The sequence below is a fragment of the Penicillium cosmopolitanum genome (assembly GCF_028827165.1).
Source record: "Penicillium cosmopolitanum strain IBT 29677 chromosome Unknown utg000006l:49.0-5199605.0:1.0-5204138.0, whole genome shotgun sequence".
NCBI lineage: Eukaryota > Fungi > Ascomycota > Eurotiomycetes > Eurotiales > Aspergillaceae > Penicillium > Penicillium cosmopolitanum.
In genome coordinates this window covers 2,998,430-3,917,452 of record NW_026622676.1, presented here as the reverse complement: position 1 = coordinate 3,917,452, position 919,023 = coordinate 2,998,430, and the positions used below count along the sequence as shown (strand labels likewise).

Genomic DNA, 919,023 nt, shown 5'->3' with positions numbered 1-919,023 from the left:
AACAAACCAAGACCGGTTTCTGTGCACGCGTTCTGTGCGTCCTGTGGGGAATTGGGTTTGAACATCAGAATTTAAGGAACGGGGGGAAGCTGATGAATTCCGACTCGCTATACAATATTCGGGCTTTGGTGTGGTAGAGATGAGGCGCCCTAGTCAATCTGCAAGCCCTCCCTAGTATACTGTATCCATTCTCCTTGGCAACCTAGATCAATTTATTAGGCGAGCGTGGCTGAAGACCGTAAATTGATCTGGCGATATGAGGCTAGTTTGGCGTAAATACTTATCCTAAAGCCGTATCTGGTTTTGATCAGCGCTTGCACTAGACTCCTAGTACTACTCAGAATGCCCACCCGCCGCGCTAGCATGGTCAAAGCGTCTGCTGGCGGAGAAAGCCGGCTTTCCAAGGCCGGTGATATGTCTATATGAATTCATACGAGTCTTTAACTCTACGAAACAATAAACTTAGCTCAAACATGGGACCATGCGCATCAGCGAGTGATTATATGTATGACCAATCAAGTTTTGTTCAAAGCGATGGAAGCGACAATGATTAGTATGCGCCACAAAGTTTCACTATACCTAGCTTGAAAGAGCTACTAACTAGTCAAAGTGATGATTCAATTGTCCGATATCTCCAGTCAACTTGAACCTTGGAACCTCCGAGTCTCAACAGAGGCCATCGTCTTTGTACTCAGACTCGAACAAATATGCAGAATTATTTCCTTGTTTAAGTGAACAGTTACAATTCCACATACCTCTGGCAGCCGTCTATAAAAACGCCAGTATTTCCGAGATAACAAAAACCAGCAACTCACACTCGATCATTCTACAGCGACATTCCACTCTTGACACTCTCTCAGGGCGACTATACCACTCTACCACACTCTAACACGCATAGGTACGTCTTACTAGTAGTGCCTAGGTAGTTATAGACGTCGCATACACCACACACATACACCCACATCATACACCATACATACACCATATCTATTCCTACGTATAGCCAGTTATCGAGATTGAACGTCAATTTCGGGAAGTTCGCGCTAAACCTCAGCAGGTTGCACAGTTTTGAACGGTCTTCCAGTGGTACTAGGTCGATTGAAGAGTGCTGGTGAGGAGGAGGCCCGGGCTATCGGTTGCCATATTCCTACCTGCTTTGGCGAGGGTATTGAGCGGATAACAGATGTTGCTGGTAGTTTGAGCCGCCAGAATCTGGGCAGTACTTTGACTAAGGGCGAGGCTGTTACAGCATGGATCGAAATCAGATTCACCAGCTAAACACAGAGATTCTTTCTCGAACCCTCTTGAAACTTCGCTATACCTATTACGGTTAACTTACCCCCGAACTCCTTTCTTGGTGGTATTACAGTACAGTTGTGAATGACAGTGTAAAAATAGCATCTGTAATAAGCTTGTATGGTCTCGGGAGCTTCTAGAATGTAGGTCCTGCAAGCAAGGCAAACAAAAGGGAAATCCGCTTTGTCAGTGGTGATCACACAAAGGCTGTAGCATCGGAGGACTTATGCTTCGTCGTTGACCGACGGGAATTGGGGGTGCTCTGAAATTTCCGACTCAGCGAAGGTTGTTGCTGATGTTAATGACTGAACGCTTGCTACAGTGGCGACCGTTATTGCCTTCCATGCTTGGAAACAGAGAGATACTCTTTTAAACGCTAATCATCTGACACGCTAATCCTAATACGGCTACTTTCGTATTTGAGTATCTGTTCCGTGTTTGAATGGTAATAAGGCGAAACGTATTGAGATGGGTACCTTATCCGACAGCCTGAGGCTTCTCCTTAACAGCTGTCTGCTGTCTAAAAGAGCATAGTCATGTGATATTTTCATTCATTGAACTTTCTAACGACCTTCAAGACATGTTTGAACAATGCAAAGCAACCCAGGAATCAATTTCTTCAGAGATGCATCCATCCCCGTCTCCAATACCGCTGGCATCCCGAAGAGAACCCCCATACATGTATACGAAGCCACCATCTTCGTATTACATCTACAGTTCGACAACCAGCTTCGTGGCACTGATACCCGCCTTGGACTTTTCTAATGCAGATTGAATATGCTCCAGCCCTTTGCCGACGATGAATGGGGGTGGGAGGCACTGGAGCTTCCCGGATTGCAACGCAGGCGTAACATAATCTTTCCAGACAGGTGTCACAACATCGTTGACAGCAAAGATCATACCAGCGTTGACATTTGCAGGGAGATCAGTAGTGAGAGGAGGAGGATGCACGCAAGCGAGGTGTCCTCCGTCCAGCTGCTCAAGAATAGTGATGTCGTTGGCGTAAGTCTCAGGGGTAGCTATGGCATCGAAGATGCCAATGAACTCGCTGCCTTTCTCTCGAACTGCTTCGATAACCTTCCCCGCAAGCGAAGTATCCTTGTGATCGAAGACTCGAGCTGCTCCGCATCGCTTGCTGAAGTCAAAATTGTGCGCACCGGAAATAGCGATAACGTGGATTCCGGCGGCCGTGGCAATCTGGATCGTCATCGAGCCGACAGAAGATGAGCCACCGTAAACGACAAGTGTCTTGCCTGAGGATGTCACGTCATGCAGCGAGGGGTACGGAAGGCCCAGGGCTGGTGAAGCAACACCGGGCATGGCGACGCCAGGCTCCTCGAGGGAAAGCGCGCAAACAGCCGCCTCCAATGCGAACGGCACGACGACACCATCCGTGAAGGAGATCTCATCAGGGAGTATGGCCGCTTTATCAGCAGGAATTACCGTATACAGAGCGAATGCGCCATCCTGAGGGCGGCCACTAGTCAGATTGATGGCATGCCTGTTGAACAGAGGTAATATTAGATTGGGATAATTTAATCTCGAGAGATCAATTCTTAAGCAACATACCCAATAACACGGTCTCCTCCCTTGAATCTTTCCACATTTTTTCCTACTTCATACACTTCACCGGCGATATCGCAGCCGAAAATAGCAGGCCATTGCTGAACAAAGACACCGGAGTCTTGCATATGGCAGTCGAGAGGGTTGATGGCGATGGCAGCATTTCTAATGACTAGTTCACCCGGGCCAGCTGTGGGGAACGGGGCATCTCCCAACTCCAGGGGAGAACCGGCTTTGACGAGCCATGCAGCTTCGTTTTTAGGCACTGGCATTCTGATAGAATAAGCGGAGAAAGCTTTGCCTGAACCTGGAGGTGACAAAATGAATGCGATGCTGACCAAGACGGTTAATTGATTCCTTTGGTTGATGCTAAGTAAGGAGAAATGTCATTTTGAGCAGAACCTGCCGAGTTATAAGTGCTTTCGCATATCCGATCACAGCCAAGGAGGAATGGTAATTAGCAGTCAAAATAAGCATTTGATTTCAAATCGACATCATTATTTCAAAGCAGCTCGGTAGTAAATAATTATTACACAACGACGCATGCAAACGTTAGGGTACGTCGGGATTATCTTAGGCCGAGACCAGAGGCTTTGAGAACCGCATGTGCCGTTCCCATTTAGAACCACATAAGCCGTTGTACGATTAAATCCGAGTTAATTCCATACTAAATAACCAACTAGATCAAGGTTTCAAGATGTTTCCATTAATTGTACTAACACGTATGGCGTGTGCGTGGAGAGGGGAAAATCCAGAGCAACGTAGTCGCATAGGTGAGAGTCAAACTCTCCCTGACAATCCAACTACATGTGACTAGTTAACCGGTTAGCTCATGACTGCCTGAAACCTAAGGCGGTAAAGTTGGTGCTTGACGCACCCACACCCGCTAGTTATTAACTACTCCGTAGTTAACAAATTAGTTGACACAAAACGAGAAGGCCGAAGATAGAATACCCTGGCAACGACAGTACATGGCCTTTAGGTCCCCGCATTATCTACACGTGATCACGTCATCGTTCGCAATCTTCCCAACGTCTAGCCCTTCTTCCAACTTGAGCGATAAACGATTGTCAGCTACTATGCGACTGGGTCCACACGATCTGCTCGAGTACAATGCAATATACAAAGTGCTAATCTGCCGAGATTGCCACTACGCCATTCAGAAAAATGCGCTGGGAAGCCACTTGCTCCGCCACAAAATTTACCGTGAAGAAAGACAACGCTTACTGTCCACCATTAACGGCCTTGACATCGTTGAACCGGATGATCTTCCCCTACCCAACGCAAACACACTACCGGTTGATACTCTACCTGTGGTGTCTGGGCATTGCTGTACTGTGGCTGGATGTGGACATCTCTGTGCCAGCTCTAAACGCATGAGACGCCACTGGAGCGATGCCCATGGCGTCAATGGATCAAATAACTTTTCCTCTCTTGCACGCTCAGTAAAGCTTCAGACATTCTTCCGCGGTACGAAACTCAAGTATTTCGAGGTCTCGGCGACAAGCAGCAACGCCGAGTCACAGCTTTCCGATGATGAGATTGGATATGGTAGAGAGGGCTCCAGGCTGAACGCAGCGCCATCACCAGCACAGTCTACGCCAAATTCTGAGCCTTGTCCTGCGGTGGATTTAGAAACATTGATATATTTTCATCATTTCATCACTGCAACGAAACTGTCACTTCCTGGGGCCGAGGACTCTCTACCGGCGTCACAATACTGGGAGAAAGACATCATCCCACTGGCTCTACAACGACGGTGGCTAATGTGCGGATTACTGGCCATTTCCGCGTACCATTCGGCCACGTTCGAGGATGAGACAACAGCACGAAAAATTCACCGTGAGCGGGCGGCAAAGTTCAATTCCGAATTCTTTGCCGGGTTCAACATGATAGCCAACGATGATACGAATACAATGGCCACCGAGGCTTTCCAGAAAGCAAACAAGGCAGGAATACAAATCAGAAGCATCCTGAACTGCACACAATGGACTTTAAATGAATTCACTATGAGCCAAGAGACTACCCCAGGTCCTGCAACCTTTTCTCAGCTAGAGTCCATACTACGAGGCATTCGAAGTTCTGTTTCTTCTGAATCGGTGACGTCTTCATGCAAAGATCAAAGCAGGGATGAGGGCCCTCAGAGAGCCTTGGATAAGAATGGCTCCTTAGAAAACGACAATGCACGGACTATGCTACTCAACTATATTCATATGCTTCCGTACCGCATGGCAGAGATTTTCGGAAAACCAGATCATGACCAAGATGCCCCAGCCATTCTGCTCGCCATTGAAGCCTTGTCCAAATGCTGTATTAGCAGTTTTGAATCCGATGATTTGTTAGGAGTGTGGCAGTGTATGGCCGCATGGCTGATTAAGACACCGGATCATTTCAACCGTATGGTATCGCTTCAAAACTCAGCTGCGCTTGTTGTTCTAGCCTACTGGGCCGCCATTCTGGTTGAACGAGCCGAAAGCTGTGGGGTTTGGTTTATACATGGCCTCTCCAGGAGAATATTGTTACAGATTCAGGAGTATCTTTCTACAGATGATGCGGCTTGGGCTTTAGTTCAAGAAATGATGGTATGAGCTGGAACCTCCGACCCTCCGAGAATTATTTGAATAGTACTTTCAGACTTGAGCCATATTTTTGCCATCTATATCCTTATGTAAATTATTAGACCCTTCCTTGGAAATGCCACTTGGCTTGAAATACTTCACTCAATATGTCAGCACGTATGTATGCCCATTCAAGGGAGCCCGGGGGCAGCCCTACTAACTAGACTATAGTTCGGTAAAGAAAATGGCCCTTTTCCTTTCGTAAATTTCTGACCGTTAACCTATGCACAGTACGTATTTAATAGGACTGGGTATTATTACCGAGTACGTACAAAACTCGAAATTCACACTAATCTATATTGGGTTTAGTTCGCCTGTGATTAGGGTTGGGAAGAGTATCTCTCTGTTTCCAAGCAGGGAAGGCAATAACGGTCGCCATTGTACATTCAGCAGCTTTGGCCATTTGTAAGGTAGTCAGTGATTTGCCTAATATCGTATCTCGAATCATCTCAAGCTTTAAGAGGAGGAGTCTAGGCGCTATGCCGTTCAAAGATGGCGCAAGGATCAGGACGTTGGGGGAGGTGGGGTTTGGCGGCAGAGATAGACAGACGACCACCGAATGTAAAGGGAAATCGAACTATTTGCTCACCCATGCTTGCCCCTCTGCTCAGGGAGCAGACGAATAAATTTCGGGCGAAACGTCTGGGGGATTCCATCAATTAGGAAACGCACGTGACTTAGTGACCCCCCCTTCCTGAGAGCTTAGAGGCCATCTTAAAGCTACAGACTCCAAAAATAGCAGCGAGGACTGGACCATCATATAATAGGTCGACCGTAGTATAAAGATTCACCTGCAAGTTCAAATACTTAAGTTTGATAGCTAACAGCACTAGGTATCAAAATTTGAATTTAACGCATGCTTTCAGCTAGAGGAAGCTTACTGGCTATCCGTGTTATACTTGATCTAGGTTGCTGGCTCAGGTCGATCCGCTTCCAAGAAAGGTACTGATCCCACCCCGTAGGACCTACCAATCTTAGTTTAATCCCCTGTCTTGGCGCCGTAAGGTCATCTGATCTAGGAGGTCACAACACACCCCTTCTTGAGCTAAGGCAAAGCCTTCAGCACTTCGAATAGACTCCATAAGCCACAAATTCACTCAACCATAGTATCGATATCTTTCTACAGTAATAATCATAGCCTTCAAATCGGAGACAACCATAGCTCGATCAACGCAGAATTCTACCTCCTGCCGGGTAAGTCAGGAACCGGAGACCATCGAAAAGGTTAAGTTACTAATAACCGCTTTCCTCCTCCTTGTGCGACCGGAAACCCCGCCTAGTCCTCTATCGACTGTCCCATTCCCATACGATTCAGACTTTGTCAGCTGTTATACCCTGCTCAACCAGATTCAGGAGAAAAGCTTAGTTCTAGGGTTACGGATAGTATTAGTCGGCCTTGGTAGTATCGGGTGAGTATAGCCCGACCCGTACGTGGCTTATTACTTATAACTCAAAGGAAATCGCAACTTACCATCGAATACTCGTACCAGGTTCGATCCGAATCTCCGACGATATAGGTTTTCTGGGTCTATACGAGTAATAAAGCCCGGTTCAAAGACAGTTTCCGGGATATTACAGACCATACTAGAATCCCAGATCGTCAAGATCCTAAAAGTATCATTGTAAAATTAGTCGAAAACTGGCTCCAGAATAAGAAAATACAAAAAGAGGTATATATCCTTGATAACGTTGATAACTATCAGCTTCTTTGCTCCGTTCCAGTAGCAGGTAAAGGAGATCCGACGAAAGGCCTAACGAATGCCTCGATAAAACCATTATAGGAATACGTTCCTAGAATTCAAAATAGATTTATAATTATCATAACTCGGACTAAAGAGGTTATGTTGAAAATGGTTGACTATAAGGACCTTGTTCAAGTTAAACCGATAGAAAGATCCGAGGCACTAGAGCTTCTCCAAAGAAAGCTTCAACTTCCAGAGAAAAGCCAAGAGAACCGACAATTAGTAGAAGAGCTCGAGTATATACCGCTCGCGATAATTCAGGCAGCAAGCTATATTAGAATTCGAGCTCCTCGCTATTCAGTAACACAGTACCTATGAGACTTTCAAAAGAGTGACCGCGAAGCTATAAGACTTCTCGCGAATGAGGCAGGTTACGTCTACTGAGACTGGGAGACACGTAACGCAATCCTGGTCACCTAGCAGATATCGTTTGATCATATTCGGCAAAAACACTCGTCCACAGCGGACTTGCTTTCTCTCATAAGTTTTTTTGATCGGGAAGGGATTCCAGAGAGCCTCCTCCAGATTCGACTCAAAATCACCCCTAAATCAAGTTCAAAGTCCTTGGACCTCTCTAGCTGGGATAGGAAGGCCTCTGAATCCGATATAGATCACGTTTTCGAAGATAATATCACGACACTTAGAGGTTATTTACTTATTTCCATCTGCAAGAGCAGCTCAAACTTCACAATAAATCGGCTAGTTCAACTTACTACGTATATATGGCTAAAGACTTATAGCCGGATAGAGTAATAGAAGGAGAGATTTATCAATAACCTGTGCTACGACTTTCCAAACGCTGAGTATGCGAACTGGGGAAAATGCCGGACACTCTTCCCTCATGTCAAAAAGGCGATGCTACAGAGGCCACAATCACAGAAATCTCTACTGAAATAGGCCACGCTGCTTTACCAGTATACATAGTATGCTTAGAAAAGCGGGAATTCAGCAGATATAAAAGCTATAGCATTGAAATCAAAAGCGGAAAGAGAGAGTATATTAGGTTCAGCTAATGAAGACACTCTTAACAGCACCGCACGGGTAGTATTAGCATATATACTGGAAGGTCAATTACAGGAGGCCAAAGTATTAAACGCACAACTACTCGAGACTCGTAAGAGCTCTCTCGGGGAAGGGCATGCTGATACGCTTAGTAGCATGAATAACCTGGCATCGACATGCTGGCAACGGGGTCGATTACAGGATACTGAAGCTTTGGAGGTGGAAGTGCTCACGATTCGCAAGCGGGTGCTCGGAGAGGACCATCCTGAGACACTGAACAGCATGAACAATCTAGCAACAACATACCGAACCCAAGGCCTATTACAAAAGGCTGAAGCACTTGATATGCAAGCAGTTCATAGACGCAAGAAATTGCTAGGAAAGGAGCATCCTGACACGCTCATAAGCATAGGTAACCTAGCATCGACGTACCGAAAACAAGGTCGATTACAACACACCGAGGTGCTTGAGCTGCAAGTGCTTGAGGCCAACCAAAGATTATTAGGAGAAAAGCATCCTTATACACTGATCAGCATAAATAACTTGGCATCAACATATCAGAAACAAGACCGCTAGCAAGATGCCGAAGTGCTCCAGCTGAAAGAGATTAAAATCTGCAAGAGACATTTCGGAGAGAAGCATCCTGATACACTCACCAGCATGTACAATCTGGCAGTAACTCGGAACTGACTAGGCCGACATGTTTATGCTCTCGATTTGATGACGAGATGCGTCGATCTTCGTATGGAAATTCTAGGTGTTGATCATCCTCATACTACGTCTGCCTCAGACACTTTGCTACGCTGGAGAAGCGAAGGCCTTCTACTCGAAGTGTGAGCATTACCTGTATTACCAGCAATTCGATGAAAGTGAGCTTTGAATAACCATCTGCGGCACGAACATGCGTATTTGCAGCCACCGATTGGTGAACTCTCTTATTGGAGCGGATCTGGAATGTTTCAATCAGTCCTGCAGCTGACAGAAGAGTGGGGTGCCGGTCATAAGCGGCAAAGATGTAGCGGGGATCAAGTGTAAGCGGGTTTCACGTAATATATCAAGCTGAATCCCGCACGGTACTTGAAACAAGGCCAAGCGGCATACAGATTAGCGTGTTTGCAAGGAGGGTTCGAGAAAGAGTCTGTGTGTGCAAGTGGTGAAACTGCTTTCGATCCAACCTGTATCATCTTCCTCCAGTCACAGGTTCATGTTAACAGGCTAGCGATCGATACTGATAAGTGTGGTAAAGACTCATTTGGCATGGCGATGGCGGCTAAACAGGTATCTGAGGGGTACCTGAGTCTGCCTGACTCTGAGCCTCTCATTTCTTGGACCCGTCTGATGAGCGCGATTCGTAACTGCGATTCTTGCCGGTTGAAAAGATGGATCTGGCTCAGATGTATAAGCCTGCTCTATTTGTTCCAAGGTTGATCTTCAGTGCTATTCTTCTTTCTGTTGTTGTTCTGGATCTAGTATTGACATATTATCTATTGTCTAGTCGACCACCTCGGAAATGATAATTTATTCTCCTAATTCTCTGTTGACTCCCCTAACAAACCGGTAAATCAGGTTACCCAGTACAGTTCCTGCATCCTGAAAAGCTCAATTAAGTTTTCCATTCATCGCACAATTTGCAAGGTACAGGACGACTCTTCATTTATTTGAGAGATGCTCCATTTTAAACTTAGATCCCACTATCTGCTGGGCAGTGATGAAAGCAAAAGTTAGGGGAGCGAGCGCGAAATAACTCTCAGAAGATTGTTCTCAGTTATATACCGACTCGGATGGTTGAACCAGTTTTGCAGCGGAAGAAGGTTCGCAGAAAGAAACTTTCAACCTTGGAAGACGATAGTTGAAAAGGTCGTCCCATCTACGAGATCGAGGTCATTGGCCCCTACAGTTGCTGATTGATTTATATTCACTCGTTAGAGATGATGTGGATCCAGTACTAAAATACTGACCAACTCGGGGATTTCTCTTAGTCAGAAGACCAGCGAACCCCAAGTCTACTGCACCGAGGCACAATACCACCTGGGCAACAATACCATTAACAGTAGACGCGCTATGCTAGTACGAAAAGCATAGAAACCTACTTTAAAATTGTTATGGGTAAGAAGATCACCCGATTTGGACGCCAATGATAGAAAATACAGAATAAAAACACCAGTTGTCCCTCTAATGAGGCCTATCCAGTAACACATGGGCAATTACACATTGTAAATGACTAGTATTCCTCCCATATTGAAAGGTTTAAAGACTTCGGGAAGACAGTGACGAACTAATCATGAGTACCATTCCATTGTTTGAGTGCTTGCCCCGAGCAGGCCATTTTACTCTTCTGAGTTTTGCGTGGAGTCTATGTGGACAAGGGTAAGAGAGGATAACAGGTGTCACAACGCTTTTAGGGTATGAAAATCTAGCCTAGTAATGCTAGTACTCGAAGTTTAGGAGGAAAGAAGACCACACAAGCACCTGTGACAAGAAAAGGAATCTCCCAAATGCCACATAAAACCCAGATTCAATCAACCAAGCACAGTATAATGAGAATGCCCGACGACCATGACAGAGAAAGGAAAGAGACGTAGCAAAATCCAGTTGAAGTCCGGAACAAAGCAGGATGAAAAGGATATGTCCAGAGCATGCAAATTCACGCCAATTACATTTGCATCTCCTTATCGCCATCAGCGTCCGTTACGCTGAGGGCTCCACCGGGTATCCGTCCTTCGTTCAATTCCTTCTCCAAACGGGTGATCTCTTGCAAGCTCTTTGCGTTGCGGATCATGTCCTCCACGCGCTTCCTCTCTGCATCAGTCAGTTTGACGCGGATGGCCTTTTCGCCCGAAGCCTGGCCTGTGGCTGTGCTGGTAGAAGTGTCGAAGGTTCGAGATTTGGTGCCGATGATCTTTGTAGCGAGGGGGGTTGGTTCCTCAGTGGTTCCGAATAGTTCCTTTGCCTTTTCACGCTCCACATCCTTCACTTTCTGGTAGTCCAGGAACCGTACGGAGGGGACTCGCCAGATGACCCAATACCGGTAGTGCTGATTCGGAAATTGAAGTTAGATGGATGTCATAAATTGACGCCGAATAGCGTTGCGGGGAAGAATCCACATACCTCCTTCCGCGTGATGGGGTTCTCCAACAGAATCAAATGTGTCAGGCGTGTCAGACTCTTTAGAGGGTCGATATCTGCCAGCTCGGAGACGTTGTTGGCTGTTAAGACAAGGGTTTGCAGGCTTGGAATTGACTGCCCGACGGTCGACTGGATGTGATTGATTCTGTTGCGGGCGAGTAGAAGGGTGTGGAGGCGAGGGAAGAAGGGGAAGTTCCCAAGGGAAGAGAGGTCGTTATCGGTGAGATCAATTGTATCTTGGTCCTGGTAGACTGTTAGCTTCAGACACGCTTCAAAGGTAGGAGTCTACAAATGACTCAAGGCAGGATATGGCACTAATCAAAGCTCTGCAGATCGTAGAAATGAAGCACTTACTTTGGCGATACCCAAGTTCTCGATTACGGGGATCTTGTGACCTACACGTCTCGCAATGCGATGTTTAATCCCGCTCCTTTTATAAAAGTGTAGTACCTGTTCTTTTCAGGCAGGTGTGTAAAGGTCAAACGCACCTCGGAGATCCAGCTCGCGATCTTTGAGCGGATTAATGTATGAGAGAGAGTTCTGAATGAGCTCGACAGTCAAGCGCATGGCGGCGGTGCCTCTGAGCGAGGTTCAATTGGGGAGAAGGGCGGGGATTCGAGCGTCGATTAGGCGAACATAGGTCGAGGGGTTTGAGGGGGTCTTGGAATGGTGGCGCAAAGGAGGAGAGCTGCAATGAACGGCGCAAGCTGTCGCAGTTTCTCCAATATCGACGAGTTCCGCAGCCCTTTCTGCCGGGCGGTGAACACTATACCGGTGCACGTGACATCACCCTGACCACTGAGGCTAGCAAGGCAAGGCAAGATGTCGCATAATTTGAACAGCTCGAATTTTGAAATTAATTGACATACTCTGCACGATCTTATGGCTTACGTAGAAGAGAGGGGATGCCAAAAGTCAATAATTCCGTACATGCTTATGTGGGCCGATCGAGTCTGTGCCCTCCTCGCGGTTCTATACAGAGTCTATACGGACTACAATTCAAAACAGCCGAAGATAATGCTTGATTAGCAATGTATTAGTCTATATTCATTAAGCTTGTAACGGAACGTTAATGGTACACCGCCATTACATCAAAATCGCCCGGATCAGATCGAAAGCACGGAAGACAAACAAATACTCCGGAGCACAGAGGCAAATATGGTACCAAGAATCGAAAGTATCAGCTGTCCACGCAGCAGCTCCAAAGAGATGAGCCCTGGAACAGAAGAGTGAGGTAGACAGGGGATGAATAGTGGCACCTGTCGAAAAGGAAAATAGACGCCAAGTGGAAATACCATGCAAGAGTAAGGAAGGGCGCACGTAAAACTTCAAAAAAGCATAAATCGGGTCGGGTTGCATCGGAGACGTTACTCATCCTCGAGAGGGGTCATACTGGGTGATTTTTGATGGTGAGAGCGCGTGGGACTGCCGGCTCGAGACCGGCGTCCATTGGTGGTTGGGCCCAGGGCAATAGGAGCCAGATGATCGCGGCTCTCGGTCCTAACCACCAGTCCCGCACGATCTATAGCAACACCCGAGCCGCCACTAATTCCCAAGCCGATCGTTCCAGATGAACTGTTGTCTAGAGTATATTTCAAGTTGGGAGTGTTGCTGCCGCTGCCCCAACTGGAAGCACGCTTGGGAGGCCGCAAATTGGCCGATCCTGCATCAGAGGGACGACCGCCATCCACGTCGCTACCGTCGGAGTCTGCTGATCCCAGATCAAACTCCTCGGCACCTTCCTCTAGGACACGCTCGTAAGATGGAGCGCTTCGATTGAGGAAAGGTAACATCCCACCAAATGGCTTTCGTCGCTTAGGGTGATTAGGGTGAGAGGGCCCACCACGACGGAGCACATTGTTGACGCGATGGTATATGCGCAGACGACGGCTGCGTCCGCACAAGAAGAAGCTCGCAAGTACGATGATGAACAGGAACAATAGGAAGCCGGGGATCCGGCGAGGCGAGTCTCCATCGAAGAGGGCATCATGCCAGTGTTCACTGTGGAAACTGTCCGAATCGGGAAGTAGGACCACACTGGGGTACTGGAAGTCCTCGGGAACGCCCGGGATGTTGCTACCAAAACCGACAGGCAATGCAGCCTCGTCGATAGTGGGCACCTGGGAAGAGGCATACAAGACGATTTTGCCGAGGGTCCAGCTCACTTCTGTCGAGTCAATCTTATTGACTGCCTGGAAGGCGTCAAGGTAACCCTTCTGCTCGCCGTGCGAGAGAACCTCCTTGGTACCGTTATGTGTAGAGCCTGAAGTATCCTCTAGGCCAACTCGGGGAACGCCAATTCCGTCATGAAGCATGTTGATGATCCATGACGCCTTGAAGCAAACTTGGTGTGCCTTCTCTCGATCTACCTTCTTGCCCCATTTGTGCTTTTGAATGCCCTGCTCAATAGAATCCCAGTCTTGCGAACAGAAGGTTTTGACACGTTCTTGGTAGGTATTGAAATCATACGCTTTGTCCTTGTAACCCATTTCAAAGATTTCGTGTGTCGTATGCCAGTATTCACTAATCCCAATGAAATGGTTGACATCAAAGTCAATAGCCGGGACATGTGTGCCATGAAGAAGGCACGGATGATCCGCACAGTGCGCATCCTTGTCCAGCAATGGGTAAGTATGGCGAAGACAACCCTCAAATTCGCCAGTTCCCAGCAGAGTAACTCCTGTGTGCTCAGAGGGGACATCCTTGCCATCCAGCGTGGTCCTTAACCCACTGGGTAAGCAGGGATCGGGGAGTTCCTGAGCTTCGGTGCCCATATGCACCTGCAAGGACTCCACAAAACGGCGTCGGGCTTCGTTCACACCAAACTCTAGCCAAGAGGTAATGAAGACCTTATGTTCCTGAATTGAGCCGTCGATATTGCGCATGCGTAGGAGCGTAAGATCTTCTCCATGCTTTTCAGTTTCCGTCGCATTCGGTGCGAATGCGATCTGAGCCGAAGCACCACCCATGTCCAAAAACCCGTATGTGTTGTGGCCCTTTCCATGGTCGTGTTTTTCGGGTTCGTCGAATGTACCCATGAGATAGTTTGTCGCAATCCATCCATATAAACCTTCGGTCTTTCCCGGAATGACTTGGATATGGGCTTCGCAGTCCGGAAGCAAGAATTCGGAGTTTTCACGGGCGTAATTGCAAATTTGGTCGAGTAAGAGCTGTCGTTCTAGGTTTCCAAGCAGTCGCATGCCCGCAGTGGCTAGGAGGAAGATCGGGGTATCCTTGGCATCCTCCTTGGGGATGATAGTTTTCGCATGTTCTAGAAGTTCGGCTAGATGGTCGGATCCAATAGATTCCGGTCGAGTCGCGAATGAAGAGACACCTGAGCGCAAAGGAGAGAAGTCAGCGAGATAGGCCCCTGGTGAGTATGGGTTCTAGTCGGTCATTACCGGGATGGATCTTCTTCACCCATTTCTCTTTAGTTTCAATCTCCGGGAGTGATTTAAGTTCCTCCGCATCGGCATCTTTGCGCGCAACGGAATTGCGCAGCCACCGATAAACGTGGACGCGGGTCCCCTGTGCGATTGCAATATTAGTTCACTGATCTGGGAAGGCGAAGATTTGCGAAGTTGGTATTCATATTGAGATAGACGTACAGACGAACCAGCGTCCAGGACGATGCCATAACGCCCTAATGATCAAGACCAATGGTTAGCGGGATTCGGGGGAGTGTCTGGGGTTGGACCAGAATGGAGATGGATGATTGTCAACATACACTTGCCCATTTGGACTCGAACCTAAACGTAGATCATGACAAGGTAAAAGCGAATGCAATGAAGCGACGAGAGCGAACCCCACGAACGAGTGACGGGGAGGAGAGGGAAGCGATGCGACGAAGAGGATGGAGGAGGAGGAGGAAAGATAAGGAGAGGCTTTGGTCTTGGCCTTGACTTAAAACGGCGACGCGACATCTAAAAGGTAATACCAAGTGTGACGGGGGGCGAGACCCTCGTTTGACTTTGACAGAGTGTGACAGGGGGTAAAAAGTAACACTGAATGTGGCAAGTGCGATACAGTGACAATACCATACAATAGGTATTTTCAACCGGGTCCCGCTCTTGCCTCTTTGCCTTTGACGTTGGAGAACCTCCACTTTCACTCCGACCAAGACATCCTACACTTCCACTTCCACATCACTACGCCATACTAGTACACATACTAGTACACACACACGCGAGTGCACACTTCCTTCGTTTTCACCCACCTCATCCACTCACTCAATCCTCGTTATTGAGTCTCCCCCCTCCCCCAGACTATACTGTCAAAACGTGAAAGCTGCCGGAACTCTATTCCAGGCAATTCGTCACCACGGCATTCTCCGCGATGTCGCACCTTCAGTGCAATCGCAGCTCACCCTTGCCCAGTCGCTGATCTCGCCCTTCCACAGGGACGCCGCAACTCGCACTAGCCCACTCTAGTAGGGCTTTGGGGGACTTCGGGGCCGCCTTGTGCGTCGGCGTACGTCAGCTCATTCCTCCCCCGGGAAGATGGGGCCGACCACCCTGGCCCATGCTACATCCTGATACGTCCAGGCCCCAACGCGCTTCTCTTGGCGGCCTCCGCATCTATATCGCGGGGCCACTCCCTCTCGCACCAACCCCGTCAAATGAAAGACACCAAGAAGAGGGGGTCACAAGAAAACGACAAAAGCAACCCCTCAGACCAACCAAATACACAAGGGTTACTTTGAACCTCTCCTTCCTGGTGCATGTATGAGTACGAGGATGTCCACGCGGCTGGGCAGATCAAAACTTCCCGTGGGTCAAGCCGTGGGACGCCGCCGGCCTTGTTTTATTTTTATTGTTCTCGCGTCATTCAGGGTCCCTCCCGCGTCTGAAAGATCTGCGGTCGCTAAAACAGAACCCCCCACCTTTCAGCCTCGTCGTCAGCACGTTTGATTGGATGGTTATGATCTGTCTTTGTTTTTTCTCTTTCTAGGAAGTGACATCCCCCACCCCTTGGCCATTGGCCTTTTTCGGAATATATACCGCTTAACCCTTAAGCACCTTGGATCCAACGACCGACCCTGGACTCTCATTCACCACTACGCTTGCAGATGCGGGTGATGACGACGCGAAGAGATCATCTAGTATGGCTCGTTCGCCGATCTGCTCATCAACAAATTGCGTTCGATCTAAGCCAATCATTTCCGCCTCCTCGTGTACTCGCAGGCTCATGCATGGAATAGGTATCCATTTCATAACCACCAACAGACAGACCGAGACCGTAAACGAATAAGCAGATATCGCACAGATCTCTGCAAACTGCTTTCCGACCTGAATTCCGTTGCCGTCGATACCACCGGCCGCCTCGGTCGCTCCATCGAGCGCCGCAATTGATCGCGACGCGAAGATGCCTGTCAGAAATGCACCGGCCATCCCGCCAATCCCATGCAGCTTAAAGACATCCATACCTTCGTCAATACGAAGCCATTTATTGACATCTTGCAGCATTGCACAGATAATACTAGTCAGGAATCCAATGACAGCTGCCAACCAGACCGAGACAAATCCTGCAGCTGGAGTGATCCCGACAAGCCCAGCGATCGCACCTTCGCATGCTCCCACCACAGAGAATTTCCCTCGGTTCTTAGTAGAGTCTACCAGAACCCATCCCAGCACACCCATGCAAGCGGCTGTGTTTGTATTGAATGCCGCCAACATGGCTCTTACACTCGCATTCAGAGCAGATCCTCCCTAAAAAGATCAGTGGGTCAGCCATAGCACTTTAAAACCTTGCCAAACAACATACATTAAATCCAAACCAACCGAACCAGATCAACGTCGTCCCCAGAAAGACCAATGTAGTATTGTGGGGTTTTCCATGGGTCGTTTCATCGAGATGCTTCCTCTTCCCTAGAACCAGGGCATATGCAAGGGCGGACCAGCCCGAGGCGATATGCACGGGGCCGCCTCCTGCAAAATCCAGGGACGGTAGGTTGTAAAGCCAGCCATTGCTGTTCCAGGTCCAGTACGCGACCGGGCAGTAAACAGCAGTTGCCCAGCAGAAGCTAAAAACCAACGAAGGGAGCATATTGCCTCGTTCGAATGCACCGCCAACGACTATCATCACCTATAGAAGTTCATTATTAGCCTAACCATACATCAATAATCGATTCTACTTTTTGCTTACCGTGCATGCGCAGAATAAAAGCTGGTAAAAGCAAAACACAATCTCCGGAAGGACATCGGAGCCCGGAGACGGCGCTGCCATAACATTCTTGAGTCCGAAGTTCTTCAGATTCCCAAAGAATGGTCCACCATCACGGGCATATGCCAGAGAATATCCCCAAAACATCCATTGGAATGTAGTTCTATCCGCATATTAGCACAATGTATTGTATCAGCGCCAGAAAAAACAGTCGTACACTGCAACAATCATGAGTGATTGGAAAAGTAAAGCCAGCGCGGATTTCCTTCGCGCAAGGCCGCTGTACAGGAGACCGATGCCGGGAATTATAAGCCATACGATAAAGCCGCAGAAAACGATATAGATGTAGTTCCATTCGAGTCCCGCATATTGAGCATTCACGTCAATTTTGAGGGGGTCTCCTCCCGAAGGGAGGGAGACATTGTAAATGGGCTGTGGAGAATATATTAGAGGAGAGAACATATTCAATGGTATAATTGAAAGATCGTACAGCATCAGCCATCCTAGGGGGCATAATTTTGGCAGTGGAGACCCAGAATCCTTGCACCTGGATCGTTATAGAGTTACTGGTCGGATCTTTCCAATCCAATCCTGGGCTAATTAGTACCAGTAATTGGCAGTGGGTTGGTATTAAGACATGTGACTTCAATATGCTTTGGTAGCGATTTCCTAGCGATTTCCTAGCGGGCTCTCTAGAAGTTATAAACAACAGCTGGGGAATCTCCTATTTTCTGTATTGTTATCTCTATCTACTAAGTATGGCGAATGCCAAGAACTCCAGTTCGTATTCTCAACTATGGAAAATTAACTGCCAGTGCCAATTGGAAGCTATTGAAGGGAAATTTGTCATGGATTGAACTTGAAACACACATCGATAAAGAAAGCAAAATCTGATAAGAATGTGAACAAGAACCCCAAGTGGCTCGGGAACCGCTTTACATTTCTTAGAAAGATAACGCCGTCCAACCATATTCAGCCATGCAGATGACCCCGGATCCAAGAACCGTCTGGGGTTAGCTCCTTATCGATGCGCAGCTTATCAGTATCGAAAACTCTTGGCATGGGATAGGGTTGAAAACTGTAGCGCTTGGCGGTATCACTAGTAGTTACTGTTCAAGATCACAGAGAAAGACCCTTGGAAAATGAGCAAGCGCGAATTTGTTCGGATCTTTACAACAAAGACCAATCGTTTTAAGATTGGAGCTCTTATGGAAACTGGTGTTTGTTCACTGACACTGGAAAAGTTTTATGAGTCTTCCAAATTTATTCAAATGAATGAGACTAACCGGCTTAATACTATCATGCTGCCAGTGGTTTCTCACTAATACCACCTTGAATATATCGAGGAGGCTTACCATGGCTTTGATCAGCGCGATCAGGGCGCACAGAGGATTTTCGTACAAGCTGAGTATTGTAGATCACCTGCAAAGGGGAATACACACTTGCTATCAGTTAATCAGGTTCGGAAAAGCCCTGGAGTGTATGAAGTTCCATTTTGTATCTTAGAATTAAAAAGCAACAACCTTAGAATTCTGCTAGGCAGTTGGAAGGCGAGGTATTGCGAGTACAAATAAGCGCTTTCATAAATTTGAGCAGCTATCTCATTGTATCTCACTCTAAGCTTCCAATTTGTGAAAAATGTTGGTAAACAAAATGCTAAATAGATCCATTCATTTGATTGCGCCTTTGGAGACGATTCCTATTTCAAACCCCGGAAAGACAAGAGCATTGTGGTACCAGGCTCAGAGACTAGTTCAATTTCTTGTTTCCAACCTTGACTGGCCGACCCTGACGCGATCTGTAGTTCAGGAAACCATAAATTCCGATACCAACAAAGGCAAGAACGAATATGTTGCCTTTTGTCACATGTTAGTCCATATGTGGTCGCGAATTCGTTGTTGAGGTTCTTACTAGCAATGAACTTGCCAACTCCACCTACCGCCCCTACGGCGTCTTTGGCAGTGTTCAAGAGTATTCCAAAAACAGAGAAGATAGAAGCGAAAAGGGAATGGAAGATAGAGAAGACGGCATCGAATGAGGCCTTGATGGTAGAGAATATGACCTCAAAGACCGAGTAGATCAAGTCTTTGATTGAAGCAATGACTGACGTCATTTTGGTACTGAAGTGACCTTGCTAGGCTTTGTCGAGAATGATCGATATTGAATAGTGAAGATATGTTCTATTATTCAATATATGTATGCGATGGCGGTTGTATGTGAAATTAAAACTTAGCAGAGGAACAAAATACTCGCATGTTTCCACTCTTTTTCTTTTGTATCCATCGTGCCGACTATACTTGTTTAGAAGTGGCAATGACGTGGGGTACGCCACACCGTTGCAAATGCGGTGAAACTACCACCGCAGTTCTCGAAACCAGATTCGAGATCCTGGAACTTATATGAAGCAGGGAATTGATGTCGGGTGTTAATTCATCATTTCTGCGTCACGTTAAAGCTTGTATACAGTAAATTGCTCCAAGTAGAGATGAAGAACCCGGCGGAGGATGGGACGATATCATTCCCCTTTGGTCGAGCAGGGCGAATCTAATTACTAGTGATTTGATAATGCCAAATTTGAGATTCTGGCATTTACAGAAGGCTGAAATCTGGCTTTCCGACAAGGGAGACATCGAGAACAGCTTCTTGGTCCAACAGCCTTTCCCGGAGTACACTGTATGGAACATCTTGGACCGAACCCTGAGTACCAACGTCGTTTAGCGCAATATCGCAAGCATTTGCACATGCCTGTCCTAGCTCATAGAATTGGTGTTCGATCCGAACAGCCCCTAAATGAATTGTAAGTTTCAATCATATCGGATTTCTGGGTTTAAAACATACCGTATCCAACGCGAGAAGAGCTTGGACAAGTAGCCGTCAAGACATTTACAGCCTCATCCCTCTTGGGTACCAAGGACCGATAAGAGATACCAAAGGGCCGCCACTGGTGCTTGTCCTTGAATATGAAGCCTTCATTATGTGCGAGACAATCTCGGACCACTCTACGTGCGCAATGTGTATCTGTAGGCCAGTATGCAATTGCGACGGGGCATAGATCGTGCTCTTCTCCATCATGCTCGGAAGCGGTGTGTTTTGTAACAACATAGTCGGACACCATTCTCCGTGCATCGCGAACGTAAAGCTGTCGAGGGAAATGGTTGTTGTCTGGGAATTCGTCAAGGCAGTAGCCAAATCGAGACCATTCGCGGCGAATATCGGCCTGGATTGTTAAATTGCGTCGCTGATAATAAAAATAAACGAGAGCGCACTTACAGGGACAGCTTCTCATTTGCAAAGAACCAGATGAGACCTTGGGTGAAGGTGGCTGTTTCGTCAAGGATTTTCTGTCGGTCTTCGGCATCTGCAGTAGGCCAACCATCGTTCATACCAAGTAAATCGGTACACAATACAGCTTCTGATCCTATGAGATCCGTCTTCCGGTTTGGAATCCCTTTGATACGCGGCGTGTACATCTTGCCACCGGCTTTCAGATATCGACGATGGAGATCGTAGTGAGAGCGCTCGTACCCCTCTGGTTTGTATATGGGCAAATTTTTTGCTTTCCATATCTGTCAGAGGGAGCCGGTAAGAGTAGGCAGCTAGATACTGTTCTCCACCCCCAGGTTTACCAAATGGCTCTGGCGAGATACCGTACAGAAGCCTGCTTGACGGGTCTCCGGGTACGACATAGGGATCAACTGGGACTTCGAACTGGGTATATCGCGTGTCATCTCGAACTCCTGCTAAGCTTTCATCGTACTGCGCTGAGGATTCTCGCCCCAGCGCAGTAGATATCCCGGCAGCGACGAAGAAGTCGCCTTCATATGACGCTTCGATAAAATACTAAAATGTGGTCAGATTGAGTGCTAGTATTTGAAGCGTTGTAGGCAATACCTTTGACCGTATAGTTTTACCATTAGTTAATCTCAAGGCAGTGACAGTGTTACCACTCTTCTCCACTGCCGAGCTGTCGCTGCGAAGAGATCCCTTGAAAACAGAGAGCGATGGAAACTCAGCCAGCCAACTCAATATCACCTGCTCCAAGATATGTGACTCAAATTTCCACACTTCGGGTACCTTTTCACCCTTCTGAAGTACCTCTTCTAGCCGCTCAAGTCTGCCATATTGCTTGCTAAGTCTTCGGTGAAGTTCGAGTGCGAGACCTCCAACCGAGGGGCTGTTTTTGAATTCGATCTGGTTGTCGATATCGGTAGACCCAAGGCCTTCGACCTGGATGCCACCTATAATTCAGAGCGATCAAAAGTTAGTTAGTTCCTGGGTGTGTTTTGGGGCAGACCAACCAATATGCTCGTGTGGGGATATGAGGACTGTCTTTCTCCCAAGCCGGGCGGCTTGAATGGCAGAAGCAACAGCTCCTGACGTGGAGCCATAAACGGCAATCTCGTATATCTCAGTCCCCATTGCAATAAAAACTAGTGAAAGGGCACAATGCCATACGTGACCGGTTGTTGTTTTGTATGGGACAGACCGTCAGAATATGGCAACCACACGAACCTCAGCCCCGAAGGTTTACTCGGCCTGAGCAAGAAGAGAATTTGAATGAACCAACGGAAAATTCCCGGACGAAAGCAAGCTCAATGGCCAAGAAATCGAAGTTTAAGCGAAGTAGTGAGTAGAATCAGCAGACCGGCGGGAAAAGCGTGGGGAATCCGCAATCCTGTGGTCTAAACCGATACTAATTCGGCCCCAGACCCAGCCACCCTTACCCAGGCACCAATCGCCACTTTCTGGACCCCGGAGTTCACCCGAGTTCTCCGCAATATTTCATTTCTCATCTCACCAGGTGGTCACCAGGATGCTAAAAATGCTAAAACTTACCTATTTGAAAGTTTCTGGAAATGAGAGAGCCCCGGAGAATGTATTGGCAAATAGTCTCCGTACTAACTTTACAGTTCGGTCTCCAGATGAATCCTGGGGGGTAAATGCTTCCCCCACCTCCGCGTTCTGAAATCTCTCCATCTTATACCCCACATTTTAACAGGCCTACATAATTCTCTTTCGTTCTTGAGCAAAATTTTCGAGAGAAGCCTCTGAATTCATTCTTTCTCCTACAGTCTCAGAAGATACCCACGCAATATGGCCGGAGGAGGCAAACTATATGCCAGCAAACAGGCATGGTCTGAATGCACCTTTCAGCTAATCTGCATTTTCTTGCTCTACTCCATGGGCAGTATTTTCTTCGGTAAGAAAAACCTTTGCTAATCAATACGACGAGATAGGTTCAGCTAATTTGACTTTGATATAGGCTAATGAGCAATAGAATTTGTTTATGAACCGGGGATGTTCTCTAACTTCCAACTAGTGACGGTGCATCGTTTGGCGGAGTCCAGACTTTTAATCCCTTCATCAAGAGGTTCGGAGAATATGATCAGACTGGAGGCTCTTGGAGTATCCCGACAACGGTGGTTTCACTGATGAACAGGTATGCATGGGAGTAAACTGGAGCACGAATGCTAAAATACTGACCACGCACCAGCTTGGCCTTGCTGGGAAAGTTTTTGGGAGCGATAGTCGTTGGTCCCCTTATCGAACGGTTTGGACATCGCTCAGCCATGATGGTGACATGTGTAACTCATATTCTTGGCGCAGTCGGCATGTCAATTTCGATGTCTGATTTTACCTTTGAGATATGCTAATTTAATATACAGTTCAGGCGACCAGCCATTCATCAGCTCAATTCATTGTCGGTCGTATACTAATTTACCTTGCTGTTGGACTGGTGGAGAATGTGAGTTATCGATTTATTTTCAAATAATTTATGTGCTAACCAAAATGCTCTAGGTTGTGCCTACATATGAGTCAGAGATTTGCCCAGCTCTTCTTCGAGGTTTTTGTGTTGGCTCCATCCAACTCTTCCTCACGTTCGGTTCCCTCATCGCTGGCATTGCGAACCAATACCTGTCCAAATATACCACAGATGCAGGCTGGATGATCGCAACTGGCGTCCAGGGTATACCAGCTGTCATAATATTGGCGGGACTTCCTTTCACCCCAAGTGAGTTTATATATAGTATTCAAGTTCTTAGTGAATGTTCGAGTGCTAAAATTATTAGATTCGCCTCTGGGGCTCATCTCTAAATGACGACGCTCCGAAGCATTGAAAGCGTTGCGACGCATTTGCAATAAGGAAGCAAGTGACAGCGGCCTCTGTGAGCTTGAAGTTGTTGCCCTGGAAAGCTCCGACAACAACAGCGAAAAGGCGCCATGGTCTGCGCTCTTCAACTCTGTCAACAGGCGCCGCACATCAATTGCCCTTGGTTATAATGGCTCTACAACAGCTCACCGGTGTTACGTTCAGCAGTTCCTACGGACCGACTTTCTACAAGAAAGTTGGGCTAGGAGATATGGCATTCACATACGCAGTAGGTGTCTACGGATCCTTTTACTGCTTGCTTGACTGACTCCACTTTAGGCAATTAATAATGGTGTATCAGTGGTGACGGCTATGCTTGGTATGGTTCTCTTTGATACCTTTGGTAGACGCGACGTCACATTCCACGGATGCTGGTTGCAAACTATCTTCCTTTGTCTTATTGGTGGTCTCGGCTCGAAGACACATCGAACAGCTGGTGATATATAATGGTATGGTGGCATCATTCATCCTATATGCCGCTGTTATTCACGCTATCTTAGGTCCGGCAGCGTATATTACCGCTGCAGAGGTAGGAACTGCGACCTTGAGAGAGAAAACCATGGCGATCGCGACGGTATTCAATGTTGTGGTTGGATTCGTGGTTGTCTATACTACTCCGTATCTGCTTTCAACTCCTGGAGCTAACCTTGGAGCCAAGCTTGGTTATATTTGGGGAGCATTTGCTGGCGTGGGTGCTATTTGGGTGTGGTTCTTCATGCCGGAACTCAAAGGAAGGGGATTGGAGGAGATTGATGAGTTATTTTCAGCCAAATTACCTGCCTGGAGGTCTAAGGAGTTTGTAGGCTCTGGTTTAGGAGGTGCTATTTCCAACGAAAAGGAGACAGCGATGAATGATGAGCAAGTGGAAGAGGTTGAGAAGGTATAGGCTCGGGAGAGCCCTAGATATTCCCTAGATTGGATCAAGAAAGGGGAGAGATATTTAGAAATATCAGACTGAGTCAACCTTGGGACGCCTGCTAAATGGACCATAGGCCCTTCTGAATCCAGATTAGTATGTAATTTCCATGTAACTTCGGATACACTTAATCTACCTCTATAGCGCTGCAAAAGTTTCTAGTCCCTTGTTGCCCTCTATAGTCTCCGCCTTCCTATGGCTGACTAGTACCTACTACCTGGGATGGAATAGAGTAGCTAATACTATATTCTATCCTGGGTAGGTACTAGTACTGCTGCTATTAACTAGAAGACAGTAACTAATGGTAGACAAATATGAATAATGATACTGCCAAGACACCAAGAGCTCGGAGAAGCGCGAAAGAACCTTATTTACATTTCAAGTTCTTGAATTGCTTGCTTAACAATAGTATTTGCCAACCCGATTCGCGTAATAAACATAAACCGCTGGTAAAGTGAAGGTGAAGGAAGTGGATGGTGACAGCCAACCCAACCTGGGTTAGTCAATCCGCTGCTTTAAGCTTCTCCCTTGTCAGCCTCGCCTCGCCCCCAATTCCCACCACATCCAATCTATCTCTCCTCTCCGGTCTCGCGTTCTCTGTATATTTCAGCTGGCCATCTAATACACGGCCAAACAACTTCAGTCTCCTCTGAAAACCTTTTGGTAATTTCTTTTTTCTTCTCTTTTTTGGGTCCGATTCACCTGGGCGGCCCGGGACGCTTGGAAAACAAGCGATAAGGCCACGTACAATTGTAGGCAGCAGATTACCTTTTCTCTTGGAAGGCAGAGAAATTCCGCTAATGACTTTTTCTCTTGTTCTGGAGTATAGTTTTCAGCGCCAACTATGTCCTTGACTCATCTTCCTCCCGAGATTATTGACCAGGTGCTTTCCGATAAGGACCTTCGAACGCATGACCTCGCCAGAATTGCACGAGTAAATAAAAGTATCTATGCTCTCGTGTTAACCAGGATCTACAGGGATGTGACGCTCTACAGCTCCGGAGAGTACCGAGGTCAGGAGATCCTCGATTTGTTTCACCGGACTCTGATTGCAACTCCGCGGCTAGCAACCATTACCCAATCTCTAACCGTTAGCGCTTTTCTCCCCAATGATGCTAAAATTCACCAATCACGGCAAACTCTGGCGAAACTCACTGGCCTTCGAAATCTGTCGCTGGATTTTTGGGAAAAGGGGACGGGATATATCGCAAATCTCATCGAAAAGATCATGCCAACAGAACCTGACACGGGTGCTACTACACTTGTTAAACTCCAGAACATAACAATTACCGACCCGGGACTAAGCTTCCGCGAAATCTCAAAGCTTGTCTCCTTTCCCAGTCTAGAGCGACTGGCCGTGAAATGCCATCGACAACAAGAGACTTCCGGATGTGACGCCTTACCGTCCACATCAAGGCACCCCTATTCAAGTTCTCTCAAGAAACTCACTTTGACAATCTCCACGAACTGCAATCATGAATTGCGACAAGTCCTATCAGCTTGCTCGGCTCTAGAGAGTTTTATCTGCAATATATCTCCCATGCAAAACTTCAACGACGACCCAGTATCATCTGCTGATTTATCACAGGCTCTGATGTCCTGTCAACAAACACTTATCACAATGGAGTTTAACAGCACATTGGGCAATATCGAATCCGAACGATCGTTAGAACTGAGCCAATTTAAGAACGTGAGATCTCTGAAGGCTAGCAGCCTTTTACTCTTTGAAGAGGATGAGCAAGACGATCCGGCCCTTCGAAACGGTCTCTATACCCGTCTACCACCCTCACTAGAAAGCCTAGAGGTATGATCCCCTCAACCTGCAGAATACAAACCAGTGTGTAGAGATTATGTTCTGAATTATCTGAGTTATCTCAAAGATACTGTTTGCGTCCGACTCATATGCTTTCAAATCACTCGATGAAGTAGAAGTATCCGACGACGACGAGGCTTTTAGCACCGAAATCAAAGTCGATAACGTCGTTTGGCTCTCTGAGCTGGCTCAACATCGGCAAATTCTATCATATGTTCGGATTGAAGAAGATGGCGGACGGTCGCCTTCCATGAGAGCGCATAAAACAGCTAGCCTTCACGATGCTCCGCCTAGCGTCAAGGAGGCATTCAATGTGGCACACATTGAGATCGATCTTTATCTTCGGCCATTGTTCTACCCATCTCTTGAGCGGCATTCAAGTTAGTGCCCGCGAATTCAGGAAATTACTTCCACGATAGCCCTGGAGCTCTTTTACAGTAACATATCATACAAATTGGGGGTGCTTCCCAAAAGTGTCCCCGGGCGCATGATGCAATCGGAGATTCATGGTATTAATGCCACTATGAAACTACTAGAAGTAATATAGTGCGACAAAACTCTCCTTGCCTATCGTCTCTCCAAGTTATATAAGTTCCCCAAGCGACCTTGGATACGCGGTAGCCCCCCTTCCTAAACAACGACCCGGGCATTCTTTCAAATACCGGCGGCGCCCATGAAATGATGCTATCAGGCAACAAAGTCCTTTGCTATCACCATAGCATCCTTTCTGAACCTTCTAGGTGGGGCTGGGGACGTCAATGGCTCACCCAAGGGCCTCGCAAGACCAGTCGAGTAGTCCATCTTCGCGCCGTTCTCAGCAAGATAGACGGCCAATGCGGCCCACGCGTAGCTTTCTGGGGTGTTCTCGGTCGGCTGCCGGGGGTTTGCTGTGGATTACGCGTTAGTAGTGTATTTATCGAGTTGCCAAATGTCAAATGTGGTAAGTGATGGCATATCTTTCACTCCGGCACAAGGCAGAATACTTACTCGCTTGGGCCGTGAGAATAGCATCACTTGCGGTGTCTGGGTTAGAAAACGTCAGCAGTTGACTTTAAAAAGCGTGAGCCTTGGATGTTTGTGACAGTTTCTACTTACAAGCCACTCTTCTCTTGTTGATAAAGTCGTCCGTATTTCCCGGCCAAAGGGGATTCGGTTGACCCTTAATTTTCGGTTTGATTGCAGCCTTAGGTCCCCATGCATTGATATCAGGCGTGTCTATTCACTTGTTAGCACGGGAAGCCTTCCAGTAAGTGATATTTTCATACCGTCTGGACCTTTGCAGGCGTGAACCAGTTCATGTACAATGCTTAAGCTTCTAGTCTCAAGTGACTGAAGAGAATGCCCAATATCACTGCTCGAGTCGTCGAGTGCCTCCAGGGTGTTAGGTTTTTTGAAAAAGCCGCCAGGACAAAGGGTTAGAGAAAGGGATTCTTTCCCAGTTGACATGGGTGTCACCACGGCGATATTTCCATTATCTCCACAATATGTTGGAGGGTTGCTGGTGTATGGAGGACCAAAGTAGTATTCCTTCAGGTCGTCAGACCAGAATGCGACCCACTTTGAGCAAGATGATGGTTAGAAGATAAATTTCACGTAAATTAAAAGGGAGCAGTCGCAGCAACACGGAATAATTCATACAGTTTCTATATTTGAGAAAAGAGCAGATGAGTCAGGGATCCCGAAGGTTTTAGGTTTGAATTGGTGACAGATAACATACTTTTTTTGAGCTGTGGTACAGTCTTCCCGTAGGCCTTGTCATCCGAGACTACTTGGTTATTCTTGGCCTTTCCACTGGAGTCGTACACTATTTCGGAAAATTAGCTGGTAATATAGTAGCTTCTACTATAATTTAGCTCCATACCTGTTGTTGTTTCTTCAAGCCAATCACTGTTGCAATAAAGGGGAATCTTCTGGCCGCTGCCTCCCTGGGCATAGGTATCAAGGTCCTTGAACCAGTCTATCAGAAGACTTTAGCAAAGCTTGAAACGTATTAGGTAGCAAGACTTCATGTTTTATTCCTTTACCTTGAACATGTTTAAGCAAATTCGCATCTTCGTTGGAGTTAGTTCCGGTTTGCTGGGAATTTGGAGTGATTCCAAAGAATGTTTTTCCAAGTTTTTGGACTTGAACGTCCGTATTGTATTTTCCAAAGGCATCGGATGCGGTTTTGATGATTTTCTGTGCTTCTTCGAAATAGGCATCCAGGTTTTCATTAACTTGGCCACTCCTGTAGCTATCACATCCTCCTTTAGTGGTTCCACTCTTGACGTTGAACACATTGTCGAGAGCTTTGCCCGCCACAAGGTTGGAAAGGCCCAGTAGACCTAGCCATGAATAAAAGTTCAGTCTCATCGTAAAAAGCCAATCTCTGGGAGCTGTGAGAAAGTAGTAGACAGAGATGAATGATGAAAACGAAAACTAATTCAGCACAGATGGGAAGTGGGTTCCAAGTCAGATATCCTATATACCCACTGCGAGATAGATATATCCACTGATAGATAAAAGGACTCGGACTAATTGTACTTTGTACGCAAGGCTGATTTCTTATTTCGGCAATTCTTCTTGGAGGGGATTTCAAATTCGCGCTTTGCTCATATAAGGCCTCCCATCAACGCAAGTATCCTATTTTGTAGGGTAGCCAAAATAGAAAATCTTCCGAGATTTCTTCGATATCTGTCATGCAATGCTACTTGGGGGCTACTTTTAACGCCAATTTCTATAATGAGGGCAAATAGAAAGGGGTGGAAGTACTAGGTAAGCCGCCATGCCACTCGGGAACCTGCATGGACCCCACATAAGCCCAGGGACCGAGACGTGGCTAGATTCTTCAGAAAATGTATCAGGTATATTGTGGAGTATCGGACACGACATTTGAGCCACATATAGTTATAATACTAGTATCTGGTGTTTCGAATTAAGATGAAAGCAGCGATGAGGCTATACTATGGGTCCTAGATAGTCGAAGTCGATCCTTCATTTAAACTCGGCGCGTTATTTTATCCATATTTGTTCTTGGCATACCCCATAAATAGAAGTACGGGGCTCAAGAAGCATACATGCAGCTAGATTGGCTCTTCCGTATAGCAGATATTGCCGAAATGTGGTATAGCCGAAGTTTAACTCAGCTTTGGCGTTTTGGGGGCTGAGGACTTTGTGAAATCAACGTGAGATCTCTACTTAGTTTCCGCCCCCACCATTTTCAGCCACACTAAAAAGCGGGATATTTGTTCAGGGTCTTATTTTATCGAGAGATCCTACTGGCTGGGTTTCATGCATGCTGCAGGGTCACAAGAATCTCACCATCTTACATTTCAACTTTCATTTTGGCAGGCCATATCCCGGCGAGGCAGACTGCATTGCTCCGGCGCTTCCATACTACCTCAAGCTTCTTTCGCGGAAACCAGATACTGTCCTAGTATATTTACAGATATATCAAACAGATTTCCACTTCAAACGAATTTAATATTCTCTTTACTATATCATCTTCCTTTCCAATTTTATCATTTTTTCTGTTTGTCTGAGCTGCCAAATCCTCTACAACAGGTTGGATCTGCATGTCCCACACCATGTATTTGAAATCTTCTCTTGTCGCGATATTATCAGTTGCCTTGACTGCCTTGTCCCAAGAGCCCGGAGGAGGTCCGGTAGCAAGAGCTATAAATCCAACTGCTTCAGGACAAATTGGTATTTGGCGTCCCTTCAGCAATACTAGTACCATCGTTAAGCAAATACTTACCCCAATATAAACAGGTGTTAATCCAGTTAGTGTATAGTGAGTATCATCTGATGTTATGTTAAGAATTTGTACTAATATGATGCTAGTACGGAAACCGCGAAATGGATCGGAGTGGACCCGGTCAGCGTTGAGGTCATCACCACTGCTGGTGTGACAACAACAGCGACTGCCCCATTTGCCATTATCACGGCCACGGAGACCTCAGGGAATACCAATCCTGGTGATGTCAGTTTCATCTTATCTCCAGAGGGCAAGGACAGACTCAGCGCTCTTTTCGAAGAAGTGGCCGCCGCATGCGCGAACACGCGCGTTAAGCGGTCTGGTAGCTGCGAGTTATCGCAATTATCGCGTCCTGGAGCTGGAGGAGGTGTCCTGGAGTTTGATATTGACTTTGGGATTAATATTCCCATGTTCACCGCAGGGGATGTTGCTGTCGCACTGCAGAGCGTACCGGCAGCTGTGGCCGTGGCTTTCATTGCCTACGTGATTGGAAATGGCAAAGTCCCCGACGCTGTTAAAATTCCGGCGACAGACACCATCAAGACGACTACGGCAGAAGCAACGTCAACAACTGAAGACGGTGACCTCGCACCCTACGTGACCACTAATTACCCAGAAGTTCTCCCGACCGAGGCAGTTGATTCGGATGAGGCCTACGCCCTGGATTCGTTTATGCAAGCCTTCTTGCTATCTTATTTTCCCACACAGACTGAACTCACGGGTCTGCCAACTCTGACAAATACCGCATCCACAACCCCTGGTACCATAAGCATATCAACTCCTGCTGGTAGCTCTTGTGCGAAGACCGCTACGAGCGAGCTTTGTACTGTTCCGCGAGAGCCTTGTGCCACTTCTGTAAGTTTTCGGGACTGCTGTATCTGCTAAAGTTCAAATGGGCTAACTTGTAATGATTTAGTTGACCTGTGAGAGCTGGGTGCCTACTGCAACTGCTCCATCGATGGGCCAGGTGACCTGCTTTCCTGAAATCCGAAGACCAGTCGATAAATATGGCGCCGTTCGACCGGATCAGTACCGGGAAGCCGCCGATAAGGCATGTGCAGCTTTTGCCAATAAAGGCACACTTGAGGCCAACTTGGGTCGAGGCTCCTATGTATATCAAGCAAAGGACGGGAGTGTGCCATATTGGTTCAATGTTGGTGTCAGCAGTGGGTCCCAAACGTGCAAAGACGAAAAGCTTGATGATCCAATCGGCGATGGCTCGCACACGTGCAGCAGTATCCTCAAAGATAGTATTTTTGGCTGTAAGTTTATTCATTGGTTATTGAGCTATAAATGGAGGGTAACTTTTACTAATGCTTTAACGTCTAGGTAATAATGGTGGGCGTGGAGGTTTCGTCCAAGTAGGATGTCTGACATATGCGTTTGATGTTTGCAGCGGAAATGGTGATATTGAAGCGGAAGGGGCATGCTTTACGAGTGGTATGGGTGCGCCTTGGGTAGTCACTTAATTAATTGGTCTACTCACTTTGTAGCATCTATCAATTAGGGGCATCGTTGATGGGAATGTGTCAAGGTATCCATCTGCTTGTATAGATGCTCATCTAGTGGTTGTATTCAAATGAGCATTTAAGGTCCCTCGCTAGCACTACCGAGTATAAATTATTATTTACGGATTATCAAGTGCATCCGCTACTAGCAATGTTGGTTTTTATTCTCGAAGGTGAGATTGGTTGATTCAATAGGTCTTTCGTACCTACTATTCCGACTTGCAACCTTGGCCAACTTGCACAGAATCAGATCTAGTTCCATCTCCGACACCACCGATCGCTTCAACAATAATCTCATCACCGCCAGCCAGACCATCGACTTCGATGGAAGTCTCAAATCCATTGCGCAATGCGGTTCCTTTAGCCTGAGAGCCAGAGTAGATCTTCCATGATTTGACATCGGTTGCACCATTCCAGCTCACATGGACAGTTGTCTTGCTGGTTTCACGCGAGACGCACGCAGCAACGTCCGGCTTAGTCGATGGATTTCCTGTCCAGGGATATCGGTATGCGCGGTATGTCTGCATGGTATTATCGTAGCCAAAGCGTGCACGCATGACAATAGTACCATTCTCATCATACTCCTCGATCTTCGGAGTTGCTCCATGATCTTGTAAAATATGACCATTTGCAAGAGACTGGTAGCTTCCCTGAGACTGGGCATAAACCGGTTCATCCGCATCCCAGGTGCGTCGTTTGAGAGTCACTTGTTTTGAGCCTTGTAACTCAACATCCAAGAGCAAGCCGGTGGTGAGGGTCGTAGGGGCCGAGAAGTCTGCATTCTCGTTATTGTGCAATGCCAATGTGACTCGCTCATCGCTCTGGAATTCAAATCGTGCGTCATGTTGGTAGCAAAAGCTAGTTCCAAGTCCCAGTTCAAAGTCACCACCTGTTTGGCCCTGTTAATCATAGGTTAGTGACAATTCGTATTGATCGGTATCGCCGGCTGGAATGAGGATACTCACATGGAGGTGCCATGTAACGTTGCCATTTGGATCAAGGAAGAAAATGCTGCACATATAACGAGAGGATAGCAGGTAGCTATCCCCATATTTATAAATGGCATTCAGGTGCGGATATCCATATGGATTCGTTTGGTTAAGCCCAGATCCATCAAGCGGAGCGCGCAGATAACTGAGTTTCACTTGATCAACATGCTCGTGCGCACTCCAGCGGAAAAGAATCTCATTGGTCTTGAGATCGATCTCATAGATCAGTCCGTCTTGGATCCAGCCATCCTTAGGGCCTCCGACAGAGCTAAGATCGGCCTGTGTGACATTGACTGCCGTCACTAGAATAGTGCCGTTGTCGGTGAATTGACTTTCGTGGATATCAATGCACGAGTCAAATTGCATCGGTTCGAAGACGGTCACAAACTTTTCCGACTTGCAGTCAAGTGTGACTCGATGAATCTCATCATAAGAACTGTTGAGAATACTGATATGTCCGAATCCAAAGCCTTCCCCAGCATACCCTGTCCAGTAGGCGATCACGGGCTCTCCATCCAACATCTGTGGCTGCAAAGCAGAATAGTTTCCTTCGGCTCCTTGCCATACAAGCTGGCCATCATCTTGATAAATTGCAGGGTATCCATTGTCGCGAAGGATGTCCTGCGGGGAAAAGAAAAGATATCCAGGTTCGGTCTGACCCATCTTGGTAACGTTCATGTAGGGTGTCATGATTGATGAGCTCTTGTATGTTTGAAGAGGCCATAGAGCTGTATCTGAAGACGCAGCAGCAAGGTTTGAAATGCTAGAAAGGAGTGCAAGCCCCCGGGGATGAGAGCTAGACTACTAGACCATCCCATCTTGTCAAGAAAGATGCGTTCTCAGCTTTGAACGTGCTTGTGTTGTTATAACTAAATTGCGGAGTACAAAGATACCTCTGGCTGAATTTATAGGTTTCAGCCATGATCACCCCTTTACAACTAGACTCTCATCAGATCGTCACATCCCCGCATTTTAGACCCCGAGTGTATGGACCTCATTCTCTCGGTAGTGATGATCTTGCCATTGAGCCGACGCTCCATGGCACCCAGCGCGACATTGATTTCTGACGCGGAAAGGATCCGACGATATTCGATTTTCTCCGCATTGAGATAGGAGCTGCGAAAATGGAAGAGAGCTCAGTTCCTCAACTAAACTGTATTTGGTATGATAGTCCTTGCAGTCCCGACAGGCGGCGATTACCACCGAAGGAATTTAAGCCTACTTTTCGATTGGACTTTTCGGCTTATCTTTTACCATATCAGAGAGGGTGCACTAAGACTCTCGTGAGAGGTCCTTGTCTCATCAAGTAGTGTCTCAGAGCCTAATAATTGGAAAATCTCTATACAGATAAGATATTCTTTGATTGGCGCGCGGCGAGACTAAGAAGAGATGCTAGAAAATGCCGAAGAACTAAAGCCACCTCCGATCGCGTAGAAGAAGCCAAGAAAACTATCCAAGCGAAGAGCATATCTCGGGATTCATCCCACTCAATAAAATCATATCATTTAAGAAAAGCCAAGTCCAGCAGCACGAAACGAAGCGGAATTATCCCACACATAACTATGATATTTGCAAATATTCCCTACCTTACTTGAGAAAACGGGACTTAATACAGTCCGACCTATACAAAAGAATCCAAAAGTAAGGTTTGGTGTCGGGTAGTACCTTGAAGTCTGGGGTCAGTTGTGGAGAAATGCTATGAGGGGGTAAAATGTATCCCGGGTGGGATTCCGAGAAGTGCCCTCTTTGCGCTAGGTAGTCTCCAGCTCCAAGTAAAAGGAACCCTAGGAGAAGGCTCGGAAGTCCAGAAAATACTAGTATGTGAATACTAGTAGCTAGTGCCGAGCTTGGAGGATAGGTAGACAATGAACCTCGGACTCTGAGCTCTCGAATGCCTTCCTACTAACCAACTGCCGAATTCACAGCTAGACCGTTCCTAGGCAATTGTCGATGACATGGCGGAACGCCCCAAAGGCTTGAGTTTGGACAGCAGATTAGCTCTGCATACCACGCTAAAGGGAAATGTATCCACAGATTATGGCATTGACGTCGTGGAGCCCAGTAACCCCAGTTTTTGGAACTGAATGATTGAAAGTCTGGGGATGTCGGCAATGCTTTCGGCAATTATAAACTGGGTAAAAGCGCACTAAAAACATGCTTTGGGAATCTAAATTTGCCGACGGTTGCAAGAGTACTAGGCTGGCCGCAGACCCCGGCTCAAAGATCAATTGTAAGAGGATTTCATTTATTGAATGGTCTCTATTCACAGAAGATTTATCGCCTATAGATAGGATCGTAGCTATCTACTCTGCTGACAGTCAGGAATAAAGTTCGAAGCTCTACGAGGTCCAACCGCCAGGTGCGGAATACAACCGTGAGTGCCTTGCCGCTAGAATTTCCAAGGTTAAACGAGTCGGCTGGGGCTTCCGAACGGAGAACTGGCAAAGCCTAAGGCCGCGGGAAACGGCGATCTGGTAAGAGGAATTAGGCGCAGGTCCGAAGATTGCGTATAGAATTCTTGCATATATGTACAACGGTAAATGCTATTCTGTTGACCAGATAACGCCAGGGTATTCAAGTTGGATCTGTGGGTTATGTATATTAGTTTCGGAAATCAAAGCTGAGGATGGTTTATCGTCCGAAGATTCACTAGAGCTTCGAGTCGGTTGCAATCGCCTTGCGGCGCATTTGGCGAGATGAGACATCAGCTGGAGCAGGGGCCGCAGCATTGTAGAATAGTTGGCGGCCAACGATATCCGACATGGTCAGGACACGTGAGGACACAGTCGCTCCGTCACGACGGTTTTTACTAGACACAAATATTAGCATATGTGCAGTAGCTCAGGGAAGAGGTGATTGACTTACCCTTCACGACGGGATTGCGCGATCAATTCAGTAAAGTCCCAGAGACGCCCACGATCGAGTACTCTACCAGTGGTTGGATCTCTCTCAGGCGTCCATTCTGGTGCAAGTTTCAGCGAAGGACCAGCGCGGGACTCTTTATCTTTGGCAACAAGAATGATGCCTTCCTCCTCGAAACGCTGATATGAGTTCCTAAGAGTTTCTTTGTTCACGGCCTCAAAATAGGAAAGGTCGCCCTGGTGGTACAATGTTTTGCCAAGCTGAAAATGGTTAGCTGTGCCAGTGTGGTTACTCAGGGGGGGTGACTCACCAGCTGCGCACTATCCTGGGACTTCTTCATGTCAATCCAGTTATCTTGGCCACCATCAAGAGGCGGTGTAAGTCCAAGTAGAGACACCGCACCAAGCCAAGATGCCTCGATAAATGGCCAAATCAAGAAACAGTAGAAGTCATAATTCTCACGGCCACAGTTACGCTCAGCCTCGCTGAGTTCAACATACTGTGGTGTACCAGAGTCGTCACGAGTAATCTTGATCACATCATCTGACTCCAAGCCGCGCATAGTGTTCTCCATGTTAGAGGAGAGGCCCTCCGGAGGGAAGATGAATTCGCCACGGAAAAGCTATCGATCGTTAGAGTATACTTGCAATACAGAGCAGAGCAACACATACCTGAGACAGGAAAGAGACCTGGTTCCTCAACGCTTCGTATGTGATACGCTGATTGGCAGGGCCACCGCCTTGCTTGATCTTGGTGTACATAGCAACAGAGACCAAGGCTTCGGTGATAAAAAGATGAATGAGCATGTTACGATAGAACGACAGTTGGAAGCGGTCGACGGCATAATACGTAGGCTCAGCCAGGCCAGGAATCACGCCCACCAACTTTGGACCCAGTACATCCAGAGCACGGTCAACGACCTGGTCAGTGGGCGAGCGATAGAAGTGGGCAACTCGGCCACCCTTCGCCCGCACGCGGTCGCAAAGCCAGTCGAGCCGTCTGCATAGTTCGCCCTTTCCGACACCACGGCCACGCAGGGTCAAAAGAACGGTCCCTACGAGTGCCGGCGGCATCATCACAGAAACATCGTTGATCTCGGATAGTACTCGGTAGCCCAAAGTTCGCAAGATACGGCCCTTTTCGGTTTGGGCGAGTTTCTTGTTAGCGTCCAAGTCACCCTGATTGAGCCGCGAAAGCTGCTGGTTGAGGAATTCGCGTAGACTCCAGGGTTCGTGGAACCGAACATCAACCCGGCCCAATTTCAGCGACAAGACCGAGGATGATGAAAGGAAATCAGAAAGATTCTCTTTCTGTTTGGGCTGTCCCAAAAGTTCACTGATATAAGATCTAGAGCGATATTAGTGAATCAAATAAAATAAAAAAGTGGAGAGGGAGGCTGAAAAGCGTACTCTGTCTCGATGACCTTGTCATATTGTGTGCTGACCGGGCAAATAATTGTATCTTCAGTGCGACCGGAAAGTACGCTGTCGACAATGAAGTTGAGGATTCCGAACTTGGGCGAGAGCAGTTTGCCTGTTCTGGAGCGACCACCTTCGATGAAGCATTCGAAGTTAAATCCTTGTTGAAGAAGGGTATCGATATAAGCTTGGACGACAGTGTGATATAGAGGGTCATTTCCAAAACTGCGTCGAATCCACATAGCGCCTGCATGCTGGAGGAAAGGGCCGAGCAATGGAATGTTCAGATTGTCGCCTGCAACAACCACGGGCAGCCCAATTCCAAGCCGATAGCAGATCAACTGCAGCGAGACATAGTCCACGTGCGACTTGTGGCAAGGTAGAAAGACAATGGATTGCTTTTTATTGGCGGCTTCTTGGGCCACTGAACGCAAACGAAGAACCTCCTCGCTCGATACATGGATACCCTGGTGGTACGCACGAGTCAGGAGCTGGGTACACATGTAGTATGCGCCTCGAATGAAAGTCTTGTTTTCCATCTTGCAAATCATATTGTCCATCATTCCATCCACCACCTCTCGGAGGTTGGTCTCGATTTCGTGTCGACGGCGACCTCGTTTTTCGTCCAGCGTGTTGCCGTCTCTGATTGCTAATAGACCCTCCTTCTCCTCAACTGTGACGCGAGTGCCGGCAAGCTCCCTCATCTTATCCTGGAGCATCGGGCTGCCCAGGATGAGTGATTTCATCTTTTCGGAGAACCCCGAGTAGAAGACAGGTTGCCCGATCACATCGTCGTATGCGCGCCAGCCAGTGCCGGACATGTACAGGCTAACCTCGCGGAGAAAGTCGAGGGGATTTTCTCGAAAGCGGGCCATATGGTGGACGAGGTTACGTTCGGTAATGGGCTCATCTTGAGTTTCAGGGCCACCAGTGAAGCCAGACCGGTGAATCGTCAACTGCTTGCCCACGATCTGCAAGTCCGGAGCCGAGTGGTCGTCACTGATGGCCGATTTAGGGGGCGGCATGGTGTCGAAGGGGTGGAAGTGAGAACAAGCTGTCAGGTCACCCACGAATGAGGAAGAACATTGAGGGGGATGCGAATAAGAACAGAGAGGTCCACTTCAAGGTGCAAGTCAGGGCCATAGCTCCTCAATTCCCAACAAACCCCAGATTGTCGCTCTGTCACGGGGACTTTCCCCGGACGCAACCGAGGTTACCAGGTGCGCCCCGGCAGCGGTCCCGCAACAGGCTACGGTGGCCAATACTAGCCATGAGTGCATTTCTTAGTCATCCTTGGTGAAGCTGGCGGGGAACGTGACTTCCTCAAAAGTATACTCCGGACATCATATTAATTACTGGGCACATTACTCCCACCATGTCTAAACTGGTCAATGGCGTGAGGTCGTTTTCTAGTGAGTGGAACCCACATCATTCAGTCGCCCATCTCTACTGAAAGCTTACACCTCCGTAGCAACGGCCTCTAGCTTACTGGCCGACGCAACCTCAGCTTCACGATCGGTCGCTCAACCTTCTTCATTCCAGGTCTTTCGCGATGTCCCTCCCCTCCGCCAATTGCGCCATCAGCTGTTGAAAAATGAACGCACGGTGGGATTCGTCCCTACCATGGGAGCACTCCACGAAGGTCACCTTTCTCTGATCCGAGAAGCCGCCCGCGAGAACACCGACATCTTTGTTAGCATCTTCGTCAACCCCACACAATTCGGTGTGAATGAGGATCTATCAAGCTATCCTCGTACATGGGATAGTGACGTGGAGAAGTTGGAGAAGCTGAATGATGAGCTCGGCCGCACAGGTGCGCCAGGCGCGGGACAAATCACTGCCATCTTCGCCCCGACGTCCAAGGTCATGTATCCGACTCTACCTCCATCCTCGGAGATCGATGGTCAGGGTTCATTTGTCACAATCACACCCCTCTCTTCAAAGCTAGAGGGAGGTTCGCGGCCCGTCTTCTTCCGTGGTGTTGCAACCGTCTGCATGAAGCTCTTCAACGCCACTACCCCGACCGGGTATACTTCGGCCAGAAGGATGTACAGCAAACCGTCATTATCAAGCGGATGGTCCAGGACTTCCTTCTTGATACAAAAGTTCGCATTATCAGTACCTCTCGCGAGGCAGATGGACTGGCACTAAGCTCTCGCAACGTCTACTTGGGCGACCGACGACGCGCTGTAGGCCTCACAATCTACAAGGCTCTCAAGGCTGCCGAAGATGCATATCTTTCGGGAAAGACTACCCGAGCAGATATCCTAGGTGCTGCCCGAAGCATTACCGATCGAGTGCTATCTGAACAGCAGGCACTTCCGCCTGCGGAGAGGGCCCTCTTTGAGGTGGATTATATCTCCCTCGCTGACCCTGATACTCTCGACGAGCTGGATCTCGTCGATTCCACCAAGGGAGGTGTCCTGAGTGCGGCCCTGAAGATGGCACCCTTAGAGGAGAACAAGCCCGGCGAGGATTGCGGATTGGGAGATGGTAAGGTCCCGGTGCGACTCATCGACAACCTGATCCTCCAACCCCGGGCATGATGCGCTCTGAGAAATATGCAGTGTACATAGATGGAAAAGTGTCACCATACCATAGAATCTAGACCTTGCACCGACAACCGTTTTTGACATGTCTTGATCTCCTGCATGAATAATGGCATGTAGTTATTAAAACTTGGATTTCTCTAACGACACCCAGACTGTACTAAGTTGTCTTCTCTTTGTCTTTGCCTTTCTCGTTCAGGGAAGCCAGACCATCACATTACACTGTCTAGAGTTGTTCGTGAATAGTAAGTATATCGAGAGACGAAGGCGTCTGGCGGCAACTTGAAGCTTATAGGAACATGGTGCGAGAAGGCAGAGCTTGGGCCAATACGCGCTGCTGAATACGCCGGTGCATAGCTTGAATCAGTCAATTCGACAATTATACTGCCATGGTACGGATATGTTTTGCAGTCAAAAAGAAATATCAATTTGAATGAGCTGACTTAACTATGAATAGTTTGACCGCCTTCTGTTACTAGAGTAGCTCCTAGTGTTTGCAGTGTTTGTAAAGAATCGCCTTTTCTGCCGGTGGGTCTTGGCGGGAAAAAAAAGTCTCGATAGCAACATCTTTTCCTCATTCTCGACTGTCGGGTTGTAAAGTTTTACCCCGATTTTTCAATATGGCGGACGATGGTATGCTTCTGAACTTCGCCCTTGGCGACAGTGTCATCACACAAGAGGCGAAATACAAGGGAGGAACATGGCGGGACCGACTCTCTGCGAAGAAGCGCTCGCAGCACCAACCTCGAGACGGCGAAGGCGAAGGCAAAGGCAAAGGTCCCCACCAGCCCAAGAACCCCAATCAAACCCAGCTTGGTACGAGACCAGCAAAGCGACAAAGAACGACCGATTCGAACGAAGGAAGGTCCGGAGAAGGTGGTAACCGGTCTCGACCCCAACAGCAAGGACCACGCCGACACCCCGGACAGTTTGCCTCTTCTCTTTTCACCAGCAACCCCGAATCAACACATGTGGAAGAGCCGAAGTCTGAAGAACCGATCGAGGATGCGAAGCCGACCAATGCGCCCCTACTGGATGGATTGGATACTTTTACCAACTTGGGATTGTCGCCCAATCTGGCTGCGCATCTCCTCACAAAGCTTGAGTTGAAAGCACCTACCGCGATTCAAAAAGCTTCCGTCTCACAACTCCTGAAAGAAGAAAGCGATGCGTTTATCCAAGCCGAGACTGGTTCCGGTAAGACCTTGGCTTATCTTTTGCCCCTGGTGCAACGGATCATGGCTCTCTCAAAGGCGACGAAGGAGGACGGTGTTCATCGTGACAGTGGATTATTTGCTATCATTCTGGCTCCGACTCGTGAGCTGTGCAAGCAGATTTCAGTTGTTTTGGAAAATGTCTTACGATGCGCCAATTGGATTGTCTGCGGAACAGTCATTGGTGGAGAAAAGAAAAAGTCCGAAAAGGCTCGCCTAAGGAAAGGACTGAATATTCTGGTCGCCACGCCTGGTCGCTTGGCCGATCACTTGGAAAATACAGAAGCCTTGAATGTCAGCAATGTTCGGTGGCTGGTTCTGGACGAAGGTGATCGCCTGATGGATTTGGGATTCGAGGAGGAGCTACAAGGAATTGTCAAGAAATTGGATGCGAGACAACGACCCAGTCGAGTTCCTGGTGTCCCCACGCGCAGGACTACGGTTTTGTGTTCTGCTACATTAAAAATGAATGTGCAACGGCTTGGTGAGATCAGTTTGAAGGATGCAATTCATATCAAGGCCGACGCGACCGATGAGGACGGGAAAACAGACGGCAAAAAGGATGACGAAGATTCATTCCGCGTTCCTGCTCAACTAAAGCAATCATACGCGGTCGTGCCATCCAAGCTGCGTCTAGTGTCATTGACTGCATTCCTCAAACGTACCTTTATTCGCAAGGGTTCAGTGATGAAAGCTATCGTCTTCGTCTCGTGTGCCGACTCGGCAGACTTCCTCTTCGAGGTTTTCTCAAGAGAATTCGGCAAGAGAAAGGGAAAGAAAAACAGGGATAGAAACGACAGCGATGACGAAGAAGAAGAAAGTGATGAAGCCAAGATTCTGAGTGAACGGGAAAAGATGTCCCCTCATGGTACTATCGCACCCGCCACTGCCTTCTCCAACTCATTAAATTCCGTGACACTCCACCGTCTCCACGGCTCCCTACCCAGCAAATTCGAACCGCCACCCTCAAATCATTCTCCCGCAGCGACGATCCATCAGTCATGGTCTGTACCGATGTTGCCGCTCGTGGTCTGGATCTGCCGAATGTCGAACTGGTTATTGAGTATGACCCAGCCTTCAGCGCAGACGACCATACCCATCGAATTGGTCGTACCGCACGTCTTGGTCGTGATGGTCGGGCTTGTATTTTCCTGCAGCCCGGATGTGAAGAGAATTACGTGGAAATCTTGAAGCGTGGCTACCGCGATGGCGGCAAGGCACTCACTCGCACCGATGCGACAGAAATCCTCAAGCGCGGCTTCGGCGTCAGCGTGGATTCCAGCAGCAAGAATTGGGAGGAGAAGACGACGGATTGGCAGATGGACGTCGAGCGATGGGCTTTGGACAACCCCAAGTATCTGGAAATGGCCCGTCGCGGATTCCAGTCTCACATCCGTGCCTACGCAACCCACATCGCCGCCGAGCGCAGCATGTTCGACATCAAGGAGCTACACCTGGGCCATCTTGCCAAGAGTTTCGCCCTCCGCGATCGACCTGGCAAGATCAATGTGCCCGGTCTGCGTACCAGCAAAGAGGAGACAAAGAAGGACTTCAAGGCCTCCCGCAGCGGTGCTGCCGGTCAGAAGAGGAAGGCCGGTGCGGCTGACGATAACCCAGTTGCCTCTAACACCGACGATGCGGCCCGGAGGATGCGTCAAAAGATGCGCGAGAATATGGCCGGAGCCAGCGAGTTCAATCTTGCTTAGAAAAAGCGTATTTGTTTATATTTGTTCACGTTGCCCGATATGTGGCGATGCATTATTGTACAAGAGCATTAGCATTTGTTTCAGTAGATATCCCATAATGAAACCTTTCCATCCTTGGAACCAACTGCCAGCCAGTGTGTCTGTTGTACTTTGAGATTCCGTTGGTTATGAACTGTAGCCAATGACAAACTTTGTCCTTCTGCTTTGTCGGACGATGTTGGCTCAGGGACAGGGTCAACTTCCCCAAAGGCAACAGCATAACAGCCATCCTTGTGCCACTTGAGAACAGCTAGTTCTTTCATTGTTTTTGCAGAGTATACCCTTACCCTGCTATCCCAACCAGCAGTTGCGAAAATTTTACCATCGCGACGAATCCGCAGCCCTTGTTGACCAGAGTGTTTTGAATTGATGGTTTTCAGCGGCAGATCTTCTCCATTCTTACCAATAGAATGCGTTGGGATAGGATGTTTGATGATCAGAGCATCAGCGGACGAAGAGAAGAAGCAATCGCGTGAGGGGGGCACATCGATAGAGAGAACAGGTTGGCTGTGCGGGCGACTGCCGTATCTTTTTTTCCCACTTCCATGGGTGGGAGGAGATATATTTGAGATCAAAACTCGCCGGGTCGAGCGGGCCCCTTCGAACAAAGGCCATTACATGCCCATCCTCATATGCAGATGTCACATAGAGATCACCCGACGCGGAAAGGAAGATTTCCACGCTCATGACCATTCCGGTTTTTATGGTGGGGTCTGACCGGATAGTGCAGAGGCGAAGTTCAGAGGGGAGGTGGAAGATATCAATGCCCCCGGAGTCCAAAGCATTGGGGACTGCAAATAGAATGTCGTTATTTCTTGTTTCGTGTGGTTTTGAATCATCGTCGATGTCTTTTCGGGTGTGCTCATCGATGAATGTCATCGAAAAGGCACAAAAGTTGAGTGCATTGACAGGGAGAGAGTGCAGCAGCCATGGCTTAGTCCCCTTGTCCTGTTGATTTGAAGCCGCCACGTCGACTGGAAGCGTCTTGTCAAGGAATTTATCGTCTTCTTTTCGAAGTTTCCAAACGCATAACTTGTGGTCGCGGCCATGTCTATACCAAATATTTAGCAAGGCAGTTCCAAGTTCCAATAACCCAATATTCCAGACTGATCGCTGAATACCACTCACGTGTATATCTCTGCTCCGCCACCATCAACAGCGAATCCCTTGGCTTCAAGAATAGCACCCTCGTGGGCCTTCCAGACTGTCACCGGCCGTTTGGTGACTAAATCCCATACGACGATCCAGCCATCAGCATCGCCCGACACAAGCCGTAGGTTCTGAGAGAAGATGTACAGGGCATGGATGGGGGCCGCATGTCCGCGAAGAATGTAGACCGGGGTAGCTGCGGCTTGTTGAGATTGGCTCGTTACTTCAGCCATCCCCAGTTTTCTAGTGATTCATTGGATAAAGTTGTTCTCGGTCGAGGTTCCGGTCTGGCGAGTGCGTCGTTGGCGGCGGATTATGCCACCGCTTTTCCGCCGAACAGAAGTATAGTCATAGCCACTGCCATCCAATTTTAAAAGAAACCTTGGAACAAATTCAAGATTAATATCTAGTGAATTTGACGAAGAGAGCTAATTCATAAAATATTCCACTTCAGAAATTCTACTGAAACAACTTAAAGATTCAAGTTAGATTCATACGACAGATATATAGGCAACTTCTTTGATGCAAGTTTGTCAATTCCAGTTGGGCATCTAGTACATTCCAAGGTTGACTGATACACTCAGCAGAAATATTGATATATGAACTCAATACGGGAACAAGGTGATGGGTCACCCGGCATTTCATTAGTCATTTGCATGTGGGGGTATTTTGAAACTATTCATCACAGCAGTGTTAAGCTCCGGAGACGAAGCCAAGAACTTTCTAATCAAAGAATATAAGACCCATACTGGTGGTATTGGTCAAGGGTATGATGGGGAGCGGTATAAAATCCTTGATAAGGATGCTTCTCTGCTGAGAAATCACTCATACCCAGTAGCGGATTTGAGAGATGTGTAGAAATCTTAGGCCCTTTGGAGATTGTCTGGTCTAGTTCGTGATAATGACTGTTATGCATCTGCATAGGATCCACTGTTTCATGGGGCGGAGGGGGCCAGCCCCAGTGCTGCCGTAAATCGTTCTCAATAGATTGAGATGACCAAATAGTGTCTTTGGCTGTGGCAGTCAAGATGCGAAGCGCCTCTTCTTGGGCTTCTCGGGATTCTAGGCTTTCTGCTGCGATTGCGAGGCATCTGATTGATATTTTCGCGAGACCACGATCTTTGAGGCCTACAGCAAGGCCACAGATATCATAAGCATGAGCCTGTTGCATTTCCTTCATCTCCGTACGGAAATCTGGCTCCATGGGATGGGTTCTTGCCAAGAGAATGCGAGCTAGATGGTAGAAAAACTGGGCAATGATAGCAGGTCGCTTGGTCATCCTGGGGAGTATGAGCAGGCGAAGAGTGATGGTTGAGAGGCAAACAAAGCTTACCAGATGGTCGGAAATACCGACTGCGTGTTGCTGGGCCACGGCTGGACGTGGCCAAGAGGTTGCATCGACGGCGGGGTATTTTTAACCCACTGATCGCACCAACTATTGTAGTGCCCCCAATCTTGCAATTTCTGGCTCAATTGCCCCATATGAGCGTCTGTCCCATTAGGAGATTGCTGGTTCTGGCTTTGGACTCGGAAATTGGAAACCTTGCCACATATATAAAGGATCCGGTGAAGCCATAGTTCCTCTGATTTGGGGAAATGATGCACGTTGTCTATATGCATGTCGACTCCCCATGTGTCTGGGTCCCATGAAAGAGACCAGCCATAACGCAAGCAGCTCAACAGCTCTATGCTAGTATTGATCCAGAAGCAGGCGCCCCCAAGGCCGGGTGTCTTAGAGTTCCAACCGCATTCGCGGATCAGAGCTCTTGACCCTGTCGTATGGTTGATCTTGGGTGTTGACTGCGAGGATATTGACTCATATATACTGAGAACCAGTGCAGCCGCCGCACATAGAACCGAATCACGATTAGGATCTTGCATCAAACTCATAAGGTCTTGTGTTGCCATTTCGTAATAGCGATTTGCCTTTTCATCCCCGGAGGAGGGATTTACGACCGAGAGATGCCGAGCACCACAGGCCAAGAAAGCCTTGAGTAACAAGGGTTCTTCGACAGTATAGTATGGTAAAGTTTGCGTAAACTGTATGAAAGTTAGCGGAGTTCCTTCAAGTAACTGCAAAAGGTGACGTACGTGTCGCATTGGATCCATAGACTCCATCCAAGGGCCGACCTCTTCAACAAATGTTTGCAAGAGGAATATTTGTTCCGGGTCGCTCAGCGACGAAGAACTGTACTGCTTCATGGCGAGTTTTCGCGCAAAATTGGATGTCCCATGCGGAAGTAGCTCCTCACCAGGCACGATATGAGGCTCGTGCCACGTATCAGGTCCAACTATAAAGTCATGGGGGACATCGAAGCCGGTTGGGTCGAAAGAATGGGCTACAGATTGGAACAGACTTGTCAGATAGTCCGTACCCAAGGCATTGAATGCATCCTGATGCAGAAGCTGGCGATCCTGGACGGGACTCTCCGGCTGGGGCGGAGGATATCTTTCGAAGCCGCCAACATACTCGGATGCGATGAAGCGTGAGTCGTCTCTGAACGTCACTTTGGCACCTTTGGGTCGATCAATGATATGTGGCGGAGCGACCGTCTGAATGTCGATAAAGTTCAAGCGAACACCACGCCTACATATCCTATCTGATTTTCGACAATTCAAACACCGACCCAAGGCCTCGTCGCACTTGAGGTGTCTCTCCCGGCAGGTGAGACAACCTGTTCGAACCCTCTTTGCCTTCGTATCTGACAATTCTGACTTCTTGCGATTGGTGCCAGCAGCGCGAGGGGAGTTGCCTTTCTGGCTTTTGGGGGTCGACGTCCTCGAGTCCACTCTCGGTGACTGCGATTTTGATTGGGCGCGAGTAGTGAGATTCATTTTGTCCTGTCAAGTATTCCACCTGCCCTATCCCCTCTTTGTGTTCTAGCCACCAGGGCCAACCGGGGCAGACAACCGCCGGTTTGATCGAAGGTTTCCGAATTCACAAAATCTTGATGGCGACTGTGGTCGAATGGCCATGTTCGCTGCTGGGGCGTGTGGCTGGTTCCAGGTCCGACAGTCGGAGACTTTAATAGCTGGAGACGGGTGCAAAGTGATTCCGAGGCCTTTTGACAATTATTCTTTGTACAAGCGAGACAGAGGCGGAGGCGGAGGAGGGGCAAAGCAAGGAGTCGGAGGTCTGGAGCGCTGGGATGTCAACTTAGGGCCAATCATACAAATGAATGGCAGTGACCATTGCCTTACGATGACAGGCCGGATCAAACGTGGGTCGCGTAGACGGCCAGTCTCGAGTGAGCTAGATTGCAGGTGGTGTCAAAGAGGATCGGCCTGGCAATTCAACGCGGAGGTTCTTGAGGGAAAAGCGGGACCCGGGGAAAATTTGGCGAGTTCCTGATTGGTTCAAGATAACTACACCTTACCACCTTAACTATAGAGCATCACTGTTATCCCTTTGCTGTCAGGTAAATTCTCGATACTAGCAGCAATTTCTCATTTTACATGCCCAGGTGTGAAGCATTCGACTTGATGGAAATCGATTCGATGCACCCCTGGGTTCTGGGGCGGAAGTAACTGGTTCGCCAGTACTGCCGACGCTTGAAACACCCTACTAGACCTGCTAGTAAATATATACTTTGCAAAACGGGAAACAGAACCTTGGAATATGGCAAAAATTTAGTTGGGCCATAAGAATATTGATGAGAACAATCTAGGGTTTGAGTTGTATATTCTGTCATGAAATATTTTAAGCCTTGCTGCCGAGTCGGGGCAAACGAAGGCGGGAATGCAGTAGCAGCATGAGGGCACCCCAAAGGGCCGCAGACAGAAAGGTTCCGCGAAGAGCAGTCGCATATGACCCAATCACTATCCAGTTATAAGTAGAGAGACGACAGAGGGGGAAAATCGAAAGAGTACGAACCTTGATGTTGGTGCAGTGGGTCAAGACTGGAAATAGCTCGGATCGACTTGCGAACGAGAGCAATGATGTGGTCTTTCTCCACCCCCTTCACGTTCCGTTCTAATTCGTAATAGAGGGCATTTTGAAATATCCAACTACTGATAGACACACCCATTACGGCTCCAAGGTTACGTGCTAGGCCGAGGGTTGTAGTTGCAACAGCTTGGTCATCCTGCTCGCTTGTAGCCAGAACTGATACCATCACCGAGGGAAAGGAGAAACCCTGCCCGAGACTAGAAAATGACACACATATCATCGCTAGCGCATAGGGTGTATGCATATTGAGGGACGCAGCAGTACATCCGCCCAACAACATGCAAAACCCACCAAGGATAATGGTTGGCTTCATTCGTTTCGACCAGGTAATTAAGAATCCAGTTCCAACGCTTGACGCAGTGATGGCGATAGATGCTGCCACTAAGCGCAAACCTGAATCTGTGGGACTAGCCAGCTTGACCGCTTGGAAGTAAAGAGGTACATTGAACATGACCGTGTTGACTGAGATGGCGCCGAAAAAGTTGCCAATGATGAGGCTAGCCCGAGGATTTTTGGAGAGGAGTTCAATCGGAAGAACTGCGCGTGGCACCCCGCGCTCGTATCTGACAAGAACGATACCCAAGAGCAAAGCCGTGACCAAAGAGCTAATTACCAGCGGATGTTCCCAGGGAAGACATTGCCACCAAGATTTAATCCCATGATCAGAGCTGTCACTGCTGTGGCCAGGATGAATGCACCTGTCAGGTCGATGCTGCGAATCAATTGCACCACGGTCATTCTTTCCGAGTTGATGGTCCGTTTGATGCCGAGGTCCGCCGGGATGGTACTTGCTGCAGTGAGGAAATATACAAAGATGAAGGGAAGTTGAATGAAGAATGCACCACGCCAACCGATACGATCGCAGAGGAATCCACCAAATGCGAGGCCCAAGCAGCTGCCGGTACCATAGCAGAGATTGATGTAAGATTGGTAAACACCTCGGTATTCGATGCGGACCAGATCGCTGGATATAATTTGACCCATGGAGAACACCCCACCGGCGCCGAGGCCACAGAGGGCTCGGGCAGCAATGAAGCTGCCGATACTTTGTGCCAACCCACACCAAGCTGTGGTCAGGAAGAACATGGCGATGGAGAATAGGTATACGGGCTTCCGGCGAAAGGCATCAGAGATGCGTCCGAAGAGCGGTAGGAAAGCTGTAGAGGTGAGCAGGAATGCGGTTGATAACCACGAAGCAGTGTTTGCAGCATTGAAATACGAAGTAATAACCGGATGGCTCGATGCCATCAAGGTGGAGTCGAAGAAGCCGATCAGATATCCGATGAGCACACCGACGAAGATAAGCCAGAATCGAGCTGGCGATACATCGATGAATCTGGCGGCATAGCTATCCTCATTTTCTTCTGGAATGGCATCTGTATTGCCGGTAGAAGCATTGTTCCTTTTCACAGAAGCTGAACCACGCGACGAGAATCGTTCCAGGTCAGGCTCGATGTCCAGCCCCTCTGCCGATGTCACCCGGACCAGACCGAGGGCATTGATCTGCTCTTGCGTCTCGTCAATTGAATAGTTGTTTTCAACATTGGTGTTGTGACTGGTCACACTGTGATAGTGAGTGGTTTGGTCGGATTCTGATGTTGTTGCCTCATGTCGCAATAGCGGAGTGGCTTCTGACGGGTCTGTTCCCCGTTTGGCGGAAGTCATTGTCGGACGGCGTTGAGCACTATATCCTCTGCCCGTGGCCAAAGAGGGGAAAAAAGGCAACAAGGGCCAAGCCAGGGAAATCGCTGCTATTGCTGGTCTCGACGCAATGAAGAAAGTGGTACAAAGGGGAAGAAACAATCGTCGGCGGGGTTTTGGGTGGAGATGGATTTTTAAGCAGCAACACGAACAAGTTGCATGAACTCCAGGTCGATCACACGAGACCAGCAAGCGAACCAGAGATCAGCTCAATGCATGTAGACTTCTGGTAGATCGCCTTTGAGACAAGCCACTTGCTATAAGAGGGAGTGGCTGGGACGGGGAAGCCAATGGAGTCGGGGACAGCCTCGAAGGGAGTGGGGGAGTCGGCGATAAACGATAAGCGGGGGCAGTTGCCTCAAGGTGGAGTTGGAGACTTTCCGATCCGTTGGAGTCACTGGTGACTTCGCCTCTGACACTCGCGACGCTGCTCACCATTCATCTTCCCACCCTCACCCAGTCAAAACAGTCATACGAATACTCTACGTCCCAAACATCATACAAGTACACCAACCGAAACAATGCGCGCCCCCCTTAGGATTGCCGTGCTGGAAGCCGATACCCCAATTCCCCCCGTCGACGACCGATACGGTGGTTACGGAGGTGTCTTCACATCGCTTTTAAAATCCAGCGCAAAGGCTCTCAATAAGCCCGAACAGCTCGATCCGGAAAATGGACTAGTCATTTCAAAGTGGGACGTTGTGAGCGGCACGGAATACCCAAAGTTGGAGAACATTGATGCCGTGCTAATATCTGGGTCAAGTACGTGCCCCCGCTCTTGAGATAACTCATGCGATGTAATGCAATGGAACATACAAAGTACTTCGCATGTGGTATGTTGACGGTCATGACTGATTTCGGTATCTCGAAAAATACAGAACATAACTCCTACGAAGATATCCCCTGGATCAACCGCCTCGTCGAATTCACCCAACACGTCCTCGCCCAAGATCGAGTCCGCATCGTTGGAGTCTGCTTCGGACACCAAATCTTAGGTCGCGCGCTGGGAGTGAAAGTCGGACAAAGTGATCAGGGATGGGAAATTGCCGTCTGCGACATGGACTTGACCGAGAAAGGCAAGGAAGTGTTCGGGCTGGAGAAGATCGTACGTGATGCATTCATTCCATTCCGGCGACACATGCATAATCCAAAGCAACGCCAATACAAATTTGCAAATGGGCTGACTTATGCAACTATTCTTCACCATATTATAGCGCATCCACCAAATGCATAAGGATATAGTACACAGTTTGCCCGAAGGCGTCACCCTTCTTGGCCATTCGCCCCAGTGCGCAATCCAGGGCATGTACTCCCCGCGCCGTTTTATTAGTGTCCAGGGACACCCTGAGTTTACGGGTTGGATGGAGAACGAAATTATTAGCCTCCGGGCTAAGATGGGTGTTTTCAGTGAGGACCAAGCGCAGGAAGGCCTCAGCAGGGTCAACAACGAACACGATGGTGTTTCGATCGGGACGACTTTCCTGAAGTTCCTACTGGAGGAATAAACCTCTGCATGCGCATCGAGTTGCAGCTGGGCTGGCCAGCTGCTTGTACATAGCACGTTCGATTATAGATACTAGATGCCGACTTTGCTTATAGATTGTTGTCGGTCAAGACTAGATTGCCTCGATAGATGATACAAACGCTACGAGCTGATAAATGAACCGAATAGAATTAATTCCGTAGTAGTATCGTATTGCTTAAAATAGGGTTGGTCCGATCGTGTTACGCAAATGCACCCTGCCGAGACCTAGAATACGTGGTGTGACAGTCACCCTGCACGGAGATCCGACAGTCTCAGAAAACCCGAGTAAGAAATAATTATAAGAGAGAGTACAAGATGGAACTACGGAGAGAAGAATTCAGTCGGGTGACCGATCCGAGGATCTGGTACCAGGAAAATATCCCATTGGATGTGAGAAAATGCTCGCGCAATCCTCAACATGAGCAAAAATCGTCTAAGCTAAATAGTTCTTCTCGAATCTCGCTGAGAAAATGCATGTCGTGAGCCATTGAGGAAAAATGCACCAGGCATTTCCTCTTCCATGCAAATAAAGTCAAAACGCCACTGTAGCCAACCTGGCTGTTGTTCCATATGGCCATGCATGTGTGCCAAAAAAAGGAAGAAGAAAGAGATCCAAGGTTCCAGCAAGTTGAAAATGCTTTTCACGCCAACGCCGTCACAATGCAAATAGATCGCTTCAAATAAAGATGGGAATATAGGATCGGAAGAAAGGGGGAAGATAAGAGCAAGCGCGCTGCGACTCAGGAGTGAAATCCCATCGCAGCTACGTGGGTCGAGATTTTGAGAGACGGCCGCTTCGACGAGGGCCTCTGCCCATGACAGATTCAGACGTTTCTGAGGCGCTGTCGTCTGGTGTAGAGTCTGACTCCTTTAGTTTCTCGGCGTCTGATTTCATCTATGATGTTGGGTTAGTGGCAGGCACCGTGGGAATACTAGCAGATCGAACTCACTCGAAGATTCAGAGAGACGACCTCGTTTTGGTCGTCTCGGAAAGATATGCCAACGCCCAAGGTCAATTTCGAGACCATGCGTTTCCTGGGTCGACCTCGGCGAATGGCTGGACGTGGCTCTTCTGAGTCATCGCCGCTGTCTTCAGCAGATCTTTTGCTGCCTGTGCTGAAGGGGGATGATTCTCGTGACATCTGGACACTCGAGTTGAAACTCTGGGCGGGTGCAACTTGTTTGTCTGTGGGGGTGTCCAACAGAGCGGCAAATGCCCGATCAATGTCACCACGGCACTTTTGAAGCATATCTACAATGGTGTCGCGATCATATCGCCCGCCAAGTCCATCTTGGATGGATTGTATATCCCAAGGAGGGTAGACGTCAACGGCTAAGCCGGGGTCGTCTGTAGAGTCAGTGGACGCGAGATGGGAATCCCGGGGGATAATATTGTCTTTTTCAAGAGCTGCCGCTGTAAATTCAGACGAAACATGCTCTTTACAATCGTCGACGTGGGTATATTGAGGGTGGGTGGGTAGGTCGGGTGACTGGTAGCCTGCGGAGACCTCAAAGAGGCCCTTGTGGGATCTGTCTATAGGCCGCACTGAAGAATAGTGTTTGAAATCCTAAGCATAGGGTTAGCTCAGAGCTCAAGAATATAAGATAAAAGGATAATCGTACGTGGAACGCAACATTAATAACATCACGATGTTCATCGGGCAAAGCATTCACGTCCCGGAATGCTTGCACACCATCCATTGTGTAAACATTGATGTCCACATGGTAAACTTGGCAGAAAGCCTGAAGACTCTCAGAGCTGCCCCATTCTCCATTTTTCCGAGTTGTAGCTACCATTTCTTCGAATCGACGCTCTTTGTCCTCGTCGGAGGGAGCTGCAACATCGGCGGAACGCGTAGCGTAGGCGGACACGGCGGCTCGTTTGGGACGACGGCGTTCACCACCCTCAGCCACCACAAATTGCATGAAGTATCTCTTGTGTGTTGTCATATGGTCGGCTAGTAGCTGACGGATCTCGTCGCCGTGGTCGAAGCTCCCGTATAATTGGTCGGAGAGGGAGTAGTAGAGACAATTCCCTGCATTTGACGCGTCAGAAACCAATTGTTCTGGGGAATTGAAGCTAGTCACTTGACTATAGCAAGCTGATCTCATTTTCATAGAAACCGCGGGTTCATCTTACCGTCACCTTCTGTAGGTAAAGCGAATAAACCCTGTTCTCTTAAGCAGGGCATTTCCAAGCTTTCCAGGTCGACTGATTTCTTGTGTCGGGTAGGCGAGGTATCTTGTCGGATGGGTGAAGCATCTTGTCGCTGGTCCAGCAGCGAAGCCTGGTCAGTGGTTTGGGGAAGAGGATACTGTGCTAGTATATCTGTGTTGAGGGTGGAGTCGGGGTGGTGTTGTTCGTGGGCCGCAAGTATGGGCACAATTCTGCCACCGTTTGCGAGAAGTGACATGGTGAGCGAGGCCCTTCCCGGGAAGAGGGCGGCATCTATGAGGGGGAGGGCAAATCCGGGGAGAGGGGAAAGTGAAGAGGAAAATCAAGTAGAAGAAGGAAAGCCCAGGGAGGAAACCAGAACAAGAACAAGGAACCCGCAGAGTGGAGGAGGCCCTGCGGGTGCCGATGGATAAAAAGGAAAACGATGTTGCTACTAGGCCACATTTGCCTGGCGAGAAAAGTTTGGGGGCGGTCCAGCTCTGTGCCTTCCCTGATTGGCTGCACGTGAGCCCTTGCCCACTATGACATCGCTCAATAGGGTACTAGACCAGATCTGGAATACAGTTTAGAGTATACTTGTACTCTAATAGCTATATTTTTTGGTCATTAACTCATTAACAATGAACAGTAGCTACTCTTTTCTCTTTCAGCACCACCCCTGAACCTCTGAAATGTGATCCATATATTCCTAGGGATACGGTGGAGCCCACTGGAGTCCGCGGGTCATTACGGAGAGGCCCTTGCTGTCGAGGCGGTGGAGGTACACTTTGAAGCACACTATTGACGGTTGCTGACAGTATTCGTAAACCTCGAAAGTTCTGAACTTACAGTTATAGTTATAGCTATCGTTATCATAGAACCTACTCACACAGACTAATTGATATATCTTCTGAAACATTATTACACCCTTCCACTTTCAATCCAATCAATCAAATACTATTTCTAAAGTTGTGACTACAGAAATTAGCCCCTCAGATGCGGAGGCGTATTCGAGTGTTGTTTTGGTATTGTATTACTCCGCGTCTCCACTGTGAAAAATTCAGCGCGTTAAACCAGATTACCCCCTCTGATTCGCTCTGAGCCACACCGCCGCCACTCGAAAATAGCAGTCGGCGCACCGGGTCGTACAGATGTGTAACTTACCCCGACCCTAAGGTGACCAGCTCCATTTCTCTTATCAAAGGGTATGCTCGATAGCGGAGATTAGCCCGACTCCTCCTCACCCCCGCTTCCTTAAGGTTCCTTGCCCCCAATGCTTCACCGTTGACTCATTATATCTGCAATCACTTCTCAAGATTCTACAGACGCCACTTTTGAAGAATAGAAAATCATCACACCGCTGCAGCTCGAATTGGACTCCTCACAAAATGCCAAACATCGTGGTTTTGGGGTAAGCTATGGAGACCCCGCTTTGAGGCTAGTGCACTTGATGCACGGCATGGAAGGCATTGAGAGCTGTGCAGGGATTGATCGTGGCTGACGTTTCTTTAAGTGCTGGCGTCTCCGGACTGACAACAGCCTACCTTCTCTCAAAGGATCCGGCGAACAAGATCACAGTTCTGGCTAAACACATGCCCGGCGACTATGATATTGAATATGCTTCTCCCTGGGCTGGTGCCAATTACATGCCGTATGCTAAACAACCCCTATGACCAAAGTTCGTTCATTGACAAATTACCTTTCCAATAGGGTGGGTAAGGAGGGTTCTGACCATGAACGTTGGGAGCGAGAGACCTGGCCCTACCTGAAGGAGATCACAGAGAAGTACCCAGAGGCCGGAATTCACTTTCTCGGTATGTGAAGTTCGGCGATTGCCATACCGCCCGCAATTCTAACGAGAATCAAGGCACTCTCATCTACAATCGTAAAAAAGATCAAGAGTCGGATACCGGTAAATGGTTCGCGGAATTGACCCAGCCAGACCCCTGGTACAAAGACGTTGTGCCTGATGTATGTCAATATCGTGCTGATGAAAATACAGACATAAGCTAACGAGTTGCATAGTTCAAACCAATTCCCGACGAGAAGCTGGCTCCAGGGGTCGATAATGCGCAGGAGTTCACGTCCGTTTGTATTAATACTGCCATCTACCTGCCCTGGCTGGTCGGCCAGTGCGTCAAAACCGGAGCGGTGTTCAAGCGAGCTGTGATCAAACATATTGCCGATGCTGCAAACGAGCACCATACCGGCCAAAAGGCTGATCTAATTGTTAACTGTACTGGTCTGTCGGCCAAGACCCTCGGAGGCGTCATGGACAGCAAGATGCACCCTGCCCGGGGTCAGATTGTAGTTGTCCGCAATAATCCCGGTCCCATGGCTTCTGTGTCCGGGACGGATGACGGAGAGACCGAATGCGTGTACATTATGACCCGTGCTGCAGGTACGAGCATTCGACCCCTCAATCTTAAAATAAAACGACTAACTTGACTACTTTAGGTGGTGGCACTATCTTGGGAGGTTCTTATCAGAAGCACAATTGGGATTCCCTACCCGACCCCAACCTCGCTAATCGAATAATGAAGCGTGCTATCGCGTTGGCTCCTTCTTTGGTCAAGCCTGGTCAGGGCATTGAGGGTCTTGATATCATCCGACATGGCGTTGGCCTACGACCTCTGCGCGAGGGTGGCACTCGCATTGAGAAAGATGAGGTCAATGGTGTCAAGGTCGTCCATAACTATGGACATGGTGGGTTTGGATACCAAGCCTCCTTTGGTTGCTCGGTAGAGACCGTGGCACTGGTCAAGGAGGCACTGCAGAGCGGACCCCGAGCCAAGCTTTGAGTATTGGACTGGGCAGAATTTGGCTGCAAATACTCTCATACTATTTGCATAGCATTCATTTGTGGATCCGTTGAATCCCATCTCATTTGGATGCGTTCATTACAAAAGGTGACGTCAGCCTTGGATTATATGATATTATATCGATATAGTAGTACATAATTGTGTTAGACGCCCCCAAACGATTATCCCAAGGTCACTTTCTTGTCCTGCATTTTTTTTTGCTCCAATCCTGTGAAGCCAGACGAGTTGAATACAGATACTAGTACCAAATGAACTATGCCACGAAAGGATTAGAACGATATGTCATCCCGAATCCAAAAGATTATCGACGAATTTGGCAATAATCCACTAGGTAAATCGCCACTAGCGAAACGACCCTTGACAGCTACACCAGAGACGATCCTTGCGATGGTAATGGATGCGATGGTCAAGTCAAAGCCCATTTCACATGAGCTTTCACAAAAGACAATCAATCATCTTATTGAAGCTGGCTATCATGACATCGACAAGCTTCACAGCAGTACATGGGAGGAAAGAACAATGGTTCTCCGCGAAGGAGGATATAATCGCTATCGAGAACAAACTGCAACGAATCTTGGCAATCTGGCCGAATTCGTGGTAAATGAGTACGGTATGTCACTATCTGTTGGTTCAAACGGGTTGCTCTCAGCCATTTATCGACCTTTGTGATCTGGACCCAAACACCTGCTGACGGAATTTTTGATCTATTTCTACGAAGATGGTGATCTCAATAATCTACTCAAGAGCGCTCATGGGCAGAGAGAGAAGACGCGAGAATTGATCAAAGAGATCAAAGGAATTGGCGATTTGGCCGTGGAATTATTCTTCGACAATGTCCAAAGTGTCTGGTCTTCCATCGCCCCATTTGTCGACTCACGAAGCCTTCAAACGGCTGAAGAGTTGGGGATTGGGGCCGATATGCATGCAATGTACAGCGCACTGCATCAAGACCCCAAGCAGATGAGTTGGTTTGTCAACGGACTGTCATCTGTGCGTCTGGAGAAGAAGCAACATGTTATAGAAAGTATGTAGGTTGAACATATCCAGAGAAGACTTCGTACATGGTAGATGAATATCCACATCACCTACGTAACAACCATAGTGCAATGCTAAGAATAGTAATAGTATTCGTACATCAATCCCCTTTTGGTTCAGCCACATCACATCACGTGACCTCCAGCCACCAGGCTTGGCGGACCCGCTGCTTGCGACAGCCAGCTCTCCATCCCCCATCTGCCGCGCCCCTGTTCTTCGTACATTATTGACAGCTGTTTCTTCTTCTTGGTCTCATTTCTCCGTCGTCAAAACCATATCCTTGGTCGCTCCTTTGGTCCCAGACAATCACAGGTACGGATGAAGATGAGCTTCGCCCCCCACGGGGTCGACTCCGTTCCCGACAACGCCAGCTGTGGCACTGTTTCAACCCCATCTTCCCGTCAGTGCTCGTCAAACTAACGACTAAACTAGCGAACCTACCGAATACCCCAGATCTTTCCCACTCATCTTATCTTCGTCATCAACAGTCTAGCGACTCGGCGACGTTGACCCTCGAACGCGGATTACCCAGACCCTGTTGACCAAGTGGAACTCGACAAGCAATACCTTCACAATGGATTTCTCTAACATCTTGTATGTTTCATTCACTCGCTTTACTTGGCGTAGTCTCCTCACCGGAGATCCAGTCCGACTTTGAAGGGATAGTGCTAATCATGTCAACAGTCGACTCGTGAACATCGCGATTGGTGTGGTTATGGTGCTAGGCGGTATTAGCCAGTTCTTCCCCATTTCCATGAGCTCCATCATCGTTGGTATCTATGTGATGATCTTTGGCGCTGGTAAGTTGACGACGATGTCGTGTTGATGAAAAGTCTATTGCATTGTTTGTTTGTTTCTTTTAGAAAGATGCTAACGTTGCCGCAGTTGTCGCCGGTCTGGAGTTCCTCCCCAACGTCCCCGACTACGCCTACCGCTACGCTTCCTTCCTGTTCTCCTTCCTGGGTCGTGGTGTCTGTAAGTTATTGCTGTCCAAACCCATTCCTACGCTCGTCGCTGATTGATTCTTCCCTTTCCAGTCTACATCTTCGTTGGCTGCATCATCCTGCACGGTCACATCCTCCGCGAGATCGCCGCCTCCATCGTAGGCATCACTGGTATCGCCTACGTGGTGCTGGAGTTCATCCCCTCCATCGAGCCTCCCTCCAACATGCGCGAGTCCGACCAGGGCTGGGGTGCTGAGCAGGTCTAAGCGTTTGCGACGCTGCGACAGCACCTGTGATGGTTGCCTACAGCCTTGGTGACGTGGCGCTCAAATCAGATGAAAGCGGCGCCCGAACTGATGCCTAGCAATCACCAGTGCGCTATATGACAGTTGATGAGGACAATGAGAGAGAGAGAGAGAGAGAGAGGGAGAGGGCTAGGGTATGTCATCATCGGTGGATACATTGGTGCAAGCGTGTGCCTAGTCAAACTTTTGGAAGAGGCTTTCCATGTGCTCTTTTTTTGTGGAGTACCGCCTCGATATTTCCTTTTCTATTCTTATTTTCGCCAGTTTTGTTTGTTCTTTTATCATGCCTTGTGTTGATACCTGAAAGGAGATACGATCCTGCCTAGAACGATTTTTCTGTACTATACAGTGTAGGCCTTGTGGCCTGCAGCCAATACTACATGGATATGAATATGAAGGGCAGGTCGTGGCCAATGGCCAGTGGCGCAATACATTAGCAATTTCCATCAAAAGTGGATAGCAAAAAGTCAAGCGAAGAAAAGTACAAACGGCGGCTCGGTTGCAATCCGACGAATGTGATTCGATGAAAAGACTCCATTTTGACGCACCTTATTAATCCCATTCGCCTCTTTGGGGGGAACCTCCTCGGCATTTTAATACGAGCAAACATAATTTGCACCCTGAAAGGCCTGAGAGCCTGAGGAACGAGGCCCGGATGGATACTTCCGTGGTGCCGGATAGCCAATCACAGCCACGAGATTGTTGCTGACGCCACCCTTCCGCCAATCAGAACACAGAGAAAGCTGATTGCCTGCGCATAGGCCCGCCCGCGTCTTACTTGGAAGGTGCGGATGTCCACTGTTGCCCCCCCTAAACTTCATCAGGCCTCGGTGGAGTCGTTTTTGGATCTGGGGGGGACTGTCAAGTCTCGATCGATAGAGATGTCTGAGGGAAAAAAAGCAAAAAGTGAAGAAACTGTCAGATGGAGGGGGGAAAGAATAGAAATAACTAAACAAGGGGAGGGGTAAGAATAAGCTGAAACGCCCAGAGACAGAGATTAGATGAGATAGGGAAATGATGCGATTAGCCTGATAGATTGATAGCCACTGCTGGGCGATCCCCCCTTCGTAGATCGATAACCTTCCCCGTCATTAGGTTCCATCTTCTTCTTCCCTGCCGATTCTTTTACTCAATTTCCCATCAGCCCACCTCTCTTCCACCTTTCATCTATCCCTCCTGCACACCATCTTCTCTGTCTCCCTCACCTCCTCCCTCTCTTCCTCCCGTTATCAGTCATTCTCCTCCGCATTGTGCATTCGCATTCGCATTCGCCTCCTCATCCTCCTCCTCCTCCACCCCCTTCACACCGGCTGTCCCGCTGGGATCACCATCCTGCAGGCCCTAACGACTTGGTCCAGTCCTAGTTTCGTTTAGCTCGCACATCGACCGGCATCCCCGAAGACATCTCCCCACAGCGCCAAATCAGACCCAAGGCGTTCTTTGCTTTGCTGTCACCTGTCGCAATCGCCCATCACCTGACCATCCCCGGCATTTTGGGACGCCACTTTCTTTGATATCGCTGCCCTCATATTTTTCCTTTTCCCCCTCAAGGCTGTGACTGTGTCGATCCCTGGTCTCGCCTCTCTCCCCAGGCTTGCTGTGCCCCTCCGCTTTCACCTCCCTTTGAGCCACCCTTCAGATCCTGTCTTCTGTGCCCTGCCCTGGCCCGCCTCCCTACAGGAACAGACATCACGGCCCGCTGACCGACATTTGGGCCCTTTGGTGCTATACTCTGTGTACGTGCAGACTGACGTGCGTGATACGGTGAAATTCGGCTCTAGACTGCAGTGCGACATACCCCTTCACCTCCCTACCGGCATCCAACATATCATCCTCTTCTCTCCGCTCCCACCGCTTTGTTCCTGGATCCGCCTCCCCCACAATACGTTCGCCTGTCCTTCCTCTCGGGTTCCGAGCAAAAATATTGGCCGACCATACCTTGGCCCTCCGGCAGTGAGGTGGTAATGTTAGCGTCCATTTCACAAATGGAAACGGTGCGCTCTTTCCCCGGCTCCTCTGGTGGCTCAATGCGACAACCCTCTGCGGAGGATTTAGACGCTGCTCAGCAGCTGATCTCTTCCGCACAGGCTGGTCGTGAACATCTAGCTCGGCAGTATGGTGAATCTACTCCGATCAAGGGCACGTCAAGTCCACCCCCAAATGGTCCACCATCAGCATCCGGATATTCGGCCGATGGGAGAGCAGACAGCCAGCCCCCGGGCAAGACTTCTCCCAAGTCTCAGAAAGACACGAGCTTTCTTGGACATTCCTGCAGGTGCGTTCCCTCCTCGATTACTGGCTCAATTGCTGAAGGGGTTTGCCAAGAAACTGACATATGTACAGCAATTGCGGAACCAAAAACACTCCACTTTGGCGTCGATCGCCAACGGGTGCGATGATTTGTAATGCATGTGGTCTCTATCTCAAGGCTCGCAATGTGGCTCGCCCGACAAAACGAAATCGTGCCCAGCAAAATTCGGAAACCGATAAGCTAAACGTCCCGCTTCCTCAAGCCGAGACGAACACACCATCAGGAGGCGGCTGCAAGGGCTCTTGCCCCGGTGGTGGAAGTTGCAATGGTACTGGAGGTGCGGAAGGGTGCGACGGCTGCCCAGCATACAACAATCGTATCTACAAGTCCTCTCAACGGGGGACTCCTGCGGTCCAGCCCCAATGGGGTCGCGCTGCTGCCCCAGAGACTGAAATTTTGCCTGCACCCCCGCAGGTTGAGACTCCTCCCAAGCTTCCATCCACTGCGGACGGAAACTCCACTCTCGTTGCTTGTCAAAACTGCGGTACGACAGTAACACCACTTTGGCGTCGGGATGAGCACGGTCATCCCATCTGCAACGCCTGTGGTAAGCATTCATTCCACCTACGATCTGAAAGCACCTCCATCTAACTCACGAACAGGATTGTATTATAAACTCCATGGCTGTTATCGCCCAACCACAATGAAGAAGTCGATCATCAAGCGCCGGAAACGTGTCGTACCAGCCCTGCGAGATCAATCTCCCACCGCCACTACCCAATCCTCGAACGGATCATCAGCATCCCCTGAAGCATCCCCCGCTGCTTTGGCTCACTCCCACGATGATCATTATCGATACATGAGTGGAGAGCCTATGGATCACATGCCCCGACCTCTACCGTTCGCACCGCCCCCGGTTGATTTTACTGGCTTCCATATCAGCTCGGCCCCCATGCAGCACCACCAATTTCCCAAGTTGCTGGAGCCAGAGAGGTTGGGCCCGTCCCCGGTGTCTTATGGACGACGATCTGCATCTCCGAACTCGATCAACCTGCCGCAGAAACGGACCCTGGCGGAAAGCACGTCAGATTCCATTCATACAACCCCTATGGAGTCAAATCAGCTCCCACCCATCATGTCCTCCGCAAATCCGTCGCCCCTAGGCCGCTTAAGCTCGATCTCATCCATTCTTAACCGCACCGAGACTCGCGATGATTCGCGGATGGAACCGCATATCAATCGGCCTCAGACACTTCAGTCTTCTTTAGGACACGCTGGGCATCAACAATCTTTGCCCGGCATCTCTTCCTTAACTGACCCGTCAGTCAAAAGACGCGCACAACTAGAGCGAGAGGCCGAGTTGATGCGCGAAGCCCTCCGACAAAAGGAGCGGGAACTGGCCGCGATTGGCCGATAGTTAATTCATACACCGACACGAGCCCAAGTCATGATGAAAGTAACGAGATTCAATTCGAAATAATTTGGTTCAGGCTGGACGTTTTTCCCAAATGATACACGGCGCAAACATGGAGATTTGCGCAATGATACCACTCAACATATTCTTTTCTTCCTTTTTTTTTCTTCTTTTACGGGATCGGATCGGCATTGATACCGTGTTACTATGTCCTTGTTTTGCCAAAAGTGTTAGCAGAGAAAATGTACTCTTATGGATTGCTTCGGGTATAGAATAATTTGAATCCTGGTAGATATCACAACAATATTACTTGTAGTACGCTTTTGTAGAGTACTAGTGTTAGAAGAGTGTGGCCCTCGCTGGGAAATCTTGTGATCTCGCTGTTTGTGGTTCGACCCGGGAATACCGATGTCATCATGACTTGATTCGGATTTTGCATCGATAATATCCCAGTTTCAACGGTGCTCATATCATAGCAAGCTTGAAGCGTATACATGAAGGATTGCAATACAGAATGACCACTCCCCGAACTTTCACCCTAACTTTTACCGGAGATGTGATGCTGGGCCGTCTAGTCGACCAACTCTTCCCGGAGCACGTCAACAACCCCCAAGACGAAGCAGTTGCAGCCAACTTCAAATCCGAACACCCATCTATCCTGGATAATGGAAACTACACCCCGTCTTCACCATGGGGCACGACGCTCTCTCTCTTCCAAAAATCCGATCTAAACATCATCAACCTCGAAACAGCAGTAACAACCACCCACGAACGCTGGCCCAATAAGTCATTCAACTATCGCATGCACCCAGCCAACCTGGCGCCTATCTTGCACGCTGCTCGAATCGATTACACCAATCTCGCTAATAATCATGTCCTCGACTTTGGCAGTGAAGGTCTCGTTGAGACGGCTTGGACGTTAAAGAATGCCCGAGTTGCATTTTCTGGCGCGGGCGAGACGACAAATGAAGCATTTAAGCCGGCAAAGTTATTTCTGCCGAGGAAAACACTGCTAAGCCATGGCTGTATTAGTATTGGTACTAGTAGTGATAGTACTGGTACTATAACTACTATTGCGCCTGAAAAAGAGAGTGGGGTTGATTACCTCCCCGTGCACATATACTCCGGATCCGATCACCCCCAATGTTGGAGTTCGGTCCCAAATTTCCATCTAATCGATTACTCCCCAAGTACACGAGTGCAATTGCGCAAATTACTTCTGTCGAATGGTACGATGGAACATCCCGACGAGACGGACTCGGAATGTGATATCTATCACCATGCAGAACGCCGTCGTCAACAACTTGAACACCACGATGGCGATAACGAGTCCAGGCAAATGAGTAGAAGCAATGTACCCGCATTGAAGATATTCTCCATCCACTGGGGTCCAAATTATACGTGGAAGCCAACGGATGAAATCCGGTCATTGGCGCATTTCCTGATCGACGAGTGTGGCGTTGATATAGTGCATGGTCATTCTTCGCATCATGTCCAGGGGGTGGAGATTTATCAGGGAAAAGTGATTATCTATGGATGTGGGGATTTTGTGGATGATTATGCCCTGAATCGGGAGTTTCGGAATAATCTCGGTGCTGTGTGGAGAGTTATTTGTCGTGAGATTGGAGGGGAAGGGGAGCAAAATACTAGTAGTAGGCCTTCGGGTTTGATTCCGGTGAGGTTGGAGATATTTCCTACGCGTATTGAGAGGTTTAGGGCTATTTTGCTGGACTCGGGGGATGTGGATCATGCTTGGGTTCAGGGGAGGGTTAGTACGCTTAGTCGGGATTTTGACACGCGGGTACGTGGGGAGCTTGGGGAGGAAGGGCAGATTATTGTTGATATAGAGTGATACGTAGTAGTAAATACCAATTGTAAAATGCTGAAAGATTCAATGTATTTGTTCAAGAAAGTAGTTGTTTGTCCATGATTATAAGATAACCGTAATGCAAAAGATTGAATATCCAGTTAACCGCCCAATAATAAACCCTGACCCCTCATATATACCAAGAAAATGAATGAAGTGTTACAGGCCGTCACAATGCTGTCGTAAAAATAGAGAAGAAAACGAAAAAGAGAGAAGTGCCTAGATAATAGAAGTGATGGGCTTCAAAGAATGTTATGGTCATGAAGGTGGAGGAGATTCGATAACCAGTCGTCGCTCGCTAACGGTCTCTCCCACCTTACTTTCTTGCGAGACCGTCATCTCGGTGGTAACTTCAATTCCACCAAATGAGCTGTGGCTAGAGCGGTTTCCGTGTTTGACGTTGATCGAATACATATCGAAATCCTTGTCCATGTTTTGGCTGAACAGGTCGGTATGTTGTCTTTGTGAGCGAGATACGGTGATGTTACGGGTGTTGGTGCGTGGGTTCGAGGTGTAGCGGTTGTAGCTGTTTGTCGAAAGCAGCTTAGGGAAAATACTGCTGATAATGGGACGAAGGAATGGCAGGCAAGCACAAATGATGGCAACATTGCACTCCGCCGCAGTCCAGTATGCGGCATCGACATTGCTGTCTATATGGAAATGGTCAGCGGAAGTTTCGATTAGGCATTGGCGAAGCCAAAACATACAAGACGTGTCGGTGCTTTGGGCAACAATTCGTAGACTGGAAAGACGTAGAATACTTGTAATAACGACACTGCATGAAATCTTATCATTAGCACATGCATATACTAGTTGTATATTGGGTTTCCATGAGCACTTACAGAATACCAATTGCAAATACTCCCATCAGTGCAATCTTTTGCGTCCGTGGTAGTTGAAGTTTCACAAGCAGCGGCATAGGAAGCACCAATAGTATCACATCGGTAAGAATGTTCATTGACGCATTGAAGAACCAAACAGCTTCAAAGTTCAGGCAGTGACCGGGTAAGTCGTGGTTCCAGAACTTGGCGACTGGGACACAGTTCACGTAGCCGCTGACGATGGCCCAAGACGAGTATGTAGCAACGATGGCCATCACAACATAGCAGGCGAGACGAAAGGAACGAGCGGGGAAAATGCGGATATATTGCAGAAGAATGGAGAATTTGGTGAAGGCCAGGCTGGCGTTGTACATGGGAATGGCGGCCCAGAGGCACTTGAGCTGCTTTTGAAGCATTTCAGACGAGAGTAATGCCGAATGAGTACCCATTTTATAATGATATTCTAAATAACAGAGTATGGTCAGTTGCTGGATCCATTAGGTACTACTTAGTAGTTATCACGGAGTAAATACGTACGGGCAGCGACCAGTGAAAGGTATATTATAGAGAATATCTGGAATCCCAGCTGTCAGCTGCTGATGTCACTTCGAGTTGTCAAGCATTAGACCAACATACCAAGGCAATAAGGACGCTCCAATCTTCACGGCCTGTGATCTTCATCAACCTCAGCCGAGCAAATAGTCGCATGCCGACGATAAGCGCAGCAATGCCAGTCAAGACCGCTGTCACAACCAGCGCTCGCTGGCCACGCTCATGGCCGTCGTCACTGGCCCGGGGAAGAATTTCGTGCAATATGTTGTCCATGTTGATTGGGTGTATAAAAGAGTGAATGGTGTGGCGAGGATGGTTATGTCAAATGAATGTCGTGGGTGAGTTCGGGCCTTCAATAATGTGGGTATATCATCCAGCCAACTCTCAGCAATGGCGGCCTACTGCATCGAAGTCGAAGAAGTTCCTGTTGCCCCGATATCCCCGGTATCAAAATCTGCAATGGAATGATAGACTGAGTGGGCAGAGAGGCGGGGGGAAGCACTTATGAGCTGGGTCCCAGGTCTCTGGCTGGAGTGGAGTGGATCTTGTGTTCATGCAAAGCATCACACAAGGAAAACCTTCTTGGCCGAACTGCGATCTCCGCAAAGTTCGCATAGTTGACTCAATAGTGCACGAATAGGCGGCGATCTCCAAGGACAAAACCAGGTCATTGGGCCCCGTCGTCCCCGGCAAGGCACCGGCTCGAGCGTGCGCCATGTGGCCCCTATGGCTTCGGATGGAGACTCCTTCCATGCAGGGAAGCCTCTGAATGCACCGAAGTCTGCTATCGAAGGCTCTAGCGTGGGCTCGGTCGCCTGTTCCCCACAGCAATCGTCACCCTTTGGTGGGCCCCGGCGCTGCAAGCCCTGGTCTCGAGCCATTTGATCTTGTGAAAAGTAACTGGGATTGGCATGTGGCCGCTTAATATCCCATGGAACAATTGACCATCAAACTTTTATTATCCTTGTCAGCCTCTCTCTTAGAGTTACGCTCGGAGTACTACCAGCATAAGGGAGCAGTCGTGAACGGGCCTTGTGTGTTATTGTCGACCCACTTTGGGAACGCGATGTTGCACTTCTCTCGGTGGCGCCGCCCTTGTTGTGTGCCTCGAGATTGAAGCTGCATCACAGTGCAGGATGCATGCATAAGGCTGTATTCCGCTTACACCGTGTTCAATTTACAGTCATAACAATTCCACAATCTACATGTATCACCGCTGTTTAGCCGACGAGCTGCATGCATCTGTGCTTCCAGACCCCCATCCCCGTGGAATGACAAAATTGCCTTGAATGTAACCTCCGGGGGTTTGACTTTGAAGATCCCGACGTCAAGAACGACAGATGACAATCCGTGATTTTCGCGTGGGTCTTGTCCCGTCGAGACTAGAACGATGCACCATCCCCTGAACCATTATGTATTTGATATGTGCTAGTATACCCTTTTTGCGGTTCGCCAAGGGTTATTTACGTCGGCAACTCTGTTCTCCAGTGATTTGTTTAATCATTGCACATCTAGCGCCGAGGGCAAGTCCACCAGAAACCCAACCCCATGGCAAATCCAGATTCAAGGCACCTGCAAAGCACTCTAAACGAACCCCACAAAATCGCCACTTTTATTCAATAATGCACGTCGCGACTCCACAGCGGAGGTCCACGACTGCTCTGTCCGCGCCGCACATCTCAATCCAATCCATTTGATTATTTGGCGCAATTGAAACTGCGATTGGTCGAAGGGCGAAGATCCCTTCCTTTCGCCCCTTGAACGTTTATGGGGCGGAACATGAGCTACTTTGATCCCTTGATGGTGCCTTCGCCCTGGAAGATATACCCCCGAGCTCAGTGATCGGCATGCATATTTCTAGGGGGCGGTTGCTGATCCCTATCCTAAGCGCCTTACCATTTCTGTCTAGCCGAGCGCCATCATCAAGACTAGGATCGAGTGGCGTTCTTCATAACTCAAATATCTTTGCTTTTGTGTGCGATGAAAGTGGATTGTCTGAGTTCTCGGAGAATCATCCGCATCCTTTGAATCGCACTACTAGCTGCTCTTTGGATGTTTATTTCCAATATAGGCTGTTTTCTTACTAATCGGCATTTATTGAAACCAGGGATCTGAGACAGGCTTAAATTGACCGGGATTGGGCTGCTACTCATCCAGAATCCCATGTGATGCACCATCACGTGTTGCTGACATCCACTAGTTATCTTCCTAGGTTTCGAGCCTTACCCCTGCCATTCTAACTTAAAGACTAATCAATTTCCGGAATTCCTTATTCCCAGGATCGTAAGTTCTGAAATAGAATTGGTAGAATCTTGAAATAATTCAAATCACAAAAAGGAGAAATTCACGCTTCGTTCCAGTCAGGTTTGCGTTCTCAAATAGACTATACAGGATACTTGAAGGTTTTCAGCTCAAAATCACCAAAATCGGCAAATTCTTCGTTTTCAACGCTAGTCGATCCGTCTGGAAGAGTTAGAATGACATGTAGTCTCCAAAGCAAAGGATACATACCGGACTCGGAAACGGCGCGGTGAATTTCATTTCGCTTATTCCATTGATTGTGAAGAGCACCATAAATTCCAATCAGAATGGCGGTTATAAGTATGAATGCGAGCATGGTATACTTTGCAGGCTATTGAATTGGATTAAATAATCAAATCGGGGCATGTGCTGCTCCAGTGTGCTCACGTAGTAATTAGGCGCATCCTTCGCCCTGTATGTCTGGGGACCTATAATGTTGCCGACGGCATATCCAAGTTGGTAGGAACACCCAAAGGTAATTTTCTTCGTAGACCCAGATATCCCAGCAGTCATAAAAGTGATGATAAACAGGACGCAAATAGGGACTGCGAGATGTTAGTAGCGCGTTCAATAATAGCGAGACTTCCTAAAAATCAGGAAGAGAGAACTAGAAAGCCCACAGAAACGAACATTGATAAATGAGCACATAACCACCGTAACGAGCACTGTTATTGGAGCTCGGAATTCCAAGCATCATGGCAGCTCCAATGCTTGCGAGGATGAGTGTGAATATACCAGCGAAAGTGCGGTTGGTACATTTTGCAACAAATAAAGCTAAGAACGTGCCAACTACCTGAGCTGCACCGGATCCAATATTCAGTAGTTGGGTGGTAGGGACGCTGTAGCCAAAGTTCTTCACGATTGTTGGACCTGCAGAAGCGGGCGTCAATTAAGCATTCCTGTGTATGATGTTTCAAAATGATGCACTGGCATACCGAAAGCAGTAAGTCCACCATTAGGCATACCAGTCGAAAGGAGCAGCAGATAAATCAGGTACAAGCGAACATCAAGAAAAGCTTCTCGAAGCTGTGACGCGTTGAATTTCCAGACCTCTGTTCCTGTTTTATTGCTCCGGACTCGTTCAAGAGCAATGACCTTCTCATCCTCACTCAACCACGTAGCGTCGGTCGGCGAAGCTGCAAGGAACAGAAACAAGAAAACACCAGTCACGAAGGTCATAGCTCCATAAAGAACAAAAAGCCCTTGCCATTGAAAGCTACTCGCATGATAGATAGCCCAGGCAATGAACCCTCCGAAAATTGATGCCCATCCGGACGTTGTGTACCAAATCGCCACCCTTGTGACTTGTTCTTCCTTGGTGTAAAAGGCTCCGGTAATAAGAATAGCCACAGGAACTGTTGAGACCTCAATAGCACCCAAGAAAAATCGGACAGCAGCCAAAGTAGCAAAGTCATGGCACACTGCATGTAATGCAACAACAATACCCCATATCATGCACATGATGCTGAAGTACTTGGATATATTGAAACGCTGCATGAGAAAGTTGGCAGGAATGTCGCCTCCTAAGTAGCCAAAACTGTCATTTTCAACTTAGTAGGTTATCTCAGATACCCTGGGCTCTAGGATTTGACTGTTTATAAGCCTGAAAAATGGAACGGTGTACTTACTACACAAGCGAACCTAGCCAGGAGTATTGTGCGGGGGTCAGATTTGCATCTTCTTTAATGCCCATGATTGCAGCATATGACAAGCTATTTTTATCCATGAGTTGGAGGCAGTAGATCACAAATATCATTGGCATGATACGCATATCAATCTTCAATCTCACTCGCTTTGCTTCCGGAGAATCTGGATCGAACGCAATATGGCGATTGGCCAGCAAATCCAAGGCTTTGTTTCGACTTGCTGTGTTGATGCAGTGACCCGAAAGTTGCTCAACGTCCCCCTCGAGATTGAAGTTCTCTGTCTACAGTGGAATGTGCTGGAATGAGTCCCATTTTCTGAATGGAATAAGGCAGGGATGTGCGTTACTCACCTTCGCAGATTTGATTTCGATATCCGCCATTTTTAATTCTGTCTCAATCCAGACAGGACAAGTATTTGAATGATTATCTCTCACTTCTAGGAAGCACTAAACGGGTTTTGCATAAATAGAGGGAGTTTGATGATGCTTGCAGTCTTTTACCAAAGACGGCGCGGGGTACGTAACCGAAGATACCATTAATACATGATAAGCTCCTGATGATAATCCGGGGTAATCTAGACTCGGAAAAAGCACCATAGATTACCAGTATCCTCGCAATCAATTGGGTAGAGTTCAGTCTACCTCCCTTTATCGAATTCGGCTTGTAGAAGAACAAAATCCAACCAGAAACATTAACCGACGTTCACCCCCTCACTCTGCTTCCTGTTATCACCTGGGCACGTTTCGAATATTGAACGTGATGCACAAATATCAGTGCGGTACATTGCCGACGTACGGATACGGTACATTGCCGATGACAGGAATGGGATTCAAGCAAGATATAAACACCGCCAATCGAAATATCCTTCCGTATCGAAGACAACAATTAAATGCAGCAAATATGGAAAAGGAAATAATGGCCAAAAGACTGGTTCCCGTTATATCGCTTAAAGGTGAGAGATTGATAGTCCCTCAAGCCGCAAAATCAACTGACAACCGTCCCAGACTTTGAGCAACGCAAAGACGAAATCACAGCACAGCTGATAGAGGCAGCCGAGTATGCTGGTTTCTTTACCTTGGTTGATCATGGTATCTCGAAGGAAGACATTGAGGCCCAATTCTCTATTTCCAAGGCTTTCTTTGATCTCCCGGCTGATGTAAAGGGCAAAACTCCCCATGATACTAAGACCAACAATGGATGGGAATATAAAGTGAGGAATTCCATCACCATCCCAGTCGGAACCCCGGTATTTATTCTCTTTTCTTAGGCCCAGCTGCGTCCTAGTACCGGCATGTACGACCAGAAAGAGTCGCTTTGGCTCCAACGCAAGTCTGACTGGCCAAGCGATGACCACGTGCCTGGGTTTCGAGATACGACGCGTGAGTTCATGGAGAAATGTGCAGAAATCTCCGACCAGCTCTGTATGTTCGCTGCCAATGTTATCTTTCTTGGAAACCTTGGTTGACATGTTCAGTGACATGCTTCGCACGTGCACTTGGCTTCGAAGAAGACTACTTTAAGATTGCGAACGATCCTTTTCAGCCGGACTGCCTAACTCAACTTCGTCTAATTCACTATCCACGGTCTGAGAAAGCTATCGGAACATGGAGGGCAGGAAGCCACACTGACATCGGATGTCTCACTCTTCTGTTCCAACGCGATGGAGAAGATGGATTGGAAATCTGCCCTGGTCGGGAAACTCATTCAAGTTTCGCAGGGGAGACGTCTTCACGCCTCTTCCGGCTGAGACAGGCCCCATTGTCGTCAATATTGGAGACATGCTCAGTGAGTGAAGAAAAGAACATGAAGCATCAGTCTGACTCTGCGGAGCTAACACTTGTGCTCGTTTCAAGTGGCGTGGTCAGATGACCGCTTGAAGTCCAACTTTCACCGAGTGCGGGCTAAGGACGATGGCATATCGCCGTCTCGATACTCGATTGCTTACTTCAATCAAGCAAGGCGCGACTTCATACTGCAGGGGCCGCAGAAAAAATAGTACGTCCCAAAACGAACTTTATACAAGAGTTGTTTTTGTCTGACCTCTGACCTCGACATGCAGTTCCCCAATAACTGTTGGAGAGTACTTTGCCCAGTCGGTCGCTAAGAACTTCAGTAAGTCGATGACAGCGGCTGTATAAGAAACATCCCCTCTTATAATACTTTTGGTGTATCTTCCTTCAATTGAGGTGTTTTGAGAAACCAACTTGAAGATTGTCCTTTTTTCATGCTGTTTCATACCTAGGTACTACAATATATATGGATCACTACTACTAGTAGCCATTATATATTATTGTTGAAACCGTGACGCTGGCTCACCACGCTAATAGTACCAGAATGATGGATCATACACCTGGCCTCGCGGACCGTAATAGTAGTATGATGCAACAATAACTCTTTACTAATTGTTGAGTACAGTAGAATTCAGAAGTTACTAGTAGGACTTTTCTCATGAGAATTTCCGAATGTTAGACAGCATTTGTAAAAACGACGCAGTATATCATTCACTCGCTGTCAAGTTTGGATTTCACAAAAGCACGAATTTGTTACCCTTCGATCACTGCTCCACGTTTCACATTGGATACTGCGCTATGATTTACTGAGAACGGGCCGAATGGTCGCGTGGACGTAACGAACCATAAAGGGCCTTGGCTCGCGGTTATCGTATTACCGAGCTATCAGTGGGGTGTTTACCTTTGTTCATCTCGTCCATTCAAAACCCGTTCCACTTGGCTCACCAGTGACCCCCGCACTTGATGGTTAGATTATTTCCTTATACATACTATCCCCACTTCCCTATCACAATTCCAGTGGCGTTTTGATTGTTAGGTGATGTGAGCCGGTCCACTCCACTTCCCCGCTCATCAGACATGGAGTTTATCAGACGTGAGTAGGCCCGCATTTGAACCCAGGTGGCCCCTTGCTGGAGCCAGCTACTCGTAACCTTCATTTCCGCCTTGTCCAAGAGACACCACCAGGTTTCATCAGATCCCCGATGCCACGTCCAAAGGTGCGCCCGGAAAATCGTCAACGATCCTGTCGAGCATGTTTGGCTTGCAAGGCTTCTAAAATTAGGTGCGACGGCAAAGACCCTTGCGGATCGTGTTTACGACGTGATCTGGGCAACTCATGCATATACTCGGGTGTTGACCGGCGACGCAAAGGTAAGGGCAAGTCGGGAGATGTTGAGCCCGTGGCAAAGGCTCCCTCGTTGCCTTTGGGCTCCTTTGCAACCACTTCTGCATCTCCCGATGCACCCGCGATTCTCATGGAGAATACAATTTCAGTGGCTCAAGTTACTCCTTCCCTGAGCCCCCAGGAAAACTCTCTAGGTTGTAATTCAATTGACCACGAAGACGTATCCTGCATTTCAGACATGGGTGGAAAAGGTGTGGCGTCTTCGTTATGTTATCGCTTAACACAGGCTAATCATAATTCATTTAGTGAATATGGGAGAGACATCTTCACTATCATTTCTTCACTTCTTGAAACGTACCATTAAAGGGTATATTGGATCGGTGCCCTTTACAGAGGAAGGAGTTCCCCATGTCACTTTGGATCCAGGAAACAGTGGCGTGGAAAATGAGATTCGAATCATCTCCTTCGACGAGAGACGCTCTCTTCTTGATTCTTATCTTGAAACCGTAAGAATCACACCCTCAATGTTAATCCATAATATCAAAAGCGCTCATTCTCGCTAGACCAGCGGTGTTCTAGATGTTCTGACCGCATATGAGCTCGAAACTCTCCTTTCCAATAGTCAGGACATTCTCCCCCAGTCTCCACGTGTTTCTGGCGACCTGAAAGCCATATTTGACCTCGTTTTTGCTATTGGAGCCCAGGCACGAGGATCTGGCAGTGATCCGCATATTTCCACTTCTCATTTCCTGCGCGCCCGTGCTACGGCCTTTCAGGGAATGTTGATGACCCAAACTTTCGATATGGTGCGGTTATTTACCCTTCTCACGTTCTATACCCTCGGCGCCTGCAACCGAAATGCTGCATCGATGTTTCTGAGTGTCGCAGCAAAAGCTGCCGTTATTTTGAGCCTCAACGCCACCGGAAATGATCAGAACTCCTCGGAAGAAGAGAGATGCGCCAGGTAAAGCTTGATCTACTGCTCATAATTTCTGATTTACTATCTGCTGAAAGACATCCCAAAGAATTAGAGTTTGGATCAGCGTGCGAAACCTCGATGTTTTGAGCAGCTTCATTTTCGGGCGACCGAAAAGCTTACCAGCTCTTGCCACCGATTGGCTTGAGTCTCCACAATATGATCTTGGACGTGGGCGAAAGTCATGCCCCCTGTTTACTGCAATGGCCAAAGCTTGCAATCTACTTGATCAGATCGTTGATACTCTAGGAATTAACGGAAATATTCTCCATGTTCCTGCTGCCGAGGACCTGCTTAGACACCTGCGACAGTGGAGTCGAGAATTGCCTCCGCATATTCGTCGGTTTCCAGTGAAATGCAATACGAATGTCATGCTGCAACCTGCCGATCGCCAAGCACTGCTTGGGAGCCTACACATATGGGGTGTGCATTACTTCGCCGTCCTGCTGATTACGCGCCCATTTCTCGTGGCATACTTGATGTCGAGATTACGTGGCAAAGCACCAGATGATCTTATCAGCGACCCCAACGAGGCATCGGACGTGAGCATCAAGAACAGCAAAGTATCAAGATTAGCGCAGGTTTGTGTCAGTTCGGCCATAGACATGGTCAATATGTGTATGAAAGCAAAAGATTGTTGTTTGACATTCTGCAATTTCTTTCTTCTTGAGTATGGTCATCCTTGTCCTTTGCATACCCTTGGACCATTTTTGCGCTACAATAACTTACTGACAACCATCTTTGGACAGGGCGTGGGTCTTCGGTGCGGGCTTGGTCCTCGGTTTCTCAGTATTCGCTGGGGATCCACGCAAAGACATCGAGAATGCCTTCCACAATGTGCACATCATTCTGGGAGATATAGCTTTAAGTAGCCCTCAAGCTCGGCTGTACCGCAACATACTCACGAGCTTTGCCGAGGCAATAAAGAGATACCAACAGCGAGTGACCGACGAAAGAGATTATACTGTACAACATTATATGGATCGGGTGTTGATTTTTGACGGATCGCTGGATGGTGAGAATACCACCGAAGAAGGCTTCAGCACCATTTCTCCAGCGTTGAGCTATGGATGGCAATCGTATCTGGCTACCGCTTCCCAGTCGCAATCGGTTGTTGATTTAACAGGTCTACCACCGTTCTCAGATGTGAACGACCGCTTTGATGTAGGAAACGATGACTGCGCAGGAGTCGGGCTTGGATTTCTGGACTGCTTGCAGCCGGAGCTTGAGTCGTTCGATCATTTGTTCTACACGGTTGAGTAAATTCTATTTTTCTTATTCCTTTCTTGGTATTATATTTTTATTTCGCGTGTACTATCGTGCTTAGTGGAGATTCTCTTTTTGTTGAAACTCAAAGCAGGTCTGGTAGCCCATTTGACCGCCAGCATGTAGAATGAAGCAATAAACAGCTCAAGAGAATATCTTGAGGGTAAATTTTCCTAAGGTGAATTCCCGAGTACACATCGCTCACCACCTAGACTGATAAGGTTCGAGCGTAATTCTGGCCCTACTCAGGCGGGATTACCTTCCTGCTGAGTTTGGATGATTTTCTTGACGTAGTAAATCATGATACCGCCTCTCGATTTTCCCGGGTCGAAAAGCGTCTGGTTAACCGGGAAAAGCACAGACGTTAGTTTGATCAACTCCCCACTAAATACGCAAAGCTACAGAATCGTAGCAGAATACGTGATTGTCACGGATGTTCATAGGAGTTTAAGTTCCGCTGCGGGCCAGTAACATTTAGACAAGCAGCCAATTAAGGACTTTACCGATAGCTATACCCGTGAAAACCCCTACTGAAAAGTTTGTAAGAAATATTCGACGAACGACGGGATGCGTGGGCGGATATGGTCCGCCCCTTTACCCGAGATAAGAGTGAGGATTCTTGCCCACAAGGGTGCTAGCCGGCGGAGTATATCTCGCGAAACTAGGATGTAGGTTAATTTATCATAGTCGAAAAGAGGCTACTAGTATTGATCAGGCTCAATGACCAGACTCTTGACAACGGCAATTGCATTGATTGAACCTACAGCCATCTCAACTTCAAATAGCATCACTATGCTGACAAGGTAATTATTCTGGCTCTTTGTCTTGTCGAGTTTCCAATTTTTAATGTCATTTCCGTCAGGTCACAAGTCCAACAACACCGTACCAGGAAGAGCTGTTGGGTAATCATAGGTCAAACAGTCTATGATATTACTGATTTCTTAGACGAGCATCCAGGAGGAGCCGGAATTCTACTTCAATATGCTGGAAGTGACGCAAGTGAAGCATTCGAGTCAATACACCAAGCCGACATTCTTACCCGATATCTCAGTCAAAAGTACGCTCGACACTAAGTGAATCATTGAACACAAAGCTGAGAACAGAGTAAGACAAATTCTAGGACCGATCTCGATGGTTCAAGATGCAAAAAAACCTGAACGTTCATCCATCGCAGAACGAAGAGTGCGACTCTCGTTCGTCATCAGCATTCTTGATTTTGAATACGCGGCATCGCAAAATATTCCACCTGCTGCCTTTGCATGTGAGCGCTGTCAATTGATGGATATCAACATGTTCTGATTTATTTCAAGTTATTAAGGCAGGCTCTGAAGACGAGCAAGCCGCCAAATGGAACCGTGACTCCTGGAAGATGCTTCGTTTCCTTCCTCGCGTACTTCGACCAATCGACAAGATTGACCTATCACAGTCTATTCTAGGAATCGAATTTTCTGCACCTTTTTTCATTTGCCCAGCTGGAGGAGCCAAGCTCGCTCATTCTGAGGCTGACTTGTGTCTTACTAGAGCTGCTGGTCGTCACCACATCTTGCACTGGGTGTGTAATAACAGCCACGTATCTCAGCAAGCAATGAGTGAGGCGCGAGCTCTTGATCAGACTACATTTTGGCAGATTTATGCAAGGTCAGATCTTGAAATTACGACTCAGGAAGTCAAACAGGCTGTCAGCCTAGGGTACAAGGGGTTTGCATTGACTGTAGATGCCGTCCGCGCTGGAAAGCGAGAGCGCGACTTAAGGGCAAGCATTGCGAAGCGTGAACTGGATGGTATGTGTGTGAATGATGATGAGGAGGATGAGGGATTTGCTGGTGAACCTTCGGTGGGACGACCGTGAGGACCATCCTTTGCCCTTTCTAGTTTTGACTGTGCTGAACAATCAATAGAGAGATGCAGCGCGGACTTGACTGGACTTCCGCTATTGAATGGCTGCGAAAGATAACTGATCTGCCCATTGCTATCAAGGGTATACAGTGCTGGGAAGATGCGGTTTTGTGCATGGAGTATGGCGCCCATCCGTGGCTTTCAAATCATGGCGGTCGTCAGCTAGATTCCGCTCCCACAGCAGTGGAAACCCTAATCTCCATGCGCCAGCACTGCCCCGAAGTTTTCGACAGGTGCGAGGTAATTGTTGATGGTGGTATCACTCGAGGTTCTGATATTGTCAAAGCGATTGCTCTCGGCGCTAAGGGCGTTGGGCTGGGCAGGCCGTTTCTCTATTCCGTAGCCTTTGGCGAGGCGGGTGCAAGTAAGGCTATACGCATCTTGAAACACGAGGTGGAGACGACAATGGCCTTGCTTGGGATAACTTCACTTGAACAGCTAAACTCTTCCTATGTTTGTGTCTCAATTATTCATCTTGACTCTGAGATAGATTCAGGCTAACTTACAGAGTTACAGACCTATATCCCCTCGGTCCCGTTTGGCACTTTGAAATCGGTGCTTTAGGCAATGACATATTGTGACAAGGTTAATTTTGACGTTTGTCATTCGATGACCAAGCGATTGGAGATTCACCTTACCTTCAAGGCGCGAATTTTTACCTTCATTGTTAATGGAAACCTCCATACGGCAGATTTCTACTCTTAAAGATCCGCCTATGAGATGCTTTCTCGTCCACTTTCCTTCATGTTGTTTTGTATTGTTTCGTGACTTCTGCGTAGACCAATTGAAACTTTTCCTGCGAAAAACTTGTATTATATCTCTAGTTGTTATGCAAGATCTCATACTGCATCCGCACATGGAGTTCCACTGAGCATCAGGTGTTCTGATCTGGGTCTCAAACTCCATTGTAGCAGGCAGAACTGACGGACATCGTCTAATTGCCTACTGGCTCCATGTTAAGCTGACCGCTTCTTTCTTTCTTCAGGAATGTAACACGAAGACTGTTGGTGTCATTCGTTCACAATCCCGAACTGGTATTCGGCACCGGCTATTCAACGTTATGTTTAATCATAAATATTCTTGAACTAGATAGCGAGCAATGTGATTCCTGATTTCACTGTCTGATATTAGGCAAGGTTTGCACGCATATTCTCGGGGCTGCATAGGTTATTTCCGCTTTTAGACCCGAGAGGAATGCTTATTTGCTAGAACAGAGTGTTCGGCCCGAGCACTAGGTATAGCCGATCTCCATAAGAGTCCAAGACTAGAAAGTCTATAAAGATATTTTCTATTCGCCTGCTCGTCTCCAAATCGGGAGTTCCATGATTATCTTAGACTTTGGTACTACTACTGCACTCCTCCAACTCAAAATGTCACTCCTCAACACCAAGCCAATCAAGTTAACCCACAAATTAACTGTCCATGCACCACTTTCACGTCGCGGACATGGACCGGGTATCATCATCATTCGGACAGCTACGACTACTAGTATGCAGAACCAAAGTGCCACACTAGATCCCGAGCCACTACAAAAGTGGGCAGAGGAGGGCTACACTGTCGTCCAAGTGACGGTTTCCTCCAACTGTCGCACAGTCAAGGAGAATCTTCGCCAAGCTATCGACGCTCTTAATGAACATGAAAAGTGCAACAAGAAAATATACGGCATAATAGGTTGGAATCCTCTTGCAATCCTTTGTGGATACATGTAGCCACGTTCTCACAGAAGTATTATAGTCTATTCGGCGTCGTTTGTCCCTGACTTGGCCGACGAAATCGACAATCTTGATGAAATAAAAGCTATAGTTTCGTATGGAAGCCTAGCGAGAACGCCAAAAAAGAAGTTCATCTATCATTTGCCCGAGCAAGGCACAAAGTCGAAACCCGAAAGGGGAGTCATCTATCGCTACCCGAATGTCTCATCGGCCTCCTTCATCATCCCCTCGCACAGGGACTTCAGCCCATCATCGGCCGCAGTCGCACATACCCGTTGTATCTCGTTCTTGAAGCAAGAGCTCGACGGACCGTGGTTTGATCTTGAAGAAATATGGGATGAGCATACCAATTTCGAGTTCAGTGAACGATCGGTCGAAAACACGATGGGCACTATGGTTCAAGAACCATATGTGAATCACACTCCAACGATGACGGGCGGCATTGGGAGAGAAGCGCTGAGCCTCTTCTATGCAAACCATTTTATCTTCAATAATCCAGAAGACACTGCTCTGGAGCTTGTGAGTCGCACTGTCGGCATTGATCGGGTCGTGGACGAGTTTATTTTGGTCTTGACTCATGACAAGGAGGTAGACTGGCTGTAAGAGCTATCTGGAACATCGTGAAAAAGACTTCTCTGCTAACATATATCAATCATTTAGTATTCCCGGAATCCCTCCTACAGGAAAAACGCTCCGAATCCCTTTCATTGCTGTGGTCAATATTCGAGGAGACAGGCTGTACCATGAACATATCACGTGGGATCAACTTACGGTACTATTTCAGCTTGGTTTAATGCCTGAATACCTTCCAATCCCATATGATCTCCCGTATGGCCCACGCCCGACTGTTGACAAGAGACTTGAATATCGTGTTCCGGGTGCTGGAGCCCGGACGGCAGAAAAGATGGTTGATGAGAGTAGCGTGGCTTCCAATGAGATGCTAACTTACGCGGTCCGAGAGACGACGATTTCATCTCCATGATTATCTCTTGCTATTGAGTAGAGTTGCTAGTGATGAATCTGAATATTTTTTTTTATCAAATTGGTTAGCCTCATGATCCTGATACTGATCTAGAGCCTAGAGCCTATCCTATGCGGGTGGGTGGTATCTGGCACATACCAGGTAGGTTTAATTTTCTATGGCCCCATCCTGCGGGAATGACCCTCCTACTAGATGCATATTGGCGCTAAATTCATTTACTCACAGTGCCTAGCAGGCACCGCCTCATATCCTGGCTCGTTATAAAGAACTTCCAGGTCACAGAGAATGCCACAGAACTGTTTTCGCATACCACTTTAAGATCCCATGATAAGTGATTGAATATATTGGCTAGGTTAACTCTTTGACTCATCTATAACAACGACTGTAGCTGATTTTTACTCACAATAACCATACTTTGGTAGATGCCAGAAACCTTGTCTTTCGATTATCATCTGGACGATCTCTTCAAAAACGGCTGTGCCGGACTGGGGCACATGGAATGGGATGCAAACGCTTTGCTTTTTGATCCACCCTTCCCACGCAAGATTTGATGAAGTCTAATAATTTTTCTGCCTGAGCAGAATCTGTAGTCCCGATAGATAGGACGTTGCTGTTCTCTATTAGAACTACATCGTAATTAGACGGATTACAGAGGATTGAAACAAACCTGACATGGTTGTGTTTGTCTTGCACATGAAAAACAGGTAGCGTTCCTTGCGGAATGCTCCGTTCACGATAGGCATTGAAGAAAGCGACAGTGGCATCTGCTGTTTCTTTCCTATATATTACTTAATATCGCCACCTATGTCAATTCCTTAATCTTCCCAGTTTGACTTACACTTCCCATTGGACGCTTCCAATGTAAATCGGTAACTGCTCATAATCTCTATTCATATTGTTAACATAAAAAAGCTAGACTTGAAGCACATGGTCCTGTGGGTCTGGAGCAAGCTTACAATAGCGGCGAGTCCTCTGGCAGAGACTTAAATAACCCGAGTGCAGAGAGAGGCTGTAGGACACATTAGACTAGTAAAAGGCCATGCGGAGTAAGTTTGACCTACACCCCATACCGCCTCAGAATCTGATCCATAGTAATGGCGAATCACCTTTTGTCGGACAGGTTTAGTTCTATCAAACCAAAAAGGTACACTCAAGTAAATAACTCCAGAAACAGGTGGGAAAACTGGCATTTTCGGTGTTCGTCCCGGATCTCCTGCTCTTCGTCAGCGAAAAAGATGATCAAACTATACAAATTAATTTCATACCTGCAGCATACAAGTTCATTGCAATATGTGCGCCACCAGAGGAGTGGCCCAAAAGTACCACCTTGTTCGGTGATCCCCGGCCGTATTTTACGGCTGCAATGTTTTGGAAAACCCATTCCCGAGCAAGCTGCATATCATCGGCTCCTCCGGGGTATTCAACGTTCGGAACTAGGCGATGATTTACGAGTACAGCGACGATACCGTGTTGAGCAAAATAAAGCCCCACATTCGCCCAGCACTTGCAGAAAATAGTCAGTCGAGAGGGTATGTCACGAGCATCCGATGGGTTAACAGCACAGCAGACAAGTCATACCTTTTCGCTCCATCCTTTATCTCCAGAGAAGAAGCCTCCACCATGAACAAAGAAAACCACCGGCTTTCCCTCAGTCTGGTCCTGAAGAGGAAAGTACACATCCAGTCGATTGCGATCAGCGGGCCCGTATTGTTGATCCTTCACAATGCCAACGCTGTCAGGAACTTCAGTGTACAATGGCTCATATAGTTTTCTCCAGACCTGTACCTTGTGAGATTTGAGACGAACTCTCTTTTCTTGGTCAATGTCACCTTACCTCTTCATCTCCGGCGTCGAATTTGGTGTTGTCTTGTGCTATCTTCCTAAATATGTTTTCCATGGTTGATTTCTGCAAGCCCCAGCTAGGACTGTCATTTGCACGGAAAGAGAACACCGGTGTTTGCGCACAATATATACCCGGAATGGCCTGACTGCTGAGTAGATAATTACCTATTCTTCTGAACTTGCTGTTATCTGCCCTTAGCCGAGCCTTGGAAATAAGCCGCATGCGATTCCCGAGGTTACAAACATGGTCGAAGAGATAATGTATTCAACTTAAGTGGGTCGTTATATATCCTCGGCAATGTACCTGAGACTCTAGTTCTTTGTAAATAGTTTTAATAAGGGGGTGTACAGGCTGTTAGGTACTTAGCCGAGCGGCGGTGGAGAATTGGCTTTGGCACGACACGACACAGCTTCTAGACTGAGTCGCCACAGGAATGCGTCATACTTGTCTGACCCGTAAATCGCATTGGAAAGGGCAAAATTGCAGCGAATGTTTCATTGACATGATTTTTGATTACACAGAGCAGGAGGTTGAAAGTAGACATAGGGCATATCAGGAGCCTACAAAATGAAAAATCTACCAATTCAGTCAACTTTGGCAGGACACCTAAGCCTTTTCCATTGTCATATGCATTAAAACAGGGTTTGAAAAGATCTGCTGAGTGAATTTTAATACAGGAGACCTTAAGATGCGTAGTTGACGTGCGTCAAATGCGCATGAACATGTGTCTGCATGCTTATTGGATCAGGCCGGATGAGCCTGGCGATACGAGTCGCCGGAGCCGATATTCATGACTTGTTTGTTAAAGCCGCCTAGGGGATACCCCACAATTTTCTCTTCCGGTTGTATTATATGCGCAATTGAAGACTTATGGTAGTTCGAAAACCTCCAAATCGATTATTGTTGGACTGAACAAGTGACTGTCGATCCATCGGAAGCGCAGAGACAAGGAAGGAAACAGGGAGCCGAAGAACATCAACGCGAAGTTGTTAGCGAAATAATGTCTATGGCGATTGAAGATCAACAAAATAAATTAGAACTCAGTTCCGCTCATTCAGGACTTCTTTAATCCGCCCGTGTTTGAAGCCTCAGCCACTCCTGAGTGATCCCCCTGTAATCATGGATGGTGTACCCTTCGAATATCTCTTTTCTTAACGTAGGTTTTCTCCAGCGGTTGAGTTCAAGATCATATAAAAGCATATCCACATATGGAATAGCGTCATAGACAAATTCTGGATACCATGCCGAGAATCCACAGGGGTAACGATGCTTTCCGTAACGACTTAGTAGAGCGGTCTGATGGTACACTTTCGTCTCGTTCAGAGTGATCTTCCCGTTAAGATACGCGTAAGCCCACAACGCCTGACACTCTGCAATAATCATGTTGCTAGTGCTGTGGACCATCTTAATATACGCAATAGAATTATCGCCCTTCGCCACGAGCGATGGAGGTGCAATGCCACGATACAGTCGAAAGGGACTAACATCCTGCTTGTAGGGGACAGCTGGTGGAGGATTGCGGAGGCATGGAAAACGACCCAATATCTCTTCATCGGCTTTGTTGTTTAGTTGTCGCCACAAAATTCTGTCTTCTTCGCTGGCATTGCTGCTCGGAATGCCGAGACTGCTGTCCAGGCCGTCAGGCTTGTACACCACCGATTGGGCGAGCTTCCACCCTGTAATGGCAACTAACGCGTCTGTTTGAATACTGGTATCATCTGAAAAGGTGACGATGCCGGGTCCGGATAGATGGTCAATGTCTTTCCGTATGATCTTCACCTGGCCAGAGCGAAGATAGTCGTGGATATCAACTGGATAATTAAGGATTCCAACTCGCGCAGACCAAAATAGACTTTTCAAACACATTAGTAACGATTATTTTGATCAATCAAAAGACTAATTCTGACCTTTCGAGGGGTTCGAGGTATCGCAAGCATTCCTCCTTCCTGTATCCGTTCAGATATATGATATCTGCCCTGATGTTCTCCCAGAATCTGTGAACAAAGTATCTCCCCAAACGAGTCTGATGCAGGATCTTTCTGATCCAGCTGAATCCGTCAAAATCACCGAAGATGCATGGGCTGAACCATGTGAAGAACCTTGTGGTCGCAAGCAACTCCAACTTTGTCTTGACTCCCGCGAATTTGGCCCATGGAGATGCCATCCAGACCCCACCGCCTCCAGACTCACGAATGACCCAGTGCACCTTCTTGTGATTTGATGCCATCATGTGCACGACGTCGTATCCTGTTTTTGAAGCCCCCATAACAGTAACAGTGTTGACATTGGGATCGTGGGCAATGCGCTCTCCCTTGCCGCGCAACTGCGCATGATTGATGACTGGTCTTTCGAACTCGTCAATGCCGCGAATATTGACTGGGTTAGGGGTTGATGACAGCCCGCTACTAATAATAAGCTTGTCACATGTATACATTATTGATGAAGAGGAGTCGCTGGTTTGGGTAGTTAGGCGCCAGCCTTGACCGAGTTTTTCGATCTCTAGAACCTGAGTATTGAAGGAGATCCGACGCCGGATGTCAAATTTGTCCGCGAAGTCATTTAGATATGAGTGCAGCGCGGCGCCAGGGATATGTCTGTCTTCTTTGACGTCATATTTTTCTCCCATGGGAAAGTCGGTGAATTCGTATGTTCCGCCGAGATTGTTTGTCTTAAGGCCCTCGTAGCAGTTTTCTTCTGACCAGACACCGCCTAGGGTTGGTCGCTAATTTCTTTGGGTTATATCACGAGCGTGGAAGGGGAAGCAGGTCTGCGACTCACCTTTTCGACGATCACGAGGTCTATCAGGGGCGACAACTCGAAATAGGTTTTTGCGGCGGCAAGGCCTCCTATTCCTGCCCCAATCACAATTACCTCAGTAGAGCGGTGTTGAGGTTGCATGTTGACGCTTGAAGTGAGAATGAGAAATTATGAATGGTTTCAGATTGTACTAAAGGGTACATATTTTGCAAGAAACGGTAGACTTATTATGTGTAATCTCTTCTCATTTATCGCATATATCAATTGTCCTGAGTTCCGGTAAAACCCCGCAACAACTCAGGCGAGGGTCACTTCTCTGGCGCAGGGTGGGCTGGATTCGATTAGATAGCGTTGTCGGCTATGTACCATGTCTTCATGAGGCGAGAATGAGGGGTCAAAGCCGAATCAGTTAAGTGAGATAGGGACAGCGTTGTATCAACCATAGCTCGGAGTTACCAAGAAATTGGTATAGGAAAGCAACAATAGTACCGTCGAAGGTCCATGTACGAATGTTTACCAAATCAATAAATTAGTATCAAGATAACTTTCTATTCATTGGGCACTAGTTACTAGTAGTACTATAGAAAAGTCCAATAGGGCTTGAAATTATTTCACTCCAGCCAAGTTTCAATCGCCTTACCCAACGCCTCTTGCAACCAATGATCGTTCAATCGAAAATTTAGATCAAACCCATGCTCTCCCTCTTGTGTGATGTACACAATACTGTCAGGAGGCGTCAATTCACGCGCACGCTTAACAAACTTCTCTGTCTCGGCGATGGGAATCACGCTATCTTGACGGCCCTGTATAATCACAACCCCACCACGAGGGACCATGCCCCCTGACTGCTCGAGGCGCGCTATCGGAGATAGCTTTTCATGCGGCGTATTCTCCGCACCACGTGCATAAAGTGCCCCGAGATGCCCATGCTGAATACAAGCGATCATAAATGCTGATCGTTCTGGTGAAACAATCGATGAGACAGGAGCCCCAATGTCGGCCGTATTCATTATGTCGTGATAAGATGACTCGGGAACATTCTGGCCCCAGACAGGTCCTCCGCGAGGCTTTGTATAGGCCGAAGTCATAAAATCGGTACATGGGTACGCGGCAGTCACGCTGCGTATCTCTGTTGGATGCGCTAGAGCTAGATAAAGACTAAGCGTGCCACCCGCAGATCCACCAATGGCCATGATACGATCAAGGTCTAGCTCTGCGGGATTGGAGTGTTTTTGCAACAGATTTGCTAGCTCTGGCGTATGGATCCAGGCCCAGAAATCGTCGACATCTTCGTGAATTTCCGTACTTGTCGCTTCGGGCATGAGCCGATAGTTTGGGCTTATGATTATCGCTCCGTGTTTCAGGGCTAGCTCAGATAACCAGACAGGCCAAATGAACATGAGGAGTGAGTCTCCGACTACCTAGAAAATCGTCAGCTTAGGTATCTGCAATTGGCCAATTATCTTCTCATGGCGATTTAGGTGGAATTCATACCAGACCGCCGCCATGGAAATTGACTATGACTGGTCTTTTCCCTTCGTGTCGTGTTTTTGGTACAAGGATATCGCAGCGAATTCCATGATCTGTGACCGTTTTATAGGAAGTTTGGAGAATGTCGAAATCATCGATTTTTGGATCAGATGGTACTACCATTTCAATCGAATGAACCTGGGAAAATGAATCTAAGAATGGTATTGCCGAGGGTGAATGTTGTGAGCTTATATGCAAAGCAATCGAGGACAAATTCGCCAAAACGTTACTAAAGTTATGCCGCATATTTTGAGTGCATTTTAGGCATCTGTCCATACGTGGGGCTTCTGCCTACTGGTAGAAGCTTCAAGTTCTTCCGAGGTTAATATGATTGGTTGGCTACTGCGTGCTATCCAAGTACATATTAGCCCCCGAAGCCACAGATCCTTCGGCCCCAAACACGAGGAATGCTGCGAAACCTGGATAGGAAAAGAGTTGCCACATCCGATCCTACTGTTTCTATTATAGTACCTTTTCCAGATTGAGATATGAAAGAGATTCGTATATGCAAGACTATCGGGTTCTCTTCTTTCAAAAAGAACAAGAATTTGAAGGATTTGTGGATACATAGAATGACTCACAAAGAACAGACACAAGGAACTGGTATTTCGTAAGAGATTGCATCGCTCCCAAGGTCCTTTTTGGGAGATGAATCTTATATAAAAATGAAGCGCATATCAAGTAACATGCTCTTTTTCTTCCTCCTTTGGTATTCTAACCCAGACAACAGTCACCAAGGCCGCTGTTAGCTGAGCTCCTAGTGCAAACCACCAAATAGCCCGAAGACCCTCAAGTCCAATTTCTCCATCAGAGCCCGTATTGACCCGTGTGCCGATTGCATCAGCGATACTGGTCATGATCGCTGATGACAAGTTCTGATTGGTGACAAGAAGACTACCTGCACTTCCTTGGTATGAGCGAGCGACATTGCTAGTAATGAAAATAGACGCCGCGGCAAAAGCCAGGTCGGGGCCAAAGGTCACTAAAGCAACACCAGGAGAGAGATAGTGCCCAGTAAGTTGTAGTTGCTGTTTGCGGGAGGAAGAAGGCCGGTCCAAGGGTGAACGCGAACATGGAACAGGCGTAGATGTAATGACCGGGCACGAGGTGGAGTGTACGGCTGACGACCCAAGTCGCGAGAACACCGACTAAAGCGTTGGGGATATGATAGAGCGCCACAGCAATAGGAGTAGCATGTTGAATTCGTAGCCAGAATTGGATGGCGTAAAACTGCCAGGCTCCAAAAAAGGATCCGAAACCAAGGAAGTAAGCAATCATCAATGGTGTAAAGCCTGGAGTACTCCAAAAGACGGTTCGGAATAAGCGGCCGGATGGCGGCACGTTCAGCGAAGAAGAGACCGACTAGAAGAAGTAGGCCTATGATGATCAAAATGTAGGTGTAGGGGGACCAGGATGCCACCGGTCCTTGCGTAAGGCCGAAAAGTAAACAAACGCATCCTCCAGCAGCACAAGCGCCGCCTATATAGTCGAACTGTCGTAGTGATGGAGCCTCAGTGCCCGCGACATCTGCCTGGGGCCGTAATGGTGGAATGGAAAAGTATGCGGCAACGGCACAAATTGCGCAGATGATGGCGTTGGTCCCAAATATCCAGGGGAGATGTTGGTACAGCCCACCACCTTGCAATGCACCGAGCGAGAAGCCGAATGGGGCCGTCGCAGCCATGGCTGAGAAAACACGATTCTTGCGAATTCCTGGCTTATAAACGCGACCAAGTATACTCATGCTTCCTGAGACGAGGACACCGATCGCGAGCCCTTGCATAGCCCTCATCACAAAGAAGAGAATATAACGAGATGGATGTAGAGAGAAGGCCCCGACGATGTTCCAGACGCCTAGCCACACGAAAGCACCAACCATGAGAAGTTTCGGCGGGGCAAGGTCTGAAAGAGACCCAGAGATAACGACGGATAAACCGTTGGCACAATTAAAGGCACCCACGACCCATGGCAGCTGGGTGTTGGAAATGCCGAGTGCCTCTTTTAACTGCTGCTGGGGAGCAAGCATATCACCCAAGAGGAATGAAAAAAGCATCAACCCCGCGGAACAAACCATGATCAAAACAATCTCCGCCGAAAAGCTTGATAACTCTGGCGGAATTCCCTGCTTTTTCTGAACCGGCGATGCCGATTCATCGGCTTCCCGAGCTCGGGATACCGAGGGCTTTCGGTTGGTGAGGCGATGGCCGAGGTTTTGGAGTTCATGGTCATCGTCAGTGGGCTGGCTGATATTGGTGATAGTATTTGTCACTCTATGGAGTGCCTGCTTGTCGAATAGGTTCTTGTTTCCCAGCAAAGGATCTGGAGTGTTTGCACCGGTCGCCGGCGTAGAACATGTTCTGCCATAAGAAAATGACGACCGACCCGAGGCTGGAACAGATTCTCCTGGGTCTTGGTTGTTTTCCCTGGTCGTCAGAATAGTATTAGGGTTCCATTCTGTTTGAATGTGCGGCGGGGCCTGTGGAGGACCGTCCGAGTTGGAATGTGGTTGCCCGTCTAGCATTGTGAGGGAACCGTGGAAGATACAGACCCCGGAGCAACGAAACCTAGAGGGTGAGAAGGATAAATTCAGCGAGGCTCCGACTAGAAAATAATTTATCGGAGAAAAGGGCACACCATTGTGGCGAAAATGGACGAAATATTTTGACGATGATCTAAGACGAGTGGAGATGGTGGAGCCAGTCCATTTGTCGCCCAAAGAAAAATAAAGCCGCGGAGAAGATAAGACTACTGTACTATGCCTTAAGGTAAGGCAGCGTAGATAATACTGTAGCCACTCGGAGTGCGAATAACTGCCACGATCACGATTAGCTCTGCATAGATGAACAGGAATCCCTTGCCGGTGCTTGCGTGTACTGTATCTCAAGCCTGTGGGCACGTATGTCTAGATAACTAGTTTGAGGAAGATCATGTCAACGCACGATTCCTGCCAGGCAAAGTGGAGCCAGGGATGCATTGCCCCTGGGAACTTATGCGTGGCTCAAGCTGCGAGTACGCAGTTCAATTGAACTATGTACTAGTCAACTTCCCTTCTTGGTGACAATCATAAATCATATGGAGCTGTCGAATCCACCAGGAAGGGTGGGTACATACGGGAATCGGTCTCCGAAGGTACAGATCACTCAAGAGTCAAGACTGTGGGCCTGGTAGTACTGGAACAACGCGATGACCATGCTGAAAATCATTACGCATCGTTCAAACAGAGCTTACTATCCCTAATCGACACGGCCCGACCCAATAGTAAAGAAGTCATGCACTCGGTCGGCCTCTCCCTAATAATGCAGGATGATCATGATGATATCCAATGGGAGGCTCGGCATCTCCGACCTCATGGCAAATCAATCCCTAAAATTGGATCAAAATGCATATGGTTTGCGTCACTCACAGGATGCATGTACTCGTCTCTACAAATATCAAGGGGTAAACTGTTTACGCGTCACCCAAGATGTCCTGAATATCTACATTGTTCATTGCTCAAATCCCTCGTCGATCTTGAAGGGAGAGCGATCATCTCCCGAATGAAGTACAAAGTCAACGCTGGCAATTTCCCCTGGAAACCCCCCCCCACTGACATGTGAAATGCTTCGATTCGTCAGACGAACTTGCTATACCATCGTACCTATGGAATGAATTCGGGACGTGACTTTCGCGAAAACTACCTCAGATTCATTATTTGTCATTTCGCGTAACTCGGCTATGTATTTCTATTAAGGGAATTATGATGCGTTCATGATACATGAAGATTGGCCAGATCTTCCACGATTGAATCTTGATTGAGAGAATCAGAAATCTCTTTCCAGCTCCCATCCACTATGATCGTTTTCTGCCAGGTGTGGGTTGGATCATAACAGGTCCCACCACTGGCAACACACTCTTGACAGATATCGAAGTTATTTCCGTCGCAGATACTGCAATGGTAGTGCATATCATATGGAGAGATAGGCTCATCGCACGTATCGCATGTTGCCTCAAATTCTTCCCATTCCTCCCCCACTGAGGTAATTTTTTCACGGTCGATTGGTCCAACCGATTCTTGCTGCAATAGATTCCAGATATTCTGCAGACTCTCGCATTTCACTCCGTGGTCTGATTTCATGTGCATTTCGACAATTGACAATGGGGTGCGGCCTGCACAGGTTGGGCTTTCTTTCGCAGAGCTCCCATAGTGCAGTATTAATTTAACAATCTCCTCCAGGCCGTAATTAGTCGCAAGAAACAGGGGGGTTCGGCCTTTTATGTCGGGCTCATCGATGAATTGCTTGCAGCTCGGGCCGACTTCATCTTGATGCGCATGCTCCAGTAAAGCAAGAACAGTTTCCGCATATCCCTTTGTGACAGCATGGAGAAGAGGTGTCTGGCCCCACGCGTTCTTTACTGATCGGTTCGCATTCCTGCCCAGCAGGAGGCGAACCGCCTCGGTAAAGCCAATTCGTGCAGCAAGCGACAGCGGGGTGTCGGCAAGTGTGTTGCTTTTATTCTCTGTGTTAACATTCTGCTGTAATAGAAGTTTGACGACTTCTGGATTCCGAGACAATCTGCGGGCCCGACATGCCCAGGCCAGTGGTGAATGTCCGGCGTTATCTACTACGTGAGGGTCGGCACCCTCCTCCAGCAGTGTCGACACGATGCGCTCATTTCCACCCTGAACCGCCCAATGTAAGAGAGTCTCATTTCCCGGAGTAGTGAAATTCGTTTTGGCCCCGGCTCGTAAGAGCCGATGAAAGATCGCTGCTTTAGAAAGCCGTGCAGCCCATGCCAAGGGAGTTCCATCCACTGCATCCTCAGTCCCGGGCTCATCAACGTCGGCGTTGTTTGCCAGTAGAATTTCGACGATATTCTCATAACTGTACTGAACGGCAGCCAAGAGCGGTGGCTCTTCATAAACTCGAAAGTCTATCGATAACCCCTTTTCAAATAATAGACTAAGAGTTTCTGCATGTCCATTGAAAACTGCCGAAGATGCGACTGAGTTGCCGAATCGTTCTGTGGCGTTGACATTCGCTCCAGCATCGATAAGGACTCTTGCGTTTTCCGTGAGGCCCGCTTCGACTGCTCTTCCTAATAGGGTCTCTTCACTCCAGAACGGATCGTTCGGGTCAAGGCCAGCATCTAGCATCTTCTTCAAGGTGGATCCTCCGCACAGGCGTACGGCCCGATTGACGCCCTCGCGACGTCCTTGTGTCACGGCCTGGCGATATAGGCGGTGGTTGAAGTTATCATAAAAGTGTCTGCAAGTTCGAGTAAAGACATCTTTCTCGGACAGTGTCTCCAGGGAGTCCCAAATCTCCAGGATCAATTCAAAGGGTAATCCGAGGAGTTCCATGAGTGGGGTCGGGCAGCTCCAGGACCAGAATGGTCATGCCACTCGGCTTGTGCAACCTCGCGAGTGCTTTTGTAGTCTGCGTGAGAAGAGAGAAGTCGATAAAATAGAGAGGATAAGGCTTCTTTCGGGTTCGGGTTGATCTCTTGTCATCGGGGACCGAATGTGGGTTCCGACCGTGGGGAGTTGTTGTTGCGGGATGTGGCGGTGCGGAAGTGAGGCAACAGCAAGAAGAGCCTTGTGAGCCGCATTTGTATGGGAGGCGTACCAAACACAGTCACTACTAGTATGTCTAGTATGATATTGGTTATAATTTCACTCGAGAATCCACTCAGACTCATTTTAACTTTAAATGCTTGCGATGTTTTATTTTGACGAACTACTCAAAAAGAAAATAGCAATATGAGAGTCAAAATATAGGTACCAATACCAGCATTTGATATAGAGCCCTGGAGTCTGCACTGGCATACACTGGCAGCTATCCAATCCACAATTAATAAGAGCAGTCTGGTCATCTATTTCTGTATCTCATCTCAAATTCGTATCTGTCCGCAAAGGACAACGTCCTCCCCAAAGGGATACCACCGGACATTCTTCAAACGCGCAGCGGAGATCGCGTTGCCTTCTCCATCAAAGCGCCGAGCGGGTGACACGATGACTCCGCCTTGTCCAAGCCACGTAGGTGCAATGGTGACGATGACTCGATCGATCAAGGACATGGACTGTGGTTCTAGTAATGAATTGATCACTTGTGCGCCACCTTCAACCATAACACTTCCAAGGCCATTGATATGAAGCGTCTTGAGAAGGTCGCACCAATCAATCCGGTGCTGGCCATCATCCAATGTCACCATTTTCAATTGAAGAAATCCTCCCCCGTATTTTTCCAGCATTTCCTTCTTTTGGACGGGCAGCTCTGGCAGCGAAGTCACAATCCAGGGTGCTAGACCGCGGCCTTGTCTGCAAAGCTGGAATAGCTTACTGTCATCGGAAAAGTCCCACCGGGCACTCGGATCGATTACAATTGGTCGCGGTTGGCCTTCTAAGCCCTCTTTTCCATAACCACCGACACCAGTAAGGCGACAATTGAGACCCGGGTCATCTGCAAGAGCAGTGCCGACCCCGATGAGGATGCCATCGTGTCGAGATCGTAGGTAGTGAGTCATGGCTTTTGATTGAGGGCCTGAAAGCACAGTCCGTGTGCCTGGAGATAGAGCCAACGAGGAATCAAGTGATGTTGCGAATGTAAGAGTCGTGAAAGGCATATCTGGACGTGGGGTTGAGCCATCTCGAGGTGGCAGTTGAGGCTCTAGAAATTCCCTGTCTGATTCAGGGAATTCCAAGGCATCTCGTGAGGCCAATGCCATTTCGTAAGTTTGAATTTTCTGATTGTTTATTATATTGTAAATCAGCCGGGCGCTTCGAGGTTAATATGATTGAAAGAAGATCGAGGGAGGAAGAAAGACGCGGTGGCGGGGAGGTTTAATTCACCGCCTGAAAATCAAGGCAATAAACAAGTTAACTAGTTAACTATGGCTTCCACTACACTTGCTGATTTAGGATTTTGGACTCAACATTGCGGATTTTGGAAGCATAAAATGAACCTTAATCTGGGTATTCGCATTAAAAATGACAGCCTTGGACAGTCTAGCTAGAAGAGATATCTTCTCAAAGTATGCTGATCACGCCGTCACCACAGTGGATGTCAGCAACCCACATCGCACGACCTTTGTCCATGTTTTCCCCGTTCTCAAAGGCATGGAAAACAATCTTGGAGCCATCTGCATTAAAATCAGAACCACCAGGTCCTCCCAGCTCGCCAACGTCACTCGAATCACCCGATACTAGCAAAGGAGCATCGGGGGCCTGCGCCTTGGTATAAGGCCCCGTGAGGGTAGGGGCCGTTGCGTAGCTCACATCGTAATCTTTTGTGCTATAAACATTGGAGGAGAAAGTGAGGTAGTATGTGCCATCCACGTTTGCCAGACTGGGAGCCTCGATCAACGGGCCATCGGCATCATCACGATCCAGAAGTTGGGTTGGATCGCTGTTAGGAGTGACGGCATCAGAATTCAGTCCTTGCAGCATCAAAGGAGTGGAGTCGGATTGGATGCTGTTACCATCCACCTTGTAAACAACATAGTAGGTGTCGCCGTCCTTGAAGCCGTCGGCATCGATCGCACCACCTTGATCTAGGGGGCAGGCCAGGGGACTGTCTTCGGGTGTATAGGGCCCAGTGATGCTGGAAGAAGTGGCCGCACCGACGCAGTGCTTGGAGTCATCGTCTGCTGATGAAGCAGAGAAGTACATGACAAAGGTACCGTCGTCCTGGAATCAGTCAGCCTCGCTACATTGAGTGAAATTCCCAATATCAATTGACTTACTCTCTGGATGACATCGGGAGCCCAGATGGCAGGAGTAGAAGCGACCCAGCTTGGGAAGGGGCCTGGCATGGCATCATTACCCGACAGGAGCTGCCAAGATGCAAAGTCAGAGGATGAAGCAATCTGAACATTCACTCCGTTCCCACTGGTCGCGAAGGCATAGTATCCATCGCCGGTCTGAATGACACATGGATCCGCGAAATCACTATCAATAACACGAGTAGGCTGTGCAACAGAAAATCCATCCATGAGAAGCGCCGAAACGACTGAAAAGAGAAGTGTCGAAGTCATTATGGCGAGTGAGGGTGTCGGTGGTCCTGACTCGGAAGTAATATTGTGCTCAGGTGCGAGTCAAGCAAGGGGTTCCCTGAAGTTTTTATGTTCACACAAAACACTCCAGATACAACGCTCGCATTCAGCTCCCCAAATTAGGCATTGGCAGCTAAATTTACCCCCATGGCTGTGTTGTGGTGTGCAACAACTCCGGCCCCCATCTTTCTCCACCCCCTGAGAGATCGGCATCAGCCACTAAACCGAGGATAAAATGGCCTTTGGCTTCTGCACGATTTACTGGGTTGCCACGATCAGATCTAAAAATCGGTCGAAAAAATGAACACAATTCGGGTAAGAGTAGATGCAAACAGTTTTCCAGTTTTGATCGAAATTATTATCGGTTCTCTTGGTCCCCAGTAATGGACCAGTATGACGCTGCTCGAGCCCCTCGATTGCAGATTCATGATACTGCCTCGCGTTTCAGGGCAGCAATGACGTTGCACTGGCGTGCAGAACCCTTGTCTGGCTCTGCACACATGGCTTGACTGAGAGCTGCTCATCAGGCCTGTCCTGGTTAGGTCTCCATTTTCGATTGGTCGACAATAGTTCCTGCGTTGACCTTATATTCGAACCCCGTTTACAATTAAATTTTCTGATTAAACCAAATCCAGGGAATTTCGATCGCTTTTTTGCAGTATTTTCATATGCATAATTCCGAATAGTATCGTGGATTCACTTGAGGATCTTCAAGTTACCTTCTGCGTTCTATGTCAATAAAATGCTCAGGTGTGCTAGTAAATGCAAGCACAATATCCCCGGATATACTCCGTCTGCCACGTTGAGAAACAGCGAAAAGCCCGTGCCTTTTTCGGCCTAATTAAAGCAGGGTTTCGTTCTTCGAAGTTTATCACGTACAATCTGCAATTTTAGGGTATCTATCCGTGACCCGAGAGGATTGCGTTAAAATTGTCGTTAACCCGACGAGATAGAGATGCACATGAATAGGGATATAGCATTCCCTACCATTTGCTCGAAGTTCGCAATATTCTAATTCGCTCCCCCGTTCTAACTCACAGCTTTGATTCATCCCAGCTAGTACCTGCAGAAGCCAAATATTCCTGCCCTTGTTTGAGAACCTGGCTATTTTTATCCCCCAGCCATTTAGGTTCCAAACTCTGAATCCCATCCTCAATCTCGTAGCTTTCACCACCTGCCACCCAAAGTATTTTCCCAGCGAAAGGAAGGCGAGCACCACCATGTGTCTTTCCACTCTGGCCTCGGTTTGCTGTGGCACAAATCAAGATTGATCGCGCAACATCTTCCGGTTCGTTCGCGGGTAATCCTTTCTCGTACCAACCCTTTTCAATGCCGCGAACCAGACGCGTCTCTATACAAACGAACAGTTATTATAGCCCGGAAAAAATCACAAATTTGATAAAGGAACACTTACTGGTCATCCAAGGACAAATCACATTAACCCTGATGTTTTCCGGGGTAGCTGTAAGATGTAGGCCCCGCATGATCCCCACGACACCATGCTTGCTTGCCGTGTACGCAACCAAGCCCCCACATTCCTTGAATCCAGCAATACTGCTAACGAGCACTAAATCCCCACCCCCGCTCCGTCGGAGGTAATGCATCCCGATACGAGCAGTGAACAGAGCCCCAATTGTATTGACCTCTACCTCTTTCATCGAGGGAGCTTCGTTGATGTCGGCATTCGGATCAAAAGGGTCTTTGTGAATGGCAATGCCTGCATTGGCAATGACTATATCCACTCTTCCGTGCTTCTGGAATGCAGTTTTGAAGAGATTGAGTTGGTCTGAATAATTTGCGGAATCACACTTGAAGAATTGTGCGTTCGGACTAAGCCTGCATTCGATTTCTCGCGATGGTGCTTCTGCAACGTCGCCAAAAATGACCTTTGCTCCATTTTCTGGCTTTCTGTTAGAGGTTTTCATATTGTTGGGCTGCATGGTTCTTACCGCAAAGTTGCTGAATGCATGAACGGCCGATACCAGTTGCGCCACCGGTCAGCACAACGACCTTGTCATTCAGTGATTCGAGTAGGGAAGGGTCAAAATGAATATGCGTCATTTTTCAGTTCGCAATTTGAAGATAGTTCTAGAATATACAGATAATATGGAAAGGATGTTCCCCAGGTCCGATCACTGCTCTTTAAATAATGCTGAAGTGGTGCACTTGACCCCACATCTCCGATCAACAGGCTTCCCTGGTACAATATTTACCACTACTAGTACTTGAGATGATTCAATGTTTGTGAAAGAATGGTTATTTTATTATGATCACTGCTCGGCTTTCTCTTTCTGCGCAAAAGTATTGGAAAATTCTTGCATATATACGGTCCTGAATCAAGCACGTCCGTACCTTGACCCTGCTATCATCGCTTCATGCTCCTAGCAGCTATATCCTCACTATCATGCACCCGGAATATTTCAACCTCAAGAATCCTATAGCACAGTCCTACTATTACCATCCTTTGGGAGGGAAAATGGTGGTCTACTCAGAAATAATTCCGGAGGGTGGGTCCCTTTCCCATGCGGGGCCCCATATTCTCCGGCCAGAGAGGAATAGGCGAACACTCTTCGTGGATCTAGGAATAAAATAGTATCAAGGTTTTCTAGTGTTTTCTAATTGGAATTTTCTAGGACTTCATGCGGTGAAATTCATTGTGTATTTCTACATACGGAGCAATATTCCGGATACCACTTGCTCAAAACGCCACCGTTCACAAGAAAGAAAAGCTGGATTAGATCCAGTATCAAATACTGAGTAAGTCTACCTAGCTCCACAGATCAAATACGACAGCGCGGACTTTGACGCCTTCCGGAGGGTACCCTTGACACCTAGTCCATGTCTCACGGGTTCTGGAAACGGCAATGAGTAGTAGGAATTTGGATCCGCGGCTTCAAGCCAATCAATATCGCCTCGGGCAAGCCGGTCATTTCTTATGACCCAGCGTCTATGAGCAGTCCTCGATGGCCATGAATGTCTGTTGAAAATTATACTGACATTTTCTGAGCTAGATGGCTCTGAATGTCTGTTAACAATCATGCTGACATTATCCGAGCTGAGGCTGGGAGCATCTTCCGGTTCAGCTGTCATGACTTGACGCAGTGGAGACAGGCGTGGTAGTCCCGTTTTGTTCCTGAGGGCTCGTTTCAGCTCTCCTTCTGTGGTTTTGACCTTATTGTAGTTAACCTTGAATTGCTTCCATGATGTAATGTAGCTCTGTGAAATGAATCCGTTTCCTACTCCGTAGTTCATGATGTAGTTAGTGACATTGCCATCATCGATTTCAGTTCTGTCATTCGCTGGTACCTGCTGTGACATCCACAGACCGTGGGGTGTGTAATACTTAACAACATGGCCCTTCATTGTATCGTCGAGATTATAACGTCGCTGAAGCTGGTTAATGAGGGCAGAGCTTTCAGGGGTATCAAAATCAATGAGAACAGGATCAAGATACAAGTAAGCTTGATGCAGGACCGTATGAATACTAAGGTTAAGATCGGGATTTGTGACTTTGGGCTTAGACATAATGATTGCGAGAGATATCTCAGGAGGAGTCGAGCTAGGGCCGTATACAGCCGTCCCGAACCAGTTGTAATGGTGGATATTGCTATCCTCCTTTGTCAGCCACTGTCGTCTATAGAACTCGGCACTCACAGCATCTTCTTCTGCTTTGCTCATTGCTAGATGAAATATATGGTCAGTTTCAAGGTCTAAAATTGCCTCATCCAATGGTTCCATATCGCTATCGGGAAACCCTAAGCGCCGTAAAAACTCACCCTCTTCGTCATCCTCATCTACTTCCGAGATTGTGGCTTGCTGTGAGAGACGCTCAAACTCGATGTCATAGATCATCTGATCCAATGGCTCCAACTCACTATATGGTATACAAGTATAGCCGTTAAGACGTCCCTTGTTTGCAAAAGAGTAGGGGGGAGTCGTGCTCGGTCGTTCGACCTCGGAAGAACAAATGCCACCTTCGGACTCAAGTTTCTCACCATCGTGGTACTTGACGTCAAAACCTGAAGAATCCATGATCCTGTGTGTGAAGGTATCGGCAGTCGAAGAGGCGAGGGTCAAGGTCGATTCTTATATGTTCCTCGTTTCTTGGCGTATGGTCGGCGAGCCTCTAGCACAATGGAATTATCAGTTCATTGTTTGTAAAAGAAAGGCTTGCCTTGTTCGTATGGGCTCATTGTGTGTAGCCTCTAGATTCAAATTCAATGAGAAAATCCTAGTCCATAAAGACAAAGACTACGAAAGAAACAGATTGATTATTTGCGCCACGACAAGGTGAGGCTATCTTCACGTGGTCGAGCTTGCCCAGGTGCTGCATCCATCCTGCTTCAAGAGTGCTTTGACACTTGGTCATTTGGAAATGGACACGGCTATGAGCTTCGCATATTCTAGTGTTCTCCGAAATTGGAGCCAGTTCCGCATCTAAATGAATGAGAGGTGTTTGGTTTCTGCTTAAAGCGATAAATTCGACTCGTCACTTGCGGCTATCGATCTGCTTGAGTACAATCTTGTTTCGAAGACAAAGGCGGTAGTGGGAAGGGGTATCATATCCGATCTCTTTGTTCATTATTCCGGGCGGTGGTCAATGGCCTCAGAAGAGACGCTTCACTTTCTCCGACCGATCTTGGCTTTCGCCCCATCTGTCCTCCCACATATTTCGCTCAACATACCGCCACCCCATGGGAGGCCCCATGCCCCATCGATTCTTCATCTCCGTCAACGTCACTGGGCGGATCAGCTCATGGAGTTCGAGCACGGGGTATCCGAACTTCGACTGCTTTAGCCCGGCGTTGAATTCCTCGTTGCCTATACCGAAGGGCTCGGTAGGCACAGAACCGGGTTCATGACGCGTGGTAAGGGGGATAACCGCGATGTGTCTGGGCATAGATCAGTATGGGGGAAAGTGGAGGGGAGTTGGAAAAACTCAGACAGAAAGTACATGTAGTTGTCTGAATGGAAGTGGAAGGGTAGTTGAAATAAACTCACGTAATAGAGGCCTGGCCCTGGCCGCCGTCGCTCGTCTCGTAGAACCATAGACGTCTCACTCCATCACGAAGTCGGTACTTGCGGAATTCGTGGTTCTTCTGCTGGCTGATGATGTTCCCAAGGTGCACCGGCCGGATGGCCATTAGCACATCGGTGAGCACTCGATCAGAGGCCTCTGGGCGGGTCGACTTGGCCTTGGACTTGGCTTAGATGGAGGTGACTTCTTGGAGACTCGAGCCGCCTTGTCGAGTTTGGGTGGGGTGACAGTAGGAGAGCCTTTGATGAAGCAATCATTCAAAGTGGTCTGGGTGAATGAAGTACCACTGGCTAGTGGAATATGCGAGGGCGCCATGTTGGTTAAGGTCGGGAAAGTATTGAAGGGTGAAATAAGTGATGGGTAGATGAAAGAGAGATAGAGAGACGCGAAGAGAATGTTTGAAGAAGTTGACGTGTTGCACGTGTTGAACGTACATGACAAACAAACTAAGGTGCACCTAAATGCGCTACAAGGAAACCACGATCCACGGGTACTGCTAGGCACCACTCCTACCGTACCTGCCCTAACTGCCCCTGCCGCCACCCAGAAGGGTCCCCGTCAACTTAAGGTTCCCAAAGTTATGCCCATGCTTGTCCTTCCATAATCACCTTTCGTAGATACTCCACTGAGAATGTTCTGAACAGCTTTCTGGGATCTTCAAGCCACCCTTGCACTTCTTCCCACAGTCTTCTCAATCCCTCCGCCCCCATCATCGCCGAAGTGAACCTTCAACTGGGCAAAGCTGCAGAGTCCCTCAGTTCCGAATAGCTCCATCGCCTGATACCCACCGTCACGGACATACAAGCTCTTGAAAAGCTTCGCGCCACTCCAATCTACAATAAGTGGCGCATAGATGATATGGGGTGTTCTTCCTGCCGCCAGCCCGGTGGCTCTCGACCAGCCCGCTAACGGACGATAGAGCAAAGCTTCCTGGTACATACCGGCATAATCCGAGCCCGTGATGCGCACATGATGTGTTCTAGTATCTGAGCATCTAGCTCATGCTACGAATGAGGTTGCGTGCTGGGGCGTTTGCTTCTAGACAGGCAATTTCGCCAGGGTCAGACGTAGAAATGGTGTGCCGGCCATGGCGTGGGCAATGAAAGGCAATCATAGAGTCTGAATTCTTGGGGGATTCAGTCTCGCTGTTAGTGTTGGTCTCCTCACTGTACAGATTGAGGCGGCCATGTTTCTCTGCCAAGCCACAGCCAAGGACAGGGCAAGCAGCACGTAGGGCAATCTTGCCATACTTTGGGGAAAGCTGGTGGCCTAGGGTCTCATAGTGAGCGATAATGTAGCGGAGGAGAGACGGCATGACAGGCTGAGAGAAGAATTCCGACTGAAAGGTGGTCTCGAACGGGATGTCAGACCAGGTAGACAGAAGCTGAATAATCTGACCATAATCTGCCATATGGGTGTTGAGGGCTTCGGGGACATCCCTGTAAGATTTCTGGTATTGTATTCCTTCGATTGAGGTTTCGTGGCCTGGGACTGGCGCGGTGTCAATGAAAGTGATCTCGACCGAGACGGCCGGCGGCTGAAGTTCTGTACCAGTTACCGTAGCTCGCATTCGATCGCGGATCGCTCGAGCAAGCGAAAAGGCATAGCAGAAAACGATGATGGTGCCGGCGTGAGGAGAGTTGTTTGGCTGCGCTCCAGCATGAAGAACAATGGGGCGAGTTGGAAGCTGAGCATCACATGGTGAATAAATCTTGGGAGGTGTTACTTTCATGCTAAGCAAAGGCTCTTTTTCACCATTCGAGAGAATCTCATCGTTCATGAGAGCAAACAGAACAGGCTCAACGACGTCTTTCTGGAAGGCATAGGAGCCACCGCCGAGCGGATCATGCACGCGGCCATCATGGAAGGTTGCAAATACCGGGCTCTCGGGTCTGAGAGTAGAGACGAGAGTCTGGACAGCATACAGTACTTCCCTGGGGCTGCTTGTTTGTAGCGGAGTCGAGGAAGACCCTGTCTCATCCGGGACCAACGGAGTAAGTAGTCCGATCAGATTTTGGGCTGCGATGGAGCAAGGGTCTGGGGAAGAAGCAGGTTGTTTCTGGATCGGACCAATCGCCATTGTGACACCTTGATCAGCAAGGTCTCGTAAGGAGGTGAAGGTGGAGGTGGGTGTAAGTTCTCAAACGATGCATCTTCGTGGCTGTTTGTTTTGATATCGCGGTGGGTGTGAAAGTGGAAGGCACGACCAAGCCCCATCTCCATCCTCACGGCAAGAGCGATGGACATCCCATCATAGTACTGACTCGGAGTACAATAGAACCATGGCAGCTACTAGTATTCAAGCTTATAGCGGTGATCTATAGAACTTGAATTCTTCGCTATTGCCAGTGGTATGACAATAGACGGTGGTCTATCATAAGGAAGGTATATCACTGTAGTAATATGTCAATGCTGAATTTCTAAACTTGCCTACCTAGGTAGACCATGTAGGAAGAGCCTTCATCAAAAGGAATGGCGAAGTCGAGTATTCGATGGCTCAGTTTGTTGGACGTCCGGAGCTTTTCGAAATTATTTTGATAAGTCGACCGTGACTGGTTGCTATATGAGCAGTCCAAGGGTTGAATATTTACTACTACTTAGGTAGTACCTGTAAATATACCTAGGTAAGGCTCCGCAAAAGTAATGGTTAGTAGTACAATAACCCGCTAACCAACTCACTTACTAGATCCACCAAATATTTACAGAAGAGAGTAGCCCACGGGTAATCCATAATTTCTGAGCTGAGATAATAAGCCTTTCAAGGTTTAATCTTCGGAAATAACCTTGGAAATCTGGATCCCAGAACGAATTTGCAATATTGGAACTTCCGAATCCGGGGAAAGACACCTCCGGCCTAGAGATCAGGATATATACTAACACTGCACTCATCACGCCCGCTCTGGCAGCATAGTACCCAACGGCCCAAATTGAAGTAATCGAGATGCCAGTCGGGCAACACTAGAATGGAGATAACTTGATATACAATGAAGTTGGACCCCACCACAAATTCCAAACACCGGTGCAATTCTAGTCCGATAGTATGTAACTTCAACCCCGGGGAGAAAGCCGAGGCGCAACTATTAACCGGTTACATAAGCCGATATGACGCCAGACATCCCCGCACACCTTGAGGGGCCTTCTTCGATTTTCTTTACAATTCGGCCGACATCCTACTTCTAATTCCCTCGATGAACCATCTCAGAGCTTGCGGTAGATCAATTCAACTTCTGCAACAACTCTCGACCCACCCGCGCGCCTCGCCACTCACAGCAACCCCCAATCCACTTACCCGTCCACTACAACCTACCATCCGACGCACCATGGCTTCCGCAATGGCCAAGCGCCTCGAAGGCAAGACAATCCTGGTGACTGGCGCCTCATCCGGCATCGGCGCCAGCACCGCGAAAGAATTTGCGCGCACGTCGCCGAAGAACCTTAAGCTTATCCTGACGGCGCGCCGCATTGATGCCCTCAATAAGGTTGCTGCTGAGATTAAGGAGGAGGTTGGTGATGGCGTGCAGGTTCTCCCTGTTAAGCTGGATATTAGCAACCCGGAGGAAATTAACAACTTTGTTCCCTCTCTGCCGGCGGAGTTTAAGGAGATTGATGTTCTGGTCAACAATGCGTGAGTCATGGAATCTATTAAGCTCCATCCCCATCCTCCCATTTACATGAATCAACCCGGTTGTATGTACTGACATTGGCTCTGTAGCGGTCTGGTCAAGGGCGTTGCCCAAGCCCCTAACATCGCGGCCGAGGATATGAAGGTCATGTTCGACACCAACGTGACCGGTCTGATCAACATGACCCAGGCGGTCCTCCCCATCTTCAAGAAGCGCGACGAGGGCGGCCGCGGCGACATTATTAACCTCGGTAGCATTGCCGGCCGGGAACCTTACCCCGGTGGCGGTATCTACTGTGCGACCAAGGCCGCTGTCAAGTCCTTCACCGAGGCCCTGCGCAAGGAACTGATTGCCACGAGAATCCGTGTCATCGAGGTCGACCCCGGTCAGGTTGAGACCGAGTTCTCTGTTGTGCGGTTCTACGGTGATAAGTCCAAGGCTGATGCCGTCTACGCGTGAGTAGTCATCCACCTGCTGCTTGGATTACCTCTGGTAAATTGGGTTGTCAGGAACAGGGCAGGCTAACGGATATATTTTTTTTCTTCAGGGGCTGCGAGCCGCTTACCGGTGAGGACATTGCTGAGGTTATTGTCTTTGCTGCTGGACGTCGTGAGAACGTGGTTATTGCTGATACGCTGGTCTTCCCCAGCCACCAGGTATGTCTAGGCAATTTCTCTGAACCCCATACACATACATCGGGACTAATTATCGGTTCAGGCTGGTGCCGGCACCATGCACCGCAAGTCTTGAGCTTGCTGTATTACAATCTGGATATAGGTGAATATGAGATAGATAGCATTTTCTAGAATGGCATGGTTTCACGATACCTAAGTCTGAATGCAATTGATAGGTGGTTGTCTTACCCCTCATGCAGCGCTGTAGAATCATGTGAGGTGGTGCCGTACGGCGTCGACGAGGACGATCAACCTGGGCGTTCCACTTCCTTGATTGTGCAATTGAGGATCTTCAGCTACGGGAAGAAGAGATGCGTGGCATATGTACATGCGATGCGATGCGATACGGAGTAATTGGTAGCTGTCCCACCTAAAAACCTTGAAGATAATCATACAAATCAAATAAACAGCCGAGCCGCACCAGCCGATATCATCTACGTAGTTCCAGTCCAGTTATGATCCATGAACTAACTAGCGCCCATAGCGCGATGTGACAGACCACACCACACAAAGTGGAAGCACCAATTGGTCTGGGCTGCTCGTTCCTCGCAGCACTCATGGAGTGCAAGTTACCCCAATCGAAGATCTCCTGCTGAAGAGCCGGGATATCATCCCACTTGAAGATGCGCTCACCACCATCAACCTGTTTCTGAAGCAGGGCTAGAACATCCAGGGCCCAGACCCGACAGGTCTGAGTCGGGTGATTTAGTCTTGCATCTAAGGAGCGAAAAGTCCGATCTAAGTGGGGGTGCTGGTGGGCTGGGACATCGGCGATGCGAAAAAGACCCACGAGCAAAAACTCCTTCATGATAGCGGCGTTGGCTCCATGATCGGGGATCCACCCGGGTCCGACAGTCTTGATGTGGTACTTTGTGCCTCCGGTGATGGGGTTTTGGTGGAGGTAGAGGCCCCAGTGGAAGTCGTTTGCTTTTGGTGGGTCGTTGCGCGTAAAGAGGAGGACATATAGACTGCCGAGTCAGAGGTCTGGTGGATCCAACTTAGGGTCGATCATATCGCTGGGGGTTGACGTGTTCGGTTTGGTTTGGGGGGTAGGAGTATGTTTGTACTCTGTAGTGTGGGTGGGGATAGGATAGACAGAACAGTAAAAACTAGACATGTGTTTGTAGTCTTTGCTGTCACTGCTTCTGCTAAGACTAGTACACGGCGATGAGGGGATAAATGCGTGGTATTTGCAGGAAACAGCTTGTCCAAACTGCCAGCGAATGTCTCACAGTTCATTCAACATGACCTGCATCACTACTGACAGCGAACAAAGAATCGCCAGTGTGGATTGAGTCAAAAAGGGCCACCTGCCGGAAAGCGACAGCTGCAGGGCTTTGATCTGCCATCGCCCGTGTGTCGGACAATTGATGGATCATATCTGCAGGAGTTCTGTATGACATTGAGTTTGTTAGTTCTCTTACAAAGTGTGTTGAGAGATTTGTACAATGATGCAGACTGCAGTACAGGGGAATTGAATTGAGTTTTGCTGGCCCATGGATGAAGTTGGTGTGGCTGACAGCAGAGGACAATGAGAGCAAGAACTTTAATCTAAGCAATATAGGTTCACACACAAAAAAAAATAGAAATTAGAGAGAAAATCTAATATGATTCTGCAGACCCGACCATAGCCAGGACCCTGGCCACGATATTCGGACAGCAAGAGATCTGCAGGTTTTGCATATGTCAACCACGATGTGGGTAAAAAGGATGGATTAGGATAGGTTTAGCGGGGCGGTAAAGGAAAGTGTGATTGATATACGAGTACATATGTGATGTGTGATGAGTGATGAGAGTATGGGGATGGGGAGGGATGGGGATAGGGTGCAATTCCCACAGATTCCCACATTTCCACATTTCCACATTCCCACCGCCGCGCCGGGATGATGTAATGAGCATGCAAGGCGGGCTCCTCCTGCAAGCCATTGTTATTCCATCCATGCTGGGTGTGGGTGTGGTGTTGGTGTGTGCTTTGGTGCCCGAACCTGCAACCGCCCTTGCATGGAAAAGAAGTCGGGAATAGAAGAGTGGGGAAGAGAAGAGAATCCTCGGTATCCTAGGCATCCTAGGCTTCATGAGGGATCCCTAAAGAAGAAGTGGTAGTGGCCAGCCCCATTGCGCCCGTCACAACATCACAGCGCTAGGCGTGTGAACTAACCCGATGCCCTAGACCCATTCTCCCTTCTGCCTTCTCCATTCTCCATTCTCCCCACCGATCCACTAGATGTCAAGGACTCGAGCTGTACCTACCTACGAGTAACTACTCGTAGGAGGGAGTCAAACTACGGAGTGCTCTCTGGCAATAAACTAAGCAAGCCAGCCAAGACATTTATATGATGGGAGGAGCCACGGTTGGTCCAGGAGATTAAAACGAACCAGACTAGACCGAAAAGAAAGCAAATAAATGAAATGAAATGAACTCCTAAGTCCAAGTTCCCAATCCTAAGTTCAAGTTCCTCCTAAGTTCCGCAGTACCAACGCCATCCCATGCCCCTGAGTCGTTATCACCAGCATAGTAGCATAGCATTAGCATTAACATGAACATTAGTATTAGCATCTTTTACTTTACTATTTTCTATTCCATCCTACCTAGAGAGATAAGTGTAAATAATTCTCATCCAATACACTACACTACACTACACTACTACTCCACTCCACAGCAGTCCAAGTCCAGCCTTTCCCTTTCTTTTCTCTTCCCGCCTTGAGAACCTCCTGATTTCCCCTTTCCCTAAAGGTTCCCCCTAAAAACACCCGCACCTTTTGGTTTACCTGGGATTATCTTGGACTCTCCCCGAGTTTTATTTTTATTTTTATTTTGCATTAATATTTATATTTATTTGGGGTTTTTTCTATTATTCCAAACCCCCTCCAACCCCGTGGTGAACCTTGGTCCTCTCGCCGCTCTCTCGCATAATTTGATCGGCCCCTTCGATCTGATCTTCCCTTTTCCGACAATCTTCTCTTCCCCCCCCCCCTGTCGCCTCTCCCCGACCTTTTGTCACCATAATTCTTCTTCCAAAATGGCTTCCAAGGTAAGTTCAATCCTGTTCCTGTCATGATATCTCGTCGGCTTCCTTCCCAGGACCTGCTGCCTCTGCCTCGACCTCTGCCTCCGCCTCCTCCGCCCCTCAGTTCCCATCCCATGCGAACCAACCAGACCTCCCCCAATGCTTGATGACCCATTCGCTAATCACGCCCTGCTTCCCATTCATAGTTCCTACGAGAGTACAAGCTAGTCGTCGTCGGCGGTGGTGGTGTCGGTAAATCATGCCTGACCATCCAGCTGATCCAGAGCCACTTCGTGGACGAGTACGACCCAACAATTGAAGGTGAGCCGCTGAGCCCAGCCCTGTTCAACACCCTGCAACGAGTTCCCAATCGCTCACCTCGTCCGCTACCCTTCCAGATTCCTACCGCAAGCAATGTGTGATCGACGATGAGGTTGCTCTGTTGGACGTCCTCGACACTGCCGGCCAGGAGAGAGTACTCCGCGATGCGAGAACAGTATATGCGAACCGGCGAGGGCTTCCTGCTCATCTACTCCATCACTTCGCGTCAATCATTCGAAGAAATCATGACCTTCCAACAGCAAATCCTGCGCGTCAAGGACAAGGACTATTTCCCCATCATCGTCGTCGGTAACAAGTGTGATTTGGAGAAGGAGCGTGTGGTCTCGGAGCAAGGTGCGTTGAATTTTCCTTCTCCCCTCTCCCTCGGTGGACGTGGATGCCCGGGGAGCAAAGCTTCCCTCCCATCAGGAGCGAGTCTGAGATAGCTAACACACTTACAGAGGGTGAGGCCCTAGCCCGCCAATTCGGCTGCAAGTTCATCGAGACCTCCGCCAAGTCCCGCATCAACGTCGAGAACGCTTTCTACGACCTCGTCCGTGAAATCCGCCGCTACAACAAGGATATGGCCTCCTACCCATCCGGCTCGGGCGCTTTCGGTGCTCGCGCCCCTGAGGGCAAGATGGATGTCAGCGAGCCCGGTGAGAGTGCTGGCTGCTGCTCCAAGTGTGTCATTATGTAAATTTTGACATGCCACGCCCAACCCCTTCGCCTATCTCAAAAGCAATGCAGACTTCCCCCATACGATACGACAGATCACCGAGTACGGGAGAATTTAACATCCGAACGAACGAGTTACAAATAAAGAACGGGCTAATGGGAATATTGTGGAATTGACGTATGTGTGTGGGATACGTCTGTTGCATGTGTTCGTGAAATAATGCATTCAGATTGAGGAGATGATGCGCTGAAGAGTCGAGGGGGGAGGAAGAAGCTTGGAAATTCAACAGCGCGAGATCACGGACCTGGGAAGGGGAAAATAATCGAACCAACAACAAACAACGAAAAACGAACGAGGCGAAACCAAAAAAAACCACCAAATTATCCCGGGAAAAGAAAAAGACAACACCCACCCTACCCAACTCCCCTTCCCTCCGAAACCCAAAAAAAGAAGAAGCAGGTGGTTGTTCGTCGCTGCCCGGATTTCAATCGCGGGTTTTATTCATCTTCCCCCGACGTTTTCTCGCGCAATGACGAGCCAACATCTTGACTTGACGCCAACCTCGTCTCACGAATTTTGATTCCCCTTTTGTTTTTGTCTTTTGTTATCCGCCTGCGGCTCTTAATTCTTTACTATTTTTTTCATTTTCCAATTTTCCTTTTCACTATCTGTTCATCTTATATTTGCGAAAGAATTGTGTGTCCACGTCATCATCCCCATTTTGTCTATCATCTTGTCTGTCTCGATTGCGAGACAGCATGGCTGTCAATATATTTTCCTCGGAGGGGTTTCTTCCCACCGATGTTTCTGGTGTGTTCTTTTGTCCATTGTCTCGTCTTTCCAGCTCGTATGATATAATATCCATGGATGCCAGATCGAAGCATCATATACTGCACCGTGCAGAAGATAATACTTCAGTATATCCGATGAATGAGATTGGCCGTGTTGAACATTCAAGGTTGTATTACTAATTTTGAGCCGATACTGTTGTACATCATGATGCTTTTCATACTTTCCCCAAGGTCTACACTCCTGCAGGGTCTTTGCTGCTTACTACTAGTAGGTATTCAAAAAGCCTGGGCCTCATGGATATCCCGAAATGTACTAGAAACCCTCAGCCCTCGGCGATGAGAACACTAACACAGTACAGTCGCTTGCAAAAGCGGAACCAACTCCAAAGCGTGTATGATATGGGACTCTGAATCTGGGATACATGATGTGGAGCAACTGGCAAGACCTCGACGATAATAAATTGCCAGAAATAAACCGCGGATTGAAACCAGAAGACCCATGAATAGAATCCACCTTTGAAACATTAACTTGAAAAAACGTACTGCCCAGGTGTACCCCCTGGCCACCTTCAGAGCCCTAAAGAACCTCAGCGCTTGCGACTAAGTACCACTGCAACCTTCTTTCCACAATCATTCTCATCGCTAGCGTTATCCTAAACCTAAGCATCCCCAACAATAGCAAGCTCTGCTTCCATTTCTCGCTCGAGTTCCGCACGCTCGTAGGCATATGCAAAGTCACGATCGTCACATTTCCTGCGATATTCTCTGCTGTTGTCCTCGCGCTCTCGGACTGATTTCACAATATTGTCCTCGCAAGATCGGGAATGCTCAAGTTCTTCATCCTCGCGCATTCGGCGGTATTTCATATCGAGCTTCTCAAGCTTCATACTGGAATCCTCGTTCCGGCGGGCACGTTTCGCAGGTCGGTCAACAATCACCTCGATCTCGGTGTTCGGGTCTTCCCTTCTGGCCGGACTTTCTTTGGTCTTGTCTTCGCTGGCAGGTTCAGATGGTAGACGCTCGAAGATACTAAAAAGAGAGACAGATAGAGAGAGTTAGTCGGTTAACGGGCGAAGGACTTGAACCCTGTAGCAAGATTCAAGGGGAAGCAGCGGCCACTCACTTATATCCTCGGGGACATGGTTCAACAGTTAACCCCGAATATGCAAGCGTGTCCTAGATCAGATGCAGCATTAGGATAAAAACGAATAAAGCCCAAGCCAAGCGTCCTGTGACGCTTCCCACTCACAATATGAACACGATTGATATGTTGCCGAATTTCACCACCCCGGTGTCTCAACCTTCTGGACTGAAACGCGCAGTACGGGCATCGTACCGCACATGATGGTATACTCTAGAGGCATGGGGATGGTGCGTAAGTATCCTTTTGGGATTCATTGTTCGGGAGCCGAAACAGAACGTACAATCTCTGCATGGGTTTTCGGCCACCAGTCGAGCAGTACGTGTTGATCTGGTGGGCAATTGCAGACAGTGTCATCTCTGTAGAGGTTAGTGAGTCCATCCCGGGATGTAAGGTAAGAGGAGCTTGATTATTGGAAAGAACTTACACCCATTCGCGTCTGGTTTGGGTTTCCTTTAGCCGGTAGTGTATAGTAGTGGAGGTTTCGGGATCCATGATGAAACTGCCTTCTTGAATGGATGGAAGAGTCCGTCTATTGTGGATAAGAGATTACTGCCAGTGAAAATGAACGTGATGTTCTGGAGGCTGGGCTGGCTGCTCCTTTTCCTTCAGGTTCTTTGTACGTGGTTGACTGCTGGATATTCAGAGTAGCGTGGAATGAAAAGGCGTAGACAGACAATTGGAATTTGAGGCAGAGAAACCTTGGAAGGTATTGAACAGAGATTTGAAATTGATTGGAAGAAGTGGATGAGGGGAAAGTGATGTGGTTGAAGAGCGAACGGAAGCAGTTACTTGGGCTGGCAACCTTGGAAGTGAGGGTCAAGGCCGACCGATTGCCTGCTGGGTAAGCCTTCAAGTTCCCTTCAGGTTCCCTAGTATATAAAAGGATGTCAAGATTGTAGTAATAAATATATATTCACATTGGAAATCTATTGCAGCCCAATGCTGCTCAATCAAACAAGCCCGGTATGATACAGATATACAAACCTACTGGCTATAAACACGATCCTCCTCATCAACAGGATCCAGCTCATCTTCCTTCGAAACACGCTTACCCTGTACAGCAGTCTCGACCTCAGCAACTAAAGATTCGAGATACTCCTTGTTCGCACCGACCAGCGTAACGGTGTTACGCTTCTTCCCCCAGCGCGGGTAACTACCGACCTTGATACCATTGGGCTCAACCTTGGCAGCAAGCTCGGTCAAGTACGGCGCGACCGCACTCTCAGGCAAAGGCGTGCTGAAGAGGAAACGGTGGGTTCCCTTGCCCTCAGGGTCAGATAGGCGGTGGGTAAGGTGCGGCTTCAGGTGGTCTAGTAGTCGCTCGAAGAGACGCGGCACGCCGGGGAGGATGTGTACGTTGCCATTGACGACAGAAATGGGGACCCATAGATCCTCGGAGACGAAGAGGGCTTGGTTCTCTGCGGGGATATTCTCGTCAAAGGGCATCTCCACCATGCGCAGCTTAGCTGTAAGGCCTGGGGATGGGGTCTCCCAGTCGAAGTTGGGCTGCATGGGGTGCGGCTTGGAGAGCTTCTTCATGCGCTCGAAGGCGGCTTGGTGTAATTGCAATTTCAGGTTGAATGCCTTGGCGATCGATGAGTAGGTGATATCATCGTGTCTGTTGGGAGTATTCGGTATTAGTTGGTGTGTAGGTAGGTGTGCGCAGAGGGCAATTCGCGATCCAGTTGGGTCGAGGCGAAATGGGCACCGGGTGTAAGGGTACTGACGTTGGACCAATGCCTCCACTGGTGACGACAAAGTCGTAACGGGCACTCATGCGGCGCACTGCCTCAATAATGTCCTCCTCATCGTCGGGGATGACCTCTACCCTCTTCAGTTGAATGCCGAGACCGAAACAAAACTTGGCCAGGTAGGGGGAATTGGTATCGATTGTCTGTGGGTGGGAGGTGGTCAGCACAACCCTTCTACAGGATACCCCATGCGCAGTTTCTTACCTTTCCACCGAGCACCTCATCACCGATGATGAGGGCAGCCGCGGTGTGGATGGGCTTGGTGAAATTCAGGGCGGCTGATGTCATAGCGGGCGGAGTTGCGGGCGAAGCCAGCGGAGAAAGGGCCGGGATGGTCGGACGAGAGGGACTGAAGGACGGGAGGTGCTGTTTCAGTAGATTTAAACGGTTCAGCATGGAGAGGGTCTTTGAGGCAAGCTGGAGTAGCGATGAAGGGCGGAGATGGAGATGGAGATGGAGATGGAGATGGAGATGGGAAGTGGGGAGGAGGGGGAACTGAACAAGGGGAAATCACTCCGCCCGCATTTTCATCCTGCGCATCCTCCTCACATCTTTCCACCTTGGTGATTCCTGGCTCAGAACTATTCGATTAAGATATTCATTGGAAGCCAGAATTTTTGGTGTTGCCCATTCCATCAGATCTATAGTTCCCCCTCTCTGTCGAACTCTTTGTTCATCATATCTCCAACATGGTAAGCCTTCCGAACCCCGCGCCGCGCGTGGGCATCGGAACCAGATCAAGATAGCTAACGCCCTCATCCACTAGACTGATTCCCGGTTATACTCATTCTCCCCCGGAGACAAAAGAGCAGCTGCGCAAGTTCCGTCTCACCACCTCTCGCGCAAAGGATGCGCAAGCTAGAATCTGTACGACCTCGTGATCTCCTTCCTAATGCCTACCTTCACCTCCACCCCGTCTACCTTGGATATATCACATCATACCATCAACTTGGATCACCGTTTCAAATTCCGCAGCAGAAGAGTCGCTGATTTGACCCTGCAGATATCATCGATGCGAAGAACCAGGAAATCCGCGCACAGGATGACGAAGTCTACACCAATATGGAGGACCTTGCCGATGACCTCCCGGAATCATCGCCTCGCTTCATTCTCCTCAGCCACCCTTTGACATTGGTGAGTCTGTCACTGTCGCTGTCACAGTCTACCCTGTTATGGTCCCTGACTAATATAATAATGTTTTGTAGGGAGATGGCCGTGTTTCCGTCCCTTACGTCATGCTCTACTACATGCCTGTGAACTGCAACCCATCCCAACGAATGATGTACGCCGGAGCCGTGGAGTTGATGCGCAATACCGCAGAGGTCAACCGGGTCATCGAAGTTCACGAGGACGAGGATATTATTTCCATCAAGTCCCAGCTGGGCGGCACCGACTAGATATATGAAGTGAGATGCAAGGCGCTTATGACCCGCCAAAGAGTCCAAGTTGATCATCCTGATCGGCAATGTCTATCAAGGATCTCTGAGCGAGAGCGAGAGCGAAGGAATTGGAGTCTTTCATACATATAGAGCAAGGCGTTGATTGAGGCCGGTTACCGTGACTGCGCTACCGGATCATATGACATGTCGACCACAACCAGAAACTTTTTTGATTTGATATACATATTTGAAATCATCATCGCGGGGGTAGCGTGGAGAAAATTCCGATTCCGGGAACTGAATTAACTGCTGTCAACGACATCGGCTCATGATGGACGTCGGGCTGCACGATACATCACAAATGATTTGCAACGGCGCCGTCTGCAGGCTCCTCCTCGAGGAGACACTATCGAGTCTAGTAACGGACTTGACAGCCCCGTTTTGGTTTTGGGGGTGGATTTATTTGCTTGAATGGGGGTTTGCAGTGTCTTGCTTTCATGCACGATCACACTAGCTCGCGAACATGATCATCACCATGCGGCAGTTGGTTCGAAGGGCCCGTTAATCATCGCTGAGAGACTCTTACCCCATCGGGAGGCATCGTGTACAGTATTTGGTAGTTCATTTGTTGTAGCTTCTCCATTTCGACTGGTTTGGTTCAGCTCTGAATCTTTCAGCTGAAGTTTCTTACCTGGATTTGTATATACTAGTAGAACCTTGGCTTGGTCCAGCGAATCCTGACTGGCACCGCATCACTCCTATTCAGGGCCTGACCTGCAATCCAGCCACCACTGGCAGTTGGACAGGACGGCTGATCGACAGTGCTTCCTCGCTGGTTCCCGGAATTAATATCCTGGAGCACTCGTCGATCCTCAGATACGCCCTTTCCCAGTTTCTCCATTCTCGAGATTCAGAATGGTGGGAGGGACTTCACTCATTGGCTCTGAACCAGTCAGATCGCCGACTCCTCAGAAGCAGCCATCCATCCTCGAAAACTTTGATCCCACTAGTTCACCCCATTCTTTGGTCCCGGGGAGAGGGGGGGAGGTTCAGCTGCCTCTCTCTGTCTCTTATCCGTATGATAGAGGCAAGTCGTTGATTTGTGGATGGAACTCCTGGGGGAGACACGGACATCGCCGGCGACGAGTGAAACTGTTTAAACCCGCCAGTGGTGTGCCCTGCCCCCCTCGTCTGAGAGGCGGGGAGAGGCTCTGGAGGGACCAGTGATAGGACATGCCGATGCTTACTCCCCCCATACTCCCTCGTATGTGTTCGCATTTGCCTTTCCATACCGAACGAGAACCCAGCAATGACAATGCAGGTGAGCACTCTATCTTCAAATCGGGACCCAGCCAGCCTCAAGCAGGCTTATTTTCGGCGCGTGGCGACTGAGTACTACAACGCAGTGGCTTGGTGCCACGATGTCAAGGAATGTGCCACATATGTAGTAGTTGAGACAGGTGTACACAGTAAATGTGGAATTGACTTCTGTACGCAGTACAGGGGCAATATGTTTTGTTTACTCGTACTTCGTAAGTTGTAGTACATACGGTTTATGACAAAATGGAATGGATTAGGGCTTCAGCTGAGAGTTGGGGGCCAGGCTATTATGTCTTACAGAACAGCACAAGCGAAGACACTTGTGTACATTACTCGATCGTAACATAGTATGAAGTACAATTGACTGACGAGCTGAAATTAAAAGCAGCAGCGATTGAATTTTGCGACTCTGATCAGAAGGATCGATGTTCCATTGGAATGGATGTGATGAAAATAGATCCATAATGCAGCCCGGTTATACTCCGGAACAAGGATGTCAAGACAATGACAATGAGTATGAAAATGACAGCATAGTCCGATTGAACCCTGCACGGGTGGTACGTTTCTGAAGATTCTTGATTATTATCCCATCCCGAGTAATGTGCACGATACGACTTAGGTCGATATTAAATCCTGGATAGTACGGAAATAGCGCCCGACAACGGTCAACGTCAGGGAACTTTGATGGCTTGATGGGCTTGACGTGGGCGCCGGTATGAGATTGGTACAGATCTGCTTCCGTACTATATCCGTACTCTAGTACATCTCCGTATATCGCATACGAATTAGGATTGGAGGGGTTTGGAGGATTTGTACCGGCTTGTACCACCTCGAACGCCCCCCCTTCTCCACCAAACTCACCCAAAATCACCCAAAATCACCCAATCCACCCAGAATCCACGAAACTCTGCTTCCGATGACCCACCCCCAGCCGGGCAATGAGCGACGGGCACGAGGCCCACCCATGAGCAACTCAGACCATCTGAGAGCGGGCATCCGAGCCCATCTGAGCGAGGTAGGCCAGAATCGACCCACGGGACCCGACGATCCTGTACGAGGACGTGGAGCCAGGCTCAGGAGGCGAAACAATGAAGGGGGGGGTGGGAGAGGAGGAGACAGAGGAGAGGTGGAGAATCCGACACTCTGGCAAGAGCATTGACCAACACAGCCGAGAACGAACTGTCCTGCCAAACACCGTGGCCTTTCTTCTTTTGCTCTGTCTCCCTCTCTCTCGATCCAGTTTTATTTTTTACAAATTTCCCAGGGGCTCGGGTCAGCCTCGCATGGCGGTGTGTAGAGACAAGCTTGTGACTGGATGGACTGGGGGAACTGGATCTAAGGCCCTCGCTTCGGTCAGCTCCCAAGAATATCCTCCGACCTTTCCCCCGGAACGGAGTAACTTGAGTACAGAGCTACGAGGATGTACGGATACTTGCGTATGTACCTATAGAATGGGAGGTACGGAGTACATCGGACGTCATACCTTGGGTAAAGTGTTTCGCCACGCGCGGACGCAGGCCCATCCCGCAGGCCTTTCGGCCGTTTTTCTTCCTTCTGGCAATACTATATGAAGAGGGGAAAAAAGCAGGCTAAGGAGTACGACGCTGCAGAGAGTTTCCACATTTTCCCGCTATCTAAAGACCAGGGGGAGCGGTGGTAGTGAGGGTGTTAAGAGGCGAGCTTTTAGCCAAAGTGCCACTGTCATCCCCGATCTTCCTACTTCGTACTGCCATGCCCACTTCCCACTGTTTCCCCCAAAGTCAAAGCTTAGATTAGGGGAGACCAGATGCAGTATCAGCCCGAGCAGGTCCGAAAGTTCCAGTCCGCAGAGGCAGCACCTGGTGGAACCGTTGGGCAACGAGGGATGGATTCAATTCGGAATGATCATCGGTCGCAACTGGAGAATTGAGGAAGAGGAGAAAGAGGAGGCGTTCTTTAGTGTGCAGTAGTGGCTACCGAAGGAGGACAAGTCGGGAGCACAGAAGGCAGAGAGAAAGACGATCGATCCCGCCCCCAATTTTCCATGGGGTGATCGTGCTGGAATGGTGCCAAAATGCAGGGTACTTGGACTTCTGATTTGCTTTTTGGCCGACATCGTTGTCGTCCTTTTGGTGTTCACCGCTAGGCCTCACTTGGGTTCGCGTGGATCGTGGACGAACTCCTCGCTGCGTCCGTCCGAGTCTTCTATGCATCATGCATGCTGGGCGTTTCGTTTATTTGTTGACACTCGCCCTTTCATGCTTCCGGATCCGTACTTTGTAGAGTTGTGTTGTCCTCTCCTGACTCTTTCCTTATTTGATTTTACTTCCATTTTTATCTTATTTTTGGTCAACTCTGCTGAAGTGGCGCGGGTGAAGTGTACCCGCGGGAGTGGTTTACTTTGCTCTAGACCACGCACTGTCCTCGACAAGCCCTTGTTCATGTTCTGCATTGGAACAATGCCGGGTTCTACTCCGCATCGTGGTTGGCCTTGTTTATGGCATGTGCCAAGTTTGAGATATGACAAGGTAGGTTTAAATATAGAGAGGCGTCCGGAGGAGGGACTCGGAGGAGGGTTACGGAGATTGTCATTTGATATCGGACGGAGACCGCATCATTGGCTACAGTATGAGGAGTGGCCTGGAGCCCGCCAGGGTCAGACAGCGGTCGACGCCTCGTGAACGGACAGAGTTTTTGGCAAAGTTAAATGGCAACTCTCGGGGATCCATGAAGAATGGGATTGTGATGGGCTCTGATGATGGGTTATGGGGCCGATGGGAAGATAGTTACCAGATAGTTACATACAGCATACAGAAGATTGAAGATCTGGAGCTGACAGGGGAGGATCGGAAATAAAAAGGAGAAAGAGTATTGAATATTAAATATGTATCGACAATTGATAATCCAAAATTGAAAGAAAAAAAGAAAAAAAAGAAAAAAAAAAAGGAAATATGGGATCGACGAGACGGGAGTGCTCCATCATCCGTCCGCTCTCCGTTTCTCTCTCCATAAAGACCAGGCGGGTCCCTCCCCCCTCCCCCCTACTCGAAAGGTCGATTCACAGATTCCAGGCAGATCCGAATCATGCAACGGGGCCTGTCATGGCACTCATGCCTCATGCTCTGTTCCACCATGAAATAGGAGTTAAACTGGATCTGGCAACGCAGCCGAGCTGGGCGGGTACATCCGTTTGGTACACCCACCATTAGTGTAGATATGAAGATACCAGATCAAGTAGGAGTCGAGTAGATTACGGTACAGAGTACTCCATAAATATTTACTATTATACTATGTATACTCATAGTATACTAGTAGTACGAGTATAGTAGATTAGACTAGACTTTATGATCATACTATGCTGTACTCTGTACACTACTCTGTACACTATCCGTACACGCACAGATGTCAGAGCTCGGGGCTGGTTCCCAGGTAAGCAGTGGGGAAAAGACTAAATGGGCCACTGTACAGTATTATACCAAGTTGAACCAATATTCTATCATATCAGAGACCCACCTGCCATCCCAGGTATCCAGTGTACCTGGTCCTCGGTATCCTAGGATCCGTACTCGGCCGTGCAGATTATAGTGTACATAGTAGTAGTACTCTAGTACGGTAATTACTGTACCCAGGATTATCGTGACGCTGAAGAGTTACGAGTTACGAGTTACTGACTGACTGACTGACTTACCGTAATTATTCCACTTGCTTTCCTTTTATTCTTCGCGCCCTCCCCAGAGTCTTTCCTTTTAATCAACTTCAACGGGCCTGGTGTCCTATACTCGACAACTTCTCGCCTTCGCCTTATTCGACACATCACACACACCCTCGACCTGGGTGTTCCCTGTTCAATCCACATTAGAGTGACCCTTCCCGCTGGGTCTCCCAACTTGCTGGGCTCTCCGGTTCTCTGGCTTGCGGCCTGAAGACTAAACGACCCGCTTCCCATCAGCCTGGTTCCCATTCCCCATTCCCCCCCCAAACTCGATTTCCGTTTCGACTTCCACTTCGACTTCGACTTAAAACATATTCCATTTCCTTGGAATTGTGGAATGAAGTGATTGTGTGGTTTACCTTCGATCTGCGACCGAGCATTTGCCATTACATTCTTGCGCCACTCCGATTTGCACGTCAATCGCACTCTCCGCCATGGCTCCGCAAGACCCCGGTCGCCCCGAGGACAAGCCCGAAGGCTTGTCCAAGTATATCAAGCGCATGAAAACCGTCCTGCGCCCTCGCTCTGGCTCCAAACGTCAATCGGTTGCCGCTACTCCTGATGTCGCTCAATCCAGCCAGTCCGCGTACGTTGTACCTATTGCGACCAATTTTCCCTTCCCTCTTCCCTCTCTCCTCCCCCCCGGTCGCTATACTTCCAGCCACTATAGATCCGATCGCTAACCATCTACCTCTATAGTGCTCCAGCGACTGTCCCTGCCAGAAAGCCAACAGCTGCCCCCGAGCAACCCGCCATGCTCACCGACTATAGCGTCATGCAGCAGGAAAAGGCGCGCGCCCTTTTCGCCAAATACGGCCTGACTCTCGACCCCGGCGAATGGAAGGCTCCCACCGGCGACGTCGAATTGACCCGGGTCACCAAGCCTATTCGCATGCGAGTTCGTCGAACCTGCCACCGCTGCGAAACCACCTTTGGTCCCGAGAAGGTCTGCGTCAACTGCCAACACCCGCGCTGCACCAAATGCCCTCGCTTCCCACCCGCCAAAGAGAAGACTAAAGGCGAGCGCGAACTGGTCCCCAAGACCAAAATCGGTGAAATCCGCTCTCGCCAGCGCGGCGCTCTCCCTCTTGCACCGCACTTCAAGTATACCGGCAACCCGGATGTTCCTCTTACTATACCATCGCGCTCGGGCGGCCAGGATCTCGTTCGCAAGGAAGTGGTTCAGCGAGTTCGACGCACTTGTCATATCTGTAAGACGGTCTTTGTCAAGGGCTCCAAGGAATGCGCTTCTTGCAGCCATATTCGCTGCAAGAGATGTCCACGAGAACCGCCCAAGCTCGACAAGTATCCGGACGGCTATCCTGGCGATGTCGACCCGCCCAAACTGAAACCCGACCGAACGTTCAAGTCACCACAGCGTCGGGTACATTACATATGTCACGTCTGTGAAACTCAGTATAATCAAGGGGCAAATAATTGTTCGAAATGTGGACAGGCGAAATGTGCCGCCACTATACGAATTCCGTACGTCTTTACACTGTCTTCCCCCAGCCCAGAAAGAAATAAACCAAAGCTAACCCAGTCGCAGACCCAAGAAAGTCAAACGAGAACCCGACCCAGCTGTACTCGCCAGCGTCGAGGCAAAATTAAAGAGCCTAGCTATCCGTGATACCCAGGATTAACGCTTCTGTACAGGGGAATCACCGATTTCGGACCCGTGATAGCCATGTTTCCCATTGTTCATCTTGTGTTTCGTGTTTCCTAGCCAGTCGATCTTGATCGACGCTCGATCCTTTTCGTTTCGCTCGTTTCTCGCATGATCATAGCAGACAAAGAGAAGAGACATAAATGTGCCAATTGCAACTCTTGCAAGCAACACTGATTGATTCATCTTTACATAGAGGGTGGAAGTGAAAGTGTATAGAGTTTTCATGCCCTCCCTCATAACTCACATGCTGTCCTTTCCATTTTCCCCTCCGATCGTATGTGATTAGGTACTACCTTCCCTCTTCGGAACTGTACTATCGTTCCATGACGGACGGATCTGCAGTGTTCACCATGCGGTGAATATTCCCAACCAGGCGAACGGTCGCGTCTACTTCCACCCATATTGCTATCTGCACAGAGCCGAAATAGTTCCTTCGGCCGAGCAAAAGCCCAGCCACTCCAAGCCTCGGCTGTCTACGGACGAGTAAGGCCAGACAAGAGTCCAGACCAAACCGAACTAAACACTAAAGATTATCGTCACCATTCCACAGTGCGTACTACATACTCCACCTTCTAGTCCACCTTCTAGAGCAGTACATACCGCCGGTCTCCGACTCCGACTCCATCCTGGGTATGGGTGCAGGGTCTACTATCTAATGTCCGCTTCGAGACAGGAACTCGTGCCTTGATCTCGGGATGGCTACGGTGTGGGGTTACACCGGGTTTTCTAGGTGTCTCTAGTCCTTCCGATTAACCTTGGAATGCATGTGGCCAGCTGGCAGACTGCAGGCGTATAACTGGCAGAGTAAGTACAGCCGGGTACTTACTTTACTACGGGGTATGGGGTATGGTATGGGTATCGCTAGAGGAAGGATGTTATATTGCATGGCTGTGGACATGCACAACTAGCAATGGGGTATAACTAGTAATTAATAGTGAACTGAACTAGTTCAAGTTCCGAGTCGTTATGCAGTTACCTACTCGGACTTGGTGTCATTATAGGAGAAGAGAGTCTAATATCAACACGTGGGCATGGTACTATTACTAGTATGACTTGACCCCAGTCTCCGGATAAGCGGAAGTGGATCTACAAATCAATGTAGGAGTATGGTCAGATCTGAGTCGCTACCGGTTTATACAACCACAATTTGAGTACATCATGATATCGCCTCAAACAGTCTCATGGCCAGAGGGCGGAGGACGGAAGTGCTGGACGGAAGGGAAATGCTTGAACGGTCCGAGCCGAAGTGGGACACCCCCAGCCATAGACCACTCTTGATTTGACGAAAGTTCCATGGTTATTCCGTACTACGAGTATACGGAGAGTCCTCTGAATCTATACTCGTACGCAGTACTCGAGTCTGTACTCCGTACTCCGTACAACTGGACAACACTGTCGCTAACAAGCGGGGAAACATTGCGAAAAGACAAAACATACTGCAACCTCGCTTATTGGACGTACCATTCCCGAGTCCGAGGTGCGAGGTGCCGGCGCCCGGACCTTGCAAGGATTCCCTGCTACATCCAGTTTAGAGCCGTGGGGCGTGTCGCTTCTGTCGGAATTCGAATTCGGACTGGAGCGGGGCGAGTTTGTTTCCGATGTTCGCAGAGTATGCACCTCCATACGAGACTGGTACGAGTACATACTGTATGTACATGAATACGGCTGGGTTGAGGTTGTGGCTGAGTGACGAAATGGAGCATCCATCGTATCTGCATCTGTGATCTGTGCATCTGACCTATGAAGATTAAATAACGAGAACGAGGAAAAACACGCGCGAAGAAGAGAGCCACCCACGACACACTGCTTTAGCTTACGGTTGCACAACTATTTTACCCCTCCAAGGCGTACTTTATCCCGGTCGCGCTACTTCGTTGCGCTGCGCTAGATATTCCTTCCACCTGGGATGCAACGCGACTACTCCATCTCATAGGTACATGGGTCTTGGCCTCAGGCTCGCGATTAGAAAATTACCTGGCTGTTTAAAGACACTGTACTTTTGTCATGCAATGCTGGCCCTACTGGCGCTGACTCTCCAGCCATACACACTGTACACTGTACCTACTGTGTGTACTGCGTACTCCGTGCTCCGTGCTCCGTGCTCCGCACTCCATGCACCGTATAGGCTCCCGACACGGGAGAATAGAATAGAATAGGCTCGGGCCACCGAGCAAGGGTGGTGCGGCGTCATTTCGCAGCAAGGAGGTTGTCGGAACCGAACCGTTGGGAATTTCAATGCCATCCGGTTGGTGCATGTGGTGGCTGAACAGCAAAGGAGGAGGAGCCCTGGAGGAAGGAAGATACAGGGATGGCGATGGAGTCTTAAACGGTGGACTAACCATTTCCAGTAGATCCACCGGAGGATTCCGTACTGGTTTTGGGTTGGCTTGGTTTGAATTGATATGAAAATCTGAAAAATAGTAGTATCAATGGAGTATACCTTCGGAATTTCCCCACGATACTTCCAATGGAAGAGTATAGTACTACTACATAGTACATAGATATACGCCTTTGTATGTACCGAAGGGGAATATGTGTCCTCACATCAACAGATTAATCAATTGGGCATGAATTCGTGGTCCCGAGTCAATATACTTTGCCTTTGCATACTGCAATGCACGTACTTCCCCAAAACTTTGCTGCTACCATTTCGCCGAGATGCGTCCGATCGAAATCCACCCAAAAAAATAAGAAATGTGACTTTTGGATACTCCGCGGGATCTGGTGGCGGCATTTGTGGCGGACCACATACTTGAATTATGTACGGAGTTCTCCATACGGAGTATTGAATGCATGCCCACAATCCAATGCTACCCAGCACAGTGGGCAGACCGACAAGCCAAAACGGACCAGAAATCAGGCAAAAAATAATAAAATAACCAAATAACAAACAAACATCGGACATCCCGAGGCTGCGGGATTTGCGTTTCGCGGGACAGGGGGTTCTGGTTCCCCTGACGCCCTCGCAGCAAACCACAGCAGTCCAATCCACCACTTCTAGCGCTTGGCACGTCAATGCCGGTCCCTCGGTATCCACTGTGGTGAGACCAGCGGAGGCGTAGAAAAGTTGAGTATACAACTGGACTTTTGTAAAGCTGTAAAGCTGTATTTTGGTGCATACGATGTATAGGTATCCTGTCTATACCCATAAGATACTGGTAAACGCCCTGTTTGCTTCGTATGAATGTACAGTACAGACATTTCACTACATTCACGGAGGTTAGGGGGGGCTGGCATACTCGTATGTATGCTCCACTGCAAGACCTGTCTTGACCAGCCCGCCGGGTCTTGTTTTTCGAAGCTGTCAACCTCTTCACAAGCATTAACTGTCAGTTCGCAGGAGATTGTCCACTCTGACCTTTTTTTAAAGTTTAGACCCCGAAGGAGGTGGCTATTTGCCGCGACTAGTATGTCTTTCGCGGGCCATCAATGTGGACGGTGAGAAAGACAGGAGATGAGATGGTGGGTATGTGGAGCTAACGGCCGTTGCTATTTTTTTCGATTTTAGTACGGAGTACCCGTAGACGACAGCGGCGATCAACGGGGATTTGCACTGGGCTAGAATTTAACCGTACCTTTTTCATCTGCCCTGCCTTGTGAGCCACGTTGGAGAATTTTTCCAGGTCTGGCCGGTTCAGGGGCTGGCTCTGAATCAGTCTGAGATGCTAGGATCTACCGTGCAAGGATTTGCATGAATCAAGTCTGGTCTGATCTCCGTGAGGGACGCTGTTAAATCAGCCTGGGCAATGACCATTTTGAATCCTTCGACCGGGTTTTAGGCTCAGCTAAGTATACGTCATCATCCTTTGTCGGACAACATCCGTTTGAATGTTTGAGATGTGAAATTACAGGTATCAACAGGATTGTAATTGAGGTGAGGCAAGGCTGAATATTGCACCATCAATAATACCGTTAGCGCTGATAATAGCTTGGCTGTGAGAAAATTGAGTATGTTTAGCTATGTACGAAGTACATACGCATAATAATATCAGACTTTAATCCTCCGACTCAACTGCTCCGTACCGGCTGACTTCTCATAATCAATATCCTCGGGCTTAACCAAGTCCACGCGTCGCCCTAGGGCCCGCCGAATAATCCAATCTTTACTATTAATTTCCTCCTCAGCCTGACCATCTGCAAGAGGCGGGATTAAACCTGACCCATCCAGTCGCCGCAGCATAACGCTATCCTCCGGCCGTGCAAAATAGACAAGACTATATCGTGTTGAGTCTCCCTGAATACCCGGCGGTGCCGCAACACGATGAATATTCGACCGGAACAAACCATTGGTGAACTTGACCATCGCGTCACCGAGGTTCACAACTGCATGGCCAGGTAGTGGCCGCACATATACCCACTCTGCGTCCTCGCCAGGTGGTAGAACCTGCAGTCCGCCCAGCCGATTAAAGAGAACCGTGACACTGCCAAAATCGGTATGCTGGCCCAGTGCTGTGCGCCTGTCATTCATAGGCTGAGGCGGAGCTTTTATTAAGCGAACTTGATCGCCACCGACCTCCTGGAGACGATGGAGATTGGCGAGAGTATCTTTTGGCAAAGCTAGTTTGTCATTCAAAACTTGCAGGATGAGAGACACGATGGTGTGTGAGCCACTCATGAACGAGCTCAGCTTTGCTCTGCTATTGTGCAAGACATCCGGTGCTGGAAGCTGCTCCGAGATACCCATAATGTCATCCTTGGAGACCTATTCACGTCAACTGGGACTGCTTGAAGGCTTGTGGGAGCCAACAACTCTGCAAGACATGACATACGTTATAGAACTCATTTCGATCTAGGTTTCCATCCTTGTCGACTACTGACACTCCTTGGCCTTTATACCCAAAATACGAGTTCTGCTTGCTGAAATCATAGAGCACTTTCTCTTCCAGTGGGAGCTCGAACAAACTTTCTCCAATCCGGAAGAGGTCATCTGCGTCGTCGAGGAGCGATTCCCCATGTTCTGAATCTTGCAGGTCCAGGTAGAAGAATCCAATATCGACAGATGCCTCGAATAGTCGCTCGTACTCTGTTAGATCCCCGGCCAGCAACTTCCCCAGTGATAGCCGAAGCAGCGGTGCCGTGGCGACGTCGTCTGGGAAAGGAGGTATGCCGGGGAAGTTACCCAGATGTTCAGTATCTGAAGGCTGGGTCATGGCTGATAGACTAATCAAATGAATAAGGTGTAGATAATCGGACTTCTTGTCAAAGTTGCTCAGGGTGGGAAGCGCTCTCAGATGATTCAATCCACGATGGAAGTAACACATCCATGCGGGGAAGCCGAATGAACCGAGGAAGTAACCAACCATTGAAAACTCATGTTTCCGTGGTCGGACTCAAATATTGATCCGAAAAGTAATTGTTCAGCAAAGTACTCGTACAAAACTGCTGCTTGTATTGAATTCCTTGATATCGGCGTCGAGCAGGGAGGGCACTTTTTTGCTGCCATCATGCCGTGCTGTACCTTGGATGACGATAAATATCCCAAGCTTTATGACGACGGAACGTCATTGGTATCAGCAATATCTTCAAAGCACCACTGCTGCACCTGTTTAATCAAGCAATCTCCATTAACCCAAGTGGAGACATCCCCACGCCGAGGACAACAACCACCCCGCATTTTTTTTTCACCCGAAGATGCCACAACACCTTCTCAATATAAGCAGACCTCAACCATGGCAGCTGAGAAAGTCTTATGCATCGCGGACCTTCAAAAGGCAGCTTCGCAGATCTTACCAGTTGCAACTCGAGGTAATGAACCCTTCACCCAAGATATAGTGCTCAATGGCTAATGAGGGGCAACCGTGCGCCAGACTTCTTCAATTCCGGTGCAACCAACCAAGTCACCATCCATGAGAACTCCTCCTCATACCAAAAGTATCGGATATTGCCCCGTGTCTTGAAAGATGTCTCCAACGTCAGCACTGCGATCAGACTATTCGATCGAGACATTACCTTCCCACTCTGCGTCTCGCCAGCCGGCCTCCAAGGCATGGCCCATGCAGACGGCGAACTCGCGACTAGCAGAGCATGCGCCAAAGCAGGTGTCAATATGGGAGTCTCTTCGTATGCCAATCACTCTGTAGAGCAGATCATCGCTGCCGGAACCGAAGTAGGACCTATCCACCACGTCATGCAACTATACTCGATGACGGACCGCGAGAAAGAAGCGCGGATCGTGCACCGCGCTGAGAAAGCCGGCTGCAAAGCGATATTCCTCACAGCGGATAGTCCAGTCCTTGGCGTACGGTTTAACGAATGGCGGAATGGATTCATGCCCCCAGCGGGGCTGGACTATCCCATGATCGAGAAGACGTCAGAGCAGATCCAGCAGCAGTCGCATGACGATGGATTCTCATCTTTCAATTCGGCTTCGCACTCCTGGGCTGAAGAGATTCCCTGGTTGCGCAGTATAACAAAGATGGAGATTTGGATCAAGGGTGTACTCACGCCTGAGGATGTGGAGATGGCTATCCAGTATGGATGTGATGGCGTTGTGATTAGCAACCATGGTGGACGGCAGTTAGATGAGACACCAGCAACGATTGATGTTCTACCTGCCTGTGCGAAAGCTGCTCAAGGGCGCATTCGCATTCATATTGACGGGGGGATCCGGTCTGGGAGCGATATCTTCAAGGCTTTGGCGTTGGGAGCGGAGTGTTGCTGGGTTGGCCGTCCGATGCTTTGGGGGCTGGCGGTAAGATTGACTCTATCCGTATTGTGGGAGAGTATCAAAAGCTGATCACATATCTCGAATAGTATAATGGGCAGCAAGGAGTGGAGTTGATGCTCGACATTCTTTACCAGGACTTTAAACGGTGTATGCAGCTGGCGGGGTGCAAATCGATCTCTGAGATTGGGCAGTCGAGTCTTGGAATTTTTCGATCGGATGGACCATTGGCAAGATTATAGAATAAAGTAAAGTAAATAGAGTAGAATCCTGAATATATCAGTGTTGTCACAAAAAATATGAAGTAACTATACGGGGCTATGGGATCCCATAGAACTGGCTATCTTATCGGGTGACATCAACTTGACCCGCGGGAATTTTCTCAACTCCAATTCGACCTCCAACAATTTGAACTCTTCCACAACATCTCCCCTGCGCACAAAGCCACGGCCTAGCACAAAGGCCAACCCTCCAATATGACAGACTCACCAACCCCCAAACAACACATCGCCCACACCCTCCTCTCCCGCGCCCACTCCCCAGATAGCGCAACCCAACAATTCACCGAGCGCATCAAACAAAAACCACTCTACCTCCGCCCAACCTCACCCTCAGCCTCTGACAACCGATCTCGCCGCCGCCTGCACCGACTTCAAAAGAAAGAATACTTCCGGCGCCACCAGCGCCCGCAACCTTTATCTGCGCGCGAAAAGCGGTCATCCGGGCTACATGACTTGCCAAAGGACGAATGCAAGTATGCGATCTTTAAGGGCCTGCATGAGCTGTGGATTAGCTATATGCAGGAGCTTCTGGACCTTGGAGGGTCTGCAGCTAGGGGTAGGTGTTCATTGACGCCTTCGTCGCATGGTGCGAAGCTTGTTAGTGCGGATTATCATGGGGCGGAGGTGGAAGTTGTGAGGAGTCGGTCTTCGGGGAGGGTGGGGTTGAAGGGGATTGTGGTGAGAGATACGAAGTTTACGTTTGTGATTGTTACGGCGAAGGATGAGGTTAAGAGTAAGTGGTATCTTGTTACTGTTGTTGTTCTTGCGTATTGTTACTTGAAACTAACGGGTTTGAATGATTATAGCGATTCCGAAAGAACATACGGTCTTCAAATTTACTGTGCCGCTGCCAGTACCGACGAGCGAGGAGTCTGCTCATGACAAAGGGAATATGGAAATTGAAGGGGAGATACATCGAATGCGCCAAAACCGCTCGTTTTCGAGCTGCACGGGAGTCAATTTGAGAATCGACCTGTGGATCGGGCGAATAAGAAGTTCAAGTGGAGGAATATCGATTACCTATAGCTGGTCTTTTATCGACTACAGACCCCATTGGGCTTGAATGAAGTTTTGCAAGACATGCATAAGCGGTACGGTACATATTGAGCGAATATAATCTTTGTTTGAAGTGATCATTATTTGTTATTTTAGATTCATGGGTATCTTGTAAAATGTATCTCATCCACGGGTGGCAATGTTGGAATAATTTTGCTTATCAAAAGCAATCATGATTGACTCTCGCCGATTCCTAATTCTATGGTGCTGCTTCAGCGGCGCCCCAAGCGAGACAATTTCGATAGAGCATTGCATCGTTCGAGAAATGAAAGAAGCTATTATTAAGCTACTATGTGAAGATAGCCCTTTAGTATGGGAAACAATAAAGGGATATCTTCACATAATAGCTTCATAACAGCTTCTTCCCATTTTTGAACGGCAGTTGATCCGAACAACCATATCAATTTGGGGTGAACAGTGCATAGACGGTCAAGTTAGGATATCGCATGCCCGGAAACTATCATTGGCGATTCGATCGTCAAGAATTTTTTTCATCGCCGAGTGACTCCTTGGGCTTGGAATGTGGTGATTAGATACTGCATGGGAGAGCGTCTCCTGATGTATCTTTGACTGCAGCCAGAGACAAGCGACGTGCGACGACAGCCGGCAGCCGAGAAGTTTTGTGACAGCGAAAACAGAAGCAAGCCCCTTCACATGCCTGCCCACTCAATACTGAATGTTCGCACACTTTCCACTCGTTCAGCTTCAGATTCAGCCTGGGGCTTTTCTGGTCCGCCAAAAGGAAGCCCTTCTTCACACCAGTTCCCAGTCTGCCACCATTGACGATGGTCATCAAGTCAATCTCTTCATCCCATTCTGCGGACACGCAAAGGAAGTGCGCGTGGAATCGTAACGGATCACCGGGGTATGCCACATATTGGCAACCGAATCGTAGACCAGGGGAGAGGAAGTAGCCGCGCGAGGACAAATGGGCGAAGAGCGGGTAGGAAAGAGGTACATTGGGTGGCGGGAGATGTTGTGATGAGGTCGGTTGGGCTAATGGAGGATAGGATGTTGTTGGAGTGACGCCCATGGCCATTGTATGACCAGATGTGCGGTTGGAGGACCTGCTGCTCGACCGTTCTTCATCGAGCACTGAGGGCGAGGGCGTGGGCGGGGTATCTGTTTCACCCTCATTCTCCAAGGCCTTGATGGCTTTAGCCTTGGCTTTCTCATCTAGTTTCTTCAACACTTGTTCCCGTTGCTGGCCCTTGCGGTCCGACAGTTTGCGGGAGGCGTTGAGGCCCTGGGATTCTAGTTCGCGTAGGTACTGGCGGCGGTCTTCCTCGAGGAGAGATTTCATGCCATCGTGTGCCTTGGTTTCGTCTACGATGCAAGCTACACCCTTGTCCACCAAAAGCCGCGCCTCCTCAGGCATCAGTTCCAACGGCAGACCCAGGAACACATTTTGCTGTGGGATTTGTGGGAGAGTCCCGATCAACACGCCGCAGACGTGGTGCTCGCGTCGGAGGTATGTGACGGCGTCAATGGAGAAGAGCAGGTATTTGCCAGATACGTATGAGATCGGAATTGGAATGGTAGGGTTCCCCATTTTTGATTATTTTTTTCTTCTTCTTTGTTCTTCTTCAACTGTCTTTCGAGCGTGTAGCTTGACTCATAGATTCTGTAACTGTAGCGAATGTCATGTTAGCCGAAGCTCATCAAAGAAAGATGTAATAGTAAAAACATGAAGATTCAAGGCAGGTCATTTTCAATACGTTTCTCGTCACCGGTGCTCTTTTTGAGATATTTATATCGAGCTTCAGGGGATTGACAGATTTGTAGATATATAATCATGCAAAGGAAGGAAAAAGAAAAGACAGTTATGACTTACCATTAGCGAGCGGAGTCTGGAATTTGACCAGCAAAAGCCAGACGAAGTGTGAGGAAGGAGAAAGAGGGAAGAAGTCGAAGCGGGAGGGAAAGAAAGAAATTGGAAGCGAAAAAAGTGGATGTGTCATCAGTAGGCGGTCACCATTCTGCCAGAGCTATAGGTATGGCTCGCCTCGGCGATTGCAGCGCGCGGCTTCATTCCCATCTCCTGTGGTCGTCATGAACTTCCTACTTTTGATGTTCCTGGTCTTCTTTGCCCCATTGCTTCTGTTTGTTGGTTTGTACCCATCTGCTCTTGCCACTGAATATATAGCGATAGCTTGCTAACACACTCTCCAGCATGGCTGGTAGCTTCATCTTGCCTTGGAATCGTCTCCGCAATCGCACTGGAGGATTCTCGGCGCGATCAGGAATGGGCTCGTACGGCCAAAGCTACCTGCGAACAATGGCCAATTCGAGTGCCGCTATGTCTGAACAGATCGAGTTGGACGACATGCTGGCCGAGCCCGGAACCCATCGGCAATTCGAGGAAGAGGATTGAATACACGAATACGATGAAATCATCATGTTTTAAAAAATCAGAACTCGAGATCCGATTTCTTGGGCATACCGCTAGATGCAGCCGTGTCTTGCGCCTCGGTGTCTCCTTCGGCTGGGGGCAGACTAAATGGCTTAATCTCAAACCTCCGCCGACTCAGAGTAAATGCCCAATCTTCTCCGACATTCTGATCGCTTCCACCACCACGTTCGTGTAGAATTGGGAGTCGATGGGTCTTGAGCATGCCTTGCGGCGGTTCTTCCTGTGAGGTTGCGGCACCCGAAGTCGTCAAATTATCCGCGGAATGAGGGAACGGACATAATTCGATGACACCGTCGTTGAGAAGCTCGATCCAGCGGACCAAACCGGATGAACGAGGATACAGACACAATGGGAATGTTATCATTGCTGTCACACGTGCGGGGTATGCATTGAGGAGTGCTTTGAGCGAGTGCAAGAACTGCAGGACATATTCGGGGCGGCAAGACTCGGGCGGGTACAAGGTCGGGTTGAGCAAGGAGGGGATCACAATGCGATGAATTGTGTTTGCGGCACTCGAGGCAATGGCCGTCTCGAGTCGGTTGAGGATCGCTGGAAAGGGCGAGTCTTTGGCGGGCATGAAGGGAATGAATGTCATATTGGTGATGGAGGGGTGGGCGAGCCGCTTGGTGAGATCGAAAGCGTGACAAAAGGCAGGTGGTTGCTTCGCGTTGGGGTCTTTTTCTCCAGCATTGGACGGTGAAGGAGCAGCAGCTATACCATTACAATCAGTCTTATGAAACTATAAAATCAAGCTCCTCTCCATGGGTACTCACCTCGTGCGCCTGCAACACCTGCACCAAACTCGCCTAGTCGCTCATATCGCCAGGCAATTTTCATGCGCTCATCCTTACGCCTGTCAGATCTCTTCTCATCCAGAGACTCTGCGGTACCAATAAGACCGGGCAGACTGCGTCCCCATTGTTCAGGCATTGCGACCACATGGACCTTTTGTTCTTGAACAATTCCCTCCGCGGCATAATACCGTAGCAATGCACCTGCAAAATCCGTAGTTCCATTCTCCTCAATAAGTAGACTCTTTCCCATTGGGAGACCTGCATGACCCGCGAGGAGGTTGTCTAAAGACGGTGCTCCGGTCGAAGTAGTTGGTCGTCCATCATCGGGGGAGGGGCGAATGCCAGGCGTCACTTCTGGCGGGGCTGTCTGTGTGGCATTGGGAACTGCAGAGCGATCGGTTCCAAGACCGATATTGCGCTTGCGAAAGGACATTATGTCGCAAAAGAGTGTGAATTCGTTTTACACGAGAATGAAGAGGTGTTTGTGAGGCTCGGGCTGGTGCCAGTGGTTCATCCAGCGGGGGAGAGCCCAAAGGCGGTAGAAAAAAAAAAGAATCGGCAAGCTTCAGTTGCAACTCCGACCATCTCCAACTTTCACCACCGCTTCTCTCCCAACCTCACAGCCTCAATCGACCCCCGCGTTCCCTTCACCTTGTCCTACTATACTTGATCGCCACTCGCGCACATCTCTTGTGCCCTCTATAATTCTCACAACTCCGCCTTCGTGCAATCGCATTGCCCGCCATGTCCGACCCTCTCCTCTTCGAAGATACCTTCACCATCACTTCGGTCAACGCCCAAAAGTATGACCGTGTGTCGCGTCTAACTTGTAACTCCACCGATGCCTCCCTCACTTTCACTCTCGATGTGAATTCCGAGCTCTACCCATGCGCTGTCGGCGAGACACTGTCTCTGGCGCTCGCATCCACTCTGTCCCTCGACGGAAAGGAAGACACCCGCAACAGCTGGAGAGATGTCAGCAACGGCGAGCAGACCCTGGCTAATGACTACGATTACGTCTGCCACGGTAAGGTCTACCGATTTGAGGAGGGCGCAACCAAGGATACCATGTAAGTCTTTTTCGCAGATCCTTTGCTTCATACATATCATATCCCATCCTCGGAAACATCAGCTGACAAACGTCTTTAAGGGCTGTATTTGTTTCTTTCGGTGGTCTGTTGCTCTATCTGGAGGGTCCCTATAAGAAGGTTGCCCCTCTGCGAATTGACTACGTCTACCTGCTTCTGAAGAAATAGACGGGCTCCCTTTGTCCGTTGTTTGGATCTGCATGAACCTTTTATGAAGAGAGCCCATGTTTCGAAATGAGTCTGCCATGGACCGATAGAAAAAGTTAGGGGTGTCTTTGATTCCGGCGGATGTGTTCATATCTCTTTGTTGTTATTGTGCAGCGTTGGCGTTTCCCTTGCATTTCGATTTGGGTTTGGATACCGATAGATGAATGACCATTTATCAAAACCTTTACTTTTGCTCAAGCCATTTTCTGCGAAGGATGTAGGACTGGATTTTCGGGTTTTACATGTGGTCTGGTTATTCCGGTTACCTCGATTGCCCGGTTAGAGGTTGTGATGGGACCAGAATGGGACGAATAGTCGCTCGTAGCAGGATCCACCTCGTCATTAATTAGTTGTCCTAGGCATGCTTTGTGCGGTCGATGTGCCACAGGCCTGGGTGGCTTTGCTAGGGTACAATAGTATGTGACTACAAGTAGTAGGTATCGAGGAGATACGCTAGGGCTGGGATAGTCTCGAGTTGGCCAATAGAGTGGAGGCAAAGATATCTTCGCCGGCTACTAAGAGAGCGAGTCTCAGGCAACTCGCGTAACCAAAACCCTTATTATACTGGGGAGGAACAGGCATGTATTCAAGTTTTTAATTCATGAAACCAATGTCCAATAAGTTTCGTTCTCATCTGCTTGTCATTGGGAGATACCAATGATGTTTTGAGACTCAAGATGGCCCAAGCGAGATTTTCCTGTTTTTAAGTTGTTTAAAGGCTTCATCATTGATCGTATTTACTTCGGCATTATTCACTTTATGCTTCAATGCCACTCTAGAACTGCGACGGTTTGGCTGTCCATTTTCTATACACACTCAGATGAGTCTTGACAGCATTTACCGCACGCAGTGCGATGCAGTTGGGTATTCCAGACGGCGATGCAGCCGGGCCACAATATCCAAATAATCCGGCTCGTTCTCTGCTGTCAGGATGCCGTGACGAATGAAGAAATCAATCAGAATGATCGCGCAGTTAGGCTTGAACTCACCCCGCGACAGCGCATCTTGAGTTTCTGAGACCGAGAGCAGCTTGAACTCCTCGACCTCGCTATCTCCGGGCTTCGGGATCACGGATGGGTCGAGCTTCAGATCATAGACGTACTCCACTTCCGGCTGAAGAAGACCTGTCTCCCCGCCAGCACGTGGATCGCGAACATGTGTGTAGGTGACGCATCCTCGCGCAAGGATAGAGGCACGCACCACGGATTCCGGTAGAGAGGCTTCCTCCATTGCTTCGCGGACGATACACTCGAATGGCTTTTCACCGGTGCACATGCCACCCGCAACGGTGTTATCAAGCATGCTTGGATAGGTTTGCTTGTTCTTGGCTCGTCGAGGAATCCACAGCTTCACGCCGGCTGGATCCTGGACATATCCGGTCATATGGGCTCCGTAGGTGACGACGCCAAACAGACACGCCGCACTCCGCTCGATCTCGAAGATGTACTCACCACCAGGTGCAAAGACTGGATATCTTTCATTTCGCCATCCCTTGAGCACCTCAAAAGTTTCTTGTTTGACTGCTTCTCCAATGGTCTCTGCGATCAGCTTGCTGCGGAGTGCGGGGTCCGCTCCGGCGGGAGTGATGAGAGTGACGGTCTTTGCTTGAGAGTCGATCTTCCAGTATTCTTGCGGCCAGGGAAACTGGTCAACAACCGATTTAATTATATATCCCAGGGTAGCATCGTAGCCAGAGACGCGGAATGCATGGTAGTTGTTGAGATTCTCGGTGTAGGCGGCACGGTCGTCCTCGTAGTAGGGGAAGCTGGGTGGGTGAGAGGATGCGACAACTGATGGAATGGGGGGTCAGTACTTATCGCATTCCTTGATCAGATCCAGGTTGGATTTGGCCATGGTGAATGAGGAGAATAGAGAGGATCACTCAAAGGAATGGTTAAAAGGACAAGACAAAGTCAATTCAGTCAATTCAGTGTCAACATGGATGGGAAATGCCAAGCCCTTATCGCCCGATAAGGGTAGCTCCCCCGCCGACTTTCCTAATTGGGAGAGGTTATGTCACTGGCGCAAACCCGTTCAAGTTCGCCCTCAAAGAAATCAGGCTTAACCCTCTTCCTACTGTACCTCTCTTTCTACCTGTCTTTCAGCTATTCTCAATCGCCACCCCCTCTACCCGATCTTCTACCCGATCTACATTAATCCAATGTTCTCAGTCGTCGTTCCAGGCCGCCCGTGCCTAACAGATATTGTCCCCGTGGACGGCCAACCAAACGGCCAAGCTACCAAATTCGCATTCACAATCCCGTTCAACCCACCTTTCACCGACATCGTCATCTTCTTCCTTCCAGGCACAGTTCTCCCACCAAACACCGGTGCTGCGATCTATGCTCAACTTCCCGATCCAAACACTGGAGCCCCCACCGATTTCCGCTTTGTCGGCGCATTGGCAAACGAGAAGCAATCGGGCATTTTCAACATCCGCAATCCAGCACAGAATAATGGAAACGGTCGTTCAGAAGCTGAGCAGGAGGACGAGATGCTCGACGAGGGTTCAATCGCAAGCAATGGCGTCGTCACACTGGGAATTTCAATCGAGGCCGCAGAGAACATTGCGCCTCAGCTTTCTGCCCTCGAGGCCGAGCGCGCGCAAAACACATCCAACTCTACAGCCCTAGTGACCCAGTCTGGCTCAGGCTCCCCGCAAAACCCAATCTCTACCAAAGTCCTCGCTCAACGGATCATCGGCAGTGCGTTCAATTTCCTCGCCAGCTTTGCCGAATCAGATCCTTCGAATAAGGGCCATGATGTCGTACCACTTAAGAGTTTTCGCGATTGGTGGACAAAATTTGAGCGCCGCATTGAAATGGATCCGGCTTTTTTGGAGCGCGCGGATCCCAATGCCAATTGAGGGAAATCGATGAAAGGAGAAAGGGAAGAAAAACAGCCCGCCGCTATCCATGGTGTAAACTGCATCGCAGTTTGCTATTGCCAAGCGCATAAAATTTCCCGGTTTGGACGATGCTGGGGATGGGAATCACATTCCGTGGAATGGTGTTTCTATTTTTGGCATTCATTGAGCGACTGACCATTCTTTGACGTGTCACGATACAATGATCTCATTTTGGTGTATAGTTACCAAGATTTTAATAACATTCGGAGTGTACGATTTATTTTCTTCTATTTCTAGTCACGAAACCCATATCGTTACTGTTGGAGCGTGATAACACCCTCAAGCGTAATTGGGTCAAGCATCCCCGATGTGAATACTTTCAATAGTAAAGCAAGTGACTGGAACTATCTTGGAGGCCACTACCAGATCCAAAACAAAGTAATGACAGAATGAATTCGTTATCTTTTTTCAAGCTCGTGAAAGTTGACTAAAATCTCCTTCATCAATGGCAGTATTCTTTGGCGAGTGGCTAAGCCACTGGCTGGCCATAATGGATGAGAAAGAAGACCCATCAGGCCAATCCATAGAACTTGCAAGTCTAAAGATTCAATATCGACCTTTTCTAGCAGATCCAGCTCAAGGAGAAAATCAAGATTGAGCCCTAAACGGCGTTTCCAAAAGGACTCTGGAATATCGACCAAAAACACAGATAACATGTTACGCGTATCCTGCAGATCCTGCCGTGTGTATTTCAAGGGGCAAATGATTTCCATCACCATATGGCAGATTTCGAGTGGGATCCGTGTGTTGAGGTATGGGCTCTTCCATCTTTTTCCCTGCAAGCCAGCCATTTGTATTAAATCTTGCACTTCGGGTACAATCAATGGGCTACGGTAGATTTTGCAACCCCAAAAGTAATCTTGGTATTTTGTATACTCAGCCCTGTCGAGTTGATGGGCCCAAAAGAAAACATCAATATCTGAATTGGCCCATGGTCTCTCAGAACTGAGTACCTCAGATAGCCCAATTTGCCAATACTGCCTTGCAGCCTGGACAATCCTGCCAACCATCCTATCCCTCACTTCTTCTCCTAAAATTTGGACAAATAATTTCCAGCAATGAGCATGAAAAAAGTGACCAATATTATTGTTTTCATGGAGCATCGGTGGTTCAAGTTCTTCTGTCCTAGAAGCTGGGTAAAATTGCGTAGATTGTAGGTTTCTATATGGTGACCTCGAATCTCCACCACATATGAGAGCAGTATCTTTGTCTGTCGGACTGTACCAATGGTATTCTTCGTGACCAAGGCCCATCGTTCCGATTCCTGTGAGTGAGTATTCTTGGGCAGGAGATTCGACGGCTATACTGTCAGACTTGAGTCTATATTTGTAGGAGTCTAGAAGCTACTGACCTACTCGATAATAGCAAGACGCCAACCAAGGACGCTTGGCGAACTTTGCATTTTCAACTTTGGTTGATGGCACTATCAAGTGATTGGGAACAGGGTCTCTCTCGCAATGATCTTTGAACTCGTCCTCTTCGAGAATAGCCCTCAAAAACAATACACTTTGAACATTTAAACCACAAATTAGACATATCGTTGCTGCACTGTAGCCATGAACAGTGCCATCTTGAGCTTCCCAGGATCCTTGGGTCATCTTACGCTGAGGGACTGGAGGATGGTGAAGGATACAACCAAAAGTCCGGCCAAGGCTTGACAAAAGTTGACGAAATGATATGATATAAGAAACGGAAATTCCGTAAAGGGGTGCCTTCTTTTGAAAAGAAAGACGATACAGAAGCGCGGGAAATAACATAGCCAGTATGACGAAGCAATGAGCAGTCCTGTCGTACTCCGAACATGAGCACTGTCAGGTGACCTATCATCTAGTAGTAGTATAATGACCTAGTTATTTATAGTCAAGAAGCCGGGTTTTAATTGGAGATGATCAATTGTGAACCGTATCCATGGATATTATATACAACAGCTTCCAGCCACGGGTAAAAAGCGTATAGCACATGTTCAAGTTAAAAACAAAATCAGACGTCGTATAAGACCAGCCTTTTAAATTTCCGTTTCAGCGCCCTGCAGAGAAAAGAATACAACAAAAGAACATTATGATTTATTGGAGTGTCGTGATGCACGCAATGTCGAATCTGGCCGCAGGCGAATTCCCGGTGCATAGCACAGGCTGTAAAGTTCATCGACGTAGGTAGTCGGCGTAATGGCTCCATCGCCAGCCGCGATGACCGCGTCGTGAGTTCCGCGCGCATTTTGAACGGCGTTGTTCTCGTTGAGACGGGTGACATCTACCCTGACTTCCTTTTGAACGGTGATATCACCCAGTGCTGTCGCTTTGAGGTCAACCAAGGATTCTTGTGAAGTACGGCGCGATTGTAGTGAGGTGTTGTTTTTTCGTGATGGCCACATGCGGAGGATTGCAGAGCGTTTGGATGAGGCCATGTCTGATTCGGAGGCATTAGATCCCGATCGGACGTCTGTGCAGAAGAGCTCTTGGTTGAGCTCGCGGCTGAAGCCTTCGCGGTCAGCGAATGTGTCGTTGACTTGTTGCTGGACGCGGAAGAGACGGAATGGCGTAAAGGTAAAGTCGGGGTTGGGGACTTGCGTGTCGAGGGTCCCGACGACGCAGAAGGTGAGGAGGGTGCATTGTTGGGTTTGTTGAATCTCGTCTGCTGAGCGCGCTGCGCTGTGACAGGGTGCGACGAGTGGACGTGCGGAAAATGTTGCTGCGGCTCGCATGTCTTCTGGTAATGAGCTGGCGAGTGAGGTGACTCCTCGCACTAGGTATTCTCGGAATTCGTCCATTGCTTTGTCGTTTTGGATGGCTGCTTTGGACTGGAGATACTTGAGACAGGTGTTCATGGACCATCCCTCCATGTGAGAGAGGATGTCTAAATGTTGTACATTCAATCTCTTGATCGGTAAGGTAGCAGATGGGAGGGGATTTCCGGTTCCCTTGGTGGTGAGAATTTCGAAGTGATCTTGAACGGTAGGACGCATAACAAATGAGATGAGGTGAACTCCTTCCGAGAAACCGCGGTTGGATGACGCATAGTCGCGCATATCACGAAGATGATCCAGGAGATTTACCTCTGGCACATGAATACGGCGAGATAGTGTAGCCGTCACATGCTCGATGGTTGCAAATCGGAAACCGGACGATGCCAGACGATTTGCCTCATGTTTTTGGAGCTGGCGAACGCTAAACATCAGTTGACCCTTTCCAGTTCGCAAAGAAGTGCGGCCGATTGCGCGAGAGAATCTGGAAACTGGAATTGCTGTTGAGAGGACATCATCGTACAACGTTCCAAGGTCTTCCAGGGGTTGTCGCAGTTCGTTCGAGAGCTCCTGGGCACTGACGCAGAATAGCTGCTTGAATAAAGTATCAAAATTTGTCTGCAGTTCCGTGTCCTTGTCCATGACGACTCCTCGGGACAGGACGTGTTTTTGGATAGCATGTTGCTCGGATTCAAGGCGGTTTCGCATGAATGGAATGAGGTCTTTCACGACACCCCAGTTTCGACTGGCCCTAAATGCCCAAAGGAAGGTGGGGTGGGTGCGAGTGAGATCATCATCTTTGAAAGTCTGCAAATCAGAAATTAGTTAGTTGATACCTAGGGACATATTTCAAGAAATGTTGAAGTGAACGAACCCGTCCGATATAATGGTCCACGATCTTTTTGGTGGGAAGAAGAGCTTGTGGCGTGACCATAACACGTCCCGCTGGATCGAAGTATGCACAGGCGAGGACGAGCTGATGGGCGCGTGTTGTTGATCTTCTTCTGTTGCCACCGGCGACAATCGCACAGGCAGATAAAATCACACAGGAGACGCAGGCCTATGCGTTGTATCCCAAAGTTAGTCCCTCCAACCATATGGGTAATAGACGAGAGCGACTCACCAGAACGGCACAGATAATAACGACTTGACTTCGAGATAGCTGAGTTCCATGCTTCATGGAACTATCACGCTCTTTGTATATCGTACCAACAGTAGCGGTCCAATGCATTCCAGAAACCGCCGTTGCAAGTAAACATGCGCAGATTCCCCGGCGCCACCAGCTGTCGGTCCAAGTGGCTCTCCATCGGAAAAAGATTCCAAGAGCTGCAGTGCTAGAAAAAATAGCGATGATGGCAGAACCGACGACGTTTGCAACATGGTATGAACATTTATAGTTCGCAATACCCAGCTGTCCTACGTAGTGCATGCCACAGACGGAGCTTCCCGTTAGCAGTCCTCCGGTCAAAATGCGAAGATATGATGCCTTCTCTTCGACGCCGACGGAATAAAAAGCGACCAGCAATACGATTACTGGGAGCACGAAAGAGGTTCCGGTGAAAGCGACGTTGTAAAGAATTTGAATCTCCTTTTCCCCGCTTCCGAGGACAATGGCGCGATTGCCGATAAAGTGCATGCACCAAATTCCAATGCCGCCCATGGTAATCGAGGATGTGAGCAAAAGATACCTTTGCAGGAGCAAAATCAGTTTGTCTATTCTATGGTGGTGGTAAAAATGATAGCCGATCGCTAGTTTTGACTCACCAGTTATAGAAACCAGATCTTGAAGTCCTCCGATGAAGAAGCTCTAATGTTGTCGCACATCCCATCCAGCTGATCACGTATGAAAGGAAGATGTACCCCGCGAGGTAGGTGACATGGACAAGAGCCCCCGGATTGACAGACGGGCCCCCATCCTGAGTGCCTTCAGTAGGCATTTTCAAGTGAGAGGGAGTTCAGGTACAGCTACACCATCTGCTAGTCGTTCACAGTGCGTAGTTTGCGTCTGGAATGAGAGTGACGAAAGCCGATTCGTAAGGAGGGGATACTAGATCAAATAGTATGACGATAGAGAAGGAGAGAATGTCATAAAAATCACTGTGAAATAAAGTAGGCAAACCAATTGCCGCGATAGTGGTAGGCCTTGATGTTCAAGTTTAACCCCAGATCAGCTCGGCGACACCGGGGGGTCTAGAATAATATACTAGCAGGACCGGCATGATGATGCGTACTGGGCTCGCACTGGCAAGCATCGGACATATTATTCGCCCCATATGCAAGCGATATGGACCTAGAGCCGATCTGGAAGACGGAAGGTCTCCACCGAGCTACACATGGCCTGCATCTAATGATTGCTCATGGGGGCGCTTTCGCGTGGTCATACCAACATGTACCGAGGACAGTGGACCATGCTGGCTGAAAAAAAGTTTCAGATTAATCGAGGGGATCCAGCGATGGTGGGAAAAAAAACACACAAATAGGAAGACCCGTCTAGTGCCATACCCTTGTCAGGGGTGGACTTTTGAAGCGAGCATGAGCTTTTGCTATCGACGCCTCCATTCGACGGTGCTCAATCTAGATCGGATCGAGGCGGGCAGAGAACGATGGGGTCGAGCTTTGCATCTAGCGTATCAGAGCACTCGCCGAGCTGTACTAGCGTGGCCCCCAAGACAATCTGTTCAATTGAATCGCAAGACAACCATGCTGCCCTAGCCCCAGGGAGGTAAAGTAGTCCCACGCTACGGTAGGAGAGAATGTAATTGTTGCATTGCAGTTTCGCTCATACGAAACTCAAATAGAGCAGTTATTGACACCCGTGCTTTTCCTGGACTTGGGCACGCACCCATCCAAGTTTCGAGCTCTGGTAAGATCGAGGCCTGCCGAGGGGCATTCAAGATTAAGAGGGCTGATTGGGGCTAAACTAAATGTCGAGTTCAGCTGCGCCGTGTCACCTGTCACCAGTCACCAGTCACAAATGAGAAAGGTCCATTGTAAGCCCCACGCCCACCCACCTTTGGGCGGAGCAATCAACAGATCTTTCATTGAGGGAGGGGTACGAGGTACTCGTACGATAGCCCAAAAGTAGGGTTTGTGCTGTGTCTCCTACATCGTTCATCCGGGATCTGCCACCCGGCGGTTCATGCTGCTGTGGACGATCAGTCACAAACGCATCCAAGCTCTGTTAGCGTAGCCCTACACCCGAAAATAACACTGATCAACTCCATCCAAGTTCGAAGGATTCAGTTACCGAGCAAGAGGATCCTCCCCTCGGTACCCAACGATCCATGGATGGCACTAGAGCCGCAAGAAGGAGGCCCCGAAAATTCGGGCATGCCTCGGCCACGCGTGAAAAGAGACCCAACAAAATATCGCAATCAAATTAATTTATATTATCGGCCCCATTCCCACTCCCACTCACAATGTGCCAGTGGCAGTGACCTCCGAGTGCCTGGTGGCGCAGGGTTGTGAATTGTCAGTGCCAGTGCCAGTGCTCAGCCAGACCCGCACTGGCAAACCTCGCAAGATCTTGATCGATCTCGTTAGCGCCTCCCAGCGCCGTGGTGATTGTGGTGGAATTGTCTCTCGTCGCCCATGGCTTTATCTTCAGCTTCGGTCGGATTCCAGCTTCCAGCTTCCTAGTTAGATAGATAGATCGATATGATTAATCGAGCAATAAAAATGGGGAACTCTTTCTGTTCCTTTCTCTCCTTCTCGGTAACCTAGCCGAACCACAAACTCGCCGCAGCCTGTCGGCTCGTCGGACAATGTTTGCGTCCGCATGAATTCTCCGTTTCGCATGTGGGGCTTACAAAACCCTTGGTCAAACCTACATGCTCATATGCAAATGGGGAAAGTGGAATGTCAAGGTTAGTGATCTATCGAGGGTCAATCTGTCAATCGCATGGCATGGTGGGTAGGCTCCACGATATCCATTCCCCGGTGGGCACGAGGCTTTATCTTTGAAGTTGCCTGTTGCGATTGCCTACTGAATATTTGCGGTGCTTCCGTATTTCTCTCTCTCGAAGCTCTGTCTCAAAGGTCCCACGTCAGCAGCTTAAAAAAAGCCCTGGGGACATAGGTACTGTCACAGATGGCGAGAGTGGTTCGTCACATCGGGACTCGAAAACCGGTCCAGAGTCAAACCCCCATCGAGATATCTCTAGCGAAACTCTTTCGTTCTCCCTCTCTTTCACGAGCATCATTATGGTTTTAGACTTGTCAACTTGAAGTCCAAGTTTGCCTTTCAACACACCTAACTGGAGACATAGTCAAACAGCAAACATCAAAACCGTGTCTGCTTTGCCGAAGGAAAACCAGGAAATGAAGAAACACAGAGCCAAGTGGTAGTGACGGTTGACGGCGAGGTCCTAGCACCGAATAGTTAGTGATCTAGAAAGTATCTCCAAAGCACAGTTAATCTCACCTTCAGCCCAATCCCCCAAGACTCCCCTCGATATTGACAAAATAATCCACTTAAGCTGGCACCATATAACCCCGTCTTTGTTCAAGACAGGCTGAGTGATTGATTATTACATTCCAAGATTCAATAAGAAGAAGGTTCTGGAACCGTTTCCCCTCACAAGCCATGCTGGAATACGTCTGCTCCGATTCTACGATTTAGAGAGGATCGCTGCAACCCAAAACAAGCTAGAAAATCCGTAGAACAAACGGGTCACCTCCCAGGCCCTAAGTAGTTATCAAAAGTACAATCCAACATGTTAATAGACCGGAGAGGCTTGGATGTATCAGAGCTAACTCCCCTCAGTACCATGCTGCATCATCGGAGAATTATGTGGTTCTACAAGACCATCGAAGGGTCTACGAACGAATATCACGTCATCTCAGTCGGACGAATCACTTTCCATCCAAATTTAGCTTTGAGGCTATCACAATCACATATCAAGTTGGCATTTATACCCGCCTAATACAGACTATTGACCTCCCCCCTCGAGGTCGGGGTACATGGTCTCGTGCATGTTCCAACCTACACACAAACTGACAGGCCTCGGAGTTTTTCTGGAAATCCTGTGCAAGGGGTGCTAGGTGCATAATGCTGCAGGATCCACGTTGATCATGCATGTTTTGAAGATCGTTTGTGGAACTTTCCAATGTATGTCGACTTCAAGATAGATATCGTCAACACGGCCAGCATGGAACTATCTGAAAGCTCAAGTGTTCCATTACGTGGCAGGGGATCTATGATGAGGTTCTGCAACTACAAATACCCATGTCAGGTACTATTAGAATAAACAAACACGGATGAAAGATCCATAAGGCCGTACGAAAAAGGAATATTGCGAATGGATATCAAAAAGGGTCAGGGTCCCCAGACCCAAAGAATCACAATCAATTCACTCGATAATTGTAGCCGACGTGATGCGATGCAATCACTCTAAGAAACTAAAAACACACACTGAAAACAGGGCGAACCGACAAACATATCCATTTATTTTCTCGGCCTTTATGCGAGCAGCTTGGCCAGACCAGCCTGGATGCCGGGGGGGTTGGCACCACGAACGGTCTCAACGACGTTACCGTCCTTGAAGAAGAGGAAAGTGGGCATGGCGGAGATGCCGTTGTCGGCAGCGACTTCTTGAAGCTGGTCAACATCGACCTGGTAGAACTTGACGCTCTCGTGGGTCTCGCTGAGCTTCTCGATTTGAGGGGCGATGGCCTTGCAAGGGACCGCACCAGGTGGCGAAGAAGTCGACGAGGACGGGCTCGGTGGAGTTGGCGACCTTCTCGTCCCACTCTGCCTTGCTGTGGGAAGGGTTAGTGTATATGTTTTGGAAGTGTGTGTTGTTTCAGAGCAGCTGGGAGTTTGCTGCTGCTGCTGAGGATAAACGTACCTCTTGATCTCAATAACCTTACCGCCGGCCATTTTGTGGGTAGATTGCGAAAAACGCGGATTGGGGTTGAGGAGAAGGGTCGGAGGGAAGTTTGCACGGGGATGCGCTGTTGTAAGGATGAACGGAGCACGGAGGGAGTGGCTCTACAAAGAGGAAGTCGGGAAAGGCGGAGAGAAGGCTTGAACTGGAGATGGAGATGGAGGGGTGAGCTTTTAGGAAATTCCAGAGAGGGGCACTACTGAGGGGCGCCTTGGGTTTTATAGGCCGGTGACGTTGCGTGCCGGAGGTGGAGGCAGGCTTAGGTAAGGCCGCGGCTGAATAATGCGACTGGCTCTGTCCAGAGGGTTCCCCCTGGGAAATAGAGGCAGAGATGGGGTATAGGTAAGGGAGACTTACGGGACGCATGATTAGATTATGGTCTGAGGCAGCACAAGATGGGGTTGCGTGATCAATGGTCCAATTGGATTCACCAGTAGGCTGTTTGAAGGGACGAGGGAAAAGGAGTAGAGCGGTGGGAAATGGCAGAATGGTCGTCCAAAGCGGAGATGACGTGATCGCAGCTTACAAAGTTGGACCAGTCGGGCCAGGATGACTTATACTAATAGTATGACTTGTAGTAGACAGCAAGAGTCATAGTGTAGCTTACGAGTAGTATCGGTTTATAAGTATCGGTAGAATTTTATCAGATCATCAATTACATGATTATTCAACTGCCGAGATCCCGTGCCAGCAGGAACTCTCGGTCCATTCCAGCACTTTCTGGTATACTTACAGTGGCCACACCATAATCAATGTGGCGAGATGGGCGGAGGGCGAGGCATTAGTTGGTTGCATAGGCTTGGCTGGGAGGGGTTGGCTGCCATCAAGGCAATAGGGAATAGGTAATGGCAATAGAAGAGAAAGAGAATAGAAGGGTCATCTCCGGCGAGATCGATCGAAGCAGGTGTATTAAAAACAATCCCTCAATCAACGCGGGGTAATATAATCAAAATGGGGATTTGGATTTTGTCCAATATCGACACCGGGAATGACAGCATGGTATATGAAACAGGGCAAACAGATCTGGAGGGGTCAATTGACCAGTGCTATTGAAACATGGAAGAATGGAATTGATGCATCTGGGAATTTTTAAAACAAAACAACATGGGGCGAGTTGGGGTATCAACGAGGCGCAGAGGAACAACTTTGGGAAAATGACAAGCTCAACAGGTCAAACGGGAGTGAGAGCAGGGTAGGGTAGATAGGACAGGGCAGTAGGGGATGGGGGCAAGGGAAAGGGGAAGGGGAAGGGAAGGGGTCGGATGATAATTATGCGGTGGAAGGATAATAGGGAGCCTTGCATCACATCACATCGTACACATGAGAGCAATCTGACAGCGCAAGAGCATCGAGCGACCATGAACAAAGGAAAGTGACAAAAGAAAAGAAAATCTAGAAAGGAGTGTCAAGATATGTACGGAGTGCTGCCAACCGAGTCCGGAAGGCCTAGCACGCGAAGCAAAGGGCTGATGCAGTAGGCATGAAATCAGCGGGCGAACGAAATGCAAGTTTCCATCTCAGGGAAGATCACTCTTGCTCAATGTGGCCGATCTCGCCATGCATGCTAACGATACGTTGCACGCCAACGGGTGGAGCGGTCTCTTCCTCGGAGCTGTGGCCGTCCTCGGCAGAGATGGGCGAGAGTGAAGGAATGCTCTTGAGCAGCATGCCTTGGTTGGACTTGGGGCGATTGGTTGGGTTGACAATCATCGGACGTCGTCCAACTTCATGGTGCCACATCTCAGAGGGCTTCTTGGCACCGGCGGCAGCGGTATCAGTTTCCATCTCGGGTTCGCCCATCACATTGCTCATGATGCTGCGGGAGTCAACCGAGTCTCGCGCGTCGTCGTGAACATCGGCAGAACCGTCCGCTGGGGCGGCGCCGAATGAGTTCATATGAGTTCGAACTGGGCTGCCGGGCTTCTTCTGCGACATGCGACGGAAGAATTGTCCAGACATCCAAGAGCCCTCAGAATCAATCGAAGCGAGTGACTGGGAGAGTGGGACATTGTCGGATTCGGCGTCGATGCTCTCGTTCCCAGATTGGTGGCGGCGTTTGTGTGGGTTGATGATATCCATGCCGGGGGTAGGTGTTGGGCCGTGCAAGAAGGTGCCTTCATTCTCAGTCTCTAATGAAGACTCCGGTACTTGCTCGGGAATATCAGGAGACTGAAGTCGGGAGTCGGGGGCCGACATAGCGGTGTCATCCTCATCGCCAAAGTGCTCCGTGAATTTAGATTGTGAGCGCTTCACAATGCCAGTGGGTTGGACAAATGCTCGGGGAGGGATGACCACGGCGGAGTTTTGAGGTGGTGAGGATTGAGTTTGGATCTTATAGAACGATTCATGGGACGCGTTCGAGACATCGGGGCTGGATTCTTGGAAGCGTTCGCGGTAACGACGCTTGAGGCGAGAAGAACCGCGTCGGAACAACGATGTAATAGTGTTACTACCGTTGCGGTGACCGCTGGTCTCGGATGGCCGACGATCAGAGATATCAGAGGTAGATCCAATACCAAAGTTTTGCGAATGGCTACTGTTGACACCATGGCGCATGGAGGAGTGGGAAGGCGAGAGTGTGGTTCGGGACATGCCCATCTCGTGCGAAGGAGCAAAGCTGGGCCGGGGGACCAGCTTCGGCTCACGAGTGGAGCGTTCCTCGACAGGTCGAGTGACGTGAGCGCTTTCGAGGGATTCGCGTCGGGATTCTCGTCGAGATTCGCTTGCTTCGACAGCGTCGATACCCTTGGGTTCACCATGCAATCCAGAGTCGGTTTGCTCTTCAGGAGATGTACCAGCGGTTTCCTCGGGTATAGTCTCCACGACATGCTCCTTGTATACTTCCTCTGGGGTTTCGACTGGTGGCTCCTCGACTTGTGGTTGAGGCTCCTGTGTTTCGATGGGTTGTGGTTGGGATTGTTCTTGGGCTTCCACCTGTTCCTTCTCGCGCTCGGTCTCTTGAGCATCCGCTCGTTCTTGTAGCTTACGGCGCAGCTTCTCTGTGTCGTCGATCTGCTTCTTCTCGCGACGACGGCGATCACGATCGAGTAACTCGCGTAATGTGCTTGCGTCGAGCGAATCAGCCAACTCGTTGACCCGCCGTCTGGAGTAGTAGAGGTCCTCCTGCGACATGTTCATCGCTTGCATTTTATTCTTATCTTGTCGACCTGGGCCGGTGGGTTCGGTGTTGCTTCTCACCGTCGTCGGTCGGGGGGCCTCAACATATCGCACAACGGGACGAGGGGTCAACGCAGCGAACGCGTTGACCTTGTAAGTATAAGGGTCGGAGGCGTCTGACATGGAAGATGCGGCTGAATCACGGATCGAAAGGCTGATATCTGACAGGTAGCGGTCGGCGCGTCGGCCATTCGCTCTGCGGCGCCGGTGTTCCAACACATAGTCACCACCGGCCACGCCAGCGGAGCGACGCGGGATATCGATGGGGGTGGAGGATAACATTTTGATTTCTCGTTCTCGGATGGCCTCATCGGTCCTGCGCTTACTCTTGCGCAACTTGTTGGGTCCGGTATGTCCATTTTGGGGGTTCTTCTTCAGCAACGAACCGGTTCGGGAGAGTGGTCGGTGAGGACCATCGGGTCGGGCACGATCCTCTGGTTCGGCGGTACGCTGGTCCAGGAACGAGATGGGGCGAGTCACGGATAAACGTGCAGAACCGCGAAGACTTCTCGGAGCCATCGCCGTTGCGCGAGAGACGGTGAGCTTGACGGATCGATCGGCGGCGGGACGGTTTGCGGGCCAACGTGGGCTCGGCGGGAGGTTCTTCACGTTCCAAGGATGTCTGCAGGACATCTGCTTCCTCAGCGCTCACTTGAATAGTGTGGCGCTTGTTTTTACGGCCAAAGGGCCATATCGCCATGACGGTTTGGGGTGGGGGATAAACCCCGAAACGAGTCAGTGGCCAGGGTTGTAGTTGTGGTTGTGGTTATTATTGTCGCACTGGTAGTCGCAGTCGCCGTCACAGTCGCAGTCGCAGTTGTCTGGAGAAAAGGCGAGTGAGTAGCTAACGGGACTTCATTGAGTGGAGGAAAAGAGGCGAAGTCGAGTCTTGGGCTGGGCCACCGGCGTCATATGTGGGATAAAGTTTTGATTTGGGGGAGGAAAGAGGAGCAAGCCAAAGTCAAACACCGTAACGGAAATCCAAAATGAAAATGAAACTGAAAGTGAAAATACAGAAGAAGTGGGAAGGAAAAGGATACCCAACAGGGTAGAGCGATCGTGTGGGCCACAGGGCCAAAGGGGGCGAACGAATAGAGGAAGAAGAAGGGGAGGGAGAGAGAAGAGAGAAGAGAGAAGAGAAGAGAGGGAGAAGAGGAGAGGGGGAAGAAGAAAAGAGGAAGCAAGGACAGGATGAGTTACGCTCTGTAGAGAGAGTACAGTTCAATTTCAATATGTCCATCGATTCAGGCCCAGATTGTTTGGGCGTTTTGATTTTCCCTAAAAATAAACCCACTTTACATTCCTCTTTCTCACTTTCTCTTTCTGCCTACGAGTTATTCATACACTACTATTGCAATACTCCCCTCTCCCTGTTCTCCCCATTCCCCCATTCCTCCCACCTCTGGTCACACAGTCCCTGGGGGAAAAGAAAGAAAAAAAAGTCTACTTCCCCCATGCACGATGCATACCACTTTTTCAGCGGTCGATATTGGTATTCGTACTCTCTGTTCAGCTCCGTCGCACGAGTCCCTCAGGGGAGATCGGCATCAACATCGTCATTGGAAATTGCTGTCTCCATTTGTGGGGGATATCCACTTTTACCACGACACAGAAATATATGAACAAAAGCAGAGAAGAAGGGAAAAAAATACAAAAATACAAAAATACAAAAACACAATCATCAGATCAGATCATCACTACTCTGCAGATTACCTATGGTAAGGATGCATATACATCCACTACATTGATCGCGATCTGTGTTCGTCCTCGGATCCCTCCGACTATCCCTTCCTCTTTCCCCTTCAACTTTCTCCCTTTCCCTCACACCCACCACCACCACCCCAAGATTGGTGGCAGTGCCCCATCACCCATCGGAACCGCGGCAAAGAGTCAATAGGCCAAAGGATCTCGTGCACTGCGCGCGTGCCTCTCCAGTTGTAAGGCCAAGACCACCGTTGGACGCCCGGTGGGCCCCTCCCTCATCCGCCGTCGGTCCAGAAGCCTGCATTCCTTGGGTTGACACGCGGGAATGGAGACGATCTTACGCACTCGCCGTCCCCATGACTGGCCCAGAGTGCGCTTGAGTTGATGTTCCTGACTCCATTCCACGGATCCATCCCGTCCTTCTTTTTTTTTCTCCGAAATGTTTACATCTTTCCTTCCCCGATCTCTATTGCCCAAGCGAAAGATTCGTCTGAGTGGATCTGATCAGCGAAGGAATGGCCGATTTGGTCGGGACTACGGTCGGGCTAAGGACGATGGTGAGTTCTTCGTTGCACTGGGGCCGCCCTGCAGGATTGATGTGACGACATTAAACGGTGCTGTCCCCGTCGGTCGCGATATCCAACATTCAACAATTAATATCTGGAGAAATTCGACTATCACCTGTAGAGAGCCTTCGGTTAGAGGAGCCCTGTCTTGGCAAATGAGTGGCGGTGTTTGTGTCGGACGAGTTGAATTGCCTCGCCACGAAAATATTATTATTATTATTCTAGGTATTATTATAATCATAATATATTGGAGCCCAATCATTGGGCTAACGGCTTGCCGTCTCCAATCGCCGAGCTTTGCTTGGGCAATTGGGAATCAAACCGTTAAACTGGAGCCATCTGCCCGTCACATCCCAATGGATTAAGATTAATTTGCGACTAGCTCGGAATGGTGGCTCTTGGATTCCATTCTAATTTACTTTACTCTCCATATACTCCGTACCTACTCCGTACTCCGTACTAGTACCTGTCCTGCTCTTCCTGACTTTGATCCATTATTCTTAACCAGCTAGCGCCGATATTCTTGTTGCTTAGATCGTTTGGCAGCACCTGATCATCAACAAATTGGAGTCGATCATGAAAGTCCAAAGGGTCCAGACCCTGCCGCGGCCTCCCTCCACTGTCCTGCATCTCGTCCGAGATAGGAATTACCCCGAGCCATCCAGTCCCCCGCCTTACACTGAGACACCAGACATTCAAATGAGGAATGGGCCCGACGGAGAGGAAGAGACCCGTTGTAACTACTCTACCGCGTACATATAATCTATCATACACAAACCCCTCACAACTTAAACTCTGGCTTGGATCATTCAAGTTCGATACAGACAAACACACCCCTGCAACCTTGGAAGGGCACCGAAAGACATGAGTGCCGGCAGTCAAAAACCCGGGCCTGAACCCCTGCGATCCCCTGTCAATGGCGTCGATAGCGGCGGAGAGACACCGACCTTGCACCCCATTGAGCGGAGTCTAGCCCCGAGCCTGTGCAGGCGTAGAAGCCGAACGCGCCTTACTTTCTATCCGACGCACTGGTAGTTGGTCGAGTACGGCAGTTAAGTCCTTACCTGTCTATGTATCGATGTACATCCAAGCCATTTAAAGGTGGCGTTGGCCTTACTTCGACCAGTGGAGGACCGCCACGAAAAGACCATGTGGCAGCCAGGTCATCGGCTTCATTCTTCATTGTTGTCTTGCCACTAATTGTACAATCAACACGGAGGAGGAGAGTCGGTCACTGTCTCAAAGTAAGACCAACGGATCAAAAAGTAACCGATGTCTCTGCACTGGCAGTTGTCTCCGGCTAAAGGTAAAACAAACTACATACGAGTCCTCCGTTGGTCAAGTAGCCAGGCCAAGCCCCGAGACTGGGCGACGTGAATATTCAAATCCAATCCAATCCCCCCCAATCCAAGGCCCCTCTCTATGTAAAACGCCAGATAAAAATACCATGCAGTCTCGGTGTCCGCAGAGCCGAATTCCGACCGAAAAAGAGAGAGAGAGAGAGAGAAAGAGAGAGAAAAAAAAGCAAACCGATTCACAATCAAAATCAAAGTCATAACCCGGAAGCAAATCCAAATCCAAACCCAAACCCAAACGGAACCAGACCCGGCCGGGGAAAAAAAGAACAAAAAGACCCTAAGGAAAGAAGAACAAATCTGCTGGCTCTGCAAGACAAATCGGGAACCCACATCCCAATCTCTCTCAGCCATGTGCAAACCACCACCCTACCATACCCTAGGCTAGATGCATTGCTGCCCCACCAGATCCCTCTGGACTGGATACAATAGTCGGCATTAGTTAGTTATTCCATGCCATCAATGTACTCGTATGTATGTGCAGTACATAGCCAAGATCTGATACCCTCGATACTACTCCCAACTCATGAACTGAGTTTCATTTCATTTCGATTCTTCCCTTCACCAACTCCCACTTCCTCTCCATCCACCTCACTGACTGACACGTTTTCGCAGCCGATTTGGCTCACGCTCCAGGACCCGATACCGGCGACTACTGCGTCGACTGAGAAATCGCCGGATTGACCACGAGCCGGGGGTCTGGCGGGTGTCGGCGGGTGGGGAGCCGGCGCTATCGAGCGGTGTGTAGGGAGTGTTGGTGTTGTTGGACTCGGATTCGGATTGGAGGTTTGTTAATGGTTGGGCATCCATTTCCGGTTTTCGTAGCGATGGTGTGTACGAGTAGGGTATATGTGATGCGATGTGATGTGTCGGTCAGGCAAAGTTCTGTTCTGTTCTGTTCTGTACTTTACTCCGTAGCGTAGTGGGTGTACTCGTACTTGATCTGGCCCTGTGACCCGCCGAGTTGGAGAAGGACTGGAGTTGTTCGAATTGATGTGGCGAGAGTGAGGGGTGGGAGGGAAAGCTGGGATTTTTTCGGATCCTTGCGGGATTAATCGAGGTTGGATCTGGTTTCAAGGCTCTTCTGCTGCTCTTTCTTTGATGGGTGTTCTTGTCAGAGATGCTGGTTCAGGAACTGGGGAGCGGGGTTGTTGCTGTGGGGCGGGCATGACCATGTTGAATTGTGATCGTTGGGGCCGTCCTGGGGTTCATGTTGTTTTATCTGATTCTACTATTACTGCTATTTCTTGGATGGGAGGGTCAGGCGGTGCTTCTGACCATCTGCCATATCTCTTTTCTATATGCAGGCTACTTGGGGATCTTCTGGCATCTCCTGGTCATTCACTACACTGCATTCAAGCAATACGAGGTCTTCCAAGATGCCTACGCGGCGATCAGATCGATGTTGGGACAGTGTATCACTGTTTCGTCATTTCGAGGCTCGCGGGTTACCAGATACTTAAAATGCCTAGCTAGAATGTACATTTGTCCTCTGGGTCGGGGTCGCAACCATATATGTCATTTCGATCGTAATAAAGCTGACGGTAACACTGCCGCCTCGGGAAGCGATCGGTTTCCATGGCCCAACCTGAGCTATAGTCCCCCCCGCCGCCCTGAGCTGCTCCCTGAGCACAGGGGTTCTACTTGGAACAGTTGTTCTAAGTCAACGTATCATCTACTCCCTCTGATTCTCACATTATCATGTATACACTTACCCTTCTCATTCCTGTCCAAATGACACTAAAGTAGTACTTACCCATTTCTCACCCCAGCCGCACCCACCCAACTACTGACTGTGTTTAAGCCATGCCGGTCAGCTAGTAACTTTTTAGGGAGGGGGGGCTTTTTCTTTCTTTCCATTAATGTTGACACTAAGAGAACACCCAGCATGGCCTACCAGGTACGGCTACAAAAGGTTTGGGTGCCCGCTCAGCGTGGACCTCGAGAACTCCTTCACCAGTTGACAGCGGTCATTGCGGTTGGTCAATCGATATTCCAAGGTTCTCAGTAAGACGCAACACTATTCCTGAATACAATCTCAGTTTTCGATTGCTGGGAATGAAGCCAAATTTAACGAACGATGGGTAAGCAAGTATTGAATTGCCCAACATATATTTCTTAAATTGGTGGATCTTGCCATTCTGCAGCAACACTATTTAGGGTATCAAAAATATACCTCCATTCAGTAGAGGGTGCGTTGGTCCATAAACATGCCTACAGAGGCCCGTATTTGAACCGCGATGATGAATTTATTCAAAAACTACTCGACAAAGCCTGTGTGCGGAGCTCAGGTACTCACAGAGATCAGTACACGGCGCAGCGCAGCAAGCAAAGGAAGAAGTAGCGTTCGACGAAAGTAATAGCTTGAGGAGAATCAGAAGAAAGCTAAGATGGAAGGTTAGTTACACAGGCGTAGGCGTGGATGCCTAGAGCGGTGCCGTAGGCGTGAGGCATCCACGAATAACTAGTAACAACACCAGTTCGTAATACCCTGCATAAATATTATCCTTATTTGAAACTTATACACAAAGGTCCCTGGGACCTAGCAGATACAGAGCACTTTTTGTTCAAAGTCAAGTAGATGGTTGAAAGACATCATCGAATAAAAATACCTCAATAATGGCTTTACTGACTTCGATAAGTCGACTCAATAGCTTTCAATTTCCCAACGACTTGCAGTAACCGAGGGTCCAATTAATAATGCAGAAATTTAATACGGGGACGGTTAGTGGGGATTTAAGTGATAGTTATACTTGCCTACCCTAGGCGTGTATTTGTACTATGTGCTGGAGTTTTCCTGAGAGGTGGTATTAAATTCAGTTACTCATCTGCAATCAGTTACTCATCTGCAATCAGTTACTCATCTGCAATCAGTTACTCATCTGCAATAAGCTATCGCAATACTAATATACTGGACAAATAATTACTTCATGGAAACCAGACACGCAGGATATCGCGCCTTCTATTTCTAATAGCTCCTTCTATGCCTACGTTGTTCGCCCTCTTTGTTTGTTGACACCACCATTTTCATACTCTTCATCCCCCCACCCCTAGCACAACGGAGCATGACTTACATAGCACTGTTCCTCTTTTGATCTCGATGAGCAGCTTGTTCCAAGGAAAATGCGATTACGACTCTCATTGTAATTGTTGTTACAAATATTGATGAAGACGGGTGTGAAATGAGCACCGGCCGAATGAATAACAGAAGGTTAATGCCAGGTTCATCGTCGTTCTCGACCTTCCAACCAATTCTGCGAATCTCCTGAAGATATTGTCGACTTAACCGCCATTCCTCGTATAAAATTCTATTCTTTATGATCATAAATCTAGTTTCACCTGGCCACCTGCTCGCTCTCTCTGTCGTAATAATTTACATTCCTCCTCAAGCTCTGAGCAGTCACACTGTTCTTGTCGCCTTCTTGCATACAAGGCTGCGCCCCGAGCAGCTACAAAAGTAAGATCCATAGCTTTTTTTTTCCATAGGCAGATTTCGCTATTTTAGGTTCGATATAAAGTTCTGACAGCCCGGCCAAGGCGTCTTTCAAATAAGCCAGAAAAAGAGGGTTTGTTGTGCTCTTGCCAGCTAGAAGAAAATCAGTAATTCGAACAACAGAGCAACACTTATAATCTGCTTACGGAGACGAGCCTATAATAAGTCTGGATCATCTGCTTCAAGAATTTGATCTAGCCCTCGTCCGAAGTTAAGAGCTTTTATCTCATCGTATGCAAAGGGCAAAAAGGCTTGACCACCATCAGGTATAGTAATACTGATGTATAACAGATGGCGGGTAAAAGAAATGAAAAGAATTGTCGGAGGACTAGCCCTAGCCCATTCATATGAGAACTTATCTGTACACTGCTATAGATCATGATAGTATTTGCATAGTCTATAGCCGTTAGCAGCATAAACAGCATCTGCCTCTACCAGACGTTTGGGATAATATGAACAATCACCCGTCTAGGTCTGTAAATCTAGCTCTTGAAGAGCAGTATTGGTTATTTCTGGACTCAAGGTTTCTATATTGAGAGTTGTAATGGCAACCCTATTCAGATCTTAGCGTATCTGCTTCTCTGTGGCAAGCTTAAGATTCTAGAGTATTTCGCTGATAATTTTGATGTTGTCTACTTCCACTGGTTGCTCGAGCTTTTCGTTTAACCAACGCTATCCAGCCCACGCTGGAAAGGGGATATTAAAGAAAGAGTCCAAAAGAGAGAATAGCTTAAAGTATAAATTTTAGAAAATTCTACCTTAATCTTTAATTAATACAGGCTTACCTCCTTTCGTAAGGCGTATTATCACCTTAAGATACTCAGGTTTACTATAGATCTGGATAACTTCAACAACAGTTCTATTATTATATTGTATAGCGGAAGTTCTGTTAAAAATAAGGATCAGTTTAGGCTCTAATTCATCAGATCACCAAAATAGCCACACACTCACCCTTATAAAGGAGTTAGATCGAACCCGACTCCCGGGGCATCATAAATATCGGCCGGAAGGCATATTTCACACTAGGGACGGTGACAGCTATAGAAGGCATAAGCAACTGTTGAAAAGGCAACAAGAGTAAAGATCCAAGTTAAATCCATCTAGAAGAGTCAAGACAGGGTCGGTACGCATACTCGCAAGATGCAAGTTCTGGGTGACCCCCCTTGTGAGGGCCTACTGGGGGTATTTCTGATTATGTGACACGGACGAACTGTGTTGTCCGAGACTCCTGAGTTTCGTAGAGTGCTACGGGGCGTATTCAGTATTTAGGCAACATTCGTAGCCCCCGGAAGATGCCAGTATTCCCAGGCGACAGTATTGAAAGTGTAGTGATCTATTATAGTCAACAAACATTGATCAATATGGCCAAGCGTACTACAGTCATTCTCGCAATCGGCTTGACCGATACACACTCAATCTCTCTCTTCTTGCCCCACTGCCAAGACCTTAGCGCAGATGATGTATTGGGCTCCTCGATAACACGACTCTTTCGGCCATGCTTGTTTCTTTCCCCACTTTTGATGTTGACTGGCCGACGAGAAGGAAGCCGCCACATCTTAGCTATTCGAAAGATAGAATGAGCAACTGTCAGATTTTGGCGCCTAGGTCACCTGATAGCGGGGCTAACGATAGCCTTCTAAGGGTTGAGACCTTTTAGCTACCCAAAAACCCAAGCATTCCATGCATCGGGTGTTAAATATGACTTGCATATCATTTGGTAAAACAAATTCTGGCCTCCAGGCTGGTATTATCAATGGCACGGTTAATACACAGTTCTATCTGCCCACAGGTAGGTTTCACAAGGGCCTGGAAATGCGACCAAGTTGACAAATCGCTGCTTCTTGACCCAGAGCGACCGGAAACCCCACCAACTCCTCTATCGACCGTCCCGTTCGGTCGCGACCCAGACTTTGTCAGCCGCGACACACTGCTTGATCAGATACATAAAAAGATATCAGTCCCAGGGTCCAGGATAGCTCTTGTAGGCATCGGTGGTGTCGGGTCAGTGCAAAGAACTTGGGCGGGTAGATCAGTGCTGACAATCGGCAGGAAATCGCAACTTGCTATCGAATACTGTTATCGACTTCGAGATCAATCGCCCAATACATGGGTTTTCTGGGTCCATGCAAGTAACGCGGCCCGGTTCGAGCAAAGTTTCCGCGATATCGCCGAGCAGGCCAAAATTCCCGGGCGTCAGGATCCCACAGCCAATATATTCCAGCTCGTCGAAAGCTGGCTCCAGGATAGGAAGAGAGTAAAGTGGTTACTGATTCTTGATAATGTTGATGATGATGGGTTTCTTCACCAGCCATCAACGATAGGCCAGCAGGGCCTGCAGATCGGCCAAACTAATACCCCGACAAAGCCTTTATTGGAGTATATTCCCCGAAGCCCGAGCGGATCTATAATCATCACAAGTCGGAATAAAGAGGTAGCGTCAAAGATTGTCCACAACGAGGACGTTCTTGAAATAGAACCAATGGATAGGTCCGAGGCGCTAAAACTTCTCCAACAAAAGCTTGGACGGCTAGCGGAAACTCCTGATGTTCTAACGTTAATCGAAGAGCTCGAGTTTATGCCACTAGCGATTGTGCAAGCAGCCGGCTATATCGTGCATCGAGCACCCCGCTGTACAGTATCGCAGTATCTCGAGAAGTTTCGAAAGAATGATCACGAAGCGACCAAGCTTCTTCATTATGAGGCGGGTTATCTTTATCGAGATTGGGAAGCGAAGAATTCGATTCTAGTCACATGGCAAATATCCTTCGACTATATTCGACGGATACGACCTTCTGCTACTGATTTACTCTCCCTCATGAGCTTTTTCGACCGACAGGGAGTTTCAGAGGACCTTCTCCAAAACTCGCACGAGATTACGTTTGATCGCCACGACGAGGATACGGACAGCACATCAGAATCTAACACGGATGATGAGTTTGATGATGATGTTACAACATTGAGAGACTTTTCATTTATTTCCGTTAGCGAGAACATAAAAGTGTTCACGATGCACCGGCTAGTGCAACTTACTGTGCGTGTATGGCTGAAAACCAATGGACAAATAGAGCGATGGAAGGAGGAATTCATCGCGAGCCTATACCAAAGGTTTCCGACCGGTGAATATGAAACTGGGCACGGTGCCGGTCGTTATTCCCACATATGAAATCAGTGGTGTCACAACGACCAGGATCACACGACTCTCTACAAAAATGGGCCACGCTACTCTACAAAGGCGCATGGTATGCTCAGGAAAGCGGCAACATTGCGGAATCAAAGGATATGGCATCTATATCAAGGAGGGAGCGAGAGTTAATATTTGGCTTAGAGGGTGAACAGACCCTTGAGAGCACTACGATGTTGGCGGGCATATACCGACTTGAGGGCCGATGGGAGGAGGCCGAGCAGCTCTTCGTGTAGGTCATGGAAACAAGTAAGACGAAGCTCGGTGCGGACCATCTCTCTACGCTGTCGAGTATGAACAACCTGGCGTTGACCTATAGGGACCAGGGCCGATCGGAGGAGGCGGAGCAGCTCTTTATATAGGTTATGGAGACAAGCAAGACGAAGCTCGGTGCAGATCATACGGACACACTGTCAAGCATGAACAATCTAGCGTTAACCTATAGGGACCAGGGCCAATGGGAAAAGGCAGAGCAGCTCTTTGTGCAGGTCATGGAGGCTCGTAAGATAAAGCTTGGCATGGACTATCCTGACACGCTGTCGAGCATGAATAATCTGGCGTTGAGCTATAAGGACCAGGGCCAATGGGAAAAGGCAGAGCAGCTCTTTGTGCAAGTTATAGAGACTCGCAAGACGAAGCTCGGCGCAGACCATTATAACACGCTAACGAGCATGAACAACCTGGCATTAACGTTGTGGAACCAGGGCCGATGGGATAAGGCGGAGCAGCTCATTTTGCAGGTTATGGAGACTCGTAAAACGAAGCTCGGTGCAGACCATCCCTCTACGCTGTCCAGCATAAACAACCTGGCGTTAATCTATAGGGACCAGGGCCGATGGGAGGAGGCGGAGCAGCTATTTGTGCGGGTCATGGAGAGGAGCAAGACGAAGCTCGGTACGGACCATCCTGACACACTGTCGAGCATGAACAACCTAGCATCGACGTTCTGGAACCAGGGCCGGTGGGAGGAGGCGGAGCAGCTCTTCGTGCAGGTCATGGAGACTCGCAAGACGAAGCTCGGCGCGGACCATCCTGACACGCTATCGAGTATGGCCAACCTGGCATCGACGTATAAGGGCCAGGGCCGATGGGAGGAGGCGGAGCAGCTCTTTGTGCAAGTCATGGAGACTCGCAAGACGAAGCTCGGCGCGGACCATCCTGACACGCTGTCGAGCATGAACAACCTTGCTCATACCCTTATGTCGTCGGGTCAATACAAAGCCGCTTTGCAGTTGATGGCCGATTGCGTTCAGCTTCGCGACCGAAAACTAGGCCCTCACCATCCGTATACTATTTCTTCCAAGTCTGCCCTAGAAGAATGGCGCGGCAAAGTTGACTCCCCATCTTCCCAACTCACTGAGCCTCCGACGGACACCAAAGAGGCCTCAATCCTGGGCAGTTCCACAGAAACCTCCGAGTGAGTTCTAGACCTGGTGGACATCCTAAGCGGACAATATTCTTTCGCCTCTTTGGCAGAAAGTAGGACTCTCCCTTTTCAATTTCTCTGGAGTGTAGCTTTGCTTGGTGATAGTTGAAAAGAGATCCATCAAATTAACAAATTCTACAATCACGATGAACGGCTCGGTTGTAACATCAACAGCTTGAACCTTGGAAGTTTCCAAACTGTTTCGACTATATCCATGAGGCCTTGGCGGTGGGACTAGAAAAGAGTTAACTAACTATGGAGAGTGTATTAGTCAAGGCGATTTTGAGAATGACTGTACGGTGGAGTCCGACGGTCAACCAAGATCGACAATGCTTTAAAAGTCCCCTCTCGCACTTACTAGTCCAGCTGGTTTCAAATTGATAGTTTCGTAAACTCTAGTTGACCAGGGCTTGATCCCCTTCCCCCACTTCATCCTACTTTGGGCAACTGACCACAAGGACAAGCCACGATCGCCATGGCGATCCATGGCCCCTATGAGATCACGAGCCCGCCCCAAAGGCTTCAACTCTGTTAAGCCCTATCCCCAAAAGAATCGGTCAGGCCATAAGACCCTTCACCGTCGCTAGTGGACCCACCAACCGCGTTGAAGAACTTGGGGCGGCCAGGAACCCCGCATCGCTCTAGTTGCTTCGCTTGGGCTCGGGACACGCTTAATGGCCGGATGTTCAATGGAAGACCGCCTCGTATTGGATGGAAAAGCTCGGATGAGACCCTGTCAGGCCTTCTTCATATGCTCGGTCTGGTTGGGCTTAAAACCCTAAGTGGTTGCTCATTGCTCATGGAGGGGTGGTCGAAGATTATTCCACGTCCACTTCGTCTTTAATCCTCCGTCGAGAAGTCTCTAGTACGACTGCGACTCTGACAAGCTGGGATTGTCCTACCTTCTACCAAAGAGATTTTGAATAAAGTATTTTACTCTTAGCCCAGCGGAATATCGGTGAACAGTTCTCTCTGTGGGCCGTTCAATATCTTCCGTGTTGTCAACCTGCTCCGTACCAGATCACGACCACGATCACGACCTCACCGACTTTTTTTCCTTCTCGAAACATTTGTGTGCCCAGTTGCCTTCATCATGGCACCACTTTGGATCTTCGTAGCTCTCGGATACCTACTTCTCTACGCTTTTGCTGCGATGCAAACGCAAGAGCTGTACGCTGTTGTCTCGAATCGGATAACGACCTGATGATGCTAGACCGTGTCTCGGACTGGTCGGTCCAATCAAGACTATACTTCATCAGACTGGAAACGAGCTTTATCCACTCATTCATGGATTATCACAACCGATGAGAGATGTCGAGAAACTCATCATTCATCCTCATTATCTATCCGCTCAACTCTTTCCCCGCAACACCCTGCCCTTGCCATGACTACCCCCTCATGATTACGACCTTTTGTGATTTCAACAATACCCAGATGGAAAAATTGCTGCTCGAGCGGAATGTTCTACCATGCACCTTATATAAGATTATGCGGCCGAGGCGGCTTATGAAGTTGTCTGGTACGACGACACACGTTTGATGATTAATGATTACGATGCCATGACTTTGGGAAAGATGATTATAAGCCAGAATTGCTTGTCTAGTTAGTTATAGCATACTTGCTAATCATCAATTTCTAAAAAAGGATCTTGCCCTCAGGCTTCTCTCCCCCTCATTCAAGTCGTAAATTGTAGATATTTTCAACTGATATGAAGACCGTTGAAAATTCAAGTCTTTGAATAATCAAATCTTAAATTTGAGTACTAGTAGATCCGCATAGCTAGCGAATGAAAATAAAAACTTCCGAAGTCATTCAAAATCATGTCATCTATTTCGTAAAGTCTTTTAACTTCAATGATACAAAAAGCGTCAGCGCCAGGCTTCTCAACAAAACTAAGCTCCCATAAAGCCGCAACCCAATGCCCGTGTACTTTTCTAGAACCAAATCTTAATCAGTTCCTCACTGACTGCACTAGGTGTGAGAACACCGCTATCGGTAATCAGAGCCGAAATGAGATGCGGAGGAGTGAAGTCCACTGAGTCACAAAGAGGCAACTCAATCGGGCGGTCGGCACTTGTATCGACCGGTTGCTCGCTTTGTTCGGTAATGTCTTCCTCGGACTTGAAGTCTATGACGTGTTGCTCGATGGGCAGGTCATATTGGCCAAGCGGGTAAAGACGAACGAACTTGTGGCTCTCGGCCACACAGTAGAACGGCTTTCCAATGGCCTTGGCCAGCAGACCGATTTGGTAGGTACCCATGCGGGATACAATACCTCCGTTCTCCACAACACCTTCAGCACCGACAATAACCATATCCGCCTTTCCAAGAGCATATGCCACTGCTGACTCCGGGATCGTCGACACCGGCACACCCTTCGCCCTCAGTGCGCGCACCGTTTCCATACCCTCCGGCTCGCCAGATGGCTCCTCGATGTTCATGCTGATGGACGACAGGACGTAGATGACTCGGAAACGGACCGCCGAAGGACCTCCCTCCTCGTCGGCTGCCTTCTGTAGCAGAGACGCGACAGCTCTGGATCCACCATTTGTGAGTACTGTGCAACCGTCACGAATGAATCCTCGTCCAAATGCAACAATCTTCTCTCGACTTTCCTTGGCACGTCTAATAAACAATCGCCCGTTCGACAGAAGATGTGTTCGGATAGCTTTGAAGTCCCCAGCGGGCCCCAGCTGCCCGGGTCTTTGTAATGTGGTAATCAGGTATCGCTGGAAGAGATCGGTTCCAGCCGACAGACCAATTGGGTTTGGGATTGCTTTTTTCAGGTGGGCGGTAGATTGGGCCAGTAGGTCAAGGGTTTCGGAGATTGTCGAGGAGGGCGAATGTGTGAGAAGCAGCACGAGAGCTTCAATAGCCGCGATGGGCATGGTAAGGTCGGGGTCGGAACGTAGGAGCTCATTGTACGTCGCAACGATGCTACAGGGAGGGTAAGTAGTGCGAAAAAGCTTCAGCAGGAAGATTAGACTTACTCAAACGGCTTTGCGCCGGCCGCGGGCGTGCTCTCAGTAGTTGTCGCCATGATGTTTGTACAAAGGAGCTCACGATGCGAAGGAAGAGTCATGATTTCTTTGAAGAGGTTTGTCGTGTTTGCACTCTGCCCCTCGGCGGTTGGGACTAACCCGATGTGGACGGGCGGGCGGATTGTTTACTTGGGACGAGAAAGCCCGCACATCATAACAACTCTCGGTCTTGAACCTCCCCAGCCCACCATTCCTGTCTGATCTTTTGAGCCAGGCTCAGACAGATCGTTTCATACGTCCGACACGATGGCGTACAACCATCGCATGAGCATGGCTGGTACCCAGCAGCCTCACAATCGGCGCAAGAAGGAAGATGATAATGACGCATTGATGCGCCTGGTCAGTTGCACCTTTTAGACCCGGGACCAGAAGACTTCGGGCCTCTGAAGAATATACCTCTAATACCATAGCAGCCCGACAAAGAAATCGCAGGATGTATCAACGACATCGGAATTCCCTTCAGTCCCTCGGATCTCGCCAAACCCAACCCCCAGCAGATCCAGATGGTCTTCGAATGGTTCGCAGAGCTCCTCATGAACACTACGCGCGAAACAGTCGAACCTGCTATGCATGTGGCAGCTGAAGATATCTGCGGCGATTATCCCGATATTGTTCCCAATGACACGCGAAACCTCATGGGTTTCTTTGTGAATGTCCGGAAGCTTCTGGCTGAGGTATGTAGCCCCTGGGCTCATCAGTGAGGGTTGAATGGTTGGTTAGCTAATTCTAACGACTTCCAGTGCGGTGTTAACGACTTTACTTTTACCGACCTGACCAAACCGACTCACGACCGACTAATCAAGATCTTCTCTTATCTCATCAACTTCGTCCGGTTCCGCGAATCCCAAGCCCCCGTCATCGATGAGCACTTCAACAAGACCGAGAAGACCAAATCAAGAATTGAGACTCTACACCTGGAAAATCAAGAAATGGAGCAGCGCCTAGCGGAGATGCGACGAGATCAACAAGCCAATGAGACGCAAGTGCGCGAAAAGGTGGCCCGAAATGACGAGCTGAAGGCTCGTCTCTTAGAGCTTCGTCGGGAGCAGACAAGAGTGGCAGACCATCTCGAAAGAGTCAAATCCGAGCGATCGCGCCGGCAGCAGCAACTAGAAGAGAAAACCGAGAAGACAGTTCGCACCCGACAAGAAGCCGAGAAACTTCGACCCTATGTCCTTGAATCTCCGGCGACATTACAATCTACGTTGACCGAGTTAGCGGAGAACTTGATGCGCGAGAAGGCACAGATTGATGCGATGGAAAAGCGAGCTAGGGCGCTCCAAACCTCCTCAGATACATTCACTGTGGTTTCGAATGATGTGCAAGCGTGTGTGAAATTGCTCGACGAAATTGCTACGGAATTGCAGAAGGAAGACGAGGAGGAATCACATGCCGCTCGGAATAAAGAGGCTATCTCGGACAGAGGCAACAGCGTACGAGAGGTAGAGCAGACCGAACATCTGCTTCAGCGGCAACTCGCTCGTTTGAACGATCGAATCGAGTCACTCCGCAGAAATGCGCAAGAAAAGGCTGAGGTTGCGCAGGCTCGCATGGAAGAGCTTCGCAACGTTCAAAAGCAGCTGCGTGAGGAGCGTGCGGAGAAGCAACGAGATATGGAAAGGAGGCGCATTCGTATTGAGCAGACAGAGAAGAAGGTACGACTTCTGTGTCCCCATTTTTGTGAGCAACTTTGCTAACTCATCCTCCAGATGGCTGATCTCAAGGAAAACATTGAGAGTGAAATCCAATCAGCCCATGACCAGTACCTCAAACTGGAGTCGCATATTAAACTCTATATCACAGAGATGGAGAAGTCGTTGTGAAAAACCAAGACTTGTAGCGTTTTTCTTTGGAACAGGAGTTCAGCGGTCGGCTCTAGGATACCCGGGCAGTGCATGTTCATTTTATGGAGTTGGATCATATTAGGATGCTTTTTGCACGAGTTTCATGTTCATCAATTCATTCATCTCATTTCTCCTATGTGTTATTCTGGTCAAATTCAAACCAGCGCTCGGCAACTTGTTTGATGGGCAAACCACGTCCGCCCCAGCCTCCGTCTTCACTGCGGATTCGTAGTGATCCATTCAATAGTGGAACTTGCGTATCCCATAGTCTTGAGCCCCAGTCGGAACTTGGAGGGTCTACCGCATTCATGCATTCACAGAGAACCAGGTCCATTCCTGCGCGGGATGCAGTCTCGACCGCAGTGGCAAGTGTTCTTGATAGCCCTTGGGCAGAGAACTCGGTCGTTGTCGCATGTAAAGCCACGAGATCTAGGATTGCAAGAACCTGCGGCTTCTCCAGACTTTCCTCTTCCTTGGTGGCACCATGTACTGAAGTAAAGACCGCAAGATATGCTCGAAGGCTCTCTAGCGAGGAACAAAACGCTAGTTGAATCTTGCTCGAGTTGGCCAGTAGTCCGATTGTCTTTGTAAGTAGATCATGACGGGTTTCAGCATTCGGGTCGGTAGATTGAGTTCGGATGGCCGCAGAGAGTTGAACGAGAAACTCGGTCCTGGTACCGCAGACAATGAGACGAGTGTTTTTGCAGGTCTTCAGCAATCGTTGAAGTAGATCTGTGACTAGGTCACAAAACGCGATGGTTGGTATTGAAACCATAATGTCATTGAAGAATCAGCTGTTCCGGGACTGCAGTTTAAATTGCATCATAGAGCTCGAAATCTGACTGTTCTGACATAAAATCATGATTCAGAATCGGCAGACATTGGGGCCTGGAGAAGAGTTGACGAATAAGTTTGGGAATAAGTTTGGAAATAAGTTTGGGACTCGGTCCAGCCAGCGCGGAAGATCGCCTCTCCCGCGGAGGTCACGCTCCTTCGCTCTCCCCCACCTATCTTCCACATCTCCCTCGGCCAATTCTCGCGCTCCTTGGACTGGGCCCCTCGGATGCTGGATTTAAGATGGAGACTATTTCAAGGATATCCTCGATGCTGGAAACAGGTAAGCCGATCTACCGGGGCCGCAAGCGCTTCTTCTTGGCACGGAAGCTGACCGTGTGACTTCACTGTGCGCATAGCTCGAGAGCTCACCCTAGAGGCTGCACAGTCCGCGGCAAGCAATCGAAGCTCGAAGACGGATTATTCCTCACGCACCTATAGCGTTCCTCATATCAAGAAGCTTCTGGATAGTCGCCATGAGAAGGAAACTCTGGATGGGCTGCGGAGGGTCATCTCGGTATGGTGATGTCGTAATGGCGAACCGCTATGAAGTGGAGAAATGTCCGCTAACAATATTGAATTTCTGTTCCAGTTGATGTACCGTTCCGAACCGTCTCTCGACTTCTTCTCGGCTGTCGTCAAGAATGCAGCCAGCGCCAACCTCGAGATCAAGAAATTGGTCTACATTTACCTGGTTCATCATGCGGAGGCCGAGCCGGATATGGCGCTGCTGTCTATCAACGCGATCCAGAAGTCCCTAACCGACCAAAATCCCCAAGTGCGAGTGATGGCTCTAAGGACCATGTCTGGAATTCGGGTGCCAGTCATCAGTCAGATTGTGTCATTGGCAATCAAGAGAGGGTGCGGTGATATGAGCCCACTTGTACGCAAGGCTGCTGCACTGGCTATTCCGAAATGCTACCGTCTAGATCCGAATACGCTGCCACAATTGACCGGGTATATCGCAACCCTCTTGGGGGATACACAATACTTCGTCGTGGGTCCGGCGGTTGCTGCGTTTCTAGAGGTTTGCCCGGAAGAGATTGATTTGGTTCATAAAAATTACCGCAGCCTCGTCAAGAAGCTCGTCGATATGGATGAATGGGGTCAACTAGCAACTCTTCGTCTGCTGACATTCTATGCACGCCAATGCTTTCCTCGTCGAACTCAAAGGGTAAAGGCGGCTGTGTCGAAGCCCTTTTATGATGACGAAACGGAGAACCAACCCGCTCAGAATGATGACGAGGGCCACGAGGTACCAGTAACTGACCCTGACCTTGAACTCCTTCTCCGGGCTTGTAAGTTGCTGCTTCAAAATCGCAACTCGGCCGTCATTGTCAGTGTGGTTCGCTGTTTCCTCTACCTTGCGCCCTCGGAATATCTCATCTCAGCCATCGGTCCCCTTGTGGCTCTACTTAGAAGTCCGCAGGACATGCAACTTATTGCGCTCTATAACATTGTTGCCGTTGCCTTGAGGGAGCCCAAGCCTTTCACGAAATATATTGCCCACTTTCTAATTCATGCCAATGATCCCCCGCATATCTGGCGCCTGAAGTTGGAGGTTCTGACGATCATCTTTCCCCATTGTGGGAAGCATTGGAAGAGTGTTATCATCAGCGAACTTGAGCACTTTTCTAAGGGTACTGACCCTGAACTTGTTCGAGAGAGTGTTCGAGCTCTTGGTCGCTGTGCCCAAGGAGACGCCACTACTGCAGCCCTGTGTCTACGGATTCTTCTCGGCCAGGTCGCTAGTCTGGATGGGAATCTTGTTTCCGAATCTCTCACTGTCATCCGCCACCTGATTCAGCAGGATCCGACCTCCCATAATCAGACAGTCATTCAACTCATCACGCATCTTGGAACCACCACCAATCCTGATGCCCGGGCTTCCATCATTTGGCTGGTTGGTGAGTTTGCGGGCGCGGACCCAGGACATAATATTGCGCCGGATGTTCTCCGCATCTTGATCAAAAGCTTTACCGATGAGCCGGAGGTTGTCAAGCAACAGATCGTACTCCTTGGTGCAAAGGTATATCTCCACCATCTCCTACAAAACCCATCACAAGAGTCAACGCAGGCCGGCTCTTCATCTGTCTCGGAACGCCCCGCGAACCTCGAACAAGAAATCCGCAACGAATGGACCGAAGAGCGAGCAGAAGAAGAGAAACGCGGCGATGACGCCATTGACGTACAAGAAAATGACAATGGAGAGATTGAGGCGAAAGAAGATGGAGAGGACCGTATTACTTTGCTGTGGCGCTATATTCTCCTTCTTGCTCGCTACGACACCTCATATGACCTACGCGATCGCGCCCGTCTCTACAAAGCGCTCCTCGCCAGCCCTTCTTCCACCCAATTAGCGAATCTGCTCCTTTTGGCACCCAAGCCAGTTCCCCACGCCCCAAGCCCTTCGGAAACTCGCAAGGATCTGCTTATTGGAACTGCAACACTTGTTGTTGGTTCTGACGCTGGCTACCATGGCCTAAGAGGTTACACCACCCTTCCCCCTTGGGTTGAGGCAGGGCAAGAGCCTGATCCAAGTCTTCGCATGGAAGAGGTCAAGGCAGAGGCGCCTTCGCTTCAAGCTTCTCTGACCGCCGGCGAGCGATTAGACAAAGCACTCCGTGAACATCAGACCACTGACCCTCGACGCCGGCAGACTGCAACAGGTGCAGCTGTTGGGAAGAAGAATCTGGATCAGTGGCTTGATGAGGAAGAAGAAGAAACAGAATCGGAGACGGAGACGGAGAGCGAGTCCGAAACGGAGTCCGAGGAAGAGACTGATTCGGAAGAAGAATCCGGTTCTGAGGATGAGGAGGATGAGACCGATTCTGAGGGCGAGGCCGTCCATAAAGAGGCGCAGCAGTTGCTTACACAACCCGGCTCGAAGCCTTGAGGTTGAATGAACTTGAAATCATCGTTGGTTGATAGCCGGTGTTGAGCCATGTGCATAAATAGGGCGCTACATCTAGATGATATGTTCAGCATATATGGGAAATCTCGGCCTTCATATAGTAGGGAGGAAATACTTGAAATGTTCATTATACATAATCGGTGATACTAGTAGAAGTTTTTCCACCAGAGGTTCAACCTTGGAATCTTCAAGTTGGCCCCCGAAAGTGGAAATCACTCGTACTAGTATGCCACGTACTAGTATGCCAGTTGGTAGGAAAATGGACTATTAGCAGCCCTGGAGTGCTGTATATATTTTCTACTACTACGGCAGACTTGGAGCCCACTGGCACGGCCCTCCGGGCTGGGAGCATTCAAGTTGACAGCCTGACGTCCTTAAAGTTTTGATAGATCGATACCAAAAAGCTTTCACTAGCTTGTTCCACTATCTACAAAGCTCAAATACCTTGAAAATCATAGTCTTACCCCAAGTACAAGGTTCAAGTTACCCTAATTAGACCCCGGTCATGTGCAAGGCACAGGGTTCCCGGGCGGCAGCTACTGGCAGAACGCGGGTGACCCCAGGCGCCCAGCTGGACCGAGCCTTCCACACTGATCTCTCTGAGTTGGGAGCGCAATTGTTGAGGTGCGGATCTGCTTCATATCATGATGCCCGCGACTCACCCGCCGTCCAAATTAATCCTTCGTTGAACCTCCTCCGTCTCTCCGATATCCTCTGTGCCGAGCTTTCTCTCCCTAAGCATTCCACAGACAACGAACCCCTCCGCATCCACATCCGCATTCACCGCAGCCTGTCTCTCAATAGCTCCGCCTTGTTTGTTTGGCACCATCCAATACACGATCGGGTGGAAGTATTCCGTTATTCTGCTTGAAGGGAATATTCAAAAGAGGTTGAACAATTATCGGCTGCCAGGGCTCTACACTACGTCACCATGCCGGGTCTTCCTAGTAAGTGCGAGGAGCGCGGCCGGGCTGAATAGAACTCGGCAGCATTTTGGGATAGGGTCGAAAGGAACCGCTAACAGTCGGATAGGAACTATCGATCTGGATGAGTGCATCGAGCGACTCTACCGTAAAGAACTCCTGGCCGAGTCGGTGATCGAGGCAATCTGTGCGAAAGCCAAGGAATTATTGATGAAGGAGAGCAATGTGGTTCACATCCAGGCACCCGTTACAGTTGTCGGAGACATCCACGGTCAATTCTTCGATTTACTCGAGATATTTCGCATTGGCGGTTTCTGTCCGAACACCAATTACCTCTTCCTTGGTTAGTTTTGACCCGCTCCGAATGCCATCGGGTATATATGGACTGGAGACCGGGGAGTCTCGCTGCTTGGAACGAAATTGATTGCTGACCTTTGCTGGTGATGCCAAACAGGAGATTATGTAGATCGCGGTTTATTCAGCGTGGAGACCATCACCTTGCTCATCTGTCTCAAGTTACGATACCCCCAACGAGTTCACCTAATCCGCGGCAACCACGAGTCCCGTGGCGTGACACAATCCTATGGCTTTTATACCGAATGTGCTCGCAAATACGGAAATGCAAACGTATGGCACTACTTCACCGACATGTTTGACTACCTTACGCTGAGCGTGGTTATCAATGACGAGATATTCTGCGTGCACGGTGGTCTTTCCCCCTCGATCCACTCCATTGATCAGATCAAGATCCTCGATCGGTACCGTGAGATTCCGCACGAGGGCCCCATGGCCGATTTAGTTTGGTCCGACCCGGACCCGGACCGCGACGAGTTCTCCCTTTCGCCCCGCGGAGCTGGTTATACATTTGGAGCGCAGGTGGTTCGGAAGTTCCTCGAGGTTAACAACATGTCTCATATTCTGCGAGCTCACCAGCTCTGTAACGAAGGCTACCAAGTCTTATTTGACGATCGACTCAGCACGGTCTGGAGCGCACCCAATTACTGTTACCGTTGCGGAAACCTCGCCAGTGTGCTCGAAGTTGGGGACAAAATGCAGCGTTACTTTAATATCTTCGACGCGGCACCCGAAAACGACGTGCATCGGAGCGAGCAGCAGGCCCAACAGAACAGGGATTCTCAGCCGACGATTGACTATTTCTTGTGATACCCCTGGAGGTGTAATATCTCATTTTTTTTTTTTTGTTTGATTTGATTTTTTTTGCAATTGCACCGTACAGGAGTTTGGGAGAAGGGTAGAAAGAAAACTATGAACTGCACATTACATCCCATCGAGCAGCGCTTCCTGCTTGCATATGAATTGAATTGGAGGAGTGGGAAAAAGACCAAAACAAACGGGCCATAGGCTGGCTTACAAAGATATATCCTCTGCCATACAGTCGGAGATGAAATAGAAATGGCAAACAAATAAAAATAAAAGACATGAAATATACCCCACGAGTTCGCCCCAAGTCGGGACCGTGGGGGATGGATGTGTATGTATGTGCGCGCGAGAAAGTCTGTTAAAACTGTGCAGTAATTGGCCCAGACTGGGGACCATCTCTACCAGGCTTTTGGTATCAAGGAAATTCGTTACGCTTGGAAACAAGAGGCCGCTCAATTCAAGTCAACACAGGGAGTCCAAGAGTATCCCCTTCGATTACCAGTCCTTGGTGATATCGAAAGACCATTCGAACTGCAAGAAAGTGTGGTCATCGTCATCAACGAAGCGGGAGGTGGCATTGTAGTGGCCACGAGCGATCATGCCGGAGGGGGCCTCCTCCTCCTGGACTGTTGGAATGGTCAGTTGTGTGTGTCATGGACTAGAACAGAGCTGGAGCTGGAGCCGGCGGGCAGTGGGTAGGGCCAATACGTACACTGCTTCTCGTAGATCGGCTTCACAGTAGTGCTGGGGGCATAGCTGCCCAGCATCTCCTCGTCCTTGCTCACGCGGATACCCTTGCGTTTCACGGCGTGGACGTACTTCAGACCACTGAGAACCTCGTGGTTGACCTGGAAGGCAACCTTGATGTGGAACTTGGCACCCTCCTTGATGGTGAAGGGCTTTTCCTTGAGGGTCTTGACGGATTCCTCGGTGGAAAGGTCGATCACGACGTCGGAACGACCGTCGACAACGAGAGCCAGGGACTTGATGACACACTTGGGGTCGTTGGGCTGACCGATAGGCTCTCCGGCATTGAGACCTAGAGAGGCCTTCCAGCGGTTCATGGCCTCATCATCCTTGTCTGTGCAGGAGAAGAGGATTGATTAGTTTGTGACTGTGTAGGGGCTGGATGGCGAGTTGTATGTAGACGGAGGTGCAGCAATGGGTGGGTTGAAATTGGATGATTGTAGTAGACGAGACAATGGAGATGGGAAGTATCACTCACCAAGCTCCTGGTACTCCTGGAGAGTCTTCTTCTCACCGACCTTGAAACCCTCGGTCTTGGTGGCAGCGAGATCGTCATTGTGTTGGTCGGCCATTGTTGATTGTTGATAGCGGGGCACACGTGGGGGGGGAAGTCGGAACCAGGGAATCAGGAGTGGGAACAGATGGAGATGAAGATGCGTCAACAGAGGAAGTTGGGCAGCAAAGAGGTAATGAGATGCAGGGAGGGGAAGAGAAGAGGGGAATCGAAATCAAGAGTAGGGAGGAAAAGGAGCTGGCACAGTCTCCTGACAAGAGAGCCTCTGGTGGGGTTAGAAAGGCGGTGGCGGAGGGGGGAGGCTATTCGGATCACCAGTGAGTTACCGTGCATGCAACGCGCAATGCGAGCTTATTTTATTTCCCTTCCGGTCATCTTGAAAATGTGAGTATATGGGAAGCATTTGGAATGTTTCATAAATAATAAAATAATAAATAGGGTACATTGGTTTCAAATGATCAAATTTCCAGAATCTAGGGACCCCGTTACTGTATATGAGACAAATGGTAACTTATGGAGTACGGAGAACGGAGTAAATGGAGTAAGTACCTCAGGTGTATGGATACACGTAGCCTTTTAGTCCAAGTTGTAAGGATGCCCGAGGGGGGTAGTCTGCCCTACAACTATACCTAGGCTCTCCAGCGATATAGTATATATACTCACAGTTATAGTATTTATACTTATACTACTAGTAGTAGTATTATAGTTAGATAAATACACATTGTATACTACAAACACATAGTAACTATACACAAACTCACCTTCACCTCATAAGAATGCAGGTCACGGGGCCAACGCCCTCCCAACAGCGGGATACGGATGTGACCGTAATGCTCCTGCATTGACCAATCATACCCCATAAATACACTACCAATACACAATACCAAACCGGTCCATCCCGGATGCGGAAAAGTGCCATACGGTGTAGGAAAGGGCCCCAATAATTCAATTCCATCCCGTCGCCTTTCTCCCCTGATCTTCGTGAATCTCACTTTTTGACTCTTTGCTGCTTTGTCAATCGGTCTCTTTTTCTCACTCGAGTCGTTTCGTTCCGATTTCGCCCCGAGTGTCTGCAGCTGTTCTCGGTTGAAAATTCCGACCCGTGACTTCATCTGCCGACGCGCCTGCTACGTGGTCGCCGTTGGCGCATCTCGTTTCCTTTTCGCATCCTCCTCTAAGACATCTTCCCTGTCTCAACCCGTCACTATTGCCCACCATGTCGCGATCTCTCCCCAAGAAGAACAACCCGCACATTCTGGCTGATGCCTCACCGACCTGTAAGTGTCACTTCACCCCATAGGCGCGTAGTCGCGCAACCGCGCATGCGCGCATTGGAGGACTCCCCTCCCCTCCCCTCCTCATTCATCTCCCCTCTCAACACATACATCAAACGACCATCGCTAATCCATGCCATTTTGCGCCCCTCCTTTACAGACGATGATCTTCTCTCGCGCCGTCGCCTTGGTAAGACCAACTTGTCTGTTAAGGCCGCGCAAATTGGTACTTCCAATGCGACCAAGCCCGAAAACCTTGGCCTCTTCGAATATGCCCACTTGCGGGCCCCTTTGCCCAAGGACCTGAAGGGCTCCGAAATCTTCCCTTCACACAACGCTGCCCAGCACCCGGAGACTTACTTCCTCATGGTAAGCTGCGCCTAGCCGTCTGATCCAAGAAACCCCGTCGCTAATCAACCACCTACGTTAAAATAGCGGAGGAGCAAGGATGGCTTCGTTAGCGCAACTGGCATGTTCAAGATTGCCTTCCCGTGGGCCAAGATCGATGAAGAGAAGACAGAGCGAGAGTATCTGAAGTCGCGCGAGTACACAAGCCAGGAAGAGGTTGCCGGCAATGTGTGGATCTCGCCTCTATTCGGTAAGCCATCTCCCCGTGCGACACCAAGCCAGCGAGTGCTGACAATACGTCTCTCAGCTCTTGAGCTTTCCAGGGAATACAAGATGTACGACTGGGTTCGTGCCCTACTGGATCCCACCGATATCGTGCAGAGCCCGTCTAGCGCGAAGAAGCATATCACCCCGCCTCCTAAGTTCGAGCTCCCCGAGGAGGAGCCTACTCCTTCTCAACGCCGTAGCCGCCGTTCCGTCTCTCCCAGCAAGAGACCCTCGTCTCCTCGCAAGTCTCGCCCAGGTCGCCCCATCAAGGATATCCTGAGCACCCCTTCGACTACCGCTGCCAACAATAGCCTTCAAGAGGCCCTGGATACCACCGTCTCCCTGGAGACCAATGAACAAAACGGTATCATTGAGACTGTGGAAGAGGTCGAGGTCAAGACGAGTGGATCACCCGAGAAGAAGTCTCGTGGTCGCAAATCTAAGAAGGCCATTGCCGAGGCCGAGGCTGCAGCTGCAGCTGAGGAAGAGGAGAAGGAAGAAAAGAAGGACGAGAAGAAGTCCGAGAAGAAAAAGAAGAAGGATACAAAGGGCAAGGAGACAGAGGTGGAGGTTACTGCTTCCGCAGAGGTTGCCGACCAAGCCACTACAACTCAGACTACCGTCTCGCTTGATGTGCCGATCAGCCTCCCGGAGGTTCCATCGGCCGCCGATACGCAAGAAATGATCGCCAAAGCCCAAGAGATGGTCGAGGAGGCCATCAAGAGCCAAGCGGGAGAGGGTGCCACAGGATCTTCAGTCGCTAAGGTGACAAAGAAGCGTAAGCCGGAGGAGGATGACGAGGAGACTGCCGCCGAGGCCGCCCAGCGAACAAAGAAGGCCAAGGTTCTAGAAGACAAGCTCAAGCGTGAGCGGGTCCGCAATCGCGCACTGTTTGGTGTCTCCGCAGCTTTTGCTCTTGCGTGAGTTTGACACTTCCCTATTTTGGTTTTTATCCAAGATCTCATACTAACCATGTCTTTAGTGCTTCCATTCCTTACTTCTTCTAGATCCTTCGACCAAATCGAAGCTGGAGTCGGTGAAGCCGACACTTCATTTCCTACTTGGATTGATTTGCTTATCTTTTGCTCCAAAGAGATATACCTTGACATTACCCTTGATACCGCCTCGCTATTGAATCTTCCGAATTGTTGCTTCTTCACGTTCAACAGCAGAGTTCCATTCATTCGCGATCCCTGATCTCTGCTCCCCCTTCCAACATTCCCCTTGTCGCTATGATAAATATATTCCTCCTCACCTATTCTTCACTGTGCTGTGTACTTGCCTCAACCAACACCATTTCTAATACCTGTTTTTACACCCTTGCGCGAGACTTGATCGTCCACGCAGCCCCCCCGACTACTAAAGAGACCATGTTGAATCTATTCACACCCAACCCCCTCCCAATCTTCTTTCCCCTTTCTCTCTCTGATACCAAATATTCAAACACCTTCTTTGTTCAAGTTTTGTCTGACTTTCTTGGACACCATGGAGTCAAAGAATGGGTTAGCCTACTGATAGCTTCCAAAGTTTTTTTTTCACCTAAAAAGACCAAAGCTTCAAGTTTTCCAATACTAGAAAGTAGAACACTATTTAAATTGGTAGAGCGTGAAAGGATGTCTAACAAATATCTCAATGTCATGAAAGAGATCTGTGTAGTACAGTATCCTATAGTTAGTTATACTGTCCTAGGTTGGCTGCCGCAATGCAAACAGTCCAAACAGGCGGAGAAGCTCCAAATGCCGCGGATCTTCTCCATGTTTCGCAACATCACTCAACACCTTCGATTTCCCCCATTCCGCCATTTTTCACCTCATCTGAACCTTCAAAACCGGTCGCAAAATGTCTCTCCCGGGCCTGGAGCTCACCCAGCCCTCAGAGGAGAGGCACCATGCTGCCGCTCCTCCCTCACAGATCAACCTGCCTCCAGGTTCCGAATGGCGATTTGAAGTCGCATTTGGACACAGCATCAAGGTGAAAGTACGCGCATTTCGCTTCCAATCTTCCTATCGTGGACCCTGAATCTTGCGAGGCTGTGCGCTTCCTGCGGTCCCATGGTCTTGTGATTTAATGCACCGAAGCTCGGAAGACTAACATGAGATATCGTAGCTTCTCACCGGCACGGCCGAGCTCTTCGGCACCGAACTCGCCGAATCGCAGACATACACATTTTGCGGAACGAAAAGCGCGATCTACACCTGGTATGGCTGTGAATTAGAAGTAAGCGCCGGCGAAACAAACACAGCGACCCTAGATGGGGTGACGCCGACAGCGGGCCACGGTGCCGGAGGATGCCAGAGTGAATACATCGCAGAGGACACGCCAATGGTAGAATATGCGAATGCGCATTTTGCGCTCGAGACAATGCGAGATGAGACTCAGGATTCGGGCAAGGACGGCCCTCGAGTTCTATTACTGGGCCCCGAAAATGCCGGCAAGACTACTGTAGCAAAGATTCTGACTGCCTACGCTACGAAGATCGGCCGACAGCCGATCGCAGTGAATCTGGACCCCAGCGAGGGAATGCTCAGTGTCCCCGGAACTCTCACAGCGGCTGCATTTCGAACAATGCTAGATGTCGAAGAGGGCTGGGGTAGCTCCCCAATGTCCGGACCTAGCTCCGTGCCAGTGAAGCTCCCTCTTGTCTACAGTTACCCCCACCCCAGCCCCCTCGATGCCGATGGATCTGTGTACAGACCGATTGTGTCACGGCTGGCTTTGTCTGTTACGGGACGCATGGCCGAGGATGAAGATTCCCGTGAGACGGGGATCATTGTCGACACACCAGGGATCCTGAGCTCTGGAAAACCAGGCACATTGGAAATCATCAACCACATCGTCACGGAATTTGCCATCACTACAATCATAGTTCTGGGATCTGAAAGACTCTACAGCAACATGGTGAAACAGTATGACGACAAGCCGAGCTCAAGCCCCTCAGCAGATGCCTTTGACGAACGCATTTCAGTCGTGAAGCTATCCAAATCAGGCGGGTGCGTTGACCGCGACGCCGCATTCCTCAAAACCACCCGCGAATATCAAATCAAGTCTTATTTCTTCGGCACATCCGTCATTTCCCCTTCTCCCACGACCGTCACACTATCGCCTCATACGTCGCAACTAGATTTCGCCGCACTTTCTGTCTACAATTACACAGTGACCTCTGCAGATGACGAAGACGAAGATGAATACGATCCTTCCCAACTCAGCATGGGCGACTCATTCGGAGCTGGCGATAATAACCACCCAGCAGAATCAGACCACGCAGCGCCTCTCCCTGGTATCGTCGGTCTCTCAGTCGATCCTGCCTCCACCCCGATCCACGCCGGCTCCAGCAATATACCACTTAAAAAGGTGCTCCCACCGGCTCCTCAAGCACTAGCCAATACCCTCTTGGCAATCACCCACGCGCCCACCACAGCCACACCTGCGCAAGTTCGCGATGCGAGCATCATCGGCTTCCTTTACGTTGCCAGTGTTGAGCCCGACAAGGGCAAGATCCACGTTCTCGCTCCCGTTGGCGGACGGGTACCGCAGCGAGCCATGATATGGGCGAAGCGCTGGCCTGATGAAGTTATCGGGCTGGTAAACTGATACCACCCGCCTCAGTATATTTACTCGCATTTACATTCACATTTTGCATACCCTGTCCTTGATCTCTATGACAAGGCTTAAGGACCGGAGTTCGGGAATTGTCTTTTCGTTGCTTATCTTTCCCCATCTTTATAGGTGACTGGCTGTTAATTCACAAGATAGTCTGGCCCAATGTTTATGACGAGCTATTCAAATAAAACCCTTTTTCGACTGTACTCTGACAATGTCATTTTTCACACTTTCCCACCTTCTCCCTCCTCGCAACGCGAGATTAAAGCCAAAAAAGTACGAAAACAAAAATAGAAAAGAAAAGCAATCCGAGAAACCGATAGAGATGCTGCACAAGGCGGCTTTGAACCTGTACCAAAGTGTCAGAAGTTTATGCAGATTGCAGCATCTACATCGAAGCCTTCAGAGTCATTTACGCCTACGTCTAACCAATCCATGGTATTTGCACTCTCAGTGATGGGTGATTATGCGATGGATATCAATGAGGAAGAACAGGAATGGTATACAGGAAGTTAGGTGGACAGTTCACGCTCGCAAGCGGAGTTCGGCCTATGGTTCTTTCACTATTATTCTGCATTTCACAAGGGCGTGAATGTCTTTTTATATGTGACGGCACTTGTTCAACAGTTACAGGGACGGCGCCGAATCACCTGGAATGGTCACCTCTTGTAGACTCAAGTAGCTAGCCAGATCATAATACGACGATCACGTTCGTCCTCCCTACCATATTTTGCCTATGTTCATAGCACTGTTGTTGTTTATGGAGTGGATTGATAGAGCTTCGAGCAACTACTTACCACATGTCACGATGGTTATCAAGTATTGTACCCAGCGGGCTGATCTTTCCACCTAACTAACATTGAAATTTTGTTTTCCTTTCTCCTTGTACGGAGAGGGGAGGGGGGGGGCATCGAGGCTGTGGTGTCTCAGGCAGCTCCAGTTCGCCTTAGGCTGCCATACCTACATTCACCTCCTGCCTTTCTCATATCAATCTACACCTTTCATCATCTCCATCTCATTTCGTCATCAAAACCAGCCACGAAAAGGCAAGACTTAGGCTTTTATCGCAACGGCCATAATCTATCTTCAGGGAACATGGATCAACCAAGTGTCGTTAGAGCCATATCACCAGAGCCTATTATTTTCAGCAACCAACCCTCGAAAATGGACAACCGAATTATCAGGAACGATGACCGTCACAGAACCACAGCACTACCAGCGTCTTCGAAGCCACAGCTGTCATACCATGCAGGGTCTACGAACGTGTCTGGACCGGGGCGTTTCCTCTGCCTTGATGCCCGAAAGAAGTGGATAACGTTTGGCTCGCCTCTTCCATTGTATACTTCACCTCTGATGACCCTAATAATCTTCACAACTTTACAAAAGAGAACCTCTAACAATCCAGAAGTCCCGTTATACACCAGCCTGAGAACAACCATATTGAACAAGATCTGGTACAAAACCAACCTTGGGCGTACAACCGATTACAACACGATTGTATCGAACTCGCAGGCAATTCGCTACGTTGAATAGGAGGGTTTCGACGCAAATATTGAAACGCTCGAAGGGAGCGGGCACTTGGAGGTGAAGACACTACGTATGCAGAATACTGTCAACTGGCGACTATGAGAGGTCGTGCGGAGGAGCTACTACCCTATCGAGGCGCAATTGCGGGAGGAACCAGGGCGTAACTGAGGTTATGCCTGTAGTTGAGCCGATTACATTCATTGCGGGGGTTTCGTTACCGTTTTGTGGGTTCTATTGCCGCTTTTTCATGTAGATTCGGTCGGCCGTCCCGGTCATGGCACCGGAAAAATCAACCAACGTTCGCGCCAAATTTTTCTCAATGATGAGGAGTCGATCAGCACGACGTGAAGCATGATATCGAGCAGTTAAGAATTCACAAATGTGCAGTTCCCAGGTCGATTTCCATTCGCTGATGCCGAATAAGATTCCACGAGTTCTTGCACTTCACGAGTTGCATATCTGGCGTTTGAATCAGACAAAGCCTCCGGCTTGCGTCCATATTACTTTGGATGAGAGAAGCCGTGCTTGACTTTGATGGACTCTTAAAGACAGTTTGGGAGTGTTTCGATACATATAGCGTTCATTCGGTGACAATTCAATCAGAGGTACAGACATCGGGAAAGAGTATCGCGAGGGAAACAAGGCACGCTCAAGGGGTTGGAAAGAGACAACCGAGCTCCGAGGAGCTACGGCAGTGCAAGGTTAGCCATGGGAACCTACGCGTGGGCCTTACCTGTTGCCAGTGAAATTAAATTCGGGAATCGACATAATATTCATACTCGCTGCGAAAAATGGAGAAGTTGGAGCAAGATCTCAATAAGATTCATCGCTATTATTCGTGTTCAATAAATCATAGTATTTTACAGAAACGCAAAGTAGCAACCATAGAATGCTGCTATTTCAAGCCATCTGCGCCAGTTTAAAGCTTAAAGACCTTGACAAATTTCTGGCGACCATAAAAGCCATGTCGGACTTCCTTCCAAGATATTGAAGAGCACAGATACAAAACTCACAATTTTGTCTGAACGAATCCGCCAGCACACTATGCTCACCCGGCAAATTTAGACTCTCGATGGAGATATGGGCCGCTTTGGCAAATGAGTGAATCAAAACCACGGTCCAAGGCTCAACCAGGAACGCCACCTCATTTAACGAATCGTGAAAATTGGCGAACATAGATGGATTCTGACCTTGAAGCGAGGCACGGGCAAGTCCGCCAACGGCAAATGCATGTTCTGTTCTTAATGTGGATACAAAATTCGTAGCCTTGCGGGCTTCGCGCTCACTCTCCGAGCCAAGTCTTCCCTTATCAATGCCCTCGATCGTATCCGCCAATAGCATAATCGAAAGATGCCAGTGGCCGTCGAGGATGACATACCATGACTGTATGCGAGATGGTAGAAGCTCATGATTCTCGACACAGTCGAGCATGAACCTTTGATATGAGTGATTCCAATGCTGGTAAACTAGAAGAGTCTTTCGAATAATTTCCTCCAGTTTCTCACAGCTGGCCCCTCTATAAACAAGAGTCTGAAGTTGTGTGACTCGACGATAAAGTAGAACTTTGACTGGAGTTGCTTCTGAAAGAACTGATGCAGCCTCTTCGTAGGAGCATGGCCATCTTACATGAATTTGACCAAGATCATCACGCTCGGCAGAAGGGTGAAGGAAAAAGTCATCCCACACATCCTTTTTTATGCGAGTTCTATTTTGCGAAATACTGCTCAGCTCAAGCTCGTTCTCGACTTCAGGCACCGCAGGCGAGCCTGAAGAAATTTGACTATCCTCATCCGATACGACAAGAGGACGCTGGTACATCGCTGCACTCAGCGTGTCGAACATAATGCCAAGCCAGAATAGAAGACCAAGGGTACTCTTATGCTCTTGGCTAGCTAGTATAGGATCAAGCTGTGTTGGCCCTGAAGCATTTAAAGATTCTGGATCATCGGCCAAAGTTGACCCGATTGACCCCCTCCTGGGCTCCGTTATTTTAGGTGGAGTTTCTCGACTGAGCCGTACGAACTTGTGGCGAAATGTATAAAGCTGACGATTAGCAGCTTCTAGGAATGTTGGTGCACCGTCATTCTCTAGGAGCTGGCTCAAGCCTATATCCTGTGAATGGTCCAGCGGGCTTTGCGTCAAAGAAAATATAATGTTGGCAAATATGACGCGGAACGAAGGAATTCTCGACGAATGCTCAAGGGCATGTCTTGCTTCGTTCCAAACATACTCTCGAATCGATCGCTCATCGCGCGAGATAGGCTCCGGTACAGAAAGCCCTGTTCCCTTCGCCGCATGCTGAGTCCACTGAGAGGCAAATGCAATAATGGCAAGATGCAGAACACGAGCTGCGGTCCTATCTTCTTCTGCACTCAAAGATCGGCCCCTGATTGATGAAGATACACGATCTAGCTGACACACTCGAATGCACATCCTGTTCGACCAATTGGGGCCCCATTCTTTCCTTTCTCCTGTAGGGAGAATAGTGCTGATAGAATCGCTATAGGGGCAGTTGTGCTCTGTCAACCAGCATGATAGCGCATTTTCCATGCTATCATGATATATGCGAATCAGATTGCGTGTCATTGTCGAGCGAGCGAATTGGTTTGCCGCCTTTTCAGAAGAGATGCAAAAGCTAGGCGGGATTCCTTGATTCGATCGTCGGTTGACATCGGGAACTGACGAATATCTTAGGCCAATCTGTTTGCACAATGGAGCAGTCGACGAAAGAGAAAGGGGACTGCTTTCATCTTGGAACTCTCTCTCATAGTCAAGTTGATCGACAAGCGAACTTGCCAGAGGGTCATAGAAGTCCGCCTGAGGTTCAACACCCGTGAATCCCTTTTGGGGCCCTCGACTCGTAATATTGGTTTGCCAGTTGACTGGGATGTCCAATCCCCAGGGGAATAAATCAGATTGATCAGGGCTTGAACTTGAGCCTTCTGATCCGTCAAAAGCCGCCCCTTGGGCAGGCGATGGGAAGGCAAAAGTGAAATTTGAGATGTCGCCAGAGGTAATTGGGTCATCGAGATCAACAGGGTCACCAGGGTGCCATTGAAAATCGTGAGGCAGCTCGTATGAATTCTCATCGCCGGGAATATCATCACCCTGAAGCTTATTCATAGTGGGAGTCTTTGCTTTACGGCGAGCTCCGAGAGAGTCCACACGCTTCGAGGAGACCCAGTCAAACGTGCATTCCTTCTTCCATCGCTGACAGTTGGAACATATACTGAACCCGCTGTCTTTTCGATTTTTCTGCATTCAAGTGTTAGGATATATTAAAACCATATAGAGCAATCTCACAAACCGGAGCATCACAGCGCCTTTTGCCTTTGCGACAGGGGTCACAGCTATGCAGTTGACGGCGGCGGGTGTCCTCCATGACGGATGGAAGATATGAGGGCGTAGTTTCAGTCGCCTAGATAAGGGCTGCTTCAGCGACGGTATTTTATATCTGTATATGCATGTAGACAGATGCAGAACTATACGTCCCCTGGCCGTCCGACATCAAGATCTGTGGGGAAGCATCAGCATCGTCGACTTTGCGGGGTTGCTGCGGGGCGGGCGTCTGGGGCGCCTCCTTCGGGCCAAAGGAACCCGTTCGAACGTTCTCATTCGTCCATTACGAAAAAGGTAACAGACTGAATGATGATCTTGGCTTGATCGGTCTTTCTGACTTGATTCTTGAAAGACTAGTTTTGCAGGGAAAAACCCGTTCGTGCCATTCCTGTATAAACCCGAGAGATGGACAGATCGACACCCTAGGGAGGGTTTGTACAAGCGGGACTGACTAGGGAAGACCCGGGAAAACTGCTCTATAGAAGCATGAACTGCCTACTTAGGTCGGTAGCATTGGGATAGACATTTACGGCAGCTTCCGATTATTTATTATTTTTTTTTCTCCAAAAAAAAACTGAACGAGACGAGTTGAATATAAAGCCACGCTCATCAAAGACTGTCTCTAATGAGCGAAAAAATGAAACAAACAAGAAATTGTAAACACGCTATGACTATGGATATAGTCCCATATCTACCTTCAACGAGGGATTCTGATGTATAGTAAGAAAAATTCGGAACAGGATGTTGCGGCTAAGTCACCAGTCCAAGGAATTGCTCAAAGAACCAGTTAACTTCATTTCAAAATGCATTTAGCACAAGTTACTACTGATAACAGTCTTCCCAAAAATTTTCATTCCGACCAAATAACTTTCAGAAGCATGATTCGATGATGTTACTGGCAACGGCACAGCTCAAGAACTGCCATAATCACCAATAACAGCAGAATCTTCCACGTCGTAGCGATCATTGCCCCTTGAAAGCTGTTAGAATAGACCAAAAACTGACAGAGCGCGAGTTTGTAGGATGAATACTGACTTGTTATTACGAGATTCCCAGAGAATTCCCAGGTCGCCAACAGGCAAGTGGAACGGAAAGCCCAATGCCTCAAAAAGCTGAACAATAAGCAGATAAAATCCAAGAAGACTGGCTACAAAAAGCGAAGCTCCCGCACCCTGCGAATATTTAAATTTTTGTTAAGCAGATGAGCCATATGCAAAAAAAGGCCAGAGCGAACATTCTACTTACCTTAACACAACGGTCGCCTACGGCAGCGTCGCCTTCAGCTAGTCTCCAATAAGCAGAAGATAGGAGAAGGAAGACCAAAAGAAGTGACAGGAAGATCAGAGTATAAACGATGTTCGTTCGTGTCGCGCAGATCATGAAGATCAACATGAGTACTGCCATGGTGATGAATAAAAAAGCTGATATAATCCGTGAGAAACTGTGACTTGGCCTTGAATTGATGATCCACACTAACCGTATGTAGTCATAAACCCAGAACTCGAGAGTCCAGCAATCGTGTCAGAAGCCGATGGTGAATAAGGTGCTTTGAGTATATGAGAAAATTGCGCATATGAGAACTGAAAATTGCTGAAAGGCTAACCTGCGGCATTGAAGGATGGAATCATGGAAGCTGCAAATGCAAACCAGAATCCTCCTATTGAATGATATCAGCGAATTGAGGGATCATGTGGAGGTAATTGGCTTCTCACCGATGGTACCAAATACGACACATGGGAATGTATTTCCTAATATGAACTCAAGAATGCTCGTGATGAGCAGCAAAAGTCCACCCAAGAACACGATAGGTCCGCTTTTTGCGTCAATCGGATTTAATCCCACAAGCATCAAGACTTGAACTCTTACATAAATGCAATTCCATTTCCGCTAGCTCCCCTCCAAGCCATCAGGCAGCACGAAAGCGGAGTTGTGGTAATGACAAAACCTCCCAATGCTCTGATGTTTGTCTTCATGTTAAAAAATGTATCAGGGTGGCAAAAGGATATAATAAAGAACTCACAGTGGAGTTGGATTTCCGACCTGCTTGGCAAATTTGGGCTGTTTGCGAGTCATTGGTGTCAGGTAAAGCCTCTCAAATTGCTCAGCTGACAAAGTCACCGACGTAGGGATTGTCGAGAGAGCATGAGTTGTATTTTCACCAATCTGTGAGGATACTTTTGTATCTCCATTTTGGCTGCGGTCATTGTTCATAATGGATATTCGGGCTACTCCTGGCGTGAAAATATAAAAGGTAAAGGCGAATTGAGAAGAGAGAACGGAATAATACTAGTAGAGTCCACTGATTGATAGAGCTTCAAAAAAATGGAGGGGAGGATAAACCTTTTAATAAATATTTTATTAGAGACTTTCTCGTCTGGAAATACATTGGAGCGGTAAAAAGGAAGCCAAGATTGGGCTAGCTTCAGTCCAAGCTTCTGTGGGTACGGAGAAACGGAGAGATATGGAGAGGTGCCTACATTCTAGTCACAAATTCAAATAAAAAAAAGATCCTAGCTTAATTGCGGGGGAAGCTTAGCGATTGCGGACTAGGTCATGAACGGCCATGAGTTAGTTGAGTTTTTTTAACTAGTGGAACATGATCCGCAAGCATACTTCTATACCCTTACAGCTGTCGAAACTCTAGACAGCCCTGGAGACGATATTTCCCCCCTGAATTCTTTTCCTTTTCACTTTAGAGCTGGAGAAAGAAAAGACCGAGTTATTGGAGCTATGGAATTTGTATTTGGATAGGATTCGGATTCGATGGATAGATTGCTCTCAAGGCCGAACTATTTCGACATCCATCATGAAGACATACGATTTAAAGGTACAATAAACTTTTCTCAACGTATGGTGCCTCGTATAATTTCAAGTTCAGATCAGCTTAATCCCTTGAAACCATGAATTGACTGCCAAGAGTCCGGGGCTCGTAAAGTTCAGGCTATGCGGATGTACTGGTCCATGCGGAGCCGCACCGCCGTACGGCCCCACAGTTGCCGGGGTGCTGATATAACTCAAATCAAAGCAAATAATGCAGTTTTAGAGCATAAATGGTGAGTTCTAGGTCTGAAAACGGAAACTAACAGGAAATCCCTGCCAATAGAGTTTCTGGTAACGACTGGGAGCCACCAGAATATACTATGTACTAATTGGACTGCGCATACATTACACATTTACTTTTTCTACCGTGGATATTACTCTCGCTTAGCACTTTAGGCATTTTTTTAACCTCAATACAGCTGAAACCAGTAATCCCGAGTCGTGATGCATGGGACCCAAACAAACCTCGGAATAATTTATCCGCATTTCCCAACCACATTAGATAGCTCCTCTTACAATGCTAGGTGGGAAGTTGAATCATATCCACTAGTACTTATATCATGTGTGATATCCGACTCGAAGAAATTAGAGTCACTCACTAGCTGGAGCATCTCCCAAGTGTCCTTCAAACGACAGCCGCGACCTGTGTCTTAAGACGAACGAATGCAACGGTTGACGACAGGTTCTCTTCATTTTCTTTTATCGTGGAAGGGCTTTTAGCGGTGAATACGAATAGCCCGTATGCAATTTTCTTCTCTGTCCTGTGCAATCCAAAATCGAATATCGAAACATAATTCTCCCAGCCAGCCTGCTATTGGGTTAGCACAAGCATGAGTCCCGAAGAGCCTATACACCGCCGGAAAAAGGCGAGGAGATCGTGTTTAAAATGTCAAAAGTCGCATAAAACATGCGGTAAGCTCGACAGTGATGTTGCTTACTTGAAGTATTCTAATTTAAAACGAAACCAGGAAACGAAAGGCCATGCAAGCCGTGCTTAAGGCGTGGAATACCTCTCAGCTGTGTTGATGGTAGTCGCAAACTTCCGAAGTACATGTGCGATTCATATGCCAATGATATTACTGGCCAACTGTATCCGACAACTCCATATCCCCAGGCGATTCAACTCCAGCAATACTTGGATATAGAAAATTTAAGTCGGTATGTGTTAAGCGGAAAAGAAATATTTCCTATTTTATACTTAAGTTGATTGGGCATAAATATAGCCATTCGGAGCCTAGTTGGAAAGAAAGCCTCCACGAAAATAGAAGACAATCGCTCGGAAACGACCCCGTGAAGTTTGTGGATCCTCAAGCGCTTCACAACAGTTTTCCGTATACAGACTTGCGTAGCTCCTGGAAGCTAGGAGCTCCTCTGGAAGCAGGATATGATGAAGCAGATCTTTCTAAAAAGCTACATAAATCCCCGCTATCTATCAGTGACACAACGAGGAGGCCTGTGGAAAACGATATCCCAGACTCTTCATCCAGGCAGATGTTTCGTGATGATTTGGGCCCATCATCTATGATGGCAGTGACTTCTACTTCAAATATTGACAGAAGTGATTATGAAGATAGCTCCGGTGGCATGAACCACAGTACTACGAATTTCGGGTTCGCTATTCAAAGTGGCTGGTCGAGTACATTTTTCATCTAGAGGGAACCGGAAAGATGAATGGCCGAGATAAACAACAAAAAAATCCTAGGATATATCAAAGTAAAATCTAAATTCTAATGCATTCCTTCTCTCCCTCAAAAAACCAACTTCCTAAAACAAGAGACCCCAAATGTAGCGTAGGGTAAGACTTTACGCAAGTCGAAAATCAATGACATCACCTTGGATATCTTGGCTATTGCCCAACAAGAAACGGAAATCAAACCTGTAATTAGCGGCTGTGATTCTCAAAGGGTCAGATTGCCCCAAATCAAAAGTTGTGGAGTTGTGGAGATCGAACTCGCATCTTTCGTTGGTGATTCATGCGGAGCCGCACGGGGCCCGTGCGCCCAGGCCCCGCAAAACGTTCCCCGCATGAAAACATCCGGCGAAGCTCCGAAAGTAATCATTTGCGAAGTCCTCTTGTGAACTTGAAACCGTGCCAAGTATACATTCTCGCATGATGGGATCCGCTTACCCGGCATATTTCGCCGAAATTACAGGCTATGCGCGAAAGGAGGCCCTGGACCGACTATCATTTTCTCCGATCACCGATGCTCTTTTCGGCGCTGTAAGCCAACTATTTAAGTATTCCTTTCACGCTGCGATGAAGATACAAAAGTCTTATTCAATTCAAGATTGATCCATCAACTTATTCTCAACGTACCTTTTCTATCGATTTATTCTAGAAACTATCATCATGTCCGTTCCCGAAATTCAATGGGCGCAAGTGGCCGAGAAGGTCGGAGGTCCACTGGTATACAAACAGATTCCGGTTCCAAAGCCTGGCCCTGATCAGATTCTGGTCAAGATCCGATATTCTGGAGTTTGCCATACCGATTTGCATGCCATGATGGGGCATTGGCCGATTCCGGTCAAAATGCCTTTGGTGGGAGGACACGAAGGTGCTGGAGTGGTTGTGGCCAAGGGTGCTTTGGTCGAAGGGTTTGAAATTGGTGACCACGCTGGCATCAAATGGTTGAATGGATCATGCAACGAGTGTGAATTTTGCCGTCAATCAGACGACCCACTGTGTGCCCATGCACAACTTTCTGGGTATACTGTGGATGGGACTTTCCAGCAGTACGCTGTTGGCAAGGCTACTCATGCCTCAAAGATCCCAGAGGGTGTCCCTCTGGATGCAGCTGCCCCAGTTCTCTGTGCCGGTATTACCGTTTACAAGGGCTTGAAGGAATCCGGAGTTCGTCCGGGTCAGACGGTGGCAATTGTTGGTGCTGGAGGTGGTCTTGGGTCCCTTGCTCAGCAGTATGCCAAGGCCATGGGAATTAGAGTAGTGGCGGTAGATGGAGGTGATGAAAAGAAAGCCATGTGTGAGCAGCTCGGTACTGAGGTAATATAACAGCCTGATACCCCAACACAGGAACAGATTGATGCTAATTGACACTAGACTTATGTTGACTTTACAAAGTCCAAGGACCTTGTTGCTGATGTAAAGGCTGCAACCCCCGATGGCCTTGGAGCCCATGCCGTTATCCTCTTGGCAGTTTCTGAGAAGCCCTTCCAGCAGGCTACCGAATACGTTCGCTCCCGTGGAACGATCATAGCTATAGGATTGCCACCAGATGCATACCTGAAAGCACCCGTTATAAACACCGTGGTGCGCATGATCAGTATTAAGGGAAGCTATGTTGGGAATAAGCAAGATGGTGTGGAAGCTCTCGACTTCTTCGCCCGAGGCTTGATCAAAGCCCCATTCAAACTGGCCCCTCTCAAGGATCTCCCAAAGATTTTCGAGCTAATGGGTATGTCTTTGACCTTTATTTTTTTGAAGCAAGTGCTAATGATTAGTAGAGCAAGGAAAGATTGCAGGTCGGTATGTTCTTGAAATGCCAGAGTAAAATGGTAAAATGGTATTTTTCGAGGGCGAAACATGGGATGTGGTGTATTGAGGGGTTGGCTTTGGGGAAGAGGGTTGTATTTGGTATTATCAAGCGCTGTTGGAAATGCATATCACCAATGCAAGAAACTTTGTATTTGATTTTCATAATTGATTGCAAGAGTCCCGTAGCTTTCAAGCTCTAATTATCCGAAGGGATAGTATGCACCACCTAACTTGCAAACTTTGGCCTTCGTACAACCACGTCCATCGTAATCAATCTGAAGACTTTCAATATAAAATAATTTGAGTGAGTTCTGTTTATCCCGCAGATATGTTCTGGATCATTTTGAAGGCTGCGGAAATTTGACAGTATAGGTACCCATTATGCAAGTAAAATCTCGGACTACACCTGCCTCCGTCTCCAGATCCTTTTGATCTCATCGTCTTTTTAGACTTTACTCCATTCATCACCAGTAAGCTCCGAGCGACCCAGAAATTAAATATTCGGGGATATGGATCATGGTCCAGACATTTGATGAACGAGGGAAGCGAGATTCCCGAATTGGTGTATCCCAAAGTTTATACTTGGCGAACCGGGTATAAGGAGATTGGAATGGGGGCAACTTTGCGGGAAAATGGATCTAGTAATGCGGAGCCGCCCTGATAAAAGTTAAACAAATAAGCGTGAAAGACTGGCAAGTAGGAGGCAAGTGTCATAAGTACCCCTTCCACGGAAGTCCCGCTTCCCCCCGCGGACTATCCTGCTTGGACGCAGTTCAAATCTTATAAATAGAGGTCACTGCCTCGATCAAATCTCTGCCATTGACCTTTATCAACAGCTCATCCACTCCCAGACGACCATACAACCACTTTTTGCTCTCCAATCTCTAGCCTTGCTCAAAATGGCCCTGTTTCAAACAATCAAGACGCCAGTTCTAACGTATGAACAGCCTTTGGGCCTGTATGTATCATCAACCATCTTCATACGGTTATGCACTAATCTAAAATATTATATAATTCAGGTTCATCAACGGCGAATTCGTCAAAGGAGCCGAAGGAAAAACATTTGAGACAATCAATCCTCATAATGAAAAGCCTATTGTTGCAGTGCACGAAGGTACTGAGGTGGACGTCGACAGAGCCGTGAAATTCGCTCGCGCAGCTTTAGATGGCGAGTGGAAGCATGTGACCCCATCTGAACGTGGTCGCCTTCTCAGTCGCCTCGCAGACTTTCTCGAACGCGATATTGAAACAGTAGCTGCGATCGAAGCTCTTGATAATGGGAAAGGAGTTACCATGGCAAAAGGAGATGTGAAAGCATCGGCGGGATGTATTCGCTATTATGGGGGCTGGGCCGACAAAATCTATGGTCAAACTATCGATACTGATACCGATAGTTTGACTTATACCCGCCATGAACCGGTGGGTGTTTGTGGTCAGATTATTCCATGGAACTTTCCACTGTTGATGTTTGCATGGAAAATTGGCCCTGCCCTTGCCACCGGAAATACTGTCGTTTTGAAGACTGCGGAGCAAACACCCCTATCGGCACTTTACGTGGCTTCTCTGATTAAGGAAGCTGGCTTTCCTGCTGGGGTTGTGAACGTTATTTCAGGGTATGGGAGGACAGCGGGAGCAGCGATCGCTGCTCATATGGGAATCGACAAAGTTGCTTTTACCGGGTCAACTTTGGTCGGTCGTCAAATCCTGCGAGAGGCTGCGAATAGCAATTTGAAGAAGGTGACCCTGGAGCTAGGGGGTAAATCTCCAAATATCATTCTGCCGGATGCCAACCTTGAAGAGGCTATTGGTTGGGTGAATTTAGGGATATTTTTCAATCATGGACAGTGCTGTTGTGCAGGTTCACGAATTCTTGTTCACGAATCTATCTACGATCAGTTTCTGGAGCTTTTCAAGAAACGAGCCGAGCAAAATAAAGTTGGTGATCCATTTCACCCCGAGACCTTCCAAGGCCCTCAGGTATCCCAAATACAATACGACAGGATCATGGGCTATATTGAAGATGGAAAGCGCTCGGGGGCAACGGTCATCACAGGAGGTGAACGGCATGGAAATGAGGGATACTACATCCAGCCTACGATTTTCGCTGATGTCGATGAAAACATGACGATTGTCAAAGAAGAGATATTTGGACCTGTTTGCACTGTACAGAAGGTCCGGGATGAAGAGGAAGCCATTCGGGTGGCCAATGAAACAAACTACGGTAAGAAATCCGACGAATTAACTACGATGAAACCCGTCTAACCCAGTATGCTGGCTCAGGTCTTGCGGCAGCTGTTCACACCACAAATATAAACACCGCAATTCGAGTCTCGAATGCTATTAAAGCAGGGTATGTTTTGATTCTGACAAATTCAACCAAAGATAACTAATCCAGATTGGCAGGACTGTTTGGGTGAATAACTATAACACTCTTCACTATCAAATGCCATTTGGTGGCTTTAAAGAATCCGGAATTGGTCGAGAGCTAGGGTCATATGCTCTCGAAAATTACACAGAAGTGAAGACAGTTCGTGTACATCTTTCTAAATAGGTGTATGGGGTAGATATTCCAGTTTGTGTTTTTAACTGCCAGTGAAATTTAACATCGCTTTCTGTACAACCGACTAGAGAAATGTGATATATATGTAGGATGGAAGGCTAGCTGAGTATTATGGCCTCCAAGGCTTCAAGTTACTAGTAATTATCACTTTTTAGATCATACATCCGTAAGAAATTTGAAAGCAATTGACAGTATAATGTACTATCTCAATCCAAAAAACTCTAAACCCGCCAGCCAACGGTCCGATTGGACCAGAAAATTTGCGAATCAACATCCATCTTGACGCTCCTCAGTCGCTGTAGGCTACGAGTACCATAGCTCTCGATCAGAGGCTAATCAGCCATGGCTTCATTCATTAGAAGAGGGAAGGTGTATGGATCTCGTGACATTTTCCGGCCAAATGTGTGTTGTTGGAATTCTCCCGGCGTTTGGTGCAAAACAGTGCGGTTTTCATACTCTCGCACATATGTATCTATCGATTCATAAAGTTCCCTGGAGAACTCTTTGACCAATATGTCATCAAAGGGCAAGCACCAGTGAAAGACAGAGCTAAGGCAAAAAGCAAGGTCAAAAGAGCGAACCTGAAGGGATAAAAGTAGAGTGCACATACGCAAACCAGACGTAGTCCCCCACATCAGGATCCATATCTAACGCATTAAGGCCCACGGACGACTGACTGCTCGGCAACCTGTCGCGTAATAGCTTGAAATGCAGAAGTGAGGCTAAGACCTAGAATTGAAGGGGCCCGTTTTGTAAATTGCTGAAATATGAGCAAGCATTGAAGAAGAAGCTCTTTGCCACCATCTCCTGGTAGTATTGGAACAGAGGAATGCTGAGCGGGTAAATTTATGCCAGGTTATCCCTTGGAACATTTGAAGAGACTTACTCGAATTGCGATACGACCACCGCGGGTATTGCCGATTCGATCATTAGTCCTGAGCTGTAGTTTCATTCGTGAGTCATTGCGACATTTATATATTTTTCGGCAAATATCGGACAAAACAATGATTTGTATGACCTTGTCTTAGTGTTTTCAAATATGGTTGATAGGTTTCCGAGTGCTCGAAAGACATTTGAGGGTGGTTTCGGCTGGTCATAGAAGAAGACTATTATGTCCCTCGATATCAATATATGATTAATCTACAGCTCGATTTTTGAATAATCACCCGCAGAGAATTTCAACAGTCCTTGGAACATGTTGTCGTATGTCAGAATAATTGAGGCGCCAGGGTCTGCCTGTTCTTCAAGAAACTTATGATATGCTTCACTCAGTGCAACAGCGTCAGAGTGGTGGTAGATACGATATCCACCCCAGACCAGAGCATATCAGCTTTAACATCCCATCGTAATGAAAGTGATTTCATAAAGATATACCTTTCCTAGGGGATATCTTCTAAGTTTGAACTTAGTGACGATCCCTTTGGTGGAAGGGCACATCAGCACTACTATTTTTGTAGCCGAATGGTGAAAGGACACTCACCGAATTTTCCACCTCCACCTTTCACTGAGATAAAAAGATCCTGATGCTCCGACGAACTGTCACTGGTAATAGTGCCATTGGGAAGGACAATTTGGAACCTCAAGACGTTATCACATATGAGACTATGAGATAGTTGAATAATTTACTGTCCTCGAATTAAGGGTTCCAGAGTACTGACCCGTATTTAACACTCAAAAAGCTAAACCCACCACCTAAGACAGAGCCACCAACCCCAACATCGCCTGCAAGTCCAACATCGCCTGCAAGTTGGCAATTAGCTCACAGGTCACGAATTTCAAAGAAAAGTTAATACTCGTTCTGCCTCCAACCACCGTGAGGTTTAATGGGTCTAAAGCCTCTTGAACCTGTCCCCATCGCGCTCCCGGTCCGATATCGACAGCACTTAGATCAGTGGATATGTCGATATATCTCATACGAGACAGAGAAATCAGTATCCCATCCTTTACGCTGTTAAAACCGACGTTATGGTTATAGCCTCCACTTTTGACCGCAAATGGAACATCTACATCACTCTGAGCGAGCCTTTGAAAGATTTTTTCAACATCAACTGCATCTTCTGGGTATAATATACAGCGAGGAAGAAGATCTCCACATGCCTGTGAATAGTATGCATTGATCTCCCTTTGGTACTTCAGGATGTTGCTTGGCCAGACAATCTGACCGGGCTGTAACTCCGATTGGAGTTCTTGACATGCGATTGTACTGTTACTCGTTGGGAGGCCGTTATAGTTTATTGCCGTCTTCAGTGTACTGGCGGCGAGGATCAAGGCCCTAGGGATCGTCCAAACATAGGGAATTGACATTGCAAGTTGGACGAGAGGACAATGTAGGAAATCTGAAGGTCAAGAGAAACCCCATTTGTTTGCTAGTCTTCTTGTAGCCAGAATGATGATACATACTAGGTATGATAATTTTAATATACACTACGTTTGCGACAGCTGTGGGCCACATCGAGATGGTCGCAATATAACCCCACTCGGTTGCATATGCGGGCGACTGGGCGATCTCGGTGGCTGGAATGAAATGTGATTAATCAACATGGAAGGGATTGCCAAGTCATCTGAATGCAAGATTTTCGAGTCGCAAACTTGGTGGCTTGGGAACCGGCGAGCCCCTGTTGCTCTGCATACTAGGGAACTTGGAACTCTGCACTGGGATCAGAAATTTCGACTATTTATTTTGTCGATGGGTTGATCAGGCCCAGGATGAATAATTCTCCCGACTTACTTCACTTTACTTTACTTAACGAGAAATCATCTCCAAATTAGCCAGAAGAAGTCTCCATCCCGATCTCAGATTACTTTCAGCATGACTATGGACATCCATCGGGCAAAAGTCGATCGCGTAGCCACTCGAGTACGCGAATTTTACGAACGCAAACAGTCGTACCGTATATACCATGGTTCCACAAACTGCACGCGCGAATCTACCAAAACGGCGGATAATACGGTAAACATCAGCTTTTTGAACGAGGTTCTAGCCATTGATCCTGTAAAGCAAACAATGCTAGTCGAGCCAAATGTGGCGATGGACCAGCTTGTTGCTGCGACATTGCCATCTGGCTTGATCCCTCCTGTGGTCATGGAGTTTCCTGGAATCACGGCTCGTGGGGGATTCACCGGGACCTCTGGGGAAAGCAGCTCTTTCCGCCACGGATTTTTCGATCGCACCGTGTCTCGCGTGGAGATGGTACTTGGAAATGGCGAAGTCATTGAATGCTCTCCAACCGAACATGCAGACCTGTTCTACGGCGCTGCTGCATCTTTCGGCTGCCTCGCAATCACCACCCTCTTAGAGATCCGTCTGATACCTGCAAAGGCGTATGTGCAAATGACTTATTTGCCCACTACGAAGGGTGTATCGGGCGCAATCACAATTATGGAGGAATGCATCAATGATCCAACATGCGACTATCTTGATGGTATACTTTATGATAAAAATCATGCAGTTGTCTGCAGTGGCAGGCTGACCGACTCACCTGGGCCGGAGAATGCAGTACAGACCTTTACGCGTCCCAAGGACCCGTGGTTCTACATGCACGTTCAAGAACAAGCCGAGGCCAAACAAAAAGAGGCCATCGAGTATATCCCCCTGGTTGATTATCTCTTTCGCTATGATCGTGGTGGGTTCTGGGTCGGAAAGTACGCTTTCGAATATTTCGGTATTCCTCAAAATAGCTTCACGCGCTGGTTGCTCGATGGCATCTCTCACACTCGCGTCATGTATCATGCCGTACATAAAAGCGGACTGTTCAAAGAGTACACCATCCAAGACATTGCCGTGCCGTACTCGGCTGCCAGTGACCTAGTCGACTACCTGGATGACTCGTTCCGACGATATCCTGTCTGGATGTGCCCATTACGTCAAACGACAAAAGATGCCAATGGGCAAATAATCCATGGTCTCTTAGCGGACCAATTGTCCAGTGATGACACCAGAGATCAGCCTGAAATGATGCTCTCTCTCGGCGTATGGGGGCCTGGCCCTGGCAGTGGTGAGGAGTTTGAGCAATTCAACCGGGAACTGGAACACCGGGTTGGGATCATGGGTGGTCAGAAGTGGTTGTATGGCCGAACTTACTACTCAGCAGCTGAGTTTGTCTCGAATTATTCTGTTTCTAATTTAGAGGCTCTCCGGGATCGGTATCACGCAACCCATTTACCAACGCTGTACGATCGGGTCAAAGTGCGCCCTGCGGCCTTCAATGATAGGGAAAAAGGACTTCTAATCTTCGACAAATGGCCGTTTCCTGCAGCCTATGGCCTCCTCCATACATTCCTATCGAGGGAGTATCTTTTGGCTCCTTCAAAAAGCTCTACTGTCTCTAACCCGAAGATTATGCTCTTCATATTGATGCTATCTACTGCCGCGTGGTTTGGGCTGTAATTTACATGCATGGGACTATTTTGAAAAATACGAAGAATCGAACCATTCAATTCACGAAAGAGACAGGAGTCGATAGAATATTATTTTCCCCCCAAGCAATATTGGGGCTCCTCTAAATCGTTTGCAATCTATTACAATCAGCGAGGCTAGACCAAAATGTCCTACAATTTCCCCGTCGAGCAATGGGTAGGTTTCATATTTGTATGGTATATTATGCGGATCCGCCCGATACATAGAAAACCAGAGAGGATTCGAATATGACTCAAGAGTATGTACTCTTACATGGATCCGTACATACTGTACTTCGTAAGGAAGAAATCTAATCCTGTATTCTATTATGGCTTTCTTTGGCTAGCGGGGCGGAGCTTGCATAAGTCGGTCAGATAGCGAAGACTTGAAATTTAGCAGAATTTGACGGTCATTTCCTTTTTGAAATCCAATATTTGATGCAAGAGACAAGATAATATTTATGATTGCTCTACTCCGTACCAAAATCCCCAGCTGAGCTGCAGTCTCCAAGCCACCACCAACCAGAGGGGCCATCTCTGCGCTGCATCCCCACCCAATCCATGGCAAACAAGTTCAGGGGAGATAAACATGTATCACCCTGACACTGCCTTATTTATCCCACGCGACGCGAATGAGGAACTTTCCTGACTAATGAAAATTTGCAAGAAATTTTCCTCTCCTCTTTCACTAACTCGGCGCATCGGTTGATCAAACAATCCGCAGCCATACGAGACCATGCTCCGTAACCAAACCCCGCTTGTCGCTGACGCGATTAATGAGATACACGCTAGGGGAAAAGGAAAAGGGAACGAAAGAGCCGAAAAAGTCATCTAATGTGTTGTGGGGTCGTCGAAAGCAGGTGTCAACAGTCTCTGGCCTTGTCAGTCTACTTTTCGTGCTCTTCGGTCAGCTCTACGTCCTGTTTGCTCAAATCTGTATGAGTCACTTCGGTGGCTCACTGCAAGATGGATCACGCAAACTTGTTGAAGTCTGGCCTATGGCCTTTTACAATGACTACCTCCCCGGCATCACATTAGGTCCTGTGCTCGGCTATGCGGGTTGGATTGCTTTCCAGGGATTGCTTTACTGGGTTCTTCCTGGGAGAATCGCCTATTCTCCTCCCACTCCTGGAGGAAATATTTTGCCTTATCGCATGAACGGCCTATTGTCTTTTTCTCTGACTATCGCCGTCGTCGCAGTGGCAGCTGCATGCAATGGTGCTAAGTTGATAGCTGGGCTAGCGGAGAACTGGACATCATTTCTCGTGGTCGCGAATGTCTATGGACTGTTAGTGGCCTTGCTGGCACAGATCAAGGGATATACGATGCCCACTTGTGAAAAGGATCGAAGAATGAGTGGTCAGTTTGCTAAAATGATATATCTAATCTGAGCGAATATTCTAACCGAACGATAGGATCTTTAATTCACGATTTTATGGCGGGTGTCGAATTGAACCCTCGGTTGGGCTCGTCTTGGGATTTGAAATTGTTCCATATCGGGCGACTAGCAATGAATGCCTGGATTGTCATGTAGGAAAAGCACTGCATTATTTTTGCTTCCCCAGGGCTAATCTTTGACATTTCCTCAGTGATATCTCATTTATGGCCCAGCAATATCGTCAGTTTGGAAGCGTTTCCAATTCAATCATCATTGTCACTATTCTTCATTCGATATACGTCGTTGATTTCTTCTACAATGAGGAATGGTAAGTTTTAGTTTTCCGATTGCGTTTGAGGCAAATCCTTATCATCGACACAGGTATTTGGCAACTATAGACATGGCACACGATCACTTTGGCTTTTACTTAGGATGGGGCTCAGCAGTCTGGCTACCAGTGATCTACACATCGCAGGCTCAATATCTTAGCTCACATTTTGTGCATCTCAGTCCGTTCGCTTGCGGGGCGATTCTAACAACAGGAATATTAGGTTATATCCTCTTTCGACTAGCGAATTTCCAGAAGGACATTCTGCGGCGGACGCAGGGGAAGTGCCAGATATTTGGAAGCAAACCTCGAGTTGTCCAGGCTCAGTATACCACGGCAGATGGAAAAGTTCATCAATCACTCTTACTACGCTCTGGTATGTCTTATAGTTATCGAAAGTGTGCTTATGGTAAAACTGACTGTTGACGTTGATACAGGGTGCTGGGGCTTCGTCCGTCATCCAAATTACGTCGGTGACATCGTGTTTTCTTTCGCCACCTGTGTCTGCTGTGCCTGGGCACATGTACTTCCCTACTCGTATTTCATATGGATGACATTGCTGTTGATTCACAGGTGTTATCGCGATGAGAAGCGGTGTTCCACTAAATACGGGCAGTGGTGGGACCATTACCGGAAGAGTGTACCGTGGACAATGGTTCCTGGAATCTTTTGAGATCAATTCTTATGGCGGGTATGGTGCTCCATATAGTCAATTCACCCGTTGTTTCTGCTGTCTTGTTTCAATATTGCAGTTCAAAAGCCGTATAGTCTATCGTCTTCCCGCTGAGTCTATCGGTATGGCGCTCCATAAGCGCGGAGTGGTCAGTAGTTGTATACATAGGTATTTTTTCAAAGTTTCCAAGCCCTTGTTGACCGGCCTGGTCTCCGCCTACTATGGCAGTCAAAAAGAGTGGGCAACAGGGGAGCGCCGTATATCGGTGCCTCAGGCAACCAGATCACCTCTAGGCATTCAACCACCTTCCTCTCTCCTCTCCCATCACCAAATTTCTGAGCATCCGGATCCTTCGTAGCCTTTGAATCTTCTTTCAGTTTAAGGAAGCAGCTGATCTTTCATCATGGGAACTCGAGGCCTGGAGATAGTGCGCTTCCACGGGCGTTACTACATTCGCTGGCATCAGTTCGACAGCTACCTTGAGGGTCTTGGGGCCAATATTATCGCGAGAATCCCCACAGACCCCGAAGAATACCAAAGTATGTCGTAAGAGATGATCCGTGTCTTGCGTGCGTACACTAATGATTTGCAGAATGGCTCGATTCGATGCGCGCCATCTATGCAGACAGGGAAAGTGCCCTTGAAACTAATGTCAACGAGATCCACGATGGCATTAAACCAGACTCTTCGCTTCTAAGCGAGTTCGTGGATGTCCCTTCCGAGATGCCCACCCTTGATCATTGGGTTGAGTTCATTTACATCATCAACCTCGACCAGGAAGTCCTCACAATCAACGACAGCGTACACTGGAAGTTGGGGAATATCCCGCGCCGGGATGACCTCTGGCGTCACGCCATTGTGAAAAGCATACATTCGAACGAGTTGACCATATCCCTCGACATGTGCCCGGAAGAGCATATCGCCTCGCCAGCTTTGGGAATTCCTGAGCGGAACAAGGAAACCCACTACGGCTTTCACCTCGTAATCCCGACGATGGACCTTGCGGACATGGGGAAAGCAATTCTGACACACCTGTTAACTAACACGATCGTTCGATACAAGCGGACGATCCTCAGATTTGGGATGGAGTGGAGCCCGGACTCGTTTCCCTTTCGCGAGTTGGTGTTTGCTCTCGTCTCAATTGCGTCTGGTCAGGCCAAACTCCATACGTTTCCTGCTGAGGAGTGTAATCCTCGAAATTGTGCACACCCCACATCAGTCCTCTGCCCTTCGAAGCACTTACATGAGTGGAATGGATGGCTTTCCCAAGAGTTGGCTGGCGATAACGGCCCGTTGCTTGAATTTGGCTTCCCGTTTCATCGACCGGGCGAGCCTCCAGGTGTGTCGCCAACGGGGACTATGTACTGGTTCGAGGACGTGCTTGTCAGCCTCTCACTGGTAGTTGATGATGAGGCCATCATGAAGGCCGTTACTTGGGGCATCGAACAGGGACGCGCCAACTTCCAGATTGTCATCCTATCGCTCTTTGAAGTGGCCTTTGCGGAGGTCTACTCAGGCACTGACGTGCAAACCTTTGTTAAAGCCAGTGATGCAATCAATCTTTCGCCTCTTCGTGCAGACTATTCTCTGTGCACACACCCGCGCATGCGGCCAGAGCGGAAGCCCGGAATGAAGAAATGGGAACGTCGCGGGAAAGTCATCATGTGGTCAAACTGCACGGCGTCGAGACAGAGACTCCAAAGCCATTTCCCCGGAGCCGCAGCGCTTGTCAACTTCTTCGATGTCGCCGCGAACCGTCGAGCAGCGTCTAAATCATCAGGAGCTTTCCCGACAGAGCTTTATGAACGGATTCTGGACTTTGTCGACTACGATACATGGAACAACTGCTTGCGAGTGTCAACAATCTTTCGTGCCTTATGCCTTCGCAGATATAGGTTTGATGATCGGATGAGGATTGTGGCAGGCCCCTTTGTGAGGCTACAAAGGGAGACTCGCTATGAAAGTGAGTATTTCTATCAAGATGAGTCTCGCTATAAAGAGGAGACTCGCTCTAAAAAGGAGCGTGTGGCATCCTTCGCCTTCGAAAACATGCAAACTGGCGAGATTTTCCCAATGATGCGGGCTCTGAGGGGTGAAAACAAATACACGGAGGAGTACAGGTGGATGCCAATCATTGGTAGCGACCGAAAAGCGCTCATGATGGACGTATCTTTCCAGTTTGCGCCAGCGGAAGATGTGCCAGTGGAGGCCGACAGTGATACCCCAATGGAGGAAGACGGCGATGTTTCCGTGGAGGCTGACAGTCAGCCAGGGGAGGCTTACAAATATGAGGAAGATGAAAGTGAGTCAGAGTCAGAGTCAGAGCGGGACGACGAGTATCCCCCAGGAGATGAGGAGGAAGAGGAAGAGGAAGACAGCGAGGATGGAAGTGCATGAAGTCTTCTGCCAGACGCCGCCGGCGTAGGCTGGAAGAAGCCTGACTAGATAGTAGATAAATTATGCTATCCAATCTGCCATAGGTACTGAAAGGTGAATTTCATTATCACTATTCATACAGTGGCGTTGCAAAATTTTGAAACTTCCTATTGCCCACTCTTTTTACATGTCTTCTAATGGGAGACTAGTAGCTACCTAGGATGGAATAGAAGTAGGTACCTGAGATAGAATAGATAGGCCTATCTATTCCATCCCAGGTAGCTATTAGTCCGCGATTAGAAGGCGGAGACGAGAACAGTCAACATGAGCTTTTGCAACGATACTAGTACTATTTTTCATGGAAATGATCTTCAATAAAATCACCATCACATCCCAGTGTCACGTTTATTTTCTCATGGTAAAGACTCTGTTCATAGTTTTTATATACTAAGGCTTCACAAGAGGCTTGCCAGTGGTTTTTCTTCCCTCCAGATCCTGTTTGACAACTGTCAATAAAGTTCTCCACGAAGCAAGGGTGATTAAATTACTCACATTGTGAACCTGGGCGATATCCTCCAAAGGGTAGATCTTATGGATCTTGGTCTTGAGTTGACCGGAGCTGAGCAGACTGAAGAGCTCGTTGGTGTAGAACTCGAACTCCTCACGGGTCTCAATGTAGCCGAAGAGAGTGGGACGCGCAATCTTCACACACTTGGGAGAAAGTTTGCTGCATATACCATTAGTATCGCTATGGGAAAAGATTTCAAGGAATGGAAGATACTCACGGCAGAGGAATAGGAGGAACAGGACCGCTCGCATTACCAAACCAGACAATCGTGCCCTTGCGCTTGACAGCTTCCAAGCTGCCTTCCCAGGTATCCTTGCCGACAGAGTCGTACACGACGTCAACTCCCTTACCACCCGTAGCATCCTTGACCAACTTAACCCAGTCTTTACCCTCTTCGCTACGGTAGTCAATCACCACATCCGCACCAAGAGACTTGACCAGGGCGCACTTCTCTGGGCCACCGGCAGTACCAATGACATTGGCACCGATCGTCTTCAGGATCTGGGTCATGAGGAAACCCGCACCACCGGCCGCGGCGTGCAAAAGCACCCAATCGCCCTTCTGCACTGGGTAGGTCTCCTTGACAAATGAGAGGACAGTCAATCCACTCAAGAAGGAAGCCATGACATCCTCATCGCTCAGCCCGTCGGGGATTTTCACGGTCTTAGCTGCCGGCGCGGCGGTATACTCGGCATAGCCCTGGGTGGCCAACCAAGCAACACGATCGCCGACCTTGAAGCCGGATGTATTGGGGCCGAGGGCTTGGACAGTACCGGCGCCCTCACGCCCGAGAATCTCCGGCTTGGGAGAGGCGTACAGACCAGTACGGAAATATGTGTCGATAAAGTTGACACCGGAGATGTTGTTCTTTACCAGAAGCTGGCCCTCCTGCGGGGTGGGAACTGGGTGAGAAGTCCTCAGTTCTAAGACCTCGGGGCCACCGGTCTTCTCGACCACAATGGCCTTCATGGTGGTGGGGATGGACATGTTGCGGATGGACACGAATGGCCGGACAGAAACTGGTGTGAATTGACTTTGAAGAGCAGCGAGACGAAGAGTGGTTCGAGGGAGAGCAGAGAAGAACATGGCAAGTGGGGAGGAAAAACGAGAGAGGTTGAATGAGTACTTATTACTCGTAGATGGTCATTTACTCGGAGCTTCAATTTGTCATCGCCCCTCCCCGCATTTAAGCTCCACGGCGGAATGCCGATGACGAATTATTATCCTCTCACATCTCTCACACCTCTCTCTCGCACAAACACTCACAACTTCGTGAGGCTAATCTATCGTCATGTTGCCCAAACCAAACCCAGATAGAAACCAACACACAATGGCACTCCCGACTTGAACTGCTTCTCATCCACTACTCCGTGCAATTGGCCCTTACGGATGCCGTGCCGAGTTCTCGGAGCATCCGAATGTGGGGACTTACGCCCTTCCGTCGGAGTTGGAAAGCAATCGGATCCAATGACAAGCACCCCCTAGTGCCGGCACTTGGAGTACCACTTCGACTGCATTCATTTGATGGGTGATGCCTGTCGCGTGCTATACTACATCTTGAATTATTGTGGCTGAATGATGAGCGCCCGCCAACCATCATAGCCGCTGATGATGATCTCAAACAAACACTGCAGCCATGAATCGATCATGTGGAATGCGATGGTGGCATGGTCATCTTCGTGGTCCCCTGCGAAGACCAACCTCACGATCGCACTCGCCTTTGGGTGCTTCAACTGCCCATTGGCAGCCCATCCAGAGGCGATGCAAGCCTCACCCCTGCCAGATGGAGCTGAGCCACCTCCGTCAGACTGGCTGCAGCCAAAGGTTGGCCTAGTTGGCCCAGAAAAACTAGCGCCGACTCTACAATCCATGCTCACAGTCTGAATAGTACCAAGACCTATACCCCCCGTCTTGATGCTAAGCGGCAGTTGATACAGAATGAGACACCCACCTATCCTCTCGTTGAGTCCTCACTTGGAGTATCTCAAACGTTGAACATCCCGATGCGACGCGCAGAGGGTATTTGAACATTCTTTTGGTCGCTGAACCGTTAGACTTGGGCGATAAACTGAAACGAAACCCATTGAGATGTCGACGAGGCGTCCCCCGCATGCCCTTTGTGCCCAATAGTTGGCAAGGCCTGGAGTAGCCACGAAGATTCGACTTTTGTTTAGACCAGTCGCCCTTGTGATACCCCTTGTTGACAATGATCGCTTTGCATCGCTTTGAATCACTCTGCGTGGTTTCTTTGCTTCAGCCTGATGCTATTTTGGGGGTGATTCGTCCACTTTCGCCCAATGGACACTGCGGCCCTATCAGCGATCCCCGGCCCAGTATGCTGCCCGATCCTATTTGGCCACTAATTTATATACCCCGGCCAACCCAACTACACATTTTTACTCTGACCTTTGTTTACTCGAGAAAATTTTTCACTCCCGCCCGAGCCTCATTGTGCGACGACTTTTTGTCCTCTTTCACTGCCCAACTTGTTCTTACTTAAGACTATGAGCCATTCTTCTCGACAGTCCTCATCAAACCTCATCGTACCAGGCTAGCGTATTTTACCAAAACCCACTGATCAGTCTATGATTGAAATTTATTCCTCACACAATGCGCCCTTCTCGAAGCAGTGTTCCATCTGCTCGAAACAGCGCACCGATTATCCAAGGCAACCTTCCTCGCCGTTGGCCTCCACGACCTTGTGCTGAAGAGGAGCCAGCTTCTCTCGCCAAAGAACTCCATGGCCTTTCGAAACTTGGTCAAAGGCCCGGTGTTGAAGGTATCCGTGAAAGAGGTGCTGTTGACCAGTACCCTATCATCGTCGGATTGAACACCGCTCCCGTATCGACATCGATCCCGCCCAGCATCCCCAATGTGCCTGGACTAGGCAACGTTTCTTCGGATGAGAGCTCTGGTCCAGCGACGCCCCCGCCCCAAGCTCCTCAGGTTCCTCGAGCTCCCCCAGCACCTCGAGTTTATTCGGCTCCCTCAGCTCCTGCTCCTCCAGCCCCAGCTTCTCGAGCTCCTTCAGCTCCAGGACCCCCATCTCGCGCAGCCCCGGTGCCTCGCTCTCAGTCCCCTGTTCGCTCGCGACCCCAACCGGCGTCAGCCTCATCTGCATCCAATAATTTCCGAGGTCGACCACAAGCGGAAGTCCATCAGCAACCTGCCCGCGACGCAAGTACGTATTTACCCCGTCGATCTCGCTCCCGTTCTCTCTCGCGAGCTCCAATTCCTCCCCAGGAGGATGCGCCAGTATTTATCGCTCCCCATAAGTCGCGAGGCGAGAGACCCGAGCGACCTCGATCTCCGTCTCGAGGTCCAGTCTACGAAAGGACCTCGTCGCGCCCCTCAAAATCTTCAATTGGCCGGTCCAACAGTGCACGATATAGAAGTTCAGCTCCTCGATTCGGGCCCAGTCAACGTCAACGAGAAAATTCGGGATATCTTTCTGACTCGGCCACTATACGGAGTAGAAACTCATCCTCATCTGGCTCTACAACACAAACAAAACCAACTGTTGGTCAGTTCACCGGCCTTTCGGTTGCAGAGAGACTTGAAGAGAAACTTCAGCTTCGACGAGAAATGCGAGAGCGGCAGCAAGATCACGGCGAAGCGGCATCGTTTTCGGATACAGAAATTCGCCCCAGGGTGTCCAGAGTGAAGTCTCTCGTGTCGGCTGGACCTCCCTCGGTCGTGGGACCCATACAGTACCCGCCTCCTCTTGAGCCAGATCGTGGCCCAAACTTCCGTACAAATGATCGACCTCCAGTTACACGCTCACGAACAACCTCTGTGAGTGCAGTCGGGCCGCCGCCCTCTCGATCAGCTTCCACGGCGCGCAAGGCATCGAGGTCGGGCTCGACCGATGACGGACCGCCAGCGACACGCTCACGAGCAGTCTCATCGGCTTCGGTTGCACCACCACCCGCTCGATCAGCCTCGACGGTACGCAAGGAATCGAGGTCAGCCCTCACTGACGATGGACCACCAGCCACACGCTCACGGGCAACCTCATCGGCTGCGCTTGCACCGCCGCCGTCTCGATCAGCCTCCATGACGCGCAAGGCATCGAAGTCAGTTTCATCTGAAGATGTCCCACCGAGTCTCAGAAAATCATCTCGGCCCCCAGCATCCGTCAAGTTCCAGGAGGAGCCCATTTCAAAGCCCGTCTCGTCTCAAACCATAACCACCCGTCAACCAAGTCCTCCCCAGAAGCCTCCAGCTCCCGTTGGACTATGCCTCACTCCCTGCCCTCGCTCCACCCCCGTGGCAGGCCACCAGGACTGGTATACCCTCAAAGGGCTGACACACCTAGACATCTGTCCAACTTGCATGAACCAGATCGCCCACTCTCGTTACCGCGACTTCTTCACCCCAAGCCTACCCAAGCCCTCTGCCCAAGCAGTCCGCTGCGCCTTCTCCAACGCCTGGGTCCGTCTGGCCTGGACACAAATGATCAAAAAGCAACACGACAGTCTCGAAATGCTCTACCAAATGACCCGACCACCACCAGGAACACGCCCATGCCCCGGCCGAACCATCACCGACCAAACATGGCACCGCGTCATCGACCCAGATACTGGCCTATACCTACCACGCTTCCAAGTCTGCGGAACATGCGCGCGAAAGGTCCGCATCTTGATGCCACCTCACCGAGACACATTCCACCACAATCCCGAACCATCAGAGCGAGTCTGCGACTTCGTCACGAACAGCCCACGTTTCGTCCAATTCATAGACCTACTCGATAGCGCCGCGACACGCGCAGAACTAGACCCATCCCGTCGACCCGATACGCACGAGTTCCTCTCCTACGCCCGGCGCAAGGTCGTCCTGCGTGATTGTCGACGCGATCGTCCGACGATGAGTACGTGGCATTATATCCCCGCTTTGCCGGAACTGAGTGTCTGTGAAGACTGCTATGATGAAGTTGTCTGGCCTCTTGCTAAGAATAATCATTCCATTGCGCGTATGTTCTCTACATCTATGCGTTTACTTCCGGGTGATGGGCCGAATCGGTGTCGTGAAGCGACTTGTCAGTTGTACTCGGCTCGGGTGAGGGCTCGATTTCGGGATGCGGTGTTGAAGGGGGATTTTCCGGCTTTGAAGAGTGTTTCTTTGAGGAGATTTGAGGCTGAGCAGAGGTTTAGGGATCGGAGGAGGAGTTGCTTATTGCTGAGAAGAGGGGGTATGATTGTGATGTGGAGATGAAGAAGGCTGTTGATGAGTGGCGGAGGTGGGAGTGATGGATCGATGGATGGGATCGATGGATGGGCTTCAGAATCTCGGTTGAAAAATGTATCACCTTTTGTATGCTTCAGTTGGCGGTTGTATGCTCGTCTCTTAATGTATAATGAAATTGTCATGACCTGTGAACGAATTTGTCTGGTGACAGTCATAGCCGAAAAGTACTAGTTTCTTATACCCTCTTTTCGTAACCACCAATAATAACTTGAAAGTAAGCACCCAAAGTCTTACAAGATCTTTAGATTGCGATCCGGCCGCATAATTAAGCCATTTGTTTTTACGAAATTTCACGAGGGAGAAGATAAAGATAGTTGATTAATTGAGATAGTTATCGCAGTAAGGTCTATACCTTATGGCCCCCCTTCTCTCACACACATATACACACATCATTTCACGCTGATCAAGCCTAACTGAAATCCTGTCGAGGTGGATGGGGTAAACTTAAATGAAAGCTCGGAGGACGAGGAAGTGGCCTTATAGGTAAATGTCTCCTCAATCCAGACAGCGAGCTTACTCGATGGAACCTGATATGTTTGGCTGTCGGATCCAAGGGTAACAATCAATGACGAGGTTGTAGTGCCCACTCTCCACCAAAATGACACGGTGTATGTAGTTCCCGAGGCGGTGGCCAGTGACTGAGAGAGCGTATATGTTTGCGGACTGATGCCAACATAATAGAATACAAAAGGAGTGCCAATTGATGACCCACTAGCATATGCGACTGTGCTTCCGCTACCTGCGGTCGTCCAGTCGGCCAGAGAGAAAGCGTTTCCTACGTCAAAATCTGGGTTTTGCACGAGGTTAACCCTGCTGGCCGCAGTTACGGTTGCGGTCACAGTTGTGGTGGTCGTTGTCGAAACTGTCTGGGTCTTGGTCACGTCGATGGTTGACGTGGTGAATTTAGTCTTGGTGATGTCGACTGTATTGACGACTGTGCTTTGAAGCGTGACTGGCTGAGTGGCGGTGATACCGAAGAAAGAAGTTGAAGTAATCGTTGCCACTTCCGTTACGTCGACGGTGGTCGTCGAGGTCTCTGTGATCGTTATGGACGCCGTTTCAGTGGCGGTGACATCGGCAGTTTGGGTAATTGTCTGGCTGGATGTGATATCGACTGTCTCCGTGTTGGTTTGAATCGTTGTCAGGTCAGTCGTGGCAGTGTTTGTGACGTCTGCCGTGATAGTTTCCGTTACCGAGGCAGTTTCTTCGGAGCTAATATCCAAAGTGGTCGAGACTGTCACGTCAGTCGTCACCGTGGCAGTGACGAGGTCGGTCTCGGTGGTTGCGATATCCACTGTTTTAACCAATTCTGGAGTATCGGTGGCAGTCGTAGTAGATGAGAACGTGATTGTTGATGTCTCGTGAACGGTTACCGTACTCGTGATATCGGCGGTGATGGTGTTGGTGACCGTCGTAGTCTGGAGATGGGGTGCTGTTTTAGTCACAAAGTCGGTTGTCAACGTTGTGAGGTAGACTGTATGGGTTCCAGGCACGTGTGTGTGTGTGGTAATGGTTTTAGTAACCTATTCAATAAATTAGCATACGATCTGCGAGACTCCAGCGAGATCGAGCCTACCGTAGGCTTTGCGACTGTCGTCGTAGTATACGTCGTGGACAGCCACTTCTCATCCCACAGGAAAGAGCATGCGCTTGAAAGATGACCATCGTGAATGTTTTTCAAGGCGGAAGGAGTGTGTAGTGCAGCACGTGCATTGATCTCGGCCCTTTTGACTGGTGCAATAGTTGTTACAGCAGTTGCAGTGACAGTAACACCATCAGTCTCGACGGAGGTGATTGTAGCAGTGATATAGTCAGTCTCCGTGGCAGATAGTGTGTTGGTAGAAGTTATGAAGTCGGTCTGAATAGTAGTCAGAGACTGAGTATCAGTCGTAGTCACATCCACCTCCCGAGTGGTCGTAGAAGAGATAGTATCCGTCACCGTTGCAGTGGCGGTATCAGTAAAGGAAATGGTTGTGGTCTCAGTATGAGAGTTTGTGATAGTGTCAGTTGCGATTTCTGTATGAAGGTTGGTAACATAGTTGGTTGCATGGTCGGTGATGTACGATGTAACAAAGACTGTCGCATAGTCGGTGATCGTATTTGAGAAAGTCTCAGTAGTAGTATCCGTGAAGTATTCGGAGACTGTGGCAGTCGTGTCGTCAGTGATTACCTCGGTGACCGTGTTCGTCATGAAGCTAGTCGCCGGCTTCGTGATTGTTATAAAGTCTGGCGAGGTCAGGAAGACGGTGGAAACATCCACACTTGTAGATGTGGATAGGTCTGTGATCGTCAAGGGCACAGTCTGAGTCAACGTCGATGTCACATAATGAGTTGCAGTAGCCCGTGGCTCCGTAATTATCGAGGTAATCCCCTTGGTGGTCGTTCTTGTCACCTCGCGAGAATGATCGGTGATAGTTTGAATGATCTTAACGGTAGTTGGCATTGGAGTCACCGTCTTAGTTTTGGTGGTAACTTCAGAACCGTGAATGAGTTCGCGACAGAAACCGCGTCCTTCGGGGCATCCTTCAATCAAACGAATAACTTCTTTGAAGGGCCCCTCATGCCAATTGGGTAACGGGTCATGCTTGACGGGACATGATTGGCCATGGTTCTCCGCGGGTAGGGCTACAGTAGTGGCTGCGCATGTCAATGCCAACCATAATGCCGATCTCCACATCATGATGAGTCCTCGCAATTTGACAAGGCGTAAACGAAAGTATTGCCCAGAAATCCTGTACTAATAATTGATAAGGCATGGCTTTATATGTGTATTGACGAGCGCGAGTCCTCCATGGGCCGCACGCAGCTCGAGTGGAGTAAATATGGTGGCTGAATAATATTCGAAAAATCAAGCTTCGGGGAACTCTGCCAACTTGAAACTACTCGTATACATTTCAAAACAAGCTGGTAAGCCAATACTATAGGCTCTGAACAAGGCCGTAAGCGAAAATGTGCCTGGCTCGGAGGAAGCTAGTCTCCGTCTGACCAAGCTTCAATGCTGGGACGATTGGGTGGCGGACACTATTAAAGGGGCGCTATAGAGACCCGGCTCCAGGCACTTTTCTGGTTCAGAAACCGATAGCAAACGAGAAGGAGCCTCCATTAAGGTCGCTTAGATTGGCCGAAAGACTAGAAACAAGTCACTTAGGTCTCGGGGTCTCCGAAAGGAAGACCGACCAGAAAGAAAAGCGGTTTGTTTTGCCGCTCGGCTAGATTCACCTATCTACGAATTTTTCACGATCCCGCTTAATTATAACGCGAATTGTCATCGGAAGTTTATGCCGGGTTGGCCCTAGTAGATTCTATAGTAATATTCTAATAGACAAGAATATCTACTGGCGGTAGAACAAGCTTTCAAAGAAGCCCTGGAGTGTACTCGGTTATGTACCAGGGAAGTTTGAAAACCGAATGGATAATTGAGACTCGGGCCCATGGATGTGTATTGAGATAGTCCCTTAACTACTTGAAATCTGTAACTACTACTGAGCGAGTTGCCGCTATGGAGCGCCGCAATATTGGAAATCAAGATTCATAACTTCATAACTCGTTGGACTCGACTCCACCCCCCTTTTCCCCCATCCTCACCAGATCACTCGACGAAAAGAAGGAAGGATTAGAACCCACCGAGCTAAAGATCACATTCTAGACCACTAAAGCTCATCATCCTCCGAGTCCGATCCTTCCATTCCAGTCTTTGCCTTTGGCGGACCTGCCAGCTTTAGATTGTCTATGCCAGTCAACTCCTTGCATTGCTTCAGGACCTTGTCAGAGACTCCTGCCGCTACGGTAGTGTCACTGGGGTTATTTGGATCATTAGCCTTCAGATACTGCTCCACTGCCTCCCTGGCAGATTGCTCTACGGAATCCTCCTGTTTGGTATCCTCATTTGACAGGTCCTTTGGCCATTTCCAGTGCAACATCAGGTCATTTGCCATCAAGGTATAGAACGAGGGCAATGTCGACATGATCTCGTCGAAATAGTAGACACCACAGTTGATTTCCCAGATGCCAGTCATGATCTTCAAGCCAGGGTAGCAGAACTCAAGAAGCTCAGGCTCAAGGAAGAACTCAAAATCATAAGCAGGGCCATTGCCTTTGTCCCACTCCGCACGTTCATCTGGAGACATGTCGATGTCTGGATTTGCCGGGTCGCGGTAGGACTTGGCACGGATCTTGCCCACGGGAACCAGGTCGGGTGCGGTTTGCTGGTAAAATTCGCGGGTGGCATCATCAGGCTGAATCACTTCGAGGATCTCAAAGCCGTCAATGTCCTCGAGCTTCATAGTAGAAACCGAGTTCTGATGGACCAACTCCTGGAATCGGGACGCTTGCTCGTTGGAACCGGCTCCTGCAATGGCATACTTGACCACTTTGCGAGCAATCTGGTCAGACTTCTCGTCCCCACTCTTGAGACCATCAGCTGGAGTGTTTTCCCACTCGGAAGCAAAATGATATCCGCCGAACAACATTGAGCAGCAGCGATTAAAGGCCCCTGGAGCTTTGTGAACGAGTTTCATGGTCTTCAAGAGTTCAATTCCAGCGAGGTCGCAGGTCTTTCGTGCTTGTTCGAGGTCATCTTTGTATTCAGGGCAAACGTCATGGTAGAGAAGATAGGTGTAAAAGTTTCTCAGCGTCACCGTTGCAAGTTCAATGTCCGCCTGGCGTTCTGGATTGAAGTGACTAACAAAGAACGAGCCACTTTGCTGAATTAGGACGCGGTACAAGTCGGACAGAGTAACATCGATCAAATATTGGATCACTCACAGGAAACCTTTGGCAACTTCATTGAAGCTGATATCTAGATTCAGGTTCTCTCGGGACTTTTCGACAGCGGTCTGGGTTCGAGCTTGCATGGCCTCCTCCTCGGTCATTCCTTTCACCTCTTTGGCACTCACTCCGGTGCCATAATTCGGTCCAGCACTGACACCGCCGTACTGCAGATACTTGTGAAACACGTTCAATCTGTCGGGGAAGATCCGGCGCTTGTGTTGGAATCGCATGAGAGCATCTTCGAATCGGCTGGGTTGAATGGTTAGAGGGTGTAAGTGTCAGATGGGAGTGAAAGTGCAAACTCAATAAATGAACGGCTCCTAACTGAAGTGTCAGTCTTGCTCCTACTAGGCGAGTGGGTGGGCTAGCTTACGGATTGTAAAGCTGTGACAGTTCGTCATGCTCCGCTGGAGTGATTGGACCATCAGCATTGTATTCTTCAAAACCGGTGGGCTTGTTCTGTTTGAATGGATTAATGGTATATTCTTACGATTCTCTGGAGCTTTCATATACTGACCAGTCCCCGCTGGCTCTTTGGCCGCTTATTGTTGGATTTTCCCATCTCGAGCTAGAGATCAAGGTTGCGGTAGAAGAGAGAGAGAAAGATGTTGATGAAGAATGATAGTAGATCAAAGAGAGAAGATGAGAGGAAGAAAGAAAGAGCCCTCCAGGGCTGGAGGAAGGTGTGCCCAGGTGTTGTTGTTGGTGTTGTTGATGCTGGTGAGGCAGGAGCAAACCGCGGGTGCCTGCCTGCTTCTGCTTCTGCTCCTGCTTCTGCTTCTGCTTGGGTGGTGCCTTCCTGTTTGCTTTCAAGTTGTTTACTACTAGTAATAATACTGGTATCATTACTGGTATTGATAGTTAGTAGTATGATGTTGTTGCGCTGAAGTATATTTAGAGGTGATATACCAGTGGTGACATGGTTATTTAAACTTGAATAGATACTACTAGTAGGAACTGCCAGTGACTGGTACTAATACCACTACTAGTAGTATCTATTTAAGTTGACATTTACTACTAGTAATAGTACTTATCGTGTCCTGCCTAGCCAAAGAATCGACAGCACATACTGATCTGAGTCGCACGGTGTCAGTGACACGGTCGAAATCACTAGTACTAGTATTCACTTTAGAAACCGGCTTGGTGGAAGCGCTGACATCCGATCGGCCTTTCATTTCCCATCTATCTGCTGTCCAGGTGAATACAAATATTTATTTATACCCCAGACTTCCCGTTCGTGTTCCTGTTCCTGACCCTTTACCCTGCAAATCTTCTCTCAACTTTGGTTCAACTTAATACTACTAGTACCGTTCAAGTTTGTTGAGTCATCCGGCAGACGATTGAACCAGACCCCGAATCACTTGCTTTCTCACTTCTGACTTCTGACTTCTGACCTCTCCATCACAATGCCCGCCTCAAAATTAGGCAGTCGCAAGACGCCACAGCTGGGCAGCGATGATTTGGTCCCTTTCGACCATGTTGCTGCGGGCCAGTAAGTTTCGCCTTTCCCCGACTTGTCCGATGTCCACGCGACCGCCCCGAAAGCTTGCCGCCAACGGGTCAACGGTCAACGGTCAACGGTCGTACATGGGCGATCAGGGCCAGCTACAAGCTAAGCTTCTGGCCAGAGAGATGCTGGGAAGCTTCTCAACCTTTGTTCTTTGAGCTAACGTCATCCGTTTCTTCCTCTAGTGAGGGTGTCCGCTGCACCCACTCCGGCTACATGATCGCGAAACCTTGCACGAAACAGGAGATCGAATTCTACGAATCAAGTACCCTTCACAAATCCTTCCAAGAGTTTATGCCCCTCTTCCTGGGCACCCTTTCATCTGCCGATCAGCAATCGCCAGTGGCTCTTGCTGCCGCCCAGGAAACGGGCGCTCACTTTCTTCCTGGCTCCGCTGAGGCCTCAGCTGCTCCCCCCGCCCAAGCGCAACCGGAGGGGGAGTCCGCCACGCCAAATGCCGGCAAATCCAGCCACATGCTAGAACAACACTGGGTGCCGTCCGGGGGCAAGAAGCTGGAAACGGGCCTATCTATCGTCCTGGAAAACATCGCTTGTGGGTTTCGCCGACCCAACGTCCTGGACGTCAAGCTCGGAGCTAGACTCTGGGCGGATGATGCTCCGCCGGCGAAACGCACCAAGCTGGATGCAGTGTCCAAGGAGACAACAAGCTCTCCCTTAGGATACCGTATTGCCGGGATGAAGATATGGACGGGTGAAAATGGTGGAACCGATGAGGGCGCTCATACCGACCCATATGCCACGAAATACGAGGCCTCAGAGGGTGCAAAGGGAGAAGTCATTGAGAAGGACGGGTACCGGAGATATGACAAGTGGTATGGGCGCTCATTCAACGAGGGCAATGTGAAGCAGGGGTTTGAGACCTTCCTTGCCGGAGCCAAAGCTGGCAAGGTTGACCGCTCTAAATTGATTGCTGAGCGGTTGGCCAAGGAGTTAAAAAACATCCAGGAGGTTCTTGAGGCCGAAGAGAGTCGCATGTACTCTGCCAGCGTATTGGTGATCTACGAGGGTGATCCAGAAGCCATGGAAGAGGCATTAGAAGAGGAAAAGAAGATCCCCGACCCAAATGATCAGGAAGAAGATGACGATGATGATGACGATGACGATGAAGAAATTGGCTTCGAAATATCAGAACAAGCCTTGGAGCTTGTTGATGCTAACGGAATGCCGCAAACCGCCATCAACATCAGCATCGATCCTCAGACAATGGAGATGCCCACCATAGTCGACGACGACGACGACGACGAAGACCCACCAAAAGTCCACGATCTCCGCGTGATTGATTTCGCCCATGCCAGATGGGCCCCAGGGGAAGGGCCGGATGAAAACATGTTGATGGGAATTAGAAGCTTAGTCAAGGTCTTTGAGGAACTTGCTCTTTGAACGCAGGCTCAGATAGTACATCAACCCAGCTGATTGCTGGCAACAGCTGGCGTGTGGAATTCTCTGCCTAGCCAATCGTTTCTTATATATAGACTTTCAACTCATTTAGCCAGTTTAATGCATTTACAAGCGGTCTTTCTGCATTCAATTCAAAGCAAAGTTCACTCCTCAGTTTCCACAGTCTGAAATATGCAATAAACAGCAGTGAACATCAGTAAATATGGGGTATACTTCGGGCCAATAGCCGCTGTATATATACGCTGACATAATCTCGAAATCTCCAAAAAGGTTTCAACTTCAGCGGATCACGACCACGGACAATCGCAAGTCAAAATGTTTGCCACGCGTGCTCTGCTGGGCCGCTCGGTCTGGAAAGGTATGTTCCGCTGATTCCAGTGAAAAGAAATATCAGGATATCCTGGAGGAACCCCATTGCTTACACGCTCAACAGGCCCGAACATTGTCCCGTATGTTCAACCCGTCAACCCAAGCACCACCCCCTCCGCCATTGCTCGATGAAATGCCCTGGGAGGATGATTTCACTTAACAGGGAATTGAAATACTAACCTCCGCCAATGCAGTCTCCCTCTCCCGCGCACCCTCCCCCCCTCCCCCAAACACTCCCCCATCCGCACCCAAAAGCGCGCCGCAACCATTCTTCCCAATTTCGTTGGCCTGCGCTTCGCTGTTCACAACGGAAAGACCTACCAAGAGATTCAGATCACGGAGGAGATGGTCGGCCGCAAGCTCGGAGAATATGTCGCGTACGTTTTACCAACTCAACTCCGGCCACGGATCTTCAGGCCCAGGCAGGGTATCCCGCAGACCGAAACCGAACTTACAGGAGAATCAATACAGGACCCGAAAGCGCTTCACCTACAAGCAGTCCAAGAACAAATAAGCGAATCGTCTGATTGCCGCATCGTCCCGGCTAGGAAGACTTCTTGGATCTCGAGACCAACGCCCCGTGCCAGCCGGCCCAGCTTCAATCCACTCTTCTCGCCAACAATCACCCTTCTTCGCCCAATTGCTCGAGACTGGATTTTCGAAATTGCAGAGATCAGTCGAAATCAAATTCTTATACCCTGCGGAGAAGAGCGATTCAGGCTGGAAATCGATGGCATGCTTTGTTGAAAGCACCTTGTTTCTTTTATTTGGCCGCAGTGCCCGTGTACAGATAGTTTTTATCAGTGGTATCCCTTGTGACATTACCTACTCGTGGGATGGAGTTTAGCCATGGAAAAATGCATTCACCATAATTTATATCTGATTCAAATGGTATACATCGATCGTATAGCTCAAGAGGACTAACTGATCTAGATGACAAGACGAAACTCGAAAAAGAAAGCAAGAAAGAACACCATTTCCAGGAAGGAAAAACCTCCCTCCCATCCAAAAATGCCCGGGCCGCAATGTTAGCGGCCTGCTTGACCGATTTGAACGCCAGCGCCGAAACCCATCGTAGATAGTAACATAAGAAAAGAAACCCAACCGGAGAAAATAGGCGAGGCATGAGAATCAGACAAAAGGACGAAATGCGATGCGCATTAAATGAAACGCCCTCAAAGCAACCACTATCCCAGTCTGCCCTAGCCAGACATGTAGCCAGGAAGTTCTCAACGATAGAACTCGCCGCGCTTCACAGTGACCCCATACTCTGAAACCGCCATGCCAAGATCTTCCATGGTAAGCACAGTCCGGCCCTGACCCGTACCACCCGAACCCCCACCTCCAAATCCAGCCCGCTGAATACCGAGATGCGTATTGCCCTTGTTTCCCTTGTCGCCGCCGGCAGGACCTCCCGGCGCTGGGCCCGCGGGCCCGCCGAGACCAGACGCAGCTGTCAAACTGCCCATTGGGTTGCTGGCGGAGGAACTGTTGGAAGCGCGGATGCGGGCGAACTGGTAAGAGTCGGCTGCGAGGTCCGAGACGAATTTCTGCGTCGCGAGCGCGAGGAGGCGGGCGAGGTGTGGTGGTGTTTGGTTGGGGCCTGTGCCTGGGGGTGGAAGGCCGGCTAGAGTGAGGTAGTGTGCTGTTACTGCGTCGGGGATCTAGAGAGGTGGTATGGAGGTTAGCTTCGTGTTTTTCCCGCTGTTGTTGGACTAAAGGCCCTTGTCTATGTCTTTCGCGCGGAAGTCACTCTAGATGAGAGCTGGCGTGAGAGTGAGGTGAGGTGAGGTGAGATAACGCGGGGAGTAGGTAGTGTATGTAGTCGGGAGTACGTAGTAGCTTGGCTGGCCCAGCCCAGAAGAGGAAATGGGAGGAAACGATAAGAAAAATCACGTACTATTGGCGCATAATCATCCATCTTGCCTAGGAACTCGCGCAAGCTGGTCTCCTTCTTGGAAGGCTGCGGCGCGGCGGCCATGGGATCGTCATTCGTTGGGAGAGGGGCGTTGTCGTCGCCGGTGGCCTGGGTCTGTTCTGCATTCATGTCGATATCTTGTTCGATGGAAGCGTCAAGGTCAGGTTCGGGCTTCACGGCCGAATCAGTGGTTGGCTCGACAGGAGTAGCTGATGGCGGGATGGGGTGCTCTTGTGACCCGTTTGGCGGTTGGGGGGTCTGGGAAGGTTGTTCACTCATGGTGGGCAGGTCATGGATGTTGTCACTCCCCTATAGGATCAAACAATGGGCTGCAGGGACCAGGTGTGACGAGACCAATCAATTCAGTGGTGAGCTGGGAGTGGTCAGTGGTCAGATGTTCGTCCTATCGTCGCAGAGCCAGTCACAGAGCGAGTCACGAGCGGAGGAGGTGGGTGCACGGCCCATCTCGGCGGTGGAGTCGCTTCTGATATTCACGAGTTTATACTAGGAACTATAAGAGGTTTGTAAGTTGGAATAACACTGGCACATTGAAAGGATTTAATTCAAATGTGTATTCGGTCAACTACGGTCGTGACAGATGCTCCAGAGGGCCCATATATAATTCATTGCTTTACGATATCCTAGGGGGTTGAATTGGCAAGCAAACTTGAAGCTTTAGCAAAAGTTTCGATATTGGAAAATACACCTAGGTAGCTAGCAAGAGCCATCTATCCACCCAAAAAATGACGATTGTTAACAATTATTTAATTATAAACCCTCAAAAACCTCAACCGCTGCCTGGGCAGTTGACGCCGCACTGGCAGGATTCTGGCCTGTCACTAAACGGCCATCAACGATGTGAAAGTCATCCCAAACTCCAGCGGAACGCTCATCTATAATTTGAATTAGCTTTGAATAGGGGATAAAGTCTAAATTTTAAGTAGAACTCACAAGTAGCCCCAAGACGTTTAGCAATTTCCTCGACCAGCTCAGAATTCCAACTCCGAAGTTCAGCCATGATTCCCATAGTGTCCTCGGCTTCAGAGGTAAATCCAGTAATCTTTCTGCCTTTGATAATAGGCTCCCCAGTTGCCTTATCGAGAAGATTGGCAAATATAGCAGGACCGTGGCATACCGAGGCAATAACACCACCGTTTGCCCAGGCTTCCTCGGCGATTTTCTGCAAGGACGATGCAGTGGGATAGTCGATCAGAGCGGCATGGCCAGCAGAGGCGTAAAATAGGCCATACTGAGACTTATCCAAGTCGGCAGCCTTGTGTAGATTGTCTAGCTTTCGGCGAAAGTCGCTGTTGTGATCGTTCCAGATCTTGAGATCATCGCCGTTGAGAAAGTCTGGTTGTTGCGACAGCCAGTCAGGAGTGTATTCTCCCGTCTCAGAGGCGAGATCGACTTCAAAACCCGCAGCAGTAAGAACTTTGAAAGGGTGAAGAGCTTCGCTGATGAAGAGTCCAGTCGTCTCTTTTCCTTGGAAGAGTGTGGCCTGGGCCGAAGTGATGCTGATGAGCGCCTTGCGAGGAGGAGACATTTTAATTTTGGAAAAACGTTGGAATAGTAGACTTTTCTTATATGAGAAAGATACTTTGATGAGATGTGAACATTACTTTGAAAATGTGCAGATGAGATGGGAATTTATAGGCCTTCTCATCTATAGCTAAGTTGGGCTGTCAGCCTCACTCCGCAACTCCGCGACTCCGTCATCCCGCGACTCCGCAACTCCGGCTTATTTGCAGATTGAAATTACGCAGGCCCATTTAACCGGTATCCAAACAACGGTGACTCTATCAGACCGCCATAGCATATTTGAACATTATCCAATCATATTTGCGCGAATGCTCGCCTTTTCCTCCCAAGACTTCTTGCATCCAGGCTCGCCTTGCAGAGTGAAGTAAGCGGCTGTCTGCACAACTCTGTACCTCCGACGAAAGTCCAGTCGACCTAATAGGATTGGGAACCAAATTACGATAGTAGTTAGATGCTGATTATGATCGAATTATCAATAAATGGAATCGCTCAAAGCAATATGGGGCGGTACGCGAAATGAATTCTATGTTATACTCTGAGGTGAGTACGAAAAAAGCACGCCTAGTTCACTGGAAACCTTGTTGAAACATTCTAGTCACTAATAAATCCATGGATGCAAAGTTGCTTACGGTCAAATTATTGGTACCTAGGAATACGTTTGGAGGCAGCCAGCGACTTCTAGCCGAGCTAGACCGATCAAGCTGGGACGAGGACAGTGCTCCTGCTTCCAGGGGACAACCGAATCAACGCTAATGAGTTTTCATTTAGACTTCGATGAATTACGAGAATTGTGATTGAGATTAGCTATCTTTCAATAGAGGCATTATATAATGGCATTTTCAGACAGACGGATCATTCCTGGTTCATATTTCTGGTTAGAATTGTGATATATTATCAAACTCGGGCCATAACGCCTCCACGCTATTCCAGAAATCAATGTCGACAGCCATATCAAACAGGTTGAACTCTGATGCATCGAAAGGATCATGCGATGACAGAGATTGATCAATTGACACCGACGATGAGGAGCTGGCTTCGAAGTCTTGGGGTATGATCGCAGCATTGGATGCAAGATCGCTGGGCTTTGCGAGGACCTCAATTTTGACGAATAAATCGCGAACTATTTTCGCTGCATTCGCTGCGACGGGAAACTTGGCACCGAAATTATCGAAGACCGAGATAGACAATTCAATTGCTTGCTTAGCCTGGTTGGATATTGTCGAAGACGGAAATAACATCACAAACCCAACAAGGGTCATAACTGCATTCCACTGACAGAAGAAGGCCTCGTGCCACCCGTCAAAGAGCGTTGATTCCATGAGCGCCTGGTGCGTGATCATCGTCAACATAATTGCATGAGAAGCGCATCTTATGGCGAGTTCCTCTGCAATCGAATCCGCCGGCGATTTCAAGGTGAAGGATATGAATGGTCGACAAAGGTTTATGCTGAGATGATGATATGTATGTTCGAGGAGCAAGCGCTGTCGTTGCAACCAAGGTGGAGTAAATGGCTCAAATATAATGGAGGTAAAATCTGTGGAAATGGGTTGTCCATTGTTTTGACGCTTCAATTTCAGAGATTCTGGAACACCATCAACCCATTCTTGGAAGCTCTGGGTGTGTGTGTTTAGAAGTCCCGCACTAGAGGCTTGAGCTTCGTGATCAGCCCATAGAGCCTGGCCTTCCTGCAAATAGATATACTGATCGTAAAATGCCGAGTAGGCTGTTCGAACTTTGATGTAAAGTTGGACCATGTGTAGATTATAACTCAACCATGTGACATTCTGTCCGATAGGAGCAAACATGGATCCGGAGCTCACGGCGGCGTCAAGAGTATCACTAGGTAAAGACGGCATGGCGTAGGAGTTAGACAGCATGAAGGGACGACCAAGCTTCATTCCAGCTTTACTGTCCATGAGGTAAACTGCCCACCAAAGCCGCCTGCGCATCTCGCGATCCTTTTCGGACATGGTCGGCGGGGGATCCAGATGCAGACCAAGCATATAAGCGGTGCTGACAGCGAGGCCTACCGTACTATTCATCATATTGTGGAAAGATCCGCCACATATGTAGACTGCACAGAGCAGATGACATTGTAGTGTTGATAACGATGGGTTGTCGAGTTCGTATTTAAGCAACTTTTGCCCACGCCAATAGTGCCACCGACCTGCAACTAGAGCATCTTTGCCCTCAGCAAGAACTCCTTGAATCTCTGCAGGCATTGTAGAGGTTGCATATTGCATGCACATAGCAATCATAATATCAACGAGGGCTGAGGGTCTTCGCCCCTGCCCGCCATCCACCAAGAGAGACTGATAATGATTCTTGAACTGTGTCTCATCCACAATCGGAAAAAGCGACGTATGGTAGGTTTGCCAATAAAGGTTTAAAAAGTAGTCCTCTTGTATGAGACTCAGGTAAACCCCCGCAGTAGCGACTTCTTCGCGTGGAGGTGTCCATGGACAGCTTAGGTTTGCAAGTAGGCCCGCGTCTGGTACATCCAGGAATTTGTGATAACTGGCTGAAACAGGATGCAAACGATGGACGGGATTTTCTTTTCGCAGTTGAAGGTTAAGAAACTTGCTAAGACATTGAATAAAAAAGTAAAGCGATGATGGCCCAAACCACGTCTCGTTAGAGGAGCGCGTAGGCCTGAACTGAATACCATCACGGTATCTTTTCAAGCCAAGGTCATGATCCTGTCCTGTGGATATAAAAGCCGAATGCAGTGATGGTGATGATGTTATAGGGCTTGGTAGGGTCTGTTGGTCGGAACCCTGCCGCTTGAGCTCTGTTTCTAATTGCTGAACTTTCCGCTTGAGGTGGGCAATTTCCTCGGAGGCTTCCGTGAGAGTTGAGGCCTTCGATGCACCACTATTACTGCAGTGGTTTCCACGTTCCATGCATTTTGAACATGGTACGCCATTGTCGCACTTGGCGCGGCGAAGTCGACAAGCATCGCACGCTCTAGCTACTTGGACCCGTCTCTGGCGACGCCGCGACCCCACTTGATCTTCAGGTCCTAACAAGGAATTGTCCAAACCCACAACCATAGAAGTGGCGTGACGATAGGCAACAGCCTAGGTGGAGAAAAACTAACAAGCCCAGTTAAGAGCGATATTGATCTTGGTGGTCCAGAGGAAACAGGATGGATGTCCCCCTCTTACCAATCTCACCTGGGCATATACGCAGCACGTGATGTATCATGTGATATGCGCCTTGGGACTTGATGTACATGGTCATGTGACTGCGAGTGAACAGTCGTGCTCTTTGTTGAACGAGACAGACTCGGAGGGAGGACCTTTGGAAGTGTGAGAACTTAAGGACGAATTGAATGGTCATGATTACTGAAGTGCTGGGTTTGTTCAGTTCAAATTCAGAGATAGCTATGTCTAATGTACAAGACTCATCCACCGCTTTTCATACTTCGCTTCGTAATGTGCAAACTCCAGTGGAAATTCAATAGTACAATCCCTCAAACTCCAGGCAAATAAACAGCAAGAAATAAAGTCTGCATGCCTAGAAAATAAGACTTCTGGCTTAAGATCAACTAGCAAAATGCTCGAGAGATAAGGCGTCGAAAATCGCTTATTGTCCCAATTGCATGTGAGGATCGATGTGGTCGGGGGTGGCGGCGTGGTGTTGAGGATATTGACTGCCGTGCACCTCTTGACTAAGCGTCTGCATTAAGTTCTGTTCGGCGGTCTGGTCGAACACAGATTGGCTATTAGCATCCGGGGGAAGGCTGGGCGAGGCAGACATCTCGTGTCCGTGAACGGGCGACGGGTGTGCCCCAGCCAAGGCCATCATACCCTTGATGCCCTCGACATGCGCCTTATCCTCCTCGCCTTGCTTCTTTTGACGCTCGCGGGCCTCTCTCTTGGCAGCCTGAGCAGGCGCACGAGTCTTCAGCTCACCAGTGACAAATTTCAAATAGTAAGGCACTTCAATCCCGCTCTTGAGGAAGAACAACTTCAGATTGCGAGCTTTGTCCTTGAGCTGCACCTGGTTACGGTCTTTCAGAGCTTCACTGATGGTTCCGCCAGGGCCGAACATGGCCAGGATCTGGCTCCAGTGTGGTCCTTTCACGCGATCAAGACCGGCCATCAGGGCATTTTCCTCCTCTGTAGTCCAAGGCCGTCGCTGACTGGGGAGACCGGACTTTCGACTGGTAGGTGAAGACTTTGCTGATGCGGCCATCCGAGCCCGCTCGTACAGGACTTGGGTCGGTTGCGATTGAGAGATGTGGGGTATACCTGGAAGATAACCCTGTTGTTGCGAAGACATCCCGTTGTTTCGAGCTTGCATTGCCTGCGCTGCATTCGGATTGTATTGCTGGAAATTTGCTTGCAGGGGACTTTGTTGAAAGGTTAGGCCACCAGACTGTTGTTGATGATATCCACTAGGAGGGGTGGGGCTATGGTGGAACTGCGGTTGCGGCTGCGGTTGCGACTGTTGATGCAGCTGTTGATGTTGATGCTGATGCTGCTGTTGAGCAGGCTGTTGGGGCTGCTGCGCAGCAGTATAGCCGTGAAGGTATTGGTTATCAGGCTGAGTGGGCTGCTGCGACTGCTGCGGTTGTTGCGATTGTTGTTGTTGCGGTTGTTGTTGCTGCTGCTGCTGTTGCTGTTGCGGCGGCTGGGTATGAGGTTGGGCATGAGGTTGAGGAGATTGGCTAGCTTGAGAGGGAGCTTGTTGGTATTGACTCTGTTGCTGAGATTGTTGCTGAGAGCGTCGGAGGCCATGGCCCTGTAACGCAATCTGCGCCGCACGAGCAGCACGGGCAACGAGATCGCCATGCATGTTGCGGTCTACCGGAACCTCAACCGGTTGGCTCACAGAGAACTGCCCTTGATGGGTAGTGCTGGGCGACTCTTGGGCATCGCCATTGGAGCTAGAAGGTTGGCGCCCTTTGATGGGTTTCTTTCCCTAGTGTAAGCATTAACATCGATGAAGTGGCCAGGAGAAGTGGTAACACACCTGTTGAGAATTAATTTGATCGAAGTTTTTGGCGATGTACGAGCTCAGATCTCGAAGGAAGTGTTCCCAATGGTATTTGTCTGGCAAAGCCTTAAGTGCATCCTCGTTGTTGATGTCATTAAGAAGAATATCACGGCGGGAGGACAGTCGATTCACAAAGTCGGTTTCGCTGGGAGCCAATTGCTTCGTACCAGGACGTCTCCCAAGTAGTCGTTGTTCCATGTCATCAGGGAATAGTTCACACAGAAGCTGTGTCCGCGTACGAGTCTTGCTGTTCATGGCTGCAATGAAAGCCTGAGTCTTGAGCTCCAGGTATAAAGCCCCTTGGACCTTCAACAGCCGGCCACCTTCTGGCACAAACACATCTAAGAAGTGTTCATTCAACTCCGAGAACCCGATTTCCTGAGAGCCGAAAATACTGGAAACAAAAGAGGCCAAATTGGCCTTGCGAATGATGTCCACTTGGGATGATTCGGTGATTTCAAGATCGGAAGTTTGGAGGAAGGAGTGTTTCACGGTGTAAACCCTCTTGGTATGATCGAATAGCGAGCGCATGGTTGCGTATGCTTGGCCGTTCTCGGATTCCGGCTCGGATACCATGGCAGTCAGGTCCTGGTAACTGTTCTTGGAGAGAAACGAGAGGATTTGGGTTGACTGGGAAGGTCAGAACCTATATCCGTTCCCAAAAAAGAGTGCGACTATCAGACTTACCAAATTATCCAGGATGGGTAAACTTTGGATTTTCAGATGAGAATTGGCTTTGAGGAACGCGAAGCCCCGCGCACCGGGGAATTCGCCGACCGGAGATATTTCTTGCGTGCCCATAGCTACCGTCTGATCTTGACGCTCCGTGTGGTCCATTATTTCGGATATGATGGACGCGACATCAGCGTTGATGTTGGGGTTGTCATTCTGGGTGACGGTTGGATCGGATTGAGATTGATCACCCGGCGGGTGATCGGTAGGCTCGAGTGAATCCACGACACTTTCACCGAGTGCAGTCGCAAGTTCTTCTTCAATCTTGTGGCCGGGGCCGTGTTGATCTAAACTGTCAAGGGATTGCTGGAAGGTGGGTTCGTCGTCCGGGCCAGCGTCCATCCGACGCTTTTTAGCGGCAGGCGGGGTACCATGATCCTCTTCCTCGAGGAGAAGGGGTGGCTTTTGGTCTATTGCAGAAAAGGAAGGAAGTAGTCAGCCAAAGAGTGAATCAGGGTAGAATGGGGAGATAGTAGGTTAAGTAAAGTAGGACAAGGCAACAGCAGGAGATAGTAGTAGTAGCAGTAGTAGGCGCCAGCTGCATGGGGCAACAAGAAACAGACAAACGCCAACGGGCAATGTAGCACTCACCCAGTTCATCGTCAGGAAATGAGGGAAGATCAGATGTGGCATCGAAAGATGGCCGATTGCCTCGAGTCTCGACCATCTGGACTATCAGTCTCTAGGGTTGGGCTGTCAACTTCCAAGAGCAGAAATGAGGGCTTAGGGTAGGGGTAGGGCGCAGCTGTAGGGCTTCCAGGAGGTCAGGTTTTTTGCCTCGGAGGGGGCTTTGTTCTAGTGCGATTGCCAGGAAGTGATATTATTGGACAATGACTTGACCGCCTCTGAATGCGGAGAAATACATTGTATGTACGGAGTACTACAGCAGTTGTAGGGCGAGTTATCGTTGTTTGTTCACTATTGTGTTTATTACTAGTTAATTATTGCACAGTGAGATATAGGGTATTCAGTATTAACATATACTAATTTCGCTCTATCTCACTCCCGGGTGTGTCTAGAAATATTAATACTACGTACCATGTATTATTATGTGCTGCCAATGGACAATGGACGAGCGGGTACTGCCAGTTGCCAAAAGTACGGAATTGACGCCTGATATCAAAGGCCACACTATTCCCCACGACCACTAGAAAGCAGAAATGATATTCTTTTCTGAGCTGGCAAGATACTAGTAGTCTTTAAAATATTCTGCAGATCTTGACTGAATTGAAATTAGTCTCAGTAATATTGTATAAATCTTTTCGTAGTCTACATTTTGTCCCTGGCGATCTGTTTCATGTCAACCCTGATTAGTGCGCGTCATCGATGCATGGGACTGGCTGGCTCTTCATCCTGGGTCTGTAACCCTCCAACCACACCTATCCTACATCTCTGGCTACGTGAATTCGCTGTGAGCCAATTTCTTTTTACCTTTTGAATCAAAATTGGCAAGAAACTTATTGTGAGGGATAAAATAAGGAAAATCAACTCCAAGAGCGTTCCGGACAAACAAAATGAACATTGCTATAAGCTGGGTCTTCGCTCTGAAATTGCTCTGACCAGTAACAGCCAAATCACCCAACCAAAGATCATTGTGTGCATCCATGGAACACTGGGTTTGAAAGCTTGAATCCTTTCTCTAGGCTAATGCTGCGAGTGGTGATCCGCCCGACGCTCCCGAAACCCTAATCATGAGGAGCTTATATGCCCCAGCGACCTTCAAGCCCATGGTTTCTCAATAACGCCCAGCAAGGTTAGTTTCCGAAAGCGGCTCTCTGGTGGCACTGATTCCTGTAATCCTCGAATCCATTCAGTATGCACCAGGGGTCTAGCCGGCCCATGCTACCTGGGCTCGTAGAACTGCCCTTCTTATTTGGAAACAGGTCCCGCGTCCTTTTTCCAACACTTGTTCGTGATAAATGCCGCCGAGGACACTAGTACTACGATAAATCGCCTTTGTCTACCTCCCATTAGCTCGAGGCTACTGCCCGCTTCAACCGCCGACATGTTCTCAGCCCATTGTTCCCTCGTGATTGCGGTATCAGTCCAGTTGGCCGCCATAGCTACGGCCCAGGACTACACAGAGACCGTTTGGGGTATCTTTGCATACACTACTTATGGAGACACTCTCCCCAATATAATGTCGCAAGTGAGGACCAGGGCGCTATCTGACTATGGAGCCAGCCAGCTTGAGGCGGCAGGGTCGGCCTTCCGTGATAGATATGTCAGGACAGGAGGAAGTGCGTACTACGCAGGATCCACGGTTCAAGGCCTTGCTCCTTTTTACCTCGACTCACAAGATGTCAGCATCCTCACAACAACTGATCAATATGTCATCGCCTCTGCACAGGCTTTCATGCAAGGCCTCTATCCACCATTGAATCAATCCGATGTCCAAGCCTCCGACTCAACACCGAATGGCACTTTCTATAGCTATCCCCTCGGCGGATACCAATATCCCAAAATCGTTAGTCTCGGGAGCTCCGACCCACAGTCTATCATGGTCGCGGGTCAGGCGCAGTGCCCCATGCATCAAGCCGCCGTGAGCGAATATCAGGACAGCAGTGAGGCCCAGGACATTACGCAGGAGAGTGCCGCTTTCTATACGAAACTCTGGAAGGAAGTATTGATGGGAGAGATGGATGAGTCACAAGCAACCTACAGTAATGCCGTTGACATTGCCGACTTCTTGGACTATGAGATTCTCCACAATACCCAAGCTCTCGAGGTTCTGGGCGATTACGATCTGCGACGCTCCCGGTGGCTTGCAGATCAATATACATATGCTACGAATAAGCAAGATGATCAGCAATCTGCAATCGGCCTCATGAATCCTGTTGCCGGACAAGGCTTGGCCGCGAGTATTCTCAACGCTTTCTCGATAAACGTTGGAACATCTGGATTGCAGCAGAAAGTGACGTTGCTGTTTGGTAGCGATGAGCCTGCCGTGGCTCTAGCCTCTCTCCTGGGGCTGGCAAAGGAGCAACAGCCAAACTTCTATTCTCGCCTTGTCCGTGGTGGATCCCTTGTCTTTGAACTTTATAGTTTCGAAGCAGACGAGATTTACCCCAGCTATCCGGGCTCTGATAATCTATTTGTGAGATTTTACCTCCACAATGGCACCGATTCCTCCGAGTTCGCTTCATATCCGCTTTTCGGAAACGGGCCAAGCCAGGAATATGTTCCATATAGCGAGTTCCAATCCGAAATCGAGACCTTCGCGATGCAGTCAACAAAGGAATGGTGTACTCAGTGCAATGCGGATTCCATTTTCTGTACTGGGTTGATGGGAGACAGCAGTTCCTCAAAGCAAAAGAAACAGATGTCTCCTGCGGTGGCCGGGGTTATTGGAGCTTTCGTGACTCTGGGTGTTGGTCTTCTCTTTGGGATGATCTTTTCTTCTGTGGCATTCGCAAACGTGGAGGCAACAAGCCTGGCATCGGGGGGTTTAAAGGCAACGACAAGAACGCCAGTGATGCAGATCTCAATTTCCGGAAGCCAATCTGGGGCAGTACCTCCAAGCCAAATGTCGGGACTGATGATGATCCATCCGCTGCTGGCATTGTGGTTCAGGGACACGAGCGACTCGGAAGCTGGGAAATGGGTCAGCGGAGAAAGGAGATTGAGGATATCGCATCTCCAACTCATGACGGCGCACCCCATGTCTCGCCATTTGATGAGGAGAATGAAGAGGAATGGAGGATTCACAGTGGGATGCAGCCGGTTAAAGTGCGGGAAAGCGTGTAGAAGTAGCCGTTATGGCAGGCAGTGGTTGATTGATGTGTTTGTTCTTGGATACCAAAAGTTGAGTTAGAGTAGTAGTAGTAGTAGTTAGAATGTTAATGTGAATGTGAATGTTAATGTGGATGTTAATGTGAACTTTCTCTCCTTCCCTCGCTCTTTCTTGCTTTCTTTCTTCCTTTCTTTATGTGTGATGCTTGTGCTTGTACTAGTAGTACTAGTAGTACTTGATCTTTTGTGCTTCACCTCGTGCCTTCCCTTGAGGGCCTCAACTTCGACCAACTAACTCCTACGAGTCTCCCCCCTTCAGCCCATCTTCATGTATGTCTCATCATCACCCCGATCAAGATGAAGTACAGTATCCCCACACTCATGGCGCTATACCAGGAGACAGAAGTTGCCTGTAACTGGACCGGTCACGTCAAAGATTGTCAGTACCTCCTCCCCATCATCGAGTTGGCAACATTCTGCAAGCCTGGGCACAGGCATCCTCCACACAATGTCTGACTATTCTCGCAGGTAAACTACTACGTCCCGGGCATCCTCGAAGGCCAGAAACCCGAGTGATTCCTCGCAAAAAGCGCACCTCGAAGACCTCTGCAGGACCACATCTTGCTCAATCATTGGGACATACACCTAAGTCGCATACGCCAAAGCTGCATACTCCTAAGCCGCATAATCGATCGACAACCAACAAAAAAAGGTTATCGCCGAAGCCGTTGACGACAACTGATGCAGGGTTTGCTCGCTTTCTCAAAGAACATTCTTCTCCAAAACATCAGCGTGTGACTGCTGGAGGCCGTATCGTTCCCATGATTATCGGAGACGATTCAATCCAAGGGGAGAAGAATTTTGAAGAATGGAAGCCGCCTCAAGCCAAACATAACACGGATTACCAAAGTTCGCCCACGAAGATAATCAACAGCAATTATCCCCAAGGCAGTGCCGCCGTGGTACACAGTCCAGCCTCATTCGTACTTGATCCAGGACAAAATGACAGCGTCTTCCACCAAATCCCAATCACCACAGCTCAGGCCTCGGTCATTATCCCAATGCCTGTTCAATCATTTCTGCCCTCCGTCTTTCCTCAGCAGTCAATGAGTGTCTACCAAGGGACCAACGCATCCCAACAACTGGACAAGAACTACTTTCCACCTTTAAATATGAATTCTGATATCGATTACCACCCCGCCGGCATCTTCAGGTCGAAGCTGGAACATGTACAAAATATCGTTAATGGAGTCGAGGATGCAAATTTCATTGACTTCAAGGCCGATCTTCGCCTCATACTCGACCTGGTGGGAAGACCGATGGACTCTCTTCAAGTTGAATATCTGATATACCTTCATAAGCAGTTGGAAGTGGCCTTGGGTGCTGCGAGTAGGCACCTTCAGTCGGTGGATGCCGAGATTGCAATGTGTCCGGCAAGCAGTCCATCACACGTTGGGCTGCGAATCAAATGGAAGCGGGTCAGAGCAGAGGTCTTTGACAGACTGGAGGAGATCAAATTACGCCTAGGTGAGGCGCTCGATCAATTCAACGGAATCCAGAGCATTACGGGTTCCATAATCCAGACCTTGTGCCCAGGGGATCTCTCACTCGAACCACTGGTGATATCTTCGGTTCCAGATACACCCTATCAATCCATGCCCCAGACCGAGGAATTCCAGGTCGATAATACACTACAGGAAGGCATCATCAATCAAGACTGCGAACCGATGAAAAAGAATCCTCCCAGTTCCCCCGATTTTGAGTTTGCTTTCGATCCCCAGTTACCTGAGCATAGTGAGGCTATAGAGCATCCTAGGCCTCAACGAGCTGGTCGCTTTGATGATATGGGATCTGATCTGTACGGCGATGGAGATACCGATAGAAGCGATGCAAGCTCGGAGGTTTTGTACAGTGGAGATGAGCAAAACAGCGAGTCTAGCAGTGACAGCAACGGTCCTGCCCACAGTGCGAGTAATTCGTCCGTTATTCTCCAGGATCCAGCCGGTGAAGATGACACTGCCTCCCTCTCCGAGCCGGCCTGCTCTGAGGTTTCACAGTATGGTGCCGGGGTGACAGACGCTCTTCATGAGTGCCGGCCTTCTGGGCAAACCGATGGCGTTGCGGACATTCGTATACCTCGTTATCTCCCACGAAACCTGCGACGTCGTGATAGTCACACCCTTCCGCGCAATTTTCCCCGTCGATTCAGTAGTACCAGCCCCCTTGCAGCCGAACGACGCCCGCGTTCACGATACTTCCCCTGGAATTGGCGGACAAGTATGGGCTCCGGATCAGGATCAGATTCAGTCTCCAGTATCGACCACGAGTATGACGAGGGCTCGCAACCTGAAGATTGTGTGAGTGATATGAAGCCGATCATCGGCAGACGATACGGATATTCGGAAGATGGGCCTGCTGCTTTGGCCAGCCAGCCAGGAGGTTTTGATCTCTCCAGTGATTACGGATCAAATCAAAGGTGAGATACAACATCATCATACGGAGTACTGAGCGAGGAATTTAAAATGGCTAATACCAGTTCAAACTTTAGTAATCCACCCACGCAAGATGACGACTACGATGCCGATATTGATCTAACACAAGACTCGCCCCGTCAAGCCATCCGTGCAGCTCACCAAAACGAACAAACTAAGGCCATCCGCGCCGAGTTTCGTGCGATGCAGGGGATTGGTCAATATGGATTGCCTATTGGGCGCCCCACGGTCGAAACATTTGCGACTACCGCCGTCGGACTCCCCGGACGATTCCAATATGAGTCTGGTTGGATGGCTTTGGCTCTCAAGAAGCTCTTCCCATAAAGGAGAGGGCAGCCTATACTCCATATGTGTACCTGATATCTGGGGATGTGGAGGAGGATGGAGAACCAATGAATCCCCCACTCTTCGGTGAATCCCATGGTCTGGACCACGCATTCGCCTTTCATCACGTGGTGGGGAGGTTTTCCAAGGCTTCCAAGAATTGATTGGTAGCTGAAGTCAGAGTCGCCACCGGAGTTTTGCTTCATCCTTCGTTTGTACCACAGTGTAGTGTTTTGCGGTTTCCCTTAGAGGATACTGGTTCGGCGCTTGTTGTAGAATCCTAACCCAGTCCCTCGTTATTTGCCCCCCGAAAAAAAAAGCCACTCTTAATTCTTATTTCCTGTTCCTCTTTTTTTTAGTGATCATGTTTGCCGCTCCAATAAGAAGAAACAGTAGAAGAATCTCCCAGTGTCAACCCTGCATTGCGATCGGGGCCCCCTGACTAATCGGGAACTCCGCGTCTCCACTCCAACTTCCAACTCCCCTTCCCTCTTTCGCCTTCTCCAATCTACCCTACTTCTACTCCTACACTGCCTTTCTTTTTTCTGTTGGATTCCTACCATGCAGTCTCATTCATGAGAACTGCTGTCCGTGGTCCTTATATTTCCGTTCTTTAGGGTGGCCCTCGTTTTCAACGACTTGGCCTGTTAACCTTCGTCCCCCCGCGGTTGTATCCTCATCCCGGCTCTCGCACCATCCCTCCCCGCCTTTTCCCTTCCTTTCGCGCAACTTTCCTTTGAGACCAATCTTTGATCTCTGGGGGACTGCCTATCGATTTCCGGCCCTGGCTACTTCCCTCTGACACCCGCAATGACACAGCTTTTCGCATCCAACCCGTCAACAATGACGAACGAAAAGCGCGGCAATTTCACCGGCCTCTCCCTGCCGACCCGAAAACACTCCAACGAATCAGGCCACTTGCCCACCAAGATCAAGAACTTTTTCCGGATCAATAGCTCAAGCAGTCATTCCTCCCATGGCGGCAGTCCCGCCAGCACCGACCGTGAACGCGAGAAGGAGTCACCGAAGAATGACAAATCCACATTCAGACAATCGCGATTCCTCCCTAATATCGGTCGTAACCGTTCCGCTACCGTCGCCAGTGAGGGCAACCCTCTAGATGATGGTGTCTCGCCCACGGCTACCGCGAATCCCTACTTTGCCCATCAAGGCCAGCCCGCATTACGGCATAGGAATGACGGCTCTCCTCCCTCTTCGCCTCCCGATACCCCCGAGTTGCAGGTCACCGGGGTCTCCGCAGTGGAACAGGCAACAACTGCCAACAAGGAGGAACTAGCACGCAAACTCCGTCGTGTCGCATCTGCCCCCAACGCCCAAGGTCTTTTTAATAGCCAAGGTGATGGACGTCCCCAGACAGCCGAGATGGGCAAGGAGCCTCTTGTGGAAATCCCTGGTGGTGACGGCAAGGTTGGTCTGTCTGATGGCAAGGGAGGAGTCCTGGCTGTGCCTCCGATAGGCATTGACAGCAAGATCACTGGCTCTGGTACCGAAGATGCTCCCTTCCGTCGCACCTACAGCTCGAACTCTATCAAGATCCGCAATGTCGAGGTTGGCCCCGCAAGTTTTGATAAGATCAAATTGATTGGAAAGGGCGACGTTGGCAAAGTTTATCTGGTTCGCGAGAAGAAGACAAGCCGCCTCTATGCCATGAAGGGTGAGTTTGATTCCTAATTTTGCTATACCACTACGGCATGAATACTGACCCTTCTCTAGTACTAAGCAAGAAGGAGATGATCAAGCGCAACAAGATCAAGCGCGCTCTTGCCGAGCAAGAAATTCTGGCGACAAGTAATCATCCATTTATTGTCACCCTATATCACTCCTTCCAGTCTGAGGACTACTTGTATCTCTGCATGGAGTACTGCAGTGGTGGCGAGTTCTTCCGAAGTATGTTTTCTATCCTCCGCTATTCTTGGAATCTCTTTATTCTAACCATGGCGTCAATCCAGCCCTTCAAACTCGCCCTGGGAAATGCATTTCTGAAGATGCTGCCAGATTCTATGCGGCCGAAGTTATTGCTGCTTTGGAGTACCTCCACCTCATGGGTTTCATCTACAGAGATCTCAAGCCAGAAAGTACGTGGTCTTGGTGGAATTAGTAGTTCTAAATCTTGAGGCTTGACATACTAACATTTGCTCCACTAGATATCCTCCTCCATCAATCCGGTCACATCATGCTTTCGGATTTCGATCTGTCTAAACAGTCAGGGCCCGGAGGTGCCCCTACTATGATTCCTGGCCGAAGTGGTGGCAACTCCTCCGCTTCCCTGCCAACCATTGATACCAAGTCTTGCATTGCTGATTTCCGAACGAATTCTTTTGTTGGAACCGAGGAGTATATCGCACCCGAGGTCATCAAGGGCTGCGGTCACACTAGCGCAGTTGATTGGTGGACTCTGGGTATCCTTGTCTATGAGATGTTGTACGGCACCACTCCCTTCAAGGGCAAGAACCGAAACGCAACCTTCGCCAGCATCTTGCGGGACGAGGTGGGCTTCCCTGAGGGCTCGGGTGCGCAACAGACCTCCACGCTTTGCAAGTCTTTGATCCGCAAGCTGCTGATCAAGGACGAGACCAAGCGCCTTGGAGCTCGTGCCGGTGCATCTGATGTCAAGACACATCCCTTCTTCCGGTCGACCCAGTGGGCTCTTATTCGCCATATGAAGCCACCCATGATCCCGCACCAGGGCCGTGCCGGTACGGACACGGTGAACTTCCGCAATGTCAAGGAGAGCGCCAGTGTTGATATTGGCGGCACTAACACTGCCAAAATGGAGGGTGTCCCTATGGACTCTGGCCTTGCAACCCCCAATGGCGAATTGAATGATCCTTTTGAGGAGTTCAACAGCGTTACGCTTCACCACGAGGGAGATCACTAAGCACAAGCACCATATTTTTCGCATTTGACGCCCACTTTGTATTTTTCTTTTCTTTTCGTCTCCCGATACTATAAAGGGAGGGCGGCCGCCTGGGCATCGGCTTGCTGACGACTATGATGCATTGACGACTGCATTTAAACTGTTACATTCCATTGCAACTTTCCGCGGATGTTTTATGGAATCGATTTACGTACGCTTCCTGCTACTCCTTGCCCTTTGTTTTGGTCATCTCGCATCTGCGTCTTTTTTGCATTCCCTTGATTACCCAAGACCTTGGTCAACTTTCGGATATCCTTCTGCGACCTCATTCTTCCCGCTCCTTCTGTTCACGATTCCATGTTGTTCGTTCGTGTTTTTTTTCCCTCGTCTGCTGGAAGCTGCGTTATACATCTTTTTTCCCCTCTTAGCAGCGGTCGGCGTTTTACTGGTCTTTTTATTTTTCTCTTCCTGGTACTCGTGACACTCGTCCAGTTTCGTTGATCTTCTTGTTGCCTTCTCTGCGATTGCCTCACTGCCTTGTCGATTTCTGGCGCGGTACTCTCTATCAACAAAGCTCGGTTCAATTTCTGCGTGTTCTCAAATTGGTTTGTTCTGGATGTGTTGACACCTTGTTTTATCTCGAGGGTTAATGTCAACTAAAAATATAACAGAGTAATATGGTTGAGAGTTCTATATTTACCTAGTCTTCCTCATTTGTAGATACAGTTTCCCTGGTTAGTACTAGTAGTTGCGTAGTAGATATCATGAATATTTTTGATCATGATACTACGTACTAGGTACACAACCAAAACCAAATCGCGGCCCGATGACCTAGCGGATCCCGATCATCAACAAACTCCCCGCGCACTCCGCCCTCCACTTCCCCTCCATCGCATTGACGACGAACGACAAACTCAACCCTTCCACATAATGTCCGCATTCGCCCAATCGGAAGATTCCGATGGTCAAGACTTCTCCTATATCTCCCCCGACCCGGCGACCACAACCCCTCCCATCCCACCAGAGCAGTCAACAAGCTCCGACGCAGAAGCTTCCCACGGCCGCAACCGCTCAAACAACCCGCTGCTGGGCAATAACCATGGCCTCGTCTCGGAGCTAGAACAAGAAGTTCTGGATGAATACTCCCGCCTCCTGCGGAATGTGAATCAGGTACGCCGAACATCCAGGGATCGACGCGTCGAGTCCCAGTCCCAGCCCACAGTGCAAATCAATCCTCAGCCAACCCAACCTCGCGGAGCTAGATAGCTCCCTGGTCTGGCTAGATGCTAAACCCTGATTGAACGTGAACTAACATTCCCATTCCACGTCGTCTAGCTCTCCGAGAAAGTTGCCGATCTCGCCGGCAACCCGGCTACCATGACTCTTGACGGAATGCGGCTTCTTGAACGCAAGACGGCGACAGTGTGCACTTTGCTCAAGGCTAGCGTCTACAGTATTGTCCTGCAACAACAGATCTGGAATGAGAGTGAGGAGCAACAGCAACAGCAGGACGGACAGGATCAGCACTTCCAGGACCAGACCTATCAGCATGGAGGTTATGAAGGCGATGGAGATGTTACCTACCAGTGATGCCTCTGTACTGTACTCTGCTCAGTCCCGAAGAGCTAGATGGGGATGTTTGATTTTTGTGAAAATATGCCGCCTGGATATCATAGGCTGGATTTTGATTGCGTATACCCTGGACTACTATCATTTGTGGAATCGGCGCGTTACTTGGATATTGTGGGTGTTGTTACGAGAAACACAAAGTGCGAACTTGAAGGAAGAAAGAAGAAAAAAAGGCTAGATAACTTGTCAATATCGAGTCCAATTGGACATGTTAATGAATTCAACGAAGAGTCAGGCGATTTTCCATTGACGAATTTGAATTCCTTTTGAACATATGACCTAACAAGTTACAAATACATGCAAAAGACAAGGAGAAGAGAAATAGAAGAACATTATATACACGCCGAGAAACAATGCACGACCTGACCGCTCGTCAGAACGCAATGCCTAGCCTAGACCTTGCCCGCGTAGTACACCTTGCGCACATCGACAATCTTCTTGCCGCGGGCCCGGGCAACTTCCTCCGGGTCGCGCTGGCTCATAAGAGCCTCGTAGGCGGCCTTGACTGTGTTCATCTTATTCCGGGATCGGTTGACTCTCGCAGCGAGGTCGTGGATACCGGCAGCGCGGCACATTTCGTAAATCAGATGCTGGGTGCGGAGACCGAAGCCTGGAAGAGCATGTTAGTATATAATTGGGAATAACGAGATGTGATTTGACATACCAGGAGGACGGTGCATCAACTGCAGCTCCACAGCTCCCACCTTTCCGGTGACATCGCCGAAGATGGTACGGTTCTCGTAACGAGGACAGGCTGCATGTTGCGGATGGCACGGTATTGCGACTGGATCTTGGCATCGGCTGCCTCCTCAGACTTACCCTCGCCAATACCCAACAAACCATTTCCGTTACCAGCGACAGACAGGCGGTAGGCACGACGGACCTTACCCAGACGGGTTTGGTTAACGACACTGTGGGAAACCAAAGTCTTGGTGCGGAGTTCTCGCACTTGACGCTCAGTGTAGCCGGTAGCCAGAAGGAGACTCTTCAGGGCATCAGTCAGTTCCTCTGCCTCGAGCGAGCGCTCCTTCTCACCCTTCTCCGCAGCGGACTTGCGCTCCTCCACACGAGGCTCGTCAATGGTCTGGCCGGGGCCAAAGAGATCAGGCACGAGAGCACTGTGCGGGTTCAGCTCGTTCTCCTCCTTGCCTTCCGTCAATCGCAGGGACTCGGCGAATCGCACAAAGTCGGCTGGCTTAATATCTTCATTTGATTCCGCGAAGAAACGACCAAAGTCCTCGATGAATTGGTCCTCGGACTTCAGCTTAAAGTTGTAATCCGAGTTCGACTCGGGGGCGCGAACATTGCGGTCGATACCCGGCTCAATCACGGAAAAATCGTCGAGATACTTGAATCGATAGGGGTCGGTACGGCGAATGGACTGCTCGGACAAATCCTTGGGGTCGATAGAGGCCTCGCCGGCCTTGATGGCTTCCATTTGGGCGGCCGAGTACTCCTTTGCCAGGTGGGCCTTCTCCTCCTCCGTGTAAGACTTGAAGTCATCGGCCTTCAATGCTGACCGGGTAGAGTTCTCGGGACTCTTGACATTGGGGAACTTGGGTTTCCGATTCGTCAATGGCGCTGGGGTTGGGTGGAATTGGCGACGAGGGACTCGCGTGCCGGGAGTCGCAGTTCGGGAGAGGCTGCAAAACAGACATCTTGCGGGCCGGGCAAGACTCATGATTAAAGAAGAGTGAAAGGCTCGTCGGCCAGCAGCACGCCAGCCACAAGCTCTAAAACACAAAAAAACGAGAGGGAGAGATAGCGGAGGACTAATTGCAATTGCAACAGGCAAATCAACCCGGCGGAAGTGCAGCCAGCGGGAGGAATTTCTTGCTCGCGGGCGGTGAGTGTCGGCCCAATCAACGACGCGGGAGATCCGTTGCTAAGCCCAAGTTAATTTTATGGAAATCGCCGCTTTTCTTTTTTGCGCTCCTCTATTGCACATGTTGGCTGTTCGCTTGTCTTTCTGGCGGTTGCCTTCTCTCGGTTCTCAGGCACTACGTTCAGCTATTCGAATCCAGCAAAACTCGACTATCGCCTACAATTATCCCCCGAAACGATCTCCTCCACCACACCACCCGCCTAAGATGAATAACCAAAGGAAATTGATCGATAGAAAGCGCAAGAAGGCCAGAGTCGAGAAGAGCAAGAGCGGTGGTCATGACGAAGTTCTTCTGGCGGATGTGAACAAGCTTCTCCGCTCTAAGTCCGCCGACGAAGAGACCAATGGTGAGAAGCCTGCGCCTACGCTCCCCGAAAAATTCACCGAAATCGATGTGACAATCTCCATGCTTTCTTCGACCGGTGATGGTCTTGCCTACGATGAAGATCTGAACCATGTATTTGTGGTCCCCTTCACGGTCCCTGGCGACAAGGCACGCGTAAAGGTGGTGCGCCATGAGTGGGAATACAATTATAGTATGACCGATTTCCTCAGTGTGATCGAGGCCGGCCCAACAAGAGACGACTCCCTGATTAAATGCGGTTACTTCAGCCAATGCTCCGGTTGTCAATTGCAAATGATGTCTTATGAGGACCAGCTCGCGCACAAGCGACGTATCGTCGAGAAAGCCTACGCCAATTTCTCGGGCTTGGTTCCCCACCTGGTTCCTGCCATTGAGGAAACATTCCCATCTCCTCTGCAATTCGGATACCGCACGAAGCTTACGCCTCATTTCGCGCAACCCAGCAAGCCGAAGACAGACGAGGCTGGAAACCAACTGCCGAGAGAGGTCCCGGCTATTGGATTTACGTACAAGAACCGGAAAATGGATATGGATATCGAAGACTGCCCGCTGGGAACCGACATTGTTCGACGCGGTCTCAAGAGCGAGAGAAAGCGCGTGGCCGAAAATATTGCTTCTTACAGGAAGGGCGCCACTCTCTTGATGCGTGAAAATACTACTCGCATCGCCAAGGATACCCCAGACGCCAAATCAAAAGTCAAATATATTCCCGGGCTGGCCCCGATCAAGGGTTCCGATTCTGGTGATTTAATCAAAATTGAAGAAGAGGACTACACCGTGGAGAAGCGCTGTGTTACTGATAACAACGCCACCTCTGTGGAGTATATCGACGACTATATTTTCAGCAACAAGGCTGGCGGCTTCTTCCAGAATAACAACTCTATTCTCTCCGGATTTACCGAGTACATTCGATCAAAGGCCTTCCCTCCCGGTAATGACCAGGCCGCCCAGCCCATCAAGTACCTCTTGGATGCGTACTCGGGTTCGGGTCTCTTTACCATCACTTTGTCTCCTCTCTTCAAGTCCAGTCTAGGTGTTGATGTCGCCGGTGATTCTATCGTCTGCGCTCGCGACAACGCCCGCGCCAATAATCTCCCTAATACCGGTTTCGCTGCAGCCGATGCAGCCGTTCTTTTCAAGGACGTTCCCTACCCGGCTGATCAGACATTGCTTGTCATTGACCCCCCCTCGCAAGGGTTGCTCCGAGGACTTCCTCCAACAGCTTCTGGACTATGGTCCTCGTCGCGTTGTGTATGTCAGCTGCAACGTTCACACCCAGGCTCGCGATGTTGCGGTCATGGTACAGGGTGATGAGAAGCGGAACATTCGGTATGAGATTGAAAGCATTCGTGGCTTTGATTTCTTCCCTCAAACTGGACATGTTGAGGGCGTTGCTATTCTCAACCGGGCTACCTTCCCCGCGAAGTCTGAGTAAAGCTAGTTGGGTTCGGACCTTTTTTTTCAAACTTCAATTTCTACCTTGATCTTCTTGTATAATGTACTATTCTGGCTTGGATTGGATTGGATTTTTGCATTCCATTGGCGTTATATTCTACAGGCAAATACGGGAACCAAAAAAAGAAGGGCAGCAGATACCACGAGATGAAGGAGAATTTTCGCATTTTCAATACGCTTCTGAACGATAATAAAAACAAGGCTGGGGACTTAGTATCTCCCTCTATCTACTCGGGAACCAGATTGGATGTAGCATACTAAGACCACAGCGCTGAGCCGCCCGCTTTGAATAATAAAAAAAGGGAAAGGGGCAAGAAGGAACAGCGTCACAAGTGGTAAAAAAGAGAGAGATGAAATAACAGACTATGAACAAAAAGCGTCCAGCGACACCAGGCTGATAAAAAAGACGATGATAAGAGGGAAATTTGGCTTTTAAGAGCTTCCCGGTCCGCCAAGCAGCGCGAATCTCCGCACGATACTGGGACCAATCTCATCATATTCGGCCTTGGTGTGGCAGTAGCTTCGGAACTCAGGCGTCTGACCCAGCAGGCTGCCGCCGAACCAGGGTCCGTGCCGCTGGCGCTTGTGCGTGACGACCGCGACATCCAGACCACCACTTCGGGCGCCGCCGCTGCGGGCCTCAGAGGCGCGGATCCGGTCGTCTACCAGATGACGGATATCACGCTGTAGACGACGGCCAAAGTCCTTATACAAGGTGGAACCACCGGACAAAACAATGTTCTTATAAAGGCCGCGACGGACATCAATAGGCGAGGATTGAATGACACCGTCAACGACGTTGGGGAGTGGGGTGAGGAAGTCGGACGAGTAGATTTCGGGGTTGAAGAAAATCTCCGGGGCGAGGAAGCGCTCGTAGCCAATGTCGATTTGCACACTACGTCCGTTGGGCGCGCTGACAGTGTGCTTCAGGAGACGATCGGGCTCGCGATCGTAGCGGGCGAATTCCTTGACGATATCGGGACTCACGTAGCAGTACTCCTCCTTGACCTTCTCGGCGGTCTTCAAGCTGCTGTCCGGCTCACCGCGGTCTCGCAGCAAACTTTGCACAAAGTATGTGATGTCTCGGCCAGCGATGGGAATGCTCTTGATGGAAGATCCAATGACGTAGCCCTCAGCTACGGGGATAACGTGGGTGACACCGTCACCGGAGTCAATGACAGTTCCGGTGAGGGATCGGTCAGTCACTTTGGATGAGGTCCAGGACGCGGCAAGGGCGAGCACGGCTTGAACGGCAATATAGAGACCAGCGCAGTTGAACGATTCGAACATGATCTCGGCGGTGTTTTCACGGTTCTCGGGGGGGTTCAGTGGCTAACGTCAGGCTCCAATATTAGTCTTTCCAGGCTCCTAAGTGGCATGCTTGCGGGGGGGTGGGGGAGTGAAGATGTATGGCTTCCTTACGGGTTCGGTGAGGAGGAAGTAGTGGTCTTCGGGCTCGACACGGAGGTACTTGAAAATCGAATTCGACCAGAATCGTTCCATGTGGTCCCAGTTCTCGATCTGGCCGTGTCGGATGGGGTAGTTGACACCATAACCGGGGCCATTTCCAGCAGCCAGAGCCTCATCGCCAATGAAGAAATCCAGGTCCTCAGTGCCGCGCTTCATAGAAAGGTGCGAGCTGGCGCCGCCACCACCGGACAAGAAAGAAGGCTTGTTTGCGACAGAAGGCCGGGCGGCGGAGCTACCAGCGCTACCAGCACCAGCCTTGGTTGCAATGGCTGTTGGAAAGACGAAGGAGGGAGAATCGTTACCGGCGAATCCTATATTCAAAGTAAACACAACTAGTCAGTCCAATGCTCCAGTAAGGAATTGCGATCTTAATGCCACCATTCCAGGCATCTAGTACCTACCGAGCTTGGAGTAACCAGTACCGCTGGAGTGTTCGTGTCAGCACGAGATCAATTCGGGAGAGGGAGAGGTAAGAACATACTTGTCCATGACAACGGCTGGTGTTTGGGAGGCCATGGCGGAGAGGGATTCTGCAGACCAATCCGAACACAAAGGAGATTGCAGGTCCGCTGTAGAAGGGGGGGGGTGGGATATGAAGTCAACCGTGGCGGAGCTTCAGGCAGAGGCGGGGAGGAACGTGGATGACTAAGAATGCCCACGTCATGTGCCTGGAACAATGGACGGGGACTCTTCATTTTTTGATTTGACCATATTATAAGGTGCATTTTAATATATCATCCAATTGGAATGATAACTGGCGATCTCAACCATCAAAGTTGATTTTAAGGAGAATTGCCGGTAGGATCTTCCACTTACTGTACAGGAAGGCCCCTAGAGAAGCCTTTGCCAAAGATAGATACGAAGGAAATAATACCTAAGGTTGGTATAATACCAGTACTAGACTACTAGTGCTGTTGAAAGGAAAGAGCGATCCGCGACGATGCTGAGGAAAGAAGGAGTGTCATTGATCTGATGCTACGAGTATGCTATGCGATGCTTCAGAACATACGGTCACACCTCTTTCTCTTCTATCTTCTTTCTTCTCTCTTCTCTCTTCTCTCTTCTCTCTTCTCTCTCCTCTCTCCTCTCTCCTCTCTATTCAACACTTACCCCACGCCTAGTCTAGGCAGCCTATCCTTTACCAAGTATTCCTTATGAGCAGTATACTGCATATCCTGAAGACCTTATTCTTATACGGTCCCCTTCGCTCTCTTTGATCGCTCGCTCAAACCTCGCTTCGCGCGTCCAGGTCAGGGTTAAACACCGGTTCCTTCACTCAAAGACACACTGGAAACCCACCCGAGAACATAATCGCCTTCACACGTCAGATCAGACCTGCCAATGAGTCTCTACTGAATTGCCGCTGGTGACCAACTGACAGCTTTGGTCGGCACCCTGGAAAACGGGGCAACGATCAAGTACTGGAATCGCGAGCTTATCAATCAATATGACCGATCCAAACCAGCCACAGGGAATGGAAGATATGTGTGCGATATTCGTCCACGCTGGCGCTGGGTTCCATTCTTTCGAAAACCAGGGGAAACATCTCCTCGCCTGCAAGCAGTAAGTTATCAATCACTCTTAGCAAGTCAAATGCTAACCCTACAACGCTACAGTGCTGTTAGAGCCGGCATGGTCTTCTTGCGAAATGGCGCAACTGCCGTCGATGCCGTCGAAATGGCCATCGCCTCCCTTGAGGACGCTCCAATCACGAATTGTGGCTATGGTAGCAATCTCAATGCCGAAGGACTTGTCGAGGCTGATGCTTCAATCGTTGATCATTTTGGGCGCAGTGGTGCTGTTGGAGCTGTACCCAGTAAGAAGAACCCTGGTGACTCTCGGATGAGCAACCGAAGCTAATGTCTACCTTGTACTTAGACGTCAAGAATCCTATCATGGCTGCCCGAAAGATCTATGACCAGTCATATAAGCTCCCAGGAATGGCCCGGGTCCCGCCCAATCTCCTCGTGGGAGAAGGAGCCGCCGATTTTGCCTGGAATAACGGCGTCGTGCTCGTTACAAACGATGCCTTGATTACCCCCTCAACACAAGAGCGCTGGCAAACCTGGAGGCAAGAGATATCTGATTGGGAGGCTACGCATCCGGAAAGCAATTCTAAAGGAGACGAGAACCCTTGGATACGCCACTGTGTTGATCCCTTACAAAATCACATCGCACGTACTTTTGGGAACGTCGATGACCAAGCCAAGGTTCGCGCCGAGCTTTCCTCCATGCATGAAGCCGTTGAGACCTCTGAGATGGATATGGATGCTGCGAGTAGTTCTACTGCAAGCCCTCGACCACGAAACGGCAAGCCACGCCAACACACCTCGGAGGCTGTCCCTACGAAAGAAGAACCACAGAACGGGAACAACCAGAAACCCGGTTCCACCCAAGAATCCAAATTCTCGAGAGATGCCATTGGAGGTGATTCGATTACAGACACCGTTGGGGCGATTGCGGTTGATCGATACGGAAATATTGCGGCAGGTTCCTCATCGGGGGGCATCGGCATGAAGCATCGTGGCAGGGTCGGTCCTGCGGCATTGATTGGAATCGGGACTCATGTCATTCCCGTTGATCCTGCTGATCCAGATCAAACGTGTGTTGCCTCGGTTACTTCGGGCACGGGTGAGCATATTGCATCGACTTTGGCAGCCAGTGTCAGCGCATACCGGATCTACTTCTGCCAAAAGGTTATTGGCAATGGTGTGTCCGAACAAGTTACCGAAGAGGAGGCGTTAGAAGCAATGATTGTCAACGAATTTAGCGGTATTTTACCCTTTCTTTTGGCCGAATTTGGTGGAATCTAACAGTGTTTTAGGTCATCCTGCCCTGCAGAACAATGCGATAAGAGGCTCGATTGGTATTATGACGGTCAAAAAGACAAAGGATGGAATCGCACTGTACTTTGCTCACAACACCGACTCTTTCGTAAGTTTTTGTTACATTCATGATGAAGGATCCCCATGCTAACACTGATCTGATTGTAGGCTGTGGCTTCTATGTCAAGTAACGACAAACTACCTAGCGCTGTAATGTCGCGCAAGACAAAACGAGACTCTAAAGTTGCGAATGGTGGTATGATGATGCGACCTCGTCAGTATATTCGAGCATCGTAAGCTCATCCCGTGTTTTGTCTCGATCGGCCGGTTATAAATCTAACATATACAGGAGAACCTCAAAATCGCCGACGGAGAAAAAAGCGAGAAAGAAAAAGCGCCACTCAAGCGAAAGCCCTTAAAAGACGCATAGCTTCTTGCTTCTAAAAGCGAGTTTAGAAAAGAACCCTGTTGGTGGTTGGTTCTTCCATCTATTCCAACGGTTCGTCTTGACAAGTTTCGAGCCCCCGATCAATTTTCCGCGGGTTACTTTTTGCACAGCGACTGGGCTCTCTTTTTGTCTTTTTGGTTCACCATGCTCTCACATGTCTCTGGTTTGATATTGGTTTTCAAAGCACAAGCAGCAACAGTCGGCTGAAGTCAATATTCCGCGGTGTCGGATGGCCAAGCGATTGTACATGTTTTTTCCAGATTCCCTAGAAGCTCTCCCTATCCAATTTTTCTATTTTTACTTTTTTTTATTTGGTTATCATCACATAGATGATTAGATAATTGATCTCGTTCTTATTTCCATGGTAAGACCCGAATCTCGAATCCAGCGAGAATGAGTAGCTTTTTGTGGGTTGAATCTAATTAAAAGAGCAAAGGGAAAGGGAAGGAAAAAGAGAAAGAAAGGACATATCAAGGACCAGGCGTAGGCGTTGACATAGGCGTCCCAGCCGCCGAAGTCCCGTTGACACGCTTCTTTTTCTTCTTCTTCCGCGGAATAAGCGCAGGCTTAGCACCGTAATCCCCAATATCCAAAATAGTCCCACAAGTCAAGCACTCGTTGTTTGGAGGCGGTTCGCAAAAGATACTCAAACAGATAGAACAGACGTACCCAACATCCACAACCCGACGATGACAGAAGCAAGCAGCGCGGAAATCAACATCAACCCGCGTAGGCAAGACCAGATGACGACGCGAGCGCTGATCCGGCAAAAATGCCATCATCAAGTACTGCAAAAGACCGCGGGGTTCGGACAGAGCCATATACACGCCCTTAGTAGCGTCGCAGGCTTGTTGGAGGAAAACCGCGTCGCCGCTGATCTTGCACACGTCAATGGGGATTTGGAGGCGTTGACAGGCGAAAATACCATTCATGACGGGGATATACTGGTGCGCGGAATCGCCGGATCCACTGACGGAAACGATGAGAATACGGCTTTGGAGCCGCTCGTCTTCATTTGCGGCGGAGTGTCGGCCTGCTCCGGACGTGGGCCCGCCGCTACCACCTCCTCCTTCCGCGGCGGCGTCTTCGAGGTCGGCGCCGCCGTGCTCTTCGGCCCAGGCGATTGTGCGCCGGTTGATGTGGCTTAGGGCCAGGGTGAGAGCGCCGGCGAGCATTGTTGATGTGTTTCCTCGCAGGTCGTCACTGCTGGTCGAATCCATGAGGTCTTTGAGGTTTTTTGTGACTTGTTCTTCGACGATGCGGAAAGGGCGGTATTTGTTCGTTTGGGCTGGTGTTGAGCCGTTCATTGCGACGTCGCCGTCACGATCGGCTGTGGTGGTGGACGGTGTGTCATGTTGGGAGGGATATAGCCATGCCGCTTTTTGGCTGTGTGAGGCGACGACTGCGACCTCGTTTGCGTAGTTGCATGCGAGGTGGGCGTTGATGAAGACGAGGAGGTTCGCGACGGCGTTGGATAGTGGGAGGGATTGGTTTAGGGCCGCCCAGGCATGGGGGTTGGTGTCGAAGACGATTGTGAGGAGAGAGGGGGCGAGGTCTTTCAATTTTCCCCCAGAGTGTTAATATTCAAGTTCAAGTCCTCGGTTTGCTTCTGTGGCTCCGGGGAAGATGGACGAACCGGTGGTTCCAAGGTCATAATGCTCGGAGGCATCAACGGAATTCATGGTGCTAGCACTGGTTGATGGGGGCGGGGGTTCATGATGAGGCTCAGGCCGAAGGTGGGGGTACTTGTTTGCGAGTCCAAGCTCTGTAGGGTAGTTGCTCTTGTGGGATCAACCCTTGGATGAGATCTTCAAGTATCAGTTCCCAGCAAATTCGATCATCTCCAAGCTTCGGTGTCGGCGGAGAAAGAGGCAGCTCCGTGATAAGCGGTCACGGGTGATAAGGAGTGGTGGATACACGTGATTGGATGGGATGCCTCATACTCGGGATCTATTTAACCATTTGTTATATAGATCGATAGCTAGTGCCAGTGCACTAGTACTTTTAAATAACAAGGGGTTGTTTATGAGTCCTATAGCTACTCATATGTCTAGGGGTGTATCGATGGATGTGATATCCGTTCCCAACAGGTCGGAAGTTAACTCCGACGACTGCCATCTATTGCCGAATATATACTTCGACGATGTACAGAAAGGTACTAGAGTGTAACACTATTCAACCATCCATACAACCGCCATGACTGGCACACTGCCAGGTACTACTGGTACGACCAGGCAGGTAGACACGGGCACCGGATCCTCATGACTCAGGCTGATCCAAAAGGTTGAGTTCTGCCGCGGCTCCTTACATGTCAACAAATTGCACTGGCAGTCGTCCTCTGGGATCCACCGGAAAAGCCCGTCGGGGGGGAAGCTGACGATCCGCGGGAGCTATGACAGCTTGTACTCCGTAAGTCGGAGACTGGAATTAAGGATAGCGCTACGCGGCGGTTCCCTCGAATGAGGAGTGGCAGGTCCCACATGCTCGGCCCCTCGCAAACCCGATGCTCGGTTGAATGTACCGCGTTGAACTCATCCCAAAGGAGCTCCTCCACGGGGACATGGAGGACCGTGTCTAAGACGGAAGGGGGGGGGGGGAAGTATGTAGTAAGACTGATGGGAGCAGCCTGAGAGAATATACTTTCTCCGCCTTGAATGTGGAATTGGCAATTCTCCGTGCAACGTGATAGAACGGACCGATGTGGTTGGTCTTATCACCGACCTTTGTAGAATGATAACCATTTGAAATGAAAAAGAGTCCAATGACTCTCAGGAAATTGAAAACCAATCGTATTGAGACGATACCGACTGGGCGCCTCCCGCGGTGCTGCGGGGGATTTTGGGGATTGGCTGCTAATAAAAGGTAATGTTTGCCTGGTAATTACCAAAACGGTATCAGTTGCACGCCTGCAGGCCTGCACGCCAAGTACATAGCCCAATGATTGTTATTCCATAGTACGGAGAACGGAGTAGATCAATCTGTCCAGATTATCTTCGACCAGGGAGCCTCCTTTCTTCCAATTTGTCTTCCAATTCTTCTTCCCAATCATTCATTCATCTATCCCCCCCCATCATCTACATTCTACTACCTTCCCATCGGACCCTTCTTCCAATCAATCTTCCTCCGCTCCGCCTCTCCGCCTTTCCGCCTTTGCCCCCCCTCCTTCAACCCCCCCCAATTTTTGGATTTGAAAAAAAAGTGCCCGCGCCTTTTCTCATTCACGTCAACAACCCACGAAACCCAAGATTTAGTTGTCGGAAATTGATCGTCACGGCCTGTTGCTCCTCAAGCAACCCTGCAATGGTCCAAGCAACTGGCGAAGAGCGCGCTGCACACCTGGCACGGGAGGCTGTTGAGTTGGTTGATGCTGGCCACCGCGAGGTACGAACTACTTCTCTTAGCTGTATTATCGCAGCATGATCACCAGTGTGATCTAAACCTACTACTACCACTGCTCCTCCCTTTTTTCCCCCAAAATTTACTAATACTAAAACCGTTCCTCTCTAGGCCGCTTCACGAAACCTCCGAGAAGCCCTTTCCATTGCCCCCGAAAACTCCGAAGTCAAAGCCGCTTTCCTCAAAATCCAACAGGAAGAGGAAAATGACCATCAGCTGCTAAACCTCTGCCGTCGTTACACCACCCGTCAAGATGACTCCGCCGGGAAGGAGGCCGCTGCTTATCTTCGCACGGACGGCCTGAAACCACCCGAGAATGTGGCGCTGGAGTCGCTGAAGCTGTTGCTGGCAGAGCCGGCACATGCCCTTACTGACATGCAGGATGAGATCATCTCCGGGCTCGTGCGACAGAGCGTCAGTGTTCGACAATACTTCTCGACTCAGCTTCAGATTTCCGTGACTACTTTTTTCGATGAGATCTACGATCGCGGTGACGGGGCCGCCGTCTGTCTGGATACTGTCGTGCTTGATCCCACCGTATGGCCGTCCGAGAGTACACGGTCCCACTGTGAGGATGAGCTGTTCCAACTGTTTCTTGCGAAACTAATGGAGTCGGGTCACGATCTGGACGGTCGTTCTTTGAAGGGAATTACAAGACTACTCGCGGTTGACGCGGAGCGACTGCAGAATCTCATCGACGACGAGGGATTCGAGGTGATCTTGACTTCACTGGACAATCGATTGCCACTAGAACTGCGCAGCCAGGCAACCCTGGCTACTGCAAAGTACCTGGAAGTTTCCCAAGATGCGGGCGCAAAGAAATTCTCCGCCTTGATTGCGGCCATGATTGCCAAGGGTCGTCTCGACGATCTCATCATTGCATTTTCGGCTGTTGCTGCCGTCTTTCCCGTGGCACCTGCCGCGGCCGCCAGTGTGTTCCTGTCCGACGAATTGATGAATGCCCTGAAACCCCTCGCGACGCGAGAGGCGAAACGCCGAAAGGTGGAGATCTCCGTTTTGGATCTCTTGAATGCAGCATGCATCAACCGCCCTTCCCGTGAGGCAATTTCCAAGAACTTTTCGGAGTGGCTCTCCCACACCCTGACAAACGGTAGCGACGAAGGCTCCGAATTGGCGGCCGTGGTGCTAGCGAAGATCCGGGCATCCGAGACAACTAAGTCCGAGGAAAACGGTAAGATCCTGGAGGAAGACAGTGTCTCTGAGTTGGTGGAACGATTCAAGGGACTGATGTCTGAATCCAAGGTCGAGAATATTTCGCACGCCATTGAGGGATTGGCCTATTCCTCCGTCAAGCCCTTTGTCAAGGAGCAATTGGCTAATGATTCGACATTCATGCGGGACCTGGTCGCAGTTTTGAAGAAGCACACCATCGATTCTTCTCTGCTTTACGGTGGTCTCATGGTCATTTTCAATCTCACAAAATTCCTTCCCAACCTCTCCGATGAACAGCAGAAAATGGGCCAGTTGAAAGACTACGCGGATGCCTCGGCGGGTAAAACTAAAGCCAAGGCCAGTACCCCCGATCCTCTAGATCAAGATGAGGCCGTGCTTAATCGCTGTGGCTTTGTTATCGATGCCGGTGCCATGTCTCTCCTAGTGGACTGTGGCCGACTTTCTACGCCCTCAATTCACGACCTGACGGCTAAAATTGTTCTGGCCCTGGCGCGGGTTCAAAAATCACGGGGTGCTCTCGCCCAACAGGGCGCAGTCAAGTTGTTGCTCAGCCTGGCAATCCCGAAACAAGGTAGTCCCGCCCTTGCAACCGAAGCAACTCAAAATGCATCTCATGCACTAGCCCGGATCCTTATCTCTATCGATCCTGCGCACGTCTTCCCTCGTCCGGCTTTCCACAAATCACATCCGCCGTACGACCTTTGCTTTCCCTTTTGTCTTCACCCGAGTCTGCCAGCTTTTCGGTGGATCAGCCTCGTGATCTGCTCCCCGTCTTCGAGAGCTTACTCGCTCTGACCAACCTGGCATCTTACCCACATGACGAATCCCCGGCCGAACTTACTGTCCGGGAAGGATGGGCCGCGGTGGAGGATCTCCTCTTATCCAGCAATTCTCGTGTGCAGCGGGCTGCGTGCGAATTGGTCTGCAACCTGATGACCTGCGAGTCCGGAATCGTGAAGTTCGCCGACGGCTCGAAGCGCGCAGCGCAGAGACTCCACATCCTCCTTGCTCTGACCGATGCCGATGATATCCCGACTCGACGAGCCGCCGGGGGCGCTATCGCTATGCTCACAGAATATGACGCGGCCGTGGCGGCTGTCCTGGATCGACAACGCGGTGTCGATCTCCTGCTTGGTCTGTGCCAGGAAGATGATGATTCCCTTGTTCACCGCGGCATTGTATGTGTGCGCAACCTGACCTTTGCGGCATCCGGTGACATTGGTACTCGTGCCAAGGCCGCTGTTCGGGCCGCTGGTGGTATCGATATCTTGACGGCGTGCCTCAAGGCGACGAAGAACCCAGCCGTGCTACAGGCTGGCGTGGAGGCATTGAAGCCATTAGTTCAAGACCAGAAGTAGCGCGAGAGTCCTTTTCCCTAGCGCATGAATTGCTTTTTGATAGCTGTTTTGTTCTTGCGTGAAGATTCACCGGCGGAGTTTAGCTTTCTTGTCTCTATCTTCTTTTTCTTTTTTTGATGCCCCCGCACTTGATCATGAGAACATCATTCGGTTTAGCGATGCTTTGCTTTTTTTTCTTTTCTTTTCTTTGATTTTCATTTTCATTTTCTCTTTCACTTTTTTTCCTTTTTCTTTTTCTTTTTTTCCGTTTTTTTTCCGGGGACTTGGATTCGGGGCGTTTGTTGCTCGAGGTGATGTACAGATTCAACACTAGCATTTGAATTATGATGATTTCAGCCGTGATAGAAAGTATGAATGAGTCTTGATGAATTATGCTTTAAAGTAGTACACTAGCATACAAGTAAAGTAACTTTATAAGTGTATTGCTATTTATGGCATGCAGGAGAGATTGCATCATCGTGCCCCGAGCATATACATGCAGTGGCAGTGGCACTTGGGCAGGAAGGTCAGGCGACAATTGACTTGCTTCTCTGGGCATCTTTTCTTTCCTTCCTCTTCTCCTCTCCTCCTCTCCTCCTCTTCTCCCCCTTTCTTGGTTTCCCCATTTCTTTCCAGATGCTCTCCCTTGCAGAAGCATAATGAGCGAAAGTCACGATGCTACCGGGATCACCAGGCCGAGAAGCCTCGGGGCATCCAATGTGGAGACCGCTAGGGCTGGGGTGTTACTCCAGAAAAACGCCCCAAAGCTAAGCTAGGTCAGCTAGTCACAAGATCGAAGAGCAGACCGCTCAGTGGACCAGGTACTCTCGGTACTCTGTATAGATGAATTGACGCACCTCTATACAGGGTACGGAGTACCTGATATACTATCCCATTATCCGGTGGCAACCTTACCCTAGGGACAACCCGACCCACGGCAAACAATTTGATGGAACCCCGCGGATCGACAAATCACCGCCAGCCACCACTGCACACCTCACAACCGCTCGCAACCGTTCGCAACCTCCCCATTCCTCCAATTCCCACCAACCTTCACGTGGCCAGGAGCTCCCGTTGATTCCTTCTCTCCCGATCCACTTGCACCTCTCCTTTTCGGGATTCTTTACCAGTCGCCTCTTTCACCTCTTTCTCCTCTTTCACCGCTTCATCATTCCTTTCCCCACCCCACACTTAAACAGGTACAGTCGGCCTTTTTGAGCCCCCGATCTTTTTTTTCTTACACCATTATCCTTCCCTTCAAAACCTCTTCCTCCCCCCCCTTTTCCCTAATGGCGCCCATAATCTCCTGTGTGCGTCCGCTCACCTGATCACTCTCTGTGACTCTCAGGCTGGACGTTTCATTCTTTATTCGACCTCTTTACCTCTCCGCGTTTGGGGCCAAACTCAAAATCAAAGGGAAGCGGTGGGATTGAAAAGAACACCCATCACCTACATCCTACATCCTCAGCGTGTGTGTATACAGAGGGCCTGGCAATAGTGCCCTATCACCGTCAACATGAAGTTTGGTCGCAATCTACCCCAATTCACCGTCCCCGAATGGAGCGCCCATTACATCAAGTACAAGGCCCTGAAAAAACTTATCAAGTCGGCCGCGGAACAAATCAAGGCGGGCCAAGAGGCGGACCTGGCCGGTAAGCGCGATGCTTTGTCGATTACGAAGCTCCCTTGCAATCCCTCGAGCACCTTCTAACCACGATGTGCCGTTTCTTCGGCTGGTTCGTTCGGTATAGGTTTCTTTTACTCTCTCGATCGAAATGTTGAGGACGTCGACTACTTTTACAACAAGAAATATGCCGAGTACGCCCGTCGCCTGAAACTGCTGGAGGATCGATATGGATATTCAATGGAGGGTAATCACCCATTGGAGGCGGAGGAGAGCCATGATCTGCGCGAAGCCCTGTTGGACCTGCGCTATCACCTGCGCCGCTTACAGTGGTACGGTGAGGTCAATCGCCGCGGTTTTGTCAAGATCACCAAGAAGCTTGACAAGAAGGTCGGGGCCCAGGCGCAAAAGCGTTATCTCGAGACCAAGGTGGACCCCGTTCCCTTTGCCTCGAACGCGCGTGCTATCAAGTCCCAGGAACGTATCAACGCCTGGATGGCTATCATCACTGACAACGCTAAAACGGAGGAGAAGCTGTTCGATGATTCCAGCTCTACTCACTCCTCTCTGTCGCTGAAACGTGGTCCTACACGTCCCTACTTGAACCTGCCCTCTACCGTGCTGACTGCAGTGGATGACTCTTTGAGAAAAGATGATACCCATGTTCTTCTGGAGCTACTTGAAACTCTCAAGAACGCCGCCGATGATGCAGGCGAGGGTGTCTTTATGAAGGTTCTCAAGACCCTCATCCAACGTGCCATTCTTCACCGTGCCAAGGCTAGTCTGACTGCTCTGCTGAGTCGCGTTGACACTCTGGAGGAGGACGATGACATCAATCGCCGTAGCTGTCTGCACCGCCTCGTTATTTCGGTCGGTCGTGAACAGTCAACGAGCGACTCCGAGCCTGCCGCATCCATGGTGCTCGACTTCCCTCCCGAGACATCTCGTTACATTACTCCTGCTGCGCCGCCGACCTTGCAACCCCCTCGATCTGTGGTCAAGGAAGAGCACATGCCACAGCAGCTTAGTCGTGATGACTCGGCGGTCGCTATCTTGCAACATCTCCTTGATAATTTGCGCCCTGATCAACGAGAGTCTTTGATGACAAAGGATCTCTCTGGACGTACCCCACTGCACTATGCCGCCCAGTATGGCTTCAAGGTGGTTTGTGAAGTCATCATTGAGCACCTGCGGGCTTGGGACATGTTTGACGTCAGAGAAGGCATCGATGGCCCTTTGTGGCAGGACGAGGATGGTTGGGCACCCCTTCATCTGAGTGTGGTTGGTGGTCACCCAAAGACCACCCGCTGCCTTCTGGATGCTGAGAACTGGAGAGAGACCCACGGTCATTCCGATCAGGTCAGGAAGCAGGTATCCAAGTCAAGCGCCGTTCTTGCTCTTGCAACAAAGGCGAATTTTGTCGACATTGTGCAGCTACTGGTGGAGGCCGGTATTGATATCAACTACCAGGATGAGCAGGGCGAGGCAGCTCTGCATGTCGCGGCCCGCTTTGGCCATGACGAATGTGCGCGAATCATCCTGGAAGGCTCCGACTACCAAAAGGCCAATACCGAGTTGCCTGAGAACACTTATGGCTGGACGCCTCTCTTCATCGCATGTGTTGATGGCCAGCTAGGTGTGGCCAAGCTGCTTGTTGCCGCTGGAGCAGACCTGGAGCGCTTTGATTCATCTGGCTGGACGGCCAAAGAACATGCCGCACTACGAGGTCACCTCGAGATCGCGCGGTGTTTAGCTGAAGTCAGCCCCGGAGCCCCGATTCCCGAACAGGAGCCTTCGCCCTCGATTCCCAGCAATACACCTTCCCCGTCGGGCTCTCCGCCCACCCTGTCTTCTCTGACTGATCGACGGTCCAATGCCCCCGGAACTACCTCTGCCGGGAGTCCTGGTTTGCGAAATACTGAACCTATTAAGACATTTGGACATCGGTATCTTACCGACGAGACCATGATTCTGGTCAGTCTGGGAACGATGGACATGCGAAAGCCCCTGGAGACCGTCAACCTTGATAGAATCCCCATGGAGAATGCGCATGCGACCCAGCTGAGACACAGCGCTGTCCCTGGTGGTTACCGCCAGTGGCGCTCATGGCGAGCCAGAGGTCATTGATCTGCCCGTGCAGGACAACATCTCCACTGAGCCAATCGTGTTCCACACCACTGATGCTAGTAAAGTGCGTCTGCTTTTCGACCTTGTACCCACCTACTCTGGATCCAAGGAGAAGGTTGTTGGTCGCGGTGTTGCACTACTTTCCAGCATCAAGCCAACCGTGGGATCGCAGCGTATCAACCTCAAGGGAGATTCCACCGTTCCCATCGTGGCGGCGAACACTCTGGACGTGATCGGGTCGGTGACCTTCAACTTCTTGGTCATTACCCCTTTCCAGCATCCCAACATGTCGATCAAGGGAAATCAGACCTACTGGCGATCCATGAGTTCGACTATGGTCATCGGTCACCGTGGTCTTGGTAAGAACATGGCTAGTCGCAATTCGCTCCAGTTGGGTGAAAATACCATTCAGTCTTTCATCGCCGCGGCTAACTTGGGCGCATCCTACGTCGAGTTTGATGTGCAACTTACCAAGGACCATGTCCCTGTCATTTACCATGATTTCTTGGTCAGCGAAACGGGCATCGATGCCCCAGTACATACTTTGACATTGGATCAATTCCTGGAGCTCGGCAAGGGAAGACACCGCAATGCCTTGCCCGAGAGCGTGGATGCCAATAGAGATTCCAGTATTCCTCCTCGACAGCGATCGATGTCCGTCGGTGGGTCCCTATACGACCCGGCTGAATTGACCGAGAAGATCAAGCACACTCGTGATTTCAAAAAGAAGGGTTTCAAGGGAAACACCCGTGGCGAGCATATCCAGGCACCTTTCGCGACACTGGAAGAACTTTTCAAGAAGATCCCTACACCTGTTGGGTTTAACATTGAGCTGAGTGAGTCCTAACTGCCATCCAAAGAACAGCTACATTTCGACGATCTAACCAAGGTCGCCAGAATATCCCATGCTCCACGAGAGTGAGGAAGAAGAGATGGACACATACGCGGTCGAACTGAACTCGTTTGTCGACACCGTCCTCACCAAAGTCTACGACATGGGCCAGAACCGCGACATTCTGTTTTCTAGCTTTAACCCCGACATCTGTCTCATCTTGTCCTTCAAGCAGCCCTCCATCCCAGTTCTCTTCTTGACTGATGCCGGTGCTTCGCCTGTCGGTGATATTCGAGCCAGCAGTCTGCAAGAGGCCGTTCGGTTCGCGTCACGCTGGAACCTCCTCGGCATCGTCTCCCAAGCGGAACCTCTAGTCCTTTGCCCCCGTCTAGTCCGCATTGTCAAGGAATCCGGTCTCGTCTGCGTCTCCTACGGCATGCTGAACAACGACGGTGTCAACGTTGACGTGAGTTCTTACCACAGTCCCCATCAGAAATGAAATCAGCGACTAACTGATATTTTTCAAATATAGTACCAAGTCGCGGAAGGCATCGATGCTGTTATCGTCGACTCCGTCCTCGGAATCACAAACGGCCTAATCCAGCGCCAAAACAAGGGCGAGCGCACCCCGGCCCCTCGCCGAACCCCACCCCTGTGGGTGACAAGGGCGGCGCCATCAGGGTTCCGGTCCTCGAGCAAGCGAAGAAAAACACCGCTGACTCGAGACTGAACCCTGCCTCTATTCTTTGAGCTTGAGCTTCATCTTCAGCTTGAACATGTCATGGTTTGCATTCCTTACATACTTGCATTCTTGTGTCCATAGTCGCATGCGGCTTTTGTCGGCTTCAACAGCAAATATCGATATCAATATCATTATTGTTTTTGTTGGTTGGATTTAGTTAGTATAGTAGTTTGTGGGGGAAATCGTTTGTTGTAACTGTTGGATGTCTATAGTTTACGATTTGGTGGTAGAAAAGAAGAAAACATACTTCGTAAATGGACAGTAAGCTGTTACAGGCTTGAGAGAACCTCAGTGACGATTGATGAGTTGAACTCTGCTATTTAGATAGCTTTCATCTCTATTTGACACTATGCAGCATTCTCGACCGCTCCCCGAGCCAGTGCTTCCCGTCTGCTCGTGCTCTTGGGGTCCAGATACGGCCGCTCGCCCAAACCAACAGCCCGATGACCCCTGCGAGGACCAATCTCTTCATAATCCCAAGTCGCTGCATGATAAACGGATCGGTTATCCCAAATAGCTAATCATGAATTAGAAAGAGTACTAACATCCAAACCATGCGGGGGCAGACGACTTACCAAGATCATTGGGATTCTGCCAACGCAGACGAACTTGCAAGTCATGATTCTCAACAATGAGATTAACAAACCAATTAAGAAGATGGTTACTTTCCTCCTCAGTCACCCCATTGACCTTCTGAACGTGCGATCCCACAGCAAAAACACTCTTCCACCCCGTGACGGGATTCGTCCGGATAACGGGGTGTTCGGCGCGTAGCTCTTCGCCGACATTCTCAGGTGCACCTCGTGGACCCGGGTGGATCTTGAAGTTATTTCTATCGGCTACTTGGTTGAATCTGGGCTGGGCGTATGTAGCTGTGAGTCCTTCTAGGAATTTCTGATAGGGCTCTGAGAGGCGGTCGTAGACCTCGTATCCGGATGCCCAGAGCGTATCTACATAATTTTGTTAGTATTTTAAGAGCAGAGCGAGCGGGTTAAAGCAAATTGAAGTCGCTTACCACCACCGGTCTTTGGGAGCTCAGTCAGACGCAGAAGTGTATAGTCACTGGGGATAGGCTCGAAGGTTATATCGCTATGCCATTCCCGTCGGGCAGTTTGTTTGCGGGCATTACGTTCAAAGTATAGCGTCTTTCGCTGCTCAGAGCTAATAACGCTAATCTCATCGTCTGCAACACTGCCATCACGACCTGAGTTGGCGACAGGGTGAATATGCAAGCCGGACGTCTTTGGCTTTCCCGAAAGCTCGCCGAGACGTTGGACGAGCTCCTTCTGCAGATTATCATCTAGACCATCTTGCTTGCGGAAGAAGACGACGCCTCTTTGGGAGACTTTTGATGGGAGTTATGTTAGTCGTTGAATACCAATATAGAAGGTTTTGTACTGTGCTCAATACTGACTGGTAGCAGAAAGGTCGCGGAGTAAATCATCCGAGTTGGGAGCTCGGAGGAAGTCTTTCAGGCTTGCGTTTGGAAATTCTCGCCCAATTACTGGGGTCACATCAAAGGACTCAAATGCATCTAGGGGCTCCGCTGAGCTTGATGGGGGCTCTTTCAAGTCCTTTCAAGGTGATTTTGCTGTCTTCCGCAATGGGAACGACGGGTGTCGTTTCGGTAAGAGAGGGAGCCATGATGGAGTATATTCGAATGGTGGAGATTACTGCACTGGATCATCACAACGCAAGAGAAATGTGCATTCTTTTTATACCAGTACACCATGAAGGCACTAGATATTCATCATTTATCTCATGCCGGTTATCTGGGCGTATGAGCATAGAACCCCGCGAAAAACCATCCGCAGATGTCGAATACTGAGGCCCAAAGCACGAATGCGAGGGCTTGAGTATATTAAATCTCCGGAACTTTTGCTACGATTTGGTAACATATGCTTGAGGATTCGCCATTCGCTTTGCGAATCGTGTCAGATTCGTCATCCAGGGTTCTCTCGAATCAGTTTGCGGGGTATGGTACTAGTAGTAAGATATCCTAAACTTGAACGTGGTGCAACATCTTGCAGTGATTACGAATAGAGACCTTATCGTCGGAAGGTTTAAATATAATATCTTTGGGATCTCATTTGTTTTCCGCTGCCGCTGAATTCTTGTTAGGGTGACAGTTGGCGGCGAGGGCCGCTACTCGGATCACGCCATGCTAGATCTAGATCTCTCAACTGCCACATGGTAACTGTAAAGTATAAGGAATTAGGCGATAGCCGTAGCCGAGAGAGCTATATATTTGCGCCTAAACTGAGTATTAGCGAATTATTTAACGTAAGGTTCACATGTCGTTTACTACAGTTACGTCAACTTTTCTTCTGGCTGAAAAAAGGCCCCCAAGACTCAGTGCATCTAGGTTATTATCGAAGTTCAATCCGAATTTATTGAATAGACAGAACTATCTATAGTAAATGCGTTACTATTCAATTCAGTACTACTCGATCAAAGAGCTTTGATAGGAAAATTTCCTATTCTCAAAGATTTGGCCTTTGTACATGGATTGGGTAACCTCCCACCTCTAGAGACTTTTGGAGGCCGCGAATTCTCTCCTCCGTAACCAGGAAAGAAGGTGGGAAATCGCTACTCGAACGGTCACCGACAACCATTGCAGCAACGGCCTGAGATGTCCTAAAGGCTTTGATCATCCCAGTAGCGTGAAAAGCACCACAAACCCACTGATGTTTACGCCCGGTAAAAGGCAGGCGACCCGCAAATGGGACACCATCCTGAGTAAATGCCACGATTCCAGACCCCTGTCGATCGATATGAGAAGATGAACCCGCAGGTGCAGATTCAAGAGCTTCTTCGGCAAATCCACGCAGATGCTGCATCGGCGCGATGTCCGTTATGCTATCGTTAGCTGTTGTTTTGCGCCCAGTACATGCACGTCCGACGACAAGGCCTCGATCATTGCGCTGAATGAGATAATCGTAATCCTTTTCGCCGTATCGTAGCCAGAGAGAATATTTGCTATCCAAATTGAATGGCGATTTATCGACAATGCTCAAATTCGAGTCATCTGATAGAGCTCCAAAGTGCACTACATTGACTCGGACAGGGGAGACGAATGGTCGAAGTTCTGGAATGAGATGGCCAACCCATGCATTCTCGGCATGGATCACGTTTCTGGCTTTCAATTCGCCCCGGTCAGTGCGGACAACGGCATATTCAGAGGTTTCAACGTCCAGAATAGAAGTGACTGTTGTGTTTGTCTGAACGTTGATCTTTTGGGTATCGATGAGGCCTCCTAGAACGCCAGTGATCCACTTATACGGCCATACCGACGCTGATGGAACACCGATAGCCCCCACACAGCGCGAAGACAGTTTCATTTCGCTCTGTAGTAGGGTGAGATCGGTGTATACTTTGTGTTTGGCCGCCAGTCGGGGAATATGCACTCGCATCTCCTCGAGGGCCTTCACAGCTCGATCAAAGGTGGGTCGATCATAGTAAGCTTCCACCCCCTCCGTCAGGACCAAATCCGCGTCAATACCGTCTTCGATCATTGCGGCTTCCATGGCCTCCAAGTGACTGTCTTCAAACAAAGAGATTCGAATTGCTTCTTCAAGGCCGAAGATCTTCTTTCGTTCCGCCCACATCGCAAAAGTCATCGTCTTGATGTGACCACCATTTCGACCCGTGGCTCCAGCACAAAGTTGTCGTGAATCGACGAGCACGATATCGAGTCCTAAGTTTCTTTTGACAAGTGTGCGTGCGAGAGTCATGCCTGAAATACCGGACCCAATTATAACCACGTCGACGATACCCTTCGGCCAGGCCGATTGGTGATTGGCATGCTTGTGCGGCGATATATGCCAATAGGGGGAGGTATAGTTTGGCAAAGGTGTCTTGGGGTCTACGATCCCCGGCTCATAAATACCCTCGGGAGAACCAGACATGTTGTCTAGTTTGAGAAAATATGGAAGATGGTATGAAGGCTATCGAGAGGCGATTTGGGGATTGAAATGGAAGCAAGTACTGTCTTCCACTCGGAATGAAATCTCAATGGAGGGAGGACGATTTGCGGGCTGTTGAAAAGTTCTAAAAATCTTTTAAAAATCCTACTTTGAATGTTGATTAAAAATGATAGTTATACTACCACCAACGGCATGTGAACATGGCTCTCACTTGAATTTCCCAAATGGACAAATTAGCGGTGCAGGACCTTAAAAGCGACTCACGAGTTTCTAATTTATCTGTTCTCATCCTTCGTGCCCTTTTTGATCACACAAGACTATCTCCACCAATCAACTCCGCATCGTCGTATGGGGCTGCCTGCATGACACTTCAGGGATGAAGACCAAAGAGCCAATGAAGCTTGGCATCACGATGATTGCGGGGAGGGGTGTCTTGGCGTGGGACCAAACGGAGAACGCGCTCTATTGCACTTATCTTCTTCCTCACTTTCCCGGTCATGGTGGGCGTGCCTCACAGTAAGGGCTGCCAGTCATGTGTACGGCGAAGGATTAAGGTGAGGACCACTCGGGGACATCTAGATTTCTCAGCCGCTAAAACCAACCAAGTGCGACGAAAGACGACCCCTCTGCAAACGCTGCGAGATCCGCGGTCTGCAATGCCCCGGCTACGAAAAACCAACTATATTCTGCCATTTCTCCATTACGCAGGGCGACCAGAAGAGCGTTCCTCAATCTCGGCCAAGGAAAATATTACGAAATGACGACGTCGAAGGCCGTAGCTCCAGCAACAAGGAGGTTGCTTCGAGTTTCGATGAATGCATTGCACCTAGTCTTGTTCAAAGGTCGATGTGTATACAACAAAAGGAATTATTCGGTGACTTTGTCGATGTCAATTTCCCAGGTCTCTACTACTCATGGAGTACCCGCATGGAAGTAAATTTTATGGAATTCATGCGCCAGCAGAGCGATACTCCGACGAATGCCCTCGTATGGGCTGCTTCTACATTATGCACAGTGAATAGGGGTCAAAGGGACAAAGACAAGCCACAAGTCGATCTCGGGCGTGCGATGTACATTCGAGGAATAAGAACTTTGATACAGTTGATACAGAATCCAAGGACAGTCAAATCTGACCAAACTTTGGGCGTTGCGGTGTTATTGGGGATTTGTGAAATGATAGATGGATCATTTGAGCAATCCTGGCTGGCGCATTCTAGTGGAATTGCGGCTCTGTTCCAACATCGAGGACCCGAAGCGCACCGCGATGGAGTCGGCAGGACATTGCTGATATCCTTCCGAGCCTTTATTGTGGCAGACGCTCTACTTCGAGGCGAGCCATGCTTTTTGGCGGAACCTGTCTGGAGGGCTGTGATTATACAATCGATGAAACAAGATAATGAACGTGGGAAAGGGAGTGAGCTTGGTGATTTAGTGGAGTTTGCTTTCCATGAGATAACTCTTTGCCCCGGTCTGGTGGCGCGAGTACGCGACATACTTGCAGGAAAAATAATTGATACCAATCGGAAGAAGCTCTTGGTGGGAGCACTCTCGACTCAAATATCAAATCTTTCCAAGCTACACAACAAGCTTTCTATCCTGTTCTCTCATGGAATTGCACTTGAGAGTAGACCAGACCTCGTCGGTCCTATCCCTCGCCCTGTTATCCACATGCTCACCAAGTTCACCCTACAGGGGATTGATATGGCCATTGATTTGTTAAATCGACTACTAAGATCACTGGGTGCGCATCAAACAGGTATCATTTTGTACGGCAACCATCCCAAACAAAGCTTCAACCAGACCTGCTTAGCAAGTGACAGAATCATCGGAGAAAAGCTTATGGAAGGACCGGACCAACTTGCTTTATCTATGGGAATGCTGGTCCTAAAAAATGACCAGTATCTGGATAATACTTTAATAACGAAAAAGAATAATTGCATTTAAGGGCTTTTGATACAGGGTTATCCTGGCAGGCCATCTCTCTCTCTTCTCACCGAGGAAGCATGGAAAAACTGCCAGGAAAGGATTCCAACAATCCAATTACATCAAACCGGCCTCGTCCAAATTCTGGGCTAGATTCTGCTCCGTCTGCTCTTTGGATCGCACGGCTCTCGGCTTTGCATAGTAAACATAAAGAATCTCGAGAAGCAAACCCAATAGCGTCGTGAAACTGCCGTCATAATTAGCCAAACCGACATAATAGTAATAGTGTGTCTTAGGGTTGATACATACAACGCAATAAAGCTGAATGCTTCCGCGGTGTATTTCCGACTACAAACCGCTTGTCCATTCCAGCGATCAATACGGCAGCTGATTCGATTGAAATCAAGCGCCAAAAAGATAAATGAAGTGAGCCATCTAGTAAATAATCAGCAAGGCAAGAGATATACTGCTTTTATGAAGCACTCACAGATATGAAAGTGTTCCGTCGGTCACTATTAGTACCAAGGCATGCCATCTGTGATTTCTGCCCACGCAGCTTGTAAATGTAGAGCAAGCGACAGCGAATATGCTTATGACCGACTGAATGTTGTTAGAGACGTAAATGTGATATTTTGAGCAACATACAGTGACCAGAGTAAAGATGACGGTGAGTGATTTTGTATCTGTAACAGCCCAAGCCGTGATTCCCAGGACAATGATCGAACTGATCGTTTGCACGGCACGAGCGACCCAGCCGACTGCACCGAGAGGATGGCCATGGAAGCTCTGCGTTCTTTCCATGACTAAAGATAAGGCTTTGTAATAATTTATTCTTTGGTGAGAATATGGGAGATGACTTGCGAATGTTCGAAGTCAGATGGGGAATATCTACTAGTACCGAAATTTCTTGGCCCAAGTCTATGATCTCACCACAGTTGAGTGACCCAAAGTCAAGGAACAGCATTAGTCATTTGCGGTAAACATTCAATAAACCAACGTAAAGACAGATAGTATTATTAGAGCAAGATTTAATTATCCCAAATTTGTGTTTCAACTATTTGTCTATTGTTGGTTGCTATTCATTCGTTGCAATGGCATCGCCAGACACAATTCTTGGCGGTTCATTATCGGAAGCCCAACATCACCAACTTTTAGAAGAACAAGAGAGAATGATTTTTTCCTGCTAATAATTGGAACTCAACACTTGAAGCATTTATTTGACATCCATCTGTCTATCTTTACTTTAAACAATCTATTATCCACCCAGTTGGGGGCGACCGCTATTCCTGATCAGGCTTGACTGGACCCTGCCGCCATACTTTCGCCAAGATGTTTTACCCCTTGAGCCTCGTGGGAAGAAAAAACCATTCCTCGTCAAGTTTCAAGTCAGAGAAACTTTTCCAAACTGATTGCAATGGGGTTCAAGTTTTTCCTGACATTGGCGACCCTGGGACTTGCGGCGGCGGCGGAGAGTTCCGTTGTATCGCTGTTCCTGATCGGCAATGAAAATCCGCAACCCCTTGAGGGCTCAATTGTGGCAGTGGTTCGTATTGACCGAATCCATATTCTTGAGACCAATTAACAAGCTCCGGTATAGGATGAAGATACCACCACCTATAGTATCAATTGCGCTAAGACCGTTGATATCGACCACTGCGCATTCCGCGCGGGCTTGCTATATACTGCAGGACCTACATCGATTGAATACGCGTTGAATACTTCTTATGGCCGGTACGTGCTACCATAGAGAGAATCGAGCCCCAGTGGGGCCTTATGCTGACGATTTTCGCTTGAGCAGACGTGACACGGTGATTTGCTCCATGGGCACTATATCTACCGTCTGTACCGGTATGATGCCGACCACTGGCACTGCCGTGGCTGCGTACACGACGACTTTGGGCAAGGGATACTTGAGTTCAGAGGGCGTAACAATCACTGCCGGTGCTACTAGAGCCGCGACTGATTCTTCTGCTACGAAGACTACTAGTAGTGACTCGTCCAAGGCCGCCAACTCTGGGGATTCTACATCACAGACGGCTAGGGGCTCAGCCTCAACCAGCACGGGAGGCATGCCCCGTATTACCGCAGGTCCTCGGATCGCTTTGGGTGGTGCAGCTGCGGCACTTGTGGCGGCAGCTCTATAATTGGAGTTTCCTGCGTAATGCTACGGAAGGAGATGTTGATGTCAATCTCGAGCTTGATATTTGTATCCACCACAGAGAAGATAATCACTCATAAATCATCAGAATAGCATTTTCAATTTATGTGTACTACATGGGAGTTCAATTCCTCAATATTTCTCCAGGCAACCGTTAAAATAAGCAAACTGAAAACCACGGTTCTCTTCAAAGGCCCTCCTCATCCTCCTTGCTCTTCAGCTTCAGGTCGCGAATTTCCTCCAGCAAGTCACCATCACTGTTTTTCCAGTTCCAGAGTGAGCCATAGATATCACCTTCCTCGGAGGAGGTTCTAGAAGATACAGAGGAGCATTCAGATGGCCCACCATCGACATGTCGTCTGAGCGCCTGTAGTTCTCGTAGACGCATCAGTCGTAGACCAATCCGACGACACTCCCAGTCAATCTGTTCTCTCACAGCAAGTCTGTCTTTGTAGAGATTCTGGACCTCATTAATGTCATCAGGGTCGTAAATCTGACCGTAGTATCCGATTGGGTACACGAGTTTCTCGGCATTAGGTTGCAGTCCCTGATGCTGGATCTGGGGAGTGGGCAAGCCATAACAGTGGCAGCACTTGGCATGGGCTCGAATATCTTGGGCACCTGGCGCATAAAATTCGCGAAATTTTCTGCGACAGTCTCTGATAATTTATCAGATGCGCCGACAGTTGACACCTCCGCCCGCTTTCTTTTGTTTCCTTGGTAGAAAGAATTGAAGGAAGAAATATCTCCGGGGAAACCTCTGAACACCGTTGTTTTTTCCACCGTTATTTTTTTCGGAGCTATTATCTCTTGTGAAAGAGAGGCTGCTTCTGGGGCTTTGACTGTATCACTTGAACTAGATAAAATAGCCAGTGTGTCATCTTTGCGGAGAGGCAGATTTACTGGGTCAGGAGGTGGGCTACCATGTTCTTCCGTGAATGAGGCCAAAGTATCCCCATGGAGAGGACAGGAAGATTCGCACATTTTGACAAGGTCGATGGCTGGTGGATAGTACTATATTGATTCCAACATTAGTAAAGCCTCTGTATGCTTGGGTCGGAGGAGGCACGGTACAAATTAACTGGTTTTCAAGGACCGAGCAATAAATGGAAGTTGGGGAAAGGTATCGGAGGATGAAGAAAGATGGTTTCATTCAGAAATAATCTTCTATTTATGCTCCAGCGTCATATCTATTGACGTGACATGTTTTAAACAATGGAATTGTGGCGGCTTCTTCCGGGTGACTTCTACCGGATTATTCCATGAAACTGATGTTTCCACAAGCTAGCAAGCGACATTTCTGAAGATCTTATAATAAATTTTAGCATATTTCCGTCATGAGTCGAAATTCATCTGAGCCTAGTAATTACACTGGATATATGGAGATTCAGCATGGCTCCAAGGCAGTCAGGTGTCGATAGATTTGTCAACAAAACGCTATGCTTGATTTTGCGACCTCTTTACTGCTGTTTCCCAACTCAAAACATCCCAAAAGGCCAGATTCTTTGTAATTGAAGAGTGTCCTATCATATGCAGGAAAGTCCTTGTGGCTTACTGCAGCACAAGGCCGTACTCTTCTTTGGTGTATGGAGCTCCGAAATCCGATGGCATTCCCGAGACTTCTCGGGCGAGCCCCGAGCGAAACAATTCATCAGCAGTATATCTTCAACATGAATAGGACTATTTCCTTTCCGACTCAGACGTCTATTTTCATCACAGTTCTCTATTTATCTTCCTCGCAAATCAAAATTTCCGATCAATACTATGTCTCAAGTCTGGCTCATCACAGGAACCTCTTCCGGGTTAGGTCATGAGCTTGCCAGAGCTGTACTAGGTCGTGGGGATAAAGTTATTGCCACGGCGCGACAATTAGATCGAATTTCATCTCTGAAAGACCTCGGAGCCGCCACCTTACAGCTGGACGTGACCGCGCCCCAGGAGGAGCTAAACCGTAGGGCCGAGGAGGCGATCGCAATCTATGGCAGGATCGATGTTCTCGTCAACAACGCCGGATATGTGCAATTTGGCACGATTGAGGAAACCAGGTATGATATGTCTCATTTCCCCTATGTTTCTTCTTCGGATCTAAAATCAATACCCCTTTCTAGCCACGATCAATGGTTCAAGCAGTTCAACACAAATGTTTTCGGAACACTAAACACCACCCGGTCGTTCTTGCCACACATGAGAAGAAGAAAGTCTGGAGTCATCGTCTTCATTGGATCTATGGTCGCGTGGGATGGTGCTCCAACTGTCGGAGCATATGCCTCTTCCAAGGCTGCGATTCATTGTATGTGATTTGATTGAGACACCACTATGTTGCAGGGCCATCCCAATTAACATTCATATCAGATGCTGTCGATTCCCTCTCTAAAGAGGTAGCACCAATGGGATTGAAGACGCTTCTCATTGAACCGGGCACCTTCAAGACCGACTTTTTGTCTTGGCAGAACTCCAAGTCTGTCGAACAACAGATTAAGGACTATCGCGAACTATCGGAAAATATGGACAGGGCCTTTGCGGACTTGAACGGAAAACAGCTTGGGGATCCGAAGAAAGGCGTCAACATAATCATTGACGTTGTTAAGGGAAAGACTGGAGCTGTGGTGAAGACATGGCCAAGTTCATTGCCTCTGGGGTCTGATGCTATTGAAGTCATTCGCAAACAGTGCGAAAATACCCTGCAAGAAATCGATGAGTGGGAAACATTGTCAAAATCGACAGATTTCTAGTGTTATTCGTTAATCTTTCGGTTAAGTTGGTTTGGATGTACTTGTCTAGGAATGAAATTTGGTGTACTAGTTGAAGTGCGTAAATCTCTATCCCGAACATGTTCCTTTGGCACGAGCTTTATTTCAGAATTAAATTTATTTGCAACTCCTCGCAATTTTAGCTGTTCTACAGAAACCAACGGCGAACACCCTAGCTACAAAAGCTACCCCACATTATAAATCAAGTGGCAAAATCGCCCCAATAAATTGACATAACGCTCATCTATCCAACGCTCTAAGCCCAGATAGTTTGAAAAAAGAATATACAAGTGAGAAAAGTCCAACTCCGCCAAGATCCAACCCAAAATGAAGATTTCAGTTCATATAAACAGATCTCTAGGAAGAGGTCTTGTAAACGACATCCAGCTGCACGGCGTCACAGCGTTCCGGCACATCGTCTCCGGCACTGCTGTTCTCATAGAACAGACCCTGGAGATCGTCATCACCGGCACAAACTATTGAAAGTAACCGTCAGTATGCTATTCACTAACCAGGTCTTGAACAGTCATATAGAACGAAAGGATTAACATACCCAACCAACCACCGAAATCCTTGTTAGAAGTCTGCAATTCCTTCTCGCTCGTCAAGCTAAATCCCTCACTGCCAGTTGTAGGGCTAACGCTGATCTCCACATCGCCCTGAAGGCCTTCCCCGGAAACCAGAGCGATAGCGAAAGGCGCACCGTTCGGCGCATCGTAGCGGACAGTGCCGTTGACAACGTAGAAGTCAGCCGCGTCGGTCTTTTCCCGGAACACGGCCTTGCTGTTCAAGGGGTCCACGTGCTCGGTGGAAAGGTAGAGACCATTGTTGCTAGCGTCTGAAGCTCCGGAGGTGACCAGGTTGAAGATCTTTTGGACAGGGCTAGCGGAGACCGCAATGGCGGTGGCCAGGAGGGCGAGGCTGGTGACGAACTTCATTTTGGGATGGATGTAGGTTGGAAAGATGGTCAGAGTTGGATGGGGAGGGGATGAGGATTGGAAGATGAGTGTAGAGACGAGGTGAAGACTCTCGTAAGTGTGTTCTTTGAGAATGATATTTTATTTTATGAGTCCGAATGATGGGGGCATGACGTTCTATTTATGCTGGAACAATCTATAGGCTTTGGTGTCTTTGTGGATGCGCTACTTTGTGAGCGAATGCCGACCCGATTTAACCATTGAGCCTTACCCCCACGTCGATCTCCGATCCGAGCCTTGGGTCGATGGTGTTGAAAGGTTGGTTGTGCCTTGGATTGGTGCGGAGTGATATCAGGTTTGTATAGCTATCGGGATGATGGGACAATCTTAATCTTAGCTATTCAGTGTCTATCTCCGGCGGTTTTTTCACTTCACTTTTGACAACTTGAAGACTAACATTGTTTTGTCAAGAGAGACACTGCTCTGCATCTCTGATGTCAGCGTGTGAGACAAATTCGCCCCGCTGAATCACCGCAGCTGCAGGTCCTCACTAGGGTCTCAGGCTTCACCAGTCAGGGTGGATATAGACTGAAGATCTTCCCCCGCCGGCAATCGTGGAACCGAGTTGAAATCCGAGACAACGCAGGGGTTGGATGTGCTGTGCCGTCTCCCGGGTGATGTTCGATTTGATCTGTATTCGTTCAACGCTCTTACTTTTTTAAAGCCACACTTTAATTCTCTAGATCGGTGCTAGTTGTGAGGGGTAACGGCGACCAAAGCGAATCATATGACTCCAAGTTGGAGGCACATTATTTATGTAAAGAAGCCGAGAGACTTTTATTTTTTCTCAAATGCCTTATGAGAGTGTTTTTCAATCTCTCCAATTACAGCAAAAAAGGAATTTCCATGGGAACTTGAGCATCTTGGCGTGAACCCCTGAACCGTTCCAGCGATTTTGATGATAAAATATCCACAATGTTCTCATGCAACCGCTGTTCCGCCCCACTGACCCTTAGAAAAGTTCCGAGGCTGCCTTGAAATGGGCATTAAATGAGGTAGGAAACGAAGAACAGGGAAAGAATTGAGAGTCAGAGTCCACAGGGCAGATTCTGAAGAAAATCAATTCCTAATTAACCGTTTGAGACCACAGGGAAGGAAGACTGCCAGGTGGATTTTACTAGTTCGCACAACTTCTCGGGAATTGTAACACCTGGTACTGCTACTACACTGTTTAAATTTAACTGATGTACAATCTGTATCTATTTGACATGGTAGTTACTCTTGTTTTTTCGTTTATCGTAGTTCCGGTCATCACGTCATGAGTTTTCTGTATCGTACATGCATGCATTCTTTCAAGCTGCCAATCTCCGAGTCAACTTCTAAAGCTTGATTTCCAAGCCATGCAACCGAACTGAACAGTTCACCTTCTGCCAGTATTCTTGGAGAACTCTGGCTTCAAAGTCCAAACACCACGGCCGGCTCGGTCTTTGCTCAACGCAGCCACAATATTCAGCGTCTCTTGAAACTCGCGCACACGCTGATCATTCGGGCAAAAATGATTGAATTTTTCAATGATGGTCTGTGTGGGAACAGGACCGCGACGAGAGAGCAAGAAATCGCGGATCATCGGTATGAAATCCTTTCCACGGGGCATTCGGGAGGATTCTGCAGGACTGGAGCCGCCACCAACAGATGCCGCGGGGTTAAGCCTGCCGAGAAGGCTTGCAGATGAAGGACCGGCGCCTGCCGGGCGCGCTGAGCTGCCACTTGCGAAATCGGATCGACCTCCCATGCCAAACTGACCTGTCCAGGTCGGGATACCGATTGGAGTAGAACGGGCGGTCTCTTCAGCCCTGCGGAGTTCTGCTGCAGCTTCTGCAGCGACCTTGCGAGCTTCTGCTTCGATGATTTTGGGATCTGAACGTATAGCACGCTTGCCGTTCACAATATTGTCATGCTCGACGGCGGCATGAACGCCTGATCGTGAGAAAATGCCGTGCATGATGCGGTCCTCTGCAGTTTTGACATTGCCATTCTCGTCGATGTTTTCGTCTTTGGTTTTGAACTCTTCCACATTAGCAACCCCTTGAACGGTACTGACATCTTCCGTTTTGACAGAGGGTGACTTTTTCGAAACGTCGCCATTTGTTGTGGAAGTTTCTTCCTCCTGGTAGGCCACTTCAGCGTTTTTGAAGAGCTTCACTGTTTCTAATTCTTTATCGTTTTCGTCTCCCAACGTGAACAAGTCGTAGAGGTCGCTGAGCTGAAATCCCTCTCGTTGCTGTGGGTCACGAGTGATTTTATTGGTCAAAAATTGCTTAAAGATCTGCCGATGATAGATTTTTTCCTCGATCGTGCCTTTGGTCATGAGACGGAAGATGGTAACATCGCGTTTCTGGCCAAGTCGCCAAGCGCGTTCGCGAGCTTGCATATCAGTGGACGGATTCCAGTCAGGATCGTAAATAATGACACGATCGGCTCCTGTCAGATTCACACCAATGCCACCCACTCTGGTAGTGAGGAGGAAGACATGGAGATCTGGGCTTTTGTTGAATTCATCAACCATGTTTTGGCGGTCTTTGATCGGAGTACTGCCATCCATTCGGCGAAAGTTGAATCCTCCTAAGATACCAAGGAACTTTTGGATGATATCCAGCATCTGACGTGTCTGTGCGAAAAGCAATGTCTTGTGTCCAGTATCCTTCCACACCTCAAGTAGTCCTTTCAGGACCTGCATCTTTCCAGAAAGCTCTCCCCTACCATATTCTGCCTCATGAGATCGCAAAGCATGGTCAACCAGATCAGGATGGTTGCAAATCTTCCTAAGGATATCGATTCCAAAAAGTGAATTCCTCTTCCCTCTAATAATAGACTGCATATCATCGGAGCCGAGAAACCGCTTGTAGATGGTACGCTGGGTTTCGGTAAGTTTGCAGAATATGACTTGCTCGGTTTTCTGGGGAAGGTCGGCAGTCACATCGGCCTTGAAGCGTTGAAGAAGGTAAGGGCTGATAGCACTTTTCAAAGTTTCTGCACACTTGGCGGCAGTCTGGACCTGCAAATTTGTCGCCGATGCGTACCCACCTTGTCGGATGGGGATCTCAAAGGAATTCTTGAAATTGACCAGATTTCCCAGGCGCATTGGAAAAACAAAGTCAAAGAGAGACCACAGGTCAACCAAGCTGTTTTGCATGGGAGTTCCGGAGAGAATTATACGGTGGGGAGTACGAAGCTCCTTGCAACTGAAAGTGATGCCAGCATCCGGGTTGCGAATTTTGTGACCCTCGTCGAGAATGGCACAACTCCATTCGACATCCACCAGAGCATCAGCATATGACTGAAGGCCGGAGTAGGTGGTTACTAAAACATGGCCGTCCCGATTGACACGGTCGATGATTTTCTTGGCCGCTTTCTGACCCTGCGTCAATCGCTTATCACCATAGGTTCCCATCAACTGAGACGTGAGAGCATCTTCGCGACTGCTTTCCTTCCCCAAGTTGATCATGCCACTACCCGAAGAGTGCAGAATAGAGACCCGGAATGGCGGCCACCAGCGGTGAAACTCATTAACCCATTGCTTCATGAGGGTTGCGGGACACACGACAATGGCAGGCTTTGTGAGCATGTCACTGTGATGCAACGACGCGAGATATGAAATAGCCTGGATTGTCTTTCCTAGGCCCATCTCGTCTCCGATGATACCGCCAACCGCTTGTTGGTGCAGCTCCCAGAGCCACTGCACACCGGTTCGTTGATAGGAGAAGAGGAAACGACTGATATCACCAGGAACCCGCAGTCCATTTGGAAGCTCCATATCGGGCTCCGATGGATGTGGTTTGAGCCATTCGCCTCGGCCATCGTCATCATCTACATCATCATCCCCTTGAGCACGCCGGCGAGCAGCACTCCGTCGAGTCGTCCAATCCAGAAGGCGTTTTTGATAAAGCCTTTCGTTGCCATCATCTACCCCGCTCAGATCTTCTAGTTCGGTCTCTGCGTTGCCCTTCTTGCGCTTCCGGGTAGATGTGACTTCGGGGATTGTATCTGGCATGAATTCTTCCTCCTCGGAAATGGCACTATCATCTTCCGAAGCGACATAGCTCGCCGAGGAGTCTACAGAACTCGATCGGGTCTTAGATGCCTTCTTGGTTGTTTTCTTTCCCAGCTTCCTGCGCTTCCCACTGCTTTCTGTCCGGCTGCTTTCACTGGTTTGGTCGAAATCCATCCCAGGTCGATGAAGAAACCTGTGTGCCTCCGGCTCGAGCTCCGCCTTCTTTTGTTCTTCCTGCTCATCATGCTGATCCTCGACGTCGACAAGGGCATCCTGTAGTGTAGAAGGCTGGCCATCGGGACCAGCAGCAGTCATCAGCTCGAAAGGTGTGATCTTGCCGGTCCGAAGAAGATAATCGCGCCTCGTCTCGTTTGGCAACCTGCCTGGGCCATGACTGCCCGCCCCATTCTCCTTGGATTTCCGGCGTTCATCGATACGATCCGTGATATCCTTCACATCCTTGAGGAAATCTGTTCGCCGAGACTCATGTTTCCTAAGTTCGTTTTCGAGGCGATGTCGAGTGCTGGCGTTGACATGTTGGGTGAGGCGTTGGCGGGCTTGTCTAATCTGGGCGTCCACTTTTCTAAAAGATAGCAGTTAGTATGTGCCATATAATACCCAATATAGGTTTCTGGGGTATCGAGTCTCACTCTTTATCGGCCAAAACCTTCTCGAGTCTTTTTGCGTCGTTTTCCTCGGCCTTTTCCGCTAGAATCTTGTCCGCCTTTCGAAAAGTAAGCGCCTGGTGAACTGAGTGGCATTTGATAAGTCAAGGTCAGCATTACCTGTCGAGTAATATCCCTTTCCAGATCATCCTGGTTCCGAACATCTGCATTTAGCTCCTGTAGACGACTCGCCTCATCCACCACCGGCGCATCGTTTGCGCCAGGAGATGCCATGCTTGGTAAACAGGTTGAAAAGAAGCGAATGAATCTTGTCAGCCCAAAGAAAGCGTCAGACTATCGAGCCAATGATCGAGCAAACATCTCGCTCGTCGAGTCAAGCAGAATGGAACGAATTCATGTCAAGAAATGGCAAATCAACCATGGAAGCCACTGCTTATCGGAAAGGGCAGAATATCTCACCGCCCGTTTGAGCCGCTAGCTCACATGATAAGTGAGTCATCAGGATTGCTGCCTAAATTCTGGGGTTTCTGCCTGATTTGTCAAACACAGAGCGAACCACAGTCTAGAAGTCGGTGTGTTGACCACTTTAATGGCGTTGTCATAATAATCAAGCATCCGAATTTTTCATGTCCATTTCTATCTCAACCCACAATTTTAGAGATACGGGCTCGTATGTGCTTCGACGATGTCGTATAGGAGCAGAGTTAAGCCATTCAAGACGTTTGGATACACGAATTGTTCTAAGAAGTGACTTCGATGGCTATAGGTGAATTTATCCTGAACATCGAAGAGAAAATTTCGTAGAGCTCTGTGATCCAAAATCTGGGGCGTTCAATGCTCCTTCAGAATGAAGTTTGAGGATGGCGGTTCTGCAAGCATTCGACTTCTCAAGCCCGGTGCTACAATGTTTCCTCAGGATAAGGTCACGGTGCACAATAAAGTCGAAATGATTAGATATAGTATTAAACAGTATACAACGAATCCCGTGCAATTTGTTCTGCACTGGGGAACCGGAGAGGAAAACTCCAAGTTTCTCGGCCTCGGTCCTTTTATCATCATCAAATACATTAACCAGTATGATGTAAAGCATCTTACACACCAAAAGAGCGATGTCGTCGATTCTGCGGATGGCTGTCGACGTATATACTATATTTCAAGGTTATTTTTCGGAAAGCTCGCTAGGTAGGATTGATTTACACCTTCTTCCATAAATCTTGGGGCGTTTAACATCTGGTGTGCCGATCTTCGGCGCTCAAACATCCTGGTTTATAACGCCTTCAAACTGTAGGAGTTGTAAGTTTTGAGGAAGTCATCTTCTTTGAATCGTATCTGCTACCTCTGGTACTTAATTCAAAAGCGCAATTCCAGTTGCTGGAGCGAAGGATTATCCCGATGTACCTCATGAATCACTTTTCATGCGAAGAAAGCCACAGATTATCACCAGCGAATATTGGTAAGTTTTTGGATAAGAGGGATAGTGAATTAATTACCTTCAAAAATCAAGGCCGAGCTGTTGATTATGGCTTTGTTCTTCTTGTTCTCCTCGAAACTCGAAGGTAATATCCCGAACCTTTGCCATGGCCAGTCTTTTCGATCTACACTTGCATTGATTTGGCCCCAATCCAGTATAATTCAGATCGGCCCGTCGCAATACTGCTTTACTGCAGTATTTAGACCCATAAACAGTAGATTGGCTGTCAGATCTGGGCCTCTGGGCTGGCTGGGCGTACAGTAAGCATCAGGTCATATCACATGCCAATTGTAGTATGATTGAAGCTGCCCACTATAATTCTCCACATTATGGCGAAAGCTAGCAGACAGGGCAGCTTTTCTTCAAAAAACCAGGTTCTCTCATCATTGGAAGATCTTATATCTACCTGATGAAATTGCGAATTGCCACCGGAAGTGCCCATGTAGTACATACCATGTAAAATAAGGTATTCTATTGGTCAATCAATGGCTTTCGAGTAGCCAACATGACTCGCTATAAAGGCCGTGATGTAATAATTGAAGATAATATCGAGCGACACGAGCGGCATAAGCTAGTTTCATTCCTTTCATTCGTGAATATTCCGTGATTGAAGGTCAGTGCAGCCCAAGATCAGTCGAACGAATTGTGGCCGCCCACATTCGAGCTCGTACATTCTCGGGTCTGTCAGCAGCAACCAAGTGTCTAGTGTCGCTGCACTTGAATAGAATAGGGAAACGTCATGATACTAGTAGTAGTATTTGGACGAACTCGTGTCCCCGAGTCCATCCAGGGGTAGAATTAGGCATTCACGCCAAACCTAGCGGTTGGGTATGCAATGACGCGACAACGGGGGCACACGTCGAGGCGTGGACAGGAGGGAGTAATATAATATAGATAAAATTGAATAAAATTGAGTAAAAATTAACAAGAAACAGAAATAGAAATAGAATAGAAAAGGAGCACAGGATGCATCAAATCAAGTTGAAGCTGGGTAGGGTGACAAGGGACGATCGTTGCCCAGCTGCGGCAACACAACACCAGACCTCACCAGACTTCACCACACTCTCTCCACTTCCCACCACCCTCTATCCTCCCCCCCCCCCTCCTCCTCCTCCCTTTACTCCACGCCAATCTCACAGCTTCTTCCGTTGATTCTGTTCTTTCTACTTTCTACTCCCTTCTTTTTTGCTTGTCGAACCCCTCCGCGCTGACATCATTTGCGCCCATCGCTTCCCTCTGCTCACCCCGGATTTGCCCTGCTTGTGTCGTCCTGCCCACCTGATGATGCAGTGCGCTATACTTGCGAATTAACCGCTCTGCCCCCCTTCTATTCTCGACTCGTGTCGGGTTTAGTTGAGCCCCTACGTCGCCACGGTTGCGCTTCTTGTGTTGTCGTCTTCAACCGCCCACTAGCAGTTGGATCCCCACTCGTCTTCTCCCGATCGCAGTGTATTAAGGCGCACGCACTGTGGACATCGGCAACTAGTGACGACAACGACAACGACGACGGAGGTCAATTATCCCTCCCAACCCCCTTCCCTACTGCCGTTTTTTACCAAAATACCTACTTGACTCGATCGCCACGATGGATCAGGGGTGGCAACCATACCAGGATCCCCTGATGGGTCGCCCCGCGCAGTTTACTACCGGGTTGGCGTCTCATCCACAGCAGTTAGGCTCAAAGTACGGCCAGCCACCGCAGTCGTCACAGCCCCCCGTCGGATACACCTACGAGACCTTCCAAACCCCCGGCACCACCTCCAAGCCTCCTTCTTCCGGTCCCAACTCCAAAACTGTCTCTATGGCTTCATCTCCCACTGCAACGCCACGGAGTAGGGATTATGTCACTGACGCTGACACCACCATGGAGGATGCGGACCCATACAATCGGGCCAAGTATCCGTCGCGACCGAACCATCACAGCCGCCCTTCGTCTCAATTCCTCGGCCAAGCCGAGGAATCGTCGGCTGCTCGCAGATACTCCCCGATGAACGCTCTGTCGTCGCCCATGTCATCGTATCCCACCAGTCCTGGAAAGGCTCAAAGTTCGTACGGTTTTCCCCCAACGGCTCCTGGTCAGTCGCGACGATCGCCTACCCGGGCACCCGACTATGCCTCGCCGCCGCAAGGTTACCAGTCGCCGCCATGTGAGTTTCCCCCGAACTAAATGCCCCTGTTCTCTCGGCTCGCCGTGGACCGTAACTCACCATCCATAGCCGCCAACCGGCCCCCCTAGACTTCCCCCGCTCCAGGCGACCGATCTCAGCCTGGACCAATATTACCCCCCTTCCACATCCTCCCACATGAGTCCGGCATTCGGCCATGGGACTCGATCCCCTCGGTCTGGCTCCTTGCCATCGCAAGTTCCAGGTCGTGGCCCAGTCCCGAAGTTCCAAAACATTAAATCAGTGCAGGAGTTGCAGCCACGGGTTCACACCCAACCCGCATATCGGCGCGCCAACCCGGAGGGTGGATTTATCAGCGTCAGTTTTCCTCCAGCCGTTTCATTTCAATTCAATGCTCACCCCCTTCTGTCTTCTAGCCACTCCAAGCATTGACCTCTCACCTTCCGTCAACCTACCGTATCTGCAACCCGAACTTCAACTACGAGTCCTCGAGGAACCCCCAGCGCGTGTTGACCAAGCCCAGCAAGGGAGTGAAAAATGATGGCTATGATAATGAGGACAGTGACTACATCCTCTATGTCAACGATATTCTGGGTAGTGAAGAGGCCGGTCACAAGTATGTCGCTGCTACTCCCCATCCAGGTATCTCGATCTAATCTCTCTTCTGCAGGAACCGTTACCTCATTCTTGATGTCCTTGGTCAGGGTACTTTCGGTCAGGTGGTCAAATGTCAGAACCTGAAGACCCAGGAAGTTGTTGCGGTGAAGGTCATCAAGAACAAGACAGCCTACTTCAATCAGAGTATGATGGAAGTCTCAGTGTTGGACTTGGTAAGCATCTTTGATCCCGCTCGCCGTGGCACCCCACTGACAGCTTCTTCCCTCCAATAGCTCAACAGCAAGTATGACAAGAACGACGACCACCATCTCCTGCGACTCAAAGACACCTTTATCCACCGGCAACATCTTTGCTTGGCATTCGAGCTGCTCAGTGTCAACCTTTACGAACTCATCAAGCAAAATCAATTCCGGGGTTTGAGCACGACACTCGTCCGTGTCTTTGCGCAGCAGTTGCTGAATGCGTTAAGTCTTTTGAATAAAGCTCATTTGATCCATTGCGATTTGAAGCCGGAAAACATTCTCTTAAAAAAGTTAGTCAATACTGATCCCGCCATCGAGAGAAATTGCCTTACTGACCGTCGTAACCTTCAATCTAGTCTCGAGAGCCCCATTATCAAGGTTATTGACTTCGGATCTGCATGTGATGAGCGCCAAACGGTCTATACGTACATCCAATCACGATTCTATCGTTCCCGGGAAGTCCTACTTGGCTTGCCGTATGTTACCAACACTATAATTTTCGTCTCGATCGGTTACTAACTAACATTTTCTCTAGGTACTCGTCCGCAATCGACATGTGGTCACTTGGCTGTATCGTCGTCGAACTCTTCTTGGGACTGCCTCTCTTCCCCGGATCTTCCGAATACAATCAGGTCACCAGAATTGTCGAAATGTTAGGGCTTCCCCAGCAGTGGATGCTGGACATGGGCAAGCAATCCGGCGAGTTCTTCGAAAAGACACATGATGAGTACGGCCGTAAGACACATCGTCTCAAGAGTCTTGAGCAATACTCGCGAGAGCACAACACGAAGGAACAGCCCAGCAAGAAGTACTTCAATGCTTCAACACTGGAGGAGATCATTCGCAGTTACCCTATGCCACGCAAGAACATGAAGCCGGCTGAAGTTGAACGCGGTAAGGATTCATCAGGGTACAGCTTCACGAACAATTGCTAACTACTATAACAGAACTGAACAATCGAGTTGCCTTCATTGACTTTGTGCGAGGCCTCTTGGCCATCAACCCCCTCGAGCGATGGTCGCCTCAGCAAGCGAAATTGCATCCATTCATCACCCAGCAGAAGTTCACCGGTCCTTTCATGCCACCCGGGAACTTGAAGTACTCAGCTCCCAACAAGACTGTCGCACCCGGCGTTCAGCAACAGCAGCAGGCTGAGGCCGCTAGCAAGCAGAGGGCCGCTCAAGCAGCACAGGCACAGCAGTCGGCATACAACATGCAAATGAACCAGCAGTACCATGCACCGGCGCAGCCGCAACAAGCTCCTCCAGCCATGTATAATGGAATGTACCAGCAACAAGCTCCTCCTCCACCTTACCCGACGCAGCCACCGGGCTACGGCTACCAGATGAACATGGTTCCTGGGCAGGCTCAGGCTCCCCAGGGGCATTACGCACCATCCCAGAGTCTTCAAGCCCAAGCAACCACTCGGGCTGGTCGTCAGCGTGCATCGACAATGGATCCCAATGGTGGAGGCATTCCGCCCACAATCCAGCGGGTGGCCAGCCACTTGGATCCCAATGCCCCAATTCGTCTGCAACCCAGCCCCGCATACTACCCCCCACCTCCAGACGGGTATGTTGATCCAAACAATGCCAACCAACGACGCCGTGGCAGCCGCACAGGCAATAACGGCAATCAACGAAACCGAGACTTCATTCGTACCCTTGAAGACGGCGTGCTGAGCGAAGGCTACATGGCTCAGAACCAATGGCACTAGGATGGGTCGTCATAGGCATAATATGTATGATGCCTCGGAATCTGCTATTAAACTATTGATTGTCTCCTCGCCATAGTCGAGTCTCTTACGCCTGGCGCGTGTGCCTTGTTCCAGAGGGCATATTCCATTGATTCCTGCGTTATATCGTTGATACTGGAACCCATGGTCGCTGGATTCGCCCACCCTTGCCATCTGAACTGAACTGCCCCCAATCGACCCACTCCGTACCTAGCCGATGGATGTACTTTGCTTGCTATTATTTCCCTCCTTGGCATGAGTCACGGTAATGGTGGTCGGTTAGCAGTGGCCTCCGGAGGCCGACCAGTTCCGGGTCTATGGAGTTCATGGAGACAAGAATGAAAACAGATCAACAAAGGATTCGACATAAGGCTAACGTAGCTTTCATGTCGCAACTCCCTTTTTTCCCCGGTCCCTTTCCCGCCGGTAAAAAGATGCGACCCAAGAGTGGTCGATTTCTTTCCAATGCATGAATATGATATTACTGCCACTTTCTTCTCTGTTGTGTTTATTGCTGTATGTGTGGTGATGTTTATCAGGAATGATTGTTCAACGTGTCTGTTTCGCGTAACGTCTTTTTTTTTCGTTTTTCTTTCCCCTACTACGTTTGTCTACTCATCGATCGACGATGAACATGGTTGTTACGCTTTTATCTTCTGATTTCCCTCTTCTTTCGGCATAGCCTGGAGTATGAAAGAACGATCTCATTTCCCGCTGCCTGTCTTCGTAAATTTGGATCCGTTTTTCTGGTGGTGGTTTGTTTGAGATGACTCGACAAGGACCATGTAAGGTATGGCGGGTCATGGCGAATGTCCTCCTTCTCCTGTAGGAGTGGAGTGCATGTCAGTTACTATACATATATTTGCATTCACTTTTTCTCAACTTTGTTTGTCATTGTAGTAAATAAGTAAAACTATTCATAATCAAAACTTAGTATGTTTTAATTATTCTGTATCAAAATGATATTCTTTGTCCCCATGGCATAGTTCCCGCGCTAAACCCAATTGGGTTTAGTCAGCCCCTCGCTTAATTTTCGTGTGTGGCTCTCGCCCGCCATCTCCAGTCAACTTTTAGAAGGATCTGCCTTAGCCTTCGTGCAATCAATCAAATACACGATGTCGTCGCGATTCTTCTACCGTGGTGGTAGCGACAGCGAGTCCAGCTCCTCCGATGAGGAAGAGGATGTCTACGAGCGCTCTGAGGAGGAGAGCAGCGAGGAGGAGTCCAGCGAAGATGAAGATGACTCCGGCAGCGATTCCGATGACTCCGGCGAGGAGGGAGGCAAGAAGGGTGCCAACGCTTTCCTGAGGGATGCGTCCGAAAGTGAGAGCGAGGAGGAGGAGGAGAAGGTCACCCTCGTCAAGAGTGCTAAGGACAAGCGACTGGAGGGTCTCGAAAACACCATCAAATTGATCGAGAATGCGCAAAAGATTAACGACTGGGCCGTCATCTCTACTGGTGAGTGTCACTTTGGAGTTTCGAGGATGGATGCCCTGTTGGATGATAGGATACCGACAGTGGTCCCCCACCCCAAGGGGCCCTATGAAGCCATACGGAAGTCGACGCTAACAACAGACTATCACAGAGTTCGACAGCCTGAACCGCCAAATGATCAAGGTCGCCCAATCCGGTCCCACCCCCAAGCTCTACGTCAAGGCCGTTGCCGACCTCGAAGACTTCATCAACGAGGCCGCCTCCAAGCAGAAGTCCGCCAACAAGAAGATGAATGCCAGCAACCAAAAGGGATTCAACACCATCAAGCAGCGTATCAAGAAGAACAACAAGGACTATGCCGACCAGATCGAGAAGTACCGTGCCGCCAAGGATACCTACATGGACGAGGAGGAGGAGAAGGCCCCCGCCCCTGCGCCCAAGCCCAAGCCCACTGCCTCCCAGAAGGTTGAGAACTTCGCCGCTGCTGCCGCCGCCGCTTCTGCTGGCGACGACGATGGATTTGCCACCGTCGGCCGTGGTGGAAAGACCCTGCAGTACACCGCAGAGAGTATCCTCAAGCACCTGCGCTCCATTGTCGAGTCTCGAGGAAAGAAGAACACCGACCGTCTGGAGCAAATCCGCACCATGGAGAAGCTTCTGGAGGTCTCCACGACCCCCTACCAGCGAATCCGTGTTTACTTGACCCTTATTTCCACCCGTTTCGATCTCACCTCCGCCTCTGCCAACTATATGAGCCCCGAGCAGTGGAAGGCCGCCAACACCGAGTTTGGTGTTCTCCTGTCCGTTCTCGAGCAGAACAGCAACTATATTGTCACTGAGGGTGCTGATGAGTGGGAGGATGACGAGAAGCAACCCCAGCTTGCTGAGGGCGAGACTTTCCACATTCCCGGCAGCATTGTCTCCTACATCGAGCGTCTGGATGACGAGCTTACCCGCTCGCTGCAGCAGATTGACCCCCACACTGCTGAGTACATCGAGCGTTTGAGTGACGAGCAGCAGCTGTACAACAACAATGTCCGTACTCAACTCTACCTTGAGGTCCTCAACGCCGGAGCCAAGAATGATTCCCGACAAGACAGTGTCAACCGTGTGATCATCCGCCGTCTGGAGCACGTCTACTTCAAGCCCTCCCAAGTGGTCTCCATCCTCGAGGAAGCCGCCTGGAAGTCTCTCCCCGACAACCTCAAGTCCGCTATTACCCCCCCGCGCCCAGGCTGGCGATGTCGACGACCTCCTCCAAACCCTCTGCAACTACCTGTTCCAGAACAGCGATGGCATTATCCGTGCCCGCTCGATGCTCTGCCAAATCTACTTCCTTGCCCTGCACGACAAATACTACCGCTCTCGTGACCTGATGCTCATGTCCCATCTGACCGAGAACATCTCCAACTTTGACGTCAGCACCCAGATCCTCTTCAACCGCACCCTTGTCCAAATTGGTCTGTGCGCTTTCCGTGCTGGTCTCATCTACGAGGCCCAGAACACTCTCGGTGACATCTGCGGTAGCGGCCGTCAAAAGGAGCTGCTCGCCCAGGGTATTATCATGCAGCGCTACTCCACCGTTTCCCCCGAGCAAGAACGTCTGGAGCGCCAGCGCCAGCTGCCCTTCCACATGCACATCAACCTGGAGCTGCTTGAGTGCATCTACCTGACCTCCAGCATGTTCCTCGAGGTTCCCCTCATGGCGCAGACCTCTTCCGCCCCCGAGATCCGCCGCCGCATGATCTCCAAGACCTTCCGCCGCATGCTCGACTACAACGAGCGCCAGGTCTTCACCGGACCCCCGGAGAACACCCGCGACGGTGTCATCATGAGCGCCAAGTTCCTCGCCGCCGGCGACTGGAAGAAGGCCGCCGAGATGCTCGCATCCATCAAGATCTGGGACCTGATGCCGCAACCCGAGAAGATCAAGGAGATGCTGTCCGCACAGACACAAGAGGAGGGTCTGCGCACTTACCTCTTCACCTACGCCCCCTTCTACGACAGCCTGTCCATCTCCTCGCTGGCCGACATGTTCGAGCTGCCCATCAAGAAGATCACCGCCATCATCAGCCGGATGATCTCTCACGAGGAGCTGGGTGCTGCCCTGGACCAAGTCAACGACGCCATCATCTTCCGCAAGGGCGTCGAGCTCTCCCGCCTCCAGTCCCAGATTGTTACCCTCGCCGACAAGTCAATGGGTCTGCTCGAGTCCAACGAGAAGACTCTCGAGCAGCGCACTCAGGGTATGGCCAATGCCTTCCAGCGCGAGCAGGGCCCTGGAGCCCGCGGTGGTCGTGGTGGTCGCGGTGGTGGTCGCGGCGGTGGTCGCGGCGGTGCCCGTTTCCCTGGCGGCGAGCGGAGACCTGGTGGCCAGCAGTTCGGTGGTGGTGCATTGGGTGGTGCGATCAAGGCTTAAAAAGGGAGTTTGTTTTTCTTTTGATATAATGGCATGCCCTTTCACATTTTTTTGTTAAACAACTCTTCTTTTTTTCTCCTGAATCTCCTCCCCATTTTCCTTTTTTCCTTTTCCCCCCGTTGTCATGGTTGTTTTTCTTGTCTCTTTCTCATGCCGTTTTCTAGACCGAGTTAAGTTTCCCTCGTGTCTGGTCATGATTCAAAATGAAATGAATAAATGGTTAGAAAGCATTGCTTTTTTCGTAATATAGACTACATATTATAGAGAGGATAGGTATGTACTTGTTGAAAGGGAAGTAGTGGTAGAGAATCAAAGAAGACTTGAAATCATTTATTTGATCGTACCAAGTTCTCATCCTATATGAGGAATGTTCTGTGTCCAGGTCGCCTGGAATGCTCTCGGTGGCAGGAAAGCCAAGGATCGAAAAACTTCAACGCAGATGAAAAGTCGCGATATAATCATAATCATGCCTATTAAACAAAAAGACAAAATGCCCATCCAATTTATCCATGCTAGACTCGGATTCTGGGAATCTTTTTGAACACCACAATATGCCAACAAATATCGGGTATGCAATCGCTGTCACAATAGCACTTCCGTGCCAAAGAATTCGTTCGATCTCAATTGGAAATGTGAAATTCCATGCCACACAATGAATTGCCCCAAATACCACACCAGCAAGTGATCCCCCGAGCTTTCCGGACGAGGTCCTCCGCATATCATGAAAGCTGAGATTTGGAATCCATGGTGAGTTTTTGCTGACCATGAAAGTAAGGGGTCTACTTTCTGCAATTTGATCAATCTCCCATGGACTGGCGTAGCGCCTAGCGGGTATGATAACTGAGGTTTCAACGTCCTTTGGTTTTTCCAGCAGCAAGACATAAGTGAAAATTGTACATATAGCGAAAGCAAATGACAAAACTTCAAGCTGGCTGGTAGGGGGCTTTGAATAGAGCCGTTCGCTGAGTTGGATTATAACCCACAAGATCTGGCCCATGGCGACCATCTTTACAACAATGTCGCCTTTGTTTCTGTCGGATATATCGCCCTCTGTGACTGCGGGAAGCTTCTGATGCCGTACTCCCACGCTTGATATAGTTGCTTGCCATCCAGCACCCAGATGTCAGCTTTGAGGGATTTAACACTGTCGCGATAACCAGGATCGTAAGATGCTATCGAAGACTCAAGGAGGGCCGTTTCTGCTGAACTCGAGTTGATTTCATCTTCTTTCCAGTCAATCGGGCCTATCCAGCGCGAAAGACGCGAAGCTCAGATATTTACGTATGGATGATGCGCGGTCTCTCCTGTGAGTGACTTGGTTTTGCGGGTGCTGATTTGGATAAGAATACATCCCTGGATCATCCGTATCACGGTTGCCTTCGTCTTGGAGAGGTGCGGGAGCAGTGGCGTCGTCAAACTTCACAGTAAAGCCGCCCATATTTGCGAAATAAATATGGGACTGTGTCCATGGAATATCCTGTTTTTTCTTACTGTTGTCGAAATAGTTTTTCACAGCCGATACTGCGCTGTAGTCGCAGAGAGCTTTCACAAAGGCCCATTCAGGTGATAAGATATTCACCACCATCCAACAGCCCTTCCAAAACGTTCGATAGAGTGCACGGGCGCATTTCTGTTTCCAATTTCGAGGGCTCGATTGGATTGGAACATTTAAATGGAGGACCGACCAAGTGCAAATCAAAATAACTGATAAACATTCCAGATGATATCTAGAGTGCCTCGGGTATTTGGCGATTTGACAAACACCACAGCATCTCCGGGTCGTAGGGTGCAGTTGGGGGAGCAAATCGTCAGGATGTAGATGGTTTCTTCTGCGGTCTCGTTATAAAGTATGTAAAGGTCCGTTCTGGTCTGAGACCTGAAGGCTGAAAGAATTTCGGTTCAGAGCCCTAGTAGATCATCTTATAGTTTTCAGCAAATCCCGCTACGATGGAAAAAAGTGATCTGTATCAAATGCCCAAGCAGCCCGGCGCGAGCTGACTTTCTATGCAGTTTGCTCGCTCAGCCCCTAGCGCTGACCACTTGCAGTTGGCTACTAAAATAGGAGCCCCCAGAGCTGTGTTTTATCGGCCTCTTACGGCGGGCGCTACGAGATACATATGCCAAGCTCCAACATCTTACTCGTGTTTTGATTTTGTTGGCTAGAATGAAACCCTCAGCCTTAAAACTCCTGTTCGTGGCTTTGAGGTTCCTTTTCGGAATACGAGGCAGGTGCAGATACTAGTTTGATGATTGTCCTCACCTTGTATATTCACTGTCTAGTGCGCATAGCGGGCAAGCCATTCGAAGATTAGAAACTTGAACTTTACCGAATCTGACAGCCGAATTGGTATTCAATTCAACAGTCAATTGGATATGGAATACGAGATTATTCCAGTTAAAATATCTTGAATTCGACTGCAACTAGTGTACCTTCTAGTGAGTAGACCCCATGGATGCCTCGTTGCAGAGCCTCACTCAGCCTTATGCCCGCAAACTCTGGCCTGGTCAGTTTGCTCCAGAGTCCTACTACAAGTACTACTAGTAGCTACCTATGATGCGTTTGTTCAGAGAGTCCAAGTTATCTATTGGGGTTTTCAGCCTCCGACCTAGAAAGTTGACTCGGGCTCGAATTTAACCTGGAGTTACTAGTTAGTACTAGTATTTGGTAGGACCTGACTGGATTATAACTAAAAGTCTTATTGGGCTACCTGTGTTGTCGCTGTGAATTTCCTGAAATATTATGACAGCTTTTGATCTAGGTAATATATATCTATCCAGGTGGAAGGTGGACGACGTACCAGCACCGGACCGCCGTGCACTCCACTGGCAGGGCTGGAATATATTTCAAGATTGCTTTGAAAGTACTAGTATGAATTTTAAAACCAGGAAATTTGAAGAGACGGTTTGAATTCAACTGTCCTCCAAGAATCAAGATAGTACTAGTAGCGCCAAAAGAACTTCAAACATCGAAAGCAACTTGAACAAGGTTGGATCCCGCAAGAGTCCACCTGGGCAGCCAACTTGAACGAACCACAATCCTGCCTGGGGCCGCAAATATTTGGAGTCCAATTTTGTTTGCTCGCTGTGGAGACCTCGTGACTAGAGTGGGATTCGATCAAGTACGTAGACTACAATTAACTACAAGGAAGAATGCAATTCGGGTTGTCTGAAGCATTAAATTACCGGAAATCCCAGACCGTATCGCTAATTGACTAAAGAAAACACAGCCTGTGTGCCTAAACAACCCATGACAATAACGTCGTTAAAAGTAAAATTTTTATTGGTGACGAAGAGACAAGCAACCCATCCAAAGGATAGGCCTCTAGACCCAGCGCACACCGAATCCCCCGATTACCGAAGAGAAAACAATCTAGTTCATCTGGCGGATGAGACCGTTGATGTTCTCCTCACGGTTACCGGTGTCACCACCCTGGATGTAGTGCTTGAACTTGCGGGTGCGGAAACCACCGTTGGGGTTGGACAGCTTGAAGGGCCACAGGAAGTTGTTGGCCTGCTTGAAGTTGGGGCCGACGGTGTAGATCTCGTGGATCAAATCCTCCATACAGACAATGCCGTACTTGCCGAGGTTCTCCTCGATAAGCTGGTTGTCGGTCAGGGGAATGCGCATCTTGTCAACCTTTCCGTAACCGCGCTTGTACAGAAGCTCACGGACGGACTTCAGGTTGGGGTAACCGTAGGCGATGTAGGGGTTGACAATGGTCAGCATCTCCTGGGTAGCCTTGGTCAGGCGGATGAAGGTACCGCTGTTGATCTGGATCAGACGCAGCAGCTGGAGAATCTTGCGGGGCTTGGGAGCGATCTTGTTGATACTGAAGGGTGGGTTAGCCAGGTGCTTGGGAATGAGATGGAAGTAAAGATTAAGTGAGAACATACCCCTTGATACGGACAACGAAGACCAGCTTGGGCTCATCCTCAACGTAGAAGTTACCCTCCTGGCGGGCAGCGCGGCCGAGGCGGATCTTCTCGCGCTCTGCGTCACGGTACTCCTTGACGTAGGACTCAGCGCGCTTGAAGATAACACCACGCTTCTCCTTGTTGGCCTATGGGATACTGAGTCAGTAAAGAGGTTCCCAAAAAGCATGGTGATAAGACAAAGTGTATGTGTCATCAACAGGATCAGACCCGAAAGATGGTTGACATGCGACAGCATCGACCTTTTGGTCTAGTCGCGTGGTTGGTGTTGTCATCAGATAGTTGGAGAAGGGTGTGGGTGGGGAAGGAAAGATGCGAAAAATGCATGGGGAGAGGAAACCAACCTTCTTCTTCTCCTCGGCCTCAGCACGACGCTCGGCGCGGGCGGCCTCCTGGCTCTTGCGCTTCTTCAGGAGAGTCTCAGGGACGAGGACATGGTCCTGGGTAGGGACGGAGCTGGGGCAGGTTAGTACAGTCTGTCCGCACAAGTAACAATGACTTGAGACAATTCGCCGAGCGTAAGAACTGCAGCATAGCGCCACATTCTCGAACTGAAGGCAATAGGATAAAACATAACTCGACGAAATGTCTTTGATCAGTGAGGGCTATGGTATCTTGTGGGTGTTTGGTGCTAAAGGGAAGTCCCGCTACTGATGTGCATGTTCCAGCAACAAGGTTCGCAGAAAATTTTCAACCACCCGACAAAGATTTTTCCATGTCCGCCTTCATCCGACAATACCCCAAACAGATGTTCAGGAAGTATGCGTTGACGCTATTCGCTCCATGCACAATGACTGCTGTTACCGCATCGAAGTGTGGAATTGCAAAAGCTGAACAACAATGGTTTTGGAAGAGAAGGCCATCATAGCTTTCAACCTCAAGACTCCGTCGCCCTTTCCTGTCGGTTGTTCACTTGGAGTCGCACAGGCAAATCGAAGGATCGATCGAGCAGGAAGAGGGTGTAGGAAGGATCGAGCTGGTGCCCAGCAGTCATCGTCGGGAACGATGACTGTAGCATCTCCAGCGAGAAAAGGACGACTATACCGGCAACCTCACAATCTCGAAAGATTGAATCAATCAGTAAGGAAGGTAATCATACGTGGTGACGGAGGCCATTGTGAAGGTCGTCGCGAAGATGGCTGTCGGCGAGGTTGTCGGGAAGAAAAAGTTCGACTCCCTCGAACGAAGAAAAGAGAGGATTTCGCTTGTGTGGGTGGATGCCACTAACCATGAAAGGACTAGCGTAACCACCAAACAAGCTAACCAAATATGGACCACCTTACCCTTATCGACGCATATCACGTGTGATTAGGGCTGTCTCGTGCTTCGCGGTCAGATGACCTCATTCAAGTAGGAAGGACCCCGCGTGTCTCCGCAACTGGCAACAACAACACTTCTATTTGGTCATCAGCATGTCTCGTCGTGGTGTTGGGCTGGGTGCCTTTGCCAACCGAACTCAGGCAACTCAATCCTATGCCACCCATGGCGCCAACCTTCGTTCCACCCATCTGTCCTCGCTCCAAACCCAGCTCTCGGTCTTCCAATCGTTGCTCCATACCTTTGCCCTAGAGCACAGTTCAACAATCAAGTCCAACCCAACGTTTCGCGCTGAATTCGCGCGCATGTGTAATACTATAGGCGTGGATCCACTAGCCGCCAGCAATGTTAAGGGCAAGAATAGTCGCCGAGGATTAGGAGAGGGAGGCAGCTTCTGGACCCAGATTATGGGCGGGGATATGAATGACTTCTATTTCGAAGTTGCTGTGCGAGTTGTGGAACTTTGCCGGGAGACACGAGCTGAGAATGGTGGACTTATTGGCGTCGAAGAATGTCGGAACCGGGTAGGTAAGGGGAAAGCAATTGGAAGTGGGCTTGAGGTTTCAGAGTATGATCACCTTTCCCCTTTACCACACCATAGGTGTACCTGCCGAGCGCTACGGGTCACTAACAATACTCTGCTCTTATAGAGATGATATCCTTCGGGCCGTTCGTTCCCTTGAACCTTTAGCGTCGGGCTTCTCTATTGTCCGCGTTGGATCTAAACAATATATTCGATCAATTCCGAAGGAGTTAAATACTGATCAGGCCACGGTACTTGAAGCTATTCAGGTCCTGGGCTTTGTCAGCGTTTCAATGCTGCGACTTAATCTCACGTGGGAAAAGGCTCGCGCACAAACTGTGATTGACGATCTTGTGGCGGATGGTCTCGTTTGGGTGGATGCCCAGGGACCGGAGAAAGAGTACTGGTCGCCGCAGAACCTCTTGGATGACAGTGGATGAAAGGATTCCCACTAAACTGAGTATCAAGCCTCCCAACTCCAATCACGGCCAAAAGTCCTCCGCCGTTTAGACCGAGCATAAACCAGCTCCGAATTGCAAGAATGGTCGCCGGTCAACTAGGTCAACAGGTCACCGGTTCCTAAGTCCACCAATATTTACAGGAATGAAACTATTTAAACCGACGACAACCCGAAGAACACGACTTCAACTAGCCCAATCGTCTTCACCTTGGGGCTTGAAGTGGCTGACAATGTGGGAGCACAAAAATCGAGCCACCACATGTTGTCATGGCGCAGATACCTGAAACTTATTACACAGGTACCGCGGCACTACAGATTGAGCAAATGAAAGGCAGATAGATTGGAGGATTTGCCGGTGCCAAATTATCAACGATACCCATGCCCTATAAATGCGATACCTACCTAGCCTTTCAAGTTAACCTGTTGCATCTAGAACCTACCAGTACATTAATAGTCATCAAGTTCTACATATAATTTGACTGGTGTATCTTCGACTCGAAAAGCTCCAATCTTCTTTAGTAGCAGCCATCTAACATCTATAATTTAGAACCTCAAATGGTAGATCAGATCTTAATCACCTCCTGGACCCTTCTGTTCCGGTCAACCACCAGTCGGAGTTGGCGATCCTTCCACTCGGATTCGGATGTCGAGGTGTTCTGGGTAGGCTTGAAGACACCCCCGCGGAGTGTATCGGTAAAGAGTTCATAGGAGGGGTAATCTGTCGTACAATTAGTATTGTGTCCATGCAAGCTGTGGGAAAGTATAATACGAACAGCCATCCACGAAGTGGTTCACCTGATCTTCGGTCATGCCGGTGCCCTTAGTGGCACGCAGACCGCGCTCCTGCTCCTGACGCCATTCATAGACGAATCGGAGATTCTGCGCATCGCTAGTCCAGAAATTAGTATTGAACGCCGCTTCAATATACACCGTCATCAACCTACATATGAATCAAAGCGTCGAGTTTGCTTTTTAGAAGTCAGCCACATTCAATAACCACACTCAGTCATTCCCCGAAAGGGGATCAAACTCACTCAGTCAAAGCATTGTATCTCTTCAGCGACTCATTAACAGTCTTCACATCCTCAAACCGGACATGCCCCAATCTTCCCTGATAATCACCACTCTCTTTCTGCCTCACTGCATCCTCCCAGAGCGTGCGCAGGGTATTATCGTCCCGCGGCCGGAACCCAACACACCAGCCCTCAAAGATGACAACCTTGATCTTCTGCTGTCCCTCGGCATTCACGACTTCCCACTGCGACTCGGGCACTCGGTCTCCTTGACCGGCAAATGCAGACTTATCATACTGCGGGATGGCGGTTGGAAGCTCCGCAGCGAGTGAGGCGAAGACTTTCTCTCCGAGCGCTAGGTCATGGGTTGATGGCTGGCCGCGGTGTTGGAGAAGGGGATTTGTTGGGTGAGCTTGTGCGAGCGCGACTTGATCAGCGTGGGTTAGATATATATCGTCCAGAGACCAGGTCACGACGGAGAGTGAGTATGGCTCGGCACGGAGGGTATCCTGTAATGTTGACACCTGCGGGTCATTGTTAGTTGCATTGATTGCATGGCACTACGCCGAGGAGGAGTATGGAGCATAGCATGGAGACCGGGGAATCGCTCGGGACAGGTCAGGGTAGGAAGTAGACCGACTAGCCGTCCCGAGGTATCAGAGAGAGAGATAGGCCGGTCGGAGTTCAACGTACCAACACCGTCTTGCCGGCGCCCTGCACGCCATTGAGGCCTAGGAAGAATGGCGGGGTATCGGCATTGGTGTTATTTTTATGACGGTCTGCGTGGGCGCGGAGACGCTCGAGCAGAAAAGGTATACAGTGTTGTGACTTGTCGTCTATTATCGGCATTTTGTGGGGTGGTTTTGCCTTGAAGGGGGATGTTTCTATGGGGTTGACGGGCTAATGCTAGTTTTATTCTATCGGCTACAGTGGCCGGCAAGTTGTCCGATCGGGCGGAATCTGGAATCTGGGGTCGCGGGGTAGACATTAAGGGGTGTACTGCTTCTATCGGGCGAGACAATCTAGCTGTAGAGAAGACTTCACTATCCATGGTCTTTCTGGGATGCTTCCAAAAGTGTCAAATAGTCGACCTAGATATTAATTGATGATTAAATCATGCATTGATTACAGTGTTGCAAGCACATGGCGATGACGTTGCCTGTCACATGTCTGAGTCAGCGGGACTCGGTATGGATAAAACAGAACAAAATGGCATAAACGGGAGCCAAAAAGGAGATGTAAGATGGGTCAAGGGCCATGAACAGTGCATGAAATGTCCGGCATAGAAAAAAGTATCAATTACCTTCTCCTTACTAGAATACTCGACTGCGGACTCCTCCGTAGTGGTGGCCGGCAGTCGGCATGTGAAGCAACCGTGTAATGTAAGGTAATTCCCCCCATTTCTTACAGCGCAAACGAGCCGAGGTCTGTGGCTGCCCCAGCTCTCGGTTGACCGAGCTCATCCTTAAACTCCCCTCTTCCCCTTCTTCTCTTCCCTTCAGTTCGAGCTTTCTTTGAGAACTGTTTGAATCGGACTTCTCATCATACACAAATAATGTCCGATCTACGCTTTGATAACCAGACGGTCGTCGTCACCGGCGCCGGCGGCGGTCTGGGAAAGGCATATGCCCTCTTCTTCGCCTCAAGGGGCGCTAACGTCGTGGTCAACGACCTCGGTGGTTCTCACAAGGGTGACGGCAAGTCATCAAAGGTATGTAAATTTCTATGAAAGACAATATTGGTGTTCCCCAGCATCCGCTAACATCCTCAAGGCCGCAGACCTCGTTGTCGAGGAGATCCGCGCCGCTGGCGGTAAGGCGGTTGCCAACTACGACAGCGTCGAGAACGGTGAGGCCATCATTGAGACTGCCGTCAAGAATTTCGGCCGTATCGATATTCTCCTCAACAATGCTGGTATCCTCCGTGATATCAGCTTCAAGAACATGAAGGACGAGGACTGGGACCTCATCAACCGCGTTCACACCTACGGCGCATACAAGGTAAGCAAGCCATAGATGCTTAAAGAAGATTCCTCCAGAGTGCCAGTACTGATCTATTTATTCTTCAAATAGTGCGCTCGTGCCGCTTGGCCTCATTTCCGCAAACAAAAGTTTGGCCGCGTTATCAACACTGCCTCCGCTGCTGGTCTCTTCGGTAGCTTCGGCCAGGCCAACTACTCGGCCGCCAAGCTGGGTCAGGTCGGTTTCACCGAGACTCTGGCTAAGGAGGGTGCTAAGTACAACATTATCGCCAACGTCATTGCCCCCATCGCTGCTAGCCGCATGACCGCGACGGTGATGCCCCCAGATGTTCTGGACAACCTCAAGCCCGACTGGGTTGTTCCTCTTGTTGCTCGTCTGGTTCACTCCTCCAACACCACCGAGAGCGGTGGCATCTACGAGGTCGGTGGTGGCCACGTTGCTAAGCTCCGCTGGGAGCGATCCAAGGGTGCTCTGCTCAAGACCGATGACTCCCTCACCCCCGGAGCTCTGGCCGCTAAGTGGAACGATGTCAACGACTTCTCCAAGCCTGAGTACCCCTCTGGCCCCGCTGACTTCATGGCTTACCTTGAGGATGGCCTGAAGTTGTCTTCCGCCCCTAAGGCTCAGGAGCCCGACTTCAAGGGCCGTGTTGCTCTCGTTACTGGTGGTGGTGCCGGTCTGGGTCGCGCATACTGCTTGCTGTTCGCTAAGTACGGTGCCTCCGTTGTTGTGAACGATCTCGTCAACCCCGACAATGTCGTCGAGGAGATCAAGAAGGCCGGTGGTAAGGCTGTTGGCAACAAGGCCAACTGTGAGGACGGTGATGCTGTCGTCAAGTCCGCCATTGATGCCTTCGGTCGCATTGATATCCTGGTTAACAACGCCGGTATCCTGCGTGACAAGGCTTTCACCAACATGGATGACAACCTGTGGAACTCCGTTATCAACGTTCACCTGCGTGGTACCTACAAGGTCACCAAGGCCGCCTGGCCCTACTTCCTCAAGCAGAAGTACGGTCGTGTTGTCAACACTGCCAGCACCAGCGGTATCTACGGAAACTTCGGACAGGCCAACTACGCCGCCGCCAAGCTCGGTATCCTGGGTCTCTCTCGCACTCTCGCCATGGAGGGTGCCAAGTACAACATCAAGGTCAACACCATCGCTCCTAACGCCGGTACTAACATGACTCGCACCATCATGCCCGAGGAGATGGTCCAGGCTTTCAAGCCCGACTACGTTGCTCCCCTGGTTGTTCTGCTGAGCTCCGACGCTGCTCCCGAACCCTCCACCAAGGGTCTGTTCGAGTGCGGTAGCGGTTGGTTTGGCCGCACCCGCTGGCAGCGCTCTGGCGGCCACGGCTTCCCCGTGGACGTCAAGCTCACCCCCGAGGAGGTCCTTGCCAAGTGGCCTCAGATCACCAACTTCGAGGACGGCCGTGCCGACCACCCCGAGGATGGCTCTGCTGGTACTGAGAAGATCATGGCTAACATGTCCAACCGCGCCGGTGGCAGCGGTGAGAACGAGACCCTGGCCAACATCGAGAAGGCCAAGTCTCTCACCACCGAGGGCAGCGCCTTCGACTACACCGACCGTGATGTTATCCTTTACAACCTGAGCCTGGGTGCCAAGCGCACTGACCTGCCTCTGGTGTATGAGAACAGCGAGTACTTCCAGGCTCTGCCCTCATACGGTGTGATCCCCTGGTTCAACACCCAGACCCCGTGGAACATGGATGATATCGTGAAGGACTTCTCTCCCATGATGCTGCTCCACGGTGAGCAGTACATGGAGGTCCGCAAGTTCCCCATCCCTACCACTGCCAACACCCTGACCTACCCCAAGCTCATTGACGTCGTCGACAAGGGTAACGCTGCCCTGGTCGTCGCTGGCTACACTACCAAGGATGCCAAGACCGGCGAGGATCTGTTCTACAACGAGTCGACCGTCTTCATCCGTGGTAGCGGTGGTTTCGGTGGCTCTCCCAAGCCTACCGCTGTTCGCCCCAAGGGTGCCACCGCAGCCTACAAGGCTCCTCAGCGTGCCCCCGACGCTGTTGTCGAGGAGAAGACCTCCGAGGACCAGGCTGCTCTGTACCGTCTGAACGGTGACCGCAACCCTCTGCACATCGACCCCGAGTTCAGCAAGGTCGGTGGCTTCAAGACCCCTATCCTTCACGGTCTGTGCTCTCTCGGCGTTGCGGCCAAGCAGGTCTTCGCCAAGTACGGTGCCTACAAGAACCTCAAGGTCCGCTTCGCCGGTGTCGTGCTGCCCGGTCAGACTCTCAAGACTGAGATGTGGAAGGAGGGCAACACCGTGCTCTTCCAGGCTACTGTTGTCGAGACTGGCAAGCCCGCCATCACCGGCGCTGGTGCGGAGCTCCTCGAGGGCGCCAAGGCCAAGCTGTAAAATAATCATGATGTCAATCTTTGTGGATGAAGCGTTTTTGCTCTTTGAATTGACCTGGCCATTGGCACACAAGAGAGCTGGGATGAAAAAGGAATTCCAGATCGAATGTGGCTTCTTGGTTTCAAGTTGTGTATGTACATAAATTTGGATTGTTCAAGTTCTTTGTTTTATTTATCTATTCCCACCAATGAGACATCTCGGAAATTGGAATCTTGGAACTTTGTACTCCATAAGTACCGTACTAGATCTACATAATCTTGCGGAGTACGGAGTACTACTCCGTACTGTGTACAAATTGTAGGTAATCAGAGTGGATCCATTCTATCCTACGCATTCCAATGGATATCATCCATTCTCTCGTTATCGGAACTACCTTGAGGTATAGGATTCTTGGGTTATCAGCCCATGGTGGACTGATACATCGCTGGTGCAGCCGACGCGACTTCAGCGCAAGGGGTGCTCTAGAACTCCACCGGCCCGGAGATAGCCTCATTAGGACTAGATGCAGAGTAGGAGGCTTCACAGATATTGTACAGAATGCAAGCAGGGTCTTTTCAACTAGTAGCCAAGGGTCCTGTGATCCGAACTGAGTCAGTATCTCTTGGTATAGGCAGGCAACACCATATTGTAGTCATAGTGCCCGCCTTATGTAACCGGGGTTCTTAGTATTTGGGAGCGTGGCCCTTCATTCTTCCAACAAACACACACCCTCACTCCTCCTACTCCGACTCACCCTGGACCCGACCATGTAGCAGACACCCTATCGTATCTCCCACCATGGTGCTCTCGCTGTCGGTTCCCGGCTTCTCCAGATCTTCATCCTCCACCTCCACCACTCCCCCGCGCCCCGCCGACGGCAACGCGCCCGCACCGCAGCCGCAGCCGCAACAGCAACAGCAACAGCAAACACAGCCAGAACAAATACCGCAACCACAACCCCGACGCCGTGCCTCTGCAACTGGCTCCTCCTCCAGCTCCTCTTCCACTAAACGCAACTCCTGGAGACCTTCCATACTAGCAGGTTCCTCAACATCACCAAGCAACCCTTCCATCACCCTCGAAGCACTGAGAAATAACCCGTTCGGGAACACGTCACGATCTCGCTCAATTCAGGTCTCCGCCGAGGAAATAGAGGAGCAGATAAGAGAGCAGGAAGAGCTCAATGATGCACTCGAGCACCTCGCGCGGATATTCCCCGATGTAAGAATCGAGGTCTTCCGCGAGTTGTTGGTACGATTTGATGGCCAGAGCCGACTACAAGTCTGCGTGGAACAACTGCTCCGACATAAGAAAGAATGGGTATCTGGTCGTTGGAATCTCCCGAACGGAAACCGAGATGGGGGTGGAGAAGATGAGAATAAGAAAGACGATCGGGCTACCGCATTAGCAGACAACGCGGCGACAGCGGAGACTCTAGTCCCAGCCGAGGAACGCTTTCGATCCGAGGGATACAAACTTGCAGTACGGAACGCCCTCGGGAAGGAGTTCAGTAGCCTCAGCAAGAGTACAATTGATGCTGTGCTGGCTGAAGTTAACTTCAGCTACGTGCGAGCACGACCAACGCTACGGGATCTCGCCCGGCGGACCTGGCGAGCTACTTTTAATAGCATTTTCCCTTCCTTCAAACGCAAGAAAGATAAAGATGAGCACCCGCTTCTGTCATGGCAACGGCGTTCAGATGGGGAGCTGACGCCCCGATTGAAAGAAACTGGAAGTGTCGAGCTTGACGACGAATTGCATGCGTTCCTCGTGGCCCCTGTGCTTCGGCAAAGGCGGGAGGAGCAAGAATTGAGCGATTTTCGGTTCGCTTCCGATGTGAATGAAAAGGAAGCTAAGGCCGCCGATGCACTGTACGAATGTGAATGCTGCTTTGCCGACGTGACCTGGGAACAGGTCTCAACTTGCTCGACCGACGCCCATATAATCTGCTATCATTGCATCCAGCGAACAATATCCGAAGCCCTCTTTGGTCAAGGATGGGGCAAATCCGTCGACCTGGAACACACTACCTTGAAATGCATCGCACCTTTGTCTTCCGGTTCCTGTGATGGTTGTCTTCGGCCCCAAATCGTGCGGCAGGCCGTGCTGCTGGACACCGCTGGCCTAGAGACGTACCGCAAGTTCGAGGATCGACTGGCGTCCGAAACCCTTTTAAAATCGCAACTTAAGCTCATCAGATGCCCATTCTGTTCCTACGCCGAAGCTGATCCGGTGTATCACCCATCCTCGCGCGGTATTGGCTGGCGCTTTCGCCGAGATGGAGGTGTTATCTCCAGCATTTTAATGTCTCTTCTTATTCTTGACCTTATCCCTCTACTTATACCCATTCTCCTAATTCTCCTGCTCTTGGACCCGCCCTCCGCCAAGGCAATATTCAACAACGCAATCCGACACCTCTGCCTCAAAATCCGGCCCAAGAGATTCACTTGTGCCAATCCCTCTTGCAAGAAAGTCAGCTGCATGACCTGCCAAAAATCATGGCAAGACCCACACGTCTGCCACGAACCACTCCTTCTTGACCTCCGCGCAACAGTTGAAGCAGCCCGCACCGCCGCAGTAAAACGAACTTGCCCTCGCTGCGGCCTCTCCTTCGTCAAATCATCCGGCTGTAACAAGCTCACCTGCGTATGTGGGTATTCCATGTGCTATCTCTGCCGCAAAGCCCTGGGCCCTCCTATCCAACCGGCACGCCTCGCAGCTCCCATGAACCGTGCCGCAGCCCGACAGCCTGCAACCGACGGACCCGCAGAAGATGATGGCGGCGGGAACTCCGACGAGGACGAGTTTGAAGAACCGGAAGGCTATAAGCATTTCTGCGAACATTTCCGTATTAACCCCGGCTCTCGTTGCACGGAGTGTAGTAAATGTGACCTCTACCAGGCAGAAGATGAGGAAGCAGTTGCCCGACGTGCAGGTGAAAAAGCTGAACGCGAATGGCTCTCTCGTCAGGGGGAGTCAGAGTCAGCTAAAGGTACGGGTGCTAGTGCCTCCATATCTGCTATGGGGCTCCGCAATGTTAACCAGGACCTATCTGCTGGTGCGGACGGAAGTACCGGTGGCGCGAATCGGTCGTCGAATAATGCACTCTGGGACCTGGGCCCGCGTAAACCGTGGAGTTATTGGTTGGGGGATGTGTGGGTGAATGGGAGGTGGAAATTAGAGTGTCAGGTTTTTGTGGATTGGATTGTTGAGCAGGTTGTTGTTATTGACGAGTTGTGATGGAGAGAGCAAACAGAGCCCACTGTTTCTCGCCTCGCTGGCCATTTTCTAGACTCTCCTCTACTCATTTTCCCGACCCCTTTTTGTTCTTATTCTCTTTTCAGACCAGGATGTGATCTTCCCCACTAATTGGCGTTTGGATCTTACTGCGGACGACTGATGACTGATATGACAATTCGTGATTTTGTGCTAGGCTTAGCCTCACTTTCTTTAATAATTTTATTTCTGCTCTTAATGGTGATGGTTGAGTAGAAGGAATTCAAATGATATACCAGCGCTCTTCGCATAACCGCCCCGAAGTAATATCCCTGTCCCTGCATCACTCTATACCTAATCCCCTGCCCTGTACGCCTAGCGCTGGCTTCAAGTTGTGGTATAATTAAGTGCTCGAGTCAACCGAACACCTGGATCTGACTGAACACTAGTTCGAACACTAAGAAGCAATCACCTACTAGTAGTATACGGAGTGCTACGGGCGTAAGAGACAACGTGCGTAGTTCTAATACTAGCAGAACAACGATAGATACAAGCTTATGCCCCCACAGCATTACATCGGCAAAAGGTCAGACGTCGGGCCCACTCTTCCATCAATATAATTTACTAAACTTGGGCTCATAAACGGTGTGGCTGCCTCACAACCTAAACTTCCACAAGTTAAAACCAGATGTGATGAAAAATATTAGTACGGAGTATGCATAATCAATTTACCACCAGATTGGTACTGATATTATTCAACAAACCCAGCTGTATAGCCATAGTTAGAGCAGTTTCCCAAACGGGGAACGGTTTCGACAAACTCGCCCCACTCAATCCTTCACAAAACCCTTAAAGGAAAGTGGACTATCAAATGGCCCCCAAGGCTGCGGGACCCCAAACTTGAACCCATGGCCATCCCAGTCATTCTCGTCCTTCAGCTGGGTCCCCTGATGAAGATGAGTGGCGCCCGCTAGGCTCGATCTGTTGGGGGTCCCTGTAGATCATGGCGTTCCGGCATTAGATATGTCCTACTCATGGGGAGATGACTGCATATCACTGGGATGATACATTGAAGTGGGGGCTATAAACTCCGTTCTTATGTGTCAGAGACTTTTTATCATGCTCAATTTAATGTATTCTGCTTTGCCCCGTGAGCGTTACATTGTGGGTCTGTATTGAGGAGATGCATATGCCGTTAGAGTTAGCGACAACCTTGGAAGACACCACTCTCCTTGTGAGGAAGGCAATCAATCTCCTAGCAGGAGATAAATAGAAGATAATTTCAGGAGGAGTATCGGGATTCATACTCTTCGTTGCCACTCCTTTTACTTTGGGAGTTATCACTCCTTCGAGGTTTGACTTCTTCCTGTCGTCTTTCATTCTCATACTACTGCCATTTCCTTTCGACATTGATTCTTTGTCTATATTTTGAAGCAACATGCTTCTATCACTCGCTCTTACAGCTCTTGCTGCTCTTTCTGAGGTGCAGGGAGCCTCGGCATCTTCCGAATTCACCAACCCTCTCGTTGCCCCTCGTCGTAACTTCAAGCGTTGTGGTCAAGTCTCCAAGTACTATGGCCAACACCTTGAGGATTGGAACACCTACAAGACCGGTGATTGGCTTAATAACTGGTGGAACAACAACACCGACCTAATTGAGAAGAACTCTGCCGGTTTCGCAGGTGCCTTTGGACAATGGGCCCTGGGAAACCCGGATTGGTCCTGTCGTGACGATGGATCTAGCACGGATTGTGATCTGAACCTGTGCGATAACCGCGTTCTTAACGATCGTGGCCGTGACATTCGCCCTACCTACTACGTTCTTGAGTCCGTCAACCGTCTCCACAGTTACTTCAGCGGCCTCTCGCAGGCGTTCAACACCGCTGCTCTCAGTGCGGCTCTCGCCAAGGACTCGTGGGCTACAACTTTCTACACGGACAAAGATGATAAGAGTTCCGATAGTCTCAAGAAGGTCCTAAGCCTCGTCACCACAATTGTCGGAGTTGGCGCTGCTTTCGCCGGTATGGGTCCTGCAGCCGTTGGAGCCGCTGCCGGTGCTGGCTCAGCCATCATTTCCGGTTCAAACGGTGCTATCGGTATCGCCCTTGGAAACCACGCCGACGACACCTTCCAGAAATCCGCCGACCTAGGCGGAATTCTCAGCAAGGTGGTCGTCGAGTCGCTGGAGTCATTCACAACCGCTAACAACCAACTCATGGACGGCCAGAGCTACGGAGATGCCGATATCCGCAGCTACATCTCCGGCGGGGCTTTCGTTGATTTTCAAGGCGTCGACAAGAACGCCGTCACAGACTCCATGTCTAACATGCTGATCGGAACCTCTATCAACCAGCTGTATCGCACGCAGAAGATCTTCATCTTGGGCGGTGGTGCCTGTGGCGATAACCAGGGCATTGGCTCCGGTCCTCAGGAATCGGTCATCTGCCGCGATGGCAAGGCCTGGTACCTGTACTACTGGCAAGAGAACAGCGGTCCTTCGCTCAACTCGCACCAGTGGGGATGGGTCAACCCGCCCCCTGGCTCGGACAAGCTCGGACAGGCCGAGTACAAGGGTGTCAGTGTGGAGGATATTCTCAACTCGTCTCTCGATGCGTGGAACGTTGCTGGATACGACTACAACGCTGACACTGCGGCCTCGCGTGCGCACGATGCTATTTCCAGTGCATGGGCTAGCCCCGGCTCCAAGGGTGCGTCTTGGGAGGGTATCTTTACTGTCCCTGTTTGCGATGTCAGTGGTGCTATTGGGCAGAACTGGGATCATGGAGAGTATATTCTTCAGCCTTATGGTCATGAGAGCCGCCCTGTTTGGTGTGGTGATCTTTGCGGCGATGCGGATAAGACTAAGGCTTTTATCGAAGCTGCTCAGATGAATGGTTTCCAAAGCCCTTGGCACCTTTGCGAGTCGAAGCCTAGCTACGCATAAATCTTTGGTGTGGATAGTGTGAGACTTTATGGTGTGAGACTGAGGGACTGAGGTGATATTTTTGGGTGACTTTATTTGATTCTGCCTTTAGTAGTTATAGTATTCATATAGTGACGAAGGAGGTAAATTCTCTTGCCCTTTTTATCTACGGCTGCCTTTGCTTGGATCTTGATTCTAAACTGAAGTGACATTCTCTCCGTAATACTGGCGAAGGGACATGGCTAAGAATAAGAAGAGGAAGCGGGCGTAACTTGAAGAAAGAAGCACATCAAGGAAGCGAGGAAGAGTCCGTCAGAAAGGTAGAAATCCGGATGGTAAGCAATATGGCGTAAGAAAGGACATCAAGATAGCGAGGGAACAGGAGAGAGCGAAAAAAGGGAAAAAGAAGCAAGAAGCAAGGTCATATGGCAACGGAATCACTCCACATCCATATCGTCATCCTCCATATTATCCTCCACCGCTTCAAGGTCGAAGATCAGTCCGGATTCCCCCGATCCTTGCGCTGTGTGGCGAGACGTGTGTTTGGAGGAAACGGGTGACATTGAGGCCGCTTTCTTCATGAGGTATACTAACAGACCGAGTACCTGGCCGTAGTCGTTTCCAACAATATCGAATGTTTTGCGTGACCACTAGGAAATATTAGAATCGAGATCGCTGATGAGATTTAGATGCACTTACTTGAGACTCATTGTCAAGCTTGAGGAAGGTGAAACTCTGGGAATCGGTAGAAATCCCATAAACGGTGGTATCTGACTTTCCGAAGTCTTTCCGCTGCCTGTGTACGCAGCCTTTTGATACATCAGTATAAGAGCGCGTTCGAGGATATCGTGAAGTACTTGCCCATATAAGCCAGCGCCTGTGGAACCCCCATCGAGCCATAACTGAGTTTCTTGGCCTCCATTATTATGACGTTGACGTCGATGTCTTCCTCCTCTCCGTACCATATGCCGTAGTCAGGACGACCTGAAAGGACCCATCTCTTTCCCTTCCATTTTACAGGGGTATATGCCCATGTTCGTTCCGTCTGGATGTTCAGTGGTCGAGCGGACTTGTTTTTGGATGACGACACGAGGTCATGTGCGTAAATCAGAAGCAAGTTCAGCTTGCACCTGATACTCGCTTCATTCCGATTGCTGGAGCCGATGGCACGGTCGGTTTTCTCCAACCAAAGTTCTAGCTGATGTTAGCTCATTTTGATTTATGCGATCCATTGGGGCAACATACTTAAGACTGATGGGATGGGGATGGGTACAATGTGGTCAAACTCGTCGTCGATCACCAGAGTCAGATCAAGGATGGTCTGAACTTCATCCTGATCTAACGAAGTCACTGGGAGCGACAAGGGATTCTCAAACTCCTCCATGATTTTTTCTAGATCCTTAGAGTCAAGCTTGTTTGCCAGAATGCCGCGAATGCGGCGAAATACCTGCTTGTAATAAGCGACAGTAGGCATGGTGGAGATATGGTGTTGATGAGAAGTAAGAAAGATAAGCCCGTGAATGAAAGGAATAAAGAGTGAGAGAAAGGGCCGCGACCAGAAGCAAAAGAAGGTGAATTGGGTTTGTAGACTGCGTCGGTCTTAGTTCTTAGTTGTTGAGCCTGATTTCCAAGGCATAGATATTCCCGATTGGGCTTAGTAGTTGGTCATGAGCGGACCCATTCGTCATTCAACCGCGCTTCTCTTCATCCAGCTCCCCATTGACTCGCTTCTTAGCCTCCTCTTTCAACTGTTCATCGTCTGATCTCTTCAGCCCCACTTGAGGCATTAGCCACCAGGCCAAGAAGAAGGCCAAGGCAGATAGCGAGGCTCCAATGATGAAGACAATTCGGAAGCCCTTCTGATAGGCTGGGATCAGGACACTGCGGATATGCTCTGCGTCTTCGGGCGACTGTTTGGAAAGATAGTTTTGGGGACTTGAAAGAAGTGACCGTGACTCGGAGACGCCAAGGTTGAGGGATGAAATGGATGATCCCAAGACGTTGTTTCTGGGGTTGTCAGTATGACGGAGTAAGATATGAGGTTAAAGTGCAGGGCGAAAGTACTCACATTATTGTACCAGCAATTGCTAGGCCAAGGGTACCACCGAGATTTCGAACAAAACTGAAAGTTGTTAGATAGTGCATAGTGTTAGATGATGTTATACTTACTTGCGGAATGACGTGACGACAGCCATATCACGTCTTTCGACACCAGCTTGTACTGCAATCAGCGACCTAGTAGAATAGTTAGTGAAGAACTGGGCATACTTGGAAAATAGTATCAAAGCGTACGGCTGCAAGGTATTACCGACACCAGCGCCAGTCAGGATTCCATATCCAATTTGTTTGCCGAGCCCAGATGATTGGTCCAGTGTTGAGAAGAGACCAAGACCAACAGCCCATATAACCCAGCCGAAGAGGATACACTCTCGATAACGACCGACCCAGTGCACGACAAGGCCAGAAAGAGTACTACTGACAGCTGTGGGGTTGCAGTTAGCGTCGAAGCACACAAGTAAAAGAGAAAACAGCATTGACTTACTCTGCATCAAAGTAATTGGCAGTAGCATAGCACCAGCCTTGACTGTCGAATATCCAAAAACAAGCTGGTAGAAAGTAGGAATATAATAGACCTGGACCAGGAAGTTCCACCCATTGACGAACATAGTCAAGCAAGCTCCGTTCACAATTCGACCACGGAAGATATGCACAGGGACCAGGGGGATTCGGGCGCCCTTCCATTGCCACGCTACAAATACAAGGGAAATCACAAACCCAACAACCAGGGTCACGATGACATGGACCGAATTCCATGCATACTCACCACCACCCCAATTCAGACCGAGTAGCAAAACCGCCGTTCCACCCAAAGCCAACAGGGCACCGAAGAAATCAATCGCTTTCAACTTCAGTTTCCAGTCTCCCTCAACCTTGCGCAATGGCATGAAAAATAGCACGAAAAGGGTTGTCAGTGCAGTCAATGGCAAATTCAGTCGAAAGATCCATCGCCACGAGTCGTGTGAGATCGAAGCTAAAGCTCCGCCAACGACGGGTCCAATGCCGTTCGCAATTGCTACCACTGCACCGAGGATTCCTTGATATTTGCCTCGTTCTTGTAGAGGAACCACGTCGCTCACAATCATTTGGGCCACGGTCATTAGACCTCCACCACCGACACCGGTGAGTGCGCGGAAGACGACGAGTTGGGTGACATTTTGTGCGAGAGATGCGGCTAGCGATCCGATGAAGAAGATGCCGAGTCCGACAAATAGGACAATTTTCCGTGACCATATGTCGGATAATTTGCCGTAGAGGAGCTGGAAACAAGTTGATGTTCTGCGACATTAGCTATTTGCCTCCCAAGGGGAAAAAGCGAGAAAAACAAGCGATGTATAGAGCGGAAAAGCAGTTATGGCAAGAATGAACGAATGAATAGACTTAGAATAACGATAAGGCACTTTGTTCGTTTACTTACACAAAATAACCACCGGAAATCCAGGATGTTTGGTCACTCGCTCCCAATGAATTGCCAATGATGGACAGACTGGCCGCCAGCGTCGTCTGGTCCATCAAGGCCAACAGGTCAACGGTCGAACATGCTAGGAAGATCTAGTGGAGTCAGTCCGATCGAACATCAACTTGTTATCTGATTTAATTTAGTCGCGTTTGGCGATACTAACGGTGATGATGGTGCGCTTGGGCACATAATTTGTTTGTTCGTTGAAAAGTACCCGAGCCCCATTTTTGTCCGCCAAATCGGCATCCGAGCAGTTGGGGCTGGAGTGGCCTGATCTATTTTCTAGAACTCCGGGCATATCGTGTGCAACGGGGATAGGTTGCGATGGGTAGCCAGGTATCCTCCTAGATACTTCTAGGGATGTAGGAAGGAGTTTCTGGATGAAGCAAGATGCATTCAGGTTGATTTTACGCTTCCCCTTTTTCTTGGTCACGTAGGAAGGGACCAAAAAAATAAAAAGAATTCAAAGGAAATTATTCGATTCAAAATAATATGGATTACGGATCCATCCGATCCGAAGTAATGAGGCCATCCATCCTCAGACCCGACCAGACCGCATTTCTGAGTGCCATCGGTGCTATTCAGACGCGGTCGGACCTAAAACGACATGGATCGACACGCAAAAGCGGCAGCTGGATGACAGGCGCTGATCGGCGGCGCCCAAAGTTTTCAAACCTGCTCAAACACTCTCAAGGTACTTACGCGATCTCGCATCTTTTGTCGGAATCATATCGACATCTGGTAATTCATGGGGTTTGGCAGCAAAGTCGCCAAGTGAGAGCTGGCAGCTTGAGGACCTTTAGTATATAGTTTCTGGGCATTGTCTTGGTATTTTTGTAGTAGGGGACCTTGCTGCCCTCTATTACTGCTGATCGCAGACTAAAAAGCACATGGTAGCGTGTCATTCGTACTGACGAATGACGAATTCCACAATTTGCCTTCTAGAACGATCACTTCCCCGAATACCACGACGGGGAAGCGATGCGAGTCCCGTCGATCTCTCCGTTTTCAAATTTCCCGATCCAGTTTCCATGACAAACTAAAGGCAGGCTGACCAAGGTCCACGCCATCGGCGTCTGCACGCCATCTAGAGCTCACAATTGGGCTACAGTAGCAATTTCAATTAAACTATAATAATTCCCGAGGCAAACCTCCTAAGGTACCCAGCGCATTACCTATTTTCACTGACCCACCGCCCTCCTTCCTATTTCATCGTCGCGGGGTGTTGTTTTTTGGCGCTTGCAGCGTTCTCGGAACGAGCTGGGTCTGATTTGTCTTACCCCTCTGCTGGCTGGCCGTGGTAGCAACATACCATAGACGGGTCAAAATTGTCACAGTGGATCTGAAGATGAGCGGCTTTTGCGTCTTTTCTTTTTACACCTTTCGGGTGCCAAGCCGACGCAAAGGGAAGAGGGGGGGCCTTCAAGGGACTCTCCTCAGCGGCTTGATCGACATGAAGAAGTATATCTGGGGAGCTGGCACCCGGGTTTTTCTCTCCTTCCCTTTTTTTGTGCAACCAGCGTGAGTATCAACCTTGGAGTTCTCATCTCTCGGCCCTTTCAGTATTATGGGCGTTGGTGGAAGCAAGGTGTCAGATACTTTCGATACTACTCCTGATCATCCTGATAAAATGGCCAACATCAATGAGAAGAATGTGTACTTCGGTACGGATTCACTGAAGAAATACTTCAATCCGGACTGTCAGCCACCATTGCCTCTGGTGGAATTGCCCGAGCATCTGAATCCATATTATCATGATGGAGTTCGGATATATGCCAAAATGATGACCATGCACCCCGCCAATAATGTGAAGAGCATGCCAGGTATGACAAATGCCTGAAAATAATGCGAGTATTTATACTTACATATTGGTAGCGTTAAATATGCTCGAGTCGAGTGTGCAGGCCGATAAGACCAACACCATCATCGAGTATAGTTCCGGGTCGACGGTCATCTCCATGTCCATGATTGCTCGAGTCATGCACGGTGTGCAAGACACTCGGGCTTTCTTAAGCAACAAGACAAGTGATGCTAAATTGAAACTGATGCAATTCTTTGGACTGAACATCACACTGTTCGGTGGTCCTTCTCAGCCTGAGCCCGTGGACAGTCGCGGTGGTATTCAAAATGCCCGCCGTATGGCCATGGAATCCGAAGATATTGTCAACCCCAACCAATATGAGAACGATAAGAACTGGCAGTCTCATATTCGCTGGACTGGTCCTCAAATTTACAAACAACTGCCCGAGATCAACGTCCTCTGTGCGGGCATGGGTACTTCCGGTACTATGACAGGCCTCGGAACATACTTCAAAAGCGTCAAGCCATCCGTAACGAGGCTCGGCGTGTGCACAGCAGCTGGAGACCGGGTTCCTGGACCTCGCTCCTTCGCTCTCATGCGACCAGTGGAGTTCCCCTGGAAAGAAGCAGTGGATGTGATTGAGGAGGTCGGATCCTCCGACTCATACACTCTTTCTCTACAGCTCTGCCGCGAGGGGCTGGTATGTGGCCCGTCCTCCGGATTCAATCTTCAAGGTCTGTTTCAGATGGTATCAAAGCGCAAGGCAGCTGGCACATTATCCGATCTGGCGGGTCCAGATGGATTGACCCACTGCGTATTCCTGTGCTGCGATCTCCCATACCAGTACATCGAAGAATACTTCCAGAAGTTGGGGACCACACAATTCCCTCCTATCCGCAACGAGGTAAGCACACTTTCCAAAAGAACTGGATCCAATGCTATGACCTGTCGACGCCACAATACAAATGAAACCTCGGTGACCCCGTACTAATCCACTTTCTTCCCCGCAGCGCCTGACGAAAGTTGATCTCCACCGCTACGATGAGGCCTGGGAACGCGATGCCCTCGAAGTACTACCCGAGGTATACGGATCACCACGCTCTCTCGCAGAAACGCCGCTACGAGAAATCACGCTGAAGCCTCAGCACCGGGTGATAGATTTGCGAAAAGCAGCTGACTTCGAGGAGTGGCATTTGCCCGAGTCGATTAACCTGCCGCTGATCAGTGCTGGCCCGCACACGCCGTCGCCGTTTTCGGATCCTACGGTGCTGGAGGCGCAGTGGGTGGAGCTGGAGCAGATCTTCCATGATAGATTGGTATCGGATCTTGGATCGCATCACGTTGTGGTCGTGTGCTATGATGGGGACACGGCACGCGTGGCAACCAGCGTGCTGCGGGCCCGCAGCATCGAAGCGGATAGCGTACGTGGGGGATACCGGGCACTGAAGATATATGGGATCGGAAATGATGGGCCCATCACTGCGGATGAGAAGGTCAAGGTACCGATTGCAACAACGGTTTCGGTATCGGCAGTGACCCTTGATTGAGGAGAATGTCGGGAGTCGAGAATGTAGGGTTGGTCGAGCCATGTGAGCGGCTAGTCCCGATGCGGTAGTTCTGGGACATTTCTTGTTTTCTATTTCTTATTGTTCTGTCTTGTTCTTTTGTATATACACGGATATTATGATACTCTCAGCTTGGTATATGAAATCACAGGCTATTTTCTTTCTTATTTTCTCTTTTAATTTCTATGGTTCATGAAACCCTAGAAGTTTGTACCAAGATCGGACTGTGTGGATCCACTCTCCTGTATTATCCGGGGAGAGGGGCGTTGGGTTGCATAGTTACGTCAGTGAAGAAGATTTGATCTGAAGAGTGAACTTTAGTACTTTCAATAATCCGAAGAATCCGAATGGCTCTTTGCGTAGAGTATGTCAGTAACTTGGATAATCTGGCGACTGGTGTAGAGTCTAGACTATACCTGGCATCTCCATGCGAAGAAGTGTAGAAGGGGCCGTGCATTGTCAGGGGTCGATCACGCTCAAATCTGCTCAAATCTAAGCTCCCCACCTCTTTAGATCAAAAAAAGCCACCAACGTACTTTAGACGAGGTAATTCGCTCTAATATGAGCAGCTCCGCTTTTGGGCTGGGTGTTCCCGGGACACAAGCATTGAACTAGCAATACTATAGAAGCAAAATAGAACAATGCTGCAAAAAAAGGGGCAGTCTCCAGGGCTCAAGAATGTCTAAAAAAAATACGGTAGATTACCTGGAATGAACCAAGTTCGAGTATGGCCACAGTCACTCCCTTGGTTCGCATCCGTTGGCCCTGCAATGCGCTCCCCAAGGCTCCCTCAAGTCGATTCCCGTTTTCGGCCATGCAACCTTCTATCATTAGCGACTTTCCAGCGAACTCAGTCATGATGCGCGATTCGACACTTTAATGTTCCGATCGACTCCGTTTTCTCCGGTCGATTTCTGCCCTCCATAACCAGCGGATTGCCACATCTCGGCTTTGTTGTTGACTTGATGCTGAGCTCCGACTGTGTGTACCTGTATACGAGTGGTTCACCATGGAGATGAAGATGGACATGAAGAAGATGGCCTCTGGGGTCCCCTGGCTGGATCAGCCAGTGATGCTTCACTCCTCTCGCGCCGATAAGTGCAAGTTGTCTGCAGAGCAATGCGCTTATCGAAATAGTCGCTGGCGCTATTGGTATGTTTTGCGAGAGGCACTGCGCTGTTTCGCATGCTGTCTATACTGCACTTGTTGAGATATAAACATTAACAAAAACTTCACTACAGGTACCAAGCCGACCATGTCTACGCCCTAAATACAGTATATCTCATGTGTGCTGTCATCGCCGTCTTTGCCATATCGAATCTTCTCATGCGATATGCCCCCGAATGGGTCAAGCGCACTCGAGTCTGGCGTGCGACAACATCGACCTCTCGATATATGGCCTACCGCGGATATCGATTCCCCGTCTTGCGGTACTGGTCACCATGCCTGGGAGTTATCCTTCTTGGCCTGGCCGGTGCTGTTTTCTTTCTTGGTATGTGGGATTCCCGCCGAGCAACGGGCCGTTGCCCCTCTCCCCCATTCCCTGATTGATAATGCTGATGCGGCTATCTGCAGCCATGACACTCGGTCCGAAACCTTATTATTGGCCGACAGATGCAAATTATGGAAGCAGTCCTCCGATCGCGACGAGAGCGGGTTGGATGGCTTTGGCACTACTGCCGTTTGTGCTGTATGTTCTGACTTAGGTTTTCATATGGCCATATTGCTAATTTGTCTAGTGTGCTGAGTGCAAAGGCCAACATGGTTTCTGCCTTAACGGGGATTCCTCCTGAGAAGTTGCAGGTTTTCCATCACTGGACGAGTTACGCCATGTTCGTTTTGGCATTGGTTCATACGTTCCCATATATTATTTTTCATATTCGGAAAGGCGATATGGTCAAGCAGTGGAAAACAAGTGTTGTTTACTGGACCGGTATCCCAGCTCTCCTTTCGCAGACCTACTTAACTGTTATGTCTTTACCTCTCATTCGGTATGATCAAATCTGCCTTCTCGATGACCTGTATGACTAACCTTCCCCAGGAACCGTTTCTATGAATTCTTCAAGGCAACTCATATGTTTGCCGCTATAATCTTTGTCGTCTTCTTCTTCCTTCATTGCGACTTTCGCTTGAGCTCATGGTAAGCTACTCACTGCGCCTTTCCCAAATGACTACTAATAAAAGAAAGGGACTATTTTATTGCCTCTGGTGTGCTGTATTTAGTTTCACTTATCGTAGCTCACGTCCGAACTTATCTTATGCACGGTATTCACACAGCCACCCTCGAACTCCTTCCAAGCGGTCTCGTCCGCGTCGCCGTCCCTACAGTCGTTAAATGGACACCGGGCCAACATGTCTTCGTCCGGTTCATCACATCTGACCTCCATCTCCTCACATCCCACCCATTCACAATCTCTTCAGTCTACCGAGATCCAGACACAACTGGCCGAGTCTCAGAGCTCATATTCTACATCAAGCCCCGTCAAGGTGTAACAGCCCGTCTTGCCGCCTTAGCTCGCAAACGCCCCGGCTGCAAAAAGAAGATTCTCATCGAAGGTCCCTACGGAGGCGTCAGTGCCCACCACCTCGCCCGTTTCGACACCATTTTAGTCATTGCTGGTGGTTCGGGCGGCGGGTTCTCGCTTGCAATGGTAGACGAAGCTCTTCGTCTAACGGGACTACCAGCAGATGGCAAATCTGGACCACAAGGCCGGCGAAACTTGCAAGTCGTGTTCTCAACCCGAGATCCCGCTATGGCCGAATGGTATGTTGAAGAGGTGGAATCGCGCCTCACTCATTCTACGGAGCTTCTATCAGACGCAGAACACGGCTATGAGACCTCTGTTTCGGTTCATATCACTTCCCGGCCAATGACATCCCAATCAATGGCAACCGTTGATTCAGGCCGTGGATCCATGTCGGAGGAAAGGAAAAAGATGCCGGTTGAAAGTACCACGACAGGGATGTTCAGCTTGAATGTGCACCGTGATGCACGACCGGATGTCCCGGGTCTTATTGCCCGGACCGTCGCGGTTGCTCAGACACAAACTGCCCCCGGCGGCCAACGTAAGCGGATCGGTGTTTTAGTATGTGGCCCAGCCAGTATGTTGCATGATACGCGGAACGCGGCGGCCGTGGCCCAGGCGAGGGCAATGGAGGGAGATGTTGAGGAGCTTTACCTACACTCGGAACCTTTTGCGTGAGTCTCGTGACGATATAAAATGCGAATTCTGGAGTTATTGCTAATACTTTGCCTAGGGTGGTGAAAGCTGTCTAACTAATCTACGAAGCCATACTGATTGGTCGCTAGAGCCGACATCTGCTGGGCTGATGTTGCTCGCAAAATTGCCCTTTGTGCACCCTTTATGTATATTATTATCATCAATTGTAATAACTAGCTTTACCAAGATCGACTCTCGTCGAAATATCCTTCCAGCTTCTAGCTCTTATCACCGTTTTCTAAATTTGAGCACCATCTTCCTCCGAGACGTGACGTGAAATTATTATATGCCAAGGACTTTCGAGATTATTCGTGTTTAGAAAGGTGAGCCTCGGCTTCTTCGGTAATTTTCACAGAAAACACGAGTCAGATTGAGCCACAGATCAACGGCCACGCCACACTTCTCAACTAAAACTGAGCCATTCCAGATTCTTCATAGATAACCCGGGCAAACGACAACACTCAGCCACATGCCCAAATATAACCTTATGGCCGTTTTGATATACCCGCATAAGAGGCGCTATACGTAGTTGAAGGTGATTCGTAGAATGGCAGCTTATACCCGAAAGTCTGCCCTGGCGGGCTTGGCAAGCAGGGGGCAAGAGTCGTTCCAGCCACTGAAATAGACTACGCGTGGTTTGCTCGTGTCAATCTCATAATTCTATACGGAGCGCTATTGGGTTTATTGGGAAATGGCCCTGATTTGCGACGCCAAGGACCTAGTGTGTGCCTATACGAAATGTAGAGATAATAGGTTCGGACTCGGATATCGTTTGGCAACTCGGGCTGTGCTTTTGAGGACAGAGCCGCACAACATAACTTTTGGAATATTTAAAGTCGATGTGACTCTGAGTTGACTCTATATTTTGGCTCTCAAAGCAACTACTGGGTCATTCAATATGCCTCGAAACACGACTCGACGGACTGGAGGGCCGAATTACGAATATGGTCGGCTTGACTACGCTGAGCCTATCCGTGGAAATGGTGCGTGCTCTACCCTATTTCGAGCCAGGGAGAAGATCAACTTGGACTAATTTTTCCGTAGGCGATTATAAGAAATGCAGATATCCGCCCCCGAAGAAGCGGTCTACGAAAAAATCTAAATACATCTACCAAGGGATTTCATATGGCGGCTTTATAGTGATGGCGTGTCTAATTGCCGTCGTGGTAGCTTTCATCATCGTCTTCGCCGTTAAAAAGCATAAAGCTGGCGGAATCAGCTCGGATAGTCCAGAATATGCGCTGTACAAAAACACCCGCTTCCAAGAATGCTATAATAATGCGTCGGTATCAGCAAACACTGACTGCACTGCGGTTGAAAATCGGCTAAATAACGGGCGATCATCCGGCTTCGAAGAAAACAATGTTGCGTACATCAACACTGATACCCTTTACGATGGTGACAACTACGATATTTCCTGGGAGTGGTGCGAGATGATCAGCTGCTTTTCAGATTTTAAGATTGTCCCATCTAAGCCTCGCCCTCTAGCCATCTGGCCAACACTTCTTACGACCTGGGGCCCGGTGGCTCTTTACATTGTCGGGTCAATCTTTCAGTTTGTCAGACAGCAAAAAGGGGTCTATAGCAAGAAGAAAAAGGCTTGCAAGGGATTGAAAGAAATAAGTGTTCTCGACTGGGGTGTTCACGCCTACGATTTCGCGTCTATTGTCTGGTGGTGGTATTCGTTCAGTCGTCTAGTGGCAAATCCAAGTCATGAAAGTACACCCATTCCCGTCGGATGGGTGACTATTTGGAAATATGCGGGGATGATCAGATTCCATCCTTATTCCTGTGCATCTCGAAAGAACCCGCGCAAAATCAAGATCGCCCGTGGGTTCCTTTATTTTCTTGCCGCCGCTCAGTGGGTTGCTGCATGCTATATCCTGCATATCAATTGGCCTGTCTATGGCCGCCGTACACCGAATCCCAGCTACGATTGCGTCCTTGCCGAAATTGATGCTGCACCGGGTACTTCGTCCTGCACAGCCGAAAAGATTTGCTCGCGAAATTGGCTATTTGTTGATGAAGGATTCCGTCTTGGCTCTGAGAGAAATGATGCTTTGCTCGGTCTTCTAATACTTTTTGGTACATTGACGCTTGCAGCACTGTGGCCTCTTTTGATGGTTGCCATACTGCCAATCATGAGATCTAAGGGAGATACCGACCCAGATAGTAAAGCTAGGAGAATTTTGAGCTGGGGAGATGTGGGCCCCGTTGTCTCTATTTGTGTTTGCTCCTTCTTTGGAATTATCGTTGGAGCCATGCTCATAAGTGAATTGGTGAAAAGACTGGACGCAACGCCTGACGCAGAGGTTAATTTTGACTGGGAATGCAAGGCTGTTCATGTATCTCTGAGTTCTTGGAGATATTATGTGGATGTGGACTATGAGAAGGGATTGCGGTTCGCTAAGATGTGGTTCAATTCTTGATTTTTCTCTCTCTCATCTGTGGTCTCATATCTCATTTGTTTTAGTACCCTACGGTCTTCTAATAACCAATATTTTTTGGAAATTTCAAAGACTCCAGGATAGTCCTTTTGTCCATTCGTAAAAGGAAGTATGCTAAAATGCTGCACGGGGAAGCAATTGCTTCGCTTAGTAAAACAGTTGCTCCTTGAACGAGATAGTCTTCTGGTGTTCCATAGTATTGCTCAAGTCTACTTAGTCACGATTCTTTGCTGTGGGAAGAGGCAAGTCATAAGGTGATCTTTGATGCGCTCGCTAACGAGGAGACGTTTTTGGGTACGGCTGAGAATGTGACGCTGGAGGATTGCAGTAGAGAGGGCATGATGGCGCCCAATCTCCCGCCCGGTTCGGAGGAGCGACATGCGGAAATTATGCCTGAGCTATCTGATTATGCGTCCAGGATGCCACTGACCGGAGGTTCCGCTCTTCGAATATACAGAGCCTAAGGTTAGATGTGGTTGTTTGATGAATGTAACTTCCAAAGATCATGATAGCTTCCATTGGAGTGTCTGATAGAAGCCTGATCACAGTTCTACTTAGCCTGATATTCAACAATAGAAAAAGTTTGCCAGGGGAGAAAGACGCTAGAAGACAGATCCAGTATATCATATTTAATAGGTAGCACCTACTCAAGTATTTTCGAGTGTTTGACTGTTGGAACCTGAATCGAACCTCTACGAGACTTGACGCTATTCAAAAATAATCTGACTGTTCTTTGCATCAACTCATAAAAACATTTCACATTCTGCTTCGTTACTTTAGATGCTATGTACTTGCCTTTCCTAGTACCGGCAACCTAGTACCTGCTACTAGTAGTAGCACCTACTGGTAGGCAAATAGGCGGAGATTGGGTACTGGGTAGCTACTAGTATAGGAAAACTGAAGGACTTGATCAAATCAATACTCACAATATTACCTACTGGTAGCAAAGCTGATTTCCGAACTTGAAGAAACTTCAAAGAATCCATTAACTTTGAGTCAGATTATTCACTAAGTACTATATCACAGTCTAATCCCATGTCCTAGTCTAACAATAATATGACAATAACAAGGAAAGTGAAAAAAGGAAGAAAACCCAAAACGCCATGGCCATGAGATGCGAAAATGTCTAAAAAAGAAAGATCGAACCAGAAGAAGACAGGCCAACACCAGCCCAGTAAACGCCACATCCACACCCACACCCGTAAGCCCCGAAAAGCCAACAAAGTATGTGAGAGAAAGCAGGGAGAAAAAAAGACATAAGAACAAGAACCCGAAAGTCTAGAGTGGAGATAAAGTCATCAGATCATACCGAAAACAAACAGCACACAACAAACCCAAACACTAAGCCTTCATCTTCTCCGCCTCCTCAAGCCTGCCCATAAGCACAGCCCGAAGTCTAACATTAACAACACCACCAACACCATAAGCAGGAACGATCTTCCCCATACGCGCAAAGCATGAAGGGACATAATCCCTTCGAATCCTCGCAATACGGTCCCCGGCACTAAGTCCACCAACCGGTTGCCGGTTATACAGATCCAGACCGAGCAAGTGCATCGGCGTACTGAAGAACTGCATCAGAGCGGGACACGCGAATTGCGCGACGGCGGCTTTCATTGCGGGTGTTGATGCGATGAAATCCGGAATCGCGGGAGCGATGAGTGGGGGGACGTTAAATGAGGCGAAGATCGTTACGCTGTCGCGGAGGCAGAAGAGGGTGAAGCTTGTTATGGGGATTTTGGGTCCTGCTGCTGCGGGTTGAGGTGGAGGAGGTGGAGGAGGTGGAGGAGGGCGGAGGGATGTATGTTGTGTTGATTTCGGGAATGGATATCTTTGTATTTGTTGTTGTTGCGGCTGCGGCTGCGGCTGCGGTGGCTGCTGCTGCGCGCCGAAAATCTTCGCAAAGCGCGCATCTTTGTAGACGCAGATGGCCATGTTCACGGTTGTTGTGGAAATAAATTTAGCCGGGCCCGGGGTGACGGTGTCGTAAGGTTGATTGCGGTATGTAGAGGTTATGGTGTCGATGGCGTTGGCGGTTAGATAGGTTGAGCTGTAGAGGGTATATATGAGGAGGAAAGGGGTGCCCAGGAAGAAGGAGGAAGGCTTTGCAACCATTGATTTGAGGCAGGATTTGATTGTGTTTTGGATGGGGAAGCCTTTTGAGGCTTTTTCGATGATTGCACTGTTTTTCGCAGACGAAAAATTAGCTTAGTCTAGCACTAGTAGCCATTCTGGAAAATTGAAAGATGGGAATAGGAATATATTGAATGGATTTATAGCAGAATTGATTGTTTTTCTTTGCTTACCGGTCAATGATGGTAATGAGCGGACAAGTCAACGCGCCGGCGGCCGCAGCACTCGCGACGTCCACGCCTAGGCGTAAACCCAGGTCTTTTGTGTTCCATTGTGCCTTAGGGGGCGAAGGGGAGTCCTTTTTACTCCATGTTGTGTTCACTGGGGAGGGTGTCGGGTGCGACACTTGTTCGATTGTAGCCATATTCAACGTATCCTGCGCGATGGCATCGCGAGTCATACTCTGGTGAGCGGAGCGGAGAGCGGAGAGCGGAGATCGGGAAATCACGGGTGCATGGGATAGTTTGATACGAGCTGCTATGCTGCACCTCGTGGAATGAAAATGCAAAGGTGAAGGCAAACACAGGCTAGAGTGAGCGTGAGAGTGAAAGTAGAGTGAAGGTGAGAAACAAGTCAGATTGAAGATCGAATTGAGGGAGAAGCATTAACAAGCCGAACGGCAATTGCGCAGGAGCAGGGACCAATCAGACCAATCACAGCGGAGAAAGAAGCACGGAGGTCATCTCGGGTATCGGGCGAGAACCACCCGGCTCCGATGCCGGGGGCCGCCGGATAAACGATATCTACTAGTAGTTCTCCGTAGTAGTACTATACGTGATACTCTCCCTTCTGTCGTGAAAAGATATGTTATACTTCATTGTGGTATGTTTAATCCGAAACGCCATGTAACTAATCATCTCCATCATATACCTACTCGACCTGAGTCTGAGCCTGGAATCCATCCAGTGTCACATTCACCGCACCCGCCTGCACAAGCTGTTATCACAATTAGAGTTAGCAGAGGGATTTCTAACACCAAACCACCCAAACCATGGGTCGGACATAAGAGAGGGGAAAGAAACACTCACAGCACGTTGCAAATCATCAATCAAATCATCAACATCCTCAATACCCACACACAACCGAATCAAATCCTCCGGAAGCGCCCGTTCCGCCCTCGTCTTCGCATCAATACTAGCATGACTCATGCGGCAGGGCATACTAATCAAACTATTCACACACCCAAAGGAAACACTAATAGCCCAGATCTTCGCGCTCTCCACAATCCGCTCGCTGACATTGACATCGCCGGTCTCGAAGGAAAGCACGGCGCCCGCGCCACGCGCCATCGAATTATGCAACTCATACTGCGGGTGCGAGCGAAGTCCAGGGTATCGCACCTTGAATCCGTGCCCTTCGAGGAACTCTGCAATACGCTGCGCATTGCTCTGCTGCTGGTCCATGCGGACCTTGAGCGTTTTCACGCCGCGGAGAAGGAGCCAAGAGTCGAAGGGTGAGAGACCGCATCCTGACGCGTTGATGGGGAAGTACAGACGTTCGCCGAGGGCGAGGTCGTTGACCGCGAGGACACCGGCCATCAGGTCGTGGTGGCCGGAGAGGTACTTGGTACCGGATTCGTAGACGATGTCAGCGCCTAGTTCGAGAGGGTTGAGGAGGAGGGGCGACATCATGGTGTTATCGACAGAGACGATGCAGGATGGGTTTGCTTCGTGGGCTGCGGAAGCGATGGTGCCGATGTCGACGATTTTGATGAGAGGGTTGGTTGGGGTTTCGAGGAGGACCATGGCGGTCTTGTCGTTCAGGACTTCAGTCACCTTTTCCGGCTGTGTGGTGTCGACGTGGTGCACTTTGATGCCCCCGTTGTCGGAGAGGTATTTCAGTAGACGGTTTGTGCCGCCGTAGATGTCGTCGCCGGCGACGACTTCGTCACCGGGACGCAGGAGGCGGGTGATGACGTCCAGCGCCGCCATGCCGGATGATACCACTAGAGCGCGCTGTGCGGACATGATCTTCGCTAGGTGTCGCTCCAGGTGGGTGCGGGTCGGGTTACCGGACCGTGTGTAGTCATACTCTCCACCTCCGCCGCCGGAGGTCTGCTTGAAGGTGGCGCTCTGTGAGGGTGTGTGGGTTAGCCTTTTTGGTTTTGTTGCAGATGAATTGGGAGGATGGGTGGGGGAATGGAGGGGGATGCATGTTGCACACAATATCCTTACCTGGTAGATCGGCACGCTGCTGGCATTGTACTGGTCGTTTCCCTCGGTGAAGACCAGCTCGGTGGCAATGTTGTAGCGGCGGCCACCGTGAGGGCTGGAGGGCGCGGGGGAAGGCGGGAGGTCGTTGCCTTGGAGGTCAACGGAAGGAAACGCCTTCTTCAAGGAGTTCAAGGAACCCGATGGCGCGTTGGACCCGGATCCTGATCCTGAGGCCGACATCGCTGAGGCGGGGTAGTGAAAGTTTGACAATGGCAATGGCACGGATGCGAGATGGGAGGAGATGGATGGAGGCAATTGAAATCAAGTCAAGGGTAAGAAAGGTCGTAGAAATCAGATGCAAAGATATGTGGGAAAGGGAGAAATGAGTCGAAGTCGACAAAAATGTAAGTAGTCAACCCCGGACAGGCCAAATGACTCCGCCATTGGTGGCCCTTGGCGAATCGCGGGCCTTTGCGATTTCGTCATCCACTAGGCCCGATTGGGAGAGTTGCGGTGGAAAATGTAGCCATACTATACTCGTACACTAGGGGAATACTGTAAATAGGGAGGATTACCAGGAATACTCGGCTGCTATAATTGACGTGATTGCATTTGGTACTCGTAGCAACTGCTATTGTCCATCGCTAGCTCCACCCCAGTAAACGCCATCCATTTTGAATAGCCAAGCCAAACAGACCCAAACAAACTATACACCACAACATTACATTATGAATAAAAAAAACAAAACAAAAAACAACAGTATTGAATCAGGCAGCGAGATCGCCAAAGCCGCCGTTAATACCAAAGAATTGAAACCTGTAAGTAAGCATTGATTAGCATTGATACAGAATTGCAAGCAGCTGCAAAGATGTGATGGGCTGCCCGAGGGATACATACCAGTCTTCCACGTTTAAGGTCGTCGGCGCAGTAGGTCCACTGCGCGAGCTGCTACTCCAATTATCATTATCCTGGCTGGCAGCGTCCAGCGCCGCTCCGCTCATTGTCCCGTCCAGGCCTTGCATCGGCCACGTTTGACCCTCCATGCCAAACACCTGCGGACCTTGGGATGCCTGCATCCCCATGCCACCTGGTACGCCTGACATCATCTGCGGGCTACCCTGGGAAACAGACATGCTCCGGCCGCCAGGCATCTGCTGCGGGTGTGCACCCATCATAGGCCGTTGGGCCATGTTCGGGGGTTGCAGATTTGCCGGCATTTGAAGCGCTGGATCCACTGTGGCTGGAGGGGGAGAGGTCAACTCGGGGAAGATGGCCGTGCCATCAGGGAATAGCTGGTCTGGCTGGAAGTTCTCCCAGAGCGAGGGCGAGAGGTTCGGTGAGGTACGGGTCACGAGGAAGAAGTCAGGAGGCGTAGCAGGCAGAGAGAACTGGGCGTTGAAGGGAGTCGTTGGTCGAGTGTTACTGCGCGAGTTGGAAGGTCCGGAGATTGGATCTTGAGGTCCACGGTGGGCATTGGGTGATTGATGGCCCAGAGGCTGATGGATTTCCCGGGATGGGGTGACCGCAGGAGTCTGTGGGCGAGAGCGTTCATAGGAGACGGGAGGCGTAGGCCCACCATTGGGCAATGGCAGATCCATGTCGTCGAATTTGCGCTTTGGCGGATCGGGCTTCTTAGATTGGCCTGTGTTGTTGTTGTTCTCGTGTGGTCGACGATGATGTCTCCGGCCAGCGGCCTTCTGCAGTCGTTCCTCAAGAACCTTGTTCCCAAGGATAGAGTCGAACAGTGTGTGAACCATCTTTGCCACAAGCCAAACTTTGGATACATCCTTCAAAGCCGACATACACACGTGGATTCTTTCCTGGCAAGTTGCCACAATAGATGGAACGGATGACCGCATCTGGTACACGTGCATGATCAGAGCGGAGAAGAGACTGTAGACAATAAATGCAGGCGTGAAGCGGAGCTCATTGTGAGCCTGTAAGTTCTCGACGATCGATGTCATCATGCCTGCAGCCTGGAAGGCAATTGTCCTGGACGGGTAAGCCATCTCCTCAACCCGATAGCTATTCGGCGCCGAGGAAGCCGGAGGCATGTGAGCTCTGTGGAGAAGACACAGCGTGGTGTAGTAGTTGGAGTGAAGAAGTGCGGCCCAGAAGTGGTGTCGAGATCGTTGCCAGCACACCTCCTTCGGGCAGTTCTGAAGCCAATCGGCCAGAGCCATATCCGAGTGGGTGAGGTCCATCGCGTTCATACGGCGGGACTTGGAAGCCACAGAGTACTGTTGGGATAGAACCAGCCCCATGATCTCACACAGCTTCACGTATTGCAAAAAGAACTGCACATGCACTGGATCGGCTGGGTACTCGGCTGGGGTGTCGAGTTCGTCCTCAATGAAGTCGTCCTCGGTAACCATCGGAACATCCGAGTCGTCTGTGTTGATTCCAATCGGTCGACCCAACGCAACAGCCACTGAGCGGTCCCGAGTAAATAGTGTCCACCAAATCCGTTTCCAGAGCCTTTTGTCGGGTTTGTTGAGCTGTGATGATTCCACGCTACGGTGCATACCCGAGCCCTGTGCAACAACCATCGCCACGCGAGTCCAGTAGAATACATTCTTGGTAACATCTAGAGAATTATGTTAGAATCAGGAGAGAGGGAGAGGAGGAGAAACACGGCCATGTGCCATGGTTAAAGACTTACCCTCTGGTCCTTCCCAATACCAGCCTAGCAATACCAAGGCCTGCACAATGGTGACACGGTCATCTTCATAATTGGCATCGTATAAGGCTTTAGCCCGCTTGTAGAAGGTCATTGCTGCAGGAGTCGTCGATCCATTCGCGTCCATCAGTTGCGGGTTGGTGCAGACACGGGATCCGGCCAACAAGATGGCTTGCAGCAAAAGCAAGGACGGTGGGTTCTTGGGATCACGATAGTGACGCATGAACCGACTGCGATTGATGATGGGGACCACCGGGGCAACCCACTTAAAGTAGGCATCGACGAGCTCATCACAGAGCGGCTTTGGGGGTAACAGGAATGCACCACGTTGGTGGAGAATATCGATTTCCAGGTTATCCAGATCGGTCAAGCGGGCTCGAGATCCTCTGATGTTCGGCGGGAGTGGGTAGTGCACAACGTCTGTAGTTCCATGGCGGTCCTGGACGAGAAGCGATAGATTTGACGATTCACCGAGATAGGCCACGCGGCCGGCCTCTTTGATCGGGGCGCGGGCAAACTTAGGCTTCATGAATTGAGCATAGGTATTGTCTTCCGTTGTCTGCTGGGCCGCTTCGGCATCGGTCAGGGAGGTAATGGGCATTCCGTCAACGGCCATACGACTCTTCCGGTATCCAAAGGCATCATCCTTTTCATCGGAGCTCGATTGTCCACGAGGATCTTCTGAGGAGCCGGTGCCAGCGGGTTCATCGGCGTTGTCGGGTCGGAAGTGGGCGACGGCAGCGTCGACGAGGGAGGAAGCGGTATGGGGCGGGCTGTCAGCGTAGCGACCGTCGTCTTTGGACTTGGAGGAATTCTTCTTGCGTTTAGGAGAAGGGATTTTGCATTCGATAGAAAAGGCGACGCAGTTTGTGCAGGGAACGCCTAGGCTAGCGGCGTCGCATCGGACCTGGAGGAGAGGATGGGGTTAGCGAAATGCCAGAAGTCTGCAAAGATCCGAAATATTATTATACATACCTTGCGTGAATGACATGTCTGCAATCATGAGGGAAATGAAATGATTAGCTATCTGTTCGCAACGTAGTAATGGTGGTGGTGGTGGGGGAGGTGGTTTGATGCATCCCATCGCGATACGATAAGAAGGAAAGGGACCGAGGCACAAGGGCAGCCTCGGCTCTAACCACCTCGCGTTCCCCCTCGAAGCAAAAAAGGACGTACCTCGCACGCGCGTGATGCACGTTGTCTAGAATTAGATAAAACGAATCAGCATGCCATCCACTACGTTTCTTCCTTTCTGTTTTCGCCCACAGGGATGATCTGGGGGCTGGAGGCGGGTGAAAACCCTGCGAAACGCTTCCTCCTTTTCCCCTCTCGAGGAAGAGCGCACACAATCTAGCAGATCGCACATCGCATATCGCACACATCGTGCTAGATATAAATCCAGATCCCCAGATCCGCAGATCCCCGCGAACTGCCATCACCTTCCCCTTCCACCCTTTCCCCTTCCTTCCATGGTATAATCGACAAGGCTCACCTTCTGAAACTGACGCCCTGGCCTTGGGGCCCGCCGCGCACTGTGATGCCGGAGGTTCCAGTTGAACCGGCAGCGCTGGGAGCCGGACTGGGGTGGGTGACCGAGTTGGTATCTTGAGAGTCAATCGTAGAATCCATGGCCGCGTCCCCCATAAAGCGCAAGGGTGAGGGTTAAGCGGGGGTCGCGATGGAACCGGGTCGAGCAGAGTAATATAGTAAAGTCGGGTGGTGTGTGGGCTGGGGAAAAGGGGGGGGGGGGGAGTCAAACGGGGACGCCACGCGATCCGAAGAAAAAGTACCGGAGGGATCAGATCAGATCAGATCAAATGAGAGGGGATCTAAAGGAGTAGAGGAGCAGGGGAGAGTGAGAAGCAATGAGACAGCGAGACAGGCAGAGAGACAGAGAGGGATCAGAGCGATCCGGGGCAGGTGGAGTGTGGCAATAACCAGTGGAGTAACCACACACACACTCTACTCTGCAGGGTACTCTACTGGGTACTCTCGACTGACTTGCCCTAATTACTGACTTGTATGTGTATACCCTCAGATAATCTGCATTTAATCTATTCTCTGTCTATCTTTTTACATTTCGGGATCTGTGCATTTGAATTGCCATCTTCCTCAATTAAATTCATAGTCATAACCTGCACCCTGTTCTATCACCGCCTCTTCCTCCTCTAGTTACCCTCCACTACACCCTCCCACGGTTAAACTGGCTCTGGTTCACTGCCAGGTCATATCCAGTCCCATTTACCCCAATTCAAGTCACTCGGGGCAGTCACTACACCGGGAATCCGACCCGTTCGGAGTGATCGACGAAGGGGAGAAAGTGGAGGTACAGTACCCAAAACTAGGCCGCTGGAATCCCCGAAGAGGCTCCGTTGATCAAAGAGCTGGGGCATACCTACAGTTATATCGTACCATTCACATATTAACCATCTATTGTAGGATCAATTTACTGTCACTCATACTAGGAATCCGTACCGAGAAGTCGATCTGAATATATTCAAGTCTATATTCACTATATTGTGGTTCCTGCCACCGTATACCCTCGCGTGGAAATACCACAGTCCCGATGCGGAAGAAAGGTGCCGGGACTGTCAGGCCATTGCACAAGGCCGATGTAGAATGAGAGAGTGACAGAAGAGAATAGAAGTAAGAGTAGCCTGGGATCAAGGCAGAGGGTGAGATCCCTGCAGGTCCGGCACTGCTGTAAGTGTGGCTTACAGTGTCTACTAACTAGTGGTACTAGCGACTTGGTAGTAGTTCGTCGAACAAACTCAAGTATACTAGTACATCGGAAGAGACGGAAGAGAAGATTCTCATCTATCAGAATGCTAGACTTGTACTTGTACTTGAGTCTATAAATTGCGAACACTAGCTCAAACTATGAGGTACATCGACTCCATGCACTCCGGACATATGCCGTGTCACCAGCATGTACAGAGTAGAAGCTAAAGCATACTACCTCAGCGAAGCACCCAGTAACTAGTACCAGTTGTCAGATGATATCTCGATACAATCAATGAATCTCCTACACTCCCCTCCCATTCATCTCTTACCCATAACCAACGACACTACAGCCACCAATTGCGGGGACCAATGTCGGGGATGGACGAAATTGCGGGGGTAAGACGGGGCAGACAAAGGAGGGGCCAAGATCAAATTCAAATCAAATCAACGACGTCTGGCTGGAGAAATGACATCCATCCCACGCTTCCCCTCCGTATTTATTTCGTCGAGAACCGGGGAAAGAAACAATCGCATTCTCGTCCTTGCGCAATGAACGTTGTGGCGGTGGAGACGGCAGCTTGTGATGCCGAGGCATTTTTAAGTCGACCCTTCCCCACTTGCCTAACAACCAATCAGACATCTCGGAAATCCAACAACTTGTCCACTCCGCCACTCACGTCGCTCCCAGCTTTGGATATCCCGTACTAACTACAACTATACAAGGTACATCCGTCCAGAGGACATACACTGGAAATGACACCCTTACACCGATATCCTCCACATTCATACCCACATCCACGCCCCGGCTGACACTAGCGCTAACGTTCACGCTAGACGGACTCGGTCCTGTCAGGCACGAAGGATGCGGCTGTGGTCTGTTCGCTGGTTGGTTTGGGCATTGGGGTTGGTTTGATCGGCTGGGCTAGCTAGTCGGGCCGTGGACTGGGCTCAACTCGAGCGGGCTAAAGCTGGGGCTGATGCTGGGACTAGTAGTAGGCTGGCTAGGCTCCCAGCCTAGTCTCTGTGCTTTTAAATCACCACGGACGCAATCGGAGCTCTGTAGCCTCCGGTATGAGATTGAGGCTGGATTGCGTCTGTGTTCGGCACTAGGGTGCGATCTTGGCCTTGGTAGTGGCGATTAATTAAGGCGAAGGTGGGTGATCGTGATCATCCGTCCTCTTGGCCCCTAGTTAGCTGCCAGTGTGGACATCACGTAGTATCCTTAGTGGGACGTTGGAAATACAAGGTTTGGGCTTGTTTCAGGGCTGGCTTTGGCCCGTGACTCGGTATGGCTCGACGATTTAACGAGGACCATCGTAGTAGTAGTACGGTGTACCTAGTACCTAGCGGTGATGCCTTGTAACTAGTCTAGGTCAATGGCACATTAGTACTCTGACATCTACTCCTCCGTACTCATACAAGAAGTCCTAGAAAGCGGTCGATCTATTCTATTCGGCAAGTGGCGAGAAAGCTCTATATTAACATGCCCAGACCGTGATAAAGAACATGACAAATGGCAAATTATTAAAATAAAAGTATCTTGAACCATACCTGCGGCGAACTTGCTCACTGGCCCTTTTTGCCCTTAGCCCGCGCCCGGCTTTTCTTGCCCGTCTTGACGGGTGCTGGCGCTGGCGTGGACTCCTTTTCTTGCTCTTGCTCCTGCTCTTGCTCCTGCTCTTGCTCTTGCTCCTGCGCGCGCTCGTGGCCACACTCCGCGGCCTCGTTTACGGCCTGTGCCACGGCAGACCCAAGCGCGTTGGCAGCCGGACCAAAGTCGACACCGCTAACAAAGAGCTCGCTAAGGAATTCCAGACCCGCAACGAAAGTGCAGAGTAAGCTAGCGATGAAGAAATGGCTGATGGTCATGCCAATGTCGAGCCAGGATCCCTCGTCGCGGACCATGTAGAAGAAGTTCAGTGTCATCACGTCGGAGATAGACATCACGACCATGAAGAGTGCACTAGGGGCAACTTCTAGGCGTCGGTTCAAGATGCCCAGGTTGGCACTGATGATGGCGAAGGGAATTAGGATTTGGAAGATCAACAGCGCACCTTGGCTGAATGGATCGAAGACCGGGACGAGGCGGCGAACACTGTCCAGGGCGAAGGTTGAAATTGAGGCAACATTGCCCGTGCTGAAAAACGCAGATTGAAGGAGGAAGAAAAAGAATAGGGCTACGCGGGTGTCGGAGAGGGTAAGTGCGCGGTAGTGGTATGTGAGGCCGTCGACGGTTGTGGAGCCGGTTGGGGCGGGTTTGGAGGGTGTGACAGAGCCATTGCGGGATGTCTCTTTAGCATTGGCTGCGTTGGCCCCGGCTGTGTGCACGTAGATGGCGTGTTCGAGGCGCACCCATGTCACAAGGGTCATGCAAAACACCAGGTAGAATAGACCCTCCCAGGAGATCGCAAGGATAATGAAGGTCGGCGAGAAGGTCAAAAAGATGATCATTAGTCGATGGAGGTAATGGCTGTCCGGGTACAGTCGGTGGACAAATGGCAAAGTGACAGAAGCGGCCATAACGACGAACCCGACCACTTGGTTGCCGAGCGGTAGACCTTCACGAGCCTGGAGAGAGGCTATGCTTGATCGAGTAATGATCACTGAAAGAAGAACCATCCCAACCTGACATCCCATAATTATCCGCGATCCAACATTGTTGATTCGAGATTTGGAACTGTCCCGGCCGAGGATTGCATCCTCGAACAGTAGATACAGGATGCCGGTCAAGAACATGAGAAGACCCCCGTATGTGACAGTAGAGATTTCCTCTACTTTGGTGACCGGCAACAGAGTAAAGATACTCATCAGAAGACAACCAAGCGCCCAGGTCACGTTCAAATATACATGCGTGCGAACGAATTTGAAGCCGTAGGCGAAGGGCCAAAAAGCGGCCAGAGTGAATCCGACGGTGAAGATTTCGCGGTGGAAATAAGATTGAACCTACAAAATATTATTAGCACGGGTCCAACAAAAGAGAGAGAGGAAGAATGAACCACATACCAGGGCCTCCAATACACCAACGAATGCCACCAATTGCAATCCAAAGCTCGCATATCCCGAGAAAGAGCGAACATGGCCGAGAATGATCTCGCGGCCAGCGATCAAAGCCTTACGGCGCGCGAAGACCTCTTCCCAGAAAAATATGGGGAAGAACCCATAAAAGTAGTACCGCCACGACGATCCTTGGTAAAGGAGAACAGAAAATAGCGCCACCAGAATAGATGAGAAGAACGAGATGCTAGCTGTAGTTCGATGGGCATCAGACGTCCCGTGTAAGACGTGGAGATCAATGACCGTGGTCAGGGAATAGGCAATCCAGCCTAGATAGCCAAGAGATACGATTGTTCGCAAGAACAGCCAATCATAGGTCTGTAGATAGCGCAGACCCTCCAGACCGACAATCAGCAGCTCATGGGATAGTGCAATGGAATCTTCGTACGCTCCATTGGAGATTAGTGCCTCGAGATTCGCGATTCGTCCTTCGATGGATGTCTCTCCATCACCAGAAAGATACTGGAAGGGTACATATCTGAGCACCGACGATCTCTTCTGCTCTTCTTTGACACGGTACATTTCCAAAATTCCCTGAGTGTTTGCCAGGGCAGCCAATGCCTTTTCCTTGGGGCTCGCATCGAGATAATCCAGTGGTAATTGACCGACCGAATTGACAGGGTAATCGACGCCAACAAGGTACGCCATCAAGGCAGCAACATCGGCCTGCTCAACATCATTTCTTTGGACGTGGTCAAATCCCCAATCTGATGAGAAGCCGTCTTCGTGTCCCGACGCAGTGCCTATTGTGCTAGTAACGGGTTTCGCGACGCCAGAGCCCCAGGCAACAAGGGGTGTTCTTGTATTGTCGGGGTGGCCGTCGCCGTGGCTTCCCAGATCACTCATTCCATGATCGGCAGTGAAGATAAAAGAGGTCTTGTCATCTCCGTAGAAGTCTTCGACCAGCTTGGTGACTGCTTGCACACCTTTGTCCACCACCTTGATGTTGTGGAGGTATTCCTTCGAGTAGGGTCGGTAGCCGTGGCCAGTGGTGTCCAAGCCCAGCAGATGGAGGAAGAAAACCAACTTGTCTTGCCGCAGCTTACGGTCCAGCTCTGGGTCCATCTTGGCAGACTCAAAGAGCTCATGAACTTTGTCAAAAACCCAGGTATCAAGGTAGGTCGCATCGGCATTGAAGTCCTCCAATTCTTCGCCGTAAGAGTCCGCATCCACTCGGCCGGGCTCCGCGCCCTCCTTAAACATGGGTAGAATATCGGGACTGCCCCAGCTCCATGTGTGACGACTGCGGTTAAACACGCTGTCAAAATTGACCGGATTGAGCTGCCAGCCGGTCGTCACAGCTGAGACATCTTCATACAGACCCGCAATGAGAGCAACATGGCCGGGCCGCGACTCGGTGGGGACCCGGGTATGCGAAACACCAAAGGTTCCCTGCGAGAGGACCTTGGAGCGTATGAACGGCGACAGACGGATAAGCTCGTCGGATTGTTGTTCGGATTGGGAGTCGAATTCGGGGGAGGGATCGGGGAAGGCCTGGAAGGCCTTGTCGGCGCGTAGGCCATCTGCAACGAAGAGGACGAGACGTTGGGACGGAGCTGTTGATCCGGTGGGACGGTCGACACCAAATGAGCGCATGCCACTCACAATTGGGCTCACGAAGTAGATGTCGAAAATGGAATATGTATAGATCAGGTGGAAGATCACCGCGAGGGCGAGGAACCCAACGCGGCCGACACGTGCCATGATCTATCTTCTTCTCGCCGGGAGGGGGTCCAGCTTGGAAGGATGTGAAGGAAGGAGCGGGATTGAGGACTCCTGCGCAGGAGAAACGAGGGAAACAGGTCAAAAGGAGGTCGACATCTCGTGGTTGACACTTTGCACTTTTGGTTGTCCGCGCGGACAGCCACCTTGCGGGGGCGGTGAGGACCAATCACGAGCCGCCAATTGGACACGGCAGAACCAACTTTGTTTACTTCAAGTTTTACTTTGAGCACATCGACACCGAGTACTAGTGAAATGGCAGGTCTATAGACTTGAATATAACTTATCATTTATAAACCATGTTACATGTACAGTGTACTCAAAGAAACCCCATTTTTTATATCTTATATACCTGTATATATACCTGTATATCAGGCGTTTATCCGACTCGTTCAAGTTGACCCTCACACGGTCACCACGACGAGGGTAGTGCCTGCCGTATGATACTATGCACTTCCTTGCAGCGTACCTTCCAAGGTTAGCATAGCTAATAGTACTACTACTACTACTAGAGTATCAAACACACTCGCGGCACTCGCGGCACTCGCGCTTTCCGTGAGAGCAGCAACCACTGGCAGATATCTCCAGGGCTCGCTGGAGATCTTAACGGACCTGACATTCTTCATTGATTTCCAACTCAGATATCAAGGTCAGCGACTCTCGTCAGAAGCCGAGGGGCCGTCTAGAACACTACAATAACTCGCAACTGCAGTACCTTGCCGAAAATTCATTGACGGATTTTACCAACCGATTTTTCTTGCTCCATACCTTCCTCTGATCCGACTTGACGAGGTTTTTTGTACTTCCCAAATGTCAGAAGTACTATACATTGTAGTATTGAGATGCCTAACGGGAAGTGGCTAGCTGCCAGTATCGCTTACATTATCGCCATTGCGTGCCTAGGGTTTCCTGGTAGCCAGCCCTGGAGTATGCCTGCGCCTAGCAACGCCAACTAGCAATCCTGTAAAGCTCCATAAATAGGTGTGAAATACTAGTAGGAGAACCAGACGACTGCTGATTCTTAGAGAAGCCACGTCACTGCTCGGTTGCTTCAACTTGGTCCGCCGTGGGCAACCGGCGACGGACGGCGCCGCTGTCAGGGCCTGAGACAATCCAGGTGCCGTCCCCTAGGGGCTCGAAGTCATATTTATCACGAGAGTATGCCTCGAAGCGCCCGCGCGGTGTACCTGTGCGTAGGTCGATGATGTAGTGGCGGTGCCACTCTTTGTCGTCCTTCTCACCCGCGATCGTGACGACCGCGTTGTCGGCATTGAGGAAGCCGCCGTTCCACTCCATGCCTGCTTCATCATCCCCAAAATACTCATAGCCAAATGTTTCGACTGGTACCTGCAGTACCACCTTGCCACTTGGAAAGACATGAAAGGTGACATCATACCGGCCCTGGTCGACCGTCATGAACCACTGGCCATCGGGCGCCAGGTCGATCAAGCAGCGATCGTTCCACCCATAAGAGTGTAAGTCGATGTCATCGCCAGTGAATGCTGCTCGGTATAATTTCACACCGTCCTGGCCCTCGCCTACATCTAGCAGGATATGCTGCCCGTCGGGATGTAGGGCGAGCTCGGCTCCCTCTCCAACGCTATCCAGCTCCGTCCTAGCCACTTCCTCGCCTGTGTCGGCGCGCAGCACGACCAGTAGATCAGGGCCACGACCGCACATCGCGTCAGGGCGATACACCCACACCCAAGCTCCGTCCAGGGAGAACAAGCATCTGGGATCACGCAAGTGGCGCTGGGTGGAGCGAGGTTCTAGGTCATAGTGCCATAGCAGGTCATTGTTCTGGCTGATGCACACCACACTGTGGGAGGTAGTGTAAACAGCCTGATCCAGGTTCGGCGCCACCGCGTGGCTCAATTGCTCGTCAGAGCACTCGACCTATAGGTCGCCGCCGGCTCGAGAGGCCCGTACACACTACCTGAAGCATGGTAGGCACGTATCTCCCCATGTAGATAGCGCGTGGTTGTCAGCTTCATGTCTGCTAATTATCCCTAGCGTGGGCCAATTCGAGAGTAGCGGCCGACCTTGGATGGCCAGTGAGTCTAGTACACCCGAAATTCCGAGTGGAATAGACCGTTTTTACAAAAAATATCTGTTCGCTAATGGACAGTGTCAAGATGCCTGGTTTACTACCTACCCCTGAATATTGGCAAATTGATACGAGTAACGTAATCCACTAGCGAGCCAGCCACCCAGCTAAAGTCTTAATTTTGATTTGCATATACCACCACCTCGAAGCCATTAAATTTTAATCATTATCACTTCGTACATCTATTTATCTTATAACTATCTCCCAGAACCCCTCTATCTTAGTGGAGCCCGATTTCGTTGAGTACTGGCCTAATTTGTGATCTTCACCGAAGCTGATGCTTTAGGTTGAATAGGGCGTCAGGCGGCTTATATCAACATACCTGCCTCTTTAATCAAGACCTGAACCGAAGCCATACTACTAGTAGTACTATGTGATGAAATAAATCACACCATAAATTTGCATGGACTATGCAAGCATTATTTTAGTGTATTCGGTCAGACGCCATTAAATCATTGCCCACTACCACATATCACCCATCATAGTCAATACGTCCCCCTCCTCCCCGGGCCGGATACCAAGCAGACGCTAACCGTCTCTCCCCACGAAAAACGCTCTCCATATTCTCCTCCGCCCAGGATTTACACGCCTTCCAGTACACAGCCTCGTGCTCTTCGCACAGGTCATAGAACCCCATATTGCTCACCATTAAATTAACATAAGCCAACACGGCATAATCGGCTGTCGTCCGTTGGTAGCCATAACCGGCGTGAACCAGAGCGTGGCTACGGTCTATATCATCACTGATCCAGAAGCGTGTGCCTTCATGAGATGCGATGATTACCTCAGGTGCCTGGTATCGTTTGTCGACTGGAGTGTTGGCCACTTCTAGGGTCTTGCGGTCAACGGCAATAAAAAACTTTGGGCTCTTTTGTCGTTTAGTTTCAAAATATGCGAGTAGGCCTTCCATATCAGGAGATTCCAGTTTGCTTGACACGTTGATCCAGTGGAAGTCTTTAGAATTCAAGAATAACTCTGTCTTGATCTTCTCTAGCTCCTCTTCGGTCATAGATTCTAGGATAATGACGATATAATCCTTATTAGAGGAATATGGCTCCTCCTGATTTTGAATTACTTCAGTCTCCTGGGCTTTAGTTAGTTTGGTCGTAAGGAAGCTACCTTGGCACTTTGATAAACAACATACTTCCGAATCATGACTGTCTGCGACTGGAGACCCTTCAAGAGTGGCTTTCCCCCCAGTCACAGCACTAAGAAGCAAATTCGCTCCATTGATAGGCACCCTGACAGCCTTAAGCTCAGGTTCATAGAGCAGAACAATAGCTGTATCATCTTGTCGCGATTGCTCATCGATGAAGATTAGTGAGTCCGGGTGGTACAGTCGATCGAAGATATCGTAGATAATGGACGGCGACGGGGTGGAGTCAAATACCCACGGCAGTTCAATCATCCGGCGCATTTTTCCCTCTGGATGACTAGAACACAGTTCATCGCCATTAATCAACTTATGCATGTAAATATCCCTTTCATTGTCGTTCATCGAACATAAGAACACGACCATCCATGTTGGCGGCATCGCCGGGTGCATATAGGGTTGGAGATCCGGTAGTTGCCATAATTGGATATTCGCCATTTGTTTCGAATGCTGTTGAAAAACGTGAGAAATATTGGAGTGGTCCCTTATCCGTGCTGTTGCGTTTTGCAATTTTTCCTCTTGTGGGGGCCACAGATGATCATCCGTGGGGCGGGCTGCGGGCTAGAGGGACCTGTGGACAAAATCCAATGTTATTTAGAAAAGGATGATAAATCTGCCACACGAGACTCGCCATGTGGTACATTGCTCAAAATTACTCATTAGGACCCGAGTCCGTGTATGCTGGGAGCTTGGCACATCAACGGTACGCTTGCGACTTGGAGTCAATACTAAAGGATCACCGTGTGGTTCTACCCAGCAAGCAAAGTACGTTCACCAACTGATCAACCACTCACTGTGACCAGTGAGCAACTCATGTGTAACACGATGCTTGCCGCTCTACTATTGATGTTCCTAGGAGCCTCCGCGATTTGAGCTTGAGATGATGTTTGGAATAGTTGGATACCCAATTGACCAACGGGCTGACCGTCGCGCTTCCGTAATGGAATATTTGCCATATCCCTAACCATTGATGGTGTAGGAACATCTTCGCGTTGATTCATATATAAAATCTACTGTAGGAGTGATTGACCTTCCTCAGTAGTCAATCTATGACCATTTGCGCGCGTAACTTGGCGTTCTGTTGTGCAATGTCGACGCGCTGAAAAAAATGTATAGCGAGTTCCAAATACGCATGTAATTTCGCGAATACAATGGGAATTCTCCATTTTTTAGGCTTTTATTGCAAACTGAACCCGACCCTCTTGAGCCTAGGAGTCTTCGGGTTTTTGACTGCCGATTGGGGGCATAGTGGGTAGTTAAAAGGGGGAAAGGGACCATCGGGACGCGATTGTGATTAGCTTGTTCTACACCGATTCACATATAGACCGTGGGGCGCCAAGAGAGATCAAGTGGGCCAAGCAATTGTAGGCCGGAATAAAATCTCCACACCGAGATTTTCCTTCCTGGATATCAATATGCGAATTCCTTCTAATCAAGATATAGCTTGGTACTAAATAATACTTCAAGCCTCCACTCTTGCCAGAAGGACGGCTGGATTGGTGCGGACGACATAATGAATCAAGCTCAGGCAAAGGGGATAGCAGGGATGATAGTATAAGGCAAGAGGCGGCACACACGATTAATAGTTAGTATTACCCACGAGGAAGAATAGAGGATCTCACGGGGGAGTGATCGACAATTAAGTGATCCATAATGTAGCTCCACGCCGTCAGCCCAGCGCTGTGGATACGATTACTTGGCGTCCAGCCCCCCCGTAAGAGACGGCAACAATAAAAAGCACAACATGTCTTCCAGAGGGTACGGAGTAAGCTAAAATATCACGGAAAATATCTGCTAGATCCCGGGGCATACTCCACGTCCGGCTACATGTTCCAACTGACAGGGGCACGAGTATCTTGGTCGTCCAGGAGACAGGGGAAAAGTACCACATCTAGATCCAATTTTGACTGTACTCAGTAATCCAGACCCAGCTGATAAACAATAAAGACCCATAGTTGATCGGGGGTTCGTGTGAGTCCCCACTTTTAGTGCATTATCATATCGCATCCCTTCCTAAGATAGCTAAGCTATGGGTAAAATTTACGTAATGTCTTACTGTGACCAATGAAAATTGGTTTAAAATCAAATATGTACGGTGCATATAGGGCAGGAAAGATTTGCTTTCATTCGAACTATTGGGAATTCAAACGAAGAAAAAATCCACGAAGGGACGTGATTGGCGATGCAAAACCACGTGTGTGTATATAAGCCCTTGGGAATCAGACTCGGAAGATCACCATCAACAGTTTTATGTTAATCAGGTCACATACAGACTTGCTCTCTCATCCAGGTTCTCTGAAACCCAACACATAACAAACAAATAAAATTATGGTAAGTCGATTTATAATATCCTAAAACACATAGCAAAATCCTTACTGACCTTATCCCAGTCTCGACCATTGAAAGACTTTCCGAAGCGAACGGTTCCCATGGAAGTTCTCAACCTATCTATGCCCCGTACAGGATCTCTATGTCAGTCATATCTCCCACCAGCGGCGCTGCTCCTTCTGTTGCCCCTAGTGCCTTCTCCTATCCCTTTCTTCCCTTTGAGTAAACGTTTTTCCTGACTGTATGTCTACATTTAGCTATCAAGCATGCTTTAAGTGTCTTGGGTATCAACTGTTACCACGGTGTCAATTTAGCCGACAATAACACCGACAAGTGGTTTTTTCTAGAAGCGGCGCGAGCGAAGGTTCAACAAAAAAGCCTTAAATACAGTCATCGAGAATGGGACCAAGTCCTTGCTAATTTTGGTGGAGTGAGCGATAACCCTTGTATTGCATTCACTGATGAGCTTATTGCGGCTTATCCCGATGCCAAAGTCATCCTAGTCAAACGTGATGTCGAATCATGGGCTGAAAGCTTTTTGGAAATTCTGAAAGACTGGAGGGGAGACTGGAAATTTACATGCCTTTCGCGGTAACTATGAAATCCTGACATTTGGTGACAAATAAGAGAAAACTAAAGATTTGTCAGGTATGACCGCTGGGTCTTTGGACCGCTAGATGAGCTCCTGACGCTATCACTTCAAATACTATTTGGGGGCTCTTCGACCGAGTACCTTGAAAAAACAGCAACATTGAAGTACAAGGAGCATTACCAGCATGTCAAAGCAATCACACCTCCAGAGCAACTGTTAGAGTATAGGTTGGGAAGCGGCTGGGAACCCCTATGCACATTTTTGGGCAAGCCAGTGCCGAAGGAACCTTTTCCACGAGTGAACGATCGCCAGTCATTTCTGAAATCTACTCGGTGGATTCGGTGGTTATATGTGGCTCTATTGACAAGTACTGGTGCGCTGGCCGCTTCCATTCCAATTCTATTCGGTTGGTGGATGTATTAGACAGTCTCTGCTTTGGGATTTTACAGATGTAGTTCTTCTGATGGACTGTTGGCAACTTTGGAAAGTTCCGAGAGGGCAATCTTCCATCTCTTTATTGGAAAAGCGAAAGCGCAGTCATCATCAGACGTATTGGTCGAGGGCAGTTGTGGAAATAAAACAATGGAAATTTACTAGAATGCTAAAGTCTTGAGTTTTTGATTTGAGAGAAACAATGTCATTTAAGATGCCCTGTGTAGTGTGTGCGGTACTGCTCTGTCTTTAACCAATAGGAAGCACGTTAGGTTCCATGAAATAGAGAGAGACAGTAGTGACGCCGAAAATTAGCCATCGAGGTAGTAAGGAAATGCCGCATGCAAAACTCTGTTCACGTGATTGCCAAAGGCTCGTAAGTTCCGATTTATCTAGTCCAAATGTGTACACTAAATCGATTGGGCGCTACACGGGATATGGGAGAAACTCTAAGTGGAAATACTATTATATGGGATTCTGATAACATTGTAGTTTTACTAGTGGAATAAAACTTTGAGCATTGAAGTCTGAAACATACTATTTAAAACCAAGATTGAAACCTAAAGAGTGTTCGGATATCAACTTCCAAGGTTGGACATCTGGATGGAATAACAGACTACTAATAACCTTAGCACAAAGCGCTCCACATACCATAGTTCTAGTACTAGCACTAGTACTGAGTATGTAATGGTTAGAAAAACCTCAAAGATAATCATAATGACTTCAGGGGTACCCAGCACAAAGCTTCATCGTTTTTTAATTTGAAGGTGCGTCATCATCCGGGCTTTGCATTGCTGCCATTGACTGAAACCTTCGGCTAACCGGTGCTCCATCCAAAGCAATCCGACATATCAATCCATCTATATGCGGAACGTCGGAAATCAATTTGGTCTCTGACCTGCTTCACAAATTCTTTATATTCAGGCTCCGCTTTTTCGTTGAAATCGGAGCGGCTTGGAAGCACCTCAATGATCCTCCATTTCACTTCCGGAACTTGTTCCATATAGAGAAGGGCATTATCAAATTGATATTGAGGGCTGCCCGAACAAAAGCAGGTTAATGGACCAATCGTCTTGAGTTGCTGGAACTTGATGACGAGCTGGTAGAAATCGGCAACAACCTCCCTACGGATCGAAGATTGAATATGGAGAAGTTCAAGGTAGCTGGTATCCACCAATTCATTATCTTGCGGATTCACAAGAGGCTCAATCCCTTGATTGTCGCTGTAAAAGTTTCCCACAGTTCCCTCAAAAGGAGTGTCTATAAGAATGATACCGGCGATGTTCGCCGCGATTCTGAGATAGCGAGGATCGGCACTCAGATCTTGAAACATAAGCATTGCCTTCTGGATGATGATTCCACCTAGATCATGCCCAACCAAAACAATTGGGAAACTCTTATGTTTCTGGCGCAATACATTATCCGCCAAGCTACTCAATGTCTTGATGAAACTGCCAGCCAAATCATGCATGGTATTTGGAACAGTCCAATCCCACCCACAAGTATAGATATTTGCATTGAAATCGTTTGGCAGAAGCTTCGAAACCCATAAGGCCGGTTCGTTGTCATCTTCGCTGGGAACTTCGTTAGGAGGGCTCGGAGCTTCCCAGGTAGTCTTGCTATCACCGGTGATGCCATGGAGAAAGACCAAAATCTGAGCTGGGTTTTCCTCGACTTGATGAACCGCTTCGAGGGCCATAAGCTCTGAATTTTGTTAGTCACGAGTTTCTTGCTAGAGGGGGGGAGGGGCTTACTTACTCTCGTCAAACTGATCGAAATCCATTTTTTCGGGCCGATGCTGCTATCGTCTGAAATGACTTGTTGATGGGTGTTAGGCATAGAAGTGGAACCATCGAGAAATTTATAGACTTTTTATGCCATATAATACAACTCGATTCTTTGGTAGGAATTGATTTCTTCTGAAGCGTCATAAACTTGGAGGAGAAAGAATCGAGGCCCCTTTCATAAACAAAAGAGATGTTGCGCGATTCCCGATGCAGAAAGCCCTATGGTCAAGTTCATTTTCTTTTATTACAAAGCCTTTTACGTGCAGCAGATCGTCTTTGTAAGGTTTCTATATTGAGATATGGCCAGCTCCAGTGGCGGCTTTGGATGTGCCCTCTAGCGTTAGGTCAAAGGCTTCTGGAATTTTGATGATCAGCCACGAAAATGATCTCCCATGGCTCATGCCAATCGAAATCACTATGTGAAAGAAATGACAAAGCGTTCTAAGCATGGTATGTAGATATTGCAGGGTGCTGCTCAATGAAGAACCTGTCGCCATCCCGCATTTGTCGTACATAGTTTGCCGACATGAATTTCTTTGTGAGTTTCGGAGCCCCTAGGATGATGTAACCAGTCAGATACCTCAGTAGATAATTAGCTCTGCGGGTCTATTACGCAACTCATAATACTACTAGTGAATACCAGTTAGGGTCTCAGCTGAAAAGTAACTCTGGTAGTACTCAGAAGGTGTTGTCCAAGAATAGTTGAAGGATGGCCACGAAGTGGTTTCTTACTGTTATACAGCTCGGGGGAATGTCAAAAGGGAATAACGCTCAAAGCAAGATGGTGATATCCAGATTATATAGCAATTACTATGTAGAGCTGATCCGTCGCTTGGTCAGAGCATCGATGACACGCGAGTAGAACTTCGTCACAGCTTGTCGCTCAAAAGTGATGTGATCCATCAAAAAGTCAGGCAAAATGTCCACTAATTCGCGGTCACGGTTGGCGTCTAGAAGCGGCATATACTGGTAGGTTGCTTTCTCCCATGCCCCGCTTGTTGTTTTGGGGATGACCAACTTGAAATGAAGCGCTGTAGAATAGTGAGTCAGCAAAGGTTGGATGCCTCGAAAGGTGACATGGGTACTTACTTCCGTTGACTCCAGTCTGGATGCAATCATACAGGTGATCCTCATCTCTTGATTTGACATCGCGGATGATGAGGCCTGTCAGGTCACTGTACAAGTCTTCCCTCAGCTGGGCCAGTTGGGCGGACTGGACTGCTTCGGCATTTGCAGCTGCAGCTGCGCGGTTTGCGGCACCTCCCTTGATGGCGCTTCCAGGGACCTTGACCGCGGATTCCAAACCGGCAGCTGTGTTCCGGGCAGCAGCAAGTTTTGTTTGCAAGGCTTTGATCTCGGATTGCGCCGAAGACAGCTGAGCTTCGGCCCCCTCGGCTTGGGTCTTGAGCCGAGCCACCTCGGCGTCACGCTCCTTCAATTGTTTTTGGAGACCTCGACTCTGTTGTCCCAATGCTTTCTGGGCCTCCAATTCAGTTTTGAGGGAAGAAACGAGTTTGTCAGAAGCTGAAGCTGGCATTAGCATAGCCGACCCAGAGATACACGTAAAATAGCAAGGAACATACCCATCGTGATGCTTTCACACTGCTTCCGCAGCTTGTCTATATTTGTTTTCGCCTCTTCAACACCAATCTCTCGAAGATCACGATATTTAGATTCCAACGCATCATTTTTCCTTGTAAGATCCCCAATGCGACGTCTCAGCTCCGGATCTGCCTGTTCAGTAGCAACACCAGACTTGCGCTTTCGCGGAGAGGCGTCCTGACTGTTGCGCGCTGCGGCCGCGCGGGCCTTTGCATTCTTGGTGATAGTCGACTGTGCATAGTTCGCAGATGGCTCGGGCATGATCGACTCCTCCACTTCGTGTCCCGTCGCATGAGCGTCATTCATTTGCGTGTCGGGGATTTCCACCTCCTTCTGTGATGATTGCGCGCGCGTGGGTGTATATTCGAAATCGCCATCTGTTACCGATGGCCTGGCGACACTGGCCGTACGACCTCGGCCTCGACCTCGACCACGGGTCGCAGTAGATCTTGCCGTCCTTGTCGTTCGCGTCGCCTTAGGATTTTCTTGCTCCTGTATTTCTTCCTGAGGCTCAACCGGTTGTTTTGCTACCGATGCGCGCGAAGGTTCCGCGGTGTCGGAAGTGCCACGAGGCCTTCCTCGCCGAGTAGCCTTCGCGGGCGCTTCTTCCTCTGGCGCCTGTGATGACCCTTGCCTCTTCGATCTGGCAGTAGTTTTCGCATCGGCAGCAATCTCGTTCGACGTGCGTGGTCGGCCTCTTCGCTTCTTGGCCGGAGGTTCGTCATGCGGTTCTGGTTCATGTTCCTGGCCCTGAGGTATAGTTTCGTGTTCAGTAAATCCCATCAGATCGTCATCGTCGGATCCGACAAAGCCAGATAGCTTGGCCTGGGCCTTTCGCTTGGGCATAACGCTATTGGGCGGAGAGTCAATTTGTGGAGGGCGTGGAGAAGTTCAACTCTCTCGGGGAAGACGCGCCGCGCCAGTCCAAACAAGCGGGGAACATGTGACATTCCTCGAGCCACAGCGCCACAGCAGAGCCGATCCGTCGGACATCACTCTTTGCACTTGCGGTACACTCAGACTCCCACTTAGACTTGGCCTTGGGCACTTGCGCATCTTCTCAGCTTGAGCCCTTTCTTCTGCTTTCGCTTTTTCAAGCTCGATCTTTATTTCGATACAACCCCCGATCGACTCGCCATCCCGTCCTTCGTTACTCTCCCCTAATCCTAATCCCCCACACCACTGTCGTCATGGCTTCAACGGGCCGACGATGGCAGCAGTTCTTGCAGGAGATGTTCATGGTTGCTGGAACAGTGAGTATCTCGCAAAGGATCTATCTGAATATGAGTTGACTCCATCCTAACCCGTCATATAGTCCGCCTCCGCATACTTCCTCATCAGATACCTCCTATCACGTATCGACTTCGACCCTGAGAGTCAGAAAAAGGAGGAACAAAAGCGAAAGTCCACGGCCATTCTGCGAAGATTAGATGCGGGAGATGAATCAGACGACGAATCACCAAGAGGAGGAGATTCGAAGCGTGGGAAACCGAAACGAGCGGAGCTCACTCTCAACCAATACGAACAAGCCGTTGCGATGGATGTTGTCGCACCGGAGGATATTTCGGTCACATTTGAAGATATTGGTGGCCTGGATCATATCATCAAAGAGCTGAAACAATCCGTCATCTACCCGTTGACTATGCCACACCTTTACGCCTCCACATCATCCCTCCTGACCGCTCCCTCCGGTGTCCTTCTCTATGGCCCACCTGGATGTGGAAAGACCATGATGGCCAAAGCACTTGCCCACGAGAGCGGTGCCTGTTTCATTAATTTGCGCATCTCCACCTTGACTGAGAAATGGTACGGTGACTCGAACAAGCTTGTCAATGCTGTATTCTCTCTTGCGCGCAAGCTTCAACCCTCAATTGTGTTTATTGACGAGATTGATGCCATCCTTGGCACCCGACGAAGTGGCGAGCATGAAGCGAGCGGAATGGTGAAGGCGGAATTCATGACACACTGGGATGGTCTTACTTCTGCCAACTCGAGGGGTGAGCCGCAGCGCATTGTTGTTCTGGGTGCCACCAACCGAATTAATGATATCGACGAGGCGATCCTCCGACGTATGCCTAAGAAGTTCCCCGTCGGTCTTCCTTCAGACGTCCAGCGCCTCCGCATCCTCAGCTTGGTTCTTAAGGATACCAAGGTTGACCGGGAGGATATCGATGTGGACTGGCTGGTCAAGAAGATGGCCGGTCTGTCCGGTAGTGACATTAAGGAGCAATGCCGCAGCGCAGCCATTGGCCCTCTCAACGAGCAAATCGAAAAGATGGAGAAAGCCGGTCTGCCATTGACCACCTTGGACCCTAGTCAGGTTCGAGGCCTGAGTATGGATGACTTCCCATACGGCCGGCGTCCTAAGAAGGCGGGGAGCCAAGGCAAGGCTAGCACGGCGAATGAGGAAGAGGGCTGGCAGACTGAGTCTGAGGCCGAGGGTGCTTCCGAAGCCGAAGCCCGTTATTCTGTGATGGCCGAGCCTCCAGAGTAATAGCGATATATCACTCTATTTCTATTCTAATTTAGATGGGCTATGCTTTTTTTTGTTTTCTTCTAACACCAGGCAGTACGGAGGAACGGGCGTTATTTCACGGACAATGCCGGGTCTTGGATCTTCTCCATTCTAGTCGGATTGCTTGTTTTCTTTCTATCTCGTCTCATCTTATTTGGCTGCAGGGTTTGCAGCCCTGGCTGGGCCGGGTTGTCCATAGAACTGATTTGATGCGTTTGTATCTTGTACAATGATTAAGATTTGGGCTTCAATACAATATCTACTTTATCTCCAGGGCTATACGGGACAGCTTCCTGGTAACCTCACAGCATTTGCAGTTGCTTCGTAGCCATCTAGGGGGAATTAGTAGACCGATCATATGTACATACTGATAGTATTAGCACCTACTCATGAACAACCTTATCACCAAATAAATTCCCCGAACTTCCAACTATAAACCACGCGAGTTCTGCAAGGCAATGCAGGTAGAAGTATCTGCTACTTATGGCAAGGTGGCCACTACATAGTAACATGAAGTACCCGCAACTTTTGGCCGAGCGGCGAAGTCACCTGCCGATCCGGCCAAACCTCCCTTCCTGTTCTTGTTCTTCTTTTGGAGACTTCGGCTTGCTCGCATTTCGCTTTCGCTCCTTGAAAATAGCTCCCCACTGTCGATTGTTAGCTCCGCGCTCGCTGGCAGGGCGTCTGTGGGTCATCTTCATCAGCTCCTTCTATCTTCTCCCTATCGCCATTTAGCATCATCATTCCCCCCCCCACCACTAACCGCCAACCATCCACTACCAACCACCTCTCCATTCCCTGGAGCTCTCAATCCGTCTTATAAAAACCCAAACAACGTGTCCGGTCGCAGCCTCGGATTACTTTCTCCCAGGGCGGATACCTCGAATGCGAAACACTGAGTGGATGACGAATGGATCTCTCCTAGGAGACTCCTGATGGCAACCAGTGCCTTGGCAATACATCCACCTCTTCCCAAGGGAATTCTCGACCCTGTGTCCTTAAATAAACCGATCTTCGGACTCGCTGTCGGGAATGAGTTCCCACAATAGCTTCACCAATGCTTCCTTGAGCTCCTCCAACCCAGTCGGTACAGCCGCCACGTCTACCTCCGCGGTCCGGTCGCGGCCGCGCCGCCTGGTCTCCTTCATGGACGATGAAGATGACACCACCGTCACTAAGGCCTCCAACTACGCCTACAATGACACGCAACCTTCCACGACGGGACTCTCCACCACCCTTTCAACAATGGACATTGGAACGACGCGCTCTCGTGGCGCCACCCCTTCGCCGCTGTCGTCCCGCGGAGCTTCGCCGCTGCCAATGAAACACCCATCCCGCGTCACCGAACGTGGCCTCCGTGGTCGCCATGAGACAACATCGCTTGGTTGGAATGGATCTTCGAAGGCCTCATCGTCTCAAGGAGCACCGGATTTTTTGGAATCCCCGTGGTCTTCATTACAGAACTTGGCATCCTCGGTACTAGGGAGTGACATTGGACGGAACTCAGCGAATAATGCGACGAAGACACACACCCGGAGAAAACCATCAAAATCCGACGTATATACTCGAAGCATCCCAAGGTCTTTGCCTTCAGCGTGGGGCCCCTCCGCACCCACAACCCCAGAAATTGGAACCGGAACCAAGGAGGAACGCCATGCGCTAGTACAAGCGAAGAAACGGGAGGCGCTTCTACTAGCAGAATGCGACCCGGTCATGAATAGCAACTCCCGTCACAAACGGCGGGACTCCGGTGACTATTTCGATCAACAGCCAATTGAGTCTGATCAGGAGGAGGAGGCGCTTGCCTACATTCATCCCGTGGCGGCAACAGACAGCATCACAGGTGTCACGATCAAATACGGTTGCCAGGCCGCTATCTTCCGGAAAGCAAATGGCTTCTGGCCCAACGATAATATTCAAAGTCGCAAGACAGTTCTTCTTCCAGTGGATGCATGCACGGTCAAGGGAAGACCAATTCAACCTCCCGACAATGTTGATCTACTCAGCAATGATACCGAGTACCCATCTGATGGCTCCATTGACCCCGCGACTGCGAATCAACCATCCACAGATGACAATCCGCCCAATCCCTCCGATACTGATCGGAATCAGATTTGGAAACACGAGTCCTGGGTACAAATAGACGGATTTCCAGCGCCGATCGAGATCGGTCGTGTCTCTCGAAGATCATTGGGTTTCTTCCCACGGACCCGTCGAAAATCCGTTTCATATACAGATTCCGAACCACCTTCGACTTATTCGCGAGATTTGACGCGAACTCCATCGCCAGCTGCATCGCCGCAACTTGGTCCTTCGCAGGGTATATTACCTAAGATTAGAAAGACCAAAGACCAGTCCCGGCCTAGTGGAGGACCTCCTGTTCGGTCACACCGCCGCCAGCGCAGCAGCATACACCTCTCAGGAACCGGTGTCGGTTCTCTCGACCGCACCTCAACCGCACCTGGGCCAGCTATGGATGGTCTCAGCAAGTTCTTCTCCCAGCATATGCCTTATCTCGCACCACCAGCCCTTCCACAAAATCAGCGGCGGTCGTCCTTTGGCTCCGAGTCGACCGTCACATCTAATGCATCGGGCCTTGAGAATATCGGTGGTGCCCTCGAAGGCTGGGTTCGAAAAGTCGCGGCACGCACCAAGGCCGGCATCACCGAATTACAGCAAACACCTCCAAACCAGCACACAGCCGACCGAGGTCGCAGCGGAGGATTATGGGGTGTGGGTGATTTGATCGAAATGGACGATGCCTCTGAAGGCCGGCGGTCTCCCAGCCTCCTGGGCACGCGACGCCTCGACCAGACCACCAGCTCCTCTTCCTCGTCATTCCGACCAGCTGCCACATCCGCATCCGCGACGAGCAGGTCTCGCGCGACAGGTCTGGGCTCGGGCTCGAATGGGTATGGCGAGCGCGTAAAGGATGATTAATGTGTGATTGTTTGACCACGGAAATCTGCGAAAGCGTACATAATAGAGTCCCTTGGCGATTATTGCGTAAATTCCTCTGAGGCGAATTTACAAATTCTGCATTTTCCTTTCTTGTCTCTCTCCCTTTTCCCTTTTTCTGTACGTTTTCAAATCTTCTTCTTCCTTCCTTTTCTTCTATCATGAGCGGCTTGGTGTTCTTTTCTTTCTCATTCCCCACACGAATGTTTTCTTTCTTTGCTGAGCCTCCAGGCGAAGTCTACTGGATAATCAAATGTACGACAGGATAGGAATGGGCAAGGGTATGCCTCCCTCCGCATTTCGCTGTTGGCATTTGACATCTTTGTTTTTCAATTAGATATCAATCAATGGAGCTTATATTGACGGTTCATTTCATTTTGAACCGACTGAATCACCTCAGAACCTTTTATCTTACCTACCAAGGCACTGTCCCATATCGATCGAATGATTATATTGCTGCCTTGTACTAGCAGAATTATAGTCAGCTGCAGATCCTAAAATTTCAATCTAGCAGGCAAAGTCCTGGTCAACGACGCGAAGTTTGAGTACGTATGTTTGTGGCTTAGCAGTGATCAACTGCCGAGTGCATTAAGCTAAACTCACAAAGGGAAGTATACGGGGTAACTATCAAAACTATTCCGAAGCAACTACTACGGCTCTTCTTTCTTCTTGTAAAATTCGCGAACATAGGGCACGTCATTATAACACTATGCTGGAACACATTCCTTGAAAGAATTTGTTATACTTTGGGATTCCGTCCCTTTTTCGCCAAATACGCCTATCTGGCAAATTTCGGCAACTAACTATAAAGAGTCCCTCTATGTCTCTTTCGAAGGAAATAGCCCCGAGAATGTGTAAATCGAAGAAACCGTATGGAGATACCTAAGCGCAGCTGATTAGACATTGGAAAAATTTCAATCCTTTGGAACTGGCAACCTACGCTGCAAAGACAAGTACGAAAGTTGTATACCCAGCAGCATCAAACTTTGTCAACAATGGCAGCTGCCAGAGAAGTGAAATTGCCGACAAGAGGTCAAAAAGTGACCTCATAAACAAAGCAATGCGCTTGGCGCCTTTGAATGTCCCATATAATAGCATGGCGAATTCGGCCAAAGACCAGCCACATGGGATGAGAAACTAAGACCATATCAGTTGTGCTAAGACTTCTTTAGGCATGATGATGATCTTACGTATATTTTCGAAACATCGAAATCCAAATAAAACAGTGAATAAATTCCCAAGGCCTCGCTCAAAAGACAAATTTGTCTCAGTGTTCGACAATGCTGCAGATACCCGGAAACATGGCTCTTCGCAGGTGCGATTGTGACGTTCGTCATGGTTGAGATGATTATAAGAAACAAAAAATAACCAGTTCAACGACTACGCATTTACTTAAATACCTTTTCAAGCTTGAAAACGGCCTATGAAAAGCTCACAGGCAGCAATAATTCGGTGATACTTCATAGCCTCGCTGCCAAGCACCGACCCTCAAACTGCTGATAATGCATGGATTGCCCTTGAAAAAGCGGGAGGTACGTCACCTACTAGTAGTAGTATCAAAACTAATAATCTCACTACGGCATTATGATATTTGGTCTCCTTGTTCTTATTGCATCTCGAGCATCAGGCTGTTTGTTATTCGCAGCGTCCGCCTTTACCTACATGATGCGAACAAGTTCTTGGCGAAGGAATAAATCTCCACCTGGGGGCCAGAGGCTATGGTTCGGCATTAGTATACGGACTCGAAAACTGCACAGCCTGTTTTCTCAAGTGAAGCTCGGGCCAAGGGTCGGGTTGACCATGCTATAACTATTGGGCAATGCAAGTATCGGTGCAGTCAAGAGGCTTCCAGCCGCTAGCATTGGGACCACTTTGAAGTGGAAAAACCTAGTTAATCAATTGCAGGCTTTGCAGCAAAAATGGATATGTTAACGAGGTTATGGAGCATGCTTTTTATACTTTTGATTGACTCTCAGAGAAGCTGGTTGTCCCCGGGCCTGATTAGCCCAAAATGACTGATAGAAAGTGTGTAAACGCATTAATTATTTGATAGTAGAATCTGACCTCGCGGATCAAAAAGATTTCATCTCTTTACGGGAAAATTTTCTCAAAAAAAATGCTTCCCCGCAGATTCAAGCTTCGGATTGAATTCAGAATGGGGACTTAGCGCGGGGCAAGAAATCCCATAGGTGGGAAATTAATCATGGGGAAATTCCGGGGTAAACATGGAACAATCTAACTCCCAAGCCCAGGTGGTTATACATTGTGCCGGTCAGACTCCAAACTCTTTATTTTGATTGAATAAGTTGAGAAATCTGCTGTATTCATATCCCAGTATCCACAAAGCCACCGAGATAATACTCGATAATCACGATGCTAGGCTTGTCTCTTGGGCTACTTCTAGCCTCAGGGTCGCTTTCGAGCGGTCTCTCGAACCAGAGGAACATACACGGCACGATTACCGGCCGCAACAATCTCAAACAAGGCTAATGGAGGTTCTAAAACCGTTTTTGTCGGCCGTACGCTTTCTGAATTCGACCAAGATGTCTTCCTGGGTATCAAATATGCCGATGAACCCACTCGCTTCACGCCATCGGAACTGAAGACTAAATATGCGTCCAATGACAGCAATTCGGGACCATTGAGCTTAAATAGGGTCGGGCTTACTTCAAGCTCAGGATCTGTCTTTTACAATGCTACGCAATATGGATACGACTGCCCCGCTTACGGGTCCGACACGACCAAACTAGTGAACATGGGCCTTGCAAAGTTGAATGAAGATTGTCTGAATCTGAACATCATTCGACCTAAGACTGAGAGTGAGGAGCTGCTACCTGTTATGTTGTGGATCTTTGGTGGTGGGTGGCAGCAGGGGGCAACCGCAGACCCTCGGTATGTTAACCCTGTCCTCCGAAGTTATTACTACAGCTTCTTACGTCTGGCTATAATTTAAGGTACAATATGAGCTACATAGCTCAGCAAGGAGCCTTGAATGGGAATCCTGTCATTGGAGTCTCCATCAATTATCGACTGGCAGCTTTTGGATTTTTGGATTCCGAAGAAGTGAGGGTAAGTTACCCTCGAACATTCAACCTGAGAAAGCCTAGTTAATTCACACCACACAGGCAGAAGGAAATACAAATCTAGCTCTCCGTGATCAGAGAATTGCCATGCGCTGGGTAAAACAAAATATCCAAGCTTTCGGTGGTGGAGACCCCGAGAAGATAACCATATGGGGTGAATCTGCGTGAGTTGAAGTTGCTGCGCAGCCTGCGCATTCTTGGATGAAATTCTGACGAGGCTGGTTCCAGGGGTGCTTACAGCGTCGGAGCTCATTTAGTGACAAACGATGGAAATAACGAGGGACTTTTCAGAGCTGGTATGAGAGGAATATTCGATAATAGGCATAGCTGACCAGACTTGCAGCCATCATGGAGTCCGGTAATGCCGTTGGACCACCTTACAACGGCACTGAGTGGCACCAGCCAATGTATGACCGAATTGTTGATAGAGCCGGGTATGTTCATAGGATTCGAGTCAACTGGATACATAAAGCTGATTTATTACTAGATGCACAAATTCGTCGAACACACTCCAGTGCCTGCGCGATCTCCCGTACGAAACATTCTACGCTGCTGCTTACGAGGGACTTGAGTGGTTTGCCACGATTGATGGGAAATTCATCACTCAATTTCCTCAAATCAGCTACAAAGAGAATAAAGTCGCCAAAGTTCCCATTCTTCTAGGCACGAATACAGATGAAGGTACAAGTTTTGGTACTACGGGCACGGACACTGCTGAGCAGTGCATTGAGCAGCTGATATGTCTGTCTTTCGTCTCAATCACATCTCTCCTCAATTAACCTTGGAATGCAATGCTAATCCTAACGTATTATAGCTTCCAAGCGGTGGGTGATTACTCGTGAACAAGCAGTCAATATCCTACCACATTATCCAAATATTCCAGCTCTTGGCTGTCCCTATGGTTGGGGTAATGTCACCTGGCCAGAGCTGGGACTCCAATATAAGCGATATGAGTCTATAGCCGGAGATATTTCAATGGTAGCACCGCGTCGCATGCTTGCACATCTCATGTCCAACTCGATCGACAATGTATATTCTTACCGCTGGGATGTCGCGGCGCTAAATACATCCACAACAATTGGAGTGCAACATTTCGCCGAGGTGAGCCCCATTTGAAAATTGAAACTTGATATTTGAGATCAATGCTAATATTTAAACTTAGATTCCTTTTGTATTTGCCAATCCGGTACAGACCATGACACCGCTCGGAACTGACCCTGCCCGCCTGGAGCTTGGGCAGATGGCAGCTCGAATGTGGACATCCTTTGTCACACACCTGAATCCAAACGGACATGGATGTAGGTTGAAAGCTAATTCCATTCAATAAATGACTCAATCTTTTCCAAAATTAGAAACTGACATATTACAGTGAACAAAATTCCTCAATGGCCCCGCTATTCTTCCAAAGCGACAAACTTTGTGTTCCGTCTCCCACGAAATGAGAGTTATATTGAAGCCGATTCCTATCGTGCATCTGGAATTTCTGTTATAAACAACATCGCTCGGTAGAGAGTTTCCTAGATACCAGCAATGCTACTATTCCATTATGGCTTATTGTCTTAATTACACAACTACGGAGCAAAGATCTATATTCAGAAATTGGGAGATATGATCCATTTGTTATATTTGATTATATCCGCTGCCCCCGGGGTGAGGATTTGTGGATAAATCTGAAATTCACTTCATAAAAGGCTTTCGCTTCTCACATTGCGAGCAGTAGCAGCCATCGACAGGCCAGTTGAGACGCAGCCAAAAGGAGTCCAAATCGCATACAACGGACGTGAGTCTATCAACATTCTCCGCGTGTTGTGGTTGTCTCTCGAATCTTCTTTCCATGGCCTTTTCATCATTTTCTTCTGCATATTGATCACGACCACTATAACTAAGTGTCAGTCTTCCGACAGCAAGAGCATACATTTCCATGAGTCTTGGAGCGCTAGGCGAAATGTCCTCGCCAATCTTGAATATGAAGCTCTGTGTCTTGATTTCTGTTATAATGCGGTCGCATCGAACCAGGAAGCAATCCGTGTGTTTTCTTGATTTTGCAATACTTTTCAAGTTAATAAGCTCATCTGCGCGGTTAGCTAGGAATCTGGAAATCCATTTATACGTTACAGGGTGTCTACTCGCGCGGTCGCCTGTGGCCCGAAGGGTTTCTGCGAGATTGTCGCGATGGGCGGAAAAGCTCAACTGAGAAGAGCTAGCCATGTTTAAGTAAAAGCGAAGGGTGATTTTGTTGCTATACAGTATTAGCTTTTATAGGGGGGGTGGCGTTGAGAATTGAATAATAGTAGTGGCGTGAGCGGAATGCATAGTACTTTAGCCCTGGAGTGGGATTTGCCTAGCTTTTATACCCACTGGCTTTATCCATCTGCGACCAAGCTCAATGAATTCAATTTCTATGTTAGAGCTCAATGAAACCATGAACGACTTCAAACAATGACTTAAAAAATTACCAGTTTACATAGAGGATTCTTTGTTCCGCTTTTTCCCTGGAGGTAAAAGGGAAAAAAAAACATTTCAATTAGAAGTTACTCAATGCTGCGCTAAATCAACAAGTGCCCAGGTGTTTTCCTGCATCGCTAACAATCATGGCACGAATAATAATCGAGATGTATACTGCCGGACACTGGCCAATAGGATTGGTACGGAGAACAGGCCCCCCACGAATTTACGAAATGCCCGTTCCAAAAAGGATGCCAAGAACTATTCGTATTCGGCAGATCTACAGAGTACGAAAATTCCATATGAGGAAGGTCTCGTATAATATCTCCTTTTGGTATGCGGAGAACTGAAATATAAAAGGTGGTGGCAGTCTCATCGCAAATTCGGGGGAATTGCATTACGGATAGGAATACTCATTCCTTCCAGTTGTCAACCGTCATCTTTTTTTGATATCTCCGTAATCCACCGAGGCATGTTCGTCCAATCCACTCTTACAGCCCTCAGCCTCCTCTCCCCAGCAGTGGGTTTGCAGAGCGAATCTCGCCATCGATGTGCTTATGGTGACGATTGCTGGCCAAGTGATAACACTTGGAAGTTATTCAACGATACTGTCGGTGGAAGATTGATTCGATCTGTGCCGTCTGCTGCCGTCTGCCATGCCGAAAGGTACAATGCAAATCAATGTGCTATTGCAAAGAGTAGCTGGTTGGACAGCTTCTGGAAAACAAACCAGACTGGGGGCTATGCCGCAATGCTATGGGAAATGGGTGAAAGTGGGAAGTGTTTCGTTGACACGTCCGTCCGAGCTCCCTGTGATCAAGGAATTGGTACGAAGTCTTACAAGAGGACTTGAGGAGAATACTACTCAACTACTGACTTTATTGATAGTACCATATTATTCAGTCAGTGTCCAAAATTTAGAGGACATCCAGGCCTCAGTGAAATTTGCAAACGAGAAGGATTTGTATTTAGTGACAAAGAATACGGGGCATGATCAGTGAGTACTAATATGTCCCAAGGGTCCCGATCTAACTGGAGACAGTCTTGGCCGCTCGAGTGGGAAAGGAGCGTTTTCAATCTGGACACACAATCTGAAGGGTATCGAATGGCACGACTCGTTTGTCCCTCAAGGGGCACCTGTCGATGCCAGTGGAATGCCGGCCGTGACACTACAGGCTGGAGAGCAATGGTTCGGTGCGTGCCTACTTCATTTATACTCTATTTTCAAACAAAATTTCGGCTTACATCATTGGGCACAGATGTGTATCAGGCAGCAGCTAAAAAGGAAGTTTTGGTTGTGGGAGGATCTGCTCGCACGGTGGGCGCAGCAGGAGGATATCTACTTGGAGGAGGACATTCACCATTCGCACATGACTATGGCCTTGCCGCAGACAGTGAGTGATTGATACTAGTGGACATTTCAATCTCATGTCTAACGAAATGCAGATCTCCTGGAAATGAGCATCGTTTCTGCGGATGGAGAACACCGCGTGATCAATCCCCATTCAGACCCGGAATATTTCTGGGCCGTTCGAGGGGGTGGCGGCAGTGCCTGGGGTGTATGTGAAGTGAGCTCGATTCCAGTCCAATTCTGTGACTGACAAATGATGATCCTCAGGTCGTGACATCTGTCACCTACAAAACCCATCCGGTCCCCCAAACACTGCTGATAGGCGTTGTGCAGCTAAATGCGTCCGACAGTTCCAGCTTGACAGACTTACTTGCAGGCTCTATGAAGCTTCTCCCCAAGGTGACAGATGCTGGGTATACCGGATATGGAAACATGGACCAGAGGTTTGAGGCGATATTCCTCAAACCAAATGGGACCGTAGGATCCTTTAATCAAACTTTTGCCGGGTTCTTCAATCTGTCCAAAGCTCCTGGCATACAAGGTGCAGTTGGGGCCTATCCGTCAACTTGGAATGCATATTTGAAAACATTCCTCCAGGATCCCAACATTGGCACCAATGTCCAAGATACTTCACGACTATTGACCGCAAACGTCATCGATGAAAAAGCAGAGGATTTAGCCAAGCTCATTGTCGATAATGGTGGCAAAGGGGGTTTTAATTTTAGTAAGTATTCAGAATATTGTCAGAGCTTGCATGGCGCTCACCTCGACGCAGTTGGAAAAGTCAATAATGACGAACGTGACAACACGGCAGTCAACAATATCTGGAAGCACAGTCATGCCCTAATGAGTATATCTATTGATTGGGCTGATAATGCGACGAAGTCTGAGAAGCACAAGAAGCGGCTACACGCCGTAATGATGAGCAAGAATTTTACAAAAATTGTGGGCGCTGAAGGAGGAACTTACATTAACGAAGCCAATCCGTAAGTATCTCTCACATTCCATTGGATTAAAGCTTATCAGCAAACTTTTAGTTACGAACCAGACTGGCAGACAGTATTCTGGGGAGACAAATATGAGAAATTAGTTGAGATCAAGCGACGGGTAGATCCGACAAATTTGTTTGTGTGTAATCGGTGTGTTGGGGGTGGTCTGGTATTACAGCCCTAGATGTGATTGATTTTGTATCTCGATAGATGAAATATTATCAAATCATGCATATAGTGGCGCCGCAAAAGCTTCCAGCCCCTTGTTAACTTTCCTAGCCTTCCATTAGAAAGCGGTAAATAATGGTGGTCGAGAGGGGGCTGGGAACTTTTGCGGCACCACTGTGTAGATAATCTATTGCTTAGGACTCTCTTCAAGAAAAATGGTGGAAAGGTCGTGCTCAACCCAATACATCTCAGGCCGGACACCCGCCAGCTTCCATGAGCCACCAATCTTTTTGTACCAATGCTTTGCATTTCCATGACCATGGCCACGCCCGGATACCGTGGTCAATTCAGCATCCGAATAACGCTGGTGTGCAGCACGCACCTGGTGAATAGTAGAGATCTCGGCCTCAGATACCCACTCGTAACTACCGGCACCAATAAGGTGTTGAGTGCGAACAAGGGGATCTCCTACAAAACTAGGAGAGCTCATCATAGAGATGAAGTCATCGGCGCTCATTTCGGGAAAGCAATTTTGGCCAACGATGCTGTAATCCACCTGTGAAGGTATTATGAGTCGGAATTTCGGTCTTTTAACCTGTGAATGATGAACGATACCAAGAGGCTTGGTGCCAGAATCTTGCGAAGTCTATCCCAGTCCTATCGAGAACCAGTCAGAAACTTGAATCCGAACAGTACGAGTAGCTGGATATCTAACCTTTTTGTCAATACTATCCGCCCATTCGAACACTATTTGGTTGATGGCGAGGTAATCTAAACGCGCAGGGATTACATGTCAGCTCAATAGTAATAAATAAAATAGGCCATGGATCTTATACCTTGGAACTGTATGTTTTCCATTCCTGCTTCAGATTAAGCAATAAAAAATAATATAGAGCTTGAAAGTTCTATGTTGCTATGCTATAAATGAAGGATGCTCATGTCGAAAGCGGGGAAGAAACTCAAGTAAAAAAAAAAAAAACCTTGATGTGTTCCGTGTTGCGATCGCAAGTCGCGGGAGGCCTGAGCTAGCACAGTTTGAGAGATGGGTATGAGAATCCCAGGTAAAGGCCAATGATATTTCGTGTTTCAAAAGGCGGGATCAAAGTTAGTTCTCATCGATGGGGATCCACGATCCCGATGGCGCTGATCAGTGTCACGACGAATCATGGAAGGTTAAAAAATAATCTAGAATCCGTATGTAAATATCAAAATAGTGAAGCCATCTATAGGGAACTGGATTCGATGATTATCTACACGATGCCGCGGATTGGAAGATCGATCGGAATGCCTAAGCGTATTGAAACACCATACTTTTGGAAGAAATTAATATGTTCTTGAATGCTTACTACTAGTAGAGGTTGAATGTATTCTTTATAGCGGGTGAATTATATTGAGTTGTTAAAGTGCTGGATTTTATTAGACTAAAAGCAAAATTGAGAAAGAAATATCTTAGAGGATCTATGATAACCTAACAGAAACGGCTTAATCTAAGACATGAGTGACAACTGCAACCTTCAACTGGCGAGTAGAGACGCGACCAGATTGAATAAACATCAAGGTAGGGAGTGCTCTTGCGCGTTGTCGCAGTCGTGTTTTGGTAATATAGTTGCTTCGAGTCTGCCGTCTTGTTCATTATATCGACAGAAGAGCCAGGGGGAAACCAGTTCTGACGAATTATTAGCATGCCCACATGTACGCTAAATATATCTAGTATCTCGGATAATCGATATTTCTTAAAATATGCTTCCAATTTCTTCGGGGCAGAGGACTTTTGTATATCGTTGATTTCTAGGACTTGAAGTTGCATTTCGTTTCTCAGGCGATCGCATTTTGGCTCAAAGCAGGGAGGAGACTCCCTCAAGGGCCATTCATTCTCCGCCTTATTTCTCCATTCCTCTATCTTCTTCCTATAGCAATTGAGGGATCCTGCAATATTCTTATAAGCTTCTAGTCGGTCACCAGAATCGAGCTTTTCTGACGCCTCGGCCTTTCGAAAGTCCGACGAAAGGCACTGGACCATCTCATCGCGCTCCCACTCAAAACCACCGCAGAAGAATACAGCCATAACTCAGGAATATAGTAGGCAATATAGTTTGACTGTAAATGTAAATTGACCAACTCGATGTATGAATATGTCGAAGGAACGCTCCTCAGTTTGAAATTGCCTTACGGGGAGATGTGTGTTGCTAATTCTTCTCTGCTGGGACCGTTGAGGATTTTAAATATTCAGAATGAGGTCCTATATTCCTAATCAGTTAATTTGTCATAATTCTCGAGTCTAAAAAAGAAAGAGCATTATTGTGAGTTCCCCATAGGAAACATAGTGAAGCTGTCTTTATTTTAGACCTTGAAAGGAATGCTGTCACAAAGCTATTAAGAAAATACAGCCCATTATTTAATGAAAGAAAGCACGGGCCTCGAGCGCTTGGAGGGTAAATTCTTTGTTCATATAAGTCTTTCAACTCAACTTCTTTGACTTTCTCTCGTCCTCATCTTTCGCATATTCTGCGCCCTCTAGATAACTGTCATCCTGCTCCTGTAGCTCCTCCACTTCGGTATTTTATTTCCCTGTCTGCTTGACCTCCTGCCTCTTGTTTGATCCATTTGCCTGTTTCGCACTCCTTTTAGTTCCAGCCTTCTGCTTTCCCTTTTCTCTTCCTTGTCTCGGGCCCTTTTTTCCATTTTTTCCCTTTCCCTCGCTATCATCCTCTCCATCTTCATCCTCTCCATCTTCATCCTCTCCATCTTCATCCTCTCCATCTTCATCCTCTCCATCTTCATCCTCTCCATCTTCATCCTCTCCATCTTCGTCATTGTCTGCATTCTTGTCCTCATCCTCGTCTCCTTCCTTGTCACCTTCCTTGTCTCCTTCCTTGTCTTCTTCACCCCTCTCATCGTGCTTCCTAGCATTACGACCCGCTTCCTTTGCACCCCCTGTATTCCCAACAAACTGCTTCCCCTTCTTTGATTCGCTTAACTTCTTCTTATCCGTTTTCTCTTTCTCCTTATCGCTCAATTTCTCCCATGCTTCCTTCGGGAGGTATCTCTGTCTTGAGCCATCACTCTTTTTTGCAGTGCCACTTCCCTCTTTGGTCTGCCAGTCTTCCTTTGTCCAGTCATCCAAATGCTTTTGACTCTCATCCTGCCCTTCTTCCTTGCTTTGGTTGTAGCCACCGCCACGCTTTTTGTACTCCGAGGCCATTAGTTGAGCCTACCGTGGTTAGTATTCATCTATAAATGCTTGTAGAGTGGACGGAAGAAATCACCTTGCGTGCTGACCATTGTCCGGGCTTTCCGCCTTTATCACTTTGGTGGATCTCTTCTTTCACCTCATCGCGAAGCTTGGGATCGGTATATTTTTCTTTGGGGGGCATTGCGGCGCGTCGGTGGGTATGACAGGGGTTGAAGACTCAACATAAAATAGCGTGAAAATCAAATTCGGTAGACATATAAGTGATTTCTAAATGCTTTTGACTGACTAGGCGGATCTTATATTCCCGAATCCTTGATGACATCTCAATTGCCGTAGGTGACATCATGAGCTGTTGTGCCTGAACCAAACGTTGCAGCACCGTGCTACTAACTAACAGAGGTGAGCCTGTTTTTAGAGACTTCCCAACGAACCCTGATTTGTGGAATGTTTCTGGGGAAATGTGGGTAGCATACCTTGCTTTGAAGATCTGGTTAGCTCGATCGATCGACGATCGGATCGGACCATTTAACCTCAGACGAGGAAGAAATCAAGATTCGAGACCCTTTCGTCACTCCGCCGTCAATGACTTTAATCTAGCTTAATAGGATAACGGGAAATTATGAGATATTTTACTTCAGTTGTCTACTGAGCTAAACTATAATAAGAGCCAAACGAAGAGAACACTGCCTGCATGAGCAGTTTGGAACCGGCCGATCAAGAAGACCCCACAACTCATTAACTTCATCCCACATTTTTGCTTCATCCCCAAGAGTCCCAAAGCTACATCTGTAATTCGTTTTTTTCTTCATTCATAGTTCGATAATCCCTAATGAAGGCCAGTACATCTTGAAATTCCTCATCGTTACTAAGACTCAAACGACCAACTTGCATAGAGAGAAAATCCCAACAGACTTTCGTAGCTGCTTGTATAAGTATGGGTTTCTCTGCAGCTTTTCACGTACTAGACCTAGCTGTTCTTGAAACCGTTTGCTGTGCCATTCCCGTGCAATAGCGTCATCTGACGTATTCGAAGTAGCTGGCCTGGGGATAAATTGCAGAAGATTCGCTATGCGGTGCATATTGCTCTCTATAAGACGGTATCTGATTAGCACACAAGGGGGCGCGGGGGATTTAGCTGATATATTCGACTCAAGCTGGATACGATAAAACTTCATTCCATCCGCTATACAGGGTAGCCGGTCAACGACGGACTGAAAAGCCGTGGTCCTTGAGCCTTCATTTGGAGTGTCCAATTGACTAGCCATCTTTTCAAGCTCGCTGATCATAATCTCGCGGAATCGAGAAAATTTGCCCACTGTGTCCGATTCGAATTCGTAGGTAGGGGGGCTTTCGCCAAAGTTAACTTTGGCCATTTGGAGAAATCTAGGAAACTATTCCGATTATGGGTAGTGTTCTGCTGAAAGATTATCTTGAGTTGGAGGAAATTCAAGTTTGGGGAGTTAAATCTATTTTATAGTATTTCCGGCGACGTGTGCCTGTCTCGGCTCGAATTGGTCATTGTGCCTCGTAGCATTGATTAACGTGGGAAACATCGGGATAGAAAAAAGGGGCATTGTGCGAAAAGAGGCTACTCCTTGAAAGTAAGCCATTTCTTCGTGGTTACGAGAACTTGAACAATGGAATCAACTTCCCCTGGGGCAGTCCAACGACAAAGAATTTGTGGACGTAGCTGAACCTTGGAACAAAGATCCTTTCAGAACCCCCAGTAATGATTGGTGAAACTTGAAGTGATCATTGTTTGATTTAACAACGAAACCCTGCCCAGGAATAGCCCTGATGATAACATATCTTTCTACGTGTTGATGAGGTTTACCAGTGGTGAGGCACTACATCCACCGTGGTCTATCGTTTACAATATAATGTCAGATGTGAGGTTCCCAAGCAGAACAAGCCGCCATCGAAATCTTCATTGGCATTTCTTCGGTTTCAATGAACTCAATGCCCACGAGAGGAGGTAGTCTCCTGGGGAAGAAAATGTACTCGCAGATAACGAAACACTAATCTTATATCTAGACAGACTTGTTGTTGATCTTGAGGAGCTCGACCTCGCTATGGGGAATTAGCTCAAGCTTTTCCTGGTATGAGATGAGTTTAATACTTACAAGACCAGCTGGGAGTTAGCGGGGATCAGGCCGGGGAAGCCCCTAGAAAAGAAATCAGTATTGTTGTCATTCAATGCAGCGACTCGCAAAGTCGGTCGGAATGGAGTTCATATTGGATTGATATGCCGGGGAACATACTGGGAACCGTAACCGAAGTCACTAAAAAAGAAAAAGAGAAGGGTTAGCAGTGTGTCGTGAAGCTTCACAGACGAGTGCGAATGACTTACGGGCTGATGGTGAGGATGGCCTTCTCGCCGAGGCTCATCTGAGGAACACCCTGGTCCCAACCTATAGAGCAGGTGATTAGCAATGCGAGATCCCAATATGCCCATGTGCCACATCTGCCTATTCAATTGTGCGCATAATAAAGCTATTCGTGGACGCGACGTACCGGGGATCAGACGGCCGACACCGATGGGAGTGGCGAGGGGACCGCGGCCGGGGTTGTGGGAGCTGTCGAACCTGATTATCGCGCATGATTAGTAACCCTACCTACAATAATGGGTTTCAGAGATGCTGAGGGGAAGGTTGTTGCTCACTTGTTGCCCATGAAGTAGTTGTCGGCCTTGGAGGCATCGTACAAGCAGCCGGTGTAGTGGAGAGCGACGTTGTCACCCTTCTTGGGGAAGTCAACACCGTTTCCGGGGACCAGAGTCTGCTTTTCAACGCCCATTGTGAATGTAGATGTGGATGTGGATGTAAAGGGAGTGTAGTTGGAGGAGCTTGCAGTGTTGGAGATGGAAGTTTTGAGGTTGGAGAGAAAAACAAGGGGCAGCCACAGTGGAGCCCACAATTCCCCGAGGGAGTGGGGTATTCAACGTAATCACCTCTGCCCTCAGCCCAGTGGAAAAAGGGAACGGTGGGAATTCAACTCAAAAATACTCCGCAATGGGATAAATCGGGCTTGACTCGGATGCTGCCAGCTGGATTAGGAATCTACTTCCCGAGATGGCTGGGTATATCGTTGATATCACCTCAACTCTATACCGAGGATGGTGAAACAGCCATCCCAAAATCACCCGCGTTCAGGCCACCTTGACGGAATAACCTTTTGCTTTCAGGGACTGCCTCGCACGCTTATTCGATGGAGCTTCACCCTTTCAATGCCCCGGCAGGGATATCGGGATCTAGCGGTGACTACTCTTGGATTTGTCTGGCATAAGCAGAGAGCACGAGTACAGTCTACGGAGTACCGAGTAATGAATGCATCACGGTCTATAAATAATAATAATAAACTCCACGTCCGGGAAACAGGTGGCAGTAACATACAATTAGTCCCTCCAGCATGAGAATCATCACCTTCGGTATGGATCCGATCGGTCATAGTTTCAAGACATTTCCGTGAAGTCGTGAACAGTGGACTGGATCATAAGTATATCTACATTCATTCATTTAAATTCATTATGAAAAAGGCCAATTGATAGTTTACGAGGATTACTTGGTCAATATCTTTGGGTAATCGGTTCCTGCACGATCTATGCATCGCGTCATCGAGGCATCCATCAACGCAACCATCAATCAGCAAAGCTCAGTTATCCGATGCGCAGTATTGAAGTATTTATTTAAGCTGCTTAGTACCATTGATCTTTAATAAAAATGCGAGGTCAAGCTATCTCTCGCAGACCAACGACCATTTAAATCTGGATGCTGAGAGTATAAGAGCATCGGCAAATTACAAGTTCCCACCCAATCCCTCACTCTGGACCATAAAGCACATTTTGGCACGTCAATCCATCAAGGCCGGCTGGCCCAATGGCAAGGCGCTTGACTACGAATCAAGAGATTGCAGGTTCGACCCCTGCGTCGGTCAACTTTTTGGTTAACGATGAACTCGTTCACTGGATCCACTTTTTTTGAATGTGTCTTTTTGCCGGCATTTTTCGGTCGGGTATAGGCAAGAAAAACTGAAAGGGTTTTAAAGCGCTATCTGTGGCAATTATTTTGTCAAAGTCATGAACCAGCGGCTTGCGGACCGATGCCGGGGTCGTTCTAGACCGCTTTACTATTGCATATCTGTCCAGCCTTGCCCTAATGTGATAGCATGGATTGAGCGGATCGAGGGACTACCTCCACTTTTTCCTTTAGAAAGACCCGGTGATATTTACGGTGCTAGGTACGCATGGAGGTGATTGCAATGGCAGTAACTTGTGCATGTGAGTAATAGAGAGGAAATGAGAGAGAAACTAATCTACTATCCCTAAACCCTGAAAACTCCACCAGCCTGTCAACGTAGATATCAGACAAAGAAAGAAACTATTAGTACATGAGGTCTCTCGTCATGCCACTTTTGCGAGGATGGCCGCCATAGGAAAAGATGGCCGGTGTAGTCGATAATGACGACCTCGTCGTTGATAGTGAAAGATGTGTAGGGTCAACGACGGGGAGTACGAGCGGGGTTTTGAACACGGTTGCACTCGTAATCGAGAAAGGATTGGATTGTATCCTTGAGAAGCGTGGCAGAGTCCATGTTTGGGTTATGATTGGTAATCCAATGCAGCATGTCGCCATGAGCCCGAACAGCGCGGATGAATTGACCATAAAGGTCCCATTGTGTAGTGAGGTGATAGGGACCAGTGTAATTGTGCTTGTTCATAACCAAGTCCCAAAACTTCTTGACGAAGTTCTGAGGTTTGGTGCCAGGACGGTAGGTGCAGTCGGCCAAGGCATCAAACTTCAACTGGAACACATCTTTGTTGGGCCTTCCATACATCTGGGTCAATCGGTCGAAAAGTCTTGCCGCAGATTTCTCTTCCACCGTGCCCAGAGCGATGCCGGGAGCAAGTGTCGAACAAAGGAGGTTCATTGCGGTCGAGTTTAGCTTGGTCCATTCGGCAAGCTCTTCGTTTGGAGTGGTGACAAACATGCGGACGAATCTTTGAATTTGGTCGTCTGTGATCTTCGCAGCAGGCATGCGCATGTAGGTGGCAGCACGAGTACGGATCTCTGCCTTGCTCCAGGCAATCGGATGATTGTTCTTAGGCTGGAATTCGCCAATGATAAGCTTCCAGAGTTTCACACTGTGAGTTTGTGATGCCTGCTTGAGATGAAAGGCCCATTGCTGGAAGTTATCCATCCCCTTGAGAATAGGGAGCTTCTCGGTAGAAATATTCTCGGAGGCCATAGTGAACACTTCGCGGTGTGGAGTGTGTAGATTAAAGATGACTTGATACCAGAGAATTGAAGATAAAAACTGGCTTGCGATGGGTGAGCGAGTAAAAATGGCACACAATAAGCTGGGTGTGTTGGAGATGTCTCCCGATGAGAACTGAGGGGTGAATACTGGTACAAGAAGGATGACACGCCGCACACGCGGGGATGAATCGAAGGAGTAGCTGTACACGTTAACGTCGCTGATGACAAAAGAAGTGCTTTGTTCTCTGGAAATAGCTTTTCGAATTTGATCGACACAGGTTGAGTACTGCAATCGGCAGTAGGACGGCTCTGGGAGCGACGTTGCTGGTGGGGGAGGAAGCCTAAAACCGAAGTGTGTGAAGTGAATCGAAACTGAGTATTTGAACCAGGAAGGGCCCAAGCCCCATATGTAGGATGCTATGTGCGAATGGAGATGGTAATGATGGCAGTTATGTGTGTGAGGTAGAGAGGTGAAAGGGAAAGGTGAACCAAGTGGGTGCCTAACAGCAAACGGCAAACGGCCACAAATTGAAGGCAGCTGAGTTTGGTGTTTTTGCATACTAGCTACACATACTATTCACTGTCTACATTAGCTCGCCATTCTATACAATTCAGCGCGACAAGACTATCCCGACTCCCGAGTAGCTCTCCATCTTTCTCTATCAGTCTGAGGTGTCCAGATGAGATACCACTCAATACTATCAAGTGAGTTGGACATCTCAATATCGCTCGACCAGGTGCATTTCAAAATCGGAATACAATCCAAATCCGTAGCTAGGTCTCTGTAGATAGTTAGGCAGAGAATTGGCGTATGCTTCAAACAGAAAAGAGACCCAGAGAATCGGTAGTAGACTGGGAGCATTCCTCTAAATTGTATCATGATGTACATCAACAACCTCTCAAGCCGCTTGCCAAATCTCCAACTTCTTCAATTCCTCCACAGAAATCGAACCGATCTCTGTGCGGGGGAACCTGGCATCAGGCGCAGAAGCCTGTACCTCGGTCTCGGCTACCTGCAAATAATGAACCGTCGAGATGCCAGTGCTATCAAGGAAGTCCACCACACGTTGGAAATTCAGGCTGATCTGATCCACGCCGTGGCTATCATCGGACAGGCAGAAGCGACCGCCGCGGGCAAGGAACTCCTATAAAGGTGAAAAAGTCAGCCTTCCAAGTCAAAGTGTACTACAGCCGCCTGGGCCAAAAAGTAAAACTTACCTTGCAAATCTCTGCCTTGGGATAAGGCTCACTCATCCCTTTCCTCAAAGCCGCCCCATTAAGCTCAAGGATACCGCCGTACGACGCCACAAAATCCAAATTCCTCAACACCTTACTCCAAACACCCGGCCAGGTAGTGAAGCTTCGCTCGGGATCGTCGCTCTTCAACCGAATAAGATCAAAGTGGCCCACAACCAGTGGGCGCAACTGTTGCAGCATATCCAACTGCTCATCGAAATATGCCTCGAAGAGCTTCTCCTGTGAGCCACCCGCGCGTTCACGAGCTTCGTCGTACATGGGTCTGTCGTAGTCGATTGGAATGGTTAGGGTGTGATGGAGTGATCCGATGAAGAATTCGAATGGGAAACGAGTTAGAGAGCGGTTGATTAGGGATAAGGATTCGGGTCTGATCCAGTCACATTCGAAGCCGATTATTAGGTTGATTTGGGAGGCGTATTTGGTGCGTAGGCGGGTGGCTTCGATCCAGTAGGCTTCTTCGTTGCTGGCGTGCCATTCTTCTGTTTGGCCGGATTCGATCTGGGGAGAAGAGTTAGCTTTTGCTCTTTGGGTCTTGTGTTATACATTTGCTTTTGCGGTCTGAGTGGTGTACCTCTTCGGGGTAGAAATCTTCTTTGTGGCGGGGCATGTGCTCGGTCAGACAGAAGACTTTCATCTTTTTGCTGATGGCGGTCTGGATGACATCCTCTAGGGAGTCCTTTGCGTGGCCAGGGCAGAATTGGCCCGAATGGCTGTGGTGAGAGAAGGGCATCTTGATATGTTCCTGGTTTATCGTCAGCGTGTGGTCGAGAGTGGGAGAGGTGTTGTTGGGCGTACCTTGTTGTCTGTATGTTCTCTATTATCTGCTCTCCGTTCTTTACCTGGAGGCTGCTCGTCAGTAGAGGACTTCCCAGGAACGAGTCAGTTCAATACTGATTGTGGCAAAGAAGAGATGTAATTGAGAGAGCTGGGATGGGTGGGATGCAGCAACTTTTAAGGTAGCTCCGCGGAAGATAACTCGCGCCGATAAGATTGTCCCGCATTCGGGGCCCGCAGTTAACGGTGGCCAACCATTGAAAACGTGGTAGCAATTGCAACCGAATAGGACTGAAAGCTAGACAATTGAACCGTCGGCATATTTCGAATGTCCTAAATTAGTTCTAGTTGATGACCATCTAAGCCAGAAGCTAATTTATCTAGACCTTCTCGCATATTCTACAAACCCAACGCGAACAGATTGCCTCGGCATTGGAATCTCTATACAAAATCGCTATGGTAGCAATCTCAATCCAATTCGCGATTGAGAAAGTGTTCCAACTAATATCAACATATGACACTGAGTATGCCACAGAATAGATGTATGTAGTCGCGCCGCCGTATTCGAGTCCGCGAGCGCACGCGGTATCCATAGACAAACCAGTCATCCATAGAGAGCCCCGTCGACAGTATCATGCAAGATGAATCAGAGCGGAGATCCAAATGCGACGAATATGTATGGTCAATTCGGCACCATCGAAGTGTAGCTGGGAGGAGAAAAGATAGGTATAGCTTCCACAGCTTCTCACCTCCAACTTTCAAAGCTTTAACGGGCCAAAAGACCTCAGGAAGCTCCCTCCAGGTTCCATCAAATCAAAAAGTAACCCTATTCCCTCTCCTCTTCACCCCGCCGCAAGAACAGTAGCAACCACATAATCCCCATCATGTGAAATAGACAGTCTAGCAACCCTCTCCTCGCCACCACCGACATAAACGATCTCCGGCCTCCGACTCGTCCCATCCACCGCAGTGTGCCCATCAACAGCACCACCCATTGAAGCAGTCGACTTTCTCACATCCTCCTCAACCCTAACGATAACATCCTTCCACCCAATCGATGCCGCGCCGGCCGGCGACGCTTTGCGCGCGGCTTCTTTGGCGGCGAAGCGGCCGGCGAGCCAGCGCGTTATTTCGGGGGTTATGGGTGCGGAGCGCGTGGACGTGGACGTGGACGTGGACGTGGACATGGAGGCGGAGGTAGAGGCAGAGGCAAATGCAGATGCAGATGGGGATGCAGGTTCGGAAGTATTTTGGGAGGAGGGTTGGGTGATTCCCTTGAAGCGTCTGTGGAAGTCGCGTTGTTCGGCGTCGCTGAGAATGCGCTGCGTGAAGCGGGAGAGGTAGTTCGGGCGTGAGGTTAGGAGGCGGGTTATGCGGGGCAGGTGGACGATGTCTGTGCCGATGTTCAGGGCATAGGGGAAGGGTATTTGTTTCATTTTGCTTGTGGTGGGTTGTGTGGTGTGGACTCGGAGTGGTGAGGCGAAGTGTAGTGTAGTGTAGTGAGGGAGATGGGAAGCGGAGGGTGGGTTGGAGTTACGATTATGGGCCTTTACCTTACCCTCCCACGCGAATATACGCAGGTGATAAGGATAGCCATATGATAAAATCCCCGCGGGATTTGGCTGTTCTCTACGCTACTGATTTACTATCGGGATTTGTTCACGGAACTTTCTGTGCTACGATTCCCAGGCTCCGGCCAGCTAACAGCTACCAGCTTCGAGATACTGGAGCTCGACGGATACGCCACCGCGGTGATACAACGCAAGTGAGTTAGCCGGCGCACCAATTGATCGCTCCGGGGACAACCGTAACAGCTGGACACAGCCTCCAGATGCCCGAATTTGGCAAGTACTACTAGAACCAGAACCAAGAGTTCGGCTAGCAATCCGGCCAGAACAAGGTGAAAAGAAGTGGTAGAAGGAACAGTTCTTCTATGCAACGTACACGCCTCTTATGTACAGATCCACAAAATCCACCCGCCGCAGGGATCCCAGCTATAATAACCCAGCTTCCACTCTGACCGGGTCAAGACATATGCCTAGCCGAGATGTATCGATTGCACCGATGCGACAGAAAGCGACAGGCGTACGGGACGAGCTCGAGTGGCGTCGCGCGCTGGTTCACGGCCGGTCGATTCCGTCGATATATTCCGCGGAGAGGGCGATTTAGTGCTTCTCGGACTTGCCGCCATCAACTTCCTTCAGGAATTGTCTATATGGGTAGTTGGTGTTAGTCATTGCGCGGTATTAGGGTACACAAGGCTCTTTCAAAGCTTTCCCCTCTCTTCCGTAGAAGTAGAAGCAATGGCAGAGAAATTGCAGGTCACGTACTGGACGAAGTCACCCTCCTCCTTGGAAGAAGCGTTGATGGGGGGGACCGGCGGCGGTCTTGGGCTTCTCGCCACCGGACATGGCAGCCCAGGAACCGGCGAAGATGGAGCCGAGAACGGCCATGGAGAGCTATAGCGCGCAAAAAAAGAAACCTGGTTAGCCTTTGTGTTGCGGTGCTCGTGCTTCCGGGTCATGCCAGGATGCAAAAAGGGATGAGGCGGGGGCGCGCGGGCGGATTGGTGGAGCGGGTCGGTCACTTACGACGTGGGAGCCGACCTTCTTGCCGGCGATCTGGTAGTAGACGACCATCTTGAGGGAGTGAGGTGGGGGATGAGTTGGAGGTTAAAGGCAACGATGTGGAAAGCGGAATCCTCTCTGGCCGAGCCTGACGAGGTCGGACCGGACCATACATATGCGGTTAGCGTGATTGGTGAGTCAGCAGACAGCAGCAGGTGACTTGAGATCACGTGGTGCTCGTGTATTCCGGGAAGGCCCGAAATCATGTGATTTCGGGAAGCAGCAGGAAAACAAAGCCGATCAAAGGAAGCAGGAGATGGGAATAATACTAATGTTGAATATTTTATCTTTTATCATGAGAGTCCAGAGAATCAGAGGGATAAACTATTATTCTTATGAATATGACCTCATAACTATATGTGAGAAATGACCCAGCAACCAGGAACACAACGGGCAGCATTACACTAAACCACGGACCAGGCACCGAGAGTTATAGTTCCCCGGCTATGTCACAGCCCGCTGCCGTGGCTGATGCCGTATCTCCGAGGATATTGACAGAACCAAGTAATTTTACTTTGACTCTTCTTAATTAAGTCTGCTTACTCGACTAATATTAGCATTCTACTATTCTCATTCCAACTTTTTAACTTTCCTTCCACTCCCACTCCCACTCACACTCCCACTCCCCCTTGCTTCCCGACTTCTCTACTTCCCCATTCGGAGTCTACCCTCGTGCCTTGTGCCTCCTGCCTCCCCTCTTTCTCCTCACTCTTTCCCCCTCTTTCTTTTTCTCTTTCAACCTCATATCCAAACTACTCTCACAATTCACAATGGTTTGGGGCCGCAAACCGGAAGCCTCGGCGCCCGCAGAAACAGAAACAGACAACTCCCCGCTTCCTCCGCGGCAAAACCTGCCCCGGAAACTGCAACACATTGTCGACCGTGAAGATGACTTCTACGATGACCTCTACTCCCCCTAGTACGTGCGATACGAGTATACCCCAATCCATCTCAATCACATCACAACCTCTGCACAATCCTCGCCGAGAAATGCATAAAAACAACAACAATGCAAGCTCCGCAAAGACCGCATCCCACCCAGCCCAGCCTGGCCTTCTCCACACATTCATCCATACTCCACCATATGATATCAGCTTACCAGCACAATCAACAAACCCCTCTACCTCTTTCTATGATTCCCATCCCAACCTCTATCCCAATTATAGCTATACCATCCACCTCAACCAAAGCAAACTAACATGCCAACCTCAACCCCCAGCTCCGTCGACTCAACAGACACCCCATACCGATACGCCGCCTACGCAAACCGAATCCGAACAATCCTCCTCTCAGCCCACCGCTACGTAGCCTACACCTCAGACATAGGCGAATCCTTCCGACCAGTCGCCCACCCAATCCTCGTCCGCTCCGCATACGCCGTTTCCTGGGCCTACCTCCTCGGCGATGTCAGCCATGAAGGATACAAAGCATACCTGCGTAACCGGCGCGCATTAACCGCTCCGGGACAAGAATACCGCGATGCAAGCGTTAGCGTTGGCCAGGAAATTCGCGGTATGGCCATGGGCAATTTGGCAAAGCCTCTTGATGAAAGCCTCACCGCGGCTGGAGGACAGCAGGAATCTGAACTCACGCCCTGGCCGACGAATACGATTTCCCTTGCTGAGGATTATCGGATGGTTATGGTGAAGCGTGCTGTTTTTCAGAGTCTGGCTAGTATGGGTCTGCCGGCTTTTACTATTCATTCTGTTGTGAAGTATTCTGGGAAAATGGTGCGCGGGTCTAAGGTTGCGTTTGTGAGAACTTGGGTTCCTATTGGTGTATGTTTTCTTTCCTTCCTCCTTCCTTCCTATTCCTCGATTTGTTTCTTTTTCAAGTTCCTCGTTTTCTTGGGGACTGCTTTGGCTAATGCATTCGATCTTGTTTACAGCTCGGTCTCACCGTTGTCCCGTTCCTCCCGTACATATTCGATCACCCTGTTGAAGAAGCAGTGGACTGGGCATTCGGTACCGCGTTGCGCGTTTACGGCGGTGAGGATGCAGTTCGTCCTTTGCCTGCGCATGCGTTGAAGGGTCGTGAGAGTGGTCACTCTGCTGCTTCTTCTGGTGAGGGTCAAGGTGTGGCTGGTGCGGCGGCGCAGCTTTCTTGGGAGGAGTACAAGAGTGAGAGGCACGCGGCTAGGGAAGAGAGGAAGGAGAGTGGTGGTGGTTGGACGAGCTTGAGTTCTTATTTTGGTGGTGGCGGCAAGGAGAAGAAGGAGTGAGTACTACCTAGCATGTGGTGATGTGCTAAAGTATGAGGTGAAAGTATATTTTCTTTTTTTTTCTATCCATGGATATCCTTCTCACAGGACTCTTCTCTTTTGTATATATGGTTTTTTCCCCACTTTGCATCCATTGATATCCCATTTCCATTTCTTGGAACTCGACTTTTATCTGCTTTTTTATACGTAGTTTGGAAATGACTATTCGGGTGAGATGCTGCTCTACTAATTGGGACCCGAAGTATCACCGGCAGCTAGGGTTGTGATTGTTGACATTGACCAGGCCCATTTACCTCTGACAACTACCTATGGCCAGGTTTACTGTAGTTTTCATCCCATTTTAGTTGAGGGGAAAGCCGCAGCTCAGTCCCTCGTTCTGTTGTCCAGACAATAGTTACTACTAGTTACCAGGCTGTAGTACAGCTACACGATTACAAAGTACTAAACAAGGAGCACAAGGGAAAGAATCTACTTCATTCTTCACAACTCTACTGTCCATGGGACAAACAACTGTACAAAAAAGCAAACAAAAACAAGGAACAATCAGACAGTATAAAAAAGGGGCAGGGATACTAGCGTCAGCTCATAAGAATCCTGGCCACCCAAACCATTAGATGGGATGTGCATAGCATAAGAGAGGGAGGGAAGGAGTGGGGGATGAAAAGGAAAAAAAGGAAAGAGACATAGATATGACCAGTTAAAAAAAGTAAATTTTCCAGATGGCACACACAGAGCTGAAGCAGGAATCAACGTTTTCGTTCTCATTCAGTTTATCACAATTCTTCACAGGAGGCCAGGGGTGGAAAATGTAAAATGGAGAATGGTAGGGTAAGGTAGAGGTGGTAGTGGTGTTGTGGAGGATAGTTGAACACAAGGGGGAATATTCCAGAAAGAAAAAAGGGAAAAAAAATAGACACAACGCAGCTTCCCAGAGGAGCTCGGAGTATCATAAAAATGAAAGGTGAAAAAAAGAATAAAAGGGTGGGAAAAATGGCCGGTCAAAGATTTCACAGGTGAAAAGATACGTGATATATGACATATATCCTGGGAGGGGATGATGAACAATGAAATGAAGTTTTGTGCAGTCTGGCTTGTTTCTGTCAGCTCCAGCCAGATATCCCTGTGAGTATCCCAAGAGTCTCACAGGTACACTGGCACGGGAGACGCCTGGGGGCGCCAACCTGTCAAGGAATTGGCAAAGGAAGCATGACGAGGCCAATCAGCCAGTCTATCCGTCTTGATAACTTGAATCGAACGTCTAGTTCCAGCCCAGCGAGTTCTCAGCCATGACGGGAGCACTGATCATCTGGGAGCGGCCGGTGCGCTGGCTACCAGACATACGGGCACCAGCAGCAAACAGAGAGCCAGCGCCGGAGCCCTGGCTCATCTGCTCGGCAGTGGAGCTGGAACGCTGGTGCAGCTGCTTTCTCTTGCGGTAACGGCGGGCAACCCAGAACATACCGGCACCGTAGGCGGCGGCACCAGCGCAGACACCGACACCGATGCCGACGGAGCTGGCCTTGGCCTTGGAGCTGCTGGAGGAGCCAGCGTCACCGTTGTTGTTGCCGTTGCCGCCATTGTTGTTGCCGTTGCCGTTGTCGTTGCCGTTGAAGCCGGAGGTCGAATCCGAGTCGCCAGTGGGGAAGTTACCGTTGAACTCGATGGGGATGGACGGGTCAATCATGCTCATGATGGTCTTGGCGGCCTCGTTCTGCTGTTGGTACAGAGCAGAGTTGGGGTTGAGCTTCAGGCTCTTCAGGGCATCAACCTTGTCACGGGGGAAGTAGAAGATGGCGAGGGTGGCGTTGTAGCCAGTGGTCTTCCAGGAGTAGTAAGGCTCCAGGGCGAACATGGACATCTCATCGGCACCGGAAACAGCACCCTTCACAGCCTGGGGAATGTACTCGAAGATCTGAGACGAAGAGAGCGGGGTGGTGGCAACGAAAGACCAGGGCAGGTGGCTGTCGAATCCAAGCTGGAGCAGAATTCCATCGGCAGGAGCCTCAGAGCCAGCGTTGGATGGAGTGATTGAGCCAGGGAGCGAGGTCGGGCCGCTGGTTTGCTGAGTGTTGGTACCAGTGTGGGTGTTGGTCTCAGAGGGAACAACGGTAGGCTGAACAAGAATGGTCGACGGCATCCAGTTGCTAGTCTCAGACTCAGTCGGGGTCTCGGTAGGCTTGGGCTTGGGCTGGACAGTCTCGGTAGGGGTGGTCTCAGTAACAGGGGTGGGAGTAGCAGTGGAAGTAGGCACGGCAGAGTTGGTCTCGTGAGCACCGCCAGTAGGAGTAGGGACGCCCGAGGCAGAGCCAGTAGGCTTTCCAGACTCGGAGCCAGAGCCGGTGCCAGGCTGGTGAGGAGTGGGAACAGGGCCCATCGAGTTGGACACACCAGGAGTGTTGCTACCGCTGCCAGTGCTACCGGTGCCAGTGGGGACCACACTACCGCTGGGACCAGCGGATGGAGGGTGAGGGATGAGACCACCGGAGGGGGTGGGAATGGCGGGAAGGCCACTGGTAAGGCTGTCGGTAGAATTGGTTCCATTGCCACCACCATTGAGGAGGCCGGTGATGCCAGAAGCGACAGGGCTCACAATGGATCCGAGGAGATCACCACCTGAAGTAGTGGCAGAGTCCGTAGGGGAAGCACTTGGGGAGGCAGTGGCGGAGGCAGGGACGCTGGCGGGGAGAGTCGTGGGGGAGGAAGTAGTACCGCCAAGGCCATCAATCCAACTCTGAATCCAGTTCTCGGAGCCAGTGGTGGTGGTAGCAGAGTCGGTGCCCTTCGTACCGCTCGATTTTCCATCAGCACTCTTGAGGGATGAAGCAGTGCCATTAGTAGCAGCACCAGTACCAGCAGCTGCGGAAGAAGAGGTCTTGGTGGAACCAGTAGCACCATCAACAAGGGAGTCGACTCCGCTAACAACAGTGTTCACTCCAGAGCCGACCCCGCTAACAACAGAGTTCACACCGCCAAGGGCGCCAGAAACGATGTCTCCGAGACCGCCGGAGCTGGAAGTGGTAGCACTCGCCGAGGCGGACTTGATAGCAGTGGCAGAGTCGGTGTTGGCGCTGGCGGCTGTGGCCGAGTCCTTGCTAGCGGCGGAGTCAGTGTTGGTATCGGAAGCCTTGTTGCTGTGATTGGTGTTAGCAACAGGAGTCTCGCTCTTGGTGGTCACGGTGGACGCAGTGGTGGTTGTCGGAGCGGCGACATCACGGGTGATGGTGCTGGTGACACGGGTTCCATCGGGGTTCTCAGTGATCACGACAACGATCTCCTTGCCAGACTGGGTGGCAGACTGGGTGGGGGTCGCAGTTTCGGAAGTGGTGGTGTCGGAAGCGCCGTTAGCCACCTTGGAGATGAGCTGGTCGACACCGGCCAAGATTCCTCCATCGTTCGAGTCCTGGGTATCGGCGGCCTTGCGGGTACCATTCTTGATGTTACGCTTCACCTCGCGAGGGAAGTAGAAGCGCGGGCGTTCGACATTGGTGATCTCTGGTTGTTCCACAGCACTGTTGTCGGATTCCTGGGAAGCGACCACTCCAAGGGCGCAGGCCGCGAGGAGAGAAAGAGTTCCGGGGCGCATATTAATCGTCGGATCTGTGTTGGCAGTTCAGATGATAGAGCGTCCGGTCCGGAGAGGGTACAGTACGAGATCGGATGGTCTCGTCTGTCAACACCTCAGGTGTGCGCGTAAAGTAACGATTCGAATGGATCGATGGTTCCTGATGGAGTTGATAGGGAGTTGAGAGGATGTTGGGACACAGTCTCGACACCTTCAACTTTCAAGCTTGTTCCTTTGGAAACTGGACGTCTCGAGGGCAACGGGATGCGAGTGAAACACAACCGAGTCAATGGCAATCGATCTAGACGGACAAACGAATGGAAGGGGGATCGTAACTGAGACGAGCCGGGAAAAAAACGACGAAGAAGCGAGTGTGGGCTTGAACAGCAGTAAGGAGCGAGTGGACGGCCCTGAGGCGGAGCGAGTTGAAAGAGAATCGAAAACGAAAACAAGCGAAGAGCGCGACCGTGGGATAAGCAAGGGGAGATCTCAAATTGGCTGAGTCCCAGGTCAAAGGCGCCAAAAGTCGTTGACGCAGCAAAGAGAGCGAAAGGAATGAATTAAGGTGAATAATGAAGAGGGAGTGAGGCTTGTTAGGGGGCGAAGGGGAAAATGGGGGAGTTTGCCAAGGTGGAGTGGGACTGGATGTGTGTATTGGTAAGTGACGGTAAATTAGGGGGTGAATATTACCGCCACGCACTAGACAGCAGAGCAACTACGAGTATTATGTGCCTTGCAGTTACTCTAGGTGAGAGTATAGTATAGCATATATTCTACAGAGTACTCTAAATTATTCTATCTTAACTGCATCACTACATACATGTAGCATACTACCTAGTATACCATATAGTGTGTGGTATAGACAGTACTGTATCGGAATATTCCACATGGCAGGTGCTCCCAGGTGCTCCCAGGTGTACTGCACCTCCCTCCCGCTCCTGCAGCACTGGCAGCCAGGGGAGAAAAACAAAGCATGCAGCATACAGAGGAACTACCGAGTATAACAAAGATCCTTCGCTACTGAATTTTCAGTCCGATGGAGCAGATAAGAATGGAGCACTCCGTGCTCCATCCTCCGTCCTCCCCTCCTTACAGTGTAAACACAATCACGATCAGATCAGATCGAGTCCAGTTCAGTCCACCTGGCAGTCCAACCCACTACTTTGCGCGGTAGGTCAACTGCACATCGTAATCAGCCCGCGTCAGGTACTCCCGCACATCCAACACTATGCGTGTCGCCGTGGCAATAGTGGCACTAACCCACCCTCCACGAGCAATACGCAACTATACACGGGCATTTCGTCAAGCCCACTTGGCCCGTTGTGGCGTGGCCTCGTTTTAGTCGCGCTCGCCTGGCCTTTTCGGGTAAGCGATCAACAAAGAGGTCGAATCAGCGTAGCGCCGGTCAATGGCCAAGCTGGTTAGACTTTGAATCGTTCGGGGACAGCCCCTAGGGAGTCTTGGAGTGTGGACACCATCATGGTGGTGGCACTGGCGGGCACTGGCACTGGTAGTGGTACATAGTGGCACTGGCACACTCCGGCACTATCTTGCCCACGAGTCAATAGTCTCGAAATCCTCCGAGACGTCATTTCCGTTCTTGTCCATTGGTCCGCGGCGCCAGGTCAATACATAGTTGGTTGTTGGTTTGTAGGGCTAAAGTACAGTATGTATTATTGATCCTGTGAATAAACTATCTACTCCAAGACTCCACGATTAATTTGCAATTCTCTACCCTGAGCACGTCGAGTCTGTTCTCTGTACGGAGTACATACTCCATAGTTACCATTGATTGCCCGTGGTGTCACAACTTATGCTATAGTACCAGCTACTTCATTTCTAAAAGTCCAATTATATTCGTGCTTTGCGCGAGGTCCTTGTCGATCGAACCCGGTCGGACCTTGAACCTTTATCTGGCTCTCTTTGACTCCCTTTAGTGTAGTATTTGAGTATACCCGTACTCCGTACGAAGGAAAATATACTACTACTAGTACTAGTATCCCACGTGCACGACAGGTCGGAATGAAGGGTCATCACGCTCCCCTCATCGACATAATAGCACCCAACCCCCGTCATCCCGACATTCCTGACGCGTTTCGGAGTGTTGTGGAGAGCCAGCCCTGTGAGGGGTCGGCTATGTAACAGTCTCGCAGATGTTCGCTTCTCTGTTTCAGACTGCCACTCTCCCCACTGGGCGGTGGCTGAGGCATGTTTCTGGTATGAGTGATATTTTCACCGTCAAGGTAGAGATTGCCGCGGCAATAGTATCCACGCGTGGACAACGGTGGTAGATTCTGGAAGCAGTGCCGAATAACCAGTGCTGGACAAAGACGGACAAAGGACAAAGAAGTCGCTGGTGGCCGGGAGTGTTGTTAATTATAGAAACGCGAGTCTGTGCTAAGAATATTCTGCCTTTGTTCAATCTTCATTTATAGAATTTGTACTAGATAGTAGTATATCTTTTCAGTTCCAGATGATCTCAATGGTGTCTAAATATCTACATGCTTGTATACTCATCCCCAGGATTGCTAATGGATGCCCAGGCGTAATGAAATACGTGTATGTAAACATGTTCCGTACCACCGTCTGCCGTAAATAGGATCATCGGGCGTACCAAGGACCGCGCCCGCACTAGGCGTGCGCTAGGCCTGTTCCTGGACCAGCTTCGGCCCCACTGACAGGTCCATGCGCGACAGGTACTTTCAGGTACCTAGTCAGGTGACCCAGAATACCGCCCAACATGATTAGCTCAGCCGGGTTACATCTCAGTGTCATGTGACTCTATGTGACTACACGTGACTGGGTCTGGCCACCATCGAAGAGTCCAGACTTCATCGACTGGGGCAGCTTGCTTTCATCTGCTGGAAAGGTGGGTTTCGGCTTCGCAATGGTCTCCACGGGGTAGGTCTGGCCAGTGTGGATTGTTGGGCAGAAACGTCATTTCTGATGAACTCTGTCAATTTGAAGATTGGTCGAGTTGCAGTGTGCGGCATATATATTTTCGGGCGGTAACCAACTTAAACCCATGAGTCTGCAGTCTGCGTCATCAACCTTGGAATCGGGCGTCAGCGAGCTGATGTTGAGATTTCCGGAGCCAAGAAGAGGAAAGAAAGGCGTATTGGCTGCCCAGGTGTCGAATTCCCGTTTTCGTGAACTGTTAATCTTGCCCAGGTGGACTCGGTTTTCTTTTTTCACTGCGCGGACGGGAGCCAATTAACCGCAACTCTATTCGTAGTAGGGTTGCGGCTGTGGCTGTCGGCGATACTTTCCCACCGGAAAAACTCGAAGTGCAAAAAATCAACTACCACGACTACTGGGAAATAGCAGCATCATGACCGCTGCCGGGTCCCAGTGCTCCAAGTTGGACAACTTGAAATCCTCCAGGGTTACTCGGTGGACACATGATTCCATTTTCAGTTTTGGAGGGCTCCTCAAAATCGACCTCGGGATACGACTCCTGCGCTATTGAGTTGCCGAGCCCCGGGGCTTTTCCTAACGATACTGTTAGACTTACATGCCACAGTTGGTCGATACCTAGTTAACTCCGAGTCTTATAAGGTTTCGAATCTCGTTGGACTTCCAAAGGTTCCGAGGTCCCTCTAAATTCCTCTCCGAGGAGAAAGCATCACGTTGAAACTTTCTCTTTTTCAGGCTCAGCTGCAAGTCTTGCTGGAGATGATTGAACTAGTTGAACACATGGCTGGCGAGTATTTTGTTCGTAGAGGAGCCTGAGGTACCAAAGCACTTGCTTCAGCCTCAGCACAATGACCAATCGTCTCACAGTTCTCCAAACCTTCATGTAAAATGGCTAGCAGACGTGGAAAATAGGCTAGTATATATAGCAAGAAGATCGTCAAGCGCGGACTACTATTTTCAATATAATATAGATCTCTCCAAGGCTGGCAACTGAAAATATGGTATCTCTCCAGTATTTGGTTGAGCTCACCGCCTTGCGGGTGTCAGCTGTCAAGTATAAACCCTAACTGGCAGTATCATATTTTCACGCAAATGTAGATGATCAAGATGAATTATTTGACTAGAGTGTATAATACCTTGCTACAATTATTTTTGCACCCCATTTCAACCATAAATGAGTTCTGTTATGGTTGGTGCAGCGGCTTCACGGATCACCACCCTTGGACCGCGGAGATTTTCGGCCATTTGCTTTAATTTTTCCAATGAACGAAACTGACGGAGATGCTATATTGATTCAAGTTGTCCTTTATTAAACAGAACACATATGGTTCCAAAGAGGATGTCATTCCTGACTCCTGATTGGCCGGAGGCAAAGAGGCATTTCCGATATAGAGGTACTTAATGAATGTGAGTTCACAAAGAAGAGTATATAAAATTGTGATTTTTCACATTATATTAACCGGTTTTTGCCATGTATGATAAATATTACACTATGGAATTCTTCTATGGGGATAAGAGTATCTAGTTGGGGAATCTCCACTTCATCTCGCCGTCGCGCTGAACAAAACTTGCACAACTGAATAAACGAAGAATACGTAAACGCCCAGCAACATCTAAATCCGGATGAATAAATGAACCAGATTATTGTTGTGATCGTGTATTTCACGTTAGTTACCTCTAATAGCCATAGAGCCCAGGCTGCGATGCCCCTCGCACCTGATGCGACAGTACTGACCGTATCGTCGCGTCGCATCGTATCATCGTATCATCAGAGAGGCCTTCCCCCTTCTCTCTCTCAGCATCTTCACACTCTTTTCACTCTTCTCACTCTTACCTTCATCGTTCTTCTTCCCCAAGCCACCCACTCTACTACTCTTAATTTGATCGTGCCTTTTGATTGAATGAACCATGGATTCAAGCAAAGCTGTGCGTCCGCCCCCGGTGCAGGCAACTTCATCGGAGAAGGACACAGCAAGTTCAGATCACAAGCCCCCATCTACCATCGAGTTAAAGCACCACAGTTCTGTCGTGCCTGTCAATGTTAACAATATCCCTGTGGTCTTTTACTAGAACCGCCCGGCCGAAGAATTCATGCCGAGTCGATTCTTCCGCATGGCGCGAGACTGCCGTAAGTCAATCCCGACCGGAAGCCCTCGTACTTCCATCCCATTACGTCTTATCCAATCCTCTTCAGAATCGACGATACATAAGACGAGAATTGGATTTGCCGACCAGATTCCAGCGATTTGGCGCAACCCGCCATTCGTTTTCAGATATTCCAAACGCGCCCGTAGAGGTCGCTGGCCGCGATATGACAGAGCCTTCGATTCTGTGTTCGCATGTCTTAGACAGACTCCTCCCTTCGATAAGGGGATTTGGGAAGGTGGAATCCAGTCTATCGCTGATAAATTGGTGACTGAGTGGCCATATGCACAGGAGTGGGCTATCCATCCATGGATTGCTGGTGCAGATACAGTTGAAACTGGATCTGAACATACGGGATTCAAGAGGCCAGGTAGTATTTTACCCTATGTGAGTGATTTTTTTTGACATGTGAAATACCAGCGAGAGCAGATGTCGGGCTGCGTTTTATCTCAAGATGCTGGCTGTTTCGATCCCATCTCGAAAGGGCAGCCAACCCAGCTAACAACGAGGCATCCAAACAGTTCGCGACTAAATCTATATCTAACGCACAAATCCTTGACCGGAAGCCATCAACAGTACCGTGGCGCTCCTCCCTTCAGCGGGGTTTTTGAGGTCGGGCATAAAGGAATGAACGGCTACGAAACTCTTTCAATCTTCAACTTCTCGTCGGTACGTTAAAATAAATGGCACTCTCAATCCCTTCCACCGAGCCTTGTAACCAGAAGCACTATTTGGATTGAAGAAAAAAAGCTAATTGAGGCATAGATAGTCGAAGAGAACACCCTCGAAGGAACGCTCAAGGGCAAATCCATACAAATCCTCCGTCAACTCCGCCGTCACCTGCATAGTACCAACCCCGGAGAGAAGGTTCCCGACCAAGAGGTCTTCCAGATCGGCATCCATGGGACTAAAATTCATATCATTCGTGCGTTCTTCCCGGGGAAAAGACTCTCCACTGGGAACAGGGAAGTGATGGACAGCCAAATAACAGGCGTGGAGACATCACCCCGCAGAACACAGAGGTTGGTCCCGAGGAGCTTGCGATGCTGGATGAGGAGCTGTATGAAATCGAGGCTGAGACTCATTTTGCAATGAACGAGATCGGATCCCCGGCCCTACCAAACGAAGAAGTTGGGGGTCGGGAGATTGAATGGGGGCTGTTCATCGAGCACGAAGACCTGGATACGGAGCCAGGGAACGAAGTGGAGGTCGATTTAGATGATGATTTATGAGGATGATGAGAACGATGAGGACTATGAGCACAATGATGACAGTGGGAATGATCAGGACGATGAGGAATATGAGGACTGTGAGGACGATGAAGACGATGAGGAATTTGATGAATATGAGGACAGTGAGGATAATGAGGAAATCACTGCGCCAAGCCCAGGAGATGGGTTTTATGATCCTCTATCCTGGAGTTGATTTCGGATTTCGGGTTTCTTTGAGGCTTGACGGAAAGATTGTGTGATTGAAGGGTCCTGTGCTTGAGGAGTTATGTGAATGAAGTAATGTGTGAATGAAGTAATGTGTGGATGAGGTAATGTGTGGATGAGGTAATGTGTCATTGTTGCAGCGAGATGATCTTCATGGAGACAGTCTAATATCTAGCCTTTTGCCCTTTTCGCTCGAAGATACATCGGACATTAAGCCATGGAGGATTTATGCAGATAAAGGAACATACAGAAAAGAAAGCTACGTCAGCTAATCCTAATTAATGATAGCCAGTGTCAGTCCCTTTATCTCAGAAAGGATCGGCAAACTGTAAAAATGAGTCTTCCGGATACACGCCCCCTTGCATAATTTTGGAACTCGGTGATCGAGTAGATGGAGAAGGGTTACGGCGATCATGGTCCAAAATCCATTGATCGAGGGTCATAGGCTACAAGTACGATGAAAGCCTTCGATGGTCGTTGAAATATTGAAGGTAAGTAGAACCTGATCTCTTAACAAGGGCTCATCTTCATATTCAGCGTTCCATCGTCAACCCGGCTTAATCTTGTCCTGTGAATGTCAATCTAAAACTATTTTATTGAAACATATGAGGACCACAGCCTCGAATTGCCGCCTGGGCATGTTTCAGCGTAGGAAAAAAAAAATTCATAACCACAGTCCTTTGGACTCTTCAGATGTCAATTTTAAGTATTAAACCTGACGAGACTATTTGCACAACCTTTTCCCTGTTTCCCATCAAATACAATTCACATTAATTTATCTATTTCATATCCACAACGCAACGAATACAGCCTCCCTCCTTCATCAGAGCAAAAGCCTCGTTGAGGCGTTCGATCGGCAGACGGTGAGTGATGAATTCATCCACCTTTAGCTGACCATTAAGATAGTCATCAACAAGGCTTGGTAGCTGTGTACGGCCCTTCACGCCACCAAAGGCGCAGCCTCGCCAAGTTCGGCCAGTAACGAGTTGGAAAGCTGTAAAATCCTTAGAAAGGGTCTACAAAAGTTCGAAAGGGAGACTTACGTCGTGTGGTGATTTCTTGGCCAGCAGCCGCAACACCAATAACGATGCTCTCACCCCATCCCTTATGACAGGCTTCGAGGGCAGTTCGCATCACAGTGACATTACCAGTACAATCAAAAGTATAGTCACACCCTCCATCCGTAATATCCACCAAATGCTCTTGGAGAAGCTTGTTTCGCGGCACCTTTGTGGGATTGATGAACTCCGTAGCTCCGAATTTTCGCGCCCAAGACTCCTTTCCATCGTTCAGATCGATCGCAATGATTCTGCTTGCCTTTTGCCTAACGGCACCTTGAATGATTGATAATCCAACACAGCCTACGCCAAAGACAGCTATCGTAGAGCCTTCCTCGACCTTGGCGGAGAAAACTGCTGCACCGTATCCGGTAGTGATTCCGCAGCCGAGAAGGCAAGACCGGTCGGTTCCAATTCGATCGGTGACAGCAACGACGGAAATATCTGCCAGAACGGTGTATTGGGAGAATGTTGAGCAGCCCATGAAGTGTAGGATATCCTTGCCGCGTGCTCGGAAACGCGATGTTCCATCGGGCATCACACCTTTGCCTTGGGTATCACGGATCTTTCCGCACAGATTTGTCTTTCCAGATCGGCAAAATTTGCATTCGCCGCATTCGGGGGTGCTATTATGATCAGCATATAAGGCGACAAATATTGTCGAACGTCTGTGTTGACTCACTATAGTGCGATGACAAAATCTCCAGGCTTCACGTTAGTCACTCCGGCTCCAACAGATTCCACAATACCAGCCCCCTCGTGGCCGAGAATGGAGGGAAATGCGCCTTCCGGGTCTGCGCCAGAGAGTGTATATTGGTCTAGTAGTACATTTAGTAAGCTTCATTCGGTTTCTGTGTGGGCGATAATACCTGTGTGACACACTCCAGTGTGCAGGACTTTCATGCGCACTTCGTGTGCTTTTGGTGGCGCCACTTCCACATCTTCCAAGGATAGAGGCTCCTTTGCATTCCAAGCAATTGCTGCCTTTTTTTGATGCGATCAGTATACCTCATGCTCGCTCATCTTTCTCCGTGAAATCGATGTCGATTGTGCCGCATCCTTTCGTACCTTGCAAGTAATTGTCTATTTCCTGCAAGTTAGCTACCAATGGACGGAATTAAGAGACGTAATGAAAAGTCGTGACATACCTTTCCGACTGTGCTCGCCATGATAATAATTTTGCGCTGTCTATGATCGGAATCGAGGGCTACTATTCACAAATTCAGGTTCGAATTGACAAAAAGCCACCAAAATATTGGACATATGAAAAAGACAAAATTCTCAATGTGCATGATTTTTTTCCGGGATCTGTTGACAGGTGTTTCTGAGTGGGGAGAATCCCCCGCATGTGAGGGGATATTTGGAGGGAGCGGGGAATGAGGAGTATCACGCAAGTTCGCCGCGGATACATGTCCGTTTTGTCCCGTCCCTCGATCTTTTCGGCATGCTTTCCCGTTATCAATCATTTCTGATAGTGATATCAACGGAAGATTGAACCGAAGTGGGTTAGGTAATCCTGGCTTCAGCTTCTTCGTCTCCCACATGTCGCAATTCTAAGGTCGTATTTCAGTTGTGATCAACAGCTCACACTGGCTTACTCCAAATGGGACGCGATCAGTCTTTCCACTTTGCATTCTTTCTTTTAACGGGCCATTACTTAATGCTCTCTTTCTCTGAAGGATAAGCGGGAGATCAGTTCGGATTAATCGATCCAGATTTTGTTGACTGCGTTGCCAGAGCGGCTTCGAAGCTTAGAACCAGGGGAGTAACTTCCTCTTAATTGTATTTGAGAAATAGCGAAAATGAGAATAAAATATGATCTCGTTCTTCGTCTAAATCTCTATGCACAGCACAGATATGATGGGGATATAGGTATATCACAAGAATGAAAAAGAACCAGGCGCCGACATCTGTATTCCCCCTCAACAAAATAAACCAAAGGTATACAAGGTATACCAGGGAAGAATCATAAAAAGTCTTAAGGCCAGCTCGTGATCAGGAAAATAGATGGGATGGAGTCAAGGCCAGACCATCAAGAATAACCGATCATGTCTAATGGCTCAGTTGATAGTCCGCTTGTCTCACCGATGACGCCTATCGGACTCAAATACGGTGAACCCGTCAATGCCATATCCGTCTTTTCCGCCTGTGCGGAAGTACTCAGTCACCACTCCAAAGGCATAGCACGATGCACCGACAATGGTACCGGTGATGAAAATTCGGCGAACTGCTTTGGAAAATGTGGACCGGGCTTTTGGTTTCGGGTTTGTAGAGGATCCAGAAGCCTGCGATTCCTCCGCACGAGTGTGCTTATTGGCGTTCGGCTTTGACTTTGACTTTGAAGAAGGCTATGTCGACCCGATGAGTTACTACGATCCGGGCGAGGAGTTTTACTGCCAACTCACCTTAGAGGTGGAAGGGCGAGAGGAGGACTCCGATGAATTGTAGGAGTCATGGTGGATGGACTTCGCAATGTCGGCATGGATATCTTCCTGTCGCGCAGCGACTTCAGGGGACATGATTGGGTTGACTGAGCCGTTGGAGGATTTCCTGAAGACGATGATGTCACCGCCACCTGTGGCTATCTCATATCCGTCTTGTTGCATTTGTTCGAAGTAGGGTACGAATTTCGCGGGGTTGTGAAGGCGGGAGAGAACCTCGTGCGGTGCTACGGGCTCATTGGCACCGAAGAATGAGTCTGCCTCGGAGCTGGCAACCTTTGAAGCGGCGGCATCGTAGGCTAGGATACGGAAGGGGGCGGATCCAGTGTTCGCAGCCTTGGGGTTCAATGCTAGGAAATCACCGACACGGTCTTCGACACCGTCGTATTGGACATCTGAGATGCGGCCAGCTCGAATGTCGCTGGCTTGCAGTGGGCTCACATTCTCGACTTTGCCATATGCTCCAGTAGCGGCGGCCTCGGAAGCGAACATCGCCTCTAACTCGTTTCCAGGGGCACAATCCATGGTGAGAGGAGCCTTCTGGGTGCTCCTCGAATCGGCGAGTTTAGCTGGGCGGGTTATTGTCTCAGCAGAGGCGGGATCCGCAGTGAACAGTGCTTCCAGCTCACTACCAGGTGCGTAGTCAATGCTTTCAGTGCGATCAACACTCGGGGTAGGTCGCTCCGGGGCTTGAGAGAGGTTGATGCCAGACTCGGCAACCATCTTTGCCTCAACCTCACTTCCAGGGGCACAATCAATGTTTGGTACATCGGTGGGGGCGGTGTAGTGCTCTCCCAGGCTGAGCTGGGTAGCAAATTTCGCTTCCAGCTCACCTCCAGGGGGGCAGTCAACAGACACAGTGGTGTGAGTTTCGCTTGACTCGGGGTTAAATGCATTCAAAGGGCGGCTTCGGTCCTCGCGAGCGGCGGGGTTGGAGGAAAACATGGCCTCGAGCTCGCTGCCGGGGGCACATTCGACATTTCCACTGGTGTTTAAGCCTGCATCGGGCCTATAATGTTTGGCACTTTTCTTGACGTTGAAAGTCTCGGCATGTGGTTGCTCTGTGTGTATCGACTCGGAGATAAAAAGCGCTTCTAACTCACTGCCTGGAGCACAGGAAATGTTAACATTGGGTTTTTGAGTGGACTCTTCGCCATGCTTCACACCGGTAACCTTGGCATCCTTAAGGGCGGCTGGATCGGTCTTGTAGAGGGCGTCTAGTTCAGAGCCAGGCGGACAGTCGATGGTCTGGGAATGGGCAATGGCCGAGGTCTTGCGGAACTTGCTATCCTCGGGAACAGCAGGGATTGAAGTGAATTTTGCCTCAACTTCGCTGCCGGGAGGACAGTCCACAGAGGCTTTAGTACCTTTGATTTTGGATTCGACGGGGGGTGCTGGCACCATGCGGCCACTAATCGGGTCATATTGAAGGGCATCTGGGTTTCCAAGAGAGCTGGACGAGGGGGAACGAGTGAAGTTGAAGTCTTGGAGGTGTGCTTTGGAGGGTTCAGCGTACGCAGGCTTCTCGTTGACGAAAGTCCAAAGAAAGCTCGGCCAGCGAGCATTGTTCTGTTCCATGTAGGAGGCGCCCAGTTTACGTCCAAAAAGTGCATCGTAGGGGTCATCCGAGGCGAGCTTTTTCATCGAGGATATTTGCCGAGCCATCTGCTCATTCTCAGCATCCCAAAAGGTCGTCTCTCGACCAGATGAGAGTTCAGAAAAGCTGGAACGCGAGCGACGCCAGCTTCCAAGCGTCCACCCGGCGATGCGGTGGCTCGTGGCAGGCCAGTCTTCACGAGCTTCTGCCTTACGGCAACAGTTGGCTTCGGGATGACGATGGTACTTGTCGATACGGCGGGAAATTCGCTCAAACTTGTCTTTGTTTCCGGTATGGTAGCTACGGGCACAGCCCAAGATGCTTCGACTGTGAGTGGTGCGTGAGGCCACTAGTTGAGAGAGGGCAGGGCGTGTAACGCCAACCCCGGCAGCGCGGGGTATCGTTATGGAGGAGCTCATGGCAGAGGTTGATTGGGATGGGGTAAGGGATAATCTGATTGTATTCTTGATATATCCGGCAATCGAAAATAGTGAGTAGTTCGAATCACAAGATAATTCGCGTGGGGATCGAGAGGACACTAAGGCAGTCGATCATATCCACCCGAAATCACGAAGAGGAAGCGAATTGCGGGGAAGTGGGCACCAGGTCCACTTGGGCGCAATCGCCGATATATACTCGTACTGTGTGAAGCGTTTGATTCTCTGAAAATGCAAATGCAAAACAGAATGAAACATAAAATTAATGGGAGACAGCAGTTCAAGTAACTCCCTGGCTGAATGCCTCAAGGAGGAGAGTCTTCCGGCTGTGGTGGAGACCCGACAAGGGCACACACGGGGTTGACCAATCACAGCGCAAACCCCGCAGCCCTGTGGTGCGTATGTAAGCAGAGCACAAGCCAATTTGGAGTGTGACGTCACAGTATCACCCCGGGTTGCGGACTGTGATTCGTCGCCTGCAGAGTTTCTGCTCCCTTTGGACCAGACTGGCACGCTAGCGTGGAATCCATCGTCATCGCCCAATGCCTTCACGCTGCACCCGGCGGATCCCCTCTCTTTTGGGGTTAGCTTCGTTGATCGATGATGTCGGATGCTGCCGGCACTAAGCAACTAAGCCTAGATCCTAGTTACTAGGAATGACGATGTAATTGCCCCAGAACCGGAGCCCTTCGATGCCTTCCTCCCGACAGAGTACGCCTCGGTCCTCTGCCATCTCTAATTCCTCCGTAGCCACGCCGACACTCCATTTAAAGCGCTGCGCCGTCTCCTGCGCCGTCACGGCCCGACCGAAGATCAGCCAGTCCCATGGTACCGGTTCTTCTGGTGGAATTTGACGCAATTCTTCCATCCATTCCTGCAATTGCCGTACCGTCTTATCATCGCTCCAGTCATATCTCTGAACCACCAGCAGTCCACTCTTGAACCGGCGCAGGCGAACCGGGAGCTTCAACTTCTCCCAAAGTTCCGCCGCTCGCTGGAAATCAGACGGACTGACAAGCTCAACACCATTTCTAGACCGGTTGAATACCGCCCAGAGATCGATCAAGCTCATAATTCCTCCTTCCCGCTGTAGAATGCCTTGGCGGTCATCCGTTAGATACTCTGCTAGGTTGCGTGATAACTCCGAGAGATAGAGTGTCTCGGAACCTGAACTCAGCATATCCTTCGTAGTTACCATCCCGAGGGCTGCCACGGACTCAGATAACACAGCATTAGTCTCCGCGGAGCCTTCATTCGTAGCCATTCCGGATTCTCGCGCCAAGGTCTCTGCGAGTGCAACAATTTGCTTAGCTGATGCCATCAATGCCTCCAAATCCTCAAACGCATTGCCAATCACCAACTGGTTGTTCATGCGAGCCTCTAGCCCTCGTTGCTCGAGGCCTGCGATGCCTACAGCTGAGACACGGGGGGCTGCGGGCTGCGGGCTCTCGAGGGCTGTGGCAGCGGGAGTACCTGGTGACGAGGTGACCTGCGCCGGGGGAGGTACCGGAGGGGCGTTCTGGAGCAGCCATTTCCTTTGCACCAGGGCATCCTTAAGTCTTTCGTGAAAAGTCTTTTCGCCGCCATCCCGAAACGATAATTTGATACTCTCGCTCACTTCTGTGTTGACTATCCGTGCTTGCTGGAAGAATGGAGCCGGCGAATCTGCACGGCTTCCCCCACTGTCCAGCTGTGAAGCAGCACCTTTTGGCATTAATGGTGCCCCACATATCTCACACTCGATCAGTGATGGGTGGTTGACAAAGGTGCATCGAGGGCAGGATACCGATCCAGCGGTAGTCGCGTCGCGTCTCCCTTTGCTGGTAAGCGTACTATCCTCTGGTGCCAATGAGCTAGCATCGGGTAAGGGGGGATCTCGATTAGCCGCAGCCGTGATCGCTGCTTTCAATATCGTTGTAAAGGGCGGTTTGATACCGCATGCGAGACACGGCGGTAGGTTGGTCGTAGCCGTCGCCGTCGCCGGGTCAAAGTTGGAGGGAACAGGATTGGAGAAGGTGCATATCGGGCAAATCCAAGTCGCATTGATTGGCTTTGGTGAGGGTGACTTTGATGGGCCCGTGTGGGGGAGTGGATGAAGAGTCGATTGCTGAGGGATAGCGGGGCTGGATGTTGTGCTTCTAGACTTGTCGTTCTTGGTATTCTGTGGCTTAGGGTAGATGGTAACTTTAGGCGACGAGGTTAAGAATCGAGCCTGGTAACAAAGTTGGGTTAGCTGCAGTGTCTTCCCCCTCCCCCTCCCCCGCATCCTGGGAACGAGAGCTTCCCACCTGGTATTCTGCCCGGTCAATTTCCTTTAAATCAATTCCAACACAATATTTGCGTGGATCCTCTGTCGCAACGTAGCATACTCGGTGGGAGGTTAAGTAGGCGTGGCCATTTTGATAGTTGGGGATCTTATATTTCCTATTCCTTTATATTAGTAGATGTCGGGGCATAACATTGGATCCGATGCCAAGCATGGTATTTCACTCACCCCTCGTATAACCCGACCGCATCCTGTACAAAGAGAAGAGTCTCGTCAGGTAATAGCAAAGGGCGTAGTGCCGTGGTCAGGTCCAGAGACTTGAAGAACATCTAGCAGGTTCGTGCATCACGCAGCTTCCCAAAGGGACCGGGGCCAGCATAAGGTGGCCCGGGACGGCCTGCATGCCACGATAAGGCGATAACAACGGAATGTCGGGGAAATAGAAAGTCCGGGGAGTAAGCGAAGGGAAGTTCCCAGACACACTCTGGAGGCAGGCGCGACGCAGGACAACGCAGACTCGCAGTTTCCCACACTTGCTCCTGCTCTTGCTGTCACTGTTGCTGCATTTACAACTCCTCCTCCTCTTCTGCTTCAACTTCTCCTCTACATCTCCCACCCATCGTAGCCCTCTTCTCTATCTTTCTTCTTTTCTCTCCATCTTTTTTTTTGCCACTTCCGCCCTGTCATCTTCACCCTTCCCTTTAGACATCATCCGCCATGAACTCGAGTGTCCCATGGCGGGAATCCCGCTGGCCAGCTCCAGCACCCTCTGCTGCGCCTGTCCCTTTTCCAACTGGTAAGCCCTCTCCCGCGGTTGAACCCCTTTCAGTTCCGGCTCCAGTTCGAGTTCCAGTCGATTCTTTGTTCTGCGCTAACGGTTTGACTCCAGCGACCCCTGCCTGTATCCCAGTACAAGCACGCCGTAGTCTGGCACATAACAAAGCAACCCAGCCTGCCACAAATGGATACCCTCCCCAACCCGCCATGCCATCTACCGAGTCGGATCCGCGACCTCGAATGGAGTTTCCACCGGCTGTCCGCAGCTACGTACAACGGTGTTTTGCCCCCGAGAACCAGGTCGCCAGCGTCGACACCAAGGAGATGCAAGAAAAACTCCGCTTTGTCATCACCGACGCCGCTGAAAACCACAAACTGGAGATGATAGACTGGGAGCGTCTCGCTCTGCCGCAAGTCATGATCCAGAATGAACGCAATAAGATCCTGGCCAACCCGAGTGTCTCCCACTGGGGCATGTCCAGTCAACCATCCTCCCCAGGGGATGCTTCGCGCAAGCGAAAGTCGACCGATATCCATCAAACCGAGAACTCCCCACCATGGAGAAAAGCTAACAATAATCGCAATCGTTTTGAAGACAGAGTCACTCACCCTTCCACAGAGAAGCGCCCCCGCATGACCACAGATGACTCGAGTAAGTCAAAAGCTAATTTGGAGATGAGGAGGAAGCGTTTTGAAGGTGCCGGCGCCACCTACGGAAATTCGGGCACCTCTTCCCTGTCGACTCTCCGGCGCGCAGTGAACCCGACCAAGGACCCGTGATTGGCCGATGCCAGAAATTGGAGAAGAACTACTTCCGCTTAACATCTGCCCCGAACCCGGATACTGTTCGCCCACTGCCCGTTCTCCGAAAGGCCTTGGATCTTCTAAAGAAGAAATGGAAGCAAGAGAGCAACTACACCTACATCTGTGATCAGTTCAAATCCCTTCGCCAGGATCTGACGGTCCAGCACATCCGGACCGACTTCACAGTGACCGTATATGAGATTCACGCACGTATCGCCTTGGAGAAAGGGGATCTTGGTGAGTATAATCAGTGCCAGACCCAACTCCGGGTACTTTACGCGCAATCGCTAGGCGGGAATCCGACGGAGTTCAAGGCGTATCGTATTCTCTATTTCATTTACACCCGCAACTGGACGGCCATGAACGATGCTCTAGCCGACGTGACTGCTGCAGACAAGAAGAACGAGGCTGTTAAGCACGCCCTCGATGTGCGCTCCGCGTTGGCACTCGGCAACTACCATCGCTTCTTCCAGTTGTACCTGGAGACGCCCAACATGGGTGCCTATCTCATGGACATGTTTGTCGACCGCGAGCGCTTGTCTGCCCTGGCCGCCATGTGCAAAGCGTAAGTCTTTCGTCTCAAACCTTTCAAAAGGCTATTTTCTAACAGAATCATAGGTACAAACCCGATGTGAACATCCGTTTCATTACGGAGGAACTCGGCTTCGAGTCGGATGAGCAGACAGCCCGTTTCGTCTTGGAACATGCCCCGGCAGAACTCCTCGAAGAGCGAAACGGGTCCGTCAGACTCTTGACCGGCAAGGCCGGGCTCGTCTTCGAACAAGCCAAATCCGAAGCGCACCGCGTCGTCGACATCAAAGGACAAATCTAACCTGGACCCCTCTCAGTCCGCTTATTCCTTCTGTCCCGGAAAACAGTTTTCAATTAATTACCCCTAGGCTGGTCCCTGGATCCCGTCTACTCTGCGCCACTACCCTGCTACTACCTCGCCTTGGTAGATTCGGCCCTTTTTCAACCCTATTTCCACCTCTAGCGACAGGCGTTTGGTCGACCAAAATTTCTTTTCCACGTCATATCACCCGGAGTTACGTTGCGTTAGCACTTGGTCTCCTTTTTCTTCTTTTATTCCCGTTCATCCCCCGGTCCTATTTGTGTTTTGAAGCACGGTACAACATACTAGTTGCAGCCAGCGCTACAAGAACCAGCACGACTGATCGTCGAGGTACTGTTGCGCTGTGCTGGTTGTATTGGTGCGACGGTGTCGCTGGCGCACCTCAGTAGATATTTACCCATCTTGAGTACATTTAAGCAATGCAATTCTTTGTCAGTGTTTTATTTCCACAGTACTAGTATTATGGGACGAGCAATTATGATCTTAATCTTCAAGTTGAGACTCCTTATTCGATCTACCTAGCAATTGGCGAGTCTAATAGTATTATATCTTTGCCTTCTCTCCTCATAAGACAAGCTGAGTTCACAGGTTGCAAGAAATACATCTCAAGCGCCTTGCTGAGAGTCTCATCATCCGGGGCTTGGTATAGGGGACTTCCATCAGTGATCCTGTTACTTCGATAACCCAGTTCGAAACCACTCCAGTCCCCTGCCCAGTCTTGGTTTGCCTGGTTTCTCGTTCAATACGCACATGGCACTCTATCCACTTATCCCTACCGAACTTAATATGGGGAGGTTCGAAGGTACAGTTATCTGGCACAAGGCACAATGTTGGCAAACTCGCGACACACTCGACAACTTGAATTATTGGTGTAAAGCTTGGTACTTTCGATCAGTTTTACCCTGTTTCTTATCTCGGTGGCTTGTATGTATTCTGGTCAGCCATGGAGGTCTCATGGTATAGGCGTAGGGATTATCTTTATCCCTCCGACCTTACTAACCTGATGCACCAAGCTGTCCGCTGCTGGGGTTGATGAGACCGTTTGCTTCCATGTTTGTCTTGTGAATTATATGCCTATAGAAGACTTGGAGTCTTTTTTGTAAAAGAATTTCTGTAGAAGTATCTCTGCAGACGTATCTCTGTAGAAGTGGAGGTATTACTGAGGAAATGGAAGGAAGGAAGTATTCCTTTATTCTCTGCCTTTCTAGCTTCAAGTTGAAAGGATTCAGATTTTGCCCTCATGATGTCAGGCTTTACAAAGAATTAGGTTGGTGACAAAGAATTGGCGGGATCTTCCTTTGTACTGTAACTACAGCTGAGCATACAATACGGAAACTGCGCTCTGCGCTGCCCATGGCATTCCTTTCTGCGGCTGGGTTGGTCTATACCCACAGTGTTGACAACTCGGTGTGGAAGGAAGTCTGGGAATGGCTCGATCAGCGGATGCAGTTTGGGTAGCGCCTGCGTATCACTGAGCTTGGTGCTTCAAGTTCGCTTGGCGAAGCGCAGAACCATACCAGTACCTGGAAAGGTCATGGCCAGTCTTGATACTAGTTAATATGATTTAATTTCAAGCCTGGTGTATTGGAGAACAATTTTATTATAACATGAGTAATTCAATTCTTGTCCGTATTTCATTTCCAGCATTGTGGAGTAAGAAGTGGCGATGTTAATTTGCGGTTTGTGTGATCTTTTGCCTCCATGTTTGTCTTGCGAAGTGTGCTGTAGAAGGGAGGTATGCTGGTAGGAGAGTTATGAGTTGGTGGAATAGAAGAAAGAAAAGTATCGCTATCTTTCTACTTTTATAACTTGAAAAGACTCGGAATCTGCCGTTAATGCTCCCTCGTTATGCCAGGCTTTGCAAACGCCTTGACCTCGACAAATAGAAATTTGGCGTGTTTGATATTCATTGGCGGCACTTCCTTGTATTGTACCTGCGGCTGCAGCGAAGCGCGGCACATACATGCATATCGGTGCCTGGAAATGCAGAGGCCAGTCTTGATACCGATTAATCATACGTAACGTACTCCAAACATGTTTCAACGATACTAGCCAAGAAAAGTCGCTTGATTTCCGGTCTAGTATCTTGGAGAATAACTCTATTACAACGTGAGTCTATCAATATGTTGTAAATACTATCGAAGCGAGATCGAAGAGATGGACCCTTCATTTCCTGCTGCGCTAGATTTTGCAGCTACTAGTACTGAAAAGGATTATCCCCTTGTGCATATTTGGGTGCGGTCGGAATAGACCGAGTAATTGTTCCAGGTGCACCCCGAGTCGTCATTAATCATGATTTCAAATATTGAAGAAAATGTCGAGGTTTTGGCAATCGCGTTATATTATGGCTCTTTTGTCATTCTGGACACAGCCTGGCAGGCACGTTGAAATCATCCATTTTCATCATTTTCAATCCTTCAAATCAGGCACCTAAATATTAATGATGGCAGTGACCATAAATCGGACGTTATTGATTTGAGATAATTAATCCACTAATAAACTTTAGGCTAGTACACTTACCCAAAGAGGAGAATGATACCCAAATGCGGCCAGGAGACTAAGGCACCAACTCCGATCTCACTGAGAAACGGGTGGCTGAGCCTCGTTGCTTATACCCAAGGTTTACCATGGCTGCAGATCGGGAGTATACTTCCCCTGGACTGATCACAATGCACGAAGAATAAGCGCTAGCAGAGATGTTCTCTTGAACCAGGCTGAAGAAAATATTATTTAAGAGTATGAGTTGCACCTAGTTAAATAGAAAAAAAAGGAATCAATCCAATCCAATCACTCACCACCATGCCACGACTTTTCTCAAGGACCTTTGTTGGTCTCCTCGCATTATACAGTCTATCCCTCACAACTATAGCTACACCAACAGCAACAGAAACCCCCTCCCCCCTCCTCGACCTCATCATCAAAATCCCTACCAATTCTCTCCCCAGTGCACCATGCCAAAACCCCCACCCTCTCAATTGAATACTTCGACTCAGACCCAAACAACGCCACCGCCCCAGTTGCCATTCTGATCCACGGCTTCCCATACTCAATCGACACCTACATCGACGTAGTCCCAGGCCTAGTAGACGAAGGCTACCGCGTAATCGTACCCTCACTCCGCGGCTTCGGCGGCACAACCTTCCTCTCACCAAGCACACCACGCAGCGCCGAACAAGCCGCCCTAGGCAAAGACGTAATCGACCTAATGGACGCGCTACACATCGAAAAAGCCATCTTCGCCGGTTACGACTGGGGCACCGTCGTCGTCAACGTCGCCGCCGCACTCTGGCCACACCGCTGCACCGGCATGGTCGCAGCAAACTCCTACCTAATCCAAAACCGCGAGACAGCCTGGTCCGTCGCGCCGGCTACCTCGTTCCCAGTGAAATGGTACTATTACGTCTTCCTCACGCCATTCGGATACAGTTCGCTGGCAAACGACACGAAGGGCTGGGCGGAGATTCTGTGGTCGAGAAATAGTCCCAATTGGACATTTACAGAGGCTACACTTGATGCTGCGGCGCAAGCATTACGGAATCCAGATTATGTCGACATTGCAACGGACTTTTATCGGAATCGGTTGCTTTATTCGAAGGGGGATCCGGCTTATGCGGATTTAGCGGCCAAATTGGATAGTCAGCCTGTTATTGTGGTTCCGGCTGTTACGCTGGATCCGGATCAGGCTGTTGTTTTTCCGGCGACGGATGGGAGTGCGACGGCGAAGTATTTTGCTGGGAAGAGGGTGCATCGGATTGTTGAGGGGTGTGGGGAGGCGATTCCTTTGGAGAAACCGCGGGTTTTTGTGGATTCTATTTTAGAGGTTGCAGGGTTGAGTGGGAAGTAGATGGGATTTTGAACTTGAAGTTATGCATTTATTCAGTACCTGGGCACGGAGTGGGTAGAATAGTGGCATTTAATATGAGATTTGCATAACCTCGTCCATGCTTTTAGATAGTAGCACTATTAGTGGACTCGAAGCATATGCCTGACGCGGCTCAGCCCTATATTTAGTTAACTTGAACTCCATACTCGTACTCCATACTGCCAGCGCTGAAGAAGTCCAAGCTCCTAGACAAGTCGAATTCGAAGATATACCAAGTCTAGACCTAAGACCACCACATCCCCACCCGCGGTGGAGCAGCCGCGGTCCACCCCAAATTGCTGCCCGATCTTCGAGGCCCTCGCCACCCAACCCAACCAGTGCACCCAAATTACAGAGTATGTACATACTGTACTCTGTAAAATCACCACGGTTGAAGTTCACGGAGTCCGCCGCTGAACAACTACCGTGTGACCGGGGTTCCTGGGGTTTTCCCTCAGTTGCATCCGCCACAGTACCATTCTCCAATCCAAATCCAAGGACTCGCCCCCGCCACGGTGGGTCGCAGCGCGTGGCAGCCGTGGGTGGAAATGGGTCCGACAAGATCTCACTGGTCGAGGGATGTTCCGCTGGCTTCGAGAAATCGCTTCTGCGTCGTGTCCTTGGTTCTGGCCGCATTGCCCCTGTGATTCCCCCGGTCGGTTGTGGTGCCTGTGCGGTTCCTTTAATTAGATTGATGCATGGTACGGGGACAGGGTACAGGTACAGGGTACAGAGCACGAGGGCAGTGTATGTAGTGAGAACTCTGCAGTACTGGTTCTCTGTCGTTGATTAGTTGTCGCTCTGCATATGAGGATATGCAGAGTGCAGAGTGTAGTGCAGAAAGGACAAAGACTGGCTAGGACTGACATCATGGGATCGACACCAGTCAGCTGGAGCTGAACCATATGGTTGGTGGTGATGGTTGATAGATCACAGTAACCATGGAAGAAGGTTTCGATAGATATTTGAGTATGGTACGTACATAGATAGGTATACAGGAAGTGTTGCAGTGACGTGTATGCGCAGTACTGGTCAAGGCTATTATTCAAGGAGTATATGCTGATACTGACACTATTTCATTCATTCATTGTAAATCTATATAGACTAAGTGTATGTAAAGTATAGCATAGTATAACGAGTATACTTGTACACTGGCAGTTAGACAAAGAGTATGATCCATGGACCCGGGGTAGTTGTTCCACGGACGGAGAGCCGGTTCCGTTCTTTGTTCCCTGTGTGATCTGCAATAGCATCCTCCTGTACTACTACTGCTAGTGTTAAATGTTCATCGTAGCCTCATGACAGGCTGACAGGCTGACAGCGCGGACCAGTATGTGTATTACCAGGATACCCTGGTGGTTGGCGCGTAGCAAGCGAATGGCAAAGGCAGATGGAGTGCCCGAATAATTAGCATTAAAATACTACTAATATTCCGCGCTCTATAATTCTACAAGTAACTCTAGTACTACTAGTACTACTAGTACTACTACCATTCATTCCCTGTGGTGGACCAGACCAGTTGGAACGGCAATCACTCTGGACTCTCTGGACTCTTGCGCAACTCACCACTTCCACTTCCACTTCCTCTCCTTCCCCCCTTATAATCCCCCCCTCAATCCTTCCCCTCTGTCGCGATGAAGGTGAGAACCCCTTGCTGTTTGGAATCTCCCCGTGCTGGGGGGTGCTCGGACTGAACTAACCTTAACTCTGATCCAGGCTATCCGACGGTCCTTGAAGGGGAGAAAGAACCCAAACACCACCACAACCACCATCACCACATTTCCATCACCCCCCAAGTCCGCCCTTGCGATTCTACCTCCTAAGAAGGTATGCTATGAGCCACCCCTTTCTGTGATCTGTGATTTGTTGCCTGTGGACTACTGCCTACTGTCTACTCTCCCCTCGTGCCTGGTGGCTGTCCCTGTCCCTGCTCCCTGTCCCACTGCGCTCACTCGCCCCCGCTGAATATTCTGCCCCTCCAAAGTGGCTCCTCCCACGCCAACTCCGATCGCGCTGACCGCATCTCCTCCAGGTGATCAAAGCTCTTTACGACTACACACCCGAACCAAACTCCCAGGAATTGGCCTTCAGCAAGGGCGACTTCTTCCACGTGATCAGTAGGGAGGACGACTCCGACTGGTACGAGGCTTGCAATCCTCTCATCCCTGACGCCCGCGGCCTCGTCCCCGTCTCCTTCTTCGAAGTCATCGGTAAAAACGAAAGGGATAGTGGGGGCTCTTCCGATCTGCAGAAAAACGACCATCACGACTCGGGCTTCTCCGATCGCACTCCCGTTCCCGACGCTTCTCCTACCAAATTCGCCCCCTTCAGAATGTCCGCCCTCGGCAAAGGCCAGGGCGCCATGGTCTACGGCATCGTTCAGTATGATTTCCAGGCCGAGCGCCCTGACGAGCTGGACGCTCGCGCCGGCGAAGCCATTATCGTCATCGCTCAATCCAATCCCGAATGGTTTGTCGCCAAACCCATCGGCCGTCTCGGTGGCCCCGGTCTGATTCCCGTCTCTTTTATCGAACTGCGCGACATGCAATCTGGCCAGGCTGTCACCGATCCCCTCGAGGCTGTGCGCCGCGCCGGTGTTCCCAAGGTTGAGGAGTGGAAGAAGATGACCGCCGAATATAAGAACAGCAGCATCACCCTTGGGAAGATCGAAGCGGGTGGAGGAGGTGGTGGTGGCGGCGGTGTTGTAGCCGTCACCACCGGTATGGATCAAATGGCTATGGGCCAACAAGGCCATATGAGTCAAAATGGTGATCCCTACGTAAGTTGATTGCCGGACTTGCGACCTGCTGTTTTTGTTTGGAATTTTTAAAGCTGATCTGTGTGTGCGCATGTTTTCTAGGGATATCACCAGCGCAACGCTAGCAAAGGAACTCTCGCATCGCAAGCCCCCATGTCCCAACAAGCACCCCAGCAACCCTACCAGCCACCCCTTCTCGCGCCAGTTGCGGCTTCAATCCCTCGATACTGCTTCGACAACGACAAGTACTGGTACATCATTGAGGCCAAGATGGAAGACGGTCGATGCTGGGAATTGTCACGCTACTATCACGACTTTTACGACTTCCAGATCGCCCTGCTAACGCAGTTCGAAGACGAAGCTGGCAACCGAGGACGCCCACGCACACTCCCCTTCATGCCGGGCCCCGTCACCCACGTCACAGATGCTATCTCCAACGGCCGTCGCCAAAACCTCGACGAGTATATCAAGAAGCTCCTCTCCATGCCCCCGCATATCGCCCGCTGCCAGCTCGTCCGCCAGCTCTTCGGGCCGCGCCAAGGCGATTTCGAAATTGACCCAAGTGCCTTTGGTGAAGAGGCCCGCTACTCTGGCGACTCCCATCACTCCTCCTCCGGCGTGGATCCCTCGCAAAGCGTTTCGCGACAGTCATCCCAAGTCCCAATGAACTCGTCGCAAGACCGCGTCTCTCAGCAGCGTGCCCCAGGCCCTGCATCTCTCTCTAATGGTGGCCCACCAGCCATGAACCGCCAGCCCAGTTCCCTTACCCAGGCCTCGGGAACGTCCAATTCGAGTGCCATGAAGGTGAAGGTCTTTTTCCAGGATGACTTGATTGCCATTCGGATTCCCTCGGGCGTTACCTTGCAGCATTTGAAAGATAAGCTTTCAGACCGTCTGAAGATTCAAGAGGATATCATCGTGCAGTACCGCGATGAGAGTTCCGGGACATATGTCGATCTGATATCGGATGCGGACCTGGAGAATGCCATGCAGCGCAACACCAAGTTGACCCTCTTTGTGAGCATCGTATGACAGAGCAAAAAAAACAAAAACAAAAAACAGCTGTTTTGATCTTGTACTCTTGAGATAGACATGTTTTGCTGGGTTGTTGTGGCGATGCGCTGGTATCTTCTCTTGGTTTTCTTCCCCCATTGGCTTTTTTCTCTTTTTTTCCCTTGGTTTATTCTTCTGGCTATTCTTTAACCCCCTTCGCAATGGGCATCGGTGCATAGGCGTTTCTGTATTGGGCTTTTTCTTCTCAAAGTTTCCCTGTGCTCTGTCGGCCCTTTCAGCGCTTGCACCCGGAATTTTTTCAAGAGGGTGGATGATCGTGGTGTTACGAATATGATGCGAGATATGTGGCATGGCTGAATATTTTCTTCCCCTTCTTCTCCCATTCTGCGTTAACGTTAACGTTAATGCTTACGCTCTGCAATGTCCTTGGTCTCTTCATGCTTTTATCCCGGTCAGCCGAACCTTTTTGTTTTTCTTGATACGGCTCTGTCTTGTTCTTTCTTTCTTTCTCCTTTTCTATGTCTCTCTTCCTACACCGGACCTACTGTTTCCTTCTGTTTTATCTATATTCTCCCGTTTGATGTTTTGGGTTTTATACCCTGGTCTGTTTTGACTTGTACATATGCTGCGCTCTGCATATACAGAAGGATTTCTATCTAGGTTAGCTGCATCACGCTCGGTAATCGAATAATATGAAGCACTAGCTATTTGTATACTCCTTGTTTTATGACTAGTTATAACATACTTCTGGCATGCACCTAATGTAGTTCCCTCTTCCGACTAACCGGGTCACATGACTCGGTCATCGGCCCGCACTTTTCGCCCGGCAACCGCAACGGCGCCAGACTCACTCCGATTAGTCTTTCTCGTCTTTACCTCTGCTGATATACTTGGGTTCGAGCCCAGTCCTCTCACTTCTCTCTCTCGTTCCAAAGTTGCCTAGAGTTGATCTTCCTTCTAGGCACAGGCACTATATCCAACTCCCGACAAACGGTCCCGCCCGACGAAAACAATTCCTGGATAGAACCTCGGCTACAACAGTCACAAACCGCAACTGCATTTTGTACAGTATTCCTCTGCGGCAGCGAGCGAGCGAGCGAGCGAGTGTCTTTCTTTCTTTTCTTTCACAAAATCGCACATCACATCCGTCCCGCCATGAGTAGACCATCTGCGAAGCTCTGCGCAAGTTGCTCCCCGGCATTACGGCCCCGCGGCCGGGCATTGCGGTCTGCGACTCCCACACCGCTGCGCGTGAGATCTCTTTCATACACGACTGCCCCTACGACTGCCACTATCCATTCCTCGCCTCTGTTCTGCTCTCATCCTCGTGTCCCACATGCTGCCCGGGCCACCGGGCTGCCGGTGAATGGGCTCCGACTACAGCGCCGCGCGCGCGGATTGGCGACTGCTACCAGTGAGGGGGCTGCGGGGGTAGATTCGAAGGCCGGGCCTGTAGATGGCCCTATGAAGGAGTACGATGTGCGTGTTGAGGAGGGTCGGTTACGGGATGATCCTTATCAGCGAGGTGAGTTAAGATGAAATTCAATACATGTGGATCCTGCCACGGAATATCCCAGTCGAAGTTGAAGACCGATGGATGGAATAATTGAAGCTAACAATATCAACCCGCTACCCCCAGGTATAATCCAAAATCTACAAGACCTCTTCGAAGCGCTCAAATCCTACCACCCACCAACCGTCGTCCACCCCACCCCCGAATCCCTCGACCTGCAACCAAAGCAGTCCTTCTTTGGCTCTCTCTTCGGCGGCGGCGCAAAGGCAGCGCAGATCTCTGTCGTACCGGATAATCTGCCAAAGGGTTTGTATATGTTTGGAGATGTTGGTTGCGGGAAGACCATGCTTATGGATCTGTTCTTCGATACGTTGCCGGACAATATCAAGACCAAGACGCGAATTCATTTCCACAACTTCATGCAAGATGTACATAAACGCATGCATGTCGTGAAGATGAAGTACGGCAACGACTTTGATGCGCTGCCTATGGTTGCTGCGGATATTGCGGAGAAGGCTAGCGTATTGTGTTTCGACGAGTTCCAGTGTACAGATGTGGCCGATGCAATGATTTTGCGAAGGTATTTATCTCGCCCTTCCCCTCCTCCTCAGGTCGCCAGAGATATGCTCCCAGAGACACATATACTAACCCATCTGTTCACCTAGACTCCTCGAAGTCCTCATGTCCCACGGTGTCGTCCTAGTTACAACTTCCAACCGTCACCCAGACGACCTCTACAAAAACGGCATCCAACGCGAATCCTTCATTCCATGCATCAACCTTCTCAAAACCGACCTCAACGTCATAAACCTCAACTCACCCACAGACTACCGCAAGATCCCCCGCCCCCCCTGCAGCAGTCTACCACCACCCACTCGGCGAAAGCGCAGAGCAGCACGCGCAGCGCTGGTTCGATGTTCTCGGCGACCCGATAAACGACCCACCCCACCCAGCCTCCCAAATAGTCTGGGGCCGCACAATCAACGTCCCGCGCGCCAGCGGCAAAGCAGCCCAATTTACCTTCAACCAGCTCATCGGCACTGCAACCGGCGCAGCCGATTACCTCGAATTAGTCCGTCATTACGACGCTTTCATCGTAACCGATGTGCCTGGGATGAATCTGAACCAGCGCGATCTAGCGCGCCGATTCATCACCTTCATTGATGCGGTTTACGAGAGTCGGGCGAAGCTGGTTCTTACGACGGAGGTGCCGTTGGCGAATCTCTTTCTCTCGGCGGATGATGTGAAGGGTGCGGGTGTCGGTGGTGGGGATCATTCTGATCTATCGGACGCAATGCGCAATTTGATGGATGATTTGGGAATGTCTGTTGCTGCGCTGAAGAATACTTCTATCTTCAGTGGGGATGAGGAGCGGTTTGCGTTTGCGAGAGCTTTGTCGAGACTTTCTGAGATGGGGAGTAAGGAGTGGGTTGAGAGGGGATTGGATATTGAGGGTAAGTCGAGTGAGCAGAGTAAAGAGGAGGAGGCTGCTTGGAAGAAGACTAGGAGTCATTGGAGTGAGGATAATATGTGATTTGCCACCGTTTAATGTGTGGTGATTACTTTTATTCTTCTCCTCTCAGGATGTTCCTTTTCCTTTACGTGTTACTAGTAGATAGATGATGGTGATGGTGGCCTTGTATAGATGATCCGATCGGGAAATAGCATTCAATCAATACCCATGTACTTTTTTCCTAGGATATACCCGATTATTAAGCCCAGCCAGCCAGATCTACTGCAGTACTAACTCAATACTATGGCTTAGGTGATTCAATTGCTGTTCAAGACCGGTTAGCACATGTTGGTTCGAGCGAGATATTTCCGACTGCAGAATGGCATGACGTCAGATAGCAGCATCAGCATCAGCATCAGCGTTGGTCTGGCCAGCAACTACGAGTACAATCTCAACCCCGTCTGAACGGAGGGGGTAGTATTATTAATTGAATAGGCATTAAGCTAAAATTGCTTACATGTAGTTATTGTTCTAGACTAATATGTTGATCAGGGACTAGTCAAGCCTGTTCTGATTGTTCGATGCTCTGCCGCAAACCCCGAAGGAAACGAACCCACGAATGGGAGACGCGTTATTCGCAATCAGGTTTCAAATGTGGTTTTAAAGTCATGGGAAGCTTGATTTTTGGGGGTGGACTTGACTTGACTTGACTGCTCTCATTATTGGCGCGTTATCCTATGACCGCAAAACTGGGTCATGACTTGCTCATTCCCCGAATCCAGTTTTCCGCTACGGAACTACACGGTTAACCGCATGGGTTCGGATTGGCGGTGTCGGTTTTACTCCTATGGGTCTTTACATATGCCGGATCGGGTTTGTTGGACTGGGTGATTGCTTGATTAATTGTGTTTTGTCGATTGGTTGGTCGGTGGGTTACATCATTCATGATCAATCGTCGATGCTGCTTTTCCCTGTGATATATAGGCCATTCCTCTTGTACGTAGCTGGCTTTCGAATTCTTCTTACTTCTCTAATGCTTGCTTCTTCCAGTATTTTATCCTAATATCCACCATTTACTTTTGTCCCGAATTTCTCGAGAACAACAAAATCATCATGGCAACTACAGCTGCGGCAGAAGCAGCCGCCGAGGCCAAAGCTAACTCCATCTCAGCTGATGGAAAGTTCGCAGACATGCAGAAAGATACCATCGAAATCAATGGCAAACAACATATGACCACCGACTATGGAATCAAAATCTCAGACCCGGATCACTCGCTCCGTGTTGCGAGTGACTCGAGTACCGGACCATCACTCCTAGAAGATCAAATCGCTCGTGAGAAAGTGCGTTTTACCAAACATTCGAAGACCCATGCAATAGCCAGCCTCATACTAACCCCCGTCTGCAGATTATGCGCTTCGACCACGAGCGTATCCCCGAGCGAGTCGTACACGCCCGCGGCACAGGAGCATTCGGAACTTTCAAGCTCTTCGAGAGCGCCGAGGACGTAACGACTGCGGGTGTTTTGACGGATACTTCCCGCGAGACGCCACTTTTTGTTCGCTTCTCGACCGTACAGGGGAGTAAAGGTAGTGCGGATACGGTGCGCGATGTACGCGGCTTCGCGGTGAAAATGTATACGGCCGAGGGAAATTGGGATATTGTGGGCAATAATATCCCTGTGTTCTTCATACAGGACGCGATTAAGTTCCCAGATGTTATTCACTCTGTTAAGCCGGAGCCGCATAATGAAGTTCCCCAGGGCCAGAGTGCGCATAATAACTTTTGGGATTTCATTTACATGCATTCTGAGACTACGCATATGAATTATTGGGTGAGTTTGTGCACTTGACATTTATCTGTTGGATCGTTCGGCTCAGATCTACTACGATTATGAGAGGATGGCGTTGCTAACGAGATGCAATTCAATGCAGCAAATGTCTGATCGAGCTATTCCACGCTCGTACCGCATGATGCAGGGCTTCGGTGTCAATACCTACTCTCTCGTCAACAAGCAAGGCAAGCGTCACTTTGTCAAGTTCCACTTCACACCCGAACTTGGCGTCCACTCGCTCGTCTGGGACGAGGCTTTGAAAATCTGTGGTCAGGATCCAGATTTCCATCGCAAGGACTTAATTTCCGCCATTGAGGCAGGCCAGTTTCCTCGTTGGAAGTTCGGTCTACAGCTTCTTCCCGAGGAGAAGCTTGATGATTTCGAATTCGACCCGCTGGATGCGACAAAGGTCTGGCCTGAAGAGCTAATTCCAATTCGATATATCGGCCAGCTTGAACTGAACCGCAACGTGGATGAATTTTTCCCACAAACCGAGCAAGCCGCGTTCTGCACCAGCCACATCGTCCCTGGAATTGACTTCTCCAATGACCCCCTGCTGCAAGGACGAAACTTCTCATACTTCGATACGCAGATCTCGCGACTCGGCGCTAATTGGGAGGAATTGCCTGTGAACCGGCCCGTCTGTCCGTATATGAGCTTGGTCAATCGGGATGGGGCCTCGAGGCATCGCATCTCAAAGGGCACGGTCAATTACTGGCCCAATCGTTACGAAGCGAATCCTCCCGCTACGCCAGCCCAAGGGGGTTTCACTTCATTCCCGGAGAAGCAGCAGGGTATCAAGACGCGCGCGCTGTCAGAGAAGTTCAAAGAGCACTATAATCAGGCCCAAGTCTTCTACAACTCTCTTTCCGAGATCGAGAAGATGCACCTGGCCAAGGCATTCTCCTTCGAACTAGATCATTGCGACGACCCGGTCGTCTACAAGCGCATGAGCGAGCGCGTCGCAGCCATCAGTCTCGATCTAGCAAAGACAGTCGCTAAGAACGTCGGCGGCGAGACGCCGACCAAGGAGCTTAGAACGAATAAGGGCACTAAGGCAAAGGGTCTCAGTCAACTGGAGTATATGCCAAAGAAGCCCACCATCGCGACGCGCCGAATCGCAATTCTAATCGCAGACGGCTTCGATTACAACGCGTACAACACCATGAAAACAAGTCTCGAGGCGCAGAACGCTTTCGTATTCACAATCGGTTCCCAGCGCCAGGGCGTCATCGCTGACTCGGGCCAAAAAGTCGTGCCGGATAATTTCTTCTCAGGGATGCGCTCGTCGTTGTTTGACGCGGTCTTCGTTCCTGGCGGTAGTCATGTGGAAAAGAGCCTTGCGAAGAACGGCGTTGCGAAGTTCTGGATTACTGAGTCCTTTGCTCATCTGAAGGCTATTTCTGGCGTTAATGAGGCTGTGCCGTTCATTGCGCGCCAGATTGGGTTGGATGAGGTGCAGACTTCGAAGAGTGGGGAGTCTTTGACGGATTCTTATGGCGTTGTTACTGGGTATGGTGATGCGTCGGGCTTGAAGGTTTCAGATATTGGGCCTCAGGCGAAGGGGCTGGCGGAACGCTTTGTTTGGCATGTCTCGCAGCATCGGAACTGGAATCGTGAGTTGGACGGTTTGGCTGATCAGGTTGCTGCGTGAGTGTCTACAGGGATAGCATCCACATATGGGTGTATTTCTGAAAATTTAGTTATATGATTCTACGAATAAATTGTATGAAATTAATGATTGGGTTTCTTTTTTTCGGGATTTCCCCCTCTTTCATCGATTGTGGCTTTGGACTTCGTGCGGAATCTTGCATTACTGCTGTGAACCATGGTGCCTGAGTTGTCTCCGTGGGTACCCGTGTCGTGGTAATCATCACATTCCTTTCATTGTGGATCAACGCGACGGTCAAATCTACATGTCGCGTTAAGACCAGGGGGGATTTTTAAGTAAATCTATTCCCCACACCTTTGAATTCTCCGGCAATGGTTGCTACTTACTGTTGGACCGGATCAGCGGGGTTCCAGTGACACGGGAGGAGAGAAGATGTGAATCATGCGATACGTGGATATTCTAGCTTAAACAAGGCAGGGAAATTGTCATTGTCACTTTGAAATAATACTTTATTCCAGAAAGAGAAGTAAATGTTTTGTATATACATAAAAAGAAGCAACTTGTCTTAAAACTCCATCTCAAAGACCACGCGCATACTTCGCGGTGTCAGGGCATGCTTGACATGCTTGCCAATGGCCGGCGTTCCCTCATCAATAGTTACACGCGATCATCGCACCGAAATTTCCAGCCATTGATTTCTGAACCAACTCGAGGCAGAAGTGAAAGTGTAGGTTCCTTTTCTGTGGACTTTTCCGCCCCGGGACCTGGAGTTCGATCACATATCTCTCACCACTTCCCTCGGAGCTTGCGACAACTCTACTACCTCAACCCGTCGCGCTTTCCAGATTTCCAAGTCGAACTGCACATTTGATTTATTCGACTTTCCTATCTTTACTGCTCTTCAATAATCCATCTTCCCCACGGTGGTATCGGTGAGACCTGGAATCACCTGAACGCTACGATCGGGCGGCTACTTTGAACATGCCATTCCGGATCTCGCGTTCGACGCGATTAATTGCGGTCATTGCGATATCAACATGCTTCTTTCTAGGGGAAATATCATGTCAGTGGAGCTAGGTCCAGCTTTCGTGGGCGCGCTTACTGACAGACGACAGTGGGATTCTACACACATTCGCTTGCGCTGATCGCGGATGCATTCCATTATGTGTGTTAAAAAAAATTGAATACCTCAGTTTCCAGTATCGTTACTAATTCGTGTTTCAGCTGAGCGATTTGCTGAGTTTCGTGGTGGCTTTGGTGGCATTGAAGGTATGTCTTGTTACAGGGTAGTAAGTGCAGGAAATATATATTGATCAAAATGTAGGTTTCCGAAAATAGCGATTCGCCACAAGACCTCTCCTTTGGCTGGCAACGAGCTCAATTGCTAGGAGCTTTTTTCAACGGAGTTCTCCTATTCGGACTGGGAATCAGCATCCTATTACAATCCATTGAGCGATTCATTGCGTTGCATCGTGAGTCTTTCCGCTCGGTTCGACATTGCACACACTGACAAGAGCCTAGGTGTTGAGAATCCAAAACTGGTTTTCATTGTTGGGTGCATTGGGCTAGGATTGAACATTATCAGCGCATTATTCCTCCATGGTAAGTATGCTTCCTCGAAGAGCCAGAGTTGTTGAATTAATGGAATATAGAACATGCGCATGATCATGGTCCACCACCATCTCTCGAAGCGGGTCCATCACCCATCAGCGAAGACGGTCGTGAATCGATCTCAAAGGTATCCCTCCAGTACGAAAGTCCAGAGCGTTATAGTTATTGACAAAACCAGCATCACAACCACAAGCATTCGCATCTCGAAAAGGGCCAGGGAGCAGATTCGGGCCATTGCCATGAACACACCCATGGGCAGAGTCATGGTCATAGCCACGGCCACGGCCATGGACACGACCATGGTGACTTGGGAATGATGGGGGTGCTACTGCATGTCCTGTGCGATGCTGCCAATAACCTTGGTGTCATTGCTTCCGCACTAGTGATCTGGTTGGCTAAATATGACGGCCGATACTATGCGGACCCGGGAGTCAGCATAGGAATTGCCATCATGATTATGATCTCCTCTATCCCTCTGAGTTAGTTTTTCTTTCCCATCAATCTTGAACGATGCTAATGCAACAATAGTCCGAAGAAGCGGTCATATCTTGTTGGAAAGCGCCCCAATAGGCCTTGACCTAAACGACGTACAGCATGACCTAGAAAAGGTAGCACTCCCGCATACCGATTTTTTACAAGATTTTGCTGATCACGATATAAGGTCCCTGGCGTCCACTCCATTCACGAATTGCACATCTGGCGCCTTAACCAGCAAAAGACCCTCGCATCAGTGCACGTTGTTGTTTCCGATCCCTCTGTGAGCGGATTTTTGAAAACTGCTAAGACGATTAACGAATGCTTTCACGCTTATGGAATACACTCTGCGACCCTACAGCCGGAAGTTTTAGCCGAAGGAGACGCTGTGTCGCCTGTCGATAGTGAGAAGAACCCCCGATGCCAAGTGGTTTGTGGCACACTGTGTGAGACCCTGACCTGCTGTGGGTAATCATAATGGCAAAAATGGCACCGATTGACATCAACCACCCCCAAGTGGTCGAGCAGTAACTCGACTATTTCATCTTCCTTGGTCTAGTGGTCATGATTTCCGCTTGTCATTAAAACCGATAAGCGCGGGAGACCGGGGTTCGATTCCCCGAGGGAGAGTTTCTTTTTAGATATACATTTTTCTTTACCTTTACAGTACATAGCATGATTAATAGAGCCAAATCTGGCGGCGGTCTTCGTCAACCACCCAAGTGGTCGAGCTGTAACTCGACTATCACATCTTCCTTGGTCTAGTGGTCATGATTTCCGCTTGTCATTAACACTGATAAGCGCGGGAGACCGGGGTTCGATTCCCCAGGGAGAGTCTTTTTTTAGTCTTGTTGCTATTTTGTGGAGTTTGCATTATCTCCTAGAACTGTTGGTTGATGAGGAGTTGTGAAAAAAGACTAGGAAGAAAGAATCTAGCTAAAAAGTTGGCAATCTTAAAAATCATATCAATATTTCCTGCAAACCTTATCATCGCTGATGTGCTCCTAATTTCTTGTTACCTTTGATAGCCTTGTCTTTCTGTGAAACTCAGAGGTCCATATGGTAAGAGGCACATCTTGACCAAACAGGTCGCCAGACGGAACTGCTCCGCAGGTGATCATTGCCTTTAAGGTTTTTACAGGAGTCTCAGGCGCAGCTCAATAAGATGATAGTCAAATAAGAACTGTTGCATAGCTCCACACCTACCCTGAGGCGCGGGGGGGCTCCGCCATGGAAGTGCCTATCAGTTACTTTTCTTTCATTCCGATTCCGCATCGACGGTTCCACGAAAAGCCCCTCATGCGGGGGCCAACGGGGCACAAGGAGGGGAGCAAACGCTCTGTCTTTCCCTTTTCCTTTTCATCTCCTTGATCCAGCTTTCCTTTCTCAAACCACCCCCGAACTATACTGCAGCTTCCCATCTTCTTTCCAACATGACCATCCAAAATTGGCAAATCCAAGCGCAAAAAGGCAAAGACCTTTTGGAGAGCTCAGTACCTAAACAATGGCTTGCACCTGCTGACCAACTGCCGCCTGTTACACAGAAAAATGTAACCGACTTTCCGAGGAAGAGCGGACTTTTGACCGATCGGGAGCTCGGAATCACGGAGCTATCGGCAACCGAATTGACAAGCGGAATGGGAAAGGGGGAATTGACAGCCGAGGAAGTTGTTGTGGCTTTTCTCAAGCGCTCTGTCTTGGGACATCAGCTGGTGAGAAGTGCTATACTGTTGGGCTAGGTGATGACATACTAAGTGCATATAGCTGAACTTCGCAACGGAGTTCCTGGCCGAGGAGGCAATCGCTCGAGCCAAGGAACTGGATGAATTCTATAAGGCAAATGGAAGACTTATTGGGCCTCTTGTGGGTAGAACTCAAGGAAGTGCGTGGATGTATCGGTGTGCTAATAAAGCGGCATGCAGCATGGTGTGCCTATCAGTGTGAAAGAGCATATCGGTTTCAAAAATAAGACCTGTCATACTGGCTACGTCGCATGGTTGGTGCAGAATAAGCCATCCATAGAGCAAATTACTGATGATCATGCAATAGGGTTGATAGAGTCACAACTAAAGATGCACACCTTCTCCAATTGCTCTCTAAGGCTGGTGCAGTCTTTCATGTTCGCACCAATCAACCACAAGCACTAATGGTACGTCTACAAGTTTTAGACTTGTATCTTTACTGACAAATTATGTTAGCATCTTTGCTCTGAGAATAATATCACCGGGAAAACCTTCAACCCCCACAATCGTACATTAACGCCCGGTGGCTCCTCCGGCGGCGAAGGTGCCGCCGTAGGTTTCCGTTGCTCACCACTGGGAATCGGCACTGATATCGGTGGCTCGATTCGAGGCCCAGCTGCGTTTTGCGGTGGCTATGGCTTCAAGCCTACGTCAATGCGTAACCCTATGGTGGGAATTGAAGTTGCTGCTGTCGGACAAGAATCAATCCATGGGGTTGTGGGCCCAATGGGTCCAGCTTCAATCGAAGATTTGGAACTTTTCCAAAAGGCCATAATTGACCAGGAGCCCTGGAACGATGAGACATCGTTGGTCCCTCTGCCCTGGAAGACTGTCACTCCGACCCGAGATATTACCGTTGGTATTATGTGGGATGATGGGTATGTTAGAACCCAAGTCGAATATCTGACGAACCGCTGCTAAAAATATTATATAGTGTTGTTCGTCCTCATCCTCCTGTCACTCGTGCTCTTCAACTTGCGAAGGAGAAGCTGGTTGCAGCTGGGATCAAAGTTGTCGACTGGGAGCCCTATAAGCATTCTTATGCGTGGGATGTCATTGTAAGTCTAGTATCTACCAAGCCAATACCCCAATGCCTGCTGACAACTCAAAGTCCGCACTATATTACCCGGATGCCGCTGGCCTGCAGCGCGAGATGCTTCGCAAATCTGGCGAGCCAGCGCTCCCGCTGAGTGAGTGGGCCTTTTCATACGGACGTCCCAACCCGCTCACTCATCATGAAACCTGGAAACTGCAATTGGAGCGCGACATATACCGTGACGAATACAATGCGCTTCTAAAGAGCCGTGGTGTTGACTTCATCATCTCCCCTAACTACCCCGGAGTCGCTGCTGTGATGGGCGAGTCACACTACTGGAACTACACCGCAATCTGGAACTTGCTGGATCTTCCGGCTGTTACTCTACCTTCAGGCTTGAAGGTTGACCCGAAGCTGGATGCCTTGAAAGAAGACCACAAAAACTACGCTCCTCGTAATGAGGCAGATGAGCGGGAGTGGAAGAAGTACGAAGGCCCGGAGAGATATGAGGGTGCGCCTATTGCGCTGCAGATTGCTGGACGACACTTCAAGGATGAGGAGACATTGGCTGCCTCGAAGATTCTGGAAGAAATAATCAGGGATGGAAAGAAGGGAGTTGTTGTTTGATAAGATTTTACTGGATTGAGGAATATATGAACTGGGAAGTTGGTTTCTTCAAATTTCAGAATGAAAAATCCCCTATACCATGCCATCGCACTCCGGGTTCCCGTTAACTAGTTCACAGTCACGGTACTTGCAATATTAATTTGGCGATGGTTTGAGTTCCCGATGGTTTGTTGATGTCCTAACCGACTTTTTTATGGATAATTATCTGGTATCATCCAAACAGCTTATCCTTGTGATACATGTAGTCCAACTCTGGAATATCTCATATATTATTTTGGCTTTTGCGATATTCAGGCAAGGCCAATTTCACCATCCATTCTGATTTGAGTATTTGATTGGTAGTAGGGCGATTAGCAGGTCTGAATGAGAGCATCAGTCGTAGCACATTAAATAATGCTTCCTCTTTTTCGTTAAATGGCGATATTCCACTATCTTGCCTGGGCTGCTGCACGCTATCCTCAAAACGATCGTCCCAGGATCGGAAAGACTTGCGATTCCTTGGCTCACCGTCTCCGTCAAATTTCTGTCTTAGCGCGTCCCATTTCTCCCACCAATCCAATGGCAAAATGCTAAGAGTGTCTTGACAAACGTGCTCACATGTCATATCGTCTTCTGTTGCGAGAAATCCTTCAAGCAATTGCCGCTGACCGATGATAGTCCATATGGTACAGGTGAGAGTCCAAATATCAGATGAAAAAGATAGTGGCTCGTTAGGTTCAAACCGGGCTTCAGGGGGGCGGATCACAAGGGGGGTGCAAGATTCAAATTTCCGTTCCTTTGAGAGGATAAAGAGGATAAAGGCCTCGCCAAAATCTGCAAGCAAGATCCTGGTTTCTAGCAATACTATTTCTTCACTGGCCTTCCCCAACCATATGGGCGGAACTCCATGAGTTGGGACGCCAGGCGGAAGAGGTTTACCATTTAGGCGAGAGACTGGTTCCAATTCCGGGGCTCCATATTTCTCATGTAATCGTTCCGGTGAAAGCTGATCAAAATTTAACGGAACCTTAAGAAGAATATTACCAAGGTACATGTCACCGTGGACAATACCTTGGGCATGCACATAGTCTAAAGCAAGCATGAGTTGTGCAGCTAATGACCGGGCTACGTCGGGCTGGAATAAACGGATCCATGAACCATCTTTCAGGTCGGAGAGGCTAGCGCTCACCGGTGCTGTAACGTAGCAAGCATGATTACCATTCAAACCATTAAGTGTGAATCTGTCTAGTATAGATGGCAGCATCATTCTTCCTGGGTGGCTGGCTGGAGGAGAGGAAGGATGAGTGAGAGTGGATATAATGTCCACTTCCCTTGGATTCGCGTTCGCCGTGCAAACTTTCACTGCAACGTATTTTCTGGCCATTTAATCCCTGGCTAGCCATGTAGTTGAATAAGAGCCATGTCCCAGCTTGTGGATCACTTGATATCGATCGTGGAGGGTATCCTAAATTTGAATGACGTGGTAACCCCCCGGTCGATAGTTCTCAAATCTTTCGATTCCTTCAAGGGGCTCGTAGAGGGGATATATATTCAACAGATAGTTATTCGTTGATCTTCATTGTATTGGCTGCAGTATGAGTCAAGGCGTAACGGGAATGCTGGTGATGAAGCAGTGGCATATATGCCGGGCGGGGGGCAATGGCTAGGGAAGGCGGGCGCAACAGCCGTGAGGCCAATGACAACGGTTGATTATCGCTTTAACACATGAATCTCTTGAGCCAGAGAAAGTCCGACAAAGAGGACGAGATTATGTCACACTGGTATCTATGAAGGTTTAATGAGGAAATGAGGAAACTCAACGCGATACGCTTCAAGGGTTAGGTGGAGTGGCAGAAAGTGCCGCCGCCCCTGCTGAAACATCCCATGCCCGAATTCCACAATCGCGTTATATGCGTGTTGCGGGTTTGATAAAGAGAAACATGAATTGAATTTTGACAAGGCCCTCATTCAGAGGATGAAATATGCTCACTCCTCCACACCCAGACCTTCATAAACTAGACATAAGCATCGCGCAGAAACTATCGATGCTCTGGATACATTTTGCGAATTTCTTTCGTCCACTGTTGTAGAGTAATATCCTCATCTCCCCAGGCAACGTGACCCTTTGGCATATTTCTCATTCTGTCCGAATCAAATCTTGGCACGTAGAAATGGTCATGGCTTGGATGACAAGCATTCTGACAATAATCTCCTGCCTTCATTTTCTTAAGACATTCACTCGTAAGCGTGGTACTAATGCAGTCTTTGCAAAACCACATATCCCCGGGCTCAGTCCAGAGATGACCACAACCATCATCGCATTCCATGTCCAGAGATGTGGCGGGGCCTTCATCCTCTTCAGTAGGCCAGACATTTAATGAGACTGCTATGATTGCAAGAGCAGCAGCTGTATTCTTCTCATCACCGAAAGCAACAGATGAAAACAGAATCTGATTGAAAGCAAAAATATCATTGCCTTCGTCATCGTCCGAAAGAAGCTCCAAGGCCACCTGTCGTGATGGACGGGCTTCATGCTCGGCCAGTTCGTCGTCGCCTTCAATATGGTAGAAGCGAGCAGCAAACAAGCGAGGTGGAATGGGGAATTGCCATTCCGGTAGCTGCTCAGGTACAATGTCTCCCAGCTTTTGTAGATAGCTCATGGCCAGATCCCGGTCACCCAATTCATTGGCTTCTTTCGCTCTGGTGTAATAGATCTTCCCAAGTCTGGCACTCATAAGGGAAACCATTCCAAAAATCTGCGAGGTCATTTGGGGCAGATCATTTTTAAAAGCAGTTTCCAGATACTCCATGACCCTGTTCGTTGGAGGGTTGGGGATTCTGGACAAGTAATAGGCAAAATACCCCCGAAGAAGATAGGCCTCCTCGTGGAATTGACCCCTTGAAGCAGTTTCAATTGCATCTGGATATATCTGATCCAAAATCTCGGACCGCCCCGTTTCAATCGCAGTCTTTCTGATGGTTTCATGGAACTCTTCATTGGATGCCTGGTCAATGGCTAGACCTGTCAGATGGGAGCTATCAATGTTTCGGATCTTATCAAGAAGGTCGACAATATCGCTCCATCTGGCACTGGCGCTGTACTTGTAAAGTATATGCTGTGTGTTCTGATGGTATGTGGGATTGTGTTCAATGCACTTTGACCAAGCTTTGACCGCATCGCCAAGTTTGCCGACATTCCAATACCGGAAGCCTAGGTCGAATGCTATTTCAGCAAAATGCCGTCGATTGACTTCCAGCCATTTTGAATCGTTTTCATAGCGCTCCATGAGTTCGTCTAGGGTTTGGATAGCCTCTTGATCAGAAGAAACATGTCGGGCCAGAGTCTGTGAGGCTCTCCAATTTGAAGGATCCATATGTAGAGCGTGACGGCATCGAAGCTCGGCCGCCGAGTCCATCGCAAAGCCTCCCAGGATATATGCCATTTGAACTTCCCAGAGCGAATCTGGCGTTTTAAAGTCAAGAGTGGCCTGAGACCACTTCTCAACCTCGTAAATTTGGTCTAAAGAGGGTTCCTCGATTGAATCTGTTTTGACATCCGTGGTACCGTTCGATTTGACCTAGATTAGTGCCATCAGTAAAGCTTCGAAACAAGACAAATTTAACTCAAGGGCTTACCTTCGAAAGGAACTTGAGCACGAATTGAAACATCTGCTTTGTTAATTCAGGGCTTGAAGGAGTTCTAAACGCAAGTTCTGCCATTCGATGCGCAGAAGGCGATAGAAGCACTTCAAATGGGTTGCTCCCACTATCAAGCAGCCTGGAGATCCACTCTTTCGCATGCCCATCAAGATTTGACGTTACGGCGGAGTTTCCGAGCCATCTCTTTATTTCTTCTATTCCCTTATCTTCCAGTATCCAAGGTGGGAATGCTGGGATAGATTTTGTCGACCAGAAAAGATTTTCGATCGGGGCTGAAAAGCAGAAAAGCTTGACTAGATCAGGACCAAGATCGCTTTTCAAATCACGATCCACTAGTGCAAGATCCACCTTGGATAGGTGGTGGACAAGTTGCCGAGCAGCATAGCCTTGTAAAACGGTCAACCTTGCATCTGCTTTTCGGGAAAGTACCCGAAGAGAGCTAGCAGCAATCCGTATATGAGCAGTGTCCTTTTCTTCCTGATGAATCTGGACTTTGTGTCCAGTCAACTTTTGCTGAAAATATTGCTCTAGTTCCAGTTTCCTTAGAAGGTCTGGTGGACAAACGGTGTTCAAGAAATGCTGTACAACATTGATTTCGCTTGGGTGGATGATCTCTCCATTCTCCCCATTCTGCGCAGTAATCTGATGTCGTTCTGGAATGGCTCGCAGGGTCTTGGAGGATCGGAAATCCACATATCCATCACTGTCGACTTCAAACAGGAGGAACTTGGTCCTGAAGCGCACTTCCAATGGGCGAAGAGGAACTGCGGCGCTTCTTAGTTGTAATACGGCGGTCATCTTCTCAACAGACATTCGCTCCTCGGCATAGGTGATCCAAAGAATAATCTCATTGATCTCCACCAGCTCATCTTGTGTGCGAATCCGATTGAGTTTCTGGACATCTGCCTTGATATGATCAGTCAGTTCTTTCCCGGCATTCTTCAAGACCAACTCGATTCCATCCATATAGTCCAACGCGTCAATTTCGTTTAACGCCGAGTCAATTTTCAGATAGTTGCCCCCAGTCTGGTGAGACAGCCTGTCAATGATATTCTCTCTCAACTTTGGTACTCCAACCTGTTTGATGTCCGAGAGAGAGTCAATGCGATCCATTCGTGCCGTAATGAATCTGCGAAGATCATCTTCACCCTTTTCGCCGATTGCTATTCTTGGACACAGGATGCCCTTTGCAGCCAAATGATCCATAACGCCCGGTGTGCTGGTGATGAGAATTCGAACGGACGGACTCTTCAACTGCCAGGCTTTTTGTAGAAACTCGAGGACAGAACGATCAACTTTGTCGTCTTTATCGCCCAACTTATTAATGACAATATAGAAAGTGGCATCTATAAAATTCAATCCTTCATTCTGAAGAAGAAGCCGCGGTAAAATATCCTTCGGATCGAGAACACCGTAACTGCGGCAAACATTTGCTGCCGCCTGCATGTAAGATGTATCGCTGTTGGCAAACTGCCAGATTAATGAATTTGCAAAAGCATCAACTCCTGCATTCTCATTTCTGTGCAGAAAAGAGAACCCGACTAGCTTCCGCGAGTCGGTATCTTGCAAATTACCCTGCCTTCGCAAGTGCTGAATGACCGTGGAAGCTAAAAAGGTCTTTCCAGTTGCTTCTCCACCCACGATTCCAAGAATTGGAATATCGTCATGTTTCTCTGCCCAGGATTGAAACGTAGGCTCTGAAAGAAGCCATTTCCCAGTCCCTGGCACAACGGTCTTTCGAATGCCATGGTATCGAGTCTCCCAGGTTGCAATGGGCCGCTGTCGCGTGCTGTCCCAGGTCTCAGTCGTTCTATTGAAAGCCAAAACTCCGAGAAGGGCATTTTGGTCATCTTCCGCTTGGCGCCTCTCTTGTCTCTCAGTTTTGCCCTCGGTTAGAAGACCCAAGGCGTTCTTCGAGTTCCTGTTTGCCTCTGACGCTTGGCGAAAAGTCTGGGCAGCAACAAGAAGCTCTTCTTTGTTGACAAGGCCCTTCATTTTTGCCAAAAGATCATCCGCATCGTTCTCGGAAATAAAGGTAATTTTCAAGAATGTCTTGATCTTACTTCGATGACTCTTGAGCTCCAGGGCGCGATCGCAAATAGCCACAAATAGCTCAAGATGCTGGCAGGCTACCAAGCTTAACTTGGGGTTCATTCCACCATGGCTATACTCTTCCAGTCGATCCAGGAAGTTGGCGCATTTCTCAAAAAGTCCCGTCAGCGTCTCAAAGGAGCTTTGGTAGTCTTGGTAGGCATTTATGACAAAACTGATCGCATTGTAGCATTGCCCAGCTGGAGGAAATACCTAGAAGTATATTAAACTAAAAATCCACGAAAAGAAGACAGTAGGAACTTACCTGAGATGCACCATCAGAAACTATACCTCCGACCGTTTTGATCACCCCCAGGGTTCTGGAGAATGTCTCCTTAACATAGGCTGACGCCTTGGAGCCTTTCCTGCGGGGGTTTTGGGCAGCATCTAGGTTTGCCAAAACATCGTCAATCTCTAAGCCTGGGTTCACTTTGTTCCCGGACAGCTCTGCGAGTTTCTGGACTCGCTGTCGAATTTCGATCCATGCAGCGCTGATTTGCTCATTTATGGCGGGATCCGTCCCAGCAGGGACATTGATGACTGCGGCGACTTGCATGGTGTCACCTTAGGTGGGGCGAGGACCTGGCAAGCATCGAAATCTGGGGAGAAAAACAATCAAGAAAAAGCGCGGAGGGGACTGGAGCAAAATGGCGATAATCTTTTGGTTGTGTTTGTTTATGTCGATCGCTGTGACAGGGCCCAATCCGATCTCGTACTTGCCCCAGGCTGGGCTTTCAATGGCCCCTGAGTCTTAGTGAATCTAAGATACCCCACTTGAACACGAACTGCCTCCAAGTCGATAACTAATGATGTCATGCAGAATCCTAGGCTGCTGGCGTATGCCATATTGGCCTATATAGAGTGAATGAATACCAACTCGCCAACTTTCGTTGTATGAGCTAACAATCAATAGACGCTTCACCTTCAAGCTATGTCCAGGTATCCTGCAAGCGGCTGAATTTATCTATAAAATACCAGCTCGCCTTGAATCTCCGAAGCCGGCCATCCAAGTCTTTCAACGTTGAAGACTCTTCGGCGATACTCTTATTTGGACGACATTCACGATTTCCTTTTCGGGCCGCAAAACCAAACGACAATTTGCCGCGGTTGGACACGGCAATCTCTGCACCGCCTTCGCACGGTCCGCTCATCTAAACAAATGGACATCGACAACCAAGAAAATGACTGAATCTACGGAGTAGCGGGTTCTTGCATAAGGAAAATATCACCAAGATACTATGGGTCACACAAAACCAAACGACTTCGTGACGGTGAAGACCTCCCTCCCGACCTCTCCACTCCCCACAAATCATGCACGGTCCCCATTGACAACAGGCCGATTGCTCCTCCGGCCCCTTGCAGCAAACGATCTCGAGGCAATGTATGTCTTGCGCACCCAAGAAGATGTCATGAGATGGACATCGGCTGGCTGCATCGACCCGAATATCGAGATGACCAGAGACAAATTGAACAATTTCTTGCCACCAAATGACACTAAGACATTCAATTACGCTATTTGCCTCAAAGAGACGGGGGATTTTATCGGCATGGGTGGATGTCACCTCTTTCCTGCGGAACATGGCTGGCCCGAGGTCGGGTACATGCTTAAAAAGGAATTCTGGGGCCAAGGCCTGGCATCGGAGTTTTTGAATGCCTGGCTACGGGCATGGAAGGAGCTACCACGGTCAGAGCGGGAGTCCAATGTTGCGAAGGAAATGGTGAATAGCGAGGGATTGGTGCAGGAGCATCTCATTGCTATCACAGAGGAGGCGAATTCTGGGAGTCAAAGAGTTCTACTGAAGGCTGGTTTTGAGAAGTTCCGGGAATTTAATGAGGAGGACGTCTCACAGCCTAATGGGATCATAAAGCTCATCGCTTTCCGTTACTTCCCATCGAGAGAGGATCTTTGAGGTATGGGAAGTGCTGATTATGGATTTTATTGATAGACACTTTTTGAGCGCAAGAAGCAAGATAAAAATAAAGAAACGGCCACTGCTTGGTATATGTATACAGTAGTAGATAATCTCAATTGCAAACCACCAAAGAGCCCTGGAGGTAATAATTCCGGAGATCCGGATATTATTCTAATCAGCCTCAGAAGTACCATTTGCTGGCAGCTGATCACAAAGATGAACTGAAACAGATCGCCACTTTGGCATATCCACATATGTTGTCTTGATGAGAACCTCTGTCACTGTGACGGCCTTTTCAAATATATCAATCTTCTTGTGACCAATGCTAGTTCCATTAGAGACGCGAGTGAACGGCACAGACAGGGTGCCATTAGCGTCCTGGCTGTCAACAACCTTCGCCTGCACTTGGTACGATCGAATAACCTGGCCATTACTTTGATCTTCCATCAAAACAATGCGGTCAATGGCAGTTGGGTAGTCAAATTTAATAGAGTATTCTCCTTTATCGGTCTGAGAATGCGCTGCATTTAGTGCGATGGGATCACCATAGCATGAGCTGATGAAATCGCCAAGTTGTTTGTAACGGGCTGCATAACTGGCTGGAATCAGTCCACTTCGGTCGGGTGTGAGGTCTAATTCGAGAAGACAGTTGCGGCCGACTGTTTTATGATAAACGTCGATCATTTCTTCGATGGATCGCAGTGGCTGGTCGACGCCGAAAAACCAGCGGTCTTCAGTTTGTAGGGTGGTGTCGCATTCGGCTGGGCAGAAATAGGGACTTTTAGAGTCTCCCCCGTCATTTGTCACGCCACTAAACAATCAGCATTTCAGAAATCTTGCAGTTTCCATGTCCTTAATCTCAGAGCTCGAGAGTACGTACGTTGACCAGTTCTCTTCCGGCGCCTGCCCTTCTTCTGTGCCGATCCATCGAACTAGAGCTAATGTCAGTAGAATTCTGGTCTGACAACACGAAATTCACGAACTAGAGTTTGAGGACAGGCAATTGCCATCAGTATCACATCCATTGAATATAACAGCCTGGGGCTGGGTTTCCTCCAATAAAGCTTCAATTTTGTCTTGTTGCGAGCTGCTATACCCGCCATCAAACCAGATCTGCGTGAAATATGATCAGTTAAAAAGCCAAGAACAATTGGAGTAATTTGTCATTAACCCTCACCTCGGTTAGACTCCCATAATTCTTCCATAGCTCACCCAGTTGGTCAAAAACAACCTGGTCATAAGTGCTATTGGTGACATTAACCTGACCAGGTGCCCAAGAGCCAGCTCTTACCTCTGAATTCTGCACATTCAGAAAGTTATTCACAACAACGCTGTAATAGAACCCATGGCCAATGTTGTACTTCTGGGCCGACTCGACGAAGCTCTTCACAACATCTTTTCCATGTACCGGAGACTGTGCGATGGTATAATTATAAGGCACGGTCTCATTATCCCGATTTTTGAAAGTCACTTGACTCGGCCATGTGGTGAATCCACAGTTATGCTTCGCGACGAGCGTGGCATACTTCGCACCGAGGGCGGCTGTTGTATCCATCCATGCATCGGTATTGATCAAAGTAGGGTCGAATAGATCTACATTGGGCACTAAGTTTGGGACATTGTTGCAGCCGTCAATGCTTAGGTATGTGGCTATTTCGAAATGAATGAGCACGCCGATTTCTTTGTCCTGGAAATCGAGCTGTTCTTTTCGTTGGAAGTGCAATCTTTGATCCGTCAATCGGCGAGATACGGTATTTGGGCTTGTAGGTTCCAGCGACGGCACTAGTAGCGGCGCATATGCTAATGAGAACATTGAGAGGGAGTTTCATCGTGGCCAGCTATAATCACGAATCGCGCTTGAATTATTTCACGCTCATAAGATAAAACCGGCTATATCTATAAGAATATTTTGCGACTACAGCTTCGCTATATAGAATAACTAGCTAGCGATGTAACGTAACTAATCAGATTCCTACGGTAGTATGTCGGTTGGGGATTGGAGCGGGGAAGGTCCTAATTAATACTGAGGATCGACATTGATAGCGCGGTTTTTCATGAATGCAGTTACATCCATCTGCCGAAACGACTCCCTTGAAGAAGATGAATTACCCGCCAATCGGCAAATAGCATCGGAAAATACAAAAATTGGGAGCTCGACGGGTATTTAGATCCAAGATGTTGAAACTAAATATGGGACCATACGTCAAAAAGTACACCATCACTCCTGCTTTTGAGCGTTAAGTAGACAACCTTAGAAGTAAGAAGCAGGAAGTAAATGACAGGCCTGACTTTCTTTGGTGAATGTAAACAAAACAGGTCATGTGTACAAACAACTTGAACACAATTACCTTCCTTGAAGGTAGGACCACTAGTAAATTCAACCTAAATGGTCTGTTAGACATTGATACCCACTTCAGGAAACGCCAAAAGTGTGCTTAGCCTAACAACACTGAAGAATTTGAATTGAACTCAGTTGCGACTGTCAGCCTATGGTAATATTCCAGACATTGCTCCAAAAAAAAGCCATTTTGATTAAGATTGAGAAGCCCATTTTAGCATCTAAACGTCCGGGGTTGCTTGTGGAGATGCGGGGAAACTACAGCGTTTCCCCAAGCAGATGGAAGTTACCGGGAATGACATTTAGATATTTGAATTGAAGATAAAACACCCCTTGAGCAAAACATAAAATCGCGCCCCGGAATGGAAATTCACCCTTCAAAAGTAAATATTCTCTATAGTTCGTGCTCTCCGCATGGGGTGCTTGACTCATTTAAACTCGGGCAAAGCGCCCCCGCTCCTCGGCTACTCAAAGCCGAATTCCGCCCTCAAAGCGCGTACAAGCAAAATGCAATCTCCTCCTTTCCAGACCACAAAGATAGAGACTGAGAACATCAAAATCATGACCTGCACCATGGCATCAGACACACGTACATACCCGCTACGACAACCCGCAAAGCATAACCCACCACCACGATTACACCTCGTCTTCCCAGAGGCACAGAAGCAAGTCTTCACAGCTTACATCGGGATCGAACTACACAGTCAAAAATGCAAAACCACCAAGGACGCCTTGTCTATCCTCTCAGAGCCCAGGTCAAAGATTCAAAACTGGCTTGAGGAGGTCACCCCAATCTCAACAGAGCAGTTCTTCGTCTTAGACGACACGCCAAACCATAGACAGACTTCTATCCCAACACAAGCTCAAGCTCAAGATCCAAGCTCCATTAAAAAATCCACCACTTTAATCTGGGCCTGCTACTGGCCGACCAAAGACTCCTACCAAAAAGCACTCGCAAACTTGAATCTTTCCTCGCTGCATACCTCCCTACCCGAATCCCTGCGCCCAGCAATCGGGTTCTGGGCAGAATGTTTTACTTCGGACATCGCCCGCCTGGAAACAGTCTACTCGGCAACAGATTATATGCCCGGCCTAGCGCGGTTACCAGGAACATCTACGACAAAGCATCTGCACACGGGATACTGGGGAGCAGCGCGGGATCGGATCCCGGGGTCTGGGGAGGATCTTTTTACTGGGGATGGAGCAGTGCGTAATTATGGAAATGGAGAATCTGCTGCTCCTGCAGAAGAAGGGGAAAGCGAAGATGTGGATTTTCAATCTTCTCTGAATTCATCTATAAAAGGCACAAACCCCTCAGACATGGTCCATATTCGTTCCGGTCAGTTCTGGGGAAATTGTAACGAAGAAGAAGCAAGTGCCTATCTGGATAATCTGGAACCAAAGCTACGTGGTGGATTGTTATATCTATGGAACTCCCCGGAAGAGAGCGGGTCTCTTGGGGTACGATATTTGCGCAATACCAATACCACTAGTCTCGAGGGCAAGAATTCTGAAAAGGGAGGAGAGGAAGACGCCGATGCCGTTTACGGTGCCGATACGGACCCATCCATCGCCGATTTCCTGGATACATGTCCGAAGGAAACGTGCGTGACAGCATTCTTCAGAAACATGGCAGATCTGGAGAAATGGGCGTCGAAACACCCGTCTCATCTGGCTATTCATGCGGGAGCTGTCAGTCATGGTCGACGATTTGGTGACGCGCGACGGTTTAGGACTTGGCATGAGGTTTCTGTGATTCGGGGCGGGGAGGCGAGGTTTGAATATGTGAATTGCGTCGATGGGAGGGGGTTTGGTAGAGGGATGGTGTCTGTTCAGCGGAGTGAGTTGCTCTGATTGAGATAGTTAGATGGGGGCACTTCATGTTAAATTACGGGAAGTGAGAGAAGAATATTGCTAGAGAATATCCATGTAATTCATTCAAAAACGCATAAGTATATCCATAAGAACCATGAACACATCGCTTCTCGCATGAGAGCGCAGAGCAGAGTAGAGCAGAGCGAACATAAGCCTCAAACCCGATATCGTGACAATATTTCCATCGAAGATCATAAAGTATTAAACTCCCCCAGAATTGTAAGAAATAGAAACCAGAAGAGTAAACGCCAGAGATGGTTCCGTAAAAGAAAAGAAGAAAGGGAAAAAAAAGCATGCTTCAAACAAGATCGGTGCAAGGATCTACTTGCGCCAGAACATCATCTTACCAGCACCTCGACTAACAGCCCACTTCGCCTCGGAAAGTCTGTCCTTCACGCTAGGCCCACCGCTATACCGAATGGGATTTGGTTTAGAAGAGCCACCTTCAGAAGATCCACCGGTGGAACTACCGCCGAAGGAACTGGGCGCGAAGTTGGAGATGTTGCCGGCCTGGAACTTGGTCTTTCCTTCCACAATCTTGTGGATTAGGTGCAACAGAGCGTAGGCAGTTGAGCCAACGGCACGAATTGCAGCGAGGATGGCAACAGACCACAGGATAATAGCAAGGTAGATGTTTGTGCCGCCTGAGTCGACACCGTAAACTTCGGAGACAGACATGGCGAGGATGAGATTAGCGACCATCCATATGGACACCATGTAGGTACGGACGGCGCGGTAGTAGTCCTCTTGCATCTGGGAATCGGACAGGGGAGGCTCGGGGACTTCGAGGCGGTCACGGAGGTTGCGCAGGGCAGCATCATAGCCGCTATCGATATCGAGTTGCTCAGACGGCATTTCCATGAGGACGGTGCTGCCGTTGATGACCTTTGCCGTTCCCAGATCTGTGTTAATCACGTTGTCTCCCTTCGTACCCCACGTCACATCGTGGGTGTTACAGAAGGCATAAACCTGAAGGGTGCAAATGTAACTGGGCATCAGGAGGAAGTATTGGATCGAAGATGTGAACATGTGCCACGGGTCGAGGTAAAGGAAGGAGGTGTAGAAGTACAGGCCGACGGTTGAAAGCATGGACAAGACGATGTTCATCATCAGTGTGCTGGACACGGTGATCTCCTTGCCAGAATCGATACCAGCGCGCGACATCAACTCCAAAACCACGAGGTATAAGGTACAGAAGATTGTATAGAACATGATCACACTGTACACGATGATACCCATAAGGTACATGTTTTTGGCACTGAAGGAAGTTAGCTTAGGATCTGATACTTAGCGGAGATCTAGCTTACCCTTGTGGTCGATTACCGAGAGATATGATGAATTGCAAGCACATGATCAAGACACAGGCATATCGAAGTACGATGAAGATATACTTGCCCATATTGTGACCAAATGGATCCAGCTTCTCGTCAGTCAAAGAGCCAGCGATGAAGTAGAAAGCGAGGTAGAAGTTAGCCTGCGATAGGTTAGTGGAGATTCAGGCACGATGCAAATGGCTAGACTTACCAGTCCGAAGTAAGTGAAAACAAGGTTGAGAGTCTGGTAAACGAATTCAATGTGCAATAAAATCTTCCGCGCAAGCGTGTGATCCGTTTTCCAGATCTGCCTCGCATTGATTGTCGAATACACAGCGGCGAAGAAAGCACCGTTCAGCCAACGACGACGCTGGGAGATAAACTCGGGCACCGTGTCAGGAACATCAGTCTCACCGACCGCACTCTTAACGAACTTCAAGACCCATCTTTCTTCTCGTTTCGCAACAAGCTCCCAGCAGAGAATACGATCCTCAGCCAGGTACATGTTGGCAGTGAAGACATCAGCATCTTGACCGTGCAAGGTTTCACCCTTGAAGTACTGGTTTAGTGGGCCGTGACCGTCGGCGTCGTTTTGCAAAGCGAAGAAGCGATAGGCACTCAGCGCACCGGGCAACACCGTAATGTATCCGAAAACAGACTCGAGAGGTTTGTCGAGAATGTTGGACATCTTGTATTCGAAGTTCTGACTGGCAACCAGAGGGTTGAGCAGACCCAGCATACCCTTACCCTTACCGGCCTTGATCTCTCCGGCAGCACCAGCGACGTTCGAGTCTTGGTCGAATGCCTTCCAAAGGTGGTACACGGCGCTGGGTTCGGGCTTGGTACCAACATCCAGTAGCACACAGATATTCGGCTGCAGAGCGCGACCGAAGGCGTTGAAGAACCAACGGTGGGAGTTCAGTTTCTTTTGGTTCTGCTCCTTCAGACAGAAAATAACCTGGCAAGGAACAATGCCCTTCTCAGCACCCTTGAACTTCAGGTCCGAATCAAGTGACACTTGGGTTGTGTACTCGTAGACGTGGGCTGTGACTGGTTTCTGATTGACAATGTTCTTGGCGATACCCTCCTGGTAAACACCAAGAGCGGCTAGAGCATTGAGAGTGCGAGGATGGACCTTCTTGCGACCATCGGAAATGATACAGACGACAATCTTCTTCCATCCGTCCTTACCCCATGTACGAGACTTGGTGCGGGAACAGAGATGGCTGATGTTGCGCATGACACCGTGCATGGTGCGTGTGAAGCCAATCTCATCTTCGTTGTACATGGTGATACAAATAAACAGTTCCGTTTCACGAGTCGTGCTTCCGATCTGCTGACGAAGCTTATATCCGCGGCTCGTGAAGTCGTCGGGGTCTGAGGTGACGGCCGTGTATCGCATGTGGGTAAACTCACGCTCGTCACGTCGAGGAAGGAAACTGTGCAAAATAGTTGGGATTTTGCACTCAAGGATCAGCTCACCGTTGATGAGCTGAACCTCCTTCTTGACCATCTGAGTCGAGCGGACACCTCGACGGCCTTGCTTATCGGGCGCGGGTCCATAGTGGAGGTTTGGATCAATCATGCTGGCGGCGTCTTCCTCGTCCTCTTCTTCTTCCAGATCGACCTTGGACATCGCATCTTTCTCGTCTCCCAATATGGTAGACTCGCTCATGAATGATCTGACACTGCCGCGAGAGTTGTGATTAATGGTCCGGCCACCACCACCGAAGGGATCCTCGCCATGATCATCAATATCGATGCTACTGTCCGCTCCTGCTGAAGCGGCGGCGCCAGAGAAAAGAGGCGCAGGAGGTAGTGGTCGGCGAGGGCTGCCACTGTACCTGGAGCTGGCTGTACCTGGTCGAGGACTGCCGTTGATATCGGCGCGTTCATATCCAACACTCGACACAGAGGGAGGACGAACATGTCCCGGACTCCATGGGCGTGTGGGAGAGCCCACTCGGGGTGGAATTGAAGGGTAAACTGATGTATCTGCTAGACTGGCAGTCGGTGGCGGCATGGTAGGTGCGGTCCCTAAGCTGGATGGCGGGCGTGAAGGCGAAGTTGCCGTGGGTACCTGGTAGAAGCGACTGTCGTAGCTAGGCACTGCTTCGGTTCTATTGCGCATGCGAACGTTAGTCCTCGGTCGCGTCAAATCCATGATGATCGAAATGTGACCAGGGAATTGCCAAATGGAGATGGCGCGGTACACTGGAGATAAACAAGTATATGGCAGTGTTTATGGTCAGACAGCATTGATTGAGCCACCAGCGGAAAGAGTCCCTCATCATCCGACAGGGTCCATTCTTTGGTAGCCCACCAAGCACTGGTCTGTGCCATACGCTTCTGTCAAGGGAGGGGTAGGAAGGGGACCGGAGTGGATATGACTGTGTTGTAGCGGGCAACGACTGGAATGTGTCGGGGAATAAACTCGAATTGCAAGCCATTGCGTTGCAACTGGATGGAAAGATAGAAGATGGGTTGATACGTACGGACTAGTTGTTTCGGCATATTCTGATGGATAGTGGGAGTATTGCGAAGGCGAAACAGGTCTGTAACTTCCGCTTAAATCGCTATCGACATTGCTGCTCGTCGGTAACAGGCGCATCGATGGGCCATTGTGTCTCGAGGGCGCGGTGGGCGAATCATCGTGGGATAGGAATGAAGCCGCCTCGTTGTCGTATGCGGGCGGCTCTTCGCCGAAGCTGGATGGCGGGTGACGGTTCATGACGTGAACTATGGAATGTGTACTTTGCTCAAGTCCTCATAGTAGAGCACCTCTGCGGTGGACTGACAGGCGTTGCGTTAGTGAATAGTTTGGTAGGAATGTGGATCGGAGAATGCCTACCAGCAGGTTGAAGAGCTTATTCAGAATTGAGCTTGCAGCAGTACCAGACGCGACACAACGAACAAAGTGATAATTGATCAAGAGGGAACTTGGATCAGTGGATGTAAGTGTAAGAACAGAAGTCTGGGGAGGAGCAAATGAGAAGAACGGTTCGAGTTGGAGTTGGAGTTGGAGTGCAGTCCAGTCCGACGTATCCGCCATCAACAACGGAGAGCCGCGCGGTTGCCCTGACAACGCGCGGATCTGCTTGCGCCTGCACGGGACTGAAACCGCCCTTGTTCTCTCTCCTTCGATTATTAGGGGTAATAGGGGTATTAGGAAGAGCTATAATTATATTCTTCATTATTAGCACCTACTATCTCTTATCCTTGCATGTTCTTGGTCTACTCTACTTCATGGTGCATCGTACAGCACCATGTTCGGTTCGAGCACGGTTCATCAGGCCCACTCGGTGGGTCAATCGCGATGCATAAACAGGTTGTACTAATTATCGGATCATCGTAAATAGGCAGTAGGATCGTGGTTATCGTACTTCAATATCAGACCAACGCCCAGTGGTATTATGAATGAAATAAAGCGAGAGGGGGGGATGTTAATTATTGCGCAACGAGCAAATAAACTGCAAGCCTCCAAATCCAAATTTCCACCACGTTTCCCTTCCATTTCCAGAATGGCAATCTCTGTAGCCCCGCGGGGGCAGTCCTGGCAACCTCTTTCTCTCCATTCCCTTAGCGGGTCGGACATATGCGATATTTGTATTGGTACTCGGTACTGGCACTTTGCTTGTCAATTTCGCCTGCTGGCCCGGCCCGGTGCTGACAGCACTTAAACCTCGTCGTTGAGCAAGGGCTGTCTTTCGCGATCGGCAGACTCCGGGTGTGCAACGCGACGGAAGAGAGTGTCGCGTCCGTAGTACTTGGTGCTGGAGATGTAGATCGAGGTCACGGTGAAAAGACCGAAGATGACAAAAGCGAAGATCCACTGCAGGGCAATGATCTTGACGGCAAATTGGCGCAGTGCGAGAGCTAGAATGTGTTAGCTTTGGAACTACTGGATGTATATACCTGTAGCTGTATAGTTCGCGATGATACCACTTACAAAGAGTGAGAAAACTGAAGCAGTACCCCAGGATATAATCCTGTCGAACAGAGATATGGAACAAGCCCACAGCAGCAATCACCCAGATGAAGATATTGGCGACAATTCGGCCGGGCAGGTTATGGCTGTGTGTCGCAACCGCGCCATTCCAGAAGAGCGCCGTCACCGTCCAGGCCAGCGGACCCGCGATAGTCGAGAGATGCACGAAAGCGGGGAGTCCCTGGTGTCGCCAGTAGGCCACCAGCTGGTTGAACAGGTGGGCAATCAGGATCACCTCGGCGCCCCAGAAGTGGTTGCGAGTCCAGAGGAGGATCCAGGAGAAGACGAAGAGGTTGTTCAGGATGAAGTGGGTCGCGACGTTGGCAGCGGGAGCGACGATCGCGACATCCTTGGAGAACAGGTGCCAGACGTAGCTAAGCTGTGAGAGGAGGAGCAGGATCCTGTGAGAGGTTAATATATATTCTTGTTCAAGTTCATCCCCACAGCTTGATCTCGGAGTATATATCCGAGTCCGTGCAGATATAGGGTAGGTAGAAGAGACACCCACCAGTAGATACCGGTGACAGTCGTATTCTGACTGAAAGGTGTCTTGTGCTTATCCGCCTGCTTCCAGATCTTCTTGCTCTTCTTCACATCATCTGGGGAGTGGATGGAGTAGTAGATGCCAACGATGACGACCAGCGCCCAGGTGAGGGGCACGAGAATGCGATACGCATTCAGCGCCTGAGCACTATGTGTCTCGCGCCGAGCAAAGGGATTAAAGTTGACCATTTCGACCAAAGCAAAGAGAAGGTGATGGTGATGGTGATGGTGATGAGGATGAGGATGAGAAAGAAACGGAATCAAAATCCGAGCTGGCCCAAGAAAAATAAAATAAAAGCAGGAAGAAATTAGCTCTTGAAAGCGGGGGAAGGCGTGGTTAACATTCCAATCCAGCGAATCCAGCGAATCCAGCGAGCCCCCGCATGGTCTGATGACCCCAGCATCCAACCATTCAGCACTCGTGCAGGGGAGACGCAGCCTACATGAGGTCAGATCCTTGACATCACGGTTTGGCCTCGAACCTGATGTGGATCTACCCATTCCGGCGGCTAGTGGGGGGATGTGCCGTCATTCGCGGTTTCAACTCTTGGGTTTCTTGATTTCAGGTGGGACCCATATGTCTGTTACTGTATGTAGCTGAGTGGCACTGGTACATTTTCTTTTGCGCTAACTAGTATTTCCCGGCATTGACCATGGCTCTGACTGCCTGACTGAAGACAAGGTGGAGCAGGGGTGAAATGGCAGTGATGGCACCTTGATGGCGCCACTCGTCGATCGGGTGCACGGCCCTAATCCGGGAAAGTACATCTATAGTTAGCCCATTCATGTTCTTTTACTAAAAGTACGTGACAGACATAAATCTGAAAATGATTCGATATTTATGAACACAGAAAACTTGATACTTGATACTGTCCATGACCTCTTCGAATGTACTCGTACTTGTACTAGTACCGCTGACGTAGACTGAGTGGTGAGTGGTGAGTGGTGAGTGGTGAGTACCCCGGACTCCGAGTCTGCGGGGCAAGGGGCCACTGCTTCAACAAAATGATCATGTGAGTTACTCCTTCTGGCTAGTCTGGCCATTTAGGATTTGATGCTGGCAACTATGAATGCTGTCATAGGTGCTCCTATGCAAGGCAGAAATTCAATTTTGTGGTTGAGAAATTGAAAATTTCCCGATCGGGTAGGTGTCTTCTTGATATACTATTGAATTCTCATAGGCACTTTGCTCTACTTCGAAGCCCTATTAGGATATTTGAGTAATTATAAAATATTGAAAAAAGACATTGTAAATTACACAGTACGGGTCCGATTATGCTGCTATCCACGGGAGCAGAGAGGTGTTAATCACATACACTCATGTCGGTCATGTCTGAATCGGATCCATCCCCTTCAGCTTCTTCGGAAAGTGCCTCCAAATATTCACAGACCTCCTCATATTCCGCATCCCAGCCTTCAAGAAATGCCAAGCATTTAAAGCAGTAGTATTCGAGTCGCTCGTACTCATTCCTCCATCCCCCGTACTTCTTATAGCAATGCTCTGCCCAATACTGAAAAGGGATAACGTCACCCCACCTATGAATATCACGTTGATCTGGAGGACTGGCCTCTCTCATCAGAGTATCTGAGATGTCTGGATCACTAGCTGACTCTTCAAAAGTGTCCTTGTTCGTATCGAAATTTGGTTGCGATCCCATCTCCTGTGTTTGCGGTGGCCGGGTATCTGAAAAGTCCTCAAATTCGCCAAAAGGTTGACCAGGCTGGGAGCCGCTATCTGAGCCGCTGTCTTCGAAGCGACATGATTTGTGTATGATTTTGTTTCCATCCCGGTAGTCTTGCACCACGTCATTCATTGAACAGAGACACTCGCGGTTTTTGACTGAGTGTTTCAACTCTTCCCACCATGGCTCCATAATGAATCCGTCATGAGTTCCGTTAGCGTAATCGAGAAATTCGCTGTTGCCACATTCTAGACACTCTATCTTGGGAAAACGCGCCGAATAGAGAATAGACCTCACAAAACTTTCCTCCTTTAGATTGGTGAATAGATCCAATGAAAAGAGGTCATATAAGAAATCAAAACACCACCCTCGTAGTCGTGGTGCGCGTTCCTCGGATATTTCGCGGTTGATGAGTCGATCGATGTCCGGAAAAAGTACCCTTGCATCATCACGCCAAAAGAAGAACATGTCGGAAAATTCTAAACACCTTGAAGTAGGTGTCTCCCCACGGAGACTGGCTTTAATATCAATCCCTTTCTCGGCAAGGAATTGTAAGACTAGCCAATGGGGGCAGTACTCCAGAACAGGGCACTCTCTTTGAAGGGAAAGGCTATTAATCACTTTCTGAGTGTCAAGTTCAAGGATCAAATCCATACTGCCAACATCTCCCCTCTCCGCTGCAAAAGCCAGGGCGTATTCTATTGCATGACGATCGGTGCCGACTATGACTTCCTCTTGAAGTCGTTTGATTAAGAATAAAATCACGCCTTGGCAACGTTGATTATAGGCTTGAGGATATCCAATGGAATTTTCAAGACCACATAAGATATTCCAACCAGCTGCGCCTGGCTCGCAGAAATCAATACAATCCCTGAAAAGGTAAAGCCATTCCAGACAGGTTTCATAACTTGAGTAGGGCCTGATAAATGAAGCCGGTGTACTGTATATAATTAGATTCAATTTCATATCTTGCGAGCAGACAAACAAACAAATGGTCAGTCATAGCGGGCTTATACAGATAAGCTTGTTTATCTGCATTTTGCAAGATCAAAAATTTTGCAAGGTCCAGGTGTTTATAGAATGCGGCAAACTATATTTTTCATATTAGTTTTGATTTCCTTAGATGTTCAAGTATCTAAGCCATGAATAAAAAGTATATGGATAGAACCTCCTTATCTCAACACTAAAACGTTTATTCGAACTCACATGTAGGAGACTCATTCCATTTGAGTTGACGTCATATACTGTTGCTTGTTGTCTTTCAAACAGCTCGCGCACAGCTTCCATATTTCCCATTTCACAAAAACAAAAAATGAGCGAGTCATCTGGTCTAACATTTACCGGCGAAATGCTATACTGCCACGTTTTGTGATGATTGACAGCCATGGCTTTCAATCCGTATCTGATCCCGAGTCTCAAGAGCCAAGGAGCAGGATGGAAAGTAAATGAGGTCTGAGTCTCGGATTGAACAGAGGATTCATCACCCACGGATATGGTGCGTTCAATGACCTGGGTTCGAAAGATTATTTTCCCGAATACACTCGTATGGGGCACGGACTGAAAGACTTGGTTTTTGGAAATCTTCCTCATCTCAGTCCTGCTGCTATGAATAGCTTGACTAGCAGCTGATATCAAGGTGCGTCGCAGTAAAGGGCTCGGAATTCCATCAGCTATGCGGCGTAGTCCTTCATCCACGGATTCAGTGTGTTGATCAACATTGGCAATATGTGAAGATATGGGTGATATCTGCCATTCCCGACAGATTGACTTGTTACGCTGCTCGTCCTGCTGCCTATCTGCAAAGTCTTGCAATAAACAAAAGACCCAACTGTTCACCCAGTCAGCGATGAAAATCCTTATCCAGAGGATATCTTCCACGACACTCACACTTTTTCGTCGCCAGAAACTCCAGAAAGGACTTAGTAGCACATGCAGCTGATGCCGCAGCATAGTCTTGCCAAACCTTAGTCTTGTGACTATCCGCGTAATCACAAACTCCCTTGATAATGATGCATGAAAGATTGTTGCAGACACCGGACCCCTCCATCTCGAATCCAACAAGCTGTGACCCTTGAGCCAGATCATCGCGGTGCTTTGCAGATTTCATGACTGTATCTGTAGAGCCGATAGGACCGAAATGTAGTCGAGGCTTGGGATTATCACCCGTTAAGCGATGCCGTTGGACGAGATCATCTATGGATTCTGCAGCATTTGAGGTGTCTTTTAGATCGGAAGACGATGGAAATAGTCGATCTTGGTCCACACCCGGGTATTGCCAAATAGATCCCTTTTCTCCAACGTCCTGCAAGTACCGGGTATGCATTTTCTGAAACTCAATTCGGGACGATTTGATCTGGAGACCGGATATGAGCGATCGAAGGGAGCGGTTAGATCGATCAAGAGTATCCTGTACACCACCCCTCTGCTCGAACCGATCAGGATATTGTCTTCCAAAGTCGAACTTCAGAACCTGATGGCTGATAACCACATCCCCCAAGATCAACTCAGTACCCGGCGCCGGGAAAGGAACCCCACCGCATATCCCGACTACCAGCGTCAAGCTGATACTGGGGAAACTGATCTGGAGACTGGATGCCGCGCTGGCGGCACTCTCCTTCCCATCTCTGGTAGGCAAGCTAGGACAATATTGAAAGGCCCGATGCGGCCTGTTTTATAGAAATTTGGATCGTTCGCATTTTGGACTGGTGTCTGGTCATTGTAGATTTCGTCAAGGGAGGCTTCGACCGCATCGAACTCTCGAGGCAGGGCGCAAATAATGGCGAACTCGTAGTGGTCCAACTTCACAGCGTATCCAGTGGACGGCCAGGCCCGTACCACTTGGTCGGCCATGAGGGTCGACGATAATCAAAGAAGCGGATTTGGTAACACTGCCTCTATACAGATATACGGTCGTTGTAGGTTCTCTGCCAGTGCAGGGTGCATCGGCGCAGTCCCATATGTTGTTGAGCGCAAGATTGTATCGACGTTCTCAACCTCCATGGCTGCGCCTTCTCCAGGCGCTTAGTTTCGTTTTCCGCCCCCATCTCAGCAGCCAACCAGAGTTAGTGTCAGCTAGTCAATAGTTATACGTTTGATACAGTGGTGTTGTAAAAGTTTGAAACCCTGGCTGACTTGCTCTCGTCTACGCTCCGCCTTCTAGTCGCGAACAAGTAGCTAGCCAAGATGGAATAGGTTGGCCAATTTATTCCATCTTAGGTAGCTAGTTACTAGGATTCCATAAGAAGGCGGTCGATAAAAGTGTGCAATAGGTTTCAAACCTTTGCAACGCCGCTGTATAGCCCTACGAGCGCAGAAACAGAAAGAGAAAAAAGCCGAATAGATGCTCTCTCATTTTGGGGTATCATAGAAAAGGGTAGATGACAAAAACATTCTCCATCCCAGTAATCCCAATCATCCTGTCCATATCACCACATTGCACTGCACTGCACTGCACTGCACCATTCTCCGAGATAGAATCATACATAGCCTAAGCCTTCGCAGCTCTAGCCTTCCCCACAGCCTCCAAAATAATCCCATGCACACTCTCAGGCGCAACAACCATCCCATAACACCCCTCAAGCGTCCTACCCCGTCCACAATCAACCTCACCACCCGCCATATCCGTAACCTTACACCCCAATTCCTGAACAAGCAACATACCACCCGAATGATCCCAGATCTTCGACCGATACGTCTCCTTCTTCGGAACCTTGACGAATGCATTACAAGCACCCATGGCAATAGCCACGTATCTCATCTGCGCAGACCAGATATCAACAGTAGCCGGCCAAGGCGCACCCAAAGACCCCGCAACAGCAGCGTGAACATCCAGACGTCCGGACGGCGAGAAACTCGTATCGACGAAGCGGAGCTCGTTGCCCGTGCTGATTTGCTGGACGCGGGATAGATTGCGCGAGGGGAGGAGCGCCCCTGTTCCGAGGGGTTGAATGCGTGCGCCGTGACCTGATACCGCTGTGAGGAGGTGGCCGTGGCCGGGATCGATGTTATCTTCGTGAACATTCGTTGTGTCGGGGAGATTGGGACAGGCGAGGAGGCCGAGGACTTGTTTTCCGTTCTCGATTAGGGAGAGGCAGACGGCGTATTGTTGACCGTTTATGAATGTAGCTGTGCCGTCGACTGGGTCTAGGGTCCAGACTCGGTGGGGAGGTTTGTCGGTGGGGAAGGGTTGTGCGCCTAGATCGATCAAGTCGAGCATTTCTTCCTTTGTGGTTGGTGTGTGGAGGTGGGATTCGCTTGTCGGGTCGTCGAGGTGAGTGCTTGTTGCTAGGTCCCAGGTTCGGTTGAAGAGGGCTGCATTTTCGCGGAGGGCGGTGCTGTCTTCTTCGCCGATTATCGAGTCGGAGGGGAATGCGTTGTGGATTGCGGCGATGATCGAGGCTTGTGCGGCGAAGTCGGCGATTGTTACTGGTGTGTCGTCGCTTTTGTCTAGGTGGCCCTTGTCGACTGCGGATAGTAGCTTCTTTGTGAGGACGGCGGCTCGTTGGACAGCGAGACTTCCTATGAGGAGCTCTTTGCTGTAGGGGTGTGTCGTCATAGTTGTGGATTTGGGTTGGCAAGTTGAGTCAACAGATTGAGAGGATGCGCCAGTGAGTCGATGTGGAGAGGATGCAAAGGAGAGAGGCTGCCAGTGCCAGTAGGATTGAGGAATTGAGTAAAAGAGAATTCGGGCTTGCTGAATGCAAAATAGGATGCAATGTAGGTAGCCTGACTGAAAAGAAATATATTCGCGACGATCTCACCGGTAGATCACGTGTGGGTACGTTTGCGTCATGGCGGGAGAATTCTGGTTTATTTTGGGTTATTTTGGGAAAACTATTTACATCCTAATTCAGTAGTAGTTACTGGGTTTAAACAAAGGATTAGAAGCCCAGGATAATACTACCAGTATTCCAATACTCATCTCATTGTATTCATTTGGGTTTCAAATCTTTGGCTAACCGAGTATCTTCACTGGTAGCTTCCAAGGTTCCTATTGTCAGGTTCCCTTTACAATGCTAACTTGGTATTATTTGGCCTTATCCCTAATTTATTCAAGAGGTTTCTCGAAGGCCGGATAGTATACAATTACTAGTAGCATAATTGTTTGTTATATACAAAGCTTGGAAGTCTACAGGTATAGGCGGCCGCTGGGACGGTCAGCCTAAATTGCCTTGGCAGACCTACTGGTTGCCACTAGTTATGTCGTAGATAGTAGGAATTGCAGCAAAACCCTAGAAATAATATGCATTAAATAAATTATGTCGATAATTTCCGAGAGTAAGGATAAAGTACAAAAGTCGTTATGTTAATTTAGCAGGGTGTACCTCTTGGGCAACCCCAGCCGACTGTCGGGCAAGGCTTGCCGGAGTCGTCTCAATGCTAAGAAAAATGAATGCCTATAGGTATATCTCTCCGAACGCCAGTATAAAAAAAAGACAGATAACATCGTAATCAAGATCCAGGGGATCATGATTGGAATCAGAAGGGCGCAAACGCCAGCTCGTATGCAAATGCCAAGCTCATCTTCGCGTGCTGCAGCATGTGGTCGAAGCTTAGATATTGGATCTTATCCTCAGTGGTGTGGATCTTCTTATCCGAGTTCTCGAACTGAGATTCGATGACGAAAGCCGATGGGTAACCGAATCGGCTGGCGGAGGCGTGGTCGGAGCAGGCGTAACCGCACTTGGTCTCGACGTAGGGGACATCGCAGTACTGGAGTTAGAATGTTAGTAATGATCAGAGAAAAGGAGCAATGCGCCTCGGAATGAGAGAGAAGAAACTTACTGTGGTAATGACATTCTTGATGAAGTTGGTCAGTCCCTGGTCAACATAATCGATGATAACGCCGACCGACTCCTCGAGTCCAGCATCCAGGGTACCCTGCACGTAGCCGGTCATGTCTTGCTGCAGCATAGCCTTGACATTACGCTGGTCCTTCTTATACTGGGAGTAAACAGCCTGGGAGCCGAGAAGACCACCTTCTTCCGCAGAGTACCAGTGGAACTCGATTGTGTTCTCTGCCTGACCCTGGGAGATAGTCTCCGACCGCAGCAGGGCCCGGAGAGTCTCGAGAATAGTGACAGTTCCACTTCCATCATCGTCTGCGCCAGGCGCAGCCAGAAGAGAGGGAAGGAAAAGGTTGATGCTGTCCTGGTGAGCGCCCAGAACAACGGTGTTGTTGGTCTGGCCCGGAATGCGCGCAATGATGCTGAACTGGCCCCAGGCGTGGTCGAAACGTTCGACAGTTGCGCCGTACTTGCTGGCGCCAGACTCGTGGACCACGTCGGAGACTTGGCCGTAGAGCCACTCGGCAGACTCGATGCCGTACTGTGATTTGTAATACCGGGTGTGGAAGGAGGTGAAGTGCTCTAGGTTCTCTCGCATGTTGGATTTGGACAAGTCGGCGGCCAACGGGGTGATCTCCTCTTCATGCTTCATCTGTCCCGGATAATGGACAACGCGCATGGTGTGGAGAGTTCCATATTCGCCGGCCTTGTACTCGTCTGTGACATCGATGAAGTTGACGCCGTCCTGATCGTCGTTAGCAAGGGATATGGAAAAGCGGGGAAAGAGGGAAACAAGGAAACAAGGAAAAGAGGAAAAGAAAAGAGGAGATAAAGCATACCAATTTCAAAGCCCACTTCTCTTCTTCGGTGACCCAGCGAGTTTGATACGGGCTCAGTTCGATCAGCCACCGGGTGGTCTGAGTATTCTGCACAATTGAGGGGATTGTCTGAGCGAGCGGTTCCTGTTGGGGGATGACACCCGCAAGGGCTACCGAGGCGGTTGCGCTGAGCGCAAAGAGGAACTTCATGATGGGAGTTCAACCGACAAACGAATCGAAATCGGAGAAAAAAAAGAGAGAAAAAAAAAGGATAGGAATACGACAAGGGTCTCGTTAGGCGGAAGCGTCGGGTTTTGTAGGTTGCCAGGAACAGGCGCAGGGTTTGGGGCCAGGCTGATCAAGGCTCAATCACGCGCCCTTGGTAAGAGTGCCAAGCCTATTTTGGACCCCGCGCTAACTGTTAGCAGGTTGTTATTAATAGGCAGGCATGCTAAGTATGTGATGGGTATGTTTTGATTTCTGAGCTCAGCTTTCGATGATACATAGTCCTTTTTGCTGCATTTTTGACTATAGTAATTTAGAAGCTACTTGGGTACATACCTTCCTGGATGCGTGATCAACATCTCGATTCATCTTCTCTGCGCGGGGGCGAGCGGAGACCCGAGGTTCCAGTACATACGGAGTACCCACTTTCCGGCTGTTCGGAAGTGACTCACAGCCTTGCGGATGGGGCCAAAAGACACAGCCGCAGTGGAATACAGAGTTAGTATAGTGTATAGTGTGACTATACGAGGAGTGAAGTGCATAATGTCTGCTCATGCTCATGCATAGTGTATAGCACACTGCTTTCAGTATCTTTCCCGGTCTCCCCAATCATGATACTGGCTACTTCCTACTTCCCCCCTCGTATTCCCAAAAAGGAAAGAAGGGTTAGGGTTGATGAGTCACCGTGACTCTCCACTCTCCCAATCATCGACGCGCGCGAATCCCGTGCCGACGTGACTGGCGTCTTTATCTGCTATCTCCGCAGTCCAGTGCGCCCGCCTCACTCTTATACTCAGGGTCCTCGCTTCATCTCCCTTCCCCCTCACACCCCATCTATATTCCCTACTTGATATCTTTACTTCCCCTATATTATCTGCTGATCCCTTCCACCTCACAATGGCCATCCATCCAAGACTCCGCCCGCAGGGTTCCCAAGCCAGTCTATCCCCCCCAGCAAACCCTCGCCATCTCCGCATGGACCGAACAAGCCGCATCCTCCCTGCAGGACCTCTCCCTCTCCGAATCAACCCCAGATGCTGCATCCCAATCGCCTACCCCAGTCCGCTCCACCTTGCGCGGAGCCACCACAACCCTGTCCATCCCGCTGGACGATCAACCCCCGACCCCATCCCCGAGAGTGAAGATCGCCTCTGAAGAATCCCGCCCACCAACAGTCAGTTTCCGTCGTCGCGAACCACTGCGCCGAGACAGTCTTAAGAGCCGAGAGGCCCTGCTCAAAGGAAAGGACGGGAGTCGTCGACGCCAGCGCTGGGAGAACGGTATGCGCCATACCCGAAACCATTGACCAGGCCAAAGAAAGAAAAAGCAAAAAGGCCAAAGAAACCTGAAAGCTGACTGTGTCCACAAAGATCGCCTGTTGCACAACCCATGGGCTGAACCGCCCTCGTCCAAAGATTGGGAAATCCGCCCAACATACACCCGCCATGATCCCATGCCGTACTACCTTGCCCCGCTGTGGGATGTGCACTATGCTCATATGGCAGATACCCACCCCCGGAAGAATGCCCCTGTCGAAGAGAAACACCGAGTGCCGAAGGAGTTGCGATTGAGACTGAAGCACGCGCGTGCGGCGCGAGGCATGTTGCAGGACCTGGAAGATGAGATCCGTCTCTTTATCCGGAAGTGGAATGAGAAGCAGACACTCCTCCGTAGTGACGGCTTGCAGGATGCACCCAGTGACTCGGAGGACGAGATTGTTTTTGTTGGGCGGAATGGACAGATGCACGATTCGCCTGAGCGGAAGGAGGCATTGCAACGGCTGCGCGATGAGATGAGTCTTCATGATGAGCGGGATGGGGAGAAGATGGTCTTTGAGAGTTTGGTCGACGACCGTGCTGCGGGCTTTGGGTAAGTTTCTCAGAGATCCATATACCACCTGCCGCGGGGGGGGGTTGAACCCCCTCCCCCTTCCCTGCGACTAATCGCTTGCGCTGAGGCTGACATCGTATAAAGTCGCTGGCTAGTGCATTCTATCGCTTCATACTATGGCCTGCACACCTGGTCCGTTACCGTGGGTGAGCCTGCTCGTCGCGAGGCATATGTCGGATTCCGTCCGCCGGTCCCCGGGACTCGCGCTGGACTGGTCAATCACCCAACCTGCCGCACAGAGGATGAGATCCAGTTGGGCGAGGACCTCCCACGGCCGCTCTATGCGCAGGTCTAAGTGACGAGATTATCTTGTACTACCACCCGGTGGATCGGACTTGGTAAAGATACACATACACACCTTATCTGTTTGCCTATTAGACTGCCAGATTGGATATAGGCTGAGGCGGCGGAGTTAATACGTTTGGTTTCGGTTGTAAAGAAAAGGGCAAGATACATTTCCTTTGGTTGTTCTGTTCGTTCATTCGGTTATATTACCAGATGTCTTCATTTCATTCGAGTCCCCGAGATGGGCCTAAGGGCATATATAGAAGATTTCAAGGTTGACTTCTGCCATTCCTTCAAAGTTTCTTTGGAATAGCCCTCGGTGCTCTGCGAACCATGATACTACTTGGTTCCCCATTGGATGGGTAGCGTCTAGTCCGAGTTACATTTACATATCGCGGCTAGCCAGAATTCCAGGTCATCGGCTTGAATAGCCGTTTCATCCCTTGAGGCGTAGACCATTCGCTTGACTATGGAATTCTTCAACCCCCCACAGATATTCCTCCACACGGGCATAGTGGTACATGCCCATTCCAGCCCTGCATTATGTCGTCATTTGCGACCACCGTGGACGAGAATATCTCGGCCAAGTCCAGACAGTTCCCAGTTCTTGGCCTGCAGCCCCTACCTTGGAATACGAGTGCACTGTGACATATGTACGTCGTCAGAACACCAATTCTAGCAATTCTTCCAGACTGGAGATGAATTGCAACTAGAGACTAGAAAGGAGAACGCACTGGCAGTTTCCAAGCATCGCCGAGACGAATATTCAGAAACCAGGGCAGGACTTGGAATCGGTCCAAGCCAAGTCGGTCCCATCCGATAGTAATACAATTCCATGAAACCAAACCAGGCGATGATCAAGCCATCTCACATCTCGGGTACTACAAGTATTACTTGGAGCCTTGGAGACTATTCGAATCCGACCCCCAACTTGAAGTCCAAACAAGTCCCATTCAGCCCAAACAGTCGATACTGTAGATCGCACAAACCCCCATTTCCACCCCCCTCCCCGCCATATGCAGCTAATCCAAAACTAACCTTGACTAGTGTAACTGTGACGAGGAGGCCCATGGAAACGTGCTCTATGATGAACGAGTAGAGTACTAGACTCAAAACGGCATGGGTATCGAGGAGTACTAGACTTAAACGGTAGGATTGGAATCAAAATGGCATCGGCATCAAAGAGCCCGAGAACCATGGGTCCAGGAATTCTCCAGTTGTGTCCTTCACAGGTGATATACATGATCGGATGGGTTTTAGAGTATATACTAGTAGCACATGAAGAGATCGGCCATAGCAGAACTTGAAGTTCAAGTTACTAGTTGTAGTTCTAAATCGCAAATCTATGATGGAAGATCGAAGAAGTCCAAGTCCCACAGGCGAATTTCCCCAATTTCGGAGCTTTGTAGGAGAATAGTGTCCTCATCGCAAGAGGTCGGGATCTTCTTACATGGTCAACACTACGAGGAGAAAAGAAGAAGGAAGAAATGTTCAAGGTATTGGAAACTGGAATGACATTGGAAGAGATCTAACTACGAGGAGATGTGCTTGATTGGCTTCATTCGAATAAACGAATTACTAGTCAGCAGTGCCACGAAGAGGCTCAAGCGATACTGCTGGCTCCCACCCAAGAGACAGGACAGGGGTCAAATGGGCAGGAGTTGGTTCAAAAGATTATGTTGGTAGCCAGCGACCAGGTCGCAGCACCGGAAATTTTTGGTTCAAAAAAGTTGGTTTTGAAAGCCCGAACGATTTGGGGGTCGAAGGGGCGATCAAGAAAAAAAAGCTGGTCAAACGGGCAGACCAGAGAGAGCGTGGGGTTCAAGTCAATGTTTAGCCCATGATCGGACATGTCCGAGTCAGTGAACTGCACACCATGCAAGATAGATTCCATACGCCGGGGAAATCACCAAAATAGATGGGTTGTCAGGACGTTGCGTAGTCTGCGTTGTCGCTGCATCTTGCCGAAGCGTGGCATGGTGGATCCTGAACGACGCGGTTTTCACCCAGGAAAGGGTACAGTCGACATTTTGCACCCAGGGGGCTCAGTCCGGAACCTCATTTCCTTTGCCTCTGTGCGGAACCTGTAGAAAGTGGTCAGTATTGGGGAGCCTCGACGAAGGTTGGGATGGGGATGAAAGTGAGTCGAAGGCCGGTTGCTGGAATCAGTTCAACGACCCGAGAGATGACTCGAGATCGAAGCCCTTGATTCAACGACCGTGACAAGGAAGAAAGAGGCGTACCGAGAGACCCTCAGCATCCTACACCATAGAGGTGCGTCGGAGTGAGTTGCTTTGGGGAGGAAGAAAGAGAGAGAGAGAGAGAGAGAAAGGAGAAGAAAACGAAGAGGGAGGAGGGAGGAGGAGGGGAGAGAGGGGAATGTGTGAGTCACCAGTTCCCAAAGCAGCAGCGGACCTTCGTACTTTCTTAAAATGCCGACGGCGTGGTTCTCCCAGTGAATGTTCCGGCATCCGCTTGGATTTGGACGCGGACATGGACATTATTACAGCATTCTAATTAAGGATTTCAGAGAAGTAAATTGGTAGTAGGAGTAGTATCAGGAGTAGAAATGCTTAATTTAGACTTCTGAACAACTAGGGGAAGGAATTGATGAAAATATGGGAAGAACGGAAGTTGGTGATATTTGAAGCTATACAGACGGAAGGACGACCCACATGGCGGGTTGGGTGTCTCACTGCCTTACTGCCTGAGGCCATCATATCTGCGGCGCCACGCCTCAACTGTATGAAGATCGAGGCAAGTGTAAATCAGAATAATTACGGCTGGTAGTGGGATCGAGGCCGGTAGAATTGATTCCCTGGTTTCTTTCATTGTCTTTATACGGTGTGTGCGGTAATTCGCCAGATTTTGGACGATTTCCCTCATGACAGTATACACCAACGCATGGGGATGTCGGATTTGGATGCACTTCTCTGTCCGTCTCTGCAAGCTAACGAGACCGAGCACATATCATTCTTCTATGTACGCTATATTCAGATCTCCGGCAATTGGCGTGGTGAGGCCTGCAACCGGCATCAAAAGACCTCGAACAGGCACTCTGCGGCACAGCTCCAGTCCCCCATGCCCGCTCCAAAGATCGGATCTGACGTCGAATCGGAAAGTGAAGAGGAGAACGAACTGCTAATAAACAGCAATCTACGATGGCGTGGCAGACAACACAACGTTTCTTCCTAGAGATACAACTAACCAAGCAATCGGCGACATCGCGCGAACGACAACCTTTTCGCACTCCAACCGAGCCTCGCGCCCGCCTCGTCCCCGAACACTACAAGATCCCGATGAGCAGCAGCCGATACTGGAAAATCGGTACCCGATAGCCAGCAGGGCATCTACCGCCGCACAAAGGGAAAGGAGAAGGAGCACTCATCGGCGGGGACGGCGTGGCGTGGCAGCAATGGCAATACAGACAGTCGAATTTTATGTGGAAAGACAGGTTATGGGCTACTGGCGAGTTTGGAAGGTTTGACGACATTTCATGTACACAGCACTCCGCGGCGAAGTTTTGGCGGGCGTTAGCGACTCTGGAAAGTCCCTTTGCGGAGCTGGTAACCAGAGTACAAACCAACTCTCTCTCTCTCCGGCTTTGGATTTGGCTCTCTAGTATGTGGTGTACTGAATATAGAATTATGAAAAGCCACGGTCTTCTCACGCGAGAATGTACCGCCTGTATTCCATCATCAAGAAGAATTATTTGGCTCAGCGAGATAGTTCTTATTTCAAGTCTGATACTACCTTGGTCAATACTAGTAATCTTCACGATAAATGTAGGAACTTGAATATTGTCACCACTCCAGTTCCGATGTATATTTGAGCTTTACTAATAGTTTCCATAGAAGCCAATGGGTACTAGTAGTCCCTTCAAGTTGAACCTTTAGTCTTTAATCTTGAATAAATAATCAGTAGAATAGTACAATGCCAACTTCAAATCGAACCAGGACCCAGCCACCTTCCAGTGTTTGAAGCTAGCTTTGATGCCAAGGTTAGATCGGATCGGATCGGATTGGATCAAGATCAAATCGTCTTTCCCCCTATACTCGTACATCTTAATTCAACTTCTATGACGTACTATGTAGTAGGGAAAAGCGCTCGATCCTCAAACACTCCACGATGCGTTGTCAGGGCCCGTTGCGTCTCCACCCGAGCGTTCGCGGTCGCATTCGCATCATCCGAACTGAGCCCCCTGCCAGAACCGCATGGATGGGCCAGGCACGGGGTGTATTATGGCGAACCTTGGAACCTATGCTATAATAGCTTTAGCATAGGCATGACAAACCGGGTGACTTTACTCCGTGGGGTTTTAGTTGCAATTGCAGTACTCGCAGTATGCCCCGCCCTGATAATGTCCACGGGTAGCAGTAGGAGAAAAACTGCGAGGGCGCAGAACAGAAGATTGGAACCGGATCGGTCCGCCCCCACTGTCTCCATTATGACGTTGATTTATTCTCCAGAGTGAAACATACATATATACTGCTAGTGTCTGATGGAACTTGAAGTGAAGAAAATATCCGAGTACTGAGTCAACGAAGATCTCAGGCAACGAGAGACAATAGCTATATCGATACCGATACTACTGAGATCGCTGAATGGCTTGGCTCTGGCGACACTGGCGATCAGACCTAAAGCCATGACCTGAACACAATGACATCGTTTCTCACCAGGCCCAAGTCCCACCTCACCCGCGACCGCGACCGTGACCGTGATAGTCGAAGCTAGAGCGCACAAGCCCCCATGGCCAGACTCTTCTATGCAGCCCCTCGCCCCACTCTGACCAGTCAGACCGGTGTCACGGATCGGAGGGGGGTCGCAATCCCATTTTACTAGATGGAAGTTGCACCAGGTTGGTGGGTTGGTGGGTTTGTGGGCTGGTGGTTTGGCAACGAATGGCAGTTCGACACGGACGTGCAGAACACATCACGCTCCTCACTTCTACATCCGAGGCTACAGTCCCATAAGTATGTCCTGTATCTGGGTGGTGTGGTTCGTCCGTGTTTTGAGACGTGATAGAATTGCTCGCCTAAGCCTCTAGCTTGTCACTAGATACTTGTTCTCCGTTTGTAGGACCTACTGGATGAGGCGAGGGGCTTAGAAGGTGGAGGAGGAGGTGATACCTACCTGATTCGATGGTTTGGCCGGGTCGCGGCCTGAAGCTCTGTGCTGTACGACGGCTGTGTGAACTCTATGCCGATGGCTTTGCCTGTGGAAGGGGGAATGTGAGATTAAATGCTGCTGCTGTTGGTGGGTGGTTAGCATTGAAACGGAGCTGCACGCCTCACCATTTGACTGTTCCGTTTTGTTTCGCGAGCTTGGCGAGGCAGTTGAAATCGTATTCCAGGTTGAATTTGATTTTATTAGACTCGACTGCTGCTAGCTACAGCTGCGACTTGCTGCTCCCATCGAATTGATGACGGAGTACGACCTAGCATTTTCCCATTTCAAGTTCTATTTACATTCATACCTACATTCTCAACTGCTTTTAATTATAATTACACCTTGAACCAGCAGCACGGCGCCTGTGCCAGTCCGATTTTCACCATTTCTCATTTTACTCGGGGCATTTCTTTTCTTTTTCCTCTCTTGCTTCACCCCTCCCTAGCTTTGGCTTCGGAATTTTGCTCTATTTCTTTTTTTTCTTTTCGTCGTCTAGGGGGGTTTGGGCACTGCCCCTCTATTTTGTTGTTCACTCTCCACTTTTATTTTCCCTCTCCCATTCTTGGGGGTTTGCCCAACGACCTAACCTAACCTAACCCCTCCTTGGGGAACAAAACGAACACCTGGGAATCACCAAACGAACACCCCCCTTCCCTCCTGGATTATAGCAAATTTTGGGAATCCCTGATTTTTATTTCTCTCTGATATCACTATCACCTGTGCCAATACCCCCACCTTCTCTTCCAGAAATACTTTTGGTATTCATTCATCTTGTACTTCTACTATCGAAAGCGGGAATTCCCTCGAACCCTGGCTGCCGACGCCCCATCATATGATTCTCGATCGGACCTTACCCCAGCCTAATCTCTCCGATATACCCCTGGTGCGTTCGGAAATTGCGTGGTGAGAACAAAAATTTACTACGCAGGAGCACGCGGTAAAAGTGCGGAGCCGAAGATTCGATCGGGAGATTCTCGAGTTTTGAGTTGATCCCTTGTCGGATGCTTGCTCCTTCTATCTCCTTCATACCGGATGATTTAGGGCCACTTTCACACTGCGTCATGGGAATTTGACTTGACTACTTCATTTCACTACACTCTCAAGATTTGTTCCTATTACTATTCTATCCACACTGTTGGATATCTTACCTTCCGATCGCGTGAACCCACCTCAACTCTATTGAACTCACGGATCTCGACTTGATAATTTCCTTCTCCACAAGGCTGAACAGGAGAAAACCATACGACAGAACCAGTCACCAGAACTTCTTTCATCTCTTTTAATTTTTCCAGCCTTTGACATATAATTCCCCAAATCTTATGCAGGTTCCTAAGATGGGTTCGTACAAGTCATCACAAGCACCCGGAAATGGAGGCAGTTGCAGCTCCACAGAAACCGATGCCTCGGACCACTCAAAAAGCACCGTGCCTACAATAATCAGCGACAGACCAACGCCAAAGGAGCGAGCTCAAACAGAATGGCCCGCATTTGACGACGACGAAATCGAAGTCCGACTCATTGAACCAAAAGAGCACCACCACGCCGATGACCATGAGCCCGCCCCCAACGCCTCAGTATCAACATATGCCTCCACGACCCGCTCAACAGCAGAGCTCCAAGAAGAAGCAGAGCAGCAACAACAGCAACAGCAACAAATCAAAACAGAAGAACAACTTTACGAAGTCGACGACAGACAAGAAAACTTCCCAACAGATGCCCTAGCCTCAACCCCCTCCTCCTTCGCAGGCCTCTTCCCTTCTTCAAGAAGATTACTCATTCGCCATGACGACGCAACGATAGATGGTAATATGAATCTGCGCGTCGACACGGTTGTGCCTTGTCGCGCTGGATATCAGCAGGATGTCATCCTCTTTCATCTGCGCATGTACGACCTCTTCTCGCGCAAGTTTTCCTTCCGGAGATATTGTCGTGACTCTGGCCGCGAGGTGTGCCACTCTGCGCGCAAAGAAGCCGTCTCGCACCACGCCGATCAGCAGCGTCGTCGTCGCTCGCTGAGTAGTGTCCTTGCCAGTCTCCGTCCAGGATCGAGCTCGAACGGAGGTCATCATCCAGCAAACTCGCCCCAAGATTTGAAGCGGCAGGATTCGGGGTACGAGGCTGGGATGGATTCGTTTAATCTGGATGATCCTGATTATGACCACGGCGTGGAGAATGGGCATGGAGATGGCCGTGGAGGACAACCACCACTTACCGAGACGATTCTGTTGGAATTCTCTAATTACGCGCATGTTGAGCTTAGACGGCGTGGGACGGGTGCGACGAAGAAATACGAATATGAGTACTGGTCGACGAAGTATCAGTGGCGCCGGGAATTCAGGAGAGAAGGGGATCTTCGGGAAGTTTCATACTACCTTGTTGATATGCGTTCGTCGAAGACGATTGCACATATGGTTCCGGAAATCATGACACCGCTTGAGGCGGTAGAGGAGGAGAGTAAGGGTGGCTGGGTGCCGCCTTGTTCGATGTGGATTAACGATTCTTCGGTTTATGAGAGGATGCCTGACGTTGCCGAGTAAGTCCGCTCCCCTTTTTCTGTTTTGATCTTGATCTGCGTTTGCGAGGCGTTCATGCGTTGGGCGGTTTGCTGCCCTGCCCTGGCATGAGTTAGTGTGATGATTTGTTGTCACTTTCGTCCTTCTCCTTCCTAATTTCTTCGTCGTTTTTGCTTTTGCTTTATTTCCCTTATTGCGTGCATAGACGAAGAAGACTAACGGTGATTAGTGTGATTGTCGCGACAGGACTAGTGGCTCTCGTGGATGATTGCATACGCCGTCGCTGGCACCAACAGCATCGACCTACATGGTCCCTCCCCGCACGCTCCTTGACCAGAGGGCTCGAACTCATAGGCCCACGCAGATTGATCGGCGAGGTACTTCAACGGAGGGGTTCTGCTTAGTTGCCACGACAAGGGTACCTTGGTCCAACGGAGACTAGTCTGTGATCCGAGAGGATAACTCGAGAAGAGGATGAAATTTGAGGAGAAAATCATGAGACCCATGTGTTGGCGTCGAGATCTACCTGCATCTTGCATTTCCTTCCGCTGTTCTGGATGCATGGATTGTGCCGATGCCCATGATTAATGACTTGGCGACGAACTTCACGGCTTTTTATTTTTTATTTTCTGGATTCCTTTTCAGCCTTCCGTTTTCTGTTAGCATCATTGCTGGCTAGTTCATGTTATATTTGGAAGCTCCCCACTTGTGTGGCGTGTGTTCATGCCGGGTTGAGCGCATATCGGCGATCTACCCGACGTTGTCCGAGCTGAACGATTGGACAAGAAAGCTTCGGAGGCTCGGGGGCGGTTTGGCGTTTCATTTGCATTCGAGGATTGGACAGGATATGTGTATCTACACAGCGTATCTGCGATTACTTGCTTTTTGCTTCGAACTGCTCTGTTGTCTGCTTTGCTTCTTTTCAGCTTCATTCAAGGACCTGCGTGTACATGGTTACCTCGTCCTGTGTTGCTCTGTTGTCGATGCATATTTCACTATTCAACGGTCTGACCGCTGCTTCATTTCACGAGCTTCCTATTCATCTTCAGGGGTATCGTGCATCGCCTTCCAAGCCTCCCGGTATCTGCATCGTGTGCAAAGTACGGGAGATACCCACTTATAATGGAGTACACACCGACTCTATTCATGGGTTGAACTATCCTGTACTCGTATGACGGTAGGTCTGACTAAAGGGTGAGGAATGCCGATCGACACTATCAGCACGAGCATGAACCTGAGCATGAATCTGAGCATGAACCCCGCTAGCGGTGTCACAGTGAAGAATAACACATGTCTATATGCCAGTCATGACGGAGAAGCAAATCGATTGGCTACGAATGAATCTTTTTAGATTTAATATTTTTTTAATTAATTTTCTATCGCGCCCAAGAACCACTGAACCTTGCCTTGCTGCCTTAATCCAGTGCGGGGCCCAAGGCGCTTACGGCTGAGGCCCAGATCTTCCTAGCCAGCCCCAGCCCCGGCCCCGGCTTCGGTAGGGCATGGACGTGAGCATGGACATGAGCATAGACACCCCCGTGGCTATAGCTTTTGCCCGCCTCTTGCATCTGTTTAGCCGCATGCATTGATGAGAACCATGGATCCATGGAACAAGAATGGATGAAAATGCATGAATACCCAATAAAATTAGGGCAGCAAATCACGGCAGTTTCGTCCGATTGAGATCCATTCATCTGTTATTCCCCCCCTGGGCTTCATGAAGCGAGCTTCACGCGAAGACATGAGGCGGTTAGCTCGATTATGAGGCGAAGATACAGTGTGTAGGGCCAGGGCGGAGGAGGCATGTAGTTCCTGAGAGATGCGGGCAATATCTCATACACCATACTGAAGGCCATTGTTGTTTATTGACAAGCCTCGAACTCATCTAGACGAGTATTCAAATCCCAGTATGAGTTCCTGCAATGCGGCCCGGTTCGTCCCAGGATGGTCGGGGCTAGTTGCTACAACCACAATCATCGCAGGCAGCGACGAACGAACCATCTGAAATTACTATCCGTAGTCTCAGCTATTATCGACACTGCTCAGGTGCAGGAAGTTGACCAGGGTTAGCGTAGAGCCTCGGATAGGAATGTACAATATAGCTTTTGGGACAATTATGATCTCATCCACTGGGACTTGATGTGCTGGCACGCTGGCCTCTTCATCTCAACTCTTTTCTTTTTTTTCTACCTAGCAGCCCAACCCGAGCCGTTCGACTTCGTTGGTGATGCCTTGATGATACTATTTTTTGTCGTCGCATCAAGTACTTTTGGGCATCCGCCCTCGTCGTGTCTAGGGTCGGAGCTATGACGCCCTCCCCAGTAGCTCCACTTTTGGGCAATTTGGGCAACCATCTTCTCATCACTCACAGAAGACGTTCCTTTCACGGCCACGCATGCAATTCATACCTTGAGGTTTATTCTGGAAGGGATCCCGCCGATTTGGTTCGAGCCTATGCGCACTAGCGGTTGATATGCCTGGTGGATGAGGCAGCCCCGGGGCGCTCCTCAGTTATTGACGTGGAGCATTGTGAGTTGTTCTTTTTTCCCATCTAATCCGCGACCCTAGTGGCCCCGACGTTATTTTGTATTTTGTGTTTTTTTTCTATTTCTCGCTTTATGCATCGATATTAATTTAAGGGGGGGAGAGGAGGAAGAGGGAGAAAACGGACATTTTGTATGATTATTAGTTGCATTAATCAATATTCTTCGGAAGCTCTCCCCCGGCTGCCAAAAAGAAAGATATGTTCTACTTGTAATTGTTTTTCGCTTCCCCTTGCCTAGTGGAAAATTTGTGTCTGTCACATCTGGGAAATTCGATAGTGGGACCTTCAACCGCGACCCCTTAGCCCTTACGGCTCTACCTCGTCTAGCGTTTCTTCAAAGGTTTTTTGCTCTGGTCGGCGTGCGCCGGGCCGTTCCAGCTTGCAGCCTCATGAATGATCCGCATATCTCCCGCACCCATCCTTCACTGGCGGATCAGGCAGGAAGGGAGGGGGAATTTCGCTGACGCTGGGTCTGTCCACTCGCGTGCATAAGCTCGTCCTTTTTGGTCGTCCATTGGGTTCCAGACAGACGTTAGGCTCCGTCTGCTTGTCCCCGCCAGGAGAAATAGTACAGAGAAAAAAAAAATTCATCATGACCCCCTCCTCCCGAGAACGGTCTCTTGCTGTTTGGTCTTTTTGGGTCTTTTTTGGTTTTTATTTTTTTGGGGGTTTTCTATTTTCTTAATTTTTTAATAATATTATTTTTCTCGGGTCCTTGAAGATATGGCCCACTGTATATAGGACTCCCCGCTTCCCATGTTAATCACCGTTCGTGACTTTAAAAACGGTCACGCAAGTTTTCTGAATTCATTGAGATCTAGTGAATTATTCTTCTTCTTTATATTTACTTGATTGCCCCGGAGTCCTTTCCCCTTCAACTCGTCCCCGAAGTTTCTTCTCTCCCCCACACGCCAACGTTGCCACATCACACCCTATCGACAACCTTTTCTACCTTTACTCTCTTTTGCAATTGAGTCTCAGAAATACCTTTCAATTACTGAGAAATTTACCTTTTTCACGACCGACAATGTCACTGCCCAATAGCCCCCAAGGAAGCGCTGCCGCAAGCCGGCCGAGTTGGCAAGACCAGCTTTCAGGTAAGCAAGCCATTGGGGCACGATTGTCACGCTAAACGTCTTGCAACCTTCCTCAACCCCCCCCTCGAGTTCTTTCACTAACATCACGAAGAGCACTGTAGACGCACAAAGCTACCAACTCCGATCTTTAACATTGTCTCCGATCGACGAGGTACCTACCCGATTCCGCTATTTTTCTCCTTCACACCCTCTACCCTCCACCGTCTTTTCACCCCTCCTAAAAATACCCCGTTTCCATTCCCTGTGCTTTTCTTCCGGTTCACGCGTCTTGCCTTGCCTGCAACACGCTGTGTGTCTCGGCATTGCAGGTGTGGAGCTGCAGAAAGAACCGTGTACACCGACTTTTAGTCCGAACCTTGACAGCGGGATACTAATTGCCCTTGCGTCGGAAATGTAGGAGGTCGTACCGCTTGGTCAAGCACCGTCAGCATCAATACCCAGAACTTCTCCGCCCGCTACTGGTATGATGGTCAGTACATCAACAATGCCAAAGAGGATGCTGCCGAAGTCGCCCTGAAGCTCCTCAATCAACAGCCGCGTGCCTCGACCATCTATCCTGGTCAGATTGATTCGCGACAGACCACAGGCTATGGCCGTGGTGCTGGCGGAGTCTGATACTTTCTATCTTTATATGGACTAACTATTTTCTTTTGTGTGGGTGGCTATCTTCTTTATTTTCCTGTGTTTTATCCCTTCTTCACCTGCATGTGCACGTGGAGTGTTTATGAAAAAGAAAGAAGGAAAGCAAAAAAGAGGGAAGTGGTATCTCCTTTTCTCTGTCTTTCTCTATCTCTTTTTCTGCATGTGTCTCCCTTTTGCGGACCCACTGCAACTCAACTCACACGTCCTTGCTGTTGCTCTCATTTGTTATTTCTGCGTCTGCAGGAAAAAAATATCCATCCACGCACTGCTCTACATACCTTCCGCGTCACATCGTCGTCCACTCGCCCTCCTCCTCGGAGACCCGGAACGCACACTTCATTCTCCCAAGCCGGTGAAATCTTGACAGCACATACTTTCAAGCACGTTGCAGGGGTGCCTTAACCGTGTTGCCGCGTGGGATGAGGTGTTCCGGAACAAGGTGCAGGGAAGTGTATGGGATTTCGAGAACTGGACATTTTTCGGAGTGACTATCCGTCAATAATGCTTTCGAAGATCCGTCACTACCTTGTACTTGGGCATTGGTGTTTGTGTGACCCGTCAACAGCCATCGTGATACCCAACCCTTTCAGCAGCTCCAGGGACGGCGCTTTCCTAATTCTCCGGCTCGCATGAGTGACGAAAACAAGCATAAAAATTCTTTCGAAATTGCTGGCACAGGAGAGAAATACTGTGGCAAATTTACTACTTGCACTTATACATCTGATCAACGACTCGACTTGTTTCGCGAGATGAAAATGTCTTCATTTTACCGCCTTCGTGACTTCAGACATTGCCTTGCCTCTGCCGTGAATCGGTGAAGCTTGAGTGGGGCATTTCTCCTTTGGTCGACTTGTTATTGCATATATGCACGATCTTCCGAGACAGCTTTACCTGTTCTCTCCTATACTACACGGGTTGGTGCACACGGAAAGATTAGCACCTGGCCAGGACCTTACTTGATGCCTTGTGACATAAGTGGTACCTTCTGATGGTGTACATACTGGGTACTACTACAGCGCGCATCCAAAAGAATCACCGCAATCGGGCCCTAGCATTGTTATTGCCTCTTGTCTTGGGACTGGGGGCCTGTCGACATTCCTGTGTTACCAGGAACGGCCCGGCAGCCCAAACCTAAATTTCCCACAGGACCAGGGCAGAGTTCGACATCAAGCAGCGGTCAATGTGTGCGAGGAAATACAGGGTTCTCTCTTTTCCTCGGACTGGGCACTGGTGTCATCTCTTTTGTTTTTCATTTTCTGCTATCTCTTTGTACTCGTTTCTTTATCTCACGAGAAGAGTCTTTATACGGGAGTTTTTTTTTTCTTTTTTTCCCCCTTTCTTTCTTGGTATGGGTATCGAATGGGGCTATGGGAATGATAATTGGACTGGAACAGGTCGTTATAGTGTTGACTTTGCTTTGTTCTCTGATGATCACTGGGATTGGGGTTGGATTAGGGTCTTCTTTTATCAGATTGTTTTGACCTCTCTTTGGCATAAGACTTATCGACAGAATATCACAAAACCAGAAATATAAAATTTTCTTCTTTTTATTTTTCTTTCATAATGCTTCAATGATAAATCTTTAAGCCGTGGCTTCTATATTTTGATTGCGAAATTTGAGCTGAGAAGGAACGCTGTCTCACATTGAAAGACTCATTAGGAGGGCCTAGACAAAAATTAGTGCCTCAGATCATCCCCCCTCAGTCTCAAGCTTAGTGGTACTTGTTAGGTTCTTCGGGGTAGAATCACATGTGGAGCCTCGAATCAGTAGCAGTTGCGCCAAAAGTTACAAAGGTCTGTAGCAATTTCTTCCCTTATACAAAGCCACGAGTAAAAAAGATGTTTTTATAACGGTCAAATTCCCATGTAGTATTCATGCTAACTTTAAAATGCGTTCCAGCTTTTATCATACTCGGAGAGAGGAGCTCAATATGAGAACGTCTTTCCCCATATGGAACTCGCAGAAACCCGCAGTTTAAATTGATTTTTGAGTCGATTATATTAACTAGTGGAGAGATTGAGGATAGAAAGCCCCCATAGAACGCTTAGATGGGCAGGCCTGTAACACAATCTCCTCCAAGGAGATGAAACGCAATTATTTGCATGCATCCCCTGCGTTCCGGGCCGGATCATATAGATCATAACTAAATATGGATAGTTCCGAGGTCCGGCTTCTCTATGCATCAACTGACCCACCAGTAGTAAGTAGTACGATGTGAGCTATCTAATATGCAAACATCTTTCCACTTCCATCACCATTACGTCGTTTGTTCCTCCACGCATAGTAGAATCTCAGCAAAATACACCCCGTCGTTACGAATAGAAGTAACGCGGCATTTGTCCAATGGCCCGTCGGATAGCCCCTTTTTGCCTCGTCGCTCTTGTAGATCCAAACACCCACAATCTGGCCTGGTGCTCCAAAAGATACATTCAACGCGATAGCCAGTCCAGCCCCTGCGGTCGAGTGGAGATTTGAAGAAAGCCATCCTAGGAGTGGAGGGATACAAGCAAAGGCCCCACTTGTCGCGACAATGAGACAGCCATATCGATGCTAATTTCTTAGTATTAGCTTCTGTCAATTGGCACAGTAGAAATCAATACAAAATCTTACCAAGTAGGCTTCAGCAGGAAGGACCGCGGATGCTAAAAATCCCATTGCGCCGACAAAGGAAAATATGGCGGAATGAAGCCCACGGCTAGGCGAGTTAGCTATTTTCAAACATCAATATATATTACTTCAAATTACCTATTAAAGTGGTCCGCGGACCAGGCCACAGAAACTGTCACAACATACGCAACGGCATATGGAGGAACTGTCATCAATTGAGCCCGAAGATTGGAGTATCCAAGACCCGCAGTGATGGCAGGCGTGAAGAGAGAGAGACTAGAGAAAGGGGTAGAAATGCCAAAGTAGACCTATCAACTTGTCAGCAATTGGTCTTTGCAGGGGGGCTTAAAGCCAAACAAACCGCATAATGGGCATACAACCGCCAATCCACAAGTACAGCTTTGGCGTCCTCCCATGACATGGCATGGGAAGAGCCCTTTGAACCCTCAGTTGCTAAACGTCGCGCCGCAAAATCTTTCTCCTCAGCGGAAAGCCAGTGGGCGGACTCTGGATAGTCTGGCAGGAAAAACCAGACTAGAACAGCCGAGGCACAAGAAGGTGCTCCTTCAATTATGAACAGCCATCTCCAAGCAGATAAGCCCTGAGCCCCATTCATGTGGCCAACTCCAAATGCAATAGCACCACCAAAGGCACCTGCCAGAGTTGCTGACGCTAGGATCAAAGCGACGCGCATCGAACGCTCAGAGTTTCGATACCAAAAGGTTAGATAGTAAACAAAACCGGGGAAAAGCCCTGCTTCCATGACGCCAAGTAGAAAGCGCAGACCAGTAACTTGGGCATAGTTGTGAACTCCCCCAAGACCCATGGTAGTTGCACCCCACGAGAGCATAAGAAAAGCAATCCATCTCTAGAAGGCTGTCAGTCAAATCTCGGTTCTCATTTTTGTATTGATGGGGAAGAAGTACACTTGGCCTCAACTTTTTCAAAAAGTAATTAGATGGAACTTCAAAAAGTGCATATGCAATCAAAAAAACCATAAGCGCAATTCTGCTGTTCTTAGTACCAGACTGATAAAATAATAGATTGGCTGATTTACTCACGTGAACTGAAAGGAGGTCATATTCGTCTCAGAAAGAAGGTCATTGTGAGTATCCTGATTAAGAATTTTGGCATTTCCTCCATGGGGTCAGCGTAACCAAGGACCTTGTCAGTGAAACATAGTTAACATACCGATATTAGATCGATCTAGATAACACAAAAGGTAGATAGCAGCACAAAGCGGAACGATCCGTAGATCCTGCTTCCAGACCAAAGCTTTCTCATCGGCATCGCCGTCCAGGACTGGTGAATCGGTGTCGGTGTCGGGACCTGGATACTTTCCCCGCTATTCTTAGTGGTTATAAAATTTGAACCGAATGAAAGGGAAACTCACGCCCGAGACATTTTCGATGTCTTGCGCCCTCTTCTCTTCCATCATATTCTAGGGGGACTGGCGATCCCTCAACGCACACAAATATGCCAGGAGAGCAAAATCCGAGAACTCTTCGCCCCCCTTTTTAGTTTGCTTTTTTTTTTCTCACTCGGCATTGAGCTAATGCCCCGGGATTGTCCCCGCATTCCCGAGCCCGCACTGACCAGGTCGGCCATTCTCCGACCCAGCGTGCTCCACTGCATTTTGACCGACTTTGGGCCATCTTGCTACCTTACGGTCTTAGATTAAGGTTTAGCAGCGAAGTGATATAACACTTTGTCCTTACGATCTTGAATTCGATTTATGAGGTCTTATATCTTTTAAATTTTTTTAGAATTCCATTCAGTCTCAGACAGGAATCTTAAAAATGATAGAATTGATTTGTTGGGATGTCACATTCCAACAAAGTGAAATGGATGTCCTGCAACTTAATCCGTCTTGCTCTTTGCAAATCGACCCGTGAACTGCCGGATCTGCTTGCCCCAGATGTAAACCGGCACACCCAAAAGGCCGAGAGCGCCAGTTAGCCCCCCGAAGATACCGAAGGCACCATCATACCCGTGACTTGCCACAAATGCCGATGTACCATAGCTCGTACCAAAAGAAATAAAACCACGGAAAGCACAGATAATCACGAGTAATGGCCCTGTGCGGGCTGGATAACTATCCAGTAGATATGTGATAGCCACGATATTGGCTCCCACGAAGCAAAAGTAGTAGGCCGCGACAACATACACATATACAAACCAATGATACCTTTCTGGAAAGGCTGCACCCTGTCCATAAAGAACAGAAGTAAATGTTCCAACAATCACCGGAAATATCAGAGGCCAGAGTCGTGTCTCAGGCTCGTGCATGCCACCATTGCGTCGAGCAAACCAGCGAATTAGCTTATCAGAGCCGGTTCCTAAAAGTGGAAGTGCGGCAACGGCGACAACGATTTGCCCACAGTTCACGTAGCTTGTGCTTGAGTCAGGCCAGTGGTACGGAGCTCCGGTAAGAATTGAACCGTATGTCGTTCCAATAGCAATATTGACGCCGATAGTGAGCCCATTGAGACATAACGCCCAAAGGACATTGGGGAAGAAAAGAAGCTCCACGGTTTGCTTTGTGAAGTGTGAGCTGGGTCCTGTGTGAATAATAACGAAGTCTATGGACATACCCTGAGAACCTCGACAGCTTTGTACCACTCCGGCTTGCCTACCCAAAGACGCATATCCGATCTCCAGGTTCGTGGCGCATAGTTGACAAAATCAAGAGGCGGCCTTTCTTTGCAAATCGTGACTTTGGTCTTGTCAGGGATATCGGCCTCAAGATCGACTGCATCTGTGGAATCATCACTTGAGACATCTTGCTGATATGCAGAAAGATTCCGATCATATTTAGTCTCTGGTAGCCAAAGTAGAGCCACAACAAATTGAAGAGCAGCCATTCCAGCTCCAAGGTAATACCAGCCCTGTGGAGTAATGGCGCCTGCAATGGGGCTAGCAAAAAGAACCCAGATGGTTGTCAATAACACCTGAATGGCTTGTTGGACCATGAGACATTTGCCCCTTTCGTGGAGAAAAAAAAATTTCCTATTGGCGGAAAATTATTTTAGTATGATTTCGAGGAGAATGGGCCTGATAAATGAGATGACTTACCTGTGTGATCATCGGAACCAATGCTTCGCTTTGTCCCGCGCTCAACCCAAGCACCATGCGAGCTGCTAAATGCCACTCGTATGTCTGGGCCACAGCACAGAGAACAGCACCAAGTATAAGGACTAGAGTAAATAGGAGGAGGACGCTTCGACGGCCAACGGCAATGGCCAAAGGCATTCCGACAAGATTTCCGATTCCCCTATTAGATCCGACAAGCTCTGGTCAGTATACCAATCCCCTCAGTTCCAGGGAGAGAATATTACATGAATAAAGTTGGGTACGTCATCAGTGCCGTTATATCTGCATAATCCTTGCCTACTGCCACATATTCCGGTATATAGAAGGTCAACAACCCTCCAAACCCGGAAACAAGAGACATGCCAATAGTTGAGACTGGTAGAAAGTCAGAATATGAGACTGGAGAAAATCGTGATTGTAACTTAAGTCAATTGACTCACAGGTAGATATAACGATCAGCACGACTATCTTCTGCCAAAGAGGCATGTTGAGAGGATCTTTTCGATTTCATTAATATTTTTCGTACCTTCCGGGAAAAATTGCAATGCGATATCATACCTTGCGGGTCTGCTGTTGGAGTTGGGATATAGATAATTGAGCCTTCGGTCAACTTGACTGTTCCCATAGCCTTAATCGCTTCACCATCAAGTTTTGGTGACTCGGATATTTCATCGTGTACCATCTCAACATGTTGGCCAGTGGCTTTTTCAGTATCCTTCATGTTTGCAAAGAAGGAGGACGACCCAGGAATCGTTCTGAGCTCTTGAGCTGGATGATGCAGTGTGTCCTGGAGTCCAGAGGGAAAGAATCAGAAGCTCACAGCAGCCTCGACCATTTAATAGATCAAGTTCATTATCGCTATCCAACCAGGAAGACTGGGTGATCGTCGGGACCACTCTAGCTGTCACCCCCACAAACCCAGGACATCCAGCCACTTGGCCCGATAGCTCTCGGCTACTACTGCAACTTATTATTCTACATCTTGACACTAACCAGTTATGGGGGTCCTTTTAGAAAGCACGCTCGAATAAAGCCTGATGATAGGGATCCACAGTGATACCCCGCTTCCCCAGACTCGCCCGGGATTGGATTCGTAATCTAGATTCATAAATTTGTGGATGGTGGCTGGAAAGAGAGTTAAAAAAGAGCCGAGCGGGGGTGTGCCGGCAGTTGCTCTCGTCTGCCCACCGGGAAGAGATGTCAATCCCGAAAATAGCAAGTGGGCGTGAATATCTATCTTGTCGCAAAAGTCTGGAATAAGGTAAATGGGGTCGGCAATTAGCTTGTTGAAGATCGGTAAATGCCAGCAAGAACCCCAAGCCATGATTTTTCATTTGATCGAACGAAGGATGAATATGGAATAGACCTCTCAACAAACGTGTAGATGAAAGCGAAATGATTTTTAAAATCACCCCAAGTTCACCCGTCGGAGGTTTCCACGCTTCGCTACGTGTCTTTCTGTCCGAGGTGCCGTGTCTCTAATTCAAATTCCATTCCAAGGCTCCCATTTATTATTGATTATGCCCAAGATACCACCACGTAGAGCAACGTATGAGATCAAAACGAAAAAAAATGACTCCGGTGGATTTTCGTGTTGGTGTATGAATCCTAGGTCTGTAGTATCACTGAAAATGAATATTGTAAAGAGTAACCTGTTCATTCCACTAGCTGTCATATATCTAGATAGTATATCACCCTCTCATTTAAAGCCTAATAGCCCTTGACACCAGCCAATCTCAGAACAGTGTCCGTAAGTTCGGGCTTCTCGAACGGCTCATTGCGATCCTTAGGGCAAACATTTCCATCACGCATAGGCTTCTCCTTAGCCGGGCGCACATTGCTGGAGAAGATAATTAGCATTCTCTCTTAAGCAATGAAATTCTGCGGAAGCTTACCAGTGAGGCCAGTGTGTGGTACCAGTGAAGTTCTCGAAACACTCCTTCTTCAACTCTAGCGTCTCGGGGGTCGCAAATCGTCGCGGTGTCATGCAGATGTACTGTACATGGCGGATCTGATCACCCTCTGGTAGGCAGGCGTAGTGCATAGTGCGCGAGTCCCAGAGGACAAAATCACCAGGTTCCATGTTAATTTTGACCAGCTCACAGCCGCGCTCTTGGAACCATTTGACGTCCTTCTCGCTGAACAAGAAGAGGTCCATAAATTTGATCTCAGGGGTGGCGCATCCTCATGGTCGAAAGATTCGCGCTTATAGGCAAAGAACTCATCGAAGAGCTTGGCGGATCCCTTCATCAACATGAGACCACCGTCCTTAGGACCGTTGGGGGCATAGTTGAGAAGACCCTGGACTGCTTGCATCCTGTTGACAGTCAGCCTGATCCAACAAATGGAGAATACCGGTTTGAGATCTCACCCTTTACGTTCGGGGTTCTGATCGCAGTGAGGCCATGGACTCCAGCGAACATCCTTTCGTCGCGGCATCGAGATGTTCATTCCATCGAACGAGCAGATAAGCTCCTTGGTCTCCCAAAGTGTCTCAAAGATGTCGATGACGGTAGGCTCAGTGCGAGCTTCCCATGACATCTTCTCATGAGGCGAGCCATATGCGAAGTACATTCTACTTCAAGTTAGCGCACGTCTGGGGATCTGAGGATCGGGTCAACTTACCCTCCCTTGAAGCTAACGGGCAAATGATCCGCAGTCCAAGTGCTCTCGTCATTTTCGTCAAATCCGAGCTCAAAGTTCTTAAGCCACTGGATCTGCTTCTCTTGATAGTATTTAGCTCGCTCCGGGCTGATAACATTCTTGATCACGACACAACCGTTCTTGTGGAACTCGTCGCGCCAGTCACCATAGTGTCGGGGAGTGAATGTGACCAGGTCGGGACAGCTAAAGTCTGGAGCTTGGGCTTCTTCAGCGTTCGTGACTTCGGTGGTGGACATCATAGTGGCTTGTTGTAGGAGTGATGATCGCACTCATTTACTCTGCAAAAATAATTCTCAATAGAAAGGATCAATTTCTGGGAGCAATAAATATCACTTAACGGCTCTCCAATGCGTTTCTCTTTTTCCAGAGACCATGCGAGTGATCCTGCAACGCTACATTGCCCCAGATGTCCCCCACCTCCACTCGGCGGATCGTCAAGTGGGCGAAGTGGTTGCCAGCCTCACAGCAGGGACAGTTGAGTGCCAGCCAGGTCCCCCACTTCCCCGGATTCATGAGGGTGGGGAAGGTTGCGCGGGGGGCCTTGGTCCAGATGATCGATGTCCATCGGAAAAGCGGGGAGGTAGGTGGACGATGCGCAGAATAGGTGATGTGGGCGAAAAAAAAGATGCCGCGGTACTGTTTATTGGAGTTGAAGCTCGGGGCTATAATTGTACAAACGTCCAGGTTCATAACCATTGGCAACACAGAAAATCCATTCATTTCCCAAAGGTGACCATTTTATTTCCATTCATCAATTGAACCAACCAATTTCCAATCATGCCTCCTCCAGTCCAATCGGCGTACAAGCGCGTCGCTCAACCCGTCACCGATGAGAATGGGTATAAACCATGCCAGTCTGGAAAATCCGAAGTTCTACCTAAGGGCTGGAAAGGGTTCAACGCGAAGCCCTTGGAAAGCGACATTCAAATTGACCACGACGTCGAGATCGTGGTTCGCGATGGTGTTCGCCTTTACGCCGACGTTTATCGACCAGCAAATTCAACCGAGAAGGTCCCCGCTGTGTTGAGCTGGTCATTCTATGGGAAAAAGTATAGCGCCCTCGACATGCTCCCTATGTGTGTTTGGAATTGCTGCGTCGGGCATTCTGACCTGAGTGGGTTGGAAAAGTTCGAAGGTCTGGACCCGCAAGCTTGGTGTCCGCGTGGATATGCGATCGTCAGTGTTGATACTCGTGGAGCTGGACACAGCGATGGACAAATATGTGTTATGGGAACGCAAGATGCGGAGGATGGTTACGACGTTGTCGAGGCCATTGCGAAGATGGACTGGTGCAATGGAAACATCGGTATGGCAGGAAACTCTGCTCTTGCTATTTCACAATGGTTCATCGCTGCCCAACAACCTCCTTCTCTAAAAGCCATTGCGCCGTGGGAGGGTTCCGGTGATATTTATCGAGAGCAGTTCTGCCGCGGTGGTTGGTTCTCTATGAGCAACTTTGACCTTATCGCCAATGCCATCGTCCGTGGAACCGAGAAATCCGGTCTCGAGGACTTCGAAGAGATGTACCGACGCTCCAATGTTTCCAGTGCCTTCTGGGAAGATAAGAGAGCCGACCTCACGCGGGTTCAGTGCCCTGTGTATATCCGAGGATCAGATGTGAGCTCTATTCACACTATGGGCTCTATTCGTGGTTGGTTGGAGGTCCCTCATGATAACAAATGGATTCAATGGGGGAGCAAACAGGAATGGTATGAGCTATATAGCGTTCCCGAGTCCAACGAAGAGCTAGGGTCATTCTTTGATCGGTATCTCAGGGGCAAGAAGAATGACTGGGAAAAGACGCCTAAGGTCCGTTGGTCAGCCCTTCAATTTGGGGACCGGGAGGCGATCGACGATATCGTTCTCGAGGACTTCCCTGCTCCTTCAACTGAATATCGAGAGTTCTTCTTCAACGAGAACAAGCAGCTGTCCGCAAGCGTTCCATCAAAGGCATTTAATATCTCATATGACTCCGAGGATCGTCACAGTGTCGCTGAATTTACCTACACATTCGAGAAGAAGGGTCGTCTTATTGGGCTGCCCAAAGCAGTGCTATACATGTCTTGCGAAGAGCGCGATGACTTCACAGCCTTTGTTATCCTCCGCAAGAAGGATAAGAATGGCAAAGAATTAATGCATCTTAATTTCCCATTCCATGCAACCCCGGTCAATTCCATCGATGAGATCCCAGAAGCTCAGCAAGCAAGTCTCAATCTACATCTAGGATCCGTTGGAATCCTGCGTGCCTCGCATCGCGAGATTGACTCTTCCAAGAGCATTCATCCTCAATTTCCCTTCCATCCACACAAGCGGCAGGACAAGGTCGCACCGGGCACAATTGTGAAGCTCGAGATTGGTATTTGGGCAATGGGAGTGGACTTTGAAGAAGGGGAATCCATCAGCGTGAAGGTAAGATGCAATAATCTCTGTGACAAGGATCTTTCACTAATTCGGTTGAAATTCATAGATCGGTGGCCAATACCCAAGCATTGCCGAATACAAGACCTTTTCCCGTCCGAGACCCGAGCACGAATTAAATCGTGGGGCTCACACTATTCATTGCAGCGAGGAGTATCCCAGTTCTGTCATTTTGCCTTTTATTTAGAGGCGGATAGAGCGTGGTGCCTTCCAAAGTTTAGAAGTGTTGTTCTACGATGTTTCACGTTAGCTGTTATAACACTACTATATCCACTAAATATATCTTCGTCAGAAGATACCCTGGGCTCTGAACTCATTCCATCAATCTTAATATTTTTCTCATCAAAGAAAAATTGACTTTCGACTCCAGGGCTTCTAGTAGTATTATATCATACTGCGGTGTTCCATAGCAGAAACCGGCCTAGTAGTATTTACTGATTTCAAGCAAAAGTTTTGCGCCCTAGGGTAGTATTATCCCAATTCACATCCCATTGGAATATATCCGGTTTTCACATCTTCCCTGGTACCGAGCCGAGGACTTGAAGAATAGCATAGTACTTCCAACACATTGGAACCTTAGATGCAGCCTATAAGAGCCCACTACTGAGTAACCTTTTAACGACATTTTCTATAGGCAAATAGCGAAAGATATCAAACTAAACATCTGTCGATGAATTCTGATTATAATGCCTCTGATGGTACCCAAATGGTGTTTGATCTCCGATTGGCTGGAGGGGTTTATATGGATTCACGTGATACCGTGTCGCGTCGACGCGATGGCCGACCCGCATCGACGGGGAGACTCTTTCCAGCTTGCAAGTGCCACAACTTCAATCCTCAAATAAAAGGAACAAAAGTCTGTCTCCTTTATTACCGCCACAATGACCCAAGAACAAGTCGCCCCTGCTGCTCCAGCAGCCCCCAACCCAACCCACGAGGAGCACCAATATCTCAACTTGATCCGCACGATTCTAGCTGAGGGCGAATTTCGTCCTGATCGAACCGGAACCGGCACAAGGGCCATCGCTTTCCCAAACCAATTGCGTTTCTCTCTCTCCAAACCAAACCCCGAAGGTGGTGCACCGATCCCCGTTCTACCCCTCCTGACGACAAAGCGAGTTTTCCTACGCGCAGTGGTCGCCGAGCTTCTGTGGTTCATCTCCGGCTGCACATCATCCCTACCCCTCTCCGAGGCCGGCATCAAAATCTGGGACGGCAATGGAAGCCGCGAGTTCCTCGACAAGGTCGGACTGGGTCACCGCGAGGAAGGTGACCTGGGTCCCGTCTATGGATTCCAGTGGCGGCATTTTGGCGCCGAGTACGTTGACGCGAAGACGGATTATACAGGCCAGGGTGTTGATCAGTTGAAGGAGGTCGTGAACAAGATCATGAACTCGCCTTTTGATCGCCGCATTATCATGTCTGCTTGGAACCCTGCGGATCTCCGCAAGATGGCTCTCCCCCCTTGCCACATGTTCGCGCAGTTCTACGTTTCCTTCCCACCCACCATGAAGATTGACGAGAAGACTGGCCGCCCGGACCAGAAGGGAACCCTGTCTTGCCTTCTTTACCAGCGCTCCTGTGATATGGGCCTGGGTGTCCCCTTCAACATCGCATCTTACGCTCTCCTCACTCATATTCTCGCCCACGCTGCCGATCTTAACCCTGGACAGCTAGTTCACACTATGGGCGATGCCCATATTTACCTGGATCATATTGATGCTCTGAATGAGCAATTGACTCGTGACCCTACTGAGTTCCCGGAACTCCGCATCAAACGTGACGACCGTGGCAGTGCTGTCGTTGACGGCTGGAAGGAGGATGAGTTTGAAGTTGTTGGATACAAGCCACACAAGATCATCAAGATGAAGATGAGTGCTTGATTTGTCACGGATTGAGCCGAACTTATTGAATCATGCCCCGCGTTGTAATGTTTTTTTATAGGTTTTTTTTTTTTTAGAAGATACCATTACTAAGATAGACTATCAAACGATTGTCACTGTGGAAACTTGCATTCATTACTGTATTCCATTAGGTATCATTGATGACAGAAACGCTTCAAGGTATCTAAATGGCTCCAAAAGCTAGAATCGAAGAAAGATGCAAATGCTAATGCTAATGCAGATATAGCTGTAGGTGTATCATGAATTGGCCAGCACCACTCCAGCACCGCGAAGCAGCACAATCGTATCACCCGACTTGATCTTCCCATCTCCAATGGTTTCCGAGAACTCCAAAAAGTCCCCAGATTCCACATGGAAGATCCGCAGCCGCGCCTCCTCCCCTCCAACCTGATTATTCTTATTCACCACAGCCAGTCTCCGCGCCGCATCGTCCAGCACCCGCCCAACCTTCCACTTAGAATCGAAGTAGAAATCTCCAGCCGGTGGCTCCGTAGCCTGTGTATCTGCCGTTCCAACCGTATGCAAGTATATCCTTCTATCAGCCGGAACATTGGCCTCTCCCTTAGCGGAGCGCTTCATCGCATTCACGCTCGCGATACGCGCGGCAGGGCTATTCGGCTTAACCTTAGGCTTGGGAATGAGATTGGCAGTGGCGGTTTGTTTCTCTTTTCCCCAACCGCGCACCTTCGCGAACATCGACTTGATCGTATCCTGCGGCGAGGCATTGTTGCCTTGGCGTGCGCCCAGCGGGGTAAGCTTGGCGCAATCGTGTTCTTCGCGCAGGCGGTGTTTGAGGCAATATTGGCGGTTGCAGTTGGGACAACGGACGGCGGGGTCTTTGAGGGTATTAATGAGGGTTTTGCAAGCGACGTGCGCGCATTGATCGGTGTTGTAGATGTTGGGTTTCTCGGGTGCCGTGCGGTTCTCTTGTTGGGTAGTGTTGTTGCCATTGCGCCGGCGAGCCCATTCGCCTGCGTGGGAGCATTTGTGGGCTGTTTCGCTTCGGTGCTCGAGACAGAAGGTGCTGCGGCAGGATTCACATCGGAATGGGAGGAAATCGAGTTGGCCGCAGTATTCTAATTGGCAGTGGCGTCCGATTGATTCGAGATCTGTGTCGGCCATTTGGGTGAAGGACTCTGGTTGTCCGGTGTGGTTGTTTTTGGACATGCTGATGGGGATGTGGGCGTGACAGATAACAGAGAGTGTTTAAAATGGTGCCTTAGAATGCAAAAAAGGAATGCGACTAGAAATTCAGAGGAGAAATAAGAGATCGTGAGAGTGAAGAGCGAAGAGAGTAGAAGGCTGTTGACTAATGCGGAGAAGCTTCCAGTGCCACAGAAGTGGCTTAGCTCATCGTCGGCGATCGGAGTTACGCCACCCGAACTATACGCCTTACCATCGACTTTAGACCAGGCAAATTATGCAGAGATCTAGTGATTTGGGTCGGTGTGCCTTGATTTCCAAATTGTCTCCAAGAGCTGGCCTTGGCTCCAAACTTCGTCAAAGATATACCACGGGTGGCGACTCTGTCCATGCTACTTCCCGAGTAAGTTCCATAATCCGACCTGAAAGAGCGAACTTCAAACATCGTGTAATGAGCAAAATAAAAATGAAGAATGAAAGCCTGCAAGAAATTAATCCAAGAAAAAAAAACCGAAAAGGATTATGGGGCTCATCGATGACTTACCCGTGGGGAGGTTCACATAAGATGTACACACCACTCCCGTCAAAGCCGTCTCAAAGAACTTCAAGTTCAAATAGAACATGTGGTTTCACTTGCCAGTGCCTCTCTCGGAAACAGATAAGACCTCCTTTTATTTAACAGGAGCAATGAATCTCCCCATTTATCAATATTCTCCAGCTGTGCCTGCTTTTCTGATTTCGAGCTTGAGCTTTCGCAAGCCCGGGACTCATATTTTCTTTATCAGTGATGCCATCAAAAGTATCCAAGAGGGCGCCTGAGTTATCCAAGTCCGATTCCGCTCCACTTCAAGACTCTCAACAAGCAGGTCGAGATACGATCTATAACCTTATTGCTAAGTATGTAATGCAAGCAAGCAGGCTCCATCAGATAACTGTTCTACATCACAAAACAAAGTCTAATAACGAGCTAGCATGCATCTTCAATGCGAGTACAGCGACCTCACAATTATCTGCAAAGGCCGCAAATGCGAACGCCAATTTGAAGCCCACAAGGTCGTTGTTTGTCAGCGCTCAGAATACTTGGCTAGGATGTGCAAAGACCAGGAGAACTCAACGGTAGCGTACCATCCTTACGCAGAGGGAGGCAGTATAGAGAGACTAATGTATAAATCGCATTTAGGACTCATCCAAGCCACTGGTTAGCACCCGGGAACCGATCTTATTCGAAAAGGTTTTGGAATTTCTATACAAATCCGACTACACCGTTCCCAGCAAGCCTAGCGTTACGCCCGACAACCCTTCTGGGGGCCGGGCTTTCAGGAAAGCACAGCTGGCCAAGATTGATGCGGATAAAACCAGGGCCATTCAGTCTACCGAACGAGAGTTTGAAGCGACAGAAGACAAAGAAAGCCTTGGGGATTTCGAACAGCTCGGCAATGAGTTAGTGGATCTATCACCAAAACAAGAAATGGAGGAAGAAGTTGAAGGGAATATCCTCCACGATGATGACACCTTCCTTGAGCAATGCCACCCATGCTATTTCCACGCACGCATGTACATCGAAGCAAGCTGGTGGAAGATCCCAGACCTCAAGGTGAAAGCGAAAGCCCACTTCACGAAAGCATTCATGGATAACCCAGATCCAAAGTCCTTCGCCAAAACAATTGAGGCAATCTACGCCATCAACACTACCTGCCATGAGCTCAAGGATGAAGTGATCAGGTTTATTGTGCCAAATATGATGATGTTCTGGAAAGGAGCAGGAGTTTCCACGACACCACCGGTTCTCACCCGCGAGCTTATGGAGCTTGTGCCTCAGTTCACGTTTGAGTTGTTTCCGAAATTTCTCGATATATGTTGTGATAAGGGCCTTTTCCAGCAACTGGCGGATAAGAGACCTACGGATGCCGGAGCAGTAAGAAAAAGATATTAGCTGGAAGCTTCGAAATAGGCCCGTGGTTGAGTATACGAGGGGACTTATATCTGGGTGGTACATAGTCTGGTATTAGAATGCGATCCATTTATCATGCTAGAAATTGATATCTATATAGAATCTGTTGACCAAGCTTTGACCAGTCGCTCATAAGTCCTACTAGTACTATACATATCTTAACTCGGATTCAAGGTCAAGTTGGCGTGTCAGACCTTGGCGGCATGACTTTGATACTACCGATTGAAGCCTCCACGTCTACTGCTAATAGTAAATTCAAAATTTGTAGATTTAAATTGAAATTGGATTTGAACATGGTATATTTAGTACATCGAATAGCAACGTTCGTTTAATCTTGTCAATCAGCTCGTAGCGGATTTGTAAATTTTCCCAACTCGCCAGAGAACGATCAGGTCGTCCATGGAATCTGGGGCCGGTAGTTTTGGCATACAATGTCGATTTTAATGTGCCCCGATCTGTCTTCCCTATTTCGAGAAGAGCAGAGAACATTGGAGAATGCCAGAGATAGTGCGCCATTCACCTATACTGCCCTATTTGTCTATCCCCTCAGTGCACCGCTGAGCCCCGGACACTCTTACAGGCGCGATGAAAGCTTCATGTGACGGTTAACGTCCTTGTATAGCAAGTATCGGAATCTGCCAGGACCACCGGCGTAGCAAGCCTGAGGGCAGAAAGCGCGCAGCCACATGAAATCACCTGCCTCAACCTCAACCCAGTCCTGGTTAAGGCGATAGACAGCCTTACCCTCCAGAACATAGAGACCGTGCTCCATAACGTGGGTCTCGGCAAAGGGGATAGTGCCACCAGGCTCGAAAGTAACAACAGTAACGTGCATATCGTGGCGCAGATCAGTAGGATCCACGAATCGGGTCGTGGCCCAAGCACCATTGCAATCGGGCATCTCGGTGGGGGTAACATCCTTATCGTTCAAGAAAATTGGCTCAGGGGCATCCAGTCCCTCGACAGCCTCGTAGGCCTTGCGAATCCAGTGGAAGCTGGCAGTGGAGCTGCCCTTGTTGCGAAGAGTCCATCCGCAGGCTGGTGGGAGGAACGCATATCCGCCCTCTGTGAGCTTGTGTTCGGTTCCGGCGACGGTAACGGTGACTTCGCCCTCGACGACGAAGAGGACTCCCTCAGCACCGGCGTCGAGCTCGGCCTTATCGCTTCCACCACCTGGTTGCACCTCCATAATATATTGCGAGAAAGTCTCGGCGAATCCGGAGAGAGGTCGGGCGATGACCCACAGGCGGGTCTGCTCCCAGAATGGCAGGAAGGATGTCACAATGTCACGGAAAGTTCCCTTGGGGATAACGGTGTAGGCCTCCGTGAACATAGCCCGGTCGGTCAGAAGCTCCGATTGCGAGGGCAGACCGCCCTTTGGCGCATAGTAGGCGCCAACGGCCTTGCTGTTGTTGCCCATGGTGGAGATATCAAGGTCGAGGATCGGAATTGGGCCAATTGGGCTTATCGGGGGGGGATTAGAGGGGTAAGTAAAAAAGGAATAAAGGAAGAGAAGTGAATTGAGGGGGAAGATAAAGGTGAGCCTCTCTAGTTTCCCGGGGTTCGCCGCGTGCATTGAAGTCGCCTTCAACCGAAGTTCGGGCCTCGCCGTGCGGGGAATCTCCGGGAAAAGTGCGTGTTGATTGGTCGGCGCAACTCCGAGGCCGCAGCGGGGAAAAGTGCTTATCGTGGGCATTTCAATTGGATCAGGTAATCTATATCTGTAGCCAAAGACTGGCTCTGGAAAAGTTCCTCTGTATTTTAGACTTATTTTCATGTCATTTAGGTAGGACAGAGCCAGTCAAGTTGGGAGACCATCAGTGCTTGCCCCGCTTAAACTTATGCTTAATCCACAGAGACTCAGGACCCCGGAGACCTAAGATAATTCGAGAGCATTATATTTGACCCTAAACAGAAGGAAGTATATCAAGAGATAAGTGTGTATGAAATTGCGAATTCGAATGTTGAATCACACTTGTCATCATGCTTGTATGCGTTTAGCAAGACGAGCACCTTGTTATTAAGTAGCCAAGCGCGCATAAAAGTCCTTCATCCCTTCAAACTCACGCTGAATGATAGCTGCATGAGCCTCACTCCTTGCCGTGATCTTGAGAGGAAATTTCTTAGGACAAATCAAGAATCCGCCTTCATAACCCGTGTCGACAGATATGTCTGGCGAAGTCGCAGATACATCTCGCTCGATATCAAACGCCCAGACTAGCTTTGCAATATTGATTTTCAACGAAGTCTCTGCCAGTTTCTGACCAGGGCAAATTCTTCGTCCTGCGCCCCAGCCATAAGCCGTTTTACGCTGTTCATTTGGTGCCATCTTGATACTGGCTTTAGTTCCGTATGTGTTTCCTCCGAGCCAACGATCGGGATTGAAAGTACCCGGGTTGTCATATTCGTTCTCATCGTGGTGAATGGCCCAGGTATTAGCGAAGAAAATGGTTCCTGCGGGGAACTGATAGCCTTTATAAGAGTCTTCTTGCGTGAGCATGTGTGGAATTCCACCTGCTGCGACGGGCCTCCAGCGAAGAATCTAGAATTCTCAGTCAGTGTCAAGATTCTAAAACCAGAGAAAAAAGTGCTTACCTCATGCATGCAGCTCTCAATATACGGTAGATTTTCCAGATCATCCAAAGTGGGTGAACGTTCCACGCCGCAGACTCGATCCACATCTTCCTGGGCGCGCTTCAGTGCGACTGGATTTTCAACCATACCAAGCAGAAACGACAAGAGCGTAGACGACGTTGTATCTGATCCAGCTTCCATAAAAACTCCACCAAGATATGCCGTGTGTTCGTCATCCATGTTGTTTTTCACCTGGTCATCGATGAGCCTTTCCATGAAACAACCGACCCTAATCCCTCGACCCATCCGCTCTTTAGTTCCGTTGTAAAGTCTGAAGTATATCTCGCGTTGATCACGTCTTATCTTCCTCGCCCTCTGCTTCCACGGAGCCAAGAACTCGGGAATATGCTTCAAGAAAGTAATCCCGTCAACTGGCGGGGCAGCGCCAGGCTCCAAGAGCGCCGTGAACCGATTCTGAACATCGTAGAGAGCTTGAATGTTTGGGGAATCGAAAGTCTCGCCTCTTTGACCATAAACAGACGCTAGGATCACTGCAGTGGTATATCGCTGGATGTGCTCGTAATACTGGCCTGGTTCGCGGAGAATATCGTATGCGGTCTGCGCGGCCTCTGCTTGTTGAACAGGGAGCACAGCTGCGAGCTCACGAGGTGCGAAAAGGCCCTGGGTGGATTTGCGGAGAGCTTTGAATTCGCTTCCGTAGGGAGTGAAGAGGATGTGTGTTTGTCTTTTGCAGATGAGCTCGTTGGCAATGTAGTTCGGGGGTCGGGATGAGTAGATTGCGCTTCGCTTCTCGAGAAGCCTATTAACCGGGGTTGATGTTAGTATTAAACCCAACGCAAAGGGAGGCTCGACTTGCTCCTGAGCATCCTTCCAATGATTCAAAACTACAACGTTTGCTGGCCCGAATTTGAGACCAATTATAGGGCCGTACTTCTGTGTCCACTGGTGAAAGCTGTATTCAAATACATCATTAGTCGCGTGGGACAGCGACAAACGGGCATCGGGAACGAAAGATGGTAACTGACAGTGAAAATGACTTTGAAGCAGGAATCAGATTTAGATTTCCTAGAAAGGGAATTGGCTTGGGACCTGGTGGGAAATTCTTCGGTCGGAAGCTGGCCCAGGAATACGGAGCAATTGCGATGATGAGCGCAGCAAGGATTCCCACACCAGACGATACAAGTAGCAAACAGAGCTTCGTTGTCCAAGCGAGTTCTTCATTGCCAGAAGTTAGTGCCATGATTGAAATCAGCGGCTTGTCCTGCCAGAAGTGTAATGTACTAGTAGCTCCCAGGACATCGAGAAGCGGACGAGAAAGAAAAGGTTCTAGCTACAACCACTGGCAGTGTGCCTCAAGTCTGTATTTATGAAGGGCGTTACTGCATGGACCCCCTTGTAATATCGCCCTATTTGTATTCGCCCCAAGAGAACATGACTCCTCCGGCCAGTTATTGTTCATTTATTTTCAAACACCTTACTGATCGGCAGAGCCCCGCACCTTAACTCGCATGGCTAATGCGTTGTTTGCGCATCATCACTGCAGTAAAACACGAACGAGTCCCGCATAGAGCGACTAGTCCCACACGGAGTCGTCCCACGCCATTTTTGCTTCTTCTGAGAAAATGGAAATGGGCTAGTGACCTGCATGGATGTGCTATGTGATAGCAATCAGAATACGAAGTATCCTAGTCCCACAATGGCTACTCCTTGTGGTCCAGGTAGATTTCGTGTGCGGGGTTTACGTTGAGGATTTTGGCCCCTTCAGCTTCAAGTTGAGCCGCCCCCGCAGCTGAACTTGTTCGGCGAACGGATAGCCACAGTGATATTTACCTTTGGGGTGGGGTCCCAGTGGACCTTGGGGAGTGCGGCCCGATATCTGACAGCGTAACTCTATTTTAGAGACGGGGCATAACACTTACTAGGTTCATAAAAATGAAATATTAAGACACTAGCGGCGATGTCAGGAGTGAAACATCATCTCCTGGCGGAGGGCGAGAGGGACGATCACGAAGAGAGGTGTGCAGGATGAAAGACCAGTTGAGGCTCAAGAGTACGGATATAGCGGTGTGAGCTGACAGCCTTGTGTAACCTGAGGCATCTAGTCTCAGAAAAATCAATCATTCAAGTCTTGATATTAGGATATCCTCGCAGGAACCATGTGCTTTCTAATATGGAATATAATTGTAAATCCAACAAAATGATATTATCCAGAATAACACTCCATACCAGACCATCCATACATAAGGGGTATATTGACACGAAAAAAAGACCAGAAAAAAGGGCCACACCCCGCCAGAATTAAGAACTCCCAACAATATCAGAAAAGTGGATTTATTAGACAACCACGAAAAAACCCCTGGTGATCAATCGAAATCACTGCGAATAAAACCGCCGATTCTGTTGGAAATTGTAAGGAACAGGCGGTGGCCCGAGGGGACTATCTTCATCACTGAGGATATGCTGATTAGGATCGTGGTGCGGGTGTGAAGTCTGCAAAGCCTGAGCCTGAGCCTGGGCTTTGGCTTTAGCATTAGCATTATGGGCAGCTTGCTGCTGTAGCTGATTTGGATTTGGATTTTGAGAAAACTCCGTTGCAAAGGGGATAGGACTCGTTGAAGTGAAAACAGGTAGTCCCTGCTTCGTCTGTGCCGCCGTCGTTGTTGCCGGAGAGAATGTATTCGAGACCGATCTTCCGTGCGAAATGGATCTTGCATGTGAGACCGACCTCCTACCCGAAGAACCTGGTGGGATCATTGTGGATTCAGGCGTGTGTGGTGACGGAATACCGGCTGGGATGGAGTTTGGTTCTGTGGCGGGCATGGATGTGGGTCGCATTGAGGGTGTTAGAACTTCTGTTGGTTTTGAGGCTGGGCAGATTGGGTCTGCGATGCTTGTTTCTGTTTCCATTTTGGCCCCTTCCCATGGCGATGAGATTGCCCGCGCTGGAAGAGGTCTCGATTCCCCTACACTGACAGGCCCTACGCCAACAGCCCCTGCCCCGACAGCCCCGACACTGACTACCGCTGCGCTGGTCGTTATGATATTTTCTTGCATGCCTAGTCCGATCGTTGGAACGGGGAGAGGTGGCGGTGACATGCTGGATGAAGGTTCAATGCGGGCACCTCTACCACGTGCTGTCCTGGTGCTGCTGCTCTTGCGGGGAGAGCGTGGAGATTTAGGGGTGCGACTTCCACGGGACAACTTGCTTTCTTCAGCGGCTTTCTTTTCGCGCGCTGCTTGTTCTTCTGGCGAGGGCATGACTAGCTTTATCTTCCTTAGACCCGATGTAAGATTCTCCACATCATCGGAAGGTGGGACCTCGTCCGACAGCTTGGATGGGAGGAACGCAGTTGGGACCTTGGGAACAGGTGGAGCCTTGCGGGGGCTTGTAGAGCGTTTGGGTGTTGCGGGTCGGGTGCTGTTTGATTTTCGAAGGCCGGTGACCGTTCCTGTGGCGGATTTCATTGATGCAGCTGATGATGCTCTCCTGGTTGGATTGGCAGAGCTCTCCAGATTGCCTATCTCGATAGGCGCCACTCCACTGACACTCTTCCTACGGCTCGCATCCGCGGATGGTGACTCTCCCGAAGGACTGGGTAGGTCGTTGCCATCGATTGTTGTACGTCGATTCTTCCGCATGGCTTGTTGGCGAGGGGTAGCAGGCCGGGGTGAGTAGGGAGTCGGGGATTTGGTTTTTCGTACACGCAGCTGGCGCTTTTCATCAATGGGTGCTGGAGGCGGCGGTGGAACAATTGCAGGATTGACACCGCCATCCAGCGCAATCTGACGGTCACGTCGCTGTCGGGATGCCTCGGCGTTGAGCTCTTCAGCTCGATAGCTGGTCGTTTGTCGATTCTCCGGAATCAGGACCTTCGACAGCTCATGGGCTGCTGTTGCCCATCCGACTTCTGGGAGAGGAGGCAACTGGTGGGGTTCAATGGCCGTGGATGATCCGAAAGATTTGCGCGGGTTAGAAACTTTCTTCGCAGAAAATGACCGAGTATCCTTCCAATAGCCCTTCTCCCTTTCATCCTTGGCCGGTGGCAGATTTAGCATCTCCAGTTCACTAAGCATGCTTGGAGACCACCACTCCTTGTCGTATCCCTCTTGAATAGAAAGCTGATCGAGAGCCGACAGAACATCCTCGCTAGCTCTTTCAGACTTGACGTATTCAGACTGCAATCCATGTGTCGCACTTCCTAGTCCAGATATATGGCTAAGGACACCACTGCTCAAGGCGCGGTCACTGTAACCTCCTTCTAGAACACTGATCACACGCCCGTCAACTCCAAGGCCTTCCTCTTCGGACATACGCACAACGTCGGCAGTAAATCGTGCATAAAATTCTGTCGGTACATTGACTTTGTGCCGCTGCATACCCGACCCTTCCCATTCGCTCGCATCGAAACCCGCAGAAATGAAGATAGCCGCCTTAGGCGGCGGTCCATAGGGGATTTCAGAAAGGCGCTGGGTATGGGCACGAAGGAATGCCCGTGCCTTGTGTATCAAAGTCATGTATTGTGTTTCGTACAAATTCCAGAATTCGCCCTCGGTCACCCAGGTCTGCAGATGCACGTTCCAGATAGACTGATTATGCGCTCCATCAACACACACGCTCGCATTACGCACTTTCTCCGGATTGCCGTCTTCGCAGGGGTAAGAGTTGATATCGTGCAGACTGTAGTACCCAATCGCTGTTTTCTCGTACGCAGACTGGTTTCGTGACGGCGTCAATGCTTTGTGGTTATGATCGAATGCAATCTCCTGTGAACCATCGCCGTGGTGGAGATCGAAGTCGAGGATAGCGGCATGCGTGAGTCCATGGTGTGTAGCCGCATACGATATTCCAACATGGACATTGTTGATCCAACAAAAGCCGGAAGGGAAATCAGATGAACAGTGGTGGCCAGGTGGTCGTATACAGACGAAAGCCCGTGTCGTTGGGCCGGGACCGAGAACCGTGTCAATCCCATCACAAACCCCACCCAGAGCACCTTGGAATGCATTCAATGATTCGGAGCAGAGGTACAGGTCTCCCTCATGAAGAGAAGGAGGGGGTTTCTGACCAGACGCTCCATCTCCACCTGCAGCGGGTGGCCGAACCAGCTCCTTTCCAGTCAAGGCAAGGCGAGACTCCGCAACATCACACATACTATTCAAATCAGACATCCATTGCGTACCATGAACGTTAGCCACAGCATTATCTGAAAGCAAGAGGGTCCGGCCCGTCTTGCGAATTTGGAATGGTGGCGGCAGAGAAAGTATATCCAGATGAGGATGCGGCGCATATGGTCCCCCGGCATGACGACGGCCGAGCCGAACATACGCCGCAGCGATACCAACAACACAAGCACGCATGCGCTCCGGTCTCTCGACTATAGCGGCGAGGTGGTTTCTAGTTGTTCGGGGGCGCGAGAATCGGTGACCGTAGCAGGCATCATGAACGATAACGACCGTCTTGGACTGTAGATCCTCCATTTGGTGTAGATCGACTTCTTTCTGGAAATGCTCCGCCGCGATCGAAGCTGCTGTGGGTCCCTGGGGAAGGAGGCGCGGTGGCAACATTGCGGGCGACGCGGCGGTGGTCGGGGACCCCGCCAAGTTGGCAGAGGAGCGGCGCGAATCGAAGAGCGGGGAAGAAGGGCCTGTGTGGTTTGAGACAGAGCGTAGTGAGGCGGTTGATGTGCGTTTCTGCAGGACTGGCGTCGACTTGACTGGGGTGGACTTGCGGCGTTCGTCGCGTAGAGAGTTGGAACTGGGACTGCGCCGAGGGGTGCGCTGGTAGGGCACTGGAGAGCGTGATGCGGGATCGCGGGGGAGAGGAGAGCTGGTGACGCGGGGAGAGGAGTCGCGGTAGCATTGACGAGTGATAGACGGTTTAAGGAGTCTGTCAGATCATTATGGGAGTGGTCTATGTTGGTCAGATCGCGCGGGCGTCCTGAGCGATCAATAGATCGCGGACGCGCATCATCCTGCAAGTTGAAGGGTTCCATCATGCAGGATCATAGGGGGAACATGCAATCCGGATAGCAGCAGAGAAGCAAAGCAACAAAGTAATAATAGTAATAGTTGTAATGTTGCAATGTGCAGTAAACTTGAGAAAGGGAAAAGGAGTTGAAGTTGCGGGATGAAGAGGAAGTCAGTCTTGAATGGGGGAAGGGGCCAGTCGATCATTCCGCAGGGCATTCTTCATCTTGGAGTCGTGCCGTGTTTCACTAGAACATGTGAACCATGATTATCTATAGTATACTATAGTATAGTACATAGCTTGGAAAATAGTAGATTCGATCTTTCTATTTGAAAACTTGCTCTAGCTTCTAGAGGCGACAGGCATGAGACATCAACATAACCCCATAAACTCCAGCGCAAACCCGCAAACTTGACTCCATCTTAGAAACGCCTATCCCACCCAAGAACACCGAAGCTGGAAATATTTCAACAAGGAAAAAAAAAGGAGAAAAAATGACAGAAGAAAGAAACATCAAAGAATGACACAGAGAAAGAATTTGTCATGGAAAAAAAAAGGAGAAGGAGAGGGAGGTAGAAGACAATGATCGTCATCTAGCGCGACAGCAAACCCCGCCATTGATACCATTGATAGAATCGACGACCGAGCGACGACTTCTCGTCCAAAGATCCAGATGAAGAGGAGGCCTGAGACTGTTGCGACCGGCGTCGCCATTTGTCTTCTTGCTTGCGACTCTTCTTCTCGGTCTTGAAGCCACGAGAGGCATGCGAGTTGCAGAAGCAGTGCATGTGGACGGTCTCGATGCTTACACCAGGGCAGCTATCGCGCCGAGCACCACCGCAAACGCTGTAGCCAGCATCGGCTTCGCAGTGGCACCATTCATAGACGGTAAAATTTTGGCGACACATGGTGGGAGGTGTAATTGGTGTGAGTTGCGATAAAATATGATTTCACAGAGGATCGTCGCGGTGATGTCAGTGGAGAAGAGCTGGCTGATGCCGATCAATCGCGGTATGATGAATTTTGTCTCTTGGACAGCAACGCAACTTTGAACACGCAAGCTGGAGGACAGAAATTGGGAGCAAATGTGGTCAACACAGAATGAGGCCTTTCTTCTCCTTTTATTCGGTCTCCTTTTTTTCAATTGCGCGGGCTTCCGGTTGAATCGGAGTTTCGGTGCCGAGAGGGAAGTATGCGGATGGGCCGGATGTGGGTCGGCACGAAGAAGAAAAAGGAGGATAAAAGGGGGTTGTAGAAGATTTTGAGATGTTCAGGAGGTGGATGAAGAGGAAAGAAGAGAAATAGTCAGGCCAGCTGAGCAGGAGGTTGGAGGTTGGAAGAGGGAGGAAGGTGGAGGTGAAAGAAGAAGCTGGGCAGCAGGTTCTAGATCTACTCCCAAGAGGGGCAGTGAATACAAGGAAAAGCAAGCCGGTCTGACGTCAAAGACACAGCAGAAACGGCCGAGTTCGACACGCAATACCCCTCTACGGCCGCCCAGACAGATAAAATCCTCGGCGTTGCTGGTTCGCAGTGGAGAATTAGGGTAGTTGGCCTACCCCATCCGTCCGGCGGTTACATCTTCGCGCACCGTTTGGGATTGCAGTTCTCTGGTCCTGGCCCTGGACCGGGTTTTGCCCAGCCGCCACAAAATGGAGTTCGCCGGTCCTGGGCAGTCCTGGGCAGTCCTACGCAGTCCATTGACTAGTAGACAATAATAGAATTAGTGAATGGAAGGTCGTTAAACAAAGAAAAAGCCCGCCCGTCAGCCCATTGTTAGCTTTCAGCGCCTACGGCAAGGTTAAAAATAGGCTGAATCTGAATCGCAGGCCGAAACTCAACGGTAAGTCAGATCGAACAACGGTGTAGGGATGAACGGTGATCCGCAGTCGCCCGGGGTTGGGAGCTAGTTCAGGTTCGGTTGACAGCTTCGTCTCATTGGATGGAGATCGTGTCTGGGTTGCCGCCAGGACCCGGTGACGCCGGGTTGGTGTGTCAGTTGGCGCTGAAGGCCGGTCTAGAGGGATGAACATACATTCCTAGCGTCGCATGGAAGAAAGAGTGGCTCGCAGGGATCGTCGATCATGGACGCAAACGGCTCGATGGAGGATTATCGATCCATTGGACGTTCTTTGGAGGTTGGGGCGCAAGGGATTAATCAGTGCCTGGTGGCCTTGTAGCCTGGGTGCCTGAGAATCACGTGCTGCTCCCGCCAGTGACAGGTCACATGACGCGGGAATCTCCGCGGAATGCGGTGTGCTGCCTGAGGCAGCCATATTATCACCGCGGCCATCAAAGTTCAAGTTCCATGAACAAACAATTGGAGCTTCACTCATTTTGCCACACCAATTGACTAGGCATACCTACTGATCTGGCTCCTCCTCAACACCAAAGCTGTCACAGCATTACCCCTACCACCACCATCAACCATTCACCACACCCCCCAGAACAACCTGCAATGACAGAACCCAACATGACCGCCACCCCCGCGCGAGCTTCAACCCTACTAGCAAACCTAAACGCTGTAGCAGCACGCGTCGCCAATGCCTCAGCTCAGAGCACCGCAAAGAAAAACGTCCGCTTAATCGCCGTATCAAAACTAAAACCCGCCTCCGACGCCCTAGCTCTCCACACATCCCCCGCCGCACACACGCACTTCGGCGAAAACTACCTCCAAGAACTCCTCGAAAAGTCCCGGCTATTGCCAAGGTCAATTAAATGGCACTTCATCGGCGGACTGCAGTCAAATAAATGCGTCACACTGGCGCGGGATGTACGTGGCCTCTGGGCCGTTGAGAGCGTGGATTCGGAGAAGAAGGCTGCATTGTTAGATCGGGGTGGGGGGAACGCCCCGAGGAGGAAGTTTCCGCCAGCAAGACGAGAGCAAATGAATACGACGAAGCTGGTGATGCACGACTCCGCATTTACGTGCAAGTCAACACTTCCGGCGAAGAAAATAAATCCGGCATCGCGCCGGAACAAGCACCCGCGCTGGCCCGATATATTCGCGAAAAGTGTCCCCGACTCAAGCTTCAGGGTGTTATGACTATTGGAGCGATTGCGCGGTCTCGGGCTACGACCGCTGAGAATGAGAATGAGGATTTTGTGGCGTTGCGTGAGGCAAGGGATCGGATTGTGACTGAGTTGGGTCTTGAAGGGGAGGATGCTAAGTTGGAACTTAGTATGGGGATGTCTTCGGATTTTGAGGGGGCGATTGCTCTTGGCAGTGACCAGGTTCGAGTTGGAACTACCATTTTTGGAGATCGGCCGCCTAAGAATGAGGCGAAGGTTGTTTGAAAGAACGCAGATCCGTTGTTGGGGGAAAGGTCGAGGATAATAAGAAGATGCTTAGAAGTACCTAATAAAAAATAGGTTAGAGCGGAGGAAAAAAGAAAAACTCCAAGTTTTTTCGAGTGGCCTGGTAGGTTTGGACCTAAATCTAAGTTGTTGAAGAGCCACGGCACCGAAACCTAAAGCTATAACAGTACTACTGGGATTCCAAGGTTGAAAACTGACCCCACAATCATACTGGTACTACTAGTACTTTTAGTATTTCAACCAATATTTACCAGGAAGTATTTTTCTACAATTTTTGATAAAATTACAATATTTCTATAGCCATTTTAGTTGTATTCAATACCTCCCAAGAAAAGAAAGCATGAGAGGTTTGTAATGGCTAGAAGGAAAGCAGGCGAGAAGAGAGACCATTAGATGGCTCGATTGTCTAGATTGTAACAGTTGGTCGGTACGAGGCTCTTGTGGCAGTGATTATTCATGTGGTCAAGGACTCTGTTGAGAGGTGAGGGGCATGGAGATGCATGGAAGTGTAGAGGGATATTGATAGATGGTTGTTGCAACAGCTCAGGATAGTGAAGATGATCAAGCCTCAGAATGTAGCAGTCAAACAAGATATTTAGAATGAGGAGAGAAGGAAAGGAAAAATGACAAAGAAAGTACCTAAATACTTTTGCACGAATGCCTAAGGAAGGTAACGTGTTACAGTCGTAGTGATAGACGAGGAGATGGTGGAAGGCTACGCGTGCTACCATGGAATGAACGTGATGGTGCAATAGATAGATGATCGGATGAAGCTATCTAGTGGTGCTATCTACTACTAATTGGTGTTCTGCGGAATGATTAAGACGTGGGTGGCCCAGGCTCAAACAAGAAAGAAGACACAGAAGGAAATATTTTGACAAAAGGAAAAGCATCCTGTTTGCCTGAGACATGTCAGCCTCAACAGAGTTTCTAGGCCGTCTACACCAACAGTCCCTCGGCATAACACCTCCCATAAAGCGACGAGAGAAACGAAGATCCGACCATACCTTGAGCTCCGAATGCGCACAAAGGGAGCATATTGCACATGAAAAAGAAAGGCCACCCACCATACTGTTGTTGCGAAATTTGTTGACATAAGGAAAAGATATCGGTTTCATTTTCCAAGCAGACGGCCTTGAGAGCAGGAATCATGCGTTATTGTTAGCGAAACGGCAGTGCATGATCTCGTCGGCAAGATCATAATATCCAAGGTCGTTGGCCAGGGACTCTGTTTCTTCAAGACAAGATTGTAAGCAGCGGCAGACCCGGTGCCTCAGGATGCTGCGGACAATCCTATGTTGCCCACGGGCAACACAGAGATGGAATAGAAACCGAAAGTGACGCGCCCGCTCCGACTCGGGGCGCCAGGTGGGATTCTGAGCGAGAGCACGCCTCACCACGCCTTCGTTCTCATGATTCATGCCCCAGATGAGGGCAGAGGAGCCTTGGCGGATACGGTTATGACAGTACAAGTAATTCAGGAAGACGCGTGAAAATCGGCGATTGACCAGCAGCAAAGCGTAGATGTCCCTTTCCTCCAGTCGGTCACCTATAGCAAGAAGAAGCTCTGGTGGAAGAGTCTGGAGCGACGGCATAATCAGAGATGATTGAAACGGGCTTAGTTTGTAAGCGATCAAAGGCTAAGAGAAAATCAGAAGTTTCAGTATAAATAAGACGACAGCTCCGAGTGAGGAAGAGGAAGCAGTGACCAAACTGACAAAATGGCCGTTAAAGACCCAGAATCGGTGAGATTCGTATGAAACAGAGATGGAAAAGAGATGAAAGTCGTGGAAAGAAAGGCGGTTAAGGGCCATGCGCGCAAGGATACTCCGCTCGAATCCCTCGAAGCGTGTATTGAGGTAAGAAATCAGCTATTGCCCCAATGCCACTTCAGAGGCAGTGTTGAGTCCCCTGGGGACCGGGGAAGCACCAGAGTCTCGGAAAGTATCCTCAAGCGAATTGAGTCGGCGTTGGAAGTTCACTAGCAAGTTGGGATAGCAGAATCGAAGGCGAAGAGGGTGGGTGTAAAGGGCAAGTTTGGTGTCTGGCAAAGTGGGAAGTGAGAAAAGCACCTGCCAGTAGGCAACGACGTTGAGATGGTCGTTGGGATGGTCTTTGGTGCCGTCGTTGATGCCGTCGTTGGCGCCTGTCCCCACTGTCCCCATCTATTCTTCACTTACACCACAGCCAGCTGTAGCCTATAGGTAGGAGGCAGCAAGCTCGGAATGTGGTCAGTTTGACAAAAGTGCCTAGGTAGGTATTAAGGAAGTCAACATCACTAACTTATACTCCAGGCTGATCCTATATATATGCCCCTTATACTCTCGGAGATTATGGACACTCAACAAGATCCCGGAAAATGGAGTAGTAATACCAGAAATTGCTATCTTAGAACTATCTATCTGTCTATAATCTTGCTACCCTACCTTCAGCTACATTGCTACCTTAGCTAGTATAAATATATACTAGTCCACCATAGTAGCTAGTATAGCGCCACAGCGCCACCGCGGATCAAAGATAATCCAGCACCGCCACAGCGGAACGCGGGCGATCGACAGCGGAAGTGGCCTCAGGCCAAAGCCAAGACTCCCAAGACCAAGCATCAGCATCTCCTGGCCCTGCTTCCAAACGTTAATTCCTCCTTCCCGTCGTCTTTGGCTGGCCATTGCACATTCATCTTCAACCGATCAGGGATATGGTTGTGTAATCGATCGCAATCCACTGAGGTGTTCTCCGCGTGGCATGAGAGACCCTGAACTTCAGAACCCCACAGCCGACAACCCCCGTTGACCCAACACCTCCCTTGCGCGTGAGATCGAAACATTACCGAGTCGTCGTTGCACACAACCTTCATCATGTCATCCATGCGTGGACTGGTCCAGTTCATCGCCGACCTGCGAAATGCGCGAGCGCGAGAGCTAGAAGAGAAGCGCGTCAATAAGGAGTTGGCCAATATCCGACAGAAGTTCAAGGGCGGCAGTCTCAACGGTTACCAGAAGAAAAAATACGTCTGCAAGCTGCTATACGTTTATATACAAGGTTACGATGTCGATTTCGGTCATCTCGAGGCGGTGAATCTTATCTCTTCCAGCAAATACTCCGAGAAGCAGATCGGTTATCTGGCCGTCACCCTGTTCCTACACGAGGAGCACGAGTTGTTGCACCTGGTTGTGAACAGTATCCGGAAGGACTTACTCGATCATAATGAGTTGAATAATTGCTTGGCCCTACATGCTGTGGCCAATGTTGGTGGTCGGGAGCTCGGCGAAGCGCTTGCCACTGAAGTCCACCGGCTATTGATCTCCCCGTTAGTATACCCCTATACACCCACCCGGCCGAGGAACCTACGAGTCTAACTCTGTACAGTACATCGAAGGCCTTCGTGAAGAAGAAAGCCGCCCTGACCCTCCTCCGTCTTTACCGCAAATACCCTGGCATCGTTCGCAGAGAATGGGCCGAGCGAATTATCTCGATCATGGACGATCCCGACATGGGCGTCACCCTCTCGGTGACTTCGTTGGTTATGGCACTGGCACAGGACATGCCCGAAGAATACAAGGGCAGCTATGTGAAGGCCGCGCAACGCCTGAAGAAGATTGTGGTGGACAACGACATCGCGCCGGACTACCTTTACTACCGGGTACCATGTCCATGGATCCAGGTCAAGCTGCTTCGTCTGTTGCAGTACTACCCACCTTCCGAAGATAGCCATGTACGCCAAATCATCCGCGAATCCCTTGCCCAGATGATGGCATCTGCTATGGAAACCCCGAAGAACGTTCAACAGAACAACGCCCAAAACGCCATTCTCTTCGAAGCCATTAACCTCCTCATTCATCTCGATTCAGAGCACAACCTAATGCTTCAAATCTCCTCTCGCCTGGGCAAATACATCCAATCCCGCGAGACTAATGTCCGTTACCTCGGCCTTGATGCACTGACACATTTCGCCGCCCGAGCCGAAACCCTCGACCCGATCAAGAAACACCAAAATATCATTCTGGGCTCCCTCCGAGACCGTGATATCAGTGTTCGCCGCAAGGGACTGGACCTTCTCTATAGTATGTGCGATACAACGAACGCGGGGCCAATCGTGAACGAACTTTTGCGTTATCTACAGACGGCGGACTACGCAATTCGTGAAGAAATGGTACTCAAGGTTGCCATTCTTACAGAGAAGTACGCCACCGATGCCCAATGGTACATCGATATGACCCTGAAGCTACTCTCCTTGGCCGGTGATCATGTCAACGACGAAGTGTGGCAACGAGTTATTCAAATCGTGACAAACAACGAGGAATTGCAGGCGTATGCGGCCCACACCCTTCTTGGGTATATGAAGAATGACTGCCACGAGAGCTTGGTCAAGATTGGCTGTTATGTCCTGGGCGAGTTTGGCCATCTGATTGCAGACAACCCGGGGTCCAGTCCCATTGAACAATTCCTAGCACTACAGGCCAAGATGTTCACAGGATCTGATAACGCCCGAGCTATGATCCTATCTTCGTTTGTCAAGTTTGTTAACTTGTTCCCCGAGATCAAGCCCCAACTCTTGCAGATCTTCCGGCTCTACAGCCACTCCCCCGATTCCGAGTTACAACAGCGAGCCTTTGAATATCTGTCCCTGGCAACACTCCCGTCAGACGATCTTATCCGAACTGTCTGCGATGAAATGCCTCCCTTCTCGGAGCGAACCTCGATTCTGTTGTCGCGCCTGCACCAAAAGACAGCTGGTACGACTGAACGAAAGACATGGGTGGTTGGTGGAAAGGATGCCAATGCGGATAAGAAAGAGGTCCTCATGGCCCAGACGACCGGTCTTAAGCGTTCCTTCACAACGATTGTTAATGGCACTCGAACGGGAACGAATGGAACTCCAACCCCGACCAGTGCTACGAGCGCCTCCGGTGACTTGGCCGGTCTTGACTTCTCCAGTGGACCCGCACTGCCTGCTCCGAACCTGGCCAGCGCAGCTCACCTGACCCCAGACTGGGATATCGGCTTCAACCGTCTTTATTACACATCGGAAGGCGTTCTTTTCGAAGATGCACAGATCCAGGTTGGCTTGCGATCGGAGTACCGTGGCCACATGGGTGTTGTCAAGCTCTACATTTCTAACAAGTCCTCTTACCCAATTACCTCTTTGACAACAACCATCGACAACCCAGCCACGCCAAATCTTAAGATCGACACCAAGAACCTCCCTGACTCTACAGTCAATGCAGCCGCCCAGACCCAGCAAACACTATTCTGTGCCGTCCACGGGCCATTCAGCGATGCCCCTACCATTCGAATCTCCTATCTGGCTGGTGCGCTTCAGGCATACACTCTTCAACTACCTGTCCTGATGCATCGCTACATGGAGCCATCGTCATTGTCGGCGGAGGACTTCTTCAAGCGCTGGCGACAAATCGGCGGCGACGCGCTGGAGGGCCAGAAGACGTTCGGCGTGACTGCTAAGAACAAGACCGCCACGGAAGGGTTCACTCGACGAACTGTGGAAGGATTTGGATGGAAGATCCTTGACGGCGTCGACCCCAATGCGAAGAATATTGTTGGCTGTGCCGTGTTCCAATTCGAGGCTGGTAAAACAGGGTGCCTTATGCGGTTGGAGCCTAACTACGAGAAATCGGTATGTCCCCCTTCCAATACCCATTTACTCTCTGGGCATAAGTTCCGTGCTAATATGTTATTATAGATGTACCGCGTTACCGTACGCGCTACGCAGGAAGGTGTCCCACAGGCATTGGTCAAGCAGATGGAGCAGAAGATGTCCCAGGAACGGCTGCGGATGGACCTTCATATGATTAATTAATCTGGTGGAGATGATTATGCATGTATATCTTAAATTCTAGCCAATATCAGCGAGGATTCACGGATCTCTCGATTGTACATTCAAAGTGTGTGTCGCTTCATTTTTACCACATCCGACCGAGGTCCTGCGCCACGGTATGGTAGGGTTGGTTTGTTGTCGGAGGTGTCAGTACTTCTACATTGTTTCCAATTCTTACCCCGCATCTTCACCGATAATTCTACACATGCTATCCTATTATGGTCGTACCCGACGTAAAGGATAATTTAAAGTAATGATATCTCATGTCTCGTTATCAATTACCACAATCGCAACTTGAACTTCAAGTTGGCAAATGGGATGAATAGTATACAAAAAAGCAATCAGTCTCCAGTCTCTCCAACGCCGCCCATGAACTATAACAGAAAAGTGTGTTCAAATGGGAAATGCATAACCATCAAAGCAAATCATAGGATGGAATGAACAATTTAAGAGCGGGTGGTGAAGTCAACCTCCAGGGCAGACTCGATACCCTCGGCCTTCTCGCAGGTGCAGGATGCTAGAAAGATTGTTAGTTTTGAACTTTTGAAAAAAAAATTTGAGTAGATGGATATTCGACTTACCAGAGGGACGGCTGCCACAGGCGCAAGCATCACCCTGAACGGGCGAGTTCTCGGTGACGGAGCGCTCGCAGGTGCATTGGCCAGCGGGGCGAGAGCCTGTCAATTATGTTAGTTTTGATTCAATATTGACAATGCTCATTTTGGAAGTTAAGAGTTAAGACATACGGCATGAGCAGCGGGGACCGGCGGTGGCGTTCTCAGTGGCAGACTTGTTGCAAGAGCAGTGGAGAGCGCTCTCCTTGCCGCAGGAGCACTTGGCCTGGGCGGCGCAGACGCAGCCAGCGCCGGCGTTGGTCTTGCAGCAGGTGGAAGCGGGGTGGACCATTTTGAAGATTGGTGGTGGTGGTGGTGGTTTGTGGTTGGTTGTTTGGTTGGTTGGTGGTGGAGATGTAGATCGGATAAGCTTGGAGCTCAAGATTGCAAATCGACGAGATAGAAGAGTGGTTTTGTGTGTTATAAAGTTTTCAGAGAAGACTGTTTAGACAAGATGAGGATGAAGAAAGAAAATAATCTCGAGCAAAGCATTTGGTCTTATAGCCCTTGGGTGTTCGTCCGTCTGCGTCACCGCGAGTGGCATGATTGCCAATGGGCGATCGCTGATTGGTCAATTGCCACTAGATAAAGTGGGGTCATGTGACTCTTGCTGGTTTGGTAGTGCAAATGCGCCTCCTTTCACTGGCTGAGCTTGTTCCTGTCTGTTCCTGTCCTGCAAGGATGACCTTTGCTGACTTTTGGCTGCTTTGTGATTCGACAGAATGCATAGCATGATTGCCAATCAGCCCCGCAGAGTAACTGAGGCCACCAGCCAAGTATGCAGGGACTCGAAAGTTCAAGAACTTCCCAATAGCACTCGGGCCGAAAGGACTCCGTACTATATCTTGTGTAGAAACACAAGGACCCAATCGACTGGGAATGCCCCATACCATGGGTTCGTGAGGTTATGTCATAAACATCACGACTTTGTTGACTTTCCCCCCAAACCTTTGCTTTTGCCCTCTGAACCTTGGAACACAGTTTGCTCCAGGCCCAAACTGTCCGCGGCGATGGTCATGACCACCACCACCATTCTGATTTCAAGTTCTCTTTCTTTTTCCTTTTCGCACCGTACCTGAGATCTTTCATCCAACCATAGTCTCATCATGGATTTCTAACTTTACACGATGTTCAAGTTACTTATCCCTATTTTTAGGGGCCTCGCTATCTTCATTCTAGTATTGCTAGCAAGGGGATTATTCGAGCTTTGTGTGGAATGGATTTGCTACTGGCGATCACAACGACAAAAGAAGGCCGCTCTAAAACAGGCGCTTGAATCACCCTCAGGCTTCTATCGGCTGCTTGTGGCGAATGTAGCAGGGAATGCAGCGGTGGAGATATCCCAAGATCCTCTCAAATTCAATGAATATTTCGATATCAGGGGCTGGGAGTGCTACTGTTCACAAGGCCGAGGAACGGATGCTCTCATAGCCTACATTCTACCGGCTATGTTGAATGTAACAGAGAAGAAGTTGCAAAATCTCTCTCAAAACAAGGACCTCCTTGATGTTGTTCCGGACGAGAAGTTCCGCCAGGCCCTTGGGATAATATTGAATACGGACCCCCGGATTAAGGCGAGCCTTCAGGATACCCCGGATGCTTCTTAGGACATTGGAGAACAATTTTAAATTGCTGTATTGCTGTATTTTTATTGCTACTTTCATTTTCATATCTCGAGGAAGTTCCTACAATGTTGTTCGGCATCACTGTGCTGCCTCAGGCATCAAGGATCGCCTTCCCGTTGCTGCCTTAATTTCTAGTAGTCAATCCCATCTCACATTCATTACCACTTCCAAGCTTCGCTCATACACCATGCCTCCACCAGTACTGACAGTCTGACACCGGTTAACGCCTCAAATCCCAGTAAGCTTATACCTGTGCCGACTAGTGCTAATTACTGGACCAGCTAGAACAACTCACATACGCCGAGCATTTGACTATCACTGCCCAATACGCAAAGCCATTCATTCCCATTTTCACTACTACCGCTACAGCCACTCCCCTGCCATTATCATCTAACCTGATACCACTGTCGTGGAGTAATTGGTACCCACGGAGCCTGGTCCCTGGGTCAACGTGAAAGCTGAGACAAAAATCAACACAGCCGAGGATGCACAACACATACCAATGCCTCGAGTACGTGTTTGGTTAATCCCACATCTCGCCTGGTTATGAGTGCGATGCCACATTTTTCAGTCTCCTCTCGAGGATGAAGTTCCTTGAGACTTCGTTATCCACTGACGTACTGTTCCGTACGAAACATAGCCTTCCAGTACTCTGCTCAGCTACCACAACCTTGGAGCGTCTACTTGTTACTGTCAACTGCACCAAGTACAGAACAAATAATTCGCTTCCATCGAAAAACGTACGAGACAGGTCGACGGTAGAACCCCATTTTTCGTAACATGGCCTCCAGGATACCAGGGTGACAGATATGAGGGCGGCCGCTCATTGCATCGGTGGATACTGCAGACGAGCAGGTGTTTCTATGCCTGTTACGAGGTTCAACATGCAATACACAAGAGGACTGTCAGAAGCCAGGTGGTAAACCGTGGAAATGTTGAAGTTAAGTGTCTGATCAGCACAGCTTATGTAAGGTCAAATGGAACCTCAAGAAGTTTAATAGCCAATGATATAGAATCTTGTACACATGGTTTCCCCCTTTTTCTTCCCTGTTTACACTGGGCACATGCGAGTAGATCGCTTCGCTTCGCCTAGTTCGCATAAATATCGTGCTGCTTGACCTTTTTGACGCAGGTTAACGAATAGCAGTGACATACTGTACCAAACGGCAGCATTACTTGAAGGAGAGGCCCAATCGGGAGTCAAAGGAGACCACCCATGGATTTAAGGACACAATTATCACCGAAATCACAGATTTCTTTATCGTGTTGAACATAGGCAGGCAGAAACGCTATTGGACTTTGGGCATCAGGTGTTGTTGCTGAGAGAGAATCTCCAGCGAGACTGACAAAGTCTTTAATGCACTAGTGAGTCGCGATTTTTATTTCTCTACTTTAGCAAATAGAAGTTCTCAATTGATCCACCACCCTGAATTAATATAATACATCTGACACTTTAGAGCCAGGAAGTTCATGATAGACTGGCTTGATCTGAGTATTGTGGCCGTCCAGCTCATTCTCACCAGAGCTATTCTCATGACGCCCACTGTCACCACTGCTCCCATTGTTACCACTAGTAGTCATGCCACTGCTACCATTGAGCGTTTCTGGAGACCAGAATGTTGATTGTGGGAGAGAGTTGTGTTCATCATGCAATGAAGACTCGGGAGGGCCGCCGTTATGTACAGGCCCAGACAGGACAGATACGTTTGGCTTAGGATCGATAGCCTTATTTCTGGATTTTTGTCGCTGCCGGCGAATGTAGAAGAATATTATACCCAGAAGAAGGAAGAATCCAACTACTGCACCCACTGCAATACCGGCAACGGCCCCTCGGCTCAGGTTTGAAGAACTTCCAGAGCTGCTGCCACCAGAAGAACATCCGCTTCCAGAGCAGCTGGAAGTACTGGCATCTTTGGATATTATTGCAACAATATCCTCTTCGGAATCCTCTTCCCAGGAGCAAGCTGATACATTGAAGACACCGCGCTCATAATCGGTCGATAAATACCTAAATATACACTTAGCAAATGTGTCTTACGATGAGAATTGTTCACTCACGCTTCCTGCAAAAATACACGACCCAAAGTGTATTGGCTGGAATTGGCTGCACGCTTTAATGGGAAGTAGTAGCTGCTATTATCGACCAGCGGAGGCTTTGCAGTTAGAGCAAACGCTTCGTATGGGAGAGTGATTGCGACAGCTTCTCCCCCAGATCCCACGTCAGATAGCCGAAAGGTCACTTCAGCATCTGAGTTGAGCAATTCAGTATTCTGCGTCTCATTCACCAGATATAAGCCAGAGTCGTTATCCATAGTTAAACCAAAGGCCTTCTCAAATTCATTGCACACGCTATCGGGTAGCCAGAGATTCGGGTCGGTCGAATCAATGAATATGTCAATTGGGTTGGATAGTAATATCGAAGAGGTGGATCCGCTGTAGCTAATTGACTGTAGGTAAACGACGAGGTCGCGCGTGATGTCGTCTGCCATTGTAAATGAGACAGAGTTCGAGGTAAATCGCGATTGGTCATAGCCAGAGAAGATGAGTTGGCCGTACACCTGCTTGAGCCCTAAAGAGGAAAAAGAATCCCAATATATAAGTCATAAAGTTCCAATTTTGACCAGAGACCTGCCAGGGATGCTCACGATATTTAGCGCCCGCGGTGTAGCTCCAACTCAAGCTTGGGATTTTGCCTTGATCCTTGAGAGTTGTGAAGAACGAAGGCGAAGAAGCGTTTCCTAGGGTGCTGAGGTTGACTTGTTGAGGATTGAGACCGAATATTCCCCTGTGATCAGACACATTAACAAAACTCCATCCAAATCCGGATTCAAGGCGATTCTTACAGATAGAAGGGCTCAGGAGTTGCGATCCCTGCAAGAGTCTGATTCTCGAGCTTCGGTCCATTTAAGCTGAGACCTATGTCATCCGTCGCGAACTCCGATCTTTGAGAATATCCCAGGTTGGCCTCCAGACCAACGCCGTTGTTGTTGATGTTGAAGATGCCCAGCTCATTCCAACTAGACGATTTGTTCAAGTTAAACAAATCGCCTCTTGAGGATGCGCAATTAGATGGTGCATTGGCGAAAACCGAGTCAGAGCACCCATATTCAGATAACACCACCATGGACTCCGGAGAGGCCGTCGAAACTAGCACTCTAACATATTGTTCTGGAGTACCTACTCGAAGAAAGAAACTACTCCATGGTCCATCGTTGCCATCACTAGACATGAAATCAGTAATAGTACAGCCACTGCAAGGCTTTGGGTGAAGAATTACAAATATTGACTGGGAGAAACGACGATAGGAGACGAGGAGCGTGCAGAAAGAGGTGACGCCCAGCGTTGCGGTATCCAAGAAAGTATCAAAGCCAGCAGAGCGACCAAAATGACCGAATACATGTTGGCAAACCGCGGAAAGATACTTTAAAAAAGATGTTTCGTTTCCGCAGGCAGTGAGTATGTGGCTAGTGAATGGAGATAGGGGGCCCTCGTGCGCCTTTTCTCCGGGAAAACAAGACAAAAAATCGTCATGATCCTGCAGGTCCCTTGTGGATATTTTTGGGAGAAATTCAATAGCAATTGACTTGATGCGATCGCTGCCAGGTCACAAATGCCGGTGGAAGCATATTCGCTCTCGCTCTCGCACGGACAGGACATAAACAAAAACCTGTTGACTGCCGTTTAAAAACCTGCTCCACAGCAAGCACTCGATCTAATCAGGGACCGCGACCGGGATTTATGCAGATCCAAGCGACCACGTTACTCTCGGTCCTTACTGTTCCTGGGTAAGCCGTTGTCTGTCATTGCCTTTTTGAGAAAGACTTCCGTCTAGCTCAGCTATCATGACCACATCGAAAGGTAATTACTCGTTGGCAACGAGGCGCAAGCTATCCCCAAGACGTCATTCTTGTGTGATTATTTTCATGCGCATCTTAATCTTGTTGTTCAGAAGCAAATATTCAAAACTTCTAGCAGGGCGAAAAATATTCTATTTGTTTGCTGTTTTCCTTCTCGTTCGCGCGTCACAGAGCCTTGAATCTACCTGATCTAGCCCGAGTCGGCCGTTCCTTAATTCAAGTTGCCATATTCGAGTGCATTATCACAAAGTCAAAGCCATGCGATCATTCAAATTCTGGTCCTTTCTCGGGCTGCTGAGTACTGAAATAAGCTCAGTCAGCGCTGCTCCTGGCTCAAGTGCGAAATTGGACCGGGGTGAACACGATGGAGAAATCCACAGTCCTAGTTTCTGGTCTGGCGACCCAAAGACCCATGCTTATACCTGGGGGTCGGAACGGACATCCTTCTCGCCTGCGACCAGCGTTTGGTATACGGACACCACGGTCGCGCACACGACTACAATTTGTCCCCCGTCGCCTGGAAATAGCACAGTAATCGTCTCTGACGTTTCGACGATCTCCTGGAAACTTACAAGCACGACGACCTACTCAACAACTTTGACCTATGAGGAGTCATCTATCACAACATCTCCCCCTCCTAATCCGTGTCCAACATCATGCAAAGTGTAAGCTAGCTGGATACATAGCCCCATATGATTCACCGACGTACACAATGCTGACTGTCTTCACAGCTCGGCCGGCACGGTCAATTTGTTTTACTGGCCAACGGATCAGCCATACGACTACCCAACAACATACTTCGATAAGCACCTCGATTATACCTTGTAAGACCTACCCTGAACCTGCTCTCACATTTGACTGACTCATTATTTCTACGATATATAGTACTTCCCCATCGGTCTACATGATTGTTGATAAAATTTATGGTACAAACACCGCTGGTGACATCGTCGGCCCCTCTGGTACCAGCGTGATTTTCCCACTTGACCTCGACGAAGTATCGACCATTGTGCCCAACATCTCAGCGACCCATCAACTTACGCTGAACGATCTTCACACCGACTGCCCACAAACAGAAGAAGCTTCTGTTATCGCAACAAAAGTGGCAGGTGGTCCTTGCGACCCAATTCTCGCAGCCCCAAAGAAGGTCAAATCATGGGCTTCTCCTTGTGGCGCATGTCAGAACTTCGGATTGTTTGATCCCCCATATGCCGTTGCTCCCCTTACTGGAGGACTGGTGCCAGTTACTACCACGACTGTGGAGCCCGCCCCCCAGACTACAACCACAATTGCATCTGCTACTGAAACTACCATTCCTGATGAGACCGCCGCATCTACGACATCGCAATCCACTGCTGCTGGCGTGGCGGTGACACTGACCGAATCATCTGGCTCGTTTGTGGCCACCATCCCGGTGACAATTCCGACATCATCTAATCAACCTTCATCTGAATCCTCAGTTGCTGCAGAGACTGCCACGGAGCCTTCTATGCAGACTTCAACCTCTAGCACCACCTCTCTCGCATCATCGTCTTCATCCTCATCTATGGGTGCGAGCCCGAGTTCCAGCATACCCGCGGCCCCCGCAGCCGCCCCCAAGCTCTCTGGTGGACTTGGTTGGATCATGAGTCTGTTCTTGGGAATGTACTTCTTGTGAGATAATGTTTGCTTCGAGTAGACATGGCATCTATTACGTCGATAATACTAGTATTGGCTAATATTTGGTCTAAAATGATATCCACGAGATATATGGATGTTAGGTCAACTCAATTGGAAGATAATGATACCTGCCCACTAATAATAAATTCGGTTTATGGACGACATAGTAGTTAACCACTTCCAGTATCTTACCGTAAAAAGGAATTATGTTTCCTCAGACAGGCCTCGAAAAGTATCCTCCTCGTCTGGTAAACAGTTTGTGGTGGGGAATAGATATCTCCCTGGTGCTTGGTGATAATCTCCGAGTCACGGGGACGACACACTATCTCAGGGCGGATCAATTCTTCTTTGCGGGACACCAAGAAGCCCTGACAAACTATCGCAGCACGCTTGTTTACGCACTTGGCCTCTGTTTTAGAAATTCTGCAGTTCTTTACTTCAAGGTCTGTATGATGAGGATGGGGCCCCAAGTCCCAGCCAGCCCGTGCCCGGAGATAACCTTGGCTTTATTCCCCACCTATCCATCTGTTTGTCTGCCCTCCTCCCCCTCCTCCTGCACCACCATCCATCCGTGTACTACGTTATGCTTCTAGCATATCCCCTCGTTTGAGCCTGAGCTCGTCACACGCCTCAGCGGTATGTGACCCACCTATTCTTCACTTAACGACCCAGACTTGATGACGCCCCACTGTCATCAAGCCCCACTCCTGCGGAGTTAAGAGCTTCAACAATGCCTTTTCGCAATCAGATGCTCGGAAGGAAGTACTCGTAATAGCAGTCATACGGCCGTGAAATACAGAGCATGATAAATCCAATGGCTACTAATATCTCTCCCAAAGTCTTAGTCAATGCCTTCCTCTTCACGGGAAACAGATTGATGATCACGTAATGGGATCTATAGATTGTAATTTGTGCAGATCCATGGATTCTTTCGGGTATTTGAGTTAGGTGACAAGATGGCCAAGAGTTAACTCCGCATACTCCGGGCATACATACTTCGAGATATGCTACTTAAAGGCCCAAGTCCGCTTCTTCCCACAACTTACTGTTTTCACAGCACGCAAAAGCAAAGTCTACAATCGAAAATATGGTCAAAACACTTCCCTTCGGCGATATTCAGGTTCCTACGCCCGGATTTGGTGCAATGGGCCTAAGCTTTGGCTTGGGCAGTAAGCTAAGTTTGGAAGAAGCCGAACCAGTCCTGCTGAAAGCAATTGAGCTAGGATGTACATTCTGGGACACTGCTGTAGGTCGAAATACCCGACCTTGAAAAATTGCTACATTATCTAATGATGATCACAGGTTGTCTATGCGGCTGGCATCAACGAGCAGCTTCTCGGTGAATTCATCAGAAAGCACAATGTCCGCGATAAGGTGTTTAGTAAGTTTTTGCAACTCAGTGAGCAAGCTTCCATGGCGCTAATTATTATACTTTACAGTCGCATCAAAGTGTGGCTTTGACGTCTTTGGACAGGGCTTCGCCGTCACAAACTCTGCTTCACATATCAAGGAGTACATTGAGGGTACCATAGAGCGACTCGGCTTTGCCCCTGACCTGTACTACTTGCATCGAATTGATCCGAGTGAGTCGGCTATTCTTTTCTCTCTTTATTGGGACATGGTTGCTTACTTTGAATAGATACGCCTCTTACAGAGTCCATTCCAGCACTAGATGAGATTCGAAAGGCCGGCAAGACCAAGTATATTGGTCTCTCGGAGTGCTCAGCTGAGACACTACGCGAGGCTAATAAAAGTGAGCTTCCTCCTCATTTTGTGCTTTGTGATATACCCGCTAACGCCTATTAGTCGCGAAAATCGATGCAGTCCAAGCCGAGTATTCGGCATTTGAAACACTGCATGAAACAGACGGGCTTATCGATACGGCTAAAGAGCTAGGTGTCGCATATGTCGCCTATAGCCCGTTAGGACACGGCTGGCTCGTGGATGACTTTGATTATAAGTCACCAGACGACTTTGCGCCCGATGATTTCCGTCGTAGCTGTAAGTGATACTATACTTGAGCATTTCTTTCTTTGGCGGCATTAACGTTTTTGGTAGCTCCCAAATTTCAAGGCGAGAATTTCTACAAGAACCAGAAAATTGTCGAGGAGATCAAGAAGCTCGCAACTCGCAAGGGGTGCAAGATCAGCCAAATTGCAATTGCCTGGGTTGTCAGCCAGGGGTTGATTCCGATCCCCGGAACCACAAAGCCAAGCCGACTTGAAGAAAACTGGAAGTCTCGGGATATTGAAATTACAGAGGAAGAAGCGCAAGACATGCGTCGCATCATTGATGCTGCCAAGCCTCATGGAAACAGGTACAGTGCCGCCCACCAAGCCATGGTTGGCCACTAGATCAGCGGATCCAGAATAATGGCTTCATTGAACGGAACTATCAGTATCAATCAATAGAACCTTTGGAAACACCCAGGGAGAATCGAAGGCAAGAAAGTTAGAAAGAGAGGAAACGGTCCCAAATATGACAACACTGTTGATCCGTTGTGGCCAAGATAAATACAAAAATCACATATTCGACAAACTTTTACTCTTCCTTTTCAGTTGTGACCTCATCATCGACAGGGTTGGAGAATGGCCTGTATCCTTCTTCGCTGATCTTGGCGAGAATGGACTCGCAGGTTTTCTTGCGCCCCAGCCCGTACAGCTCCTGAAAGCTCATGATCAAGGGGTGCCATTTGTCGGGATCGATTCGGTTTGCATGCCCTGACATGCGAATATTTTCATGGACGTGTGTCCGAAGGACTTTAACCTCGAGCGCGATGAACCCTTTCATCTCCGCGTCTTGCATCATTTCATTTACGCCCTTCAATTCGGCCTCCATCTGAGCAGGGCACTCAGCAATGCGGGGAGGTCGAATCAGATCGGAATCCGCAGGTGTCAAGCCTGAATGTCCAAACTTATCTGGCACGTACTTGTAACCGTTCATGCGTTTGAAGTATAGGTATCCTGTTCCCTCGGATGCGGTGATCATCTCCTTCGACCCAGTTGTCCTTGCTAGAGCATTCACTGCCCCTGCCATGTTGTCGGATGCGAGGTTCAGAACGCATTGCTTGGTTCGAATCAAATTGATCGTTGTTTGCGATATGGCCCCTAGGCCTAGCATACATCGATTTCCAAGCCACCATGCAGATGACATTGGCGCGATGTTGGATGTGCCATCTTCGTTTTCCGTCGTTATCAACACAACCGGCGTACCCAGTAAAAAATGGACGGGGAAATCGTCTGGGATGGCTCGGTAGGCTCGATAGGCATGGGTGCCATGTTGTTCTTGGATTCGAAGCTTAGGATGTCGGTGATACTTGTCTGTTGTTGAATTCATGTACTCTCGATTTACTTCCCTATTTATGTTCGAACAACCTCTCCTCTATAGTAGTGCAAATCAGCCTCGTCGGATGTGGTACTTGATATAAAAGTAGCCAATGACCGTATTACAAACCATAGTCTTTCCCTTGGCATTTCAAAAATCCGTCTTTCATTCGCCTCGGTGCAGCAGAAGTGGCCAATTATCGTATTCCAATACTAATTATGATTGACTAGTCTGAATACATACATTGCTCATACGAAATTACACACCGTCTCCGATCATATTGCTCCATAAGTAGCCAATAATATCGGTCTGGTAACTTAGTTTACCTATCTTTTAATTTGCCACTGCCGAGCGACCCGGTTAATATGTATAATCCACGATAGAAGTGGCCACCTGGGCAATCACGACAATGTCACCTTTATTTTCTAATTGGCCAGTTCGAAGACATATTTGCATCATGATTGAAGGTAAGCCTGATTGATCTCGACCCGCCCATGGCTTCGACCTGGGCTAGGCCTCGCTAAAATAGCCAACATATTCTCAGGTGGATATTTAAAACATTGTAACAAACCTTGGAAGGTTACAGCCCTTGGTACTACCCAGGTGCCTTCCAAGGTTGCCTCTACGGAAGGCTAGGGCCATTTTAGCCCGACTATGCTCATTCTTAGTGGGGATCCAGGAGGCAAAGTCACTGCTACATAAGTAGCCAATAGGCACTAATATTCGGGGAATCTCTTAAATTACTTACGGGTAGAAATGAAACAAAGTGGCTCTGGAAGGTGGACTTGTTTGTGAGGCTTTCTGCTACATTATTGTAGTCCTTTTACAGCTCGCAGCGTTTGATAGGTGGAGGGTCATTGAGAACCAAGTCTCCGCCTGAATATTACCGTAAATATTTTCATCGTACCTTGCTACTGTTATTCATAAACCTAAACAGACCTCGGCCAGAAATAATCTTCACCACTGCCACTACCTAAGTGACTGAAGCAGCGAGCAACTTTGTAAGAGTGAGCGAAGACAACCTATCCTATGTATACACGGTTCTCCGCCATTTTATAAAGAAATCTCACTTCCCCGCACAACTGCTCTTATCACAATCTGGACCCCCCTCAAAGTATCTGTCAGTCTGCATTTGAAATTTGCTGCTAGTCCTATATGAACCGTATCACTGGCGATGATAAGTTCAAAGCGCTGCAGGCACTTGAGGCTCCTCAGTCCTATCCCCACCCATTCAGCTTCGGTATCCAGAAGCTTCAAACCACTTTCTATTAATTGACCTTCAATAGTCAGGCTCAATTGCCGTATCCCGGTAAAGTTTGGCCCTATCACAGCCCCCAAAATAGTGCACATATCAACCCATTCAGAGGTAAGTCGACAACTGCCAGATCCGTTGATAAGACTGCTCTCAACGGCCCGTAAACTCAGCTTTTGAATTGAGCACAACTGCCATTGACACAGACGCCGGAGAAAAATTCCACAGAAATGAACTCCAGTCCCACACCACCTGTGGAAGTCGAATTTGTGAAGTTGAAAAGCCAGAACACGGGATTCCGCATACGTTTGACGGTTGACGAGTAGGATGTTCAATGGAATCCGATGCTTGAGTGTATGAAAGGCGTGAGGATTTTGACATGGGCATGTCCCGAATGCTAGTAGGTATACTTTTAAACGCAGCTCGATTGGGAGATAACACAACATTCTGGCTCGCATATGTACCAGCGGAGTGAATGCGATTTCGATATCTGAATCAAGTGCAAGGGGTTGACTCTTGGAAGCTATCTTTTAATGAAATAAGTTGGGCGCTTTCAAGTTAAATGTATCCTCTTTAAATCCCGATCCAGCGTTTTCTCAAACGAGGGATCCCTCGATCTTGCTATCAAACTGACCAATAACAGGCCCTCAAATTTAAGGAGTCGAAAATCTAGGCAGAATCACCTTCATCCGTACTATGAATTATTTCCTAGAGCCTACTAGAGGAGGTTATAATAATATTTATTCTACACTAATTTAATTAAACTTACATCAGAATAATTAATTAGAAGACAAAATATTTAATTCAAAGTTCTCTTAAAAAACCCCAGAATAACAGTAAATATTTACTTAACCTATTCTACTAATACTATCTCGATACCTCTATATATCCATGGATCTAAGGTTAGTTATTCCTAGCTATAGGTTAGCTGCCGCTATAACTTTACTAGTGCTTTACAGAATCCGAGAATAAGAAAAATAAAGCATTTGCATACTTAAGTTCCTTACTTACCTTCTAATATATTTTCTTTTCTATTTATGCTTAGTATATACGACTATAGGGTATGGAGAATAGGGCTTCTTGTCTGCTCAGCTGTACTTAAGCTATACGCTAACCTTGGAAATAGCCAGGCTTGCTAATTAATCAGCCTAGCCTAATAGGAAAACAGCTGATCGCTGCTTTTTGTTGTATGACTTGAGGTGAAAAGGGTGAGTAGTTAATAAGAAACTTAGAACCTGGGTAAGAATTATTATCCTTGGTCTTATGACTACTGTACGGGCTACTTTAGCTAGACATCAACTGAAGATTATTTAGCCTATAATACCTCTGCTATAGATTTGTCAATCTGAATTTCCTCTTACCCTCTCTTTCACATTCCAAGATTTGAACCTCTGGCATTTTGTCCCTATAGCCTTGTGTCTTCTATGTACAGGTACTTCCCAACAGCTCTGGGACTTCAAATAGTGTATGGGGGGCCTCGGCTTCCACCCTCATGGTACGCAGGACCAATTTCACCAAAAGCGTAGGAAAGTTATCTTTCCAAAGACGTTCAAAGCAGGCGCCATCATAATTATCTTCTGATCCATCATTTTGCACCCGCCACTGTCTCACCACATTTCCACAATCATCTAAGAACACATGCAATACACCTCCACCGTCAATCGCCACCTCATCCTCCACATAGATATGAGTAACAACACACTCGGCATGATATAGACCATACCTTGAAAGAGGCTTCTCGTCTCATTCTGTCTTTTCTCGTGCCAATTCTTACTTGAGCTCATCAGACTAATTTTCTGAACTAGGACTTGGATTTTCTCGCTAAGCAGCTAATATCTCTCGGAGTACGTTGTCCCTGCGCTCAATATCGAGAGCCTCAGTCGTGACACGCTCAGGAAAGATTTCCAGAGCGCCTTGCAAATCCAGACCACCAAAGATACTTTCGTCGTCGAGTACTACCCCATCGTAAGTAACCCATTCTGCTGCGTCTTCATTGTCGGCCCATAGAGAGTTATGCGCCTCTTCATTAGTGTAGCAAAGACGTAGCCAAAGACCCTTTCCGGCGCAAGTATTACAAGCGTAGGTGCGTAGTGCTTCGGGGCGTATCGGCCGAAGAATCTCGTCTATTTCGGCTTCAGTGGGAATCGGTGGTGAAATTCATGGCCAGTAGGGCTAAAAAGTTAATATATGGTTAGTTGAGGGTCGCGGTTCTCATATTGAGTATGATAGGAGGTCTACCTCTCTGCTTTCGGATCCCAATACGAGGAACTGACGTAAAAGTCGTTTGCGACGGTTTGCGGGGGTTCCTTTGGGTTGCGAGGGGTCCGGGTGGGGGTTTTCCCACTCGGAGAGGAAGTAGACTTCCAATAGAAGTTCTCCCCAAGCAACTGTTTCGGGATAATCATTGTCAATGATATGGAGAGGCATTTTGTGAGGGTTCGCCCCTTAACTTGGGAGATGAAGAAAGATGTAGGGACAAGGAAGACTGGTGTGTACACGCAGTGTATTTTTCTCATGCTTGCTATGTAAATTTATATGGTAGGCAGGAGAAATATGGACTCTGAGTTATCGGAGCTAGACCTAGATAGGAAACAGAGGCTGGTTTATGTTTTATTGCATTTTTGAGAGATTCAGCGTATTGTGGTAGTGTTGAATAGCTACGAGATTCAAGTGGTGGTGGTGGTCGATATGCGACCGTGGCCAACGCGACCATAGCCAACATATGGCCGTAGAGGTTATTCAAGCTAGTCCTGAGATAGGAAACAGAGGCTATTTTAATTTTCTTTTGCGTTTTTGAGCGACTCAGCGAGTTGTAGCAATCTTAAATAGCCTTTAAAGTGGTGATCATTGCGAATATGCGAGCGTAGCCGATGCGACTGTGGCCGACATGCCAGTACTATGTGACGATATCGTTTTATTGTGCAATATCGTCAATATCGTCAATATCGTATTGCAAGGTGTTAGAAAAAAAGATACGATATACGATAAATATCGCAAGAATTTCGCGATGACGATATACGATACCTAGGTAACGATAGGCCAAAATCCAGCGATATCGTATCGTGAGCAAGCCTATCAATAATGATGGGCAACAGGGTGTTTCAAACTTTTGGGACGCCACTGTACTTACTGATTTTTAACCATTATAAGTACTCTAAGAATATTTACGCAATACTATTTGGGGAATACTGGCCTTTAGGAAGCCGCCACCTTGGCAGAAACACTGTGTTGATAAGGCTATGGGGCGGCGTAGAAATAAAACATACAAGCCTACAAACAAACATAGTAGTACGATTCGGTACATACGAACATGCGAAAATAATCTTGAAAAGGGCAGCAAGGGCCTAGGGGAACCCCTACTGGCGCCAGGCATCTCCGATGGACTGCGATCGCCAAACCTGAGCTGCAATTTGGCGAAGATCTTTTTGACTCATATCGAAGTCGGTCTCACCTGCAGTAGGTTGACGAAGAAGGAGTCGGTCGAAAGGTACTGTGAACGATCCAGTTATAATAGGATCACCATGAGATCGTGGCTTTTCAATCGACATAAATTGGATACGTTCGGCGGTATAACGTGGTTGTTCCTGAGTCCCTGCTCGGGTCCGTACCTTCCACTCTTCGATAGAAATCGTCTTAGATCGTGCGGTTATGAAGGCTGCCATGGCAAATCTGATTTCGCTCTGCGAGTTTTGAAGCCAAAGTCGCAAGTCCTCTCCTATCTTAGCCCGCGATTCAGAATAAGAAACCTCGAGGACTAGCGACGGCCATTTCATGGACCTTGGTGCTTGAACCGTGAACGGGTGAACGGTTTGATCAGCTCGTTTGCGGATGATTTCTGGGTTTCCGACATCATTTAGGACTCTCTGACCGGCCCTATTCAAGACGAATAGCGTATGATTGGCTGTTCCCGTGAAAATTGCTTCATGATTCAATCCCATTGTCGTAAGCTTTCCGTCCAACCATCGCGTAATGGCCATTGCCAATGTTCCGTGAAAAAAGCTTTCCATTTTTGTAGAGATTGTGTAGTCGACAGGGTTGTAGAGTATGGACCATAAATCTAGTAGTTCATGGTGAGAGTCCTGGATACATTTGAAGGCCTGTTCATCCACAGAGGTAACAAGAATCCACGGCCCATTGGCACGTTGTTCATCAGTGAAGCTGGTGCCTATTGATCTCAATTGCGCAAAGAAAGCATCAACATTCACGTAGTCAAATTGAGTTCCATCGATAGGCCATGGATCTATTAATTGCCCCCTTGTTGAAGAACTGAATAGTGGTGAATCGGCCATTATAGCGATCGTTGATAGCTAGATAAAATACTTCAAGCTATACTGAAAACAATGGCCTTAGCTTCGAGATAATGAAAAGAAAACAGTAGGGGAACGGAAGATAGCGAGCTAACTTATAGCCACCCCTTTCCAATAGAATTCACTAGGGGAAGTAATTGTAATAATGACGGAGTTTTGAGGGTAAGTAATGGAATGCTCTCCGGGTGTACGGGGCTACAAACATTTCCAACCGCATAGTTATTGCCGATCACTATTTACCGCCTTCTAATGGCAGAGACCAGGCCGGCCATCAAAGTGCGCCACTGTAGCGGCAACCAGCTCAGAGAACAAATCGATACGCAGCTGAGGTACTGCAAAAGTGCATCCCGGACCCCCTGGTTTGTTTTCGGTTTCAATGGCCAAGGGCCCCACCGCACTGCTAACTGTGTTTTAGCCACACGCCGGCAGGTTAGTAGTATGGTGGATGACCACATGCGAATCCCTGCTGTTGTATGTCCCCGTTCACCCATTTCTTTTTGATCCGTCAGGCAAAGTGTCCTTGCCGCCCTACCCCTTCAAGCCGTCAGCTGAACGCCCTGAATGCCCTGAACAGATGACGTGGCCCTTTGGCTAAACCTGCCGTGCTTCATAATGCCATTGCAAACCACCCCCAACTTCACGTTTGCCATCTTTTGGGGGCCTAAAACATGGCCATTGCTAATGCTGTACAAACCAGATACATTGTCGCAATCACCACTGTTTGGTCTGGTCTTGGCTACCTTTTTTCGAGGGATGCAGTGATTGTCTTGAACTGGTTTGTGGGACGTGGTGTAGGCATGGGCACCTCCGATGGTGTTCAAGACGTGAGGGTAGAGCAACTTTTGAAGTGCACTGGGCGCAGGAGGAGGTTCGGATTCGCTTTCCAAAGAGCATCGGGCCTGTAAAGCAGGCCGCTCAAAGCCTTTGCAGCGCAGATCCCAGATGTTCACATTGCCATCTCTGCTGCATGTTGCAAACACCTTGTTGTTGGATGCCGGTTGGAATTGGACGCGCTTCACAGAAGGAAAGTGGTTTGACAAACAGTAGATGGGTTTCTGTGTCGTCATATCAATTACAAGAGATGTCTGGTCTCCAGATGCGGTGGCCAGTAACATGTCGTCGGACGAGAATTCGAGGTCCATAATGGAGTTCACATGCGGACGGAATCCGAGGTACGCATTGGTGAACCCAGCATCCTCGTCGATCGATGAATCTAGCAGTCGGATTCCACCCTCTTCATCACCAATAGCAATGATTGAGTTTGCTGATTTGGATATTAGCACAAGGAAAATAGAAAATTATGGTCAGTGTCGCTTACTGTTGCATGAAGCGTTGCAGAAAGGCAGAGCGGGGGACCCTTCTGTTGCATATCTAGAGCAGGCGTGAAGGTCTGCTGGTTGTGAGTAGAATTCAGAGGTGAGATCTTGCCAGCCTATTGAGGAATTAGTGGTGTTCAGTAAGATGTAAGGTTCAGCACATACCAACTCCGGAGTTGGCTCGTAGAGTCACTTTATTGCGCTGCGAGCCAAGTATACCCCGCATGAATAATGCACCTGAGGTTTCCAATGCCCGAGACCGACGCACAGGAGCTACGGCAGGGGTTTTTTCGGCACCACTGGAGCCTCCGCGGCCTGCAGACGGAGGTCGACGTCGCGAATTCTAATCTCATGATCGACATTACTCGTTGGGGAGCGGACCCGAACTCTCTTCAGAGGGGATGACTGTAGTGGAGATGCGACAGAAGAGAACAAGTTCCCTCGTTTCCGGCTCGGAGTCCGGATGAAGTCCTCTGGGAGGCCATCGTGAGGGCTTCGAATGCCGGCCTTGGAGGTCCGCGAAAATGTCGGTCCCAGACGATTGACGGCAGGCGAGATGAGAGCCCGTAAAGCCTGTCGACTCGTTGTCGGAGTGGCCGAGCTATCGGCAGTGGGTAGTAGGGAGCGTGGCGTGAAGAATCGACGAAATGACCGCGGCGTCACGGACGGTGGCTTTCGGGCTCTGCGGCCATCAGACGCAATGGACGGAGGGGAAGAAGGCGGTTGAGGAAGGATGGGCTCTGAATGGGGGAACTCAGGTGAATCAAAAGGAGCCATTGTCTAAAGAAAGGCAAAGGCAAAGAAAGCGATGCATTGAGGTGGGCCGAAAAGGGCTAAAGGGGATTTTGGGGGAGGTGGTTTTTTTTTCGTGATGCGAGACGTGACGCGCCGCATTTCATCCCCTCCAACCCTTCTCTCTTCTACTGGAAGGCTCCCTCTTTTGTAAGGGAGATATACACGGTCGCTATACATTTGCTCTCTCTGCTCAACTTGTTTCTGGGCATTTCCCAGCACTCTATGGCTCTCTGCGCGCTCTGAACGCGTAAAATTACCATTACGGGGGCGGTTTTAATGTCAACACCGCCAATTCCAGCATCTAGTCGAGTATACCGCCACATCTCATAGTTATTTTCAGGGTATATTATGGGGTAAATTGACCTGAGCTTCCATCTATTCAGATTGACATACCAGAGACTCGAGTTTGGGTCGAAGAAGTCGGCTAGAGGGGTGAACGGCTCTCGGCAACGAGATATGAAGCAACAAGCCCGACTGGAGATTTGGAGATTGCCTATTATTCATGATTTCCTGATACTGGCGAGGTTCTCGATTGATACAACCTTGAAAGTGCCACATAGAGAGACAGTAACATTGACTCTCTACTCTCTACTCCGTATTCCGTACTCCGTCCATGGCCCTAATTCGAATGCGAACATGCCAAGATAATGTGGGAATGATGCCAAGGAACTAACGGTAATTTATGCTGGAGACACTGGATTGACCAGGGACCAGTACAAGTAGGGTATTGTAAGGGGGGGCAGAAAGTTTGATATAAACCTGCTCACAGCCCTGCGGGGGACTATAAAGCGGTCCTTCCAAGGTTCCAATGAGGCTGGACTTTTCTCCGTCCACAACTCCCCTCTAAACCACCGCAACATCCAAAGTCGACCCATTATGTCGCTACTTCGAAAGCCGATGAAGCAATGCCACTGGCTTCCAGGTTCCATTCGTAACATCTATGAATGGCTCCATTACTCTGAGCCCACCTGGGGCTACACCATCTACCGGACGACCTACACTCCCCAATCCACTGCCGCTTTCCCGCGTATGGTCGACCTCACCACGAAGTACATGAAAGACGGATTCTACAATTATTACGAATCTTCCCGTCAGTACAACTCCAGGGCAAATGAGTTCAACATCACTCCCTGGGATGAAATCTGGCCCAATTACCAGCCACGGGTCATTGAAGATGCTTCCCAGTTCGATGGAGCATCGATAGACCAACTCCGCAAGCATTTCAGGGCCGAGGCAACTGAGCGTGATGTGCTCAATGAGTTTCCTGGCTATCGCATGTTTATTGTCATTGACGAAGAAAGTTTTCAAACATTACAAAACGCTCCCCTTCCAGAGGACTCGAAATACGAAGAGAAGAGACGTCATTATGTGAAACTCGTCGAGGCGTTGGAGGTAGATCCATATGAGTCATTTCCAGGGTGGATGAAGTGTTCCCTGCCCTCGTTGTTCGAGGTGTGGTCGGATATGCAGGACGGGGCTTATATGAAGGACAGTTATTCGATGAGACCCGACGGTACTGATGTTTTATAAATTTGTCATGTCATGTGGAATTTGAATACTACAGTAACTAGACCCAAGATTCAATAGCTGCATATTGTCGGTTCTGTGACCGAAATTGTTTATTGCATTGGACCGCCTGGGCAATCAACGACCCAAGATACGGTTGACACAATGTCTAAAAGATCACCATCGTGGTCCATTCTCTAAGTCCTCCATAACAGCCCGAATTGCTTTGTCATCAAAGCTCATTGCCCTTCAAGCAAAATTTAAAAGACATCTTGTATGAACTATATACATGTATCTATCAATTCGCATGGTTACCTACTCAGCTTCAGTCCAGATCATCCGTGTCAATCTTCATATCCGACGCATCCGCGTTCAACTTATCCAGAGCCTCGATAGTAGGTGTGACATTGGATCCCGTCCTCACTGCCCATAGTCGTCTCATGTCAGCTATCTGGCCCGTGGCCCAGTTGGTATTTGTTGTTCCAATATGCTGAAGCCGGTTTCGGAACCACTGATCCCACCAATCTTGGACATAGACTGCCTCATTTCCATCGGCGACCCACTGCTGGTCTACTAGGCCAAACTCCCGGCGTACTTCATTTGAAGTTTCAACCATATGAGGACGTACTCGATCATCATTCAGATAGTTCATGACAGTGATGACAGATCTGATGCTTCGTAGGGCTTCGTTCGGATTATCGGCCTCTATTTGAGCGGACATGTTCGCGAATCTTGTCTCATCACGCCACATCTGGAAAATGAATCAGTAAAAGAAGCCCCCAAGATTGAAACAAGATACGCGATTTCAATGTCTCACCCGACTTTTCAGCGAATTCAGGCCATCAAGGAGAACCATGAAACGCTGGTCATTTCGTCTGCTTCCAAGAGCATTCATGACTCTTACAAGCGGGGTTGACGATGCCCGACCACCTGCCATTGGAGGTGCAACGCGCAACATGGGAGTGTTGAGTGCTTCCAGGAATGGACGAGGCAGGGCAGAATTTCTGGGTCGTGCTCCAGTTGACAAGGTTCCTGCGTAACCGTCGGTGAGGAACCCTTGAATCGTGTTCAGTTCAACGTAATGTTCCACTGCATTTGGTCAGTCAACTCATGACAGGATAATGAAGAAATGAGAGATGTCAAAAAAAAAAACTGGAGAGAACACAGCCATATTCAAAGCTACAAAGGGGAACATTACCATCATAGTTATCTCTGCCCGCCTCAGTAGTGATCATTTGAGTCCCAAGGGCCGAATACAGACATTCGTCCTCGTTTCGATATGTAAATGCCTGTCTCCAAATACGGTGACCTATAGCCCATTCACTCCTGCTTCTGTACTGTGACGTTCGTGATTTAGTCTGGAGTCAAATCGGAGGGGAGTCTCTTAACATACCGAAAAAGATTCCCAGCGCATGCGGTCCCCCTCGCGAAAACGTAATCTGAAGGTCCGGGGACCCGCTCTCTTTTCCAAAGTCCGTGCCTCGAGGCTGCCTGTATCCTCGTCGCCATCTAAATCCTCCCCGCCACATGTGGCGTCTCCGTCTGGACAGCAGGTTGAATATGGGCATTTGCAGCTGATCTCACTGTCTTCACCTCCAATATTGTCGTCGAATATGCCCATATTGCAGACCATCAAGGCGGAATAATCGACCATTCCATCTTCCTTCCATTCGGGATTCTCCTCCAGCCATAACTGGAGTTTATTGACCGCGAAATTCTTGTAGACAGAAGCAACGTGTTTGTTCCAAATTTCGATGGCTGCTTGGCCTGCCACAAGTGTGAAGCCAATCTCGAGCATCAGGCCGCGTATAGACTCATACGGCTTGGTATCAAAACGACGATGTAAAACCGATGTGTGGTTGTATTCCTCTGAGGAGAGGCCCACAAAGTCCATGCCTCCCAGATCGCGCTTGAGGTTGTTATAGGCATCGCTGCCGCATGCCGCAGTCTGGGTTTTTCATGAATGCTTTCACATCAGACTCAAGTCGACTTTCGGAATCAGTGTAGGATCGCTTCGTCTTCGTGACATAGTTTGCGCTGCAGCACATGGATTTTCCACCGTCGCCTTTGCAGCCGTCTCGGTGTTGATCCATGGCGATGCGGACTTTGTCATTGGGACAGCCGCTGAAGTAGTAATCTTTGACAGTACCATCAGCAAGCGCGAGACCAATGTCGTCTCTCCCATTCGCAGTCGTCCCATTTGGTCTTGTCGTCGTCATCGCAGCAGTATTTTCGTGTCTCCCAGGAAGTACCTTCATTGCCGTTCCAGGTATATTTGAACGTTTTTGGGTTGCAGTAGTTTCCACCACTGCCAGTGGTTGAATTCAGGAAATATGCCATGTTGCTTGGGCACTCTCCGTCGTCACAATTTGGCGCACTGCCAGCCCAGTCACACTGAGAGTAAAGCTTCATGCTGTTCGTGTCTGTTGTACAGCATGCAGCCTGGTAGTCGTTATCGTTGTTACTGCAATGCTGGAAATTCGATCCAACTTCCACATACCCTGACGGGCATTGTGATTTGCAGTGGCCGTTGTTGTGCGTATACCAACCGCACTTGGGCTGCTCAGAGTCGGGCGGACAGCAGAAGGTATGCTGTGCATCACCACCACATCCGGTGTTATCCCACATTCTCTCGTCCCCGCGATCACCTTTGTCAGTGCGAGCAACACTTGTCCATCCACTGGGACAACCCTCGAAGCAGTTAGTCCATCGACATTGGAGGTGGGTCTTCTGGATTTGCATTGAATCTTTCCGCTTGTCAAAGGCTAGTGAGGTGCCTTTTCGGCCGGTCTTTTTAGCCAACGCAGTAGACAAGTTGCCAGATGGATGATCATGAGAAACTGCCCAAAACATGACACCACCAAGACACTGGGACTTAGCAAAATCGGTCTTCATCTGGAGAGTTTCTTCGTCGTCATATGTGAGCCACTGATTCGTGTCGAACTTCAGTATCTTGACGGCAGCGTCTTTGTCGAGTTTCGATGTGAGACTTTTCTCGCTCATGATATCTTTGACTTCGGAGCTGAGTAGGATGCTAACTTCATCACTGCAGGGACCTGGATTACCGCCCGATACGAAGGGGCATCCAGGGTCCATACAGGCAGGGTCCGAAGCAGAGAAAACACGAGCGTAGAATGCCAATCCAAGAACCACCTTGTCGGAGGGGACGTCGTTACGCCAGATGAGATCCATGGCATTTTTTATCTCGGTCAGATTGGTGTGAGAGTTGAGAACAGGATCAAGCCACTAATTCCCAAATCCCATTTTCCGTAAAGATCGTAGGGCATAATGTTGAAAAAGCCTACATTTTTGTACAAGTTTTCGAGATCAAAGTGTTACAGATACCAGTATAAAGCAGGGAGGGTTATGCTAACCCCATCACGGCCAGCTGTTTCTTTAAGAGGGCTCTTAAGGTTAGCGAGGAACTTAGGGGGGTTTTTGAAGTCCTCTTCACGTCCACCACGATCATCTGCAGTTGAATATTCCCAATCAAGATCAACGCCATCAAAGTTGTAATCAGTCAATAATGTTTTCAACGAGGTAATGAAGTTCTTCTGGTTTGCTTCTGAGCGCTTATAGAGCTTAACCTTACTAATACCGAACTATAGGAGATTATTACTGAGCTCTGTTAATAGCAAAAGTACACTTAAACGGCATAAGATAAGTTGGCGAACACTAAGGCTCAGCTCAATGCAGTAGAGTAGGCAGCTGAATATTTAAAGGTCGTTATAGCTGAAGCTGTCTATATTCTACAAGTATATGACTAAGTAGATGACCAGGGACTGAGTAACTATACGACATTGTAAGAAATAGATATATAGCCTCCAGAGTCTAGCCTATTAAAGTTATTGAATGTTATTCCTGGGAAGATCAAGGAGAACCATTAATCACTCAGGCTTATTCAAATATAGTAGAATTTAGTTCTCAGACCCGAAATGTGTTGTACAGGATGGATCGAAATCAGTTTCACCAACCATGTTTGCATAAACTCTTTCTCAAAACTCTCTTCGAAACACGCTAGTCTCTATACTGCTTAGCTATCTTTCAAAGTTCGAATCTTAACGAAATCTCAAATCAGGTGATGTGATGTCCGCAATATTACCTGTAAAACTCTTACTAAGAGAAAATTGTTGCCCTTCGGAGATCTACTGCATATACATGCTTACATCATGACCATCCTCACTCTTGCTATACGCTGTCCAGGGTTTCAGATAAAGGATTTTTTTACTAGCTTTCAGACACATTTAGACTTTCAATGATACCAAATGTCCTTTCAGGCGGGCGCTGGACGAATACTGCATGATTCAATTTCCATTATATAAAATACCAATCTAGGATTTGAGCAAAGACTTGTTCGGCCAATTCCAGTAGCCAATCTAATATGTCTTCGGATCTCATCCCCGAATGACATCGCTTGGCCATTCCACCAAGGAGATGAGTTTCTTATCAGCCAGACCAACAACAAGAGTTTTGATCTTCCGAATTTCTGCATCCCATCTCTTCCCACAATACCAGAGCTCGTCCAAAATAGCGATAGGCAAGTACAGATGTGCTAGGATCACCAAGCTCACGCCCTGTATCGTGTCGAAATTCCTGTGCGAATCTAGACAAGACATGAATTCCTCAGAAAGAAGATAAGGCCAGCCTGTGACTGCTGCGTCTTCAAGATCCTTCTGGAGCTCGAGGTCGGATGATGAGTGAGATGCAAGTGGTTTCATTTGCATAACATAAATGATTCTCATGTAGAGATCCTCTACCACACCTATGGCTTGTTCGTACGTCTCCAGATAAGCCTCACTCCCATTGCTACTTTCATCAGAGCGAGGGGTTGCGCTCAATGGCGAGCCCTCAGCTACTTCTTGGAGGTCACTGCGTAAACGGAGCCCTGCAAGTACGTCCCGTAAGTGTGAGACGGCACGATTGGCACCCGTAGCGAACTTCTGAAGTCTCTTTGATCGTATGTGCCAACTAGGCATTATGTTCGAGTGCATCTGTGCTTCACACATTTTCCAGTCTTCATTGGCATTCTTGTAAAGTAACAGCGCCCTGAGGCGACATTTCCCCAAGGTTGGCGAAAATTGGTCCAGGATAGATGTGATACCACGAACAAGGTGGAGCCATTGCATGTCGAGTATAGTCAGATCAAAAGGAGGAGATAAAGCACCAAGACTGGAATCTGACGTATGCTGATCTGTAGATATTGATGGATCTAAAACTTTGATCCCCAAAGATGCAAACGCAAAGCCCACCAACAGCATGGACCCGGCTAGCAAAGATTCCGCATCTGATTCACTGGTGGCGCAAAGCGCTTCCTGTAGTCCGGCCAGCCCCTGTTGATGATGTTCCATGATGGACTCAAAATCAGGGGCACTTGCAGGCATGGAAGCACTAGATGAACCTTGAGTATTCTGGACACAAGCGTCTCCAGTAGTCAAAACATCCAGGCCAGCCAGGGCCAAGACAAGGTGCATCAAAAATTCATTGGCTGCTGCCATCTCAGGAATGACACGCTCCCAGACCACCGTTTTTATCTTGTGCAGGGACATCTTTTTCGAGGTGTGCAAGATAAAGTGTTGGAGTAAATTGAGATCATTCATGTTAAGGCTGGATTTCGGTTGACCTCCAAGATTTCGGGATTCCTCGGAAGGTGGCACCTCGAAATTCAATGAGCGAAACGGTACTTCCCGTGCTTTTCCACGCGCTCGGAGATGAACACTTTCAGACAATAGTCTCTGTCGAGAGAAGGGTGGTTGTCGCCTTCTCTGGTCACCTGTGTCTCCTGGATTGGGGAAGACGCAGTCTTCCTCCCGAATGAGACAGGCGCCACATGTTGGCCGTTCCTCATCACACTGATTGTATCAGTCATACTGAGCGATACTTTTGTGTCGAGTAAGTGTACTCACCTTTACGTGACGCTGCTTACAAGTGTAGCAACCATTTCGGGACTTGGTGTGACTGATTCGTTGCTTGGGGCAAAACCGCGACTTGGCTGCGCTTTGGGACGTGTCCTCGACTTGCATCGGGTGTAGCGGCATCGTTATTCGGGAAGTGGGCGGGTAATGATGAGCTCACATAGTCACGGAAAACTACGGCTGGTTCGATAAGTAGATTACACAATGGTGGGTAAATAATAGTGCAAGTCACGGATGAGAAGTGGACGGGGAATTTAAGATTTCACATGCGGCTAGACATTCGGTAAAGTACAGTACGGTCAAAAAGTTTACTCTAAATATAGAACAGAATTAAAAACCCTCATCTAGCCCACTCCTAATTGAATTTCTGGCCTACTTTATTTACTAGACTAAAGAGACAAAGAAATGTAGTGAATGCATTCTATGCGATACATATAAGTCTATAATTTCGCCCGACGCCATATGTCGCCACTATACCAATATGGAAGCTTATGACCTAAGCCTCATAAGCCTTTGATCTGTCTTCCACAGTACTCATCTATATAGACATAAGCTGGAGTTCGCTATCCCGCTTGCTCCCGTTGTGACTAATATATGAACCAGGGTATATGACGACCAGCACAATTCCACTCAAAGCCATGAGACAAGCATCGAAGATGTACAAGAGGTATTCTCTTCTCATGATAAAGCCATCATTTCCTCTCGACAAATTCGGCCACGCGGAAGATGGATCGAACTAGAATCAGGAAGCAAGCAACGTAGAGAGCCCACATTATGGGTTCCCACTTCTTGCTTCGCTCCGAGGAATCCGAAATATTTGGCGAGTTTCTTCTAACCCGCCAGTGGAAAACAGCGGATACGATAACGAAGAACCCAAAGAAAAGAAGCTGGATAGCAAGACCTCCAATGACGATATTTGCACCGATATTCGTGGCGGAAGCTGTTCCAGCGGACATATAGCCACCACCTGGGGAAATCTTAGTGCCAACGGAAAAGGAAGGTTCTAGGACCGGCACATACCTGCACACTGGAGAAGAAACGAGATCACGTCTCCGACCACAAATATTTTTGTAAGGTATCGAACCGGTACGATCGAGAGTTCGTGACAGTTGAGTGCAACAATGACTCTACCTAGAGTCATGTAGATAGAGGCAGCGAAAAGTGGCGGCGCGACCAAGATCAGCATGGTCTGAACAATGTATGGACCGAGGGCTTCGTTGTCGAAGTGTGAAAAGATTCGAGCGGTGTAGCCAGCGCATTCAACTATTGCATATGGAGTATTCGTATTAGTCTTCCTCGCCGACTCTAAGATACTTTGGAAATCTGGGCAACACTCACAGAGTAGACCAATGATGAAGGGAACGAAGAAATAAGTACGATATCGCCATAGCTGGATACAGTGCAGAATTGTAGCAATCAGGAAAACCGCTATAAAAACAACTGCTGCCGGAATTGAAGGGTTATAGCGGTAAAGAACGAAGTCGGTGCCTCCATCACTGCTATTGGTGCTCATAATAGGCAGGATGGCAAAGTGAGTACAAACTAAGCAAAGCTGGCAATTTCGAATGAAGTTACTCTAGAGTGCGAAGGAAGGCCTGCTTTATATCGAATCTATATTCAAGACAACGTCAATATCAAGCCGAAAATAGTTCCCTTGGCCATCTAAATGAAATTCCTCTCCTCCCAAACTTGGATCCGGACATCTGAGGGGATGCGAAACCGGGAATCCGGGAATGCGAGAATGCGAGCGAAGGAATACGAGAATACGAGCGGGGCGAACGGCAAACTAGAACTCCAGTTTCTAGAATGGCGATGGCCTCGGGACTTCTCCGAGGTCGATAAGATATTCTATGGTATCTATAATTTCATCGAAACGAAGTTCAAGACTTCTTTGATAGTATTGATGACTTGGTGAAATGAGGCGGTTGGACTCACCCTGAAACGTGTAAGTTCGTCGCGTACGGTTCACATCTTTGTGACCCTCTCAAATCCCACTTTTCTCCACATGAGTGATCAGGCACAAGAATCCACCTTCTGTTTGCCTTGTTTGCATGATCAACGCTCGACGAGACCATACAAGCTTATTACGGATGCTATTTTTACGCTGTCAGTTACAACCACACTGGAATACTGCGAAGAAGGGGTTCGGTGGGAAATTAACCACAATAGGTATAGCGCAGTTCAAAAGAGGGTTCAAGAAGAAAATCTCTGTGTGTAGGTGGTGAATCTGATTTCGATCCACCCTGTAAAGAAAGGGTATGGCTATGAATCCCTTTCTATACTGTACTTGGTATTTTGACTGTTTTCGGTCCTTATACTTAGGGATCTTATTATGGTTGGCTAGGTTATAGAGACTTCCTTACAGTATACTATAGTGCTAGTATAAACCTAGAAGACGTAGGTATTGTGAAGGGCTGTAGCGACAACTGTTCAATTAGGGTTAGGCCTGCATGCTGTTTACAATAATCTTGAAGAAGGGTTATCTATATAGGCTTCCACCTTGTTTTTCTGCAGGAAAAAGGTTACGTGCCATCACGTAATATCTCATCGGGCCTAGGCCCGTTACAGTACCCTCCTCCTCGCCTTATCTTTCGGCTGAAAGCCAAAGCATTGGTACTGTTACGCTCTTATCGGCAGCAGTTCGTAGTCAAAAAGACCTTATAATCTGGCCGAATCGTCTCTCATATATGTCTATAGCCGTATAATCCTCTATCTTATCTACTAGTTCCTATATTATCTCTGTATACTCAGTCCAATTTACTAAGACTTTAGTTCATATACTCCTGCTAATATATCTCTCTCAGTAGGTAATATTTCTTTAACTTTATTCTCTATTTCATTGTTGATTTCTATAGAAGGCTATATATTATTAATAAATTATAAGAGAAGTAGATTAGTGGCTGCTAGCTGTACTAATTTAACATTAAACACTGGGTATACACTAGTTAGTATATTCAGTTATACTATATATAGTATAGGTATCTTTACTACTTTATACTGTATATATATTTAGTCTAACTTCTTAGAAGATTATTGTAAATAAATATAGCGTGTAATGGTTACTAAGTTATCAGGCTAGAGACCTGTGACTAGGCAAGAATATCAGACAGTAGAGATCAGATTAGACAGTTGATATACAGACTGATTCTTGAAGAGATCAAGAATTCTGAATACTTATGGGATCTCAAATACACTATAGTTCAGGTGGGCCTCGATATGCAGGCGACTCGAAGAGGATTCGGCTCCCCATCAGCGTCGAGTGCGTGGGGTGTTGTATACTCGGAATCCCGTGAAATTTGTATTCCGGTCTATATAGATAGACAATCAGAGGAACGTGTCCTTTTTTGTGTCCGGCTGCCTTCCAAAATTGGCGAAGAGACTTTCCCTAGGAATACTAATAAGAAACTACGCTACGAAGTCGCTATATATATTTGGATACTATATACGCATTAACCAGATATTTCAATACCTTCTCTCTATAGGTTCTCCTTTTCTAATTGATGAGCTATAAGTAAGCCTGCTCTATTGACTTGCCTTACGGACTATAACTAACCTAGCAGGTGGTGAGCCTACATGATTGATGGCACTGGGGGTTTGACTTTTGTAAATCGCATAGCTGCAGAGATTCGACTAGAGTCACAATATGTGCATCGTCTAGGCACGGGCCGCCAGGCAATACGGCAGTTCCTTTGGGAGGAAGATGGCGCGCTCATGATTGGCCGTCACTCTCTCCCTAACCCACCATCGCTAGCTCAGGCTTTCCAATCGCCGATTTATTGCTAGGCCTCTGAGGTCACATAGGCCGCATGAGAGCTCGAGTATCCAGCAGCGCATGCTGTGATCCGCTCTTGGGGGTATCTGGCTTCCCCTCAACAAGCCATCTCCGAGTGCGTCTTTCCTTAATTTTGCTCCAAACTACTGACATGCAAAAACGCTCGTGTACGTACCGATCAAGTCTCAAGGAGGGGTGGGGCTTGGCTTCCCTGATACACTATTTCCTAGCAGTAGTGGGGGCTGGGGTATTGAAACATAATAAGTCCCCCATGCAATTTGGCTTATCAAGGTTAGAAATCCTATCATATATCCAATGTCACTGCTCTAGTGAGAGATAGTGATATTGAAGAAGTGAACTTCCGTGGGACCATTGCCCTGGTTGTAGTTGCCGGCCTTGAAGTAGCTAGCAGGGCTATTGAGATCAAACGTGTTGAGCTTCTGGAAATCCTGGCCATTGATGCTAACGGATAGAGCATCGCTCTCGTATCGGATTTCGTAGGTGAATCTCTGCCCAACAGGGATTTGGTCGATACTGAATGTATCCTGGCCACAAGTGCGGCACCGGTTTACGCCCATCGTGAGATTACCGGTGGTACTATAGTAAAGCTCGCAAACGGGCTTCGTGGAGATCGAGCCATCGATATGGATCTGACCAACCACAACTCGGTCGTTCTCGATTTGCTTCACGATTACGTCGCCAAATAGTCGGTTGGTAGTATCAGAGGGGCTCCACGTAGAAGGGTCTTCCTCACGGAGCTCTGTGCGGCAGTGTTTGCTGTTGGGCGTAGTGACACAACCAGAGGTTGAGGAGTCACCTGGTACCTTCATAACGAGGGAGCTATCGCCAGAGCTGGCAAAAAAGTATTCAGACTGATATCCATCGCAACCCCGGAGCTTGGAAGCAGAGACCGAGTCCGGTGATCCATCCGAGCCAGTCGGAAGCTGCAGTTCCCACTTAGATAGATCAAAGGTACCACCAGGAGCGCAAGCTGAGGCTTGCGACAATGTCGTTGGTAGGTAGCTAACAAGAGCCATAAAAGCGATAGGAAGAAGGCTCTTAATCGTCATAGTGTCGGATTTAGGGATTTTTGAGAGAGAAAAAGATAAGTAGTTTGTATGGGTCTTAGAGGATTAGTACAAGAAGACAAGCAATGGGTGCAGTGCTCAATAAATACCCTTTCAAAGAGTCAGGCTATATATAGGCTTTGATTAGAAACAACCTTGCCCATCATTTGTGATTAAAGGAGTCCATCCTGAGGCAGCATTATCCTAAAAGGGAATGATCGTTGGTCCTTCAGGGTCCACAGAGTTACTCCATAGCCATAGAACCTGAAGAGAGCGGGAGATTGATATATCACTGGTGGAACAATAACTTTGGATGGGTTAGCTTATTTACTCCAATGAATAGAGCACAGGTGTCCTGTTAGTTACGTAATGACATCTTTCAGTTAGCTAAATAAACGATTTGCGATCAGATTTGAGTTCTCACCCGGATGATATGTTTCCCTCCAATATCACCAAGCTGAATCTACTAGGCTCCTGTAGGCTTTGCGTTAGGATGAGCTACTTGCTTGCGGGGTATGGGCGATCTCTACAACAGGGTGGGGTGGGCTCGTTGTGCGAGGTGTATGCCAGCATGAAACAGCACCACTCATCCACAGCTGTTTCATTTTGGCGTTACATATTTTGGAAAACGCTTGGTGGTTCAACTCTATATCTCTTTACACTGTACGGCATCTTACCTAGTGAGTAGTTCTCAGTTTCGGCGGGCGACTCTATTCAATAGTAGCTTGTTTCATAAGGTCTAGTATGCGCAGTCCGTAGTAGACCCCTACCATCCTGGTAAGGAAGTGTCCATCGTGACTCCTTTAATGGTGAGATATCCACAAGGCTATGGCATCACTGTATAGATGCTGCTGTTTACTTGTGTCAAGCGATAGTGTTGCTTCCTTCCTACCAAGTATGTGTCAGGGAACTAATCGTTGGATCCAGAAAAAGAAGCTAAGGTTACATCTGCCCCGCTGCCCCACACAAAACCCAGCTTCTTTATACAAGAGGTAGGTAGGACCCGAAGCTAGCCTCTAGAGCGATACTAATTAGACCACCCTTTTTGATAATTGAACCACCACCCCCTGTCACATTTTTCATAATTAGACCATGGCAATTTCTGATCTAGGATTAGTATGTATTACCATACATTCTTTTAGTTATACTTCCCCCAAATCCCTTGTACCCCTAATGCCCAGCCACAGTCGTCTTGATCCTATATCCCACTACTACAAACTAGTAGGTCTTTGCCTCTCTGCTAAGTAGTAGGTCCTATAGTCTAATTAAAGCCTTAGAATAATCATTATTTATTTCTTTTTAAGTAACTCCTAGTTAAATAAAAGATTAAGATCCTAAAACTAATCGCTAATTGACTAAAGAATAGTGAGCTCTCATAGTTATAAAAAGGAGCTTTCAGACTCGAGATATTAGCAGGCCTGAGGTACATACAATGCGGCGGGAATTGTGACCAATATTTGTGTGGCAATTACATACTAATCTAGGGTTGGAAATTTCCATGTTCAAATTATCAGAAAGGGTGGTCCAATTAGTACTGCTCAGCCTCTAAGACATAATCCAAAAAAGCGCAGATTTGCTCAATTAGTACCTAGTTTTCTGCCCAGAGCGTGCTTTATTGAGTATAGCGCAACATCCTAACATATGCGATTCTCACGCCCATATCTAGTTAGGGCTCTGCCGTAATATAAGTCGTGGAAAATATATTTCCATTCTCTTCCACCACCAGTAAGCCTGTTCGGAACGAGCGAGGGAATGATGTAGGTTTATAAGATGCTTCAGAAGCAAGATTTACTGAAACTTTATGTCAGGAAAATCTAGAGACTAAGACGTAACTCATCGTTTCTTCCGATTCACTTGTTGGCTTATCTACTCCTTGCCATCCATTTAAGATGAAGCTCCTTTCAATCTCCTGTCTCAGCCTCTTCGTGTCGCTATCTACTTCCCTCGACCTTCTCAATGGCGGCAACACTCGCGTGGGTGTCATCCCAAACACTGTTGTAATAGACGGGTTCCGCCTGGTTGAGAATAAACAGCGCATCCGAGCTGGTCACACATCATATATATCGGCTCTTAATCATCTCATCGCTCAAGCGGATAGCTGGCTAGGCAAGGGCCCGTGGACTGTGACCAACAAGACGCAGCCGCCACCCAACGGCACGATGCACGATTACGCATCCCAAGCGCCATACTGGTTTCCTAGCAATACTACTAACGGCTGTCCCTACGTACAAAGAGATGGCGAACGCAACCCTGAAGTCGATAAATACCCCGATCACAACGCGCGTGCGCAGATGTTTAATTCAAGCTATATACTGTCACTCGCATGGTACTATACAGGCGAAGCCAGATACGCCAAACATGCCTCACTTATTCTGCAGACCTGGTTCATCGACCCCGCCACGGCTATGACGCCTCATCTAAGTCACGCGCAGATCATCCCTTGCCGCAATGACGGCCGCGCAATCGGTATCATCGACTTCAGCATGGAGTATACCAACGTTCTGGATGCAGCCGCCATACTTGCCTCAACTAATGCTCCAGGCTGGACGAAAGCAAGCCAGCGAGCATTCATGGACTGGAACAAGAAGTTTCTAGACTGGCTAGTCAACTCGGCATTTGGCAAGGAAGAGGCTGGCCAAGAGAATAACCACGGGACCTTCGCCAACATGCAGATTGCATCCCTCGCTCTCTTCACAGGCGATACGGCTCTTTCACAAGAGACATGCCAAGTAGCTAAATCTCTAATTAATAGCCAGATTAGGCCTAATGGCTCCCAGCCAATGGAACTGGCGAGGACACGCAGCTGGCACTACTCCAATTTCAATCTTGGCGCACATCTGCGCTTCGCACTTGTGGCCAAGAAGGTTGGCCTAGATCTGTTCAGTTATGAGGGGCCTGTCGGACAGAGTCTGTTTAGAGCAACAGAATTCTTGTTGGCAGCTGCGGGAGAAGGGCAAAGCGCGTGGAACTTCCAGGAACTGGATTTTCAGCCGTATGCGGCGACGGATAATGTACAGGCAGCAGCTGATGCAGGAAACCGCAGAGCGCAGGCTGTTGTGTATCGGCTTCCCCCGCCCCCGGGTGGGAATATTTATATGCTTAGACCGGCTGCCGAACAGTTGGATAATATTGCCGGGTAGATCGCCCATGGAGATTGAAGCAAGTTTCTGGTTGGACTTGATGGCCACTTTAATTTTGTTGCATGATCTCTTAACCAGGCTGCCAGAAAGAATGTTGAGGTTGATGGAGCATTGCGCATGCCACCTGATCTTTCAAGCATCAACCATGTGTCAATCTCTAGATTGTTAGTTAGCAATTCTCACATTGTATCCAACAAATTGGAGATGTCAATGACTCAGTATTGTATTGCTCCTATTTCTCGCTATTTATGGGCCCATTATAGTTTTATAAGCTATGCAGTCGGATCACCTATAGATCCGGTCTCAAGAAGTATTCGTAAGATATTGCCGACACTATGTGGTCAGCATTGCACCTGTCTATTGACCTATCCATTTTACATGTTCTATCTGACTCTCCATGAAGGAGGTCTGATACGCTTCGATCTACCTGACAATAATAGTAGTGGATATAGATAAAGCGGTTCAAAGGGATTCTTATGGCTACGAATAGGAACAGGAATAACGGCTGTGTTCATGTTCATGGGTTTTCGCGTTGAAAAAAAGGGTGCTGCACTCCAGAAGCCGTGGCCTTTAGAGTTCATGGTCAACGAATACCTGAAACGGTCCCCTAGCAAGTGATGAAATCACAGCAGGCAACGATTTTTGCGTTGAAAGCCACGGCCAAAGGTGATCGAGGAAACCGCACTTTAGAAACTGCGGGTTTTCGAGTTCATGACCAGCAAAACTCCAAAACGGTCACTCCAGGATGTGATGAACGTAAAATGCGCCTAGCGAGTTTTATTGCCAAATTTATTTTGGCACCTGGCGCACGGAAGGGAAGGGGCTTAGTTCTTTCAAAACAATTAATAGTGTCCGAGGAACGGATCATGTCGATACCTGCTTATAACACGGAAGTTCTGATTTTGAGGGCCAATTGTAAACAATGAATTTCTGCTTGGAAAATTCGGTCATCCATACAGTTCTGGCCTCTAGGGCCTTTTTTATAAATATATTCTTATTTGTCTTAATAATAAATGGGTAAGAATTTAGATTTCTATTAACACACAGTTATAGAATTACCTAGTCAAAATCTACATTCTAATTCCAAATGATTTAGGCTTCTTAAAATATAGTAGTATACTTTATATTGAAGATAAAATCTTTTAATTTCCTCATTCTTGCCTAGAAGTCTTGATAGAACCTTTATAGCATTTCTAAAGCAGGCGTCTTTCTAATCTAACTATATTTATTTAGGGCTATCTAGAGCAGGAATCCTTTATTTATTTGAAGGTTTAAAAGATTTTGAGACATAGGGTATAATTCAATAAAACTAGGTTGTTCGCCAGAAATAGAATTAATGAGAAATGTATATCTTATATACTAAATAGATTCAAAGCCTTTTTATAGACCATTTCTAATTATACCTAGGTAGTAATACTATGTCTACTTTTACCTTACTATTAATATTGTCAAGATTGATCAACAGATAATTACTTTTTGTTCTTTATAATAGAGATTAATAAAGAGGTAACTAAGTAAAAAATCAATAATAAAGATGACCCAGTAAATAAGAGCAAAAAATTCGTTTTATTTCCTCACCTTCATTCTAGGATCTCATCAAATCTTTCCCTGTTGGAATTTACAAAGGCGACTTTTGCATATCATTTCCGGTCCTTTAGGTGAAGAGCCAAAGGGGCGCCTTGCTAGAGCGGCGAACCGCCTAGGACGAACTTGCGGGCGCTAGGTGACCACCGACATACAATATCTGCTGTATGTTTTTTGTATTTTTTTGGTTTTATTCGATTGAACAAATTAAACACAGGAAAATCCAGGTCTTTACTCATCGACTCGGATTCTGGATTCCTGCTAGCTAACGATAGGTCCAGAATCCAAGGAGTCGAGGACCTGCGAAAATTCACCTTTGTCTATATATTACGACACAAATTACGAATTGTTTCCTAGGGCCAACAATAGATCATAATAGTTGAATAAAAGACAAAGAATCAAATAAGGGTTTCTGGTGAAGGACCTCCAGCATGACAGCATGTATTCGCTTGGAAACCTATTCTATCCGACACCACCTCCATACCCCTTATACGTCTTTGACCAGTTGTTCCTGGCCGTGGGACAGCCACTTCTGCAGCTTTACTAGCGCCTTGTGCCCATGGGAGACCAAGTTCTGATTGAAATATATCAGTATACGACTGTCCGCGATGTTACCCGTAAAAACATGAACTAGCTAGGGTACAACATCTTACCTTCTCCTCTTGTGTCATCTCAGCAAATGTGACTTTTCCATCATACTCAAAGATAGGGTCCCAGCCTGGAAAAGGAGAATTATACGTCGTAAATCACGACCCGACTCGGTAAGCAAAAGTTAGAGATCAACGTACCAAAGTTGACTGGACCTCGTGGCCGCACAATGGTACCCTGGATAAAGACAGTCAGATTTGAGTTAAGGATACACTGCCGTATGATTCTCGCCTTCGTTCTTCCTTGGAATAGGATAGGCTTAGCCCCGGGTCCCTGGCAGAACGCAAACGTACATACAGCCTCGGCTGTCCTATCCTCAAATCCATCGAGCATTTTATTTAAGCCCTCGAGACCTAAAGCATTGAGGAAATATTTTCTTGTCATTTGTTAGGACCGAGGTCGTTTGGATCAGAGGGGAGAAGTATATCTAGTGGGAGACATACATATAGGGTCCAGGGAGACCATTAAGCGCACTGAATTCGAGCGCACTGTCTTCCACTAGGACAGGTCCATTTATCTATTCCGTCGTGAGCTAACTCATGACTACATTCAACACTCAAACAGGGGCAATTTAGGGAGAGTTTACCACTTCAGCTGCCCACCTGGCTTTTTCTTCAGCGACCTCTTCGATTGTTCCCTGGATCTCAGGAATATCGGCTGTCTGGCTGTCCACCTCAATAACGTCACCAAGGATTGACCGGACTTCGGCGAGCTTATTTTTGTTTCCAGTAATGAAGTCGAGTATTGTCAAGGCCATTGCATCTCTAGCGTCAGACTATATCACAAATGGAGTATGGCATTCAATGTAATGATCTTGGTGTCGAAGCTGGGCGGAAACCTTCTGGCTCCCCGTTGGCAATTTTCGAGAGTTCTTGTCGATGGTGGATCTAGTGTTGATCCTTAGACCCGGAGATTGAAATGCAAAAGAATGGTTTACGACTTGCCGAACTACAGAGGGAAGTCTCGAATACTGGCCAAGAAACAAAGCGTGCAAGTAACTATTGGGGAACTTTGTTGTTTTCGAATACGAATACACCCAATAATCAGATTCTCACCGCTCTCGCATCGCACACTAAAGCATGTGTAAATTGATTCGCCCATTCCATTGATATTTGGGTTAAATGACAGATAAGAAAGCCCCTTGAAACCAACCGAATGGCAATTTCATGATATTGGTACATTGCGCATCCACTATGCTCTCTACTAGGAGGCATGTCTAGCCATTCCTTTCACGAGCTTGAAACAGACACGGTCATGCGGCACGAGCAACTAGAAACCCCCTAAAACCCTGTACTTTCCCTTCAACAAGCAACTTCATTTATTCGATCATGTCGATATCGTCATCCGCATGGGCCGGCGCAGCAGCAGCAGGCGCAGGTGCAGTCTCAGCAGGAGCTGACTGAGCCACCGCTTGTTCAGGCTGTGCTGCGGCAGTCTCGGCAGAGGCATCGTTACCGTTACCGCCCCAATAGTCCTCCATCTCTTGATCCAGTTCCTCCTGTGTCTTGCGGGGACGGGCATTGGAACGACGACCGCCATTCTCGGCATTTCGGGGCTTGTTGTCGCGGCCTCCGCGTCGTCCTTCGCCGCGTTGGTTGGAAGAGCGTTGTCCGGGGACGTATCGGTCAATGCCATCGGGAGTGGGCCCGGTGACGTCGCTGCGGCGAGCACGAGGTCCACCGCGACGGCGGCGTGATCTGTCTCCCTCGTTGTCACTGGAAGGACTCAAGCTGCGGGCATTGCGTGCTGGGCGCTCCACGCGGTCGAAAAGAGAACTGCCACCAGAACGATCGCCTCCGCGATCACCGCGGCGGCCGGGGATGAGAGACAGACGAATGGGTTGGCCCTTGGCATTGGCGCCGTCGAACTCTTGGATCGAGGTGTGTGCGTCCTTGAGATGGGTGTATGTGACGTAGGCAACTCCCTCGGAGCGTCCAGCGCGGTCGTATGCGAGGGTTAGGGTAGAGACGGGGCCGATTTGGCCGAAGAGGTCCTGATTACGGTTTGTTAGGAGAGAACCAAGTCAATTATGTTGGGACAAGGAGTTCGTACTTCAAGATCACTCTCAGTAATGTCGTAGTGGAGGTTTTCAACGCGAACCTTTGTGAGGGCGGAGCCGCTACTAAGGCCAGTTAGTATATATTATTGAAGCTTCACTTCATCTAGCACAAAACATATCACATACCGGTCGGGGGAATGGCGACGGCGGGGTCCGCGGGGGCGTGCTGGTAAATTGTCAGGAGAAGGATCTGTCACGCTTGATTAAGACTAACATACAGTCTCTGTCGTTGTCATTGAACTTGTCGTGTACCCAGTCGCTGAGTTTTGTTAACGTCACGTTCAGTCCAAACAATCTGATGTCTGAGGTCTCAACTCACAGGTTTAGGTCGACGCGATCTTGCTGGTATGGCTGTTGCAATTGTAATAAGAGAGAGAGTTAGCTCCAAGTAAGGTGAAGAAGTGTGCACACGGTGCTTTTTCTGAGTCTTCGCCGCGGCCTCCTCGTTGGCGAGTCTCCGAACTTCCAGAGGACTGGCAACGATTGTGTCACGGCGCAACATAATTCGATTGAGGAATAGGAGGGCGGACCTAGATAGAGAGCTTTGGGTTAGCCAATGAAGTTCTGTAGCTGAGCGACAGCAATTGTTGTTCAATTCCATGGGAACCGAGCTGGTTGATAGATACCTTTCTGACGCCATCGCGTTCGCCGCGACGGCGGCCTTGGCTTTGGCCTTGGCTGCGCCGGCCACCCGAGGGACGGGTCGGCTTGCGCTGAGTAAAGAAAGCGTGTCAATTGTTGGATATCACCATTGGGGTGTCGAGTTCAGCTGGAAGCTTACGGTGTCTTCGGCGATGATTTCGTCTAGGCTTCGATCCATCGTGTATGTGTGAGGGTAGGGAGGACGGGTAGTTGAGAGGTAGTCGGAGAGAGAATGAAATAGGATGAAACGTGAATTTGCGGCAGGGACCAGTCGATTAATGGTCTGCGGGCACTTGGAGAAGGGACGAGGTCGGGATGATCGCCACCTCCGAGGAACGCGCGACCAAGATGGGGCCCAATCACGTGAGTACATCAACGGGACAACATGCAGACACAGCCCTGTGCAAATTCGCAGATTCAAAAAAGCAATTGATTTAACGTTGTGTATATATAGAATACTAATTAGTAAGAGGAAGTTGTTTGCTTTAAATATTTTTGATGTCATTCAATGGTATCTGAATTGTTACAAACAGAACACAACAAATACGATGTAAGAGGAAATACCACCTAACCCCAGCGATGCAGGATGAATATGAAAAGGCAAAAAAAAAGTGAGAAAAAAGACAGAAGCCAAAGGCTACAAGGAACACCAGAAATCACAACACCTAATCAAAGCAAGACCTCCCAGTATGACCATGACCGGCGACGCTGTGCAAGAGACCACTAAAATCATACTGTTTCACTCTTCACTCTTCACTCTTTTCCGTTCCTTTTGTTCTCCTCTATCATCTTCTCCATGAAGCTGATATAGTCGAACTTGGCGAGATCCCGGTCTTCGAGCATGTCGGGACCTTCATGCTGGGGCATGGTCTTGACAAGGTGCTCGATAACTTCATCTGGGATGAGCGAGTGTCGGAGGTCAAGCTCGGTGACATAAGGCTATATTGATCATCAGTATGGGAACACGGCCGGTAATTTAAGCACGGAAAGAAAGAAAGAAAGAGACATACCTTGCCATCAGCAACTTCCTTGAAACTTTGGAAGACTTGTTCGGCAGTGTTCTGATCCTCTGTCACACTGACCATAAAGCGAATGAACTGCTCAAAGCTAACACCCGCATTTTGGGCCAGTCGGTTGGGTCCACAGACTTCCACGTAGACCTGGTGCATTTCGTCTTCATCATACACCAGTCCCAAACTAGCCAACGCCGCTGAAAACTCTAATTCGTGCAGGGTATTTGAGGCATCGCGGTCGAAGTGGCGGAAGACGGATTCGAATTCTTCCAGTTGGATAGGGGTCAAGTTGGTCATATTGCGAGCCACCATCTGGTTCTCCAAGAAGGCCAGCTTCTTGGAGATGCTGGATTTGACCAGGCTCAGCTCATAAGAGAGCTCGTCAAGGGTGTAGGTTGTAAAGTCGTTTTCTTCAATATTGGCTTCGGCACATTGCTCGTCAAGTTCGGCAATGGTATCTAGGAAAGCGTCAAGAGGAGGTAGGTTGTCGTTGAGTTTTTTAACGTGGTCCAATTGATCTTCAACATCGCCATCCAGGCCGGAGATGGCTAGTGACAAGGTCTTGAGCGTTAAAGCAAAGTCGTTAGCTTTATCAGCGAATGATCGACGCAGTGAGTTCTTGATGTCACGAATCGTCTCGTTAATCAGTTGACTACGCTGGTGCTCATCTCGCGTCAGCAACTCCCACTCCAAGTCACAAGTCTCCAGGCTGAGTTCCTTTGGTGGATCGTAGGAACGTAGTCGATATGTGCCAAGCTTTGTTTTAATGTTTCCAAGTAGGGCAGCCAGGTCTGACTTCTCGGCAACCCATTCACGCTTTTGATTCCGTTTATACAAAGAGAATTGGTGCGCCTGCTCCTTGACATCCTTGTACGTCCCTTCAAAAGAAGAGTTCTGCCATGAATCGCGCTGGGAGCGGATCGTCGCAAGGAGTGCTCTCATGCGGCGCTCGTAACCCGATTGCATATCCCACGCCCCATGCATATTATTAACAAACTTCTCGACACGTCGACCGGCATTCTCAACCCTTTCCAATTGCGAGAAGGCGTGGAACCAGTACGCGATATAAGTCATCAGGGAGCGCTCATCGGGTCGAGGCACATCGCAGACGTCGTCCACATCCAACAAGTCGGGGATTCCAATCTCATTCGAAGCAATATCAAATGCTAGCTTCATGTTCCCCCGATGGTCGCTCTTATCCAAGGAGTCGTAGTCGATCAGATCCGGGCGGTGGATATCGAGTAAAGCGCAAAAGGCGAGTCCGTTGTTCCAGCTTGATGAGAAGTCGCGGACTTCTACATCCTCATAGCAGGCCGTCTTGCGTTGACACCATAACAGCAATCCCTCCTTGGCCGACATACCCGCCTCGTTGATGTCGCTAATGGTGAATCGCAGAATCAGGGTCCAGATGAGACCCAAGATGATCTTCCGGTTGCCATCGACGATATCCTCTGCTCCGATATTGGTCATCTGAATCTTCCTCCCCTTGATGAAATCGAGACTCTTGTTCACATTTTCGAATCGTTGGACCCGCAGCTTGGGCTTCGAGGCGTATCGACCGAGCGACTCGTTGCCCAGGATCTCGAGGAGGTGAATGAGCACAACCTATAGGCATCATGGATTAGTATGCGTCGCATCGCAAGAGTGGCTGGCTGGCTTTGCCATGAGGGGCAATGTAAGGGAGAGGTATTCAGATGGTAACTCACTCCATCAGAGAGATCGGTGACCAGGTCCTCGATGGCCAAGGCCCGGGCCTTGAGCTTGTCATTTAGCCTAGAGCATCACGCGGTCAGTTCAGGTCCAAGTCCAAGTCCGAGTCCAAGTTCAAGTTCAAGTTCAAGGTCGAGGCTGTCTTTCGACAGTTCCCTCGCGACATGCAGGGGAGGGGAGGGAGCAAGATAGGAATACCATTTTGTAAAGGTCTTTTGTTGCACGTTAATCCATTGCTTTTCGACGGTCAACATGTTGACGACATTCAGGGCTGATTGGGACGAAAGATAGCGGTGGGGGGAGGGGAAGGGCGGCAGAAGATTGCAATTTGAGCGGGGGAGGAACAATGAAGGATCAGCGACTAATTTCCAGAGGAGAGAGAGACTAAGTCAAAGGGACAAAGGAGGTGCGTTTGGCAATAAAATCCCGGTCGATCGAGTCCAGTCGAATCGAGTAAATCAAGGGGGAAGCGGGGGGGATGGTCTTTCCCGCCGATCACCCCAGCAACCACTACACAGCTGGACACAGAGCACAGCTGAGTATAGTGGTACCTAGATATTGTAGCTGGGTATAGCTGAGGATAGCTGAATGGCTGGTCTGGTCTGGCTAGTTCAGTTAGCCTCTACCAGCCAGCCATGACACATACTGTACTCACACCCTCACAATGCTATTCTTATTACTACTAGATCCACACCAAGATGATGTGATCGCCTAATCCCAAATTAGCTTATTCGCAATCCCTTTGTTAGGGCAAGAAACTGACAAATTCCAACTAGTATAGTAAAAGAAGAAAGAAGAAGAAAAAGAAGCAGAAAAAAAAGTGAGTAATCGAATGATATCATCCCTCTCCAATGGCGTGGGCCGGCAAGAAGCGGGGCGCGAGGGGATTCATCGAGCTGCCTCTTCAACTTCTCTTCAATTTCTCTCTTCTTCAAGCTCCTCTCCTCTCCCACCACCTCACCACCTTCTCGACTCCCTTCCCCAGTTCCTCGTATAGGAGATAATATACATCATGCCGATCAATAGCATCACCGATACCCTCTCCCTCCCCAACTCCCAGCGCGTCCCGCGCCTCGGCTTCGGCGTCTATCGCTCCCCGCAAGACCAATGCGTTCAGTCTTGCCTCAAGGCATTGGACGTGGGATATCGTCACATAGACACCGCACAATTCTACGCCAACGAAGCTGAAGTCGGTGAAGCTCTGCGTTCCTCCGGTCTACCCCGCGATCAGGTCTTCGTCACCACCAAGATCCTCAGCCCCGCCGGTTCGACCGACGCAACCTACAAGAAGCTGCTGGACAGCGTGGAGAAGATCGGCGGCCCTGACGGATACGTGGATCTATTCCTCATTCACAGCTCCAGCTCTGGTCCTTCGGGGCGCAAGCAGCTCTGGCAAGCACTAGAGCGCTTGCACCAAGAGGGCCATGCGAAGAGCATCGGTGTGAGTAACTTTGGCGTCAAGCATATCGAGGAACTGCGCTCCTTCGCCAAGGTGTGGCCGCCACATGTGAATCAGATTGAGGTAAATTTACATTCCTTTTATGTGCCTTTCGCCTTTCGCAAGGAATGGCACTTTTATACACTAGAACTTGAATACTAACATGCTCTCAGCTCCACCCTTGGTGTCAGCAGCGGACGATCGAGGCATACTGCAAGCAGAACGGCATCATCGTCGAGGCCTACTCCCCCATCGTGCGCAACTACAAGGCCAACGACCCCACACTCGTCGAAGTGGCTCAGAGATACAACAAGTCCACACAACAGGTTCTGATCCGATATGCACTGCAGAAGGATTGGGTGCCATTGCCCAAGACAGACAGCCCCGAACGGATCGCCGCCAACGCCGACGTTTTCGACTTTGTTCTCAGTGCCGATGATCTGGATCTGCTAGACTCGCTTGATCAAGGGAGCGCAGGAGCTATCGTCGAGGCTGTTGAAAACGAGTGAGCGCTTGGGCGTGCAAGTAGAAATACCGGCCACTCTGCCAGACCCAGACCCCCACCATGAAGATGCGGTCTCTTCCATTTCTGGAATCCGCATCCACATCCGCATCGTATCATGACATGAGAAACGCGTTGACCGATTGAAGCGTCGAGCGGGACGGGTTCACGTCGTGCTTCGATGACACAATCCAGGCAAGACGCTGTCGGATGTATTGTTTGCCGACACTGCGCTCGCCCTGTGAGATGTCAAATTCCCCTAGAACACACTAGTTAGTCTCTCTTTGGTTTCTGTTTCTGTCTTTTGATTCCCTTTTCCCGTTCAAGTTCCCATCTAGCGATTGAAATCCATCCAGCAATCCATCACCCTGGATTCTTGACCGCATGCAATGCAAATACATACCTTGATCATTGTAAAAGAGGCAAATAATCGCAAGCAAAGTCCCTGCCGAAAGATCCTTCCCATTCTCACAAGTCACCAACAAAGACCGCGAAGAGTCCTCCGCAAACTCCCTCGCAACGAACTCTCGCACTCGATCCAACGACTTTCGTAGATCTCGACTTCCCAGCTTCCCTGACGCACAGCCCAGATTCAATTTCTTGCAGGTGGACTTGGAACACCCTTCCCCGCCCTCGCCCTCACCTTCGCCCGTACCATTATCATTACAATCAATGACAAGATCATACGAACCCGCCTCACCCATCACACCAATAAACAAATTCTTCGTCGGCGCGATACGCGCCGCAGCACCCTGGCCCTTTCCACCCGATCCAGAAGAAACAATCAACTCCCCAATAAGCGCAGGCAAATCCTCCTCAGACGTCCCCTTCAGTCGCGCACGATGCTCCCAAAAGACCGGCGGCGTCAGCCCATGAGCCCAGCCCTCAGCATCATCACCCGCACCCTGGATATATCCACCCTCAGACATTTCGGCGCCCTGCACGCGCCGCGACGCGGAGCATAGCACGAGCAGATTATACCCGTCGCCCTTGTGCAGATCGGTTGGGTGGAAGTAGCTCCGATTGGCCCATGCTATGCGGATTGGTTTGCCTAGTTGTTCGCGTAGATGGTTGAGGTCGAGCTTTAGATTCTGGTTTTGGGTTAGCTTTCATTTTGTTGTTCTCTGTGTGTGTGTGTGTGTGTGTGTGTGTGTGGTCTGGTGCCCGACGTTGCTTTCACCCGGGTGAAGGAGGGGCTGGAGTAGGGTGCTGACACTGCTTTTTTGGGTTGCCGACTAACTATTGGATGGGATGTTTACCTTGAGTGAGGCGACGAAACTATCGATGCGGGATTTGATCTGGGCTTCTTCTGATGCGCCGAGGTAATTTGGTGGGAGATGGACGGGGTGATATGCTGTTTCGGTGGGGAAGAGTGTGCGGTTTAAGACGGCGGTCCAGATGGGGATTGTTTTGGATAATGCGTCTGGCATCACTTTGGATATGGATATTAGTTAGCGGTATGCCCTTTTCTGGAACTCCGGACTAAGAAAGTCATGATTTGTGACTGAATGGTTGGTGGCTTGGGTCAGGATGCTCAACTCTCACGTACATTTTCCTCGGCGGGTCGAGTCAACGATAACACATCTGTCATTAGAAGTATAGATGTTAGCTTGGGCGATTCCATACATAGACAAGGCATGGCGTTTTCAATATGGCACAAAGTATGGTCGTGAGAATGACTATGGACGAAAGCCAACCATAGAACCAAGGCATGACCATACGTCAAAGTAACCACAAGAACAACAACAATCACCCCCTTGAAAAGAAGAACGAAACTAACCCCCCCATTCTCTCTAGCCAGAGGAAGAAGCTGCAAATTCAGCCTACGAAAGCTAAAATCCCACTGTCCACTGTGACCATCCGTGCTCTTAAAATAAGCACTACCACCCTTGGTCTCGGGGTCAATATACCAGCTTCCACAGCGTTCATTCGCAACAAGCGGCAGTCCATAATGTTCTGCGACCTCACGCACAAATGCCGCATCTGTTTCAATAGACTGCAGCCGATTGGAAACAGATAGTGCAGACCTGCGCAAGGAAGCGAGAGTCTGTGAAATGGAGGTTTGTGCGGACGGGAAAAGAAGAGAGTCCAGTGTCGGAAGTGCGCCTGGCGTCTCTGCTGATTCTTGACTGGTCATTATACAGTCCAGGATTTATGATATACTTAGATTGGACTTGGTAGTATATAGGGTGAACTTGAAACGGGCCCGCGTCACGCTGCTGTGGCAGATGGGAGTTGAGACCGTGCCCGGAATTGGCCCCGCGTTAATGTTGATAGACAGTGATATTTTTGGCTGTGTTGTGATTTGGGTGGTATTGGGCGGATCGGTATATAGCTGTAGATTATACCGTCTCATGCAGGGGTGTTGCGAATAGTATAGCCGCTGAGGAAAATCTGTCAATTGCGAAATGCAGATTGGATGCGTTGGTGATGATGTCCCGCCAATCGGGCGGTGGGGTTTCGGGTGCTGTGGGGGCGCACCTTCCATGATCACTTCACCGGGTTATTGTCGGCCGCTGGAAAGATATGAATATTAATGAACGATTCAAACGTGTATTGATTTGATGGGTTTTTTTCGGCTCTTTATCGGTGATATACATCAGCTTGTCTACCCGGGTTGTTCGGAATAGCCAGCAAGATTTTTAAAATCCCTTCATCAATATATCGGTTATATAGTAGCGTACTATTAATTTAGCTTAAATGAAATACTACTAGATAATCTTTTGAGGCTTACTAGGACTACTAGTAGGTAGATGATGATTGTACTATTATTCAGATACAGGTATAGTCCGCTGCTATGAATCCATGACCGGGCTGGCGTCTTTAATATCGTTGTATAAATGTGGGAAGCCCTTTCAATTCTCTTTCTTCCGCGAGAAAGAATAATCTGAGAACCGATAGTGATTCCCTGCAAGATTTGTAGACTTATAACCAAAGTATCATGGGCTTCAACAATAGCCTTGGAGATCTATATATATAGAGATGCTACGTACTCCAAGATTGAGGCGGGCGGAGATGAAGATGACTTGGAATGGATGGTTGGATATGAACGAAGGATACTTACCTGGCAAGACAAGGTATTATACCTAGGCATAGAAGGTGTAGTCAAAGGACTGCAGCATTCCGACAGATGGCAAACAGGATTAATCATGGATATCATTTCACATTTCACATTGCATTTTCTCATGGGCAATTCCAATACCCGACGAATTTGGTCTGAAGCGGAATGTACATATTGGCCAGCAATTCAATATATTCGATCAAGAGGAGTTATCGGTTTTCAACACAACCTCAGAACTTGAAGGCTACCAAATATTTAGATTACAATAGAATGGCCATTTCTTACAAGATTGGAAGAGCCAATGCCTAGGGTAGTAGTCAACAGTTCCCGTCCCTGTATTCCTTCTATAGTACCGGTAAGTGCCTTGTAGCGCAGACCGGGTGATATCGAAACCCAGCGGGCCAGAGATCAGAGCCAAGACGAATGTCCGAACGGGGTGAGAACGGGCCTTGGGACTTAGAAATAGAAGAGCCAGTAAGAAAGTGAATGAATGCACGTTCCTCGACTGCAGAGTTGTCACCTTGTCACCTAGTCACCCTATCCCGTATAGAACACGGGCATGGAATCTCAACCACGCGAAAGTAGCTTGAGTAAAAGAAACGACAGGGTATGCAAGTAGGTAAGCCCTTTAGGAAATATTTAAAATAACTTCCCTTGTCTTGATGGCCGGTGTTGTGAAACCAGTGACCTTCTGCGACTTTCCATGAGTGCCAGGGCGAGCGCTAAGCCGTGAATAGACTCAAGGTGGGCGGTTTGATTGGTGGGAAGTCAGTTGGTGGGGAAAGATGAAGTACTTGGTACATAGAAGTGTATTCAAAGTACCATACAAACAGAAGTATAGGTACCTCCAGCATGACCTCACCCGGTTCCTTCCTCAACGGGCGTCACCGTTGGTGGTACGAGAGGGTCGTGGCTGCTGTTTAAAAGCATCCGGGCACTTCCTTCCTTGCTTCCTTCCTCTCCTGCTTTGTATTTGTTGTTGCTGTACTCCGTACTCACTCTGTACCCCGCTCCCGAGGTCTACCTTTTATTCTTCACCCTCTTCACTCTCTCTTCTTTCTTCTCAACCTTTCCCCAACTCTCTTCTTACCAACTTCCAACCCCACTACCGCATTACTCTCTCCCTCAATTCCTACCCCAACTTTGGAACCCCTTCTCGGACACTTTCTCCTGCTTCCCCGCCATGCCTAAAGTCCGGTGATCCCATTACCCCTCGCCCGCTGACACACCGACGCTAACCGATATGACCTGCAGATCACCGAGATCTTCTTCGATTGTGACAATACTCTTGTCCTCTCGGAAGAGTTGGCCTTCGAGGCCTGCGCCGACCTGGCCAATGAAATCCTCGAATCACGCAACATCGATGTCCGCTATACCGGCGATCAGCTCATCAAGGACTTTGTCGGCCAGAACTTCCGCGGCATGATGGTCTCCTTGCAATCCAAGTTCAATTTCGAGCTGGAAAAGGATGAGTTGGAGGCTTACGTCAAGAAGGAAGAGGACAAGGTCATTGCGAAGCTCGAGGCCAAGGCAAAGCCATGTGTCGGCGCCAGCGAGGTCCTAGAGCGACTCTATGCTGCCAAGAAGTACGGTTTCGCCGTCGTCTCCTCGTCGGCCCTCCGTCGCGTTGTGGCCTCCATCAAGAAGGTTGACCAGGACAAGTACTTTGACGCGGATAAGGTATACAGCGCGGCTACCTCTCTTCCAAAGCCTACCTCAAAACCCGACCCGGCTATCTATCTCTACGCCCTCCAGCAAGTCGGCAAGACAGCCGCGGAGACGGTCACGGTCGAGGATAGCAAGTCTGGTGCACTCTCTGCAATCCGTGCCGGTATCCATACCATTGCCTATGTCGGAAGCTACAATGGCAAGGAGACACAAGACGAAATGGCCAAAGTCCTGACTGATCTCGGAGCAAAGGTCGTCATGTACGACTGGGCCGAGTTCGACAAATGTCTCGAATTCATAGAGAACTCCCCCGCCGAGGTTCCTCAGTCCAGCCTGTGATCGACCCTAGCCAATTTTCTCACGCGCATGAATCATGAAAGCAAGCGAATGGTCGTTTTGGAGCTTTTCTTTTCTTTTCTTTTCTTTTGTTGGGTTTACCTGTATTCTGCATGGACCTAGATGGCGCCGTCTGTCCTGCATTTAATTATTCTGCCATCGCAATGATAAGCTTTCATTGCTCATTACAACGCTAGAAAGAGGGTGGCACCTGAGACTCTGGGAACATCACCCGGCCTGCCTGGCCTAGCTGTTGCCGACTCTTTGCTCTTTGTATTGCTAGGTAGTATCGTGAATCTTCACATAAACAACTTGAAGTTTCATGGACAACAAACTGTTGAACAAACACGCTCTCTAGCTCCAGTATAAAATTCCCATTGGAAACGATTGGGGAAGCAATAAGCTCACTAAATAAGTATACCGAGCACACTTGAAGTGACTCAGAAACTCCAATTCTAATGTTTCCCAGCACTGAGACTGAGTAGAGCGATAGAGGATAGCTTGAAGCTCAGTGCATTGTAGTGATTCGGAATTTATCGGAAGATTACTGCCATTCGAAAGGGCCTATAATCCAAAAAGTCCCGTACCCACATGAAGAAAACATTGTTTTGTTTCAAGCTCACCGAATTGAATGTTGTATGGATTGGTACTTGTTCCCATGGGATGTTTAGATCCCAGGATATTGCCTCGTCACATTCTCATCCCGCGCCAAACACCAATATCAAATCCCGACATTCACCTCCCCTGTAGTCCGTGCTTCGTATTCATAACAAACATTGGATTAATGTGAGACGATATTCTCAAAGAAACCAGGTTATCAACCTTACTCTAGGGTAGGGTAACCTTCCACCGTGGTAAATGATTAGATAAGGTCTTTAGGGTAAACCCCACCAGCAGTAGCCCCGCGAACCCGGGCTTCGTGCCCCTCTCCTCCACTTCTGCAACATTTGGGAGTACCTAGCTTGAACTTACCTTTGCGGCCCAAGGCATTCTTCTAGGCGTACTCGACCTCGAGTCTAGAACCTTCGATAAAGAGCAAACGTACCTCCTATCCGTCCAGCTGCATACACACACTCATTCACAATTTGACAACACCATGTCAGTGCCCACGCAAGCCAAATCCACCATTATTTCACGGGGTCCACTGGTATGTTTTCTTTGATCCGTTTGGTTCTGATCTCCTGGAAACTTCACCCTGGGGAGGGCAGTGCAGTAGTGCAATCACAGCGGGTGAAGCAGGCAAAGATGCCCATCCCGGGGGACTCCCGCTCTCCCCGCCCGGTCCATGCATTTATTCATTTTATCTGACGAAGTATGTACGATTGATAGGACCCGGCGGAAGCACGATGGACAAGATTGGTCAAGACTACATACACTGATCCGCTCGGAGTTGAGAGAACATGGGAATCGGGTGAGCGACAGGTAAGATCTTGCCATCTGTTGATTTTTCGTTCTGTGCATTCTGCATTCTGCGTCGTGATTGCTGCCCTGGGCCGAATGCCTCGCTGCACTGCCCCAAGAGAAGATGATTGATAATTCTTTTCTTTTGTCTTTGAATATCTTCTCTTGTTTCTGAGGTCCCGAGCAGGCGCCCCCTCACTTTATGTCCACATGAGTTCAGCCGCATCGTGAGACGTGCCTTGTGACAGGTGTTTCCATGATCAATGGACTGGTTCCCCTTGAGCATATAATCTTACAAGTGGAACTGATCTTGGATGTTGTCGTATCAGTGGGGGTGTCCGATTGTTCTCCACTGTCATTATTGGTGGCCTCAAATCTGACATGAGACCGTTTCATGATCCCTAATCTCCCTTGTCTCATTTGATATCCATATTCTGGATCAGGGCAATAGTCGTCGACGTCACCTTTGCCTTCTTTGAACATTTCTTTTAACTGGACATTTACTAGACCCGCCCGGCCAATTGCGAAATCGATGGTGTTGGCATCGTTACCATCCTCACCAAATCCACGGGGCCTGAGCTGCTCCTCCAAAAGCAATACAGGCCCCCTATCGACAAGGTCGTCATTGAGATACCCGCTGGCCTTATTGACGCTGGCGAGACTCCCGAGCAATGCGCCGTCCGTGAACTCAAAGAGGAGACCGGCTACGTCGGTGTGGCTGAGCAGACTAGCCCGATCATGTACAATGGTATGTCAATCCCCCATGTATAGACTTTTGATGGAGTATCTCAAGGCAACGAAGCTAGGGCTAAATAGCTCATTTTTTTTATTTCTTTCCAGATCCTGGATTTTGTAATACTAATCTCAATATGGTCCACGTGCGCGTTGATATGACGCTGCCTGAGAACCAAAATCCGAAGCCGGAGCTCGAGGACAATGAATTCATTGAATGCTTTTCTGTTCCTATGGCTTCCCTTTTTGCAGAGACGCAAAGGCTTGAGCAGGAGGGCTATGCTATTGATGCTCGGGTTGGTACACTTGCTGAGGGTATCGAGTTGGCGAAGAAGCTGAAGCTGTAACCTTGCTATATTTCACTAAGGGAATACATGAACAGTTTCTTACGAAGAATATACACTGCAAAACAAATTCCGTCGCTGCTGGATACAAATTAGCGAGATAAGTTCAAATGAGAACTTAAACGGTCCTTGTTTTCAGATTCGTCTATACTACTTTTCTCTACGGCCCCTTGGCTCAAATTTTCCCATCCTCCTTTAACCCTTTATAGAGAGCCCAGGCGGCCAGAGTCTTGCCATCTCTTAGTCCCTCCTTCCACAGACTCTCAAGGGGTACCACCTTCAGCGTAATCTTCTCTCCATGGTCCCGTAGACCGGTCAACTTTCCTTGTAACTCCTCAATCTCCCTGCGAGGCATACGCTTCTGGCATAAGAAAAGGGGAATAAACTCATCACTTCCCCAGCGGACGGATACACCGCTTTCTGCAGAGTCTCGCCTGAGGCTTCCTGGGTAGAGTCTAGAGCCAGCGAGGTCAAATCAATCAACTCATCCTGTTGAACAGATAAACCAGTCTCTTCTTGAATCTCTTTCGCCGCACCCCCAGCAAATGTCCCGCTATCATCGAGCATTCCCGCGGGAATCTCGGCAAAAGCTAAGGATCCAGCTGGGATTCGAGGCTGGATAGTGAGTATTGCTTGTTTCCCTTGCTCTTGTGAAGCAGGAATATCATCAGGCTGAAGGATGAGCTAGAAAAGAATGATAAGTGGTCAGGTGAGAGTCCAGCAGAAGCCTAAGCCACGTAGTAGCTATAAAAAGAAAAGAAAAATACAGTAGGCGAAGAGTGATAACTTACAAGCATCCCGACACTGCCACCACGTAAGAATACACTACCGGGTAAATGCTCACCAGCACCATTCGATACATCAGCCTTCAACTTGACGAACCCCAACCGACTCCCGCCAAATCGGTCAACAGACTGAATATCAATCTGACGCAGGATATACGGATCATGATGAAATTCGTGTCCCGGATTCTTTTGTTGCGCCAAAGAGGCCTGCAGCGTCGATATCCACGTATTGAATGCAGGAAATGACAGCAGGTCATCCTGGGAGAGGTCAGACGTGGAATTCACGCGCGTACTGTGGGACGACCCGGGTAGGGTGAATGAAGACATGGTTCGGATTGGTGTGCTGAATCGAGATGATGTTTGTCCCGATTTCGTCGGGGCCAGTAGTAGTAGTCTTGCTAGCACTGGCCGGTGGAGGTTCGTGTGTTTGGCGGTAGCTTGCAGTCTCCAGTATCCGGGCATGGATCTGTTGAGTTTGGAATGGAATGGTTGATCTCAGGCGGTGAGTTGTGGTGACTTTCCTTTCTTTTGATTTCTGTATTTGTTTTTTGAGCGGATATGGCGATCTTGCGAGCCAGGACCTTTGAATCGGGAATTTTATTTTGAGGTGGTCGGGTGGAGCGGGTGTGGATGTGGATGTGTGATCTGAGGTTGATGAGAGGTGGTTGGTTTGGCAGTTGGCGGTGCTTGCTTGCTCGGCCCCCCGTTATGACGTGGTGGTTTTTGCGGCCACGATTGGATGAAGCATGCCTCACCAGCTGTCGATATTTTCTTTCTTGAATTATTAATGACATGAATAATTGTTCGATAAATACAATTCTTTACTATTCTACTATTTTGCCATTTTTGAAAAAAGAACTTTTCAAAAGGTTGGTATGCCTAAGGTACAAATTCACCCTAGAAGTTTTACATTTTACTACATAATCCACGGCTTACGACTGTATACATATTAACAAAAGGGGCTAGTATACTTAGGCTATCATCTTGCCATGGATTTGAAGGCTCGGGGCTTCCTTTGAATCACATTCGGCTCCAAGGCTTGGAATTTTCTTTCATTCCTAATCAAGGGAGGCAAACGAATTCCCAGTGGCCATTCCGGTCAGCTTAGTCGAATCCACACGGATGCAACTTGGACAAATTTCACGATATCGTAGGCACAAGGCTACGATGGCTAGAGGCATACAGCCCCGCTCCCAGCCTCGGGGCTCCTCATCTGACCGTTTCTAATGGCCCTATCGTTCCGTGATCATGCGCGTGGCTCGGCCGCGATACTCCTAGCCCTCTAAATGAAACCCATTCCCCTCATCTGTGATCAAAAGGAGCTATCAAGTGCCTGTCTCTGCCGCTGTACCCTAGAAACGGGATCCGTTGGAATAGAGCAGTTTCAAGGATAGCCAATGAGGATCTTCTGAAGCTAGCGGGCAGCTACTAGTCTGCATATGCATGAGCACAGCTGTACGGATTATTCTCGTTGTCATCTAGAATCCGCGCTAGTGACAAGTCCCACATTAACCCGGGTGAACCACGAGGAATAAGCTCGATCCTTTGGCCCCCTTTCTCCGCACAGAACAGGATTTCGCCCCCAACTCCTCCGTACTTTTTTATTTTGCTTGCCATGGCTTATGAGATTATCACGGTGATCATCTTAGGAAAAGCACCAGTCGGCGAATCACGGCTAATTTTCTTTAGTTTGAGGGCCAGGAGATACTGCCTGTCACATATTTGGCTTGGTCTTCACCCGGGCGAGAACAAACAAAAACAAAAAAAAAAACACGGTACCACCACATCATTTTCTTTCCTTCATCCCTGTCTTCCTTACTTGTCATAGCCGAGAAAATGATCCAACGCAGGGGTATCTAGGCCTCGGCGAGTTACAACCCTGGGGGAAGGGGTTATCAACCGGTTGGTTGCCTTTTGCGAACCACAGGGCGAATTTAGATTTGTATGTAGAATCGTGGGATGATGATGAAAACGACAGCTCAAATATGGCTAGCGTACAGATATATTGATGTTTTGTATTGGATATTATTTTCCGATCATCTTCTCATTCGTTTTCATAAAAATTTTTAGTTTCCACATAAGAATTCTGCTTGGACGTTGCCCGAAAACTCTCTCAGGTTGTAGGGTGTCATGGGAAGCAAGCTGCGCCATAGCGTCTAGAAGTAAATCTACCCCTGTCGCATGATGCATAACCATAGACAGGAAGTTCTATAATTGAGGTTTCTTGACTGGAGATTTCTACTACAAGCTAGCTATTCCGGTATGGTAAATATAATTGATATCCCCGGTCCAATTTACGTGCTATTATACATCAACGAGCTAATTTCGTGATTCTGGGGCGCCGAGGCGACCCCCCCATTGAACCTTAGCCGAGACGACGATTGTAATGCAATAAAATCCCGGCCAAGAGGTCACCAGGACAGGATGGGAAGTATTGCCGGCGTCTCATCGCAGGCTGACGCATGGAAAGAGGGAGCTGTAGCCTTTCCGACATAGAGCTAGCTTGTTATGGCAGGCTCAGAACTCGAAGAATTACGAGCGAAAAGCATGATTTGACCGGACTTACAATAAGCCCCGTGCAGAAGTGCGAATCAGCATGTGTAATTTTGCGGAGGGACTGCAAATTGATTTAGGTACCCCGAGGCGTAGTCGAAGATACTCAAAGCCAGGGCATAATAATAGCATGCCGACGTGTTCATGAGCACTCGCATTCGGCATCTTTGAAAGCCATGTGTTCTCACAATATTGGGGTTCGATACGCTCATAAGACGCGATCATCAGACAGTATATTGGACCCCAAATAATGACATCGTTGGAGAAACCCTTGGGCGCCGGATACGATGATCAGACCATCTATGGTTAGATGACTTGGAGTTGACCGAGGGAATGGTTAGGGCATCCTAGCCCCAAAAATGGGGCCTGATGAACTTTGGGTCTCTATTTCAGAGCCCGAAATTGAGGTATTAAATCAAATGCGGGAATTGAAGACGCTCATTATCCTTCATGAGGGGGAAGGGGCCCGGAGAAAGAGGAGCAACGCCCGAGTCGCAGCCTGATTACCTTGGTTTCGGTGGACTTCCAGTGCTTTGGGGCCCAGTCTTGTGGTCAGTGCAGTGGGAAAACGTTCCATTGAAAGTCGGTGAAGACTTGCCTCTGCTCCCAACGGGATTAAGCGCGAAGCGGTGACTGATCGGAGATCATTAGAACGCAAGGGCGTACGGAGTACTGACGGAATACCTCAAATTCTAGAGGCTCTGACAGACGCTCGGGGAGATTGGAGATGAAGTTTGGCCACTGAAAGTTGATGGCTGGTTTAACCCTGGAAATGCTGCCCACTGCAGATGCGATGTAGGTATACATAGCTGGGGCTTCCCCAGCAACTTGGTTCCCCGAATGCTTCCACGCATATGCACCGCGCCTTGAGATCAATCATGCTGTATGCATCGAGAGTAAGGCGTAAAATAGGGCATATCTTCAGGTCCAAATCTAACCAGAAGAAAGACCGATCAGTCGTGAAAGAATTGGTTGCCTGTAGCACTCCAGCCTTGGGAAGTGCGACTCCATTTGTTTCAGTTCGCCTCTTCCCAGCCCCTTGGGCAGCCCTCATGGGGTATGCGAACAGGTTAGCATAGAATTCATCAGCAACCACCATCATAACAACCATCTCCAAAAAGAAATTATAACCCTGGGCAAGGGCGATTGCGATGGGAGCAAAAATGAGGTTGAAGAATGGTCTATCATGTTTATCATCAAATGGAATAAATCGGGTACTAGTAATGTAGTGTTTAGTTATCGACTAGGATCAGCGGGTTGGCGCATGATATGAGCCAGAAGCTGCAGTCGCCTAGGTGAATTCTGGGCTGCAGGCAACCGCTAACAACACGACACGCGATTCGATTCAAGAGTGATCCTTGCGCGGGCCCATTTTAGTGGCCTCCACACTTTGCTTTTTTGCTACGCTACGAGCTAAGGAGGCGCGCAGCCAACTCGGTGCCTTGGAACCAGTCAAGTGCGAGTACATATTTTGAACGGCAGATAATCACTTGAAACAAACTCGATATAAACCCCTTGGGCCCAGTCCCGAGGATAGTCCAGTTCCCACCTGGGCACTAGTCGAAGAAACCTCCGGATTCCCCGGATGCTTAAGTAGTAGTTTGCCAGTGAACTTGAACGTCAGTACTTCTCACCTTTCCAAGTCCCCATTTGCTGCCATTTCATGTTTTCACAAGTTGGTCTTCCCCACATGCGCAATCGATCGCGCCCAGATTCACTTCGCCACCCCCCCTCTAAACTCTCGCATTATGCCCCCCCTTTCTAGACCTTTTTTTTTTGAAAGCCACAAAAATACGATCATAGAGAAGGAGTTTATTAGCTAATGCTCAACCACAAAATTCCAGATCATGCCCAGCCAATAAAGTACTGCTGTGACTATGGCACGACCGCCCTCCTTACAGCAGTCAGGTTGCATGAAAAACGAGCCCCGATTGGGTCAAACTTGGTTGAAAGCTGCAAAGGCGACATTTTATTACAATTCGTCAGGGCCAGGGTAAGTTGGTTCGATGACTGAACCTTGCCCCCTCCTCCTCTCCACTTCTCACATACTATTTTAGGCGACCGATCACTGGCAGTCGTGTCCTTCCTAGTGATTACATCTCGGAGTTGTCAATGGCCAATCCCGTGCATGCATCGACAAACCCCAATTTCCCCAGTGGCCGGCCACAATCGGGGAATCTTGACGAGGGTACTCTTGATACTATCAGCAGTCGTGGTGGGCGAGTGACCAAACCATCATCGCCTCGCACAAGTGTTGCGCGCACGGACAGACTGCGCCGCAAACATCATTCTCAAACGCCGCGGGGTCGGCGAACACCGTCAAGTCAGCTAGTTCACTATGAAGAATCAGCAGGATTCTCAATATCAGGGGATCCAAATTATTCATACAGTCAGGGAAGCCCCCGGATAGAATTGAAGAGAATCCATTCGAGCCCAGTGGTGTTACCGAACCCGAATGGGAGGCCGGATGGTGATGTCAACATGGTCATAAATGAGTTTCTACCACTAGTGGAAGACAAAAGGCATTCTTTGGGGTATGGATTTCCTGTGCCGAATCAATTTAAGGACAGTCAACCGAAGGGTGAGACGCATTATGACATGGTGAAACAATTGAAGACTAACCCAATCACCCATGAGCAATTGGTCCCTGAGGTGCGGGGCATCTATAGAGGCCTTGCAATGGTCGAAGAAAAGTGCATCAAATTAGACAAGGAGCAATCTGAGTCAAAGGAGGATCTGACGCCGGTTCAATGGCAGGCTCTGATCTCTATACATAGCACGTTACTTCATGAGCATCACGACTTTTTTCTCTCCTCGCAACATCCTGTCGCTAAAAGTGAGCTTACGGAGCTCGCCGAAAAATACTCAATGCCAGCTCGCATGTGGCGATATGGAATCCATTCTCTACTCGAATTACTACGACATAAGCTCCCCGGGTCTTTGGAATACATGCTGCATTTCATATACATCGCCTATAGCATGGTCACCTTGTTATTGGAGAACATCCCATATTTCAGGGAGACGTGGATTGAATGCCTAGGGGACTTGGCACGGTATCGTATGGCTATTGAAGAATCGGACATGAGGGATCGGGAGGTCTGGGCAACAGTTTCACAATATTGGTACAATCAAGAAGCAGACCTAAGTCATGATGTTGGGCGCGTTCAGCATCATCTTGCAGTGCTTGCTCGTCCTGATGCTCTGGCGCAGCTTTTCTACTACACCAAGGCTTTGCTCTGTCGTCGCCCATTTCACAATGCTCGTGAAAGTATCGCGCTTCTCTTCAATTCCACCCGCGAGCAACAACGACAAGAATCAATGCCTGCGGCCCTAATCGCTACACACGGCGTTCTATTCCATAAAAACGCTTCTGCAGAATTCACAGTCCTCGCAAACAACTATCTGTCTCTTCTGCGAAAAGAGATCCCTCAGCTTGATACACAGGGACAGGGAGGCGCCTTCGTGATGTCCAGTAACTTTGCGGCGGTTTTTCAATATGGCGAACCGGAGAATGACCTAGCGTTAGAATTCCCACAGCAGAAGACTCAGGCCACAGCCGAGGAAGCATATCAATTGGCGCTTCGATGGACCACTCCCGCGTCTTTTGACGACGCTAGCTCCGAATTGATACCCAACCCGGTCGAAATCACGTCTAAGATATCCTCTCCAGTTGCTTTCAATGGAAGTGCTCTCACTTTCCATTCCATGGCTGTCTTTCTGGATCATTTAGGAGACCCCAATTCCTACGCAGGCATTCACACTGGCTTATCGTTTGTTTGGTCTTTAGCCATCCATCCACTTGCGATGGAAAAGCTTGAACCAATGATTCCATGGTTAAAAATCATCAGATTTCTGAACATACTACTCCGTCTGGAGACAAATTTTGAAATGATTGAAGGACCATCCCATCCCAGATTTTCTAGGGAAAACGAGAACATAAGGAGACGAAATAGTATTAGGATAGAGAGGGAAAGTACGACTGAGAAAGGCAGTGAGAAACAGGATGAAAGGTTGGAGCCAGAGATTCCAGATCACCTGCCTGAGGATTTCTTAATCCGCGGTCAGGTGTGGAGTGAATTATATTATTCTGAGGGATTTTTTGAAGGAGGACCTTTAGAGCATGACAGATCTTTCGTTGAACCACAGCTGCTGGAATTCGTGAGACAGCATCGATGTCTTTGGCTAGGTGTCCGACTATCAACGGTTTGTCGCAATTCTCTATGCTCACTATTTGACGGTAAAAGAACAACAATGAGCTGACAAATCTTGACCATATAGTTTAATCGTTGGATCACGTATGACCGTTTTAGGCCAGACGTTTTTGAAGCCACGCCACTCACAAAGGGATATGCGCCATTTGCGGAAACGTGTGGCGGACTCGACAGCAGCCCTCCACAAAGGGAGACTAGAAAGTTTCCCCAGGAAACAGCTGACAAATCCTCTGGTATGGATTTTGAAATGGGGGGAGCGTGAAGGGGGAAAAGAAAAGAAAAAGAAAAAGAAAAAAGACTCGGATGCAACAGGTGTTTTCTCCGAAAGAGCAACGGGACAGCGAATGCTGTTCCTCGGTGGGGAATAGCTGCTGGAGGACTTTCATTCGCCTAGATGGGCTTCTTAGACTCAGCAACTCTGGCAACATCATAGGACCGCGGACCTTTCTTTTGTGATATTTCCTTATATACACGGACTCTTTCAATGGATCAGTCAGCCGACTACTCGACAGATCAGACAAACAGAGTCTATGACCACACGGATGGATCCCCAGCTCCAGGAATTACACGTCTCCGAACCAGAACTTTTCTCTCTCCGGATGATTGCTGCAAACTTCGTGAGGTCCCACGCAAGTCAAGGCCGGCCGGCCTCCTTTGCAGTCCCACTTCAGGTATGATGCCTACTTGGATACCCAGGAACTTTAAGCCCATGGAGCCGGCCTTAGATTTGTTCAGAACTTCAATTTGGACAATCGGACTTCCAGAACGGTCTACCTGATCGCTTGGACCTCTTACCACTGCCATTGCCTTGGAGGTGCTCGTCTTGGAGGTGCAGGTATCAAGATTGGGCTGGTGAGGGGACTGCGAACAGGTAACGATGCCCCTCAATGGATGTGAAATGAGGGAGCATACTGACAATCAAGAAAGCTAGCAAGATATATGACAAAGTTAGTGATAGAATGGCTTGCACTCGAAGCGATTGTTTTGTTTTGTTTTGGGTTGGTTTTGATTGATTAATTTCTGTTTTGCCTTTTGCCCTTGTTTAAGCTATTTTGGCCATTGCATTTGAGATATCCAACTTTGTATACCGTCTAACCACGAAAGATCTCCACATTCAAGAAAGAGTATACCACTCTTTAGAAGTGCGGAAACCATCGAGGTATGTGAGGGAACCATCCGGCTGGTCCACCTGCACACTTTGCACTCCCACCCCCTTGTTTTGAAAAGTAAGACCGTAAGTATAGACCGATCCTGTCAGCCCTTGCAACTCATCCCGATTGCAGCTTAAAGCTCGAATACCCATCAGCACCTTTTGGAATATTTGTTTGCCTCAAAACAGAATCTTGGTACTCGAGTTTGAAATCTGAAACGTTGTCTCCATCAATCATGGATATCATACTTTACCAGATCAGCAAACAATAAGTATATCGAACGGTAATAGCCTTCAAGTTCCATATGTATAAAGTTCACCTGGGCAGCTGTCCTCACCAACATGGTTTTTATCACTGTGGAAATAGAACGCGGAGGTAAAGTGAGTGCCCTGGAGAAAGTTATGTGCTCAGTTCCATTATTTACCCAGTTCTTTAAGGTAACGCATGGGTATAAATGTGCCGGGCTCCAAGGTTTGTATTTACAAGGTCGAGCCTTTGATGAGGATTTCGCCTTGTATTAGTAGTAGAACGATTTGCCGAATTGTCTGTTATACACACCTGTCTTGAAACGAGACAGATTTTACATTTGATCGCCTCGCGGCCTATTCTATTTTTCGAATTTTAGTTTACTTCATTTAAGGCCTGAGCCGATAGTCTCACTGCCATAGACGCGAATCAAAATAATTTCCCGGTGACATAGATATTCACCGAAAATGAGGCTATGCTAAAGTATGACTATAAGTACTACCATCGAGCTTACCTGGATAACTGCACTAGCTCGCCCAAATTTGTGCAAAACATGCCAATCTAAGTAAAGACGAATTATTTCAAGAAAACATCATTCAATTGGAAACATTAACTGTGAATAAAATAAAATTATACAGGCAGCCCTGCAGATTGTGGTGACATTCCCCGCAGCGGAGTTTATTTGCGGCGCGGCCAGCTTGCGCGTTGCCCGAAAGGCCAAGCTGGCGACTTGCGACAACATCTCCTCTTCATTTCCAAGTTCTCTCTAGCCTCCGAGGCCCTCCCCCCCACCTCGACTGTTTTCTTTTCGTATGCGTTGACCTTCCTGAAATTCCCCATCGCATGGCCAAGTGATCGCTTTCTCCAATTCCAGGGTATCCCTCGCGTCTCCTGGCTCGCATTTCTCCCCGTTGCTTGTCGCCTATCTCCGACTACCAACTCGCCAGCCTCCACCATGGCGGATTCATGGAGCGATATCTGCCGCCAATGCGTGAGCACAGTAGCTGAAGTTCCAGTTTATATCTTGCTCGGTTCTCTCCTCGCAACTTCCCTCGGCGTGTTTGTTCTGGTGAGTAGCTCCTCTCTCCTCCCCGCCGGTTTCCTAATTGCGACCTGCGCAAACGGAGGGCTGGCCGTATTACCTGCCATTGAAGCCTCGCCCACATGACCCAACAATCTCTGACTCTCAATCTCCTGTCTTTTAGTTCTACCTCTTCCTCTCATTTGTCGCGCCGGTCCCGCGGAAACCCTATCCCGAAGAAAAGAAGTATAGGACTCTATCGAAAGACGGAACCATTACAACCCCCGAACAGCTCCCATGCTGGTACGACGCGCTCGAATCCAAAAAGCAAGCTCGCCCCAATGAAAAGCATACTTCCATCCAACCGGCTGAGCTATTCATGTCGGTCGTAGTGCCCGCCTACAATGAGGAGGATCGACTCTCGGGCATGCTGGAAGAAGCGGTTGATTATCTGGAACATATGTACGGCACATTAAGCAATGATGAGGCCTCAGCAGTGAAAACCCGGTCGATGCGACAGCGCAAGCCGAACACAGACGTGGTGAACGGCCACACTACGGATTCAGGATCGGACCGAGGATGGGAGATTCTCATTGTCTCGGATGGCTCGACTGATCGGACCGAAGAGGTGGCTTTTCGATTTGCAAAAGACCACCAGCTCTCCCTACATCCGAAAGGAACAGCGGGGCCCTGGACGCCTCAGGTTCACGAGGGCGTGCATATCCCGCCCGGTACTATCCGTGTCGTGAACTTGACTCACAATCGTGGAAAGGGTGGCGCTGTGACGCATGGTATGCGCCATGCTCGGGGCCGTTATGTGGTCTTTGCCGATGCGGATGGGGCGAGCAAATTTGGTGATCTTGGAAAACTTGTTACTGCTTGTCAGGAAATTGAGGACTCGGAGGGTCGGGGTGTAGCTGTTGGGTCGCGAGCGCATATGGTGGGCAGCGAGGCTGTTGTCAAGGTGAGTGGAAAGAAATGAGCTCACAAGAGCTGAGTATGGATGGAGTTCTAAAATACTAACAAACTTCGGTACAGCGATCCAAGTTGCGCAATTTCCTCATGCATTCGTTCCACTTGATTCTGTGGCTTATGACTCCGCCCAAGACCGCTACTGTTAAAGATACGCAGTGCGGATTCAAACTCTTCTCCCGCACTGCGCTACCTTATATCGTGCCATACATGCATTCCGAAGGCTGGATCTTCGATGTTGAAATGCTCATGCTAGCTGAATTCGCTCACATCCCCGTGGCCGAGGTGCCAGTTGGGTGGAGGGAAGTTATGGGCAGCAAGCTGAATGTCATCTATGACAGTATTGGTATGGCTTGGGGCTTGGCTGTCTTACGAGCTGCTTGGTCGCTTGGCGTGTATAGACAGAAGTGAACCTGAAACATCGAGCCGTGCTGCCCAGTCTACCTGCGGCATCATGTCGCCATGGCAAGTTTGTGAGTTTTTTTTGGGGAGGGGCGTTCCGGTCTCATTTACAAATAGGGCTTTCTTGGCCCATTGTGTGGTTTCAAGGACAATATCATCTAGGTCCTTGTGATCGTGTATACCCACCTGGTTGGGTGCGTCAGTTGCTTGTCTAGACACAAATGTACATATCAATACCATATGGGTATTCTTCCGAAGGAGCTTTCTACAATATATCGTATGGCATTTATTTTTCATTGACTTGGGTATCTTAATTTCTTAAATAAGTCCTTTTGGCCCGGCAAAGAGCCGGGCTTGGCTCGGGAAATCATTGCAGGGGTGGAACCACCAGGATCAGCCCAGATGCCGATGATCGCCTGTTCTTCCTCGATTCCTCCGATCAAAGGAGCCTTGCCATGTAGAATGAGCTCCATATTGAGATATTCTGAGATCATGCCCTACAGAACTTCTTCAACTGTTCGGTCTTCTCTCATATTAGTCGCGATGACGAAACTGTGTAACCCTAACCCGCATACCTAGTCGTAATACTACGACATCATGTATGTAAATAGATCATCGCTCGAGGGTTCAGGCCGCCTGCTGAATGGTTTAGTATGCATTAGATACCCTGAAGAATATTTGCCATGTGCCGATTCTCTATACCCTGGCATGTTGGAAGTGGGTGAGATGCAAGTTTATCCATCAATCCAAACAACCGGGTCTTTCTACCCCGATTGCTGTTCAACCCTCCATTTCGCCCTATCTACCTCGATCCGGGACCGATCATCCTTGTCAGGAGGATCGAGGCAGTCTTAGTACAACGCGGTTCGTTGACATCCTGGGAATAAATCTCCGTATGTACGCTTACCCTTTGAGTACTGCCTCACTGCGACGAATGCATCGAACCTCCCATTGCCGATTCCCTCAAACGCGATCACGCATGATAAAACACAGTGCTCTGACGAACGGTAGTTGCCACCGTGGGATTGTCCTTATGGTGGAAGGGGTTGACCGACCAGATGCTTTTGCTACCAGACCGGTATTTCTTTGTATTTTTGACAGTTCTAGTGTCTTGGCCCCGGGCGCAATGTCAGCCCACGATTTTATGGGAAGTTACCGTCGGCTTGCCGGATAGATAAGTGGATCATCTAATGCGATAGTATCGGGTTTTGAGAGCACCCTGAGTTCTGTGTGAGGAGATCGTTACACTCTTATAAACATCGCTATCGGGATATTCATCTCTGCACAAGAAAATTTCCCCTGTCAGGCGTCGATACCAAAACCCAACGAATAAAGGGCTTAAGCTCAATCGACATATCCGCAGATTTTAATCTCTTTTGGATCTGCATCACACAGATCCGGGAACATATCGACAAGGGTCTTGAAAAGAGAAGCTGTTCTGCCTTGCTCGATTACTTCTGGCTCCACCTACCTAGGTACCAGCTCCAAAAACGCCCTCGACGCTCCTCGACTGGAGAAGATACTATACTCTCGGGCTGAGATCTTTCCAATTTAGTGGCAACAAGGCTGCTCTTTCTTACCGTAGCAAGATCTACTATTCATTCCAATCGAAATGGAACAAAAACGAACCAGAAATCTCTCTATGAGAACATCATTCTTACATCTACCACCAGAGCTCCGTCTCAAAATCTACGAAGAAGCACTCGTTTCTCCAAACGATTACACGGATATACCAATGATCGTCGTTCAAAATCGAGGCAATGTCTTCACCACACGAGGCAGATATAGAGCAATGTCAATATGTCCAAGCTGGGAAGGAAACGACGGCACAGCACGCAAACTACTAGGCCTGAATCACCAAATCCACGACGAGGCCGAAGACTTCCTCTATTCAAAGCACACATTATTCTTCCGCAATTCATTCGACCTCGATCGAATAGGTCAGTTCCTCGATACCCTGAGCAGTACCGCCCGGGATCAAGTTCGCAGCGTCGGATTTGAAGTCTTCTTCTTCGTTCACGCCGAAGCAGACGTACCCAAGCGTACAATGAAAGAATATGAACACGCTGGTAAACTTCTCGCGGAGAAACTCCCACGCTGGGAAAGTGTTCTGTTCTATCTTGATCCGCGATTCTATTACCCCTCCACATTGGCCGGGGCACCAAAGCAGCTACTCAAGGTGTTCTCGAGCTCGCGACTCGATTTGCGTCATTATGCAAGGATATCGCTTTCTCTCCAGTACCGGATGGTGACCATCATCTCCTTAAAGAGGCGCAGCAGATTGTTTGGCGAAGCAGCTCGCCGAAACGACGTGATTTAGGGGAAGGTCGGCGGTCGGTGAAGTATTCCTCTTCTTCACGGGATGCGAAGTGGCGTGGTCTTGCAGATTATGACTCTTCTGCACTGATTAGTGCACAATGAGCATTGGTCGATTGCATCCATGAGTTGGTAATTGGGTTGCGATTGGTGGATTTGAAGGGTTTACTGCAAGTGTGTTTTGATCATCGCAAAGAAAGAGCATGAGGGAGGCGTGGGAACGGCTATTGAGTTGTGAGAATTGGATGGGTTTTGGGACTTCTATAGTTTAGTAGAGGCCTTTGCATCTGCAGTGTGACATCTGAGTGTTGGTTCTTCATACTAGAGCCTTCAAGTTCAAGTTTGGTAAACCCAGATGAATGAGCCAAAAATATACTAGTGCATGGATCTAAACGAAATGTTTGGCTAGGTACTGTTCTAAAGAAAGCGATATATGTTTTTTTCAGATTTTAGGTATACAGAACACTACATACTATACAGTGTTGGCTCGCATTCATTCATTCTACAGAAATGAGTAGTAGTACTACTGCATGTCGGCTATAATCTGGCCTCTAAAGTTCCTTCAATAAAGTTCCCCTAGAATACTATTAGTATCTATACAAAATAATTTCAATTCGGATGAATCCAAGTTCAAAACAAACTGAATGTATAGATCCAACCAATCAGAAGACCCCTTCATGCCAGGTGACCACCCATGACATCATACGGCATCCAATTCACCAAACAGCTTCCCCAGCTCGGCATCTGAAGCTCTTTTCCTTGTTCATAGTATATTCCCATCTCCAAATATCTTACAAGTCCGACACAACTCCAACCCCAATCGATTGCACAGCATCACATCACACAAAATGGCATTCCAACTCTTCTCAACTCCTTCAATTCTCCGCCTCGGCCTGGGTGTAGGCCTCGGCATCTCCGCCGCAACCCTGCACCCCTTCTCACCCTTCCACGTCGCCCCAATGCAATGCCAATATAACGCGCCCTTCTCGCAGAGCAATGCCGACACACCTTGGGCGGTTAAGCCGGAGGAATCTCTCCTACAGAAAAAGGGACGGACGACGGGTCTGACCCAGGAGCGTGGGGGGGTTCTTGACGAAGGAGAATATGCGTCAAGTTAGTCTGGGTAGTGTGTTGGGACTTGTTGCTGGGGTGGGATTGAGGGCGTTTTCGAAGGCTTTGGTTGTACTTTTGGGTATGGGGGTTGTTCTTGTTGAGGTATGCTATTCCCACACACAGCACACACACTTTCCCTCTGGGGAACTGACTGGTCGATGCTAATCAATCGAAATAGTACGCTGCATCCAAGGGCTACAATATCCTTCCTCTCGATCGATTGCAGAAGTATGTGAAGAACGTTAATCTGCGCCAGGCCATGTCCGAGCACCGTCCATTCAAGATGAGTTTCGGCGTAACGATGGCGCTGGCGGCATTTGCGCACTTCTGAGATGCGTGAGATGAGAAGAAAAGAGTTCAGCTAGGCTATTCCTTGTATATAGAGTTTACTAGAGAGGTCTTGGGTCAATGACATTGAGACTCCTTTCATCGGTGCTTAAATGCACTGCCAATGCAAATTGGTTGATAGTATTTCGTACAGGGGTATCATGAGTTCTGTTTCACACCGAGTCTCGCTAGAGATAGAAGTAGTATTATATTATCCCAACACCAGATCCTCCAGGACGCCCTCCATTTCATCGCGGGATAGAGGCACGCCGAGGATTTCCATGCCGCTGGGATCCATGCGCGAGGTGATCATTTGATGATCGTGGAATTCCTTCAACAGGGTGCGGAACATCATCTCGGAAGATGCAATAAATTCCTCCGTGGCCTTTTGGTACAATAAGCGGAACTCGATGCCGTTATTCTCGCCAGTTTTGTCGCCAGCGCCACCCTCAGCGGCTTCGTCGTCGGATTGGTGGCCATCGTCCATCACGGTTATTACTTCTGTCAACAAGAGACGGTACAGGTTCCGGGCATTTTCGGGAAGACTCTTCAACACGAAGCCTACACCTTCCTTTCCGCCAACACGACGGCCCTTCCGGCCTAGAAGTTCGTGGACCTCTTCCACGATATCCGATTCGACGGCAAAGGGAAAGAATGTCGTGCTATCGTGGAATACCAAGTTGAATTGATCTCGTAGACTGATATCCCACATCACAGGGAAGTTGGGGGTATCAGCTGTGAGGAGAAGGCGAATTCTCGGCGTTGCAGCGAGTCGACCGAGAAGTGCTTGATTGGCAGCACGACGGAGAGACGGGGCATCAACAGAGTTAATCAGAACAGTAATTGGGTGGTGCTCCGGGCGAGACTTGAGTGCTGATTGTAAAAGTTCGAGCACTTCGGTTGGTTGTGAGCCTAGCTTCGAGGGCAATTCATCACCAAGGATCGCCGAGGCAATGGTCGCGAAGATCGAACGAATGGTGATACCGGGCGCATAACCATTGACGATGATGATGGCTGGAGGGTTCGCGGATGCGGACATGGACCGACTATATATCCAATCTGCAAACTGTTGTACAAGTCTTCGCTTCGAGCCATATCCAAATAAGCAGATATTGAACCCTTCCTCGAATTCAAAAAACCACTGCGGGAATGATCGGTGATGTAGTGATAGCAGATACTCCTTTTCATCCTTGCAAGGATCAACATACTGTCCCAATTTCTCAAAGTACTCCTCGTGTGTCAACAACGAGACCTTATTCAAGTTCTTGTTGGATGTCTTGGCCGTTCCCGCGCGATTCTGAAAGAAATATCGTTCATGTGCGGGTAACTCGCCCTCTGGTGTAGGTGAACGCTTGTTCGCTGCACCCTTTGGCCTACCAGCGCGACGCTTCGCTGGCTTTGGGTCATTCCCTGCCGGCTTTGTAGCCTCGCCCTCCTCCACGGTCTCCATCACCGTGTCGCCAGCCTTGTCGACTTGGGGGTCATCGTCCTGAAGGATCTCCGCGGCCAACTGTTCGGATCCATCCCATTCGCGATCTTCATTTTGTTCGAACAAGACACGGGCACTCTTCTTCTTCGCCGATCGATCTGCATTCTTCAGGCGGGACGGGGTCGCCGCGGCGGTCGCGGACTTGGGTTTTCGTCGGGGTCGCGAACAGGTTTCGTGCTTTCGATCTATGAGTTGGGGTCTTCAATCCAGATTCCTTCAACGGGGTTGCGGTGACCCCATTGGCCTTTTTGGGAGTTGATTGGCCATTTGGGGCGGAAGGGAGTTCGTAGGTAGCATCGTCGGCGGCAGGTGGATGGTTCGGCGCGTGGCCGTTTTTTAGGACGCCTTTGGGCTGTACGCGGGGTCTCTTCGGGGTTGAGACGGCCGGATGCTCATTTTCCAGGCCGGAATCTGACAGCTTGCGCTTCATGACGGGCAATGTTAGGGGAAGGGTCGAGAACGAAGAAGCAAAAGGGGAAGGGAATCAACTTACTAGTACCATCAGATCCGAGGAATGTATTGTATACAGGGACGCGACGCAAGGGGAAGGGGGCTTGACAGGAGAGAGGTTCAAGTTGATCGAGGGGTTGTTTCAGAGTGTCATGCAGAGGGTAGTTCTCTTCGAGTCAATGAATGTAAATGCGAACGCGAACGCGAGAAATCGAAAGAAGAAGAAAGTTGAAGTGGAGGTTGACTGCGAGTGGGTTTTTTGGGGGTTTGGCAATTTCAAATTGGGGCTCCGTCAAAGTTCGGCTCGGGCAAGCGCGCGTCTACGAGTATAGACTACAGTCTACTACTTGTATAATTGCACGGCAGATGCGCCATTTGGCATTTACATCTACCTATAAGTTAAAATCAATTTTAGACCAGGGCCTCTCAGCTATATTTAGTTGGCCTGTAAACATCCATAGTATTAATGTTTTAGGTGCTTGCACGTTTATTTTATTTTTATGTGGCTTGCTAGATGATATCTCTCAGTTCGCCCACACCACTCTCTCCCTCTCCCTCTTCCTCGTTTTGTTTAGTATTCTCGTTAAATTTCACTAGCTTAGGTTGATTTTATATTATCTCTTTATTGCTGCCATGATCCCGGGCGATGACACGACCCTGTGGTATATTAGTATATACTGCGCTGCGGGAGATCGGACTAGGAAATTTGAAGGGGTTCATTCTACAGTGCAACTTGAACAAATTCGGATTGATCCGCATCCTTAAAATTATCTCAGGCTGATAAGTTCCCGAAGGGCACCTCGACACAAACTCACTCTCAAGTCGGCAGTACCAAGTCTTGAGTGCGTGCAAAAGTCTCATGAAGGCGGCGAATGTGATCATCACTCATACTTGCAGACTGTCCGATTACACACTTCCATCCAATACTTCTTAAATCTCCAGGTGATCAGAGACAGGAATAAACCAGACAACTCGCTTCCGGGGCTCATCTTTGTAGGGTATAGCCGAGTTTCTAATCTCCTCGTGCAAATCATACGGTTCATTATTGTAATAGGGCAAACCACTGTAAATTCAGGGGAATGTCGACCTTGCAGACCGGGTGCGTGGTATACAATATCTTGTGTTCTTTTCGTCCTTCTCATCCTACATAGTTGAACACAACCGAGCGCACTTTGGAAGTTTCCCTTGCCATTTCTGTGACTTTTGATCGGCTGGAAGGCAGAAACGCCATATTCTGCCATGTAAATTCAATTCTTGGGAATGAAAATTCCAGCCAAGAATTCTTTGATATGGGAGCCCAAGAGAATTAAGCTCAATCCTACAGTTCTACTTGAAATCAGGTTTACTTCATTCTTGAATCTATTTGTTTGATTGAACTCTAGAAGAGTTCAGTCAGTAGTATTTGAAGATGCGTTATACTAAATTTTTCTAGGTCTCAGCGGCCCCAGAGCTCCTTGGCCTCAACCGCTTTTTAACTCGACTACTACTAGTAGTATTTAAAGTGGGAGAGACTCTCTTTGGATATACACAGGTCCGAGTCGGGCTAAGACTTCAAAGAATCTCGAAGAAAATAGAGTGATGAAGCTAATTCGAGTGGGCTCAGTACTAATTGAGATAAATTAACATATGGATATATCTATTACATCTATACATGAACTTGAATAGGACGAATCTAGGTACTAGTAATACTACTAGTAGTACTTTCAAGTTTTCTTCCCGTTGGCTCATACTTATCGCGCACCAACCTTGGTTCAGTGCAGATCATGTGCACCAATATTGAAGTACTGGAAAATCAGCAAACACTAGAAATCCCGCAGAGAGAACTAAAATTCATTACATCTTCAGCTTGCATTTCAGCTTTTATTCTACTAGTAATAGTACTGGTCGTTACAATCCCTGCTGCTTGCGCACGGTGGGCTCACGCCGCGCCTATCAATCCCGAGATCGGTGAGCTTTTTCTTATCGCGGAACTTCAACTTTCCCATTGACTCACCAGTTCGGAGCTACACTTCTCCCTTGAACCTGCTCGCCAGTGCTCACCAGGTCTTCCACAGTCAGACTTGGTCTCATCCATCTCCAACACATGGTTTCCAACTCGCCATCCGCCACAATGGCGGTTAGCTCCTTTGCCCGCATGCTCAAGGGCCAGGTCCGATCCTACTCCGCACCGCTGGACATGGCCATTCCGCCCTCCAAGCAGCGCTACATCCCCACCTCCGGCTCCTACCCCAAGGGTTTCCTCGTTTCCGGTACTCACGTCGGCGTCAAGGCCTCCAACACTCGATTCCCCGATCTGGCTCTCATCGCTTCTGAGACTCCGTGCTCCGCCGCCGCCGTCTTCACTACGAACAAGTTCCAGGCTGCGCCGGTCCAGGTTAGCAGGGAAACCTTGCGCACTCGCAAGGGCCAAGGCATTCGTTCCGTTGTGATCAACTCGGGTTGCGCCAATGCCGTGACTGGAAAGGGTGGTCTAGAGGATGCGGTCCAGATGGGCCGTACTGTGGACCAGTGCAATGGAGTCGAGAAGGATAGCTCTCTGGTGATGAGCACCGGTGTCATTGGACAGCGGTAAGTGATTATTTCCAAAGATTCAACTCACCAAGATAATATGCTCATGGAATCTACCAACAGCCTGCCTATCAGCAAGATCCTCGACCGCATTCCAACCGCGCACAACAACCTTGCTTCCTCGCACGAGGCATGGCTGACCACTGCCCGTGCCATCTGCACAACCGATACCTTCCCTAAGCTCCTCTCTCGCGAATTCACACTGCCCTCTTCCCCTGGCCAGACTTACCGCCTCGCCGGTATGACCAAGGGCGCCGGCATGATCCACCCCAACATGGCCACTCTACTGGGCGTTCTGTGCACCGATGCCGCCGTCGAACCCGCCGCTCTGCAATCCATCCTCAAGCACGCCGTCTCCCGCTCTTTCAACTCCATCTCTATTGATGGCGACACCAGCACCAACGACACCATCGCTGTACTTGCCAACGGTGCCGCCGGCGGCAACGTCGTTCCGGCTTCCGAGACCCACGAAGACTACCAGGCTCTGAAGACCGTCCTGACCGACTTTGCGCAGGAGCTCTCGCAGCTCGTTGTTCGCGACGGCGAGGGCGCGACTAAGTTCGTGACTGTCCGCGTGCGTAACTCCTCTGACTACGAGTCCGCTCGCCTGATCGCTTCCACTATTGCCCGCTCTCCTTTGGTCAAGACTGCTCTCTACGGCCGTGATGCTAACTGGGGCCGCATCCTGTGCGCCATCGGTTACACCCAGGGTGTTCGTGATGGCGTTGTTGTTCCCGAACGTACCTCTGTTAGTTTCCGCCCTGTTGACGGCAGCCCGATCCTGAAGTTGCTGGTGAATGGCGAGCCTGAGACTGTCGATGAGGAGCGCGCTAGTGCCATCCTGCAGAACGAGGATTTGGAGATCGAGATCGATCTTGGTGGTGGTGAGAAGGGCAAGGCTGGGTGTGGAGGTGAGGATGCGGTGTATTGGTTCTGTGATTTCAGCCACGAGTATGTGACTATCAACGGGGACTACCGCACTTAAAGTGGATGATACCTAGGTATGTATAGTGTTTGATTAATTTCACGATCTATAGGTGGCGTGAATAGACCCGTCACCGTGGTGAATAAAAGTAGTAGATTACTTTGGAGTTCCTGATGCTGTGACGCTAGTAGTATGTAGTAGTAGTAGTACTAGCAGATATATATCCCTCCAATCTTGGAGCACTACTACTAGTATTGGTCAACTAAATCTTGAAATTAAACCGGATATTCAAGTGTACCTAGCAGGTACTACTACTACTTAGTAATACTAGGGGAATCTTGAATATTTAAGGTCCATTCCACTTCCCCATCCCCTCCACTTCCCCATCCCCTCCACTGGCATTTTCTTGCAAGCGGGGGAATCCGGGGTCACATCCACTGCCCCCTTGACGTCATCCCCCTCCCCCGAGTCATATGAAAACGTTCAAGCTCAAGTTCAAGTTCAACTTTCTCCTCATGTGAACCAGTCAACTTCTGTTCCATTAATGAAGCCAAATTCTGTGTCCACGTCCCAAAGTCCCAATACTAGTACCCTACCATGTACTAGTATGTACTACATGGTTGAACTCGGCCCCTGGAATACTCTTTGAGCAACAGGCCGAACCTGAAGCTGCCCAACCTCCCCTTACTGTCCCACCACTCCAGCCAGTTGGCCACGAACGCGTGGTTTGCCAGCTGTGCACATACACACCGTGAGCCCTGGAGCCACTTAGTTATCACTCAGTACTCATTCAGGAACCCGCACGTAACCGAACTAGTGCCTTGGGTGGATGGACAAGACGGCCCTTCTCCGTTCTCCACGCACTCCTCCGCCATTGACCGCCTCCCATTCGTATCCACTGCAGCTTTACCGAGCTGCGATGAGCACTTGATCGCCCCTGACATAGATCCAGACCCATTGCCGTGCACAGTTAAAGCTCCCGAGCTCGTCCAAGAATCATCTGCTAGTTGAGTTGGCCTCTGAGCTGGTGCTGCGACTACGAGTAGTGTTCTTCGACTCCATTCCCCGAGGGCCCACAATTATAATCACCGTCCCTAACCCCCTCGGCAATATCGCAATCTCCCGCCTGTTGGGAATTTCAGAGACCGAATTCCCGTCCACAAGTTGAGGCTTATACATTCCTCGTACCCTCATCATGATTCATTCCGCAAAGGAATTACCCGATGGCCATGGAAGCGTCTATAAGGAGGTACGCTTCTCGCCGACCGCAACACCCATACGCCGCACCAAATCAGTCTCAGGAACTGCCCCCTCGGCCAAGACGAAGAATTACCAGACACTGAGCTCATGCGTTCCCGAAAGGACCCCAATAATTTTGGATTCATCCTATATTGATCAGTCGCGAGCCCTGCTGGACCGTCAACGAGCCCATTTTGAGGAGGAAAGGAAACTCTTTGCTGAAGAACGTCGGTTATGGCAGAAGGAAAGAACACTCTTGAGAACAAAGATTACAGAACTAGAGTCGTTGCTGAAAGTGCAACAAGGCCAACCAATTTCGCCAGATTCTGCAAAGCCGGCGTTTGGATCGCCATCATATCTAGGATCTAATGAATCCACCATACACTCAGCACAAGTATGGGAGGGTTCAAGCCCAGGTGGCCGACCGACAAGGGTCTTCCGTGATGAGGATGCTATAGACCCTGCTCACGTGTCGCCGATCAGTGAAAGGAGCAGCAGTATCCCTCCATCCCTAGACGCGGCACTTTCACCCCAAGCGGGAGCGGCAGACGCTGAAAGCGTGGCCGTCAGTGTACCAGTACCGATCGAGAAGCTTGATAGCAGACTCGATGGAATTATACTCAAATCCACCGCACTGCCACCTGGGGTTGTTGCTAGAGTGATCACCCCGCCCTCTCCGTCGCCCCTGGAGACCTCCTCGGCAGCCCCTTCAGCCGCTGCAAGGTCAGAACAGGAACACCGAAACAGTCTTAAGTTGAAGCTGTCAGAACTGGGCCCACCTGGTGAAAATCTGGTCCGGGATGCGGGCCACACTCCAATGGCGATCATCGAGGCCGACGTGAGCCAACGGTCTACCAAGGAGCCTTCTCCCATCGAGAAGATGGAGGAGCCCCCCGTGCGACGACGAAGAGGCCCCTCTCGCCCCCGTGGCAACGACCGTGCAGCAACCCACCGAGAACGGGATCTCCTATTTCCCCGATCTACCTGAAGATCCAGCCCTGCAGGGGCCCTTGGGGTCTCATTAACGACGAGGAGCACGATAATAGTTTCCTAAGTGAATTAGACCAGAAGCTCCTAGACCAGGCTAGGCGGATCCTGTCTCCTGCGTCAGACTCTGGGAAAATCGACGAAGACGAAGGCGACGCTGAGCTACCTTCCAAGGGGGAGCAGGAGCCGGAAATCAAATTCAGGAAGTCAACGAATTTCGGCACCGCCTTTGGAATATCGAGTTATGGAAATTTCTAAGGGTACAGACACAGGCCTTACTCCATTACCAGTTGGATTCTGTGATTTATCGACAGCCTTGTTGGATATGCCTTTGCTGGCTACTTTTCTTTTTTCTATTTTTATTCACCTTCCATCTGGCATACATCTTTCGCCATTTATTTACAGCAGCGAAGATACTTCATGATTTGACGAGTTATGCTCAAGATTATGCAATACACACTTTCTATTCTCATTTCCACATGTTGTCTCTTTTCTCTCTCTCTGAATCCCACCTAATTTCTTACTTCCCATAAAGAGAACCCCTGGGGTGCGTGCCCTCGGCTCATTGAGCCAGACTCCAATTAAATCGTTTGATGTTTCCTGCGAGTGTTGATATTGATATTCCTTGCATATGATGTGTCAATATTAGCCATTCGCTGACTGATTCTGTCTCTGCCCTATCGTCGACTCCTGCGAACTCTTAAGACACCCTATGCTGACCTCCTTGCATGAACTCAGGAACCTTTGACCCCGGCCCCACGTGTGGTTCAAGATTTCTCATGTTACTCGCATAGTAGCGAAGATCCGGGCCATTGTCCCCTAGTGCAGCCAGTATTTTGGATGGCTCGGGCGTTAGCCTCGTGCATAAGCTTTGAAGATGGTTTGCTTGAAGCTATACCTACCGCAATTCTTGGTACTACGTACTAGTCATTTCCACGAATCGGAACAGCCCTTGACGGGAAAGCCTTGATCTCTCTCATGTCGCCTGTCTCTGCTTCATTTGCAACTGCCGTACCCCTGGTACCTTGCTGATCGTCGTCCTTGTGGCGGCCTCCAAGGAAAAGCCACCAGGGGCTAGCTCATAGCCTTGCAGCGTCTTGGTTCCTGCTTGGCCCTTGGCTCTCCCCACGATGCCCCTCGGATGCGCCAGACTCAGAGGCTCTTCAGAACCTACATAAAGGCCACTGATTTCGGTCTGGATAATTCTTTTCATCATCCACTCAACAGCACAGTTTCAAACAGTCACTCTTTCTCTCTCATTCTTCACTCTCGTTCTCGGAGCCAGCTCCCCAATCCTTCTTCGTTTCATCTTCCAACAAACACTCTTTCATACTCCCAAATCAATTTCAGCTTTACGCTTTCACTTCACCACCACAACAATGCCTTCCACCACCTTCACTCTTTCCTCGGCCCTGTGCCTTCTTCTGGCCGTTGGCCCCGCCTCCGTCTTCTCCGCACCTCAGCTGGTAAGTCACCGCAGCACATGGACCTACCTATCAAAGCGGACATCACCAACTAACAACAAACAGCCTGGTCTCCCCCTCCTCGGTGGTGACCATGACCCCGAAACCGGCCATAGCGAGCACGATGCCGGAGCCGGATACACTGTCGGTATTCCCGACGGTCCTTCTGTGAAGTTCGGTGCTGGCGTCCACAGCGAGCACAACGGTCCTTGCGGCCCTGGCGCAAGCAGCGTGCACAATGCAGGCGCTGGCTACGAAGTCGGTCAACCTGACGGTCCTTCCGTCAAGTACGGCGCTGGCGTCCACAGCGAGCACGACGCTTACCCTTGCCCTGAGATCGTCGAGGTCCCTCCCCCGGCTACCGTTGTGATTCCTCCCACCGTTCAGACCACCCCTGCCGTTGAGGCTCCTCCTGCCACAGAGACCTATATGCCTTCTTTCATCCCTCCCACTTATATTACCCCGATCAACATTCCTACCATCACCACCCCGGCCGCTTATGTCATTCCTACTCCGGTCTCCGTCACCTCGACCCCTCTGATCAACTACCCGGTGCCTTCTTCTACTCCTCCCTCGCAGCCCGTGTTCAACTCTGCCTCAGCTCTGGTACCAAGCTCAGCCTTTGCCATCGCCCTCTCCATCATGCTAGGCGTCTTCGCCTAGGTGCCGCAAACATGCAGTGATCATTGATAAACGAGTTGATTGACCATGATTACCTGAAGATCCCAGTGATCTTCCGCTGCACATTGTTTTCTTCACTGCTTTCTTCCATGTCTTCCTGTATGATTCCGCCATTTCCTCGGTGGAATCTGATTATCATTTGTACCTTTGATCATCTCTTCTTCCGTGTCATCTTTTGTTTCCGCTTATTTACCTTTTTTAATGGGCTCGTCCACTGCTGCTTATTTGATAGTTGTGGACGATGGCCGCATTTACACACAAACAAAACCAACAGATATCTACCTGTATCTCGGGCTGACATATGAGGGCCATGTTTACTATCGAACGTCCTACTTTTTTCTTTTGCTTGGGGAGGGGATTGGCTTGGCTTGGGATGGAATGGGAGTCCGGGCGTGCGGCTTTGCACACATTGTTTACAATTTACTTACTGCTGTTTGTTATTTCTAAGTTCGATCAGAATTGAATACATTGCATCTTGCATTTACATTATTGAAACCTAGTTTCGCTCTAACCATGTTTTCAATACCAGCCGTGTCGTCGTGTCCATTGTAACACTCAGACCTACAAGGTCCCCGTCGCCGTAAGTCAACTTTAGCGCCAAATCTACCCAGTCGAAAACTAATAGTAATTAAATTAAGACTGCAAGATTAATTCCTGCTCAGCTTTGAGTCGGTTTGTCTGCTAAAAGGTCACTGATCAGAAGCGTGCTTCCTTTTATGTCTGTGTAGTGCTCGGAACTGAAGGTTGTCGGCGAGTACGGGCTCCGCAACAAGAGTGAGGTATGTCGTGCCTAGCTTATCCTCTTCGAAATTCGTTCGTGGTATTTTCTGTATTCTCTCATTTCAAAGTCCATGCAACGATTCAATGTTTCGAAAAATAGAGGCCCGGGGTCTGAGGTACACCAAGCTATGTATGGAAACTAACGTACTTGATAGACTTGTGATGTGCTCTTTTCATTGGTGGAGAGGGCATTCCCCGCTGGTCGGGGGGTTTAAATGGTTGACTCGCGGAGAAAGGACGCTAGGGATTACTGATGGTCTGTAGAAAAGAGTTCAATCTGTCCAGGTGGATGTGATGAATCATTGCTGCTAGCAGAATACAAGAGCAAAGCACTCCAAAGGATGTCCTGGTGTATGCAAGGTTGTTATAGAGCTTACATTTAGCTACCACTTTGATAGTATTTCATGTGGAAGTTATTTGAAGGTTCGGAAAGGAAGAGAGCCAAAAAAGGCAAAAAGCCAGAATAGATTGAGTGGCAGCAAATCAACGCCTATCATGTCATATCATGCGTTATCACGTATCCAGGACCTGGGGCTAGCGCAAAGGCCCATCCATCATGCTTACAGCCCAACTCTAGCCGAACCCCTGCTGTGCCTCCGCCCAAATGCTGGCACATGGCCTCCAGAGGGTCGATTGGGCTGCTAAATGAAGAAACAAAAGGAAAGAAAATAAAATAAAAGAGAAGAAAGAAAGGAAAACAAAAGCCCCTCCATCTCATTATACCCCCATCGTAAAGTCGTGCTCGATACCCGGCGTCACGCTGGCGATGAATTTCAGAAAAACGACCAAGTACTGATCCACCCGGATGGCATTTTGTTCTTCCTCATCGGCCTGCAGGACTTCCCACTCGTCCCCGCCTTGCTGTTGCTGGTCACCTAGTGATAGACCCTTTGTTTCATCCACCAGTCCTTCAAGACCGCCGCTAGCCTGGAGGACGCGGTTTGCTTCTTCGCGGGATTGCGTTTGCTTGAGCTTTTCTCGACGGAGCTTGAGGGCTGCATCGGCGCGGTCGAGCAGGGTTTTCATGACGGAGGCGTGGCGGCAGGGGTGAACGGTTGCCATCTTTATGCTGCCGTCGAACCAGGGAAAATCTTCTAGTGTCACGGTCTTGTCTTTGTAGTCGCCGACGATATCTTCCATCATCAGGTGTGGTGGGAGGGGTTCTGATGGTGATAGATAGCCTGATAGATAGAGGCGGGGTGTGCGATAAAAGTTGGAGTATGTGATATAGAGGGTGTAGGTGCGGAGTGGTCTGGTTGGTGAGATGTTATTAGTACTTGAAGATACCGGTGACACAGGAGTTGAGAGCAAGTGAGCTGTCTGGGTTTAAAGGCAGCTGGAAGAGGGGAGAGCATATCACTTACTGTGTTGTTCCGGACTGCCCAACTGGCTCACGGATAATAGCCTCCTCGTCATCGTCATCGTCTTCCATATCTGGAATCTCATCGTCGTCTTCTTGATCACCCAAATTCCCGGAATCATCGACCGTCCGCACATCCCGGATTCGTGCTTCTTGTTCGCTCCGGTTCGCTGCAGAGTCACGACCGCCACCGGTCCTCAACCAGCCATCATCTCCATCCACAGTTGTGGCACCCTCCCCCTCCCCTCCAGATAACATGTCCCTCACTAGCTCATCTTCGGTGCCCGCATCGCCAGCGAAGTTATCGTTCAACCGACGGTGGCAAGGGACACCGCGGGTAACGAGGAACTGTTTGCCTTCTGGCAGATATGAGACTCTCTTTGCCGGACTGGAGGCATCAGCCCAGGACCACGTGGGGAACTTGTAGACCAGATAATCGCCCGCAAGCACGAACTCCTCTGGGGTGATTTGGCCGGTATTGCGGAAGGTGGAGGTTCGAGAGACGGGGGCGAGGCGATCTCGCCAGGTTGATAAAGTAGAATGTAGGATGTTCATTGTGTCTATTTGCTATTGAAGCGTGTGAAAAGAGAGGTAGATGCGAGAGTGAGATGCAGTGAGATATGGGACAGTGGGGGTGGTCAACCTTGATAAGCGGTGGAGCACATGATCGGCCCCGCGTGAGCTCATCTCATCCCATCGCAACCGCCAAAATCGAATCGGTCGCGGCCAACTCCCACCTGATTCCAGCAGCCTGATGCCGCTGATGCTGTTCAAAGTGGCATCAAATATAATGTGGCGCTCTCTGCCATGCAGGTGATGCATGAGGCATCTCTCCCACTGGAAGATCACTGGAAGATCTATGGTTAGGTGACCAGCCGTGGCCGATATCAACTCGGCCTCACGGGTTCTCCAAGGTTCCCATTCCAAGTGGCCAGCGTCTGCTCTCCAGTGGTTTATATAGTCTATTTACTGAAACTCAGTGTGAATGGGCGCCCCACGGGTTCCCAAATTCGGAAGACTCCAAGCTTTAAGCCAAGCTCAAGATTTCCAACTCATTCACCTTCCTGCATCATTCGACTGCGCTCAATCTCCGCATCTACTTCTTCAACCACCAGAGGAATCGTCTTTCCAGGACCCTTCCATTTTTCCGTTTCAGCACGCATAAACCCTTCCGTACTCTTCATTCCGACCACCAGGAATCCAAGCTCTTCCCGATCGACATCAAATACCTCCCACCATTCACCATCGACCAGCTTGCAACCCTGTTCTCGCGACGCAAGATAGATGGCCGCTACTGCCAGGGCATTCGGCTGATGTGTGACGTAGAGTAGTTGGGGAGAAAACAATGCGGAATTCAGGTATTCGACGGTTCGGCGGGACACGGCGGAGTCGGTGACTCCCAGGGTTTGGAGGTATGTGAGAGCGATAGTGTGAGGGAGGGCAACGTGAGTGTCGAAACTGAGAGTACGGAGAATCACGGACTCGATGCGAAGTAGAACCAGGCGCGCAGACTGGTATCCGCCCTCTGTAAGGGTGTAGCTGTCTGCGGAGGGCGGCTGCTTGGGCGCCCCGTGGGGGTTTACAAACCACAGCGGAGAGGCCTCTTGCGAGAGGAGCAGTGTGTAGACATTGAGAACGGAGCGTGGGGATGTGGGTTGAAATGATAATTTGGCTGTCAGGTAGAGAGCAGCGGCTGATACATCCTGGCGAGGTTGGAATTCAGATTAGATGCGAGGTCACTTAGACAAGGAAATGAGTCAAGAAAGACTGAAGGAAGCTTGTTCACCTTGACAGAGTAAATGCGCAAGCTGCCTCCATCGGCTCCGAGCCAGAAGCGCGTAAATATGACAATTGCCTGTGCGATGATATCTTGCGACAAATGCAAGAGCACGCCTGCGGCCTGGGTTAATTGCGTTCCGGCGCAGCGAATTGAAGCTTCCAGGTCGGAGGGAACACCATCGATGGACGAGGAAGAAGCCGAAAGCTGCTCTGGGGTGGCGAGAGCATTGGAAAGGTGGGTGAGGCCGGGGTTGGGGGGTGCCATGACGATGACGATGACGATGGTTGGGATGTAAGAAGGAAGATTTGCACGTAACGTGGGATCGGATGAGGATCGGATGAGGATCGGATTAGGAGAAACCCGCGGAGTATTTAGTTCCGATCTTGATCTTCATAGGACTGCCAATGTCCTGTCGTCCACTCTTTGTCGTGTGGATTTGCAATTCCACCACAGTCCACTGAAGAAGGGAAGTCGAAAGAAGACTGGAGAGAAGATTCCGTAGAGGTGGAGCTGTTGCTGTTGCTGTGGTTGGTGGTGGAGAACTTGGTTGAAGCCACCAGCCACCGCTATTTCATACTTCCCAGCCTTTTTCTTTTGTTTGGCCCAGACGCGTTGCACAGGGGGGGGAATAAAATAAAACAAACTCAGAAACAGAAACTAGACCAAAACAATTTAGATTTGAGGGCTGCCACAGGACCTTGAAACATCTTCGACACATCTCCATCTTCCCTCCCATATCCCATATCCAATCTCCCAATCTCCCTGACTTCACACACCTCGACCCTTCAAAGGGAGTCCACTAGTCCACTCGCCCTCCACCTTTCAGGTTGCACATTGCACACACCACCAAACGCCACAGCAACCCGATTCGACGTGGCATTACAAACTCGCCCTGTGTTTCTGTCCCAAGACGAGTTCCCCCTCGTCATGTCCTCCCATCTCTCCTCCTCAATCTCCCTACATTCCGATGACTCCCAGGGGCCTCACACGACCGTTGCCTCGTCGCCCCCAAAACCGTCGATCCCTTTAGCCTCCCCGGAGAACCGTTTCCACAGTCTGCCCTCCCACCGTCGTGCCAATACCGAGTACATCTCAAGACCCCCTATCTTCGAGGAAGACCTCTACGATCCAACCTCATCCGACGGCTCGTCAAAACGCTCTTTGGGCCCATCGCCCCTCTCTTGGACTGATACATTCCCCAAAAAGAAACTTGAAGCAAGAGCCAGGGTCCTGTCGGATTGGTTTCAGGGCAGGTCAGATCCAGTCAACTTGGGAATCGCTACACGTACAAGTACCGACGGACTTGCCGACTCGGACGAAATGGATAAACCCCGTCTCACCACCTTACGCTCCTCCCACAACCGATCAAACTCGGGCTTTACATTCTTCGGCCTCCGAAAACAAGCAGAGGAGAAACCGCTCCCTCCAGCTCCTGCCGACGACGAATTCCTCAATCTCGATATCGATGCAGCCCTATCGCTGCCCAACTCCGATCTCGATAACGAAGATGCACTCGACATCCTCCGAGAACAGGCTAGCACCGTCTTGCGAGAGATGCAAGAAGCCTACAAGGAAAGGACCTTTGCGATGCACCAAGCCTTAGCCGCGAAGAACCAGAAGCAAGAGGAGCTCGAGGAAACTCGGGCACGAGCTGACCATTTAAGGATGCAGCTCGATGGAATGGCGGCCAAGGTCCTCGACCAGGAGAAAGCCATGAAGGCCATGGCCGAGGAACTGGAACAAGAAAGGCACATGCGCCATCAGGAGGAGAGCCGTAGTCGCAGTCGTACGATGCGTGCGATTCCTCCTGACGAGGAGATTCCATCCCTCGTCCTCCAGACTCCCCATCGCGGTGGCAAGCGTGCAAGCCATGGCACCTTGACCAGCGACTCTGGCTTCGAGTCCGGTGACGAGAGTGTGGCCGACAGCGTCTTCTCACACAAGGAGGGCATTGAGTCCCCTACATCGACACTTACCGCGCCATCTCCCAACCTGTCCCAGGTTGTTCTGTCCAATCCAACCGCCACTCCTACCCCAACTCCTGCCATCCAGAAGAATCTTGTCAAGGTCACAAGCACACCCAACCCGGCGCGGTCGTCAGCTTACGACCGTGTGATCAAGGGCATTGCTTCGACGCGTTTGGGAAGCTCTTTTGTCGGCAACACCGGCAACCCAAACCAATGTGGCAACTGTCATGGTGTACCCGCTTCCGAGGCCTGGAGTGTTATGGGTATTCTCAAGGATGAGAACCGAGGGCTGAAGACTCGATTGGGCGAACTTGAATTGGTGATTGATGACTGCATTGGTCTTGTTGGTCCTTGAGCGAGGCTCGGATAAATTTGGATAAACCTCTTGGGTGAAGATCACTCGCAACGACCTGGTGTCTCTATAGAATAGCGGGAGTATGATCTTCTTCTTCTGATCTTTTATTTTTCACTACGAATATTCCGAATCTTCAGATAGAATAGCCCGTGAGTCCTGGGCAATAATAAAGGGTTCTTCAGAATGGTGTGCTGAATATAGAGCTTGATACGATAGGTACGAGTAGACGGTAAGGTAGACCCTGTGTTAAGGTAGTGTGGGGATAAGCTCGGGGGGTGCTACCCTGGGGTACACACCCACAGCTTAGGAGAGCATCTCGAAAGTAGTAGAAATATCTCAAAGTAATAAAAAATAATTGAGTCATTTTAAATCTTCCAACTGTTTGACGCTATTTCTCTTCAGGGTGAGTCAATGGAAGGGGAATTAAAAGGGGAGAGAAGTGCATAGTACTGGTGGTCTGCTAGTCCAGAGTGGTGGCCAAGTGGCCTTAGTTGAATTAGCGCGAAGCGAAAAGTGGCCAGCGAACCTCTTCTCTTTCTGTGGCTTTCCTTCTCCCCCCCCCATCTCCCTCCGACCTCCCCATCCTCCTTTTCCTTTCCTTTTCATCTTCCCCATTCCACTCCTTTAGCTGGCTTCCAATTCCAGCTTCCTCTATTTCTTTAACGACGGATTGGAGGGAAGACTGTCACAATGAGCGGCCGTGAGTTTCTTCCCACCCTGCCAGCACGCGATCGATCGTCGCAACTCATCGTCCCTCGGATCACCCTCAATGGACTCGCCAATACTGACAACCATGATTAGTTCGCTTCCTTGACTTGATCAAGCCCTTCACGCCCCTCCTTCCGGAGGTGGCGGCGCCTGAGACCAAGGTGCCCTTCAACCAGAAGCTGATGTGGACGGGTGTACGTTGCTCCAACTTCGAGAATCGACCGTGTTTCGTGATCCGTTTTCAATGCTGACCTCAATCTTCGTGTATAGTTGACTCTGCTTATCTTCCTGGTCATGAGCCAGATGCCTCTCTATGGTATCGTCTCTTCCGACACCTCGGACCCCCTGTACTGGCTCCGTATGATGCTGGCCAGTAACCGTGGTACTCTGATGGAATTGGGTATCACCCCTATCATCTCCTCCGGCATGGTCTTCCAGGTAGGTGATATCAATTGGTTTGTCACGAGCCGAGAGCATTGAAACTGACCGTCACTTCTCCAGCTCCTTGCCGGTACCCACCTCATCGACGTCAACCTTGACCTCAAGACCGACCGCGAGCTCTACCAGACCGCCCAGAAGCTGTTCGCCATCATCCTGTCCTTCGGCCAGGCCTGTGTGTACGTCCTGACTGGTCTCTACGGCCAGCCCAGTGATCTTGGTGCCGGTATCTGTGTTCTGCTCATCGTCCAGCTGGTTGTCGCCGGTCTCGTCGTCATTCTGCTCGATGAGCTCCTGCAGAAGGGTTACGGCCTGGGCAGCGGTATCTCGCTGTTCATTGCCACCAACATCTGCGAGTCGATCGTCTGGAAGGCTTTCTCCCCTACCACCATCAACACCGGCCGTGGCCCCGAATTCGAGGGTGCCATCATTGCCCTGTTCCACCTGCTCCTCACCTGGCCCGACAAGCAGCGTGCTCTGTACGAGGCTTTCTACCGCCAGAACCTCCCCAACGTCATGAACCTTCTGGCTACCCTCGTCGTCTTCGCCGCTGTTATCTACCTGCAGGGCTTCCGCGTCGAGATCCCCGTCAAGTCCGCCCGCCAGCGTGGCATGCGCGGCTCTTACCCCGTCCGCCTGTTCTACACCTCCAACATGCCCATCATGCTCCAGTCAGCTCTGTCCTCCAACATCTTCCTGATCTCCCAGATGCTGTACTCCCGCTTCTCTGACAACCTCCTTGTCAAGCTTCTCGGAGTCTGGGAGCCCCGTGAGGGTTCTGCCCAGCTTTTCGCTTCCTCGGGTATTGCCTACTACATGTCCCCTCCTCTGAACTTCAAGGAGGCTCTCCTCGACCCCATTCACACTGCTGTCTACATTGCTTTCATGCTCGTTGCCTGTGCGCTCTTCTCCAAGACCTGGATTGAGGTCTCCGGCTCCGCTCCCCGTGACGTTGCCAAGCAGCTGAAGGACCAGGGTCTCGTCATGTCCGGCCACCGTGAGCAGAGCATGTACAAGGAGCTCAAGCGTGTTATCCCCACTGCTGCCGCCTTCGGTGGTGCCTGCATTGGTGGTCTGTCCGTTGCGTCCGATCTTCTCGGTGCTCTTGGCAGCGGTACTGGTATCCTGCTTGCCGTGACGTAAGTTGACTATTCTTCCCCCCCCCTTCATCTTTAAACATGTACTAACATTTGACTTAGCATCATCTACGGATACTTTGAAATTGCCGCCCGTGAGGGTGACATCGGTGCCGGCCTCAAGGGCCTGGTCCCCGGCAGCTAAATTAACGAGACTGTTCTCCAAATTTCACGAGCAGCATGACGAAAGATTCTTTTTTCCCCTTTTTGAATCTTTTGCCTTTCTCCGTTTAGTTCTGTCCCAAATTTCTCTTTTTTCTTTTAATTGCCGCTATTCTTTTATACAATCCCTGGGAGAATGAATTGGTGTGCAGATGTCATGGCGTGGGAACGGGGACTAGTTTTCTCTTTACTACTAGTTTGACAGTCCCGCTGAGAAATAGTTGAAGTGCCCTTGTAGAGGGGGGCCTGTAACCATATTTTACTGATGAAAAACCAAATCAATTTCTTGTGATCGATCAAAATGAAGTGGCCTTGGTAGAGTAGAGAGCAGAGAGTAGAGAGTACTAGTAGTAGTAACTTGAAAGTACCAAGAGTAGCCAAGCCCAACAAGTTCCGGCGGAATTGCCCTCGGTGAGTGGAATCGGCGCGGCAAAAGTCTAATGGTGAGGGAGAGAGTTACGTGGGTAATTTTCTCGTCCGAGTGCTGTAGGTATAGTTAGTATTCAGTGCAGCTAAGGGAGTGTCTTTCCTCTTGTAGTTAGTATAGGAGATCATGATCAGCCGACCACATTTTCCTGTATACTAGTTAGTAGCAATATAGTACAGTAGTATACCTATCATGAGCATTCTAGATGGAGTATGTAATATATACTAGTACTAGTACTAGTACTGTGACAGTACAGTACCATACACAGTCTCCTCGGGTAACTCGCTGCACGAGCTTAAATCGCGAGGGGCAGCCCCGCCGAGCCTGAGGCGACCTTTTGGGTGCAGCGTTGGCGGGGAACTTTGGAACTTACTTATCGTTTTGACTCACTCTTCTTCCTTTTCTTCTTAATCCCCTCAATCCCTCTTTCCCTTCTCGTCTTTTTTCGTTCTATCTTGATTCCCAATTCCACCTCTTTCTTCACAATGACTCAACAGAACGGTTCCTCCGGCAATGACTTCCTCGTCAAGGCCGGCCTTGCGCAGATGCTCAAGGGTGGCGTAATCATGGATGTGGTTAACGCTGAGCAGGTAGGTTTACAATAACTCGCTCTCTGTCGCCAATTGTCAGTTGCGCTCAATTCTCTTTACTGACATATCCTTCTCTCTCCATAGGCTCGCATTGCTGAAGAGGCTGGTGCTGCCGCCGTCATGGCTCTCGAGCGTGTCCCCGCCGATATTCGTGTCGAGGGTGGCGTTGCGCGCATGTCCGACCCCGGTATGATCAAGGAGATCATGGCCGCCGTTACCATTCCCGTCATGGCCAAGGCTCGCATTGGTCACTTCGTTGAGTGCCAGGTACGTTTCACCAATGCTCAGAACTATATGAAAGAGAAAGAAATTCCCGGAGGTGGCGGATAAGAAGCACTCCAAAGCGCGGGGTATAAAGAAAATCCAAAGCTAACCATTCCACCCTCCTTCTAGATCCTCGAGTCCATTGGCGTCGACTACATTGATGAGTCCGAAGTCCTGACCCCGGCCGACGACGTCTACCACGTCACCAAGTCCCCCTTCAAGGTCCCCTTCGTCTGCGGCTGCCGCAACCTCGGCGAGGCCCTGCGCCGCATCTCCGAGGGCGCCGCCATGATCCGCACCAAGGGCGAGGCCGGCACCGGCGACGTCGTCGAGGCCGTGAAGCACATGCGCACCGTGAATGCCCAGATTGCCCGTGCCCGTGGCATTCTTCAGTCCAGCGCGGACCCCGAGCCCGAGCTGCGCGCTTTCGCCCGTGAGATCGAGGCCCCCCTACGAGCTTGTCCGTGAGTGTGCTGAGAAGGGCCGTCTGCCCGTTGTCAACTTTGCCGCTGGTGGTGTTGCGACTCCCGCCGATGCGGCGCTCATGATGCAGCTGGGCTGCGATGGTGTCTTCGTTGGCTCTGGTATCTTCAAGTCTGGTGACCCCAAGGCTCGTGCCAAGGCTATTGTCCAGGCTACTACCCACTTCAAGGACCCCAAGGTTCTCGCTCAGGTTTCTGAGGGTCTGGGTGAGGCTATTGTTGGCATTAATGTGTCGCAGATGCCTGCTGGTGACAAGCTCGCTGGTCGTGGCTGGTAAATTTGTTTATTGAGATTGTGTGTTGATAAACTTGCCTTGTCTCTGTTTCTTTTTTTTCCTTTTCGCCTTCGATGTTTTTTGGAGGGCACATTCAAAATTTCTTTTGTACATGAGCCATGAGCCGATGTCTATGATAGCTATTTGCATGACGGATACACAAAATTCTAGATTGTTTTTCTCTATCCTGGCGATATACAGTAATTGTCAACACCTGGTATATATGGAATTATCAAAAAAAGGAAAAAAGAGTACTGGTAGTTCATCGATGTAGTCCAACTAGCCAGTCGCCACAAACCCCGATCTAGACTTCCCCCGCCACCAAAAAGCATCTCGAACCATGTCCCCAGTAACCATCGCCCCTTCTGAACCCATATCCTCGAAACCATGAACCAATCGCCCGCCCCAATACGTTAACATCCAAAGTCACACGACATGCAGAGTCCAAAATGATAGTTAGACCCTACTCTACGCTACGGGGAAATTGGCAGATCACCGGCAGTCCATCCGATCCCAAATCTGATAGGCTCTCCGCTCCGAACCACCGATCACCGAACGCTCTGGAGAGAGCAAGTCGTTCCCCGGCCCCCTCTCTTCCCCCTCCAAATGCTCATTGGGGTACTAATCGATTGATCACTGGGGGCTAAGGTCCAGCTTCGCTTCCGCACACTTCTTCCAGAATGCCCAATCGGGATTGACTAAACCTCCGTACCGAGTCTACCCGTGAGTTAGTGGGGTCTTCTACTCTAGGCCTCTCTTTTCCCGCGTTAGGAAGGTGTATTGTACATACCGATACAATGCTGTGGTAATTTATGTTTATGGGGCCACAAGCATTGTGCAGGTGGGTGAGGTTGTTGACTCACCTACGCCTGTGAGAGTTGGAGAGAAGATCCCAATATTCCGGCTGGCTGGCGGGCTGTTACCGCTAATGACAATGGGTCTTTCTGAATTACCCACTGAGATTTTATTGATGATTGCATCTTGTCTTTCGCAGGAGAGTCACATTAATGCGTTGATTCGAACAAATCGCCGCTTATATCGAGAACTTCATCAAGTCCTACCATTCTTCAATGCCCAATATCTCCATGCATTTGCATTATTCTTCGCGGTTGAGCATCATCTCCCTCGCAATGTTCAACATCTGTTAGAAGGCTTGAATGTCGCCCGTGCTCGACCTCACTGCCTTCCCAATGACCTCTATCGAGAAAATAGAATTGCGAAACGCCTCAGGAAGGCCGAGAATCGCCAATCGAAAGATGAAAGTGAAAGTGAAAGTGAAGAAGAAGAAGACTCATATTTCTCCTCATACAACTTATGCTACACCCTCGAAGGGCGAAGACGGAATGAACATTCAAGTTCAGAATGCAAAGATTCCTACTGGGAAGACATTTACGCCCACCCTCTCTCCTCGCGCGGATATTGTATTTCGGTAATTGAGAATCTCCAACACGCCTTAATACTAGCTATTCAACGAGACCGGGTTGATATCGTTAATCTTCTACTGCAATTCGGCGCAGAGCCTAATTTCTACCGCGGTCGTGGTCGCGTATATCCACCGCCCAAAAATAGAATCGGCTGGGAATCAAGGCCACCTCGGGGACCGGGACCGAAGCAGGATTTACCTCCATTATTCACGGCGGTCCGGGGCGGAAGTCTCGAGATGGTCAAATTACTGCTCGATTCTGGGGCTGATCCGCAGCGATACGATTTGTCGAATTTATATCGTGCTGTGGAGGATCAGCGTCGAGATATCATTTCTGCGTTAATAAAGCTTGACGTTCGGTCTCAAAGGGCTGTGCTGAAACTCGCGGCTCTGCGGAATGATTGTGGTTTGGTTGAGTTTCTTATAGATGAGGGATTGAATGTTGCGGAGCAGGGACATGTCGGGTTATACGTGGCTGAAATGAAAGGCTACGAAGATATTGCCAGATTGTTAAGGCTTCGTGGTGCAACTCTCTTTGCGCTCTCTGGGGATGATAAAATGGATTGGGAGGAGGAAGATAGAGATGGGACGTATCGTCGTCGTTCCATCTGTTGTTTTGCTTCAATCGACGATGAGGTGCTTGAGGATGAGGATGAGGAGGATGAAGTTCCCGAGGACTAACTGGATGGAAATATTCATATCTATTGGGTATCTGAACTTTCTAATATTCTTTCTGATATACGGGCAGCCCTCTCAGGCATTAGATTCCTATTATCGGAATTGATTCCGGGATCCGTTTCCGAATTCCCTAGTTTTTCGGGATGGCTCTGCTCCATTCTCTGATTTACTCAGTTCAATAAATTTCCATATTGTCTACACCAGTAAGTATCCAAGTATCAGTACTATTTTGCATTCGATTTGGTCGAGGGTAAGGTGGCATAGATACTTGCTGCTCGAAATTGCGATCTGTCTTACTGACAGTCATCGGGTGTCGTAGTTGGTAGTTCTGAAAGGGCTACCGAGATGAGGCAAAATACTCCAATCAAACAGATTGTAAATTTCAAGCGAATCTCTCTTGACGCTCACATATTAGTATAGTATATGCTTTACGCTCACTGGTAGACACTCATTCAGGTGCGCTCGGGCCACTCCAACCACGTTTCCCCCCAAGCCAATCAAGGGATACTTAAACACTAATCACCCCCCGTCCTCAAATCAGCAACAACGTATTCCTCATACTCTTGACCACTTACTGCCGGGCCATTTCAGCCGCAGTTATAATGGCCAAGCTGATCTCGACACAAGAGATTGCGAACCATGCTCATGAGAACGATATCTGGATCGTGGTGAATGGGAAAGTTTACGACGTGACCAAATTTGCCCGGGATCACCCTGGTGGTGCCGAAAGTACTACCAATCTTCCAGATCCCCACATTTAGAAAACCCCCCGGCTAACTGACCCTCAAAGTTATTTATCATTTCGCTGGCCGCGATGCATCTCAGAAATACAATAGTGCGCACTCGCCTTCATTGATCAAAGATATCGACGATAGTATTGTTGGGAGCCTAGATACGACAACCATCACGGAAGAATGGCGTGGGCAGAATGAACCACCCAAGTCGACAACGACGATCTCTAAATCTCAAGTCTATCAAAATCCCCCACTCGACGACATCATAAACCTGGATGATTTCGAGGCCGTGGCCAAAAATACCTTCAGTCCCAAATCATGGGCGTATCATAGCGGAGCCGCCAATGACTGCTTCACGAGAGACGAGAATCGCGATTTCTTCCGGCGTATTTGGCTACGGCCGGCAATCATGCGAGATGTTTCGAGAGTAAAAACCCAGTCAAGTCTTTTCGGGTGCAAGCTTGACATTCCAGTCTTCGTCGCTCCTGTTGGTGCAGCCAAGATGAGCCACGAAGAAGGCGAACTGCCTCTCGCGAGAGGAGCTGCCTCGTCAGGAATCATTCACTGCATTTCAACAATGGCTTCCTATTCTCTTGCCGAGATTCTTGATCAAACCCCTACCCAGGCTTTCTACCAGCTCTATATCAATAGAGATCGATCCAAGACAGAAGCGCTCGTCCGCCTAGCCGAGAAAACCGGCAAAGTGAAAGCTCTATTTGTAACCGCCGATTTACCGGTTATGTCGAAGCGCGAGGCAGATGAGCGAATCAAGCTTGATGAAGGTACCCAGTGGATTAATGTAGCTAAGGACAATAACAACAGCCCGACAGGGAAGAAGAAGAGTGCCGGTCTAGCGAAAGCCAACAGTTCCTTCATCGATTCAACTCTAAATTGGGATGATCTGCGCTGGTTACGGAGTATCTCGAAGCTCCCTATAGTACTCAAGGGCGTTCAGCGGGCTGAAGATGCTCGTCTAGCAATGAGAGCTGGGTTCGATGGCATTGTGATCAGCAACCACGGAGGACGGGCCGCAGACACCACACCCCCGACAATCCTTGTTCTTCTGGAAATCCACCGATATTGCCCTGAAGTATTCGGCAAAATGAAGGTCCTTGTGGATGGAGGGTTCCGTCGCGGCTCGGATATCGTCAAGGCAATTTGTCTCGGTGCATCTGCCGTGGGTCTGGGTAGATCGTTTGCATATGCTCTCAATTATGGGCAGGATGGTGTTGAGCATGCTGTGAGCTGTGAGTATGATATGACTTAGGAAATTTGGTCGGATGCTAACTTCGATGTAGTGATCAAAGAGGAAATCGAGACGGCTACTCAGCTGGTGGGTATGACGGATTTGTTCCACGATGCGAGCCCATCTTACATCAATACGGCTGGCTTAGATCATTTATTGCCTTCGAATTATGATGTTACTATCAAGGACTCAATGAGACGATCCAACAAGCTTTAGATACTATGTCGTTGAGGGGGGTTGGGGTTGGGTTGCTGCGAGAAGCAGAGTGTACATGAATTTTGGTTTTATGGGAGCCACTACGCCCTGGCATCTGGATAATGTAAAAATTGATACTTCTGTGTGTAATTGGAAATCTTTCTGGATAACCTAGATAGATTTGATAAGGATAAACACTCAGGTGGTATTCTGGAAAAACTACTTCACATAAGGTAGAGGCCTAGATCAGTGAGGCAGGTTCAAGTTGGACAGACTTTCAGACACCTTCTAGCCGAACCAGATCTGCTTGCTGCAAAGAATTCCTCCTTTCATACTGTTTTCCTCGCTCTTCATCCTCAAGTTGAAAAGGGTCGTGACTGCATGACTGTACCCATCATTCCCCTTCTTCATCTTCGACTCGTAATCCTTCAACTCATCCGGTGTCAAAGCTTTTCCCGCTTTCTGGCGATGAACCCTTGCCATAGCCACCCTGTCTAGCAACTGTTGGCTAGCCTTCTTCTCTTTAATAGCATTTCCATACTTCAGTCGTGTCTCGATGATCCAGCGGTCGGCCTGACTTTCAGTCATGCCAGCGGGGAGATAGAGTTGAAAAGCGTCCACCTGTAGTCTAAAATCCTTCGGAAAGTCGAGGAGTTCATGTTCGAGCTTGCGCATAGAAATGCCATAGTCTTTCTCCCTCTGAATGCCCAGCTCGTGCAGCCTTTTCTCCTCCGATTCGTGCTTTCTGGCCCGCACCCAAACTCCGTACTCGTATTTCTGAAACTGCTTAATCCCCTCCCAGAGCAGAAGCGATAGTCCCAGAAGCTCTGTGAAGGCATAAATGTAGGGCTCGGTGCCCTCTTGGCTGTGGTTGATCAAGTTCCAGAGCACGGTTGCCCGCTCCTGGTACATTTTCGTTTCCTGAGGGTTGAGCTGTGGGAATCGAGGGATTTGATCGAGTCGAACGAGATCGGAGAGTGTTGGGAATGGCTTGTATGGGCAAAAGTCCGGCGAGATTGGCCATGGGCTCACGCCATTGGACTCACTGGGGTGCTCGCCTGACATCTTGATGGTTTTGCTATATTGCTATGTTGTGGTTCGTAGTGACGCTTGTTCGTTGTCGAGATGCGAGTAGATGATATCAGCGGTAACTGAAATGGAGTGAGCCGGAAGTTTTCTTTGCACCGTGATGGACACCAGGGGTATTAGATGAGAAGGCTTATTGATGGGAGAGAAGGACGAGAGAGAAGGACAAAAGAGACAGGTGGATAGTTATCACGGAGTTACCACGGAGTTGTTACAGTGAATGAAAAGGATGGGTGCCTGAGGGGAGAGAGCCACCCGCAATTCGCCAGAAAAGCCACTAAGCCTAGTAAGTCTACAATCGGACCAGATCAAGAAACTTCTCAAATAGTATGACTCAATGCGGATCGCTAATTGACATTCACTTCATCGATTCCCCCCATGCAATCCACCGCCGAATACATTCATCTACCTTTCGCAATGCGTCCTTCTGCGCTTCAACCTCAAACCACTCGCGATGCTCCTTGCCACATTCCGTACACTGGCCAAGATCACGAATTCGAAGATTCGCCAATTCAAGATGAATAAGTCTTTCCACGCGATGGACATGCGGGACCTTGCCTCCGGATACTGAAGAGGCCGCCGGGGTCCGAGATGGTGGCACTCTAGCTGGGGAAGAGTTTGTAGACGAACACGGGGTGTAAGGGTAGTAACGGATGAGTGTCAAATCGTGGGAGCATTGGCGTGTCCATTCCACCAGTCTTCTGTGGACATTACTCGTCCTGCCTATTTTCAGTCTGAGTGTGCCGGGTGAGGTAGGTGTCGGGTTTGTGGTTAATGCATTGAGATCCCGTGCTGCGCGAATTGCATCACTGACACTTCGTGGTTGTGCTGGGGGTCGGAGGGTGTTATCCTTGTAGGGAGATTGTGGCAGCAGAGAGGATGCGATATCTCTTGGGACGGGAGGTTGTGCCGTTCCACTTGGTCCATTTCCTCGTGGAGTACTTTTTGGAGGTGTGACCCAAAACATGTAGATGTAGCCTTCCTCGTCGGCATCGGAGATAGGTTTGGCTAGTTCCGTCAAAAGGATCGATGTCGTTTGAGGTTCCAAAGTGGAAGGAATCCATGATAAAAGAGATCCGGTCTGCGAAGACTTTCTGGGAGTTGGTGCAGAAGGCCGAGATGGTTTTGGCTGGCCAAATGATGGGATGCGGCCATTTTGAGGGCGCCCTTGGTTAGAATGATGTGATGGACGAGATGGTGGGGGTTTCTGGACTGGAATGGATGGTTTGGAATCCTCGTCACTTTCTTCGTCCACGATTTCGAAGCAGCAGAAGGACCTTTTCTTCTTCTTGGGCCGAGGTCGAAGTTTTTCGCCAAGATTGGCTTGGTTCGTATACCGCCTATTTGGAGGCTTTTGCGTTCCATCGTTGATGTCAAGGACGCCAAGTCGGTCCATAAGAGTATCAATGCTAGACCTTGGCTTCAAAGGGTCTTCATGGATTGTGGGTTGAGTGGCCGGGGTCGAGGAAGAAGCCTGGTCTTTGTGTTGCCAGCAATACAAAGAATCCACATCTATCGGTGCATGTCGAGAGCCCTTCTTTTGAGGAGTCGATACCGGAGACGGATTTGGGGACGGTGTTATGCCGCGCCGACAGGGCCGGCCTTGAGTTGTGATACCTCTACATGTGTTGGCTGGATTCCGGGAATCCGAGCGTGGTATCAAAGATTCCGGGGTATTGGATATGTGAGGCATCCCCAGATGAGGCTAGAAAGATCGAGAAATAGGTATGGCGTCGAAAAGACGGGTCTTTGTTTGAAGAATCGAGAAGTTAGGTTAAATACTAGGCGCCTGCAGGGCTGTTCAAGTTGCCTGCAATGCGGTGAGACCGGCCCTGGCCCTGGCACGGCACTGGCATGTCCGAGTCTGCCAGGGCCAGGCTACGACTCCACTTGACCACGTCGGGCGCGAAGGGATGTTGAAGCATTTTTATTTTTGTAAACGGTGGACGTCCTATTATGGTTAGCGTTTGCCTATTTCGGGTCTAGCGCTATCTGGGCACTCCGCCACACCGTGGCTCAGCTATGTATAGTACAAGTCCTACAGTGGTCACACGATGCTATTATATATAGGATAGTGACACCTGTGGACTATAGGCCCCCAGGTTATCGTGTCTTCTATAGAGAAATGAATTGACTCTTCAGGAACTTGAAATTAATTGTTGGTAAGTGGGGACGGACATTTGAAAGTTGCTAAAGTGGGCCTCAATAGAGCAGGGTCCGGCTTATGGTTAGAGATAAACTACTACTAGTATAAAACCTGCACAATTTCAGGTTCCTTCTGCTACTAGTAGTATTAATTCTAGTAGCCCGGGCACTAGATTTCTTTGTCTGGTTCAAGTTCCTGTCAAATCTTGCTATTGCTAAAAATACCATTCCTTGAATAGCTGTCGACCGAATAACGTTTTGACCGCCTCCCGGTATATATTTCCGACACATCAAGACTAATCGGTGATGTCTTTTGCCATGAGAGTGTCCCCGCTTTGGGGGTTCGTGTCGTGAGAAAGAGCGTGAAGGGCTGTCTTGTGGTGACCATTCATCCACCGCCACATACAGCAAAATATCCCGAGGTCCTTGCTAGGTAGTTCAACCAAAAGATTGAGGGTAGAATAACCGAGTCTTGAACCTTGGTAATTACAGCAATATATCCATGGATATACCTTCAATCAAAAGCCAGGAATACTGCGATTGAACACCAGAATACCAAGAACTTGAAGTACCTAGTAACCCATTGCTGTCAACTTGAATTGAGCACCAATCAAATCAAGATACCATTATATTCCTCATTCAACATTTTGCTCGTAGGCGACACTCTCATTCCTTGGGGGAGACGTGCACAATGACCTTTCCCGTGCTAGAGCCTTTCTTGAGATGTTCCAATGCCCCAATGACCTGCTCGAATTCAAATGTTGAATCGATGGTCGTTGTGATGGTCCCATCAGCGAGCCAACTTGCTAGCTGCTCATAATCCTCGCGTACGTTCTTGGTGAAGTACGGCACAAATTTGCGTGGCGTGCCACCCAGGAAGCTCGGCCACAGCAGACCTTTCGTCATATTCTGAACCGTTTGAAGCGACGGGGAGCCACCGACGGCAATATAATGGCCCGCTGACCTCAAAAATCCAGGCGTCGTGGCGAAAAAGTCCTTTGGCGAGTTACCAACGTTGTCCACCACCAGATCGTAGACTTGGCCTTCGGCTTTCAGTTCAGTAACGATATTCTCGACGCGGTAGTCGATGACTGCATCGGCGCCTAGCTTTTTCACTAAATCGACTTTGGCTGTTGAGCAGGATGTTGTGACGTGGCACCCGAGGGCCTTTCCAATTTGAATACCGAAGGATCCTGTTCCCCCGGAGCCGCCGTTGATAAAGATACGATCGCCCGCTTTGACGTAGGGCTTGATGCTTTGGTAGGCTGTCATACCAGCGGTGGGGACACCGGCAGCATGATCAAGATCCACTTCCCTGGGAATCACAGCATATTCCTCTTGTGACAAGACTAGGAACTGGGATAGAGAGCCGTGGGACTTCATTGGATCGACACGGCCAAGGATGTAGTCGCCGACTTTGACGTCCGTCGAGCCCTCGGCCACCGCTGTGACAGTACCGCTGAGATCCATACCCATGACCTTGGGGAATTTGACGGTGGCACGAGCGAGAAATCCCATTTCCATGACTTTATAGTCTGCTGGGTTGAGACAAGCGCTGACGACGCGGACGAGGATCTCGCCTTTTTTGAGAGCTGTACTGGGACTCGGGACATTGTCGACGAGCTTGAGGTTCTCCTCAACAGGACCGGGGGCATTTTGCTGCCATGCCTTCATGGTTTCCTCCATTGTGAATCAATCAAGTAGTAGCACTATAGGGTGCCTAGATGCGATATTGTTGGCTGAGGGGTAGGATCGGCAAAACCAATCTCAGAGATATAACACGATGACGTCAATATAAATATTAGTCAGCAAATATCTGAAAGTTGAATTATTTGAGATTCAAGATGAGATTGTTTTCTTTAGTTGCGAGCTTTACTTTGGCGAAGAAACTAGGTGAAGAGACCACGGGCGAGGGGGCCGATAAGCAGGGTATCAATCACAACGAGAAGAATGTACGAAGCCAGGGCCAGGAGTCGAAAGCGGGGTATGGTAAAATAAGCTAAGGAAAAATACAGGCCGCAACCTAGTACCGATTGATCGTCCTCGACATTCCTTGAATCGAGTCTGGGTCCCCGTCAAAAAGCTCTATTTCCGATAAAGTGGTTACGTTTTGATTTCGTCATCTAGGCATTCTCAAAATAGTTCGTTCTTTTCAAATGGCATCGTCAACAAGCTCGCGTAGCTCAGTTGGTAGAGCGCGGCACTAGTAATGCCGAGGTCTTCAGTTCAAATCTGGACGTGAGCATTTCTTTTTTGCTATTTTTGCATTTTTACCTAACAATGCCACACGTGCGTCTAAATGCTCTCACCAGGCCGAATTCGATGCCTTGCAACTGAATTTTCTTCATTAACTTGACGTCAGCAGAGGCAGATGTCTGGTCGGTACCTTGACGCATCCGTAAACATCAACGATTATATCCATCACAAAAGTGAGATAATTAACCACGATTTTCACCGAGTCAGACTTCGAACAGGGTAGAATGAATTTGTTCCAAATCTGGGTTATTGATATTTACTTTACCCCCAATGTATCTCAGTTTGCTAAACTTGATTTGAAATGAGAGTTGTTCAAGAATTATTTGGATTCGTAGTCATGGAACGGAGGCAGCCAAAACAGGCTAGTCATAAAATGGTGTAATTGTCCGATCCTAACTGCCATTCCCCGATTGACAGCTACTCACATAACGGGGCACTGGCCTATAGGCAAATCTAATTAAATATGGCGTTTCACAAAATATTTACATTTTAATAGATCTTTCAATGTTGCCATTTATCGATAGCGGTAGAGTTAGTATGGCCTAAAACTCGGTCTTCGAAGTGCCAGTCTGGCTCCCGCGAATGGATATCTAAGAAAATGTTCAATCACCCAAAACTCCCCATCATCGTCGTCATCGTCGCATATTGATAGACCATTTAAGGATCTATTGTGTATAATCAAAGCTCATGTTGCGGCATTTGAGCCAGAAATTCCTGACAAGCTCCAGAGTCTGTGGCCTCGCACCCCTGGCAATCATGAGAGTTTCCAGGAACCGAGATTTGTCTTGTGGAGAGAAGACTGGCACTTGGTTCCCGTTTGTATCTGCCATCTGGGCATCGAGCGTTTCAAGTGCAGTTGCGAGGCTTGGTCGTGCTTGTCTCATTTTGTTGAAGATGGTTCGTCGAAGCGCGTCGCTGAGGAATGGAAGATCTGACCTTGAACAACGACCGGCGAATTGTTTGACCAGAGTTTGGCACAATGGTGGGATGAATTGTTCCAGAACCTGGTCGAGTGCTGCTGTTTCTTCCGCATTCCCGCCACGCAGCTCTATCATCGTGACCCAGAAACTAGAGCCTGAGCGAATTGTCAATGGCTCAGGTCTGCTCAGTGCATGGAGTGTAAAGTTGAGGAGGACTGCGAACACAGGCGAATGCTGTGATGAAGCATTTCCTGTTGAAGATGGGAGCGGTTCGGTGAGTGAGAATAGTATGTGGTAGTATTTCGGAAGTAGGCGTGCGAGGAAGTCTATGCCAGCATTGGCAGTTTCCGGGTCGTAGATATCGGGGGTTTGGAGCATCGACGAGAATAGTTCAGTCACATGGATGATCAAGGCCACTGCTTCATTGCGAATATGAGCTGCATGGGAGGCGTGGGAAGCAAGGAAGGAAGAGGCGGTGGCCATGATGACATCTGTTCCGGATATACCCAATGGGAAGCTCTTGATGAAGTCAACTGTCAGTGACGGAGGGAAGACAAAAAGACCGGATGACTCTGTATATCCAGCCTTGAGAATATCACACGCAGAATCTATGATACCGCTGTCCACTGGGAAGTCCACAATGAGGATACGCATCGCTTCCATGATCAGTTGCTGAGCTCGAGAGCCCGGGCCGGCGTTCCAGAAAGATGGTGGATATGGGTTTTGTTCTTCTGCTTCATCAAGATTGAAAACTTCGTCCGAATCAGCGCGAAGCCCCCTTCCGATGCTGGCGATACAGCCTAACACAAGATGACCATGAGATCGAGCCACATCATATGACGTGCCGGCTTCTTCTCGAGCCTTCTTCGCCTCCTGGACGAAGAAATCAAGAATTCTCTCAAGCATTTCAACCTTCTCCTGGTCGGTAGATAGCTTTTGAATGATCGTCGCAATACCCTCCAAGACCTTTGGCATAGTCGATACGGTTGCCGTTGGCTTGGTGCGGAACTGGTCAAACTGATCTAGGAAAATAGGGAGCTCTGGAGTCAAGACACGAGCACAGGACTTCGAGAGGGTCAAGATGGATCGTGAAGCTGTCTGCGCGCAGGGCTCGAAGCTGAGTGACTCGAAAAGAATGTTCAAAACACCCGGAAGGAGCGAGTTCTGACGCTCGAAATATGATTCGTACTTTCCAAATGTGTCCACCAGAGTCTGACGCGCTTTGAGAGGAATCTGCGCCTCGCTGCCTGTGCAAAGTTGAGAAAAGGCATTGCTACCGAAAATCGCATCCAGACACTGATCTGCATGGCCATTTTCATCGACTGCTTCGGAGAGTTGTGCAATGCAAAACATAGCGGCCTCGAACCCTCGCCAATCATGATTCTCGAGATGGGTTGTTGCGCTCTTTTGGAATACGCGCACTAAGTCCACCCCTAATATCGGATAGGCTGATAGAAGATAGTCGCAGGCTTCATAACGGGAAGAGTTGAATTCTGCCCTTTCATCATCGCCCCAATCTTCGAGGTCCTCGGTTGCTGGGTAGAGAAGTTTGTTGAATAATCCTAGGACCACCTCGGCTAGTTGACCTTTGACCAACTGATACCGGGGATCCTCGGAATTTAGCTCATCGGTAGCAGATTCGGCAATTTCACACCAGTATTCCAGAACACGGGGTGTTGCCGGGTCATCGATAGAGGCGTATCCCGGGGTTTTGAAAATGCCATGGACAATGGTCAAAATTCCGATGTTTTGGGGTTTCATCGGATCGGTGAACAGCTCCAAATGAAGGTATGAGAGATACGCGACCAAGAGGTCAACGTACGCCATGCTCTCATTGCCCTCGTCGCCCTTGGTAATAGCAACGATGTGCATCGTCACAATAGAGTCGGATAGGATTTCTGACAAAGCCCATATGGAATTCTCATCAAAGGCCCAGCGGCGATTGTCAAAGGCCTGAGTCAATACTGTTGCCGCACTTTCGCTAAGGGTAGGAAATCGAAGCATTTTGATAATATCCTGACCACATTGAACAGCGATACCCTGAAGACTCTCGCCACTCGATGTATAACGGCTTGCATAAACACCTAGCCAGGCCTTTCAGACGAAAAGCACGTCAGTGATCCACGGGATATAGTTACATTCAGGTCTTGGTAAACTCACCTTCCACGAACTCATAGCCTCGTTCGCTAATGTAACTTCTGTTGACTCTTCCCTGAGTGCAGCTTCGGAAATTGTAATCTGCTGCATGATGTATCGCACCAACAGAAAACCATCCTCGATGTTCGCTTGGCACCTTTCCAGGATCGGCTTGGCATCCTGGGGCTCAACCTCTAGCCGCAATCCGTCCTCAGCCAGCGCCACTGAGAAGAATGACAATGCCAATGCTTGTTGTGTGCTTAGAGCAGGCAGTACCCCATTTAGGAAATCCACAGTCTGGGATTCCTGTTCAGAGACATATCCACCATGAGCAAGACTGGCAGCCAGCTGCCAGATAGCTCGTTTCCATGGTGATTTCGGGTGCCTGAAAATAGTTGTCAGGCTGGATGCAAGTTTCCTAATTACCATCGCCTGTTCGCCCTCGTTAACAATAGCGACGAAATGGTTGACGAGCTGCGCTAAAATCTCCACAGTCATGGATTCTTCAATATCACCGCTGGAATCAATTTATTAGCAACGAACTTTCCAATAGTTGACATTTGTCTCCGGGACAAACACATTATACTACCCACCTTGAGACATTAACTTTAACTGTGAATGTAAGTGCTCCCATGAACCGATGATGGGCTGATCGCTCCCGTAGCAGGGAATCCGCGATTTCCCAGGCATTTTCGCCTTTCTGGAGTTGCTGCAACCGTGCTTGGATCTCATTGATCCGCGCCGGATCGCGTTGATTGCCCGGGTGATAGAGTTGACTGACGAGCTAAGAAAGTGTGAGAAGACGTGACTTTCAAATAGAGCGTCTTTGGTGACAGTCATACCGTGTGTGACTCAGCAACTGGACCTCCGGTATTGTGTCCCATGCCTGCAAGTTGCGTCGCCATTATTTCATCACCAAGCTCTCTCATGGGGGGGGTGATGAATGGAAGTGCGAAGGAGGAAAAAGGGCGTATACAAAGCATCACGTGGTGATAGCCGGCTTTCTGCAGGAGATTTCCTGTGATCCCAACGGCGATTGGTGGGAGTCAAGGCGGTAGGGTAGTCGGTCAAACGCGGGGCTTTCGGGCGGTGTGGTGGAAATAAACACGGCGAGAAACATCGGCCATAAATTAACCAAGGCAAGAATTGGGCAGGTAGAATCCTGGTCAAGGCAATGGTCCCTACTTTTTGCATCCAAGAAAGCGATCAGGTAATAGCCACCAGGTACTATGTTCTGTATATAAAAAATAATAATCCAACGATAGCCATAAATCAATAAATCTTATATATAAGAAGAAATCACGCAATAGCCACCTGGGCACAATGCATTAGATGATTTTATATACTACAAAGAAAAGTAAAAAAAAGTACATACTACTCCGTACTCGTTCAACAATTAAAATCATATTTTCCAACTGCTGCAACTACTAGCACAGTGCAATGCAAACATTTGAAGGTGACATGCAAACAGACGGGCCGGTCCCCTCCAACCGACCAACAGCGAGACTAGCCGGCCACCGGGGCAAATTACCAGTACTAATTCCCCATAGCTACCCTAGGCACACGACCGGCGGAATTGAAGCCACTCTCTCTTATCACTTATCTGCCACCTTCCACCCTGCCCTCCCACCACCTGGCAGCTCTGTTCGGTGATTCAGCTGAAGGTCGCAGAGTCCTCCCCCCCCCAGGCGTCTCGCCCATGCTCTTCTCCCACCCTATTCGCCTTCCCTGGACATCACTGCGATCACTGAGGCCCCTTCAACCTAAGAGGTTCTTCTCCGCATCTCGCCCCCGGTTCACCCTCGAGATGGCGACCGTGGATACCACACAGCGCCTCTCGCAGCTGCGGCAGCTGATGCGAGATAACAAGGTTGATGTTTACAGTATGCCAGCCTTCTCCTACTGCCCAATTCCTCGACCTGCTGCTAATCTCTTGTTCAGTCGTTCCCTCCGAAGATAGTCACCAGTCCGAATATATCGCGCCTTGCGACGGCCGCCGAGGTTAGCCACCACCATCATTCTCGATCACACCCCCTTGCAACCACTCACAGTCTATTTCAATATCAGAATTCATCTCCGGGTTCTCTGGCTCCGCCGGCACTGCCATTATTTCTCTGAGCAAGGCTGCTCTGTCCACCGACGGTCGTTATTTCAACCAGGCCGCCAAGCAACTCGATGGCAATTGGCAGCTCCTCAAGCGCGGCATCGAAGGTGTGCCCACATGGCAGGAGTGGTATGGATGATATTTTACTTGATATGGAATTGGATCGAGACTGAGTGTGATATAGGACCACGGAACAATCCCAAGGCGGCAAGGCCGTTGGTGTTGACCCGTCTCTGATCACGGCTTGTAAGTACCCGTTCTATTCACGGCCCGTGGTTATCACGGCTAACGCTTGTATCTCTATACAGCTGGTGCACGCAAGCTCGCCGAGACCCTCGAGAAGAACGGCTCCTCGCTGGTGGGAATCCAACAAAACCTGGTTGATCTGGTTTGGGGTAAGGACCGCCCAGCCCGTCCTAGCGAGAAAGTTCGCGCGCACCCAATTAAGTACGCTGGTCGTCCGTTTCAAGAGAAGATCACCGAGCTGCGCAAGGAATTGGAGACGAAGAAGAAGGCTGGATTCATCATTTGTAAGCCGTCCATGTTCGGTTTACTATCGCAGTCGCCTAACATTATGCAATAGCTGTGCTCGACGAGATCGCCTGGCTATTCAACTTGCGTGGAAACGAGTGAGATTATCCGATTGACATTGTTATATGTCCAACTGTGGCTAACAAAATCTAGTATTCCCTACAATCCGGTGTTTTTCTCTTACGCGGTTATCACCCCAACCACCGCAGAGCTCTATGTGGATGATGAGAAGCTTACACCCGAGGTCAAGGCCCAGCTTGGCCAAGACGTTGTCATCAAGCCATATGATTCCATCTTTGCCGACGCTAAAGCTCTCAGCGTTGCCAGAAGCCAATCAGCGGATGAATCGGCTGCCAAGTTCCTTCTGTCTAACAAGGCTTCGTGGGCTCTCAGCCTAAACCTTGGCGGCGAGGATCAGGTCGAGGAAGCTCGTAGCCCGGTCGCAGATGCCAAGGCTGTCAAGAACGAGACAGAATTGGAGGGCATGCGCGCCTGTCACATCCGCGATGGTGCTGCACTGACCGAATACTTTGCTTGGCTTGAGAATGAGCTTATCAACAAGAAGACCGTCATGGACGAGGTTGATGGCGCTGATAAGCTGGAGCAGATTCGCTCCAAGCATGATCTCTTTGCTGGCCTTTCCTTCGATACCATTTCTTCTACCGGTCCCAATGGCGCTGTGATCCACTACAAGCCTGAGAAGGGTAGCTGTGCGACCATTGATCCGACCGCCATCTACCTCTGCGATTCCGGCTGCCAGTACTTTGATGGAACTACTGATACCACTCGGACTTTCCACTTTGGTCAACCCAACGACTTTGAGAAGCGTGCTTTCACCTTGGTCCTGAAGGGAATGATTGGAATTGACACTGCTGTCTTCCCCAAGGGAACTAGTGGCTTTGCTATCGATGTTCTGGCTCGCCAGCACCTCTGGAAAGAAGGCCTGGATTTCCTCCACGGCACTGGACATGGCGTTGGCTCCTACCTGGTAAGCAGACACTTGTCAAATGCCCTGCCTCCTACTTTGCTTATATATTAACCTCGTTTCTAGAACGTGCACGAGGGTCCCATGGGTATCGGAACTCGTGTGCAGTACACCGAGGTCCCGATTGCGGCTGGGAATGTCATCTCGGATGGTTTGTTATTTCCGCCTTGAAACCCAGACTCAAATGACTGATCAATGATATTAGAACCCGGCTACTACGAGGACGGCAAGTTCGGTATTCGCATTGAGAGTGAGTTCTGTCCGCGAACATCTAAAACACTGGGCCTCCATTCTAATTACTCTTTGATAGATATCGTTATGTGCCGCGAAGTTACTACTCCCCACAAATTTGGCGATAAGCAATGGTTGGGCTTTGAGCATGTCACCATGACCCCCATTGGTCGCAACCTGATCGAGCCTTCTCTGCTGAGCGACTCCGAACTCAAGTGGGTGAACGACTACCATGCTGAAGTGTGGGATAAGACCCACCAGTTCTTCAACAACGACGAGTTGAGCCGGAAGTGGCTTGAGCGTGAGACCAAGCCTATTTCCAAATAGGCTGGTCTGCAATAGTCCATAGTTAAATATAGCCCTGTCTTTGAGGCTCGTTGACGTAACCTACTCTTCATCTACAATACAATCTTCTGTGGGTACATGAAAAGTCAAGTACTGTAAAGTGTAGCGGCGCGAGGCCATACAACCTCCATTGGGTTTGGTTTGTAAATTGAAAGGGGGAATCCATGGATGTACTCTGCCAAATCTACCAAATCTACCAAATATTTGAAGGTCACGTTGGAATGCGGGAAGCTCATGTGGAGCCGCCAACACCGAAGACCAACTTCCCCGTGCCCCAATGCCATCCCTCCACCTCCACAAACACACAACGCCCTTCTCCCGAATCCTCCGACCAAGAATGGTCGCTTCCCTTCCTCAACACCCGTCGCGCGAAGGCCACAGCACTTGAATCCCAACGTCCCCCACATTGGCGGCCTCCCCCGCACCCCTTGTCGCTGCCTACGACCACCCTACCAAATCGGCCTAGACACCTGGCGTGAGCGGCCAGAAACCATTGGGAATGAGCGGTCGCAACGGTTACGGAAACGGTTACGGCTACGGCGACTCAAGCCGATATGACCAGCAGAGCGAAGGTGGATATGGTGGTAACAACAACAATAATCTCGGAGTGAACGGATACGGCGGTCGAAGCGGTGCCAGTTCATCGGCGTCTGGTCGGTCTCGTCCAGGTGGCTATGGTGGCTTTTATCCGGAGGCTTCTCAGCAACCGTCTTTGTCTCCTGCCCCGTCGCCGGAGCGCCGGCGTGATCGCTCAGAACGAGACAGGCCGCCGGGCTCGTCGCATTCTGCATCGTCGCGATCGAGAACACGGGGTGGGGAGTCGGAGAGGAGATATCAGAACTCGAGGGATGGTGCTCACTTGAGAGAGGAGCGTTCGAGAGAGGAGCGTCCAAGGGAAGAGCGCCCACGAGAAGAACGCCCACGAGAAGAACAACGCCCACGAGAAGAACAACGCCCACGAGAAGAACAACGCCCACGAGAAGAACAACGCCCACGAGAAGAACAACGCCCACGAGAAGAACGCCCAAGAGAAGAACGCCCAAGAGAAGAACGCCCGAGAGAACAGCGCCCGAGAGAGGATCGCCCAAGAGAACAGCGCCCAAGGGAGAATCGCCCCCCACAAGATCGCTCGAGAGATGCTGCGCAATATGCGGAGAGTCGCAGCCGGGACATGAACCCTCACCAAGCCAGTCTTATACCAAACAATTCGGGACCGATCCAATCAGTTGAAGGTTCGTGGACGCTTTCCAACACCAAGTTCTGGATAATTCACTAATAACCTGAACGTATACAGATGTTCTACAGTCAATTCAGCGGGATTGGGAATTCATGACGGGCCCCGAATGTATCCCCGTCCATGTCGCGCTCAGCCTCATGGACACAAGTACTCTGGGAAAAGCCGAACGTGAGCCGGAGTTTCTAAAAATGTACAATGAGATCCAGAGGACTCTCAAGTCAATTGTGAACGGTTAGGATCTTTCTCCGCCCATTCGATTTACCAGTACTGACCAGACCTGCCTCAGAGCACCATCAGGGATTTAACAGTTCCATTGGTACATACCACATGATCCAATCTAATATTTCCAGCTCCCAAGGACGAGTGCGCAACCTGAGACACTCTCTGGATGAGGCAAAGAGCGGGTTGTTGTCAACCAAACCAGAGCTAAAAGGGCTGGCGACGTCTTCCCAAAACTATGACGATCTTCTGCAGCTGTTCGCCCAGATAGAAGAGATCCAATCACTCCCAGAGAAGCTTGAGTCTCGTATATCTGACAAGCGATTCCTTGCGGCCGTTGAAGTACTGCATACAGGATCGCGCTTGCTACGCCGCTCCGAGCTTGAAGACATTGGCGCTCTGTCTGATGTTCGGGCTTATTTCAGTAACCAGGAAACCTCTCTCACGGAAATTCTGATTGAAGAACTGCATGATCACCTTTATCTGAAGTCGCCCTACTGTTCGGATAGATGGAAGGCTCCCGTAGGCGAGGGAGACATCAATTCCTCCAGCTGGTCAGGTAATCGTTCCTGGGAACGACCGATATACACATTTTTGGCCAAATTCGATCCAACTACGGCCATGATAGAGGATTCATCACGAAATCCCGAGGCGGACACATTCTCATATATTCAACTACTGATAGAAGCACTCAACAAAATGGGCCATCTCGATACTGCTGTCGACCGAATTGAACAGCGCCTTCCCGTGGAATTGTTTGCGGTGGTTGACAAAACCAATGCCGAAGTTGACAACCGTTATCCCGCCCCGAACCGTACCTTTTCTTCTCATGACAACCAGGCCAAATCGAACCTGCCCACGGAAACGATTGAGAAGCGTGGGCATGTGCTCTCTGAATTCCTATTCGCTCTCTATGCCAAATTTGAGTCGATTGCAGAAGGCCATCGAGTTGTTCATGACGTTATCGAAGGGATTGTTGGACGAGAGGGTCTAAACAAGGGTGATACACTTGGCGGTGGTTTCAAGGAATTGTGGAAGCTCTTGCAGAGCGAGGTAAGTAAGCCCGGTAGCCTAGTTGTAACACTGTACTAATATTTGCCCCCAAACAGATTCGCTCTTTGTTGCATGATTACCTTGCCACTGATGGAGACGGTTCCTTTGGTTCCCGCAGCGAAGAGGCCGATGCTCGGCGCAACCTCTACACAGGAAACCGCGACAAGAACAAGAGAATGTTTAAGTTGTCCGACATGGACGAAGGCACTGAAATGAAGGCCGAGCAAGACGAGCTGGATGAAATTCTGAAATCCTCTGTCCCAGGTCTTGTTTCGAAAACCAGGCAAAAGGCAGCTGCAAACGATGCTTCTTCGTCACGACAAGGCAACTCTGGAACTGGTCATAAGATTCTCCTGGAGCCAAGTGTTTTCAACATGCGGCTGCTTCTTCCGCCTTCGCTTTCCTTCATCCAACGTCTCAAGGACATTGTGCCCGTTGACTCTGATATCTCCATGAGCACACTGACATCCTTCCTTGATGACTTCATGGTCAATGTCTTCCTTCCCCAACTGGATGAGACTGTCACCGATCTATGCACGCTCAGTTTCATTGCCGTCGATGCATTTACTGAAGATCCCCAGTGGACCAAGGTTTCGCCACGACCTATTTTTAGGGTAAGAATTGTTATCACTCTCCATACATTGCTCCCTCATCTCACAATTTCATCAATTAGGGAACTGTGAAGTTCATGTCGATTGTGCGAGAATTCAGCAAGATGCTATCGAGCATCCCACATGATCAAGCATTCACGCAATTGTTGATTGATCAGATCGTGACTTATTATGATAAGTGTTTTGGGTGGTATAAAGGTGCGTCTCTTAGCCGGCGTGGAGCAAGAATGGAATACCTGGACAGCCACTAATTCTCTCAAAGCAATGGTGACAAAGGTTTCCGCGCGTATGCATGGAGGCGCTGTCCGGCTTAAAGCTGCTGCGTCATTCGCCGAGGCCGGTGACATCCATGATATAGTTGACGAGTTATGGAAAGGGCCAGGCGAGAAGAAGCAGACACTTATTGATACTGTAAGTTCTTATCGCATCGTCGTTTTGTCGGCAGAAGACACTAATAGACATAGGAAATTGATCTCCTCCTCAAACGGACAGATCAAGTCCCCTTGGAGCCATACGATATTATATCCGACCCTAAGACCGTTGTGGCCATTTCGCTGCTGTACAATAGCATGGTAAGTACCATCGTACCCATCACCTGCCTGACGATTGCTAAACTCGTCTCTATAGCAATGGCTTGGAAGCCACCTCGCCAAGATCAGACTAATTGTCGACCCTTCTACGGAGCATACCACGACGTCTTTATCCACCAACGGCCGACCATCCCGAAGATGGACACTCTTTGGAGCAATGAAGCCCAAGCGTGATAGTGTCAACAGCCCCGTGTATCTGCCACTTAACGACGAGACTGCGACAGCATTTGACAAGACTTTGCAATCACTTCATGGTCTCGGATCTACTGCTCTTCTTACATTGCATGTTGATATCCGCTGTGGTATCATCCACATGCTCACCAAGACCATGTCGGGACCTAATCCTCCTACTGTTCGAAACTCCGAGCCCGCCACACCTTCTCCAAGCACCACCGACAGCTGGTGGCACATTATTCTGAACCAGCCAACTGCTGCCTCCCCGACAATTTTAGGGCTCAACAGTGACTTAATCGCCTTCGATACCAACATCTCTACCTATTTGGGATCTGCCGAGCACTGGTTCATCACCTCCGGCCTTGCACGGTTCATCGATCGCGTATTTGTGTCCTGCACAAAATACATCGGAGCGATGAATGAGAATGGTGCCCTTCGCCTACAATTGGATGTGCTTGTCTTACAGCAAAACTTGAAGAACATCATTATCGACCCCACTGTCGACCCTTCCCACCCTGGCGAAGCTTCTCTTCACGAAGTTGTGGCCCTGCCTCGGAGCGCTAAGTTCCTGGACTGGTTCCTAGAGGGTGCCGAGAAGGCGCTAGACTACTCCAAGGACGAGAAGGATGCGTTCGCTGCCGAGGGCGACGGCGCCTTGGCAGCAGGTAACGGCGAACCATTTACCTATGACGAACTGCGAGTGCTGGTGGATCTCTGTTTCTCCGAGGTCTTGCGAGGTCCACGGGGTGCAGAAAACCGGGAAGACTTCATGTCGTCCAAAAAGGCCAGCGCGGATGCGCTCTTACGACTCAACGAAGTCATGTGGGATGCGCGATAGACAACTAAAGAATATTTGCGTTCACCATGTACTCTTCATACTATATACACTGGCAAATAGCTGTTTGTCAAAATTTTTAGCACAGGTCCGTAGGGGTCCCGGACAGGCTTTGGCCCCAAATATGACATGACAATCTCACGTCTCATACTCGTAGAAGGATTGCAGCCTCCAACGGTCTAGTCTTCAGTAGCGCCTTTTTGTTTAATGATTCTCCCTCTCAATTAATTAAGCTGCCCCCGCTAAGCCCACTCAGGCACGGCGCGCATCCATTTTCGGACAGTCCCGAGTTTAGTCTCTGGCGCCCAAGCTCCACGCTGGTTTCAGATGTCTCGACCTCATTTCTCTAAACCCTGTGGCTGCGAAATAGTATGCGCCCACAGTCAGCGCCTAAGATGATAGCCTGATTCCTTTTGATTTATGGTCTTAGGTCTTCGTCTTCAAGTTCCTTTCCCTTCTTGCCTCTCACACTCTTTTTCACCACCTGTCCGTGACAGTTCTTTTTTTCAGTTTCGGATTTGATATCCAAACATCCATTCATTCTATATTGTGCCATTGTGTCCGATCTCTACACAGTTGCACTCCCCCATTCATTCAACCCGCATCCGCGAGGGAATTATCATTCTTTACCAACTTGAATCCTTCTGAGAAAAGACAATCACGCAAAATGAAGTATCAAAACATTGCCTCTATGGGCCTTGCCCTCCTCAGCAGCGCAGCTACTGTCTCTGCCAGCCCGCTGGTTCTTCGTGGAAACTCTGGAGTTTGCCCTAAGGGATACTCGCCGACTGTTATCACCATGTCTGTGCCTATTACCGCCACCCCAACCCCAGTGGCCATTGAGGAACCTACAAGCACTCCTTCGACGCCTGCCCCCGTCACCGACTCGGAGACGCAGACCCCTATTCAGATTGAGACTTCTTCACCTGTCGGATATGTGGCTGCTATCCCCTCTTCTGTGGCCCCAACGACTGAGGCTTCCGTCCCCGAGACTACTGAGGCTTCCGTCCCCAGACTACTGAGGCTTCAGTTCCTGAGACTACCCAGGCTGCTGTGGTTGTCACCACATCATCTTCCCAGGCCCCTGCTGTTCATGCTGCAGTTCCGACTACCTCTTCCGTGACTGAGGAGGCTGCCGTCTCTCAAACCCCCGTTGCTCAGTCAAAGCAGGCTTCTGTATCTTCCTCTTCGGGTGGATCATCCGGCGAAGCTACTTTCTATGGTGGAAACGTCGCGGGTGGTACTTGTTCGTTCTCTGGATACACCATCCCCAGCAACCTCTTCGGAACTGCATTCTCCGGTGCGGTCTGGGACAATGCAGCCAAGTGCGGATCCTGTGTCGCCGTCACCGGGCCCAACGGCAAGACCATCAAGGCCATGGTAAGACCTCTGAAACAAAAGCAATGCCGCACAGATAAATTCGAAAACCGCTAACAAACTCAAAACAGATCGTGGATAAATGCCCCGAATGCGCAGAAGGACACTTCGATCTCTTCCAGGACGCTTTCGCTGAACTCTCCGACATTTCAGCCGGTGTCATCGACATCACTTACTCCGCTGTCTCCTGCGACCTCGAGGGCCCCCTGAAGCTCAAGAACAAGGAGGGTACTTCTGCGTACTGGTTCTCGATGCAGGTGGTTAACGCCAACGAGCCTGTCACCAAGCTTGAGGTTAGCACTGATGGCGGAAGCAACTGGCAAAGCACCACCAGGACAGACTACAACTTTTTCGAGAACAGCTCTGGCTTCGGTACTGACAGTGTCACGGTCCGTGTCACCGGCGAGTCTGGAACTACTGTCGTCGTTAAGAACGTAGGCTCTGAGGCCGGTTCGGAGATAACTGCTGGCTCTAACCTGTGAGGCCTGGTGGATTTAGTGTTGTCATGCTGAACACGATGGTCTTATTTTAAACTTCTCTTCTTAAGCTATATTTTGACAATATACATATACTCTATTTGAAATCTGGAATAACAGCCTAGAGGCGAGAATTCATAAACTCGTAAATAGTAAAGCACGATGCGGGAGCCTGCTTGGCGGCTACTCAAAGGACTCCTTGAAGTCATTGTATGAATCACGACCCCGTCCCCCGACCACAACTTCAAGTTGGAGAGGTACCCTTTTTTTCACTCCAAATCGAATTATTAGGTTGTCGCACAAATCAACTACAAATTTCGCGCAACAGCTGATTTCTGCACATGACGCTACTCGAGTTGATAAACAGGAATGAGTGGAACTCCAGTTGTGCTGCCTAACGTCGGTAGAGCATCAAGTTCGGGTAAGTGATGATTAGTATTTGATTGGTGCTATAATTCTATCTATATTCACCATGACGAAGGGCATATTACTAAAGACGTCGACGAATGATGGCAAAAATGACGATATAGCATTGTGTTTCCTGCTTGAAAATTTTGGTTATCGATGGATGTTGATCAAGAGCAATGCCGACAATGACCTTCCAGGAGTTGAAGCTGCCCAACACACATTTGTGGACGGAAAGCGCATCTGCTTTCTCCCCATAGGTCCATAGCGAGCGGGTGAAGTCAGAGATTCTCTTAACATGCAATCATACGGTCTGTGCAAAGGTTTCTTATCAGGGTTTATAAGGTTCAGGCAGTGCCCAGGTAGTTTAGGCAGCATACTCCGGATACCCCGGATTGCTGGCTGTCAAAAAATACGAGAAGTTCCAATTAGGGGAAAGAATGCGCCCTTCCCAAGTGCTAGGATTCTCAGAATCCAGAGACTATTATTTATATGGATTTCAACACGGTCGGCCATGTCATTATTTAGGCCTGTAAATGCCCTTGTGGCCCATGATTTGAAGGAGTTCGAGATTATACTATGTACGATTATAATTACTAACTACTAGTACCTAAGGCACCACTCTATAGATAAGGAGTACTTTACAGCTAAGAACCAACATATCTCGGACTAGGTCAAATTGTGTCAGTGTTAACACCAATTCGTGTTTGTGCCAGAAAGACATTCGTTGAATCACGCGGGAGAAGGAAATTATCTACCAATCAAAGCCAACTTGAACTCGCATGAAACATAAGTCGAGGTATGAGGGAGTGGCCCGACTATCTGTAACTCGATTGCTGTTTCATGTGGTGACATAGTTAGCACCAAGGCAGCCAACGTCGCGCAAACATATGAGACAAGAGTTATCATAAGGTCAAGGGTCATTTTTGTCGTCTATCACTTTTTGCTCTGCCATGTGGCTTTTTCGTATTACATGTGGCTGAAGTATCTTACTGGCATGCATCGCATATCGGACCTCGGGGATTTTTAACGGTTTTGCCCGACATTGCTTTCAAAGCCGCAAGGGCTTGAGGCGATCACGAAATCGTCTTGGCACCTATGTAGTCGACGTCTTACAGCAGGTCTGTGAGTTGGCACAAGGCCATGCAACAATTTTTACCACCCAAGGCCCTTCTTAGCCAAGTACACCCCGAGGTGAAGTCGCACCCGCAATTTTCCCGCGAATACCCTTTGGATGGAGTGGAGATAAGGATGTTAAGGTTAATTCCGTTGTCCCTGGTCGGGCTTTGGGGAGCATGGGGACGGTCTAACATTCTCTCCGCCTCTAGCCCAATAAAGGCATACAAGCGTCAGCCGGGGTAAGCCTAAGGGAATACATCGAAGCTGCAGAGAAACAAGGAAATTTTTCGTCCGGTCCGGTACGTTCGTCCGTTGGCTGAGTGACTCACGGCTCCGACCGCTATTCGCTATGGTCGCCAGCTTCTTACGGTGCTGAAATGAAGATCTGAGGGTATCCCGAGCCAGCCGAGTCGTTGATTGGTCCATCGTCTACCTCCGCCTCGTATTTGAGGCGCTACACCAACACTAATCCAGGGTTCCAGAAGCGTCAGGCCGTATCATGTCGCATGTGGCTCATTTTTTGTCATCGGGTTTTTCGATTCGGTATAACCGGGCACCGATCTCCGATGCCTTTGATCGGTGTTTTATAAAACCATGGGAAGCTGGCAGCTAGATGGAGAGTCTCCCAATTACTTCATCCTCCTTTCCAACGGGTCTGATACCGCCCAAAAAACTCTGTTTATTGTCTCGTGTCATAATAGCGAGTGACAATGACGGAAGCTAGCAAAGCCAGCAGTCTTACGAACGTGGATATCGAAAGTACACCAGAAAAGGTCGCCAAGGATGTTCAAGAAACAACAGAGCCTGAATACCCTCCTTTTTCGAAAGTCATCATTGTTATCCTCGCACTTTACCTCGCTATCTTCCTAGTGGCGCTCGATCAGACCATCATCGGTGTCGCCATCCCCAAAATCACCGATCAATTCAAGAGTATCTCAGATATTGCCTGGTATGGCAGTGCATACTTCCTCACGTCAACTGCACTTCAGCCCTCGTACGGCAGGATCTATAAGACTTTTAGTGTGGGTCAACCTAACAGCTACCAACCAAGAAGCTAGATCTAATCATCAATCGCACAGGTCAAATGGGGATTCTTAATAGCCGTTCTGATCTTCGAAATCGGGTCTCTTATCTGCGCTGTTGCACCATCCAGCACAGTCCTGATTGTTGGACGAGCCATTGCAGGAATTGGCGTTGCAGGTATATTTTCCGGTGCCTTGGTGATCATATCTTTCACAGTACCACTGCCTAAACGACCATTGGTTTTCGGTGCATTTGGAATGGTTTGGGGAATCGCATCGATCGCTGGTCCACTCCTCGGCGGTGCGTTTACAGACGGTATAACATGGCGCTGGTGCTTCTATATCAACCTGCCTATCGGTGGTCTCTCAATTGCCGTCATCGTTTTCATCCTCAAAGTGCCAAAGAAGAGCGATCTCTCCGGTACCTCTGTCTGGGAGCGCATCAAGCAGTTGGATCTGATTGGTGCCAGTCTGCTCATTCCTGCGATCATTTGCCTGCTGCTTGCCCTCCAATGGGGAGGAAACAAGTACCCATGGAACAACTCCAAAATCATCGGCTTATTCGTCGGTTTTGGCCTCATGGTTATTCTCTTTGCCGCCTCACAAATATACCTGGGCGAAAAGGCTACTCTACCACCTCACATTCTGAAGAAGCGTACCGTTCTGGCGGCATCATTGTTTGCCCTGTTCTTCGGCGGTTCTTTCTTCTTGCTGGTGTATTATGTCCCCATCTACTTCCAGAGTGTTAAAGGATCCTCCGCCATGAAATCCGGTATTCAGCTCCTACCTCTCATGCTGGCTACCGTTGTTTCTTCGGTCACCTTCGGAGGCTTGATTACTGCGGCGGGATACTACACACCCTTTTTGATCGGAAGTACTGCAATTGCTGCCATCGGCACGGGTCTCATCACTCTGTTCGATGTCGATATGCCGACCGGAAAGTGGATCGGCTACCAGATTGTTGCAGGCGCAGGTGTGGGCGCAGGCTTCCAGGTCCCGATGACTGCTGTCCAAACCGTGCTTTCGCCGGAGGACATCCCCGTCGGCACAGCTGCAGTCATGTTCTTCCAAACTCTGGGCGGAGCTTTGTTTATCGCTGTTGGCCAGTCAGTTTTCCAGAATGGACTCATTGATGGAATCACCAAGTACACGACAGGTGTGAACCCCATGGCTATTGTCGGAGCTGGTGCGACTGAGATGCGCAAGGTCCTTGGCGAACTTGAAAAGCTTGATCAGATAGATGGTGTGATCGAGGCTTATATGAGTGGCCTGAGAGACTCATATCGCGTCGCCCTAGCGTTGATGGTTGTTGCTTTTGTGTCGAGTCTCTTCCTGGAGTGGAAGAGTGTGAAAAAGGCTGGTGGTGAGAACAAGGAAGCCGCCGTTCCGGCTCTTTGATGCAAGTCGCAAACAGATTGTACTAGATAGGTACCAGTCTGGCTAGTTGTTTCGGCCCGATGGTCATGATATATTGGCATACTATGTAATAGATAATTTAATGAATATCTCCATTCAGATTAGCACTGTGGACGGGATTCATGATTTTCCAGAATAGAGAAATGGGGCGAAATAAGTAAACCACTTTACCCTCTCAAGAAACTGGCTTTGGATTCAAATGCTACATAGATCAATCCAGCGCACGTACTATGTTTTGGTCTGATTCAGGGGCTGGTCGCAATTTAAGGGTCTACCATTCAAGACTCAGGGGCATTTGCTCTGTTTGGTGGGCTTCCGCTCTAACCAGCCAATCCCGACTGAATTGGTCCCATGTGAGGTCCACCCAGTGGGCTGGGTCTCTGTATACTGCACGAGTGAGATTCGACTTGTGCAAACATCAATGCAAAGAGAGAATAACCAATTGCCTAATCAGGTTACGGCCGTAGATTCGCTGAAACAATCCACCAGTCGTTTTCGTTCTTCAGTCCCCACGACTTACTCGATCTTCTTCAGCTCTGGAAAATTAGCACACAGCGCAGCTAACTGACTCGGTAATCAAATGCGAGGAGCCTGGCTATCCGGAGTAGTACGGAGTAGAATCAGCTTAGTTGCACGGAGTACTAGTGTTAGTAGTTGTTATAAGAAGCCTAGGAAGGTTACTTCCCTTACGATTTGTCGTCCAGCAGTCTGTTTCAGTTTTACACCTACCAAATACTTTCCTTTTTCTTTTTGAGATATAATATTTTATTTTATTTCTATTGTGAATATACTAGTAGTTGTTCCACCCCATTCATTCCATTTCGACCATGCGGGGTCTTCTCTCGTGGACCGCCGTGGCAGGCATGTTGACTACAGCGTCGGCGATAGCCATTCCATCGTCTTCAAATGGGTGAGTTTATTGCTTCATTTCCCTTCCAATTTTACCCTCAAATTCCATTTTTCTCATTTCTACCACTTCCTGTGTTAGTCACCATGCCGCGTACTAACCTTGCGCTATAGTTCCATCCCAAAGCGGGATACCTGCACTGGACCCACTGCCTCTTCCCCCAGTTCATACTGGCTGCTTGATCAAGATCACACGGGCAATGCTCGCGGCTACGCTCCTGAGGTCTCCAACGCCAACTACGCCGTGTGGCGCAATGTGAAAGACTACTCCGCATCCGCTGATGGATCCGGCGACCAGACCGGCAGCATTCAAAACGCCATCAACGACGATGGCTCTAACGGCAGCCGTGAAAGTCAGGGCGTCACCAGATACCCTGCTGAAGTCTTCCTTCCTGGAGGAACATATCAGCTGGGAAGCACCCTGAACCTCCGCGTGGGTACTGTGATCACTGGCGATCCATTGAACCCGCCGGTTCTCAAGGCTTCATCCGATTTCAATGGCGATACTCTCATCAATGGCTTCGATAAGAAGAATGGTCAGCCGGAGACTAGCTTCATGACTCTACTGCGCAACGTGGTTATTGATACCACGGCCGTCAATAAAGATACTACCATCACCGCGTTGCAGTGGGGCGTTGCTCAGGGCTCAGGCTTGACGAATGTCAAGATCAACATGCCCTCCAACTCGAATGGACACACTGGTATCGAGATCAGCGGCGGCTCAACCATCGCCTTGACAGACGTCCAAATCACCGGTGGAGTAGTCGGAATCAAGAACTCCAACCAACAGGTCAACTTCAAGAACATCTATTTCAAATACTGCACAACCGCATTCTTGGCATCTGGTGGCCACACGGCTCTTCTGCAGGGCGCTACCTTTGACACTGTCGGACTTGGTATTGACATGAGCGGCAATGGTCTCGGAAGTCTTGTTCTTCTTGATTCCAAATCCACCAACTCCGGCACTGTGGTGAAATTCCACGACTCCTCCAACGATGGGGGCGCCAGAAACAGCCAGCTTCTCATTCAAAACCTCGCTCACGACACGAATAATGCGATCGCCGTCGACAGCAATAGCAATGTGAAACTTGCTGCCTCTGCCTCGGTCGATACCTGGGTTTGGGGAAACCTTACTCCTGGCCAATATGAGACGGGCACTGAATTCACAACCAGCCGCCCAGATGTGCTTCTCTCCAACGGCAAATACTTTACTCGTGCGCAGCCTACTTATGCTGAGTATGCATCGGACCAGGTTGTCAACGTCAAGTCCGTTGACGGACACACAGTGAAGGGCGACGGATCAACCGATGATGTTGAGTCCCTCAATGCCATCCTGGCAGACAATGCCGCCAACTGCAAGATCACATACTTCCCTTACGGCGTCTACACCGTGAAAGATACCCTAAAGATTCCAGTCGGTTCGCGAATCATGGGTGAAGCCTGGGCTGTTATCTCCGGTGCAGGCGACGCATTCAAGGACGCCTCGAATCCCAAGGTAGTCGTCCAACTAGGCGAAGCCAACGACGAGGGGGTAATCGAGATCCAAGATATGCGATTCAGCGTCGGTGAGATTCTCCCCGGCGCCACGATCCTCGAAATCAACGCGGCAGGTAAGAACCCCGGTGACGTGGCGCTGTGGAACACAATCGTGACTGTTGGCGGAACGGCCGAGACGAGTGTCAAGGATGACTGCGACAACCAGGATACGTCTCAGTGCATGGCGGCGTACATGGTGGCTCATCTCACCTCGTCTTCATCAGCTTACATCGAGAACTTCTGGGGCTGGACGGCGGACCACAATCTTGATGGAGGATCTTCCAAGACGATTATCTCTACCGGCCGTGGTGTCCTTGTTGAAGCGACCAAGGGTACCTGGCTGACTGGTACTGGATCCGAACACCACTGGTTGTACAACTACAACTTCCACGCAGCGCAAAATGTGTATGCCGGCCTTCTGCAGACCGAGAGTCCCTATATGCAGGGCAATGGTGCGACGCAAACTGCCCCTGCGCCCTGGACGGCGGACTCCTCAATTGGTGACCCAGATTTCTCCTGGTGTGACAAGGATGATCAGAAGTGCCGGACTTCTCTGGCTACCAACATCGATGGTGGAAAGGATATCCTGCTTTATAACAGTGCGGCGTGGGCATTCTTTGACGGCCAATGGGACGGCAATTACGGCACTCAGTGTGATGGATCGTGCCAGACCAATATGATGCGCGTGGCTAATGATCCTGAGAATCTTGTTTGGTACTCAATTAGTACTCGCAAGACGGATGTCATGGTTCTCGATGGCAAGTCGAACCCGAATGAGGAGAACCACCCTGGTGGTTGGGAGGCTATCATTCAGTCTTATAGACAGTTTGCCTCCTAGGCGCGATGAGATGTAAATAGAGAGGTACCGATACTACTTCTTGTGCATAGTCAGCCTCCTTCAAGTGAATATAATTTAAAATTTGTGTTCAAAAGCAACGCCCACCTAAGAATGACCCGCAAGAATACCCAAAGCCCGGAAAGCTGGCCTTGGCAACTCTCCGCGGCGACATTAACCATTGACATTACACATGACAGCAGGCACGGGACTACAGGACGAGAAAATGTAGAAAAATTAGAACTTGAATTATACCAGCAGCACCGTGATCCAGAAAAACCCCTATCCAATCCTGAGATTTCGCCGGCCCATCCATTAACGATGTGAAAAAGAGGAACATAAGTCCAGATAGCATACAAGCAGCCTTGGTTGTAAGGTAGGAGAAGAGGGGATGTCGGAGTATCAAGAAATGAGGGAAAAAGAAGTACGCCGCGAAAGAATAATAAGCCAAGAATACCCCCCGGGCCCGTATCTGTTGTGAGTCTGCATACTCAGCTCGAGGCATATGCTGCAGTAGAAAAAAGACTCTGGAATAAGATAAAGGTGGAAGAGCTATAGCGAAAGCCATAGAAAGAGATGAAGAATAGGGGGAGCAGTAAAGGAGAAGTAGGGTAAAGGAGGAATAATTGGAATTCGATCCCCATCATAGAAAAAAAACACCAGAACGCGAAAGGAGGGTATGTTCAAATCTTGGCCGCCGAAAAACGCAACGAGACGGTCATAGCACGTGCACAAACAGAGGATACGAAAGCATCTCTTTACTCCAGATCGAAGGTCTCGAGCTCTTTCACGTCCTCATAATCATCAAACTCCAAGCCGGCATCACGGCAGCGTTGCAACCACTTCTGGGCCATGTTGTTGCGTCGGCTGACTTCTGCCTTCAACTTCTGGTTGGAAGCGCTGATTTCAGACAAAGCATGATTTGTGGTGAGACTATGTTGTTCAAATCGCTCATCGATGTTCTTCTTCTCATCCTGGAGTTGGCAGATATATTCGATGGCTCGTTGTAGGATTGCGCCCTTGTTCTTATCGCAGTTTGGGACCAGACGGGAGATCTGGTTAATGCCTTCGTTGATTGCCTCGCGGCGACGGCGTTCAACTGTGGGATGAATTAGCAAGTACGTCATACAATAAGTCCACGCAGGACGGGATAATTCGGATAACATACCCTCTTTGTGGTTATTCTTGCGAATCTGGTGCCACTCGGGAGAGCCGACCGTGGGCTTTGAGTTCATGGACTGGGCCTCCCGCGCAGCGTAGACAGCAGCAGCAGTTGAGTTGTGGTTGTGACCGCCGGACATGGGACCCTGGCCCATATCGTCGGGGAAGTTGAGCCCCTGAGTCAGGTTATTGGCATCAAAGGCCGAATCCGGGGGTGGCGGATATTTGTGAGGATGGGCAGCAAGTGCGGCTTTTGCGGTGAGGGTATTGTCATCAGACATGCCACTTTGAGCCTGGCCAACATGTTGCAAGATCTGCTGGTCAATGTTGAGAACTTCCGAGCCCGTGTTGGGCAGCCCATGGTCATAGTTGAGGGAGCTGTGGAAGTTGTGCTGGTTGTCGGGGCCCATGCTGCCGTTGCTTCCGTGAGAGGAGCGGTTGAGGCGCTGAGCGTCGTGGCCAAGGTCCTCGGAACCTTCACGCTTGCGTTTGTTAACACTGTCGGGGCTGTTCATGGTGGGGTCGGACATGTAGTCGCGATCGATCTAGTTGGGCAGAAGGTTAGTCATCGAAGGGCAACACGAAGGTTCAAAGCGTGAGAACGCGAGAGCTCGAGTGGGAGAGTCAGTGAAGAGTTGCGGGTTAGTGATGAAAGATGGTCAGATGAGCCGGCCCTTCATCGGCAAGATCAATGATCTTCCTCGGGATAAACAGATCGACGCGTGAAGCCGACGCGCCCGGTGGGAGGCATCTTTCCCCTCAAACCGGGGCCCAGTTTCATTCATGCAGGGCCTGTTCTTCGCGGCCGGAGGGCTCCTACACAGGCAGACAAGCGCATGTATAGCGCGTGGGAAATATTCAAGACCTCATTTCTCACTGCCAGACCCTCCGCAGACCCTCCGCGACGCGTAGCCCTCGAAAAGGCGCGTTCTGGGTCGATTGAGGAGAGGCTGCGATGAGGGGAAAGGGGGCAAGTTCAGGAAAGGGCGCCGGCGACAAGATTGACAACGATCTCGACGCGACCACGACACCTTGGAACATGGGGAGGGAGGGTAGAAGGGGTTGATGGAGTCGTTACCTTGGGATGATCTCTTTATCACCTGACAGGAAGTCACCTGCCCTGGACAACAACAAGACGAGGTCACGTTGTTGGTGATATCCGAACTTCAAAATGATAACCCCAAAAAAGAAAAGGTAAAGACGAGGGGACAGACGGGAGCAGTAGACGCGATCCGATCCGTATAAAAGTTCAAAGAGGTGATTTTTCCATGGAAAAAGGGAGTTCTTGAGGGTGTCGAGCAACCGAGTCGAGAGGACTGCTCACGTGGATGGAGGAGGAGAGGATGCGGGCGGGCGGAGCGACCACTAGTGCAGAACAGTCACCTGACCTCAAAGGGTATCATCTGAGGACTTGGCATTCAGTCATTCAAATACAAGAATTCAAGGAAAGAAAGAGAGAAAGAAAGAAAAATCAATTACTATTACTCATTCTATTGCCCATAGTGACCTGCATTAATTCACTTTCTTTTCGATTAGAATAAAATATATTCCAAGGTTTGAATCATTATCTCCATGCAGTCAGTGCCAGTTACCGTCAGCGTCAGTCACATGCCTCCGGGTCTGGATCCCGTGCCCCTCACCCTCTCAGCAAGCAACTCTCAAGCACACCTCACCTTTCACACTTTCGCTCTTCGCTCTTTCCCCGATTGGCCCACTCAGCGCCTAGCCCCATCACGTGAAAAGCACAGGCCACCGGGAAGTATACACTTGCATTAGCTACATAATGGTCCTTGGCATTGCCCATATCTCCATAATGTACATAGCACTGGAGACGGGAGAACTCACAACTCACAAATCCCCGCATATATCTCCCCTCCCATACTCCGTACCCTATACTACACATCCATCCACATCCACCTTGGCACACACCTACTGGTCATTACCTCACACATTCCTATCTTTCTAAAAAAGCAGATGCAACGGTGGAAACTTCTTGTTGATCAAATCAAAATCAAATCATTCGTCACATGGAATTGCTGGGCATTGGACTCGCGCTAGGGTTGCACCCGGGTAGTCTGCGATCGCCCAGTCATGAGACCCTATCGATGAAATAAGGTGGGCTTTCTGCAGCATTCGACGATCTCCCATGCGATCACGATCATCCGGGACCCCGTTAGATCGTCAGGCTGGACGGGTGCCGACCATGGCAGTCAAGATGGAAATATCCCAGTTATCAACCGCCTCTCATCCCAGGGCCACCATCACCATCGTAGAGGCGTAGATATAGGCAAACCTGGTCTCACTCAGCCACACCTTGTATCAGGATGTAATGTATAGAGGGCCAGAGATAAGATGCATCCCACGAGGCAGACAGGCAGCCATCTATATCCCCACACGGCGCGATTCCCTCCCCCACCCCAACCCCATGGATGCGTCTCTAGTCTCGAGTCTCTAGAGCAAAAAGGATGGAATGTCTCACACCTCCCGCGACTTGCTCCTCAATCCAAACACCATTTTCGGATCTGCCGTAGTATCCGCGAAACAAATCCCCTCATCGCTAGCGCCTAGTAGGTCCCAACAAAGGATCTTCACGTCGAAGTCGCGGCCCTCGTCGATCGCCTCCACAGCACCAGCACCTGACCCATTCAACCCTCCTTCTCGAGGCCGCTGCGTCACGGCAATGACGGCGCTCGTCCCCGCATACCGCGCCGGTGGCTTCACATCATCTGCTGCGGGTTCTTCCCCGGCACGATTGGCAAAGACGATCACCACCTGCTTATCATCCTTGCGCGCAGCCTTCGTCCCAGCCGTATCGGAATTAGAATCAGAATCGGAATCAGACTCGGAATCCAAATCAGTGTCCCCCCCGGTCTCCTTCCGCATCGGGCCCATCCACATTCTCCGCATGCTGCATTTTCTTCTCGATGAGCGGCCAGAACCGCTGTAGCCAGTAGTTGAACGTATCCATCTCCGGCTGGCCCTCTAGCGCATCCAGTTCCTCCCTTACTGAGGAGGGTCAACCATGCCATGGACAGAATGACCAGTTGCGATTTCGAGTCTAGGACCCGGTTGGCGAATTCCCACGCCGTGTAAGGGGCTTCGAACTTGTAGGGGTTGATATCCATGCAGATCCCAAAGGATGTGGCGACCCGCTTCTCGGCTGCATGTCGGGGAGTATCACTCGCAGCTACATCCCCCGCTATGGTAGAGGCTGTCGCCATCCCGTTCTCGTTCTCGTTCCCCTGTCGTGACGGGAAAGTCAGCTCGCGAAAGCTCCGCTCGACGTCGCCTTCTGAGGCCCAGCTTTCGTCGGTAAAGTATAGGAAGCTCTTGCGGTAGTTGTGGATGACTTCGCCCGCCTCATCGACGATGACGAGGGAGTTGTAGAAGTTTGTCTCTTCTGTTGAGGCATTTGTTTCGATCTCTGGATACCCCACGCACACTTTGCATTGGAGTCGTTGGGCGGTTTCGCGTGCCCAGGCGGCACTTGGTCCCCTTCCAACTGGCTCGAGGAAAGGCCTGACTGCTTCTAACGATGGGAAATTGTATCCTGGACAAACTCGGTTAATATCTGAGAGATAGTCGATGGTACCTAGGGCAATTTTAAAGCACTCATCTGATTCTAGGGTCTTGGTGATGCAGGCTTTGACGCAGTATCGAATAGAACATACCAGTCAACGCCATCTCAGGCAATACCAAAATCTCCGGTCTTAGTAGCTCTGCCCCAATTCTAATCCCGAGATCCTGTCCACCCATGGAGATGGATTTGCCTTTCTTAAGCAACTCATTGGCGCGTCGGATATTTCCCTCCACGTCCCCCAGCTTCGGGGCGATCTGTAGTGTAGCAATTCTCATCGCAGCGAGCCGCGAAACCGAGAAGTTTCTTGTGCTTTTCAATTCCTGATTATGTTGGAATATATTCTTTGTTCGGAGCAAGTAATTGGGCAAGCCACTTGAGGGTGAGGTGGGTGACGCGTAGAGATGAAGTCTTTGTGTCCTTGGTCCGAGACGGACGCGGCTCAATGCCGTGGGTGCCAGGGTGATGTCAAAGGTACACCGACAGGAAGATTTCACAGGTGCAACGATTAACTAGCGATTGATCTGTAGCCGGGGTTTGATCGGGTTCCGAACATGGGATTTGTAAGGAGATGTAGTTCGGGACGATGAAGGTCTTTCCGGGATGCGGGGATTGCTGACTGAGGTCGGAGATTTGGATCGGCGGCCCGAGGAGAACAACGCATCAAAAGAACAAGAACAGTTCAGAGTAGTATGTGAATGTGGATGTGGATGTGGTCTACAAAAATGCTATGGTGAAATTTAATGGACATAATAAATACATAAATAGGACAGTCATTGATTGGATTGATTCATGAATTTGGATTATTTGAAATAGCATGGGGGTAATGTACTGATAACCGCCCGAACACCATGCAAATGCGCGGGCATGAGGTGAGAGCATGAGGTGAGCATCCACATAATCGAGAAAAAGAAAAAACCCATTGTAACTCCCAATACAAATGCAATGTCAACCCCCCCTGATTTGATCCATGAGTGCACACACAAAAGCACAAGGGTCCGTAAAAACACATCCCCTATCCACCTATTCACTGTTCAAATATTTGCGCTTCTCTTTGCGCTTATCCACCTGGGAAAAGTCCAGCTCCTTGTAGGCCAGGCCGTGGGCTCCAGTCGCCCGGATTCGCCGCTCCGACGCAGACATGCTTCGGCCGAGGCCTTCTGGTACATTTGGCGCATGCACCACCTTGTACCCATGAGGTCGGGGGGACTGGCTCAGCGAGTAAGGGGAGTTGTAGTAGCTAGCAGAAGGGCTGTACGAGGAGCGCCGCAGATCGTACTCAGGCGAGGGATCAAAAATCTTCGGCCCCGTGCGGAGTCGTTCTGCTGCGATTCGAGCAGAATTCAGCAAAAGCTCATCTTCGTCAACTTGGCGATTATGTGGCTTCGAGACCTGGGTTTCATCATCGGCTGGCGTCTTGCGCTCGATTAAGGCTTTGACGCGATCCAGACACGGCAGTTTGGGCAGTGCTTTGGCGTATGCTTCGGCAAGGGAGTACTTCTTGGCGGGAGGAGAAGATTCACTCGAGCCCGATGTCTTGAGAACCTTCGAACTAGATCTCTCTCGGGACTTCTCAGTCTCGGCAGACTCATCTAATGCTCTTTTCCGGCTCTTTGCTTGTTCCTCGGCTTCCTTCTTCTGTTTCTCAGATGTTTTTCGAATGAACTCTTTCCAGTTGGCCTGGCGTTCTGCCTCTGTCTCCTCGGCTAAAAGAAAGTCAGCAATGGTTTAAGATAGGTGGGGAACGAATGTATCGAATTACCGGGAGGATCTAGGTTTTGGGGACTAGAGAAAGCCGGCAGTTGAAGAGGTTCCTCCGGAGTATCAACTTGTTGAGTAAAGGCCTTGGAAGGCTCGGGCGACATAACGTGCGCCGTGGTCGTTTCCTTTTCCTTTCCATCAATCTTTACAGCACCATCTGGTTTCCTGAGCTTGGGCTCGTCTCGGGCTTCATGGTCCCCTTCGTCGGAATCTTTAGTCTTCGTTTCCGACGTGGGCTGGACAGGGGGGGTTCGCAGGAGAGAAGAGAGGCTTGGAAGATGAAATCTCGGGATGTGTAAAGAGCGATGGGCCGGCTGATGTAGGCTGAAACAGACTCGGCAGCGGTTGAGGTTTTGCTGGAACAGACTTGGAGAAATCGAAGGTAGGTGTTGCTGTTGGTGCTTGGGTGTTTTTCGTTTCCTTGTTGGCGTCATTTGGCGGAGCGAACCACGGCGGGTTTGAGAAGCCACTGAAGCTTGGGGGCTTGACAGATTCAAATATGGTCGAGGATTCCTGAGTGAAACTGATGCCAGGGCCGATAGATGCAGACAACTGAGAGGATTGAGAAGTATTTTGGGGGGTAGGAAAATTGAAGGGTTTCGTAGTTTGAGCGAATATTCCCGTTGAAGTTGTGTTCTGCGAGACGGGCTCCTTAGCTTCAACAGGAGAGAAAGGTGATTTGGTAGGAGCAAAAAAAGAAGGCGTCTGTTGAGCTGCTGATGTGCTGGTAGTAGATGAACCAGCTTCCTTGGGTGTTTCGGAAGGTTTCTGGCCCAAAGAAGAGGCAAAAGGATTCGGGATGCCCGCAGATTGTTCCGCAGTGCCATTGGATAATCCGCCATTCGTAAATATCGAGGATGTTTGAGGAGGAGCAGGAGAGGAGCCTAGAGGGTTGCTGAGAGTCTGTGATGGCTTGAAGTTACCAAAAGGGTTTGGAGTTTCTGCTGCCGATACTGCTGGGGTGTCTTCTTTCCCGGTCGCTTCGGCTGGCTCTGTCGGCTTGGGGAACGCGAAAGGCGAAGATGAAGTTTGGAACGGACTCTGAGATTGCGATGTTTGCGAAGCTGCAAAAGGGTTCGATGGCACGGCTGGAGTAGCAGCGGAGGTTGTCACCGGGGTCGATTCGTTTGAAGCAGTGCCAGAGAACATCGAACCAAATGGATTGGGAGGCTGAGGCGCTTGGAATGGATTCACAGGCTGCGACGTGGCAGGGAGAGCGCTTGGTTGCGTGGTCACGGGTATGTTCACAGTCGTCGGTGGTGTAGAGTTTTGGAAAATACTAGGACTGTTAGGCGCAGGCGATTCCGATCCCAATGGAGAGTCACTGATCTCAACCACCGGTTCTGGAACCCCATTACCGATGCTTGAGACGAAAAGAGAGTCATCTTGGTCAAGCGAGATATCCTTTGGCGATGGAGCATTACGTTCGTGAAGAGAAGATTGGTCGACCATTCCCATACGTGCTGCTTCTCGGATGCTCATGCCCAGAACGATGGCTACCAGGCTTCTTCCAGAACGCTTATTTTCAACGAATGTTTCTGAATAGGCGTGCTCTGTCGACGGAGAGAATTCTAATTGAGGAGTAAGCAAGCGGCACGGATTGGGTGTAGTTTGTTGGAGATCGAGCGAAACTCGAACCGTGTTTGCCTAAAGCATCAGGAACTTACCGACAGATTCAATGTGACGGGAGCCCCAGTTCAAATATTGCTGACCCTGCTCATTGAAAGCAAGCTCAAGGCCTTGCTCGTCAAGAAACTTCGTTGTCTGTTCTTCATCATCGAAATGCAAAACCCGGGTTAATTCATCGACTGTCCACTCCTCGTTTCTGTGCTGCTGGGATATTGGCGTGCGACAGTATCCTTTCCAAATGGTCCGAATAGCTGTCTGTCGAACGTAGTTGAAGTAAATCTCAGCCACACATGCCATGAGGTATGAGACACTGCCCGAGTTGATAATATTAAAGAACCGTGTGTAAAAGCCCTGGGCAATTGCATTCGGTCGGCGTGAATCAAGGGTACCTTGAGGTTGCCACGTATTGCACGAGGCTGTGTAAAGCTCCATGGCCACTTGGACGCGGGGGGGATTCGAGCAAAGACACCGGCCACTTCTGCACGCGAGCCTCCAGGTCGGGTCGTTGATCATGGATGGAGAAGATGATGTAGTATGCGCGGAATTCATCCTCGTTTGGGAAGGCGATGCGACCACGATTATCGTCATAGTAGTATATAAGGGAAAGCATGGTGTTGTTGAGTTGCTCGCGTTCTTGGTGCCGATCAAAGGGTTCTTCACTCGCCGGGTTTGACAGTAAATGGAGCGAGACGATGTGGAATCGGGCAATTCGCTCCAGACAGGTCACTGCTATTCTCACGTCGCTTTCCTGGGTAACCTGTTGGACCGAAAAATCGTTACGAACGGACCGAGTTCGATCCCAGACAAATTTGTGAATTAGTGCTAGCGGTTCGGATCCACCAAGAACATGTCGAATCAGATAGTTAGTAGTCTGGAGAAGGGCCTTGGGAGTTCGAATATCGGAAGGAAGCTGTTCATCGTAGCCCGCTGCTGATCTTCGGAAACGCTTGAGCATTTTCCATTCCATATTCTGAAGGGCATTGGTCGACGGGTGGAGATACTGGCAAGGGTGGTCAGGGTCAGGACTTGGTCTGGAAAGCATAATACAGATGTATACCTTTTCGCACTTATCCACCATTTTTTGTACAATGCGTTCAATGCTTTCGAATTCGGGGCACATGCCCTCGCATGTTCCGACTGGTGTGATTGCCTGGTTGAGAGAGGTGGGCTGGTCAGGATCGGCCATGTGGCCATCCTTAATGGCCTGTTGCCTTTCCTTTGCGCGATCGAGTTTGAGCTGCAAATTTGGTCAGGTAAACTGTCCATACCCTCAGGTTTGCGTTGATCTTCAGTGGGGATGATGCTGACCTGGTCATATCGTTGATGGTATTGTGCCAGAATAGAGCTATCCTCCACAGGAATTGGTTGTCCAGGAGCGCCATTCATCTTTCTAGTCGGCTTTACCCACTGATTATGTCTCGGCGTGCCTCCTCTGGCACCACCTCGAAACCCCCCCTCGCGCACGATTCGAGTTCGGGGTAGGTGCTCCATTCGTGATTCCGGAAAAGGGCGAGGTATTTTGGGGCTGTGCTTGTTGTTGAGCAGGGCCACCGAAAGGAGACGAGAAGGGGTTTTGTTGATTGATCTGGGCGAATGGTGAATTGCCGTTTTGAGGACCAGCTCCTTGCTTAGCCGTGACTGAATGAGATGAGCCAGCAGCCGCAGCGCCAGCGCCACGACCGCGGTTTGGAAAAGTGCCTGTGCCTCGAGCCCGGCCACGTTGCCTGGGTCCTCTAAATGTGCTGGATCCTCCTCGGGGTTGAAGCTGAGAGCCACGATTGGATGGTGCGCCGCGGCCACGTCCATTTGCACCTGTCGATGGTCCGCCTCTCTGGCCACGAGAAACACCAGCAAACGGGTTGAACGGAGTAGCCATTCTGTCCGCACTCAGCGGGCGAGAACGAAAATACCGCCTCCGGCCACCTCAGAAGTTCTCCCAGTAGATCTTTGAGTTTAAGGTGTGACGAGTGGCGTGTTCTTCGATGGGTGTCGACGATTGGGAGACGGGGAGATAAGAGAAAATAACGAAGCAGCTGTTCGAGGAAATTGGTTCGCCGAGGCGAGATTTAAAAGTCAGTCCATGTTGTCAAGATATATAACCGATCCAGTGATGCAGAACAAAGCGAGGGCGCGATTGGAAGAAATATAATTGAATGAAAGTTGTCACGGGGTCCGAGGAGTCAATGCGCGGGGAACGGGTGGTCGAGGTACCTTTCGAATTGTCGGAGCTCGTATGATAAGTCTAGATAGCCGAAATCATTGCGCGATCGTGGTTTCTGTGAACGATATCGGTTTGAAAGTCGCAAAGAGCTCGGGTCAGCCGAGGCTTGCGACGGGTGGTCGGGGGGTTGAACGAGGTCGGGTCTTTAAGGAGTCGCTCAATGAAAAGTTAGAGAGACAGGAAAGCCAGGGCGCGTAGAAACCGGCAATCTATCGTCTCCGTCAGTCTGCAGGTATGTGGCCTCTCTTCTTGAAGCGATAGCGAAGAAAGGCCTGCGGGTCGCGAGTCGAAGAGAGTCGCCGCGACGATGCGAGCTTCCAGTGGGTCCACTTGCCAAGGGTCAGGTGACCTGCCATAAGGCACATACAACAGTCACTACAAGGCAACTAGTAATTAACTATAACTAGTAGAACTACTCCAGGATACAACTTTTGTGCAAACTATTGCCTATTAATTGGGTGGATTCGAATAATTATTTTTAACTCATGTCATTCATCGTCTCCGTTATATCAAAAGTAGTGTTTATCAACAATGTCCCATAGTGAGATATGATAGTAATTTATCAGGGAGCAATAAGAATGTACAGAAATATCAAATAGAGAGATCAACCATGATGAGCGAGAGTCGAGAAAGGGCAAATTATGTGAAAAAAAAAAACAGAAGAAGGGGTTTGAAAATCAACCGGAAGGGAAAGCCAGAGACAAAAAAAAAAAAAAAAAAAGGAGAAGAAGAAAAGAAGAAAAGAAGAAAAGAAGAAAAGAAAATAACAACCAAACCAAAGTATTTCCAGAAATAAAAATCGACAACAAGAAGAAGGAGAATAAGAGGCAACACTGAAGCAGCCCTGAAGATAAAACAAAAATTGTCACAGCACCAAACCATCTGAGCGACACCAAAAAAGCATTTTTTTATCCACGAAATTTGGAAATCAACTTGTCACAAAATAAAACTCCCTCGCAAAGTCACCTGTATATTGTGCGCTTTCATATATTGGTATGATATGATAATCAGAGCCATTCATTCATTTAGTCATTAAATCCCGTTGCTATGTTCGCATAATCAACGAATTCCATTTCTCAACCCGGGGCCAGCCCGACCGATTCAGTTAGGAAAGGTGGGCAAGTGGAGAGCCGTGTGGATGAGGGTGGCCCAAGGAACCAGTTCGGAATGGTAGAGACCGACTGATCGGGTCCATGGGCGGCTGTTCGTGACTGGGCAAGCCGTGCATAGAATGCGTCGGCGGAGCCATTGCCATGTTGTATGGCATTGAGGGCTGCGTAGTGACTGGCGCATTGTAGCCTACCGGGCTGAAGATGTCTTGCCGGAAAGTTGGGGTGGACCAGTGCTGGTCCGGTGTGGAGGATGGATAAGATGGCTGAGATGAGTAGGCGAAGACAGAGACATCATGCGGGCTAATCATTTCCGCGGTGACAGGGGTGCTGAGCATGCCTTGAGAGAAGGAATCGGTGTATTGGGGTGGGGTGGCATAGAATGAACGATCGCGGCTCTCGAAGGTGAGAGGCTCTGCGAGGGAGAAGCTGCCAGGCAGAGAGCGAGGGGGGGAGGCCCATGGCGTCGATGGGGGTTGTGAGAGGAGCAGTTTGCTCAGATGAGCTCGGGGTGAGAAGGCCGTCTTCGAGATGCTCAATGTCCAAGACCGATACAGGACCGTCGTTAGACTCTTCTTCCTCGTCGCCCTTAGGGCTTGGTCCTCGGTTCATCACGTAGACTAGAGTGTTGGCGTCAACTTCACCACGCTCCCATCGCTCCTCCATCTTGCGAACACGGAGGACTTCCAGGATGATATCCACATGAGAGGGGTGCTTCAGGCTGCGTTTGGTATCGCTAGCAACTTCCTTGAGCTTGTCGGACGTGATTCCGAAGCCTCCAAGCTTGCGGATAATATGAAGCAAAAGCTCAATGCGATCTATCAGTAAACTGTTAGTGGATTGATTAAGAACCAAATATGGATGTCAGAACATACACTCTTTGCGTAGGTGGTCAGGCTCCTTGTGCATGACACCAGGGGGCCACCACTCAGGCTTGGTCTTTTCAGGGTCACCGGTAGTACCGGGGGCAGATCCAGCTGGAGGTTTGCCACCGTTGTATGGGTGTCTCACTTGCTTACGAGGCTCAATGAACTTGATAAAGGCCTTGGCAACCATGCGGCAGTTAAGTTGTTGGAAATGCTTGAGAGCACCCTCATAGTAGTTCATAAGCTTCGTGGCGTCTCCAACGCGAATAGAAGTAGTCTCATTACCCGCGGGAGGATAGTCATCACTGTCAGAATCATCAGCCAGTCGGCTGTGGTTCATGGAAGCCGGGCATTGCCGCGGCGGCGGCGGACTCTGCGCGGAGATGCTAGGGAAGAATCAGTTTAAATTCGACATGGGACGTAGGATATAAAAACATACCCCCCAGAGAGAGGTTGATGGAGTCCAATTTTCTCGCCAAGTGTCTCTAGGAATGTCTGGCGAACATCCGGAGAGAAAAGTGTCATATTCTGCTCCGTGATGCTGGCTGACTCTTCGCAGCCCAACTTGCCCGCGCTGTCAATATAGATAAGTGCATAGTGGGCGAATGGAATATGGCACGACGATTGTGGAGCCATCATGGGCTATTCGGATGTTAGAGCAAGGCTCGCATTATAATGCCTATGTCGTAATAAACTCACAGGAATAACATCCCAGCCGGGGGGGGCCTTCAAGAGCAGAGGCGGACCGCTTCATGCCGCTACTGGTGGGGTTGGGCTTATGGTAAACCATTTTGCAGGAAGGAACAGGGTCCTGTGGATGATATAAAATGTCGTGACCTCTTAAACTTCGAGTTTGCAAGAAACGGGGAAAGATAATGGGGCTAAGTAGAACTGGTTACGTTCAATGTGTCGCGAGTCGGACAGGCCCTTCTTATAGATCGAGGATCCCGCTCTAGATGGAACTGGTGGAGAAAAACGTTAGCCGCACACTCTCATCTCCTCAAGATACTAATGTTCATCGAGCCAATCCAGTTCCCAAAATAGTCACTGGCAGCTTGCCAATGCCCAACGGCCAACTGGTCTCCCGCTCCTCCCCGACGGGTGGCGGTAAGAGCACAGGATGACCATCTCGGGGACGGGTGAAGTCAAGCTTATTGGGAATGGGACTATGCTTGGGGTGATATGCAGGCAAATACTCACAGGAACTCGAGAACGAGGTCGACGGGCCAGGTGGTATTCAAATGGTTCGTCGGTGATGCGTGGGAAAACTGCAGGAGAAAAGACAGTTGCTGTTGGCAACCGACGGGGCAAATGCAGGAACTGAGACGATTGACGGGTTCCCCGGACGGTACTGTAAGGCGTGTGGTGACACGGACGGGGATGGATTGGTTGTATACACAATATCTGATGGAGTGTTGACTTGGAACCTTGATCACGGATAGGACAAGGTGGGGGCTAATAACGATTGGAGGGGAAGGGTTCCAGAAAATCGAAAGTTGTGGATTCAAAGAAGATGAGGGGGGAAGACGAGGTGTTTAAATCATGTACATCTCGAATAGAAAAAAAGGACCAAAACGAGACCCGGGGTGGTGGGCTTTTTCAAGCGGTCCAGGCAATTGACAAAGTACCAGCTTGAAAATCTTCGAATAACCCCGGAGCAGCCAACTTGTGCCACATCGAGCATGGATGATCCTTGAAAGTATGGACAAGCCGGGGGATCCCCGACAGCTTCTGATCTTGGGTCTGCAGGCTGCAGATTGGCGTGGTGCAGTTTCCAGAGTGCCTTAGCTGCTGCGTTAGCGCTGGTAAAAAGTCCCCGTCCCGATTCGTGATCCCTGTCCAACTATTTGTAGATCGTGGATTTATTTTATTTTATTTTTATAATCCAGATTTTCTGTATTTCCTTTCGATTTTATTTTATTATTTTATTTCCCCTTCCCCTTCCCATTTCCATTCCCCCGCCCCTCCCTCCACCCCATTTCTCTTTTATTATTATTATTTTTTTCGTATTCATTTTAATTCGATTAAATTTCACCCTTTTAGCGTCGGAGCATCCCCCAAAGTAGCGTGGCGCTGTCGATTATCGATCGGCCTCCCCAGAGGGTCGGTGTTTCCATGTCCCACCATTGACTACCATAATTCTACATATGTACTCCGTACTGGATGTCAGATTTCAATTGCCCGTTAGTACCCCAATCTTCAACATAAAACAACATTAGAAAAAAGTGTCCTTATCTTAAGAATCCTTTGAAACGGGTTCCATCCACTTTAACCCGTTCTGACGGCGGATTGAAGCGCGGGATCCACGCGAACCAGGGTTCTTTGTTTGGCGGGGCGATACTACCTCCTAGAAATCGATGGAATTTATTTAGTTTCCAACCTATCGTGAAGCAGTATACTACATTGCCTAGAATATAGTATTCCCACCAAGACGCACCACGCTCTCAAGCTGTCAGGGCCGTGTTCCCTCAAACTGGGCCCTGCCTTGCGTCGGGGCCCGCGTAATGTGGGTGCTATTCCCATGCATGCAGATCTCTTCAGCTGTCGGGGCTCCCGTACTGGTTTGTCATGAAAGTTTCTGTGCCTTTCAGGTCTCGATCTTGACTTTCGTTTGCTCTGTAGGCACTGTGGGATGCTCCGTTCGATGAGGATAGGGAGAAGTTTAATGGCATCAAAGGTACCGAGGATGGAGTACAACCTTTCCTCCACTCCATCAACCCCCTCCTCTCTCTCGGGACGCAAAAAAGGCCGTGCTCGATCGTCGGATCTTGGGTGGATGTGCCCCGACGCTAGTGCTGCCAGTGGCAGGGGCCCCTTGGCCAATGCCATGAGAGCCCCGAGGACCTCCGGCACATTGCTTCGAGGGGCTGTCTGTCCCACGAACCTATCAAGGTGCGGTTTGTGCGTGGCCCAACATCCTGGATCCTGGAACCCTGTTCAGAGTGACTGGGCTTTAATTTTCTTTTGAGCCCGCTCTCTGTCCGCATTGGTCGAACGCGATGCCATCCGTTTGTTCCCTTGTAGATCATCGACATCTCAAACATGACAGGAGCCCGCGGGGTCTCTAACGAATATCATAATGAGCCAACGGCAAACGTCAACATGATGCTCACCCTCTGGGGAGGCGAACCCCTGAGATCAGACCCTCCAGTCTCTGCACCATGGCCGAATCAAGGTATTAGAAGCAGATTAAACACAAATCGCTTTAATTAGTACCATTGGCACTTCGTACAAAGTATACGGGGCTAAAAAAGGTACCAGGCTCGCCAATGGAATAGTTAGCCGCGGAATTTCTCGTCCAAGCCCATGCCGACCCAGCAATCTAACACAAATCGAGACTAGACAGAAAGTACGGCAAAGAATCGGATCACCTTGATTTATCTGTTGGCCAAGGATGTGTATGATCGTCGGGGATAAGCGTCCGGTCGCAAAATGGGTCGAAAGTTTCTACCTGCCCCGGTTAAGCGCGGTACTTTTGGACGCCTTCTTTGTTGCGTAACCCAATCAGTGCCCCCACGCCAGGCCGTGTCAACATTTCAATCCTCGATGTCACCTACATATGTACAGTAGTCAAGAGTACGTACCTAGCCCGTCATCCTGGAAGACTACTTTTTAGTTCCCTCCTTATGGTTAGCGTCGTCCCAAGTGGATTTCAGGACCAGTTGGGCTTTAGAGAGGGCCCAAGGAGAAGGAACATCTACCCAAACTACTGTCAGCGCGCCCATCTCCCGGGATTTGCATCGTTGACGGTTTCTCGGGACGAGGCAACTGGCTTACTATCGACCGTAGTTACTGTACTATCTTTGACTGGAGGCGCTAGATAGTCTTGTGCTAGGTAGTCAAAGCATGCAAATATGCGAAAAGTCTTGCCACAGCGATTTAGTTTATGCGCCAGATCGGGGATGAGATGCATGCCCCTCATACGCAAACAATATGTACCTGCGCAGTTTGATCTCTCTCTTTTTTTCAGGTAGATGAACATGACAGTTATCGTTTCGGTCCATCTGCATCTAGTCTCCAGCAGAAGTCCCCATCCAGTCCTACCATTAGCTCGCCTGGCATGATCTAGCAACCACTAGTTATCATCCGCCACACACCCATTTACGAGGACTAGAGACTGTGCTCAAAATCCTAGGGTATGATCATCGAGTACTCGTATCAGTGCTTCGCATCGCCTGGGAGATGAGCAGGATTTAACTGCCCACACCCAATAGAGTAGAGTCCCCCTCTTCCTCTTTTGAGGAATTCAGTAGTCCCCCTCTTCCCCCCCCCAAATTCCCATCTCTGGACAAACGAGGCGAGATTTGTACTTTGGTTTATTTGTCATTTTGATCTTTCCTCGATATTGGAAACCCCCGATGTCAATTACACTAACGGCAACGGCTCGACGCCTTCTCCACCGACAGTTGCAAGGGGCGTTTCGGGAGTCTTCGTTTGCGGTCCCGCGAACCCACGAACCCACGATCAATCTGTTCCCCGAGTGGTGGATTGCTATTCCTGTAAGATATTTGCTTTTTTTGATTCTCAATTTTCCTGTTGTGGGATCGCCTTCGCCCCCCACCATGACTCGCTAATGCGAATTCGGGTAGCCCGTTGGGATGTCATATTGCCATAAGAGAAAAGGGGGGGCCAACGGGCTGCCCGAAAGTGTGATCACCATGTCTCTCCTGCCGCTGATTCACAACGACTGCTATGGGCAAATGAAGATCGGGGCTAGACCATTGAACTCGGTCTCTAGGGTTTGACCAATCATCGTGCGTTATGCTGCAGTCGCTTGCAACGCTCAGATGGTTCAGCCACAACGTGGCACAGGAGTGCAGCGCACATGTACATGCTCCTACATTTACAGTGTCCGTGTACTTGCATGTCGAGCTGAAATCAACCACCGCCACACTTGTAGCCTAGACAGTTGTCGGTGCGCACTATTAAACTGCAGGGAAGGGCCCTGTCAAACCGCTGCTTCGGAGCATCTTACATGCGCCATGATGACTTCCCATCCACAGCCCCCTTTCCCATCCATAAATATTCTCCAGAGTCAAAGGCGTTAAATCATAGCCTGTAGTACGGCTTACCTTTTGACAGGCTTGGCGGTCTCAGTGCTAGGGCTACCGATTGGGAATGATTGGGTAGGCTCATACGCGAGCAAACAGCACCCTGGTATTCAGACAGCCCGCTTTTACCGCCAGATCAAGAAATCGACTGGAAACGCCGGAGATACTCGGATCGGTAGTGATGCAATCACCCTGAAACTTCTGGGTGAGGCGCTATCTTGGTCGGGGAACTGGATGTGACAGCGGGCGAGCACTGACTGGGGCGTCTGTAGAGGGGGGTGTGGGGGCGGGAGATGAGACAGGTGTGGGATGAACTAGATTGGAGTTCAAGGAGGGGGAGAATTGCAATTCTTCCTTGATCTGCAGATGATGCCTGTCCGTGCCAGTGCAGTTCTGGAACGGCGGCGTAAGAGAGATGGTTCACCGCTGGAGTATAGAGAGTACAAATGTAAACAAAGTACCTCTTTCGCTCTCGCTCTCTTCGGCCATCTGCTCCTATCTCAGAAAGTTAGGAGGCCAAGGCTGTAGTGAATGACTTCGTATCGATCGAGGACAGGAGATTTTTGGATTGCGATCAGACAAGGCCTAGGCAAAGGGATGGCAGCCAAAGTCTGTTTTGTTCGCCTACGATCGAGACCGTCGTTTCTGAAGTGCATGGGCAAAATCACCAACAAAGGTACATTGAGGCAACCGTCGTGTTGGATTGTATTTTGGATATGAGAGGAAGGGACACAGGAGGCAGACAGAACCTCGTATGTCTGACGAATATCGGATGATCGCTGGCCGTACTCTATTTGGTTTCTCGGGTCGCAGACAGGGAGGACGAGGCTGGACGCCCCGACTAATGCACCGGAGGTAAACAGCCGCCGCAGCCTAAGTACGATCGATCAATGATGTGCAGTCATCGTCCACAGATCGGACTGGCCTCGAGGGTGTCTACGTCATGAGGACCAGCGCGGGTCCGCCATCGTCTCTGGAGGGGTTGTTGGACCAGGGGAGAAATAAATTGATGGGGGAGTTCTTTGTGTCAGCTGGGATGAGCTAAGAGCGGCAAGAGATTTGCGGTGCTTTTGTTTTCAAGCCTACTATTGGGCTAGAATTGGGACCGGCGTCGTCTCCACTAAGGTGATGCGGGTCTACAAGGAGCACTGACCAGCCATTAACGAGAAACTGCTCCTCCCAGGAGCCACCGGCCCGCGGATTCTCGGACCGGAGACGCTAGTCAACTAGTGGGCTGTCAAAAGGGCCCGGCTGCATGGAGACTGCTCCACCTGAACCCAGCCAGAAGGTCCTATCATCGATCATCCGCGCCCAGGAACCGTCCAATTCTGGAAACTCGACCGCCAAAGATACTGCGTGTGACCTTGATCTCACATCAAACACACCATGGGGAGGCAGATTCTCATCTATGGCGGTTTCAGGAAGCGATTCTATTCTCGCGAGGCTTCGATCAGCGAGATATCCCGTACTCGATACGGTCGCAAAGTACGACAATTTCCAAAAGTACGGACTATCATTAGTCTAGAGCCGACGATCGAGGAGGATTTTGTAGTGAAGCAGCCAATGTTCATGCAAGCCAGCTTCCCCTTTCTCAAATTTGCTGGTGGATCCAGTGGTAGGGGAATGAGGTTGACGGACACCTTATACGCTACGCTATGTACATTTGTATGCACGCAGGTTTCTGTTCACCCTTTGCTAACGATAGATTAGTATTGCACTGCGAGCAGCTTTCCCCGGCCAGGCTGGGGGCCGAGCGAGGAAATACGAGAGCACATGACTTCGGAACTAGTATGAGGCTCTCGATACTATTGAGTGACAAATTCACGATTACGTACTGTAACTAGCGAGACCCAGAAGACTGATTCAGCAAAAAGCAAAGCTGAAACCGCAGGCAATAATTCCAATGGCACTTCATTACGGAGCACTCCAAGACTGCATTATGGCCCGGCCCGCGGAATTAGGGTTTCCCACAGTCAGCAGCCCTACTGCAACCCATGCACATATCTTCTCTCCGTTAGGGCATTGGGCCCTGCAGGGATATATTGGATATTTTTAGGGAGTATTGAATTAAAGGATCACAGCTGCAATGTTGAGGGTACGTGGCTATTGTACGAAGTACTAATTTAGTTTTCCATGCCTTCGCTGCATCAAGACAATGCAACCCGTACATTTGTTCGATCGAGAGTCTCCAAGGTTACGCACTTACCCCTGGCCATTATAAGCGCTTTGCAGCTTGATACGCCAATGATGATCAGAGTTCGCCTCACTATTGCCGGCAAAAGCCATTTTGAAGCCAACTACCTCGCGATTAGCTCTCGCGGGTGATGCGGGTGTGGGAAAGGGGAAGAATTGGGGCGCTCTCAGAGCCCGACCGCGTGGGAAATGACACCTGGTCCTTGCCCGCACCGAAGCTTATGAAGAAAGTACGAAATTCACGGCCCTTTTTTACCTTTTTAATACCACCGCTGCTGCACCATGATGCCGGGTCACTCTGGTGGAATCTAGTGGGCCTGGGCCTTGGGATCGGCCTCGCTTCGACCTCCGCTTGGGATGGCGTTGAAAGTGAACCCGCCCTTGCTTCAAGGTGACCACGGAAAACGACTCCGTGCGCAGTTCATTCCTGATTCTCCACATGGACATCGTTCGCAGTATGCGGGTTGGAAGGGAGAGGGGCTGCCATGTGTTTGGGCGAGATGGTTGATGCATGTCTATAAACGATATAGATCAAAACCTTGGAGGGTATACAAGGCATGTATCCGTACCTCGGCAGACGTACATCCACTAATACCCCTTTGAATCCTAGCTCACACTACAGGTGGATCATAGTGGTACCAAGGGGACAGCACAATGGGAGAAGACCCCGTCGGAGGGATCCCCGTCCCAGTTACCTGGATAGCCAAACTGGAGACCCGCGGCCACCCACAGTCCTTGAGCGAATCCCACCCCATCCTGAGTCTCGCATTGATCTCTTACTGATCTTCGCAGCTCGTCTGGCGCGGACCTTCAATTCTCAGCCAATCATCAGAGCTTAGTCCATCGCACTGTCCATACCCTAACTCTCAATACGGCAATGGTGGAAACTCTCCGGTGACGCTAAAAGGTTCCCCGTGGCTTCATCCTCGAAAGCTTCCTGTGCATTGGAAACCCACCAGGCTGGATAACCGATGCTGCCATGGTGTGCATAATCGACGGTCCGCAATATGTAACTCTTTCTTAGGTTGGTAAATCAGACGGGACGAACATTCCGCCCTTCTAGCAGAGCTAATCGCATCTCCACCCATCCACCAACACGCCAAATGCAAGCCTCCCACTGGCAAAGCAGAAAGCAGATTTGAAATATAAATGCACACCACTGCAGCCACGGACAAATTTCCCGAAACAGTGGACGAGATCGTCCCTGAGATCTTCCTCCCCGCGCGCCCGATCGAAGGGTGCAGCTTCTGAGTGGCTGAAACAATGTCATTCTGCCTCATGATGGCTGGGACCTCGTCCAAATCCTTGAATCATGCGCTTCTTGGAATCCAATGACAGTTTTGCGTCCAGATATAACACCGAAATAGGCCTAACAAAAAAAAGCAGTCTAAATTTGTAGCTTCGTCATCCAGGATTTCCCTGTTCCCAGCGCGCCGGAATGCTGTTCCCACTTTGCCGGGGAGGCCCGGCCCACGCGAGCGATCGGTGGCTGGGATGATGGAATCTAGCAGAAAATAATGGAGTCTGATGCGAACCCGTGGACTGTTACTCCATTTGCCAAATTTTACCTGCTCGGTAACAAATATCTAATCCAGATTGGGTTCGTTTAGAAAATTCTTCTTCGGCGATATTCGTTTCCTCGGGTGCTCATTGAAAAACTGCGGGATATGAAGAACTGTATCCACACAATAACCCACTCGGTTCCACAGAATACCTAGGTATACTATCGTAGTACCTGCCACAATAGTGAACATCCACTTTTTGTCAAAGGCAACTCGCTCACGCAGCCGGGGAAGAACCTGCACCTGTTGTACGATCGAATTCGCCGATGCAAGGTACTCGGAAAGAGCATGCCAATGCGGAGGCACAGTGGCAGCCCCGAAAGCATATCGCGGTAGCGAAATAAAAAGATCTCACCACAAAAGGATCTTGGCGTAAGCTTTCTAGCAAGATCTGAGCTCTGAATCCGCAGTCCGGGTTCTCATCGCGGATCATATGCATCAGCATCCCTGTATCTGGACCCGTGGGTATGCAGCTAGGAAGAAGACGATTGTCCCTCCCATTGTGTGCGGCGTGTGCCCCTCCTTTCCCCACCAGGCCAGGGCTGAAAGGAAGATCTCACAAAGTATGAAGGAGACCGAGTTTCCATCGTGGATTGCGGCCCCGGACCCGGGGTTAATGCAAATCATACTTCAGGATGCTGTTGATAGACGTCTCTGCAGACGCTGTGCAACGTCTCCATATATTCTAGCAACTCGTAGAACAGGATTCTAGTCGATCGAGAGGGGAATATTATGAGGCTGGCTGGACCTGGTACCGTGTACCAGGTTCGCCCAATGCGGCTGCTGGCTTATGACGGCGATTCACGGACCTTGTTGGTGGCTGCGTTCACATCCTTGATTTTTATCTGCAGGCACAAAGTACTCTACAGTAAGAACCACTCTACCACCATAGCCATGCAGCTCGGTCAGATGAATGTGGGGAGGCCCGTCTAATCGTCGGGAATTCCGGTTTCTTGTCAGGAACATGGTGAGTAAATTCGTGCAGCGTCACACAATCAACCATCTAGTCATCAGATCTTCGATGAGAGGAAGAAAAAATAGCATTTGTGTACCTCGTACAAAAGAATAAATTCCCCGCACTCGGACATGCTCGGCTGTATCTTTGCAGAGCAAGAAAGGCAACGGTTTCAAGATCAACGCATCAACTGACCAACCCCGCCGGTCAGCGCGAGTAGTATCGGTTGGATGATATTGCAGAGTAACCATGCGAGATTGACCTGCTATCGAATTAGGCATTTTGGCTCTGGACATGACAGTCCTGATATTGCCGAGTCACCTGCGATCTCGGGTACGGAGGCCCTGATTGGATCATCGGCGTACTCTGTCCCTTTTTGATCAGATTGGGGAACGCACTCGACGTTTCCCCGAGGATTAAGCACTGACCCCTACCTCCGATCCCCTTGCCTGGGCCCTCGATAGCTGAAACGAGCCTTGTCCAAGCGAGAGGGAGCTTGCTTCCGTACCACTTCTATTGGCCTGACCAATCATGCTTTCAAGTCCCCAGCAACACTCATTGGGTAAAAGGTGTTCCCGAAGAAGGTACCTTCATACATGCACTCCATAACGAAGAGATGCATGACCAAACGGAGCGGAGGGCCAGGAGAGCATCTCACTAGGTCCTGAACCACACAAAATAATTTGACATGCAACACTGTCCCACACCAGACTTGATATATTGAACTGGTCACTTTTTGTGGACCGAATCCCTCCGTTCAGACTCAGGAACCATGCGACTTTCTCCATGGCACCCTTCAAGATTCAGTTACGTATGCACACCACAAAATTAGAATTTCCGATCAGATTACTCACTTGTGCAACCCCTTCGACAACTCGATTCACTGCTCATTCTCTTTCCAAAGGGAGAAGTTAGAATTTGCCTCCTCCGAATTGTACATCGAAGTTAATCGGAAATCGCATCGGAGGTGAATCCAAATCGCTCGACCTTCTCCTGGCTCCTGCATATTCACTACCTGCTACTAGTAATGGCACCTATATTGCACATATACGAATATGTGTGTGCTTACAATTCAGTGCATATTTCGTCGCGTGGAAGGACTCCGTCCGCAGATACTACGCAGATACGTAGCCTCCGGCAAGGGATGTCGTTTGCCACTATTGATTGCGTATAGGCAGAATTATTTCCCCGTAATAACATACATAGCCACTATACTCAAGCCATCATCGGCGAGAATTGTAAGTGCTTTCCGGATTTATTCTTAGAACATGAACGCTGGCTCGAGCTTTGAAGGAAAGGTGGAACTTCTGGTGGCGGTTGCAGATAGCCATGTCTGGACTGTGTGGGAATCGCTGCAGGTATGGTGAGTTCGGGTGTGAACTCGCTCCAAACTTCCCCGCAGAAACTTCATGAGTTGAAAATTTTTCATGTCTCTGCATGGGTGCTTTGTACTTAGTCTAGTATCACCTCTGTTGGACTGCAGGCGCCGTGGCGGGCGGCCAGGTGGCAGGGATTGTTCACCGCTACAACCGACCCCAAATATGCCCAGCTAGTTGACGCTGATGGAAGAAAATCCTTCAAGGCTTTGATATCAAATTGACACCGCCATGTTTGGTCCTCGACACTACTGCAAGAAACGCTGGCGAAACTGGATTTGCAAGGCGCCAATTGGAATTATGTCATTCTGTATATGCAACTAACGTTTTGTTGTTGTCATCCTCTGGACACCGACAAACTGATCGAAATTTTTCTTCTCTTCTCCCATATGTGCTTCAGGGGTGGTGTATGCACAAAGTACAAAAACATGAAACAAAGCAAAATAACGCTGTACAAGGACCGCAATATCGGTTCCAATAACAAAAGGGGCAGGGGAATGACAAAGCACTTTTCTGACCAAGCGAGTTGTCAAGCCAATCAGTCGCATTCGATCATGTTGCATTGAAGGCGCAAGATAATTGAAACACAGGATGGCTACGGAGGGGGGCTGAATGGGGTTGTTTGTCTTGCGTAAATTTTTCAGAAATCTTTGGGCCATGTTTGCTGCAACTCTTGCCCCTGTCAAGGGTGTGCGAGGATGAGATGACCGGGGTATTGCATTCGAAGAAGCGCCTTCCCGTATTGGAGCAAATTGGTCATCCATGCACAAACAGCCTGCGCCACACGCAGGACCTCTCAATGCGGTCGGAAATGGACAAGACAAGCAGACAAGAAACATGACCCATGCAGGCAGTATGTGATTGGACACTCGGAATGTAGACTGACTTAGCGATCGGACCGAGTGGTCCAGATCAGGCCCGGGCTCCCCGAGCCATTCAGATTACGAAGGCTTGACGCCTCCTTGGGTGCGTAGGTGTGAACAGGCTAGCTGAAGACCCATTGCCACATGACGCGTGAACTTAATCAGTGCTAGTCAAACCCCGGTATGCTTGTCGTTATTGAGAGGAGCCTGCGATGCCATCGCTGTCCAACAGGCCTGCCTCCTTCGCGAGGTCGTAGAAGCGGCCACCGCGCTTCACTAATTCAGCGGGAGTGTCGAATTCAGCAACACGGCCCTTGTCCAAGACAATAATGCGATCGGAATCAATGATCGTGTTGATACGATGCGCAATGGTGATGATAGTACGGTCCTGGAAGATGCTGCTGCGTAACGTGCGCTGCAGCAGTGCATCTGTCTCCACGTCCACTGCCGCGGTCGCCTCGTCCAAAACCAGGATATTGCTTGGTGTGAGCAAAGCACGGGCGAGAAGAAACCAGCTGGCGCTGGCCTTGACTCAGGTTGGAGCCACCTTCTTGGATTTGAGTGTCGAGCTGGCCATCCATCTGGGCGACGTGCTCCTTGAGCTTGGCATGGTCTATGATAATGCAGTTAGTATTGCTCCATTGGAAATATCGGGTAGAACAGTAATATATCCATACCTAGTACGCTCCAGAGCTCTGTGTCATCATGAACGTGTCGGGGGTCCAGGTTGTCGCGCAGAGTACCCTCAAACATGGCAGGGTCCTGAGGGATGATAGCTAGGCGACCGCGGAGGTCGAAGAGGCCAGTCTTCGAAACATCAAGCCCGTCAATGCTATATACACGTCAGTTAAAGACCTTAGATATAATATGATCCACGAATCAAAACTTACTCAATGCTGCCACTGGTTGCCTCGATGATTCGGAACAGAGCCAGAGTGAGAGAACTCTTTCCAGCACCAGTTCGTCCGACAACTCCAATCTTTTCATGGGGTTTGATGTCGAGGGTGATGTCCTTGAGGACCAGGTCAAGGCCCTCGCGATAGCGGGTGCTGTAGTTCTTGAAGGAGACAGAACCCTGAGCAGGCCAGCCGATGGCAGGACGACGCTTGAAGATAACTTCAGGGGCCTCGCTAGGAAGGTTCGCATACTCCAGCACTCGCTCAACAGACACGATATTGGTCTCGACCTCAACAGTTTGGCGAACGATCCAGTTCAAGGACTGTGTGATTTGAAGAGCATATGACATGGCCAAACCGACCATACCCGCGGTGATGCCGCTGCCACTTGCAACGGAGAGAATGGCAAGTCCAGCGGAGGCCAGGATGATGATGGAACCAATGAATTCCAGCCTCACGGCCAGCCATCTGTTTGCACTGATAGATGGGAAGTAAGCACGCAAGTTGGCATCCATGCGCCATTCGTTCTCAAGGGCAAAGCGGTTTTCCTGTTTGTAGGCACGGATAGTACAAATACCACCGAGCGATTCCTGAAAATGGGCAAAGATGGGGCTTCGAGTGACACTGTCCAGACGCTTCAACTCACGAGAAGTTCGCAAGTAGTATTTTTGATAACTGAGATAGACCCAGCCCAGAGGGAGAACGAATAGCAAGAAAGCTGGGGTCGATGTACAAATGACAGTCATGGTGAAAACGGCGCGAGCAGCGTTGGCGAAGAGCATGTTAAAGGTACGCGCAAGGACCTCATCGACACGGTACACATCGCTAGAGAATCTGTTCAGGATGCGACCTGATGGGGTTGTCTCGAAGAAGCTCATAGGAGAGCGGAAAATGGCAAAAGCCATGCGCTCGTGGAGTTTGCGAGAAGCCTCGATGGAGCAGAAAATCCAGAGAATCAAGTTTTGGACGATGACGAGGAGAGACGAGCCCAGACCAAAGGCTAGATAGACACCAATGAACTTGCCGACACTAGCATTTGCGCCATGTGCCTCGTTAGCTTCCGTCCAGCTCTTCAGCCAGAAGTTTCCAAGTACTTGGGCGGTTTGCGAAAGCAGAAGAGCCAGCAAGTAGAACGAGACCGCCACAATGTTGCTATTCTTGGCGTATTCTCCGTAGACGCTCCATTTAACTTTGCCTTGTTGAGAGGTCTCTTGGGTCTGCTTGCTCTTGAGAATGTTTTCTTCATCTCCCAGCTTGCGACGTGGGCCCTGCCAGGTTGCAGTACTGGCTCGCCGCAGAGTAACATGGCTAGCCTTGCGCTGGGGACTACGCCCACTCTTAATGGGGACGAGAGAGCCCGGCTGCTCGAGTTCTTCACTGTCGGGGTCCTCTTCATCATCAAGCACAGCAGTAGACTCGGAGTTTCCAGGGCTGGCCAGATCATCGTCGGATGCATCAGAGCGTTCGTCGTCTGATTCGGCAAGGTTGGTCTTCACAAGATTGGAGATTTCGCCCTTCATTGCCATCAGTTGTTCATATGTACCCTTTTCAATGATAGTCTTGTCACGCAGCAGGCCAATGAAGTCCGCTTCTTTGAGGACGGTGATAGCGTTGGTAGCCAAGATTCTTGTCTTTCCAGCCAAAATACCAGAGCTACCGAGAACCTTGTTGATGATGTGGCGACCGACGTGCTGATCCACGGCAGAAAGAACATCGTCTAGGAGGTAGATATCGGCACGTGCATATACTGCTCTTGCGAGTGTCAAACGTGCCTTCTGTCCTCCAGAGAGTGAGATACCACGCTCTCCGACTTCTGTCTGATCACCATCGGGCATGATCTTAAAGTCATCGATCAAAGCACAGGCCTCGACCGTCAGTTCGTAGAAGGCTGGGTCCCATCGGTGACCAAATACAATGTTCTCACGAACACTAGCATTCATCACCCAGGGTGCCTGGGCGACGTACGCGACACGTCCACGCACAACAACTTCACCATGGTTCTTCCAAAGTTCTCCCAGAAGTGCTTGGAGCAGGGAAGACTTTCCTGCGCCGACACGGCCAACGATGCAGCTAAGCTCACCTTTGCGGGCGCTCAAATCGATATTTTCGAGGACCGGGACTCCGCTATGACGGTTCCAAGTCCATGAAGCATCACGAACGCGGACTGACTCGTCACCAGTATGTTCGACAGGGTCCTGGAAAACGACAGACTCGGTCTGCAGTTCCTCTGCGGTAAAATAATCCACGAGACGTTGCACAGCCACGGTTGACTCAATTACAGAGGTAATGACCATCGGTAAGATCGACAGGGGAATGTGAGTAGGTTGAATAGAGTCAGGGCAGGGAAGACGATCTCGGTGGTCAGGGGCTTGTCACTGGTAAGGACAAAGACGGTGAAGGTCGAGCAGGACACAAGAAAGGGGGTAGACTGCCAAGTGAAGTTTGCAATAGACTGGGTCGCACCAATCTTGCGGAGTGTGTTCAGTTCAAGATCATTTCGAATGTGACTGAGCTTGTTCATGAATGCAGTGTTCCAGGCATAGAGCTTGATGCTCTTAATATTGTTCAAGATTTCAGTCATCAGGCGAGTACGCGAATCCTTGTTCTTCATCTGCTTGATCTGGAGCTTCTTCATCATTCTAGCGATGACACCGTTCAGTGGGATCATGAGAATCATAACACCGACACCAGCAAACATGCTTGGCCCGACAAGCTGGTAGAGTGACAGCATACAGAGGACGATTTGAAAGGGGGCAGATAACAACTGTGTACCAAATTGGGTGAGGTCAGCGAGTCGCTGCTGATCCACGGCCATGTGATTGACGATGTCGCCAGTAGTCTTGGTGGCACGACCTTCGCTGGAGAGACGGAGGGCCTTCGAATAGATCAAAGCAGTCAGAGACGACTTGACGCGCATGCCTGTATCGAAAGCACGTTGGAAGTACTGGTGGAGACAGCTGGTCTGACAGACGGACACGAAAAACATTGCCAGTGCGATCGCAACGCCTCGGATGACCGGTTGTGGATCCGGGCGTCGGTATGAATCAATGAAAGCGATCAAATAACGAAGAAGCTGCGGCTGAACAAAGGCAAGCATGTCGCTAGCCGATTTAATGATTGTACCACGGATGTATGGACCACCGAATGCCTTGAAGAGAGCGATCCACAGGGACGGCTTCTTCTTGTCGAGTTCCTCCTCCCATGCCTGGCTTAGGCTATCGAGAGTAGCACGAGTAGCGTCTCGGCGACGAAGGTTCCAAAGGTCATCCTGGGTAAGGTAATTTTCATATCCAAACTTCATCAGCGGTGTCATCCAACCGAAGGTGAGAACTGAGAAAATATCCGCGTAGTTGTAAGGGCATTCATCCTCGTCGCCAAGGGCATCGTACGCACTCTTCTTTTTGGCGATAAAGTATTCCAGAATAAACTCTAGCAGCCCAAGTCCTAGACTGATGTTGATGCAGACAAAGTATGGGAGCTGGTCCACATAATCCTTCCGGTCGACGAGGGAATGCAGCTTGATCGCATAGGCGATATTGAAGAAGAGCCAGTAAAAGAGAACCACGCCGTTAGGCTGGCGACTCCGCCAATGCTCATAATATTGCACCGCAAAGATGACGCCCAAGGAGGCAAACGTGAGGAGCGAGGACCAGAAACGGAAGTCGGCAAAAAAGGTCTTCGGCTGGGTTTCGGCTTGCACGGCTGTTTGAAGGGCCGTGACGAAGAGGAGTGCGGCGAGGACAGCCTATAGAAATGAAGAATGATTAGTACATGCAGTTTCATGTATTTTCCCGAGATGGCAGCCCGGGTGAAGCTCTGTGGGGATCGACATACCAGCTTGGCATAGAAGTGCCAATTCTTCGAGACAGGTTGGGGAATACGCTTCTTCAGTAGGAGATAGAGCGCGCCTGCGCCGCCCAGTGTGCCCCAAATAGCGACAAGGGCCACGATCGCATCTATAAAGCACGGAGTGAGGTGGAAGCCCAGTGGGCTCAACGGACCCCAGCCCTCAGCATCGCTGCAGAAGGCATGTTGCGGGTGTGGATGATGTTGGAAACTTAAAGCCGAGTCCAGGTGTGACTGAGACTGCGACTGCGAATGGTTCCCTGGGTAGGAAACCCCCAGGGGCACCTGGGAATTGCCATCTAACATCTTGCAGTCATGCGACAACAGACGCCCTGTTTGACCTTGTAGTTCAGGAACCAGAAGAACTTCAACTTAAGGGAAGAAGAGAGGAGGCGGCGGTGTCGGAGAGCTTTCCAGGCTGCTTACTAAAAGCCGAACTTCTGACGCTTTCCAAAATGCGTAAATCCGGGCGGACGCCCCACCAGTTGGTTCCACTGTTTGAATGGGTCGGGACAGTTTTGACTTGGTGCTAGGAATCCATTCTTCTGTTATTGAAAGCAGCTGGAATGAACCTGAACAATACTATCACCGATGAGTCCAAAAAGCGGACTCCGAACCCGCATCTGGTATCCCAAGTCACGTGATGGTGATACTATGCAAACGGCATCAAATCAGATCCCCCAATTCATCATCTTCATTTAGGCTCTTGCTATTGGTCGATCTTAGTTCTTTAGTTGAGTTTAATCGAGTTGTAGTATGCGATAGAAAAATAAGTATCTTCGGTGAAGGTTTTGACAGTAATTGGTTTGCTTGGTACTATATAAAACTGCCCCAGGTGCCAATATATATGTATAGACCCACATCACTTTACTTTTTCTACGCAGTTTCCAAGGCCACTCCAGGCTTTACTTCTGAGTCGTTTTTCACCAACACCCCCCTTTCACGCTTCATCAGAGAACCTCTCTGCCAAGCTTCATTTTACCGCGCTAGTAACCTTGGAATGCTTGCCTGACCAGCTCATCCAACCGAAACCCGGGAAAGCCAGATGGCGGCCATGCGGCAGGGATGACGCCATCTCGAGACATTCACGTGTTTCAAGTCGCGTCGACCACGTTCTTATAACAAGCGTGAGACAAACATGTTTTGTAACATAGTACTAGTTATCGGACAGACCATCGCCTTTGGAATTTATTATCGCTGTGAACCTTGGAATCGAATTCCTAGTCATGCCCAGGTAGATTGGTACACTGCAAGTCACTTCACCGCCTCACCGATTCTGTTTACTGGATGGCTACTCCCCCTGGCAAGGATAGAATTATTGTTGCGAGAGTTAGCTTCAAATCTCCTTCATTAATTCACTTGATCAGGAAACCCCTGGCTTTCTACCATCATCGAGAGATGAGGAAGGGGCCTCTCAGCGGGCGAAGTGGGCGATGGCAAAGTCGTTGATAGTTTTGGCCGAATTCTCCAGCATTGCTTGACTTAAAAACAAATTTCGACCTGAGGGGGATGTCTTTATCTTGATATATTGTCTCTTTAATCTATATCTTCAAAGTTCACTGTGGTGAAATGCGTGGTCCAATCTCGGAAATCGGTGGCTTGCCGACCGACCAGCTCGGCTATAGAAGCATTCGCCGATCCGGGCTATTAATATCCGATCACATAGAGAAAGAGCATAACGCTTCATGCGTGCACGATGGAGATCTCGAAGGAACAAAATAAACCAGAGGATTGGCATTTAGTTGGTCCCGTGTCTGCTTTCCGAGACATTGGCCAGGATGAAAAAGGCTGCCGGGTTTTGTCTGGATGCAAGACGCTCAGTATTCCCAAGACAGATGATCCCGAGAAATCGCGAGGAAATCGCTTTTCAGATCTCAGTGACCAAGTACTTGTGTTCAAGTATAAGGGATTTCTACACGCAATCGATAATGTCTGTCCGATACTTACAACCAGCCCTTTCTCAGAATGAAGGCTAACCTTGCGTCAGCAATGTCCCCATTCTGCATTTCCGTTAAAACAAGGCAACGTTTTCGATATTGAAGACCTCGGTGCTGGAATTAGATGCTTTAGACATGGCTGGAGGTTTGACCTCTTCACTGGAAAGGGAGACCGAGGTAGCCACAAACTTAGTTTATGGGACATTGAGTTGCGGGACCCCCCATCGCTTGAAACCGATGAGATCCCTGGCAGTACAGACAAGGAGGTGTGGGTCCGAAGACCACCACAGACCTGAGTGCAGAGCATAAAACAATTGCACGAATTAGGAGCTCCACGATGATAGAAAGCCAGCTTGTCATGCATGTCACACTAGCGTGTTTCAAAGCAAGATGTCAGATCGGTGGCTCAAGGCCGAGGCTAAAAAATGAACAAGGATATCATATAGGTGAGTCCACTGCGGTTCCGGGTTGAGCATTGCTGATGATAGTATGATAGTCTAGTACAGGACCAAGAATGTGCATAGGCAAGAATGCGCTGTGTCCATGCAGAAGATAAAATCCTCCATGTAATAGCAATCTGTGAGGTGTCTATTTGCAAGATCTATAAAGTGATCCTTGAACTACTTCGCTCATATTATTTGGAGCTGGAAGATACGGTGGGGACGCTGGAAGTACTGGTAGATTGTGATTCCATAAACTAGTTGAAATACCGATCCGAGTCTATCGTAGACAAGATGGATAGCTTGAATGACGCATGTTTACAAGTCTGAGTGTCCATGCTATTCTTTATTTTCTAATTTGTCATCTTGCTTGAAATGGTCGAGAGACTAGTATGAACTATGAAGTCTCACGGAGGAAGCAACCTTTTGCCTGCCCTTAGCTGAGTGATCATGATCACTATGAATCATTCCGAGTATATGGATCGCATTCAAGTTATCGCCTCGTAAATGAACGGGGCTGAGGCAGTATGAGTCAAATGGAAGAGGCTGAGCCGCGGGGACCGCATTGAGGCGGCCCCACCTGCGCATAAAAGCAGCTCCCCGCCCGGCAGTAAAAGAGACCATCGTCATATTGGAGGGGTTTACACTCACGCATACTCTGTACATTCCACACTTTACCAGCCATGGCGGATCCTCGCGTCGAGGAGCTCCTTAAGAGACCTCTCTATGGTGCGCATCTCTACCACGCTCTGCTTGTGTTCTTTCACTAATCTGCTGCTTGCAGTATATGATCTCCCACAGGAGCTTCTTTCAACTTTGACCACAAAAACCGGAACCCAAGAGATCGCTGAGAAGACCCCCGAACCCACTCCCGAAGACCCTGAGCTTGCGGCGCAAGAATCCGCGATCGCATCTTCGACATTATGCTCCCTCTGCAACGTCACCTACCGAAATGTGGAGGAGCAACGAGGTCATGTCAGATCTGACCACCACCGATATAACATCAAGACCCAACTGAGGGGCAATGCACCCCTCGATGAGGCTCAATTTGTTAAAGCTGTGGGGGAGCTGGACGAGTCTATATCCGGATCAGAGTCTTCAGAGTCAGACGATGATGAAGCCGAGGGCGGCACCGACACAACACTCACGGCCCTGCTGAAACGACAAGCGAAGCTCTCCGGGTCACCCGAAGAGGCAACAAATACCGTGCAAGGAGGGACAGCGAAACAACCGCTTTTCTGGCTGTCCAGTTCCGGTCTCCCATCCAACAAGTCACTGGGCGTCTACCGGGCGATTTTCTCCAATATTGAACAAGATGAGCCTGGCCATTTGGTGGACACCCTACGGAGAAAGCAATTGGCTCCCATCAAGGCGCGCACAAATAAGGCACAGGCTCAACAGAGCCCCCCAGACTCTAGTCCTCACATCTTCATGTGTATGATTGGCGGTGGTCATTTTGCCGCAATGCTGGTTTCCCTCGCCCCCGAGATCCACCGCAAACAAGGCGGAGTGGAGGAAAGACAAGCCAGAGTAATTGCGCACAAGACCTTCCATCGCTATACCACTCGACGCAAACAGGGTGGCTCTCAATCTGCTAGCGATGCGTCACGGGGAGCTGCCCACTCTGCCGGTTCCAGTTTGCGTCGATACAATGAAGCAGCTCTTGAGAAGGATATTCGAGAGCTACTTGCGGACTGGAAAGAGATGATTGACAGCTCGGAACTGCTATTCATCCGCGCCACAGGAAAGACGAATAAGAGAATTCTCTTCGAGAAGTACGACAACCACGTTCTCAAGCAGAATGACCCACGACTGAGAGGGTTCCCCTTCAACACTCGCCGGGCCACGCAAGGAGAGCTTATGAGATGTTTCAAGGAGTTGACCCGCGTAAAGGTCAGTGAAATTGACGAGGCCGCACTGGCTGCTGCCGCAGCCGCAGCCGAGGCGAAGAAGAAGGAAGAATCGAAGCCCTCGACGCCACGTCCGCAGCCACAAAAGCCAAAACTATCCAAGGAGGAAGAAGAGGCCTTGTTACATACCTCGCAAGTCCAGGCCTTGATTCGTCGCTCCAAGGTCCCCGCTTTAATGTCTTACCTCTCAAACAACTCCATTCCTTCGTCATTTACTTTCACACCTGCCGACTCAACCCAGAACTTCCGTTCTCCGACCCCTCTTCACCTTGCTGCCAACCTAGACGCTCCGGCGGTTGTTGCTGCCCTCCTCACAAGGGCTGGAGCAGACCCGACAATTGCCAACGGCGAAGGACGTACACCGTTTGAATTGGCCGGAGACCGCCCGACGCGTGATGCCTTCCGTATTTCCCGTCACGAGCTAGGTGAATCGAAATGGGACTGGGCCATGGCAAAGGTGCCATCTGCGGTATCAAAGACAGATGCAGATAGTAGGGCCGAACGGGAGAAGAAGGCCGCTGAAGAGGAGGAGACTAGTCGTCGAAAATTAGATTTGGAGCGACTGAAGAAAGAAGATGCCGAGAGAGAAGCACACCAAAGGGCCAGCAAGGGTGGTCGGGCCCTAGGAGCAGTGGAGAAAACCGGTGCGGAGAAACGCGACGAAGAGACTCGAGGGATGACTCCAGAGATGAGGATGCGATTAGAGCGAGAGCGGAGAGCCAGAGCAGCCGAAGAGCGTTTCCGGCGGATGCAAAACAATTAGATCGGTTTTTCATACTCATTTAGAGTCGTTTTTCTAGCGTTGTGTCTGCATGAATATCCTTAGAATTATTGCATAGGAATTTTGATGAGCCATGAACGTATACTTTCGCACAACTTCTTGAAGTTTGTTTTGGTTTATAGGGACTAATACTAGTACTAGTATTTATGTCCGAGTCTCGGAAGAGTGCCTGCCAGTGCTACTGGCAGTCACGGTAGCAAGGCAAAACACATAGTCCAAACCATAAATAGTTCCTCATTCACCATAGCGAAAGAAAATAAATCACCTGCAACTTGAATGTCTTGGGGTTTGCCCTGCAGCATGCATTGCTTTGTTCTACAGACATCCTCTCCTTTTGTGTTGCTAGATGTACTACCATTTACACGTAAGGCAGCTTGAGGAAATTCCTATAAATACTGCAGAGACTAAATTCTACTCTATTTGAATACTATATAAGCTTAAATACCGTAATATAAATGCAGAATGAATCCAGAGTACGGCGATGACGAGATACATTGCGGTTGTTGCAACCCTGGCATTCTATGGAAGGCACCAGCTATTCACAATTTCTTACCTAGTATTCACAACTAATACTACTTACTAGTAGCTCACAGTACTACTAGTACTACATAAGGTAAGCTTCCAATTGCCAACGTAATCCGCCCAACGTTTAAGGTTAGGAAGTCACCCTCCTATCCCAATCCTGTTCCTTCCCACTTCACCCACTCACTCAATCACTTCCTCACTCAACCTTTCCTCTCTCCTCAACCTCTGCATCCACCTGAGCTCTGCTTTTTTAATTTACAACACATGAAGATCAACTCGTCACCTTTATCTATCATATTCAACCATGGACCGACCATCTGCTTACCACTCTTCACCGAGAGATAGAGGTACTCGGGTAGGCACCTTCGTTCGCTTGAACGCGAAAACTCAGCAGGTCAGCGATCAATTTGAGATATACAGCAACGAAGAGATCATGATTGGTCGAAGTGCACGCCTCTGGTGAGTACAGCCTTCTCAATTCTCTCATGTCGCTTAATTCCAACACATTTTCCCATTATAGCCAGTACGAGATTCCCGATCCCTACGTCTCAAACACCCACATTCGAATCTACACCATTATCTTCGACCAGGACGTGTCGTACGATGTGGCTCCACTAGTGTATGCCGAAGACTTGTCTCGGAATGGGACTTTGCTAAACGGTCACCTCATGGGTATCGGAAATGGCGGTTTTCTCCTCCGCCAAGACGACGTGCTTTCGATTACTCGCGACATTTCTATTCGATTCAACTCGGCGACCTGTGTTAGTGACCGATGCTTTAGTGATATCCAAATGAACGAGATTCAAGTCAGCCTCTATATCGGGTTATCTGATCGAAATTTATCTAATCATGATTCCAGCAATTCCGACACCAATACCTTGTGACCCCCCGAGTTCTGGGCTTCGGTGCCTACGGTCGAGTCCATATGTCTGTCCAAGAAGGCACAGGAAGGCAGTTTGCCTGCAAGATGATCAACCTCAAGGCTAGGGCCCACGACTCCGACAACGAGGAGGAACACCAGGACCAGGACTCCAAATTTTTCAACAGTGTTTCGCTCAAGCTCACCAAGCCCCGAAAAGCCGGGTTGGACAGAATGATGAATGATAGACTGGAACGCAACCAGCGAGAGGCAATAATACTGGCAAATTTGTCTCATGTGAGTCCTCACCATCAGATTCGATGTTCATTGTCGTCGCCAGATTCTAAATCGTCGCGCAGCCAAACATCATCACTCTCGAGAAGGCCTTTCGGTCGGACAACACAATGTCAGTTTCAGGATTGACCCGAGAACAAAAATTGCTTGCCTGACCATTTTAGGTACATCATTTCGGAGCTTCTCTCGGGAGGAGATCTTTTCTCGTTCATCAAGTACAAAGGAGGGCGACTTGAAGATCTCACGGCGGCTGCAATCACTCGCCAGGTTCTGCTCGCGGTGGAATACCTACACGATCAGAACATTATACACAGGGATATCAAGCCAGACAACATTATGCTGACCTCTCTCAAAGTCGGAACCAGGGTTGTCTTGACTGATTTCGGCTGTGCAAAAGTGATCGGTAAATCAGCGAAGCGAACAACAACTGTCGTCGGCACCCTTGAGTACTGCGCTCCGTAAGCATTGCCCTCATTTCTACGAAGACTTATACTGATCGTTTTAAAAGTGAAGTTTGCCGATCGAACAACCGCGGATACACGAAGGCCATCGATTTATGGTCGCTTGGATGTGTGACGACGGTCCTCGTTGCTGGATACAGCCCGTTCGATGAAGGAAGACGCTTCGGCCAGGACGAACTCGACATCCTGGAGGATGAACTTATATCGCTGGGGGCTAGCGAAGAAGCCACGGATTTTATATACCGCTTGCTCATTCTGGACGAGATCGAACGCATGGATGTCAAACAGGCATTGCAACATGGTTGGTTTACAAACCAAAGGTACCAACCGATGCTCGACAAGCTATACCAGCGGGCCATCCAAGACTGGGTGCCACGGCGAGATGAGTCAATCATTGTCGATCTACAAACAAAAATCAATTACCTGGGCCATTCTCAACCCTCTACTCAGGAGCCCGTCTTCAGAAATGAACCTGTCCCAATTTGTCGACCTCCTTCAGTTGATCATATTTCCGAATCTTCATACGATGTTGTTTCTGCAGCAAGCATATCAGCTCTCGAATCCCCCACCCTGACCAGCGTTTTCCGGTTTGATGCAAGGACCTTCAAGGGAAATCAGTTCACTGCCTTCCGCGAGAAACCGATTCCCAAGGACCCCGATGACGTACGGAATCTGAAACAAGAGATTGATGAGTCGCCTACGAAGCGATACAAGAAGTCTATCTTTCACGGACCTAAGCGGCGTGAGATTGATCAAGAGCTTGAAGACCGATACTTGGAGACTGCCTTCAAAATGGCAAAATTCCAAGTCAAAGACGAGATTGGACTGAAGTCACGCGAGACTGTTTCTCTAACGAAGAAATACCTACAGAAAGAGCAACCTGGAGAAGATTCGGAAGCAATCAATCAGTCAATGAACCAGCCTGGGTGGCTACCAGCCGGTACTCGCTGTGACCGCTCACCCTCAGAATCTAAGATTCAGTCCATTCAAAACCAGGTCCCTAGATATGATGAAAAGCAGTTTATAAAGCGAGAGGAAGTCTACGAGGAGTTCCACAACCCATTTACTGGAAAAAAAAAGACGGTATATTTACGGTCGAGATGTCGAGAGTATTATCGCGATGTCTTAGTGCGTCGCCGCTGTGTGGATGAGGAATAATATCCACACGACAAGCGTGACAAGCCGATACCTATGCTTACATTTTATCGGGCGATGCTGATATCTTAATCTGGAGGTGTATGAGGAAGTAGAAGATAAATGGTATCTTATGCCAGATATCAAAGAAACTTACAAGATCATGTTAATCTAATATCTAATACCACAAACTCACAATTTCAAGAAGTTTGCCTGCCTTTGCAAAGACATCAAGAATAGAAATCACCCAATGTTGGTGCTTTTGAAAATTAAATCCATCCCAATTAGTATTTGGCGCGTTTTTGAAACGAGATATGTGCAGCCGCCAACTATTTGGATCAAAGGCGTTGAATACCATCAAGGCAAAGTCTCCCCGCTGAACGCTTTTTTGATCGACTCGGACAACTCTATGCAGGTCCACCGTCTCGAAATATGAGCTAAATGTTTATCGCAGGTAAAATGTTATGTTAAAATGTCTTTCAGTAACAGCCTCACCAAGCGCATTGCGAGGCCAAAATGCGCCACACCATATGTTGATCCTCGGAGAAGAATGCAAGAGTCGTTCTTCGAAACCAAAAAGGCCAACTCAGCAACATCACTACGAGCCACCACTACCAGAACGAAGGAGTCAGTCACTCCTGTCTCTGAATCCCAAACCAATAATTGACCCATGTCTCACCAGGTTGCTAGGGTGTCAAGGGAATCAATAAATCAAAACAATAACAGTCGGTGGCAAGACCCCTTAAAGGGACACCATCCCCTCATCGAAACCGGGACCAGGATATCGAAAGAAGGGTCTGTCTGGCTGAATTCTCGTGCGGAGGAGGGAGGAGGGAGAATCAGCTCCAGTCACGCAACCGTCCGAGGCGAATGAATGAATATTACTCACGCAGAGAACTCCACCAACAACGACGACGAGCAAGGACTCGCGGCAATCGATAGTAGATTGGGACTTATCCACAGTGGCGACGGACACGACCTTACCCGGAACAGCCCTTCGAGGACGAGGGTGGGATAAGTCCCGGGTTAGCTTGCGAGGTGCTTTCCCGATCACACGCTGAATTGCATTAAGCTGAAGGAGTGCGGATACAATCTATTGGCTGGTCATTGTCAGAGAGACTGGGGATGGACTGTTCAGGTGGGAATTGATCGATGTCTTGCCCCTAGATGTCTGTGATTCGATGGGGTGGCCACTGAACAGGGCGGCGAAGGGCACACCTTGTGACACAGGGCAAGGTGGGCCGGGGCCGGCACTGGGCTTGGAAAAGTCAAGGGAGACCGTGTCTGTCTTTTGTGTCTTAGTTGGGGATGGGTGAGGATGGTCCACTCGGTCGATGAGGTCTCACCTTCAAGGGTCGTTGGTGGGTCATTTGGCTGTGATGTCTTAACCTGGGTCTTGGGGGGGAGGGGGAGCTGATTTCTAGAGGACTTTTATGGGCCGGGTGGGATATTATGATACTCATCAATTAGGTCAATGGCTGTGGTCATTAGTAATTGATCTGAATTTGCTGGTGATTTGTTGATGGGACAGAAAGGTTTGGACTGAAATTACCCTTGGCTTTTTCGTGCAGGTGTGGAAACTGTATAGAACCACAAATGATCCGCGGAAACCCATTCATATTTGGAAGAGCATTGATCCAATGATTTTTGTCAGATTCTAGAAAAAAAAAAGCTTTGATTCAATACTCAACAACATGATAGAGTAGTCGAGTACCAGAGCCAAAGTCTCATTGATTGTCGTCGTTAACTCGACGATTCACCCACCCGCCGCCCAAATCGATCGCGATTTTCTCTTCTCAATCCTGGATAGAATATAAGACATAGCCAGCACAAGACCGAATCAGAAGCAGACGCCAAGAAGCAAAAGCCCCCAAACCGGAGCTCTCAGAGGAAAATTGTGAGACTTCGTAGACACTCCCTGGCAAAGGAGTATCAAAGCCCTAGCTAAGCCCGGTTGGAGGGGCAACGAGGGATCGATCCCAGCCACAGGTGCGCACGAAGGGTATCAAAGTTCTGGATATGATCTGCATTAGCGCCCGTTGTGGACAGGGAGATGTCTTGCATTTGGTCGTGCAGGATCGGACCGGGACACCTGCAGGGTCACTTCGAGGTGAAGCTAAGGGTTGTCTGTACAGCCAAGGCAAAGCCAAAGGCTAAAGTTGACTTGCAGGGCACGATGTTTGGATATAGATCCTTGATCTGTTTGTGCCTGGTTAGTTTGTTGAGATTAATCTAGTTTGCACCTATCAATTGCGGTGGTGAGGAATAGTCGTATCTGAGTTTGGAATCCCTTGCGTCAGATTGGATTCTGGTTGGAGGCTGGGATACTGGGTGAGGGATGGAGGGGTAGAGGGGCGCATTTGGGGTAGTAGAGATGCGGTGCAAGAGGGCTTCTCTTGATTCAGACCTGCCACTGGGGTTGAATGGGTGGTAGAGTGGAAAAAGGACCGCCCTTGAGGGTGCGATGAGAGGGCGGAGTATCCCTATCTAGGACGCGAATCGCGAAATTGCTGGTAATAGCTATGTGCGGAGCAAGACTTGGACTGATCTGTCACTGAATTGATTATGCATGTCACGTATGGAGATGATAATGCACACGTTTGATGGTGGTGTGCAGGGCCGTCGGGATGCAGTCTGCACCTGCGGGCCTGCACCCCGCAAAGGACGGGCGATGCCGAGGCGGTGCGGGATAATGCAGAGAAAGAGGCTGATTGTTCTGCATGGGCCGTGCAGAACGCAAGGGTTATCTTTGTGGAGATTAATGATCACTATCTTAGCCTCGGAAGTGTGGGAGGAAGGCTTGTATAGTTCCAACGGTTTCGAAGCATTCGGTTCGAGTAGTTAATTGTTGAACAACATGTTTGTGATGAAGGGTTGATGGATCCATCGGTGTAGGTTTAATAGTTTCTATAGTAGATTTTGAGAGTTCTCTGTAGAATCGCCAGGACCGTACGGAGTATAGAGTAGAGTACGTACTCGTCCTTCATGCGTGCAGAGTAATGTTCTGACGCACGTGGCTCTGCAGATATATCCCAAATAGGAAAGGTCCCAACTGACGGTTGTCGCTGATTGGTCGGCGCGACCCGCGTCTCCCACGCGCGTGGCCACGCGTGTCAGACGCGTGGGAGACGCGCTGCGCTTTTCTTTGAGCCTCGAGGAATGGGCCTGAACCTGAACCTGAACCCAGGACTAAGACTAGGACTGGGATCAGGATCCTGGTAGAAATCAGAATGGCTGCCCTCTCCTTCTCGAGGGCTGGTATGGCAGGGTCGGAACCCTTCTCGCCAGCCTTGAAGGGTGGTATGGTATGGCATGAAGAAAGGAAAGGCTGACCCTGGACGCGGTCCAAGTCCTCTAGAAGCCTATTAAACCGCGCTTGGTCGCCGATTGGAGGCACCTGTAGAGGGGAAATTGGAAATTTTATTGAAATTGAGATCATGCGATTGTCGACAGATACATTACCCTGCGCTAGCGTGGTCAATAGCCACGAGGGCCGGACTAGGATTGCATTGGCCAACTGCAGCCACTGCGCGTCATTGTCATTGATATTGCATCCACAGCCGGTTACCCGGGCACTAGGCTGATGCGATAATCCTCAGTCCTCAATGGATATGACCATGCGGTCATGATGATACTGTTTGCCTGCCGATCCTCTTCAACTAGAGTGATGAAGCCTGAGCGGGTCATTACGGGTCATAACGGGTCCTCCACAATTAGAAAGCATTGAACACTCATTGTCAAAAGGGAAAAAATTAAAAAAGAATTAAAAAAAAGGATCGGCCTTTCAGGGGCCTCATTGCCTCGTGCTCCCTGGCGAGGGCGTGCCTCCTCAGTCCCTCATTCCTTGAGTTCCTTGACCTTATCCCTTGCATGGGCCTCTTGTCTGGGCCTCCTTTGCTCGTGTTTCACTGGGAATAGAACACACAGAATCAGTGTTCGCGAGGGGCAATGGTTTCTGCAGCCCTTTTTTGTAGTGATTGAGATCCTGTAGGCAGAGTAGGAGTATAATAGAAGAGGGGAGGACTCCTGTTGAGAGAGGAGTATAGACCTAATCCCGAATCAACTTTGGTTCAGTCATTCGTTGCCAGGCAGAACCTGTTTGTTTGCTTGCTCACTCTTTATTCTTTCGTTGCTCTACTCTACATTACTTTCACTCTTACATTCAGTCTATTTTCGTGCATTCTTTCACTCTTGACTACGTTAAAGTGGATCCCGGGAGATGTTCGCTTGACCGTAAACGGCCACTTTTTCTCTGCCGCGCCCATCGCCCACTTAACGCTCGGCCATCACCCGCCGCCCCCCGCCAATTCTTCTTTCTTCCCCTTTGACAATCCCAACTTTGACACTCTCTCCACCTACTACCAACTCTACTCTCTCTTGCACCCCTCCGGTCCTGGTGGTTTTCGAAGCGCTTTTCGACGGGATTATCTTCCACTCGTTCTTTCTCCCTCAACTCCCTCGTCGCGCCTCGCAACCACCCCCGGCGCATCCTACCAGCGCAAATCGCACGCGCACACAAATCCGGCGCAAACCAACTTGTGACCCAACAACACCACATCCCCGACTATATACACTCTTCAGTCATTTTTCAATCACTCGACATCATTGAATCTGTCGATCGCGACATCATGCTTCTCCCATCTGCCCTCCCATGCGATGTGCGCCGGTCGTCTCGCTTTACCCCCAGTCGCCTCTTCTCAACTCCTCCTCCCTCAGACAGAGGAAATCAAAATGGCAACGGTCTTCTTGGAACCTGCCGCGCTCTCCAATCTCTCCTCAATGGCTCACCAGCCCCTTCACCCCGACGATCCGTGAAGCCGCAACGCCTCCAAAGCCCTCTCCTCCTCAACCCACCGCGCCGCTCAACGCGATCGCGCAAACTCGCACGACCTGCATCGCCGCGCCCAACACCTCCCCCAACTACTCTCGCAACCACACCTCCACCTGCTCCCTCCGCGCCCGCGCGCGGCGCCAACAAGCGCCGGCGCTCCAACTTCGACGACGAAAGTGACAGCGACAACGAGATCAGTCGCAATCGCCCATCCACCCCCAAACGCCAACGGCACATCCCCTATGAGCTACCGCTCGGTCTCTCCTCGACAGATTTCTATTCCCTCCACTCTCCTCCTATCACACAATCACCACCTTCCCCAGCCCAGCGCCGGCTGGATCAGCGCCTTCAAGAGTTTGGCGCGCGCGTTGATCCAGACGCTCCTCTCCCCTCAATCGAGGAGGCCGATGCGTCCGCGCCTGCGCCTGTTTCCGCGCTGTCGGCGGACGAGTGGTCCGTCGAAGAAGATCAGCGCCTACTCCAGCTGGTCCTCGAACGCTTCCGCCTTTCCCAAAAGAATGGGACGAGTGTGCGCGCCAAATGGGTCGCCAAACCACCAGCGACGTCGGGCGACGATGGCACTCTCTCGTTGCAGGCGGCCGAGTCGGTCTTCGATCGAGCCGCCGCTGAATACCCTACCGACAGAACCTCTTTCTTTTCCTGTTCCCCTGATTCTCCTGTATCATACGACCTCCCTTCATGTCTCCATTATATCCCCGCTGCTGTTGCAAGAACCACCCTTGTATTATGATCCTTCCTCCTTGCAACCAATGTGTCACTTTATCTGTTTCTTTCTCCGGTTTCTTCACACAAGATTGTTCTCCCGAGTCTGTCATTTTTCGCATCTGGTTATGTGGATATATCTCTTTTCTTTCTTTTTCCCTTGACTCTTGACTTGACTGTCTGACCGCGCTTTTGTTTGCCGCGCTTTAATTCGGGTGGTTTTCTCTGTGCACATTCATTGTCCTGCTCTTTGTTGCAACTGCCCAGCTGTTGTCGGAGCTTTGTACCATTACTGTTTCTACTACTGATACTACTGTACTATTTACCTGAACATGATACCACTGTTTTGAATTCTGACCAAAATATTCCTTTGCTGTCTTAAACTTGAAACTTTATTCTGCCGGGGTCCAAATACCGAAATGTAAACAAACAAAAGCTCGGGCCGGCTTGCACCCCACTTCGAGAGTCGATAATATATAACCGCCCACCTGGGCAGTAGATCCACCATAACATCGGTGCACAATTAGGTATGTACACCTGGGCAACTTCGTTCTAGTACTAGGCATGCCCGGGTGATCTGAGTAGTACTAGTACTAGCTTTTGCCTTCTACGAGCAAGGTTCAAGCGATACGCGTTGTTTCCAAGGTTTGCTCTATGGCTCGAAATACACACTCTTTTACTACTAGTATTTTTTCTTTAACTAAAATACTGTTTCTGAAAAAAAAGCAATTTAGATCCGAGTCTTTGAATGTCGTATTCCTAGCCCTTGAGTATTAGTAGTATAGATTTCTTTGCAAGAAGCTGGTTGATTGTGTTGACAAGAAGACCGATAGCAGCGAACCAAGCGAACGAGGACTACTAGTACATTAGGCTAATTTATACCGTAAAAATGCAAGGTGACTTTATAAAGGATCTTGGAAAACTCTGATGACAAAATAGGACATGAAAAATCTATCTCAAGTCCCTGGGGAGGGGGAAGGGGGGCGATATTGCCAAACTACCTGTTTGTGACGGGACGCATTGGGCCATGAAGTGAGGCTGACAGCCCTGGGGGAGTGGCCGCTAGCTCTACTTTGCCTGAATACGAGACAAGGAATAGAGTCACCACTGTGATACGAATGCAGGGGACTCATAGTCATATCAGCCTCAGGCCAGATCATGATCTAATGGAACCCAGAAGAATGCCTTGGTGCAATGTTCCCAGGGCTACCCCGGCATTCTCCAGAGTCCGGGGTAACCCTCCTGTCGCCACGCGCTCTAGCTCTGATCCCAGTGGAGTTTAACTAGCAATGCTTCAGGTTCTTGAGAGAAGAGCGGGTCATGGGAAATGAATGTATCTATTGAGTTTCCATCCTGTTTTTGAGGCTTGAACCGGGATCGATATCGCAATGTCGTGCTATGCTCTACTTGACAAATAAAATTGACAAGTTGAGGCTGATACCCCTCGAACCTGTTAGGCTGCTTTCTCCTCACTACTCTGCGGTCTTCAGCTGACAACTCCGAGTCTCTCCTAGGGCTCGAGTCAAAGCACCCCGCCTTTCCGCCGAAACGTCCTTCCTTGCACGGTTACAACCACTTCTTATCGAAAGCCCAAGTGGCTCTCTTTGCCTAACCTTGGGTCAACCTGGGGCATACCTGGATTCAAATTACATCCAACGAACGACTTTCAGTACCATATATTTAGCCAGTCAGCCTTCAAAGCCTATTATCTTCATCGCTATCCAAATGAGCTGGGCCGCGGAGCTAGAAGCTATCGAGACGGAACTGCATGACGAGATCTACAATAAAGGCACGGATGCAAATGTGACATTTATCTCATATAATAAAATTCAAAAGGTATGGGCCGGAGATCGTCTCGACCGTTTTCTAAGAGATCCTCGCTGTGACCCCGATCATGGCACCGCTCAAGCAATTTCAAACCTGCAAATCGAGGAAGCACGACGTGGTTTGCTTCGCATGATTTCGCTGTTGATTGGAATTTCTTGGTCAGGCTGGGCAAGGTTCAAAAAAATCTTCTTTCTAAATCCTATGGCTGCCACCCAACGCCGTGACAACAACATCGAGAATCTGGAATACGATGACCTAAAACACGACTCGTTTCTTGGCAACACCCCGTTCATAGAAAGGTTTCGACAGGATCGATGGATCTATATCCCTATTACTTTGATCGGTGGCGGAGAACACGATTACAAATATGGTAGACGGTTACCCCTCGTGCGACAAAAATGCTCGCGCCGAGAGGGCGCGTTTGGAGAAGTAACAAAGGAAAAAATATTACCGGGTCATATTGTGTTGAAACATTCGAGCCATCATCTCGGCCTACCAGACCAAACCAATTCGGTAAGTGAGTTAGGTCGATATTCCGAGGAGACCTGCTAATATTCTTCTTCATCTGCCTAGGCCGAACTCACGGTTGCTCGAAAGCGTTTCCCGAACGGACAATTTCATGTCGAACGTCGACAGTTGAAATTTATTCAATCCAGTCTATCCAGCCACAAGCGAATTGTTTACCCCCCTCGCAACCGTCATAATTGGCACCGACTTGAACATTATCATGCCGTGGGCAGATATGGATCTCGAAGACTACCTTCTTGGGGAATACCGATCCATGAGTTCTGACATTCCCTTGCTTGAAAGTCTGTTGAAAGAGTCCGGCGAGCTCGCAGCGGCCCTTGAATTCCTCCATCGTGGTCTGCAGGCTGAGTGTGAGTGGCCGGATCTTTCACCCCAAGGAATTTGTCACGCGGATTTCAGACCTCGAAACATCCTGGTTTTTAGAAAGAACAACTCGTCAACAGGGACCTGGGCAATCACTGACTTTGGTGTATCTCACCGATCGCTCGGCATTTTATCAAGTGATAGAAATGAATCTGGCTTGTCCATCACCAGGCACTCAGTTCCTCAACCACGGGGTGGGATATACCAAGCGCCCGATCCACATGCTCGACGAAGAAGCGATATTTGGTCTTTCGGATGCATCCTTGTGCAGATCTTTTCTTTGGGGCTTGAACTTCGATATCAGTTTCAACTTGGTGCATTGCAAGAAGGACCATTGAACTGGAAACCTTTCGGGGACCGTTTTTGTGGAGAAGAACCTCCAGCTCTGAACCAGAATGTTGGGGCTTGGATTGCGGAGCTGCCAAAAAGATATCATGGACTATACGATGACATGTTCTTGGCCGAAATGCAAAGTCTTCTTTCTTGGATGCTTCAGATAGACTTAGAAATGCGACCGCGAGCAACTGATGTTCGTCGCTGCTTGCACAGGCTTTATAAGGTTGCAACTGGACGCATCTTAGAGTCTGTCGATTCAAGCTCCATCACATCATCTCCAACAACGGCCACTCGGCCAAGCATTTCGAGTCTCTTCCCAACAATAACTCCTGACCCGCCAGTATATGGTTTAACTGTCGGTGCCCTTGTGAGTAGCATTAAATCGGGAAGCGTTGACGATATTAATGAATGTCTGCGACACCGACCTGATGTCGAAGGCCACCATGAAAATGACCGGCCTTTGATTCATGCTATCGAAAGGAAAGAGGACCCAATGCTCAGGGCCCCAATCATCAGTGCACTTTTGCTGCACAACCCAGATCTGGACGTGATAACTCGCTCATTCGCAGAAGAGACTCCCCTCAATCTTGCTGTTTTTCAAGGCGATGTGGATACGGTGAGAGTCTTGATTGGCGTCCTAATCAAGAAAGAGTGCCAATCAGCTCTGAATGAGCTCTCTAGAGACAGGAAAACACCACTCATGGAAGCAGCCTCACGAAATCATGTAGCTGTGGTTACAGCGCTTTTGGACGGTGGTGCAGATACCACAATCTGCATGGGGGAATATCAACATAATTGCCTGCATTTCGCGGTACTTAGCATTAAGTCCGAGGAAGATCTTCTCAAGGCATTTTTGGGAAGAGAAATTGATTTCAACTTATCTCCGAGTGGAATCGAGGGGTATGAGACACCTATGATGCAACACATAAAGCTCGGGGTCAATGAGGAATATGGTGAGAGGGTCAATACCAAATGGGAAAGAAAGTTCAATGTGCTCTGCGACGGAGGAGGAGATGTGAATATGACATACCCCCAAAAAAGTCCTTTACAGCTTGCCATTGAAAAGGATAAAGTTGATATTGTCAGAATTCTTCTGAATGCCGATGCAATCCTTCCTCCTAGGGAGAATGGGACCTCAAGCCAAATGAGAAGATTGATTACTCAAATACGGAGAGATAGAAGGGCAGCATAAACGGCGAGTCGTTGATGCAGTTCTTTTATTTTGGGAGCAACAGGATCTTGAGTGCGTTTACCTGAGCAAATCATTTTTTAATGCTCCTATGATACATAAACACATACATCTTCGATAATTATTCCTGAATTCTACTCTTAAAGTAACATACTAGCAAAGGGATTGTTAACTAGTTTGGATCCACAAAGCCTGTATTTGACTCCGGTATACTAGTATGATTTCAGTGACATGGGGTATGACACTTCATATGCAACAATATATTCCAATTTCAGCCCTATTGCAATGAAGTATTTACTCTCTGGATATAATTTGGGTATTATACTATTCCTCCCGTTGAAGTTCTATGTCTTGCTGGAGTGAAGACGTCCCGGATAAAGGGTTCAAAGGACGACAATGGTCCCGGACGTGCTCTATTGTTGGACGATCGACTATGAAATCAGTTAGAAGATGCCCTGTAGCGTAATGTAGCGTGAATCAAAGCAATTAGAAAGCTTACATATTGTATTCATGTTTTCAAGCGAGGTGCTAATTTTGGTTTTGGGGACCTGAGACTCAGTTTAGCAAAGGTCCATGGTATTACCAAGTAGATGAGACCTACCAAAAGAAAGATCAAAATCAATGCCAATGCGTTCAATCCCCTGTGTATAATAGTATGTTAGTACTAGGTAAAGAGATATAAGATAGATGTCTCACGTAAAAAACCCCAAAAGATTTGCCTGTCCATTGCAAAGGTTTTCCGAGGCTTCTCCACATACGTTTCCATGTCCAAATTTCGTGGTCAAGGAGGGAACCGCAAATACCAAAAGGCCAAGAAAAAGAAAATTTATCATAACGCTGAAGCTCATTCCCACATCTAGCACATGTCAGGTCCTAGCCAACGTGAACAAGCGAGGCCGCTCGACTTACCGCGTACATGCAGAGGGAATACTTCTGCACTCAGAGTAAATGGGATTGGACCCGCACCAATCGAGTAGAAGAAGACAAAAACTGCAATGCTGATGATTGCCACCAAGATGAGTCGGGTCTCAGGATCAGTCAGTTTGAAGAACCCTGCAACAGCGGCTAGGCTGCATAGCATGCCAGAGAACGATACAAGGAGCAAGGGTCGACGACCACTCGAGTCAATAAAAAAGAATGCGGGAAAAGTGAAAAGAAAATTGGCCAGACCAAAGCCTGCATGATGATCAGCCGCCTTCAGTCATATCGTTTCTGTATATCCACTTACCCAAATTGTAACTCTCAATTCGAGGGGTGAAATCAGTCATCCCACTAGATTTTATAAGATCAGATGAATAAAATGCCAAGACGTTCATCTGTTGGTCGCGCAGAAGGTATTAGCCAAGAAGAACCCTATTGGTTCGATGTATGATAGCTCACTCCACATAGTTGCTGTGATAACATCACGATTAAAGCCACCATGCACGCCCTTCGAGATCGCGGATCCGTGAATAAATACCACATGCGACTGAAGAAATTTCTTTTGCTTATCCATCTCTGATAAATGTAGCGATTTTCCTGCTCTGACCACAGCCTTTCGTTGGGACTCTTCCATATCTTTGTTGCTTCTACCTGAAGCTGAGAATGGATGTTGTAAAGGTCCCGAGCGGCCTGTATTTCGGTCCCTCGAAGCTCGAGAAGGCTTTTGTAAGCCTCAACATATCTATGTTTTTGTATCAGAAAGCGTGGAGACTCGGGACATATGAAGACCAGGAACAGCAAGACGATAGCCGGAATTATCGCGGTCGCAAGGAGGATCCTCCAATCCCCTCGAACTAGGAAAGCACAGAGAAAGCCTAGAAATATACCGCTAGAAAGAGATAGTGTTAGATATTTGTTTTTCACAGGATGCGCGAACTTACAATGTATCAAAGAGCTGCCACATCATCAAGACCCGCCCTCGATGTTCATCGGGAGCTGCTTCAGCCGCGAACACTGGTGCAATCGAAGCCTTGGAACCAATCTGTTCAATGTACACGTTTCAGTTTGTGGGTAGGAGCCAATCAGGAGGACGAGAAGTGATAAAGAAAGGATGACATGGAGAACAGAATTGAACCTACCCCAACACCAAGGAGACAGCGGCAGACGAGTAGCGTTTTCCAGTGGTTGCATTGGGCAGTCCCTATACAAGTGACATAGTAAATATCAAGAATAATGCAGAAGGCCGCGGGCTATGTGAATGTTACACACCTATCACCAAAAATACGCAAAACAAAGCAGCAACGAACAACGCGGGGCGTCGTCCGTATCGATCTTGCAACGGATCACTCAACCATGTTCCACTGTCGCGTGGTTAGAGTTATCATCTTATTGCACGTACTGGACGTGGGATATTATCTCATCACCTACACTAAACTTGCTGAAAGCCAAGGAGCTGCGTTGATCACGCCGATCAGAAGCTCATCTTTTGGCTTTTGAAGGCCCACACTTTCCCACCATGAAAACAGAGCACTCCCGTTGATTGTAGATTGCTGCCAACCCCTATGGTAACAGTCAGTGAAAACCTACAAGATAACTCACACTAGAGACAAACTGGGTGATAGCAGCGCAAGCAGTCACCATAACAGTGACTAGGAGACCTCTAGCTTGCCAGGGCAACTGCCTTTTCTCACTGAATATTGCTTGTCTTTCAGGACCACTGAGCCCTATTAGAGCAACGTTGGGCGGATCTTTCGCTATCTTCGCGCCTTTGATGAGAGTTTCTATTCTGACAGTATTCTGGAGTTCGAGACGCTCCCAAAACTGTCGTACATCTCTCTCCAGATCCTCGATTTTCTGGCGAGAAAGAGGACTGGTCGATTAAGACCGGTTAGTCTCTTCTTCAGGGGGTATGGGTGGGCTTGCTGGCATGGGTACGAAACCTACATTGCTGAGCGACTCTCGTTGTCTTCGTCTGTACTCATCTTGGAACTCGTAAATCAACGCCAGAGAAGATACCTGGAAATTCAGGCGCGCTGTGAATTCAACAACCGGAAATAATATAAGAGCTCGAAGAAGGAAAAAAATTGGGGTGGCGAGAAAGGCGTTCTGAAGCTCAGTCCAGGGGAATAATATGGTGCGCAGGGCTTACGAAGAGCCTCATTTGTCCCAACGAAGTGGCAATACCAGCGCGACGGCGCAAGAATTTGCTGATCTTCATCCCCGCTTTTGAGAGCGGACTAGGTCTTGAAATTACGTTTTGAGCCCACGGGCGCGTCTTCATAGATTCTAAATTGAGAGCGCTCACCTGGGTGGATTGTTCTGAACGGAGAAAAGGCCCAATGAGACCAATCACCCGAGCCTCGATGGTAGCTATCCATCAAAGGGTTCAAGTGAAATAATGGCTTGGTACTATACTAAGGGCAAGACCGAGCTGAAGACCAGACGAGGCTGACGTCTTGTCTTATTAGCAAACCCTTCAGCCCAGACTAACCCTATGTTAGTTGTAGCCCCCGTTCCTAGTCGAGCATCTAGCAACATCAAACTTAGCAGGACAGTGAGTCTATAATGACTGCGCATAAATTTTTCCGGAGTAAATGTCATATCGGGACTAGTTTTGAAGGATGAGGCGCATATTGCTTCTTTGACCCTTCGCTTACCCGGGCGAAATTAAAAAAATCACGAGCGATGCTCGTCAGGACCAGGCTGTTAGCGCTGTCGGTTCTCGACGCGTCAACTGTCGAAAGTGGGCTTGCATGGCCGCGTGCATTAGAATATTCAAGAATGAATCATTGGTTGATAGTGTCGCATCGTCGCGACCACGGTGGTCCTTATTAATCTACTCGTAAAGGGGCTGCATACTAGTGAGAGTCAGATGACACCTGGTCCTCGCTGTTGATTCTTAGTTACGTATACTAACTCGGCAACACATGGCAAGGAGAATAGCGGGCTGGTTCGAGTACACTAGAATTAGTGGTGAGGCTCAATGTCTGAAATTCCCTTCAAATACACGAAGTTTGCCCTTCTAGTATTCAAAACCTGAGATTCTTCCAACCCTGCCGCTTCGTCATCCATTATTAGTCAACGATTCCCGGCCCAAAATGTCTTCAACGGGCATCTCCTTCGGATCATCAGTTACGACCACGCTCTCTGAGCATCTTAGTCCTTACATCAGACGCGAAAGGCTCATCAGTAGACTACGGGAGATATTTGGGCGGAAAATCGAGGTTGAAGTAAGCCTTCAAAGTTTTCTCCAACCGAGGCAAAGGTTAACAAAGTTGTAGTTTCGTTGGGATCGATATTCTTTCCAGGCTCCGAGAGAGATCGAAGAGGTATAACTCTGCCATGGACACGTTTTGATTCTTAGTATAAGTCTGACTTTTTTCTCTTCTCCAGTATGAAGTAGCGTAAGTTGAACGTCTAAATAGTTTTTCAACATAACAATGCTTACATTTGGGTGGTGAACCAGTGATCTTCGGGAGTTAGAACGGGTCCACTGGGGCTGAAAACAAAATGGATAGTAACATATCCTTTACAATATCTAGTCGTAGCTGACCGTCACTCTATCTGCAATAAAATTACGCCCGGGTGAGCCTTGACCTTGTTGTCACATCGTAGCGTTGTGGCCAGCGATGTCCACCAGGCCAAATTAAAATGGGCTGTACCAGGCTAACCGCAGAGGGTAAGCCATGGGCAGATGGCAAGGCGTTCCTCGTATTATCCTTGTACACACATCCACGAATCAGAATCAAAAAATCTGCGTCCATTTGGCGAACATGAATCAATTGTGCTGTTGCGCCCAGGGTTTTCCGCCTTGTGAGCGAGGCATGCCACGGACTTTGCCGTTTGAAATTTTCCAATCGGCCTGCCGGGGCGATGTTTACATATTTACATGAATCAAACATCATATGGTATTGCCCCGGTGATAAATAGTACCTCACCGGGCGCATGCATATGGGAAACAACGCCAGCCTCCGCCTCTTCCACAGGTCAGCTTTGGGCGAACCATTGGAACATGTTCGGCAATGCGCCTCCATGATATCAGTGTTTGAACATTGCAACATGCGATTTCCATTTCGTGCTATTTATTTACGCACCATTCGCTTTGAGCTAATAAATCAGTTGATAAAATTTCAACCAAGTAAAGAACTTGCAAGTTGGTAGAAATATTAACTAGAATGTCTACCAAGTCAAGCTACTACGATACTTTTTGTCGGCCAGATGATCCCGCTAATATTTCTGTCTACGAGAGCAACGGTGCGTACTGTATGAAAACGTCTGAAGATTTAATCTATATTAACCTTCTTTTTACAGGGTCTACGATGGATGAATTGACCACGAAAGTATTCACGGAGTCGGATTCGTTTAAGCAGCACATTAATACAGCATCATGCCCACAATTACGCATTGTGTAAGACTCGCTTCATTCTCGAATTAGTTTGATTTTACTCATGGTGAACTTTTAAAAATCAAGCTCGATTCACTCTGTCTCCTCGCTTAGCCCACTGAAAATTTCAAGAGATGCACTTGAAGTTCTACTGGATAAATACAATATCGGCCCTGGGCTATGGGACTTGGTTTCAACGTTCGGCAACAAACCGCTGAGCGCTGCTGCGGGAGAAGGAGCAATGAGGATTGAAGATGGTTCGAATGGAAGTCAAGGTAGATTTCCTCAGAAGAAGACTTTAATAGCAAAGATGTCTAAAAAACATCAGAAATTTCCTACAGGTTCACATTTCCCGTGACGGGAGGTCCCGGTCGCTGGACTATGCGGCAGGCCGGCATATTCGCTCGTCAAAGTCCCAAGAGTCTCGAAAACCTTTGGATTTTCTTGCACGTGGGCACAGATACGCCCATGCAGAGAGAACTAAAGATTTTCTCTTCAAAGTCTCACAAGAACCTGTTCGTAGATACCACTTGGTTTACACTCCATCAAGCTGTCCTGAAATCATGTCTTAATGACTGGCGTTCTTACATAAACTATCTCGGCAAAGAGGTGGATCGACACGTTAGTTTTCAAAGCACGCAATTTATGGCATTTCTAATATTGAATTCTAGTTTGATAAGACATTAAGCTTCATCCATGAAAGTATGAATACTACACGATCGGATGGCGATGGAAATCTTGCCGACATCCACAATACACGCAACCGCCTCCTTGAAATTCCATCACAATTGATGACGACCCTGGATACTCTTCAGAAGCTTGATAAGACAAGCCGTGTTTCTGCCTCCCAACAGAAGAATAAGGTTAACGGCTTTGGCAGGCTTGCTACCAGTGCAGCATACTACAAAGATCATCTCGAACCACTTCTGCGGGGTGTTGAAATTATCAAGGAGAGAGTAAAAGATACATTGAACATTGTAAGTCACCTGTGTTATTGATTTTGGCGGTCGGTGCCTTACAATATTCAGATTGAAATTGGCCTGAGCTTTAGAATGACCAGCAAGATGCTTGATCTTAACAACCGAATGGTTGATTTGAACAAGAGCATGCTCGACGCTAACAAACAGTTGCTCCAACTGGGAAACAGGAATTTTGACGACAATGCTACTGTCAGGATAGTGACACTTGTGACGCTGATATACTTGCCAGCAAGTCTTGTATCGGTAAGGACATCGGAGCCACCCTAAAACGTTCGCTTATTGGCATTCGGTCTAACTGGTATCAATTAGTCGGTTCTTGGTATGAACTTGTTTAAATTTGAAGACGACACAGGAGAGCTCAAAATATCCAAGCAATTTTGGATTTTCGTTATCGCAACAATCGTCTTGGCTATCATCACCCTTGGTGGATGGTTTGTATGGACTCACCAAGAGGGAGTATTACGGCGCAAGTTTCTCCGTCCTAAACAAGATACACCAGAAGGTGCTGAGCAAGATATTGAGCTCGACCACGCTGGCGGTTAAGGCATTGATTCGCGAATATAGGACTCATTGACTTCCCTTGAAAGCCATACTTCATCTTTTTTGTTGCTGTACCATATCATTTATTAGACATGCGACTGAACCTGCTCAAATTTGTTTGCTTTGCTGTTTGCAGTCCGTTTGGAATATATACTGCCCCGATTCTCGTTTTTGGGTGGGGGAGGGGTTCGCCTTCTTCAACAACTTCGTTCCATTTCTCCGTTTTCACTATTAACTACTATTTATAAAAACCTTCAAGTTCGTCTTTTACGGCTTTCACATATACAAATTAGTACGGAAGATCAAAAGTACGCAGCCGGGCAGGTGGTTCCTTTCCGCTGGTGGCCCGGCTGCCTCGTACTTTCCTTGCAACAGCTTCACCGCACCTTCTACCTCCGGCCCTTCAAGTTTCTCGTCATCGGATGCAATTTCCCTCCTTTTGCCAAGCACTCCTACCCCTGCTGATGGACTACGCGACGACTTAGGCGCGATATATGGTGTCAGATAAGGATATGCGAATTATCGAATCTGGTTATTTATCTAACAATCTCGAGAGTGATAGAACACCAGATGGCCCTGATTTCACCAGGGGTCCCGAGAAAGCACACCATCAACCCACCAAAGCGCACACTCGACCCCGAATGGGGTAGGGTTAGGGTGACCTCCACCTCCAAATTCCTTTTGGAGAAGGACCTGGCGTTGATTTCGTTGGCGAATCTCAGATATGGAATCGGGCGCACTAAGAGCAAGGCATGGCACTCTATCAAGTTTGTGGGAGCCCTTGGTATTTGGCCGGGTTTCAAGACTGAAGTTAAGACATTCATCAACAAAAAGACTTCAAAGCGGAAGAAGGATGCGATCACTATAAAGCTGCACGGTCCCGATCCAAACCTTCATGAGACTGAGCAAATCCTGGTTGCCGACGAGCACGGTGTCCAAAGTAGATGTCAAGCTCGCGTCGGACAGCCGTTTTCTAGTATTGCAAGAAACGAGAAGCTTCCCTAGGTCTTTGGCGATTCGAAAAGTGACCGGACCCATTCGACTCTAAAGTTCCAGACTCGGCATTGATGTCTTCCACAACACACGAGACAAATACAGTCAGAGAATTGAAGACCCCTTGGATTGAATATCATGGCCTTCAGGAAATCTTGTTTGAGAGCGATAATGACGAACGCGTACGTATCATGCTCCAAATACCTGGGTAACTGAGGGCCAGGACAGGGGAAAGTTTGTTTTATCACAGCACCTCCGCCGTGAGGGTTATCACACGGCATTGGCTGGAAAATTTACTTTCGCAAATCTGATCAACGGCACCGTTACGAGCAGTCTCACGAGCGATATTTATCCTGGTTATTACGATTGGCCGGTCATTGGCAATTGGGACGAACCAGAGATTCGCCTCGACTACAATTTCGATGGCGAAAATAAGAAGGGCAACAAAAAGGGCAACAAAAAAGACAAGGCCAAATTGTTTAATTTGACATGGAAGTTGCTGGTCATAGATGACCTCGAGTTCGGAAGCTGGTTCGACCTTCTCTGGGCTTTCGTCGGAAACCCTGTGTTGATACAACAACAACAACAACAACGCGCTGCTCGTGATCTCGCCCCACTTGAGGAAGGCTCCCACCAGAAAGCGCGTCGGAAATTAAATCGAATCATGAAAGCTGATCAGCAGTAAATTCTCGATCGCCTTCGATTCTACATTTATGCCTTGATGCCTTGGTGCCTTACGGTCTTTGTTCGTTGTCGCGACGATCAGGTGACCTATATCCTTGAGGGCCGTAGGGCCTTAAATATCATCATTATCGTTTCCATGACGCGTCTCTGATCTCCGTATCTATTTTCGTCGCTCGTACACATAGAAGAATATTATCGTAAGAAACAAGAACGCCGGCACAAAATACATCGGAACAGGCGCGGGTCACCTAGCGCATGGAGCGGATTGTTTTGTATGGCGGTCGCAAGTTTTCAGGAGACTTATCGATGCTTAGCTAGATAGGTTCGTTAATGAAGGGCTTGAGCATCTTGAAATCCATGTATATCGCTGCGCGGGAGTAAAGCCGGGACCAGTATGGATCCTTTTTTGGCACCGGACCTGTTAGTCTTGCCATGCGGTCTTTTTTTGTCCAAGACATTCAAGTCCACTAGTAACATTGGTAGCTTCAATTCATACGCAAAAAAAAGAGATATCGAGTAAAATTATTTCTAGAAAAATAAAAATATCTACGAGTATGAAGAGATCAATACTCCTCTATCTGAGCCAAAGACTCGGGCCCTATACGTGAAGAAAGTTTACTCCAACTTAGTCTCAAAGAGTATTCAACGAAAAGGGCCCCTGGAAGAAAGAGCAGAAAAGTATACAATAATAGGGATTCGCATTGGGTTACCTGCTTCTTACCTATAGTACTACAGTAATCTGGTTTCACTTCAGTATAGCCAAGCGGACAGAAAGTACTGTTCTCCATGCCTTAGCCTCTATGGTCGTACGAGATGTGGTTCTACGAGTACTACTAAGTCCGAGGCTTTTTTGCTGATGTATCACCGGCCCGGCTATCCCAGGATGCCGGCATTGATCAGATCAAATCACGCAATGTCGCCTCGGGCCAGTGGATCTACCTAGGCGCTTCGATTCTCAATCCCTTGTACAGATCACTTGACTTGACTCATAGGACAAATTTTCATGTTGCCCCTTATAGATCCACCTTCCTTTGGCGGTGGCCATGGTCTATTCTCGGAGCGGCGTCGTAGCGAACACGTGTCAGATGACGAGATTGGATAGGGGATTGAGGAAACTTGGTTTTACTTGGTTTTCCTCAACAATTCCTCATTTGAAGGAAAATTTGTATCACTTCTTCGAACATGCATGAAGATTGTATGTACTCCGTACATCTTCTCCGCACTGTTGTCTCCTCACCTCATCTCCTCACCCCCCTCCGCATTCCCAGGGCTGACCGCCGTCAGGCCACTGGGCCAGTAGAAGCCGAAGAAAAGCCAGAATGCGGGGGGTGCTCGGACCGAAGACGTTTCGGTGGCAGTGGCGAACAGCGATTGGATAATAATGCCGCACGCATCACGGGAACTGACTTCATTTTCCAGCAAGTTCTGCTGAATATAGTAACCGATTAGTAACAGAAACGTAAAGGATTCCAGGGTTAAGCGGAGTCACTTGACCCATTCTGCGCGATATTACCTAACAGGCCGGTCTTGGCCTTACCCGATGCAGCCACTCTTTCCCTTTGGGATCACCTCGTCAATGGTTCTGAAGTCTAGAACCGGCTCGTTTTACGTGATCCTCCCCCATGGATCGTGGATGTGCGCTGTTTTTACCCCATACTTTGCATTTGGTTATGTTGGGGCGGTCCTAATAGCGTCATAATGATCGACGCCACCCGCTAGAAGAAAATTCTGTAGGTCACTGTGGTTATGGTAGTGTCCGAGTCGTGGTTTTGTATGGATTCGGCATCTCAATTTTCTATATAAAGCCTTCTTTCTTCCCCGGATTTTTAGAATATTCATTCAGCATTCAGCCTATTCTTCCTTGTTCCTAGATCTTCAGATCGGATTTTCAGGTACCTTTCTACTTCTATTCTATATTACCATATACTTCAAGGTATGTCATAACATATCCAGACATCCTGGTCTTTACCCCTGTGTGGCAATTTACTTATACTTTTACCCCAGTCTCTACAACTTCTTCACATCATACCATTCATCATGACTTTCGATCACCCTGCCTTCTGGAAGTGCGATTCCTGCGGTCTTCCCGGCGTTCGCCTTTCCTCCACTGGCACCGGCTCCAGCCCAGCATTCTACAAGTGTGTTCCTTGCAACCGCAACCTGGGTTCCTGCCCTTGCGTCACTCCCGGACTCCGAACAACCGGCAACTGCCCCTGTGGCGAAGAGAGCGAGGCCGATATGTCCGACGGCTCGGATGACCTTTCTCTCCAAAAGCAATTGTCAAACGGTCACAACCCTGAACAGGGATTCGATGTTGACTGGGAGTCAAATTGCAAGCCCGGCTACATGGTCAAGAGATTCAAGGCCACTGGCAAGGAGATTCTTCCCTTCGCTTAAGTACGCTTAAGCACGGAGGCGTCTGATATTTGCTCTTTTTTGTTTTCTTCTGAATAGCGAGCCTTTTTGTTACCCATATCTTGCATACCCGATTTCATATGCAGACGACCCTGAGATCGTCGAGAAAAAAGTTACCATATCTCAATAATACCAACTATCTGGTCTTGAGGACCACCAATACCAATTTCATCGCGCCAGTTGGCTACGTTTACAATTCTCATATATCCACTGCTTTTCTCTGAGAAAATTTCCAGTGCAATGTATTGTCTAATCGAGATTAACCTTTCACGATGTAGCCTTTTAGTTAGAAAACCCTCTCGTGAGTGGATTGTTTGAAGATAATCTTGACAGAGCTAGAAAATCCATTGGTGCCAGAAAGTCTGAGTATTCATTGGTATGACTATAGATTAAGAGTGCTACTGCAGCATACTCTGCTCGAATGGAAACTTTGATAAGATTTCAATACCCATTTCTGCCATGCAATTATTTATGAACGCAAGGATAATGTTGTGAAGAATGAGGGCAATGATTAAGCTGCCTGGTCCAGAATGAGCTAGTGCTGTGCCAATAGTAATAAAAATAGCTGTCCCGATGGACCCTCCAATTGCTATAAGTTGTATCTGTCGATTGCCTAACGTGCGGCGGAGGCCGCTATCATCTGTGCTTGTCGAAAGGGTACCACTCCCAAATTCTGGAGAGTCACCAGTCTGGGGCATGGAGCTCTTTTTCTCCAAATCTGGGGCCATTGTAAAGAAACAGATATGTCGGTGAAACTTGGATAAAGCGCAGTCCAAGATAGGCGGAAGCCTCAATGTAGGACGAAAATGTGAAGCAAAAATATGGTGCTTGAAATATGAAACAATCCAACTATCAATTTATCGATAAAGATAAATTATGAAATGGAATATCCATAAAAGACTAGTGTGAGTTCAGCGCGCGGATAGTGCTTCCATTAAATACGTTTCAACCGTAAGCCTATTGAATATGAAGTTACTTGCGATGCACCTTATCATGGCGTGCGGGGTAGCAGCGCTTGTAAAGTCAGAATGAAACATTCAAAGTAAATCGACATTAATTTGGAAATTGCAAGATCACCATTGGACACGCTCGAGATGATACGAGTCATAGACACGATGTTTCGGCCCGTGTGGTCGAGGCCGGGCCGCGTGCCGTGTAGGGTACTAAGGTGCCTGAATAGTAAACCAATGATCTATTTTCCAACCGTACTTCTAATCCCATGTCACTTTTAACGGGAAAATAAATCAGATAGCACGGGAACCGGGCGGTTTCCGCATTGTGGTACACTGTCATTTGCTGACCTGACGCTCCCTGTTCTGCTCCAGGTGCCTAGTAGATGGTTGTCATGTTGCGATATCTGAGATTGCTCCGACCACATGGGCGGACGATATTTTATTTCCGAAAGCCACCTATTAGTCGTCGGATATTTCTCCAAGCCCACAATGCTAGTAATTGAATTCAAGTCCGTGGATATAAATAAAGATAAAAGATCCCCCAGCCCCGTTCTAAATCGTCTCAAACTTCAGGGAATGCGGATTGTTCACTGACAATTACTGAGAACCCACTGCCAACATCCTATTAAATCATAGCTAAACAACCAAAATCTATAAACTTGGAAGATGTCGAGAGATTATGGAGTCATCGGTATGAGCCCACCTGGGCAGATGGAGACGTGTGAGCGTCCGCTCAGCTGATAGGTATACATAGGCCTCGGCATCATCGGCTACGGCATGGCGGGGAATTTACGAAAGAAGCTGCCACAGAACATAACTCTCTACGTATTTGATATCAACAATGGAGTTATCCAGCGGCTAATTGAGGACTTCGGATCGTACGGAAAAATCGAAGTTACATCATCCGCCAAAGATCTTGCGTCTAAAGTCGGAATCGTTCTATCCAGTCTGCCTGCCGGTCCTCACGTACGAAAGGTCTATCTGGACCCCAAACAGGGGGTTATTGCAGCTCTCAAAAACCCGGATCGACTGTTGATTGAATGCAGCACTATTGAAATTGAATCGACTCAAGAGATCGGAACAATGATCATCGATGCCAGATTGGGCACCTTTGTTGATGCTACCGTGTCAGGCGGGATGTGGGGTCCAATGCAGGAACCTTATCGTTCATGGTAGGCCATCCAGAGCCTACTGAGACGGACCTAGTAGGTAAGCGGATCTTCGAAACCCTCTCGCTTGTTGGGGTTCCGGACACAATTGCATTCTGTGGTGGTCTTGGCATGGGCCAGGTGGCCAAGATCGCCCATAACTATATCACTCTAGCGAACAACTTGGTCGCTTCCGAGGGTATGGCTATCGGCCTGAAATACGGCATCGATAAGAAGGCGCTTTTCAAGTGTATCAGGGAGGGTACCGCCAATTCGAGGGTGATGGGTCTGGAGCAGCCAGTTCCTGGTCTAGTACCCGAGGCCCCATCCAGCAACAACTATAAAAGGGCATTCGCACCTGCATTGAGTGTCAAGGATCTCACTATTGGGATTAATGCCGCGAAGAAAGTCGGAATCAATCCCAGTGCAGGTGAAGCTGCCATTGCGGCCTTCCGAGAGGTTGATGCCGACCCTCGTACGCATGTGAGTGTGCTGACCTGTAATCGACAATATCAAAGACTAAAATCTTGGATTTAGGATCTGGATCACACTTCTCTTTGGTTGCATGTCTTCGGAAACATCGATGAATGGACCAAAGAGCACCCGCAACTGTAGAGACTCGAAAAAAGATTCTCGAAAGAGGCGAATGAAGGGAGAGTGGAGCGCTACGCAGGCACGCAAAATTTCAATTTGGAGGAGGCTGGAAAATGATTGATACTAGAGTGTACGAACTGATCTTGCCTCACATCTAAGATAATATTGGCTGGTTGCCTAGATAGCATCATTTAAACACAGAGCCAACGATCCACGCATATACACTACAAATTTTGATGCGATACAATTGCTAGGTACAAAATATATCCAATAATGTAATTTCAGGCACGGTTTAGTTTGAAAAAGTCACATTTACATTACCTTTGGAAGCCTACTACGTGGGGATGTCGTATTAAAAAATTACTTCTTTGTTCCGGGCTTACTGGACATGAGATCCTGCACAGGTATTGTTCACTGAAAACTATATTTCTCCCCGTTTTAATCAAAATCATCCCGAGGTCGTTATAAGGTAACGAAAACGTACATAATAAGAGCTCCTAGCTATCTCATCTGTGCGAGCAAAGTAGGCCCACCGCTCTATCTGACAAGCTGTGGAGAATATACGGTATCTTACTAACTAGTACCTCTCAGGTTTGACAAATGGGGCCAACTTTTGCATGACTGGTCCTTCCAGCGCTCCCAACCTGCCCCTCTTCACACCAAAGTTCGCATATCAACAAAATCCACGTTTATTATGCACAGCGAGAAAAGCAAATTGGGTTCCCGTGAACGCGTATTTTGCCGATTATCCGCTTAAATGGATGGACTTTCTTCTGCAACTAGCGTCCTCGGAGTCATTCAACTCGCGGGATGCATTGCGACAGTTTGTGGGGGCTACATCCTTGAAGTGAAAGATGCTAGAGAGGAAATATTGGCTCTGCAAAAGTCAGCGTCCAGTCTCAAAGATACTCTTCAAGAACTGAAATGCCTCATTGAAAGTTCAGACTTCCTGCAGATATCTCAGTCTGATGTGTTAAAAAATGACATAAAGAATTGTTCATCAACTCTTACGGCCCTGATGAAAAAATTAGATATGGGCCGGAGGCACAAAACCATGCGAAGGTTGAGCTTCCGGTCCCTCACCTGGCCTATTAAGCGGCCAGAGATGGAAAGAATTGTCGCCGATCTTGAAAGATACAAATCCTCCTTCGCTGTATCTTTACTAATTGATCAAACGTATAGATTTATCCATCAATTGAGACATTGTGGAATGGACAGCTGACACCGTCGCAGGAGAAACATCTCGATCATAAGCAAGACCACTGATCGAATTGATCTAAATCAGCTACCGGTCGTACACGGGGCCGCGTTCGACTCATACAACCACCAGCATGAAGATTACTGCCTTCCGGGAACTCGGTCAGAGCTCCTTCGTCATATTACGGAATGGGCTACATTACCGAACGGAAAGTGCATCTTCTGGTTAAATGGTAGAGCAGGGACTGGTAAATCCACCATCTCGCGGACAGTGGCAAGGAATTTGAAAGATGCAAATTTATTGGGTGCGACATTCTTCTTCAAAAGGGGTGAAGGGGACCAAGGAACAGCTGTCAAACTCTTTCCGACTATCGCAAGGCAATTAGCGATTCACATCCCCCGACTAGCCCTTGTGATCCAGGAGGCAATCCGCGACAATCCAGATATCGCGACGAAGGCGCTGGCGGAGCAGTTTGATAAACTTCTTCTTCGGCCCCTCGTAAAGTATAAGCCGCTTGAATCATCTGACCCAACAGTCTCATCAGTGGTCATAGTCATCGATGCACTAGATGAGTGTGAGGTAGACAATGACATGCGGCTAGTCCTTAGACTGCTGCCGTGCTTAAAGGAGCTACGCTCTTTACAGTTGCGTATCCTTTTGACTAGCAGGCCCGAACTGCCAATCCGTCTCGGTTTCTCCGACATGAGTGCTTACGAATATAACGAATTTGTTCTACATACAGTCCCAAAGACAACAATAGAGAGTGATATTTTATTATTTCTGGATCATCGGCTATCGAGAATTCGAAAGGATCGTTTCCTTCCTCAGGATTGGCCGGGAAGTGAAAAAGTCCAGAGCCTAGTGGCATTATCTGTCCCACTTTTCATTTACGCTGCCACTATATGCCGTATACTCGAGGATTCTTATTGGGATCCAGAAGAAAGTATGAATGAGATCCTTTCATACCGCAGTGACGGATCTTCATTGGATGTATCCAAATTGGACGGCACATATCTTCCTGTATTAAACAGGCTCCTCGTCAATCAAGGAGACAAAGAAAGGAAGCAGATTATCAGCGAATTTCAGCAAGTGGTCGGGACTATTGTGACGCTAAAAGCTCCTCTTTCGGCTTTAGTATTGTCAAGGCTTATTGATATTCGAAAAGGCCGAATCTCCTCAAGATTGAATGCTCTACACTCCGTCTTAAGCGTGCCAGAAAATGAGTTTTCGCCTGTACGACTGTTCCACCTCTCATTTCGTGACTTTCTCCTGGATCGGGAGTTACACAAAAGGTCACCATTCTGGGTTGATGAGAAAGATGCACACCGGAATTTGGCAGCTCGCTGTCTTTTTGTTTGCCATAATCGCCTCAAGAGAAATATGTGTGGGCTTTTGAGTGATGGAATCCAACATGCTGAGGTAGAACCCGAAACTATTGAACAGCACTTTCCCCCGGGAACTCAAATATGCCTGTCAATATTGGACTCATCATCTGGTGGAGGGCACGGCACAAAACACTCCTCTAATGCAGGATGCATTTCTGTTCCTCCAGAGCCATTTTCTGTACTGGCTGGAAGCAATGAGTCTACTTGGTCTCATAGACGAAACGGTTGAGACTCTGGGTCATCTGCAGAGTATATTCATGGTAAGTTTCATACATGCCACATTAAATCCATACTTGCTCATTTTATCAGTCTGAACAAGATTCCTCAATTTCCGATTTTTTGCATGATGCAAAACGCTTTATCATGAGCAACCATCAGATAGCCGCCAAGGCACCGCTGCAGATTTATTGCGCGGCGCTTATATTCGCGCCTGAGAAATCAATTATTCGCAAAACGTTTTCCAACGATATCCCCAGTTGGCCTTCTCAGTTGCCGTGGGTCGAAGCAAACTGGAGCCCGGAGCTTCAGGCTTTAGAAGGACACTGTGATATCGTAAATTCGCTAGCATTTTCTCCCGACGGAAAATCCCTAGCGTCTGGCTCCCGCGACAAAACAATCCGGCTCTGGAACACAAGTACAGGCGTGCTTTATCAAACCTTAGAAGGCCATCTAGAATCGGTTACCTCTGTGGCATTTTCCCCAGATGGCCGACTGGTATTGTCCGGTTCGACAGACCACACGATGCGGCTCTGGGATGCAACAACTGGCGCTTTAATTCTCATTCTGGAGGGTCATCATTCCGAAATCCTCTCGATAGCGTTCTCGCCTAATGGTCAAATCCTCGCCTCCGGTCATTATGATGGCAAAATTGAGTTATGGGAGACTGGAGCTGGCACACGACTGCAAGCTCTCGCGGGCCAGGATGAAACTGGTTGGATTTCTTCCGTGGCGTTTTCCCCGGATGGATTATTGCTAGCATCTGGCAGCGTGACTGGCGTTATTCGTCTTTGGGAAATAGCAGCCGGTACGTTACAGCGGACGATTGCAGGGTTCGTAAAGTCCGTTGCTTCCGTTGCATTCTCACCAGACGGAAGGCTTTTGGCATTCGGTTCTAGTGGAGGTGGAATTCGCCTTTGGAACATGACAACAGGCGCAATACACCGCACCTTCGAGGCCGATTCGGGAGAAAACGATGTTAAATCAGTGGCCTTCTCTCACGATAGCCAATTGTTGACATCTAGCTCGAGTGACAAAAAAGTACGCATCTGGAATACAGCCTCAGGAACTTTGCAGAGCACTATGGAATGCTGCTCAAGGTATATAGATGCCGTTTCATTCTCTCCCAATAGTCAGCTGTTAGCATCTGGCTGCAGTGATAAGGCTGTCCGAATTTGGGATGTCGCGGCCGGTCTGCGACAACAACAAAGACGACAAGAAGACTCTTTAGACTCCGTGCAATCAGTCAAATTTTCGGATGATGGTAGACTTCTCGCATCGATCTCTGGACAGAATAAGACTGTTCGGCTTTGGAATACGGCAACCGGCGCGTTGGAACACACTGTTTGGCATAGGCACGCGATTTTGGGAATGGAATTCTCGCACGACGGCCAGATTCTAGTATCAATTTCCAGTCAAAACAACAAAGTTCGACTTTGGGACACGGTGACGGGCACACTGCAACAGTCTTTTCAACATAAATCCCCAATTTTGCAGCTGGAATTCTCCCCTGACGGCAAATCATTGGCATGTGGGTATGATGATACGGTTGTTCTTCGGGACATTGCTACAGGTGTGCTCTATCACACTTTAAAGGGCAATTCTTATCCGATTAAAAGGGCAATCTTCTCATCTGACGGCAAGCTACTAGCGTGCAGGTACTCTGGTCATGAGGAGATCTTAATTTGGAATATAATTACGGGTGCGAAAGAGCAGACTTGGACAGTCGATGACATCAAAGATCGGGATATGGATAAAGGAGTCGATGGATTGGACTTTTTCCAGAACGGATCTTTCCTCACGGATGATATCGGAAACTTCAATCCTCAGTCAAGGTCTGCTAGTTGTGATTCTAGCCTTTCGGAGAAAAAACGGGGAATTTCCTTGCTAGAAGGAGAGTGGATAGCTTTGAATGGCGAAAAGGTGATGTGGCTTCCTCCAAAGATTCGGCCAACCTGCTCAGCGACGCATGGTCGTGTATTAGCTCTAGGTCATGCTTCAGGGAGGGTTACTTTCATAGGAGCTTAAGTACAAAGCTACGATTCCTTCAGTTGCCAATCTCCCCCTCCTACAGTGACTTGCTGCTTTAATGTATTGGTTTGTAGGGGCTGTGTAGTAGTGAATGAGCTTGTTTTTTGATAAGGCTGAAAACTGGGACTGAATTCTGGCAAGAGAGTGTATGCTCAGTCGTTGTCGTCTGAATGCACTGATTCTATGAATGGTCCCATAAAGCACCGAATCTATGCATTTCCTGGTCAACGCCAGAGGCCATACGGCTCCCGGCAGGCCTTCCACAACTTGATCGTACCATCCTCGCTACCGGTTCCATAGAGTTTGCCGTCGGGTGAGAAGCTAACGGACCAGATGGGGCCGTGGTGTCCTTTTTGTACCTCTGTGCGAAAGAAAAAAGAGCGTTAGTATTAATCGGAGCAAAGGAAAAAAAGCTGAAGCTGGAACATACCGAGTTCTTCGTCGGTGTTCAGGTCGTAGACTCGGGCCCAGGTGTCCCCGGCACTACCGGTAACAAACCGGCCCGACTCGGTATTGACAGCGGCACTGGCAACCTCGTATCCGAAATCGGCCTTTTTCAGTAGGCGGCCCGGCGTAATTGCATCAAAAAGATACACACTCTTTCCAGCAGCGACGGTTAGAACGCCGGGGTTATCGGGTCGAGTAGCCAAGGTGTTCAGTTCGCAGGAGCCAATGTTTCCTTCAACGGCTGTCTCGACAACAGAACGGCGCGAGCGCAGGTCCCACCAGCGAATTTTGCGGTCTTCAGCAGCGGTCGTCACGATGTTGGAGTCCCTGTTCCAAACGATAGACTTGATGGTACCGCCGTGAACGCCGGGGCCAATTTCGTAACTTGTTCCTGTGCTGTTATTCTCGCCACCTGTTGGTGGCAAGGGAGGGGAGGAAGTGTTGCTACCACCGCCGCCGCCAGAGCTGCGGGAAAGATCGAAGATGCGAAGTTTCTTCTCTGCACCACCTGTTGCGAGAACTTGGGGGTTCGCTTGGATGGGGAAAGCGATTGATCGCACAACGTGAGCGTGTTGAAGAGTGTGAAGACACTCGCCTGTGTAGGTGTCCCAGACCTTGCTAATGGAGTTGTCAATACCAGATATTCATTCAGAGGGCCATTTGCTTGCTATTTTTTTTTGCCAGCATTTTTGAGTTGAAACTTACGCAGAGAAGTCTGCCGCTGCAGTGGCTGAAATGGCTGTATCGGCAGATAGCCGGGATTGCCATACAGCACCTTTGTGGCCGAGAAATGTGCCGATCCTGATCAGATGTTAATTGGTGGTTCTTGCAACACTTTGCAGCAGTGCAAAGGGGCTCATCATACCAGTCACCTGTGATGCCATCTCGCAGCATGGGATTGTTGTCTGCGAATCGAGATTAGCCTCATCCATGGTGGGGCTCGAAACCGGAAAGGGAGAGAAAAAAAAGGTAGAATCGTGCAAGATACCTTTACAGGCCGAGATGATGTAGTATTCATCTTCGTCGATAGTGTGAGAGAAACTCAAATGGGTCACGGGGCGCGAATGCCCGTGACAGGTGAGAGGAACCACCTTGGGAATATCTGCATAAACATTAGTTTCATGGGAAGGTGCATGATCGGGTTATTTGAAGGAAAGACTCACCGGACGCCATGTTTGAACAGAGAAGATCCGTCACAACGGAAGAGGGAGAAAGTTCAAAGTTTAGAGGAATCGAGAAAGTGAGGATGCGACGATTCGAGGTCGAGAGTTCAAGAGCAGAAACCGCGTGACCAAATCGGGCCGCGAAGGAGAGTGAGCAGAGTGTGTGGTAAGAAAAGTAAAAAAAGAGATTCGTCAGGGTCGTCAAGTCATCAGTACAGAAGAAGAAGCGAACAGTACCAGTGGGATCATGCCCGCGTCAACTACACTGTCGAGTCCACAGAGTCCACAGAGTCCACAGAGCAGAGTCGATTTCGCAGATGCACTCGCGATACCGATATAATTGAGGGTCCCTGGTCACCTGCACGCTGAGGTAATGTGCGTGACTAATCCCAATCCGGTTAGCCGCGGCTGCCTCCTGGTGCTGGCGATGGTTTCCCTTGGACATTGATCAATCAATTCGATTCAATTCAAATTCAATTCAATTGAATTGGTATTATCTTTTATTGTACATAACCAATTATGACTCTATGAGGGTGGTAAATAGCATACACTTTGCTAGGCTCGGAAATATCTGCTTCTTACTACAGTAGTTGCTACCACAGCTGATCATGTCCCACCCTATCCATAGTAGATCCGAGACCGCAGAGCTCACGGCAGACATGGAAACTTGGTGATGTGTTATGGCTATGAGACAGCTACATAGAACTAAGAACATTATTAAACTATGTAATATAATCAGTGGGAATTGAAATCGTATCTGCATAGTACAGAATCCAAAAGAAAGATGCCAGCCAAGTCGTTCTTTCCTTCTAGCAGGTTCGTCATAGCTCCACCGCCCACGTGATCATATGATGCGCAGGCGGGGACCCCAGAACGACTAAAGGACAACAACGGCCAGCGACGCTGCTCTGCATTAATCAGTGCTCCTTTTGTCCATTTCCTTTGGTCTCTCTCATCCGCAACTCCCCCAGTTGTATGTATGCCTGACTTCAAGCTCTCCGCGTCCCTTGAGGGCCATGGCGATGATGTAAGTCCCAGTCTTAGTCCCCCTCCCCCCCCGCTGTCCACCTCGGTCACCGAAGGTACCCCCGACACAACATACTGACCACTACCCCTGACTTCAGGTTCGTGCCGTGGTCTTCCCAAACCCGAATGCAGTCTTCTCAGCTTCCCGTGATGCCACTGTCCGACTCTGGAAGCTTGTCGCATCCCCCCTCCAACTTACGATTACACTATCACCACCCATGGCCAGGCGTTCATCAACACCTTAGCCTACCTCCCTCCCACAGCCCAATATCCCGAAGGCCTTGTCCTTTCTGGTGGCCAGGATACCATCATCGAGGCTCGACAACCCGGGAAATCAGCAGACGACAATGCCGATGCAATGCTACTGGGCCATGCCCATAACATCTGCGCATTGGATGTGTCTCCCGACTCTCGGTGGGTTGTCAGTGGTAGCTGGGATTCGACTGCTCGGATTTGGAAAGTTGGTCAATGGGAGACCGATAGAATTCTTGATGGTCATGAAGGAAGTGTTTGGGCTGTGTTGGCCTACGACGAGAACACCATTATCACCGGTAAGATTGATGCCTCACATCTAACCCGCTCTCTATATGTCTTTACCCAAGAGCTTTGACTCACACACTGTCTTCAGGATGCGCCGACAAAATGATCCGCATTTTTGATACCGCCGGCAATCTTCGAGGAAGCGTCAAGAACTCCGATGACGTCGTCAGGGCCCTTTGTAAGGTTCCAGCATCAAATCCAACAGGCGCACAGTTTGCCTCCGCTAGCAACGATGGAACGATCAGACTTTACACCCTGGATGGACGTTTAGTGGCTTCTCTGCATGGCCATGAGAGCTTCGTCTACTCGCTTGCCGCTCTGCCATCCGGAGAGCTGGTGAGCTCTGGCGAGGACCGCACTGTCAAGGTATGGAATGGAACTCAGTGCGTTCAGACCATTACTCACCCTGCGATCTCGGTCTGGAGTGTTGCTGCATGTGGTGAGAATGGTGATATTGTCACTGGTGCTAGCGATCGTGTGACGCGTGTCTTCACTAGAAGCCCAGATCGAATCGCTTCCCCGGAAGCTGTCCAACAATTTGATCAAGCAGTCAAGGAGTCTTCAATTCCAGCCGAGCAGGTTGGAAAGATAAACAAAGAGCAACTACCCGGTCCAGAGTTCCTCCAGCAAAAGTCTGGAACGAAGGAAGGTCAGGTTCAGATGATTAACCAGCCAGATGGCAGTGTCACGGCCCACACCTGGTCATCCGCAACCCAGGAATGGATAGCGGTGGGTACTGTGGTTGAATCGGCGGGAAGCAGTGGGCGCAAGACAGAATATCTGGGACACGACTACGATTATGTGTTCGATGTCGATATTGAGGACGGAAAGCCACCTCTCAAGCTCCCATATAATGTTTCCCAAAACCCATACGAAGCAGCCACCAAGTTCATTGGAGACAATGAGCTGCCTATTTCATACCTCGATCAAGTTGCCAACTTCATCACGCAGAACACACAGGGAGCCGTCATCGGTCAGTCCCAGGAACCAACACAGGCAGGTGGAGATCCCTGGGGCTCAGAGCGACGATACCGACCCGGAGATGCTGCGTCAGAAGAAGCCCAGCAACCCGCTCCTGAACCACTCCCCAAGGTTCTCCCCCAAAAAACATATCTCTCAATTAAGACAGCCAACCTTAAGGTCATCACGAAAAAGCTCCAAGAAATCAACGGCAAGCTTATTTCAGAGGGTGAAAAGGGCTCTACATTAGTTCCCTCCGAGATCGACCAAGTCGTCGCTTTATGTGGCCAACTGGAATCTGGCAAGGAACTTGCTGACTCGCCTGTTCTCGAAGCCGGCATCCCATTGGTTTTCAGGACCGCCACCTCATGGCCGGCCGCCAACAGACTTCCGGGGCTGGATCTCCTTCGCTTGCTGGCCGCTGCAGCACCTTTTGTCGCAACTACAGAGTATAACGGAGAGAATCTGGTATCAGGCCTGCTAGCCAGCGGTGCCTTTGATGCACCATTGAATCCTAACAACGCCATGCTTGTCGTCCGCACATTTGCCAACCTATTCGAGACCGCCGCTGGTCGGGATCTAGCCATCAACACGTTCGACTTGGTCGTGAATGGTGTCAAAACCGCCCTGGCTAATAGCGGCGATTCACCGAATCGCAACCTTACCATCGCCATCACAACCCTTTACATTAACTTTGCTGTCTACATAACGTCCGAGGGCAGAGAGCAAACCACTGAATCTGCGGAGAAGGCCCTGATCCTTCTCGAGGAGTTGACTAAGATTATCGTCAACGAAAAGGATTCCGAAGCGGTCTACCGTGGACTTGTCGCCCTGGGCACTATTCTCAAAGCTCAGGGAGCCGAGGTCAAGAGTGCCGCGAAGGAAATTTACGAAGTCGACAGTGTTCTCTCTCGGGTCTCGGGATCAGGTGCTGGCAAGGAACCACGGGTGAAGGGTATTATTCAGGAAATGAGAGAGGCTCTCTAAAGAAAAATTATTCTTTGAGAAACACATAGATAGATTCACACTATTACCTCTTAACGACGACCACGCAATGGACTCTACATTCTCATAGTTATCCTTTTTTTTTCGCATGTCATTATAAATCTAGGGTCGTAATGGGGCTGCTCTTTCCCGATTACGATCTGCACCCTCATCACAGAAACTATCTGATAACCTCAAGAAATCCTTCCTACTTAATAGGGGAGTCTCATACTTCACACAAGAAGGAGAGGTGATAGGGTCCTTTCCAATCCCCTTCCTAAAACCTTGCATCGGCATTCACCCCAACCTCCAACACCTGATCAATACCAGGATACTTAGGCAAATCAAGCCCATATTTCTCTGCAATAGCAGGCGTCAAAAAGCGACCACCAATAAAATGTCTTCCAGAGAAAAACTTCACGCAAGGCTTAGGCGCAGAAAGACTAATCAAAGCAGCAGGCATGAATCCCGCCCCAGGACCCTGCTCAGGCGGACCTGTCGCGATATCCCAAGAACTGGGGGCGTCAACGCTAAGCACAGGGACATTTGACTCTTCGATTTGTGAAATTATGGCTGGGAATGGATCGCGAAGGGGGGCCGCCGAATGAGAAGCCGAAGATTGCGTCGATTAGGAAGGATGTTTCTCCTAGTGCGGCTTTGAAGTTGTCGTCGGTTATGAATGGGATAGAGAGGTTTTCTAGTTGGGTGCGTAGGCGGGTGTAGAGTTCGTTTTTGCCTTGTTTCGGGTAGTAGATTGAGGGGTTGTAGCCATATTGGGCTAGATGTCTTGCGGCTACGAGGCCATCGCCGCCTGTTTGGTGGTTGGGTTAGCTTTGTAAACTGGGTGCTGGGTTTGTGATACCTGAAGCTAGGTGGATGGGGGGAGCTTTACCATTGTTTCCTGGTCCGCAGACTACTAGGACATTCTTTCCTGCTGAAAGGGGGTGGATGCGCCAGACTTGTTATGTTAGAATTGGATTCGATCGATTGTACTTGGCGATATAGTGAGTGCTCGCTCACCTGCTTGCGATACGGACAGGCCGGCTAGTTCCATCAGTTGGTCTAGAGACCACCCGCCCATTTCCATGAGGTCTTTGTCCAGAGAGGCAGCATCCTTGGCGGAGATTGCCTATTCATGAGTTAGATGAATTGCGTCCAGATGATTCTTTTCAAGCATACCTTTAACGACATTGCGGCGGTTTTGCTGTAACGACGAGCGGTGGGGAGAGAGAAGCGTCTGAAGAGGATTCGGTGGAACATATAATGTATGTTCCGCTCATTCAAACGTTTCGGTTATCCTTTTCAATTCAATGCAGTGTGAAAGAAAGCAGCGTGTCTCAAACCTATTTAATTGAAAAGACAAGAAGCAGGTTGATGTATACCTCGTTGCATCATCCCCGCGGGCCCCGCTATTCCTAGTTGGGAACTCGGAAAAACCCAGCCCCGAACCTCCTAAGTTTGAACTCCGCAAAAGTTGATCTTCAGTATTCCGGGAATTCGATCATTACCACCACGAACACCACAACCGCCGCCATGGTCCTTCGAATCCGGTTGGCACGCTTCGGCAACAAGCATCAGCCCTTTTACAACATTGTTGTTGCGCAAGCCCGGTGCGTCCGCTCCCACTCCAATCCACTCCGATCCCGACTTGCGATCTGCCTTTCCTCCGACAGCATAGACAATCTGAACTTCGCGCAAACCGCCGCTCCGAATGGATTGGCTGGATGTGCAGATTCAATCGACAATTGCTGCTACAACAGTATGGAATTGAGCATGGCTAACCTGGCTACTATAGATCTGCCCGTGGCTCCAAGCCCCTCGAGGTCATCGGCACCTACAATCCCCTCCCGGCCGCTCGCACCGATGCATCCGACGCGGTCTCCGCGCCGCGCGCATACAAAGATATTACTCTTGACAAAGTACGAGCGAAGTACTGGCTCGGTGTGGGAGCGCAGGCCAGTGACCCTGTGTGGAAGTTATTGAACCTGGTGAGTCGAGTTGATCCTACAAAAAGGATGGGATAGGATGGAATGGGATGGATGGCCATAGACATGGTTATCTCGTCTTCATTCTTTCGTGCCCCCATTCCCATTTTGAAAGACTGTTGCTAACAATTTCTCTAGGCTCGTCTGGTGGAAGAGAAGCCCAAAACCTACAACAAGGCATGAAATGATGTCGGAACCATAGCCTAGCCACTTTGTCTCCCACGGGACCTGATTTCAAGTTGCATGACTACATTGCTGTGCAAAAGCTTTTCATGCGGCATCCCATCCAGAATAAGTTGGCGGTGGACGCGGCGTGTACTTTTTTCTTCTCTTTTTCGACTGGCATTTCGCGGCGTTTTGTGAACTCTTTGGGAAACCCTGGGCCTTCGGATCCCGTCTATCTAGCCCTATGTATATTATGTGACAGCCTCGAAATGAATCTGGCCTTGCAAAAGTCTATTCCAGAAAGTAACCGGGATGTGATGGGGGGAGTGCTATACTTTTGTACTACCATACTCCGTATCCGTACTCCGTACACACATGGACAATAGGGCGCGTGGGGAAAAAGCAACGGCCTGCTCCGTATCGGTACAAGGTACAGTATACCCTAGGGTATACACAGTATACAGAGTACGAGTACGAGTACAGAGTACAGAGTATGGGCAGGTGCCACTGTAGCTAACTAGCTAGCAGCGGTCATAAACGCGTCACAACACAAGTCGCGAATCAGGAAAGCACGGCCAAACTCAGGGACGACTAGGCCTACACAGCCATTCGCTACATCCACGGCCCAACCACACCAACTGGCGGCGTTGGATAAGCCCAAGCCAGTCGCGCAGGCGGTCCAATCCGAAGAGGAATCGGGATGACGAGTACAGTCATTGGTCCACCCTGGAGGATCGCCCGTCCTTTTGAGTTTGTAGATTCCATGGGCGCGCCAGCAGGGGCTTTTGTTGTGTGTTTGTATTGTAGGGGAGGACCCATGAGAGATGTACTACTTGTATTGAATATTGGGGCTGTTGATTGATTCTGTGTCATAGGCAAAGCGGTCAGCTGCCTTTCTTTTCCCCAGATCAACCCGGAATGTGCACGGTCACCCGAACGCCCTGATGTGTGCCCACCCTCGCGTTGCCCCCTTTGTTGGCTTGCGGCGCTGCGGGTTGCGGGCTCTTTGACGGGTTCACACGAGGTGGATGTGCAAGGAACCCAGGCCCTGGCCCTGTGCGGGTCAGTAAGCAGCAGCAGAGCATGCTCGTTCCATCCCGACTTCGAGGCGCCGATCGGGGTCGAGGCCGAAGTCCAATCGATGGCGCTGATTGCCGCAGAGCCGAGGTGATGCCTTACCCCCCTGTTAATAGTACATACTAGTCGTGTCCCTACTCCCTGGTACCTCTGGCCTGCTGCATGTCCGTTGAAATGTCAGCTCCCGGCTGCCTGGGACGAGCTATGGCCGAGGCTTACTATACTGGTAGTGGGCTACTCTGGTCTCCCCTTAGTGTGATATTTAGGATGCTAGGCTTGCTAGTGGCTAAGGTACCGGGTTCGAGTGCATAAGGAGAGACAGAACTGCAGACTGCAGTCTGCAGTCTGTGCATTTATAGATACTTCGTATCTATATGATATGGTTCCCTAGAATAGGCTGTAGGCTGTAGGCTGCTGCATGGTATGTCAAGTGTAGAGAATGTACTCAAAGCCTTGACCATGACCTACTGTGATTCGGACTAGGCAGAACAGACCATTGTAACCCATCACACCAATTCTAGAATCTCCAGCATTCCACACTAGGGACACGCACTTTTCCCACGTTCTGCAAGCGGCCAGGTTCCCATCTGGGAGAGGTGTAATGGAGTGACCGTGTATGGTAATTTTTGGGGTGAGTACCCAACTCCAGTATGGATCCCTGCGCAACGACAGGGGTCTCACCCATCTGTATGGTACATGTACTCCTGACCCCCCGTTTGAGGCGCGTCGTGAAGCAGATCCATGGATCTGGCACTGGCACCGGTGGACTCCTCGACCGTTCCGGACTCTTTTCTCTCTCTTCTCCCTGCTCTCCTTGCCCCTTCCTTTTGCCCCCCTCCCTCCTATCTCTCTCTCTCTCTTGTCTCTTTCATCATTTTCCATCCCCCTCCCCCTCCTCCTCTACCACCCCCCCCTTTTTGCATCCATCTTTCCTGTTTGGCGTCGCGCAACTTCGCTTCTTCTCTCTACTTTCTGTCGACATACCACCTTCCCCGGTCTTTCCACCTGAACCCACACGCGCTCTGTCGCATACCGATGAAACGGTGCCTCGACTTCGCGACCTTCGATTGAAATCGCTCCATTCGCCGACCCCCCCCCCTCAAACTTCATTTCCACAACTTCGCGCGCCGCTTTCTATACCGATCGCCTATTCGCGCGCTCTGATCCGAAATTCGTTACAAGCGACTCCTGTTCCGTCGCTGCGCTGTTGGGACTGTTGAACTTTCGTCCGTGTCGCGACAAGGGAAAAAGCAAAATTTCTCGACACCATCTCAACACCTCGTGAGGTATGAGCAGCAGCTCGAACCAGTCCACTCGCACGAGTCCTGGCTCTTTCGGAACGACCCAGCGCACCGAGTCGGTTTCCTCTGGCTCATCGCCCACACAACTCCCTCCTAAGGCGCCGGTGAGAAATCAGCATGCGATGTCGACCGACGTGTACAGTCCAACCGTCTCGCAAGCGCCCAGTTCTCTAGCTCCCACTTTCAGTCATCCCTTCTCGCCTATCGGCTCCTCTTCTTTCGACAGCGGAATGCGCCTCGGTGATTCCGACCGCAACGTCCAGGCCCTAAATGGCCTGGGCCGCACCCCCCAGCGGGAGCGGCGCGATTTTGATGCGCAAACTTCCGCGCAACACCAGTCGCGAAGCTCTTCGCAGCATGCTCCTTTTCGCCAAGGATTTCGTCGACGCCGATTTCGTCAACTCCGACCATCCGGAGGACGATGGTTTCCTGAGCGCGATCGCCCGTTTCAATACCCTCCCCGCCGCCGAAGAAGCGCGCGCCCTCCTGGACGGTAAACCAAACTCCAAAAACGACGCGAAAATGGTGGTGGAGATGTATCCTGGCGCGGTCGGCTCCAATCTCTCCAACACGCGTCGCAACACAATCGATCACACCGCGACCCGTGGATTGTTGCCTGGCTCGCGTCAATCATCGCGTTTCAATGGTACCTTCCAAAGCCTGGAGATTTCCAGACTCTCCAACCCATCGAACCAACCCATCGGCGAAGGCCTTCCCTCTGCGTCCGAGTCCGGTTCACGTCTGCACAACCTCTTCTCCCCACAATCTCCGATTGGAAACGGTGTTGGCGATCTTCCTCGAGTTACAGGCAAGTCCATGATCGATGAGGATCCCGATGAAGAGACAGGCGAGTTGCTCAAGGACCCGGTGGGCTACGCGGAAAGTGGACATTCAGCATCTGTCTCGGCCCCGCGTCGGTCAACCAACCCCCAGATCCCGACCGGTCGATTTGCCAATATGTCTCTCTCCACAGCCATGTCATCCCCGCCCCTCCCGAACTATGCCTCTGGTGATCCTCGGCAACGCATGAGCAGCAACGGTCCTCAGTCTGCCTACCCTAGCTCAGCCACCCACAGCCATGGTCATAGCTTCCCCTATGGCAGCCAACATACACCCCGTCATAGCTTGCCTGCTGCGAATCCCAACGACCTTAACCCACCATGCAACACCCTCTACGTCGGTAACTTGCCACCAGACACCTCGGAGGAAGAGCTGAAAGCCCTCTTCTCCAAACAGCGCGGTTATAAGCGACTTTGCTTCCGTAACAAGCAGAATGGCCCTATGTGCTTCGTGGAATTTGACGAGGTCGCCATGGCCAGCAAAGCACTCAACGAATTATACGGATACAAGCTGTCTAATAGCGTCAAGACCGGCATTCGCTTGAGTTTCTCCAAGAACCCTCTGGGCGTCCGTTCAGGCCAGCCTGGTAGCATGAACGCAGGGAATCCCCTCTCGGGACCGGGCGGAACTCCTACTGGCAGCAACCTAGGCAGCATGCACAGCCATATGTTTTCCTCCGTTAGCGGCCCACCTCCCGGCCTGGCTGCGCCCCCTGGTCTGGCGATGCCTATGCCACAGCGAAACGGTGGTGGCAATCCCATCCACGGCGGCCAAGGTCAAGGCCAGGGTCACCCTCACGCCATGATCGGTAACAATAACTTCAATCACAACTCGGGCCTGGGGATCCGGACCAACGGAGGTAACTCAATGATGATGTCGCCGCCGCCTAGTGGTACTCCCAACAACAACGCGGGACCGAATATGAACGGCTTCAATACCTTCTACCCCGATTACATGATGGGCCGTTGAGGCTCAAAAGCATTATATTTGAGATAATGTCCGGCATGTTTGATGAACGAACTATGGGGTATTTGGCGCATTGGGGGTTCCTTTCTTTTCGCGAGTTAGATCAGCATTCGGCGGCTGCATACCTCTCGGGAGTATTGATTCGGGCTCTGCTTTTTTGTCTTTTTTGCCTCTAATGTCTCTTTTATTCAGTATCTCTGGCTCTTGCGTGTTGCGATTCCTTTTTTCCCCTTTTTCTTACCACTTTGTGCTTTGCTTTTCTTTTGCATGGGGACTCGGGCGCACTTTTACCATTCCTTTTTCCACTTATTGTTTCCCTTGGGAGGATTTGCATTTCAGGTCATCGTCAAGTTTGTATTCTTACTGTGGTCGGTGTGCAACAAGCGCTTGCACGGCGCATTCTTCTGTCCACTATTTGCGTTCTATCATCACCACCTCATACCCTTGCGTTTTCTTGTTTGCTATTTCTGTTTTATTATGTTTCCTTTTTTTTCCTTCGCCCGCGCGCTCTCTCTCGGCTTTGGCTATACGACTTTTCCAATTAGCTCGAGATTTCTTTTGTCAATGGCTTTGTGTCCGAGAGCTTGACGCGCGGTGTCGCCTATTTCAAACCGTGATTCCCCTTTACATCCTATTCTGCGCTTTTGTCATGTTTTTATCAATGCATTTTCAACGCGAACCGGAAATGGAATTTTTGCTATTTACCTTGCGCTTTTGCAATTATCAACTCCCTTCCAACCTATGCAAGTATTCGAAGAAGTCTTCTTCTCTCCTTTTTAATTTCCCATGGCTTTAACTTTGCCCAAATCTCTTATCGTCTCTTTCTCTTCTCTAGGGTTTCTTTCTTAGTCATCCTTCGCTTGTCAATTGGATGTCATGAGCTACGGGATATTTGTAGCCTCAATTTCTTATCTAATTCCACAGGTGTCAAGGGAGACGGCAGGGGGTTTTCATCTTGCCTATTTTTCGTCCTATCATACACTCCCGGCCAGCGATGGACAAACAAGAGAAACGGCGCGGCGCCTCGGTTATCTGCATCACCTCGTCGGATGGTTGCATGGTGTATGTGGCATGGCATGGACATGGACATTGCTTTACCAGCGAAGACGCTATAAACTCGCTTCCGATCTCGTCCAGAATTTTCCTATCGTTTTATCTCCTCTTACTACCGGGCGTTGCGGTTTATTGTTTCAGGGCATCGCAGATTGGGGATTGGAGGTCGGCGCTATCGCGTGTTTATTTCGAGGTCGTTTCTTCTCTTCTCTTCTCTTCTGTTTTTCATATTTGATATCTTCTGGATCTGGGTATGGATAAAATGAGGTGTCTTTATTTTGTTTTCTCTTCTTGTTTTCCTCTTATTAGTTATCTTCAATTTGAAGGGAACTGTTTGCTGATGGAGCCGATGCTGATGCTGAAACATTCGCCTTTATTTGTACTTGATACAATGGACTTTTATCGGGTAGCCTATTTCTTGCTTCTCTTACCTGTATGCATAATAGTTGCCACAGAATTGTGAATTATACCAAATAGTTAGTTAAGAAGGTCTCAATCATGTCAGTGGTTCTGAGTGGCCGGGCGTTGTGAATAAGACTCGGAATGGAACTTGAAGAAAGCTTACACGTTCAAGTTTTTTTCCAAGGTGTCCTGTGTCTTTTCTTAGGTGGCTATGTAAAGTAAAAATTCATGTGGCTAACTTGAGGGTAAATCTCACTTGGAATGCGTTTCCTATTAGCACCATTAGGTACTGCCTTCAACCTTGGAGCCCTGGAGGTTAGACCAAGTGATTTCAGACCTTGAAAAACCATCACGGATTCAAGCTCTAAAACTGAGATTCGCCTGGCGATAATAGAAGTTTGAAGCCTAGTGGACTCGGATGTAATGATTTCGAGCTCTGAGGTTCAGGTTCAACTTCAATGTACCACTAGTAGTATTATTAGAGCGACTAATCTGAGAAGTATATATAGCGTTAACGGGAGAAATTCCCAAGGTCCGCTTAGTATATTCACGATGGTGAAAAGTCTATTAAACCAATATAATCCTAACGTAATAGCTATCATTAGACAATAATAACCGTCCCAGATATTTCCACAGTAACTATATTTGATTCGGATTGTTGATCGCTATCTAATTTCCAGGACGTTCCTGAGATGCCCCATAAGTATACGATGATCACGTGACTCCACAACTCAAGTCAACTTTTCCGCGCCGGAAAGTTTCTGCCACAAACATAACTCCAACCCTCACGACCTCCCATCCACTAATTGCCGCATTGGCTACTGAGGACTGCTCTACTTGCTGTATTCTAGTACAGCAATTGGAATATCGCATTTAATATTGTTTTATTCCACGATTCCCGGCTTTCCCGGGGTCGTTCTCAACACATCCAAGATGGCCCCCCGGGTACAGAGCCGGAGCGTGTCCAATCTTCTCCCCTACATCACATCTTCCTCCTCCTCCACATCATCCTCTATTCCCTCTCTATGCTCCTCATCACAATCCTCCCGTTATTTCTCTGCCACCCCGGCCCCACAGACTAAGCTTCGTCGGCAAATGTTTGAATGGCTGTCTACCCAAGGATCCGGTCTCAAGCACCACACCCCTGGCGAGACCAACTACTTGAGGATGGCGGATGGCAGCCAGTCCAACAGACCATTTCCGAACAACATGACCTTCATCAGCGAGCCTGTCCTCAGCGAGGAGCTCCGGAATGAGGTTTATTTCCGCGTCAAGGAGCAAAAGAAGAGTCCACGTGCTGTCAGTGTTGAGCTCGGCATTGACATGAACCGCATTGCTGCCGTGGTGCGATTAGTTGAATTGGAGCGGAGGCAACGAGACAAGGTAAATTTCGATTCCTCCCCTTTCTTTTCTTCCTTTGAATTTTCCCATTCACCACCCCCACGGACGCAAAATGATGAGACACCAAAAAATCGATTAGTCTTGAAGACACAGGCTTTGCTTGACTGGTTAAAACTCCCTTTTTACTGATACAATTGCTGTCATCCCACCTACTCTGGTTTACACATGCATACATTACATGGCTCGGTGACATGGCTAACATATCTCGATCCATCAGGGTAACTCTCTAGCATTGCCATACGCTCGTGCTGTGCACGAAATGGTCCCCACCACCCCCCCTCGCCCAGGCTGGCGAGCGCCAAACCTACCACGAACCTATCAACGACCTCCCCGTCCACCCTGCCACTGGCGCCCAGATCTTTTACCCTGTACCTGAATCGCGACCTTTTACCCGTGTCGACGCTGGCCGCGTCTTCTCCGGTGCCCCAACACTAGAGAAGAAGGTCAGCGACAAGATCACACACCCCTCCGACCTGGTGGAAGATGTCATCCAGAAGCCCGGCTCCATCGAGTGGGTTGGAAAGGGTGACAACGCCCGCCAGGTCCTGCAGCCGGCGGATGTGCGTATCCCGCACCCACAGCTGGTCCAACTGGCCCGTGACCGTGCCGCGTTCCCCGAAGAGCGCCGTACTGTTACCCAGCGCCACACGGAGCGTCTGGAGCGCCAGGAGAAGGCCGAGAAGGAGCGTGCCGCTCATGCGGCAGAGCGTCGTAACCGAAATACCGAGACGATTGAGCCTCAGGATAGCCGCTTTAGCTTCCGTATCAAGGACGCTGTCGTCAGCGAAGAGACTGTTGGCAAGAATGGCCGTGCGCCATGGGCCCCTGGTCGCCGCTACGGTGTGCCGACTAATGATCGCACCCGTGGCACGGTCAAGATCCCTACTCGCGTCAATGTTTAGGGTTGATCTTGACTACTGCGCTTATTTGCGCCTTGAATCTCCAAGGAGATCTTTGTAACATGTACTTATACTGTATGGCGGTGTTTCTAGTCGACCTTGTATCTATACCAACACTACCAACCATAACATGGAATTTATTCATATTCATATTCATATTCATATTCGCGTGTCATAATTTGCAATATGCCGTCCCGCAGAGCAACCTTTCTCCGAAATGGTATCAACAATAAGCAAATGTTCACAGTTCCCTTTTCCTCCAAAACTCCAAAAATAAAGTCCGTTGACTTCGAAGTCCACTTGGAACTCAATCAGTGAACCTCCCCAACGGAACGGCACCTCCCTCTGCCCTTGCGCATGCCAACCCATCCAGCCAAAGCATCCGACTCGGGTTCCGAGGCCGGTTCTTGCGTGAAAAAGTCTCGAATGGAGGTCATAAGGCTCTGAGCCCAGGAAGTTGTGTTTGTATTTGTAGCCGATGTCGCGGCGATGGTTGTGGTTGTGGTATCACCACCAGAGACAGTCGAGGAGGGCTGCATGGTAGCCAGAAAAAAGCAGGCAATATGCGGTGAGGCGAGAGGAGGATTTATAGAGGAAATACGAAGAGCCGGCTGATCGACAAAGCCGTCCTATTTTGTAATATATCGTTTCCAAAGGAGACGGCTAGTAGTAGGTAGTGGCCGATTTATTGAAGCCGGACTGAAGAAGCAGCGGCGAACTTGAACCAGAGATATGAAATCAGAGCGGGGGTGAATGTGAGGATCCGTAAAAGAACAGCGTAGAAGAGCCGAGCTTGTGATATTTAAATAGCTTCTCATGCCACATGAGACTTGCAGCCGCTGGCATGCGGCGCGGCCTGAACAAAGCAACGAACAATCATGCCGTACAATCAGCTCCACGCGCCACATTTTTTGCTGGCCCACGGGTGGGAAAGCTGTAGGAGCCATGTACACACGTGCAAATCCAAGCAAGGGGAAATATCACGCCGGGAGAAGCGAGGGGAAAAGGAAAGCAGACTGTCGTCTTTTCCCTTGTGATTCGGTGGAAACCTACTTCGTATTTGTCTTTGCTAGGTATGGTAGGTATGGGGACGCACTGACCTTAGTTTAGCTAGCCTTTCTTTGGGTAGGACATGACAGATTCACTTGAAAGGTTTAAGATCTGGCATTGGGCAAGAGAGGCGAATGCAAGGCTGATCAAAGGGCATATGACACACTCGCACATGAATGCCCCGCTTTCCCTCTTGTCTGATCTGGGAACTCTAGAAGACATCACATCCAGGCCATGCCTGTCTTCTACACGAGGCGGCTTTTGAAGATCTTTGATTTTTGGTGGTCTATACACCTTTGAAAATGGCGGTGGGAAGGTGTATTTAGGCGCCGGAAGACTGGTTGATCTACGCTGGGGCAGGATAAGGAGCGGAATGTCTAACAGTACGGAGTATCCCGTCTGCTTCGACTTGCAAGGTTTAGATCGACCGGTCTGGATCGCGCGATTATCTGACGATTATCTATTTGAACAATGGAGAGGAAAGTGTTTGATATATGTGTTATGGATATTGCAGGACTGATTGCTTTTTGTTTGGCTTCGTCGCAGCTGAGGCTGGAGGTGCGGCGCATGGCTGGGGCGCTCTAGTCCATGCACCTACAAGCTACTGAATCGAAGTATATCGAGGATCGTAGATTTTACAAAGGTTGCGGGGATAAGGTGGAACACTGGACCCAAAAAAGGTTGATGAGAGACTATCCAACTGCATACAATACTATACATAGTAGATAGACCCTTCAAGATCATCTCGGATTGTATCCCGTAGACGTCACAGGAATCACCTAGTAAGGTGTCTGCTGGTGGAAGTAGTTCATGATGAGCTTCACCTGCTCCGGCTTTGCGATAGGCACATTGCCGAAATAGTTTCCAAGCTCCATGACCTTCTGCGTACCCTTGGCACTGTTGGGAGACCATTGGGACAACGAACCCTTGCCGGTATACGAGCCACCCTGGTTAGGGTCCAGAGTCTTAGCGAAGTTGGCCCAGTATGCCGACATTTGCTCTTGAATCTCGTAATCCTTCTCGGTGAAGGGGTAGGTATCGGCGTTGGCGTAAAGTGCGTTCAGGGCGTACATGATCTCTGACTGGTGGAATGCGCCCATGTCCTGGCCCGGAGGAGCGTGAGTCCAGTAATAGGTGTAGAAGTTGGAGGAAGCAGACTTATACCACTCCGTTGCGTAGGCCCAAGAGCCAATTAGAGAGGTATCGCGAGCGGCGGCATTCCAGGCTTGGTTGGCGATGGTTTTGTTGTTATGCGCTGGGTAGAGGTGGAAGTATTGGCTGGAAAGATTGCCATACTTGAGATTGCACCAGGAATCATATTCCTCGACAGTGTAGTCGTTTGTGGGGCTGGCACCGGATTCATCCTTGGTGTTACCAGTAATCACAGGGACGTCGTTGGCAGGTCCGTTGAGAAGAGTCTCAATGTACTTCTCAGGCAGGACGTAGCCGTCGAGAACGGGCTTGAAGATCAATGGATATCCTGCGGAGATAGCAGTCACCCACCAGATAGACTCATTACCGACACGGTCCTGGGAGCCGGTTAGGAGGGATTCCATGGAAAGAGTACGCATCTCGGCAATAGTCGAGACGTTGTGAGCTTTGATGTAGCTCTTGCTGTGTTCGATACCAGTAGACATGTTGACGTAGGAAGTAGCAAGACCGGCCAGCAAGGTGTCGTAAGGATATCTGATTCCAGACTCAGAAATGCCACCGTGGAAGTAGCCCTTGAAGAGGGGGCTGTTGACGGCATGGTAGACTTGGGATGAACCAAAAGACTGTCCAGCAACGGTAACGCGGTCTGGATCACCTCCGAAACGAGCGATGTTCTTCTGCACCCATTTCAAAACTTCCAGCTGATCAAGGATACCGTAGTTGCCGGAGGTTTGGTGTCCGGTAGCCTTGTATCCCTCAGCATTAAGTTCCGGGTGGGCAAGGTAACCAAAGGCATCGTCACGACGGTTGAAGGTAATGAGAATGACATCCTTCAGTGCCATACCTCCACCATACCACCAGGCATCATTACTGGTCTCATCAGAGCCCTGATTCCATACCATCACAGGCAGATTTGCATCCTTGGTGCCAGCATTGGTCCAGATGTTGAGGCTCAGACAGTCCTCACTGATGTCGGCAGTACCCTGGCTCGGACAAGCAGGGCCGAAACTTGTAGCCTTCAATGTCTTGTTCCAGCGCTCACGGGGCTGAGGGGCCTTCCAGCGATTCTGGTATCCAGTATCAGCGGCGAAAGGAATGCCCAAGAACGCGGTCACATTTGACTCGGAGGTCCCAAAGTACTTCTCAAGAGTTGACTGGTTGAAGTATTGGTAACCCTCGACTGGTCCGTAGGATGTCTCAATGACTTTATCCCATAGCTGAGCTTGGGTGACTGCTGCACCCATCGCTAGGGAGAAAAGACCCTTGGTGGTAAAGGAAACCATTGGGTTGGATTCACTTCAAAAAGAAGTTTGAGGTAAGAATGGTCTCTCGGCTGGAAAGGGTGAATGTGCGGTTAGAAACTGGCGATGCTCAAGTTAAATACCCGGGTCCTGCACATAAAGGCCTGGTTCCAAGTGGCTCGACCCACGGAGTAAACGTCCCACAAAAAGACTCACATCCATGTTCAACGTTTGATCTTGATACGCCGTTCCCGAACTCCCGAAGTTGCAAGACTGCGGATCAGAAGGTGTGGGGACTCAGGTACTATTTAGATGACGAATGTGGCCCATACTAGTACTTTTAATTGAACTCACATCCAGACTGGTATATGTACATAGGCTTGTAGCAAATTCATGCGATGTTTTTCTCTTCAACATTTTTTAGAGGGTTCCTCTTGAATTTTAGAGGTACTCAAGTGGAAAGCAAGTCTCACGGAATCTATGAAAATCTAGCAACAATGAGCGAAGTTGACAACTTCATTGACTGCCAAGAACAATCATTAAGTACATACATACACACAGCCCGAGAAAGAATGGAGATTCCTGAAGATCGGCCCCCAATTAGTATACTAAAACCGAGCCAAAAGGGGCCGCGTATGCTGAAGAGCCCTCGCGTTCTTAATTATATCTCCGACAAAGTCGGCCTGCCCTACCCTATGCAGAATCTCGGGCCGAGTCCACTCCATGCAGGTACGCACATCTTCTCAGCAACTGGTGCCTGATCCGGATCTAGGGGTATGGGGTATATTCTGAGTGTACTAGTACCTTCAGCCACTGCATAACCTAAACCCGATGGGTGTTTCACAGTACCTGGGTGTGTTGATCAGGGAAATGTCATTAGCCCCGATGCTGAAACCAAAGAGAATCCGAATACGAGCAGTTCTGCTGGTCGTTTGACGTTTTATGACCTTCAAGTTCTTAGGTGAATGATTTATCTATTTCTTTTTTGCCAATACATTACAGTGAAATGTTTCTAGTTGGCCATTCCCTAATAGGGTTGCCTTAAAAAAAATCGATGAAATTCTATAAGCAGTGCGATAAAATCAACCAGTGCCGAAACAGAACACCAATAGCCAGATCCGTTTTTAATCCTTCGAGTTTAGTCAGATGCAAATGAAAACCTGCAATTCTAGAGCCTTCAAGTTTATGAGGTCATCTACTGCGCGCCACCACGTCCACCGCGGCGCCCTCCCCGGCCACGACCACCTCCACGGCCACCTCCACGGCCGCCGCCATTTTGACCTTCACGCTTATTGACAGCGCCTCTTTGGTCCTTGCGACCAGCCCCGGGGCTCAGCGCATCGCGACCGTTGCTCTTAGAACGTTCACGTGGGCGCGACCGGGAGGAATTGCCTCCTCTCAGATCAGCTCCGCTTGCGTAGTTGAATCCGGGGACACCCTTCAGGCCCATCTTGCCGATGACTTTCTTGTCCATCGGTGGGGCCTCGGGGCAGGCCATACCGTTGATGGCTAAGTCGTTTGCGAGTTGGACAAGGCCGGCTTTGTCGAGACGGACTTGCTTCAGAAGACCGGATCCAGCGAAGAAGCCGATGTAAGAAGAATAAGCGCGTTGCTTGGTTTCCTCATCAACGGCATACATGGCTTGGGTGACACTATTAGCACACGCGAGAGCGTCCTCGTTGACCTTGTCGGAGTCAGGGTGAGGCTTGATGGGTAGGTGGCGGTTCATTTTCATAAAGAAAGACTCGGCTTGAGTGAGGAGGATGATAGCGCGGCCGTCGTTGCCGGCGCGAGCTGTACGACCGACACGGTGAACATATTGCTCGCCGTTCGATGGCAAGCCAACCTGAATGACTAGATCGACGTTGGGGAAGTCCATTCCACGACCGATGACATCTGAGGCAAACATAATACCCGAATCCGCTTCCTTGAACTGGGCGGTGGTTCTTGTGCGAGCATTCTGGTTAAGTCTGGAGTGAATCTCGAAGACCTTTAGGGGGGTTAAGCCCTGGGAGAAAACTCGGGCAAAAAGAGCAACCATGTTGGCAGTGACTCCGAACACAATGATTTTCGAGCACTTCTTAATTTCGAGGTTGAGGAGAGCGGTCAGAGAGGTAAAGGTTTGCGCCACGCCGGGGATTAGAACGTGGTACTGGGGAACTCTCTCGTGGGTAGGTGTTTCGTTCTTTTCGATTGTTGAAATGTTGCTATAGCCTTGCTTCAACACAATGCTGATCACGTCCTTGACCTTGGGTGGAACGGTGGCCGAGAAACACATGCCCTGCCAGCCGGTGCTCTTGTGAGGAATGAGCTGAAGAATCCGCTTCACATCGGCGATAAATCCAGTCTCAAGCATCGTGTCCGCTTCATCCAGAACCAACGTTTGAATGTTGGCCATCTTCTCAGCTGTCGACTCATCAGAAAGATAGTCCTTGAGACGTCCAGGGGTCGCCACCAGAACGGATGGGGCGCCCTTCATGAAGCGCGAATGAGCCGATGCACGGGCAGTACCACCAACTGCGATATGGCACTCCAGCGGCCTTGCGAGTTGTGATGTGAGTTGATCGCATGATTTGGCAATTTGTTGAGCAAGCTCTCTGGTCGGGGTGATGATCAGGATAGCGACCTGGCCCCTTGGAACTGAGTTGCCTTGAAGAAGACAGTGCAAAGCCGGGAGCAGGAAAGCGAGAGTTTTTCCAGTTCCAGTCTTGGCCTGGACGAGGCAATCACTGCGCCAATTGGGAAGTTCGGTCAAAACACGACGTTGGACGGGCGTCATGGTTGCGAAGCCCATCACGTCGAGAGCCTGCAGGAGCTTGGAATCCAGCTTTCCAGCCATAGAGGAATATGGCAGAGCGCCATCGTCGATTTTGAGACCCTCCATCATGAAAGTGCTTTTGTGTTTTCAAGTTGAAGGAGAGTAAGTTCACCTCACTGTTGGAGGAAAATTTAAACACGTGACCCGGGGCTGGCAAAGAGTTTTCTTTTTTTTTGGTCATTTTAAATTTTTCATTTGCCAACGAAATTTCTTCAAAGATAAGAAACAGATAATTCGCAATTTAAATTACAATAGTTCTAAACAGCAGTTTGATACTAGTCATAGTAGACAAAATTGTATCGTTTTATTATGATTCGCCTTCAACAGAGATTTTGTTGCCAAGCAATCATTTCAAAATAAACGCTTAGTCAGTCAAATCCAATTGGTCGACGGCCCCACCGCGTCGAATATTCCAATCCTATTGGCTGATTTTAATAAAACTGCATGCCTTATTTCTTCCTCGCGGTGCTTGATAAGTTTGTGAGCCAAATACACCCGATTTTGAAAGGATATTTGATGTGACATGATATTTGAATTTAATAAAATAGAGACATGTCATTTCCCATTTTATGAGTAAAATAATTCATGTGTAGCGAGCGGTATCTTAGATACTTGGACATACAGAGAACTTATGGTTCTATTTTTTTGGATTGTTTGTTTTTTAAGACACATACGGGAACTCAACGGACCGTATATGGTAATATTCTGGCAGCATAGCTAATATTTGAATGCTTCCCCATGATTTGTCTCCATGTCGCTCTGTCCAGATGAGCGGGACCTGTCAGTGGGACCTAAGCGGGACATCGGCGGGACCTCGGCGGGACCATTGTTTATTACAGAGGACGAGAAGACCAGTACTAGCAGTAATGAATCGAAATTCCAGTGCCACAAGAACTGTTTAATTATTGGCTTCTTTGATTGAACCAAGTATCCCGAAAAGTCAAGGCCAGGCTTCCCCAAGGTCTTTACACCTTTATGATCCAATCTCACTCGAATTGGAATACAATTAAATGCCAGAAGAATAAATTCCTTTCAACTCGTCAAAGATGAATTGTTGGCAGCTTCTGATTGTCCGATGCTGTAGCCTGATTTTGGCTCGCTAGGTATGCCAGTCCGAACAAGAGCGATGTTCTTTTTGGTCGATGTACTCCAAGCCCTTCGCCCAGACATAAAGTAGTCATCAATCTGCTCCAGGGTCAAGCGCGATGTTTCAGGAACGAAGAAAAACACCAGAATTACAAATGAAACAGTCACTCCGAAGTAAAAATAACCAACATTAGCGCCCATATTTCCATATGCAGGATTCAGCATGTATGGCGTCCAGAAAGAGGCACCAAAGGCGAATATATTATAGATAAAAGTCGTGTTCGCTTGGCCATAGGTGCGAAGTCTAATGCTGTGCATTTCTGCCGAGGAAAGCCACACACTAGGGCCGATGAACCCGCCGAATATAAAGGCCCAGATGCAAAGAAATGCGACCACAACGCTCTGGGCGGTCGGATCATCTGCTCCAAGGGCTGTGCTCACCGAGGAAAAGATGAGCATCGAGATAGCCATAAGGCCGTACCCAGCGAGCATGGCAAATCTTCTTCCTCCATAATCGAGTACAAATGGACCAATAAAGGCTCCACCAAAAATGCATAACGCAACAATGGCATTGATCAAGTATGGATTCTCAATTCCGACGCCCTCGAGGAAGAAAGCTGCGTAGGGCGCGACAAATTGGATACCTGTCAGCGGAAGACTAACCAGTACCAGGACAGAAACTGTAGTTCGACGTAGGTTCGTTCCACGATAGATTTCTGACCATGAAGCTGATTTTTCGTTTCTTCTTTCGATCTCTAAGTACTGTAGCACTTCATCCACTTGCTTGGTCACTTCAACTGAGTTTGGGCCTCGAGACTGAAACGCAGCAAAGGAGTCCCGGGCCAATTCCTCTTTCCCTTTCAAGAGAAGCCATCGAGGTGATTCGGGAAACATAAACATGCCCAAGGCAAGACTCAAGGCAAGAGGAATTTGACAGGCGATCGGTGTTTTCCACTGCCAATCATTATTTGATTCGAGTTTGGCTGAGCCGGCGCATACTGCTGATACAGTAACATTGCCCATGGCGAGACCAATGTTATAGATACCGAGTAGGAGGCCACGTTTGCTCGCCACGACACATTCTGAGCCATAGACGAGACTCGAAGCATACAGTTGCCCAATACCAATACCACCTATGCATTTGCAAACAATATAACTGGAGAAACTGCCGGACGTACCGAGCATACCGGCAGCTCCGACCAAATTAAAGACGCAGGCAATTTGAATCGTTGTTCTTCGGCCAATCCACGAGCCACAAACGCCGGAAATCACACTTCCGACACACATAAACAATATGCTAAGATTGATAAGGGATTGTTGCAGCGTGCTCAGATTGCATTGTTCGATACGGTTTCCAGTATTTGGATCAAGAGTTACCTCGCAATGGCCAAAGGACTTCTGGAAAGAAGGCATGATAAGCACAGTACCGGCGAAGCCATTGTCGAAACTCCCAATCCATGCTGCCCAAGAGACCCAGATTGAGAGGAGAATCATCTTCAGCGTAACCATTTGAGACCCCTCATCTTCAGAACAAGGGATAGCCGGAGCTCCAGAATCAAGTCGCTCGCGAGGGCCATCTTCGTTTGACATCTTGCTTGCCAGATGAAGAGGGTCTGAGAGCCTAACCACTGCAGACGGAGAGGAAGAAAGGCTCTATTCCGCTAAGTTGAGTTTGCGCTCAAATGTCGGTCCAGTCGAAGGGGATCTATTGTGGGAAGTTCACTGGAATCTGCGATCTGCGATCGTCGGGCGCCTCGGAATTTGGAGTGGCCTTGCGTTGCATTGCTTTTTCTCAGCGCCGGATCGGGTAGGAACCAAGCAAGGGTGTCTATCATACATAACACCTGTTTGTCTGAGATGGTTGCGCAAAGATCATAGATGCCAGGATTTTGCAGCAGGATTTCGTTTCAACATGTATCGGCTTAGTTGAAAGATCCTATAAGCCTCTAGACGCTTTCATGGTGTAGGCAGCGAAGAGTTTTGCAAGGGATATCCTGCCAGTGCACAACGAAAAACATTCACAGGGGAATAACAAAAATGGCCCGCATGGCTAGGCCTAGGCCGAACCGAAATATACCAGGAGCTCCGCCGTAATGAAAGAATTTAATTCATTTCACGAGAGCCAAGCCCGTCGCTCACTTGATTCCTGGCGGTAGCTGGCCCCTTTATTCATACTAAGTAGCATTTAGCGAATAGTAAATGTTAACAAATGAAGCTTGGCCCATGACTTTTTCGATTTTGTCGTTTGGCAAAATAGAATTGGTAGGTAAAAATGTTCAACAAAATTTAGGTTCGCAGGCGGCGGGACTGTAATAGATATCGTGGGAATACCAATCGGCCAGAGAAGTATGCTTTCCCCGCATTTTATCACCCCGTGGGACCGATTCAAAAGGCTTTAAAATGCTCTTGCATTAGCTAGCTTGTAAGAAAACTTTTTTGATCTATCTGCTTGTACTATGCTAAGCATATGAGATATGACCCGATAGTAAGAATCATTAGAAGACAAAACATTCAAAGACAGCGACCTACTTGTCCGACATCGACTCGCCTTACAACTCAAAGAGATCAGCCTCCGCTTTTGAGATACAAGATGGCACAAAACAAGGAATCGACAGACGACGATACCGTCCCAGGCACGGAAATAATGTGTGACTGGGAAGAAGTTCGTCACAGGAGAGCTAACATTGCGTGAGTAGTGACTTAGCCCTCTTTGATAGGACTCGCTGAAACAATATAGTTTAATCCCACAGCCTTCAAATGACCCAAGTGACCCATTAAATTGGTCAAAAACATGGAAGTGTGAGATACCCAAGGATGTATTGGAAAATCCAAGAAGACTGATTGAAAGACATCTACAGATATGGTTATCACGACCCAATTCTTATTCTTGTTTGTTGCTGTTGAATCAGCTCTTTCAATGGGTCCAATGTTTCCATTATTTGCGGCCGAATTTAATCTTAATGACACACAACTAAGTCTCCTGTCGGGCGCCTGTGTGCTAGCACTCGGCTACTCGAATTTTATCATCGTTCCTTTCTCGAACATATTTGGACGACGTCTGACAAGTTTGATATTCTGTGCCTGGGGAATAGGGTCGTGTATCTGGCAGGCCCTTGCAAAGTCCCATTCAAGCTTACTTGGTGCTCGTGTGGTCAATGGTGTCGCTACTGCAACAAGTGAGACTATATTGGTCCAGGTCATTGCCGATATGCTTTTTCTACATGAACGAGGGCTGTGGACTGGTGTATATTTGTGAGTTGGATACCCTACAATATTATCCCCAGATTATTTAAGCCGAGAACTAATATATCGTCTAGCACTGGGTATTTTATGGGATTGTTTATCGGACCCGTTATTGCCGGAAATATTGCAGAAAGGTATGTGACTTGTTCAATGAAATTGATATATCATACGATAATACTAGTACTATAATAGTACTGACATTATATCGTGATTAATCTAGATTCGGCTGGCGCAGCTTTTTCTGGCTTTCATTGGCTATGTCTTGTTTCAATTTTCTGACGCTGCTCATCTTTTTCCCTGAAACCAAATTTCACCGCCGAAATATTGATGAAACCAGAAATCTGGAGCTTGATAATACCCAGCCTTCAATTACATTGGATAAGGATAGGACGGGGCATTTAGAGAACCTTGAGCCTCCCTTGGTGACGGTGGGCACTGGTCGGCCTTCTAAATCTCAGTTCCGGCTGTGGCAAGGACTCGAAAAAGATTGGAAGCAGTTTATCGTCCGCGACATTATCTCACCTTTCAAATTCTTCTTTTTTCCAATAATATTTTGGGCGGGCCTGAACGTGGCAGGACCTGCCAATCTTCTTCTTTTCTGGAACCTGACGGAGTCCGCATTTTTCAGTGCCCCGCCATATAACTTCACCCCGGCAGGAGTTGGTTACACCAATTTCGCGTTCGCCATCGGAGGTCTTGTTGGGCTTGCCACTGCAGGACCTTTCTCCGACTGGGTAGCCATGAAAGCCACCAGGCGCAACAACGGCATTCGCGAGGCTGAAATGCGACTACCGGCCCTGATACCTTACTTTATGACGACTGTTATTGGCATTGTCATTGGCGGTCTCGGATATCAGAATTTGTGGGAATGGCCCATAATCTTGGTAGTCGGCTTCGGATTTAGTGGCCTCTGTGTTACAGCGGTGCCGACTATTGTCATCGCTTATGCTGTCGACTGCTACAAGCCTATATCAGGCGAGATTATGGTCGTTGCTACCGTGATTAAGAATACCTGTGGGTTTGTGATGAGTTATTGGGTATCTACATTGGCAGAAAAGAAGGGATTCATTACCCCCACGATGGTTGAATTTGCCTTAACGATTGGACCGATGCTATTGGGCATCCCTATCTATTTCTTCGGTAAGAAATTTCGCAAATTGAGTCGAAATTCGTTTATGAACTCAGAAAGCGAATGATTCTTCTGGGTAACTGTGATGGTATTGGAGTGGCGAGTTGCCACTCTGGCAAGCTCCAGGCCCGGGGTTCTTATACTATCCTCTAGCGTCCATCATAGTACAAAATGTTCAGTGCATCAATTTTGCCCCTTTTTAATCTCTCCCCATTAATGAAGCAAGCCAATCACTAGCTCACTTGAATCATTCTCCAACGCCAAATCAGAATACCCCGGACTTACCGGATTCCTGGGTCTTTTATCGTTCCTCGTGTTCAGATCTAGCGGATGTGGGACCTGGGGTAGAAAATGCGGGGTCTCCTGAGGTCCCGCCGACTCGAGGATTTGACATCTTCACCTCCCGGAGCGCTAATATCGTCGCCCTAAGGATAATTTTGATCTAAATTAGCAATGCCAAAGACCCGGGCTCGAACTAAACGGCAGCGGATCTGCCCCTGGTGTTTCTTGTCATTTTCGAAAGAAGAGCATCTTTCGCGGCACATCCGCTCGCACACTAAAGAAAAGCCTTTCAATTGCTCTTCCTGTGGGAAATCTTTCTCTCGCCAGTAAGATTCTGGTCTGCGAAGAAACAAAACATTTTCCTCTACTTATGCTCTTTCAGTGACTCCCTTCTACGACACATGAGAGCTCATGATGCACCAAGCCAAGAAGAGGAGACATTCGGACCGGCAATGCCCTCTCTAGATACACCAACAGTCACCGATCATAGCAGTGTACCCTCCGCTTCTTTGGAGCCTCATATTGATCAATTCTCCCAATTTCATACTCATGGTACAACGTCAACCAATCCTTTGCCGCCAGGCCACCACGACTCGGCCTCTCACTCGCAGACCGGTTTACTGATACCCAATGGGCTTTTTGACCATGTTGAGGACAGTAGTCTAGACTTTGACCATTTTTTACAGGCCCCTGTCTGGTTAGCCGACGAGCATTTTGATCTCAATGCTTTGAATTCGTCCGTTATGGAAAGTACTCTAGGACTTTTCTCTCCCGCCCACACCGCAAACGAGAGCAATGCCGATATGACACTTCAGATACCGATGGAGACTTCTCATGGACATAAGGAAGATCAAGTGCGCCAGTATTGGTTCAATTATGTTGGAACACATAGCAATGGATATGTGACTCCAGAAACTGCCACAGATCATGTGGAGCTGGACGAAAAATACCGGCAAAATCTATCTCAACGACTTCAGCAGCGGGTTCCAACCGAGCCATTGCCATCGACCGAGTTTTTAGTAAGTTATTGAGCCTAAGTTTTCACCGCCCTTTTTGGAAACCGAAGCGAAAATGTGATGATCTGACCTTATCACAGAATCTTTGCATCCAGTTATTCTTCACGCGTTTTAACCCGGTCTTTCCAATTGTGCATGCTCCTACATTTCGACCGTCGGCTAAAAGCTCTCTCCTTCTATTGTCAATATGCTCCATTGGCAGCCTTTTCGTTGGTTCAAATTATGCAGTGACCCAAGGTTCAATAATTTTCGAAAGACTCAACAAAGCCATTCTGTCATCAGTAAGTCAGAGGTCGCTTGCGTTTGATGGGGGGTGCGATAAAATGTGCGGAAATGCTGACCCTACTCAGTGGGAGAAGTATCTCCTTAGCGGTAAAGCGGAGGCTCTCGCAATGACCCAGGCGTCTCTCATTGGACAAACCTTTGCGATGCTATCAGGGGTGAGCCTTCATTTATTTATCTAAAGATGTCCTATACTGATTTAAATAGAAACCGAGAGATCTACTTACCCTTCAGACCTTCCATGGCACAGTGACAACGGTAAGTAATTAAATGGATTATCTGAAGCCTAAGCTCACGTTAAATAAGTGGGCACGCCTGTATAAAATGTTCGAGGCCAAGAGACCAACCGACCACTTGGACACATTCCTGGATACGCGGACCCCAGAGGAAGCATGGAGGACATGGGTTCAAGCTGAAGAGCGGAGCCGGTGAGATACTCAATTTCTCCATTTTTGGCTTGGAATTACTAATTTGATTATCGTTAAATAGGGTCGCAGCGGGTCTTCATATTCTTGACACCGAGATATCCGAACTTGTTTTGACGCACCCTCTTATGCGACACGATAGATCGCTACTTCCTTTGACTGCACGCCACGAGCTCTGGGTAGCCCCAAATGCAACCCAATGGAAGGATATTATGATCAGCAGAGCTCCTCCTGAAGTCTCAAGCGGAAATATCCAACTTGACTTTGACTCCACTGATGGCTTTCATAGCTATACGGAGTTGGAAGGCATCAATGCTCGATTAATGGAGCAGAAATTTATGAGTACTGCTTCTAATCAAGAGCTTGTCGAGCAGTTTGAGCCTCAACTAATCCACTTCCTCGACGGACATTTTCGCTCTAAGCCCGAAGGCAGTTTTGACCCATTCTGCCTGGAGGTGTTATGGCACTCGGTGTTTATATCGCTTTTGGTGGATATCTCTCGGTTGGAGTTAGCAATTGGGAGAGAAGGATATGAGGAATCACTTCTCCATCGCGATTATGTGCACTCGTGGTCTTCTTCTCAAGAAGCTCGTCGTTGTGCTCTACATGGAGCATTAATTCTTCGAAAACTGCAGAACATGCCATTAGGGGTGGAGCCAGCAATCCATGTGCCCAGGGCACTTTATCGGGCAGCGACCGTTTGGTACGCGTATACCGAATTCGGAGGAGATCAAGACACTAGCTTCCCGGAAATATCTCCTAGTCCCGACATAAATTTCCCAGAGCTGTCTTTCTTGAAACTCAATAGCGAGGCTTTACTTTTCGAAGCCAACGGCTATCGAACGACTAAGCCGAAAACGTCAGAATCGAGCACATTGTGTGGATTGGTGGACCTTCTGCATCGAATCGGCCACTGGGGATTATCAAGGAAATTCGCGGAGCAGTTGAGCATCTTGCTGAAAGAGAAAGATAGTTAAAAATTTAAATTAAGGGCTTTTGCCACCTAGTTTTATGAGGTGTTTCAACACTCATACCCCCTTTTTCGACAGACCTTTATCTCACAAAATTTCCAAAAATTGAGCAATTGTTCGTGCACAGACCATGAAGTTCTTGTTTTTTAGAAATCAAACACTCCCGTGTTTCGCAACCTTTGGTGCCTGAAATTCCGGGCTTGTTTGCACATCGGAATCAAGGGGGTTCAGGTTTTTTCAACGTTCAAGATTGTAGGTTGCTGCCCAGGTGTGCTTCGCGTCTCAAATAAATCCATCTCCGGTCAAAACACGCTGTTCGGCTGTCTGTTTCCACTTTTCAGAGAAGCGACTTGGATCATAAACGATTACCGATCGATCGGGTCACAAGCCAGAGAAACCTCGGTGCCCCATTCTGACTAACTAGTGGTAACGGTTTCCAAGTTCCAGAGGCTCGGTAGGGGTGCTGTCACCGTGCCGTCAAGTGTCAATACCACTTGTCAAAGAGCTGCCCCATCGCACCTCTCGCTAGCCAAACACACAAAGCCATTGTCAAGGTTCTAGACGGCGGATACATTTCTGCAATGGCCAAAGCTACCCAGAAATAGTTCACAATCTGCTTACCAGTCAACGGAATCGCTACCAATTTCGGATGACCGACCCGCGTTGTTGTGGATTTGATACCCACATCCATCACCGAATTCGGCTTAAGGGCGGAGTCAAAGTTCGCTCTTCATGTTCCCTTTGGCTCAGAATCCCTGTTTCTGTGCTCGAAGGATTCATTGCTTGCAGATTTGGATCTGAGCAGAGTGGTGACATTGTCCCGGCAGGCCAGAAACCCCCGCATGCGAACTTTGTGTCGAAATCATAACCAAGCAGGCGGAACTCATGCGGGCTGTTTGCCCCGGTCTCATATCGTCGATCTCCGTTTGCCATTTGCCTAGGAGCTTCCGTGGCTTTCCTGTGATGCGCTAGAGGTGCGCTAAGATCGCCCCTGACGCGCCGAAGGCTCTCGATCACCGGCTGATTATCGCCTCCCAGGTTCCGTGCCCGCCTCGCGGCACTTGTGATTCTTAAAAATCGGTCTTTCCCCACACAATTGTCTTTCTGTCAGAAATAAGTCGCTTCGGTCACCACAATTATGACTGATGATGAGCACCAAAGGGTGCTGGCAGTCAAGACGGTCGCAGCCGTCTTTTTACCGATAGCATGCATAGCTGTTATGCTACGCTGCTATGTGCGTGGATGGGTGGTGAAGGGATTTGGGTGGGATGACGGGTCCATGGTGCTTGCGATGGTAATTTGGCTCTTCTCCCCAATCTTTGAAAGGTCACGGTGATGATTGCAGATCCCGAGCTAATTGAGGTAGGCATTCTATATTATGTTCTGTGCGTCCATGATTGGAGGTACTTTGTTCGGTACTGGACAACTGTATGACAGCGAAAGCGCGGAGCATCGAGTCATAGCTATGAGGGTAAGGGCTTCCTCGGGGTCGTTATTTAGGCGCGAGATTTTCTAACGAAGTACACAGTATTGGTGGCTCTGCGAAATTGCTTACTGCTTTGCTTCGATTTTCTGCAAAATCTCAGTGTGCGTTTTCCTCATGCGAATCACGGTCAAAAGGCATCATATTTGGACGCTGTACATCGTGATGATCCTCACGGTTCTTGCCGGCCTAGTGTTTATGTTTTTGATGCTATTACAATGCAAGCCGCTCAGCTATTTCTGGACTCGCTTGGCATTTGACCCTTCTATTGAGGGACACTGCATTAGCATCAACATTGTCATTACCATGACTTATATCTACAGCGTTTTCGCTGCGTTGTGTGACTTTACTGTTGGGATCTTGCCAATATTCCTCGTGAGGAAACTACATATGAAGCGCGAGGCAAAATATGCCATCGTCGGGATTCTCAGCATGGCTTGCATGTGTGTTATCGTCATCTTTCGCAGTTATCTTTGGTCAGCGCAACTAACAGTTTTCAGTGCTTCATCCGCCGTGATCATTCGATTTCCGTTCGTTAAGACATTTGGCGATTACGAATTCCTTTGTAAGTAAACCGCGCTAACTATTTCCGAAGCCTGAAAGCGTGGCTGCTAACGCACTATAGACTCTACATATCAAATCGCCATTTGGTCAAATATCGAAGCCGGCCTTGGAATCACAGCTGGAAGCCTTGCAACCCTTCGGCCCCTGCTTCGGAAAATTATGGGCTCTCACTCCGACCCAGAGTATTCGTCTGGTTTCCCAAGAATTTCGGGCTCACGTCGAGTTGGAGCGAGTGGACAACGGCCATTGCCATTAGGCTCTCTGGATGGAAATGGGAGGAACGAACTGAGACCGGATAAACTGGCTGTGGTGGTGACGGATATTCAGAGCCAAAGAGATGTAGGAAATTCGTGGCCGGAGCCTTCCAGTCCCAGCAGCAGCGAGGAAAGGCTGACTGCAGATAAGGCGACGATGGGGAAAATGGAGGTCGGTGTCCATCGCACATTCGAAGTCACCACAACTGCGGATACTACTAGTAGTACCGATGATGGGGAGGGATCACACCGAATGGCGAAGGAACACATATAATAAAAAGCCCCCTACTATGTATAACACTATTTATGAAGTTCTACGAAAGACGAATTATTAATTACCTCCCTCTCCAGCTTGAAAACACAAGCGTTCCCGTACTCTTTAAATAGATTATTTGCTGGTGCCCCTAATCTTGAATTGGCCCCCAATGCCAAGTCGTCAGGTCGAAGTTGTAATTCAGTGCCCATGCAGCCAAGTTCGCATATGGATAATTGCTCTCCACAGTGGCTTGGACCCTTCGCTCCGACTCCGAACAGGAACCATCCCCACTTTATTATATGACTATCCATACCCCAGTTTTTGAGAATAAATTGCGAACCAGAAAACATATGGCTGGCTGACAAGTGACACATCAAAGATTGTGAACCGTATATCACAATCTTCTGGGCAGTTCTACACGCCGCAAGGATTCCCGAGCAAGACACTCACTTCATTGCCGTAGGTAATCATAGCCACGATATCGAGATAGCCATCTCGGTTGAAGTCACCCACCGCAACACCTTGCGGTCCACCTCCTACAGGGAATGCGGCCTACACCTGGAAGCTCCCGAGGTCCCAAATCCAGTCCCGAGCAAGATGCTCAATGTATTGTCGGCAAGATTGGCAGTCATAATATCAAGATTACCATCTTCATTAAAGTCGCCAGGCGCCAACTGCAACACTGATCAGAGTAGACACCACAGGGAATATGGCTTATAGCAAGAAGCTCCCAGATACAGTTCTAGATAGGTATCTCACACACTCTCGATAGCAAGTTGATAAGGGGTTGTGAATACAGGGGCAAACACACAAAGTCTCAAGATTTGGTGGGGATGGGCTGCTTATCAGACACAATAGCCAGGCCGGAAGCACGCACGGGGGCCAATCAGAGCCTACATGACTTGACCTTGGATGCTGGAACTTTTTGCCGGAATTTGTGCGCATAGCAAACCCCTAGACTTCCAGAGAAGTATACAGGTAATTTGCGTATAATAGTGACAGAACGCCCACTACAATTGCCACTTGGCTATTTGTGATGTATGCTTAGTATCATATAGGCAATGAGATAACGCTAGGGCGACAATATGGTAGGAGTGGTTATTTTGAATCTTTAATAACACATGATCATACAGCTTACTCGTGGTCTGCCGTTCACGATGACGAAATCCGCAACACGGGCCACCAAAAAATGCACAACAGGCATCTCCGTCCTAGGTTGTCAATGCCAGGCGGTATATTGAACAATTTCAAGATAAACCACCGGGTAATTTCTCTATCAATCCGTGGGAAATGAGGTCTGTAACAGAATGGCGATATCAACATACCCCAAGAGTTAAATGCCGTTGGACAGTCGGCTACGAGCCAACGCTTTTCAAATCTTGAGAAGGTAAAATTATTTTATATGCACGCTTGCAATATTCCATCGTGGCCATAGTGAAGAAAGGGGAGCAGAAGGCAGGACAGAGCTATTTTGAAAAGACCGATTTTGTGAGGGAGTGAGAAATTTAGCCTTGGATAGTACAATACGAAGTCAAGTGAGACAACCCCACTCTGAAGACCAACTTCGCCGGGGAATCATATTGAAACGGCGAGATATGATCAATTTTTATTCACCCACGCAATTTGTAAGTTTATCACTTTACGGCCATTGTCATAATTTCCTGGCCATATAGATCTCAGGGTCTGACGTCTCTGGAGCAAGACCCTAGCTGGCGATCAAACAAGAAAACCCCCCGCTTATCCCCACTTCCTAGCCGAGGCAAATGTCGCGATTTGCTAGATCGCGAGGACGTAACATTCGGCCCAGGGAGTTGGTTTCGAAAGACGCCATTATTTGCCGATCGGATAAGTTACCCCTCAGACCCCGTATTTGAACATACTACATATATCTGACAGGGCCCGCCTTATTAAGGGCTGACTTCCAAGTTATCCAACAGCCATAGTACATTTTACATAGCCTCAAGCTACTAATACACCCTCAAACCCAAATCAACTTGAAGATGGAGTCTGCCGATACGAATATCCCGTGGCAAGAAAGAGTAGCTAAAAAGCAAAAGGAAAATTCCGAAAAGATTCCGTCGACATGGAGGATTCCCAATGCTTTCTGGGACAACTTCCAAACACCTTTAGCAGAACACAAGAATGATCTAGTCCAAGAACAAGCCATTCGCAAGTCTGGCATTCTGACAGGCCGTGAACTCGAAATCACCGAAAGTTATACAGTTTCCAGTCTTCTTTCTGCCTTGGCGAAAGGTCACTTGACCTCTGCAGAGGTGACGTTGGCGTATTGCAAGCGTGCTGCAGTTGCCCAACAATTGGTGAGTAGGGTGCTTAAGTATTGTTGTTTCATGGCATATTTTAACTCGCTTAAATAGGTCAATTGTCTCACAAACACCATGTTCGATGAAGCACAGAAAAGAGCGGAACATTTGGACCGCTTGCGAGCTCAAGGTCAACTGGCTGGCCCGCTCCATGGTCTCCCAATCAGCATCAAGGACAATTTCCATCACAAGGGTACTGAATCTACCATTGGGATGCTATCGTTCATGGGTGAAGTTTCATCGGAAAGCTCGCCCCTTGTACAAATCCTGTTAAAGCTTGGAGCGGTTATCTATGTTAAAACTAATGTGCCCCAAACCATGATGGTAAGCAGACATATACTATGTTACATGATATTAAGTATCTAACACGATTAATCAGACGACCGACTCTCACAATAACGTTTTCGGGCGCACCCTTAATCCAAGGAACACCCAATTGGGACCTGGTGGATCGAGTGGCGGCGAAGGGGCTTTGATAGCTTTAAGGGGCTCGCCATTGGGCGTTGGAACAGATATTGGCGGTGAGTTTTCTCCCTGGTAGAGATATTCTGAGCGCCGTGTTAATAACAAGCTCAAAGGCTCCGTCCGCATCCCAGCCCTATGCTGCGGGACATATGGATTCCGACCTAGTGCTGCAAGGGTCCCGAACGGAGGAATGCGAGTCTGCACCACCAGTGGAATGAAGTTTGTCCTGTCTTGTGCGGGCCCACTTTCTTTGGATCTAGATGGCATCGAGACATTCTTCAAGACACTTTTTGAGGCCCGCCCCGCTCTTTACGATTCCACTATCTTGGACATTCCATGGAGACAGGTCTCCACGAAGCAAAAGCTAAGAATCGGAGTTGTTCCCGAAAGCCCTAATTTTCCTCTGCAGCCCCCTGTTAAAAGGACGCTGGAAGATGCAACCCGCATATTAGAGGCACAGGGCCACACGATCATTCCGTTGACCTCGGCGGAATGTCGGGTGATGGAGGCGACTGAGGTCGCTTTCGGTACCTTCGCTCTTGACCCAGGCGCAAGGAACCACCTTGAATCATCCGGAGATCCCCCGGTGCCAGCCTTACTTCACCTTGGTCAGCAGGGTGAGAAGCTTAAACAAAATGCCGGATCCTCTCTGCCGGATAGGAGTGCATTGGATCGAATGGGCCAATTGGCTGCACTAAACACCCATAAAGCAGAAATGCGCGAGGATTATAGAAAGTTGTGGCTCGCAAACGACCTTGATATTTGCATCGCACCCCCTGCCCAGAGCACTGCAGTTCAGCACGATACTTTTGGACTGCCTCCATACACGGCATTTTTGAACGCTCTCGATGTAAGTTTTATATTTTGCGACCGATTCGGGGATATTTCTAACACTTAATCTCCGAATTGTTCTAGTTTCCGTCGTGCATTCTTCCCTTTGGGCACGTGGGCGCAGAAGATGCAACTGGGACTTACGAGCTGAAGAAGGACCAAATTGGTCCGGAATGTGGGTGAAACCTGCATTGAACCTTTCCGGAAACTTTTACTAATAGATATGTACAGACAACTTTGAGGTACTCAATGGGGCACCCTGCTCTATTCAACTGTTTACTCTCAACATGCGTGACGAAGAATGCTTGCAAATGGCGAAGCAAATTGATCAAGACCTCAAGGGTAGAGCTTGAATTGCATTTGCATTGGGTTAATGCCATTTGAGACTCCCTACACCCAAGAAATATTAACGTCGAATGGATTTTCTTGTTTTACATTGAAGAAATTTCTATACAGGTTCTTCAGATCGAAGTTATTAAATTATTATCATTATTATTTTCATTTTTCTTCATTAAACAAATCATCAGGAGTATCTTAGCTCCTTATTCCCCTAGCCTAATGATGTTATCCATGATGCCGTAACTTTCCAAATATAGTACAAATATAGCACCCTCACACGGGGACTGCTGTGACAGTGAGACCAGATTTGAGCTTCTCTTCTATCAACACATCGTTGGGTTGACGTTTAGGTAGCTCTTTGGCCCGCTTGACAACATCAAACATGCTGTTAGAGATGGTAAAGATCTCGTCGATCTCCTCAAGCTCGCGCCCTGAAGTCTCCGGGAACAGATAATAGACAATCGGCACGATTGACGCGTTGAATGCTGCGAAGATAAAGAAATACTTCTGTCCCATGTTGTTGAATGCGATCGGGGTAACATTGGCGATTAAAATGCTGAAAGCCCAGGACATACTGATGCTGATGCTGTTAATCGTCGTACGCAGGTGAAGCGGTGCAAGCTCTGTGGCGTAGAGATAGGGTATGCCTCCAAATCCGATGATGTAGCTGAAGTGGAACAAGAATATAAAGAAGATAGCAGCATGTGCGGAGGTGATGTTCGCGGCTTGTGACCCAAGGCCAGCAACCAAGGCTAGGCAGAGTGCGTTTCCTGTTGCACTGAGCATCATCAACTTGCGTCGGCCAACAACCTCAATTGTAAGAACCGAGACTATGCCACCAATGGGTCCCACAAGTTGATAGGCTCCTGCCAGGAGTCGAGATGTAGATTCATCGAGAAGAAGATCCTTCTCGAATATTTCGGTGGCTAAATTCTTCTTGTTAGCGAACCGTATTTTCGAAAAAAATAAGTAAAATAATCACTTACTGTAGAAGGTAGTCACAGTTGAGCCTGTCAGCTGGACGAAAATCATACCTCCCATCGCCAAAATTGCCCGATGGAATGTTCGTTGAGGTCCCATATTGTACAGCCGCGCCAGAGATGCATTGTTTCCAGCTAAATCCAACGAAGACTGTACTTCTTTGATTCGGCTCTCAACCACATCACTATCTGCACTTGCGTTCTCTAGGGCGGCCAAGATTTCACGAGCTTCCGGGACCCTATTTTGGCAAAGAAGCCATCGAGGGGACTCTGGGAGACAGAACATAAAGCCCAGAATGACGAAGGATAGAAACATGGGAAAGGCAGATGGCAACCTCCATGTTATGCTTCCCTTCATGAACGACATCCCATACTCCAGGAACAGTGCAAGGGCACATCCAATTCCACTAAACACTCCCTTGGTGACAACATGTGCGCCACGTCTATGCGCAGGAGAGATCTCGGACTGCCAGAGAGGAATTGTGGCCAGAATTGCGCCTGTTCCAACACCAATAATCACCCGCGAGACGACGAGTTGGGTCAAAGAATAGGCGGTGGCATTCAGAGTAGCTCCAAGGATCTGAACAACTGAAGCCGCCATGATCATACGTCGACGGCCAAGAATGTCACCGAGCCAGATGCAGGAAAAGGTACCAAGAAAGCCGCCAATAGCGTAAACAGCGACTACCGTCCCCTGTAGAGTCGAAGTGTGTGAAGAGTTTTCCGAATGTGTCACGTCGATATCAGGAAATTGAGCCTCAAAGGCATTGAAGGTCAATACTCCCCCAAGGGACGCTGCGTTGTAGCCAACAGACATAATTCCGGGCATCAAGACGCCGAGAATGGCAACGATATTGAGGCTACTGCCACGACATCCTAAAAATCGAGCCATGCTTGTGTTGATTGAGCTGGTGATCTGCACAGCCAAGCGATCAAGGGCGATAGATCAGCGGGATCGACTTGGATCCACGCGTTAAAGGAGAATAAAGCACGAGGGTGACAGCTATACTGATCTAAAATCATTTTGAGATAGGATTACGCGTCAATTTAATAGAAGTTACCATAGGCCTGGACCTCAATCTATCGCAGCAGTTGCATTCCAGCCTTTCAGTCTCTGGGTAACATGCATAGTATTCCCCTCGCGAGGGGCGAACTCCAGCCACGAGGACAAGCCCGGAATACTCGAGACATTCTGCCCAGCACGGAGCCTTACCCTTGGCGATGTTTGTGGTCAAGTTAGTTTCGCTCTCTTATTGAGTCTAGACTCTATGTGAGAATGTCTCACGGAAGACAGGTGCATGACCTTAATCGAGTATAAAATTAGGTTAAATTTATTGACGCATAGTTCTCCACCGCTTAGATATTACTAGTATCATGCTCGAGTATTACAGCGACACCATTGGAAATATCAATAGATCCTGTTACCGTGGGTAACACTCTCAGAATTAGCCTTCAATTACATTATGCGACTATTCACAATTATCATAGGTACAAGTATGTACTGGGTATCTAACTATATGCCGCAACTTTATCCCTCAATCCCTTGCTTCCAACTCCGGCATGCGTCGGTTGGTGTCGAGCTCCGAGGGCCCAGAACTCACAGTCTTCGCAGGAAATTCGGCGTTCACAGGGTGACCGATAAATCCCGTGGCCGGGGCAGTGGAGTTAGCCACTGCTTTGCTCAAATTATTGGCCCTCTTTCTTTCCATGAATCCCCATACCAACGACCCCAGCGCAATGACCCCCAGTGGAACGCCCAGCCCAGCTCCAAGGGCAACATCGTGTGACCCGCTTGATGAAGGAGTACTTGTTTGTATCGGTGGACAAGATATAGAGGAATTGGACGAGGAATTTGTTGAGGCCGACAGTGAAGTGACATTGGCGAGGGCAGTGTGTCCGGTAAGAATTTCGCCATCGTCGATTTCGAAGCTATCCTTTCCGAAAGGGCAGACGATGTTTTCCCCGTCGATGATAGGGGTACCGCAGCAATAGGTAGAGGTTCCGTTGATAAAATTCAAATTAATTATAGACGCCCCCATGTCCTCGAAGGTATCCTCTATTGCCATTTTGTCAGCACTCGGCATGGAATATAGGCATACCGATATAGGGCCCATTGATTCAAAGGGGTAACCCCACAAGGGATAGGATCCAAGGACTTACGGCAGTGGGTCGGGCATCCAGCACCCCAATTCTGGCTTGTACAACCACCTCGAGAAAGAACGAATGGTTGGGATACATCCAAACAGTATCCGTTGGAGAGACATATGTTCCCAGCTCCACAGCAATGTGTGGTTTCATCAGAAGTGCATGGATAAGTGCCTCCGGCAGTGTCACCCTTCGGGAAATAGCACGTTCGAGTGTCTTCTTGAAGCATGATTGCTGTGGTTTGGTGTGTTCCGGAACGAAAGACTGGCTCCCTCCACAAGGTAAGCTTAAATGGAGGAAGTTGAGTTGAGTTGACTTCAGGGAGATGAGAGAAACAACACCGCCTTAGCTCAACCTAGGAGCGGGGCCATGGTCTGACAAGGCTACTACTCGTACGGTCTGCCAAGGAACCTTTAGTTTTGCGATCTGCAAGTCTTCACAATCTGGCGAGGTCTGAGGTGACCCTGAACGTCACTCATAGCCAATGGACAGGCAACCGTTCAGCTTTTCTGACCCTTTGCCTTGGCTATCCCTGAAGTCCGTTCTGATTGAAATCCCACAAACCTGCCCCTGATCCCCTTTTTTGAACCCAAAATAAGGATCATTTAAGTGTGGCCCTCGTTGACGGAGGCTTCAAGCCACCGCCGGAACACTTGAGCCTCTCAGGGTCTGCGTCGCGGGACACTAATGCAGCCGTTCGGCCTATCGTCGTAACTGTGGAGTACACGGCACACCCGAACTGAGACTTAGTTGGGGTAGAGCACGAATTATTAGGAAGCTGATATGTCGCTCATTTCAATCGCGTTGTTCAAGCGTCTTGCAATTGGTGGGTGCGTATCGGGGCCACTTCTGAATGACGTCCCGATTTGGACCTATGTTGCGTCGCAGTGGTCATGTTGAAATTTCAAGGTTGGACCTCCTTGATCGGTTTTGCGGACTAAATTATCAGAAGTGTTAAGAAAAGGGCTGTGATTAAAAAACTTACTAGTATTTTGCAGCCCCGACGGTCTCATCTGAGTGCCTGACTGCTCAAAAGAATTGTTGACCAGTGCTACTAGAAATTTCAAGTTGTTGGAGTGGATCACCTGTCATGATTAAATGGCCCGTGTCTACTCCGTACTCTGTATGTGAATGAATGAAGTCAAACTTAAAGCTTAAAGACCAAGCAAAGATTCCACTTTCCATTGCACTTACGCTTCGACCCGTTCCGCATGTGTTAGTTCCTGATCGCCATTCCCAAGATTTGCCATTTATAACGAGCACACCCAGTCGCTCATCACCCAAAGCTTCAGGGCTCTTACTGCAACGATAAGCATTTCTTCCATGCCGACACATTTTGTCTCAAAAGCGAAATCCAAGCCAAGGAAAAGGTAGAACCGTGCAGCACGCAAGAAATAGAAAGATGCCAAGTCCAACGGGTAAGTCCCGGTTAGAAGATACCAAGCGCTGCAGTCAGCAACTTGAAGCGACCAGTCAAATGTACTGCCGAGGGAACCCTTTCATTTCACATGGCAATGTTCCACGAGAATTCGTCCAATGGCGAAGGTGCCAGTACATACTCATAGTCTGCCTGAGGTATACAAAGTCCAACTGCAACCCACCTGTTGTCGACACCCCCACTCGTGAGATGACATGATATAAGAATACGCATAATAAAAGCTTCTTGATCCTATTTAATCCAGAAGGACTCTCTCCTTCAAGTTATCGGTCCTGCTCCTGCTTCCCCAAGCATAACATCACAGGCCGCGTGTGTTCAAGTTAATTAAAAGTTGGGGGCCATGGAGATACGCAAACCCCGTCTTTCTCTAAGCTAGTCAGTTAACTCCGATATAATCACCGCGTCAAGTTCCAACGAAATACTACCTATAAATTGCGCATTGAATAAGGCAGATGAGGACTTGAAATACATCCTAGTATTCAGATATCACCAAAGACAAGAATCTCATCTCATCTCAGCTCACCTCCAACCATCACCACCATCACCATCATCATGTCAACCTCCAACCAAACCCACGAAGCCGCAACCCTCCCATCAAAGAACACCCCAATAAAACCAACAACCCGCCAAACCCCAACCCCCGGCCCAAACGAACTCCTAATCGAAGTCCACGCCCTAGCCCTAAACCCAGTAGACCACCACCAACGCGACACAGGCTTCTTCATCCAGGAATATCCCGCAATCCTAGGCTCCGACGTCGCAGGCGTGATAATCTCATCCGGGCCACTGACACGAGCAACCATGAAACCCGGGACCCGCGTTACGGCACTAGCAAGTTCATTCTTTAATGCTGGTGCTGATTATGGCGCGTTTCAGAGACGGGTTCTCGTGCCGGAGGAGACTGTTGCGATTCTTCCGGATGGGTATTCTTTTGTTGAAGGGGCTGTTTTTCCACTTGCGGCTGTTACGACGTGGAATGGGTGGGTTTGGGCTGGGTTGCAACCTACTGCCGCCTCCAGTCAAGTTCGAGTTTCTGCTGAGGAGGGCAACCTGAAGGAGGGGGTTTTTGTTTGGGGTGCGTCGAGTAGCATTGGAGCTTTGGCTGTTCAGGAGGCGAAGTTGATGGGGTTTACTGTTTATGCTACTGCCAGTGGACGGCACCATGATTATATTCGGGGTCTTGGGGCGGATCGGGTCTTTGATTATAAGGATGAGGATGTGTTGGGTCAGATTGTTCAGGCGGCGGGTGGGGGCGGGGTGAGGATTCGGATTGGATATCATGCTACTGGGGACCAGCAGTTGGCGGCTGATGTTCTCCATGCGTTGAGGGGCGAGGGACAGGGGGAGAAGTCGAAGTTGGCGATTGCTCCGATCTTGGATCCCGGGTTGAAGGTTCCTGATGGCGTTGAGGCTGCGTTTGTGTATCCTCCGCAGGATCGGGCGGAATTGAAGGAGAGAAATCGGGCTATCTTTGTCGATTGGTTGGAGGGGAAGCTTGCTGGTAAACAGGTCGTTGCTAGTCCCCATATCAAAGTGATCAAAGGTGGGCTGGGGTCTGTTAATGGGGCTTTGGATGAGTTGAAGGCTGGGGTCAGTTGCTTGAAGATTGTGGTGGAAATGTGAGGAAGGGTGCTGTAACCGTCTAGGCACCCACCAGTTACTAGTACTTCATGTAGTTGGCAATATGGATTCGAATTCGCTGAGGTACTGGGAACATCGTTGCCAGATTGATTCGGTAATAATGGGAAACCTCCATTCGGTTGTCTGATAAATACATACCAAGGAAGAACAAAGCCTTCACCTGGGGAGAAAAGAATAGGATAGTCCAGAAAGGCCAAAGGAAAATGGATCAATATCGGCCATAGATGGAACAACTCCTTCGTGTATGTGAGTATTTCCAAGCTGTGTATATGTGTGCCATAGCATGAGATCAAATGAAAAGTGCACAATGCACGAAACGATCATGGCAAAGTCGAAATGCAAAAGAAAGAGAGAGAAAGAGGAAAACATGAACGCTTGAAATTACTGCAGATGGCCGCGAGTCAAAAAGGATATTGCTGCTATATGGGTATCCAATGGAAAAGACAGGGTCGAGACATATGGAAATTTGTCAAAGGGGCGACGGGATCATGATGATCAATGTTTTCAAGATCGGATAATAGTTTATTCTTCCTTTGATGGGGGTGCAGCATCGCTCTTCACCTCCCATCGGCCTCGACAGGCAAGGCGTCAGGGCTGGGGCCGGAGTCTCCCGTGTCACCGCTGCCACTACCCCATGAGTCTTCTCGTAAGATCTCAGCGGCATCTGGTAGGTGAGGCCTTGACAGACCGTTGGTAGAAGACTTATTCTTCGTATGCCGGGTCGTCGACGGCGAGGCAGGTCCGTCGGCCGGTGCGCCGAAGTCGTTGCGGTGGCCGGTCTGCATAGGGCTGGCAGCGCTATCTAAACTGGGCGAGGAAGACTGCGGAGTATCCAAAAACCCACGCCACTTCCGCCAGCCCTCAAAGTCAATCAGCGCTTGCATGCAGCCCCATTCCGTAACCTTCTGTGATAGCCATGGGAAACCAACAGGCTTGGTCAGAAAGTCGTTGCAGCCAGCTGCCAATGCCTCGTGACGATCACTTTGCAGACTGCTGGCTGTCAAAGCGACAATGATGACAGGGCTGCGGAATAAGGACAAGTCGGAGAGAGTATCTTCCTCGCTAACGGTGCGGTTAAGACCCGGCCTCCTATCCTCAGTCGTACTCGAAACACTCGAACGACCGGAGGAATTCTTAGGGAAAACGCCAATACCGTTCAGTCGTTCCAGGCGACGGATTTCCTTGGTGGCATCCAACCCGTTCATGACGGGCAACTGAATATCCATCAATACCAAGTGGAATCCGCCTTGTCGCCATTTCCGCACCGCTTCCTCTCCATTTGCCGCACATTTCCATCGGACACTTAATCGCTTCATAAACGCCTCGAGGAGTTTTTGGTTGATAATGTTGTCCTCAACGATCAGAACATTGATAGGGGGAACGGTACCATCAATTAACCCTCCAAACACCGCCCCAGGTGAAGCAGCGCTCTTGGGTTTGCGTGACGTCCGCGGCGATGCTACCGGTACTGGTGGAGTATGTGATTTGGTTTGAGGAGAATCGGGTACTGGTGCTGGGGGTGTGGGCACGCTGGGTTGCGGTGGTGGCGCGGGTACAGAATGGGGAGATATGCCCGCCTCTGCTAAGAATCAGTCATCTATGCTTCTATATGCTGGGCGCGTGGGTACACGTGAAAACATACCTGTAACACTAACGATAGGACCTTGGCCGAGAATCGTTGGCGAATTGGTTGTGTGCCGTTGGAGTGGCGGTCGACGGTGATGCCGTGACCCACCCCTACCTGGAGAAGGTAGCGGAGGAGCCACGCCACTGTTGATTATCGACATCGCCGGAGCGCTGTTTGCCCCGGGAGTGTAGGATGCGTAGGTGGGGTGGGAACTTTCGCGGGCATCAACGGGAAGTATTCGCCATGCTCACCAGGCTCGGGGTTATGATGATGATATACCGAGTGGCGCGGAGAGGGCTTCGGAGTGCGGCGTGTAGGTGCGTCAATCAACAATGCCTCCTCTATCTTTTGACCTCCGGGGTAATATGTGTCCAGAATTGATGACAGAGATTCCTCGGGACTGAGGAGGCGCTCTGGGGTCGACTGGCGATTTGTGCCCTCTCGTGGGGCAATTCGTATCACGATATCCGGAGAATCCCATGTCCTCCCTAATGAGTTGGCAAATTTCATGATCACCTGGTCGCGCAGTTCGTCCACCACCGCATCCTCCAAGCAGGGTACCAGGGTGGCGGAGCCACCTGGTCGTTTCATCCCAGATCCGACGCTGGACCATCTCGTCGGCTACTGCAGGAGCGTAGGCTGTTTGTGGGTCGCTCAGTCCTGAGAAAAGACTTTGTTCTAGAAGGCCGGTGATCAGGTGTTGGTGAGATGCTGGAAGCAGAGACTGCCGGCGGACGGCAATGCTCGGGCGCTTGCTAGACTGAGGAGGGAAGGCGGATGAGGATGGCCGGCGATCAGCTGCAGTGCGTTCAACGACAGTATCAAGAGTCGGGGTCAATTGAAGCTCGGTAGGCGCCGGAGTTCGAACCCTGACTACCGCGGACTGGAAGGAGGTATCGTCGGAATGCTGGGGGGGTCGCGAGTGGAGACTCGAGGGGGGATGGCAGTTCGTCCGTCAGAGGGGTGTATAAGAGGGGGTTTTCGTGGTCGGTCGGCAGCGGGGATGATGTAGATCGTTCTGGTGCGTGAGGAAGATGGCGGCGCTGGTGTTCGTGTTCGGCGGATGGCGAAGTGGATGAGTTCCAGTGGTGACGCTCGTGACGGGTCCGGGTCCGGGAGTTGGAGTTGGAGGTGCACTTGGGCGCGTTCCCCTCGCGCCGATCGGGCTCGGAGGTAGGGCCGATCTCGTCCGAGGAGTGGTCGGCGGACGAAACGACGCTATAGGGGGGATTTCTCGCTCGCGGAATCGAAGAGATGTGAAGGGCGAGAGTTATTCGCGGTTGGGTTTGGGGGGACTGGGACTAGGACTGGGACAGGGACAGGGACAGGCGGGTCCGCCCCGTTGCCCGCTTTGGGTACTGCAGGCGTTGATGATCGTCGTAATAGCTTTGCCTTGAGTAGACGCGATAGACGTCTCTCCGGCATATTGATTGCGGGGAAGCTCAGAGATAAGGCATAGTTGAGGTAGAGGAGGAGGAGGAGTAGGAGGAGGAGGAAACTGGGTACCAGGGGGGGGGGGAGCGGGCACTGTTGACACTGTTGATGCTTGTTCAAGTTAGCCCAAACAGGGTTGGTGTGTTGGGCCTAGCTTCCCCAGGTAGCTCCAGCTTGTTTCAACACCGATAACCGTGGATCATAGGAGGAATGTAGGGAAAGGGCCAGGAAGGAGGTCAAGGAAAAGGTTAAGGAGAGGATGGTGAAGAAATTGAACTTGAACTTGGGAGAGGAGAGGGGAGAGGGGAACGCGTGGAACCAAAGTCACACTGCAGAGAAGAAATGAGCATGCAAAGTACTAGTAGCTGCTGATCTCCCGCCCAACTTAGAAACTGTGAAACTGAAATACTACTAGTAGTACTAGTAGTATCTTGGAGCTGTGTGATACCTGTGGAGGGGTAGGGTAATTGTATATTCATGGACTGATACTGAGGTATCCATGGTTCATCTAGAGCACAAGTATAAGGTACCTTTAGGCTCAAACTAACATCACCATTTTTCACTCATCTCTGACCGCTCCATTGAAGGCCCTGTCGCAGTCCCTGGCTGTATCTCTCTCTTTATTTCTGCCCCTGTCGGTCTTGATCCCTGATCTTTATCTTGATCTTGATCGAGGACCCCTGTCTCTAGATCTCTGCTTTCCTCCGTATCCCGTCTCCGCAATTCCAACAAGTCGTCAATACTCTTCCCAGTTTCCTTGGCCTCTTTGCGCAGCTTGCGATACCGAATGCGCCAGATGATATGGCTCAGATAGATTCCTGCTTCCAGAACAACCCTGGAGAACACCTCTTTAGCACTGGCAAGATCCACGCTATACTAGTACTCACACCAATATGTACATAATACCCCCTAAAATATCGAATGTTCCTTGGGCAGCTGGATATTGTTAGTGGCACTGGCATACTGGCATACTAGCATAATGCTACCTGGGGGGACATACCGAGTGCGAACAAGGAGAATAGACCACCGAAAGTATCGATGGAGAGGAAGACCCAGTCTATATCCAAGTTATCAGCCTTTACTTGCACTCACAGAGTCACCACCGATACTATAACTCGAGACAAAACAACACTTACTAAACCCAATCACCCGGCCATCTCTCTTCCACAATTCAAAATAAGGAGGCAATAACCCAGCACTGAGAAGAATAGCAGCAACAACCCCAACCACCAAATCCGGCCAGGTAATTCCTTTGTCATATGGTATCTGCAGATAAGAATGTAAGCGTATCCATCCATCCTCTCATAGCCACAGAATATCAACTGGCACATATCTACTAACCCTCAACGTAAGAATAAGAAGAGCCTCCAGCCCACCAAATAACAGAACCATAGCCACACAAACGAACGTAGCTTTCAACCAGCTATAACCACTATTTCCATCGCAAGGTAAACAACTTCCTTAGCAGAAATACCTAACTTTGATATTCTCGAATTGTCCAAAACTCACTGACTATAGTACAGAACCTGGGCCCAGCTGACCAGCGCGAAAAATCCGAATATCTGCGGTTGGATCTGTAGTGGGATATTGACTTTCTAGCAAGGAATAGAGAAAATGAAATGAGCCATTGAATTTTAAATGAACATCTAGCAAGCACTGGTAACGCCCGAATGATGGCCTGGCCCATGGGGACAGCACATACCTGCAAAATAAGATATGCTCCCATCGGAATAGAGCCTGGATGATGGAATTGGAATACCTTGAGTCAGCCGGACCGAACCACTCAGCCCATTCCCTCCCAGAACAGGGTAGTATAAAATGAGGATTAGTAGTACGTACAAAGTGCCCAGAGGAACATCATTGTAGCCGGAAACCCATCTGTATTCTTCCGCCGCCAGTTATACCAAATCTGTGGAATTAGCTGGATGCACCAGAGCACCGTGCCAATGGTGCCGAGCACATTAGATGCGACTGTCACATTGCCGTCTGGCATGTTGTTTGGATGTTCGGCACGGTATGAGTATGGATATGGGTATGGGTATTGGAAGGCTTTTCTGTTCTCTTCTGCCCTTCCTCTCTTCCTTCCTTCCTCGCCGAGAAAGCGACGATCGATTCAGTTGCTAGTGCTGGTGTTGAGCTCCGGAGAAATAAACCTACAGCGAAGAGATAAGATACAACGAGAAGAAGATACCAATTTTGAAAGAGAGGAGCGGTGACTTTTTGAACAGCGAACTTGAACGAACTAGCGCAACGGACAGACCCCGATCAGCAAGTCCGGCTAGGAAGCCGGTTACTACGATTTTGGGGAGGGGGAGGACCTCCCACTCCGAGTCGTGGGTTGCTCCACTCAAGCCACCTTAGATATCTACGGTATACTAGCTAGGATGTACCCTCGAGAATCAGATTGAGGATATAATATGGGGGTTTAGTAGTATGTATACTATAAACGCCTCTCTATATGGTCGATATTCATACGCTTCATTTCTTCTACGAACTATCTCACAGTACTATTCTAGTCCAATTACAAGTCCAAGCCTACAATCGCCCCGCCTTAGCAAACCATACGAGTATTGAAGGCCCTTTTTGCGGTGCTGCGGGGCCCTGCGCCAGAGAAGGGAGCTAGTACCAGACAGGCTAATATACGGAGAAAGATGAGTTTGAGAACAATGCTTAACATTCATGGGAATCGTGAATGGGGACGGAGATCTTTCCTAGGGTATTCGTCGTTATAAGTCACAGTCGTGTTGATCATGATGTTCATTGTTCTTAAGACGGCTACGGAGAAGATTTATGGGGTTGATAGAATTGATTGATTGACGAAGTGGGGGCAGGGCTCGGAGAATTGATGGTTTGTGGAGGTACATAACTACTCACGATGGACAACGTGCTCGATCGTCATTGTCCGTGCACGTGGGACGGTATGAAATGCTTGTTATGGTCAAGATGCGTCAAGCTTGGAGATGTGGGAAGGTGGATCAAGCTTGGTAGGTGAGAGCGAGAGTCACTTGAAGAGTGAATCTTTCGCGAGTTGTGGCAGCTTGTGGCAGCTTGATGGGAGTAAGTCTAGGCTGAGTCTAGACTGAGGGCTTGAGGGGTGTAAGTGACCCCGCCTGCCCAGGTGGATGGAGATGCCCGATGTGGAAGGATCGCTGATTGCGTGACGACCATATATCATCGGTATTGGTGCTGGTAGCCAGATCAGTGCCCTACTACGAGGATATTGTCTACGAATATATCCATACAGGTTGAAAGTTGACAGAGGTATCGATTACATTCGCCATTCAGTTCTTATACATCGGGACCAGGACGCAACTCATGCGCTTCTTGGCCGCCGAAACTTTTCATGCAAAGAAAGGAGGAAACAGCAGGGCATCGGCTTCGCCAAGGTCGAGGTCAGGTCAAACAATCGACAGACTCTCGCCGAGGGCCAGCAGATCCATGTTCCCAGACATGACGATCAAAAGCACCTAACCATAACGCACGATGCGAAGCGGGGAAACTCCCGCCAAAGGACTAATACCAAGCCAAATCAAAGTAAGACAGCGTTCCAAAGGAAAAGAAATGAAATGAAAGAGATAGAGGGAAATAAGATGGAGAAGAATGAAATAGTTGCGTCGAAGATAATGAGAGGAGGCCATCAAGACATCACGTTAGGGGAAGGGGTGGAAAACCAAAAGTACACACACGTCGAGAGAAGTATCCGAAGGGTATCAAAGGGGTACAATGTTTTGCGTATAGCAAGCTTTAAAGGCAGACAAAAATCAAAAAAAAGAGAGAGAGAGGGAATGAAAGGGCATTAACACGAAACACACGAAACTTATCGATCTCACAAGAGGATCAGATAATTCGAAGGTGCAATGCCGGTCTCTCCGCTCGATTTTCGAGCTTGCCACCATCGACCGCTGACGTCGGATACTTCGAGAATCTCGTGCTTGGTGAAGCTGATCTCGTTGGCATCTTCGGGGTTCGCATCGTACGAGTAGATGGCCTTCGCACGGTACGGGTACTCGGTTGGTTGGGGGATTTCACTGCCATCAGGGTTGACCGCAGGGGCCGGGCCGGGGGTGGGTGCAGGGGCAGGGCTGCTGCCACCGAAGCGACTCGGAGGCTGAGCGGAATTGCGCTCGGCGCCGGGGGGTCCGCCGGGGTATCCGGAGACGGGAGAAGAGGTCTCGAAGCCGCTCAGCTGGGCGGAGGTGTACATCTGCGGGGTGTTGCTGGTAGCCATGGTCTCGGGGCGAGCACCGAACGCGCTGGACATGGGACGGCTGCCGCGGTACGAGCCGGGCTGTTCCTTGTTCAGGGCGAAGGAGTCGATGAAGCCACGATGCGAAGCCTGAGGGGTGGAACCGAAGTAGAAGATCCAGATGATGATGACCATAGACAGCAGAATGAAACCAGCACCGGCGGCCTGTTCAGCGCCCTGCGAGCCGTAGACGGTGTTGTTGGCGCTGATGGAGGTCAGGACGAGAGCGGCACCCAGGTATCCTACAATCGCGACGCCGTAGAGATTCCCAGTGTCGGTACCGAAGGTGAAGATCAGGCCAATGTTGATACAGAACATGTAGGCAATCGCCCACCAATCCAGATTCGGATAGTCGGTTTGGATGTCGGCGATGATGGATGAAACGAAGGCGATGAGCCAGGCCAGGATGGAGATGGAAAGCGTGGCCAGCGCAAAGGGGTCGCCCAGGATGTTGCTGGGGCGGAAGTTGGGCATTGTGGGGGAATTGTCGTTGAGACTCGGATTGTGACAAGGAGGGAGTACGCAGGTTCACCCGAAACGAGATGTCAAAGGAAAGGCAAGCGGAGTCGAGGAGGGAAATCGAGTCGAGTCGAGTCGAGTGTGTACGGCGTATAAAGGAGGTCGCCGTTGACAATCAGAACCAAGTGTCAGACTCGAGTCGGCTGGGGATGGAAATTGAAGATCTTGGAACGAAGACTGCGCCTTGTCAGTGGGATAATTCGAGGCACGGTCGCGTGGGGTCGAAAACGAGGGACACGGTTGATGGACTCGATCGCAAACGAATGGAAGGGCAAGGACACAGAGCAGGGCGCGAAAGAGAGCAAAGAACTTCAAAACGAAAGGGGAGAAAAAAGAAGGTTAGGCGCCGGCGTTTCCAGTGGTTCGTACCTTTTCTTTTTGAGACAAAGACGTGGGTTCCGTTCAGTCAAGGGGTGTTGTATTGGGGTGGTAGTGGTGGTTGGTGTTTTGGATGTGGGCAAGGTGGCCTTGGGGGGGGAGGGAAGTGGAAGGGGACAAAAACGAGAGTAGAATCTGGGGGCCGTAAGGGCAAAGACAACAGCACCAGGCTGGAGAAAGGAATGAATAGGGTTGAACGAGGGAAAAAAGGTGGAGGAAGTCGGATTGAGAGGGTGAGAGGGAGGAGAGAAGAACACAAGCGCAAACCACAAACCACAGGCACCCTCAAACCCACTGACTGTGGAGCCCCCAAACACACAGACGCCCCCTGGAATCGAGACCAAAGTGGAATTCGGGAAATGAACCCTCTCCACCACGGGTTTCAACGGTTGAATATTCTGATTCTGGACAGTAGAAGGATATGGATATTCTAACTCATTCAATTGTTATTTAATCTTGTCATTCCCATTCACTTTTGTGCATTACTCCAGGACTACATAATAACCAAGCCAGTGAATCCACGTAGGCAGTGCTATAAATATCCGGCTTAGTCACGGGCTCCGCTTGGCTGACGCGGGCTCGCATCAACACTTGTCTCCGATGATATGATGAATACTAGTAGTATGAATACAATAACACTGTGGGAGTGGGAGTCCGGATTATCTTGGAGATACTGACTAGATCTCTAGAACTAAGAACCCCGGCAACACTCCCTACTCTGTACCACAAATGAGGCACAACCTTCAAGTTGAAAGTTAGAGCCGTCCTCTGCCGGGCTTGCGTAACCCTTCAATGCAGTCTAGCCTTAGGCTGACCCCTATTCCTAACATCTGCCACATAGTCATTGCCACGGCTAGTGACTTCAGAAAAAGTACTATCCTGCTAACTGAAATACAAACCAAGAGTGCAGAATCTTACCGAGGGTATACTCCATACTCAATACTCATAATCTGAAGGGTCTGGGTCTCGCCTAGAGTCTCATCTCCACGCCCCACCTCGATCGGATCGTACTTTTTTCTTTCCTATTTTCGCTTCGTTCTAGACCCTGGATGATGCGGTGCATTATACTTCGTCCTTGGAACTGCGGTGGATGCGTCTGGAAGCCTCAGGCTACTCGTATTAAGTCAATGTCAATTCTACTCTGCACTTCATTTTCTCAGCTTTATACTACTCAAATACCGTACTGCCAATTCCAATGCCAATGCAAAGCCAAACTCAATCCGCTCGCTTCGGACTGCCCGGTCGCCTGTCATCAGGAATCTGGGGTATACTCTCCAGCATTCCGACTGACCTCAACGGAATGCGCATCTGATCTGACCTGATCTGATCGGTTTGATGATCTCATTGCAGCTGTCGGAATGTGACCGATCGCTGGTGGTCGAGATCTGCGAGCATGGTCGATTGGGTTTAGTCCCTCTATATGTGAGTGATAATGGTAAACTATGGTCTACCCATGAGGTCAAATTCAGGTTCAAGTTGCATTTAAAACTAGTAGTAGTTACTACAATACTACTAACTACTACATAGTAAAGTAGTGCCTACCTGGGCACAGCAAGTAGTGAATACGGTGCATTCTGGTCACCGCAACATGCTACCAATTCAATTCAACGCCGACGAAGAGGATATCATAAAGTAAACACACAGAAACCCACTATCTCCTCCAAGCATCGTACTATAAACAGATACCCAAGGCATCTCCCTCGACACCCACACTACCCTCCCCTCACCCAAGCACACCAATACCAATATCGTATACCAAAACCAAATCAAATCTCATTCTCCCTCCTCTCCCTAAAAGCCTCCCTCCTACGCACTTCCCTCTCAACCCCCTCAAGCCTTCCCTCCCACTCAGCCCAAGCCTCCCCACTTCCAACAAGCCCAACCTCATACCACCGCTGCAACACCCGAGCCGTGCGAACCCTCAATTCCGAAATAGCAGCCGCCTGCTCGGCCTGTTTGGCCGCGGCACGGTCGAGAGCAGGCTGGAGTTCGATTAGTGCGGCTGAGCTCTGTGCGTCCGGGATCGGGAGGTCGTTTAGTGATGTTAGGCGTGAGGAGGTTTCGGGGAGGCGCTGGCGTAGGAGAGGATTATTGAGGTTAGGGTTTGCGGGGTTAGGCCTTCTGGGATTGTTTCTGTTGTTGGGGGGTCTGGGTGGAAGAGGGGTTTGTTTTGGTCGTCTGTTGCGTTGGTGTTAGTTTTTGCTTGGCTTGGGGGGTTTGTGAAGTGATTGATTGATGTTTAGGGAGGTAGCGCGCGCTTGGGGTTGGGGTAAGGATTGCGGTGGTAGTGCGGAGGAAGAGGAAGAAGCATTGGGCCACAAACGGAGTTGGATGATGTCCCGGACAGCGGGCACGGATTTGCTTAGTTTCTCTAGTTCTTTTACCAGTCGGGCGAGGCGACGGGAGACTGTTTCGTCGTGTGTGGTTGGCTTTGAGGGTGTGTTGGGGACTCCTATCCAGTCTGAGCTGCCGGTTACGAGATAGGAGAGTCGGCGGAGACGTGCTTCCAGGAGTTCGATTGTGGCGCCGGCCACGGTGTCGCTTTCGACTGTCATTTTGGCTTTGTGAGGGGCAAGTGGTGGAATTAGCTTGAGCTTTGAGCTTTGAGCTGTTGCGGGTGGATTTGTTGATGTCGGCGACTTGGGCGGTGGAGGTTGGTGTGGGGACTGTCGACACTGAGGGGACTACACAGCAGCGATAGCTACAATAACTCCAGGCACCATTTCCCGTTTCTCTAATTTCTCGCGGATCACATTTGAGCTGGCCGCTTAGATCTAGTGTTCATTGATTCATCACTCATACAGCCGCTATTTAAGATTTCGCGGTTTCCACGTGGTCGACCATCTCCTCGTCTTCGTCCACGTTCCACTCCGAGTCATCGTCCAGCGCCTGAGAGACCTTCGCTTGATTGCTCGCGTTGGCGCTGTTGCCAAGAAGACTGGCCCGCGGCTTTTCCTGCATCTCCTTCTCCTGCATCTTCTTCTCCTTCCCCGATCCACGTTCACTGTCGAAATCGGAAACTTCGTAGTCAAAGACGTTGATGGGTTGGTCTTTGTTGTCTTGCTCTTTCTCTCGCTCTCGTGACGAAGCGTACTGGGTACTTGTGCTATTATTCTTCCCCGAAGAATCAGTCATCTGGGCATCCTGGGCATTGGCAGTGCTTTCTTCGCATTCCGTGGCGAATGCCTCATTGTCTTTCCTCACGAATCCCTATTTTGTGATTAGATTAGTCTGTAACGCACATACACACACCCATCAAGAGCACCATGAACTCACCTGAAGTTGCCTTGGTGCTGGTTCAACCTTCGCATTCATAGCATTATCACTTGCATATACCAGCAGTACCGTTCTCCATTCTTCGCGTGCAGCGTGGAGAACTTCAATCTCTCGCACTTTGCGTGCCGTATAGCCAATGACATCGCCATGTTGGGAGGCCGACTGGTTACCCTGGGCATCTCGTTTCTCGGCCTGGCGGGTCTTGCCATCCTCAGCGGAATAGCTGATGCGCCACCACTGATCCTGGGCGTCACTCTGGTTATCTAACTCCATCAGATCATTGGGATCGCTTGGTCGACCGCTTCTCAGGACATAAGTGACATGTGGCTCAGTACAGACGCCACGGAGAGTATATTTGTGTGTAGGTGGCTCGCTGGGAGATTCGCTGGGTTCAGTGAGTGTTTTGGAATAGGCGCGCATAGTCTCCAATGCTTTCTGTTTCTTGGATTCAAGGTCTGGAGATGTCAGTCACTATAGCACATCTTCTATGCATGAGGGAAGGTACCTTTTAATTTAGCCTCGACCTTTTGGGCTATTTCTTGCAAGTCACGCGTGATTCGCGATGCCTTTTCGGCCTTCACTTCGGGAGTCATTGAGTCGTCACTCTGGGCCGAATTCTCCGAGAGAACTACAGGCACTGCCTGCGCGGCTTTCTCGAGTATCTCCTTCACTGTGAGCGTGCCCACGGCAGTTCGTGGAGCCGTAAATTGAGACATTAGCTTCTCTAGCTCTTGTATCTCCTCCATAACCGCACGTCGTTTAGTACGGAAATCCAGCGCAAGCTCTCGACAGCTGCTCATGTAGCGATCGGGATAAAATACAGCCGGGGCCTTGACATCCACTGACTTGGCACTCTCGTATGAGTCCAATTTCATAATGAGAAGCTCACCCAGATGTTCAAGCCAAACGTCGTCCATATTCTCTCCAGGCCTATCGCTCCAGATCGCAGTATCCAAAACATCGTATAGAGTTTGGCCGTGATCCTGCTCGACCTGGGGCTCGAAGATAAAGAGCTCTCGTGAGATGGGATCATCCTCATCTGTTGGATCATCAAACGGTGTGCGCTTATAAGCCTTAGACTGAAAGATCATTGACAATGGATTGTCAGGTTCCGCTCGGAGTGCTGCGCGATGCCAGGTTTCCAAAAACCTCGTGATGGCCTCTTCTGAATCGGAAGAGTAGTCGTGGAGATGTCTAAGACTGGCAAGGGCGTCACTGCTGCCGAACGACCGATTTGTAGAATCCAAAAAGGCCATCAGTCGCTGGGTCTCATAAATTATATCATCCCAGTCATTGTCCGCATTGTCGCCCTCGTTGATGGTCACAATCTTAGGCAAATTGATTGGCTGGCCGTTCCACCACTCCTGCGATTCCTGTCCATAGTCAAAGAGAACCTTGTTACGAAGCATGAGTGCCTCTCTTGCAAGTGGGATCTCATGAAGAATGGTGAGGAATCCTCCAAGGTATAGGTTGTTGTTAGAGGGTCGGATAAAAGCCGGTTCACCTGCTATTCTCTTGCGGTCCTCGGGGTTGGGGCTCAAGACGACTTCTTCGGAGGTCGTATTGAATAACGTCATCGCCCATGCATTTGTATCATATTCGTCGCGCGTCGCTTTACCAAAGTGCGCTTCTTTGCTCCTTGTAACTCCCGTCTCCTGTTTTGACATTCCCTGGTTAAGGGACATCGCCACCGCTTGTTGTAGTTCTCGTTCTTCGCGCTGAGCCAAGCTCATCTTCTGATCCGAGCCTGCATTGCCTATATAATGAGCCTATCAGCATTGTTCGTGTGATGACTTCTAAAAGAGGTCTCCTAACCAGTATTTCCCTGCGAAGATGGTGTTGTGGCCTTTTCATAATCCGGAGGTTGCGAGGCATCGATCATGTTCGTTCGAGATGAGGGACGAGTGGGAGGAGCCGTAGCCGGCACTCGGGGACCATGGTCTTGCTGGCCGTATCCGAAACCTGGAGAGGGTCTTTAGTTCCATGAAGAGCCGAGTATATAGACGAAGAGATGTACCTGGGCTATTGTTGTCATTGTAGAAGCCGGTATTCTGTCATACGAAATGCTAATCAGCGTCCAGTCCCTAGCCTAATCCTCGCGCTCCGAGTTATCACCTGTGGATGGGGACCCGTCGGGTCTTCGAAATAGGCATTGATGGCCTTTTGCGAGTCGAGGTTGTTGGCCTGTCATATCGAAAATGTTAACTTTTGGACTGCCAGCGGAATACTAAGGCATCTTTCACCTTCAAGAAGTTGATAGCTTGCTCGCGGGTGGTGCTCGTAAAGCTGACGAAGTTGGCAATGGCGTCTTCCGGCGGGTCAGAGGCCATGTTGGCGAGGATTTGGGCGTCTGTGCCGAGTTCAAGAAGGCGATTAAAGGTCGAACATGCCCGGTCCGAAGCGAAGGTCCGGGAAACAAAGCGCGTGGGGGAGCAAGTTGTCGCATCCGCAAGCTTGTTTCCCCACCACATGACGCCAAGCCCCACCGCTTCCTCTTTGGTCGAGATCTCCGCGGCTTTCATGCGGACGCTCGTATTATTTACCATTCGGACGATATGCTCTTTCCTTGTTCGCAGGAGAGTGCTACGGAGTACTATGTCCCCGGCCGTCTACGTGCCACATCATCGGGGGTATAGCGAGTCTGCGTGTCTTAGGTAGTCCTAGGGCATATCATCATCGATTCTACCCTCAGATCTACTACTTCCACCAGAAAAGTAATTTGGCAACTTGTATACTACCACGACTACTCGGCGGTGCCGGCAGGTGGTATCGAACCGAAAAAGTCACACATCCAAAGAAAGATATCACTACAAAATGTCGTTGGACCTTGGCACGAAACTGGAAGCCTCTCAAGGGGGGCTCATAGCCGCCTTAATGGAGCTATTCACCGCTATACCATGAGATACATAGGTAGTCCCAGCTCATCTTGGTGCCCTGTGTTCAAGCCTGCTCAATTAGAAAGTCAGTTGCTTGATTGATCAATATCACAGGCGCTTTGTTGATACCCGACAATGCATTTCGACTACTCTTTGTTCTCTTTGTTATATTGTGAGCTTTCCTTGGATACCATGATATACCCGTTATATTGAGTCCTGAACAATGGTTGGCATCAACAAAGCCCCAACGATAGTATCAATGATTGTTTTGCAATCTTTATCCATTGTCCGAGTCTAGTACTAGTACTAGCGTAGCATGTATTGTGAGCCCCATTTTTCCCGAGGGGGAGAACTTGCACTTTATAAATGGCCAAGTTCCCTAAGCACAGTACTACTTACTATTACTTCGAGATACCACAGCTGTGTTCATGACGAGCAGCTCACAGACGATAAACCCACATATAGACTCATTCATTAACACCAGAAAACATCATGGTTACAGTTTTGCGAACGCGGGCACGCGCGCTTTCTCTCGAGGTCATGAGCGCAATCTTCTATGACCTCAGAGATGCGTGCTATTTCCCCAAGATAGTTCAAGGTAAGCCCGAGAAAATTGACTGGACAATGTACCAAGAGATGAATGTTTGCACATCCAATTTCATTACAGAGGCTTTTGCACAGGTCGGACAACAACTGACCCTTAATCAACAGAACCGTACAGGCAGAATGTATATCGCTCTTGAACGTCTTGGATGGAAGATATTTGCCATTTGTGCACACTCGAAAGCATTCCGAGCTGCAATACAGAGCGTCGTGGATAATACAGAATGGGATATAATTCTTGAATTTATCTACCGGGAGAAGCGCAGCATCGAGACTTTTGCTCGTAGTCGCGACTTGGATTGGCGTGGTCCCCTTCTTCCTTATGCGGGAGATCCGTGGCCTGGACTTCAAGAGGCATTGACACCTGATATTAACCTAGCAACAGAGCACCCGCATCATATAGTACAGACTGAAGATGGTGGCCTCCGCCAGCCAGTATTCCCATGGACAGAAGACGGTGAGCTCCAACCCAATATGCATAGAAATTTCCTTCATCCTTCCTTCCCCTTCCAGACTGCAGTCGCAAGCAAACGCAATGATAACTTTAGAGAGTGTTTTCTCTGTTTCAAGAAAACCTGCAAGTGCGAACCCATGTTTGTTCCAGCAGACTTCATTGAACTCCGAGAGTATGCTGGCAGGGGGGTAGGAACCCGGGCATTGATTAACTTCCCGAAGGGGATGTGTCTAGGTGAGTTTAATGGGGTGGTACGCCCGGAAATTCCTGGAATGGGTGATATATGGAGTATGATATGGACGGTCCAGATACGAGATAAGGACGGCAATTTATCCTACGACTACCCCAATAAACTTGTGGTAGACCCCACGCGCCTGGGTAGTTGGACTCGATATTCCAACCACCATTGCGACCAGTATAACGCAAGACCTGTTCCAGCTGTGGTGGGAGACCAAGATTTCCTCGGATTTATCACACATGAGAATATTTGCGTGTTTGATGAGGTGAACATTACTTACGGTCCGGAATATTGGGGAGGGGAGCGAGTGTGCAAGTGTGGTGGAGTGGGATGCGTATCTAATCCTAGAGGTGGGGATGTTTCTAGTGATTGATTTCGATATACAAACCATAAATAAGACAAATCATAAGCTGCAGCTGCAAGCTCATATCAAGTTCTAGTAGTACTGTAAATATATGTAGTCCAAGTGAAGTTGAACGTGACACGGCGTAGGAACCAAAAAGCCTCGGACTTGTCAACCCCGCAATTTCCAACTCGTGCGGGGAAGCTTCCTTCGAGGCACCGACCGAACTTCTCGTAACCTCCTCTTCTCTGGAACCCTTCCACCTGCCCAATTTTCAAACCTCAAATTCACTCCCCATTATACTCTTTTTCAGCCATGTTATGAATCTGCAGTTACTTATACCATCGGAACCTGGAAGGCTACTAGTATGCGTGTTTCAAGAGGGATCTTCGGAGGTCTCCGCTTTGTGCGACAGCTGCAGTCCGTTCACTTGCATCGACGAACTCTGCTGACCGAGAGCTATGTGCGTGGCCCATTGGATGTGAGTCTCTCTGCTGAAGATCCTGCTCAATTTCTCACCAAATGAGATGGAAGATCCCCGTCCCTCTGACACCGCCGTTCCTTCCTAGCCGCCCTTGATTGAGTCGACTGTTGGCGACCACTTCGCGAAAATAGTGGCTGAACATGGAGATCGAACAGCGTCAGCATTCTTGCCCCATCAAAACAATGGATATAATGGTCAGCCAGACTAACTGTCTCTTCAAGCGTCGTTTCGAAGCACCAGAACGATCGCGTCACGTATGCCTCCCTTGACGCCAGAAGCAATGCATTTGCCCGGGGATTAGAATCGGTGGGTGTGAGGAGGGGCGAAAGAGTGGGTGTAATGCTAGGGAACTCTATGGAATATGCCGTTGTATGTGGCCAGAAACTGCAGAGTTGAATGAGGGGAGAAGCTCATGGAACGCAGGCAACATATGCGCTGTTCAAGCTGGGTGCCATTCTGGTAAGATACTCCGAAGATCACTCGCCATGGGCCTTTTCTCTCCTAACACGGTTGTAGGTACCACTCAATCCGTCCTTTAATGCCACGCAAGTCGTCTCTGCCTTGAGCCACCTTGAGGCGAGCCACCTGATCATCAGCGCCGAATCGAACCTACCTCGCAAAGACCCTCGCAGTAACGTCAAACTTCTCGAGCTTATGGTCGAAGACCTTTTCAGCTCGAAACTACAGTCCGCACTCATTCCTTCTCTTGAGAGAATCATTCTGGTCAACAACTCCTCCGGCCGAGTAGATATATCGTCCTATAAAAGCATCACACCCTTTTCTTCCGTCATGTCCCAATTACCTGGAGACTGTCGGCCATTGCCGGGGCAAGACCTCTCCCCGCAAGATATTGTTAACATTCAATTTACATCCGGAACGACCGCAATGCCAAAGGCGGCTTGCCTCAGTCACCACTCTATTCTAAATAACGGTTCCCAAATCGGCGATCGTATGCTACTTACTCCCAACGACATTGTCTGCTGCCCTCCACCAATGTTCCATTGCTTTGGTTCTCATCTTGGGTTATATGGCGACAGCAACTCACGGATCTTGCATTGTATTCCCAAGCGAGTCGTTCAATGCTCGTGCCGCATTGCAAGCAGTGCAAGAAGAAAAATGTACAGCACTTTACGGGGTGCCCACGATGTTTCTCGAGGAGCTTGGTCTCATTGCCTCGGGTGAAGTTTCCGGAGATGGCTTTCAGCAATTGCGAACTGGAATTGCGGCTGGAAGCAGTATTCCCGCAGAACTGATGAAAAAGCTTCATAAGGTATTGAACTTGACCGAATTGACAATATGTTATGGAATGACAGAAACAAGTCCTGTCTCTGCGATGACGGCCACCGACGATCCTATATCAAAGAGAATCAGCACGGTTGGAAGACTGATGCCACATGTTGAGGCTAAAATCGTGGACCCGGTAGACAAAACACAAACCCTTCCAATTGGAGCCCGGGGAGAGCTGGCGGTTAGCGGCTACCTTCTCATGAAGGAATATTGGGGTGATCCTGTAAAGACCGCAGAGGTTATGATTGCAGATGCTACTGGGAAGATGTGGATGCATGTAAGTTGCCATTGTTGTTGCATTCTCAAAATCGCGCGAGGTCTAACGTCCCCTGCAATAGACTGGAGACGAAGCATCTATCTCCGAAGATGGATATGTGTCTATAACTGGCCGCATCAAGGATTTGATTATCCGAGGCGGGGAGAACATACATCCCCTTGAAATCGAGAATTGTCTCTTGGCCCACCCTGGTGTTATTGATGTCTCTGTTGTCGGCGTACCGGATGAGCGATATGGCGAGGTTGTCGCCAGCTTCATATCCGCCCGAGATCAAGGCTCTAAGATGGTTACTGCCGAGGAGATACAGCAATGGGTGCGTGAGCATTTGAGCAACCATCTTGGTACGTACTCTCTTTTGAACGTAGTTTCGGACATGACTGATATTCAATTTGCTTTACAGTTCCTAAATACGTATTCTTTTCTGGGCCCAACGGAAACGTTCCCGAAGACGGCAAGTGGAAAGATTCAGAAGTTCAAGCTCAAGGAACAGGCGATCAAGCTGATCGCGGGTGTTTGAGATATCTTCCTCGAGATGATAAATTATCAAATATCAAACATACTGCATAGCATAGAATCATCAAATGATGGCGACACAAATATATGCAGGTGTAACTATGAGACGTATTTCCACATTTGTAGATTCTTCAAGTTCATGAAGTATAGACATGAGTGCTTCTTGCACGGAGATGCTGGTGTCGAAAACCGTAACAGCTCTTGTGATCAGGAAGCGGAACAACCTTAGATGATTTGACTCTTTAGGAAAGGAGCAGGGGTTGCAATCAATCGTAGATAGGCAGGACTTCGTTTTCCGGGTCTTATTCAATGTCACGAAATGAATGGTGAAAGATGCAGAATGTGGAACCGGGTGTCTTGAAGAACAGAAGTGGTGCATGGCAACGCAGCCAGATCAATTAGCTTGTCGTTACAAGCTCTCATAGCTGTCTAGACCCATTAGATGGAGCCCAGCGGGTTTGAATATACACTCTAGCGGATGCTAGACAGCATATCACCCGGATGCTCTCTCGGGTCGTCGGACGGGTATCACGCGTAACCGCTCGAGCAAGTGTCATGGCGGAATATTGTTGTGGATTCCCACGAGTATATCCTCACTCGGATCAGAAATCTTGGACGCCTGTCTCGCCCTGAAGCTTCTCTCTAGCATCCTCGCCACGAGCATCGTCAACCACCCACTCCGGCTCCTCATCCTCGAAATATTTATCCAGCTCCTCGGACAGATCATCGTATTCCTCATTCTCATCCACAGCCTTGTAATCAAAGTCCGGATCATCGCCTCTCATAAACCGTAACCCCATCTCCCACTGCCAAGACTTCTCCCCTTCCTCCCTGCTAGCGGGGATATCATCGCGGTCCTCGGCCAGAATCTCTCCGTCCGGACCACGAGTGTAGCTCAGCATCGCGTTAGGATCCGGGTGCGCCAGCGCATCTACCTTAGCCTCTGAGCGTAATAGATCCGCCTCTAAGACGCCCGAGAACCCCTTCGCGCGGCCCTGCGCTTCTCTTTCCTGTGGTGTTTGGAATCGGCGGATGAGGCGGTCGTATAGTAATGGGTCTAGAATGGATGGAAGTTTCTCAGCAGTTAGCTTGATTTATATTCTTCGTCTCCGCTGTATCACGTATTCAAAGAGCGAGCGGACCGGCTAGCTCGAGCTCCGCCGAGAAGTACTCGGGGTGCTGATCCAGATACCGCTTGCGACGGTTCTTGATCTGGACGAAGCGTTGTTTCTCATCGGGCACGTCTGTATCTGCGCCTGCGACTACGCCCGCGCTGGACTCGAATCCGGTGTCCATAGGGAAATGTGGCATCTTCGCCTCCTTTGTTTCAGGTTGAGTCGCACGATGTTGAGAGGTTGTGGGGAAAGGAGGAGGAGAGTTGGGAACGCGGAAGACGGCGGCAAAAGGACGTCGTTTCTGCCACTCCGCGATTTCTTTTTTTTTTCTGGCTTGTGTTTGAGAGATGCTGTCAGTCTGAACGTGTAAGTTATCTGTGGTTTCAAGTAACTGAAAGATTGAAATTGGAAATCCTTCCCCTCGCTGTCTTGAGGTGGAGTCTTGCTGACACAACATCTTGCAGATGAACCCTTGAGCTACCTGGAAACTGATCACTCGCCGTTGATAGTGGCAAGCTCTGATCGATAGCTTGGAAATCATGTCTATTGAACAATTCATTCAACAAGCCGACCTGCCCCGGCTGGGCTCCGGTGTGGCATTGCTGTTCCTGGCTGCCTTCTACTCGCCGGTGATGCTGTTGGTGCTGTCGCCCGTCTATGGCGCTCTGCCGTCGCACATCTTCCACAGCTATGCCGTCGGAGTCTTCGGTATTGCCGGATGGTTCCTCAAGGATCACATTATGAAGCGCTTCGGCCGTGTCGCTGCTTACATGCTTCCTGTGCTGGCCTTCTGGACCCCAACCCTGCAGTATTTCCTGATGCAGCAAAGCTCCAAGCTGGGAAATCCAGCCGGTCCAGTCATCACTGAGCTTTTTGGTTACCTGCCGATGGTTACGTTGACTGTGGCAATTGCCGGCAAGCAAATCCAATATGCTCTGCACCTTGAAGCCCAGGGAGATCTGGTTGTCGAGCATGTGCCTCTGTTGGCCACCTACGCCATCTACTCTGCCAGCGAGCATATCGCTAAGGCTATCCTATCCTCTGCAATTGGTTTCACTGTTCTATTTACTCGTGCTGGCCTGCAATTTATTATTGCAGCTCTTTACGCAGCTGTTATCCCGTCCAAGATGCTTCTTCTGGCGATCCCGTCAGTTCTTTTCTCATTGTCTTCGGATGTTCACCTGGGTGGCATCAGCGGCGTCAACAATGCCATCCGCCACGAGGGATATAAGCTCCTCGAGCGACAAGAATCATACACTGGCTACATCTCCGTCCTGGAGAACCAGAACGATGGCTTCCGCGTCATGCGTTGCGACCACAGTCTCCTCGGAGGTCAATGGACCAAGTCTGTCCCTGGATACAAACCCGAAGTCGAGGACCCCATCTATGCCGTCTTTGCCATGCTTGAGGCCGTTCGTCTAGTTGAGCCTGACCACGGTACCCCTCGCGTAGATACTAACAGCAAGGCGCTTGTTATGTAAGAGCACCGTGGACAATGTACAGAAAATTGACAGGCTAACCATCTTCAAAACAGTGGTCTTGGAATTGGTACCACCCCGGCTGCTTTGATGAAGCATGGTATCGATACCACTATCGTGGAACTTGACCCTGTCGTCCACAAGTTCGCCACCAAATACTTCAACCTCCAAGACAAGCACAATGTTGCCATCGAAGACGCAACCAAGTTTGTCGCGCGCCAGCAAAAGTCGATTCCTCACCCCCAGTATGACTACATCGTTCACGACGTCTTCACCGGCGGTGCCGAGCCCGCGGAACTCTTCACCATCCAGTTTTTGGAGAACCTCAAGTCCCTCCTCAAGGAGGACGGCGCTATTGCTATCGTAAGGCTGATCATCACCGTATCCACAAAATGAAAATAGCTAACACATACTCAAGAACTACGCCGGCGATCTCAACCTCTACCCAACCGGCCTCGTTGTCCGCACTATCCTTGCTGCCTTCCCCTCCTGCCGCATCTTCCGCGAGCACCCAGCCGAACGTGATAGCGAAAACCCCGACTTCACCAACATGGTTCTCTTCTGCAAGAAGAGCTCCAAGACCCCAGTCGAATTCCGCGATGCCGTGCCCGCGGATTTCCTGCGCAGCCGCTCGCGCGAGAGCTACCTTGTTCCGACGCATGAGATGAGCCCTGCTTTGTTCTCTACTATTCCTAAGGATGGAAAATCGATTCTCCTTGATGATGAGGTTGGAAGACTGTATAAGTATCAAGACCGCGGTGCGCTGGAGCACTGGGCGATTATGCGTAAGGTTATTCCTGATTCTGTGTGGGAGAACTGGTGATTCATTCGCGATGGAGGGTCTGTCAATGCTCTTGTGATTAGTCTGCTTTGAGCAATCAGTGGTCATTTCATAGAATGTGTCCAAGGTTCGCATGCAGTCAATTTGATGTTTTCTGTATGATTAGTATAGATAAAGTTCCAATGCTGTTTTTATATGATTTCACGATCCGCGAAAGCTTTCTGCACCGGGCAGATTGTGCACTGCAAGAATAAGTGTGTCAAATGGTTCAACTTGGTAGTACTAGTAACTATGTACAGGTACTAGTAGGTGCCGGGATGGATTCCATGCGTTCAAAGCAACCACGCAACAAGATACCAAGGTAACGGCCAGGTTCGTTACACCCTTTACCCCTCAAAGATCAGATTGAAAACGAGTGCGAAAATAACCTCTCCAGTGTCCCTATCCTTCAATACATATCTCAGCTTGTGGGTTTTGTCATTAACGTATTGTATGACTGGTATGGTGAAACCTGGGAGGTTGAGAGAGAAATCTGATTTTATTCGTTAAAAATGCAATGATTTGAGAAGTTCATGGAGAAAGGCATACTTTCGAAGTCAATATACCCGTTTCCAAAGTCCGCTTTATAAACGATGCCAGGTTCAAACCAGAAATCCTGGCGGTTTTCCCTTACGAGGAAATGCTTTCTCCTCTGAATTGCCTGATCTGGAATGTTCATTTCCCGTCTAGACACTTCTCCTTCGGCCTCACCACCTTCGTCGATTAATTCATTGTGTAGCTCCTTTCGCCAATTTTTTGATCCTATTTGGTAGTAGCCTTTAGTTTTCGCTCTAAAAATTCATTTCTGTTCTTCTCATGATATACGGTTTTGAACGCACCAGGTTTTCCGCATATTCGTAGGCAATTCAAACTAGAAAGTGCAGGACCATATAGATATGGCCTATCTGCATATGCGTCACCGTAAACACCTGGATCAATTATCCATCTTACGATGCGTAGAGCTGTGTTAAGCCCGGGAGGCAAGCGGTCTCGGATTGGATTGTCAAAGTCATTGCCGAAGATTAGACTATCGCCTGAAATGGCCTTCTTGGGTTGGAAGGAAAATGCGATGGAATATTTTTGGTTTTTATGGAGAGGATAGGAAAAATAGTCGTTTGTGCTAGGAGAGCCTTCGGGGTAACCTATGTAGTTGATGGATGATAAAATTAGTTATGATTCTCTTGCCGTCATCGTAGGAGTATCAGAAAAAATATAATACTAGTCGCTTACCTCTATAATTTTGAACCTTCACACAAAGGCTTACGAAAGCCCGGTCGTTCTCAAAAGTCACAGTCTCCTGCTGATTGACAGGAACAATAGTATGACATGCTGGATCATATTCAGGCCCTGCCGTCACCTGCAATCGATATTTATTGTTGTTGTCTCTTGTCATATTTCAAGGTTATTTAGGTTTGGTGTTGCTGCTTGGTGTATCTGGGTCGGTATAATGGTAAGGATAATGGTGTTGAGACAAATAGCGTAGCTAGTATGTATGCAGTATTTCAAAGACAAGAGGAGTCTACAAGTTGACAGAAGGGGGGGGTGTTGCAATATTTTTATATGTAAAATAATAGTTACCTAGTATAATTCTTGGTCTAAACAGCGCTTATTGTATTGTCCATGCCAGTGGATAGTATATTACGTCAACCGACTCCTAGGGTCATGACTACTACTAAGTATATCCCTCGCGTACACTGCCACGCTCTTCCGAAACCCGGCCCAATCTAAGCCGAGAGGCATTATTCGCATTCGCATTCGCACCTGGGCATTTGGTTTGAGATTTTAACGTGGTCAAAAACCATATTCCGGTCTTCGGCAAAATATAACGAACCTTCTGGTTATCTTTGGATTTGCCTACCTCAGAAGAATTCATGGTCGGGCTTGCGAATGTATCACCGAAGAGCGAAAGGCCAGCATTCACGTACCTCTAGAAAAAAGAGCCAAGCGAATAATGCGGTGTCGCAGAGCGTATTGTCGATACCTTGGCTGATTGTCATTCATACAAAATTTACGGAGTTGATTGATGTGCTCTACTCAACACGACCCAACTATTGGGAGTAAGGAAGATGGAGATATCCGAGTTTGTCCGCGATAATGAGAATCCTGGCATTGATTTCAAAGCGATGCCTGGCCTTGAATACCATATTCGACCACAGGGATTCGTAGCTAAGCCCCAGCCATCCGAACAGTACCAGGTGGTTCGCATGGCTGCTAGGATGAAATTGGAAAAAGGATATGGGGCTTTGAGTGGTGGAAACAGGCAGATAAGATCCACCTGATCATATTGGGCAAACTGCGGAAGGCTTATTTTGACCTGCCAGTGCAGCATAGCTTTTGTGGGTCACGGAGGCTGGATTGGGAATAAGGGTAGTCCCATGGCACCGTCAACCTTGGAACGGATATATTTATACTCGTTCCGAATATTGCCTTCAAATTCATGGAAGCTTAGCCAGCTTTCGGGAGAGCGTGCTCCCGAAGTGATACGGTGTTGACGATAGGGTTCTTCCATGCGAAGACTGGGTGTTAGTATCTGACTCGAAGGAAACTAGGGAAAATCCTGTCGAGGACTGGATGATTGTCATGTGACCATGTTGAGCTCTCAAAACGAATGCGAATGCGAATGCGAACAGTACTAGTATTGCCCTTTGAGCTTACAAGTAGAAGACGGTGGCTGAGTACGGCTTTGGGAGAGCCTGTTCCCGAGCGACACGTTAAAGCCGACTTTGCAGAAAAGCCATATATACACGAGTGCTGTTGAAGTATCAACTTTGGAAAGTAAGAACATACTACATCCACCATTTTCTAGATAAAAGATATCTCGGGATCAAGCAAATATTGAGAAAAACGACTCATATTGGTATCATTATCTAGCACCCCGCCGCAAAGGTCCACGGAATCCCCGGGGGAGGAAAACAACTATGCACAGCCCTGCACATTCAATCCACTTCCTGTATCAGAAACCAGGTCCATTATAAGACCGCCCCCCCTCCACAATATGTACGCTCATGAAAATAGTAAAATACAGCCCAAGCAGAGGAAGTAGTGTATGGATAGAGAGAGGGAGAGAGAGAGGGAAACGAGAGGGAAACGAAAGAAGAAGAATATTGGTTAATCAAGCAGATGGGCTGCCGCGGGGACTGCTGCTGGGCTTCTTGACGAGACCCGCGAAGAAGTTTGCCAATGCTTGATTGTGTGCTTTCTCGTCGCCTGGGGTTGCGGGAGGACCTTCCTTTCTTTGAGTCCGGTTGGCTTCACGGTCCTGCGGTCATGGTAGGTTATGTTAGAGAGGGCTTTTCTAGTTTTCTATACATGGTTGGCATGGCATGTACTTACGCGAAGCTTTTTGAGCATGTCATCCGCATCTACCTGGATACCGCCCATATTGAACTGGACCGGACCGATATGCTCGTTGACCTTGCCCTGGTCATCCATAGGGGACATCTCCAACTGAGGGGTTTCCTGAGTTGAGCGGTCTTTCTCATCGTCTACCTTGAGCTGTTCGAGAACCTCGACCTGCTTCGTAAGGAATCCCTGCGTGTCGGAAGTCTCGACTTCAACCTTTGTGCCGTTGGTGGTGCTGGAGTGGGCGATCGTATTGTCCCTCTTAGGGTCTTGGATGGTCTGTTCGAAGACCGTCACCGCACTCGTGCCGTCGTCGGCTTCTGCGTTGTCGTCTTGCGGGGCTGCCGGTTGGTCAAGTGGCTCGGGGGCATCTTGAATCTCAATGGACCATGCGGTTGATGCACCTTCCATGTCAAATCCTTCGCGGATAATCCGAATCTTACCCCAGGAGTCCCAGTTGGCTGGTACCAGAATCTTATCCCGGTCGATCACGTTGTGTTTTAATGACTGTCGTTTCAGAAGAGAGTGTATACCAAGCGAGGAATGAATCAAGCTCTGGAGAGAGTTGGCAAGGAAAGGTGTGGTATAAATGAGCGATGCGCCATCTGTGAAAGGTTAGAATTGAGTCGAGTTGGAAGTTTGATACCCAAATAGCCTCGGGGAACCTCACGTTTCAGCAGGAGAGTACGCATAAATTGCAGGATGAAGTCGAATTGCTCTTCGTGCCAGCCGTGGTCTTTTTCCAGCTTTTCGATCTTGTCCGCCTATAGGAGCTTGCGTGTCAGCTTATTCTACCTCCAATGAACGTTTTGATTCTGTATAGGGTTCACATACTCCTTGGCAAACGACACACATTGGGATACCCAGCCCTTCATCCCATTCGCCAGGTCCCAGCGGTATTGTGACCGGGCCACCAGAATTTGACAAGCCGCCCGTTGCGGCAGAGCCAGCGTCCATACCTCTCTTGCGATCGCGCCACTCGGTCATAATTTCCTCCATCACGAGCTTTGTATCATCGTCAAGATCGACAAGCACGGAGCGTAAGAGGCGAACCCATTCTCTCAGTCGCCGGACCCAGGTCCAGGGGTCCGACCAGTCCAAAAGGATAACAACCAGGGTCTCGGGGATGGATTGAGGAGTCAAGAGGGGTTTGATTAGAGGTGCGAATGACGGAGAGGGTTCAGCCAAAAGGTACGCCGAGACGCGGGCCAGTGTGTCTTCTCGGTCGGCGTCAAGGACATCGCGATATGTATATCCCAGAGCAAACTGGTTGGCGATGGGAGGGGTCTTCCCCTTCCGTTTGTCGTTCACTAAGCCGGGGTCTGCGGAGGTATCTGCGGAGAAAGTCTCCAGGAACTCTCGCTGGCTTTCTGGAGTGCCACCTATAGTTCAACAGTCAGTATCTCAGTTCTGATTGACAAATCAAATACCAAGCGGGAGCTGGTAGTGTATCCTGGAGTATTCCAGAGGGGCCATCCACGAACCTAAGATCAACAGGTTCTTCTCCGGTAGGCGCTTTCCATTGGCAACGCCGTCTAGCAGCGACGACCAAATATTCTTCTTTGAGCCATCCTTACTCGTGGGCCGACTGTTGGCACCAGGTGCTTTAGATCCGCGAGTCGGACTGGAAGACATTGTCTGCTCTAGTCCCACCATGCGTCAAGGTGGTCGCATGTACCCTTTCCAAGCACCAGCAGCGTAGAGCGAAAGTCGAACAGGAGGCGCAAGGCAGCAAGAAAGTACCAAATCCGAGTGGTGGCGGCGGAGGGGGCGTAGGTGAAAGAAGTGTCGTCCAGGCGCGCGCTGCGTGGTCAGGGGAATCTGGAGAAAGCGGGATGGAGGTGGGAGAGGGAGAGGACAGCTTCACTCGCACAAAGCCACAAGCACAAGGGACGAGAAGGCCCTTCCAATCAATCTAGTGAAGTGTCCAGTAGTGGTCGCAAGCCAAACGACGTCACGGAGGATGGGGTGGGGAGCAGGGGTTTCCGGAGTCGAGTAAACAATTGATGATTTTACGGTTCCGCAGATGCTCCGGGTGGAACCCTTCGCGACCTCACCCAACTTCAACTTTCTTTCTCTTCTCTGACTCAGTTTCTCCTCTACACCACCACCATGAACTCCATTCGCGAGGTCCAGAAACTCAATAAGCTCGAGCTGGAAAATGCAGTGTATGTACCAGTTTCTTCTCCTATCTTCCTTTTGTCTTTTCCCCCACGATATCCAAAGCTAACCCGACCTGCGCATCTTGTCTAGACCTCCGGAAGCGTCATGGCACGCAGACTACCGAGACACCGCGTATATCTACATCGGCGGACTGCCGTTTGACCTGTCAGAGGGCGACATCGTAACAATCTTCTCTCAGTACGGTGAACCAGTCAACATCAATCTAGTCCGCGACAAAGAAACGGGCAAAAGTCGGGGATTCGCCTTCCTGAAATATGAAGACCAGCGCAGTACAGATCTGGCAGTCGATAACATGGGCGGAGCAACCGTCATGGGACGCATGCTACGAGTCGACCATACACGATACAAGAAACGCGACGACGATGAGGAAGGCGACAATGTCGCTAAACTCATGGGCGATGCGGCGATCGACGAGAACAAGAAAGACGACGAGGATCGGTCCAGTCGGCGAAAACGGATAACCCATGGAGAAGAAAAGGAAGAACAGCGCCCAATGCTCAAGGAAGAGAAGGAACTGCAGGATCTGATCCAAAACCATGATGAGGAAGACCCGATGAAAGAATTCCTTATTGAAGAAAAGAAGGAAGAAGTTGCGCTCGCCATTGAAAGGTATCAGAGCGAGAAGAAAAGATCTTCTCGACGCCGCGATGACAGCAGGGAGCGTTCAAGCAGACATTCCCGCCGCCATCGCTCTCGTACCCCCGAGCTGCACCGGCGCCATCGTTCGTCAGACCGAGATCGCGAGAGAAGGCCGCGCCGCCGGTCTACGGAAAGGGACGACAGGGACGACAGGGCAAGTCGAGACGAGACAGGGATCGAACCCCAGGAAGATCTCGCTCACCACCATCTCGCAAACACCGCAGTGATCGGGACAGAGACGACCGTCGCCGCTGAAAAGCTCTCGCATAAATGGATATACCCAAGTTTGAGCTTGCGCTACGAACATCAACTATTGGCTATGTGTACAATTTTCATGAATTCAGAACATTTGGCATCCCTTTTTGGAACACAGGAAGCCTGGTATCTATCTACAAACAACAAAGGGCCTCCGATGGGCCGAGATAACGGCAGCTCGACCTCACCCACCCAGGTATCGTTTCCAGCCCTCCCGGTTGAAAGTCCGCTCCCCGTCATCACCAACACGAAGAATAAACTTCTCCCATCGCCCTTCTCGACCGGAGCCAACTGTCAGGATTGTATTGTCATCCAACCAGCCAATGACCCCTTTCCGTGATCGACCGCTTGATGGCGAAGGCCGGGCCGATGATTGCTCTTGTGATGCCCCACCATCCATCGCAAAGTGCGCGCTGGCAAAAGAGTACGTATCTGAAAACACTCGCGGGAGCATTGGGAATTTGCCCAGTAACCCCCACTTATGGCTCGTGGTTTCTTCAGGCGCAGGGGCCGGGGATTGGCTGCTGTGTCCAGAGTGAGGCGGGCGGCGTATATCGAAGACATGAAGGGTGCCTTTGTCGGATGTGACCGCGAGTAAAGAGCTGGAGGGGGAGAATGAGACAGAGAAAATTACTGCGTGATCAACACCGCGTCGCAGCTCCTCCAATTTCGTGCAGTTTCCTGTAGAAAATATGCGAATCAAAGTTCCCTGAATGACTGTTAGTTCCATTGACCATGCGTGAGAAACAATGCAAAGAATAAATGCGGAGTGCGTACTGCTTCGCTCGCTGTAGCCAGCATCTCCCCATCCCGACTGAGAGCCATCGCGCGTAGGGGAGAGCTATGGGCCGGGATGATGCTGATATTCCCAGTCTTCAATTCGACCAGGCGCACTTGTCCGGCGGACTTTCCAGGGAAGGCCAGCACCTTGTCTCCCAGACAAATAAGACCCAGCGGGTTATCACATGTTTCGTAGAAAGAGAGTTTCTTCGGTTCCGTTGCAAAGGCAAAGACATGAATGCTGTTCAACAGCGCGACGACAATTCTGGACTTGGAGAGACCGATTCCCAAGACGGAGGTTTGGAATTCGAGAGTGATGGCGGCTTTCTGTTTGGCATCGTCCCAGATTACCAGCTATGAAAGAGAATATTGATTAGTGTGTATTCACTTTTGAAAGTGATTTAGACCGGATGGTATTAAGATACCGAAGGACATACCTTATTTTGAGGGAATTTAGGGTTTCGTCCCCCACCGGCGATGGCTAGATAGTTGGACTGGCCAAGCATTTCCGTGAGACCGATGCCAGCATTGAAGTCTAGTGCACCAGTCCAGGATTGCATCAGCATATGGTGTTGTATCAAGACAGAAAAAGAGGCTCACTCACCTCTAGAAACCTTGAGTTCACACGGATTTGAGTTGAACACTGGTAGAAGCACGTCTTAGCCCGAGTTCATTTATCCCACCAATCTAAACAGACTGGAAACCAACAGCGGATAGCATACCGCAAAATCCCGTTTCTAATCCGACTGAGAAGCAACTGCTGTCATTGTTGAAAGTTGCCGACAGGGAGTAGGGTCCGACGGACTCATCGATAACCTGGCGGGTATTCATGATCGCGCCGCATGACGTGAGTACAAGGCGCGATAGGAGGTTAATCGGAAGTGGGAATGCCCTTGGAGGTATAAGTATTGCAAATAGGGCAACAAAGAGTCACTTGCCTCCCGTCAAAGGAGCATGGAAGTTGGAAGGAGTGGGGAGTGGAAGTGTGGTGTTGAGCAAACCCTTCGATGTGGTAGGTGGTCATGGGGAAGAAGACCTAGGGTACCTAAGCTCTCCCCGTGGATCGGCGATAAGCAACGGTGGAGGAGGGGACGATGGGAGCTTGGACCGCCTGACCGCCTCTCTTTCTCTTAATAAGGGAAGCGGTGTAATGGGTAAAGCGGTGTGCTGCGGGAGGCAGAATGCTGACATAATAAGTGATCGAGTCGAAGCAAGAGCGACCCACCACGCCCCTGAGTGCAAAGGGCAGGCACGACCAGTCAACAAATGCCAGTGATAACATCTCCCATAGTACGGAGTACTCCGTACAAAGTTCGAGGCAAAGAATAATGAATAAAAAGGGGTACGTAGTATTTATCTTAGTTTAATTCAATTATTGTTTTCTATTATATGCAAAGACTGCCCTCGTAAAACAAATACCATATTGAAATTCAATTGATCATAAAGTGAAATACTTCTGGTCGTGGAGAGCTGGGGAGCAGGACGTCCCGTGATTGGCCCGTAAAGGGAAAGGGGGAAACACCGACGAGGAACTGTCTTTCCTCCGCCCTCCTCAACCCCCCCTACTCTCTCCATTCGAGATCCTCAGGAGAGTTTCACCTTCACCTTTTCATTCCGTTGGTTCCTTGCTTTGGAATTCTCCTCCCTTCCAATCTCTCAACGAGTTTCTCCTCTTTACACACAGCCCACCATGTCGTCGGCCCTCAACGCGGTATGTTCCCCTTTTATTTCCTCCCGAATGCTTGCCCCCATACTTCACCCATGAAAAAAAGTTCGAGAAGCTAACTGATGTCCCCATTGTGGGCAGATGAAGATCCGTCGCAAGAAGAATGTCAAGAAGGGTATTCAGTTCTGTGTGATGGTCTGCGGTGCCAGCGGAACCGGTACGTATCTCATCTCGTTTACCCCCGAAAGTGTCCTCTCCGAATTGTTCGCTGACCGTCAACTCTACTTAGGACGCACAACTTTTGTCAACACCCTCTGCGGAAAGCAAGTGCTAGAGGGCAAGGACGCTGATGACCCAGAGCACGCCCACGAAGAGGAGGGTGTGCGCATCAAGCCCGTCACCGTCGGTAAGTCAAATCGTCTCAATTTCCCCCCCGCGCCGACCCATCATTCACATGCTAACCATCCCGGTATCACAGAGCTCGAGCTGGATGAGGAGGGAACCCGCATCTCCCTGACTATCGTTGATACCCCCGGTTTCGGTGACCAGATTGACAATGAGGCCAGGCATGTCCCCTGACCCGGGTTACCCCTGCCCGATGAAATTGACCCTATCATCCTTACTAACGCTCCATTTCACAGCTTCGGCGAGATTGTCGGCTACCTCGAGCGCCAATACGATGATATCCTTGCTGAGGAGTCCCGAATCAAGCGTAACCCCCGCTTCAGAGACAACCGTGTCCACGTCCTCCTTTATTTCATCACACCCACCGGTCACGGTCTCCGTGAACTCGATATTGAACTTATGAAGCGCCTGTCTCCGCGTGTCAACGTCATTCCCGTCATTGGAAAGGCCGACTCCCTCACCCCCGCAGAATTGGCCGAGTCCAAGAAGTTGATCATGGAAGATATTGAGCACTACCGCATCCCCGTCTACAACTTCCCCTACGATGTTGAGGAGGACGATGAGGATACCGTTGAGGAAAATGCTGAACTCCGTGGACTGATGCCCTTTGCCATTGTTGGCTCTGAGGACTTCGTTGAGATTGATAACAAGAAAGTGCGCGCTCGTCAGTACCCATGGGGTGTGGTCGAGGTTGAGAATCCCCGACACTCCGACTTCCTCGCTATTCGCAGCGCCCTGCTCCACAGCCATCTCGCCGATCTCAAGGAGATCACCCACGACTTCCTCTACGAGAACTACCGTACCGAGAAGCTCAGCAAGAGCGTGGACGGTGCTACCCCGTACGTACCCACTCACATATCATTATATGAACCAATGCTAACAAATACCAACAGAGGTGGCGACTCCAGCATGAACCCCGAGGACCTTGCCTCTCAGTCCGTCCGCCTCAAGGAGAGGAGCAACTCCGCCGCGAGGAGGAGAAGCTGCGCGAGATCGAAATCAAGGTGCAGCGCGAGATTGCCGAGAAGCGGCAGGAGCTGCTGGCTCGCGAGAGCCAGCTCAGAGAGATCGAGGCTCGCATGGCCCGCGAGGCCAGCCAGGGCAATGTCAGCGAGGCCCCTGGAGGAGAGGCTTAGATATACCCTGTCGAAAATGCGGCTCATTCAGCGGGGCGCCGGTTCGCAATGTGATACCGTTTGTGCCAATATCATGGACTTCGTGGCACGAAGTTGGTTTCTGTTTATGGGGATAATATTGACTGTTTATTCACGTTAATAGCTTTTTTTTATTTTCTTTTTCGCTTCTTCTTTTGCTCTCCTTATCATTGTTTCTGGTGTCTCTGTGGAGAGATGGACAAATTCCCAACATAGAATGCAACGCTCCGGCTTCGACGATGGGCACAACCATTCCTTCATGTTCCCCGTTCTCCAAGTGGAGAGACAAAGACCATACAGATGTCTCGGTGATGATCTTGCTGTTTGACCTCGCGGTCCATTTCCCCTCTTGTCTCTGCCGTTCAGTGGTCAAACCCATGGACAATCACATCTTCCACCCTGGTGTCGGGTTGGGGCAAGCACCCATCATTCCTTCTTCCTTGCTCATTCCCTTGTTCGCTTTACCCGGGGACTAATTATTCTGCACACTGTCTTACACCTACCCCCACACCCCCTATCCTATCAATCCCCATCCGTCCTGGGAAAATCTCGTTATTTTGTCCCCTTGTCACCTTGTCCAAAGTCCCGCAGCGCAGCCAAGATTCCCTCTTCTTCTCTTTTGTATCTTTTTGTTGCTCTTGGCTCCATGTCCAACTTATCCCCCGCCTCCCCCCTCCCCGTGGTCTCCCCACCAAGTTCAAGTTCTATAGTTCAATGAGGAAGAAAAAGTATTTTGGTCTCGCTCTGTTCTGGACACGTAGATCTGCTTTATTCTCTGGCTTTCTGCATTGCATAGGTGCATATGCTGTATCTGTACGTATGTAGTCTCCTTTAAATTTCACTACTCGATTGGTCACATGTGATAGAGAAATAGGAGTATTGGCTACTAGTAGTGGCAAGCCTGCGGGCTCTTCTGCCCCTATAGATACATCCAATAGATAGTCCTAGTAAGATTCATACATCATGATGCACTACAGCATTGAAACATGACACATGATTGCAGCTTTAGAAATCAAAATCCATATTATGTATTGTGTTTGATATCTTCAAGCTACCACAGATGATCTACCGGTTCAAAGCACAGCATTCCACATCAATAGCATTGGAAGTAATGGAATACCTCAAAAATTTCAACAGTACAGGAAAGAAAGAGAGAAAAAAATGGTTAAAGGAAAAAGCTAAAAGGAAAAAAAAAAAACAAGACATGGTCAATACATTCGCAGGCCATGCGGAGGGGAAAGGAGGGGGAAGGCAAAATCAATGTGGGGGTGGAAAGAAATCAATAAAATTTTAAGAGAAGGCAAAAAGAAATCTGGAGAGAAAAGAAGAAGAAAAATGCAACGACAGAAACAAAAAGGTTAACGCAGACCGCAGTAGGACGGAGGAAAAATAGGACAAAGCAGACACGCAAGAAGTGGTATTTGCGCTCCATTGTACAAACAAAAACAAAATGGAAAATGAGTCTTCCAGACAGAGATGTTCTTTTGGACTTCGGTAAGATGTGAAGGGGATTGGAGAGGTGAGAGGGAGAGACGAAGCCATTGGACCGGGCTAGACAGGGCTGGGATGGCAGCTCGGCAGGAGTAGGTTGAGAGGAAGCGGCGAGACGGAGGATGCTCAGCTACTCAGCGAGATTAGATTTGGTTCTGGGGTTTGCTCCAGAAGTCCAAGCTAGCAACTATGTCCTCGCCTGATTCGTCTTCATAGGCATAGATGATCTGCAAGAAAATGGGTTAGTACATGATTGAGTGAGGATGGGAAACCATATGGTCAACATACCTCGCGAGTGGAAGAGTGTAGCATGCGAATGTTCCTTCCCGTCATAATATGAATCAGTTCGCTCGTTTCCACATTGCGGATCTCAACGAAGTTGGGCTCGAATGCCAAAATATACGGGTATGAAAGCGCAAATGCCGTCGGGTTACCCTCCCACGAAATTCTCCAGTCTGGACGAGCGCGCCATCCATTGCGGTTGACGAAGAAGGAGAAGTCGCTGTAGTTGAGGAGGAACTCTCCGTTCATACGCTCGATATGGATGGGCTTGACGTTCTCCTTGCGTGCAACGAAATCAAGAGATGTATCGGCCTGATCCAGGAGAGACTGGGTGTCGGTGGTTTCAAGACTGACGACCTCGAAACCACGAGCACAACCAACACACAAGGTAGATCGCAAGAAGTGGATCGAAGAAGATTCGGCTGGGATATAATATTCCTTGAATGGCTTGAGAGTATCCTGGCCACTCTGGAACATCTTACTGACAGCAGACTTCTTCTTGCCCTTGGCCAGGTTGTCCATCGGCTCGTAGACCTTGATAGTACTGGACAAAGCTGAAGTCTTCACCGAGCAGACAAGATGACGTCCGAGACCGATACCTGCCTTGAAGAAATTGGCGTGGCCTTGAATCTTCTTCGGGCGCTTGGCAAGGGCATTCTTGTTGTCCTCTCCTAGCTCAAGAGCATCCATGGGATAGGATGAGAGGGTCTTGTTTGCCAGAACCAGCAGCAATTGATATTCCTCCAGAGTGTCGATTTGCGTAACCTGGCTAGCCTCCAAGACCTTCTTCGGCTTGGCCGCCTTGTCTTTAGGCCAGCGATCAGAGATATAGATGCCACTGTCGGTACCAATAACCAGCTTCCGTCCACCATCAACTGGAACACAGCAATTCACCCGATTAACAGCAGAGAAGAAATTCTGGCTGAGAATTGTCTTGTTGTAGAAGTTGCTGTTCCGCTCCCAAAGCTTCCTTTGCTGTTCCTCGACCATTTCAATGAACTTTCTCCTCTGAGTTGGGGAGGTGGCGTAAACGGTCTGCTCATAACCACCTTTGCCAAGGTGACGGAAGGTGATTGGCAGCTGGCCGTCCTTGGCGGGGGGAGGCAGCGGGGAAGTTTTGTTAGACAAGAGGCTGGAGGAAGGTCTTTTTGAAATTCCAACCCTGGGGATGACTTCGTCCATCTGCGGGATGACCAGAAGCTCAAGCGGTATGGGTTTCTTATACACTCGGAATTCTTCACGCTTGTTCACCATTTTTATCCGAACAAGAAGGACTGCGTGGTCAAAGAGATATGCCGTCACCTCTGAGCTTTCAGCGGTGGTTTTCTTGAATGCCATCTTGGTCAGCATTTGTCGGTTCTCTTCAGTAAGCTTCAGGTCCACATAGTCTCCTGGGTTGAATTTGAGCGAGCCATTGAGTTGCACCAAGTTGAAGTGGTTCTCGGCCTTTCCACTCTCGGCGTTAACACGGGACAGGAAACTCTTGATCAAGGTTATGGCCTTCGGAATGTCCTCCTTATCGGGACTATCGTCGGCTGTATACTTCAAGACTGATCCCAAAAGAAGGGGGTATCGAGCCAATCGAGTGGTTGGCTTGGTGAGATAACCGTTCAGTTCCAATTTGCGGGACTCCTTCAGACGCTCCGTGTCATCAACGAATTTGGAGAAGCCTACGTTCGATGACTTTTCCTTTTCGAATTCGTATTTTCCGTAGAGCTGATTTGCACCATACTTGATGAAAGGGTCGAATTTGGGCACATGGTGGAGGAAGATATCACCAACAGACTTGACGACATGGCTTTCCTTTTGGCGAGAATTCAGAGCTTCAGCGAGGCCGCCGTTGACCTTGAGCACCTCCAAGCAGTTACCGAAAACAGTTCGAATGAACTTCTCCCGTCGATGCTCTGGAATGGGTGAGGTTGTCCCGGGGCCCGCGGCACGCAAGGGCCGCATCCAGAAATCTCGAAGGTATTCCAAGTCCTTGACGAAGTCGCGTTCGGTGTACATAATCTCAAAAATAACCTCTTGTCGCTTCTTCTCGTTGTCATCGATGGCGTCGGAGACTTCCTTCGGAACCATGTTGATCCACAACTTTTGGTTATCATTGTCATCGTCGTCATCAATGGGTAAGGTGCCCTTGGTAGTCGTTCCTAGAACCGGCTGAACCTTGAGGTTCAGTCTAGATTGCTGTTCCAATCGTCGGGGGCAAGCAATGGAGTAGCATAGACTGTCGCGTGTGCAGGTGGCAGAGTAACATTCAGTCAACAAGGTGAACACTCCATTAACTTCCGAGCTGACAGTGTCCTCGCCTATGGTCTCTTTGAATTGATAGACTTCTCCGGGGGCATCTCGAAGGCGGTGGTCATAAGTAACGTCGTGGAAAAACTTCTGTGCATCCAATGCGCGGCCGAGGAGCAGGGCAAGGTTGCGATCATTGGTTCTGATGATGAGAGAAATCAGATCAACGGCATCGGTACCGGAGAAAGCATTCTGGTACGAAAGGCCGTTTTTCTGTCGTTCACCCAATGGGGCCTTCTCCCGAAACACGTCGGCGACACGCGAGAGCAGAGCAGGATAAACGACAGGCAACTTGTTTCGATGCGAATTGCTTGAAACAAGGGTCGTTTGGCCATTCGAGCTCTGGGTTGCTCCACTCTGGACGCTCATTGTGCGGTCCGGCATGATCGTCGACGCCATTGACATCGTGCGAGATCGAGTTGAGGCATCGCTGGGCGGACGAGGCTTGGCATAGCTATCGGCGACGGTTGATACATCGGCAGGCATGGAGTCGAAGCGCTGTGGGACCGGGACCGGGACTGGGGGCGGAGCCGCCGCAGATAATGGATCATGACCACCCGATGGTGGGCGTCGAGACGGGATCGCTCTTCCACTAGAAGAGATGTGAGGGTTTTCTCGTTCCGTCGCATAGGTGGTCATAGACATGGCTCGCTCGTTGCCATGTCGTTCTGGAACCGTCCGGCCCAATTGAGTCATACTCGATCCAGAGTAGTAAGGCTCGCGACGCGAGGCAGCCGCGGAGGTGTGGTTGAAATTGCTAGGTGGGGCGGGAGGAGGGACGGCTGGGTAGGATGGTCCATTGAGTTTCGCCATCGATCGAGATCTCGTCGCATCTGAATTTAGGGCTGGAGGGGGCATCGGCCGACCCAGGTCCCGCGGATCCGCATATTGGGGTGGCGGGCCTGGTCTAGAATCCAAGCGTTGGGGTCGAGGATAAGCGAAACGTCCCCCGCTCCCGGGTACGGTCGCGGCTGTTGTGGTGGTTGCGACGACATTGTCGCGGCCCCAGACCCAGCCGCAGGATTGTATGCTTGGTATTGCCCGGAAGGCGGCGGGGGAGGATATCCATTTGGCGGCGCAGATGGCGGCGGTCCGTATCCATTCGGGACCTGTCGTGTTGGCGGCGGTGGCATCCTCTGGAATTGGGGCTGCACGGTGTGCGACGACATTGTGTGAGCACGACCCTGGGAGAACTGTGGGGTTTGCGAGTTCATAGTCTGCGAGCGCCCTCCCTGAGGTACGCCCCCAAATATATCGTTGAAGGCGGCATCTCGTTGTGTATTCGAGGCAGGGCCATAGGGCCGGTAGTTCCGGTTACGCTGACCCCCCAAATCCGCCATGTTCACCACACCAGCGAGCAACCGAGAGAGATGTGTATTTCCAAGTTCGAAGGGCGACGATGTCTATGTTGTATGGTGAAAGGATGGGAAATGGATGTAGAAAAGGGTATCCGGGTCGATCGTAGAGAGCGTTCAGGGCGTCGCAAGAGTTCTGTTCAAAGATCGTAGACAACGGGAATGAAGGGGACTGGCGATAACGGCGATCTCACTGAGGTATAAGATTCCTAGTGAGAGTATTTGAGAGTCGTATTTAAGCAATCAGTAAGTCGATAGCTTCCCTCCGGAGTAAACGGGGGGGGGGTTTGGCGGGATTTAAAGGTCGAGTGCCAGGAGCCGTGAGCACAACAAAGTCAGGGCTCCCTGATATCTCATACCCTCAGCATTCCCCTAAGCCCAGAGAATAATAGGATGAAATGGAGAGAGAGTTGGAGTGGGTGGATAGTGGGGGGGGCGGAGGGGGGGAGGAGGACAGAAGGAGGGGAGGTGATTGTTGAAAATGCAGCGATAGATTGGGGGGAAACCAGCAGCGGCCAGGAGAGGAGGTAAACGTATTGACGGGTGGTATAACCATTACTAGCGCCCATGATACGGCATACATAGGGGAATGGTCAAGGCGGAGAGGGAGGTGGTATGGTATTGTCACATACCCGAAGAGAAGCGCGGCAATGCGCTACGGCGGGCCAAGTGACCCTCTGCAACAACCGCAGCAGCGGCCAGGAGCAACACAGTCGGGACTTACGTTGAACTTACTTACCTTCAAGGACACCTCCCACTCCACCCTACTTCCTCCTCCCCCCCCTCTCTATTCTCTTTCAAGCTTCCTCACAACATCTGATACATCAATACATCCTCAATCATGGCGGACAGCGAGCTCGCTCCCAAGTTCGCCCCGTTCTTCTCCTTTGTGAGTGGTCTCCCATGAGCTCCAGCTTCCGTGCAACTATACTAACAGACGACCTCTAGGCCGGCATTGCCGCTGCAGTGAGTTCCGACACTCCTCGATTCTGACTCGATAAACTGAATGCTAACGACTGGCGGTGAAGATGGTCTTCGGATGTATGTGGCTTCTCAACTTGGTGGATCGTGGAATTGTCGATTCTTGATTGGGAGCGATGGGGACACGCAGCTGACAGCTTCACAGCGGCAGGAGCAGCTTACGGCACAGCGAAGTCCGGAATTGGTATTGCAGGTGTTGGCACATTCCGATCTGACTTGATCATGAAGGCAAGCAAATCCAGCTCTCGGGGGTTCCGATGCAACACAAGCTGACCAACTCGATCGATCCTGCAGTCTCTCATCCCCGTCGTCATGTCCGGTATCATTGCAGTCTATGGTCTCGTCGTCGCCGTTCTTATCTCGCAAGCACTGAGTCCGACAAATAACCTGAGCTTATACACGTATGGTTGACGAAATAACCCGGAAGTGGAGGACTGGTGGCTGACGGAGAGGATATAGTTCGTTTATGCATCTCGCAGCTGGCCTGTCGGTCGGATTGACCGGTATCGCGGCCGGCTACACGATTGGAATTGTTGGTGATGCAGTATGTGCTCCTCCATTGCCTCCGAGATCGCAAACGCAAGATATTTGGGTTCTAATACATTACTAGGGTGTTCGGGCTTACATGCAACAATCCCGTGTCTATGTGGGCATGATCTTGATTCTGATTTTCGGCGAAGTTCTTGGTCTTTATGGGTATGTCTGCTGGAGAAGAGGAAGGACGAGGAGAAGTCCCCGGAATAAGCCGTCTTCAAGGTCCTTTGTGATACCATGATGCTAACTCGATACTAGTTTGATTGTTGGTCTCATCCTGAACTCGAAGTCTTGAGCGCGCGCTTTTCATCATTTCGCAAATGCCTTCTATATGATCGCTTCCCCCTCTCGCGCACTTGCATGATTCCCGTCCACAGGTAGATCGCATTAGGTCACACCCAGCGTATTGGCGACAGGAGGGCCCTGCGCGCTAGAAGATCGAGACCAGGATCAAGACCCAGATCCAGGTCCAGGTCCTAAATCCCGATCCGGGCTGGCTGGCACTGGAATCGCAAAGACTCTATTGCTGTTTAACTCTTGTTTCACTCTTCTCTTTTTTTTTTTCTCGGGATGTATTATAAGGGGGCCACATGTTCGCATATACTAAATTCGGGACGAATAGCAGGGGGCCCAGCCCAAAGAATTAAGATTCCGATTTATCACCGTAGTTCTCGTTCTCGTTCGTTCTCGCTCACCTCGGGACTGAACTAGGAAAGAGCGTAGCCCCGCCCCCATAGAAATACGTCAGAGCTGGCAGAACTCTCCTTTTGCCATCTCCTCTGCCCCGCGATTCTTGTGAAAGGCTCCTCCCATTCTTCTCCGCGTTTTTACCTCAGCGGATCTCTATTCTGCAAATGACCTTTGTCTTGGTCTGAATATCACCCCCGGATCAAGCTGGCTGCCGACACGAAACTGGTGGCGCGCTAACCGGGTGGGCTCCTATACTTTTCTTTTTTTTGCCTAATCTTCCGTCCGAGTCGCGGAGGGAAGACTACTATGCTCTGCTGTTGCAATGGCCACCGGAACACTCCAACATTCGGCACCAAGTGATCTGCAAGGCAGTACTATCGCCTCAAGATCCAACGAAATGCGCCCCAGCGATACCCACCAGCGAGACAAGCACCTCGTTCAATCCGGCCGTCCTCCGCAGCGATCCGCAAATCCGTTTCTTGTCACTGAGCGCCGCGAGGAAAAACAGCTCTCGATCTCGTCGCGAAGTCTGCATGTGAATGATTTTGTCCTTTTGAAGACCCTAGGCACAGGTCTGAACTCCCTTCCTCCCTCCCCAAGCCGCATGGTGTGTCTTTGATAGAATCTCACCGTCATTCTTTGGTTACATGCTAGGCACATTCGCTCGAGTTTCCCTCACAAGACTAAAAGATCAACCGGACAAGAACAAGGTGTATGCGCTGAAAGTTCTGCGCAAGGCTGATGGTTAGTATGGTCCTTATCGCAAAGCTGCATGCGACCACCCTCAGGGCCAGCGCTGACCACTGCGATCTATCACCAAACAGTGATCAAGCTGAAGCAGGTTGAACATGTGCGCAACGAGCGCAAAACCCTCGCCGCAGTAGTCGGACACCCTTTCATCACAACCCTCGTCGCCTCTTTCTCGGACGAACAATGTCTTTATATGCTAGTACGTTGGGTCTCTCTTATCTAGTCTTACTCCTAGCCCCCACGGGTTCTTGCAGCAGTCTAATCACTAGCAGTTGGATTTTTGCCCCGGAGGCGAGATATTCAGCTATCTCCGACGTGCCCGACGTTTCAACGAAGAAACGTCGAAGTTCTATGCGGCCGAAATCACCATGACTATCGAATACCTACATGACGTACAAGGGGTGGCTTATCGCGACCTAAAGCCGGAGAATATCCTACTCGACGCAAATGGCCATATCAAGTTAGTCGATTTCGGATTCGCAAAACAAGTACACAACCGCGAAACCTACACGCTCTGTGGTACTCCGGAATACTTGGCTCCGGAAGTCATTCATAACAGCGGCCACGGACTGGCTGTTGATTGGTGGGCTCTCGGAATCTTGATCTACGAGTTTCTTGTAGGGCAACCTCCATTTTGGGACCAAAGTCCAATGCGTATTTACGAACAGATTGTCGAGGGACGCCTGCGTTTCCCACCGAACATGCCCCCCGCTGCGCAAAATATTGTCTCTTTGCTCTGTAAAACGAATCCGTCGGAGCGTTTGGGCTATATTTCGGGGGGCTCGGCTCGAGTCAAATCCCACCCTTTCTTCCAAGGAATTGCTTGGGACGACCTCTTCTATCATCGAGTCAAAGGCCCGATCATTCCCCGAGTATCACATCCTGCGGATACGGGTAATTTTGAAGAATACCCGGACTCCGACAACCGAAATCAAAACCTCTACACCGATGACCTTAAGAAGAAGTTTGAGCCTCTTTTCAGCGACTTTTGATAAAAAGAGAGGCTCCTTCTCTCATCTTCTCTATTACGTGTTGCTTCGTGCATATACTTCGTTTCAGCAACTTACCCTTTTCAACACGGGTTGGGCTGAGACCGAACAACCCATCGGGCTGTCGCTGTCACCGTCGCTTTATGGACACAGAAACGTACATCATCCCGCGTCTCTATAGCCGGTTAATGCGAGACCACCTCCAGTTTTCCTTTCGTTGGGCTATTATCAACCTTGGAAAGTCTGCAACTTCACCCTTGACCCGATACTCCCTACCCTCGCCTTGGATGGCGACTATCCACCTACAATACCCCCGCTCGCACAATACCTTATACCCCAGGGTAATCTCTTTGGATTATACCTTCTCTCACTTTCAAATCAGGGAATTCACGCTTCTCATATGACTGAGTGCAATGTTTCTACACTCTGCCGTTATCTTGAAGTCACCGCCTAGCCTGCTCACAAGTCTGATAGTCCCGGTCTATCGAATAGCCCCCAAATTGGCGATTCTATTTCGGATTTGATCTATCATCGACCGGTCTGTCTAAGAATGCCACAGCTATGTCTGGGCATTTTGAAGTCCGGAGACAGGGACGCAATAATCAAGTGGCGTGTTATTTTTTTCTTTCAAGTTCTTTTTCACGTTTTTTGTTGGGTTTATGCTTAGTAGAATGATTGCACAAACCGACAAGTATATATATACTACTTCAAGTTCAGTTTCGGAGATACTCCAATTCTGTTTCCCCGTCCATGATCCCAGAAGATTTTCGCGCGGTGACCACTACTACTGCCCAGGTGCCAGTGGTCACGGGCGGTACTACCATTTGGGCAGTAGTAACTTTAACTTGAACTCCGAGTCCAGGGCTATTAGTACTGTACTCCAGGGCTGGTACTAGTACTAGTAGTATCATCTCTAAAATTGGAAGATTTCAAAGTCGAGCTTTCAAGGATAAAAATATATTCTTAAACCTCGGAAGGTTCTTCGATCTAGTCATTGAAACGTCGATAGAGCAATAAGCTTGGAGCAAACAAAAAAGGGGTAGGTTATAAAACATAATAAGTATGGGAATCATATGTACTACGGATCGTGAAACATGGACGCGCTCCATGATGAATAAATCGTCCATGCCTGGGACGTATCCAAAAAAGGCCGCTTGCAGCCCGATATCCAGAAGGACAAGAATGGTCACAGTTGGTGAGAAGGGGGGAGAGGAAGGTGGTCGGTAGAATCTCGCGGTTTTTGACTCGGCAAGATGTCGCTTGATGCTCAAACAAGGGGATTCTTTCCTTGTTTGGCCAGGTACGGGGTGGGTGTCTCGTCGGGAAGGCAAGACAAGGGTATTGTTAAAGGAAAGAATCCAAGAAGGCGACAGGTGGGACTTTTAGCGTAACAGCAGTGTTAAGAATTTGCCTCATAGAGATGGATCCGTCTTCCACGTGCCTGGAGAAAAGAAAAATGGTTAGACTATGATTTCGGGTGAAAAAAAAGATGTGAAATGGGTGGATGACCTACCATCGAAATTGTGCTTTACAAAGGCCATAGGATGATCGGTATCACCCGCGTTCATCTGTCCAACACCAGGGCTGAAACTCGTAATAGGCAAGACGACCACATCACCGACTTTGCGGTGGGTAGTTTGGCCGGAGAAGTCTTCATAAGTGACGTTCTTCTCCCCGGGCACGATATTGAAGTAATTCGGGTCATTGAAGTAGCGGAAGACCGCATCAGTCCAGGCTCCGGGCCCCGTAAACTCCATGATAGTCTTATCCATCTTGCCGACCTTGAGAATCCCAGCTCTCTTCATGCGCAACGTTTCCTCCGTAATATAAGCGACCATATCACGCAGGATCGGATGGCCCGGTTTGGAGACAATAGTCCATTGACAGAACTGGATGCGACGTGAGTACCAATCATGCCAGTCCGGTCGATCGGGATCGGCCTCAATACCGACCATAAATCCGATTGTCGAGCGGTCGAGTTCCTCTGGTAACCAGTAATGGGCAGGCTTGAGTGCTCGGGTGTCGATGTCGCTATAAACTCCACCGCGAGCAAGCAGTACGAGGTACCGGAAAAAATCCGCCTTCATCACCGCCAGCGGTAAGGAGTCATAGGCCTCGAAGACATCCGGCATCGATCCGTAGAGATACTCGATAAGATGGCGCTGGGTGTCGTCGCCAATCACCTGGTGGGTGAAATATGGGTTCATCTCCGTCCATGTCGCCTCGACCTCGCGCAGGTCCCGATCAAATCGACTCGAGGACGGTGCGTACTTCCATGTTTGCCAGATATATGCGGGAAAATGGGGCTCGAGTTTGTAAGGGAATTGGTAGCGTAGACGATCGCGCAACGGGGCTGTTAGCGCCGGGCCGAACAGCTGCTGCTGTCGGGACTTGGCTTTCTTTTTCGGGTTGAGCAGCAATTCCTGTTCCTCTGCAAAAATATCTTGCACAGGCTTGTATCCTGGTACCCCGGGAATGTCAGTGGCTGGCCGGGTCGAGCGAATGAGGAATACGAAGGCGACCAGGCAGATAACGGCGAAGACGGCTTTTCGGAGCGTCGGCATGGTGGGCAGCGGGGTTTTGTGCGACCGTGCAACCAGATCGAAATTCCTAGCCCCCCTGTCAGGATATCGACAGCCACGCGCACCGTTGAGTCGGGCTGCTAACCAGGACCTCTGCGGGTGGCGTGGGAGGGCGAGGCGCGAGGCGCGAAGCTCGGCGATTCGAGTCGGGTTTGGTTCGGTTCGGCTCAAGAGGGATGCGATTCGAGAGGCAATTAGGTTGCCGGGACAGGATCGTAGGTATGCGTTCTGAGATTAAGCTTCAGGCGATCGGAGAATTGGCATGGCGGTATTCTCCTTGGGGCTGGGTGTAGCGTGGTAGTAAATGTGTCTTCCAGAATGCGACGCTCGCCGCAAACAGAAATAGGAGGTACCACACGGTAGTATGGATCAGGAACCTGGGGCCGACCACAGGGGGATATATAAAATGAAAAATAGAAGGATTCGAATGAGAAAGAAGCCAGAATGGTTTCCCTCTCACTCGTGAACACACTAGTCAGCACCGTCAGAGTTGAAAGTGGACGAATCCTGGGAAGGTTGCGTATGCCGACATCTTGCTGGGTGGATCCCATTCACGTGGCCCGCACTTGCAGCCACCGAGACTACGGAATTACGAGTATTTGGGGCATCTTTCTTCAAGTGTCCCCTCATTGTCACCTTTTTGTGAACAAGGCTGTTTAAGCTGGTGATATCTGAACCATCTGGTTTAAGTTGTTCCCCACGATTGCGCCATTGCGGCCCCGGGGGCGATCGCTCTCGAATTGGAGACAGATACGAGGCTCAACACAGCAGTTTGATAAGCTGATCCTGAGCTTCCTATTGAAGTTGAATCGTGCAACCCCACGGTGACTCTCATTTCTCCATGGATGTCTTCTTCGGTCTGTTCTCTGATTGAAGGCGCTTGCTAGCGTGACTGGCGTCGGATAGTTGCGTCGTCACTGCGCAGTATTGGTAGTCCAACGCCCCTTTAGGTATGGGATCGGCCCTTTCTCGAAGACGTGAAACATTCATCTGCACCCTTGGGTTTCCTCCTGGAGACTCTTCATTTACGCTAGGTGTCAGACTAGGGCAGGGGCCAGCAGGTACCTAGGCGGTAATATCACAGGGGGCTTCTTCACCGATGATGAGCCTGAGCCGTGTATCCGGTCCTAATGCCACACCTGGGCACTATGTAGAATTCACAAAATATATTTAGCTCCTAGTCTATATAAGTACTAGTATTCGGAAGAGCTGGCCTTATTTTATTTGAAGAAACTACAATCGGCCCCTGCGAACTTGAATCATTTGGTCAAACAAGCTTCGTCGATCTGGGAATGCCAAGCCAGCCAAGCTCCGGTTATGCACGCACACTAGCACGAGGCAACAGAAACCAAAGCTTTGACTTTAAGTTGACAATAGGTGCGGTGGCCGATAGACGCCACCGGACGTATACCTTGTTTCTAAGCGACGAGCGGTCAGAATTCCAAAATCTGGGAATGGACATATCGTAAATCCCTAGTAGGATTCTCTACAAACCTAGACATATATACTATTTGATTATTCCCATTATAACAGCAGGCTGAACTTCAAAGTGTACCTAGGTACTAGTTAACTAATACCTAGTACTAGTAGTATGTAGGGAACGCAACCGGTCGCCTACTACTACCTAGGTATAACCAGGAAATACTACTATTTACACAGTACTAATTCTTACTATAGTCTACTATGATAGCCTTGTAATTTTCACAGTTCTCGCTAACATCAAAACTTCCCAAACAACCACGATTCAGCAATTCAAGTTGTGGTGACCCCGATCCCGCTATTTCGCGCGGTCGAAGTGAAGTTACTAGTACGCAAGGACATCTGGATGCAAATTTCACGCCGAGGACCGGTCAGATGGAACAGATAGAAAAGGGAGAAGAAAATATTAGTAGGACTATGCACAGATATTGTTGCTTGCACTCTCGAGAACTCTAAGCTATTTGTGGAAGCATTGACCAGGCGGTAGTAACAGTGCTTAACTTGCATGTTTAGGCTCATGGATTGCCTAGCAAGAGCCCGACTCGGAGTCCATGACTAGTCCAGATTACCCAACATCGGACCTAGAAAGAGATAACTTAATATATATCGAGGATAGCCCCATTAACATTCAAGAAAACCGCCAAGTATATCCAAGACACTTTTATAGGACAGAAAACCCACTATCTGCCAGTGGCTATACCGACATCAGAACTTGAAAGGATAATCAATGTGCACCAAGAATCAATGCGCGGGTGGGAAACTAGTTAACGGATGTGTTACAAGTACATCGGCTACTGCGCCTTAACAGCGGCAGTTCCATCGCGCAAGTTGTCCTCAGCCCCCAGCAGACGGCAGACGGCACCCCAATGATCTCATTTACTTCCATTACGGTCGCCCTGACCGAATAGTACGAGACGAGATGCAGATAACTGCACAAATGACCTACTTCTTGTCGAACATGATAACCAGCTCTAACGCGCCTCCTTAAGTCACCGCCAACGCCGAGGGGAACTTGAGCATCAAGACCCTCCTATTGTCCAAGACGATAGAACGTACGAATTCTCATACTTCTCCACCTTCTGGGCGCAATGAGCTGCCGCTGAAATGGCAGGTGATGGGGGAGTCTGGTTTGCCGAGGTGGATGATGATAATGATGCAGGGGGACTAGGATAAAGTGCGATCACGCTCGACATCGAGGAAGGGTTGACTGTGGCCCAGCAAGACCAGATCACCACATTAAATGGAAATTCCCTCAATGCTTCCGTGCCCCGTACTCTGTACGGAGTACATCGATCATTCAATCATGCTGCCTGATGGTCCCGGCACTTGCAAGCGGTGGAAGAGACGCCACGATTCCCCACACTTCCGGGAGCCCTGAGTTATTCCCAATGGACCAGCAGACTGAGAGAAGAGACGCAGGAGATACTCGAGGGCTGACTGAATCCCAAAGTCGTCAATCGGAATAATCTCGCTCATGCAAAGATCTCCTCAATAAAGAATACCTTGCTCTTCGATTGCATCTGAGCTATCCAGACGGAACAGCGTCAACACAGCAACGAGAGAGATCAAAGCGTGGATCAACAGGGGCCCGCACTAAATTGAAACCCACCGGCAAGAATGGATGACAGAGTCATCTTTCGCCGTGTCCATTGGCCCGGTCGTCTCCTCATGGACCGACCACAAAAGCTTAGCAAAGACTCGGTTTCTCCTTGCGCCTTAGCCTTAGCTTCTTCGCCGACACAGTCAGCGGGTGTCCCAGCTGCGATCGTAGGAGTATCTCCAGTATGAAATCGCCCCATCTGCCCCCCAAGGGATATTCCCTTTGGTGAAGGTTGATGGTCTCATTGCCGTCAACACTGGTGTGATTTCGTCTGCGCCTCAATCAAGAGGAAGACCCCTCTTTTCCAAGACTTTTCACAGTCTGAATGGCCCTGCATCTGCCCCACGCCCCCATCAAAACCTTACAGTCGGGGGGTCCAGATTGGTATCTCTTGCTTTAGCCAATCCTGTCGCATGATCGGCCCATCAATCCCCGTTTCAAATTTGATTCTCGCATGAGCCGCCCCCATACTCTAGGCATTCCTATTCCCTGGGTTATTATAATAAAGTCGCTCACCCCGTCCATGTAGTTTATTTCTATTCCTTCCTTTTGGACCCCGGGATCAGCACAGGTAGCTCAGAAGGAGGGAAAACAGTGGATTGCAATGGGCAGCATCGTTCTTACTTGTGTACACTTTTCCTTTTTCGCTCGTTCTTTCACAGCCACACACCTGGTAGCGTCGTTGTTTCCAAGTTATTTATAGCCCGCCGATTATCTCCGTCAAAAATTTGCCCAACTTCTCAAGCAAACATTGGAAACTCAGTCGTGGTTCATTCGGCGCGACACAATGTCGAATTCCTTCACGATTGAGCAACACAATGCCCGCGAAGCTTCGACAGGGCAATTGTCAGACAGCGAGGGAAGCAATGCGGCCTTGGAATCGAAGCAGCCGGGGGATATCGAAGGCGAAGGGAAAAAGAAGGGCTTCTTTGCGCGGCCCTGGTCGCGAGGGAAAATTGGCATATTCAGTGCACTATTGTTCGTGGGACTCGGGTTAGTGGCCATCGTCATCGCTCTTCCGATCATTTTCACGAGAAAGAAGCACCCGGACCAGGGAGATACATACCATCTGTATCATTCGAATCACGACGACCCCAGCTACAAGATCAAGGAGAATCGCCCCGTCTTCGCCATCCACAACTTCCCAGATCCCGGTCTTCTCGAACACAACGGTACATGGTATGCCTATGGAACGAATCCCAAGAAGCATGATCCGAACGCTATCCACATCCCCGTGGCCACGTCTACCAACTTTGTCAACTGGACTCTGCACCACGACTATGACGCGATGCCAACTCTCGGCGGTTGGGAACGTAGTGTCAACCACTGGGCACCAGATGTGATTCAACGGGTATGTGGGATAAATCCTCGAAACCACGGGAGTGATACTGGACTGACAATTTGCACAGGACGATGGAAAGTTCGTGATCTACTACGCAGGTCAGACAAAAGATTTCAAAACACACCACTGCATCGGAGCCGCTGTATCAAAAGGCACCGACCCGCTTGGTCCATACATACCTCTCAACGAATCCCTCGCCTGCCCACACAAATACGGCGGCGCAATCGACCCATCACCCTTCAAAGACAGCGACGGAACCTTATACGTCGTATACAAAGCCGACGGGAACAGCGTCGGCAGCGGAGGATACTGCGGTAACAGCCGTCTCCCACGAAGCCCCGTCCCGATAATGCTGCAAGAGTTGAAAAGCGACGGCATCACGAAAGTTGGCGAGCCAACGACCATCCTTGACATCAATGACTCCGATGGACCGCTGGTCGAAGCCCCGGATATCATTCGCACCGCTGATGGAACGTATTTCCTCTTCTTCTCGTCGCATTGTTTCACCTCCCTCGGGTACAATGTCAAATATGCACACGCCAAATCCGTCAAGGGACCCTATACCAGAGCAGATCGACCACTCCTCCAAACGACGGATTTCGGTCTGCAAGCGCCCGGCGGCGCAACGATCTCGAAGGATGGGACGAAGATGGTTTTTCATGCGAATTGTGAGGGGTGGAGATGTATGTATGCGTCGGCGATCGATATTCGAGCCGTGAACAGCACGGTTGTCATGTCGTCTCTCGAGTTCGAGGTTTTTGGGAACAGCACGACGAATTCTAGTTCTAACACCAACACCACCTCGAGTGTTTCGTCTTGAGGAGGGTGCGGCGAGATCTGTCTGTTTTTGCTTGTTAGTGTTAGCATTGCATCTGGCGTTTTGAGCGTTCGTGGCTTTGTCGAACCGATGATACCCGCGCATGGTTGGTTCATGGGCATATTCGCAAGGTGGAAGGTGTTTTGATAGAAGCTGAATTGAATGTTCATTTCTCATCTCCAAGATCTCTTCAATCGCGCGTAGACTCCAGAGTAGGTGGAGTGCGAGCTCGCACCGTCGCCGAGTCGTGGCGTGCACCGCGTTCGTCTATGTTGGGGATTGAGCATATACTGGCGTGCCGCGGAGAGAGAGTTTGAAATTCGGGGCAGAAGCAGTTGCTAGAGAACATGAGGAGATCCCAAAGCTACTCGTGCTTACAATGAAAAGGAAGTACTACAAGATGGAAACGATCCCAGACCAACAGATGTATTCTCGACTCGAATTAAACACAGAAAGAAGGGAAACAGGAAAGGAAGATTGTAGATTCTCGACTGCCCTCAGATTGTAAAGCACTTGGCGGTATATCACCGGAGCCCAGCGTAAACCCTCCGAAGAGGGTCCCAGTCTCATTATCAGTGACAGTTTGGTTTCATCTGGGCAGTCAGGAATCAAACCGAAGGAAACCCCATGCCAGAGCGTGGAGGCCGAGGCCGCCCACTTTGCCCCCGCCGGTGCACCTCCGAATCCAACACCTCCGAATCCAACACCTCCGAATCCAACACTTCTGAATCCAACAGCTGCTATCCAATGGCTCTTGTCCATGGATTGAAGCCCTTCTTCCAGACGCTGTAGGAAGGAGTCCACGGGTCCTGTCGCTTCCAGTCGAGTAGGAGGAGCCCCGGCGGTTGTCGTTCCAGTCGAAGATGAAGCACCTCCCAACCACCCGTTGCTTCTGGCGTCGAGATCTTCCAGTCGAGGAGGAAGAACCCGATTGTCGTCGTACACCAGTCGAGTAAGTGTATGAAAGAGAACTGTGAAAGATCAGCGCAACCAGAGGTCACAGGCCGGAGCTCCAGCTCAAGGGCAGTCGAAGGTGAGGAGGGGGGAGGGGGAAGAGAATGAACCATCCTCGCTCGACGGTCAAGGACCAAAAGGTGTGAAGGAGGAAAGAAACAAGAAGAGAGATCTGAGGGAAGGGGAGGGTATTTATAAGCCCTCACTACGGGTGACTCGCCCTCAGTTGTTTGCATGGGCGAAGCGAGGCCGAATGGAGGCTTCGCGTGCCTTCCTACTTTGGACGTGCCTTCCTCCTTTGACGGCAACATTCACTGGGAAACAGTTTTGATTGGTTTGGCAGTGACGCACACTTCAAGCGCCAGCGACAATGGCAGGAACAATGGAAGACAATAGAAAACATGACGCGGTAAATTGAATTGATTGGCTAGATTGAAAGTTGCAAGAGTGCCAGCCTCTCATAGATCAAATAGTGAATGTGAATGCCGCACCCTCGGATTGAAAACTACCTTTTGGTTGTCACTCGTCACCGGCATGCTCAACGCCGTTGCCCTCGTGGGGTATACAGACGGAGCAATGAAAATAAATTGCCTCGGAGTAGTTGCTAGACGGGGGATTCTCGTCATTGGGTGGGCTTGTGAGTGTGGTGAAGAATTGGTGGTTAGGGCTAGATTTTGCGATGTGCCGTATGCCAAGAATTCGAATGTATTCTAGGCGTAGATTGGCACGAACAGGTCGGGATGATTAATGCTACATTGTAAGTCGTTGATTAATGTCTTTGTCGATCAGATACTGTATGTACACGCTCATCAGAGGTACAATTGGCATCGAGGTCCAACGTCAACATTGGACGGGCCGGGCATTTCGGCAGGCCATTTCGCAGCTACCATGAGATGATTGGAGAAAGCCTCTTAGATTTCTGTTCATATTCTCAGTCACCCACCAACAAGCAGACGTGACTTCCACATGAGCAACAGCGAGGCCATTGAGGGATGTACTCCGCCGCCTGATCCAAGTTTCTTGGACGTGTCGTGAGAAGCTCTTGTGATGGTTATCGTCATTGAGGCTGAAAAAAGCAGTGATGCTTTGTTTTCCAGATCTGCGCAGAAAATTGTCAGCTTGCGACCATTTCCCATTCCAACCAGCCGTTGCGAAGACTCACCTGCGGTGCAGATATTGCGGAGAAAAGAAACGCGTCGTCGGATTTGACGTTGGCGTTCAAGGGCCGCGGCTTCGGACTCACCGCTTTGCAACCGAATCGCTCCAATGGTGGAACCGATGTGCTAGCACATGGCCTGCAGAAGCGCATTCTTATAATAGAGGCCCAATTACCCGGCCCTAAGAACGGTGAGTGCTGCCCAGATCTGAACGCTGTCAGATTCAACTATGGCTCCCCCAGGCTCTAGGTGGTGGCAGGCACCTGATGAAGGTGATCTCGACTATGGATTTGATTCTGACGATTTGGATGCTAGATTTGCCCAGCCTGAGCGCAATCCCCACCGAGTGCTCCCCCAGACCGAGAAGCTCCCGACGGAGACGCAGAGCGAGAACGAGATACACCAAAGCCGGAAGAGAAAGGCGTGCTTGGAAATATGACTTCGTGGTTGCATCGCCAGGCTGGTTCGTCCAATAATCAGCTTGCGACAACCGCCGTGCTCTCCGGAGCTGCAGTCGCTGGTGCAATCTTTGGATATCAGGCTTATAAGCGGAACGAGGCTGTTCATGACCTCAAGGCTTCTATTCCGACCCTTGACGAAGCGCACCATGCGGAGAAGGTAAGGCTTCCAAGCTCTTCCTGTGGGGGATTGCAGGGTGTGAAATTCGCGATGGAATAATGCTGACGATAATCACAGCTTACAGAATTTGGTATCGCCGACAATGGAATTCCAATGAGCAAGGAGGATGAGCGTAGCGCGGCTCTAGCTCGCCGGGCGCAAAAAGGCGACTATGACGATGGTATTGTTGTTCACACCTCTCCGGACGAAGCAATGAAGCTAACCAGTGTGACGTGATGAATAGATCTGATCTTGGAACAACTAGCCCGGAACCGTGTTTTCCTCACCGACGATGGACTCGCGAAGCTCCGATCTTCTTACATCGTTGTTGTGGGTTGCGGTGGTGTCGGATCGCATGCCGCTGCCGCACTGGCTCGCTCAGGCGTGGCTAAGATCCGTCTCATCGACTTTGACCAAGTCACACTATCATCACTCAACCGCCATGCGCTGGCCACACTGGCTGATGTGGGAACATCGAAGGTACACTGTATTCGGAGGAGATTGGAGCAAATCGCTCCATGGGTCATGTTTGACTGCCGCAACGAACTTTTCGGCAAAGAGGCAGCTGATTCTCTCCTTGGACCTTGGACTCTGACACACGAGGGAGAGGGACGACGACCAGACTACGTGCTCGACTGCATTGACAATATCACGTCGAAGGTCGACTTGCTACACTACTGTCACACCAACTCGCTTCCAGTCATCTCGTCCATGGGGGCAGGCTGCAAATCAGACCCGACTCGTGTCGTTGTTGGCGATATATCAGCCAGCACGGATGACCCTCTCTCGCGCAGCACTCGCCGCAAACTCAAGGCCAAGGGCGTTAGCTCTGGAATTCCGACAGTATTCTCGACCGAGAAGCCCGGTCCTGGAAAGGCTAGTCTACTGCCTCTTCCTGAGGATGAATTCGCCAAGGGCAAAGTTGGCGAGCTGGGTGTTCTCCCCGATTTCCGAGTGCGCATTCTTCCGGTTCTGGGAACCATGCCTGCGGTGTTTGGATACACTGTTGCCAACCATGTCATCTGCAGTGTATCAGGATACCCGATCGACTACACTGTGGGCGCGAAGGGCCGGGAGAAGCTGTACGATGGTATGCTGGCTTCCTTCCAAGGTGCCATGGAGAAGCTCAACCGACACATGGCTGGTGAAGACCCCACCGGTCTCCGCCTGCCAGTAAGCAAGGACGATATTGCCTACTTGACGGAAGAAGTGTGGAGGGGAAGAAGTGCCATCAGTGGCTTATACAATCGCCTGGTGCTGATGCCGTGGGAAGTCCCAGCGCGTGGATTTGCCGTGGACGCAGCTATGGCGAAAGAAGGACAAAAGTATATTCCCATAGAGCTCAAGGATTTGGTTTGCATGACCAAGGATGAGGCCACCCGTCACGAACGTGAGGTTTTACGTGAAGGTAAAAAGGTCGAGGAGCTCTATGATGAGACAGTGCTGCAAAGGGTGAACCTGCGACGACAGGAGGCAGATGAGCTAGAGCAGTACCGGTGATGTGTGTAGATGGGATAATATGGTATAACTTATGATCCAATGACTGGTAGAGCATTTAATTTGAACTTCCAATTCAACGATCCTTGAGTAGTAATATGGTAGCCTTATGGGCTGAGCGGGTCGATCAGCGGTGATCCACACGCCTCAAGCGGGTCTGGTGGCAGTTCCGAGTCCGCGAGGCCGCCAACACTCCCCCAGGTCCAATGCGGCCAAGGATAACAAGGACAACTGACAACTGACAACTGCGTCTTTGCCAAGCACCACGTCTGACACCCATCCTTCCCCTCTTCCGCTCTTCCGTGGGTCTGGTTCTTCTTCTTGACATCTCATCCCATGTCGACTCATCTTGCGCAGTCGTGATCATGGCCTCACAGGACAAATACGAACTTGAAGATCCAAATCGCCATCCCGACTCCTTCCACCACCACGGTCGACAACGCTCCACCAACGGGTTCTCCCGCGTCTCGAAACCCCTGATCGACTCCGTTCGCAATGCATGGCAATCCCCCTCCCCTTCCCCAGCCTACCACCCTCTCACCTCCGCAGACGAAGACAATCACCCGCGCTGGGTGCAAATGGGCCTGTCGATCATCGCGGCGCCACGATTCCGCCGATACGTGATCATATACTTGACACTCTTTCTACTTGGTTGGGCAGGTTGGGGCCTGGTTCTTTCGCCGCATCTGCAGGACCGCGCGGAGATGACTCGTGCTCTGGACGTCGATTCGAAGACGACTGGGTGGTTTGGGACAAATGCGTTGCCGAGATTTGATGATTTGACTCTCATTCGGACTCTTGACCCGAAATTCCTCCCTGGTGGTCCTGTTGATGTGGAGACTCTTGGTGCGGGGACTCGGAGACGTTTGGTTGTTGTTGGAGATGTACATGGGTGCAAAGATGAATGTAGGTTTTGTTTTGTCGAATCGGCGGACGGTAGTGTGCACAGTGCTGACTGACATGGTGGTACAGTGTCTGAGCTTCTAGAGAAAGTCTCTTTCTCCAACGAGGGGGGCGATCATCTTATTTTCACGGGCGATTTGATCAACAAGGGGCCCGATAGTCCCGGTGTTGTGGACATGGCGCGAGAGTTGTCCGCATCGTGTGTGCGTGGAAACCACGAAGATCGAGTTTTGCTTTTGCGGAAGGAAATGGCGGATACACAGACTTTCGCGGAAGAGCAAGATGTGGCCATCAATCTTTATACCGAGAAACAGTTGAAGGAACGCGCTTTGGCTCGCGCTTTGAGCGATGAACAGGCGGAGTGGTTGGGGACTTGTCCGGTCATTTTGAATGTCGGCCAGATTCCCACTATGGGCCAGGTTATTGTTGTTCATGCTGGTATTGTTCCGGGTGTTGAGCTTGAGAGGCAAGATCCGTCTCTTGTGATGACGATGCGAACCATTGATGTCGATACACATGTACCGAGTGAATCGAGTGAAGGTCTGAAATGGGCCAAGGTGAGAAAGACATGTCCATTCCAAGCTGACGAGAAAACTCGTGCTAATATGATACAGATGTTTAATAAACACCAGTCGAACTTGGAGAAGAGTCTCTCGTCATCAAGTGAAGACCCCCGTTCCGAGCTCATGACCGTCATCTACGGCCACGACGCCAAAACCTCGCTCAAAATTCGCACATATACTAAGGGCCTTGACTCTGGGTGTGTGAAAGGTGGTAAATTGACCGCGCTTGTCATCGAAGATGACGGAACGCAAAACATCGTCCAGGTCAAATGCCGTAATTACTCAAAGGGCTAAAAGAAGAGAGCCTCTTGTCTCACTTTTTTTTTGATTTGATATTGTCTTGGCCCTTCACTATTGCATCTACGGGCAGGCGTTTGGTTCCAGCGGCTCATGGTATATAAAGACTCACCATATGGAGTGTATGGGGTTTGCTTCTCGGGTATATTCTCTTTTGCTGCATCTTGTGGCGTGTGTCATATTGACTTTGTCTATACTATACCTGAACATGAATACTATTTGAACACAATTCCAAGGCTGCCCTCAAGAACATAATAGTAATCTAGAACTGCCCGGGTGCCAATATTTCGAGACACTTTCAACCCTGGCTACTCTCTGTTCATACTACTAGCATCTTAATAAACGGCCAAAGGAAACCTTGCAAGAAAAAATAGGTTTACACTCTATCTGCGCGCTAAACCCCCACTGTTCTATATACTCAACGCTCGATGTATCAGGTGCTACAAATGTCTTTCCAAACAGACCACGGTCTATCATGATGTTTAAACCAAAACCAACTATTGCGGGCTATACGCCGCGGTAGTATTGGCCCCGGAATAAGATACTGACCGGTAGCCCTCCAGGTCGCCGGATCGGAGAAGTCCTCATACCAAACGCCACCAAGGGCATTGATATGCACATAACCAAAGCGGAAATACTCCTCTTGGCCCGAGTGTTCTCGCTTCCAATCCAATGCAGGAATCGAGTCTTTGTCCTTGGATCTGAACTCCTGGTAGCGCAGGACATCGTTGACGACGACGCCAATACCGTCGACGGAAGGTGGAAGGTTGGGGAAATTGAAGATGACGTGGTTCAGGTCTGGAATTTGAGGCGGGTCGATGTTTGGAGGGATTGTGCCTAGGCGCCCGCCGTCCAGTAGGGAAGCGGGTGTTTGGAGGATGGAGTCGAAGCCCCATCGCGCGATACCGTTGATAAAAAGACCGACCAGGATACCTTGGAATAGAAGGCTAGGTCGAGTTTGAAGGGTTGTGCCTGGTAGGAGGAGGAGGGAGAGGATATAGTGGTGAATGCGGAGGTTCATGTTTGGCACGGCGACGAGGATGAGGACCCCCAGGACGAGAGCGCCGTATACGCGGAGTTGGGAGAAGAAGCGGCCCTCGCAGCGGAATCCCCAGGCTTGGAGGAAGGTTATGAAGATCAGGCAGCTGATGATTATTATCAGAGCTGGGATTGCGCCGGGTTGTTGTTCGAGGTCGTGGGGTGTGAGGCGGGAGATGGGGATGCGGTCGAAGGTATCTGTGTTTAAGGCGCCAACCCAGCAGCCGCCCAGCCAGAGTACTGTTTTGTCGATATGTGCGTCCAGGTTCTGCAGTGTGCGCCAGACGCAGAAGTAGTATAGAACAAATCCTACAAAGGCACCTGGCAGGAACCGACCCAGTCCTGTCGAGACGAGGCTGTAGTAGCCTGACGAGGATGGTGGGTCGGATGCCATGGCCACCTGGAACCAGACTATGAAGAAGATCGAGGCATAAAAGGCCGGTGGCGAGGTGATGGACATGGATAGGATGACCGTCACGATCAAAGTAAATGCGAATAGAGACCAGCGGATGTCGGAGCACTCGACGAGCTTGGCCTCACTGGATCCCGAGGAGCTGGCTTGTCGAGTCATCTTGAAGGACATGGGGAAATTGGACTGGAAATCGATACTAGCGATTCCATTTTTTGTCACGTTTTCGAATTTATCTTGTAGACCAGTGCGATGGAGGATACCGCAACCACCTGTCGCATCATCGATAACTCCTGCGTGCAGAGCCGATGCACAAATAGACGAGTCACCACGATAATGGCCACTCATAGGGCCATTGTTTTTAAATGCCCTGCCACCGACAACAAGGGGGCGGTAGTTGTACTCTTCGGCGCCTACAGTGTAGGGCTCGAGCAGGATGGCGGCTAAGCAGCCAGATGGACAGCGAAAAGCGAAGGACTGGTCATCAAATGGACGACAAAGATCTCCATTCAGACCGCATTCAGTTGCATTGCTCCTAATAACAAAGAATCAGTATTCGGTTCCGATTCAAACGCCCAGCCCGATCTTAAGGCGATTAAGGTGAGATTGACGTACCACAAGCGCGCGTGACACGACAGTTTAACCGGTTGTCCATAACCCAAAATCTCTTGGTCTGAGATAGAAGACTTGACCAAAGAGAAAAAGATAGCAATCCAAATTATGAGCACACTCACCAACAACGCGATCTTGGCTGTTGGCCGCTTCACCCACCGATCAACCAGACGCGCCGGCGCAGCCTGCCACTGTGGGAACCACGGCTCAATGTGGTAGATTTTGGGAGGCACCGGCCCACGAAGCCATTGATAAAAGAGCCAAGAGCTCGAGCAATCAAACGGCGGATCGCGAGCCGTCACCCTTGACTTAGGCAAATCCTGGTGCTGGTAATCCAAATCCGAGAGGGTGGAGTCAAACGAATTGCCCCGGTCAAAATCATCAGGTAATAAGGGCACATTGCCCAATTCTATATCGCCAATTGAGTCGTTGCTGAAGCGAGGCTCACGCGTGCCCTGAGGTTCAGGTTCAGGCTCAGCATCCTGATATTGCGTGTTTAGCCGCCGCTCGGGCGCAGAGATTGGGTTGTCGGAATAGCTGAGCGAAGGTGGGGACTCGTCCCTTTGTTTCTCGCCTACCGGTCCTAATTGCAATCGCATGTTGGCACGACCACGACTTCGAAGTGAAAGAAGTGATCGTGAAGAGACGACGTGGAGACTCCATTATGCCAAGCTGCTAATATCTTCTGGGCCCGTATTTCGCCTTAGTCATCTGGCGTGATGATCGACGAGGTGTTGCAATTGGTGAAGCATTGAATGTTTCATGTTCGTTTCTGACCTGCCACGGTGGAATAACTGTCCTCATTGGTTTTTTTGTTGAAGCTGTGACTTGCTGGAGGAGTTGTGTATTGCCAGGCAATGCCCTAACACTGCCCGTGGTCGGTTGCCACCGGAGATCGGGTTGGGCAATGCACCTTAATCAGGGCTTATACTCATCAGGGTGTGTAATAAACCTGATTTGAGATTTTCTTCAAATATCCAGTCCAATGACTGTGGCAGAGATGTACGTCGTAACATTTTCTAATTTTATGCCTGGGTGCCTGAGTGCCTGAGTTGAGCTGCCTTGGCTTCCTAATTAGGAAGTTTAGCCCACTCGAGTTGGTTCTTTAGAGTTCACCGGCTTGCTCTACATTTAAATAATTGTAAGATCAGATTTATTTAAATACCCCTTCACATCCTAGTTTCCTCTTGCTGTCTAGTTCTCACCGAATATCTCCAAGCCTACATACTATTCTCAACCGTCATGTCGCAATTCAGCTTCCTCAAATCGTCCGATGCCGTTCCCGGGAACGGATCACTCCCAGATACTTTCACAGTCACTGCACAACCTTCGACAGATGCATGGTCAAACCCACCCAATACAGAAAGATTCAATGCGCCAATCCTGCATCGCGATATGCCCCTTTTAGCCTTCCAACGAGCCCAAGTCACCATCCATGCTGATCTGACGCAGAAGTATGACCAGGGAGGTCTTATCATGGTCGTCAAGGGAGAGGATGGCTCTCGCAAGTGGGTGAAAGCAGGTCTCGAGCTTGTGAACGATATAGTTCATTTGAGCACTGTTTCGAAAGACCGAGGCTCGGATTGGTGTTTTCAGGCTGTGCCTCCTGGCTGCAAATCGGTGACGCTGGAGATGATCAGAGAAAAGGGCGATACCCTATGGATCTATCTACTTGATGGAACTCGCAGGATTCCCCAGCGCGAAATTACTTGGATCTTTCAGGGCGCGGAGACTGAAGAATGCTTGGTTGGGGTTTATGCCGCGAGGCCATCTAAAGACGGTGGCGATGATCTTAATGTACGTTTCGAGAATTTGACCATTGATACTATTTAGAGATTTATTGATACATGCCAAATTGCCCGGCTTCATTATGTAACCTGCCTACAAAGCAGTATTCCCGTGTTAGGTAGTTTTCATCCAGTATTTTAGAATGGTCACACTATTTGATATTTCCATAAGAAGAAAACTCACGATGTCCTATGACAAAGTTCAATATTCTCCAACTACACAGAAAAGAAAGACACCATCAAAATAATCCTTCTTCTATACTGACAGAGCTACTAGCATATTAGTAGTAGACTGTAGTAGTACTAACTTACAAATTAGAAAGTGGAGGTGGATCTAGACCGCTGTCAGCTGACGTCATTCCATCACCAGCTCGATCGCAGCCATTTGAAAGCTGCGACTGCCTTTCTGCCTTGACTTTCTTTCACTTCTCACACTTCTCACACTTCTCACGCTTCATCTACTACCTCTTCTGCCTCTTCTACCTATCCTCCTGCGATCGTTCACTCAACCACTAACCTACTACTTCTACCGACCTCCAGCAACTGCCAGCTGAGACATTCAACGCCAGGGAGAGCCCAGACGAGCTACTACTAGCCAAAATGCCTCAACTCTTCCCTACTAACCCCTCGGAACTGATGGTTATCCGCAATGTAACACCGAACGTTATCACTATGAGCCTGCCATTCGCACGATTCGGCATTATGCGATTCGGTGGTCGGGGAACCTTAGGTAAGTGAAGTCGGCCCTTACAGCATGGAAGAGCTGGCACATGCCACCTCGAGGCATTTACTTTTGCCCCCTTTTGACTCAGCTTTGGCCATATCAATCGAGCATGGGCTAACACACCTTGCATGACGCAGTCAAGTTAGCCACGGGCTCCCTCGCCGTCTTCTCCCCCGTCAACCTCACACCAGAGGTGCGCGCAAAAGTCGATTCTCTGGGCGGCAACGTCCGGTATATCGCCGCGCCCGATCTCCAACACCACCTTCACATCACGGCATGGAAGAAGGCTTTCCCGTCGGCACAAATCCTGGCACCCGAGGGCCTTTGGGAGAAGCGTCAGTCGAACGCAGATTTCCGAGACACCCAGTTCGAGCACGTGTGGAAAAAGGATGCGGAACCTCCGATGATCTCGGCAGAGTGGGACGCTGAGTTTGAAACCGAATATGTACATGGCCATGGCTCGCGCGAGCTCGTTTTCCTGCACAAGCCTTCGCGCACGGTCATTGAGGCCGATATGCTCTTCAACCTCCCCGCCACGGAACAATACTCCAAGACCGAGGATCGGGAGCCGCTAAACCTTGCGACCAAGATGGTTCTGCCTTTATTATCTACAAAGGCCCATCCTGCTACCGGCCAGCGACGGTTTGCCTGGTACGTCCTGTCACCTCACGATCGCGACGCCTTCGCCACCTCCGTTCGCCGAATCATGCGATGGGATTTCGACAGAATGATTCCGTGCCATGGAGATGTCATCGAGACCGATGCCCGGTCCGTGTTCCAAAACGTGATGGCTTGGTTCTTGGAAGAGGATCAGAAGCATGTCTGAGATGGCAGCGCGTTCTGCTGGGGACGACCGAACTGAACTATGACGTGGTGATGTTTCTCCTCTTATACAATCCTTTCCTGTCCATCCTCCCCCCTAATGGCCTGGGTATGGTCTCTCGTGGTGTGTGTATATGTGATATCGCGTGGTGCTGAGGGTTGTGGACTTTACCTAATTTGTATCATTAATCATGAGAGCCAAGACTATACTATATTACCTCCTGGCAAACAAAAAAAAAAACAAAAACTCCAAGAAATCCAAGACAGAAATAGAAATAGGCAACTTCGTTATATTCGTAGAACTTGCAATAGGTACAGTGGTGCACCGCCCGATCATGTGTGGGGGTGACTACGCATCGCCTCAGCCACCGAAGCGACAAGGTCTGTCTATCCCAGTACATACCCGACATTGGCTTCGCAGGCGAGACTTTCAAACGAGAGACCGCTCGTGCAGAAGATACTGTGAGGGACACCTGCACTGTCCATCCGAACAGACGGCACGTATTGCCGAGATCAAAGCTACCAGGGCATCAGGTGCTGTCATTGTACAACACTCCACCCTCGCCCCACGTCATAGGGCTGAAAGCAAATGAAGGCAAGGAACGCTTCACCTTACTCTGAACTTTCGACTTTCGACATCATACTGTATCAATTTACCGCCACAGACCGTTCCTGGACCAAGGACTGAAGGACCCAAAAAGTGGGCATCCTTGCAAGTTGGAATGAATCACTTGCCAATGCAAACTGCGCATCCAATGTAATGTCCTCGGCATGGCCTGAGCTCCAGGCTGCAGTGATCGGCCCCAGTGGAGCAGCCAGTCAACTAGGACATCGTCAATAGCGCAAGACGATCGACAACGGCCACGGGAACAACCAGCCACACACCACACACGCCCTATTCAAGGGAGATTTCCTTGGTTGGTGCTTAATCTCCGCGGCCAGCGCATCACCAGGACATCCCCCGGGGAAGTCCTCTGAGAATTCCTCTGCGAACTCGAACAGGGTCATTGTTAGAGTCAATGCAAATGTCATTGGACAGGTAAACAGGGATAGCCCGGAAGTACATGTACTGCGGGGAGGCGGGCAGAAACGAGACAGTCTCTCCCATGCTCTCCTTGGGGGTAGATTCTGACAGGACCATGCGTCAGAAGCTCGAAGCTCCTTGCTCCGATCGGATGAAGAAGCTCAAGCCACAGTTCAGTGCATCAGCGGCGGTCAATCCTCACGCAGGGTTGGCCAAAAAAAGCAGCCTAACCAACCTTGAGGAGCGTGAGTTTTCCTCTTCTTGTTTTTTTTTTTTACTTCTCGAACACAATTTTGAAGAGGAGAGGATTGGGCGCCAATGCAAAATTATGCATAGCGGCCAATCATGCACCTGTCTGTCTCTTGCTTGAACGGGTGAGTTTTTTTGAGCTCTGTACTTCGTATGCCATGCCGGCTTACACTAGTTGCTTGGAGAAGACCATCTGACGACATCGGGCTGGGTCTCGGATTGACTCTCTGCAGGGTGTGGGTCTGACCTTGGTGCATTCTCGACGCTGCCCTTTTTTTAATGTTTATTCCTAATTTATTCAATTTTTAGACATTTTATTTTTGGGTATACTTTCTCATGGGCTGGTAGTTTTTGTGGGCCCTTGCTTGGGAGAGCGGGTCCCTCCCTCGTTCGCTCGGAATCTGCCTGTCTGTGTGACAATCACCCGACCTTTTATATACCTCCTTCTGTTCCCTCCAAATCATCTACTTCAAGTTCTATTTCAAGCCTCAATATTTTCGAGTCAGCTCTACTACTAGTACCCTATCAAGCCTCGGGCTAGCTCTGCCATTCACATTTCCTATCAGGACAACCTTGGAACGAATTACAACCGGCTATACTTCAAGTTCATCATGCCCGTCGTTTCACGTCTCGCCTCTATTCCCCTCCGTATCGCGGAGATCGCCTTCGCTGCGGTATGTCTGCGATTTTTTGTCAACAGGTTCACCTCGCAAATCTTATTCTAATTTGACCTAGGTTGTCGCCGGTATCATCGGTCACTACCTACACTCGTTCCGCGAGATCGAGCCATGGCCCCAAGGTCGCTGGATTTACACCGAGGTCGTGGCCGGCGTCTCTATACTTTTTGGCCTGCTTTGGCTAATTCCATTCTCATCGGGCTTCTTTTCCTGGCCCCGTAAGTTTCCCATGACATATCATTTGAAGTCTATAAACATTCTAACATGATCCAGTTGATGTGCTCATCTCCTTCGCCTGGTTCGCTGCTTTCGGTCTCCTGGTCAACACAATCAACCAGCTTCCTTGTGGAGGTATCTGGAACTGGAACTTTATCCGCCACCGCAACGATGTATGCGGACGCTGGAAGGCTGCCGAGGCCTTTGCCTTCCTGTCTGCTATCGTCTGGCTCGTTTCCGCACTCGTTGTACGTACCATCGCCTCGCAATACAAACTCCCAATAATAAGTGCTAATTATTTCCCAGGGTATTTGGTTCACTTTCCGCAAGCGCGACTCCACCGAGGGCACCACCCGACGTCGTTGGGGCCGCAACCGTGGCGCCGATGCCGCTTAAAGTCACAATAATAAGGAGCCAGGGAGCAATTTTTTGATCGCTCGATCCAACGCTCTACAGTTCTGCAATGCTTTCACTCGTGCGATTGATGCAGCTTTGATCATCGCAAATGAATTACGCTCGTTTCATGAAATCTGTTTTGAAATTCTCGTCGCATTCTCCTCACGATGATGAGGTAAACGAATTACGACTTACGTTGATACCCTTGGTGGAACTCATTTTTTGGTACTGGTTTTTGGTGTCGTGTCATAGTCACTCGCTACAATAAAGAGATATTTGATTTTGCAACTCTACCTCCTTCAAAAGAGGTGACCACTTATAGTATAGATCGCTATGGCGTTCCCCGCACGTGGGGGGCGTCATTTCCCGGTTACCTGAGTCATCTCCCATACTTTCTTCTACGCCTTTCATAAATCTTCAGGTTGTCCATATTATCCAATAAACCGGGCCCATTTCACAAAATATTTGCTTCGGGATGAATGATGCCAATCAGATCCGCCTCCAGGAATCTCGAGCTTCGGCGATCCACGAGCTGGACTCCTCAGACGCCGAACAAAGAACCATGGATCTCGAGCAGATCGACTCCAGACAAGCAGAATCTAACAGGAAGAAATTATCTGTCCTCGTAGGATCTGGAATAATTCAACTACCTATATGGGGTACGTTCTTTGGCTACATGAATGAGATACTGCGCTGCTGATGCACCATGACCAACAGGCTTTGCTATGAGCTATGGTATCTTCCAAGAATACTACTCGGAAAACTGGATATTCGAAGGCGACCGTAGCATTACCGGTATCATTGGCACAACCGCGAATGGCGTCATGTACCTATCCATGCCATTTCTCTTCGCACTATTCACAAGACGCTGGGCTCGCTGGCGCCAAACTGCCGCTCTATGCGGGACGGTAATTGCATGCATTAGTTTCTTTCTTTCCGCCTACAGCACTACCGTCTGGCACCTGTTTGCTACTCAGGGAATCCTATCCGCGCTTGGATGCGCCTTGATTTACAGCCCGACAACCCTCTCCCTCGGCGAATGGTACACCACCAGCAACCGTGCTTTGGCATATGGGATTGTTCTGTCTTGCAAGAATATCGTCGGGACCAGCTGTCCCTTCATGGTTCGAGCACTGATTGATGCATATGGCTTCAAAACGACACTGAAAGTATGGACCGCTATTGTTGGGGGATCAAGCATCATCGCCATTTGCATGATACCAACCCATCCTTCAAAAGTGTCGATTCACCAGACTCGAGCACGGCAAATCCCGTGGCATTTTCTCAGACACCGGTCCATCTACTTCTACAGCATCGCGATTATCTTCCAAAGTTCCGGCTATGGTATTCCACAGACTTATCTGAGCACCTACGCCCGAGATGTCGCCATGTTATCTCAAACTTCGGGCACTCTGATGCTAGCTCTATTCAATGCGCCTGGTATCATTGCTTCGGCTTTCTTCGGATGGCTGAGCGACAACAAGAAAATCCCCCTGTCAGCCCAAGCTGTATCCGCAATTCCGCCAATCTGCAGCGCTCTTTCGGCTTTCTTTTTCTGGGGCTTGACGTCGAAGGGCGCGATTGGTCTGCTCATAATCTTCTCCATGACATTTGGATTCTTCTCCGGTGGTTATAGTGCTACTTGGGGAGGCATGCTGAAGCAGATAGAACGCGAGTCTGTTGAGAGAAATGAAGCCGTTGATCCTGGAATGCTTTATGGTCTACTGAACGGCGTCAGAGGTGTCGGTTATGCAAGTGGAGGGATTGCTGGCATGGGACTTCTCAAGGCTGGGACTATCGTGACTAGTCAGCGTTTTGCATTTGGGTCATCTTATGGTCCTTTGATTCTCTTTACGGGCCTCTCTTCACTCATCGGGGGATGGGTCGTTTTATGGAGGTGGAACCCGAAGAGATTCTTGCTATTAATGTCGCGAGGGTAGAATTCGAGACTGCTGGTACAGTGGAATACCCTTTCATTTGGTTGGAACATTTCAAATGTAGTTGATCCAGAATGTAAAATAGTCTGAGCCTCATACTTCGGTGAGTCTTTTTGAATTTACAGTTTCGCGAACTTGGTGGGAACCTTCCCCTCAATTCTTAACTCCGTCATCACCGAGATGGCAACTCCAAAGAAACCCCGCATATAAAATAAGAAACAGCCATCGATAAATTCAAGCTTTTTAGTTAAATTTACGTTTTCAGTATCCACGGAGAGGACAAATCACCCAGAATGTCCACCGAGTCAGAACCCGTCCATTTCTTCGACTTGTTTTCCGACCTACCAGGTATATTCATCTTCCCCAACACCCGCGATCGAATCATCATAAAAGCCAAGTTCCCATATTGATCATTTATTAATAGGAACCTCCAAATCATGGTCCCACAATACACTTAAGACCCGAGCCGTGCTCAACTTTAAGGGTATCCCCTATACTCAGAGCTGGATCTCATATCCAGACATCAAGCCCCTGGGAACCAGCCTGGACATACCACCAAACAAAACAGGCAGACCATATACTCTACCCGCAATCATCCACAAATCCACCGTGACATCATCCCCAAACGGAGCCCTAATGGACTCACTACAGATAGCTCTACACATCGACAAGACATTCCCATCACCCCCACTTTTCCCATCCGGCGACGCCAGCTACGCACTATTCCTCGCCATATTCAAGATCATGACTCTGATCGAGGCTGGGTTTCGTCCATTGATTATACCACGCGTCGTAGACCACCTCGATCCTCGGGGACAAGTCTACTTCCACGAGACACGGTCCAAGGCGTTGGGAAAACCGTTGTCGGAGGTACGACCCACGGACAAGGAGAGTTTGGATAGGCTGTGGGATATAATTGAGACGGAGTCTTCGACGCTGATTGCCATGCTGAAAGGAAAGGATGGGAAGAAAGGCCCATTCTTCGAGGGTGAGAATCCTGGGTATGCGGATTTAGTGTATGCTGCTCAGTTGACTTTTATTGAGCGTTTTGATAAGGGTCTTTTTGAGAGGTGTATGGGTTTGGGGAATGGTCAAGTTAGGGCTCTTTATACGGCTTGTTTACCATGGCTAGAGGGCCAGGGTGAAGATAAGGAGTGGCCAATTCCGCAAGATGCCTGATTTGGAGTTCACCGTTTTGATCAGACTTTAGCGGTGACTCCGTACAAACCTTGGAAGTAATATGCACTTGGTAAACGAGGTATACTTGTTAATCATGTAGTACACTGCCATTATTGACTGATTCTGGAAATTTATTAAAATCGTAGTTTTGTCTATGTGCTCAGTAACAGGCTTAGGGTATCATAAATTCAAGCACAACAAAGAACAATTTAAAGCACGGACGGGTAATTATTGCCAGGTTCCACTGGCCTCTTCAATTTCCTCGCGATGGGGTATGATGGACTCCTTGATATCGAATGTGTTGATAATTTCTCGCCAAGTTTCAAAGTCGAGACTGAAGATAGCCTGGTGTTTCTGAATGCCCTTTTGCTGAGCTTCGCTGGGCTGGTATGGATGTGCAGAATCTAATGCACAGTCAGTTTATCATATCACGAATAGAAATCAAACAACAGGTTTACTCACGAAGTGTTGGAATCTGGCGACTATCCGTGCTGATGCCAGCATTGCCATCACGGGCCAAAAAGCTCACATAGAACAGATTTTCAACACTCTGCCCAAAAGAGTGCGGGTTGATACAGAATTTGAACAGAGGGATACCACCATCATCGCACACGTCGTACTTGTCCATGGTGGCTTGAAGTGCTTCTTCCGGGGCGTCTTCCCCATACTCGTTCTCCAATTCCGCTTGTACTTGCTGCTGGCGCTGTACTTGCGTATCGGACAGAAGTTTGCCGATGGTGGAACACATTACTGTGAGGTTGTTGTCCTCTTGTCCAAGGTCTTCTTGGACTGGATCGTTTGGCCGTACAAGTTGCGAAGGGTCGGGGCGCTCCGTCGCCTTTCGCTGCGTGAATTGTCGCGTGCGCTTCTCCACGGAGAGCGGGCCCAGCAAAAATCCTGACACAGTCGGGCGAGAACTAAACGGCAGACAAGCCTTACGGCCAAGCCAGTCCCAGTTCATCGCATCGCCATCGTCCTCGCCATCACTGGCATTGGGATCTCTTTGGCTTTGTTGGTGGCGCCGGCGCTGGGTTGGGGTGATGGTTGATTCAAGACCCCGGCGCATATAAGAGATACACTTGGAAACGAATTCATCAACGTCAATACCGGCACCGGATTCGCCAACGGCGAGCTGGGCGGTTTTCTTATGGGAAAGGTCGGCTGCGTTGACCAGGAGTCGCGAGTCAAGGGTGGCATCTGAGGTCTGTTTGACTTTCGTGTAGAGGTGGTTCAATTGTGTAACGGTCTTGACGATTCCATCGTTACCGGACTGGAGAAACTCGCCTCGCGAGTCTGGGGTCTGTTAGTTGGCTCGCTGGTCTTGTCGCGACGAATGCGCGTAGGTGGGGGGGAGAAGTAGAGGATGGAAATCATACCGTTGAACTCTCTTGTTAAATCTCTGAGATCCCGACGAACCTTTCTTCGTTCGTTTATATCTTGATCAGGGTCGTAGAACTTGTTCTTCCCAACGCGTTGCGATGAGGGAATCTGCGAGTGGATGTTGGAGGTGCGATCGGTGAGGCGACGCCGTTTATCGTGGCTTGGGGGTGCCATTTGCGCTTTTGATCTTTTGTTGATGGTTCGTCGTCGAGGGTTCTCCTTGTCGGAAGAGGATCCAGGAGATGAAGGAGGACTGGAGTTGGGGGCAGATTGTTCATCCAGCTGCGAGTGAACGATTGGTGCCATAGTTGATTGGCGCTAAGAGGCGCCAGGTGAGGCAGAAGCAAACAAAGAAAGTGGAGCGAGGACGAACTCTGTACCAAGTATTTCGAAGGAGTCCGCTGTCGTTTGCAATAAATTATTCCCAGGGTTGCGATGGACACCGTAAGTTGAAAGTTGAGAGATCGCATTCCCGCAATTGTCCCTCAGTTGTCGCGTCGCGTATCTCCGGCACGTACTGCCTCACGTGATACTGGTACAGTGGGGTGCGATTGGAGTGGAGTGTATACAGGAAGTGAAGAAGACTCGTACTTAGATAATAGTACGAGTAGTAGCCGGTACTCACTAGAAGGACTTGAGCGATCATTCAAGTTGGTATTCTTCTGATGTATCTTTTTTTTGGGGCGAGTAGTAATACGATATTGTTTTTGGTACTCTGTTCTAGACTCTAGTATATACTATTTTGTTAGTAGTACCTTAAGGTAGATTTCATTAGCTGATCATTTTGGAAGTGGGATCTATCAGTATGCCCAGGTGCACAGTTCGCAAACATTCAAAAGGAAACCATTTATAAAGCCTTCATCCACTATGAATTTCAAGTTCTCCCATACTACTAACTACGTACTAGTTAACTCTAGTTAACTTACTCGTACTCCCATGAGGTACCCACCATGGCACGTGATGATAGCCAGCTCGGTCCCCACGTCCCCGGACGGAGCTGGCATTGGGATGGTCCAGTCAGCTTCATCATCGATGATGGTCCAGCGAGGATGGAGGCTTTCACCTTTGCGCTATCCACACAGGTGAACCTGCCTGTGTGGGTCAAGATGTAAGCGCTCCGATCCAAGCCACCGCCTGTTCAAACTGACAATCCCATAGTGGCACGCTTGAAGGCAAACAGAAGCAGATACCATTCTCGCGCCTTATCCAGGACCCAGCACTGCGATATCTCGGATCCACTCAGAACCCCGTCTCTGATCTCTTTGTGACGGTCCAATTATGGTCCGACTCAAAGCCCCTCGGGGTGCCCATGCAGACTGCCTACAAGGCATTCAAAGCGAGTCGAACATGGAATGAATGGCTGCGCATGCCCATGCCGATCAAGGACGTACCTCGAAACTCACAGTTGGCAATTACCGCCTGGGATATATCTCCACTAGCAGGCGATAAGAGCCACTATGTTCCATACGGAGGAACAACGATACAACTGTTTGACAGTGAAGGCAAGCTGAAAATGGGACGGCAGAAGTGCAAGTTCTACCGCCATAAAGCTGCGGATGGTTTCTCCTCAACAACCACACCATCAACTCCTCCGCCCAAGCGACGGAGACAAGGTGCAAGAGACCCCCTGGGTCTTTCGCCAGAGGAAGAGGAACTGGAGCGGATTGAAGTCCTGATCAAGAAGCACGAAATGGGTGAAATCGCTCGAATTGACTGGATGGACCAGATGGTTTTCCGCCAATTGGAGAAGCTCAAACTACAAGCCGAAGAAGCGGCTAAGAAAAGAGCTATTCTTATGGCAGCTGCTAAGCCAAAGACTACTAGCGGGGCTGATGATGATAGCTCCGATGACGAAGATATCGACGATGAGAACTTTACCCTCTACGTGGAGCTCCCACGATACGACCACCCGATCGTTTGGGCTGATCATCACTACCCTGCGCCGCCCATCTCCGGCTACAATCAGAATGTTCCAGCCCATCCCAACTCCGCACTTAAGCCTGTCCCAGAGGTCCGGTTTGGGCCCGGAATCGAGGGAGCTGATGTTGCGGGCGTGATCAAGATATATGATCCGGAAGTCGGAATGACTGGAAACCCGTGTGAAGACAAACATCGACGGTTGATCCGTAGTCATCGAACGGGGATCATGGATCGGGACCTCAGGCCAAATCCCAAGAATCGCGACGAGTTGAACATCATTGTGTCATACGAACCGACACAGGATCTGACTGCCGAGGAGAAAGATTTGATATGGAGGTTCAGATACTATTTGACTCGTGAAAAGCGGGCTTTAACCAAATTCGTCAAATCTGTCAATTGGCGAGACGACGGAGAATCTCGACAAGCCGTGGACATCCTGCCCAAGTGGACTGACATCGATGTTGACGATGCCTTGGAGCTTCTAGGTCCCACCTTTGACAATCCTGCGGTACGGTCATATGCCGTGGCAAGACTACGTAAGGCAGATGACGACGAACTTCTTCTTTATCTCCTACAACTGGTTCAAGCATTGAAGTATGAGGAGAATGCTGAAAACAATGCCGACGAGGCAGCTCATGACTCCTCACTAGCCAGCTTCCTGATCGCCCGGGCGGCCAACAATTTCAAGCTCGGAAACTACCTACACTGGTACCTGATGGTCGAATGCGACGACGCAGGCCCAGGTTCACAGCGTGAACTATTTGCCCGGGTCGAGTTCTATTTCATGACGGAGCTAGAGAAGATCCACGCTGAACACCGAAAGACTCTCCTACGACAAGGCGAGTTAATCGCTGTGCTCTCGAAGATCGCCAAAGATATTCGGTTCTCCCGAGAGAACAGGGTTGTGAAAATCGAAAAGCTGAAGAAGTCGATTCGAGATCCGAAGAATGACTTGATTCATATCGATCCTCCACTGCCGTTGCCATTGGATCCTGATGTTTTGCTCACCGGATGCTATCCTGACGAATCCAATGTCTTCAAATCCACCTTGTCACCTCTCCAAATCACATTCAAGACGACCGATGGCCGGCGATACCCCTTGCTCTTTAAGATCGGTGACGATCTCCGCCAAGATCAGCTGGTCATTCAGATCATCATGCTCATGGATCGTCTTCTGCAAAAAGAAAATCTGGATCTAAAATTGACTCCATACCGTATTCTAGCAACAAGCTCAACGGCAGGCGCAGTCCAGTTTATTCCTTCGACCTCCCTCTCTGCTGCATCCGCCAAGTACAAATCCATTCTCGCATACCTGAAAGAGCACAACCCGGACGAGAATGAACCCCTGGGCGTTCGCAAGGAGGCAATGGATACCTATATCAAATCTTGTGCCGGGTACTGCGTAATCACATACCTTCTCGGTGTCGGTGACCGCCACCTGGAGAATCTGCTTCTGGCACCTGATGGTCACTTCTTCCACGCAGACTTCGGCTTCATCCTGGGCCGAGACCCTAAGCCCTTCGCGCCGATGATGAAACTCTGCAAAGAGATGGTCGAGGGTATGGGAGGCACCACCTCCCCTCACTACATGCAATTCAAGCAGTACTGCTTCACAGCATATACCACGCTTCGCAAGTCTGCCAACCTGATCCTCAACCTTTTCAGTTTGATGGTAGATGCCAATATCCCCGATATCCGCGTCGAACCCGACAAAGCCGTGCTGAAGGTCAAGGAACGCTTCCATCTGGAGATGACGGAAGAGGAGGCCATTCGCCATTTCGAGCAGCTTATAAGTGATAGTGTCAACGCTATATTTGGCGTTGTGATTGATCGGCTTCATGACTTTGTGCAGGGATGGAGGGCATAGCGAATTGTCTATTCTAGTGTCTCATCTACTTTAAAGGGAGTTAAGGTTAGGATTTTTATTATTTCGCATAGACCTGGCGCAGAATGAGCGTTTGACAGAGGATACCCGGCAATGCTGCTTGCAGATAGAACAGCGAAGATGGTTTCTCGATGCAATTGATCAAATGTGCTACGGCAGTCGATATTTAGCTGTTCGCAGGATAAACCATAATTTGAACCAGTTTGTATCTACTCCTTACCTGCGATCTATCGTACAAGTATCACTGCTATCAAAAAACCCCAAAACACGTTGTGTCCCACTGACAGGTTTTGGCCGCTGTAAATGCACGCCCGACAACTAGCGTATATTCGTCAAATATCCATGATATCCAATAAAAGCTCAAATCTATTAATGACGACCAAACTCTTCATCAGGAAAACCACGGTTCTCTAGCCCAATCCATTCATGATCTGCGTCATCGCCAGTCATGCCCCAAACCTCCTGGTCTCCAATATCAGCGCTAAATCCACTAGCACGGTTCGAGTTGGACCTTCTTTCGGTATTTGTCGAGAGTCTATTCTCGAGAACACCGTCTTCACCCAAAGCCGACCCCTCTTTAAGTGTCTGCTCATTTTTCTTTGATCGGGCATCCTCGTCATCTTCTGGGGTGCCCTCACGACAAGCCCATGCATCGACGAAGCGGAGAGCTTCACGAGGCCACCATCGCTTCATAACTAGAAGACGGAACGGCACGAGAGCAATGATGAGGACAGGGAAAGCAGGGGCCCCGCGAGTGAGGGTGACAATGAATATGATTACCGTGGTAACGATTTGCAGGATTGTATAGAGATGAATCGGGAGGTAGGACGGATTGCTAGGGGTCACTTGGCTATCAGTAGATCTTGGCTGGGTGCTTCTCTGCAGTGACTGAGGGAGTGGAGGAAGCTCAGATGGCGGAGTAAGAAGGTAAAATGTGCGGTATAAGATTGGACTGTAAGCAATATCAGCAGTATTCTAGTAGATACCACCATCGATTCGAGAGCTCAACTTACTTGACCGACAAACTTTGCTCGCCCATGAAAAGGAATAACCCAGCTAGAACGCTGGTAGGCGTCAAGCCCAGGACTTTCATAAAAGGTGGACTGATAAACAATAGAATAGCGCCAGAATGGAGAAAAGCGGACCATCTTTGCTCGTATACCCGTTTCACATCTCGTCTTTCGATCTTTTCCTCGCCGTCCACGATGATAATTTTCTCTTCTTTCTCTGTGTGCATCAACGACTCTGAATGTAGTGGGGCCTGGGGAGGAGTCCATTTGAAGGTGGAATACCCAGAATGCCACATAGCGCCGTAGTCGTGCCCAGTAGGACTATATCCCAAGCAAACCCGCCTGGTTTGCGGGTTCCATATCGATCAATCGTGCAGATAATCGAACTAACTTCATGATCGAAGAAGAATAGAACAGTTATGATCAAACCAGGGATAAGAGATGCAAATATCCACTGTGTTGGTAGTTTCCAAAACTCAACGAAAAATATTTCTCGTTCCGGAGAGGTTGGCCGGAATGAGTCGCTGACAGCCAACGTCATTTTGTCCAGGTGGGCCAGCTCGCCAACATGAGGTAGACCAATGAATATTATGATGGATATAGCGGCAGCATATTCCGTGAGGCCGAGACGAATATATCGATGAAATAAAGGTTTCCAGCTCTCGGCTGTAGAAAGGAAGATGGCAAGCAACATTGTACCCACGGCACCAATCACGGCGTAGAGAAAGGCGGCAAAGGAGAGACTTTCGTGGGCTCTCTCAAGCTCTTGGATGGCTTTATGGAAATAAATGATGCTGTTGAGAAGTGAGAATATTTCTGTCGCAAATGTCGTCACATAACGCATGGTCCAGTCGTGGGCATTGATTATCGCCAAGACATAGTGCATCCACGCGGAATGAATCAAAGACCAAGCCATAAATGGCAGGAATGGAATCTTGATAGAACAAGAATTAGTTACTTCGAAAGCAAGGCATAATAGTGGAAGTTACCTGAAACACTTCGTCACACAGCGAGTAGATGTTCTCTGCCAAGACAGAAAACGGGCCCGTGACGCCGAGAATGGTGAGGGGTTGAATCGAGAACCTGAAGCCGAAGAATTAGTCTCTTGACAGCCACAATTTTCTAGAGAGAACCTGCTCAATAAGAGTACATACACTGAGAATATGATGCCGCATAATCCGGTACTGAACACCACCTCGATGGTGCCCCAAGTCTTGCCCGTCAACACATAGAGATCACTAGCGAACGTAATGCCCGGCAGAAGATTCGTGAAGAAGACGTAGACAGCACTGGCGAAAATAAGTTGATTGAAGACAGTCCAATCGGACGTCCATCGTCGGCGTAGATTGACAATATCTTGCTTCACTAGGCGAAATGGACGTAGAGGACCACCGGCCGCGACAGAACCACGCAGCAACCGTAATGGCCGTGGCGTGTGCTTAGACGGCGTGATGATTGAATGGGCATCATCTTGTTCATGGACATGACCCTCGGAATCAAGTTCCACAGGTTGACTGTTGCTTGTTCTTCTTCGTCGACGTGGTCGTGACTGTGATCTGCGACGGGCCGATGAGATCCGTGTGGACGGAGGACGGAAAGCTGATATCAATGACATTGTGCTTTTACTCTTGGTCAAATTGAGCAATTTGGGACCAGAAAAGTTTGCATTTTGGATAATGTGAACATTAAGTTGTCCATTGTAGAGGCGAAGTGGGTCGTCCCTTGGCTGCCAGGATGAACTGGAACATGAATTGGGGAGATCCAATCATTTCACCTTGTGTTTCCGTAGATACACGGGCTGTGTCTACAAGTGCCCAGGACTGTGATATTTTTGGTATTTTCCAGGTTTGGACTCTCTTTACCTCTTTAAATAATCTCTTGTGCCCCATTTTGAAGTATTGAGTGCTCACTCCTCCCTTTTTACTGAGAATGATGCCAAAGTGCATTTAAACTAGGGTACTAGTTACTAGCACATTATACATGGGAGAGCATCCCCTTACACCGCCCAGCCTACCGCCTTTATCCCACTGGCAATATTTTCTGTCCGCAGCATGTCAACTGCGCCGAGTCGATAACACTCCTTCGACTCGCTCTGTGACGAGGCTGAACTTTGGAAGTCGATAATGACTATCATATTAACCAGCTGATCCTTTTTGTTACGCAACAATGGCGCAGTTCATACCGCGTCAAGTCTTCCCTAATTATGGGGCAATTCCGAGATCCTATTTCCTGGGCCATCACCGCGCCGGTCTGACCCAGATGAAGAACATGCTCGCATCGATTGATTATGTGGTCGAATGCCGGGACTACCGCGCCCCTGTCACCTCAATAAACCCTGTGTTTGAAGAGGCATTGGGCAAGAAGCGACGAATAGTCGTCTATACTAAGAGAGATCTTGGCAGCGTCCCAAAATCTTCAGCACGGCAGGTGGTCAGTCGCATTCTTATTCATTCTGCATAAACCCTACAAACATACTGAAGGTTACTCTTCTAGACAGAAAACAAAGTGCGGGGCTTCGACCCGAACAGTGCTGTCTTCTTCACCAGCTCAGCCTCCCGCGCCGATGTATCTCAAATAATCAAACACCTCCGAAACGACGCTGCGGCTCCAGATAAATTGACCGGATCTCGCGTGATGGTAGTGGGAATGCCCAATGTTGGCAAATCAACGTTAATCAATCATCTAAGGAACCATGGCGTGGGCAAGGCGAAAGCCCTGAAGACCGGTGGCCAGCCAGGCATCACTCGGAAAATCGCAAGCCCGGTGAAGATTATTGAGCGCGACAGTGGCGCGCATGTATATGTGCTAGACACACCTGGTGTCTTCATGCCATATGTCCCCGATGCGGAAAATATGCTCAAGCTGGCGCTCTGTGGCTGTGTTAAAGATGCGATCATCTCACCTGTCACCCTTGTGGACTATCTATTATACAAGATTAATTTGCATGATGCGCAGGCGTATCAGCGATGGTCGGAACCTACGAATGAGGTGATGCCTCTCCTCGAAAACTTTGCGCGAAAAACTGGGCTACTTGGGAAAGGCGGAGTGCCCATCATCGACTCTGCGGCTTTGCATCTCGTCCAGAAATGGCGACAAGGCGACATTGGTCGCTTTCTGCTGGATGACTTGGATGCGGAGAAGCGCCAACGAGACGACCCTGATTATAAACCTCCGATGAGCATGTCACAGGCATTGAGGATAGAGAGGGTCACTCGGAAAAACAGATCGGATGTGAATAGCAGCTCCGAGTAATGTATTGTACATATAACGAAAGAAACCCCCTGAATCGAAAATTTAATCTTTTGAACGACCAAGTCGATGGATAACAAAAAAAAAAAGAACTAAGAACAATGCTCGAGATGGAATATTTCGCAGAAGTATCCGTAACGCCGAGAACTGAAGAAAGAAAAACCCCTCCACATATGCAGGAGTGAGAAGCTCAGGATATTTTATCCAATAGGCGTCTCCGTCGCCGGTCGACCATCTCCTCTTGAACTTCGTCGAGTGTGGGAAGTCGCCATTCCACACCGTCTCCGGCATCACCAGGTAGTGGTTCCCAGCCATCCTCGGCGTCGTCATCGCCCTGAACACGCAAATTCTCAAGCGCCTCTTTTTCCTTTTGCTTCTCATATGCTAGCAGCGTTCCATCTTCCTCATCAAGACCATAGCCAAAGTAGTTGGCATCGACCTTCCTGGTCGCAATGTCTCCACCGCGACCGGAACCAGCGCCCTCCTGTTCCTCCGCAGGGCCCTTTCCCCGGCGCGCCGCCGCCTCAAACATCTCCTTGACACCAGGTAACTCTCTCGCACGACCGAAATATCGATAACCCTTGCCACCGCCAGGTATTTCACGCCCTTCGTCGTCGTAAACCCGACCGGATCCGCGCATGTAGTTCGGCCCGCCGAGATTTTTAATCTGCATTTCCCATGCCCATTTCTCCCGCATGAGCTTGTTGATTTCGTCGTTCAGATCGCGTATCTGGTAGTCGCTGAGACTGGGCTCTTGGATGCGCGAGACTTTGCGAGAGACTTCTTTCAGAACTTGGCCGCGCCAGCGCTCGCACGTGGGGACCGCGTCGATACTGGTGATGGCCTTTGGTCGTCGAGTACGGGTGACGTCTATGATGCCCATGTCCGCTGCCTGCTGCGCCCGAAAGCGGTACAGCATGGACTGCGCCTTTTCGCTGTTTCGAGCCTGTTCATGGCGTGGAGGTTGAGGTTAGCAAAATCGTACGGTAGGTCGCGAGTGGGTAAAGTCGTTCCAAGGGGGTTCAAATCAGATGGTAAAATACTTACCATTTTGAAGGATATGTCAAACCGACGACCCGGTTTGTGGTAGCGAGGGTCGTGGGAGGTCCGGATGGTAAAAGTGAAGCTCGACCGTTGAAGTTCGGGTTGCTGCGCTTATCATCACGTGGTCGCCCTTTTATCACGCAGCCCATTGAAATAGCCCCTGGGAGCCTCTGGGTAGGATTCCCTGCCTAAGGTTGTCGCCCATCGAACCTTTCCCATCTGGCCTACATCATGAATCTACGATTAAGCTTACCGTTGTCATTTCTCTGGCATACAATACACAGACTTTGCCTCGCTAGTTAAAGGAACGATCGGTAATATGATGTAACTCATGGTAGGATGTCAAAACAGCATGGTTAACCATCACCGATGAACCCACTCTACCAGATTGACTACCAGCTAAGATAATGATCATCCTTTTCACTGAAATTAAGTCCAGCATCATTCTTTTAGAATCGGGGTTCCTCGCCTTATTTTCGGGAATAACGATCGGGGGGATAAACACTGGGGCTTATAAACTAATGATACCGAGTCACACTCTAGACCAATTAATAATTCGGCGTCAGCAGTATGATTAGTTACAAATCCAACGAGCCCTTTTTGACTTTCAAATGATATCGATCTTTCTATTAACTTACTCCGCATTCGCGCTGTATTATTTTCTCCCCGGGGCCCTGCCTCTAGTCGGATATACTCAATCGTGGCCACCAATCGCTATCGATCTGAGCCGAGTCCCAAAACTACCTGGTAATGGAATACCACCGGAGAAGAAGGAATTGAGTCCTTGTAATTGGCCGAGGAATAAATCACTCTAATTAAATACATGGATATGATGAAGTCTAGTTGAAAGCAATTATAACTTCAAGGGCATTGCCTCGAAGTAGCAACTGGTGGGTATGACACAGGACTGATATCGAGCTCAATGGTCTTGGGACTGTCGCTCAATGTAAGCAGGAGCTTCTTTCATCTCGTTTAACTGTATCTCTGATAGGCTAATGTCTTGCTGATATGTCATCATTCCACAAGAAAAGTACCCAATGTCAATGAAATTCAGCATCATCCACGAATCCCATGGAGGAACCGACCTTGGTACTCCGAAAAAGCTCACTTCATTTGACCCTAGTAATGAAAATGCTACCTTGATTTATCAGCGAGCCTTGACTCTTTTCAGAAGCGAGGATCCATGAAAACTGGTCAAGTTGTGTTGATCGATGGTACCTTTCGGCGAGCCGGAGCTTTCAAGCAAGGATCAATTGCGATGCCGGAGCAACTTAGTTTCACAGAAGCTGAAGCTCTAGGTTATCCTGGCCTGACTACGAGGAATGACCCTTCTATCATCCCCGGGTACCATATCTAACCTGGTATTGGGTGCTTACGCAAAGAAACGGGAGTGGCGGGTATATTTACACTACGGCTTGCTGATGCTGTGGGGGGGGGGGAAGATTGCAATGATCAGTTATGGGGGAAAGAAAGGTTTCCACTAGGTGAAAGAGTGGAAACTGTCATGTAATATAGGGCACAGCCAAATTTGGGAGTCTGTGAGGGAGCAGACAGGTGTTGAGCGCTTGAATTTTGTAATCGCCGTTATAGGGGCCGATAACTTCGAAGAATGCCTTTTTTGTGTCTTAATATGTGACGTCAATGGCTTGATCGGTACTCGAAGAGGTGACTTTTTTAAGTCCCGTGAAGCCAAGCTTCTTGGAATGTTATAGTAGCGACCGTTATTGCCTTCCATATCGGAGACGAGAGATGCTCTTGCAATCCCTAATCACATGATACGCTAACCTAATACGGATAGTGATTTAAATATAGCATTTGTATCTACCATGTAACAATACTAAGTCTTCCACGATACCAGTATGAAAGGTACATTCAAACTAGGAGCCTGGACAGTAATCTATTGTACTGTGACAAACAAGGCAAACATTGGACTGGCAACTGTACGGACTACAATGCATTTATCATGTGACGTAGTCACATGACGGACAACTATTACCCTCCGCCCCTGAATCATGAGCATGAGGGCTCTTTAGCGATAACTCTTGTAAATAAGACACATTGCTCTTTCATCATTTTCTACAAGTATTCACACTGGTCTCGCCACTAAGTTACGTCTCGCAGCTGTTTCACTGCATAGGGCCTGGCACTTTCTTGGATGTCCATCTAGGGTTAAATTCATAGGCAAGGCTCGACAGTGAGGTCTCATCTACAATCTATAATATGTCTTGGGATTGTGTTCCCTCGGAGATCTTTGATGCAATCAACGAATATCTCGATCTCAACACCATCAAAAGCCTCCGCCTTGTGAGCAAATACACCTCACAGCGATGCCTCGGCCCTCGCTTTCTTTTCTTCGCGTCGCAAGTAAGAACAGATCTCACGTCAGGTAGTCTCCAGGTATTGGATAAACGCGCCTCACATCCCGTTTTTCGAAATGCCGTGCGTTGCCTGATCATCCAAGCCACATTTTACGACCACTGTGGACACTATCCAAAAAGGCGCAAGCTCGAAACATTCTATGGAAGCAGAGACCCAGCAAATATGGAATGGCTGAAGAACCTACAGAAGGAGCGTAATACGATGTTGGATAAATTCATTATTGATTCTCTAGTAAATGCGCTGAATCAGTTTTCGGCACTAGATGAGATCAAAATACAGCCTTATATTACGATCGCGCCTGGAATAAACATACCGCTTCGGCATTCATTCACATTTCGGTGGGCATCCCATGTGTGCTTTCTCACACTAGCAGCCGCGGCGAGAAGCTCTACTATATTACGGCAACTAGGCATCTATCAAGGTTGTGAACCCTACAGTGAGCCAGGTCGACTCTGCAGCGTTCCAGCAAGGGAAATCGCTGTTCATCTCAAAAAGATAAAAGGGAAACGCTTAGGTGACATTTACCTACCGATCGAAAGTCTTGGATTGAAGGTCTCTGGTGAAAAGTGGAACCCTCCTAGAAGGCAAGGCTCGATGCGGTCACTGTTCACAGGGCCTATATTAAATGGCCGAGGTGGTGCTTATAAATCAGACAACTTTTCTGGTCTAGAGCAGCTACTTCAGTGCGCAGCCAAGCTTGTTAAATTATGCCTCGCCTTCGACTTCGATTATCACCGCGATTTATCAGTGCCCGAAAGCTACTATACATTCTTCACAAGAATGGCCGATAACGTTTACTTGCGTCAGCTAAAGCATTTTTGCCTGATCGATTTCCCGGTCACTGTCAATGCGTTGCTCGAATTTCTCAGAAAGCATCAAAATATCGTGTCACTTTGCATGAAAGGACTTTGTATTCCCGAGGGAGAGAGGTGGAATCCTATTCTCAAATATATTAACACAAACATGCTGGATCTGGACGCTCTTTCCATCTCATGTCTTAGACAAGGCGCACATTTCGTTGAGCTGAACCCCGATCCTATGATTAGGCGCGATTCCTTTCAGGAATTATAACTGGGAACAAGGCTGCTACTCTTATACACATCACTGCCCTTCAGGCTGCGAGAAATGGGCCCGAGCTCATAAGTACTTTCGCCATTTAGGGCGCGGTAAGAGTGTGAGTTCCAAATTTGTTTGTTCTCGATTTTCAATCTCCTGGAATTGGGATTACCCGGAAGAAGTGTTGTTTGAAGACATCGCTGCAGGTTTCACTCTGGGAACCTGGTACGTATCTTTCTATATTGTCCCTCTAATAGAACCCTTAGTAATGATATCCTTGGTCTAATCAGCTTTTGTTCTCTAGGAACTCTTCTGATGATAGCAGCATAAACTGAACCAATGCTTTATCAAAAAAGCGAACAATGGGGTTAATCCTGTCAGGGAAGCCACTATAGGGTATCTTGGATCGCTATTTTCCTAGAAAAGACTGTTGGGTAACTCTAGAGAGTTGGGACGCTTAAGTTGGACAATAGCATGGGGTGTGTAGTTTAATTTTTGGAGCTATAATAATAATACATGACCATACAGCTTAATCAGCATTCTACGCGTTCGGCTCTATACCGCTCGACCTAAAATCAGATTTTGAAATACTAGAATACCATATCGGGATTAGTGCATCATGTGGTTAGGGCTTGAAAGAGCAGATCTCATATTTTCAAAATGGAGAGCGATAACGGTCGCCACTGTAATCCAAGTTGTTCACAGCTAGACACTGTCCTTGGCCAGTGACTGGATGACAGATGAAGAAAATGTGACGCGCCGGTTAAAAAAGCCCGGAAAAGAAGTATTAATGGTACTATTCAACATTCATATATACCTAGGTACTGTTTGAGACTGTTAGACACCATGGTCAGTTCTCTCTTGGAATCCTACTGCTCATATGGGCATGTTTTCCCGGATATAGCCCAGGGGAAAACATTAAGGGCAATGCTTTGTCCGAAGTAAGCGATTCAATCTTCATCTTTACACTCCGATTGGTGCTTCTCCGGTCTCGCAGCGTCTTCTTCCGAGGGGTATCTCGTATGTGTGACGAATGACAATTACCTGGGAATATCCTGGGCTATTTTTATAGCCGAAGAGGACTGCAAACCTCGACTCATTCAAGTTGTACAGATACCACACTCAGTACAACATTAACCTAGCCTTTCCAATACACCATAATTTTATCCATTGCAAGCACGTAGTATCAATATCTGTCACATTACTGATAACATATCTAATAAGCAAATCCCCAACCCTCGAGGCTCTGCTTAAATTCTGACACAGGTTTATCGCAACCCCATCAGCGCTTTGCCATGGCAGGATGGCAGAATACTCAGGAAAGAAGCTCTTTGTGCTTACGATAGCTTTGGTTCCAGCTCAGGTTATCTGCGTGGTCCTTCGACTTTTCGTCCGATATAGGAGCAAAATGAAATTCGGCTTTGACGATCTAGTGGTTGTTGTCTCGTTATTGGGACAACTAGGTCTTGCAGGGGTGATTATCGGTATGCTATGACAGTTATATCAGAGGATATCCATTGTAGTGGAACCCTGCTAATACGAACGGGTGTAACCAAAGCCGAGCTGAAATATTCTGGCATCGGCTACCATATAGCATATTTAAACGCAACGAATCCGAACCTCATAGTATTGGAACGCAAATTTCGGTTGATGCAAGCTTATATCTACGTGGTCACCGCCAATCTTCCAAAGATATCGATTCTTATACTGTATCGTCGATTATTTACTCCTACGATATTACGACTTATAAGTACTGCGATGATATGGGTCCTCGCCATCGTTATCGTCGTCAAGATTCTCCTCGTTTCCTTTGTATGTCGACCATTCGCTGCAAACTGGGATCAGGATAATCCCGGTAGTAAATGCTTGAATATGCAGTCTGTATCTTCCTTGTCTACTCTACCAAATATTATTACCGACGTCGTGATGCTTCTTCTTCCCGTCCCGGTGATATGGTCCCTACACACAAAGCTTATAACCAAGATACAGTTGACATTCACATTTGCTCTTGGTAGCCTGTCAGTATACTATTATTGTTCCCCAAAGAACAGCATGGATGCTAATTATCTGAGATCTCTAGTGGTCTTATCACTTCCATCCTACGGTTCCAATTCTTTTTTGTTACTCAAAGCTACGACGTGACATGGTCTGCCATCCACCGGAGCATATGGACTGAAGTTGAGCCAGCTGTGTATCTAATTTGTGCTTGTATAATCACATACAAGCCTCTTTTCGACTGTTTTGGTATAGGGGGGGTCAAGGAAGGTCTCTTCAAATGGCTCACAGGCGCAGGGTAACCAGAATCCACGCTCTCAAGATGAGTGGGTCATTCTGGAATGAAGCCTCTATCCGAATTCTACCTGGCAATTCTTTGCAATGGCATTGAGGTAAAATCATAGCATTTACTTACATTTGGTTGTTTTGAGTTAATATCACCTAGTAACGCCTTACATCAGATTGTGTTATTTTTGGAGGATTTTAGTCTGCAGTACCTTTTGTGATCTCCCAGCTCTTGGGATTCGAGAAGAATGCTACTGTAAGTGTCGAATAACCTTCATGTATACTAGTATCGTTAAACAGCTACTAATCGCATAGCAAGCAACATTCGAATCGAAAAGAAGAACATAATCAAAATTTTGACTACATTTCGCCCGATAACCAACGGATCACACAAATTCAATAACGAAAGTCAAAATAAGACATCAATCTTCATCGAAAGAGAAACTACTTAAAGATTTTTCGAAGACCTTTAGCCGCCCTGTCTCTCAATCCTCTTCTGCGTGATTGTCCCGCTGCACCAGTGGCTGCAGGAGCTGCAGGAGCTGCTAGGGCAGCGGGGGCAGCTGGAGTAATGGCCCAACTCCCTGAAGCCCAATTCGTCGTAGTAGATAGTGGAGGTGGAAGAGGTGGCGCAGGCGGTGCAGCCGCAGGCGCATGCCATGATATTGGGGGTGGAGCAGCCTCTGCGTCTCTATCAAAATCGGGAAGGTTATCAAAATCCTTCCTTTCAGTTGCCAGGTGTAAGCGTCCCGTATCATCTGGAAGCGATGCAATGCCGATCATGTGGCGCCACCAAATTCCTGAAAGCCTGAAATCCGTGGGGCTTGACTGGCTTCCTCTGTATAGCACGGCATTAATTGTTGTCCACGGTATTAATTGAACGTCTGTACTTGAGAATAGTGCAGCCTCCAATAGAACGCTGGGTGCCTTCATATTGCCGTTGCTTGTATTCAATATTACCCAGCCGAGGCCTGGCGCCTGATGATTAGGTTCCATTGTATGGAGGAGGTCTAGATCTCCTTGAAAGATGTGCATATGGGTGGCTCCAGTATCGTCAAGGAAATAAAGGGGATGCCTTACTGTTGAGCCTGGGATACGAATATCAAGGGTCATCTAGATAGAAAGAGATGGAGTCAGGAAAGCGATACAGCAACTTGAAGCTAGTATGCCACAAGCTTACCTCGTGCTCAAACGCATGAGGATACATGGCGAGTAATTCACTGGCTATATAACTGTGAGCCGGCTCAAGCCCATCGCGCTGTCAGAATAGTTAACATCATCAACTAGCACACAATGAGAATCACAGTGGAACTTACCCCTTCCACCCAGAATCCTTTATGCCCTTCATGCTCCCTGTTAACCTCCAGGAAGTCGTCAACGTCGAACTTCTTTGATCGACCGAGCTTTTTTCCCTTCGACCAAAATGTCACGTATCCGGGCCGCCAGGTCAACTTCCCAGATCGGTACGCTGCGATGATTGCATCCACATTTGGAAGCTGTTCGGTAGGGTCTTCTGACTCGGTGAGTTCTTCTCTGATAGATTTCAGACTTTCAAGGCGTAAAACAACCTCCCAAGATAGTCCTGGTTCCGAGGCAAGCATTTCTCTGGAAATAAAATATTAGATAAAGTTTTTTTTTCTTTTTGTCTTTCAAATAGATGTTGCTACAGGGGGTCTCTTACTCTCGTCGCTTCTTTAGCCCGTCATACATCTCGAGTCGTTTTTCAAATATAATAGGCATAATTCCCTCTTCAATTCTTACATGACATCTCTCAATCTGGCCTTCAATATCACTGCAGTACGAAGTCATCATTAGCAGACCTCAAGTTGAAACATCCACTACTCGCACTCACTTTTGATGGATATCCGGCTCGTCCATTGACCACCCCACAGGAACATCATTGTAATTAGTGATTGGAGGATCATGGGGTTCCCATGTTCTTGGCCGTTTCGGAAGGAGAGGACCGCGAGTCTTAAGCTGCAGGGGTTTGCCCTGGGCTCCCGATTCAGCAGGGACCTGCTTGGGGTCTTTATCTCCACTTCGACGTTTCTGAGGGGCTTCTAATTCTGAACCTGATTCATCTCGAACTCTTTTCAGAGTCTTTTTCTTTGGGTTGCGCTCCCTTAGGGGCATTTTGGAACAGCAAAAGGTCACGGATGGTGCTTAGAGTAGAGCATTTTGGACTCGTGGGAGTATCGATTTTAAAGCATACCATGGAATGTCCGTTCACAAAGACAGATGGGACAGAGCTGTCCCAGTCGATGGATAATTCCCCATAAACAAAGAGTTCCAGTCAAGGGCCGAGGGCCGAGCGAGGTCATCAATGAACTGAAAACACGGACATCTTAGACACGACGTTTAGAAGAAGTTTTATCAAAGAAATATATTTTCCAAGAAATATTAAGTAACATCGCCTACCCTTCTAGTATGAGAGTCATTCTCGGAGGCAGGGGTTTGAACGGCAGTCTTTATCTCATCGTCAAAGGGGGGTTCAACTTCAGTTCTCCTTGAAAGACCATCATCATCAATGGATGGCGAGTCCAGCCTCTCAGCCCCCGTCTCGTCGGAAGTGTTCTTCTTTTCCTTTTTCCACTTCCACCACTGGAGGAACCCCATTCCGCCGATACACAACAAAAGCAGCCCGGTCGTAGAAACCGCCATAACAAGCTTTCCAGGATGAGAATCGATATCTCCATCAATGCGCTCGATAGACCATGGATAAGCATCAGACTTCACAACAATGTAAATACCGAGCCCCATGTAAAGGAACGGCACAACATACTCGGCATATTTCTGCGCAAGCTTCAAAATATGCCTCTGCTTCATAACCAGCCACGCAGCCAGACACCATACCCCCAGGAGGATGTAGTAGACAACGACGTAGACAGCGATCTCCGCACCCTTCGCCTGCGAAAAGAGCGGTATGTATGTCCCGATATTATCACCCCCGTTAATAACAGTCATCGATCCGACCTTGAAAATGCCCTTGAACGAGCCCAGTCTGGATCGTATATTCCCCCTCCCTCCATCTCCTTCCACAGCCTCCTCCCTTCCCCCCTCACCTGCCTCCCCATCAGCAGCATCACCATCCTCCACGTCGTCATCCTCATCATCATCATCATCCCCGCCAAATATCAACCCAATCAAAGCCCAAACACCAAGAAGCATAGGCAACAATCCCAAAAACCCAATCGGCTCCGAAGGCAGAACAAGCGACACGCCAAACCCAATCATACTTATAACCACAATCACCGTAAACCCCAGATACTGCCCGATGGTAATCTTCAACGGGGTGAGAGTGGCATTCTTGCGTGTGCTTGCCTCGGCAAAGAACGTGACCAGCACGAATGCATCGTCGATATTCGTGATCGCAAACGACGCACATGCCGTCCCGATTGCTTTGCCGAATTGCATCATAAATTGTGTATTCGGTGGGCACCTCGGTTCTTTCAAGTTCGCTTCGCGATCAGCCTGCTGGCCTGGAGGGTGGAGGGTTTTTAGTCCCAGGTGTGTATCTGGCTTGGCTAAAGCGTGGGCCTGGGCGGGCTCTTAATGTATGCTGCTTGCAGTGGAGTGCAGCTTTGCTTTTTCTCTCTTCTCTGCTCTGCTCTGCTCTGCTCTGCCGTGATCGATGTTCTCGGTGGTGGATTCTCGACTCGATGCGGAGGGGGTTTGGATCTGGATCTGGATCTGGACCTGGCGGGTCGCGGCGTTGGGTCGAAGTTTAATGGTTATCAGGTCCTCATGTTGATAGGGGTGATTCTAGATTCCTCTTCCACAAGTGGGCGCTCCTTCTATCTGCACTGTCGAAAACTTGAAGTAGCAGATCCAGATGACAGGTCATGCAGTACGGAGGATGAACTATTGCCAGGCATCCAAATTGCCCCGTAGGGCTGATCACGTGGTGCCGATCACTGGAAGTGGAACACTGGCAGTTGGGCAGAGCATTCTTACTTTCGAGTTCGAGTTTTGAATTATTTAAATAGATTATATATGATGGCAGGGATTAGAGAGTTTGTTTGTAGAGTTTCTTTATTCAATGGCTGGTGGAAGTTATTATATTTGCGAATTTACTCTCGTGGTGTATACAGTGCTGGTGGAGTGCCAGTGCCATGCCACCTGCTAGGGGTTCGAAGACGGGAGTTGCAATGTATTCTCGGCATCACTGTATTTTAATATTTTAGCATTCATATAGGTAGTATTTACCTAGGTATACACATGTTATACTAGTATTCTTGAATTAAATACCGTAATAGTCTAAGCACTGCCAGTCGCAGTACTGGAAACCTCCAGGGCTTGGACTCGGAAGGGTCCAGAATATATTTCTACTAGTACAACAGGGTCACGGACCGGTATCAGGTCAGGTCAGTTTGAATGCCCAACTCATCCAAGTCAGACGTTCATGCATGACCAATTCCTAGGTGATACAGCATGACGATCAGCGTTCAAGGTTCTCTTGGCTAGTAATTCAATGACCATTGTACCCGAGGTCAACTTCAAGTTTCCAAAAATACTCGGAACTGGAGTTCACATCGGCAATCTTATCAGCCACCAAGTTGGAAGATCCGAGTCCGGGCGCCAAGGAGTACGAGTAAACAAACCGCCGACCAACTGAGCTCCCAGCAGCACCGGAAGCCGACCCTAGAGTCACTAGTCACTACGTAGCAAAATCTACGAGGGAAAACATCTCATCTTCAGAGAACTGATTCTTGCATTATCGCTAGGTACATGAGCTGACCTCAAACCCACCCACGAACAGGCGAGTCAAGGTCGAGCGTGAATTGAACTACAGGGAGAGATAGACATTGGAAAAAGGGGGTTAAGAGTAAAAGCCCAATCAGATTTTCACACCAGGCAAAATAGTTCGCAACCGTCGCGGAAAGGAAATCGTCAGACAAAGGAAAATAATAATCACAAAAAGAAATAATAAGTTTATCATCACGTATTCACGACACACCACAGCCTAGCCAGAGCAGAGCAGAGCAGAGAGAAGTCATGGCAACATCACATCACACACATCACATACATCATATGGCTAGACCGAGGAATATAACCCGGGAAAATACATTTACAGACGGGAGCCGTGGATGACCTTGAAGTCGACGACGAGCTCACGGCCACCGTCGTTGATAACGAGGGCACGGACGGAGCCACGGCCGTCAGCAAAGGCATCGCGGATACGCTTGAACAGACCACCCTGGGTGATGACGGGGAGACCCTGCTTGACGTCACCGGTCTCGGTCATGGCGACGAGGCGGTTGTCGTCACGGAGGTCCAGGATGCGGTAGGTCTTGTAGACAGGGCCGAGCATGGTCTGGACGACAACGGAGGGGGAGGGGTTGGAGACGAAGCTGGACTCCTCCTGCAGTTGGCGGGTGAACAGGTCGACACCGAGGTAACGGTGCTGGCCGGTCTGGGGGAGACGGAGATGCGGATGACCTGGCAAGGACGGCCCTGAAGGATCAGGATGTCGCCAATGCGGACGAAGTGGACGGGGATGGGGACGGTCTCGCCAGCGATACCCTTGTTACGGGGCTCGACAATGCGGACCTCCTCGCGAACACCTTCGGAGAAGCGGGCTGGGCCACGCTCGTCAGCGACGATTTCCTCACGGTGATGGTGGTCGTGGTGGTGGAAGGGGTGCAGAACGCGGTCGGCAGCACGCTCCACGCCACGGCGGAAGGAGTGGTACTGACCCTCGTCGTCGTAGTAACCCATCTTGCGAGATGCGGGTGCGGTGTCACGGACAGAAGTCTGAGAAACACGGACGTTGGAAGCCGGAGCGAAGACTTCGCGACGGGCGATGCTTTCGCTGGGGTAAGCGGAAGCGGGCTGGGGCTGGTAGCCTCGGTCGTAAGAAACGTCGACGGGGTAAGTCGGCGCGTATTCCTTAGAGTCTACGGGTTGGTAGCGACGGTCAAAAGAGACGTCGGCTTCGTAGGCGGGAGAGGTACGGCGGCGATACTCTCTTTCAGTAACGTCGAGTTGATCTTCGACGACTTGATCGTAGACTTGGGGACGTTCCTCGAAACGAACAGAAGACTGACGGTGGTCGGGGTAGCTATAAGGGGGGAAAGAAGTAAAAAGTTAGCCGAAGATGTCCGGGGAGGGGGTTGAGTGGATTGGTGTAAACATATAAACAAAACAAGAACGGGGGACACCGCTCATTGGGGGGAGTGGAGCCCGTTTCGTGACACGTAATTTAGTCTGGGGCTAAAATCGGCGCCTCTAGACGATAGTGGCTCCACTTCTTCCAGCGGTGGCTCGTGTTTGGGCACAAACAGAGCGACAGCTGGTTGAATCGGGAAGGCTGGGTAAACAAAAGATGGGCTCGGCGCAGAAACATACCGTTCACGGGTCAGATCAACCTCGGCTGTGTAGCGCTGGTCAAACTGCTGGTTGGATTGCTGGGAGTGCTGGATGTCCTGAGACTGGGAGTAATCCTGAGTGTACTGAAAGTCCTGCTGGGTCTGCTGCTGCGGCTGGAACTGCTGTTGCGAGAACTGCTGGCTCTGCTGCTGGAACTGAGGCGGGAATTGGTTGCGGGGAGCTTCTTCCTTCACACGAAACTCGACTTCTTCTCTTCCTTTGACACGGGGTCCTTGGAGAGTGGCGGAGATTCGAGTATCTTCCCGTTCGACGCCTGAAGTGCGATCAAGTTGAACTTCTCCCTCTACTCTCGTCTGAGTAGTTTCAGAGACAGCGTCACTCCGGTACGACGACGGGAAGACACTGAAGGGGATGGGGACACGGGCGTCAAAGTCCAGATTGCCTGACTTTGGAGCGTCTTCTCTTGAATTCCTCTCGAACTGTCGTGAAACAACTCGAAAGGGTAAACAAGAAAAGACTTGACGGGAGAAGTCTTTCTCGGAGGGGAAAGAAGTGGGGAGAAAGGAGGTGATCGGGGAGATCAGATCTTTCAAGATAAGGATGAAGGGGGGGGGAGGGTAAGTACAGAGTACAAACTGAATTGAAGAGGGATAAGAGTAGGGTAGAGTGTGGAGGAGGATGGAGGAAGCAGGAGGGGGAGGTGCGAGAGAAGGTTATTTATTGTTTCGCGGTTGCGGTTGCGGTTGCGCGGGTTTGGTTTGTTTACCCCCTTTGGCCCGATCGGTGGGATCGGCTTCCGAGGTTCCTACTTCACTCCAGTAATCACCTGGCATATCTATATAGATGGAGTTATACTCTCTGGAATGTGTCATGTTCCCCTCTGGAATGTAGTCTATTTGGACTTCATTTTTGTCTTCGGAACATCACTGATTCCTCTTCTCTCTTCAGTATGGAGTACTGTATGTACAATTCTCCCATACATAAATACGGATACACCGTACAGTACACACTGTACTATACCGTACACACCGTCACATGTGGGCAGTGGCTGCCATGGCAACCACCTGGGGGCAACCCCTAAAATAGCCGGGTCCCGCCGATCGGCCGATTTCCCTGGTTTCTGCTTTCCCCGTGGCTTTGCATTTGCACTTACAGTGGTACACTCGCTTGCACAGCTTGTGCTTTGTTTACGGAGTCCCGAGGACTAACTCAACTAGGACATCCTCTCTGTGGTTCGCGTCTCCCCCAATTGACGCAATTGACGCAATTCACCCTCTGGATCTTCTTCCCTCTTCTCTCTTCCCTCTCCTGCATCAAACCACCAGTGGACCCGACAACGCATTGTCTCATATCCACCCGTATCGCGCGGTAATGGATGCATCACGCCCAACCTCCCCCGGTGAATCGGGCAACCTGCAGGCGTCTAGACCCGCCAGACTTTTTATCCCGAGGGCTGGGCAACGGAGCTGAGCTGAGCTGAGCTGAGCTGGGGGTTGCTCCACCCGAGCAATCCGGTGGTGGGTGCGGTGACTGTGATTGTGGACAAGTGGAGCTGGTCTCTCTGTGTCCTGTCCATTTCATCACTGTCGATCAATGGCGGTGCCTATCGTACCCTACGTAAATACATACAGAATACACACTAATGTTGAATCGCAACATGTACAGACAATCGTACAATGTACAATTACAATTACACCATTACTTCGTACTTTGTCGGTGGCAAAACTTGAATAATTTACAATGCTCGGACTTATCCCATCCAATTGATTCGATTTGTTTTTCCCAGCCTGCAAAAAAGTACATCTATGAAACAGCGTCTAAAAAAGAGGCTGGTAGAGGGGGCAGGGGAGGCTGGCGAACCCACGCACGCCACCTCTCCCCAACCAACCCAGCCCAACCCAACGAGAGACATCATTATACACGGTGAGAAAGAAACGAGGGTATCAAAGTGTATATCGCACGCAATCACCATAAAAAAAGAAAGGCCTGGATGTTCCCCTGCCCCCTCAAAAGCCAGGGGGCAGGTAAAGAGTATCAAGGCAAAAACGGGGGCAGCCATTGGCTCTGTCCCGGACAAGAAGAAAATGAAAATGAAAAATGAAAATGATAAAGTGAAAGTGGAAACAGGCGGGGAGACAAACCCACGATCGGGGCCGCGTATATCAGTCATTAAGATTAGATCCACTTGGAAATGGAATCCACGTCTGTCTCTCTTTAAGACACGACGCCGGGTATCTTTCCTTCCCCCAGTAACAGAAAAAAAAATCAACAGTGAAGAGAAAATAATAGAAGAAGAGAAAGAAAGACATTAAACATTGTAATGAGGAAAGAGGAAACAAATCCAATTTCTGTCCATTGTGAAGTGGAAAAAGAAAAGAGGCACTCCGTAGCACCAAATCTCAGAGGCATCATTTTCGTAATCCAAAAGCCTTGCGAAGCATCGGGAATCGCTTCTTTCGTCCCGGTCCGGCAATCACCACGTCCCGGACTGTAGCACCCTGATCCTCGGGATTCGTCGTGCTCGTGATATCGGAGGCAGCGTCGTTGATATCTGGACCGGCTGCGACTGAGGGTGCTTCGGGCTCTTTAAGAACGGAGGTTGTCCCCAGCGCATTGCCGCCATTGACAGTAATGCTTCCGTTGCGTCCTGCTGGTTCGGCCACCGGCTCTATTTTTTGCGTTTGCAAAGGCGATGATGGGAGACTGTGACTTGGCTCAACGACTGGTTCGGGAGTATACGTTCGTGGCTGGGCTTCGGGACGAAGTGGCCATTGCTGACCACCTCCAATAGTGTTCCGTTTAGTGAGCCTCTTCATCAACTTAGGCGAAGACGGGGCCTCCGAGTGCGTTGCAGTCACGGTTGTCTGGTTACCCGTCTGAACTCCATTCGTATAAGGCTCTTCTCGCAGCTGGTCGCGTTCCAGCCGCGACCGTTCGAGGGGCGTATCCCTTCGGGACGGGCTTTCGGCATCCACCTTGCTGATACGGTTGTTTGTGTTCTTGCCTTTTTTCAAGCCGAGTCGGGCGAGGATAGATGGTTTGCGACTCTGCGGGGGCTGCATGATGAATTCCTCTAGTTCTCGTTGCGTCATGCCGCGCTGGCGCGCCACGGCGGCCATACCAGACATGTTCGGCGACGCAACATTTCGATCGCGAGAACGTGGCGGGATGGGTCTGAGGAGAGATGCGCCCACCTGAGGAGGGTGTTGGTGACGCTCTCCTTCCGAGCTGTCCTCCAATTCGGTCGAATCGCCATCATTTGTACCTCTGCGGCGTGGGATTCCACGGACAGGTCGCATGGCATTGTTGGGTTCTTCTCCTTCATCGCTGGAATCTGCAAAACGACTGCGAAAGACTTGAGGCTCATCTTGGCCACGCTCATCGTCCGAATCTGCGAATCGGGTTCCTTGAATCCCTTTGGGAATTGGCTTAGTAAATCGCGCTCGTGGTGCCTTTTTGTTCGTGGAGAAGAATGAATACTTCTCACCACCAGCACCTGGGCTGCGGAGCGTCTTCCTCATAGTAGTCGCGGACGTGGATCCAGATGAAAGCGGCCGGTGATCAATTGGGGACTCCGTCCTGGCCGAAGGAGATGACGGCTGACCATTTGCAGCACTGCCTCTCATAGTCCGCCGCATCGCATGGGGGCCGTCACTTCGAGTAGAAGAGTTGGCACGCTTGAAGCTACTAGATGAATCACTGCCACTCGACGTTGTACGCCGAAGGCCTGGGCCTCGCGCCTGGAAAGCTGGGCCCAGAGAAAGCGGGCGAGGTTTGCCATTTCCAGTACCGTTTGTATGGCCAGAATAGCGAGGATCTTGCAAGTCTGAGACTACCACCATAGGCGTCTACCGACATAGGCCTCCTTTGTTTGTTATTCATCTGAACGGAACCATTTGATGGTCGGGCCTGGGTGTCGATCGACAAAGGAGGGTAAGGTGTTTGCAGATTCATTGGAGATTCAGGCGGGGATGCTTTCTCTGACTGGCGGCTCACCAGCTCTTCCGACGGCGTTGCGAAGCGATCGATTTCGGATGGATCGATTGCATTTTGTGGGTCATTTTCGACGACTGCAGTCCGTTCCGTAGGCCTTGGTGTAGTATCGCGACTCTCGGCGATCGGCTCCAGCGGTGCTGATCTGGGAATTGATCGACTGTCGACAATAGCATTGATTGACCCAAACCCATCCCCGTCCTCAGGGTCCTCGGGAGCATCACTATAGATACTGTCATGGTCACTCTCAGTATAGATGCTGTCGCTATAGTCTTTATTCGCCTCATCCAAATTCGGAATTGCGCTTGCCACGGGCTGGTTCTTGGTAGTCTGGGCTTCGGTCGCAGATTTAAGGCTCCGATCCGAGTTGGATGGCGGGAAGCCACCAGGGATTTGATACTTCTCAAGAGATGATCGAGATGATCGCTGGACATCGAAACTCTTGCGCTCGTCAACAGGAGGCGTTGCAGGCTCCACGGCAATCGAAGGCGGAGGTAGCTGAGAATCAGTACTGGGGTGCGGTTGCTGTTCAGCAATACCACCATTCGCCACGCCATCTAACCTATCGGCTGGAGCTGCATCTTGTTGAGATGGGGCGGATCCAATTATTGACATTCGTTCCACAGATTTGCTATCGTGAGGTTGCGAGGGCTCCTGCTGTTCGTGGTGAAGAATCCCTGCAAGGGCATGGTCATTTGAGAAGGATGTGAAAGGTGCGGTGGCTTCATCCTCAGATGAGCTAGTGGATTCATTGTCACTGAAATTCGGGATCGGTGGTCGGGCAGGTCCTCCATTTCGATTCCCGCGAACACTGCCAAACGATGGAAGCGCGGGTCGAGGTTTCATGACATCATCAAAGTCGTCGTCGTTGGTGATGAACTCGGCTGCCGGGGACTTCTTCTTCACCACGTTGAACCAATTCTTGCGAGTCTTGGATTTGGATGGTGGAGACTCGGGAACATACTCCTCTGGCGATGTTGGGGGGGCTGGCTGCTACGCCAACAACTTCAGCTTCATCATCGAAGCTCACCTTAACAGCTCGCTTCTTGACACCCACCCGGGGTCCCTCATCAGATGCAATCGAGGTGCCACCATCGGACAGTTCACTGTTGGTCAGACCAACTCGGCCAGCGGCGGCCCTCTCTGGAGACAATGAATTCCCACGTGTAGTTTTGAGGGCCGATTTGACGGGAGAAAGTGATCTTGGTGGAGGCTCGTGAACTTGTTCGCCCGTTGCCGTCACAGAAAGCCACTTAGCAAATCGCGCCGATCGGCCAGGGCTGCTGGATTGTTCGAGGTGGGCTTCTTGCTGAGGTGTCGGTTGTTTTTCTGCGTTCGGTGATGCATGTGGTGTTACTTGAGGCGTCCTTTGTGGGGTGGCAATGGGTTCATGATGATCGGTTGGTACAGAGGCATTAGCCAATTTCTTGCTGGCGTCCCGAGTGCGGGAGATGTCAATATCATCCTGGATTTGGGACTCGTGGTCGGGCACACCGGAGGGCCATTGATTCGGGACTGTTCGGGAGGAAGAATGCTCGGTGTCAGAGCTATATGTCGTATTTGGTCGCGAGTGCTCGACCTTCGGCCTCTGCGGGCTAGTTGCCGAAGGTCCAGGGTCTGTTCGCGTAGCCCTTGCATGATCCGGCTCTGGCCGAGGGCTGCTCTTCTGCGCGCTAACTGCTTGAGCGGCAGCGATAGCAGTACCAGCTGCAAGTCCAGCTGACTTGTTTGCAGGACTTGCCTCGGAGCGCCCCACTGCCGATGCTTTTGACCTCGCGTTGACCGGTTTCTCCGACATCCGAGAAAGGGCCTGCTGAGCGCTGGCCACTTCCACCGATGATACATCGCGGACAGCAGTCCCTCCAAGACTTATAGGTTGATTCTCCGGAAGAGTGGGTGAATTCGGTCGCGAGCCCCTTGGATAAGAGAAATTGACCGAGTTTCGGCTACTCGGGCGATCCAACTCTGGCACTGTTGTCAAGCTTTGAAGGCGGGTATGTGTGGGCGACCCCGAGGCACTCTCCCGATCTACACTCAATCCTCGTGTGTTTGCTCGTGGTGGGGATGCCGGTGGAGATCGCATGGATGGCTCGAGGCTAGCGGCACGGCGCGGAGCAAGCTTTCTCGGAGCATACTGGCTAGGCAGCGACGGCAACGGAGGGACATCGACGGGCAGAGTCTGGGGTACAGAGGCGCCGGAGCTTGTGGACGGGCGACTCGGCGATGAATCCCGGAATGTTCTGGCGGTCATTGAGCTGGAACTGTTAGACCTGCGGAGGGTTCCACCACCAACACTCGCCGAGCGACGGCCATGCATCGGGCTGGCCGGCGATTGTGTCGAGGCCCGTCGCTGGACCATGCGCTTGGTCTGCACATCTTCAACATTCGTCGGGGTTGGTGTGAGATTCCGTAGCGCGGCCGCAGCCGCCGCAGAGGAGAGGCTGTTGGACGACGGTTGTGACTTCAGGAAGGCATGGCTCGCTGCGGACTGCGCTGAATGTGCTGCGGGTGTGGAGAGTGGCTATAGTAGGCACGTATAGTAGGTTAGCGCATTGTTCGCGATCAATTAAGTCATTTCCGACCATGCAAGTGGGCATTGAGTAATGTGAGGAGGCCTTGATTGAGCGGATCTCTCGCTCTTTTCTCTCTCAGTTCTGACGACATACCTGATGATGATGAGAGGAGCTCCTTTTGCGACGGCCGAACATAATCGCTATAGGTCTGCGAGGGTCACGACAACTAAACGATCAAACAACCAACCGGACACTGCACAAAGCAGCGCCGGGGAGGATCCGAAGATCGGGACGGAAGACTCGGAAGTGAGGATGGTTGAGACGTGCAGAAAAAGTTGCTCGGAGATATGCGTGATGTAGCTTCGGGGAGGAGGGGGGCCAAAGAGCGCGTGTGGGCAACGAATGAACGAGAGGAGGGGCGACCGAAGACGAGCAAAGAGGGAAAAAAGCGAATGCAGATAAGCCAGTCAGACTAGCTAAGGAAGGGGTGTTGGTGGTGGAAGGTCGAAGGTTTGAAGGATTGAAGGTTGAAGGGAAAAAGGAAGAAGGGAACTTGCGTCATGACTTGAACAGGGACTGGGACTGCACTAGCAGTGCCAGTGCTACTAGTTACCACTACTGGGTCAGGCACGAGGAAAGTCTATCCAACTTTCTTACTTACTTCTCAGCTTACTTGGTTAACTATTTAGTAGTGGTTAACTACCACCTCGGTAATTACTAAACTCCATAGCTACTCCTGCTACTCCTGGCTCAACCATCAGCCTGATCCTCTCCGTTCACTACTCTATAAACTCCTCCTCTCCCACCACAAGCTGACTTACTCCCTCCCTACAATTCAAATGATTCCCATTCAATAATCGCAGATCACCAGAATGTCTAATACCTCCTCACTGCCCCTCCCCGAGGGTGTCTCCAGTCGTCTAGTCGCGACCACTGATCTGACCTTCCACATTCTCGAAGCCGGCGCCACTCCCGATCGCGATCGTCCCTTGGTAATCCTCCTACATGGTTTCCCAGAGATCGCCTACTCCTGGCGCCGAGTTCTGCCCAAATTGGCCGCTGCTGGTTTCTACGCCGTCGCTCCCGATCAGCGCGGCTTCGGTCGGACTACAGGTTGGGATACCCGCCAGTATGAGGATGTCGATCTGTCCACCTTCTCACTGACCACCCTTGTGCGCGATATCGTCCTGTTGGTCAATGCGTTGGGTTATCGATCCGTTCATTGCGTCGCGGGCCACGACTGCGGCGCTGTCACGGCCTCAACATGTGCCGTGGTCAGGCCGGATTTCTTCCGAAGCGTCGTGCTCATGAGCCATCCATTCAACGGGACTCCTGAACTACCCTTTAACACTGCTAACCATTCTAGCAACGATGGTCAAATGGCTGGACAGGCTGCCGGTGCTGGTGCTGAGGGTTCCGCGGCGGCATCAGGTATCCATGAAGCGCTCGCTCAGCAAGGACGCAAACATTATAAATGGTACTACTCCACACCACAAGCAAGTCCAGATATGTCCAATCTCGCCCCAAAAGATCTCCATCACTTCCTACGAGGCTATTTTCATCTCAAAAGCGGCTCCTGGCCTGGCAACAATCCCCACCCACTGAGCGGTTGGTCTGCCGATCAAGTCGTCCAAATGCCCGGGTATTACATCATGCCAGCAGATGCCACGATGCCCGAAGCTATTGAGCGAGACATGGCAGACGAACCCACCAAGGGCCTATCCTCGCACTCCTGGCTACCGGATGATGAGCTTGCGGTCTATGTGGGCGAGTACGCTCGCACAGGCTTCCAGGGAGGACTGAATTGGTACCGTGTGCGCACTGCTGCTGGTGGCCGTTATACGCGAGATTATGATCTTTTTGCGGGGAAAAAGATTGAGATACCGTGTGCTTTTGTTTCTGGAAAAAAGGACTGGGGGATTTACCAGGAGCCAGGGGCGTTGGATAAGATGACTAGCGGTGCGGTGTGTTCGGACTTCCGGCTGTGTCGGCTGTTGGATGGAGTTGGCCATTGGATACCCCAGGAAAGTCCGGATGAGGTGGCGCGATCTATCATTGATCTAGTGCGAGGATTTAATTAGGAATACTAGTTGGTATATATAGATACCCCAAGATACTGGCAGAAGTAGCACCATTCGTGGATATTCACAAAGAGACAATGCCCGCAACGATGATTTACCAGTTCTGGTCAGTTTGAATACGCAGCAGTGTTGCGAGTCTGTCACTTCGTCATATCTACTAGAGATACGTCTCTCAATTGACCCTGGGTCGTCCAAACTGCAGAGTTATGTCTCGCTCCGGCATACATCCAAGAGGAGAGGACACAGTATAGCTCTTTCAAGGTTGTCCAACTTGAGCCGCCCAGCAGGGCTTAACTATCTATTATTGAGATGGCTTTTCTGATCTAGTAGCTTGATTGCTACTAATGTTTTTGTAGAATTGTGGTATCGATCATACCCCTCGTGGATCTTTTTCACAAAAAGCCACGCAAGCAGCAGAGTCAGTGTAATATCGCACTACTAGACTCGCTTGCTCAGGACAGATAACTTTAACTTTTCAATGTAGGCCAGCACAAAGCCATAGAAGCTGTGAGAAGTTAGTGTGAGTTCTGGGTAGCAGGGAGAGGAAGCCTACTTACTTGTACCCTATCCCATCTAAGAAGAAAAATACCACATACGCGCCCCCGAACTCTTTCTTACTTTAGTGTCTGGGTACCAGTCCTTTTTTCGCATCTCCAACCCCTCGAGGTAAGCCAAGCGATCTTCCTCATTCCTTTGGGCAGAGGGTTTCTTCTGTCGCCTTCTTTTTTTCGAAGGAGGCTTTGGAGGTGTACGGCTAGCGCTTTCGCTGTGGATCTTTGTTGTCTCAGTTGGAAGCTGTTTTGAGGGTTCCTGGATCTTTTCTGGTGTTGAGGAGTGGTCCTGAGTCGTTTTCGACGAGACAAGAGGCGTCAAACCAGTGATTTCTGAGGAATCCTGGGGGCTTTCCACCGGAGACTTGGAGATGGCCTAAATAGCAATATTGATCAGTCTTTGTCGCAGATACTGAAGTTAAAGCGAGGAGCGAACCTTTTTCATAGCGCCGTAAACGCGCAATGGCGCCCGGGTGATTGGTGAGGGCTAAAAGGTGGATTAAAGAAAGTGTCACGGTGCCAGATGGATGTCAGGATGATTCGAAAGGGAAGGAAGAGTAAAGGGTGGAGACGGAAAGAGGAGGAGTGGTGATGGATGTTATCCATGGCAAGAGCGACGCCCAGCTGGTCTTGATGGGAGGAGCGGTGGTGCTGGCGACTGTCCAAGGGGAAGTGACGTACAGTAATAAACTCAATAAAATATATAGGAAGGTAAGATTGGAGGCTGTCTACTATCCAGCATTGTATAAGAGATCTGAGCTCATCCAATTCAATAATTTTGGTAACATATTAATCAAATAGAATGGGTATGGTGCACAAAGAAGCAAATTCAACGCACGCAAGATGCAAATGATGAAAGAAAAAGTGATGTAAAACGTATCTACATAAGGCCGCCCAAAAGCGTCGCTAGTAACAGCGGTACCAATGCAAGCAAGGTCTGCTGCGGAGGCGTAATTATAGCCGCCCCGGACCCGATACCACTTGTCGTGTACATATATTGGAAGCTGATATCGCTAGAGTTGAAACAATTGTCGCGAGTCACGGAATCCTTGATATCCGGGTCTTGCGGGTCGGCGAATTCGATATCGACGCACTAGGAAAGGAGTCATGTTAGGCCAGGAAGAAATACCAGTTACGGGGGAGGAAATAGAGCAAGAACATACATTATACAGTGCCGCACCATGCTTTGCGATCTCTACCACTTGGATAGTGGCCTTGTCACCGATTTTCGCACTGATATTGGCCGGCAGTGGGACTTGTGGCAGGCAGATCGTGCCAGGGTAGGGGTCATTTGTTGGGCCGGTGATCTGGAAAGGTGAGACGACAGGGTGACTCATGTTCTCAGGCACCTCGCCCAAGCCAAAATTGACGTAGATCAGGGCAGTCTGGTGGCCGGGGAACCAGCCCGGCTGCATCGCGAGAGCGCCGCCGTTGACGGGCCATTTAGTTCGGTTCTGAGATGTAGGCATGCCGCCACCTGGATGGATGAATTGTGGTTAGCATTCCGAGCTAAGTCTTGCGAGCGATTTGAGTCGCGGGCAATTGTTGACGGTGCGCCTTACAAGGATACATCCACATCATGCCGTATGGGTAAATGTATGAGCCGTTCTTCTCATCCCATGCAACGCCTGAGACCGTTCGCCTCGGCGATGGTCCCATTAGTGTGGAGGTTGTTGCCTCGGTAGCCGGGGTATGTGATGACGGTATGGGCGTGGGCGAGGCCGATACATAGCAGGAGGAGGATGGAGGTCCATCGTGATATGGAGTGCACAGCCATGGCGAAATGTGTGTGGGAAAGGTGTGTCTGGGCGACAGGCGCAAAAAGACGACAGGTACACACCAAAAAGCAGGCGAAGAACTGCTTGTCGGGCCTTTTTATTCGAAAGTCAAGCTCCCTCTGTGAACGGGACGACGGTCAACGTCGATCTCGCATTCGATTGTTAACGGTACGAGGGAGAAGAGAAAGGATAAGCATCAAATCATTCAAGAAAGAATCAAGCCACTGGAGGAATTTGGAGGACCATTCCTCTTTTTGAGGGGTACCTCTCGTTGGGTGCAGGCATGTTCGCGGCGGACGAGTCAGGACGCAGGACTTGGATGTGACTGACACTGCAGGAGGTGATTGTGTGTGAATGGCCCAGACCTTGTTGAGTGGAGTGGGATCATCACGGCCCTGCTGCAAGTGCCATCACTTCTCAGTCGAGATGAGCGTGGTGATTGGTGGGGCGCCAGCAGCTCGAAGCGCCGAGGAGGACGCTAAACTATACTGAGGATGGTGACAGTGAGAGAGGAGAGGCGGAGGTGGGCGGGCGTGGGCGGGCGTGGGCGCTTAGTGCCAGTGGTGCAGTGTGATGGTGATTGCCCGACAGGAACCGCTAGTGCAGGTCTTAAGCATGGTGAAGGTGAAGGTGACGGTGATAGAGTCGTTGAATGGTGATGAACTGCACTGGCCACCGATCGTCGGTTCTCCGTGGGATCTCCCGAGAAAGCGAACTTGAGCGGGGAACGGGAAGTCCTCTTGGACCGAATTGCAAACGAGATGCTTTTGGTTGCACTGGGGCTGGCCCGATTCAAGTTCGAGCTTGTAGCTGTCGCAAGGCGTTTAACGTTCTTGCGTGTTCACTATCGGTGTTCCTGTCTGTTCCTGCGTATTCCTGGGCCTAGGATCCTCCCGCAGAACCGTAGTAGATATCTACTACATACTAACATCTCAACTCATATTCCCTCTAGCAGAGAAATTTCATTTTGAATAATGTGGCTGTAATATTTCTTTAAGAAATAAGAAAATCGGTAGCGTCAATGCTAGTAGTATTAGTAGCAGCATTACCATAACTAATACTCGCCAGAAAAATCGGCCACCCGTCATCGACCAAACGAATATTGCCAGATTAATCGAGAGAGGCCAGCCATTCTTCTCGCATAATAAACGTAGTATGTGGAACCCCACGGTCACCAATAAAATACTTAACACAGCATCCCGATGTGCAGCGTTAGTCGTAAGTCCTAAGGCGTAAGTCATAAGGGGTCAGGGATTGCATCGGAAAAGAGATCCAAAGCCTCTTCCTGCCGAGACCAACCAGTGACCACCTTTGTCTTTTTGCAGTGTAGCAGCAAGTCTAGCTCAAGATTTGTCATTCCGAAGCTCTATGTTCCCCGGTTTCATGATTTCTATTCTATTAGGCTAGTATAGAATTTAGGGCTGGTGGTTATAGACAATTTAAAAATTGGAAGCTTTCAAATCGAGATATTCAAAATTGCACCCGGGCATTTACTTCGTTGGCATTTCGTCTCCACGCGACTATTCGAAATTATAGCTAGAACAAGAAAAATATCTCTTCCCTGTAAGTTTTCAAGGGCAGTAGTACCTGTCGCAATTCACAGGACAGTACTGGCCAGTGTTGCCCTTCATGACATTGCATTTCGCTCCATCGCCGCCTCTGGGGCCAGCACACTCATAGAAACCGCACTTCATTATACCGAAAAAATTGAACTTAGACAACAATCACTTACCGATCCCACGATGTTACAGGGACTTTATTGGAAATTTCCTGGAAAGGACGGAATTGAGGGAGTGGTCTGGACTCGGATCTGCATTCTTCAATCAATCACCAGGGTGTTCCCGACTTGTTGCGAGTAATACGGTAGCAAAAGTCGGTCACTATTGGCTTACTGCCAGAATATCGGCCACACCTCCCGCACCATTCTAAGACCCATGGAACTTTGGTGGAGGATATATGTTCAAGGTGATTTGCGAATAGTGCGAATCTTTTGGATTCCGAGCTGACGGGTGGAGAAATCCAGGATCTTTTAGTGCTTCTTTAAGGTCTATTTTCCAAGCAAAAAGGGGTTCATTGAAGTCGACTCGGAAGACCCACGTGGCTGTCCAAATATTGGGTCTTTACCCCTACGTAGTTGTGTACTCCGTATGTACTCCGTTCTCCGCATAGTGGCGTAATATTGTGGCTGTACTAAGGAAAAAGGATGAAGTGGGTCACTGATTGGCTTCAAAGAAGTGGTCAGCTGAAAAATGCCGAGGCTTTCGCTTTTCACTTTCCAAATGGATGCCTAATCTCTAGCTGGGAATTGACTGAATGGAGTATGTCCCTGGTTTTTTGGATCTCGGCAAATTTAATTGGGTATTGGCTGACTCATAGTCTACCAAGCCCCAACAAAAAAGCTTCGCAATAATTCACGATGAGCACGGATGATCGCTAGTCACAACTTTAACTTCCGATACTACTAGTAGTACCCCTCTTTTCACTAGGATATGTCAAATCGAGATCAGATTCGAACACACCCCACCATCGGCTAAAATGACACCATCTTCCAAGGTTTACTCACTCTGCTCCTATAAAGCCCGCAGACGTGGACACTGAAAGAATTAGAACTGGACAAGAAATTTACTTCTTTTGAGATTTTTCATCGGACTGAAGTTCAGTGATTAGCAACATGTCATCTTCAAACTACGGGAACGACGTAAGTTCTGATCCAGATTACGCCCGTGTTTTACTTTTTTTGCAAAACAGTATGGGCGATTGGATGATCTATCATCGTCCTGTTGCCATCAGACCAGGCCATCGCTAATGGAAAGTTTTAGCGCCTTGACAGCTACCAGGGCGATGGCTCTTCTGGCCGTGACAACTCGTATGGTTCGTCTGACCGGGACAACTCTTATGGCTCCTCTGGCCGCGATAACTCCTCATCCGGCGGTAATAACTCCTATGGCTCGTCCGGCAATGACAACTCTTATGGCTCCTCTGGCCGCGATAACTCCTCATCCGGCGGTAATAACTCCTATGGCTCGTCCGGCAATGACAACTCTTATGGCTCCTCTGGCCGCGATAACTCCTCATCCGGCGGTAACAACTCCTATGGCTCGTCCGGCAATGACAGCTCTTATGGATCGTCTGGCCGTGACAACTCATATGGCTCGTCCGGAAATGACAATTCTTATGGCTCGTCTGGCCGCGATAATTCCTCATCCGGCGGCAACAAATCCTACGGCTCGTCCGGCAATGACAATTCTTATGGATCGTCCGGAGGTGATAATTCCTATGGCTCTTCCGGCCGCGATGATTCCTCGTCTAGCGGCAACAACCGTGACAACTCTTATGGTTCATCCGACCGCGACAACTTCTCGTCCGACCGTGATACCTCTTATGGCTCGTCTGGCCGCGATAATTTTTCGTCCAATCGTGACAACTCTTACGGCTCCTCCAGCGGTGATAACTCCTATGGCTCGTCCAACACTGGAAGCACTGTTGAAAAGCTTGTGGAGAAGGCCGGCGATATTGCGGGATTTAGCAACTTTGGCCAGAGTAACCGTGATAGACGCGATTAGAAACACCAACTCACTTCCTCTAAGGTCAATCTAGATCACAAGGCGTGAGGAAATATGCGTTTGTTGGAACATGTGAATGAGAATACTTGGATGTTGAATTTCAATGTAGTCCAATAACTTCAATCTTGGAATATTAAGCGCATTGTGTTTTTGGAGGCTTGATGCTTCTCAGTTATAACTCCCGCGTTCCATAGTTAATGCTTGATGACAATTGAGAACGCCAATAATCTACTATTGTCACTACTTGAGAAATAAAAATCGAAGCGAAATCTTAACAGCGTCTTACTAAGGCGCTAAATCGAAAGTGACAATATCTCACTAGTTCAAGTTGAATCCAGCAGTTCACAGGTCCGCCACCCGGGGCCTGCTTACACACCCTATATTAGTTTATTTGACCAAACAGAACTTCAAATTGATACTCAGGTATACAAATTTCTTTCATTCGAGAGACCTTGTAAGAGATACCCACTTGGTTCCCTATTATATAGTAGTAGAAGAAGATTGAACCCAGAATATTTGGACCAAATAGTATTATCCAACATCGTAGATGCTACGCCTTCACTTGGGCCAAATGGTAGAGGCGCATCTTCCAAAATGCATGCTCTTGTGCTGAGAAAGATACCAGAATGCTGGAGTCCGTCTTCTCAACATATGCTTGGATGATCGACGACTCGGTATTCTCTAATGGACCCCCAAGGACGAGTTTCGGGTTTGATGGAAGCAGCATATCCAAATGTTTGCGCTCCGCACCAGGGCAAAAGAGTAATGTTTTGGATGTGACACGCTCAAAACCAACAGGGGTATTAACCACAGTCATACCAAGTGATTCAAGAAGTTCACGGTCGAGATTGTTGAAGACGGGATCTTGGGCGTAGATTGGAAATGATGAAGAGCGGTTGGCACCTTTGCATAAAAGATGTAAGCTGGGAGGCGACAAGCGAAGTTGAATATCGGTGTGCTTCTTCAAAAGGGGGAGGAACGAACTAGTAAATACATCCTTGATAGTTTCCAACGCAGCAAGCTGATACAAAGAAACAGCCCGGCGGTCAACCCAACCATCTCGCAGGAACCCACTCGGACTGCCAAGTCCGATGCAAACAATCCCGTCAACATTCAAATCCTGCGACAAGGTTTCCGTCTCTTGGTCGTGTATCCTTTGGTCCAATTCCACCCTCAGTTTCTGCCATGTCTCCGACTGAACCCATCGCTCCTTATAGCCTCTATATTGCGCCTCTAATTCCTCAAAGGTCAGACGGGCCGGCGCCTCGGCTGGACTGAGAACCAGCTCAGTCTCATCAACCATGTTGGCCTCGCGGTCGCTCCGTGCCTTGGTGGTGCGCACTACACGCCGCACATTGCTCCCGCTAGTGACATGAGTCCAGCCGTCGTCATCGGTGACCTCGAGGCGCTTTTGGGCAGAGACAGGATTGCGCTTTTTGCGGCTACTGTGTGGCATAGCGCTCTCTATGTACGTGCAGCTTGGAAACCTTAAGCTGCGCTTCGTCTCAATTTCAAAAATTGATCAATAGCAAAAGTAATTGGTGAAATTCTTAATTCGTGGCTCCCAAGCGGGGACTTTTTTTCGGACGATAAGTGATGACTCAGCCCGATAAGCCAGCTGCCGTTTTTGGATTTATATAGTTGGCACCTGGGCATGGCATGGTACCATGGTAGTAGTTATGACATGAGCTCTAAAAGTGGCAAGGAACCGGAATTAATTATTATTACTATACTAGCCTGAAACGTAGGTCGTAACAGACTGACAGGGATATGGCGCATATGGTGAGATCGTGAGCCAGAAGGAATTGAGAGGCCGCGGGGAACATTATCTTCACTGAAACGCCAATTCCTAAGGTTAGAAAACAGATGATTAGCGTCGACAAGAAAGTGTTACTAATAGTACCGCAGGAGAAGATATATATGATTTGGGGTTAGAGAATAGAAACAATCAATATCGGCTGAAAGGACATCTTTTTTGAAAGATCGTACAGCAAAGCTCACTAGTGCAAAAAGCAAAAAAGTGGACGAATGGCGATTCGAACGCCAGACTTTTCGCATGCAAAGCGAACACTCTACCAACTGAGTTATACGCCCATAGGTACGTCATATTTATGAAGGGTGGATTTATACATTTTTCATTCATGCAAATAACCATAATTCAACAATAGATCGCCAAGGTCCTTCAAACGACATGACTCCCTCATGAAGCCAACCTTTTTTGAACAATATTTCGCCCTAGGCATTTTTTTCAATTCATACCAGCACCAGCTTCAAAAATCATTGGTCTTTCCTACCTTACTAGTAAATCTGAACATGCATCCAAGTCTCCCAAGTAACGGGTTTCATGTCCTGGTAATTCGCCTATTCGAATGGCCCACAGACCAACGCATACTTTTGGATGAATATCCAGCGAGTATGGTAATGCATTGCCTCTTCAAGCTCACAATTGCGAGAGGAGGGGTTTCGGATATACCTAGGTAGTCTGTCCATATTTCTAATGCGAAGACCAAGGAACAACTCCTACTACTAGTAGTATCCTTTCTCCAAAATGCCAAGACAACCTACTTCTCACCGCAGACCCACCTGTGTTGTCGCCTGTACAGCTGGTCCAAAAAGGTGCGCGGGAATGACACCCTTTATTAGTATCTAGATATCTTTATGGAGCTTATACTGAATTGGGTACTTGGGCCGAAGGTAAAAATTTAACATTCCAACGTACTAATGTTACTTCCATAGATTCAAGTCCGTACTAGTACTGGACAGGTGGGTGACCTTGAAAATATACTACCATATGTTTTAAGGCAGCATGGATATAAACCTTGGAAAACCATGAAGGTCATGGTCACTTGGATTGCATTTAACAAAATAAAACCTTGCAGAAGCCCATTTTTGTACTATGTATGATCACTGTGGCCGATAAACGCTCATTTCAAAGCCATTGGTGAATGGGAGAGTCATATTTTGGAATCCACTTCCAGGTGCTCGCAAGTACGCAAGCAAGTCTGCATACCCCTTGGCTCCCGATATGGTGTTATCCGTAAGAATGACTGCCCCTGGTCGAAGACGGGGCAAAACAGTCTTCAGCGTAGGAAGAGACAATGCAGACCAGACTAAAAGTTATATTAATACAAGGTGAATAAGGAGAAACGGATTGGGAATCAGACTTACTGTCGAGAAGAAGAAGATCAACCTCGGGCAAATCGGATTTGAGAGTTTCAAGTAAATCGCCCTCTCTCAAATCAATCTCTTTCTCAACTTCCGGACCGCATTGTGCCCAGTACTTTCGAGCAATTGCCGCCTTTTCTGTTTCCTTCTCGGTTGCGATCACAACTCCAGATTTACCGGTGGCGGCTTTGGTTTTGCTGACAGCGAGAGCTAGATAGATTGTGCTCACGCCGAAACTAGTACCTGCCTCGACAATATTCGTCGCACCCATGGCATTGACCAATTGATAGGTGAACTGGCATTTGTCCTCATCCAGAGCGATGAATTTATCAAGCATGAGGCGGTCAAAGTCATCCTTTGGGTTGCTATTCGACCCTTTAATTTGGAGGTCGCCCAAAACATCGGATGAAAATACTTTGCCTTTTTTCGAAATGCCAGCTTCTTGATCCAATGAAATTTGGTGGAGTTCCGAAAGGAGTTGCAGGATATGCGGGGCAGCGCTGATAGGAGATGGCGAGGACATCGTCAAAATTCCGAGACAGTTCGGAGTTGCGAAGTGAAGTTTTCGTTATATAGATGAGAAGAAAAGAAAAGACAAATCCAAAAGGTCTGAGAGTTGATGGGGCCTTCAAGGTCGCTCAAGAGATCTCCGTGGAGAAACGCAAAAGGGAAACGGGACGTCAGATTTCTTGGCATTTTGGAGAAATGACTAACATCACCCTCTTGGAGAAGACAGGATCTTAGAATCCACAAGTAAAACCATGAAAAAACTCCATGAAGACCCATTTGGTGAATTAATTGCTTTATCAACATCCCTTAAACGAAGAGTTGAACGAAAAAATCGGGGACTTGGTCGAGTTGTCAGCTAGACCAACAGAAACCGACTAATATCATGTCGACCAACCGACCGGCTCGTGTTGTTCTGGAAACAATCGGGAACACGCCTTGCATCGAGCTGCAAAATGTCGTCCCAGGGGATTGCGCCCGTGTTTTTCTCAAACTCGAAGGGTTGAATCCCACTGGCTCTTACAAAGATCGCATGGCGAGGGCTGTCATCGAAGAAGCGGAACGACGAGGAGACCTGAAACCTGGAATGACGGTTGTTGAAGCCACTGGTGGCAGTACTGGATCTTCGCTTGCTTTTGTTTGTGCAATAAAAGGATACGACTTTACAGTAGTATCTTCGAATGCGTTCGCGGTGGAGAAACTGAAAACCATGGCGGCATACGGAGCGACCGTGGATATAGTCCCCAGCTCAGGTGGAAAGATCACCCCCGAGTTGATACCTGCTATGCGTTCCAAGGCCAAAGAGATATCTCTGATGGATGGCTACTATTACGCAGACCAATTCTGTAATCCAGATGTCCTTATTGGCTATGAAGGATTGGGTCGGGAGCTATTGGAGCAAATTCCTGAAGGCATTGATGCCTTCTGCGGCGCAGTAGGAGGTGCCGGAATGGTTATGGGGGTATCCAGGATTCTGAAATCACACTATGCCGACTGTCGTGTGACTGTGCTAGAGCCTGCTTCTGCACCGATGATAACGAAGGGTTACGGGGGTCCACATTCGGTCGAAGGGATTGGGATCGGATTCATTCCGCCCCTACTGGACAAGAGGCTGTACGATGACGCCCGTGCAGTGGACGAGGGCGAGGGACGCGCCATATCACGGCGCCTGGCTCAGGAGGAGGGGATTTTGGCCGGAGCTTCCACCGGGTTGAATGTAGTAGCTGCCATTCAACTGGCGAAAGAACTTGGACCTGGTAATATCGTAGTCACCGTCGCATGCGATTCTGGCTTGAAATACCTGCAAGGAGATCTATTCACCAAAAAATAGAAGGCTGCATTCTATTTCCAACTTAAAGATTAGATATAAATTCTTGAGCGAAATAAAAATGGATGGTAATAGTAAATGATCACTGTTCTCGATGATTCACAATACTAGTGGTACTGTATATCATAGAACAAACCTCCAAGAAGCTGCAATTCAGGAGTCTCTATGTCAGCCATATGGAAACTTAAAAGGTCCTGGTTATTGATTGTATGCCGAAAGCGATTCTAAAATGTCGGCATAAACCTCCAAAATCTTCCCGATCATAGGTACCACGTTCCAATGAGCTGTTCCACTCAGAATTCTTGCCCAAGTCCTGACTACCCGCGTGCAAAGATCAGTAGTGGAAGATGATACGATCTCACCTCCGGCCTCTGCTTCCGTGACCATATCCACGATGTAGGCATACAGTCTGGCTTCCTCTTCGTCAATGGTCCCGTCAGAGACATGGGGTTTTATGGCAATCAACCACTTGCTAATGATGAAAGCACACTCAAGAGCACATAGTGAGTGTTGAAGCGACCACGAGAAGGCTTGATTGTGAGCCACAATATTCACCCCAATTTTGACTGGAATGCTGAGTGCATGAGCCGAGTAAAGCACTGCACGGGTGAGTCTGCGATTTGTGACAAGGGGTGGACTTCGATATATGGAATTTGCGATTTCATGAGGAATATGGGTGTTCAGAGCGCGCCACGGACCAAGGTCTACATTGAGTCGAATATAGGCCATGCGTAGCAAGGCAGTTGCGTTGAAAGAGATAGGGCCAAGTGGGCTCCCTGGCCCGAGAAAGGATTCTGGATCTTGATTCCATCCACTTTGCCAATTCTTCAAGGCTGTTTCTACCTCAGTCATATCTGCCGGAGAAAACCCTTGTTCACCCTCTGGCCTGCACTTTGCTACCGTTCGCAAGAAGTAGATGTGCTGAATCAGCGCCAGAATCAAAGTGTAACCACCTAATGAAGAACTGTGATCTCGAACGATTTCTCTTTGCGAAGAAAACAGCGATGTGAAAGCCGACTGAAAATGTGGTTCAGCCTCATGTTTGCTTCGGGCTTGTTCCCACTCGTTTTCGGTTTTTGCTTCCCAGTCCTTCTCGCGCGAAGCCAGGTTTATATTGAGCTCTGAGTTGAGAATAGGAGGCGGGACGTCGTAAACAATTGTATGAAATATGAAGAAGCAGAAAATAGTTGCGATAGTTCTTCTGAAGCCCTCTTCTTGGATCCAGATGGCCCATCCTGAGTCTCCAGAAAGGGTTTGCGGGTCCAGGAGTTTCTCGGCTCTCACATAGTTGGCCAGAATGCTCTGTATCCCCATTGCCTCGTCGAAAATATCCTCTGAATTCTCCCAGGTTGCCATTGCCATCAATATAAGCAATGCCTGCGCAAGTGGAAGCACATCAAACCGAGAAGTTCTCCCCTTTGAAGTTGCTTCGAGTTGGTTATTTGCGTTAGTGACGGGGGTATTTTGAGTTGTGTTTGTTTGTTGTACATTAGGAAGGGTTGTATTAGCATGAAATATCACACCGTGGCGTTGCCTTTTGCGACGATAAAGCCGCTCTTGCGATATGGCAAGGGACACTCGGAATAGCATTGTAGCATTGCTTTTATCAAATGCTGATATCGCACCAATGGTAGCCATGGCCAGAATCAATTCAACAGGGCATCGCACCGCCGAAAATGTTGGGAAATGTATGAATGGAAGATGACGGTGAAAGCCAGCAAAGTAGGTATTAATGTATCGAGTCATGGTGTGTCGTGAAGGAAGAAGGAAGTCGTGAGGAATAACTGAAGCAAATTCCTGAGCTTCAGTCGAAATAGCGACCCAGTCTTGCTGGGTGATATTCCAAGTTTCCTTCTTACCCTTTGTAGTATGAGAAGATTCGAATGTGGGTAGTGTGGATGTAAATTCATCAAAGAGCCGAGGTTCGGGTGGCAATATTGTATCAGATCCAGAATGACTGGAACCGAGATCATGCGGCGGTTCATGTCGCAATCCAGCGCTAGGGAAGAGTGGAGCTGGGGGTGATGGTAAAAGAGGCTGATCGACATAAAAAGACGATAGGCCATTACCATATGACCCATTTATGCTGTCAATGAATAAATCAAAATCGCCAAAGCCATTACACTGCTGAGCTGATGACATGTCCATTGCGGTGGCCGGAGCTACAAAAGGTAGCATGGCAGACGTCCTCCGTGGTGCACTAAATTGAATAGAAGAAGAGGGCGAGAACGATAGGAAATCATTTCCAATTGGCGTGTATTCAGAAGATGGATCAGCTGTCACATAATTTGGTGTTTCCTGGTGTGGTGTTCTGAATCTAGATGGGGAAACACTATTCAGATCCTCAAGGGTAGCTCCAGAAAGGGATGGATTCTGCCCAGTGGCCATATCTGTATAACCAGCTTCAGGCTCATCTTGGGACGGATAACCTTCTTCATGAACCAGGCGGAAATGGCGAGCGAGTAGGTCTCTTTATAGTAGCGTCAGTCGTCAATTCTTGTGATTGCCATCCGAGGACGAGAAAGAAAAAGAAGTCCATACCTTCGTGCAAATCCAGCTGAGCATACCGTGCATTGGAAGGGCTTTTCCTTGGTATCTAGAGAAAATCAGTCCTGTTCAAAATAGAAGCAGATAGACGGTCTTACGAAGTCTCTCATGTCGCTGCAAATGCTCCTTTCGTCGAAATTCCTTGGCACAGAAGGGACAGCGGTAGGCTCTTTGGTCCTCCACATGACGGGGCGAATGATTATATGCGCTTTGATCTTCACCAACCAACTTCTTCCCGGTCTCCTCGACCGGATTTGGCCTGCCTCGTTTTCTCGGGGGCATGGCGAAATGAGTTGCAGTGATGTGAAAGTGAAAGTCAAAATACGACTGGATATCGATATCGCTTAGTCATGGATATCCGTTTACAAGTTACAGCATTCTGAGCCATACAAATGTCTCTTTCTCTCAAATACTACAAGTTTCAGTTTTTCCTGCTCTAGGATAGTAGTGAAGATTGTCTTACATGGTTGATTTGTCTTTCTTGAAAAATACACTGAAGATTCATTCAGAATTGCTAGTTAACTAGTTGTTGAGGCCTCGATGCCTCCTCGTAGATGTCTCTAGACATCTCGCATATCATCACCGCTTTCATGTTCCGAGGTTCTGTCAACCGTGGACGTTATGATTGTTTACTTCACCAACGCTTCTGTGTCGCCATTACTTTGCCAGCATCTGTTTATTTGACTAAGCAGAACGAGTGGGGGCCGCATGCATTCTAACGAACCCTGACGCGTCTTCATATTAAGAGGCCTCGGGCTACACGAAAGAAATGGACGGGTAGCGGTGGATCCGTTGAGCTTGATATCTCAATTAAACAGAAATACCGATCAAAATATCGAGTCTATCACGGTTCTCTTCCCGCGGTAGTGAGCTTTGAGTCACCCTGGTCATGTCGACCACCAAGCGCAAGCGTGCGATGAAAGCATGCATCCCTTGCCATCAGCGCAAGCGAAAATGCGACACCGTGTATCCTTGTAGCATGTGCACCACATACGGATACAACTGCAGATACACCAATGGCAATACCGCCACTGCTACGGCCCCTGGTGCAGGAGTCAGCGTACCCATTCCCCCAGCTAAGCGCGTTCATATCGAAAATGAAATTTGTCTGAATACTCGGGCCTCTGCAGACCGTATCCCGAGAAGCAGGTCTCATACGGACCATACGGACAAAGACCGCCGCGAAGGCGATGGCTCGTCGACGAGGAGCCCAACCACCGTGGCGGGCGAGTTCCCAGGCATATTCGACCAGCAGAAGTCTAGATACTCCGGGGCATCAGCGGCCATGGCATTTCCGTACATTCTAGGTGTGGCTCTCGGATCGGATAGCCCTCCAAAGATGCGGTCTTATGCTTATAACTTTGGCATTCGTCCCGAGGAGGCATCCAATGCTCACAGCTTTCTGGGAAATCTTATCTCGGGGGAGGACCTTGGCTTGTTCTCGGCTCAGTACTTCTCGATACTGGGACCCGTCGGCGATGTGATCGACCAAAGAATTTATGCCCAGAGGTGCCGGGATTATTATCATCGTTCGGGTAGTAACACGGTCGCTTTTGCCGCCGTGGCCGCCGGCGTAGCTGCTCTTGGGTCATTCTTATCTCCTAACCGATGCCCGCGAGAATCTGACCTCGTGCGGTACGCCAAGACCATCCTCGATGATCCGGCCTCTATGCGTTTGCATGGCACCGACCACATCGTTGCGTGGGGAATGCGAGTGCTTTATTTGCGGGCAACTACGAGGCCCTGCAATGCTTGGATCGCTTCATGCACTCAAATGCATCTCTGTGAAGCGCTAGGACTACACGATGAAGAGAGCATAACTAAATTAGCGTCCGTCGCTGGTGCTGCTGTCTATGGACATGATGCAGATCGACTGAGGAGGATTTTCTGGATCTCATGGGCGGGGCATAACATGCTATCTTATGAGTATGATCGGTCGCCCGTCGTGTTTCGGGCCGTGACTTGCCAGCCTATTGTCTCGAAACCAGGCTCAATTGCCGATCAATTTGTACAACTGATCCAAATCATTCCATCGCCTAATACCCCATTCCAGTTCGAATCGCGGCCTTCAACTCCGAGTGGGGATCTGTTTAAGCGTCTCCAAGCGCTCGATGAGTTCAAATTTACCCATCCATTTTTAGTTGTCACTAAGGCGGAGATTGCGTTTTGCTTCTATCGACGCCTTTTCCAGCTCAATACCCGCATACCGGACGATATAATCAAACTCGTCATTGACGGTGGCAACTCCGCACTGGAGGCAGCAGAACAGCAAGCTAGTCAGGGTCGTCTGTTCTGGAACGTCATTGGCAGCGTCTTCCAGTATACCTGCATTCTATTAGCTATTGACACGCCGCTAGCCTTCGCCCACATTGGCGCTGCATTTAAGAGCCTGGAGAAGCTTGTCAAGGCTGTCGATACAGGACTGACACGTGAGGCTCTATCAATGGCGCGACACCTACTTGGCCTTCATACGGCAAAGAAGCGAAAGGAGCTTGCTCAACTGGAAGCCGTCGAGACGAGCTTTGAATTCTTCCAGACGCCGCCGGAATCCGAGGCTAACATAACAATACCGGATATGGACTGGGAGGTAGATTGGGATCAATTCTTCATTGAGCCATACCTCCCCATGCTCGGTTATGACGTACAGCTGTAATTAAATGTGTGAATTATCGGATCATACCTGGGTGGCGTTTTGTGAGGTTTCAACGAAGACTCACTTTGTACATCTGACGATGTCAGTTAAAATACTAGCATATACTAGTATTTCATCGTGAAAAACAATATTAATGCAATTGACCTTCTAGTAAGTAGTAACGATTCCAGGTGCGGAGTTCTTGGTCGCCCCGGGCATTTTGCACCAGGGGTCTTGAATAGAGAGCGTATAGATCGATAGTGCTTCTGCCACAAGATGCGATGGTGATTATGTGAATTTTTTTTTCTATTTTCCGAGATTCGGGGCCCGTGGGTGAATTATCAATGGCATGTAGCCTTGTGCGGCTTTATGTGCGGCTGTTGCGGATCTAATTGCATACCACCGTACCAGCCAATCAGGTATAACTTGTGGATCCCAACATGGGGGCCGCGGCGGCGGAAGCGCGGACTTAGGTACAGCCTCCCACCATCTTCGTCTTTAACTTAGCTGGATCGTCCGCTGTAGCTCTTCGCCCCAAAGCCACTATCTCCGGGCGAATCAAATTTGGGATTCTTGCCAAACTATGGCCAATGTGCTCCATAATGTGGGGATTTTGTGACTGGAACTTACGAGTACGATCAGATATGACAAGGCTGGGATGGATTAAATCTCAGGTAGCTACAGTATTCGAGGCTGGCTGTGACATGTATAAATAGGCTGGCATTCCCGCCTCTAGACACAGACATATAGACAATTACCACAATTTCTCTCAATCTTAAATACCTCGAACACATCGAACGACCATAATAGCAGGAATCGATACATTCCCAACAATCAACCCAATAACCATGACCGATCATACCAAAAGTTCATCCGTCGGCTTCAAAAACGCCATAGAAAGAGTGGCCATAGTGGGTGTAAGTAAACACGCTCAACAATTTGAGCTCCACGTATTCAGCAAAACTAACCAACACTATTAGGCTGGAGGTACCATAGGGTCGCATATTACCAAAGCCCTGCTGGAAACCGGCAGACACACTGTCACGGCTCTTTCCCGCAAAGACAGCGGCAACAGACTTCCCGAGGGCATCCTAGTCGCTACAGTTGACTACGATGACGAGGCCACCATTATTACCGCCCTCAAGGGTCAGCAGATTTTGATCATTACCATGTCCCCCACTGCACCTCGTGACACCCATAGCAAACTCGTCCAGGCAGCCGCTAAGGCTGGTGTCCGTTACGTCATGCCTAACGGGTATGGTCCGGATATTGACAACATCAAACTCGGCGAAGACACAATGCTGGGGCCCGTGGCCAAGGCTAACAGGGACGAGATCGAGAGCCTCGGCATGCAGTGGATTACAGTGTGCTGTGGGTTCTGGTACGACTACAGCCTGGCAGGTGGGGATGCGCGCTTTGGATTCGACTTTGATAAGCGTTCCCTGACACTCTACGATGATGGCAACACCAAGATTTCGACTTCGATGTTATCGCAGGTCGGACGTGCCGTGGCCAAAGTTCTGAGCCTCAATGGGCTTCCGGAGGACAAAGACGACAAGAGCCTTACCCTGTCAACATTCCTAAACAAGGGCGTTTATATTAAGAGCTTTGCAGTCAGCCAAAGGGATATTTTTGAGAGCGTCAAGCGTGTCACCGGCACTACCGACGCTGACTGGACGATTATTCACGAGGATACCAAGAAGCGATACGAGGATGGTCTGGCGCAAGTCAAAATGGGTAATATGGCTGGTTTTGGCAAGCTGTTGTACGCGAGGACTTTTTACCCAGATGCTTCCAGTGATCTCTCGGACAGGGTGCAGAATGAGCTGCTTGGATTGCCGGAGGAGAGCCTGGATGAGTCTACTAAGGTTGGAATAGAGTTGGTTAAGGAGCTGGAGCTTCGTGTTGAACGCATGGCGGCCTAGAGCACAACCTGTACATGTAAACTAGTTGAACTAGTTGATGTTTGGATATTAATGCTAGAAGCATGGAATGAATTTTGCAAGGAGTCACTATTTTGAGAATTTGGCTCTATATCCTGACCCTCAATTCAATCTGCTGCAGATAGTAGGAGAAAATGGGGGAGATTATTAGTGACTAACACAATGAAAGTCCCTTCCAATGACATTCACGATTTCACACCTACTTGCAACCACAGGTTGATCCGGGCGTGGTTCCATCCTTATAGCATGTACAGTAATTTGACCCTGGTACTACCATTCCACTGCATCCAGAAAAGCAGCAACGATACGACCCCTCTTCACATCGAGGGCAGTCCCTATAGGTGTCGCAACTTGTCGCCGTGGGTGCTGGCCGAGGGGATGTAGTCGTGGTAGATGTAGGAGAACTATCTTTAAGGCCAATGCAAAAGAATTGAGTTCCTCGTGCCCAGGCTGTACTCAGATCGCACGTTTTACTGCCGTCAGCCGGCTGAAGTGAGTAGTTCCAATCGAAAAGTTGCTGAACAGTTATGTCGAACGTTTCAGCAAATGACGCACAGGTCTCGCCATCATTAGGACCTGAATGTGAAAAGGAATTGCAATCGGATATGTAATCCTTCGGGATCGAAGTAGGGCTCGCGCTGGGTGAGCTAGTTGTAGTGGTCGTACTTAAGGTGGTGGTGGTCGTCGTCGTGCTGGTTATAGTGGACTCGCTGGTTGTAGTGGACTCGCTGGCTGTAGTGGACTCGCTGGCTGTAGTGGACTCGCTGGCTGTAGTGGACTCGCTGGCTGTAGTGGACTCGCTGGCTGTAGTGGACTCGCTGGCTGTAGTGGACTCGCTGGTCGTAATGTCACTGCTCGTAGCTGTCCCATTTGACGAAGAATCGTTACCAAAATCTGTGATTATCGGATCAAACTTGAATCCTGGGTAAGAGTAGAGTGACATAGTTTCCTCGCCCACGGTGGTTGGACAATAGAGATAATCGTACGAAGTCGAAGTGACAGCAGATCCTCCGCACTGTGTGTCAACACTACACGTCGTGGAATAGCAGGACTTTGTTGTAATCGTGCTTCCTGCGGTCGAGGTCGTTCCCTCAAGGCAGAAGACATCGCAGTTCGTGAGAATTGTGCCCGTACACGAGGGAGATGCCGTCATATCTGAGCTGTGGCTGGCTTTCTCGGCTTCATTTCCTAGGGCGTCGGCAAGACTAGCCAGCTCGGTAAGTGGCCCATCGATTGCGGACGGTTGAGATGATCCCCCGAATACACTAGGAATGACCCCCGCGAGGTTTTGCAGCGTTGAAGCAATTCCCCCTGCAGACCCGCAGAATATTAAACATAGTCCTGGCAAGGATATGCCCAGACCAACTCCAAAGCTGTTTCCGTCTGAAAGATGGGGGTGTTAGTGGTTTAAAATGTAAAACAGGAATGGATTAACTTGCCAGTCTTCGAAGTCTCGATTGCTGCGACGGCTGAACTTGCGCTTGCAGCATTTGCTGGATTTGCAGAAAAAGCGTCGATGACATTTGAAGCGCTCATAATGCGAGATGATAGTGAAATTGCAGATGCTATGGCCGCCGAGGTCGACATTGTGGTGACAGGATTCACAAACCCTGTCGAATCGGTGGTTCCAGTCATAGTACTGGTTGTAGGGCCCTCGGGTCCATCCGTTGTAATCGTGGTTGTGATGACCACTGGAACTGTGAATTGAGAAGAAGGGAATGGATTGGATGTCCGTGTACTAGTTGGGGAAACACTCGCCGAATTCGATGTGTCGGTGGGAAGAATGTTTGTGCCTGTTGAACCCGGCGACGGTGGCTGAGAGGGAAATGGCACAGGAGGAAACCCAGAAGTCATTGTGCTGGGGTGTGTAGGAATCCAAGCCATGCCCCCTGGGCCAACTACAATTGTTGTCAACACACCATCGATAGTCGTAGTGATCGTTGAAGTGCCCGTCAATTTCGTAAATGGGGCAAGCGTAGAAGCAGAAAAGGTGACCTCGGAGGTACTGGAACTGTCGATGGCTGTGATCGTGATAACAGTACTCGTCGGTGCTTGGGAGGACGTTTGTGCTGTCGTCGGGCTGGGAGTCACGCTTGTTGGGAGTGGACCTGGAGCTGCCGTGGTTGAAGGCACAATGGTGGGTGTAACGCGATGGCCTGGAGGCCACACAGTAAAGATGACTCCATCAGTGGTAAATGCGGTAGGCTCTCCCGTGAGAACCGGCAGTGGTATTATATCTGACCCAATCGTCAGACCTCCTGGCCCAATAATGACGGGTATGCCGTTATTGGTGAATGTAGTGGGTTGAGTTGCAATTGTGTATATAGTCCCATCAAAGACCACTTCTATTCCCTGGGATCCTGACCAGGTGGTTACTGTGCTCGATGTGGTGACTTGGCTCTCGGACTGCTGAGTGCTTGCAGACTGCTGAGTGCTTGCAGACTGCTGAGGACTGCCGGACTGATGAGGACTGCCGGACTGATGAGGATTCTCGGGATTTTTAACTGGAGGCAATATTTGCACGAGATGCGAAGATTCACAACTGCACAACAAATCAGCCCTGTTCACTCAATTCTTATCAATACCCCTTTGGGCACGATTTTGAAAGATCAACATACCTATACTGCGAAGGAAGATAGCAGTCCTCACCGCAACGCAGCGTGGGAACATCATCTATTATAGGACAAAGGAACGAGTCCCAACACGTATAAAGTGACTCTAGATAGCACTGTATGCCACAGAGCAAGGTAGGCACTCCATTCAGTATCGGACACAGCTGATCACCGTAGCAGGTGTAGTTGCTAGATTTGTATATCTGATCACCGCAAGTGGAAGATGAATCCTGCCGGGTGGGATTGTCAGAGAGCAATCGATCTTCGCCCGCATTGCTTCTATCTTCTGGCGGGGGCCAGTAATCCTCGTGGACTACCCCCTTTGGGGAAAACCATTCGGCGTCCCTCCAACGTAATATCAATGTCAATTCCCTGGAAAATTAACCTGGAGCCTCGATTTGGCGGGGCTCCCCGACTTGCCCGGTGATCATATTGAAAGAGAGCTCTTCCCCTTGCCGTTGTATCATGACGACGGTCTGTCCCATCCAATGCTTGGTAGGAGAAAAGCACTGGCATTGACCCCGATCAAGTTCCTGACACCCACAATGAGCTGATCGATCATGTCCTCATAGAGTAGCCCGTCGATGTAGTTGACATTACCGTCCACGTCAGCCCCATTTGCCTCTGCTGCATTTTCCTGATTCTGAGGAGTCAAAATAAATGCCCGTGTTCCGAGTTCTGGTAGAAAGCTAGCCGCGTGATCAATTAATTTCACGTTTTGATCAACTTCCTCATCAGGCCAGTCTCTTCCGGTACTCAAGAAATCAATCACCGACTCCTGGAAGTTCCTGTCGAGGGCTGGAAACCCCCTGTCCCTTAGTATATCTGGGTCAGGGCTCCAAGAAAGACTTTCACTGTGGAAAAGTCAGCGACTGTCCTGTTCGGGAGAATAGAAAGTATTCCAAAACACTTACAAGAAATGAGCAAAGTAGATTGCATCTCGAGAAATGATGACCAATATTGTGCAGCCGCAGAGACCTTCAACTCCCATGTTGAAAGGCACAGTACCGAGTTGACGGTATAATGCAGTATTTTCATCTCGATGAATCCCATTAAATGGGACCCTGTTGGGTTCGAAGACGTAGAGAAAACCACTCATTCGAAATTGATCAAGCATCCATCGAAACATCTGTTGTTGGTTCAATTCTAAAAATGAAGATGGAGTAAATCTTCTTTTTTTGCAGGGTTGTCCTGATGAAACGCCATGCCGATCGAAGGTATCCCTCCGAGTCGTTTCCCAACGATCGCTTTCGTAGCGCCTCTCCAGCACGTAAGTTAGCCCCACTACATTTTCCACGGCAATATGGAAATTCAACGGAGTCCCGTCGAACTATTTGATGACTTTTAATAACATGTCATTAGTTTATTCCTGTGCCAGGGAATGTCGGAAGTGGATCTCATCACTCACTTATCAGGTAAGATGGTTTGATTCGAGGTAATCGTTTGGATGTTATCGACGAATTTAAATCTGGCTTAAATTTTAACAAGAGAGGGACCATATAGTTGTAACGAACGAAAGTAATGAGTACCTTCCCTGGTTATTGACAAGTGGCTCGCGGGAGACAACAAGATTTGCCAACACCACTACTCCTAGCAACATGGATAGAAAGTTAAAGAAAATCATGCTTTAAAAAGATGTAGCTTTCTTTCTTCTGGCAAAGAGAAAGCTCTTTATCATCCTCCCAGAAGAATGGGATATGCCCTAGCTATATAATCTTGGAAAATGCCTTGGACATGCTCAATATTCTACAGTACTCCAGCAAGCACTCAGTCCTTATTGAATTGAATAAATGCCAAGACCTTTCCCTTCAGCCCTGGAGCTTGGCCATTGATCCTTCTCGTATTGTACGGCCGGGGTGACGGTTTAATATGAGAAATGCACTAAAGCGCTGATCTCAGCCCGGCCTTGCAGCTGCAGCTGGCCTGCTACTGGCCTAGGACTTCGGAGAAAAGTCTTCTTTTGCAGAAATGCAATGCAAGTGTTCCTCTTTGGCGTTCTCGAGTCATGCAACTGCCGTGTCATAAGGTTCAACAAGCCTGCCTGAAACTTGGAAATCTACATTGAAACTAAGCTTATCTCACTCAACTCCAACCTAATGCACTGTTTTCGACCTAAATTCCCTCTACGAGAAATCTAGAATACGCCACAGACCCTGAGCCAAGAAGAACATCACCAATCCCACCAGCAGTCCGATCGCCTATTCTGGCCATCCGTTGTGCAAATAAGTGAAAGTGGCTGCGGGGACCAAGATCAGGCACTTGATGTTATCCCGAGCAAAGGATTGGCTTTTCTTGGATTAAAGTAGCTCGGGCTTGGCTGCCAGTTCCCCGCTTATGGAAAATCTTTTCCAAAGTTTGTTTCTTCAACGGTTTTGACGTGCAGATAATTCGGATGTTACTTCAATCTAGGGAGAGTGGTGTGTACTACGCCCCGTTTCCCTCACTTCTGCATTAATGTGGTGGCAGTGACTCGTCCTGGAGTTGCAGATGAGAGACCAACCGTGTTGGGCACCAGAGGCTGGCTAGTATGTATACCTTTGAGTCTTGGGATGGGTCTCACATGTTGTTATATTCCATTTTCTTGAAGAAGCTAGCTCTCGAAAAACCTTGCGCATAATTCTCGGGCACCTGGGCACCCAGGGACCCTCAATTCGACTTTAGCATAATCCACACCTGAGCAGTCTGCTAACACATTACACCTGGGCAGGTACTATCGCAGATGGTATTAGTATTACACAATAGGTCGATGAAACCTTCAAGTTGGAATATATCTACTAGCACTACTAGTAAGTATATCTCTGGTGGCTCAGCGGTAGGCTCTTTAAAATTTCGCTATCTACAGAACAACCTGAGAACCAAACAAACAAAGAGCAAGGCAAAAATGGCCTTCTCACAACATCGGCAGGACCAAACATTTAAATATTCTGACAGCCCCAGAAATTTCCATCCGAAGGTCCAACACAATTAGGACAAGGAAGAAATGGAAGAAGAAAAAAAGAGACGAAAACGCCATGAAGGTAGAACAAGAGAAAAAAGAAGCATCATAAACAATGCCATGCGTGATGAAACATAAAACAAATCAAATCAGATCGATGGCAGAGATTTGACGAGGACTAGATGAGAGAGCGTAATTATGTGACGGAGAAGGGTGAGAGGGAAACGACTCAGAGTATAAGGATAGAGGGGTAAACAAAAGTCGTCAGTAGAAGCAGAGCGGGACGTATATGCATGCACGGGATGTGCTTTTCATGATCGTTACAGAGAAGAAGAGAAGGCGGGCCGAAGCTGAGCAGACACAAGACGCACTCATGTAGCCCTCTTGCCACCGCAATCCGGAATTTTTAGACCATCCTTGATCTTACGGCCGGCGTCCATCAGACCCCATTTATCTTCCCAGTTTTCGTCTTTGGTGTTATACTGAATTTTCCATGGCTCGTCGAAAGCCTCGAACCTGTTTCTCTTGTTAGCAATGCTCCGAGGTGAACGCAGGCATGGGAAATTGCCGAGTAGTGCGTGAATGGTTACATACCAAAAGTAGTCGGTGCCGTTCTCCAGAGCCTGGCAGACCCAGTCTTCCATAAATTGGTTCAAGTTGGCGAGGCTAGCCACGGAGCCAGGAGTATCACTGTCGCAAGATGGGCTTTCACCGCAATCCTTGCCGCCTCCGCTGGGCCAGCCCACTTCCGAAATGATCTGTTTCTTTGTGGTGCCCTTGGTTAAAGATACATCGTGACTCTGCCAGAAGTCCCACGTCCACGAAGCGGCAATATCAATGTTGACTCCTGCGAAGAACGGGTGGACGTTTGACATGACGGCATCAACGGCAGAGACGAGCTGTGAGTTCCAGTTGTCACCAAGATCAGAGGTCGCGACATCGAAATCGATACTGCGCTTCTTCAGCTCGCTGCGGACATCCTTGATATAACCGAGCAGGTTCGTCTGCGCCGATTGCTTGTCTGAGCCAGCGCGGTATAGAGCTTCGTTACCAACAATCACGCCGTTGAAAATAGAGGTATCCTTGGTGTCGTCGAGAATTTTGTAAAGCTGATCGAGTTGGCGGTTTGTCGTCGTCTTGTTTGTGTCAATCCAAACACCTAGCCACACTTTCATGTCGGTAAGTTCAAGTCGATCAATCGCGTGCAGAACCATCTCCGTTTGGTTGCAGTCCGTTCCATAAAGTCGAACGTTATTGGTGAGTTGCGATAGAACAGCCATGTCGCGAGTGACGTTATTCTGGGAAGGAGGATACTTGAGGCAGAGCGGGTACTGTACACCCCAAGGGGTATAATCCATGCCGGGGAAGACCTTGTGCAAGTTGTCGTTGTCCAAGAGTGCCTTGATCTCAGACGAATCTTTATTCAAATCGCCATTTTTCGAAGAATCCGACGATGCGGACTCGTTACTCGAGTCGGAGGAGGAAGAACCATCCGAGTGTTTAGTCCCGAGTGTTCCACCGACGGCACCACCAACAATGGCACAAACGACAATCAACCCGAGAACAAGGCCAGCTATCCAACCGCGCTTCTTTCGTGCCGCTTGAGATGCCTCGGCTGCAGCTGCTTTTTCCGCAGCAGCACCGCTACTGCCACCACCCCCGAAGCCACCACCGTGGCCGGCTTCAAGTCCACCGCCACCTCCACCGGGGACAGGGTCGTAGGCAGTGCTAGCGGCGGCACCCTTGTTGGCGCCAAAAAATCCAAACATGCCCCCAGCAGCAGTTCCGCCTGCCGCACCAGCCGCCGCGCCAGCTGCAGGAGCAGCTCGATTCCGGGACCGAGGCCCGTAATCATCGTCATCGTCGGCAATGTCATTGGGGTTGATGTCGGGCATATTAGTGCTATATTGTGACTGGCGCTGGTAGGGACCATCGCTCACGATACCGCCAGCTCCATACGAACCGGGATACTGATCAACCATGCTGCGGCGATTGGCACTGGTCTCACTGAGATGGATGGAAGATTGACCGGGGGTCTGCGCGCCTGGTGGAGCAGCTGCTGCGCCTAGGGCCATATTTGAGCCATAGGAGCGCTCGGCGTGAAGAGACTCGGCGCTGGTGTAGCCCTGTGGCACGTAAGGATTGTCGGAACCGGTGGTGTGGTAGCCTCGCTCGACGGGGCCGGTGAAGTTATCGTGGTGATCTTGATCCATGGCGCGGACAGCGTCGATGCCACTGAGACGATCGTGGGAATTCGCGACGCCGAGAGCAATACCGCTAATACCGCCGCCGACGGAAGCTGGGCCGAGATTATCGACGCCTGGGGTGACGGTTGAGTCGTTTCGATCTGGAGCGTAGCGATGAGATGGAGCGGGAATGTCGGCGTTCATGGATATTGGTGGTGGCGAGTTGGAGGAGAGAAGAAGGAGAAGAGAGAAAAGAGGAAATGGACGAAACACAGGCAGGAAGGGAGGAGAGTCAAGGATCAGAATGTAGGCATCGCAAAGCGCAGATCCACGGTTCCCGAGATGAGTGGAGGAATGGGTAGGTGGGTCGAGGGGTCACAAAGGCACAGTGAAATGTGTCAGGTTGATAGAATTAATTCAGGAGGGTTTCATTGATGGAAAAGGGAGCGGGAGAAGAAGAAGATAAAAGAGAATCAGATGTGAAAGAAGCGGGAGAGAGGAGGCTGAGAGGAGAAGAGGAGGAGAGAAGGGCACGGGAAGCGAGGGAAGCGAGTGGTGAGAAAAACACGGGGTGACCGGGGAAACCACGCCGGTCAGCGGTAGGCACAGTAGGTACAGTAGGTACAGTAGGTACAGTACAGTATCAGCACAGCACCAGCATTAAGTATTGCAGGTTTGGCAGAACTGTCATGTGTTCTCTGGGATATACTTTGATATAATTACTTTTTTAAAATATATATATCTACAACACATACTACTCCACACTGCATGACAGTCAATAAATAATAGTAAAATCAATAAAAGGGTCTGGTCGGACCCTGAAAAGGGAAAACGGAAATGTGGGTGGGGCGCCCTATTTTTAGCCCGAAGACCCTTGGTCCACTCCGTCAAGATCCATGGTTGAATCTCACCTGACATTGATACATTTACATTCAAGTTTATTTACATCGACAGATAATAGAGTACTAATACTACGAGCAAGACAACTGATCATATCTCATATCTCATAATCGCTAAGACCATATCATATCATATCATATCCCAAGAGAGCGCCGCATTCCAGTCCAAGCCACACGGACCAACAATAAACATGCGATAGCGACTGACATGCCACATCCACGAACAGTACTCCACTGTGCATGGACAAACTAGGCAACCTTGGAAACAACCTTGGAACAAAACATAAAAACTAAAGCAAGATCAAGATAATAAATACTAGTCGTAACCCATCTCATCCCACCCACCTACCCCTCTACCTCTTCCGCACTCCGCTGCACCGCCGACCCCATCCGACCCGCCCGCTCCAAAAATCGTCGCTTGCCACGCCGAGTATCAAAATGCTCCGGAATCTCCGCCGGATCCTGTCCTGCCGCTAACATCGAACTGCGCATTTTATTTCGGTAGGCATCCACTATATTCCGATCAAAGTTAGTTGAGGCTATAATTGTCTGAACACGGCAGACTTCGGCTTCCGGTGAGACACGTCTCAGCCCGTTTGCACCACACGTGGGCAGTGCCGTGCCACGCAAGGAGGACGGCTCGGCTGCAGCTGGAATGTGCGGTGTCGAGGGGAGAACAAAATGACACAGAGTGCAGCGGGGGAAAAACAAAAAAAAAAGGAAAGGAAGGAAGGAAAAGAAAAGGGATAGGGGTAGGTTTCAAGGAGACATGTAACAAAGCAAAAAGAAGAGATGAGGTCAACTTACACGACTGCTGCAAGAACAACATGCGCCCCGCAAAAACTCGACTCTGACTCCAACTAAGTCGGTACCCCAGATCATTCAACATGACCTCCTTCCGATGTCCCCGCCGCGAAAGCTTAGGCACAACAATGTCTCGCTCGCCATCCAATGAGGGCGCAGGAACCGTAGTCCGTCCAACAGTCAACGCATCGTCATCCGCAACATCCGTGTCATCACGGAAATATCGGTTCGACGGGATGCTCGCCCCTGGTGCATCTTTCATCTGCACCGGAAAGTAGGTGCGCGGGTAGACGGCATTAAGCTTGCGATACGAATCCGGTAGATCGTCCATGTTGATCTTATCCAGGCCGACCTTCACGCGAACACGCGAGCCTCGTTGTGGGTCTTCGACTAGGATGAATGTGCGTCGCTTGCCGCCGGGGAGCTGGCCGAAGAGGTCTTCATTGCTCGGGCTTTGCTCGTCATCTGTGTCTGCTGTCGTTGCGGGTGCCTCCATACGGCTGGAGGTGGCGATTGTTGGGTGGCGACTCATCGCACCCAAGCCACTGTCGCGGAGCATGGGAGGCATGGATGGGCCGAGGAACCGGCGCCGGCGGGCGTTGGGAGGATGTGGGGATCATGAAAGACTTGTGCTGGACGAATATCGGCGGCGGCGAGAGGTGCGTGCGGGAGACGGGTAGTCTCCAATGGACGGTGAGTTCCGTAATCCGTAGTGCCTATAGAATTTGAAATTGAAAGAGGGCGAGAATTAGCCTACGCTGTACTTTCGGATGGAGGGCAAGGATATCGAGATCCACATGAAAGAAAAGCATCAGAGCAATGCGCGGCGGTATCGAATGACAAGAGAGAAAATATAGGGCATGGAAGACAGGACAGGAAAAAGCAATATGAAGAAGAGGAAGAAAAAAAAGCAAAAGAAAAAGAAAACAAAAAGACGATACAGGTAAAAGCTCAAGGAAATTCGCACCATGTTCCAGACCAAATAGACGTACATCCCGATCTCATACACAACAGCCATTAACAAAGACAAAAAGTCACATATACACGTATCACATCCAAAGGAAGACAGATGAATAATAATAAAAAGAATAATAGGGATATAGGGCAAGAGACATTGAGCAGCACCCATCCATCAGCTCCATATAAAAGGGAGCAAGGAAAGGGTAGATGAAGAACAGGAAAAGAACAGAAAGGAATACACAAACTAAGGAGAAGAACAAGAAATCACCGAATTCTCGCCGCGCATGTCGCAAAAAAGAAACATCGACGGAAAGAGAAACGCATCAGATCTGGTGAAACATACCGCTGACTTCCTCAATCTTAGGGCTGCCATCCGGTTGAGCGTGATGATGATGCAGCTGCGGGGGACCCATGTTCATAGGACCCGAAATACTAGGGCGAGAACTGGGAGGTGGGTGTTGCATCGGAGGAGCAGCACTGGGAATTCCATGACCGAGAGGGCCAGGTCCACCAGGTGCCATGTGTGGAGGAGGGGCCGGGGTAGGAGGCACTGACTGTCGGCGGCTGAGCTTAGCCTGACGACGGACTCTTCGACTGCGAAGTCGAGGGTCCTGATTGCTGTTCCTCCAGCTATCGACGGCGCGCTGGATGAGACCACGCTTACCTCGTAGAGCCGGGTTCAGATCGGCCAGGGCCCAGCCAACGGCATTGCATTCCGACTCGTAGACAAGGCGGTTGCCCTTATAGTTGTCTTTGTTGCAGCAGGCGCGCGGATACACGCAGTTTTCCGTCTTGAATTCTAAGCTTAAACTGTCCACGTTCACCGACTCGACGTCACACCGGATTGTATACTCCATCTTCACTCGGTCCCGCGAATACTCAAAGGCTATCCATTGCACGCCGTTGCTGTCTTGCCGTACAACCAGAGGGGTAGTAGCTGGAATGGGACCTGGTGCCGCACTCGAGCTGGCGCCAAGAGGCGACTGGGCAGAGCTTCCTTGGAGAGCAGATGTAGGCGACGAAAGAGGTGGGTTGAGCATTGGTCGCTGGTTGGGCCCTGACTGTGATGTTGAGTCCATCTTCATGATCGGGCTGTTGGTTAAACATGGGTTGGGAGTGTGTGAGGATTGATGTGGTGGCATCTGCGCTGTTGTTGTCTGTGGTGGCATCATCATAGACTGTGTTGTGAGAGGATGCGATTGAGGTGAAGGGTGTGCCGCATATGGCGATGCCTGAACGGGGTTGATGGGGGAGTATGGCGGATATGCATACATCTGGGGGGCCATCTGTGGTGACTGCGTATAGAGATTTCGACCATGTTGATCATGCGGCTGTGAAGCTACCGATGCTGGTGAATTGGACTGGGGTGTGTGATAGATGGGTGGGTAAGGTCTCTGCATTTGAGCGGTGGAGGCCATGAGGTCGGAGGATCCTACTCTCGGCGTGTCAGTTGGATTCAGTAGACACCCCGGCATATATGCTAGTGGGCATTCAAAGAATGCGCGCGAGCCGCCACGAAGATATAGAAATGAAATAAGTCTCAAGAACATACCGCTGGATGGATACTGCGCGGATGCAGGTGCTGGGGGATACGAAGATGGATGTGTAGAATAATAGGGTGATTCCTGAGAGGGCGCTCCGTACGCACTAGCGTGATGTAACGCAGCGCTGCCTACAGAGTGCGACTGGGGGTAAGTGCTTGGAGAAATAGAGGCTGTCGAATGAGTTGGTGATGGGAGACCTCTGGGATTTGGGTGTGGTTGGATTGAATGAGGATGCTGTGATTGAGAGTGCTGTAAGCTCGGGCGGTTCGAACTGCCGAGTCGAATCTGTGGCAAAAGCACATATCAGTGAACTGACTCTTGAGACCCAAGACGACGAGAGGTGTTCGAGACCGCAGGGTGGTACAGCAACCTAAGAACGTGGACATGGGAGGGCAGAAGAGACTTGCGAACACAGCTAGATCTTCCGAGTGACAACACAAGCGCGGGAATTCGAATCATCCAAGAGCAGAGGCTGATCTGGAGTGGGCTGAAGAAATGAGGAGGGGGTGGATGACAAGGAAAGGATGTCTCGAGCAGGGATGGGCTTAGGAGCGGACCAAATGGCCAGGGTCACAACCAGGATGCGCCAGCCAGGGCCAAAGAAAACCATGGCTCTGTGTAGCCTTGTATCAGGCTCGACGCTGCGAGTGGCTATTTCCTTCCGAAGGGACAAAGCACTCAAGCAGCGTTTTCCCAGCGCGTTTCAACGCAGGAAGTGGCTTTCATCGTGCTGTTTTTGTTCCCTGTTCCCTGTTTGCTGGACCAATTGCTGTACACAGCTCCTGGAGAGAAAGGCAAGCGTGGCAACATAGGCGCCTGTACATATATCTTGGCTTTCATATAGAGACATCTCGCGGGAGCTTGGGTAGATTCAGCCTCATCATAGTGACTTCAATGGCGCAGGCGAGGGCGCAGATGCACCCGTGGGCTTAAACGAAGAGCATAAGCCTTTGCCGAGGTTGGCTTACCCATCCTCGCGCTCCAGAGAGTATGGGAGAATGTGCATAGCAGAAAATGGTTTGTCTGCTAGACTCAAATGTCACAGTGATGAGGCCGGCGAATAGAGAATAGCGGGTAGAGCGGGCGAAGTGCAAAACAAGATAGTTTGTAGGCTGATATCCCTCCGATATAAGAAAAGAGACAAGATCTCAGAAGATCGGAAATGATATTGTAGTAGGAGAAACACTGCGACACAGTTCTAATCCGTGGGAAACGAAATGGCAAACGACAAAGTAGAGTAGCGCAAGATCACACAAAAAGAAATTCAAGTACTCACGGAATCATCCGGCGGCTCTTCCTTGTATCTTGAGACCGGAGCAGAGGTCAGGTCCGACTGTATCATACCGGTCACCGACCTCAACGGGCTGGGACCGAATTTCCGTTCGCAGGTATGGAACGAGGTAGTCGGGAGTATGTGAAGGGAAAGGGGATGAGGTAGTAGGAGGGGGACAATGAGGTTTGACAAGAAAAGAACCGGGATGTGAGTGCGAAGGTTTGGCGCGCGAGGGAAGAAACGCGCGTGGAGATGCCCAACGGTCTAGGGCAAACAGCAGCGGGCAAAGCCAAGAACAGGGGAGACGATCCGGCACTGAGGCTCTCCGCTGCGCGACACACGGCTAGTAGCCTCTTTTCTCGACTGGGGTGGATTCAGGGCACGATATGGGAGCGAAGAGGGAGGGTCCAGGGTCGTTTATTTAGCTGCACTGAGACCCATCCTGGCTTCGTTCGGGAGAGCCGCGGCGCTAGAGTAGGGCGAAACGGGCAAGGTAAAAGAATTGGGGATGGGATCAAAAAGGAAATGGTAAAAGAGAAAAATAAACAAAATAAAAATGGAATATCCAGAATTATAAAATTGAGGGAAAATAGAGGAGGGGGGAAGAGGGCAAAAAAAAAGAAAGAGAAATCCAATATAGGTTAGAGGCAGTGATGGCTAGGCAAGCAAGAGAAGTTGAGAGTATCAGGATTGCTCACTAGCGGAAACGGGTGTAATATTGAACCAGGATGAATGCAGGAGGGAGATGACCAAAGACTCGAGTCCGGTAAACATCCGAGCCTCAGTGGGACTTCTATTCTTTAAATTAAAAGGGTGTCATCATCCGTCGCCTAGCCGAAAGCCAGATTTAAACGCTTGCGAGAGGGTGAACGGTGGACGGTGGACAGGCGGTAGGGGAAAGGAAATGATGTGCAGCATGCAGAGGAGTTGGTGCGTGGAAGGGAGTGTCAAAGAAAGTACTCCGTGTGAGAGATAGCCTTTCCAAAACGAGCAGAAATTCTAATAAATAAAACCAAGAAAATCAAGAAAATCGAACACTGGCTCAACCCAGACTAGGTTTCGGTGGGGAAATGGAGAAGTCTTTCGATGACCGGCACTCGGTTTACCTATGGTGGGGAACGTGTCTTTGATTTCTTTGAGACCTGGCAGATCTATACTCGGTTCGTTCCAACGGCTTGAAATACCTCCAACACGCTATTTTTATTATGTTTTCGGCTCGCTCTCCTCTCTTCCAGTGCCAGTCGGTCTTCCGGAGGCAGTGGAGAAGTCGTGATACGTTGAGGCCAACTTGGGCGAATAGCAACAAAGGCAGGCTCATCTACGCAGTAAATCTCGAGGATAGATTGGTGGTAGACCTGAGGCCAAGGAGAGCAAAGATTTCCAAGGCAACGTGATATAAAAATAAAAGAAAGAAAATAAAAATAATAAAAAGGCCCGCTGGTGACGTTGATCCTACGACGCCGTGAGATTGGAGATTGCATGTTCCCGGCAGGATTCGTCTCCGTAGGTACTCCGTAGTCCTTACTAAATAAAGCAGGCGTAGACATAATAAATCAGGAAAATAAAAATAAAAGATCTTAAATTCAAAAATCCAAAACCGGAAAGGAGAAAAAAAAGCGCAAACTTAACCTACGAGGAAACCGCAGGACAAACCCCACCGGCAGCACTGTACACAGTGCCGAGTAAGTGGGCGAGACAAATGCAAAGGCACGCCGTGCGATCTACTTTAGTCTAGGGCTGGGATATTAACGGACGAGACCTATGTACGTTTGCTGCTAATGACGTTAGCGTTGGCAGATCGGATAGCATCAAACTGGTCCACAATGCGGTCTAGATGTACGTTCTCCTAAGCATGAGAGGCTTTCGGTGGATCTCGGAGAGGATGGAGGAGGGGTGGAGCTGCTGGAACGGAGGGGAGGGCGGGAGGAAGACAGAGAAGCAGACTAGAAAGAAAAGAAAAGGGTGCAAAGTCAAAATGGTTGACGTTGGATTGTGCAGAGGCCGTTTCAGGAACGAGTTAGCGTATTGGGCTGAGCGATTTCACGGAGTATATCGAGTTGATCGGCAGATAGACGGAAGCGACTGGGTCCGATCTGTCTTCTCCGTACGAAGTACTAACGCCATTTATGGAGTACGAATACAAAGTGGCTTTCGTATGGATTGCACAGTAGATATGCAGTTGATGCAGGCTTACTGCCACGCGCCCCACCAATGAAGCATGCGACCCATCGAGGCCCCCGTCTAAATAAACTCGAAACAGCTAACGGCCGCTTATCACACTTTCACTGGCCCGAGGTGCGTTCGTGAGTGGCAGGAAGAGTACTGTGTAACCCTGGTTTGATTCCTCCAGCCTCAAGCTGATTCCCGAACTCCCCAGCAGTGCAGATGACCGGCACATCATACGGGAGATATGTTGTTTCCCGTTGGTGCCCAGGTGTGCGGGGACATGACAGTGACAGCGACGGTCTTCCTCTTCCGACACTTAACATTGCCTACATACGAGCATACTCGTACGGAGTACTGGTGCTGAAGATGGCCAAGGCCAATGTGGACGCAGGTTGTCCCCGATGCGGGCCTCCACCCGACCTAGTCCAAGCTTGGCGTTCGAGAAGGCGTCGGATTTTGCTTTTTTGAGAGGGGACCTTTCTTCCAGGTGTATTTTTATCAAATTAACCATGTGAATGTCCGAAATGCTTGACCTCAGGAGACAGCGACCCTAAATTAGGGATCCGTTCATATCACCGGCCTCAACTGATCCTCCGTCTTCCTTAGACGGGGATAATCGGCTGAGGCTCAAGTGGAGTAGGCTCGATTTGAATTACAGTAGGAAGAGGCGATAGAATATCGGAATCACAGAGAAAGCCCAGTGCACGAGGCCCGCAGGACTGTCTGCACGCACACCCACACTCCCACACTCACCGATGAAAGATGGTGGGTGGGTGTCATTTGTTGGCTTCCAGAAGCAGGCTAGTACTCAAGTACTCCGGGAGGGGAAACCATAATCAGAGCCATTCACAGTCCAGTTGAGAATGTTGGATTGGTTAGGCCAATCAGGTAGTAAGCAATTCTGCCTACGAGTATCCATTGAGACTGAGCCTGAGCCTGAGTCTGCTCAGCCGGGAACTTCAGGAACTCTCAAGACTCTCGAAAGTTAGGGCTAAACCAGCCGGTGCATGGATCCAGTCCCCCCTTTTTTAAGTCTTCTCTTTTTCTCTTTTTGAATTAATCCCTTTTTTTTCCAAATGTTATTCTCGGGGGGCCGAGAGAAACGGTGTCATTCCAGACTCTCCGCTTATTGGTGCTAGGGTCGTGATCGATGCAGGGTGCATGGGTTGTCGCGTCAAGCCGTACCCGCAACGGGTCCCACCCTTTCAGCTGTCCTCGTTAAGATCGTCCCCCCTCCAACTCAGGAAATGATGGAGGAGCCAGGCCATGGTGCCATATCCACTTCGATCTACTAGCATGAATGCAAAGACCACCTATCTAGACTGCATCGAGTATAAGGTGTCCTCTCCGGCACGAGTCTCCGCTCTCTTTCTCGAATCACTGGCCACGCGGGTTTGACCATTTTCACGCAAGGAGCATCTTCATTTGCCGCTGACGGCATGCGAGCAGCCTGCCATCGTACCGTTCCAGAAAGGTTTCACGGTTGGAACAGTGATCTGATGGTGGTGGTGGAGAAAGAAGAGGAGGTCGTGTCGTGGAAGCGACCTCTTCTCCAACCCCTGGGCGGATCAGGTCAAGATCCTCTCGATTTGCTCTGCTAAGAGTGCCACTTCCGCCCCGGATCGACTAGGGAGGTCGGTTGAGTACGCATGTCTAGGATTGGGCATTAGCTCGGGCTTGCTTCCCGCTGACTAGTACTGCGACTTTGCTGCGACTTTTGTTGCTGCTTGCTCCTGCTAAATTCTGCCACGGCCGAAAGAATCAAAGTCAAATCCACGAAATGCCTCAACTCCTAGACTCAAAATCGCCTTACCCCCCGATGTCGATCCGACCTCGGGATACGTCATGCGCAACAAACAAAGAAAAAAGCCGGTTGCGCCGCCGTTTGAATATGGACCTCACTCCTTAGTCCGTCTTAGTGTCCTCTAGAGCCCTCCTGGTCGCCGAGTTCTGGACCCGTGGCTGAACTGCGCAGGCTGCGTCCGCATAGCAAATTCATTATTAATCGGCGTCGGAACCGGCGGAGATTAGAGATTGGAGACGACAGATTGCCTTTTACCCTACCCCTTCCCAAAGTTTTCCCCCTTCTGCTTCCCGCTGCCATACCATAGGCATACTCGACGCCACACTTTAGATAGTCATTCTAGTCACTCCAGATGGGGTACCGTCGGGGAAAACCTGGCTTTTGTGGTAGATGTATCGGGGCGCCGTGCTCCGTGTTGTTTTGGTTCGGCTCTTGGGCCCTTTGGGCTTGCTGCTGCATATCAAGTTCCCAGTGGGCCACGTTGGGAACTGGGGGCCGGGGTTCCCGCCCTTGCTGCGTGCAGATCGTGCTTAGAGGTGTCGATGCTGGTGCTGGGGAAGAACGGGAGCTACGTACTCGTACTGCTTGAGTTATTGATCTTCGCCGCAACTACTGTTCGCCTCTGCTCTTCCGTAGGTATACCCATTTAGTCTGTCTACACCACCTATCCTGTGCTGGATGATACAGGCATTCACGCCCGAAGAGTCGGCAATCGGCAAAGCTGATCGCATTGTGCAATCAGTCGATGCTGAGTCTCGCTAATCGCTCTAACATGGGTCAATGAGTCCTTGGCGCTAGCTTGAGGAGATTACCAGAGCCACCACTTGGCGTCAGTGTCGCGTCATAGATACGTAGCTGTTTGTATTATACTAGCATGATCGACTATGTCTGCCTGGTGAATTTCAATCCCAGTGATGGTGCTATAGTATACTACACTATAGTAAGGAGGATATCGGAGGATACATTTCGGATCTAGTGTAGACGCGGTTCGGAGGGGCGATGGACCATAGGCGTATCGTCCTCGCAGGCAACATCGCTAGAAATGGGCCAATTGGTGTCAATCTAATCCCTTGAATGTCGCGTCTCGTTAAGATCGACATCTTCCACCCAGCGCTGTCTTTCTCGTATTATGGCTATATCCTCGAGGTCTCAACCTGTGTACGGATAAACCAATATTATGCCCGCATTCGCACGCGCATCAACTCGAAATAAAGTTGTCGTACCCTTGTCGCTGAGCACGGAAATATCGTCTCCCCCCGGGAGGATCTGCCCCGGAAAAAACGCCAACGGCCGAGCGATTTTTAGGGTTTGAATGGGCTCGGAGGATGGACCACGCGGGGGACCAGGGGAATCCCTGGCTGGCGACCTCATTGGATCACCACCAAATTCCATTCTCCGCAGTCCGGATCGTCCTAGTACGCAGAGAGCAGTTCCGGCAGCCCTCAGCGAGCCAAAGACTGAAGGGATTGCGCCGGTTTCTGGCAAGCTAATGATTAGTTCGAGGTCCAGCCCGAGTCTTTCCTCCATCACACCCAGAACACTGCAGCTTGAAAGGCGAGCCTAAACTGGAGTGGGTAAGTAGTATTTACTCGTACGGAGTACTCGTACGAAATAGCGATTTTCTTTGTTTGCTTCTGGTTTTTGTTTTTTCCTGTCCCCCTGTCCTCTGACCAACGGGCGGCTCTGCCCGAATGAACACGCAATACAACCAAGAATGGCCCCCCCTTGGCTCTCTTTCCCATCATTCAGGCTTGTCTCGCTTCAGTCCAGATTCGCATGTGTTTCCATCTCTCCTGATCATCCACCGGAGGACCGAAATTCTCGCGAAATCGGGTCATTCCATGCGGCCCCACCATCCGCACCCGAAAATGGCCCACGAGCTCGACGGCGTGAGTACCGAGTCGCGATTGAATCAAGCGGTATCCCATATATCCACCTGGGATGTCGAAGTTGGCACATCACGAAAATTGGAGAAAAGTTGATTGGGCAAGATATAACAGTAAAAATGATAGTCACAAGAAACACGATGACCTCGCCAGACCGCAAGAATTTACATTTACACCGATACTTCTCAAGCCGCCGAGTTTGTGAGCCATCGTTCCCGCGGGCGTTAACCTGCAGCATCCAGCAGTAGCGTGTCGCGTGGCCCTCGCGAGATGTTTCAGAATCTCGCCGCAGCACGATGCATATGCAGGTTAGTGGGGCGCAAAGGGGAAGCTCGAGCGGTCGATCGTGAAGCGAATCGAATTGATTCGAATCCACCTTCCCTCCCCCCCCTCCTACACTCTTCACTTGTAGGGCTTGAGCACAAAAGCGCAAAGCACTCTCCACTTCGAACCAAACTAACTACTGTAGCGTCGAGCACTCCGTTGCTCCGCGGTCCTGCCGAGGTAGGCAGTTGTAGACCGTTTAGTGTTATGCTGTGTGCACAGAACGAAAGGTCAGTGGGGATTACAAGAGATCTGCGAGTCTCGCCAGGTCGAACACTGGCGCGGAACAAATTCCGGTGGGACATCGTGGGGTTTTTCTGGATAAAGTCAAAATAGATTATGCTCTTTGTTTTATCTCGTCTCTGGCTATTTCAACTAGCGTCGGCAGATACTTGCCTATGACAACATGACAACATCGACTGACCTTACCCGACCTATCCCAGGGCAGAGGACGTAGGGGGCGGAGATGGTACTAATCTCATTCAATCAATCAACCCATGCATCCAATGTATCCAGACGTCGATCGTATACAAGTTTGGTCTCAACACAATCAAAAAATTAAACTTGTAACCTTGAACTTGACTCCCATCACATTCATCCGCCACCTATAACACAGGTACTATGTAAGGCCAGCAAGACAATCAATAACAGGTTTACTCCGTAGAAACCGGCAGTCTTAGTCCGTGTGCCGATCCGGACGAATTCCTCTCTAACTCGCACCAGTCAGGGCCGCACAGGTGATAGAATGTGCATCGATCTCTCCCAGCGCTACGCGACCCGTACCATAACCTCGGATAGGTGCCTACATCCTCCATCTACATCCTGACTCGCCATCTCCCGGACATCCCACCGGAAGAGGAGAAATTATAATCAATCTATTCAGCCTTGGCACGACCATTCTTTTTTCCTCGTCCATCTCTATCCTCCGGATCCCTCAAAAATAAGCCTCTGAGCTCAGATTGATCTCATCTAGCCCGCCATGAGACCTCCAACCACCCCGCCCGAACGGCCCACTTGCCCCAAACGTCAATCCTTCCGCCAATACTTGTAAAGTATCAGCGCTAAGAGCATAACCGTTATTGCACAATAACCAATCGACTAGCCACAGCACGCCCGAGTAGCATTTACGAGTACGTCAGACAAGATTGGTATATCATAGTGACAGGTCTTGTCCATCTGCTCGACCTAATTGCCAAGCGGATGTGGAGGTTGGAAGGCGTCCGGAGTGCGATGCGATAACGTATGTCCTCGCGTGGCCTGTTTACGGGCATGACTCGTAGAGATGCATGCCATTTGTTTATAGCCGGAGCTCTGTGTTTCCCTCCCTTGGATACTACATACATATGTATTCCCAAGTCTTGGCATGCGGCTTGGCCAGGTTGGATGGTCGGTACGGAGTATGGATTACACAAGTACTGTATGCATGTTAGTGATGGGTGCTTTGAGTGGGTTTACCTCCGTGTGCACAAAAAAGTATCTGGTGAGAGATTTTGTATACCTGAATGGAGCACGGGGTCATTTTATACGTAGAATGAGAGCATGCGGTGTTCTGCTACGAGAATATACCCAGCCCGTCACGGACCACTTTGATATAATGAGTATACCTGTAAAACTTTCAATTATGACTACTAGTAGGTATGGTATATGGTTTGATTCTTGTCTTAGATTGAGTATTTTTCCCATGAGATCTAGATCCTAGAGAACTCATTTCATTACTTCGGCTTGGTGGAACCATTTTGCATGTGCGAAGGACTTGTTAAGTTGTAATGTCCGAACAAAGTACTCCGTACTCCGTACATCCCTCGAACATGGAATTTCCATCCTTCTCCTCTATCTCTTTTCGGCCCGCTCGCATGATCCTATGTATGTATACTCCGTACTTCATTTCGAAGCTGGAAAAGTACTCATCCGCAGAAGATTTAGTATCCCTACGCGAATCAGATCTCTACGGCGATCCAATGAAAAGCGAAAAACAAGAATTAGGAAGCCTAAACCAAAGGAATCAAAAACAGGAAATAGTAAATGCGGGGGCGGCTTTCCTCCCGTCCATCCACTTTCCTTCTTTTTTAATTTCTTTCTTTGTTCTATGGACGGGTAGCATTGGATTTTGTTAGTTTATTTTCACTGTTTTAAGTAATTGATATTCTCGATTCTCGGCTGCTCCACTCAATTTATGAAGATCATTCGACCAATTTGATTTTCTTTGTTTGACGCCCCCTCCTCCACCTCCGCCCCCTTCTTTCCTTACAGAGTACAAATGATACCATCGAAGGATCCCGATCTCTCTGGCTTGATTCCTCTCTTCTTACTGGCCACGCCAATCCTACCACGTCCGGCAATGCGGGAAATCCCGCTGCGAATCTTGGATACGCGCGGGTCCACACAAGAAAGGAAACGGAGTAACGCAAACTCCTACGGAGTACTCCGCACTTAGTAACTGAGGGTTAGTTAGTTAGTGGACGGCGCATGTTGCAGGGTTGGACTGGGAGAAAGTGGATTCGATTAAAGTACGGAACGGGCTGATCTACGCCAGCCGAGCGAGACATGGGGGCGATAAGTCTAAAACGCATCTTCTCGCGGGTAAATTGAACCAGGGGCTAACTAGGCTGGTCGTAATAATGTGTGTGTTCGGCTCCGCGGAGGTCGAGTACGAGAATGAAGACTGAGGAAGGACGGGGCACTCCGTTCCCTTTCGCCCGGCTGTTTTAGAATGTTAGACTTCAAGTTAGGCTTGAAAAAGAGGAAACGAAACGAAATGAGGTCGGAAACCTATCTCCGTTGGTCCCTGCTGTTGGCCCCTGCTCTTCTCTGTCACTCATTGCTTCAGCCATGGAGGTTAGTCAAGTCAAGGCGTTGCTCAATTCTTGGGCCCCGGTGAGTGACAGGATGGTTACATTTTCAGCACACAAAGATACAAAATACGCCGTACATCTCAGCTCATGTCAGCCCCTCTTCGCCCCTAGCGAATGATGAAAGGAGATGGGGTTGAAGAGATGGAGTCGTGATGGGGGGGATGGGTGAACCCGGGCAATCACTGCGTCATTGGGGGCTTGCGAGGGGCTGCTCCTTTTGAATCACACTCCTCTCTCTCTTCCCCTCCGGCGAATTGGAAGGGTTGTGGCCGCCGAATATCGCATAAAGAAATATTGGATTTGACTTTCGTCGCCCCCAAGACCGAGACGGATAAAATGTTTGCTACATTGGATTGCGCACTGTGCTGATTGTGGCGCTGATGGATGGATTGAGATGAACCTCGTGCAAGTCCCTGGCCTGTTTTTCATTTTTTCCATTCTTGCTTTTTCGCTTTTCTCACTTTCTTTTCCATATTCGCTGTGCGTCTCTCGATCATTTGATTCCATCAACATCTGGAATCGACGGAGTAGCTGCAGCCCTTTCCGTGTCGTTTTGACTAGATTTACCTTTAATATTTTACATTGAATGTACTACCTGCCCACGACAGGTATGTGATTTGCACTTCGATATAAGGGGGCAATATAATGTCCAAGAAACGTACACATCTTGCGCCGTAGCCAGACATAGAAATGAGCTCCAGTCCTTTTGTCAAACCGATCAACTCAACCTCCGTACCCTGACTGTACACCCATAGAAGGCCCCGAGGCAAGACACTGGCAGTTTTAGACGCCGAGATTATTTCCGAACAGAAAAGAAACCATATGTGGCGTCACGGTGTGTACTGCTTCCCGCTGGCATGTACGTCGATGCAATTCGTACGCGCAGAACTGGATCTTCATACACAAGTACTTACATCATCGCGTGAGTACGTTCGTACATATAGTACAAATGTAGGTACAGTAGCGGAGCTGTGACCCGTATACATACTTAAGTACTTATTTTCTGTACGGAGATGCTGCATAGTAATGCAGGCAGGGTAGGAGAGAGGTACTTATGTACGTGAGCAAACACCACACATTTTGCCTGTATCCCGAGGTCGTCAAGTCTGAATAATGAGCAGAGTGATGTGGCACTTTCTTTCCTTTCTCTGCGGTCGTTCTTGCTGGGAGGTCTGTATTTCGTTGCTTTTTTTCGCTGCTAACTTTACCTGAGAGTACTCCGTACTCCGCAGGGGCTGGTTCGACATGTACGACATGCGGGATATTGATCACTTACTGCACCTGTACAGAGTGTCGATGATCTGGATAGGTAAGAAAGACAGAAAGGAAGGAGAAAAAAAGGGGTTAGATGACATCATGCAGCTACTACAGATGCAGATGGCTCGACTTGATTTGACTTGACTTTGGCTTATGGTCGCACAAGAGCTGAAATGGCAGCTCGAGAACCCTTTTATTTCCAAGTTGTTCTCCTGCTGTGGCTCTGGTGAGGCGTCCAAGTGTTATTTCTACGGTCTGCTTATTTTCATGGCGACTTTCAAATTAAAAGGAAATATACTAGTAGTGACTGTCACGATGTGTTTGCATTCCGTTTGCTGGGAAGAGATTGTATTCGAGTCAATTTCTCCATCGGCCTGAAATTGAATGTCATTTGGCATGAGCAGGCTCAGGAGTACCTAGTCTAGTACTTGCTAATAGGCCTCCTACCTGGACAATCTTCACAAAATGCCCTTGGATCTTAACGATCTCAAAGTAGACGTTCAAACATACTGCTATGCGCTAAGTGGATGGACACCGGTCGTGTTACTCGACTTCCAGTAGCAGTGAGAATTGCCCAAAAATGCTTCTTTTTTTCGGGCTACTCTAGGCTATGCAGATGTAAATGCGAAACTTTCTATCATACAAGTGACGCAAGTCAACTTTGAAGGGAACACAGAACGGGAATACATAGTAAAGGGAGGAATGATCGAGGCCCACCGGGGGTTGGCGTGATCCTTCGACGGCGCTAAGGCCAGGCCGTAAGGATTTTCTGGGCTCGGGTAGATGAAGGTCGTGTCTCATCGCCCCCTTTGCGATGTGAAAAGAGAGAGTCAAGGTGGGCAGCAAGTTCCTCTACGCCGGCGCAGCGGAAGGGCTCATTCTCACTCTCTCGGGCTCGGGATGTGCATTTGCGAATGCGATGGATGCGGATGGGAAGGATGGGGCTGCGATGAATGAGGATGCGATGAATGGGGCTGGGAAGGATAGGGCTGCGATGGATAAGGCTGCGATGGATGAGGCTGCGATGGATGAGGCTGCGATGGATGAGGCTGCGATGGATGGGGCTGCGATGAATGGGGCTGGGAAGGATGGGGCTGCGATGGATGGGGATGGGATTGATGAGGGCGCGTTGGCAGAGCGGGCCTCTGCTCTCCAACTGGGGGCGCCTCAATCTTCAACGGCTCGTCCCCTTCATCCTCATCGTCGCTAGACGATTCGGCGCCACGGTGACCGCCGCGTTGCTTCTCCTCCATTCGTCGACGCTTGTCCTCGATTTGTTCCTTATGACGGGCATCTGTTGCATACTTAGTGAGTGGCTGTTCACAAACTGGATTCTCGAAAGTTGTTGGCAGAGACTTACCTCGGATCTCCTGGGTCTTCACAGCGTACATCTGGACCTCATCCTTTGACAATACCCGCAACACAATGACATATTCCGATCGGTTTTCATACCGCTCATTTCCTGCATCCAATGCCTCCGGGTTCACCAATCTCCGATCGATCTTTGTCCACCGCGCATCAGGTGGAATGCCCTGCTTGTTGGCATCCTTCAAGGGAGCCACGCCCTCTCTGATTGGATTGGGTTCCTCGGGGAAACTCTGGCGGGGGGCCTTCAGAATACCCTTAGGTGCAGATTCTGGCTCCTTCTGCGCGGCCGGCTCGACGGTGATAGGCTTCCTCACGTCGTCTCGGCTCTGCGAGGGGGAGGGGTGGGAAGACACACTTGAGCGATGATCCTCCAGCATGCGCTGTGATCGAGAAGACCGGTGGCGGGAACGGGAACGGTCTCGAGGCTGATGCCTGGATCGCTCATCGCCGCTGCTCGTATCGGTGCTGCTGTGTCTGCGACGAGCAGTGGCGGACGGTTCATGACGGTATTTCCGAAGATCATCATCGTCTGTGTATCCCTCAGAGTCACTCTCTGAGCGACGTCCCGAGCGCCTGCGGGGTCGACTGCGGTGGTGGTCGCTCGGCTCTAGATATTGGTGCTTCTTTTTCTCAGGATTCGATGGTGCTGCAACATCGAGGCCTCTGGTGGTGACGTCTCGGGATGAATGCTTGGGAGGTTCGTAATCACGCTCCGGGTCGTGCGAGCGTCTAGGCTGATTTCTCGATCGGTGATCGTAGTCCGACAGATCAGAGTAGCCAGCGCCCAAAGCGGCCGTTCCCAGTCCAGCTGTTGCTAGTCCGGCCGTTGCCAGGGCCATATCGCCATTGCCGTTGTGAGGCCGCGGGGAGCGATCATCCCGAGAATGACGGTCATTATCGCGGTGCGACCGGCCATGATGGGAGCGACGATGGGGATCATTGTAAGATTCATAGCCATCATCCGAATCATGAGGTCTAACGACCAACGAACGGTCATGGCCACTGCCCCTAGTTCGAGATGTGTCTCGAGTCCGAGAAGAATCTCTAGTCCGAGAAGTATCTCTCGTCCGGGAAGAATCTCTGTGAGGTCGTCCCTCGCGCTCAATCTTATCGAACCCCCCAGGAGGTGGGGGGAGGACCATGTTGGCGTTCCTTGCGAGGCATATACTGCGGATGCTCCTCCATCAGGTTCATACTGAGAGGTCGGTCAACAGAGGACCTGGTGGTGGGATGGCGGGGTTTGACAGGGTAGTCCCGATCGAATTGCTCTCGCGGGGTGGTATACGAGTATGCATCATATTTATCAATGTCATCGCCCTTCTTGAGGCCATCGTATGGAGGATATCGTCGGTGTCCAGGCGGAGGGTGGACCCGACGCGAGCCGTGAGATCGATGTCTGTCACTCTCGCGGGACTCTAGGCGACCAGTGTCGCTTGCATAGTCTGTGTTACTATAGACCCGGCGGTGATGGCCGGCATGGTGAGAAGGCGATTGGACGAGATGGCCGGATTCCGTGAGAAGAGGACTGGCAATCCGACCCGCGGTAGCCGGGCGAAGATGGGAACCCGAGGGCACGGCAATACGCAGCGGTTGATTGTGCAGGTCTGTTGCAGAAGTAGTGGTGTTGCTGCGGCTGCGACTGTGCCGAGTCTGAGGCTGGCTCTGACTCGAGCTGTGAGGCTGAATAGCATACTCTGTGCGCCTCTTAGAGTGGCCTGAGTCACGGTATGTCTGGGAGGAAGTCGGCTGGATGTCGACGGTTGAGCGATGTCTTGGCTGGTAGCGGTGGGTACCATAGCCAACATCTGAGGGGTAATAATCGTCATAATCCAAGTGGCGTCTGGGGTTTTCGTAGGGATCGTAGGAAGCAGAGGAGGGGAGCTGGACCATGCCAGTGGAAGACCGCGGACCAGAGAGATGGCCTTTTCCGCCGGTTGGTGATAGAGTGCGATGATATCCCATGGCTTGGGTTTGTCGTGGGATGGGAGTGGTCCAAAAGCGTGGACGTGGGACTGGGCGCTGAAAGGCGACCGGTGGTGCCGACTGAGTCGACTTGGTCGACGCCGCCGCGACGGAGGCCGGGGGATGAGGCTGAACGGTCGGCATTAGGACGGTTTGACTTGCAAAAAAAAAAAAAAGCGAGAAAAAGCAAAGCAATCACAAATCCCGATGTAGATCCATGGAGCACTCACGAGAAAAGAATCGATATCCTTTGAAGTATAAGTACGCCCAATGCGAGGCTTGAGCGATGGGGCCGGCGGCCGGGTGTGAGATGGAGCTACTGCCGGTACTCAGGGAGATTAGAAGGGGGCGGGATGATCAATTCGATACCGAAGGAGATGGGAGGTGGGGGGGGAAGGAGATTCGAAGAAAAGAAGAGGAAGTGAAACGAGGGAAAAGGGAGTTTCGACGAAGAGAATGACGCAAAGCGTGAAAGTGCGGGAGCCGCCCCACTCGGGCAGAAGAGTAGCTATGGTACTATAGTATAGTATACTACTATACTATACTTTACTATACTAAAGTATAGATATAGCTAATACTATAGCTAGATATAGCATAGCTATAGCTGTGCTATCCGTAGCTCAGTCTATACTCTCGTATATACCAGCTGTATATGCTCACCCAGACTCGATACTCGTAGTATACCTACAGTAGTAAGAGCCCCACTCACCCGGGCGTCGGGCAGGGAAGCCCGAAGCCCCAGGGGCTGAGCAATCCATTGTTTCCAGAAGGGATGATCTCACGGTGGAGCCGAGGATCACTGTCGAATAATCATATGATCCGAGGATTAGAATTGGCATGAATTGATCTTGTCATTGTTGATAGGATACCCTTTCTGGTAACTTGTATGGAATATTCTATGGAACAGATCTATGGAACCGGGGCGATATCCGATGTGCATCCATGGATCAAGTCAACCATTCTAGAAGACCCAACGTATTCTCAAGTTCATGCAATGCACTTCTTCCAGAAACTCCCGAATCCCACAATTCCACCCATTCCACCCATTACCCCCATTGACCAATCTTCATGCCCCTCTTCCAACCTCCAACCTCCCTGAAATATCTCCTAGTCCACTCCCAATGCAACCAACTTGAATCCACAAGGCCAATTTCCTTCTCCACCAGGAATAACGGAATCGACATCCGCGGACCAGACTGCCCCGATCCTATTATTCCCATTCCCATCGAGATGATCATCTTCCAATCATCCTTGACTTGAATCAATCCTTCTCTACTCTGCCTTGCTCTGGCTAGGGCCCCCCGCCCCGGCACCAACCGCCCCATCTTCGGTAGTCCAACCTACCACAACACATTCCAAGAGACGCATGGTGCATCACCCCCGTTTTAACAACGTTTTGGCACCCTCCGGCCGTTTCAATATCACTTGTTTCTATGCCCTCACCCTCACCCTCACCCCTCTGCCCCTTCCAGCCCCTCCTACCTACCCCTCTACCCCTCTTCCCGAGGGGCCGCACGCACGCACCTCATCGACATCGACATCGACATCGATATCGCGACGGACCCGTCCGTCCTCAACGTTTGATCCACGCGGCACAGCGGGAGGATAACCCCGATGGACATGCATCAAACTAAACACTAGCCTGATCCACATACCCGAGACTCGGGTTCACGGATTCTGGCTTTGCCCTGGCTTAGACAGGAGCCCTCTTCTGCTGTCGTAAAGCATGCTATTGGCTACGGCGTTCGCCGTCCCTTTTTACTTTTCACTTCTACTAGTCTCCCTTGGATACCTGGGTCACGGTATAGATATACACGCTGGATTGGAAAGCTGAAGGGCAGGGCGAGTCTGCGTCTTCTCGGTTGCGTTTTTCGTCATAACCTGCTTCCCTCTGCCCGCGCCCTCGCCCTGGCCCTGGCTCTGCTGCTCTCCCCATCCCCGACTCCCTCCAATCCCACTCACTCCCCACTTCTACCTCGCAACTGGAGCAATGCATATGATGATCACTAACCCCAGCCCTCCCCCGATTCCCGACCTAGTCCATGCAGCCTGACGCCAGGCATCAGGCACCGCGCCTGCGCCTGCGCCTGCGCCTGCTATTACCATTGCTATTGTTTTGCTCTTGCTGCAACAGCAGGAAATGCCGTTCCACCCGCGCGTCGGGACTGTCACTTGCGCCCCGGTTCGGATGCGTTGTTTACTTACCTGGGTGCGACTATGACTATAACGAGCCATGAAGCAGTGAACTCGGGCTCAAGAAATTTACCTGTTACTGGTTGTCACTGGTTGGGATAAACTTCGTCATTCTGCAGGTTTTGTGGATAGGGATAGCCGCTCAGCTGATACTCTTTTTTTTTGCTTCACTGTTTAAGGGCATCCGAAGCCCTGATGCGGATTCCATCACTGCCACGCTGCGAGCGTGGAGTCTTGATATTGGTTCTGGGAGAATTCCTGGGTCCGGGGTTTTTTGGATGGAGGGCTTTGGGTGCTGGCGATGATGATGGTTAGGGTGAAGTGCCCTGAAGTGCCCTCTTGGCTCGTTCTATATATACGCCCGGCGTCCATTTCTCCTTGAAGCTTTTTTTTCTTCATCATCCTTTTCTCATATATTATCATTCGAGTCGTTGATTCCAACTTTATTTTTGGTAGTACACTTCAGGCGACTACCAATTCTCATATACCATCTTGAATCAACTTGAACTTGAAGATTCTTCACTCAACTCAACCAGCATAATGGTCTACCATACTCTAAACAAACCACGCGCCGTGCATGTGGCCAGCGATGCCGTCCCCTCGAGCCCGAGTCCCTTTGCGGAAGTGGAGGGTCCCTCCAAGCCGACCATGAGCCCGAATCCTACCTTCCAGACCCCTTCCACCCATGCCAACAAAAAAAACAACCTCTCCGTTCACCGCGGCCGCCCAGTCATCCCAACCGACTTCTCTAAATTGCCAATTATCGACGTTCCACTTAAGGCAATGAATAATGTTTGGACTTGCTGCCAGTGCGATAACTTGGGCAATGCTCTGTCCCGGGAACGCTGCCCGATTTGCGGCCATTGCAAGTGTATGTACTGCAGCTAAGCTCGAGTCGGAGCCGATTGAATCCTCTTATGTGCGGGCGCTTGGACTTGGGCTTGGATTTAGGGTTGGGTTTGGGTACGGGTACGGGTACGGGTATGGGTATAGATATGGGCATGGGCAACGGCACCAGCATCAGCATCGGCATTGGGATTGGGATTGAAATCGGTATGAACGCCGAAACGGACATGGATAGAGGCGCAACATCATATGCTTTCCAGCTATACGGGTATGTCCGTGGCTGTTGATAATGCGCATTGGGATAGGAGCTCGACGGTATTTGGATTCAGAGATTGTTTGGCGTACTCGTACTAGTACTTTTGTTCCTTGTGATTATTTCTTTTGTTTCCTTGGATCGGATCTTGAATTTTGATTGTCTTTCACTTCTAACTATACGTCATTCATTTCCATGGGGTCACAGTGGCCCAACATTTTCTATCTCGGACAAGTTATAACACTCTTTGAAACGCTATTGCACTACTATGATTTAAGTATATCTATTGCATACGCTGGACTTCTGTTCGAGTGTAGCTGTTATAAAGTTCGCCATGTATGCACCTAAGCTGCATGTCTACGTGTTGCTGGTCTATAATAGACCGGTACCCCCACTAGTAGTACCTCTGCCATGAGCTCGGGGAGCAAAAGTCTAAATCAGTCATACGACTCGTCGAAGATATCGTGATTTTCAGAAGGCACACTTCTTTAGTCCTATATTACTACTAATACTAGTATGAACAACTACAGTTGTACGATGCTGCATATCTCTCCTACGACTTTGTACTTATGGTTCGCTTTCCCTAGGCCATCGCAAATTCACTCATCGGCAGCCCTGGAGTGATCATCACTTTGGGTTGATTTCATAGAGCTTCTACCCTTCTTCTTGTTTGTCGAAAGTTGATTCTATGCGATAACAATATCGAAGGTAAAAAGATCCTAACATGGGGGAGTCAATAAAGTAGCTTGCTGGTAGGTAACAGATACTAGACCAAGAACGACGCCGACTAGCATAGATAAAGTCCTCGCAATCTTACTCAAATTATCTCCAAGAACCAGGAGAATGAATGTGGAAAAGTTTTCAAACATTCCTCTAGAGGAGGTAGGAGGGCTAAGTTCGGGTTGATGAGTCGGGGAACCAATTTCGATAGTGATTCATTCATCAAGAGTACTACCTTTAATGCCAACGCCCGGTGATAGATAACATCGGAGGTCTAGAACAGTCCGAGGCTGATTTGACATCAAAAGCCCTACCCTGCACTGAACTTGGGCAAAGTCCAGCATTCCACATCAAGCCATTCTAGAACCCGGCCTGCAGGATACACTATACTTACCCCACAAGGCGAAGTCAAGTAACGGGGTGATCATTTCGCCAGCCTTGCATTCGTGTTGATCCACCAGTATCATGTATCGTGTCGCATGCACTGTACTGTACTCCATATGCACCTCTGCAGTCTGAGTAGAGTTCCCACTTGGGCGTAAGGCTGAGAAGATCATCATAATGCACTGGCAGTTAGCGCTTCTGGATGGAGTACTATAGGGTACCTGGCAGACATTCTTGAATGGAATATGCTATTAATAACGGAAACGTTCCGAGATGGGAATTTGTTTCCCTGTCCCTGTCCCTGTTGGTGCTGGTGTTGGTGTTGGCGTTGGTTAAACTCCCCCTGGCGCTTGTCAGCCCTACGCGTGGGGCGGCTGGACAGGTGGAGATTTCCACATTTCTGTATGGCTTACGGCTCTACGGCCAGGAGCGGACAACATGGTTGGGATTCACTTTCGATTGTTTTATTTTTATATGTTTATCAGTTTGGGGGCCCTTGGTGTTTGGGGGCCGGATTCATCGACCGTGCATACGACATGCATGACGTTAATACATAATTGGGGGATTGGGGGATGGTGGTGACACTGGAAACGAAGTTCGGGGTCTGGTATGTTTCTATTATGGGAAGCACGTCAAGGTCTATGTTTGTTGCTTCTGCGACTATGTTTAGAATGCTGCCGTTCGAGACCATTCTCGGGCGGAGGCAGTAACCCGGCCTCCTGCTTCAATCGTGTAACCACCGGGCCTAGGGCGAAGGCGCTCTCTTGGCTGCTATGGTTGGCACACGGGCTGTGTTTGAGCGGGAGAAACCAATCAATGATGTTGTTTCCCATGACTTGTTGCATGTTCTTGAGCGGGCTATCGAGACTGAACGGATTCTCGCCGGGTTGCGTGTGGAGGATAGCAAAGACGTGACGCTCGGCAACGGCGTGCTCGGTTGTCTGTGCTTGTGTTGGGGTAGATGATTCTAGAGGGTATGTGACCATGCGAAATGTGGGTGCCCAGGGCGAATCCATGGTGAAAAGTCGAGCCAATAGATGATCAGGGACGCGGATGGCCAATGTCCATACCACGGATCGACGGCTTAGATTCTCAATGGTTGTGAGATTGAGTGCGGCGAGTTGGAGGGAACTCAAGGTCATCCCGGCGGTAAAAAGACCAAAAAGACCACTCCTATGAAGGGTTAGAGAGAAGAACATCTCAAAAAAGGCATGACCACTTACAACCCGATACAAACACACCAATGCGCGTTGACGCTGCCAGTCTTGTAGGAGTCAGAAGATGTAATTAAGGTGGGAGCTATCGACGAGTCACTCACATTGCGTTTAAGTTCAGCTGTAAAATATGCAGTAACAATGAGAGCAAAGGTACAGAATGTAGCTGTATAATAGACGAATTGGATGAAGAATTTGAAGGATGTTTCCGAAACCACGCCGCCAACCCTGTGAGATAAGTCAGCGAATGAAGCTCCACGCAACGCCCAAGAGTGAGATGCATACCAAGGACAAAAGTGATCCATCTTGCGAACACAACGATCAAGCTCACGGCAGTGGTGCGATCGGTCGGCCTTGAATTGGCAACAAGCGGAGCAATAAGGCGGCCGCCCATCCTCCTGGCAAACAAATACATCCTTTGTATAGAAGCTCTCCAAGCCAGATGAATCTGAATCACAAACTGTCTCCCCAGCACTGTTGCGAGTTCCTTGCTCTAAGTCCACAGGCGCATCAACCTTCTCCGCATCGCGCGGCTTTCTTGAGCGCCGGCGCCGGCGCTGCTTTTGTGACTTCTCCGAATCCTCTGCTTTCTCGATCTTCACGCGATCCGCACCAAGAGGAAGGAAACCCGGGTTTTTGATGACATTATACAGTAGGCGAAGGTATGTCGCTATGAGGAGGATTAAGAGGAGGTAAAATATAACCAGGATGGCGGCGCCTGCACCGACACGAGGAGTGCGATTATAGGAGGGTAACGGATGAAGGAGATAATCAACTAGTAGCGGGCGGGTTAGCTGGGTTAGGCCGGTAAAATGAAGTAACCTGGGGGAATCCTCGTTGTGCGGGGGTGTTCTTCCAGGCAGATAAAATACTCACTGCATAAGGGTTTTGTGATGGCGTAGCTGGCGTAGACGACGATGCCGAGTAACACGGGCGGGATGATTCTCGAGACCACCAGGTTGGCGCGTTTTTGCGCATCCGGGCCGGCCATCTAAAAGTTCTGCCTCGGGCGGGTCACGCTATAAGATACATGGACGGGGTTGATGATGAGAGGATGAGAGGATGAACAGGCGGGGAGAGGAGAAGAGAGGGATGAAAGGTAGTGAGGCAGACGGGAAGAGTTGGGCCCAGCACTGGCACTGGCAGTGGCAGTGGCAGTGGCAGTTCACGATGTTCAAGTCAGGGAAGCCGCGGCCCCAACTGACGTAATACACTACACTCCGTACTTGCCATCTCAGGCACACACCAGTTACAGAGTTACAGAGGTATACTTATTTTAGTTATACAGTTATAGGTATAGCTATTGATACATTATCCTTACTGGGTAGTCAAGTCCATTGCCTGGTTGGCATCTCCTTGCGACTACATTGAACAAACAATGGCTTAGCAATGGATGAATGACTTAGAAATCAACAGGTTACACGGCAAGGAGAACCCGTAAAAGGATGAAAGGAAATAGATGAAACAAGTAATTATAATAATATTCATAATAATAATATTAATTAATTAAAAGAGAAAAAAAGAAGAAAGAAAGAAAAAACCATCCCCATTCATGCCATCACCCGTCACCATCACCATCACCCAAGCTGAATCGATGACTTAGGCAGCAGGGGCTTAGCCGCGACACATGATGAGAAATGACTCTTTCCTTCGACTCATCGCACCCAGAAACCGTTGCCTGCAATCCAGATCCCCAAGGCGCCGGGCAAGGCACGGGACGATGGAGCAATCAGCACACAGCAAGCAGCAAAAGTCAAGCAAAGCCAGGGAAAAATGAGCCATACCCGGGCCCTCATCGACCGAATCTGAAGTTTGAGGTGACCGCTCAACTGAGCACAGCCGGGGTGTTAGTTACCAGCATTACCCGCGTCAGAACGCCAGAACGCCCTTTGGAAGACGGTGAACGGCACGCAGGGTTGTGCAGCCTTGTCTAGCTTGGCTCGTCCAGTGGAGCCCCTAAATTCATTGACTCAATCGACAAAACGAACACTGTACTCCGTACAGAGTACAGTACACACTCTTTCTGCATTGTGGATTGCTCATTCCCCATTGCTTATTGCCCATTGGTGCGGTGAGAGATCGCTGGGCTAACCCACCTAGGCGAAGCGGCCCTCAACCCAGGCACCGAGGCGACAAGCCACCCCTCTAGACCCTCCCCCAGGTAATGGGTAATGGGCAATGGGCAATGGGCAATGAGAATTGTGGATTCTCCATTAGACTGAATACTGTTCGCCCCGTCCTCTTCATGGAGCCCGGGTGAACCCCATCCATTCCCGAAATGGTCTCATAGGCAGAATTATGGAGGCTTTGGCTCGGAAGCCTCTAAACCCAAACGGGCGACACATCTGCCTACCTGAGGGTACTCTTTCTTTTGCATGTTTCGTCCTCAGTCATTCCTTTTCCTTAAATATCAGGTCGTGGTCTCGTGCTTTCAAATTCAATTCTTCAATCAACCTTGTCTCATCACTTCAACACACCACAATCAATATACTTATACTCCGGTGCCAACATCAACACCAACACCAACATCTGCTCAGCGCAACTTGAACCTTACGCCAGCTTCCATCAATCAAGCCTACTTCCCATCGCTTTGATATCAACCACTACACCAACCAACTTTACCAGAACAATCATGGCCTCTCTCTGGTACTGCTGTGGATGCAACTTTGGCCCTCACAACTCAACCCTCTACGGCGCCTGTATCAACTGCGGTGACGAACGCTGCGCCTTCTGCCCCGAGGAGAAGTGCTACGACAGTCTGCGCTTGAACGCCAACACTCACACTCACACCCACTGCCACGAGGCATCACCATACCCGTCTGTTGTCGCCGTCGACACCGCGCAGACCCTGTCTCTCAACACCAAGAGCACGCCCATCCCTCTACCAGACCTGCCCGGCATGCGCCCTCTATCCAGATTGCGCCAGTCAGATGCGCAATCCTTGCCCCTTGGTGGCAGCGCAAAGGTATACAGCCATGGTAGCTTGTATGTCTGCTGCCAGTGCCAGGACGGCCCCAAGCTCTGGGATAACCAGCCGCAATGTGTCATATGCAATCATACTGCCTGCTCTGCCTGCACCTATGTGAAGTGAGACATTCTAGAACAACGACGACATGATGGTGAGATTGAACCTCTGCGACACACAGTTACACAAGTGGCATTGCTAACAGTTGTTCTTTTACAGTGTATCCGACTACTTTGATGTGATTTCTCATTTTTATTACTTTTGTTTCCTTTCATGATTTTCTCTTGTTCTGCAAAGCGATTCGATATCTCCGCATAGCCTGGTGCATCTTTCATTGTTTCCTTGGGACTGTACTACTCTGTTTTTGTTTCTGATGTGTTTGGCATTTGTGATCTTCATTGCTGCGTTCTGCTTAGATTAGACCATCATCTATACTTCGCGGCTACCCGATTGGGTTTAGGGCGAGAGGGGCCGGCCCCCTTGTCTGCCTTGCCTGACTTGCGCTAGTCTTTTTTGAGATTATCTCGGAAATATTACCATACTGTTATTTTCGGTATCATTCATTCCTGTCTCCTTCCCAAGTAGTTCTCCGTGTAGTTTCTTCATGTCATTCCTGGATTAGGGTATAGAGTATTCCGTATTCTCTTTCTCATTCGCTGATATTTTAATCTCATCTCATCTCCTCTCTATCCACCCTCCCTCCCCGGGCACCGTTTGTAGAATCGATGATCTCCAACCGGGGTTCCCAAAGGTTCTTTCACTCCTGCATTGCAGCTCTGGCGTTCTTCAGCCGAGCCGCAGCAAAGCGAGCGTGACTTTGAGCCTCGACGCATCAACCAGGATGATCGCATGGGAATCACCAATGAACAAGTCCGCGGCACCGAAAAGTGGATTCTCTGCCTGAACACCCTAGGCATCGTCTTAGCTGCCTAGGGCACTCGCAAGGCACTAGCTCGCCCGGGGCGTCTGCAACTGCTAAATGCCCGCCCCTCGGTTTCGTACCTGGGCTAGAATTGGGCTTGGGCTATGGCTTGGCTCTCTGCGCTTGCGCCTGCGCCTGCGCCCACAACCCACAACCCACTTGAGCCCCGGTGCAAGGTCAAAGCCTCATGTTCCTGTTCACGACAGATCGACATGGCCATCACCGCCGTTTGGCCTGGCTTTCCGCAGCAATCAGCCCTATCGCCTGCGTAAAGGAGCGGTGCATACATGCATCCATCCCAGCTTGAACCCTTCAGGTCCAGCCCAACCCCAAACCCTAACCACAACCACAACCCCCATTCTGTATCACATCTACTTCTGCCCCCAACCCTCCACCCTGCACCTCACTCCACTACGGTCCAACTGCCCCCTTCGTCATTTTACAAGAGGCTGTGCTAAGAAAATACAATAGTCTAGTCCATTTTACGCCCCAAGCCAGCGCCAGCACCAGCACTAACCACCCCCAGCTAAGATCAAGGCGGTTGCTCGGGAGCCCAGCAGTGTGGTCCGCGGAGACATGGGCCATCCTCATCCCCATCCACAGGGCTAAGAGTTCTGATCTCCACCGCAGCGCCTCTCCGACCCAGTGACGTCGCGCCCAATTCTTGTTTTCATTCGTCCTTTCTTTTCTACGTGCTTGGCTTGTCCCGCTTTAGCTTGATTCTCTCCGGACAATTTTCTCGGGCGCGAGGGTGCGATGCGGGTGCGGGCGTGAACACGAGACTCGACCACTTCGCCTAGTTACTGGTTAACTACTGACTAGTATGGTTACTGATTAGGTACTAGTAGTATACTACTAACTAGTACGTCCTCGTCTTCGATTTCTACTACCTTCTCCGCGGCTTCTCTTCCGATTCTTCCGAGTAGTCCACTACATATCGTACACGAGCGGTTTCTTGGAACAAGAAAAAGGTGAGGCTAAGCTAGTATTCTACTGTAGCCAATGAGTGCGATCGAGTCGATCCGGCTCCGATGCGATCACTGTCATCCTGGGCACATCACATCACATCAGTCTGCCTTGCGGGATTTTGACTCACAGCAAAGCTCCTTCCTTCATTCCTTTTCAGTGGGGAAGATCACCTCAAGTCCCTCAAGGGCAGTCAGTATAGCCCCGTTTCTAGATCCATGGCCATGACCTCGTTCATCTGCATAGCCAAAATCTGGGGGGCGGAAAATACATCTAAAGGACCCGTGACATGGTCTGGGCTTCAAATTCTATCTACTATACCCATTCTAGGAGATAGTAATTAAGCACGGAGTATCTGTATACATATACAGAGTTCTTACAACGGCGTTCTCCGTTACTAGCTCAGGCTATAGTTTGGCATCCTGACGATCCCCTCTCAAACAACCGCTTGGCCCCTCCCCCCCGGGCCCCCCTCCCTGGGAGGGATCATCCGCGCGATTATTTTACTTTACCCTCTCTGTCATCCTAACTACCGATTCTAAGTACAGATCACCACGAACTGGAGACACCTGTCACTTAATCTACCCCTTAGTCCCATCGAACCCGTCCCATCTAAGTTTCAAGTTTCAGCTTTCGATGTTCACTTTCCTTTCCTCTCGCACATCATCATACTCGTAATACGAGGTATGGAGTACTCGTGCGGAGTTCTAATTAAACCACCGGCACATCTTGAGATCGCGAAGATCGTGGACTCCAGCTGTTCTATACTTAGCACCAGTCATGGGCCCCCAGGGGCCAAATTCTAAACTTTATTTCTTTTCTCCCCCTGACGAAATTATCGCGCCGGCCCCCTTTCTTTTTTTTCTATTCTTATTTTTGGGGGCCGTGTTGGAATTACGAGGTCGGATTGATTGAGTTGTGCTGAAGATGGATGTTCCAAGGTTGGTGCTAATTACCAAGCACCCTTCTCTGCTGGGCGGGAGGCCTGTCAGTGTCAGGCGGGATCCCGAGGGCGGCATCACGGGAGAACGTCCAAGTCGAGTTTGATAGGCGAATTCAAGTTGCAGCGAGTGACTCATATTCTAACGTGAAGTATATTAATTAATTAATTCTTTATTTTAAAAAGAGAAATGACAAAATAACAATTTTCAATCTTTCGGTTTTCCCTGCTGCGCTCGAATCTTGTTTTAAAATTGAGTCATAACTTCCAAGGAATGCTTAACCTGCATGTATATATCTGTCCTAAGTGGTCTACCTGCCAGTGGCATCCGAAAAGAGAAAATAAAAAGAAATTAAGTCAAATCACTTGACATAATCGAAATTGGATATCCTATTTAATTCAAAAAAGAAAAATCGAAACGGTTGGTTGGTTGGAATAGTGTTAATTGAATATGTGCAGCGAAGCACCGCCACTCCGCGCATGGTAGTCATACAGCCTCCCCAAGTAAAATATAGAAAAAAGTCGCGGTAAATCCATCATGATCCACGAAGAAGATTCCCAAAAGTGCCGATCGGCGTTGAGCTGAACTGCAAAGTTACGACCAGCAGCTGAAATGACACGGGGACCAAAAACAGCCCAAGTGTCAACGGAACCATATACCTGGTTTGATGATAGAACTTGCCAGATGGCAGGACGAGGCATTGATTTGCCCAGTCGCGGGTGGTCTGTGGTCTGTCGACTCTTTCTCTTTCTCTTTCTTTTTTTCTTTTGGCTCAAATGCAGAAGAACACCGCGCTGGCTAAATGCAATGCACACGAAAGTAGGGGAGGTGGGGGAGGTTAAAAAGCAAGACAAGGGAAACTCCTCGGCGTCGAGAGGACGGCGGAAGGGGTATCGTCAGAGATGGTGGGGATAGTAGTAATAGTACTGGTGGGTGAGGGGATGGATGGATGGATGGATAGTTGGCGCATACTCGCCAGCACTTGGTTGAGAGGTGATACCAGCTCACCTTGTGGACTTCTCGAAAAGTTACAGGTGCAAGACTCGGGATGGGTCTTGGAGAACACGCCTACGGTATGCGGCTATCTCGTTGGCCACAGTGATGAAATCTTTCACCTTGTCACGTCGCATGCCGTTGATGATTTCTTTCAACCCGGTGCGGTACTGTTCTTTTTCTTCTTCGGTTTGGCCCTCGCGGAGAGCTCCCATTTGCACTAGGATTTTGTCATCTGCCGAGGTTAATAGCACTGTGGTCAGCATTCGGACCGGGTAATGAGAGTAGGCGCAGAGGGAATGATGGTGGTGGTGATGGTGGAAAGGGAGAGGTGAAGGAAAGGCAAGGAAACGACGGGAAAAAGAGATTCTAGAGAATCACCAGTTCTCGTTGCAGTAGGGGCATGGCAAAGAAAACCAAAGTAGAGATGGGAACCATATGGGTGTGGTACACGGCTTCAACTCGTCGACGCACCGCTTGGAATTATGTCCCGGAAATGTTGGAATCCACAGGTGTTGTCGTTACACACACCACCAGCCAATTCATATGGGCAGAGCATTTTCATCGAATCAATATCATGGCTGTATGTTAGCGAACGGTAACCGTCCGAAACGTCGTTCAGGAATTCGGGGTGAAAGCGATATGCCTGGAACATCTTGAGAGGACTGATGTAGGGGGTAAATTTCGGGTCCAGTTGCGCAGGTGATACTCCGGTCTGCATATAGGGTCAGTTCTTAAACAATGTCTCACGGGAGAGGTATTCGTACACCAGGTGCCCCAAGAATTTCGGTCATCTGTCGTGGCTCCCAGGCTGGAACGGGAGGCGGTGCACTCATGAATACTTCATTAGGAGGTTGTTCATTCAAAGGAGCGGAATTCGGAGGACCGTCCAGAATGGCGAGTGGGGCGGGGCTTAGGGGAGGACTATATGCTGAACCAGGCGATTCTGCTCCAGTGTCAGGCTCAGGGGGCTCATAATCATCTGATTCCTCTGAGGTTTCCCGTTGAGATTGCTCGGTTTCTTGGGCTGGACTTTGATCGTCAATCATGCTGTCTTCTTCAGCTGCTGACAGCGATTGCCTGGGCAGAGGATGTCCTGAAGCTGCTGAGTTCGAATGATCGATACTAGCCTCGCCAGCAGCTTCGAGGACAGGTTCTGCATCGGCAAGAGGACTTGAGACAGCAGCCTCTTCTTGAATGGATGGTCTTTCTTCGGAACGGTAACTATCATCGGATTCATCCATGGCAGATCCGCCAGAGTTTGATTCAGAAGGCGATGCTGCCTCCTGAACATCCTCCATGTCGTCGATTTGCGCTGTTCCGTTGACTTGAGCCTCGGGAATGTTTGTCACTGCCTCGACATTGGGTAAAACGTGTGTGCTAGGAACGGGGCTGCTTCTGGCATCTGCAGAAACCGTTGCAACCGGCGAAGCTAAAGAGAATGTCAATCAAAATTCAAATGGGTGGTATCGGGGAAATGACCATACCTTCTTTTGTAGCGAGGTGCTGCTCCTTAATCTCAGCTTGTCGGCGAAGCTCATCAAGATCTTCTAATGTCAAGCCATCGATCTCATCACTGAGTCTCTTGAGTTCATCAACAAGTAGAATACGTCCTTCTTTGCCCTTTGTAATTTCCGCTAGCAGGATGTTGGCCTCCTCTTTGCAGGCAGCCAGACGCTGCTCGGATGACTCAATTTCAATATCTAGTTCCGGGAGACCAGACTCAATTTCTTTCATGCGCAGGATCTTAGAACGGATGCTGTCCAACTGTGTGATATCCATGGAGGCAAGAACTCTGATGGAGGATTCACTGAAGGTATCAATGAGATCGGGCCGATCCACAAGAGTAGAAATGTGAGCGCACGTGGTCGATGCCAATTTGGAATCGGAGGCCAGGGTGGCAGGGGCAGAGGGGGTTTCGGTAATATCCGCACTGGCAGCACTAGATTGTCCACTCGAAGAGACAGTTGAATCACCCAAAGGGAGAGGCGATTGGGTGCGGCTGGCAGCAAGCTTCTCTTTTCGCTTTTGTTCAAGTTCTGCGATCCTGCGATGCATAGCCTGGATCTGAAGATCCCTTTCGCGAATACTCTCTTGATCGTGCCCCTGGAGGTAGAGCTAGACATCCTTCCGGCCGAGGAAGTCCTTGAAAGAGCTGGTTTGATGGCATCGAGGGAAGGAGCAGGGGCCAACTCCTGTTCCGGACTGGAGTCCACATCCATATTCGCACCCTCGTCATCACCGTAGAGAGACTCATCTTCGCTGATATCAATGATAAGCTTGCTTTCGGAATCAGAGGGGGGGGGCAGAGTAGCTGAAAGGCTTCTTTGGCAAGTTGGCGGGTTCATCAAAATCAGAAGCCCGAGGCCTCTTCCGCTGCGCTGTCCGGGACACTGGAGTTGAGTCGACAGCAATAACCTGGGATGCCGGAGGAGTAGAAGGCAGACCGTTTTCTGGATCGGAACCCGTCAAAAGGAGGCCTGGAAGTTTGGCGGGATCGGAAGATGGCGGAGGGGGGCGAACAGGAAGAGGGTGCTGCACGGCTTGGGCAGCGCCCTCTGAAAACTCATCAGACTGAGCCGGGTTAGGAGGAGCCTGGCTGAGTTGCTGGTTCTTTTCTTCCCTTTTCACCATGGCTTGTCGCTTAAGCTCCTCAATCCTTTGCCTTGCCAACTCTGTTTTCGCTCTGTTCTTCTCTTTCACGCCAGCTCCGTTCGTCTTTGCCGCCGGGGCTGCTGGCGGGGTCGGGGTAGGAGTGGCTTTAGGAGAGACCTTGGGCTCCGATGCTTTCGCAGCGGCTTTGGCAGCAAGCATCCGGGCAATGACCTCCTTTCTTTCCATGGGCTTAGTAGAACTCGGTGAAGAGGTATTCGTGGCAGGCTTCGGGGATGCTTTTATCGCTGGACTTTTCGACTTGGCTTCCGTGCTGTTCAGAACTACAAGCTCTGTGGGGTTTCCCGCCTTCACTGTAGGTGTAGGCTGTGGAGCGGGATCTTTCGTCTTGGGCACATTGGATGGCCCTGAGGGAAGAGTGATGGACGCGGCTTTCTTCTGAGTTTCGGTGGCTGCAACTTTAATTCCGATGTCTTCGTAAAGTTGCTTCAAGAGTGCTGGGTTAATACCCTCAGCTACTAGCTCATTGTACCGGATGTTGTGAGGCGCAAGGCTAAGTAAAGCTCCCTGTGCCTGAACTCGCAGCTGTGCTGCTGGAATGGATGGCTGTGAGTCCTCTGAAGTCGCTGTCGTCACTTCTCGCTTTTGCATCTCGATCGCACGGTTAACCACGTCGGCATCGGCCGAAACTGACAGAGGGGGGTTGTAGGCTAAAAAAAAGTTCGTGATCGGGTTAGCTAGCGGGCTGGAGAAAGATCGAGATAAATAAACATACGCGAACTGCTTCTGCTAGACGATCGCGATGAAAGTGCTTCACCTTCTTCCAAATCGTCACGTGGCGCAGAAGATGTTTGAACCAGACCGGGACCGTTGGCAGGTCTCGAGGCTTCCGTCACCCTGTAGGCTGGACTCGTTTCTTCGTCGCCTACCTCGCCATCTTCACGATTCGAATTGGTGTAACTAGTGGCTCTCGTCTGAGATTGAGAAATTGGCGCTCGACTCGTGTCTGCTGAATGCGCGTCCCAGGGCCCGGGGGCAGGTTGTGAGGACCCCGGCGGCGCTGGGAATTGTGGATAGCCAAGCGGAGGCATGGGCGTGGGAGGAAATGACTGTGCCGACATTTGTGAGGGATCGAGTGGTTGCATGAAAGGGAAAGGAGGTGGATAAAAAATCCCAGGACCAGTTGGTGCGCCGTTGGGGGGCATGGGGATGGTCGCGTTTGGGTCAAAACCTCCCATATGATATGGGAAGGGTTGGCCGGTGTTGGCGAGAGGTGGTGGGATGGGAGGAGGATACTGGCCCGGTGGGATATTCGGAGGCATCATGCCAGGGTAAGGAGGCGGCCACTGTGCATAGCTGGGGTGACCCCCATATGAAGGGGGTGGTTGACTATTTGACATCGTGAAGCAAGGTTTCAAAAATGCCGACCTGAATCCCAACGGATAGTGTGAATCGACAGATGTCAAAGGAAACTGAGAGGGTATGCGAGGGCGGCTAGATACTCCATGTCATGGCGGTTGGAGTTCGATAAATCGCAAGTATGGTGGATCCTAGAAAACTCGCGGCGGTATTCTACCGTGTCACTCTCTGCCACTGAAAGAAAAGTGTGGTTGTCGCGTGTAGGAAAGTCGACAAAGAAAGCAGAGAAATAGAGGTGCTAAGTGCGATCGAGGTGAGAAAGTGACCGAGAGTCAGGATCGAAAGGTGAAGGTAAAAAGGTGAAAGGTGAAAGATGAGGTGAGGAACTTGGTGTGATAGGATTAAGCGCCGCGAAAATGTTGTAATCCAGTCATGTGACCGTGCATTATGCGTTCCTCGGGCGCCCGCGATCGCCGGTCCGTGCAGGGCCAAATGTAAACAAAACACCTTCTCCGCCTACTCCAACTTCCAACTTCAGCTGCATCGACGTAACTCTACCCACTTCCTGTTTCCCACCCCTCACCTCTTTCCCTTCCCCCTTTCCTCTTTCTCTCGTGTGTCGCATATTCTCCGCCTTGCGACTATTTGCCTTCCTTTGGCTATGCGAAACGAAAACAACTGGGATCTAATGATGTACTAATTGAACCCACCATACGCCATGCTTCCCTCTCAACTGAATAGCTCCCCCAAGCGGGCCAATCCGTTTGGTCGGTCTTCGCCATCTTCAGCACCACACTCACAGCAAAGGCCCAAATCAGCTATCATTACTCCTTCAAATGGATTGGAGTCGGCGAAAGGGCATCTCCGCAACTCTTCTGTCTCACAACTGTCCCCCGCACGGTCTCCAGCTTCAACAACCCGTGAACGATCCAACTCCGGCCGTAACAATGCTTCGTCCGGAACCTTTGCGCCAAGTTTTATCAAGTCTGAGGAAATGCGACGCAGTGCGGACCAAATCCGTGGATTGGAGGGCGACAATGATTTTTCCGGTAACAAGTACGTCTGGCTGAGGGATCCTGAAAAGGCCTTTGTTCGTGGCCTTGTGTTAGAAGAGTTGGAGGGAGGCAAACTTTTGGTCCAAAGTGACGATGGAGAGGTAGGAGCTTTCGGACTCTTCGGTCTATTGACACAGTGCTGACACTTCGGGTAGCAACGCGAAGTTGAAGCCGATCAAGTCGACAAGGTCAACCCGGCCAAGTTCGACAAAGCCGACGATATGGCCGAGCTGACACATTTGAACGAGGCCTCCGTGGTACACAATCTCCACACGAGATATCAGTCGGATTTGATCTATGTTGGTCGCCTTCCTCGAACAAGCGGACTGTGAACTTGCACTGACACTTTTGCCGACAGACATATTCCGGTCTTTTCCTGGTCACCATCAACCCTTACTGTCCCCTCCCAATCTATACGAATGAGTATATCAAGATGTTCAAGGGTCGTGGGAGGGAGGAAACTCGTCCACATATCTTTGCGATGGCGGATGAAGCATTCCGTAACTTGGTTGAGGAGGGTGAAAACCAAAGCATCCTGGTAACGTGAGTTTGGAAATCATTTCTTCTTACTGCAAAGGCTAATCTGTTCAATTCTCAGAGGTGAATCCGGTGCTGGTAAAACCGAGAACACGAAAAAGGTCATCCAATATCTGGCCGCAGTCGCCACATCTGACACTCCCTATGGACGATCTGGAACTAAGAATCTCACAAATCTTTCACAACAAATTCTTCGTGCCAACCCTATCCTCGAGGCATTCGGAAACGCTCAAACAGTCCGCAACAACAACTCTTCCCGATTCGGAAAATTCATTAGGATTGAATTCTCACGGTCTGGTCAGATCTGCGGAGCATGGATCGACTGGTACTTGCTTGAAAAGTCACGAGTTGTCAAACCAAATTCCAACGAGCGTAACTACCACATTTTCTACCAGCTACTCCAGGGAGCAGACAGGAAAACTCGAGAGAAGCTGTTGCTCGATAACCTTCAAGTGGAAGATTTCTCATACACCAGAGATGGAAATGACTCTATCGTGGGCGTTTCTGACAAGGATGAGTGGAACTCTCTGGTCGAAGCATTCCACGTCATGAATTTCTCTGAGGATGACCAGATCTGTATTTTACGCACCATTGCCGCAGTGCTGCACCTTGGCAATGTATCCGTCGCAAAGGCGAGCGCGCGTGCAGAGCAGGCAGCGCTGAATTCGGATGGACATGCGAGCTTGGAGAAGGCCTGCCAGCTTTTGGGCATTCCAACAGAACCCTTTGTCAAGGGTCTCTTTGAACCCCAAAGTCAAAGCTGGTCGAGAATGGGTTGAAAAGGTCCAGACTCCCGAGCAAGTTCGCCTCGCCCTGGATGCGCTGTCTAAGGGTATCTATGAGCGTGGCTTCGGGGATCTTGTCACTAGAATCAACAACCAGCTCGGCCGTTCTATGGCTGATGACAATTATTTTATTGGCGTGCTGGATATTGCTGGTTTTGAAATTTTCGACAACAACAGCTTCGAACAGCTTTGCATTAACTATACCAACGAGAAGCTTCAACAGTTCTTCAACCATCACATGTTTGTGCTGGAGCAGGAAGAATACGCGAGGGAACAGATCGAGTGGCAGTTCATTGATTTCGGCAAAGATTTGCAGCCGACAATCGACTTGATCGAATTGACCAATCCAATTGGTATCTTCTCCTGCTTGGATGAGGATTGTGTGATGCCTAAGGCCACAGACAAGTCTTTCACCGAGAAACTTCACTCGCTCTGGGACCGTAAAACGCCAAAATACCGCTCCGCTCGCCTCAGCCAAGGCTTCGTTCTCACACATTACGCCGCCGAAGTCGAGTACACCACGCATGATTGGCTCGAGAAAAACAAGGATCCTTTGAATGACAACATCACACGTCTCCTGGCGGGCTCCGAACAACCACATGTCGCTAACATTTTCGCCGACTGCGCCGACCCCGAGTCAGGAGGTGACTTCCCTCGCAGCCGAGTCAAGAAGGGCCTGTTCCGAACAGTAGCTCAACGACACAAGGAACAGCTCGCGACTTTGATGAGCCAGCTTCATTCCACCCATCCCCATTTCGTGCGTTGTATCTTGCCAAACCACAAGAAACGACCCAAGATGCTTCACGCACCCTTGGTTCTGGATCAACTTCGCTGCAACGGTGTCTTGGAAGGAATTCGAATTGCGCGAACTGGCTTCCCCAATCGACTACATTTTGCTGAGTTTAGGCAACGATACGGGGTTCTCTGCCAAAATATGCCGAAGGGCTATCTGGAGGGCCAGCGCGCAGCTCAAATGATGCTTGAGAAGTTAGGCATGGACCGGTCTTGGTATCGCGTTGGTCGGACCAAAGTTTTCTTCCGAGCCGGTGTTCTAGCCGACCTGGAAGAGAAGCGAGATGAGATAATTCGGACCATCATGACTCGTTTCCAATCCCTGGCCCGAGGATTCGTCCAGCGCCGCATCTCGAACAAACGCCTATACCGGGCTGAGGCAACCCGTATCATTCAGCAAAACTTCCACTCATATCTTGAACTTAAGGGTAGTCCCTGGTGGCGCATGTTCTCAAGGATGAAGCCTCTCCTTGGTGACACGCGTACTGCGAAAGAAGTTCAAAGAAGAGATGACAAGATCAAATCTTTGGAAGAGAAGATGAAGCGAGATATCTTGGATCGTCAAAAGGTCGACGAGGAGCGCAGACGTACGGAGATGGAGATCCAGAAGATCCAACAAACCTTGGAAAGTGAGCGTGCCCTTGCCCTCGACAAGGAAGAAATATTCAAGCGTCTGCAAGAACGAGAAGGAGAGCTGGCAGAAAAGCTGTCCGAGGCCATTGCCGATCAGGAGAGTCTGGAAGAACAACTTGACGAGTTGGTTGATGCGAAGAGGAAGACTGATGAGCAGCTCCAACTCCGGATCACTCAACTTGAACAAGCCGGGCAGATCATTCAGACACTAGAGGCCGAGAAGAATGACGCACAAGCTCGCTTGGCCGAGCTCGACGAAAAGTTCACTGAAGCCGAAGGTCGATTCTCCGGCAAGGACAACCAGATTCAAGAGCTTGGACAAGAAATCAAGATGCTCCAAAGTCACTTGAGCCTCAAGGACCGAAAGCTCCAAGAGCTTGAGACCAAGCTCCTAAAAACAGATCAAGATCTTGATGTTAAACTTGCCAACACCTCCAAAGAGCTCGAGAAGTCGAAGAAACAAGTTCGTGACCTTCAGGACGACAATCGGTCCGTACGTCAACAAATTTCTGAGCTCTCTGCTACTTCTACCGGCTATGAAGATCTCTTGCGACGGAAAGAGAGCGAAATGGCCGTTCTCCGGAACGATGCGAAGAAACACAGCGAAGAAAAGCAGAGTATCGAAACCGAGAGGAAGTCTCTTTCAACTCGACATGACAACATGCAACAACGTCTCCGTGAAGTGCAAGCGGAGAGGGATGCTATGCGATCGGAGAAGGCTCAGCTTGAGCGTGAAGCGGCCGCTGTCAAGCAACTCCTTGAGGACAAAAGAACCGAAGATGCCGAGGCTGGTGAAAGCCGGAAATTCCTGGAACACCAAGTGCATGACCTCAAGGACCAACTGTTCAAGGTCGAAGCAGACCTCAGCCGAGAGCGCCAATCAAGGGACGATGTCCAAATGCTCTCCGACCACAACCTTTCAGACTTGAAAACTAAGTATGAAGCTCTCAATGAATCCAAGATTACAATCGAGAGGGAGATGTACATTCAGCAAGACACCCTTCGCCGAGCCAACGAGGCCCGGGCTCATGCGGAGACGTCACGAAAGGATCTGCAGAGCGAATTGATCAAACTCCGCGATCGGTTTACGAATGTTGAGAGTGCTCGTTTGAATGCCGAGGCCGAAATCGAACGCAAGATCAAGAACCAGGCCGATGAGCGTATCACCAGTCTGCGTAAGGATCTGACCGAGAAGACGGAACTACTTGAAGATATTGAGGCGGAACGGTCTGAGCTCGCTGTTCGGGTTCAGGAGCTCACCCATGCAATTTCCGAATCTGATAATTTCCGTATTCGCCATGATCAGCACAAGGAACGTCTGGAGCGAGAGCTGGTAACCCTACGAGGCCGATTGACCGCTTCAGAGAACGACAACCGATCTCTGCTTACGAAGATTCAACAAAAGAACCTCGACATTGCTCGTTCAACTTCCAAAGCGAGTGACAATAATAGACTCCGGTTGACCAATCTTCAGAAGGAGAAGAACAAACTCGACGAAGAAAACAAGAGGCTGGAGCGTCAGCTTGGAGAGTCTCAGCTTGCTATCACATCCCTTGAAAAACAAAAGGAGAAACTGGCTTTGAACCTGGAGGACATAAACCATGAGATTCAGAGGGAACACAAGACTAGCCGCAACGCAGAGAAAGCCGCTTCAACTGCCAATATTCAGCTTGCGGAAGCAAATCGAAACCTTGAAAACGAGCGCCAACTTCGGAACCAGGCTCAATCAAACACCCGCCAAGTCCAGGGAACACTTGATAGAAGCAACAAGGAGATCGAGGAGTTGCACCGAAAGCTCATCCTTCTCCACCGCGTGTTTGAGCCCGAAGCGACGGAAGTTAGTCAGTCATGGGAAGCCGTCCAGCCACAGTTGTCGAAACAGATTGACCTCGCGCAAGTTATCGACACTGTGCAGCACAAACTAAAGGTCTCTGAGGAGAAGCATGCCAGAGCTGAAAGCCAGCTTGCCGAGATGCGCCGCCGCCATGCCGATGAGATGAAGGACTTGGATACCAAGTATTCCTCCTCCAAGCGTGCATTGCTCGAAGAAATCGATCAGAATGAAGTGGCCAACAACCGTACGCCTCAGCATTTCCGGAAGAACTCCGAAAACGCGCTTAAGCGATTCTCCAACCCTTCGACGCCCAACAGACTCCAAAACGTCTACGAAACGGCGAATGACTCTGCTCGCTCTGACAGGACCGTGGATACCGTCGGGTACCAGAGGCGTATGGACACAGCAGCTGAGATTGAAGAGCTGCAGAACAAGCTTCAGATGACCGAGATGCAGAACCGCCACCTGCAAAGCCAGATTGAACACTCAACTCCCGGTAGAGATATTTGGCAGGATGACAGCCCCTCTGTTCGTCGCATGAACCTCCTTGAGCGCGAGAACGGTCGTCTCCATGATCAGCTTGATGACTCTGCCAAGAAGGTCTCATCTTTGGAACGCAGTATTCGTTCCGGTGAATTATCGCTGCGCGATGTTCAGGCCAAATCACACGAGGAGCTGTATGACTTGATTAACTCACAGGAGCAGTCCCGGCGCTCGCTTCTTAAGGTCCACAATGAGACTATGGCTGACTTCGGTGAGGCCAAGTCTCATTTTGAGAAGCTCAAGCGCAGCCGTGCTTCTCTGGAAGTTGAGCTTCGTGACGCCCGCTCCGAAACCCAGGAGATGCAAGAAATCCACGACCAGGACGCCCTCAGCCGCAATCAACTCCTCTCAGAATTCTCTGATCTTCAGATTCGTCTCGATTCAGAATCCTCGAGAGCCGCCGACCTGGAGTCTAGCCTCAGTCTATATAAGACTCGTGCTGATGAGTACTTCAACAGGATTGAACAAGCTGAGATCACTGTTCTAAAGGCTACTCGGGCCGAGAACTTCGCCAAATCCCGTTGCCAGGAAGCTGAAGAGACCTGTGCCCAGATTATGTCCGAGCGAAAGGAAATGGACGGTCTTGTGGAGGACTTGCAACGTGAAACTGCCTCTCTGGAGGCTCGCATGGAAGATCAAGCTGCCGAACTCCAGGCTGCCTTGCAATCGAAGCAGCGTCTTCAGAACGAGCTAGAGGACTACCGTAACCAGCGGGCCATCGACATCGAAGACAAGGAGACTTCGATGGAGCAGACCAGACAAAAGTACCAGAGAGAGTTCTCCACCATCAACAGTGAGCTTGAGGCGGAACGGGAGCGTGTGCTGCACTCCCGGGGTGAGAACACCCGTCTGCGCGAGGAGCTTGAAGATCTCCGAAGCAAGTGGGATAACGAAGTTCTCAACAGCTCCACTTGGGCCAAGGAGAAGGCCCGCCTGGACATGGTCATGCAAGACATCAGCAACTCGCGCGATGAAGCGTCTAAGGCACACAACGAGGCTCAAACCAAAGTGGTCTCCCTTCTTTCTCAAGTCCGGGCTCTGCGCACCTCTGTCGATGATGTCACTGCCGAACGTGAACTTCTTCTGAAGGACAAGAAGATGCTGGAAGGTCGTTTGGCCGAGGCTGGCGAGCGCCTAGAAGATCTTGCCAAGGGTGAAAGTCCGTCTATGCGCAATGCGGCTAGCATGGATCGTGAGCTTCTTGAGCTCAAGTCTAAGCTTGCTCAGCAGGAGGATGTCTCTTCCGCGGCTGTTGGCAAGATGCGCCGGGCTGATGCTCTGAACACTGAAATGCAGAAAGAGCTCACTGCTGAACGCGAGGCCCATGCCCAACTATTCAAGGATAAGACCGGGCTTGAGAAGCAGCTCAAGGAGGTCCAACTGCGATGCGTGGATCTTGAAACCAAGGGCTATTCGTCCGGTAGTCAAGATGTGCGATTCCTGCACAAGCGCATCAAGGAAGTAAGTTGTATTCTCTCTGACACCCAGATTACGTGTGCTAATATGACTTCCCCCTGTAGCTTGAAACCCACCTCGAGGACCAAGAGAACAAGAACAGTGCTGAACAGCGCTCTCTTCGGAACGTTGATCGCACTGTGAAGGACCTCCAATCTCAAATCGATCGACGCGAGAAGATCAATGTCCAGCTTACCGAAGATATGAACAAGGCCCAGGATAAGATTTCCCGCCTTCTTCAGAACATCGATGAGCTCAACCAAGGCGATACCGATACTCAAATGCGTGTTCGTCGCGCTGAGCGCGAATTGCGCGAGGAGAAGGAGAAGGTGCTCCGCTTGGAGCGAGAGCTTGGCAAAATCCGCGGTAGCGTCATTGGTCGGCCCCCAATGCCTGCGTTTAGCGATACTGGTAGCCGGAAGGGAAGTGCTGCTTATGGATCTAATGACGCCCTTCAGCGGAAGCCCAGCAACACCAAAGGATTTCTGTGAATAGGATGGAGGTAATTGTACTACGAAGGGTTGGATTTGGAGTCGCTGTTTGGGTGTGATTGTTTTGCTTTTTTGTTCTGCTTTGGGTTGGCGTACATGTGCATTCGGAGGGGGACGACTTGGTTTTTTATTATTACTGATAGGTCCTGTTCATATTGTCTGAATGACCTTATGTCTTTTTGCCGCATTGGGGTTGTATGTATCTGGTAGGGCTGTTTGATTCTTTTTTTCTGTGCGTTGAGGTTCGGAGTAAATACGCTCGATGCCCAGGTGGGTGTTATGATTTAGCTATCTACAATACAAGAAGAATTCCAGATTGATGAATAATCCCTAGTGGGTGGTCCCATACGCAGTGGTGGCGCCAGCGCTCATTTCCTCCACATGCTAATGGATAGCTTATGGTCGAATGAATCTTGATAATCAATCGTGAGATCCATTCATCAACATAGCAACCTTGGAACAACCCCACTGTATAGAGATAATAGCAGTAGGTACCCTAGGGTAAATATCACATAATAGCCACAATTAATGCACGTATCGGAACGAAACAACTCCATCCGCTCTCGCCGTCCCAGTAATAGCCGAACTACTAGCAAGCACACCATCTTCCATCTCAGCCCTCTCAATCTCCGCATTTTGCTTCTTCAAATGCCACTTAATTCCCAATGCCATCAACGCACACACCAGACAAGCACCGCTCATAACACCGCCACCGGCGTAGTATCTCGGTTTCTGCGAATCGGGAAACATATACGAGGTGTAGAAATGCGCCACGCCAGCACCCATTAAATTAACGATAGCCAATGCACTTGCGCGCTTTGCTTTGGGACGCGGGAGTGTTGAGCTTAGCCAGGAGACGCATAGGTTATAAGGTGAATAGGATCCCGCTGTCATGAGGAACATGCTAAAATAACGACCGCCTGTTGATGGGACGAACATCGCCTGTGAAAATGACATTAGTCAGAATTGACCAGCTATCTTGACAAATAGCTTGAGTGTGGATTAGGTCTTACTAGTAGATTCCCCAAAAACGCGAAAAGCAAGGGGATTGCGATGTGCAGACCTCGCTCTTGTTTGTGAGCTGCATGGAAGGAGATGATCAGGGAGCAGATGAATGCGAATGCATACGGTGGTGCGGTTAGTAAGAGGGTAATGGTATCGTTATATCCCAATGTGCCGACGATTGAAGGGAAGAAATTGTTGAATGATTGGGCTGTTAGAAGAGCCATTTGGAGGACAATGAACATGTATAGTTTCGGGTCAACGAGAGCTTGTTTGACGCCCCAGAGTAGGGAACCAGGGTCGTCGTCGATGAGTCCGGCATTTTCATTGCGGAGACGCCAGTCCTAGCATCAATCGTTGTTAGTCTGTGTGCTCGTTTCGTGATGAATTATTTTTAGGTAGAGCAATACTTACAGCCAGCAATTGATACTCGCAGTCCATCCACCAGCGCTTGGTGGTGCCGGGGTAATCCGGAATGAAAGCAATAACAAGTAATGCGATTGCAATAGTCATCGAGCCCTCAATAATGAAAAGCCATTCCTAAACCAGAGAAAACCTGCGGTTAGTACTGTGATTGGAAGTAATTGCTATTTCGATATTGTAGTAACGACTTACCCATGCCGGTCGACCCATTTTCCCCTCCATGCGAGCAACAATTCCCGCAGCTATTAGCCCACCAAATGCACTAGCCAGCATATTTGCTCCATATAGGAGGGCGATGCGCGGGGGTAGTTCAGACCGCTTGTACCAGCAGGACATGAGGAAGAAAACTCCCGGTAAGAAAGGTCCTTCTACCAATCCGAGGACAAAACGAGACACGAATAGGCCTGCGAAGTTGCGGGTGAAGGCCTGGCACATGGATACTATTCCCCAGGCTGCGGTGACGGTGCCGATATAGATTGAGGGCTTGACCTTGGTGATGATCAGATTCGAAGGAAGTTGAGTGAGAATGTCTGCGAATGTTGCTTAGTAGCGGTCCCAGCTGAGGGAGTGGGATATTTGGACACTGTCTTACATCCAACGTAGAATATCATGAGGCAGGTATTGTATTGAGTATTAGAGATACCGAGTGTATCGGGTAGTCCGGCAATTTTTGCATTCGCAATATTGTTTCTAAAGTAATTTCAAGGTTAGTTGGTTAGATCTGACCAGGGCTGGAGGGACCAATCTGGGAGGGAAGAACATACCGATCGAGAATATTCATCAGGAAAAGAATAACCACAGAGGGAAGTAAACAGGTATCTAATCGACGAACTAGCCCCTTCTCAAGCTGATCAATCTCATCGCTCCCCAAAGACGCCAATTCCACTGGAAGAGGCAGTTGCTGCAGCGGACCCGGCTTGACGTATTCAACAGCCTCCGTACCGGGTTTTGACTGCGCGATATCGTCCATTTTGAGGATCGGTACTTGGAGTTCCAAGGTTTACCTGCGTAATATGGTATTTGCATCAAAAAGCTTTCCAAGCTCCACACGATGACCAGCGCGGGGGGCGGGTCATTTTTTATATCTTCTATCAACGGAGACGGCAAAGTGGCAGTCAATGAGACAGATATTGACGGGTTGGTTCCCGTAATCCGGGGTAAACGCGGGGAGGAGGGCGTGGGGTCACCAATAGGAGGGAACTTATTCTCAATCTGATAGGGGCTGGGGTGATCGAAGTATAGACGCCGGTGAGAAAGCCGCAGTCGAGGCCTGGATGAAGCAAGGCACCTAGGCAGCCCCACACATCATGGCCTCAATTCAAGGAAATTGTATTTCTATTTGACTTTCTAGGATTTGATTCCAAGTTGTTAGATTTGGCCTGTATCTGTTAAATTTAGGTGGGTGTGAATGGTGGGGTTGGAAATATCTCTATGACTGTGCCCTAATGAAAGGTGTCACTGGATGATTTATTAGAGGAGCATATCATCCTTGACTGGGTACAGCTACAGATTCAATCCGGACACCTGCAGCAGTAAGCGAATCTAAGATCCATCGAGTCGCTGTCCGTGATTCCAAGTCTGCAAATCTCGACCAGGGAGTGCCCAGGTGAGTTGTCAACCAATACACGATTGTCTACTAACCACCGCGAACAACTTAAAGATGATTGATTGTGCAATCATTCCAAGATTCCAAGGTTACAATTTGACACGCCAAGTTTATAGCACAAGAGAGAAGTAATATTGATTTCACCAAGAGGAAATTCTTACTGAATAGCCGATGTATAGAGAGAGCCTGATTTTCCAAAACACCAACCCAAGCCAAACAAGAGTGAAGAAAGGAACCCAGCATGAAGCAAAAAAAAAGAAATTCCGCAAGATTTCAAAAACAAGACCGGAATTCAGAAATGAAATATGACTCATGAGAAGGAAAAGGAGAAGAGATCTCGAGATCCGAGAAGGTGGGAGCAACGCAATTAGCCATGACCACTCTCGGTCTCCAATAATGATGAAGACGCCAATTTGATATGAAAGAGATGATACATGGCGAGAGCCACGAAAAGAAAGATAACCAAGAAAAAGCTGAAAAGGTGAAAATAAAACGACCAACAGACGCCTGCAGAAAAGGGTCTAATGTACAACGGGCGACATGGAGGAACGATGAAACAAAGGGGTATCGTGATAAGAAGCAGCAGATGATCGGTCTAGTTTGGAATACACGCATAACCATGCAATACCACACACACACACACGCGCGCGCGTGGTGTGGTGACACGGCAGATACTACCGTTCCCCAAACTTCCCGTATTCCTGCTGCCACTTGAGGAGGTGACGGGTCAGCACGTCCATCATTTCCACACTGCTGAGGTCTTTGAAGTCTTTTTCATGGATTGGGGCATCTCCGTCACCGTCTGTCGTAGGTGGGGCAGACTCGCCGCCGTCACTGATTGTAGATGCCATGGCGGCATCAATCTGCTCGACCATGCTCTTTAAAAGCAGGCCTTGAGAACGATCCTCGTTTCCCGTTGGGGTAGAGGAGTTCTCGCTGGCAACAGCCATCTCCACTTGCATACGAGAGATAAACTCAAGAATGGCTGCCACACGTCTCTTCATTTCAATCATCGTCGTGCGCTGCGGGTGCATACTCCGAGGCTTGCTGGGTCGCCCGGTATCTCCCCCATTGACATGCGCACCGTTTATGTTGCCGTATCCCACTCTGGGAGAATCTCCGCCGATTTCACGAGATTGCCCGCGACGTGGTGACTCGGTGCCATTGCCATTAACATCTCGATCTTTGGTGTATTGATTGCGTCCAACTCGGCCGCGGCGTGCAGGCGGACGACCTGACTTGCGTGTTGATGGGCGAGCTGGTGTGGGTTCTTGAGTAGGAGTATTCGGGCTTGCTTGCGCTGGTTCAGGCTCGCTCGGCACAGTTTTTACGGGAGATCCAATCTCAGGTTCGGATTCTAGAATCGGAAATGTAAGCAAATACTCCGAAGTTATCGAGGGAAAAAGTCTCTCGGCACTCACCATCTCCTTTGCGTCGGTCTACTACCTTCTCCTTATGACCATTGACAGCTTCAGGAGCTTCCACCTCAGGCTCCTCTGGTTCTTTGGGAGGCACCTTATCACGCTGGCCCCGAGATGCGGCCCTTTGCCTCCGGGTGCCGTTCATTGCCGGCTTCGCTTTGGACTCATCATCAGATGGAGGTTGAGACACAGGGTTGTTTTCCTTCGAGATAGGAGCAGCAGGAGACGGAGAGCCGGTTCGCGGGCGTTTGGTGCCTTCTCTATGTCTGGAAGTGGGATGTCAGCTACCGAGCCACAAGTCTCAATATGGGGGAAAAGAAAGATTACGCACGCTTCGCTCTCACTACGACTCCTCTTTCCCCGTCGGCTGGATGTGTCGTCGGGAAGGCTTTTGGTATCTTCTTTGCTTTCTTCGATCGCTCGTCGGATTAGCTCTTCTTCATCGTAAGCGGCATCACGGCTGTTCATGGTCGACCGTCGCTTGACATTTTCGCTTTCACTCAGGCGAGATTTCGGGTCTCTGGAACGTCGGGATGAGCTCTCGTGGGAAGAGGCTCGGGAGGGTCGAGAGGAGGGCACGGATGGCGCGGGTGATGATTTCGGATTGACGGGGAGGTAGGTGGACGAGCGCTGGCTGCGAGATTATTAGCATGCTGTCTCTTGAAGAGGAGAATTGGCAGGAGTATTGCAAGGAGAACACGTTCAATGTCCTCCGATCGGCATTCAATCCCAAGTTGCGCTTGAGCAACGAGAATTTGCAGCTTCGACTGTTCGCACCGGCCTGAGCCAGCACGAGCAGTCGCAACGCAACGAAACTGAATGGGGGAGGGAGGGACGAAGAAAAAGAAATAGAAAGAAAGAAAGAAAGAAAGATGGGAGGACTGGTTTGCAAACATACCCATTCGGTTCGCCGCGAATAGTGTGCAAGTCCTTTCGACACTCTTCACAGAAATATTCGTCAGGGCTTGTTTCCTCATCCATAATTCCCACACAGCCACCGTGCTGCCAGACTTTGCACGAGTCGCATTGGATGAACATGCTACCGATTTCATCGGAAAGCAAGTCAGATGAATCAGGAGGAGGATGTTCGCCCTCCGGCTTGACTGCACTGCGACCGAGCAGGAGAGCTTCGCGACGAGAGGGGGGGGCAGGCCGGGGTAGTCCTGCTGGGCACACAAACACCGAGTTATTTCCTCCTCTTCATCCTCATCCATTTCGTCATCTTCCAGGGGACGAGGGGGATCTTCTTCTTCCTCATCGTCATCGCGGGCACGCTGGCGCTGGCGCGTGTGTGGGAGGTCGACCCTCGAGCCGTTTTCGGTATCGTCGATGGACTGGGAGCGAGCACCGGTGGAATCTCGAGGAGAAGGATTTTTGTGATTCGAGCGAGTGTTCCTCTCGCGTGTGGTCGAGTTGGAGGAGCTGGCAGAGGAGTTCGTGTTGGTGTGTTGGAGGAGGGCAGGAGAAGGCTGGGTGGTGCGGGCTCTCGAAGAGCGACGGGGCGTCATGGTGGCGGGATTAGGAGGGTTGAGAAATGCGAGGAAATAGGAGATACGGAATTATAAGGATTCAGAGAGCAAGGTAGGAGATTCAACAGATCCTTTGTCGGTAGGCGTTGTGGGTGTTGGGGGAGCACCGCCTCGAGCCAGAGTGGTTGCGAGGGAGCTTCGTGCGATTGGGGAGCTTCTTGTGGAAGAAGGAGAGCAGGACAATTGAGGATCGCAGTATAAACCGAAGCAGGACGTCACAGGGCTCGAGTAAGAGCCCGATGACTACATAGTCCGAGGAAAGAAAGAAGAGATTGGCGGGGGTGAAGCAGAGAAGAAGAGAAGGTGAAAAGCGCCGGAACGGGACTCCAAAAGATCCTCGCCCGTCCTTCCCCGCTCTGCTTGACGCGACTGACCTTTCCACTTCCACTTCCACTTCCACTTCCACTTCCACTTCCACTTCCACTTCCACTTCCACTTCCACTTCCACTTCCACTTCCACTTCCACTTCCACTTCCCCTCTTATGACTTGTGGCTTGTCCACTTCCACTTCCCCCCCTCCTTTTAATCTGAGTCCTCATCATTGAATGATCCCATTGTGTTGAATACACCCTCTCGATTACATCTCCCAGCACAAAGCCAATGCTGACTTTGCCCCCCTCGGCAGAAATCCGTTCCTCTCGCCAGGGCTGCACCAGGGCTGCGGCTGACCTGCACCTCCTTCTCTCTCCTTCGCAATCACCGGCAAGGTCACTATCTCCTTCCATACCTATGATGACTTGATCCTCAGTATGAGATCCCACCTTGCAACCCATTTCTGTCTGTCCGACACGTGAGATTCGACCGTGTGGTGCAAGGACTGCGAGACGAGTGGCAGAGTGGGGAATCCGGTTCAATGCTTGATCGGCAGGGAATTGACGCGAATTGGCACAAATTCTAGTCTCTGCGCCATGACATAGCTACTATCTACTAGGTGGCTATAGTCAAATGGCGCTCATATTGGTCCCAAGCTATACGCCTCTCCCCAGTGTCTCTTTGGTGGGTTCCTTGGAATCTGCGCCGCTCGCGCCCAATCTCTCTCCCTTGTCCTCCTGAAGCCCTCTTCCCAGCTTTGTTGAATTGTGCTAGAATCCATACCAACAACATCTTGCAACCGGAGGGTGGTGTAACCGTCACAGCGTTGAGCTGCCACGATTGGGGTACCGGGGTCGAGCTTCTCGTGCGGAATCCAATCCGTACCAACGCAAGGCACCGGGGCTGTTACTCGCTGCCTGGAATGCAGGTACGGTAAGGTAAGGTCGCTTCGTTTGCTTCAGAGCGTAGCCTGATCGATTGGGAGGAAACGAGGCTGTAGTCATCTTTGTTTAGGGCATCCAACTCCCCTCGTTAAGTTACTCGGTAGTGTACAACCTACTGCCGAGTAACTACATATTAGTTAAGTACCGGTCGGTACATGGTATCTATCTAACCGTAGTCACCCATCAATTCCATCCCATTGCCATGCCTGACTCTAGGTACGAGTACTCCATACTGATACATTACCAAATTGTTTTCCGATGAACTCGCGTACTTTCGTTTCTTCAGCCATGCACATACAAATCGGGATATGAGATGACCCTGTTAACATCGAAGCTACGAAGGTAACTCACAATACCATGCACCACTACCACTACCACTACCATTGGCACAGACACAGCCTGCTGTACTGCTGCGTAATAAGTACCCCGGAGTAGCTCGTTGGGTGCCCAGAATTCCCTAAAAGGGTTTAGTCCGGCTTGAAAGCCGAAATCCCGTGACCCTCTCTAGTCTTTCCTTGCCAACCCCTCCGCCGTGCGATTTCACGAGATCCTTCGGGGCTTTTCTTACGAGAGCCAACTGCATTCTGGTTCTGCGTTCAGTCCAGATCCTCTCACTTCCACTTTCTGTCACCTCCATCCCTTGTTGGTGCTGGTGCTGAAGATTGGCACTCGTTGTGGGTATGTTCATATTCCCACTCCCCCGTGATTGTGGAACACCCGAGCCACCTCGAATATTAAGGGAATGACAAGTTGGCTGTTTGGTGATCCCCCATTTGGCCCCTCTTGCCCTTCACCAATATCTCCCTATGTCTCCAATCCATGAGGACTAATCCCCAGTCCCGACCACAGTGCCCGCCGTTCCCGCGTTCCTCCCCCCACAGCCATATATTATATATCATTATTCATCTCGCTGGATTTCCCCCTCAACAACCATTACTCGGAGGAGGGGGAAATAGGAATAGGCGAGAACAAGCCTGGCACATCCCATTCCACACATCGTGACGGTTGTGGTTTGGTTGTGGGCGAGTGTTCAGAACTTGCATGATGACTGCCACCCTGAGTATGTCAACTCGTCTTATATCCATGGGACCTCATTGTCCAGTCACCTCGTTGGCTATACAAGGCTCTCCATATCACTCTCTACGGACTAAATAGTGTATTGGTTACTCGGTTACTGACGTCGTGTGTGCTTCTACAGACGGGACGTTCAACTCGGCCCCTGACACACCCTCTGCCGTCTACCCCGATCGTCTGATTCGGCCACTTCCCCGAAAGACCCTTCGCTCCCGTTTGTCCATCGACGCCGCCGACACAATTCTGTACCCACCAACACCACCGGCCTCTCAAATCTTCTACGGCGTCCCCGGAGACTCGGAAGAGGCGGTCAACGACGCCAAAGTCTACGTACAGCAGACTATCGAGTCAGACCGGCATGAACTAACCCCCGAGACCGACACGCACCACGGATTCGAAACGACAGCTGAATTTGAAAGTGGGGACGAGGATGGGCCGGTAGTTGTTCGACGCAGCGCTGCATTTCGAGGTTCAATGTCACCGGGTTCGAGTACACACCCCAGGGGTATTCCGGGAAAGACGAAGTCCCCAAATCTTCAACGGGTCCGGATGGTTATGACGCTTTTGAGAACACAAATAATAAGAAGAAACGAAAAATTCCCACGCCGGGGAATATGGGGGGCCACCACTCGGCACTGTCCCCGGAGTTTGCGAGTATGGGGTTGGCCAACTCCAGCCCTGCCCCGGCTGCGGCGAGTGATGGCATGGCAACTAGCACATACTATGGGAATGGGAATCCTGCTTCGCCCCTGGCAAGTGGGATCTCAGGCTCTGGTCGAGGCAGGTTAGGACGTAGTTCCACGCGGAGCAACTCCGGTCGAAACCCATTGTCCGCTAATGCCCAGAATGCCTGGATGACCCCTCGTACTCCGAGTCGTCGGGATGGGTTGATGTCGTCTCCTGGACCCTCTGGTATGCTTACCTGCTCATGAATGAGTCTTGGGTCTATGCGACCAAATTGCGGGGTAATGCTGACTTGCTTCACAAGGTGATTCGGACCAAGGAATCATTTCCACTGCCATTGCGAACGCAGCCACCCTTTCCTCTCCGCCCCAGGGTTCAAGTAACGTGAGCCTGCTGGACCAGGAGAATACTACCCCGACCAAGACCCAATTCACCTTCACATGCGAGTCCGACTCTTCCAAAGGCATGGCCATGCAGCGAAGTCCGTTTCCTCTGCCCCACCGCTCGTCCACTTCGCCCCTTGCTGCAACCACGCAGAACCCCCGAGGATTCTCTACACAAGGCACGCAGACAAGCCCGAGCATGGCCGCACCCCCGGGCACGCAGCCGGCGCCGGGCGAACAAGCACCCGTGGGCCTTAAGAAGAAGCGGTCACCCGGTAGTATATACTCGCTGGCAGCGCGTCAGCGCAAAATCCAGCAACAGTATACCAACATCCACCACCCGCCTCGGTTGGAAGATATCTGGATCTGCGAATTTTGTGAATATGAAAGCATTTTCGGACATCCTCCCGAGGCATTGATTCGACAGTACGAGATCAAAGACCGCAAAGAGCGAAAGCGGCTTGCGGAGAAGAAGCGGTTATTGGAAAAGGCCAAGATGAAGGGCCGAAAGACGAAGAAGGCGACAAAGAACTCGAAAAATGCTCCAGGTCACCAGAACTATCAGCAGGGCTATGACCGTGCCTCGGTCGACCACTCCTCAGCTACTGGATCTGGTCATCCGGATGATGATTATCTTGGACACGAGTATGATGATGATGAACCCAGCCCGATCCCCTCGCATGACCCCGTGTCTCCGGCAGACCTTAAACCACCTCTCCCGCCGTCTGGAAATTATCCTAAACTGGCTGCGACGGCGGGGGATGATGGGGGCGCTGCAGACGCTGGGGCGAGTCGACCAGCTTGACACTGTAATAGGTCAGACCTGGTAGATTCTTCCTTTGGGGCGTAGTTTCATGTTGATTTTTTTTGGGGAATTTGGATTTGGCGTTTTGGATCGACGTTACGAGTTTTGCATCACGAAAATCCCCTCTCCAGCATCTTGGGTTGGCGCGATCATTTGGTTCATTTGGTTCATTTGGCGGGGTTCATTTTGAGGATCTGTAATTGTAATGACAGAATGGCCAGTAGGGCAATGTGCATACCATTTGAAGGAGTCGTCAATTGTTCAGTATAATAAGTTTCTTTGAAAGGGATCGACGTAGTTCGAGTCTGAGTTCTTTGTTCGCATATCCCACTCATTTCCCCATCTGCCATTGCCAGTGATTTCCTTGCCCAACTTTGAACTTCACTTGGTCACCACCTATTCTTAGCTTCCAGGAAAACCCAAATCCAGCTCTCGCCAATCAAAATCCCGTTCTGTTGATATACTTAGACATGAACCATTGATTGGTTCTCGAGTGTCTACACGCCCGCGATGAAACGACCCTTCAGCATTGATTTTAGCGCGCGCCCAACCCTACTGCAGTCCCGCGCGAAGTCCCTCAGTTAGCGCCAGCCCTATGCCGACAATAGTGATGTCCGTTTGAACCCTGGGCTGATTGTTTCAGCTTTCACTCTTGCCTTGCGAACCTATGGAGGAGCAGGCTGCCCCGTGTACCGACAGGGTGGAGACCTTTGTTCGCCAACCGCCGAGCCATACCACCCGACCCGTGAAGACAGTTTCATCGTGAACTAGGCTAGGCGCGTTGAAGAAAATAGAAACATGGTCTTTCTTTTTCAGTGTTTGGTGGCAGTGGCTGTTTGCAGTTGTTGCAGCTATCGCCAAGGGGCAGGGGTGTATCAAAGGTCCCATGAGCTCCGACTTGATGCTATAAAGACTTGATCAAACCCACTGGTTGGTGAAACAGCTACGACTACGACTTTTTTTTCTGTTTTATTTTTGACTGCAGCATTTCCTTGCTCTCTTTCTCTTATCCTTTTCATCTCGGTCTTTCTTTGACTCCGGCTGTCTATGATTCATCCTGGTTGATGGGTTCTGCCTAAACTTATTGTTGCTTCAAGTTCTTATTGTATACTTCATCCAGGCCGTCGCCATTCACTGGTCTTCATCGCATACTATATACCTGACGACAATACCTTGCGCTGCGCGCATTCTCTTTACATCGCCTCAATCTCAATCTTTCAATCTTTCCCTCTCTTCAAGTCTTCTTTTTGCCAAACCAAACCTATCGGTTGACTGCTTCGATCTCCATCACTCCGAGTCTTTCATCAAGTCCAACAAACCATAACCACAACTTGAACCACCAACATGGCCTTCCTCCTCGTCAAAGTCCTCGAACTCGGCTACAACCGCCACAAGAAAAACAAAGCCTCCAAAAAGGCCCAAAAAGAAGCCGAACTCTACGGCCAACAACCCCCCCTACCCAAACGCCCAATACCCGCAAGAACCATACCCAATGTCCTCATATCCTCCCGGCGTCACACCCGGCACCGACATGCGCTATCCACCACAAAACGGCACCCCCCAAAGCAAACGTGCCAAATTTGCCGAAATGCTCATCTCTGCCATGCGCTTCTTCCAATTCGTCTTCGGTCTCACCGTCATCGGGTTATACGGCAAAGACGTCCACCACGACCACGCAGATAAGAACGAGTGGAACTCGAAATGGGTCTATGCTGTTATCACCGCGTTCCTGGCTACCTGTACCGCGATTGTGCATATGGTTATTCCGTTCTTGATGCGTCGCACGTCTCGTGGGGCATCGGGTGGTATGACTAGTCGTCCTGCGCTCCTGTTGCCGCAGTTTGTGTGGGAGTTTGTCCTTTGTATTCTGTGGTTGACGCTTTTCGGGATCTTCGGAAAGTTGTATATCGGTGTTCATGCGGATGGGGATTCGAAGAAGCAAGAGTCAACTTTGGGTGATGCGTCGAAGATTAATCGGATGAGACATGCTTGTTGGATTGATTTGATCAATTTGCTTATGTGGGTGGCTACTTCTTCTTGGATTCTGCTTAAGTGGTTGAAGGCCAGGAGGGACGGTGGTGCTGCTACTGTTGTTGATGCTGAGAAGGGGGAGGAGGGAGCTTCTTTCTAGAGGTGTTTTGCTTAGCCCTGGATGGTTTGGGTTTGCGGGTTGATCCTGCTGCCAAGGGTGATCTGTGGTTTCTCGTTTCTTCTCTCTTTCTCTTTCTCTTTCCAACGCTCTTCCTGCGGGCGGAGGGGGGCTCTCCTGTTTATCTTCTTTCCTGCCTCCGCTTTCTACCCTCACAAGATGTAAAAGGAAAGGGGAGGCTGCTCTAACATTGCATTGTTTCATTTGTGAGATGGCGTGCCTCGGTCTATGTGTTTCTGCTAATTCTCGGGGGAGTTATTCCTGTTTTCACTATGTTTCTTACCTATCAGGAGCATCAATATCATATTATCTTGATTTCATAGAGATATATACACCCCTGTAACAGTACTATACAGTGCCTTGGTAGAAATGATAATTTGGAAGCCACTTCTTTTTCAAGTTCCTGGTGCTTCTCCGAGTCGGTCCTTGAAAGAATTTCAAATCCTACCTACTGAGGAATACATCATTGATACCTAGGTAGATATACCCTCCCCGAAACACTCAACTTCTTGGCAATTGCATATAGCCGCCTCAATTGTGAACGAACTTGAAGGAAGCCGTCCTAAAATTTGGTAAAATGCCGAGTAATCTAGACAAGAAGTCTTAAATACCTTCTGAAGCAGATTCGTGATGTATCATATCTACAAAAGGACCTTCACGTTTATGCCGAATAGCAATGCAAACCATATAGAGCCAGGGCCCATCTGGTTGAGCCTCATTCAAAAGCGGCCACCCGTTCAACTCCCCTCCTGGATCCGCCCCAGGTTAGTCTTGGCCCCCATAAATTTACGCACTAAGATAAATTTCTTTCTCTGCTTTGACCTCTTCAATGCCATCTTAAATTGGCGAGGAGTTGATTATTGCCGACTATCTACCAAGATGTTCGAATGTGTCGGAGTGCCTACATGGCTCTTGTTCTTGGTACCATCATCTTTATCCCTATCTACGTTGCAGGTACTATCGTGATGACTCCGTCCGCTGTATATTATACATTGAATAAAAGCTGCGTTACAATTTTCAAATTTGATCTATTACCATATCTGCTCATAAATGATAGTACACGGTAAGAATGGAATGCCATGGGCTGATGAAAGATTGAACATTCGCGCATGATGGGACACAGTCCCAGTAACACTGTCGTTGCGATTAATAGAAGTAGATAGACGAAAAGTCACTGGCCCGGACACACACTCTCTTAAGATGATCCTCGTTCTACCAGGAAGGCGGATCAAGGGAATGGGCTGATTGCTCCAGAGCGATGGCAAGAGGAGATTTCTCAAAGATGCAATCACTCCCAGTTCCATGCCAGACGACCTTTTGTTTCTCCTGTTGATCGGGCTGTTCTTCCTTGCGCTCCCATTCCAGATCCTCAGCCCGCGCTGACCGGCTCGCTTGAGACTCATTTCCCACCATATGAGAAATTCCAGAGAAGTAACCAGTGGACTGTTCGCTTTCGTTATCAGTTCGGCTGGCCCGGTCATTGGGAGTAAGCACCCAGACCTCATTCAGGAATGCAATTGCCGCTTCCTCTTCGGCTCTGGCAGCTGCAACCGCTTCAACAAACCTGGTTCGAAACCCGGGCCGGGTGAGTGGCGTGGTAGTTGGCTGTTTGTCCCATTCTTCGCTTACCAACATCCATTCTTTCAGATACTCCTTGCGAGGCACTGGGCTCCATGCATGCTCGCACATCCACCATGGCCGTGTTGGGAGGGGAATCGGGCCGTCGAGGGGACTTTTGTCGTTGAGAATACCGAGGAGGATATTTTCCATCTTCTCGGGCATCGGGATTCGTAGAACGCCCGGGAAGCCGGGCACTGGGTAAGAGTCGAAGAGTTGGGCGATTCCGTTAGAGAATAGGCTAGGGTCCTGAGATTCAGCGCGCTGCTTTTCATGGTCTCCTGTCTGGAGGTGGGTTTCCTGGGGGTCATGACTAACCGTCTCTAGTCCTTGGGAGAGAAGAGTGTCAGCATCGGATACGTTCGAGGTTGCTGCTGCTGTCGTTGTGGCCGTTGCCGTCTTGCTCGAGGAGAGTCGAGGGATCTCGATGCTACCGATATCGGCTAGAGCTTCTTTGATCTTGGCGAGCTCGATGGTTTCCTGGGTGTGAGTTGGGGTTGTTGCTGGAGGTGAGTCATGAATGGGTGGGACGTAATCAGGGTCGAAGACCAGCTCAAAGGAGCTCATGGATTCAAGAGGATCGGCTGGTGGATTTCGACGAGCCTGAACCTTCTGCGGCTGCGGCGGTGGTTGTTGCTCGCTGGATGGACTGGCCGTCGGCTTCGTCACAGAAACCTGCGATGACTTGCGACGGTTGAAAACAGGGCGACGGCGCCCGGCTCGTATTCCCGAGGCGAACTGGGATTTCTTTGGAGCTTGTCGTGAAGTATAATCCCTTGGCTGCGGCTCATTCTCATTCTCATTCTCGTTTAAGCTGAGAGTCGGGGAGTGGGAGGGATTGCGGGTGATACTCCCACCATCGGGCTGCTCTAGAAGCAGCCGCGTGGTCTTGTTCGATTCGCCTTGAGGGGCGCTTGATTTCTTCAAGATAGGTTGAGGCATGGCCCTAGCTTCAGTTTGCTGTCGTTTCATCTCTGGTTGGGATACCGGTTGGGATACTGCGTAGGATGGCGAGCCAGTAATTGGGTAGTGTTCTGGATGTGCTCGAAACTGTGCAGTGTAGATGTGATTAGCACCTTAGGAAGTATGCGAGTTGAAGCTGGGGTGACGCTGAGAGGCTGGGAGGTTGGGTCGGGTAGGGTCGAGTGAGGTCGAGTGAGGTCCAGTGAATGTGTCATATTGGTGAGTGCCTACCTGGTGGGCCTGTTTGGTCTGAGGTTTCCCGGTCTGGCCAGTGGGAAGAATGATGCGAGAGACAAGATCGTTCAACCTCCCAACCTTCATCTCGGTGAGCAGTCTTTCACTACTCCATATCCGCCAGAAGAGATATTCTAATCTGCAGTCTGCCTGGGATTCGCTGGCACGCCGCGAGACAAGGAAAGCTAGCGGTCCCGACTACGTTAGATACGTCTGCCTAAACGGTATGTCGCAAGCTCAAGCATACCTTGCCAGAGACCTTTGACCATCATTAGATCGACATTCTGAGTTCTGCGCAACTCCTTCGGGGTCACCTCCGAGATCATCAACAGACTTTGCGACATCTTTTGGTCCATGATGAGTCGCGAATAGTGGTGACTCGGAGCTTTCAAGAGCGCTGGAGCTGTCAGATCACACGGGGTTGAACTTGTCAGGATGATGCAAGGGAGTGAAGACGGTGACCATCGGGGACGGCAGCGAGGTGTGACAGAACCCCAGAATTTCGACTAGAATGACGAAATGAGGAACCAGAAAACGGTACTCTGAGGGAATACTAGAATGCTTCGATATAGCTGGAATTTGGGATGAGTGGGAAAGCCAAAGGCCACCGAAAATTGGCAATGGCGATATTGTTGGTACACGCTGCGGTGAAGCTGCTGACAGTGAGGCGACCAGTCAAAAAGAAATGCGGGGGGCCAGCAACGGGTCAAAGAAGCAATATAGGTCGACGGATGAGTAGTTGATTGGATGGCATTGGTCGTTAATTTGACTTGATTTGACGGGGATGTCAGATGGGGTCAGATGGAAAGGGAAACGAAGGGGGACTCTGCGTTGTCCCTCAGAAGTCACGGGTTTCCTTGTCAACAGCCACTGATCTGATCACCAGTCGTCTTGGATTCAACACCACAGCCTCAACCCAAGACAGAACCAAAGCAATATCCTGGGACCACGTCTAAACTGTACCCAACTGCTACCTGACTGGACCACGATTCTACAACTATGACATCGAACCAGCGGTGAGCAGAGGCACTGTTAAAAAGAGACCCAACACCACAAAGAGGGTCAAGCTTTGACGAAACCACAGAGAGGTGGGTATGGATGATTGCTTTGCGAATAAAGACGAAGTGGCGTTAGAACGTCGTCAGAACGTTTGGATGCTTCCTGTCATCGAATCGGACTGTCGGGACGGGCCGGGATTGGGGGCTGGCTCGACCGGATTATAAGGGCTAGTGGCTTCGGTCTCAGTCTCAGTCTCCATACAGAGTAGCCAGATCGAGCTACTAGTACCTCTTGGAGCAGCCGGCCTTCAAATGACCGATTTGATTCCAACCACGCCTCCTCATCATTACATTCCGATTTGCCCCTTGCGAACAGCGGTGCCCCATCGCCCTACCTTCCTGCGCAATTGAACTGGGGCTAGTTCGGTATGGCTGAATACTCCGTATTTCAGCTCCATTTAATTGGCTGCCCACATACCTTGGAGATCCGACGATCAGCAAACACGCACTTCTTGGGGATCCTCAGGGATATTCGGAGATGAGAACCTTCCCGGTGGGCTTGTTGCCCAACCGGTGGCCGAACTTTCCATCTCGATTGATGCATGGAACTTCTCCCTACTGCACCTTCCCGCGGGGGTGGAGAATTTGGCTCAAATCAATTCGACGAGACTGTACGCTGGAGGAATGTGAGTAAGTTGCAGACGCAAGCTTGTCTCATCTGGACTGCATTCGTCAGGCCTGGGGGAAATCCCCCCTTGATATCCCCGCATTGGCCTCCTCTCCGACCCACCGATTGGTATTCCAAAGGTGCAGAGGAAATGGGAGAAGCGGGGTTGATCTAAACGGACACCCCTTGCCAGCTACTAGTAGTAGATATACATATGGCTCTGGGAAAATTCGACTGGAAAATCGATATGTACATAGCACTTGGGCATCCAATCGTGTACATCCATGGATGCCGAAACTTGAATTATTTGATGGTATTCATTGAATCTCTGGGTGTGCAGTTGAATTACTTTCAATTTATGATTCCAACTCGAAGGTTAACTAACTATTGCCTGGGCGAACATGACATTAGGAACTACAAGACTTCTCATCAAGATCCCCGTGAGAGACCAGTACATAGCTACCGGCGCCCGAACGCAGATACCTGGCCTCTACCGCCGCATGATGGAGATGGAAGCAGGAACACTCACCGGCGGATAACCAAATAGTACACAAGTACAATACAAGTCCAGTCAATCCATTGTTGGTTCGATATTAATACTAACAATTTTTGCTATATACAAGAGTTGTTGTCATCAGCCCCGAAGGGCTTTGGAAGATTAAAAATATTTGTATAAAAATACAAAAAGAAGAAAAAAAAATCTTCTTTCTTCTCAGAACTGTGCGCATAATTGGTTAGTTAGCATCAAGCGTCCATGTTTTAAAGGATAGAAATGCAATATTAACTTACTCGTCCTTCTTCTTTCCCTTCTTCTTTCCCTTCTTCTCCCCCCCAGGTTGACTGTGCGAGCGGTCGTTGCGCACAGGGCGGAGCTAAATACCATCAACAAATAGTTACCACATGTTTTGATTATAGTATACATACATTATCATCTACCAAGCCCTATATTATAGGATTATAGTCAGTACAACTATCTTACAACTAAAACTATGATTGTTCGTAGATTGAGTAGACTTACGGCCTGGTATGCAACCTGTCTGAATCGAGTTCTCTAGCTCAAGCGAGGCCTGTCGTTCTACAAGATCCTTTTGCCATCGACTTTCGATCCAAATAGCCGGATTCTTTTCAAGTGACTCCAATTTCCTCCTGGCGTGCCTATCATTTGTTTCTTGCTAGATTCAGATAATCCAAACCTACTCTGTCGGCTGTCTCGATATACAATAGCGGGATCTGGAGTACACTGCTCCTATCTGAAGATACTCAACGGGCGTATAACTCAGTTGGTAGAGTGTTCGCTTTGCATGCGAAAAGTCTGGCGTTCGAATCGCCATTCGTCCATTTTTTGCCGTGCATTTCTGCGCTACATGTATTTTTGCTCAAGCTAGTTTGAAAACTAATAACTTGTAACCGGCGGATGCCTACGAAAATAAATAAACTAAAAGGGATAGATGGCTGCGGTATGATATCCCGCCGGAGACGCCAACATGTGTCCAAGATGCTACTGGCGATGTTCACAGGGCTCGGGGGGCTGTGGGGGTCAAAATGCGAACGGAGGTTGCCACAGCCCTCAGAGGACCAACAAAAATTCAAAAGCTGCAGTTAAGTCCTGTGTTTTTGAGGGGTATTTGTTTTTGAATCATGGCCCGTTTGATGAAGACGAGGTTGGGGCCAACAGAATGATAAGTATGAGTAGTTCTGACTCCTGATTTCAGGCCAGGCAGTGTAAGAAATCATTTACAATGTCATGGACGAAACTTAGATTATTCACTTAATTCTTGTATCATACTTGACATGGGATATGCGCTCCATCCGTTTGCCCCTGGAAGAGGCCAAAAAAGCCGGAAAACCAAACCCCAAAATTCAAAATCCAGGGGTATACATGTCGTAGCGGTGTTGATGCGGTGAGTGGTGGTGGAGGTAGAGTTTGGGCGGTGAGACGGGCGGTAAGCCGGATATATGGTATGGCCCCACTTTACCCGCGGCTAACCCAATCCGGGTAGCGTTCCGTGGCTCGGACCTCAGCTTCAAGATCCCCACATCAAGCGCCCAGAAGAACTTCATTTTGATTCACGAACAAAAACTGATGGAGTAACGGGGAATTGAACCCCGGACCTTTCACATGCGAAGCGAACGTAATACCCCTATACCATTACCCCGATCTTTGAGTAAATATCGCAAAAAATGCTTCACAAAGTTGCGGAGCGCTCGGATATCAGTAGGTTCCCATCTCAGATATTGGTAGGTTCCCGTCTCAGATATTGATAGGTTACCGTTTCGGAATCAAATAGACCAACATAAGAAGCATATATTACTAGAAAATTCAGCAATAATTCAGAATTCTCTGATATAATTCAGAGATTCATTTCTTGAAAAGCGACCGTAGTGAAATGCCTCAAGGTAGGCTCTATCCTGCCTCGATGAAAACTAAAATGTTGAATGTTCAAGTAGAGCTATTATTATTCATGATGATTGAGAGATCGAAGACCACTTTCCAACAACCTCGGAACTGGTTTATTTGCGACAAACTATTTCCCCATGCAACAATCCGAACCATGCATCGTCATCTTCTACAAAGTCATTCCACCCTTTAGCGATCTTGTCGAGCTCTTCACTACTCGAGTATCCTTCCTTGATAGCTGTTGTCGCAAATCCAGACGATTTTGTCCGTTCTCTCATGGAACCGCCCCAATATTCACGTTCTTCCTGGCTGCTAAAGCACCACGAACCTGCAGATTTCTTGATATTTTCCCGTGGAAATCCTGCTTCATGCGCCCAAACATGTATATACCTTCCGGGATATGGATTGCCTCCCTTCGCGCGTCCCATTTTCTCTCCGAGCTCTTGCCACGCAAAAATACCCTCTGATTCGGGGTACCAGATTTGCGACGCAGACTCGCGTACCGCGACAATGCCTCCTTGCTTAACCACTCGACGCATTTCCTGGAGAGCTCTAACGGGGTCGGCTATGTGCTGTAGAACTTGATGTGCGTGGACAATGTCGAAGCTATTATCCGGGAATGGGATAGCATGGATATCGCCAACTTGGTACCTGACATTGGTGATATTTTCCGAAGCAGCGAGCTTTCGAGCCCCATCTAGTGGCTCGGGAACATATTCAATGCCTGTTACGTGCCCGTGGGGTACGTGCTTGGCGAAATCAATTGTGATGCTTCCTGGGCCACAGCCGACGTCGAGGATTTGTAGGTCGGGCCGGATGTAGGGAAGCACATAGGCTGCGGAGTTGGAAAGCGTGCGCCACCCGTGTGTTTGGATAACTGAGGCGGAATGGTCTGTGGTGTATACTTTTGACATTTTGGATGTTCGGAGTATGTCAGTTATGAACTTGAAGTAAGCTTGAAACCCTCGAGTTTATGTTGTGTTTAAATAACTCGCGGGGGCGTAGCTGTGGGTCCGGAGTTGACGAGCTCGCCGGAGTTGAGCGGCTGAAGTTCAAAGGTGATTTCAAGTTGCGAACTCGGAGGGTGAGCTTCTCGAATGCATAACTAGTACTAGTACTAGTAGTATCTAGACCCAAGCTGTGTTGAATTCAACCTTTAAGTTGAATTGGTTAATGAAAGCTGTACACCAGTGTAATATTTTCTAGTACTACTACTAGCACATCGTAAGATAATATATATTCACTACTACAGAGTACAGTGACTAGGCCGGGTCCAAAAATCAAGAAAATCCGATACCGCACACGGTGCAACACTTTGATCCATAAGGCGCTGAAGAGCTCTACTACTATACATAACATCCATGGATAATATTGATAGATAATCCTCACAAGTAAGTAAAATGCTGAGTTTCAAAATGTGGGACCTGCGCTATTCCAAACGCGGTGTGTGGCGCTAATTCCAAGGCTAGTTAGTGCTGAGGCGCGCAATGGAAGTGTCGTGGAATCCTCGGATGAGCACCCGATGAATCATCGTCAAGCATTCCAATACTCTTTACGATTTCTGATTAGTAGTGTAGATTATTGGCTGCACAGACGTAAAATTTCATACGAACTCCATCAGTATAGACCAGGTTTGCTTCCCACCTCCATCATCGGAATGAACGAAAATTGAAGAGTTTCAGCAGAGAACGAGTCATATTTCCGCCACCTGAGGGGTCGCTCTTCAAACTGGCATCATGATATCCAAGATGATGCCCAGTACGAGTATTGACCTATCTCCAATTGATGTTCCGCCACCCACGACTCTCGAACAAATCCGAACCTCAAAACTCCTCCCATTCGGCTCTGTTCTTTCCGGCATCGACAAGCAATCTCGCACTGGGAAATTATATGTCTCATCCATCGGCTTGTCAGAAGACGAGCACGATCTTACTTTCCATGGGGGAATCGACAAGGCCATCCATCAATATTGCGTCGGTCACTACGCTTTCTGGGGTAAATTGTTTCCCTCACCCGAAATCCGCGCGAAATTTGTGCCCGGAGGATTCGGCGAAAATCTTGTTGCTGGTGGATTAGACGAGGACAACATCTGTATCGGCGACCTAGTAAGAATTGGTCCCCAGGTTCTCTTCTTACCGGTGGTAGCAATGGTTGCCTTTTGGAGGTTAGTTTGCCGCGACAACCCTGCTTCAAGCTGAATCAAAGGTTTGGAATCAAGAACTTTGCTCCTCAAACTCACCAGGAGGCGAAGACTGGATGGTATTATCGCGTGAAGCAAGAAGGCTGGATTGAAGAAGAGATGGAAATCCGAGTTATTCAGAGGAGTCATCCTAGGTGGTCAATTGCTCGGTTGCACCATTATGTCCACCGAGATAAGACGGATGTTTCGGTAACGCAGGAGCTCATGGAAGTTGAAGAAATGGGCGCTGAGTGCAAAGATGTTTTCGAAGCGAGGTGGCAAAAGATTCAAGAAAAAGAAATTGCCACAAAGCAAACGTGGAAGGAATTCAAGATTAAGCTCAAATCTCCAGAGACTCCGCGGATTGTTCGTCTTGATCTTGAAGCTGTCCTGAAAACCGAAAAGCCTAGCGACATTGCTGCTGGCAGTCATGCCGTAATCAAACTACCCAACGGGTTGAAGCGGGCATACTCCATAGTCAGCGGCAACACAAATTCCCTTGTACTCGGAGTGGCTCTGGACGACACTAGCCGCGGCGGGTCAAGTTATATCCATGAAAGTCTCAATCCCGGAGATATTGTGTTGTTAGGAGCGGTATCACAGAGCATGTCTATACACAATATGGCTTCACACCACATTTTCATCGTCGGAGGCATTGGTATTACCGCATTTCTGGCCATGATGAAGCGACTTATCGATACCAACCAATCCTTTCACCTTCACTATGCGGTCCGGAAATCCGATGAAGTCGCATTTAGGCCCCTGCTATCGGAGCTCGGTCCCAACGTTACCATCTACGACAAGTCTCAGTGGCAGCGCTTGGACATGTTTGATATATTCATGAACCGAACTTGGAACAGCCACATCTATATATGTGGACCGCAGCGGATGATAGATGCGGGAATACAAACTGCCTCTGCTATCAAAATGCCTTCCGACGAGCTACACTATGAGGTCTTCCAAGCTGATACATCAGGAGACCCGTTCACCGTGGAAGTTATCTCCGACGAGAGGAAAGTTGAGCTGCAGGTTGAATCTGAGCAAACGCTGTTAGACGCCATGAGAGATGCTGGCTTCGAAATAGGAAGCTCCTGCGAAACGGGAAACTGTGGAACTTGTCGAATTCCGGTCAGATGCGGAGAGGTACAGCATCGAGGATCTGCCCTCACTAAAACAGAACAAAAATCCGAAATGCTTTCCTGTGTTTCCAGAGGCATTGGCCACATTGTTGTCGAAGTGCCCAAGTGTTGAGATAGTTGGCATTGGCCTGCAATGGATAGATTTTAGATTTTGAAGACTTGCCCTCAGTTTCGTGAGCAACCGCACAATAATATCTTGAGAAACATCTGATAGAACCGAGATTTTTATAAAATTTCTAACGACATTATATCTTGATTCTAGTTACAAAAATGCTCTCATTCTCTCCACAATACACAGTAGTGTCATAGCCTGGCCATAAGGCATGGCCGTGAGCTTGATCGCCTTGTAGAATTCCTTGCTTGGCCCCATTGGTGTTCCAAAACTTACATTCTGAACAATACCTTTCTCATTGACATTATTTATAACCGCTTCAAGAGCCTTCAGACCAATACTTTGATACTCCTTCGAGATATACCTCATCCGAGCCGCCTTCAGAATGCCAAAAGCAAATCCCGCTGAAGCGGATACTTCCAGGTAGGAGCTTGAATCATCAATGAGTGTATGCCAGAGCCCATTCGAATTTTGATATTTCTTCAAAGCAACCACTTGCTGATCCAGGGCAGACACAAGAAACTCCCTGATATGGTCGCCGGGGGGTAGTTGAAGAAGAGAGAGAAATTCGGGGATCGCGATTGTGACCCATGAGTTTCCTCTTCCCCAAAGTGCTTCGGCGAAGTTATGCCTTTCCAGGAATGTCCAGCCATGATACCACAGGCCAGTTCGTGTGTCTGTTAAATACTTGATATGCAGCAAGAACTGCCGCTTGGCCTCCTCGATATAGGATGGGCGGTTGAGCAAAACACCGATTTTGGCAAGTGGGAGAACGCTCATCATGAGAGTGTCGTCCCAAAGTTGGCCTTCGTTGACTTGTCGGAAGGTTATGTGCTGAATACCACCCTCTGCGCTGGATTTTAGAAACGAAATATCTCTTTCATCGTGCGATTGCCACTTACCCTCTGTTCGAGGAATCCCATCCATGATGAATTCAGCCCAAGATTCAAGGTATGCTCGGTACTCGATTCTTCCCGTTCGCTCATAAAGATAGGCCAACGTGAGCATAGGCGCCATACTGTTTACATTTTTAGTGGGCGTGCCCTTTGCGAATTGTTTGTCGAACCATTGTTGAATGTGGTTAAGGACTGTCTCATCTCCGGTAGTCTCGAAGAGCATCCACATTCCGTACAAACCAACTCCTTGTGTCCACTCCCAATTATTCCATGACTTGGAATCAACCTTGAAACCTCCAGTTGGTATTGGCACACGGAACTCCCCCGAGTCGTCTTTCAAGTGAACCAAGCTGTCGACAAGCTTGAGCGCCAAGGACTTGGTATCCGATAAGCTCATCTCGGCAAGTGGCGTTTTCACTTCGAACGGGGTATTCACCACACCATCCTTGGCGAGGAATACGGACAATACGTCGTCGACTGCTGCCATGTTTGCACGAAACCAGCTATAGTTGAAATATCACAACTTCAGCTGTAGTTGATTGTTGCCATATTGCTGTATTTGAATGGCTCCCTCGGAAAAGCGATCGGCACCAAGTGCTGAGGGATAGGGTTACTTCCATCAATCAAAACCCAAGCGACCAGAAGATTTCCGATGGTCCTAGTCTTCCGCAAAGAACCCCTCAATTAGCTACCCCGGTTTCCGATTCTGATCGACATCTGTGGCGTGCAGGGTTCCAGCCACCATGATTTTCCACCAGTTATTTCACGAAAAACACGATCGTCCGAGCGCTCAATAATCAGATGCTGCTTATCCGAAGCTTGGCCCAGCGATGCGATATCCCAATGAAGTAGAAGTCGGAGACATCCGAAAGGCCGTCTACGCGAAGCATTTGTTCGGATAACTTCAACAGAGAAAGAGTCTTTTGTGGTGCTACCGGAAACCCTATGTTTGGCTCAGAAGACTGGAAATTCTTCGAGGTAGGTTTTTGTGACCAGTGTTTTATCTCCACCCCGCAAATCTTTCAATGCTGATAGTGTGGGGAAGAAGGGTATAAGATGCAATTGCCGGTGCCGGTGTGGGGTATGTGGATCTAGCTGGCATGCACTTTGCCTTCCTACGCATACAGGATGAGTGGAACAAAGCCAACTGAGCAACACCTGGAACGCATTGCGTCTCCAGATCCTGATGTCCTTCCAGACAAGCACGCCGCGGTCGATGAAGAGCTGCGTAGGTATGTTGTCGCCGCGGGTTCGGTCGAAGTGGACGAGGCGACTAGCAAGCGCCTTCGAAGATTGATTGACAAGCGCGTATTGATCGTTATGGTTGGGACATATTTCCTAATAATCTCTGGACAAAAACGCGATCAGTTTCGCTGCTATTATGGGTATTCAGGAAGATGCCCACCTTGTCGGGCAAGATGTGAGTTCTTTACCTTCATTTTTGAGGGACTGCAGTGCTCTAACTTCATCAGTATTCCTGGCTTCATACGGTCATCTATTTTGGAATTCTCTTCGCTGAATACCCGACTAATCTCCTCGTGCAAAAACTTCCGATCGGAAAATACCTTGCGGCCAACATTTTTCTCTGGGGATTGACTCTGACTATGAATGTCTTCGGATTCAACTTTGCTATACTTTGTGCATTGAGGGTTCTGCTTGGAATTTTCGAAGCTGTATCGCAGCCAACATTTTTGCTTCTCTCGTCTATGTGGTATAAACGTGAGGAACAGGCTCACATTGTGGCCTACTGGTATGTAAGTATCAGTGAACTAATCCTTTTACATTTCGATATGAGACCGTGCTAACTGTATCTAGGGAATGGTGAGTTTGAATACCTACTTTTTCCTAAAGGAAAGCTAAGTTTTAAAACCACTTTAGAACGGCGTTCAAGGGATCGTTGGCGGTCTCTTCGCCTACGGAATGAGCCACGTCCACTCATCCGTTCTCAAGTCCTGGCAATTACTTTTTGTCTTGCTTGGTTCCGTCACCTGCCTCTGGTCCGTCTTCGTCTTTTGGTGGATGCCAGACAGTCCCATGCGAGCGACATGCTATTCGGAAACAGATAGAATTCTCATTATCGAGCGAGTTCGTGCTAATCAAACTGGAATTCAAAACCGCAAGTTCAAAAAGGAACATGTCCAGGAGGCTATCAGAGATCCTCAGATTTGGCTTTACATCTTGATTCAAATCATGTGAGTCTGTGCCGTGATGCTTTCTTTTTCCACCGTGCGGGCAATAATAAGACCTCCCAGTATTCAAATCCCGACTGGTGGCTTAGGATCTTTCTCCACGATCCTTATTAAGAATTTTGGGTTCAGTGAGCTCGATACCGAGCTACTTTCTATGGTCAACGGCGCCGTTCAGTGTGTCGTACTTCTGAGTGCAGCATGGTTATCTCGCCATTACAATCAAACGATTCTGTTCCAATTTGTGAGACAAGGCCTGGAATTGAACGCCAAGAGTCGGGCTAATAGACTGAAATAAAGGCTTTCTTGATACCAAATATTGCGGGAACGGCCGTTCTAATGGGTAAGCGTGTATACTGTGGGCATTTCCTCCAATCAAAGCTAATACACAACAGCCGTACCTATTTCTAATTCCACCAAAGTCGGCCTGTTGATCGCCTACTGGTGTACACTGTCATTCTGGGGCACCACAGTCCTTCTCATGTCTCTACTTTCTCGAAATGTAGCTGGCCAGACGAAGAAATCAGTCAGCACGGCATCATTATTCCTCGCTTGGGCGGTGGGCAATATGATCGGACCCCAGGTATTTCAATCCAAGGATGCCCCGAGATACTTCACGTGCTTTTCGGTTCATATGGGATGTTACGCTTGCATCGTTATTCTTCTTGGGGTTCTCCGCTGGCACCTCATACGGGAGAATAACAAGCGGGATCTATTACAGGTAAGTCCACCCAGCCTCGGAGAAGTCAACTTGAAGTATAGCATTGAGTAACAATCTGGATCTTTAGGAAGAGGATTGGAGAGCTTCGGAAGCGAACTTGGATAATGCTTTTGACGATTTGACAGACCGGGAGAATCTTAGTTTCCGGTATAAATACTGAGATGGGGTGGGGCTTGAGGGGGTGAAGATGTCGGGTTCACCCTACCATACATGGCCAGGTAGAATACGAGAGCATGCGATAGTAATTTTAGGTATTCACCATTGACCAGGAAGATGGAAATATCAGTAATCTGCATCATTAGGCAGCTAGGACGTGGAGTTGTTGAGGTGTGGTGCCTTGGGCAGCCTCAGGCATCCACAGGTTGCTAACTAACGTAATTCCCAAGCGGGCGGTGAACCCAAGCCAGTGGTGAACCTCACCAAAAACGCGTAATCCTCGCGTACACACCATCTTCAAACATCCACCATGCCACCAAAACGTACTGCAAAACCTTCAAACAAGCCTGATAGCGAGGGAAGGATCTCTCTAGCTATCAATAGCTTTCAAAAAGGCCAAATTCGTACCCTACATGCCGCTGCAAAGCTATATAGTGTATCCTACACTACACTAAGCCGACGCGTTAATGGCACTGCCTCTCGTGCAACAATACGTACAAATAGTCAAAAATTAACCCAAACAGAAGAGGAATCACTTGTTCAATAGATACTCTCTATAGATTCACGTAGAGCAGCACCTAGGCCTGCTACTGTACGAGAAATAGCTAATATTCTGCTTACAGAGCGTAGATCTACTCCCTTACTTACTGTTGGAAAAAATTGGGCATCAAACTTTATAAATTGCCATAATAAGCTTTGTATACGATTTTCAAGACGCTATGATTATCAACGTGCTCAAAATAAGGATCCAAAGTCCTTACGTGAGTGGTTTAATACTGTTCAACGTATGATTAACGAGAATGGTATCTAACCAGAGGATATCTATAATTTTGATGAGACTGGCTTTGCAATGGGTCTTATTGCTACTGCTAAAGTAGTAATACGTACTGAATACTATGGTCGGCGAGCACTTTTACAACCTGGAAATCGTAAATAGGTGACAACAATTAAAACAATTAGTGTAAGTGGTTTTATACTACCTCTATGCATTATATTCAAAGGCAAAGTCTACATCGAAAGCTGGTTTGATAACCTTCCAAAAGACTAGCGATTTGAGGTCTCTTAAAATAGCTAGACTATAAATAAGATCGGCTTACGATAGCTTAAAAAGCTTTTTATTCCGGCTACAACTATACGTACAAAAGGAAAATTTCGTCTTCTTATTCTCGATGGCCATAATAGCCACCTTACACCTCAATTTGATCGGATTTGTACTAAAAACTTTATCATACCACTTTGTATGCCAGCACATTCTTCCCACCTTCTTTAGCCACTTGATATTAGATATTTTGCTGTTCTTAAACGCTTATATAGACGTTTAGTTGAGAATCAAGCACGTACGGGATACAACCATATCAATAAGCTAGATTTTCTAGCAGCCTATCCTCAAGCACATACAGAGGCTTTTCAATCAGAAACTATTCAAAATAGTTTTGCTGCTGCAGGTCTAGTACCAATCAACGCAGATCGTATGCTCTCATATCTTAATATATCACTATGATCACATATACCCCCAGAGAACCGACCAAGCAGCAGATCAAGTCTTTTTTCACTAAAAACACTAAAAACAGTTCTCTAGCTTCAAAAGCAAGCTTCCTCACTCAAGGCCTTGCTTAAGGAACGGTTAAAAAGCCCTCCAACTCTATCTAAAATCATGCTTGATCAAGTTATCAAAGGCTGCTATCTCTCAATGCATAACGCTGCACTTCTAGCGAAGGAAAACGCTAATCTACGCGCTACAAATGAGAAGAAACGACAAAAGCGTACAAGATCAAATCAGCAAATACCACACGAAGGAGGGTTCACCGTTGAAGAGGCCTCACAGCTTATTAAGCAGCTAACTGAGCCAATTAAACGTATTGAGCAACCTCCGCCAGGGCCTGTTGAACCACCTGTTCTGCCACCTCCACCAACCAGACGGCGGCAGGGAAGGTATAGCGGCTGTCAGAGAATAGGCCATTCAATTACCTAGTGCCCAAGTAGATAGTTTTTTCAATATCATGGTGTTTTGGTTGTCTAAATTTAGTTTAAAAAAATAGCTTTTGGTGAGGTTCACCACTGGCTTGGGTTCACCGCCCGCTTGGGAATTACGTTAACTAACTAGTGCCCTTCCTTGCCATAACTTCACACACTCTCTCCTCCATCCAATCACCACTTTTCTGTATCAAGGCTCTTCTCCATTCCACATATCTCTAGGCACCAGGAAGGAATCCTAACATGGAAGGTGCGATTTACTGGTCGCTTTTCTTAAAAGCTTCACCTGCAATCGCCCACTCTTCTCTTCTCTCCCCTCTCCTTCTTCATCTCCCATTGCTCGCATTCCCCGGGGGTATATGAGCAGTGGGATTTCACCCAAATCTTCCAAGACTGAACATTTTCGCCGGCATGTCAGACCCGTCAAGTTGAGCTTCTCCAATGCCGAGAGTGGATGATTCTCTGGTCTCAGTTGATTTCAAATTGTGCATCTTCTGAACATCCTGGATGTTGACGTGACACTGTGCATGGCTCCTTAATGGAAATTGGGTTCATGACTAACTCAATTTTGAGCAGGCCAAACGGAATTCTGGTGACATTGTATATGCCACTGAAGCTTTCGAAATCCAGCTCCGGCATCCCCTCGTCAAGCGTCGCTTTCTGGAATAAAACTGCCAGAACAATCTGGCTGTCCTGATTACCTCGGTTTCTCGGCCTCGAAACTTTCCACTCTGCTGCATGCTCTGAACGGGGGGCCCACGTTCATTTCCGTTCCTTTTTTACCTGCATTCATGTTCTTATCTCTATCACCCGGGGCATGTCTTATATTTCCCTGTAAATTCCTATTCCTGTCTATTCTTATTCCTGTCTATTATTATTCCTGTCTATCCTTATGGTCCTGTCATTACTATCCTCAAGAATATTATTATTTCTACCACCACGCATACTAGGTTAGTTGCTGTAAATACGAATGGTAAATATTCTAGCTTAACAATGTTTGCTTAGGAGGGCCGGTCCCTGCTGGTCAATTCGCACCATCTGAAGACTGGTTTCTGATTTGCTTTGTATTGCAGCAATCGTGGTCGCAAAGATTGATCGTGAACAATATTTTCAACCAGTCATACACCTGAGTGTTCAAGTTGAAAACGAGAACGGTCTGTTCTGGTCGTAATTAGGGTAGATACTAGCGTTACAAGGTCGGAATAGGAAGGATCGGTATAATAGATGCCATTGCATCCATGATAAGACAAAACTGAACGTACAATAAAAGCACAAATCCCCAGAGGTTTTAGAGTGAAGTTGGATACTGTCTTTAACGGTTTGACATACCGAGTGAATGTTGGTTCATGTTCGATTCCCCCTCAATGAAGCCGAAATGGCAATCATAGAATTTATCATGCGTCTAGGTAAAATACAGGAGAACCTTGGAGTGCAATGTTTGGATTATTTGCTATTTGGTATTTGCCACTTGGGCAGGAAGACGTTCGTGGATGATCCTTTGACCACGTCTTCCATATATGCTTGACCTGCCAGCTATAATACTACCACAAAATTGGTGTTCTGTCAATCTCTCTCTTAGTCTGTAGAAATACTACATATATTTAGTTAGTGATTTTAGGCTCAAGAAATTCCGAAGGCTAACTGTGCAAATGTGAAGTTATACTAGGGTGCGGGGTCTCTAGGCACTAGGGAGAACCCTAACTGGGAAGGTGCGATTCACTGGTCACTTTTCTTAAACACCCCACTCGCCCACTCGCCCTCTCTTCTCTCTTCTCTCTTCAGGCTGAAAATTTCCAAGCTCTTCTCCAGGAAGGGCTTGAGGAAGTGTCCAACCTTTTGGCCTTCTCCCAAAAGCCTCGCATGATTCTGCATCCTTCAGGTAAGTGGAACAAATATCTTGAATTTTGACATGAGACATGCATACCTCCCTCTCATAACAATGGGCTTCAAGAGACACTAATAGGCCTGCAGCAGGAAGTACCAGGGATCGACTATGGAGCCTTCGATTTCAAGCCTTGCATAGCAACACTCCATGACGCTTAAATGGATGTGGAAATCTTGATACTGGGGTTGCAAACAGCGTTCGAAGGGTTCAGCTCATCATCCTCAACCTCCCCGGTGTTCACTGTCATTTGCGACATCCAGCTGTTATTGTCCTCCTGCACCTGCGACATGATACGACAAATACCCAGCCATATCCATGTCTGCGGTCCAAGGTATCGGCGATCTCTATCTATCGACATAATGTCCCCGCATTGTTCAATGAGTGAATTCGCCCTATTTTCGCTGAACTTCCTTACACATCTCGCCTGCACCCACCCTAGCCCCGGGTGACTGACCCGAGCATGTCTATTACTACCAGTTTATTGTTATCTTTGTCATTCTTTTTCACACCCTGGCCCCGGGGGGTGCCCTCACCCGGGACATGTTTATTTCTACCCGTTTATTGTTATCTTTCTTATTTTTATTCGCACCCTGGCCCCGGAGGGTAGTCCGGGGCATTCATCTGTATTCCCATCCTCAAATTTCAAGTTATTCTTATTCCTATTCTTATTCCTATCCCTATTCATATATTACCTGCTGTAAATACAAATCGTAAATCTCATTAAAGGTTAGCTTAGCAATGCTTGCTCAGGGAGGGGGGCTCAATGCTGCTAGTTTAATTGCACCACATGAATACAGATTTCCGATTTGTTTGTATCGCATGAACTCTTGGAGGGTCGCGAACTTGAAGAATGATCGCGAAAAAGTATTCCAATCCTTTGAGCTTTGCAAAAGAAAATTGCTTCCAAGATTGCTATTATCGGTACTAGGGTAATGAAATTTCCAAGGGTTACGACTACTAATCGTTTTTGTAGACCGGAATGTGGAAAATCGACATAATGAATGCGATTCCGCGCTAAAAGCGAACGAGCTATATAATAAAATAGGAGTACAAGGAAGCATGCCATGAAGAGTACCCGGCTGTGGGATTCCAAGGGATCAAGTCAAGGTATATCCGCCTCCACGCGGAGATCGGCGCCGGTGATGTATTTCGAGGCATCACTCAGAAGAAAGGTGACAGCCCCCATCAAATCTTCCGGGGTCCCCATTTTGCCGACAGGGATTAAAGAAGTCCATTTATCGCGAAGTTGGGGATTTTCGTCGAGGATCTTCCGTGTTCTGCGTGGCGATTCGGCAGTTAGTATTGGTTAGAGGAAGCTGACCATAAGGAAAGGGCTTGTCATGGCGAACCCAGCCGTGAGTCGCAAGAGATAAAGAACACTCACAAAGCAGTCAGCATATAACCAGGCGAAATGCAGTTCACCCGAATATCATGACCCGCCCACTCAACCGCCAACGAAGCAGCAAGATGCCTCACAGCCGCCTTCGCCGCATTATACGGCGCCTGGGGCTGAGGGACATTGACGATTGACCCAGACATGGATCCGATCATGACGATGCTTCCGGGTGCGTTGCGCTCCATCAGATGCTTGGCCACGCCTGTGGCGAAAAGGTATGTCCCGTCGACATTGACGCCCCAGAGCTTTTGCATGCGGTCAAAAGGGTAGTTTATCGCTTCAAAGTTCTCCGTGAATCCGGCGGATGTGACGAGGTTGTCGATTTGGTTGTGTTTCGCGAGGACTTCGGCGAGGGCTGTGTTTACCGAGTCCGGGTTGGATACGTCGGCGTAATGAGCTGTGACGTTTGGTAGTCTGAGTTCGTCGAGAGAGGGAATTGATTAACCACTTGCTTATTAGGGAAAGGAGGGACATTGGGAGCGTACTGATCAAGACCGGGGTTCTCTTTGTGGAATTGATCGATGAGCTTTTGCGCTTGTTCTTCTGCTTCGGCCTCTTAAATGCAAGTATTAGTATTGGCAGTCGAGCTTCCAAGGACATCGACTTCATGTAGAAAGCTTGAGAAGACCCACTGTTCAAATCAACAATAGCCAAATCCGAACCCGAAGCAACCAGTCCCTGCGCCATGACCAATCCTAGTCCACGTGCACCGCCAGTCACCATAGAGACTCTGTTTTCGAGCGAGAAAGACGCCAGAGTGCGCTTGAAATGCATCCCGCCACGGCCCTGGACGACTGGTTGAGCGGGCATTTCACTGTCAGGCGGATACTCGATCTGCACACTCTCGTCGGTTCGGGCGAATTGGCCTTCATGATCGCCAGAAGCACCGCTGGGGGCTTTGTTTGTGGCCGATAAGATCGGGTCCTTTGAAGGGTCATCGTTTTGGTTGGCACGGTTTGCGGTGCAGGTTAATGGGCGGAAAAAGTTGGAGCTCCTCAGTGCTAGTCTCGCTGTGGCTGTGAGAGCCGCTGGGTGGGTGAAAGTGCTTAGAGTTGCTCTGGGGACCATTCGATGAAACATGATTAGTGAAATGGCTCTAGAAAGCCAACAGCTCGCTGGGAGGCTAGTAAGTCTGATAGCAGGGGGATTTTGAGGGAAGGAGCAGAAGTTTGGAGAAAACAAAATATGGGAAGACTTGTCTTGGACGCCAAACTTCCTATCTCATTAATTATTCGCCAATGAAAGATAGCTTCTGGAACACAGGGGCTGACATTGTGCAAGCCACCGGCGTCTGATTGTCGGATTTTGAGGGAGAGGCAATTAAGTTACAGGTTTGGGGCAAAAGGGCAGACCAACGGCAAGCAGTCTGGGGAAGCTGGGGCAAGTTCCCCGCTGAGGTTAGCTGGAAGATCAATCATATCGCCATGTCATTAAAGTTTACGAGAACCGTCGGGTAGTTTGTATACGGAGATTGTAGTGTTTCGTCGAGCTTAGCAACAATTTCTACATCTACAGAAATATCTTGTGTTAGAGCTATCAAGTCTCTTCTCACAAGAACTTATTGAAATGCTCGATTTGATGTAAACCCATTTGCCTCATTCTTTCCCTGGTCGGCTGTTTTTGCCACTGACGCTCGGTCACACAAAGAGTCTAGTAGTAGGAAATGCGGAGGTGGCAACCGTGACTTAAGTGTATGAGACGATAACTGCTGGTATTGGCGAAGACTACTTTATTATGACCGAATGTACTTTGAGTTAGCAAATCTTCTATCCGCTCTGAAAAAAGCCCCTCCGGAACTTAATCGTCTAGAGTAAATTTGAATTTATTGTAATAACTATTTCAATTGCAGTATGCCGAAACTCCTGAACGTGCAAAACAAACAAAAAAGAGGAGGCTGATATGCCGGTGGCTTGATCATTGCTCTTCCGCCTCAGCGAACTCAACCAGGGGCGTTCCGCTCTTACATTGGTCCTGTAGATTCAAGTTAGCTCATTTTCCCATGCTTGGTGTATACCAAAACGATCTCTGTTGGGGGGGGTGGAGGGACGGGCTCGACGAGAAATGAGCACTCTGTGCCAGTTGGTCTGTTCGATACAGAACCAATACCAGCCAGCCGTAAAGTGAACAGATCAAATTTAGAAACCAACCAGGGGGTCACGAGATATCCCCAATTGGGAGGGGTCTGAAATAGGGGAGATGTGGGGGAGAGGTAAACAACTTACGCCTTGCTTGTGGACGACACGCGCAATTTTTCCTTGTTGCGGGCTGCGGATGACAGTCTCCATCTTCATACTTTCAATCACCACTAATGGCTGGTCCTTCTCAACGATGTCGCCAGCCTGCACATCCACGCGTAGAATCTTGCATGGCATCGGTGCTAGAACACTGTTGGCAACATCCTTCATGCCCAGAGCCTTCTCCATCCATTTTGCCCGGGGAACTGTGAGTCGATATTGCATTCCTTTCTGAAACGCGATGATAGTATCCTCATCTCGAACGACGGTCGTGTCCAGGCGAGTATGAGGGAAGAATGAGGTGACAATATGAGAGGCTGGGTTCATGTGACTCTCAACTTGCTCAAAAACTCTGTCGCCCACTTTAATGTCAAAGGTTTGGTCGGCCGTTTGTTTCACGCTTACACTAAAGCTAGGTCCTTCTGTATTGGGACCTTTGGATAGAGTGAAGGACAGCTTTCGCTCTTGATAGCTCGGAGCGAATCCGATCGCACTTCCTGCCAATCCGCCTGAAGTCTGTAATGCGGACTGGGAATCACGGTGTAGACAGGCAAGAGCAGCCTGGGCAAGCACTTCATCGTCGATCTTCTTTTCTGCGAAAAGCTCTTCTCGGTGCTTCTCAATGTAGCCGGTTTCAACCTCTCCGGCAATGAAATCAGGGCTTCGGCAGATTGTTTTCAGGAACTCAATATTTGTGACTGGGCCGGCCACCTCGTACTCTTCCAAAGCAGCAGCCAATTTGCGGAGGGCTTCCTCTCGGGTTTCACCACGGACAATTAATTTGGAAATCATTGGGTCGTAATGCGCCGAGACATCGTCACCTTCGACGAATCCCGCATCGATCCGGACATCCTCACTAGTCGCGGGAGTACGGACATGAATGAGGCGTCCAGAGTCTGGAATGAACCCCTGTTCAGGATTTTCTGCGTAGATGCGAGCTTCGATTGCATGGCCACTTCGAGCAATGTGTTCTTCCACCTGCTCTTGTGTTAAGGGTAGCGGGGCACCCTCGGCAACCATAATCTGCCAGTGAACCAGGTCCTGGCCAGTCACCATTTCAGTCACAGGGTGCTCCACTTGTAACCGAGTGTTCATCTCCATGAAATAGAATTCACCGCTGTCATTGTCAAAGATGAATTCCACCGTGCCGGCGCCCTCGTAGCCAACAGCTAGAGCGGCAGAGCGAGCCTTTGCCCATAGATCCTGACGGGTCGCCTCTGGGAGGTGAGGCGCTGGGGACTCCTCCAGAACCTTTTGGTGTCTCCGCTGAATGCTGCAATCTCTCTCACCGAGAGCGACCGAATTACCATGCTTGTCGGCAAATACCTGGACCTCGATGTGACGGGGAGTCGTAATGTACTTTTCCACGAGCACATTATCATCACCGAATGAGTTGCGAGACTCGGACTTTGCAGACTCGAGCTGAGCCTGGAACTCAGCCTTAGAGCTGGCAATCCGCATACCCTTACCACCGCCACCCTTGATAGCTTTGATGAGTACAGGGTACTTGATCTTATCGGCTTCGGCTTCGAGGAATTGAGGATCTTGGTTACCACCATGGTATCCGGGGACACAAGGAACGCCGGCGGCAAGCATTATCTCCTTCGACCGACTGGGACCAATTAGCAAGAATATTCCAAAGCTGTCACTCGTCGTACATACCTCTTGTCACCCATGTCCTCGATAGCCTTCCATGGAGGGCCAATGAAAACTATGCCAGCCTCGGTACACTTCTTCGCAAAGGTGGAGTTCTCGCTCAACTAAGAAACACGTTAGTCTACACTGTATCATTGACACGTATGCAACGATCAAAAAGGCCATGATCACTCACAAAGCCATATCCAGGGTGGATCCCGCGACAGCCTTCCCTTTTGGCAATTTCGATGATTCTATCCCCATCCAAGTATGCCGAGACTGAGCCCAGGTTGAAAGCAAAGGGAGAGCTCAAGGCATGTTGAGATCGGCTATCAGGGTCTGTGTAGAGAGTTGTCACGCGAATGCCATGTTCCGCCGCTGTGCGTCCAACACGTCTAGGAACAATTAGCTCAAATCGTCTCGGAATTTCCTCCAAGTCGGGTGTACATACAGTGCAATTTCTCCTCGATTCGCAATTAGAATTGAATCAAGTGAGTTTGTTTTGTGCGGTGTGGTTGAGACAGAGTATGCGGCCCTTGTTGTTCTGCGGGCGGCAGTCGGGGCGAGGCGGGGAGTAATGCGGAGAAGGGACGAGAGGGTCATGGCGGGCGTGAAATGAAGTGAAAGCAGCGAGAAATGGTAGTGGTGTTGCGCTGCTTCACTGATTTATATCCACCGAAGTTGAGGAATCAGAGAGAATTCATGATGGTTCGTGGAGTAGATGGGGGGAGGAAGGGAAAGTGAGAGAAAGGGCGGTCTTTCTCCAGACCAGCTTGAGCCGACGCTATGCGAGATGCGGGGGAAGCCGAGGTGACATAAGCAGCACCGCCTGCCCTTTTTGGAGTACTGAGTATAGTTAACGATTTATTGTATGGTAGGTGGGTAAAAGAAATAAAATAGTGCTATATTGAGGTAGCTAGCTACAACAGAATAAATAATATTACATTTTCCTAGCTAGTCTCTCTCCATTCCTCCAAACCCCTTGAATATCGGCAATGGCATCTATAGACTCTGCCGGGTTTCCACCAACAAGTAGCAGGTCTGCTAGGCGGCCCTCTTCGATCTTGCCCCGATCCGCCAATTTAAACCGGTCGGCCGTCTTTGATGTTGCCGAAATGAGTGCTTCCTGAGGCGTGAAATGGCAGCGGTTGACATACATCCACAACTCATGATGAACAGAAGCTCCGGCCCGAGTACCAAGAAGATCTGTCGACGTATCCGTTCCACTGGATCTATATCAGCAAGCTAATAATTGCATCATGTTTTGAAATTGAGTCTTACCAAAGAATATCTATCCCTGCCTCTTTCAGAGTAAAAACTTGCTCATACACATTCTTAATTGTGAATTCTTCCCGAGTGATATGCAGGCATCCCAGAAGATGCTCTTTAGCAGTGCCTTCCAAATTAGCCGAGAACTTTTCACGAGATTCCTGCTCTTCACCACTGCAAGAAGCGTGTACAGCTAGCGTAGGAACGAGGAAGGCATTGTTCTTCTTGAAAGCCTTGACGACTTGCTCGTTGATCGGTTCAATTGATGCGTGAGCTAATCCATCAACTCCGGCTTCAAGCACTGAGAGTGTCGAATGGTTGGTCAGCGCGTGGGCAATTGTCAGCATGCCATTTTCATGCGACGCATCCACAATTGCTCTTTGGATCTCCACGGATGGAGTTGGCACTGGGATGGTTGGGAAGGGTAGATTCATGGTATGGCCATCCTCTTGCATTAGTTTAGTAAAGCTGGTAAAGAGATATCAGTCCCAAAATAATCCAATATCTATAGATCTCAAATCTGCATACCTGGCACCCGCAGCGCGATTTCGGGCAATAAATCCTTCTATCGATGCCCTGTCAGTGAGGTTGGGCCACTTGGAAATTCTCTCCTCGACCTGTGACTTGTAAGTTGACGACCTCATAAAGTATTTCTCCCAAGGAAAAAATAACGAACCTTCGGCTCTTGCGAAACCAGCTTGACAATTGCAGCTGGCCAGCCATCTTTGATTGTAGCCCCAAATCCGCAAGACTTGACATCGGACACATCGTTTCGTTGTTTAGTCACCTTGCTGATGTCCTGAAACCATTCCGGTTCGTTGTGCATATCTAATACAGTAGTAACTCCATATTGGATGGCAGTTTCCAAAAGATTGACATCCTGATAAACATGCACATGGGCGTCGATAAGACCAGGGAGTAGAGTGCACCCTGTCGCATCGACGACAGTACAGCCTTCAGGTATCGGCAGTGGATCTCGCAACGAGATTCGAGAAATGCGACCAGATTCAATTAAAACATGGCCAGAATCAGTTACCACTGATACGCCGTTGAAAATGCGCGCGTTGGATATTAGGGTTGCTGACATTTTGCACCCGTGGAGTGAAGGATGGATGGGTGGGGAAGCGTTGCGAGGAAGCAATGGGTCTTTAATATCTGTTCAAGTATTCCGGTTGTACAGCAATAGAATGAGAAACTGCTCTGATCTTAACGAATGCAAGACCCCCCGCTTTTGCTTTGAATCTCCTGTTTTTGAGTACGGAGCCAATAGCATCACAATGTGTGCTTCCGAATCCGGCAAATAGGCCCCGCAAGCTATGTAACGATGAGTATTCGCGAACGGATCGCTTTTCGCTTCATAATTCCATCGCTAAATATGAATTTTGCTATTTTTCCAATTTGTGTGTGCTTGTGCAAAAAATCAGTGGCTTTGCTGGGCTTTGTCGCCTACAAACTGAAGTGTCGCATCAAAGCTTCTGTGGAAGGCGGAAGTAGAGCTAGGCAAACCTAAAACTCTACCCATGCCAATTTAATCCTGATTCCATTGAGATTCAGACGACAGGCCCTTTAATATTGTGTATTGAAAATGGGAATTGCGTCAAGGTCCTCTGCTATGGCACGTCTATATACTCTCAGAACTAAACAGTACTGAAATCAACCTGGAATTGTCAATGCATACATACCTACTAGTAATAACCGCAACTGAGAAAGTCACCAAATATTATTTGATCAACTCGATAGCATTATGAGGGGTATTAAGTCGTCTTACAATCGGGCGTATTACAGTCCTGAAAGCTCTTTGGGAGCAAAGGCCCCGCTACAAAAAAGGTCCCGCCGGATATGGAGAGGTCTATATCAACAAGCGGATCTTGGCGGATGCCAACTTCAACTTTACAAACTCTGAGTCTCGAAATAATATTTTTACCATGGAGAAAATTGACACGCATTGCCATATTGTTCCTCCAGGCTGGAGGAAATGGTGTGAGGAATATGGTTGGGACAAGCCTGATGGTATGCCATGTATTCCGGTACGTCTATGTTCCACAGTCCAATTGACAAACTCGCTGATGGACTTTCTAGGAATGGTCAGCAGAGGGCCATATTGCGCTCATGGATAAGCTCGGAATCAAGCGGTCAATTTTGAGCATTACCTCACCCGGCACGCTTCTCAAAGTTGGAGACTTCGCATTAGCCAAGCGTGTAACGCGAGAGACGAACATCGAGATCTCCCAAATCTGCCGCCAATTCCCTGACCGATTTGGTTGGTTCGCATCGCTCCCATTGCCGGATGTCGAGGGTTCTCTTGAAGAGATCGATCATGCCCTCGAGTTCGGGGCATCGGGGTTCGCAGTCATGACCAATGCCCAGGGCTACTACATGGGTGATTCCCGATATGACCCCGTGTTTGAAAAGTTGAATCAGCACAAGGCTGTTATCTTCATGCATCCTACTCAATGCTGTTCTCTGGATAATCCGGAAGCCGACAAGCCTCTGGCGCAATATCCGACGCCGATGATGGAGTACTTCTTCGACACAACGCGGGCAGTTGTGAACTTGCTTCTATCGGGTACCGTGACACGATTCGAGAACTTGACATTCCTGGTTTCGCATTGTGGTGCGACTCTTCCGCCTCTTGTTGAAAGATTTTCTGCGTTCTCGACGCGTATGCTCAAATCTAGCGAAGAGATGACCAGCGAGCGGGTCAAAGAGATCTTCTCCACTCGATTCTACTTTGATCTTGCAGGGATGCCGTTTCCAGATTTGATCCATGGGTATTTGCGTGTTGGAACGCCGGAACGCTTGCTGTATGGCAGTGATTATCCTTATACGCCTGGTGCCGTTGTTGAGATTCTGAATAAGACTATGGATGAGCAGATGAAGGAGCTTTTTGACCAGGAGCAGCTTCAAAAGATATTCTCTGGTAATGCCCGTGAGCTTAACCTGTGATCTAGTACTAGTATAGACAATGCATTCTTAGAAAAACGGATTATTGATTGTAATTATATCACCTAATTCAAGTTTCCAAGGTTGCAATGCCATTTGGTGCCTCTAATATCGCCAGTCTCTCCAAGCATCTGCCAGACCCTGGTACGGCGGGCCTTGAAACCCTGGATGACCCACGCGACAAGAGAAAATTTTCAATGAAAACAACCTGGAATCCTCAAGGGGCCAGGGAAAAACAAGCTATTGTAATGAGCAGTTGTCAAATTAGATCACCCGACAAATGCAAATACCAATGATATGAAACATGAGACAGTGTAAATAAATACAATTACAAAGTCAGCAGACAAGTATACAAAAAATGTGGAGAACGCAGAAAAATGCCAAGGCTTACATTAGCAGGCGCAAAAGGATCAGCCGCGATCTTCGTCACATTCGTCACGTTCAAGTTCGTCACATCTCCAGGTTTTCCTTTCTTGCTTGGACTTGGGTTTTCATTCCATTCTTGCATGAGCTGCATATTGCACAGCCTCCGGCCGACTCTCGTTTCAACCTTCTAACCCGGCCTCCGTCCCCCTTTATCGCCCTTACATTTTTGCTTCTTCCCGAAAACAACGCCAGACCCAGACCATGTCCGACGACGACGAGTATTATGAATGGGATGAAGACTATCTCCTTGAGGACCTAGTTCCAGACCTTGTCGTGAGTGACACGCTCCGCATAGACCATAGACCCTGCATGCTCTGCTCTGCTCGACACTACGCCACCAATGCAGACAGACGGAGAAAAAGAGACACATAGACTAACGCAAGCCTTTCTTAACAGGACGAACTCGCCCAAACCTCATATTACGAAGCGGCGCTATACGAAGACCCTTCCTTCGAGGTGGAGGATTACTTCAGTGATTGGGAATACTACTCAGACGATTACCATGACGACGACCCAACCGTGAAAACGACCGCGCCACCCGCGCAGAAAAAGGCTCGCCGAGCGCAGGCGCAGGCAAAGGCCACCACCACCAACCGCGTCGCCGGATCGAAATTTCCTGCCATCCCGGATATATCCTCCTTCCAGGGCGTGATTTGGAAAACACCGAGTCTCGATCCTTACCAGGATGTCGCGGTCTTCTACGAGCCGATTGGGAATAAGGTGGCTCTCTTGAAGGACTGGCGTGAGGTTTTCAAGTCTGCGCAGCCGGCGCTTGACAAGTCGCGGCTGCGAAAGAGGAAAGCCAGGGATCAGGAGACGGACGCGGAGGGGGAGGACGCGGAGGCCGACCTTGAAATGTCCTTTGCCGATGACGAATTTCCCTGCGATGGTGATGACGAAAAACTTGGCAATGACGACCAAGTCGACAGCTCGATGTCCGATATCGTTTCTATGGACAATATGAGCGAGACCGGAGATGCAGGGGAGGCATCGAATACGACCCCGGAATTCACGCAATCACCAAAGGAGGTGCCGGCAGTCGCGCCAACATCGACGCCTGCTAAACGGGGTCGTAAGCGCAAGGCGGAGGTTCCGGCCGAGGAGGCGAACAAGGATAACCCGGGCACTGAATCGCCCCGGACTACTCGGTCGAAACGAGTTGCGTCCAAGAAGGCTGATGGCGAGGGTAGTTTATCCGGTGCTTCGACTGCTCCCACGCGCAGGTCCACACGGCAGAAGAAGTAATTGAGTGATTTGAATTCAATTAGTTGAAGATGTAAGCTATGTTCCTTACTGGTGGAACGATATATTCTATATGAGATATAATGAATACAATGAAATCTACATGTACATTCAAGCGAAGTTCTTGCCCAGGTGCGCTTGGGAGCTTGGGCCATATCCGATAAAATATTACATTCTGGAAGTATCTATCTTTGTGTTTATGGAGATCTTCACTGGGCATACTCCTTGTTGAATGCGCGGCCAATGACCATCCGACGGATCTCGCTTGTACCGGCACCGATTTCGTAAAGTTTGGCATCACGGAGAAGTCGGCCTGCTGAGATCTCATTGATGTAGCCGTTGCCGCCCATCAGCTGGATAGCGTCCAGGGTACATTCTGTGGCGCGCTCGGCAGCGTAGAGGATTGCGCCGGCACAATCTTGGGTACGGATGACTAGTTGGCCAGGAGCGACGGCGCCATTGTCGACCTCTCGTGCCGTGGTGTAGGTGTAGGCCCGAGAGGCTGCCAGTTTGGTATACATGTCGGCAAGCTTGCCCTGAATCAGCTGGTTATGGGCGATGGGGGTGCCGAATTGTTTTCGAACGTGTGTATAGGGAAGCACCAGATCGAGAGCAGCTTGCATGATTCTAGCAAATGTTAGCAATTGGAGATCAATGACTCGGGACAAACACGACATACCCTAGTGGTCCCGCACTGAGGACAAGACGTTCCAGATCGAGACCTTCCATTAAGACCTTGACACCTCGGTTCAGCTCTCCCAGAACATTTGCGTGTGGAACAAAGACGTCCTCAAAGACTAGCTCTCCAGTGTTGGACCCGCGCATGCCCAACTTGTCAAGCTTCTGAGCGCATGAAAAGCCCTTGAAGTTCTTCTCAACCACGAAGGCCGTGATGCCCTTTGACCCTGCTTTTGGCTCAGTTTTGGCATACACGACGATAAAATCCGCATCAGGGCCCTATAAAGTAAGGAAAATGTCAGCGATGGGTTTATACTGAGAAAAGCTCTGGACTAACATTTGTGATCCACATCTTAGTACCATTCAACATCCAGCCTCCGTCCACCGATTTCGCTGTAGTTTTCATACTGACGACATCGGATCCAGCGCCGTGTTCGGACATGGCGAGAGCCCCGACCTTCTCACCGGATAGAAGACCGGGGAGGAAGCGTTCTTTTTGTTCGGGCGAGCCGTTGAGGGAGAGTTGGTTGACACATAGCTGGGAGTGGGCGGCATAGGAGAGGCCGATACTGCCTGTGTGCACATAAATGTTAGATTGCTTCTCTCATATCGACTCAAGATTTAGTGAAATGTGGAAGACATACCAGAAGCCCGACTAAGTTCTTCCATCACAACGCAGTGTGCCTGGTAGCCCATTCCCAAGCCACCGTACTCTTCGTTCGCAGTGACACCGAGGAAGCTGAATGATAGATTCATGAATTAGTATAGGAAACATGACCTGTAGCATGGGAGTCGAATAGTACCCAGCCTCGCCCAGTTTCTTCCACATCTCGGGTGGGAAGTTGTTCTGCTCATCTGTTCGCGCCGCAACCTCGGCTGGAATCTCGCGTCCTGCAACCGGGTCAGTTAAGATCGTATGTATAAGCATTCAATTACCGACTGGTGAAATCCTGGACACGCTCTCTCAATTCAATCAGGTCATCTTCTGTTGGAGGCTCAAAGCCCACAGGGTGCTTCGTTGACACGCTCCGCACGAAACCTGGGGAGAGTGCGGGGATGGCACATCGTCGCAGTGAGCGGGTGGAGGAGCGCAGGAGGGAAGGAAGGGCAATGGAAGCCATTTTTAGAAACCGAAGCAGTTTCACGAAAATGTCTGTGTATCGTAGATTGTAAAGTCCAAGAGAAGTGTGGAGGTGGACTACTTAAGAGAATGTGAATGCGGAGGGGAAAAGGCGGCAGTCGTCGGCGCGGAACAAATCAAGGGTGTATACTAGTCACACATGCCAACAACTATGTGCTACACTTATTTCCTTCGTGATTGAGTGGTGTAATTTACTGATAATAAAGAGATGTATATAATCTCTATTTTATCTATTTCTATTTCCTTTTTCAACTAGAAATTCCATCGAGTCTATTCCTCTACAGTGAATCCCTTCTTCCAGCCAACCTCGAGGCGGTGATGGCAGCCGCGGGTAGAAGCGGCAATCATCGCACCTCCGCACATCTGGGGAAGCCGGGGCATCTTTTGACCTTTTGACCTCTCGGCCTCGCTACCTTCTACATATCTCATTGACTTTCACTTTTACATTGACCATGCACCGGCAATGAGAAAGGGCCTTTTCTCTATAATATCCCACAGCTAACTTTTCATCTTGCCTCCAAACACCCACCACTCATCCTATCCCCCGCAATGCGCGCCCTTTCCCCGCTCGTCCTCCGGAGTTTGGGCTCGCGGGTTGGTCCACGAAACTACCGACCAGCACACTTCACCATACTCAAGACTGTCTCCAGCACACACTCCAGGACAGTCGCCAGCTACACACACCCTCATCATGCCTCCGCCCTCTCCGTGTTACCCACGGCAATCGACACCTCGTCACCCGAGTACCAAGAGAACAGCCAGCAGATGCAAGCACTCCTCGACCAAATGAGCAGTCTACACGGAAAGATTTCCCAGGGCGGCTCAGAAAAGGCCCGTGAGAAGCACATCGCCCGAGGCAAAATGCTACCACGCGATCGCGTATCCGCCCTCATCGACCCAGGCACTTCCTTCCTGGAACTATCACCTCTAGCCGGACACGAGATGTACGAGGGCGACGACGTCCCAGCCGGCGGCATAATCACCGGCATTGGCACAGTCGAGGGCGTGAACTGCATGATCGTCGCAAACGACAGCACCGTGAAGGGCGGCACATACTACCCCATCACGGTAAAGAAACATCTTCGCGCACAGGCAATCGCACAAGAGAATAGACTCCCATGCATCTACCTTGTTGACTCAGGCGGTGCAAATCTCCCACACCAAGCAGACGTTTTCCCAGACCGGGATCACTTCGGTCGAATCTTCTTCAATCAAGCGCGCATGAGCTCCCTCGGCATCCCACAGCTCTCAGTCGTTATGGGTCCCTGCACCGCCGGTGGCGCCTACGTCCCAGCCATGAGCGACGAGTCCATCATCGTCGAGAACCAAGGCACGATCTTCCTAGCAGGACCACCCCTCGTCAAGGCCGCAACGGGTGAAGTCGTTTCAGCCGAAGACCTCGGCGGCGGCGAGCTACATTCTAGTATCTCCGGCGTAACGGATTATCTCGCCGTCGACGACGCCCACGCACTCGTCCTCGCCCGCCGAAGCGTCGCAAACCTAAACTACCCCCAAACCAAGCTCCCCGCCGAAGTGGAAGAAATAACAGTGAAAGAGCCACTCTACGATCCCGCCGAACTAAACGGCATCGTGGGCACAAATCTCCGCCGCCAAATCCCCGCGCACGAAGTCATTGCGCGAATCGTCGACGGCAGCGAATTCGCCGAGTTCAAGCGAGACTATGGCTCGACGCTGGTGACGGGCTTTGCGCGGATTCACGGCCATCGTGTTGGCATCGTCGCTAATAATGGTATCTTGTTCTCTGAGTCGTCGCTCAAGGGCGCGCATTTCATTGAACTTTGTGCGCAGCGTCGGATTCCGCTTGTGTTTTTGCAGAATATTTCGGGATTCATGGTTGGTGCTGATGCGGAGAAGGGTGGTATTGCGAAGAATGGGGCTAAGCTTGTTACTGCGGTTGCTTGTGCCGATGTTCCTAAATTTACGGTTGTTTTTGGCTCGAGTGCTGGCGCGGGTAACTACGGCATGTGGTAAGTTTGATCGTGTCTACTTCTCTAGCTTTGCTTTGATCTTCCTTCCCTGTGTGATGGAATATATCTAATTCTCTTTTTCTCTTTCAGTGGTCGCGCCTACTCCCCCCCGCTTGATGTTCATGTGGCCCAATGCCAAGATCGGCGTCATGGGCTCGGAGCAATTATCCTCTGTCATGGAGGCTGTCGGTCGATCGGCGGACCCGGCACTGAAAGCTCGAATTGATCACGAGTCTGAGGCCATTTTCTCCTCTGCTCGACTGTGGGATGACGGTGTGATCCCGCCTGCTCAGACGAGGAAAATGCTTGGGCTTGGATTGGCAGCTGCCGTTGGTGGGAAGGCTGAACCGGATGTTCAGACTAGGTTTGGTGTATTCCGGATGTGAGGTGCGAAGCAGCCCGGTATATGGGAATTCAGAGAAAACATAGAAATGTGGTCAATGGAGGACTGTCTAGTATTCAATCAAGCATATCGTTTTCTTCGTACTTCGCTTTTGGCGTAATAGTTGTCAAAGACTCGGAAGGAATAGGGAAACTTAACGGGAATATCAAGCCAGTGATAAAAAGAACCTTGGAATCAGAACACGAGAAGAATTGAATAAGAAAAAATGACCCAGGGAAATATAAACGCTTTTATTCATCGCGACCTTTTTTGCCAAATAGCCCATAAATCCAAAGCCCAAAGTATGTAAGAATAGATAAAAGGAAGCAAAGCCGACACGCAGCTTCGCCGGAGAAGTAAAAAGTGATAAAAAGAAGCAGTTGAAAGGGGGTGAAATGGTAGGTAAAAAGATAAAGAATAGTAAAAAAGAAGAGAGAAGAGAAGGGCAAAAAAAGAACAATGGTATAATATGTGACGAATGGCGGCGACGCATCGTTCTATGTAGAGGGGGCGCAGATGCAGAAAGCGTGAGTCGAGAACATCATAAAACACGTCAAATGTGGATGCGGAGGCAGCGTGACTAGAACATCTATGAACAATTGAATCCATCCAAACTCCAGCGCAGAGCTAGAGTGCAGTCAGGAAGTTCACGCGTCCATAAGAAAAGTTGGAAGGTAGAAAAAAAAGATAGGTAAACCTCATCAAGGGTTTTAGGGGGGGAGGGGAGGGGAGCAGGCGGAGGGGCATAGATTTCATCATCAGAGAATCACACAAGGAGTTCGACGGCGCGTAGACCGATTATCTCTATCCTTCTTTCGATCTCGTGTGGAATTTTCGCGCTTGCGAAAGGAGTCGCTCCCGCCGGAACCTTCAAGGTCTTTGCGGATGATTTGGCGGCAGAGGTCGACGAATACTTCGTTTACGTTTGCGCGGCGGCGGGCAGAGGTCTCGTAGTATGGGGCGTTACCCCAGTTTTGGGAGAGGCCGAATGCTCGGGCGCGAGGGACGGCGCGGTCTTCTTCCAGGTCTGATTTATTGCCGACGATTACTAGGGGTACTTTTTCATCGTCTTTGATTCGGATGATTTGTTCGCGGAGTTCGGAGAGTTCGTTGAGGGAGGAGGCGCTTGTGATTGAGAAGACGAGGAGGAAACCTTGGCCTTGTTTCATGTAGAGTTCTCTGGTTTTTTGTTAATTGGTTGAAGGTGATGGTGGTGGTGGTGATGCGGTGTGGTGCGGTTTGTTGGTTGGGCTGGAAGGAGAGGAAAGGGGTGGAAGTACCTCATGGCCGCTGGGAAAGTTGTTAGCTCTGACCTGGCAGATTGAATTCAGAATTAGACTTACTGAATTGTTCTGTTCCTGCTGTGTCGAGACTGAAACATGCAATTGTGGTTAGCTTGGTCGTAATGTCGGCTCAGCTCGCTGGCACCTACATTTCCAATATGCATTGTCGACCCTGGATGACGCGTTAGTCGGGTATATTGGAATATTGGCTCGAGATACTCGAGATACTCGAAACACTCACATCGACTTCGATTTGTTTGCGGTAGGAATCCTCGATGGTGGGGTCATAGCTTTCGATCCAAACATTTTGAACGAATTGAGCTGTCAATGCATGAGCTTCTGTGGATCCACGCGGTCTTGTCACAGCATCGTTGTACATGCAGGAAGGGGATTGTGTGTACCAGTCAAACAGCTCTTTCCCACACCTCCAGCACCCAGAACAACAATGTGATATTCCCGTCTATACGCGACCAAACAATTAGAAGCTGCATTGGGCGAGAGCGAGGAGCAAGCCGAAGACAACTTACTGCGGACGCATTGATACGATTGTTTGAGGATTGTATTAGGCGGTGGAATTCAAGGATGGCAGACGAAAAGGGCGACAGGTCAATGGCACGGTCACGGTCACGATCACGTTCTAGATCGTGACGGAAATCAGGGCGAGGGTGGTGTTGTTGTTCGAGGCGGAGATGGGGTGGCAGGTGAGGGAGATGTTTTGGGAGGACCGGTAGTCGAAAGCTGGAATAGGGGACTCGCGCCGTTTACTGCGATAGATCCCTCAATTGTTGCACGATTATCCAGAACCCTTGGGGGCCGATGAGGAGTTCAAGGAGGTGGAATCGGTTACATCGGTCTTCCAATGGCGGACTGGCTGGGGTGCACGGACGTTCTCAATGGGATTGTCGGCCCACGGCGCCACAGAGTGGGGAGGTCAGTGAAGATGGAGAGAGAGAGAGAGAGAGGGAGGAAGCAGAGGGAGAAGAGAAGAGGGTAGGGGATAGAAAGTTGATCAAAAGGAAAGAAATTGAGGGCAAAAAAGAAGAGCGTAGGTAGGGAAAAAAGTTAAAAGTAAAGGGGAATCCAAAAAAATAAAGGTTCGAGGCTTGAGAGGGGAGGGGGAAAGAAAAAGGTACTCGTAATGGCACTCGAACTGGCTTTATTTGTGCGGGCCGAACTAGGGCGATGGCCGTGGGAAAGCCCAGGGATTCCCAGGGGAAGAAAAAAAAATTTAAATCAAAATTAAATCAAAAACGAAGTAAATCAATTGGCCATGACATCTTCCAGAATCCTCACTCTCATTGCATCTCCAATCACCTCATGGTTGACAGTACTCGTACACTACATACAAAGCTGGCGGTGAGCGAGTGATATTCCTTCTTCTCCCGCAATCAATCCCTGACAATTACTCCACCGATGATAGAATCGTGCATATGAACACCACTGAAGATTCCGGCATTTGACAATGCCTGTTTCCACTCAGAGGTACATACATATTTGTGGCATTTTGACCTGTCCCAATCCAAGCCTTGGGCTAGTCCCGGCTAATTACACCGTGATGTGATGAGGCCTGCTTCCCTTGGACCTTGGAGGGGGCTAAAGTCCCGGGTCAAAAAAGTACAGGGAAACAATTGTACTTTTGATCGGTTGACTTTATCCGTGCTGATTAATATTCCGATATTCTATCCTATCACTTTAATGCTTGATGAGCAAGAAAAAGCAAATGGCCCTGGCTTCTTGTTCGGATGTATAGCCCGGGTCACGTGATAGGTACTGTGAACAGGCTGAGACAGTCACCACAATCACCACAGTCGGTAGGAGATGAAAAGAGAAGAGAGGACCAAATGTAGACAGATCAATTCATTACTAGATTTATCACATTGGTGATGCTTTGAATATGGGCTCGGAAGACAGCCCTGACAAAGGCGATGAGTAATTACAATTGCACGAGGGGACTACTCCTGGCAGCTCTTATACTGTAGTGTCAGTGGTTATTCCGAGGTACACCCCTCATTGGTACCTGGTATGCACGATTCTGGGGTAAGGGTGCAGAATCAGATGCCACCTGGGCATAGGTACATCTAGGATGTACCTCCGAGGTCTGTGTATGCTGCATGCGAAGTACAGCCCTGGAGGTACTTTGTATGTGTTGTGCGGCCACTCGACAACGCAGTCCCAGTTCCCGGGTGATCAGTGGCATAATAAATCTTGGAACCTTGATCTATTATTTATTCCACAGTGACAATGCTATCTAACGTACTAGTACTAGTATTCATCTTTCTACAGTAATACTACTACTACCCTCTGACCGCCGAGTACGTCATGAGATCACGTGCTTCAAGAGGCACAAGCGCCAGAGCCCACGCCCACGCCAGCCCAGCCCAGCTTGACTGCATTCTCTCCTCTCATCCCTCGATCCATTGCCATCCGCCCACTCGAAGCGATTATCAAAATTCAAAAAGACCATCCTTTAAAAATGGCTTCTTTCCAGGATCGTGCCCAGCACGCTGTTGCCCAGCTCGACAAGGAGGTGTGTTCCCGTCTTGTGTGCGTTGACTGGTGCCTCGCCAGCTGCAGCTGTCCTTCCACCGCCCGTTTGCTGCTCTGCAGGAACTGTGATGGTCTGCGATGGATGCCACCTCAGCTCGCGAGGCACTAGCGATATCCCCTTCACAGTTGAGGATGGCGATATTTCGCTCCTCTGCTTCTACGAGCTTGTGTGCTGACTATCGCTTGTTCTTTAATAGCTCTCCAAGTACCCCGTTCTGAACAACCTGGAGCGCCAGACCAACGTCCCCAAGGTCTATGTCATCCTGGGTCTGGTCGGCGTCTACTTCTTCCTCGTTTTCTTCAACATCGCTGGCGAGTTCCTCGTTAACTTCGCCGGTTTCCTCCTCCCCGGTTACTACTCGCTCCAGGCCCTCTTCACTTCGGGCACCTCGGATGACACTCAGGTGAGACTCACGCAATCCGAAACCACATTTTCGCAAGGTTGAAATGATCCATATGCTAACAATTATCTTCTTCTAGTGGTTGACTGTATGTTCTCATGACCCCAACCTCTTTCCAGCCCTGCCACCTGTTTCCGGCACAGGACCGCGGTCCATGCGGAACTGGCCTTATCAGTCCCACGTGACAACTTCCTACTTCGCGCAACATCTGACTAACTCTTCTATCAATAGTACTGGGTCGTCTTTGCCTTCCTGACCGTCATTGAGAGCGCCATCAGCGCCGCCTACTGGTTCCGTACGTACAGATGACTCGCGACCTTCCTGCCACCCACACTGACCTTATCACGCAGCCTTCTACTACATCTTCAAGTTCGTCCTGATCCTCTGGATGGCTCTTCCCCAGACCAAGTAAGATTGCACCCGCCCGATAAAACCAACACATTCGGAAATTAAGTACTAACACCATCCCAGCGGTGCCCAAATCGTCTTCCACTCTTTCCTCCAGCCCGTTGTTGGTCGTTTCTTCTCCAGCACCGGTACCTCCACCAACCTCCGTGCTCAGGCCGAGGCTGCTGCCAAGTCCCAGTAAATGCCTACTCTAGCATATTCGGCAGTGACTCATACTCCACGCCGTGTATCATGACCAGAGCTGTAAAAAGTGCCGAGGGGTTTCATTAATATGATGGAATTTCGCGCGCACTGGGTACTTTTACTTTTAACGAAGCGCATCAAAGGCTAGGACTTTGGTGCAAATGAATGCCTTTCGGAGGGTGACGACAATAGAGTTGAAATGACTGGAGGGACAGGATTAGGACTGTGGGAGTGAGAGTCAGAGTGAAAGTGAAGAGTGACAGGGCCGGGGTTGGGGTTGAAGTTGGCCTGTCTGTGGTGGACCGTTGTTTGTGTTTATCGCGAGGGAAAGCTGTTGTTTGAAGCGATGCCCTCGGGCAAAGAGAATGGCTGCATTTTGGCTTTCGCCAGCTGTTTCATACCTTAGGAACATAGCCCGTATCTACTTGCTTCTTGGACACTGTGCCG

At 49.3% G+C, this 919,023-nt stretch overlaps 347 protein-coding genes across 347 annotated transcripts; 161 read left to right on the top strand and 186 right to left on the bottom strand.

The window, feature by feature from the left end:
• Positions 1 to 2,007: 2,007 nt before the first annotated feature.
• Positions 2,008 to 3,131, bottom strand: N7509_005993 (zinc-binding alcohol dehydrogenase family protein; the record flags this gene model as incomplete). Its single annotated transcript, XM_056630630.1, has 2 exons — positions 2,008 to 2,797; positions 2,866 to 3,131. 2 exons carry the CDS (start codon positions 3,129 to 3,131, stop codon positions 2,008 to 2,010), a joined length of 1,056 nt encoding a protein of 351 aa, XP_056489932.1.
• Positions 3,132 to 3,938: 807 nt separating this feature from the next.
• On the top strand, positions 3,939 to 5,447 carry N7509_005992 (uncharacterized protein; the record flags this gene model as incomplete). The annotated part of the gene is made up of 1 exon (XM_056630629.1): positions 3,939 to 5,447. The coding sequence occupies one exon, from the start codon at positions 3,939 to 3,941 to the stop codon at positions 5,445 to 5,447; it is 1,509 nt and encodes a 502-aa protein (XP_056489931.1).
• A 2,930-nt stretch (positions 5,448 to 8,377) lies between these two features.
• N7509_005991 (uncharacterized protein) lies at positions 8,378 to 8,797 on the top strand (the record flags this gene model as incomplete). The annotated part of the gene is made up of 1 exon (XM_056630628.1): positions 8,378 to 8,797. One exon carries the CDS (start codon positions 8,378 to 8,380, stop codon positions 8,795 to 8,797), a length of 420 nt encoding a protein of 139 aa, XP_056489930.1.
• Positions 8,798 to 10,874: 2,077 nt separating this feature from the next.
• lea1 (U2 snRNP complex subunit LEA1) lies at positions 10,875 to 11,914 on the bottom strand (the record flags this gene model as incomplete). Its single annotated transcript, XM_056630627.1, has 4 exons — positions 10,875 to 11,255; positions 11,330 to 11,590; positions 11,702 to 11,742; positions 11,836 to 11,914. The coding sequence occupies 4 exons, from the start codon at positions 11,912 to 11,914 to the stop codon at positions 10,875 to 10,877; spliced, it is 762 nt and encodes a 253-aa protein (XP_056489929.1).
• An 800-nt stretch (positions 11,915 to 12,714) lies between these two features.
• On the bottom strand, positions 12,715 to 15,084 carry N7509_005989 (putative nucleoside diphosphatase (Ynd1); the record flags this gene model as incomplete). Its single annotated transcript, XM_056630626.1, has 4 exons — positions 12,715 to 14,681; positions 14,749 to 14,875; positions 14,956 to 14,990; positions 15,075 to 15,084. The coding sequence occupies 4 exons, from the start codon at positions 15,082 to 15,084 to the stop codon at positions 12,715 to 12,717; spliced, it is 2,139 nt and encodes a 712-aa protein (XP_056489928.1).
• Positions 15,085 to 16,350: 1,266 nt separating this feature from the next.
• N7509_005988 (ammonium transporter) lies at positions 16,351 to 17,971 on the bottom strand (the record flags this gene model as incomplete). The annotated part of the gene is made up of 4 exons (XM_056630625.1): positions 16,351 to 17,055; positions 17,111 to 17,431; positions 17,492 to 17,672; positions 17,727 to 17,971. 4 exons carry the CDS (start codon positions 17,969 to 17,971, stop codon positions 16,351 to 16,353), a joined length of 1,452 nt encoding a protein of 483 aa, XP_056489927.1.
• Positions 17,972 to 19,258: 1,287 nt separating this feature from the next.
• N7509_005987 (uncharacterized protein) lies at positions 19,259 to 19,622 on the bottom strand (the record flags this gene model as incomplete). Its single annotated transcript, XM_056630624.1, has 2 exons — positions 19,259 to 19,365; positions 19,421 to 19,622. 2 exons carry the CDS (start codon positions 19,620 to 19,622, stop codon positions 19,259 to 19,261), a joined length of 309 nt encoding a protein of 102 aa, XP_056489926.1.
• Positions 19,623 to 20,098: 476 nt separating this feature from the next.
• On the bottom strand, positions 20,099 to 21,928 carry N7509_005986 (uncharacterized protein; the record flags this gene model as incomplete). The annotated part of the gene is made up of 7 exons (XM_056630623.1): positions 20,099 to 20,295; positions 20,348 to 20,367; positions 20,418 to 20,726; positions 20,780 to 21,038; positions 21,136 to 21,349; positions 21,401 to 21,747; positions 21,808 to 21,928. The coding sequence occupies 7 exons, from the start codon at positions 21,926 to 21,928 to the stop codon at positions 20,099 to 20,101; spliced, it is 1,467 nt and encodes a 488-aa protein (XP_056489925.1).
• A 675-nt stretch (positions 21,929 to 22,603) lies between these two features.
• Positions 22,604 to 24,546, top strand: N7509_005985 (general substrate transporter; the record flags this gene model as incomplete). Its single annotated transcript, XM_056630622.1, has 8 exons — positions 22,604 to 22,644; positions 22,830 to 22,949; positions 23,004 to 23,094; positions 23,181 to 23,255; positions 23,309 to 23,522; positions 23,762 to 23,889; positions 23,940 to 24,096; positions 24,161 to 24,546. 8 exons carry the CDS (start codon positions 22,604 to 22,606, stop codon positions 24,544 to 24,546), a joined length of 1,212 nt encoding a protein of 403 aa, XP_056489924.1.
• An 874-nt stretch (positions 24,547 to 25,420) lies between these two features.
• N7509_005984 (F-box protein) lies at positions 25,421 to 26,386 on the top strand (the record flags this gene model as incomplete). The annotated part of the gene is made up of 1 exon (XM_056630621.1): positions 25,421 to 26,386. One exon carries the CDS (start codon positions 25,421 to 25,423, stop codon positions 26,384 to 26,386), a length of 966 nt encoding a protein of 321 aa, XP_056489923.1.
• A 690-nt stretch (positions 26,387 to 27,076) lies between these two features.
• On the bottom strand, positions 27,077 to 28,741 carry N7509_005983 (uncharacterized protein; the record flags this gene model as incomplete). The annotated part of the gene is made up of 8 exons (XM_056630620.1): positions 27,077 to 27,276; positions 27,377 to 27,412; positions 27,485 to 27,604; positions 27,655 to 27,946; positions 28,028 to 28,032; positions 28,107 to 28,193; positions 28,251 to 28,346; positions 28,414 to 28,741. The coding sequence occupies 8 exons, from the start codon at positions 28,739 to 28,741 to the stop codon at positions 27,077 to 27,079; spliced, it is 1,164 nt and encodes a 387-aa protein (XP_056489922.1).
• A 1,214-nt stretch (positions 28,742 to 29,955) lies between these two features.
• N7509_005982 (glycoside hydrolase family 55 protein) lies at positions 29,956 to 31,594 on the top strand (the record flags this gene model as incomplete). Its single annotated transcript, XM_056630619.1, has 4 exons — positions 29,956 to 30,028; positions 30,289 to 30,980; positions 31,093 to 31,387; positions 31,455 to 31,594. 4 exons carry the CDS (start codon positions 29,956 to 29,958, stop codon positions 31,592 to 31,594), a joined length of 1,200 nt encoding a protein of 399 aa, XP_056489921.1.
• Positions 31,595 to 31,842: 248 nt separating this feature from the next.
• On the bottom strand, positions 31,843 to 33,312 carry N7509_005981 (arylsulfotransferase family protein; the record flags this gene model as incomplete). Its single annotated transcript, XM_056630618.1, has 2 exons — positions 31,843 to 32,532; positions 32,599 to 33,312. The coding sequence occupies 2 exons, from the start codon at positions 33,310 to 33,312 to the stop codon at positions 31,843 to 31,845; spliced, it is 1,404 nt and encodes a 467-aa protein (XP_056489920.1).
• A 1,959-nt stretch (positions 33,313 to 35,271) lies between these two features.
• Positions 35,272 to 37,927, bottom strand: N7509_005980 (lysophospholipid acyltransferase family protein; the record flags this gene model as incomplete). The annotated part of the gene is made up of 5 exons (XM_056630617.1): positions 35,272 to 35,431; positions 35,488 to 35,744; positions 35,795 to 36,106; positions 36,156 to 36,831; positions 36,894 to 37,927. The coding sequence occupies 5 exons, from the start codon at positions 37,925 to 37,927 to the stop codon at positions 35,272 to 35,274; spliced, it is 2,439 nt and encodes an 812-aa protein (XP_056489919.1).
• A 350-nt stretch (positions 37,928 to 38,277) lies between these two features.
• On the top strand, positions 38,278 to 39,448 carry N7509_005979 (pantoate--beta-alanine ligase PAN6; the record flags this gene model as incomplete). The annotated part of the gene is made up of 3 exons (XM_056630616.1): positions 38,278 to 38,314; positions 38,374 to 38,856; positions 38,904 to 39,448. The coding sequence occupies 3 exons, from the start codon at positions 38,278 to 38,280 to the stop codon at positions 39,446 to 39,448; spliced, it is 1,065 nt and encodes a 354-aa protein (XP_056489918.1).
• Positions 39,449 to 40,071: 623 nt separating this feature from the next.
• Positions 40,072 to 42,371, top strand: dbp7 (putative ATP-dependent RNA helicase; the record flags this gene model as incomplete). Its single annotated transcript, XM_056630615.1, has 2 exons — positions 40,072 to 41,577; positions 41,613 to 42,371. 2 exons carry the CDS (start codon positions 40,072 to 40,074, stop codon positions 42,369 to 42,371), a joined length of 2,265 nt encoding a protein of 754 aa, XP_056489917.1.
• An 80-nt stretch (positions 42,372 to 42,451) lies between these two features.
• On the bottom strand, positions 42,452 to 43,792 carry N7509_005977 (WD40 repeat domain-containing protein; the record flags this gene model as incomplete). The annotated part of the gene is made up of 3 exons (XM_056630614.1): positions 42,452 to 42,929; positions 42,952 to 43,461; positions 43,539 to 43,792. 3 exons carry the CDS (start codon positions 43,790 to 43,792, stop codon positions 42,452 to 42,454), a joined length of 1,242 nt encoding a protein of 413 aa, XP_056489916.1.
• A 494-nt stretch (positions 43,793 to 44,286) lies between these two features.
• N7509_005976 (uncharacterized protein) lies at positions 44,287 to 46,394 on the bottom strand (the record flags this gene model as incomplete). Its single annotated transcript, XM_056630613.1, has 4 exons — positions 44,287 to 44,839; positions 44,893 to 45,599; positions 45,651 to 46,146; positions 46,183 to 46,394. 4 exons carry the CDS (start codon positions 46,392 to 46,394, stop codon positions 44,287 to 44,289), a joined length of 1,968 nt encoding a protein of 655 aa, XP_056489915.1.
• Positions 46,395 to 47,259: 865 nt separating this feature from the next.
• Positions 47,260 to 49,173, bottom strand: N7509_005975 (putative MFS multidrug transporter; the record flags this gene model as incomplete). Its single annotated transcript, XM_056630612.1, has 4 exons — positions 47,260 to 47,378; positions 47,434 to 47,532; positions 47,584 to 48,005; positions 48,122 to 49,173. The coding sequence occupies 4 exons, from the start codon at positions 49,171 to 49,173 to the stop codon at positions 47,260 to 47,262; spliced, it is 1,692 nt and encodes a 563-aa protein (XP_056489914.1).
• A 557-nt stretch (positions 49,174 to 49,730) lies between these two features.
• N7509_005974 (type 1 glutamine amidotransferase) lies at positions 49,731 to 50,714 on the top strand (the record flags this gene model as incomplete). Its single annotated transcript, XM_056630611.1, has 3 exons — positions 49,731 to 49,971; positions 50,088 to 50,314; positions 50,424 to 50,714. The coding sequence occupies 3 exons, from the start codon at positions 49,731 to 49,733 to the stop codon at positions 50,712 to 50,714; spliced, it is 759 nt and encodes a 252-aa protein (XP_056489913.1).
• Positions 50,715 to 51,666: 952 nt separating this feature from the next.
• N7509_005973 (OTU domain-containing protein) lies at positions 51,667 to 53,148 on the bottom strand (the record flags this gene model as incomplete). Its single annotated transcript, XM_056630610.1, has 3 exons — positions 51,667 to 52,302; positions 52,358 to 52,770; positions 52,875 to 53,148. 3 exons carry the CDS (start codon positions 53,146 to 53,148, stop codon positions 51,667 to 51,669), a joined length of 1,323 nt encoding a protein of 440 aa, XP_056489912.1.
• A 1,129-nt stretch (positions 53,149 to 54,277) lies between these two features.
• Positions 54,278 to 55,690, top strand: N7509_005972 (FAD-dependent oxidoreductase; the record flags this gene model as incomplete). The annotated part of the gene is made up of 6 exons (XM_056630609.1): positions 54,278 to 54,300; positions 54,403 to 54,540; positions 54,600 to 54,703; positions 54,757 to 54,860; positions 54,915 to 55,290; positions 55,347 to 55,690. 6 exons carry the CDS (start codon positions 54,278 to 54,280, stop codon positions 55,688 to 55,690), a joined length of 1,089 nt encoding a protein of 362 aa, XP_056489911.1.
• A 300-nt stretch (positions 55,691 to 55,990) lies between these two features.
• On the top strand, positions 55,991 to 56,743 carry N7509_005971 (uncharacterized protein; the record flags this gene model as incomplete). Its single annotated transcript, XM_056630608.1, has 2 exons — positions 55,991 to 56,321; positions 56,430 to 56,743. The coding sequence occupies 2 exons, from the start codon at positions 55,991 to 55,993 to the stop codon at positions 56,741 to 56,743; spliced, it is 645 nt and encodes a 214-aa protein (XP_056489910.1).
• A 577-nt stretch (positions 56,744 to 57,320) lies between these two features.
• N7509_005970 (TVP15 family protein) lies at positions 57,321 to 57,956 on the top strand (the record flags this gene model as incomplete). Its single annotated transcript, XM_056630607.1, has 4 exons — positions 57,321 to 57,340; positions 57,431 to 57,546; positions 57,632 to 57,721; positions 57,784 to 57,956. The coding sequence occupies 4 exons, from the start codon at positions 57,321 to 57,323 to the stop codon at positions 57,954 to 57,956; spliced, it is 399 nt and encodes a 132-aa protein (XP_056489909.1).
• A 2,003-nt stretch (positions 57,957 to 59,959) lies between these two features.
• On the top strand, positions 59,960 to 61,663 carry sreA (siderophore transcription factor SreA; the record flags this gene model as incomplete). Its single annotated transcript, XM_056630606.1, has 3 exons — positions 59,960 to 60,270; positions 60,339 to 60,853; positions 60,909 to 61,663. 3 exons carry the CDS (start codon positions 59,960 to 59,962, stop codon positions 61,661 to 61,663), a joined length of 1,581 nt encoding a protein of 526 aa, XP_056489908.1.
• A 511-nt stretch (positions 61,664 to 62,174) lies between these two features.
• On the top strand, positions 62,175 to 63,512 carry N7509_005968 (CapA family protein; the record flags this gene model as incomplete). The annotated part of the gene is made up of 1 exon (XM_056630605.1): positions 62,175 to 63,512. One exon carries the CDS (start codon positions 62,175 to 62,177, stop codon positions 63,510 to 63,512), a length of 1,338 nt encoding a protein of 445 aa, XP_056489907.1.
• A 273-nt stretch (positions 63,513 to 63,785) lies between these two features.
• Positions 63,786 to 65,173, bottom strand: N7509_005967 (PTH11-like integral membrane protein; the record flags this gene model as incomplete). Its single annotated transcript, XM_056630604.1, has 5 exons — positions 63,786 to 64,177; positions 64,235 to 64,302; positions 64,370 to 64,811; positions 64,886 to 64,922; positions 64,985 to 65,173. 5 exons carry the CDS (start codon positions 65,171 to 65,173, stop codon positions 63,786 to 63,788), a joined length of 1,128 nt encoding a protein of 375 aa, XP_056489906.1.
• A 2,110-nt stretch (positions 65,174 to 67,283) lies between these two features.
• N7509_005966 (uncharacterized protein) lies at positions 67,284 to 69,227 on the bottom strand (the record flags this gene model as incomplete). The annotated part of the gene is made up of 7 exons (XM_056630603.1): positions 67,284 to 67,363; positions 67,412 to 67,532; positions 67,589 to 67,746; positions 67,832 to 68,071; positions 68,137 to 68,738; positions 68,830 to 69,128; positions 69,198 to 69,227. The coding sequence occupies 7 exons, from the start codon at positions 69,225 to 69,227 to the stop codon at positions 67,284 to 67,286; spliced, it is 1,530 nt and encodes a 509-aa protein (XP_056489905.1).
• Positions 69,228 to 69,762: 535 nt separating this feature from the next.
• N7509_005965 (uncharacterized protein) lies at positions 69,763 to 70,843 on the top strand (the record flags this gene model as incomplete). Its single annotated transcript, XM_056630602.1, has 5 exons — positions 69,763 to 69,799; positions 69,852 to 70,093; positions 70,115 to 70,268; positions 70,322 to 70,632; positions 70,727 to 70,843. The coding sequence occupies 5 exons, from the start codon at positions 69,763 to 69,765 to the stop codon at positions 70,841 to 70,843; spliced, it is 861 nt and encodes a 286-aa protein (XP_056489904.1).
• Positions 70,844 to 71,714: 871 nt separating this feature from the next.
• N7509_005964 (fungal specific transcription factor domain-containing protein) lies at positions 71,715 to 74,221 on the top strand (the record flags this gene model as incomplete). The annotated part of the gene is made up of 5 exons (XM_056630601.1): positions 71,715 to 71,730; positions 71,833 to 72,037; positions 72,551 to 72,946; positions 73,026 to 73,574; positions 73,708 to 74,221. The coding sequence occupies 5 exons, from the start codon at positions 71,715 to 71,717 to the stop codon at positions 74,219 to 74,221; spliced, it is 1,680 nt and encodes a 559-aa protein (XP_056489903.1).
• A 795-nt stretch (positions 74,222 to 75,016) lies between these two features.
• Positions 75,017 to 75,297, top strand: N7509_005963 (cytochrome b5-like heme/steroid binding domain-containing protein; the record flags this gene model as incomplete). Its single annotated transcript, XM_056630600.1, has 2 exons — positions 75,017 to 75,027; positions 75,087 to 75,297. The coding sequence occupies 2 exons, from the start codon at positions 75,017 to 75,019 to the stop codon at positions 75,295 to 75,297; spliced, it is 222 nt and encodes a 73-aa protein (XP_056489902.1).
• Positions 75,298 to 75,355: 58 nt separating this feature from the next.
• N7509_005962 (uncharacterized protein) lies at positions 75,356 to 76,621 on the top strand (the record flags this gene model as incomplete). The annotated part of the gene is made up of 3 exons (XM_056630599.1): positions 75,356 to 75,485; positions 75,535 to 76,069; positions 76,123 to 76,621. 3 exons carry the CDS (start codon positions 75,356 to 75,358, stop codon positions 76,619 to 76,621), a joined length of 1,164 nt encoding a protein of 387 aa, XP_056489901.1.
• An 869-nt stretch (positions 76,622 to 77,490) lies between these two features.
• On the top strand, positions 77,491 to 78,814 carry N7509_005961 (uncharacterized protein; the record flags this gene model as incomplete). The annotated part of the gene is made up of 3 exons (XM_056630598.1): positions 77,491 to 77,791; positions 77,855 to 78,431; positions 78,493 to 78,814. 3 exons carry the CDS (start codon positions 77,491 to 77,493, stop codon positions 78,812 to 78,814), a joined length of 1,200 nt encoding a protein of 399 aa, XP_056489900.1.
• A 1,150-nt stretch (positions 78,815 to 79,964) lies between these two features.
• Positions 79,965 to 80,711, bottom strand: N7509_005960 (alpha/beta hydrolase; the record flags this gene model as incomplete). Its single annotated transcript, XM_056630597.1, has 4 exons — positions 79,965 to 80,058; positions 80,091 to 80,317; positions 80,393 to 80,593; positions 80,649 to 80,711. The coding sequence occupies 4 exons, from the start codon at positions 80,709 to 80,711 to the stop codon at positions 79,965 to 79,967; spliced, it is 585 nt and encodes a 194-aa protein (XP_056489899.1).
• Positions 80,712 to 81,722: 1,011 nt separating this feature from the next.
• N7509_005959 (uncharacterized protein) lies at positions 81,723 to 83,555 on the bottom strand (the record flags this gene model as incomplete). Its single annotated transcript, XM_056630596.1, has 3 exons — positions 81,723 to 82,509; positions 82,565 to 83,379; positions 83,436 to 83,555. The coding sequence occupies 3 exons, from the start codon at positions 83,553 to 83,555 to the stop codon at positions 81,723 to 81,725; spliced, it is 1,722 nt and encodes a 573-aa protein (XP_056489898.1).
• Positions 83,556 to 84,025: 470 nt separating this feature from the next.
• N7509_005958 (alpha/beta hydrolase) lies at positions 84,026 to 85,067 on the bottom strand (the record flags this gene model as incomplete). The annotated part of the gene is made up of 2 exons (XM_056630595.1): positions 84,026 to 84,835; positions 84,909 to 85,067. The coding sequence occupies 2 exons, from the start codon at positions 85,065 to 85,067 to the stop codon at positions 84,026 to 84,028; spliced, it is 969 nt and encodes a 322-aa protein (XP_056489897.1).
• Positions 85,068 to 85,621: 554 nt separating this feature from the next.
• Positions 85,622 to 87,465, bottom strand: N7509_005957 (uncharacterized protein; the record flags this gene model as incomplete). The annotated part of the gene is made up of 3 exons (XM_056630594.1): positions 85,622 to 85,874; positions 85,939 to 86,306; positions 86,365 to 87,465. The coding sequence occupies 3 exons, from the start codon at positions 87,463 to 87,465 to the stop codon at positions 85,622 to 85,624; spliced, it is 1,722 nt and encodes a 573-aa protein (XP_056489896.1).
• A 1,224-nt stretch (positions 87,466 to 88,689) lies between these two features.
• On the bottom strand, positions 88,690 to 90,285 carry N7509_005956 (uncharacterized protein; the record flags this gene model as incomplete). Its single annotated transcript, XM_056630593.1, has 1 exon — positions 88,690 to 90,285. The coding sequence occupies one exon, from the start codon at positions 90,283 to 90,285 to the stop codon at positions 88,690 to 88,692; it is 1,596 nt and encodes a 531-aa protein (XP_056489895.1).
• Positions 90,286 to 90,815: 530 nt separating this feature from the next.
• N7509_005955 (RibD family protein) lies at positions 90,816 to 91,649 on the bottom strand (the record flags this gene model as incomplete). The annotated part of the gene is made up of 1 exon (XM_056630592.1): positions 90,816 to 91,649. One exon carries the CDS (start codon positions 91,647 to 91,649, stop codon positions 90,816 to 90,818), a length of 834 nt encoding a protein of 277 aa, XP_056489894.1.
• A 301-nt stretch (positions 91,650 to 91,950) lies between these two features.
• N7509_005954 (glycoside hydrolase family 43 protein) lies at positions 91,951 to 92,957 on the bottom strand (the record flags this gene model as incomplete). The annotated part of the gene is made up of 2 exons (XM_056630591.1): positions 91,951 to 92,610; positions 92,667 to 92,957. 2 exons carry the CDS (start codon positions 92,955 to 92,957, stop codon positions 91,951 to 91,953), a joined length of 951 nt encoding a protein of 316 aa, XP_056489893.1.
• A 1,052-nt stretch (positions 92,958 to 94,009) lies between these two features.
• On the bottom strand, positions 94,010 to 95,036 carry N7509_005953 (15-hydroxyprostaglandin dehydrogenase; the record flags this gene model as incomplete). The annotated part of the gene is made up of 3 exons (XM_056630590.1): positions 94,010 to 94,326; positions 94,390 to 94,875; positions 94,925 to 95,036. The coding sequence occupies 3 exons, from the start codon at positions 95,034 to 95,036 to the stop codon at positions 94,010 to 94,012; spliced, it is 915 nt and encodes a 304-aa protein (XP_056489892.1).
• A 702-nt stretch (positions 95,037 to 95,738) lies between these two features.
• Positions 95,739 to 97,007, bottom strand: N7509_005952 (uncharacterized protein; the record flags this gene model as incomplete). The annotated part of the gene is made up of 1 exon (XM_056630589.1): positions 95,739 to 97,007. One exon carries the CDS (start codon positions 97,005 to 97,007, stop codon positions 95,739 to 95,741), a length of 1,269 nt encoding a protein of 422 aa, XP_056489891.1.
• A 574-nt stretch (positions 97,008 to 97,581) lies between these two features.
• On the bottom strand, positions 97,582 to 98,119 carry N7509_005951 (uncharacterized protein; the record flags this gene model as incomplete). Its single annotated transcript, XM_056630588.1, has 2 exons — positions 97,582 to 97,867; positions 97,977 to 98,119. 2 exons carry the CDS (start codon positions 98,117 to 98,119, stop codon positions 97,582 to 97,584), a joined length of 429 nt encoding a protein of 142 aa, XP_056489890.1.
• A 551-nt stretch (positions 98,120 to 98,670) lies between these two features.
• Positions 98,671 to 98,984, bottom strand: N7509_005950 (uncharacterized protein; the record flags this gene model as incomplete). The annotated part of the gene is given in 2 exon segments (XM_056630587.1): positions 98,671 to 98,943; positions 98,955 to 98,984. The coding sequence occupies 2 exon segments, from the start codon at positions 98,982 to 98,984 to the stop codon at positions 98,671 to 98,673; spliced, it is 303 nt and encodes a 100-aa protein (XP_056489889.1).
• Positions 98,985 to 99,007: 23 nt separating this feature from the next.
• N7509_005949 (uncharacterized protein) lies at positions 99,008 to 100,093 on the bottom strand (the record flags this gene model as incomplete). Its single annotated transcript, XM_056630586.1, has 1 exon — positions 99,008 to 100,093. The coding sequence occupies one exon, from the start codon at positions 100,091 to 100,093 to the stop codon at positions 99,008 to 99,010; it is 1,086 nt and encodes a 361-aa protein (XP_056489888.1).
• Positions 100,094 to 101,201: 1,108 nt separating this feature from the next.
• On the top strand, positions 101,202 to 102,386 carry N7509_005948 (SDR family oxidoreductase; the record flags this gene model as incomplete). The annotated part of the gene is made up of 4 exons (XM_056630585.1): positions 101,202 to 101,638; positions 101,726 to 102,091; positions 102,184 to 102,292; positions 102,354 to 102,386. The coding sequence occupies 4 exons, from the start codon at positions 101,202 to 101,204 to the stop codon at positions 102,384 to 102,386; spliced, it is 945 nt and encodes a 314-aa protein (XP_056489887.1).
• A 354-nt stretch (positions 102,387 to 102,740) lies between these two features.
• On the bottom strand, positions 102,741 to 103,322 carry N7509_005947 (uncharacterized protein; the record flags this gene model as incomplete). The annotated part of the gene is made up of 2 exons (XM_056630584.1): positions 102,741 to 103,278; positions 103,309 to 103,322. The coding sequence occupies 2 exons, from the start codon at positions 103,320 to 103,322 to the stop codon at positions 102,741 to 102,743; spliced, it is 552 nt and encodes a 183-aa protein (XP_056489886.1).
• A 2,008-nt stretch (positions 103,323 to 105,330) lies between these two features.
• N7509_005946 (Ras family protein) lies at positions 105,331 to 106,339 on the top strand (the record flags this gene model as incomplete). The annotated part of the gene is made up of 4 exons (XM_056630583.1): positions 105,331 to 105,342; positions 105,525 to 105,736; positions 105,788 to 105,993; positions 106,101 to 106,339. 4 exons carry the CDS (start codon positions 105,331 to 105,333, stop codon positions 106,337 to 106,339), a joined length of 669 nt encoding a protein of 222 aa, XP_056489885.1.
• Positions 106,340 to 107,768: 1,429 nt separating this feature from the next.
• N7509_005945 (uncharacterized protein) lies at positions 107,769 to 108,745 on the bottom strand (the record flags this gene model as incomplete). The annotated part of the gene is made up of 4 exons (XM_056630582.1): positions 107,769 to 108,138; positions 108,233 to 108,285; positions 108,534 to 108,609; positions 108,678 to 108,745. The coding sequence occupies 4 exons, from the start codon at positions 108,743 to 108,745 to the stop codon at positions 107,769 to 107,771; spliced, it is 567 nt and encodes a 188-aa protein (XP_056489884.1).
• A 492-nt stretch (positions 108,746 to 109,237) lies between these two features.
• Positions 109,238 to 110,400, bottom strand: N7509_005944 (flavin adenine dinucleotide pyrophosphatase; the record flags this gene model as incomplete). The annotated part of the gene is made up of 3 exons (XM_056630581.1): positions 109,238 to 109,871; positions 109,981 to 110,147; positions 110,209 to 110,400. 3 exons carry the CDS (start codon positions 110,398 to 110,400, stop codon positions 109,238 to 109,240), a joined length of 993 nt encoding a protein of 330 aa, XP_056489883.1.
• Positions 110,401 to 110,693: 293 nt separating this feature from the next.
• Positions 110,694 to 111,401, top strand: N7509_005943 (GMF family protein; the record flags this gene model as incomplete). The annotated part of the gene is made up of 4 exons (XM_056630580.1): positions 110,694 to 110,696; positions 110,751 to 110,871; positions 111,008 to 111,138; positions 111,210 to 111,401. The coding sequence occupies 4 exons, from the start codon at positions 110,694 to 110,696 to the stop codon at positions 111,399 to 111,401; spliced, it is 447 nt and encodes a 148-aa protein (XP_056489882.1).
• Positions 111,402 to 116,828: 5,427 nt separating this feature from the next.
• Positions 116,829 to 118,037, top strand: N7509_005942 (uncharacterized protein; the record flags this gene model as incomplete). The annotated part of the gene is made up of 3 exons (XM_056630579.1): positions 116,829 to 116,980; positions 117,094 to 117,879; positions 117,944 to 118,037. 3 exons carry the CDS (start codon positions 116,829 to 116,831, stop codon positions 118,035 to 118,037), a joined length of 1,032 nt encoding a protein of 343 aa, XP_056489881.1.
• A 339-nt stretch (positions 118,038 to 118,376) lies between these two features.
• Positions 118,377 to 118,688, bottom strand: N7509_005941 (uncharacterized protein; the record flags this gene model as incomplete). The annotated part of the gene is made up of 2 exons (XM_056630578.1): positions 118,377 to 118,579; positions 118,664 to 118,688. 2 exons carry the CDS (start codon positions 118,686 to 118,688, stop codon positions 118,377 to 118,379), a joined length of 228 nt encoding a protein of 75 aa, XP_056489880.1.
• A 3,363-nt stretch (positions 118,689 to 122,051) lies between these two features.
• N7509_005940 (putative oxidoreductase, 2OG-Fe(II) oxygenase family) lies at positions 122,052 to 123,213 on the bottom strand (the record flags this gene model as incomplete). Its single annotated transcript, XM_056630577.1, has 2 exons — positions 122,052 to 122,765; positions 122,833 to 123,213. 2 exons carry the CDS (start codon positions 123,211 to 123,213, stop codon positions 122,052 to 122,054), a joined length of 1,095 nt encoding a protein of 364 aa, XP_056489879.1.
• A 635-nt stretch (positions 123,214 to 123,848) lies between these two features.
• Positions 123,849 to 124,799, top strand: N7509_005939 (alpha-hydroxy acid oxidase; the record flags this gene model as incomplete). Its single annotated transcript, XM_056630576.1, has 1 exon — positions 123,849 to 124,799. One exon carries the CDS (start codon positions 123,849 to 123,851, stop codon positions 124,797 to 124,799), a length of 951 nt encoding a protein of 316 aa, XP_056489878.1.
• Positions 124,800 to 125,203: 404 nt separating this feature from the next.
• Positions 125,204 to 125,890, top strand: N7509_005938 (RNase P/RNase MRP complex subunit; the record flags this gene model as incomplete). Its single annotated transcript, XM_056630575.1, has 1 exon — positions 125,204 to 125,890. The coding sequence occupies one exon, from the start codon at positions 125,204 to 125,206 to the stop codon at positions 125,888 to 125,890; it is 687 nt and encodes a 228-aa protein (XP_056489877.1).
• A 703-nt stretch (positions 125,891 to 126,593) lies between these two features.
• Positions 126,594 to 127,616, bottom strand: N7509_005937 (tRNA splicing endonuclease subunit SEN34; the record flags this gene model as incomplete). The annotated part of the gene is made up of 1 exon (XM_056630574.1): positions 126,594 to 127,616. The coding sequence occupies one exon, from the start codon at positions 127,614 to 127,616 to the stop codon at positions 126,594 to 126,596; it is 1,023 nt and encodes a 340-aa protein (XP_056489876.1).
• Positions 127,617 to 128,237: 621 nt separating this feature from the next.
• Positions 128,238 to 128,438, top strand: N7509_005936 (uncharacterized protein; the record flags this gene model as incomplete). Its single annotated transcript, XM_056630573.1, has 1 exon — positions 128,238 to 128,438. One exon carries the CDS (start codon positions 128,238 to 128,240, stop codon positions 128,436 to 128,438), a length of 201 nt encoding a protein of 66 aa, XP_056489875.1.
• A 37-nt stretch (positions 128,439 to 128,475) lies between these two features.
• Positions 128,476 to 129,704, bottom strand: N7509_005935 (elongator complex protein 4; the record flags this gene model as incomplete). The annotated part of the gene is made up of 2 exons (XM_056630572.1): positions 128,476 to 129,188; positions 129,251 to 129,704. The coding sequence occupies 2 exons, from the start codon at positions 129,702 to 129,704 to the stop codon at positions 128,476 to 128,478; spliced, it is 1,167 nt and encodes a 388-aa protein (XP_056489874.1).
• A 311-nt stretch (positions 129,705 to 130,015) lies between these two features.
• N7509_005934 (DNA-directed RNA polymerase core subunit RPB8) lies at positions 130,016 to 130,527 on the top strand (the record flags this gene model as incomplete). Its single annotated transcript, XM_056630571.1, has 2 exons — positions 130,016 to 130,341; positions 130,422 to 130,527. 2 exons carry the CDS (start codon positions 130,016 to 130,018, stop codon positions 130,525 to 130,527), a joined length of 432 nt encoding a protein of 143 aa, XP_056489873.1.
• An 876-nt stretch (positions 130,528 to 131,403) lies between these two features.
• N7509_005933 (thiamine pyrophosphokinase-related protein) lies at positions 131,404 to 132,420 on the bottom strand (the record flags this gene model as incomplete). The annotated part of the gene is made up of 2 exons (XM_056630570.1): positions 131,404 to 132,331; positions 132,380 to 132,420. 2 exons carry the CDS (start codon positions 132,418 to 132,420, stop codon positions 131,404 to 131,406), a joined length of 969 nt encoding a protein of 322 aa, XP_056489872.1.
• Positions 132,421 to 132,727: 307 nt separating this feature from the next.
• On the top strand, positions 132,728 to 133,432 carry N7509_005932 (OPI10 family protein; the record flags this gene model as incomplete). The annotated part of the gene is made up of 1 exon (XM_056630569.1): positions 132,728 to 133,432. The coding sequence occupies one exon, from the start codon at positions 132,728 to 132,730 to the stop codon at positions 133,430 to 133,432; it is 705 nt and encodes a 234-aa protein (XP_056489871.1).
• A 2,098-nt stretch (positions 133,433 to 135,530) lies between these two features.
• N7509_005931 (MHYT domain-containing protein) lies at positions 135,531 to 138,151 on the bottom strand (the record flags this gene model as incomplete). The annotated part of the gene is made up of 4 exons (XM_056630568.1): positions 135,531 to 137,021; positions 137,089 to 137,274; positions 137,338 to 137,902; positions 137,979 to 138,151. The coding sequence occupies 4 exons, from the start codon at positions 138,149 to 138,151 to the stop codon at positions 135,531 to 135,533; spliced, it is 2,415 nt and encodes an 804-aa protein (XP_056489870.1).
• Positions 138,152 to 141,675: 3,524 nt separating this feature from the next.
• N7509_005930 (thioredoxin family protein) lies at positions 141,676 to 142,095 on the bottom strand (the record flags this gene model as incomplete). Its single annotated transcript, XM_056630567.1, has 2 exons — positions 141,676 to 141,970; positions 142,064 to 142,095. 2 exons carry the CDS (start codon positions 142,093 to 142,095, stop codon positions 141,676 to 141,678), a joined length of 327 nt encoding a protein of 108 aa, XP_056489869.1.
• Positions 142,096 to 143,629: 1,534 nt separating this feature from the next.
• On the bottom strand, positions 143,630 to 145,979 carry N7509_005929 (uncharacterized protein; the record flags this gene model as incomplete). Its single annotated transcript, XM_056630566.1, is given in 2 exon segments — positions 143,630 to 145,729; positions 145,743 to 145,979. 2 exon segments carry the CDS (start codon positions 145,977 to 145,979, stop codon positions 143,630 to 143,632), a joined length of 2,337 nt encoding a protein of 778 aa, XP_056489868.1.
• A 3,516-nt stretch (positions 145,980 to 149,495) lies between these two features.
• Positions 149,496 to 149,714, bottom strand: N7509_005928 (uncharacterized protein; the record flags this gene model as incomplete). Its single annotated transcript, XM_056630565.1, has 1 exon — positions 149,496 to 149,714. One exon carries the CDS (start codon positions 149,712 to 149,714, stop codon positions 149,496 to 149,498), a length of 219 nt encoding a protein of 72 aa, XP_056489867.1.
• A 3,275-nt stretch (positions 149,715 to 152,989) lies between these two features.
• On the bottom strand, positions 152,990 to 153,448 carry N7509_005927 (uncharacterized protein; the record flags this gene model as incomplete). The annotated part of the gene is made up of 3 exons (XM_056630564.1): positions 152,990 to 153,083; positions 153,208 to 153,283; positions 153,373 to 153,448. The coding sequence occupies 3 exons, from the start codon at positions 153,446 to 153,448 to the stop codon at positions 152,990 to 152,992; spliced, it is 246 nt and encodes an 81-aa protein (XP_056489866.1).
• A 647-nt stretch (positions 153,449 to 154,095) lies between these two features.
• On the top strand, positions 154,096 to 156,999 carry N7509_005926 (uncharacterized protein; the record flags this gene model as incomplete). Its single annotated transcript, XM_056630563.1, has 5 exons — positions 154,096 to 154,186; positions 154,248 to 154,398; positions 154,447 to 155,513; positions 155,567 to 155,810; positions 156,024 to 156,999. The coding sequence occupies 5 exons, from the start codon at positions 154,096 to 154,098 to the stop codon at positions 156,997 to 156,999; spliced, it is 2,529 nt and encodes an 842-aa protein (XP_056489865.1).
• A 1,939-nt stretch (positions 157,000 to 158,938) lies between these two features.
• On the bottom strand, positions 158,939 to 160,044 carry N7509_005925 (translation initiation factor eIF2B subunit alpha; the record flags this gene model as incomplete). The annotated part of the gene is made up of 2 exons (XM_056630562.1): positions 158,939 to 159,941; positions 159,995 to 160,044. The coding sequence occupies 2 exons, from the start codon at positions 160,042 to 160,044 to the stop codon at positions 158,939 to 158,941; spliced, it is 1,053 nt and encodes a 350-aa protein (XP_056489864.1).
• Positions 160,045 to 160,291: 247 nt separating this feature from the next.
• On the top strand, positions 160,292 to 161,868 carry nuf2 (kinetochore-associated Ndc80 complex subunit NUF2; the record flags this gene model as incomplete). Its single annotated transcript, XM_056630561.1, has 4 exons — positions 160,292 to 160,384; positions 160,459 to 160,719; positions 160,786 to 161,700; positions 161,755 to 161,868. The coding sequence occupies 4 exons, from the start codon at positions 160,292 to 160,294 to the stop codon at positions 161,866 to 161,868; spliced, it is 1,383 nt and encodes a 460-aa protein (XP_056489863.1).
• A 154-nt stretch (positions 161,869 to 162,022) lies between these two features.
• N7509_005923 (uncharacterized protein) lies at positions 162,023 to 162,664 on the bottom strand (the record flags this gene model as incomplete). The annotated part of the gene is made up of 1 exon (XM_056630560.1): positions 162,023 to 162,664. One exon carries the CDS (start codon positions 162,662 to 162,664, stop codon positions 162,023 to 162,025), a length of 642 nt encoding a protein of 213 aa, XP_056489862.1.
• A 329-nt stretch (positions 162,665 to 162,993) lies between these two features.
• On the top strand, positions 162,994 to 165,619 carry N7509_005922 (AP-3 complex subunit beta; the record flags this gene model as incomplete). Its single annotated transcript, XM_056630559.1, has 3 exons — positions 162,994 to 163,006; positions 163,083 to 163,240; positions 163,316 to 165,619. 3 exons carry the CDS (start codon positions 162,994 to 162,996, stop codon positions 165,617 to 165,619), a joined length of 2,475 nt encoding a protein of 824 aa, XP_056489861.1.
• Positions 165,620 to 166,568: 949 nt separating this feature from the next.
• N7509_005921 (serine/threonine-protein phosphatase) lies at positions 166,569 to 167,724 on the top strand (the record flags this gene model as incomplete). The annotated part of the gene is made up of 3 exons (XM_056630558.1): positions 166,569 to 166,584; positions 166,670 to 166,903; positions 167,015 to 167,724. 3 exons carry the CDS (start codon positions 166,569 to 166,571, stop codon positions 167,722 to 167,724), a joined length of 960 nt encoding a protein of 319 aa, XP_056489860.1.
• Positions 167,725 to 168,216: 492 nt separating this feature from the next.
• N7509_005920 (rho GDP-dissociation inhibitor) lies at positions 168,217 to 169,040 on the bottom strand (the record flags this gene model as incomplete). Its single annotated transcript, XM_056630557.1, has 3 exons — positions 168,217 to 168,347; positions 168,434 to 168,802; positions 168,947 to 169,040. 3 exons carry the CDS (start codon positions 169,038 to 169,040, stop codon positions 168,217 to 168,219), a joined length of 594 nt encoding a protein of 197 aa, XP_056489859.1.
• A 1,158-nt stretch (positions 169,041 to 170,198) lies between these two features.
• On the top strand, positions 170,199 to 171,878 carry N7509_005919 (KilA-N domain-containing protein; the record flags this gene model as incomplete). Its single annotated transcript, XM_056630556.1, has 5 exons — positions 170,199 to 170,259; positions 170,417 to 170,625; positions 170,692 to 170,854; positions 170,912 to 171,791; positions 171,854 to 171,878. 5 exons carry the CDS (start codon positions 170,199 to 170,201, stop codon positions 171,876 to 171,878), a joined length of 1,338 nt encoding a protein of 445 aa, XP_056489858.1.
• Positions 171,879 to 172,710: 832 nt separating this feature from the next.
• N7509_005918 (cleavage polyadenylation factor subunit CLP1) lies at positions 172,711 to 174,462 on the top strand (the record flags this gene model as incomplete). The annotated part of the gene is made up of 2 exons (XM_056630555.1): positions 172,711 to 172,848; positions 172,978 to 174,462. The coding sequence occupies 2 exons, from the start codon at positions 172,711 to 172,713 to the stop codon at positions 174,460 to 174,462; spliced, it is 1,623 nt and encodes a 540-aa protein (XP_056489857.1).
• A 2,436-nt stretch (positions 174,463 to 176,898) lies between these two features.
• On the bottom strand, positions 176,899 to 179,380 carry N7509_005917 (Zn(II)2Cys6 transcription factor domain-containing protein; the record flags this gene model as incomplete). Its single annotated transcript, XM_056630554.1, has 2 exons — positions 176,899 to 179,253; positions 179,306 to 179,380. 2 exons carry the CDS (start codon positions 179,378 to 179,380, stop codon positions 176,899 to 176,901), a joined length of 2,430 nt encoding a protein of 809 aa, XP_056489856.1.
• Positions 179,381 to 184,507: 5,127 nt separating this feature from the next.
• Positions 184,508 to 185,666, top strand: N7509_005916 (zinc-dependent alcohol dehydrogenase; the record flags this gene model as incomplete). Its single annotated transcript, XM_056630553.1, has 3 exons — positions 184,508 to 185,158; positions 185,216 to 185,570; positions 185,620 to 185,666. 3 exons carry the CDS (start codon positions 184,508 to 184,510, stop codon positions 185,664 to 185,666), a joined length of 1,053 nt encoding a protein of 350 aa, XP_056489855.1.
• An 883-nt stretch (positions 185,667 to 186,549) lies between these two features.
• N7509_005915 (aldehyde dehydrogenase family protein) lies at positions 186,550 to 188,201 on the top strand (the record flags this gene model as incomplete). Its single annotated transcript, XM_056630552.1, has 4 exons — positions 186,550 to 186,608; positions 186,670 to 187,871; positions 187,931 to 188,000; positions 188,054 to 188,201. The coding sequence occupies 4 exons, from the start codon at positions 186,550 to 186,552 to the stop codon at positions 188,199 to 188,201; spliced, it is 1,479 nt and encodes a 492-aa protein (XP_056489854.1).
• A 2,818-nt stretch (positions 188,202 to 191,019) lies between these two features.
• N7509_005914 (uncharacterized protein) lies at positions 191,020 to 192,597 on the top strand (the record flags this gene model as incomplete). Its single annotated transcript, XM_056630551.1, has 1 exon — positions 191,020 to 192,597. The coding sequence occupies one exon, from the start codon at positions 191,020 to 191,022 to the stop codon at positions 192,595 to 192,597; it is 1,578 nt and encodes a 525-aa protein (XP_056489853.1).
• Positions 192,598 to 193,381: 784 nt separating this feature from the next.
• Positions 193,382 to 194,737, top strand: N7509_005913 (ergosterol biosynthesis ERG4/ERG24 family-domain-containing protein; the record flags this gene model as incomplete). Its single annotated transcript, XM_056630550.1, has 4 exons — positions 193,382 to 193,964; positions 194,021 to 194,135; positions 194,195 to 194,311; positions 194,365 to 194,737. 4 exons carry the CDS (start codon positions 193,382 to 193,384, stop codon positions 194,735 to 194,737), a joined length of 1,188 nt encoding a protein of 395 aa, XP_056489852.1.
• Positions 194,738 to 195,387: 650 nt separating this feature from the next.
• On the top strand, positions 195,388 to 197,381 carry N7509_005912 (uncharacterized protein; the record flags this gene model as incomplete). The annotated part of the gene is made up of 2 exons (XM_056630549.1): positions 195,388 to 195,523; positions 195,577 to 197,381. The coding sequence occupies 2 exons, from the start codon at positions 195,388 to 195,390 to the stop codon at positions 197,379 to 197,381; spliced, it is 1,941 nt and encodes a 646-aa protein (XP_056489851.1).
• A 426-nt stretch (positions 197,382 to 197,807) lies between these two features.
• N7509_005911 (quinone oxidoreductase family protein) lies at positions 197,808 to 199,014 on the bottom strand (the record flags this gene model as incomplete). The annotated part of the gene is made up of 3 exons (XM_056630548.1): positions 197,808 to 197,855; positions 197,913 to 198,087; positions 198,146 to 199,014. 3 exons carry the CDS (start codon positions 199,012 to 199,014, stop codon positions 197,808 to 197,810), a joined length of 1,092 nt encoding a protein of 363 aa, XP_056489850.1.
• A 1,524-nt stretch (positions 199,015 to 200,538) lies between these two features.
• On the top strand, positions 200,539 to 203,142 carry N7509_005910 (uncharacterized protein; the record flags this gene model as incomplete). Its single annotated transcript, XM_056630547.1, has 1 exon — positions 200,539 to 203,142. The coding sequence occupies one exon, from the start codon at positions 200,539 to 200,541 to the stop codon at positions 203,140 to 203,142; it is 2,604 nt and encodes an 867-aa protein (XP_056489849.1).
• A 422-nt stretch (positions 203,143 to 203,564) lies between these two features.
• On the bottom strand, positions 203,565 to 205,852 carry N7509_005909 (protein adg3 precursor; the record flags this gene model as incomplete). Its single annotated transcript, XM_056630546.1, has 2 exons — positions 203,565 to 204,698; positions 204,752 to 205,852. The coding sequence occupies 2 exons, from the start codon at positions 205,850 to 205,852 to the stop codon at positions 203,565 to 203,567; spliced, it is 2,235 nt and encodes a 744-aa protein (XP_056489848.1).
• A 973-nt stretch (positions 205,853 to 206,825) lies between these two features.
• On the bottom strand, positions 206,826 to 208,507 carry N7509_005908 (uncharacterized protein; the record flags this gene model as incomplete). Its single annotated transcript, XM_056630545.1, has 4 exons — positions 206,826 to 207,873; positions 207,940 to 208,194; positions 208,319 to 208,404; positions 208,463 to 208,507. The coding sequence occupies 4 exons, from the start codon at positions 208,505 to 208,507 to the stop codon at positions 206,826 to 206,828; spliced, it is 1,434 nt and encodes a 477-aa protein (XP_056489847.1).
• Positions 208,508 to 209,351: 844 nt separating this feature from the next.
• N7509_005907 (inositol polyphosphate multikinase) lies at positions 209,352 to 210,853 on the top strand (the record flags this gene model as incomplete). The annotated part of the gene is made up of 2 exons (XM_056630544.1): positions 209,352 to 209,437; positions 209,638 to 210,853. 2 exons carry the CDS (start codon positions 209,352 to 209,354, stop codon positions 210,851 to 210,853), a joined length of 1,302 nt encoding a protein of 433 aa, XP_056489846.1.
• Positions 210,854 to 211,186: 333 nt separating this feature from the next.
• On the top strand, positions 211,187 to 211,754 carry N7509_005906 (mitochondrial 37S ribosomal protein uS19m; the record flags this gene model as incomplete). Its single annotated transcript, XM_056630543.1, has 4 exons — positions 211,187 to 211,229; positions 211,305 to 211,320; positions 211,435 to 211,617; positions 211,712 to 211,754. 4 exons carry the CDS (start codon positions 211,187 to 211,189, stop codon positions 211,752 to 211,754), a joined length of 285 nt encoding a protein of 94 aa, XP_056489845.1.
• A 715-nt stretch (positions 211,755 to 212,469) lies between these two features.
• On the bottom strand, positions 212,470 to 213,437 carry N7509_005905 (putative TFIID and and SAGA complex TAF10 subunit; the record flags this gene model as incomplete). The annotated part of the gene is made up of 2 exons (XM_056630542.1): positions 212,470 to 212,904; positions 213,141 to 213,437. 2 exons carry the CDS (start codon positions 213,435 to 213,437, stop codon positions 212,470 to 212,472), a joined length of 732 nt encoding a protein of 243 aa, XP_056489844.1.
• Positions 213,438 to 213,926: 489 nt separating this feature from the next.
• Positions 213,927 to 214,704, bottom strand: N7509_005904 (glyoxalase 3; the record flags this gene model as incomplete). The annotated part of the gene is made up of 2 exons (XM_056630541.1): positions 213,927 to 214,051; positions 214,110 to 214,704. 2 exons carry the CDS (start codon positions 214,702 to 214,704, stop codon positions 213,927 to 213,929), a joined length of 720 nt encoding a protein of 239 aa, XP_056489843.1.
• Positions 214,705 to 215,575: 871 nt separating this feature from the next.
• On the bottom strand, positions 215,576 to 217,603 carry N7509_005903 (fungal specific transcription factor domain-containing protein; the record flags this gene model as incomplete). The annotated part of the gene is made up of 1 exon (XM_056630540.1): positions 215,576 to 217,603. One exon carries the CDS (start codon positions 217,601 to 217,603, stop codon positions 215,576 to 215,578), a length of 2,028 nt encoding a protein of 675 aa, XP_056489842.1.
• Positions 217,604 to 218,288: 685 nt separating this feature from the next.
• N7509_005902 (uncharacterized protein) lies at positions 218,289 to 221,103 on the bottom strand (the record flags this gene model as incomplete). Its single annotated transcript, XM_056630539.1, has 4 exons — positions 218,289 to 219,629; positions 219,681 to 220,334; positions 220,392 to 220,846; positions 221,028 to 221,103. The coding sequence occupies 4 exons, from the start codon at positions 221,101 to 221,103 to the stop codon at positions 218,289 to 218,291; spliced, it is 2,526 nt and encodes an 841-aa protein (XP_056489841.1).
• Positions 221,104 to 222,441: 1,338 nt separating this feature from the next.
• On the top strand, positions 222,442 to 224,183 carry N7509_005901 (uncharacterized protein; the record flags this gene model as incomplete). Its single annotated transcript, XM_056630538.1, has 2 exons — positions 222,442 to 223,806; positions 223,869 to 224,183. The coding sequence occupies 2 exons, from the start codon at positions 222,442 to 222,444 to the stop codon at positions 224,181 to 224,183; spliced, it is 1,680 nt and encodes a 559-aa protein (XP_056489840.1).
• A 342-nt stretch (positions 224,184 to 224,525) lies between these two features.
• N7509_005900 (uncharacterized protein) lies at positions 224,526 to 226,984 on the top strand (the record flags this gene model as incomplete). Its single annotated transcript, XM_056630537.1, has 3 exons — positions 224,526 to 224,607; positions 224,634 to 226,644; positions 226,717 to 226,984. The coding sequence occupies 3 exons, from the start codon at positions 224,526 to 224,528 to the stop codon at positions 226,982 to 226,984; spliced, it is 2,361 nt and encodes a 786-aa protein (XP_056489839.1).
• Positions 226,985 to 227,794: 810 nt separating this feature from the next.
• Positions 227,795 to 229,883, top strand: N7509_005899 (putative serine/threonine protein kinase (Nrc-2); the record flags this gene model as incomplete). The annotated part of the gene is made up of 4 exons (XM_056630536.1): positions 227,795 to 228,659; positions 228,719 to 228,892; positions 228,955 to 229,080; positions 229,150 to 229,883. 4 exons carry the CDS (start codon positions 227,795 to 227,797, stop codon positions 229,881 to 229,883), a joined length of 1,899 nt encoding a protein of 632 aa, XP_056489838.1.
• A 909-nt stretch (positions 229,884 to 230,792) lies between these two features.
• N7509_005898 (DASH complex subunit DAD3 family protein) lies at positions 230,793 to 231,452 on the top strand (the record flags this gene model as incomplete). Its single annotated transcript, XM_056630535.1, has 2 exons — positions 230,793 to 231,032; positions 231,198 to 231,452. The coding sequence occupies 2 exons, from the start codon at positions 230,793 to 230,795 to the stop codon at positions 231,450 to 231,452; spliced, it is 495 nt and encodes a 164-aa protein (XP_056489837.1).
• Positions 231,453 to 231,883: 431 nt separating this feature from the next.
• Positions 231,884 to 233,172, bottom strand: N7509_005897 (mitochondrial 37S ribosomal protein uS5m; the record flags this gene model as incomplete). The annotated part of the gene is made up of 3 exons (XM_056630534.1): positions 231,884 to 232,101; positions 232,156 to 232,245; positions 232,311 to 233,172. 3 exons carry the CDS (start codon positions 233,170 to 233,172, stop codon positions 231,884 to 231,886), a joined length of 1,170 nt encoding a protein of 389 aa, XP_056489836.1.
• Positions 233,173 to 233,437: 265 nt separating this feature from the next.
• On the top strand, positions 233,438 to 235,175 carry N7509_005896 (tRNA (uracil(54)-C(5))-methyltransferase; the record flags this gene model as incomplete). The annotated part of the gene is made up of 2 exons (XM_056630533.1): positions 233,438 to 234,883; positions 234,936 to 235,175. The coding sequence occupies 2 exons, from the start codon at positions 233,438 to 233,440 to the stop codon at positions 235,173 to 235,175; spliced, it is 1,686 nt and encodes a 561-aa protein (XP_056489835.1).
• A 452-nt stretch (positions 235,176 to 235,627) lies between these two features.
• On the bottom strand, positions 235,628 to 237,181 carry N7509_005895 (actin-related protein 3; the record flags this gene model as incomplete). Its single annotated transcript, XM_056630532.1, has 4 exons — positions 235,628 to 236,527; positions 236,618 to 236,976; positions 237,067 to 237,089; positions 237,147 to 237,181. 4 exons carry the CDS (start codon positions 237,179 to 237,181, stop codon positions 235,628 to 235,630), a joined length of 1,317 nt encoding a protein of 438 aa, XP_056489834.1.
• Positions 237,182 to 238,112: 931 nt separating this feature from the next.
• On the top strand, positions 238,113 to 239,909 carry N7509_005894 (threonine aspartase 1; the record flags this gene model as incomplete). Its single annotated transcript, XM_056630531.1, has 6 exons — positions 238,113 to 238,228; positions 238,282 to 238,481; positions 238,544 to 239,437; positions 239,490 to 239,599; positions 239,659 to 239,783; positions 239,840 to 239,909. 6 exons carry the CDS (start codon positions 238,113 to 238,115, stop codon positions 239,907 to 239,909), a joined length of 1,515 nt encoding a protein of 504 aa, XP_056489833.1.
• Positions 239,910 to 240,408: 499 nt separating this feature from the next.
• N7509_005893 (TFIIH/NER complex subunit TFB4) lies at positions 240,409 to 241,620 on the bottom strand (the record flags this gene model as incomplete). Its single annotated transcript, XM_056630530.1, has 2 exons — positions 240,409 to 241,493; positions 241,575 to 241,620. 2 exons carry the CDS (start codon positions 241,618 to 241,620, stop codon positions 240,409 to 240,411), a joined length of 1,131 nt encoding a protein of 376 aa, XP_056489832.1.
• A 1,618-nt stretch (positions 241,621 to 243,238) lies between these two features.
• On the top strand, positions 243,239 to 245,886 carry N7509_005892 (UNC45-central domain-containing protein; the record flags this gene model as incomplete). The annotated part of the gene is made up of 3 exons (XM_056630529.1): positions 243,239 to 243,319; positions 243,446 to 245,220; positions 245,265 to 245,886. The coding sequence occupies 3 exons, from the start codon at positions 243,239 to 243,241 to the stop codon at positions 245,884 to 245,886; spliced, it is 2,478 nt and encodes an 825-aa protein (XP_056489831.1).
• Positions 245,887 to 247,381: 1,495 nt separating this feature from the next.
• N7509_005891 (glycerophosphocholine phosphodiesterase) lies at positions 247,382 to 251,178 on the top strand (the record flags this gene model as incomplete). The annotated part of the gene is made up of 5 exons (XM_056630528.1): positions 247,382 to 247,517; positions 247,617 to 249,463; positions 249,630 to 250,452; positions 250,514 to 250,914; positions 250,981 to 251,178. The coding sequence occupies 5 exons, from the start codon at positions 247,382 to 247,384 to the stop codon at positions 251,176 to 251,178; spliced, it is 3,405 nt and encodes a 1,134-aa protein (XP_056489830.1).
• A 359-nt stretch (positions 251,179 to 251,537) lies between these two features.
• On the bottom strand, positions 251,538 to 252,834 carry N7509_005890 (TauD/TfdA dioxygenase family protein; the record flags this gene model as incomplete). Its single annotated transcript, XM_056630527.1, has 5 exons — positions 251,538 to 251,707; positions 251,766 to 252,140; positions 252,206 to 252,535; positions 252,605 to 252,764; positions 252,802 to 252,834. 5 exons carry the CDS (start codon positions 252,832 to 252,834, stop codon positions 251,538 to 251,540), a joined length of 1,068 nt encoding a protein of 355 aa, XP_056489829.1.
• An 839-nt stretch (positions 252,835 to 253,673) lies between these two features.
• N7509_005889 (NAD(P)/FAD-dependent oxidoreductase) lies at positions 253,674 to 255,098 on the bottom strand (the record flags this gene model as incomplete). Its single annotated transcript, XM_056630526.1, has 1 exon — positions 253,674 to 255,098. The coding sequence occupies one exon, from the start codon at positions 255,096 to 255,098 to the stop codon at positions 253,674 to 253,676; it is 1,425 nt and encodes a 474-aa protein (XP_056489828.1).
• Positions 255,099 to 256,043: 945 nt separating this feature from the next.
• On the top strand, positions 256,044 to 257,060 carry N7509_005888 (uncharacterized protein; the record flags this gene model as incomplete). Its single annotated transcript, XM_056630525.1, has 1 exon — positions 256,044 to 257,060. The coding sequence occupies one exon, from the start codon at positions 256,044 to 256,046 to the stop codon at positions 257,058 to 257,060; it is 1,017 nt and encodes a 338-aa protein (XP_056489827.1).
• Positions 257,061 to 258,453: 1,393 nt separating this feature from the next.
• On the top strand, positions 258,454 to 259,183 carry N7509_005887 (uncharacterized protein; the record flags this gene model as incomplete). Its single annotated transcript, XM_056630524.1, has 3 exons — positions 258,454 to 258,582; positions 258,637 to 258,770; positions 258,838 to 259,183. The coding sequence occupies 3 exons, from the start codon at positions 258,454 to 258,456 to the stop codon at positions 259,181 to 259,183; spliced, it is 609 nt and encodes a 202-aa protein (XP_056489826.1).
• Positions 259,184 to 259,384: 201 nt separating this feature from the next.
• N7509_005886 (uncharacterized protein) lies at positions 259,385 to 260,181 on the bottom strand (the record flags this gene model as incomplete). The annotated part of the gene is made up of 2 exons (XM_056630523.1): positions 259,385 to 259,756; positions 260,101 to 260,181. The coding sequence occupies 2 exons, from the start codon at positions 260,179 to 260,181 to the stop codon at positions 259,385 to 259,387; spliced, it is 453 nt and encodes a 150-aa protein (XP_056489825.1).
• A 780-nt stretch (positions 260,182 to 260,961) lies between these two features.
• N7509_005885 (SDR family oxidoreductase) lies at positions 260,962 to 261,929 on the top strand (the record flags this gene model as incomplete). The annotated part of the gene is made up of 3 exons (XM_056630522.1): positions 260,962 to 261,242; positions 261,306 to 261,487; positions 261,550 to 261,929. The coding sequence occupies 3 exons, from the start codon at positions 260,962 to 260,964 to the stop codon at positions 261,927 to 261,929; spliced, it is 843 nt and encodes a 280-aa protein (XP_056489824.1).
• A 375-nt stretch (positions 261,930 to 262,304) lies between these two features.
• Positions 262,305 to 262,885, bottom strand: N7509_005884 (uncharacterized protein; the record flags this gene model as incomplete). Its single annotated transcript, XM_056630521.1, has 2 exons — positions 262,305 to 262,423; positions 262,501 to 262,885. The coding sequence occupies 2 exons, from the start codon at positions 262,883 to 262,885 to the stop codon at positions 262,305 to 262,307; spliced, it is 504 nt and encodes a 167-aa protein (XP_056489823.1).
• Positions 262,886 to 264,284: 1,399 nt separating this feature from the next.
• N7509_005883 (DNA-dependent ATPase RAD26) lies at positions 264,285 to 267,814 on the bottom strand (the record flags this gene model as incomplete). Its single annotated transcript, XM_056630520.1, has 3 exons — positions 264,285 to 267,498; positions 267,566 to 267,639; positions 267,701 to 267,814. 3 exons carry the CDS (start codon positions 267,812 to 267,814, stop codon positions 264,285 to 264,287), a joined length of 3,402 nt encoding a protein of 1,133 aa, XP_056489822.1.
• Positions 267,815 to 268,388: 574 nt separating this feature from the next.
• N7509_005882 (uncharacterized protein) lies at positions 268,389 to 268,626 on the top strand (the record flags this gene model as incomplete). The annotated part of the gene is made up of 2 exons (XM_056630519.1): positions 268,389 to 268,570; positions 268,617 to 268,626. 2 exons carry the CDS (start codon positions 268,389 to 268,391, stop codon positions 268,624 to 268,626), a joined length of 192 nt encoding a protein of 63 aa, XP_056489821.1.
• Positions 268,627 to 270,597: 1,971 nt separating this feature from the next.
• On the top strand, positions 270,598 to 273,715 carry N7509_005881 (putative protein kinase Yak1; the record flags this gene model as incomplete). The annotated part of the gene is made up of 8 exons (XM_056630518.1): positions 270,598 to 271,159; positions 271,383 to 271,495; positions 271,555 to 271,754; positions 271,809 to 271,968; positions 272,029 to 272,288; positions 272,355 to 272,474; positions 272,534 to 272,892; positions 272,946 to 273,715. The coding sequence occupies 8 exons, from the start codon at positions 270,598 to 270,600 to the stop codon at positions 273,713 to 273,715; spliced, it is 2,544 nt and encodes an 847-aa protein (XP_056489820.1).
• Positions 273,716 to 274,848: 1,133 nt separating this feature from the next.
• nip1 (translation initiation factor eIF3 core subunit c) lies at positions 274,849 to 277,586 on the top strand (the record flags this gene model as incomplete). The annotated part of the gene is made up of 3 exons (XM_056630517.1): positions 274,849 to 275,191; positions 275,319 to 276,354; positions 276,377 to 277,586. The coding sequence occupies 3 exons, from the start codon at positions 274,849 to 274,851 to the stop codon at positions 277,584 to 277,586; spliced, it is 2,589 nt and encodes an 862-aa protein (XP_056489819.1).
• Positions 277,587 to 278,594: 1,008 nt separating this feature from the next.
• N7509_005879 (uncharacterized protein) lies at positions 278,595 to 279,024 on the bottom strand (the record flags this gene model as incomplete). The annotated part of the gene is given in 2 exon segments (XM_056630516.1): positions 278,595 to 278,854; positions 278,868 to 279,024. 2 exon segments carry the CDS (start codon positions 279,022 to 279,024, stop codon positions 278,595 to 278,597), a joined length of 417 nt encoding a protein of 138 aa, XP_056489818.1.
• Positions 279,025 to 280,956: 1,932 nt separating this feature from the next.
• On the bottom strand, positions 280,957 to 282,635 carry N7509_005878 (60S ribosomal protein uL30; the record flags this gene model as incomplete). Its single annotated transcript, XM_056630515.1, has 4 exons — positions 280,957 to 281,416; positions 281,481 to 281,647; positions 281,864 to 281,975; positions 282,619 to 282,635. 4 exons carry the CDS (start codon positions 282,633 to 282,635, stop codon positions 280,957 to 280,959), a joined length of 756 nt encoding a protein of 251 aa, XP_056489817.1.
• A 296-nt stretch (positions 282,636 to 282,931) lies between these two features.
• Positions 282,932 to 283,799, top strand: N7509_005877 (ESCRT-II subunit protein SNF8; the record flags this gene model as incomplete). Its single annotated transcript, XM_056630514.1, has 2 exons — positions 282,932 to 283,364; positions 283,438 to 283,799. The coding sequence occupies 2 exons, from the start codon at positions 282,932 to 282,934 to the stop codon at positions 283,797 to 283,799; spliced, it is 795 nt and encodes a 264-aa protein (XP_056489816.1).
• Positions 283,800 to 284,382: 583 nt separating this feature from the next.
• On the bottom strand, positions 284,383 to 285,681 carry N7509_005876 (TDA10 family protein; the record flags this gene model as incomplete). Its single annotated transcript, XM_056630513.1, has 5 exons — positions 284,383 to 284,537; positions 284,593 to 284,708; positions 284,764 to 284,787; positions 284,854 to 285,356; positions 285,526 to 285,681. The coding sequence occupies 5 exons, from the start codon at positions 285,679 to 285,681 to the stop codon at positions 284,383 to 284,385; spliced, it is 954 nt and encodes a 317-aa protein (XP_056489815.1).
• Positions 285,682 to 286,387: 706 nt separating this feature from the next.
• mfp (putative peroxisomal multifunctional beta-oxidation protein (MFP)) lies at positions 286,388 to 289,220 on the top strand (the record flags this gene model as incomplete). The annotated part of the gene is made up of 3 exons (XM_056630512.1): positions 286,388 to 286,543; positions 286,605 to 286,832; positions 286,905 to 289,220. 3 exons carry the CDS (start codon positions 286,388 to 286,390, stop codon positions 289,218 to 289,220), a joined length of 2,700 nt encoding a protein of 899 aa, XP_056489814.1.
• A 777-nt stretch (positions 289,221 to 289,997) lies between these two features.
• Positions 289,998 to 292,439, top strand: N7509_005874 (E3 ubiquitin-protein ligase; the record flags this gene model as incomplete). The annotated part of the gene is made up of 1 exon (XM_056630511.1): positions 289,998 to 292,439. The coding sequence occupies one exon, from the start codon at positions 289,998 to 290,000 to the stop codon at positions 292,437 to 292,439; it is 2,442 nt and encodes an 813-aa protein (XP_056489813.1).
• Positions 292,440 to 293,853: 1,414 nt separating this feature from the next.
• On the top strand, positions 293,854 to 295,359 carry N7509_005873 (uncharacterized protein; the record flags this gene model as incomplete). The annotated part of the gene is made up of 1 exon (XM_056630510.1): positions 293,854 to 295,359. The coding sequence occupies one exon, from the start codon at positions 293,854 to 293,856 to the stop codon at positions 295,357 to 295,359; it is 1,506 nt and encodes a 501-aa protein (XP_056489812.1).
• A 416-nt stretch (positions 295,360 to 295,775) lies between these two features.
• Positions 295,776 to 296,812, bottom strand: N7509_005872 (uncharacterized protein; the record flags this gene model as incomplete). Its single annotated transcript, XM_056630509.1, has 4 exons — positions 295,776 to 295,988; positions 296,038 to 296,134; positions 296,196 to 296,532; positions 296,584 to 296,812. 4 exons carry the CDS (start codon positions 296,810 to 296,812, stop codon positions 295,776 to 295,778), a joined length of 876 nt encoding a protein of 291 aa, XP_056489811.1.
• Positions 296,813 to 297,026: 214 nt separating this feature from the next.
• Positions 297,027 to 299,153, bottom strand: N7509_005871 (MFS transporter; the record flags this gene model as incomplete). The annotated part of the gene is made up of 7 exons (XM_056630508.1): positions 297,027 to 297,345; positions 297,407 to 297,460; positions 297,508 to 297,573; positions 297,631 to 297,820; positions 297,881 to 298,674; positions 298,814 to 298,947; positions 299,019 to 299,153. 7 exons carry the CDS (start codon positions 299,151 to 299,153, stop codon positions 297,027 to 297,029), a joined length of 1,692 nt encoding a protein of 563 aa, XP_056489810.1.
• A 1,269-nt stretch (positions 299,154 to 300,422) lies between these two features.
• On the top strand, positions 300,423 to 302,203 carry N7509_005870 (putative cysteine synthase B; the record flags this gene model as incomplete). Its single annotated transcript, XM_056630507.1, has 3 exons — positions 300,423 to 300,678; positions 300,731 to 301,560; positions 301,667 to 302,203. 3 exons carry the CDS (start codon positions 300,423 to 300,425, stop codon positions 302,201 to 302,203), a joined length of 1,623 nt encoding a protein of 540 aa, XP_056489809.1.
• Positions 302,204 to 303,230: 1,027 nt separating this feature from the next.
• N7509_005869 (ferric reductase family protein) lies at positions 303,231 to 305,498 on the top strand (the record flags this gene model as incomplete). Its single annotated transcript, XM_056630506.1, has 7 exons — positions 303,231 to 303,373; positions 303,463 to 303,713; positions 303,797 to 303,911; positions 303,961 to 304,212; positions 304,263 to 304,361; positions 304,410 to 305,420; positions 305,480 to 305,498. 7 exons carry the CDS (start codon positions 303,231 to 303,233, stop codon positions 305,496 to 305,498), a joined length of 1,890 nt encoding a protein of 629 aa, XP_056489808.1.
• Positions 305,499 to 306,584: 1,086 nt separating this feature from the next.
• On the top strand, positions 306,585 to 307,871 carry N7509_005868 (uncharacterized protein; the record flags this gene model as incomplete). Its single annotated transcript, XM_056630505.1, has 1 exon — positions 306,585 to 307,871. The coding sequence occupies one exon, from the start codon at positions 306,585 to 306,587 to the stop codon at positions 307,869 to 307,871; it is 1,287 nt and encodes a 428-aa protein (XP_056489807.1).
• Positions 307,872 to 309,230: 1,359 nt separating this feature from the next.
• N7509_005867 (uncharacterized protein) lies at positions 309,231 to 310,422 on the bottom strand (the record flags this gene model as incomplete). Its single annotated transcript, XM_056630504.1, has 2 exons — positions 309,231 to 310,071; positions 310,196 to 310,422. The coding sequence occupies 2 exons, from the start codon at positions 310,420 to 310,422 to the stop codon at positions 309,231 to 309,233; spliced, it is 1,068 nt and encodes a 355-aa protein (XP_056489806.1).
• A 470-nt stretch (positions 310,423 to 310,892) lies between these two features.
• On the bottom strand, positions 310,893 to 312,415 carry N7509_005866 (cystathionine beta-lyase STR3; the record flags this gene model as incomplete). Its single annotated transcript, XM_056630503.1, has 3 exons — positions 310,893 to 310,958; positions 311,051 to 312,094; positions 312,197 to 312,415. 3 exons carry the CDS (start codon positions 312,413 to 312,415, stop codon positions 310,893 to 310,895), a joined length of 1,329 nt encoding a protein of 442 aa, XP_056489805.1.
• Positions 312,416 to 312,942: 527 nt separating this feature from the next.
• On the bottom strand, positions 312,943 to 316,484 carry farA (CeGAL family transcription factor; the record flags this gene model as incomplete). Its single annotated transcript, XM_056630502.1, has 6 exons — positions 312,943 to 312,991; positions 313,073 to 314,762; positions 314,838 to 315,762; positions 315,831 to 315,848; positions 316,032 to 316,056; positions 316,348 to 316,484. The coding sequence occupies 6 exons, from the start codon at positions 316,482 to 316,484 to the stop codon at positions 312,943 to 312,945; spliced, it is 2,844 nt and encodes a 947-aa protein (XP_056489804.1).
• Positions 316,485 to 319,145: 2,661 nt separating this feature from the next.
• N7509_005864 (mannose-ethanolamine phosphotransferase MCD4) lies at positions 319,146 to 322,337 on the bottom strand (the record flags this gene model as incomplete). The annotated part of the gene is made up of 2 exons (XM_056630501.1): positions 319,146 to 320,522; positions 320,583 to 322,337. The coding sequence occupies 2 exons, from the start codon at positions 322,335 to 322,337 to the stop codon at positions 319,146 to 319,148; spliced, it is 3,132 nt and encodes a 1,043-aa protein (XP_056489803.1).
• A 1,053-nt stretch (positions 322,338 to 323,390) lies between these two features.
• Positions 323,391 to 324,035, bottom strand: N7509_005863 (uncharacterized protein; the record flags this gene model as incomplete). The annotated part of the gene is made up of 1 exon (XM_056630500.1): positions 323,391 to 324,035. One exon carries the CDS (start codon positions 324,033 to 324,035, stop codon positions 323,391 to 323,393), a length of 645 nt encoding a protein of 214 aa, XP_056489802.1.
• Positions 324,036 to 324,934: 899 nt separating this feature from the next.
• N7509_005862 (uncharacterized protein) lies at positions 324,935 to 325,879 on the bottom strand (the record flags this gene model as incomplete). The annotated part of the gene is made up of 1 exon (XM_056630499.1): positions 324,935 to 325,879. One exon carries the CDS (start codon positions 325,877 to 325,879, stop codon positions 324,935 to 324,937), a length of 945 nt encoding a protein of 314 aa, XP_056489801.1.
• A 3,905-nt stretch (positions 325,880 to 329,784) lies between these two features.
• On the bottom strand, positions 329,785 to 330,750 carry N7509_005861 (uncharacterized protein; the record flags this gene model as incomplete). Its single annotated transcript, XM_056630498.1, has 2 exons — positions 329,785 to 330,671; positions 330,726 to 330,750. 2 exons carry the CDS (start codon positions 330,748 to 330,750, stop codon positions 329,785 to 329,787), a joined length of 912 nt encoding a protein of 303 aa, XP_056489800.1.
• Positions 330,751 to 331,564: 814 nt separating this feature from the next.
• N7509_005860 (putative chromosome segregation protein (Pcs1)) lies at positions 331,565 to 333,202 on the bottom strand (the record flags this gene model as incomplete). The annotated part of the gene is made up of 3 exons (XM_056630497.1): positions 331,565 to 331,785; positions 331,844 to 332,278; positions 332,338 to 333,202. The coding sequence occupies 3 exons, from the start codon at positions 333,200 to 333,202 to the stop codon at positions 331,565 to 331,567; spliced, it is 1,521 nt and encodes a 506-aa protein (XP_056489799.1).
• Positions 333,203 to 333,546: 344 nt separating this feature from the next.
• On the top strand, positions 333,547 to 334,850 carry N7509_005859 (protein-degrading AAA family ATPase MSP1; the record flags this gene model as incomplete). The annotated part of the gene is made up of 2 exons (XM_056630496.1): positions 333,547 to 333,609; positions 333,672 to 334,850. The coding sequence occupies 2 exons, from the start codon at positions 333,547 to 333,549 to the stop codon at positions 334,848 to 334,850; spliced, it is 1,242 nt and encodes a 413-aa protein (XP_056489798.1).
• A 1,053-nt stretch (positions 334,851 to 335,903) lies between these two features.
• N7509_005858 (putative LysM domain protein) lies at positions 335,904 to 337,811 on the top strand (the record flags this gene model as incomplete). The annotated part of the gene is made up of 1 exon (XM_056630495.1): positions 335,904 to 337,811. The coding sequence occupies one exon, from the start codon at positions 335,904 to 335,906 to the stop codon at positions 337,809 to 337,811; it is 1,908 nt and encodes a 635-aa protein (XP_056489797.1).
• A 2,391-nt stretch (positions 337,812 to 340,202) lies between these two features.
• On the top strand, positions 340,203 to 342,421 carry N7509_005857 (putative triacylglycerol lipase (LipA); the record flags this gene model as incomplete). Its single annotated transcript, XM_056630494.1, has 10 exons — positions 340,203 to 340,240; positions 340,269 to 340,721; positions 340,784 to 340,898; positions 340,955 to 341,076; positions 341,141 to 341,208; positions 341,256 to 341,346; positions 341,400 to 341,653; positions 341,727 to 342,013; positions 342,075 to 342,210; positions 342,282 to 342,421. 10 exons carry the CDS (start codon positions 340,203 to 340,205, stop codon positions 342,419 to 342,421), a joined length of 1,704 nt encoding a protein of 567 aa, XP_056489796.1.
• A 168-nt stretch (positions 342,422 to 342,589) lies between these two features.
• On the bottom strand, positions 342,590 to 343,120 carry N7509_005856 (uncharacterized protein; the record flags this gene model as incomplete). The annotated part of the gene is made up of 1 exon (XM_056630493.1): positions 342,590 to 343,120. One exon carries the CDS (start codon positions 343,118 to 343,120, stop codon positions 342,590 to 342,592), a length of 531 nt encoding a protein of 176 aa, XP_056489795.1.
• A 709-nt stretch (positions 343,121 to 343,829) lies between these two features.
• Positions 343,830 to 345,698, top strand: N7509_005855 (FAD/FMN-containing protein; the record flags this gene model as incomplete). Its single annotated transcript, XM_056630492.1, has 7 exons — positions 343,830 to 344,184; positions 344,246 to 344,354; positions 344,400 to 344,551; positions 344,617 to 344,751; positions 344,804 to 344,916; positions 344,976 to 345,432; positions 345,484 to 345,698. 7 exons carry the CDS (start codon positions 343,830 to 343,832, stop codon positions 345,696 to 345,698), a joined length of 1,536 nt encoding a protein of 511 aa, XP_056489794.1.
• Positions 345,699 to 348,425: 2,727 nt separating this feature from the next.
• Positions 348,426 to 349,067, bottom strand: N7509_005854 (uncharacterized protein; the record flags this gene model as incomplete). The annotated part of the gene is made up of 1 exon (XM_056630491.1): positions 348,426 to 349,067. One exon carries the CDS (start codon positions 349,065 to 349,067, stop codon positions 348,426 to 348,428), a length of 642 nt encoding a protein of 213 aa, XP_056489793.1.
• Positions 349,068 to 350,072: 1,005 nt separating this feature from the next.
• On the bottom strand, positions 350,073 to 350,431 carry N7509_005853 (uncharacterized protein; the record flags this gene model as incomplete). Its single annotated transcript, XM_056630490.1, has 2 exons — positions 350,073 to 350,145; positions 350,271 to 350,431. The coding sequence occupies 2 exons, from the start codon at positions 350,429 to 350,431 to the stop codon at positions 350,073 to 350,075; spliced, it is 234 nt and encodes a 77-aa protein (XP_056489792.1).
• A 657-nt stretch (positions 350,432 to 351,088) lies between these two features.
• N7509_005852 (FKBP-type peptidyl-prolyl cis-trans isomerase) lies at positions 351,089 to 351,854 on the bottom strand (the record flags this gene model as incomplete). Its single annotated transcript, XM_056630489.1, has 6 exons — positions 351,089 to 351,128; positions 351,182 to 351,223; positions 351,320 to 351,340; positions 351,409 to 351,469; positions 351,573 to 351,643; positions 351,721 to 351,854. The coding sequence occupies 6 exons, from the start codon at positions 351,852 to 351,854 to the stop codon at positions 351,089 to 351,091; spliced, it is 369 nt and encodes a 122-aa protein (XP_056489791.1).
• Positions 351,855 to 353,552: 1,698 nt separating this feature from the next.
• On the bottom strand, positions 353,553 to 354,302 carry N7509_005851 (uncharacterized protein; the record flags this gene model as incomplete). Its single annotated transcript, XM_056630488.1, has 1 exon — positions 353,553 to 354,302. The coding sequence occupies one exon, from the start codon at positions 354,300 to 354,302 to the stop codon at positions 353,553 to 353,555; it is 750 nt and encodes a 249-aa protein (XP_056489790.1).
• Positions 354,303 to 355,212: 910 nt separating this feature from the next.
• N7509_005850 (histidinol-phosphatase) lies at positions 355,213 to 356,300 on the bottom strand (the record flags this gene model as incomplete). Its single annotated transcript, XM_056630487.1, has 3 exons — positions 355,213 to 355,458; positions 355,532 to 356,068; positions 356,142 to 356,300. The coding sequence occupies 3 exons, from the start codon at positions 356,298 to 356,300 to the stop codon at positions 355,213 to 355,215; spliced, it is 942 nt and encodes a 313-aa protein (XP_056489789.1).
• An 886-nt stretch (positions 356,301 to 357,186) lies between these two features.
• On the bottom strand, positions 357,187 to 357,780 carry N7509_005849 (holo-ACP synthase; the record flags this gene model as incomplete). The annotated part of the gene is made up of 1 exon (XM_056630486.1): positions 357,187 to 357,780. One exon carries the CDS (start codon positions 357,778 to 357,780, stop codon positions 357,187 to 357,189), a length of 594 nt encoding a protein of 197 aa, XP_056489788.1.
• Positions 357,781 to 358,509: 729 nt separating this feature from the next.
• Positions 358,510 to 358,983, bottom strand: N7509_005848 (ATP19 family protein; the record flags this gene model as incomplete). Its single annotated transcript, XM_056630485.1, has 3 exons — positions 358,510 to 358,555; positions 358,688 to 358,803; positions 358,936 to 358,983. 3 exons carry the CDS (start codon positions 358,981 to 358,983, stop codon positions 358,510 to 358,512), a joined length of 210 nt encoding a protein of 69 aa, XP_056489787.1.
• A 758-nt stretch (positions 358,984 to 359,741) lies between these two features.
• On the top strand, positions 359,742 to 361,192 carry N7509_005847 (uncharacterized protein; the record flags this gene model as incomplete). Its single annotated transcript, XM_056630484.1, has 3 exons — positions 359,742 to 359,890; positions 360,191 to 360,749; positions 360,860 to 361,192. The coding sequence occupies 3 exons, from the start codon at positions 359,742 to 359,744 to the stop codon at positions 361,190 to 361,192; spliced, it is 1,041 nt and encodes a 346-aa protein (XP_056489786.1).
• A 1,258-nt stretch (positions 361,193 to 362,450) lies between these two features.
• On the bottom strand, positions 362,451 to 364,775 carry N7509_005846 (putative mucin family signaling protein Msb2; the record flags this gene model as incomplete). The annotated part of the gene is made up of 1 exon (XM_056630483.1): positions 362,451 to 364,775. The coding sequence occupies one exon, from the start codon at positions 364,773 to 364,775 to the stop codon at positions 362,451 to 362,453; it is 2,325 nt and encodes a 774-aa protein (XP_056489785.1).
• Positions 364,776 to 369,782: 5,007 nt separating this feature from the next.
• Positions 369,783 to 371,240, top strand: N7509_005845 (uncharacterized protein; the record flags this gene model as incomplete). The annotated part of the gene is given in 6 exon segments (XM_056630482.1): positions 369,783 to 369,798; positions 369,865 to 370,202; positions 370,392 to 370,484; positions 370,581 to 370,740; positions 370,836 to 371,023; positions 371,034 to 371,240. The coding sequence occupies 6 exon segments, from the start codon at positions 369,783 to 369,785 to the stop codon at positions 371,238 to 371,240; spliced, it is 1,002 nt and encodes a 333-aa protein (XP_056489784.1).
• A 790-nt stretch (positions 371,241 to 372,030) lies between these two features.
• On the bottom strand, positions 372,031 to 373,478 carry N7509_005844 (S-(hydroxymethyl)glutathione dehydrogenase/class III alcohol dehydrogenase; the record flags this gene model as incomplete). Its single annotated transcript, XM_056630481.1, has 5 exons — positions 372,031 to 372,245; positions 372,295 to 372,935; positions 372,992 to 373,127; positions 373,179 to 373,293; positions 373,458 to 373,478. 5 exons carry the CDS (start codon positions 373,476 to 373,478, stop codon positions 372,031 to 372,033), a joined length of 1,128 nt encoding a protein of 375 aa, XP_056489783.1.
• A 912-nt stretch (positions 373,479 to 374,390) lies between these two features.
• Positions 374,391 to 376,766, bottom strand: N7509_005843 (uncharacterized protein; the record flags this gene model as incomplete). The annotated part of the gene is made up of 2 exons (XM_056630480.1): positions 374,391 to 374,657; positions 374,715 to 376,766. 2 exons carry the CDS (start codon positions 376,764 to 376,766, stop codon positions 374,391 to 374,393), a joined length of 2,319 nt encoding a protein of 772 aa, XP_056489782.1.
• A 661-nt stretch (positions 376,767 to 377,427) lies between these two features.
• N7509_005842 (ESCRT-II subunit protein VPS36) lies at positions 377,428 to 379,379 on the bottom strand (the record flags this gene model as incomplete). The annotated part of the gene is made up of 3 exons (XM_056630479.1): positions 377,428 to 378,996; positions 379,073 to 379,208; positions 379,279 to 379,379. The coding sequence occupies 3 exons, from the start codon at positions 379,377 to 379,379 to the stop codon at positions 377,428 to 377,430; spliced, it is 1,806 nt and encodes a 601-aa protein (XP_056489781.1).
• Positions 379,380 to 379,767: 388 nt separating this feature from the next.
• N7509_005841 (uncharacterized protein) lies at positions 379,768 to 381,463 on the top strand (the record flags this gene model as incomplete). The annotated part of the gene is made up of 4 exons (XM_056630478.1): positions 379,768 to 379,846; positions 379,940 to 380,479; positions 380,599 to 381,196; positions 381,250 to 381,463. The coding sequence occupies 4 exons, from the start codon at positions 379,768 to 379,770 to the stop codon at positions 381,461 to 381,463; spliced, it is 1,431 nt and encodes a 476-aa protein (XP_056489780.1).
• Positions 381,464 to 384,283: 2,820 nt separating this feature from the next.
• Positions 384,284 to 385,328, top strand: N7509_005840 (alpha/beta fold hydrolase; the record flags this gene model as incomplete). Its single annotated transcript, XM_056630477.1, has 2 exons — positions 384,284 to 384,310; positions 384,372 to 385,328. 2 exons carry the CDS (start codon positions 384,284 to 384,286, stop codon positions 385,326 to 385,328), a joined length of 984 nt encoding a protein of 327 aa, XP_056489779.1.
• Positions 385,329 to 386,980: 1,652 nt separating this feature from the next.
• N7509_005839 (phosphatidylinositol-3-phosphate-binding protein BEM1) lies at positions 386,981 to 389,136 on the top strand (the record flags this gene model as incomplete). Its single annotated transcript, XM_056630476.1, has 4 exons — positions 386,981 to 386,986; positions 387,063 to 387,173; positions 387,379 to 388,125; positions 388,207 to 389,136. The coding sequence occupies 4 exons, from the start codon at positions 386,981 to 386,983 to the stop codon at positions 389,134 to 389,136; spliced, it is 1,794 nt and encodes a 597-aa protein (XP_056489778.1).
• Positions 389,137 to 390,273: 1,137 nt separating this feature from the next.
• Positions 390,274 to 392,165, top strand: N7509_005838 (AFG1/ZapE family ATPase; the record flags this gene model as incomplete). Its single annotated transcript, XM_056630475.1, has 4 exons — positions 390,274 to 390,643; positions 390,758 to 391,211; positions 391,297 to 391,432; positions 391,458 to 392,165. The coding sequence occupies 4 exons, from the start codon at positions 390,274 to 390,276 to the stop codon at positions 392,163 to 392,165; spliced, it is 1,668 nt and encodes a 555-aa protein (XP_056489777.1).
• Positions 392,166 to 393,197: 1,032 nt separating this feature from the next.
• Positions 393,198 to 395,570, top strand: catA (catalase catA; the record flags this gene model as incomplete). Its single annotated transcript, XM_056630474.1, has 3 exons — positions 393,198 to 393,425; positions 393,491 to 393,916; positions 393,963 to 395,570. The coding sequence occupies 3 exons, from the start codon at positions 393,198 to 393,200 to the stop codon at positions 395,568 to 395,570; spliced, it is 2,262 nt and encodes a 753-aa protein (XP_056489776.1).
• Positions 395,571 to 396,509: 939 nt separating this feature from the next.
• Positions 396,510 to 398,085, top strand: N7509_005836 (putative di-, tri-valent inorganic cation transporter; the record flags this gene model as incomplete). The annotated part of the gene is made up of 9 exons (XM_056630473.1): positions 396,510 to 396,591; positions 396,644 to 396,693; positions 396,753 to 396,797; positions 396,853 to 397,000; positions 397,050 to 397,130; positions 397,181 to 397,266; positions 397,318 to 397,618; positions 397,668 to 397,747; positions 397,801 to 398,085. The coding sequence occupies 9 exons, from the start codon at positions 396,510 to 396,512 to the stop codon at positions 398,083 to 398,085; spliced, it is 1,158 nt and encodes a 385-aa protein (XP_056489775.1).
• An 83-nt stretch (positions 398,086 to 398,168) lies between these two features.
• Positions 398,169 to 398,487, bottom strand: N7509_005835 (uncharacterized protein; the record flags this gene model as incomplete). Its single annotated transcript, XM_056630472.1, has 2 exons — positions 398,169 to 398,374; positions 398,406 to 398,487. 2 exons carry the CDS (start codon positions 398,485 to 398,487, stop codon positions 398,169 to 398,171), a joined length of 288 nt encoding a protein of 95 aa, XP_056489774.1.
• Positions 398,488 to 399,046: 559 nt separating this feature from the next.
• N7509_005834 (putative glutamyl-tRNA(Gln) amidotransferase subunit A) lies at positions 399,047 to 401,018 on the top strand (the record flags this gene model as incomplete). The annotated part of the gene is made up of 7 exons (XM_056630471.1): positions 399,047 to 399,325; positions 399,378 to 399,476; positions 399,536 to 399,609; positions 399,663 to 399,762; positions 399,812 to 400,233; positions 400,290 to 400,413; positions 400,467 to 401,018. The coding sequence occupies 7 exons, from the start codon at positions 399,047 to 399,049 to the stop codon at positions 401,016 to 401,018; spliced, it is 1,650 nt and encodes a 549-aa protein (XP_056489773.1).
• A 262-nt stretch (positions 401,019 to 401,280) lies between these two features.
• N7509_005833 (Srpk) lies at positions 401,281 to 402,264 on the bottom strand (the record flags this gene model as incomplete). Its single annotated transcript, XM_056630470.1, has 1 exon — positions 401,281 to 402,264. One exon carries the CDS (start codon positions 402,262 to 402,264, stop codon positions 401,281 to 401,283), a length of 984 nt encoding a protein of 327 aa, XP_056489772.1.
• A 772-nt stretch (positions 402,265 to 403,036) lies between these two features.
• On the bottom strand, positions 403,037 to 407,304 carry N7509_005832 (uncharacterized protein; the record flags this gene model as incomplete). Its single annotated transcript, XM_056630469.1, has 3 exons — positions 403,037 to 404,575; positions 404,634 to 406,961; positions 407,014 to 407,304. 3 exons carry the CDS (start codon positions 407,302 to 407,304, stop codon positions 403,037 to 403,039), a joined length of 4,158 nt encoding a protein of 1,385 aa, XP_056489771.1.
• A 682-nt stretch (positions 407,305 to 407,986) lies between these two features.
• On the top strand, positions 407,987 to 408,658 carry N7509_005831 (GNAT family N-acetyltransferase; the record flags this gene model as incomplete). Its single annotated transcript, XM_056630468.1, has 1 exon — positions 407,987 to 408,658. One exon carries the CDS (start codon positions 407,987 to 407,989, stop codon positions 408,656 to 408,658), a length of 672 nt encoding a protein of 223 aa, XP_056489770.1.
• A 174-nt stretch (positions 408,659 to 408,832) lies between these two features.
• On the bottom strand, positions 408,833 to 410,474 carry N7509_005830 (Glycoside hydrolase family 29; the record flags this gene model as incomplete). Its single annotated transcript, XM_056630467.1, has 4 exons — positions 408,833 to 409,472; positions 409,542 to 409,593; positions 409,645 to 409,774; positions 409,839 to 410,474. The coding sequence occupies 4 exons, from the start codon at positions 410,472 to 410,474 to the stop codon at positions 408,833 to 408,835; spliced, it is 1,458 nt and encodes a 485-aa protein (XP_056489769.1).
• Positions 410,475 to 411,572: 1,098 nt separating this feature from the next.
• Positions 411,573 to 412,853, top strand: N7509_005829 (phenylacetaldoxime dehydratase family protein; the record flags this gene model as incomplete). The annotated part of the gene is made up of 1 exon (XM_056630466.1): positions 411,573 to 412,853. The coding sequence occupies one exon, from the start codon at positions 411,573 to 411,575 to the stop codon at positions 412,851 to 412,853; it is 1,281 nt and encodes a 426-aa protein (XP_056489768.1).
• Positions 412,854 to 413,195: 342 nt separating this feature from the next.
• On the bottom strand, positions 413,196 to 416,918 carry chsB (chitin synthase class II; the record flags this gene model as incomplete). The annotated part of the gene is made up of 4 exons (XM_056630465.1): positions 413,196 to 414,132; positions 414,182 to 414,348; positions 414,399 to 416,307; positions 416,683 to 416,918. The coding sequence occupies 4 exons, from the start codon at positions 416,916 to 416,918 to the stop codon at positions 413,196 to 413,198; spliced, it is 3,249 nt and encodes a 1,082-aa protein (XP_056489767.1).
• Positions 416,919 to 417,863: 945 nt separating this feature from the next.
• On the bottom strand, positions 417,864 to 418,907 carry N7509_005827 (DUF1774 domain-containing protein; the record flags this gene model as incomplete). Its single annotated transcript, XM_056630464.1, has 3 exons — positions 417,864 to 418,063; positions 418,137 to 418,576; positions 418,684 to 418,907. 3 exons carry the CDS (start codon positions 418,905 to 418,907, stop codon positions 417,864 to 417,866), a joined length of 864 nt encoding a protein of 287 aa, XP_056489766.1.
• Positions 418,908 to 420,022: 1,115 nt separating this feature from the next.
• On the bottom strand, positions 420,023 to 420,532 carry N7509_005826 (uncharacterized protein; the record flags this gene model as incomplete). The annotated part of the gene is made up of 1 exon (XM_056630463.1): positions 420,023 to 420,532. The coding sequence occupies one exon, from the start codon at positions 420,530 to 420,532 to the stop codon at positions 420,023 to 420,025; it is 510 nt and encodes a 169-aa protein (XP_056489765.1).
• A 1,708-nt stretch (positions 420,533 to 422,240) lies between these two features.
• On the bottom strand, positions 422,241 to 423,250 carry N7509_005825 (uncharacterized protein; the record flags this gene model as incomplete). The annotated part of the gene is made up of 2 exons (XM_056630462.1): positions 422,241 to 423,066; positions 423,156 to 423,250. 2 exons carry the CDS (start codon positions 423,248 to 423,250, stop codon positions 422,241 to 422,243), a joined length of 921 nt encoding a protein of 306 aa, XP_056489764.1.
• Positions 423,251 to 423,887: 637 nt separating this feature from the next.
• On the bottom strand, positions 423,888 to 424,955 carry N7509_005824 (inositol monophosphatase family protein; the record flags this gene model as incomplete). The annotated part of the gene is made up of 1 exon (XM_056630461.1): positions 423,888 to 424,955. The coding sequence occupies one exon, from the start codon at positions 424,953 to 424,955 to the stop codon at positions 423,888 to 423,890; it is 1,068 nt and encodes a 355-aa protein (XP_056489763.1).
• A 923-nt stretch (positions 424,956 to 425,878) lies between these two features.
• lap1 (putative aminopeptidase) lies at positions 425,879 to 427,214 on the bottom strand (the record flags this gene model as incomplete). The annotated part of the gene is made up of 3 exons (XM_056630460.1): positions 425,879 to 426,112; positions 426,185 to 426,931; positions 427,026 to 427,214. 3 exons carry the CDS (start codon positions 427,212 to 427,214, stop codon positions 425,879 to 425,881), a joined length of 1,170 nt encoding a protein of 389 aa, XP_056489762.1.
• A 626-nt stretch (positions 427,215 to 427,840) lies between these two features.
• On the top strand, positions 427,841 to 429,414 carry N7509_005822 (uncharacterized protein; the record flags this gene model as incomplete). Its single annotated transcript, XM_056630459.1, has 4 exons — positions 427,841 to 427,894; positions 427,996 to 428,509; positions 428,600 to 429,098; positions 429,204 to 429,414. 4 exons carry the CDS (start codon positions 427,841 to 427,843, stop codon positions 429,412 to 429,414), a joined length of 1,278 nt encoding a protein of 425 aa, XP_056489761.1.
• A 6,451-nt stretch (positions 429,415 to 435,865) lies between these two features.
• N7509_005821 (uncharacterized protein) lies at positions 435,866 to 437,490 on the top strand (the record flags this gene model as incomplete). The annotated part of the gene is made up of 2 exons (XM_056630458.1): positions 435,866 to 437,106; positions 437,292 to 437,490. Coding segments are annotated over 2 exons (1,440 nt in total), but the record flags the coding sequence as incomplete, so codon positions are not given.
• Positions 437,491 to 440,658: 3,168 nt separating this feature from the next.
• Positions 440,659 to 441,343, top strand: N7509_005820 (uncharacterized protein; the record flags this gene model as incomplete). The annotated part of the gene is made up of 3 exons (XM_056630457.1): positions 440,659 to 440,728; positions 440,820 to 441,019; positions 441,092 to 441,343. 3 exons carry the CDS (start codon positions 440,659 to 440,661, stop codon positions 441,341 to 441,343), a joined length of 522 nt encoding a protein of 173 aa, XP_056489759.1.
• A 2,251-nt stretch (positions 441,344 to 443,594) lies between these two features.
• N7509_005819 (uncharacterized protein) lies at positions 443,595 to 445,416 on the bottom strand (the record flags this gene model as incomplete). Its single annotated transcript, XM_056630456.1, has 8 exons — positions 443,595 to 443,921; positions 443,982 to 444,066; positions 444,117 to 444,286; positions 444,340 to 444,846; positions 444,905 to 444,989; positions 445,040 to 445,115; positions 445,170 to 445,323; positions 445,372 to 445,416. 8 exons carry the CDS (start codon positions 445,414 to 445,416, stop codon positions 443,595 to 443,597), a joined length of 1,449 nt encoding a protein of 482 aa, XP_056489758.1.
• A 422-nt stretch (positions 445,417 to 445,838) lies between these two features.
• On the bottom strand, positions 445,839 to 447,792 carry N7509_005818 (uncharacterized protein; the record flags this gene model as incomplete). The annotated part of the gene is made up of 6 exons (XM_056630455.1): positions 445,839 to 446,516; positions 446,573 to 446,929; positions 447,054 to 447,252; positions 447,317 to 447,446; positions 447,512 to 447,568; positions 447,630 to 447,792. The coding sequence occupies 6 exons, from the start codon at positions 447,790 to 447,792 to the stop codon at positions 445,839 to 445,841; spliced, it is 1,584 nt and encodes a 527-aa protein (XP_056489757.1).
• A 989-nt stretch (positions 447,793 to 448,781) lies between these two features.
• Positions 448,782 to 449,974, bottom strand: N7509_005817 (phytanoyl-CoA dioxygenase family protein; the record flags this gene model as incomplete). Its single annotated transcript, XM_056630454.1, has 5 exons — positions 448,782 to 448,911; positions 448,967 to 449,209; positions 449,293 to 449,388; positions 449,443 to 449,646; positions 449,697 to 449,974. 5 exons carry the CDS (start codon positions 449,972 to 449,974, stop codon positions 448,782 to 448,784), a joined length of 951 nt encoding a protein of 316 aa, XP_056489756.1.
• Positions 449,975 to 450,512: 538 nt separating this feature from the next.
• On the top strand, positions 450,513 to 452,340 carry N7509_005816 (CocE/NonD family hydrolase; the record flags this gene model as incomplete). The annotated part of the gene is made up of 2 exons (XM_056630453.1): positions 450,513 to 452,144; positions 452,203 to 452,340. The coding sequence occupies 2 exons, from the start codon at positions 450,513 to 450,515 to the stop codon at positions 452,338 to 452,340; spliced, it is 1,770 nt and encodes a 589-aa protein (XP_056489755.1).
• Positions 452,341 to 453,034: 694 nt separating this feature from the next.
• N7509_005815 (thymidylate synthase) lies at positions 453,035 to 454,036 on the top strand (the record flags this gene model as incomplete). Its single annotated transcript, XM_056630452.1, has 1 exon — positions 453,035 to 454,036. One exon carries the CDS (start codon positions 453,035 to 453,037, stop codon positions 454,034 to 454,036), a length of 1,002 nt encoding a protein of 333 aa, XP_056489754.1.
• Positions 454,037 to 454,294: 258 nt separating this feature from the next.
• N7509_005814 (AN1-type zinc finger protein) lies at positions 454,295 to 455,224 on the bottom strand (the record flags this gene model as incomplete). Its single annotated transcript, XM_056630451.1, has 1 exon — positions 454,295 to 455,224. The coding sequence occupies one exon, from the start codon at positions 455,222 to 455,224 to the stop codon at positions 454,295 to 454,297; it is 930 nt and encodes a 309-aa protein (XP_056489753.1).
• A 763-nt stretch (positions 455,225 to 455,987) lies between these two features.
• Positions 455,988 to 457,133, top strand: N7509_005813 (BTB/POZ domain-containing protein; the record flags this gene model as incomplete). Its single annotated transcript, XM_056630450.1, has 3 exons — positions 455,988 to 456,097; positions 456,172 to 456,316; positions 456,381 to 457,133. The coding sequence occupies 3 exons, from the start codon at positions 455,988 to 455,990 to the stop codon at positions 457,131 to 457,133; spliced, it is 1,008 nt and encodes a 335-aa protein (XP_056489752.1).
• A 592-nt stretch (positions 457,134 to 457,725) lies between these two features.
• Positions 457,726 to 458,571, bottom strand: N7509_005812 (uncharacterized protein; the record flags this gene model as incomplete). Its single annotated transcript, XM_056630449.1, has 1 exon — positions 457,726 to 458,571. One exon carries the CDS (start codon positions 458,569 to 458,571, stop codon positions 457,726 to 457,728), a length of 846 nt encoding a protein of 281 aa, XP_056489751.1.
• Positions 458,572 to 459,171: 600 nt separating this feature from the next.
• Positions 459,172 to 460,986, bottom strand: N7509_005811 (cytochrome P450; the record flags this gene model as incomplete). The annotated part of the gene is made up of 3 exons (XM_056630448.1): positions 459,172 to 459,693; positions 459,747 to 460,698; positions 460,772 to 460,986. The coding sequence occupies 3 exons, from the start codon at positions 460,984 to 460,986 to the stop codon at positions 459,172 to 459,174; spliced, it is 1,689 nt and encodes a 562-aa protein (XP_056489750.1).
• A 1,133-nt stretch (positions 460,987 to 462,119) lies between these two features.
• On the bottom strand, positions 462,120 to 465,739 carry N7509_005810 (histone deacetylase hosB; the record flags this gene model as incomplete). Its single annotated transcript, XM_056630447.1, has 2 exons — positions 462,120 to 465,535; positions 465,709 to 465,739. The coding sequence occupies 2 exons, from the start codon at positions 465,737 to 465,739 to the stop codon at positions 462,120 to 462,122; spliced, it is 3,447 nt and encodes a 1,148-aa protein (XP_056489749.1).
• Positions 465,740 to 466,307: 568 nt separating this feature from the next.
• Positions 466,308 to 466,622, bottom strand: N7509_005809 (uncharacterized protein; the record flags this gene model as incomplete). Its single annotated transcript, XM_056630446.1, has 1 exon — positions 466,308 to 466,622. The coding sequence occupies one exon, from the start codon at positions 466,620 to 466,622 to the stop codon at positions 466,308 to 466,310; it is 315 nt and encodes a 104-aa protein (XP_056489748.1).
• Positions 466,623 to 468,169: 1,547 nt separating this feature from the next.
• N7509_005808 (uncharacterized protein) lies at positions 468,170 to 469,008 on the top strand (the record flags this gene model as incomplete). Its single annotated transcript, XM_056630445.1, has 2 exons — positions 468,170 to 468,484; positions 468,568 to 469,008. 2 exons carry the CDS (start codon positions 468,170 to 468,172, stop codon positions 469,006 to 469,008), a joined length of 756 nt encoding a protein of 251 aa, XP_056489747.1.
• A 1,169-nt stretch (positions 469,009 to 470,177) lies between these two features.
• On the bottom strand, positions 470,178 to 470,624 carry N7509_005807 (uncharacterized protein; the record flags this gene model as incomplete). The annotated part of the gene is made up of 1 exon (XM_056630444.1): positions 470,178 to 470,624. One exon carries the CDS (start codon positions 470,622 to 470,624, stop codon positions 470,178 to 470,180), a length of 447 nt encoding a protein of 148 aa, XP_056489746.1.
• A 276-nt stretch (positions 470,625 to 470,900) lies between these two features.
• Positions 470,901 to 471,194, bottom strand: N7509_005806 (uncharacterized protein; the record flags this gene model as incomplete). The annotated part of the gene is made up of 1 exon (XM_056630443.1): positions 470,901 to 471,194. One exon carries the CDS (start codon positions 471,192 to 471,194, stop codon positions 470,901 to 470,903), a length of 294 nt encoding a protein of 97 aa, XP_056489745.1.
• A 690-nt stretch (positions 471,195 to 471,884) lies between these two features.
• Positions 471,885 to 474,844, top strand: N7509_005805 (AP-2 complex subunit alpha; the record flags this gene model as incomplete). The annotated part of the gene is made up of 3 exons (XM_056630442.1): positions 471,885 to 472,336; positions 472,396 to 474,661; positions 474,728 to 474,844. 3 exons carry the CDS (start codon positions 471,885 to 471,887, stop codon positions 474,842 to 474,844), a joined length of 2,835 nt encoding a protein of 944 aa, XP_056489744.1.
• A 464-nt stretch (positions 474,845 to 475,308) lies between these two features.
• N7509_005804 (putative copper resistance protein Crd2) lies at positions 475,309 to 475,768 on the bottom strand (the record flags this gene model as incomplete). The annotated part of the gene is made up of 3 exons (XM_056630441.1): positions 475,309 to 475,379; positions 475,444 to 475,539; positions 475,609 to 475,768. 3 exons carry the CDS (start codon positions 475,766 to 475,768, stop codon positions 475,309 to 475,311), a joined length of 327 nt encoding a protein of 108 aa, XP_056489743.1.
• Positions 475,769 to 476,603: 835 nt separating this feature from the next.
• N7509_005803 (uncharacterized protein) lies at positions 476,604 to 477,083 on the top strand (the record flags this gene model as incomplete). The annotated part of the gene is made up of 1 exon (XM_056630440.1): positions 476,604 to 477,083. One exon carries the CDS (start codon positions 476,604 to 476,606, stop codon positions 477,081 to 477,083), a length of 480 nt encoding a protein of 159 aa, XP_056489742.1.
• A 1,449-nt stretch (positions 477,084 to 478,532) lies between these two features.
• N7509_005802 (uncharacterized protein) lies at positions 478,533 to 480,225 on the bottom strand (the record flags this gene model as incomplete). The annotated part of the gene is made up of 4 exons (XM_056630439.1): positions 478,533 to 479,109; positions 479,160 to 479,670; positions 479,747 to 479,886; positions 479,945 to 480,225. The coding sequence occupies 4 exons, from the start codon at positions 480,223 to 480,225 to the stop codon at positions 478,533 to 478,535; spliced, it is 1,509 nt and encodes a 502-aa protein (XP_056489741.1).
• A 1,637-nt stretch (positions 480,226 to 481,862) lies between these two features.
• Positions 481,863 to 482,615, top strand: N7509_005801 (uncharacterized protein; the record flags this gene model as incomplete). Its single annotated transcript, XM_056630438.1, has 1 exon — positions 481,863 to 482,615. One exon carries the CDS (start codon positions 481,863 to 481,865, stop codon positions 482,613 to 482,615), a length of 753 nt encoding a protein of 250 aa, XP_056489740.1.
• Positions 482,616 to 483,704: 1,089 nt separating this feature from the next.
• Positions 483,705 to 484,971, top strand: N7509_005800 (uncharacterized protein; the record flags this gene model as incomplete). The annotated part of the gene is made up of 6 exons (XM_056630437.1): positions 483,705 to 483,863; positions 483,920 to 483,998; positions 484,057 to 484,200; positions 484,257 to 484,370; positions 484,424 to 484,618; positions 484,676 to 484,971. 6 exons carry the CDS (start codon positions 483,705 to 483,707, stop codon positions 484,969 to 484,971), a joined length of 987 nt encoding a protein of 328 aa, XP_056489739.1.
• Positions 484,972 to 485,158: 187 nt separating this feature from the next.
• Positions 485,159 to 485,953, bottom strand: N7509_005799 (flavin reductase family protein; the record flags this gene model as incomplete). Its single annotated transcript, XM_056630436.1, has 1 exon — positions 485,159 to 485,953. One exon carries the CDS (start codon positions 485,951 to 485,953, stop codon positions 485,159 to 485,161), a length of 795 nt encoding a protein of 264 aa, XP_056489738.1.
• Positions 485,954 to 489,014: 3,061 nt separating this feature from the next.
• Positions 489,015 to 489,620, bottom strand: N7509_005798 (uncharacterized protein; the record flags this gene model as incomplete). The annotated part of the gene is made up of 2 exons (XM_056630435.1): positions 489,015 to 489,316; positions 489,467 to 489,620. 2 exons carry the CDS (start codon positions 489,618 to 489,620, stop codon positions 489,015 to 489,017), a joined length of 456 nt encoding a protein of 151 aa, XP_056489737.1.
• Positions 489,621 to 490,549: 929 nt separating this feature from the next.
• Positions 490,550 to 491,482, bottom strand: N7509_005797 (uncharacterized protein; the record flags this gene model as incomplete). The annotated part of the gene is made up of 1 exon (XM_056630434.1): positions 490,550 to 491,482. The coding sequence occupies one exon, from the start codon at positions 491,480 to 491,482 to the stop codon at positions 490,550 to 490,552; it is 933 nt and encodes a 310-aa protein (XP_056489736.1).
• A 554-nt stretch (positions 491,483 to 492,036) lies between these two features.
• On the bottom strand, positions 492,037 to 493,593 carry N7509_005796 (WD40 repeat domain-containing protein; the record flags this gene model as incomplete). Its single annotated transcript, XM_056630433.1, has 4 exons — positions 492,037 to 492,764; positions 492,819 to 492,932; positions 492,982 to 493,131; positions 493,182 to 493,593. The coding sequence occupies 4 exons, from the start codon at positions 493,591 to 493,593 to the stop codon at positions 492,037 to 492,039; spliced, it is 1,404 nt and encodes a 467-aa protein (XP_056489735.1).
• Positions 493,594 to 494,487: 894 nt separating this feature from the next.
• On the top strand, positions 494,488 to 495,141 carry N7509_005795 (uncharacterized protein; the record flags this gene model as incomplete). Its single annotated transcript, XM_056630432.1, has 1 exon — positions 494,488 to 495,141. The coding sequence occupies one exon, from the start codon at positions 494,488 to 494,490 to the stop codon at positions 495,139 to 495,141; it is 654 nt and encodes a 217-aa protein (XP_056489734.1).
• A 301-nt stretch (positions 495,142 to 495,442) lies between these two features.
• N7509_005794 (glycoside hydrolase family 18 protein) lies at positions 495,443 to 498,309 on the bottom strand (the record flags this gene model as incomplete). Its single annotated transcript, XM_056630431.1, has 6 exons — positions 495,443 to 495,868; positions 495,935 to 496,206; positions 496,316 to 496,475; positions 496,511 to 497,065; positions 497,091 to 497,425; positions 497,496 to 498,309. 6 exons carry the CDS (start codon positions 498,307 to 498,309, stop codon positions 495,443 to 495,445), a joined length of 2,562 nt encoding a protein of 853 aa, XP_056489733.1.
• Positions 498,310 to 499,511: 1,202 nt separating this feature from the next.
• N7509_005793 (Zn(II)2Cys6 transcription factor domain-containing protein) lies at positions 499,512 to 501,152 on the bottom strand (the record flags this gene model as incomplete). The annotated part of the gene is made up of 2 exons (XM_056630430.1): positions 499,512 to 500,966; positions 501,021 to 501,152. 2 exons carry the CDS (start codon positions 501,150 to 501,152, stop codon positions 499,512 to 499,514), a joined length of 1,587 nt encoding a protein of 528 aa, XP_056489732.1.
• Positions 501,153 to 501,567: 415 nt separating this feature from the next.
• On the bottom strand, positions 501,568 to 502,542 carry N7509_005792 (RTA1 domain-containing protein; the record flags this gene model as incomplete). Its single annotated transcript, XM_056630429.1, has 4 exons — positions 501,568 to 501,765; positions 501,788 to 501,996; positions 502,050 to 502,292; positions 502,368 to 502,542. 4 exons carry the CDS (start codon positions 502,540 to 502,542, stop codon positions 501,568 to 501,570), a joined length of 825 nt encoding a protein of 274 aa, XP_056489731.1.
• A 2,585-nt stretch (positions 502,543 to 505,127) lies between these two features.
• On the bottom strand, positions 505,128 to 505,871 carry N7509_005791 (polysaccharide lyase family 7 protein; the record flags this gene model as incomplete). The annotated part of the gene is made up of 1 exon (XM_056630428.1): positions 505,128 to 505,871. The coding sequence occupies one exon, from the start codon at positions 505,869 to 505,871 to the stop codon at positions 505,128 to 505,130; it is 744 nt and encodes a 247-aa protein (XP_056489730.1).
• A 1,886-nt stretch (positions 505,872 to 507,757) lies between these two features.
• Positions 507,758 to 509,008, top strand: N7509_005790 (alginate lyase family protein; the record flags this gene model as incomplete). Its single annotated transcript, XM_056630427.1, has 1 exon — positions 507,758 to 509,008. The coding sequence occupies one exon, from the start codon at positions 507,758 to 507,760 to the stop codon at positions 509,006 to 509,008; it is 1,251 nt and encodes a 416-aa protein (XP_056489729.1).
• Positions 509,009 to 511,079: 2,071 nt separating this feature from the next.
• On the bottom strand, positions 511,080 to 511,997 carry N7509_005789 (non-canonical purine NTP pyrophosphatase; the record flags this gene model as incomplete). Its single annotated transcript, XM_056630426.1, has 5 exons — positions 511,080 to 511,166; positions 511,246 to 511,310; positions 511,381 to 511,616; positions 511,684 to 511,757; positions 511,827 to 511,997. 5 exons carry the CDS (start codon positions 511,995 to 511,997, stop codon positions 511,080 to 511,082), a joined length of 633 nt encoding a protein of 210 aa, XP_056489728.1.
• Positions 511,998 to 512,558: 561 nt separating this feature from the next.
• N7509_005788 (putative RNA binding protein) lies at positions 512,559 to 514,119 on the bottom strand (the record flags this gene model as incomplete). The annotated part of the gene is made up of 8 exons (XM_056630425.1): positions 512,559 to 513,233; positions 513,293 to 513,362; positions 513,426 to 513,465; positions 513,518 to 513,558; positions 513,619 to 513,650; positions 513,709 to 513,829; positions 513,879 to 514,012; positions 514,081 to 514,119. The coding sequence occupies 8 exons, from the start codon at positions 514,117 to 514,119 to the stop codon at positions 512,559 to 512,561; spliced, it is 1,152 nt and encodes a 383-aa protein (XP_056489727.1).
• A 575-nt stretch (positions 514,120 to 514,694) lies between these two features.
• N7509_005787 (alpha-actinin, sarcomeric (f-actin cross linking protein)) lies at positions 514,695 to 516,918 on the bottom strand (the record flags this gene model as incomplete). The annotated part of the gene is made up of 4 exons (XM_056630424.1): positions 514,695 to 514,880; positions 514,952 to 516,559; positions 516,661 to 516,727; positions 516,863 to 516,918. The coding sequence occupies 4 exons, from the start codon at positions 516,916 to 516,918 to the stop codon at positions 514,695 to 514,697; spliced, it is 1,917 nt and encodes a 638-aa protein (XP_056489726.1).
• Positions 516,919 to 517,676: 758 nt separating this feature from the next.
• Positions 517,677 to 518,611, top strand: N7509_005786 (aldo/keto reductase family protein; the record flags this gene model as incomplete). The annotated part of the gene is made up of 2 exons (XM_056630423.1): positions 517,677 to 518,186; positions 518,276 to 518,611. 2 exons carry the CDS (start codon positions 517,677 to 517,679, stop codon positions 518,609 to 518,611), a joined length of 846 nt encoding a protein of 281 aa, XP_056489725.1.
• A 109-nt stretch (positions 518,612 to 518,720) lies between these two features.
• On the bottom strand, positions 518,721 to 520,726 carry N7509_005785 (initiator tRNA phosphoribosyl transferase family protein; the record flags this gene model as incomplete). Its single annotated transcript, XM_056630422.1, has 5 exons — positions 518,721 to 518,863; positions 519,008 to 519,695; positions 519,864 to 520,036; positions 520,154 to 520,188; positions 520,326 to 520,726. Coding segments are annotated over 5 exons (1,440 nt in total), but the record flags the coding sequence as incomplete, so codon positions are not given.
• A 2,122-nt stretch (positions 520,727 to 522,848) lies between these two features.
• N7509_005784 (HAD family hydrolase) lies at positions 522,849 to 523,672 on the top strand (the record flags this gene model as incomplete). Its single annotated transcript, XM_056630421.1, has 2 exons — positions 522,849 to 522,857; positions 522,920 to 523,672. The coding sequence occupies 2 exons, from the start codon at positions 522,849 to 522,851 to the stop codon at positions 523,670 to 523,672; spliced, it is 762 nt and encodes a 253-aa protein (XP_056489723.1).
• Positions 523,673 to 524,765: 1,093 nt separating this feature from the next.
• On the top strand, positions 524,766 to 526,149 carry N7509_005783 (MutT/nudix family protein; the record flags this gene model as incomplete). Its single annotated transcript, XM_056630420.1, has 4 exons — positions 524,766 to 524,816; positions 524,999 to 525,091; positions 525,578 to 525,818; positions 525,911 to 526,149. 4 exons carry the CDS (start codon positions 524,766 to 524,768, stop codon positions 526,147 to 526,149), a joined length of 624 nt encoding a protein of 207 aa, XP_056489722.1.
• Positions 526,150 to 526,321: 172 nt separating this feature from the next.
• N7509_005782 (putative NUDIX family hydrolase) lies at positions 526,322 to 527,393 on the bottom strand (the record flags this gene model as incomplete). The annotated part of the gene is made up of 3 exons (XM_056630419.1): positions 526,322 to 526,507; positions 526,540 to 526,830; positions 526,938 to 527,393. The coding sequence occupies 3 exons, from the start codon at positions 527,391 to 527,393 to the stop codon at positions 526,322 to 526,324; spliced, it is 933 nt and encodes a 310-aa protein (XP_056489721.1).
• Positions 527,394 to 531,965: 4,572 nt separating this feature from the next.
• On the top strand, positions 531,966 to 533,744 carry N7509_005781 (uncharacterized protein; the record flags this gene model as incomplete). Its single annotated transcript, XM_056630418.1, has 1 exon — positions 531,966 to 533,744. One exon carries the CDS (start codon positions 531,966 to 531,968, stop codon positions 533,742 to 533,744), a length of 1,779 nt encoding a protein of 592 aa, XP_056489720.1.
• Positions 533,745 to 536,047: 2,303 nt separating this feature from the next.
• N7509_005780 (dolichyl-phosphate beta-glucosyltransferase) lies at positions 536,048 to 537,496 on the top strand (the record flags this gene model as incomplete). Its single annotated transcript, XM_056630417.1, has 3 exons — positions 536,048 to 536,161; positions 536,298 to 537,077; positions 537,152 to 537,496. The coding sequence occupies 3 exons, from the start codon at positions 536,048 to 536,050 to the stop codon at positions 537,494 to 537,496; spliced, it is 1,239 nt and encodes a 412-aa protein (XP_056489719.1).
• Positions 537,497 to 537,780: 284 nt separating this feature from the next.
• On the bottom strand, positions 537,781 to 537,960 carry N7509_005779 (uncharacterized protein; the record flags this gene model as incomplete). Its single annotated transcript, XM_056630416.1, has 1 exon — positions 537,781 to 537,960. The coding sequence occupies one exon, from the start codon at positions 537,958 to 537,960 to the stop codon at positions 537,781 to 537,783; it is 180 nt and encodes a 59-aa protein (XP_056489718.1).
• A 1,139-nt stretch (positions 537,961 to 539,099) lies between these two features.
• On the top strand, positions 539,100 to 539,807 carry N7509_005778 (uncharacterized protein; the record flags this gene model as incomplete). Its single annotated transcript, XM_056630415.1, has 1 exon — positions 539,100 to 539,807. The coding sequence occupies one exon, from the start codon at positions 539,100 to 539,102 to the stop codon at positions 539,805 to 539,807; it is 708 nt and encodes a 235-aa protein (XP_056489717.1).
• An 844-nt stretch (positions 539,808 to 540,651) lies between these two features.
• On the top strand, positions 540,652 to 541,247 carry N7509_005777 (uncharacterized protein; the record flags this gene model as incomplete). The annotated part of the gene is made up of 3 exons (XM_056630414.1): positions 540,652 to 540,880; positions 540,918 to 541,018; positions 541,095 to 541,247. 3 exons carry the CDS (start codon positions 540,652 to 540,654, stop codon positions 541,245 to 541,247), a joined length of 483 nt encoding a protein of 160 aa, XP_056489716.1.
• Positions 541,248 to 541,454: 207 nt separating this feature from the next.
• N7509_005776 (origin recognition complex subunit 2) lies at positions 541,455 to 543,162 on the bottom strand (the record flags this gene model as incomplete). Its single annotated transcript, XM_056630413.1, has 2 exons — positions 541,455 to 542,909; positions 542,968 to 543,162. 2 exons carry the CDS (start codon positions 543,160 to 543,162, stop codon positions 541,455 to 541,457), a joined length of 1,650 nt encoding a protein of 549 aa, XP_056489715.1.
• Positions 543,163 to 545,265: 2,103 nt separating this feature from the next.
• Positions 545,266 to 546,735, top strand: N7509_005775 (bifunctional ornithine acetyltransferase/N-acetylglutamate synthase; the record flags this gene model as incomplete). Its single annotated transcript, XM_056630412.1, has 2 exons — positions 545,266 to 545,750; positions 545,814 to 546,735. 2 exons carry the CDS (start codon positions 545,266 to 545,268, stop codon positions 546,733 to 546,735), a joined length of 1,407 nt encoding a protein of 468 aa, XP_056489714.1.
• Positions 546,736 to 547,870: 1,135 nt separating this feature from the next.
• Positions 547,871 to 549,159, top strand: N7509_005774 (uncharacterized protein; the record flags this gene model as incomplete). Its single annotated transcript, XM_056630411.1, has 2 exons — positions 547,871 to 548,809; positions 548,911 to 549,159. The coding sequence occupies 2 exons, from the start codon at positions 547,871 to 547,873 to the stop codon at positions 549,157 to 549,159; spliced, it is 1,188 nt and encodes a 395-aa protein (XP_056489713.1).
• Positions 549,160 to 550,280: 1,121 nt separating this feature from the next.
• On the top strand, positions 550,281 to 551,027 carry N7509_005773 (putative cell wall protein; the record flags this gene model as incomplete). The annotated part of the gene is made up of 2 exons (XM_056630410.1): positions 550,281 to 550,367; positions 550,431 to 551,027. 2 exons carry the CDS (start codon positions 550,281 to 550,283, stop codon positions 551,025 to 551,027), a joined length of 684 nt encoding a protein of 227 aa, XP_056489712.1.
• A 1,515-nt stretch (positions 551,028 to 552,542) lies between these two features.
• On the bottom strand, positions 552,543 to 553,740 carry N7509_005772 (ATG3/ATG10 family protein; the record flags this gene model as incomplete). Its single annotated transcript, XM_056630409.1, has 2 exons — positions 552,543 to 553,077; positions 553,190 to 553,740. The coding sequence occupies 2 exons, from the start codon at positions 553,738 to 553,740 to the stop codon at positions 552,543 to 552,545; spliced, it is 1,086 nt and encodes a 361-aa protein (XP_056489711.1).
• Positions 553,741 to 554,237: 497 nt separating this feature from the next.
• N7509_005771 (putative cyclin) lies at positions 554,238 to 555,229 on the bottom strand (the record flags this gene model as incomplete). The annotated part of the gene is made up of 2 exons (XM_056630408.1): positions 554,238 to 554,888; positions 554,954 to 555,229. 2 exons carry the CDS (start codon positions 555,227 to 555,229, stop codon positions 554,238 to 554,240), a joined length of 927 nt encoding a protein of 308 aa, XP_056489710.1.
• Positions 555,230 to 555,892: 663 nt separating this feature from the next.
• Positions 555,893 to 557,287, top strand: N7509_005770 (uncharacterized protein; the record flags this gene model as incomplete). The annotated part of the gene is made up of 1 exon (XM_056630407.1): positions 555,893 to 557,287. One exon carries the CDS (start codon positions 555,893 to 555,895, stop codon positions 557,285 to 557,287), a length of 1,395 nt encoding a protein of 464 aa, XP_056489709.1.
• A 690-nt stretch (positions 557,288 to 557,977) lies between these two features.
• Positions 557,978 to 559,714, top strand: N7509_005769 (translocon subunit SEC61; the record flags this gene model as incomplete). The annotated part of the gene is made up of 5 exons (XM_056630406.1): positions 557,978 to 557,987; positions 558,089 to 558,189; positions 558,266 to 558,433; positions 558,497 to 559,572; positions 559,633 to 559,714. 5 exons carry the CDS (start codon positions 557,978 to 557,980, stop codon positions 559,712 to 559,714), a joined length of 1,437 nt encoding a protein of 478 aa, XP_056489708.1.
• Positions 559,715 to 560,643: 929 nt separating this feature from the next.
• N7509_005768 (pyridoxal 5'-phosphate synthase subunit PdxS) lies at positions 560,644 to 561,772 on the top strand (the record flags this gene model as incomplete). Its single annotated transcript, XM_056630405.1, has 4 exons — positions 560,644 to 560,748; positions 560,833 to 561,015; positions 561,142 to 561,404; positions 561,457 to 561,772. The coding sequence occupies 4 exons, from the start codon at positions 560,644 to 560,646 to the stop codon at positions 561,770 to 561,772; spliced, it is 867 nt and encodes a 288-aa protein (XP_056489707.1).
• A 931-nt stretch (positions 561,773 to 562,703) lies between these two features.
• On the top strand, positions 562,704 to 563,873 carry N7509_005767 (ankyrin repeat domain-containing protein; the record flags this gene model as incomplete). The annotated part of the gene is made up of 1 exon (XM_056630404.1): positions 562,704 to 563,873. One exon carries the CDS (start codon positions 562,704 to 562,706, stop codon positions 563,871 to 563,873), a length of 1,170 nt encoding a protein of 389 aa, XP_056489706.1.
• A 599-nt stretch (positions 563,874 to 564,472) lies between these two features.
• N7509_005766 (FMN-dependent alpha-hydroxy acid dehydrogenase) lies at positions 564,473 to 566,066 on the top strand (the record flags this gene model as incomplete). The annotated part of the gene is made up of 3 exons (XM_056630403.1): positions 564,473 to 564,599; positions 564,661 to 565,851; positions 565,903 to 566,066. 3 exons carry the CDS (start codon positions 564,473 to 564,475, stop codon positions 566,064 to 566,066), a joined length of 1,482 nt encoding a protein of 493 aa, XP_056489705.1.
• A 267-nt stretch (positions 566,067 to 566,333) lies between these two features.
• Positions 566,334 to 567,110, bottom strand: N7509_005765 (uncharacterized protein; the record flags this gene model as incomplete). The annotated part of the gene is made up of 1 exon (XM_056630402.1): positions 566,334 to 567,110. The coding sequence occupies one exon, from the start codon at positions 567,108 to 567,110 to the stop codon at positions 566,334 to 566,336; it is 777 nt and encodes a 258-aa protein (XP_056489704.1).
• Positions 567,111 to 567,489: 379 nt separating this feature from the next.
• N7509_005764 (uncharacterized protein) lies at positions 567,490 to 568,824 on the bottom strand (the record flags this gene model as incomplete). Its single annotated transcript, XM_056630401.1, has 1 exon — positions 567,490 to 568,824. One exon carries the CDS (start codon positions 568,822 to 568,824, stop codon positions 567,490 to 567,492), a length of 1,335 nt encoding a protein of 444 aa, XP_056489703.1.
• Positions 568,825 to 569,942: 1,118 nt separating this feature from the next.
• N7509_005763 (NAD(P)-dependent alcohol dehydrogenase) lies at positions 569,943 to 570,962 on the bottom strand (the record flags this gene model as incomplete). Its single annotated transcript, XM_056630400.1, has 1 exon — positions 569,943 to 570,962. The coding sequence occupies one exon, from the start codon at positions 570,960 to 570,962 to the stop codon at positions 569,943 to 569,945; it is 1,020 nt and encodes a 339-aa protein (XP_056489702.1).
• Positions 570,963 to 572,197: 1,235 nt separating this feature from the next.
• On the bottom strand, positions 572,198 to 575,517 carry N7509_005762 (putative importin 13; the record flags this gene model as incomplete). The annotated part of the gene is made up of 4 exons (XM_056630399.1): positions 572,198 to 574,546; positions 574,613 to 575,105; positions 575,182 to 575,372; positions 575,431 to 575,517. The coding sequence occupies 4 exons, from the start codon at positions 575,515 to 575,517 to the stop codon at positions 572,198 to 572,200; spliced, it is 3,120 nt and encodes a 1,039-aa protein (XP_056489701.1).
• Positions 575,518 to 576,140: 623 nt separating this feature from the next.
• On the top strand, positions 576,141 to 578,766 carry ampp (aminopeptidase P; the record flags this gene model as incomplete). The annotated part of the gene is made up of 10 exons (XM_056630398.1): positions 576,141 to 576,471; positions 576,530 to 576,589; positions 576,656 to 576,821; positions 576,877 to 576,938; positions 577,001 to 577,222; positions 577,276 to 577,321; positions 577,377 to 578,211; positions 578,275 to 578,359; positions 578,414 to 578,458; positions 578,519 to 578,766. Coding segments are annotated over 10 exons (2,100 nt in total), but the record flags the coding sequence as incomplete, so codon positions are not given.
• A 517-nt stretch (positions 578,767 to 579,283) lies between these two features.
• N7509_005760 (exocyst subunit SEC8) lies at positions 579,284 to 583,506 on the top strand (the record flags this gene model as incomplete). The annotated part of the gene is made up of 8 exons (XM_056630397.1): positions 579,284 to 580,016; positions 580,079 to 580,252; positions 580,308 to 581,293; positions 581,350 to 581,907; positions 581,967 to 582,102; positions 582,167 to 582,315; positions 582,369 to 582,476; positions 582,532 to 583,506. The coding sequence occupies 8 exons, from the start codon at positions 579,284 to 579,286 to the stop codon at positions 583,504 to 583,506; spliced, it is 3,819 nt and encodes a 1,272-aa protein (XP_056489699.1).
• A 664-nt stretch (positions 583,507 to 584,170) lies between these two features.
• On the top strand, positions 584,171 to 585,362 carry N7509_005759 (putative extracellular cellulase CelA/allergen Asp F7-like; the record flags this gene model as incomplete). The annotated part of the gene is made up of 3 exons (XM_056630396.1): positions 584,171 to 584,461; positions 584,518 to 584,883; positions 584,952 to 585,362. 3 exons carry the CDS (start codon positions 584,171 to 584,173, stop codon positions 585,360 to 585,362), a joined length of 1,068 nt encoding a protein of 355 aa, XP_056489698.1.
• A 2,228-nt stretch (positions 585,363 to 587,590) lies between these two features.
• Positions 587,591 to 589,300, top strand: N7509_005758 (MDR family MFS transporter; the record flags this gene model as incomplete). Its single annotated transcript, XM_056630395.1, has 2 exons — positions 587,591 to 587,902; positions 587,960 to 589,300. The coding sequence occupies 2 exons, from the start codon at positions 587,591 to 587,593 to the stop codon at positions 589,298 to 589,300; spliced, it is 1,653 nt and encodes a 550-aa protein (XP_056489697.1).
• An 845-nt stretch (positions 589,301 to 590,145) lies between these two features.
• N7509_005757 (glycoside hydrolase family 55 protein) lies at positions 590,146 to 592,598 on the top strand (the record flags this gene model as incomplete). The annotated part of the gene is made up of 2 exons (XM_056630394.1): positions 590,146 to 590,228; positions 590,339 to 592,598. The coding sequence occupies 2 exons, from the start codon at positions 590,146 to 590,148 to the stop codon at positions 592,596 to 592,598; spliced, it is 2,343 nt and encodes a 780-aa protein (XP_056489696.1).
• A 755-nt stretch (positions 592,599 to 593,353) lies between these two features.
• N7509_005756 (basic helix-loop-helix domain-containing protein) lies at positions 593,354 to 594,286 on the bottom strand (the record flags this gene model as incomplete). The annotated part of the gene is made up of 2 exons (XM_056630393.1): positions 593,354 to 593,694; positions 593,764 to 594,286. The coding sequence occupies 2 exons, from the start codon at positions 594,284 to 594,286 to the stop codon at positions 593,354 to 593,356; spliced, it is 864 nt and encodes a 287-aa protein (XP_056489695.1).
• Positions 594,287 to 596,231: 1,945 nt separating this feature from the next.
• N7509_005755 (putative protein N-terminal asparagine amidohydrolase) lies at positions 596,232 to 597,611 on the bottom strand (the record flags this gene model as incomplete). The annotated part of the gene is made up of 3 exons (XM_056630392.1): positions 596,232 to 596,552; positions 596,696 to 597,348; positions 597,428 to 597,611. 3 exons carry the CDS (start codon positions 597,609 to 597,611, stop codon positions 596,232 to 596,234), a joined length of 1,158 nt encoding a protein of 385 aa, XP_056489694.1.
• Positions 597,612 to 598,356: 745 nt separating this feature from the next.
• On the bottom strand, positions 598,357 to 602,529 carry N7509_005754 (uncharacterized protein; the record flags this gene model as incomplete). Its single annotated transcript, XM_056630391.1, has 6 exons — positions 598,357 to 599,039; positions 599,096 to 599,364; positions 599,462 to 600,665; positions 600,762 to 601,033; positions 601,113 to 601,960; positions 602,032 to 602,529. 6 exons carry the CDS (start codon positions 602,527 to 602,529, stop codon positions 598,357 to 598,359), a joined length of 3,774 nt encoding a protein of 1,257 aa, XP_056489693.1.
• Positions 602,530 to 604,049: 1,520 nt separating this feature from the next.
• Positions 604,050 to 605,555, bottom strand: N7509_005753 (uncharacterized protein; the record flags this gene model as incomplete). Its single annotated transcript, XM_056630390.1, has 4 exons — positions 604,050 to 604,383; positions 604,442 to 604,871; positions 604,929 to 605,305; positions 605,359 to 605,555. 4 exons carry the CDS (start codon positions 605,553 to 605,555, stop codon positions 604,050 to 604,052), a joined length of 1,338 nt encoding a protein of 445 aa, XP_056489692.1.
• Positions 605,556 to 615,948: 10,393 nt separating this feature from the next.
• On the top strand, positions 615,949 to 616,280 carry N7509_005752 (uncharacterized protein; the record flags this gene model as incomplete). The annotated part of the gene is made up of 2 exons (XM_056630389.1): positions 615,949 to 616,043; positions 616,142 to 616,280. The coding sequence occupies 2 exons, from the start codon at positions 615,949 to 615,951 to the stop codon at positions 616,278 to 616,280; spliced, it is 234 nt and encodes a 77-aa protein (XP_056489691.1).
• Positions 616,281 to 617,112: 832 nt separating this feature from the next.
• N7509_005751 (ATP-binding cassette glutathione S-conjugate transporter YCF1) lies at positions 617,113 to 621,967 on the bottom strand (the record flags this gene model as incomplete). The annotated part of the gene is given in 6 exon segments (XM_056630388.1): positions 617,113 to 617,398; positions 617,418 to 617,532; positions 617,597 to 617,751; positions 617,810 to 620,085; positions 620,166 to 621,560; positions 621,650 to 621,967. 6 exon segments carry the CDS (start codon positions 621,965 to 621,967, stop codon positions 617,113 to 617,115), a joined length of 4,545 nt encoding a protein of 1,514 aa, XP_056489690.1.
• A 1,390-nt stretch (positions 621,968 to 623,357) lies between these two features.
• On the top strand, positions 623,358 to 623,894 carry N7509_005750 (Rieske (2Fe-2S) protein; the record flags this gene model as incomplete). The annotated part of the gene is made up of 2 exons (XM_056630387.1): positions 623,358 to 623,591; positions 623,649 to 623,894. The coding sequence occupies 2 exons, from the start codon at positions 623,358 to 623,360 to the stop codon at positions 623,892 to 623,894; spliced, it is 480 nt and encodes a 159-aa protein (XP_056489689.1).
• Positions 623,895 to 624,721: 827 nt separating this feature from the next.
• On the top strand, positions 624,722 to 626,711 carry N7509_005749 (putative C2H2 finger and ankyrin domain protein; the record flags this gene model as incomplete). The annotated part of the gene is made up of 2 exons (XM_056630386.1): positions 624,722 to 624,767; positions 624,823 to 626,711. 2 exons carry the CDS (start codon positions 624,722 to 624,724, stop codon positions 626,709 to 626,711), a joined length of 1,935 nt encoding a protein of 644 aa, XP_056489688.1.
• An 847-nt stretch (positions 626,712 to 627,558) lies between these two features.
• On the top strand, positions 627,559 to 630,026 carry N7509_005748 (uncharacterized protein; the record flags this gene model as incomplete). Its single annotated transcript, XM_056630385.1, has 6 exons — positions 627,559 to 627,713; positions 627,775 to 628,060; positions 628,114 to 628,410; positions 628,473 to 628,519; positions 628,572 to 628,865; positions 628,916 to 630,026. 6 exons carry the CDS (start codon positions 627,559 to 627,561, stop codon positions 630,024 to 630,026), a joined length of 2,190 nt encoding a protein of 729 aa, XP_056489687.1.
• Positions 630,027 to 632,985: 2,959 nt separating this feature from the next.
• Positions 632,986 to 633,689, bottom strand: N7509_005747 (uncharacterized protein; the record flags this gene model as incomplete). Its single annotated transcript, XM_056630384.1, has 2 exons — positions 632,986 to 633,399; positions 633,579 to 633,689. The coding sequence occupies 2 exons, from the start codon at positions 633,687 to 633,689 to the stop codon at positions 632,986 to 632,988; spliced, it is 525 nt and encodes a 174-aa protein (XP_056489686.1).
• A 941-nt stretch (positions 633,690 to 634,630) lies between these two features.
• On the top strand, positions 634,631 to 635,584 carry N7509_005746 (uncharacterized protein; the record flags this gene model as incomplete). The annotated part of the gene is made up of 1 exon (XM_056630383.1): positions 634,631 to 635,584. One exon carries the CDS (start codon positions 634,631 to 634,633, stop codon positions 635,582 to 635,584), a length of 954 nt encoding a protein of 317 aa, XP_056489685.1.
• A 1,697-nt stretch (positions 635,585 to 637,281) lies between these two features.
• On the top strand, positions 637,282 to 639,802 carry N7509_005745 (uncharacterized protein; the record flags this gene model as incomplete). The annotated part of the gene is made up of 3 exons (XM_056630382.1): positions 637,282 to 637,896; positions 637,957 to 637,981; positions 638,040 to 639,802. The coding sequence occupies 3 exons, from the start codon at positions 637,282 to 637,284 to the stop codon at positions 639,800 to 639,802; spliced, it is 2,403 nt and encodes an 800-aa protein (XP_056489684.1).
• Positions 639,803 to 640,491: 689 nt separating this feature from the next.
• On the bottom strand, positions 640,492 to 642,702 carry N7509_005744 (Major facilitator superfamily domain general substrate transporter; the record flags this gene model as incomplete). Its single annotated transcript, XM_056630381.1, has 10 exons — positions 640,492 to 640,655; positions 640,709 to 640,975; positions 641,028 to 641,115; positions 641,180 to 641,609; positions 641,662 to 641,762; positions 641,860 to 641,921; positions 641,990 to 642,081; positions 642,149 to 642,280; positions 642,333 to 642,590; positions 642,665 to 642,702. 10 exons carry the CDS (start codon positions 642,700 to 642,702, stop codon positions 640,492 to 640,494), a joined length of 1,632 nt encoding a protein of 543 aa, XP_056489683.1.
• Positions 642,703 to 644,895: 2,193 nt separating this feature from the next.
• Positions 644,896 to 646,627, top strand: N7509_005743 (uncharacterized protein; the record flags this gene model as incomplete). The annotated part of the gene is made up of 7 exons (XM_056630380.1): positions 644,896 to 644,974; positions 645,032 to 645,128; positions 645,192 to 645,379; positions 645,433 to 645,725; positions 645,776 to 646,081; positions 646,133 to 646,327; positions 646,394 to 646,627. 7 exons carry the CDS (start codon positions 644,896 to 644,898, stop codon positions 646,625 to 646,627), a joined length of 1,392 nt encoding a protein of 463 aa, XP_056489682.1.
• A 567-nt stretch (positions 646,628 to 647,194) lies between these two features.
• N7509_005742 (uncharacterized protein) lies at positions 647,195 to 648,302 on the top strand (the record flags this gene model as incomplete). The annotated part of the gene is made up of 3 exons (XM_056630379.1): positions 647,195 to 647,557; positions 647,767 to 647,799; positions 647,868 to 648,302. The coding sequence occupies 3 exons, from the start codon at positions 647,195 to 647,197 to the stop codon at positions 648,300 to 648,302; spliced, it is 831 nt and encodes a 276-aa protein (XP_056489681.1).
• A 1,232-nt stretch (positions 648,303 to 649,534) lies between these two features.
• Positions 649,535 to 649,799, bottom strand: N7509_005741 (uncharacterized protein; the record flags this gene model as incomplete). The annotated part of the gene is made up of 2 exons (XM_056630378.1): positions 649,535 to 649,726; positions 649,761 to 649,799. The coding sequence occupies 2 exons, from the start codon at positions 649,797 to 649,799 to the stop codon at positions 649,535 to 649,537; spliced, it is 231 nt and encodes a 76-aa protein (XP_056489680.1).
• A 539-nt stretch (positions 649,800 to 650,338) lies between these two features.
• N7509_005740 (uncharacterized protein) lies at positions 650,339 to 650,698 on the top strand (the record flags this gene model as incomplete). Its single annotated transcript, XM_056630377.1, has 1 exon — positions 650,339 to 650,698. The coding sequence occupies one exon, from the start codon at positions 650,339 to 650,341 to the stop codon at positions 650,696 to 650,698; it is 360 nt and encodes a 119-aa protein (XP_056489679.1).
• A 1,637-nt stretch (positions 650,699 to 652,335) lies between these two features.
• On the top strand, positions 652,336 to 653,432 carry N7509_005739 (NAD(P)-dependent oxidoreductase; the record flags this gene model as incomplete). The annotated part of the gene is made up of 4 exons (XM_056630376.1): positions 652,336 to 652,360; positions 652,424 to 652,813; positions 652,876 to 653,300; positions 653,355 to 653,432. The coding sequence occupies 4 exons, from the start codon at positions 652,336 to 652,338 to the stop codon at positions 653,430 to 653,432; spliced, it is 918 nt and encodes a 305-aa protein (XP_056489678.1).
• A 2,925-nt stretch (positions 653,433 to 656,357) lies between these two features.
• On the top strand, positions 656,358 to 658,238 carry N7509_005738 (WD40 repeat domain-containing protein; the record flags this gene model as incomplete). Its single annotated transcript, XM_056630375.1, has 1 exon — positions 656,358 to 658,238. The coding sequence occupies one exon, from the start codon at positions 656,358 to 656,360 to the stop codon at positions 658,236 to 658,238; it is 1,881 nt and encodes a 626-aa protein (XP_056489677.1).
• Positions 658,239 to 658,465: 227 nt separating this feature from the next.
• Positions 658,466 to 659,861, bottom strand: N7509_005737 (WD40 repeat domain-containing protein; the record flags this gene model as incomplete). The annotated part of the gene is made up of 6 exons (XM_056630374.1): positions 658,466 to 658,602; positions 658,672 to 659,306; positions 659,394 to 659,489; positions 659,554 to 659,593; positions 659,677 to 659,790; positions 659,852 to 659,861. The coding sequence occupies 6 exons, from the start codon at positions 659,859 to 659,861 to the stop codon at positions 658,466 to 658,468; spliced, it is 1,032 nt and encodes a 343-aa protein (XP_056489676.1).
• Positions 659,862 to 660,830: 969 nt separating this feature from the next.
• N7509_005736 (WD repeat PLAP family protein) lies at positions 660,831 to 663,364 on the top strand (the record flags this gene model as incomplete). The annotated part of the gene is made up of 4 exons (XM_056630373.1): positions 660,831 to 660,878; positions 660,976 to 661,053; positions 661,104 to 661,428; positions 661,506 to 663,364. The coding sequence occupies 4 exons, from the start codon at positions 660,831 to 660,833 to the stop codon at positions 663,362 to 663,364; spliced, it is 2,310 nt and encodes a 769-aa protein (XP_056489675.1).
• A 527-nt stretch (positions 663,365 to 663,891) lies between these two features.
• On the bottom strand, positions 663,892 to 664,552 carry N7509_005735 (NADHX epimerase; the record flags this gene model as incomplete). The annotated part of the gene is made up of 4 exons (XM_056630372.1): positions 663,892 to 664,172; positions 664,224 to 664,319; positions 664,382 to 664,490; positions 664,541 to 664,552. The coding sequence occupies 4 exons, from the start codon at positions 664,550 to 664,552 to the stop codon at positions 663,892 to 663,894; spliced, it is 498 nt and encodes a 165-aa protein (XP_056489674.1).
• Positions 664,553 to 664,894: 342 nt separating this feature from the next.
• On the top strand, positions 664,895 to 665,529 carry N7509_005734 (mitochondrial 37S ribosomal protein bS16m; the record flags this gene model as incomplete). Its single annotated transcript, XM_056630371.1, has 3 exons — positions 664,895 to 664,971; positions 665,157 to 665,349; positions 665,485 to 665,529. The coding sequence occupies 3 exons, from the start codon at positions 664,895 to 664,897 to the stop codon at positions 665,527 to 665,529; spliced, it is 315 nt and encodes a 104-aa protein (XP_056489673.1).
• Positions 665,530 to 668,159: 2,630 nt separating this feature from the next.
• Positions 668,160 to 669,698, top strand: N7509_005733 (uncharacterized protein; the record flags this gene model as incomplete). The annotated part of the gene is made up of 1 exon (XM_056630370.1): positions 668,160 to 669,698. One exon carries the CDS (start codon positions 668,160 to 668,162, stop codon positions 669,696 to 669,698), a length of 1,539 nt encoding a protein of 512 aa, XP_056489672.1.
• A 2,385-nt stretch (positions 669,699 to 672,083) lies between these two features.
• N7509_005732 (mitochondrial 37S ribosomal protein mS45) lies at positions 672,084 to 673,453 on the top strand (the record flags this gene model as incomplete). The annotated part of the gene is made up of 2 exons (XM_056630369.1): positions 672,084 to 672,629; positions 672,782 to 673,453. 2 exons carry the CDS (start codon positions 672,084 to 672,086, stop codon positions 673,451 to 673,453), a joined length of 1,218 nt encoding a protein of 405 aa, XP_056489671.1.
• Positions 673,454 to 673,761: 308 nt separating this feature from the next.
• N7509_005731 (uncharacterized protein) lies at positions 673,762 to 673,989 on the bottom strand (the record flags this gene model as incomplete). The annotated part of the gene is made up of 1 exon (XM_056630368.1): positions 673,762 to 673,989. One exon carries the CDS (start codon positions 673,987 to 673,989, stop codon positions 673,762 to 673,764), a length of 228 nt encoding a protein of 75 aa, XP_056489670.1.
• Positions 673,990 to 675,279: 1,290 nt separating this feature from the next.
• N7509_005730 (carboxylesterase/lipase family protein) lies at positions 675,280 to 676,935 on the bottom strand (the record flags this gene model as incomplete). Its single annotated transcript, XM_056630367.1, has 1 exon — positions 675,280 to 676,935. One exon carries the CDS (start codon positions 676,933 to 676,935, stop codon positions 675,280 to 675,282), a length of 1,656 nt encoding a protein of 551 aa, XP_056489669.1.
• Positions 676,936 to 678,088: 1,153 nt separating this feature from the next.
• On the bottom strand, positions 678,089 to 679,777 carry N7509_005729 (ATP-dependent RNA helicase; the record flags this gene model as incomplete). The annotated part of the gene is made up of 1 exon (XM_056630366.1): positions 678,089 to 679,777. The coding sequence occupies one exon, from the start codon at positions 679,775 to 679,777 to the stop codon at positions 678,089 to 678,091; it is 1,689 nt and encodes a 562-aa protein (XP_056489668.1).
• Positions 679,778 to 680,743: 966 nt separating this feature from the next.
• Positions 680,744 to 682,387, bottom strand: N7509_005728 (mfs monosaccharide transporter protein; the record flags this gene model as incomplete). The annotated part of the gene is made up of 1 exon (XM_056630365.1): positions 680,744 to 682,387. One exon carries the CDS (start codon positions 682,385 to 682,387, stop codon positions 680,744 to 680,746), a length of 1,644 nt encoding a protein of 547 aa, XP_056489667.1.
• A 1,000-nt stretch (positions 682,388 to 683,387) lies between these two features.
• On the top strand, positions 683,388 to 685,236 carry N7509_005727 (uncharacterized protein; the record flags this gene model as incomplete). The annotated part of the gene is made up of 5 exons (XM_056630364.1): positions 683,388 to 683,485; positions 683,535 to 683,596; positions 683,656 to 684,049; positions 684,115 to 684,174; positions 684,261 to 685,236. 5 exons carry the CDS (start codon positions 683,388 to 683,390, stop codon positions 685,234 to 685,236), a joined length of 1,590 nt encoding a protein of 529 aa, XP_056489666.1.
• A 386-nt stretch (positions 685,237 to 685,622) lies between these two features.
• Positions 685,623 to 688,151, top strand: N7509_005726 (uncharacterized protein; the record flags this gene model as incomplete). Its single annotated transcript, XM_056630363.1, has 6 exons — positions 685,623 to 685,777; positions 685,834 to 686,470; positions 686,548 to 686,907; positions 686,957 to 687,007; positions 687,035 to 687,177; positions 687,239 to 688,151. 6 exons carry the CDS (start codon positions 685,623 to 685,625, stop codon positions 688,149 to 688,151), a joined length of 2,259 nt encoding a protein of 752 aa, XP_056489665.1.
• Positions 688,152 to 689,283: 1,132 nt separating this feature from the next.
• Positions 689,284 to 690,720, top strand: N7509_005725 (uncharacterized protein; the record flags this gene model as incomplete). Its single annotated transcript, XM_056630362.1, has 5 exons — positions 689,284 to 689,439; positions 689,512 to 689,616; positions 689,674 to 690,071; positions 690,129 to 690,193; positions 690,254 to 690,720. 5 exons carry the CDS (start codon positions 689,284 to 689,286, stop codon positions 690,718 to 690,720), a joined length of 1,191 nt encoding a protein of 396 aa, XP_056489664.1.
• Positions 690,721 to 692,702: 1,982 nt separating this feature from the next.
• N7509_005724 (putative general amidase) lies at positions 692,703 to 694,672 on the top strand (the record flags this gene model as incomplete). Its single annotated transcript, XM_056630361.1, has 6 exons — positions 692,703 to 693,020; positions 693,078 to 693,347; positions 693,403 to 693,544; positions 693,602 to 694,338; positions 694,404 to 694,494; positions 694,551 to 694,672. The coding sequence occupies 6 exons, from the start codon at positions 692,703 to 692,705 to the stop codon at positions 694,670 to 694,672; spliced, it is 1,680 nt and encodes a 559-aa protein (XP_056489663.1).
• Positions 694,673 to 694,931: 259 nt separating this feature from the next.
• N7509_005723 (uncharacterized protein) lies at positions 694,932 to 696,530 on the bottom strand (the record flags this gene model as incomplete). Its single annotated transcript, XM_056630360.1, has 2 exons — positions 694,932 to 695,584; positions 695,645 to 696,530. 2 exons carry the CDS (start codon positions 696,528 to 696,530, stop codon positions 694,932 to 694,934), a joined length of 1,539 nt encoding a protein of 512 aa, XP_056489662.1.
• A 643-nt stretch (positions 696,531 to 697,173) lies between these two features.
• On the bottom strand, positions 697,174 to 697,704 carry N7509_005722 (uncharacterized protein; the record flags this gene model as incomplete). Its single annotated transcript, XM_056630359.1, has 1 exon — positions 697,174 to 697,704. One exon carries the CDS (start codon positions 697,702 to 697,704, stop codon positions 697,174 to 697,176), a length of 531 nt encoding a protein of 176 aa, XP_056489661.1.
• Positions 697,705 to 699,773: 2,069 nt separating this feature from the next.
• N7509_005721 (zinc-binding alcohol dehydrogenase family protein) lies at positions 699,774 to 700,844 on the top strand (the record flags this gene model as incomplete). The annotated part of the gene is made up of 1 exon (XM_056630358.1): positions 699,774 to 700,844. The coding sequence occupies one exon, from the start codon at positions 699,774 to 699,776 to the stop codon at positions 700,842 to 700,844; it is 1,071 nt and encodes a 356-aa protein (XP_056489660.1).
• A 575-nt stretch (positions 700,845 to 701,419) lies between these two features.
• Positions 701,420 to 705,916, bottom strand: N7509_005720 (uncharacterized protein; the record flags this gene model as incomplete). Its single annotated transcript, XM_056630357.1, has 9 exons — positions 701,420 to 702,441; positions 702,505 to 702,603; positions 702,648 to 702,977; positions 703,051 to 703,287; positions 703,358 to 703,790; positions 704,602 to 704,758; positions 704,811 to 704,859; positions 704,924 to 704,980; positions 705,763 to 705,916. The coding sequence occupies 9 exons, from the start codon at positions 705,914 to 705,916 to the stop codon at positions 701,420 to 701,422; spliced, it is 2,538 nt and encodes an 845-aa protein (XP_056489659.1).
• Positions 705,917 to 707,749: 1,833 nt separating this feature from the next.
• sho1 (osmosensor SHO1) lies at positions 707,750 to 708,643 on the bottom strand (the record flags this gene model as incomplete). The annotated part of the gene is made up of 1 exon (XM_056630356.1): positions 707,750 to 708,643. One exon carries the CDS (start codon positions 708,641 to 708,643, stop codon positions 707,750 to 707,752), a length of 894 nt encoding a protein of 297 aa, XP_056489658.1.
• Positions 708,644 to 710,832: 2,189 nt separating this feature from the next.
• N7509_005718 (putative nuclear distribution protein RO10) lies at positions 710,833 to 711,621 on the bottom strand (the record flags this gene model as incomplete). Its single annotated transcript, XM_056630355.1, has 2 exons — positions 710,833 to 711,244; positions 711,386 to 711,621. The coding sequence occupies 2 exons, from the start codon at positions 711,619 to 711,621 to the stop codon at positions 710,833 to 710,835; spliced, it is 648 nt and encodes a 215-aa protein (XP_056489657.1).
• Positions 711,622 to 711,877: 256 nt separating this feature from the next.
• N7509_005717 (ubiquitin-associated-like domain-containing protein) lies at positions 711,878 to 714,888 on the bottom strand (the record flags this gene model as incomplete). Its single annotated transcript, XM_056630354.1, has 7 exons — positions 711,878 to 712,276; positions 712,343 to 712,797; positions 712,848 to 714,098; positions 714,158 to 714,304; positions 714,360 to 714,393; positions 714,458 to 714,526; positions 714,571 to 714,888. 7 exons carry the CDS (start codon positions 714,886 to 714,888, stop codon positions 711,878 to 711,880), a joined length of 2,673 nt encoding a protein of 890 aa, XP_056489656.1.
• An 822-nt stretch (positions 714,889 to 715,710) lies between these two features.
• On the top strand, positions 715,711 to 719,421 carry N7509_005716 (uncharacterized protein; the record flags this gene model as incomplete). Its single annotated transcript, XM_056630353.1, has 8 exons — positions 715,711 to 716,794; positions 717,189 to 717,337; positions 717,426 to 717,496; positions 717,562 to 717,709; positions 717,764 to 717,799; positions 717,857 to 718,289; positions 718,378 to 718,904; positions 718,966 to 719,421. The coding sequence occupies 8 exons, from the start codon at positions 715,711 to 715,713 to the stop codon at positions 719,419 to 719,421; spliced, it is 2,904 nt and encodes a 967-aa protein (XP_056489655.1).
• A 598-nt stretch (positions 719,422 to 720,019) lies between these two features.
• N7509_005715 (uncharacterized protein) lies at positions 720,020 to 720,728 on the bottom strand (the record flags this gene model as incomplete). The annotated part of the gene is made up of 2 exons (XM_056630352.1): positions 720,020 to 720,474; positions 720,560 to 720,728. 2 exons carry the CDS (start codon positions 720,726 to 720,728, stop codon positions 720,020 to 720,022), a joined length of 624 nt encoding a protein of 207 aa, XP_056489654.1.
• A 343-nt stretch (positions 720,729 to 721,071) lies between these two features.
• On the top strand, positions 721,072 to 722,833 carry N7509_005714 (Spermine/spermidine synthase family protein; the record flags this gene model as incomplete). The annotated part of the gene is made up of 3 exons (XM_056630351.1): positions 721,072 to 722,009; positions 722,067 to 722,373; positions 722,429 to 722,833. The coding sequence occupies 3 exons, from the start codon at positions 721,072 to 721,074 to the stop codon at positions 722,831 to 722,833; spliced, it is 1,650 nt and encodes a 549-aa protein (XP_056489653.1).
• A 344-nt stretch (positions 722,834 to 723,177) lies between these two features.
• N7509_005713 (DUF1769 domain-containing protein) lies at positions 723,178 to 724,223 on the bottom strand (the record flags this gene model as incomplete). Its single annotated transcript, XM_056630350.1, has 4 exons — positions 723,178 to 723,302; positions 723,380 to 723,607; positions 723,670 to 723,972; positions 724,061 to 724,223. 4 exons carry the CDS (start codon positions 724,221 to 724,223, stop codon positions 723,178 to 723,180), a joined length of 819 nt encoding a protein of 272 aa, XP_056489652.1.
• Positions 724,224 to 725,942: 1,719 nt separating this feature from the next.
• On the bottom strand, positions 725,943 to 727,828 carry N7509_005712 (dynein family protein; the record flags this gene model as incomplete). Its single annotated transcript, XM_056630349.1, has 5 exons — positions 725,943 to 726,089; positions 726,164 to 726,777; positions 726,843 to 726,936; positions 727,007 to 727,554; positions 727,603 to 727,828. The coding sequence occupies 5 exons, from the start codon at positions 727,826 to 727,828 to the stop codon at positions 725,943 to 725,945; spliced, it is 1,629 nt and encodes a 542-aa protein (XP_056489651.1).
• A 1,606-nt stretch (positions 727,829 to 729,434) lies between these two features.
• N7509_005711 (phosphatidylinositol-3,5-bisphosphate binding protein HSV2) lies at positions 729,435 to 730,861 on the bottom strand (the record flags this gene model as incomplete). The annotated part of the gene is made up of 5 exons (XM_056630348.1): positions 729,435 to 729,959; positions 730,028 to 730,384; positions 730,468 to 730,565; positions 730,635 to 730,673; positions 730,753 to 730,861. The coding sequence occupies 5 exons, from the start codon at positions 730,859 to 730,861 to the stop codon at positions 729,435 to 729,437; spliced, it is 1,128 nt and encodes a 375-aa protein (XP_056489650.1).
• Positions 730,862 to 731,720: 859 nt separating this feature from the next.
• aspA (uncharacterized protein) lies at positions 731,721 to 733,237 on the top strand (the record flags this gene model as incomplete). Its single annotated transcript, XM_056630347.1, has 5 exons — positions 731,721 to 731,741; positions 731,838 to 732,102; positions 732,175 to 732,266; positions 732,348 to 732,940; positions 732,997 to 733,237. The coding sequence occupies 5 exons, from the start codon at positions 731,721 to 731,723 to the stop codon at positions 733,235 to 733,237; spliced, it is 1,212 nt and encodes a 403-aa protein (XP_056489649.1).
• Positions 733,238 to 734,889: 1,652 nt separating this feature from the next.
• Positions 734,890 to 738,139, bottom strand: N7509_005709 (Rho1 guanine nucleotide exchange factor 1; the record flags this gene model as incomplete). Its single annotated transcript, XM_056630346.1, has 2 exons — positions 734,890 to 734,973; positions 735,035 to 738,139. 2 exons carry the CDS (start codon positions 738,137 to 738,139, stop codon positions 734,890 to 734,892), a joined length of 3,189 nt encoding a protein of 1,062 aa, XP_056489648.1.
• Positions 738,140 to 738,165: 26 nt separating this feature from the next.
• On the bottom strand, positions 738,166 to 738,666 carry N7509_005708 (uncharacterized protein; the record flags this gene model as incomplete). The annotated part of the gene is made up of 1 exon (XM_056630345.1): positions 738,166 to 738,666. The coding sequence occupies one exon, from the start codon at positions 738,664 to 738,666 to the stop codon at positions 738,166 to 738,168; it is 501 nt and encodes a 166-aa protein (XP_056489647.1).
• An 856-nt stretch (positions 738,667 to 739,522) lies between these two features.
• Positions 739,523 to 740,491, top strand: N7509_005707 (V-type proton ATPase proteolipid subunit; the record flags this gene model as incomplete). Its single annotated transcript, XM_056630344.1, has 6 exons — positions 739,523 to 739,570; positions 739,777 to 739,857; positions 739,957 to 740,063; positions 740,122 to 740,206; positions 740,273 to 740,358; positions 740,455 to 740,491. 6 exons carry the CDS (start codon positions 739,523 to 739,525, stop codon positions 740,489 to 740,491), a joined length of 444 nt encoding a protein of 147 aa, XP_056489646.1.
• Positions 740,492 to 741,208: 717 nt separating this feature from the next.
• On the top strand, positions 741,209 to 742,628 carry N7509_005706 (cAMP-dependent protein kinase; the record flags this gene model as incomplete). Its single annotated transcript, XM_056630343.1, has 4 exons — positions 741,209 to 741,458; positions 741,541 to 741,630; positions 741,711 to 741,835; positions 741,909 to 742,628. The coding sequence occupies 4 exons, from the start codon at positions 741,209 to 741,211 to the stop codon at positions 742,626 to 742,628; spliced, it is 1,185 nt and encodes a 394-aa protein (XP_056489645.1).
• A 1,409-nt stretch (positions 742,629 to 744,037) lies between these two features.
• Positions 744,038 to 745,189, bottom strand: N7509_005705 (glycosyltransferase family 32 protein; the record flags this gene model as incomplete). Its single annotated transcript, XM_056630342.1, has 2 exons — positions 744,038 to 744,066; positions 744,139 to 745,189. The coding sequence occupies 2 exons, from the start codon at positions 745,187 to 745,189 to the stop codon at positions 744,038 to 744,040; spliced, it is 1,080 nt and encodes a 359-aa protein (XP_056489644.1).
• A 3,884-nt stretch (positions 745,190 to 749,073) lies between these two features.
• On the top strand, positions 749,074 to 750,448 carry N7509_005704 (glycoside hydrolase family 43 protein; the record flags this gene model as incomplete). The annotated part of the gene is made up of 2 exons (XM_056630341.1): positions 749,074 to 749,637; positions 749,696 to 750,448. The coding sequence occupies 2 exons, from the start codon at positions 749,074 to 749,076 to the stop codon at positions 750,446 to 750,448; spliced, it is 1,317 nt and encodes a 438-aa protein (XP_056489643.1).
• A 737-nt stretch (positions 750,449 to 751,185) lies between these two features.
• Positions 751,186 to 751,512, bottom strand: N7509_005703 (uncharacterized protein; the record flags this gene model as incomplete). The annotated part of the gene is made up of 1 exon (XM_056630340.1): positions 751,186 to 751,512. The coding sequence occupies one exon, from the start codon at positions 751,510 to 751,512 to the stop codon at positions 751,186 to 751,188; it is 327 nt and encodes a 108-aa protein (XP_056489642.1).
• Positions 751,513 to 752,785: 1,273 nt separating this feature from the next.
• Positions 752,786 to 756,431, top strand: N7509_005702 (Molybdenum cofactor biosynthesis MoeB; the record flags this gene model as incomplete). The annotated part of the gene is made up of 8 exons (XM_056630339.1): positions 752,786 to 752,805; positions 752,904 to 753,174; positions 753,253 to 753,355; positions 753,419 to 754,670; positions 755,068 to 755,159; positions 755,197 to 755,577; positions 755,644 to 756,131; positions 756,189 to 756,431. 8 exons carry the CDS (start codon positions 752,786 to 752,788, stop codon positions 756,429 to 756,431), a joined length of 2,850 nt encoding a protein of 949 aa, XP_056489641.1.
• A 436-nt stretch (positions 756,432 to 756,867) lies between these two features.
• On the bottom strand, positions 756,868 to 759,092 carry N7509_005701 (LCCL domain-containing protein; the record flags this gene model as incomplete). Its single annotated transcript, XM_056630338.1, has 2 exons — positions 756,868 to 758,416; positions 758,497 to 759,092. The coding sequence occupies 2 exons, from the start codon at positions 759,090 to 759,092 to the stop codon at positions 756,868 to 756,870; spliced, it is 2,145 nt and encodes a 714-aa protein (XP_056489640.1).
• Positions 759,093 to 759,735: 643 nt separating this feature from the next.
• N7509_005700 (DUF1349 domain-containing protein) lies at positions 759,736 to 760,326 on the top strand (the record flags this gene model as incomplete). Its single annotated transcript, XM_056630337.1, has 1 exon — positions 759,736 to 760,326. One exon carries the CDS (start codon positions 759,736 to 759,738, stop codon positions 760,324 to 760,326), a length of 591 nt encoding a protein of 196 aa, XP_056489639.1.
• A 554-nt stretch (positions 760,327 to 760,880) lies between these two features.
• Positions 760,881 to 761,830, top strand: N7509_005699 (uncharacterized protein; the record flags this gene model as incomplete). Its single annotated transcript, XM_056630336.1, has 2 exons — positions 760,881 to 761,010; positions 761,142 to 761,830. The coding sequence occupies 2 exons, from the start codon at positions 760,881 to 760,883 to the stop codon at positions 761,828 to 761,830; spliced, it is 819 nt and encodes a 272-aa protein (XP_056489638.1).
• Positions 761,831 to 763,710: 1,880 nt separating this feature from the next.
• On the top strand, positions 763,711 to 764,388 carry N7509_005698 (MARVEL domain-containing protein; the record flags this gene model as incomplete). The annotated part of the gene is made up of 4 exons (XM_056630335.1): positions 763,711 to 763,773; positions 763,835 to 763,994; positions 764,050 to 764,240; positions 764,299 to 764,388. The coding sequence occupies 4 exons, from the start codon at positions 763,711 to 763,713 to the stop codon at positions 764,386 to 764,388; spliced, it is 504 nt and encodes a 167-aa protein (XP_056489637.1).
• Positions 764,389 to 764,863: 475 nt separating this feature from the next.
• Positions 764,864 to 766,328, top strand: N7509_005697 (monocarboxylate transporter; the record flags this gene model as incomplete). The annotated part of the gene is made up of 2 exons (XM_056630334.1): positions 764,864 to 765,047; positions 765,106 to 766,328. The coding sequence occupies 2 exons, from the start codon at positions 764,864 to 764,866 to the stop codon at positions 766,326 to 766,328; spliced, it is 1,407 nt and encodes a 468-aa protein (XP_056489636.1).
• A 633-nt stretch (positions 766,329 to 766,961) lies between these two features.
• N7509_005696 (uncharacterized protein) lies at positions 766,962 to 767,504 on the top strand (the record flags this gene model as incomplete). The annotated part of the gene is made up of 1 exon (XM_056630333.1): positions 766,962 to 767,504. The coding sequence occupies one exon, from the start codon at positions 766,962 to 766,964 to the stop codon at positions 767,502 to 767,504; it is 543 nt and encodes a 180-aa protein (XP_056489635.1).
• Positions 767,505 to 767,732: 228 nt separating this feature from the next.
• On the bottom strand, positions 767,733 to 769,190 carry N7509_005695 (uncharacterized protein; the record flags this gene model as incomplete). The annotated part of the gene is made up of 3 exons (XM_056630332.1): positions 767,733 to 767,908; positions 767,967 to 768,797; positions 768,881 to 769,190. 3 exons carry the CDS (start codon positions 769,188 to 769,190, stop codon positions 767,733 to 767,735), a joined length of 1,317 nt encoding a protein of 438 aa, XP_056489634.1.
• A 644-nt stretch (positions 769,191 to 769,834) lies between these two features.
• On the top strand, positions 769,835 to 772,671 carry N7509_005694 (phosphatidylinositol 3-kinase VPS34; the record flags this gene model as incomplete). Its single annotated transcript, XM_056630331.1, has 2 exons — positions 769,835 to 769,992; positions 770,043 to 772,671. 2 exons carry the CDS (start codon positions 769,835 to 769,837, stop codon positions 772,669 to 772,671), a joined length of 2,787 nt encoding a protein of 928 aa, XP_056489633.1.
• Positions 772,672 to 773,058: 387 nt separating this feature from the next.
• Positions 773,059 to 775,314, bottom strand: N7509_005693 (uncharacterized protein; the record flags this gene model as incomplete). The annotated part of the gene is made up of 5 exons (XM_056630330.1): positions 773,059 to 773,641; positions 773,703 to 773,916; positions 773,982 to 774,633; positions 774,689 to 774,782; positions 774,854 to 775,314. The coding sequence occupies 5 exons, from the start codon at positions 775,312 to 775,314 to the stop codon at positions 773,059 to 773,061; spliced, it is 2,004 nt and encodes a 667-aa protein (XP_056489632.1).
• A 551-nt stretch (positions 775,315 to 775,865) lies between these two features.
• On the top strand, positions 775,866 to 776,951 carry N7509_005692 (putative GTPase MTG1; the record flags this gene model as incomplete). The annotated part of the gene is made up of 2 exons (XM_056630329.1): positions 775,866 to 776,129; positions 776,193 to 776,951. 2 exons carry the CDS (start codon positions 775,866 to 775,868, stop codon positions 776,949 to 776,951), a joined length of 1,023 nt encoding a protein of 340 aa, XP_056489631.1.
• Positions 776,952 to 777,138: 187 nt separating this feature from the next.
• On the bottom strand, positions 777,139 to 777,998 carry N7509_005691 (pre-mRNA-splicing factor ISY1; the record flags this gene model as incomplete). The annotated part of the gene is made up of 2 exons (XM_056630328.1): positions 777,139 to 777,894; positions 777,996 to 777,998. The coding sequence occupies 2 exons, from the start codon at positions 777,996 to 777,998 to the stop codon at positions 777,139 to 777,141; spliced, it is 759 nt and encodes a 252-aa protein (XP_056489630.1).
• Positions 777,999 to 782,918: 4,920 nt separating this feature from the next.
• N7509_005690 (uncharacterized protein) lies at positions 782,919 to 783,724 on the top strand (the record flags this gene model as incomplete). The annotated part of the gene is made up of 2 exons (XM_056630327.1): positions 782,919 to 783,445; positions 783,508 to 783,724. The coding sequence occupies 2 exons, from the start codon at positions 782,919 to 782,921 to the stop codon at positions 783,722 to 783,724; spliced, it is 744 nt and encodes a 247-aa protein (XP_056489629.1).
• Positions 783,725 to 784,151: 427 nt separating this feature from the next.
• Positions 784,152 to 785,840, bottom strand: N7509_005689 (uncharacterized protein; the record flags this gene model as incomplete). Its single annotated transcript, XM_056630326.1, has 5 exons — positions 784,152 to 784,820; positions 784,888 to 784,965; positions 785,024 to 785,312; positions 785,389 to 785,499; positions 785,560 to 785,840. The coding sequence occupies 5 exons, from the start codon at positions 785,838 to 785,840 to the stop codon at positions 784,152 to 784,154; spliced, it is 1,428 nt and encodes a 475-aa protein (XP_056489628.1).
• A 267-nt stretch (positions 785,841 to 786,107) lies between these two features.
• On the bottom strand, positions 786,108 to 787,121 carry N7509_005688 (Cadmium resistance transporter; the record flags this gene model as incomplete). Its single annotated transcript, XM_056630325.1, has 1 exon — positions 786,108 to 787,121. One exon carries the CDS (start codon positions 787,119 to 787,121, stop codon positions 786,108 to 786,110), a length of 1,014 nt encoding a protein of 337 aa, XP_056489627.1.
• A 1,654-nt stretch (positions 787,122 to 788,775) lies between these two features.
• On the bottom strand, positions 788,776 to 790,516 carry hexA (putative Woronin body protein HexA; the record flags this gene model as incomplete). The annotated part of the gene is made up of 3 exons (XM_056630324.1): positions 788,776 to 789,161; positions 789,230 to 789,768; positions 790,056 to 790,516. Coding segments are annotated over 3 exons (1,386 nt in total), but the record flags the coding sequence as incomplete, so codon positions are not given.
• Positions 790,517 to 792,445: 1,929 nt separating this feature from the next.
• Positions 792,446 to 796,738, bottom strand: N7509_005686 (uncharacterized protein; the record flags this gene model as incomplete). The annotated part of the gene is made up of 4 exons (XM_056630323.1): positions 792,446 to 793,869; positions 793,931 to 795,023; positions 795,061 to 796,551; positions 796,697 to 796,738. 4 exons carry the CDS (start codon positions 796,736 to 796,738, stop codon positions 792,446 to 792,448), a joined length of 4,050 nt encoding a protein of 1,349 aa, XP_056489625.1.
• Positions 796,739 to 797,415: 677 nt separating this feature from the next.
• N7509_005685 (alpha/beta fold hydrolase) lies at positions 797,416 to 798,624 on the top strand (the record flags this gene model as incomplete). Its single annotated transcript, XM_056630322.1, has 1 exon — positions 797,416 to 798,624. One exon carries the CDS (start codon positions 797,416 to 797,418, stop codon positions 798,622 to 798,624), a length of 1,209 nt encoding a protein of 402 aa, XP_056489624.1.
• Positions 798,625 to 799,062: 438 nt separating this feature from the next.
• On the bottom strand, positions 799,063 to 800,834 carry N7509_005684 (copper acquisition factor BIM1-like domain-containing protein; the record flags this gene model as incomplete). The annotated part of the gene is made up of 6 exons (XM_056630321.1): positions 799,063 to 799,129; positions 799,259 to 799,551; positions 799,612 to 799,662; positions 800,098 to 800,268; positions 800,339 to 800,652; positions 800,738 to 800,834. The coding sequence occupies 6 exons, from the start codon at positions 800,832 to 800,834 to the stop codon at positions 799,063 to 799,065; spliced, it is 993 nt and encodes a 330-aa protein (XP_056489623.1).
• A 2,790-nt stretch (positions 800,835 to 803,624) lies between these two features.
• On the top strand, positions 803,625 to 804,516 carry N7509_005683 (uncharacterized protein; the record flags this gene model as incomplete). The annotated part of the gene is made up of 2 exons (XM_056630320.1): positions 803,625 to 803,651; positions 803,773 to 804,516. The coding sequence occupies 2 exons, from the start codon at positions 803,625 to 803,627 to the stop codon at positions 804,514 to 804,516; spliced, it is 771 nt and encodes a 256-aa protein (XP_056489622.1).
• A 550-nt stretch (positions 804,517 to 805,066) lies between these two features.
• On the bottom strand, positions 805,067 to 805,972 carry N7509_005682 (SRR1 family protein; the record flags this gene model as incomplete). The annotated part of the gene is made up of 1 exon (XM_056630319.1): positions 805,067 to 805,972. The coding sequence occupies one exon, from the start codon at positions 805,970 to 805,972 to the stop codon at positions 805,067 to 805,069; it is 906 nt and encodes a 301-aa protein (XP_056489621.1).
• Positions 805,973 to 807,420: 1,448 nt separating this feature from the next.
• Positions 807,421 to 808,204, bottom strand: N7509_005681 (O-methyltransferase; the record flags this gene model as incomplete). Its single annotated transcript, XM_056630318.1, has 2 exons — positions 807,421 to 807,626; positions 807,685 to 808,204. 2 exons carry the CDS (start codon positions 808,202 to 808,204, stop codon positions 807,421 to 807,423), a joined length of 726 nt encoding a protein of 241 aa, XP_056489620.1.
• A 369-nt stretch (positions 808,205 to 808,573) lies between these two features.
• N7509_005680 (PLP-dependent cysteine synthase family protein) lies at positions 808,574 to 809,518 on the top strand (the record flags this gene model as incomplete). The annotated part of the gene is made up of 1 exon (XM_056630317.1): positions 808,574 to 809,518. The coding sequence occupies one exon, from the start codon at positions 808,574 to 808,576 to the stop codon at positions 809,516 to 809,518; it is 945 nt and encodes a 314-aa protein (XP_056489619.1).
• A 195-nt stretch (positions 809,519 to 809,713) lies between these two features.
• N7509_005679 (uncharacterized protein) lies at positions 809,714 to 812,344 on the bottom strand (the record flags this gene model as incomplete). The annotated part of the gene is made up of 3 exons (XM_056630316.1): positions 809,714 to 811,985; positions 812,057 to 812,111; positions 812,161 to 812,344. The coding sequence occupies 3 exons, from the start codon at positions 812,342 to 812,344 to the stop codon at positions 809,714 to 809,716; spliced, it is 2,511 nt and encodes an 836-aa protein (XP_056489618.1).
• Positions 812,345 to 812,951: 607 nt separating this feature from the next.
• On the top strand, positions 812,952 to 814,715 carry N7509_005678 (uncharacterized protein; the record flags this gene model as incomplete). Its single annotated transcript, XM_056630315.1, has 1 exon — positions 812,952 to 814,715. One exon carries the CDS (start codon positions 812,952 to 812,954, stop codon positions 814,713 to 814,715), a length of 1,764 nt encoding a protein of 587 aa, XP_056489617.1.
• Positions 814,716 to 815,542: 827 nt separating this feature from the next.
• On the top strand, positions 815,543 to 816,619 carry N7509_005677 (aromatic alcohol reductase; the record flags this gene model as incomplete). The annotated part of the gene is made up of 2 exons (XM_056630314.1): positions 815,543 to 815,611; positions 815,675 to 816,619. The coding sequence occupies 2 exons, from the start codon at positions 815,543 to 815,545 to the stop codon at positions 816,617 to 816,619; spliced, it is 1,014 nt and encodes a 337-aa protein (XP_056489616.1).
• A 288-nt stretch (positions 816,620 to 816,907) lies between these two features.
• N7509_005676 (uncharacterized protein) lies at positions 816,908 to 820,240 on the bottom strand (the record flags this gene model as incomplete). The annotated part of the gene is made up of 7 exons (XM_056630313.1): positions 816,908 to 816,972; positions 817,193 to 817,948; positions 818,004 to 818,020; positions 818,073 to 819,179; positions 819,256 to 819,260; positions 819,794 to 820,103; positions 820,164 to 820,240. The coding sequence occupies 7 exons, from the start codon at positions 820,238 to 820,240 to the stop codon at positions 816,908 to 816,910; spliced, it is 2,337 nt and encodes a 778-aa protein (XP_056489615.1).
• A 2,315-nt stretch (positions 820,241 to 822,555) lies between these two features.
• Positions 822,556 to 824,574, bottom strand: bgt3 (uncharacterized protein; the record flags this gene model as incomplete). The annotated part of the gene is made up of 2 exons (XM_056630312.1): positions 822,556 to 822,700; positions 822,779 to 824,574. The coding sequence occupies 2 exons, from the start codon at positions 824,572 to 824,574 to the stop codon at positions 822,556 to 822,558; spliced, it is 1,941 nt and encodes a 646-aa protein (XP_056489614.1).
• A 1,040-nt stretch (positions 824,575 to 825,614) lies between these two features.
• N7509_005674 (uncharacterized protein) lies at positions 825,615 to 826,632 on the bottom strand (the record flags this gene model as incomplete). Its single annotated transcript, XM_056630311.1, has 2 exons — positions 825,615 to 825,919; positions 826,077 to 826,632. 2 exons carry the CDS (start codon positions 826,630 to 826,632, stop codon positions 825,615 to 825,617), a joined length of 861 nt encoding a protein of 286 aa, XP_056489613.1.
• Positions 826,633 to 827,356: 724 nt separating this feature from the next.
• Positions 827,357 to 828,451, bottom strand: N7509_005673 (uncharacterized protein; the record flags this gene model as incomplete). Its single annotated transcript, XM_056630310.1, has 1 exon — positions 827,357 to 828,451. The coding sequence occupies one exon, from the start codon at positions 828,449 to 828,451 to the stop codon at positions 827,357 to 827,359; it is 1,095 nt and encodes a 364-aa protein (XP_056489612.1).
• A 12,569-nt stretch (positions 828,452 to 841,020) lies between these two features.
• On the bottom strand, positions 841,021 to 843,613 carry N7509_005672 (uncharacterized protein; the record flags this gene model as incomplete). Its single annotated transcript, XM_056630309.1, has 3 exons — positions 841,021 to 841,433; positions 841,500 to 842,515; positions 842,676 to 843,613. The coding sequence occupies 3 exons, from the start codon at positions 843,611 to 843,613 to the stop codon at positions 841,021 to 841,023; spliced, it is 2,367 nt and encodes a 788-aa protein (XP_056489611.1).
• Positions 843,614 to 846,202: 2,589 nt separating this feature from the next.
• On the top strand, positions 846,203 to 846,795 carry N7509_005671 (uncharacterized protein; the record flags this gene model as incomplete). Its single annotated transcript, XM_056630308.1, has 2 exons — positions 846,203 to 846,533; positions 846,656 to 846,795. 2 exons carry the CDS (start codon positions 846,203 to 846,205, stop codon positions 846,793 to 846,795), a joined length of 471 nt encoding a protein of 156 aa, XP_056489610.1.
• A 1,702-nt stretch (positions 846,796 to 848,497) lies between these two features.
• N7509_005670 (DHHC family palmitoyltransferase) lies at positions 848,498 to 850,070 on the bottom strand (the record flags this gene model as incomplete). Its single annotated transcript, XM_056630307.1, has 5 exons — positions 848,498 to 849,038; positions 849,089 to 849,129; positions 849,184 to 849,307; positions 849,365 to 849,854; positions 849,956 to 850,070. 5 exons carry the CDS (start codon positions 850,068 to 850,070, stop codon positions 848,498 to 848,500), a joined length of 1,311 nt encoding a protein of 436 aa, XP_056489609.1.
• Positions 850,071 to 851,711: 1,641 nt separating this feature from the next.
• On the top strand, positions 851,712 to 852,170 carry N7509_005669 (uncharacterized protein; the record flags this gene model as incomplete). Its single annotated transcript, XM_056630306.1, has 1 exon — positions 851,712 to 852,170. One exon carries the CDS (start codon positions 851,712 to 851,714, stop codon positions 852,168 to 852,170), a length of 459 nt encoding a protein of 152 aa, XP_056489608.1.
• Positions 852,171 to 855,901: 3,731 nt separating this feature from the next.
• Positions 855,902 to 859,879, bottom strand: N7509_005668 (uncharacterized protein; the record flags this gene model as incomplete). The annotated part of the gene is made up of 7 exons (XM_056630305.1): positions 855,902 to 856,101; positions 856,341 to 856,581; positions 856,634 to 857,298; positions 857,354 to 857,891; positions 857,957 to 858,191; positions 858,259 to 859,189; positions 859,255 to 859,879. The coding sequence occupies 7 exons, from the start codon at positions 859,877 to 859,879 to the stop codon at positions 855,902 to 855,904; spliced, it is 3,435 nt and encodes a 1,144-aa protein (XP_056489607.1).
• Positions 859,880 to 860,556: 677 nt separating this feature from the next.
• Positions 860,557 to 867,963, top strand: N7509_005667 (type II myosin; the record flags this gene model as incomplete). Its single annotated transcript, XM_056630304.1, is given in 6 exon segments — positions 860,557 to 860,994; positions 861,049 to 861,192; positions 861,252 to 861,436; positions 861,492 to 862,165; positions 862,185 to 867,478; positions 867,538 to 867,963. The coding sequence occupies 6 exon segments, from the start codon at positions 860,557 to 860,559 to the stop codon at positions 867,961 to 867,963; spliced, it is 7,161 nt and encodes a 2,386-aa protein (XP_056489606.1).
• A 525-nt stretch (positions 867,964 to 868,488) lies between these two features.
• N7509_005666 (uncharacterized protein) lies at positions 868,489 to 870,358 on the bottom strand (the record flags this gene model as incomplete). The annotated part of the gene is made up of 6 exons (XM_056630303.1): positions 868,489 to 868,905; positions 868,977 to 869,309; positions 869,380 to 869,505; positions 869,581 to 869,918; positions 869,981 to 870,078; positions 870,153 to 870,358. The coding sequence occupies 6 exons, from the start codon at positions 870,356 to 870,358 to the stop codon at positions 868,489 to 868,491; spliced, it is 1,518 nt and encodes a 505-aa protein (XP_056489605.1).
• Positions 870,359 to 871,668: 1,310 nt separating this feature from the next.
• N7509_005665 (uncharacterized protein) lies at positions 871,669 to 873,923 on the bottom strand (the record flags this gene model as incomplete). The annotated part of the gene is made up of 5 exons (XM_056630302.1): positions 871,669 to 872,351; positions 872,416 to 872,681; positions 872,747 to 873,049; positions 873,314 to 873,518; positions 873,596 to 873,923. The coding sequence occupies 5 exons, from the start codon at positions 873,921 to 873,923 to the stop codon at positions 871,669 to 871,671; spliced, it is 1,785 nt and encodes a 594-aa protein (XP_056489604.1).
• A 1,151-nt stretch (positions 873,924 to 875,074) lies between these two features.
• On the bottom strand, positions 875,075 to 875,260 carry N7509_005664 (uncharacterized protein; the record flags this gene model as incomplete). The annotated part of the gene is made up of 1 exon (XM_056630301.1): positions 875,075 to 875,260. One exon carries the CDS (start codon positions 875,258 to 875,260, stop codon positions 875,075 to 875,077), a length of 186 nt encoding a protein of 61 aa, XP_056489603.1.
• Positions 875,261 to 876,244: 984 nt separating this feature from the next.
• N7509_005663 (uncharacterized protein) lies at positions 876,245 to 878,146 on the top strand (the record flags this gene model as incomplete). The annotated part of the gene is given in 4 exon segments (XM_056630300.1): positions 876,245 to 876,260; positions 876,399 to 876,712; positions 876,730 to 877,186; positions 877,263 to 878,146. 4 exon segments carry the CDS (start codon positions 876,245 to 876,247, stop codon positions 878,144 to 878,146), a joined length of 1,671 nt encoding a protein of 556 aa, XP_056489602.1.
• Positions 878,147 to 879,638: 1,492 nt separating this feature from the next.
• N7509_005662 (uncharacterized protein) lies at positions 879,639 to 880,277 on the top strand (the record flags this gene model as incomplete). Its single annotated transcript, XM_056630299.1, has 1 exon — positions 879,639 to 880,277. One exon carries the CDS (start codon positions 879,639 to 879,641, stop codon positions 880,275 to 880,277), a length of 639 nt encoding a protein of 212 aa, XP_056489601.1.
• Positions 880,278 to 881,507: 1,230 nt separating this feature from the next.
• Positions 881,508 to 883,465, bottom strand: N7509_005661 (uncharacterized protein; the record flags this gene model as incomplete). The annotated part of the gene is made up of 3 exons (XM_056630298.1): positions 881,508 to 882,962; positions 883,107 to 883,294; positions 883,357 to 883,465. The coding sequence occupies 3 exons, from the start codon at positions 883,463 to 883,465 to the stop codon at positions 881,508 to 881,510; spliced, it is 1,752 nt and encodes a 583-aa protein (XP_056489600.1).
• A 3,820-nt stretch (positions 883,466 to 887,285) lies between these two features.
• On the bottom strand, positions 887,286 to 888,086 carry N7509_005660 (class I SAM-dependent methyltransferase; the record flags this gene model as incomplete). Its single annotated transcript, XM_056630297.1, has 1 exon — positions 887,286 to 888,086. The coding sequence occupies one exon, from the start codon at positions 888,084 to 888,086 to the stop codon at positions 887,286 to 887,288; it is 801 nt and encodes a 266-aa protein (XP_056489599.1).
• An 822-nt stretch (positions 888,087 to 888,908) lies between these two features.
• Positions 888,909 to 890,602, top strand: N7509_005659 (vanillate O-demethylase oxidoreductase; the record flags this gene model as incomplete). Its single annotated transcript, XM_056630296.1, has 2 exons — positions 888,909 to 889,277; positions 889,337 to 890,602. 2 exons carry the CDS (start codon positions 888,909 to 888,911, stop codon positions 890,600 to 890,602), a joined length of 1,635 nt encoding a protein of 544 aa, XP_056489598.1.
• Positions 890,603 to 890,752: 150 nt separating this feature from the next.
• On the bottom strand, positions 890,753 to 891,985 carry N7509_005658 (glycoside hydrolase family 88/105 protein; the record flags this gene model as incomplete). The annotated part of the gene is made up of 1 exon (XM_056630295.1): positions 890,753 to 891,985. One exon carries the CDS (start codon positions 891,983 to 891,985, stop codon positions 890,753 to 890,755), a length of 1,233 nt encoding a protein of 410 aa, XP_056489597.1.
• A 641-nt stretch (positions 891,986 to 892,626) lies between these two features.
• N7509_005657 (uncharacterized protein) lies at positions 892,627 to 894,565 on the top strand (the record flags this gene model as incomplete). Its single annotated transcript, XM_056630294.1, has 9 exons — positions 892,627 to 892,821; positions 892,892 to 892,918; positions 892,971 to 893,252; positions 893,314 to 893,319; positions 893,377 to 893,690; positions 893,751 to 893,928; positions 893,985 to 894,027; positions 894,080 to 894,405; positions 894,473 to 894,565. 9 exons carry the CDS (start codon positions 892,627 to 892,629, stop codon positions 894,563 to 894,565), a joined length of 1,464 nt encoding a protein of 487 aa, XP_056489596.1.
• Positions 894,566 to 898,574: 4,009 nt separating this feature from the next.
• Positions 898,575 to 898,778, bottom strand: N7509_005656 (uncharacterized protein; the record flags this gene model as incomplete). Its single annotated transcript, XM_056630293.1, has 1 exon — positions 898,575 to 898,778. The coding sequence occupies one exon, from the start codon at positions 898,776 to 898,778 to the stop codon at positions 898,575 to 898,577; it is 204 nt and encodes a 67-aa protein (XP_056489595.1).
• A 744-nt stretch (positions 898,779 to 899,522) lies between these two features.
• Positions 899,523 to 900,884, bottom strand: N7509_005655 (uncharacterized protein; the record flags this gene model as incomplete). Its single annotated transcript, XM_056630292.1, has 3 exons — positions 899,523 to 899,697; positions 899,805 to 900,213; positions 900,302 to 900,884. 3 exons carry the CDS (start codon positions 900,882 to 900,884, stop codon positions 899,523 to 899,525), a joined length of 1,167 nt encoding a protein of 388 aa, XP_056489594.1.
• Positions 900,885 to 901,730: 846 nt separating this feature from the next.
• N7509_005654 (acetyl/propionyl/methylcrotonyl-CoA carboxylase subunit alpha) lies at positions 901,731 to 904,288 on the bottom strand (the record flags this gene model as incomplete). Its single annotated transcript, XM_056630291.1, has 5 exons — positions 901,731 to 901,787; positions 902,039 to 903,662; positions 903,713 to 903,810; positions 903,882 to 904,080; positions 904,137 to 904,288. The coding sequence occupies 5 exons, from the start codon at positions 904,286 to 904,288 to the stop codon at positions 901,731 to 901,733; spliced, it is 2,130 nt and encodes a 709-aa protein (XP_056489593.1).
• A 337-nt stretch (positions 904,289 to 904,625) lies between these two features.
• On the bottom strand, positions 904,626 to 906,041 carry N7509_005653 (amidohydrolase family protein; the record flags this gene model as incomplete). The annotated part of the gene is made up of 4 exons (XM_056630290.1): positions 904,626 to 904,911; positions 904,967 to 905,422; positions 905,483 to 905,571; positions 905,631 to 906,041. 4 exons carry the CDS (start codon positions 906,039 to 906,041, stop codon positions 904,626 to 904,628), a joined length of 1,242 nt encoding a protein of 413 aa, XP_056489592.1.
• An 838-nt stretch (positions 906,042 to 906,879) lies between these two features.
• N7509_005652 (amidohydrolase family protein) lies at positions 906,880 to 907,900 on the top strand (the record flags this gene model as incomplete). The annotated part of the gene is made up of 2 exons (XM_056630289.1): positions 906,880 to 906,981; positions 907,034 to 907,900. 2 exons carry the CDS (start codon positions 906,880 to 906,882, stop codon positions 907,898 to 907,900), a joined length of 969 nt encoding a protein of 322 aa, XP_056489591.1.
• Positions 907,901 to 908,524: 624 nt separating this feature from the next.
• N7509_005651 (uncharacterized protein) lies at positions 908,525 to 909,568 on the top strand (the record flags this gene model as incomplete). The annotated part of the gene is made up of 2 exons (XM_056630288.1): positions 908,525 to 908,596; positions 908,720 to 909,568. 2 exons carry the CDS (start codon positions 908,525 to 908,527, stop codon positions 909,566 to 909,568), a joined length of 921 nt encoding a protein of 306 aa, XP_056489590.1.
• A 206-nt stretch (positions 909,569 to 909,774) lies between these two features.
• Positions 909,775 to 911,364, bottom strand: N7509_005650 (isovaleryl-CoA dehydrogenase; the record flags this gene model as incomplete). The annotated part of the gene is made up of 6 exons (XM_056630287.1): positions 909,775 to 910,192; positions 910,245 to 910,522; positions 910,581 to 910,816; positions 910,888 to 910,982; positions 911,047 to 911,134; positions 911,184 to 911,364. The coding sequence occupies 6 exons, from the start codon at positions 911,362 to 911,364 to the stop codon at positions 909,775 to 909,777; spliced, it is 1,296 nt and encodes a 431-aa protein (XP_056489589.1).
• A 569-nt stretch (positions 911,365 to 911,933) lies between these two features.
• On the top strand, positions 911,934 to 913,758 carry N7509_005649 (putative 3-methylcrotonyl-CoA carboxylase, beta subunit (MccB); the record flags this gene model as incomplete). Its single annotated transcript, XM_056630286.1, has 2 exons — positions 911,934 to 913,356; positions 913,463 to 913,758. 2 exons carry the CDS (start codon positions 911,934 to 911,936, stop codon positions 913,756 to 913,758), a joined length of 1,719 nt encoding a protein of 572 aa, XP_056489588.1.
• Positions 913,759 to 914,512: 754 nt separating this feature from the next.
• N7509_005648 (uncharacterized protein) lies at positions 914,513 to 915,575 on the bottom strand (the record flags this gene model as incomplete). Its single annotated transcript, XM_056630285.1, has 5 exons — positions 914,513 to 914,933; positions 915,187 to 915,209; positions 915,279 to 915,358; positions 915,439 to 915,497; positions 915,565 to 915,575. 5 exons carry the CDS (start codon positions 915,573 to 915,575, stop codon positions 914,513 to 914,515), a joined length of 594 nt encoding a protein of 197 aa, XP_056489587.1.
• A 1,935-nt stretch (positions 915,576 to 917,510) lies between these two features.
• yop1 (putative membrane biogenesis protein (Yop1)) lies at positions 917,511 to 918,574 on the top strand (the record flags this gene model as incomplete). The annotated part of the gene is made up of 6 exons (XM_056630284.1): positions 917,511 to 917,564; positions 917,782 to 917,988; positions 918,065 to 918,073; positions 918,217 to 918,280; positions 918,336 to 918,393; positions 918,457 to 918,574. 6 exons carry the CDS (start codon positions 917,511 to 917,513, stop codon positions 918,572 to 918,574), a joined length of 510 nt encoding a protein of 169 aa, XP_056489586.1.
• Positions 918,575 to 919,023: the final 449 nt, after the last annotated feature.